Genomic DNA, 1,153,433 nt, shown 5'->3' on the forward strand with positions numbered 1-1,153,433 from the left:
CACACCTGGGCAATGCTTCACAAAATCACATCGTAAATTAGGTTGGTCCAGCCTACGACTGAACACCATCATGCCCACTAGACATCCTGTGATTTTGCGGAGCAGGAGCAGGTGTCGCCGGTTTGGAAGCTGCGGGGGCACAAACGCACAATGACCCCGAGCCGCGCGCAGCCCCTTCCCCTCAGCGATTCCCGCCCTCACTGAGGCCCCGCCCCCGCCCAGGCCCCGCCCCGCCCCGCCCCGCCCAGGCCCCGCCCCCGCCCAGGCCCCGCCCCCGCCCCGCTCTGGCGCAGCGCCTCCGGCCGCCGGCAGGGGGCGCTCCCCGCTCACACCGACACCCGGCGGGGCCCTTCGAGAAACTTCCGGAAGCGGCGGGGCGGAAGTGACGGCGCGCGCTCGCGGCGCTTCCTGTTTGCGGCCGCTGCCGTTTGTCCCGGCGGGAGCCGCGGGAGGGGACGGGCGGAGCGGCGGCCGCGCTGCAGAGTCACCGCAGGTGAGTGCGGGGCGCGCGGGCTCGCGGCCGGGCGGGAGGCGGGCACAGCGGGGAGCGGGCGCTCGGCCGGGCGGCGGGGCTCGGCAGCGCGTCCCTGGTAGCGGGGCCTCGCGGCGCGGCCGGCGCAGGCCCCGCCGTGCTGGAGCGGCCCCGGTTGCTGCGGGCGCTCTGCTTGGCCTCGGCGGGGCTCGGGCAGGGAGCGGCTGCCCAGGGCTCCCTCCGGACTCGGAGCGGGACGAATATTCACGCAGTCCGCCTGGTCACCGCAAGGCAGGAAAAAAACCTTCGGGTTTCCATTCCTTGCTCACAGTGATGCCGGTTTCCAGAAGGCGAGGGCGAGCCTCGGTTCGTTAAACAGGCTTTGTCCTTACAGCTTTTGGTCGCAGGGCACTGCCTTGGCGGCTTGTGAGCGTTATCGTGGCCTCATTTTCTCCGTTCTCTACATCTCCCTGAAAGGAGATCGTAATGAGGTGCGGGCCGGATCTTGTGCCGTGCCTGCAGTGAGAGGAACAGAGGAAATGGCCTTGAGATAAGATAGGGGAGATTAAGAATAGATAATGCAAAAGATACCCCACTTTAGGGCGGTCGGGCACTGGGACAGGTCGCCGAGGGAGGCGGTGGAGTCGCCATCCTTGGAGAGGATCGGGGAGCACCTGGATGTGGCGCTGGCTGTTGTGGTTTAGTGCTTTAGGGACTCGGTGATGTTGGGGGTGGTTGCACTGGATGATCTCAGAGGCGTTTTCCACCCCTGATGATCCTGAGCCAAACGCGCAGTTTTTTTCCCGCACTGGGAGCAATTTGTTGCGTTCTGCTCCGTGCTTATTTCTCGGGTAGGGGCAGGAGGGAGGTTTGTTGTGGGTGAGGTCCGCACAGTTCGCGTGTTTTGAACTCGCTGTTGCCAGGTTCCGAGCCCGGTTGGAAATTGGCGCTGCCAGGTAAGGAACGCTGTTTGTCGGCGGTGTTTGCTGCACTTGGGAGAGGGCGATGGGCTGGGTTTAGGACCCGCGTTCCTGTTTGCACCAGCACTTGTGTTGCTGTCGGAGCTCTCCTTGGCTGCTGAAAACATGTACTGTGGCCTTCAGCCGTGCTAACAAAAGTATTAGAAATTATTCAAAATACTGAATAAATCTGTTTTAAAGTGTGATAACAATAAATTACTACTTACTTAGTAACAGGAGAGCTGCGCTTTTAAAAGTGATAATGTGCAAATGGTCAGGCTTGTGACGTTGCATAGTCAGTGGTCAAACCCAAGAGATTTTAGCGTATAAAGTATCAAAAAGTGATAAGAACAAGGTGTTGACACAAAGGGAACAACTGGGATGAAGCAAGGCTCTGCCTCTCTGGTCCTTCAGCAGAGGTTGCAGTCACTGCTGCCTGCTGACCTTAATTTTTGTTTACTCTTTAGAGATCCTTGTACTCCAGTTAGGGATTTTATGTTCAGCTGGTGATCAAGAGCCTGGTAGTTAAAATACCACTTAGTTTGATGGATTATGTTGTCAAAGAAGATTTGTTTGGACTAATGAGTAAATGTATTTACTGATCTTGTCTCTGTGATTACTTTTTATTTTTTTTTTTAATTGCAAACGACCAAACTTTTAATTATTGCACAACACTGGTCTAACTTTGTATACTCCCCTTGTCTCCTGTGATGACTTCTCAGTGGAGAATAAGAGTGTGTTGAAAATGAACGTTAAATTAGTATTTTAAATAATCTCTGTTAGTGGAGAAATTTAAATTGCTACTTTTGTTGGCAGCACTGTTTAGACTGCAATACTACTAATAACGTCTCCATCTGTAAACTGCAGAGTTCCCCTTGTTGTCAGTCAGACTTGTCTTTTTGTGCTTTCAAACTACAGGAGGTTCTCACCCAAACAGCTTCTCTCTGGCATTTTCTCTGTCCTTCCCAGATCGATGCAATTGGCTCATTTATCGTGGCTGGGCTCGGGAAGAAGGCATGCAGGGCTTTGCTTTTGCGTGACACTGAAGTTTTAGTTAGAGGGCTAATGTGTTTTGCTACTGATTTTTTTTAAAAGTAGATAAATACTGTATCGTTTGTTTTTTTCCATTAGAAGTTTTGGAATATATGTAGGGACAGGGAACAGCTAGGATAAATCCTCACCTTGAGGAGGCTGTAGGAGTTGGTAGCAGTGCACAGACTGAGGCGGGTTTTGGTTCGCTGTGCGTGTGCCGAGCTCGGGGCGCGGTGCCCCGGCCGGATCGGCGGCGATGCCAGCGCGGCTGGAGCGCCGGGCACAGCTGCGGCTTCTGAACGCCGCTCATGCCTTGCAGGGAATTCGGAGCTGGGATTTTCAATTTGGCTGCGTGAAGTTTATGTTTAAGCATTGTGCTTCTTAAGTAGGAAGTGCTCCATTTCTCTAATAGCATTTGTAAAGAGCCTTTCAGTTGTGTCCTGGGAACATTTTCTGTCAAAGCTTTTTTCTTTGTCTCATTCAAGCGATGGAAGAATTAGTGAGAAATTATTTAGCTTTGTCAAGACTTGTTGGATCTTGCATATGATGATTTTTTTTTTTTTTTCAAGACAGATTTAAAATAAAACTGTTGAGAGTATTAGTAGGTTTAAATTATATTTTCTTTTGGATTAAATACATTTGAATGGATCGTAGATTTCCTTTACTTTAGACTTAATGAAATAATTCCTGCATTATTTATTTAACTGGTAGGGAAGAAATAATTCATGCATATGCATTTCCCTCCTACAGTTACTAGTTGGAGGTTTTATGTTTTCTGTTTGCTCTGAATACAGAAATCCCACTGATACTAGTGAGGACTCAGTACTAGTCAAGGATCTTAAAGGCCATATACTAAGTCTCAAGCCATTCATAGCTACATTGCTGTGAGTTTTTATTCAAACTTTAATTTCTCTGATCAGACATTTTTTTCTGTCTTAAAATGTAGTCTGAATCTGTGGTAGCCTGTCAACACTCTGAAAAAGAGCTTGCTCTTTGCTTTAATGAAGCTTTTTTTTTTTCTTTTTTTCTTTTTTTGTTTGCCTTAAATGAAGTTATCATGACTCCAAAAACACTTCAGGGGAAATGTGTAGAAACTTGAAACTATTTTCTTTTGCCTAAAGGATCATCTGATTGCATGTGATTATTTTCCTAAATCTTTCTGGGCTTTATCTTTCAGTTGAGGCTTTCATTGTTTTTAATTGCTTAATCATACACAGATCATATATTTTTAAAAATAAAATAAGAATTTTACTTCGTATAAAATAGTCTTTTATGGTTAGTTTTAGGAGAGTGACAGTGTTCCAGATATTTGTGACACAATTCCAAATTTGGACACCTGAGTTGTCGTGTTTTGGAAAAATGCTCCTTTGCTTTAAAGAAAGTTCATAAATAAGTCCCCCTTTTATGAGAGATCAGATGGATAAGCAGGAGAATCTCAGCCAAGGGAGTGAGGGTGGCCTATTGACTGATCAACATCCTTTCCTGGTTTTTTTTGTTAGCCAGTTCACATTTCTTTCAGTGATGAAGATTTTGGATTTCTTCTGTTTCCATTTTTGGTTGGTTCACTCTTTTTTAATGGTTTCTTATTTGTTGCCCTCTACAGGCTTTCCATGTGCCAGGCAGCAATGCAGACTGTAATTTGTGCCAGAGTTGTCTTGCTGCCCTTGGGGAGGAGAGGGGTGGACAGGCTGCTTGGTAACTTCTGCCTTAAGGGGTGAGGGTGTCCTGTGCAGGTGTCTCTTGTTTGGCTATGCTGGAGTTTTGTTGTTCTGGCTTTTCTGCAATGGAACATGAGCTGCAAGGTAAAGCAGCCAGCCCAGCTGCCTTCTCCCTGTATGAGCTGGTATAATAATAACTGTATCCAAATCCACTCTGCTGTCTGACATACAAGCAGGATGTTCGCTGTAAACATGAGATTAAACTAAGCTTTTTGGAATGTTCATTTTATTAAATTCATCTCCTGGGGATGCTGAGGGAGTATTAAAATAATGAGCATAAACATGGCTATTTAAGTACATTTTATTAATTTTAATTATATGGTAAACTTACATTTTTGCATGAAGCAGTAAATTTCAGGAACCTGTGAAGTTAAAGTGTGGCAACTTTTCTAAGCTTAGGTAAGTAAAAGCTAAAAGTAGTGAAGCTGTTAGTAAGCTTCAGTCTGCACTGTGCGTGTATAAGCAGGAGGAAAAGTTAATGCTGGTCCCTTGTTTAAATGTATTTGTCAGGTTTATTAAACACAAAACTTACACAGGTTTTCTTGCTCTGTGTTCTTTCACTCATAAGTAACTTTATTTGTTCCTTAGCATTCCTACTATTAGAAAAATTTTCTGGTAAACTGTGTGAGATTTTGTGTTAACACAGTGGATTTTTGTGAGTTCAGTCAAAGTGGACTGGGTTTCAGAGCAGGGTGTTTGTTCCTGCAGAGCTGCCAGCAGGATGCAATCCTTCAGGTAAGTCCATGGGAAGCAGGCAGGTGCTAAGACCTGGGTGGCTGTGGGATTTGCAGAGGATGTTGATGACTGCCTGCTCTGTGAATCAGGAGTTTGGAACTCCATCCTCTCCAGGTGTCTGCTGTAGTCTAAGCTCGAGCTGTTCTGGCATCTTAGAGGACTCTCTGTGCTGCCTGTTGCTTCATGGCCAGAAATAGATAACTTTTTCTGACTAAGCTGACTGCAAAGGTCGCATGCCCCTTGCTGTCTGAATTCCCTTCTGGCTGCTCTAAAGAATGTCTTGTTTGGATGCTTTCCTCCATTCCCTATTTAGTTAGGGGTGCTGCTTTGTCATCCCTGCTGGTTGGTTGTCTGATTACTTGCTTTTCTCTCTTTTCTGATCTTACAGAAGTTTAGAGCTCTCTACATCCATATGATACTTCTCATGCTTTTTGTGTAGCTGATGTCTGTAAAGAGAGTTTATGAGCCAGGTTTTGGTAACTCGGGCTGAGTGCTGTGCTGAGCTGTGTGAGCAGGGCCTGAGCCTGGTCATGTGGCCCTGTCACCTGCCTTGAGTCTGTAGCTCAGGGCCACTGCTCCTTAAGCCAGAACAAAGCTGCCTTCTCCTGTGATGACTGAGAAATCTATAAACTGTGGAAACCTTTGGTTCACATAAACATTTGCCTGTTTGATTTTCCTGCTCCAAAGAAGGAGTTGGAGTAGCTGATAGCACACTGTAAACAGTGCAGTTCCCAGCTCCAGGAACTACAGATTTTTGCAAGCAAACACGAAGGCAATGAAACATCTCCTTTCAGCTGGTTGTTTTGGGTTTTTTTGCTTGTCTTCTGAAATTTTGAAGATTTTCTGTGGATGGAGGCTGGAAATCAGCTAATGTGGGCTGGCTTCCTCCTGGCTTTAGAAAAAACTATCAAGTGCCTAATTAATGAGCCTTGCTTGTATTTTTGGAGACAAATTGTTTGACAGATTGGGTTTTTGGAGAAGGTTTTTGTCATGCCATTTTTGGTTATGACAATTGACTGGTTTCTTGCAGGGAGGTATATGGTTTGTATCTTTGAAACATCTGGGCATTTTCACTATGCACATTCCTACTAGCCTTGAAAGTACTGATTTCTTTTTTCTTTTTAAATTGGCCATCTTCTATTTTCTAAGTCAGTTGTCATCCATATTCTACTTTATTATAAGCTGATAGAGGCTGTTTTCTTGAGTGAATATTTAAAATAATTCTGTCCTGAAAAGACTGCAGATAGAGGTCTTTTCTAGTTTGTAAATATTGTTGGATTTTTTGGGGTGTGTGTGGTGTTTTTTTGGTCAGCCTTACTGGCTGTTGAGGGGCTCAATATTAGCTGACTTTTTTTTTTTTTCTTAAGCTGGACAACAAAAGCTTCAGATGAATCTTTTTCTTGTAAATATTTTTAAAACCTTTTTACATACAAAAAAAGTTCCTATGATAACTAAAATTTCAGCAGTACAGTTTATGCTTTATGATAACTAGCAGATAGAAATAACAGTACATTACAGATGAATTCTTGCTGTCACCTGACTTTGGTGACACTTTGATTAGGAGAAGGAGAATATTAAGAATTCATTTTCTTTAGAAAGTTTCTGGCTTGTTTTAATTCCAGGCTTTATAGTAGTGGCAAGTAAGAACTGAGCAATAACACTCACTGAAGACAGAATATGTGATCGCCAGACATTCCTTTGAAACAAATAATTTCTATCTTGAAAGAGTTGCATTTTAGAGTCACAGTCATCTGTTAAGAAGTGCTCATGTTGCTTCAGGTTTTATTTTTTGTCCCAGCTTCATGCTTCTGTTATCCAAGATATATGGTGTTTGTGTTGAGTCTGAACTTAACAGTTCTGCAGCGTTGCTTTTAAACAAGCAGAAAATTTTAAAAAAATGCTGTGTTGAAGTCAATATGATTATTTGTGTGCACAAAGTTCTCTTGGAAAAGATGTGATTTGTTTTCTACATCTAAGTTGCTTTTCCTACATGATTTTTCTAGTTAGAAGCTTGAGTTTAAAATTTTTCGTGTAAGATAGGTGTCAGAATTGAGAGGAGTGCTAATGAAAGTCTTGTATGTAAGAAAAGGAGACTATTGAAAGAACACTTAGTGTTTACTGTATATGCTCCTGTCCTGTGGCTTCTTGCTGGTCTCTCTTGTTAGGAGGGACTCTGACTCTTAGCTTCTAGCTTGACTCATACTGGATTCCCCCTTCTGATTTCCTTTTGTAAACTATAGGTTCCATATATGTTATTGCTCATAAGGCTGGCTATGGGATTTGATAACATACTTAACCCATACTGACTTTGCTCCTCACCTCTGTGTTCACAGAGTTCTAATTGTTGCGTGGGAAACAGCAAAACCGGAGAGGCCAGTTGATAGCAAATATCCTGGGATATTTTTGATAATCTGTATGTTTACATATTGAACCTTGCCATTAGTATATTATTATTGGCATTCTTAATTTTAATGCACGTCCCCCAACTTCCTTTGGTGTTGGTGCCATTATTAGCTATACCCTTATGATTTTTTTGAGGTGGAGATTTCTTCAAAGGGCAAAGGGCTATTTACTTGCTACACTTTAATTTTGTGTTTGTGGGACTGTATAGTTAAGTAGATTGCTAAAACTACCCAAGTTTTAAACACGTGGGTCCTCCCATACATTTACTTCTGTAAGTAGTTTGGAGAGGGGAGGAAGCGTGGCAAGGTATCTCTTAAACTGGTTTTCCCATTTGAGGAAATGTATGTGTAACCACAACCCATACTTAAAGTTAATTAAGGTTTAACCTACAGCAGGAACATATTTTGAAGATGTACCAATTTGTTTTAAAAGAAAGTCTTTTTTTCAGTGTTTATATCCCAGGATGTTGAAAGATGCATGTAAAATAAATAAGTACAATAAATGGATTTCAGAATATTTCAGTGAGCTACATCATACTTGTTTTTTCAGCATTTATGGGAAAGAAAAGGAGACTGAGACTTTGACTGGGCTAAAATGAAAAACACTGAATGATTTGAGGGTGGAAAGGTTATTTCAATGAATTTTTGTTCTTGATGCACGAGATAAGAAAATGTGACTAATACTTTGCTGTATTGTTGTGTTCTGAGTGTATTTGGGTGACTTTCTCTGCAACAAGTTGATAGCTACTGGAAAAGGTCACTGTTTCCTTGTTCATTAAACCTGAAACAAACCAGCAGTGGTAGGATGGAAAGGGGATTGGAAGTTTTGCCAAAATTGAGACTTCTTAGAGTGGAGAGAAAGGCAGCATTGCATGAAGACATGAAACATTCTTGAAACTGTTCAGAAAGGTTCTTTCATCTAAGTGGCCTTTTAGTTGGAGTAATGGTCAGTGTAATTGTTCCTTGTAGTTATTCTCTGTTGTTGACAAAAAACTGTCAGTATTTAAATTGCTTTTTTTAACTTCTGGGTTTCTCAGGACTCTTGTAGTAGCTATGCTACAAGCACTAGGTGCCTCTGCATTAGAGTTGGTTGGTTACCTTGCAGCTATCTCACCTGGTTTTGTGCTCCTCTTGGTAAATGCAAAGAGGCAAATGGTATTCAGTGGCTTTGGCAACATGCTCGTTTTTTGTCACAGTCTGAGTACAAGGAAGGCTTATTTGGACTCAATAAGGTTCAGTTTTAAATTTCCAAGACCTGCACATACATTGCTTTTCTGAAGGGAGCATCTCAGTGGAAGTAATTTTCTGAAGAACAGATGTGAAAGATGTTTCTCTTTGTTTATGCCTGTATGTGTTTAAGATAGCCTTAGCATTCAGAGTTATTAATATCTACATCAAAACTGTAATCCAGATACCCTTCTTAAAATACTGATTAAATTTAGCTGGTCAGTCTAATTTGTTTCAGGAACTACTCTATGTATTTATATACTATGTTTTAGCAGGCTTTAAGAATATAAAAGTCAGAATTAAAATAATTGTTTGATCTTTTGACCTAAAGTAAAGCAGTTTTATTTTTTGAGGTTTGGAACATTTGGACTTTGTCTTTCTTTGATCAGGTTTGGTACAAGGCAATACCAACCTCCTATGAAGTAGCAGTACTGGACAAGCTTCATTTACAAGTTGTTGTTGCTGTTACAGGACTTGAAAGACTCGTCTGTTGTTACCAAGACAATTCCTGAAACATGGTGGATTACTATGAAGTTCTGGGAGTGCAGAAGCATGCCTCAGCTGAGGATATCAAAAAAGCGTGAGTGTCTCTGGTGTAGATGTTGCAGAGTTTAAGGGACAGATATAATTATATGGTTTTTGGATTCACAATTTGATGTCTTCCTGTGTTCTTTTGCAAATTCCTGCACATGCTGCTTTATCAACTCAAATGTTTGAACTGTGATCTTGGATGATTACAAAACACATCAACCTAACTGCAAGCTTAGCTTTGCTAGTCTAAGTAAGAAGTTATGAATACTTTGCCTAAAATGTTTCATTTGAGGATAGGAATTGTGTGCAGGTGTAGCTGTCAAAGAAGGCATTGATGTTAGGATGTCATAGTCAGTGTATTCTTGGAGCTTTATCAGCTTTTAACACACCAGATCCATCTTTAATACTTCCTTTGGTTGGTTGTAGTATTGAATAATTATGGAGCTCTAAGGAGAAGACCAAAACCAAGGTATTTTGCAATGTGTTGCTTAGGTCTCACAGATGTTGATCATCAGAAATACACAGGAGTAATTTCAGAATAAGTAAAGAACCTCAAACCTACTTTCTAATTTAAAACATATCCGAGTAGATGGTTCTTTGTGTACCTGCAGGATCTGTTGATACCAACATCTAGATGCATGATACAAAGAACCAGGAATTTTTTACTTCAATCCCTGACAACTTGTTTAACCTGACAACATTGTGTTTATCTGTATATTATATTCCATTATTCCAGAATAAAATATCCTTTGTTTTCCTTCCCCTCAGGTACCGTAAATTGGCTCTAAAATGGCACCCTGATAAAAATCCAGACAATAAAGATGAGGCAGAACGGCAATTTAAGCAAGTAGCTGAGGCCTATGAAGTCTTGTCAGATGGTAGGTATTTTAAAAGGGCTCTTGAACTACCTGTCTCTGTTCTGGGGATCAGACTGAAAATGTTGATCTATGGTGCTTTAAAGGGATATTCTAATTTTTGATTTACCATCTAACTTGACTATTTCTTTTTCAAAAGAAAGGAAAGAATCTTGCAGATATGACAGAATAAGCAGAAATTTTGAAACAAAAATTCTAGGATCTCTCTAGATACATAGCCAAACTACTAGATGCTGAAATTTAGTGTCTGCCAGCTGTAGAGACTTCTGTGAATCCCAAGGTTAATTTTATCTTGGCAGGTGAGGCCAGTGTTACCATCACTATAGGGGTATTGTGTTTATCCTCTAAAGTTGGGCTAGGCCAACTCTGAAGTATCCACTATTGGCCTATGGCTGCTGGATTTTTTTAACAGTAAGCCAGTCTTGATGAAGCCCAAGCATACTGTAAACCTTGCTGAAGATTTGGATTGCATTTGAGTGAGTTCTGTAAATTCAGTCAACTGTGATACTGAAGATAGTGTTTATTTTGAATTGTTCTTGAAGAGGTGTTTAGCCTGACCCATTTAGTGCAGGAATGCAGTTTACAGTTCACCCATGTCTTTTTGCTTGAAGAGTATCTTTTGCCAGTGTTCTGACAAAAGCAGCCTGAATCATAACAAAGTGATTTAAGCTACTTTGATTATTTTCCTCTATAATTGACTGCAGCTGTCTATATGCTATTTCTGAAGTGTCCTTGATTTCACCTGAGACAAGTGAGCATGGGAAAGCTATATTTAAAGCACTAGCAGCATCTAGATTACCTTTCAGAGTTCAGCTGATTTAGTGCACTGCAGTTTTGTACACTGTGTTTCTTTGCTTGGTTTTGATACTTAATTGACAAGGGAGAAAACTTGATTTATCATTAGTTCCTTGTATACTTGTCTTTTCGAGTATTTAATCCTTCTTAAGCTATTTTTTTTTGAGCAGAATAAAAATAGGATACTGGTCTGGTTGTTATACAGATCTCTAAGTTCTTTAGAAGCAGTACACTGCTAGAATTTTAGAACATCTAAAAGTGCTGCCAGTTTTTTGGATCTAGGCCAAATCCTAAGTTACTGGTGTCTTAACAATCATTTGTGCAGCAGGGATACCAGAATCCTGAGCCCAGTGGTTGAGGCTGTCAAATGTTCTGCAAATTTAATGAAATTTTCTGACACCATTACAGGCTTGAATTGTGATGGATTTTTGGCAGAATAGTTTTGCAAGGGTTTACATAAGCAGAGAATACTGAAATTGGGTGATCACTGAACACACTTCCCTTGTGGGAAACCTTGTGGTTTCAAAAATGGAACATTTTTCATGATGGATTTTGGTCTTTGTGAGCCTTCAGGGCATCCTTGTTGTTTCCTGCCCATGACAGTTTATTTATCTTCCTGCTTTCTTCTTCATAATTTGATGGGTAGGTTAACCTCCTTTCTATAAAAACTGCTTTCTAGAAAAGCAGTACAGATAATGTATCAGGCTTTGGGGATTTGTCTGCTTGTGAACCTATTGCAAGCTCTTATTATTTGAGATGATAACCTTATATAAAATTTTAATTCTTGTTAGTCAGAAGTATTTTACTTTCCAGCATCTCTTTGAGGTAACTGCATGTGCTTTCAGTGATGCTGTTTAAATTTTAAAAACATCTTTCACTGAAGAGATTCCACTGGGAAAAGCATGATAATATTAAGAGACTAAAATCAAATGCCTTGATTGGTTTTTGACTGATACTTCCACACCCAGTGCAAGTAGAGTGAGCTGTCTGCCTTTTTAAGGTCTTCAGGTTCCCTTCCAGTACCAAAGTGCCATCTGATCTTGTGCAGTATAGTTCATTTTTCTCTCCTTTCTCATGAGTACTCTAAGGCTGGTCTGCAGTGAAATTAATAATCCCATGGCTTCTGAAATAATAGAGAGCAAGCAATTTGAGTCACAACCTTCCATGGCATTTTGGAACATCACTTCATTCTCCATTATTAAGCTAGCAGAAGTGTAATTTTAGGGTTTTGCAGTCACTCATATAAACACTGGTCTTCCATTCTCATAACTCTCCCACAATGGGCTCAGTCTTGTGCAATAAAAGGAAGAGAGGCAATGGTCAGGGTTTGCAAGGGACAGAAGGAAGGGAATGCTTGAGCACTGGAACTGTTCTCCAGAGAGCCTGTTGAATCTTCTCTCAGAAATTGATGTGATCACAGCTTTATTCAGGCAAGATGTGACCAAATTCATGCTTAGACTAGTGTGGAGGAGCAGGTTGAAGTCCAGAGGTCCTTCACAGCCTTAAAGCTTTTCATGGTAGCTGTCCAAAGAAGAAAATTGCCATATTCTTCTTAAAGGCAACCTTCCATGTGAAGTTTGTCCTTAAGCCAAACTTTTTCTCATACATCAAGACTGGACCTTCTACAACCCAATGGTAGTAAATCTGAAATTCAGTAAATGTTCTTTCTGAACTAAATTGCTTTGGCAGTCCTTGTTAAAGATGCCCAGCACTTACATGCTAAAACTTCCTTAAATAAACTAGCTTTGAGAAGATGCTTACCTGAGAATACCAGTTAAGTGGTTTTATTTTTTCAGGATACCAGCAAACATGTTTACTGACATGATGTACAATTTCTCCTTGTAGCTAAAAAACGTGACATCTATGACAGATATGGAAAAGAAGGCCTAATAAATGGAGGTGGAGGTATGTTGACAAACAAGTTATTTGCTTTCTGTATTTTCTGTAGCTTTCCTTTCAAGACAGGAATCTGGAAATGCTTGTACTAAGGTCTAAAATTCAGTCTTTTGAAAATAGAGATTACAATTGTTTGTAGTTTTTCTAGTTACTATAAAAGGTATTACTGTTACCTGAAAAGAGAGACACTATTCTAAAAAGGAATGAAATAATGTGTGTACTTAAGTTGAATGATGTCTGCAAGAGAGATTTTGGCAATTGTTGGTGTTTTTAGATGATTCAAGTACCCTAGGCCTGAAATTTATTAGTAAGAATATGTGAAAGTAACTGAAATTTTTTTTTTTTTTTAGGTGGAAATGTTCATGATAATCAGTTTGATTTTGGATTTACATTCCGCAACCCAGAGGATGTCTTCAGGGAGTTTTTTGGTGGAAGGGACCCCTTTTCATTTGACTTCTTTGGTAAGTGGTCTCCTGGTTTTAATTATGTGTTATCTAAAGTGTGGCTAAAACTTTACTCATACAAAACAAATATAGCTAATGTAGTTGTATTGGAAATAGTTCTGAAAATGAGGCAAACAACTGGTATTTTGTATTATATTTGAAATCTTGTTTCATATCTGTTTCTTGGTTGATTTTATAGTACAGAGCAGATATGGCTTGCCAATTCATGCTTTGTTGGAAGGCCTGGTTTGCCAAGCCATAAGATGATCCCTGCAATGTCTCTAAGTTCAAAGGAAATAATGTTAAACAGAAAAAGTGCATATTGGAGTTTCCTCTCAAGAATTTGAGCAGGCTAACTTAGTCTTTTGGATTTCTCTCTTTTCTTCTGTAAATAAATTAAAAAATAAAACTTTGAGAGCTTCTGAATGAGGCAGCTTAACTATAACTGTTACGCCATAACTCTCAGTGTGAACTTGTGTCCTAACAGGACAGATATTATCCTACCAGAATAGAAATGTTGCATACATAATCTAGACACTCTCAAATTCATGTCTCTTTGTTTGTTTGGGGTATAGAGCCCTTAGATAAAACAGACTCAGATAAAACAGTTCTTGAGGCCTGAATTCTTCATTTAGGAAGCATTAATTAAAGGAAGCAGTATGTAATAAAAATTGTCAAAGTAATCTTTTTACCCTCATGCTGAAGGACTGCTGGCTTGTGAAGGTCTTTTCAGAGGTGCTGGAGTTCTTATGTAATCTCTCTGTTTATGTTCAACTCAGCAAAATGCTGACCTATAAAGCAGAACAGATCTTGTGTTCACTATCTACTGTGAGAAAGTTCCATACTGAAAACTGCAAGAAGTGTACTTGAAAAACCAGACTTTCTTTCTGTTCAGTATGTAGATATTGATTTATCTCTGTAATAATGTTTGTAAATGTTTTAATATTTTTTAAAGTAATTTATTATCTTTGGCAGCATTAGGGGGTAATTCAGCTCAGATTTTAATTATATCTTTCTCTGGTTTGCTATTTCAGGATCATCAGCTGTTAGATGACTAATGAAGGATTAGAAAAGGGGTTGAAGGGCTGGAGGCTGAATGCAGTAGAAGGCTAGTTGATGAATTGGATGAGTAGCTAGAGGAAGAGTGGTAGAAGATAGGCAGCTGAATTGGGCAGTTGGATCCAGTGTGAAATCAGCTGAAAGTAGGAAGGGGAAGATTGGAGGAAACATCTAGCAAAATACTGATGAGTGAAATGGACTCTGAACTGGGTAGATGCAACTTCTTCACTGTCTGCAGTAGAATAAGAGTCTTAGGAAGTATTAGACAAGGATTTCAGTTTAGGTGAGTGATATCAGCACTGGTTAGGACGCACTTGGAGTACTGGGTCCACTTCTGGTCTCCACAGTAAAAGAAACAGAGCTGCTGGATAGAGACCAGTGAAAAGTGCCCACTAAGATAATTACAGGAGCTTCTCTCACATGAGGAACAGGTTGAGAGAATTGCTGGAATTCTTCAGTGTAGAGAAGGCTCAGGGTGAGAGTTTCATCAGTGCATTGGGAAGGGAGTGGAGACATCAGAGGCAATGACCACAAATGGAAGCACAGGAGTCTCTGCCTGAGCTTAAGGTAGCACAGCTGTACTGTGATGGCAACAGAGTTGGAGCAGGTTGTCCAGAGAGGCTGTGGAATCTCAAAGTTTGGAGATAGCCAGAAGGCATCTGGAGTGGTCCTGGAAATCCCACTGCAGTTATTCCTGTTTGAACAGGGGATTGGACTGGATGAACTCTAGAGGTCCTGTCAAACTCAATTGTTTGGTGATTGTGTGGTAGAAAACCTGGAAAAATCTGAGCAAGATATTGAGTAGGAAGCTAGTTCAGAGGAGCTGGGAGTGTTCAGTTCTTTTGTTTATTTTTTGGTTGAAGATCTATTAAACAAAATCATTGGTTCTCATCAAATATCTTTATAGTAAATTGTATATGAGATGTTCTAGCTACTAGTGGAGGACTGGCATAGGTTCTGTTTGATTTTGCTTGTATTTACTTTAGCAACACTAGCAAAAGACTTAACTTGCTGTCGCTGAAAATGTCAGTATTCATGATTAACCTTAAAGCCATGAAGTGTAATTCTGCTGCTAAATAAATGATAGGTTTAAAGAAAGCTGAGGCCCTGCTTTTGGGTTCCTTAGAAGGAAGGCTGTACAGCACAGAGCTATCCAGCTTATCAAATGGAAGTACCACTGCTGCCAGTGATTCCATGGGATACTGCAGCTGCAGCAGCCCCTCCTGGAGAGGCAGTGATCCATCTTGCCTTGGAGCACCAGTGCACTTAACAGCACACCTCTGCACTGGAGACCTAGAAAGATATCCTTCCTCTGCTTAACACCCAGGTTTATTTATTTATTCAAAAGCAGGTTATCTAGTTCATATATTGATTGCTGTCTTTGTCAGCTTGAAGATAAGAGTACTGAGCACAGGCTCTGCTTCTTGCCGAGGTTCTGGCAGTGTCAGCAGTATTATGTCCACTCTGATTAATGAAAACTAATAGTTCCTAAGCTGCCTCTTTACTTTATGTGGAGAGTTACAGTGTCAGTGACCAGAGGCCTGAAACCCTCAGTTTAGCTTTGGATTTTGAGCATAACCTTTTGAACTTTTACTAATCAGAAGGTTTCAAAGTGAGCACTTCTTTTTTCTTTAAGATGTTAAAAACATTCTCTAACACAGGAAATTGTGACTCCAAACTCTTTTTTTCCACAAATTTCTGCAAAAAGTATTTGAATTGGTCTTCACACATACATGAATGTTTCAAGATAATGCAACATAAAAATGTGTGCTTTCAGCCACTGTAGTGCATTTTATAATTCCAAAAGCCAGCAGTAGAATTTCTTGTATAGTGTGAATATTTGTATTGGTGAACTACAGCCCTTGTAGGTTCTGCTGTGTTGAAACACTAGTGGAACAGTTCTGTCCTGGATAATGAGAGAATTTATCTTCTGAAAATTAGGAGTTTTCAACTTGTTGATGAGTTTTCTGTGGAACTGATAACTTAAGGAGCTTCTCAGGTTATAATTTATATTCTAAGCCACTAAATAAGGACTGAGGTCATGTTTTCTAAAGATGTGCACTGGTAGAATCAAAGATGAAACTGAATAAATACTTCAGAACATTTGTACTTTTTATACAGTTTGAAGTGGCATGTAGTGAAGCCCACAGAATGCAGGTGGGACTCTCTATATCCTGATTGTCATTGAGTATGTAAAGAGCAGCATTCATATGCATAATTTCTGTAAATTTATGGATGTGAAGAATTTCTGAAATTGTGCTATGAATTGAGTGTGTTCAACTCTCCTGAGCTATACTGCACTGCTTTTGCAGTTACAGAAAGTTTTCTTTATAAAGGGAGGCATCTTTATTCATCTGTAGAAAAGAGCAGAATGTATGAAGACTTCTGTGGTGATTTTTAGATTGAGTACCTTCAGACTTTTAAATGAAAATCCATAGTTCTGTTAGAGACAGCTCTGAACGCTTCCAAAAGGAGTAAAGTTAATGTTACGTGCTCTGTGTTGCACTGGAGACAGCCACAGTTTATTTCCACTGTTTTATCCAGGCAAATTCTTTGTGAAACCAGGGGTGCATGAAGGCAAGTACTTTTTAAAACTTGATCTGATACTATGACAGATGCTTAGCTCTTACCCTGAGATTTGTAGGCTTGCTTTTTGTGGCATGTGGTTACAGCAGAGTGTGTGTTCCTGGTGAGCTCTCAGTTTTTAGCCTCTTATATACAGATGGATGGTGATCCTTGGGACAGGAAGAAAAGTTGGTGCTTCCTGTGCAGGACAACACTTTGCATTTTAAAGTTCTGCCTTGGTGTAGCAGTGTGTGGTGATCTGGTGTTCAGTCTGTCCCATACACCTCTGACTCTCTGACTGTTCTTTGACATTGGAACTCACAGTTTACTCTTAATGTAGGAATTGGTTTCTCGTGTCAGTATACTTAAACTTTCATACTTCAGCTACATCCTACTCCATTTATATGTGGTGCTTGCCTTGATTTGGTTTGTGTTCTTTGTTGTGTTTTATTTGTATTTTACTTGAAAACATTTCAAGAACCTTTCTTTCTTCTCTACTTTATCAGCTCACAGGAGGGGAGGTATCTCAATGCTACCACTGTAATGGAGGTGTATTGATGAAAGACTTCTGCTTCAGGCTGAGGAACAGTAGTTAATGTGCTTTGGTGTAGGCTGGGTTGTGTTTCTGGGCTGTTAAAGGTTTTATTTGGTTTTGGTTTAGAGGCTTTTCAGATACACTTCAAGAGTGGGTTCTGTGTTGGAAGGTGTGTTATTAGTGAGGAATTACTGTCAAAGATGGAGTAAGGTATAACAAGATCATAACATTACCCAACAGTAACTCCTTAAGGAGCTAATTTTCTCTTTTCCTAGACTTGAAGCTGCATACACACCCTAAACCATCTCATCTGTCTCCACATGGATCAATGTTGCTGGAATAATTTGTTTATTGGCTAGCAAATGCATCTCAGGGCCTACAGCAGATCAGTATCCTCCAGCAGCAGTGTCTGCAAGCTTGACAGGGTGGTTGGTTTAGGGTATTTCAAACTGCTTCCAGTGCCTGTGTGTGTAGTTAAATGAATCCCACAAGAACCAGGCTTTTCTCCTGGTAGAATGTGTTGTTAATGTGACGTATAAATTGCTCCTGGTGGATGCCCCCTCTAGACTCTGATGTCCCAAGAGGAGTCTGTTTGTGGGATCTCTTGAAGCATTGATTGTAGTCTCGACAGTTTTGCTGTGTTTCCTAAACTTTTTAGTTTTCTCAGTGTACATTTGGAGATGGTAATACATGTCTTCAGTGTTCTTTTTAGATTGTGAAATAGAATTCATGATATATTTTAATAATGTAAACTCATGGGGATTCTGTGGAGTTTTCCCTTGAGAGTTACGGTTACCTGGTTTATGTGATATTTCAAAATCTGTGCTCTTGGAAATGAAAGGTAAAATGAAACTTAACACCTATATACAGCTAGTTAGATACAAATATTTGTCACAGAAAATTTCAGCTAGCTAGATATCTGGTACCGTAGTTTGTTTCCATCAAAGGTCAGAATTACTTCAGATTCAGTAATTGAGTACTGTAAATTTATTGCATAAAAAGAAGCAGGACTGTTCTGGAAAAGTACAGTGAGTTACTTTTAGTATCCAGGCAAAGGAATCTTAACCTGACAAGAGAGGAAATTTTATGTGCAGTAATCATTGCAAGCTCTACATGATTTGTGTTTTATGATGTTTTTCCTGAATGGGACAACTTCATCAAACTGTTTGTCTCAAGGACAGAAAGTTGTCTTGCTGTGGCAAAAGATTCACATATCAGATCATGGCATGCTGTCCCATTTCTGAAAATTGGTTACTTAAATATTCTAATGCAAAATATATTTCTTAGTGAAATGTTAGTGAAACTGAATATGGAGGTGGCTTTCAGTTAAAGCTATCTTAAACAGCAGTCTCTTTTTGGTAATGAATATTTTGTTGATGTAAATTTGCTGCTTTTGGTACAATTTATGAAGTGCTCACAGATTTGAATGTGCATTCATTGCTTTGGTTTGAATGTGCAGTTTTATTTCATAACCACCAGTCTTAGATCATAATTATCCACTGAATGGTCCAAATCTCACTATGATTTTTTCAGAAACAACTTGATAGTTTTGAAGAGGGTTTTTGAGACACAGGAATTTTTCACCAGACAGTATTATCAGACCGGAGGGGGTAGTGCTGTGGCTCTGTGGCCAAACTAATTAATACATAGTTACCTCTGCTGAAGGGAGGAGACCTTGCTCCAAAAATCTCCTGTCTATCTTAAAACTTTAATCTTTGTCTGATATCCTATTAGATAGATTGAGAAACTGCTTGATAGCATACTAGCCAGTTTGTCTTGGGAATCCCAGTCATGTTGAGGTTGTTAGTCCCCAAGAAAGTGGTTTGATTTTCTTGGAGAGGTAGCTGGTTCGATTGGTTAGAGCACAAATGTTGATCATCACCTAGGGAGATCAGGTCATACAGAGGTAATGGGAGTTTCCTCCATTTTTAAGATATGCCTGAATATTTGAGCATTCATTTGATAAGTACAAAATGCTGAATACTGTACTCCAGAGTCTCTGTAATTACCATATGGATGGCATTCACAGGTGTCGTTTTAAGTCTCCTTTTCTAGAAAATAATGAATCACAGGATTCTGCTATATATCATTAGAAGGACTTCCAAATGCTTCTTCTGTTAATTTATTAATGAGTGGGGCAAACATCTGTTTGACATATAATTTATCAAAGTAAGCAATTATCAAGACCATGCTGAAATGTTAGGCAGGGCAAGCAACAGTGCTTGCAACAACATTTTAGTGTCTCCCCTGAATAAGGGGCATCAACAGTGTGCCTACTTTGTAAGAAGGAAAATACTTACATGCAAAAGTGCTTACAGGTTTCTGTGGCCCCTCCAGTTCTGATGGTATGTTTTTTAGTGCCTGAGTGCTCTCTGAGCTGTAGCATGAGGTTGTGTGTGCATTCACTGCAAGATGCATCTTTGAAACTTCTTTTCAGGTAGGATACAGAGTAGAAAACCCCTACTCCAAGAGTTCTGTTGTTATGTAGGTATTGTATATGTATCTCATTGCATAAACACATTATTCAGACCTGCATCTGAAACTCTCTTCTAGCAGATCGTATAAAGTCATTACAGGATGCTTTTGATATAAAGAAAGGGTTGGGTAGGCAGCCTGTGCTTATTGCAGCAGTGAGCAGTGGGTTTGGCTGTGCCCTTCCACAGGGGTTGCACAGTGTCCTTTACCCTTTCTCCATTATCCAGTGGTGCAGCCAGTGCCCCCCTCCTGCCTGTGCAATAGGAGCACTCAGCTCAGGTGTCAGGCTCTGGCAGAGGCAGTGGGGAGGCTCTGGTGGTGGAGAATAAAGGAAAGAAGGTTCACTGACTGGGAAGGTGGCTCAGTCAGTGGGGCCTGAGCAGTGGCTTGGGCAGGGTAATTCCCTTTGCACACTGTCCCAAAAAGATTATTGACATCTCTAGCTGTGACAGTACATGCATGGGAGAGCATTTGCTGACAGCTCACCATTTATCTCAACACCTTTGGTTTTTGGAGGTGAATGATGGCATTGCAGTGGAATGTGCTCAACAGTGATAGCATCCTTCTATGACTGAAAGAATCTTCTTGTGCTGCCTTTGACCCTTGGGCACCTCTGCTGCTGCCTGCCCTGTAACCAGCACAGTTGCTTTTACAGCCACGCTGTGAACTCTAGCAAAGAACTGATGTGGCGGAACTGGCTTTCATCTGGAGATGCTCTTTTCAACATATCAATTCCTGATCTACTTCCCCAGGCATCAGCCAGGATACAGTGGTCTTGGTAGAAGAGGCTGCCATATGACACTTGTAGTTTCTCATGTAATGTAATTTTAGCTAATGCCTTAGATTGCTATAATGAATTTTGAGTTTTTAACTGTATTGTGGGCTGCTTCAGTGGGGTTTGCCTCCTTTCTTCCCTTCCCCTGTTGTATGGTGCTTTTTTGTCCATTTTTTTTTCAAATATACCAGTCTTTCATTGCTGAGAGATTAGCTTCTGGGTGCAATAGAAAGTAACAACTCAGTGTTTTCTTTTGGATCAGTGAATTAGTGCAACTTATCTGGTTCCACGATCACAAGGCAGGAAAGGAAAACAATCACATCTTTTAAGTAGCATTCTGCAATGAGCTGAAAGGGAAAAACATCCTGTTTCTGTGTTATAGCTGGGGACTCCCCAGAGTGGAGAGATCACAACCTGCCTTATTTTGTGCTGCAGTGAGATATTTATTACAGTAGTTGTTGTTATTTGACCTGTTTAGAGGTGAAATTCTTTTCCTGCGACTACAGAAAAAGAAGGGAATATTCCATGGTTTGCAGAGAGCAGGTTTAATGTTTTACCCAGAGGAACAAGACAGTTGTTGCATTTGAGTTAGCAATGATTTTTTCTAAAGAAAGTAAATTTTCCTGCAAACATTTTCTCCAGTGCAGCTATTTTCAGACAGGTTTGTTAGTGTACAATCTTTTGTGTTGCTGGGGGTTTTGGGTTCCAATACCCACATCAACTTTTTGGCTTCTATGACTTCAGCCTTCCTACCTAGTTACAGCAAGAGTCCTGAAGTCCTTCATTTTGCCTGGTGTTTTGGTAATGGGCTACCATGAGTTCTTTGCTTAAGCATTTGCCTTTTTCCAAAAAGTTTAATGTCATTTGTTGTTGATAGATAAGAAGTCTTTCTCACTGGTGCTCTTGGGGTTTTTTCTTACCTTCTGTTCTTTCTTGATCTTTGCTGTTTTGACAGCACCACAAATTCTGCATTAGAAGTATACTCCATTGAAACTGAATCTAATAGTCTGTCCTCCCATAAGATCCTGGTAATACCTAGATTATAATACACTGAATTTATCTCCAAATGGTAGTTACTAATACTCTTAAGTAGCACTGGTTTAACGTTTCAATTTTCTGAAGCTTGGAAGTTGTATTTATATAGTTTCCCCCCTTTTTGGAAAGGCCTTGACTTTTTTTGTTTTCGTTTGTTTGGGTTTTTTTTTGTTTGGGTTTTTTTTTTTTTTTTTTGTGTTTTTTTTTTCTTTTTGCTGCTTAGTTTTCTTAATCTGATATGCTGCTCACATTCAGTAAAAAACGGACTGGAAGTACCAAAATGACTAATAAGAGGAATAAAAAAAAACCAAAAACCCCAACACCTTGCATTTGAACTATTTGGAAAAGGCCTTTTCTGTGAAAAAGGTTATCAGGGATGGAAAGGTTCTGTAAAATAGACTTACAGGGCTGAAATGTTATTATTTTGATGAATGGTGCTATTAATCATCCTGATTTAGGGAGTAAAAGCATATAGAGGGTGTGAGTAGCTGTGAGGTTGCTACATCAATGTGTATTTGGTGAGAGATACAGCAAATGATAGTGCAGCAGCCTCCTGCTGCCTTCTCTCAATGGTTTTGGTATTTTTTTTTCTTCTGCCTGCTGCATTTGGCTGTCAGAGTAATAAAGAAGTAGTTTCTCTGACAAGTCCTGCCCCTTTTCCTGTCTCTGCACAATCCATCTTGCTGAGCACTCTACGGTGCACTGCGGAAGAGCGGCTGCTCTGTGTTACGTGAGAGTTACAGGAAGAGCCCTGGAGGATTGTTCCAGGCTGCTGACAGCAATCACCTGACGTTTGGACACGTGCTGATACCAAGAGCTGACCTCTTCCTTTGCTGTGCAGGCTGATAAGGCATGGCCAAGTCTTGGTTAGGTTTTGGTGTGGCAATAATCCACTGAGAAGCTGGGTTGATATCAGGGATGTCTAGGAGAGTCCATGATCTTCCCTTAAATAACTTTGTTTCTGCAGCTGTTGTGCAGGGGAGGAGAGATTCACTTGCAGAAGAGGCTGATAGGCTGTGGGAGATTAAAAACTCAGAGTTTACATGATAAGTTGTTTTGTTTTTATTCAAACTCCAGGTAACGAGAAAATTATAAATAGAAAGCTTAACAGTGGGAGTAACATAGTGTAGATCATTTTTACACGTGAGTGGATGACCTTCATAACTAACCTATGAGTCATTCCTGTGAGAATAAATTGGACTACAAAACAATTAACTGCAGTGGTTGGTACTTGTGGTTGATCTGCTAGACTGACAAAACTTGCTTTTTTAAAAATGGAGATAGTGCTTGTTTTGGAAATTATAATAATTCCTGTATTTCCACACTCAAGTGTTGGTTAACTTCTATAAAGGTACTAATAGATAATAATCTTTATATTGAGGAAAACTTACTTTACATGGAAAAAAAAAGAAACTACAAAACAAAAAGTGTCTGAGGTAGAAAAACACTCATCACGTGCTTGCCAGTGTATGTAAGATAAAAGTTTGGTGCTCTGTTGTTTTACTCAGTAACTGTGGAGGTTAGGAGAGGGGTAGGGGTATTTTTTAGCAGCTGCCCTTGTTCAGCATAAATACATTGTGGCATTTCAATTGCATATAAACCAGATGGTAACTTACATATTTTTATTATCATACTGATTACTTAATGATGTATACTGCATATTGCATTACCTTGGTGATTTATATAAATCATTATGGATTTTTGTGGAGGTACCAGAAATGGAACAAAACTGACCTTCCCTTTGTCAGTTGTAGCTCTGAGCAGTCAGGCAGTCACAAGTCTTGCCTTGCTTTCACATCTCTATTTGTGCTATCACCAGGTTCTGCATTTTTCACTGAAAGCTTATTCTGAACTTTCAATACTGATGTGCAAAACTTGATAAAATCATTGGTGTTCTCCATAACACTTTTTCTGGGAGAATTGTGATTGATCAAGAGAGTGAGTAGTTGTAGTTCCTAAACTTCGTTTGTTTTAATGCAAGTATTATGTTCATTAATTTCATTTATGATTGCAATTTTTTTCTGTTGTTCTTTGTCTTGAGAGAATTAGGAAAAAAGCAGTTTTCTGATAATTCTAAAGACTGCTTGTATAGGTGCTGGTTATGTACCCCATGGCCTGACACCTCCCCCATCTTTTTTTTCCTTTTTGGAAAGAGGCTATTGTCTTCCTGGTGGGGATGGAACAATAGCTGTTCTGAATGACATAACAGTGGAACTTGAACTTGAGATAACATTTTATCAGTGACCCCCTTTCTCTGTTTTTGCCCTCTCCCTCCTGCTTGGTACAGACGAATGCCTCTTTGGGACATTGTGTGTAAACCTCTTTACTTTGATGCTAAATGTGCATCAGAATACATGTTTGGAGTATCTAATGTGGCAAGTGCTAAATTAAACACTTGGAAAGCTTTAGGATTATGAGTCATCAATCCTTGGCTGCTGTTTTTGGATTTCAATAATTAATACAATCTATCTGCAAGTTGTTTTTCAGATCATGATGATCCACAATAAATCTTAAATAAATCAGAAATAAGCTGAAAAGTTCAGGTGCCTTTATGCAGTATTTTACATTAGGTTCACTAGTTTTTAATGCTAAACAGGCAAAATAAGGAATCAACTACTTTTTTATATAAAATTATACTTTGGTCCAGAAGCAACCAGAAGGAGCATAGGAATTACCTTTGGGGGGAGTCTCAGTTCAGTAGCCTCAGATATTTCAAAGGAAGAAATACATCTGTTAACAAATTTTTTTTTTAAAAATAAAGAATTTCTAATGATTAAATACAGAATCACTCAGTAATATTGACCTCTTAAATGTTGTCTTCTGTTTTGTAGAAGACCCTTTTGAGGACTTCTTCGGGGGCAGGCGGGGTCCAAGGGGAAGCAGGAACAGAGGTGGTGGTGGATCATTTTTCTCTGCCTTTGGTGGATTCCCTGCCTTTGGAAGTGGTTTCTCTCCATTTGACGCAGGTAAATATAATAACATTTAAAAAGAAATGCAATTTGGGCTCACAAAGGATTGCAGTATAATAAGCTGATTTCTCCATTCAGGCAATTCTGTGACTAATTTTTAAATTTTTTTTTTTTTAGTTTGCTGCTCTCTTTAAGATATAAACGTAAATAAATCTGTAGTTAGAGTATTTGGGCTACCTGAAAGTTCATATAAAGTGAACAGATCTCTAAGTGGTAGAACTTGGTTTTCTTTATTTTGTGCTAAAGTTCCTTTATGGCTTTAGAATTCTTTTGTCCTGTTGTTTTTCAGCAGTATGATATCTTTTATTATAGGCCCTAAACCCTGTGGTACTACTTAGAGTGTTGGGAATCTAGATATTGGCTGGGATGTTACTGATACAGGACTTGTTCTGTCTGCCAGCTTGGGGCATCCCAACATCTGCATTAAAGCTGATGATCAGATTCATTAGAGCTGCTGGCTTTCCCCTGAGTGCAGAGCAAGGATAAAGGCTGAATGCCTTTTCAGGGGAGGAGTTGTCAAATGTTTTTTGGACAGTGCTCTGCATTTGGAACTTGAACTGTGGGTCCATATGAGAGAAATGGCTGGGGATGGAGGTATGGTTTTATTCTCATGCTGGTGTTAATGCCATCTAGTCACTGATGCTGTGTGATGCAACCAGCTGAGGGCTTTCTGAAAGCAGGATGTAGTCTGAGTGGATGATAAATTAGGGTTCCACAGTCATGCAGTCATTACATTTTATTCAAATGCCTCTTTTTCCATAGGTTTTACGTCGTTTGGCTCTCTGGGACATGGAGGCCTTACTTCATCCTTCTCATCTACGTCATTTGGTGGCAGTGGGATGGGAAACTTCAAATCTGTATCAACCTCAACTAAAATAGTTAATGGCAGAAAAATTACTACAAAGAGGTAAGTGTTATAAATATATTTATGTGAAACTATATATAGAGATGTACAACCTATAATTACAATTACATGCATACACACCTATAGTGATACGTGTTTTTGTTTTTTTTACTTTTGTTACTATGTTCATCATATTACTTGGATTTCCCTGAATGCTTAAAAACATTTTGAAATACTTTATTGGGTTCTCTTCTTGGCATTGTTGAGTTACTTAATGCTGTAGCTGGAGCTCCTTTAGGCTTCAGAACCTCCTGTGTAGTGCTGTACCTTTTATTATGGTCCTTGACTACTGTGTGTGTGGTCAGCTTGAACTTCTGGGAGGAAAGTGTGCTTTGTGTCTATTGATTGTGAAGCTTTTATCTGGGAATTGGGAAGAATTTTAATTTTGCAGACATTATGAAATAATGTTTCCTAGCATCTGCTTAGTGTGCTTTCCTAGTGTTTGAGTGAAGTCTTGCTAGTAATTTTTTTGTGTCTGCTAAGTGAAATAAGCAACCGAAGCCTACTATGGAGGAAAATGTGCCTGTTTGTGGGAAAGTGAGTTTTCAAGTCCTATACACAGTGTACTTTCTCTCCATTTCATGCTTGTGATGGGGAAATCAGTGCATTTTGGAAGCCCAAATCTTAGTTAGCTATAGAATAACCTACATAGAATATTATAATCAACATAGGAATACTGAACAAGCAGTTAAATGTAATTTCATTACTTCAAATATGGAAAAGCGAGGGAGGATGAATTTTTTTCTTTAACTTGTGTCCCGTACTTGTAAGTGCATGGTTCTTCTGTGAACTGTTGTATGGGAGAACTCCTGTCATCTTGACCACTTAAAAACAGCCTCTGGATCACATGCTGGTGTGATCATGATATTTTTCTGTGAGTGTATTCTGAAAATTCTAGGAACTCAAAAGCTCTTAAATCTCTTTTCAATCAGGAATATTTAAATTTTGTAACATACATGCTCAGGTCATAAAGTTGGTGTATAGTGGGTCTGCAAATTACTTGATCAAATTAAAAGTGGATTGAAGATTTTTGTGTGCAAAACTGTGATGGGATCTAGAATATCATACATTTAACAAACAGGTAGGGACTGAAGGCAATGTCAAGATTGTGCAGTTGATCTGTCGAGGCATTTAGCCCTGGATAACACTGTGTGAGCACAACTGTGAGCAATGTATGAGGAGACAGCTGTAACTGTGAACTCCACATCCTGGAGGATTCCAGCTTCCAGAAGGCAATTTTCCTGACTAAGCAGTAGGGAAATGCAGATGGTTACTGGTGACAGCTCTGGTGCTGGTAAACACCAAAGCTCGCCAAGTACGGTTGCATTAAGCTGGTGGTGCTCCCTTAGAGTTGGCTAAACCTGAGGTCTGGTGTGTATTTAAAACTGCCTGCAGTGCTCTCAAATGGCTCATGATGGTTTTTTGTCTTTTAGGATTTTTGAGAATGGACAAGAGAGAGTAGAAGTTGAAGAAGATGGCCAGTTAAGGTCGCTAACAATAAATGGTAAGGAGCAGCTGCTACGCTTGGATAACAAGTAATTCAACGCACGCATTTAACAGAAATTTTAAGCTATAACAGCCACCATTTGAGGATTGACAGGAACATTTTTTGAAGATTTCAAACGAATTCAACTTTCTGTATATCCGTACTCAATCTTAAGTAGTATAAGTAGCTCACAGAAGCTCGTATTTGTCATAGACTTTTGAGTTAATCGTTGGGACCACATCAATTGGACCATTTTTTGTCCTTAAAATTGTTGTAAACTTCTGTATGCACTTTTCTTTTCTTATCTGTGATCAAGGTGAACCATGATTCTTCAGTAGTGCTAGGGCAAGGTGTACACTAACACTAGCATGAATCTTGCTTTTTCCAATTTGAAATGTGAGCCAATTAGTAGTTCAAGTCTGCTGTGAAGTTAACAGTTCCAGGATAACCTTTTTAATAATTTCAACTTTTTTTTTATTTTATTTTTTTTTTAATGTTTAGTAGTGAACAATGTTAATACATTTCTGGTAATGCATTTCTGGTTTAAATAAATTAAGGATGTTTTCTAGTTGTGCATGAATGCAGGCAACTTTAGTAAGTTTTGACAAATGTTTAAATGTGTTATGTAAGCAAAAGGTAAACAAAAGTGAAGCCGGTGAGCTGAGTCTTTTGTCATTTACTAAAAAAAAAATTCAAAATGAATAAATGCTGATGTTTGTGGTGCATTCTTTCATGAATGGCATTTATAACCTTCCTGTGTCTGTGTGTGATTTGGGCAACTTGGGAAAACGGTGCTTTTTTTTTTTTTTTTTTTTCCCCCATCTTTTTCTTCAATCTTAAGGATGAGGGCCTTTTTTCTTTGCAGATGTTTTCTTCAGTGTGACTGAAAACATGATTTTTAATTTCATTTCTAAACCTGTATTTGAAGCACCTATTTTTAAGAAGCATTCAGAGACTGACTCTCTTAACTCCATCTTTTGCCCTAATATGTAATTACTTTAGGTCTAGGCCTAAAGTAACTGTATTTTAAAAAGTTTTCTAAAGTTATTCTGAGATTTGCTTCCAAAAATAATCTGTAGTAAATATAAATATACATTTAATAAATTTATTTATTTAACATTTAATAATTGCAAAAGACTGAGAATTATGAGATTATTTTTTTTTGCTATTTTGAGAACAAATAATAATTGCTTTGAAGAATTGGACAAAATTATTAGGATTATGGTATCTCACTCTTATTTTTAGTCCTCAACCAAAAATCAAAAGATGGATTAATGCCCTTTGTTAAATTTACAGAGTGAAGTAAAGTGTTCATTCAGCTAAGACCAGATTTTCAGAGTTGAGTGAAAGATGATTTGGTTTTTGTGCGTCACAGAGAAAGCATGCAGGTAACTAATGGTGTATGTTAATACCTGCCAGGTTCTGGATAGTTCCATGCATAGATCATGGATGTGCAGTTTTCATCTGTGCACCAGCTTTGAACATCTGGCCTTCACAAAACTCTTCAGGGTGGCTTAGTGTTTTTAAAAAAAAAAAAAAAAAAAAAAGCATGGTGTTTTCAAATGATCACCTAATGCCTTCTTGCTAAACACCATCTGCTTTGTACTAACAAATGTGTTGATTATTAAATACATTGAAAAGATATGCTCTTGTTTTTCATGCAGGAAACCCATTTCAACTTAAGCCAAACCAAGCTAACAACAGAATTTGTATTTGCAGTAAAGTTAGTATATTGTACTTTAGTCCCCCTACCATTAATGCTAATTTGAGATCGAACTGAAAAAAATAACATGTAGAAGAAAAAGTATGTACTTTGGATTTGGGACTAAAGCAGTTACATACCTTTTCAAGTTCTTTGCAGAGTTCCTGTCACTTCAGTGTTGTGTTTTTGATGTAGAAGCACAAACTTAGTTTAGAACTAAACAGTGTTTTCTTGTTAATGCTGGTTTTTCCCTCCCCATGTATGTTACTTCTTGATCCAGATAACTAAAAATGACATTTATTTCAAAATTTGGCTTTGTTGTGATGTCTTGAGTTATTAAAAATGTTAATTTATATTTATAGGATGCAGTGTGCTCCTTTAAATTATGTAAATTGTAAAAAGTGCTTTAAAATTGATTAACCAAGTCAAATAAAATTAGGACAATCTGGAGTTGAGTTTGAATGCCTTCCTCTGGATACCAATAGTTTTCATATTAAAGTGCCAAACTTCGCCTTCTGTTTTTATTGCAAGTCTTCTTCTTTAACATTGAAATTACCTTGCTCAGGTTAACCTGAACACAGGGTGGCAAATCTGTACCCCCATCCTTATCTTCTTACCTAGGAAAGTGTGGTCCTTCTCACAGTGTTACACACCAACAGGTCACACCAGGGTTCTGTAGTGAATTTTTTAACACTGAATGTGCTCAAGATCCAGTGTTTTGGATAGTCTCTCTTCTGCCTTCAGATCCCTGAAGCTGCTTGTCAGAGCTGGCCAAAATGCAGCATTAAAATGGCAGTGCTGCATTTCCTTGGTAGAAAGGCAAACTGGCAAAACACAAGGAATGAGTCAGCAGAAGGCAGAGTTTGGCAGTAGATTCCTGCAGGAATGAGATACCCACACACCAGCGTTTCCATAGGCTGGTGCTTCAGCTGGATATGTGGTCTTGGTCCAAATACATCACTGGACCAGCAATTCCAGTTCCAGGTTTAAAAAACTGTCTTCATTCACTTGACCTAAAGCTAACAGTCTCCATCTCTTTCAGTCTGTTTTTTTGAAATGGCTACAACACCACATCCAGCATTTTTTTTATGCAACTTTTTGCATCCGGTTCCTTTTTTTATAACACAAATCCACATTCCATGTTATATTCAGAATTTCTTCTGCTGAATTTAGTTACTTTTTTCTGAAAATACACTTGCTTTGAAAAAATGTACATTCTTCCTTTCTAATATATAATTTACATGGATGTACAAGACCTGTTTATTAAAAGTGACAGATCATCAAGGGCAGCACATTTCCTTAAACTTCAGTTTTGCCCAAATTAGCACAAAATAATTAATAACAGAAAAAGTTATTGATGGCAAATGCTAGGTACAAATGCACAGTGAATGAGTCAGCTTTCAAAACTAAGTGCTGTTGGATTAAAAGTGCCAGCTTTTCATACATCAAGAATTAATTTATAATGTTTAGGGACACCATCCCATTTAAATTAAACTTCCTGGAAAAACAGCTGTTTGCAAAAACCAAGATGGAGTTTTTGAACCTGCTAAGTCATTTACTCTTTTCATGCTCTGCTTCAAAGTTCCTTGGTGGATACAAGAACTTTGTAATGCTTTCTCCTGGTGCAACCTCCTTTGGGCCCCTTGTGCATGGCAGTGATTCCAGTGCAGCACACTAACCCCAGTTTCTCTGTAGATTGCATGGCACCTCCCCCTTCCACTTGGCTTTACTGAAGGAGTTTGGGATTTTGTGTTAGAATGCTTCACATTGTAAAGTGGCTGCACTCCTGCAGTGCTCAGGTCTCACAATACCTCCTCTGCTGAGAATCAGAGGGGTTGGTTTGTGGTTTAGGTGACAAAACTGTTCTGCAGAGAATGTGTAAGTGGATCCTGTATCAACTTGTGATTAATTGATGAGCTGAGTTAGAATGCTGAAAACAAGGTTGTTAAAGATTTAAAAACCCATAATCTCTAAGCCCAGAGGGTTTGTATCTCTTCTAGTGTTTGTGTTTGGTTATCCTGTTTCCTTGACTCCTTCAGTGTTTTGGCATTAGGTGTAACTGAAGGTTTGTCTTTCATATTTAGCTGTGCTGTGTTTCAGATCATCTCTGGGATGGTCCAGTGATAAAGGTTTTTTTTGGGTTTTTTTTTTTTTTTTTTGGTAAGTGTGAGTTTCCTGAATCTGCTTCTGTTCTGTTTGAGAAATGAGCTTTATACCTCCTTTGCCCAAGTTTAATCTGTGGTTGTAACAGGATAGTGCTTCTGAAGATGGTTGTGTTGTAGAATGAATGCTACAGCTGTTTGATGCTTGTGGTCAGAGAACCTTTGAAAATGGCTCAGTACTTAAAATACTTGTTAATCTTTTTGTGGAAATGTTTCTTAGTATTTATGGAAAATTTGCCTCTTTGGTTGTGATTTTTGGGTGTTCTGGTATTTAGACTTGTTTTCAAATTGTGGTATTCTCATGGGCTAGTGGCAATATGGACATCAGTAATCTGCCAGTCAGCAGTAACCAAACTTTGAAACTTTCCTTTTTTTTAACATAAGAAAGTTCTGCATTGTCTGCTCCCTCAGGGCTTGTTTGCTTTAGGATTGAATTGCAACCACAGACTTATTTTGCCTAGTACTCAACACAGACAGTTTGGGTTTTCTTGTTACTGTTTGTCTTCAGGTGGTTGTCCTAGGCACAGAGCTTCTTATCTTCCTGCTGAAATGCTGAAATGGTCCTTATGTTACACTGTGGCTGGAATGAAGAATGTTGACTTTGTAAATGATACAAACTGCCTTTCAATTTGTAATTCTAGTGGGTTTCCTACTTGGTTTTAAAAAAAATGCCTCTGTTAGAGTTGGTTGTTGAGTGAAGTACACTCCTGAAAGGTTAGAGCCAAAGGTGGTTGGTTTGTACTTTGCTATATAGGTCATACATTCACAAAATATTAAACCTCATGTTCGAGATGCTGCTGTCAGATTAAAAAACCCAGAAGAATTAAAATCCTGTGATGATCAGAGCCATAACCCTGAACTCTGCAAGCTGAGCTGATTTAAACTCATTGAAACTTCTCTGAAAACTCTGTTCTGGCAGACTCAGCACTGCTTTAGGTGTTATCTCACTTACAACAGCTGGTAGAAAGTTAATCAAAACCCCACATGAGTACTCTGTGCTCTGTCATGCTGCTGTGGCCAAAAGATAGGAATTTGGAGGTGATAGTGCCCAGACCTGAAAGCTGGGCAGTCCTGGGGTGAGGCAGATTGCCCTGATGGCCTGACTGCCAATTGCCTTATAAATAAAGGAAGTGGAAGACTTTCAGATGTTATCAGCTTCAAAATGTTGTGGTGGGGTTAAAGTATGTTTAATTAAGTTAAACATTTTATCAGAAGGACGCTGTTAAATAGAATTCTCCTTAGTTTCTCTGGCTTTTACAATAAGGTTAACTTTGCAGAATATTGAGTTAATTTTAAACTAAAAACAGGTAATTTTTGAACCTGACTTAAAACTGACAGTTAGGAAAATATATTTTTAGAGACTGCTGGTAGTAATTTTTGGCTTTGGCCTGTAGCTTATCCTTATCTCTGAATCTCAAATGAGGGCTCTTCTAGATTGTCTTTTTAATGCAACCAACTTCAAGTGAATTTCATAAAAACAAACAAAACAAAACCCTGTAGCTGCTAGTTTACCAGCAGTAAAAATAAAGCTGAATCCTTTCATTCACCTGAATGTTAGAGACAGATTATTAGATAGTAATACCTAGTTTGTAGAAGCTCTAGTGAGATTGCTAATGTGTTACTGACAGAACAGGTAATATGACACATTAAGAATGCTTCAGTTCCTGCTTTTTTTTTTCTTTTTTTGACTGTTAAAAGTCAAATTTGAAATTTCCTGCATTGTTTCCTATTTGTAAATTTACTTGAGTTACTAGAACGAGAGAGGAGTCCAGCTTGGGTGAATCTTCATAGAATTTGTGTTGTGGAACATACATTCCTGATGGCCAGAAAACAGAATTACTTGGCTATGTCTGTGCTTAAATGTGTTAGTTAACCAGCTGAAAATGCAAAGCAGTAGTTCTGGAATCTTCTGTCTTGGTTCCAGTCACAAGCTTGATTGAATTGTGGTGAAAAGAGACTTTGCCTCCCAATAATAAAGGAAGTCATAAGGCTGCAGAGGCTTTGAGACACCTGGTAGCCTCATCCATCTTTCAGTTTCCTTCCAGAAATACATGTCAAGTGTGTGTTAATCTTTGATATATAGAGTAAGTTAACTTGCTAATTTATCACACATTTGCATAGCTATCACCATAGCCACCTCTGGCAAAGTTTTCTTGTACACGTGTAGTTGGAGGCTGCCTTTTACTCTTCACAGAAATTAAATCTGCATTTGTCATCTTGTTATGATATTTGTCAAACTCAGCAATAGAAATACTGTGCTTTGCTTTTGTGAAAGAGCATTCTGCAGTATCAGTCTCTGTCATTCTCCTTCCAGGAGGAGCTAGACTGTGGATGTTTTAAAACTGATTTGAACTTCTCTGTGAAAGTGTTTTTGAAGGAAAATGGAGAAAACCCAAATGCCAAGGCTTGGCCTCTCCTGCAGTGTTTCTTAGCTAGAGGACTTGGCCTTCTGTTTCCAGAGGACTTTGGCCAGGCATCTGTAACAGCACTGCCTCTCATCAGAAGGCACTTTGGTGCTTTGAGTTATTTGGACATCTCCTGTTAAGTAGTCACTCAGACACTCGTGAGAATTATTCTGCTAATCTCATTTCTTACTGCTGGGTGCCTATGGAAATACTGTCAGGTCCTTCTCACCAAATGTACTGCACTTTGAAAATGAAAGGACTTTATTCATCTGTTCTACACAAGGTGGGAGCTGGGTGTCCAGGAGAGCAATAGAGAGCTAGAAATTCCCTTAGAGCTATTTTAGGTGTATCTGGTGCTGCCTGCAAGGAGTAGCATTCACAGGCCTCCTGCCTTCAGTTTTTGACTGAGCTCCTGAGTAATTGCAAAGAGGTGAAAGATTTTTCTCTTGGGGACATTTCTCATGGGAACTTGAGAGTTAGAGCAACCACCAAATTTTTTCTTTTATTAAACACCTCTAGTTCTGCTTTTTTCTTTTCTGGAATTGGATGGTTTAGCCCTGAGAAGAACAGCAAATCTTAAGGTCCTTGAAACCAGTAAGGGAGAAGCAGGAAAATAATGCAGCTTGTTTTGTGCTGTTGACATGAATTTCAAGGACTTTTCTCCTCATTTGGCTTTTGCCTTTCTCATCAGGAAAACATGATCACGAGTTATCACAGTGAATGCAGAAGTGGTGGGTGTTTGTGTCTCCTCCTCCAGTGAACCCTGCCTGTTCTCTGCTGCCCAGGCTCAGGGCTGCTCTGGAGGGAGGTGCTTCTGCAGGATGGTGTGCCAAATTCCACTTTGATTCTAAAAAAATGTGTACACCAGTTAGAAAAAACTGTGCATATCAGAGGTCGCCTTGTTTGGAAGAAGAGTATAAATATTTGTATCAGGCTAGACAAATTCAAATGAGAAGATAAACATACATTTTTAACACATGGATGATTAACTGTTGGAAGAAGCTGCCAAGAGCAGTAGTTTCTCTGGCTTACAGTGTCTCAAAGACCAGCTTTCTGAAAAATACCTCCTAGTGAGAAGGGAGTGCTTGGGTTTACAGAGAAGTAGTGGGAGCTCTGGGAGCCAGGGGCACAGAGTGAGATGCACCATGGAGCACAGTGTTCCTTCCAGCCCTCCTCCATTTCTGGATCTTGGCTTCTTCCCTCCTGATGTGTTGACAACAATTCACAGGTCATGTTCCCTTCCTGTGGTTTTGAGACTGGGGGATGCTTTTGTGACTGGGGGCTGCTTTGCCTTGGGAGGAAGCAGGGGAGCTGGGAAGAGAGGAGCCAACACCACGTGCATCTGGGGCAGCCTGATGACTATTGCCCTAAAGCATCCAGTTTGGGATGTGTAGGTGCCAAGAGTGGACTTCATGTGGGAGAAGACATTCTGGATCTGTTGAGGTAAGTTGCTTTATTGTAATGAATGAATTGGATGTTAAGTGAGGAGGAGCCAGGGTGAGGTCCATGCTGACTGTGCCAGGGAATTATATTTGGAATTTACAATACAGTGAGCACTTGTGTATGTCCTGTCTTCTCACCAACTACTGACTGCACACCTTGAGGCACCCTAATTCCAGCTCCTGAATTGAAGAATAGGAAGTCTCTTGGTAATCAATGTAATGATACACCAAAGAGCCACATTTCAGAGTAAACTATTCATTTTCTTGAATTTGGGCAATGTTCTAATGATCTAAAGTTTTTTATTTTTAGTGTGTGTTAAATCTCATGTAGCTAGTAATACATGTGTTTAGAATTTTAAGTGACTGTGATGAAAAGAGCTGGCTTTTTATTAATGGAATCACCTTTGGTAGTGTGCTAAATGCCCAAGATTGCATTATGTCAGATAAATAGCTCTACAGAATAGCCAGGGAAGTGTCCTACAGGGCTTATGTGTGTGGAAAACCTGTGTAGGTGCTTTTGTGGGTTTTATAAATACCCAGACCTGCATTTGTTAGTTTTATTTCTAAGAGAAACTTGAGGAAAGACAACTTCCTAGAATTATAACTGAGCAGCATTTGGATCATATAAGCAACAAACAGTTTGGAACTAAACTAAAATGTAAGCTATTGTGTGGTAAAATCCTGGTATCTCTTAAAGTCCTTCCATATTTTCTGGGAGAGTTACCCTCTTTGAAGAGTGCTGGGACTCCATAATGTTAGTCTTCAATGGTCAAATGAATCATATTTTGAGATCTAAGTATTCAGCCCTGAAAATAGCCTTTGTGCAGTCTCCTTTCTGAGCAAGTAATAAAAACTGTAAGACTTTTGCCAGTCACCAGCATGGACAGAGCCAGCTGTAGTGACACAAGGAATCTTGTTAATGGAAAAGCAAACAAGTGTACGTGCTGTACTGCTCTGCCCTTTTCTGGCCTAAAAGGAGGCTGGGACAGAAATATTTCTGTAGTTTGCAAAGTGTGTAACCAGTATACACCTTGAACATTCATTAGCAGTAAAAGGCTTCAAAACTAATTGTTTTTAAATGTACCAGAACTATAATTTGTGAAAGCAAAACAATTCTATCAATTTTATCTGTATTTTCCAAGGACCTTCAAAGGTTTGAGTTGCATTCTGTGTGAAACCCATTTCAGAGGTGGAAAACACAGTTCTGTTTGCTGTACAACTCAAGTCTCCTGTTACATCACTGGCAGAGTCACTGCCACATGTTCATAGACTAAACACTGTTTTCTTTTGAGAAGCAGGTTGAAAATGACAAGCAGATTGGTTTTTACCACTGTTAAGTAAAAAGAAAATGATGTGTACTTAACTATGCATATTCATATTTTAGAGGTACATATCAATGTCAGCTACTATATAATACTACTACATAGTATTTAAATTGGAAGGTCTGTTGAAAGGGGAGGGCATGTCTACATAATTTCAAAAATACTTTTGAAGCATTGCTATTGCCCTACTTTTGATCTATATTGAAAGTATTAGCCTGGAAGAACTGGAAGAAAGTCCTCTGGGTTAAAGGTTAAAATAAAGTAATTAGTCCTGAAGCTTTCTCATAGCAGTTTTGTAGCCATTAATTATTTATTAATAGCTATAACTCTTGAAGAGTGTCATAGAACAGAAAGTGACTTTTAATGCAGTGACTAATTGAGAAGATGCTTCTTTGTAATCACTCTTAAAAACAAGCTCAGCTCAGGGAAATAAAACATTTTTCTGAGAAGACACAGGTGTTTAAACCTCCCTGCTCTTCTTGATGAACCAAATTGAGAACATAAGATCAATTGATTACTCTTACATGGTTTCCACTCTCCCCTCTCCTCCAGCACTTGCTCTGAGATCAGATCACATGTGTGCTTTTGCCCTCGAAATGTTTATAGAAGATGATGACAGCATCCCTGGTAACCCTTTTCGTGGAATAAATCATGAAGCCAAGTGCATGCCCGTGCTGCTCTGTTGCAGGGGGTGCTTGTTGCCCTGCACAGAATAGTTTCCAATAGTGGAAAGTTCTTTTATGAGAGCTGTTTGTGGGGGGGAATTTTGCCTTGTGCCTCCCAGCTCGCTCCTCCTGGAACCAAAAGCCAGCCCATGGTTCACGCTGGGCTCTCCATTCAGCTCGCTGTTGTTTGCTGGGTGAGGTGGCAAAATTACCCAAATTGTCAAATGTCTCCTGTTGAGTTTGGGCCTGTAAGTGGCACAGAGCCAAGCTGGCAACTTGGAGTGCAGCTTTCATGTAGATTAGATGATAGATTGTTAACAGAGGTCAAAGCCTCTTGGGTTTTCTATTTTTGTGACAATTCTAGTTAGTCTTTCCTTAAAATATAGGTCTTTCGGATTTTCAGTTGAAACTGGGGTAGAAGTGGACACTCAGGTCCCAGCTGAACTATCATCAATGTCTATTTATTGCTGTTACAACAGTGTGGTTTTATTTATTGATTTATTTTCTCAATTGAATTCTGTGCTTTGAAGGCTTTTGCAAACAGATTCCATCTTCTGGAAGGTTATGTTGCTGCCCTTTTGGCTCCAATTCTGTTTCCAGTCCACTATTCAGTCTTGACTAAGCAACTTTCTCCTTAGAAAAACAGTTCATGATTCTTTTATTTAATATTTTTAAATATGACTGTAAAAGGAGATTGTTTCTGTAGAGGTAACAGGCTGTATCCAATACCAGCAGTTCAAGCAAGGTCAGAATTTTAATTGGAAAGTGATGAAATGTTCTCAAATGTGCAAGATCTGGGTCTATTTCTGTCAGTCACTTGCATGATATAACAAGTGTAGGTGAACATCAGCCTTACCTGTTGTGCATCTGTTCCAGGTTTCCTTTCTCTGTCACAGTGCAGGACAATTCCAGCCCTGCAAAGGGAGCCACGCTGGTTCACAAGGCTCAGGAGAAATGCTTTTGTGTAAATGAAGTTTGACACCCTCACACTTAGTAAAAATATTAGCACATGTTTCTGAGAAGAGTCTGAGTTTGTTGGTGTTCAAGGAGGAGGTGGAGTAGCTCAGCTGGATGCTGCACTTTGGGCTGCCAGTAGTACAAAATTGCAAGAGCAGTGGGCACTGCAGTGTGTGTTCCACCCTTCTGGAATGTGGAGTGCTCCAGCTTCTCTGCCTTTATGGTAGTTCTTAAATACTGTCCCCTCTTTTTTGCTTTGGCCCCAGAGACTGAATTTGGAAATTATTGTTACTGTCCTTGGTGCTTCATCCCATGGATCTCTGAGAGGAGAAGAAGGTGGGATGGTGCCACTGCTACAACACAGGGTGGGAGCAGCCCTCACTCTGGGCAGGGACAGCCCTGGGGAAATAGGTACATGGCCTTCCTGGGTGCACCAAGAGGTACTAATGTCACTCTTCAAACTCTCCTTCTCTTTCCAAAACTCACAAAGCTCTCTTGGTAAAATCTTGCCTGCTCCCACTGGATCTCTGCAGAAGGAGTGTGTAAACTGACAGTGCTGTTTCCAGGCACAAAAGAGAATTGTAAGTATTGTCAGTGCTGGGTGGTAGTCATGTTCCTGGTTTGGTGTTTGGGGTTTTTTCAGTTGAGAAAAATCTTCATTTCTGTGCTCTCTTTATTGACTGTTTGGGTCAGAAGTTCTGTTTGAGAAGCATGCATGGGAACAATTTATTTGTGTCTGTTTAAATACATGCATGTATATGTATGCATCCATTTGCATTTATAAACATTGTTACTGGTAGGGTTTGAAAAATCAGTTGTATTTCTAAACTGTGGTGGGTTTTAAGGCATAGATCTTGACTATGGGTGGGAAAGGAAGAATGTTTGGGAACTCTGAGAGTTCCTTGATGGATTGGAGCAAAAGACAGCAAAAGGTGGTACAACTTGGGAGTCATGTCTCCTCTAAGGTCAACAGTACATGTTTCATAATTAAATACAGTATTTAGTCAAAGCTATGATTGAATGTCAACTTCAAACACTATTTTAAAAAAAATTCAGGCTTGTCATTTTTGTGTCAAAAATTGAAGAGCAGCTAATGACTTAATGTTGCCATTGTTGGGAATGTGTCAGAAACAGGACTGGATTTTGTGGTGAAGGTTCATGATACACTTTGAAACCCAGTGAGCCATCAGAAGAGATGTCCTGTTCTGTGAGCATGTGATGTTTTCAGAGTCATTTAAAAGATGGTGGTCTCTGGAGCTCTGTAAATTAGGGATATGTGCTCACACTGGAAGATGGGATTTGCTTGCTGTAGTCCTAGTATTACAGGGATAGATAGATGAGGAATACATTGCATGTTGGGGGTATAATTGGAGAGGCAGGTATCCCTTCTTTTTTTGGTAATTAATACGTGGAACCCTTAGTGTCAGAGCCATAATGTCATATTTAAGCTTCAGGGTAGAAGAGAGAATATTTTTCAAATGATTAACCTGAAAAGATGAGACCTTGCAAACTTGTGGACAGTGCAGTATGAAGTGTGGAGCTTGCACTTACTGTCTCGTGTCTGTGATATTTCAACAGCACTAATAGCCATTTGATGAAAGTATAAACTTAGTGATTTTGTGCTTTTGCCAAATTACTATGGAAGTGTTGACAAAACAGCTGGGGAAGTCATTCATCACATTTTTCTGAAGTCACTCATGAGATTCTTTTCTTTTTAAATTTAACTGCATGGCTTTTTCTCGATGTATCTTTTTTTCTTTTACGGTAATCTGGGTTTGCTGTGCATTAAGGTTTTGAAGACGGGTTTAGAGCTGGTAATCAATGGAAAAATATGTAACACAGCTGCACAATTTGCAAATTAGTGCTTGCTCAGAACTGTTCTGGAGATGCTCTTTTAGAGAGGGCCACTAATGGGAATATAAGATGACTTATTGTTACTTTAACTCATTAGTTTTTAAGAGTTACAAAGATTTGTTGAAAAAGAAGAAGAACACTTTTCCTCTGCTTTTGCTGTTTAAAGTGCTTTTTTAGTAGAAGCCAATTTTGCTTGACCTGGTGGTGGTAACTTCTAGAAAGGCTGAAGACAAGAAGCAAAGTTTTGTGTTTGGGGGCAGTGAAGGAACTGGGGGGTTCTGGAGAGCAAGTGTGAGAGGTGTGAAGGTCCACGAGGCTCTGCTTGGGCACAGGGGCAGAGAAAACACTGGTGGGAGGCACCATGGAGGACCTGGCAGGGCTGTATGTAATTGCACTGTGGAATTTTTATTTCTTTGTTTTCCCCTAGTAGTGAGTATTAAGTTTCATTATAAGGGCTGGTTCCTTTTTTCTTTTTCTTTTTTTTTTCTTTTTCTCAGTGGAATTTTGGTTTGCACTTCAAATACAATTTCAAAGTGAAACTGCAAGGCTTCCTCATGGTAGAGAAGAAACCCACGGGGATTTCTGTCTGAGGTTGAAAAATAGTTGAGATGAAAAACCCCTCTTTGTTTCAGGACAACTTGAGTTGGAAGGGACCTTAAAGTTCAGCCAGTTCTGACTCCCTGCCATGGACAGGGACACCTTACACTGTCCTGGGTTGCTCAACCCCATCCAACCTGGCCTTGGACACTTCCAGGGATAAGGCAGCTACAGCTCTGGGCAACCTGTGCCAAGGTCTCACAGCCCACACAGTAAAGATTTCTTCCAAATATCTAATCTAAACTTGCCCCCTTTCAATGATTTAAAGCCATTTCCCCTTTTCGTTGTAAGTATCAACCCAAATATAATAATTTGCTGTCAGTGATACAATTTTTGGAGGAAGAGGAGCCAGGTACAGTGTTCTGAGCTCCATCTCAGCTGTGTGTTGTTGAGGTGTGTTGGAAAGAGAAGCCCCAACAGTATGAGCCCATGGTACAGGTTGTTAAAGGGGTCTGGTCACTTCACTGTAGTGTTGTGCAATGAGACCTGCAGGAAGCTGGGGTAGACCTCTGCCAGGACCCTGAAAAGTGTAAAAAATATAATCTTTAAAGTAATCTTGATGGCTGTTTAAAAATCAGTCCATTTGGTCAAGTTCTGAGCTTGAAATCTTGCTAATTTGTATAAATATAGGTCAAGCTCATTCCTCATTCTTTGCTTCCTTTCAAAATTCATGCAGAAATGAATAAAAGGCCCTGCTTGATAAAATCTTTTAAAATTAATAAAATTCCCTTTGAGCTGCAGCATGCAAATTGGGTCATCTCTCTGCTTGCTGGAAATGTGAGGATTCCTGTTACCTCCTGCCATTTGCATTTCCAACACCCCAGATATTTAAGATGAGAGCAAGTGGCATTATCCATATGGATGCCCTGGTGTGCTTTAGCAGAAGGAAAATAGCTGCAGAAACCTGGATGTGCTCAGCATGTGCATCTCTCTTGCTTCACAAACAATGCAGGACCAATTCACTGGGCTTTGAAAGGTTCTCATAAGTTTTGGCAGGGATGAGGTAACTCCAGGCTGTCCCAGCAGCTCCCTCTCTTTGAGCCAGGCTCCAGAGCTTGATCTGGTCCAGCAGGAGTGGCTGTACCCATTGATCCCTGATAGCCACCCTGGGGAACAGCATGATCACATTTCTCTTCAAAGCAGTGCTGTTGTGGTTGGTATGTGCTGAAAACTCACTGTATTTTACCAGTTTGTTGCAGATTGGGGAATCTTTGTGGTGAAATGTTGCCTTGAGTAGCTTGTGATGTGCTGGGAATGCAGGATTCGTGTTGGTACATGCTGAGCTGAATGCAGGATATAATGGGGTTCTTGGGTGTGGATTGGGTGGCAGGTAAAATCCACCTTAAAAAAAAAAAAAAAACCAAAAAAAGGAAGAAAATCCAAAGTTTGAACTTTGTGAGGGAGCTGCTGCAGGGCAGGGAGGGTGAGCCCAGGTGGGGCTTTCCCTGCTCAGGTCTGTGCTGCAGGGGTACAGCTGGGCAGGAACAGTGTGAGCTGGCACTGGAGCAGATGAATACAAGGCAAAAATAAAAGGAGCAAGTCCATTGCCAGCTGTTAAAGCCAGAAGGGAGAGGGTTGCTCTGTGCATTGAGCAGAAAGCATTGAGCCCTGCCCTTTCCTAGACACTGGATCTGCTGCAGCCAGGCCTCTCTTGGGACAGAAATAGCACTCAATCAGTCTGTCCCTTTTCCCAAATCCCACGCCCTTGTTTTTTCCATCACTTCCCAGGACCTTGCCACCACCTCCTCTGCTGTCTCCTGCCACTTCTGGATTTTTCTTCCCCCCTTGCAGGAAATGTTTAGCTTGCTTGGCTGGCAAGATAGTAGTGCTGGTCCTGGCCTGGGAAAGGCCAGCCCAAATCCCCTAATTATAAACTTCATATGAGTTTTTGGGTTGAAGCAGGGAGACATAACCCACATCTGAGTGCAGTGCCATCAGTGCTGAGAGCTGAGCTGTCAGAGCCAGTGCAGGATGTGAGATAGGGAGAGGAGGGGCTGGACCTGGGAGCAGGTTTCTGCAGGACATGGGTTGGGAGCTGCTGGCATCTTCAGCTTCTACCCAGCTGAGCACTCCAGGCACCTCTTTGGATAAATATTTCCTTGGATTTTGCAGGTCAGGAGTCTCATACAGACACCAGGAAACCCTGAATCACCTTGTGTTCTCTGTAACACCGAGTACATTTGCTCTGGAAGGAAAATGATTGCCAATAATTGATGAAAGACACTAATCTGTGTGAGCTGACTCAAGCCCTCATTGTTTGTGCTGTGCTTTGGCTGCTGAACGTCACTGTTGAAATGAACTCCCTTTCCAGTTTATGAAAGTGACGGTGCAGATGGGGCAGCTGCTCTGGCATTCCCCAGATGGTTTCTGAGTGATTTCAGGCTCTTTCAGCTTTCAAAACTATCTACATCTTTTTGATTAGAGGATTTAAAAATGGCTGCTTTTTCTTGTAAGCATCACATCAGACAGCTAGAGAGAGATTTTTAAGGGCTGTCACTGTCAAACTCAGAGACATTTTCCAAAGAGGGCTCAATGCCTCTTTGGTTTCTATTGAATCTGAGAAACCCAAGAGCACAGGCTGAAAGAGAATTTTATAACTCCTCCTAAGCGTCACAGTGTTAGTGTTTCCTGGCATTTAGAAACAAGTTTAAGAACAATTAATCAGAAGAACTTGCTCAACATAGCCTCTAGTAATGGTGAGGGAGTATATTCTTGGCTGAGCATGTTGTCTGCAGTTTCAGGAGAGGTGAGGGGTGTGTATGTGCACGTGGTTTTGGAAAATACCCTGGGCTGGGTGTTTTATAATGAGCATCCATCCTTTCCAACAGGAATTAAAAGAAACTGATGATCTGGCAACTTTCTGAAAACAACTTTCAAGGTGTGGTCCCCCAAATGAGACCATTTCTGTGTTTTAGTAGAGTCACTTGGTCTCCTGCTGTCTTCTCTGTGCTATCATACATTAGATATGAAGCTTTCATGACAAGAAACAAAAGATCCAGTTAATCTCCAGGATTTTTTCAACCCAGGGTAATCTAGGCCTACAGACAGATTTGCTAGATGAGTTCTCAGATTGAACTGGTTCCTGTAAAATGTAAGATTTCCCAGCAACTGTTGGACTTCGGTCTAGGAAGAACCCTGGTAGATTCTGCCATGGTAAATATTAATACCGAAGCTGCTGTAATAATGGAAAAGTTCATCAGTAGAAAAATCTTATCAACAGGTTACAAAGATCATAGTGCAATTCACTTCAGATAAATGTGCTTAAATGGGGATTTATTTCTTTCACTTTTGGTTGCTCCTTCCGTTGCAGTTCAGCTCTCTGCAGCAGCAGCAGATGTAGTTGAATCATCAGAAGCTCCAGTGTCTTCTGTAAGCACAGGTTAAATTCCAAACCCTTGCAATGGGAAGGGGGAAAACATTCAAGAAAAGCTTTCCCCACCCTGCTTTCTGCATTCTTTGTGATGTCAGCCTGCATCAGGAACAGCTCAGGTGAACCTCAGGCTGCCAGCTGAAGCAGCAATATGATGCCTTGGTGTGAATATGCTGCCTTGCTCTGAGCTTACACTGCCCCTTAACTTTAGAGTCTGGAAGTGTTAGAAAGACACTTCACAGGCCATTCTGCAAAGAGGGTTTGGATGGAAGAAGCTTCCTGCATGCATCTGTGAATAACTTTGTGGCAGGAGCTTAGCTCGGAGCTGTTGTGTCCTTGGATGCAGGTGGGTGTCCCTCACCAGGTGCATCTGGTGCTGCTTGCAGGACCAGGGGGTCTCTGGTGCTTGTGGCCTCAGGGAAGTGTTCCTTTGACTGAGCAAATTGCTGCACCTGCTTTTTATTTCATAATACAGGGGGAAACCCTGATTCTAGGTGTATTTCTTTGGTGAGGTGTGTAGGAGCACAGCAGGGCTGCCGTGCGGGAAGTGAGCTGGTGAATGCAAATCAGCAGCTCCATCTCCTCAGGATGTTTACCTGAGTAAACATAGTTCTGTCATTACTGTCTTACCATTAATTACTGCTGATTCCTGCTAGGATTTCAGTCCAATTCCTGGACATACATGGATATTACTTAAACATAACACTAAAGAATAATGCTAGCCTGTGCAGGACTGCTTTGGTGTGAAGTGCTGCAAGATTTACCTGTCCCAGCTCACCTGGCATGTCTCTGCCAGTGCTTTTATTCCTGTGAGTTACCTGCATTTTCCAGGATCTGACACAGACCCTTGGGCGCAGCTGTGGTTCCCCTAAGCCCCACCTAGTCCAAGACAGCCTGTGAAATCGCGGTGTGAGCTCCCGGTTGTGCTGGCACACCTGGCCACAGCCAATATTGCCCTCTGCTGGCTCAGCACAGCGCCAGGGAGCCTCTCCTCCCCTGCCAGGCAACACCACTGTCTATCAGAAGTTATTTCCCAGCTCTTCTTGCTCGGAGCAGAAAGCAGTTTTTAGCCCCAGCACAGCTTTTTAGGATGCTACAGCTCATGTTTGTTTTCTTCTTCCCTGGAAGCTGCTGTTCATTTTGGAGCACCAGAAAACCAAATCTTAATTATTGTTTTTAAATGTTACTGGTAATGCCAAATCCATAATTTTCAGAATTAACCCTTAGAAATAGAACTTCTCCAAACTGGTTGTGCAAATGAAATAACTGCTAGGTTTTTAATTATTATTTGCATTAGTAGAATAAGATCTTTTGCTTAACACCATAACCTGGATGCTGGCTCGATAATTTCCTCGATAATTTCCCCCTTCCCTGCCCCAGCTGGGGTGGCTGCACTGTGAGCTGGCTGCAGGCCCTGAGCTGGGTTAAAAATAAGCTGGCAAAAAGAGTTATTTTTAACTCAGGCCAGTCCCTGCCTGGGGGTCACAGCGTGGCTGCCCAGGCTCTCACGTGGGTGTGCTGGCGTGGGGACACAGGGACAGCAAGGAGGGGGGAACTGAGAGCTGTTTCATCACCCTGAGCACTCCTGGAAGGTGCTCCTCTGGTGGATGTTCCTCCTCAGAACTCAAGTATTCCACACCCAGCTCCCACCCCCAATACCAGCTGTCTTCCTAAAAGCCATTTCTAGGACAAACATCACTGCTGACAGAACTCCAGCAGAATTTAAGCACTTCTTGGTGGTGATGTTCTTTGTGGCTGACTTCTCCCAGAGCAAATTCTATTCAAGTTTTATATTTTCAGTGATACAATCTGGCTCAAATGTTTAAAATATGTAGAACAGCATAGAATAGTTGATGCAAATCACAGGTTAGTTTTGCTGTGCCAGGTGTGCTAAAGGTGGATGATCAGGGGAGGATCTGACAGTTCATGCCATGCATAGCACTGGAGTTGATTCAGTATTTAAATCACAGCTGATGTGATATTACACTATGTAACTGATTTGTGGTGCCATCCTGCTCTTCTGCAATTCATAAGGGGGGTAAAGTTTGGGCAATTTTTTGGGGGCCTACTTGTTGAACTAAAATTTGCTTTTGCTTTAGGGATATGGAAGACTGAAAGACTCTGTTCCATGATCAAGATGGATTAAATCCTTTTAAATATTTAGAGCTAATAAGAAAGATGGAGCCAGACCTTTCAGCAGGGCCTGTAGTGAGAGGACAAGGGGTAATGGTTTTAAACTGAAGGAGAGTTGACTTAAATGAAAACTTTACAATGAGTGTGGTGAAACGCTGGGACAAGTTGTCCAGGGAATTGGTAGGTGTCTCATCCCTGGAAAGATTCAAGGTCAGGTTGCATGGGACCCTGAGACACCCTGATCTAGTGGAAGATGTCCCTGCTTATTACAGGAGAGTTGGATCAGATGAGCTTTAAAGGTTCCTTCCAGCTGAAGTGTTCTGTGATTCCAAAGGTTTGCTGGGTCCCTGAGCCCAGTACTGGGGAGTGGTGTCAGTGTGCCTGGCTGGGATATCTCTGTGATGCACAAACACACCCAGAGCCTCAAGAATGGCCTCAGCATGTTTCCCATTCCTGCATCTATTTGTGAATATACATTTTAAACATACATCAGGCTAGACTTTGCACATGGAAAAGAAATCCATGCACTTTGTGTTTCCATGGGAGAGGAGGAATCTCCTATTTCTGGTGCACTGTAATTTGTTAGGAAGTGAACTCTCTTGACTGGTTCTTGTCTGTGCAGTTGATGTAAATAGGTTCCATGTGCTTTTTTTTCTTAGTATTGGCATTTTATAGGCTTACTTCATAGACCTGCTATCCTCAGCCTGATACCTGCTTCAGTGCTGTTTATATAGTGTGTAAAGTCCTCTTATGGGTAATGATGGCAGTTCTGCATCTAGCATTCCCTGAGCTTTTCCTTGTGCTTTGCCTCTTGTAGCTGCAGTCCTGGTGCTGTCCTGGCAGCCCTGTCCTGCTGCAAGGAGAGCCATACACCCAGGGTTTTACACTGGTGTGATACAGGCAGGGACTAAATGCAGAAAAACTTGTTTTTGTGGTGTTTGCTTGTGCCTTTGGAAATGGGGGGACACCAGGCTACAGAAGCAGGAGTGTGGAGGTGGGATGGGCATTTGAGCAGTGGGGAAGGAGTGTGCTCTGCTCAGGCAGATGATTGCACCTGGAGCCTCCTCTGCTGCAGGGCTTCGGGTGCCTCACTGTGAAATGACTTTTTAAACACACCTTGCCTCCTTTTCCTCATGCCCTCAGAAGCATCTCCCCATGTACAATTACAAGGTAAAGACACTGCAGCCCGTTGTGTCTGGGAGTGGTGGTGTGGGGCACACACCAAGTGGGTGTTCCTGCTCTGTCCTGTGTTTCATATGTGGTGCCTTCTTCATCTTCAAAGCATTTTCCAGCCATGAACTAAGAGCACACACATTAGCTGAGAGCACACACCCCTCCTTGGGCAGCTGATGCCAGGACATCCCAGGAAAATCTTCCAGAATATGACACACCACTTTTGATGAAAATAAAATTATGCCATATTTCATCATCTCTATTAGAAGTACTTAAGTAATTGAACTAATGAAACTTTAAAAAGCCTTTAAGAAACAAATGTGGTACACACCTTTATTCCCAGTCTTTCCCTCCTGCCCCCCTTATTTTCCCTGTTGAACATATTTTGTTGACTTTTTGGGGTCTGTTTGTTTTTCAATGTGTGGTTTTGCTGAGTTTTATGTATTATGATAGTTGATTTCTCTGCTTTGCAGCAGTGGTACTGTTACAGTTTCTGCTGCAAAGGAAAGTGTCATCTGCAAAACAACATAAGTATGATGGGAATACCTCATCTTTCATACCAATTTTTGCAAACATTGGGTTTTATTTCCATTGTGTTCATTGGCCTGTGCTGTGTGTGCCTGCCTTGCCTCTGGGCTGTGTTCACCTCACACCTTTAACATGATTTCTTGTCTTCATGTGTTCCATCACACATCTCCACCATCCTTCCAGCTGTGATGTCCAAGATCCAGCCCCTCTGAACCCATATTGGTTTAATTCTTGTCCCACCACCTTTGCAGCCAGTTTGGGTATTTATCTCTCCTTTGAGCAGGACAGTCCAGGTGAGGTTGAATGAGATGACATGCTCTGCACAGGACAGAAATCCTGTCCAGGGCCATGTGCTCAGCTCCCTCACCCTGCCTTCTGGGCAGAAGGGAACAGTGGCCCCTGAGTCATCCAGTGGGCTGTTTTGGATGGCTTCAGTGTAGTGATGGCCACTGATGGATCTTTCTGCTCCAGACACTCCCAGCCTGCAGACACACAGCACTGTCCATGACCAACCACAGCCAAGACATTATTTTGTGAGCCCTGACACCCAGCCCATTTCTGAGGGCTTTTTTCCCAGGCTGAATGGATGCATTCTGTGTGCAGCTCACTTCTCTTGCGTTCTTTGCCTTTTGCAGGGGAGGCAGATGAAGAAGCCTTTGCTGAGGAGTGCAGAAGGAGAGGACAACATGCTCTGCCCTCCCAGCCCTCCAACCTGCGCCTGCTGAAGCCTCACAAAGCTGCCAGCTCCCCCCGCTTCCCCTGCCACTACAGCACTGATGAGGTGGAAGAGCAAGACAGGAGCCGGGTTATGAGCAGCTTCGAGGCCCCTTTTTATTTATCAGGTGTGCACAAGCATGTTGGTGAGAAATGTGCAGAGAAGGACCCATCACATAGTCAAAAACCAAACTCGAAAAGCCATGCAAAAAGTTGGTGCTGTGTGTTGACTTAATGGTAGTTCCCTGGCAGATAATTAATAGCAGCTTGTTTGCCTTCATCCTGCTTTAGCTCTGATCTTCCATTTAGCCTAGATTCACTAATGCCCTGGGATATTTAAGGATCCAGGGCAAATACTGTTGTGCTGCTGAAGTGCCTCTGCTCTTTGTTGTTAAAAATGAAGGCATTTTAGAGGTTAACTCATCACAATACTTTGCACATTCATTTACTTAAATTGTGCTTGGCTTCCTTGTCCAAGGAGAAGTTCAGCAAGTTGATGTTATTTCTGGAAGCTGCAATTTTAGGCAACTAAATCCTAATAAAGGAGGCTGAGAACATTTAGGCAAACGTGGCAATGTGGCAATTGTCTGGGCTATTTTTGGAAGTAATTAGTCCTTTGATATATTTCCAGCCTGTAATTTTTTGGCAATGTAGTCCAGAGGCCATCTTGGACAAGAAAGTCCTCAAAACTACTTAATTGGAACCTGTGGTCAGAAATCATCCAGGACTGTGAGGGCAGGTTTTTCTGAGATGAAAGATGCCTTTCTACTTGGATGCCCAAACCAAGGACCCTTCTTAGTAGTGTGAAATCAGGTGAAGTGCTGGGAAGTGTGAGCCTATGAGGTGTCTCAGGGTAAACACAGCACATGAAAAATATGTAATGTATCCCAAAACAGGTGCTCATGTACTCCCAGAGCTGTGTTTATGAGCCTTTAAACCTAACACTCTCTTTTATGTGGAAGGCCTAAAGATATTATGACAGATTGAAAAAAGAGAATAATTTAGATTAATATCTTCCTGATAAGTTGCTGGAAGCTTTGTCTTTAAAGATGACCAAGCTGAATATTTTATTTAAAAAAGAAAAAAATGGAAAGGAAAAAAAACTGACAAAAAGTTACAGAGGCCTGAACGTAAAGTTCTGGGCTGATGTCCTGAAGCTTCCCATGCAAGGGCAAGAGACAGGTTTGGTCTCCTGTGTCTGTGTCTGGCAAAACAACTCTGTCTTTGGACACACAAAGATCTCTGCAATCACAATATTTTGCAATGGATTCTAAGGAGCAGCTGAGTTTGACATGCACCGTGCAATTTTTGGAGCAATTTGTAAGATTGCTTAGGACTTTTTGCTGTGAATTTATTTATGCCCCAAGACGCACAACTTTGCAATTAAAATTAATTTCCAGAAGTATTACAATCACAAAATAGTCTCTTCTACCAGTAGACTGTGAGTTGCCAAAAAAGACTCAGGGTGAAAACTTGATTGCAGTGAGACTAAGATTTTACTGTTGCTTTAAATATTTTGCCTGCTGTTCCTCTGACGGGCAGGGCTGCTGAAGGACTGGTCGAGTCAGTCATAAAAACCTACGTGAGTGTCTTAATCCCTCCCTGGGGAGTTTGTGCACGAGCCCTGGCCAGTAATGCCATTTCCCTTCATGGGTGCTCACCTCTGCTGACTGCCTTGCCCTGCAAGCAGCTTCACCAGCACAGCTCTGTAATTACAGAGACCACTTGACTCGCTTGGCTTCTCATCCATCACTGCCGTGCTTACATGGGCCAGCAGAATCATTTCTGCCTTGCTCCAAAGCCCTCTCATTTCTGGGAAACAATCCAGTTCAATGGTCTCAAGCCAGGTGCAGTTCCACCTTGAATCAGACATTTTTGCCACCAGCAGCACAGGGCCCTTGACAGCAGGACCACGCAGCAGTTGTAGATGTTGTCCCAGGTGGAGCATCTCAAGCAAACCCTCAGTCATTGATGATTCATTTGCTGTTAAGTGGTTTTTTTTTCCCAGCTCTAAGAATGGTACTGTTTGAATTTTGATTTGTAAGTCAGCAGGAAATTTAAATGAAGGAGAAGGGGAGAGGTTTCATCTTGACTATGTGGTGGGAATCCCTCTGGTAGTGGGATCTCTCTAGTGCCCAAGAGCAAAGGCTGGCCAATTCCTTTAGACTGGCAAATCCAGAGGTGAGATGAATCCTCTCCTTAGTCATCACAGTGGGTATTTAACCAAAAACTGAGAGTTTAATCTATCATGGACACGTTGTGTTTTAGTGGAAATTGCTCTGGAAACTGTTCCTGGTTTCATAATGGCCTTTTATTCTAAAACTTCACCTCTTATGCCCCCAGTCACTGCATATCTCAACCAGTTCTCTAGCTCCCAACAAGGAATTTTTGCAATAAGAATTCAGATACTGCAAGTGTTGTGCTTCCTGATAGTGTGGTACATGGCTGACTGGTGGGATCTGAACTGTGTCAAAGTGGTGTTAATGCCAGCAGAGACCTGGGGATGGCAGCTGTTAATGCCAGAGGTAGTGGTAACTACCCCTTAAAAATACTGCTTTGGCTTTGAGAGTTTTGACCTTTATCCATCAAGAATGATTGAAATGTTGAATTGTTAAAATAGTAAAAAAATATGATACAAATTTTATTATTGGAAATAATATTGCAAGGTTTGCTCTTCCTTTTCAAAGAAATAGCTTGTATTAACCTACAACTTACAACATTAATAATTCATTTGTTGCTACATTTTCATTTGCTGGCATCTGTTAAGAGGAAACCATTTTAAAATAACTAGCTTAACTAATCTTGATCCTTTCCTAGCATGGATTCCTCTCTTGGAAAGTTGAGCTGTTTGTACTTCATTTAATCTTTAATTCAGTCTCTGTTCTTTCTACCAACATGCAGTCTCCTGAATTACACTTTACTAACTAGTAACAGTAATGTGCTTTGTTATCCAAACTAATTACTTTATAATTCCATCACAAACTTCGTTTTGGGCATGTAATGGAAAGAGAAAGGAAAGCAAAGCCACTGTTTTTTGTGGAAATCTAATCCATGTGGAATGCTGGAGGTGTGGAGATGGAGTTCCCCCTCCCTTTGCTCCACATCCCCTGGCAGTAACTTCAATAGGATGGGGTAACAGCTGTGCCCCTGTGGGGCAGGGCTGGGAAGGCTGGCTGGTGGATTTGGAAGCTGGCTGGTGGATTTGGAGGCTGGCTGGTGGATTTGGAAGCTGGCTGGTGGATTTGGAGGCTGGCTGGTGGATTTGGTGGCTGGCTGGTAGATTTGGTGGCTGGCTGGTGGATTTGGAAGCTGGCTAGTGGATTTGGAGGCTGGCTGGTGGATTTGGAGGCTGGCTGGTGGATTTGGAGGCTGGTTAGAGGATTTGGAAGCTGGCTAGTGGATTTGGAGGCTGGCTGGTGGATTTGGAAGCTGGCTGGTGGATTTGGAGGCTGGCTGGTGGATTTGGAAGCTGGCTAGTGGATTTGGAGGCTGGCTGGTGGATTTGGAGGCTGGCTGGTGGATTTGGAAGCTGGCTAGTGGATTTGGAGGCTGGCTGGTGGATTTGGAGGCTGGCTGGTGGATTTGGAGGCTGGCTGGTGGATTTGGAGGCTGGCTAGTGGATTTGGAGGCTGGCTGGTGGATTTGGAAGCTGGCTGGTGGATTTGGTGGCTGGCTGATAGATTTGGAAGCTGGCTGGTGGATTTGGTAGTTGTCTGGTGGATTTGGAGGCTGGCTAGTGGATTTGGAGGCTGGCTGGTGGATTTGGAGGCTAGCTGGTGGATTTGGAGGCTGGCTGGTGGATTTGGTTGCTGGCTGGTAGATTTGGAAGCTGGCTGGTGGATTTGGTAGTTGACTGGTAGATTTGGAAACTGGCTGGTGGATTTGGAAGGTGGCTGGATGCCCCCAGGCTTAGCCCAGAGCTGCCTTCATGCATGGTGTTTAGGTTGCTGGTACAAAATCATCCTGTTACTCATCAAAGACAGCTGGGCTGTGTGTGGAAGGGCTTCCATGGCTGCATAGCCTTGCAAGCTTTTGCTTGCCATTTGGGAGTAAAACCTTGGCATTCTATTCAGTGCTGGTGTTACCCTAATTAACAGGAGGCAAACAGGTGGAATCTTGTGGCAATTCCAGGCAGAATTGGTAAAGGAAATAGGATGGTGAGCAAGCATGAAGGGAGGCCCCTGCAAGTTGGTAAAGCTTTTCTGTCCCCTAAAACATCAAAGCTGGGATTACCTCACTGGGTTGGCCAGTGAAACTGGAGATCTCAGCCCTTGGATTTAACAGTGTGGATAATTGAATAGTGGAACAGCATACCTAGACAGGGTGGGATGTTTTGTCACCCCAGGTCTTGGCTAAAGGCTCCCTCTCCACCATGCTCCATGGCACAGGCAGGAGCTGTGGGTGAGGAGAAGGAATTAGTAGGTCAGGTTGTGCTCTGTGCTGGGCAGTGGCTCAGGCTGAGGGGAGGGAATGTGAAAGTGTAAAGTTGTAATTGCAAATTGAGTCACATATTAAATTATACTGAAGCTGTGATCTGGGGTGGATTTTTACAATGGCATATGTGAGTGTGATCAGTCTAAAATAACAGAGAGTGGCTGCAACTCAGAGGTAAGCCAGCTGCCTTTGAAATAGCAGTTTATTGTTTTGACTAGAGAGACATTTCTAAGAGCAGAAAATTAGAAAGAGCACTACAAAACCCAGCTTGAAAGTGCCTCACTGCCCTTTTAAAGCTCTGTGGGTGGCGAGGCCATGGCTGTTTCCATGCTTTGAAGAAAGGCCACAATCTTAGCAAAAAGTTGGTAGATCTTGGAGAACATTTTCTCCCCCACACTCAGTGTTTCACTCTGAAAGTGGAAAGAGGCTCCTCCAAAGTCTTCACCTTAGCAGATCATTACAAAAATCACACCCTGGCCCTTGTTGCTCATTGATGTGGGCCAAGCAGCAGCAATGCTGTGTGTTCATTGCCAGTTCTGATGGAACACCTTGTTTCCTTCTGCTGACTCTTCTCCTCTGTGCTGGCAGAAGGAAGGAGGAGCAGACCCATGGCCAGTCTCTGCATCTTGGTAGAGCAGGCAGATGTCAGACAGGGCAGGAAAAAGCAGGATACCAGAAATGTGTTGGGTAGGAGTGTCTTCCCTGGGACACTTGTGCCTTTGGATGTGCACACCTCCCTGGCAGCTGCCACCAGGAATGCCATGAGTTTCACACTCAGTGACCCAACAAACTCGTGACCCTGGCAGGTGCACATGGCAGGGAAATAAAAAGCCAGAAGGAAAGTCAGTCTGGGACACAGCAGAGAAGCTTCCCAGTTTGTTTGGGTCCTTGCTGAGTGATGGTTGAAGGAGTTGCACCTAAGTGTTTCTGGAAGTTGTTTGCAGCCTTCAGCAGCTTTATTAAAGCTGGAATCACTTCTGTGCTCCTTGTGGCTCTTGCAGAAATAGAAAAGAAGGGGATGAAATGGAGAGTGGGTTAGCTGATGCTGTTTGTTTTAGATAAGAATTATCCAAGTAAAGCAGGTGTAATTCCTAATGGTGTGGATTCTTGCTTCACCCATCTCTGCTCCTGGCAGCTGACAAAAGCAAGAAATACCAACTTAGGGAGATTTCTATCTGCATTTGAGTGAATCTGCTGTCCAAACGTCACAGCTTGGGGAAGCTCTTGGCAGCCTGTTCTCCCTGTGCCCCATGAGGCATTTCTAGAGTTTGGGTGGCTGAAGATTGCTGCTAAGGATGGAAATTTGAACAGCCTTCTCCAGAGCCAGCACTGTTTGGCTGAAGCCAGTTCAGCCTGGCACTTACTCTGGGAAGTTTCTATGGACACTTTGGGATGCTGGCAACTCGCCAGGACACGGGGTCACTGCAGAGTGACCAGCCATGGGGCTGCTGCTTTCTAATTCAGATTTTGTTGTCTCATGACTTTGGGGCTAGTCTTGTAACCAAGACAGCTAAATAAGCTTTTAATTAGTGCTGGTTGAAGTATTTGAGTGAAATATGCACCGAAGGGTTACATCTTCAGTGTGCAATTCTTATTTATGTTAGGAGCTGCTTCACTTGTTTGGATTGGGGTTTTGGCTGTTATCACCCAGCAGTGCTGGAGCAACAGACTGGCAAAGTTTGACCCATCCTTTCTTCTTAGGTGGGGATAGAAAAGGAAATGGCAGACAGTGAAATTATTTATCACAGCAGGCTCAAAACAGAAAAGACCTGGCAGTTTTCTCTTGAGGAATACTCTGTGTTTGTGTGTTATCACCTGCTTTGGGCAATCTCTTTCTGTGTGTCAGTGATAACACTTGAAAGATTTCCACTTTTCAGCCTTATCATTCCAGGGGCTGGTGGGAGACCATGTTGTCAAATGCCTAAATATCTTCATACCATAATATTTTAACATTTAAGTGGTTTCATTTATAAGGCAATAAATTATGTGGCATTGACTTCAAGTCATAATTCACATTGACTCAATATTTTTAAGAAACAGTTGCTAGAATTGCTTTCAAAATCTCAAGCATTTGAAGAAAATGAACTATTGCAAAAAAAAATATAATGACATAAAATAGCAGCATCAAATGCTATCATGCCTGGATGTGGAAACCTTTTAGTAATACTGACACTGTTTTGAGAATGAAAAATGAAAAAAATTATGCATCTAGTACCTGCTAGGGTTTAATGATCCTTTCCCAAATATCTGTGTTATTGTTTCATAGTTATTCCATGAGCCAGTTCTGATCAGCTGAGGTGATGGTGTTTCTCCCTCCAGTAAAGGGAGGAATCCTTTGAATACCAGCCCCCAGATGACTGATTCTCAGGAGTCAGCACATCTCCCATCTCTTCCACCTCCTTTGGCCTCTGTGGGAGAGCAGGGAGATGCTTGAGCCCTTCAGGGATGGGTGCCTTACTCAGTGGGTTGAATGCAGAAGGATCCTTTCTTTGGTGATGTACAGGTGACCAAGGGGCTGATGTGGAAGGAAACTTCCTGGATGGAGTTCTTAATGAGGAGATGTTCACACAGTGACTCCAGGGACAGGAGTTTAGCTCAGGGGGTGACAGAGTGCAGGGAAAACCCAGTGTCATCTGCAATTCTGCTAAGCACTGCCAGTTTCCCTCTTCCTTAAACAAGAAAACTGGTTTCCACTCTAACTTTGTGCAGGGTGATCACTCATGGCAGAATTTCTAAATAAATATCCTGCCTCTTGACTCAGATGATTACAAAAGATGAAGTCATGCTGTGGGTACAGCACAGGAGCTAGAGTGATAACCTAGAACAGTTTCCCATTGCTACAAGTGAGTGTATTTCCTCTAACCTTTGATAATGTCTCAAATGGTTCCAGCTGAAAGACTTACCTTGTGTTCCCCCCCAGTCTTAAACTGAGGAACTTCAGCTCTGCCATGGGCACATCTCTAACAGTGCTTGGGAGGAGCTCTGGTGAGGAGCAAACTGCAGCCACAGCGTGGCTTTGTGCTCCCCCAGCCTCCCACCACTTCCTTTTCCCATCTTAATTTTGCTATTGATAAATTGATGGAGAACCAGGTGCACTGGTGAAAATGCTTCCTTGGGGCCATTTCTGCCTATCTGCTGACAGAACAGAGGGAAAAAAAGGGATTTCCATACAGGCAGAGCTGAATTCCAGGGCCATTCCTCTGAGTCCCAGCCCTGTCTCTTGCTGGATTGCAGGGCTGCTCTGCTCTGTGCTGGTCCTGGTCCCTGGACTGTGCTGATCTCCAGTGACAGAGCTGAAAGATCCCTCCAGCTGTCTGAAAACATCACAGAATGATTGTCTGAGGGAAATGTTTACTGTCTCTCAGTTTAGATTTATGAGTGCACCTGGGTAGATGTGGTGGTTCACACAGTTCACTGCCCTTGCAAGTTGGATTTTGCTGCAGGTTTGGAGGAAAAGGTGATGCTGAGCAAGAACTCTTTTTCACACATCTCTGTGGGAGTAATAAACCATTGGAATGATGATCATATGGCTGGAAGCTTGTGCCTACTGAACCTGCAGCAAATAATTGTTGCTTGAACTCAATGCTTTCATGCACCATTGGGGCTGCAGTTGAATATAACCTGTGGTGCATAGTTAAGCATGAGCAGGCTGATGACCAGCATATAAAATATATATTGGTAAACACTGAGCACCTTCTTATTTACTCAGGATTCTTGGCATTCCCTAGTCTTAAAATGGAAATGCAAATATCGTGGTAACTCTGACTACTGCAAGCAGGAAATGCCAGTACTTAAATTGCTCCTGCTGCATAAATCTTATTTATTGCTTCCTTTTTGAAAATTAGACTGGTTTTGCATGTGCTCTAATTTTGAAGCTTTTCCTGAATGGCTTTGAAGTATTTTGAAAGTTCTCCAGGTCTTTTCAAACTTCAAAGATTGGTAGTATTTTCTTTCTATATATAGTAGAATGGGGGATATAGTAGAAATGGCAATTTAAAAAAAAACAAAAACAAACCAAGCACATTAGGAAGCCAGACCTTTTCTTTAATATTTTTTAAACCATTCAGAGAACATGTGCTTTTGCTAGAAAGAAAAGTCCATGAATGCTGTGAAAAGTGTTTTACAAGCCATGTTTCCTCAGGATACAAAGAAGGCAGCAAGAGGAGGAAGCAGAAGCAGAGAGAGGAACTGAAGAAGAAGAAGGCAACCAAAGCGAGTTACTAAAATGGACTTCCCTGCTATGCCAATGCCTTTTAATAATGACAACAACTTCATGTTACCTTCAAGCACACCTCTTTTGTTTATATTTTTTGATTGTTCACACTGCTACCAAGGAAGTGACTCATGTTTAAAACTGTACTAAAATTGCACTATGTTATTCCTGTTAGTTTCACAGAGTGGCTTTCTTGCCCCTTCAGGTTAGGGAATTCAGACGAGGCAGGTCGTGGTTAGAAGTGTGTTATGTTTGAAGATTGGAAAGTTACAGAATTTCTTACCTCTTCCTTCCCTGGGACTAAGACAACTCTAGTCTAGTGTTTTTTTATTTGTCTTGTAGGATATAAAAGGCAAATGCCTGCTTGTTTGGTCACTGGCATCAACACCAGGCCCGCTGAAAGAAGAGTCCTGTTCACTCATGTCATTGGGAGTGGGGCTGAGACATGAGCTCTTGTAGGGTAATTTATGCAAGATTAATAAGTGGCTTTTATGGTTGGGTTTTTTGTTTTTTTTTTTTTTTCCCCCAGGCTGGGCAGTTCTGTCCCTGCTATTAAAGTGTTCCCTGATATGAAATTGTATCTTGAAGTTATATCCTCTGATTTTAAGGAATGTAGTGTAATGATGGTCTCCTGTAAGCACTCCTACTGATTTCTTTAGGCTTAGTTGATTCTTGATGAATCATTTAGTGAAATCATTCCTTATTTTAAAAGTTTATTTTCAGAACCTAGAGACAAATGTTCCAAGTGCTACTTTAAAACTACTCTTTGTTTCTTCTGAGTAGGTTTTAGATAACAAACATTTTTTAGCATCCATTTTAGATTTTATCAACTTGTTTCTGCAAAGAGCTTATACCTTTATGTATGAAAGCATTTTGCATTGGTTTTATTGCAGGGTAAATTTTGTTTTAGTTTGAAAAGATGTCTTAGATCTAAAAGAAATATGTGTTTCCTGGCAAGATGACTTCCTTGCTTCCCATACTTGTCTCATGTGCATGACACATTGCTTCTCTTAACCTTTTAGTGTGTACAGAGCCCCTCTGTTGCCTTAAGCATTTACCTGCATGTTTCTTGTCAGTGTGTTGTCTCCATTTTTTAACCTCCAGGTAGGAGTTAGCAGCTTATGGTTTTGTTTTTGTTTCTTTTGTCTTCCTCTTGCCAATATGTTGTTGATGTAACAGCCTTAAACCTGGCAATATTGAAAGTCCACAGTTCCTGAAGAAACTCACTCATCCTAACGTTTCCAAGGTGTAGGAATGCACATAATGGTGTAAGAGAGGAGCTAAACAGAAAAGCCAAGTCTGCATTCTAGCATGGTTTGATATAACAAATTCTGGTGTCTCTGGTATCTGAATGGTTTAGCTTCAAATCCCCAATGTAACCCTCTGCAGGCACCACATAACACACAATAACCATTTGTGAACTCTCTTAGGTCTGTAAATTATGGTTAAGATCAAATAAGGACTCAGTATCGGTTTTCTGTCACTTAAGTACCACCTTTTTTTTTTGTGCAGTGTTACTAATATTTAAAAATAAAGAAAATCTGCCTTTATACTTTGTCCTCTTGCCCTGTACTGTAGACTGGCATCAGTTGTCTGTGGTTCATTTCCATTAAAGTTCAGGCTGTAAGCACAGGGGGGAGAGTCCTCATTCACACAACACCCACAAGCATTCCAGGTAATTCCTTTTGTTAAATCCATGAGCAAGTCAATACAGTCCCTGTGTCAAATGGCTGATACTGGAAAATGAGGGCTCTTTCAGGCTGGAAACATCACTATGTTGAGGAGAGTACACTTCAGGCAGAGCTTGCACTTTTGCCATGCAAGGAATATTCATCCTGGATAATGCACAACACTGCTGCTTTCCATACTCCAGGGGAAATGCCCCCATACATATGTTAGTTTAAAGCTCTTACTGCTCATTATTTGTTGGGGACATGGCTCATGCTTTGGAAAAGCAGCAGAGGTGGAGGAAGGCAGAGGTGACACAGCACGGGGCTGGTCTCCCCAGGGCTGTCCCTGTGCTGGGAGCAGCCTCCTGTGATGGGACAGAGTGGCTCCAGATCAGGAATGTGCCTTGAAGAGTTAGAGCAGACAGGGATTGGGTACATAAATATCTCCTTGACTCAATCCCTGTGTTAGGAGGTGTGTAGAGCATTAATTAGGAGACCTGCAGGCAGGCTCTAAATTAGTGAGGAAAAGCCTGTCTGAACAAAGGCATCCTTCTCCAGGGGAAGGGGAGGGTGCTGCCCTCCTACACCCCAGCCTTCCACTGGGAGAAACTCCTGGGAAACAGAGTCCAGAGGAGGGAACCACGGCATCATCTCTCCCATCACCACCTAGAATCTGTCCCAGCTTGCCCAGAAATCAAGAGATGTGGGCCCATGGCCACTGAGCCTAATTCCTTCTTTCTCAGCCTAATTATTTGTGGATTTTGGCTGAAGGGGAACTGCTCAAGTGTAGCATGGCTGTAGCACTGTGTTCCCGTGGCTGTGCTGGAGCTGGAGCTGTGTCTGCAGAGCAGGGACATGGTTCTGTGTCCCTCTGCCACAGGTGAAGGCTGCCTGATGATGTGGATGCTTAAATATGTGTCGGGGTAGGAAAAAATGCAGGTGGGTGTGAGACACCACAACTGATAACAGATGATGCTGGCCCAAGAGTGGCTGTGAATAAATGTATTGTGAAAGCTGGGAAATGATTCCTGCCCATCCCACAAGACTTCTGTGGAAGAGCTGAGAACAGAAACGGAGCTAGTTTAAATACAGGGCCTGATGTGATGTATAAAATGTATTGCAAAATGATTTTTTATGGAGCAGATACCTGGGCTCCAAGACCCAAAATATATCCCATAAGAAAATAAATTTACTAGAGTAGATAACAGTTGAGTAACATGGAGGATACACTGAAAAGTATCCCTTAAAAAGATACACTGAAAAATACCCCAATTTTGAGATAAAGGGCACACAATTGCAAACAAGCACAATGCTGACTGAGAAATGTTTCTGCTCCTCACTTGGAAGTTGCCACTATGAAAATGGTTTAAATTCAGTTGTTTCCCCACACCTTTCAGAGATGTGCACTGTCTACTCTTTGAACCAAGATTTGGCAAGACTTTGATCTGAAATAAATTACCTTAGAGTGTGTAGGAGTCAGAATGATAAAAAAGTATTTTTCAAGTTTTTTCCCAGTCTCTGCTCCGTGCTGGTGCCACCTTCATGAGCAGCCTGCAGACCTGCACATCCTGCTCTTAGAGGTAACACAAAGCTTTGGTTTTTTCTGTCAGCTTGGCCTTTACAGAGACTTCCCTTTCCCCCAAATTTTAAACTATCTCATGAAAAGTATGTATTTCTTGAAATAACTGAAAAGATGATGAGTCAAACATCTGGAAAATGTGCAGAAATCATCAGGTAAGCACTAAGCTGCCTGTTTTCCCAACCACATCTGAAATATGTGACTCATATCCACTTGTCCTTCAGGAATGTTCCCCACCATGTGCCACCAAGTGGTGCCTATCAAGTGGTGGGATTAGCTTGTTACTCAATCAAATGTCATTGTTTTAATCTATCTGTAAAGAATTCTATTAATTTCCATTTTTTCCCTTTTGTTTGGTGTGCTAGTTGCACAGGATTCCCTGGATGCACAGGTTAGTCCTTCCTACATTTCAGATCTTGGTTATCTTGTACAGTTCTGCTCTTTTATGTCCAAGCTGAGCTCACATTTTAGGGCTCTCTCATGTTTCCTAGGCTGGGGATTACCTTGCTGCCTGTAACTCACACACTGATGGGAGGGTGGGCCTGGCATTTTTGGCCTTTGATGAGCTAGATTTAATTATCTTTTTTCTAAGTGGGAAGCTGGTCTTCTCACTGTTTGCAAAACTTTTCTCATTGCTACCTGTTGCACTAAAAACTCCAGGCAAGGAAATTTTCCTCCCCTTTGATGAGAATTAAAAGAGGGCACTTACAGCCACATACAGATCTCAGTAGATGTTTTTATTTGGAACTATGATTGATTCACCTGCCCTGTGTCAGCACATTTTATCTCTTCACAAGCTCTTGTAGCCAAAAAGGATTAGGTGGGGTGTTAGGAAGTGTCAGATTTGTTATGTACCTTGTTGGTGCCCTCTCAGCCACCAGCTGTTAACTCCTGACAGCAGGAGAAGCACTCACAAAGTGCCTGAGTGACATGAGATGACATTTCCAAGCATGGGGCAGTTGCCTCCTGCTCTCACCAGGACAAGAAGAGACTGACCATGTCACTTGGCTTATCTTGAACTACAGTTTCAACACTTGCTCTGATAATGAGTCTGAATGCTTTGATTTCAGGGAAATGCCTCAATATCTGCTTGGAAGCAATCATGGATTTTCTAGGATGTTTTCAAGGAGGGAATGGGACCTCACTGTGCTGGCTGGATGTGTAATTGCATCTCTTCAGTGGCTGTTTCCATTGGCACACACATGCACCTTTGCACTGAAACAGCAGATGTCATATTCTCCATCCCTTGTTTGGGAAGTGTTCATCCTTTGGTCAATGCTGAGCAATTTGCTTGTTCTTTAGGCTGCTGGTGGTTGAAATTTAATGAAGTATTGTTATATGGTAGGTGTTATTTTTACATTATTTCAATGTTAAGAGATTGCAGCTGGGAAATTTTCCTTTAACTTAAAAACAAAACTTACTTCCAGGCTTTTGAGATGAAAGCCGAGATGGCAAAATCATGGATCACACCAAAGCTTTTATGCACATACACCCCTGAAATGTAATGGGGTTAAACCTCTAAAATATGTGTTTCTGCCTGATTTTTTGAGTTCAGATGTGTGGCACTTTTGGATGATTTCATATGTTCAGATGAGCAGTGCTATTGCATATTGCTACATCAGGAGAGGGTTTGCAGCCTCTATAACAGATTGCACACTCAGAGCCAAGGAAGGGAAGGAGCACTGAGGAGAGGTTTTGGAACACTAAAAACCCACTTGCACAGTACCTGGAAGGGACATTCACCACAGGTGGTTGGCTTGATGCTGGCAGCAGACACAAGCTACAACCTGCCATCCTGGCAGGGCTGTGACAACATGGATTTCACTGCTCTGGGATGTGAGGGGAGGAGGAACCAGCACTGGAGCCTTCCCTGGGCTGTGAGTCACGCTTTGTACCCATGAAAAGGATTTGTCAGCTGCCTGGCCCACTGTCCTGTCTTTGACAGTGACTAATGTGGCTGCCTAGGGGAAAGCACACGAACAGGCCAAGCCTGTTATACCTCACCAAAGTGTTTTCCCAGCTCTGGCATTTTGGGGGTCAGAGGCTCCTGGATCCAGAAATGGCCTTTTTGTTACCCAGTGTTTTTTGCCCATTGACTTGTTAACCTAGAAAGCTGCTCCATACTCGTTGTCCTATGACAAGGCATTCCTCATGTGACTCCACTGGGTAATGAGATGGGTGCTGTGGTTTAAAACTTTCTCCTATATCTTCCTTTGGCTTCTTCCCCTCCTCCATCCCAGCATGAGATACTGCCCCCCACATCCTCACTCACCTTTTCCATGGCACTCATGATTTTACACATCTCACTCATGCCAGCCTTTGGTTAACTCTTTTATGGCTCAAGGGGTTCAGCACATTGAGCCATTCCTTGCAGAAAGCCATTCCTACCTTTGATCACCCTCTCAGAATGGAGAAAGATGATTAAGCAGTGGCTCAGCTCCATAAATTGTGCTGACCATCTGAACAAGCATGAGTAGCCTGATATCAGCTGGCTAATACTCCACTGACAGAAAGAGAAGAGTGCCATGGGGTGCAGGAGGGGCAGAACTGGGGCTGCTGTGCTGCCCTCAGCCTCACCAGGCTCCACAGGCTCTGGGTGCAGGTGCATGAGCTCATGGCACTGATGGTATCTCCAGAGCATGGTCCCACACCTTCCCTCCCCCTCAGCTCAAGCCACGTCATGGGACACTCCTTGGCAGCGTTTGGGACCTGCTCCCCCTGACTCAGGCTCAGCTCTGCTGCCACTCAGTGCTCCTCCAAGTGTTCTCTGTCCCTGCCTCTGCTGGGCTGGCAGCACCTGGGCTGTCCATGGCCACTGCAGGGCTGCCTGTCCCACACAGCTGGCACTGCTGAAGGGTCCCTGCCAGCCAGGGAACCTTGGGAAGGCTCCTGGGGAAACACATCCCTGCAGGCAGTGCTGGGAGTCCTGGGCAGTGTCATTCCTTGTGTCCCCAATTTCTGCAGCACTGCCCTTTTCCGCTGCCACCCCCTTCTGGTTCAATATGCAGAAGATATTTCCTATCTGAAGCAATCTGGGCTGTGAGTTTCCTTGTTCCTGTCAGCATATTTTGTTCAGGGACAGCCGCATGCAAGTGTTTCCTTACTGGGTTTTTGGGTCATCCACGTCATGTGGGAAATCTTAAATGTCTGGGGAAATAGTTCTGAGGAAACGTCAGTGATGGGAACATCCAGAGAGATGGGAGGGGCAGGACAGCAAACAGTGCCAGTTAAAGTGCAAGGGCAGAACAGCTCACTGGTCTGAGCCCCCAGAAGGGGGTGGCAGATCCTGGCAAAGCCCAGAGTGAGTCTGGCTCTGCAGTTCTGGGTCAGATCCAGCTCCACTGCAAATGTGATTTTGCCCAACAGGTTTTTGCCCTGAGTGCAGACACAGACTCAGGTGATGGGTGACCCTGCCTGCTGTGCCTCTGCTCCAGCAGACAGCCCTGCTGGGTGTACAGGGAGGAGGTGCTTGGGTGCACCTGAGCCCCTGTTTTCCTCAGCAGGATTCAGGCTTGGTGATGACATTTTCTTTAATCAGTAAAATTACTTCCCTTGGAACCACAGATTTTTCTATCATGATTTCTTAGGAAAGTATTGTTCAGCTCATGTAATGCAAGTCTGAGGTTGCATTATGAGATGGATGTGACAGAACACGATGGTAATGAGTCACTTCATATCATGTTTTATTGTGATGTGTCAGCTGAGAAAGGTAGAGAGCTATAGGTGTTTCCACCAGCCCAATTATGAAACAGCTGCTGGTTCATGCAGGAATTAGTAAGTTTTTCCTAGGTTAGTTTGCAGATAGGTTCTGGTCTGTCATTTAGCAATGTGGTTTTTTTTTAAGCTGCTAACAATGAGCTGCCTCAGAATTTATTTTCCACCCAGCAAAGTCATGGGTCTCTAGCTAGAAAGGGTTATATGTGCTCAGAAACTCCAGCCATCAGGATGAGACTGTCTCCCTTGGCAGAGGGGAAAGCTTCTGAGATGGCCTTTATTTTAGGTCTACCTTCTGCTGGCTTTGACTAGAAGGGGGTGATGATGCCATCCTGCTGCTGCTCAGTGAGACTATGGAGATGTGATTTGGAAAGCCAGGAGGTCACAGAACAGGCCCTGTTCTTCTCAGTTTCATCCAGAGAGGGACAGATGCCTCCACACAGGCAGAAGGGTTCAAGTCAGGCTTTGTATTTCTGTCCCTGCTGGCTCTGTTCCTGGTGGTCATTCACAAGGAAAAAGGACATTCCTTCAGGACATGAAGAAGTCTGAGTATGAAATTGTGTCTGTGGCATGTGGATGATGGAAATGGTGGAAACCAATGGGTCTTGGCCCCTCTCCACCCCTGCTCTGGTGAGACCTTCAGCCAGATGCTTTGTTTCCAGCTGAGATACCCATGGATTTGCACAAGCAAGCAGCCTCTCAGCTGGCCAGTCTGGAAGTATCTGGTCATAGTAGAAACGGGGTTCTTTGGGGTTTTTTTTGGCAGAAGTTTAGGTAAATATTGAGAATAAGGATGTGTATATTCAGCTTTTCTTGTTGTGCTGTTTGTTTTGATTACTAGTGGACTCAGTGGAAGGGGCTGTAGTTTCCAGCCCCCCAAACAGGGACAGATTTGGGGTGAGCAGAGGTGTCTCCTCTGTGCCTTCTCCTGGCCACAGCTCCTCTGCAGTCCCATCCCTCCAGCCCTGTGTCTTTCTGCAGCAGAAAAAGTCAATTCAGTGAAATGCTCTGGGGCTTTAGCTGTGTCAATAGACAGAGGCCAGGGCAGGATCTTTCCCTTCATTTTTGTACAATGGTTTGAGCTGCCCCTCTCAAAGTGTTGGTCTCACACCATTAACCCCTTCCAGCCCTGGTTTGAGGAGAAGGTTTCCTAGTGGGGTCATCAATGTTTCAGAGGAGGCAACCAGGGAGGGCAGCTGAATAATGGAAATGTTAACAGACCTTTCATTACACACCCAATACATCCTTACTTAATTTCTTCACTTTTGTCTCCTGTTTTTATATGGTTTTTTTCCCCCTGATCAATAGCATTCATCCTACTCAGTGAACAGTCTTGATACTGTTTTTACAGCGTGAAAATTACTGCTGCTTTGACTGGCTCCTATTACCAGGTGACACTTCTTGGCAGAAAACAATGAATCTTCCTATTATTTGGAAAATAAATGTGATTTATAGGAGCAGTAATTGATAGTGGTCTGTGTTGTGCCATCAGCATGCTTGCTTTCCTGAAATAAGGCCTTTGGAGCATGAAGGCTGTTTGTCTAGTGCTGCAGAGAAATTATAGACACATTTTTTTTAACCTCAGCTTTCATTAATTAAAAAAAAAAATATGATAAGGAAAACATCTGTTGTCGTTTTTAGGGTTTGGTGCCTGTGGAGGAAGCAGCTGTGCAGGTGTGAGTTAAGGCTGGCAGGGAAGGATGTGCTGCAAGGAGGGGAAAGGGCAAAGCTGAGCTGAGCACCTGCTGTCACTTCCCCCATGGCAGAGATGATGGTCAGCACTGAGTATTTATTATTAAAATCCCACAATACTGATAACAAAAATCATGGACCAGGGTAACTGCAGGCAAGGAGAACCTCTTCCCCTAAGAGCTGTGCAAGGCATTGCCCAAACATGTCTGGGGCAATCTGTCAGGCTGTTTCTGCTTTTTCCTTCATTCTTGCTCTTTTTCAGCAATCTTTGCTGCCAGCTCTTTGGCTTTGGCTGTCCTGGGCCAGCTCTTCCCCAGTCACAACAGAAGTGGGCCCTCTCCTTGCTAATGCCAATGCAGAAAATGTCTTGTGCTTCTTGAAGGACAAATAAATAATGGCCTCACCTATTTGGGAACAATTTTTTTACCTTTCATAGGGCAAATGAACTAAGAAATACCCTGCATCACTTAGGATTTTTTTTTTTTTTTTTTTTTTTTTTTTTTTTTATTTAAAAATAGCTATGGTGTGGTGGGTTTACCCTGGCAGGATGCACCCACCAAAGCCACTCTGCCAATCCCCTCCACAACTGGACAGGAGAGAGAAAATATAAGGAAGAGTTTATGAGTTGAGATAAGGACAGGGAGAGATCACACACAGATTAACAGCCTGGCAGAACTGGCTTGACTTGAGGCTGTTAATTGAATTTACCAATCAGAATCAGAGCAGGATAATGAGAAGTAAAACAAATCTTAAAAACACCTGCCCCCCTCCCTCCCTCCCTTAACACCTATCCCCCACCTCTGCTCCTTCTTCCTGGGCTCCTCCCTTCCCTTCCCTTCCCTCTCTTCCCTTCCCTCCCTTCCCTTCCCTTCTCTCTCTTCCCTTCTCTCCCTTCCCTTCCCTTCTCTCTCTTCCCTTCTCTCTCTTCCCTTCTCTCCCTTCCCTTCCCTTCTCTCTCTTCCCTTCCCTTCCCTTCCCTTCCTTCCCTTCCCTTCCCCTTCCCTTCCCTTCCCTTCCCTTCCCTTCCCTCTTGTCTTATAATGCACTGCATAAGGGGCCACATTATTTTTTGTAAAATTAGTGGTAAAAAAGCTCCACATCCAAAGAGGTTCATCTGCACATTTGCACAGGAAAGGCTGAACACTGAAAATGCACCTATTACAAAGCACCAATGACACAGGAACAAAATTATTTCTCTATACAGAACTGAGCTGCTCAGAAAAACAGTTAATCAAGATATTTTCATTAAGGTATTTTGACAAAGATTAATGTTCCCAGAGGAAGCAGGTACATCAGACAGGAAGAGCTGGACCATTAATTTTAAAAAGTGAATTTTCTGTCAGGTATAGTTGTATTTTGGATTGGTTTTACTACTCCTTCTTTCCAACTTGCTTGCTCTGTTGTGGGGCCAATTTCTGCTCAAGCTGAAGGGAATACCTTCAAGTTGTTTCTTCCTTCACAGAAATAAATATTCAAGCATACACATCCACATGTATATAGACCTTTAGCATCTTCTGGGATGTTTTTACCTACTTTTATAAGGCCAAGAAGATGGATACTGTCCTAGCAGCTATTAAGCTAAAGCAAACTGGAATTGCCTTTATCAATCCTAAAGCAATGGAATCAGCAGTTTTCTGAACATCCTTGGGCAGAACCTTTATTTTTCAGACCTCTGAGTTTATGTTCAGGCAGTGCCAAACACTGGAGTGACCTAAGTCTGATTTAGGATTCCTTAGTGGAACTCCTTTGTTTTATGGTCAAGAGAAGAATATTATAATAATCTGATCTGCTACATTACACGGGACCATATAATTTCACTTAATGATGCCTGCATTGAAGTTATGATCTCATGGCAAGCCCAGAGTGTATTTCATGGAGAAACACCCATCCACAACTGGAATATTTATCTCTCTTAAGCATCATCCCATACAGAAGTGGCTTCAGTTTACTCAGTTCCTCAAAGAGCAGCTTCTTCTACACACCTGCCTGGCTGGCTGCAGGGTCTTTGCACAGGTAGGAGCATCTCTGGCCAGGACTAAACACAGGATTTGTCCTGAGTTAGCTGCAAGGAATGGGTTTTAGTGGGGGAAATGGCATAAATACAGTTTCCAGGGTAGCTATAATTACACAGACTTTGATAAATATAATTACACTGTTGTTAAGGGGATTTTGGTGTATTTTATTTCTTCCACTTGCAAGAGCTGGATAAGAGATAGAGAGCTGTCAAAGGGAGTGCACAGTTTTGTTTCCTTATCTGAAATTAGAGCCCCAGGACACAGCTGTATTCTTACACTTTGAAGATTAATTTAAAATAAATACCATGCTTTTTATATCAGACCCTTGCCTTCTGTCTGGGATTTCTATCACGTGGATGCATTTCCTGCAGGTGCAGCTTTTCCCACTCTGCTGTCCCTTTTTGGAGGGGATGTTTTTGTGTTTGTACTTGTGTGCTCACCTGGTGCAAGACTCAGCACTGTGTGTTTTAGCACTGCATTTACAGTGATAAATATTCCTTTACTGAAATAATGACATGTGAACTTAGAGAGGTGTTAAACATTCATTAAACCAACACACATTCTGGAATTATTTAAGGATTCATGCATGTAACATAAAACATTGTTATGAGCATCATTACCCTGAATCTCACTCTTAAAGGATATTTTATTCACAAAACAGAGAAGCCAAATAACAGAAGTACCATGTTACAGCCTCAGAATTTGGTGGCATTATCAATTGTGTCCTCTATAAAAGATCCCCAAAAGGTCTTCCTATTTAAATTAAACCTTGTGGAGTGCACAATGCTTTTCTGAAGGAAGCTAACCCTTCCTTATTTTAGCCCTGGCAGCTGCTGTGCTATTTGCACTAATATATGCTGATATTCAGTGAATTAAATCTTGATGCATCCTTCCAAGTGCAGTGGGGAAGAAATCCCATCAAGGCACTTTCCCTAAAGCAGCCCTCACCAACTGATTTGTGCTGCTCCAAACGTGGAGCTCTTTGCTGTGATGAGTGAACTCCAACACACACAGGACAGCCCCAAATCCTGACACCATTTATGAGCCTGTAGGGAGCTTTGCTCCACAAGGCTTAACATCCTCCAGTCAGGTTCCTGACTTCATAAATAAAGCAGAGCTCTGCCTTCCCCCTGGGAAGAGGTTGCTGTGCTCCTGACTCTTGTCAAATGGAAACCAATACTGAAACAGCTTTTTGGCATCAGCCAAGTGCTTTCTGCTTTGTAAGCTACTACCTCAACCTTTGAAACAGCTGAATTTCCCAACATATTAGCTTGATTTATCAGCTCTGTAAAAAACTAGTATCTATTTCTTTACAATCTTATTTGCAGCTCCTGAGCATTTTTTTGCTGCTGAATATATTATTCTGGAATAGCAAGGTGTTTTTTGGGTTTTTTTTGTTTGGGTTTTTTTTTTTTCTGGAGGAATTTGCCCTTATAGACATGAAAATCAAAGCTGAATATTTGCACAAGTGAGGCAGAAAGTGGCTTGATGTGTGATGCATTATAAACAGAACTCTGTCCTTGACAAGGTGGGGTTCAGGGTTAAGAGACTGGGACTCAGAGGATTTTCATGCAGTTCCTGATTTCCTGAGCCAATCTTAGAGTGGTTACCAGTCAGCCTCTCTGTTCCCCCTCTGCATCTCTTGCACTTCTTTCAGTGCATTTAGCTCATTAATTTTTCAGACCAGGAAACCAAAATTGCTGCTTCCCAAGGCAAACAGACAGGGAAACAATGTGGAATAATACAGAATAAAGAGCCTTGTTTCAGCTTACAAAGAGGAAATTAAACCCTACAGGGTCTTTCTCCTTAGAGCCAACACTGAGACAGCATTTCTCCCTGTCCCTGAAATCTAGACACACCAGAGAAGGAGATGGGTGAGGTCTGCTAAGTGCCCTGCTCCACCCTCTGCCTGTGGCTCTCCTTGCAGCCCCTCTCATTGTGAGTAATTGTATTTGCAGTGCAAGTATTTGTACAACCACAGTCACATCCGAGGGCTTTCCCAGAGATAAGGGGCTCTATTTCACTTCCATCCACAGCTATCTCAATATAATGTAATTAATTCATCCCTTGTTTGTCAAGAGAAAACAAAACTGAACAGCTGAAATGGTATTTGGAGGAGCAGCACATTCCTGCCCTTTGGCATGATTCAGCTGTAACTCTTTGTCCAGCTGCTCCTGTGCTGTGATCCCACCACTCTGGGATGTGACACGGAGCAGCACCACAGGAAGACACAATCTTGATTCATAGGAAAATCTCAGCACATCCATTACTGATAAAGTTATTAAACTCCTTCAGTTATTTATCTTCTGTATTTGTGACCTGCCCTTTTGTAGGCACTCACATTTTGGGGTTAGTGCAGAGGCAGAGTACCCAGCAATCTTCTGGCTCTCCCTCAGCTCTGCCCCAGCACTCTGGAGTGAGTCCCACTGGAGTGGAACAGACCTTGGGACTCAACTTTCTGAAGGGTTTAAATACATTTTCCTGCTTGTTAGACAAATGTAATGGAACTCTAACTATCCAAGCCAACTAGAGTGGTAAAAAGATGCTGTAAAATCTCAAGAATCCAGAGCAAAAGGAGGAATGTTAAAAAAGACCCTCAAAGCAGCTATCTTTAATGGAATTAGATATCTTAGCTAAATAAATAAGAAGCTATTGCTTGTAAAAAAAAAAAAATTAAAAAAAAAAGAACCTCGGTGATTTCCCCTGAGGCAAAATCAGTAGAGCAAAAGAAGAAAAAAAACAGTAAAAAAAGGACTAAAAAAATCCCTCACCATAAACCCCAAAGGACTTGTCAGCTCTACAGCAGAAATTGGAGAGACTACTCAAGCAAGAAGAGGATTAGGCTATCTCCTATCAAAGCACCCAGGGACTGGATTTTTACAGCAACTTAAACAGAAAGTGGTGGAGTTTTGGTATTTTTTTATAATTTCCAGCTGTGGTAAAGACTGGAAGAAAAAACAGACACAATATTACCCCTCAAGTGATGCCTTTCCAGCAGGACCAGTGCCTGTGGTCCATCCTTGTAGGTCCATCAACTTTAACCATTTTAAAAGTACTTTGCTTTGCACAGTGTGAAAAATTTACAAGTTTGGGTGAATCTCTGAGGACCCATGTCCCATGCTGCTGAACACCAAGTGAGCTGGGCTGGCTGTGAGAAGGGCAGGACACAGGTGGTGATGAAGGATCCTGGATGCTGCCTGCTGCAGGAGAGCTGGAGGCAGCCACAAATCCTTCCTCCTAATCCTCTCACCTGGGCTCCTGATCCCAGACACACCAGAGTTCAGCTATCTGAATCTGCTCAGGTTTCCAGGAATAGCAGGCATGGCCTGAGCAGCCCCTCGAGCATGGCTGTGCTGGGACAAGGAGCTCCCAGCCCCACAGACAGCACCACTGCATTCACCAGCAGCAGCAATGGGGCAAATTGTCACTGCAGAGTGAGGAAATTGTTCCTTATTGTCCTGGTTTGGAGGACAGTGTCTGTCAATAAAAGCAGAAGCTTCTCTTTGAAATGGAGAATGTAAACCCCCTCCCTCCAAATTATTATAATTTTAAAATTAAGGGGCTCTTAGGCAAAGCTATGGGAATTAGGAATAACAGTTCTTTACTAGGAAAATTAAAATATAAATACAGTATTACAAGGAACAATCCCAAAAACACTGCCAGAGTCAGAATCCAAGCTGACACCCATCAGTCAGTCAGGGTGGTGGCAGCAGTCCCATTCAATGGTGGCTGCATCCTCCTGCAGTGGCAGATTTGGTTCAGCTGGAGCAGTGCTCCTGCAGAAGGTGCAGTTTCCTCTGAAGGTCCAGGGATGATGTGGAAAGGTCTGGCTTTCCTCTGGAATCCAGTGGAAAGAAGGTAATTTGCTGTCCAAAATCTCAGTTTTTATCTAGGTAGGAAATGCTTGGCTCCTCCCCTGGCTGGAGCATCTCCCAGTGGGATGATAGAATTTTATCAGTCATACAATGGGAATCAATGGCTCAGCAGCAGATGATATCTCCTGGAGAGAGGATGAGTTGTGGAAAAGATAAAGATGATTGCCTCAGCTGGTTTAAAGATGCCCCATTAGCAGATGGTATGTGCCATGGAGATAAGAAATCACTGCCCCACCTTCAACAAATGGTGATAGAACACACATTTCTGTCCACATCCTGTATGGCAACCCAAGACACTTGTCAAAACTCCACACTTTTTCACTAAGCCCTCGCATTTCAGACTGTGCCTTTGCTCGTGTGTGTCCGAGTCCAAGCACTGAGGGAGGCACTGGTTGCATCACTGCTGTGGAGTCCTGCTGTGCTCTGGTCCTCTCCTTCACAAGGTGCCTCCAGGGACCATCTCCTTGAGGCTCAGCCCAGCTCCAGCCCTCTCTTCAGTTCTGCAGCTTCTCCAGTTGAGCTGCTGGCAGCTTCCAGGCACACAGAGAAGTTGGTGCACCCCTTGTCTTTCTGTTGTATGGCTTCTGCTGTCAATTGATAGCAAATGTGCCAGGGCTGCAAAACTGAGCATCTTTACTTGCCCATTTTCAGACCTGTTTGTTCTGGCCCCTCTCCATCCCTCTGTGGCTCAGTCTTGCTCCCACCATCTGCTTTGTATCTTTAACTAGTTTTCCCCCAAAGAGAGAACAAATAGAGTTTTAATTTGTAGTCTACTGGGCTTTCAACTTGCTCTTCTAAAAGTTATTAATTCCAGGACAAACACAATTTTCTCTCTCTTTTTCAGCCTCAGATTCTGGTGCTGTTGAGGTAATGTGTCTCTGTCTGTCTAGCTTTATATAACTGTCTCCCTTTCTCTCTCTTTTTTTTTTTTTTCTTTTAATTTTCTTTGCCACTTTATCAACAGCTGGAGGAAAAACTGTTATCTCCTTCCTACGGGCAGGGCATGAAAGAGATAAAAAAGCAATTCCAAAGCTTGAAGCCTACCTGCCTAGCCTTCAGCCACCAACCCTCCCTGGCTAAATCTGACAGTGTCCTAAGCCTGGGGCTTCACCAGGCTCTCCTTGGAGATCTCCTTCAACACCTCCACATGTTCTGCATTCAGAGACACACAGCCACCAAGTCTGTGCACACCCTGTGCTCCTGCTGGGGTCACCACCAAGGTGCTCTGTGCCCATTCTCACCTTCAGAACCTTCAGAGCCCTGAAAAGGCCACGTGCCTGAAGGTGGTCGATTTATGCTCAGGGGATGAATCCTCCTGCTGGGGTGGAGCAGATGCAAGTTCACCTCCCTCAGCTGCCTGAAGCATTGCCTGCTGCCCACAAAGCTCTGCAGCTGTAGGGAGAGTAACTGGGCAGATCTCAGACAGCAATTCCAGGATTTCATAAATGTGGGAAAGCTTGACCTTAACATCTGGAATCAGTGGAGTTCTCTGGACAACTCCATATAAAAGTGATGTGTTTACCCCCTGCCCTGTAACACTTTGTGAGGTCAGTTTACCTTATCTTGATGCCATTCCTTAAGGTCTTTGACTTCCAACAGTGCTCTTTCTAGGTATTGGAGAACTCAATATCTGTTTATAAATCTAAATCATCCAAGTTAAAACAGGAATTTATTCTGAAGCCATCAATCCAGTTTGAATTTGCATCACTTCTTTTTAACCTCAAGACTTCTAAAACAATTGCTTCAATATATGAATATTATGTTATCAAATAATTTTCAAGGATGCTGTTGGTCTAGATAGGGCTGTATCCAGGCAAACTGCATCAAAGAATCCATTGCTCATTGCTCATTATGTGATTACAATGGACTCCATGTCTTTACAAGTTTACGTGTTTAGCTCCAGGCATTTTATTATGACTGGCACTAATGATAACCTTTCAAAATAAACATATGTGTATTGTTCCATATTGTTAGTAAAGTGATTCTAATCCCTACTCCTCCTAGTTTGCCTGTTTTAAAAACACTTCTAATTGGGATTTTGCAGACCAATATTGTCATCCTTGAATTATTTCAGATTAATAATTTTGATGCCAGGGAAATATTTTGCTGGTAAATCCCTCACTCCCTGGAAAACTCATTCATATTTTAAAATCTTAGAAGGAAACCAGAAATTTGCCAGTTCCCAACTGTCAATTGCTCAATATAGCCTATTTTTGGAGCATTGCCAGAAGCTCTCATCAGTCTGCTCCTGACGTACACGTGGCTCTTTCAGCATCATGTAAGGCTGGGGACAAGAAATAGGCACATGGAAATGATGGCTGTTGATTTCACTATGAAAATGCTCTTTGACCTTGACCCCTGCCTGGAAAACACAGTATTATTAATTCAACTCTCATGCTGTCTCTTCTCTTTACTTCTAATCTGTGTAGGTTTTATTACTAAATACAGTTTACAGATTTCACAAACTCAGAATAAAATCATGCTGTTAGCAGGACACCCCAAAGTCTCTCTGCCAGGGTTCTCATGGGAGCTAGTTAATCTTTGCATGGCCTCAGAACCTTCCTACTGACCCAGCACAGGGAGCAGAACTAATATTAGAAAGCCATAAATTCACTGTTAGTGTAGAATAATTACATTTAAAACCATTAACCTAAATCCCAATTGAATTTATTTGGTAAAACATGACTCCTTGGAGTAGCACAGACACCAATTTTGTGTGTGTCTGAGTGATAACATGGATTCTTGCTTAGGAAGATTTATCTGATATAATGACATAGCTGCATTTAGATTGTGTGAAGCAGTACGTGTCATAAACTGCTTGAACACTCGTTACACCTGATGAATGAAATAACCCTCCTGGGCTGGAGAGAGATGTTGCTGTTAGAGATTATGATGCATCATATATCACATCTGGTTGTTATTGTTCTACTCAGATTATTTTATGTGTAAAAATTCACTAGCAGGAATAAGTCCTGCTTATTTTGGAAGAAACAGATGTTCTGCAAACAGGAGACCGACCAAAAAAACTTAGAAATTGGGAAATCTGATGGGAATCAGAAAATTTGCTAGAAATGTCTCTGACAGAGGAAGTGCAGGAGGACTTGACTATATGGTGAAAGCCTGAAGAATATTATTATAGATAATTATTATACTGTGGGTTGGCTTTTTTTCTTGAAGTACACCAACTTCTATCTGGTTTTAATTTCTTTAATTCTGAGTGCTCATCCTTTGGAAATGTTGCCACAGGGGCTGCTTATCCCTTGCATGGGTCTCAGGCTGGTGTCTGGTACTCCATGCTACTGATATGGGTGATAAGTGTCTCTCCTTGTGTCCCCAGGGTGCACTAGACTGGGCCCAGATCTGCACTCAGATCTGGCTCTCTAAACTAAGTCTTGGACAAAGGTAAATCTTCCTAAAATTGCAGGCCAAGAACTTTCTCTTTGTGTAATCTGTATAAACTTGTACTTTTTATTAACTGGTAGCACAATTCCCCCAGTACTCAGGTTTACACTTTAGGCTGGCCATGGATCTGCTGGCAGGCAGGGAGCAGCTTCTTTCAGCCACAGCCAACTCCCCATGGAGTCAACGGGTTCTGAGCCAGGCCAGCTGCCCTTGGCTGTGAATTGTAAAATAAATATTTCCCTTAAACACAGAGCATCTTGAGTATTCCAAGAATGTATCAAAAGCCAATCTAGGCTATGTCAGCTCTTCTTCATATGCAAAGGGGAAAAATCCCTTCAGAACTGAGGCATGGGAAGTATGTACCACTGAGATGTGTCATTGTCTAAACTCTGGGCAGGGTGGGATGTTAGGGAAGGTTTCCAGGGAACCAGAAAAACTTTCACAAACTTACTGGCTGACATCCATGGCAAATGTCATTCCAGATATGGCAGAGAATTAAGCAGCTCTAGAGCAAAGTAAAAGCACTTCCAAAAATAAAAATCGTAACACTTATATTTTAATGTTAAATGCTAAAAAATCAAGGGCTGTAAAAGTCAGTGAGCATAGGGAAAAGACTTACAATCCCTGGTAGTATTTAAATTAGTAATTTTCTGTGATTATGATTAAAACCAAGTTAAGTCTTTAGATGCATTAAAATATGTGAATTGTTTCCTGGCTTTCAGGGGGACCAGTCTTTAAGTTACATGCAGTGTGCTTTGCTAAACTGTAGTCAAAATTTCTCTCACCTGGCCAGTGATGGGTCATGCTGTGATGTGAAAAAGTATCTCTAGTTTAAAGTATCTGTTTCAAATCTAATAAATAGATAAACAAAGCAAGCAAACAAAAAAAAAATTTCAAAGAAATTTCAACAAAATTTTCAAAGAAATCCACCTAGGACTCAAAACCTTCTCACTCAGGCTACATAGAATTTTAGAACTAAACATTGTCCCTTACTGATTCTCCTGCTTTATGTCCATTTGCTCCTTTACCATCTCTCTTTCCAATCCTGGGGCATCACTGGTTTTGATCCCAGTATCCTCTCACTGCTGTCAACATCTGGATTACTGGGTTCCTTGGGTGGAAAGCACCCATATGTACCTGTGTCCTTGGAGCTATGCCTAAGCACCAACAGCAGATAGGAGCTCTGGGCAGGGCAATCCAGTGACCCACAGGAATATTGGAGATCATCCTGAAGTTCTGACCTGCCTTTGGCCACACAATTCCCCCTGTGGGCTCCAGGGCTCCCAGTGACAGTGACTGTAACAGGGCCCTACACACAGCCACCCTGGCAGATCCCTCCAATTCTGTGTCCTAAGCAGGGTCTGGATCCACCTCTGCTGTCCAGACTAAAACCATGGCACATCTTTGTGACTGGTCAGTTGCTTTTTGTTCAGTGTTTAATCTTTCCCCATAATGTCTCCTCCTTTGCACATCCTTTCCTAATCATGGCAGTGAAAGGGCTGTTCTGCCTGTCACTCAGGCTCCAGCACAGCCATTGTATCAGCTGGGATTTGGCTGAGCTGTGATTACTGAAATCTCAATGCTTCATTTCTGACTTTTCTAGCAGCCAACCCTTCCCAGCAATACCCACAGGTAAACCTCTCCTCCAAGCACCCCCATTTTCACACTTGGATCCTTGCAGGTTTCTTTCCATTACCCCTGAGAAATTCAATTCTATCCTGCTCCACAGGTTACAAAAGGTCATTCTCCAGCCTGGATTGCCTCTCACCTTTCTTTTTCCACACTGACACCTTTTTTTCTCAGATATTGGACATCAGCCTCTTGCCTTGGCTCTCTGGGCACAGCCTGGCCAGCTCCCAAAATCCTGCCTCAGCTTCCACCTCTCCCTGCCAGGGTGCCATCATTTCTGGTTTACTTTTCCAATAAGAACCTGTGTGCTTTCTTCCATAAGCCCTAGGGCTTGGGAGAGACATCTTGCAAACAGCCACAAAATGACATCATCACCTGCCTTCAGAGCTCTTATTTTAATTATACTTTGCCATAAGGCTTAAGAAAAAAACCACCCACCTTTGACATAGTACATTTTACAAATATTGTATTATACAGAATAAATGTAGTTGTTAATTATTTCTTTTATTTCCTGTATAGTTTTAATTTTGGGTTATAAGCTCCTTGGGGTATGAACTGCATTCAGGAGTTTGTTATTAAAGAAAACCAAAGTAACAATTAGGATAAATTAAGGAGGGTAATAACATTCCCATTCAACAGGAGGACAGACCGAAATTTCCTGTTAGTTGGATATTGTGAACTCCCTTAGGACCCCTGAATGCACACATCAGTTTGTCCCATTCATTAGCTTTTTTTCTAGGGTAACAGATCATGGGGTGAGCTTTGGGAGACGTGAGAGCACCTGATTTCAATCAGCCTTATTTCAGCATAAAACCCCAGCTGCTTCTTCAACGCTGCACTTTTTGGAGAAGCCACTGGAGGGAAACCTCCACTACAAAACCAAACCCAGCTCCAGCACTTCCAGCCTCTTCCCTCCTGCTCCCTCTCGGATGGAAGACTCCAAACACGGTTGTTATTCTGGTTGCAGATTATTTCTGGTTTAAAAATCAAAGAAATAACATGACATAAGGTTATTGTTTCTATAGACACAGGAGGAAAAGAAAGAAAGGAAAAATGTTTGTGTCAGTTTGGACCAGTGTTACAGCTCACAGCTTTAACAATGGGGAATCAATGTTGGAATTCCTGCTCTGGCAAAGCCCTGCCTTAGGGCACCTGTGCTGACACAAGAAAAGAATCCAAGACTGAGTGGGGAACAGCCATAGCTCGAGTCTGCAGCACCAGACACATTTAGGCAAACAAATAATCTCTGAAGGCCAGGCTGCTCCTGCTGCTGAGGGGTTTGTGAGTGATGGCAACAGCAAAAGTGAAATTATCTCATTCTGGGTCCCTGGAAGCTGCAGAATTTCCCCTTTTCCACACCAGGTCTTCTCCTGCTATTGCAATCACAGTTTCTCTAATTAAATGAAGTAATATTTATGGATTTCTGCTGCTTTTCCAGAAAAAAATAATAGTCATCAAGAAAGTGGCAATCTGGGGAAAATATGCCAAATGTGTCTAAAACATATCTCTGTGCAAACATGATTCTATTTTCATCTGAAACAGAAGGCAGGAAGCATTTATGTTCCTGAGTACCTAAATTTATCTTGAAAGGAATATTTATTAAAGTCACCATAGAAACAGAAATTTGGAAGTATTAGACTTATTCCAGTTGTTGAAATTACTATTTCCTCCACAGCAGGATCTGTTATATTACAAATAATGAACAGTTCAAGATCTGTTATAATCTTATTCTAGATATTTTTACTCTTTAATGGAAAAACCCCAACTTCTGTGGCATGAAAAACTTCCCTTTCACATCCCTGATTTAATTCACTGAACAATAAGAGAAAAAAAACCCTTGAAATATTTACTTGGAAGTAAAGATATAAGGAAGAAGTTTGCATGTGCAGTGCACAATTTTTGGGCAGTATCCAGGAGCACTTGTCAGATTAAAAAATCTGACAAAATTTAAAACTTGTTTGATTTTCTGATGGATAAGCAGGGTCCATGACTGACTGTATACAGAACAATCTGCTCAGCCTGGTGGCCCAGTGGTCACTCTACATTGTGTCATCAGTTGTCACAGCTGCTGCTTGCAAAGCCATTTTAAAAATGCCCCCATGTCTGGCTTGCAGAGACCATTTTTGCAGGCTGACTTCTTTAACCACAGCATCCCCCAGCTGACCCAGCCATGGGCTGCAGCCCACGCTCTGGCCATGCTCAGGACATTCCCTCTGCTTTCCCAAGGGGATTACACACCCCACGTTCCTGCAGCATTGCCTCAGGCTGACCACAGCCGATTCTGGAACTATGGATAAAGAAGAATCCTGCAAATGGCAAACTCTGAAACAGCTGGTTCTGTCTGCTAAAAACCAACTTAAACCATGAAAAATGTTAAGTACTAAGCAGTCTCTGCTCTCATCTTTTGTGCAGCCTTTCACACCAGCTCAGTGCAGTGGCTACTCCAGAGTTTCATACTTTCCAGCATGGATGACACAAATGTCCCACCCTGAAAACTTCACCTTTTCTCACTGGATGTATTTTCTAAAAGCGACACTGTAATCCTGTATGCACAGGTTATATTTATCACAGCTGGCTTAGGCAGCCACAGAATTAATTAGGAAGTGTCTCAAATGTCAGATCATTAAATGAAATTGTAAAAAGGTAAATTGTAGTCTTCAGCAAGCAGAGATCTCAGAAAATGATCCTTGAAACAAATTGCAATTGCTGTAAAATATTCATTTCTTTTTTACAATAGGGACAGTGTATATGGTTCCACATAAACACTATAACTTTCTAATTTGATGTGAAGGTCAGTATAGAGGTCGTGATGAAGAATTTCTTTTAGTCTCTGAGGAATGACTAAACACCGAACAAATATTTAATTTGCATTTTTCATTACTATTGAATAGAATTTTCTTCTTCAAAAAATCCCTGTAGAGCTTATTTAAGTTCCTGTCAAAAATTTACAGGATTAAAATGGAAAAACAACCAAAATATACAACAGCTAACAGTTGAAAAATTCTTCCTTTTTTTGCTATTTTAATAACAAAAAAGTTAATGTAATCGTCAAAAATGGGAAAATGCAGCATATTTCTCTCCTTCTACCCTAACATGGAAAATTTTCTAGCCTGAAATTAATATTTAGACCTGGTACTAGAAATACATTTTAAACAGAGAAACTCTTGCAACACAGTTTTAAAATCATGGATGTGAGATCTGTTATTTAATGCACTCTTTTATTCCAGAGGCTAACAGGAAATTTCTCTGGATCAGGATGCCAATTCTCACCCACATTGCAAGAGGTAGCAAATTAAGACAGAAAGCAGCATGTGGGGGGACAACACATTATTTTCCTCCCTTCTCCCTCTTCCCTCCCCAAGTCAATCTGTTTGGACTGTGCCAGCTGTGGTGTCAGAGCACTGTGTTATGAAAAGAGATGCTTTGAAGGGGCAGCTTGTATTATATTAAATTTAAACATAGCTCCTGCAAAGCAGGGGACTGAAATATGACAGGATTTATTAAAGGGTCTTGTTTCTTCTTAAGATTACCCCTAAATTCACAGCTTCTGTGTGGGCACCCACCTGTCTGGCCTCACTGTGTTAAAATCTGTGACTATTACACCTCCCACACTGATAACTGGTAAGAGGGTCTTGAGATTGGCCACCCTCACAGGAGCCTTTCCCTGGAATTTCAAGTCAGTTGTATGATAGCAGAGATGGTCTCTACCCTCTCTCCCCTGCAGAACAGTTTGGATAACCTGTTCTTGAACTTAGTGAGTGCTTGGAAAGTGAAGCCACTTAAGTGCAAGGCCTCCAATAACTTATCCCTATAAAACAATTTTTACAGCAATGTTGCTGATCCCTCCTACAGTCCCAGAAGACTTTGGAAGAAGGGAGCTCTCAGCAGAAAAGTGAACAGAGACACCTGTGTTGCTGTCCCTGTCTCCTCTGCACAGTGCTGGAGAGGGGAGCTCTTCCCCATGTTTTTCCAGCCCTAAATTCAGTCAGTGAGAGGTGAGCATGGCCTGGAGCACAGATGTGCCTCCACGTCACTCCCTGGGGCTGTGCTGGAGATGGCAAGGGACAAAAGCAGCCAGTGGTGACACTGGCAGATATGAAGCTGGATAACTTTGAAATTCAGGTTTCAACGCTGCCCTTGTGACTCATCTTAGTTAAACTGTGTCAGCACATGGAGCTGCTGGAGCATCTCTGCCATGGAGACAGGCTGAGAGAGCTGGGGTTGCTCAGTCTAGAGAAAAGAAGGCTCCAGGGAGTCCTCAAAGCACCTTCCAGTTCCTAAAGGGGCTACAAGAGACCTGGAGAGGGACTTCTGACAAGGACATTAAGTGATAGAGCAAGGGGAAAACAGCTTCAAACTAAGAGAGTGGGTTAAAAAGAGATGTTAGAAGAAATTCTCTACTGTGACAGTGGTGAGGCACTGGCACAGGTTGCCCTGGAAAGATGTGGATTTCCCATTCTGGAAGTATTTGAAGCTGGGTTCTTTGGGCCTCTGAGCACCCTGGTCTGAGTGGAAGGTGGCCCAGCCCATGGCAAGGTGGCCTTTAGGGTGCCCTCCAACTCTGCTCCTATGATACTGGTACCCACAGACATGTACAGCAGCTTCACCTCAGCTGTGATACATCCAACCTGCTGTAACAGAGAAAGTGCTCCCACCTAGGACTTGGCAATTCTCACCGCACCACCAGACTCACATGCTCAGTGAGACTGGCAGAACACAGCAGTCAAAATGTCTGTGTCCCTAAAGGAACCCAAAAGTGACTGACCATCAGTCTCTAATCCTCCACCAGTCTTGCAAATTGCTTTTATTCAATCTTCCTTGTGTTTTCAGCTGGTATCACACAGACTCCTTCATGCATGTTCCTCCTATTGAAAACACAAGCCTTGGTCATCTGCTAGGAGGGCATAGTGAATTTTACATGAGTGACTTCTTGGATTTTTTGTTTGTTTGTTTGTTTGTGAACTGTTAAAGTAGCTTCTGGAGGACATAAATGTCTTTTCGGTCTGTGTCTACTCCTCTGTCTTTATTTTTGATGCTGAGGACATTCAAGAAGTACAGGTCATGTTGCATGGCATGTAGGAAGCTTAATGCACAAATCACACACCTTCTGTTTCATTCACAAAGAAATAATGGGAGATTTTGTTTTCTCTTCTATAAATCTTTTGATTAACAGGATGATGATGGGCATTTTTTGAAAAGGAGACAGCACTAATAATAAAAAGGTCTGTTTACTTTTTGTTTCATATAATATAATGATTTGCCTGAAAGAGATATCAATTATATTTGCAAAAGAACATTTTTTCCTCCCTGGTTTTAGCCCTGTGTGTTGCACTGATTAAGGGGAATTGATCTTTGCTGCCACACGGAAATGGAAAACAAACATGAGCTCAGTGGTTGTGTAAGATGTGCTCGAGGGCCATAATTTGAGCCAAGAGGAACACTTTGTGGCTCAGACCATGCAGACAAGTCTATCAAATGTACAACGTGTCATATACAGATTTCTGTTTAGTGGACCTTTCTGTCCCAGCCTCCACATTTATCACTGTCTCCCTGACAGGAGCTCTGCCCTGTTATCCTGACTTGTATGTCATTTATCAGTGTTAAGTACAACAAAAGAGTATCTCTTTAAACCCCCTTTACCCTTTCACATGCTTCTACCCTTGAATAATGATATCTGTCTCTGCAGCCACAAATATTCCATTTCATCCTTTCCTTTGTATTATGTTAGTTGCTCAAAAAATGATTAAAATGGCATTAGTGGACTTCAAAATGAAAATTATTATATTATTGCTGGAGTCATATGTAAGAGAAGAGATAAAAGCATTTGGGTGCTTTTGCCCTCTTTTAGGCCTGTCAAGGCAAAAAAAAATTGTATATATATATGTATATACAAAAATCCCCATCCACAAAGTCAAAATTTGCAATGCCACTTCAGCCCAAATCACACAGCCCCAAGCCCAAAGCTGAATTTTCAGCTGTGAGTATAAACAGCTGTCCAAAGGAAAAAGTGTAAATTTTGACAAAAACAGAGACATTAAAATAACATTAATGGTCTTTAAATATACTTTCACTTATGACTATTGCATCACAAAGAGGAAAGAGGTGAAAATGGGCCACAGAAACCTTACAAAGGCTACACAAAAAGTGCAGTAACACTGAAAACAATTGCTAGAAGAAATGTTTTCCAGCAGCATTTCATGGCCGTCTCTGCTGCCATGTTTTATAACAACAGACTGCCTTTATAGGAAGTTGGTAACATGCTGAGAATCATAAGCTTCACAGAATTTATGTTTAGCTACTGACTTGCTAGACATTTTATAGAGATGTGTTAGCAACTCTCTACAACAGGTATGGTTCAGGCTCAGGTTATTAATTATAGCTTGGAGATTCAATTTATAATCAATAAAAAACCCAAATGAATTGCCAGTTTGAAACTTTGCTTCTCATTTTCTCATGTGTACATACACATAAATCATCCAGTTCTCACACCTCCTGCTCTATTTCCCAGACCTATTTCCCAGTTCTCTCTCTGAAAGGCAGAAAACACTTCATCCTTCTCGCTTTTCCCATCCTCCTCATGCTCCTGCACGGGTTGGATGCATTCCCTGGCACTCCTCATCACTGTGCTGGATCCTTTCAGACACCACTTACAGGATGCTGGGACCTGCAGTTTGGGCACAGCAGTGAAGGAATATCTGCAGGGGGAGAGAAATCTGGCACAGGAAAGGATGAAAGGATCCCTCTCGCCACTCCAGATCTGGATCCTGAGACAGACATCATTTGTGCAACACATGTCAAAGCCTCTGTGACTAAGAGGGATAAGTTGCTGTATGGTGAAAGTACCTGATGCTGAAGGAATGCCCAGGAAAGTATTATGGGATAAAAACAGGTCACCTGCTCCTGAAGCTGGTACAGTACAAGGAATACAAGCATACGTGGAAATTGGGGAGAAATTTGGAGGGCAGAGTGTCTCCAGAAGCTCTTGATTCCCAGGTCTGGTAGCTGAAAAGGCTCTTGGGGTGTCTAGGAGCTGGAGGCTCGTTGCTGTCCCTGAGCAGATTTGTCTGTTGTATTTGCATCCTTGTGACCATTTGCTTTCAATGCAGTAATTAAAAGCCTGGCCATATATCCTGCTAATTGCCTTCTCTTGTTTTTCCATTGAGTTTACTTGATCTCCTGCATACCCTGGTCTTAAATACTTAGCTGAAAATCACTACATTTCTACTGAGTAAAGAAGGCAGGTTCTGGACCAGGTTTTCAGCTGAGGGCAAAAACCCCTAATAGGCTTACAAAAAGGACTATATAATGGTGTTTACAGCACTTGTGTGCTGGCATGGCAGACTCTGGAGTCTGCTTTTCATTGATGAGCTGCTATCACAAACTGGAGATCTGGGAGCGAGCCTCCCATGGAGGCTGCCAACTGGCACAATGCATTTTCCAGCTGGCAAGCAAGTCCCAACCCTTGACTGTCTCAGGAGCATCTCTGGAGGGCAGTGAGGACAGTCTGAACCTCCTTTTTCGGGCTGCTCTGCAAAGACAACACCAAAAGATCCATCTTGGTGTGACCATCACATGTGTGCAATGCTGAGGATGTGCTCCCCTCAGACAAAGCATTACTCAATGCCACTGTGGCACCAGTTTTCCCAAAATGGGATAAACTGACCTAACAGCCACTTTCCAGTAGAATCAGTGCCTGCTCCTGTCTCTTTCCCCCATCTCTGCTCTCTGCTATACACTCTTGTCATTAACCAAGTGGTAGGTATGTGATACTCTGAATCCCTCTGCAGGTGGATGCTTGATCATTCATTCAGAAAAACCCAATTTTTTGTTCCTTGGCTACAAAAAATTGCAGGAGACTGGACTGAGAGGCAGCTGAAGACCATGAGGACTGAGGAGGAGAGAGATGGTGCACAGGAGATAGTGGGAGCAGTGTCTGAGTGTAGGAAAAGGAGATGAGACTCGTGTCTGTTTTTAGGGCAGGAGTGAGCCATTAGACCAGCCCAGAAGATCATGACTCTTACCTTGATGCATCCTTGGCTCTCCTAGGAATTTCACTCCTGGTACAGCTCAAGGCAGCCTTCTCACAACTGCCCCGGGGCTGGTGGCTCACAGCTGCCACAAAATCAGCTCATGACCTTTCAGTCATTTCCAATGATGAGCTCCCATCTTATGGGCCTATTTTATCAGTGTTAGTTTCAAATGTATCAGTTAATATTTGCACCTTGAATTAATTTTACCCTGTTTCTATTATTTCAGTCTGAAGCACCATGCAATCCCTCCTTGTACCACATATCAGTTCTTCTCTGTTGGGAACACCTCCCAGCTTTGTGCCATCAACACACACCATCAAATGCTCCTGACGTTTGTGTCAGCCCAGTGTTTGCATTTAGGGTACATTTTCAACAAACCACATGCTACTTCACATACCCTGATGGAGCATGCTTAACCCCATGTTTTCACTCAGTGAAGCCTTTGATGCTAAACACCCTTCTGGCAAGACTGTTATAACTTCCACTGAAATCACAAGGGGTCTTGTCAGGCCACTGTGCAGAAAGGCTAGAAAGTTTGGGACCAATAAGTTTAAGTTATTAAGAAAACTATTTGAATATGTGTTTTTTAGGGTAAATGTTGTAGCTTTTTATTGATAATACAATGGAACCCCCCCCCCACCCTGTGTTTAAACAAAATTACAGTGAATTGCTCAAAGGCAAAACAAAATTCTCTGCTCAGCTGTTTGGCTCACATTCATCTCCCTTTACTCCTATAGAAGTGACATTTTAATTAACTGTGTCAGGTGGATGTGTAACATCTCTGCTGAAAAGCCTGTATCTGCTCAGCTGTGTGTCATAGTTTCTATACCACCAAAATCTACTAGAGGTCACGCTTTTGTGGCAGTAGTATCTAAATTCTAAACAAATACTTCCTAATACATAATCTGTCTAAGCTTTTCTTCTACTTGCACAAATGTATGGAAAGTAGTGATTTACATACACAATTTTTTCTAAAAGCAAGGAAAAAAATTCTATAGCAGGATCAAAAATCAGTTCTTTGTGGGTAATAAACAGTTTTGCATGGGACTGGCTGCCTAAATGGTAGTGATTTTGTTCCTCGAGTGAGTGCTTTTAGCTATGAATACCTAAGTGTGCAAATGTAAACCGCTGCTTCTGCAAATATATGTGCAGCTCTGAGGTTCACTTTCTGTGAATGTTAATGGACACAGAATTCAGTCACATGAATATTCAAAGAAAGTGAACACAAAAGCAGCACCAGGGTGGTTGAAGCAAACAGATGTAAAAACGTAAGCCCAGAATCATGTTTCCCCCCCCTCGCCAGTGTGAGTGCCTTCAGCTTTGAAAGCTTTACAGTATTGACCAGATTCTGAATTTTTCAGGTAAATATAATGCAGTACAAGCCATGACACTCCACAGAGTCTTGTGAGGAACATATCGGTTGTGTCAGGAAGTCTGATTTGGATCTGAAGCCTTCCTAGTCAACTGTCAGCTTAGACCTCCATGGGAACGGTGTGGTGCAGGAAATACCTCTGCTGGGATGACAAGGATATGGTCAAAGAAGAGGATCACTAGCTTTATGAGAGTCCCTTGTCAACCAGGAGTGAGGGAAATGATGTTCGTGAAATTCTGAGAAAGGGAAGGGATGAAGGTGAGCAGTATTTTTACTATTTTACAAAACAACAATGTATGGTGGGGTTTAAACTGCAAGTGTGTGATTTTAACATCAGTGAACAGGAGGAAGAAGCAAAGGAGGAATGGAAATCTATATATACACTTATATATGTACTTGAACATTTATTCTCAATCTGTCACCTTTAGACATGCCTGCTTAGCTGCAGCTGTGAGTGGGAACCTCTGAAAGAGTCACTGAAGCAGGAGTGGGCATACAAATAGAGTAAAACTCCAGGTGGCTGGAGTGCTGCATTTTGTTATTCAGGAACTTTCCTGATTCATTTGAATTTTACCCGTAAAGAAATCACACACTGATACAATCTACAGTGAAAGAATATTGGAGGTTATGAACAAAACCAGTTACAATTAAAGAGAGGCAGTTCAGACTTTTAAAAAATGAATGGCATTTTCCCAAGCACATCATGAGCACACAATCAGTTGGAGCTTACCACACATCAGTAATGTGAGTAAATAGCAACTCCCCTGGGGAAACCGAGGCATGTAGGTGACTGACTGGAACTCTGATTCTGGAAAGCACTTAAATATATACTTCAAATATGGGCATCCTCACTGAAGGCAAATGCTGCTTTCCTGAACTTAGTAACTGTTTGTCTCAAATCCCTTCTCAGGGGAGAAGGCACAGAATCAGGCACAACCATCACTGGGGTTCAATGGCAGTAGGAAGTGAGGAAGAGCAAGAACTGAGACTGCAGGTGACAGATGAAATATGAAAGTATGTAGGAAGCCTCAGGAAGATGCTCTGTTGAATCTCTGTTGCTGTTTCAAAGGAAATTAAATGCAGTGTGCTTACTTACCATGCAGAGTACACAGGAACCTGGAGCTTCCTAGGTAGTCCTGTACTGCATCAGCAGAAGTGAGGGATACTGTGGAAAGGCTCGTCTCCCCTCATTCACTTTGTAAGATGTGCAAGATTTGTCAGGGCAAAAATCAGCACATATTTCTTTTCAGTATATTTTCTTTTAATCCTCTTCTTAAAACTAAGACAAACCTATGCAGTGATACATGCAAGCTCTATGCTCAGGATCTTAATTTCTTCATGACACCTTCATTTCTGCCACACAACAAGTTGCTTCTTTAATAGTTATGGAGGAATATGGATTACATTTATTTGTTTAACTAATAGGAAAGGTTTGGGTTGCATAGTCAATCTAGTAGGTTTTGAAGCCTGTTCTAGCAGTTTAACAGCTGACAACAGATCCTCAATAATCAAATCTAAATTCATTTTCAAGGAAATTAAATACTGCCTTTCATTGCACTATCTTATTGGCACCATGTCAACTGCTATTTTACTGATATTCCTCCAGAAAAAATGAGATCTGATAAAATTTGCATTTCAGCTTACATTATTTATCAGAATTTTAGTTTAGACTTCATAAATGTCTCATAATGATAATAACTGCAACTCTGCACAGTTGCATGAAGACTTACCAAAACTGTAGCACATAGTATCACTTATCCTCTGTGTGGTTCCAACACAGAATAACTCCCTCTCTACTCCACCCAGTGTCAGCACCTCTTGCCTCTTCTGGAAATGCCACCAAATGATCTGGAGATGGTATAAACATGACTGAAATCAATTTAATCAAAAGGATTGTGCACATTGATATATGGGGAGATTTGCTGTGGTAACTTAAGGAAAATTTTGGGAAAAGCTGGTGCTGCCTGAGTGCTTTTCTTTTTTTCTTCAACGATATTATCTGGTGAAAAAACAGAATTTGAGTAGGTTGCAATTCCCCTAACTGGAGTCATTTAGGAAGCAGGCACATCATCTACACCAGCCACGTGGGGTCCCTCTACATTCAGTGAAGAGGAGAGACACCTTCATCTCTCTTATTGTGGACTTTCTGAGCTTATGCTGAGGGGCCACTGTGATTTTAGACAATCCTTCCTCAGGAAGACTTAATTTTTTTGGCTGGGGTTTGCCGAAAATGCTGCCTTAAAAGTGAAAATCTCTCTGAGTGTATTTTTCACAAAACCCCGTGCTCTTTGAAAATTTTCTGATCCTTCACTTTGAACAGTATCCAAACTCAAATAAAACCTAAACAATATCTAGTTGTTATTTTTCTTTTTCCATATTCCAATACTCTCTGCCTTCTCTCTGATTTTATTTTCCTTTGCTTTTCCAATTGAAGAAAAATAGAACAGAAAGCACAGAGAGCGTGAGGATGATTTAACTAACCTGTTAAATGCTTTCTAAACACACAGCCAGGGATCTGCTCAGGACTCTCATGGCAAGTACAGCTTCACCATAGGATATTCTCTGCAGAGCTGCAGGGATTAAGTGAGCAGAGTTACCTCTTCACTTTCTCCTCAGCCATTAGCCCACAGCAATCTGCTCCCCACACTCTCAGGCTGCTCAGAGTTGAAGGGACACAAGAGAATTTACAGTAATGGCTCATTTCTGCCAGGTCTGTGCCCTGGTAGCAGACAGTCCCTCCTTCCATCAACCTGGTGGCTCAAAGCAGGCAGGATGTCTGCAAGTCAAACAGAGCAGCTTGGTTGATTATTCTGCAAATATTTTGCTTTTTCAAATTTGCTTACATACCAAAATATGAGTTTAGCTGATAAAAGCCAACAGCTCCATAAGAGTCCATTACAATCTATCAGGCAAATACTCAGTAATTTCCAAATTAGTCCATGGACTACAAAGCATTCAAGTCATCTTCATAATCTCTCTTGTAAAAAAGGCCCACCGTTATAAGAATTACCTAAACATGGATTTACCAGACAGATAGCTTGCAATGTAAATGACTTCTGTTTGGATAGGTAGAATGCATATCAAAATGCATGCTCAAATGAGAGACCATATTGACTCTCTCTGAGTCATAATGGTCTATTAGATAAATATTATCTTGGTTCAGGATAGTGGTAGTTTTCTATATGCACAGTTTCCTAATAAGCCATATGGAGTCTCAGATAAAATTGTGCCTTCAGATTTCAAAACTGATATGGCTGAATAGCTGTAATGACTACGAGGAGGCTCCTGTTAACCAATTAATCAGAATGTGTCACTGAGTACCCCCTCCCTCTTTTGTGTTAGGATGTGTTACAATACCCACCCAGCAAACATGCACTGCTCAGTGGTATTTTGGCAAAAAACACATGCCAGGGACATGGCAGCCGATCCCTGTACAAGAATGATGGTTGTACTAGTGTCCCTGAACTTCTGTGATTCCAGTCATCTTTTTATTATTTTTCATCCTGTTCACACAAATGCATACAAGACTTACAACTACTGCTCATCAATATTAACAGAAAGAATTTTAATGGTGTCAAAGACATGGATTTCCATCACACATTGCTTTTTCTCACTTAATAATAATCTACTAAACACATTTTTCATCATCAGTGGCAAAAACTCAGTGGATTTACATTTCATCTACATGAAATGTGAGCTCCAGGGATCCCTGCATGACCTGTAAAATGTACACATGAACTAAACAAGCCTGGGACACAAACCAAGAGAAAAAGCTTTGGCTGAAGCCAAATCCAAGCTTTGTAGGTGACACTCCAAGCAACTTCTCCCTCCTTATTAAACATGGGGATTTATCCAGTGCATTTCTACACTACACTGATGAGGAAAATCATATGGTGAATTCTAATTTATTTCAAGTGACTGTTTCTTAGAGCTGACTGGTTTTTTTCCTTCTGGCAAAAGAGGTCTCTTCCTACCACATAAAAAACTCTGACTTCAAGAGGACAAAAATGACATTATTTCTGGATAAATCAAGTTTTATTCAGCTTTTCCTTATCATTATGGAGTCAATTTTTTCCTGAAGAGCAACAAAGAGATGTGCCTACACAGCATGGTTCAGCATTATGCAGATGTGACCGGGGTAACCTTAGGGTACCACAGGCCTTATAAATGACTTCTGGTGTGCTTTCCCATAATTGTCCCTCAGACTGGACAGCACACCAATGCACAAGTACCTGGTAAAAAGTTTTTTAAAAGGATGTAAAATGGTCTCCCAGCAGAAACATGGTTGTTGTGCTGGATGCTCCCGGATGGCTGCAGAGGCTGAGCCTCACTTTAAGAAAGGGATGGTCCAGATACAGGCAAGGCCACAAGTGGCAAGACATTATTCCTCACAAATGAAGGGTTAAGTAACTTTTGGTTTAGACCATTGCTTATTTTACCTGCGGAGCTCAGAAGCTAAGGCAGCAGACAGCATATTATAAAAGTAATTTTAACAGGTGAGAAATGTAACTTCATTTGGTCCTTTGTTCCATGAGTTCCTTGTTATCTTAATATTATTTGGAAGTAGCTCTGCTTTGAATGGTTAAATTTGTTCTCTGAAGCCTGCTGAAATGGAAACATCATACAACTTTGATTTCCTCTGAATAGAGAACACATGCTGCTCCTGCAAAGAACATACAAGATTGCCATGCTTTTGGAAATCAAATGTTAATTATGACTGGGGATTGGAGGACACAATAAGCTTTTGCCCATTCATTGTGGCCAAAGATAATTTCCAAGCCCAAAATCGTAATTTGCAGGTCTGTTTGGACTCTTGTATTTTATTAGGAGAGAAGTACTTCCAGCCCCTAGTGCTGGCAGAGGAAGCTGTGGCTGCAGGCACTGTCTAATGCTATTGCCTACCTTTGCAAAGAGGACATCAGCATCTTGCCTGTGCTCATGTTCACAGCCATCCTCCCATGAAGAAGTGTTAAGATTTTCAGCTTTAAACAGCTCTGCTGTGCTGTAAACATGCTGTTGAAGCTTTTCTAGGCCTAGTTACACAATGATGTTTTTCTTTCTGTGTACATTAGTCTGTATGTCAAACTTCCAATGTGAAAATAACACCATTGTAAGCCTGAAGCATTAAGAGGCGTCAAAAGAAAACCAACTGCAATCAGTTTCTTTATCTTCCCAAAAATTTGACCACAGGCAAATGAAGATGTGGCCTGGGTTTCCACTAAAACTTGTAACTTACCAAACCAAAGCTGCACACTTGGTAGAAGTTTTGGATTCCCTTTGCTTTTCCAGGCTTTAATAGTTTATGCAGCTTATTTCAAAAATGAAAGAAAAAAAAAAAAATAAAAAAACGAAGGGAAGAGCTGAGCATTGACAGCATTTCAAAATTTTGTTTTTGCACACTATGTTTCAGTGCACCTTTGGCACTGCCAGACTCTGAAGCCAGCAGAGCACTCTGTGGCCAGCCCTTCTGAAGGCAGCCCTCCCTTCCATTCTCTAAGGAACACTGCTCTCAGGAGATTTCAGCACAGCCCAGGCTCTGTTCAAAAGGCTCAGATAGGCTTGAATAAACATCTGACCTTCTCCAGGAAGAAAATGTAAACTTTCCTCCCCTCCCACCCAGGCTGGGATTCTTTTGAGGTTCTTTTCTATTATTTGTCTTTATTTATCAAGCAAAGAAAATATGTTTGACCCTATATAAGAACAGAAGATTTTCACACTCGAAGAAGTTTTCAGCTATAATGGAAACAAGTGAAGAGTTCAAAATTGTGAATAAATATATAGTTTGTGGGAAGGAAGTTTTAAAGTTTTTTATACTGGGAAGAGTAAAAAGAATAAATAAACCCCCAGGTACGCGGCACATGACCAGCTCCATCCTGAGCTTCAAGTGACAACTGAGCTTGTAATTATATTGCAGATTTTGTGGAAGAAGTGCAGAACTGTGCAGCTTGATCAGCCAGTATTTAATGTTTTTATTTTACCAGAGCACTGCTATTTTCAGTGAATTTTAATGTGTGCCATTAAACCCCAAAAGTAACATAAGCAGATGTCAGTTTTCTTTTCTATTAAATGCATACCTTTTCTCTTGCCTTTTTCACTGAACACTTCATGTCCTCCTCCAAACTGTTCTAGGTTCAGCCTCCAAGAGAGTAGTGAGGGAAAATCAGGCCATTTAAAAATAAAATAGATTACTTCTGCACAGCTTTCTTTAATCAAAACCATTATAACTGAAGGATCAGAGCCTTGATTACACCTCTTCAGAGGGCACCCCTTGATTTTTGCGCGACATCCCTGATTATTTTATTTACTTATTTATTTATTTATCAGCTTTTACTTTCAGCATTGATTTCTAGGTCACCGAGTAGATGCTTTTTCTTGCTTTAAATGGACTTGCTTGTTTCTCAGTGGCAGGTTATTTTTCTTGTAAGGGCTATGAAGTAAACATGCCACTTTTTCAGAAGATGACAGAAATTCCCGTGATCACATATTCCTGGAGTTCTTTCTCTTTTGCCTTCCCCTGGCCCCTGTGGTGAGCAAGATTGGACCAAGAGTCATTCCTCCCGACCTCTCCCGAGCCCCTGCAGAGCAAAGGGCCAAAAGGTCATTTTCTCAGGTTCCCTCTGGAGGGAGAATCCAAAGGTCATTCCCTCCCTCCCCAACTTACCCCAAGTGCATCTGAGAGACATTTAAAACTCCTTTGAAGACCGAGGGGAGAGTCCATGTGCTTTACCTACAGCCAGGAGATGTGAACCAGCGTTGCACATGAAATGTTTATCATAGAATCCCAGAACTGTTTAGGTTGGAAAAGACCTTTACATCAACAAATCCAACCATTTGCCCAGCACTTTCAAGCTCACCTCTAAACAATATCTTTAAATGCCACATCTACATGTCTTATAAACACCTACGGGGATGATGACTCCACCACATCCCTGGTCAGCCTGTGCCAATGCTTGATAACCATTTAATTGAAGAAATTTTTCCTAATATCCAATCTAAACATTCCCTGGCAAAACTTGAGGCCATTTCCTCTTGTCCTACCACTTTTTACTTGGGAGGAGAGACCGATCCCCATCTGGATACAACCTCTCCAGTTGTAGAGAGCTTTAAGGCCCCCCTTTTCTTCAGGCTGAACACCTCCAGCTGCATCTCATAGGACCTTGATGCTCAAACCCACCCAAGCCTGGCCTTAGGTTCAAGGTTTGGCACTGTGAACTGTAGCATGGATGGGCACAGACTGATCACACAGCTGTGACATGGGCTTAACCATTTCTGCTTCCTTTCCCCCAAACTAGCTTTTTCCTTTTCACAGTCCCCAGAATCCTTCTTGTCCTCCCAGCTCTGGGTTTCACTTGAAACTAACCAGATGCCACTGGGGAGTTGTGTTAAACAGCTCTGAACACCCTGATGTTCCTGCTTCTTGGGAATGGGGCCGCAGGGATCATTTTATGAGTCCCCTTAGAAAACAGCCCCCGATAGACTCCCACAGCCTCACCCAGAGCTCCTGCTGCTGCTGCCTGCTGCCCTGTCATCCGTGAACCCTGTGGACCAGTTTTGGATTTCCCAAGATAGAAGTAAATAGTTAAGGCTAGCTCCTCTACACTTCCTCCTCATCCCTTTCAAGGGAAAAGTCTCTTCATTGCTTGCTCTTTGAATGATGAAGTAAAAGCGAGCGATTTCTCATCGTTAAATTCTTTGAGCTGCCTGAGGAAGGAAGGAAGAGAAGAGCAACACTTATTTCACAAGGTCCCCTGCAGAAGGGGGGCACCAAGGGTCACTTCCTCTCAATCTGTCCCCTGCGAAGGAGAGCAGCCAGGCTGTGTCAATGCCATGGTCCCTTTGTGGCTGCAGGCAGCCGGAGGTCACCCTGTGCCCCAGCCCCGCTCTCGCTGGGATGCACACACGCTGCTGAGCCCTGCCTTTCTCTCGCACACGGGGGGCAGGGGAGATTAGTTCTTTTTTCCTCTCTCTGCTTTGTGTAGCGGGAACTCACAAGTCACTACCTGGGCCCCTTTTGGAAAGAGACAATAGCAAAAGGGCAGTCCCTAGGGTTTTTTTTTTTCCTGGGGATTTTCCAGGCTGCTGGGACACAGTAGAATTAGCTGAGCAAAGCTTTAAAATCCAAATAAAAGTGAAGTGCTGAAGTACATGTTTCGAGCCACTTGGAGGTTTTTGGGACCACTCATGCAGTTGCAAATCCACAGCAAATCCACTGACTCTCCCCACACATCAGCCCGAAATTTTTTGAGGGAAAACGCTGAGCTTCCATGGAGTACTTTAAGAAAGCAAGGATCATGTGAAATACACAGGAAAATTTGGGTTCTGTGCTCTCGTTGTCAGTACAGGAAACATATACATAAAATCACTCTATTCATGCTTGGTTGTTTGGGGTTTGAATTGTTACTTCATCCTTCCTTCCTCCTTTACCTTCCTTCCTTCCTTCCTTCCTTTTCCTTCCTTCTTCCTCCTGTCTCATTCCTTCCTCCTTTCCTTCCTTCCTTCCTCCTTCCTTCCTTCCTTCCTTCCTTCATTCCTTCCTTCCTTTCCTTCATTCCTTCCTTCTTCCTTCTCCTTCACTTCCTTCTTCCTTCCTCCTTCCTTCCTCCTTCCTTCCTTCCTTTCCTTCCTTCCTTCCTTCCTCATTCCTTCTCCTTCTTCAGCTTCCTTCCTCCTTCATTCCTTCCTTTCCTTACCTTTCCTTCCTTCCTTCCTTCTTCTTCCTTCCTCTTCCTTCCTTCCTTCCTTCCTTCCTTCCTTCCTTCCTTCCTTCCTTCCTTCCTTCCTTCCTTCCTTCCTTCCTTCCTTCCTTCCTTCCTTCCTTCCTTCCTTCCGCACATCAGAGTCTCCACTGAAATAATTCAGGACTTTCGCTTCCAGCTCTTGAGATTACAGAGAGTTTCTACACAAGCAATAGCACTTAAATGTGGAACAACACAGTTTTTATGGCCTAGGTGATATATATCTCTGTGATGCTGCAAGGTGTGAGCAGTAAATGGTTACAAAATGCTTCCAGATCCCCATTTAAGTGTGCAATATTGTTACTTTACAGCACCTTACCACTGTGAAGCTCAGGAGGGATGTTGTTCACCAGTACATCAGGAAACCCCCTTACAAATGAAGATTTTAGCCTTTGCACATGAAGTGACATTATTGTACACAGTGTGTTGCAGTGACACAGGTGGGGTCCTCTACCACCACTGAGTTTTCTCCCCACACAGAGTCATTCAAGGATCTGAGGGGGGACAGGGTCCTCTCTCCTGCACAGACTCACTTGACTCATTCAAGTGTGACCTCCTATGTCCACCTGTGCCTGTGGATCCATGAAGCATTCCACACTTCAAATGGAGCATGTGAAGATTCTTTATTAATTCTAATGGTTTTGTTATTGCCACACGGTGCTGTCTGTTAAGAAAAATACAATGAATTTCACACATTGCAGTATCCTTTCCTCCCCTCCCTCCCCAATGGCAAATACAAATCCACTTAAAAAGTGGAGATCTTTTGACTTCTAACAGAAACTTTTATCCACATAAGAGGATAAGAAATTCATTAGCTTAAGTTGTGTGATTGTAACAGCTCATTAGAGAGCACTGCCTTTCACAGTGAGCATGCCTCCAGTCCTATGTGGAATCTGTCAAAGTTAAGGAAAAAGGTATGGGACAACTTCACCATCTTGGAAGGCAATTTCTGATTTTTAGCTATGTAGACCACGGGTTCATTAAATGATTTTAATGAACAGTCGCAATCCTGATGTTCAAATCTTCATTTGTGTCTAATTGCAAGCAAAACATGAAATTGCTAAACGAATCGTTCTTGACAAGAAGAAAAAAATACGGTCATTAATTATGTTTTCAGACTATTTGTTGTTAGGATTTTTTAAGGTAAAATAAATATTTTGATCTCAGGTTTGTCTGCTGCAAAATACTGCTGTGAAAATCCTAACACAGTTTCTCTTCAAACAAGGGGGAAGCTGCCATTTCTGAACAGAAATCATAGTAATTAGTCGTACTAATTTGTTGAAAGAAAGGAAAGATAAAGAAGAGTTCTCAACCATTTATCAGATCAAAAAAGTTAGCAATACAGTATTTTTTCTTCTGAGGAATCTCAGAAGGCATGGCCTTGAAAAGGCAGGTAGTTTGCAACATTTTATAAAATATATGAGAGGAGATTGCAATGTATTTTTCAATCTTCCCCTGGCAGCCTTCATGGCTTTATTCAATTTATGCATCATCTCTTGAAGTTCAATACAGGGCACTGGGTCCCAAAATGTACTTTGAAGCATCCATAGCAAATCTTCTGATCTCTGCTCTCACTATCTGAGCAACATATGCATTAGAGTGGAATTTGGGATCAGCTTTTAGGTTCAGGGGTTACTTAGATAACCCACAGTATCTCAGCTTCAAGTGCAATGTTCAGGTTTGGATAAATGATTGCTTTTCATTTTCCCCGAAGATAAAAGATAAGAGTTTTATACTAGGATTTACAGACCTCTGTACCCACACGGACATCAAGTATGTATTTTCAAATATATGTTAAATGCAAATACTTCAAAAGCAACTATTTCCTTACGCCATTCTGAGAAAAATGATACTACTTTACAGAACATGATGGTTGCACTAAGCTGCCACTGTGTGCCTTCAGTGATCATCGAGCTTTTCTGCCTTTACTGCTCTCATTTAATCCAAACAAAGCTCAATCCCTTTCCTTCCCCTCAAAGAAGGGAAATCACACATTTTTGTGTGTGTGGCATTACAACAAGAGTTAATAAAACTCCACAAATCAATTGCATGTGAGACTCAACTCTTTCTGCACTTTTTGTGTCCAGGTGTAACTTCTACTATAGCAAATTTTTGAGTTGTTTCTGCCACCATTGTGTCACTTTTTGCTTCATATGTCACCCTAGAGCAGTGGCTGTGTCCTTGATAAAACAAGCCATGGGCTTGGAAGGGCAAAGCCACAATGCAATGGTTATTGCTGGAGGGTGGAGGGAAAAATAATCTGATTTTTAAGCTGATTCTCTAAAAGGGATGTGTCATTTTTGGAGTAGTACAGCACACTCTCAAGGAACATTTCTGCTTCACGAAGACCAAATAAAAAATCCTGTTCTCGCAAATTACACAGAGATTTATACTTTAGAATCTTTGTTAAAAAGAAAAAAGAAAAAAAAAAAAGAAAAGAAAAAAAAAAAAAAGGCATGGGGCATAAATTTACAGAGGTTTTTGTGCTAGGTGCATACAGGGCACTTTCCCTCCGAGAAATCCTCAAGGTGAGGGTGCTTTAAAATACATTTTTCAAAAAATTCCCAAAATTAAACAAACAAGCAGATAAATAACCCGCATCCTATCGCTCAGACCCCTCAAGTTTCTCTCAGCTCCACACGACACTCACAGCTCAGGACTGACCGGACCCTTCCCCAAACCCGCACTCCCCTCACAACCCGCCCCGCTTTGTGCCGCGCCTCCTGATTGGCCCGGCGGCGGCTGCAAGGCGCGCGCGGATTGGCCGGGCGGCGCGCGCTGTTGCCATGGCTCTGTTGCTAGGGAGGCTCTGCCGTCTCCAGGCCCTGCAGGAACCATGTAATGAATTATGGATGCTTGGCTTGCTCAAAGAGGGCTTGATCTGTGATGCAGATGAGCTGCCAGGCCTCCCCCCCACCATTTCCCCCACCCCCCTTTTCTTCTAGGTTCTTAAAAAAAAAAATAGTAAAAAAAAAAAAAAAATAATCGGGAGGTGGGGGGGTTGGTGAAATCAGTTTTAAATCAGAATCTGCCGTTTGCGCGTCCCCCGCCGCAGCAGCAGCTCCCGAAGCCGATGGCAATTCTCATGCAAAGGCAAGGCCAGAGGTCACTATCTGTTATTTGTTCAGGAAAAGCTTGTAGGATTTCTCACTGAACTCCGTGACCTGCTGGGGTATTATTCTCCCCCCCCCCCCCCTTCTTTGGTTCGGAGACAAAATAGGATACAAACACCAGAAGTGGTATTTTCTAACAGTTGGAAAGGAAATTGTCCCCTCGGTGTGTGAGGAGCACAGCAGCCAGGCTGGCTTTTCTTACCTCCTAAAAGTATCTTTGCCCAGGCGTGACTCAAGGCCTTCCATGGGTGGCTCAGGCCTCGGGCAATGGTGCCATCTCCCTTCGGCTGGGAGATGTTCCCTGCCCGCTTCACTTCCCTGCAAAACTGGATCTTGCTCCCCAAAGATCCCTCCCCAGCTGGAATCCCCCCTCCTGCTTGAACAAAGCCTCTGGTGCTTCATACCTGAATACACAGGTTGCTGCAATTCATTTAATTCCCTTAATCTTCTTGGAATAAGAAGTACAGTGGGTGTTATGCTACAGAAATGATAATATTTTCCTATACCTAATGAATACTGATGTCAGAAGAGACACCTCTCTTGTGCAGAGTTTAGGCTTGCTTGGGGTATTTTTTTCAAAAATTGTTTCAATCCTTTCTGTGTCAAGTCTTCATGGACAAATGTGACTTGAAAAATTCTTAATTCTAGCTAAAAATAATGAACCTGATCCTTGTTTTGAATCAGATGGTGTAATTTTGGCCAGACTCAGCTGAGTGGGCACCCTTAGCTGTCCAAATACTGACCTCAGCAGAGGTCTCTTTGTAGCTGGAAGGTTCATCACTGATGTGAGAGATGAGATAGCCCTGCTCCTCCTCAAAGCCCTCTTTTACAGAGAATTCCACACTAAACAGTTTACTCAGCAAGGAAATTACTGAGCAATTGGATTAATTCCTACATATTTTGTATTGTGGAATTTTATGCCTTTTGCACCTCAGATCCTGACTGGTTCATGAGAATACTTGAGTAAGAGCTCTGAGATGAAGATAAAATATATCCGACCCTCCTGTGATTCAGAGTAGAATGATGTCTTGTTTCTAGGATTGTTAAACTAAATGTTCTGTTGTGAAAAACCAATGAGCACTTAAAAAATAAGAAAGTCTGTGAAACACTGCATATAGGAGAAAAAAACCACTTATGGTGAGCTCTGGCCATCAGGCAGTCCCTAAGAGCTTCAGCTGCAAGGGTTCTTATGTTTTATTATTTTCTATTATTAAAATGTTTTCTACTGAAGAAAATGATAAAGGAAAAACTGTATTGTCTACCCCACCCATTTTTGAAAGAGCTTTCTTAAATTCCATTAAAAAAAAGTATTTCAGGTCATAGCATTGGAAAACCCACAGTGTTTAAAGTTGAGAAATGCCTGAGATACGCTGAGCTGAAAACACAGGATTAAAATTTTTACATATAGATGTATTAATTTTTTTTTTTGTGCCAGTGGTTCCCTGCAACATACATTAAAACAAAAGATATGTTAACAGTTTGCACTTGCAAGAAATTTAGGTCATGTTTTTGTGAATCAAATAATTGTGGCTTACACTTTTCATTTATTGATCTTCAGTTTTGTATACAATACTTTGTGTCTAAGGCATTGGAAGATGATTATTCCCACACCTATACACATACATGCTGCACATACCATGAGATTTGGGATAGCCTAAATAGTCAGCAGAGAGGCAGCAAGTTACTTCTTAAGAACATAAGCAATTTAAACAAATCCATATTTCCAGTGCTTTAAATGGCCTTAGCATCTCTCCCATGCTTTCTATTGAGGAATCACAAAAAATTCAACCAGCAGCAGCCAAGCCCTTCTGTAAGTCTGCTGTCAGGTTGTGGAAAGCTCTTGTAATGATGTCTGCAGCACAGCTTTTGCCTTTGTGCATTGGTCCAAAATTCACCAAAATAATGCTTGAACCTTCAGAGCAGAGAGACCTCAAATCCAGCAAGCCTTGCATCTTCCCCAGGACATTTTGTAGGCAGCTCCTCGGGAGGAACCTTGCTGAGTTCTCCTGATTAAGATTTTATAATTCCCTTTGCTGTGTTTGTGTGCTGAGGGGCGAAGGAGGGGCTGGAGGCCTTTGGGGTATGGACCTAACAACCTGACTCAAATGGATACAATACATACTGGACAATAGTTCAAGTGTGAGAAGGTCTGGAGTCACCAACAGGGAGAAAAATGATGCAGGAAGCTTTCACAAAAGAAGCAGCTCTTAAGGAAAGAGTTGAATGAGGAAAGAGAACATTTTGGTGTATGATGAGGGGGAGGTCGGTGTGTGGCCAGGATGGAGCAGGAGGGAATCTTCAGAAAACGGGAGCAGCTAGGAGAAACAAAGGAAAAATAGTGAAAACTGTATTTTTTTCCTTCATTTCTGTAGCATCTGATTAAAAAAAAAAAAAAATCAAATCTAGTTCCATGGAAAATAACAGTTATATTCACCTCCAAATTCTTAATGTTATTGTTTCAGTGGAAGCTTCTTTCTTTTAGAAACAAAAGGCTTCTTTCAATTTACTTAAAAAACTGCAAACTTTCTAATGCTTCTTTTCTATTAAGACTGTATAAACAAAAAAGCTTTGCATTTTTAACAATGGTTTTTAAATAGTGCTTTAGCACAAACATATTTTCTGTGAAGATCCTTCTGTAATTTAAAACATTTTTTTGCTGAAGTAATTTCAACCAGTTTATGCTATCAGTAATCTTCATAGAGTTTACATTAATCCACAAACATTGTATAGTGTGATGAAGTTGATGAGAATCAACAAAGGATAAAGTAAAGTATTGCAGCCCAGATAAAGAAACCCTCTGTTTAATGCCAGCTGCTCAGGAAATGTCAAAAGTAAAGTGAGTTTCAGGTCAAGGGCACTGGGAACAGTCTGTTAGCAAACCCTAAGACAGGCAGCTCTTGTTATTAGTATGAACAAGGATATGGTGAGTTCTTTTTAATCTATCCCTGGGCCTCCTCCTGGCTTCCCAGACATGAATTCATCCCATTTGGGCTCACCTCTGTGGGATTGCTGGGAATTTTTCAAAACATACCGTCTTTGCTCTCTTAAATGTTCCCCATCAGGTTTGCTAAAGGCCAGGATTTCAGTGAAAATCCTGCTCCTAGGGGACCTGTGGGCTCACTGCCAGACCTTGAAAGTGAACAAAACTGTGGGCAACTGTTCTTTTTTTTCCACTTGTCTTGACAGCAAGGATTTTCTTCACCCCCTGTTTGTTTGCCACGTACCTGTGAGTGTACCTTGTTTGTCACCACTTAAAGGGAGTCTTACCTCTTGATGCAATACTAAGTTGACAGGTGGAACATCTGAAGAAATAGGACCAAAGTGTGGGCAGGGTAATAACTGAATGAACCTTTCTATTGGTAGCTCTTTCAGGAAGGATGGGATGCTCTTTCATGTGACTAGGAAGAAGAGGAGCTGGTTTGGGGGAGTGAGCATTGTATATGCTGATACTGCTTGACAGAATGTCCCAGCAAAGTGCTGCAAAGAGAAGATTGTTGACAACCACTCTGGAATGAACAGCAAAGCAGCTTGGCTCTGTGGATTCAGAGCCATAATAGGCACTTTGATGTAGATATCCCATGGACATGCACCAAAAAGACAAAGAATTTTGCAATGATTGTTCAGAATTGTGCAGGTTAACAGCACGGCATGACTTTTCTTGCTGATATTCTTTAATCTCTTCAGATTTCCAGAGATCCCTTAAAATGCATGTTTAGTTCTTGAATGCTGTGTTTTGGACCAGAGCAAAAATCCTAGTACAAAACTCTGCAGTGTATTTTGTAATGTGCACTGTCAACATGCTGTGGGATATGACTTGAGCATCTTTTATGATACAGCACTAGGTGAAAAACTTTTTCAGTACAAAGTATGTAAGTTCAGCCAGAGCATTAGTCAGACTGATGGGGCCAACTCATTTAGAAATTGTCATAATATGCAAATATGTTCTCACATTTTATTGTTTGAATAGTGGATATTGGGAGATATAGATTGGGAAGAAACAGATGAGTGACTCAGAGGCTACTGGTGCCATAAAACTTTACGGTTATTAGAGCCAGACAGTCTTTCAGATTTGGTTCTGTTTGCAGAGTAATTGTCCTGTGAGAAAGAGCAGCCAATATGATGCAATCTACTGTGGATCCAAACCTTCCTCTCCACAGTGACAGCATTTATTTCATCCTTCCTGTGTTAGATATTTAGAGATGAGAAATGTATAGCAGATCTAGTGAGCCCAGGCATTGGAGATAAACATTATTTGGTACATAATTTGCTTCATCTATTTAGTTCTGTCTTCCTCAGATTGAGACAAACCCATGTCCCAGAAGTAGGTGTGTTGGGATCACAAGGCCAAAATGAATATTCTGTCAGTCTGTTGTGGTAATCCAGGCTTTTCAGGAAACTCAATTTATATCTGCTTCAAAAGACTTCTGTAGAGAGCAGCCAGTGGATCAGGCCCAGCCATTAAGGGTGTATGAAATGCAAGCCTTGCTTGACCAAGCTCATCTCCTCTTATGACAATGAGTGAGTGAGAGAAAGGCTGTAGATGTTTACCTGGACTCTAGTAAAGCCTTTGACACCATTTCCCATAGCATTCTCCTCCAGAAACTGGCTACTCATGGCTTGAACAGGTGCTGTGTTTACTGGATAAAAACTGGCTGGATGGCCAGGCCCAGGGAGTGGTGGGGAGTGGAGTTACATCCAGCTGGTGGCCAGTCACAAGTTTGTGCCCCAGGGCTCAGTACTGTGGTCAATTCTGCTTTATATCTTTATCAGTGATTTAGGTGAGGGGATTGAGTGTTCTCTCAGTCAATTTGCAGGTGACACCAAGCTGGGTGGCAGTGTTGATGTTCTGGAGGGCAGGAAGGGTCTGCAGAGGGATCTGGACAGGCTGGACTGAGGGACCAAAGCCAGTGGTGTGAGGTTCAATAAGGGCAAGTGCTGGGTCCTGCATTTGGGTCACAACAATCCCAGGCAGTGCTACAGGCTGGGGACAGAGTGGCTGGAAAGTGACCCTGTGAGGAAGGACCTGGGGTGCTGGTGACAGCAGCTGAGCATGAGCCACGTGTGCCCAGGTGGCCAAGGAAGCCAAAGGCATCCCGACTTGGATCAGAAATGGTGTGGCCAGCAGGACCAGGGCAGGGATTGTCTTCCTGGGACAATCTGGGCACTGGTGAGCCTGTACTTCTAATCCTGGATTCTGTTTTGGGCCCCTCACTACAGGAAAGATATTGAAGTGTTAGAGAATGCCCAGAGAAGGACAACAAAGCTGGTGAAGGGTCAGTAGCAGAAATATTATGAGTAGTGGCTGAGGGGACCAAGATTGTTTATCCTGGATAAAAGGAAGCTCAGGGAAGAAGACCTTATCACTCTCTACAGCTGCCTGAAAGAAGGGTGTAGTCAAGTGGTGGTCAGTCTCTCCTCCCAAGGAACAAGCAACAGGACAAAAAGCCACAGCCTCAACTTGCACCAGGGGAGGATTTGGCCAGATATTAAGAAAAATGTTTTCTCTTCAAGGACTGTCAAGCACTGGAACAGGCTGCCCAGGGAAGTGGTGGAATCAACATCTCTACAGGTATTTAAAAGATGTGCAGATGTGGCACCTAAGGACTGGTTTAGTGGTGGACTTAGCAGTGCTGGGTTAAGGGTTGGACTCAATGATCTTAAAGGTCTTTTCCAGCCTAAAAGATTCTGTGAAACATCTCACCCCTGCTACTCTTTGCTGTCTACCACACAATCCTCTTTCACACAAAACTTGGTCACGAACCTGGAAAGAGCCTTTTTCTGTTCCTGAGCCAGGACCGTTACTCCAAAGCAACTGGTTACTGGCCTCCCCACTTTTTGAGCATCAGTTGTTGGTAGGATCATGGCAAGTGTAGCCACGGAATCTGCTTTAACAGCAGCTTGGTAGCTGCTTCAGCTTTCCAAGACAGCTGGCAGCTGAGTTGTGAAGCTACAGCCAGCCAGCAGTGAGATGTCTAATATATCTCCAGAAATCACTGTGTATTTGCCATGATTACCATAGTGACACATCCCACTGTTTTGTCCATGCTCTGTGATCAAATAGAATCAGTCAAGATGTTGCCATTTATCCAAAACTGAAATAAAACAGTGAGATAAGAGGAATAACAGCACTTTGGATGTGGATCCCACATGCCATAATTCTACTAGATTACAAATAGCTTCTGTTATATATGCCCAGGGAAGAAAAGGTACCATGATGGATAGGTTCCTTCTGGACAAAGCACTATGGTACCAGAATTATGGGTGTTTCACAGGGAATAAGAGCCTGTGTTGCAGAGATGTTGATAGGGTAACAGGTTGTGTGAATAAAAGCAGCATAGATAATTGGAGTGTAATAGTTAAAACATTACTCAGCTTATTTGCAATCAAAAAGCTCCAATTTACCTTCAGCAATCCCTGTGTAATGCAGAGGGCTGCTGCATTGTGCATTGTTTGAGCTTTTCAAGCAGGTCTTGAGCTTATAGCTACTGGCAAAAATGGCAGGTTTGAATATCCCTGTGCATATTTAGGAATTTTGTTGGCATTGGTATCAAATCTCATATTGTGGTAAAGGAAAAAAAACATTGATCCTTGATTTCTTACAAGTAATTCCTTCTAAGATAGGAAAGCACCAGAAGATCCTTTAGTTTGATCTCCTGTATAAAATGATCTATTCAGTTTTAGTTGATACACAAATATTTTCATGGTTTAAATGATAGTTTTAATTAGATTAAAGAATTTGTCTTCAGGGGTAGGTAGCAGTTGCATGCCACAGGCATAACACAGAAAGAACTATCTGTAGTGCCAAGTATGTGTGAGGCCTCAGTGATGATGGAGAGTTTATTAAATGGGACATTAATTGATCACAATTAGTAAAAGTAGTGTTTTCTCCCATCTTTTTTTCAAGTTGGACCTGAGAAATTCTTTCCAACTCTTAATCAATATAGTTCTGTGCATTTAAGATGGAAATACATGAATAGTATCTAGGAACATTTGTCTCTATCTGGTCAGAAACCAGATTTTTGGTGCCTTTTTGTCAGTTATGGCAAGTCTGTAATTTTGAAAACAAACCCCAACCCTCAAACAGTCAAATAAACAAAAATCCCAATCTCCAAGTACCCAGTCATGTCCATCTGGCCAGTTGAGCACGAGAGGAAGAGGGAATCCTTCTTCCCCATACTTGCTCTGAGGTTGCATTGAAACCTCATCTCTTAGGAAGGTGTGTGGTATTGCCTTGCAACCTGCAGCCAGCAGTGAGACCCTCACCATTGCTGGAAATCTTTTAGTGTTTAATTACTCTGTCTGCCAGAAAGTTACATCTTTTTCAAGGTTGAATTTGTCTAACTTCCAGCCATTTAATCGTGTTCCAGTTTTGTCAACAAGATTGGAAGTCCTTTATTAGGTATCTTTTCCACCAGGGAATACCTTTATAAATGATAAAGCCATTGTATAACTTACCTCATGTTCTGCCTCTAAAAATGATTTCCCAACTCTTGCTTTCCTCACATCTTCCTACCAGAGATTTCTTCATTCTCTGTGTTGGATGGTGAGAAACCAACACTGTCTTCTAATAAGAGATGAGAAAAGATGAAGAAATTAACTAAGAAAGAAAGAGGAATTCAAAAGGAAGTGCTTGGAAGAGGCATTTTCACTCTCTTTCAACTAATTTCTGCAATACTGATAAGCAGTGCCATGTCCTGGAGCACACCTGGCATAAACTAGCCAAACTCCAGTGGTGGTCAGCACCTATCAGTGGAGTTGTTCTTTATAGCATTTGAGGATGTAGAAAGAGCTTTACAAAGAAGCACATGGATGGTAAGGAACACTGGCTAAAGCAGGGATAAGGGATAACCTGTAGCATCCTGTGTGGTGCTCTGCAGAGTCACGGTGAAATTGCAGAAAACCCCAAACCATTTAATTTAGCAAGTCATGTTAAACACAAAGGAACAGTTATAATTTCACTACCAATTTGCTGTCAAGAAGTCGTTTGTCACCCTACCCCTCTACTTATTAATACATATAATCAGCACTTACCTTTCACATTATGAAAACATTAAGAAAGACCTGCCATTGTAGAACATCACTAGATTAGGACAAAAATGTAAGGCAGTTCCCACAGCACCAAAATGTTGATCTATAATATTAACTATTTATACTGTAACATTAGCTATTTATAGCTGCACAAGTCTAAGCATTTAGTGTAAAACGAGAGAGGAATTCAAAATAAGGTGAATACAGCTCTTCCCCAAGGAAGAGCCATGAGCAGAATTCAGTCTTTGCTGGTGGTGTAGTTTTTGTGTGTGCTCTATGGGGTGAGTTCTGCAGCAGTGCTTTATTTCAAACATCTTCATTTTTCCTCTCAGGGTGAAGCAAATGTTTTAAATTACAGCTATAGCATGGAAGAAAGAATTCAACTGAAGCACAAATATGAGTCATGAAAGTGTTTGTGCCTTATTTTCAGGGTAATCACTAAACACCTGCTAAATTACATTTTAAAAAATTACCCAGTATTTCACAGTGGGTTTTATCCTCTTGTTTATTATTTTCTCTCTTAAGCCCCACTTTCAATCCTTGATCTGCATGGGAAGATTGTCTCATCCATGCAGAACTCCCAAAACTCAGCAGAGCTCTGCATGTGCTGATGCTCTGCCCATGCAGGGCTGATTACAGGACAAGGACTGAGGTTTGTGCTATGGGGACAGACCTCAGGGCCTTTAGGCAGAGTCCTGGCACAGCTCTGGGTGCACCAACACAGCATGAGAGAGGAAATCATTACCCAGAAAAACACCACAGACTTTTTTTGAAAGCTAGTGCAGCAGAAAAAAAAAAAATTGAAGTGACTCATCCACATTGATTCTCTCTAAACTTTACTTTCTCACATGTTGCCATTTTCTACTGTTAGCAATTTTAGTGTTGTAAAAGTGCCTCGTGGAAGAGAAGAATGTTGTAGATGGGCACTCTCCTCCCTGAGATGTGTAGTGTATACTCAGTTACTGAGCCTCTTGGGAATGTGGTGGAGGGCACATGCTCAGTTGTCTGTTTTGCTTTTTATGTTTTCTTCAGTTGTTTTTCAGTCTGGCACCGAGTGGGCAGACAAGACTCTTGAACAATCTGTAATTACATCGTGTCACAGTTGATGAGGTTACAAAGGAGTAAATATCTAGTTGGTTTTAGAGAGGATATTTTTAACAATACTCACTCTACATCTAATAGAGTGCATCTGTGTCCTCTGTGGGCACTTTGCCTTAGATAATATAAAAGGAGAGCAATGGGGAAAAGAGCAGCATAATTATATCTGCATAGTCTTCAGCAGAATCAGTTTCTGCAAATACACACTTGACATTTCAACTATTTCATACCAGTGCTGCTCCTATTGATACCAGTGGCATCTCTGCCCTTGAATAGCAATGGGATTCTGACTGTTGAATCTCTTATGACAAGAGAGGTGGCAGTTTCCCAGCATTGCCACAGGGAAAGAGAAAAGTTTCATTAGACCATCACATCAGTAATTCTTGGCCTGGGGTTGTGTCTGTGTCTTGACAACTTTCCCTTCTTTTGGGTCACAAGGAGAGACCAGCAATCCAATATATTTTTCTGTTGTAACATGGGTCACAGCACAGAACAGAATAAAATAGTTCTATCAGCCTGCCTCTGTTGGATTGTTACCTGCTGTTTCCACTTCTGCTAGCCAAATGTTGGCACCTCAGCGATACAGAGCAGCCTGCTCCGGACAGTATCACTTGTCTGAAGTCATATGAAATCATATTGCATTTATACCACTCAGAACTGAGGGAAAAAACCTTTTAAAGAGTCAAGTGCCACTTTCACTTTATAATGGCAATGTAGAAAGATTTGTTTAAAAGGCTGTTGGATACTGATGCTTGAAGGTCTTTGGTGAAGCACTTACTGGACACACTCATGGTCATATTTATTAATTATTTGTGCTCCAATGGCATCTATTAATGCACATGTCTGGTCCAAACATACTGAGTGACATTGCTTGAAAGCCATAATTTCCAGCTTTCAGGGCAGGTGTGGGAACAACCAGATTGACTTCCATGAAACAGCATCAGCTCACTTCAGCTGTTGTTCTACCTTTGCAATCTGAGGATGAGACTCAGGCTATTGGGAGCATCCCCTGTCTCTCAGCTTCAACATTCAAGGTTTTGCAAGTAGATTGACCTTGAGCAACAACAGATTTCCCTCTGCACATTATGATGAAATGACAGAACTCCCCTCTATAGAGGGATATTATTCCCTGGTTAATAGTGCAGGAAAAATAACTTAAAAATACCTTTAGGAAAATAAGACAAAATTGAGAAAAGGCAATAATACACTTAGTTTGCTAAAACCAGGATGTAAGTGCAGACCTATTTTCTAGAGTCACTTGCTGAATTTTTGAAGAGATTACAAATAATTTGTTTTTATTTTCCTAGCCTTGCTCTTTCTCTCTCTTCTTTTCAGCATCTGACAATAGCACCACCTACACAATACAGCAGAAATGATCAAGAAATCAGGGGAGTGGTTAGGTGATCTGCCTCCTGAGCAGGCTGCAAAAACCATCTTCTGAATGAAAAAATTTAGATGCAGTGTAGGAGAAATCTGTCAGGACTTGCTTGCTTTTTTCCTCCTCTTTCCTCTAGCCACAGGAGACCAAAGCAATCTCTATCCCTTGGGCCTGTTATCCTATGGAGGGATTATCCCTTCCTCCAGCATGAAGGGTTATTTGTTATTCTACCATTTATTCTATTTTCCCTGCCTTGAAGTCTTTCCCTCTCTCATTTAAACAGTGTTGCTCTGTTTTTGGCAGTAAGGAGTGCAGGACACAACAGAGCCAGGCCTGCCTTCATCTAAATGGCAGAAAGAAAAGAGTCCATTTCCTTCTGGCTTTGACATACTTTGTGAGATCTCTGCCTAATCCTCACCATTTCTTTCTCTGCCTCTTCTCCTTCTTTGGGCTGCCCACTTAAACACTCCTCTTGCTACTCTTCCCCCTCCTTGTGATGCAAAACCTCAACATCCAAGTAATGAATGCTGTCTCACCTCTTCACTCATATGCCTGCAAGGTGAATGAACGCCCTCACAATGGAAGGAGGAGATAAGAAATTCCCCATGGAATTATCACAGATACTTAAAATAATTTGCAGTTTTATTGAAAACACCCCCCTCGACACACAGAGATTTATTTATCTGCTTTACTGCATTTTGCTTACGTCAAGAGCTGGATTGCTCCTGTACAGCCCCCTCGCCAGGCAGATAATTGCTACATATTCTTTTGTACTGCTGCCACCACCTCCACCATCGGGCGTTTTCCCAAACAATCGCCTGCGCAGCCTCGGAGCAATCCATCTCCCTGCGACACTGGGACAGCAGTGCTTTGGTGTTAGGGGTCTCCCAGGAGCCGCTGAGAGCCTTGCCTCTTTTCTTGAGAGTCAGACGAAGTAACTGCGGTGCGTTTCTCCTCCCTTTTCTTGATAATTAGCACAGATGTTAAATAAAGCCAGGGTAGCTCTCTGACAGCTCCAGCCTCTCCTCGATGGGATCTCGTTGGCCGTCACTTCCATGCAGACACACCGACCTGATGCAGTGTCATTTATCTTTACCTTTTGTTTACAGCCACTCAGCCAGTTGTCACTCTGTGTGACAGTACCTGTATTCAAGCCAATATGAATTTATTTTTCAAGAAAGACTTTCTGAGAGCAAAGCATATGCCTCACTAAGGATCAAGCTAAACTGCATTGCTGGCAAGACCTTTTCCTTCACCATCATCCATTATATTAATGATTAAACAAATTATAGCTTAGCGTGGCCTTTTTTTGTTTGTTTGTTTGTTTGTTTGGGGTTTTTTTTGTTACTTCCTGCTCAGGGTTTCTTCCATATGCTGATATTTATCTTTTCAGCTGAATAGTCATTAAATTCTGTTGCTATGCATTTTGGTAATAACAATTTTTAGGCGTTCTTTGATTTCCGTCACCTGTCTCCATTCTCCTCAAGACTGGTTTCCTTCTCAGCTCCCTGGACATGGGACTGTCAGACTCCATTGGCTGTAGGCAGCTTGGAGATCCCAAGAGTGCCAGGACTAACCATGGTCCCATGTTTATTCCTAGGAGAAGGATGCCTGACAAATGTGACATCAATGTGTGAGGCAGGGCATAAACAGCTTTTTGCATGTCCTATACGTCCAGCAGTCGGGTCTTGGTTTTGAGCCCACTTCCCTTCCCTTCCCTTCCCTTCCCTTCCCTTCCCTTCCCTTCCCTTCCCTTCCCTCCCTTCCCTTCCCTTCCCTTCCCTTCCCTTCCCTTCCTTCCCTTCCCTTCCCTTCCCTTCCCTTCCCTTCCCTTCCCTTCCCTTCCCTTCCCTTCCCTTCCCTTCCCTTCCCTTCCCTTCCCTTCCCTCTTTTCTCTGGCAGCTCAGTGAAGATGAGAGGAGAAGAGCTGGATGCAGGGCCAGCATCCCAGAGAGGGCTTTTCCAGATCTGTTTATCCTCCCCTTGCCTGCACTGGTGTGGCAGTGTGCAGGCAGCAGCCTCTTTGCCATGGCCTTGGACAGAGGCAGGAGGAATTTCCTGCACTGTTTCCTTCTGGACAAAGGCAAAGCTGGATGGTGACAAAGTGCAGGGACTTGTTTCCCATGGTGCATACCAGAAGCAGGTTCAGTAAAAGAGTTTGCTACACTGTGGACAAGTCATAATTCTCCTTTCCCTTTTTACTGCTATTGTATTCATTGCCAAAGTAAATAGTTCATTTCCCAGTACTAATGCAGCTCAAGAACCAAGAAATGTGTATTCCCTTCTCTAAGGTCTCTTACCCCAACAGCACATAATATAGAGTTGCATAAAGAAGGCAGGGGAAATAAGGAAATACCTTAAGTTGCTTCAGTCTGTCTACAGCTTCAAAACCAGGAACCATATGCTGGGCCCAAATACACAACTGGATGAACCAAGGTGAACCAAGAAGTTTCCATATATACTAAATATCTACCTGTAAAAAAAAGTTACCTCACTGTGAATTTTGCTTTCTAATTTCATATGAAGTATGCTTCTTTGTAATACTGTCAGGGTGGTATATTTGATTTTTTTTATTGGAAATTGCATTTTAGTTAGAAATGACATTAAAATTTATTCCAAAATAGTTCTAAATTCTTAACGTCAGATGAAAAATAAAATATTTTTGTACATGAAGTATTTTGTTTTTCCTGATACAATGATTTTAAAATCTTTTTCTCTTTGCAGTTAAGTAACAAAATAGTTTGAAATGAGACAGTAATTTCAACGTCATTTTTTCAGAGCTACTAGTGAGATAAAAAACCCATTATCTGTAAAGTTCAGAGTAGAGAATCTAAGTCATGAAAGTTATGTTGAAAGCATCTTGTGATCTTTAGATGGTTGATGCTGGCATACACACACACACACATAAAAAAAAAATATATATATATATGTGTGTGTGTGTGTTTATATATGCATCTATTCGAAAGCATGAGTGTATATTTATAAACAAGGGCATTGTGCCACAGGGGTTTGCCCTCAGATGCTGTGGCTCCATGTAGCTCATGGAGAGGCGTGTCAGCATTATTGTGGATATTATTTCTGTACCCAGAAATGTACCCGGGCCAAGAATTAAGCACACGGTTATATTTGAGTATATCAATACTTGCACTGAGCTTTGCAGGAAAGTTTTGCTTAAGTCTTTCCCAAAAATCTCCCATGAATATACAATGTGGGATTTTGTTACTAACCCTTTTAATAGTCCCCCAAATCCCTCATTGTCTTCTGATTTGGAAACCATCATGATGTAGTATAAGTGTGTGCTGGCAGTGGTATACAGAATGCTGAGGGCAGTAGTTACACAGGTTTTTGTGAAGATGTTCTTGCTGCCATCCCTGACAATATCAGGATAGGTAAATTCAGTTCCAAGCTTTCTTTGGTGGCCATGGATCCAGCAACCCGGCCCTGATCCTTCACCCTGAGGCCATATCTCAGTTTTGCCTGCCTCCTGCATGAGGCTGAGCTGCCCTTGCCTGTATCTGTGGACAGTCCTGGGCAGTGAGAGGTGCCCAGGGGCAGCACAGGCTGCTCAGCCGTGCCGAGCGCGAGCTGCTGCCGTGCCGCAGGTGCCTCCTCGTGCTGGGGGCCAAGGGAGAGCCAGGGCAAACAAGCAGATCAGCCTTTGGCTGCACAGAGCTGCAGAGCAGGTCCCCAGTGCCCTGCTCCCTGCTGATGGACAGCAGTGTTGTGGAGGCAGTGTAGCATGGCTTGTTTAATGCTGCATTATGGTAATGAATACCGGGAAGCCATTAACGGGAATCTCAGATTTCAAATATAACGAACCACACACTTCAGTGTTTTCTGGCAGTGTTTTCTTTGGAGCCGTAAGCACATGATTTTTTTTTTAATCAACTTTCATCCCAAGGCAAATTTTCCCAGCTAAGTACCTCTTTAATCAATCTATTCACAAATATATGTATTTGTTTTTAATAACATTTGTTAATATTTGCCAGAAACATAATGACACCGCTATTTTTACCCATGGTATGTTCTTTACCTACTTAATGTTATACAACCTTTCTAAAACCAAATTAAGCAAAAGCATTAGCATCAATCCGTTGAATTCAGGTGCTATTAAAATAAAGTAGATGTTTTCAAACACTAGAATGAATGGAAAAATATTGTCTTGACTGTCAGATTGAATTTCTTTCCTGTTGAAGCTAAGTGGGTTAAATTAAGTGATTAATTAACTATGCATCTGCACAATTAGGTGGGCATTTTTATTTTGTTTAACTTATATATTTATTTCCAACTTGGGAAAAAAGAACTGTGACAAGACAAAGGGAAAGCATTCCCCACAGCACTATTGTAGTGTGGTTTTTCACTGTCATTTCAATTGGAGTGCTGTTAATTACTTGGGCTTATAACTCGGGCATAATAATTTGCACAATGGTGAAATTTCTCAGAGAAGATTTTGCTAAGTTTTATTAACTGCTGTTTTTAGATTAGAAAAGCTGAAACAACATCCAACAACAATAACCACCTTTGCTGCAGGGGTTCTGAGTCTCTCCTTGTTGTGAACTGACTTGGTCCAGTCTGGCATTGGGGTACCTTTTCCAAAACCATCTCTGGAGCTGCTGCCTGGACCTTTGCTTGTGGTTTGTATGAGGGAAGGCAAGTGCTGCTTTGCAGCTGAGGCACTACCCAGATGCCCAAGCCAGTCTGGAGCAAAAGCAGCAATCATGGTTTCGGTTTCTTCAGTTCCCCTTCCAAAGTGCATGTGGAGGTTCATAAACCTCCAGTAAACATTCAGTGGAAGAAGGGCACCCAAGGCTTCTCCACTTGGAATGAAACTCTTCCTTCCTGTCCCTTACACTGCTCCCCCAAAACTGCATCTGGCTGCAGCATTGTGCTGGATTTTTCATTGAATTTCCTCTTGCATAGCAAAATCAGAAATACTTTTTAGCACTGCCTTTTGCCAAACTTCCTTTCCAAAATGGATTTTATCTCAGTTCTTGCCAGAATCCCAGTCACTGGATGGTACAAATGCTGTAAATGGACTAATGTGGGCCCAGCAAGCACTGGGACTGCTGCTTTGAGCTGAGCTTTTGAAAATAATGAGCTGGATTGTCAGAGCCCTTGGTCAGCAAGGCAGGAGAATGAGAACCCTGCTGCTCCCCTGCTCAGTTTGCAACTCCAGCTGCCAGTGGCACCTATTCAACTGAAATTCCCTCCAGTGAGAAAGGTCTTTGGCAAGATGGAAATGTTGAGATTTTTTTCCCCTCCCCTGTAATTTTTGTGGGGGTTTTTGGCATCAGATGCCTTGTGTCTTCATACAAAAGTTCTTTTCTTTTTCTTTTTTCCTTTGTTTTAAGCTGACATTTTGATTCTGCCTTAATTAAACCACTTTGGAAGCAGCATGACTCTGTTTTGGAATGAGTTGCACTGGTACAAGTTTGTGCAGAGGCATCTCTGTTTCAGAGTGACTACATCCCTTCTGACAGTCCTCCCACAGCTAGCCCACCTTGCCTTACTTCAGGCCTGCATCTGGATAGGTTTTTTTACCTGCATGAATCCAACTGCTCCACAAGCATCCTGACCAGATGTCACAGGGCACTTTTCATGCCGAGAAAAAACTGCTTTTGCTCCTTTGCTTTTCTGCTTGCCTGACAGCTCTGTCGCTCCTTTTCCCCCTCCTCCCCTCTTCCATTCAATTACTGATCCAGTGTGGATGTCATGCCCCAGGATTTCTCAGGGCTTTTTTCTCTCCCAGTAAAAGAGCTCATCCAGTCCTCCCTGGATCTGTTCTTTGCTGTGACCTCCCAGTGTCTGGGGCAGAGCATGCAGGAGGGAAGCACTGGGGACAAGGGCCAGCACCCTGCAGCATCCAAGTGGCTTTACTGTAATACAGATGCTCTCTTGCTATTCCCTTCACCTAAAGTTGTGCACATGATTTTGCAAAGTTTTAAATCGTTATAAGTAGTGGTCGTTAAAAGATAAGTGATTCTTTTTTTTGCTGTTGCCCTTCAAACCCACCCTCCTCCTGCCCTGCTCATATGGTGCTCCTACAGCTTTATACTTTAAACAGCTTTGTTTTGTTCAAAGTGTCTAATTTTGCAGGAATTTGCCAAATATCCCACCTCTCTCTCATGCCCATGTACTTTATTTTTCTCTGCCTTTCTTCTTCATAAAGCACTGTAGACATTCAAGTATCAATATTTTGCTTAACAGGTTAAAACAAAAAACTGGTTCAGAAAAGCCATGAGTGAACTGCCTCTCAGGTTTTTTAACTGTATTTATAGTAGAGGAGGTAAATTGCCAAAATTAGACCATGACAGCATGACAAAAACCTGTGGAAATGATAAGGCAGAAATTCCTAGACATCCTCTCTTGCAACTCCACTTCCAAGCCCATGAGCTCATTCCCACCAGCTTGGAATGTATCTCTCAGGCTGGAAAGCACCTTCATAAGGAATTACTGGTATTTTTAGTAAAATCCTTGGAAATTTTAACAATTCAGGTTCAAAGCTGTCATTATTATGTCTATATTTTTGAAGGTGTACTTTTACAATCAAAAACCATATGGCAGAGGATTTAAAGAAAGAAAAGTAGTGCTCAGTTTCAGGGCTGGGCTGTGCAATAATGGGCAGCCTCTTCATGGGGCTGTGTTGATTCAGTGTTTCCTTCATACCCCAGCAAGGCTTTTCTGTCCACCAGGTATTGTGAGCATTGCTCCATTTCCCAGGTTTATAGATCCTTTTAAAACAATATCCATTTCTGTTCTGCAGCCCAACATTTCAAGAAAGCATTCACTTTCAGAAATCCGTGGAGATTAAGAAATGATTACAAATCAACTATTAGAATTACAAATATTTTTTACCCTGTGCTGTTGCTTAGTGGATTGGAAATTGAGTCCACTTATTAAATGAATTAAATGAAATGTGGGAAGAAGACTATTGGGTAGTTATTAGCTGTTCCCTGTGTCCTGGAAGGGCTGGTAGGTCACTGCTAGGAGATTCATAGCACCCCTAAAGCCAAACAACCAAATACTGGGTTCACAGGATGTCTTCCTAGGGCGTGCACAGCTACTTTGAAAAAATCTAGCATGAAAGTGCTCTTAAACTGGCCTTAAAAATATCACTGAATGTGTTTAATAAAAATCTTCTATCAAATACATTCTTTTAGGAGTGGGACAGAACTGTGTAAGGGCATGTCAGGCAGAACTAGGTAATTTCTGGAGTTCTGGCTCTGTGATCCCTCTCTTGAAAGAGAGACAACAGAAGCAGGTCCAGGGAAAGAAGCAGAGCAAATGTTTCTCCTTTGAGCAAGCAAAGAGAAGAGAGAAACTGTGATCATTCCCTGTTGCTCCAAGCTGTCTCCTGTGCAGGACAGACAGTGGAATTACAGCCAGCATAGTCCAGTGGGCTACTCACTGCCCTGCCAGCTATGTTTAGTGGTGGGTATTTTCAGCAGCAGGATTTTGTCTTGTAATCCACGTCACACAGCACCTGACTGGCAGATGTCTGCGTACACAGGGAGGCTGGGAGCTTGGGAGTGCTGGAGTTTTTTTGGACATGACTATTTTGATCATATTGTCTTTATTCCAAAAGCGAATTTCTAGCTACACCCACAGTTCTGGGTGAGTAAAAAGCCAGACCTTGCATAAAAACAATCAATTTTCTAAAGTTGTTGGAATGGCAAGATCTTTAAAAATCTGTCAGTTCATTAATATATAATAAACCTACGCCAGCTTGCCCTGAAATAATTTAGTTGATAAGATCTCATTTTGCTGTTAAATGAGTTTTAGAACATTCAGGGTATTTTTTTGTTTTTTAAATCTTGTTTTCATTTACAATTGCTTGTAACTGTTTATATCCATTTAATGACTAAAAAAGCATGTCCACAATCTGTCCCTGGCTGAATTCCTCTGAATAGTTCACTCGTTCAGAGCAGTATTGGCTTAGTGCGTTGGTTCAGTGACCAGCGTGATTTTTGAATCAATGTAACACAGGAGAGGGCTTACATTACTGCTGCCACAAAATGTAATCAACTGCCTAGCATACTTGTCTGAAGAATTATTAAAGCATAGAATGCAAAGTGGCAGAAATAGAAGTATAATTCTAGTAAAATCATCAAAGGATGCAATAACCGAGTTAGAAAATGCAGTGACAGATCTAATTAACGAACTAAATTACAATTCAGTCCAAAAATAATTGTCATTAGAAGTAAAATCACATTTCTGTCTGAAGCATCTCAGCATGTTTGCCATAGTGATTGCTAAAACTAGAAAGAAACCCACTCTCATTATTTTTTTAATGCAATTATTACACACAAAAATCAGTCATGAAATCGAATATGCCAGTTTAGCAAACGATTCTCAGCCAAGAGCCTTCCCTCTCACACCACAAGGTACAGATTTAGGCTGGGGCTGCTGGCTTACAGCACTTTGTTTTTGTGCTCATGTTGAAGTCAACATTATTTTTGGACTGACTCCTTCCTCCCAAAGACCTCTTTGTATTCTGACTTAAAACAACAGACCATTTAATTTTAATATTGACCTAATTGCACATCTGAATCTGTTGGAAGCTGTCTAACAAAACAAAAATACTAATAGGACATGTGCCAACTGCAGTTTAAGTTGGGCTGCTTTTAATGTGAGCTGAAGAGCTTTTGTATTAAGCTCTAACAATGGCTAATACAGCTGCTGAGCTGATTACTTAAGCAACTTCTGGATATATTCACACATCAAATTTGAATTCCAAGTACTTTGCATACTGTTTCCACCTATATAATTGTCCGCTGGCCCTTATCATTATTTATTATGTAAAACTGATTTTTTTTTTGAAGCGTGAAGAATGAAGTGATTTAGTATGCAAACAGTTAAAACTCTCATGTGGATTCTGATTTCGTATGTGTTGATAAATTCACTTACAATGACTGACAGTGTGAGATTTTTGGGGGTCATTTCGGTCACTCTTTCCATGACACTGATGAAAATGATAAACTAAATGCCAGAAGTGTCCCTGGCGCATCATAGGATGAAATGTGTAAAATGTCAGTGTCTAGCCTGTGTCTATTAATAACTAAATATGATTGTGTGTAATGAGCAGAGATTTTCATGTTGATTGAAGTATGATTTCTTTTGATCTTCCAGATGTTGCTGCTTAGAAATTCATATTGCTCTTTTGCTGCTAAATGCATAATGACCTTTTAAAACCTTTTAACTGTTAAAACCCCTATTATTTTCAACAACATAGCCAAGTTTCCATCTTTTTTTTTTAATGTTGATTGGATGTTTTTCTCTCTTCCCTTCTTCACCTTCCCTTTCTGCTTTCTCTGGTCCCCTCTTCCTCTCTCTCTTTTATATTCTTCTTTTTCTCTAATACAATTCTCTAGCAAAGTTCCTGACATCACACAGACTCCTGTGCTCAGAGGGGCAGAAGCATAAGAGGGCAGGATCCTGTTGCCACTAGTGTCACTTCTATACCCTAAATGTCCCAGACTGTTAGCCAGCATTGCTAGAAAATTTATCATGAGCAACCATTGCAGGCAAACACCCAGGTCACCTCGCTTCTGAGGTAGAAAGGGAACAAAGGCAGGTGTCAGAAATGAAGAATCGTGTAGCTGACGTTGATAGTGGAGTGATCTGCTCTGAAGAAAGGAACTGTGGAGCATTGTAAGCTTTCTGCATGAATAATGCATTTGTGTCGCTCATTTTTGGGCTTAGTCACACCCTGCCTTCCACATTTGGCCCTTTTATGGTTGCACCTGTGCATGAATGGTGACTGCCTGAGAGCCTGCAAGAATAAAATGAGTAAAGGCAGCAGCAACAGCAGCAGCAGCAGCAGCAGCAGCAGCATAAACATCTCTTCATTATTCAGCTTTTGTGCCAATCCCACGTTGGCAGAAGCTGTCTCTGGCTTGTGTGACTCAGCCATGTGAGTGCAGGAGCTGCTCCCGCACCCTGAAGGTGTTTCAAGCTCTTGGCTGATTTGGTCAGCAGAGAAAGGAATCTCTACTCCTTGCACTTCTGCCAATATGAGTTTAAGATGCTTCAAGAACTGTGAAGGGGCTTCACAGTGCCCAGGTTTCCTTCTCAGTGCATCACGCCAGCACTGCTCACACCAAAAGGGCCTGGGGAAAATACCCAGTCCAAACTCCCATTTCAAGCAGGGCCAGCACTCCTATTTTAGGTGTTTAGGAGGGGTCTGGAAGGAGATATGCACCTGGCTTGTTATGTTTGGAATGGTGAATAGTTAATGGGTCAAGGGCTGAATCCTCTTTATAGTCTCTGAGAAATGCAGTGTCATTGAGCAGGACTCCTATAAATTAGCATGAGGATGAATCTACATGAAACAGTTTGACCAATTCACTGTAAAAGGACTGTTTATCTAAATACTTCCAAACCCTCCTTTGGGCCCACTAGGAGTCAGTTCAGCTCTTGTCATCACCTGGATGCTGGCACAGGGCCATTCCTCATGTGTTTTGTGCCCTCTGAAATGGGGAGATGGCTCATGGGTCTATTTAAGCTGCATCACTTCTGCTTGGGTAATATGTAGGTGAAAAAGACAAGACAGCAAAGTAAAGCATCTAGCTAAATAAATTCCATTTCACCAAGCCTTTTACACCTAGGTCTGTTCCTGGAACTATTCAACATGGAAAACAAATTATTTTGTTTTTAATTACAGGTTCTGCCACAAATATGACACAGAGACAAACCCAAGAAAATCCCAGACCTGTGGAGGCCCAGACCAAGTCTATCATGACAGGTAAAGAGTGTCTGCACCAGATGATTATTTAGTGATTAAAAATGCTGTCTGTCATGTGGCATCTTTGCAATGTCCTTGTGAAAATAGATGCATCTTTTACTGGGATCCCTGTGGTTTGGTTTGTCCCTAATGCAATAGTGACAGTCCTGGGGCCCTATTGCTCTCAGTTACTTCTGGCTCCTGTGCAATGTACTGTGTCCTTCATTATGTATTCTGGTCCCATCTGGTCTGACAAGCCTTCTCCATCCTCAGAAGTGATTACAAATAATAATGATAACAAAACCCAGAGAATTTTTGCTTTCTTTTGAAAATGATTGTTTTGTATTGCATGGTGGTGCTTCCTGCCTCCCTCTGGGTCCCCTGGCAACCATTTGCTTACCTCCTGCCATCAGATCCATACTGAGCAAGGGCATCTGGAAGCTCATTTGGGATGGGAGCTCCCTTTTGCTGGCCTTCTGTGGGCAGAGGTGAGTTTACTGTGCATGCAGTGGATTCATGACCATCACTGGGATAGAGGCTATTTAAACATATTGTAGCAGTTTCATTTGTGTGTTGCCAAAATATTAAAAGAAAAGCTGGTGATAATACAGTATCAACCACCAACACTGCATAATTAAGCATGCATTATTTGCAGTTGATGTTTGTCTGTTTAATAGAATTAAGGATAATTAAGAGGAAACAGAAGATATCTCAGCACAATAGCAAGTGAAATAGGGAAGGTAATGTCTCTGAGTAGGATTGCCTACCCTGTGTAGTGTTTCTTCAATGGGTCACTTATTATATATTAAAATCATATATTTGTATATGTACATGTATACATGAATGGGTTAAGTGAAAAAGTGACAGACCATTGCTAGGGTACATTAAGATTTTATAAGGGCATGCTCAAATTTTGAGATTAGAGGCATTTGCCACATAGGACTAAGATGGACACATCCCAACTTTCTCTCATCCAGCATCCTTTCCTTTTGTTTTCACTGGGATGCTCTGGGACTGCTCCTGTCTGATCACATTCCCCATTCTCCTCACCCTGAAGCTAACATCTCTGCACTGGCTTTGGATTAAGTCCAAAGGTTGTTAAACACTGGTTTGGCCACTGGGTTTTGCTACTGGAGTGAAAATGGATGAATGCCTTGTGCCAATCCATACCTTGGTAAGTGCACCTTCTTCTGACATCCCACCTTGGGGCTGAGCCTCCTCCCCTGGCTGTGGTGCCACAGATATAAATCACCTTTCTGCAGCTGGATAACCCTTTGCTTTAAGGGTCTTTTCCTTTAATCAAAAGCAGTAGGGACAGCAGAGGGAGTGTGGCTAAAGATGTATTTACTTGAAACATCCAGAGCTCTGAATATATCAGCAGCATGGGCCAGAATGGCCTGGGGAACATCTGTGCTTGAGCTTTGCTCAACAAAGACAAATATGTCTCACTCAGTGCTTTGTTCCTATAGATATTTCCATATTGGTAGAAATAATTCAATGTATCTTAGTAATTCTGTTAAGGCAGGCTCACCAGTTCCCCACTTTGGATTCAATAGTAATTGTGTTGATATTACCTGCAGGTATCTTTGTAAGATAATGCTGTTAATGTCACTACTCCAGAAGCTTTATCAATACATTAATTGGTGCAGGAAAGTTGACAGCCTGCCCTTACAGTTGCCTTGCTTTGAGCAACCTGAAACTGAAATGATTATTTGAAATTATTTTTATCTTTGAGGATAGTGGTCTGCAGAGGGACAGCAAGAAACAGCATCCTTAAATGGCACCCAGGTTTGATGAATGGATAACTAATGCAATCACTATTTTTTGTTTGTTCCTGTAATGAAGGCACACCCAAAGGCTTTGGTGAGGATTAGGGTCTCTGTGCTCAGTACCACATTACAAACAACTTGCAATCAAATGTGGATTCATATATAAAGGAATGAAACTATTCCCTTTCAGAAAAATTGAATTCCTTTCCCAACAGGTTGATAAGTGACCTCAGACAGCAGTGGTTGAAAAGAAGAGACAGCTGCCATGGTGTGCAGCACAGCTTCCTGACCAGGGTCCTGTTCCTCCAAGAAACTCCAGCAAGATGAGACCCTGCACTAACACAGAGCTTTGGGGGAAAAATGTGCTCCAGGATAGAAATTAATGTCTCTGTCTTCATTCCTCTAGCATCACCTTTGCAGACAGGCAGAGCTGGTGGTTCCCTGTGGCAGCAGTGGCTGGCAGGCTGCCTTGCTTGGACAAGGCACTGGCAAAGCCCTCCCCAGTCCCTGCTCCCCAGTCCCTGTCTGGCTGGTCTCTATTGCACAGGTACTGGCAAATACTGTCAAAGACAATGATTACTAATCTGTTTCTTTCTCCTCAGCATCAACAAAAGAAGCAAGTCTAGTTCTTCCCACAATTGCCCCTTCCCCCTCTCACCTGATCCAGTATCTCCTATTCCCACTCACAAAGTTTTCAGGTAGGTAGCTCAGAGGAAACTTAGAAAGGCAATCTTCTCCCAAACTGGTGTCTCACAGCTTTTCCCGCAGTCTTCCTCTAAATATTTTGTTTTGCTTTTGCTGAATTGAATTTTACCTGTAGTAAGGATCGGCCTTGAGCTGACTTTGCACTCATAAGCTCTGCTGAGAGCTGATCCTGAATTGCAGATTTTGCCTGCATTTTGCAGAGTTGCCTGAGGTCTAGACTTCCTGACACTGCACAAAAAGCCCTGATGAAGTACAGCAAAAGGGTGATGAGAACTACTGCCTGGAAAGGTGGCAGAGGCCCCATTCCTGGAAATAGGGATGTTGTTGGGGCTCTGAGCAACCTGAGAGATATCCTTTCTCATTCCAAGGGGGGTGGGACTAGATGAAATTTAAAGGTCCCTTCTAATCCAAACTATTCTATGGTTCCATCAATCTGTGAAAGTGGCCTGAATGAAGCAGATCTAGCTTGCATATATAGTTTAAATTTTAGAGGCCTGGGCAGAAGGAAAAAGAGATGGATGCAGCTACCTAAATCTTTTTGCCAGTCAATGAAAAGGCATAAGCAACAATAAATTCTTCCAGAGGTTGATCCTGTCTCCCTTATTTGTGATGTGTGAGGAAAGAATAGGAGACTCACTGGAAATGTTAGCTGTCTTCATGCCTTTGAAATCTGCTCCATTACCTTTCTATTAAGGTGAAATCTGCTCCATCTGCTCCTTTCTATAAAGGCAGGATTCTAGTACTGGATGGTGCCATTTGTTATGTTATGAACTGTGTGGCAGCAGAGTACTGATTTAAGATGGGGATTATCTAGCTCTCAGCTTTCCTCTGATGCAGGAACAAATGTTCTCCCATTTCCCAGATCTCCAGCCCTGATTTACTGTATCCTGGATGAGAGCAATTGCCAGCTCTTCTTTCCAAGCCAAACCAGGGTACAGCCAAGCTGTGAAGAGTCACATGGAAGAGACAGCAAGCAGGAGGGAACTGCATGGTCAGTCATCAGGCATGCACAAGGTTTACCATGGCTTTCTCCTAGTTTTTATTCAGCCATGCTGAGCTCCACCAGCAGATTTACCCCAGCTTGGCCCTGGTGGTATCAGAAGTGCTGAGAGAGCTGCAGGTGCCTGTTGGTCTATGCTTGGGTTGCATTAGGATCAGTAGCCTCAACCATGTTGCCTGCACCAGCCACTGCAGCAAAGAATGTGGGCAAAACTGAGGCTAAACCTGTGTGGATTTAGCTGTCATCATCCAAATATGAAACTATTGAAAAGGAGCAGTTTTGACAAACTGGACCAGTGTCTGATATTTGTAAACCAGCATGTGTCTGTGTTCATATTTATTCACACCATTCTTCAATGCTGCAGTTCCTAGATTGGTGTGAGGATAGTTCCTTGGAAATTAATGACTGTTAGAGCTTTGTGGCTCAGCAAGTTGTTTACTTCCTTACATCATTAATACTATCCTTGTAGGGAGGAGGAGTGTTCAAAATAATAAACACTCTTTCCTTCATTAACATGCTGAAGGCTGTGGAAGCAAAGGCAAGACATGACTGCTAGTTACTGTGGGGCCTGAAAATACACAGCTCCCAGCTGGTACTTCAGTCCACACTCAAGTCTTTTCTCCTTGCTGTAATAAAAAACTGGTATTATCACACAAGCCCCAGTTTGCATCTTTTCTGGCATATTGACTGTTCTGCTGTCTGCCTGTCTATCTGTATATGTACTGTATATACATCACTTAGAAAACATGCTGGATTTTGCATATTGGGTGTGGGTATCACTCATTTCAGGAGTTTACCCTGAGCACTGGTCCTTGGTGGGGTGCTGGTTCAGTAGGTGGCACTATTTCCTCTGAATTTAGGAACAAATCTGAGTCCCAGCATCATGTGTGGGAGCCTTAAGGCCCAGTTTGAGTCAGTTATCAGGGCTGGCGGCTTCTGTGCAGGACATGAAGCAGCATTTCTGGCCATGGGTGAGAGGGGGCCTGACTTTGGCAATGTGGTCAAAATTGATTTCTGTAGTTTCATTCTGATTCTATTAATCTCTTTTGCACATTCACCTGGTTATTGTGTTGGTTTTTTACAGTCTAAAAACTGCTGTCTGGTATTGAATGTGTTGTAGTAACTTTAAAACTAGACATTACTAGCTACCCCAGAAATGGATGCATTCCTACAGTAGAAATGTGTCCCTATACATTTCTCCCTTCATAATATTCAACCTTAATTAATTGCAGCTTATAAAGTGCTTTCAGATCCCCAGAGGAAAAAAAATTGTATGGAAGTGCAAAGTATTGTTAATTGTTATTTTAGCACTTTAAAAGCATGAACCTGGCCCTGAAAACTAGCCACAAAATAATGCACTAATTCCAAATTCTGCATGAGAAAACTCGAGGCCACAAGGGAATTTGAAAGGTTCCTAATTAGGCAGAACTCACAAGGCAGACAAAAACTGGAAGAGAAAGGTTAAACAAAAGAGGCAAGAATATATTTCACAGGAATCCAAACCACAAGCAGAGAAATGCAGTGATGGACAGATACTGGTGTGGACCAAGGGCAAGTGCAGATGCACCTGGGGAGATGCCTGCACATTAGCATACATCACTCTGCTAAATGTGCTGGGCAAACCCAGGCCTGAGGTAGCTCCAGCAACTTCCTTGGAGTGACACCAGGGATTTGCTTGGCCCCTTTTGTTTTGCTGATACCACGAGAGTGGAGACAGGGAATCAGACTGGCATTGATAACTGCCTGCCATGCAGTCAGGGGAGAGGGTGATCATTTGTGTGCTGCTGGCTCTGCCCCCTAGGGTCTTTGGATTTTGTGGTTTTCCCACCCATATTATTATCCTTACTATTTTTAGAAAATTCTGTAGAGAGAGAGAACAAGTTGTTAAAAATAATAACTTACAATAAAAAAGTGAGTAAAAGCCTTGGGGCTGGATTTACAAGGACAGATTAGGATATTAGCAGCCATTTTATGCTCTAAGTCTAACTGTAAATTTTTAAAACTGTCTTCTCCTCACTTTAATTGAATTTATTTAAACAGAAAATGTTTAATTCCCTAAATACAAAAGTTTCCACTGGTCAGTTTTGCCAGGTGCCATGGCACTGGGCTTGCACAGATAGACTTTCACCTGCAATTTGATGACTCTGAGGTGCTTGACATCTGTTTCACTGACAAATTTTCTCTCTTTCCCAAAGTAGCAGATCCTGAAACCATCCTTTCCCTCCATATCCCTGCATCTTCTCAAAAAACACAGACACTTACAAACACTCCTCCTTGCTACAAATGCAAACCCCAGCTGTTTGGGTATCCCTGAGACAAAATCCCTGCTTTGTTTGTTTAGGGACAGAAACTCACAGCCAGATCTCCCCTCTATGAAACTTTCTGCCAATGGGGTATTAACTGAGACAGGGTGTGGCAGTCTTGGTCAATCCCATGAATTAATCTCAATGTAATAGAAGCCCTTTCCTCTGCATTTGCAATTCAGAGGGTGCAGACCAAGGCAGCCAGCCCTGCCTCTCCTCCAGTGCAGGTAAGGATCCAACCCTCAAGGCTGCAGAGTCAACTCTTTACAGCTTCTTGTTCCCTATGCCTTAATGAATATGTATATTTTTAGTGCAGCATGGAATAGCTCAGGTCCCATGAGCACAGCAAGCAGGGAAACGTTTGATTTGTAAGCCTGAGATAGGGAGCAGCAGTAGTTGAAATTCAGGTGCCACAGGGATTTCTGTACAGGAGGACAGCCATGGTATCTATATAATTTAGGTACCAGGGAGGTCTGGAAGATGGCTGGTTTGGAAGTTGCACTTGTGCCAGCAGTTAGACACCTCCAGTACCCCAGTGAGTCAGGCTCCAGAGGCTTCAGCACAGTATGCAATCCACATTCACATATTTTCATTATTTAAAAAGGTTTTAACCTTGCCTGGAAATTAAGCACAAAGGGTCTAATTCTGGATGCTGCATGGATATAACCCTTGGCAACTATCACTGAAGTTGATCAGTAAAACAGTGTTTCACTTGTGCCTCTTTGAGAATGGGATTTGTTCCATACCTAACCAGACAGTTGTCATCAGACTGATCCATACACTGCATAAAAAAGTGTCTCTTGTTTTACCATTGCCACAGAATTTCCTCTTTAGACATTCACTACATATCTGAAGGCTCCAAAAAAAATAAAGAGCCACTCTTTCCTTGATAGTTTTTTACTGATGTTACCTGTGCTCAGGATGCAAAAGTCAGGGTTCATTTCCTATCCCTGGAAATGTTTCAGGCCATGTTGAATGAAGCTCTGGGCAACCAGGTCTAGTGAAAGGTGTCCCAGCCCACAGCAGGGATTTGGAGCTAGATGATCTTTAAGGTTCTTTCTAACCCAGACCATTCTTTGATTCTGTGATGAGTCTTGACATAATATATGTCAAGATTTTCTTGACATAAGATATGGCATGTAAGTGTAGCACCTTTAAGAGAATGCTACAAATACTTTATGGAGAGTGTCTCTCTCATGGGCTGATCTTTGCTTAGTGCATGCATGTTTGAAAGGCTAAATATTCCCAAGAAAAGCTTAAGCCTGGAGTTGGTTTTATTTTGTTTTCCCCCAGTCAGTCACAGCCCAGGTACTTAGAATAAGGTTTTGTGAGGCAGCTCAGCCTTCAGTTCAGTCTGCAAAAATCTTATGTCCTCCTGTACAGATCCTGTGGTCTAACTGCTTCTCTTGCATTTACTCTGATCTTTGGACCTTGTAGTAGAAAAAACCCCACATTAACCTACATAAAGAAAAGCAGAGATAGATGTTTAGTGTCCTAGCTGAGCCAATGTGAGGGACATGGAGTGCCAGCACTGCCAGCAGCAGGGGGATGTGCAGGGATAGAGACTGTACCCAGAGAAGTGAGCTGTGAGCTTCCCTGTGTGCCTGTGAACCTTCCCCTTCAGGGATGAACAAGTGTCATTCCCCTGTAAGATCCACCCCACAAACCTGCAGCACAGCTCCCTATGCAGCATACATGCAACAAACTAGACCCAAATGCTTTAATTGGAGCATGCTTCCATTACACACACCACACAGCAATCTGGGAGGGGAGTGGGAGAGAGGACCTAAGAAGTGATGCTAGCTGTGACAGGAGAAAATGGATTGCTTTTCTTCTGTGTTTCAGCCTAATTATTGTACTGACAGTCTGTCTTCTCCGGTGTCTTAGAGCTTTAGGGCTCAGTGCTGAAAGCAGGATAAGTGCCAGTAGCCAGGGAATGGTGTACTTGGTACAAAACAACAAACACATCTTCATGAAGGCAGTGACCTGCAGGACTCTAATTAGCTCTGGTAGCAGCAGGGCCCAGCTGTGATGCTGAACACAGATCTGAAGCTTGAAGAGACTGGCCAGCCACAAACAGGCTCCATAGCTGTGCCAGAAGAGAAGGGAACAGAGGAAAATTCTGCCACAGTGACATGAAAGAATGCTCAGAAGGTGTCTGGGGCTCCTGTGCCAGCTGGCTGAGTGGCTGCAGAGCCTGCATATAAAGACCACTTTCTGGGAAATGGAAAGACATCTATGTTTAATATTAGAGCTTGTGACTCATTTTCTCTATTTGCTACCCCAACTGCATAACCAAACAGAGTCTCCAATCTTCCTTCCTATGACCTTCAATCATCTGTTGGAAAGACACGTCACTCGGATGAAATGGAGAGAATTTATTCAGAAATTTCACTACCCGAGATGAAGCCACCTCTGTGCTGCATTTGTCCATCTTTCCTTGAAGACCAAAGATGAGGTGGGTCACACAAAAGGCAGATTTTTCCATGAGTCTGACCTCACAGCACAGTCCCCATATTTTGTTGAATGCAGGAAGCTGATAACCTTTTCCTTGTCATGTTTTCACAGATCTGTGCCTCTTTTCATCATATTCCTCCAGGCAATTCCATGTCTATTTTGTACTTAACCTCATAGTTTTTATTTGCATAGCAGGTTGCCTATTCCTTTGCTTTTGCACATTTCTTTTGTTTAAGAAAGAATCCCATCCTAATCCCTTGAATTTGCCTATGATTCTGCCATTAATACCTCAAAAAAAGGGTGCAAAATATACAAAATCTCTCAGAAGCCAGAGAAAAGAGTATCCCAGAAGAACATCAGTGCTAAATGCATGTTTACCCATGCACTCCAAATGCATTAATAGGTTAGAAAATGGAGATGAGTCTAGGTTAAACAGACAGCTTTGTGGCTTTGCACATGACAGGCCTTTAGACTTACAAGATAAATAAGACAATTCAAGCATGGCTTTACCACTCAACATACTCCTCCTTATGTTCTTAAAAAAGCTCATGCAATTGTGTGTTGATGTAAAAGGCACTTTCCTGCCTGTGATTATTTATGCAATCAGTAAGAAAAAATTCATGATGAACTAGACTCTGCAGGTCAGCTTCTGATCATTCTAATTTGAATGTTGGATGAAGGAAAAATGTCACAGGCAGCCAGTATCCTGGAAAAGAGAAATCTGCAGGGTCACTGACAGGAGACTGGCAGTGAGTTGTCACAGTAGACTTTGCTGGTTATTTGCTGCCTTTCTGTGAATCATCTGGTCTTTTTCTCCTTGATGACAGGCTTAGGCTCCCCTGCATGCAGGACAGATGCCTCATTTGTGGGTACCAACAGGAGTCATGTCTAAGATGAATGTTGAACTGCTCAGATTGTTCAAAAATGAGAAACTTCTGGGCACAGCTGAAAATACCACATTAATTGCTTCAGGAGCACTGATGCTCGAGGCTGTGATGCCTGCAGATTTTTAGGTGCCCTTTGATTTCATGAAGAAATGGGAAGAAATCAGTGGCTTGATGTCTGGCTGAAAGCTGGCAGTGAGCAGAGTGCTGGGCTCATGAAATCCCATCTATGTCTGCTTTGGGCTCCAGCTGAAGAAGGATAGGAAGAAACTGCAGCAGCTGTAATGGAGAACTACCAAAATGTCATGGGCTTGGGAGCTCATGGCTCACAAAAAGAGGCCAAGGGAGTTGAGTCTGGCTTGCCTTTCTGGAGACAAGGCTAAGGGACAAACTTGTAACTAAAAGGACTTGATCAGCAGCTACAAAGACAGAAGACCCAAACCCTTCTTGGTAGTGCTACTATAAGAAGATCTAAGACTACAAAATGAGATTTGGTGTTTCAATCTGAACATGAAAAAAAAATTCAGCAGGAGGCACAGCAGTGGAAGAGCTCACTAGAAATGTTGCTCAACCTCCAAGAAGTTTGCATATCTCAGCTACGCAAGGTGACAGGCCTGGTCCCTTTTGGGTGATGAGTAGAATAATGGAGACTAGGGTTCTCCAGATGTCCACTGCAACCAGCATTTCTGTGATTCTGTGATTTAAATGATTTTTAGCGTATTTTGTAGCTGAAATGCAGTCCCAGACTTCTCAAGTGAGACTAAGTCAGAGCAGGAGACTAGAACACAAAAGAACTAAGAGCAAAAGTTTTGCTCTAAAAACCAGTGCACCAGAAAACTGGAAGAATTGTATCCATCTGCTATTGTAAGCTGAAGAGCTGCATGTTTGCCATTACATTGAACAGGCTGACTGTGAGTTTCTCATCACGGTGTGAAGAGTTAGGGAATACTTCAGAAGGACCCTGCTGAAGGGAAACTCTGCTTGCTGGAGTGGTGAAAAGCTGCCTCTCAGCTGACAGCAGAACAGAGTCTTCCTATGCTCCAAAATGATTCTCACAGAGACCAAGGAGTGAGTGTGTGTGTGGGGCCCCTTCTGTCTCCTGACAGTGGTTGTACTCTGGATTAAAATGTTGGGGAGAGAGAAGGAAATACCTGGGGGAGAGAAGTCAGCATTAATTTTACAGTTACTGTGTTTTGGAGTGAGCAATACTGAAATCTTAGGCTTGCAGACATCCATGTGGTGATAGCCCCCAGTTCAGTCTGCAACAAAGAAGGCTGTTGTCCACACACACACACACACACACACACACACACACACATCTACATCTTTGAAATACCATCTAACACCACTCACCACATACTTCCTATGTGATTAACACGTTCCTGTTGAGTGGGCAAAAGTAGCATTTCCAGTTTTTGCTGCACTCCAAGTCTTGGAGCGTCTGGGCTCAGCTGCACGGGGAGCACAGAGTGCACTCCGTGTCACCTAATCCCATGTGTCAAACTGAAGAAGGAAATTGGAGCTATGGCAGGCACACAACGGTGTGCATGAGTATGAAACCTAAAAAAGAAATAAACTTGTAGATCTCCGTGGATCTATTTAAACACAGTATTTTATTCCATTCTGTGTAGCTTTTTATACAGTTCTCATCACCATAGCAACAGAGGTCCGCTCTTCAAATGGTATTTAGGTATCCTTCAGCACCCAAATCTGTCAGCTGGGTGCTATTGCAGCCACAAAAAGATTATTAAGCTTCCACACACTCCTGTGTTTATTCAGAGTTCCTGGATACAGGTGCTGCCAGTAGCTGAGAATATGTTAAATGTTCCAGCTTAAGCTGAAGCAGGACTTAAAGACCCCAAATGCAGAATTTCCTCACTTCACTATCCAGCACCTTTGAAACTCTAGGAAGATGGAAAATGAGCTGCGGTTCAGCCGTGGACAGTCTAGGGACACATGTGGCCCTATATTCATTTTTATCTCTGCCAGTCTTGCCACCCTGGCAGCCCCCTCCAGCTTGGTGGTTTAAGAACTGATGTGTGACAGACAGGTTCAAATTTTGCTCTGAATCATTTGATGCAGAGAAATATGACTCCTCTCCCACATCCTACTATAACCCTACTGCCAGCTCTCCCTGTTTGAACGAACATACTCAAGCAAAAATATTTCCTCTGCAGAACACCTTCCCCTCAGGGGAATGGTTTGAATTTTGCCTCAAATGAAGCAAACCCAGGGAACTGAGCTGGAGTTTCCTGCAGTGCAAGATTAACAATCATCTGTCATGGTTTGGTTCCATTATCTTTTTGTAAAGGGAGATACGTACGCAGGGGGATTTTTAAAATATACATATTTTCTGTGCATATAAATTGTGTCCCTCTTTCTGTTCTTCTTCTTGGATGAATAGTGTGTGCATACTTAGAATTGCACAGATTTTGCATGCAGAAATATTGTTGTGTGCATTTTTTATTCCCCCTCTGTAAATAGCTCGATATACGTGGAATGCAGTGACGTTTGTGTCCAGGCAGTGTGGATGTGCCCTGTGTGAGGGGGGAAGGGGATCTCCTTGACACAACACTTATTAGTATCATCAATCACTGGGGATGTCATTTCCAAATTCCCTTTCCCTTACCTAATTTGCTAAACCTAATTCTTTCTCACACTACAAAACCCGGCATGAGAGATGGAAGTGATAATAAGAGATGGCTTGCTCTACTGTACAGAGGCAACGTCAGCCTGGCACCTTCTAGAGGGATTTCCCATTTTCTGTCTCTTTCCATGTAGGGTGCTCTGTATCTGTTTAGCCCAGAGCAATTAGAAGCCCACTGCATCCCTATTTTACTGTGGCTTTATTTACTTCTGGCTCCTCAATGAGCTCTTTTAGTTGCTGGAGTCCCTAAGTCAAGCATTTTGCTTGATTAGTCTGCTGGTGCTATCTTGGCTTATTTGCTAATGCATCCAGTTCAGGACACCACCAAAATGCACTTCATTAATCTCAACAACCTAAGGCTATATATTTTTTTTTTCCAAGTCTGGCACTAAATTAGCCAAAGACCTTTATCAAAAACTTGCCTTATTGAATTTGCCAGTCCTGTCCTACTTGTACAAATAATTGCATGTCTGTAAAACTTGGAGGGAGGAAAACAGCAAGCCATGTGTGGAATCTAAACTATTGACTCAAAACTCCCATCCCTGACATGGACAGTGCCAGAATCTCATCCTCTATGTGCTGTCACTTCCATTCCATATGCAAGTCCTCTCCCTGACAATGAATTTAACTCACCAGAAATCATTGATTTCCCTGGGTTTGTTCACAGGATTGTCCTACACACAGGCTCCTAATGGAATTAATGGATCTGCATCCTGCCCACATAGATTATAGCACTGGATTTGGGCTCAATTATTCATGGACGTGACTTTGTTTCACCAGCAGACCTTAAAATACACAGTGTCTTCTCTCAGTTGTTGTAAAGAGGATGCCAGAGAAAGAGAACAGAAACACTGAAAACTGTAATAATAAGCCAGGTCAGAAGCCTTAGGAGGAGATGACCTTCAAAATTTCATGCACATTAAGGGAAAAAAAACCCAAACAAGCTCTCTTTTTCATAAAACAGGAAGATGCATCCAGTGTGTAAAGCTTTTAACCAGCATAAAGAATCAGTGAAGCCTGACTCTTGCATTTGATGAGAAATGAGTAAGACTCAGAATACAAAGTTGTCACCAATTAGCTGCATCTCAGCTAAAAGTGTGAATATTTTTAGAAAACTGAAAGGATTAGAGGTTTAATTTTAAACAAAGAAGAGGTTTTAATCAGATGAAGAGATGGATATTATGAGGAATGCTTTGCAAAAATCCTTGGGGAATTTGGTTGCTTAGTGCCAGGAGGAATGGTACTTAACTAATTTTTTTATCTTTTTTTTTTTTTTTCAGTTTGAACATCTGTAATTCCCCCAGTGACAACACAGTCCCTCGAGCTAGACCACTGGGATTCCCTGTTCAGATGCTGTCATGACAGCATCAGTCTTGGTGGGAGCAAAATAACATTGTGGATCCAGGCACACCATGCTGAAGATTCACCAAAACCAGAGTATTTATACAAGTCCAGTAAAACTGAACTGACCACACTGGGAAGGTCCTGCTCAAGAGATGAAAAATCACCAACTCAGGCTAAGAGCAGTCAGGATTTACTAGAAAACTGGGAGAGAATGTTTCTGGCACAGAAGCTGGGGTAACAGGAGATGTGCAATGGTCTACTGTGATACCTGGATTTGTGGTGCTGCACCTCACTCACCCTGGCTGCCTCACCAGGCAGTCAAGCACCAAAAGTTTTGTTACTTGAATGGCCCCTGGCAGCAGGAAGAATTCCAACCATGAACTCTGCTATTTGCCCAGATGTTCTGAGACCCCCAAAACTGCTGCTCCTTTACAGAGAAGGTACCTGTTTGCTCAGCTTCCTCACTGAAAGCCATGTTCAAACAGCAACAGCTGGAAAAAAAAAAAAAAAAAAAGAAAAAAGGCTTAAACATGGTATTTGAGATTGCAAAAGCTTTTCTGAGCAGGGATTGACTACTACACTTGCCCAGTGCTCTGTATTCAGCTCTTGGTTACCTTTTAGGCAGGTCTGTAAAATGTATTCTCCAAAGAAAATATAAAATCTTGAATGGCTGGAAAATATCAGTATTTCTATGTGAGAAGTATCTAATATAAGAAAAACATCTGCTTGCTACAGCCCAGATATTTATGGTAAATGTGCTCTGATCTTGTGATTTCACACCAAAGGGGATTCATGCCTCTGCCAAATGTCCAAGGAAAGGCACCATAAAACTCCCTTGTGTCCCATTGAATACCCATAAACAAACCTACCAGATTAAGTCTTCTTTCCTAGAGCTGTAAGTACCTAATGGAAATGCCTTTTAGCATAGGGAGGCTACCAGGAATGCAGCAGAACTTTGGCACTGAAACTGCAAGTTACTTTTCAATGGCTGTTTGCCTCCCCAGATCCAGAACTGCAGCTCCTCCCTACAGTAAATGCTCTAATATTCAGATTGTCTGAGGAGAATGGGTATTGTTTTAGCCTTTTGTAGAAGAGCTAAAGAGTTAGAAATTTAAATAATTTTAAAGTGTAAAATTATATGTGATTAGACACAGAGCAAACCTCAATTCCTGCATATTTCGTGAAAGATGGGAGAAGCTTTTTCTACATAAAATCTGCTATGAGAAAACATTTAAAAAACATTTTAAAACACTAAGAAATGTGGCCATATCTGCCAGAGGCAAAGGAGCAAACCCTACACAGATGGTAAATTTGAGAGATTTTAGCTAGACTATAACAACCAGCTGCAAAGATGGACAAAGCTCTTACCCTCAGTGGATGGGTTGCCACTCCTCCAGGGCAGGTGGAATTTAGCCAGGTCTCTGGGGTTTTTTTTAGCCTGTGGAATATTAAAGAAGATGCCAAATTTTTGGAAAGATACAACTTTCTTGCATACTTTGAAATGAAACAATATTTACTCCGTGGCATAGAAATTTTTGGCAGTTAAGTATTTATTATTCACATTTGGCCTTCATCAATCACTGTAGTCCTGTAAGACCATTTAATACTGTGCCTGGTAAATTTTCTCAGCATGTCTGGAAGATTTGCTGTATTTGGGTCAATATCACAGCCAATTGATAAGAAAAATTTTACTTTTGCAAATCCACCAAGTCATGTACTGAGGTGCCATTCAAGCTAGGAAGGTTATGAAGGCAGCTGTCCCAATCTTCCTGCTGCTCAAAGGGCTGTGCAATAATTTTGGCCCAGAAGCCAGCTGTAGGCTTATTTAAAATATCAGCAACTTTCACCTTGGTGTAAGGTTTAGTGAAACTCATTGTTTTTAATTTGCAGCTTTGAGAAGTGTAACCATCTATGTTTTATAGATTTTTCTTTTCCTGTGAGGAAACTCATCAACTTTGATGTCTGTAACTATTGATTCTCTGCATTAAGGGATTGGTAAAACAGATTAACCACAATAGCATGTTAATTAAGACCATGTTTCAGCTTTCCAAAATTACTCTCTTTTTGCAGAAAGCTGATGAATTGACTGGCATTAGAGACCATCCAGCCCAAGGAGCCAGAAGGTGCAGATCCCAGAGGAAATCATGCACATACCCAAGAGAAGGCTTGGAGAGAGTGCAATCCCATTTTCACAGTGTCCTGTGTGGGTCTGTTCTATCCAAATCTTTAGGGATGCTAACAGGATACTCTGCATGTGCAGAGTCTGTCAGATCTTCAGCCAGGCTGAGACAGGATTTGCCATGCATGAAAATTCCAGGATGAGGGGTCAAGTCTAGAAACAGGACTTTGTCCCATAGAAAGATGTTCTGCCACACAAAGTCTACCAGCCCAGGAACCTTTTCAGGTTTTCTATAATACCTTCAACTACAGCAATAATTTCCCTCCTTCCATTGTTAACTTTCATGTCTCTTGTGCAGTTAAACTTTAATCTTTGGAGCAGAGCTTGTGGTGGGTTTGTGCCTGGTCCAGAGGGTGCTAACCTGAGCTGGACACCATGGCTGCCCCTGGGTAAATACCAGTTTTCAATTGAAAGGAAAATCCAAATGCCTTTGTGTTTTGTTCTCCCACCTTGGTCCTCCCAGAGCCCTGCTCTGGAGGTTGGACCCTCTGCCTGCCTTTCACCCCAGCCTGGCTCTGCCTTTCCCAACCCCATTTCTGACTGAACTCTCACCAACTGTTTTTTTTTCAGAGGCTGCAAACTGCAGGGACAACTCAGCTTGCATTAGTGTCATAGAAGTAACTCTTGGCAGTTTACAAAAGAAAAAATGGAAAGTTGAGTAGCATTTGATGCGAAATGTGCTAGAGTGCCTATGATGTACTTCTCTGAGAGGCCTGAGGCTCCACCTACCTAAAAAAGCTGATAAAAGCTGCTGCCATCCAGTAATTCCACTCTCCTCTCTGCTGGCCCTGCTCCATGAGGACAATTCACAGCATACAGGGACTTTTTTTTTTTTTTTTTTGCCTCAGTCTTCACTGGCAGCCTCTCTTCCCAAGTGGATCATAAGACAGGGACTGGGGGAGCAAATTCTCTCCCATTGTTCCAGGAGATCAGGCTTGTGACCTGCTGTGGAACCTGACTGTACAGAAGTCTGTGGAATCTGATGAGATGTGTCCCAGAGTCCTGAGAGATTTGAGTGATGTAGTTTCCAAGTCCCTCTCTGTGATATTTGAAAAGTCAGGTGAAGTCTCAGGTGGCTGGAAAAGGGGAAATATTGCAGCTATCTTAAAAAAGGGGAAAAGGAAAGACCCTTGGAACTCCCAACCTGTGCCTGGGAAGATCATGGAACAGAACCTCCTGGCAGATGTGCCAAGGCACATGGGGACAGGGAGGTGATTTGAGATAACCAGCATGGCTTTGCCAAGGGCAAGCCCCACCTGACCAATCCAGTGCCTTCAATGATGGGGTGACTCCATCAGTGGGCAAGGGAAGGGCTACAGATGTCATTTATTTGGACTTCCATAAAGCCTTTGATACAGTTCCCCAAAACATGGAGAGATATGCACTTAATAGATGGACTCTTGGTTAGATGAGGAATTGGTTGGATGCTTACACCCACAGGGCAGTGGTGAACAGCTCAAAGTCCAGGTGGAGATCAGTGATGTGCCCTCAAGTTCTGTACTGGGGCCAGTGTTATTTGATGTCTTCACCAATGGCACAGACAGGGAGACTGAATGCACCCTCAGCACATTTACAGGTGGCACCAAGCTGAGTGGTGTTCTTGATGTGCCTGAGGGATGGGATCCATCCAGGGGGACCTGGACAAGCTTGAGAAGTGGCCCATGAGAACTTTGCAATGTTGAACAAGGGTGAGTGTAAAGTGCTGGGTCAGGGCAAACCCCAGCATCAATCTGGCTCGGGGGATGAAGGGATTGAGATCAGCTTTGCCCAGAAGGACTTGGGGGTGATGGTGGAAGAAAAGCTGGACATGAGACAGCAATGTGCACTTGCAGCCCAGCTGGGCAGCTTATCTAGGGCTGCATCTAAAGCAGTGTGGCCAGCAGGTAGCAGAATGTGATTCTGCCCCTCTGCTCTGCTCTCATGAGACCCCACCTGGAGTGCTGTGTCTGGTTTGGGGTCCCCAGCCTTTGAAAGACATGAACCTGTTGGAGTGAGTCCAGTGGAGGCCACAAAAATGATCAGAGGGTTGGAGCACCTCCCCTACAAAGACAGGCTGAGAGAGCTGGGGTTGTTCAGCCTGGAGAAGAGAAAGCTTCAGGAAGACTTGAGAGCTCCTTTCAGCACCTAAAGGGGCAAATAAGGAAGATGAGGACAGAGGTTTATCAGGTTCTGCAGTGGCAGGACAAGAGGTAATGATTTTAAAAAACAAGGGTAGATTTAGACTCGATATAAGGAAGAATTTTTTTATGGTGAGGGTAGAGAAACACTGGCACAGGTTGCTCAGAGATGTGGTAGATGCCCCATGCCTGGGAACATTAAAGGTCAGGTTGTACAGGCTTTCAGAGCAATCTGATCTAGTTGAAGTTATCCCTTCTTATTGCAGTGGGGATGGGCTTTAATGGCTCTTTCCAGCCCAGACTGTTTGACAAGTCCATGATTCGGATGCAGGCTGGTAGTTAGTGCTGCTATTCATTCAAGTTTCACTTGCATTGAAGTGTTAGTTCTGCAAATGCCCAGTGCTCTTCTGATGTATTCAGTCAGAGAAAATGATGAGAGTTTGCTTTTTATGCAATGATGTGGATTGCTTTTTTAGCTATTCTGTCTGGGAGCAAGGAAAATTGAATCAGTGTCCAAGGGGTGTCTCTGGTGGTAGATCAAGCTGGTCTGATCCACTGCCAGAAAGAGACAGTACCATGTGGGCAGAGAGTCACCTCCAGCAGCAGAACCACTCTCCATTTCTTCCCCACCCTCATTACCTAGTGCAAGGATATCCAGCAGACTCTTGCCCCTCTTAGCATCATGCAAGCTGGAATGTTTTTTGTAAAAAAAAAATTTTAAATTGTTAAAACAGCACTTCAAGGTCATGCATGTTGCTGTATCCAGTTAATTTCATTTTCATTTGGGTGTGTAAAAAAATGAAGGGACATAAGCTATATAGCTTTTGAATATTGTTTAAAAATACATCTTTCCTGGATAGATGTGAGTATGCTAAATGTGTGTATCTTTTAGAAGAAGCCTCAATTTTATTATTGCTATGATTTCTCACTTTCACCATTTTCTGGAAGGAACAGGGTTATTTTGTTCAGAGATTATTTTAGCTGGTTCTATCCATTTTTCTGAACTGCTTTCCCCCTCCCCAGAAAGCTTTCTTTTAATAACAGTTGTTATTTCTTTGTAACTGCTAGGAAGAGGAGTCCAATAAACCCCTCCTTGGGTTCCTTCCAGAAATTAAAAAAACATCTCAGCTGTCATTCAGGCCTGCCTTTTCATTAATTCTATTTCAATGTATTTTATGTGACCGTGTGCCTGCCTTTGCAGCAGCAAGGAATCTCAGTGGGGCAGAGCAGCTTAATCGATCAGCAATCCTGGTCACCCAGAAAGAGTGTTAATTGGCCTCAGTACTTGAAGCATGTGACACTGCCTGACCTAATCATCAGAACTGGAGAAGTCAATAAATTAGAGGAGAAATGCAGATGGATAAAATAAAGACCCAGCTCTATGCAACACGCTGTGAACACCGTTCCTGAATAGTGCTGCATGGAAAAGCCAAGTCAAGCATTTTCTGGATAAGGCCCAGGGGAGCTAAGAGCAAGAATAATTTCATGTTTTCAGAGTTTCACCTTTTAGTCTTCCATCACGTACACTTGCTATGTCTCAGCAATTTGTCTGAGAGCTCCTAACTGAACCTGTGAAAATTATTCCTTCTCTCTCTCTAATAACCAGCAGTGTATCTTGCCTCACTCCTGCACTCCCTGGGGATGGGCTGAGCCAAGACAACCTGAGCTGGTCAGGGGCTTGGCAGGGACATGCCCAGGCTCACCTCCCTCTGAGAGGGGAGCAGTGTTCCCACAAAACTTGATGTCTATTTGGGTTAAATACTGCAGGTGAGATCTCAGCTCCCTCTGCCACCATGGGAGCTGTTTGCTTTGTCACAGGGACCAGCATTTAACTACTGATGAGCAAATAACTTCAGGCTGCTAATTTAGACCCATGAAGAAGCTGGTGTGAACACCTCCCACAGAACAGCCAGTGAAGGGGAGTGGATTGCCCTTGGAGATAGGGCAGTGCTCTGTCAGCTTCATTAACAGTGATCCTTTCCCTGTGCTGCAGGTGCAGGACTTTGCTCCCTGGAGCCAGCAGGGGTGATTTTCCAAGTGTTGACTGCAAAGTTTACAGACTTTCCCAGTAAACATGGAAAGGACTGTCTATGGGTGAAGCATGTGGGATGTAGGCCCAGGCAAAAGCTGAGACAGAAGAGTCCAGAATCCCAAACTTGCCCTCTTATTTAGAATGGTTGTGTAGGGATAGAGCCCTTAGCACCCCTTCTGTGGGGCTAGGCAGTGTCAGGATTGGATGTGGAATAACAAAGCTCTTTGTGCTGCCTGCTCCAAAGGCAGTGAGTACTGTACTGAGACCCAAACCTTCTGTTAAACCTTCAGAAAAAAAGAAAATAAATATAAATGCCCAGTGAATGCATCTAGCAGGCAATGAATTAATGGGAGGATGGTCTAAGGTGTATCACTGTGCTATTTTTGTCTGGGATAGAGTTAATTTTCTTCACAGTTCCTAGTATGAGGCTGTGTTTTGGATTGATGCTGAAAACAGCTTTGATAATGTAGAGATGTTTTTGTCATTGCTTAGCAGGGCCAAACACAGAGCCAAGTCCTTTTCTGGCTCTCAGTGGCTGGAGATGCACAAGATAGTAGAAGGAAACACAGCCAGGACAGCTGACCCCAGCTGGGCCCAGGGATATCCCACACCATATGGCATCATGCTCAGTGTGGAGAGCAGGAGAGGAAGGAGGGAGTGGAGAACATTTGGAGTGATGCTGTTTTTCTTCCCAAGTCACTGCTATGTGTGATGGAGCCCTGCTTTCCTGGGAATGGCTGAACACCTGCCTGCCCATGGGAAGTGGTAAATGAATTCTTTCATTTGCTTTGCACATGGTGTGGCTTTTGCTTTACCAGTTAAAATGTCTTTATCTCAACCCATAGCTTTTCCAGCTTTTACCATTACATCAGATTTTCAGTTTCCTACCAGTTAGAACCACTTTGTGTTGGTGGAATCACTGGAAGGGACTGGTGGGAGAGGCACTGCTGCCAGCCAGGTGTGAGGATGCCAGCAGATCCAGAATAACTCCCAGATGTGGTAGCAAAGGGTTGGATGTCTCCTACACCAAACATTTGAGATGTCCAACCATGAGTAAGTGAACATGTGCCTGGTAGGAGTGCTGTGATGCTATTTTATCCTGCACAGATGTCTGCAGGGACATTTATCCATCTGTTGGCTGTCCACATAGCTGTGCTCTTATTTATTCTCTTTTTTTTTTTTTTTTTTTTCTGCTCTTGTTTATTTATGTCTATACTTGTGAGAGATATATATCTCTCTAAAAAATCTCCAGAGATAGTTGCACAGATAAACATCTGTTGCAAGGTATGGTCCATAGAGACAAAATACTGTGTTAGCAGAGAAACCAACAAAAATTTGCACTCAAAAGTCATAGGCACAGTCCTATTAGTTGCAACTGGTCAACAGAATGCATTTTCAAAAATAAAGCTTAGGAAAAAAATATCAGAAATAAAGTTAGCAAGGCACTACAAACTCATTTGGTTGCTCTTCAAGTGCCAGAAGATGTTCAGAGACAGCAGACTTCTGATGTTGTCAAATATGAAAGGAAAGTAGACTGGATTGTTGTAGCCTGGCAGACATAAAAGAACATAAGGAATATGAGCAATAAAGTCTCCAGACCAGCCAGGTGAAAAGTGCAAACCTGTCCTGTCCCCTCTGTCCATAGCTCACTTTTTCCCAGAGCCAACAAAAATTATCTTTTACCTGCTGGCCTTTTAGTGGGGCAGACAGGATTTAAAAACAACAATAATAAAGCTTTCCATTTGTATGTTAATAAGGAAACATTTCTTTTTATCAGATTACCAGGCCTGTCATGATTCACCTCTGAGCCCTTTGCTTGGCTAATGAATTTATGCCCCTCTCTCTAGGGGAAGAAGATCTTGTCATTCACAAAATGATGCCACTATCAGCATACCTCATGCTGAGGTGAGGCAGGGAAAGAAATCCCTGCTCAGCTTCCTTGGTGCTGGTCTCCCTCCTGTATTTGGTGCTGTAAGAGGTCAGCCCTGTTCTGCTCAAGGGCTGCTGTCTGATCTCAGAGCCTTTGAGGTCAGGAGAGATCACAGTGTGCAATGGAGAACCTCACACCTTTGTCAGACCAGAGCTGCTTATTCTGTTACTGCACAAAAGCTCCTTCCTTGACTCCAATTTGGCACAAAGTGGGTGGAATTCATTCCCCTATCCTTCACCAAAAGGTTCCATAAAAGTGAAATTTTGGCCAAAACATGGTGAAAAGAAAACTGGACTGTGGGCCAGGAGGTGATGCTGCATCTCTGGCATGGACAAGGTGCTAACTCATATGGCAACAAACTCCCCCAGATTGCTTCCAGCTTTGCTGAAGACAGTTTGCCTTCCATCCCCATCTATTCCTGAGCCAGTTCACACCATGGCAGGGCAGCTTCTCTGCTCTGGTTCAGGATCTCAGAGCTGCTGCCCACCAGCTCCCTGTGTCCCTGACCACAGCCCTGGACACGCTGGGCAATGGCAACTTCCAGGGTGGACCTAAAGCCCTTGGCAGGTGGGACTCCTTCCACACCTCATGATGCTTTTCTTCTGTAAGGAATGCTGTTTCAGTAATGTCCTGCCTGTATTTTCCACTGGGGATAGTGTTTTTCTGCTCTTAGCCCACAGATAATTATAGGATAAGTAGTTTACCACTGTTTCTTTCTCTCTGCTTATTTGGAAGAAAGCTTGAAAGGATTATCTGGGACTGCCACTTAATTTTTAGCTGTTTGGATTAGAGAAAGCAAATCCCACCTTCTATACCTACATTACTTAATGAAGGGTAGGGGAGCAGATGGTATGGGGAGAGGAAAAGTGTGTGTCTCAGTAAATACTTATTGGAGGGTTTTTTATAAAAATATCTGTTGTTGGTACACTGCTGTGCTCTCACCTCTTGTGTCCTGGAAGGTCTGACCTGCCAGTGCAGTCCCTGACCCTGGATATGGGCAGGAGAAATTTATCAAGTTTATTCTTATTCTTCCTTTCCTTTTTGGCCAACTCTCTGTATCTCACTGTGCATTAAAGGGAAACCCAGACAAGTAATTAAATTACTTTTCCCTGACTTAAAATACTTAATAATATTAAATGAGCTTTCACAGAAGCCAAAAGTAAAAGCTATAATGGAATTTTCAGGCAGCATTAAATTGCTAATTAATTGACATACATTAAAAATAGTGTAACTCATGCAGCATCAGCCATCTATTCTGAAGAAACATTTGAAATGGGATGGTCTCAGTGACTCACACTGATCAGATGCAGCTAGACTTGTATATATAGATATAGGAGTCTGCTTTACTGGGGGGGACCAGCACTAGTTGTGTATGGCAGGGCAGCTGTGACTTCCATTTACGTAAGTCCTGCTTTTACAGGACTGGAAATCACCAAAGAGAATTGAAAAAGCTTTTTCAAGCCAGCATTCTGCTAAAAAAATAACTTTTGTTGACATTTATGTGGTTCTGTGCATGTTAGATGTTGTGTTGGCAACTTACAGAAAAGCAAGTTAGATGCAGAAAAAGATCTGTGAAGGTCTTCCAAGATAAATACCTACAACACTGACAAAAAAAGTGTTTGTTGGGTTTTTTTGCTTGGTTTTTTTTTTGGGGGGGGGGGTTTGTTTGTTTTTTGGTTTGGTTTGGTTTGGTTTGTTTGTTTGTTTTGTTTTGTTTTTTGTCTTTTTGTTTGTTTGTTTGTTTTGGTTTTTGTTTTTTCCTGAGAAGAACAAGATTATTAGAGACTAAAACTTTCTCAGTGATGAGATGACAGCTCTGGCAGATCAGTATCAAGATGCAAAGATGTGCATCCATTCCATTCCTTGGAGAATGTGATGATATGGGATCCTCTGCTCTAAGCTCTTAGATGCACAGCAAGCACCCACATCTTTCCTGCAACATTCTGTTCTTGTGCCTCACATCCTCATTTCAGAGGGGGACCAGCCTACTGAGTACATCCATCTCCATTTGGCCTCTTGGCCATGGAGGATAAAGGAGATAGAAGTCAAGCAGGGCAGGAATTTGGCACAATTGAGAATCCAACAGGGGTCTGGTTCAGCAAACAGAGCCATAACAAAATCTTCCAGAACAAAATACCTGGATGTCTTATGAGCCAGAAATCAAGAAATATTTTATTTCCCGAGTCATCTCATTTAACTCATCATGTTATTACAGTGTCTTTATTCTCTGAACTGCAGAGAGAAAAATAAAGAAGGTGATTTCACATAGCAAACACAATCAAAGTGTTTCTTCAAAAAGCTGAACATTTAGTGCTCTAACTGTAAGGAATGCCAAATCCTACCTAACTGCTTAGGAAAGCAGTTTGGCTTGGTTGCCTGTCTTGAGGGTCTTTGCAATGAAAATATATGGCATGGGCAGGAAGTTAATTAATTTCAGATTAACCCTAACAGATCCCAGCTTGTTACTCCAGTTTCTATATTACCATATTTAAATAAAATATAATGAAAATACTGTGTATTCCTAGAATGAAGAGTCAAACAGATGAGAAAGTCAATGCTAAAGACCTTCTTCAACCATGCACAGCTGGACACACCAGATGTTACATATGTGGGAGTCCAGGGTTTTTTCCTGGCTCCTTTGGGGGTGCAAAAACCTCCCTGGCAGACCCCTCAGAGACCCCTGAGTGCTGCCCAGGAGCTGCAGGGGCTGGATTTGGCTCCTTGGGAGAATCTGCCCACATTGAGAGAAGAGACACAGAAAATAATGATGAGTAGAGTGTAAATTAGAATGTTAGAACGTAGATAAATAGGTTTTCTTGAATGTTTATGATAAGGGACACATGGCCAAGATGGAAAATTTGGGGGGTGGACACCTTTTCCTCCTTCTTCTCCATGTCATCCATGTTGGGTGACACGTTGGCCTCTTGGATTGGTTGGGGTCAGGGCTGGACCATTTAATAAAATTGTATTGTATTGGTAAAATTTTGTAAACATGTAATACGTAGTACTAACTATATAAGATAAGCCCTGCCTTGACCAGGCAGATTCCACCATGGATGCCAGGCTGAGCAGACCGCTGCTGGCCAGGCAAAGTGTCCCAGAGATAAGAAACAATAAACTGTCCTTGGAAAAAGAGAAAACTGTCTCCGGCAGTCTCTCTTCGGCGGCTTCGGGGAAAACCAGGTTTTGAACCACCTTTGTGTCCCTCTGGGGTGATCTCAGGGCAGAGGAGGAACCCCAGACTGGGACAACATCAATCTCCCTTTTCAAAAAGCAATGTGTATTCCTGCTTATGGAAAGAAATGTCTAAAGAATCAAAGGTTTTTCTGGAAAAAGTGGAAGTTTGTTTTTCCACTTCAGCCACTTACCACAGCCCTGGCTTCCTTTCAGTCTTGGCAGTGCTTTTATCAGGATCACAAAGCAGTGGGTCCACTTTGGCTTCTGCTCAACAGCTCAGGTGAAGCATCAGGAACACCTCAAGAACTGCTCTTGCTGATGCTGTCTATTGTAATATCCACCTTCAGGAACAAACATTTCTAACTTGGACAATACAAATGAAACCTGCTATGGAGCAGATTTCCTGCGTGAAGGAAATGGATGCCACATTTAGAAACAAGTGCTGCTGCTGTACACTAGGTTTTATTTCATGTGAACTCATGCTTTTGGCCAGTTTTCCCTTTTTTGCCCTCTTGTGCTGGAAAGCAACAGTGCCTCTGATCCCTCCCTGGCTGTGAGGTACACGAAGCCTTTTAGTGCTGCCCTAACAAGGGCTGCTCTCCAGCTGTGCCCTGCTGTGCCCATTGCAGCACCTCATGCCCAGGCTTGGCACACACTCAGGTGATGCTGCTGAAGTCACAGCCCTGCCTTGAATCCAGCTCTGACAGCAAAACTAGGATTTTCAGAAGCTGCTGCCTCTTTGGGAGTGGTGGGTTATCTGGGAAGCTGCTATTCTGTCAAATTCTCTCCCATACCTTCAATTTTGGTAGAAGATACAGAATCCAACTACTACACACATGATGTGGGATTCAGCAAGCACTGAATCCTGCCCAGACAGAGGGTGGGATTTGGCTCTTGGATTAAGAATTTATTTAAAATCCTTCCATGTGGGCTACTTGCCTGAGTGTGCTCTACAATGACAACCTTGGTGGTGGAACCTAGAGAGGGATTTGTCCGCACAAGGCATCTCCTTTTGGGGAGCTGGTTGGCCATCAATCAGCATCAAGGGAAATTTCAATGAGATCTTCAAGAGATATTTTTCACAAAGAGGACTCAGAGGAGTCTGCATCCCTGGAGACACTCAAAATGTGCCTGGGAATGACCCTGAGCTCTGTGCTCCAAGTGCTGTGTTGAATGGGGGTTGCACTAGCTGAGCTGCATTTTTAGCCATTCAAGTAGCTTTCCACTACTCCAAAACCATAGCAAAGCCATTTTATTGTGTCCTACTCTATAAGCTGCATCCACACCCGTGTCTAGACGCTGCATAACTGGTGGTGTGAAGAGGAGGGAGAAGCAACAAGGCTTTTGCAGGGGAAAGTTGTGTCGCAAAAGCCTCCTAAGAGACTTTGAAGGAATCAGTGAGTTCAATGATGTGCATGATTGTTTTGTATTTGGCTTTCCTAAAAGCATTTGGTGAAAGCTGTCCCATGAAAGGTTCTTACAGAAAGTGAGTTGCCATTACATTAGGTGGAAGATTTTGTCGGCTAATCAAGGATTAGAAGTTAAGAAACATGTTGTGAAGGAAGGGGCAATTTTTGTAGTGATGGTGTTTCTCCACTTTAAACAATAGGAAAAAGAAGAGGTGATACTGAGGTGGCAGAATGTCAATGACACATTATTACCTACCCTTATAAAAACAAAATAGCTGTGAAGTGTCATGGAGAGACTTTGGGATGCTGTAGGATAGTGAGGATGGCAGATGAAATCACTGTTGATAAAGTAATTAATATAATGAAATATACCTTATCTATAAAGATGACCTGAAGAAAAGCTTTTGGTATTGCTGTGAATGAGAGTCTGTGAGCAGAACCTCAATGGTCAGCAGTGGAAAAGGGCAACAAAATGTTAGACATTCCAAAGAAGAGGAAAATATTTAAAATATCTAGAAACATCACTGTGACACTGGACCACAGCCTGGGCCCTGTGTATCTTGGAGTGCAGCAAAACAGAGTTGTACAAGTTAAGGTGAAGGGTAGCAAAGGTGATCAAAGGCACAAGAAAGCTTCTTTAAGAGGGGACATGAGTCATCTGTGTGGAACAGGAGAAACTAAGGAGGAATAGGATAAGGATCACTTCCCTTTTTCTCACAAGTGATCCAATGCAGCTTTGAGGGAATAGGCTTACAATATAAAATGTTTTTGTACTTATCACGTAGTAAAATTTTGATGTTCCCTGTTTCAGGGTAAGGAGTGAATAGGATGAATCACCTCATGGTGAAGTGGAAGCCAAACCAGGTAATTCCCTCAAAAAATGTTCAATTTTCCTTTATTGACCACAAAGGAAGCTTATGACAAGTTGGTGGTTTGTAGAAGTCCATGAAAAATGCTGGTTAAGATAAATCCCACCAGTACTATATGTTGGAAATGATGGGAGCAACACATTCCTGTATCTTTGAGAAGTGTGACCAAAGATGCTGCTGGAAAAATCTGGGGCAGGGCAGTACATCAGCCAAATAGCCCAAACCTTACTAAGTCTGAATTCCCACACTGGTCAGCCACTTGGAGTGTTTTATCTGTATTGCTGGTTTGCCTGCATGTGGGGGCTTAACTGGTGCACTCTCAAGGAAAGAAATTAATTTTTGACCTAAGAAGAATTTCCCCAAGGACTCAGTTGTTTCAAGCACACAGTGCTTGAAAGTTCCTACGTTTGAGCCAAGACTAAACCCGTGTACCTGCTACCCCTCCCTGTGGGTGTGCAGTTCTTGGCTCAACATCCAGAACAGGAATGCCAGTCCCATCAGCACTTGTTTCACAGCTGTGTGCACCTGTGCAGTGTGAGGCCAGAGCAGCACTGCCTGCAGGAATGAATGAATGATGCACAGCTCATGGCTTTGGGCTCACCTACAGCATTCACAATGCTCCAGTAGTTATACAGTTAAACACATTTCTCTTTTTGTCCTCCATCTGATGTTACCAGAGTTTTCAGAAAGCTGTCTGGGAGATGAAAGACCTCCTAAATTACACCAACAGGAAAATAGCTGTAATGGTGCATATATTTTGCTTCCAAGATGAAAGTCACCTTCTTACACTGAGAAAGGAACAGATATTAAAACATGCAACTACATAAACAAGGTTAAAGAATGTAAAATGTGATTCTTCTGATGGGAAGGAAGCGAGCTGGACTAGGACCACTTTAGGTTTCTGTTTGCATTTTTCTAGTCATTTTGAGGTAAGTGGCAAACATATTTTAAGTCTTCCTCAAAACAAAAGTGAAATTTTAACACAAAACATAGGACCATGAGAACTGCCATGCCAGGGCTGTCTAAACCCAAAGCCTGCTCTGGCAGCCAGCAGTAGGTATTTCATGGGAATATCCAAACCTTCATATAATGGACAATGCTTATGGGAAAATGACTTCCTATACCCCAGGAAAAAGACTTTTTATTGAATGCTGTGTTTGTGTGGTAACCTTATACTTTATTCCTCTTAACATTATTTAATATAACAGTGAGAAGTTTCCATTGCCTGCTCAAATACTCCTATGAACTTGTACTATTTTAAAACTATAAATCCTTGGCCATTTTGTGATGGTCTGCTCCACCAGCCTTTCTTTCAAAAAAAAACATTCCTGCCTTTAATTTTCCTGAAAGCAGGTACCATTTAATGTTTGTTAACTCGTACACTCTGTGGCTCTAGGTGATTTTTTTCCACTTCCTAGCAGTACAAGGAGAGTCCCTGTAACTTAATCATTCTTTTGCCTGCTTTGCTTTTGGCCTGAACACAGGAATCTGTCTAAATCAAAATCCTGTAAGGTGCAATACTGCAGCCACAGCCTGAGCCAGAGTTGGCTGAAATACCTTTTCAGAGCAGATGAAATGTGCATTTCCAAGCCATCAGCAGGGCATTTTTGCCTCTAACTGTGAACTTCCTGTTCCCACCTTGGATAGTCAGACTCCCCCCTAGCCAGAGACACAGACCCCACTCCACCCCCCAAAGAAAAGCAAAGCACCAGCTGTTAATGCTGTATTCACAATACCATACTCCACAGACAACGTGACTTTATTCACAAATATGATTTTTACAGAGGTAGAACAAAATACTTTGTATAATCTTTTTTTTAAACTATATACATATAAAGAATATAATAGAATGACAAGAAAGAAAAGGTTGTAAACAAAACAATATTATGCCATCAAATACAGTACAAACAGCATGCATGAACAGCTTCAAATGAAATCTTGCTGGTGTAACTTTTTTTTTTCTCATGTGGTAAATGAAGAGTAGTAAAGAGTCATGCTCTAATTGGATTGAGTATGCCACAGCTCTGCAATTTTGTTTTAATTATTTTTTTTCTTTTACAATAAACCAACAGGATCACTTTCTTTTCACTGTGGTGGGGAATGCTTTTGTAATGCCCAATGTAATATTAACAGAAAAATATAATAATCAAATCTACAAAGTGTACTCTCATTTAAAAAGCAAAACCATAGAAACTGTACAGTTTTAAAAAGCGAATTATCTCAAATGCTTCTTAAGAGAATTTTCTAAAGAAACAATAAAATATGCAGAATAAAAATGAGGAGAGCTATTGTTCTGTAACAAAGCTAATCAAATACTTGTTTTCTGTCCCAATAAACAGTTTTTTTAATTAATGACTATTCTGGAAATTATGAAGTGGGCCAGGTTTTATTAATGTTCCACTTGACTAATAAGCATGAACTCCTTACAGGTACTATAGCTGTCATTCCCCTGGGGATGGATGGGGATTGGTTCTGCATGCATGCTGGAGACAAGGGACAAGGTTTAGTCATGGGTGTAGATTCTAAAAATATTTTGAAATGTGTTAAACATTTAGTAGCTTTTATAAAAATAATCTGGCTTGTTTTGCTACTGGATTGAGATTTGGATTTGTGATTTTCTGCTGAAATTCATTCTTGGCCAAGGACTTCCACTGGGATGAGAGTTACCTGGGCTGCAGCAGGTCCCATGTTGGCAGTGGCCAACAGCAATGGTTACAGCTCACACCTGAACACCTGGAGCCAACAGAAAACCCCACACTTGTTCAGCCCTGTGCCTCAGGCTGAACCTCAGGGATCTGGGATGTGGGGAATGGTACTGTCCTGCCTCTCCATCCCTCTAAGTCCCAGCCCATGGAACCTCATGGGAAGGGCAAAGGTTGGAGAGAACAACTGTGCTTTTACTTCTCTGAAATATCAACTCTGGTGACAACCACCTTTCTGTCCCTCCTATCTGGACACACTGACTGCATCACAGGGGTCTGGTCATGTCCCTGCCCTGCTCAGGGACAGCAGCTGTGTGTGCTACATTTCTGCCTCTGACCAGCGAGGAGCAGTGGGGTTAAAATGCCCTCCTGCAGGCTGCCCCCTAAAACACCATTTAAAGATTCAACCACACAAACACAACCTGTACACTCCATCTGTCTTTGTCAAGAATGTGAGCATGTCCAATATTAAACACATGCTGTTTGTGGCCTAGAGTCAGACACCAGCCCCAGCTTCAATCACAATGAGTTTACTAAAGATCAGCAGAAAATTGACCAGAGAAGGATGGTGGGTCTCATTTGACTTTGAGCTCTCAGGTGATTCCAGTCTTCAGGCAGAAACTCAACTCAGCCTGACAGAGAACATGGGGTGCATCCCATGTCCAGTGCAAGGGGCTGGGGGTTGGCCTGAATAACATCCTTCACCAGATCACAAGGATTAAGTTAACTGCAGTGAAAAGAAATACCTGCCCTGCATGGCAAATCCATCTCTGTGGCTTCATCCATGGCTTTGGCATCTTCCTGGCAAATGGACAGACCCCTCTAGACTGTCCTGGTGCAACTGAAACTTGTGTTTCACTAATTGACCCTGCAGCACATTACTGCCCCCAGCAGCAGGGCATTTACTGAGAGGTGTGAACAGTGTGCTATGCACAGATGAAATATTCTGTGTGGTTTTTTACAGTCAACAGAATAAGCCTTGCACCTCTTTGTGGAAGAACTGTACAAAACATGGCTGAAATAACAGGATTGTCGATGATGGTCAGTGGGAGATGCTCTAACCCTCTGAGTGACTGCATCTTTCTGTTGTGTAAACTGCTCCACAAGGATGAATAAAACAATACATTCCTGCCCCATTAGCCTTGGGGAAGATTAATGCCCTCTAATCTACACTAAATAAACTCTGAAGCATGAAGTCCCACACTCGGCTGCTTGTGAATTAATAGGGATCACCCTGAAATTGCTATTATGAAATGCAAATATTTGCAAAAGAACAATTAAAAAAATATTCCTGAAGTGCAATGAAAGGCTCGTCAGTCATGTTTGTGGTTTGCACAGGGACAGTCAGGAGGCAAACACTGATGAATCCCAGGGCAGAAACCTGTGCTACAACCCCACTGGCCCACTGGCAGTGGGTGATGGCACAGCATCTCACACTGGGAAATCATTCCACCCAGTAGTCAGAGGGCTTGGCTCAGGATGCCCCAGTTTTGATTCTTTGGACAGTTGTTTGCATACAGCTACCTGTATTTTCAGAAAGCTGCAGTACGTGGCTCACAGTAAATCTACTTCAAACACTTGCTGATACAGCTCAAACTGATCTCATCTGCCCTGATCTGCAATTCTGTGTTAGCTAAAGTAATAAAAGAATCCTGTTAAATCTAAATTATCAAATGAAAAAGGCAATTTTCTCATTTATACTCCATTAGTTTTTTTAGTTATTGCTAGGAAAGCTCTAAAATGCTTAGGCCATAAAATAAACATGTGGCTTAATGTACAGTATGTGTACTTAAGAGGATGATGGCATCTGCAGTATCTGCTCTGCACTGCTATAGTAATGGGATGCCCAAATTAAGCAACAGCATATATCAAGTAAAGCATACAAAAATGTATGGCAAAAAGTAACAAGCCTTCTGCTTTCTGCTTTTTAATTTTTTTTAATTTTTTTTTTTTTTGGTAACTCTTTAATTGCCAAAAAAGAAGAAATCACCAATATCCACACCTACAACACAAAATTGCAACATGATTGATTTTGATTGATGCTCCTCACCTCTGGGTGAGCAAAACTGTGTGATACTTGTATTTGTAACATTTTACTGATTAGAAGTTTATAAAAGTTCGCCTTCCCAAGTTAAATTCACTGATATGTTTTCCAGTGTTGAAATTACAGTTAACCTAATATGGTTTCAAGCACACAACACTTATAAGATTTTGGGCAAAAAGCACCCCAGATTCTTAAGCCATGGAGATGTAGGATAGCATATGAAAAAGCATCCAAGCATTCACTTTTGAAAATGGAATTAATAGCCTACACCACTTAGGTACCTTCAATAATTTTAGTCTCAGGCCCCTCATTCAAACATATCAGAGTATTTTCTATCAATAATGTAAATTGCTTTAGAAGAGTGCCACAGATAAACCTGTGAAATCACAGAAGCAAGATTGCATATCCAAACCATTTACAGACATATTTTAGCATTACTTTGCAACAGTAGGCATTAGGCTTTTTAGAACACACGAATCTCTGAAATTCAATCTTTGTGCTGCTTTACCCCTTCATGCTCAGTTCCTGCAGAACAAGGAGTGAGCAGAGCCTCTGCAGAGAGCTGCAACATATGCCTGGATCAGACAAACTTGATGAGAGTCATAAAATGCAGATGGGAAATTTCTTCTTCAGCCAGGCTTTTACAGAAATATACTTTCCTGGTATAATAAAGGATGGCACAGCGGAGCTTTACAGAGGAAAATGCAAAGATAAAGGGGAGGATCCCATTTTCTTCCTCAGTAATCCCATAAAACCAACAATTTCCTTCCATAGCAGCTCTGGACAATTACCTGACTGCTGACAGGACCCTCCCCATCATCTGAGGGGAGCCTTTGCTCTCCTTTCCTGTGCTGGCAGTGCCAGGTACATGGTCAGAGTTGTGCTCATTGTCCCCTGGCTGCCCATTAATGTGAACAACATGTTTTCTCCCTAGCTGCAACAACCATGCAAGCCTCTTTTATTCATAGTTCAGATTTTCTTCCTCTTATGGCACAAAGCTGAAAAGTAAACAACAGTTAAGAAAACATTTGCTTGCCAAAGCCTGGCATGAGAAGGTGCAAGCTCTCCTTGCCAGAGCCTGGACCTGTGTTTGCTCACACCCACAGCACTGTTTCATGCTCCAACTTGGCACTGTATGGGAACAATCACCATCCTCTTCAGGCCCTCACTCTTATTCAGCCTTTGAGAAGTTACAAAATATAACAGAACACTGTTTTCTGAGACTATATTGACTGCACTAATTACCCACAATATTGTATATTTGCTATTAAGAACATGAATGTGTGCTTTCAAAGTGACATTCAGGGCTTCAAGGATGTGGGAGGAATTAGATGGATTGTTCTGTCACTTAATCCGAGGCTTTGATGTACTTTTAAAAATTCGTTTAAAACCCCCCAAAAACCAGAATACACATTTTAACTGTTGAACTTTTACCAGCTAAAGGAGTTTGTAAGGATCCTATCACTATGTGGTTACAACAGAAGATACACAGTTAAGGTCAGGTCACGATTTCCAAGAACATTCATAGGGGCTGAGGATGAGGAAAACGAGGGATGGATTCTGTGGGAACCTTCAGGAGACTGAGATGCTCACTGGGGAAGGGCCTTGAGTATTGCATTCACCTCCTCTGCCACTGCTGTCAAAGCAAACTCAAACTGCTCCTGTGGAGAGAACAAACACACACCCTCAATAACAAAACAAAAAAACAAAACACTTTCCAGAAAGCCTAGCTCTCTGGTCCACAGCTGAACTTCCTCAAGTCATTGTTAAAAATATGAATATGCAGGATGAACTGTACACTGCAATGGAAAGGAACAAAATGTTCTGGGATTATTGGTGTCATATAACATGTTTGACAGCATCTTGAAGCCAGAGTAATTTTAATGGAGAAAAATGTTAGTAGCAGAACCCAAGCTATAGGGACACGAAAATAAATTGCCTTTGCATGGTCAGAAGGGTTTGGGAGTATCTGATCACCAGCCATTTCCTTCTGACACAGATATGGGAACTCAGTACTTTATTGAAATATGAAGGAAGTGAAATGTTGTAAAGCAGAGACTTTGGCTTTTCACAGGACTGTTTCTAGTTGAAATAATCTAAAATAAAATGATGTATTTTATCTATATTCTATCTGATTTCTATTATATAGAACAGTATCTGCTTTTTGACTTATCTGTCATTGATCTTTAAGCCTCTCGTTAATGTTTGTTAAGACCACTCCTATATAAAAAATACTTGGGAAGACTTTCCTCTGCTATTAATTTACTGTACCCTCAACACCAAAATTATTTAGAAGCCTCTGTGCTGGGTTGGCAGAGGTGTGAAGGACACAGCCATGAGCATCTACTTCTCCTAAGTGCAACCCTAACACACTCCTGAACTGTGCATTCCTACAGAAGGCAAAGCAATTTTAAATCCTCAAGGTTAACAGGTGCAATATTTTCCAAGCAAGTAATTTTTTTTTCTCAGTAATTTAGCTTACTGAAGTAACTGACAGGGTGATAGAGTTTGAGACTTTTCAGTGGAAAGTTTTCTCAAAATATAGGAAAATCAAAGATACCAAATAAGGACTGTGGAGAAATTCCTGGATTTTCTGGAAGTAGTCCAGAGCTTTAAGCCAGCTGGGGTCAAGAGCTGCTGAGGAATTGACTCTGAGGATGCAGGTTTGAGATGCAACCTGCAAAGCCAAGATCAGTGTTGGAATACTGTCCCTGTCTGTCATTAGAAAATTGATGGTCTGTACCTCCAGCCCCTCAGTTGGTGCTGTAGGATGGTTACAGAATACCCAGAACTGATCACTGAACCAGTAACATTAATTTTCCATGGTGCTTCATTTTACTGCTGAATGTACAGGAAGGATGAAAGAACAAACTACAGATGTACAACTCATAGTTCAGAAAGGCAGCTGACTCTTCACTCCTGCAATCCAGTGCCAGTCTTCTCTGCCTTGTCTTACCCCACTGCAGTCAGTTCCCATGTGGAGATGCTTCAGAGAAGTAATGATGGGCAAAGTGCCAGAGCAGAAAAAGCAGAACAAAACTCAGAATAATTTCTCAGCAACACTGCCATTCAGGAATTTTGCTGTCTGCTTCGAGCTGTCAAAGTGGCATCCATATACACTTGCTGGACTGCAGCCAAGAGCTTTTAATCAGACATCAATTCACCCTAAAGAGCAGGACTCACCCTCAACAGGCACTGAAAATGGTGTGCATGACTGCCTAAGGCTCCCTGCACTCTCTAAGGTCTCTACAATTAAAGGAAATTCTGGGAATGCTGGGGCCATCCAGGAGCATCAGCTGTATTTTACCTGGAGCACCATGAGTGTGAGAGAAGCTGGAGAGCAGCAGGGTCAGAGAGGGCATATATGGGACATGCTGGGACAGAACCAAACTGGGTGCTTGTGCCAGTTCAAAAAGCTTGAGGAAGAGTGTTTGCCTCACCCAGGGACTGAGCAACAGGAGGTGTGACCTTAATGACTGAGGCAAAACAATTTACAGAGCCTAATCTGCACAGCCAGAGCTCAAAACTGACTGTAGAAAAAGGGACAGGAGAGCAGACACGAGATGTGTGGGGACATTGCCTGTCAGGGGTGGTGCAGCTGAGCTTTTCCCCCTCCATCCTTGTGCATAACACAGCCAGGTGAAAGGCAGGGGGTGCAGCTTCCATTGATGGGCATCACCACCCTCCCAGGAAAGACCTTCCCACACCTTCCACACTTTTCCATAAGGACAACTGCAGTTAGAGCAAATTAATGTCAGTAATTTTAAAGGAGCTCAGTTTGTTGTTTAGTAGAGCTACACTGCCATTCACATATTGTATTTGCAGTTACAAGACTGCCTGGAGATGAATTTTAACATCTAGCTTTGCCTAGAAAACAGAGCTGGACAGACATGCTGTGGTGTCAGTTCACCTATAATGCAGAGGTGACAAGAATATACTTGGTAAAAAATAATGTGGCTATGTTTCATTGTGTCTATAGATAAAAATTCCCAGGAAAAAAAAGTGAGTTCATGTAGCATATATAACACAGTAAGGAATCTATCTACTATTATAGATTGTGAGAGGATATAGGAGAGAGGAAAAAAAGGAAATATATATTTTTCCCATCACAATGAATACACTTCCTCCTTCATCACTTTTTCCTCTCACATGTGACATATCAATTCTATTTTATGATTCCCCTGCAAAAAAAAAAAAAAAAAAAAATCCAACAAACCCACATACCCTCTGTTATGCTTCTCAGAAATGCAGAATGTCATTATGATCATTTCCTTACAATTTATTATATACAGTGCTTTTGAATTAAAGAAGACAAAATGCTGCAAACAAATCTTTCCCATGCCTGTTGGAAAGGTGGAGCGCTGCCTGCTGGAAACACAATAACATTGCTGAGGGAAGTTGTGTTTATTTTGCCTAGGGATATTCTGTAATTGGCATTTCTAACCTGACTTTTAATCCATCGTTTTAAATTACTCCAAGAGTCTAATATTCCTCATTTGTATTCAGTTGGGAAAGCACAGGGGTTTGTTTAAATCCATCAGAAATATTCTCTGGGGATCGTGCATTGCTAGCATGTAACCAGATATTTATAATTTGCAAGACATTAGCTTGAATAAGTGATTTCGGTGGTTTTGAGAAAATGACAATGATGGAAGAAGGAGCAAGAGGAGAGATAAGCAATATCCTGAGAAAATTTTTCATCCTGGATGAAAACACAGGATACATCTGTTTTCTGGAGTTCTTCCAGACAAATGTTTGGAGGGGAAAATCATGTCTTGAGGGAGATTTTCATGGAACTCAGGTAACTATTGCTGAGCTAAGTAGGAGAAGTTGTTCACGTAACCTCATTCTTTGGTTCTGGAGCGATGTTTTTTCTTCTGTTGAAGGTAACTAGCCATACTTTTTCTGCTCTGAAAAGGAAACTGGAATTTGAGCTCTGTGTTGCCACAGAGCTACATATTTTGAATGCATTCACAGAGTAGTCCAGGATTTGCATCTTACCTCAGAGTAAACATATATGACATTGGATACTGGGTGCTATTTGCCTTTTTTCCCAGTCTGAATAATCAAAGCAGAAGAAAGACTTGTGCAATTTTATGTCTTCCATGCAGATAAAGATTAGTTAGTTTTGACTGGCTCATCTTTATTTTTCATGCACTTACTTAACTGGTAAATAATAATTAACATTCCCCAAGCTGTTCTTCAGCAGTATTTTCCCCTAGTATTAGTGGGAAATAACATGACTGGGAAGAGATTCAGGAAAAATTATGAATCAATGATTCCTACAAGAGACATTTATTTCACCTTTGCCCCTCAGCAATTTCAACTCCCTACACACTGCAGAATTTCCTATCAGTTCCAGCCTGGCCAAGACATTGTGCTGTAACATTGCTCTTGCTATTCAGTTTGGGACTGTAACAATCATTTGATATTTTAAAAGGCCATAAACAGATTCATTTTGCCTCAATACCATGAAAGAGTTTCTTTATTGTCATATTTGCAGCTCTTAACTTGTAGCACAAATCCCAAAATATCATTCTTATACATTGCTGGAATTGTTAATAACAGAAAGTTTCATTTCTACTATTTAAGGGACTGGAATTGCACCATCAGCTACTATGTTTAAGTTTTACATTGTGGAAAAATGTCAAAACTATTACAGCTGACAGGAATTTGAGAGTAAGGCATTCATCTTACCAAAGTGTAAAAATATAGTTACCATGTATAGTTATACATCCATAAAGGCTGTAGGCACGATGCAAGGTCTTCCATTCAAAGACACTAAAAATTACTTGATTTCCTGCAAGACTTTATTGTCTTTAATTCAAAACTTTTGGGTTCTTTTTTCCAGAAAAAAAAAAAAAATCAAATGCAGGTTTCATTCTCTTTAATGAGTAGAAGCTTTAAAAAAAATATTACATGCGAGTTAAGTAGAGATACTCTAAGAAAATAATCCATAGTACAGGATGAAAGCAAGAACACTCTTTCAAATGCACATTTTCTTTAGTAGGCTATAGATTGTTGTCTTGACTGCCCTTCATATATGGTAATCAAGATAGATGTTGGAGATGTTACAAGAAAGAACAGTAAACACCAAAGAAAGTAACCCAGATAAATCTTCAGCATAAATAAACCTCAGTTGGTAGGGAGCCAAACAGAGTAATCAGCAAGCGACCTGCGTTAAATTAGGTCATACCCTCCCTCTTCTGTCATGAAAACAACTACTGTGAAAGACCTTTAATGTATTTAAAATCCCTGTGGATTTATTGACAGTACCTTTGTCTGGACCATGCCTGGTCTCTGGTCCCTCAAGTGCTCCAGGGTAGCAGCAATATCAATCTCTTTAGCACCTGCAACAAACCACAAATTGGGCTGAGTTCAGAGCACAAGATAATCCATGCTGCATCTGTCAATCTCTTGCTATCGGGTTCCCTTTGGGCTAACAGTCCAATTGAAAATTATTACATCCATCCCTCAGCAGACTTGGCAGGCAGCTGCAATTTTTGTCTTCATATAGAAAAATAAGAGGTTGAGGCACCTTTTACTAATATTAATTCAAGAGAAGCCAGAGAAAAACAAATTCTTAAAAATGTCTCTGCACCTAAAGCAGAATATATTTTGTGGAACCTGAGGGTCTGTCATGGCAATGCCACTGAGTGTCCCTTTGTCACTTCTTAGAGTATGCACTGAATTAAGGGCTGAATCACACAAAGATTAATGATGTAAAAACAAGATTCAGGTGACTTTTTGTCACCCACAGCAGACATCCAGAAAAACCTGTCTGTGGCTTCCTAGTTCAGGATTTGTCAGACCACCCTGCTGTGTGGTCACTGTTCCACCTGGGCAGTCTATGGCATTTTCTTTAGGTTCTGCTCTGGGTATCTGGACACAGCTGCCCTGTAGCCATCAGCAGCACCAGGGCACGTGAGACAGGCACAGCCAGTCTGGGACTGGCTCCCTGCCCCATGCACATGGAGGAGCTGCTTTCAACACATGAGCTATGGAGATCAAAGCAAGCCCTTGAGCCTCTTCCCTTTCTTATAATCCACAAAGACTAGAGAGCTGAAGGGAGATGCTGATTTCCTCCTCACTTTCCTCTAGTGACTGATATTTCAAGACCACTCTCCTCATTTTCCTTAAGTGCCTAATCTGAGTCTTTATGAAGGGATTGAGGGAGAATCAGGATTTTGGTCCCTCCTGTATGAACTTAAAGAGTAGAAGCCTAGTGAGAAATCCTTTGAGGTGAAAAGTTCACCTGCAGAATTTGGCCTTCCCTTCTGCATCTTACAGGACCATATCATGGTGCCAAAGCTGCAGGCAGATGAGCAGAGTGTCATCCTAATGCAGGTGTAAGTATCTCATCTCTGCCCCACTCTGCCCTACTGCCCTGGGTGGCTGTTCATTCTCCTAGGGCTGATGTGGGCTCATAGCTACAGGAGCTTGGAAATGTGTTGACCTCAGGTCTCTCCTCTTCTGTACATTCACTTCTGTCACTGGATGGTTCATCAAGGGCAGGGATTGGCCACAGTTCTGGAATCTGCCTTATTTTAAGGGATACTCAGTGGTGTGCTCTGAAGATTTATCAACTGCTTCCTGTTGCCTGGTTCTACAAATTTCCTGGGTCAACCTCTGCCAATTTATGACTTCCTTCTGGAGGCATTTAAACATCCTCAAATATTCACAGGGGTCTCAGTGGCCAATTTGTGGGCCATGCACCTAGAGCATTGATGCTGCAGTGTAACCTGTACAAATCTGAACACATAATTGTTGAGTTCCCAGAACTGGATTTGCAGAATTGGATGCAACATTTACCACTATTCCTACAAATCCTGTAAGGGTTTGTCTACCTGTAGTTGGGTACAAATCAATGTAAATATCATGCACCTCCTCATTTACCCAACTCAACTTTATAGCTCAGCACCATCTTCTAAAAAATTCAGAAATGCAATGAATAGTGAATGATTTCATTTGGTTTCCTTGATAAAAGATATGAAATTATATTTAAAAATAACATCAACTCTACAAGAATGATTTGGAATATGTTCTTTAAATCAATGAAAATATGTTCCTCAGCTGTATCAGAAATGAAACAAATCCATTCAAAAAATATAATAGTGACAACTTAAAAATGGTATCTGACAGACAGTTTTGCTAATTACCATGGGTTGGGGCACTGCATGCTTTTTGCTCCCACCCCTCCCCAGGATTTAGAGGGATGAGCTTTGAAAAAACATAGAAGGTTTTATTTTAAAATTAAAAACCCCCAAATCTCCTTACAACAGAGAAAAGCAATACTTACATACACTATAAAGTCTGATAACAGTGACAGTAATTATACCTTAAATCTGTTGCAGGTTTTGCAGTGGCAATTCATCTGGAAAGCATCATTAAAGATACTCTTTTCACAAACCCTAACACTGGTGTAACACAGTAGTTCTCTTCAGTGATTACTCACACATACATGTGCAGTTAGGTGGGATTTTCCTGTTCCACCACAGCTGTGGATGAAGCAGAGCTATGTGAGTACTGCCCATGCTTTACAGCCTCACTTGTGGCCTCCTTTCATCACCAGGAAATAAAACGTTCCAGTAACATCTTGGTTCAAAGTAAGAGGAATTCTCCTTTCAGAAATTAAGATATGAGAAATATTTAAGACACTTCCATCCATGGGCAAAGTTAACCACAGTTCTGAGCTTCCCAGGTGTATGCTGCAAGGATGGACCCAGAGGGATGAGCTTTATTTGAAAATACTCTGCTCTCAGGACAAAAAGAGAAATGGTTCATGATAAGACATAATTACACTCTTTAGTGGCCAGACAGGCTTCTGAGTTTGCCTTTGAAAAAGTTAATTCCTCCATTTCTCTGATGCAGTTTGCAGGCATTTACTAGTGATCTGATGTTTGCTTTTTTATCATCATTAAGAGAATGACATGACTAATAGTATGAACAACACTTAATTAAAAATCCTGATTTAGCAAAACACCAAAGCATATGCATGCACTGGAACATAAGAACAGTCCTAGTGGGCTGGTGTGCTTAATGGGAAGCTTGTTCTGAAGTGTTTTGTCAATAAAGTCTCTAAAACATCAGTTTTTACTGACTAATGTCCCCAGCCTAAGGGTTGTGATCAGCAGGCCACCCAAAAGCATTTCTGATGTCCTCAGCCACAGGTAATTTTAAGGAAAAGCAGAGCAAATCAAATGTCTTGTGGAGATGCCATTGGGTCAGAGACAATCCAAAGCAGAGGCACAGATTGGTTTGCTACACCATTTTTTCCACCTGTGAATGCCTTGGATACTACGGTGATGGAAAATACTTGAGTGCCTGCAGAGATTGATCAATGAAACTTAGTGCTGCAAAGGCAGGACACTATTTCAGAAGGAAAACATCTTGGAACAAAGAAATTCAAAAATTCACAGGACAGGAGATGAGATCAATGGCATAGAAAAAAGCCAGCTTGACATGCTCTCTCTCTACATGAGTAAGCCTCTCTTCTTCCTCCACTTCTACATCTATCTGCATCTATTCCCTTATTGTGACTAAAACAAATGTGTTGAACTATACATTGCTAGACCTCTAGTAAATCTCATTTTGTAATGAGGGCTTTTTTCTCTTCAAGTTTAGGATATTCTGCTGCTGCATTATGTAAATTCAGCTCACTACCACTGGAGTATGCAATAGTCTGTAAAAAGTTTTCTGGTGACAGACACAAATAAATTTTCAAGGCACAAAGGGAGGTTTGAACTCAACCTGCCTTCACAGGTGAGAAGAGCTCAGTGTTAGAGTGCAGCATGAACTTCCAACTCTCTTTGGAATTATTTTGCTGAAATCTGACCCAAATTCAACATTTTCTTTGCCATTTCTTTAATCTGGGAGTGCAATAATATGTCATTACATTCTAAAGTACCCAATAACAATTTATTTATGCTTCTGAGCCATTTCAGGTGACAAAAAATACAGCATATGCTACATGACATTGGGAGAGAGGGCTATAACATCTAAGGACATTAGGGTCAAGTCATGCTCTTACTGAGATGGCTGCAAAATATCCACACACTGCTAAGGCATTTGAAACATTGCTCATCTGGAAAGCCACACACAAACTAAATTTGATGCAGTGGTTTAGAGAAAAAGCTGGAAGAGCTTGATCCACTGATTCCAAGGATATCTAATTATTGGAAGTGTCTTGCTTAGGATTCTAAACTATTTAGTCCAGTAATAGACACAGATGTCAATTTATTGTTATACAACAAATAATCTACAGGAAGGGTTAAAAATACTAGACAGGAGAGCAAGTGACATTTGGAAAAGAAAACAAAATATGTCAAAAAGGCAGTATTTTCTACCTTTTCTTCCCACCAATATATATCTGTGTGAGACTGGTTTCAGGAGCTAAAGAGAGGGATAAAAGAAGAAGCATTTAAACAATAAAGAACTGCTTTTTCACCTTATGACTGTATTTTACTCTGCAGGGAATAAATTTGGGTTGTGTTTGTGACAGGCTTTTTCACAATGGATTTCATTGCTTGTTTTAAAGGAACATACGAATGTAACTTAGTGTGAGACTGAGCTAATATTGTACCAGCAGCATTGTGAAAAATGACTGTGGAATGTGCTATTTTTTAAAAAACAGAACATACATTTACAGTAATTCACTGTGAGCCAGATACTGCCAGCCTTCCCCTGCCCCTAGCAGCTCAGTGAGCTGGCTGAGTAAATATCTCTGAAAGCACTTCCACACCAGTGTAAGCCAGATTTTAACTTCAGTAATTAACTATCATCTTCCTAAAGGCTTGAAGCATTCACAGTGAGTGCACAACAACCCACATCAGGAACATTAAACTGGATAAACTAAAAGAAAACAAGAGAAGATGCAAGCTGAATGATATTTTGCCCCCAAGGAGAGAAGCAGTTTCTGAAGTTTAGGGTCATATCCTTTGCAGCCCTCTCTCTCCCTGCAGGCATGAATGCTGGATGCATGCTGGCACTTAACAGCTGGTGCTCCTGATTAGCAGATCTCAAGGGGTTAAAGTGTTTGCCCTTAGACAGTCATGTAAGTGGAGTATCCAGCATGTCATAAAAACATGGGTAAATCCCCCTTTTCTCCTGCAATAAATAACGACCCAGCCTAATTCTGCTCCATGAGGTGACCAGCAGCTCACAATATTTAAAATCACCATGAGTTACCTAATGTTAGTTTTATGACTATGATAATGAAAGCTTCCCTCTCTTCTCATTCCCCTAGACATGGCAGGGGTCCTATTTTGCTAAGCACAAGACACATGAGAAATAGTGTGTGGAGGATGGTGCCTTCCACACTGTAGCAGTGCTGCTGTCACTATGATGGCACAGGAATATGACAATGTTTGTCAAGAGGAGTAACATCTTTAAATATATCAGCTGGGGAGAAAAAATGAAGCCATATCATTAAAAAGTTTTTTTCAGGTTCAGCAAACTACAGAGTTTGTGCATCTGAAAATGTGCTGGGTTGGGGTTTTTTTCAGTTAGAAGAACAATCAGCATTTGTTACATAAATGCAGGAGAAGTTTTAGCTTAATTAAGATAATCTTTGAGATTTTTATGTAATAAGCTTGAACATACACTGAAAGCAAAGTCAAATGTTCTATTTTATTCAGTACTAATGAAAAGTGCAGTGTAGATTCTGTAAGACTGATAGAATTTTATATTAAAGCTCTCTCTTAAAAGGAATATTTTAGATTCTAGATGCTCTGAATTTTCTGTGTATTTATAAAAATAAAATGATGCTTAAATACTTCATCAAAGCAGTTATTTGTGGGGGGTTTCTTTTTAAATAACCCAAAGTGAAGAGTTTTCTTTGTGAATGTTTCACAAATACATTTTGCTCATAAATATTAAATTAAAAAGGATTTTTGTAGTTAGGAAAAACTTCCACATCTACTGGCATATATCCTCAAAAAGATCTTATTATAAGTCTGCAGAATGGCCATAAATTTGTTACTGTGAGTCCTAAAGGATGGCTTGGTCATTAGGAGGCTATGTTTAGACAGATTTCAGTTCTCTTCCAGATTGAGACTTTGACTTCCTGCACCTCTTGGGCCTAATCATTAAATTCACCCTATGTTTCACACCATCATTTATAAAATGAACCATTTTTTTTCCTACCTAATGAGTTGTTATGAAAGCAAATCCATTAATGATTATAAGGTACTTGGACACTAGAGAGGTGAAGACCTAGATAGATCCTCTTATTTATTTTTCCAATAGCCTTTGCACCTTTCTCAGCCCTCTTTCTGTTCCCTTTGATCATAAAGTGATCACAATAGTGACTATATGAGGTGGGAGTCATGCTGAGCAGTTGTAAAGGGGGGTTATTAGCACCTTTGCTATTTCCCTTTAAGGAAATGATGATGATTCGTATGGAAATAAGCATTTATCCCAACAGAAAAAAATAGAGTTCCAAGGACAATACAGAAATGACACTTCAAATGACTTTGTTTTTGTAGCAGAAAGTATTCAGCTTCATTCTAGTCAGATATTACCTGCCTAATGCATCATTTTATATTTATTATATTGTATAGATTTTGAATTAGGCCTTGAAGGGCAAAGGGACTTGTTAGCTAAGATTAAAAACTGGCTGGTTAAAATCTTGAAGGAATAGTCCTTGCTACTGTTCTTCACAATGTTGTTGCTAGAAGCTGAAAAAGAACCAATCAGTGTTTGCAGGATCAGCAGCTTTTAGCCTCAGATCCTGCATGGCTCAGGCAGCCAGGAGTGCTGTGGAAGATGCACTTGTAATAATGTGAAACAGCAAAAATACACTTGAGGAAGAAAATCAGGGAAACAATACAGTGCCAGTGAGGACACTCAGATGTCTCATCAGTGTGCCTGTGTTGAGGAAGAACACAAGTGTTTGTCATGTTTGGGTGATGGCTGCATGACTCATGTCTATAGCATGACTCATGGCCAAAGCAAACTGAGCCCAGCAGCTCCACGTGGCCTTTCTCCCTCCCCATCTCAAGACTGACAAAGAGGCTTTCTTTGGTCCTGGATTTCCTGGCCCTTTTCAGCATTCTGCTTTGCCACAGCAAGTGGATAGTGAACTATGGAGACCAAAGGACAGGCAGTAAATAGATCCATGTCTGTGTCAGGAGCCCAAAACACAAATATACCCATCTACACTTGTGTCTGCCATAGTGTACAGAGACAGAAGTGGGCTCTCTGGGGGGTTAAGAGGGCAAATCAGCACTCATAGGCTATTACACTGTCACAGCCATGTGTTTCCAATGTCTAATGTAGCTGGACATAGCACAGATATGCTCTAGACTTGCAAATCTCCTAAATGCCTCCAGCTTCCCACTGACAGCTTCTAAAGGAAGGCTCATGTAGCTGCCCCAGCAAGTGTTTGCCCCATTGAGTACTTAATGTTGCAGCAAAACATTTAATCACACCATATGAGGGGCAAACTCAATCTGATTATAAAGAGAAAAGGGTCATAACTAGGGGGAGTGTAACACCACTTCTTCACTGACCATTAGTTTTAATAGCAAACCAGTAATATTTACTAACTAGCTTAGTCTCAAAGGCCCAACCTCATCTCATCTACTCCAGCCATCCTTGAAGTTCGAATTGGAGTTAGTCATCTCCTCTCTCAACAGCTAAGAGAGAGAGGGTAAGCTGTGATGGGCAATTCATTTGCCTGAGAATTATCCTCCAGAGGTGTGTATCGTTCTCCTTGATGAGAGAGGAGACCCAGACAACTAGGTTAGGTGAGATGCTTAATGCTAGATGTTTTATGTGCCCAAAGTTAGCTGGAATGAACCTGGGCTGAAAAGAGCTCAGTTTCTGCTATTCACTTCTGGGCTCACAAATGCTAGAATCTGTTAGAGCTTACAGTGTTTTAATATCTGTGCTTTGTGTCTGTAGCCTTCCATATTTCCCTGACATCCACATTTGGTGATTTTGAGGGAAATGTCAGAAAGAAGGCAACATGGAACCACAATGAAAAGATAAATCAGCAGTACAGTGTACTGAAGGGCATGGAAATAAAAATGTGTCCTATGAGTAACTGCTGTTTGTACAGTGCTCTGCTGCAAAGAAACAAGAGTATTTTCTCCCTTCAACTTGCATTGTCTAAGTGTCCACTAAATAAAATACATCTCTAAGTATTAGAGATAAAAAGAGGCCTGACCATCAGCTACAAAACACAAAAAACTACAAAAATAAAAGCAATTTTCATTTGTAGTTATCCAGGTGTCTGCTGCTGTAGCTCTGCTCTTGTCCAGGAGGATCATTTGACTCTTTTCATGGAAAGAGAAAAGCATCAGCAAAATCCTAGTGAAGGGTACACTTTTAAAGATAACAAAAGAGATTAATGTATTCAGGTTGGCATTCTCATTATAAGCTTATTCACTCTGAGATGAACAAAATCTGTGTGCATGTGTGTGTAGTTAGGGATAGACCCAGCCTATGGCTGAGTCAGTGAACTGTCTATAATTTCAGATAAAATACCTAAGTGCTTCTATGCATCTAACAACAACCCAAATTAAAATTTCATTACCTTTATTAAAAAGAAAACCAAACAAAAACATCTTCCACAAAAGTACCCAATGGGCAAAGCAAGCATGTAAATGGAGAAGGGAGTGCTTAAAGTAATAAAAGTGAAGTAATTAAAATTATTGTGACAGTCATGCACACACAGAGTATACATTACATATATGCCTTACATAATGTGTTACTGTTTACACATTTTATATTAATACTTGAAGATTGCATGTAATAAATGTGATATTGTGCTGTGTACAGAATCCAAAGGAAGGTGACACTGAAGATGGAAGACCTAGGCACAAACCAATATTTAAAAAAATGATACAAGAAAATAATGCTTCTAAATTTTACACTGATTTTAACAGCCTTGCTGGGATAGAAATTCACTGCTGACATGTCAGTTTTTAAGTTAACATCCTTTGTCAGTGCAGAAAAAACATGCAGAAACCACTCACTGTAACTGAATGCAAATGGATGCTAATTTGAGGACTGATCCTTCCTCACTTCCCGTGTGTGTGAGAATTGTCACATCACATTCTATACATGATAGGAATTGTTTCTCTTTTACAATTAGATTTCTTCCATCTTCCCCAGAAGTTAAAAGTAAAACGAATATGCCTAAATTACTACAAAAGAATTGCTAAAGAAATGGATGTCAATGAGTTTTTTCTGTATGGGGTAAAATGTTCCATAATCATCTATTGTCACTGAAAACACCAGAGCACACATCTAAATTCAACTTACACGTGCATGTGCAGACACACACACACACTCTGAGCACATACAGAGCAAGTATTGTGAATGTGCTGTTACTTCCTGCTAATAGATATTCCCCAGAATCAGCCCCCATGGAGTTTTACACAATTTGCTTCCTTTAGTCCCTCTTCCAGAAACTCTTGGAACATTACCTGAAAGACAGTTGATCTCCATGTGATGAATTGAACACGAACAAAGTTAAGATGCTTACTGCAAAAATGACATTTATGAAAACACGTCTCACTTGGCCTTAAAAAAATCTTGAAGTCCCCTTTGGAAAATATGCATTTTCTTTCCAGGAGACACAGAAGTAGCTCGCCTACATAAATCTATTAAATTGTAAGAACTACATTTTACATTACTTTCATTTTACGTTGCATGTAGGTGGTAAAGTTCTTACAAGACAATACATGGAGTGACCTGAATAAAAGATGCAACTGTTATGGATTCGCTCTTTAAATTCTTTAAACACAGTTTATCCTTAAAAGTGACTAAACTGGTCCAGCTATAGAAATTGTGGAATAACTACACTTTAGCTACTAAATTGTACCCTTAACAGCCAGAAGACCACCACTGGTCAATTGAACGCTTTTTTGCTGCATAAGATTGACTACTGAAAAAGAAATGGTTTTACTCTCTGTGTATAAACTTCCTTTTCCAATCATGCCCAGCTGCTTTCAAAGCAATAGCACAGTACTTCTATGACCCAGCTTTTTCACTTTTCCATATCCTAACCTACCCATTGTGGGGAAAAAAACGCCGCACAAATTCCTTATCTGCTTGTCTCCTCCTTAGTTTCAGTCAATGACCTCTTGTTTTCAAATTAGTCACTATCTCAAGCTGCTTACTGACATCAATACATTTCTTTCAGGGTCTTCCAGCACTCTATGGGGACCCCCCTTCGTGCTCCCTCTCCCAAGGAATAGCCCATGTCTGATCAGTCTTTCTTCACAATTCATTTGCCCCTAACCCTGGATAATTAGAATTGCTTTCTACCATACTTCCCTACTCCCAAGTATTTTCCAATAAAATCCTCAGAATAGCAAATAACTCAAGAAATATGGCTCTTTTAGAGTAACCCCTAACCACTAAATTATACATATAAAAAAAAAGAGATAAAGAAATTCTATCAATAACATTTGCTTGTTGCTTAAAAAAAATCTTTATATTTCATAAAGGAAACCACCTAAAAATGCAGACCATACAACATACAGTGGGAAATATCAACCAAGAACACCTTCCCCATGGTCACTAATTCATTTCAGAACAGAAGCTTGTAGAACATGTGACATTTTTATCTTCCTTCTATGAGCTATTAATTGGTGGCTCCATGCAGGCAAAAACATGTGAAAAGCTTTAAAGCATCATGTGTCCAAATGTGTTTCTCAAAGGAAATAAACATTGTTTTTAACAGCTTTTTCTAAATAGTAAGAGTTTGCTGAGCATCTTCAGGCTCGACCGTGAAAAAACTATCCTATACATTCCCTATACACTTGTGCATGTAGCTGGGGGCCCAGCTCTCATTGTGATTAATTATCTGCTGGGAAAGGCTGCAAGAACGAGCACTATTTGCCTAATTGTGTTTCCAGGGTAACTCATTACATAAAAGTTACAATACATAAATGCAGCTCGTTCGAAAAACCGGCCTCATAACATACGATATGTTTACATGGACACGAGCAACTTCCTTTGGAAATTGAAATAGCAGCATTTCAGATTTACAGGGTTGGCATTACTGCTGCTGAGAACTGAGGCAGTCTTGTAGACAGCACAACAGTAAACAAAGCAAACTCCAATTTTTTGGCTCTGTATTTTTTCTCTGTTCCTAGAGATAATAATCTGTGTCACCCAAACCTCAAAGACTAGCCATGTAATTAAGTCAAACTCAGACCCTGAAAACAATTATAAAATCCTGAATTTTTCTGCTGTGATTTTTTTTTGTGGAATACTACCTATTTCTAACCCCACTTTTTGACCCTCTAGCCATACATTACCTTCAAAAAAAGAAAAAATAAATCTCCCTTTTACACTATATATTCTCTCAACCTCTGTATGAAATGGAGTATGTTAAATTTTGTTTTCATAGGAGAAGCTTGATCCTGGGCTGAGGAAATATTCCCTCATTCACCAAAAGCATGTCAGAAATAGTTAGCTCTACACTTGTATCAGCACAACAGAACAATAGAATTTTCTCAGACTTTGCACAAGGACTCAAAAATAAGCAGATTGAATCCATTTTAACACGAGTATGGGCAAGCATTTCCTTTCATAAAACCCTTTCAGAGAGGAGCTAACCCCACAACTTCATTATGATTGTTAAATCCAAACAGCAGATAAGCAAAACCTCAGCAAGGGTTCAGATTAGCCCAAATCATTTGATCACGATGAGTCAGAAGGCGAATTAAGGAATCTTTTGTTTTGCCTTAAAATGTCACGGTATAAACTGCATCTGCTCAGGAGCTGACTCACAAGACCCTCAGACAATAGGGTAGCAGGGGCAAGGGAAGGACTTGGGGAGATAACCTCCACAGCCAGCCCAGGCCAGAGTGTGTGTGCTCATCAATTATAATCCAAGCTTTTGAATGCAAGAGAATAAACCGCTGGTTCGGCTTTGCTAAATCAAATCTTTTTTGCTGGGTTTTAGAATTTGGAAATCAATACTTTAAAAGGATTTTAAAATTCATATTCACCTTCCCTTTGACTCATCTCGTTTCAGCCAGTTCAAACACAAGAAAATGGATGGTCAGCAAACCCTAAGCAGCTGCTGGCTGGATGAATATCTAAAAATCAAACTATTATCTACACTATTCAAGCCTCTCAGTTCAGAAAAATGAAAGTGGGAGGACCCATAATCTCATCTTTTTTTTTTTTTTTTTTTTTTTTTTTTTTTTTTTTTGTGCCAGAAACACTCAATAAAAATATCTTGCAATATATCACACATCTAGTCACTACAATAAGCCTGCGCAAAAGAGAATGAAATGAGAAAATTCTCAACTTTTCTCTATATTACACAAAAAGAAAAAAAAAATCTGATCAGCTCAGCATTACTGCGAGTTTGGAGTGAGGAAGAAATATCAAGTAGACCAAATCTAAATCATCTTATCTTCCCTAGTAACAAAGAATAAAACTTGTAAACACATCAAGAATGTTGAAATTCTCAGCAGAAATCAGCCTGAGAGAAATAGTCCCTATCAAAAATCCAGCAAGCATTGTTACCTACAGAAACAATCTATTATAATTTTCTGTATTTATTTAAATAATGAAAATGCACATGGGCTGAACTAAATCACTTCTCTGCTTCTAACTCAAAACTAAAGCTTGTCCTAAGATGGCTGTCACCAAAATGAGAGGTAACTGTGTTAAAACTCTAACACCATGTACAAATAGTTATCATCATTAAATAGGTATCATAGTTGAAATACTGTATATAGTATTTAAATATGTTACTGTAAGAAGAGATTCAGCACTATTTCATTTTTCTTATTGCCTTGATGAGTATAGAATCAGGGTCTCTGCATATCACAGAATCACAGAACATTAGGCTGGAATGGGATCTCAAGGATCGACTTGTACAAACTTTCAGGTGACAGCATATGAAGCTAGGAAGACAAAAAATTATAGTAATAAACTACACAATAAATTGCCACATTAATTATTTGAACAATGAAACAAAAGGACATATTTTGCATTTAAACTTCCTGCTTCCTGACATGACACAGGAATGATAGCTCTGGACAGACACTGCTGCTCTCTGACTACTCCAGTACCTCAGATTATTTAATGTGGACATCAGGAATAAGTGCACAGATGCAGTCATTGCATTTACCGAGGACAGTGAAATTCATCAAGAATCTCCCCCAACAGCAAATCCATCCCAGTGCCCTTGTGAGCTCCTGCACATCCTTCCACCAGCTCAATTCATTCCCCAAGTACACCATGGGAGCGTTTCTGCCCTTGTTACCAACTTTTACTGTCCTGTAAGCGCCCTGAGCAGAGATGCTTTGCTTCTTTAAATTTTAATTCTTTAAAATTCCCTTCCTCGAAGGGGTTGGGGCTGTCAAACTGATGTGGCAGATGTCAAACACAAAATCCTCTCCAACTTATTTCCTTTCCCCTGCTCTAGGTTTTAGGAACAGGTCCCTTGTTGGTGGTTTTCAGCACCTAAAATAATAGGAAGGTTGGCAACAGCAGGGTAGTAGAAGATATGAATTTATAACTTGTTTAATAGACTAAGTGTTAGCACTAATTCAATGAGCATTGGAAGAAATTGTAAATGACAAAGGCATTTACAGTTAACTGTCTAAGAGAATGCGGGGAAGTAAATCATTACATGAAAAAGGAGCTCCTTTGCCCAACCTATTAAAGACCCCACTAAAGAGCCAAGGTATTTATTGATTGCTTTCTACTTTCCCACTGCTGAAACTAAGTACTCCTCTATTTACTTTGATTTAAAAATGCATTATTGTCTTCTTTCTAATAAACCAGACCATGGAACAAGAAACTCAAATTATTCTAAGTTTATTCTTAAAAGTCCGTGGTGGTTTTTTTTTTCGGTTAGGTTTTTTTTTTTTTTTTTTTTTTTTTTTTTTTGAAAGACTGAAGGCCTTAATCCTTAAAAGCCTTTTTGAAAGAAGGGTTCCTCGATGCTGGCCCTGCAGCTGGGCCCAGATTGAAAGTGCACTTACATTTTTATGTTCAGCGCTGAAGGACTCTGAAGTTAGCCCTCGCACTGCACATAAAAGCTTTGGAAAGGGCATTCTTTGCCACTCGTGCAATTCATTCTCTAAGAAAAGGAAATGGAAAGAAAGATTTCATGTCCAGGGCTTCAGGCCTTTGATCATTTGATGAACATTGGATCCTCAACCTGGGCCTCCAGCTTCTCAGGCCAGACAAAGAGGGCCCCGGCCGCACAGGCTGGGCCGCGGCTCCCGCCCGAACAAAACCTTTGGCGGCCGCACAGTGTGACAGCCTGGGAAAGGCCCACCTCAGCAGGGCTGAGATGCCCGCTCTGCCCTTTGATCTTTCATTTAAACTCCAGCCAAAGCACCAGGTCAGGGGATTTCGCGTCGCACACCCCCACGGGCAGAGGGGAGCAGGTCAAGAACAAAATGGGGGTGAGCGATCTCCAGAAAGGCCTGTGACGCCTTTCTCTGGCCAGTTTCACATGACTTGTCTGGCATTGTGAAGCGCTAAGCCCACACTTAAAATGGAATTTGACATTACATGGTACAATGGAGTCAATAAATGGCATTCTTCAGTGCTTTTGCAACAAAGTCAACCCTCCCTTAAGTGGCTGAAAGCCCCAAGCCAGAAAATACTCCTCATTTACTTCTATATACCAATAAATTGCATAAACTTTAAATCCAGGTTTCATTATGGCTTCTCGCTGCTGATGGCCGAAATGAACAAACACTTAACAAAGGTCCACATTAATTTTTCCACATTAATTTTATGATGTACAGTTGCTTCTATTTTTAAAGTCCAGGTTGTCACGTGGCAAGTAACAAGCATTGGAAATATCTCCATATTCCTTCACAGAGCAAAAACCCATTTTCCAACAAGCATGAAAAACTAATCTCATCCCACTGAAAAATTTATTTTCAGTACAGCGCAAAGGAGAAGGCAAACATACAACTTCTTTTAGCATCAGTGGCAAGTTCCACATGATGCTTGCGGGCAGAAAATTCAGTCCATGTTTGATGAGACATGTTAACAGAATCTGGAGACAAAAAAAAAGAAAAGCTAAAATCTTTCTAAAGGGACCGGATGCCACCATGTCCCAGAGGACTGGAATATTTAGGATGCAGCAGCAGATGACTGTAAAGCATGGGGAGTATTTTTAAACTACATGAAAAACATGTCAATGTTACAAGATCTTAAATAAAAACTGTTCAAAGAACTGTTGTTTCTCTTTATAAATTACCATGTTTTTACAACTAATCCTTTTTCATTAAATACCCATGTGTGCATAATGCCAGATGTGGCTTAAGAACTCAGGTTAAGAATTAATAAAGGCAAATTTGGTCAGGTTTACACATTCACTCTCACCCCCCTTCTTCTGAAGACAGTACCAGTGTTAAAAATTTGTTCAGTTCTAACAAAGATTATTTCAGAGTATCTCAAATACTTCTCAACATGAACAATTTATGAATCAAGAAAAAAAAGGAATCTATAGATTGCTCATTTTAACAAACAAGTTTATGTTTTGTTGGCAGATTATTTCCCACGTCATAAAATGACACATCACAGATGAGACTTCTAAGAAACAGAAAAGTTAAATACATTGTTCAATATCAAACAAATAGTGCTAGAACTGGCAATGGAGATTTATTTTCAGTCCTCTGTCCTGTTCACTACAGTCTTTTTCCTTGTAAGAAACAAATCTGTGCCAGACACAATACCCTCTCTGGCACCACCACTTACACACACGTTGGTGGCAATCGGCAGCTCCAAAAAGTAAAATAATTGCAGCTGACTGTCTTGGTGAGGTAGGTGACAGGGGACTGGGCAACAGCCATGACACAGCTCAGGACCTAGCTCCTGTAACCACTAAATTAGGGTTGTACAGCCCCAAGGCATCTTTTGCAAAAACTGTAATAACTATTTTAAATGATAAATTTAAAAATTCAAATACTTCTCAACAGCACAAACACACCTCTCATTATTCACAAAGCATTTGCATTAGGTATGAAAATAAAACTACGGAACATTCAGGAAAGAGTACAATTTGCCTCTAATTTATTCTCAGATTTTCTGTGAATATTGCTCCCCCACTGTTGTCATGGCAACACAAGCACATCTTTCAGTACTGAGGAAGTAACAAGCCTTTCGATTCTCACCTTTGGCCATTTTATTGAGAACCATGTCAATTAGAATGTAGGTTCCACTTCTTCCCGCACCATCGCTGCCAACAGAAAAGGAAAAAGAAAATATAAAGCCTATCAATGTGCATCTAGACTCAACATGAAGGTACCTGCCCTTAATGTTACAGTGTTACACATGGTGGGAGAGGAGAGAATGAGGGGTTAAAGGAGGGTACTGAGAGAGGAGAGAAAGCTTGCACTGAATAAACACAAGCTGGTTGTGGAAGATTAACCACTACCCTGCATGGATAACAGGGCTTTGCTTTGATTTTTTTAAGCCAAATTGTGTTCATGCAAGAAAAAACATTTTAAACAACAGTGGAAAACCTTAAACCAGGATACCATTTCTGTTCAAAATGTGTATATATAGTGACCTTACAGTCACATATATGAGATGAAGAGCTCAGAGTAAGTTTGACTAGAACATTATCCAGAATAGCCAAAACTGCTGCAGATTGCACTTAAACACAGTGGTCAGAGGGAATGCAGAGACCTGCTCAAGAACAAATATTTGATTACTGAAGACTGCAATCTTTCTTCACTGTATATGACTGGTTTGTTTTTTCTCTGTACCTTTCCCTTTAGTTCTTCTCTAGTAGCAATGACCAGAAAGAATTATTATCTTATAATTCTTAAGAAATAGCTTTAACTTTTGTGTATCAATAGCCCTTCCTCAGAGATGTGAGACCAAGCCATGGGAGGGGAAAGCTCCCTAATCTGAATGCAGCTTGTGTCCCTTTCAGAGAGCAACGTGTAATTGCCAGCGTGATGCTCTTTTAGAGCTGCTGTTAGCAAACATAATTAAGACTTTAAGTAAAAGCTTTTTTTCTTTCCCTCCCCAAAATTTTTACAAAGGTGCATGTGTGACCCATTAGGCTGGTATGTAGTTTTATTAATTAAGCCATTATTTTTACTGATAGCTCAATTTGTGTACAAGAATTAACGAAAGAAAAAATAATAGAACAGCATGAAGCACGTTATTGCATTCTGTTTACAGGCAGGCTATGAAACTTAATTTCTGTAGACAGACATTTTTTTATTTCAGTTACTAGATCACTGTTTAGAGAAAAGGAGCTAGTGGTAATAATTTTTTCTTCTGTCTATAAAGGGAACAAAGAGGCAATCTTATTAGTTAAGCTGAATAATGAGAGACAAGACAGCAACCAGACACAATAAAAACAAAAACTGCTAAGCTCATGGCAGATATTTCCATCCATCACAGTAAGGAAAGAGTGAGAAATTGAAGGGTCTTTATTGTGCATCAAATAGTTCTTTTCTCATGTTTTCTGAAGGCAATGCAGACAAGCCCCCTATGGAGCATTCAGCTCCTTGCATCCTCACTGGGCTGAGCCACACGTGAGAAACACATCCCCTCCCTCCTCACTCCCACCCAAAGTGAAATGCCACATGGCAAACATCCTGCCTCTTACCAGGGCTGTTTGTCTGTCTTCATTATCTACGAGGATATTTTCAATAAATAAGTCAAAAACTCCAATGGCAAAACCCAAAATTAATGTTATTATGGTGAACTTTGCCATTGAACTGCCCAACAGCTTTCATGTGCATCTATCACATTGTCAGGCCTAAAAATACTCTGTGCTTAAAGAATTGCTCAATCTCTGGGCAGGTTTCCACTCCCTGACACTTCCCTCTTCTTACTCTGATTGTTAAAAACAAGCAAAGAAGAAATAAAACATAACTGACTGTTAATAAAATAAAGCAGACTAAATTGGGAGAGCATGCAGAGAACATCTATAATTTTGAAGGAGATGTATGAAATTGAAGATGCTGTTTATACTAGAAAGTGTGGCCATACATTGTTAAGTCACAGCTCAACATCTAAAAATCATATAGAAGGATAATTTTATGATGAAAACAGATCCTAAGTATTAAACAGCATTAAAACTCAGTGGAATGATACTTAAAACTTTTAGCCTACCTCACTATTTTGTGATTCATGTAAAGTTTTGATTTGCCCACTTTGTTTATATCTATGTTAAATTCTTATACATACAGATCTCTCTAAAGCTGTTTTAGAAATTGTACTTGCCTGCAATGAACAACTACTGGACAAGAGCGACCCCTGTAGCACTTGTTTACTTTTCTGAAATAAAACAGACACAAAAAATTAATTAAGCACATTATATACTGTTTCTTTAGCCAACTGTCAAAAATAAGCAATGAGAAAATGCAAATATTGCTGACTTTAGAGAAATACTCAGGTTGATAGTTTCCTAATATAACAAGCTGTTAAGCAGATAATGTTGTTTAAAGTTTGATTCTGGTGTGCTGCCTAAGAAATCCCTGAAAACATTCAATTATTACTGTTGTCTCGGTAAAATAAATGAGCTGTTTTCTCAAATGGTTCATTTCTTAGCTCCAAAACTAAGATTATCTTGAGATGCTTTGATTTTGAGGCAAACTTTGAGTTCATGAGCTTGCTCAAGAAAATATCAAGGGACATCAAACTGAATATAAAATTAAAAAAGGCTATTCCATTACACTTTGTACAATGTGTGCTGATCTGTAACACCACTTCTTCTCAGAAAGGCAAATGCCAAATCTCCTGAAACGCTTCTTAAAAATTCTAAAATCTAATCTTATCATAGTAAAAATAACTAAATCCATCAGTAAGCTTTGGTTCTACTGCATTGGTTCTATTGAAAAAGTGTTATATATTTAATATTTACACACTGTTGTCTTCGACAGCTCCCTGGTTAAACATTCTCAGTGGCAAGAGAATATATGTGAAATCAATCGATACAAGTACAGCCACAGAACAGGTCAGCTGATATGTAAACTCAATGAAGGAATTAACTACTGCTTAAGCAAACCAAGATACTCAGTCTAAGAATAGAGCCCACGAAATTGGTTTAAATCTATTTAAATTGCCTTACAAAAACCAAAATCCCAAGCCCTCTCTTTTGCTCTAGGATATATTTTGCATGTCAAGTATGTTGCAGGCCAAAAACCCATAAAATATGCACACATATGTTAACAAGGCAAGATGAATAAAGGCTAAAATGGGAAAGCATTGCTTCAAGAAATCAAAACCTTTCATTCAAATTATTTGATGAGATGTTTGAGTTTACTGGAGCTAGAAGGTCTCCTATAAAATAGTTTCATAGGGCAGCTTCCAAGGGGTGGTCTGATAGTCCCCAGCTCAGCATAAGTGCTACACAGGGGCTTGATAACTGAACTAAAGGGAGCTGCTGAAATTTGACAACAGTGGTGTGATGTTATTATGAATTTTAAAGCATAACTAACCTACTGAATCATTTAGTTCTTGGCTGTTCATCTATTCACTAACATCTGTGCTGTGAAAACATGCACATATATTTAAACACTGCTTAAAGTATAGCCTGAACATGCCTAAACTTCTGACAGGGTGTTGGGATACCTGGAACTCAACCCAAATGGGTTATGGAGGTATTGGTGATATCCCATGAAACCGTGTTTTCACATTCTTCTTTTTTGTTACTTAAGATTCTAACCAAACTTGAGAACAATATTAAGGTTTTGTAAGGATTCCTTTTAAACGTTTGAATTCAGCGACTTTTCACAATTCTTACTCTCTTGCTTACTTATGTAAATCATACTTGCAGAGACATTTGTCTCTATTTATATTCCCTGGATGTAAGTCATTAATGCAGTAGAACAATGTTCTTATTAAATGAGTGGTAAGTAATTGAGGAGCACATGACTTCAGAAGTTAAATGGACCATTTATATGTCCATAAATATATCTATATGCAGGTAGTACCAAACAAAACTTCAACGACTTGGGCTACAGCAGAGTTTTCATATGGATGAACCATTCAGTTCCTGATGGTCATGTCTTGAAGATCAGCTCCTTCTATATCATATAAAGCCTGGTTTGGTCTTTGTTTTGATTTGTTCTGTTCTAAATTATACAGTAAATATATTTGAAATGTCTGTACCAAAATCTGATACAGTCAGCCTGCATTCCCCAACTTGCAGCTGGTCACTCTCCCCCCACCCCCACCATGTGCATTAGCAAAGAGTTGTTTTTCCATTTCAAGTATTAAATAAAAGTTAATCACTACAGAGGGGTATTTACCGTTTCTCTTTCTGCTTGTGTGGTTCCTTTGTTCCTTGCGTGGCACCACTAATATGATATTTGCATGTTGTGACTAACCTTCTACCAAAGTCCTAATATAATTTCAATGAAAAACTCAATCTAAATCTATCAGACCTCTCAGTAAATCAGACAGCCAGAGACACATGTTAGGGAAAGACACCTTATGTTTGTCAGTTTTATTGAAGGCGTTTCAAACATTTTCATTATCACACATTTCAGAAAACACATTAAAACAAAGGTTTTCAATCCAGCTGGTTCATAGCTTTGTCTATATATAGCTCATGAAAATATTTAGAAGTGCAGCAACATCTCACTTCATTCTTAGTTCTGTCTAATGAGAATGAGCTGAAAATTCATCAGTAAGCGAAGTTCTTGAATGTTGAAGAAAATATATATTATATATTATATATATATACATATACAGGAAGAATTAACTTAGAAAGAATGATTAGTAATACAAACCAACCCTTGGCTCATTGAGTGAAAAAGAAATCATCATGCAAACCATCAGCAAGCAAAGGTCAGAGGTCGTTAGAGGCTCAGAAAAGGGGTTTCCCACATTGTCCCTGCAGCAGAGTCACAGTTTCCAATGATCACTTTTGTGACTATGCAACTGGGCTCATATTACTAGCTGCAACATCACAAAAATGACACTGGCAACCGCTAATTAGCTGGCAAAATAAGAATTTGTCCATTTTTAAAGTGAGCAGTGTTAGTAAATGCCATTGCACACAGCGAGAAGTGATAGCATAATAGATATATATTTTAAGCAAAGCCCTCACATGTGATGCTAATTATCTTTTAGCTTAGCAGTCCCTCTTTAAAGTGTAAATGTGCTCCCTCTGGGCTCAAGAAATATTTAATGACACATATCAGTGCATGACTAACAAGCTAGTCCAGAGCAATAATGATTGGTCTATTGTTCAAAATGAAATTAGGACTCCAGAAGCATTTAAAACTGACCAGTAGTTTCCGTAGTAGCCTCACCTCTCAGGGACTGTCTTTTGTACAGATTTGTAAATTATAAAGAATAATCTCTTTTTGGCAATTTATTCCTACATTATGAAAGTATGATAGATTATTCAGCAAGGTTTAATGTATCTGCTAGATGCAAAATCATCTAAATCACTGTCTGATACAGAGTAAGAGAAATGTAAGCTTTCAGTTTTCAAAGAAACTTGCAAAATTTATTTCAATAAAAATGTTTAGGTCCATATTTCCACAGACTCTGGGCAAGGTAATTTTGGGAATCCAATTTTTCTTGGTGATGAATTAGAAAAAATAGAGGGTTGGTTATGTATATGCTTAATTTCATATATGTATGTGAATATATAAATATACACACATATCCATATATATACGAACACGCTGAATGCACATAAAAACATAGATAAGATTAAAAGAAATGAGAGCAGCCCCTTCCTAGCACTACCCTACTATGAGTATGGTAGCACTGTCAGACATTTTTCTGGGGGCTTTATGACTCAGCTGTTGTAATCCAGCAGAGTCTGTACTTTAAATAGAAAGCTTCAGGTGCAAAACATGTATTGTACAAATGAATATTTTAGAAATAGTGCATTAGTTCTTTTGTCATTAAAAAAGAATGAAAAAAAAAAAAAACAACCCAAAGATCAGATGACCAAGAAAACTGAGATTCATAGACCAGCTATTGTGCATGCCAAAATTCCTTTTCAGGAGGAATTTTACTATGCATTCAGTACTAAGAGTTCATTGTACAAAATCTGCACGTAGCAAATGATTACAGTACCCTACACTGGACTGTGAATACATGTGAAATGAACACTCAGAATTCAATTAAATCTTAACAGGTTCATTCCCATACTGGCTTAAAATACAAAGAATGGCAGCTCTGCTACTTTTCTCATCTAGTTATCATTTTTCTTTTTCAAAGTATTGCACAACACTCCTTCAACAGGGCTATTTAACCCCTACACAATGTCACTCTAAGAAGCGCTTTCCTGGCGATGTGAACTGTGACTTACTGTGGATCTAATCCTGCAGCTCACGCAGGGACCTCAATCCTTCCTGAAACAAGTCAGAGGCGAGGTGCCCTGAGCTTCAGATGTCCTGGCTGTACAGGCTCATTTATGCTCTAGTTAGAATTGCTAGCAGATTTCCCACTAAGTTTGAAAAGAGCAAAGCCGGGCGTTGTGCTGCAGCCCCACACAGCTTAATGGAGCCGAGTCACAATTCTCACTACAGAAATTCACTACAGGAAACTTCCTCGGTACCACAAGCAAAGGGAAATCAACCTATAAAAATCATATTAAGGTTGAACCCAGAGAAGAAAACCTTGAAAATTCAATTAGAATTTCAATTCCATCCTATGGCTGTGCTTCCTTGCTCCACTACTGCTTTGGTATTGTGACTCTGGAGTACATCCTTACATCCTCACCTGGCCACAGCTCCAAGTGACTCAGAGCAGCTGCACTCCATTACCTGACCTGCACCGTGTGAGATGTCTCTCTGCTTTGAAAAGCCTTGCAATACGTACAAGAATACCGAGGGGATGAAGGGTGGCATTTAATCCTACATTTTAAAAGGTAAAATTTTGCCAATAGACAACTGTGCAACCAGCTCCTGTTGGCTGTACGCCAGCTCCTCCCCTTGGGTGCAGACACACAACTTCAACTGGCATCAGTCAGAGCTCCCAGCACACATCGAAAGAAACAAGTTTGGACCTTTAGAGCACTGAGCCCCTTATAATCACTTTGGGGGGTTGTAGATAATATTGTAGAGCAGAGAGAACAAGACACGATCCCACAGGCCGCTGGCGGATTGAGCACCAACTCCCCAAACCTCCCGGAGATTCTTTTCATTAGGCACAAGCGCATGGCCGTGGATTAGCTGCGCACGCTAACACCTACACGTGATGCGCCGGGCACGGTTTGCAATCAAATGAAGATTATTTCGCTCCGGTATTTATCATGCATGGCTTTAATTTTCAAATTAAAATTTAGATAGGCACAGCAAACATTAGAGAAGGTGGCAAGGACTTTCACAGCTTTTGCCTTTGTATGTTTGTATTTTAATGCCACACTTTCTTTAAAGTTCCAAAGGGTACGCTTTGTCAACATTTTCATCTGCATTCTCAAGCTTCCACCCTCCTGCAGCCAAAGGTCTGCAGACCTTGCTGTTGGATCCTTATGAGCAAATGGTCCCATGGGAATGACTCTATCGCCATATGACTCCACTGTGATTCTTTTTTTCAAGCATGCTCATACTTCCTAATTTACTTGTGAGAGTCTTGATATAAGGACCTTAGGGGAGCCACACAAAAAGCCTGGAAGTTGCAGAATGAATAAATACTTGGAAAACAAAGAAATACAGAAGAACTGAGATTATACAAAGGGAGGAAAGGTATTGATCTCTAAATAGGAAATGAATATGCATTAAACCCAGGTAACATCTCTGTGTGAGGCAACACTAAACATCAACCTACTGAAGATATTTCTCTTTCAGCATTGTGGCACCACAGGCTGAGGAGCCCCCTTTCAACCCAAAAATGTTTAAAGGCCAAAAAAAGCACAAATTCCTCAGACCCATATCGTGTTAAAAGAAGCACCATCCTTTGTGCTTTACCTGCGGAAATCCAGGAGGGATCTGGTGGAAGCAGGAACCCTCTGGTCGTTCCAGCTGAGGAAGTGAAACTGTGTCACTGTGCGGGTCTCGTTGGTCTGCAGGTTCTTCAGGTAGAAGCTCCTCACGAGGAAATCCTCGCACCAGATGTGCTCAGAGACAAGATTTACCTACACCCACAGGAAGGAACAAACGCAGATCAGCAATTTTGGTTGCAAGCCACATCTTCAGGATTGCAGGTGTAAGATTTCTGGGATGAAGGAATTGCACGAAAATTTTATTTTTATTAGCAGATTGGCCAGTACGGGTGAAAAAAAAAATTGATTTAGCAATCAGTGTAGCTGTCAGAAAGGAGTTAGCTGCCATTGCTATTGCATTGAAAACATAAGAAAAATATTGACATTTTAATGCAAAAGCAAAATTCACTGAATTTAATCTTTATATCATTATGTGAATACAAAAAATATTTTGTATTGAAAATGTGTTAGACTGGGAGTTCCTTTCTTATCAGAAATGTCCACAAATACATTGCCCAGGGCACTCTCAGAGGTCTTAAAAATCTGAATTGAATTCACACGAGAAGTGAAAATTCAGTTTCTTTTGCTAGAAGAAGAAAAATAAGCATTGAAAAAATGCAGCTTATTTGCAGAGCTCATCTTTTCAGAAAATGACTTTATTCCCATTTTAGTTTAAATAACAGCATTTCTTCACAATTTCTCCACATTTCTTCGTATTTGGCATTGTGGTATTATTTTCTTCCTCTACACAGCTGGACCACTGGAAAAATCTGACAGTCGTCAATGTTGCATTGCAACACAACACGTGATTTGATATTTTGGGCTAGAAATGCAAAGCAGAAAATAAAAATATATATTTGTTGTTGTGACTGAGGCAAGAGATAAAAATAGATAGGATTAATTACTACAGCAATATAGAGATTTTTCTACAAAGATTTACATATGGCTGTCCTAAGGCAAAATTCACCAGCTCTAAAAATACTATTTTCCTCTAAAACATGAATACACACTTTCATATATCAACCACTTGCAAAACCACTCAAAACACAAAAAAATTATTGTGCTTTTTTAATACTGCAATATTTCACTCATTATTTACTATATTTTACTCGGTGGAAACCACCTTGCTGTTAAAGCTGCACTCCAAATTTTCTTTTTTTGCAAATGCAGAAAACCACCCAAAGGCAAACCAAGTGTATTTCAGAGTCCACAGCTCGACCTGCAGGTTAGATCATCTCCAGCATCCTTCTGCCCCGTTTGCAAGCAGATATTTTGTGCAGGTACCTCGTAGATGTGGTAGAGGTTTGACCCTTCGTCTGGCCAGTAGTGGTGGCACTGCTTGACTCCGTTTTCCGCGAGGGGTGTCAGCATGACAATAACGACACAGCCGTTCTCCCAGACCATCTGCAGACAAAGAAAGACACCGTGGCCACATTGTGACTGCCTAATTACTGCGTGACATGTATAATTACTGCACTCAGACACACAATCAAAATTTATTCCATTCACAGGAAATTTATTTCATTTTCATTAGACACTTTTACTCTGCAGCTGCTTTCGAATCCCTGAATAAACTGGCACCATATTTTGCAGGCGTCCATGAAATATTAAAGAATTTCCGGCGATTTCAATTCAGGTCACCCACAAAATCTCTCCTTGCTCCTGGTACCGTGTTCAACTGCTTTTCTGTCAAACTTTTAGATCCACTAAAGGAACACTGAATGGTGCTTGCAGAACCCCCATCTATTTAAGATTTGATATTCAGCACTGAGGCAGCACAGATCTGCTAATTCACGTGTACTGAAACCTGTTTGTGTTCTCAACCCCATGTCTTTTTTCAGTTTGCCAAGTAGGGAAAGCCATTAAAGTGCTGCATTGCTGAAACAATCATAAAAGTTGCATCTGAACAACAGTAATGAAGAAAAGGCAGGGAAAATTCAAAGCAAATCTATTTTTCCAGGAACATTTTGGATGGAGAAGTCATCCCTCTAAATGCACATTTATAAATCATTCCTTGCAAATGTGCATTACTTTCTTTTCCTACAGCTTTCCTTTGTTTTCTTTCTTCCTTTTCCCTTTTTAAAATTTTCTCTTTCTTTTCCTTTGTCCTTCTCTCTTTTTTACTTTATTTTTCTTTCATTTTTTTTTTCTCTCTCCTCTTCCTTTCTTCCTATTTCTTTTCTAGTTCTGTTTTCCCCTTTTCTCTTTTTTTTTTTTTTCCTGGAGGTAGAATGAAAGTCCAACTGTGCTGCAGAGAGTGCATTCACAGAGCACAGGTACAGCAGAAACAGAAGAAAGCAGAGTATCTTCACTGCCAGCATGATCACTTAATAATTTAGACCAGCCACAGAGTAGGATACAAAAATCAAGCACATCCTCAACTAAAGGATTTGTGGATGTCTCTCACAAACAGCAAACAAGCAGAGATGCTCTGGTCTGGCATATCTCTGTTCCAAACACAGCCCATGACTGAACAAAAAGGCTCCTATGAATTAATACCAAGCAGCATAATCACTAAAAATTGTTATTATTATGCTGTACATTGATGTTATATTTGCATACAACTTTCATTGTCTTTTTGCTAGCATATAAAATTACTAAATGAAGAGTAAACTGCTCTTTTTGTGAAGGGTTATGTTTATTTCACAGAAATATTTATAAGCAACTGTATTGACATGTAAATTTTGTCAACAAAAAAGGCCTTTGTCTAAACTGTGCAAAGATGAGATGATACATTCAATTCAAGGATTATTTTTTTAAATTACATATCAAATAAAAAGGTTTCCCATTCATGGATAATGATGTTGTCTTCTCTTTTAAGAATAGCTTGCATATAGAGAAACAAATAATGTTTTTCTTCTCTTTTTTCATTTTGCAACATAATTAAAACTACTTTTAAAACTGGCTTAGAATTATTTAGAGAAATGAATCTAGGGTTTACACAGAATAGATCTATTTATAATTTTGAAAAGAAGTGGGGTAAAAAAATAACAGTGGAATTTAGGAATAATCTTTTTTTTTTTTTAACTCCTTAAAAAAGGTTTTTTAAATAAAAATGTCTGTAATTTCCTCCTCCTCACATTAAAACCTCACAATGCCACAAAACCATTTAAACATCCTTTAAAATTACAGACACTTTACAGACAGATGTATATTTATCATTTGTCTCTTTTCTTGTACTTCATTTATTCCAGGCCCCAGCTGGAAACCTTCTTTATATGTAAGGAAGAGGATACAGATTTCATTCATTCTAAAGTAGTTTCACCTTTTTCAGCCAGCAATCAGACTAAGATAAGAATTCAAAACATGCATCTTACTTTAAAACTAGTCCCACTAAATCAGTGCTTTCATCACATAACGATTTAATGTGCCTCTGGAAGGTATAGAAGCTCATTGAAGCCATTACCAAAATGAGGAGAAACACAGTTTTTATGAGTGTAATAAAAATACAATGATCTAGACCATAAACTAATCATCGAGCACTCTGCTTGTGCCACCCAAGTGTAACATTATAAAAGCCCACTCATTTAGAGAGGAATCCTCACAGTTTGGCAACCCTGTTCATTGGTTCAAAGACAGAGCATTTCATTAGAGAGGGGCTGTCTGCATCTCTGAAGATTTCATTAAGCATAAATCCAAATGAAAGTTAATTTAAACAAACAATTTCAAAGTTACTCTGGGGTATAATATTTCTTTTAGGTCATTGTGTGAAAAGTAGAAGTCAAATCTACTAAATCAAGAAGGCAATACAATCGAGTGCCTTCATTCCTGCCATAAGCAACTGTCCCTGCATCTCCTGTGCTTACCATTGAGATGGGATTTTCACTAAGCCTCACAGCCTGTGACTGGAGGACTACAGCATTTTCTTTGTTTTCTTGCTAATTTAAATATTAGAACATCAGCCTGGTATCTATTACCATATATTTCCAAATAACTTGGAAGCAGAATGAGTCAAAGGCAGATCACAGAGTTTTACACTGTCATCTGTTCACCTCCCCATCTTTAAGCAATTGGTGGGGTTTTCAGAAGCTGCATCTCCCAGCACTTCACACTTGGCTGTGCTCAGTGTCCAGACATACCCACAAACTAAAAAGTGGCCCCAAGAATGTGTCTTGGTAAAGGAAGAACAGGTTGACCAGACCTGGTCTGCACAATCCCAGCACAGCTTCTGGAGAAGCACCTGTGGTTACCAAATAAACATTTCTGCTGGCCTTGGAAAATGGAGAGAGAAGTTCAACTGCAAATATGCAGTAATTCACATATTTCTGAACTTTGTATGCTTGTACAGTGTGATAGAAGAATAAAGAGAACATCAGGTCCTCAGGGCAGAAACTTTTCTTTTTATGTAGAGCCCAGCAAAATTAAGTCTTAGACTCCAAGTGTCTGTATGTGTACATCATATAATATACACATGTATATATTTGCAATAGAGAAAATTTATTTAAATCACTTAAAACAGGCAGGCTCATGTTTGTAATTCATGGCAGTACTTTGAGTACAAGAAGAAATGTTGAACAGAATCTTGTGAATGGAAGCAATAAAGCCTGAGTTCTTATAGGAGCTCACTGCAGAGCCTGCAGTGTATTCTTTGCTGAAAAGGGAGGACACTGCATGATTTTGTGTGACATGTCCACCTTCAGCCTACAGGCCTAGAGAGTAACATGTTAATGATCTTTAATGAGGTTCTGCTGCATGCATCATTCTCAGAACACTTCTTGGATGAGAATAACACCTTCCTGTTCCATTAGCTGCAAATTAAAGGCTGAATCCTGCAATCCAAAGATGAGCACAGCATTTGAGATCCTCAGAATTCCCTGTTGATGAAATCCACCAAGTGTAGAGACCTCATGCTGTGGTTATCCAGCACTGACAGCCCCATATAAAGGGCTTCCACATTGGGATGAATTATGTTTAGTAAGAATTACTTGAAAAGGAGCACAGAATTGGTTTTTCATGTAATGAGAAAAACAAAGTCACAAATAGCAGAACCAGTGTTTCTACACTGCCATAAATCTGAAAAACATCAGTTTTTGATAGTTTACACTTTGAAATGTCCTTGTTTACTAGCTTGTAAATAAAATGGTTAATATGAACCCCCTTCTCTTTTTCAGACACTTCATCACTTTGAAGCTTCTTTTTATAATAAATTATTCTCCGCAAACTCCTTTTTCAGCCATTTCTGTCATTTTTGTGAAGGGGAAATGACAAGATATGAGCTCTGCCCAGACACTCTTCACTTAATGGAGACTAGTGGAGAAGTTTCTAAAATGCAGTGATTTAAAAGTAGAAAATAGATGGGATAATGAGCTAAATCCAGCCAGTTCACTAAATATGACATGCTAATCACACCAGCTGCTCTCTGGGAGAGACCTCCAGCAAACTACAGAATTTACCTTTTCAGTCTTTTAGGCTTCTCATACAATTGCTATAACTGGTAAATGCAAAGACTTGGAAAAGCAGATGAACCAGCAAAGACAGCCCAAATAATTTTTAAGGGTAATTGAAACTCAATATGAATAAATATGACTCCTAAAAAAACAACAAAGCAAGGTACTAACCTTTGCTGCATCAGATAAAATTCATTGCATTATACATTGTGAAAATAATTAACTCAACTGTGATGTCTTTCAAGCTTTACAAAACAAAGGGGGATCTTTTAGCTGAAGGAAAAAATTGGCTTGAATTTAGATTTTTGTTATCAACTAGAGCTTCACAATGCATGCCAGTCAAAAAGTCATAAAAATCTTTTTTGTGAAATATTTTGTTTGTAAATGACATAATCTTAATATGAAATGAATAAAATATGGCAAGGTCAGAGTTGTGGTTTGCAAAATCATAACTGTGTCTGACACTTAAGCAAATATGTAGGTTGAAAAATTAATGGTCAGTAATCTGTATTTCATTTAAAAAGTATCTGACTGCAGCTGGAAAAATGTCTTCAGAGAGGACCATATATAAATGAACAGTTGTATTATGTCCCCTGCTGTTGCAGCAACACTGGTTTGGAATCCATTGGGAAAGGCAAATTCAAGATGACTGTGTGTGTTGCAATAATTTCTCTTTCTGCTTTCTCATAGAGACACAAACTACTCTTATTCTTCTCAGTAGACTCCTAACTCAAGCCTTATTATTAAATAATTTAAATATGAGCTCTGTTTAGAGTTGCTCTGCTGAGAAAATTACATTAAGGAGCAAAAGTCCACCAAAATCATCAGAAATTAGCTTTTCCTTTAGTATTGAAAATGTGGAAACTGAACAATAAAGGGATACAAATTTAAGGGACCATTTCTAAGTACCTTTTCCAACCAAAGCCATAATTAGAAGGGAGCATGGTAAAAGCAGACTCCTTCCCTGAATGCTTATGGAATTTCTAATGCTATATTTATTTCTCATTGCTTGACAAGTTACTAGAGCTCTAGGGGCTACTGTGCTGTGCCTATGTCTCCCTTTCTGCTTCTCCTTTATTAAATTAAAATATGCATATTTTACACATTGAATTGCTTTCTGTTGGTTTTCACCTGCTCTTCTTTCTGAAGGTGAGAACTGATTAGACATGCAGGAAGTCCCATTCCAGGCAAAGAAAATAAAACTTGGGAATCACAACTACTTGAAAGCCTTGTGCCTTGTTCTGAAAGCACAGAACAAAATGTAGAAGAACAATTTAATCTGTAAATTAATTTCAGCACTCACAAAACATGCTGAACTGGGAGCACAGAAACCAGCATTTAGAGCAGACAAGGGTTTGGTACAGTTGTTGTACTCAGCCCACAGGCTTGAACACTGGTTTTGTTGGAAGACTCATTCAGATATGGGGACATGCTCTCCTGCTACTGGGATTTGCCCTTGGAGGCTACTGATGACTAATCCTTTTTACAGAGGAAACAGTCAACTGGCAGTGCTTTGTATTTCTTTTGTTGAATTCCAAAACTGGAAGAGAGAAGCAAGTGTTGCTGATTAGACATGCAAAGATTTGTCACGTCCTCAAGACTGTGATTCAGGAATCAGTTTTTAATATGCTGTTGTGATCTGGGAAGAAGCCAGCAGTCAGTTTCTTGAACTGATGCTGATAACTTATTCTTGATCAGGGGTAGAGAAAAGTAAACATAGTTTGAGATTAAGAAATGCAGGACTGGGGCAACAAAAAGCAAATGGCAATTGAACTCTGGCTCATATTAGGGCTATGAACTTTACTCTTGGGACCCCTTCTGCACTTCACATCTAACTTGCAATAAAAGTAAAAAATAATCAAGGAAACAGAGATGAGGTTTCCCCTCACACTACAGCCACAACAGTGCAAACCTCCACTCCAGGGTGGTCTCTGTCTGTCAGCAAGAGATGGGCAGCATTAACTAGAAGGCTGAAGAGCATTTCCAGTTTCAGACTATTTAATGTTCTGACAAGTAGTGGAGGAAAGATGGGGTAAGGAAAAGCATTGATGCAGAATGTGTAGGATGATGAAGCTTTTCCTTGCTTCCTAGAGGAGCATCCCAACCTCAAAGGGGCAGCACTTGAACTCTGCCTTCCTCTCCTGTCTGGCTTGGTGCTGTTCATGAGTGGTGCCTGCTCTGTCATCCTTGCCACACTAAGGCATTGGGGGATCTATTTAGCCTGGGCTACAAATCTGCTTAGGCAAAATCTATGGAGTTCTCTTGTCTAAACTACCAGTGTGTCCACTACGAGTGTGGACTGTATTTAATTTACTCTAATGACTTACTGCTATAGGTGCACATATTCAGCATATCATATTTCTCTGCTCCTTCTGCAAACTTCTGTAATGTTCAGATAATGATTAAATATGTTCTTCATGGAGGGAGGACATCACAGGAGCCCAACACATGCTTACAAGAATATATATATCACATATTATTTCATTTTCTAAGGTAACTGAAGCATGGCAGGACGTGTTTGTTCCCTCCCCCTATTTCATTTCTTTTGGTAAAATAAAAAAACATGAAAATGCACTTCCCTCCAAAAAGAAGGAAGGGAAAGAAAGGCAAACGTGGGTAGATTCATGAAAGAAAGACATAATATGGGTATTTTCAAGAGGAAAAATTTATGGCCTCCTACAGAAATCTTCATTTGGAGATGACAAACCTTAGCAGACACACAATTTATAAAACCAGCATAATTAAGAACAGTTTTTTCAGTCAAAGGAGTTGGTTCTAAGTATCCTAATTCTTAGAAATAGTTTCTTGCATATTATTATCCCTTGCTTCTTAGAACACTTTGCAAGTTAAGACATGTACTTCATGTCAAATATTTTGTGGAATTATAACCCAGCACACACTGAAAATAATAAAATTTTATGCCTCCAGAATTATTCACAACATGGAACTCCTGCTGCGAAAACTTGTTATAGATCAGAAATGTTCTACATCCTCTTTCTTTTGAATTATGTTCAAAGAGATGTTGAATTTTAATAGCGCTATGTGAAAGAGATGAGTGAAATCTCACTGAAGCTGCTGGACAAAATCATCACCTTTCATTCAAGATAAATGTAAGAAACAAGCAAACTCTTTTATGAAGCCTGATAACTGAAATTACAGAAGTTATCATCAAAAACAAGAGAAACATGAAGCATATGGACCCGTGAGTTTCTCTAGAAACTGATATGCTTAATGCAGAGAGAGAGCATTAATCAAGGCAAGATGATTAATCCTGATAAGCAGCATAAATGTGTAAAAGGAATAAAGAAACCACCAGCACAGCTCGACAAACTAGCATTGTGATCCTGCTAGAAGAAAAGCTGAAAGAAAGGTTGGGGGTAAAACACTGGGTGAGTGAGGTTTGGAAAAAAGAAGTTATTGACTGTTATTTGATTCTGTCTTTGTTCAAGGAAATAAAACTCTGTTCTTTCTTTGTAAATAAAATGGAACTCTATCAAAGCAAAACCTTGTCCTGAGGATGAATTTTCTTTCCAGCTGAGAAGAAAACAACCCATAGACCTGACAAATTGTTTAACCACTCAGGTAAAAATGGATTAATACCATGTGAGGACAGTCATGCAGTTTTCAAGAAACGGAATCGTGAGGTGGAATTCCCACTGAACAAAAATAGAATCAATGAAGGATGTATTTCTCAGAAATAGTAATTGGTAAAAAGAGATGAAAACAAGACCAGATAAAATTAAAAGAAGACTTAAATCAGCTGGAGGCTTTTCAAAATTAATTAAAGTTGTGGCTGGAAAATTTCCAGAGTGGTCCAAGAGATGACAAGCGGGTAGAGATGAAATCTCTGCTTGAGCCGCAAACACAGAGCATCCAGACAGATTAGGAAGCCCTGTGGCAAAACAGATCAATGAGATGACTGACAACACAACTCCTGCAGGCTAGAAAGTTTTCAAAGAAATAGGTAAGCCAGGAAAGTTGGAACTAACTTGATACTTCCTGACTTAGAGAAGTTATGCCAAGAATCCAAGGAGCTGGAGAAGTAAACTGGAGGGACACACATAACCATGGAGTTTTTTTCCATTAGAAAAGTCAGTGTAAGACTATTGCCTTTTTTGCCACTATTTTTCTTACAATATATACAAATTCAAACACCATTTGGAAAGGACCAATATCCAGGAATTTGGATCTGTTTGTTTGGATAAACATTGTGCCCTTGAAAGAAAAACTTCCATCAAGCTGATCTCTCGAGTCATCTTGGAAACCCAAATGAGTAGAAAATTTACAGAAAATTCTGAGGCTAATGGCCAACTCTACTGGCTCAAGTTAAATGGTAGTGAAGAATGATTCCTGCTCTTCTCCAACCTACCAAAAAGACATAATCTTCCAAGAAGTGGTCACTGGTGAGATCAGTGGAACTGGTGCCTCTTCAATCCCATAGTGGTACTAGGCTTGCATCTCACCTTTCTCACCTGTACTTAGAATGCTAAACTACATGAGCCTGGACCAAGCATCATCAATGTTGTAAGAAAAATGTTGCATGCCTAGTTTGAGAAAGCAAAGACACTGAGCTAACTATGATCTTTGTTTGGATTTGGGCAACTCAAATACAGTAAATGGGAATTTGATTGCTGAGTGTCTAATAGCACTTGCACTGGAATACTGGGCATTGGATCAACATAACAGGTTTTACAGGGCCCTGCCAGTAAAACTAGGAAAAAAGATCATCCAAAATGAAATTATCTGTTTGGTAAAACTTACAAAGTATTGTGACATTCCTCAAATCCATTCAAAGCAGGCCAGACTGCTTGCTACTGTAGAGGTAGTCACTGATTGGTGGGAGAATATAATGAAAGCTTAAGAGAAAACTGGTTTAGAAACTATATCTGGAATGAGAGCATGAAATGTAGACAGACAGCACAGATCAGAAGCAGTTTAGATTTCATTGTGGATATCAGCTGTGTTGTAAATGCCAAGAAAGCTGCCTTACACTTTCAAGAAGAGCAACAGCTCTGTAGACAAGACTTTTCTGGAAGTCAGCTTGAAATGCCTTCAGGAGTGGAAACAATTACAACAGGATCTTGCTGGGACAACCTCTCAGTCAAGACACAACAAAGTGGCTGATGCCCACTGGGCACCCTGGCTCTTGGGAATCTTAGCAGCTAAATCTCTGCAAAAATAAGAAGCAATGAATCCAGTAAATATTGCCATGGAAGGTAATGCCAAGCCCCAAGAGTTTCTGTTGGACTTGCTAAAGCATGACATTGTGCATATAGACAAGGAACAGCAGAATAGTCCCAGATCTCTCTGGAGCCAGTCACTCTTCTCACTATCAGTCAGAAAACTGCTTCACTGAGCACAGAAAGGGAAAAACAGCAATGCAACTCTGCAACAGCTGGCATTAAGGGGAGGAGGGAGAGGGAGGAGAACCACTGAGAAGATGTATCAGGGATGAATAATTAAATCTTTAAACAATCCCTGGTGGCAACATCATGGAAGCACCATAAACTACAGAAAACTATCCAAGTATAAATATCAACTGATTGTGCCCTGACAAGATTTAAGACTATTTTCCATAGCAAGTTCAGGTTTCCTAGGCTTTACATCAAAATAGGCACTATTAGGTGAAAAACAGAAATTAACTTTTCTCCTGCAACTATGCATAAACTGCAACATGTTCAAGCCATGGCTTTGGACTTGTACACTGGATCTCCTTCATTTCAGTGGTCCTGGATGCAATGTTCTGCAAGGAGCTCATCTCTCTTGGCCTGTTTATTATATCTGCTTCATACCCTGGGCTGTGTAAAAAGTTTGGGACAAGAACTGGCACATTGAAATGTGATCTGCAGGAAGTTTAAGAATTGGGTAATGGACCAAACCAGGACACTGGCACAGGTAGATTGTTATGTTGAAATGATAGACATTAACAAAATAAACATCAGAAAACACATTTTCTATGGAACCTAACAGAAGAAATAGTAAAAGAGTATCACATCAGAAATGCACACAGCCACACTCAGACCCAAGCTGAACCACAGCTCCCAAACAGTTCCTGAGGAGATGTTTACAGCAAATCTGGTGGGGAGCTGGAGTGAACTTTCACTGATGGATTACTGGAAGAGAAATAGCAAGAAGAGCAGAAGGAAAGTGAAGGCTCTTCCACACAAAATAGCATGAGGAAAGAAAGTAAAGACAGATCTTTTAACTGGAATGAAAAAGATTGTGCCACAGAACAAAGAAACAAAGTTGTAGTTTCTGTGACCATGCAAACAGGTTGCATAACTTTTCAAACTGGTGTGCTCTAAGATATCCTTCATACTATGCTTGTATGATTGATTCTGATTTCTGCAATGCTTACTCAAAGTGGATTTTTAAAATACTGTATTTAAAAATAAAATAATATATTTTTCAACATGTAAAGGGGCATTTACAGGTCAAAGTATACACAATATAGATACACAAATATGTAAAAATTAACAGTTAAAAACCTGGGTCACAGAAATCATAAAATGTCATTAAAGAATAGCCAACACACTGTTTGATTTTGCAAGTGTGACTTAACAAAGACATTTTCAAGTATCATGCCTGTTAGAAGGAATCCATGTGCCAACCAAAAAAGATCAGTCTTCTCAGTTCTAGCTAATTACCAAACAGTAAAGACAAAGATCACAAGTTACTTGAAAATTTAAGCCAGACTAAAAGCTCACCTGACTTCAAGCAGAAAACATTTCCTCTGCCCTTCTAGAAAACAGTCTCAGAATATCTTGGACAGGGCACTTCAATATCCACACACCCAAAATTCAACAACTTTTTCTTAAATGTCCTGATTTATCATCAGAAAAATTGTGACATGAGAAGAGTCTTCAATTAGGGATCAGGTAATTCTTTTTAATGATAGGTCAAGTGATGCAGAAGAAGAGGTGATTTCAACTGATGCAAACTCTTAAAATACAATGACACTTCTGAAATTGTCACATAGACATTCCCTCATCCTCAGAACAGAAACTTCTAAATTCATAATGCAAAAGAAAAAATAAAAGCATATGTTCATGTTGATAATAAGCCCCAGTTGGCCTCCTCCCCAGGCAGCTTCTGTAAACTTTCAGACACAGTTCTGCACTTCCAAAGGAATATCTAACACTGGTATCCATCACAGCATCACACACATCTACCCTGGCAATATGTGTTGGTCCAAATCTGAGAGCTGCACCAGCATTAAAACACCTGCATGCAAAGTAAGCTCCTAATTGTGCATCAGTAACTACTCCATTTAGCCAAAATCCTGCAAAAAAATATGCCCCTACTTAAATTTATACAGCTGGGTCCTAACTGCCCGTGGTAGGGAAAAAGCCTAAGGATTCAAGCACATTGGAGAACTGGGACATGTGTGGAATAGATTTAAATGGAAAATTCATGGCACTCAGTGTTAGGTCCTTTCTCATCTAGAGAATGACAATGAATTCTGGCTACACTCTTCAGGCCCTCTGAAAAATCTCTGAATCCCTGTCAGTAATTTAATTACAGAGACCAGGCACAAAAATATGAATACTTTGCCCTGAGGTTTTCAGAGACATAAATGGCTCGAATATCCATGCACTAGATTTTAAAAAGACACTTGAATTAAGATTATTCCACCTACAAGCACAACATACTTTTACACAAATTACATTACAATTAACACAGGAAAACTTGTGCCATAAATTCAGTTTTCAAAGAGATGTTTAACTTACCTGCCAGAAGTCAGCAACAGTAGCAGGGAGAGGGCCCTGGGTGGCAATATATGCAGGATTTCGGGGGTCATGGTCCATCTGGAATAAGGAAGAAGAACACAGACTGGATTTATTTCAAGGAAATCCCTTGCAGTGTTAGAGACTGAAAGTTTGGGAGGGCAGAACAAGGGACTTCCTAAAGGAATTGCCATGTCCCTCCATCCATTGTTGGCAAGCAGAGTGTTTTATTTCTATTTGTAAGCTCAGAGGAGAAGTTTTCCCCCAAAAGACTGATGACCAGATGAATATGAGCACATGTGATGAGCAATGTCCCATGGCCTCAATATGCAGAGTAAGATCATTATGATGGCTGACAAAGGCATTTATTTGAGATGAGTATTTGTGGTTTCATAGCAACCTAGGAGCCTTTTGAAACATTTTTCTACACTGAATGTTAAGAATGCTCCACACATCTAAATATGTTCTCCATTTCCACCATGCCAGTCAAGGGCACATGTAGCTAAAAAACAGCAAAAATGGGGAACAAATTCAGTTTGTGGCTTTTTCTGGTTAGCTGATTTATCTAAATGCATGGATTTGGCCTCAATGGAGGAAGTTCTGCTTAAAGACCTTAATTATTATGTTTAATTCAAGGAGCATAAAATTCACTGAGCAGAAAAAATAAAGAATCTAAGAAACAAAGCCATCAGGAGTAAATAGGATTAGTGTGTTACAATGAATGTTTTCGAACTGATGGGTGGTTTTCTTGGTCCTAAATCTTAGGACCCATTCTGCTGAAAAAGAAGATCTGCTGATAGGATTAAAAAACAAACAAACTCATTCTAACCCTGAACTGGGCAGGACAAAACTTTGAACATAAAGAAAAGAGACCCATTTCAGCTCTGAGATGTGTGGGTGTGACTCAGTGACACTGAAGTGGTGAGAGTTAACTTATACTCATGTAGCTGAAGGCAGAATTTGTCTCAATACACAGTTCTGTTCTATAAGTAAAGATCTGAATAAGAATGAATGTGAGTCACATTTGCATTAACAGGCATCTCCTGAATTTATTCATAGCCTATCAAAATTTTCAGTGATGGTACATGTCAGTGTAAAAGAAGGCACCTCATAATTATGTGCAACATAAAAGAGGGAAGAACCATAAAAGAACAGATGTAAGTTATTCTAACAGAACAACAATATGATGAATGTTGCAAAAAGGAAGGGAACACTTTTATGTTTCTAATTTTCTGATGTATAATTAAGCTGGACTTAAGATTAAAATTCTCCATGACAACACAACACAGGTAAAAGTCACTGAATCCATTTAGACTAAAAGCCTACTTCTGATTCAGCACCCATAGTTATAAAAAACCTTGACCAGGATGTCTACAATACCACCATTTTATTTCAAGATTCAATGGAATGCTTCTCTTATCAGCAAATAAATCTTCCCAGCAAGCAATTGCTCACAACAAATTTCAACCTTGCTTTCTTTGCCTTTTTGACAAAAGTAATTCTGATAGCAGGACATTTACTACTGTGGTATTTTGAGACAAAGGAAAACTAGCTTTCTTCAGAAATCAGTATTAACAAAAAAGCCCTTAGGAAACATTTCAAAAGGGGCAACTCTCTTTTTGTTTCGTTTTGTTTTGCTTTGCTTTGTTTTGTAAGAATTGAGACACTGAACTAAACACAGCTGAAAACAACAGCAAATGTGATCAAGCAAAGTCAAGCTTAAAAGCAGGGGGTATTTTATTCTCCATTACAGTTGAAATGATTTGTTGTTGTTTTGCTTTGAATCCCAAAGATCCACAGGATTTAACCTTGTGGTGAAATGATTTCCTATGCTGGAACTAAAAATCTTAACTTAGAAAAATTGACCTACACCAAGGAGGATGTGCTACTCCCAGTGGAAATTGTTGTCAAAAATTATGTAACCTACCCAACAGGCTGGAGCTTGGCTTGGAGATGTAACCAACAGCACATACACCAAACTTTAGAAAAAATTTAATTTACTTTGAATTCTTCCTAAATGTTTTTTTGTTTTTAAAGTAGGCATGCCAGAAAAAAAAGGCAGAAGAAATCAAGCATGATGCAAACAGTGCTGTGATGGGGGAAATACACCTAAACATTCAGCTGATAAATCAGGAATAGGCCAATCTTGGCATTTCAGCATTAATCAACCTCTGTCACAAAGGTGCTGTTGGAATGTGGCAAACATTACAATAAGCACAGAGTGGTGAAGTATATCAGCAGTTTAACAATAATTCAAAAGACAATTACAATTATTACATTCCAAGCACATTGTGTTGCACAAAAAAACAATTATGAGCAGAAACTCTTCTTGCTTGGAGCAAATAGAAAATGGCAGAAAATGCTATCACACTATTAAATGATCTTTAACTGAACAAAAATTAGAGCAAACTTTAAACTAATTAAATGAAATTCCTGGTTTCATTAATTTTGTATTACATGCACTGTTTAAAAGACCATGTATTTCAAGAAAAATGTGAAAAATTCCTAGTCCTGTCACATCCATTTAATGCTAGTAGGTGATGGCAAGGGACAGTTCTTGAATGTTTTTGTTCTTTTTTCTTCTCTCAAGGTCACCAAGAACACCAAGGGCATCTTAATCTATCAAAGTTAACAAAAGTTTAAATAAAGAAATAAAATCAGTGATGGGTTTTAAACTAACTAATCAAGGATCAAGTAAAAGGTGGGGTTTTTTATGTCAGTAGTCATTACCTTCTTTCAAGAATCTCTCAGATTTCTCACTTCATGAAAATAAAATAGAAAATGTATTCTCCAGAGAAGAATGGAGGACTCCAGACTTCATACAATCAAGTATTAAAACAAAAATTGATTGTTTGATAACATTTTACATCAGAACAACCTTCAGAACTCACCCTAATAGTAATTGTTCAAAAAGAACATGCTTTTTCCCTCTATTTCCACATCAAAGCACCAAGTTCACAAGGCTTACATCAAAATGGGATCGAACAACCATTGTTGGAAAGAAAAAACAACAATTATTACAACTGTTCTACTATGGTGGAATTCTCATTTTCTGCTGCAGTACAGCAAAGGCAAGTCTGGTGATAATGTTTCAATCTATTTTTCCATGATTTTATATTAGGGGTCAAGGATTATAACTGGCCTTGCAATTGATTGTACTGATTTCCATCACTCCCAGTATCAAAAGCAAATGAAAATAAAAAGGAGGAACACTGAGATTTCTTCTTGGAAAATTAAAACTAGAGAAAACTTTAGTGGTACAGCTTGTGTTTTCCTACAGGGCTTTGTAGTATAAGCTGACTTACAGTACCTTAAAGGAGGAAAATATATGAAGCATCTTGGTTAATAACTGGTTAATATCTGACCAGGATTCCACCTTTGCTTTACTACAGAATAAAAGCTGCTTCTTCCTTCAAGAGTTCTATTATCCAGCTGCCTTATTCTAAGACTTTGCAAGGATTCCCTGAAGAATTCTGAATTTTGTTGAGTTTTTGATAGAGATTGTGCTGCTGCATGATTTTGCTGATAATGCTGATGAAATGCAAAAAATCAATACATTGTGGGAGTAGATCCTTGACAGTGGTATGGTACATGTAGTTTCTTTTTAAGCTGTCTTGTAAAACTGCAAACTGAAGTAAAAGTGCCAATAGGCATCACTGACCAATTTGAAATTTCATGTAAATGATAACACTAATTGATTTCATGATAAATGATAACACTAATTCTTTCCTTTTACCTTCCCTTTCAGCTTGTTAGAACTTTACTTTCCACAGAGAAAATGCTGGGTGAGATGTGCTTTCAGTCATATCATATTTATCTTCATCTAAATCCTGAGTCCATCTGAAATATTCCTGATCAGAATGAAATCCACTGTAGACCAAATATGACAGAAAGGAAGTTGAAATCTGATTAACACCTTAAAAATTTGTATGGATCCAAGCTTCTGTGTGGTTTCCAGACTTAATGTGTTTACAACACCAAGAAAATCTACTTCCATGCATATATTTATTGCACAAAGTACAGACAGTCTCTAAAAGAAAGAGTGTATTTGTTTTTGCAAAAGAAAGCATATCCAGCAAATGCAGATGAACTTTGTAATCATTCATCTCAGCATTAAAATTAAAAAGGTAGACTAGTCTTCATCTTCATGTTTGAATTAAAATTTAAAACAATTTTTTAAATCCTTCCTTTTAAGCCCCTAATGGAATGAAAGAAGCAAATCTGGTTGTCTGTGCCATTATGAATTTCAGAGTCTATTCTTGCTGATGAAATTTGTATGCTGTATTTGAACAAACTGTCATGCTAATGACATTCCTCAGTCTGCTGTCTTCAATAATAAGCAAACTGAGTTTTTAAATGTAGTTGATGGGATTTTTTCTCTCTCAGACACCCTATGAGGAAAAACAGAATTTCCCATTTACTTTCATGACCTCTGATTTAAAAGCAAAGATTGCACATTATTTACTAGTGGATGATTTTCCTGAAATTTAATGAGGACTAAGTACAAATATGACAGAAGTAATTATCACAGTTTTATTCTGCACAGTCAGGGTCTCCTTGTGCAGTAATTGCAAGCCTTTCATTCAGCTGCCGATACCAGAGTTATTATCATAGTACTTTATGTTATTTCAGAGAGGAGGGAAACAGATTTCTACCTCACTTTTACCCTGCAAATTTATCCTAGGGACTCATTTTGCCTAGCCTTATGTTACAGTGAAATAAAGGACATATGGGAAGAACTTGACTAAATCTTTCCTGATTCTCTTCACCCATTCCCAGCTGCAGAGGCCACCAACATAACCCCAGTTTCACAACCTACTGTGAAGTATTGAGGTGTTGAGGGAGGGCAGCAATTTTAAAAAGGAAGAAACATGTGGGCAGGTGGCCAGCTCATTGTCTAGCACGGGGAGCTTTTTACAGTGTGCTGCTGCACTCATTTAGACTTCAGTGAAGGTTGAGTGAGCCCCAGCTGGAGACTGGACCAGTGACCCAGAAGCTGGAGATACCCAGCAACATGTACAGGACAGCTTCCCTTTCTGAAGCTAAAATATAATTACTTTATTTTACACTCTTCCTGCAGCAGACAGCCCCCACATGTGGGGAGCAAAAAGCCTCTTCCAGTCAGTTCATCCTGTACTGATCCTGTGCTATCAATGCCCATCTCACAACAGGGCTCACTCCTCACCCAGGCAATGCAAGGAGCAAATGCACCAGGAGCATCCCTGTATTGACAGGATAATGACTGAGGTTATTTAAGTTGAAACAGTCTGAAGGAAAAAATGGTAGGATTTTTGCAAGAGTGAGTGAAAGCAGTTGTACTGATAGTCCACATCCACAGTGTGCTCACACAGACAGACTAAATGTGTGCCTGCTCCCAGAAAATATCTCAAGAAAACAGCAGTAGAAATAGCACACATGTCCAGCCTAGACTTCACTAGCTGTATAAGCACAGTAAATATTGCAGAATCAAGTGCCCAATTCAATATTGCAGCAGGCATTTGAAGTGGGGAGAACAGAGACTGAATCTCTGCCACTTCTATATTCGACCTCATTAATACAGGAACTACACCAGATTAACAAATATGTTTACACTAATCTGAGGATATTTAATTTGGCTTGAAATTCAGCAGTTTGCAGGGAATCTTTCCAGACCCTGGGCTTGCAAAGCAGGGATTTCCTCCTATCAGCCCCCCACTGCACCACCTTCAAAAATACATTTTGATCTATTGCACTCAAAATAGCAAAATGACTACTGGCTTAGTGGAGCAAACTCATGTGACTAACTGGAGCATCTCTTTCCTTGGAATAGTAGGTCTACAAATGTCAGCTGTGGCACTTCTCACAGTAGGGTCTCATTCCTACCACGAGGAAGAGGAACTTGAAATTTTTTATTGCCAGTTCTTAGCTATGCAAGCTGCTAGGCACTTGTCCCAATCTAATGAAACACAGCCATAAGAATTTTTGGTTCATCAGTGTGACTTGTTTTACTGAACAGCACTCTTGAGTCTGGGAAAACTATGAAAAATAAATATGTTCTAACTATGCAGAAGGACCCTTATTAAGAGCTGAATGGAAAGGCAAGATTGCAACCCTCTGTAAAAACACAAGAGTTAAAGCTGTGGGAGCAGGGATCCCGTGCTTGCATGAGCTTTGGGCATCCTGACAAAGAAAAGCTCTTCCCAGTTTTGTCAATGGGATGTCTTAGTCTTGTTTCTTCACTTCCAACACTACTTAAACTACTACTTTACTCTTCAGTGTAATTAAAGAAATAGTTATACTATAATCCAAAACTACATTTGTGACAGACATATACACACATGCAAGAATTTACCCCCTTCTACAGCCAAATTTGTGTCTAAAACTAGTTAAGCTGTGTCTACATAGACTTTTGGGCAGGTTGCAGAAGCCCAGTTTTTCAGTAAAAACTCAGCATTTGTATGGCTGTCAACACTGAACCCTTAGTGACTTAGCCCTGTCTACAGATGCTGTAATTCCACTGTAATGCCACGTTGTTGCCATGTGAATTACAACCAAGATCTCACAAGAATACACTATCTCACTTCCAGTTATCACCTCCCACTCCTATCCTTCCCACAAAACCTCTCAGTTTCTACTATCAGATGAAGGCTTGACCAAACATAACTCACCAGCTGGGTCCTGAAGACACAAACAGAACACTGAAACCCTGGAGCTGGACCTCTGTGTATGATTTTACAAGCAGGATTCACATTCCTTGGAACACAACCTACTGTGATCCCCTGATCCTGGTGCCAGAGAGAGCTTGGTCTAGTCAGAGACCTACCTAAAAGCAGTTTAAAAACTCTACTCTGTGATATCTACCCTTGTCTTCTGAAATGGAAACTGGCAATCCCTCAACATGCAGGTGCTGTGGTTTCCCCTCTACCCTAAGCCAAAGACAAAAATATCCCAAAGGTGTTTTTTGGCTTCAGTGTGTTTTTAATTCATTGAATAAAGCACTTTTATGTGTTGAAGGAAATGAAGCTTTGAACTCTGCTGAAACAAAGATCAGGGAACAGCTTCTATGTAGTTGTTGGGTTTTTTTAAGAAAAAAAGTATTGTCAACAACACTGGAAGGAAGCAGCCTGCAATTTCATGCTGTTGCAAATTGTCAGCTGCTTTGCCCACACAAAGTCATTTAACTGGGGGAGTGATACTCCCCAGGAAAATGAGCCAGCAATGGCAAATACAGCCCACTGCAGAGAGATCTTATTCTCCATCCTCAGTTCTTTCTCACAGTTGCCTGTAACTTTTTGGTGCCTAATTAATGTGAACAAAAACTGTGAGAAAAAGTGACTGCAATACCAGCAGTCCCTCAGAGGTCAAGGACACAGTGCCTTTTTCCTCCTTCACATGGATTTTCTGACACTTCCCTTGAGATGCTATGACAGGGCAATGCCACTGGCATTACTGTACCTGTTTAGTATCTACAGAGACCTTTTCTCCCTTTCCTTGTCCCTTTCATGGACAAGAAAAGGATTCACATTCAGCTCACAAAGTCATGGGAAGTGGCAGCTGGGCCACACTGGAGTATCTGGACAAAACAATTGGACTGACCTACTTTGCAGTTGGAATGCATACACAGGGGGATCCTGTTCTTGCTTTCAAAACAGCAAGCTCAGAGAGGAACCAGGAGAGCTACAGAGCCACCAGACTGTGCATCTCTAGGTCAACAGAGGAAGAAAGGTAAGAGGAAATGTCACTTCCTAATGCAGAAGAAGCTCAGAAGTCTGTGGAGCTCAGCTCTCCATGCCTACAGAGAACTCCTGTATTCCGTTTCTCCTACTGTAGCTAGTAGGACAAAGCAAAAAAGAACAATCTATTTTTACCTCTCCAGAGAAGGAAAAGCTCCATTAAAGTAAAGCATTGAATTTTATAATCTGCAAGTTAATAATATCTAAGATCAAGTACAGAAAAACTGACAGTATTGCAAGGTAGAATGAGGGTTATAAAGTGACTTTTTCTTAGTGAATAAACTTCAAGGGTATTACATGCATATACACTTCCCTTCAATCTGAAAGGACAGGCTGAAACACTAGTGTTGTGAGGTGTTTACAACCTGGGATTAGCAGTGAGGTGCCTGGAGTGAGCCAATTTTGACAACAAGGAATGGCAAGGATCAGCTATTTGGAATACTTCTCATAGGTTACCATACTTACAATTGGGCTGGCGTTGATGTAGTCTGAGTTGTCATGGCTACTTTCACCTTTCAGACATATCCTGGAATGGTCATCTGCAAAGGAGAAAACAAGAGAAGAAAGTTTCTATACCAGTATTCTACCCAATTTATGTTAGACAATTCAAAGACAGATTAATGTGCTTTTCAAGACAGGTGAATATCAGAAAGGATTTTTCCTTCTGACTCCCAACCTAGCCATAGGGTTGATACAGCTTCAGCATCCCAGCCTCATTCAGGAATGAAGCAATGGAATATTCCAGAGGCTCAGTATCACAAAGCCTGTCCTCATGGGATGCACTGTGATGTGCTACAACCTCTCATAGGAAAAATGAGAATTTCTTCTTTTCAATGAGTTTAAGATTTAAACCAGGCAAACCACTAAAAACTTCCAGTAATTTAGGAAACATTCCTGTGCTTGCAGGGTCATGGAAGAGGGGAGCTGATGGGATTTGGTCCACCTGGCTTCTCTAAAATATGAACAGTAGGAACATGAAGTACAGCTCAGGGCTAGACAGTAAATTAATCTGTCCTCATCAAAGACCAGTGCTGTGTGGTCCTCTAGTGATGTGGGGAGACAACATGACTTGGAGATGATTATGGGAGAGAGAAATGCCAACAATTCCACTGTAAGTACAACTGGAGCACACACAGGCATCTTACACTGCTGTTACTACATCTACTTCAGACACCAGTACAGGAAACAGCAGTTCTGGAGATACTCATGTTGTTTGCCCATCATCATGATTATTTTATCACTTTTTAACTTGTGATTTTACTGGTGCTAGCTCAATTATATTTAAAGCTGGTACACCCCAAACTCCAGTCCCTTTTTTAAAAAAAAACCCTATTTCTACATCAGAACACATATAATGTATGGGTTTTATTTGTTTATACTCAGGCAGAGAATGCAGGTGTCTGCATCTCTTCCAATCATCCAGACTCACTTTCTTATGAGAAATGTTTCTATGTGTTGATCATTTCATCCTGATTTAGCTGTCACAAACAGGCCAAGAAATGTTCAAGAAATGCCATTTCTTTCCATAGACTAAAGAAAGAAAGCCCAGACCACACTCAGATAATTTGAGAGATACCTAAATCTACATATGAATCTCAAACAACTTGCACCTAAAATATAATCAGCACAATTTATACCTCTCAGGAAACCTACCCTTAACAGTATATGGTAGAAAGAGGCTGTGGAGCTGCCATTTCTGTCACCATCTACAGCTGAATAAAGATATGATGTTTTGAGAGAAGAGGATCTTTCAACTGATTTTTCAAATAGACAAAATGAGAGAGTATTTTCTAGTGGCCTGTGACACCACTCAACAGCAGGATTCCAAGATGGCTGTTAAGTACCAATCATTATTTTAATAATAAGGAACAATAAATGAATTATCAAACATTCTAAGGAGCATATAGGAAGTTAGAGAGTCTGGGCTCTGTGTAGGTTTATTCAGCAGAAATACCACTGCAGTTCAATAGATGAGCAAGACAAAGGGATGTTTGTAAGTGTTGTTTATAGTCACTCAGTCTCACCCAACAGTGTCAGCAATCTTCTGCAGGAATAAGATTAGTGATGGACAAGTCATATCAAATAACTGAAGAGATATGCTTTACTATTCACATAAAATTACTTTCTCTGCTAAGGTTTGAGGATAAAGACAAGACAGGGAGCATGTTCATTATCATTACTCATTTCCACCCCACTTTGGCACCACTGCACAAAAGAATTCAAAACATAAATATGAACTTCTGACACCTGAGATCTTGGGCTACCCAATATTTTCTATAGGAGGCTTTGCAATGAACATTGTCACAGAATGCTTAAAGAACTGCAGCTCTGAAATCTGGCTCTGCAGGAGATACACAGGTTACATGCAGGACATGTGGTGTCTCACACACCTTAAGCTAAGCAAACACTCAGGATAAGCCCTGTGCATTGAACAGCAAAAGTGTTTGAACTAATCACCAAAGGAAACGTGTGAAATGCTTTCAAATGGATGAAGGAGAGAGAGCAGACAGTGATTCATCAGTATTTAGCAAAGAGATGTCAGGGTGACTCTCCAATAGGAGTCAGGTGTGAGACCAGTGATCTATTTTTTAAAAACACAGTTTTATCCAGGCCCTCTGACTTAGTGTGCCATGTCATTATCTTGCTGTCTTGGAGGCTTTATCAGAGGGGGAGACATATTAAGGCTTTGGTAGTGAAAAGGTGTTGAGACTTTGTATTTGCTTTTGGAAAAAAGAAGTGTGCACAAAAGGTTGTACATGTTTTTCTGCATATATCAAGAGTTTGCACCCAGGTGTGCTTCAGTTGCAGCATCAACCATTCTTATTGGCAATGAACAGATTGTGCTTGTTTATGCCTGTTATCACCTCAGAGCTTCTAGGAACTTGCATAATAGCTCTTTGAAGCAGGCAGGGCAAGAAAAAAGAAAAAAAAAACCCAACAGAATACCATGGACATCAGCTTGTTATGTTAACAATGAGCAACTATGGGGAAGATACTGAATGTACAGCATTTTTTTTATTTTGCAAACTGCATATTGATTATATGAGAAGCAGGACAAGCAGGAAATACAAGTGAGGAAAGTTTGTCAGAAAAAGAAGATACATAAGATCAATCTAAAAAAAAATGAGAAAGAAAGATGAATTAAGAAATAGGAGAGGGGTAGTAATAAAAAAAATGAGAGAAAAGACAAATGCTGTTACTAGCTACTAATATGGCCAAGCTACAACTTGTCATCATTTTAAGTATCTGCAATAGCTGCTGCTGAATGCTGAGCTGCTTTTCATTTGCTATTGCTACAGCCAAGCCACAGTTGAAAGAAAAGCAAAATGTATACATGGATACATGTGGCAGAGAGAGGCTTCCTAAATAACAAGGTTAATATAAACCTCAAGCTCCAGAGAAACACAACCCATTGTGTTGCATTTTATATACATGTAAAATATAAATTATAAAATATAGAAGACGGAGCATCAAGGACATGATATAAGCAAATATACATGAGTTTGTAATGCATAAATCTCAATTTATAGAGTGAAAAAGCTACATTTTTGTATCTAGACATAGATATCTTGATGTGAAGTGGTTACTGGAGTTTGGTTTAGGTGGCTAAACATGAACATGCACCGTTTGAGAAACTGTAGGGAAGGTGAGATATTGCACAAGGAAAACAGACAGGACACAAAACCCCAAGACTTTTGCCCTATTAGAGCAGCATCTGAAGCTCACACAGGACACAGTGGCATCCTAAAGCTGTTCATTTCACTGTGAACCAAACACCAGCTCTGGCCACTGCACAGCTCTCCTGATGTCCCTGCACTGGCTGCGCCAGGGGCTTTGACACCTGGCTCATATGGAGGCAGCCACATGGACACACTTAAATTCAGGCATCCTGATCTGCAATCTCACAGACTCACATCCAAAAAACTTGGATTCAATGCCTCACTGTAGGTTTCTATGATATCTGAGAGTCCTACTGATATCTTGGTCTAGCAGGCAGGAGGGTCACAAGTCCCCCCCAGAGCTGGTGTTACACTAGTTCTGTCTGGGTTCCTTGAGTACTTTAGGCATCTCAAACAACACTGGATTCCTGTGCTTAAATTAATTAGTTGAGAATAAAATGTCATTGTTATATTGTCAATATCTGAATTATTAAACAGTGACCAATACAACAGTATGTCATCTCAACCTTTTACTTCTCTCACAGTGGCCCTGCAACTTAATGAAGATTATTTTTCTTGTTGGATGGAGATTGAAAGCATCACACTGTAAGCATCACATTTTCCCTCTGTCTTTTGTTTTCTTTTAATCAGATACTTCTGAAGGAACAGAACCAACAAAGATAAGGTTGAAAAACAAAGAATATGGGCAAATTTGAATTGTCTGAATCCAGGCATCACAGAATAAAGCAAATCTTACAGCAATCAGCCTGGCATATTCTGCCTGGATCATAATTTTCTTCCTTCTAGATTTAGGCTGATTTTTTTTTTCCCCATAAAGCACTAAAAAGCACTCCACTGAATTAAGAAAGTGAAGAACTACTGAGGAATCAAAGTGGTGCAGCCTGAAGATGATGAAGAATCATAATCTGCTGATTATCATTATTTTGCCTATAGATGATCTGCAGAAAATGGAGCTGTTCCTTGCTCTGAACTGCTCAAGTTTGCTCATTTCAGAGCACTATTTGCACATGCATTTGTAATGGATAATGCACACAACCATCTGCTCAGGTGTTCCCATCTTTGGTGCACAACCCCAGGCTGTGTTCTAAAGGAAAACAGCTCTGGGTGCATGTTCTGCCCCTAAATGCTTTGCTTTCCTTTAGAGGAGAGGCAAAGCACAGAGATCAGCAGGTTGCTTAAATATATACCATGACCCATGGACATGGCTATGGTGGACAGTTTTTGTTTAAAAGACCTGTATATATTCTTGGTGTGCATAAATAAAAACATAACAGTATTGACTCTATTGAGATGGATTTAGTTTTCAGAGATGCAAAAAGAGAAAAAAAAATTGGAAAGCTTTTCTTGAGCTGCTCATGTATTCATAAACAAAACAGGCATCACTAAATTATAGCACTAAATACAAACACTATGTGCCCTAAATTAAAGCAATCTGCTTCTTGATTGGATAAAAGCATACAGTTTTGTTAATCTAGAAGATCCAGGTAACTTGAATTGTTAGTATTTTTTAAACTACTAATTAGTTAAGTGCAGTATCAAGGTGTTCTGCTATCAAGTATTTTAAAAGCTGTTTGTATAGAATAGAAAATAGAAAAGGTAAGAGTAAAATTGTGATAATAATTATATCAGTTATATAATCAGTAAAAATAATACAGTATTACTTCAAGACTGGTTCAGAAAGAAAAACACAAAGCAAATACAACATGATATTAAAGCTTCTTTGAAGCCTTTCTAAGAGGAAATCTTCTATGTGAATTGGCAATCTTGCTCTACCTTGTCAGGGTGATTATGAATATGAAAGGAGTAAGGAAACACTAACAAGGCATTACTCTGTGAGAATACACTGAATGTAGCATAACAACTCTGTTATATCAAATATAAATATCAAAATATCAAAAGAATATCAGGTTTGCTTCTTCATACATTATGAAGTAAATCTATGGCTTTCTTTGCTATAGTTTTAATGTCAAAAAAACAGTTAAACAGTTTAAAAAAAGTGGGCAAACTGGGCCTTCTCATCTCAGTCTAATCTTAGAGTCTAAAATAACTCCCTCCTTATGAAAATTTCATATTGTTTAAACTCTATGCCACAATTTCCACCCATCAACAAAATAGTAAGTAGTTTAAACATATATAACATGACAGCTGTTTACCAGTGCACAGCAACTTCAGAAAGTGAAAACAGGTAATTATGTGCAATTCAGTCAAAAAGGAAAATTCCCAGTGCACTAATATTTGTAATAGAAGTTTCCACATTGAAGAAGCAAAGCAAATGTATCATTTTACCCTTTTAAATGTACTAAAATACTTTCAGTTAAAACTTCAGATAAATTGCAGTCACTTTATCCATGTCCAATACCTTTATTTCACCAAAACACCTTCAGGCAGCACTGATCCAGCCTAGACCCAGATATGGGAAAACCAGGCATAACATCATTCCATGCAAGAAGCAATGGCAGAGAAACAAAGGCTGGTCAGTGCTGGCTGATACACCCACACAGTACAATGTGATGAGAAAAGACAAACTGCCTGTCACCATCCCTGAGAGCATTTAAGACAGGTCCATGTGGCATTCAGAGATGTGGTTCAATGGTGACTTGGCTGGGTTAATGACTGAACGTGATGATCTCAGAGATCTTTCCCAACCCAAATGATTCTGTGACACCCAAGCTAAAAATCTCTGCTCTGTAGCACTGTCCCAGCCATGATACTTCTGGATTTGGAGAGAAAATTCTAGTCTGAAGGTTTCTTTTCTATCTTGTAGCTCATCCTATCATGAAGACACAGTTTCAACATCAGTCAAATAACCAGCACCAAATTCTGGCAACATCTGTAGCTCCCATGCTGTCACTGTGGCAGCAACCAAAACCAGTCTAGCTTAATTTATGAACAAGAACTTGAAATATCTTCCGATGGTCTGACTGGTTCCATATTGATGGAACACTTTAAGCAGGAAGATTAACTTGGATCAATATATAATTTTCATGGAAAATTTTCACTGCCTATCATGTCAGTTGAGTGCAGGTTTTTTCAAGATGTAAAAGGGCACAGAAGGCTTTCATGGTGACTTCTTGTTATGGATTAATGAAGAACTTCTCAAAAGGCCTGATATGAAAACAAATGGAAGTCAGCAAACTGCTGCTGTTGCCCCAAAAGGCTTCTGACCAGCACCATATTTACTCAAGAGAATTAATATTACCAAGTTGCTGCAATCCTCTCCTGAGTAGAAAAGTATTGCAGAAAGAGCCACTACATAAACAAAAGAGACAAACCCTGCTGAAGCAAATATGCAGGGACTGATAAGCTAAGTTAAATTATCATGTTCTTCCAAAGACTCTTCACTCTAAATCTGGCTATGACATTTACTTAAGGTGTTACCTGTCATTTCCCCATTTTCTAAAGGATGAATACTACTTACCCAAGACTGTCTTAGGAAAAATTAATGTTTTCAGGGCACTTTAAAAATTAAACCAGCTATATATGTTTGCCAAGATATCCAGCTGGATTGTGGGCACACTGATTGAGAGCAGTTTGGTTGCTGTGGACTGTGCATATATTCTCAGTTTCATTTTTGTTTCATTGGTTGCTTAATGAAATATGCATCCATACACTACCAATGTAATCTACAAGATAAATATATGTTTGCATAGGAAAAATATATTACTTTTATTTCAAGCTCAAAAGGTGGCTGCTTACAGGGAAGAGCAGATTCTAGGAATATAATCATCAGTTCCTTTTTTTTTTAATCATTATTTTTATATTGTTTAGACAAGCCTTGCAGAGAGAAGCCTGTTTGCAAACTTATCCACTGAAACCTAAAGGGGCTCCTTGAGTACAGCTGATAAACAGATCATCTAGCTCTTCCTACAGACTGCTGGTTTTACTGCTGGCTGGCCAAGAGACCAACTTGTCTCGGTCAGAAGAAGAAGAGACTTCTATTGAATAGCTACAGATGCCATTCTTGTAAAGACAGCACATTCCAGCACTGAAAATCACTCTGTCTATGGAATTCTGTGGGACAGCACAGCTGCAGCAGCAGTGTTATGTGGCACAGTTGTGCATTTTTTAACATATATGTGACTTACAAGGAGATAAACAGGCTCTGATACCACAACAGGACATGCACCCAGCCCACAGCTGTAGCCACAGCTTTCCTGTAGACACAGAAACCACTCCACATTGTCTGGCTGCCTTCTGCAGCTCTCACAGCACTGTGCAAAGGCCACTGGGGATGCATCCAGAGCCAAGGGGGGCACATACACGGTACCACAGCCTGCGAGCGGTTCTTGCGGGCGTTCTCCTCCCGCTGCGCCACGCCGCTCTCGCTGGGCTCAGCCTGGTAAGCACACAGAGCTTCCCACTCCTTCTCCAGACGATTCTTGTTCTTCAGGTGATCTTCCATGTAGGACTGGAATGAAAAAGAATACTGCATTAAGCACTGAATGAGATAGGCTGAGAGTTTAGCTAAAAGGATGTTTCTCAAAGCATGGGAATCCGGAGCTTTGGGGGAAAAAGGGGCTCAGTTTAAAGGTTCGTTTCCTTACTTAAGAGAGTTAACTTCAAGCTTATTTGTGCTATAAAAAATGAGAATGATAAAATGTACCACTGCTAATAGAGAGGAAATTCTTGAAACATCCAGTCATTGAGCTTTAGGAGGAAATTATTTCTTCTTCAGTACCTAGAAAACATAAGCCCAAATGTCTCCTCCATCAGGCAATGGAAAAGAAAGAAAGTTCCATTGACAAAAATTACTACAAACAACAACTTGTGCCAAAACAAAGAATTTAACAACTAAAGTTCAAGCACATATGTTCTATCACAACAGTGATAGAAATGTTGAAAAGAATTAAAAAATTGCCAGGCTGAACTGTTGTGGCTCAAGTACTGGGTCATCAGAGACTCATCTTGCAGATGAACTGGCACAGAGACTTGAAATGAGAAGGTGTTGTTAATTAATATTAATGTATATTGTTAAAGATTGTACATTGCAGTCAGTTAACAGTATTGGGAAAAGCATCACCAAAGAAAACTCTCTGTGGCAGGAATGATGGGACATCCAAGTACATTGGTGCTGGTCTCAAGGTTTTGCAGAACTCCCAAGGCTAGAGCTCCCATCCAGCAGTGGCTAGGAATTCAGTTCCAAAGATTTGAGAGAAGTGAATCAAAAACTCTCTTCCTTCATCCCTGAAAGGGACCTGAAAATAATCCAAGTATGTGAGGGGAAGAGAGCAGAAAGGAGGAAGGGTGAGTTGACCCAGAAATGTTCCCCTTCCTTTAACATGAAAATTAAGAAAGTGATCACCTGCTACTTTAAGCCTTCTAATACAGGTTCATTACCTTGCAGACCCTGCCATCTTCTCCTACAACAAAGAGAACCATCTGACATACCCTGTTCATATTTGTAAATTAAACTCCATACTGCCTTTACTAGGTAGGTTGAAATTAACATTCCTAAAGGGATTTTAAAGGGACAGACTGTTTAGGAGACAGGCTCAGGACTGAGGTAAACAGCAGAGCTTCTGGCCCAAACATCAGTCACAGTGATTATTGCTGAAAACTTCACAAATACAGCCCAATCTGTAGCAAACCTTGTCAAGAAAAAACTCTCAGAAAGGATTCACTGTAAAGGATAAAAAGCACTTTAATTGCTTAGAAAACCTTTTCCATATTCAATCTCTGTGATGTGGAATTGTTCTTCCAAACATGCCTTAAAGAAGAAAGGCTCTCATGCCCTCTCAACAAGTTTAACAGAAGGTATAAAAAGCTTGTAGCTTGTCCTTTGCCAAACAGGAGCTCTGCAAATCTCTTGTGCCACTGTGCTCCCCACCTGGCTGGCAGGGCAGGATTCACCTCCCTCTTGCAGCTTGAACAGATTTTGATGACAAAAGAGCCCCTGACACACAGCTTTGTTTGGTGCAGGGGTTTTTGGGCACACGTGTCTTTACACAAGGTTTGTAAATCAAACCTGGTGCTGAAAAACCAATTCAACGCTTCCAGAAGGGATGTCTTTAAGGACACAGAAAAATATTGCATTAGAAGAGAGGTTTCTAAGGAGGTAAAAAATAATGGTGGCCTAGATGCAATCAAAACACCTACTGTGTGATTGCTTCTTTTCTATAATGAAGGAGAAAGTGGACAGAGCTGTGACCTGGCAGATGTGGAACTGGGAGAGCAGCATGGCCCTGCTGGGTGCCAGGGTGTGGGTCAGGGAACCTGGACCAGCATTAACTTGCAAGTTAAAAGGAGGAAACCATTCTCTAATAGTTAGTTTGTCCTTGTCAAAAGGCTGTTGCTGCTGGGGAAAGGAGGGAGGCTAAAGATCCTGTTCTTTCTCCCTAGCAAATCTGTGCCTGGATACGTCTACTGAAATTATAGGGAAAAAAAAGATAATCCCTCCGGAGCAGAGACTTGCTGGTATGTAAGAATTTTTATGAGGCAAAGGGAAAAAATAGCAAAATCTTACAATACCACAGAGCCAAGACTGCTGGCTTCAGAGCAGCTGTTTAGCATGCAGCAGAGATCAGGCAGTCAAGGACCAGCCTGTAGCATCTTCCCATTTTAAACCACAATTTTAGAATCTGATTCATTTTGACATGCCCATCACCAGTGTCCCACAGACTTCAGGGACATTTTATGCAGATATACAGATCTGCCAACACTGAATCTCTCCAAAACACTGGTAGGTCCAGAAAGCTTCAGGAAAGGGGCCATGAACATTTGATTCCTAAGGCAAGACTCAATGTAGAAAGAAGCTTTCTGTTTACTCCAATTTATCTCTTTGATGATTTCAAGGATTGTATTTTGAAAAGAAATTTAATTTCCTTTTAAAATCATCAAATCTGACACAGTTAAGGTAAAGTTTACAATTAAGGTAAATTGACTGCTTCTATTGCATATGAACTTTTAAATAAATGAATGCTCTTTAGAAGTTTTTACTTTTACCTTCATTTTTATATAATCTTGAGTATAAAGATACATGAATTTTCAAATGAAAACACACCGAAATCTTCACTTTAACCAACCATTTTTTGTGGGGTTTCAATTCCTGCATCACATGGATCAGATTCACAGAGCACTTCCTGACAGACTTTGAAGAGGTGTTTGACTATTTGAATGGACCCATGGAAGGCTCTGCCCAATATGAACATCTGCTTTACACACATTTTTAAGAGCTACTGAGAAAGAAACTTGCTTTAAAATATTCAGGAGCCAGACAATTCCCTCAGAGTTAAGTAATCTTTCATTTACAGTCCTTTAGAGCCCCTACGCTCATCCCCACTTTGCTAAACAGAAGCTTAGTGATTTTGAAATGCTCTCTTGGGAGCTGCTGGATGTACATTAAATTGAGTGGAACTTCTGATATTTTAGAGATTGTATGTCTACTCAAATCCACTCCTTAATTAGGATGTTTTTGATGAGACATTCTGCAGTGTTTGCCTGCTACAAAAGAAATTCATTACCAACATGTCAAACACGCACATGATTGTCCTTGTCCCAGAGCAGCAGGTAAAATAAATAGAGGTTGTCACACTGTTATTGCAATGCTCCTCAAGCCTGCTGAAAAAAGCAGAGGTCTAGACTCACCAATATGTGCACAACAAGGCAAGTCCTGTAATCCCAAGTATATGCTATTATTTAAACAAACACCATCTGCTTGCACAGGTCTTCTGATGCACCTTAAATTCCATTAACCTTAATTTTCCTTCCACAGGGCCTCACCTGTGAGGAAAATTGGTAGCCCAGTCCATACTTTCTCCTGTTTAGACAGAGGAGATACTCTTGCTACCAAACGTGCTGTGGGGATAAGGAGGATGTGAGTGCATGCATTATAAAATCTATTATTGCTGTGTGAGACACACAGGTTGTAAGGCAAAAGGGGAGCTTTTAGCCAGAGGATGAAAAGCTGTCCCAGAGACAATGAATGCCACACTCAGTAGAACATATTAAGACAGATTTCATGTGCCTGAACACAGGCACAAAGAGCACAGTGGCTTGGCTTGGCTTTGGTGGAACTTGGCTTTGTTAGAGTTTTCTGTATGCTCAGTTGATGTTTAATAGGGTATCAAACTACTTTGGTTTTCTTTCTTTCTTTACTTTTTTTATCAAGAGGGATGTCCAACACATGCTCTGTGACTAAATAAGGTTAAAAATATAACTATTAAATTCTAGTTAGTCAACCTTTAAATCATAAAATCACAGAATCATTTAGATTGGAAAAGTCTCTCAGATCATCAAGTTCAAATGGGAACCCAGCAGTTCCAAATCCACCACTAAACCATGTTCCTCAGTACCACAGCTATATGTCTTTTAAATACCTCCAGAGATGGTGATGACCCCACCACTGCCCTGGGCAGACTGGTCCAGTGCTGGACAGCCCTTCTGGTGAAGAAAGTTTCCCAAATATCCAATCTCAACCTCCTTGGTACAACTTGAGGCCATTTCCTCTTCTACTATCACTTATTAATTGGTTGAAGAGACACAATACATTTTTCAGTAGTATGGTTTGCATCTGTCAAGATATTTGTTTTTAAAATGCCTATTTTATTAGCTGATGTTCAGCTGCCACAATTATTTTTGACCCCATAATTCCAAGAAGGTAGTTGAGTAGGAGCTCTTTTCATGACTGAAGATTCATCTTTCAGTGAAAACGTGTGCAGCTCTCAAATTCACAATCTTTGACAGGTCTAATCGAATTTCAAATGTCAGCTGAAGATGAGGATGTGAAATTATCTGAATCCTTGTAAATGGTGACCACTCAAATCCACACTGTTCACACAATAAGAGTGGGAGTCACTGCTTTCAACCTGCTGCTGATTTTTCCAGAGATGCAGAGGGCCAGGCAGTGCTGTTGTGCTTCCCAGGGTTCTTCAGAAGCAACATGTAGAGGAAAGAATTTGTCTTAGCTATTATATAGCAAATTGTGCAGTAAAAGACTATACTTGAAAAGATTTGTTTTGTATTCTTGCCAGTTAATTTAAATATGGGAGTTTTTGCCTTTGTTTCTTGCTAACTCATGGGTTGCATCGTTCTGGCCCAGGATGCCCCAGAATTCTTGCTACTCTGAATTTCTTTGTGTTCTCTAGTACACATTTTATTGACTACATGTAAGAGGAATACTTTTCTGCATAAATCCAATTTGCTTTCAACATCACATGTGGTTTTGTCCTTCCATTTTCTGGCTTAATACCTTATCATTAGTGGCTTCACAGTGAATTTCTCTGTTCCCACTCATATTACTCACAGTGCTATAGAATTCAGAGAAAGAAGCAGCCAGGTCTTCAAATAATGTAATTTCTTGTATTTCACTAGAAGTCTTCTAACATTTGGCTGCTCTGGATCTACAGCAGAAGCCTAAAGTAAAGCACAGTTCATTACTTCTTGGACTCTTAACTGTTCTGAACTATACATTGTATACCCTGTAAATATACAAATGTTTTCAATAAGGAACACTAGTTCTCATTTGAGATGTTTTTCTTCATAGGGATGTCAACAATATTGCTTTTCTATTTCAAACTTAATTTGATACTCATTTTCACTAAGCTATTTATTTCAGCTTTAGTCTGCTTGCTCAGAATATTGCTGTTCTCCATAACTTCTGCTTGTATATATTCCAGTGTCTTCACAGATCATGAATTAATGGATCTATGCAAATTATAGATATCTCTTCTTGCAACTCTTTTCTTCAAAGATAATTTATTTGTTTTATGTGTTTTCAGGTTTAACATTTTCAAACTTTTGAATTACTCCTCTGTCATCACGTCTGTGCAGAACTTTAGACTGTGATGAAAGTCATTGTCACTTCCACTCATTTCCACATCATTATTTAAAAAGTTAAATATAACTGGATCTAAGAGAAATTCCTGTACTGTGCCAGACATAGCTTTCGATCATTACTTTTTGTATATCAACCTTTTGTCTCATTTCAATCCACGTAATTGTCATCTAAGAATTTGGCATTAAATTTTCAATTTACCATTCATGAGACAGTGTCATGACTTCATTAAAATCTGTATGTGTTACATCCATTGTTTTCACTTCATCTATTGGATTTTGTAGTTTTACTTAAAAAAAACAATCAGGTTTGTCCAGGCAAGATTTGCTCTTTAGAAAATTATGCATATTCTTACTCATTGTTCAGCTATCCAATGAAAAGGGTGAAGGAGATTAGCAAACACACAAAGGAAAGACTTCAGCCTTTCCCATCCTCTTAAATGACACCCTTGTATTTATTTTCCTTTTACGTCCTTGAAAAATCTCTCTCTAGATAATCAGCAGCTCCTTTTTAATATGTGCTCCATTATTTTCTAGGGCTGGATTCTAGACTCAGGGAATAGCAATAGAAAGGTTCATTTCTCTTCTCTTTTCCTGCTCCCCACTTCTCTTTTACAAAATGATTACTTTATTCTATTTTGGTGCACCCACACTTGTCCAGAGCTGATCAAATAAAGCCACCTGAGATCAGTGCCAATATCAGAACTCTGAGCCACGTTCAGATCTTGCAGAGCACCACAATGTTTTTTCCACACTTTTTAAGCATTTCTCATTTCCCAGCCCAGTTTCATAGTAGCACTGAAGTGACTTTGGGGTCTGGCTTGCAGAAGATCAGTTTTTCTCCCTGAGCTGCCCTGGTGTCCTTGCACAGACAAAAGGCTGGGAGCTCATCACATCTATCCATGAGGAAACTCTCAGTGGTGCTGAAACATGGGAGCAGAGACAAACTATGCCCATGAATTTCTGCCTTTCTTTCTAGCAAAGCAGACCATAAATAAATAGAGGATGCACTATCTCAACCAATTTCTGTCTTTGCATCAACTAGGATGAGAACAAAATAAATTTTTCCCAACAGTTTGTTTTTCCATGGAACTCCCACAGTTGTTTCCGGTGCTCTAATCCAGCCAACCCCCAATAATGCAGAGCCTGTAACTGGTACCAAGACCAGCTCCATCTCTGAAGCATCAATCCATGAATGTTAGAAACACCAGTTTCAATCTTAAATATCAAGTTTCCAATATTAACTGCAAAGAAGTGTGATTTTATTGGGGTAGTTATATTTGGCTTATATAGATAGATAAAATGAAAAATTCTGTGTGGCAGCTCATTGTCAGTATCTCACAGCACTTGTGTCTGGAAGAAATCTCAGTAAATTACCATCTGGCTATAAAGTCTCACATGTTTCAATCCCAGGGAATGTTCTGCATCCACTGCTTTACTGGAACCAGGATTTCATCACCTGATTAGTCAGTCACTTCAGGCTGAAGGTTCCTTTCTTTTTTCTAACTTATCCTGTGCCATTCCAGATCTCCTGCTCACAGTAACCACAAATTAAAATATATGGGAAATAAAAACTTGGGAATTTGTGTTTTCTCTTTGCAAAAGACACTGAGAAATTATTTTTCCTCCTCCATTTGCAGCCACATTACTACCATGATGTGTTCTCATATTTCTCAGGACATGATTACACCAGTGAAAAAAATAGTTTTGAAGCTTTTCAATTATGTACTGAAAAATACTATGGAGCTCTATTTGTAATTTGGCATGAAACACTATTAATATCATACATAATATGGTAGGTGATGAAGGAAAACCTAAAAAAAAAAAAAAAAAAAAGCCAGAGGGAGGCAATTCACTGACAAAGCAACTATTCAGAGAATAATATCCCTAGATTGCTTCAAATAGGTTGTATTATTTGGAAATAATTTATCTTCCAAGGTGATATCAGCCAACAATAAAAATGACATTCCATAGTTTCAGTTTCATATTTTAGGATGTAAAGCTCATTGTAGACCCCTAAGCATGCACACAGAGAGAAGTTGTGCTTTCAGCATGCCATCTCACATAATGTTAAATTATTGTCCTTGGTTTGCCAGAGAAATATCACCTCTGCACAAGCAGTGTAAGGCATTACCTACCAGACTGGAGCAGTGTGCAACTTTGGCAAGAAAGGCTGTGATTTGATGGGGATATTGAATAACAAGCTATGTTCTATTAGCCTAAATTAATACACCCTTGATGCAGTGTACATCACCATCTCTCCCTCTCCTAATGCTCTGATAATAGAGTTTTGTAACTTGTAAAAGGATTACTTCAATCCAATCAGCAGGTGCTGGGATCAGTGTGTGCCACACAAACACTTGCTAATCCCTTTTCTTACAGCTCCCAGCTGCCAAAGGTGTTCAATGAAATCCCAGTGAAATGGATGGACACAACCTGGTGTGGACTGACACAGGTTGTCATCTCTGGAGGAAATCTTGGAAAATACATGTGGTGCTAAGCATTGCTTCAACTGGAAAGGTGGAGGCAGGCATACTTTTTAAAAGAAATGCAGCTAAGAAGTTAAACATTAAAAAAAATGGAATGATTAATTATGAAATATTTACTCTACCTGGCTCTCTAAATATAGCAGAAGATGAAGAAATTCACTCTACAAGGAATCCCTTCTTAAGGAATATCAGCTACTTAATGGTGTTTTCTAGGTCTTAAAATACAACCACCCTCATCTCCTCCTCCTTACCCCCTTTCTTGAAATCTAAATTATGCCTATGAAGTTTCACCCCTGCAATTACTTTGCTTTAAATAAACCTCAACAAAAAAGAGAAGATGATTTCCATAAAAGGAATATAATTTGCTCCCTTAAATCCCTGTATTCTATATCTCCTTGTCCAACTGTCTGAAAATGCTCACATTACTTTTGCAGGGGAGACAAGTATCACTGCTGCCTCATACATGGGAAATGAAAGGGCAGAAACATTGAAATTAATTTCCCAGGGTCACAGAATATGTTCCTAAACCACTAATTTCTGCAGGAATATTCTTGACAACTGTTTTTTCCCTCATGATCATGTTTATAGACATGGCTAAAAGTCAGGACACCTTAATGAATCCATATCTGATAACATTTTTGTAATTACAAGTATACCAGATTTTCTGACTGTGACAGAATTATTACAGATTTTGGGTGGGAATTTTAGAAATACATGGTTTAAGTGTCTAGTGAGTAGATAAATTTATGCACATACTGTATGGTGTTTATACAATGCCAAGGTAAATAATATATATGTAAAAAATGAACTATCCAGAAGTGGTTTCTAAAATTTCTGTACTTCTTATAGTAGATTTCACTGCAAAAGTCTTAAATAATAAATAGCCTTCACAAAAAATAACAATATTGCTTCAAAAAATTAAGGACTAAACCTCTTAGCCAAATACTGCTATTTCACAGCATGGGATATGTTGTGACATTTCTTAAAACCAAAAATAAATCCAAAACAAGAAAAAACTCAGCCCAATCCTGCCCATTAAAGACAGCTCTGCAGTACAGGAACTGGCGCCAAGGAGAGTGTCAGCTGAATTCATCAACTGAGACATTTTGGGAAGCATTTCTGGTAGCTTTGTTAAAATGTAAAAGCACAAGCATGTAAAAACTAGCTGGAAAACGGAACAAAAATATACAAATCAAGTCCTTTGACTCTTTGTGATAAATATTGACACCCAACACTATTCTCACAGAAAACTGCTATTTTCTTCTTACACATTAAATCAATTTTTCAGATGATCCCTTCTCACTTCATTTTTTTACTAATGTTTTAACACCATACTACAATCCAAGACATATTTGTGATTCATTTATACGTCTGTTGTGGGTCTGAAATGAAAACTTTAAAAATATATTGCTGCACACTAATTACCTGGCTGAAAACACAAACCCAAATTCCCTGGCTTCTTCTCGTGGCCCTGCTAACTCAATTAAGCATCTAAATTTGGGTTCCCTGTTGGGTACTGCATTTTCAAATTTAAATTTTAATGAATTACAGTCTGTGTTTCTTTCCAGAGCACTTGTATAGTCATCTTCCTTTACTATATATATAAAAATTACCAAGGGATAAATAAAGAATTCTGAAAACGTCATGTTTAAAAATAATCCTCTCTTCAAGCATGGTCAAGTTCTAGAGAGATAATGAGACCAGTAAAACCCAGGCAACCAGGACCAAGTATATCCAAGTGATACAGAACATGATGTGATTTATAGATAGCCTGGAAAAATATCACTATGTTAGACACTGGCCACCTTGAGGCCAAAAGGGAAAAATATTACTTTTACAGACATAATATCCCTGCCAAAGCAAAGTAAGTACTTAGTAACTGCTACTCTGAAACTTGTGAATAAAAGTCACCAAGTGCTTCTCCAGGAGAAAATAATAGCTCATAAATGAAACTCCTCTGCTTTTCAGTGTGGGTTTGGGTTGTTTTTTTTTTTTTTTTTGGGTGGGAGGCAAGGTAAGATATTGAACTGATAGAGTTTGTACCTAAACACACAGAGAGGTTGTAGAAAATTGAGAACATGCAATATGAAATCCAAGAAGTCTTGCAATTCATGCTAAATCCACAGCCCAGAGGCTGGCAATATAAGCACAAGTGACCTGGGAGAAAAAACTGGGAAAGAACAGCTGGGCTAATCAGCCTTTTCCTTAGAAATCTCCTGCAATAGAGAACAGACACTTCAAACTCCACAAACATCTTCAACAATCACATCCTTGCACTCAGGACCATTTTGGATCATGTCCACTACCTAGCAAGTTCCATGTTTGCACACAGAGAAGCAGCACAATTAGTAAACTGCCAGTTCCATGGAAGTACAGCAAACTCAGTGCAATAGCAAAAACAAAGAGTTTGACTATAAAAGACAGCTCAGAAAGTAGGTTAAATGAAATACTGACTTTTTTTAATGGTTGGACTTGATGTAGGAGGTCTCCTCCAACCTAAACAATTTTATGATTTTATGACAGTAAGAAATGAAGAAACTTTTTTCACAAAAGCCCTTGCAGGACTTAAAACAGATGACTGTGGGAGAAGAGACTTCTGCCCTTCCTCTTCCATGTCACACTCACAGCCATGTTGAAACAACATGCAGTAGGAGAATAAGCAATGCTGGCTGTGAGAAAGATGCAGCTGGCATCCACCCAGCTCCCAAATCTGGAGGAAGTGTCCCATTTTTCAGGTAACCTTTTATCTATGCACCATGAGATTTTCAACTGATGCTGCCTAGCTCAGTGATTCTCAAATATTTTTCTCATGAAAGCATTCAAAAGGGATTGTGCAGTGATGGTAGAAAAGCTTTAGAAGTGCATAAGCTGAAGACATCCTGCCTACTCCTGGGACTCTTGGGTTTCCATGGAAGCCAGTAAAGGATAACACTTTAAAGAAGTTTGGGAACACTGGTCTAATCTACAGATGAAAATATTTGAAGTGACAGAGGGCAAAATAAGAACAAGGAAAAAACAATGTGAAAGAGAACAGAAGAAGAAGCCAAGAACAGACTGTAGAGGTCAACAAAGAAGTGAAATGATGAAAGAAGACACTACACTGCTGAGGAAGAAAGTCAGAAAAACAAAAACCAGAGCCCAGCTAAATGCTAGGGGAAGAAGCAAATTTTGGTCATAGCTGATAGCTCCCAGTATTTCCTTGCATGCTGTTTCTTTTCCTGGGAACCCTTCCCTTCAACTGCTGAACAAGGAAAATACATTGAGGGAGTGACAGCAGTAGTTTTGAGTAGACAGCAAAAGTACACTGTTAAACAGAAGGAAAAAGAACCTAAAATTTGGTGCATGCTCATGATTGCTAAGGATTTAGCAGATTGGGCATACATTCTTGAAGAAAACAGTTATAAATTCAGAAGAGACTCAAAAAATGCATGGAAAGCATCCTTTTCCATCATAGAGTTACTTACTATAGACTGCACACCCTTGCTTTGGTTTTCACAAGCTTTTTCAATATGTATTTAACATCAGACAGGATGGAATGTTTTGCTTCTAGATAACAAGGTGAAAACTAAACTCATAGAGTAAAATCTGACAAGGTGAAGTCCAGAATTCCTTTATACTTTCATGTCTTAAAAAAGAGCAATGAGAGAAAAAAAAGGGCAAAACAATTAACCTTTGAAACAATCCTTTTTCTGTTCAGGTCACTATGATGAGTTGTGAGAGCACAGCACTGGGACATCAGGGGATGGGAATCTAGTCCTGGCTCTGTTTCCAGCCTTAAGGTTTGTCTTGGTCAAGATGCTTCCCTGTCTGTGCCTGAGTTTGCTGGACTAAAAAGACAAGATAATGATATCGACCTTTAGAAACAGCTTTGAATCTACTGATCAAAAGTAGTATATAAACATTGGCTTCTTATTGCTTTGGTTATTGGAGTGAGTTGAAAGGATCCTGGTGACTTTTATCAAAATTTGTTTTATGAGGCCCCAGAATCCTATCTGAAGGACAAAGTTTCTCAAAATTCAGTGATGAGGACACAGATATGGTAAGTCGAAGGCTGGTGGATACCCTCAGATATCACCAAGTTTTTGTGACTACATGAGAACTTCAAATGACCCAAAAGCCATTTATGGACTTCCAGAAGAAATAGTGTATTAGGCACCATTAGTACATTTACCACAGCAATTAGACACTATCATGGTGTTTTCAATCAAACTGTTGCAATGCAAACAAAGACACCAAAAGGTGAAAGGAGGCAATGAAGAATGAAGAAAGCACTTTTCTCAGGCAGATATCACACACACACACACCTGAGAAACAGAAGGACACCCCTCTACTGTGAGCCAGCAATGCCCTGGGGATCTTAGCTTGCTGTGATTAATAAACCAAACCCTTCCAGGTGCCTTCCCCAGCAGCAGATAAATAGCTGCATCAGAAATACTCCTGCATTTAGAAAAGCTTTGGGTTTGGATTCTGCATTAGCCTCACCTTGAAAAATTCACTCATTTAAGTCCACCCCAGCCCACCACACTGGCATGGTGACTGTCTCTTACTGTCATGATCTACACAGTTTGTTATGATTATGACAGATTAAGAAGCACCCTTGATGCCTTTGAGCTAACACATAATTATAATATATACAAAACATGATTTTATGATAGAAGTGCTTTTCAGGGTATTGTTAGTGCATGCTGTTTAAAAGCTGCTACATGTAAGCCAAAACTCCTTTGCTGTTGCCTGAATGAAGTGAATGTACACTTTAGGACACTTCCTGCTGCAATCACATTCCCCCTGCAAGACTGTTCCAAGGAACATTGTAGGACTACAGATAAAGGTTAATTCTGTAACCTGCAGTTTTTGGGGAGAGCCCAGTGAAGTTCCACATTCTCTAAGCAGAGGTAAAGCCTGGAGTAATCTCATGGTAGAGCAGGTACATGAGGGTTTGTTGTGTTGGTGGTACTTCTACACACAGTCCATCTACTCATGCAAATAATGTCTTAAAGCATTTAAATGATCTCTATCTATTCTAGTGGTAAAATTTGTCACTGGCAAAGACATATGACATCTTTTCCATTAGCTTTTTTCTGTAATGTGACACAGGCAGATTAAAAGGGTTCTTTAACATACATCTTCTCCAGTACTGATGTGGCAGAGACCACTGCAAATTAAATTTTATGAATTATCACTGCTGTGCTTTTCACCATTTATGTCACTATATATTTATAATTTCCTCATCCCAAGGAGCACAAATAGCCTTGTCAACTTCATTTGTACACCACTGTCAGAGACGAAAATTGCAAATATTGCAAGGAAAAGTTTTAAAATTTAAAATGCCAAACAGTTTTCCATTAACACAGAAAAGTTGTATATATATTGTATCTCTACTCCCAAATATTTATCTATACCTATAGAGGATACCATTGCTGTTCATGGTATTTGTACACAAGCATGCATGTGGGTATAAAGCGCCCACATCTCAAGGCACATGATACTAAAAAAAAAAAAAAAAAAATATACAAACCCTGAAAATATACCAGTATTTAAAGGTATAAGAAGGCCTAAATAAACATGAAGTAACACTGTGTCATAAATATACCACCGAGATCTAGGGCCTGATTCTGACTGGGCTCCCACCCGCTAATCACTCGTCTGCAGGCACAGCCGTGGGTGCAATTTCAGCTCTCAGATTTTCCTGCTGTAGCTTTTTTCCCCTTGTTATCTCAGTAGACATCTTCACTTTGGTGAGATGGATATTGAACTACCATCCTGCTACACATTCTAGGAATATGCACACAGCAAGCAGCTCGGCATCAGCTCACACATGAGCAGCCTTAGCTCCCATAAAATATTCATTCATTTAAAAAATATTTGCACCCTGCTGTCAAACTTAGACAAATTCATACTGAGCCTCAGAAAATAGCTGTTTTAATGGTAAATGATGTTCCAGAAACCTCTTTCAGGCTAAACACTCTCGTCAAAATTATTTTAATAAGAAAGATTAACAATTTCAACATTAGCTGCTAATCCCCTTTCATTTGAAACTGTGCTGATAAAATTCTTTGCTTGTCATTCAAATAGTAAGTAATAATTATAGATTTGGGGCCTCCATCTCTTGCTTCATTAATAGTAAATTGCATGGAAGTCTGAAGCATAAAGTCAGCTTTGATACATCTCAAAATGCAATTTCCATAGCTTTCCTTAGCTATGTACAATTAATTACAGAGTTAATAAGGGGAATATGTTAATGAAAGGGAAATTATTCACTCAGACCACCTGGTCTTATCAAATTTCTTTAATATGTTTCCTTCTTTCTGTGAATTTGCATGACAGCAAGAACACAAATCATGGTGTGCATTGCTAGTCCTTTAGTATTTTTATTTGCAACCAGCTAAAGTCCACTTAAATTAAATACAGAAAGAATGAAAGATGTAGTCAGCAGTAAATAACTGACTGCATTTGTTTTCTCAAGTTCAGTACCTTTATAATTTTAAAATAAAATCGCTTAAACAGCTTTATAATTACCAAACTCTCTTCAGTGCTGAAGTATAAATATAATACATCCAAAAAGGAGACATTGCCATCTTCTATTTTCTTTAAAGAAATGTACTGCATGTGCACATATTTAATAAAAGATGTACAGAAACAGCTTCAATTTACTGCAGTCTGACAGCTACTAGAGCTTAGCTGCTATGTGCAGCAGGGTTTTTGGATGTTCATGGGAATATTTTAGTTGGTACAAACAGTCAGAAGGTGGCAAACCTTCACATAAATCATCTTAAAAATAACATAGTTGTGATATATAGTCCGAGAAATATTTTTTAAAGATGGGTCAAATCCAGAAACCAACCATCTTCAACAAAACTTGATGGGTTTACTACTGACCAGACAGAGGACAAAAACATTTTAGGACCTGGACACCAGCCCTCATAATCATTCCAGAAAGAAAAAGGCCAGAGAATATAATTCCTAGAGCAATGGCAGGTTGTGTTTGGAGGAGGTGATGCTTGTGAGCAGTTTATCACCCCTCCCTTCTATTCTTAGTCCAATGCAAAGGTCCAACATACAGCCAGCAACAAGAGGCAACTCATAATTCTCCTTTGCTCTGAATAGGGTTTTCTTGGCCAGCTTGGCAACCTAAAGCAGCATTAGCTCATGAGTTTAGGAAAAGAGGATAAGGGAGACATGACAGCATTGAGGGAGAGCTGCCAACTAGAAAAAAAGTAAGATATTACTCTGGTCTGAAATAAAAGGACAGTTACATAAAGGAGACAAACTCAGTAAAATTATGTCTTTATGAAGACATACTGGGGTAGGGATGTAATATTTGAGGATGGAATACTTTACCTGGTTTTGACCAAAAAGTAAAACAGTCCTCTTTTATTGTACAGCAAATGCTATGTCATCCACTTCCTAGCAAACTTCACAGATTATTTTAATGTTTATCTCCTTATTTTAAAATGTTTCCACAGCTGCGTCGTGGGTGCATATGCAAAATTTGATCATCACAGGAGCATTTTGTGTCCTACACATCAAATTTTCCAAATACCACCCAAATTCTGTTACCTTACTCCAAAAACACTGCCAAATTATGGTCTAATCCTAGAAGGAGTTGCAGAAAGCAAAGTATAAGTTTTTTAATCTTGCCCTGAAGATGAGCACAACCAGACTTTGTTGAATCAGTGGAAGGACTGAACTGTCTTCATTACAAATAACCAGGCCATGTTCAATAACTGTTGTGGCCCACACACAGAGAAAGAGCTCTCCAAAATACTGAAGGGAATTCTGGGCATCCTAAACTGCAATTGGCACAGCAGTGCAAATACACAGTGCTGATATTTTGTCTCTTTGGAAGTATCATGAAACAAGTCCTGGTTTCACCCTGAAGTTTTACACATTTTGAGAAGCTCTGAAGTTACAGTCCCATTTACCACATGTAATTTGATCTTAGCAGTGCACCATGTCTAGCAACCCATGTGAGTAATTTCTCAAAACTCACCACCTTCTCATATCTGAACTCTGCCACCAGCTCAGAAATACTCTGTAACATATATTATCATCTTGGGTCTCCTGCTTGAGAAGTCTTCCTGAACCACCCTCTTCCTAGTATCCTTCTACACAGGCATTTCCATGTGTTAGATCCAAAATATGATTAATGCTGTATCTGTTACAATGAGTTATCAAGGATTTAATGCATGATGTGAGCTTGCACAATAGGAAAAATACAGCAAGAGCACTTTATCACTAAGGATGTATTTGGAGCCAAAAGACAAGATCTCCCAGATAAATGCTCATCTCCTGGAGACTGCATGGTTCATGAGACTCTCAGAAGCAGCTGAGTATCCAGTAACATTCCTTGTCTTCAAACTAAACTATCAAAACTCAGATATTTTTCATTGAATCCCCCTCTATTGCTACTGGCTACAGCTGATACTTGTCTTGCTTTGACATTACCTGGATGTCCTCTAGAAAATGCAAGAAAGCTGGGTGAAACAGAAAAACATCCAGAGAGCCACCAAGATTTGTTTCAGCCAAGAAAATGATCCTTTCTTTTTACTTGGTGCACACAGTTGCATAACCTAGTTTTGTGTCACATATTTCTCCCAATGTAACACTTTCAAAATTAGTACTCTAGAATAAGAAGAGAAATGTTTTTTTTCATCTTTCTACTAAAAGCCTTAGGGAATGATGTAAGTTGGATGAAAGTGTTCAACCAAAGCAGCTTAAACAAAGCTGGAATAAACACTATACAGTTGAATGACAGAGCGAGATGTAGTCACAGAAATTTGGTGAGTTATTTCTAATCATGAATACATTAGGGGAAAACAACTGGCATGGAAGAATTTAGGGAAAAAAAAAGATTTTGAAATCAATGTCATACCATGTTCAAGAGGAATGTTTTTCTCAATTTAATACTGATTCTGCAATTGTCATTATTTCCTAAGGCCCATGCAACAAAATTAATATAGAAAATGGTGGGCAACTTATTATGAAACAAATAAAAATGGAAGAATCAAAGGGTAATGTGTTCATGAATATTTTTTCTGAGTTTTATTGATGTAATCTATGTAGTACATACATCCATTTATTAGATTTATGGCTCTATTAGTAGAGCAGTTTCCATATGCCATGAGATTTTTTTTCACTTTTCTTTGCAGCTTTTCTTTGCTCCTATATCTCAAATCCCAGCTTTAAACAAACACAGGCAAATGTTTCAAAACAACTTAAACATTTAGGGAGATTTAAAAAAAAGATGTAAAATGAAGGGATAAATGCTATTTCATCAGCAGAAGATCTTTCAGGAGGCAGCCATCTCTGCTTGTCCCTAACAGCATGACAACTCAGGGAAAGATGGGTAAAGATTTTCCCATCCACAGTGTTTATGTCTTTTTTGGGATATTGGCTATCCTGACACTGAGTAATGCAATCCACAACAGCCCTTTCCCTTGTGAGTCCTCCTGTCCAACTGCTCATGATGAAATGGCCCTTAGGGCCAAAGCTTTCTTGGGACTTAATTTTGTGAGACTTCTACAACTATTTGTACTGGCACAGCTGAAAGATAACTTGGGATTTAGATCCACTTAGCACATGTGTAAAGAGTTTATGCTTTTAGCTAAACTTTGCCACTGACTTTTTTCCCTTCCCATGTGAGGGAGGATTTTTTTTAAATTCATTTTCTCAGTTGCAAGCTTTTTTTAAACAGGATAATTATATTCTTGAGATGCATGAAGAGATATTAATGCTGGGAGAAGGAGATGGTGGGAAAAAGAAAAAAAATTATTAGAACCCACTTAATAACCAAACAAATGATTGTGACAAAGACCTTGTTTTCCATACCTGCACTCCTCACCTTTGTCCCTGCCAGCATTAATCACCTCTGCAGCATCTGTGTCCCCAGGCAGTGCACTGCACTCATGCCCTGCATGCTGCTTTGCTCAGGAGATGTTTACTGTGTATATGGATTAAGGTCAAGGTGGAAAGTACACCTGCTTCTAGCTCAGTGCTATTTGTCCTTACATGCTGGAGCTTCTCTCTTCATTTAGAGAAGTGTTTTTAGATGCCTTTTGCTCCCAATTTTATTGCAGCTTTAGGGATAAAATGAAGGAATTTCAGCAAGATGTAGTACAGGATCTAACAAATACCTTTTCTTGTTGCAATGGGTCTTCAGTCACTTGGTTCTACACTCTTCCATATTCAATTTAATAAAATCTATAGCTGCTACCCCACAGAGCTCATTTAAGAAAGAATTCACTTCAAAGATTGAGAGTGAGGGGGAAATTGCTAAGAAACTACCAAGAAGTTAATATTCAGAGGGTACAGGATACCAATATTATCAAACCCCCCCCCAGGTTCAATATTGGAAACTATTCCCTTTGTTACCCTTCCCAGTCCTACAGCAATCCTGCCAGTGATTCAGCACCAAAACTGAAGTGGATGCAGAATTCAGCACCTGGGGTTTGCCTGTTTCAGCAGCACCAGGCCCCCACCCCATGTCCCCAGCTAAGGTTGTGTCACGTTCTGGGACACAACCTGTCCCAGGACTTTGACAAAGGTCTCATATGAGGCCATCCTTCACTTCTCTGTGGTGAATGTCCTTCTGGTTTTACAGGCATATTGTTAAAGACAAGGGGATTAAGCAGACTTATATCTCTTAGATAAAAAGCCATAGATTTCAGGCTCTAGCTCATCTGTTCACATCACCCCATTCAGCCCAAGTATGAAACTTTCTTCTCCTTCTGAAAAGTACATTATCACAAGCAAATCACATGTTATTATTATTTCCAATACATAAAGCATTTTCATCCCCTCTGGGAGAAGACTCCTCAGACTTCAGCTTACAAAAAATACTGAAAAAGACCTTTTGTAAATCCACATTCTGAAATTCTAATTTATGTCTAATGCTCCAAATTTTGCACATCTGTCTTTACAAGGAAAAAACCTGCAAAACACAGAAAATGCTGCAAAACACAGAAAATCACTTCTGCTTCTGCAAATTCCCTCTCTTATATGGTATTCAGATAACAACCTCCTAATGTTACCATCAAAAGCTTATGTTCCCTTCTTGCAGTACTTTTCTTCATGTAAGACCTCATAAAAGATAATTATTTTAACCAAAAAAGCATGGAAATGCATGAAGCAGGTGTAGGATCCAATCCACCTTGGTGCTGAACTTGTGCTACAGCACAAACAAAAGAGATTCCTTTGTGTGAGATGCAGACATCAACTGGATTGTGCAGGCACAAAGGGGCATCTCAAGAGAAATCCACTCTGCCTAATTCCCTGGAGACCTTCAAAACCACCCACTCACTTCATCAACCAGAGAGGGGATTTATGGACTCAAATCAACACCAACACTTCATTAAGTGCCTAAAATATAGGAGCCCAAGTTAGGGAGACTAAATCTCTCCTGGTCACTTTTAAACCTCCTCTGGTTTTCTTGCTGGACTGCAAACAGAATTGTTGCCCTTTATTAGAACTTCTCTTGTCAGCTGCAATATAGACACACACATGAGAATAAAGTGGGTAGAAATCTAAGTTCCTATTCTTTCCCTTGTTGTGACCTTCTGAATGATGTTTTCTTGCAGAACCAGTGGTGACCAAAATGAGGGCACACATCCTGAGTTGTTGCTCATGCTGAAAGCAGCCAGTCAGTGCCACAAACATGACTGCATTAAACATGCTCCTCTAATTACACTTTCCAAAGTGCTGGGGTTTTTTAGAAAGACAGAATTAAAATGTGCCATATGCGCCACCCTCCTGTTAGAAATGTGATGAAAAAGACAGTGAAAAGAAAAAAAAAAAAGCTCTGAATGTTGTTATCACTGTCTTTCTGGGCCTCCTGAGCCCTCCCTGCTTCCTCCTGCCAAGAGCTCAAACCAGCTCACAGTGCTGTCAGTGCAGAGCCATTGCCTTTGCTGCACAGGGGAGTGGCAGAAATGCAGGATTTTTTTTCCTTTGAAAGCTGGTTTTAGTCTAAGTGAGGAGACTGCCCCACAGCCACAGGGCTGGGAATATTCCTGGTTTCTGCACACCTTGAGCATTATAAACAATGGGCTAACAAGTGGAAAGTCCTTCAAGAAAACAGTACCTATGTACAAGTTCCAGCAAACCCTAAGCTGAGGTAACTTAGATATAACTGAAGGTATGACTGATAGCATTTTCCAGCAAATTAAACAGCTTTACAGAAATATTTCTGACCAATGCTACCTCTGAATAAGATTACATGGAATCATTCAGCAGTCACACACTTCTAAGCTATTTCCATTAAAGTTTTTTCCTGTTCATGATTCAAAATAAATTATTTCCTGTTGGCATTTTACACAGTAATCCATTGTTTTATTTTGTTTAGGGAGATCCTTGTACCTATAGCAATAAGGACTGAGAGCCTTAGCTCAGCTAACTACCCTTCACTGCACACTGTGGAGCCAAAAGCACATTTACAGACCTGTAAGTGCATTTACCCTGCAAAGCAGAGGGTATTTGCCATTCTTACTGGGGCTCTTGCTAATATTTCTCATTGCTTTTTTGAGCACTGAGATATTTTTCAAAGAAAATATCTACAAAATTTAAAAGGTAAGATGATTGTGGCAGAGGAAAATGAGAAGAATGGAAAAATGTCTTGTATTGAATGGTATAAAAATTGCAAAGTGTCTCCAAACTCTCCTCCACTTGCATCTGCAAGGCAAAGGGAGGAAGAGTTCACCTCTGGCTGCTTCTGTTGCTGAGGTCCAACAAGCCACAGCATCCCCAGAAGGAGAGAAATTCAAGTAAATAAGGTATTATGGCAACGTGCATTTATTTTTGAGCAGAACACAAACTGGGTCAGCTCTCTGGTTTCACTGTGACCCACAGTGACACAAAACATGAGCATTTCTGATCAAGCCCAATCATCTGCTTCTGTGCTGTAGCTGAGAGATGCTGATCCTCCCATGTAAACCTAACCCAGCTTCGCCTTGGGCAAATCTCGTATTTATAGTTTAACTGCTTCCTTAAGTAAACATCCCACTGCCTGCCTGACCCTCCTATTAGGCCTGCCCTGATAGAAAAGCTAAATGCATCCTTTCCATGCTAACAAATATTTTCTTCCTAACTGTATCATCTGAGTCCATTAAGAACAATTTTTCCCCATCCTGTATGCCACAGCACATAGACAGACTCCCCTGAATCACTGATTTTTGTTTGTTCAGGTTAGACTTAACAAATTAACTGTTTTTACTCTCTCTGTGTGGCTTGCACTCTCAAGACCCTATAGCATTTCTTTACCCTTCTTTGAACCCTCACCATCTAAGATATAACATCTGTTGTTGGATAGTTAACACATGTATGAGTTCACCCAGGGTTAAAAAGGATTGACTGAATTATGGACACTGAACACCATAACAGTGATCCTGACCAATCTGACTATTTTTAAAGTTTATTTATTGCCATATGAAGAAAAGCCTTTTTTGCAATCTTGCAGGAATTTACAGAGCCAGAATAATTGGCTCCCATATGCAACTTTCTCTCCTTTAAGCATGATTTGGAGATGATCCTTTTATGTTTCCCAATAATATCACTGAAAACAATTTTGCTCAATTTGAAGTAGTTGAAACTGTTTGCAAATGTTAAATGCATATTTACATCTACATAGGAAATTTTGCTCTTATTTCCATACAAACATATTGCCTCAAAACTTTTTGAACCTTGACTCAAAATTTGCACTTATTTTGAGTTTTTATGGGGTTCCCCATCCTCCCCACACCCCAGCCACCAAGTACTTTACTCAGCTATAAAAGGAAATCAAGTGAATTATAATAATGGTTAGGCAAAAGTGGAACAGTCAAAACTGTAACAAATGGTTTTCTGTCATGGGAACAACTCTTCCAAACTGCACTTGTCTACCAGATATTAACATAATAATTAATTAATTACTTTTGGGAGAGGGATGGCAGTCATGTATTTACTCAGGATTTCATATTCTGAGGAAGCACCTGGTTTAAAATCCCACCCTGCTTTTGCTCAGTTTTATAGCTGACTCAATCAAGGCAGAGGAGGTCAGTAACTTGGCTGAGGTCAAATTAGGCTTTTGGGTTTTGCCTACATTCATTCCTTTCTCCATATGTGAGGTTGGCTTGTAAGAACTTGAAAAATACCTCAAAACATAGCACTTTCAAATATAAGTTCAGAAAAAGAAAGAAGTTTAAAAATTATGACCTAAAAGTATGACATAAAGCAGAAGAAAATATATAAAGCAGAAGTCAAATACATAAAGCAAAACAACCCAACTTTTGGTCAAGTTCTTCACCACCACCTAACTTCTAGTCAGCTAATGTCAGTGCACTCAAGAGAGATAGTAAATATTTAAAGAAAAATGAAAATAAGGCACAAAAAATGGAGGATTACTCTACAGTTCTCCCAGCAGGACAGAAACAAGCTCCACCAGTCCCAACCACTGGATTCTGACTCTCACCCAGAAAACTCTACATGTGTCCATCTTCTACACTGATACTGGTCTCAAGCTGTGCTTGGAAATAACCCAAGATTTCCAACATAGACTCCATCAATAGAATACATTTGGATCATTTCAATCACAAGAAATCCAGCTTGGAAGAAATTTATCCAAGGACAAAAAAACTTGAAAATCCAGGCAAGGTTTAAAATTCAGATCCCTTTTCTTTTCTAAGGGTGACAGAAACAAATTATTCCATATCACTAATCTTCTGTTGTCTTCTCAGCTCAGATACTTCCACATATTGGAGACACATGAGAAAAAGCATTGAGCTGATCAGAAATTTGGCAGCTTTCTCCAGTCTAAGCTGAAGTAAACATAAATTAATAGGACAAGAGGACACCACAGGGCTTTTTTTCTTAAAAGCAAGCATGCAAACGAGTCATATGTTCAAGAATGTTCCCAAAAGGAGAAAAACAAAGATATAATGAAAAAGAAATGGAAATAAAAATGCCTTTAGTTTTAATTACACAAAGTTAAGACTACCAATGAAGCTCAGGAATATTTTCCACCTGTGAAAAGACATCTTTAAAAGCTATCTCTTCATAAAAGCTGAGCAGGCACCTAAATTATACTGCACCTTGTGGTGCCTGCAGGAGAAACAGGACTTCTGGACAGCAAACTAATAAGATTATGCAGAAGTCAATTTATTGTTTACTTTTTAACATTCTAACACCACTATCCACACGATAATGCATTTTTTGATTGGTGCCTCTATGCTGTTCATGTGCTTTGCACGAGCCCTTCAGGTACAGTGATTGGTGGTTGCCCACATTTATCTTGGGTCTTCTAATCTCAGTATTCTGTTTTTCAGCTCTTTTTCCTCACGATTTAGCACAATTTATGTTTTAGTGGCTTTGAAGGGTTTCAACAAGTTGTAGAAAAATGTCCCAGTCTGAGGTTTCTTCTTTGCCCTGAGATTACTTTAGAGGGACATGAAGTGGTTCAAACCCTGGTTCTCTCTGAAGCAGCCCAAGAGAGATTGCTGGAGATGGTTTTCTCTTGTTGTAAGGATTGTTTATTATTTCTTATCTTGGGGACCTTTTGCCTGACCAGCAGCGGTCTGCTCAGCCTGGCATCCATGGTGGAATCTGCCTGGTGAAGGCAGGGCTTATCTTATTTATTTTGTACTACATATTATATGTTTACAAGATTTTACCAATACAATACAATTTTATTAAATGGTCCAGCCCTGATGCCATCCAATCTAAAATGCCAGCGTGTCACCCAACATGGATGACAGGGAGAAGAAGGAGGAAAAGGTGTCCACCCCCCAAATTCACCATCTTGGCCACGTGTCTCTTATCATAAACATTCCAAAAAGTCTATTTATATATGTTCTAAAAATCAAATTTACACTTCAATAATTTTGGTGGCTTGTTTCCATTCCCTCTATGTTGGTGATTTCCCCCAGAGGTTTGAATTCAGTGCCTGAGACACCAGGGGCTCACTCAGGAGTCTTTGAGACCCTCGCCCAAGGAGGCTGGGGGTACGCCCTGGGCTCCCACAGAAAAACACCTGAAAATGGCTCGTTTCGCACACTTGTTATAAACATTGGTCTAAACTAAGAAATATACAGAGAGAGCAAAGTGTGAAGAAAGAGCAAAATGTGCAGAAAAACAACTAGGCAGCAAAATACGGAGAAAACCAGCCAGATACAGTTTGTCTGCAGGCTGTCTGGGCCAGGTAGGTGCCTTGGCCAGCAGCACTCACCAGGATCATGTGTCCGGTGGAGATGTCCATGTTGGGCTGGACGGGCTCCTCGCTCCAGGACGAGGTGCTGCTGCGGGCCGAGGGGCTGGGCGCCGGCCCGTCGCTCAGCTGCGACGACACGCTGCTGATGCGCGAGGCGGGCGGCGGCTCCGGCCGCTCCGGGGCCCTCACGGCCATGCGCTGCCGGCATAGCTCCTGCAGAAACACACACAGCCTGCGGTCAGCAGGAATCGCACAGAGTTGACTGAAGACATCATTGATAACATGTTTCCAGGGCTCCCTCACCGCTGTAATTTTTGGGTGGTTGTATGTTCTGCTAAGCGCATCTACAAAGGGATGGTCGATGAAAATTACTGTGTGATTTTGGACATTGCTGGAGGCCTAGGAAAATTTCAGCCAGGATCTGAGCTCAGATTCTCTCCCAGGCTGTGAGACTTTTCCAGCTCCAGACAGGATTCTTTCCCAGGATGATAGCTTTCTTACAAACAGAGTGGAATTAATAACATAGATTAGCAACTGGTGCTGACCATGGGACAATGTGTGATGTACGTGACATGGGATGTTTTCTCCTGAGATACACAAACCATCCTAGAAATATAGGCCAGTTTTCAATAAAGTGCTTCTTTCACTCAAGAAGAAGTGTGCTGCTGTTACTTGCTGCTCCTAACTCAATAGTGACACATGATGACCACCCTAACCTTCCAAAAGTGCAATTATGACTGCACGCACATCTTCATATAGATAACCAAAAATCACATTTTGGAGCTCTAACAGATGTATTTTTTTTTCCTTCCCCTAATATCACCCCATGCTCTGCAAAGCCACTTTTGAAACACACAACCTGCTGAAGTTAATGGGGTTGCACGGGAGTAATTGAGAGCACTGCTTGGCCCTGGATATGCAAACTCAGCAAGCTCAAGGCAACTGAATTGATGTGCTCTCCAGTGTAAATCCTAGTTGATAGATGCCTCATTTCTCTTCATTAAAATAGCAAACTCGCAACACTTCCTCCCTGATGTGGGGCAGAGAGGATGAAGAATGACATTAACGAAGAATAAAAGCAGAAATCTGTCATTGTATTGTTTAAGCAGCTTTGGCGAAGAAAGAAAATTCAAGCTATCACACACACTAATGCAAGTCATGTTGAAACACCAAAATAGATAGCAATACGTATTTTCAATTGCTCCCGTGCATAGAATTCGTGCAAATATACAGAATTCTGGTTAGGTAACAGAAAATCCTGCTTAAAACCAACTCCTGATAGTATAAAATTCTGATTCTAACAGGATGAGCAGACCCACAGTTACACTGTTATGTTGTACTGCTGTTAGAATCAGCTGTGGTGGTGAGATCACAGACATTGCAATAAAATAATAGCTTTTTTAACATATGACTGTTGCCCATGAGAGGTTCTTGGCTGCATGGCACACAGGATGTGGCCATATTGCACATAGTGTGGCTACACATTTGTCTCAGATTACTCATTCTGCACAAATGAGTACTAAGAGCACAAACTCTTGCCTCAGGCTAACAAAATAATACAGGCTGAAAAATTCATACCACTTGAATGGCTTCTGTTTTTTCTTATTCATTGATAATTTAGTTCCAGCCCAAGTGCCATCAGTAGGATGATCTGAAAACCATTATTTATCAACTGCAATAAAATCTTCTTTCCAGACAGGAGTTTGAAATATAACTTCAGACTATGTTTGGGCTTTTTTTGACCTTGCAAATTTTAGGACACTGAAGGGGGATCTTAATCCATGCAGCAGCAAGTATTCAAACAAACTCCCTGACACCATCGTATTGAGTCTCCTCTCGTCACCACATGACAATGACTAAAGGCCCCTTCAAATATTCTTTTCTATCAAAACTTTTGTCTTAATTGCCATTAGAGATGCTTATGTGGACTTTTACTATTTGATGGTGTTTAATACAGTGTGTGTGTATGCATGTACAAATTAAGATACTGAGATGAAATTCATGTAATTTATAAACTGGATATATTTCACTGTCTATGACAAAAATACAGTCAACAGAAGCTTGGGAAGCAGAGATTACTATTTGTACATGGTGTCAGTTGTTAGAATAACTGCACAGAACACTGACCCAAGTGAAACTGCTACCTGACTCCATCACTGCATGTTTGTATATTTATTAATTTTGTCTAGGCCATGAAAGAGTTCTTCTAATTTTTGCCAAAAGTAAAAACATACTACCACACTTGAGTAGCTGGTATTCTGTCACTTGGTACCTTTGTAGCTTCCTACTAGCCTTAACATGAAAAATATTAGAAAAATAAATTAAACTTTAAAAATACGTTGAATTGAGTCACAGATATTGGTGTTACATAGGTCAGTCAAACTATCAGCATTAAACATAAGACTTTTTAATAAAGGAAAAGATGTCATTGCATTTCTTATTTTTAAATATAGAAAGAGAAAAAACCTCTTTTTCTCCTTTTCTCTGGAGTATCACACACTTCATAAGAAAAGATAGCAATAGTCCACAATGACTATTACTAACCTCAGACTGACCTTGCAGAAGTGTAATTTCAAATCCCTGCTTTTAGCAGATTTTGGGAAAGGTATAACAGAGCGGAAACTTTTTAGACAGAAAAATAAATCTACAGAAAACCAAAAAAGCTGCTCCGATGTTTAGATATCAGCCATTCCCAGGGGGAATGGTTTATTGGACTAAGCAAAAGTATAATAAGTAAAGGTATAAAAATAAGAGGCCTATCACATCACTGCTAGAAGGATGTGTCTTCTGGCTAGCATGCCATGTGGCTTTGATATGAATTTATTATATTCTAATAGACATCCTGCCACTTGACTCACCCCAACTCTGTGCTAACAATAGCATTTGTACTCAAACAGGATCTTTGTTTTTAAGTTGATCTGTTCCTGCTGTTCATATCCTGCCTCAAGTCATAATCCTCTGCTTTTACAAGTGGTTGCTGTGGAAAGGATTATAGACCTCTGCTAACAAAAAAGAATGGAGATCAAGTGATCTCTAAGAAATTAATGTGCCATTTTTACAGGAATTATAATGACAAAAGAAACAATATTATAGACTACCGGTTCTGGGATAGATTAACTTCTAAGCAAAAAGACCTTTTTGGACATAAAGCATTTAATATGTTGCTAAGAAATATTGTTTTAAAATTAAGTTTAACAGGTTCATGGTCCTCATGGAAGAAGGTGATGTTGAGAATTATAACAAATTTAAATATGTTTAAAAAATTGTACCTGACCTCAAATATTAATATATTTCTTTCCTGACATATATAGAACCAAAACAATTATTCCCAGAACTGCTGTAACTGTCAAATGTCTCAAACAAAGCAACCACGTCACTGCACTCTGCTGTAAAAATGTGTAATGTAAACAGGAAGGTCAAATCATAGCCAAAGCAAAAACACCCCTGAATTTCTTGATTGGAGTTTTAAATCTCCATGACAATGGGTTTTCCCCTGCCTGTAAACAGAAGTTTTTGGGTTGAATTGATTTCCAGATCAGTCTGACAGCCCTTGACAGCTCTTCCTTCCCCCTTTCCCAGCCAGCGCAGCCCTGGCTGAGGAACCTGCCCCATCCCCACCCAAAATCAGCCAGCTCAGGACAGTACAGCTGCTGCTTCTCCAAAGCCACCTCTCTGCTAGCCCAACCATCCCAGCTCCCACTTGGGCTTCTAGCCTGGCACTGCAGGGATAACATGCTCAAGACCACCATATACAAAAGTTTTGATGCATGGGGTGTTTTGGGGAGCCATATGGGTTCCTCCAGGACATACAGACAAAGGATGTTCAGCTTAAAGCAGGGAAATGTCTTTATGTGGAATTTGGCCTTGAGATGGGTTAACAGTGTTCCCTTCCTACAAAAGGCATTGGGAATAGTGGGGTCTCAGAGTGTGGGGTGCTTCACACCATCCCATGACACTTCATGAACTGGCATCTCTTCACAAATGCAAAAAGCCCTAGGTGGTTCAGACTCCCAAAAATACAATATCTGTTACCTGTGCACTTCTCTGCATGCTCAGGTATGCTCTGCCTTCCTCTCCAAAATCTATACTCTCACAACCATTTTGCAAATCAGCCATTTACCAAACCACAACTACAATTCAAACTTGACTAAAATGTCAAAGCTTCATACTGTGAGAATGACATGAACTGTACTTCTGTATTGTCTCAGCCATTAAAAATATTTTCTAAGAATGAATTCAATTTACTGCTGCATTTCTATATTTAGCAGAGTGGCTGAGGCTATTTCTGCCATGCTGCGACTCAGTAATGTCTAGCCATTGTTTGTGTATAGTTCAAGTGCCATTCTTCATTCAAAAACATCATTTACACCTAAAAAAGCAACCATAATGCATACAGTGAAAGATGAAGAAACGATCCTCCTGACCTTCAGGCTATGATCTAATGGATGGGTTGGACATAAACATTTATTTAAAAGGTAATTTGAAGTTTATGACATTATTTCCCATCACATGGGAATTGCTATCATTCTGAGGCACTTAGTCTGTTTTTTATTTCCCAACATTTATTATCAAACTTATATGGTGGTCACATGCAGTATATAATGGAGAAGTAATATCACTGTATGACAAAAAACTGCCATAACCAAGATAAATATTCTGTAAATAATGTTGAGTTAAATGAGTTCAAAGTACTGCACCATGATCATCTGCAGCGAGCTTTTTATTTGACACACAATTGATAACCTTAAACACACCATAAACAGTATTCTTGGAAACCCCCCAATCCTCTGCACAATGAGGTTCTAAAAATGCCTCTAATACTTGGCAGGGAGAAGCATGAAGTGCCAGCTACAACAAATAGATTTTCAAATCCATACACTCCAGTTGTGAATGAACCATTGCAGCATAAACGTAGCTTATCCACATTGAAAGGATTGCTGCATCTCCTGGACAAAACTGGGAAGCAGTTTGGCCACCATGTTTTGTTAGGTGGGTCTCTGAACCTGAAGAGGTAAGAAACTCTCCTCTCAAACAAGGAGGCATCAAGTCTGTTCAGAAATGGGGCCCACAGGTCCTGGCCAGGCTGCTTTGCAGAGTGACTTGCTCATCAGCAGAAGTGCTGTGCCACATCACGAGCCATAACAGGAGCTGTGTCTTCTGCCATGTGCCTTTGTGATGCACAGCAGCCACTGCTCTCACAGAAGAGCAAGACAGCAAAAGAGAAAATCTCATTTGTCATCTACTGGAAAATCCATTTAAGGAAATTGGAAAATTGAAGCCACACACTTTGCTGAAAAGTTTGGTTTTTGAGAGAAATATATGTATATGCCATAGTAAGGATTATGAGTATAGGCAACCATAGAATTAAAACCAGATGTAACTGAGACTAATGGGTAATATTTAATCTTTTCCCTTGCTTTTTTTGCAAAAATGGAATTTGAGAACCTCAGGGTGACCCAGTACAGGCAGGAGAGCTGACTGGAGCATCCCAGCTGAGACATGGCCAATGTTCACCTCAGCTGTGCAGTCATTAAAGACAAGCCACTCTACCCCAAAGGTGCCTCCAGAGAGGATCTTGCTAATAATTAATGCAAATTCTCTAAGCAATACCTTCAGGTATTCCAAGTCCAGCCAGTGACCACAGAACATGAATCATTCTCTTCTAGCTGGTACCAGGTGCACGATAAATGTTCAGTCCAAAGCAAACAAAAAAAGCTTTGTATCTAAAACACTGCTCTTCTTCCCCAGCCACAATCACCTCAGATCTGACCAACAGGAGATCTGGGATCTGAGGAAAATGTCAACTGTTCAGTTTATTTAGAAAAAGAAATATAATTTCATTACTATATATTAACAAAAAGTCTATTTTGAAACTGATCCCAAAATTTGCACAAAACCAAAAATTAATTCCAGGAAATAGGACTAACATTTCCATGCTTTAAAGAATGTTTTGTTTAGCAAGTTAAAATGAAAAGAACTTGAGTAAGTCCAGAAACAAGTGTAGCACAATTATTCTAGAATTTGCAAAATAAAACAGAGAATAAAGCTTTCCATAGATAACTATTAAGAAAATGCAGAGACACTAAACAAAGAAATTGCTATTTATTAAAAGTGATAGCTGAGTGTACACCAAGCCCTTCCAACATGACCTGCCTAATATTCTATCAATCAAGAAACAAATCTGCTTAAGCAGGCATGATCACAAGAACAGTGTGTTAATTTTATATGTGAAACGAACATATTTCAAATTAAAATGCTGACACAATTCTAAGTGATTCAAGGCTACACCTTTCAATAAAATCTATAATGAAGACTAAGAATATACATAATCTATATGCTAGGTATGGAGGAATAAGACCTTTAAAATGCCTTTCTCCCCACTCCCCCCCCAGCTTTAATATATTTAATTGGAGACAGTAATCTCTTTCTCCTTTTCAGGTGGTATTATCCACAGGATGAGCTGAGGTCTACTTGTACAGTCTGGATTCCCCTGTTCTGCAATGGATGTGGTCATAAGACAATGAGATTTAAAAAGTGAAAAAATAAGATAAGCTCCTTTTTTTTTTTTTTAACAAATGAATCTAGGAGTATAAACACCATTACTCTCTAACTAAATTTGCTTAGTGTTACTACAGGGTGAAGCTAAAGTCATTTGGCTGCCTTTGTTTTGCTTTTACATACTTGATAAGCTTGCAGGTGTTATAAATTTAACTTTAACTTATTTACTGTATTTGTAGCTTTGGGGATAATTACAGTTTTATTACCATTTATTTTTGAGTTATTGAAACATACTTTCAAGCTTTAGCTTAATTTTAGCATAGCTTTTGTTCAGGAATAAAAAAGCTGTTTACATACATGGAATAGTTGCATGTATATTTTCTATCCTTGTCAGAAAAGGCAACATCACTCACATCTGTGTCCCTTCAGAAAAGGGATAAAGGGATGTATTGGAAAAATGTTTGAGAGTAATATTTTGAAAGACACAGCATCAAACGTGTCATTACACATCCATACTCTGGACAATTCATTTTTATCTAGATTTGTGTGTGATAGATCCTGGGAGGAACAGGAATAAAAAATGAAGGGAAAAAAGAAGAAAGTAAAATATATTTCTTTGATTGTCATTGAAATCTTCATGTGTCCAGTTCAGTTCACTATCTGCCCTCTCATACCACACTATATATCTGAATATAACTCTGAACCTTGGGATTGGGAGGAGGGGATTGCTTTGCTTGATTTTTAAATGATCTAAAACCCAGGGTTGCTGTTTCTTTTTGAGAGCATCACAGGCTTGAGAATCATTCTCCTAACAAAACCTCAATTTCGATTGTGGCCTGTGAAACTTAAAATTTCAATTATTTTAGAATTGTGTGTGTTTCCTGGTGATGACTCATTAATTACGATTCCCCTTTCCTCATGTGTACAAAGGAAGTTGAGGCCATCCAGAATGGGAAAACAAAGAAAACATGGCTAACTTCAAATGGAAAATGGCTTTTCCTTTTTTTAAAAAAATTTGTTTAATTTCTTTGTTTTATTCCCTCTCTTTAAATTCAAACTTTTGCACAGTCTTATCCTACCAAATCAAACAAAAAGCCATCGTGGTCTTGTACACATCTCCAGGCGTCCAGCAGACATAAAAATTTTGTGCTTGGACAGAATCAAAGGTGCTGTCTGTGCAATACAGCTTGAGAAAATATTTTTACTTTCATTCTTTCAGCAACCTTTCATCAATGATGAAGTAATCTGAATAGTCCAGAAGCTCCTGAAAGAGGCAGATATTTCCTACATAGCTCACACTGCCAAGGAAGACATGACAGCATAGGTTTAATGATGTTTCTCTGAAATAATGATAATATTGCCCTGCAATCCATGCCATGAAAGCACAGGTATCTTTGGGGATAATAATGCTTTCCAGAGGGTCAGTGAAATTTGAAAACCATGTTTAGGTTACTCAGCTGGGGAATGTTTTCCTATAGAAAAATACAAAAGACCACTGACTGGGACTGCATTAGTATGAGAGTTTAGAGCCTTTATTTCTAAAGTTTTGTGAAACAGATGCTGTCTAAACAGGACTGAAGCACCCTGGTCTTCACAAACAGGAGCTACACAAAGAAAGGTGGTGATTCTTCAGACTGATTTGAAAGAGCATCTTCCCTGCATGATGACCTCATGGTGGCTTCCCTAAGAATTTAAATGGGATGACTCCAAGGAAATCAATGTCTGTTTCAAATAGGATATATCTGCAAACTGTGTACCTCAAGTCACCTGAGATCTACTGGTGTAAAAGCACCTTTTTAAATTTTTTTTTTCCCAGGTGGTTCCTGACAATGTCTGGCCTTGCAGTTCAGACAACTGCAGCTCTGAAAGTGATGGTACACTAGATTGACCTACCTACCACAAAAAAACCAAACCAAACCAAACCAAAACAAACAAACAAACAAAAGGTGGTTTCAACCAGTACTGGTTTCTAAACTGCATTTCCCACATTTCAGCTGTGCTTGCATTTAATATTTTGCAAGTATATGAGTATATGGAGTATGAAACTGGAAGAGGAAAGATTTCTTAAAGGAGTAAGCAGAGAAATAAAATAATGTAAAACAAACTTCACCTTTGCCATGTTTAGTTCATCTAATTAACTCTAGTACATGCTCATGAGAGCACAGCTGCTCCTTAATATGAATTGGCACAGAAAATTCACCACTAGCACAGTGAGAGCACCCAGCACAGTATGGGTTACAAATAAACCATAGCAACAATTGAATTAACCTGAAAGAACCATGTGTAAATCCATCAGGTATTTTGACTTTGTCTAACCCACCACCCCAAACCTGAGCAGCTTCCAGCAGATGCCAGGGCTCCTAAAGATAACTGCCACAAATGTTTCCCTTTTCACTCCCAGCGTTTATAGTTGCCTGGGGCCCAAAGTAGGCAAAAAATGCAGTCCCAAGACAGCTGTAGTTTCTCAGGAAAACTATACATTAAGGCTGTGTAGTCAACTACTTTATTGCCCTGCAGGACTGAAAATGGGAGATCATTTCTGCTAGAAATAAGAATTCCCAGCAGCCAGCAGGACTCAGTGAGCACTTCCAGCCTGGAGAGAAACAGAATAGCCACTAGTTTATGTCAAAAATGGTATTTTACCCCACTCCAAATATTAGTATTGCTCCTCCCTACATCTGTGTAACTGCATTCATGGTAACAGAGTTTCTAAAAGCAAAAGAGAAATAGGAAAAGAAGTCCTAAAAATTTCTAAAAACCTCAAATACATTCTTTTTCCTCCACAGAAGGCAGCCATACACCAGAGGTGATGCAAGGATAAAGGAAGTATTTACCAAAGATAGCCATCAGTGACAAATATTTTTTTTTATAAAATCATCTATTATGACAGTCAAAATTGCCAGTCATTAGCCCCTCCTGATTTGAAAACTAAACTCACTGCTTTTTACCCATTCCCCACTGAAAAAAAAAAATTAAACCACTTTTCAGCTCTGCTAGGAAGACCAAATGCAAATTTAGTGCACAAGTAAAGTGTTCTTTGATAAAGAACAAAGTTGCTACTAAGTCACAGTAGGTTATAAAGAGGCAAATTTTTGGTAATACAGAGAAACTCTACTAAACTATGGGGAAAAATAGTATGCATGAGTTTCCTCATATCTCTGAGTACAGACATTCCATCACATATCACAAAAGTCTTTGAGGATTAAAAAATGGTCAATGTTTCCACACTTTCACTGTATTGTTATCATAGGAGATACTGGACAAACGAACAGGGATCTAATACTGGGTACTGATGGTCAGAGACACCTCATATTTTGGAGAAGACAGCAACAACAGCAAAAATGCACAATTTCTCTGGGGCTCTCCCATGTCTGTCCTGAGAGTGCCTGGCCACAGGAGAGTTGCAGCCTCTGCACTGTCCCTGACCTGCCCCATGGCACCAGCTCCACTAAATAAACACCCTGCAGCAGCAGAGGGGTTAATGTGTGTGTTTGCATCCCAAGAAAAGGACTTCCCTGCCATTACTAAGGTTCTTGCATTTTCTTTTCCCAACCCATACAAGAATAATGGGGTCACTACTCTCCCTTGCACCTCCCCACCAAGCACTGGTTTGTCTGCAAGATGCACCAGGGAACAGCACAGGAGGACAAGTTCAAAGTGGGCCCATTTCTTAAATGGTCACACTTCATATTTGGATTATTTTAAGACCTGAACATGAAGCTACAGGCTTCATCTAAGACATTATTAGCTGTTTCATCACAGAGTATTTTTTTTCTATTTTTATGACATTCCTGATAACAACTTATACATCAACAAAATTCTGCAGAAAGTGTTGCTTGTTACAGTTGTATTCTGCTGATAGCTTCTGTTCTATTAATCTTTTATTGTACATAATATAACTGAAAATCTTTGCCCTGGTGCTTGGCCAAAGACAGAATAAAAGTTTTACTCTTTCTTCAGTTTCTCATTTTATACATCTCTTTTTTTTTTTTCTATACTGTTACTTGTTACTGTTTTAGAAGAAATAATCTGTCTTTTCAATCTCTCTTCATATGAATTTTCCATGCCCTTAATCATTCTTGTCACCTTTTCCTTGCTCCCTTCATTTCTGCCTTGTCCCTTTGGCAATGGAGTGACCAGCACTCACAGAAGCCTCAAGCATTGATTTATATTTAATTAACTTCTAAAGCCCTCAAAGGAGCAAACAAAATTCTTAGTTAACAATGCCTGCAGAGCAATTGGGTTGACCCAGACCTCCAAAAAGAAGCTGAATTTTGGAGCAGCTTGCTAGGCAACCCTTATGTATGTTTTAACTTTCCAGTGAGGTTAACTAGGAACTGCAGCTCTTTATTTTTTTCTTGGAGGTCACAATACACAGAATTTACATGCTCAAATCCCCATGTTACTATGCACATTGTTACCACACAGTATAAAAGGGGATGTATGACATAATTTTCCTATACAAGATAAATTTATGTGTTTTGCTCCCAAAAATACATTCAGCTCCATCACATTTCTCCTTCTATCTGATGTAAATAGCCAGCCACTGGCATCTTGTGCTGTGAGCCACTGCAGCAAAACCTCTTCCAGCAAATCACACCATTTCACTCCAGCCAAGGCATTTTTCTTTCCCAGAAAGCCAGAATGAACTCCAGTTAAGAAGCTGAAAAAAGGTAAAAACCAAGTTTCTTTTCCCCACACTGTCAGAAAGGCACCAACATAGTGAATTTTACCTTTTCATCTTTCCTTTGTTCTTTTCTTAGCAGTTAGTGGGAAAGATCAGTACGTCTCCAACACATGAATATTCTCCCCAACACACTTCTGAAGATCAGGGGGATGTTGAGACCAGCAGAAAATGAGTGGTGTTGGTTCTTGGGGCTCTAGTGCAGCCCACTTCAAACCAGACACCTCTGCTTTTGTCACTGTGACCAAGGACAAGCTCTCCAACCTGTAGGGAGTGCAGTGCTCCCCAAGTCAGGCAACACTTGATGAGGGAAAAAAGACTGATTTTAATCATCCAAGCTAAGCATGTCATCCCAACACCAAAAGTGAGTTTTATCAGGATAATGTTGAGCTGTTCTCACTTTGGAGAGCAAGATCAGCCATTTCTGAGATCTCTCGAGAGGCTGCCAGAACGTGGTTCTGCAGAATAGTGATCCTATGTAAAAGGAAAAAGCTGGAATCATCAAGAAGCCTGCAACTATGTCAGCTAGACAGGAAAACAGAAAAATAAGAACTATACTGAAATTCAACAGGGTTTTATCAGTATGAAAGATCAAAAATTTAAAAAAATTATTGCCCTGGTCAAAAATCTATGCTTGCTCAGAACGCAGTCATCACAACCAGCCATCAATAAAACATCACTTGTTTGTCTTTAGCAAAAAGTACAGAAACTAGTCAACAAAGCTAGAGAAAACCTCATGGATTTTCTCCTCTGGATAAGCCACTTACACTAAATTTGATTTTCTCCCATTCAAAAGCTATTCTCTCTTGCCTCCTAATTAATTTTGTTTCACTGAAGGTTTTAACTTCTAGGGACATCATTTTACAGTCTCCCTTCTTCAGTCTTGGTTTGGTTGTTTGCTAAGAAAACAAGAAAACTGAAAGCTGAGAACCTGAACTGGAATGGGAAGAGCTGCAGGAATGCCCCAACTGAATTAAAGTACAGGGACAGACACTGGTGCTATAAGAGCCTAGAATATGTCACAGGAAAAAAAAACACAGAACAAAAAAGTCAGGTGAGCTGTCTCAGTCCTTTATCATGCCTTGCTGGTGTGCATTAAATCACTCAGATTGCCTTTTACAGTTCTTTAAACCACTAGAAAGAATTTAGATCTCTGTTGTGCAGGAAATTACAAGAGAAAGAAAATATCTTGGGCAGAAGGCTCCCAGCCCTGGAGTTGGAGCTTTTTCTCTTGAGATAAAAATGAAAGAATGAAATTGGAAGAAATGAAATTGGGCCTCTTGTCCAGCCAACACAAATCACATCCTCAGTGTCTGACTTGTGGTAGCTCAGCACACAGGCCTTCCATGGATCTCCCTGCCCTCACAGTTACACACTCACAGGGCTGTTTGGGATTACACCTCTCACTTGTGCCCTTAAGAGCTAAGCCCCAGGAGAGCTCCAGATGTTCTACTCAAACTTTTCTTATAGCTTATATCACAAAAGAATGAGTAAAACTATTCAGTCCACTCTGGATATTCCACTTTGCAACATCCCTACAAGAGCCCCTACAGGGCTACAGGCAAAGTGGAGGATTGAGACTCACTTTTGTTCATCTGTCCCACAAAGCAGCCAAGGTCAGCCTCAAACCCTTCCCAAAGGTGAAGCACAAACACACAGTGCAGGGGGGACCCTTGGAGGTGAGATGTTGCAGGTCTGGGCAGGACACAGAGCTGCTCTGGACATGGCAAGCACAGCACAGCCTGTCTGCACTCACAGAGGAGAGAGGAAGAGACACAGCATTCCCTGTCCTCTCCCCTCCCACTGCCCACCCTGCCAGACTGGTGTGCAGGAGGAACAGATGTATCAGGAAGAAAGCAGTAGGAAGAATGCTTTTATATGCCTTACAGACTTCAGAGAATAAACTGCAACCTGTTCCTGATCACAGGCAACATGGTCCTGCAAGAACTGACAAACATCAACTAGCACAGTTCTTTGTGTGCACAAAATTATTTCTAGTCCCTTTCAGAGGTCCTGGTATAAGATTTATCCTGAAAAAAAAATCATCAAAACTTTCCAGTTAAAAACTTTAAAAAATGTATTTTTTTTCTTCTAGTGCAGCACTCTGGAGGAATATGAAAGGATCAGCAAGCCAGATTGCAGTGTTAGCTGCTGAGCATTCAGAGAATATACAATAGAAGAATGTGTCAAATCTGAAACATGATAACAGAGCTGCTGCAAAAGAAAAAGGAAAATCTTAAAACAGAAAAAAGGGTAGAAGTGTGTAGGAAAGACAGGCCTGATTATCCTCTACATTACATGGGGGGAAAAAAAAAAGGCATTGAAGACAGTATAGTTATTCCAGAAAGAAATCGGGACACTTGAGATGATGTACAGCCTGGGACTGCAAATCAAATACTCTCCAGCCCATTAGGCAAGGCTGTGGTTATCTTTGGCTTCTTTATAACCTACAGGCACTGGGACATAATCAATTTACCAGGGGGAGACAATCCATTGTACTTATCCAGAACCAGCCCAGGCTCAGCTGGCCAACAGCCTGTGGCACTGCAGGGATGGGTGAAAGGAGCTCTGAAGCAGGAGCAGAATGCTCAGGAGCAGGAGCCTGGACCTTGGTGGTCCAGGACAGAGAGTCAGAGCAGATAAAGCAATAGAAATTCTCACCCTCTAAAACCAGATGGCTACAGCCAAATTATTAATGAACGTGCCAGTTGAGTGAATTTATTTCTTTTTCTTTCTTTGTGCTTACTCTGCTATGAAACTGGGGAAAGTTGGGTGGCCTAACCTGAAATGGTGCCAGAACCATTTGAAATATTTACTGGTTTAATTTACCAGGCAAGATGCAGCTTGCAAGTCCAGAGCACCTCCAGCACTTTTCTAAGAAATGCCTGTTTGGGTAAGGACTCTGGATTTCCCAGTAATTAAAAATGAGTCACTAATTTAATTTTGCCTCCTACTATTTTTACTTAGCATTTTCTCACATCCTAGATACAGAGAAATTATACTGCAGGATGCTTGGGGCATGTTTGTCCTTGCTTCACTTAACACCAAGCTCAAACACCATACTTTTGAAAAATAAACAAAGTTGGCTAAGAGGAGAGGGTCACCATCAACTTCTCTCTGCCACTTTGCACTAGTCCTATGCAGAAAAGTGGACAAGTACTTGAAAAAGATAGTGTTTTAATGAAAATGTAGAACTGCATGGCACCCTCTCATCCAAGCACTCCAGGACTTGCATATATGCTCATTTTCCTTCACACTTGGAAAAAAAAAAAAAAACCAACAAAACCTTTCTCTCACCTGCCTGCTCTAATGTAAGGAGTATTTTATTCCTAGGTGTTGTTACACCATCACTGCTACAGCAGCCCAGGTCTGGGCTGTGAAGGTAAAACCTTCTCTGGTAAGGGCCAGTCCATTTCTCCAACACTGAGTAATTCACAGAAGTTATTCACGTGAATACAAAAAGCTAGAGGAGAGCCATCAGTGATAAACCCATTGGGTTCCCTTTCCTATGGCTGTGTGTGCTGGAGCAGAGGGGCAGAGCAGGGACAGGAGAGCCCTGCTCCTGGAGACACACACCACAAGCTCAAATAAAGACTCCCAGAAGGGCCCTCTGAAATCTCTGCCATCAAGCTCCAGCCCTCAAGGTGGGGATTGCTCATTAAGCAATATTTTGAAGTGGATTTTAGATGTTGTATTAGCAAATACACCCCTATTTATTTGTATTCTGATTTATTGACCAAGCAAGCTTGAAAAATTTCTGCTGATCTATAAATTCATACGGTATTTTGGAATGCTATTTTGAACACTGCCACCATTTAACTCAATTTTATGGCTACCACAGGAAGCAAGGTTAGGGAAAACCAGAGTCCACTGCACCACACAAATTGTGGATAGCTCTTAACACTAATCAGATAAAAAAACTGACTAAAAGTTAAATCCAGAATTGTACACATCCTATTTTGCTTCATTCTGCTTTGGTCATTCACTGTGAGACTTCAAGGAAGTGTTTACACATATGGCAAACTCTTCTTCTAATCACCTTGAAACACTGCCCACTTCTCCTCTCCCAGAATTGCTGTGTGTGACTGCTGGGAATTCTGTGTAGTCACATATTTTGTATGTTGTGAAAATTGTCTCACCCTAAAGTACAGTGGTTTATGTAACTACGGTACGTACAAAGTATCTGCAGGTTCCTGAGAAGTTATTCTGAGACAAAATGCTGATCAAAGAGAGACAAAATTGTTCACATAATACACAATAAGCAGACTTAAATGGACAAGAACAACTCTTCTAATTTATATACCACACCGTGTATGATTAATCACAAACAATTACAGTTTGTCCTGCAGCTTTACATAGTCATGAGATGATCTCTTCTTGCCTCTTTAAATAAGGACACAGGAAAAGAAAAGATTAAAAATGCATTATGCCCTTTGTTTTCCCAGAAGAGAGCACAAGCAAGCCCTTCACAGCATTCTGCCTTAAGGCAAAATTTTAATCTATCCAAAATCCTTACAAAATATATTCCTTCTGAAATGTTCACTAAATACTCATGTACTGAATAACCTCATCCTCAGTGATATCTTTTGTGCTTAAGTGTAGGAGGGTCCTTGAAAATTGAGTATTATAAAGATAGAAGGTAATACTTTATGGTACAAATTGTCCCCAGTTTACCAGCTTTCCTTGGTACTAAGGGTGATGTCAATTGGAATATTACTGAGAACTTGATAAATAAGAATAGCAAAATTTTCCTTTCCCCCTCTCCCCCACCCCATTTCACTCAGTCCACAAAATTCCAGTTTCTAAGCAGTTGATATACAGTATTACTATAACATTAAGGTCTAATATTATAATAACAAGTTTGCTTTTGAAATTCAGTCTAGAGTATAAAATATTAAGTCATATTAGAGGTAATGAATTATCTGCATTTAAACACACAAACCATCCATGATGGTTAAATAGAGGGTTTGTTTCCAGCAGATTCTTTCAGTTGGAGCCTTTTAAAATATTTGCAGCAAAATATTTATTGTAATTGTTGCAAATAGTGTGTTCTTAACACCTCTAATAAAAAATACCAGCGGGATCAAATCTGCAAGAGCACGCAGAAGTTCGTAGGGGCTTTGAATCCAGCAGGATCATGTAATTAATAAGACTCTATTTGACAAAGGAATATATAATTTATACATAATACAATACATGTAATAATGTAGAATTTAACATATAATTTACAACTATATGCCTGCCAAATCAAGTTAATTGGACAAGTTTTTAAAACAGCTGATGATGTAATCCATCTGCATGTAATCTGGAATACTTCAGGCAGCTTAAGAAAGAACTTCATTGTAAACTGTTTGGTCTTTTCCTCCTCACTTTTTAAAGGAAGTTGTTTGGGCTGAGATGAAGGAAAATTAAAAAGAATGTTATTGACATAAAATATTAAAAGGCAAGCTTGCTGAAGCCAGCTTCAGAGAGCATTTTAACTTTTGCATTTTAATTCCATTATGAGTAAGGTTTTGCTGAGCATTATCAGTGATGCAGAAAACCATGCTCATAGGAAAGTTCTGCCGTGCAAAGTACAAAATATGCTGATGATTTAACATGCACACCCCAGCGTTCCCCACACAGGGGTCAGAAGCCAAGGTTCAGCTGGACTCACAAATACATCACCCCTGAATCAAACAGAGCATCCCTAAATCGTAGCAGTCACTACCACACGCTGATTACATTAATAAATTGCTCGCTAATGGGAGCAGTGACAAGTGAGATGTGCACTTAGTGGCCCCGCTCGCTGCCCGCTCCCGATGCCTCAATGCCCGTTTCTCCCTGGGTTACCTTCTAAAGTCTTCAAAGTGCATGAAGAAAATCTGCTCAGTGTTGTGAAATAAATCAAAGAGAGTCTGCTGAAAATTCCTAAAACGCTTCTGCCCTAATCTCCTGGACCAGAGAGTGGGCTTGCAGAATGCTAAACTTGCTTTTCAAAGAAGATCAAAGCAAAGGCAGCAACAATTAAAAGCAGGGGTGCAGGTGCGCGCATGCGCGGGGGCTCCGCAGAGGCACCAAGAGCCTCTTTTTAGTCATCCCTGAATGCTAACGCTGACTTATCTAATCACTACACGTGTGGTTTGAAAGGACAGGAGATGTTTTTGTGAGAGACACAAAAACTGTCCGCCTTTATGTATAAAATGTAACATTTTACGAGACACGCCATTTCCATTAATTTTGAAAAGCCCCTCAGCTACTGTCTAATTAATCCAGCCTGTAATTTTGTTGTTTAGTGATTCAAGGATAAATGAAGTTGCAATTGTGTATCTATCCTTCCTCCCGTTACTTAGTCTTTCAATAGAGTTTCCCTACTTCAACACTTGGAGGGCCAGCTGCTTGCCTTACCCAACACCTGAAAAACCAGGTTTGGCAGCTTATCAGGAGCACTGCAGCCATTTAATTTGCCTGCTTCAACTTTTATACAGTACTGGTTGTCCTGCCTAAGACAGGTCCCTTTTCCACGCAGTTCCACAAGAAACACTTGTGTTAGTAGCTAAGTGCAAGGAGTGCTCGTGCCTGGGGGAGGGTGATGCTGCATGACAAGTGCTACGCCTCCAGTACAGGGGGAGACTTAGCAGCCAGCCTGTTATTTCCCTGATAATATATGGTTTATCTGTTTTCTCCTTCTCAAGATGGCATTTCACTGCACAAAGCAGAAAATGAAGAAAAAAAAACAACAACAAAAAAACAAACTCAAGCCCCTCCAAAAAACAGCCATGGGAAAAAGCACTTCAAAGTTCACAGGATGAGTAAGGAAGGAGTAAAACCCTGAATGAACTCTCCTGGCTGAACTGGGTTAGGATGAAAAATGCTTCTGCTAAATGCTGAAAAATTAGGTCAGTCTTGTTTATGTGAAGATATAAACCACTGACATTTTGAGAAGCATGTGAATCAAAGTGATATTTCTGTGTTGTCTCTGAACCACATTGGGCCACAAGGACGTTTTATACCTACCAGTTTCTCCTCCTCCCCCCCCCCCCCAAAAAAAAAAAATCGTAATTTTCATGTAAGCTATAAGCAGCAACACATTGGAGTACCATGCTTTAAAGCATAGCCTTTCAGTGGCAGCAGCCCCTGAAATAATTCATATTTTTAAAAAACATCGAGTTAACCAAGTGGCTACTTGGGAAACATATAACAGAGGAGAACCAAGTAGGAACAGTTTTGAAAGCTGCCTGCTTCTTTCCTTCCCCCATATTAATACAGGTTACATTATTCCCCTGCAAGTATCAAGAGAAGATGAGGAAAAGATAGCAGATGCCTTTCTGAGACCTAATTGATGTTATCCAAAACATGCATCACACCAGATATCCATTACATTTAACACAGCTCAGCATAAGGCGATTCTGACAATGCGAATAGGGCTCAAGCCTATTTCTCTTCAAATCCATGTGAATAGTTTATTATATACAGACCCAGGCTCACTGATTCATTTTGATAAAATGCTACTTAGCAGCATCAAAAACTGCCTGAGCATTTTCTTTGCCTGTACTAGAGCTTCCTACTGCTGCCATTGAAATTAATGGCAGAATTCCCATTTACTTCTATGGGAGGAGAGCCAAGCTCTTAGAAACCTTTGTTTTTAAGGAAAAACATTTTTCCTCCCACTCATGACTACAGTTCCCCTGAAAACCCAATGGAACTGTTTAAGAAGTCAGGTGGTTAGGACTGGCCCAGAGGTCAGGAACAAAGAATATTAATACACACTTGACATTGCAAAACTGAGCAGCAATCTCAAAGCATTGTTGTTGTTTTAAAAACAGAAAATGTCATTCTCAGATCTAAATATGAAGATGTAAAAATATATAGAAATCTGTGAAGAAAAAAGGAAGCACACATTTCATTTAGTGTCTGGATTACGGATTCTTATTAAACAAACCAAGCTCATTATAAAATCAATATCAACCACTACATTCCCAGGAGAAATGGCAAAAAAGGTCACTCCAAGAAATTCAAACAATTTTCCTGCTGGAAGGGCACGATTTTAATTACAGATACTATTAATTAGAGCTGTCAGTAGGAAGATTGTCCTGTTAATTATCACAAATTCAGTTTCAAGTGTGGTTTTGGAACCTGGAGGGCTTTTCAAAAAAATTAAGAATTCCTGTATTCACAATTAACGGAAGAAAAAGCCTACCTATTGCTTCTGCACTTTAAATAAGCCATCAGCACGTCACCTATTAATACCTAACAAAAAAATATTTATGGCCACAGTCTCATTGGCCTACAAAACTGATAAACTGCTGTTTTGTTCACACTTTATCTCAGAGAATAGTCCTCTTTTTTCTTGTTCTCACTTAGCCTTGGTTTGGAAGTCATTAAATGCAAAGATGCAATTTAATGATTTTTTTTTTTAAGTAAACATTGCTTTAAAAGTGAAAACCAAAACCATTCCTGAAGATACTAATTGTTACACATAACATTCATATTTCTTATTCTGTGCTTAATTCTCTCTAGACCCAGCCTGAGAAGATAATACATCTTTTACATCTAAGAGGTACAGACAGACCCAAACTTTGTGAGGAAATATGAGTTTATTCCCATATGACTCTCAGCTGCCAATTTGAATCTATCTCAACTCCAGGATACAGAGAGGCCAGAATGTCTGATCCTAAGCAGAACAAGAAAGTAAAATAAAACGTGACAGCAAAGTGCCGTTAGCCAGGCCCTATGGGTGCACAACAGACAGAGACACTACAGAGACCATGTTTACACATTCTCAGATTCTTTTTCCTGGGCACACTCCAAATATTTTTGGATAGCAGACCAGGGCTGTCTGGTATATGACCATAACACAGGCACTACCACACCAACAGCACACCGAGAAATAAGTGCCATAAGATCTAAAACAAACTTCAGGAAGATGCAGTGTCTCTCCACCCAACACTTTTGAAACTGAAAGAGAAAGCTTGAGGTTTCTGATTTATTTCCGAGAAGCTGAGTGCAGTCCTTCAGCATTACTGGGTACACATCTGCTATCATTGTTCTCCTAGAACCAGTCCTGGTTTACCTCCCATCTATCAGCATTAGATTTCATTTTATCTGAATAATGGCAGAAGGTGGCAACAGATCGGGTCAAAGGCTCTTTTCATATCAGACCCTGAAGAAGTCGATTACTCAAAGAGAGAGACATCTTCAGATAACTGTGCAATCCATTCCTCATAAATGTTAAAGATTTTTCGTTATTAATAGCGGCAGGGGTGACAGATTATGGATATTAATGTTATTTTTCTGAGAATTACAATGGCAAGGGCTGCTTTTCTTTTTTACTTTAATTTTTTTTAATGTTTCTAATTAGGCACGAATTTACAGCAGCTACCAGAATAGCCAAGATTAATACCCAGTAGTAAAAAGCTGCCACACCGAATCCGCGGGACTATGAATGGAACGGGGGCGGGGGGGAGCGTCGGAAACAAACCCACCCCCGCGACTCCCCACGCGAGAAGGGCCCCCCCGGGGCTGTGCCGGGCAGCGGGGCAGGGCCGGAGGAGGAGAGCTTGCTCCTTACCTGGTAAGCAGCGGGCGCGTCGGAGCCGGAGTCAGCCCCCAGGGCCGAGAGCTTCTCCTTCAGGCGGTGGTGGGCGCGGTGGCGGAGGCAGTAGGCGACCCCCGACGCTGCCAGGACCCCGGCGATGCAGGCGAGGGAGAGGAGGGTGAGGAGGAGGAATTTCGCGGACTCTGCCTCTTCCCCGCGCTGCGCGAGCGGCGGAACGTTGCTTTTCTGCAGGGGAGGAGAGAGAGGCAGCGCCTGAGTTGCGCGGTCACGGAGGGGGATCCCGTCCGGGGGAACACCCGGCAGCCCTAACTTTCGGCCGGGGAGGGGGGCAAACAGAGGGGCAGACACAGGACGGTGCCGTGCCCCGCTCCGTGCCCTCCGCTCCGGCGGCTCGCACTTAACTACCGAGAGGCGGAGGCGCTGGGTGCGCGCAAGCACCGCGGAGCGCCCCGCTCGCACCGCACCGAGGGCCAGCGGCTGCGAGGGGCGCAGCAAAGGAAAATCCGGTACTGTTTCTTTTCTTACGGAAAAATAAAACAGAAGGAGAAAAAAAAAAAAAAAAAAGTAGGTGGCGATCCTTCCTTTTGTCTGTTGTAGAAGGAAGCGGCTTTAAAAAAAGCCCGATAGTTCCAAACTACTCCAGATTACTATTATTTTTGCAGCAATAGGAGAGAATCCTTCTAGTGCATTTCACTTGTCTCCATGTGCTAAAAAGTTGTACAATAATTTCCCCTCATTAGCTTCATTATAAGCTATATTAGCAACAATTAAAAACGCAACATGAAAATGAAAAGACCAGGCGCGCAAATTGCAGCAAGACTCATTTGGCCTGCATTCCCCCTTTCACAATTACCAGGGAAATGAATTGAAAAGCACGCCCCTGCCTCAGTCCTGGTTGCTACAAGACGAGAACAATTAGCAAACTCCTTTCCACCACCTAATTTCGCGTGGTAACAAAATGGATTTTTCCCCATGAATGCCTAGCCGGCCTATTCATTATCTCTCCTCTATTAGTAATTTTCTGCTCCGTATTCAGCTAGCCAGCTCTTAATTTCCTCCTGTCTTGCAGTGTACACAGTGGCTCTTATGTCAGGCCCGGTCCATTTTTATCTTGTAATCATAAAGGCCACCAAAGCAATTATCGCTGGTCTTGACTGTAAAAGCTTGTCATTAATTAGCCTCCTTGCCTTCAGTGCTGCGGATTAGCCGGGGCTGAGGCTGAGTTAATGGAAATGCAGGTTCAGTCAGACTCGCGGATTTTCTTGCCCGGATGCGCCGCGCGGAGGAGGATCGCGGCTCCGTGCGCCCCGGCGGGGCGATGGGGGCGGGCACCGGGCTGGCCGCGGCCACCGGCCATGTGCCGCCCGCGCAGCCACCGCCGCGCCCGCCGCCCCCCTCCCCCGCGCGGCGCTCGGCCCCTCCTCCAAATCCCAACAGCCACCAGGAGGAGGGGGCTGCACCCCCACCCCACCCCGCCCCGGCCGCGGGGGGCTCCGGGGCCGCCTCCTCGCCACCGCCCCCGCGGCCGCAGCCGGGCACCTGCCCCGGGGGAGCGCCCTCGGCCCGCTCCGGGCGGGGCAGTACCGACGGCTCGCTGCTCCCGCCGCCTCGGCCCCGGGGGGCTAAAGGGCTGCTGCGCTCTGCCATTAGCATCTCCCTGAAAGGCCCCGTCCCCCCGGGGCCAAGGGTCGCAATCTGCATCTCAATAGGCGGCTCCCGCCGAAGTGCCGGCGCCCCCTCCCCGAGGGATGCGCCCCGGGACGCTAATCCTCGCCGCGGTGTTTGGCCCCCATCAGCCGGGCAGGGACGAGCCCCGTCCCCCGGACTCCCCCGGCTCGGGCCGCCTCGCCCCCGGGTGGGCTCAGGGGCACCGACGGGAGGGAAGAGGCTGGCCGGCAGTTTCGGGCACTGCTCCTGAGCCTTACTTCTCTGCTATCTCTACCGCGGTTTTAAACGATTTTCTTTCTGCGGATGCCGTCTGACAGCCGCACCAAGCACACGGAGAAAGGGCTATGCGACAGAAACGATGGCAATGATGGGAGCAAAGTGCTGTCAAAAGCTCCGAGTAAACATGCAGAAAAGAAAGGGCGTCAGGCTCTTTCTCCCACTGGAGTTAGAGCGATTTTGGATGTTGCTTCCAACTTCGCCAGGCAGTTTTCCCCGCACAGTCAGGGCTGCCGTCCCTGGAGCTGGCTGCTCTTGACAAAAGAATTTCTCGAAGACCACCCTCCTCCCCCACACACTCTGAATGTACAGCTGCACTCGGGAGCCTGAAACACGGGGAAGAGTTAGAAACCTTCCGTGGGGCGTTCGGCATTGCTTACACCTCTGCCCTGGGGCAGTTAGTGCAGCCGTGTCCCTTCGGGCAGGCGAATGTTTGCAAAGCCGCAGCACGTCCAGGGGAGCGGCGCCCACGCCTGCCCCGGTCCCCGTGCCCTGGCAGGGAATGGGAGCCCCGCAGCGAAGGGCCAAGGGCACGGCCGCTCCGCGCTGCCCGCCCCGTCGGAACAGCCGAAGGGGAAGGGAGCGGGGCTCTGCGGCCGAGCCACCAGCCCTTCTCGTACTCCTTCCATCCCTCCCGCCTGACGGGGAGCAGCTCCGCAGCCGCTGCCGTCGGGGCCTGGAAGACTCCGCTCTCCCCTCCCTGCGTGCGGGGCTGGTGCTTCGGGCACCTCGGCCAGCTCGCACTCCGCCCCCAGGAAACACCGCGGGACCCGCGGCTGATTCCCCTGCGCCGTCCCGCAGAACCGCCGGGTGCGGCCGACGGCAAAGTCCCATCGCCCGGCTCCGGCTCCGGCTCCCGCTCCGGGCGGCGCATCCGCGGAACCGCAGAGGGTATCCCGGCCCGGTCCCCCCAGGTACATCCCATCAGGACACAGCCCCCACTGTCCCCAAGGCAGTTGGAGGAACCCGCTGCCCTTTCATCCTGCTCGATGCCTGACCAAACATCGCATTATGAAACGGGTAAAAATTAATCCGACGTGTTAGTGACCAGCTCCCTCCCTCCTGCCAGCTCTCCCCGCAGCCGCCCCCGCTGCCTCCAGCCAGGAGCACAGATTTCCCCACCTCGCCTAACCCCCAGATTCTTCCCTGCAATAAGGCCCCAGCCTGAAACGGAGCCCAGGGTTAATTAGAGGCGTCCTGTCAGCCTTGACTTGAAATTGAAAGAAAAGTGTTTAAATATTTATGAATTTGACATTTACAGTCGGATGTCTTTTAAAGCAGAACACCTCTCCCTGCGCTGGTTGGGGCTGCCATGGTGCGTGTGCCATGGTGCGTGTGCCTGGGGTGGAAGGGGAACAATGGCTGTTGCATAACAAGAAAAACAAATTGCCTCCCCACCCAAGGCTTAACAAATAAATAGACCACATAAATTACACGCAATTAAATATTAAACTCGCCTACATGTAACTATGCATTTTTTAAACTTCATGTAACGCAATATATTGACATTCCTCTGACTGATTTTCTCCTTCGTAAAGTGTGGAGTATCAATGAAGTCCCAATGAAGGAAAAACAACTAATTCCTAAATGAATGGTTTAGAAAGTGAATCTGAATGAAGAGGCTTTGGAGGTGTTCATCCAGTCTTCACTTGCTTTGAAACAGCCCGACCTAGCTTAAATGCTAAAGGCAAAGAACAACAGTACACCTAACACACATACAGTGTTTACTTGAAATACACTGTTTCTGTGAGTGTCTGTGGGTTTTTTAAGAGGAAAGAAAATGCTTAGGGTCTGATCTCATGTAGGCTTTCCCGGTCCCTCGACAGAACACATTTTTTATACACCCAAAAGTGAGTCATTAACTAGAGCAGCCATAACACTGGAGTCACAAATCACTGTTCTAATCAAAGAGCAGCATCCCGTTCCGCGGTGTCATCCCATGATGCAGCAGAACAGTCGACATTTCAAACGAATTCCAGGCAAATGTCAGTAAATATTTAATGTACTCTTTCATGTAAATAAGTTCTCACACCTATGCTGGAAGTGTGGGAGAAAGTCTTTGTAAGAGCAGAAAGGAGCTCCTCATGCAGTGATGTGGAAGCTCACCATCCAGACGCCTCAGCAAAATTACACTTCATTATTTACTTTAGGACACAGGGCATGATTCTGGTCCTTGCAAAGCTATAACTGAAGTTGAGGTTTTGTTTTGCTTCATAAATTTAAAAATATTTAAAACCCAATTTGCCAGTCGCTGCACCTGACCATTCTTCCAGTTAGCAATGGAAAAATCACTACAATTAATTTTTAAACAGCTCAACATTATAATTTTTTGCGATTTTTGCATGCTTCAATTTTTACATGTATATTACACAGTTTTGCTTCTGAACTATAATGAAAATAAAATTTCTCAGTAAATATGGGCAAAAAGAGGAACTTCAGAATATGATTTGTTTCAAAATATTAGAACGTTAAGAAACTCAAGAGGTGCTATTTTTAATTTGGAATTCACTATAGAATCTAATAAATGAGAGAACTGAGGCGGAAATAATCATGTATTAATTCTGTGCATTACAAAATCTTTTCAGAAGCTATTATCAGAGCAAGAGGCATTGTGGTTTGGATTCAGGGTGGGAGAAATCCTTTGTGCAACTGAAAGCTATTGTTCCTCTGTGCAGATGAAATTGTACTTGCAAATATGCCATTCAAGGAGGAAAGAAAGTACCTAGGCAGAAAAAAAAAGAATTCTACAAGAAAATCATTAGTCTTAGAAATAAACTTCACTAAAATAAGTTTTGGTTCATTGTTTGTTTGTTTTCTAAGGAATATCCTGTGTTAACAGTTGCAGCCACTGGCATTACAAGAAAATATAAAGGATATGTGTATTATTTCCTTATATAGAATGCATGAAGAAAGGGATGTGTGTGGGTGTGTATGTATATATATAATGTGTGTGTGTGTTCATATATATACACACACACACACATCTGTGTGTGTCTGCTCATTTATATAAATCTAAACTAAAATTCACTTCTAGTCCTTTCCCTCTCACAGAGGTTATCTGAGACATGGGTTGATACTCTCTGCTGGTTAAGTTTTGATAGGTTACTAGAAAATCAGAGGAACACTTTACGTCAGGAGGAGCCTGGCTACCGTAATCTGTCCCCAGGAAAGCTACAGAGATTATTTATTTTTTACCTTTCATAAAGTAAGAAAACAAACCAGAAGGGAAAGCATCTCCCTCAGTTTTGGTTGCTGTATTTCCTCCCCTACTGTGCTCCCAGTCAGGTCAGGCTGGACAGCAGGGCCTGGGGATGTTCACCTTTTGTGCATGTAACACTCCTTGTGTGCAGCACTGCACACCCAAGCTGTTTGGTCCAGGCTACTTGTTGGTGTTTTAAAGTGCTTTAGAGTTACTGAGAGATTTCTGGGGCTGCTACCTTCTGACTCTCTGTTCACACCCCTTCCTTCTCTACACAGAAAGCTCACCTGACTCCAGGATCACTTTCAGTAAATGTCAGTTCATCACCTGAAACGAGGTCAATTTAATGCTTTTACTTTGGGAGGATGAAATCGGATGGGAAGGTACTTTTTGCTTCTTTTAGGGGTCGGAAAGATTAGACAAATCGACAAGCACAAAAGGCAGATGGATTTCTGGGAACTGCAGCTTATTCAAATCACTGAGAAAGGTCACTGCAAAAGCCACAGATCTATTCATCTATAGGGGTACAATGATCTTTCCACAACCTTCAACACCACAAAGCACTCTGGAGCGTCTCTATACCTTTTAGTAGGATTAATACCATGAACAATGACTGAATACAATCAAGAATTCACTGAGTTCAAAGATCCCTTGATCAATGGTAGATATTTTCTTCTGGCTTCCTAAAGGCAAACAGAAGTGAAGTTTCTGGTTAGAGTTACAAGAAATTAGAACTATTATTCTGGATCCCACTACAAGGTGATGCTGAAATGCCAGAATGTCCAAGAAGCACCCCGAAGAAGTTTGTGGCATGGAAGAAATAAGGTTGTGAAAGAGGAAATTCAATGAGCTTCAAGATTTTCATGAGGATCAGGGTATTTTTTTAAGTCAGCAGTAAGATAAAGAGTAAAGCACAAAAACCTACAGAATCACTGAGACAGTGTAGGGATAACACACAAGTCAGTAAACCAGACAGCCACATCCATGCCTGTGGAAGAGGTAGGTCAGTCAGAGATGGAGGAGCACGGCCCATCCTGTCCGAAGCCGCACAGAGCACCTCTGAGGTGGCAGCAAGAAGAGGAGGGCTCGGAGACGGTGAAGAAACCACGGTGCAGAAACTTCGATCCCCGTCTCTAAGGACTCGGGGGCAGTGAGAGCAAAGCAGTAGAGTGGGTGCACCAGGAAGCAGGTTTCCTCCGCAGCCCAGGCTTTGTTAGCCTGAGCAAAACCGTGAAACAGAGGGACTCGGCAGGTCTAAGTCACAGAGTGTCAGAGCCCGAGCCAAGAGGACGGTCAGCGATAGCCGAGCTTAATCAAATATCTTCAGCTAGCAAGAGAAACACGAGCCGCAGCGCCAGCGCTGATCTAATGCTGATGCTGAAGGCACATAATTCAGGGATTAGATAAGGCGCCCTTACAGCCGAGTGCCAGCAAGCGAGCCGGCTCTCGGTAATGCTGGCAAGCACCAGCTTTCCGCCGGCGGAGCAGCCGCCCCGTCTCGCAGGGAGCCGGGCCGGGTCCCCGCCCGGGGATGGGGCTCCGCGGCCGCCCGCCTCACCCACCGCGGGGTCCCGTCTCGGACCCCGGGCCGGGAACGCGCCCTCGCCCCGCCGGGCCCGCTGCCCCTCCGCCCCGCGCCTGCCGGACGGGCCGCTCCGGGGCATCCCGGGGCTGCGCTCCGGGAGCGAAAGGGCTCCGGCGGCCGAAGCGACCCCTCCGTGCGCGCTGCTCGGCGGACACCGACCGGCCCCGGCCGGCGGCAGCGGCTGCCCCAGCCCGACCGCCCCCGCACCCCACGCCGCGCTCGAGGCTCTCCCGAGTCCCGGCCGGGCCGCCTCCAGAGACGCGGGCGTTCCCCCCAGCCCGTCCTCCGCCGCATGTACCTGCTGCCGGCGTGCCGGGACGGGCCCCTCTCTGCGAGGGCTCGTTGCACCTCGGCGGGCTCCAGCAATCCTTCTCCGGTGCCAAAACTTCCCCCTCTGCCCCCCCGCCCCTCCTCAGCGCAGACAAAGGCGGCGGCCAGCACAGCCGCCCCTCGCAGCCCGCGGCCGCCTCCCGGCCGGTGCGGCGGGGGCAGGCGGCGGCCCCGGGCGGCCCGGTGTCCCCGCGGGGCGCGGGCGGAGGATGCCGGCGCGCCCCGGCGCTGCCCTCCTTATATCGGGCTGCTCGCAGCCCCTGCCGGCTGCCGCACATGGCCCATCCACCGGTTGCTATAGCGATGCCTCCCCTCCACATGTTGCTGGCAGCAATTGGCTAAGGAGGTCTGGGCTGTGCAGAAACCCTTCGCCGGAGTGCGGCGATGAATGGACACGGGCTGTGTCACTCATTTGGAAAAGCTGTTTGGCTGTTTGGGGTTTCTGTTGTGGATGTGCGGGCTTTTGGGTTTTTTTGGGTTTTTTTTTTTTTTTTAATTTTTTTTTGTTGTTGTGTGGTTGGGGTTTTTTATTTTTTTTATTTTTCCCCCTTTTTGTTGATTTTTTTTACGCGCACCTCCCTCCCCCATCTTTTTATTTTCCTTTTTATTTCTTTTTCTTGCTGTCTCTCTTGCAAGATGGAAGTGGAGGGTAGAACAATGACAGAAAGCCAAAAATAAAATCAAACAAGGCCACCAAGGAAAATCTACGAGTAATTTGCATCACAATACACTAAAGGAGCCCACAACGCTTCTTCCTGAAAAGACTTTCCTCCTTAAAAAAAAAAAAAAAAAAAAAAAAAAATCCACACATTGCCAAGCAAAGGAGATCCAAACTTTCTCCCCTCTCGTCCTCGTTCTCCAAAAGACACACGAAATCAGGAAGGAGTGTGCTCCGACCAGCCCCGGGACAGTAATAAAGTCCAGTTGGATAAAGCGCGGCAGGCGCTGCTCAGAGTCGAGCGGGGCCGCGCCGTGCCCGGCGCTGCGCATCCCGAACTCCCGGTCGAAGCCACGCTCCCGAAGGGCAGCACCGACCCTGATAACGAAACGGACACCGCGGTCTTCCCTATCTCCTTCAAATTCCCGCATGCCGCCCACAAACCCGCAGCGGGCTCCCCTCCACCCCCAGCATCTGCCCACGAAGTGCCCTGGCTGCGGGAGCGGGACGGGAGCCGGCGGGGAGCGCCAGGGTGGCAGGTCCCTTCCATCTCCCTTCCCCTGCCAATGAAGAGCTCTCCCGCTTCCCTGGCCCCATTGTTTCCCGCTGTCACTGCGTCTGGGGATGGCAGGCAGAGCAAAACCGGCTCTCCTCTGTCCGTGGAGGCGGGCAGTCCTTTCCCTTTTCCCTTCCTCTTCCCTTTCCCCTTCCCCTTCTCTCAGCCGTCCCGCCCCCACGCCGCCGCAGCGCTGTGGCCCGGGCTGCCCCGGTCCGAGAGGCGGCTGCTCCCGGGCAGAGCTGTCCAGAGCTGCACACATCTCCCTCACCTCGGCAGGGACCCCCAGACTCCCCCGGCCCTTCCCTCCCCTCGGCAGGGACCCCCAGACCCCCCCGGCCCTTCCCCAGCCGCGGAGCGGGGCGATGGTGCTGAGGAGGCAGTGTGCGGGACGGGACGGGACGGGACGGGACGGGACGGGACGGGACGGGACGGGACGGGACGGGACGGGATGGGACAGGACGGGATGGGACAGGACGGGATGGGATGGACAGGCCAGGCCGCCCCTTCCCCACAGCCCTGCTGTCCCGGCAGTTGTCTGGGGCTCGGGCACTGCCGCCTGCCCGGCCCCGCAGGGCTTTGCCTTCCCGGCTGGAGCGGGCGGCCCTGGCTCCCCGCGGCTGTCCCGGGGACACCGCAGCAGTGCCGTGTAGCGATTCCTCTTTTTCCTCTCGACATCCTTCCAGCGCCCCTCGGCAGCCGGCTCTGAGTAAGGGAAATCCACCTGTGCGAGGAGCCAAGGAAGGGCAAGGACCGCCTTAGCTCCCAGAGCATCCCCGCCCTGCCCCAGAGCGGCACTTCACTTAAACTTGCGGGACCGCACCGAAATGCCATCCCCATCCCCTGTACAGGGTTGTTCTGCCGTGTCCAGAAAGTGCAGAGTGGTTGTGTCACGGGCTCATCCCCACTAACATCTCACCCACACCCAGCCTTCCCTTTCCAGGGAGAGGAAGATGCTCTTTACATCACCACCGTTTCTGAAAAGAAGGTTTCCAGGCAGGAAAGGTACTCCTCACCTGGCCTCTGCTCATGCCAAATCCTTCACGTTCCCACAGATTAACACAAATTTGGCTTCTTCAAACATTTCCTCAGCCCCATTTGTGGTGCTTGGTCTGAAAGCTTTGCCTTGTCAGTCTGTCAGCCTGGGAGGACCCTCTCGGTCTGATATTCTCCTGCCCCGGAAGAGCAGAGCACACATAATTTGCTCACTAACCTGCATTGCTTAAGTTGAAAGATAAATGAACCCGCCAAGTGATTTCATTAAAAGGACACGTGTGTTTGCATATCGATCCTTCTAATGAACTGTCTGAAACTGATAAATACTTCCATTAGCTTTGTAGTTTGTATTTCGTATTTAAAAATATATTCATTAACATTTTCCTGGGAAAACATTGTATCTTTTCAGAACTGTAAGTTGCTGGATGGGTTGAACATGAATTTGACTGGCCAAGTGTCAAGAGACAGCAAAATACTAGTTAAAACACATATTGTTTTTTATCAGTGAGATTTTGAGAAATTTGTGGTGACATTTAAAACTTTCCACGTTTATGTCATTTTCATTACTTTTATCCCATTCTAAATATGACCTTTGAAGCAATGACAGATATTTGTGTGGGTTATGTCACAGGGAGAAATTATTTAAACACAGATTGTTTAACGTGTTATTCATTAAAAATGTAGAAGGTGTTGAGAGATAGAAAAAATAATTTCAATTTTTTTACTAATTTTAAATTTAAAGTCTGCTTTTAAAGTATCTATAGAACTGTTGGTCATATATCTGTGAATTGACTTACTGATACATTTTCTCATACGATTTAATTAAAAAATGGGAAAACAAAAGAACCCTGTCACCAACAGCCTTTCAATATAAAATTTCTAGAAAGTTTCATGTTTGTTTCTCAGGAAAAAAAAGTTGACATTGAAAGTATAAATGACTTTGAGACAGTTTCTCTGGGTTTAGTGCATCTAAAAATATCGGTATTTTGAAGATTCACATTAACATTCATCCAAATTCAAGAGCTGTATTTGAACTATGCCTAAACTCAAAATATTCTAAATCTTGCAATTTCAGTGAGAATGATGCTGAAATGCATTTCCATTTTGTACAGAACAAAACTCTTGCCTGAGAACCACCAATGTTTGTCAGGACTCCCTAAAAATCTGTTCTTCATAATTGGGCACTGAAAACCACACTGACCATTTTGCCTTCATTTCTGACTACAGATCTCTCTGCACTTCTAAGTTTAGCCCCTTCTTTCTGCAAATGCATGCACAATGTACAGCATGAGATAGATTTTCATTCTTTTAAAGCATGTGTGATAAAGCTCAAACCCCATTTAATCTCATTTGTTGTTTTGTTTATAAGTGATCCTCTGGAGTCTTGCTCATTAAATACAGATCCAAGGATGTTGTAGAGGATTTTCCGTAGATTTTCTGTTCATGTGGATCTTGAAATCAAAGTTGGATTTCCTTCACTCCCATGAACAAAACATCTTTTCCAAATATTAATTTCCTATACCAGATGCATTTAAATTACTTTAATTTTAATAATACATCTATTAGAAAGAGGTAGATCTCCCATGTCTTGAGAACACCACACCTTATAAATAAAACCATCACCTAAGATCATAATTTAAAAGTAGAGTTAGCAGAATTTTAACCACTAGACTCCAATGAGTTCTATGTCTTATCTTCTCATGCTCATCTGTGAAGATCAACAACAGACATATTCTACTTCCAAGTAAATTCTAGAGCTCTTAGCTTTATTAAGAAAATTATTTCATTCTGGCTAAGATTTGAATCTAATTAATCTGTCTTGCAGTTTAAAAATGATAACTAAATTCAAGCTGCATACTATTCTTCAGAGACAGCTTAAAATATTAATTAAGTAAAGAGTGCATTTTCCATTTATTTTAATTACATTAATACAGTTTCAATAAATAAAATAGTTCTGTGCTTCATCAAAACAAACTCAGATGCAAATTTTCCTATTGATTAGTTTTCTGTTCACATTGGCCCTCCTGACTGTTTATTTTTAAATAGGAAAGAGATGCAGAAATGTTTGGGGGTTCCCATTAGTGAAGTGAGGTCCAACAGTCTGAAAAGCTCAGTTCAGTTTTCCAGGAGGCTGATGCAGCCCTGTAAAAGTGGCATGTATTGCTTATAAAGGTTATCAGTGAGATAAAACTGGATGCTTTTTTGACATTTTTAAACAAATGAAGATTTTACTTTATTACATTTTCCAGATAACTTTAAAAACCCCAAAGCTGTTAGATCTCTCTGATCCACTTGCCTGTGATGCTTACTGATCCACAGACAAAATATTACAAGACCAGTGGATAAATTGCATTTTTAATATTCAGTTTAATTAAAGCTGATGCGTTCTAGATTTGCAGGTACACCTCTTTCTTGAGATAAAGCACAGGACAAGGCAGAGGAGTCTAATTAGTAGCTATGTCAAAAAATAAAAAGTGTAATTCTACCTAATTCAGTAATAATTCCATCCTTCAAATATTTGAGCAGCAGCATCAGCTGAAGAAAAACTAAATATTGAAGACAAAGCTTCAAAAATACCTTAGGAGTCACAGCAGGTGTTTTGAAACCTGTCCTTTATACAGAACATTTGGAGTATCTTTGTAGGGCCCAATCCTGCCCCTTTCATTCTAAGAAATCAAATATAAATCAGCAGAACCAATCAGAATAGCACCTAGAACACAGTAGCAAATGTTTTCAGAGTGAGGCTTTATGTAAATTGTTATTTCACAAAAAAAAAAAAAAAAAAAAAAAAAAAAGTATTGAAACTTTAATTCTATTGTGATTAGGTTTATATTCACACAATATAGATAAAAATATTAATCTAAATTTTAACATGAGACTAAATACTATTATTATGAAAGCCTAGTTAAGAAGCTTCTATGAAAATGCCAACTTAAAACATGTTAAATGGCAAAACATGATGAGAAATGCATGATTTTATACTGTGATCTTGTTATAACAGAATGTGGCTATCATTGAAATGATGGACTCCTTTTATGCATCAGTACTGTATGTGCCAAGAATTCAGAGAGCTGTGAGGTATCAGTTTTCTCTACTGTAACATCAGCAGATTAGTTTGTTTTAGTGCTATTTGAATATCATAATGGAAAGAGTGTTTGATTCTTCTTTCCTGAGATGAAAACAAACTAATACAGTTTAACTATGGAAAAGTATTTTCAGAATAGCAACTAGTGCTGCAAATCTGAAGGAGATCTGAAATCAAGATGTGTTTTTTCTGCCTTTGACACAGATATTGCTCTTTCTATCTTATCTCCTAATACTGGTAGCCTCAGGACAAACATAGATTACGTTAGAAAATTGTCCTTCATTATATCGATCGAAATTCACTTCCAACCTACCTCAATCTGATGTTAGAACATTTTTATTAGCTTTAAATTGTTTGCATTATAAATTTAAATTAATAAAATGCTCTTATAAATAGTTTGAAGTTCTGAAGCAGACAGTTTACAAAGTTCTTATGTGCTTCATACAGCCCCACTGAGTTTCTTTTGGCACTGACCTTCCATTTCTGCCTGCAGAGCATGACCATCTCTGTGGGATATTCAGCAATGCCTTCTATGAAAATAGATGGAGACAGCATTTGTACTGGTATACAAAGTTTTGAGAAAAGTCAGACTTGCAAAGCATTGTCTGGCCAGCTGAAGTCCATGTAGAGCTCCACTTTATTTTACATTTCTAGCTGCTGCTCCCATTGGTTTAGAGTCCTGATAAAAACCTTGATTTTATGCTGTGACACACAGAAACAGTGGAAGTCTAAGCAGCATTAGAAGTACCACCAGGAATATTGGTCCTGGAGCTGGGCTTCAACAAATAATTTGGCAAAGATGGCAGACACCCAATAAAATCCTAAATGTACTTTTACTGTATCTAATAAAGACACCACCTCCACTCACACCCCACTTCTCTATTTTAGAAAGCAATTTACCAGGGTTTTCCTCTTTTTCTCCACCTACTGAGGAAATGACAAAATGTCCCTTCTTGGTTGGAAGCAGGCCCTTAGCCAATAAAGCAACTGGGCACTATGTCTGTGGCATTTGTAATATAACTAGAATCCTGAAAATATTAACACTTACCAAAAAGAGAAGGAAAATCCTGACACTTAGAGGAAGGAGGATAGAGACTACATAACTTTCAGAAAGTCCCTTTCTTCTCTGAGTCATACAAGCATTTGAGAACATTGAAAAATTTCACCTTTTCTGGCTACAGAAAGAAAAAAATGCATCTTTTTATGCAACCACAAGCCATAAAACCTAGATAAACAATCATGTGTGATAGCATGCTAATGATAGCATGCTAGCATGAATGTGTCACAGTCATTTTAAAAATATGTGCTTTAAATATGTAGCTTCACATTACATATGAAATCAGAGAGGCTGTTGAAAAAGCACCTATCCTATATTTTCCACTTAATGAGGCATGCACACTCCCAGCAGAGTTTTTCAATTGATTTCAAAACAAATCAAATTCAAAATTCCAGTTAAACCAGTATGACTTCAGAGTCACTGCTTTACTGGCACAGACATGTCAATCCCCAGAAGATGTAGGTATGGTCCCTGAACTTTTATCTGGACTCAGACACTTGGTGCTTGAAGTGATTATCATGAACTCTCCTTTTTTTAAATGAAGGAAGAAGAACAATGATGTGATTTATATGAACAGAAGCTTTCATCCTCAGCTGTGGTCTTACAAGTGACACCAAGAGCTACATCACTGTATTCCCATAACTTTGTCAGAGTTTTGGAAGGGCAAAGAGTGGAGGGGTCATGTCAGACCTTGAGAAGACTTGCACTGACAAGCTTCTCATGCAAAGCTAATTGCAGAGGGAAAGCCAGAGTTTCTGAGATGTTCTGTTTATCACTTTTTTTTTTTTGCAATTTGCTCCATCCTTTGAAAGAAAGACCTTCCTGCCTCTTCCCTCCTTTTAATCACGGTGTATGATATCTTTATACAAAAAGTTTGTCAATAAATCTTAAAGATTTTTCTTAATTTAATATCAAAGTTTAAATTGTCAGTAATACTTATGATGCAGCCTTTTCAGACATGGAGCTCAGGAAAATTTAAGTATTTACCATTTTAAACTATGTATAGAATTCAGTTTTCCACAGGGGATTATACAGTCTCTGACACAGCTGGTCCTAAGTTTTATGTGCTACATTTCCTTGTAAAACCAAGGAAATTAATAGGGAACAGTACTTTGGAAAATTTTCATCTGGAAGTTCATCCAGCCTCCCTCTAACCCTTGCCTCAGAGTTCCCAAATGCACCATGGAGATCTCAGGATAGATTTTAAATATACCCAGGGAAGAGTTACAGGCTTGGTGCCTGGATCAGTTGTTTGGTGCATGAAAGTGTAACTCTCCCAGAGGCCAGGAAATGTGTGCCACCATCAAAGCTTGCACCTTTTCCTACTACCTAGCCCTGCTTGTAGGAAAGAAGCACACTAGTCTGACTTCACTGGTAAAAGGAAACTATGCCTGAAAGTATTGCACTGTTTACAAATTTACATGTACAGGAAGTTTTAAGTGTTGTATCTTAAAAATTACTTTATAAAATTAATAAAAAAAAATCAGCTGTTCAGCTCTTCAAGGAAATTGAGAAGATGCTTTTGAGGAAAGGATGTATGAAGATACTCTTTGAGTATGTCATTATCTCTAATTCACTGGTTTTAATAGTTTTGTTTCTCTAGCTATGTAAAGTTTACTCTGCCTTCATTAAGCTTCACTGTCACTACTGGGGATTTCTTGACTGTAACCCCACTATCTATGTTCCCTAAAATATGCTTGTGCCTTTCACTCTGCCTCCTTGCCTCCCAAACCCCAAGTCAAGTCCATGAACCACAGAAAGTTCTTTAGGTCCCCAGCTGAGGACTTAAGTGATGTGCAACCACTGCCTTGGTCTCCTGCTGGTCTGAAAGGGCTCATAATAAATATAATTTCTTTTCTTTTATGTTCAATATTTTAGTTACTCTACTGTTGATCACAATTAAAAATCAAATGAAAAAATACCATCCCCTTAGAAAAGTTACCATAGAAACAACACCAGAGAATTCCCTTTTAAAATGTCAAGATTTCCCTCACATTTAAATACAGACTCCCAGGCATTACTCACGCCCCATTAAAAATTGCAACACATCCAGTGAGTCATTAGTTTAAAAATACATCTACAAACATACACTCTTCTAGGATAGAGATGTTTTTGTCTCAATAAATGTATATCATGACACGACCCAACTTTTGATTTTATCTTGTTCTACCTAACATCCCCAGAGAAAACTTGAACACTGTCGTCTCTTGTTCAAACACTTGATTGAGGAAGGAGAGGACAAAAATGAAGAGTGACAAAACACACAGAATGTAAGCAATGCCAGCAAAAGCTACTTGGAAAGGAAGAATAACTTTGAAAACATATTTACATGGTAGTAGACAAGATGAATGGAAAGGAAATTGTCTGAAATGAGACACAGTGCAGACATTCTCCACACACAGAGAGAATTTTAATGTTGTATCTTCAAGTAAGAAAATTTCAAATTGAAAAATGTCCTAATTTAATGTAATCCAGGCCATGGTACTGGGCTTTATAACTTATTTTTCATTTCTTTCTACCAATCTGTAGCATAACATTAATCTCACATACAATGCTCCATCCTCCTTTCATGGCATAGCTGGAAAATTCTGACTTATTCTGGCAGAGCAGAAGAAGGTCCTTCTGCATTAGACACTTTGATCATATAGAAGCAGAAGAAAATAAGCTGTAGTCAAAGTGGAAGGTGCTTCACAAGAAATAATAATGTAAATTTAAAGAAAATTCAGAGCTGGTCACAAAGAAAGCTGATAAATAGTTTATTCATAAACTCTTGCATATTTAGAGGAGATAATAATATAAAGGCATTGTGCCTTCCCTTTGCATTACTGGGTCTGCTGTAGATAAACAGCATGGCTGAATGGAACCAGATTAATGATAATAATGACAGTTTTCTCATTTTCTTTGTAGTAGAGCCAACCTGAAAATGAGGAAAAACAACAAAATTGAACTATTTTTTTGTTCTTCAGGCTCTTATAAAAATGTTTCATTTCTTTCTTTTTTTAATGCAGGGAGTCTTAGAAATTTGCTTCTGAGTTTTTTAGTGGTAAAAGTCCTATTTTTGCATAGCCCTATTTCCTCCTTTTTTTTTTTTCTTTTTTTTTTAAAAGCTCTTTCTCTGTGTTTTCCTCCCTTACTAAAAGAGAGGAAAAAACCATCAGAGGACAGATGTAAGGAAAACAATAAACCCAGTGAAAAAAAATCACCAAACAAAAGTATTTTTATTTCTTTCAATATATAGCTTCCACTGAGCACTTAGATTTGCCAAAAATGCTGCAAACATTTTCCATATGAAAAAGAATTTATTTTTTACTTTTTATTTTTTATTTTTTACACAGAATCTCAACATGGGGAAAGTTGGAAGGGACCAATAGAGGTCATTTAGTCCAACCTCCTGCTCAGGCAGGTTATGCTGGAGCATATTACTCAGGATTATGTTCAGACAGCTTTTGAATATCTCCACAGAAGGAGACTCTACAACCTCTCTGGGCAGCCTCTTTCAGTGCTCAGTCACCCTCACAGTAAAAGTTCTTCCTCATGGTCAGGGGGAACTTGCCACTACCTACTTGTTAATTTATATCATCATCATACTCTGACTGTTAAAATACAGCTTTAGGGTTTTGTCTATCAGAATTGGGTTTTGTGTTCCCACTTCAACTGTATGACATGGAAAAAGAGAATTAATCCAAGGAATTAACTGAGATTATGTGAAGGTGAGGAGCAGTATTTTATCAGGATGTAGAAGACACCATCAGAGAAATATATTCTGGAAGTGATCCCACTCTTTAAATAAACTTAAAGATTTTGATTATAAATTTCCTGCCATTCAGAAAGATAAATGTAGTATTTTCATCCTAAAACCAGGAAGGGCAGTACATAGTACAGCTGTAACTGAGGTATCCTTGGGATCTTGCTTCTGATTTAATTTATTACTATTTCTAAAATCAAAGAACAAATTTTGGAAATATTTAGTTATTCTTTATATACTTAGATATAATTTTTCACCAGCACCAGTCTCATGAAGGGTTATATTCTGAATTTTACCTCAAACTGTAGCCCAGCCACGTTGATAACAGGCTTTGCTCATTAGGCATTAGCAAGAGGCAGAAATTTGCCACTACCAGCATGGACTGAAGGGGAAGGTTTAGTTATGAAACACAAGCATATTGTGGCAAGTTTTCAGCTGGAAGTTGATTTCAAATCTTTGGTAATTATGCTACTATTCAGTGCCACAGAAGGAGTTTCACATAGCAATAGATCTGTTTGTTTCAAAACGCAGTTGTTCAACATTGTCTGGATCGACCAAACACATTTTTTGATTCATAGACTCAGTGCCATAACATTCTGGGGTGCCTATAAGAGCTGGACTTCCTATCTGGATATCAAAGGTAGGTGATTAACGTGCTGAAGCTGTCCTGGCAGAGAGCTCCCCACTGACCACACACCTGAGCACAGACTATTTTTACATCAAGTGAGAAATTTCCTAAAGGGAGGTGCTACTTTCTTCAGTAGCCCTCCTCACCTTGTTTGTTCAGCAGGATGTATTTAATTTCTCAGTTGTGAGAATTTCTGTGTGTTTACCTCATCATTCATCTGCCTTTAGATAGGAACAAATACAAAATGGGACTAACTCAAGGCTTCAGGCCTGAGGTCCCTTCTGCATGGTCCTGTACCTCTGCCATGTATGAGTAACAAACCTTGCCCTAAAACCATGACAAAAATCTCTGTGCCACTTCTCCTGCCTCCTCTCTGAGACACAAATCTCTGGAGCTGTAACAGTTTACACTGGGGAAGGTCTGTCCTCATCTATTTTTATTCACACGTATGAATCACACTTCCATGCACCACAGCTAGAAATAAAAGAGTAGTCCACCTCAAAGCTTTAAATTACTTAGGGCTTAATTAAGGGGATGATAGAACAGATATGAAATTTAAGATGCAGTCAAGTGGGTAAATTAATGTAGACACAAGCTCATGTGTCTGCTGTATACCTCAATCTTGTAGTTTCACACAGAACAAATTTCCTACCCTTTTTTCTCCCTAGACATAACACAGTGTAACAACCATGATTACCATTATCTGACAATTACACAATTTTGAAATTGCAGGGTTTGGAAACACTACTATCATATATATGACAAAGAAAAATGATATCTTTCTGTATCAGTTCATCTCATCCATGAATGAGTGTTGGATCTTGGCCCACTCCAGTTGCTTTGTGACACTGCAGTTTTCAACCAACTGCAGGGTTGGGCTAGGCAGGGTCTCGAGGATTACCTTCATCACATCACAGAGGCAGGAGAGAGGCTTGTACTGATTCCTCCCAGCCTTTATGGAAAAGACACTCCTTCAGGATAGGAATATGACAAAAGTGCCTTAAAACAAGCTTCTTTGTAGAGATCCCCCTTCTCACTTTGAGTTCCTCAAAATGGGAAATATCTCAGGAGGAAGACCAAAACTGTCCTGTCTTATCCATGAATCCTATGGATCCCTCATACTCTTCATGAGTTTGAACATTCATCCACATGGAAACAAGAGGTGGAATAAGCTTGCAAATGACTTCTCATCCCAACCATTTCATCTGGCACTTCTTTCAATAGGACTCCTTGTTACAATCAGTTTCTTTTACAAGAAATTTCCCCACTGCACTTGGTTACTTGCAGTAAGTGCAGTGCTGGGCTAAAATACAGCACATCACCCAGTTTCCTAGGTAGGACTTTAGTTCTGCCTCAGCTTTTACTCTGATACCCAGGTTACTTCAGCTGATGGAGCAGTACAGGGGAGATGCTTAGGAACAAGCTCTGACTCTGCCTGATCAGACAAGTTCTAATAGAATATCAGACCAGTTTCTAATTTCTCTTGGCAGTTCCCATTCCATCTCACTGCTTATATCTTTGAAACAACCTCTTCATACCACTTTAGGTTTTAAAAGGCAATTCACCTGTCTGAAGGAAAATGAGCAGAAAACCTAACAAACAAATCATCAAGGTTATTATTTATTTTTAAGCTGCTATCCTTCTGTGGGTTTCCTACAGAGCCCTGACTTTTGCTTTCTGTTGTGCTGAACAGAATTTAAGGAGAAGACTATGGATCCAAGACTATGAAAGCTCTGTTGCTTTATACCCTATTAAACACTGAATTAAGAGATCCAAAAGTTAGGCTTTAGTCCTGGTTTTGTGTCTAACTAATGATGTGCTAAGGAGGGGAAGAGAATTTCCAAAGAGTGTATTAACAAAATACAGTTTTGATAGCAATTTGTTTACACATTTATCAAAATGGATGTTAAACAAAATAAACTCTACATTTGGCCAGAGTGTTAGACCTCATAGTAATCAAGAGCTAGGAAACAAGAATGTTACAAATTGCTTTCCAGTGGCTAAGAAAGGGAATAAATCCAAAGGGCTTTTTAAAGGAGAAGAAGTCAGACAACTGTACTATCTCACAGTATGGTTTAGAGCTACAATTACAAATCATAATTTCCAAGGGTGCACTCCCTGAAGGGTGAATAGAGGCTGAGCTACTCATCTCTCAGGTTCATGCTGAGGAAACCCGGGCTGCCAGGGTTGGTCCATCAGCTGCTGTGGCTGCATCAGCAGGTCACTGCTCATTGCAGAGCGATGCTGCAGCTCCCTCCTGCTGCTCAGAGCTGGGACACTCCTTCCTCCTGCTCCCACATGGGTTTTCCTTGGGGGAGGCTCCTCAGGCAGGAGCTGTGCCCTTTTCCAGGACAGAGAAGGTTGCTGGTGATGTTGCTCGGAGGGAGGGGAGTCACGACTTCCAGGAATCCACACACCCAGGCCAGCCCAGCACTGAGCAGAGTCTGCACTCAGCCCAACCCTCTCCCAGCACATCGAGGCACTCAGAGCACAGGGGCAAAGATCACCTCAGAACCATCTCTGTGCCTCTAAAAGCTGCTCTCAGCCCATGCTCAGACCAGAAGAGACTTTTTGTCACCTGCTGAGACTCATGCACTGTGTAAGGGTGGAGTGAGGAGAGCTTTTGCCTCAGCACAGCTTTGATCTCTCAGCCAGAGTTGGGTGCTGGAGCCCATCACCACCTCTGAGCAGAAACACTGCACGGCCATCACAGGGTTAACTGGCCAGCCAGGCTCACCTGCAGAGAGACTTGATGTGGGTAACACAAATAATGGCAGATGCAGTTTAAAAAGCTGATATTTTCTAATCAATGCACAGATTCAGGGTGGATGCTGTGTTCTCATCTGCTGCAGACAAGCTTTCCCAAAGGCACTGGGCTGCCCTCACCAGGCACTGACTGCATGGGAGCACTGAAGAAACCCAACACAAAAGCTGCAAGACCTTAATGATCACACAGAGATGTGTGTAACTGAAGGAGAGAGGAGTGAGGGCAGCTGGACTGCAGTTTTGGATGTAGGCTCCTAAATCCTGCACTGAATTCAGCCCCAGCTTTCAGGGGCAGCAGCTGCATTATGCATTTTCCTCAGAGTGTCAGCTCTCAAGCTTCTCAGAGTAGGGACATTCATCATCTATTGAACTGCTGGATTATTTATCATTGAGAAAAATCAAGGACTCTTAGTTATACATTAATTTAAAATATTAATATCAATCTATTTGTCAGTAAAATTCTCTAAATGGTTATGAAATATGTGTGGTGCAGCAGATTTTACTTTGAGAACACCAAACCATTCCTTAATATCTCTTTTGTTGGAATTCAGCTTTAAAACCAGTGACTAAGATGTGCTATGTTTTTAACACCTCTCCAGTGGCTTGCTGCTTCTCTTTATTAAAAAGGATCCCAGCAGAGAATTTTTTCTTGCTGTAGATCACTTTTGCCCCTCACAGTAGAAAATGTGTGCTCACACTAATTTCTATATAGCAGATTATTATTATTTTATTGTGATGATCAGATCTGAACAACTTGTCCTGGCAGAATGATTTATGAACCTCATTTCAATAAGAATAGGCCTCCATTTGATTTTAAAGAAAAGACAGGATTTTTTAACAGCTGAAGTTAAAGAGGATTACAGAGACCTTTGGAAAAATGAAAGATACAAACATTTTATTTATTTCCTTACATATGCCTAATAATATAGTCAACACAACAACAACAGGTTTATTTTAAAGCCTAGAGGTTGATATCATAGGCTTTTACTGGTAGGTTAGGCTAAAGCTGCTAGCTGGGGGATTTAGGCAGATGGGAGGGGAACTGTGGATTTTATGAGCTAATTGGGACACTAGAAGGAGAAATCAAGATGCCTGCCTGGGGTCAGGACAAGGCACCTTCATGGAGAGCCCTGTTCATCCTCTTGTGTCCTGGCCACACAAAACAAATCACACTGGCCTAAAACCACACAGCTGGACCAATAAATCCACAGCTGGGGATGGTACCCATGCACCTACTCCAGAGGAGGGGGAAAATCAACACCTTCCTTAACCACAGGGTTTATCAGCCTTTTCTGAACCCTCCAAGTTGCTCATCCCCAGATTAAAATACTTAATTTCATACACTCTCCTCTCCTTTTCAAACTAAAGTATTTTGTTGGCACACAGTGGGTCAGATGGAGATGAAAGGATGAATGGGAAGAGGACAGGCTGCTTTCCATCTTCAGATTCAAGCCAAATCTCATCAGAGCAGCATAAAAAGCCCTCCAGAGCTAGCAATGACAGCAAAGTGTTTTGTTCTACAGATTTCCATACGTTTTTGGACCTTGGAAAGGTAAAGTGATAAGTGGGCATTGAGTTTCTAGTTTTCTTCCCAGTCTGCCCATGACACTTGGTATAATCTTTCTCCAGCTATTATATTTATCAGTTCCTCAGTTTTCGTATTTGTAAAATGGACATGGCAGAACTTCAATCCCTCACAAGGTTGTTGTAGAATTTAATTCATTAAAATTTATAAGATGCATTAAAGATTTTTAGCCAAAAGTTACTGTATAAATTGTGAAGATTGTAACATCTGTTTCTCTACACAACTGAATAAAAACCAGAAGAAAAAAAAAAATCACATATACAGGTTTTCTTGTGCTACCTTAGCCATTTTCTACATTTTATTTTGTGGCTCACCCAAGTGGAAAAGTTATAGGTGGGTATTTGAAAGTGGCACATCCTTTATGAAGAAAGTGTCACTCCCATTTGGGAACACCAAAAGAGAGCTGTCTCTGGACTCTGTGGATTTCTGGCAAATAGAAGTAACATGAACTCACTGAATGTAGGGTCAGATCTCCAAGCTTACTGCAAGACTTTGATAAAATACTACTAACAAAAATTTAAAACAAGACCAGGCATGGAAAAAATAAAATTAAATTCATCAAGATGTCCAAGTATTTTTCAAGTATTTTTACCTTGGGTGAACAATAAGCAAGAGGGACACAATGCAGTTAATTTAAATATCACAGCTGATAGACAGATGTTCAGACAGATTCCTGTAACAAATGCCATGAAGCAGGAATAGACAAAGGTGTCTTTGTGAAATGTAACAAAACCAAAACACTAAGGGACAAAAATGAAAATTTTTTTTGGCGGGGGATGTTTGTTTTGTGTCTGAGGATTCTAACAGATCATCAGGATGGCTGAATGGTTACTTGTATCATTGTAGTGCCAACACTGCAATTTCATTATCTTCCTCAGATCTCATAATATGTCATGGATATGCAAAGTCAACTCCACCCATAAGATGAAAAATCTAAAGTTTAATGAGATGGCTGCTAAGGGATATTTAGTTTCATTAAAAAATGACAAAAAGAACCTTCTGTTTCAATGCAGTCTTAGGGAAAAAGAAAAAAACCCATAGATAATAATTGCTTGGCAAACTCCAAACATATGAATATCTGAGGAATGGATTTGTTACCTGCAGGTGGGTCAGATGGATGAAGTGCTTGGTCTAGCTAGGAGAGCCTGGTACCTAATGGCTCCTACATTCCAGTACCACAGCAAAATACCCAGCCCCAAAACAGAGGAGACATCAGATACAATGAGTAGCAAATTTAAGTTGGGTTCAGAACTCCCAGGCTCTATTTCAAGCTCTTGGCTTCTCCTGGGAATGCAATTTAACCTCCCAATGAAAGATTTTTCGTAAGAACCGGAGGGATTCAGGAAAGCAGCTCTCATTAATTTTTATTAGACTTGTGGAACTCTCACCCCTTGGGTACTTCGAAAATATCCTTCCCTGTGTTTTTTAGTTGACTCTTCTGTTAAATAGGGGTAATAATTACAACTGATCAACCTGTTTAAATAATACAGTTTTAATATCACTATTATTTTCATAGGTTATACTCAGCACTGAAATAAATGCATCATAATAAATAATGCAGAACTTTAACATCTGTTCTGGTTAGTAAATAATTCACAAGTCAATAATTAATTTTCTAGCTGTTCATTTATAATTCATAAATATTTTCCAAATATTCAGAGTCTGAAAATTTTTATCTGAACTATTATATGAACTTTTCCTTTTAATTATTACATACTCACAATTTGTGTCATTTAGTTGGGCATTTAATTAACACAGTATTATGTTCCTTATCCTGACTGAAAGAGTAAAATTTTTCAAAGGTTGGTAAGAAAGTCACTGTCAACACTGAATCATGAATATTCACTTAGCATGACTTTTCAGTGCCCACAAAAGCTCACAATGCTTTGAGGACTCACCAGCATTTTCATGAACAGAATGATTTATGGAGTCACCTTGGTGCAGTTGCCCATGTAATGTACACTTGCACTACGAGACTTCATCAGCCATCTCTCCAGTTTATTCCCAGTGCTGACCTACCTCAACTATTTAATATCTGCATGATAATTTGGAGCTTGAGAATCCAAATTTAGGTGGGAATTTTTTTTTAAACAGTAACAGTTTTTACAGGAAAAAACCCCAACCCTTTAAACATTCATTTAATAATTCCCCAAGAATTAAAATGCTGTTCATGTCCTTTCACATTAGGAAATGGGACAGAAGCATCTTTGGCACATCAGACTGTGACTGTTCTAAAAAAACCAAACCAAAACAAACAAACAAACAAACAAACAGCAAACAAACAAAATAAAAAGGGCCCCAAAGCTCAGTCTCTGCTTTTTATTCTGCAAAACATGCAATGCAGAGCTAAATATTGCAGATAATAATTGCCATCAGTGGGCATTTGCAATGGAGCTTAGCAGCAGAAAACCTGAAAGATTGAGATTATCCAGCTTCCTTGGCTGGTTACATTGGGGAACTAGTTTCTGCAGGCTACTTGGACTATGGAAAATAATGAGTCTGCCCTGGCTATGTTTTGAGGACACAAATCTTGTTCTTTCTCCAGTGGCTTTTTACAGCGCCAGAGCAACTTTGCTCTTTGATCACTTCATGGAGAAAGAGCCCTTAACTGCTGCCTGAAGAAGGTCTTGTTTCATAAGCAGAACAAATAAATATTCACTTGTTACTTTCCCCTTGAAAGGGATCTCTGCATTCACCAAATGCTCCTGATTAGGCTGCTGGAATATTCTAGAATCAAAATTGACAGTTTTTGTCTGGTTCTCCAGAGGATGCAAACTATGAAACTATTTTACATCTGGATTTAAATGCCTGTTCAGAATAACATTCTGCATGCAGCTTGTGCCTGTGTGGGTGCATGAAAAAAGGTACAGGGGTTAAAAACACGTCTGGAAGACAGGCTCAGGGCACAGCCTTCTGTCTGCTGCACCAGTGGCTGCACCTCTTTCACTAATTAGACCTTGATCAGACTAATCATGTATGCAGTCCTACTGAATGCAATGAGACTACTGCTGGGGACAAAAGTGAAAAGCAAGTTTAAGTGCTGCAGGTGGTTAGATCATCAATAACCAGAGCCAGAACCTTTCATATAGCAACTCAAGTAGGGAGAAGCTATCTTGTACCCAGCATTTCCATACCTATTACTTCACCAGAACCATTAGGATTGTTATACATTGAATATCCCTGAAACAGCAAAGTATCATTATAATGGATTTTTTGTTAAGAGTTCATAGCATCCATAAGCCTATTCACACAGCAATGTGCAGCCACAAAGCTTTGAAGAGTGAGGTTTAGAGAGCAGAAAAGTAGCACAAAGGTAATTCAGTAAGATGTTGGTCTCACAAACAGTATCAAAAGACTAACTTTTACATAGATCATGACATTTACTTTTAAAGCTAAGAAGATTTTTTCTTATTCATATTATTTTCATTAGGAAGCTATACTTGTTACAGATCTTTTCCCACTCGGGCACAGATGAATGAGACAAAAAGGCATATATTTAAAACATTAATATAATGGCCTGATACCCTGTAAATAAAGCTTTGTTGATTATCCATTTGCTTTAAGTGTCTCTTTTGTTAAGCCACCAGTTTTTAGGTCATCTCTGCTGTTTAATCCAAAGGAGCTGTAACAGGTACTGGCCCTTGAACATAAGCATCCCCTACAGATGTAGCAAGCAGGTGGCAGGTGTGCTCATTGTACTGGGCCAGGATGATCTTTGCAACTTTTAAAAGGGATTTGGTGACATCCAGGATAGGGTCTACATTGTCATCCATGCTAAAACGAATTTTGAAAGAACAAAAATACTCAGGGAGATGCCACTATGAAGGCTGTAAAAGGCAGTGCCACAGTTTCCTGCCTTATCCTGTTTTAGCCACATGTATACCTGCTTATCAATGGACATATGGATCAGGGGGTGGAGTTCCTCTCCTGTGAGGAAAACCTGAGAGAGCTGAGGGTTTTATCCTGGAGAATAGAAAGTTTTGGGGATGTCTTACTGTGGCTTTTCAGTACTTGAAGGAGGCATTTAAAAAAGATGACAAAAGGTTCTACTAATTGGAAAAGGGGCAGCAGTTTTAAATTTAAGAAAGTGTAGATTTAGATACAATATAAGAAAGAAATTCTTTATGATGAGGTTGGTGAGACACTGGAAGGGGTTGCCCAGAGAAACTGTGGATGTCCCATGCCTGGAAATGTTCAAGGTCAGGTTGGATGGGGCTGTCAGCAACCTGATCTAGTGGAAGGTGCCCCCTCTGTGCCTGCCTGGCAGAAGGGTTGGGACTAGGTAATTTTTAAAGGTGCCTTCCAACCCAAATCCATCCATGAATATATGATTTTATGATATTGGCCCCTTCTAGCCCAACAATCCTTTAGTTACTCCATGTACAATGAAACAACTTCAACAGGACTCCTTGAAAGAAAGTATCTGAGAACATGCTGGTCAGTTACAACAACTTCCAGGAGACCAGACATGCCAGAATATTTCTCAAAGCATGGAAATTGAATCTGGTTGTCCCATGTCCTTAGTGATCTACAGGTCAGAAGATAAGGCATTGCCCATGGACAATGTCTCCAACTACTATTGTTTTCTTTTTCTTGAAAACTGTCTGGTAGATAAAAACCTACAAGTAGAATAAGCTTCAGAGTTTTAATTCCCATCTTGATTGGGATTTTTTGTTTCCTTAAATATATGTGACTTAATTCTCTTTGGTTTCCTTAGGCAGTTCCTGGTCAGTTTTATAGTTCATCTACTGTATCTGCAAACCCTATGCAATGAATGAGTAACCTGCATGGTGAATTTCTCACATTTAGGCTTGGTTAATAAACTATTAGTCAATACTTAGAACTTTTAAAATTAATAGCATATAGAAGAACCAGAAGAACTTTCAGTAATGGTGCTTATGAATTGTGTCACCATTATTCTGACCACATTGGTGAGGAATTAAATCTGCATTGTATCTAAAGGAATAATCTAAGTCACAAAGAGGTAATTTACTCCAGCATCTAAAGTATCAGGAGTTTTGTGAACAACTGATAGATCCTGAAAGTAGGCAAACTTTGACAGAGAAGCCTATTTCAGGCAAAAGTATAGGAAGGCTGATTGGGAGTGAAGGAATCCATGACAGGTTGCCCAACCTTTTCCTCTCGATTCTCAAATAATGTGTGATTTGAAGTGAGAGCAAGTCAACATCTCATTTTATGCTGGGCCCTCCTCTCACAAGTTACATCAGCATGCACATTCCCAAAGTGCTGATTCTCAAAGGTGCAGCAGACTTGTCCAAGCTGTTCTGAGCATCAAGATGCATTTTATACAACATGATATTGGAAATATCTTCACACAAAATGTCAAGTTTATCCTAAGCATATTTGATGACAAGAATTCCTAATAAATTGTAAGACTAGAGAAGCCTAAGGAAAAGGAAGCTTTGTAAGTCCCTTGTTGCAAAGGGACTAGCTTTTTAATTTTTTTTTTGCTTTTAGATGATTTTCTTTGCAAATACTATAGACCAGTGTCAGAAGGGGAGGAGAAATAGATCAACTGTACCATACTATTGTATGCACCACACAGTGCCTTTTGGTTCAGTAGACATAAACAGCTTTAAATTTCAAGGCTAATTCAAATTGGATTTTAGAAACACAAAGTCTTAAAATATTTGCACCAAACTAAGGTATTATACTCTTATCTTATTCTTAGAAAAGCTTTTGAAAAATATATGGTATCTCAGATTTTAAATTGGGTCTTCAAAACCCTCTTGTCTGTAGCTGTGTCATCTGCTTGCTTGCTTATTGTCAAAAGGTAAAATGTTGTATAGAGAAAAGGATTTGCATAAATTGCTATCACCTGCTGGCCATCCAGGTTAATGAAAGGTGGGGAAAAATAAGGCAGGAAGCCTTTGAGCCTAATCTTTTTTGACTGTTTCTGTGCCAAAAAAGATGAGCAAAATATTACTGTGGTATTCTTCTTAACTTGCATTTACAACTTGGGCCTGGCCTTTCCTATTGCTATCACTGAAATCTTTATCTCCACCTACTGAAATCATTCATGAGAGGGTGGATTTTGATTGCACAGATGCTTTTAGCCTTGTGCTCCCCACAGGCACCAGAAAAGATGTAGTACAGGAAACTGTGGGAACAAGCTGTACCAAGAGAAAATTCCCCTTAGTGCTTGAGCAGAGCCTACACAGCAATTGAACAGCCAGCCCAGAAACAACAACACAAACAAAAAGCACATTAGGGAAATGCTTGTACTCCTACATTAATTGAACACTTGGTAGAGATGAGTTAAAAGGGCAAACTGCAGCTACCTGAGGGTTAATGAAAGAGGTGGCAAAGCCAAATTCTTTGCAGCAGTAGTAGATGACATATGAGTACAGGTCACCAGCCTGGGAGATTAGGACAGCCCAAGAGGGACGGTGGAATTTCCACTCTTGGTGTTTTCAAGACTTAGGGGGACCAAACCAGAACTGATCTGAGAATGCATTGACAGTAGCTGCACTTTGGAATTTGGCCTAGGACTGCTCATGTCCCTTCCAGTCACCATTCCTGTGACCCCAAATAATGTTAAGTGAAAGTTAACATGGTGAATAGAACTATTTACACAAAAGATAATAAAAAGTATAGCTATTGTGAAAGTAGTAATTTTGTTCTGAGGGATAAAGTATGGTTCTGACAAATTACTACAGCATAAAAAAATTACCAGTCATTTTAAATGAATTGGTTTTTATAGTGTCTGTTCATTCCTGTTTAGACAATTCTCAGGAAGCTATCATTAATATTCATGAGGATTTTATGTTTACATCAGAAGAGCAGGTAACAAAATAATAGACAACACTCACCCACAGGTGAGGCTCATTTCAAAAGGAGTCTCCACACTGAACTCTACTATCTAACATAGTTTGCCATGTATGACTTTCCAAACTATTTCAACTTTCCTACTCTTTTAGGGGTGCAGCAGAAGAAAAGGAAAACTGGCTTATTGCTGAGGATTTTTAAACAATAAGTGAGATTGACCAAAGCATAGCCTGGAAATCTGAGAGAAAAAGTAACTGCATACATGTCAGGCTATTCTAGTTTATGTGCTGGAACAAATACATTACCACATATATTAAAACACATTTATCCAAGAATTATTATAGTAGTGAAGCCCTGGATTATGCCCTGTAAGATGATCTATACATGAAAAAGGTGTTTGAGGTACATCTGCATTGTTGTTCATGGGTAGATCAACCATGCTGTGCTGAGACTGCTGCTCAGTTTGCCTCTGCTGCACCCAGCTCACTGTGCAATGCAATACCAGGATTTCTTTTGGGGAAATCTCTGATTGATCTGCAGGAGACTTACACCTGGCTATATGAACAAGTACAAAAAAGCAGTGCAAGGGATGCCCACAGAAGGTTAATCCATTCTCAGAAGTTGCTAAGTAACAGTACCTGGAGCTCAGGATCACCCATTACTCGACTGCTCATCCCAAAGACTGATGTGGTTTTTTTTCATTGAAAACCACTGGTTTTTGGTAGTCTGTTTGGGTAGAACAGGTTGAGGGGGGAAAGAGAAAGCCCTCAGTTGATTTAGATCAGTGGAGAATCTGACTTGTCTTACATGAAGTTTGAATTAACATCTCTGTAAAAACTCCCTAGTCATGAGAAAATGCAGTGGCTTCTGGACTGGTATATGCTGATATACCAAATATTACTGACTCTGGCTACAGTAGCACTATCTCTTTAGAATGCAGAAAAATTCATTAGAAGACAGGTGAAGTAAATTTGATTTTGTGAAGCTATCATGTGAGTATTACATACAGAATGGATCACACTTATGTTTTGCATATCCTAAGTATGTAACTTCTGTTTGCTGGAGGTTCTTTTCTGTCTGCCAGGGATTTTTCCTCCACCTTTTTAAAGAAATAATCAATCAAGTCCCCTCCCAGCACACAGGTAAATAAACATGTAACAGCAACGGGATTAAGGTCAAAAACATAACCAATGTTCTGTAAATACCCAAGATTAAAAAAATGTATTTGTATTATTTCTGTTAGAAATCTCTCCAATATTTGAATGCTGTGACATTTGAACAATAATAATCTTCTGGCTCTCACTGACAGGTGCATTTTTGTCAGCAAATACTGTGATACGTGGCTTTCAGATTCAAAATAAAGTTTTAGCAAACCTTTACATAAATTAAGAACAAGACCAAAGCCAAAGGATCTACATTTGGTTCATGGCTTCCATGCTAATATTAGTGAGTAATGATGTACGAAATAGAATGTTAGCTAAAGCTTATTTGATGTAAAAAAAATTGGCTATTTCAAAAGCATTTAAAACAATATAAAATACATAAATTCATATAAAACATAATGAACATGCAATTCCTTGTAGTGAAAAACATAATTTACAGTTTGGCAGACAGCATGTGTATAACTGAAATAAAAATCAATATAATTTGTTGCATAACTTAGACATAGCTTTATCCTCTTCTACTCAAATTAATATATGAGTTAGCAATTTATATGCCAAGTCTCAGCTCTCAGGGATTAGAAACAGCTGAGATATCCTGCAACACTGAGGTTTATGATGTGAAAATGCTGACAGACTCAAATAAAACAGCACTGCTTCTATGTCGGGTTGGAAACCTGATCCATGAACTATTGCTGGATGGGTGCAAATGCCTGAATCCCCAGCTTCAGTCTAAAGGGCTCACATTTGCCCAGAGGATGTCACCTAGCCTATATCTCTTTGTTTACAACACTCTTCAAAGTGATACTGTACAGTAAGTGAGCTTCAAATCAGCTGCTTGTGGAAATATGCTGTAGTGGATCACCAGCACAAGGCTTGCATGACAGCTGAGCCTGCTTAACACCTTAAAGAAGGGATTAACAGATGTATTTTCTCAAGCACTGTGAGTGAGCCTCCTTCCCTCTCCTATCCTTCTGTCTCTGGGTTTGCAGCACTGTGGTCCCTGCTCTGCCCTGATACCCCAGTGCTCAGCACACCTGCTTACTGTAACTAGCTGTCCAATTCAAAAGCATCCCAATGGAAAAGGACATTCTTTCTAAATATATTTTTTTTGCTATGGCCTTACCCTGGAGCTGAAGTGCCTAGATTATGCAGAAGCTCACAGCTAGACCTCAGGCTAATCCCTCTGGATGAGGGGATGTTGTGGCTTTCACCCTGTAAAGCTTTTTGTCAAAGTCATTTTACAGTGCAGCATGTCCCTCTCACCAAGGAGCTTTTCTCATGGCCATCCTGGGCAGTTACAAGGGAAAACTCAGCCTCAGTCATTGCATTTGATCCCCACAGAGATCATTATGTTTTACTGATTCCTCAGGACATGGCTAAACAGGGCTCATAGTGCCTTCAGAGTATAAAGGTGCCTTTTTCTTTATAGCACATCTCTGCTCTGATTTCTACAATACTTCTCCAAAGTACAAAAAAAAAAAAGTAGAAAAATAAAAACAGAGTAGCAGGAAGTGGAGTCTGAATGCTGTACTAAGCATGAAATTCCCCAAGGTGTGAGGTAATTGCAGCACCTAGCTGTCATGGTAACAGGCACGACTACAATTAATACAATTTAAAGTGCACTATATGTGGAAGATGGTAGGTACAATCTCCACGAGCCTGTTTGTTTATAGCTACTGCAGCCTTCCTGCATATCCTCTCTGAAAACTTTCCTGATGCATCTCAGCCAGGCATCAGATTTCCTTCAGGGATTTCAAACCTTTGTGCAAAGCTGCTGCCAGCCGTTCATAAACAGAATGACACTAAATTTCTCTGCCCTGAGGAATAACACCAAACACTTATAATGTGGAGAACTGAGCCTTCAGTTTTCCATAATGTGTGCTCTTGAATACTGGGAACTAATCTAATGCTGTGTAAACCTCCTTTCAGCACTCTGCTCAGCAGCCATCACATCAGCATGGCTCTCTAGCCAATGTCATGCTGCCCTGGAACTGAGAAAATCAATGAAGGTTAAAATCACACACATGAAGGCATTGTGGTGATCCATGCTGCCATTAATTTAAACCATTTGGGGAGGCTAAAAAAGCAACCCAATTATTTTCTATTTGCAATTCTAGTGTAAGGCTAATACACAGAGCAATACCTAGTATATAAGGAAATGTAAACCTGTCAGTTTGCTGCTAAGTGACCCAGCTTATACAGATGTAATTAGAAAGTTATTAAACCAGAGTCCCTTTAGCCATGGCTTTAGCTGAACAGCTCTGCTACTAATACTATCCATTAAATTGCATCCATTTATAGCTGGAGCACTATCACTTTTTAATAGCACTACTCCTAACAATCAGCCAGCATATGCTGCTATAAGCATTAATCCTTGCATGCCATTGACTACTTACAAACACAAGATATGTTAAAATGAAAAGAACTGCAGAAGTACTACTCTTGCAGGTTGTGATTAGGAGGTACTCCCTCTCTTTGAGGTGTGCAGGTGCCAAGAGCCAGACCTGATCTCCCCTGCTCAGAGCAGAAGAGGCCAGAGGGGCTGTGGAAGCTCACCTGGGGTGATGGCCCACCTGAGCACACCTGTGCTGTGTCACCTGCAAGTGACCTTGCCAGCCTGGTGGTACCACTGAGGCCTCTCTATGATGCCTTCACACCTCCTTTAAAGAGTCTGTGATCAAGTGAAGGCAAAGTTTAGCAGAAATCAGGCAGGTAAGACTTACATCAAGGTGCAGTTGATTTCTTTTCTGGGAGAATTTTTGTCCCATACCCATTCTCTCTGAGAACAGCCCATGAGATCCCAGAAGAACCTGATTCCAAGTGCTAGTTAAATAAGGGGATTTGTGGCATGTAATCAGATACCAGGTCTCCTCTGTCTAGTCCTTGAGAAAGGCTGAGTCCTATCCCCAGGAAAGATGTTCTCATTCCACTGAGCCCTCTGGACATTTCTCAAATCCACACCTCTACACAGGCCTGTACAAGAGTTCATTAGATTCACAGAAAAAAAAAAAGTCTTCAAAATAGGTTCAATTGGAATGCAAATAAATGCCTGTGGCAAGATGAAAAAATTCCTCTTTTTGAGTTGACCTTTTCTATTTCCATCCATACTGACTGATCTGTATTAGCATGAGGCACAGTAATTTCAGTTGCAGCACTTTCTGAAATCAGGTATTTTCCCAGCTCCTGCTCTATCACTGGGAAGGTACATTTACTAGAGATTGAATCGAGAAGCATCCAGGCTTCTGAGGTTGTACTGTGTGAAATAGTTTAATTAGGTAATGGTACATCAGTATTTTTAGGAGAACTTTAATTTATTACATGGAAGTGATCATAAAAGTTGAATGAGTTCTGAAAATAACTTGTTCTTTTCTGAGACTATTCAAAAACCTCATCTTTATTTTTAGATTTAAAATCTGTCTTAATTTTAAACTGTATAGATACAGTGTACTTAGAACATATATAATTAGAAAGGAGAAGTCTAGATTGCTCTAGATCAGGAGCAGTAAAATTTTCCTTAAGCCTGGTATAGGCACTGAGTGTGGCTTAGCATTGGAGAAAAAAAATATTTCTTTATCATAAAACTACTTGCTTCTGAAATTCTTTCAGGTAAAATCTGTCATCTGAGTCTGCTGATCTAACCTCAATTCTACAGATATCAAGACTAACAGAAATGGAGGAATTCTCACCCTTTAATAGCCTCTATGTAGTCTTTTCTCTCCATCTTCCTTCTGCATAGGGTGTGATATTGAACTCTAAGCCCAAAGGTTACACCAAGGGACAGTGCCCACAGGTCCAATGCACTGACAGTCTCACACTTCTGTGCCTCTGTGGGGGGATTTTCACTTCCCTGGAGACCATAGGAACTGTATTTCTCATCATGTAGATTTCTATATGGATTCCATCTGAAAGCTTCCTCATTTTGAACGAGGCATCTTTAAAATGAAAGTGTTCAGCTCCTATACTCCAAAAAATATGAAACACTAAGGAGCAAAGAGAGGACCTGGGTTTCAAGCATTTCTGAGAGAGACCATGAGTTCCAGCAGATAAGGCCGCCTGACATTAGGCAGTGGAAGATCTTAGAAGTAACAAATCAAAGAAGTTATGCAGTGCTAAAATACTAATAACTGCATAGGAACCATAGGTCTTAAAGCACTAAGAAGTATACGTGCACTTCTCCATCAGAAATGTGTGTGAACTTAAGATATTAATGTGGAAAGAATCAGTGCAGACAAATCTCAGCATACTGGAGTGGGCTGTCTTTAAGAGTGGAGAGGAACAATCCTTAATCACAGGTGAGCAATCTTAATTGTCCTGATCTTTGAAATAGCAGAAAACTACAGCACAGAGCACAATATGGCATGATTTTTAGATAAGCTGCACAAAATTCTTGCACTGTTGACTCACCAGTACATGCTCTAGATGAGGCACGTATTACAAAATAAAATTTTACTAGGAGAAAAGTATATTTTTCAATTTCTATTTGTTGAGCAATGGCTGTATCAGCACAGAAGATGCTATGTTTCCTGCTGAATTAGATGTTTTATGGTTCCTCATTATAGCAGTTGACTACATATATCTATATGTTTTACAAGTAAAGGGCACAAAGGGTCCCATCCAAAGAGAACTCCTGAGCCTGCATATTACCCCCCTATAATCCACATAACCAGGTCTGACCTGGTGTGGCAGCTTGCTGATATATTGCAGTAACAACTACATACACACATTGTAATACAGTTCAGGCTATTACCAATAAAAGTCAGTTATTTGGCCTCTGACATTTATACAAGCCATGAATATACAGAAATAAGAAAGTTATATCCTGCTTTCTACTTCTTGTCTTCCTAATGGTATGGTTTTTTTTGAACTTGTTAACAACTCTGTGTCCAAGAGCTGTTCAGCTCTGTGCAGTCATTGTGCACATTTCCATTTGCCTAAATAAATGCAAAACTTTCACTGAAGCTCTTAAACAACTATTTTTCCCTCTGTGCTTTTGACACCTCAGTAATATTCTCTCTACATTGTAAAATGAAAAATCTTACATGCTCTGACATACAGTCCAGTTTTGATGTTTGTATTGTGATGTGTTTCCCTGTCAGGAAACATTTATAATATAAAGCAAAAGCTGGTGGATCAGACCAAAATTATTTTTTTTAAATATATTGCAGCTAAACCATTTAAAAATAAAAAATAAATGTAAAAAATGTTCTTAAATTTTGCAAAGTAGAAACACAAGACATTTTTTAAAAACCCAAATATCCTCTATACCAGGCATACTTAGACATATTCTGTTTTACACTGACTTCAACCACTGCAACTGTTTTCTACCAGGCATCTATGAAAATTTTACATACTTCTGTTCAGCCTTGGCACAGGAGCTCCTAGATGCATGTGGATGGTTTAATATCTGTTCTAAAACATCTTAAGTCACTTGGTTCAGATAAACCTATGTAAACAGAGAGCAGCCTCATGCTATACTCAAACTGTCTGACCTCAGCAGTCTGATCTCAGCACCAAAACTCACCCAAGTGTGTCTGATTTCTGATTTAAAGAGCTGGTGGGACCACACAACTCATCTAACTTTAGACTTGGGGTAATGAACACTTGGAGAATTATGCTTATTTTACTTAAATATAAGCCTTGCTGCCCAACCTGATCGCCACAGTTACAAATATGGGCTTGTAGCTGTAAACCCCACTGAGCAGGCCTGAGAATGACACAGCCCAAAGGTCAAAACTGCACTGCAGCTCAATGGGGACTTGACTTAAGCCTAAACACTGTGTGTGGGGATGGTGAGCAACTACCCAGAGTTGTTGTTTAGCCCAGCTAGGGCTGACCCATCTCTCCAGGAGGCCACTCTACCAAGTTAGGTAAGGTGCATGTCACCCAAGCACAGTCCTAAGACAAACACAAAACAAGTAACCATGTGACAACCACCCTAAGAATTGTGTTCTGCTTTGAAACCTGGAAGGCTTTGACTGCCAGCATTAGACCCTAGCATGCTTTTCCTGCAGTGCCAGCATTTGGTCCCCAGAGGAGGCCCCCTCCAACTTGCTGGTATCTGAACTACTCACCTCATACCACACTCCTGCCTTGCCTTTGTCTTTCAGGACTTCTCCATTTCTGGGTCTTGTTTGTCAAAATTTGTCTTCTTTAACTGTGATTCAGCTAAGTTTAACCAGGCAGGACTACCTGTGCCCCAGTCAACACAAACTGAATCAGACAACGCTTGGTTTCCACCAAGTTTGGAAGTCCTGACTACTGCAAACCCATAATAAAAGAAACCTGTTGAGACAGGGAGAATCTACACTCTGCTCAGTGGCATTTTTTTTTAACTGAACACAACATGATGAATTTTGGGAATGGCACATCTACTCTCCTCCACAATTTCAAGGGGAATGTTGGAGATGAGTTGAAGGGAGAAAAAAAAATGCATTAAAGGCTATTAAACACAAAGATACCATCCCTGAGGCAGGAAGCCCCTGGATCACAAATCACCAGAAGATGGGGAAATACATCAGGAACCTGCACTGGTCCTATTCCATCCTGTTGTTGCCTGCAGTTGGACACAGACTTCCATACTCCAGGAAAGATGTTTTTATGTGCTTATGTAGAAAATCATCATCAATATAATCAACTGATTTTTTTGCTGGAGTGGGGTTGGGGTGTTTGTGGGGGAAGAAATTGGGAGGGTGGAAGGTGGGAGTCCTACTATCTGTTTCCTAAAACTGCTGAATCAGGTACCTGGCCTGAATGCCTAAGAACTGATCGAGGGCACCAGTAGACATCCTCCTGAACAGCACTATCCCTTTATGGGTGCCTCCCCATAAAGTTTAAGGTAGTGCCTTAAACTACCTCCTAGCCAGAGAGAGAATGGTGGTGGTGGGAAGAGGGGGCAACACCAAGCACTCTTTCAGAGGGAAGGCAACAGGGCATCTACAGAGTCCACTGAACTAACTGAAGGGAAGAGAAAAGGGGACAAATTGGAACAGCACCCCCATCCCTGCCAACAGAATACATATCTTTATATGTTAGAGGCACCACAGAGCAAATGAAGTCCCAGGCAGAGAGGGAAAGCTGAACTTTTAAGGCCTTTGTTAGCAGAGAAGACCTGAAATAAATGAACCACAAGTTTGGATGGCAGATGCCCCAAGAGAGAGGAGCCTCCTGGTAGAGGTTACATGCAGGGTATATATCCCTGCATATATATAGGAGATGTCACTCATGGAAGCTTCCCTAATAGGGGGTGCAGAGTTAAATAACATATGGGAACTTGCTGAAAGGCTAAAGAAAATAATTCAATTTCTGAACAACCTGCAAAATACAGGCCCAGACTGTGCACTGACAGAGCAAAGGATCCTGTTTCAGCTCCTCACAAAGAATACAGGATCAGTCAGCATTTGAGCTGGGGTAGCACAAACCCTGAGCCCTAACACTGTTGTTTCTGAAAGCAGATGTGTTCCTTTTATGCCCTGAACGGGCTTGCTCCTCATCTCAGAGCCCAAGTGCCCAGGAAAGGAGGGTGCCACCAGCCCCAGACACGTGGGCAGGAGGTGCCTGAGGCAGGTGCAGACACCCCTGGCACGTGCACAGCCCCGAGTGCCTGGGGACAACCTGGGCATCTGGCAAGTCTGCCTGCTGCAACCTTCTACACCATTTGTCCAGGATATTCTCTGCTCTCCCTCTGTGTGACTCTGTGCAGTGACCTGGTGGACCCCTAGGAAGAGTCCAGCTCCAATGCAATTAGCAGGAACATCAGAAAACGTCTCCCTGCTGCACAACTCCATACAGCCAGGGCACAGCTTGAACATGTTTATTCTGTGCAAAGCTTATGAAGAATTTGCATTAGAAAACAGAGACAAATGGAAATTTTGGCTTTCACTGCTGTTTTTAAAGGAAGTGCCACCCAAAGAGTTATTTACCTATTATCTAGATTCTGTTGTTGATAGTGCTAGTTTTGCAATATGAATTTTTAAAATTTATTTAAAGCAATATTAGGAAATGCATTTTACATCATGTAATTATATTAATAAAGACATTTGTTTGATGTTAAATATTTATTCTTCTCTCCCTGTAATCATACAAGGATGCCACATACATTTAAATAAAACTATGCAATTTCAAATGTCTTCAACCTAGTTTAATGATTGTCAATGACAATCTATTCAAACATTTAGGTTCTGAGTGGAGAGTTTGGGTTTCAGTATTTTTATTTCCTGGTGTTTTGCTTGGTCTTTTTTAGTGGTCTGTTTCACTTTGGTTGGCACAATGAAAAAAGTAATTTGGGTTTAGCATGTAGACTTTAACTAAGCTTTATTTATTTTATTGTCAAAAGTAATAATAGGGAGTAATTTAAGTACTTTGAAGATGTGCATTTAGTGGTGTTTGAAGCATAATCCCATTAAGATTAATAATGAATTGCATCTGAGAAAGACTATGTCCCTTAATGCTACTGTCTTTTGTAAGGTGGATAAATCACTCAATTTAACAGCAAAGACAAATGTGCTGAGGAGTTGTAGTTGCACTGGTTTATTTGATGTTGGGAGGGTCTAATTTTGGTTTTTGTTTGTTTGTTTGTCTTGTTTTTGTGTAGTAGTGACTCCTGATTATTGAAAACAATGAGGTGCATCAGGCCCAGCATCAACAGCCAGGCAAGGGAGGGGATTTGTCCTGCCTGGCTCTGGGCTGGGGCAGCCTCACCTCCAGTCCTGGGGCTGTTCTGGACCATGGATATAAAGGTGCTCGAGATCACCCAAGGAAGAGCCATGAAGATGCTGAAGGATCTAAAGGGGAAGCCATGTGAGGAGTAGCTGAGATGTCTTGGCTTGCTCAGCCTGGAGAAGAGGGGACTAAGGGGAGACCTCACTGAAGTCTTCAGCTTCCTCACGAGAAAAAGCAGAGGGGCAGGCACTGATCTCTTCCCTGTGATGAACAGTAACTGTGAACCTGAGGGAATGGACTGAAGTAATGTCAAAGGAGATTTAGGTCAGATACTAGAAAAAAGTTTCTCACCCAGAGGGTGGTTGGGCACTGAACAGGCCTCCCAGGGCAATGGTTACAGCACCAAGGCTGACAGAGCTCAAGGAGCATGTGGACAATGCTCTAAGGCAAAGGGTGTGACTCTGTGACTTGTCCTGTGTAGGGCCAGGAGTTGGACTGGATGATCCTTGTGGGTCCTTTCCAACTCAGGAAATTCCACGACTCTGTGATTTGCATAAAGCCATTCCCAGAGATGACCAGCTCCCTCAAATTATCACCATTCATATACCATGACTGCAAAGAAGAGTTTCACCATTACCAAAGATTTCCCAGCAGGTCTTGGTCATGATGTGCACAGAAATCTTGAAGCAGCCAAGATGGGCTGAAGAGCTAGATGATAAAGATAATGTAGCAGCCCTACATAACTGAGCCTAATTTGGCTCAATAAATTGTGCTCCTAAGCAATCCATTGGGGTCTTTCACAGACAACAACATTCAGGGTACCAACTTCAAACTTCACTCAGAGGTGCTGCAGTGCCTCAGAGGAGATTCTGCTTCTTTGCCAGGAACAGCAGCATGTTTTGGGAGGTGCAATAGCTATGAAGTAAAAGGTAGATCAACTTAAAGCATGATTTAGCTCTTTTAAGAGCACCCAAGGACTGACACAGAGTCTTCAAAGGAAAGCTTTAAGTTATGGCTCACACTAGCCTGAGGAAGAAGCCATTTCCCTTTGGCATCCTTTCAGGTCCTTGTAGCAGAGACCTGGTGGGACAGCTCTCCATTGCCACTCAGGGAGGACAAACACCACTGGCAGGACACCAGGCAGCAGCTTCTCCTGTGCCCTGGCACTACATTAGTGTCAATCAGCTAAGTCATCATTCTGTTCAATTTCTAAAGAGCTAAAGGGATCACATTATGCCCTGGTACAACCACAATATCAGGGCTGCTCTGCCCAGCAAATAATGGTATATGTCGCTTCTGATTACAATGGGTTCAAGGGGGCAACAAACCTCACACTCTGTGCAGCCTTCAAAGCACCTATTAAAAATACACTTTTATGTTGTAATTGCTTACTAAAAGAGATGCATCGATTTCTTTCCCTCACATGTGAGAAGCAATTGCACAGACCTATTCAGAAGAATGCACATAATATACTTGAAAAACTAAGCGTGAAAAATCAGTTTAGATTTCACTGAGTGTGAATTTGGGGAGAAAAATTATCCCTCCACCTTCTCACTACTAATGCAGTAGGGTTTATTTTTGAATGAAGGCAATATGAGCTTAAATTAAATGTCAAATATAATTTAACATTAAAGCATGAAGTGGCTGAGCATGTGCGTGTCAATGCTAGCAGCTCTTCTGAGTGGTTAATTGCTATCTACAAAATAATAACCTATAAAAAGATCTCTCATTTTCAGTAGTGAGGCTTAAATTTACTGTACTAGAATAATTCTAACAAAATAGAGCTTAGAAGTCTTTTTAGTCGCCCATGCCACATGAAGACACACAATGATAAATAAAAACATCTGCAATCTGGCTGCCTCCTTCTCCAGGAGATGTCTAGACTCCTTTTATAATCAGCAATGAGAAATAGACACTTCTAGGCTGTAGTTCATCTTGTCCTAAACTAAATATCTAAAATAGGCCAAAAGAATCACATCTGAAAAATGCCCTTTTCTCTCCACTGACTGTAAAAGGAGCCAGCAGTGATTAATTCAGAGGTAGAAAGCTACAAGACAATGTACAGTTTTGATTATTTTCTGCCAACATGATCAACTGACCACTTCTGCAATTACATTTTTTTTTTCACAGACATCTAATAGGTAACTATTATTAGTGTTAGACTATTTTAAACAACATGCTGCCCACTTTTGAAAGTAGTGAAATCCTTGCCAAAAGAAACTCCCAGTCTGAGACTTCAGCTTTGGGGCAGAACTCCAGAATGACATTACAGCAGCCAAAACAGCTAAAACTGAGCAAAACAGTCCCAAGGGACCTAACCTTCCATGTAGTTGCTTAATTCTAACTACACAAATAGTCCCATGGGGCAGATATAGATGACTTTTTAAATGAATTATTGGCTACCAGTGGGCAGAGTTCTGTGTGCTGTAGTACAATGGACTGGCTGGAAACTACCACTAAACCAGCTGAGTTCTGCTTGAAGAAAGGGGCAGTTCCAGTAAGGGGAAAAAAAATAGAGAAAACAACATATACTTTTTTATATTTGTATATGTCTTTCTCAAGGCTAAGTCCCACCAAATTGTTTTGTTTCGTGGTATTCCTAAATATGTAAAAGTTAATAATACAGAAAATCTCAATCAAATTAATTAGGAACAGCTAGACAAAATACTGCTGTATGAAATTAACAGCAAAGATGTCACTGACTTCAATTGATTCACAACTCCAATCCTTCAGTGATTAGAACAATTAAGAATCTAAATTTTTTTCCATAATATGGAATAACAATATGTCATTATAATATCTCTATGCAACTATGTCTGCAAGAAGGAGAAAGAAATTTGAGATAAGGAAAACAATAAATTATTTTTATAAAGGCATTATCACTGGGGTCAATGAATATGAAAACAATAAGCTATAATTTTCATCATGATTTCTTGTTTGTTTCCAAAGTGTTATATCCACCAATACAGAAGTTTTGATATAAAAGTTGGCAAGTTACATGATGGAGAGTGTTGGGAAGTTAAATTAACAGAGGAATCTGAACACTAAATACAGCTTAAACAACAAGAATTACTTTATAATCATAAAACATCTAGTTAGGCTTCTAAATGCTCGCCATAATAAGGAGTAATATGGATGAGAAAAATTGAGGGCAAGCAGGAATCACAGGGGAATGATTGGACAATTCTTGTCCAAAACTTTGTACCAAACAGGTGCCTCTGAGTGCTACCACACTGCCTTTTTTCTTTATGATTAAAAACTCTGAAACCTTAGCAAGGCCTAAGTCTCATGGAAGATTATAGTGTTTGCTCTCCAGTGTCCAAAGGCAGCACAGACAGGGGAGGAGCCCAACAGGGGCCAGGGCCAAGGCAGCTCGTGCCACAGCCACGCTCTGCACAGCCCCTGCCAAATGTGCAAACCATGGAGCCCTCATCCCTTCATCCCTGGTGACAATGACATGAGGCACAGCAGCCATGGGGCACAGCCCTCATCCCTTCATCCTCTGGTGACAATGACACAGCCACAGCAGCCATGGGGCACAGCCCTCATCCTCTGGTGACAATGACACTGAGGCACAGCAGCCATGGGGCACAGCCCTCATCCCTTCATCCCTGGTGACAATGACATGAGGCACAGCAGCCATGGGGCACAGCCCTCATCCCTTCATCCCTGGTGACAATGACACTGAGGCCCAGAGCATTATTTCCAGCCCTGGCACAGGCGCACAGCACAATCCTCCTCTCCTGCCGTGCCTCTCTTTGTCATACCCTGAACAAGCACGGGGTTATTTCATGTTCCCAGCTAAGGTCTAAGTTGGTGTTGGCCTAGAGGAGACTGAGGAGAGACCTCACTGCAGTTCCAACTTCCTCATGAAGAGAAGAGGTGGCACAAACACTGATCTCTGTGGTGGCAGTGACAGGACCCAAGCCTGAAGTTGTGCCAGGGCAGGTTTAGGTTGGATATCAGATAAAAGCTCTAGAACCAGAGAGTGGTTGGGCTGTGGAACAGGCTGCCCAGGCCAGTGGTCACAGCACCAAGGTCCAGAGAGCTCAAGGAGCCTTTGGACAGAGCTCTTGGGGACATGATGTGACTCTTGGGGATGTCCTGTGCAGGGACAGGAGTTGGACTCGAAGGTTCTTGTGAGTCCCTTCTAAGTCAGTTTCTCTGATTCTTTATATTTGCAATTTTCAGGTTAATGACTACTAGGAGCTTGCTGGTGTGGCTCCAACTCCACATGTAGCTTGTGTTAAGCTCTTTACAACCTCAGTGCCTTTCTGCTCTGTGATTTCTGCCAACTCTCTCCTGTGTGGGCTCACAAAGGGACATGGGAGCACCTGCTCCTGTAACAGACACAGGTCCACAGCACAGAAAGCAGAAGGCTGTAATAATCATATCTTCCTCATTTCAGAAGTATCCTGTATTTGATACATTTTGCCAGCCCAAGACAGGAAAAATCAAAGAAAGATTGGTACTTTATATAAAAAACACCAACTCAGTTTACTGAAAAAGATAGTGTTAACATCTAGTGGATGCTTTACTCTGTGTGACTTGCATTGAACTTGGATTTCAAGAGGGACAAGAATGTCCCTGTGCAGTGACTCAGTGATTACATGGTGAGAACAGAAAGTGGGTCAGAAGAAAAGGCCTGTGTGGAAACAATGACAGTAAAACTTGGGCAGGGCAAATGTTACTTAACCTGGCACAAGGTCTGCTGACAGCAGTCCACTCAGGAATATTATCTACTTAACTTAATTCTACTTAATTCAGAACTTAATTCTACTTAATTCAGAACTGTGTGATGTAGAGTATCATTGATTTATATCACCTGCTTACTCCTTTTTATCTTTGGTTCTTGGGCCACTCTACAGACCTACAGATCTCTAAATATGCTACCTGGTAAGCTGCTCCCATCAGTGCCGTGATGCTTCATTAACAAAATTCCCCAGCAACTCTGTCTTCTGTATACCTGAGGTGATGATGAATGTTTTAAAGTAAGTAAATACTTTGCCTGGCAAGAGAGGATCTGAATACCTTACTGGTCATCATATTAAAAATCTACCTGCAGAATTTGTTGTATGGTTTCCTACTCTTCCACAAATTAAACTTCATCATAAATAATTAAGAAGTTTGAAACCTCAAGATTTGCTGATTTAACGAAAAAGATATGTTGTAGCAGATGAACTTCAGCAAATTTTGCTGAGGTGGTTTAGATGTTACTGCTCTCAGTTATTTCTCCCAGCTTTCTGCCAAAGTTAGTGCCCCTGGACAGAAGGACAATCTAAAACGTGGGCCTGTATCTCAAACAGCCTCTTCAAACTGCTGAAATATCAGTCTGCAAAGGGACATCCTTGAAATACAGATGTCCAGTCTTTTTCTGTTGACCTTGACAAAGGGCAGAGTTGAAATATGCCCATCAAGAGTTTTATTAACAAAATATATAACACCAAAAATATATAAAAACTACCTCAGTTTTCTCTCCCACTCATTCTCAATGAATTCAAGTCACAGCCTTTTATCTCTACAACTGCCCTGTCTTTTCTAGCTGCTAATTTTAGCCAGGGTACTCCATTATAGGGCAAGATGAAAAGCAAGGTATGAAAGGATGTGAGACATAGCTTTCCTAAACCTTTTACATTTTTAAGTTCCTCACTCAGATCCCAAATAGCTTTTCTAGTTCTCTCACAATTCTAGCATACAGAATGGAAACACAAAGTGCCAAACAGATGCAGCTATTTGTAAGAAAAAGCCAAAACCTTCTGTCCTCTCTCAATGATCTCTGACTTTCAGAATCTTGCCTTAACATTCATCAAATATTCCCTTTGCCTGCTGTCATTCCTCTTAAATACATAAAGAGCTCATTCATGAATGTATAAACTTTTGTCAGTCTCTAAAGTAAATGGAGTTTTCTTTTAAAATGCTTTAAATCAAACTCACTCAGTGCATGGTGCTCTGTACTGTTATCCTCCTTTCTTCAGAGATTGTGTCTGCTTTTGATCCTTTATTCCTGACTTCTCCCTAGCACTGATTTCTCTGTCAATTTGGGAACTGTGGCCTCTGTTAATGTTTAGGCAGAATAGTTTTATGTTTTTCCAGTTTCACTTTTAAAAAAATTCTCTCTTAAAACTGCTGCTGATAAAGGTTAAAGATGCTAAAGGATAATGTAATTGAGACTTTTGTTCTCTCCCCATCAGCACCCCATTTTATGAAGAAATACTCAAGTAAATGTTGAAGGACCAGAAATTCCATTTGAGATGCATCCAGCTCTGCACCTACACAAAAAACAAACTTTGGTTCATCCCACTATAGTAGTATTAGGGCCCAAACTCACAAAGGATCAAAGACCACAGTCCAGGAAAAAAATATTTCTTCAGGAAGCAGTACTCAGTTTCTAAATTTCCCATTTGAACCTGTTGCATGCTGAGGGAAATATGATCTTGCCTTGCTAAGCCATTTCTGCCATGCTGTGCAAGGAGACCACCACTTCAGATTCAGGAGTTAGGCCATTTCTTCCCAAAAAACATTCAATATTCCTAGGGCATTGTTTCATGTAATGCCTTTCTCTAATGGTTAAATCATCTTTATTCTTCTAGTGAGAAGACTGGCAACAAAGCAGCAGACACTGAATCAACTTTAAGACAGAACATAGCTGAAAGAGCAAAGAAATCTTTCTTCGGTGTATGTGTGTATATATATTTATACACACATTTATTTTTGTATAAACTTCTGTATTACACTCGCTTGCAGAGATAGAGACATCTCTGTTAAGAAGCAATGGAGAACTCTGAGATAGAGTAATTGGAAATGTGTCCTTCTGCAGCTCCTATTCACTGCTGGTGTTCAGCAATAAAAAGAGAATTGCAACCATGAATCACAAACACTACTGTGCTGTCTTAATACTGCCTTTCAAGAACTGAAAAGACAAATACCACTTAGTCAAGGAGAAACCCTCATATATCTGATACACCTCCAAATGCTCTGTGATTAATCTTTTTTCTTAAAACCAAACAAAGCAAAATAAACAGTGTTTGAACAAAAAAATCCCACATCCAACAATCTAGATTTCTAAAGCTTTGATGGAATGAGGCCACTGGTGAGCAACAGTAGAAGTTTACATGGAAAAAAAACCCCAAACACTTTACTAAAGCTATCAAAAGAGCTATTCTTTTAGGTAGTTTTGGAGTAAATAAAACAACACTTACTCCTTTAAGTGATTTGTTTGCATTAAATGATTCATTTGCATTTATTTGTCTAATCCCAGAGAGGTTATTGTGCTGCAGCATACTCACACATTCAATTGGGCTATTCTTTAAAGCCAAGTGGTGTGGCTTCTAAAGTGGGAGTGTGGATACTGGATTGCAGCAGAGCTGGAATCCACTACATAAACTGAAAGAGTTGGCTATTCTGCATTGTCTGTATCACCCTTGCTTGTTGAAAGAGCATCAACATTTCAGCAGTGGGAAGCGGGTGGCCTGGGGAGCAGGAGGGATTCCTGTGGCCCTTTGGGAATCCCTGTGAGAAGTGCTTGCAGAAGCTCTGGTGGCTGCCTCTATTCTCACTGTGAGTGCTTTTGAACAGCTTCCATAAGCCTCTTCAGGATTATGGTCTCATAGTGCTTAACTGGAAGGCAATGAGAGTTTGTAGTGCAGATCCTTCCATGTCATGAATAGCCCTCATGTCTCAAGGTAGGCTGAGAAGGTTTTGGTTAGGCTGGCTGCCACTGCCATTTTTGCCTACATGCTCTTGCTGCTTCTCTTGCCCCATCACCGCCCTCATCTGGATCAGACAGCTGAACCAATAGACCAAAGAACATGAAGTCAGCAGATTTTTGTCCATTTAGCATCCTGGACTAGTTCACCATGATTGATCATGGGTTTAATGCAAGAAAGAAAAAAGGACGCAGATAGCTGGGATAGGTCAGAAGGAAGTTTTTACAATTGCTTAACTATATTCTTAAAACATACTGTCAGTCTGTCTATCTATCTACCTATCTATCCTCCCCCACGAGCCAGGATTTAGGGGCTGTGGTTGAGAGAGACACTTACATAAGCGCTAATGCAATCTGAATAAATGGTGGCATTTAGGCAGGGGCAACGTGGGGGTGAGACAGCCATTACATAATGTAATTGGAGATTTATCCACCAAAGCTTTACACTTGGAGTGGGACAAACTGGATGTCCCAGAAACCAGCAGTTAAACAAACACTGAATTTGTAAACCCATTCAGAATTTGTAAAAAGTATTGTTGTTTTATTACTGTTATTTATCTTGATCGCATTTGTTCTGCTTAGAAGAAATAAAACACAAGCGCTCTTTGCCTTAATTGCTGGGCCTATTCTTTAGTAAACAATGAAAAGTGATTAGAGATGTTTTTTGGCATGCACAGTCCAAAACCACCTAGTGAGAGTTCAAAGAACAAAGCAAATGCTTATTGAAAGAAATTACTCAGCTAACTAAACTTGTATATCTTCGAGTCAGACATTTTTTCGGCATCTTTACCCCATTTATCAATGCACAATTACTGTCAGTATTGTGTTGTGTCATTAGGCGTAAGGTTACAAGTGCCAGTCGGAATAAAAAAATTGCAGTAATGTTGGCATAATTTTTCATTATCATCTTCATTAACCACAGCTAGTGGGAGTAAGAGTTTATCCTTGCTGTTGTCATTGTCATGACAACGCTTCCAAAGCTTGTCTGCCGAGAGTTCACCAGATACAAAAAACTGAATGTCCTCATTATTCCACTTCTCACACTCTCACCCATGCCAAGGGTGATCTGAGATGCACAGGGCCCTTGATTTATCCCCTGTGATTTCTCTTGACAGCCTGGTATGGTGTCTCAGCTTAAGGCAATCGGTCTGATTTCACAGTTTAATTACTGCTAATCTGAAGGAGCGTGGCCAATGCTAATGAGCCAGCAGCAATCAAAGCAGTAATGGCTAAACTCACCCTGTTTCATTTTTTTTTTTCTTTTATTATTAAAACACCCCTCTCCTAAAATAAGCAAATAATTTCTCCTTTTCTGCACAACTGCAGTGAAAGAACAGATGAGCTTCATGTACAATTTTTTGTTATTTCAGAAGCAGACCATAAGATTCCTTTATAGTTTGCATTTACAGCTTTGCTTAATGTTAGTTTCCAAACAGCTTTGAGTTAAGAAAAGGATCAATAATTAGAAAAGACTCATTTGTGGATCACTAGCTCAACTGCAGGACATCCATGCTGGCACACTGGGGCCAAATTTTGGAAGGAGGTCTCCTTGATTTTTGTAGCTGAGTACCACTGAATTATAGAGTGAATAAAAATATCTATAATAGCACTGTGAAAGAGAACCTAGATTACCCAGAAAGGGCTTTATTGTAACAGGAATTAATTACAAAACTGGATAACAATCTACCCTGCCAAATGACCTGTGCCTTCAGTTAACACCATTCAATAGCAGCAACTTGCCCATTCTCCCTTTTACTGAGCTTCTCTCCTATTGCTGAAATAGCTGAAGAAAAACATGGAAAAAAATCTTCAGAACTGATTTTTCAATCATGCCACTCAAATACCTGGAATAAAATATACAGGAAAATATATAGGAGAATAAGAACAATTGGGTGGGCCTAGCATCTGCTTTTCCATACATCCTGTAGTTTCGTTAGAAATTTTTCAGAAATTCTCCTTGGTTTCTTTTCTTCCTCAGCAGAACTTCAATTTAAAATATTTATCAAACTTCACTGTGATTATTTGATTAACATACAAACCCTTTCACTCTTAATGAGTCTCCAAGCATGAAGTCACTTATTAGAAGTAAGAGCCCTAAAACCAGTGTAAATCCAGGCTCCTTCAGCCACCTTCATGCAGATATTCCATGTTTACTCTGGTGAGCTGCATGTAGCTCATTTGGAATGGAACTCTTATTCTTTGGCAGGAAGAAGAAAAGCTGTGTTTAGGTGCTACTGTATGTGATACATGATATATAAATAGAATGTTAGGCAATATTTTGCTTGTTAAATGACACAGGAAGAATATATACAAATTCTCCATAAAGAAAAGGGTTTAGAGCAAATTTTGAAGAATATGAACTGCTTGTCTCAAGCTTATCTGCCATTACTTCAAATTTGGTGTTGCTCAGTTAAACTGAAAAAAATAGCTTTTTCACAATTTTGTGGCACCTAGGAATACCTGACCAGGGCATAAAATCACATCTTCTTTGCAGAAAAAGGCATTTAATAAAACAGTAAATATTAGGATGTATGATTTACTTTTTACAGCAGCATCATTTAAACGTGTAATATAGCAAGGCAGTGACCCTTTGCAAGATTAAGTCTATTATAAATCAATTATTCTCATCCATTCATTAAAAAGCTTTTCCATCAATGATTATTTCACACTCACAAATTTTATTCAAAAATACAAAAGTCCAGATTGTAACCCTACAGAGATCTGTTATTTTGCACTATTCAAAAATTATATAACTTTTTTTTTCCCTTTGTCCCAATACAAGGAAAATAATACTATGGGTACTCACAAAATATGGCTATTTCCATAAGATATATGAGAGAAAGAGAGTGTCACAAGAGGGGAACATCATTCTAATAATATTTTGTACTTCATCATAGCACTGTCAGAAGATGCCAATGGAGACTCTAAGTCATTTTAAAGAACCACTTCATTTACAGGGAAGGAGTTCATTCCTAATTAAGTTGGAAAGCCTCCAGGGCTTTCTCCAGCCTTTGCAATTCTGATTTCCTTGGAGAACTCTTGGTAAATCTAAGAGATCCAGAGATTTCAGTGTGATTAAGACCCTATTGACACAGACATTAAAATGGCAGTAGTCAAACTATGCCATAAACCTTACACAAAAAAAAACCCCAAAAAACAACCTGTCAACACCAGCTCAGGTAAACTGAACTAGAAGTCTGTTGGAATGACAATCATACAGCATAGATATGAGGAACAAGTGGTGAAAAGATGGAAAGAAATTCTATGTCCAAATCTCTTGTCTCAATACAGCTCCTCCTTGATAGCCATCTGTCTTAGATGGCTGAGGTACTAGGAATCCTTGATGCAAAGTAAAAAACCAAAACTAAACAAAAAGCTAAAAAAACTAGGAGAAAAATTCAAATTGTGTATGAAAGAGTTACAATTCTCTTATCTTCTCACTTAGGATGGTTCCATATGGCAAGAATTCAGTCAGGTTCCACCAAACTCATGTTGTATAGCTACAGGAAAGATCTGAAGCCCTGTAAATAAACCTAAGATTTTCATATAAGGCTAAATTCTCTGGTTTGATTCACTGAGAAACTTCCCAAATCCATCAGTACAACAGGCAGAAGACAAGAAAGGTGGCACAGTAATAATAATAATAATAACAACAATAATCATTTGCAACTCTAAGATGAGAATCAAATAACCTGATTTCCACTTACACCCCTATTACCTCATTCTGAATGAAACTGTTTATGCCTAACAGAGCAGTGTACTATCCACATATATCCACTCTGACACAGAAGGCAAGGAAATATGCATTCTTATTTGTAGTTTGTCCTTTTTTATTGAATATCCTTCAGAAGGTCTAGGTTGATAAGGAGTTGTCAGTCAAGAGTAAGTAGCAAACACAGGGACTTGGGCAAAATTGAGGCCTTGTAAATTTGGGTCAAAGAGAGCAAGCTGCACTGAAAAGAAGTAATTTTATGTCATTCTGAATAATGGAAAGTACCACAGCCATTGAATTATCCTTCTCTTCCCATAAATGGGAATTACTAGCAGAAGTGGAAAGCCTTTTTGTTACAAAAGTGATAGAAGCATCAAGTTAGAGATGTCATTAACAAATGTAGGGTATTTTAGTGAAGTGTGATGTGATGGACCCTGTGACAAAGGAAACACAATGATGAGAAAAGACTTCTAAAAAACGATGCAGGCACACATTAATCACATGGAGGCAATGAAAACCAAAGAACAGACTGTCAAGAAATCTCAGTTGATTTCCTTCAGGATGTGGTGAATTAGGAGGTCATCTGTTTTAGTCAGCTGTAGACTGGCACCCTGGTACTCTCCCCCAAAAAGAAACTGCTCAGATGATAATCTACCATAGAAGCCAGACCCAGAGCTGCTGAGACTGCACTTCTTGCACAGTTAGAACTGCTCATTTTTCCAGTCACAATAAAGCAAGTGACTTCTATTATTCTAAAATAATGTTACTGGTGAGGTTTATTCATTGCAAGGCAGGAGTGAGACTGCAGTATCAAGTCACAGCTGTGGAAAAGGAGGGATCTGAGTAATCATACAGAAGAATTAGGAGAGGGGGCATTTGAAGTGAACACAAAGGGAGAAACTGAAAATGAATAAAATTGGAGTGATCTTCAAACAGTAACAAACGTCAGAGGCAAAGGAAAATAAAAGAAAGCAAACTTGGTTTGTTTAGCCACCAAGACTAATTCCCCTTCCTGTTAGAAAAGACCTTCATAGATCAAAGCATTAGAGTGCTCTGACTTTCACTTGGGCTACCAGTGATATCCTGATTAGATTTGTATTTAAACAGAATTCTCATACATTTCAATTATCAGAATCATTGGAGCCAAGTGCTCTTTCAAGTTAGACCTAAATTATCCATTCTCTAACAAAAAGTGAAAAGGCATACAATATTGAAACCCAACATTGCTCTGCAGAGCCATATATACTTTTAGCAGTCATGAGCATAAAGAGAAGTATTTCATATTCATACAGTTCCACTGGCAAACTTAACACTTACTACAGCAAACAAAAGCAAGCTCATTCTTGGCTTTTAATTTTTTTAATATCCAAAGGCCAGGCTTTCATCCTAGTCTTCAAAATTGTTCTTCAGAACAATTCCTCCTGTGTGCCCAAAATGATAAAAGAAAATAATTAAAAGAACCTACAAAAAGTACTGATTTTCATGTATTTGGTCTAGGCACCTTCTAAAAACAAGTGCCCTTGATGGTGTGCCATTTGAGGGGGAAAATCAGAGGTACCCCAAACCAAGGGTCTCTTTAAACAATGATGTGTGATTTAGGGAACAGCATATCTCCATATTCCTAACAGTGAAAAGGAATCTAATATCTATTGATACACTCTGAAAGATAAACATATTCAATGCTACTGACAAACACCATAATACCACCCAAACACAACAAAGAGAAATGAAAAGCATCTCTGTAACAGGTCTGGGCATCAAGAGGAATTGGAGCTTTTACTTAAGTGCACAGGGACACATATAAGATGAGAACATTCATTTTTCACTTAAAACTCATCAGACTATGAATTTTGTAAATATGTACTATTCTGACTTAACACCTAAATTTTGACTCTAGGATTTTAAAATTATAAAGACTTTTTTGGGTTTTTTCAAGGTGGTTCCATATTGTCTCAACTGGTACTTGCTGTTGTTCAACATACCCTCAGGGTCATATTGTTACTATATCTTAGTTGCCTGTAAAATTATAAAAAGCATGCAAGATAATAGGGAGAATTCATCAACACAGTTTTTCAGCAAATAATCTGCCAGAGTATACCATCCTTCTGCCTTCCAGAATTTTACTGCTCAAAGACAACTCTGAATCACAATGCAGCAAGAAAAATTTCATCAGTGCTTGATGCTATCGTGGCCCTTGGACTGCTTTGTGGCTGCTCCCATCCTCCCCACTCTGCTGCTGAAAGCCTCAGTGTTTTCTCACAAATCCTTTCCAAAGTATCTGCACAAATTCTACTCCTGGACACTTTCCTTATTATAGCAATTTCCTCAAAAGGATGATGCTGTCTACCTCATCTGCAAGACACAGTAGAAAGTAAAGAGGCTTAAAAATGTCACAGTCATCCAGATATATCCTTCTCATGTATCTTCTACTCAGTGTCATCTAGAAGTTCCAGTTTCTGTGTGGGACCACATACAGTTATCTGGGGCAGAGATCAGCTATTTCCCCATCTCAAAAGATGTGTCTTTGAAACCCTAATAATAATGCTCTATAATAACAATTAAATACTAAAGACTTTTTCCTTATCCTGATGAAGTTACAAGTGAAACAAATCTACAATAAATTTCTAACACCACACCACCACCATCTTTAAACTACAGTTTTCTCTTGTTTGAGAGTTTATATAATTTTAGAAAATGTTAGATGTACACTTGCTATTTCCACTGAATACTTTGGAATACCCACAGTTCTCTCGTACATAAAAATAAAAAATAAATTATAGTGTGAATTTACTAGTCAGGTTCAGGTTTTATTTCAAGTAGGTAAAATTTCTGGGCTGGAAAATTTAGATGAAATTCATATATGCAGTGTTAGGATCCTCTTAGGATCCTATAGGGTGTAACTGTCCATTATCCAGTTCTACTTTACCAGGTGAAATTCCAGAGTCAGAACCTCACTTTACTTCTCATCAGTGAGAAGGAGAAACATCAAGGGACTAGAGAGAAACAAGGTCATCATCATTATCAGTGATAACAGCTCTAAATGGATGTACAAAACTTTTGCAGAGCTGGAAATATGGCACAAGGAAGCTCAGATGCAAACGATTATCCAAAGCCTCTGTGCACAGCATATTCAGGTTTAACTCTTTTGTACCAAACACCAGCTCTTTAAAGGGATGCCAGCAGCCTCCCTGCCATTTTTGTGGCAATATTTAGTATTCACAGAGTCACATTTCTAGGTGTCAGTAGCTGCAGCTGTCCTTATTTGTGTGGTCCCAAAAATAAGGTTTGAATAAGACTCCTACCTCTATGGCTGGTGAGTCTGTCAGCCTGCAGCCCCAACGTTTAGCAGATGGCCATGTTTAGCCAGTGAGCCATGGGAATGACAAAGAGCAGGAACCCTCTCTCCTTACACCATTCAGAAGGCACTGAAGCACAATTCTGAGTAGAGGCTCCAGGGTATTTATATATATAAAGGGAAATAGAAATCATTAATTCTAAACTGTTTAATCACTTCAGTTGAAATTATTAGCTAAGTCAGGCCATTCTACCTGCCCTTATGATTTAGTTGTCTCACATAACAGCCAGTGTCATTCTCTATGATAATCTCTACAGGACAGAAAGAAAACCAAACACACCTTCCATTTCAAATTATTTTTAGTTGAATGAATCATCTTTGTCACTATAACCCAGAGGATAATGAAAGTCTTCAGAAAAGCTAACTCAGGTTACTCTCCATCACATCATTAAGCATGTCTAGAATTCTTTAAGTTATGCTCTGTAATTTAAAACAAAAAGTTGTTAAGCTTTGAACCCAGGTTCCTCAAATAAGAAGAGATCTGATTTTTCTTATATATGTTGCTTGTAAACAGGAAAAAGAAAAAATGTACATGAGCAATCTTTAGGCTCCCCGTTTGTTATCTTCATTTGATTCAGAACATAGCAAGAGGTGCAACACATATGTTTAGAACCAACTTAATTGCTACCAAGGAATTATTTTTTTATTATTTTTGTATTTGCTCTTTCCCAGCGATGCTAAAACAACAGCAGTGGATGGTAACAGGCAATGTCATAAACATTTTATACTTTATGTATAAAACACTACATATTAATATTCTCATCTCCTTTAAAATCTTATTTAGCAGTAAAAAGAGGCAATATTATCCTAGCTGGACATCAAACAACTCATTACTGCAATGAAGGCAATCCACTTCTGTCTCGTTTTAGACCATCTTGTGACTCAGACAATCTCATCTTGTTGGTTTACACTTAATTTGCCTCATTATCTTTTCAAGCACAAAAAGATGATAACTTCTTTGCTATATAAATAGAGACTCTGGACATACCAAAACAGCCCCCCAAAAAAAAAAAAAATTTGCCTGGTTAAGATGCTTTTAGTCTTTCTTTTCCAGTGAACACCACCAAAAAAAAAAAAAAAAAAAAAAAATCAGGACCACATTCTAAGGATATTTATTATTTCTCCTTTGCCTTAGGCCAAAGGCACCTGGGCTACTGAACAAGTACATTGTCCCTCACTGATGAGGAATTTTAGAGTTGTATCCCTTTGTGGTCATTATTTGAGCCAGTTTAACTGCTTTTTAGCTCTAGCCTGGAGATATGCCCGTTCCTGCCTCCAGTCCTCTTCCAAGAATCCTCAGTTTAACATAAACAAAGCAAGAGAGTGTGATGGACCAAAAAAAAAACAAACAACCAAACAAACAAACAACAAAAAAAACAAAACCAAAAACAAACCCCCCAAAACAAAACAAAACAAAACAAAAACCAAAAACAAGAAAAAAACCAGTCTGAAACAGCTGTCTGAGAAGCCAGAAACATGGGGAAAAAGTTTGTGTTTCTTCAGGTTTATCAGCAGAGCACACATTGGAAGCAGAGTGGGATGGAAACTTCTTCCTTTCAGAAAGCTGGGAAAGGTATTAAAATAATAGTAATACCATTTTCCAGGCTTAAGCCTCAGTGGTCCATTCTCATGAAAGGAAGCACGTAAAATATCCAGACAATTGAAGATAGCTGAAAAAAGGATTTGTTTACTAATCTGTCCTCATTTAGCCCAAAGCTGCCAGAAACTTCTAGTTGCTGTCAGTTGAAGATTTTGTGTTTTCCTGAGCTGGAAGTTGTAACCAGACTATTGTATTTATCAACTTTTGCTGCATCCTTCTCTATTGAATTTATCCAATCTTTTCTTAAAGCTCTGAATATGTGGTGTCCAAGGCATCCCGTATTGATGAAATCCTCAATTTATTTTGCATTAGGAATTAAAAATGCATTCCTGCTGACTAGAAATTTCATGGTGGCCCTCCTTCTTATTCTGTGATAGCAGGGAATGATCAACTCCTTCCTGCATCCTCTAGATCATTCATAATTTTGTGCATCTTTTACATCTTTGCTGTTCACACTGTTATGCACATCATGAGATTCTCTTTTCCACAGGATGAAGCGATTTGATGCATTCAGTCTCTGGCTGTATAGAAACTGCTCAATTCCCCTGTTCAGGCTGGCACTTTCTCTGCAGCTCCTCCAGTTCCATCACATCCAGTTGGACACAGGCTAACAAAAGCTGCACACAGCTTATGAAGCACAGGAACATCACAAGTTAGAGCTGGAAGGTATTTTCTTCTCTGTTCTGTTCCTTTTTGGGTAACTCCTTTTTGTCTGATGAAGTTGCATTTTTACAAGCTTCTGGGCTGCGTGCCAGCATGATGTGAGATGACTTGATGTTTTCAGTGTTATTCTTCTAAACTCTGACTTCTCAGCAGTCATGTGTCCTGTGGGATAGCTTCCCAGAAAAGAAACGAATTGGCCATGACTGAAGTGTCACTGCTACCTGTGTACCAGCCACCTCTGCTACAGATATCATCTCAAAGCAAGTGTTGCTGCTCTGGAAAGGTCCCTGTGGGAGAAGGCAGGTCCACACCATGGCTGAGCAGCTGCATTAGACACCACAGTATTCTAATGTAATTAGAAAACAGCTGGGAAGGAACAGTCAATTGTTTTTTTGGCAGTCACGGCCAATTTTGCACCAATGCAAATGATGAATCAAATCCTGCAAGTTTACAATATCTGCTGAGAGCATAATGGCAGAAGCTATGCTAATGATTTTAAATCTTGTTTATGCCATTTTTGGCTGATGAAGTAGTCCCCTGTCCCCAAGAAGCCTCCAGTGTGAAGGAATTCCCACACACTGCACCATAGCATCTATTGGGCAGGGAGAGGAGAGTCAACCAGCAGGGTGTGGAAATCAGGAAGCCACCTTTCATCCACAGACTAAACAGTGTGTTCTTCCTTTCTGGAGCAAAATCCATGCTGTTGAGCCATGCATTACCCAGCCTCAGCAAATAAATATAACATTTCCAAGAGAGAATAATAAAAAGTGCCCCATTACTACAAGGCTGCTCCTCCCTGACCATCCAGCCCAGTCCACCCACTATACAGTAATGCATCAGAAACAGTCATGCAAGAGAAGAGTGTTATTCCTTTAAACATATTCCTCATACCAGTTCTTTTAACAAATATTTAGTTCTCAAGGCTATCAAATACAGTATTTAAATTATCATCTGCTCCTAAAATGTGTGCAACTTTACCATGTCAAAAATGATGATAATCTCTAGGGCCACATTCTCTTGCTGAGGCTCCCCACATGATCTTTTGTAATTATGGGTCAGCTGGGATTGAAAATGTTTCATAGGAGGATAATTGCTAAAAATATATTTTTGCATTTGCAGCAGTGCCCGTTAACATGAACAAATGGAATTCACTTAGCAATGTTTGCATAAGTGCAAACTTTGAGATAAAGATGTTAGAAACTACATTTTAAAATGGCCCTTTGCCCTTCTTGTTCTGGCCCAAAAATAGCTGTATGTAAGTCTTGAGACAGCAGTAGTTTTGGCCAGATAGTCAATAATTTTAATAGAATTAGCATGGGACAGAAATGCCATCCAAAAATGGATTCATGTTTAATCTGGTAATCTGATCCCATATGGCACTTTAAAGAGTGGGAGGAATTAGTGTTTGCTGCTTAAAGAAATTACCCAGAAAATGACTGCTGAAGACAGACCAAATAGTACCTCATCAGCATTCAGTGTGAAAAAGGCAAACAACACAGGAACAAGAGAAGTTAAAAGGTGAGCCAGCAAAGAAAGCCAAAATTAGTTCCTGCTTGGCTGGGAAAGGGATAACAATCAGATGATAAAAGCAATCTCACAAAGTACTGGATATAAATAAAGACGAACTAGAATATATTGCACAGAGGGTAGAAGAGTTTAAAAACCAAAGCTAACAATAAAGCAAGCTCCATCCTTAAATGCCCATTCATCTTCCCTGCAGTTCTGAGGTGTTAAGAATGCACAGTTTCATCCCATAGTCATTCCTAATCATCCTAATAAGGGAAGCAAAGAGGCACAAGGATCATAATGACAAATTTTGCTCTGGCACTTCACTGGGCTTTACGTCACAGTTTCAGGACACATTTCTGGGAGGCAAAACAGGCCAATGTGGCTCTTTCTGCCTTCATCCCTCAGTCCTGCAGATGTTTGTCTGTGTGACCTTGTGGTGAACTACATCGAGAAACTGAATTTACAACTAATCCTGTTAAAGGACTGCAAGAAAGGACTGAGTGTAGTTTTAATATAGCTGAGGTCAACCAGTTCATCTATGGCCCAGCAAAAAGTGACAATGGCACAACTGAGGAGCCACCCCTGGAGTGAACAATTGGAGCTAAATGGAATAAACAGATGGAGTTGAAGAGGAGAAAAGCAGGAACAGCTCACGCTGCCTTTGATGCCAAGAGCGACGTCCGCAGAAGCAGAGCCTCAGAGCTCCCAGTTTGTGCTGTCTCTGGAAGTGTGTTAATATCTGCATAAACACAGTAAATAGGGCCCTTGTGCTAAAAAAGAATTGTAATGGCCAGAGAATAAAAATAGCTGAGGGATGAAATGTGATGAACATCCAAAACACTTCAGATTCGGGCAGGCAGAACAATAATGTCATGATGCCTTTTCTGTTCTTCATCTATCAGGAGGCTCAGCTAGCCTGACCTGCCCCATGTTGGCAATCCTCCTTTCATGACATCAACCTTTCACTTGACTCATCCCCAGAAATCCTATAAGATGTGAGGAGCCCTTCCCTTTTACTGAAATTATGGAAACTGAAAGGCACCAAAACAATGGCTAGTGAAGTTGCAGATAAGCACATGGCTCGTGGCTTGCAAATGTATTTGGTGTTTCTATAAGTTGGCATAGACATGTAGCATAGGTTAAAAACCAAAGAAAAGCTATTTTCACCCTTCACACCTCTCTGGAAAACGAAGCATTTAGCAGAATAAAATGGCTGTTGTGAAATTAAATAAGATGTGACTGTTCCCATATGGGGATTACATAAAATACACCCCTAAAGAATTATTCTGTTGCTTACTTCTGGGGCAAGAATACAGGATTTATCTGTAAAACCAGCTCAGACCAGGGCAGTGCAGTGGCTAATGAAACCCATGCCAATATATGTCCAAATCCTTTCCTTTGTGTCACCAGTTCAAGCACACCAATTTGTGACAGAGCTCTGAAATGAAAAATCACAGCCCAGTGCACAGAGATAATATAGACAATAACTAAGCTTTTGCTGCATGCTTATGCACACATGCAACACCCAGCATTCAGCTCAGGCAGAGCTTGGCTGCCTCACCAAAGCCAAAAGCCCTGAGATAAAGAGTCCAAATTGGGGGGGGGGGGGGGAAATCTCTTAGGTGCAAGCTATAAATACAAAAAGTCACAATACTTATCAACTTTTATGCCATGGTTCTGAACAGACACAGGCTCTGGGTTCTGCAAAAATGTCCAATGGCAGGAATAGTGCTATGGTATCACATTCTTAGTCAATATAATTTTCTATTTACATATATATATATTCTCTCTTTAGATAATATTTTTCCTTATATATTTTCTCTTTTCTCTTTATTTTATAAAAATAATTTGCAGAATAAAACATTTTTTGTTCTGTTTAGGTGGCAGTTGAGGCAGAAGGAGGACAATATCCTTTCTTCTATAAAAAAATCACAAATTCTTGGGTGAGATTCCCTCAAATTAAATATAACATAAGTGCCTATAGCAACTTAAGTGTCCTCACTTAATCATCTGGGTTTTCACAGCCCATGGCTAGTTTGGGTGTCAGAGCAGCAGCTATCAGCTCTGCACATTTCCAAAACTTCTCTGATGAATGAAAAAAACCCCTACCACATTTATGAGAACAGTATTTACTCACCAAGGGGTAAATCAATACAGGTGTCTGTGCATGTTCAGCCTTGCCTGCCCTTTCATACAATTCTCTATCTGTAACAGGGTCCCTGTCACTAAGGACTGGCCACTTCTGGCAGTTCCCCCACTCTCATGCTACACCAGGCACATTTACATGATTTTATGTGGATATAGATTAAGGCAGAAGGGTTATGATTTGCCAGGCTGCATAGAGCCAGGCTAGAGGCTTTCCCTAATTAAAAGCACCCAGGTATCACCAGGGACCTCTTCCAGCTGTACTTGATTTCCCTTCTTCCATTTCCCTTCTCCCTCAGCTAAAGGCCTTGTTTAACTCTTTGCAGAAAAATAACAATAGGTGAACTGAGCTGACATAAAAGCAATTTCCCTACACTCACATTCTTTGTGCTCAGTTCAGCCAAGATTTCCTTATTTCACCCAAGAGAAAGGCAAAGAACACGTTCCTAAACCCAGCATTTTATTTGTCCAGCAGTCTATCAGGTTGTGGCACTATTAGAACATCCAGCTCACTAACAGCACAGTGGTCACTTTCCATCAGCTTTTGCAATAAAGTGTTTATTGACAGGTTAGAAAGGAAAAATGGCAGATTGAATAAACCAAAGCAACTGCAACTGTAATCCTTTTCTAAAAGTACCCCAGAAGTGTCCTTCACGTTCTGCAGTCTGATTAAGATAAGAATGTCAATAAATTATGGTTTTTATTTCAGGATTTAGCTAAAATAAGGATGCCATCCTGCCTTTCTGGCTGCAGTATTATTTTTTTATGGCCTTTATATTGTGTCCCTTGTTTGTGTTCTTTCCAGTTCAGGAGTTCAAGTTTCAATGACTTTCTGTGTGTCAAATAGAAATATCACGACTTTGCACCCCTGAAAGGAATCACATTTAGAAATCAAAAGGTTAAACTCTATTATATTCTGGAAAGACCAAGTTCCCCTTGTACCTCTGTGAGCTGACTGCTTTTATGCAAGTTCAGATTATTACTTAATATGAAAAGCACAGGCTAGAGATGGGACAGGGGATGTGCAAGACGTGTCATGAAAAAACGTTGGAATTAATGGATGGGTCTCATCAATCTCCTCTTGTATTTGTGATGAAGACAGTGCAAAGTGAATATACACCTTTAATAAGAAAGAGAATGTCAAAGAAATGACAGTTATAAATCCAAGGTCAACTGTAGCCTTCAAAGAGTTTTCTTAAGCAGTTGTGATGGATTCCCAAATTGCTAGAAGTTTTATGTAAAACAGTTTAACACTATATTACCACATGTTCACAGCATAAGAATTTCAAAGCTTTCAGCACATACATCAGAGGGAGATTATAGAGCCTTGGTCTCTTCTCAGTAGCCATGTTAGTGAAGCCATGAAGGGGTTCCCAAAAACAGGAATGCTAAATTTTGCCAAGCAATGGCAATCATTTTTTTCTTTTGACTATTTATAAACAACACCTTATTCTAAGCCAAAGCCCACAAAACTCTTGACAGTATTACCAAAGACTTTCAGAGAAAACCCATAATGCTCTTTTCATCTTGAAGTCTATGTAAGCATCCCACACCTTCATGCACTGGTGAAGTTCAGCAGCTTTCAGGCTAGTATACAGCAACTATTTAACAATTTAGAGCAAACCTACACAATTCTTTAAAAGCAAATGCAGAGTCTACTCTAAAACAGCATTTCCAAGGTTATTTTAGGTGGGTACAATGTAATCACTTTCACAGTTTAACAGCATATGTTTTGCCTTTAATCTCTATATAGTCCCTCTGAGAACATAACCTTACATAACTTTTTTTAAGAAATTATTTTAAAGCTAATCCCTGAAAAAGCTTTACCTTGTACTCCCACAGCTCTCTCAATGAATCCCAAAGTCTCCAAAATCCACCTAAAGTCTCCAGCTTTCAGGGAATGACACAGCAGTTCAGAATAGGTTTCCCAGAACAGACAGCATCTTCAGGCTGCTGGCATTAACACTGCCCTTTGCTTCAGTTCCTGTAACTTCCCAGTTTCATCTTCCTCCTCAAATCAGCCATCATTATCTCTACACTGCTAACATTGCAGCTCATTAGTGGGCAAGCTAGGTCTGTATTTTTCTCCTTCCACTGGTTTTCCATTATTCCCTGCCCATCCAAATATGTTTGTTAATTTCTAGATCTTCTACAGGAGTTCATTCATGCCAAATCAGAGGACAGATGTAAGATGCTAGAGCAGACACACTCATAGATGTATTTATATGTGGGATTCTTCCCAATCTCCTTTATAAAAAATGGGAGTTTTTTTCCAGCAGAATATATTGGGAACTAAACCAGGATAGCAAAAATACAAACAAATATTAGTTCTGCAGAATTACCAGAACAGAGTATTTACACTTATACTGTAGCTCATACTGGCATTGGTAATAAAACAGCACATCCAAGAACTGCAGCATGTGTCATGGTCTTATTTCTAGCCATAGATTCCAAATTTTAAATCTAGTCTGAAAGCCAATTTCCATGAGCAACCCATCTCCTACTTGAAGGAGCACAACTTTTGGTGCAGTCTCTTTTCAGGGGACCTGATCCTTCCCTGCCTTGCCTGGATATCAATACTTTTGCACAAAAGGTACAATGTGCTACACTTCCTGCTGTAGCACTCACTCCACTCTCCTCTCCTGCTGAGCAGGTGAAAATGAACAAAGAAGCTGCAAGGCTGCAGCAGTATAAATCCTTACACTTGTTTTTCCAAGTAGTTTCTATCAGAAACATAGCATTTAAAAGTCCTAGCAGGAAAGAGGTTACTTTTAAAGATAGAGAAATTAAAATTTTCTGTTAACATTTCAAAAATTCAAAGGGTCCTTTATAATTTTAATACCATTTTACATTTTATGAAATTCTGAAAATAATAGTTACACTTCTGAAAAAAACCCCAATATTATTAGCTTTAAAAAAGTTTTTCAAATGTTTCTTTTCTTGGAAATATATTTTAGAGTTTCGGTTGAAGAAATAAAAAGTACTCTTTCCTAGTTTGACTTCTCTCTTGAATGAATTTGATCCTCATTGCAGCCACGGTGTCCCCTTGGCTTCTCCTAGAAGCTCCCAAATGAGCTCTGGAGTGATCATGGAAGGGGCTTGCCAGGCAATGGCAGCCAGAGGCAGCAGGGGGGGCTCACACATAGGGTTACTCTGCTGGCCTTGCATATTTTCATCTTCATTTTCACTCCTTACTGATGGTAATGGCAGAAGACAGAATTTCCATAGCAGTATTAAACTTTGGAACCTAAATTTTCTGATAATTTTCCTTGGAATTTCTGTACACGAATGCTTTTGATGATAATTTATATCTATTTCTTGCATCAAGACATTCATCAGTAAATCTCAAAGCACTTTAGAAAGGAGATCAATGTCATTATCATCATTTTGAAATTAGCTTACCAAGAGATTATTATTTCTGGTACAACGTGATTGCTGTATAAAAGCAGTATGAGTGCAATGGCATTTGCCTTTGTGCCATAATCTTAACACTGCTAAAGATTTTTTCAGCCAAATCAGAATAAGACTGCCTTAGTCTTTTCTTCTATCCTGAAAAAAAAAAACCCCTCACAAAAAACAACAAAGGAAGGACTGAAAGAAATATGAGTCTTTTGACTAAAGAATGAAATACATGTTAACATTACTATATATTTTACTTAAATCCAGACATACAATTCCAAAAAGACTGACAGACATCAAAAAGAACCATGTTCACTAAAGGAAAGCTTTGCTCCTTGAAGGCTTGCTGAGCCTTGTCCTTCACAGAAGGGGCTTCACTGATATATTGTGGAAAAACTGGCCCAATCTTGAATAACACTGTGCTTGCTCTCCATAAACAGAGAAAAACCAAAGCCCTTCAGAGAATTTAATGCTAAAACGCCATACAGAAAATTGTTTGCTGTTTGCCATTCTGCTGCAATGCATCCATGACAGGCCTGAAATGTTACCCTCACAGTGCAATGCAGAACTCGGGCAAGCCCCAAGAACTCCCTGCAAGAAAGGGAAGAGGAAAGGAAAACAAATCAGTAACAGCAGCCAAAGGCTCTCTGAGCAGTGTGTTCTTTTATGAACACTCTCAGTACAGCACAGATCTACACTGAATTTTTGCACTTATTTTTGCAATAAGTTCATGAGAAAAAAAAAGTTAAAGAGAAACCTATAATGGCTAGACAGAAATCATAATTTTTGCCAAAAGAAAAAATGTGGACAAATATGTGTTTTGAAATGTATATGTATGTAAACAAAAAGGAAAGGTGTGGGGTTTAATAACTTGACCATTTCTACCATTTATCAATCTCAAAACAAAAAGCACCCAGAGCAAGAGAAAGTTCTGAACTTTTTCAATATTCTTCATTAGACTCCACCATTCACAGCCCCCAGAGTGAACTGCATCATCAAATCAATTGCACCAAAGCCTCCTCTGATTTATGAAAGGCCTCACCATGGAGTTTTCATATAGCAGTTATTTAAGTACTGAAAAGTCTTACCTATAGATCCTCAAGTAATTACACACTGAGAAAGCTCACGCAGAGCAGACTTTCAGCAAAGGGAGGCCACTGTAGGAACAAAAGCCTTTTTACAGCTGAAATCAGGCATGTATTACAGGTTGGTGTTTTTATAGGGCTGCATTAAGAGCTGAGCCCCAAGACTAGCACAAAATGAGAGCAAAGGGACTTTTCTGGTGATAAATCTGAACATATATAAAGGCATTTCCAGGATCATCACTATGATAAAATCCAGGTACGGGTTTTTCCCTTTCAAGTCTCTGTTTAAATAATCACTTGGTGACCTGTGATGGCACACATACATATGCATATAGTAGGTGCTACAAACATCACCTTTCTTCAGTTCAGTTTGGATTTTTTATTTTTAATGTCCTCATCCCTTTATTTCCTACCCCACACCAGCACAGTCAAAAAGAACAGCCAAGTTTCTGCTTACAGGAGAAGGATGCTCTCCTGTTTATGGGATTTGGGCAGTGGACTTCCAGGGGAGGTTCCCAGCCTCCACACTCATGGACCACTGTGTCATAATGGTCTGGGTAAAATAGAATGCTCATTCTTTTTATCTGAAACCTGTCCTTCAAACACAGCAGAAATGCAGCTTTACCCACTGTGCAATAGAGTAAAACCAGCAAAAGCAGCATCAGCATCCTCCTCTTCACCAGGGGAAAAACTATTTTCCCCCCTTCCTTCCCCCAGTCCAAAGTCCCTCTAAAAATGAATTGTATAAGTGAATCAACCCTCACCCCTTCAGAGACTGGAAAACAACCACGTTTATATGCTTTATATTTATGTTTTTTTTGGTTTGTTTTTTTTTTTTAAATATACACAGTTTATAAGCATTGGCACATGTTCATGCTAATTTAGGAGGGTGGGAAAGCAGAAATTTGCAGGATCTTTGCACCAAAGTCAAACAAACAAAACCCCTCTGGTCAGCTTCAATCAGTTCAGATGACAGCTGTACATTCACTGTACATTCATATTTTGGAAACATTGCCATATTCTGTGACTCCCAAAGAAATCTGCACCTCCTCAACAGCAACACCTAAATCAATCTACTCTGCTTCAGAGTTAACTGAAAAGCAGCTACACATCTTCAGGTTACATGGAAATATATTTTACATGTGTTAAATCTCTACCAAAATGTAAATATAATTTTAATACAGAAGATTGAGCTATTGCATCTCTGTGTGCATCTCATGGGGGCAACTCATGTGAGCACAGTCACAAGGCATTATGAATGATGCTTATATACAGTGATATATTAATAAAGTTACCATTTCATTGATATCCCAGGACCTACAGCTACTTATAGGTGTCCTAGCATTCACAATTATTCCAAGTAATTAAATATCACAGATTGTGTGATACAAAGATATATCTTTGGTTAAAATCTGCCAAAACAAAGCCCCTCAGCTGCTGCATCCTAACCATTATCAAATAAATCATAACCTAGGCCCCACTTGTTTAGAAAACACATACTAGTGTATTATGGGGAGATTAGGAGGAAGATGAGGTACTCAACAGGAAAAAAGCTAAAAGATCCAAAACTGCCTGCAGGTGGGCTTAAATAAGGCATCCTTGAGTTTTATCCTTTATCAAGGCTGAGAACTAGCATGCAGCCAATCTCATTGTAGTTAGCAGAACAATTTTATTTTAAAATAGTTTTTGAATAAAACATTTTGAATGAGATATTTTAGTCAAAAGCTAGAGAAAGGCAGAATTTATATTGCTATCCTGAACAAAACCTCTTCCTACAAACTTAAAAGGGTAGGTATTTTAAAATGGTAAAACACGTGAATTTGCACTGTACTTGTGCTTATACAGATCCCTGTCTTCTGGGTCACCTAGCAGATACTCTGAATGTTTATGAGCATATTGTCCCTTGGAAGCTGAAACTTCATGTGGTCTTAAGATAGGATTTCCAAAAGATTGAATCCCTAACTCCATTTAGGATCTTTCTCATAAACCCTAATCCTAACTGCTTGATGGGGCTTTCCCCTGGATACTGTATCTTTACCATTTTTAAAATATGACAGCAGCAGAGCTGAGGTTTGGGCTCACCTAATAGAACTCAGAATAAAAATACAGCATCTGGTCACTATGATTTTTCTCTCAAAAGTGACTGATGTTTCTGATTTGCCATTGATCAATGTGCAATTTATCTTGGGGAAATAAGAATGACACAATATTTTCCAACAGGTGTGACTCACTCACCGCTTTCTCCCAGTGAACTTTCAGTGGCAAAATCATCATCAGCTTTGGCACTGGCTGTACTGGCTTTCCTACAGCTGCTATTCCTGCAGTGTTAATGACTTGTGCTTGTGTTGGATCACACTGAATGGCTGTGCCAGAGGCTCCCTGTGGCCCCAGGGATGCTGTAGCTCTCCAGCAGCACATCTATTACCTGATGTCAGACAGCACTGTCTCCAAGAGCAGCAGCAGCCATCAGCTGCCACGAGCTATGGAAAAAAGCAGCTGTTTCCAAACCTTTTTGATATGATGTGCAATGCACTCAAATGAACCTCCCTTCCTCTCCCCTGGGATATATTATAAATATTATGAATTTGTATTATTAATACTGTATGAGTGTTGGAATATTTACTGTTAGTGTGGGGCCTTAACATTTGTACAACTCAAGTGTGTCTAGGGAATCTCTCACTAAGTGCTGATATGCAACTGCTTCTAGATAAGTGTAAATATCACAGGACAAGACTGCACGACAGTTTAAGACAGAAAGTAAAAAAATGTCATATTATCCTACAGGGCTGATGCTGGAAAGCATGCAGCTGTATGACAGGCAGCCGAGGGTGAATTTTGACAGGGTATCAGGCAGCCAGTGTAGCAAAAGTGTAATAAGATCATTAACGAACAAGAGATCAATAGCCTTTTAATTTCTCCACCTGAAACCCTGTAAAATGTTCTTTCTAACACGAGGTTTTTCAGAGAAGGATGTCAACGACTCACTAATCAAAGCTACTTTCTGCAGCAGAGCTGCACTGCACAAACCGCCCTTTAAGAAAGTTCCTGATTTACTTGCGAATCAAATTGTTCCCTCAGTCCAGTGTGGGATCCTTGTAATGGGAGAAAGCAACAAGGGAGGACACCCACTGATACATTACTTTTCTATTTTATTAGCAGGAACTGTGTTAAAGCCAATTAAATTTCATAGAACTAAGATCAGTTGCACTCTTCTGGAGATTCCTGTGAAGGTTTAAAGCTAAAATGAAGAGTCTCCCACAGAAACCGTTAATTATAATTGTTCTTAATAAAGAGGGAGCACAAATGCAACCAGAATTTGAAACTAGTGCTGATGATTTAGCAGGTCTGCTAATAAAGTTTTGTTTGCAATGTCTGTTCTCAAAACTGACTTTAATAGTCCAGTAACATCAAAGCTGCTCATCACAAGCAAGACTATTTTCTGATTTTCAGTGCACATAAATGTACAACATTTTTAGTTAACTAGAAATTTCTGTCAAAACTTGGTATTTCATATTTCCAGCTGCCAGGGCCATTGAAATTATTATTTTTTCTTTTTTTTTTAAAAAGCAAAGCACAGACTGTTCTGCTGGACCTTTCATAATTACTTACAGAACAAATATTTTCTCAATTCTTTGTAGTTAAAAGTGTTCAAAAAAACTAACCTAGAAAAGAGAAAGTTTAACCTAAATTCCTAAATATATAGTTAATTATTTTGGAAATAACAACTTTTTTGGTTTTATTTATAATTAAACATCCCTCTTTTGTCAAATTTCCCCCTTGCCCCCTCAAAAAAATGAAAAATTGCATTTTCCAATTTTCTGAATAGAATTCTTGAGAAAATGTGATCAGGTGTTGCTCCAGAAAAAAGCCATTCTTGTCAAGCTGGAAGTGTTTCATGCCTGACTCAAAGTAATGCTCAGGAGAAGGAAAAGACAGACTACCCCAATATATTATCACCAAGTTGCCTGCAGTCTCAACACCTGAAAAATTATTTCTGACCTCAGCAAGCTCCAGCTTTTCAGCTTTTGGGAGCTGCCACCCACCTTCTCTCACATGCCAAGTCATCACTTAAAAGAAACTCTCCTACAGTTCCAAAAATCAGTCTAAAGAACCTTCATTTGTGCAGGAACCCAAAAATCAGTCTAAAGAACCCAATTGTGCAGGAAGTTGCTTCTATCACTATCACAGTCTTTCTCTCTTCTCCTGTTTATTTCTCAGTCTGTTCTGATAATTTTTGATCACTGGGCATATTTCTGCTCTGTGGCACAAGTTCTACAGCCTTACACTGGAGCCTTTCAACCCAAACCTAACAGCCACAGCAGCCTCCTCTGGATTTCAGCCACTTAGAGCTACCCCACCCTGCTTTGTCTTGGCTTCTAGCCTCTTCCCTATGCAGACTTTTTGCTTTTCTCATTTGTATTTGAGTGATATATATATATATATATATATATATATATATATATATATATATATATATATATTATTATATGTATATTATATATACACACACATATATAAAAAATAAATATAAACAGATATCTTAAATATCCTGATTTTTTTCTTGTGGAAAACAAATTCATACAATTAGTAAAGCTCAGAACAAGATTCTGATGCAACTCCCAATTCAAGCATGTGAGTGGTGATGAGTAGAAGTGTAGTGTCCCCTTTCTGTTCTGTCATAACCTTTTTTATCCTACCCAAAGTGTTTAGACTGTAGTAGTAGTCTGAAAGTACCATGTAGTGGTATGAGCTCCCCAGCTGCCACCTTCTGGAAAAATACATGCAACAAACTGCTTTAAAATTGGTTTCTATTTATTCATGCATTTGGCACTTTAAAGCTGTGATATATAATTTAATACAAAAATACAAAATCAATACTGATTTAGTTCCAACTATAAAGCAAGTTGAGCACAGATCAATTTTCATAACATGCTTATAATCATTTAAACACCAACTGATGCTTGATAAAAAAATCAGAGAAGCATTTTGCTGGTTGCTGACTTATGGAAATAGATGAATTCTGAGATAAGAACTCAGCATTAAGTAAACCAGAGCCTTCACTCTACAATCCTCTTCCTCCCCATCACTGCTCTATTCTGGTCACTGTACAAGAAGCACTGGATTAGGACTTCACAAAGAACTATTATACCCCAGCATTTCACACAGGATTAACAATTTTCAGTCCCAGAAGCTTCCATAGAGCTGTGGACATGAAGTTATATAATCCCAAAAAGGCTGGATTAGGTGGGCCATATAACCTTTGCTTTTTAGGGCTGCCAATGCTATGGCAGGGACAACAGGGGTCTGACCCTGCAAGCACTGCCAAGACTTGGTGACTTGGTGACAACAGGCCTTGCCCTGTTGAGTATGAATTGATAAAATGGAGAGAACTGGGCTGCCTTCTGGACAAAGTGACCAATTTTTATGGGGTTCTCAGACAGTTCTTGTAAAAAAAAAAAAATCTGAGTAGTACCAGAAATGCATTCCATTACACTTGAGAAAGCCTTGTGAGATGTGTGTTGTGAGACAGCTCCAGTGGGGACCACCTTGCTCTCAAACACACCACCAGCCTCCAGCCTGCTGTTAAAACAGATTCCTGGGCTTCTGGGACATCCCTGTGTCCTTTTGGGCTGGAGCCTCCCCCCAGCTGACCTGGGACACAGAACCAGAATCAAATCCCCAAGGGAATATGTGAAGGAAGCTGCCAGAGGTAGCTCATCACCTCTTGCTGCAAAGGGCAGATGGTTGCACCTCTGAGCTAGGTAGCTGAAAATCCACCCTGAAGGTGAATGTGATGGATGCCAGGGCAGTCAGAGCCTTGTGAGGAAAGGGACCACCTGTTCACCAAAACAAGCAGGGACAGCAAAAGGTTCCAGTTCTCCAAGACTGATTTCTATGGCAGCACAAAATACTAACCCCCAATGCAGTAACTACTCATCGTGCTGTGAAAACTCAGCAATGGTGGGACTAAGATTTTTGGAAAGGGTGACTTTACAGCCCTGACACACAGGTCTGGATACATGGGCAAGTCTCTACAGGCTCAGTGTCCTTGCAGCAGGCAGGTTTCCCCTCTTCTCAAGCATCTCTCTTGCAGTAGATCTCAGTTTGCAGCCCCTGACCCCTGCTTCACCTGCAGTCCCTAACACCTGAGATCTGGTGTCCTGGTTTCTGCCAGTGGAAAGGGAAACAGCCTTTTTGAGAGATCAGAGCCAAGATGGGTTTAAGTAAAGCACACAACACAACACAGATAGCCTGCAAATAAATAAACCAGCTAATTATAACTTTGCCAGGGTGAGACAAATCTCAGACCCTTTCTTCAGCAGTGTTACATTTTGAGGTAATATAATAAAGGATTAGTTGCCAGTGGAGTTGCTATTCAGTTTTGGGTAAACTTGGATAAGTGACAGCTAACTGAAATCTACAGCTGACATTATGATACACAATCAGATATCCTGATAAAGAATCTTCCATTTCAGACCAAACTGACAAGCTGAGATGGGGGAAGCCAAGATTTTGCATAAGCAAAGTCTTTGCTGGAAACCAGCATTCCTCCATGAGGAGGTGTAAGCTGTGTGGAATGGAGCAGCCCACGACCCTCCTCTCCCATTGTTTCCTAAACCTTTAAGTGTCACTCCTTATATTTTAATTAAAAATTTGGCAAAGCTCCCAATACCATCAAATCCATGATGTTTATCTTTCCCTAGTAAGCTGTGTTTTGATTTACTCTGGGGACAGAAACACGATCAAGACTAGCAATCATTTCCCTATTGCATTTTTAAATTTTGATCTTATTTCAGATTAAAAACAGGAACACCTTTTTAAACCAAGAATTTTGATAAAGAGATGTCACTGCTGCAGTGATATCTAGTGACATAGATATTTCTTTACATAGAATTGTATTTATAAACCAAAAATTATTATCTCAGTAATGCATAGCTGTCCTAAAGAGGCAGCTCAGCAAATTATTTTGTTAGTGCTGACAATTTACAAGTTCCTCATATTAACACATGAAGTTGTGTGGGATTGTGTGAAAGCATTTTTAGGATCTATTCTGCTTATCTGCATAATAAAACTCATGTCATCTAAAAGATGTCACAGTCCCTCACAACTTAAACTAATATTTCAGCTGGAGAGACAAAATCTAATTCCTCACTGAAAGTCAGCATTGGTTTAACAACACACATCACTAAATAGGAAATCATCTTGTACTCTCATACCTACTTCTATAAAATATAATAAACCACTAATGAATGAAAAGAGATGAGTTTGCTAGAGTGCAAGAAAAGCAGTTAAGATAGCCTGTTGAAAATATGAAATAAATTGAGACATCAACACTAGCAAAAATTAAAGACTTCAGTCATTGATGACTTACCAGAATTTACACCCCCTTCCAAGAGCCATGTTTTTCCAACTTTGATGGAGAACAGATGAAACTTCAACCTTTTGTGGGATTTATTCTCCAGCTGATCCTGGGCTATCCCAATACAAGCCTGTGATGAGTCAGAGTTGGCAGAAGGGAGGCAGCCCTACAAACCTTTCCAAAGTGAAGACAGCTGGGGCAGAGCAGGGCAATTGAAGCAAAGCCTGGGCCAGCAGAGGAATATGAATTATTTTGCTCTTTCAAAGACCAAAATGGGAATTTATCTTTCCTGGTTCTTCAAACAAAGGACAATCCAGAACCTAGATTTGTGTCTGAGACTTTGTTCCTCATGGCCTGCAGGATACATATTCCCAGATTCAGAATCTGCAGTTCAAGTCTTGCTTGTTCCATCCTTTTTGGAATAATTTCTGAACTAAATTCTTTTCTCTAAATTTGAACAGAGCTGCAGTCTTTGTTGAGAGTGCATTTAGAATGTGGGGGTTTTTTTGAACAGAAGCATCAATTTCCCAGAGGGTGACTATTTGCTACAGCAAGCTAGACAATTCTTGCTAACACTTGCATATTTTAAAAATTTTCCTCCTTAAATAGTTATTTAGAAATACATTTTGTTCTTTATTGACTTTGCTCTTTTCAATTACATTCAACAATATTAAATTCAGGGTATTTTTTCAATGTTTCTTGCCCTTTTCCAAAATTAAAATTTTGGAAAAGAAAGAAAAAGAAAAGTCTTAAAACTTTGTTTTAAATGTATTAAACCCATACCAATCATATGGAGGGTGTTTGATTAATGCCATAATCATTCCCAGAATGTCTGTGTTTCACTTAAAGTGCACCACACAGAATTTAAACATTTAAATGCAGAGCAAATATTGTCATATAATTTCATTTCCTAAGCATCAGTGTGACATTTTCACCTCTAAATAATACAAATGAATCCAGGAACAATCTACTTATAAATAAGCATGAACCTCTGGAAGCCCTGAATGATGAGCTACCACTACAGGCACTGGATGTGTTTTCATTACCAGCACTAGGGGCCTGACCCAGACCCTTGATGAGTATTGTAATTCCCTGTGTACACAAAACAAAGCAGAAGAACAGTTAGTGACTGGAATCAAGTTCTGTGTCATAGGTTGTCTTAAGAAATGGCATTTTTCACTTCCTTCTCTTTTTGGGTGTTCAAGCTATACCTCTCTTTCCTTGTTCATTTTATCTATCTCCCTCTTGAATTACATTTCAGAATCAGAAATGTTTTGCTCGGTCTATTTGAAGAAAAGAGTTGTCTCTCACAGCTACAGTTGTCTCCCACAGCTACAAATCCACATTTGACCTTCACACTACATTTCAGTACAGCACTGCTTCATTTTTCACACATAATCTGATTTCATTATACAGGTCAGAATTACTCATAATGAAAAGTTGAACTAATAACAAGGGGCACAATTGATGCCTCTTGTCTCCTCATTAAAGCACAAGACTTTAGTTTATGATAAATGGAACCATAACCAAATATACATGTACAGGTATCACCAGAGATTTAAGCTTTTTGCCATTTTTTTTCTTCTTTCTCCCCCTCTTTGTATTCTTATTTTCTGAATAGAAAGTAATCAAGTTGGTTTATTTAGTTTTACTTAGATTGGAAAGACTTTCATTTATCTGTTTGGGTAAGATGTTCTGCTCACAATACAACAGCAGCAGCACATTTTTTAATGCACAGCTCTGCATGAAAACAGAACACAAATCCCCAGCTCTCCACCCACTGTGCAGTGGAATCTGTGGGTGACAAAGTGCAGTCAGAAAAGCACATTTGCAGCCTGTAACAAAACAAATGTTATGATGGAGAAGAGAGGAAGAAAGGAAGCAATTTTTAGAAAGGGTTTAAACCATCATTTACCCTAGCGGGAGGATGTGACTGACTTGCCACTTTAAGGCTTTATTGATTAATAAGATTTGAGGATACAGCATAGTAAGAAAAGTTTCTTTCCTTTTTTAAAATAAAAATAACTTCAAAAGATGGTACACAGCTATTCAAAGTTGCTCATATTTGCTTTGGGATTGAAATGAAGCCTTTGAGCATCAGGAATCCATTCCAGAGGGAATGAATGATGTATTTTGATTTTTAGACTTGCTATTGTACTTTTAACACATCTTTTGGCAACAATTCAAGTTCTTATTAGTTTAAGTTGGAATGACTTGCTTATCTGGGGTTGAACAGACCAAAGCTGAGGAGCCAGTGTTCCCATATGCTGCTATGGAAAATGGGATGCTTACTGTTTTGAAAATACAAAACAAGGCTCCAGACCTGCAGTTGACTCCAAGCCTGGAGCCAGCATACATTGCAGTCACTCCCATGATCAGAGACTATTATTATTTAAAAGCTATGGGTATTTATTAACCTGAAAATAAATAAAAAAAAAAAAAGTAAATGTGTGCAAATTGTAAATTACTTTCCCATGAAACTACTGATCTTTATTGGATCCAGTCAGTGTACATCTTTGTCTGAGAGAAGGCTTGACTGGCAAATCTAAGACCTCAGTCTCTAAAAAATAGAATAAAAAAATATTAATAGGTAAAAAAAAAAAAAAAAAAAAAAAAAAAAAGTGTAGTTTAATTCTATACCAGTTGAAGAAACAAGTGTTTTCACAAATGGTTTTAGGAAAAGCAAATTCTAATGTGACTGCCATTTTCCAGGCTAAGCTAGAGATTTACCCTGATGGAAAGCTGAAGCCAGAGAAATCTAAGACCAAAAGAGTTTTCATTTCTCCCAGCTATATTCTGTTGCACTTATTATTTCTTTTATGTCATGTACTAGAAAGGACTCCCTTTTTTCCCCCCACAACACTTTCATTAAAAGTGAAATAAAAAAACCCAACCCAACAACAGTAATTCAAAGCTCAGACAAAAAATAAAGGATGCCAGATATCAGGAATGAAAGAATTTTTTTCCTTCTTTCCCTCTTAAAATGTCCTGGTTAAGAGTTCAAAGCCATTTTTTTCCTTATAGGCAGAGCTGGAATAAAATGCCATGCCCAAGATTTGAAGAACAATTTTGAAAGTGCACATAGAATTCTAATTGGCAACTGCAGGAGAAACTGCATACCTAAGAAAAATATAATTTTTCTTCAGAGTCACTAGCCTTTGCAATTTTCATTCTTTAAATTTTCATAATTTAAACCACAATAACTAAGCTGCATTTTCACCAATTTAATTTGGAGACACTGACCTAGACTTATTGTTTTCACCAAGGATGCAGCCACATGCAGCTGCATCCTTGTTATGTGGTCACAAGCAGGCCAGTAACAGAGCTGGGAAGTAAACAAAATCCTGAGCCCCAAAATAGAGCACTGCACTCATTAGCTAGGAAAGCATTCCCATTTGTAAGCAGGCCCTTGTGATGCTTCCAGTGTTGCATAAGAAATGGAGGACAACCAATATATCTTAACAATTTGAAGACTCTCCCTGCACTGAAATGAAAACAGAAGAAATAAAAAAACTGTCAAAGAATAACTACTGATGTGCAGAATTCCTTTGAATTAAACTGAGATGGCATAATCCCATCATGATGGCTGTCTCTCTGCTACATCACTTCACTTACCAAACCTGATCATTCCACAAAGGAGTTATGTTTTTCCTCTAACATTTAAAACAGTCCAGCCTCTTATTAAAGGTCTACACCAATTTTAAAATACTAATACTTACAAGTGCCACAAGAAAGGGGCACATTCTAAATGCAGGAATCTCTTAAGCGAAGATCTCTGGTCCTAAGGTTGTTTGCTGCACTATGGACTTTACAAGGGCCATTATTTGTAAAAGCTCCCTATGACCAGCATTCAAATTTCAGCTATTGATCAGTACTGAGTCCTTGGGAAAACATAACAAACAGCAGAGTTAAATAGAGGTTTTTAAGAGCCTGGGATTTGGGTTATGCCCTAATTATGAAGTTTGAATTTGTTCCTGTGTCTGGCTGTGAAAACAAAGCCCCATGCAGGCTATACTATTAAAATCCCCACCAGCAGCAGAATGAGCAATCTGCACATTTGCTGTGACTCTGTGAGTATTGCATCACTTCATAAAAATGCCTGTCATTTCTCAAAAGATACATGAGCCTCCTACAAGAAACCTCCACCACTCTAAATCAGATCTTTTTCTCTCCTAGAATATATTAGAGCCTCATACATTCCTGTATACAGACATGCTTTGGGTGACAACATACATTCAAGAATAGTTACTCTTTGTATCCCCAACTTGAGGGTCAGTGATTCAAAACCATTTATAGATTCAAAAAAAGATCTGTTTGCACTGTAAATGCGGGTGAGCAGCCCATGACTGCAGGACAGAAGGACTGATCTACAGATTTTCATAACCTCTTTCATTTGCTGGTTTGTTTTACTCCTTTGGATATTTTGGCTGTTGTGCTGTTAGTTTTCTGTTAATACATGAAGTAAATTGCTGTTGTGCATTAAAGCAACCAGATTTGGCTATTTGAATGCTGAAATGACCAGCAGTTTCTGTTTATTTCATAGCTGATTAGAAATCTGCCTTTTGCACCAAAGCAGTATTTACAGGGTATTCATGTAGCAGACACACAGTGTAATCTTCTTTCTCTGCAGCTGACAGCACACAGAGATGTTCAATGTAAAACTCAATGATGTACAAAGAATTTGACTGCTATGAGATAACTGGTCCTTTTCTTAACCCTCTCCTGATGGATTATGGGAGGCAGGCAAAATAGGGATCTGCTACCAGGCTGATAAGTCATTTCTGTTCTCTAAAATAGGAGAGCAGGGCCATATTAAAGGTGAAACCATTTATAAATATAGTCCTGTGGAGAAGGAGATGGACAAAAGGTTGTATGTGATGTTTGAGTACCTATTAAAAGAAGCAGGAACACAGAAACTGAACAGATCAAAATATGCCTGTTTGCATATGCCTCTTAATTCTGAGACAAACTTTTGAAGGATACTAGCCAATATATTCCAATCTGAGTAACAGAATTGGGCTAAGTTCAGAGCAAAGCACTTCAATAAATCACCTGATTTTCAGAGAGTATTTGAAACTCAAATACAAAATATAATTGCCTACCTTTAGGCATAGAATAATGAAACAGCTGACAAAATTACTAACTCTCAGCAGACATGAGTTCAAGGAAGCTCAAAGATTGAAACATAACATTCTTACAGAGGTAATAATTATTTTTTATTCCCCCCCATGTTTCTATACAATGGCATATGTGATCTAAACTTTTACAAATGTCCAATACTGTTTCAGGCACAGCCATACCTGACACTTAGTGAATCTGATGGAAAAGATCACTGTAATTGGTTATTGCCTCTGACCTTAATCCTCCTTTTGGTGGAGGCAGTCACAACAATATAAATTTTCTCATTTAGATAAAATTGCAACACTGGTATGTGTTCATCTCTCCAGGATTTAAGAGTGTTAATGAGATGGTATCTTCCCAGAAGGCTTTATATATGTATGTACACTCATTCTAAGCACTCACAACACACGGGAAAGTTCTAATATATTTTATAAGATTTTACCTTGAAATTGTCCTCCCTTAATCTAATCCTCTGAAAAAGCCCTTGTGATGTTTATTTCAACACAATAACCAATGATGTAATAGGAAGTTGATTTTGGGCATTCTGTTTGGAGGCCCAACTCCAGCAATTACTGCCAATTTTTCATTAATCTCTTTTCTACAGTTTTACAGAGAAATGGAGATGCTGAAAATGCCATAACAACCACAGAAACTAGGGCAGGCCCTGTTCCTAAGTGAAAAAGTAACAAAATTATTTTTCAACAAAATATTTCTATAAGAATACTTTTAAAACAGTTATGTGGGTATGTATTTTGATTCTGCATTTTTCTTATCTTCTTATCTTCAGTTAAACAGTTAATCTCCTTACTGCTTGTCCAGGATGGTAGTACTGAGAGAGACCTTGAAAATCTTATATTTCAATGTAAATCTTATTAAAAAATGTAGAAAAAAATTCTCTGTCTTCCTTTTTTTATAGAGGCCTGTTCTGAAAAAACCTTTATATTTTAGATCTAATACTTTTTCTTAGGTGCTCTGATTAAAAAGGACAAACTTCCTCCACACATTTTCTTCTCCACAGGAGCCAGGGTTTGTTTCAGTTTCAAACTTCACTTGAAGCATCAGACATCAAACCTTTGCCCTAGAAATTACAGGCTGCACAGACAGTTTCTGAAGGACGTGCAGAAATTTTATTTGCATGTTTTTTTCTGTTTCTAGTACTTTACTACAACTGAAATAACCAATGTGCAGAGAATGTGCAAGCCTAAATAAAGGGAGTTGGAGTGATTAAGGTCTGAGGTGATATTTATTGGATATTTAAAGCCATTCAGTTAATTAATTAAAATAAATCTGGTGACAACCACCCCAAATTTCATTTTTAAATGCTTTAGGTAGTTCCTTTCAATTCTGATTTCTGAATTCTTAACATCACATACCTATTAACATCACCTACCATAACATCGCCATTACCTATCTATAAGATAACTTGCATGAGAGTGGGAAGAGACAAAATTCTTTGTGTGAGTTTTATCATGGGGTAAAAAAATCCGTAAAACTCTTGGCTCTGCCTTCTATGAGGAAGGATAGAACTCATGGACTGGTTCTTCTGTTGGAGAGACAAAAAGACAGTTTTGGGTGTTACTTGGTGCCCAAAAGCCAGGTAGGCTCTTAGAAGCAGCAGGTTTGGAGCCAGAGATGCTTTTTCTTGCCCCCACTGACTGACATGCTACACATGCAGAAGAAATGTTTTAAATATTAAGATTACAGTGACAAGTGCTCAAAAATTAGGAAACACCAAAATCCATCTAGTTCATAAATATGTATTTTGCTCCTGCCATTAATTACATGATCACAGACCCCTTTTTCACAAAGTTCTCAGCTGGTGCTCTCTGAATGAGCAACTGCTGAATATTTTATCTTCACTGTGTAGTTTTTGCACTAAGCCTTGGGGATAAAGTGAGAGAAGGTAACCTGCATTACCCATGAAGCCAAAACACTTGAGGAAATGACTGCTGTGAAGTAACTGAGCATGCTTTTGGTTAGCTCAGTTGTGGTGACTCTTCTGTAACCCACTCAGTTAATTGCATTCTTGGAAAGTTTCATCTGATCCCAAAAGGGGTTTCCTGGGACTGATGCTGGGATGCTGTTCAACATCTTCCTAAGTAAACTGCTGATGGGACTGAAAGCACAATTTTGTTGGTGACACAAGCCCAGGTGGAGAGATGAACGTGGCAGAAGGGTTACAGACCCAAGTTACAGACAAGCCCTGGACTGTGCTGGAAGAGCAGGAGAATAACATGAAGTTTAACAAAGGCAAGTGCAAAGTCTTAAAAACATAAGCAGTGAGCCCAGCACACTCCAGTTCTGGGGCTGGGGAACAGCCTTGCTGAAGGGGGCTGGGGTGCTGGTGGGTCACAGCCCAAGCAGGGGACAGCAGGGCACCTCTGCAGCAACTAAGGCAAAGCAGATCCTGAGCTGCATCCACAGGCAGTGCCAACAGAGACAAGAGCTGTGACCATCCCACTCTGCTCAGGCTGGAGCACTGCCCAGTTCTGGCCACCACAATTCAAGAAAGACACAGATAGACTGGAGACAGCCCAAAGGAGGGCCACAGAGGGGATCAGAGGGTTGGAGAACCTGCTCCACATGGAAAGACTTAAGGAGATGGTTCTTCTGTCCCTGGAGATGAGCTCAGGGAGCATCTTGACACAGTATTCCAGCACTTAGGGGACAGAAAGAAAGAGGAGAGAGTCTTTCTCTTCACAAGGGCCCACATGGAGAAGACAAATGGCAAAGGGTGCAAGTTCCAGGGGGAAAGGTTTCATGTCATTATAAGAAAGAAATTGTTTACAGTAAGAACAATCATTAATTGGAACAAACTCCCCAGAGACATGGTCCAGAGACTCTCCATGGAGTCTCCATGGCTGGAGGTTTACAATATGTGGTTGGCAGGGGACAAGATAACAAGATAATCTTATCTGGGTTCCCTTTCCCATGGAAGGATAGACCAGATGATCTTTTGAGGTTGCTTCCAATCTGGGCATTTTAGGCAATTGCAGCAGTAAACAGTGCTGCCATTTCTCCCAATGTATTAAATGTCTTGAATATGTTGGTTTTATTTATTCCCTAGGATTAAATCTAAGTGATAAAATAAAGACAGAGGCCTATAGAGAGACAGGTAAATTAAATTAATTTTGGGGAAAAGAGTAATTAATTATTATATTTTAATCTGAAATGCTAAAACTTTTCAAATGAAAACATACTGTTGTCCAATGAACACAGGAAGAAGTTTTTATGGGGAGAGATAATTGTATAAAAGTAGTTCAAAAGCAAAAGATAAAATTAGAACAGCTTCCAACTAGTAACTACAGATTACCAGTTTTTGAAGACTTAGAGATGTCTTTATGAATACAAAAGAGTTATCTATATGTAATTGAGATTATTACTGCTGAACTATGCATAGGATAGTGATTACAGCAATGCTTCACTGGCCTGGTTAGTTAGGGTGAAATACTACTCCCATTAAAGTTTTTAGAAAGTTACAGGTGTCACTTCAGCATTACTGAATTTCTAAAGAAAATTTAGGAGTACGGTGACTCATGGTGTTCAGGCTTGATTTGCAGTGAAGATGCCATTAGTGAGAAAGAAGATAGAGCCCTAAATTGCTTTAACTCTTTTCAGTACTTGATTCTTCACTACATGACATACAAACCAGCAGATGAAGAAGAGCTGGAAGCAGTCATTTTTGCCTTGTGAAAAATTAAGGGGTTTCAAAAGCCAAATTGTATTCATTAACTCAAACACAATAATCTGCATTTTGCCCTACAGCAAATTTTAATGAATTATTTGAATAACAGTAAACACTTAATTTAAATAAGGTACAATAATTCATTGCTGGTTTGGCAATTTTTAAGTTCTAAATTAGACTTATTTTAAAATTTCAGAAAAAAATATTAATCCAGTTTTGAAAACATACACAAATGTGCATCTCAAAATTCCAAAACTTATTTTTTTTTAAAAAAAGTTGAGTTCAAACAATTATTTGAAATTGTCTTTCATCAGAAAACTTTAAAAACCATTCTTTAAAACAATTTAAAAGGTAAACATTTGACTAGTCCTGTGAAGTGTACCACGTGGTGCATAAACCTAAGTATCAATTCTACAATTTTTTACTAAGCTTGGGAAGTAAAATTCTGACAGTTTTATAACTGCATTTATTTTATTTTTTATTATAATTTAGTTTGGGTAAAACATCCAGAAGTGCCTGGCTGGGACCTCAAGTCACTTCCCAACACTCCAGGCTGCTGTGCATCTGTTCCATATTAAATATCCACATCCATGTCCTGCTTCTGGCAAACTGGAAGTCATGTGAAGAACACATGACTGCATCACTTCAACAAAATCTTAGTTACCAGCAGAAGCAATCCTTGCAATAAAATCTGATGTTTTCCTAATCTGCCATGAGCCTTCCCTGTGCTCCATTCTCAGCTTCCCAGCAATTGTTTCTCAGGGCTTGTGGTAAAATTAAGCTGAACTGATCTTAAAGAATAACTTCTGTTGGTCACATCATTGAAGTGGCAAGATCTTCATTCTGCATGTAGATCTGTTATAATCCAGTTGAAGCACAAGGAAATATATCCAATTTGGGAAAACTATTGAAATGCAGAGAAATTGCTCTCCCAGCATGAATAAATGTTAGAAGATTTTGGCTAATCTGAGTTTTCATTAATAATGGTTAGCAGATTTAGGGTGTATTGTAACTCACAATTTCAAGCATTGCACTATTTATTGCAGTCTCTTTCTTCTTATTTTAATTGCAATGCTGAAATTAAGGTAATGAACAAGAGCATTTACATACCAAGGACAAGGGACTCCCCTTGCTGCTGTGGCCCTGCAGCCTCCAGCTGATGTCCTGCCAGCACCAAGCACCCAGACAGTGCCACCTCCCTCCCACACACCAACACTTCACAACCTGTTGATATTCCACAGGGGAATCAGAGCAGACCATTTCCATTTGCAGCTGTAAACCAGTGCTAGGGAAGCAATTATAAGTGCCCTGAAGTCTGATTTAGTTAAGACCATAGGAATTACCCAAGAGCCCAAAAAAATCATCCTGATTAGCACAGATCTGTTCCAGCAGAGCCCTCCAGCAAGTGTGGATTCATCACTGCCTTTAGCAAGAGGACTTGCAAACACAGTGTGGAGTGGCACATACAGATGACTGCTTTTGTTTGCAAATAATTCTGTGTGCAAGATCTGTGCTAGCCCAGCACACACAACCCCCCAAAAAACAACAGAAATAACTTTGCACTGTAGCATTGCAGCTTTGGATGTATTCTCAGCTTAATTAATAATCAACCCTTACACTTTGGACACCTCTCAGCACTGTCACAATTTCCTTCAGCACGCTTGCTTGCTTTTGGAGAAATAGCTGCAAGATTGACAAGTGCATGGAACAAAATTACCCCCCTCCAACCAGAAAAAAGGTGTCCTCTCAAGGTCATGCTCAGAAAAATGGCATGAGCTGTGCTAAATCTCCAGCAATTTACCTGGGCTCGGGGTAAACAGAATCCTTCAGTATCCTGTGAAGCTCTAATGCCAACTCCTCCTCCTTTTCCTCCTCCATCTTCCAGATGAAATTCATTGTGAAGTTTCAAGGGGGAAAAGTACTCACAAAGGTTATTCTAAAGCTCAAATCCAAATGCATTTTTAAACACTGCTGAACTCACTGCAGATGCCACACGCTAGACAAAGAGCTGCAGAAGGCCCACAATAATGTGCTAATTTCTTTGCCAGAAGAAAGGCAGAAGACTTCAATCAATCTCGAAATTAACTTTGCATTTAAAAATGTAACAGCCTCTGCACTGCATAGAGTGTCAATTCTTTTATCAGGATTACTTGTTATGTGTCAAACCATTTAGTCTCACCTCCTATTGTGCTGTGATTGAGTTCATGGCAGCAAACATACTGGCCATAAAAACAATGGAAGCTTGAATGCTGTCTGAAATATTTGTTTCATCGAGGCTGAATAATCAAATGCACATTATGATTTTTTGTCAACAACTTTAATTTAGTTCTGTTTAATTGATTGCCTATGCCTTAGCCATTTTTTTCTCCATAAAGGAGGCCTGTAGGACAAACAAGGTAGCTAGCTAAAGCTCATATTCTGTAAATAAAGAAATGGCTGAGAGCATTTTTATGTATTTGTTTCACAAATCCTCCTCTTTCTTCTAGTACCCCTTTTGTCCATTTAAAGTTTCTGTATCCAGCCAGTGGCTTCAAACTTTATGACCTGAATGCCTAAAACATTTTTGGTGAGCTACAAAGCATTACATGGATTGCTTGTAACATCTATGAACTTGTCTCTTTTAGACATATTTTGGTGGTCCAAAGTCTGAAAATGGACTTGCTGGAGCTTACTACTCAGTGAGTGTGCAGGATGTGTGGGAAAGGCCAAAGGGGCTGGAGTAAAACTGGGGGCAAAGCTCCCCCCATCTGCTGTGCAATGATGAGCACTGATGAGCCTGGTGGAGGGGATATCAAAGCCTGGGGGTCCCTGTTCTGCCTGGGACAGAGCCCGTGAGCATCTCAGGGCTTCTGACATCTGCTGCAGGACTGTCCCAGCCCCACTCCACACCTCTGAGTGCAGGAGGTGCAAAACCACATAACAGGCAGAGAGGAAAGTTTAGAAGTGAAGTGGCCAAGGAGGGAAATCCAACCTCTTCCAGCACACTCAGCCATGTTATCCGTCTTCTGACAATCACTGCTGGCCACAGCAGACATGGGATCCTATGAACTAAAGTTATCTTGGGCTTATTTGTTTTTTTCTCTTTTAAACCACATCTTTTTAAGATGGGAAGGCTCTGAAATTCATATTTCAACCTTTTCATGAAATCCCTTTACTTGAAATCTTGTGTGAAAATCATTAAAGTTTTGATTTCTCTAACGACTAAAGAAAGACCATGTTCTGTAGCATATTTTTTATAAAATTCCAGTTTGAGAAAAAATGTTTTACTCCTTCTTTGAACTTAGGTGCAAATCTTACCTTCCCTTTTTATTGCAAAGACATTTTCACCTAGAAAATTAAAATTATACTTTCGCCTTGTGGTTCCAGTGTGAATATTTGAATACAATCCCACAACTAGATGAAAAAATATGACAAGGTGAATATGTATACAGAAAAAAAAATCAAAAAGGAAAATGGGCTGTTTTGGCTGTGGTTAAAAGCAGAAAACAGGGGGCAACACAATGATGGAAGACATGCATTGTTATTCACTGTGAATTTCGCAGATCATTTTCTCTGCTTCACAACCTTTGAGTGCTAGTCCACTTTTTAACCTGCTCCATAGATCTGAGAGCACTGCAGATCTGCCCACAATACTACTTTATTAACTGCAGATAATGAGGTATGCAGCACTTCAAATAACAATACATCAGTCAGCAGAACAGGGAGCCAAATGCCTGGCTTGGTTTGGCTCGCTGTTTACCTTCACTCCAGCAATTATAATGGCTTGAGGCTGATGCTGAAAAAATAAGAGAGATGCTATAATATATCTTTTTTTTTTTTTTTTTTTTTTTTTTTTTTTTTTTTTTTTTTTTTTCCCCAGGAAAACCTTTGTAAGAAAGAAATGTAATGTTATTTAAAAATTGAATTAATGTTTCTTATTTATCCTTCACTGTGAGTACATTTTTGTCCTACAGGCAAAGCCAGCTAAGTCAACACTGCCAGAGATGAGCAAAGGACTTTGGTTCTTCTGCCCCCTTTGACCACGGCACAGCACTGAACATCCAGGCTCAGAAGAGGAAAATTTAGTGTGTGACTCCTGCTGAGGTGAAGGTTGGAGGACATTATTTCCACTGTGTCTAGATTTGTTCTTCACATCCAGCAGCAAGGGCTTCATCCTCTCTCTCCATCCCTCTGCCACACTTGGCCTATCTGTTGCACTCTGGATTAGCAAAATTAATTTTTTTTTTAGAAAAAGCTTTTAGAAAACTGACTAAATGGTCACTCCATTTTCTGTGTATTAACCTCTCAAGAATGGGATGGAAGGAACTAGACCATCTAATTTTCCCAGTTAGACAATCAGGCCCACAGCTTGCTCTGAGAGAGTAAAAAGATTTGGAACATGGGTGTAAGAATAGAGAACAACTACATTGAACATTTTTCTACTTCAAAAAACTATGATAAAAATGTTTTAATGTGTTTACTGGCTCATTTTTGAAAACAGAAATTAAATCAGTAAAAACTGTCCCCATTCATATTGTCCAAAACTGAAATACTCATACAGCAGCCATTCAAAAATAAAGTATCAATTGTGTACAGATATTTCTAAGGTCATAGAAACAATGTAAACAAATAACTGTCCTTCAGATCATGCTCTATTCCTTATGAAGACTGAGAATATGCTCAGCAGAAAGACAATTATTTCTTTGAGATTTTATTTATTTTTGTGACATTAATGTTTTCTGTCCATCTACATTTATAAATACTTTTGGCCAAATTCAGAAATTATATAAGTGAGGGGTTTATTTGTATACATTCACAAGACACGTTAAATTGCCTCACTGAAGAAAACTATTCCCCATTCTTAAAAGGGAACAGGAAAAACCCATCACCCCACCCACCCTGTGGTAATTTTTCTCTGTTTTTGTCCACATTTTCTGTCTTACTCACAAAAACCATGATTAGTGAGAAAAGAATCCTCTGCTTTGCTATGATTTTCCATTCAGAAACCATGGCATAATCTGGAGTGTGTTTGCTTTATAAGCAAATATTGATGAGTGAAAATGGTTCCAAGGCTGGGAGTGTTTCAGGGGGAAAGCTGAGGATAAGCTGGAAATGCTCATTATATTATTGGGATTAGTTATAGGAGCAGAGAGCTGTTTACCCACAAGGAAGACATGCTGATGTTCCTCCACAGAGGGGCTGGAAAGGGCTGTGGATCCCAGAGGGGATGGGGGATGTGGTGTCATCCTCACATGACAGAACCCATGCCTGTGTCACTGATCCCTTTTATGATTACAGGACAGGTCTTTCAACATCTGGATGCAAAATCCCACAATTAGAAGTGCAGAACCTCCCTCTTTAGGAAGTTTCAACTCCTAATTCTACAAATCTGGTCTCAGAGGTCAGACATGCACCATGTAGTTACCCACCAGTGCAAGAGTGTTGGGATTCCCTCCTTACTCATGTTTGCAGCCGTGTCTTGATATCAGAAACACTTCAATGAAAGAATTCCCAATGTCAAAACCACACAAGTTACAAACAATTGTGGTTCAAAAGCACAGCCTAATGTGCCAGGTTGTCAGTGCATCTACAACTAGCACTCTTTATAAACCTGAGAGAATGTCTGAGACCTGTCTGTTTGCCCTTATCTTCATATTAATCTAAGATTTATCCAGTGGTCACTAACTGAGAGTGACATTTTTGTGACAGAGGTGTAGTACTTTTAGATTCTAAATCAATTTAAATAGCAACCACAGAAAGACTGTCTGGAAATGTCATAAGGAATGGTTTGTAGCATCAAGATTTGAGGCTAAAAAAGTTACTTTTTGCCTGTATTGAAGTGGAAAAATCTTGTTGTATTAATATGGAAAACTCCTCTTGAGCACCTAAAAGCAGCTAGGGAGTGAACAATAACTACAGATTGCAAACACCAAGATCAATGGCAAATGAGACATATGGTAAAAAGGGACATTTATGGTCTCCTTTAGAGAAACACTGAGCTTGGCCTGATTTCCATTGAATTGGCTATTGTGTTTTGAATTCAGACTAGGGAACAGCAATTGTCTTTTTTGGCTTTCCAACCTCTCCTCTTTTGGTTCCACATCTGGAGCTCAACTCCAGAGATTGATCTGGTTCACAAGGGAAGGGAGACAGCCAGACACTCATCTGACAGCAGCAATCCTTCCTGGCCATGGACTGGCAGAATAATGTCTCTTTTGAAAAAGAAGTCAAGGAGATTTTGGATTTTAAAGATGTTTTGTGGCTAAATAAGTGGGAAACTAATTTTGCATGGAGCTTTAATTTCCCAGTTAACTTCAGGACTCTAAGACCTGAGGACAAGGTATTTACAAATGTGTGTATAAATTTAAGAATTTAAAGAGTTATCTGCTTTTCACTTTCTAGATAGCTGTAATTTTCATTCACTAATTATTGCTGGCTAACTGTTGCCATTTATTGAAGTCTTTTAAATCAATTTGAAAATATTTGCCTAAGGAGTAGCAAAATTTGGAGTCACAAACAAATGTCCATAGCAAGGGTGTTAATTGTGAGTTAATAAAGATAAAAGGAAGGGCTAAGAACTGATTTCCTCCTATAAATGCATTATTGTGCTCTGCTGCATCAAACCAGCTGTTGGTGACATTTCCAATAAGCTGCTGCAAAACTCTAATTATGGAGACAGAAAATACTGACTGAGAAAAAAGGACAAGTAAGAGAGAAAACACCAAGGTAAACTTCTTACAAAATCCATATTTTGCATTGTCAAGACCTTTCTTGAAAAGCTCCAGCTCTGCTCTTTATATACATAGAAAATTAGCATATCATTGGATATGACCTATCAAAACCTATGCTTTGATTACAAGCAGCTGCTTTTGATTACAATCAATGAATCACTAATTTGTGCTCAACCACATAACAGTTGGACTCCATCTATTATTCATTCTTGAAGTGGAGATCCTATTTAGAACTGGATTCCAAATTTCACTAGAGCTTTTTACCCTCTTGGCTATTAATAATTTGGTTTTGAAGTTAGGTCTCTAAGGTTTCATGATGGCCTCTCTTGTTATGATTAAACTCTGAAATAATATGCTCAGCTGTTGCCCAGATCTAGACACCTTTATCCCTGATTGTATGTGGGGATTGGGCTTATTTAAATTTTCTAACAATCACATGATAGATACTCTTTTGATTTTCAAAATCTTTGCCTTTTACTTCACAAGGGACTGATATGACATTTATTGTCAGTGGTTGTATGACATGAGATCTGTAGATCTCTGGATTTCTTTGTAATGAGTATATATATATGACATGATGAAAAGATATACAAATGTCACATGGCTTCTCAGTTTGAGGTATTTAGCCTGAAGTCATGCAGTATAAACCACCTTTGTGAATTATAATTCTGTATGCATAAACAGCCACATTCTTCAGATATTTCCAAACCTTTCAAGCTCCCAGATATCATGTTTAACAACTTTGATTATATTCTTGCTAGTTCAAGATAAAGAACAGTATGTTTTTTTTCTTAGATTACAAATACAATGATAATGATATTTTAGGAGTCACATACTAAATTTTCCCCTTCTGAGCCTGGATATTTAGTGCTGTGCATGGTCAAAGTGGGCAGAAGAACCAAAGTTCTTTGATTATTTCTGGCAGTGGTTGACTTAGCGTTGCCTATAGGACAAAAATGTACTGACAATGAAGGAGAAATAAGAATCATTAATTCAATTTAAAAATAATATACATATACAATCATAATGACAGTGTGTGAATGACTTCTACTGTAGAACAAAACCTCTCTGGTCTGAACTGCTTCCAGAGTAAAAACTGTCTAGCTCACAAATCTGTGTGACTCCATCAACCAACTCAAAGTGACACCTCATTTGATAAATGAATGATGATTAGACTCAAAATGAAAATAATGCTCAATGTGTGCTGGTTTTCTATCAACCCCAAAATAAAAATAATTCACCATCAAGCAATTCAATTAGTTTATGAGCCCAGAATGTCAAAAAATGCCCTGTCACTCTGTTTGGGTGGTGGGACCGAGAGATGCATGCCTGTAATTTAAAAGGTTCTATTCTAAAAAGTGTTAAACACATTCAATCTGTGCAGAAACACTTAATAAAGCAACTCATACCTCAGAGCCTGAGTACTGTCCTTAGTCTAAATCTGAAAAAGGCAGCTCAGGACTGGGGCTCAGCCTTGAAGAGCATCACCAGTGCTTGTGGGGTGAACACAGCCTGGCTTCCCAGTTATGGGCTCTCTTACTCCTCAGACCCTTTATGAAATGTGGCAGACCCTGAAATGCAGCTGAAAACCAGTTCCAAGTACCCTGGGATGATTTCTCAAACTGTAAACCTGAGGAAAGAAAATAATAATATCTTGCTTACAGTGGGGGAGTATGGAGGAAAAAAACCCAGTTTTTACAAGACTGCTTGGAAAACAATATTCTTTCTTAGATTTACTCCTAAATTGCACTCTTCTTCTGCGTGTGAGATTAACCACCCACGAGAAAAAGATGAGGAAAAGTGAGATACCTTTTCAGTTCAAAATGATGGGCACAAGTAGTTGCAAGTGCAAAGTGGCACCCACAAACCCAAAGATGCAATTTAAAAATCACACCTCAAGCTTGACAAACACAGGCTCCCAGGGACCCCAGTGCAGTCCCTGTCTCTAGTGAGAGCTTCCTGCTCCTCCAGCCTCTGCCCACTGACCTCAGTGTCAATTGTGCCTTGTGATTTTTTAAACAGTCAACAGAATGTAACTCTTACTCATGTTAATAAGTACTTAATCATCTCAACAGGATCTGGATACACACTGGGACTGCTCCTGAGAATAAATTGCTTCCCGTTGAACGTAAGGACTCAGGCCCATTTTTATTTACACATTGTATGTGAGATTCACAAAAAGCCTGTGAAAATTCAGCCTGAGGTCTCATTGCAAGAGTTGCTGGGAGCTAAGTGCTCCTGAATAGCTGGCACCTAGCACCAAACAGCTGACAATCAGTCAATCCGTGAGACAAATTTTGCCCTCAGATGTATGTTGCTTCTACTGAAGTCAGCAACTTGCACATACTTCACCAGGGAATTTGATCACAAAATAGCTGCTAAAGCAGACTGGCATTTTAGAGTTCATTTTTAAGCAAGGTGGCTCATTAGAAAAGTTGCCATGTAACTAAATGTTTAACCACAACCACATAGATTTGAAATCTCAGGGAGGAATAAGTCTTTGCAAGCCTTTTTGCTTCCCAGGGAAAGCTACATAACTCCCTAGCCCTTTTACAAACCAACAAACAAACAAAACAAACAAACAAACAAACAAAAACCAAACAGGAAAATAAATGACTGCTTGCTCAAGAAAAACCTCTGTGAAAGAGAATGGCTGAGTGGAGCCACACAGCAATTCAGCTCCAATGGCCAGTAGCTTCAAACAACACAAAGCCTGCATAAATGTTATATTTCTGTTACTGGTAGACTGAAATGTTTGCAATAGGGATGTTTCTATTAAGATTTAACATCACCATGTGCTCTAATTCCTGTTAAAATGCAGTTTATCATGTCTGAAATCTTTCCATTTATAAACACATCCAGACCCCAGGGCACAAGTAGGTACATAGTGGCAGCACACACTGAAATTATTGTCAGCAAAACAAATGTAGGAGGGAAAAATTCCTCACCAAAGTGACAGAATTTTGGTGTTCAATGTCCTTCTGTGTGGGACCATACCCTGGACAAAATCACAGCCTCTGCTTTTTAAAATATTCCCTAGAAAGTAAAGTTGAACCTCTGTGGCTCACTGCACAGATCTAGGCTGAGGGAATCCAGTTTATGGCATCTTTGTGTTGAACACAAAATGATCTTCTAAATGTTTTCTGGTTTAGCTGAATTTGCCTGAATGCAAGTGGAAATCAACTTGGGACCATATAAAACTGAATTCAAGGATCTTGAGTGGCTCATGATGTTTCAAACATATACAATAGAAGAAATAAAATCTTGGTATGACTATAAAGGTACTTTCCTATGGAGACAAAACCTAAAGTGAACAAAGTTTTCATTAATGTGAGAGAGGCACTATGAATTATAATTATTTGCTATAGTCTATGCATAGATATACATATATATTGAATGCTAGGAAAAAAATACTAAAAATAATACTAAATCTATATACTCAATAAAAAAAAAATATATATATATATATGCATGTATGTACACACTGAATGCTAAAAGATTGGAAACTCCTTCAGACAACCAGGATCAAGAGAATTCACTTGAAACCAGGTTTCTTTCTGGTTTGCAGGGGCACTAAAGAGCTCTGGTAGGCTGCAGTGTGGAGTTCTGCCATCAAAAGGTGCTACCAAATGATGCAATACAGAAAACACATTTGTAGAAGAAATGAATTTAATTATTAAGATTTGGATTATGGTGAATCATACCATAAATTTCTAGAAGCCTGGTGTTGGTGAGATATGGCTGTCTTGAAATTTCTTTTTGTTAATTTAAAATTCAGTTTCCTTAAATGAAAGGCAGAAACAGAAATATCTACATACAAGATCCATATGCTCTTCCATTCACAGTTTATTTTTTTCTCCTAGTTTTCATGAGCATAAGCAAAGAACTTAAAGACAGTGAAGAAATAACAGAAGCATGTAATTAAAAATTCAGTAATTGCTAAGTTTTGAGTGCTACTTTAAAACATGAGTGGGGTAATATTTTAATGCAACTATTAATGCAAAAGTCCTATAAGTTGGATGAATATGATATGCATCACTGAAAGACAGATATTTTCCAGCAGTAGCAATTATCTTGCATGAGATTTAAAAAACACTAGTGAAACATATGTGACTTGACTTTCACATGAAAGGTAATTGCACCTCCTCTAAAGTTCACTGTGATTCCTGTGTTCTGGTGCTTTCCTCTGAAAATTGTCTTCATCAAACTAACGATATGAAAGACAGAACCTTTTATTTAATAGCTTTCCATTAACTATCATTTTGTCATCTCAGTATAATCTTTGGTAACATGTCTGACCAATTTGCCATGGGAATAAGAAATTGTGAACTGGGAGAGGCTACTGAGAGGAGCAAATAAGTTTCAGAACCTGCAGGTATCCCCATAAAATATACCCCAATCTGCTGTATGCCAAGAGACTTCATCCATTTGTTTCCCTTATATCTTGACTTCTATTTAGAGTTTCCTTCTGAAACTGAAGATCTAGGAGCAAACCAAGCTGTGCATATCATCAGATATTTCATAAGGAATGAAAAGGAGGACAGGATAAATGCTGTGTATGACAAACAGCATAAAAGCACAAAGAAAAAAAAAGAAAAGAAAAAAAAAAAGAAAAAAAAAAAAAAAGAAAAAGGCAGGTACTTTCAGAAAACAGAATTATTCCCAGAAAAGCACTTCCCTGCACCTTAATGAACATTAGTCTTTCTGCCATCCTGCAGCCTAGTGCTGGCTGCTTTTCCTGGTGATGTATTTCTGGGGGCTTCTGAAGGAGATGCACAACTATGACACAATTTTTATTAAAAAAAACCCCAAAAACTATTGCTCACTGGATTGGACTGATTGTGAATGAGAAAGATATAAATTAAAGTTGGATTTTTAACTATTAAACCTGCAAAGATCTGAAAAGCTGGGCAGCAGGTCCCATCAAAATGGACATAAACTCTTCAGGGGTACTATTCCTAGGAATGGCATGCTGCTCTTCCTACTGATTTGTAGGTCTGGGAGAACTTTAAAAACATGATTAAGAGTTCTTACTAGAACTGTCAATATTCATTGCCTACTTCCCAGGGAGCAAAGTGAGTGTAGCTGCATGGGCAAAAAACTGGTTGTGACTTTCATTTTCCAAACTGAACCTGCAAAGAAACACAATCACCATTTTGTTTCACCTTTGTGGAGCATAGATCAGAGACAGCCTTTCAAATTCAGCTATAGTAGAAGTTTAATTAACATAATGTCAGCATTTCTTATTGCCTTTCCTTTAAAAAATAAGATGCACCAAGTAAGAATCTTGAATAACCTGATAGATTTTTTTTTTTAATCAGCTTGTATTCTGAGGCTTGAATTGGTCTCAGAACCATCTCCCTTTTATTATAATTTTCTTTAACTGAGGGAAAGGAGAAACAGAAGGCATGGGTTTTGAGAGAAAAACAAACAGCAGAGACTAAACTTAGATCTGTGTATTCCACCTGTGATGCCAAAACAAGCTATCAGATTACCACATAAAGGGAGATAAAGGTATGACCTATACATTTATTTTTGCTCATGGTTTTCCCTGTTCTGTTGGTTTTTATTGCAAGACTTAATTAAAATTAATAGCAAGTCAGACTGGCTTCAGATTGTTTGGAAACACTACAGAACAATTGGATTGTATCTCCACCTACTGTTAGTACTCAGCTTGAGAGGGGTGTAACTATGTCATTTTAAAGCAGAGGCACAAATGATGCTCTGGGATACAGCTGGGCAGGTCACGAGCAAGAAAACAGCAGACTGAAATAATGGAGCAAGTTGAGTTTTGGCTAAAGCCCATATTTTATTGTTACTGTAAAAAGGCTGCAGCTGGGAGCTTTGAGCTTCTTCTGTCTACTGTTTCCTTTCTTGTGTCAAAATCTGGTGCATTCATGCAAAAGGAGCAAACAGCCTTTCCTCTTATTTCCATACATTACTTTGGAGATTTTCTCCTTCTTTGTATCTATGGCAAAGTTTCTTGTGAAGCCAGGGCTCACAAGAACCTTTGAAGTGCATAGTTTAAACACACTTCAGAAAAGGTTTCTCAGGAGGAACCTTGTATTTTACATTAATGAAAAACTTTCCTCTGACATTATGCATATTTCCCTGCAGAAGCTACCTAAGAATGTGTGGACTACATCTTGCCATCCCTAAATATCCTCTTTCCCCCCTTGGGCTAAAGTAGCCCAAGGGCATTTGATAATTTCAGTGCAATAACTGCCTCCTAGATACCATCCTGCTAAGGGCTTTTCCCAGCTCTGAGTTAGGGATTTTGGGGTGAGGAAAAGGCCAGACTGAAGGGTTCACAGCTAGCACATCACTGGATTTGCCCAGCCTGGCCAGTAAAAGATGGATATGACTTTAGCCTGCATCATTCAGGGCCTCTCTTGCACAAAGGCTCCCAGCTGCATTCAGGGCTCAGGAACTAAACCCATCCTTCAGGTGAGCAAAGGTCTGCTCTTCTCTAAGGGCAAGATGATTGTGCCCCTTTTCATCCAGTAGCTCAGTATTTAAAGCATCTGACCATATGATGGGGGCCCCTGCCTTGATCAAACATCTCCCCCCAGGGAGATCCCTCCTGCCAGACAGCTGAAGCACCAGAGCTGGAGCATCCCAGGGAAGCTGCTCTTGGTCCCTTCTGATGGAGCTCTGCCCCTCTGCATGGCCCAGTTAAACATTCATTGGGCTAGAGAGTACTGAGCATGCCCCTAGCTCAGGAGTCCCATCCATTCACACGGATGTTGAAGTATTTTCTGTGATGGATTTCCCAAAACAGTCAAGTTCAGGTCAATGCACACTCAGGGGGGCCAAGCACGTGGGTCAACTGCTGTGATGGGCAGGGGAATCTGGATTTTGCATCCTGGGTCTGGGGTGAATCAATTTGTATGCCCAGGGGAATGAGGGTTTTTTTAGATTTACCTGCTGCTCTCACTTAGACCAAAGAATCCTGGGAAGTTTTTCTTTAATTACTGGATTAAATTTGGAAAATAAAGCAATCTATGCCAGGAAAAGCCAGGATTATGATTGCCTCATCAACTCTATCTTGCCCTCTTCATGTATTTAGAAATGGTGTTTTATAAGGACTCCTCTTTGCTCAGGGCACAGTATTTTTTGTGCATTTGGCCATTGCCCATATTTACCTCACATTACACAAAGTCCTCTGTGATGACAGATGTCAGCTCTAAGGATAGATTAATAATTTTCAATATTTTCATTTTCCCAGTATACAAACACGACATAATTTTAATGAATTTCATATCCTGCTAGGACATGTGGGTATTATTCCCTCTGTACAAAGGGAATTTGAAGCACAGAGAGATTTATGTCAAAAGGTACTCATTACTTTTGGGTACAGTTTGAGCTGTCTCTATGTCTTTTAGTATTTCATATATTCACATACACTCTTGAGTTCATACATTTTTTGTTTGAGTGCTCACCAAAGCCATGAGTCAAGCCCTATATGGAAGGTCTTGTACATCTAGAAAATGAGAAGGAATTGAAAAAATTGTGTAAGAAAATTGCCTATTTTCATAAAAGTCTTTCTGGTAAAAACAAAATAAATGTTGCTGTTTTAACCAAGAGACTATCCTGTTTCATTTACTCTATACTTTCTGACTTACTTAACAAAGGAGGTGAGGGACTCTTAATCATTTGCTTTACTGCAAACTCCTAGTTCACTGCCAGACCTGACTCCTCCTGCATATGAATGAAGCATGATTCTGTAATTAAACATGCTAGCTTAATATATGTGGAAAAATGAGACAAATTAAGGATGCACAAAAAATGTAAGTCAGGCATTAAATTTTGAGGGCTTAACTTTGCATTTTTTTTTTTCAAAGAAAATATTCTTTTCAGAATAAGAAATTATAACCAAAGGATTTTGATTCTGAGAAAAAAGTACTCTCCCCTTTGTAGTTTAGATCTTTGCTTTCACAGTGACTCCAGTATAGCTTGTCACTTGACTTAATATCCATCATCCACACCTATGTCATTTAGGCTACTGGAATAAAGTATAGAATCAAAGAATCATGGAGTCCTTTACACTGGAAAATATTTCATTGAGTCCAGCACTGCCAAATCCAATACTAAAGCATGTCCCACTTTACTTTAGAGTTCCACTTCTACACATCTTTTAAATGCCTCCAGAGATGGTGACTACAGCAATTCCCTGAAAGAGTCATTGCATTGTCATTGGCTCCACATCTCTCTGCTGATGCAGAGAGTCTCTCAAACAAAAACCAGTGACTTCAGAGCACACTGAGAAGGAGAAGGAAGGTACTCTGTGTAATGTCTTCCAAATCTGAACCCATCTTTTTCCCACACCCTTGGTTCTTCACCTGCCCAGTCCCAGTATGGAAGTTTCTCTCCATGGTTGTCTTGGTTGTGTCTTTCCTGGCCAATTCTCCTGCAGACCAAGGTGTCTATTACCCCTGGTGGCCTTGGTGCATTTCTTGTTACAAGATGTCATCCTTGACACCTTTCCAAAATCTTCTTGACTGCTGTGTCCTGTGGAATTGCTGATGCAGCAGGGAAGTTAAGGTCCCCTCTAATAACCAGGTCTGTGTCACAGAAACTTCCTTGATTTATTTAGAAAAGATCTCTTCTATTTCTCACTCTGATCATGCAGTTTATAACAAACTCTCCAGATCATGGTCCACAAGCTCTCAACAAGCTTTTTGTCTACCCTGACCAATGATGGGATGCATTGCCTGGTGAATTCAGATGCTAAAATCCCACAAACTTCTTTAGGGCATGTGCAAACCATAGATCTACACTGATTCATAACTACTTTGGAAAGGATTTCCTGGATTTCCATATGAAAAGGGCAAAAGATAAATCCTTGTCACATGGCTTCCCTTACCCATCAGCATCAAACAAAGGTGAAAGGGATGAATCACAGGGCATTAAAAGACAAAAAATCACCAAACTTTTGCATACTGGCTTAGGTTCAGTTTTCAACAGTGCAATTTCAGAAATGACTTAGCTGTTTTTGTGGTAATTTTCCTAAGAAAATTCAGCCAGAGGCAGAGAGTATGTTAGGTATTTTCAAATTATTAAAGTTTACAGCTGAAATTTCTAACAAGAAGTGCCAAGAAACTTTAATGATTGGTAATGTTGTCCAAGATATAAGTTATAAAGAAAATAACTTAGAAAGAAATTTCAGTATGCTTGTATGTAGCATCTTTTTAACCATACTTTGAAAGTTACCATGAATGGAGACAGTCTGTACCTCCATCAAAAGTGCCTTTTATCTTCCAGAGAAAACACACAGCATGCAAATGTATCCTCTGTTCTGCTTCCAAAAGAAGAAAAACTTTTAAAACAAATAATTAAAAAAAAAAAAAAAAAAAAAAAAGAGAACAAATACTCAATAGAATTGCCCAGTTTGGAGCTCATGTGCTGCACTGTTTCAGATTCAAGTGAATTCATTTAGCAAGTGCAGTTGTCATACTTCTCCATTAAGCTCTCAGGACTGGTGGGGATGGACAGCTTAAAGGAAGACTAGAGCATGTGTAAACACCAACATGTACTCCTGTCAGTCCCAAAATTAAAAAGAAAACTTCATTAATTTTGTGGGGCCCTCATATCATCCTGGTCTTTAGTATAAACATGATAATGGATTTAGGATTTTTATTAAAATGGGTGCACACCTTGCTTCTTATTTATTGGTTAGGCTTTCTGGGTTATCTCTTTTAAATTAAGTCTGTGATTAACTTTGATGTGTCTATCAACACTAGATCATAGGCATCATCCAGTACTGCTGGGAAGCTGAAATATTTTAATGACAATCTAGAAATGAGAAAAACATTAAATAAAAAAATTACTAAGGCTCCAAGAATGTAACATTACTTTAAAGCCTACTTGTGAGATGTCCATGTGCAACTCAAACATGCATTCAAAGACAGAGGTGAACTTTAAACTTTACTGTTGCTACAGAGTCTGTCAGTTGTTGACTATCTTTGATATCAAGAAAAAAATTGAATTACTAATAGTAAAAAAATTTGATTTTTGCTACAATATTATCAGATCACTACAGAATCAGTCATTATGTAGGAACCCAACTATCACACCATGCAGATCTTGTCCAAGCAACAGTCTCTAACTTTAAATCATTTTTGTGAGAAAGTCAAACAAATTAATGGATCTACTGAAGTGTCCTGGAATACATGATTGACCTCAGCAAAACATGAACTGTCCTCACAAAGAGTTATTTTAATAATCCCAGGAGTCAGTTTTATCTGCATAGCACTTTAAAAGAAAACTGGAAAAGCTGATGGCAGTAGGAAAATGTATTTTGTGTCTCAAAAGTGGTGCAAATATGGTTATATAATTATTATTTAACAGGTTTTTTGTTTGTTTGTTTGTTTTGTTTTTAATTTCTACTATATCTTTTAATTTGAACATTTGGTATCTCCCAATGTGTGAGGCAGGACTTCCTCCTCCTGCAGTCTTCTGCTCCAAAACTGATTCAGAGTTATGTGCTGGAGCCAGGAGTCTGTAGAAATGCAAGTCCTTAAGAAAATTAGCTTTGTTCTCAGGAAAAAAAGTTCTGGCTTAAAAGACCCCCTCCCCTGATATTGTAATTGTAATTTCAAATGTGTATGGGATACCTCCTTTTATGTTTTCCACTGATTGTGCTGATAGCACAAGACAAAGAAGAATGTTACGTTATTGCAAACAGCTATAATTTTGATGTATATAATTCATTTTTAATAAGGACAACTTATTAAAATTTCCCCACATATTTCCCCTTAGAAATGCATTTAAAAGAGCCTGCAATAAACTACATTCTACAAAGCCAGGCTATTTATAGGCAAAAACCCAAAACCCAAGTATGCTGGTTTCAAAGAAATTGCTTAAGGAGGTGCATACTAAAAAGCTGAGCTTGTTTGTGCACAAAAGCTCAAACAAAGATTTTTACTGGTAATTCAGAAACTTGGTGTGCATGTAGGTGGGCTAAAAAATAGCAAGTATACAGTATTTCCATATCAAACAAATTTTGATATCAAAGATTGCTCCTGAAAAATGTAAAAAAGCAACAGCTTCCTCTATAAATAGACATTCTGTCTTCAGAAACAAGTTTTCAGGATATTTTTTTGGAAAAAGAGGTAGGGGACAAAGGATCTCAAGTAAGATGTCTGGCTAGAGCAGCTTAGTGTGGCATTTCAGTCCTGCCCCTTTGAAAGCTTCCCCTGTGTTTTCCAAATCTGAATCCTTTTGCCTTCCTCTCAGAGTACCTGATGAGAGCTGTATTTCCCCTGTTCCCCTGTTCACAGCATCCACAGATGATGCAGAATACAATGCTTTATGCCATGCAATGATGTCCTTCCTCTCTGACTGATACCATCAATAACCTCTCTTTACTGACACTTGAACAATCAGAGGGTTTAGGTTTGGATGTTAACACAGACAGAAATCAGATGTTGCTGTACATCACTGGTCAGGATTTCATCCTCTGATGAGTATGAAAAATGGAGGAAATCCATTGGGGAAATCCAGCCCTTTTCAGCAAATCCATGCAGCCTGGGCTGGGATGACTTTCTCAGTGGTCCATTCCTTGCAGCAAATGAACATTGCAGCAAAGAGAGAAGGGACAATGCTGCAAGAGCAAGGAAGGTGTCTATTTTACCCCTCTCATGATTGAATAAATGAGAAATGTCATATTGGCATTCTAGTTCTGACCTATATCCCCCTTATAAAATCTGTATAATATACTCCAGGACTGCCTGCTCTCTGTGTCCTGTTTCTATTGCCTGGACTTGGCCCCCTGCATGCCATGCTTGTATGCAATTAATGGACAGAGGTCAGGATGTGATACACAGGGCCAGCCAGAAAAAGTACATCAAGTTCCCTGGATGCTTCAAGGCAGAGAAATGGATGAGACATCCATTGTGGCCTTCAGCATCCATTTAAATTGAGATGATATCAAGAATAACAGAATAATAGAAATTTAAGAGTGAACGAATGATGACTCACATGGGTTAAACTCAACTTCTAAAAAAATATATACTTGACATATCTGGCCTGTAGACTGCTGTGCATTTTTATGTTGTGTTTTCAGAAATAAGAGGATTTTTTTAGGTTGATCAGAGGCAGCTGTACTTTTTGAAATGGCTTATACTGTATCTGTACTTTACACTACACTAATGGACTTCTCTGAGGCAGCAATCCTAATCCATTTGGGCTGCTATGGATGGCTACATTTCTGTAAACTGGAGATAGTTTTGTTCCCAATTCAAACATGGATTTGAATGAACATTAGTGATGGGCAAACTGAAATTCTGGAGCTGCAGTTCAGTTTGAAAAGGACTGACATATTTGTTTTTCCAAATTTCCTGGCTTTACACAAGGCACAACTGCAAATAACCTCAGGAAGAGAAAGGCCTCTCATGGCACTTTCAGCACTTCATGTATTTAGTGAAAACTAAACCCACAGATGAAGGAAGTGCAAGAGGATGACATCACATAGTTCAAATTACTATTTTGTTAATGTTTTGGGCTACACCAGTCTGCCCAAACTGAAATTGTTACTGTTTCATTTATTCATGCTTCCATTCAAATGGGAAGGCTGGAGGTTACCAGAAGGTGTGCTGACAGTATTTTCATGCTGCTGGGCTGTACTTTCTAGTTTCAGGGCTGTGGTATATTGCTCTGAAAGCACCTTCTCACACATGCCAACAAAACTTCTAAAACTCATAGTGTTCCCTGAGAGCAATAGGTAATTTTCTCAGCACTGAACACTCTCAGCACAGCACTATTATAACAGAATAAGAGAATATTCTGAGTTGGAAGGGAGGATCACTGAATCCAACTGCTGGCCCTGCACAGGACACCCCAAGAGTCACCCCATGTGCCTGAGAGCATTGTTCCAACACTCCTGGAACTCCATCAGGCTGGTGCCCTGGGGAGCCTGTTCCATGCTCAACAATCCTCTGGGGGCAGAATCTTTTCTGATATCCAACCTAAACTTCCCCTGACACAATTTCAGGCCATTCCCTCAGGTTCTGTCACTGTCACCATAGAGCAGAGATCAGAGCCTGCCCCTCCTCTTCTCCTCACAAGGAGTTGTATTTGCAAATATACATAACAATAAAATTATATATAAAATCATAAATAGTATAGAACTATATAAATATGCACTATTCAATAGATATATATATATTATTTCTTGTATGATTGATTTGTTTATTTGGTTTGGTGTTTTTGCAGTTTTTTTTTAAAGATGGTCCATGACACCCAGGAATATTTCTCCAGGCAGTGCTGTAAATTTTTAAGAGGGTTCAGCATCTGATCCTATAATACTTGATTTGAACGTTGACATTCTATAAATAAAGTAGATTTATTGACTTCTAAATTTCTTAATCTAGGAATGGAGGCAAGAGTTCTTCTCAGAGAGAAGAGAAGGAAAGCTAGCCTGTAGAAACTGTCTTCCTACAGAGAAAACATGTATGTGTCATGGTCTCAGCCTTCAGAAAGACAAATGATAATTTGGACTATTGTGGAAAGAAGAAACAGAGCAACAAAGAAGAAAAAAATTTCTAAATGTGTTTTTGGACAAATCTTGAGTGTGTTTTCAAGAGAATCCTTTTTGCCTGGTCACCAATTAAAACTTTACACAAAAAAAAAGGACTAATTTATAGCTTCCCCCCCCCTCTGCCTTTACTCCAAATCTCTCAAAATTTTTCTTGCTTCAAAAAGAAGCAGCTAAGGAATTTTGTCAAAGTGAAAGAATCAGAAATCTCGATGGTGCTAATTCTTGTTTTTCAAGCTAGTTACAACATTTGTTCCTATCTCACTGCCTCCTGTATGTATCACTTTTTATGAATGGATAAAAGCAGAAATGTGCATTTAAAAAAAAAACCAAAAAAACAAGCAAACCAAACCAGCAATTAGAAGGAAATATTTTTGCTTTGATTATTGAGTTTGATACTGCCTGGAAAAACAGAAACTTGGCATAAATAAACATGCATTGTTTTGACTAATGGAAAACATTTCAAACTATTTATATTGGTTATTAAATAGAAAAGATGAATGTAATAGACAGATGTATGCCTAAAAATACTTCTAAAGACATCAAAGCTAACTGTACCTGATTAGTGAGATACTGAAGGTACTACCAGTTGTAACTAAGGTGATTGCAACCTCTTCAACTCCATTCCTGACCTTGGCAGGCAACAACCAGTGCCCTGGAATTCTCTGTTTTCTGGCCTAGCAGAGTTGGCTGCTGCCTTCTGTATTATACAATACAAAATGAGACCAAATAAAACAGATTTAAAAAAAAATCTCTTAAAAATGAAAATTATAACAGGAAAGTAAAAGTTAATCAGAAAATCTGATTTTTTGGGCTATAATTTATGAAAAAAGGTGCATTTTTCATAGATCTGGAGGTGCCCTTACTTTCCTTACAGAAACACCTTCAATATTGCACATTTCTCAATGTTGATTTGCTGTCCACAGGGTGCTTGTAGAACAGCATATGGTGCACTCTGGACAATTTTTTCCCTACTAGAGAACCACAGTACAGCTTTGGCAAGCAGGCATTTTAAGGATCAACAGAAAAGTTGGGAGTTTATTTTCTGTATTGGTCCAATTAGAGTTACCCTGCAACTCCCAACGTCCTTCTATTCTCTCACCTGCCATAGCTGTCAGGAATTTGGAAGTGTGTACTCATTTAAATCAATACCAGATTGCCTTAAAACCACTCACACAATATGCTCTAGACTGTATTATTCTCTTCAAGAAGGTCTATCAGTCAGTTCCCTGTGTCTTTTACATAAGGGCTTTTCTCAATTAAATTCCATTTAGGCCTCTTGTCTGGTGCTGATTATTATATGAAACTGTTTTTACACTACAAAGATGATGAAGAATATGTACATGAATCCCACACTAACCAAGCACACAAGTACATACACAGAAAGAAACACAAAACAAACGAACGTTTGTCCATGTATGTGCAATATGGAAAGTAAAACCAATTTTCACCATCTTGTTTTGTATTTCTGTGGTTTGTGCAATATTTTCATCTGTAAATCCCCCAAAGCACCTGATGTGTATAGGCATTAACATACTGCCACTGCAGCTGAATGGACTCCTGTTTCTGAAAGTCACATGTCTACTGAGTGAAAAAATTCTCAGCTTCTGAAAGATGCAGGCTACAAGAAACTGGGATGCAGTTAAACTGGGATTTGGAAATTCAACTCTATTCAAACTTGTACTCCCACTGATCAATTTTTTTTCTCTGACTCTTAGATTCTTGTGCCTGTGTATCTGATTTATGATGTATGGGAGGCAACACAGACTCAAAGAACACTATACAAGAAATTAGACTAATATAATTGAAGACCAGCTGGCAATACATGTTGGGCAAAAAAGGAAGATGTGACAACTTCAGCTAAACCAACAGACAGAATCACTTGATTTGGTCTCTGCACATCTTTAAAATCATGCTCTGTGAACATTGTTATGACAGGGAAAAACAAGATTTTTTTTCCCTGTAAAATTAAATGTCACTCTTGATAGCATAATATCTGAAACATCACCCTTCCAAGTCCATAGCAATACTTTACACAGAAAATTAAACTCTCTCTCTGTTTATTGAGTGGATAATGCTGTCTTCGAATGTGTGAGAACCCCTGCTAGGTGAGAAATTAAAAAAGAAGCACTATAAAGTCTAATGGTATGTATGAAATACAAAAAAGAGAGAAAAAGGTAACTTAATTGGTAATCAGAAGAAATCATAAAACTAATCATGCAATTAATGTCTTAAAAAGCTGGCATATGAGGTGTGTATAATTACCAGAAAACAATGCAGTGATGGTTTCAAGGATTAATGAATTAATGATTGTTGGGGGAAGGAGAATTTGATCTGCAATTTTAGATATTAGCTTTAAATCCATGCTTAAACTATTACTTCACTTTGTTTACAGGAAATGCCCTCACCATACACATAGAGAATTTATCTCTGAAATTAGTATTTTTTTCAATATTACATTGGAAATGTTTTCCTTGAGAAAGATGCAGATGTGGTCCCTTTTTCTTGATACAGCTCCCCATCCTCCCCTCTTGTTCATGAAAATTGAGGACTCTTGGCAAAGAGAAGAATTTGGGCAGCACATACATCAAAATGACACAAAGCCTAGAGAAATTCACCAATTACAGGTGCCAGAATAAATTAAAAAATATCTTGACATTATAAATATTTTAATTTTCTCTTTAAAATGTAAAGTGCTACACCACATATTATCAATTGTCCTTTGTTTTGTACACACATTAAAAATAAATTTGTGTTCTGGAGCTGATTGCTAATTTACTGATGATCTTATATATCAAGATGTTAATTTGTTGATAAAATGAGGTGATAGTAAATTACAAATGATTTAAGACTGCTGTACATCAAAACATAAGCATTCCTTTGATTTAGTTGCCAACTACAAAGATTTCAAACCATGGTATGTAAACATTGGTCTTTGTTCCTCTTTTTTTTTCCCTGTCATGTGGTTCAAATGTGTGCATCTGCTGCTAGACGTGATAGCAATGCACGACGGATGGAGGGATGGATGAAAGGATTCCTTTTTTCATGACAACAGAGCCCCAGAACTCAACACCCTTCAAGGAAGGGCTGAGAGGATGGTCCAGAAAAGAGGATGCTGGCTTAGGGCTGAGGAGATCTGGGATACCAAATGCATCCCCAGGGCCAACAGCCCTGACTTGACTCCCCACTGGTAATTGAAAGATACTTATGACTTCCCTACCTTCATGAACTTTTATAAAAGTAAATGACTTCAGGGCTGCCAGATGGATGCTATAATAAGGGCAGAAATGTGAGTATACAGGTAGAAGCTTAAAAATTATATGGCTAATATGGTAGAGATTTTTAAATCAAAAAATGGGTGAATCCCTGTAAAATGCACCACTGTTAGAAATCTACACCCTTTCTATGAGAAGTTTGCCACAGGCTGGGTTCCCACAATGTCTCCAGCACTTGAGCTGTTCATGGGTAGTTCAGGTCTCAGCCCAATTCCTCTCTTCACCTCCAGATAATGCTCTCAGTTGGGGAAAGGAAGGAAAAAGAACAAGACAGAAAAAAGCAAAGAAGATACAGAAATGAGACTGAGAAGATATCAAGCCAATTCTCAAGACTGCTGCTGCCTTTCCACATGGGTTATGGATGCTCTCAGTTCATTTCTGTCTTCCAGCTCCCAGTTGCAGCAGTGGTTATGATACTTGGCTGCACCTCAGAGAGGTTCCATCACCCCTCCTTTAATGGTTGGAGCAGTCACTCAGTGGCAGTGATGGGGCTTTGAGGCAAGCACAATGAATACCAGAGGTACAAACTGTGTTTGCACATATGGTGCCTGTATGTTGAAGGACTGAGGTATGGCTGGACAACAAAAACCACTTACTATCAGTCACCTACATCTAATAATCTCTGGAGTCCCTAAATCCAGACTGATCCAGCCACTGCTGGATGCAGCCTCATTCTTCTGTGTCTGCAGGAAGACATCAGGGGGAATAGGATCCCCACTTCCAGGTGTCCAGGCCCCAGGCCTGTCAGCTGCCCCAGAGAGAATCCAATTTTTTTTTTTTTTCAAAAGAAGTGTGATTTTGTTTCCAGTGCATTTTCTTCCTTCAGTGAATCTGGGACTGTTTTGGTGCAAGCTAGGGAGTCTCACAGTAGTTTTGCTATTTCTACATCATTAATTTTCTATTTTTCTGTTACTGAAGCTCTGTGACCCCCTGTGTGAGACACTGACTGCCCTGTCATCCCAGTGAAGTTATTGGCACAAGGCTGCTGGGAGGGCTGGACAGGATCATATTTTGGTTTGGCAGAGTGATGACTTCACTGAACCTCACTACTGAGGGCACACATATGCCTTTGTCTGATTTTGCACAGAGCTGGACTTCTGCTGTCCTTTGAAATCACAGACTGTGTTGTGTAAGTAAGATTTATTGTTGCTCTTTCTGCTGGACACAAACAGAGGAGATATTTGGAGACAAAAAAAGACACAGACTAAATCATATACATCATCATCAGTTTTCTCCTTTGCATTCTGCAAGACAAGCCTTGTCTTTTCTATTTTTGCACCAATAATACAAACACTAATCTACAATAATAGGATCTGATAAACAAGAGAAACTACTATTTTCTTAATAGCCAAAGAATACATGAGATGTGGATTTCTGAGTCTTTAAAAACATAGGACTGATCTAACCAAGTTAGACCAAAAATGCACAAAGTGAACACTTCTTGTGGCAGCAACCACAGCTGAGTGCTCAGAGAAGAGTGAGAACAGGTGGAGAAGCAAGGCAGGACCTTGCACTCAACACTGGCCACGGGATGATTCTCTCCCAGGCTCCACTCTGTAACATGGTGAGTTAATTCATTTGGAGGCTTCAGGATCTCGAGCTTTTATGTGGAAACCACCTGAACTGAAACATGGTCCAACATCCCATGATGAGAGAGCCTCTCTCTATTCCTGCCTCTAAACACAGAGGAAAGGAGAGGAAGGGTATTCCTGAATCTCACACCATGGAGATTGTCCTCATGTACAGAAATTTTGGGATCTCTTGACGAGTCAGAATCATCCTAACTCTTTTCAAGCTTAAGAGGTTAAGAGATTTAAAGCAAGTTCTAATGCATTTACCTTTATTTTGCCTAACAAAATTTCCAGGAATATCTGAATTTTTTACTGATGAAAATTTAATTGCTATGCTTTATCAAGGGGAGCTTGAATTCAATATTTAACCCTCAAGCATAATTGTGCATTTCATTGAGATGAGAAAGCAGGGCAAGGAAAGGCTGAACCAACAAATCAATGGCTCCTGCAGTTCTGCAGTCTGTCTCCTTATCCATATCCTGCAATATGACATAAAGGTATTCAAGAAATTTGACAGAGCTCTGCTTTGCTCTGACAATCCATAAAGTCAACAAAAATTAACTTGCTTATCTTGATGAATTTCCCTTGACAAATATCCAACATCAGGAAAATTCTGCTTATAGCACTAAAAGAAAATTACTCAGTACAAGTCTTTTCTAGGCATCAAAGCCACTGACAACACTCAGAAATAGACAGATTGATTAATTTTCCTTTTCATAGAAGTTATTAAAGTCTCAAAATTTCTGACTGTATATTTTATAATCAGAAATGTTAGCACTTCATCTTGATGCAACTTAAAAAAAATTTAGATCAATTTAAGTGAACACATTCTTAAAAGTTAAACATGAAAATACTTGTTTTGATTAATATGACTAGGTAATGAATGAGTTAGAAAAAAAGATTACTGGAATTTATACCCTAAACCCACACTTTATAAAAAATTTATGGTGTAAAGTTCCAAAAATAAAGCCTCATTTTCAATATTGCCTGGCATTTTGGATCTCATCTGATTCAAACTGTAACTTTGAGTACTCACTGACTTTGAAAATCAAATGACAGTGACACATGCTAAACACTGAGCCCTGAATTTAAATAATTCAAAATTAAAAAGTACTTTTGAAACTCTAGTAAGAGCCTTGATATAAAGTAAATAAAGTTTTTCAGCACAGTGCAGAAGAATTTCTGAGTCTTCTAACTAGAAATATTCAATCATGTCCACAAGACTGCTCTTACCCCCAATCCTGATTTGCTTTAGTTTATGCTAATTTCTTTCACCCAAGCTGTTCCTTAAACTCATCTTTCCTGATTGTTTCTTTTTTACAAAGCAATTCAGCATTATTTAATCTCACATGACACTCAGACAGTGACTTCATAATTAATATGCCAAGTAAAGCAGGTAAACTAAATCACCTCTTAAATTAAGAAACCAGATCCTTTCTATTAGAGCATAAACATAATTTAAAACATTGGTCTTAATAACTCATGCACTATTAAGGAAAGAGCAGGTGGCTTAGCATTGCTAATGCTGAATTGATATTACAGAAAAATATGAGAATCTTAGGTTGGTGTATTATGTACTTGAGTTGCTTTCTAGCTGTACCATCAGCATTTAAATCATGAAATTAGATTCCTATTCATGAGACACACTCTTCTGAATTTTAACATGCATATTATAATTGTTTTTAGAAATTAAGGGATAATGTTTATTCCTGGTGGATACTATTTTAAAAAAGTGTACTATTAAAATACCATGTTTTAAAACATTAACTACCAAACTGTAGGCAGCAGGGCAGGTATCTCCCTGATGATCAGTCATCAAACATGTTCTTTCCATTAGCAGAAAACAGAGTGGGTGAAAGCAGAGGCTGAGCTGGAGTCAGTGTACACTGAGTGTCCCAGCATTAGAAGTTCAGCAAGGGTCAGTCACTGATGGAACTGCAGGCAGTTTTGCTTAGCTCTGTTCTGCAATGGCCATTTAAATTCTATATTTTGATAGTTTTGATCTGCACCATCAAGCTCTTGTGCACAGTTACAGCTGCTCAGCATCCCTTCCAGGCAGAAACAGAGAAGTTTGTCTCCTGCCTGTTCCCAGACCAGAGTGCACCCTCAGGTTCTGCAGAGTAACATCGTGCATCCTACACTGAGCCACCAGCTTCCACTCTGATACATCCAAGGAGCTGAAAATAGGGACACACTGTCTCCTGCTGCACTATGTGCCAATTTTGCAGTGGTTTTTTGCACTTTGATGGTGAAGATGTAACATTTAAATACATACTGCAGAGCAAGGCTGAAAGCAGATGCCTAAATGGTGGCATATAGAATCCACTGTCCCATCTTCATAAATTAGGAAGGTAAATTTGTCACGATGGCCACTTTCTCATAGAATTTTCCTGATTACCCTTTGTATGTTTTGAACTTTTGGATGTTCATCCATCTTCCAACTAGTCAAACAAAACCTTTGTTAAAATACTGGTAGTGTTTGCATCTAGATCTCTTTTTCACATTGGGCACATTTAAATGATGGATTTAGTTACACAACAACAGAATGAAAATATCAAGCAAAATAAATGCCACAGGAAGAAAAATCTTTACACTGTGACCTGCAAAACAAGATTATTCATTTAGATAAGTGTAGTTTAAAATGCCTTACTGTAAGATCTGCAAGGACCCTGCAAGAAAAACTCCAGACCTGGACGCAAACTCAGTCATCTTTTATGCCAACAGAAATACCAGTTCAGGCCAAAGTTTACCCTTTTAGATTAAAAATAAGAATAAAGAAAAAGTCAAAAACCCTACAAGCAGGGATGTGCCTAGTAGGAATTCTCTAGTTGATAAGTTAATGGTATGGTCCAGGGCTGTCTTCTGCTTCATCATCACCTGTGCCAAGATGATGTAGTTTAACTACTCTAAGAGTTTCATTAAACGTCCTTGTTGATACTGAGGGTTGACAGAAATTGCTATGAATTTAACACTAGGATGGAGGCAGAGTTAGTGATCTCACAGATAATTTAGCTTCTGACAAGTTCTTTCACAGGGAATACAGTTTTCAAAAGGAGACCACAAAGAGTTCATGAGTGCATGTAAAGTGTAGGTGTCAGGGGCAGCTGCTGCTCACACCTGCCAGACAAACATGTTTGTCAGAGCACACAGCCCAGACTTCAGATAAATCACTTGCTATTTAATTGACATTTGTATCTAGAATGGTTCAGGTTTTGGAGGGATTTGGATATATAGGCTCTATTCCTAAAATTATTCACTTAGGAGCTGTAAAACAGGTGTGTAAAAGAAGGGAATGAAACCTGCTGTTACCCAATGCCAATGGATGCAAAGGCTCTCAGTTCAAAGCTTTTGTTGAGTGTGAAATGTGGCAATAAAAAGAGGATCAAACATGCAGCAAAATACTCTTCTGGGAGCTAAAAAACCCTTAGTGCAGTCAGTGTTAAATAATATGCTCACATCAAATTGAAAAACAATGTGACCAGTGCCAGAAGAGCAGTGCATGTGATGTTGTCACTTAACTAACAAGAGACTGCTTCCCCAGCACAGGGCCCAGGGCTGTGTGCACTCTCCCGAGGATGACAGGGAGCTCCATTCTAAATGGCATTAGCAACTCCAAATCTGCCTGCCAGGATTTCAACACCACTTACTTGCAAAGAATCACCAAGGATATCTGAACACGGGAATGAGAGATGGGAGTCTTTGGTCCCAGTTTTGGTCTTATTAGCTTAATTTAACAAATAATTTCCCCTATCTTCATGCTGCTGCTTGAAAGCTGCTTTTGATGAAACCAGAAGCAAAACACCTCCCTGCACTTTCAAGCAGGGCTCACATCCAACACAGTCAGTTAAAAAGCTAATGAGGCAGGGATGTAGCAACAGCTCCTTTCACTAGACTGATCAACCACTACAAATGAACATGGTGCTTCTTTAAGAAACCCAAACAGGCTCAAATGGTCCTTCAGTCAATCTCTAGCTATGTTTGCCCCTCAAAACACAAAGAAAGAGATGAATGATTTAAAGTTGCTGTGGAGCTGACTGAGAGAAAGAGCCAGACACATGAAAAATGCTATTTTTGTGGAGAATGGCAGCTGCCATGGTGTAGCACCACTTTGTGGTCTGGGGCTGCTGCTTAATAAATGACAGCACAAATCCTGCTGCAATCCTTCAGGAAAACTTCTGCAAGACAAAACATCCTGTATACATGGAGTGATAACCACACATTAGAGAATGAAGCATAAATGGATTGTATGGCAAAAGCCATCTGTTGTACCTGTAGTTTATATTTAGTACTGTATGATAAAATATCTCCAAAGCCACATAAATCATTATGATATTCTAACCCAACCTCTAGGATCTCTATTTAGAAACCACAGCAGCTGTCTTTAAAAGAGTCCTTCCCAACAGTAACAAAATATGACCCTACTAATGAGATCAAAGCTTAAAATTACTAGATACTAGATGATGGAAATTATTGTTCTGTTACAATTAATAAAATTCAGCCCTTGCACCCATAAGCCACTTCAAATTTTATTAAATTACAAAAAGGATTGGGTTTTAGCTTACACTAACATGTCAATAGGAATTGGACTTAGGTGTTTCAGATACATATAGTTCATAAAACAGGAATTACAGTAGAAGCATACAAATTTATAATAAACTTGTAAAATTTTTTGTCTTCAGTTCACAATAGAAATAAATGTATTTTGTACATTTATCTCTTTGTGAATTTTTATAGACCTTATAATCATTAGTAGCAGATTTAAGTCCCATTAAAAGAGACAAACAGAACAAAGCTCTGCCTGCTCTTCCCTGTGCTTGTAAGAATGACTTGCACAGGTCTGTGGGACACCAACTGCAATTTGTTGAAGCATTAAGAAAGCCCTGAACCTGAAGTAAGTTATATAAAACCTGCTCTGTGCTTTTAAGACTAGTGAAGGCTATGTGATGAGTGTTTGAAATTCAGACTGAGGTTGTACTCAAGGAGTGGACACCAAAATCCCAGGGGATTCCCTGAAGGGACCATGGCAATGCCATGGGCAGCTGCACCACTGCTTTCAAAGGGGAAGCTCTTCTCAGCTGGGCATCGGCAAGCAAAGTGGTGCTTTTCCTTTTGGGATAGCTGCCAAGGGGTGTTTATGACATGGAATTAGACCAAGGAAGTAACCTAAGGACTGTAGGAAAGCTCCTTAGTTTTCCTTGTCTTTAGGAACAGATGGGTGTAGTACTTTCTACTATCAGTTCTTTATCTTCCATCCTAATGATTCTAATGTATTAGTTTGAGACCTAATCAAAGCATTTCCTCCATTTTTTTCTCAGCATTTTCAATTGCAACTGTTGTAGGCACATGGTCCTGAGCTCCTGGAAGCAGGAACAGGGGAATAAGCTGTCACTGACTGTGTCCAGAACATTTCTAGTCAATTCTAAAAGTTTCTCTAGGATCAAACAAGACTGCACACTCATGCAAAGCCCCTGGTGATACACAAAAGGAAAACAGCTGCGGGGAACTTTGTTTGTTTGTCAAGCTAGTTCAACCAGCCAATCCACAAGGTATAGAGAAAGCCATGAAAATGATGGCATCCCTCACCCTGCACAGGCCTGGCAGGACAGGGAAAGAAGGTTCTGTGTGATTATGGGTGATTGCCACCCCAGACACCTGTGACAGATACATTTATTACATGCAGAGCGTTTGATGCATGGCTTTGAGCAGGTGAAGGAAGACAAAGAGAACTCATCATTATTTATCATGTGCCAGATGGCAGGAATGCCAGAACCAGGATGGTTCTCCTAGGGACACACCAATACCACCATCAGTCAGCAAAAGACTGAGAGGATAGAAAACAAATCCTTGGAAAAGGCAAGAGACCAGATTGCACAAACAAGTTAGAAGCACCCAAAGGATGATCTAAGGTGGTAATTCCTGCCTTTTCCTTCTGCCTTCAAAAATTTGTCCTCATCTTCTAATGATGATGCTCAAAGTTCCAGTCCAGAAAGGAAATTGGATACAGTGTTGGCAGCCACCCCATTTTGAGCAGGACATGAGACAAGATGGATCCGGGGTCCCTTCAGACAATGTTCTCAAGGCTTTGTTTTTACTTCTCCAGATGATTGTAGAAGCAAACTGGCTTTGAAATATGACAGCAATATGAGGAAACTTCACCATAAAACCAGAAACAACCTTGCAGTCAGCATAGATGGCCATTACAGTCATGGTCATTTGGGTCAAAGGAAGAAATAAGGCACAGTTCACCTCTGTCCCTCTTTGGAGCTTCACACTGAACCAAATGCTGCACGTCTGAAGAACTGCTGTCTCACCTGGGCTTTTCCTGCTAATCTAGAGAATGAATGCACTGTTCCAAATTGCATAAATGCATCGTACAGAAAAGAGGGAGGATTTAGAGGATTTTTAGACATTTGATGAAAAATACCCTCAGAGCTAACTGATTTTTGCAAAAAAGAGAGCTTACTGTAAAAAAAGAAACAACAAAAACAAAGACAAAATACTAACCAACAACAACAACAAAAAAAAACCAAACAACCAACCAAAAAACCTACCAAAACCAAATAAAACCACCAAACCAACACCGACCCCCCAAAAAAAGAGAAAATGGCACAAATTTAGTAAAAGTTATAAGGTTAAAAGAAAAAAAAAAGGTGAAAAGACCCAAGCACTGCTGAAGGCTTGAGCTAAACATGTGGCAGTCAAGTCCCACTTACACCATGTTGTAATATCTGAAATAGTGGGTCATGAATGTGCCCCATTATACTGCTGAATATGAAAGATTTTTCTCTTGCCCAGTCCTAGTATGACACGGGAGATGCAAACAGGCAGTTCATCACACAATTTGCAGGTAAAATTTAAATTATAAAATGTCCAGAAAATTGCACAGATTTCTTTTTGATACTTCATAATTTTCCCTTGGTAATGTACTTAAGTTGTAACAATCATCTGAAAGACATAAAATATGATGGGGAAGGTGGAGGAAAGGAAGCACTTACTGCTAACTCTATACTGGTGAGATAAGTGCCAGTCATAATCTGACCTGGTATTAATTTCTGTATGAGAAGGGGTTTTCACAAGAAATCAAATGCTAAATACTTCTGTGTAATTGTAAAGACAGTAACCTGTGAAGTCATGGGCTATTAACTAATCATTATACCCCAACTAACAGCAGCACACAGTTGCTAGGTAACCCCTGATAAGATTGTGCATTGGCTGGATGAGAACTGCTGGGGAAAAGTGATGCCCTCTGCCAGCACCACCACCACCCAAACCATCACTGAGTCAAACTGATTACAAAGGAGTTTCTGTTTTGACTGATTTTATAGGAGATAAATGGTGACTACATTGTGTTTAGACAGATGAAATCTGCACGCTGGTTGATAAAATCTAAAAAAATGCAATCAGTGAAGTGCATTTGTTGCTTTTTCAATGGGTTAATTTACCCTTGACATCATAATGCTGCATGCTGCAATCCAGCTGACTTATTTTTATATATTGCATTATATTTCATAAGATGTAAAGAGTCAGATGACTGGAAGCTGACTCTGAAAATCAATGAGGAACAGATACCTACTGGCATATAGGAGCAGTGCTTCCCTTCTACAATTTTTTAATACTTTTTACTCTCTATTTCACACTATCACATTTATGTGTTTGATAGAAACCTGAAATTCAATTCCATTTGAGCATTTTTTCTTTATTTTCATTCACCAAGTTAATATTAAATAAAAATGAATGCTAAATCAATTCAGTAAACAGCTTTTGAGGAAATATTATACTGACTTGCTCTGAATAGAATAGAAATGAAAACAAGTCTAAAATCAAAGCAGGGAAGACATCCCCAACATCAAGAACTACATGGAAAATTCTGGCAGAAAGGAATAGGTATAATTTTTCTATCCAACTGCTTAGCATTCAATGTAGGATCCATAAACTGCAAAATATTTTGGCAAAAATGCTTGGTGACTTCTAACAATGACCTGTAATGCTTCCCTTGCCCTGGAAAATCACACACTCTCAAGTAAATTATTTAAAAGCAATAAAGATAAATTCAAAGGTATTTCATCCTTCTAAACTTCTGAATTTTACAGTGTGAGAGAGTTGTCTCTCTCTTCTGGATGATCCAGACAACCTGAGGGAACTACAGGTTGCTGCTTAAACACAAGAAGCCTCAAGTTTGTGGTGAGCACAAACAAGAGTCAGCTGCTCTCAGGTCTGTGAACTTTATGAACTCATATAGACATTTTCTTCATGGTAAGATCTCATCATCCCCCAGAAAGGGGTGAGGAAAGAAAGAATAAAAATAAGAGATGACAACATTATTATCTTTTTCTTCTGAGTTAGCTTTAAGATTTGAGGATGCTCCAGGGATTTCTACAGTACTAGAAGAGAACCAGAGTTGTTTGCATACACTTTGAGTGGCATCATTATTTTTGTATCCCCATCACTCATCAGCCAGGGCTCTCTTCATGGCATACATTGCTCACAGCTGGATGCAACAAGCTGCCCAACAGCTGTATTTGAGAAACAGCTCATTTGGTTTTTCTAATTTGGAAAACAAAGGCACACTGCAAGCTGCACTGACTGTGAAGTTATACATCTTTAACACAAAGTAAAAAGGAAAAGAAAAGAAGGAAACATCCTTTAGGTACCACAAAAGCCTTCCTCTTCCCTTGCAAAGTGTCCTGTCAGCATGGCTGAGCCCATACCACTTCTCAACATCAGCCAAAAAAGAATGAACTCTTTATTCTCTTTGTGTTTACAAGTTAATATTAGGGAACTCGCCTGTAAAGAGAGGGTTTCAGAATACTAAAAAAGGCTCTTGATCAGCTATGAAGCTAATGCAGACTACAGACTATTCACTGCTTAGGCCAGCAGCTGCCAGAGGGTTTTCCTGGAAGGCAGAACACTGACTGGGCCACCAATGCATGAAGTAGGACAGAAGCAAAGAGCTGGGAGACCTGCTGGACTGTGAGATCTGACTGCTCAAGCTCAGTGTGCTCACACACTGCAGGCACAGCCTCAGTGCTCTGTCAAAGGTGGCCACAAATGGTTGAAGATCAGTCAGGAATCCCCAGGACAGGTTTATCAGACTGAAATGGAGTTCAGTGAGCATTATTTGCATCTTCAACACTGAACACTGTGATATCTTAGTTTACCTAGTTATTTGTATGACAGAATCATCTTGACACCTTAGATGTCAAGAAACCTATTCAATCTTAGCTTTTAAATTGAATTCCATTTAACTATGCAGTCCCAGCTTTTGGCTTTCTCTCTAATCAGTGATGGGAAATAAAAGGCAATTCCAATCATAGCTGGACTCTGCTGATTATAGAGCTCAGCTGACTACACTCCTATCACAGATGATTCAGTTAAGTGTCTGCACAACTAAGTTTGGTGTGGATAGTGTCGCTTTCTAATCAGTGGGCTCATATCTCACTGGAGTGTAGGGGTGCAGGAGACTGTGAGCCAGTCTTTCAAAGCCCTGGGAAAAGCCAGAGCCAGTCTTATGGACTGAGACCCTGCAAACCACAGATCTGCCACTGTCCCCTCCTCCAGTCTTATGGACTGAGACCCTGGAAACCACAGATCTGCCACTTCCTCTTCCTTCTCCAGTGCCCCTTGAAACAAGAGCTAGGGTAAAGTTTCTGTAAATGAGCAGCATTGCACCCAAGAAATAACTTGCATGTACTCTTTACCTTCTCAGGGAATGATCCAACAAACCCCTGGAGCATCTGCTAATCTGTCAGGTATTTATCATGAGACAGTGCAGTCTGGGAGCTCCCTGTACCTGCTACAACACAGCAATTAATAATAAGCATATTAGAGACCTGGCACAAAGCAAGGAAGAGACCTTGCTCTGAAAGCTGTACATCCTGAATGGGCTGGACAGGAGTACTGAATTCAAGCCCTGCAAATAAGCCATTTTACTACAGAGAAATTCAGTGGATCCTGTTCTCTGAGCCAGAAAAGCCACAGTTGACACAATTTTTCATTCTGCTCTCCTGACTTGTGGTCTGATGGCAGAATTTTTAGACTATGTTTTAAATTGAAGGCAGGTGCCAATACAGTATATTGTTGTGATATATAAGTATATTAAAGATGGCTTCTTTCTTCTATTTCTCTGGGTAATTTACATTCTTAATCAGAGACAGAATTTGGCTGAGAATCTGGGAGTCCCCAGGATGAAGCAGAAAATTCAGCAGAAATTTAATTGCTCAAAATGCATCAAGTTGCCATATTTTGTTTATTTCCTGAGATTCAATTACGAAAATTGCCAGTCTGCAACTCCAAATCACATGACAACTGTTGAACTTACAGTCTCACAAGAATAATCACCCCAGAGCACAACAACACACACATTGCTCCACTAACATCAATTAATATAAGCTACCAGTAATTAGAAAGGGCAGAATAAACTGCACACTTCCTTTATTCCCTGACTAGTATAATGAGGATGTCATTCTATTGTCTCCTGGGTGGAATCTTTTGGCACCTCTGTTACCATTTTTACAAGGCACGTTGGGTATAAATATGGTTTCACTTCACAAAATGTTTCAGTGCCCTCACCAGTCTGTTCATCCTTGTCAAATCAGGATTTCACACATTGTTTTCTGCACATTCTCTAATCTTAGCAAAAGTTTCATTTCCCCAGCCCATTGCCACCAGCTATTAGTTTGGCACAAAACTCAAGCTCAAAATGAAAAAGATAAAACAGAGATAAGACAGCAGACACAGCCACTATTGTTCTGTTTTGTCTTGTCACACCTAACAAAATATGGTTAATAGCACTGTTGTGTTATTGGTGAGCCAGAGGGACAAGCAGGTGTGTCTTGTCATGCCCTGTGAACATTACTTATTCCTGAAATATTTTGCATCTGCCCATTAGTGTTTCCAAAGTTCAACATGTTAATAGAGAGAGGAACATTTCATTATCTAATGGATAAAACCAGCAATAACAATGTGGTATTAGCCACTGTGGATGTTACTGACCAACAGGGTCACAAACAACACCTGGATCTACTCCAAGCTTTGGTTGTTGAAACCAAAATAGTAAAGTATTAAAATGGCAATTTAAGATTTCACACATTAATAATATTTTTTTTAATATTATGGAATCCTGATATGATCTAATCTATCTGACAGACTTTCAGTGTTTTTGCCTACTTGGTACCAGCAAAGTAGAGAAATTGAACTTGTTTAGAAAGGAGGCACAATTTTTTTTTTTTTTAAATACTTATTGTATGTTTAAAGATGTAATGAAGCATCATCAGTATGTAAAAAATTATCTGCAGATTCTGGCTTATCAGGGTGAAAAACTCTTCTCTGGTTTAGAAAAGAATGATTTTCCTTTTAGCATTCAAATCTGCATGCCAATATACTTTGCATATAATTTACATAACATACAGTATCACAACCACTTTTCCTCTTATTGTAAAATCCAAGATCAGCTCCTAGCATTTCATAGCTGGGATTATTAAAACATTTTGTTAAGTCAAGTCTGAAGATAAGCTTCCATCCTGATGCTTCTGGAATTGCACACCAATGGGCAGGAAAGGTGAGTGACTGGTTCCAACACTAGAGAGGACTTTTAGTTCTAAAAATTTCTCATGGTCCTGTTTTTAAATCTGGGTAATTTCATTCAATATCTTTATAGCTTGTATACTTAATTTCAAAATGAGAAATGTGATAATTCTTATTCTCTTTCTTTCCTAATCTTGTCTTTTTCAGTGATTATCTTAATCACTGAAAGACACAGCTTTCTGTCACTTTATGTGTGGGCAGGTACCCAGTGAGATCCCAATCCTATCTAGAAAGCATTACTGTAATGCTCCTGTTAATCAAAACTACTCAGCCTTTTTTTAATTAAATGATTTATGCAAAGAAATATCAATTTGCTGCAGAATAATTTTTTAAATAGGTCTACATAAGTTTTAGGGAAACTTTGAATAGGGAATATCTTTTCATGTCAAGAGCACAATTTTTTGTTAATGTTCAGTTGACAGAAAGCTTTACCACCATCTATAGTTTAGTGTCAGAGCACTCCTATGGGAAACCAAAGTCCAAGCCTTCATCCATCTGACTCAGAACAAGAATCTTGATATAAACCAGGAGCTATGTTGAACAAATACCTGTCCCAGGGTCTCACAAGCTATCTGGAATACTAAAATAGCTAAAAAAGAAAAACAGTTCCAGGAAGCTAATGCTCAGTGTAGCTGAGGAGGCTCAGCCCACAGAGAAGAGCCATGCAGAAAATCAGGGTGTCCCTCCTTCTGCATGAGGGCCTTCCCTCAATCTGGGTCTCTGTTGTGTTTCTCTTTTGAAAAAGTTTCATCCAAATGGGAAAGCAGTAATGCTCCACAATATCAACAAGCTCTGCAGCACACAGAACTGTCCCCTACTGAGCACTGCCAAGTGTGCATGGGGTACTTTTGTGGGGAAAATCAGAGTGCACATCCTGCAGCTGCCTGTGATACTTCAGCATGTGCAGTAGCAGCTCCCTGCATGAAGGTGGCTGGAAATGGGACCCAGGACCTCAGCTGAGCTCCATGAGGCACCTGAAGCCTCTCTCTTACCTGTGGTGAGAACCTGAGGATATTACTTAATACACAGCCAACTGAAAAAGCTGAAATGGGCTGCAGGTTAGTGGTGTGAGTACTCACACAATGTTGAATATATTGCTTACAGGTAGCACATTGCTTATCTTCAGATTCTGCTTTGAGATGTATTATGGCTTAATGTACATGTGGCATGAATATTTAAGGGTGATTGGGGCTTTCAGCCACCTGGTCTATGGAAGGTGTCCCTGTCCATGGCAGGAGGGTTGGAACTGGATGATGTTTAAGGTTCCTTCAACCCCAACCATTCTATTATTCTGTGATTCTATGACTGATGCTTCTCTAATCATGATCTCTCTACTTAGGACAAACTCAAATCAGCATTTCAGTAGAAGCTACAAAAACTGATTTGGTCATTTTTCCTACATATCCATCTCTTTCAGCTAAGGTTGCTTATTATATATGAAGGATTAGCAATTTTCTCCATGAAGACACAATTATTATGCTAAAATTAACAGCAAAACATGTAAGAAGCTGAAGTGAATAAAGAAGAACTTGGCTCAAATGATGCTGCCTAATCTCAACACAGGCTGCTGCTGTTCTGCTACAGAAACTGATGAACTTCAGAGTCAATTTAGTGTCTTAGGAAAAGGCAAAGAGAAAAAAGGCAGCTCTCTAAGAACCACTCTGATCAAATAGGATCAAAGAGTTAAGAGGGACCATTAATACTCCCAGGTGTGCATCTTGCTGGAGCAGATAGCACTAGAGGAATGACCAACTCTTTCTTTTAGGAACAAGTAATGGAATTTCCCAGAAAATATCTAACTACCTTGCATTATCTGGCACCTGCACACCAGACACCTGTACAGCTGAACACCCATCTGCTATATATGCTACATGCATTTCCTTTTTCTTTTTTTTAAGCTTGGCAAAGTAGTTGATTAGGAAGATAAAGTCTCTGAAAAACATTTTGGACAAAGATGCCAGCACAGATTGTACAGTTAAAGATATCAGGTCTGCCAATACATGCACACCACACTCTGCACGCTGCTTATACTTGCCTCACAACAGTTTATTGCACAAATTACTGGAATTCTGAAACAAGCCATATCTCCATATTCCTATTTAATATAGATTACATAAAGAAAGGGTGCAATCCCCAGAACAAGCAATATTTGTATTCTAACAATTCTCTTGTCTTGGTTGGTAGGAATATTCTTTCTTTCAGAGCAGGCTCTGCCTATCTGCTCTCTCCTGATATAGGCACTATAGCTGAATGTTGCTGATATATATTTTGCCCAGTATCAAATCTAAAAAAAAATATGCTTTTTGTATGACAGTTTCTCCAGGAATTCAATAAAGTCAGTGAAGGTATTTTGAGTTTTAAGAGGACTGAGTCACACATTGCTGGTGAGTGCACAACAATCAGGAACTGAATGGAACTGTCCAGTGTCTCACAATAGCACCCACAATGTCTGTCAGGTAAATGTCAGAAAATACAAAACCCTCCCACAAAAGATGTCCTTCTTTATACACACACATATATATATGTGTGTGTGTGTATGTGCATACATGTATATATATGGGGCTATTTGCAGAAACAGCATCTTAATGATGTGTCCAATTTTTTGGGAAAAAAGGTCATTAAACCCCTGAGAAGCACAATGAAGAAGAAGATACTGTGTGCAACTACTGATAATAACAACAACAACAACAATAATAATAATAATAATAATAATAATAATAATAATAATAATAATAATAATAATAATAATAATAATAATAATAATAAAGTATTTTAAGGCAAACACTTCTTTTAGGACAAACCAGATTTTCATATTAGTAAAGACAAAACAAAGTATGAAGAAATATTTTAAACTGAGTATTTTAACATGCGAGTATATTAGTTGAGCAAATTAACTGATACCAAAAACATACTAGTCTCACTTCTGGATAAATTAGAATACATTTTTTCACATTATATGTTTTTTATATGTTGTCCAATCAGTAACTGCCTGACTCCTGTGTTCAGTGCACAGCACACAAAATACAAGTTAGCTCTTCAGGTTGTGCATTTGCACACACAGATACAGAGATACACACACAAAATCCTAAAGCAGCAAACTGCACTTATCTTCTTCCCATTTTTATATCATACATATTTCATTAAGCTTCATGCAGAGTGTCTTCTGATTTATGGTAATTGTCAACAAAAGCAAAAAATGCTGTCAGTTTTAACCCTGCAGTACTGAGGATTTAACTGGGAAAAAATTAAAATGTTAAGGGGGAACCCCCCCCACAACACCCTAAGCCACTGGGAGCTTGACCCTTGAGATGTTGTCAATTTTTTATTTTATTTTATTGTGTTTGTTGTCTGTAGAAGCAGATGCCAGCAGCAACATCTGATGCACTGGACACCTCTGGTGCTATCCCAGCATGCTCATGGCCTGGAGGACTTGGAGTAAGACTAATTTCCATATCAAACCCAATTTAGATGAAACATCTTGGTTAAAGAAAAAAAAAAAAAAAAAAAGCAAAAAAAAGCCAGCGCATCAATAGCCCCTTGATTAGATTTTCATCTCCTGAGCAGACAAATATGAATATTTATTACCATGAATGCAGATTCTCCTCTTTCCATTGCTCTGATCTTGAATATTACCCACTGCTAATTTTTATGAAAATTTGGGCAACATAATGTTTTCACATAAACTGACAGTTCTTGAGATAATCCCATTATTGTTTGGTGGGAAATGACAGTTTCCGCTTATTCATGTGTTAACGAGGGATTAAATATTGTTTTTCATCACCATAATCTAAGATGGACTGGAAATTAAAATTCAAACATTGTGCATTAGCAGAGCTTTGAGGACCAGTATTTGTTTGCATTCACTTAGTAAAGATCTGCAAATTAATAGTTTAACAATCAAGTGAAATCCATATCATAAAGCCAGCATTGACATTTGTAAAATGAAGTCATTACCTGCTGAAGGTAAAGAAACAGGCAGACAAACAGTTTGTAAAATGCCATCCCATTGTGAGAGCAGAGTGCTCAGTGAGCAGCATTCAGCTCAGTGGCCCCTGGGCATTAATGGACTGGGTCACTTTTCTGTGGCACAGAATCTTGTCCCTTTGCCTTGTCATAGGTGCTGATACCCACACTCTCAGATCACATTGAAAAATCCCCCCATGACAGATCTCTCCTCAGCACCAAAAGCAGCCACACTGACCCCAGAGCTGTGTCCAGGCACCTGCTGTGCTCACGCCCTCCCCAGGTCTGACTGTGCAGTACATAAACACAAACAATTCTTCACTGAAATGGGGGTTTGCAGGAGCTGCACTCTATCTACCAGTGTCTTGGGTTGCCATACAGGATGTGGCCAGAAATGTGTATTCTATCACCATCTGTTGAAGGTGGGGCAGTGATTCCTTATCTCTGTGGCACATATTCTCTGCTAATGGGCCATCGTTAAACCAGCTGGGGCAATCATCTTTATCTTTCCACAGCCCATCCTCCCTCCAGGAGATATCATCTGCTGCTGGTCCATTGATTCCCATCGTATGACTGATAAAATTCCATCATCCCACTGGGAGATGCTCCAGCCAGAGGAGGAGCCAAGCCTTTCCTACTCAGATAAAAACTGACATTTTGGACAGCAAGATACTTTCTTTCCACTGGATTCCAGAGGAAAGCCAGACCTTTCCACATCATCCCTGGACCTTCAGAGGAAACTGCACCTTCTGCAGGAGCACTGCTGCAGCTGAACCACATCTGCCACTGCAGGAGGATGCAACCACCATTGAATGGGACTGCTGCCACCACCCTGACTGACTGATGGGTGTCAGCTTGGATTCTGACTCTGGCAGTGTTTTTGGGATTGTTCTTTGTAATACTGTATTTATATTTTAATTTTCCTAGTAATGAACTGTTATTCCTAATTCCCATAGCTATGCCTAAGAGCCCTTTAATTTCAAAATTATAATAATTTGGAGGGAGGGGGTTTACATCCTCCATTTCAAAGAGAAGCTTCTGCCTTTATTGGCAGACACCTGTCCTTCAAACCAGGACAACCAGTTCTTTCCTTATCTGTCAGTTATCTCCTCCATGCTTGTGCCTAATGGCCAGCAATCCAAATCAGAGATGTCTACATGTTCCAAAGTGAACACAGAGACCTGCTGGGGACATTCTAAAGTTCAGGAGCCACTTCATTGTTGTTTCTAGAGAAACTTTGAGTTAGTAATTCAGTGAAGTATGTTTCCATTCTTATTACACAAAAACTCCAATATTTCCCTTTGATACTGGTCACAGTGCACACAGAATTAAAACAATACTTAGTCAAAGCAACTCCAACATTCTTCTTAACTAGATCTTAAAACTATCTCATTGGGATAAGTCTGCTGGTTAATGCAAAAAAAGAAAAAAAACTGAGCTCCAACAGACTAATTTAATAGGAATCATCACATTTAAATTTAGAAACTTGTTAAAAGTTTTCCAACAAAAATTTGCTTTAATATGTATAACAGATAAAGCCTTGCATTCTGAAGGAGTTTGAAGTAATGGACGCTACAGCCATGTTGCCTTTGAGGGTGGAAAATTAGTGATGTACAATTGCAAAACAATTCTGAGAAGGATGAATAAGAATGTGCTATCAGGCCTTTCCAGAAAGCAAAGATCTTAAGTTTTACTTAAGTACTTAAAGCCTAATATTAAAAACCTATAATAAATGGCACAATTCTTTTAAGCCACAGCTTAAGTTTTAATTTTATTATTCTTTAATTTTAATGTGCCTTTATGCCCATGCTCCAAATATGATGACACTGAAACTGCCTGCTGTGAATGGTCCCTGGCCAGGATCTTGCTTAGAAGGAGAAGCAGACTGCCTGAAGAGTCCTAATTGGACAGGACACAATGTGAGTGACTGACAACAACGTGACAGTAGAGACAAGTGTGGGACCATGACAGGCTCTGGGTCCTGCTTCTGGTTATTTTAGCAGCTCTGATACAGCTACAGGGCCCCTGATGTCAAGGGTTCCTACAGGAAGGTTGAATGTCTCAAAGTTTGAATCTTAGAACCAGACCCTTATTCTCCTATGCTACAGACCCAGAGCAGAGGTCCTGACAGGTGCATTTCCATGCTCATCTATATGGGAACATTTCCTGCCCAGAGTTTGCTAAAGAAAGGGCTGAGAGACTGGGATCTGCCACTTCTTCCTCTCCTTAAATAGTTAAATATGTGTTTGAGATTGTTTGAAATCCACGTGTTCCTGCCAGGATCAAGCTCCTATTTGTGGAGATGGAAGAATCTCCCTTCTTTACAGTTTCTGACCAGCTCTATCCCTCAAACTTCAGACAGTTTAGGAGAATTTAATCTTCAGCTTCCCCATCTGAGCCATTACACCACCCAAGATTTTGTTTTCCTTTGAGTCATAATAACCTGGCTGCTGGTAGAAGGAGGTTGCTGAATTTCATGAATCAGTAAGGTATCTAGTACAAACAATCATGTTCTCCTATTTAAAGATTCTTTATTAATATATTGAGTGCAGGCTGCCAAATCACAGCTAAGGTGAATAATAATATTCATTCTTAAACAGAATTACCCTGCAGTTTGCTCTGTGTAGCCAGTTCTAGTATCTAAATCTCTTTTCTCTGCAGATTTATAATGGTTTGTAAGGGAAACTCTGCTTTAAAAGCAATGGCATGACACAGCCTAAACCCAAGATAAATCCTTAAAACAAACACATGCTACTTTTTAACCTGCACAATGTTAAAAAAGACAAAAAGGAGCAACACTGGTAGGATGCATAAGTTCCTGAAGCCACAAGGCAAACCGTATCTTGTTTCATTTTACATGATACTGAATAAAAATTGAATTGCTGTAGTTGCCATGGCAACTGCCACATCACTTGGCACTTCTGCTCCTTTAAATCACACAGTGCTACTGTAAAGGAACTCATGAACCAACGTGACACTTGAATACTTGTGCTTTATATACTGTTTCAGGAGGAAAACATAAATCAATATAGACTGATAGTTCTCTCTGAAAATCAGGTTTGCTGTATTTTTTTTATATTATAATCTCCTCATTTCCTCGTCGTATTCTTTAAAAATTTGTAAAGAAGATGGAGGGCGTTGTCACAATCAAAGCACAAGAAAAGAAATTACTACTGACACATGATTTCCAAACTGAAGCTGTGACCTGTCACTCAGATGTCAAAATACCTCTGCTATGCAATATTCAAATCAAATACAGGGGATAAACATTGGAACTTTGCCCCTCCACAACCAGAGACAGTGTGATATGTGACAGAAGACAGTCTCAGGAGCATCCAAGCATCTCTTTAACTCTAAACTTAGCAACAGCTTAAAAGAAATGTCTAACTATATACTTAAAGTTAAGCATATTCTAAATGTTTTTAGATTTGGGCCCATGACTTATATTGTCTTAGAATACTCTGTATATAGCATGCAGTAGCAAAAGATAGTTGACAAAATAATGTGGTAAAATGATACATATATTTCTGCTGCATATATTTTGTTTTTAAACATTTAACACTTTTATTAACATACTGGATGCAATTTATTTGAAAAGCAGCCCTCTAGTGGGCTATGTACTGTAATGAATTGTTAATAAATAGCATTAACATTATCTCTAAATATTAGCTCAAATGCATTTTTCAAAAGCATACAAGGTCTTAAATAAATGAGCCATAGATCTTCATCCTTCTCTTTGGAGAAATTTAATGTTCTGTTTAGCTTTATTCCTCAAATTTATTAAAGTGTTGCTTCTAAATGCTACTGTGTGACTAAGTTCTGATCAGCATAACTTCACTATTCATGTGTACTTACAAACTGTAATAGTGAGATATTATTCACTGTTAGTAAAATTTCACATAAGTAGTATATTACTACTAGAATTCTGTGCAAAACATAATCTACTAATTTTTAAAGGTTACACAGCTTTAGAATCTGTAATTTGTGTGTGTGTGGGTTAAAGTAAGTCTTTCTCATTATGCCTTCACCAAGAATATTTCAAGGATTGTACACTTAAAAGTTTTTCTATTTAATATTATTGTCCTTATTTCTATATATAGACTTAAAGTTGCATGCCTTAAGGGAAAGAACACCTCTGTGACCTGATCCATGTCTTGCACACAAACACTGCCCCTCCTGGAAATCTGTTTGGCTGCTCATCAACACAGCCACAGTGATCAGAAAAGCCAGAGCTGACTGTGGGAACTCCAATCTCACATAACTGGGAAAAATAAACTTGTTAATCTCTAAATCATGGAGTTTGTAAGAAAAAATGCTGAAGGCAGGCACAGGGAAAAAGCCCTCTCTGGTCTCAGAATGCTCACCTGTAGTGCAGAGGTGTCTGCCCTCATGTGCCTGTGCCTGGCTTCAGCCTAATTAGTTCTGGCAAAAGAAGGGTGGGTTTCAGTGGAAGTTGAAAAACTGAGCTGTGTCTGGGCTAAAAGTTGAGTATTTGTACATGTAGAGCTGCTGTTCCTACACCATGGAAGGTCAGTCTCAGAACTACCTCATCTAAATTATCTTGGGTACAGCATCCCTTCCAGTCCTGGGTAGCCCTGGGCAGGACCTGCTACAGGTCAGGAGCTTTTGGTTGCCAAGATGTCATTGTAACAGAGACAGCTGGAGTAGATCCCAGGCTAGTTTTGTCTTTAAAGCCAAAAACCTGCAGTTAGCATTTTACCTAGTAGTTAAAGAACAGAAAAAAGGTTTACACCTCATTCTTTAAAAACTGAAAATTATTTTTCAAGTTCTGCACTCCAATGCAATATCATTCTAGGTAAAATCTGGATATACAGGCATAAGTGACAAAATCTGGCAACATTAAGGAAGCTGGAAACCTGACTTGTGCCTCAGAAGCTTGCACATCACTGGAAAGTCTGTCTTATTATGTCCTCTAGCTTCACTAGAATTTTTAAATGCAGATTTCTTTATTGCAGTAACATCACTTTATGCAACATCAACAGAATTCTACACCTATCAAAATATCTATAAATGAGAATATCCTGAAAAATGTCAAAATATCAGTGCTCTATTTTAGGACAACTAGAGGTATGGTGAAATGTTCATTTTGCATACATTTTGGGTTATTTCCATGTGCTTTAGAAAACTGTTCTAATTTTTATGTCTGCTGTATGAGAGCTGTGATTCAAATCCTACAAATGAAGTTATGATTCCATTGATTATTTTCTTCTGTGGATTCTTACTGGGAAATTGAAAGAGGTAATTTAGTATAACTTATTCTGAAGTAGGTGGTGTTTTGTCAGTTCAAGACAGGAATAGTGCCATTCCCTTGGTTTGTTTCAGGCCTTATTCATTGATTATTCAAACCACAGACTGTTATAGCCCAAAACCTGATTGCACTTTCTTGAGCCACTGGAGAGCCTGACTTGGTATTCTGAAAACAAATTTCAATCAAAAGCTGAATAAACATTTATCTGTGTCACAGTAATTCTGGTCACAGCCAACCTGAGCATGGAACTGAACTTAAAAATATTGTGCTCCTATAATAATTCAACAGTGCTTATGTGAAGAGACAGAAGTAGTTAAGTTCCTACAGGATGCTAAAGGAACACCTGACAGGGTGACTCCTGTGGCTCAGGTGTCTGCTGAGTTCCCTGGGGCTGGAGAGAAACTCCTGGGCACTAGTCCATGTGGAATAATGTTGGTGTGGGACTGGGGCTTCTGCCACTGCTGATTGCTGAACAGGAGGAGCAGGTGGAGCTGTGCAGCTGCTGAGGAGGCTTTCCCCTGATGTGAGACAAAACGCTGTCCCCAAGATCTGCAGGAGTGCTCAGCCATGCAGAGCAACAAGTTCAACTCAAGTAGTGTTTTCATCAAGTTGGGGAAGGGAAGAACAAAGTTATGGCTCCTGCTTAAATGCTGTTCAACTCTTCAGTTTTTTTACCAGTATTGTGTCTTTCATGGTATTATGCAAATAGACATCTAAATAACACAACATGTATTCACACCCTCATAGACACTCAGCTGAACAGCTGAAGATGACCTCAGGACTTCAGAGATTTATTTCATGTGTAGGAGATCAAAAGAAAATACCTCAAAGCTTCATTGTATCTGAATAAACAAGAAGGTGTGAAATGCTCATGAGGGATTTGTGTGGCACAAACATGCATGGCAATGAGACCAACAAATCTCTCATGGATACTGTAGAGGAGTTCTACAGGTTTTTTAGTTTTAGTTTTTTCCAGCTCCTGTTATAGGTGCTGGAAAACTGCAAATAAAAAAGAAACATCTTGGCAAATATAATTCCAGAGATAGTCAGTACTACAGCAATGCACAGATCCCCAAGATCACAACCTCAGCACTGGATTCCTCTACAGCAGAGTTATTCTGGTTTTCTGGCATAACAGCCTTCGTGCCAACAAGAGAAGTGTCAAAACAATTCTCATTTTAAGAGTGATACACATCATAACAAACTCCAGTCTAACTCTCTGGATCCCTGTACTCTTGAATATTCTGTTGCAAAGTTGGATGTTGAGACGGATGGGCTCTGGAAATATCAGTACAGTCTGTTCTACAATGGCCTGAAGGAAGCTCTGCTTCCCCACAGTCCAGACAAGGCTTTTCACTTTATCATCCACACCTTCCCAGGAAATGTACAGGACTTTTAAGCCAACATCCTGAAACACAAGCAGCTTCTGAAGTCGCAGTTAGGAATTCATTTTTAGTCTTGCTAAAGCAGAGCCAGCCCTACGCTGACACAATGCAGCTAACTCAGGCCTAGCAGCAAGAATCACAAGCTGTGGAAACCTTTTACATGACATGAAGATGATGAACTGCATTGCAGCTGTGTAGACTCCAGACCCATGTTGTTAATGACTATATAGCACATGTTTATGCAGTGACATAAAAGCAATTCATCAGCCCTCCCTGGACTTGACTGAATGGCTCAGTAAGCTTGGTGTGAATTTTATAATCTGTGGTTGCTTTTGAAATGTTTTTCTTGAGATAGGGGAAAGAAAGGGAGAGATTGAGGAGCTCTGAAAAGCATTTCTCATCTCCACAGAGGAAGAGACAGTTTCCTTCTAGCACAGCCAAGGCCTGGGAAATCACTGGGAAAACACATTCCTTACTGAGACACAAATCCCGTTATCATAGATCGACACCTAAAACAGATTCCACTGTCCAGAGCCACACATGAATTACTGCTGAGTTTAGCAGAGTTCCTGCATTTCTTTGGACAGCAGCTCCATTTGCCACTGCCATCTGGGCTATATTTCTCTTGAGGTATTTCAGATATGAAAATTGCCTTGCAAAATCAATCCTTTTTATTTTACAGGCCTGCATGTGAAGATTATATATCCATTAACTTTGTCATGCATCTCACCTGCTGTCCAAACAAAAAGGCCATTTCTCATTTTCTACTAAAGTTTTTCTAAGTACTTTTGATTAGAGCCTCTTGACTTTGATTTACTGTCACCATTATATATAATTCCATTCCTAATTCCAGTGTGAAGTAAAAGGAATCCTTATTCAACAAGAAGCTTCTTCATTATCTTTAAATACATACTTTCTATTATTTCAATAATAATTATTCACTAGGGTAAATAAAACAAAAAATGCAAAATTGGATTACCATAGTTAAATTTAACCTGAAATAGCCTGAATCTGATACTGTATCAATAAAGAAACAGCTTAGTTAAAGCATTCCTCTATTTTTTGTTTATGTGAGACCACAGAAATGTATTCATTAACTACACAATCATATATGATAATACTTAGAAAGGGGAATGTACACAGCTGGGAGAATTCATATCCAACAAAATACATAAGCAGCTGAATAAATGTTCTTCCATCACCTTACTTGGTCCAAACCACCTGGTTCATTCTCTGCTGATCACCCTCTTTCAGATATAACCTAGAATATATTTAGGCCAAAATGTCTGCTTCACTTGGGTTAACCAGTTTTCACTTTTTGCCTTCTAACAATACACATTTAGTAGAGTGTAAAGCACAAATTTTTTTCAAAGTACTCATTAATCCAAGTTGCATCAGTGGTTTTTATAAAAACTTACAACAGCCTAAATATATGGAAGGTGAGATCTACAGTGACTTTTTCTAAACCAAACACAAGAATTGGGCTGGTGAGGTCTCTGGCCTAAGAACTCTTCCATTTTTCCCACTCTGATAGCTGGTTTTATAATCTAGGAAGTCCTTAAGGTTACAGCTCCAGCACATCCTTAGACTACCATGGTTACAGCAACCTATTGCTACAATGGGGATTAATTACACAATTAGCAGGTGAAAAATTCCTGCATTACAGCTATCCAAAAGTGAATTCTTTCTCCATTGACCACATATAATACAAAAACTGATTTAACAATAAGCATCTAAAGTGAGCTTTCATTCTCCAGCTGATTTCTCAGCAGACTGGAATTCATTCAATGACTGGAACTGGACAAAATACATGGAAGTATTTTATTATCATTGATGAGTCCCATTGGGTAAAATGACCTTGAGTCTGGCTTCCACAGCCTGTACCCCAGTCCTGGTTCTCCTGTTATTTAACATAAACCAGGGGCTGCAGACAGCACAACCACAAACTTCAGCCTGGCCTGAAGTCAGGATAGAGCCTGAGGGGCACAGCCATGCCCCAGGATGTACTTCCCAGTTTCTAAGGTTATGCACCCATGAGAAACATTCCTAGATAAATCAGTAAAGGAGAGATGATGGCTTTCATCTTCTGATGACTTCACCCATCTTTGTTTCCAAGTTCTAATTTCTTCAGCTTTAGCCCTCAGCATCACAGCAGGTTGCAATGTTATTACCTCTTCAGGACCAAGTCTTTCAATAATGTGAATAAAGTTGCACAGTGAACCTCACAAATCTTGTCAAGTTAAGTTCTTAGGCATGAATTAATAAAAAACCAGAAATATAAACCCCAAAAATCAGTAAAAAAAGAAAATAACCTATTCTTTCAGTATATTAGAAGTTAGTAATTCATTATTTTTAATACTGAGAATAATGCAATCATGAGAAAAAGATATTTGCTAGCCCTGTAAGCATCCACCACTAGCAAAATTACTTAAATGAAAAGGAAAAAAAGAGATAACTGTGTACACAAAATTAGCACTAGAATTAGCAATCAACTGTAGTTCATACAAGGTTCTTAGCAGATAGCATCATGTTTATTAATAAATGATGAACTGCTTAGTGGAATTTTTGCTTAGTGATATCACTATAATAACAGACACATGTTTTATTTATGTTTCAAGTTACATCCAAAATAAGTGAGACATTCAGATGTCAGATTCTCTCTAAAATCTAAAGATTCTTTACCCCAAATTCAAGCTTCCACTGACCTAGATGAAACAGCACTCATTCAAAACCAAGGGGAATAATATGATGACTTCAGTTGATGTGCTCATCTTTGGGGACTTTTTTCCTGTGATACAACAAAGCAAAAACTGCATTTCTTAAAGCTAGCTGCATTTTTCCTCATAAGGATGGTATTTTTTTTTCTCTGTGGGATACAGTGCTATTTGTGCAGCAGATTGTATTTTGACAGATGCAACTGTATCATAAAAAGGCCCTTAGCACTATGAGACTGGTAGCTCACAACCGTTCATGAGCTCCAGAATTTCTTTAAAAAAATCCCAATACTGAAAATATTTTTGAGAATGTAAAATGCCTGAAAGCCACTTACCTCCCCCACACCAGTCTGCAGAATTTTCAGTCCAGTTGTTTTTTCAAGCTTCTCTTTGTTTATGGCTGTAAGGAAAAATTAAGATTGAGAGAGTTAAAGGAAAGCTGGAATATGTATGAGTTTACAGCATTTCCCACCAACCTTCTTTCCTTCATCAATATATTCATGACAGTTCCTACCTATTCCATCTATGGAATATCTTTCCCTGAGAGTAACTCTGCTACTCTGTTTTTCGAATGCATATTTATGCTATTAATTGCTCATTACTATGTGAAAAAGAAAACCAAGCTAATTATATTTTACACAATATTACACACATTTAACGCAGATACACAATTTGTTTGGAAAGTTCTTTTCTGAGGATACTTCCTACGTCCTTGCACTGAAGGGCAGATGAGTGCTTTACCATAACAGTGTAGGACTCTAAAAAAGCAGATACAGACTCTATGTCACAGGTAAAATAAAGAGTTTATTTCACACCACCAGGATGCAATGAACAAGGGTTTTTCTTAATTTAGTTTTTTCTCTTTATCAGAATTTAGATCATTAAAAACTAGCATAAGGCAACCCAGCATAAAACAGTTAAATAAAGGTAATAATGACTAAGACTCTTAAATGGTCTGATATGATTTTGGCCTCTGATTGTCAGCAGCTTCAAAAAACAGTGTTCATCCATGACTCTGGGAGCAGCACAAGGATGAGATTATTCCTAGCTGGGTGCATGGGTAATGCCATCCCATTCTGGATGGGAAGATTTTAACCTGCTAGATGCAAACTGTGTCAGGTGGACTCGTGGCCAAAGCGCAGGCACCTGGGTTGATTTATTTATGAGGAGCAATGAAGCCTTGCAGCCTTGTTAACCTCTCCTTCCTTTAGCTGCCTGTAATCCAAGTGAGTCATCTGGGCTCTCTCTGCTGTCTTTGGAAAGGGATGCACATTTAATGTGGTGAGTCACCCCACACATCTTACATGTATCTGCAGGCATCTACCTCTTTTCTTTGATTATGAACAAAATTTGATAGACATAGCTTCTCAATTTTTGCCTAGAGCAAACCTTCCAATCAGAAAGGTCAAGAAGTGCTAGGACATATTGAGCATTGTAAATTTACATGAAAATGCTTAAGAAAATTAATTTCTTTTTCTTTTCATTTTGTGAAAAATTCTCTTATTTGTTGCTATTTGAAACATTCAAACAAACGAAACAGCTCAGATAGCAGCAGACATTTCTAGAAGATCATTGTGAAGTGGTTGTCAAAAGTGCAACACAAATGACTCACATTTATTCCAGAGGTAAGTCAGATCATTAGGCTCCATCTCACCACTTATGGAGAAATTTTTATAAGAGTTTGTGCATGCAAAGACTCAAGAAGTTACACCCCTAGCAATTCTAACACAGAAAAACTTTTCTGAATGTCTTCCTCAAGGGGTGAATATTGCCCTCAATTTAAACAGAGAAAGCTCTGTACACCTTTTAGATCCAGACACTTTTATTTTTGCACTTTTTAAATAAGCTGATTAAGCAGAGAGGACCATGGGGTCCCAAAATAAGAAAGCTTAAATGTATGTTTTGCTGATGGACAACCTAAAACCTGCATGAAATACTTACATACTTAATACCTGTGCCATGCTTTATACATTCACAAACATATTTATTCCACCCAGAGCCAAAGGGAGCATGTGAAGGCAAGTTGACTGAAACATGGAATTTGAGACCAGGTTTTGCAGCATGGTATATCTTGTGCAGTACGAGTTTCCAAAAAAGATAAGTAAATCTTTGCAAAGATACACCATGCTACCACACTGACCACCTCACACCCAGAAAACACATTACAGGCAGATTTCTGCCAAGTGCAAAAATAGAAGATTTATAAAATGAGAAAGTTCCACAGCCTCCTTCAAAGAAACTGAATGGTCCAACAAAGGATTCTTTGGCAGCTTAGGATAAAGAAAACTGCACAGCAGAGCGGCTGCAAAATAAATGGCTATAAGTAAACAACAAAGCATAACTCCCACTGTGTAATTTCTTACCACATGAACAGTTAATAGAAAATATTGGGTCTGCTGAATCGCTGAGTTTTATAATTACTATTACAGATTTGACCTCCTTTTCAGAGGTTTCCTGCAGACATTAATTATTGAAGCTTTGATATTAAAAAACAACAACAAAAAAGGTTTACTTAATACCCCTGCTTTCCCCCTTGATATTGGCTGAAACACAAAGGACAGGTCTGACAGCCATGCTAACACAAACCCTGCCAAAATTAGGAGGCATGAAGGCACGAGGTGTTATTGATTAAATCATAACCGGAAAATGGTCAAGGCTCTGTCAGATTGAGGAGGGAGACACAGTCTCTGGCTCACTCCAGGCGTGTGCAGCACAGAATCTGAGCTAACCTTGAACTCCACAAGCTGCCCAGGAAGGTCAAGAAATTCTGTCAAAAATGGTGCTGAAGCTGAAGCAGCAACTACATACCAAACAGCTGCTTTGAGTTGTGGAATGGTGAATACAACCACTTAACCTTTCCTATGCAGAACTATAATGGAGAATTTAAAACAAGAAGACACAGTCCATGTAGATGGAAGAAGTGGTGGGAAAATGTATTCAGGTATTAAGAACAAGCTACTAATTCTCTGAAAACTGGCCCTAATTTTTGAAAATATTTTAGCATATTAACTGCTAGCTTTTATTCAAATATCAATACACAGCAGCTGATGTTTCAGTTGCAAATTTTGTGAAAGTAAAAATTACAGTTCTGGGTAACACAGTATATTGCACATTTCATCAAAGTTATTTTTTATGGTCACAGTTTAAAGTCCTATAATACTAATGGAGAACTGACAAACTCATCAGCAAAGAGTCATAAGAAGAACTGTTATTCAAAATAAAAAAAAAGAAAAAGAAAAGAAAAAAAAATCCCCCTCAAACCAGTTAGCAACATATAAATCCATTTTTTAATCTTCCATTGAAACAAAAACGGCTTCCAAACACACAAAAAGGGAGGCCTTTAAATTAAATTCACTAGATGAAGGATATGCAAATTACCTGAAGAAGCGGAGCCCTATAATGTTCTCAAAATTCTGCAATAGCCTATTTAATTAGTATTTTAATTTATCAGAATAATTCTTTGCACTTGACAATTTATGCAGTATTCCATATAATTAAGCACGTAGCTACAGTGGAATAATTTTGCCTACTCTCTGTATACCAGTTATTTTAACCTGAAAGAATCTGTGGAAGTCTCTTCTGTGATCTAAATTACAATGGGGACAACTTAATGGCTTTGCTCTATTAGAGAGCATGATGAGGGTGCTGCTGAGTGTTTAAGGGTAGGGATTGGCACTGCTCAGTCTTCACTAACCTGAGGGAGGTCTGATGTGTTTTCTAAGGGCAAACATTTATTTCCTTTAGCAGAGTTGTCTGTCAGTGGCACGGTCAGGAATTGGAGTGTGTAGGTTTGGCAGGTTTAACCTCAGAGCCCATCACTTATTAGAAGGAGCAAGTTATGGAGGGCTCTGAGCAGAGCTCCAGCCTCATTACTGCACTTCTGGAAGAAGGTTTTCTGTCAAGCACACTGGCACGAGTGTGGGAAGGGGAGCCAGGGAAAGGGTTTCAGCAGGAAGCCTCCCCAGTTTGTCCCAGGCTCTTGCAGGATTTACCTGCCCCAAAGAAGAAACCACCCTTAAACATGAAAAATGTTTCTGGGAAGATGGCATCACTCACAAGGAAAACTTGATTTTTGGTGTGTATCTGACTTTGAGTGTGTGTTGTATTTAATTGAATGTAGGAAAAAAGTACTTATGGGCATATGATTCCCTTGACCTCTATCACCTGCCCATTTTAGAATGAGACAATTCATGCTCTAAGACTTGCTAACTATATTGACTGGACCTCCAGTCAATAAATTGAGGGCAGCTAATTCAGATTTACTGTAGGCTGTCACATGAATTCTGCAACCACTGTTTTTTCCCATCAGCTTGTTGCAAAGCTCCTTTCAAAGAGCCACATTTAGAAGACTTTAATTTATTTTCCTCTCTGGGAAAAGGAAAGAGAAAAGGAGGAAGGGAATTCCAGAGAGATGGTGCTTATTAAAGGTTTTAGCTTTTTAACAAATATCTCTAAGACAAGTAAATGTTACATTTATTTACCTCAAGTTAGACTTTTCTTTCTCCTCCCTTAAAAGGGGCCCTTGAATATTTGGAAAGCTTCTTCACAGCATGGTTCAGAGAGAATCCCTTTGTCCTTGGCAGGGCCACTGTGCCATGTATATACACAGCAAGTCAAAAGCACAACATGGAATATTCAGAATGCATCAGCTCAGAACAAGAATGACCAACTCAAGTGGCCAGATAAAATGAGAAGGGTGCCTGTACTAAATTTTACAATGCAATTAGTGAGGATCAAGTACACAAGCTGCAGGCAGAAGGTATTCTGTCCTCCAGTCTTTACAGGGTGATGGCACAAGATAGCTGCTTCATGTGTAATTTCTATTTAACTGGCAGCCAGGCCTGGAATGGAAATGGCTACAGAAAAGTCAAAGCCACATCACTGTGCTAGCAACAGCCTGCTAAATACTTTGTCATATTCAATTTTCAAGTCATTTTTCAAGTGATTTTAATTAGATATTGTTTCAATCTCATGTGCATTAATTTAATTTCTGATATCAACATTTCAGCTTTCAATCTGTTCAGATGCAGTACCTTGCTGCCTGGAGTAATTTAAAATATTGTTTGCATCTCCAGCAATTTTGAGAGCACACATCCTTTACAACCTGCTCTAGCCAATAAAACCAGCAGATGGAAATTCAGACCATGCTCACCATTCCCTGTGCACCTTTGCATTCTCACAGACTTTGGTGCAAGGCAGCTAAATCTCCATGCTCACAAATAAGGAATTTTCCATCTCTGTTTGTCTTTAATTCTCTACAGAAAATACACACACAATCCCTTTGTCAGGGAAACAGCAACACTGGATGTTTCCCTAAGAGGGAAATTGGGCCATACTTGAATAGCTGTCAAGAACTGTACATTTTTTAAACTAATTCACTGAAACAATGTCACTTTTCTCACTCTAAACCATCTATCTCTTACACCCATGCCCAGGTAATATTCAAGGATAGAGCAGAAATTATTTTATGCAGCAGGACCTCAGGTACCTATGTCTTTGCATAGATTAGGGATGTACTTTAAACACATCCTTTCTGCATGACTGCTTGTATTGACTTATTTTCACTTCTTCAATAAATAACTGCTCAATTGTATATTTTCCTATAACTTTCCTTTAAAATGAGCACACTGCTGTTCTAAAATCTGATATTTAAATGGTAGTAAAGGAGTTTGGGATGTATGAAATGACATTTTTTTATTTCTCTGGAGCTTTTTTTGCTTCATGATAGGATCCATCTCTACAAAATTTGCTGTCTCAACTAAGAAATCAGTCAAATTCTCTGCCTTGTCAAGAGAAGTAAATAGATATCACCAGAGATTTACTTATCCCATCCTGAGATTGGTTTAGTTTATTTATGATATATATATAGATACATGCCTGGAAAGGCCTGCTGCATTAACCAATTCTATTTTTTTTTTCCACAGGTATTTCCTTGTAAGAAGCACATGTACACAAGCTCCAAAATACTTCAGCAGTAAAACATATCAATAGACAATGCCATGGCTCCAGAGAGGGGTTTCTGAGGTGTGGTGTGAGGGTGATTCTGTTTCTGAAAGATGAACAAACCCAGCTTACATGAATTAGAACTGTAGGAATGAAAAACCTTTATCTATCCTAAACCCTTTTTGACAGAGCTTCAGGAACTCGTTATCAAAAATATTCTCTTAAATAATATAAGCAGATTGGTGTCCATCAAAAGAAGAGTTTTGAGGAATAACAAAAAATAACCATGCTCTGGATATGTGTCATTTGTTATATGTTATATATATGTATATATATATATATATATATATATATATATATATATATATATGCTGTTATATGTTGTATGTGCTTTAGAAACACAAAAAATATTTCAATGAATGCTTAACAGTAACGATTTTTAACACTACTGACCATTTTAACAGTAACAATTCAGTGCTGCACATTACTTGAGTGCAGTGCATGGATGTGTAACAACTCTCCTGCATACTTAAAACACTTATTCATTATTTATAGCAAAAGTTGTACCAATTCAGCTAGTGTTAGCAGAAAATGAAAAAAAAAAAAAGAAGTGTCATTCCACTTTTCACATCAAAATTTGTTCACATAAATATTCCCAGACAAGTCTCAGCTTTGAACAGAAAATTCAGAAGAAACAAACTGAAGGATGTTGAGCTGAAACTGGAGGAGAGCAGGTTCAGGAAGACCAAAGTGCTGGGATTACCAGGGCAGTGCTTCTCTGCAGAGTTATGTCTGGGTGATTGCTAATGTCTAGATAACTATCAATTGTCCTTTTGGGAGTTTTCCTTAGCCTAATGTCAAAGTTCACCATCATATGTCCAACCTCAATATTTAAAAAACAGAAAGCAAGATTCCTGGTCCCAGGGGAGGGGTGGCAAGAAAGGTCACCTGGACTTTCCTCAGCCCTTCCCAGGCAGAGCACTCTTGGCCTCCTCACCTTCACCACTTGTGAAAAGCAACAGACCATGAGAAAAGCTCAAGGCTACAGCTTTTTTCCTTTTAAATAGACAAGTTTTTGGAGTAAAAGTATAAAAGAACAGGTTTTCTGCCTTGTTTATTTATAGTCAAGAATTCAACGGATTGTTTTAATTTTCTAGGGCTGAAAATACTACAAAAAAAAAACAAAAACAAAAACAAAAAAACCCCAAGCAGATAATAGCAGTAACTCAGCAGTTCAACATAGCTAATATTCTAGTTTTGTATCTGCTTTTTCCATCTATTTGAATAGTCTCTCCTTCCATATAGCTCATTTTGATCTCTCAGGATATCCATTGCATCTCCTCTTTGTGATTAATTATTTTTAAATAAGCAGAAAGAACCACTGAAGTCATCCAGAGATTGATACTTATGGTTGTAGCCTTGTAGAAATCCAGGAAACCCTTCAGGAACTTAATTTATCTCTGGTTTCTTTAGAACAGAAGATGTGTTACTGGGCAAAGGAAAGGACTAAATCATCTCTTCATCAGTCTACAAGATACTTTTTCTAGAGTTTTCATTATTTTTTAACACAAAAGAAACTGACAGACTCAGGAAAACAAATCCAAGAACAGTAGCTGCACTTTTAAAGAAGCAATCCATTCCTTCCTAGGGTATCCCTGGAAAACACACTGACCTGCTTTCATATTATAATACATAATATTTTAAAATACCCATATTAGCATCTAATTATTAATCCTCATCTTTGTTATGCTCTACTTTTTTAGCATTCTCCTGCTTGCACCATTTTGAGTCTTAGCCTGAAACAGTAAGAAATGTATGAATTATTCTTACACTTATTTAAAATCTGTCAAAATCTTTGGATGGACACTGTGGTGTATTTGTACTGGTTTATGAAAAATGTAACGGACACTACCACTAATTCTCAGCATGCCAAATGTTATTTTTAATAAATACACATTCAAGAACTGTCATTTTGTTCCCAGTCATTTCCCCAGTTAATAAAACAGCACCCTGTAGGTTCATTTCTTTAATGATCCAAAACACAACTTCGAGACACGTTATTTGTTATTCATCTACGACTACACTTAATGTCATCCTCGTGGCACAAATGTAACAAGACTGAGTCACAAAAAACATTAGCAATATTTCAACTGACTGGCTCACTAAATCATGAATAGCACAGCTAATGCACAAGGTCATTCACTAACAAAATCTATTTGCTGTGCCTCAGAATAAAATGAAAATATTTATTACCAAGGATGCCACTAGTAACAAGAGTCACAATAAAGCTTTCAGATAAGAGTGAATATAGATGATGTTAACCTGCCCAGTTAGTCCTTAGAAAACAGTTTTTCATAATTCTGCTTTCATGAAAATTCTGGAGGCTACTTCACTACCTTTAAAAGGAATTCTTGAAAATCAGCAAGAATGGAAGAACTCCTATATTTCAGAAATACAGGCTGAATATTTTTTGAAGAATATAAACTTTAATCATGTAATAAAAAAACATTACTTTTATCCTTGGATGGGTGAAGTGCAAAATAAGGAAGATAAATGCTTGCCTACAGAGATAACTGTGTCCTAAATGCATTTACAGGATTTGAATGTGCCTGTGTCTGCAGGTATGCACATTTGATGGGAATGAGGAGAAGGATGTAACAGGAAAGATCTGAGTGTGTGAAGGATGGCTGCTTGGCAGTACTCACAATATTATGATTATTACAGCCTCATCTACAATGCTTTTCATGGCCAGCATCACTGTACAAACATGTTACTTAAAGGTGGTTCCTATGCAAAAGAGCTTGCATCTACCAAATGAGTGGAGACAGTAATTGGTGGCAGAGGGGTAGAAATAACAAGGAATGGATATTAGGCAACAGAACAGCAGAATACCAAAGCTGCCTCCATTCACACAACATTCTTTTATTTTTTGGCATGGGAAGTGATTTGTTTAGCTAAGCCTTATAAATCCTTTAAAAGCTGCAGCACTTTCACCATTTCACTGTTAGGGGCAGAAGATACTTATTGGCAGTGTTTAAAATAAGGAGAAATGGCAGGACAGGACACTGATCAGCTCTCCCAGAAGTACTGGAAGCAAAGGCAAAACTTTCCCATTCTGTAAATTACATGATGGAGGGGTCACTCCTTTGTGGTAGGTTTAACCCTGTGCACATGGGAATGAGTTTCTGCTGGCACCATCCCTCCTCTAACAACACTATGGAAACATTTTTAGGATATCCCTTCAAAGTGTAGAAAAGGCTACCTGGGCTGTGCCACTCCCCATGGTGCCAGTTCCATCTGAGCAGATTATAAATCTGATTATAAACCTCACATTGGGCAAAATGCTGGTCTGTGTCCCATATCTCTGTGCACTTTGTGTGAGAATCCTACATCCCAAAAGAAAAGCATTTTGTCATGCTTCATTTTTAAAAAGAAATCATAAGCAACTGCAGAAATATTCAAACTAAAGAAGAGAGGTGAATTGACAGGGAAAGGCTGTGGACTAATGCTGTGAATCAGGAGTCTGCCCTGCTGATAAAACTGTTCACTGTCCATCAAAATGCCAGCTACTTATGAGCAGCCCCTTATCCTTTGTATTTTCAAAATGTGCATCATTAGCAAAAAATCTGCTATTTAAACTAGTTGAGCCTAATAGGTAAATTTTGACTGACATGGTTTAGGGAGTGACCACAGGAGCAGTTCCACCAGCAGCACACGACAGCAGTAACCCCTCTCAAGGGTATGATAACCTCTTTCATTGGCACTGGTACATTCAAAAGGAGACACTGGCCCACAGCCTTTGTGAGACTGTCAGACTAGTATGGATTATGCAATTTAACACATAGGAATCATTACTGCATACAATTTTTGAGAAATGTAAATGAAATGCCTATCTGCTTTATGCATACATGGGCACAGGTCACTATTAGAGTGCCAGCAATTTCAAGCAATTTCTGCATGCTATTTTCGGGAAAAAAATTATCACAATAGCATTCCTATGGCATGAAAAATCTATAAGAGAGTTAAAAGCTCAGTGAAATGTTTTCTGACTTCTGTCTGACTGCTGTCAGTGTCAGGCAGACACTGCTCTACCAAGACAGGCTGTAAAGTACCCCTAAGAATGTGAATAAAGCCATGCTTTCTCCTCCCTGACACTGTGGTCATTGCACAAGTTTATTTCCAGGGTTTCCATTTCATGGAAATATATGGAAACAAGCCTTAGAAGAAATACTTGCTACTGAAAAGGAAAGGTGGCTATTGCAAGGGCAGTACAGATAATGACTTCCTCAGGAAATAATTTTGTGAGAAAGTAGTTTGCATATTTCCTTGACCCTCTTCCTTTGTAGACTGCTGGATCCATGATTGATTTCTAAAGGAGAGCATGCAGTTGTGGAGATATTTTAAAATTTCTATATATCTATATCAACATCTGCATCTATATCTATATCATCTGTATCTCTATCTATCTATCTATCTATCTATCTATCTATCTATCTATCTATCTATCTATCTATCTATCTATTCCTATATCTATATCTATCTATATCTGTATACCTATATGTCTATATTATGCATCAGAGCCCTATACTTTACAAATACCTACAATAATCTACACATACATACATAACATGCATGTGTCAATATAAGATGTATACATACAGCTTATTCCACACTCTACTCTTCAAAAAGGAATACAGAGCTGTAGTATAAATATAAATTAAGTATGAGATATACATCTCCACCCATCAAGATTAATGTATATTATTATCCCTTGACCCCTTCTTAATGTTCCATTTTACCACGTTTCTAAAATATTTATACCATGCAGGGTGTTAAATTATAGCAATTAAGACCATAGTATGGTTTGATTAATATTTCATCAAGAATGTTTCATAATTTGAATTTCCTTGGTGCCCTTCTGTTGCTTTGCTGAATGCTGGGAATGAAGGGCATTTCTGTCTTGTTCTTCTTCATCTTTGCACAACTTTAGCAGCATTTTGCTTTATTTAGCCAGATGCAGAGCTTTGCAGCTAATGCCTTTTTACCTGGTGACTGATTCATGTAACAGTTTCAGGTTTGTTATGCCCAATTCTGTCTCCAGCAAACACAGAGGGATGGGGGTATGGAAAAAAACTACTCAGAACTTCAGATTAGGCTTGGCTACTCCCCACACTTTCCAATTTGCAATTTAAAGGTAGTTTCCAAATGCAGTTTTAGATATCTGAAAATTATGCATTTAGTTAATTTTTCTTACAGCTGATAGAGAGAGGCACTTCCAGAGAGAGCTTCATCCTCTCTGAGAAAGACAACTCAGTACAAATACAGTGTCAGCATCCATTTGACATGCAGCCACAATCCCCCAAAAGCAGCTGGGGGTTGATGCAGACTCCAGGAACTGACTCCATGATACAGAAGTAGGTAGGTGATCTTTCAAGGAACTGGGATATCAAATTAATGGGTAGAATATCAACACTGAAAGAAGGGGAATCTCTCCCAGCCAAAGGCTGAGTCACCCAGACTACAACAAAAAAGGCAACATTTTAGAGTGCTGTTTTCCTATGATTCTGAAAGTGCAATTTAAAATTCAAAAGTAATTTTGGATTTTCTCCTTAAAAGAACACCAAAACAAAACCATATATTTTATCCATTCATATATTTTTAAAATCTTATATGGTCTAGCATATAATATGATAGTGAGCAATACTAACACAGAGTGAAAAAATTGACCTAGAAAAATTCAAAGTGAGAGAGTAGAAGACTTAAAATGACAATTGTAAAATACAGTATTACTTTTAAAATATCAAGAATGTTTTTTACTAAGTACAAACTACAACACTTTATTTTTGTTTTCTGATTGATTCAAGTGTTTTTTAAATTGCAATTGTGTTACAAAAAACTTTAATATATTAATTGTTTCATTCAGTACTCACAGCCTGTTTTGAAACTAATTGAATGTTAAAGTTTTTGGTATTACCACTGGGGGTAAAAAAAAAAAAAAAAAAGCAGAATTATGTGTATTACAAGAATAATTTTTGATTGATAAGATGTACAAAAAACTTCCTACCCCACAAAACTTGCTGAACAGACAAAGTTGACAAATTATCAGGAGGAACTAGTAACTCTAGGGTTATGCTGAAAGGATTTGGTTGTTGTGGGAATTCATATAAATGGGGGCCCAGAAAAAGAACAGTTCTCTATATTACATTGTCACGTCACAGGAAGGCTTGATGCTCCTGCAGGTAACATTGTGCCAAGTATAAAAAATGAGCAATTTCAAGCAATTAGTTGCACCAAAGGTTGAGTGAGAAGCTGAATGCCCTGCTGCCTTACAAGTGGGGATAGGAAGGGGAAAGGAGAGTAGATTTTCAGGTGCAGGATGGGTGAGGAGATGAAGGCAAGATAATTTATAGGTTTCTTCATCTCTTTTTGATAGCTAGCTTCATTAGATGTTCTGTAATTTTAGATCTGGATAATTCCTTGGGTCCAGTTAGAAACACAATCCTAAAAAACCTCATCTTTAGTGGATAAAAACACTAAGATCCTGTAAATGCAGATAATGTAGGATGGAATTATATGTAAGGTGTATGTGTTCTGTGTGTATGAGGTATGGTGCTGCAATAGGACTTGCATATATTTGAATATTCATTAGATCTTCAATATCTTGTGAAACAAAATGCAATAAAGGAAGAAAGAGAAACAGAGATAACAGGGAGAAGATGCATCTCTCTCATTTCCCTAATTTCACAGTGTATAATGATCTACTCATCTATTTTCTTATTTAAAAATATCAACAAGATGTTTGATATTATAAATTACATTAAATAATAGACATTAATAATGCATTATACTCCTGAATCAATTACAATCTTTAAATTAAATCCAAATATATTAATACTTAAATATAGCACTGAATTACTTGATGTGAATTATATTAGTAGTTAGAATACTTTAAGGACATAAGCCTATCTAAAACAAATTACAGGCACTGCTGACAATTCATTAAAAGGAATCAGAATATACCATCTATTAGCTAATTGCAACATATAATTCCATTATTATATAGATCATAGTATAGCATCTACCTCATTCTTTTAAACTGCCTCACTATTACTTGTGCAATTTTACTATGTACTGTGCCACACTTTAAAATTATTCCAACAGCAGTAGTGCTAAAGGAAAACAGCAATTTTATAAAGCCTAATACATCTGAAGGGGAAAGCACTCAGAGTATCTAAATATGTTTTCTATGCACAGTTTGAACTGCAGTTGTTCAAAGTGAAGCATTGCCTTTGGTGTGGAACATGAAGTACTTGGGAGAGGAGAGCAGAGCAGCATCAAAGGAGGCCCCACCATCTGATGCCACAGAATGCAAGTATTGATTTCATATTTTGAAAGGCTCCCTTTACCCTGAATACTTTGCAGATCCAATGAAAGTCTGAACAGACCCCAATGAATTTAAATCCTGCTCTAACTAAAATGTAGTATTTGAGAAGGACATACAAGTTCTTCTACTATTAGGCTTGCTATCAGCAAGCATGGTAGTAATTCAGAGACAAATATATGACACATTGGGCTTTTGCACCAGAGAGATTATAAAAACTACAAATATTACTTGTATTTATAACTGTCAGTAGACTGTGAAGAATAAGCTACTTTGAAGTATCTTTTCCAAGGCAGGCAGAGGTTGCTTTTTCAAGAGCAATTAAGGTAAAATAATTAAATAGCCTATTTTTCTGACCAGTTATTTTCTGACCAGTACATTATATAACATGTTTTCAACCTTCAAGAAATGAATAAATTAAAGGGACTTTTGGATTTTACTTTGGCATTAGGTCTTTTTCACACCTGCAGCTTTTAATTTTATACATTGTTTAGTTTAATTATTAATCAATAGTGACTTTCCAAAGGACCATGACAATTGTTTTACTTGTAGCAGAATCAAGAGATTCTTGTCATATTCAAGATGCTGATCCCATTTTAAACGTGGGTGCTGGATAATACCACATGTGAAGATGCTCCCAGTAAGGGAGGGAGCATTGCGCATACATTAACAAATTTTTTTTTGAGAACCAGAGAAAGTGGTTTTATGAAAAGTGAAAACAAAATAACTAGATAACTGCCTTTTACTTCCATTATTAGGTTTTTCTTCAGATTTGTTCTAAAATACCTGTTTCTAATGAACACAATTCTTCCCACTGTTAATGTAATCAGCATCTGACCCCCAGTCAAGCTCCCTGGCACAGCCTAGAGCACATACTTGAGGGAACCTAAGATGTTGCTAATAAAAGTTGCAGCTGGTACTCCTCTCACAGAAATTACCACTCTAGAGCAGAATCTGTGTTTGTGTCTGGGCTGCCAAGGTGGAATGCTGCATCTTGGCACACTCTGCCCTCCCTGGGCCTGGCAGTGACAAGGGACAGCTGGACACGTGCCCCAGACTGCTGAGCTGCCATGGCAATGATAGCCCTTGGCAAAATGAACGAGTAGGAGCCATCCATAACATTTCCCATTCTGCAGCTAAAGCTATCAGAGCGTGTCTGCCTCAGCCCTGTGGCTGAAGCCATCCCTGTGCATTCCTGCATCTCAATACAGACCAATTAATCTCACTTTATTAAGGATTCAACTCTGAAAAAAGCATATTTTCCCTACTGAGCTTGCATTTTTTTTCCTGTTTTGCAGTTTTGTTTGAGCACTAGTGAACCAGGCACAGTGTTGGTTACTTGGCTGATGATAGCAAAGGTGTCTGAACAATTTTTTGGTTATAGCCATAGCATAAAACAGACATAGTATAAAATATATAAATCTGAATTCATACAAAATTCTTTTATGTGTTTGCAAGTTGTCTCCAACACCTTGATCTTATGGCTTTGTCAGACTTAATTTGAAGAACAGTTTTCTGTGCATAACTCTTAGGCCATAACTCAGAAGTTCACCCAGGGCTGAAACCTGGAGGGAGCTTGTAACCACCTCACTGATTTCACTGCCATTCTCCATTTAGGTGCTGTCAAGGGGGAACCATATCCTGTTGATTTTATAGGGTCACACTTTCATGGGCAGTTGGCTCGACTCCCTCAAAATATAACTGCTGTGCATCAATTTCAGCTAGACATAAAAGTCATATCAAGCTGCTTCTGCTTTGTGATTGGAAAGAGATTGCATAATATAGACACATCCCCTTTATAATAAATAAATGCAGTAATACCTGAATCAGTAAAAGTCTTTGTCTGCAATATAAGACAAGAAATTGTGAAAAAGTGAGATAAAAGTGATTTGTGTAATTCACCAAGCAGCCTACTGCCAAAACCAGAACACCTCAATGTCCTGTCAGCTGTGAAAAAATATAATATTTTTAAAAATACTCACAGTTTAACATGTCCACTCCAGCATGGAACCTGTAATCAAACACTACCAGGGGTGCAGGATAAAAAATAAATAAGTGAAAGTAAAATGAAAGTATAGAGCTAAAGAAATCAGCTGGGCTAAATACTTTTTTCTCTTTTTACCCTCAGCTTTTTTCCAAAGAAATATAAGGAAATTTTCTGTGGGAAAAAGAGAAACCACCTTTGGGAAAACAGCAGCAATCAGTGCACAATAAAATAACAGATTAAGTGAAATATTCTTTATTGTAAATACATCTAACAATTTATTACACTTGATACTTCAGCCCATTTAAAAAAGAGCTGATAAAGCAACATTATTTCTCAGACTGAAAACCAGCTTATTGGATTTCAGAGAGGTCAGAGGCTTCCTTGTTTATTTAGCTGAAGTAGTCTTTTAGCTCTCTGATCTCCTCAGTCTGTCATTATTATTAGTCTTCCCTGAGTTCTGCTTTTCAAATACCTTGTCTCCAGCTCACTTTGCATTTCCTATTCAGCAATTTAACCCTACAGACAGTTTATAAAACAAGATAAAAATCCATAAATTAGGCGTCCATGGGTGCCTGTGCCCTATATCTTTGTCAAGGATGATCACAATCAAACCCTTGTTTCTCCAGACAACCTGTCAGTGAGCACAATTACAGGTTTTCAACTTGCCCTGCCATAGCACAAGGCAGCAGACTCGTGTAGCAAGGGAAATAGCTCCATATCATTCTTCACCTGTCTTTTTTCTGTCTCTTCTCTTATTTCTACTTATTTTCTTTACAGATTGTCATTAATAATTTCTTGAGAAACTAGGACTTTATTAACTATGCAGTATTATTTATTTATATTGCTACACGGGCACAGTTATTTCAGAGACAGTGTAAAAAAAAATGGAGATTTTAACCCAGGGAGTTTGGCAGCTCTGCAATGTCACCACAACAGGGTGGGGAGACCAATGAGAGGGTCCAAGGTACCACAGCCAAACTGTGAGCATCACCCCCAGTAGAGCAAACCCTTTGAGACACTGACACCCACAGGGTGCTTTATTTCTAGAGCTGGAAGGAAAATCCTCACACCATTGTGCAAAGCAGAAATTTTACCTGAAATACTAATTGTGTGAGGGGGTTTTTTTATTGTATTTTACAGTTGAGGAAGATATGCTTAGACTGAGAATGTGACTCACAACTATGACTGTTCACCTTGTACAGTAGGAATAGCAGATTCAGAAACATCTTTCCTGTGAGTAGTGGCAATTTTTGGATTAATGCTGTAGACTTCTCATCATCTCAAGTAGCCCCTATTACAACAAACTCCAAATTGTGCTCTGTTGAGCAAGGAAAGATTATAATGATGTATTAAAGCCTGTACACCTGTCATGTTTTTGGAACTCTCTGGTTTAGTGCTTCCACTGAAACTGTGCTGCCACTTGCTTGCTGCCCCCTTCCCTTCCCTCTGTGCCCTGAAGTGGGATGGAGAGGAGAACTGAAGGCACAAAAGGTAAAGATCATGGGTTGAGTAGGAAAATTTACTGGGAACAGCAATGATATTAGAAAAAACAAACAGTAACAGCTACAATACCAATAACAAAAGTTTTGTGTGTGTGTGTGTGTGTGTGTGTGTGTGTGTGTGTGTGTGTGTGTGTGTACAAAATTAACCCTGTCCTGGCCAGAACCAGGACAACACCACAGGTCATTATGATGGAGTTTAAAGTTAGAAAAGAAAATTTTTAGATTTCTGAGAGAATATGGATAAATATTTAAAGATTCATCCTGAAGTGGGCCTTAGTACATTGCTGTAAGGAAAAACAGGATGATGCTGTTTTAGTTTAGTGTTTTTTCCTGTTAAATTCCTCTAGGAACAATGATATATTAGGAAATTCTACCATGGTCTGAGGGCTTCCCTATGCCTCAGAGCCTCCTCCAGGATGGTTCTGTCTTGGAGCCCTACCAGGAGTACCCACATCACACTTTGCTCCTATCCCTGATGTGTCTCTCATCACTCTCACCCTAATATGGTCCCCAAGGAACACTCAATGGCCAGGCTTGAAAGTCTCCCATCAGAGTCACCATGCCAAGAATCTCTAGGTACATCTGCATATTTAAAACACCTTAATTTCTCTCTCTGCCTGCAGCAAAGAACTCAGTGTTGCAGTAAGACTCCCACCTTAATTTTCTGTTTCTTTCCTTGAGGAAGCAGATCTGTTATCCCAAATATGAACAAGCACTAGACAGCCAGGCAGAGCACTGACACAGTGGTACATCTCAGCCACTAATTCCAATGCTGTCTCCTGGCTGTCACATTCTCTGCTTTTCTAGCAAATATTGCCACTTGCACAAATGTTATTCCACTCATAACAGGCCTCCAGGCAGATTACAAACAATTAATTAGCTCCTTTTGATTTCAACAATTCAGGCAGTTTTTCATCTTTGTACTAATACACTCATTGAGACTGAAATGTCTGAACCCAAATTCATGGAAACTACAAGGGATTGTGTCAAAAGTCTTGTTTAGGTCAAAGTAGATAACAGCCACTCTTTCCTGGTTATCCACAGAGCTTGTCATTTCCTTGCAGAAGGCAATGAGGCTGGTCAGACATGGTTAGCTCGTGACTAATTCATGCTGTCCAGTCCCAGTCATCATCCTGTCCTTCGTGTGCCCTGTAATAGCTTCCAAGAGAACACACTCCATAATTTTGTCAGAGTTCAAAGTGAAGCTGGCCAGCCTCTGATTCATGTATTCCTTCTTGCTTTTCCTGAAGATGTGTGTAAAGCTGTTTTTTCTGCAGCCTTAATCCCCAGTTTTCGTAATTTTCAAGGAATACAGAGTGACATCAGCTACCTTTCTGAGCATCATTGTGTGCATCTGTCTTTACCCATGGAATTTCCTGTGTCAAGATTTCATAAGAGTTCTTTGACTCAACTGTCTTCTATTATTGCAGATTGCAGTTTCTCTCCTTAAAAACTCTGTCTGCATATATTGGCTTGGGAGACCTTATTTTTGCTGCAGGTCACAAAGATGAAACTGGGCAATTCTGCCTATTCAGCATTTGCCTATTTGTACCACCTGTCCCATTTAAAGAGGGCTCTTGCTTTCTTTTCTTTTGTTAATTTTTAAAAAAAATTATTTCTGTTATTTCTAATGCAGTGGTGGAAGCTCTTCTTGTTAGCATGTCCTTCCTGTATACACTCTTTTTGCATTGGAACTCAGTCCTTACTTCCCAAGCCAGTTTCCTGGTACATCTCATTTCCCAGAGTACCAGGAAAGATCATTCTTTAGCTTTGTCTCTTAGATACCTGCCAGCTCTCCCAAGCTTTTTTCTTTAGAGTTACCTCTCACAGAATCTTACCTACCAGTGGTCCTGAAAAGCCAAAGTGTGACCTCCTAAATTCTAGGGCCTGGTACACATTTTCCTCATTCTCCTCAGTCTTGAACTCCCTTTTATCTAGGTCACTAACTATCATAAATTTAATACAATTATATATGCTGAGATGAGTGAAAGAAGAAGATTTATTGCATTCTATATGGATTTTCACTTTTACTTCTTGATTTAATTTTCATTTGGACTGGATTCAGGGAAAGCTGTGCATAGGAAGGACCATGAGGTTTAGGCATCAGGTTCCCTATGTAACTTATTTCCATTGTACAAGAATACAGGGTACCAGGATAGCCTCCTGTTGCCTAAAAAACATCCTTTGTGAGCATATTCCTTAACTCTGACTGCACTCCCTCTTTGGTTCAATGTTCAGTGTTTGGGCTCATTCATTGCAGTAGTTCACACCTTGTGTCCATACCAAGGTATTTGACTTTAAACCATGCCAGTTGCCAGCTATAAATTAACTAGGCTTGAGACAGGAGAAGATCAAATCAATAAAACACAATCCTATCACAACTGGTGGTGTCTTTTTTTCCTGGTGAAGCCCATTCCATCCAGAATTTCTGTTTCACCGTTTTATGGATTTTACTTCTTGCCTTTCTAAAGAGCTTTAAATTAATTTCTGTAGTTCACCATAGTTGGGGTATCATGGACTTTATTCTCACTAACTTAAAGTTATCCCTTGTGAGGATTTCAAGATTTTTAAATTCAGCATAATTTAAATAAATCAAGGCAAATGACCCAAAGAAAGCAAAAGCAACAATGTCTGTGGTCTCAGAGCTCTTGTGGTCTTACAGCATTTCATCATCTCACAGCATTCCAAAGTCTTTAAACAAGTATTCTGTTCAACTGAAAAATCACTTGGTTTTCAGGAACCAAAGTTCTAGGGCTTTTCATCTCAAGTCTTTAAATCCTTAATCTTAAAGGCGTTAGATTTGGCAACTCCTGTTTTGATGGACCTTATTACTAGAACTAGAACTTAGATCTTTAAGACAAGCTAAGTGGTTTGTTTTGGTTTTCTTGTTTTTTTTTTTTTTTTTTTTTTTTTGTTTATTTGTTTGTTTTGGGTTTTTTTGTTTGTTTTAAGTTGTTTGGGGTTTTTTTTGTTTTTGTTTTTTTTTGGGGGGGTTGTTTCTTTTTTTTGTGGATTTTTTTTTTTTTTTTTAATTAAAGAATTAAAACCTGTAAAATAAACAGTTAGGAATTCCAATCTCCAGAATGCAAAGCATTGAAGAAGGAAAATATATGGACCCATCCCTATGGATCAAGCAGGAATTGTTCCATGTTGATCTTCTACTTTGGCTTTATAAACACCAATTCCCTTCAGAGCCTGCTTCCATTCCATAGTGCTCCTGATTGATGGATCTGCTCCTGACTGGATGAGCCAGAAGAGGAAGGAGAAAAAGCACAATTTCAAGCTGCAAATGAAGGATCATGAGGCTGGTTTGGGAAAGGAGAACCTTTGCTAGTGACCTGAAAGATATGAGTAAGTTTGAAAAGCAATTAGCCAAAGAAATCTATAGAGATTTCTACACAGTCTTGTGGAATTCAGATAAGAAGCATTAATTTCAAGAAAAAAAATAATTCCTAAAGGTATCTATCAGATAGATAGATAGATAGATAGACTGTGGAACAGTCTCCTGCTAAAAGTACTGAGAGTTTGAGTTACATCATTCAAATGTTTCACATGGTATCATATTTACACTGTCAACAGAAAGCATTTCCACTTAAAAAATTGCTGCTATATATATGTGTCAAGCACTCTACATTTAGAAAAGCAAAAGACAATATTCACTTTTTCACTTGTTCTATGTTTCTTATTATTATTTTCTTACTATTGGGAACACTTGTATTGCTTTTTGCATGTTTATTTGTTTTGTTTTTTTTTATGCAGGTGGCAGACAGAAGAATAGGAAAATGCAGTGTTCATAATGTGGAGTTTTAGAGGTGTTTTTTTCATCCTTCAGAGAGTAAAGATCAGAATGAAATTGTCTTCAGCAATTTGAATGTTTTATTTTTCCTGAATGGAAGAACACCTAAAGTGCTGAGGTGTAATTTGGTGCTGAACATGCACTATTACATTGCCAGGAATATATTTCTCAAGGACCTGTTCTCCTCTTACAGCAGACAGAAGGACACTAATGATAACAGAATTACACATCTGCCATAGGAAACGGACAATGGCTCTTGCCCTGATATGGCCATTTGGCTGAACTGGTATTTCAAACACTCTTTATCTTTTACTAACCACAGGACATTTCATAAACATGATTTTTACTCACCAAAAATATACACACATGGTAACACAGACAATTTACATTGTTGCATATCAATGCCTAGACTTTAGTAGCATAATTCCTAAGGGAAAAATGCCTATGTGTATATATAAAAATATAACATTGGACTGAAAATCAACAGGCCTTTCAAAGCAGGTATCTTTTTGAGCAGGGATGTATCATTCCCAGCATAGAGCCCCTGGACAGCTGAGGCTTTTGGTGAACCAGAATGTTCCAGAGACAAGGAACCAAGCTCAGCCCAGCTCCCTCTGCCAGCCTGGCTCCCTGTGCCTGCTCCAGCCCTGGCAGCACTTTGGTGGTACCTGGTACCTAGATGATTTCTCACAGCAAATTTGGCAGCACAGATTTGTGAGGTGTCTTTTAACAGGCTATATTTTGTAGCCAAACCACTTAACCTGGCACTTTGCCTAATTGTCTAATTGGCTAATTAGTCCTGCAGAGATGGGCAAACCAGTTCATAACACCATAATGCACTAGCCTGTCCTTGGACCTGAGCTGGCTATGGAATGCTACCTGAGGCTTCTGTTCAGGGTACAGCAATCATTGGATATTATTTAGTGATGTATCCCAAGTCATCAGCCCACAGATGAGGGGGCAAATTAAATGAGCAAATGGGAATGCACAAAAAGAAGTAAGAAATTAATTTTCTTTTGTGTTTAGTCTCTCAAACATATCATTCTCTTTGAGTAGACACCTCTTGACAGGACAACCCTATTTTCAAATCTTAGGGTTACATGAAGGCAAAGTAGTGCAAGAAGTTCTGTGAATATATATCATGGTCATGTAAATTATTTAACCCAGAAAATCCCTAGAGCTACATGAAAAATATCCATAGTTCATATATTTTCAGGTACACAAATCTTGCCTTAACACCCCTGATAGCTTTTCCTGACTTATAATGATGCATTTGTTCAAATTCACACAGAAAACTGGCCAGTTTCACCAAATGGAGAAAAATATTGTGTTGAATAAAAATCAGAAATCTCTTTTAGCTACTTCACTTTCTACCAATGGAATTTTGTTGTACTCTAAGAGAATAGGCTGGACATAAATGATTTTGAAGCCACAGTGAAGTCAATGATGAGTATAGAACAGAAAAAATATCCCTTTAAAATTAAAAAAACCCCAGTTAGTACCATAAATACTAACTCTAGGTCTAAAATCATAGAAGGCAAGAGGCACTAAAGGTGTACTTATAGGACATTAACTTAGCTTTATAAAATGAATGCATCCTATGTGATACTGCTGGAAGAGAAACACGGAATTGGAGATGGCTGTAAATGCTAAAGTTGTCCTGCTCCAATCTTATGCTAAATTATCCCAGGAATGCCTTGCTTTCCTTCTGCATTTCCCATAATAACTATTTATTCCTTAAAAAAAATACTGGAACTTGTAAGATTCTTTAATCTAACTTAATGTTTCATTCATAGTCATAGAAAATATCAATTTAGAATGCTGGGTCGCTCAGCAATTTGTAAGAACAAGGTGACTCACCAAATGACAAAATTATTATTTCTTATTGGTTATTTTAGTATCTGTTCAGTATTTTTAAAATCCAACTACTCTGCTAATTTGTCCATGTTTTTTAGCTGTGTGGATGAAACATGTCTTGCACAGATCTTCTAACACTTCCTAAATGCTTTAATGGTTTTACTGCTGCTACTTCAACACAAAACACAACAAATTGATTGGAACAGTATTTAACCTGTTCACAGTCTTTAATTCTTTGCTTCAAAGAATTTCTTGTATCAGAGGATAAATCCTATGGCTCTCTAAAGGCTTTCCCAAAAACAAGGCTTTATACCTCAACCAATAAGGTCTCATACCTTCCCTTCCTAACACCAGCAAGTGTGTGCACTCTAGTGAGTACCCACGTGTTGTGATCTCCAAATCAGAAGAAGATGGAAATGCCAAGAAATCTTTGGCACATCAGAGATTAGGGCTTTTCATGGACCACCTTTGACTCAAGCTTCTGCATGAGTCATGTTTGGCACTACCCTGGCCCTGAGCAGAGGAAGTGTGGAGTGGCAGAAGGAGAAATCTCATGGTGATCAAGGCAAGAATGTTTATGTCCTGATTGCAAGTTTCTTGCCAAGGAGTGGGACATAAAGAGACTGCATCTAGCCCTAACTAACAATTATGGCTGACATTTTACATTTAGATGTTTTCTAATTCTTCATTCCTTTCTAAGAGAAAAAATACTGACACCACTGACTATTTCTACTGTGCTCAGATCCAACGTCCTGTTGTGCCAATTTATGCAAAAAAACAACAACAAAAAACAAACAAAACCCCCCCAAAAAAACCAAAACAAAAATCTAAAACAAAAAAACAAAACAAAAAATAGAAAAAAACCCAAAAAAGCAAACAAACAAACAAACAAACAAAAACAACCCAAAAAATATCTAACTTTAAAAGCTGAATCATGGATTCATAATAAACCACAGTTCAAAAGATGAGTATTCAAGCCCACACTTTATCATTTGTGTAAAGACATATGTAGATCTAGAAGGAAAAGCTCTGAAATATCCTGGATACCTATCAGAAAAGAAAACAAACAGAGGTATCTACCTCTCTGTACAGACTACAAGGGTATATAAAGTGACTAACTCCAATTTACATGTCTAACTTTTGATGTGTAGATTAGGGCAGATAAATGTGTTCCATACTGTGAAAGAAAAAAGTGACTTAGAAGAATGGAGCAGAGTACAATCAAATATATGCATCATTATTTTTTATTACTATATAAGAAGAATTGTAAACACCATCTATATTCATCTCTCTCCAACCTGCCCACTGGTAAGTGATTTATGTTGACACATATTATGAGACAAGATTTGTAAAAGAATGCAACAGCTTTAATTCAATAGATCATATAGTTGGGATTTTTGCAGCTACAAGAGTGGGCCCAAGAAAAGTATTTTCATCATTAGAATCCTTTCTCCTCTTACATCCCTAAGGATCAGAACTGTAAGAATAATACCACACAGAGAAGACGTATGATGGCAGAAAAATAATTTGAAGAAGAAAATATTGAGTAGTGGGTCAGTTCTAGGAGATCCAAGTCTCTAGTTAGCTAAGGAAAAGAGTTATTTTTATAAAAACCCAGGAAATTATGAAAACAGAGTAATTACAAAATAACAGGCCAGGATAAACACTGACTATACAACCTTGTGAGAATGATTTGCATTCTAGCACATGCACACAGTAAATTAGAGATTGGGGTGCTATCAAACACAAATTCCTAAGAGGAATCATTGTATTTGCTGGTTCTCATCAAGTATTCAATCAGTGCAGAGTTCAAACCAAGCCAAGTCTTGACACAAAAATATATTGTTAGTCCATTACTGAAATGGCTCAAGTGAAGGTTGACCTTCTGGGAGTTGCACCTCCAGTCATCATGGCAATCTCAGCTGGAATCAGAGTTAACCAGACAAATCATAACATCCTCTCTGAATAGTCATGCACCACTTCCCTATCTCTGCAACAAATGGAACAATCCCTTCTGTATTCCTTCCTATGGGACACCTGAAAAAATGCACTTCTGCATGCCCTTGTAACAACCTGCATTTGCTAGAACTGCAGAGTCCAATAAGCTTCAGTGCAGACAAAAAAGCCAATAAAAACTGATTAAAGTGAAAGAAATGGCTTTGCCAGTAAAGCACAAGGAGAACCAGCACTTCAGTCCTTGTGTGGTGATTGCCACACGTCTGATAGAATCGTGCTTCATCATTGGCTTCTTTATTGTAAAACCATAGAGAAAGGATAAGAGAAAACAGCTGGGACTTTGGAAAAAAATCTAATATGTAAGAAAAATTGGAGCACAAAATCAAAAATAGTAACACCCAGAAAATACTCTCTGAACCTACTTTAAAGAGGAAGGTAGTGGGTTGTGGGGTTTTTGGCTCCCAGTGTAAACAGAAAAGAAGAGGATAAATTATTCTGCTTTAGAACAGAAAGATGTTTGTGAAAAATGGAGATGACAACAAAAAGGTCCTTCAGCATTTCCTGGAGAAGAAGTGCATTGGTTTACATGGCCAGGTTTTGGTAGAGGGGGGCTGCAGGGGTGGCTTCTTGAGAACCTGCTGGAAGCTTCCTCCACATCCAGCAGAGTCAATCCCAGCCAGCTCCAGGATGGACACACCACTGGAAAAGGCTGAACCAATCAGAAATTGTGCTAATAACTCTGTGCTAACATATTTAAGAGGCAAAAATTTAATTACTAGGTTAATTACTAGGTGCACAGGTATAATTGCAGCCAGAGAAGAGCAGAGTGAGAACATGTGAAAGGAACAATTCTGCAGACACCAAGGAGAAGGAGGAGCAGGAGGTGCTCCAGGTAGCGGAGCTGAGGTTCCTCTGCAGCCTGTGGTGCAGACCATGGTGAGGCAGCTGTGCCCCTGCAGCCCATGGAGATCCCTGGGGATGCAGGGATCCACCTGCAGACCATGGTGAGGCAGCTGTGCCCCTGCAGCCCATGGAGATCCCTGGGGATGCAGGGATCCAGCTGCAGACCATGGTGAGGCAGCTGTGCCCCTGCAGCCCATGGAGATCCCTGGGGATACAGGGATCCACCTGCAGCCATGGAGAGGAGATTGTGACCCTGTGGGAGCCTGTGCTGGAGCAGGGACTGCAGACCCATGGAGAGAGGAGCCCATGATGGTTTAATGGCAGGATTTGTGACCCTGTGGAGGACCCATGCCAGAGCAGGCTGTGCCTGAAGAACTGCACCCATGGAAGAGTGACCCATGGAGCAGCTCATGGAGAACTGTCTCCTGTGGCAGGGACTCACACTGGAGCAGGCAGAAACAACTTGTGATGAAGTGACTGTAACCCCCATTCCCCATCTCCTGAGGGTTGGCAGAAGAAACAGAGAGCCCAGGGAGGAGAGAAGGGAGGGGAGAAAGTATTTTCAAGATTTATTTTACTTCTCATTATTGTGCTCTGATTTTTTTAGAAATAAATTCAATTAATATCCCCAAGCTGAGTCTGCTTTGTCTGTGATGGCACATGGTGAATGACTTCTCCCAGTCCTTATCTCAACCCATGAACCCTTTTTATTTTATCGCTTTCCTGTTCTGTTGCAGAGGGGAGTGATAGAGTGGCTTTGGTCAGTGCCTGGCAAAGTCAGGAACCTGGAAGAGCAGACCAGTGAAGGTGTGGGAGTCACTCACAGGCACCAGAAGCAGCAGTGGTGGCCGTGCTCTGCTGGCTGTTGGTGGCCCATGGGACACCTCCATCACCAGCAGCTGGCTGCCATGTACCTGTTTTTCAGTGACTTGTATTAGTGGTGCTGAGGAACAGCACTTTCTGCACTCTCCAATGGGTTATACAATTTTATGCTTCACCCCCCAACCTCACATCCCAGGGATGACATCCCCCAGGGAACACAAAAGCAGATAAATGTGAAAAAAGTGACTGTATGAGGTTTGGGAGAAGAGTTTTTTCCACTAGTGTCAAGTTAAAAGAGGTTCCAGGTGAGAGGAAGCCAGCTGCGGCTGCAAGGATAAAAAGGCAGCTATTTGAACCTAATTTGATATTTTAATTCCAGCAGCCTAAAAAGCTTTCAGTTAACTAAAGGCCAAGTGATTCTCAGCAGAAGAAAATTAAAAAAAAAACTGTACAGAGAGAAGGACGCTTTTTAGTCCGTCTAAAGTGAAATGCTGTGAACCATACAATTCCAATTTCAACCTCCCACTTAAGTATTCATGTGGATATCCTTTGCACTGCAGTGGGAGTAAAGACACTCCCAAAGTCACAGTAATATAGCTCTTTTTCATGGCAATATACTTCAAAGGAATAGGTTTACAGATCTACTTACAGGTGCTTAGGATCGATTTGAAAATGTGTGAGGCATCAAGGCTCATCTGACCTCACAGATTAAACATGATATGTCATTTCTACAATGATTTGCAAAACCTTCCCATGGATGCTATAGTCCCCATCAGTCTTGGGGTTAGCTAACCAAAGAGTGAACAGAACTTCTGTGTGCCAGTGTCTCTGTAGCATATTTGATCATCAGGGGACTGCAAAGTCTTTCACAAAACCATTATAACAATGGCCAGCAATGCAAAAGAAGAGAACAAATCTGGACACATGAACTGAGGAAGCATAATTTTGGTTTTTGCTTTTTTTAAAATTTTATGCCATCAGGTCTATTAAAAATATGTATTTGTGATCTAAGAGAATGAGGTTGGGAAAGATGGATAGAATAGGAAAGAAAGGTTCAGAATTAGCAATGTTGTAGTGCTATGTTCTATAGTCTAAACATCACTTCTCACAGGCAAATAGAAGGTAAAAATGTTTGTATAATCTGGAATTTAAAAACACTTCAAATATTTACTTTAACACTATGAAAAGTATAACTCTGTAACTTTAGTAGTCCACTTGAAACATGTTTTTAGGCATATGAAGAAAAAGGACATGGATCAGTCAAGAGGAATTCACCAAAACTAAAACGTGCCTGACCAACCTGACTACCTTCTACAATAAAATAAATGGATTTGTGTTGTGCAAAATATGTTTCTCACTTTTAAGTGCAGCATCACCAATAAACTGAACACACTTAGAGATAATTTGTATCTTTGAATTGTTGGGCACGATTTACCTCCAGATTTCAGCATCTGTGGGATGCTGAATCTCTGATTTATGGCACCCATCTAACAATCCAAAACTTTAATATATGTCACCAGTATGGTGCTATTGCACAAAGTATATTTCATTCTGTGTGACAAAATCCTGTTTATATTTTTCCTTTCATAAGCACTAATATTAAGGAAATCTAATGGTTGGACTGGATGATCCTGAAGGTCTCTTCCAAACTCAATGATTCTATAATTCAATGATTCTATGGATGTGAGTGACCCTACTCTCCACTTAAGCCTGGTCCTCCTTTACCCTGGGCTGGGCAAAACTTTAGGTGTTACCTCATCACTCTCCAAAATGCTATTTTGGATGGTATGAAACATATTATTCAATAATTCATAGCCTTCAAGGATTGTCAGTTCATCCTAGACAAGGTATTATCATGTATATGAGGCTGTTGTGTTAATCACCTCTTGGCTTGGCTGTTTTGGTTTCCTGGGTGTGAAACAGAACGTCAGCGTACGACACTGCTCTTGAATCCAAAAGTATTCACCCACACATCAGCTTATATGATATTATTTTAAAATCAGAGTATTTATAGGATTAAAAAAGGAATATAATGGAATAACCAAGAAATGCTGATTATTTTGCACTTTGAGGGTGAAGCAAAACATCTACCATTTAAACACCTTTGTCTTCTGCAGAACAATATGGTGCAGGAGCCCCAACAGAAACACAAATGTTTAATTTACATAAATGTTAATTTACCCAGTGTAGATGGTATTCTTTTTTTAGAGATACACAAGACAAGACAAATTAAGAAAAACAATTTCTATTCTACATTTGTGAAAATTCCTCACTATTATTGTAGCTCATGCTGACCTTATAAATTCTGAAAACTGTGAAGAGTTGCTTTGCTGAAGTAACAGCAGAAGAGCTGCAATATTGTGAAAATTAACTGAATGGAAGGTAAAAAAATAGTCTCAAACCATCAGAATGAGAATACATTCTTTCTGGTGATAAGGAAAATAAAATTTAAAGGAACAAATAACTCTGACTTCCTGTCACTATTAATGAAATTTCATTTACCTTTTCTATTTAGCAGCTATCAGTCTTCATATATCAAATTTAATTTTGCACAGTTATACATTATTTTTCAGTTGTATCAAGAAATTAACCTCATGGATTGTAAAGCCAGATGGGACCACTCTGAGCATCTAATCTGACCTCATAAACCAAAGAACATTTTTCTTGATTAAGTTCAAGCTGAGTGTGTGAGTACATATACATATATATGCATATTTTCTAAATTAAGTGTCTGCAATTATAACAACTCAATTCCTAATCTAAACCCAAGTCTGCTTAAACCACTGGATTATGGATAAGGGCCTCAAGGCTGACACTTCCAAAAAATAAAAACAGGATTCCTTTTCTTTTTCTTTGGGTTATTTGATTGCCAGATTGGAAAGATGGTGTCACTTGCCTTTTAGCATTCAGCAAATGTATTTCAGTGTGGGAAAATAATCAACGTTTTAAAATTAAAATTCATCGTTACCTTTTACTTACAGCACCTGAATAATTGTTAAAAACAACTAATTACCTGCATACCAGAAAGCACATTTAATTAGCTGCTCATAAACAGAATACATTTCGAAAGCCCTCCAGGGGGATAGGTGTAGAAATTCCATTAACCAAAGTTGTGAGTGAATTTGAGCACTTCGAAAATATACTCTGGAGACCACTTTTATGCATATTAGTTTTTCTCCTCAAAGTACTTTCCCCTCTTCCACGTGTGCATGAATGAAAAGTTCTGTCCATCTACAGGGATATGGGGTTTTATGAATGGAGGAACAGTGGGGCTTTTGCCTTTTGTAACTGTGGGAAACAACACCAACGCTGAGGGTATTTTATAGACTCAGGGAAAAGTTATGGAAGTTACATCAATAGAAGATGGGAAATTTATATGCAAGAAATGAGTTCCATTCAGAGAGGGGCAGAGTTGGCAGTCACTGGGTGTCTGGCTTTGCCAGGCAGCTCTGTCATGGAGAGTGAGTCATTCACAACCTTCTCTTCCTGTTTTGCTACAATATTAAGACAATTGCAGGATAGTGGAAAAACACAGCACCCCCTCTTGCCCTAGCAATATTACAGCTGCTGGGAGCCACACACAGACACACACACACCCTGCACTGTCCCTCACATGCATTCACTCCATCCAATTTTCTCTTCTCTCCAGCCCGAAATGAAGCTGCAGCCAATTTATTGAAGCAAACAAATGCATGGTCTCTTTCTCTTTTCAACTGAACAAAGTTATCTGGGTTCCCTCTTGATGAAGTATTGTCAATCCTTGTCTAACTTATTTCTTTACTGCAGAAATTGTCACCTTCAAAATTAATGGTCCTTTTCAGAGAAGAGTGCCTATCGCAAAGCATTTATCTGATTGAGCTGGCAACATTTTTCCCAAGAACCATCCTCCATCAGGAAACACTTTTTCATTGAAATTGAAAGTTTTACATGAACTTGTTGATTTTTATAGCATTTGACAGAAAAATCTTAATGCTTCAAATAAAACTGGAACATTGAGCTTTCTTGCTTGATTTTGTTGTGATGGTATAGTCTTGCTCTATTTGCACTTAGTTTAGAACTTAATTTCTAAATAATGCAATATTGTTTCCTATAATTCAATATTATATTATAATGTTCTGAGATTGCCAGGCTGAACTGTTTTGATACTGCTAAAATTGAAGTTTTAGTAACAGTTCTATAGAACTAGAAATATGTCTAGAAATATATTTACTTCAAAGTTTCTTCTTAGTTCTTCAGTTGCAGTGCTTTTATTCAGTGTTAAAATATTGATATTTCACTGAAGAAGGAATTTATTTTTTGATCAAATGTCTAATAATAATGTAAGTGGGTAAGTGCATGCAGACAGTTTTATACATAGTGGGGTTTTTTCTCTCTTGGCACAGGGAGTTCAACATCTTCTGAAATACATACAACACAATGAAAACTTTCACATATACATGTTCAGATATGAATTACCCAAAGGCTACACATGTTACTAGTTTTCTTGCTTAAAGAAGAATTTTGAAGTTAATCTACTAGTACTGGTTGTAGCAAATTGTTTAAATCTATAGTACATATATTTGCACTTCTGTGTGTGCATCTCTGTATACGTATTCATACTCATCCAAGCCCTTATAGTAAGGAGTTTTCATTGTGCATTTATTTACTTTAGTAAATATTTCACTTACAGTTTTATACATCATGTAATGACTTGTGAACTGTAATGAATTAGGAAAAAAATTGGGCAAATTCCATGTAGAAAGTCTTGCAGTTTGACTCTCTAAATATTTCAGAAGCTGAAACCAAATTTCTTCCAGTATTATTGATTTGCTGAAGCCAAAGCAGCTGCACCTACAAGATCACGTAGGTAGCTTGTCTCTTGTGATTTCTGCATTAATACACAATTTTAAGGTAGTCTTAGACACTGCTTATATTGCAATAACAGTGTCAATAGCCTAATCATAATGTGATTGATTCCCTGGTCAGAAGAGGTGAAAAAGATGTTGAGTAGGCAAGATGATGAAAGGATGAGACCTCACCATGTGACTGGAAATACTAAATCCCTCAGCAGACTCCTGTTTTATCCCAGGTAGCAAATGGTGATAACATTTGCAGAAAGCAATGCATTTAATGCATGATTTTCTCATGTTTCAGACACCCACTGATGATGCTGTGGCCCAGACTTCCAGCTGCTGCAATGTCAACAGAGACAGCTCTGCTGCCTCCTTTGAAACATGAAGCTCTACACATATAAGGCTAAACTTTCCCATCCTTCAGAGGAGAGATTTGTTTTTCTGCCTTTACCATGCAAAAATTCACATTCCTTATCCTTAGGAGAAAAAAAAAACAAAAAGAAAAAAAAAGGATGGATCAGCCCCAAAATGCCTCTGGTCATGTGTTTCATCACATTCTAGATAAAGCTGGTGAGCACTCACAGTCTCCAAACTGAGTAGAAATTTGATTTGAAAAGCTTTGCTCTTTCTTTTGCATAACAGACAAAATACTGTAGAAAACATAAAAAATGTGTCTTGACATTTTTGAACATATGTAGTAAGGAATAATGAGCTTTTATATTTTTAAAATTTTGAAATTTTGCAATTATGAAAATAATTTCTACTATTTGGTATTTCCTATGATAGCGTAAGTCAGGATGAAATAATTTATAGCAAACAAGGAGTTCCTTATGCATACCTTTATGGTATTTCCATCATTTCCACAGTATTTCAGCATTAAGTGACTGTAAAGTATCAGAATTTTTAGCATCAGCTGAGACAGTACATTTCACATCTGCATTAAGACACATGGATTAAAAAAAAAAAAAAAAAAGGTGTTTCATTGTTGTAAGAAAGCCTATGATAAAACAGCAAGGCTTTTCTTGCCTCAGGCTACAATAGCTACTAGTTTAACTCAATGGTCAGAGCACTCCCTGGAGAAACAAAAAGCCTTAATTCTACTGCTGGCAGCAACTTCCCCTTTGTTAGTGGCACATGTACAAAATTATTTTTAAAATAACACCACATGTATTAAACACTCACTCCAAAATGACTTATAAAAACAATGTTCCATATGTGCAAATGAGATTTTGGCAAGCACAAAATTATATGCAGAAATTACATTTGGGCATGGAAAATATTCTTTTCACTAACTCAGATAGATATTTAATTTCTATGGGATAAATTGCATGCTACCTATTCACTAACATAATTTTCCCGCTGATGATTGACATTTAGATATCAAAGAGGAGAAAAGATAGCATAACATTAGATTGCACATCTCAGAGGAGTAAAAGGTATTCATTAGACTAGGTATGCCAGCAAATGGCATGCTAAAGTCTTGACAAAAATCATGTCAAAAGTCATGTCAATCTTTTTTTTTTTTGCTACTTCAAAAGCACATCTGTCTGTGGATGACAATCACTCATTCTGGCACCTGAGATATAACAAATATTATCTACACTCGAAAAAATGAAAGCTGGAATCCATGTGTGATACTCAGCATTGCTGACCAGTATTCAAGGACATGAAAATGCAAATAGAGAGGGCTTGCTATTCCCATGGGGAAGGTGTGCAGCTGAGGGGCAGCATGGAAAGAAGGAAACCATGGCAAAGGAGCTCAGGCCTTCAGAGGCTGTTTAAATCCCCAGAAGGGGTGTGATGCACAAACAGCAGCAAAGCCCTGGAGCAAGGGGCAATTGGCACACCTTCCTCCACAGGGCATCTCAGCCTGTTCAGAAATTGTGTATCCTGGCTCCAGAGAGAACCCCAGCCAGTGCCTGGAGCTGCAAAGAAGATGATGTCTCTGATGAAACACATATTTATGTAAGGGTTAAATCAGAGGGGAAAGTGAGGGATAATTATTTAGACTTTTTACATAGATGGAAAAAAAAAAAAAAGAAAGAAAATCAGACTTCTCCCAATGGGAGAAAGCCAGGACCTGCAATGAGAAAATAAAAAGAGAACTGCGATGCAGAGTAACTGGACAAAAATTACTTTCTTGCACCAGACTGAACTATTCAGAAGAGATGCACTATATATGAGAATGTGCACCCTGCATTTGTGTCCAGTTTTGCTTCCCTTGAAAAGAATAATGCTAACAATATAACAGCAGCAAAATAAGGGAAGGAGGAAGATTTGCATTATCTGTGTTCATTAACCTAAACTATAATGCTTCTCTTAAATATTAAATACTTTTCTATGATTAGAAATACTTTGTGAAAGGATAAAGAAATAGATGGTGGATTTTTTTAAAGAATATTTCTCTACGAGACAATGAGAAAAGCAACACAGCTCCTTTAATCCTGTAATCTCTCTGGTAGCAATCAGCTTGGGGTACATTTCAGTTTGTTCACTTGTCATCTACATTAAGAGTCCTTCAATGAGCTTTTCTTTTAAAGTAAATACAGAATGACACATTTATAATTAGATCTCCCTGACCATTCCTTTCTAGGTTTGAAGGATATGAGGTGTGGACATGTCATGCAGACCCTGCTCCTGATCAGTGTGCTAAGGAGCTTAGACTTTCACTGTTGATTAGTGAATTGTAAAACAACCAACAAAATACACCATGGGTGCTGTTGGTTCAGATGTTGTAGCCTCAGTTATTCCCTGCATTCAAGAACAGTCAGACAGTCAAGAAATGTTTTGAACCACACTGAAAAATAAAAGAGTTCAAACCCTTCCTGAATTTCAAGCAAAGATTATTTAATCATTTAAGTACATAAGCTCCTGTGAACACAGCAGCAAGTAAACCCCCTGTTTCTGTTAAGCCTAAGAGCAATAAATATGTTTAAGGATTATTAAGAATACAGTATAGTATTATAGGTTAGTGTTTGTAATTCCTCTTGATATTCAAATAATTTCTTAAACTTCACCACCATTCAAAATGTCCATAACATTATTTCTTACTAAGAGTAAAATGAGATTATCTTGTTTGCTCCCTCTAGTTCAGATTAGATTTTAATCATTCATGTCTTTGGTATCTATGAGAAAATCTTTCAATACATAATTTTCTTTCTAGGAATAGCCTAATGAAGCTGAATTTTCATTAGCTTTTCAAAATAAAAACTGTGTTCCAATATAGGGATTTATGTTTGCCTGCTTTTTTCTTTATATATATATATATATATATATATGAATGATTAAGAGGGGCTTTTTTTACAGCCTTAGAAGAAGAACCAGAGATAATTACCCCACATATGTTCCTTGGTTGTATGTATTCGCTGATTAGAGGAAAATACAAGAAACACTCCTCAGTACTTCAGCTGTGCAACACTAACTTTACTAAGGGAAGACAACTTTGGGGATTTAGTGAATCAGCAATGTTCTTGAGCTTTCTGATTTTTAACATGACTATTCAGCACTAATGTGGACCTCCTGGGGCCCCAACTCTTTCACTCCCATCATGATTATAATGTTAAAACAGATATTTGCTGCTGTTCTGATCTCCCTCACTGTACCAGGAAAACAGGAGATAATTTCCCACCTTTTTCTTCACAATGGAAAGCTATCCATCCCAATTTTCTACAGTTAATAAAATATCCATTACCTGTTTTATTTTGTTCTGCTGTGTATTCATGTTTTTACATCAAGTGAATAATTTACCAAATCCCCACACATTATCAGCATTTAACCATTTATGTTCTGTTTGTAACTCAAACTGACTATTTACTAGCTCTTTTTGATCAAACATCTTTCAAACGTAGCAACACTCTTGCAAATCCTAAGAACCTTAATCCTCTGTTCTTGTAACTGTGGCTACTCCAACAGTACTAAATAAAATATTGCCAATGACTGAACCTTGGCCTTGAGGCACTACTTAATCACCTCCACACTTGGCCATGGCCCTCCTTTTGGACATTGATGAGACTGGTCATCAGAGTTTGGTCACAAATATTTAATATTTGTAGGACTATGTTGTAGCTCACCAGAGCTTTAGCTGGAATATCTCACTTGGCACCAACTCTCTCTCACACTAACTAGACCCTGGAAAGAATGATTACACCATCATTATGTAGATTAGATGTCATCTAATGTTTGGGATTCTGAGAATGCTGCAGTCAAGCAGTCAAGTCACTGGTTACAACACATACTGTCAACTGTTCTTAATCTAACATTACGCTGCAAAATGAATTCTCAAGCAACTAAATTCTACCAGAATTAAGTATTTTACTTCTAGTTCACAAGAAGCAAGAAAAAATTGTTCACCTGTCTTGTGTAGCACTGATTTCCTTGGGCATTGTAAGTACATAGTTCCTCAAAAGAGAAGGATTTTTTAAAATGTGGATCTAAATACAGATTTGGGAGCTTGATTTCAGACACTCAGCTTTACAATAGGAAGACTAAAATTACTGGAAGATTATGAAAGTAAAAAAAAGTAAGAATCATTGTCAGGAAAGTTATAAGGGATGTAACATGATATACAGAAAAAATACAGTCAGGTAAACAGGAAAGACAAGATCAAGAATTATAATTGTGTAATGGAACAAAAAGTCTGAAGAGATTAAAGAGAAGAGTGAAATGGTCAAATCAGAAGCTACAAAAATAAACCTAACAGATACACTTGGTAAACATTGGATTAATGGAGTTAGGTCTGAGATCAGATGCAAAGAGAAAATCATTGAGAGTTAGCTGAACTTCTGCACAGCCTGTAGATTAAAAAAAAAGAACAAGGGATAATAAAGGAATATGGCACCCAAGTCTATTGGGAAGATGTTGTCATCATCAGCATGACTTAACTACCTACACATATCAACTCCCTGGAAGTTAGAGGCCATCATCCAAGAAAAGAGGTTCAACACATTTTAATTTTGCTGTTCAGTTTTTAACACAGCTCTGGGGTACAACCTGCATAAATCAAATGCAATAACTGAGCCAGAAGATTTCCAGCAAATACTGAGGAATCATTCCATGGGAAAAGTATATTTAATGTTCAAGTGAAATCTAAGACTCCACCACTTGTCATCAGGACAGTCTGATTACACTAGGCAAGGCTCTGTGTTAGCAAATCTGATAGTTCTTTCCAAACCACAGCACTAATTGACATTCAAATACAAGAATCAGAAAACTGAAAGTGAAAGAGTCCATTGACAATATATGGAATGTAAAAAAAAAGCAGCTATTTTCTCTTCAATGTCTTATTACTAGTAAAAACAGTAATAAATTTCAAAGGACGCTGATTTTCTGAATTAATGGAATTACAGATGAGAAAACATTGGACTTTATTTTACCTTCATAGCATTTAATATGAGATCAGAACATCTCATACTGTTATAGCTCCATTGATTTCAATTAATTTAACTTTCTGGCTAACTATAAATCAGAGACCAGAATCAGGACCAATTATCCTCAATGAGCACAAGTATTGCAAGGAGCCAGCAAAACTCTCAGGACTACTTGTAAGGAAAGAGCTTTTAATCTAGGGAATATTTCATGTGTCTCAGTGGAAGTCACCAAGCAGTCAGTGTAATCTTTGCATGGATTTTTATAAGACCATGTACTAGGGAAAAAAAACCACCTTAATTGAGCTAATTTAGAAATGTTCTCTCTGATCAATGTATTGATTTACTTATAATTTGATTCTTAGCCTGGTGATCATCTTTATGTAGCTCTGTAAGTGTATTGTGAATTTGAAATGGACACAAATACCTAATGAAATCCATTAACTAATAAAACAATGATCAGTCAATTCATGAGAAATGGTGCAGGTTTTTAAGATTAATGGCTAGTTTTACACAAACATTGCATAATGTGTTGCTACAGCATTGTCTTGTTTAATAATGAGAGAACAGTGGTATTGTAAAGGACATGAATTTGATATTTATCACTACTTTTGGAGGAAGATACAGTAGCAGGGGATTCCTGTCAAAGCCAAAAGGAGAGCTGAATTTGTTCTTTTGGACTGAACTCTAAGCACTCACCAAAATATTCTATTTCTAAATATATATTCTCTCTTCACTGGATCTTTAATCAAAAAAAGGTGTTTTTTTGAAGTACTGATTCTGTATTTTGACCCACTCACAATCACTTAAATGCCTGTGAATCTGGTTTAAAACACTAAAGCCTGGTGTTCTGCACAGGACAGAATCTTTGTAAGATGTGCCACAGAAATCCTGTGCTTAGAATGAATAAAGTTACTCAACTGATATTTAAAGGATAAAAAGTAATGACTATCCTGAGCATGTATTCTCATCTCTTACATCAGTGTAATTCAAATCCCTCACAGTCTCTGGGATGAATCCAATTTAAATTAGATAATATTGCTGTCCTCATTTAAATTAGATGATATTGCTGTCCTGCTGTTCTGATCAGTGTTCCTGATTTACTTCTGCATGGTGGACAACCAAACAATGCCTGAGAACACCACAGTGACTGCAGATCTGAAACTAGTTCTTTCTTTGGGAACATCTGACAAAATTTACAAACCGGTTTTCTGTGACATACCAAAAGCAGAAATATATTTCTTAAAAAATAAACATATATGTGTTGTAATAAACAGTGGAATTCATTATAAACAGAGAACTTTGAACTTCCTGCACTGCTTCCCAAAGTCTTAGTTCAATTTGAGCTGGAGGCAAAGATTTTCATTTGGCCTCATCTTTGAACATTATTATTTCCTTGCTGGCATGTGTTTGCCTATTGTCAGTTAGGATCTCCATATTTTTACATTTATAAAGAAAAGTTAAACAATTCAACCAAACCCATAAACTTTTTTTTTTTTTTTCCTAGGGACCAAAGTGGCAGCTTTCTCATTACATATCAATTTACAGCTCAAAATCAGGAAGAGATCAATGCAAACCATCTGCACCTTGCAAGTTTTAGCATATCTCCTTTTCGTCACTCTGGGTAAAACAGAGGAAGTTATGCAGAGCATGTGGTCTGCTTTCACAAATAATTTCTATGGAAAACAGCAGTCAGACAGTAATACAGGCCCAAGGTGACCTCATTACTGAAATTTGTTCTAGTTGTCATTAGACATATCACACTGTGTCACTCAAATCGGGAAAGGAATAAGAGATACTGACACGCAGCACCAGTGATTAGAGATGAAAAATACTGTTATGCCATAAGAATCCCTTGGTGGAAAAGAAATATGTACAGTGCTTAAGATTCATTCACTTCCCCCCTGCTCCCCCAATCTGTCACTACTACCTTCGTGGCTTTATTATTTTTCTACTTGTTAGTTCTCCCTCACAAGGGACAACACCTTTTCCTGAAGGTTGTTTCAGAGGCCAGTGTTCACTGGGTTGCATAAAACATTGCTGAATATTGGAAGTGAGACCCTCGTGTTGAGTAAGGATATTTGCTGAAGTTGCAGCAGGACAGCTTGGACAGCTCCTTTTTGTGCTGCTCAGTGCAGACTCTGCCTCACTGCAGGACAGTGGAATGCCATGGCCTCATTCCTCACAAGCTCTGGTTACATCAGGCCAAGCTTTGCCATGATCCTCAGTAAATTGATGAGCTACAAGGAATGATTCCAGCGACTCAGGGGATGGTATCTTCCTGACCAGTTGGTTGGCACAGACCCTGCTGCTCCTACAAGCTGATTTCCAGTTTTCCCACTTGGAGATCAAAGATCTTGGTCAGTCTGGTTTTTGGGCCCTCCTGCCTAAAGGATGCACTTCCATCCTGAATAAATATTCTGCTGTGAGTCCCCATAGGGACAACATCCCTTGGGAGTTTCAGGACACACCTCTTGATCCACAATAGTTTGGATGAGATTAGTGCCACATGCTAATGTGTAGCTAATCAGAGGGAAAAAAAAAATAAAATTTTCACCTCAGTTACTCTAAGCTCAATTTTAAAAGTTTGCTCTTTCGTGCTCCAAATATATATTTTATTATTTTGTATCATGCTTCCCATTTATGTCCTGTTATATGCTTTATTTCTTTCCAATGCACTTTGCACTTTGCTAAATAGTGAAGAAGAATACTGAGCCTGAGTCACCTATTTCCTTACAGAAATTAAAATATTTGCTTCTTCATTCTCTCTTGAAAATATTTCTTTTGCCATTCAGACATCTGCCACAGGTGCATGTTTTCTTGAAACAAATGGATTTATTGTTAACCTCTTCTCTCTGAAATCTAACATTTTAATTACTGTTTATTCACAACTATTTAATCACTTAAAACTGAAGTTTCAATCACTGTCTTCAGAAGGACCACAGCTTGATTTTTAGCCAAATAGATACATTCTCTCTTAAGCTTGTCAAACTGTAGAATTTTCCCTTTACACTAAAATTCCTTTCAGTGCTAGCAGTACTTACTGCAGAGTGTGAAAATATGTAATTGCAGTCAATCACAATGTTGATAGGTTAATTTTTTTCCCAAGATGTATACTTTTTACCCATATAATTTCAGATTGTTGCCTACTGCATTAATTAGCCCTTTCTGGAATAGTGGCAGTCCTATTCTGCTATTAACTTTACTGGTAAAAGAAATAGGGCAATCTAAAAATGAGAAGTCCAGCCTGTGACAGCTCATCATACATTATAAACCAGCCTCAGCACATCTGTGGGTAAATTGTCTCTTGTGAACTGTTCTACAGCTGTTAGGGTTCATGTTGTTCCCTTATAAACCAGAAATAGGAATTTTTATTACCTCTGGCCATAATTTAAATTACATGAGCCCAACTCCATGATGTAGATTAGTGTACTGTCATGCAGTTCAGCTTTTATTTTGGCACACTACAATGCAGCTCACACATGAACTCTACCATCAGTGGACATGTGATAGGAACAGAAAGGATAAACACACACAGTATTAAAAACATGAGAACAAAACCTTAGGTCTATAAAGAATTATTATTGCACTTGCAGTGATTCTCATAGGTTATATTCTTGGCAGCTTTACATCACCAAAGTGAGTGGCTTGAGCACTTCACTCGTACTCAACAAACACTCTAAAGGTCAGTGCTGTCACCCTTTCACTAAACATCACCAAAAATAGCTACATAGCTGTTCCAGGAGTTCTTATTTATTTATTAAATAAAATTTGAGCAAAAGCTTCTTTTTCCAGGCCTTACATTGCAAAAAACGAAACCAGGTTTTTAAACAATTATTAAAACTTAGTATTTTTTGAGTAATCTGTCCAAATAAGAAATGTATGCCACTATAATATTAAAAAAAAAATAAATGTACTTTTCAAATTTAAAATATAACACATGAGGACTAAGAATTGCTTTGCTTGTCATAAAATATGTCTCACACTCTTCCTCCTCCCTACATATATTTCTTTTACTAGAAAAAGGGGTATTTTAAGAAATATGGAGAGATTAGAAAAGAAACAAAAAACTACACACCCCAAAATGCAGAGTTAGAAGAGAGGAAAAAAAGAAAATAATCTCAAATTCCAGCAAGAAGCTGAAGCTGTCCCTGACTAGATTTAACCAGAATAAGTTGCAAGCAGAAACTTCCATTTGGCACATTATACTTAATGGAAGAAATACACACATTATAATCTGAATTTTTCTCTAACAAGTCATATTCATTAGATTCTTCTGTTAAGTCCTACACTTTGATATACCTTAGAGTGAGCTGCAGTATATAAATTGCTAGGATGCAAAAGAACATGAATGTTAGTCTAAGGCTGCTCCAGCAACCTGCTTTAGAAAGTCATAAACATTATGGCTAATTAACAACCTAATGGAATGCTGAGAATGAAGGTCTTGCTTTCTGTGCACTTTTGGGCTTGCCTTTAATTGGTAAGAAATTTCCAGGGCTATAAACAGAACATGACATCTAAGCAACACTCAAAATTTACTTCTGGCTTCTCATCTCAAATAAAAATAATAATTATCATTAGCTTTCTGATTAATTTTCATAAATCATCACGGCTTGAATAGATAGTTGCTCAAACCCAAGATTTGGATTAAGGATTTTTGCATATCTCCTCTTTGATTTCATTCACTTTGTCATTGTAGGAAACAGTCTCTAAATAAGTAATTAATCTCTCATTTTGATTGCAGCACAAAATGAATCAGACAATCATGGTATCATATCAAGGAGCTGTGATGGTTAAAATGTGGACATATATTCAGAGGCTCTCAGGAGCCTCCTTTCCTTCTATGTCCCAGATTGAAGCACATAACCTTGAGCTAAAAGCTCAGGATCTCTACCTGCAAGAAGCGTTTCCATCCTTAGTCTCTTGGTAGTGGTGGCATCAAATCTGGGTTTTCACAGAGCTCTGGACAGCCCAGCATACTACTAATTTTACTAAACCATTCCTTACTCTCATCCTTGCTATGAACAATGAATTAATTCAAAAACTTATTCCACAAGAAAAGTTTCCCATACTTTTTTAACCTTTCAAGACATGACATACAACAGAAATAAGCTGTGATTACTTTTGGAATTGAATAAACAGGAATATAGCTCCAACCAATCAAAGGAATTCTTCCAAGGTTTGAAATAAAATACTTCTTTTAATTTTAGTTTGGGGTCTTTTGTTGCAATTGTTTGTTTCTTTTTTTCCCCACAAAGAGGAATACAACTAGCTTTTCCAGATGTGAGCTTCCCCAACACTTGTTTATTAGTGCGAGGCCTTGCTCCAGCAATTAAAACCTCTGGGACTGTATGCAAACCAGAATATTTGCATTTGGCCTTGAGCAATATACCTCCTGCACGACAGTGTGCTCCCCACAGTTCTGAACATGCTGACAGACTAAAGTAACCAAACCACCAAGGACTGGAACCTGCAATAATCCAGTGGGAAGGGTTACAGGCTTTATAAATAATAACATGTTAAACTAGCACAAAGTCTGGGAAAGAATCAGGCTGAGGTGACCATTGCTGTAAACTTGGAAGGGTTTTGCCATGGATACCAGCCAGCCAAAGGTAGAACATTTAAAATAGGAGAAAACTCATTCTTTTTAAGCTGATTAATGTGATTTCTGTGATTGACCTTGCAGGGCCAGATTCTGATCTTGAGGGAATAGGGTGTTATCAACAGCACAGGCTCATGGAGATCTAATGATAACATGTCCCCATGATCTGTCTGGCCAGCTGCTGTCCTAGTCTTTTACTTCATAATCTCTTGAAATTAAAATGCAATTAAACATCATTAGAGATAATTTAAATAATTTCTAAAAAAAGTAGCTTGCATCACCCTGTGCAGAATCATAACAATAGTTTTTATTTAAATACAAATAAAAAAAGGCGAAACTTTGAATCTGTAGTTATTCTTTCATTCACTTACATGTAAGAAAAATGGCTTTATTTTCTTTTCTTTTTTTGCAATCTGTAGACCTCAAATGGATAAACTCTACTCCTAGATAAGATTAATTTTATTCGTGCAAAATCAATCAGAACATCATCTTCCTCTTTCCACAGAATCTTCAAAATAGGACTTGAGTGGACACAAGTGCTGGGGGCTGTGCCAGCAGCTTATTCTCATATCCATGTAAACTATGTCTCTGGGGGACAGAATTAATTTCTATGCAAACCATTCATTTTCCTCATGATTTACCAAGAATCCTATAGCACATATCCTAAAGTGAAATTAAAAAAGAAAAAAAAAAAAGGAAAAAAAAAAAGGAAAAAAACCAGGATAAATCCCTAAAAGAGGTTTGAAGCTATAATATTTTTTTAAGTTTACAATAAACGTTTGCTAATTTTCTAAAAATTATGTAACTGGATTACAAACTAAGAAGCAGGTGTCAAAAGCACAGCAGAAATCAAGATCAACACGGCTTTAATCCCTGAGCATAAATCAGGAGAAACCCTGTTTTAAAAACCAGTACGGTTATTAGGAGTTACTAGAAAATGTAAAAGAAATCCTCTTTGCATGTGAGCTACAGCTGCAGTAGTCAAATGGAGAAACCTGGGTAAGTTTGAGGGAAAATATACAATATGCAAACAAGCCATAGCCTCTTTTGCAATCTGACATGCACTAATAGCTAACAAATGAGAGGCTCTTTCAAATGAGCTGGTCCTGCACAGCTGAATTATGATAGGCAAATGGGATAGGAATGAATTAAAGAGCAACACTCCCTGTCACAATATGCCTTTGCAAAAGCTACTTCCCTTCAGGAGTTATCGGCACCTGCCAAAGCCACAGGGATTACCCTTCCAGGATACAACAGGAGAGGAAGTTTTGGCTCCAGACCAAGAAGCCAGAAACTGAAAAATGTCCTAACAAGTGAAGTGAGAAAGCTAAGAGAAAATTCTTTAGGAAAGTAATAGATTTATCCCTGCCCAACCCTGACTCCTCATTGACATTTAGCCTCTGCACTGCAGCATTTAGTCACAGAGGACTAAAGAAAATGGCAAACTAATCTGGGCTAACAGGGTATGCTTAATCACCCAGCCATATTCACTGAAAACCAGCAAATGCATAGGGAGATTTGACCCACCAGTAAACTCTGTCCCACTGGCAAAACAATTGCCAGTGTATATATCAGTGGCCCAGAAAGCCAAGAGCCAAAGCCCAGAGGGAGCCCTGTGCCACAGGAGTGCAGGTTTGCAGTGGGCTGCTGCAGATTGCACCTGGAACTGCTGCCTTGAGCTGAACAAAATACCCTGACACAGCCTGGGATGTGTCCAAGGAACAGCTCTGATTTGCTGGTCAAGGAATACAGACCTAGGCTCCCTTTGGCAAGAACAAAAATGGGAATCCCCATCTGGTTGCCCAATTCCATTTGCACTCTACGTTCCAGCCTCCTGAAGGTCCTGAGCAACCTTAAAGCTCTTCAGCCCCATTCAGTGCTCTTCTTGGTGGCCAAATATGGTTATTCCTTGTAATGTCTAGATAGGGCACTCCTTGTATTCTCTCTCTCTTTGCCAGCTTTTTTAATTTGCTAGCAAATAAAAACACACAGCCACAGAAAAATATTCTGTTTTGAAGTGTGTGATGGCAAAAAAGAGTGAATAAGGGGCAGAACATGTGCAGGACAAAGGGAAAAACATAAAAAGAGACAAAGAGAGACTAGACATACAAGAATTGATGGATCTGTTGTGTATATATACACCAAGGTCCTCCCTAGAATTGTATTTATTTGATGGTAGAGGTTTAGTTCTTTATGGGTTGTTTTGTAAAAAATAACGTGAACTACTTTTTTACTCTAGTGATTGATTCTATAAAAGTTAAGTAGCCATCAATGAATAATGTTTACTTTAAGGTCTTGAGCTAGTTTTTTCTACTGTAAAGATGAAAAGTTAAATTCTGATCATATAAGCTCAAGGTCAGTACTATTCATGACAGAACAATTTCTTTTTTACTTTTTCTTTTCAAAGTCTTGGAAATAATTATTGAAGACCCCATCCCAATTCTAGTATTCAAGAATTGGGAAATGCCAGATTAAAACTGCTTATGGAACTCAATTTGGACCTCCTGAACATACAGACTACTTTTCCATGGCATAGCTGCAGTGCTTTTTGTTTGCATTGTGCATGGTATTCTGAGAAATTATATTTGGGGAATGAATCAGGTTTATCTAGTGAATGAGGCTTTCATTTCTCTCTGCCTCATTTGTTTCAGGAACTGGAAGGTATATAATGAACCAGCAAGGGACTACAGAATGAGAAAATAAGATTTAATGGTTAAGGCAGCTGCCACCGAAGAAGTGAATTCCATTTCTGGATCTGCCACAGAGCTCCTATGTGATGTTGGACAAATTACTTCACATTTCCCAGAGATGACCATTAATTTGATGTTCCTTGTTTTCTAGTCTCTATACAAGGCAACTGAGCTGAGCTATTGAACACTTATAGATGCAATTGATGTAGATTTAAACTGTATTCACATACACATAAAAATTGATTAAAATTATAGAGACTATGAGAGAAATGCTATTTAGAAATCAGCTGATATGTTGCCATCAACTATTTTCCTCTGCCACCAGCAGGGATAACAAACCCATGAATGGCCAGGGTATTATGCAGGTAATTTCATTAATGTGTGAGAAGCATTCAGGTATGATAGTTGTGAGAAGTAGGAAGCAACCAATAATTTTATATTTGGTGCAGGTTTTGAATGATGTGGTGGTAAGGAAAGCCCTGGGGCCACATCCTACATGAAGAGGATGGAAAGAAACACAAGCTAACTGCTGATGAAGCAGGGTCATGTAGAAACAAAAGGTACTAATTTTTAAAAGTATGTCCAAGTTCCTGCACTCCAAGGGGCCAAGTTCAGTTTCACAAGAGCAGCCTTAGACCTGGTAGCATGTCGTTTCTGTATGGACTTGATTTTGTTCTTTTCATGTAGATATAGAGTTGTGTTGTCCAATATATATTACAGGTTTTAGTGAGAAGAATCCAGGCACCTGTCCCCTCTCCCATTCCTGACTTAGGCCACAGACAAATGGCAGCTTGAATCTAAATCTATAGCTCAAAGAGAAGAGGTGACAAATGTGATAAAGATCAATGTCTTGGACATAGAAATAAACCTCCAGATGGATGTGGTCCCACTGTCTGAAAAGGCTGCATCCAAGCATGTCCTCAGACACAGACCTGACTGCACAAATGAGATGTTCCTGCAGGGAGAGAACAACCTCTTGTTATGTGGACGGGGCTGTTGTCTCAGCCCTTTCATTCAGGAGGAGCAGCAATGCCCAAGGCCACCAGTGGAGATTCCCTGCTCAGTTCATGACCCAGAGGATGTTAAACCTTAGCTGGTCCATGGGAGAAGGAGATGGGCAGGCTGAGGTGTGCCCTGGAGCTCGGGCTGTACCTCACTGTTCCTCTGAGCTGGGCAGCTCCACTGTGTCAGCCCTGGACAGGACAGGTGACAGGACAGGTGACCCTGGGTGTGACCTGGTTGACTTCTGTACCTGCACCAAGGCTGGACTTGTGCAGACTGAAAACACAGCGAGAATTGCTCTTTCCTATTAATACAGATTCTGCTGGAGGAAGAAAGGAACTGGAGGTACTTTGGCAATTCACTAAAACTTGGAGTTATGATAAGGAAATCACAATGCAGGGAAGTCCTATCTTGTTACCACCTTCCCTATTATATGAAAGGCATGAAAGAAATGAATATTGTGACAGGGTCATGACTTTGCTTATAAAACCTGCATATTAAGTGGTGGAAAAGATTACTGCCAAATGCCTTGTTTTACTGTTCACCCTCTCTTGCAGTCTCCTATTTTCTGATACTTGCTATAGCTGACACTCACTTTGCCAAAATATATTACAGGCCACATGGAAGATCATATATCAGCAAATAATGGAATCAAGTTAAAATGCAAGTTTCCTATAATGAGCTGAGCCAGCCCATTTCAGCATTATGTTCAGGTGTTACACTGGGAGAGAAGATAGGCTTTAAGGTACATTTTAAATTTGATTGCCTGAGAGACAGAAAATATGCAACTTCAAAATTTCACGACAACATGCCTGCTTTTTAAAGCTTAAAGCAGTTTCATTCATGAGGTTTATAATTTGTCAAAGTATTTTCACTAGATTTGCATGCAAATTATGAAATACAAAACCAATTTAGTACAGCAAAGAAAATTATTTCAATCACTAAGGGAAATAAAAGTAACTTTTACTTAGAGCATGAGAAGAAAAGAAAAGCAAACAAGAGATTAAAAGTATTGTCTCTTGATGAATTCCATTGTTTGGCCTAGAAAAGATTAGCCAGAAGAGTAAAAAATATTTAAGAATTTATTCATAAATATTACCAACCCTAAATCCACATTCCAAATAAATTAAACATTCCTAATTTTTCATATCTCCTTTCTAAGCTTTTCTGATCAGAGAGGAATAGAAGTTATGACCTGGACCTTAGGACAAAGCAGGAGTGAAAATTCCCCATTCCAAACTCCAGATGGAATAAATTTCCATGGACTCATTGAAGTAATTTCAGTTCTGGTAGTTTCCACAGTCTTAAAATTTAGCTCCACAATAATTGCCTCTATAGAGTAGTTTATGGATGCTTCTTTTGGATCTCACCAAACCCATAGATATAAGCTTAAAACACAGTGAGTGAACATAGCCATGATACTCATGGATTATCAGGAAGACATTACATACAGCAATTCAATACTGAGGGGGAAAAAGTGTTTAGCAGATCCTTATCTGGTCACCTGTATCCAAGAAAATGAAGCTCTTTGGTGTTCATGCCCCAATCAGAACAGCATTTCAATACTGAGGCTGTAGGAGAACACACTAAGGTGATCAGTGTAACATTCAACTGAAATCCTTCACTCAAGTGTGTATCTCCACATATAGGATAATTTCTGACCTGGTATCTTATTGATATTATGAAAAAAACACAATTCCCACCTTAAAAGCAGATCTTAGAATCATAGAATACTCTGAGTTGGAGGGAACCCACAAGGATCATCGAGTCCAACTCCTGGCCCTGCACAGGACACCCCAAAAATCACACCTTGTGCCTGAGAGCATGTCCAAATGCTTCTTGAACTCTTGTCAGGCTTGGTGCTTCACACTGCCCTGGGCAGCCTGTTCAGAGCCATCCACCCTCTGGGTGTCTTCTATGTACAAACACCTACAGGACAACTCTGAGCACAGCAGAACCCAGTGAGGGAACTGAACAACAACAAGGCACCTCCTATCTTAGAGCTCTAGTGAGATATTTTGGAAACAAGTATTTTTAGATATTCAATAGGATCTTTCCTAAAGGAACTACATAGTTAAAAATATTTTGATACATAAAGACTTAAAAGAGCCTTGTGTCTCATTGCCATTTGAGTATCAGGAAATCAGAAGTATACAGGCTATTTTTGCTGATTTGGCTGATCACCTTGCAAGCAATGATCCACAAACAAGAGGTATAATTCCTTCAAGGATTCAAACTAGCTGTTTTTCAACTGACAGAGTCAGATCCAGATAAATAGATTTCTTTGATTCTTGATATTCTTTCATCCAAGGAAAAATGTCTGAGCATATAACAAACCAATTTCAAGCTCCTGGAAAGAGTATAAACATATTCAGATATAAATTTCTAATACTTGGGTCGCTTCTTTTTTTTTTTTTTTCTTTCTTTTAATAGTCCAAAAGATCTCCTTTCCTTTATTAAATACTTTTTCATTTTGTATTACTTGTTTGTGACTACAGTAGCCAATAAGCATTATGATTGCATTCTTGTATCTGTCGTAGGAATATAGAAAAGATTTCTCTGCACAATACTGTCAGGTTTCTTCCTGGTGCACCTGATACAATAGAAGAGGAATGATGATGATTACAATAATGATGATGATAATTTGGCAAACATCTTACAAAACACAAGACCACAACAAGAAGTTTTTAAGCAAATGAGAGCATTAAAAGAAGTAGAGGGCAATAAATGGCAGTAAATGCAGAGCAGAAGCATCTTTAATGCAAATGAATAGTTTTGTATGGATCCAATTCAAATATAGTGAAGTGAAAAACATTGTCTTCTACCACAAAATGCTTTGGGGACCAAGAATAGGATGTGATGCAGGAAAGATCCACATCCCTGTGCTGAATTTATTCTGCAAAAGAGAGAGCATTTCCATACAACTCCAGAGAGCCACTAGAGTGGTGCACAGGTGTTTATGTGGCACAGCACTGCAGAACCCTGATCTCTGTGCACCACTGCACATGAGCTGATTCCACAGGAACCACCCACTCCTGGGGAGTAAGGAGGGGAAATTATGCTTCCCCCATAGGTGAGAAGGCAGAAGAACCTCACACCTTCCTCTGACTTTGATTTTACCAATAGCAGGACAAAGAACATTTGGGAAGCTTCCATTCCAGTCAGCAAGGTAGGAGGTGGTATTTGCAATAATTAAATGAAACATTCCAGCATATGCACATCAGTCTTAAGCAAGACATACTGTCACCCATTCCTTTAGGCAGCACCTTGTGAAATAATGCAGAGGTACTTGCAGACACAACAAACCATCACCCCATCTCAGTAAAGCAATTAATTTTAGTTTCACCAAAGAAATTTCTTAAGACATGCTTCCTAGAATAGTGCTCTCATGTGATAAATGTCTGGAGTGATAAACAGAAAGTCCTGATGTGCAAGTGTCCAAGCTCCTTAACACAAACTGTCACATTGTTTTGGATCCATGTGAAGAGAAAACACTGCACTGGGGATATTTGACTTCATTTGATAAAGCCATGATATTCACCAGTTCAAAAAGATACCTTCATGTCTAGGGTGGGAAACTTATAAATTTGTTTCAGAAAACAGCCATCATACATTTAGGCTACAAGTCAGATCTAAAAAACTGGGGATAGGAGTAACCTGCACTACCTACTTTGAAGTCTAGACCAAGCCTCTGTACAGCTTTGCTTTCCAGGAGCAGAGTGGGGACATGTTTATTTGCCAACTTCTTCTTTTCTCCTTAAGACACAAAATCTCTTGAATTCAAGGACTATCATCATCCCACATACCTGCAGCACTCAGCCCCATCATGCTGCAGCCTTGGACTGCTGGAATACAAAAAGCAGTGATTTGTATTGAACTGGAGGGGTAGACAGCATCACGAGCATGTCAATATGCACATAGTCCTACAGCACGAGCAAGCACAGCTATTTCATGCATGAATTAAGCCTGCATGACAATAAGGAAGTTCAGTTCTTCACTGTTTTTAATACTAATGCTGATACTCAGTGCAAAATGACAGCTGTTTTCCATTTTCATGTGAGGTTTACACTGGAATGTTTAGCAGCAATTCATAATGTGGTGTATGGTGTGGATGTATTGAAATATTTCTAAATGCTCATTATTGCAATGGAATTGAAGGGAGAATTTTTTATTCACTGTTTTGCAGTAACTTTTGTGCACTTTTCTTCATTAATATTTAACCAAACTGTCTACAAATAGGGCTATACTTCCCTGAGATGTATTAGGCCAAGCCTTTTACCTACAGTTAAAGTGGTAAAATATTAGGAAAAAAATAGCAATTTCTAGTATGGAACTTAAATATAACTGCAGAATGATTTAATTTGCAATTCATCTTAAATGTGCAGTAACTTCTAGAATTACAAAATTAATACTAAGGTGAGCAGTTTACGTCCCTCTAAGTAGAAACTGAAAATAGATTTCTTCAGATAAGGAGGTGCTGAAGTGGGACTCAATTGGATAACTTAAAGAAAACCATAAAATGTTACCAAAAATAAAAGACAGCTGTCCCTGAAGTCAACGCCTCAGGAAAGTACTCAGGAAAGTAATGAAGAGTACATTGATGGAAGTGCCATATTTCATACAAGAAATAAAATCTTCTCATCAGTGTGCAGACGTGAATCACCCTGGTTATCTTTTGTTAATGCTGGAGACTTTGGCCCCTGAATTTGTGCTGAACTAATTTGATTTAATTGCATACTGCACACCTAATTCCTACTGCAAACTTCAAAACTATTCTGGAGTGCTAACTTCTTCTTTCCAAATACCTGTCACCAACTCTAGGAATTTTTTTAATTCTCTACCTGTATTTCTGGGTTTGAGTAAGTATATTTCCTTTTTTTTTTTTTTTTTTTTTTTTTTTGTTGTTGTTGTTGGGGTAGTGTTTTTTTTTGAAACAACAGTTTTTCAACATGTAAGCTTTTAAGGAAAGAACAGTGAGACTATCAAACCAAATACAAACAGAGGAATCCCATAACACAATAGTGTGCAAGGATTTTTAATTCAAGAGTTTGTTTAACATTCTCCTTTTGTGTTGGCTGTTTCTTAGAGAGTAAATGGTACCATCTGTATAGACCATCTGAACTGAACTGACCCTGAACAGGAGCATGAACAGAATGAACCCACAGATAATCCACAGCACTTTGTTAAGACTGAGGACAACTAATTTACTTCCAGAAAATATGGACAGTCAATAATTAACAGAAAAATTTAATGGGGAAAAAAAAAAAAAAAAAAAGAGAGAAGAATAATTTTGCAAGCATTATTTTCCACAGGAATTTGTTCTGTGGCATAGTTTTCAGCAGTTCCAAATTATAAACAAACGAGTCATTGGGGCTGGTTCTGAAACCAGCATCTGTTTTCCTACTCCTGTCAAAACCATTTACCTTTATTTAGTGTGAAGTTTGGCTTCTACATGAGCAGAGCCTCTGATACAGGGTATCAGTACATGCCTGTGAGAATTGTGTGTGCTGCTCAGCATCTCTGTGAGCTGCCTGCCCAGTCCCACACATGCTGCTGCTTCCACATATGCTACCAACAGCAGCAAATAACAACCAAAGAACTTCAGATAAGGAATGATTATGTTTAAAGAACAAGGCAAGAGGCTGAAGAAAATCAGAACACATCAGGACATCCTTGAGGAGATACTGACTTCCCAATCTTGCTTTTGTGCCTGCTTGGTCCTCAGCAGCTCCATCCCCATCCTCCCTCTTCCAGCATCCTGCCTTTGGGCCCTGGCCCCAGCAGCACTGGAGACACGATGGAAATCCCTGGTACAACTGGACATCCTCATTTGCTCTGAGTGCTCAGCTGCTGCTGCAGGACCAGCCTGCACCTTCTGGAGCCTGTCTCCCCCGCAGGGAAGTCAGGATAACTCGATTTGCTGCTGTCAAGGAAAGGGGTGCCAAGCCAAGAGATCTGCTTCTGCTGAACCCTTGGCACTGAAATCAAGCCTGTGGTTCTGTCATGCCCTTTTTGTTGCTTGGATTCATGAGGAACTGCTTCCTCTCCCTGCACAGCTAAACTGTTCCACCGTGGGAGGCTTGAACTGTGTTTTTAAACAGGCTCCCTGCTGTTCTGTGTCACATTCTTTCTTCTTCTCTTTCCACAGCAATTTCATATATATTACATTCTAAAACAGAGGGCAAACTCCAGAAACGAGCATCCTGCACACAATTTTCCAACGTTCATGGCCAATTTGCTGCATTCTGCTGTGAATTTCATGACAAGGAATTCAGAAACTATTAATATTGCATTTGATCCTTTCTTTTTTTTCCCTTGAACCCACAGATGCTTGTGTATTCACAGATGTGAAACAAAGAGGGGGGGGAATCTTCAAATTCCAAAATCTTCCTACTTATTCATTTTTACATAAATTAGATGAACCCTGACTTCTTGAAAATGCTGACTTCAAGAAAAAAATTACAATTTGAGAATATAACTGATAGCACTACAATGGAAACACCAATTAATGCATTTAGCCATATCCAGGGGTTGATCTAATGAAGAATTCAGATTATTTATGTTATATTCCCATTTTTACTTTTCAGTCGTTTGGGTAATGTAAAATAAATGATGTGTTAGATTAGCTTCATGGCTTGCACTAAGTATTATCATGTATTTTCTTACAAGGAAGGGTTGTGAAAGAAGCACTAATGATAATCATTAAAGGTAGGAAAAAGTTAAAATTCAAAGGAATCTCTCTAAGCCCCTCATTCTTTGCCAAATTCACACATACCTTTATGTGTGTGTGTATTCATCCATCCATCCATCCACATATATATATATATATATATATATATATATATATATATATATACATATATATATATATACACTTAATTCAGAGGCAGTGAAATAAAGAAATAAAGAATGTCTTTGATTTCATTTCAAGGGAAATGTCAAATGCAGAGATGCATCCTCTATCCTTTCCTAGATATCAAAGCCATTTTCAACAGAAGGGTCTCTCCAAAATTATGTAGTCTGTATCCATACTGCAGATGAAGTCTGCAAAAGCTCAGAGAAAAGAGGGGGGGAAAAAATCAGTTTTCATGGCTATGTACCAATTTCTACAGGATGAAAGATGAAAGCATTCTTGGTTGAATCAGTCGGTATCTTTTAATTAGAAGAAGCATTTCCAAAAGTGTCTAGTTGTCTCTAGGAACACAAGTCTCGGTCAGTGACTTCAATTTTGCTACAAAAATTATACTATGACTTAGTGACATCTTTCACAAAAATGGATCGATTTTTCTTTCATAAAAAATGCAAGAAAACTTGACTTTCAAGTCATTTGGCCTTTTATTATAATATATTACATCCCATGCACTGTCTTGATGACATTTACTGTTTCCTATGCAGGATCCCACAGTATGTGTGAGTTGTCCGAAGTTCAAAGAGGGCAATCATTAAAATTTGACATTTATGTCAATGTGTGCACAGGGAGTTTACCTTTTCATTAGCTGCATATATATATATATATATATATATATATTTTTTTTTTTTTTTCAGTAGGAAAAGCTGATTATGAAGTCATGAATGACTTGGAGGGATTTCGTGTGATCCCAGTTGAGACAAATGGGTAATTCTTTATGATTGCAACTGAGATTACCCAGTAAAGGAATTGATTAAAGATAGGGTTTTTTGTTGTTGTTTGCTGACTTGTCAGGAGGTGTTGAGTCATGCTGTGAGAAGTTTGAGAGCTGAATCTTCTGCTGTCATATACAGAAATGTCATGTTATATTACACAGCATGCTGAACTAAGTTTAAAAAATTCTTTGTACATCATACAGTAGTTTGGTAAACAAAACTTCTCTGGTTCCCAATCCAATTGTGTCTTATTTTTCATGCCTGATAGGCTCAGATTTTTTCAGTGAACAAGTCCCAACATTTGTCTTTCTCCAGATAAGCAAACTGATCAAAATACTGTAAAGATATGACTGTTGAGAGCCAAGCTGTAATAGGTCTTTCTTTTGGTGCAGAAGTGTTTCTAAAACACCTCCTGATAACAAATTTCATCTGTTGCATCTTTTCCTTGTTTAACCAGTGCACAACTGTCCAGCAAACTTTTGCCTCTCAACTCAAAATACTCATCCCAAAATACTTTTTGTAATTGCATTGTCAACTTCCTGAGAAGACAGAAAGATGATGATGTGATAGCCAGAATCAGGTTACAGACTCAAGGGAGTTTTATGCCTGATCATGGAATGAAGTCAACATGAAGAAGAATGAATGAATTTTTGTGCTGGGTTCTAGTTTTAACCAGTTTAGCTGTGTTGCAGTGAAACCAAAATCCCATGCAGGTTGGCTGGCATACAGCTGTGGCCCCAAACACTTGGGAGAGAAACGGAGGGCCACTCCAAGGAATAAAACTGCCTCTGAACAAAAAGCATCCTGACCCCTTTGCCTCTAAAGCCCAGCTTGAATGAGACCAATTGCAGATGAGCATAAGGCCACCAACATTCCACTTACAAACTCTTCCTGAAGGGCTCCAGAAGGAACAGGCAGTGAGACCATCACCCAGCAATATCAAACCAAAATTCTGGCATTAGTTCTTATTTGGACTCACTGTGATCTTGTTGTTCTTTAATCCTGTGATTAAAAGACAGGCTAGATTCTCCAGGCCCTTAGGAGAATTTTGCTAAAATTATCTCTACACTCAGTGGAGGCAGTGAGCATTAAACCCGTGGTATTTTCTCAGCACTGCAAGTAGCACCAGCTGTCTCATGTCCTGTTAAAAGCAAGACCATAATATGCAAAAAGAGGCCATACATTTATGAGGAGCAGGACAGAGATCTCAGCTTCAGGAGCCTGCATTTAGTAGCTCTTTTTCAGGCTCACTGAGGTCAAAATTGCATTAGAAGAGTGGATCTAAGGATCTTTGCAGTCAACATGAGAAAGAAAAGCTTACTCAGGTCAAGATAAAGAGGAAATTCCTACCTTCTAAAATCTTCAGAAAAGGGAGATTTCCCCCAATTACAGCTATACAGATGTCTTCTAGATCTCCATTTTGAACTTCTATCTTTGCAAATCATTTGGGTGATTAGTCAAAACAAAACAAAAAAAAAATCCTTTTTTTCCTCTTCATTTTTATTGACCTAATTCATCTCAGGAATAAGAGGCCCTTGATAAGACTATTTCATTCCAAAGTGCAAATGTCATTTAGGTATAATTTGGGCCAAGTCATCACACCCTTATGTATCTTCCCATCTGTCTCTTTAGAAATATTCAATTGCAATATACAGCATTAGTTATGATATTACCTAAAGACTTCTACTGCATCTGTGTCGAAGTAAATATTCTGAAAGTTCTTTTAAACAGCATTTACACATGATTATTTCTGTAAATATTGTAAAAGCTGCCCAAAATGGGGAGGAGTTTTAAAAGGTTTGTAGCTGCAGGTAAAGGTTTTGCTTTGTTCAGCTTCCCACTGCCCTTTTTACTAACCAGCCTGCAGCTTCTAACACGTTGCTGACAGCCACCTTTCAGATTTCTGTATGTCTTGTAAAGACAATTACTGAATTTACCCAATGAGCCAGACTAGGAACATCCTAATAGGTGTGTGAAAGGCTAACAAGCTGGAAGCCTTTGAGGTGGTGTCAGTGTCTCACATCCCTTGATGTCAGTGAGTTGATAAAATTGTTACTAGTTCAAGAAGGCACGAACCCATGGTTTCTCCTTTCAGTCATTCTCTTCAACCAAGGCTAGATAGTTAAGGTTTTGTATCTCAGATGTGGTAAGTGGGCTGAAATGCCAGAATTCACTCCTTAGGAATGTCACAAACAAGGGAGTTACAAGAGGACTGAGTTGTTAACAGAGGAAGAAGCATTCTCATTTCCAACTCATCTATTTATTGCTATTATTTTTAATACAGGGAATGCCATCTTTAGCCCTCTTTCTACCCATAACCTGAGCAGGATGTTGATGAAAAGATAAGGTTTTTTTAAAGATTATTCTTTTTTGGAACCACCAAGCACGATGCAGCTGTTATTCTGTCACCTATGGTCTGACAAAGTTCAGCTGTTTGCAGAGATATCTCACTCCTTGTTCAGCCCAGGAAACTGCTCAAGCCTGGGGGAAAGTTCAGGTTTCCCTTCTCAGAGCTGACAGCCTCCTAGCACTGAGTGGAGTCAGCCATTCTCCATTCCCACCAAGCTGAACCATACCTAGGCTGGATGGGATGATCTCAGCTACAGGTAGCACACAGTGTGAGCAGAACTCACCCAGAGCTCCCATTAGTAATCATTACAGCAGCAATAACAAACTCACTAACTTTTATGCTCATAAAACCGTGTGTGTACCCATTACCACCAAAGAAATAATGCAGTAATGAATATCACCACCACTACAAGCCATTAAGAGTTCAGGAGAACACAGCACTACAGCATAGTAATCTAGGACAGCATGTAGAGATTAAACAGTTGAGTCTAAAAGTATCATTTGCATAGAGGCTGCCTACTGAAATTCAGTGTAAACAAAGATACCACTCCTGTATCTGTACAGAAAACCATTTGCACTGTGTAAAGGCCTGGGTTCACACAGATGCAGAGCAAAGAGTGCCACCTACAGAACTGCTGGGAACAGTCACTTCAGTGCCTTAGGTCCCCTTTCCATTTGCAGACCATCGATGATGACGTTTAGTTAGCACGTCTGGTCAGATTATGTCCAAGCTGCAGTGCTCTCCGAGCCAACAAATTAACCAAAAGTGAAGCAACATAAAAGCAAAGCTGCTAAACAAAAGAGATGTTTGAAAAAATTGCTAATACTGCAGCTATAAGAAATCATTTTGTCAGCTCAGAACAAACCTGCTTTGAATGCACACTTCCCACGTGTTTGACATCCTAATACAACTCATTTAATACTTGCACAGAATCCATAACACACAAGAAAAGCTCAGAAGTGCTACTGCTGCCATTTTACTTTCATAAGGGTGCCCTCAATGAATAGAAGCACAGAAGTTAAAATCTGTGCATTTCTTCCTACTTTGCCTCCATCAGTCGAATTCCATGAACGTGCTGCTCACTGGGGTTAATGGGATGGCAGTTTTTTTGGTAACTAGGGGCTAGTTGGCAGCTCAGAAACAGATGGCAGGTTAAATAGTCTCAGCTGGAAGGAATTTTTGCTTTGGCCTTTTCCACCTCCCTTTAGACTAATGCGTGATCATATTGCGACAGGGAGATTTTAGGTGGTGGTCAAAAAAGTGCAACAGACATTCCTTATCCACATGCAAATATTTCCCTATCCAGCCTATAAACTGCTCTCATGCATTTAATGATGACCATACAGTTGACTGTAATAATATGGCTGGACTGTGAACTCCCATTTCTATTAAAAAATATGCTTGGTCTGGGAGTGTTAATACTCAGGTACTGGGTCTACAATAAAAAATTAAAGGATGCTGCTGTGGAAGTGGAGAGAGTAAAAACATTTTTTTCCTTTCTCACCTGATATTTATAAAAAGTTTTAAAACCCTTGGTTTTTGTGAGTCAGATGGCTTGCATATCCTGAAAAATCAGACTGTTTGGGGCTGAACCTGGTCAGCCTGCTCAGTTCCAGTGTGTCTGCCAAGGTTTGAGCCAATGACATATTGCAAGAGCCAGTGCAGTAATTACACAATCTGATCTCTGCATGCTACCAAAATAAACTCATAGCTAATGATGGCAGTGCTACCATCATTTAGCAGGTTGAAGAAGTGTGCCATATTAAATGCTTCCTCATGAGATGGCCCTCCTAATCTGAATGAGATTTAAGACACTTAGGGCAGCTTCTGCTTTCTGCTGTTTTTCAACTGCTCCTGCTCACACTGGGCCTCTCTGCTCCATCCCTCAAATAAACAGAAAAGCTGCTTTCACAGCTCATCTCCAGATACGAAATTACTTTCACGGTGGTTGAGTGCTCTCTGCTATCCAAATTTCTCACAAAAAACCATTGCTTTCATTTTCTTGTGCTACTGAGCTGAACAAAGATAAAAGAAGTCAAATAAAGATTATTGATTTATTGTTATCACTTCTCATCCCTTCTCCTCCTTAGGAGCATCATTGTGTATTTTATCCCAACATATGCAGCAGCAGCAGCAGTGCCATGAGCGAGTCAGCTTTGTGACTCTTTGCAAGCTTGAGTTATCAGCAGCCACCTGTGCCACACGCTGTACTGAGGAATTAGTGATTTGGAAAATTATCCAATCCATACTATCAAATCAAGGGAAAGATCTCTTGTTTGCAATTACTTCCTCAGTGCTGCTGCTGCTCCTTCCTGCATTTGATAAAATTCAGGTAGTGGAACTATGGCACTGGACCTTTACAGTGACAGTTCACCAGGTTTTATAGGTATATTCTCAATGCCACTAAAGATGATAGAATTATTACTAGAGGGTAATTGTATTGATTTTTCTTTTTCCTCTCAGGATGAAGGTAGGCTGTATAACTGGGAAGTTACAGTTAAATTCCCATTCCTACCATGCATACAGCCCAAAAGCAAGGGAAGTTTGAAATTCAATGCAGCAAAAGCTAACACCCCCTGCCATGGCAGTAACTACAAAATAGCAGCTTTCTCACATCTCCTGTAGATATATCATGAGACAACTTCTCCAGGAGCTTAATGGGAGCAGACATGAAGCCTTAGAGATGTCTTTTCAAAAGACTTATTAACATGATTCCATTAAATGTTTCTATGAAGGGCAGTAACATTAGGCCCAGTCCCCAGCTCAAATTTCTATTTTTTTTTTCCTTTTTAGACACAGAAACTTGAAAAAGCTCTTGGCATAGCTGATGGGTCAGCATCTAAAATCTGTGCAATTAAAAAAAAAAACCCAAACCAACAAAAAAAAAAAAAAAAAAAAAAAAAAAAAGCTGCAAAATTATCACATAGTAACAAGACTTTGGGAGGACCCCATCCAGTAAAAGACACCAGCTGTACTTCATTAAGGCAGAATATCTGTCAGCATCTTGGAAACAACTGGATGCACTTGTTTTGAGAACAACAGAGTTTCCATTACTGTAACTAAGTACACAACTTATCCTGCAGGATGTCTTTTATGACAGACTGGGAATAGAAACAGGCTAACACAGTTCCCCGGTTAGGACAGACACCTCAGGCTGTGGTAAAACATGACCTTTATAGATAGCTAGCAAAAAAAACATTTAAGAAACAGATATAACATCATGACCTTTTTAGATGCATAGCATAAAGCATCTAAGGGGAAGTCCTGCCCCTCTCCCCTTGTGCCACTGAGGCCATGGACACAGCAGGAGCTGCCCAGGGCTGCAGGACTGCCTGGAGCCTGAGATGACAGTGATGGTGGCACTGATTACACTGGACTTTGCCACCTGTGTGCCTGTTATTTTGGCTCTCCCTACAGTTGCTGGAGGGCAAGCAGGCAGCTCCAGAGGTGGGGGTTTAAAATAAATGTCTCATGCAGAATACAGGAATTCTAAAACATACTTTATTAATTCTTCTTCTTCCATTGCTCTGACTACAAAGGCACTACTAATTACTGATGAGAGTTCACTTGGATGAATGACACCTCAAGGGATGACACTTATACACCCTCTGGGGTGACAAGGGACTGCTTCTGTGGCTCCAGCACACAGAAAAGATCACATTTTAGTGGAATTAGTGCAGGATACAGGATTTCCTCTATTAAACAGAAGCCAAGGCTTAACACTATTGCACTCTATTTTTTTTTTTTTTTTATTCTTAATGGGAAATAATCTTGTAAAACTGGAATTACTTCTCTGACAGACTTTTGCTTTTCTCCCATGAAAATAAACCAACATAAAAAGCAGAGAGTTGTTTTCATTAAGCCTGAGCAATTGAGGATGACAGTGTTTTGCTGCTCCTAAGGTCCTACCACAGTCAATCCCATACCAGATACAGTCTGTATGGTATTTTTAGGAAAACAACTTCATGTTAGTGAAATTTCAAACAGAAATTAAATAAAATCTTTAGGAAGGAACCAAGTACATTGATGAAATCAGGAAGAAAACAATAGTTTTGTAATGACAAGATTCAAGATGGAAGTTAAGTTAGATGGAAGTTAATTAAACTCTGCAACAAAAGTGTAGAGCCCCAGTGGAAGTCAAGAGCCATGGCCAACATTCTAAAAGAGGAAAATCCGAGAGTCTAAAACTATCTTACAGTGAAAATCAAATAAGAGATACTCAGAGGACACTGGAATGAGGAGAATGAGAACAATTTGCTGAAGACTATCACAGGTTAATGAAGCAGTTAAGGAAGAGAAAGGTCCATCTCAGAAGGCAAATGATCCTTTGCCTCAGTGAAACAGGAGACCCTTGCTCCTTTCCACTAATTAAGAATAAATTCTATCAAAAGAGAGGTGCCAGAAATTCTGGAACAAATACCAAGCTTCTGAAAAAGCATCTAATAGTCACATGAATTGTATAAAATTCACTCTCTGTGCTTCTCTGATGTGTGCAGCACAGTGCAGCTGTATTTAAAATCAGCAGAGAGATACAGAATCACTCCAGGGGGATTACTGACCACTGAATGTAAATGGCAGCTCAAATCAGAAAAACAAAACACTTGGAAGATGATGATAATAAAGGGGCTAATCAGTGCTGGTTTTCTGAGGAAACACCGTATCTTTTCTCAACACTATATGTGTTATTTTCTAGAAAAGCCATCTTAAATGCCCCCAAACCACCATTTCCACTCCCCTCACATATACAGTAATGTCCTTACCAACAATTGTGCCACTGTAATTATTGGAGAACCTCAGTTATATTACAACTACAGTAAATTACCTTAAAAACTATATTTATATTTAATAACAAAACTATATAGCCCAGCTCCCATAATGTTTACAATGGAGGAGGGTAGCAACAAGGACACAACAGAAAAAACATCTTCAGGGCCAAAGAAAACATGTCTTAGAGTCACAATCTTAGAAGCCTTGTGATGTGTTGATAAAATAATGAAGAAAGAAAAACCTTTTGACAAATCTCATTTGGATTGCCAAAATTGTTTTTCAAGGCCTGTTGCAATAGATGAGTATAGGTAAAAAACTAGAAAGTAAAGAGGAAAATACTGCCCAGAGAAAAAATGACCTGAGGAGAAAAAACCCAAAAGATATGATTAAATGGTGCATTTTTATCATGGTGAGAGGCTAATGACAGGCCATCCTGTGGTTACTTTCTAGGTCACTGGCTATTTAATAGATTCATTAATAATCTAGGAAGGGATGGTGTGTATGTAGGCAGAAAAACAGGCACAGTGTAATTTTTCAGGTTATCAGGACAGAGAGGACTGAGAAGTGAGTTCAGAGTTTTGCTAAAAATATAGGTTTTTCCCCTTTTTGACAATTTTGTCTTAAGTTACCGACTAATACAGTATTAAAACCACAGGCCTGCTCCATATAGAATAAAAATATTTTATCACTTTATGCTTTATGAGTTAGATGTTATTTTTATTTTACTAGATAAGTCCACAAGTTACACAATTTTTTTATTTCCTGTTCTTGTATTTTCTTTTAGATCTCCCAGGAAAGAATTTAGAGTTTAGCAGTAAGACTAGTAAAATATCAAGAAACTCCAAAAATCAAGCTTAATCCAATAATGTAAATCCATCAATGCTGAGCTTAGACTTTTTTTTTATATACTTATACTCCTCATCTGGCCTATCCTCCTCTCAATGGAAGGGAAAGAAAATAATAAATTTTTAAAATGAATTCTTATTCTTTCAAAAAATAAAGTAAAAAGTAATAATCCTATTTTTAATTAAATTAAACACAAAAATGAAGCTTTTATGCTTGATATCACCTAGAAGTTGAATTTTTAAAGAAATATTCACAAAATAATATTTTTATAATTTAAGAAATTCTCCATCACTCCATTTTGTGCAAATGCACAGGTACTAAAGTATTCTTAATTTCTTTGTCTCTCAAAGCCTTAAGAAGAGAAAAATTGTCAAGGTCTTGAAATCCTCACAGCAGCCTGTATACAAGTGTGGAATCATAAGACTGCTTCTTAAGGTCAGTGCAGCTTATGGTAATGAATATGGAAAGGTTACTATTGTTGTCTTTTGTTGATTTCTCCTCAAAAAATGCAAAGAACAAAAAGGTCACTAAGCAATGTTTCTAAGCTACTTTGGAATTTACTAATCTATCACTGAAGAAAATAAAAAAAAAAGGGTTAATAAAATATACTCTAGACACAGAAAAGCAGATTAGAAGTGGCATTTAACTGTGAAACCGTCTTTAGAAAGAGAAAAAATAACCCCAAAATCAGAAAGGAAAGCTACTTTCAGACTTTGATCACTAAATAAATATTTACAAACTGAATAAAGCTTTTTAAAGTACAAGGCTGGAGCACCATAGCACATCATTGAGGAATACATCTGTGACAGTGGAGCTGACATCTATCACTGTAATGAGTGCTAGATGCAACAGTTCCATGAAAACTGTACTTGCCCAGACCAGTGACAGAAATTACTGTGCTTGAGTTTTGCAGCCAAGCCTGTACTGGAAGTGATTGAAAAAGCAAACAGGGCGACAGTGCAATGGTGAGAACAGACCCCAGCATGGTGTACTGAATTACCAAATTGTGAGATATCCAGCAGGGATACAAACCTGCATTTTCGAGCTTGGATAGTGAAGTGTTTGAATTAGAGGAGCTTAGAGATGAGAGGAGAAGCCCTGCCAAAGGCAGCCTGGATTGGCAAAGGGATAAAGGAACCAGGACTCTGCAAAATGTGTCCAAAGGCACTGCTCAGTCTTGGGTCCAGGCTGGGGAAACTTAGATGTAACATAAATTTAAAACAGTATCTCTGTCCTCTGACAAACAAACAAATTATACATGGGTTTCTAAACAAATTGTAAATGGGTTTCAATCATTTGTTTGCCACCAGTGTCTCCAAGTGAAAGCTTTGCAAGTCAGATCCACTGTAGAAACCCCTGGTGATAAGGAGGAGCTGTAGGGTCAGGAGATTACCTGAGAGAGGGACAAACCTGCAATTTGATCTCAATACACAGAGCTAAGGATAGAGAACCAGAAGTGCACTCTGAGATGTGCATCTGAAACAGCATGAATTAAAGGCAACCTTTTTCTAAGAACAATTACTAAAAAATTAATGGTGTTTCTATATGGATATTCCAATATACCTGTCAACAGGATTCACACATCACAGATTCTGAATTATTGCACGTATTTGTATTTCTGTGGTTTTCTCATGTTGTGTGGCCCTTTAGCTTGGCAGTAACTTGTCTACAGTGTTTGTGCAGTGTGATGACAGAGTGGAAGAAGCAGCATAATCTTGACATTTTGGCATTACTCTTCATCTATCTTGCCTTTTGTGGAGGTTACTATATTATTTAAAATGCCAAATGCTCAGAACAATATAGATAAGCCAAATTCTATGAATTTTAATGGGAATATTTTATACTTTAAATTCAAAATAGGCTTCTTGTTTGAGAGGAGGATCAGCTTTGAAGATAACTGTGCAAACAGTGACATCGTCACACTGAGCTGTTTGGTAGAGTTAGTTTTGAATGAGCAAGAACATGTAAGAAGTATTTTCATTAAACAGCCCTTTCACTGATAGGGCATGGGTGAATCTCAGAAATCTGAAGTCACAAAGCAATGGATGTTTCTTATGTAATGGGTGGAGCTGCTGGATTTATGTGATCATTTGTTTGTAGTTTTATAGAAATAGAGATTACGGAATTAAGGGACATAATTACCTACATTGCAGAGGAAAGGAGCACAATTAATTTATCCATTTTCTGTTACAGAGAATGACATCTTTAACAAAAGGAAATTCAAATAGAATTTTGTAAATGGTAGGGCCATTTTCTCATGCTTAGTATATTCTTTTGTGTAGGTACATATGCAGGCAAAGCTTTGAGCCTGAATTTGCTTCTCAAGCCAATTTTATGTAGAAACCACACACGATGTCATGTCCAGATGGAATGCAGAGAGAAAAGAATTTCAGATTTCATCTGCATTTTCATTTCAGTATATATGTCAAATGGTTTGTCTTCTTTAGATAAAGGTCAAGAAAACACAAAGATTTTCTTTTTATCCTAAGATATTCTGTAAAACAAGGAAGATGTGGGTGGAATGATTTGGAAATTAGTTATTTTTGAAATTCTCTGCTGCAGTCAATTCATGACTGATGTCCTGAAAAGACAGTTTAACTGTTGGAAACTTAAGCACACAATTAAGAATGAGATTTTGGAGAAAGTTAGCCCTGCATATCATTAAATAGTATCCAAAGTTACGGAAATTATTTATTTAATAAGTCACAAGGCTTTTTTTTTTTTTTTTTTTTTTGCAAAATAAAAGGTATTTTAACAAATTTGGGTAAGTTAGTAGAAGAAAAATATGCAAGAACACAGCTGAAGGTCAGACACATTCTAAAGACAGATTCTCTTCAGTTTAACAACTTCATCTCTCTGAAATTCCAGGAGGTCATCTCACTTTTCCTGTTACATTGTGGTTACTCTGAGGGTGCTGTAATGATGGGCTAACTCAGCTTTGCACAGGAAGGAAGAATTAGCTGGACAAAATCAGTAAAAAGCACTGATGATGGTAATGACTCAGCAGTGATTCATTACCACAGTAGCTGTCAAGGTAGCAAGGAATGAACAAACTACTCCAGTACTCCTCAGTGTCATAATGTTGTTTCACTTAAGGCAGGTAAAACAAAAAAAAAAAACCAAAAAAACAAAAAACCAAAAAACCAAAACCAAATGAAAACAAAAAACAAACCAAAAAAACAACAATAACAACAAAAACAAACAAACAAACCAAGCAAACAAACAAAGTAAGTTATTTTGGGTGTTTTCTGCAAAAGAACCCCACAGTGTATAAAATATAGAAAAATACCTAATTCTCTTTTACAGATTTTTTTTTTTTTGTTGGAGTGAAAGCTTATTTGGAAAGATTTAACTAATGAGGTTTCTAGAAATAATTATCACCAGCTAAATGAATAACAAATCAAACAGATGACTTAATTTCAATGATAGCTAACATACGGAAAAAAATTGTTCAAATTCTTTCCACACTTTAAATAGGAGAGGCAATATCCAGAACAGCCAATTCAGGTGGACTAGAAAAAATTTTTTTCTTTCCCTTCCAGATATTAGAGAATTATATGAAAAACCTGAAGTACTGGAAGAGTGAAATCTGTTGTGCCAACAAGTACATGCTCAAGAATAAGAATACATTATAAATTTGACACAAATTCTTCCACAGAAATGTTTATTTTTACATCAGATATTAAAAAACAAAATGACTCTGAATTTTGGAAAAAGGCACTTTTTTTTTCTCATCATCCTGAAAACTGAAAATGCTTGGAATGCTTTGTGAAAGCGACCTTAGTAAAATATTTAATATCAAATGAGTTAACTATGTTTTCCTTCTGATCAACTTTATTTATCTCCTATAAAAACACAAGGCTGAAACATTTTAAAAATGCTTCAACTGTGGTCTGTTCAATTAACATCAACAGAAATATTTACAGCAATAGGGATATGATACACACATATTTTAGAATCAGATATGTTGGAAAGATTTTTTAGTGAAACATAAAGATTTTTGCAAACTGTAAAAAGCACTAGTACTCACATCTACCCTTTTCTCATTTGGGGGACAAAACTCAGCTTTCCATTTCTGCTCCCTTATCTCTTTTAAAGTGCAAATACATTTCCTGTAACCATGCTTTTCAAGCAGAGAGCAGGCAATGGATTGTTTTTTAAAAATGGAGCTTTTTCAGAGCCAACCCTAACTAAAAAAAATGGGACAATTTAGAACTTTGTCCTTCTGCACTGAAAATTTTCAATTGACTTCACTTGCATTGGCATTGGGGCTCTAAAGGAGATGTTGAAATTAGCTTTGAACAGCTTACTAAGTAAGTAGCCCTAACTGCACTCCTTACTGAGACACAAAGCTGATCATTAATAACTTGGTAATTTAGGGGGAAAAATCAGGGTTCTCAAGCACCTTTCAGAAGCAGACTGGAGGACTGCATTCAAGAAATAATGGCAGAAATGAGAGAATAAAATTGCAACCGTCTTTCTTCCACTTAAAAAAAAAAAAAAAAAAAGAAAGAAAATCAATTTCTGGATAAGCTCTGGGTCTTGGAAACTCTTCACACAGCAGAACAGAAAGCATTGTCATTATTTTTTTAAACATATATGAAGATAAATGCCTTAATCGGTGAAAGAGAAGCACATGATGGTGATTTGAAGATTTTTTGGTTTTGTGAACATAAGCCAGCTCTTGTAAAGAAATTCAGCAAAACTTCAAAGAGATAAAAAAACCCAAAGCAGTCTAGCCTTTACTTTATGCATTTTTCTATCTCATCAAGAAAAGAATCAAACTCCTGCTTGAAAATACCTGTTTTGTTGTTTTGTTCCAATAACATACAGCAGCTCCTTTCCTGAAGCCCTTGCACAAACAAACAGCTCAGAATTGCCTCCACAGCTAAGTTAGCTCACAGCTCTGCTCGACTGGAGCAGCTGCAGCCAACGGCTTAAATCAAATTCATAAAATGCAGGGACTGATATTTTCAAAAGAAAATAACAGCTAATATAGATGAAAATAGAAGAAGGCTTGATATTAATCTCCAAGTTATTTAATTTTTAAAGATCAAAGCTTGGAACAGGGAGAGGGTCAAGCCTAGAAATGAAGCATTCTGAGGACAAGGAAATTTGATGCCACACTCAACAACCAGATTTTGGCAAATATGAATCAGAGGGGAATGACCAGGAGGGATGGAAAGCACCTTTCTGAAAACCTTTAAGAATAAATTCTCTGCACTAACTCAGCTTGAAGAACTGACATAAACGACTGCAGCTCAGGTGAAGAAACACCTGATATCCCAGCATGGAGACTGGTTTTATCCCTTTTTCCCAAGGTGGTGCTGTAGCCCAGGGGAGAGGTGCAGCAGGAGACCCGTGACTGCAGGACCATTGGCTGGTGCTGAAGGTGAGATCTGCAGATGTCAAGACCTCACCACGAGGAAGGTTTCCAGGTCTGTGATGTTTCCACTGTCCTAAGCTCTGACAGTAATAACAAAAGGACAGAGGAGATCACAATAACAGACCTAGCCCCAGTTAGCTAATTATCTGATTCCCTCATTAATGACCAGGATCAAAACTTTAACAAAGATTTTAAAGTGAGGAAATCAAACTTCAAACATCCCGGTAGACAAAACAATTCAGATAGTTGCCTCATTTAACAGCAGTTATCTTTGAGCCTCTTCTATAAATTTTCCTCTGCTTCAAGAACTTTCCTTCATTCTTTTTGGTGGTCTTCACCATTCACACTCATTGAATGTTGGTGGATGTAGGTAGCTTAATTACTTCTGAATTTTTGATACTTCTTGCTGTTTTGATCTACTATGTCCTTAAACTTTGCTTTTTATTTGTGTCTTAAATCCTCAGATGTTGCTCTGTTGGATCTCTCTACCTTTGGAGCCTTCATCTGCCCCTTAGGAAATCTGGGATCAGCCTGCAGGCCACTCACAGGGAAGGAGGATGAGCATGGCAATAGATTTACTTCTTCTTGGGACAAAAAGCAAAAACCTCAAGGGCTGTCAGTAGCCCAGGGTAGCAGCCAGCCCATCTCCTGTATCTCCAGCTCCAGGCCATGCATCCCCCACATCCAGGAGGCAGGAGATGCACAGCCTTGACAGTGCTCCTCTGGCACCTTCCCATTTAGCTCAAAGCTGAGGATTTTTACCAGGTTAATGCTTAAGTCCTAAAGGTTGAAATTATACCTGGTGGAAGTTGAGATGAACAATATGCACAGGGCCAGGTGCCATTTGGTCTGCAGGATTTGAAAACAAACCCACAATCCTTCTCTGTATGACAGCTCCTGTATTAATTGGCTATTTTACAGCACCCATGCATGCAGTGCTGGTAATTAAGGCAGAGTCAACACCCCCAGATTTAAAGAAAGATTGCTTGGCTAATTAGGATACAATTTGTTTTTGTATCATTCTAGAAATTGCTCCAATAATAAGTTTGTGTACTATTACTGCAAAATTAAAAACTGTCAGCAAAATTGCTATAATTAATGTTTCTGACTTAAAGGGATAACCCAAATTTTAAGAATTACCTTGCCTAACAGTAAGAGAAAAAAATATTGCTTAGGTTTGAAAGATTGAGTTTAATTCTGTTTGTTTATCAGGACCATGAATATCACATTTCCCCCTATCCTCCAAATCCTATTAAATTTATCTTTTTTGACTTTTTTTTTTTCTTTTTAGAATCACTGCTGTTTTGAAGTAACCCACTATTAGAGACAGAAAAGTGACAAATTCCCTCAGCTCAGCAATACAAGAATTTCCAGCTTAAAGACCTCACCCTAAAAACTTTACATCCTGTATCTGACGCACAGTATCTGCTACCAAAGCTATGTATCTAAACACTGCAAATTGTCATTTTTGGGGCAATGCATAGCAGGGAACAACAATAACGAAGGGGAAAAAAAAAACCCAACCCACCTGACAACAGTATATGCTACAATAACAGAGTTTAGGATGTAATCACTTAGCTGCTGTCTCTGACCACAGTGGTAGAATCCTACTTTCCAGCTGAGTTTAGGCTCTGAAGGTCATTAGAGATGTGTACCAATAAACATACACTCTGCTATCAGATTAGCAGACAAAACAGTTTCCATGGCAACCCTTGGACCAGAGAGCTTGCCTGCATTCAGCATTCATTTAAAATATTTTTTTTTCCTCCCTCAGTCTCCTTGGAGTCAGTCCTGTGAAACACAAGTGCTTGCAAGCTCTCTAATCTGCGGCTGCCTTTGAAAACCCATCCAACGGGTGTTGAAGCTGAGCCAATTAACAGGACGAGAATTGGGTGAATTGCAGAGAATCTGGCGAGGCTGTGTTTACCAATTAGGGTTTTTTTTATGATGCAAATGTTGCACACCATGCAGCAGGAATAAAAGCCAGCTATGCTGAATATGAAACTGTTAATTGCATTTTTCAGAGACACGGCTACAAGGTGAAACTAATCATACAAATGATAACTGGGTTTTACCACCTACAGTGCTTTGGTATTGCACTTGCACTAATCTGTATTAAAATAGCCCATAAATTTTTACAGCAAAAGAAAAAACAGGCCTTAGTACACCCTCCTGAATTTTGGGGGACATAAGGAATCAGGGAAATTACATATAAGTACCAAGGAAAGAAAACAATTACTGCTTAAAAATAAAATAGCAAATTTTTTTTAAATTAATTTTAAGAAAATATGCATTTGTTACAAAACAAAGAGAAGTATAATCTAATTAGCTCAAATGAAAATCCTCCTGGTAAAAGAGACTGGTAAAGATGTCAATGAAAAGGAAGTTTTCTATCAGTCCAATGGAAAATTAGAGATAAGAACGGGAAATGCTTGAAACAAAAGGCCTAAAGAAAAATAGCTATAATATATTTGTGGAAAGGTTTATTAGGTACTTCATAAACAGCAGGAGAGTCCAATATGTAAGACCTCAGATTGCTGACAAGATTTGGAAATACTCTATTCTGAATAGGGACTTATGAAGAGGACATCATGTTTAACTGGTCCAAGTTTAAATACAATCATTCAGTACAGGAAAGGGCAGGCAAATGAGTTTTTGCATCTAGACTTCCCCATAAGTTAAGCCTTATTTCTCCAGGGGTAAAACTCACCCCAGCTATGGGAGCCCTCAACATGGAATAATTAGAAAAAACAGTTAAATTAAATCCTTCAATAAAATTTTTGATGATACAGCAGTACCTGCAAATAGTGAAATGTGGTTTTATCCTTAAGGACTTGTCAGTATGGAAAAATAAACCCAATAAATTTTCTACCATTTTCTCCTGTAAATGAGATGCTGAAGTTTTATCATTAGATAAAATTATGAGATTACACTTCTGATATGCACCTGGTGAATATTTAGACAGAAAATGTTGCCATCAATAACACTAAACCACAAACACTGCTACCATTACCTCATTCAATTAGAAGTACAAGGTACTTTGAGTATACTTGGCTAATTTTTTCCAGTGACAAATTAAATTAAACAGCAATGAGAAATAAAGCAAAATCCTAATGACATCTGAATAAATATGTTCAGTTCTCTTCAGGTTGCATAAAAACCACAATAATTTTGGGATCCTGATTCCCACACAGCTCTAGAAAATTTAATCAGTTCTTCACTGAATTCTTATGAGAAAAATAAAAATAATTATGATCTTTCTCATTATTTAGACAATTTCTGTCAGTCACACAGAATTAGAGACACTAAACCTCTTGTCATCAATTAGTTTGCCATAAAATTATCTTTATGCCTGTATCTTTGACTCCGAGAAGACAAAGCATGCAGCACACCAAATGTTTGGAGAGCACAAATATTTGCTAAACTAATGCATTTTGTGGTCAGCAATCACGTGTACATGACACTTAGAGAAGAAAAGCATCAGGCAGAGAGGGTTTACAAATGTTGCATTTGAAGAAGAGGATCAAAGTAAACATGCAAAGAACAACCACAACTACAGTAATACACTAGGTAACTTCAATTGAAAGTGGCATGGCTTAAAATAAGATAATAGGGTTGAATAATGCAAATGACCATATCCCATGTGGGTTTGCACAAGAGATCCTAAAACCACAGAAAATTAGGAAAAAGGCATTGAAGAGCAGATTCTTGAAGAGATTTTCCTAAAAGAATAGAGAAAATGAGGACAGCTGGGAACCTTGAATGCACAGCAGGATGAGGGGCAAGGGAATGATTTGCTCTGTAATAAGAACTGAGGGAAACAGTGACAATTGTAGAAAGTGCATGAAGAAAACTACCCAGGAATGAATGGCCCATGTGTTTCTGAACTGCACTGGCAATCAATCATCTGTTTTCCAGCAAAAGACAAAATAGAAATTTGAATCGCAACTGCTGCCAGGGTGTGCTTAGCCCACATCAGTCCAGCATTAAGACAGCAAGAGAAACTCTGTCAGACATGATAAAATGGTTATTAGAAGGGACGTGTTTTTGTGAGCTCCAGAAGACAGATGGGTCACGTCAGAAACGAACTGCATCTAAATGACATGCTTCCCTCCATTCCTTTGTGCATTTATTTACCTGAGCTTCTCATATTCGTGGGTTGATTCACAGGATGCTAAAGACATCCAATACCACTGGCATAGAAACATCTGATAGCTGAACATCTGAATTCTCTTCAGAAGTTTCTTTTAACCAGGAATTTGCTGCAGGTCTGTTCACTTCTACTGGGCATAATGTTAAATGACACAGATTTGTAAAATCTGTTTTGCAGGAATTTAGCAGCTATTCAAATGTGGCCAGAAATCGTTTTGATTTCAATTGTTGGAATGGATAAATTTAAAGACCTTGGATCTTGGGATTAAAGTGAAAGAGAAAAAAATAAGGTAATTGAGATAATGATCAAAGGATAACAAAACACTATTGTTACTGAAGATTATAAAGTGCTGAAAAATCTTACTGATTATCTCTGCAAACAAGCTATCAGATTGCTGGAAATTGTTGGAAGCGTGGAGGCTGTTAGGAAAAAAAGATAGCTTTGCAATGAATGACAAAATTAGGATCTGCCTTGTATCCCTGAAGTTGTAGACAGATGAGCAACAAATCCACTGATTCCTGAGAATGAAACATTACTTTGCAATTACTGCATGAACAGCAGTGCAGTATCACAGTATGAGGAAGCTCATAATTTTGGAATAAATCTACCTGGCTACAGAAGACAACTGTAAGAGTTAGGAGCACAGAGCAAGTATTTCAAGTTACAGTTTTGGAGTTGTAATAGTGGGGTGTAGGACAATTCCCAAAGCTTAATTGAGCAGTTGGGAATATTTTATATGCTCAGATGAATAAACTCATGAAATTATTTAGGACAGAAGATCTCGACATTAAAACTGGAATCTTTCAAAATAATCTGTTTTTCAGGCATGATTTTTGTTGGTTTTTTTTTTCTTTTCTTTTTTATTTTTGGAAATAGGAAAATTCTGATTTCCACATTTGAAATCATGCCTTTTAAAGCTATAATGCAGACATAAACAGTGGCTACCACATTCAGAATACATATGCTCAAAAACATTCTCTTCCTTGAAGACTGATACAAAGACAATAGAAGAGAGAAAGGGTGAGAACAAAGCATGAGTCACTAAAATGGTATCTGGACAAGGTTTTGTCATACTGCTGCTTACCCTTGAACATAATTGGCTTATCCACCTGCCTGGGGATATTCTGCTCCTAGGTCTTGCTATGAGTTAGTGGGGCTTTTTATAGAAAGGATTCAAAACCAGAAAATAATTCACATTAATGACCTAAATTAGGAAGAGATGTTCATCCTCCTAAATAAGTCTGAGAAAGGCGTGGCTTCATGTTGCTCCAGGTTTGCAATTCCATCATAATGTAGGTTTATACACAATCAGGTATGTGTTCTGAGCATACTGGAAATCTGCTTTTTTATTATTTTCTTCTCAATATTGCTACTTTTAAGATATGGTATCACAGATGAGATTCTTTACTATGTTAACAGGGAACTTCTCCAAGTTGGGATCACACAGAAATGTTTTCTCTCTGCCAGGCACCATGGTGACGACAGCACTAAAAATAAGCACTGTCTAAAGAGAGATGAATGAAAATCTGAGTGTGGCATCCTGAAAGCCACAGCCAATAAAATAACTGGAAATTGGATTAAAATTTTGTGGAAAGAATACATTTTTTCAACAAGCATTGGTTATGTAAGTATCACAGAGCTGGAGCCACAGCAGCATGAGTCAGGAGCATCCTACCTGTCCTTCAACCAACTGGGACAGTTTCAACAGACAATTGACATAATTCTGCTTGACTCAATGTCCAAATGCTGTGGAAGCCCTAGGGGTTGCAGTACCCTAAGGTTGCAAGGTTTAGCACAATATAATCATGATAAACTTGGTAAGTAAAACACCTAGACACACTGCTGGCCCAAGGTGAAGCCCATTGCAGTGACACATCTCTTTCTCCTGAATTCTGATTGACTTCAAGAAAAATGAGCATTTTCTGAATTACAATGTTATGTCCAATATGTGTTAGACAAATTCATCTGATGAATTGCATAGTTCCAAACAACTACTGGATGTCAAATTGGAAAGAAAAACTGAAGACTGCATATCGTGAGAAACATTTTAATTAGGAAGTATTTAGATTTTTAATCTTACCCATGTTATTGTGTGTTTACTACTTGTTACTTTAAAAAGTTTTCATAATCCTAATGTGAAAAGCAAAAGCTCTTCTTCTGTGGATCATTGAGACTCTAGAGAGAGTAAAATCAAACTCCTGGATAAGTAATAAATAAGTAAAGTATTTCTTAGATTTGCAAAATTATCTTCTATACCAATGTAAGGTAACAGAGGGAAATAAAGCTCTGGTTTATCCTTGCAAGGTTTCCACAAGTAGAGTTTACCACAGTCACTCCCAATGGATAGAATACCTTTATTTCTCTCACAAAATAGAAGAAAAAAAGGTCCCTTCTGCGTTAAAATTAAATGAAAACAAGGAATGCAAGAGCATCCTTTAGTCTGTGTTCCTAGACTTGGGTTAACATTATACCTTTCTTTCCTCCAAATAACTTGGCTGCCATGTCAAAAGCAAGCTGGTGTACACAATACCTGAACACCATGACATTTACCAAGAGTCTGAAAGGCAGAATCTTTTCAGAATGACATTCTTCCCATCTTAGGTATATAAAATTCTATACAGAGTGATGCAGTGCTGACTTGAAGTTCTGGAGTGATGGAGGGGAGAGTGGCAGCCAGCTCAGACACCTCTGTGAATGTGAAGATTTAGGAGCAAACCAACCCTGAGCAGGAGAGGACAAACCAAGCCCAGCTGAGGGTCACTACAGGGATCTGCCAGCACACGTGGCAAGCCTGGTGATTTGGGTGTGAGGACTCACTGTGAACGAATTATTTCATTGAGTTGAGACCATCAGGTGAGATGACAAAAATAAAATAAACCAGGCTTTACAGTAGGGAACATGGGTAAACTCAGTAATCAAGTTGGAAATACATTTGTTCAGGTGTTGGTATTGAAGATTTAAATCTGCATTGAAAAGCTTTGACCTAATTTTAGAGTCTATGGATAATTTAATCTATTTTATAATAGACTCAGTTAAAATGCGTTGGTTAAATATAATTGTAGCTATTGAACCTGTACAAAACTTAGATAACATCAGACTTAGTTTTTAGACTTAGCAAAATGTATGACATATAAATAGGCAATATTTAGTGTAGATTTTTCTTATTAGCATTATGTAACATTAATTATACAAATAAACAATACTTCACTTTTTGTCTTCCCAAAGCTACCAATGAAAGGTATGAAAGAATGGAAATGTACAATGTTTAAACAGCAAACTGAAAACAGATATAGAAACTAAAAAGAAAGCCAAAAGGGCAAACAATTCCCTTTAACCATTTTCTTTCATTTTTCTAATTCTTTTAAAAAGTGTCTTCTGAAATAACAGCAGAGTGAACAGTCATGATTGCTAGAGTGGTTGCTCAAAAGTTGCAAAAGTATTTTCCGGCAATGATCATGAGATTTTGAAAGTAAAAACAAGAAGAGATGTACAGTACATTTCATGTATTGATTGACCTTTGTATATGACAGAAAAGTACCTTCACTTTGTGAGCACAAATTACAAGAAAGAAAGAAAGTTTAAGGCAACATTTCTACCTTTGTACTCACAGACCTCAATTTTCTTTTCAAGACTATAATAAAGTCCAACCTGCAGTTCCACTACCCTCGTGTAAGCACAAATTGGCTCAAGTTTGATGTTTCCTAGGGCTTCCCAGATTTTGGGAAGAAATGCATACTGACAAAAGTGTTATCACCTCCCACATGTTCCACTATATCCCAGCCTGGCTAGAAGTGGAGATCACAGCCCTCCTCAGGGAAATAAGAGCAGAAGAAAATTGTACATTCCCAGGGCACTGGAGCAGGACATTGGTAGTGGCCAAAGTTAAAAGATGAAACTTGCTCTCTTCAAGACATAGAAGATACTTTCTGAATAGGCAGGGCAGGTTTTTTTGAAGTCTGGATCACAGAAAACAAGTTGTTCTAATTCACAATTTGCAGCTGGAACATGAGGTTATATACAAAACACATACCCTCTGAAAGTAGATAAGTATCATAGGATCAGAGAATCATAGCTTGGTTGGGTTGAAAGGAGATTTAAAGATGATCTAGTTCCATGGAATGCCATGGGCAAGGAAACCTCCCACTAGTACAGGTTGCCCAAAGCCCCATCCAGCCTGGCTTTGAACATTCCCAGGGATGGGGCTTCCCCAGCCTCTCTGGGCAACCTGTGCCAGTGTCTCATCACTCGTAGTAGTTGAGTGGTTCTTCAAGGAATACTCTGAGACTTAATAGCTACTTGTTCAGCCACACCAGGTTGTCTTAAAAAGAAGGAAGCAGACCTATTTCACCTTTCACAAAGCTTCTATCTAGGAATATTTTTTTCCCAGTAATATAACTCTTGTATTTTGCCAGAGGGCACATTTTCAGGCTAATTCTGTCCCCCATACATTTTCAGCCCTGGCTGAAATAAGCATAACCACATATCAGTTAGGAAATCCTCATCAATCCTTGAATTTCAGACAGAGCTAATATTTTTATTGCAGCATCTTGTGAGACATGCTGCTAGTCATTACATTTTATTTCCCTGTTTTCATTTCTAGTACTGCATACAATAATTCAGATTTCATCATATTTCCAGTAATGCAGTCAGGTAAAGGAATGGATCATACTTTTAATGGCTGGCTCAAAATCAAATTGTTCCTGTAGATATGGATATTTCCTCAATATATTGTTAAAAAGGGGAAAAAAAAAAAAAAAATAAAAAAAAGAAACAAACCAAAGCCAGGGACTAAAATAATTCCAGAGCTCATATCCACTTATTTCTAGAAGGGATGCAGTATGCTGTGAAAAAAACATTTATACAGTAACGAAGCTAAAGACCAGAAAGAAATGTAAATAAATAGAGAGGCATATATTACCAAAGTTAACCTTTCCAGATTAGTGAAACAGAAACCCCCTGTACGGATCCAGAATAAAAATTTCCTTTGAGTTTATTTTCTGTTGTATAGGTTACTTTTCCATTTCAGTGACTTCTGTAACAGAGGCAATTGGTTGCTATTGACCATTTGTATGGGGTTTCATTGGCAGTAGCACTTTGAGGGGAAAAGTGCCTTTCCAAAAGATCCTATGTTGCTTTAAAGCATGTAACAGTTTCAGTATGCCAAATGCAGGTCGTGCTGTGAGCCATCACAGCAGTACACAGATATTGATTCAGATAGAGACTAGAGAGCTGGGGAAGATAGAAAGGGCACAGTGTGCTTTCTGATGTGTATGCATTATTTAGCTTTCATAGTTTCATCTGAAGTTAGTGCCTATTTAGATAAAATTATAGAATCGGTATCACTGTGTTCAATACAGGCACATCAAATTACCTCTGAACCACAGAGATACAGATGATATGGCTTATTTCTCTTTGGAGCTACTATGAAGATGGCTTTTGGTGATGATCCACTTCTTTTCAGCTAGAAAAATATACCTGGAAAAAGTACCATGTTGTGACAAACAAAGAAAAGTAGCATCTTACCTGCTTGGTTCCCAGAGAGTTACACTAGAGAAATCTATCACACAAATTCCACTGATTCTAATACCTATGAATGTCAAATGATTGACTTAAGACAACTAATTGGGAAATACTCCAATATTGAAACATGCCAATTTTCACAGAGAAAGTAAGACAAAGGCAAAAGAAGAATGCAAGGAAGTTGTATTCCACTAACAAATGTAGAAAAGGATGGAGAGATCACAAGAGATCTTTACATTTACATGAGCAGCTTGGATTAAAGTCCCAATGTTTTATTTTTACTTCCATACTCTTCTAATATGTCTTAAACTAGGACAGAAAAAGCGGAGACTCAAATCACCATAAATCATATTTTTGGGGGCCCAGATCTTGTACTTGAAAATGAAGTTACAATAATTTGTGCAATATTTTCCACATGCAGAAATAACCACTAGAAAAAGCTGAGACCCACATATGCCACTGAGAAGTATTTTAATTAGTTTGCTGTTTAGAGTTTCATATTTTGCAATTCTTTCCAAACTTGTGTACTATAATAGGGCCACATGGAAATGACTGAAAAATCCTAAATTTTCAGAAGATGGCCATTATCCTTATATTTATCTGTTCATTCTGATCCTGACCTACTGCCATTTGCACAGGAACATCCCTAATTAGCAGTATTAGTATCAAAAGGATTACTGTGTGAATAAGCACTTGCAGACCAAACTGAAACACACACAGCCTCTGATAACAAGCTGGCAAATAAATATATTCACATGGAAACACTTATTTGACTTAGCAGTGCAGAAACATCGACTTCCAGTCAAACACACACAGGCAGAGGATTCTTACACAGGAACCTCTGAGAGCTGAAACCTTCTAACAACAATAAGCCATTTTTCTAATAAACAAATTAAATGTTTCCTGTTTTATTTTTCAACCAAAACATTAGATATGTAGTTGATTTTAAAAATAAGTTTATGCTTCACTTGACAAATAAGTTCTTTTAAGGAAAAATAACCCAACTAAACCTGTCACAAGCATCATCACCAATTGTATTGTACATAAATATTTAGCAGAAAGTTAAAAACACCAACTCTAATTCCACCAAAAATGGATGCAATAGAAAGTGATTTTTTCACTGACAATGACTTGTTTGTAAGCATAATAATAGGAATTACTATAATTTTCTGAATACAACAAAACCCAATTACATATGGCATAATGATAAGCCTAATTTAATAAAAAAATAAAAGTTTTCAATTATAATTAATACTTTATAACATAGATGACACCTAAGAAACATGATATTGTTCTGGGGACATTTGAAGTTTAATCTTTAAAGGTATTCTATATTTACTAGAGGTGGTTCTGACACAGAAGTCCATAAAAACACAGATTACATTTTGCTGTGGAATTACATGCAAAAATGCTGCTGTAGTGTCTTCCTTTCTATTTTCCATTGATTAATTTAAAAATCCCTTGAAGATTTGATTAATCCATTAATTGTATCAAGCAAAACATCAAAATAGCATTTAAAATAGGAAATAACCATTATTATTAATATTATTATTATTATTATTTAAATGTGGGTTAAATCCTATTTTGTCTAAAAGGATACCACTAAACACTAAACCACTAAACCTCCTGTGTGTTACATACAAATAACCCTGCACTGGATCTTAGCAAGAATTTATCAGGAGAATATTTCTGAGAGCAAGCCAAAGTCCTGAAAGTAGTGCTCTAAATAAAAACTAAGGAGATGGACAAGTCAGGAAGGGGAGAAAACTTCCCATCTTCCCATCCCAGACTTTCCATCTTCTGGGAGAAACAACTACAAGGGACACTCCAGCAGCATCATAATTTGGGGACCAGGTCCTTCTGGTCTTTTCTGCACACTTTTCCTGCTGAAAACATCACAAGGACAGCTGCTTTCACAGGATTTTTCATGAAGTCTCAGGAGATCTTCTTGCTATGTTACCACAGTACTTTGAATGACAGTCAGACAGCAAAAAAAAAACAAGAACAAGATCCAAAGAGAGGAAAGAGTGAGGACTGGGATTCTAAAGAGGAGGGGAAGTGTAAAGAAAGATAAGGAAAAATGGATTATGAAAAGGGAAGGATCATAAAATATCAGCAAAAAAGAGGGAGTTGGGGAACCAGAAAACTAGACAAAAATAGGAATTTAGTGAAAAGGTTTACAGTAAAGGAGAGGAAGGGAGGGAGGAAGGAAGGAAGGGAGGGAAGGAAGGAAGGGGAGGGGAGGGGAGGGGAGGGGAGGGGAGGGGAGGGGAGGGGAGGGGAGGGGAGGGGAGGGAGGGAAGGGAAGGGAAGGGAAGGGAAGGGAAGGGAAGGGAAGGGAAGGGAAGGGAAGGGAAGGGAAGGGAAGGGAAGGGAAGGGAAGGGAAGGGAAGGGAAGGGAAGGAAGGGGAAGGGAAGGGAAGGGAAGGGAAGGGAAGGGAAGGAAGGGAAGGGAAGGGAAGGGAAGGGAAGGGAAGGGAAGGAAGGGAAGGGAAGGAAGGGAAGGGAAGGGAAGGGAGAGAAGGGAAGGGAGGGAAGGGAAGGGAGAGAAGGGAAGGGAGGGAAGGGAAGGGAGGGAAGGGAAGGGAGAGAAGGGAAGAGAGAGAAGGGAAGGGAAGGGAAGGGAAGGGAAGGGAAGGGAGAGAAGGGAAGGGAAGGGAAGGGAAGGGAAGGGAAGGGAAGGGAAGGAGGGAAGGGAAGGGCAAGGGAAGGGAAGGGAAGGAGGGAAGGGAAGGGAAGGGAAGGGAAGGGAAGGGAAGGGAAGGGAAAGGGAAGGGAAGGGAAGAAGGGACGGGAAGGGAAGGGAAGGGAAGGGAAGGAAGGAAGGAAGGAAGGAAGGAAGGAAGGAAGGAAGGAAGGAAGGAAGGAAGGAAGGAAGGAAGGAAGGGAGGAAGGGAGGAAGGAAGGAAGGACCTTTACATAGAAACATTTAAATGGATGGTTTGAGTGTGGCCTGACTGCAACTTGCAGTAAGAGGCAAGAGATGAATACAAACCAGATGCTGTGTAACTAGAAAGACAGAATTGTGAATAAATGGCATTTACAAAGCAAACCCAGCTTAGAATACTTGTGCTGTTTTATTTTCCATTAGTAATAGAAACATGTGTAGAGTTTGTAGTATCCATTTATAACTTCCCTAAAACCTTTCAGGAGCAGGCAGGACTAATAAGAACTTGCTTGACACAAGTCTGCTGAACAATGATTGATTTTTCTGCATTCACACATTGTATTTTTGGTCTGTGTTTCTTCCCTTCTTCACAATAATGTTGACATCAAGCTAAAAATCACTCTCTGCATGCACATACAAACACAGAAAGCCAAGATGCAAAAGTGTTTGCTTTCTTGCACAACTAAAAATATTCATATTATATAAATTATGCCCATGGGAGCCTGTTTCTCCAATGTGACTGCATTTAAAATTTGATTATCCTCCTTTCCAGGCACAGGGGACTCTGCCATTTACGTGTGCAGTGACCATAATGGTGGATATTCAGATAGGAGAGGGAAGAGATGAGTCATGATTTGAAAAGAGGACTTAAAAAGGAATTAAAGGTAGCAGCAATCATTGTGTGCTTTAAGCCTGAACTGAGGGCCAGGGATGTCAAAAGGAATGCTTCAATTAGCTTCAGTGCCCTCTGACTCAAGTTCTTTCACATTCTAGAGGGCAGGAAGGATTATGTTTTGGAAGGATGCGAGATTGAAATCACACACAGGCATTAAAAATGCCTCTTCTCTGCCTCAAGTGTGGCACAGTAACAATTGTGTGATGGGGCTGAAATAAGACTGGCAACTCACAGTCATGAGAGCACATTCACATTGATATCACTTACCAGAGTTGAAAAATACTGTTTTTCCTCAAGTTACCTCACTATTTATTTTCCCTATTCTTTTCATTTCTAGGGAATTAAGCACAGAGAAAAAAAAACAAACCAAAAACCAAAAAACTAAAATTCCTAGTAGTGAGATATTTCTACAAAACAATCACTCCATGTAGACTCTTACAGATAAGTAATGTTAACTACAAGGCAGTATTTTGACTAATTGGCAAAATGACATTTCCTCAATATTACATCCTTCCTTTTCCCTTCAATATTGCAGAAGAAATGTATGATTTTAATTGATAAAACTTCTTAAGCCTCCACAGACAAAAATAGCTTAATAAGATGCAAAATGTTATACGACTTTTATTCTGCCTCTCTTTCTTTCTCTCCATGCCCAAATCCCCAGAATACACGTAAAAAAAATTAGTGATAGCAGAAACAAAATATCATGAATACAAGTATACAGATGTGTAATTTTCACACTTTTTTCCTCATGTAATTTTCTAGAATTAGCATTCTAAAGGAAGAAAAAAAGGAGATGCATTATAACTTCTAAATCTCTCATTTCAATCTTAAACTATTAAAATATTGCTAGTACATGAACTGAGAGGGTTATGTCTATTTTTACTTTAGAGAACATAGATAAAAGGCAGGACAGCATTTTTTTTTTTTTTTCTGGACTGCTTCACATGCACATACACCCCTTTCCAGTGTTGTTTTAATCTCAACTGGAGGTGACTACTCATTTGTAAAAGAAAAGAGGTTAAGAGGCACTAAATAAAGATGACAGATAGCTTCATAAAATAATTTAAATTACTCTGAAAAAGAACTGGGTAGAAAACAAAGATGACGCTGTTTACAGTAACAATATTTAAAATGTATTAATTAAACCCAGAGCAGAACTACAAAAGGGAGAGGTGCTTTGAAGATGGAAAGCTCTGAATGCCACAGAAAGCTTTGAAGTTTCTCAGTTTCCTTTGTTTCTCACTCATAATACATGAGGACACTCTGCAGTAGCTAAGCTTTAACTTTCAAGGGACCTTTTTCTGTTTGTTCCACCATTAATGAGAAAAAAAAAAAAAAAAAAAAAAAAGAGTCATACCCTGCTCTTGCTACTTGTCTTTAGAATTCATGGCAGAGCAATCCACTGCTGCCTTGAGAGTTTCTGGTTCCTGTTTGGGAAGGCTGATTCAATCTGCTGAAGGTTACACTGCCATCAGCTGTGCCAAATCTGTGCCAGGCTTTAGCACAAATTAATCAAAGCAGTCACTCAGTACAACTTCCCTTACACAGCAGAGGCAAAGGCAGCCGAGCCATGGCTTCAAACCTGCTCTTAAAACTGAATCTAAAAGTTTTAGTTTCATATTCTACTAGATTTTTTTTCTCTGTTCCTCTCCAAAATGTTCTCTCTGACAGTCATTTTAGCAGAAAGTTAGATCAATAGTAGGACAAATTTTCTACTGTTACCTCACTCATGAATGAGGTCATACAAATCAAGGGAAAATAAACAGTTTGAGGAGTTTTTTACTTGGTTTTCCTGGAAGCTGTCCTTCAGTCCAAAATTTGAATATATTGAACCAAAAGATAATTCACACACATCTATAGGTTTCTTGACCTTCCAAGATGAAAAAAATAACTTAATTTCATGCCTACGATTCCTGCAGCAACAGAGGTGATTTCCCCTCCCCTTCCTCCATCACAATTTATAGATCTAGGTACAGCAGCTCCACTATGTATATAATGTGCACTATCTCCTGAGATAACACAATCCATTGTCATGCAAACATGCAAATCACCCCTCCTAGTTGCCATGGTTTTAAATTGAAACGCTGGCATCTTTTATCATGGCCGAGCCCAACTTACTGGAAAAAAAAAAAAGGCAGCATCTACAGGCCCAACCTGCATTTCACCAGAGGAATTCAGATAGCTCTAATCCACCTACTATTTAGAGAACTAAATCCTAGGTATATTTTTTAAATTCCTCTAGAACTTCTGATGCTGCATCTGGGTCCTGTTAATTAAAACATTTTTACATAAACTGGCTCACATTGCCTCTAATTTAAAACTAAATGAAAGGAATGAACGTCAGGTTCCCAGCCACAACACAATACCACTGGGAATGTGCAGCCTTCCAGTTTTAGCACTCAGAAAATACTGCATTAATGTGGTCAGAGGAGATCTTTTAAAAGGAAATTAAAAAAAAAAAAAAAAAGTTTTACACATCTATTCATTGATTGCTTTTACAAAGCCTTAGGAGTGAAATACCACAGAAGAGGTGAAGTCCAAGGAGGGGCAGCACAAAATTTTGCTTGAGGTGCTCCTGTAACACCCATGCATGAGTCAGAAACAGCACTCTGAGTTTCACTGCTCTAACTTGTACCTGCTCTGTATGAATGGCTGGAGAAATGTAAACACATCTGCTGGAAACAGTATGAAGACCTCAAATTCTCCTGTATAAAATTATCCAACAGCTGCTAAAAGTTTTGAGTATCTATTAGCAAAAAACAGGATCAAAAGAAGAAAGTAACTGCTGTCTCATGTCTCAACAACCTGCATTTAACTGTTGGATAACTCATTATTGATTAATTAGATTAACTCATTTATCTACCTTGTGGAATGTTTATGAGAAGGTTGAATTTCCAAAGACCTCTGCAAGAGAATGGAGAGAAAGAACCTCCCACACAGGGTGAGTCAGAGCTGCATCTTAACTTAGATACTCTGAATTGTCCTCTAGAGAATCTTCCCTCAGCCTGAGATCTGTCATAAGGTGATTGTGCTTCTAATTTAGCCATATGAACTGTTTTCCTGAATTATGGGGTCATAAACACCTTCCCAAAAAGCTCAGTAATATCTGTCTGGACAGGAACCAACATATAGAATCAGCCAACAGAGAAGTAAAATATGAAAGCCAGGTCAGACAAGACAATCCTGCTTGTGGTAAGGTTCAAGAAGGAAACCTGAGAGCCCTGGTTGACCCCTCTCAGAATAAGGGAACCTGGACTTGATTCTCTGCATTAGTGAGCATGGAGTACTCCATGGATGTGACATGGATGATGCCTTGTCCCAGAGCAATGGTTTCTACACATGTGTGCCTCAAATTCCTAAAGTGTAGGAGTTGTTGGTGTTTGTATTTCACCCAAGACAAGAAAAAATAAAATCAGCCATGTGAAAGTCAGTAAAACCCAAATGTTCTACATTTAAGAACAAAAAGTAAACTACGAATAAAGTGTTTGATACACAAGAATGCTCACTGTTATCTTCTCTCCCCAAAACTAATATTTATCATACTTAATTAAACTATCTTTTACATCCATGCATACTCCATCTCAAGCCTGAATACTAAATATTATTAATAACTATGGCTAGTACACTGACTCATGCAAACACAAGTCACACATCTCTAGATTCTAAAAAGGCAATCAGATTTCATCATGGGAAATCCCAAGACACAAGCTCTGGCACTCCAGATTTCATGGAAGTCTCCTGTGTGTTTGTGATCTCTTTCAGCAAGTTAAAATGGAATGTAACTTCATCACCTTGAAGCCTCTACAGTAGCTTTAAGGTAACCTTTCCACTGCCTGTGGCACCCTCATGTCAGTGCCAGAGAATGTTCATTGTTGTTTTATTTTTTTATTTTTTTATTTTTAGAGAAATGTGATCTCATTGTTCACCATTAAGACCACAGAGCATAGTCCAGAAATGAGTATTCCACCAATTATTTCAGGACAAACCATTTGTTTCCAGCATAAGAAAGCTTCCAGTGGTCTTTCTATACTTCTAAAAGTAAGAATTAAAAATAGGAAAGATTCCAGAAAAAAATGCTTTTCCACTCATACTTTGTCGTTCACAGGTCACTACATGCCTCAAAAAATAATTTTGACACTTTTACAACAACCTATATCAAATACTATTCTTAACAAAATCTATAACATAACATAATCTATAGCTCAAAAACTAGTCATAAATCTATTACAAATATATATTTTTAAAATAAAATTGCAGGAGTTAATATTCATGGCTGTGAAATCACAGAACCTCAGCTATAGCCTGAGGCTTTTTATTACTCCCTTTGACTAGTATCCAGTTGCTTTCAGTTGTCATCTCATCTCTCTCTCCTCTGTAAATACCTTGGTTGATAGTCAGATTAAACCAAACACTTAATGGGGCCCAAAAGAAATTCTGATTTATGGAGGCTGGGTCTGGTGCACTCAAGAAGCCTATCATACTTTTAAAGAAGAGTTAATGAATTTTTCACACCCAGAAAACACACATGTAAAACCCATATATCCAAATACTAATTTATTCTACTTTTACTTCGACATATGATACTTTCCCTATGGGGAAAAAAAAGAAAAAGGAAAAAAAAAAAAGGTAGCATATGATTTGTCTTAAGTAGGAAAAGCAGCATAATTTTAATGTCTATTTTTGTATTAAGTCTCCTAAGACAAATGTTCTGCCCCATCTGCCAGCATAAACTGAAAGGCTCCAAAGTCCCTTCCTCTCCACTTCTCACTGTTTCTCCTCCTATGTGCTCTCTGCACCTACTCTCTCTGCAAATTTTGCTGGTCTGATGATTTGGAAATATGTAACTGCCTTGTGGCTACTTTGTTTGAAGCAGCTTTGACATTCACATCTCTGTAACATCTTAGTCTTTGAAATCAATGGAGGAAAAAATATCCTAAAGGAGACTTTATTACCATCGTTGCTTCATTGATTTCAGATAAATTCGAGTAGAAAAAAATCTGGACCAAGCATCCAAGACAGCATTATTCTGTTAGGAGCACTTAAGAATGTACTAATTAGTCCAAATTGTTATTATGATATCAAGCTGCAAATGCAAATATTCCTTAAATGGAGAGACTCAAATGCAGTGCTAAAAAGTCAAAAGCAAGAAAAATACAGTAAGTGTGACACCTGATAAAACACCCGATGTCATAAATAATTTGCTTTAAACCCCATCCCCAACAGTAACTAATCCTAAATACTGAGGAAAACCTCTGCAGAAACAGGGCTTAGTAGAAATAATTTCTAGAGCAGTGCTGCAAAGTAAGTCAGGAAATTTCTAAGTCAGAGGTGGTGTTTTGCCTTTTAGCAATTAATGTCTTTTACTTACACTAACTTGTGTATCAAGGATTTTTTAATCAACATAAACTTTAGTGTTAAAAAAAAAAAAACAAACAACTTTGGCAAGGTCTTTGACTGCTTGATAGTGCACTGTTTGCAAAGCTCCTTCTTTCTGCTTGTTGACAGCTTGGTTTCACACAGTTATCAATGAGGATACTGTATATACAATATTAGGACTGTTTACTATACAAAACATAACAAAATTGATGGTCCTTGGTTCCTGTTCTAAAGACAGAAGAAATATTCAAATCCTGCACAATGACTCCATGCCAGTCATGATTTCACAGGCCTCTAGCATATCTTTCTATCAGTCATATCACTTTTAGCAGGCTGCTATTCTATTAAATCTTTCCCTGCACACCAGATGTTCCATACCTTTGATCTTCCTTGTCACGCCTCTCTCAATCTTTGCCCATAATAATATACTTTTTGGAGGAGAGTGGAACAGAGCTTCATGCATTTAGGAACTCAGGCACAGCATGGTTTTGTATGATCTATTCTCTTTTTTTCTCTCTTTCCTTCTCTAACAATGAATTTGCTTTTGTTGCTGCAATTGAGCACTGAACTGATATTTTCACAGAACTATACATTAAAAGCAGAAATATCATTCCCAAGTACTTATAGCAAGCTCACTGTCCATTACTGCATATCCAAAGTTAGAACTGAGGGTTTTTTCACCATTTAGTATCCTATAACGTTTATAAAAATTGAATTTCATTGGCTAATTTATTGCCCAGTCACTCAAATGTCCTTCTTCAATGTTAAACAGTCAGCTCTTGTCTTGAATATCTCAAATACCTCAACATCCTCCACAAGTTATTCTTTTCACAGATCACTTATGAATCTGTTGAAGAGCACAAGCCTCTGTGGAATTCAGCCAGGACACCTCTGCATTGTGAACGTTCATTCTTACCCTCATCTGCCTCTCTTTTGACTGATTATTTATCCATGTGAAAACCTCCCTATTATCCCAGAGCAACTCAGCTGCTTTGTTGAGAGGTAGAACTGAAAGCCTTTGGAATTCCATGGGACCCATTATCAACTGTATCTGCCTCTAACACACAATTGTTACTGAATTCAAAGGCCTGAAGCTGCAAGGCAGGACTTTCCTTTTTAGAAGTTGAGCCATTCCTAATGTGCAATACACACTCATGTGTTCATTGATATAGTATTTGGAATAATTTATAAAAATATAGATACTTGGTTCAGTGATTTGTCATTTCTGTCAATCTTCTCTGTGACCATTTCTACAAACTATTGTTATATTTACTGTATTCTAGTCTGTAATGATGAGGTTTCCCCATGTCACCTACTGACTCAGCTATTTCATTCTGAAGAGAGTGAATTATTTTGAACAACTATAATCTGGTAATAGTGACCTAATATTCCTAATTTTGTCTACTTGTTCCATAGATTCAATTTCAGACGTTTTCTGAGGAGTTTCCCATAAAGAAAGATTTGTTTATAAAAGGTTTGATAAATACTTAAATAGTGAGCATAGCCATATCAAATGACCTTGTTTTTTTTAATGTTTTTTTCTTTTTTTATTTATGGTGCCCTTTTCTTAGAGCTACTTTTCAAAACTTTTGATCCTATGGAATCTGTGAAAAGCTTCCTGTCCCTAGCGAATCTGAAAATTATTTACTATTGGTTTCTAAGAATTGGAATTCAAAGTTGCTTGTTTGACCTTTTTTGCTTACTTTACTACAGTTTTATGCTTCATTTGTCCTTAACATAATTTCTGTTTTTCTCTTGAAGATACCTCAGATTTCCTGACATATCTTCAAGTAACTTCCATTTTCATTCTGTTTTACCATGTTGCCTGGATTTCAGTGTTCTTGAAGTATTTTTACTACACAGCAAGAATTTTGCTGGAGTTCCTAACATGTGTTTAGATAACCTCCATAGAACCAGAATCCATCTAATACTTTCCCCAGCTCCTTTTGCAGAATTATATATATATATATATATATATATGTATTCCAGTTAATGAGTTTTCTGTTTCTGAAATTAGGCACAGGAATAGCAGATTTCTGTAGTTTTTTTGCATTTGCTGGCATGTTGAATCTGAGTAAAACATGGTTTCTCTTACAGAGAGTTCATTGAAAGAATTATTCTCAGTGAAGTCTTTCACCAGTGCTCAGGACCAAGTTGAATTGTTCACAAATTCCCTGACTGCCTAGTTCCATCAAACAGTTATTAATGGGGTCAAAAACCACAGATGTGGCAATTACTCCAAACTGGACAGAGCATTTATAATCTTATTCAGCACGTCACTGTATCCATTGTAATTCTATTGTGGTCCCCCTACTACCTTTCTTATTTTATTACTTGTTCATTTATTTTTATTTTTATTCTGTTTTCTATATTCATTTTCATATGTAGAATGGAATTTCAGTCATAACATACTGACATGGCTTTTCATGATGTGCTATTCTGATTTGATTAAGAGCTTCTTTTAATGTAAAAACTTGAAACTAGAATTCCACAAAACTCAACAAGGGTTTAACTGTCCTTTGCACATTTGGTATCCTAGAATCTTAGAATCATAGAATTGTTTTCACCAGATCAGACTGCTCAGGGCCTGGAACACTTCCAAGGGGCATCCACAACTCCTCTGCTTAACCTGTGCCAGTGTCTCATCAACCACACACTAAAGAATTTCTTCCTGATACTTAATCTGCCCTCTCTCAGTTTAAAACCCTTGTTCTATCACTACCTGCCTGTATAAAAACTTCCTCTCCCTCATTTTTATGAGCTCCCTTAAGGTGCTAAAAGGCTGTAATAAGGTGTCCCCAAAACCTTCTTCTTCAGGTTGAACATCCCCAGCTCTCTCAACTCATCTCCCTAAGAAAGGTGCTCCAGCACTGACCATGCCAATGATCAATGCCATTTATCCAGACACAATCCACCAACAGAAACATTTCAAATACTATTTACAGTTCAGAAAACTACAGCATGACACAGAGATTTTAATGAGATTGCAGTCAGGCAACGAATATGCAGAATACAAAGAAGTCTGTGCAATTTTGTGCTATTACCACACTGTGGAAATCTCAGTAAGATCCAAATGGAAAAATATATTTTTTATTCATTATACATGCACACACAATGTGCAATTTTCTGTAACTTGAGCATCCTCAAGGATTTCAAGGGGAAAAAATGCACACATGTTCTGTGTGCTTTACCTATGGTTCTGGCTTTACCTATGTTGAAGGAGATCCAGATTTGTTCACCACAAATTATTAAATTGTGCAGCAAACCTTCCCCACACTTCATGGCATGCAGAGGAAGTGCTTACTTTTCTGCCACCTAAGAAGGCTAACCCACAGCATGCTGTGAGTAAAGAAATGTAACTATTTATTGACCTTGTTCAGAGATGGTGAGGAATAGGAATAAAAGCCAATTACTGGTGGATATTAAGCATCTGGGCAACCTGAGATGTGTTTTTCATCATCCCATATTTCAAATACTCTTTTACTTTCCTGATGCTTGTATTGGTAAAGAAGAAATTAAGGCAACAAGAAAATTAAAATTATATATGATCACCACAGCATATTAGTGTTATTACCAGAAAGCACTGGAGTTCTCCAAACCAAAAAAGCAGAAATTTTTTGGTACAAAAAGTACCAACTCTCTTCCTCCTTCAATCTTAGTAGTATATAAGGAAAAGCTCTTCCTAACACTCCTCTAATTATAATTAGGGTCATTAATACAAAGGCTGCATATGTATTCACCTGAACTCTTTATATGTTACAGTCAACAACATACACATAAATAAATTACTCACAATTTGAATGTAACACTGAATGTGGGAGGAACTATAAATACATTCTAATTTGGCAATTAAGAGAATTTGGTAATTTGGTAGTTAGGACACCCAACAGTAAAGAAGAAGCATTTCTTTCTCCAAAGATCACTGTATATTCTTATGCTCCATCATCACTGAGAGGCACTAAACCAGCACACACAGTAACCAAATTTCTGAGTTCTTTCCTACTCCACTTTGACAGCCCCAGCCCCAGGCCAGTGTCTGGGTGTGCCAGTTCTGCTCAGCTCCCAGATGTGTGGGGCAGGTTTTACAGCAAGGACAGAAAAGATGTTTTTTCTTCCCCTTTTCCCCCTGTAAATACCCAGCGGTTTGCTCTCCAGAGTCAACCTCAAGGCTGGGAAACTGTGGCCTCCAGTGTCCCTAAGGGATGCTTTCCCTGGACTCTTGAGGAACCCAATTCTTGGGGAAGAATCATTATGTTTTCTTCCTCATCTTTATCCTCAGAAAGAGCTCTGTTCCCAGCATTCTCAGTAAAGCTTATTTTCAGCTCTATCCAGGTATCTAAACCCTACTGAGGTAAGAAAACTGAGACAATCTATTTCCCCCCACTGGCTAGTGCTGGTGGCTTCTGGCTCATTATTTAAAAGTTTTGCATAGTTTACACTGCTTCCCCACCCTTGGATTAATTCAGGTAAAATATTTCCTTTTTTGTTTTCCAAGGTAAATCCCTTAATTTGGAGATCCTGTAGCCTTGTCTATGTCTGTAATTGTCTGTTTCTTGTGCAGTCAAAACTAAGTAAAATATTAGAAACTAAGATTATGTTCAGTAAAGGCCAGAAATGAGTAGTTGAATCAGTCTGGGAATTTGTGTGATAAATTTATTCTTGTGTTGTGTTTTGCCAGAAATTATGTAAATATAGTGATCCACAAGAGAGAAATTAGAATGAGTCTGATATGATCACCAAAGAATAAATCCAGGGGTACATTTTAAAAAAAACTGACACAGACTTTCAACTTTAAAACTTTAATTACTAGGGAAATTCAGGTACATAAACAGAAGAGGAATGGGAGAATACTGTAGGCTTATGCACATGGATATGTAGTAGCTGATTTACACTGGCATGGTTAGCTTTTGTTTGAAAGTGAACCACTGGCACCTGAAAAACTCAGAGCTGCTTATAAAAATATATATTTTAAAAAACTATATACAAAAGGCTTGAGTAAATCCGTAGGGCAGACAGAGCTGAAGTCTAAATGTCAGTGCTCTTTTGGAGACAAGATCAACCTATAACCTTATCAGAACACAAATTATGTCAGTGAACAACATCCAAAACCTGCAGAGGCATTTGAGAGATTTTTGGCATTCTAATTTATGGATTTCAGTTGCTGTTTTCCAACTTTCAGGCTGCTCAGAAAAAGACAGTTTTTTCTTTAGTTCATTGTTTTTTTAAATTGGTTACAAAAGTCCTGGAAATCTATCACTTTTATCCTTGTGCATTTTGATGATGCATAATACTGATTAGGAAGTGTCTCAGCTGGTAATAAGTTCCCTTCATAAATTTTTTTTTTCAAATGCTGTTTTTATGCAGTTCATACAGGAATCCAATTAGCATATCATTGTGACTGATTAAATATGCCTCATGTAAATTTACATGTCAAAATACATACTGTACTTAAACAAACAGACAAGGATGCCAGTCTTCTGTAAACAGCTTTGCATTCATAAGCTAACTCAGGAGCACAAAAGCTTATATTTAAATTCTCAATGACTACCTGAATAGAGTGAAAGGAAGATAGAAAGGTAATGTTACTCATGCATGAAGTGAGAGAATGAATATAGACATTTGTTTCTCTTTGTCTCTGAAGAAAACTATTGACAAGAGATTCCCCATCTGCATATGAGGCTGTCACGTCAGATTAGCTCATCAGGTAATGGAAATTTGGCCTCTGATCCAGAAAAGGTCCCTGTGCACTAAGAATCAAGACTGTTTCAAAGAGATTGTATTATCTTAGACAGCAGGATTAAATTAATATGGGAATGACTTCTACTGGAGGAAATTTTTTGTTAAACATGTGCTAATGTTTATTATTCAGAGCATCCACTTCTCATAAGTGATCTTTCTTGACATTTATTCATTACTTGTTGACCTTCCTTGCAACTGAAAAACAAACAAGTAAGTGGACCCCCTCCAAAGCATGGAGCCAAGACCACAAAAGACACATTCAAGCTAGCACAGATTATGAAACATTGCTGTCAGATAAAACCAAATTACCTCCAAAAGTGGAAAAATTACTTGGTCAAGCAGTAAAGACTGGGCTCAAAAGTGGATGTTATAGCTACTCTCCTGAGCCAGCAAAGAGAAGAATTCAGTTTCAACCCTTTTTCAATGAATAGTTCACTAATTTACATTAAATATATAACAAAAAGGAAGGACTTGGAGATGACTCATCAAACTGCTACAGTGCAGTGTTCCCTTTGCTCTGCTGCACTCCAGGTCAGTGAATGTTCAATTATTCCATGCAAAGCCTAACAGCTTCTGAAGAAAAGGCTGAGAATCTCCTCCCAGGACTTTACTATCATTGTGATTAAAGGTATAGGTTCAAACTTGCTAAAGCACAGGAAAACTGTGAATTCATATATTCATCCTGACCAAGTGAACTTCTGATAACAGACTGAGACTTCATCCATAGAAATGAATCAGGAAGAACTGATTATACAGATTTGCACCATGGTTTGTATACAGGCCACAGGGAATGAACACACCAGGAAGAGCATCAAGTAGCTGTAGAGAAAGTCTGTGTACATTACTAGATATATTCAGCAAACAATTCAAGCTGAAGCCCAGTGTTTTCAATGGAAATCAGATTAGGGCACCACTGAGCATGGCAGGGAAAAAAAAAAAGGCCACCTTGGCCCTGACTTTAATGATGTCTCACATGTAAATAAACTGTGGTTAATTTGATCCATATAATCTCCAGCTGATTTCACACAAACCAGAAGAGGAAAGGGAAGAACAAAGCATAGCATGGAGATATTTTCTGCACAGCAATGGTGTGTCTCTACCAGAGAGATAATCTATCCTATTGCATGTGCTTATTGCTCCATCTTATTTGTATTGTAGCACAGAGAGATGAACTACATAAATCACTTAAGAGTCTGAAATAAGAAATGTAATTGAGAGGCATTCCAAAATAAATGTAGGATGTTGAAATAGTGAAATAATAGAAATATCTGGACAGTGAAATGACATCTTGATATTGAAATTACAAAAAGCACAGGTCTCATAGAGTATAAAATAACTGATATGTGCCTATGGTAGTTATTGAGTCCATATACCATTTCTGTTATTTCATTTAATATACATTGGAAAATTAGAAAAGATTTCTGAATTTTATAGTATCTAAAATCAGAAATTTAGAATGTTTCTTTGACAGATTTAATATTCACAGAATTAAATTCAGTTTTTTAACCCAAATGTGAAAAAATGTCTTTAACAAGTTTCAATCTACATCACAAGCTTCAGTCTATATTAATAGGAATCTGAATTATGAATGTACTAAAATAAGTTGAAAGCAGGAATTTCTTGTTTTGCTCTAATTGCTGTATAAGGAATAACATCATAACATTAATAGTAATAAGTGATGTAAAATTTTCAAATACTATGGCAAGAAGAAAGTTGTTATTTTACTAGATTCAAATCAACGACCTATCCATTTATTTTATCTTTGTTGGAAACCTGCGAGATGCTTAATAAAAGTATAAATCATTTTTAATGGAAAACAACAGGGGAAAAAAATCACCTGAAGAGAAATTTTTGCTTCTTCTACCTTCTTAAAATTTAAGGATATCCCTTTATGCAACTTTATCACTATTTAACATCAAGCAATTATCAATGTTTTAATTATTGACAGAAAACCCTAAATGAGCTCTCATTTAGATAATTATTTTCCTTCTCTAAGCCTTGTTTAAGACTAACTTGCAATCTGAAATGTGTCTCTTACAGCTTGAGCAGAAAAATCAAGGAAGACCTACACTTAATAAACAGAGTCAGATATTTGGTGCTTATAACTGAGAAGCATTAAAGTGCCAGGGTATCAAATTCAGAGGAAAGTATGGGTGGAATTCAGTTTTCAAATCAGTACATCTAAACCTAAGTGTCTGCAGAGACATGCTGACATATCAGTTGGTTGCATAAGATCCCAATGTTAATAAAGGGCAGAAAAATGGTGGATGTATCAGTAAATATTCTTAATAAAAAGAGATTTTTATTTTGTTTATTGAGAGAAAAAATCCACTATTAGCTATATATGCTATGAAAAAGAAGCAAACAAACAATTTTCTAGAGGGGTTTCTCTTTCGCAGCAGTGTGCAATTGGATATCATGTGGATAAAAATGTGTTATTTCAGTTTATCTACAACCATTACTGTATGTAAAAGAGAAATTTAAATGCAACCAAAAAAACAGCTTCATTGAAGAAAAAAATCCTTCACATGTTTATAAAGTATAAATTGTATAAATTTTAACTCTCAGTGCCATAAGAGTCATACTGTGTAGTTTTCAGAGAATGTTAAAATTTTTCAGCTGGTGACTTTCAGACTCCATTTGCCTGTAATAGGGGGATGATTCAGTCACACTTCAACCAACAATGCATGCAATATTGTCTCTATTAGAGCTGAGAAAAATCACAAGAAAATACTGAAAAATTGAAAATCACATTGAGTAAATGTGACAAATATCACATCTGTGATTTAGTAGCATATGGCTATTTCCTTACTTTTTAAAGGCAATGACATTTAAAACTGCTAATTAAGATATATCCAAAATGGCATTCCTTGAAATTTTTATTCACAACACAACTAAAATTGAAATTATTCTTAAAATAACGAAAAACATTGTTTAATAACACAGCAGATATTTTAGGAAGTGGAACAAATAAAAAGATGTTTCATACTCAATGGGGCTAATGGTTTAACTTTAACATCTGATAGAATTACATTCACTGAAATATTTGTTCTCTTCAAGTAGAGCACCATTTTCCCTCACTCTCCAAACTTAATGTTATTGTGTTTTTGGTTTTTTTTAACAAAGCACAAACCAGAAGGTCTCACAGAAGATCTGCAAACCTCCAGACATCTCCCTAACAGAGGCTGAGATAAACACACTCCTCCAACAGGTTTGTAATAATGTAAGTATAGCTTTCCTTGGCAGCCTGCTTTGTGCCCAAATTTGCTTCAATATCCAGGGAAGGGGATAGACAAACCAAATTTTCTCCTAAGAGGACAAACATGATGGAATGCTACAGTGTGATGATGAGCAGAGATTCAAGTTACAGTCTAGTTAATCCCTGTCTCTCTTGCTATAAATATTATCAGGAAATAATAAAGTAAAGACTATTTATCTTTTAAATTCACAAATTCACAATTCACAAGAATAAGGAGCAAGTTGAGAGGAGAATTTTAGAATATATGCATTTTGGATTTCAAGTTTCACTATTGTGTTTTGCTGCTCTTGTCAGCAATTTAGACAGAGATTTGCTTATACATATGCAGTTTGTGCAGCAAACAGCATTATTTATATTTATTGGATAATTCTGTAGAATCAGATACTCCTAGAAGAACACTTAGAGATGCTTAAGGCCACAATAATGCAAAGCACTTCTGCAGAGGTGGAAAGAAAACAGGCTGGGAGAGAAAGGTAAGAATAAGTGACAGTTTATAAAACCAAGGTAGACTTTAAAATAAATAAATTTAATTATCAGTTGCAACCTACCAGAAAACATTTTTTCAAAAAGACATGCTGTTCCCACACACTGATGTGCAAACTGGTGACATTACTTCCATCACAAACTTTACTTGCCAAAAAATGGCAGCCTGGCTGGAGAGGAGTCAAAGGCAGTGACTGCTGCAGAACTGAAACTCCTACAGTCATTTCTGTGAGAGGCTTATTAAGTGCATTACTTAATTCTTTTAAAGTGAATGGAGTTTGCTCTTAGCAGAAGCTAGATGTGCACTGAAGTAGAATAAACCATTTGAAAATTACTTTTAAAAGCCACTGGCAACAAATTATTACCCTTTGCCCTTTTCCCCCACTTACTCACTCTGTTGACTAAACACAGCAGCACATGCCCTTTGAGGTGACCCAAGCACCTAAGATACCAGTATGGGGTGGCCAGAGGTGACTGAGGGCCATGAGAAAACACCATTTTTCTGAAAGAGCTTCTGGCAGACAAAGTATTGCTCAGTGCCCAAACTGCTACCAGACCATGCTGGGCTTAGTGAGGTACAGCCCATCCTCTTTGCACAACAGAAGGTGGAAACACCTTGCTCCAGAAAATGCTGCCCTTCCCTTAGCAAAAGATTTCCATGGCCATATTCATTCTGAAATGTGCTCTAAGGGTGCCTGGAAGAGATCTGAGGGATTTGCTTTCACTGGGAGATGTTGTTTAGTCTGAAATCTAAGCAAGACTCCTGTTGTAGTTAATGGAGAATAACAGGATCCTCAGGGGGATGATATATACTTGACCTGTCTTAGACACCAATCATAAGTGTGATGGACATGTATGAGATAGATGAGATAGAGGAGTTCCAGATGAGACAGACACCTCTCATGGGATGAAATGCATTACCCTCTGGAAGCACTTACTGCACTGCACTGATTGTGACAGGAGCCAAGGTTGACTGGCTTATACTTAAAGCTGCTAAAACCAAAGAAACCCGAGTTAGAGGAGACAAAATCCACTCTTACATTTAAATTTGATTACAGAGAATTGAGTTAGCTGACACAATAGTGACCATGACTGATTGGGTCCGTGCTCAGAAGGACAAGTCCAATTCCACACTGAGCTGTAAGGTAGCCACTGTAATTAGTTGGCACGATGCTAAACACACTTGTTTTTTTCCAAGGCATTCAGTCAACTCCTTTTTAACATGAGCAGAATCATTTACCAGTCAAAGGATGCAGTCTCAGAAATTTGGGACAGTTAAGAATGATACACTTGAGCTATTTATGGAAAAAAAAAAATTACAATTCTATTCTGAACACTTTGAAATATACAATGGCAATGAAGTGAAAATATTAATTCCCATGTCAAAACAGGAAATTCCACATGTTCTGATGAACCTATTAATTAGTTTGAAATAAAAATTCAAATTCTGCATTGCTAAACTGAAAGCTTTATTTAAAAAGCAGAAGTGTATGAATAAAAAAAATCAACACATTCTGCCAATGTAAACTGGCAATATTTGAAAGTGTTTTCTTTAAAATAAAACATGAAATTAGCCTGCATGCTGTCATGAGTTGAGTGAAGCTATCTTGATTTAAACCACCAAAATTTATGTTGCCATAAGGACAGACAAGGGAGTTTATGCATGTATTTAAACTTTTAAATTCCAGTACCACTTACATATATGAAGATATTTATGTAAAATAACGTGCATATAATTATAAAGAGAACAAAGTGACAGCAAGAACGCTTGAATGGTATTTTATGTTTTGCTAAAGATGACTAATGAACTGAATTTCTATGGAAATATAGTGTGCCTGACATTCTCATACCTACCCAATGAGTTCATAATGATTACTGCTATTACAATGAATACAAAATTAATGAATAATAAATTAAATCCTTACACTAAATTGATATTAGGAGCCTCTTTAAGTCATTTTTTGTAACAGTCAAGTCACAATCCATAATAACTTCTGAGAATAACAAGTTATGGATTTAATTACAGATAAAAAGAAATATCTATTAAAATGTGGGAAATTATGCCCTAAAAAATTAAAAATTGAGCAGATTTTGGAAAGCAGCAAAGAATGTTCATAAACTAAAATAATAACATTAATGAGAAAGTAAATTAGAATGTCATGTTTTTACTTGTAATGTTTTCAAAAGGAATGCATCAGGGTTAGGATAAAAGATGAACTAGCCAAGCATACTTACAAAAACTTGTGAAGGTTTATGACATATAAATTTAAAGGAACTCTCTCATTTCTATATAAAAAAATATTTTCAGAAGAATTTAGCTAATAATGAAAATAAGTGTCATGTCTGAATTTGAATTTGTCAGAAATCTAAAACATTGAAGGGTCTTTTAATTTTTATAATCTTTCCAGAAACCTTCTGGAGAAAAGATAATTGTCAGCTCCACAGATAGATAGCATTTAAAAGTTTTAAAACTCTTAGAAATAAAAGATAGGAGATATTTTAAGGGGGCATGACCATCCTCTGTGTCCTACCACAGTTAGTGTTTAGTTTTGTACGACAGTATTTCATTAATCTGGACATCTTTCAGAATTTAAAAAAAAAACTTGTTTCACAATAAATCATAAACATTTTGATTTACCATGATAAATACCAGCCTTGATTCTCACAAAGTCACTGTGGTAGCTTGGGCTCCCTGGACACTGCTGTGACTTCTGTGTCCCTTGGCACAAGGGCAGAACCCATCTGCACATTTTGGAACATGTTCAAGGACTCAAAGATCTCCACAAACAGAAGATGCACTCAAGTGCATTTCTATCAGGTACAACAGTTCCTCAACAGAATGGTGAAGAATGGAAATTACTCCTAAAATTGAAGTTTCAGAGTGAAAAAAAGAATTCAAGAAAGAATTGTGTGTCTCAACATGGAGAAAGACACAGTACATTTAAAATTTGTAAAAAGTGATTTTGCCCTGGAGGGGTTTGGTTTCTACATGAATGGCTTTATCTGGTTCCTGTATCCATGTATCATATTCAGAAGGAGGAATATGGAAATCAAATACAACTGGTTTCACCTTTTTCAAAAAATATTTACATTGACTTCTAGGAATTCTCTCTTTAATGTGATGAAGGTGTCAAAAGAATGCAGAATATCTTTAAATAAAAAGGGTACAAATGTACTATCTAACCTCAGCACTTGTGAGCATCAACAAAGATTCTGGCACACAAGTGCCTGGGTCAGGGTAGGGCTTGACCAGCAACAGGTTTCATATTCCTGCAGGGTTCTACCCCAAACTCAGTTTATGATACCACTGTTCATTAAACCAGCAACAGTGGCTTAATGAACATGTGTGAATGGCAAGTGTTTATCCAGAATAAGGACCAGGAGCATGAAGGATGCTCATCAGTGGCACCAGGGACACTCTAATAGCCATCACTAGATGCACACTAAAAGCCACACTGAAGCCTGTTCCCAGGGGTGTCAGAACTTGAGTTTGAAGGTATCCATGTGACAGAGAAAACATGCTGTGGACTGTCTGCAGTGTTACTGACCATTCTGTCATAATAGCTTCCATTTCTGCTTTTTCTCAGTGAACAAATCAGAGATGTACACATTGTTTGGAATGAGGGCTGTTAGATGTTTGCTGCCTTCTGTCTAAAGCAAAGATTTATTTAACTGTATGGCAATATTCCTCCAAGTTTGTTTAAAACTCTTAAGGGCAAGTTATAACTCATTTTGGTACATACGCCTCTACACATAACAATCTGCCAACTGCAACATTTATGCTTGTTTGCTGCATAACAGATATCAGTATATAATGGATATCAGTTTAACAGTTTAACAGTTTAACCAAATTAGAGCTCTTAAACTCTCTGATGCTCCTTACCTACATCTAACACAGCAAGAAACCAATATAAAGTGAGAGATGGATGCACTTATTCATACTGGCAAAGAGTATCAGAGAGGCAGAAGCAATATGTAGAAAAATATATAATAAATATCCAAACACTACCTCATCACCACTTTAATAATCAGAGAAGAGAATCAGCTTCCTTGTCCATACTGTCACTTAGGCAAACATCTATCCACATCTGCTTTTCTATCCTTACCACATGTCCCAGTTTCCAGCTCTTTTTTGTTCCTACTGCTGATTTCAGATATTTATTCTATGAGAGCTTTACTGCCAGTAGGAAAAAGTGCCTTGAAGAGAATGAGAGGAAAAGGGACCAGACAAAAAAAGCAGAATTGCAGGAGGCCTGAGTAAACCATTGCAAATGTTTTGATCCATCCATATTTACATCAGAAAACCTGAGAGGGGCATCTGATTCTTCAACATAAAATTAAAAAGATATTAACTTACCAAGAAATAATAGTCATTAACATATTTTACTAAACCTTAAAGAAAGCAGAGTATGGGGAGCTGCCAAGTGAAAACAGAATACTTGCCTAAAATGTGACCTAACTTTGAAAACATTAAGTTGCAACATAAAATAGCAGGTTCTATAGCAGGTGGATTTCTCAATTTGAAACACATTAAAAAATAATGCTAAAATATTCTTAATTTAATATAAAATAACATAATAACCTCTCTGACTTCCCAGTTCTCAAGTGGAAATAATTCCTGTTTGAATGTGTAAGTCCATTTTACAGCCAAGGATAGTAACTACACCCAGTGTGGCTGATTTTAGCTGCACACTTCCCATTAATGTTAATGTGAGATTTACAGCTATATTGCTGTTCTTGGGTGCAGGATATACCCTCAAGTTGTTAAATGAATGAAGAGAATGAATACGTGGTGATTCCTAGGAAGAGGAAAAATGCCAAAGAAAGAAATGTCAAAAAGAATAATATAATATACAAAATCCATCCAAGGAAGGAAGGATGGGAGGGGAAGAAAGGGAAGCATTATCTGATCTCTTTCCAAATGAGCTGTGTTCTAGGTTCCCTGCTATGATGTAACAGTTGGAAAAGGCTGAACCATCTCCTATAAAAGCTCAATAATGAAATCTGGAAGAAAAAAAATAATCTTTTTCTCAATTAACGTCTATGTTTCAGACTAACCTACTGTTCTTTAGACCTAGACTCTTTTTGCTCTGGATTATATGTAAAATCAAAAATTGTCAGAGGAATATTTTCCTCAGTGCTGCAGCCCCATGGCTCTTGATTGGTAACAGTTCAAGAGTTTGTGTGGCAGAGGTGATCAAAGTTAAAAATTACTCAGCCAAAAACAACAGTATGGTTTGACTGCTACCAATGAAATTCTACTCCAGCTCTGACTGCAAACACTGAAATATTGTCACCATCTCTCATTAGGTTTAGGTCTAAGATTTGGCTATCAGTTCCTGACCTCCATTTCCACAGTACACACCAATCAGTCCCAAACCATTACTTTTTGATGGTCCACATTCTTTCTCCATGCACAGTAAGAATTTAATGGTCACCAAATACCTATACTGGGTATTTTAGTTCATGAAACAAAATCAGAAGGAACGAACACTAAATTGTGTGTGAAATCACTGCAGACCTGAGGGGCTGTCTGGAGTTTAGGAGCACAGCTGAACATTTTGAACTTCTTTGATACATTCCCCATTCTATCTTATATATATATATATATATATATATATACATACATACATATACATATATATATATATATACACACACATACATACAATTTTGGTAGCACAAAGAACACCACGATAAGCAAGAACAATATTTTTTAGCTTAGTTCGATAAGGACATGAATATAACACAAGAAAAAGACAAACAACTTTATAAAACAAATGACACTTATTATAAAAAATCTTCATTGTTTTCATAATTGTATTGACACAATTATTTGTTTGGGGTTTTTTTCTTTCTTATTTTCTCATATCTTGCTAAATTATTTCAGCAGTTTAAAAACCCTTTCAATTAAACAAATCTATGCACAGAGTAGTGCTGGATGAAGTGAAAATGCCCACAAGAAAAATGTGAATATTTTGCATGCTTTGAATTTTTGTATTTGAAGTTTACAGCAATTTTGACTTCCAGCACTTACATTAAGTACAATAAGGGTATCCTTTGCCTTACCTTTCCTTTCTTCTTTTACTTTTTATTAATACTTTTCAATGTAAATTAAAAGTATTATCATTATTTATCTCTCTGTACATGTATAGCCAAACACACGTACATATGTGTTTTTGATGTATGATGTATGTGTGTGTATGTATAATGTATATACATACATATACATATAGGTATATGTATGTATAATGTATATGTGTGTATGTATAATACCACACATACATATATATGCATACAAATAAACATTTACTCTCTACCACAGATTTCCCATATTTCTCCAATTTCATATTGGATGTTTACTCCTAAGCACCCATTTAGCTAATTTTTGTGAACTCTGATAAATGACAGTACTCTGAATGATTAGTTCACTTATGCTCAGTTCAAAACTACAGTGAAAGCTGGTTTCCACAACTTCTAATTACAAAACATTAGCTACCTGAGACTTCTCCAGCTGAGCAGATTAGCATAGATCTTCTCTGCTGACAGCTTTGACCTTCACTCCAGCAAACACTTGTCAAAATGCCAAAAGTAATTACCTGGCTGTTTAGGAAGGAGTAATGGGGTGTAGCTACCCACCTTTTCTTGTTACTGATCTAAAATGTCTATAAAACTTTGCCAAGAGGCACCCTCTGGATTTTGGCATATACAATGCTTTTCTCATCTTTTTTTTTTTTTTTTTTTTTTTTTTTTTTAATTTTTTTTTTTTTCCAACAGATTATCAAATATTTTCTATATGATCTCCTGCCAGCCAATCCCATTACAATTCTGGGTGACAGTCTAAATAACCCACTAGATGGATCTTTCAACCAAAACCATTTTATGACTGCTGTCATCTTGATTTTGTTGCACTGATGCAACCAGGAAAAAATATATTTAAAAGCAGTAGAAGCAGCACAGAGACAAATGATCATAATTATCCTATGGTGATGGTACTGTCTATCCTCTGAATTAACTTATACATTATAGCTAAATTTTTTTCATAAAAAGCCTTTTATTGTTCGTATTTCAGATTTAAGAAAACTGAGCTGCAGAGAATTTACAGGTACTACTTGAAAAATCTATGGCTAGATTAAATCTAGAGATGTCTTTTGACTTCAACATAAAGTCATACAGTTTCTCTTAATTTGGAACTTTCAATTTCATATAAAATATCTTTTAAACATTGCAAGGGGATTTAACATTTTCCTGAAGACTAAGTAATGCTAGAAAGATTTAAGTATTTGTAGATTATTACAATTATCAATAACTTCTAAATCCTGCAAACAACTTTTGTCAGACAAAGGAAAACATCACCCCAAATAAGAACAAGATTAAACATGATAAATCCAACTGGATCTTATCTTGCATGTCAGAATGGACATGTGGAGTTCAGGGAAACGCGGTGGGGAAAAAAGCCCTTCTTTCATCATAGATAGTTCAGAAAATAAACAATTAATGCAAAACAAGGCCGTTGGCTTGTAGCCCCAACATTCCCCAACAATTGTGCAGAGCATCAGGCAGGAGCAGCAGCTCCTGTAGCCTTCAGTCTACAGGAGAAAGACTGCTTCAAATGAAAGCAAAGTTAACACACAGACCTGAACACTGCTGACAAGAGTGCCCTATGTGAGCACTGCCAAAAAACTTCTCTTATCTTCAAAAACTCTCCCAAAGTTCTCAAATAATTCCTAGTCCCAGTCCCAAGAGCTCATTACTTTCCCTCTCAGATACAGCCCTCCATGAGCCATCAGCAGCAGAAGGTGCCTGTTTTCAAGACAGATGATGCATGAATCCCCTGGACCTTCTAACTGAGCCTTTTTCAGCCTGAAGCCCCTACCTGCCCTTTCATCCCAGGTCACATTTGTGCTCCTTCCCAAGATGTCGACCTGTAAATCATGTTCTAGCAAGAGAACAAATTGCTCCCAGGTTCAGGGCAGCTGTCCTTACACAGTTACCAAAACACCACACTTCTGGAGAAGGGCCTTTTCATGTTACTACTTTTCTCCTGGTAAAAGGGACAACAGCCTGATTCTAAGATGAGTATATTGATTTTCTGTTTTCTCTCTTGTGCTTTAAATAACAACTATTTTTCATAGACTCTTGAAGTAGCACTGCTCTCACTCACAATTTTTATTCTTTGTCTGATACGAAAGCTATCAGCTAAAATCACAAGACTGCTAATCATCCAATTTCATATATTAAAAATAGGATATTTAGTTACATCAGGTAAAGACTATTTTCCTTTTTTTTACCAACTAAAATAGAACACTATCTGTTCCACATGGTGCCCAGTGTTTATTTGCATGCACACTTTAAAATCGTTAGGTTAATCTTGTTGTTCCACATTTTGAGAAGTTATAATCAATCTGTCTAATAGGTGAAAAAAAAGGTACTGACCGTTCTTTTCAAGGTAAGGATGAGGTTACAATGCTATCTGATCTAAATCAGGGTTTCTCCAATTCCCTTCTTTATGCTTACCTAGAAAGTTATATAATAATCAAAAATTTTACATAGTCAAACTATTCTTTATATAAAAGCTGCCTGGTATATACTTACATTACCAGATTTCTTCTAACTGTTGCATTTCTAAATAATTAATTTTAATATGCTTGGGATCTGCTGTAAACAGAGATAGCATCTTAAGCATATTGCACAAAAATGCATAAAACTTCATTAAAGGACTATAACATTTAGAGATGTCTGGAATTGTAATTATTATTGTTGTATATGTCATATTGCATATATATTTCAATTTTCCTGGAAAATGTGCTGCTTCTCATAAAAATGTGAAATAGAAGCAATTTGGGTAAATAATATGGTGAAATACAACATTAAGCAATTGTCTTGGGATTGGGGATTTCTGCTTGTTTTAAGTCAGAAATAAAATTATTTTTAAAATATTTTAGTGTGGGAACTTTCTGATGCTATGGCCACAGTGGGACCCCCAGTACTGTTGCTATACAAAAAATAAAAGTGTTTTGTTTCAGTCACACATTCTCAGTGCCATGGATTTTAGAGCAGCTATTTGTTGATTTACACCGACTGAAAATTGTCCTACTCATAAAATGTACAGTCAGTTTCAAACATCTGTGCATGGAAAAAGACTTTTCACTTCCACGGTCAAAAATGTATTGGGAGATTTCTCTGTCTTGAAGAAGAAAACCACTTTGCATTCCAACTACAGGGCAGTTTCATCCTGGATTATCAGCTCTGTAGGTGTGAAGAAGCCAACTGCAGGAATTTGGTTATTTAATAGCATCGCACACGGTAATATTTATAAAAATTTAATTTTTTTGTATTTTTACTTGCTCTTAAATTAATTTTGAATTCTTAAAGAGCTTTAAATATGTAAGCAAAGGACAATGTGAATAAAGGAGACTTATGTAGAAGAAATCATGAGTTGCACCAGAAGATTTTAAGAGATCTATCAATAGAAAAAAATATTTTTTGAGTATGTTACCAAGCAGCAATTACAGGAAGAATCTTTCCAGTGTACTAAATTCTGCCATCCTGACTTGCAGCAGTCACCCCAGATTTACAGGCAGGATCTATGTATGGCAGCTCTATCATCAGCAACATCTCAGTGATTCTGTGGATAGTAGTGATGATTTCTCTCTCAAACCTCTAGCCACCTATGATAAATGTCACTTCATATAATCTATCTTTTTTCTTTGAATGTAGAAGCAATCTAGGCAACTATTTCTGAATAAATGCCTAACATTTAGACAGCTGCAACCGATTTAGATGAATTCTATCCTCACTATTAAAATGCATTTAGATATATTACCAGAGGGCTCTTTAAAAAAATTCAGCTTTAAAATCTCTATTAACCTCTAAACCACAACATAAATTACTTAAATAGAAGACTTATTTTTATCAGTCTCCATAGGCCTGCTTATGGATTTCAGAAAAAAAGCACGTAACAGAAATATATGAGTTTCAATTTAAGCTTCAATTCTGATATTTCCATTGAACCTTTGGAATAACTGTGTTGTTTAGGTATTAATTACTGGATTCCACAATATTCTAATATCTATTCTACACTAATGGTAGATCTCTGTTTTTTAGTTCAATTTACGGTTTTCTATGAATGGGTGTAAATAAGAGGCATGAGAATGCAATGACATAAACTATCATTGCTTTAAATTAAAGACTATTAACTACCTAATGCTACTTAGCTCTTTTTGTATTCCTCCCCACTTCCACAAAATTATTAAGTAGCTTTACCATTCCCAATAGTTAAGCAGCTGGATTGATGGATTTATGCTGCAATAGATGACATCACTTTGTAAGATGAACAGAAGGAAGTTCTGCAACTTTTCTATTAAAACAGAAAGTGGCTTCAAAGACAAGAAATATTTCTCTCTAAAATTAGATACTTCACAGTTATTCTTAGTGGAGAGGGGTGTATCTTAAAATGAATTCCACCCTTACTAATCACAGCAAGGAAGAGCATAATTAGAAGGAAGTCCATGGAGGAGTCATAACCAAAGGTACTTGTTCTTCAGGATTGTGACACATTTTCTGAATGGTAGCACTTCTCACTTTTCTATTTTTCAGCAGAAGAACAAGGTGGGAAAGAAATGCCATCTTGAAAACTCATTAATCATTGTACCAGACATTTGGTAATGCAGGAGACAGTTCAGTTTCTAAATAATCTTCAAAACCATAATGACATCCTTTATTCAGCAATGGAATGATTTGAGGAAAATAATTCAGATGGATTTGATTATACAGTAGGCGAAAGGAAATCGATCCACTCCAGAGGGCTCAGGAGGTGAAAAAGGACAATGTGAACTAAGGAGGTTTGAGTGGAAGAAATTGGGATTTGCACCAAAAGACTTAAGAGAGGTAGGAATAGAAAAAGACCTGTCAAACCTTTCCATTTCACATTATAGACTGAAGAATTGTAATCCTACTTAAACCAGGAACGTGGCAAGTGACATCAGATGAATGTCACAGCCTCCTGTGTTGTTCAAAGCTTCTGACACACAAGCTGGCAGTTCTCTTCAAAGATGAACTCCAAATTATTCACAGACAATTCTTTGTTACCATCTCAGAGAGCAAGATATCTAATTGCGTGGTCTACAAAATTCTAAATAGAGGGAAGGAACTCACCTGAAGACTTTAAACTTGTTCTGTTTACTTCATTTACTTAATTTACTTCTGTTTACAGCTGAATTATGATCTGACAGTGAGTGGACAATGAATACTTTCAAAACAACCATGGTTGCTCATGTTTGGGGGGTAAAAAAGGAAGCAAGACACTCTGCCAGCATGGACTTGTTGGTGCCTGAAGCAACAGAGTTCATCTTGCTGAAACTTCCCACAAGCCTTGCAAAGCTTACACCAAAAGTCAACAAGGAATCCAAGGCTGGCTATAATGATTTTGCTTTTTGAAATTGAAGTTTCCTCCTTTTGATGACACAGAATTCATATCTCCTGCACTGACACTCACAATGAAAAACAAGGTGGATGTTATTAGGAAAGCAGCAGAAAAACATACAGTCAGATTCCATGATGTCAGCAAGAGAAGCAGAACATTGGAGACAGAACAAAGCATAAATAGTTTATTCACCAACTGGATCCAGGCTCACAAAGAACTCAGCCATTTACTCATCCTAATTAAGAGCAGAACTATGACATCTTGGACCTCTCCAAACCAATAAGACACCAGCAGCTGAAAACACTACACAGGATAAGTTAACTCCAAGGGGTTTGAAGTATTTGTTTCATTCAAAAGAACTATTTAATGCTAAAAGCTAAGGAGATGTTTTGTCTGTTTAGAGCTGCCAACTTCAACAAAAATATTCATGTTCAATGTCACAAAGTTCTGTTGTGTATTTTTTGCCATGGATATTTCAGCTCAGCTGGGACATGACCAAAATTTGTAGATGCTAAATCTCAAAATCTGTAAGACCACGGATTTAATCATTTGCATTCATTTAAAACTGCTGAGAAATTCTATATGTTTTTTAATCTATTCCAATAACTTTTGTGCAGTGTATTTATTCAAATTAGCTGGTTATATTGCATAATACAGTAAAATTTGAATAACAATATATTTTTTTTGATTTTTTGTGTTTCAGCAGAATTAATTTTGTGATGTTTTATTTTCAGAATTAAATTACTCGAAGAGAAATGATTTTTAGACAAGAAGTTTGTTACTCTCTAAGTCAGGATAATAGTCCCCTTCAGACCATGCACAGACTGAAAATGTGAATTTCATCAACAGGGCAACAGAAAAGTAAAAAAAAAAAGCCCAACCAAAAAAAAAAACTACCCCAAAACCATCCAAACCAATGGTTCAGTTAAAAGTTACGGAAATTAAAAAAAAAAAAAAATTGAAAATTTTCTTTATGTTCCTATATATACATTAAATAAATCAAAATTTCTGAGTTTCCACACTAGTGTGTACCACAAGGTATCTTAGGGACAAGAATATGCACACAAGACCTGTTAATTCCCCAGTATCTGGTTATGCCTTTCATTGTGCTGCCTGTCCCTGTCACTGCACACAGCCCTTTGCTTTTCAGTCTTACCTAAACACCTAACATGTTGCACTTAAATACAATACAAAAAGAAATGTAAGCATGACTAACACTAAAAGGCATTTCAGCAGTGCTAAGAGTTTGTGCACAAAACTTCTCTCCTGCATCTCTTTTTTATGTGTCCAGTATATATATATATATGACTGTTACAGACACCTCTAATTATCACTGTCCTTGCCTAAATGGTAGGATTCTGTGCTACATATAAAGCAATTTCTTTCCTCATTTCTATATCAAATATGTTACAATTTTATATTGAGTTTTCTTACTGATAATTGTTCCCTGCTAGGTTTCTCCTGACCTTTAAACTGAAGAGAAAAGAAATAAATACTTGTTTGTCTAAATGATGTCTTGCCAGCTGTAATTACTCCTAAAGCAGGTCACCTATGTCTTGAGAAAGTTTATTTCTTCAAAACATTGAGATGAAATTACACTGCACCACTGAACCTGGCTTATTAAACACAAATAGGCCAGAGGACAGCTACTTGATGGAAGATGTATTCTATCATTTGAATGTCAAAGTGTGTGAAGCTGGCAAAATGTTGGGTGTCCTGCTCTAGAACAAATAAAGGTATTGTAAATGTGAGAAAGCAAGCTATTCACAATTTTAAATTACTCTGTTGTCAGCTTCCCCATATAATTATGTAGCCCTAGAAACTGGAAAAAAAAAAAAAAACAACAAAACCAAACAAAAGTAATCAAAACATTTACACAGAATTGGAACTGTGAATTACTGGGAAAAAAAAAAAAAGTTTTAGCAGCAAGAATGTCTCTAAAGGATTTTAGAGAGATTACTTTGCCTCAAGACAGGTCATGTGTGCACCAAGAACAATGAACCTCAAACTCCAAGACAACAGAGGAAACCATTTTTATTATCATAGTTCCAATCTCTGTTTTTAGTAGATATTTTAAGTCATTTACCTCCTTGTATGGTTGCTAAATAGTCCCATGTCCTCCCTAACCTGCACATTTTTCAAACTCCACTGAGAAGGATGGAAAATACAGTTCCCTGTATTTCTGTATTTAAACCTTAAATAGCACAAGGAAAATATGAAGTGTATCCATTTTGGTTACAAAAATATATGCTACATGAATAACGAGACCAAACTGCTGCACAGAAACTCTTCCTGTGGCTCTCAGTGAGACTTGCACGTACATAACATCTGCACAAATAAATTCCTTTTTGCAAATATGAATAATTTACATTCCTATAATTATTATGGCATCTGATTGCCTCAATTTCCAAATTCTTTTAATTTCTAAGGATGAGACAGACTGTGAAATTCTTCTGTCCATTTGGTCTATTCATTTTCTGTAAACAAGATCTACTTTCTGAGATCCTGGAGGGATGTCAAGTTACCTAACAGAAGTGCAGCATGGAATTATGCATTTATCTGTGCCTACATTGGAACTATGCATTGATTTATTCTCCTTTTGCTTCTCTTGGTAAATTAAGTACTTGGAATGCTTTTCTTCAAGACACTGTTGACTTAAAAAATTTATAATTACAACTAGAGCCCAAAAAACCTTCTTATGTAAGTATATATTGCTGTTGATTTTTTAAGAGAATTTATTTTTGGCTTAGAGATCTGGAAGTAAGAAGTTGGCTTTAAATAAATGAACTGATTAGTGAGTACATTGACAAGCACTGCAACTTCATGAGTTAGAAAGAAAAAATATGATACTTCTAAAATTTAAAATATTTGAGGGATGGATAGAATTGTGAGGTTGTTTTTTTTTGGGTTGTTTTTTTTTTTTTCCCACTGAAGCATATCCCAAGGGGCCACATCTGCTTGGTTTTAAACACTTCTAGGGATGGTGACTCCATCACTTCCTTGGGCAGCCTGTCCCAGTGCTTAACCACCTTTCAATTACATTTTTCCTAATATCCTACCTGAATCTCCTTTGGCACAGCTCGAGGCCATTTCCCCTTGTGATTTATCTTGGAGAAGAGACTGCCCCTGACCTGGCAGCTCCTTTCAGGTGGCTCTGGGGAGTGAGAAGGTCACCCCTGAGCCTTTAGGCTAAACACCCCCAGCTCCCTCAGCCATTCCTCATAGGGTTTATGTTCCAGATCCTTTACCACTTGGCTGCCTTTTCTCTGGGGTGGCATTATTTTGTCCCCAGAACCTCCCTACTTTTTCAGCAGCATTTAAGTTAAGGAAGTTGAAAACAACTTCTTTGATTTCAGTGGTAAGAAAAAGCAGAATGTTATAGCTTGTGTTTTGCTGAAATAAATGAGTCAGAGCATTATAACTTTTCACAGTAGCTTGTTAGGAACAGGCCAAGACACATCAGGAACCGCCTGGACATAACAATGTTTCCACAGTCTTGCAAAATTTCAGTGGATGTCAATTCCATTAATTCCCTTAAGTGCGAATTTTTGAACACATGCAAGCCTAATTATCCACAACTGGAAAAATGATAAACTGCATTCAGATTTATTTTAAACCTGCCTTCTGCCAGTTTCATCTGTTCTTGCATGGCAAAAGCAATTAAACAGTCCTGTCCACATGCACTCTAGAACTGACAGACCTTTGTCATAACATACTCTGTTTTTTCCAAAAGAAAGTTTCCTTTCTTGCTTCACCACTTGGAAGATATGGAAGATATTCCATACTTACAGTCATGCCTTCTGCCTTTCCCTGAATCTTTTCATTTCAACCAGAATTTCAAATCTCTTTGAGGTATGAGAAGCAATACTATATGTGGTATTTAAACACAGGCAAAAGACATATTTATGAAAGAACAAATTATATAATTCTGTTTTCTATTCCTTTCCAAATAATTCTGAAAAACAATTTCCTCTAATGCAGACTGAACTGTCATTTTCATCAAATTACCTATTACTACACTAACTAAATTACTGTGTAAACCTTATATGCAAAGGTATTTTTTCTCCATATGAAATTTTTTACAGTAATTTACAATGAAATTCATCTGCCATTTTGAGTCCATTCACTCAGTTTTATACATTTCTAAGATCAACTTTCACCTTTAATACTGTGAATAATTCAGGATTAGCAGGATTTTTCACCATCCTGCTCACTCTCTTCTCTAATTCACTTATAAGTATGATGGATGTTAGTCCCAGCAGAGATCCTTACACCTGTTTTTTTTCACTATCTCAGCCTTTTAGAAAACTAATACTTTATTCCTAATTTCTGTTTCTTGCCTCTCTACCAATTAGAGATTCACCACTTTTCTGTTCCATATTCCACATTCTAAGTTTCTTAAAAAACTTCTGGGAAGACCTTGTCAAAAGCCTCTGGCAATCCAGGTAACCTCTACCAACAGCATCATATTGTTGATCCTTTCAGAGAGATTCAGCAAGTTTACAACACAGGGGAGGTCATTGCTATAAAAAAGCCATATGAATTTTTCCCAGGAGAAAAAAATACCTTTCAAGAGTCACATAATTCAGTATTTATTGTAAATTCTGAGTTCTGACAGCATACAGCTAGGGATTTTTGACATGATAAATTCTTGCTACTCTTTAATCATCAGTTAACAAGACCCTTCTCCAATGTAAAGGGTTCTGCAAAGGAAAGTTCTGGCATAGTCACTACCCCAGTTCTTTCTGCAACTGAATTCATCCATGGCTAAGCAAAAGGAGAACTTGATGAACAGTTTGGGGGCCACATGTTTATTTACACGAGCTTTAATTGCTTCTGTTTTCAAGTACTTGTTTAATTCTGATTTTTAAAGCACATCAACTGAGTAATTTGGAAGCAAATCAGTTATGAATTCAGATATCTTGGACAAATTATTTCTTGCAGTCAACAACTCCACAATACAGGTAATAGCCAAGCTGAAAAGGAGCCAATAGGAGTCCTTAGAACAGTGGTACTTACTTGAAGCAGCTTAATTCTAGAAACACAACCTTTACTTCCAACATTAACTTGTCATTGAAATAGTTTAAACAGAACACCAACAAAGGCATATTTCTATCCTTTTTTGTCCCAGAAAGTAGGCTAAGATGTAATAACATTTTTGTTCCCTGAAAAAAAACTATTAGAAAAGTGAAAGTATTATATACCCTTTTACAAATGACTAAGGTGCTTTTATGAGTTTTTGACAACACTGAAGAGCTTTTCACCGTGCTGAAACTTGACTACAAGCCTATATTTAATTTTCTTGACAAACAAGGAAGTCTGAAACAGTTTTAATGGACTCAGAGATGTTAAACTTCAATTTTCATGTGCCACTCACCTCTCAACCATCTCTCCCTTTAAATGTCAGTCTTCTGGGAGATCAGGATGTGCCTGTGCTGTCTGCAGTGGTACTGACTGCTAAACAGACGTGGGTGGTCACAGTTTGGGCAAGGAGGACAAGGACTTACCTGCTTCTTTGGCAACATCTGCAGTTGAAATATTTTGGAGGTTTGAGTGCACTCGGAAGGTCACAGCTGGTCCCAGCACGCTGAAAGAGATTATTTAAAAAATGTAAGATTCATAATCAAGAGACATGGCATAATATTCCTTATCAAAATAGGTTTTTAAAGAGAACCTATTAAGACACCATTTAGCCCTCTTCCTTTTGCTTCATTAGCTACATTTGCATACATTTTTATACCTCTTGTGGTTTCCTGTGTGTATTTTGTGCCCGTTTGATAGAATTTCAATGACATTAAATAAACTTTAGAACACTCCTGTAAATACTATTCTTATTATGAAGATGGCAAAATGGAGGCACTGAAATTGCTATTCACTCAAGTACAGCATAGATCATCACTGGAATTCAGAATCCAAAGAAGATTACATGTATTTTAATATTTCATATTCCTAATATCAACACAACTTCAGTTCCTGTTGTCACAACTGCAAGTCAGAGGGACAATACAGAAAATCAGAATATTTATCTTAATCGTATTCTGCAAGAATATGTATGGAGAAGAGATTCTGGACATATCTGATGCAATAGCTGGTTTTGACCAGAAAAATACCACAAAGTATTTATCATTTAACAACAGAAGTGATCACCTGTTGGAACAATTTTTGAGAGGAAATTATTTGACTCTGTGGAGACATTTCTGCAGGTAGCCTGATAGTTGTTTATGGCACTAAATTCTATAAGACATTTACAGAGGAAGGTACTGGTTAGCCAGATGTAGAGTGGCAATGTACTCAGTTTCACCAAAAAGTATCATTGTGCAATTTTAAGGAAAAACAAATCTGTATTAGTAATGTTGCATTTATTCTCCATCCATCCCAATAAACATCTACAGGTGCATCTGATGAAAGGAAAGAAGACATTTCAGGTGTGATGTCCTTACAACTGTAATTAATACTATCTACAATACACATAAGAAAAACATACATAATAGTATAATGAATGTATTTTTGGAGAAAAATTTCTGGGGTAAAAGAGATTATATAAATGACAATGCAGGAATTTACAGAAGAGAAGAGCATAGAAAACCAAAAATTGGCACTATTTTCAAAAAGTTTACTTACATGGTATATATTATGCAAGTTCCTAAGGTTTTTTTTTAACGTGTAAATAATTACATTTATACTATGAAGAGCAACCCTGCTAAAAAGGTGAAGTACATGGGCTGGAACTGTACATGTAACAGCTTTGGACTCCCTATGGCCACGGCTTAGGAGAGAATGAAATCTGAAAAACTGCTGCATAAAAGAAATAACTTGAAAAACATTTTGTTGCAGGGCTTGAAATGAAGTATTAAGTTATTCTTTTAGTAACATGTTAATCTCCTACAATCATAGAATGGAGAGCACTTAATGAAGTGTGCTTAATTGCATCACATACATCCTAGACAGAAATACCTTTAAACTTCTTCCATTTCAAGCAGAAAAAAGCTTTTTTTAACTACAAGACTTTCCTTTGAGGTCACAAAGGGAATCAGAGTAAGAATAAGAATAAGAAATAATCTTTCATCTTTTACTAGCAAAGCATGCACTGCTCACATTTTATTCTGAAGTTAACAGGGACTGCCATTAATCAATCATTTTTCTTGAAGTACTCTTAGGGGGAGGGGAGAAAAAGAAAACAGATTTTAATGTTAAAGGACACTCTAGAAGATTGGTCACTAATGGTCAAGAAACACTTTTAATAATACCAGGCAATTATAAAACCTTTGTCAACATCATATTAATATTATAGATTAAAATAAAATGTTCAACAATAGCAAAGTAATTTTTATTTGAGATAACTGCTTTACAAAAATCCAGACTATTCTGTCACTAACCCTGATAAAATCAACCATAAAATGCACCTGTTTCAGGATACTCTAACTAATCTTCCACTGTCCTTCTCTCTGTTTGCCAGCCTAAGAGAAATTCTGATTCGTCCCCAGCTGCTCAGATATTTACAGAGCCATTAGCAGTCTGCTTTAAATAAAAGCAGCATCACCCCAGTACACAGCCCTTGTATGACCAAAATGGAAAGGAAAGAAAAACCAATTTCAGATATTCCCCCAAATCTTCACTGCATATTCCATTATAGCTGAGAACCTAGAACCAACACAACATTACAATCACAATGTAGTTACACTTTGGCTCTATCAGCAATGACAAAAAGCTCCTTCCCTTACCTGAATGTTTTACTTTTATGTCTCAGCCACTCCTCACTCCCTCCCACTTGTCCTGCCCTGCCCTGTCCCACTACATGCAGCCCTGCACTTCCCAGCATCAGTAAAATCAAATAAAGGATTAAAACTGGATCAGTTCAGTGACCCAGCCCAGGCAGTGAGAGACAGGGATTTCCAAGGAGAGAAGACTGTCAGCAACCAACCCATCATTGCCCACTGACTCCACCTGGATACTCCAGGAACATGGGAAGATCCCAGTCTGTCATTGCTCCTCACTGCTCAGGAAAACAAGAACAAAAAACAGGGCAAGGAAAAAAATTCCTTATGCAAGTGGGATGACACTGAGTTAAGACCATCCTTTTGAAGGAAAGAATAAATCTCAGAATTGTTTAAAACACCCACTCATATGTTGCTCTGTGGGACATTGTTTTCCTCTACTGTAGCAATTGAATTTTTGTATGTAAGAAATCACCTGAGCACCACATCAGCATGGCTTCACTAGGAATATTTGCAAAACACAGAAAATAAAGCAGCTTTTGTCACAACTTCTTGTACATTGGCATTCTGTTTATTTAAAAGCAAACAAAAGACCTTGAGATTACTTGGTCAAAATTGCATTTCTGCTTGATGTTTTGGGAACTGACTGCTTCAGGAGCTCATAAAATGAGATTTTTCTCATGGGGGGCTTCTGGCAAAAGCACTCAATAAATAAACATTTCAATAACAAAAGATTTCCTTTAGGGAATTCCTCACTGTTCATTATGTGTTGGATGAGAACATTTAAACAAAACCAGTAATTATTTGACTGCAAAATATTTTTAAAACACTTTTTAACAAGAGGTCAGCCAGCCTGAAAAAAGGTTCCAAGATGTATAAAATGCACCCTAATAGCAACTTCAAGTTGGGTAGATGAGACTGCTTTCCCTGTGTCAGACCCTCTGAAACCTGCCCAACATTAATGATGATTGTCTTCAACCTGCTGTAAGCACAGGGGCTCACTGAAGGGCACACATTTGTTTATAAGCTGATGAACTGCAAGCAGACCATTCCCACAGATGAGGGAGGTGCTGGGGGAGCAGAGGCAACACTCCTGGCTGGTACCTGACCCCAGGCAGCACCCACCCAGCTGGGCAGGAGAAAACAGGACACGGGAGCCACAAGGGCCAGGCTGAAACCTCACCCACATCTGCTGCAGCTGAGGTTAAAAATGTTAGACAGCATTTATTGTCTATCCCTCCCCTGAGGCTGCATGCTACTACAATTACCCCCAGGTAAATTTGTAGTAATTTTTTCTTACACAAATGAACTTATACTCACTTAAGTGAAGACTGTGAATTTTAGAATATATCTGGATCACGTAATTGCACTTATCACTTTTTTCTTATACTGCTTTACAATTTTTTTTAAAATAAAGGTAAACAATTCTGGCTTCAAGGCTAATAAATAGTGACTTCTCCCCACACAAAATGTAATAACCTGCTAAATTTATTATTTGAACTTTACCAACTAATTACCCCCCCTTTTGGCTGTTACAACTTTTGCCTTTTTTTTTTTTTTTTTTTTTTTTTTTGCTTACAATAATGTTGCCTTCAGTCATAATAAGGGTTTTTTTAACAAAGACATTCAAAGCATATTGCAAATTGTCACCCTTATGTGCTGTTGTCTTTTATTCTGTTTACTAAAGATGAAATAATTACAGTGTTTATACCAAAATGACTTGAAGGTTGATTGCTGATTTAATAATATCCCCTCCCCTTGGGTTTATATTTCTCATCTGAAGGTGGGAGGGTGCACAACACACACAGAAACAAAGAATATTCTTTGTGCAAAATAGAAGTATTTCCTTTCATTAATTGTTTTACGACTAACAGCATTCTTCTTATATTTTCCCTGTCAACAAATGAAGGATCTGAATAAACAGAGCTGGAGCGTGATCAATATGGCAAGGTCCATATCACTTTCAAGCCGTAGGTTATAATTATATTTATGAATGACAGGATTTAAATCTCCATAAATTATGCACCAAGCTTTTCATGCCTGTTCCTTTCCCTCGTGTGCTTCAGCATTACAGTATCACACTGCCTGCTCTCTGAGACACAGTCACAGTCTATCATACCCCCTAGTGGAAAAGGATTTGAGAAACAAGTGCCAACATGGGGCTGTGTACTCTTGAAGATGAGACACAGAGCTGATGCCAGATGGAAATGATTTGAGGTGGCATCTCATTTTTAAGATACAGGCAGAGTGCAATTTCTCAAGACTGGAGGAAGATGAGGAGATTAGGATTGGCTATTTCCAACATGAAACATTCTCTTAATGACCCTATTTTATAAAATTGGGCTTGCCTTAATAAAGCTTAGATTTGAAATTAAAGTCACTACTTGTCTATATGTTCATTTCAAAATCCTTTAATCTCTGGAGGTTAAGAAAAGCAATTAGTAACGCTCCAGAGGACTGTGCAAAGCAAATTTTATAGCAGTGAAGGTAATTGTCTCAGGAAACGTTTGGTGGGCTTGAACTAATGACTTGCAATGTGTACACATTTCTCTGCCTTCTGTGTTTAGGAATTTGAAGCTTATGTCCATTGTTTATATTGCACTGAAGCCTCCTTTTCACCTCAATTTTGGAAAAATTAAGATGCTCATGCTGCTGTAAATGTTTTATATATTATATTTAGAGGTATATAAACATACTTATGTCAAATCAAATCAATGGGGAAAAGCACATAATTAGCAGAGGAATTTTTGTACTGCAGTGTGTTTCTACAACATGATTTACAGAGAAAAGAAAAGGCAGGACATTGACACATAATACATGGATGGATTAAGAAGTGTACACTGGCTATTTTGTTCTCCTTCCAATACTCAGAGTAGCTGTAAATCAGTTGGCTACTTAATTCAAGTTTGACCAACATTTTTAATCAGAACTGTTGACCAAAATTTATTTTGTGAAGCATCACATAATACTGTATTTACATTACACAAGCAGGTACCTGACTGAGCTTCAAAGATTCAGGAAAGTTTGTGAAGGATGTGTTGTGCTGACCTGCTACAAAGTAACTTCCCTGAACTGTTGAGTAGAGAATTATTGATCATCACTCAGACTTAATACTAAAAAGACACACATCTCTCACTCTTTAATATCTTTACTGTTCAAAGATTTGCTTCACTTTGCACCTGGGCTGCAGAAATATCAATGTGGAACTGTATGTATTCTCACATTCCTATTGACAGGTATGTATGCACAGCCAGTGATCAATCAAAAAATCTTTTTCTATTTTAGCAAAATGAGTTTTTCGAGTCCTTTTCAGGAAACTCTCAACATATTCCTAAAGTGCAGAATGGTGCACAGTGTTCCAGAACACTCTGCAATACAGCAAATAATATATTATCTAGTAATGTTTATATCCTTCATATACACTAAGCATGAACAGTTTGCACTATTCTCTGAAGTGTTCCTGCACTAAACACAGCATAGGGAGAGAAAGTTAAAGACTTGTGCTGGCATTACACCTGGTGTCTGACACTGACCAGGTACTAAAGATGGAAAAGCAAAATCCCTGCTAAGGGAAAGACACTAATTGCAGTGCACACCAGGTAGTGGCTGATTTCCTATCACCACTTGAATTTCATTAGTGGGGTTTTCACCAGGCAGCTGGGAGGCAGAACAGGTAGACCACAAAGATTAGAAAGACTGACAGTTTCAGAGCAATCACATCTTGCAAATGCAGCTACATGGAAACAAAACTCGGGTCTGGATTTGATGGTTGCAGCCCAGATTTACTCCTGCAAGTTCCATTCTTCATAAATCAGGGAAAGCCTTGGACACCTTGTCGTGGCCTCTTCTCTCCCCCTGACATGATAAGTGCTGAGAGTGACTGCACAGAGCAGCATTGCAGGGGCAGAGAAGAGGCCACAATGAGGTGCTCAAATAATGAAATGCCTGACACACTACTGTCATTAGAATAATTTCCAGACTGAAGTCACAGAAAAGGGATGACTGGCCCAGAAAGAGATGCTTTCCAATAACAGCAGTCCATGTCTGGTGGGTCTCTGATACCGATCCTAGAAGATGGAACTTTAATTATTTTACATTAATCATTAATTTTGTATTAATCATTTAATCTATATGCATCAAAATTGTGCTAAGTACACTGATCCTAATTTACATTGCAAAAGATGATGAAATAGTATTTTAAAGATTTTACAACTTGCTTCATCTAAGGTGAAGATTATTTTGCTAAGCCTACAATTTAAATGATTTTAAAAAGAGACAACGCTTAATTTAGAGATTGATGCTACACTCAGTTTGCCCTATTTTTATTCTTCACAAAATGCAACTTTTGATGATTACTCAATATCTATGAATAATTTGCAGAGTTTTAAAATAATTTTTCTATTAATCTGTCACAAGCCATGAAACTTGACATTTTCACCACACTGAGTACATGAAAGTTGCCAGCTTTGCCTGCCATGCAAATAAGGTTCTTAATTACAGTGTTTAAAAGAACAAACCATACAAATGCTATAATTTCTTATAGTAAAAAAAAAAAAAAAATAGTGTTTGGACCCTGCGAGGGTGGGAAAATGGTCTCAAAAAGCTTCTTATATGTACAGTGATTTTTCTTCCACTCCCCAAGGATTAAGCTAAAGGATAAAATTTATGTCATGAAAAAGAAGAAGGGGGAAAAAAGCATTCTATTTATATTTTTCTCCTTCTTTATACCTTTGTATCTACAAACAGCAGACATTTTAAATTTTCACCCAGTAAGCCTTCAATGCATTTTCCTGCCTTCAGCCCCACTCACCCTCTGCACACCTGTGTTGTTAATGGAACTGGCTGAAAGCACATAGAAAATTGTCTGCTGGGATGACAGTCACCTTCTGCTCCTCTTGCACAAGTGACTTTTAATCCTTAATGAGGAGCACGACTCCCATGTTAGGGCTGTTACAGAGGTAAAGGTTCAGAATGCTCTGAGCTTTGATAGGATCCATGCAGGACAAAACTTTCTTGCATGGGTATGAGACAGCACAACCACAGATAAAAAAACCCCAAACTTTGCTACAGTCTTAGTTCAAAAGGCTGCCAAATTCTGAGTGCTACAACCAGAGCTCTCCTGCTTGGGCTCATAAGGACCTGTTGGCTTCTCCTTCAGCTCTGAGAAGACCAGTGAGAAGATTGGTTTCTGAGACTCCCCTGCCAGCTGTGAGGTAGAGATATTTTCTTGACAAAGGAGGCACTACAAGAGGAATTTATTGGTTTTTTTCAGTTGCACCTACAGATGTATATTTGCTCTGTCTTTATGGCTCTTAAGGAGTACAAACCCTTCCCTTTTCAGCTGGGTCAGCATGTCTGTAATACTCATGAAATCCAACCACCCAGGTCACAAACTGAGAGAAAAAAATGTGTGTTTGTAGTTCTAGGAGAATCAGGTGGCCAAGGGCAGGAGGATCAAGACACACATAGACAAAAAATAATATTTATATTTCTTCTAAGTTATTCCTTGAAACAAATTCCTACATGAAAACCTTTTTCCATTTCTAATACTAGTAATTCTATTTGTGGATGAAGCTTTAGTTCAAGAGTGATAATCAAAGTTCTCTGTTTCTATTCTCATATCTGTCATCAAATTCCTGTACCATTTTAGGGAAAATGAAGCAAACTGCCTTGGGTTTCAATCTACTCATCTGTAGAATTGAAATTATTACCTGTTAATAATATGTGAAGTGTTATATAAATTAAATTCAATGGCACACGCTAAATGACTTACTTGAAAGAAAGGGGTATATCCTACCTACCCTACAATGTTATGAACTTTGATTTTATTAAAAAAGGAATATGATGGCATTCTCAGTCACACAGAGAGATGAGTAGTAGAGAAATATGAAATTCAAAAAAGAATAAACTTCAGAAGTTTATATATCTGCAAAAATCTTCTTTAAGCAGAGACCTAGGAGTTCATGGAAATGTATCAATAATAGTGGATTCATTCTGCTTTTGATTACAAAGGTGCAAATCCTCTGTTTTAATGAAATGAAATGTTGTAATGGAAACCCAAGCACCATACATATTATTTATAAGAATCTCCTTAGATTTTTATGGTCTATCTTTTGTAACCTGGAATTCATAAAATGCTGCAGGCCAAAATCTTTCCTATTATTTGAATGATTTTTATATTTTTCTAGCAGGAAAATTACAGTGGAGAAGGCAAAATTATCTTGGTTATATGCACATTCATTTAAGAAAAGAACACAAAATGTACTGTACCTCAGGGGGAAAAGCCACAAGACTAATGTAATGCTAAGGTTGTGGAATCACTCATTTAAAAGAAAGGAAATGCATAGTTTAAATTTTCACCTTTTTTCTTTTCCTTATCATCATTCCTCTAAAAAGTGATGAATCTTTATATTATAAATTAGTTGTCAAATAAGACAATATGTACCAGAAAACACAATGTAATTTCTTACAAATGCCTGCATGCAATGAGTTACAGCAACACATTTTTCACATAATTTGTTTCCTAGACTCATTAAATCTATGGGAGAAGTCAAGCTTGTATAAAAGAGGTTCCATTATTTCTGAGTTATGCTTTTATAACACTTTAAACAAGATTATGTCAAATAACTATAGTTATTTGTTTGCAATATAAAATCAGAGTAGATGACAAATACTGCTCAACTTTGTTGAAAAATCTTTTTATTGAGACTAAGCATGGTAAGTTCAAACTGAAATACAAGCCTTGCTCAATTTCTAGGCAATAAATGGAGTGGAAATAAAAAAAAACCCTCTATATTTCTAGTTAATATTACAGCATCTTAAGGAGAGCAGGATGAGTTGTAGAACATTCCTCCCAGTAAATCTAGATTACATAGACAGCAGAATCCAGAATCTGCCAATCTTGAAAGAAACCTTTCTAAGAATATTAAACCACAGATGTTCAATATACAACTCAAGAAAAGATTCATCACACCAAATCAAGGAGAATGGAATCAGGGAGAATCTGCACAGCAGAGGAAAATTTTCAAATGCAAACCTAACAGGACCCTGTGCTACCTGTCCAACCACTGCTCAGTGGTTAAATAATCCTCCCTCACACCATCCTGACTCTAAATAATTTCCTGAGCTGTTCACATTTAGAGCATACATGCACCACATGTCATAACCCATCAGCACAGTGGAGTGAAAATACCAAGTATTGTTCCAGTGTTTAGGTTCTGGATGACTGAATATGATTAGCTGGTTGATTGAATTTTTCAGGTGTTATAAAAGTAACATGACAAACAATGAACAGAACCTATAGTGCATGATTAGGACACTACAGCCAATGCACATGTTTCTAATAGGTGAGGCTGGGAGCTCCACTCACCACTCTGTCTGCCCAACACTTCCAATTTCAAAGTGTTTTAAGCTTCTCCAAACTTTCACCACCTGGTTTGATTTTCAGGTATCTTCCTCAGTTCAAGTTCTTTTCACTGGGATGGTTGGCTGGCTTTTCAAATCGTATTTATTCCAACCCAACCGTTCCAGCTCTTCCTAAGAGCAGGGATAATGACAGCAGTGTTTGGTTGTGCAAAGCCTGTTCTCTACAAAGGAGGTGCAAAATGTCTCTAACCCCAGTACTTGGAAACAAGAGATTTGAAGTAGAAAAAGAATGTGCTTGTAACTGTCCTCATGAAAAGCCTTCCAAATTCAAGCTTTTGTTAAAATCACTGTTTACACAAAACTATTAAAAAAACATTATTAACACTGTGGACATGCTATTGTATATCAGGAAAAATCAATCTTACTTCAAGTACAGAAATGAAGCCTTTCTTTTAAAAGTGCTTTTTCAATAGGATCCTTGAAATCCAAAGATGAATGGTGGTCAAGTAGTAGAGAAGACCAATATTTTCAGGGGCCTTAATTTCAATTTTATCAGGCTTCAGGAAGTATGTTGCAAATGAAGTACAGAATAACAAAGATTTAAAGGTCCTGCTACTTTAAATTCTGCTGGAATCATTTGCTTCAGACTTAGACTCAGTCTCAATTCATTTGAAGAAAAATAACTTCTGGAATTTATTTATTTATTTATGTTAAAGGCCAAATCCCATTGTCTGAATGGAGAACTGACTTCTGGGACTGCTGAGTGCTCAACAATGGGATCCCTGTCTCAGCCAGGGCAAGTTCATTTCAGAAGAGGCTGAGTAAGCTGTGCAGTGACACATCACACTGCACACCTCGTAGTGGCAAATGCTTTGACACTAATCTTTTCATGCATAACTCCAGCTCTGGATGGTCCTAATAAAACCCCATATCTCATATGAGTTAAATATATCAATTCATGTTTGCCAAGCATTTTGATAGTGTAGTGAAGAGCACTATTGGAAAAAGAAATCCAAAATAAACCAGAAGAAAATGGGTTTTCTGACCTCAAAGCAGAATTTGAATAAAGTGCAATAAATAAAACCTGAAGTCACACATTGAACAATGAAAATAAAATGAAACATTGAAGAGCTACTCATTAACTGAGGATTTCTTTTTTGCTCATGAAATAAAACAGTTGGCTGTAGAAAAATATATAGATGTGATTCAATATTTCAGAAGTCTATCATAATTAGTGTTATTCAAAAGATTGGTCACCTGAACAAAATAAAACAAAAAAATGGCTTGAGTTCAGTCCAAAGTCAATTTTTTGTTTATTCCCATCACCTAAATAAAAGCATTTTCCTTATAAGTCAAGCTTCATTAAATTTTGAAACTAGTTATTACTTTGAATTTATAGCATTTTTTTTTCCAAATGTCAAATCACATTGCTGTGTCTGCTACAAAATTTGAAAGGTATTTTTCAGCTGAAGTCTTCATATGGTTTCCTTGTATACCTTCAGTTAACCTGAATTTTTCATATAATAAACTATTTAAGTAAACCCTGAATTCACCTGTAGTCCCAGTGTGGGCAGGGAGCACTGTGAGGGGAAAGCTGAACAACTAGACAGAATCCTGGGTATTGGAGATTTAGACTCTGAAAGATGAGGGATTTGGTCTTTTAACTTAGCTTTGGGTGCACAATATAGATGCATCAGTTCATCACAGGAGAATAGTGGTTAAATGAAAAGGATTTGCAATCCAGGATGTTATATTAGATAATCAGAATCACTCTTTTCAACTTAAAAAAAAATCTATTTATATTAGCATTTCAAATTTAGCCTAAGTGTCCTGTTCACTCTCAACATTATATATATAGATTATATGGTTATATAGTGAATTGTTACACTTCAGAACAACAGCAGCAGATTGAGATTAATGTAATTTTATGGAATGAATATAGAGTGCTCTGCTAGAGGCTTTCTGCCGAAAAATTATATATGAAAATGGAAATGCTGGTCAAATCAGCACATCTCCTGAAAGTTCAGTTCTTTGAGTACTGAGCTTTGGTATATTAGAAGGCAAAAATGAAGAAACTGCCATTAAGATAAATGGCTGGAGGAAGATAAAGCAGAACAAAATGGGGAAAAAAGAGACACCTAGAGAGAAAGATCTTCAATGGCAACTGGGAAAATCATATCAGTCTAGAGAGAATGTAATATTCAGCTGAAAATCTCACTCTTAGCTGGAGGCTGAGAATGGGGATATAAGGCCTGAAATACTATGAAACCAGAATAATGTTTTCTTTTCATACAAAGTTATTTACCTAAGGTCAGAGCTGAAACTTCCCCTTTACAATGCTCGCAGTAAATGCCCCAAATGTGAGAACATTAAATACAAATTCAAAATTTATTTGTATTCTCATCAGAAATCAGTTAAGTCATTTATGCTGTAATCAATGACTTTGACTAATAATTCTGTGTCCTTTCCTCTACTTTCAAAACTGAGCTTAGAGATTTTAGTATTTTTATTATATTTGGATGTTGATAAAGTCTTGTGCTGTGAGTAACTCAATTACATGAGGAAGGCCAATGTTGCAAATTGCAAAATCATTTTTTTTAAAGAAAATAAATACAAACCCTCCTAAATATTAGCACCCATCTGACTTCAATCCCTGATACTAGTCCAACAATCAATCACCAGGGGCATTGGACACCCATAATTAGATTATAAAATCATAACTATAGTAATTTTACGTCTGCTTGCATAATTACATCAGCATGCTAATATCCTTTTAATGGTCTCTAATGATGTAATAAGAAATAATGGAATTTATTTGACAGCTACATAACCATTAACAAAACATATTAAGCATAACTATTACTTCCATAAAGATTCAGGCTGTATCCAAAAATGACAGCTAACATGTTGGATCTTTTTTTCAACGCTGAAATATTTCTAATTCTGAATTCCCTGAATCTATTCCCACTCATCTGCTTCACAGGGCAAGCAAAGTTTATGTCAATTCAAACTTTGCAACAAATCATCTGTAGAGATGGACTGAATGCCCTGGAAGCCAAGCCTGGGGATAGCCTGTGAAATGAAGTCCATCCCTAAAGTTGGCAGGACTGTGAAAAAGACAAAAGATAAGATAAGCTGATTAATTCCAAGCACCAGCTAACCAAGAGCTGCGTGTTGGATTCCTATCCGTGGCAAAAGCAATTGTTCACTTACCTAACTCCAAAGCACAGGGAAGAGCTAAAAATATATGGAATAGTGTAAGATATTTGCAGACAAAACTAACTAAAGACAATAATTTATCAGTGAAGCAAATCCTTTAGATTTTCTTCGGGTGTTTTCAGGGAAAATAAACTCGGGGAATTTAAAGAACTTTAAAAGAACTCACCCTCTCTCCTCAGTTCTTGCACTATTCTTATCTTATGTGATGAATTTGTCTACACCCTCAAATTAACCACGTGATTCTCATTAACATGACATTACTCTGAAATCCTTGCAATGATCTAAAATGTCCAAGTATGTATTATTACTTCCCAACCATTGGGAATTTTGGAGGGAAAAGAAAGAATTGAGAATTTTAGACCAAGCAAGTATTCAGTTCAGAGCTAAAGTAGGCCAGTATGACAAATTCTCACTCCTTTTATAATTCTTCTTTCTCCAGGCTGAATGATAGTTTTTTCTACATACTACATACATTTTTTACCAAAAAAAAAAAACCAACCAAAAAACAAAACCAAAAACCAAAAAAAAACCAACCCCCCCCCAAAAAAAAACAAACAAACAAACAAACAAAAAGAATCTTTAAGGAAAAGGATACTTTTAGCTGCCAGTGAAACAAAATAAATCACCCACAATGCCTAGCCCAAGTAAGGAAGATATTTCCTGGGAAATATTTCCTGATATGTCAGGAAATGACATGATATCAGGTTTTCCCTGAAATCCCTCTCCATGAGGCCACTGAGAAGCTCAGAGTATTCAAATTCCTACTTTTTTTTTTCCACTGATAGTGGTGCAATGGCAAGAAAACAACAAATCCAAAGTTTACTATTTTTTTGGCAAGGCCTTTATCTAAAGCTTCTACTACTGCTTTATCTACTTGTCAGCTTCACCTTCCTTTAATACTTTATGGGTTTAACTGAGTCAAAGCATCTCATTCTCTTGAACAAAGAAAATTTACTATGGATAAATTCTTCACTGATTTGAGATTTAGGATAACCCTTCACAGATTTATAGATTTTTATAAATTTTTAAAAATAGACTGATAAAAACATTGTATGGGTAGAAAGAATGCTCAGTCCCATTTGGACTTCCTGTAATTCATGCCACACTTTTAAGGTACTGACCATAAAAATATTTTCAGTACAGTCACATGACTGCATATTAATAGATGCTAAATAAGGAGCTAATTCTGCACATTAAAAGAAAGGTCCATCACAGCTGGCTAAACCACTTGAAAGATATTTTTCATTAGAGAACAAATCTACAGCCTATCAACTGCAATGTGTTGTGATTTATCAAATGATAAAAAATAACCAAAAGGCTTTATACTAACAATTAGAAAGGGGGGAGGAGAAAGTGCTCTTGTACTGTAAATGTTAATGAAGCTGAACCCACTGATTCCAGCTTTGAAATTGTTCCATGGGATTTCTCCTTTAAATGTGCAGTAGACTTTACCTGCTAGTGTTCAAAGTCAAGGGTACAAATTTTCTTTAAATTAAAGATAATAGAATTTTTTTTTTTTTTAAATTTAAAGAGTCAGTATTCATAAAAATATATCTTTCATTATATGCAACCAAAAGACATTAATCAAAACCAACAAAATACAGGAATATTTTCCTTCTCAACAACTAAAGCCAATATACCTGGTATTTTCCAGATTTCTGAAAAGATTTTCTTATCAGGTGTCCATCTCTCCATATAAATACAGTAATAGAAGGGGTACGACATTTCTTTTTTTTGTTTTACAATCAAGAATAAACACTTCCACGAAAGATGGAACATCATCAGACCATGATTTCAAACATGGTATTAAACAGTGAATTCTGTTCTGTAAATGAGGATCAAAGAGCAACTGATGGCAGCACAGGTGAGGCTGAGAAAGATGCTGCACTTCAGCAACACAACTCAGTCCCAAACCTCCTGAGGCACAGGCAGGAGCTGGATGCCACCCAGACATCAGTTATTTACTGGGTGCCCAAGACGTGACTTCTCAAAACTCCCACAGCTGACCCTTCTTTTCAATTACATTTACATCAGACTGCTCCTATTTTACACAGAGGACGAAGTTTTGTGAAGTACATGTTTCAAAATGCCTTCAGAAAACCCTCAATCTAAAACTCTTTACTAGACATGGCAGATCATAACCTCCTAGTTCATGAGATTAGCATGCAGAGCATTCATCAGGATGAATCATAGAAGGAAAATCAGTCCTCAGCATAGCTGAACTCCCTGTGACTTGTTAAATAAGCAGCTGACCAAAAAGCATGACCTTGTGTGCCACGTGCCAGACTCAAAGCCAGGCACCCAAGTTTTTATCCATCTCTGATGTCTTTTTCCCCCTGGCAATTCTGGGTATAGTGACCCTTCAGAAGACTTTCCTTACTGAGAAACTGTTAAATAAAGTTAGCAATATTTATATAGTATTAGGAACAGATTCTTTTTCTCTATGAAAGCAGGAAAAAATTAAATTCTTTATAATTTTCCTCAAAATAATCTGTATATAGGGGTTGTTACAAAGATCATCTATATTCTTTTTTCCCTCTTACCCACTCTCCTTAATTTTGACAGTAAAGAGCAGATATTCCCTTGTAGGACAAACTATTCAAAAATAATGAGACATCCAATAAAATAAAAAAAAAGGAGAAAATCCATGTACATACTTGACATCATCGAAGACACTCATCTGCAGCTTCAGGAGATCTGCCACTTCCTTTATTAACTCCAAGCCCTTTTCCACACTCAGGGGGCTGTTGAAAGGGAGCAAGAAAACAGAGCATTAAAAAAATGGAACTCATCAATACTTGAGAGGCTAAAGGTCCCAAAAGAGTTATCACCTTGGCCTCTTTGAGTCTGAAAGCCACCACTAACTGTATTCCTGTCACATAGTGATCGTGATATCAAGGGAATTGGGATCAGGTGCTTCTTCAGGCATGATGAATCACCTGAATTTTCCAGCAATAAGACAAACAATAAGGTGCAAATGGAATTGTTAGGAAGTGTAATGGGCCCATGATGCAGCAACCAGTTCATCTCAGTCCTCAATAAAAAATGTAATAAAGTAAAAGGACAGAAAGAAAGAAAAGGATTGACGAGACAAGGAGGGAAACAAACAATGAAAGTCAAATTGCAGGCTTGGTATCAAATGGACAAGTGAAAAGCATATTTTTAAATTCATTAGATTTTAAAATGAATCTTTGCCCAGTGAAAGGATACAAAATTATTATGGATTTGAAAGTAAACAATGGAGCAAGACACACAGTCCAGAGGACACTGATTAGATACATAGGATTTAGCTCGGTGTGTGCATACACTGCTGACAGAGCCCTCTTTAAATCTTTTTTAACCTTTGTCAACGCCACATTTACATTTTTTAATTTAGAAAACAGGTTGCAATCAAGTCTAACACAAGATGACTGCTATCACTTTAAAAAGCACTTATCTAGATGCAAAATTTATATTTGCAAAAATTTCAGGTTATTAGAGTTGCTACAACTCTAAAGATGTATTAAGAACATTCCAATCCTAATATGCAGATCATACCTTGCTTAGTTGTTGCTCAGTACTGTGGAACCCAACACAAAAGTATTAAGAAAATAAAAAGATGCAGAAATTATATAAGTGTCCAGTGAAAATTACAGAGCAAACATTCTCTGTCTAAATTGTGATCATAGATTTATCCTCAACATTGTTAAAGCCTCAAAGGCCATAAAATTATACCTTACAAGCTTATCTAGCTTATGCCACAGTAAAGCAGAAACAACTTTGCTGAGGTTAACCCACAAGAAAAAAAGGTTCTGTATTTTTTCCTTCAAGGATTTCTAATAAGTAGGAGAAGAAGGTGCCAAAAAAACATGTAGTATTAGAGACAGAATCTTTTCAACTGAACTAAGGGAAAAAGATTTTTTTCAAAGCTTTTATCAAAGGTCACTATTTCTACCTCAGAGTTGAAGTTTTTTAATTTAATTTTGCACTATGGTAATTCATTGCCACTATTTTATTTATTGTCTGCAATGAACACTGAAGGGTTTGGGGTTTGGATTTTTTTTTTTTTTAATTTGTTTTGGTTTTTGTTTGTTTAGTTTTTTGGGTTTTGGGGTTTTTTGTTTTGTTTTGTTGGTTTGGTTTATTTTTTTGTTGTTGTTGTTTTTTTTTTGTTGTTGTTGGTTTTTTTTTTTGGTACTGGTTTCTGCATGCACTGCCCTAAGGGCATTTCTATTTAAATAATGGAATATCTCATGTGGATCTTAGTTAGGATGGAATTGCTCAGCCTCCCTACATGCTTCTAGCCCCAAATGCTCAAGAGACCTCCTGTCACACAACCAGAGGTAGCCCCTCAAGGCACCAGATAAATATAGAGTTTTTCTAGATGTCTAAGACAGAAATGTTCTTGTGTGAAAGTAACAAAAGAATCTGATTGATTGTGTAAGGAAAAAAAAAAGTATTATAGATTATGCATAAAACTGTTATATTTCAAGGACTGACAGTGGATAGAAACGTGATTATTCCCATCACTATGAAAGCAGATTGTCATAGTTACTCTGGGGTTTATGTATTAATTAAATCTTTTCTCCTGGAGAGGTTGGCTTAAATTTTGCAGAAATGATTGGTGTCAGCAAGTGGGCTTTTACTGCAATAGGAGTCTGATTCAGGCAAAGGCTGCTGTGTACATTGGTGCTGCTTTTTAACCAAGGGAGCCTCACTTGCAAAGCTCAACCTCCTATTCCCAGTTTACCCCTCCCTACTCCCCTGAAAAAACCAGGATATGCTGCAACAAGGCCATGCTGCAGCAGCAAATGGGGGGTGTAATCAGAGCATTTGAATGCTATAAACCAGCAATAATGCTGGAGGGGAAATGGGTGAGAAAATGGTGCAGGAAGGGCATTGTTTTGCAAGCCTGAGCATCCAAGAGCTTTCTTAGTAACTCTCATGCAACATCAGACTCAAACACAAAGGCTCACAAATCATCAATTCAGTTTGATAGGCTAAGAAATTATCATTCATAATAGCACAGGAAAGCTGCAGGTTGAGTATTCTATGGTACCAATACTATTACTGATCCCACAGTCATATTTGAGGATTCCCATTAAGAATTATTACAATCATGATGTTTTCCAGTGCAATTTTTCCAACTTTCTGACACTGATACAATCTAGTACTGTTTATTACAGTTCCATGACAGCTGTGTTGTGGAACAGTAAAATATTCAAAACCTTTATTGAAAAATGCCAGGCCATGACTTTCCACACTCAATTAATGCTTTGCTTTTGTTTAGTTTTTCATTTAGCTCATTGTTGCATGGTTTGTATGGTGATTGCCTTTAACTTTGTTTGCATGGAGAGAATCACACCATTTCCACCAGCACAGTGCTAACCAAACTGACCTACCTTGAATAACACCATTCACCCACATCACCCCTCTGATTTCAGGCTTTCACAAGGACAATCTTTCAAACATCACCTCCTGCCCATGGCCCTCCCATTCATCCTCAGTGCAAGCACTCAATACTTGTAGAACAGATGATATTTGTGATCTTTCACATACTGTGCTTAGTTTTCAGCCTGCTCAATTCAGTTTCTGTATTAGGGAGTGGGGTTTTCTTGGAAATATGTTTTGTGTATTGATTGTGAGGGTTCAACAAGTATGAAATTGATTCAATGGGAAGTGCTAGACAAGAAAGAAAGATAAAAAATAAGTGTTGAGATAAAGAACAGTGAGACACCCCACACTGAAGTTGTAACAATAGAAATAAGACTCTTTAGACAACCCTGACAACTGAACTATTTGTTCAAGGCCAAAGACTTGGAGAAAAATTATAGGTAGAGTTCACACAGCTTCATCTGAACTGTCAAGATGGTCTCTGCAGTTCCCAGTGGGGGAGCTGGGAACTCTTTTGGTGCTGGGCTTTGCTGGCACTCCAAGCAGTACAGCAGAGAGTGAGTCCCTGGGCTGTGGCCCCTCACATTCTAGGGCTAACACAGGTCCAACTCACATGAATTTTCTTCTGGCAGTCTATGATAAGGCATTTCAGTACACCAGTAACAGTGAATCCTTAAAAGAGAAATCACAATTTACACAAGATACAAAGCATGAGCTGGAAAAAAAAAAAAAAAAGGCAGAAAAAGGACTTCTCATGGATGCTATTTATGTTTTCCAAGCTCTCTTGAGTCTGGCTATCCCCTTCTATGTCCAAGAAAACTAATGGTTTCTGCAGTGCCTTTAACACCCTGCTTGATGGCCACTGGAACAGGCTCCCCAGGCCACAGCACTCTTGGCAGAGTTCAAGAAGTGTTTGGACATTAGTCTTGGGCACTTGGTGGGATTTTTGGGGTGTCCTGTGCAGGGGCAGGAACTGGACTTCAGTGATCCTCATGGGTCCCTTCCCACTCAGGATAATCTATGATTCTATGATTTGATTTTACCACTACTGTTTTGATTGCCTTGAAGGTTTCTGATCACCTTTGGCATAGATTTTGGACTCAGGAAGAGTCAGCTGCTGGATGGCAGAGCACCTTTTAGCAGATGATATAGATGTTGCCAGCTGAGATCTTGACACAGTGCTTACTTTGGGTTTCCTACCTTTGCTCTCATCCCATTTGCTGTAGAATTTTTTTCCACCTTCTTTCAAGGTAACTGTAATAATAGAAGCTAAAAGAAAATGTGATACATGTCGCTGTTTAAAATAATTCTTTTGAGGTCCTTTTAGGTTTCCATCTCCAGTTCTCTTAGAAGATGAAAAGAGAGTCAGGAAGTATATAAAATTCATGTATAACGTACTCCCTTCCATTGCTTTATCTTCTAATACCACCTCTACCCTAATTGTTATTTCTTTAGTTGACAGATTCAGACCCTACTGAACCAGTAGCAGGACTCTATTTTACTCAGAAGCCAATCTCTATCTCATATTATTGGTAGAGTATGCTTTGACACACTAATGACTATGAATAAATAAGTGGGGAATTAAATATAAATATTTCCTTTGGCATTTATAAAGATAGATAGATTGATAGATATAGTTTTAAAGTCTTTCAGAGTGTCATCTGCAAAATATTTCACTACTGCTTTTGTTTGATCTCACTTTTCAGGGCATGGTTCTTGCACTACTATACCTCTTAGAGAATATGGCTTATATTTCTGCAAAAAATAGCCAATATTATATGGTACTCCTTCATCATCCCTTCAGATGAAGTGACTCCCCAGCTCACTTCAAGACTCTGATGTCATGATTTAACATCGTGACATAGCCATGAAAACTTCTGTATCCAGTTTAATCATGTCAAAAATAAATCATCCAATTAAGATCTACCTGGTTGACCTAAAATAATCCTGAGTAAATCAGCTTCCTATAAGTTCATCAGGAGTTTTGTCTAACACATGCCAAAAAAAACCCCAAAATAAACAACCCAAACAAACAAAAACCCACAACAAACAAAACAAACAAATCAAAAAAGGCAGGATCTATGCTATAAAGCTATTTTTTAGAGATTAATCTGAAATGAAAGCACAGGAATAAATATCTCAACTTTAATGTGAGCAACTGGGCACTTCTGAAAATTAGTGCAATCCATTTTAATGCTCAGGAGTGAATTTGGAAGCCCAACTTTATGTAACTATCAAAGTATTTCCACAAAGTGTACTGGACATTGAATACAAGAAAATTAGATTGGCTGGTGAAAATAAGATTTTGTATCTTCCAGTGTCTAGGTCTCTCCCAGTGAGGAAGCTGAAAACAGAAATATTTTAAGGAACAATCCACTTACAGAGGTAATTTAAATAATAGAACACTGAATGATAATCTTCTGCTATTGACTATTAAGATTTAACTTTTCAATTTAAAAGAAAAATGCAGCGATGAAAAGTAATTTTTAAAATCTTCTCCCAGGAAGTTGGCACAACTTAGAACAATCCCAATAAATGAGTTTCTCCTTGGTTCCTGCTACAAAATGTATAGTAATGCTAGCCACTTTCTAAAAATCTGTTTATACAATCCCGCTCTTTTCAGTGGTTTTATATATAAATGAGAGATACTTGTAGCTAAACAAATAATTAATGAGGAACAGAATATATCTTCATCTGGGAGAGGTCTATCAGGTTACCCCTGTCAAGACATCCTCCTGACCTGCAATTCCACTGCCCAGGAAATGAAGGCAATTACACCAGCTTTCCTTGTCAGGTGGCAGCATTGTTATATAAAAAATAATAATGTTATTATTCCACTTGCATCCATTCTGGATCTAAGAAGAGAAAAACCAACACTATTGGCTCTATATACTGCTCCCTACCAAATATGGGGGAGATGTAGTAGCAAACACTATGCAACCTGAAAATTAACTTAAAAGCTTTGCTCATTCCCCTATCAAAAATTTGTTCCAAACTTTCTGAACTCAGGGGCTCTGACTGGTTTTGGAGCACATCTTGCTGATTTTAGAGCATATCTGGAGCACCCTGATCCCAATGAAGTTAACTTCTGCTTCACTGGTGAGTTGGAAGTCTTGCTAAAAGCCTGCTGTGGGCAAACAGAGTAGGAGAACAGAGTCTTATGGACCAGACTTTCTTCATGAATGACCAGTTAGCTCACTTTGACAGAAGGGTAGTGCCAAATATTGGATGCTGATCTCAAGACCAGTTCAGCTTCATCCTCTGAACAATGTTTCAAATGGATTCCACGTTTTCAAGATATTCCCAAGATTAACTACAAATCTGATGAGTGAGAACAAACATTTTGAATAATGGCCTATTTTTGACCTGGACCTAATGATTTATGCATTCAAGGCTCAAAGTTTCCCCTTCTGGTTAAAGAACAAAAAGGAAACATGTAAATGAAGGCACAGGAGGAGTTCTGTGGGGAGCAACACTGGCAGCATGGCCAGCTCTGCATGCTGAGCTAAATGGAGCTCAAAGTCTAATGTGAGCCAGTGGGCAATGTCAAAGGGAACAAGAGGAAAACAGAAGTAAACAATGATGAAAACTATATGTTCTGTATTTCCCAACACGCCTGTCAAAACAATTGCATAAATTGAACCATTTTGGTAGCAAGAAATCTGATGCAGTCATACAGATGGCTTGATTGCTGGCTTTGCCAAGCCTGCTCTCAGCCCAAGGAGAGCAACATGCAGCTCAGTGTTATGCTGAGGTAATGCCAGTCTCACAGAAAGTTGCTCTCACTTGTTTTTCCTCCTCCCAGTTGCCAGGTGCCTTTGGAAACCCACTTACTGAACTCTGAAATGGTCCCTTAGTGCCATCCTTCAAATTATGTATTGTCTTTACCAGACTGTACCTAGTGCCCTTCCAATACTCTGTTTAGCAATTGTAATGCAGCACTATAATGGACATCCAGTCAGCCCTGTCAGATTAATTCAATTGAATCATTTTCTGCAAAAATGAAGAATAATATACAGTACAGAAATGGGTCTGACATTGGGAATTGCAGTCTTTAAACCTAAATGTCAGTCTAATCCCCAGTAAAATCTCAAGTAAGGTAAAGTTCAATACACCTAAAATTTGCTTAGATCAGAACACAGGCAATGATGGCCAGTTTGCCCATTTTCAAAAGTGATGAGCACTACAATAAAATTGCAATGCATTTTTCTGCAGACTGAAAGTTGCCTGGATGCCTAGCTACAGCATCCTCCCAGCAGCATCACTAAGTCTATTTTCTGGGCAGGTAAATGCCACTCACACCCAGTCTCTTTTGCTGCCCAAACTTGAGCACAGTGCCATGGCCACTCTGTTTATCTCCCATGGAGAATGTTCAAAAGTTTGGTTACACTTGAACTCAGCTTGAATAGTATTTAATACACATCTAAATCACAAAATGAAGCAGAGCTTGAAAACAGCATCTAGGACTTTTGGGGAGGAGATATTTTATTCTGACTTGTGTTGACTTTAAAACCACTTTCAATGCACACATGCTGAAAAAACTAAGTTTGGACCAGCAATCCTCCCTACTCCTGAGTGCTGCAAATTAAAAGTTAGGTTCTTTTTTGTGCATTATTTCTCTTTCCCTGTTGCTTTTAGACCTGAAGATGAACCACTGGGCCATCAAGAGGATGATGGACAGTGTTATCTCCCATTTCTGGTACAGAGAGCACTCTTCCAGCAGGTGGGAGTTAAAACTGCTCAGACCAATTTCAGCAAGGTCTCTTCCATGTCCTGCTTCACCCAAGGCCCACAGTAATAAGCAGAAGACAGACAGAAGATCCTAGGCACAGTGCCTGTCAGCAGAGCAGCACTAGACATGCTGGATCCCCGAACATCCTACTTGTTTGGCATATCTCAGTGAAACAGGGAGATATTTTGCAGTCTGGGCTGTCTTCTGGAGTCTTCAAAGGTCCCTTCTAATCAGTGGAAGAAAGAAGGTGTCTAACCTCCCTGTGTGGGTATGTCTTCACCTGTCTCTCAAGAAGCTCAACGATGTGAAATGAAGTGGATGACATCCTTGGAGAATATATGCAGCATCCAGCAGTTTGGTATCTAAATGAGGCAGGCTGGCTTTCACTCTAAATTCTGAAATAACCACATTTCAGCTTTACACCTAGAAATGTGCCTTAAAGGGAAAAGATATTAAACACATGGGTAACAAAGACACATATCCAAAGCTCTTGAAAACAGGAGCTGAATGGATGAAATCCGTTGAAGAATTTAATTTCAGTAATCAGCTTTTATTAAACAATGGGAGCTACACAAAAATTATGCCCTGCAGGCCAAAGTGTTGGGTTAGAATTGGAAGAGTCTTTCTCATTTGGTGCTTTATCCCACAGGTGCACATGTTAGGAAAAAAAAAAGTCTACCAGAAGAGCTGTCTGGATGGGTTCACCAAAGATCCATGGCTTCCTGGGGTGGCACTTTAATGCAGGATCTAATCTGAATTTTGATCTGAAAAACATAATTTTGTTGGTCCTGCCTACCACTATATTGATTCCAAGTGTTTATGTTTAAGATTTTAACAGTTATTCCCTTAGTGGACACAAAGAGGAATTTCTTTTACACTGAAGAGTTTTTTAGTACTGATCTGAGAACTGAGGTCTTTTTTTTTTTTTTTTTCCTCTACTGTTTTAAAATACTGAATTTTAAGAAATATGAATTCCATAGTTTAAAATAATTATTTAAGGACGTTCCACCTAACATCTTAGTTTTGATTGACATCAAATCAGCTTCCTGTCACTGACTGAGCAACAGTCTATAACAGTATCACTTTCTTAATATGCAGCATAGTCTCGTTAGTACTGAAGATAAAAAGCTAAACCTAAAAAAAGAAAAATCAAAGTTCAGAAATATGAGTCTGGAATACCATATGGAATGCATTAGAGAGTCAAATAAGGAGTCTGTCTTTAGGATGAATAACGTTGAGGCTGCTAACACCATTTGGCAGCAGTATGGACATTGACTGGTGCAGGCAAGATCCCTGCTGGTGGGAAGCTGGGAGGAGCAGCCTGGCCAGCTCCAGCCAAGCTGCCACCTCCCTCCGTGCCTGGAAAAGAGCAGGAATGTCTGTCAGGGGGCTGAGGCTGAGTGACAAGGCTCTGGGAAGTGTGGAGGTATTTCAGAGCTTCTGTAAAATGATTTATATGTTGCTAGGAACTGTCTATTTGCTTATCACTTCCTCTAATTTATACAAAATTTTAAATCCAGTAGAGGAGGACTGTTGGAATAGGTGACTTCAGCATTTTTAACCACCCACCTTCCTGGGCCAGCATCAGGTTTGGTTTCTTTTTCTTTGGTTCTTTCCCATCCTCTCTCCCCTCTCAGTGCACTGCTTGGCAAGGAGAAGTGGAGGAGCCAGAATATCAGGACTTGGGTTTTGCCTTCCATGGGCAAGGGGCTGGTGCACACCAGCCATGACTGCTTTGCCTGCTAAAAGCAGCCAAGAGAAAAGGATCAAGAGCAGAAAAGCAATTTCCAGCTCCTGGTGCTGGGAACAAGGAGTGAGAAGAGCCATACTGAAGGAAGCACGTGCAAGTTAACCCCAGATCTGAGCCAGCTCTCAGCAGCAGCCACCAGCACAAGATTGGAGGTTATTTTAGACTGCCTCAGACATGTACTGATCTTCTAAAACTAGCACTAAATGCAGGATAGCCAAAAAGTAAGTAAGAAACATAGTAAAAGGTAATTCTGGAAAAATTCTGAGGGAGGGCAAGAGAAGTGGTCAGCTGAGATCTGCCTCTGTAAGGACCACTTGAGGATCCATCTATTCTGTGAAAATCAGTGTCTTGACAAAAAACATTATGTTGGTTTATTTTGGTTGATTTTTGTTATTATTGGTTTTGGGGGGTTTGTTTGTTTGTTTGTTTTTGCTTTTTTTGGGCTTGGGCACTGTTGTGTTTACCCTGCTAATAATCAAGTAAGATGAAAAGACATTTCAAGAGCTATTCAGTAGCAGTATTTAAAAAATAGTATTTCCTCAGTTCCCTGAGGGAAAACTTAAACAGTGAGAGGGTGTCTATGAAACTGCCGTTATTCAGGCACTTGTCCAAAACCCAGACAAAGAGTAGAAAAACATAGATATTCTATCCCAGGAGTACTAGGAACACCAGATCAAATAAATGAGAATATTATACATGAAAAAATCAGTCTGACTGATTCATACTCTGACTCCAGAAAACAGGAATGGTGCCACGTTTTCCTTCCATGATCCTCATGAAGCACACAAACCTTGTGTTTAAAAATAACATCAGCCAAGCACTTTCCATGTGCCACTTTTACATGTGCCCTGTAGCCTAGGCCAAGAACAGACATAGCACAAGGGAATTCCTCTTGCCTTATACCCTGTAGCAAGAGTATTCTTTCTGAAAATAAATATGATTATGGTTATAATTCTACAGACAATTAGTTAATGTGATTATGTATCTGCTTAACAATTACTAAAAATCTCTCATTAAAAAAAATCTCCTCCTGAACTCTTGACCTCAGTGATACGTATTAGACTAGTTTGTGTTTTGGAAATGTAGGGAAATGGGCCTTCAGGATTTGCATGATTTTTTTTAAATTTTCAATTCTGAAAATATGTGCCACCATATGAAGAGAAGGAGTCAAGTATATAGATACAGCAAATCTTCAAATTTTCCACAGCCTCAGAGCACAAACTATGAGGAGTTTAAAGAATATATTTTCTTTTTCTTTTTTTTTTTCCCCAAAGTACTATTTTTGTTAATGTCTATTATTCTGTTACACTTATTCCAGCTGAATTTCATCTACAATTGTATTCCTTAATCCCTCAATGTATTTAAATCCATCTGGAATTTTTCCTAAATCCTCCACAGCTCTTCCCAACAGAGACAATTTGCCAATGGGGTCCCACTAATCTCTGTACACGCTGAGGAGCAGCAGCTCATGACAAATCTTTCTCTTCTATCTCATAACCAGCTCTTAATCCTCAGTGACACCCTGCCCCTTGCTCTGTGACTCACTCTACCTAAAGTCACTATGAAGAGCATCCAATTTATCTCCTGTTGATCTGAAGGGTAGGAACAACTTGTGGTTTTGCTGTGACAGCAGCTTTTATCCTGGGAGAGTCTGAAGCAGCTCAGCAGAAGGTGCTGCAGACCTGAGGGTCTTCCATGTGTGGTGCTGCCACAAAGGAGAAGAGAGGGTCCCTGGCACAGTGGGCCTCAGATAAAAATAGCCAGGACTTAAATTGTGTAGCTTAAAATAGCAATTTATCATCAATGTGGTCCCAGACTCTGTCATCACAGCAGTTCTCTGTCTCAGAGAGGCTGCAACACTATGGAAACTTTTATTGCAAGAACAGTTTCTTTTGGGTTTCCCTATTTTTTTCTTTTTTTCTTTTCTGCTAAGATCAGTAAATATTTTAACAAGCAATATAATTGGAAACTCAGCTATTGATGCATTAAATAGATTGATGTGAAATTCTTTGTGTACAAATTTCATTAGTAACTGAGGCATGGGAGGGCAACTGATGCTACTGCAATAAACAGATGTAGCTCTACAAATGTTCCACTGGAGATTTTCATTCCTCTCTTCCAACTAATGTCTCCTGGGAATTGGCTTCGTGGTGCTTTTTAGTGCACCAACACCACTGCCCTGTGATGTGGAAGTTCATTTACCAAACCTGGTTACTGCCAACTTCTGAGCCACACACCTCACAATCCAAAGGAATGATTTGCCTCAGGAGGGAATAGATGGAGAAGGGTGTCATCTATTCATAACTCAAGGATGGAGCAAATGCTCCTGCCACCTCAGGCAGCACACAGCCTGCTGGAAGTGACAGAGCAACACAGTGACATGACTCTGCCATTCTCATCAGGCTGGCAACCACCAGTATAAAGCTATTGAATCCAGCCTTCTCCAACTCCTACTCCTCTTTTTCTAGGCACTAAGGAAGTCTCAGTCATCACAAGAACAATGCATATTATCCATACAATGGAGAAAAATTGAGCTATTAGAGGGGTTCACTGAAGGTCACAGAGGAGGTAAATGCCATGGCAAAGACTACCGGGAACATTTTTAATACCAAATTTATAGTGTTGCCATTAAATTCTTTCTGACCCTACCAAGTCTAAAAAAACCATTTAGACACTGAAATAGTATTTATTTCTCTTGTCTGAAAGTGCCTGTGAGAGCAACTCACCTGATAATCTATAATGAAAGTTCTGGGTACTGATGCTTTAAGTCCATGGTGTTAGAACAGCCTGACTTCTCTGTCTGAGTTTTGAGTTTTTGCCCATGGTTCAGTGCAACTTCATAGATCTTGAGGCACATATCTCCAGTAAAGACTTTGGGAAGCAATGTATTTCACGGATTATTTTTTGTTTGAACACAATCTGTGTCTTACATTTAGTTAAATAATTATTAATTTTGTAAATGCTTCACATTTATCCAGAATTCATGAGAGCAACCAAATAACTTGGAAGCACAGAGCTATTCACTGGATTGTTTGAGAGCTGCCTGAATGCAGAGCACTGTTATTGTAATCATTTTAAGGACACTGCAATTTTATTGCATTGGGCTGCACTTCCATTTTTTCATGCTTGTTTCCTCAAAGGCTGTATTAGCCATAAAACCTTTTTAGGCTTACTTCTGTTTTGACGGCTCAGCAAATTCTCACTTTCTGTAATTTTTACCTCTTTTCCCACCATCAGTAAGTGTGAATCTAAACCTCTTAATACAGAGAGATTCAAGTCCAGACCAATTTGTAACACAAATGACACTTGCTAAAAATCAATGGCAGTGGTTGGGCTATGAAGGTCAGAGGAGATAACAGCATACTGGAAACAGGAGAGTGAGAGAGAAGTTGAGAAGGACCAACTCTCTGGAGTTATAATCAAAGTGTGACACTGTGCCAGCCTGTGCTTGCATTACTTCAAACATTCAGTACCTCCAGCTGTGTTAATAGTAACAAATTCATACAGATGCTTTGTTGCCTGCAGAAGCACAGAAATAATGGCAATAATCTGTGCCATGATTGTGCTGCCCTCCCTTCTGAGGCTGAAATGGACCCCACCAAAGTATTCCCTAATGCATTTTAAGCTGAATGCTAGAAACAGCTACAGGGTTCACTTGTCGTTCACCCTGAATCTCTGATGCAAAAAAGCCTTGAAAATGCAAACCTGTTCTTTCATATCAGATTACTTCTTCATACAAGTAATTAGTAAATGAGATTGAGGATAAATGATAATGCATATTTTAATGTACTTTTGACTTTTTGTTCCTTCCTTGCCTTCAAATCTCCCATCTTCCTTCAAGGCAGCATAAAGCCCAGAGCAATTTATAATGCAAAATGAAAAAGAATATTCAACAATACAGTGTTCAAGAAAAGCAGTTGAAGAAACACAAATAGTAGTTCATAAAGGGTCTAGAGCACCTCCCCTATGAGGACAGGCTGAGGAGGCTGGGGCTGTTCAGCCTGGAGAAGGAAAGGGTGTGTGGGCACCTCAAAGCAGCCTTCCAGAATCTGAAGGGGGCCTACAGGGAAATCAGAGGGGGCTCTTCATCAGCAAGTGTAGTGACAGGACATGGGGGAATGGCTTCAAACTAAAGAGAATAGTTTTAAGTTAGATGTAAGGAGGAGATTCTTTACTGTGACACTGGCACAGGTTGTCCAGAGAACTTATTTTCAAATTTGTTCACTGATTTTCTACTTATGAAATTACTTCATTCTAATTTTTAGTGGTCGAGGATTTACATTTTATACACATAAGATGAGCTAAGAAAGTGAAAAAAAACCCAACCAAACAACCAAAAACAAATAATGAAAATTAAACAATGACATTTTTACATCTGAGCTTCCCAGGACTGGGCAGAATGGCACTGATGAAAAAGTACTGTCAGATAATAGACTGCACTGTGATTCAGTGTACTGCATTCCCAGGAATCCTGATCTTTGGCTTTTCTGTTCTCACTCATTTCAAAAGTTTAAAATTCATTACTGTTTCATAATGACCTGAATTGTAATCACCCAAAAAGCACTGTGATATCCTAGAAGAACTGACCATATGTCATTGTGAGATATTTCAGCATCTCAGGGTTTTATGACTCCCACTGTTTATAAAAACAAAGCACAGCCCCCAGCCCCTTCCTTAGTTTGGGAATTTTTAATGTGCAGTTCTACAGCCTGGACTCAGCAGAGTGACCTGAGCTGCTCACTGGGAGCTTGTGGAGTACCTGAACCAGCTGCTCTTCCAAAGACCTGGCATGTAAGACCCCAAACAGGATGCTAAAGCAGCACAGAGGCAAGGAAAGAGGAATAAGAGTGTCTGGAAATGTCTGTTGTGGGAAACTGGGCCAGCAATCATTCCTGTTCAGCTGGGTGAGTAATGCAGTGAGTCCAGCTAGGTGAGTCTGAGGGATCCTTGTGGTGGCACTGGACTCATGGCACACTCCCAAAATTGCCCATTGCATCAGGACCAGAGGGAATCCCTGCCATTACTGCTGATAGTGCAGAGGACTGGCTGGTCACCAGCTACTTCTATTAGACAATTTTCTCTCTATGTTCTTCTAGAGGTAAAATTGCAGAGCTAGTCCCAAAAGAAATGTGAGTAAAACATCTGGGAAAGCAAAGTCCCTCGAGGAGGGGAAGATGGACACTGGGAAGGACTCTCCTCTTGTAAAGTGATCTACATCAGCAGGTGAGATACACATTCTGTCACAATATATTTCAACAGATTTTGAAAGCACAAAACTAAGGGCAGTTGAAGTAGAACAGATTATCATAATATCTCTGTACATATAACAGATAATAAAAATATACAAAGCTGAACACTCACATAAAAAAGACAGTATTTATTGCTCTCTGTGACAAAGCCACATTAACTGCTGCTTTTCTGTTATTTTCTTGTGGATGAATAGGAAGCATGAAGTATCATTTTCCTATGGGAATACATAATATCAAAATTGAGGTAGTGAAGCAGTAATATGGGGGATATGATCTCTGTCATTTTCTAAGAATCACAAGAAAACTGGAGAATTATAGATGGAAAAAAGATTTCATGTCTAGAAAACTCAAGGGACCATGAATAATTACGCATGAAGAGTTGGCAACATAAAATTCTAGAATTATGTCTCTCTAAGAGTTCTGGTGCTGAGACACAAAGACCAAATTGTGCCTACTGGATAATTTCACAGAAAAGGAATTTTCCATGTGTATTATTCAGACATGGGGTCAAACTATCTTGTCAGAAGCAAAACCTGTGGCTTTAAAATCAATTATGCACATGTATGGAACTTATTTATTCAAGAGAAGAGTTATATAAGGGAAGTAAAAAAATCAGAGATAAAAATTTTGCATTTAACTTCTTTTCTAATGTCAGCTGTCCTTTGGTGATTTTAACAGACTTCAATAGCAATAGGTTCTCTGGTTTATGTGTGTTTATATTTCCTCTTAGTTTTTAAACTTGCTGTAGAAATTAAGTGAAGAATATGCACAAATTTCTTTCCCTTGATAACGTGCACTTGTAAGTAGAATAATGATTTCAAAAAGGACTGTGAGATATACAGAGAAGGTCAAATCAGCATTTCTTTTTGAATATATGTATTAAAAAATTCTGTCATTTTCTAAAAAGAGCTGCAAGGCCTCATGGAATTAAAATGTTTAGCTTCTAAGAAACATCAAGATCTTCTAGTAACTGAGAATGATAAAACTTATCAGCCCTGTTTCATTGATGTAGATATTGTGATTCATTTTTTCTGTTTATTTAAATTTAATTTTTAAATGCAATTAAAATGTTTCCACCTGGTGGGGAAAAATAATGAAGATCATAAAAATACAATTCTTTAATGACCTGCCTAGGAAAATAGAAAACTTGAGGAATAAACCAAGACTTCTGCACAACTCAGCTTCAGGGTCCTAACCTGAATGCTATCCTGAGGAAAGTAATCATTATATGCAAAGCAGTATCATTTATCACATTTGTAAAGGTGGAGAAATAACATCAAGCATTTGCAATTAACCCAACCCTTCAGCATGTTAAATGGGTCAGACTAATCATATTCCATAGCAATTTTACACTATGAACACAAGACCCATTTTTTCCCAGGACCTGAGCAGAATAGCAGCTACCCCCAATGAAATGCAGAGCCATGCATGCAGGATCCAGCTCAGTTAATGTGTTGTGAACAGATTTACAACCTATACAATTTTACATAGACAGCCTGGAATTGAGAGCTAACATATGACAAAACATGAACTAGCCAGGAAATGCATAATACAACAATGCCAGAAGTTGTCTCACAAGCTAAGGGAGCTGCCATGAGCTGTCTGTGATCTAGTAGTTGTATGAAAAACTTCAAGCACAAGCCTTCTGATAAATCACAAAACAGGATGGGTTGCTCTGCATTAGGTGCTCAAGCATGGCTTCAGACAAGCATGACTTGATTTTGAGGCTTGAAAGACTGTGATAAGCAGAGGAAAGAGACAAAATTTCAGACTAGGATTTTTCTCATCTAGCTACTCAATCTCATATTTAAGAAATTGCACGCCAGCTTGGCTATTTAAACTGCTGAGCATGCAGCAGCTTACATTTAGATTTACTGGAGGTGGTAAGAACTACATGTTCTGGAAAGTCAGGCTTTGAGTTTCCACATGAGACACTCAGGAGACTAAACACTGTGTAAATGTTTTGATTGTGGGATCTAGGCCCTCATTTTAGAGCAAATACTGCCAAACAAATGGGAGAATTGGCATGCTTTTAAGCAAAAAAAAAGTAGTTTCCCAAATGTGAAGAACTAGAATTTCAGAAAATAGACTCCAAAGGCAAGACTTCTCTGATTAGAGAGCTCACATGGATGTATCCCAACTATAACAGAGGTACTTTGTAACTATGGCAAAAGTAGAATAAAAATGAAATTAACATCTCAAACATTACTTTTTAAAAATAAGATTACTTTAGTATTTTAGAGTTAAAATTAATAAAATACTTCACAGCAATTACACTGAGAAAGAAAAAGATCTTACACAAATACTCCAGTGATAGAATAGCAGTTTTTTGAAAGAGAAGAGAGTAAACAAAGCAAATCAGCAATTTGATTGGTTTCTCAGAATAATAAAGTACTGAAGCAGCACAGTGGAGGATTTGCTGGACAATTTTCTACACTGAAAGTGTCAATTCATTGCAAAGCTTAGCACTGATGGATAATATGGATTGGTATAGATTGCAGTGCTGCAACCATCTGAAAGGTCACTTGACAAACACAGCAGGAGGGACCTACTGTTCTTGCCATTGACAATCAGACTGCCATTTTGACAAGCCTTTAAAGAATCACAAATCTTTACTTCAAGTATTAGATGGAAATGTTTATCTTTTGTATGTGGCATGATTAAATGCTGGCATCTTCTTAGCATTTCATGGAGTTCACTGTAGCAGTGCTATACCTCCTTGGATCATACTTGCAAAACCTCAGAAGCTAATGGGGAATGGGTGTCCCCATAAATGCCATCTATAGCACTCAGCAGAATCATAGGACCACAAAACTAATGTTAACCCAGCACTGCCAAGTTCACCACTAAATTGTGTCCCTAAGTGACACATGTACATGCCTTTTAAATACCTCCAGGGATGGTGACTTCCCAGGGCAGCCTGTTTCAAAGCCTTCTGTGAAGTTTTTCCCAAAATGCAATTTGAACATCCCCTCGTGCAAGTTGAGGCTTTTTCTCTGCAGAGCCTTCCTGTCCTCCAGAAGATCAACACTTCCTCCTAACTTGGTTTCTACCTGAAAACTGACTGAGGACACACTTGAGCCCTTCATCCAGATCATCAACAAAGATATTAAACAGAGCTGCCTTCAGTACTGAGCCCTGTGGCTGCCAGAGTTACAAAACTGGGTGTGACTCCATTCCCCACCACTCTGGCCTGGCTATCCAGCCAGTTAAAAACCATTAAAAATGGCAAAGAAGGTAAATCATATTTGTGCATATGGACTCGTCTAGAACCAAGAATCTTTGGACAAATTACCTCCTCAGCAAGTTTCATTGAATAATAACAGACATAATTCAGGGAAAGCCCATCAATGTGAGACTAGCTAGAAACAAAACCAGGTATGACACAGAGAAGAATCTCCAAGCTGTGAACACTGAAATTCAGAATGTCTCCCATTTCACAGAGCTCTGACAGTTCTAAACTTTACCACATTTATGAGCCAAATAAGTCTGGATAGTCAAAGGAGATGGTGTCATCAAGATACTCTTTGGAATAAATGGTCTTCAGGATTGATATGAGTTAAAACAGCTGGGGGAAGTAGGGAAGTAGTGCTGAGCTGGGGAAAAACTGTCTTTACTGCTTCTCACAGCACTCCTAGGCAGGAACAGAGGTGAATTGCACCAGTTTCTGGTCTGTTTCTAATGTGCAGCCACATGCATTTCAGTGCAACACAGTAGAGTAAAAACAAGAATCTTCCACAATCCTATTGCCTTCAATCCCATTAATAAATTTAAGACAGTCAAAAGAATCAATACATGCTAAAGAAATTTCTGCCTCAGTTTCTCTATGACGCTGAACAGTGATTTGTAAACTCATCCTAGAAATTCCCAATTTCTCACAGAAGAAGAGTCAGGATCACTAATCAAATATAACATTGTTCTACAGAGAGGAAAAGGATGTAGAAGTGTCTACTTCGTTCTAAAATCCAAAATACTGTAATGAACTGTGTATCATTAGGTGGCTAAAGTTGCCTTTTTGAAAGTATAGTATTAAATGTCAAATTCATTAGTGGCATGACCTGAAATCATTAGGTCTTTCTTTCTAAACTAGCTGCATATGTGATGTTTGGATTCCTATATGTGTTATTTTCAGATCAAAATGAAACCACAGAGAAAATACTGCGCTTTATTATTGTGCGTGTCATTTTTTTGAAAGAATGACTCAGGCATTGATATTTAGACTACTTTCAAGTCAAATATTTAAAGCTTGCATCCCATCCATAAGCACACTTACTGACATATTGGAGGGTCATGAGAACATGAGAAGATAGAGAGAGGTCTAAGCAAAGACCTACAAATTTAATGTCTTCTGCAAGGGAGAAAAGGCAACTGTAAGAAAACGGAACTGTTTGCTTGTATTTTCATCAAAGTACTGAACAGGTTCCAAACAGTTTCAGATGTATTAAAAATCAGGCCTGTGGCATTTTCCTCTTGTACATTCATATTTCATTAGGTGCAATGACTTTATCTTTCCCCCAGTTAAAAATGCCATTAAAATTGGCTGTTGTACTTACTCCTTCACTGTCACAATATAGCCATAGTCTTCATCCTCAGAAGATTTCACTTCAAGTTGTAAGCCTTGTCCTGTGTTTTTCTGAGGCTTTTCATAGGAGTTTCCTTCCTGCATTAATGCATTCTTAATCCAGTAGCTGGTCTGGCTTAGGTCTTTGGAGTCAGATTCCTCATTCTTTGCAGTTGTCAGCTCCCTTGAGAAAGTCTCACTTTTTACATTTTCCACACCAGCATTTGTTTCTTCTGAGGAAGAAGTTTCTTCAGATTTCTTAGTTTGTGTCTTTGTAGGTTCTTCAGGAAAAAGGTCTTTATGCATATTTTCAGTGAATGCATTCTCATTCAAGAATCTAATTAGTTTTGCAGTGTTCTCCTGTATTAAAAGAATAATAATATTTTTAAAACTAAACACAGGAAGGTTACACTCACCAAACCTGGATATATTTTTTCAAACTCTTATTGATATGGTTGGGTCTACTCATACAACTGCTGAATGATCATTTTCTTAATTTCTATAAACTTAATTTCTATAGACTATGTAAAGAACATGATATTTATTCCATAATAATAAAAGAGTATTAAATTATGCCACTATATTTTCCCAGTAGTTTTCGTGTGTCTAAGTGCTGACAAAAATGAAACTTTTTCATCAGATAAGTTAATGAAAAGGAGAAAAAATAGAAATGTCCATCAATATGCCTGGGTTGGGCCTGGAAACTCTCATACCTCTTGGGTCTCATAAGTTATAACGCCAGAAAAGGAACAGATATTATATGACCAATTCTGTTTCTCTTCCTCATCTCTAGAAATGGTGACAAACTGTAAGTGAGTGATCCAACAAGCTAAACAGAAGACCAAAATCTGTCTAACAAATCAACAATAAGCAAATGAGCCAAAGTTAAAACAGGTGCCTGAAAAAATTCATTAGGTAGTTTCCTTTCATAACTTTATTGCAGCCAAGCATTTGGGAGGAAATGATGGCTAATGGGCACTTTGTGCTCTGTGTCAGAATAAGTTCTATTCAAACATTCCCTATTCAAACTGTCACTAAGAAATTTGTACATGGGATCCTCTGTAAGTCTGTTGTGACTACAACACTTCATTCCTTGAAGACTTTCATGTGGGTGTACAAAGCTCCTGCTACACTGTCCATGTGTGTTCACTCAGAGGGGCTGGAGAGATTTTACTGTGAATACAAAAGGATTTGACCATTTATGAGTCTTGCAGTTTTAGCTTTTGATAGAGTACATAGTAGGAGAAGTTTAACACAGTTTTTTAAAATATTCCTTTGACATTTTTTCTGCTCCATGAAACTGAGAGAAAGATCAATATACCTCAAAAATGGCTAAACATTAGCCAGCCATTCATAGGATATGATTCAAAGCTCAGAAGGAATATTGTAAAAGTAATCTGGAATAAAATGCTAATTTTGATGTTACTAGCTAGGGTACAAGATGTAATGCCTAGAGTTTTTGAAATATCTCTCATGTTTCCTAGAACTAAAAGTCAAAGAACAGGGGGAAAAGAATTTTCAAGAACTCAAAAATTTCAGTGCTCAAAAATTACTGAAATGAGGAACAGGCTGAATTTGTCTGAACTTTGTGAACCTATTATGAATTCTGTCTATTTAAAAATTAGAGAAAGAGAAAAAAAGGACTTGATTTTGCTTTTTGAACATCAAAACTAATTTTGGTTAAGATTTAAATAAATGCTCATTTAACATGTCAATGCATCAACAACAACAACATGTCTATGTGTGGTATTGAAACATAGTCACACAAAACATAGAACAAGTCTCATATTTCAGTGAGTTTGTCTTTCACTGCACAGAAACCTGATGTTATGAGATGGAACAGTTGTTTTGTTAAAATACTGGTACTCTACCTCTTTATCTGTTCTCACACTGGCTTCATGCACTGCATTGTCTGTAGGATATGAAAAGCACAAATACATAGTTATGAAGGGTAAACATCATACACAAAGCAAAGACTTCTCATAGGCTGCTATTTAGCAGTGGCCTTTTTAGGTCATTTAGACATCAAAGCTGGAAGGGCAAAGTAGGGAGCACTGTATAATTTGTTATTGTTATTCTAACCCCACTTTGATAGCAAATTAATGTGAGATCAATAGACAGAGTACTTCAAGAGCCAATGTAATAGTGTTATTTTGCTAATTAAGTGTCAAATCATCATATCAGTTTACCAGTATCTGAGAAAAAAAACCCAAAAACTATCCAAAACAGAATAAAATGGCTCTAACCTGCTGAATGGACAATTATGGAAAAGGAAACATATATTTCCTTCATACATACTTTGGTGGAAGAAAATTACATATTTCAGTAGATATCATTCACCAAAATTATGCTACAGTTTAACTACAGTGACAATATTCAGTCATGTCCTTAACCTCAGTCAAATAACACTGGCTTTTTGCTTTATGATCTGAATGTCATTCATCTTTCTCAGCATGATTCTAGATAAATCCTCAAGTTTGCTCCTTTTAATTTAAAAAAAAAAAAAAAAAAAAAAAAAAAAAAAGCAATCAGAATAACCAGAATATCCCCAAGTAGTAAGGATTTCAGTATATTACTATGAAAACAGACGGTTAAAATAATTTTTCATGACTTACAGTATATACATTTCTAGCATACTAGATATTATAACATTCCTATAATAGAAAACAGATGAGCAATAACTTATGTTCCACTATGGTATCCACTCATTAATGACAATTACTGCAGCTCCTGAATCTGCAACACCAGGAAAATATGTGTGTAGACATAAACAAATAACCATAATAACTCTTCTTATTCCTTAAGAAGGAAAGAGAGCAAATGGATTTGTACCTGTAGTTGCCACAGATTTTCTTATGCAAGTAGCTGTGGCATGTTAAAAAATGGTTATCTGTAAAACATATTTTTCTCTGCATATTTTGAAATACATCTTGTAATATAATAATTTCCATTATCATTTTGTTTAAACATCTCATTTTCAAGAACACAAAATTAGACCACACAGTATAAAGCAATTTCTTCTTTCAATATAATTGGGTGTGTTTATCTTGCTTGTGAAGCTTGAAGACAAAGTGTTCATAAACAGATTTTATTTTTTAGTAAATAAAGAAGCAAAAAGCTGTAAAAAGGAAACAACAATCTAAAATTTCACAGCCTTTCAGGAAATACAGAAACTTTCCCTTTCCACTTCTTTAAAAGTGATTTTTAGAAATCTAGCACTAAGGTGAAGCAATTGAGGAAAATTAGGGTAGCTGTTTTTTGCCGTGCTTAACTTTTGAAATAAATACCTGGGTTATTAACACTGTTTTCCATTAATCCAGTCAGAAGCTCTGCCCTTCCTTGAGAATCCCCTTTTTTCATTTGTGCCTCTGCTTTGTCTTCTTTACTTTTTCCAGCACTTTTTTCTGTTTCTTCCTGAATGTCAGCACTTTGAATTGCAGTGGCGATTGTATCAGCGATTTCATCCAGTTCTGTTGAGCTGAGATTCTCCACATTCACTTGGTGTTTCTCCAGGTCCTTCAATACATTTTTAATCAGTGCCTCTGGATCAAAAAACAACATAAGCACATGGTTTAGCTGTGTACATGAAACACATGCGCTTATATATTTAATTTTTCCTAAAACATAGCTTTCCCTTCATGGAGAGCATCTGCTTTTTTAAGGAAGGCACACTCATTCATGCTGCACTCCTTACAGAAAACAGCATTCTTAAAGGATGCTAAAGTGATGAGGTGAATCTGTGCCAGGACAGGGGGATGTATGCTATTATAACCCAGCAAATTCTCCTAGACAGAGGGCATTAAATAATCACTTCTTCTTTTCAAGAAGAACATTCTTTTCTAGTCTAAATTGATTCAAAATACTGAAGACAAGTGTTAAAGTGGCCTAACTTTTTTTAGCTGCAAAACAGTAAAAGCAACATTACTGTTTCCTAGAGATCAGATTTCTTTGGTGATTTGCTTTCACAAGATAAGTAGCTATACAGAGTTCTGGGGAAAAAATGAGAGTCAGATATTTTGCCTTTCAATCAAAAACCTCCTTGTCAATTAGAAGTGGATATAAATATATATCCATTATATAAAGGGTTATGTAAAGGACAAAATTTATAAATCAATTCCCCTTGGAACATATGTAATTTATCAAATATATATTTACAGAGATAGATGATAGAGATACATATAGATGATACAGAGATATCTATATCTACATATAGATATAAATTATAGATATAGAGCTTGTTTTGGTTTGCCGGCTATGAATGTTTTACCAGTCACAGTGAGAAAAAAACAACAAAACAAAACAGCAAAACACCTTTGATGTGATAAAAGTTTTGAAGATGAGGAAATTCAAGGGCAATGGATATTAAAGGTGAGTCAGAAGATGGAGCATAACATCTCACCAGGGAAGGCACTTTTCTGACTGCATATGTTGCATCTCTACTTCACTATCAGTCTGTAGAAATCTGCAAAATTCAGCCTAATGTCCCTTGGAGTTTGAGACACTAAATGCAGTGTGCTTATTGTAGCACACCAAAATCATTTCCAATCATGCCTCTGTTCTGCTCATTCATGTTGATAAGAAATTTAACATATTTATGCATATGCATGCAGGCAAGAAAGCTTTCACATAGCATTGTGTAGGAAGAGGAAAATAAGGGCTGCTTTCAAATCTCTGTTGAATGTATGAATTTACATATAAGCAGTTTGAAGGTGTCATCCAACCTTTTTTCTCAATAGTAACACTCTTCATATTAAGCACAGTAGTTGAACAGGTTTGTCATCTGAAAGCAAGACTTTGGGACCATGCTGTCACCTTCAGGCTCACATAAAAGTGAATTAAAAAGTAGGAAAAGACAATAGAAACTATGCCATAAGGGCTAAAATAAAAGATTTTTCTTTTTCCTCTCAGCAGGGAAGAAATGCACAGAGACTAGGAAAGAAGTAAAAGTACTTAACAGATTTCTGCTTCAGGTAAGAGGAAGTAGAACATCTGTGATTTTTGCAGGGAGACAAGCATCAAGGATTATTTTTCATTGGGAATAAGAGGCCAAGACCTTGGACACATCTGTCATTTTTTGGACCCTTCAGTTTTAACTGATGAGCTCACCATCAGTATCTCACCATCAGCTTCCCAATTCCATCTCAAGGCAAAGACTAATTTCCCCTGACCTGACCCAAAATTCACTGACCAAATTAATGCCATTTCCCCTTAACTAATTAGTCCATAAAAAGCAAAAGAACCTAAACAGCTTAAATAATAGGTTTACTGTAAGTCTGAGAAAGTGTTGACATATGGGGAAGGAGGTTCTTTGATGTACTTTATTTTCCAGGTAAAAAGGAAACATCTTTCCAATAATCCACCATGATGTTATTACATTCAACTAATCTACTGATAGAACTCAGTAACATAAAATACAAGCTAATCTTGAAAAAATGTGAACTTTTGAAATTTCTTTAAAAAACATAGTTTTTTTACACTTAATTGTGACTATCAATAACAAAAGACAGGTTATATCTGTGAAGTTTCTTCAAACTGACAGCTGACAAAGACCTTGGTACCATACTGGAATAGCAGAGTGCCTTGTACAGGAAAGCAAATGTTCAGAAATGTGAATCAAAAATGTAAACTCAATCTGTGCCAAATTCTCTGGGCCAAGATATGTGGAGGCAGCAAAACTATACTGAAGTTTGATAGAAGCTTAGCAACACTTCAGAGAAAACTTTGAAAACTTTCCTTTAATTTTATTGTATCCATCCCCTGTTTTGAATTTAATAATACAGTAAAAGCATGGTTAGTTTAGAAAGGTAATTTACAAGTGCAAATTAATCCAAACTGCAATAAAATTTTTCAATACACTTGATCAACCTGAGTTCAAGATGATTTTTCAAAAAAAACCTGGCAGAGAGGTGCAGAGGGTGTTAAAAATAGCAGCAATGCATAAAAGTAAGTAGGAAGAAAGCAGCACTGCTGCATTACCACAGGAGCCTTGTGTCTGCTTAGGTATCATTTCTGATCTTATCTTTTGTAGAACTATTGGACAATATCTTGACAGAAAAGCCTGAATTATTGAAGCAGAGCTAATAAAGTCAGCAACGAAAAGACAGAATATATGTCAGATCCAAATCAAAACTAAAACTTTACAAATAAAACATCATTTGAAGACAAATCTTAAAAGAGAATTATATTTCAGGACATACATAATTAAAAGACTTATATTAATGTAACACAACTAAATTTTTATTTATTTCATTTGATTCACAGCCAGCTGTCTAGACCAACTACTGAACTATTCAACAACATGCAAGCAATGTAGCCTTGTCATTTCCACTCCATTTTTTCCACATTAACTTTTTACCTGTATTCTTAGCCCAGTCTTATCTCTCCAGTTCATCTTCAGACTCATCTTTAATATCCATTGCCAACAAAAAGCAATCTTGAACAAATGGGAATGGGGGAACAGGGCAAGGAATAACACAAAAAAAGAATGGCCACAGACCCTATTCCAGATAATACTGATAGGCTCACTGCAAGTTCTTCTGGTTCACTAAAACCTCAAAATTATATGGAGGAGCCTCCTGCTCCTCTGATACTGGCATTCCTGCCCTGGTCATTGCCACCTGGGCACAGTTCATCAAACAGAGTCCTAAATACTGCATTGACATGAATAAAACTTTGGCATTATATCTACTTTTACTGAACAACTACGATGTGACTTAAAATGTCAAGGATCAAAGGCAATAACCAAAGGCAGGAAGTATGAGGAATGTCATGTTTTTAGTATCCTAGGAGGGACAGTCATCAGAGTGTCTGTACCAGCCTGGTGAAATGCAGGTCTACACAAAGAGTTTTGCTAACTTCACGTGCTTACTGATATGATATTAATCCTTCTCCATGGTAAATATGGATATTTACACTTCTTGTTATGGCACTTGTCCATGTTTGCAATAATTTGTAAATTACTGGATAACACTGATAAACAGATAAATATTATTGCATCTGTTTACAAACACCTTTGGGTAATATGATGAATTTATTAAAATCAGAAAATATTGTTGGAGAAGGACCAAAAAGCAGATGGAGACTGCAATGTCACAGCATTTAAGCAGCACATGTACTTGAACATGCATTTACCTGTGCACAGCTTTTATAGTCTCCCACTGACTCCCTTCTAAGTAGACTCACCAATGCTCAGTCATGTTTTACAGGGCTTGTGCTGCAAACCAGATTTCTCCCTTAGCTACAGCTTTCCAAGTGATGAATGCAAACTGCCTTTTATAGTTACCCTGGACTCATAATGGCAGTAAAAGCATGGATGTCCTAGAAGATGCAATTTTTAATATAAGCTCCACCAGTAGAATACCTTAGTAGGTAAGATTAGCCCCTTGTACAGGGAAAACAGCTTTTTATTGTACAGCTATAAATGATGCATCATACTCTGCTGGCACAAGAGCCAAGGCCAGCTTGCCTGACAACCACATGGTATGGGAGCAGTAACTTTGTTAGAAATTCCACAGCATGGTCTGTCTTCTTCAACTCCATCACCCTACTGACCACATCAGCTGCCTCAGCAGCTGAGCACCATATGGAATGATGATCCCAGCTTTGCCAGAGAGGACGTATAAAAAACATTTTTGTCCTATAAACATGGAAGTTTGCTATTTTTCTTAAGACATGTGAATTACTAATTCTATGACCTTTTCAAAGGAACAGAGAGACATATTCTGCAATATTTAACACACAAAAAATCAGTAGACTAGAACAAACCACATCAAAATGAGCCAAATTCTAAATACGGCTGGTGCAGAGGAGAGATTAACAATTCCAGTGTTGCACAGTGACTACAAAGGCAGTACCCACGCACATCATGCTACTCCTAGAGGTAACAGCTTCCAAATCTGATAGAAAAATAACTCCATATTTCCTTCTTTTGTATTTCTCCCTCAGGGTGCCTTGTTAGCAAATTTACCTGCCACTGTTTTGCAGCAATTCTCACTACTAATCTGCTCAGTACCTTCTGGATTGTTCTCCAAGCCCCGTGCCTTTGTCTAATCCTCTCTCAGATGGATCAGAGACCTGAGCACCCCATGCCTTCCAGTTTTTTACAGTTCTGTAGTTCACAGAGTGCAAGAAAAAAACAACCCAGAAGCCTACAACCCATAATCCATAAGCACAAGAGAGATTGGAGAAAGGCAAAAAGGAGAAAGAGGTTGTGTGGTCAGCCTGGGAAATCTGAATCTAAACCACTTTCATTTCAATGGACAGCATTTAAACCAGTGAATATTTTGGGGTCTGTCCTCATCACTTTCTTGTGAGATTATTAAGTGTAAAAATTCAAAGGAAACCACATTCTTTCCTGCTCTAACAATTCATAATGCCTTGTCCATACAACATTTAAAAGCAAATGCAATGGCAGAAGTTCCTACAGGGCATATTATGTATGAGAAGTCAAAGTAGTACAACCCAATGAATTGTGAAACATGTTATTCCCTGTAAGTGTTAAGCATTTTTTTCCCAGTTGGCTTCTACCAGGAAAGGTGAAGTGGAACAGCTGGAGGATAATGAAACCAGCATGTGCCTAGTTTGTTTTGAGTCTTGCAACAAAATTGTCTAACCTGTGCAAGAGACTTACAGTGCCACCTGGATTTGATTTTACATTATAGTTCATTCCCTGAAACCTATTATCTCTGGGCACCATACCAAGAATGCTTTCAGTTCTGAGCATCTTTTAGAATGCCAGCATTATCTTTCCTCTGCTGAAACTCTGACATTTCTCTGTGTTTGTGTGTTTTCTGATTTTGGAGGATATTTTAAAAGAAAACAACAAAACAAATCAAAGAACACTACACTTTATGGATGGTAAAGAGGGATTCAAAGGAACCCTCTTACATATCACCAAAATCCATTGGGATAGTGGTGACTGCAGTGTAACAGATACAAGTGCTTGACAATGGCTGAGGATCAACTCTTTCATTTTTCAGGCATTCTGATCACTGGAGTAACATCAGTAGTTAGATTAGTTTAAAGAAACAACAAAAGCAACCAGAGTTATAAAGGCTACATGATCCCCAAGACTCATCTGACAAATCAGTGCTTTAAGTGTATCACAGCATGGAGATGTTATTCCCATTTTCATTTAAATATTTGTTGTACTATCATGTACAGAAGAAACTGTGATCCAATCATTGTTAAACAGTATTTTTAAAAGAAAAAAGGGTGGAAATCCAGGAAATGGTTTCTTTGTTACAGAATGCCCAGACAAAACTAGATGCAACCCCACCTTCTTCTCCACCTATGGGACTAACAGACTCTTCTCTTCTCAGTGTTTTGCAGCAGAATTCATCTCAATGTTCATTTCTGTGCTTAACTTTGAATTTTACACTGGGTCCTTTAATTTCTAGTTAAATAAAGAGATACGGAACAAAACCAGACATTTCTGTATTATCTATATATATGGTGTGGGATGACTACATAAAAACAGATTTGATAGCGAAGATATACCCGTAATTATGTGTTGTTTGTAAAATGCTATGAAAATATAATAAATTACATAAATGCTATGTCTTACTAAGTACCATATATTTCTGTATGCATATGGAAGGTGGGCTGAAGAATGTGGGTAGATGTTTGCAGGGAAAGAGTAGCTGGAATGGTGAACATCATTACTGCGTTATGGCAGATATAAATATGCCAATAATAGGAGATATATCAAATGTCTAATTTTATTTTCTTTTTCTCAAAAATGTTCAGTAAGCATGAGGGAAACTTCAGGTAAGCAGAATAAGTAAATATCAACTTTACCATCCACAATTCTCAGAGGGTCCTTTGGCTCATCCTGGGAAGCAGATTTGTGACTCAGCATCTCGGGGGTTGGCCTCAGCACTCCAGGCCTGGGCTGGAACAGCTTCCTCATTTTGAAGTCTTCTGCTTTTCCTTTGTCAAGGGTTGCACCAAAAGGACTGACTTGTGTAGAGTACAATCTCTCAGCATGAAGCTGAGGCCCTTTAGTCCTGCTGCGAGGGCTTTTGTCACTGCTCTGTGTGGAGAGGTTCTGGGTGATGTAGGAGTGCAGCGCTGCCATCCGGCTCTTCTGGGCCCCTCCCGTTCCCATTCCCATTCCCATTCCCGTTCCCGGCTGGCTCAGGGTCCCCTGGGGGCTCTCCAGGAGCTCCTGCTGTGACTGGGATGCACGGCCCAAAGCGGGTGGTGTCTCCTTGGGGTTCTGCCTCGTGTAGAACCTCCTGGGGTCATTGTAGATGTAGCTCTGGAGAGAGAAGAGAGTTGACAAAAGGAAATTTGTCAGAATTGCTCTGTCATTATTGTTGTGCCAGGCAGAAACCTTAATGCTTTACCAACCAGGAAAACAATAATTGCACCTGCAATGCAAATGTAAACTGCAAACCTCAAACTGATACCTGTGCTTCAAAGAGGCAATACTAATTATGTGCAAAAATCCAGTTTATCAAATTATTAAAAAGCAAGAGAAAGAGAACAGAGAGAGAATAATACAACTCACAGTTAACCATGTCTGCACTATTTGTATTCATTCAGACAAAGCAAATAATAAATATTTATATTTTAAAAATAAATAAATATCTAATAACTCCGCTTTTCCTTTAGTTTTTCCTTAACCTGTGAGAGTAACTATTTTTCAGAGTACTTACAAAGCTAGCATGTCAAATTAAAAATGTCACTTTTAAAGGAAGTAAGTAAAGCAAATTTTTTTTTGCGTACACTAAATATTTTAAATTAAATATTTTTCCACTAAATTAAATCTCTAAGAAATATATCACCTGTCACTATGGAAAAAAAATAAACGTTTAAATTGTTTTTAAATTAAATTATTATTTTCAGGAAAAACAACACAGCAAATTAAACGACAAAGCTAAAAACATGTCAATCAAGCTCAAACAATATTTTTACTGAAGAGTTGCAGGAGAATAAAAAGTTGAAAGGTGGGCTTGCAGTACACTTTTCTATTTTCAGTTTCTATTTTCATGGAAACAGCAGATGGACATTCTTTTTATTATTATTTAGTTCTAGAGACATTTTTGTTATGATCACAACCTGAAGGCAGGCTTTTTCATTGTTTTAGGGAACCAGTTCCATCTTCCTATATAATTTCAAAAATAAATTTCCTTCCATTCTTGCTAAATACAACTTTGAACTGAGAGGTTTACTTGTATCCAGAATAATTCCAATCAGATTCTTTGTTTATAATTCCCTCAGGGCACCTGCTGAAGTCACATCCCATGCTGTATGTGTGTTGCAGGACAGGTCCTGCTCCTCAGCTGTGCTTTTTTGGTTAAACTGTCACACAAACTACATCACAACGTGGCAGCCTTAGGACAGGGACTATTTCAGCTCTCACTGCTATAAATTATAGTGAATCACTGGTGTGCCTGTGCCCTGATGACACAATGATTTAGGACAGATGGAGCTGCAAAATACAGAGGGATTGAAGAGACTATTCACTCCAGAGGAGAGCAATTAGAAGGATTCAGACAGAAAAATCATTATTTATGTATTTGCTAATGTACTTTGTAAAAACAAAAGTAAGATTGATAAACTCTTCCAGAAGATGAAGAATTACTTTTAGATTTTATCTAGGTCTTAATTTCTGGACAATAATTTTGCTCTCATTTGAACAATTTTATTTCTTCTGATGACAGCCAGTGGATTCTATAATACATATTCATATCCATTTCTTTCCAAGAGAGTTTTCTTCCCCTTAACATATGATTGAAGAAGTTCATTCCATGGTTCCATATCATGATAGACAATTTTATTACAGAGACAAAAGGCACTTTGGCTCCTTTAGCTTGTGACCTACCAAGGCAAGGCTTTGGATTTCTGCAGTTGGTCTTTAACATAGAAATATGCTTTGTGAAAGCCAAGAAATCAGGCTGCAGTGAAGCAGTGTCAAAAAATACAGAGCTAGAGATCAAGCAGCTTTGTGTATGAAATATTTCAGTGTCCCCTGGGAACCGTATCAAACAGCAGCAGTGCAGCTCTGGTTCAGTGCCCCAGCTGCAGGGTAGGCATTGCTCTGATCAGCTCCAAGGGGGAGCCAGTTGTCCAAATGCAAGTTGAACACTGTTTACATGCTTAATGGCAAAGCCTAAATGTGAAAAACTTACAGTCAGATGCATTTATCTCCCTATTTGAACGGCTCTCTGCCCGGGGTAATTAACTCTCTAATGATACTCCAGAGTGAGGAGGAACTGCAGAGGATGACACAAAGCAGCCCAGGACACCTCGAGCAGTTCACTGAGAATTCCCATAAGCTGCCATCTCCCTTGCCCACTCCTGTTCTCTCTGCCTTGCAGCCTTCCAGAGGATCTCCTGGGCTCAAGGGAAGGAAGAACATGGAGCTGGGAAAGGGAGAAACACAACAGGGGGAAGAGGACATTCCCCATTCAGTCAAGGAAAAACAAGAAATCGCTCAATCCAACTTGGTAACTGCACCTAATTTGGATCTATGTCCCATATCCAGCTCTCTCTTTTGCCTCTTAAGCTTTACTAGTAAGTGTTAGAGGGGAAGAAACTAATGGGCACTAGCAAACCATGTGAAAGGTTAGTGTTAGGAGATGTGGGCTGGCTTTTGATGAGCTGTTTAACAAGTCCAAATACCCTTTAGCATTAACAGATCAGTGATTTTCTGTTCTTGCAGACAACGAGTGCATCAACAAGGAAAAGACCACCAACCCACCAAGTGATCACACACAAATTGGATGTGAGTGTGTGCCAGTCCTGGGCTCAGAGCTGCACCTCGATCAGGAAGGGGCAGCCTCTCAGCAGCTTGACAGGTCACACTTTGGGCAGTAAGGGATGAAATACTAAAAGTTCTAATTAAAGCAGAGCACTGACAGCTCAGCTGTCTTCACTGAGATAGTAGCCCTTCTGACTTTAATTAAAGGGGTCTCACAGCTGTATGACAATCCTCCACTTGCAGGAGAAAAAAATCCCCTTCCTTGCTGCTCCCATCTCAAACAAAACACCAGAAGTACATGTGGCACCTGACACATGCAAGATGAAATCCAAGTAAAATTGCAGCACAGATAAATACAATCCTAAACTATGGGTTTGCCTAAGTGGTATGGGAAAACAACATCTAATTTTTACAGACAAATACAGGACAAAAAGATCAGCAATATGTAATTTAGAATCCAGACACAATTTATATATCAAGTTATTAATAACAATTGCAGAGCACAGTAATTATCTTATTTGAAGTGGGTTTTGCAAAACCCACTCCTGAACATGGACATCGGTAGTTTGATTAATGTCAAAGCTAAATGGCATAGTCAGTCCATGGTTAGTGAAAAGAATGTAAATTCCCATTTTGGTGCCTTTGGAGAATCTTCAAACATTATGGAGAAGCAGAAGGAAACACAGAGTTGGAAATTTTTGGAAGAAAATACATTTCTGGATTGATTACACAGGACTTATATGAAGTACTGCCAGTAATAGAACAAAAAATCCTACCCCAAATAAACATTAAGCAAAATGTGCAAAAATAAAGAATGAATTTGTTACCATATAGATGGTTTATATTGAGTAGGGTTGAAATACAAGCCCCTGTTACTATCAGGAACATCTTATCTTTTACTAGGTAAAATACTGTTCAATTGTCTCATGTCACTGATATAAAGCCTTTTAAAAGTACTCTGAATTGTTAAAACCCTCAGTTTAAAAAAAGTCTTATTTCTCCATCTGCCCAGGATTTCCCTTTCCTTTACTACCTTTCAAATAAGCTATCTCAGTAATTCACACATTACAAAAAGTACACACACACTAACCTTTCTGAAGTTGGAATTATTAGGGCAATGTCTTGTATGGTTTAGGTATTTTTTTCTGCGTGAAATTTCACAGAACAGCACATTAAATTACATTCTGCAGACACACTATGCAAAAGTCTATGGACTACATGTTTATTAAAATAAATAAAAAAATTATAAGAGGGTTGCAGGATAAGATACATAAAACATAATGCTGTTCAATTTATCCACTAAAGGGTAGATTGACTTGAATGCTTTGCCCCAGTGCAGAAAGAATGGAATCAAATTTATGACAAAATACTCCCTTTCTTGCACATACATTTGCTAAATCTTGAAGGCATGTAGAACTAACAAAAATCCCTTAGAAATTCATAAAGAAGAAATCTTGTGCTCTCCATTTCATTTATGTATTTCTCTTTGGTGCATTTGCAGATATTAGCCCATATTTGCTATCATCTAAATTTAGTTGAAGCATGATTCCACCTACAACTCTTAATTTACTGTGCCTATTTGAGATATTGACATTATAGTCTCTGAAATTAGAAGATAAAACCACAACAAACACTGGAAGGCTCATCTTTACACATGGTGGGGTAAAATAACATTTTCCAAAGACTACCAGCAATGCAATTACCTCATACCTTAACTCACTGTGTGGAATGAAAGAAATTTAGCTTTTTGTACCAGACACAGTCTAGATGCTCTGTGACTCACACAGACTTGCCTCGTGCAAATTCACTACATGGGAGATACCTGTACTTATGTGTACCCCTAAATAAACACCAGCACGAGTGACTGCTGAATCAAAGGTGGACTGTGAATTTGTACTGCTCAATTTACCTTTAAATTGATATAAATCCACCCAACAATGAGACCTGATGATGTCATGGAGTGGATGACAGCATGAAAGTCCCTGGGATGGGGCTGAGCAAGCAGCACAGTTCTCTGTCTTCAGAGCAGCACAGCTAAAGTGGTAAGTCCTATGACAACAAAGCCTTAATTCTTTCAGCTGGGGAGCTGCTGTGGCCACACAGTGCTGTCCTGTCAAGATATCTCAGCAGGATTCCAGCCAGGTTCCAGCTGAAAGGGGGAATGCCCTTGACAAGCTCTACGTGCTGTAGATGTGACCTTACATACTATGCCCCAAATTCAGTGTTATCTGAAAATAATAACTGCAACCAATGAAAGTTTTTAATTGTCTGAGTAATAATGAAGCAAAGGCCTCTTTTAGCAGCTGCTAATGACCTTTCCACTAACTATAATGATATTGTAGCGTGCACAAACCCCAAGAAAAACTAATTCATAACCCAGAAACTGGAAAAGAAGCCAAACCAGTGCTTCCTGCAGTGATGGAACAGCATCAGGCCATGGTCTTTCCACAGATTCACAGGTTTAAGGCAACAGGCAACATTACAGTCATCTCACCTGACCTACTATTCCATTAATAATTTTCTGTAACTATCTTCTATTTTCTTTCTGAAAAATACAGTAGCTTTGAAGCCATTTAAAAGAGAAGGTGACAGAGATTGTTAATTAACATCCTGTAGTTTGGAGTGTCAAAGCAAAAGGAGTCTGCTTTGATTGAAACTATTCATGACTTTGTTTCTTAATCCTTGCCGTGAAACTACAGTGCAACAGGACTGTCCAGCTCTGGCTCTACAGCATTCAATAATCTCTACTGCTGTAATTTCAGCTGATGTCAGAGATTTGGCTTCCACTCCTAAACAAAAAACCCTCAAAAAAAAGAAAAAAATTTAATAAAGAAAAAAGAAAGGAAAATACACTGCCTTCTTTCATATATAAGTTACTATTTAATAAAATCACTTTTAAGTCTCAGATGTTCCCAGCAATTCTTGATCTCCTTTGGAATTATTGTATCCACTTGCCTACCCTTCAACTAGCTACAACAGACTCTCCTACATGGGTAATTGTTATTGTCAGTTGATGTAACTTTTTGTCTTTAGTTTTCATAACTAACTGCTGTTTTTCCCTTTCCTTCTGACACATCTCCATCCTATGGGTAAAAGCAATGTTTCCTTTGGTGTAGAAGGAGTTTTCTCAGCATTCATGATTGGTTCACCATAAACAAAAAAGGTCAGTTTTACACATTGGGATACATGATTACCTGGCTTGTCTCCACACATAAAGGATAAAACATGGAGAAAAATGAAGGGTGGATGACCCCCAATAAGCTGATGGATGGCCAGGGGCCCCAGGGCCATCACAGTGAGCCATCAGCAGTGCCACCCACCAGACAGCTGATGGGAAAAGCTCCCTGGATCACCCTGCAGACTGAAAGGAGTTAATGTCAGCAGGGCTGTGGGGCTCCTTAAGAGATGTAGGACTCCTTGTGGGTGCCATCTTTTCACTGTCCAAGGCACACTGTGGGATGTTTAGGTAAAAGGAATAGTCTGGAATGATAGCATGTGAGCAGGCTGACCAACACACCTGTCTGACCATGCCTTGTGTCTGTCCTGTCTTCTCAACAAACTCAATTTCTAACAATTCTCTTGGGTGGGAAGCTCTGCTCTGTACCTTGTGTCCTGTGGTGCCTCCTGGCAGCACCTGCTCCACTTGGCCACTGCCTGGACACGGGGACAAAAGACTTGGGGCATCTTTACCTCTGCCAGGCCACTGCAATCAGGAGCTCCCTGACACCACCAGCAGGAGCCAAACAGTGACACCCAACCCACAGTGATGGTAGAAATTGTGCAGCCTGGTGATCAGTGCTGGTAGATCTACCAGGGTGTATCAGCTTCCCTTGCCTGAGAACATCTTGCTCATATGCCAATTAAATCTGTTACTCAGGGTTTCAGTGAATGATGTTTAAACACATTTTCTGTAGGCATATGCTGGTATGTTGAGCTATCTCATTATCTAAAGATGATTTTCATAGAAACATGATGGTCTTCATCTGCCAAAAGTTGAGTACATTAACACCAGTTCAATATATTTATAACTCCAACACGTGAATATGGAAAATACTTTTATCCTAAGAAACACAAGTGAATAGAGATCTGCAGGATCAATGTCCACACCACTGCTTTACAACCCCATTGAAAGCAACTTTGCATTTGCTAGACAAATGCTTGAAGCCAGTTCAGGTCTTTTCCCCCATTAAAAAGAAAGAAAATGTTGTTCCACTGTCCTGAAATGTCTACACCAACATATTCACACAGAGGGAGATAAAGTAAGTTTTAATTTCTGTGAGCTCTACCCTCTCATTTGATAAGTATAACAGAAAAATAAAAATGGAATGCACTTCAAAATTTCTATCAGCTCTATCATCTTCTGTTTACTGATTGCAATGTACTGAAGCACAGGGAGTAAATATTTGCAAGACAAACAGCAAACATGCAGGAAAAATTAGAGAAACAAACTCCAAACACATGGTATTTGGAAAAAAAGATTTGATTTTGAAGGAGAGGGTCTGAAAAAGAACTAAATCTTATTATCCAGTCTGTATTTGAGATTTTTAAAATATCAATCTATGTTTCATCTGGGAATTACTAGAAATTAATTAACTGCCATTTTAAATAAGACTCCAGACTTGACACAGATCATTTATAATAACATTTCTATGGCACTTGTATCTTCTAATAATTGAAAAAATAATTAATCCTTACAAGATACCTGTGTGATAAGGGAAATGATGGTTTCTATACTAAATGTTGAAACTCTGTCCTGCATAACTGATGGGTTGTAGGTAAAAGTATGGGTTGGATCTAAGACTTGAGCATGATACTAGTACTAGAATTCTCCTTTGCTAAATTATTAGTTCAAAAAATAAATCACAAGTCACATTAGATCACCAGATTGTCTATTTATGCCTCACACAACGTGACTGCAATTTTACTAGACTTTTTAGCCAGGATTCTATTAGAGCTTTAAATCTGTAGGTACCAGTCCTTCTAGAAAAAAATTGCAATCTACACCAGATTCCTGCAGAATGGCCAGGAGGGTGGAAATTACAGTGTCTCATTTTATATACTTAAATTTAAACAGATGGGTCACAACTTGAAAACTCTGTTTTTCCTTCCATTGATCATGGAATGAGTTTATGTGCAGCAATACAGACATCTTTATATGGTAAAATGATTTCTGCTCCAGTGCTTCTGGGGGCTTGTTTGTTGGGTTTTGGGGTCGTTTTGGGGTTTTTTGTTGATGAGTTTGGGGGTTTTTGTCTATGTGTGTCTGTAAACTTTTTAAGGAGGATTTAATGTTTCTATTTTGCCACAAAGAGCCATGAAGAGGAGAATGATCTGAAAGATGAAATACTTTTCAAATGTGTCTGTGAAGTAGGGGCATTAGCCCTTCACTATTTTGTGATGGCTTTAGGTAAATGAATACACCAATGCTTGGGAAATGTTCAGATATCATTGCACAAGTATGTCAACAGAGAGTCAATTCAAGGAGTCATTCCTTTATCAATTATTTCAGAAATATTTTTATGAAAGTGTTCAAGCACAGCTGACATATTTTTATACATTATCCTTTATATATTAAATACAAAATTTTATCTTTATATAAGCAGAGCTTAAATGTATACACTGCAGGAAGTATTTTGAATTTTTGTCAAAATTCTGATGAACTTCATTCAGTCCTGTATTTAAATCAATGTTAGATAAATAAAGGTGCTGCTTTTTTTAATTAAAGTTTCAGGTTAAAATGTGCAATAACTAAGTAATTTCTTATTAGTTAATCACAGTAATTAATATTTGTGGATAAGCTCAGAGTACATCTTTAAGCGCTTATGCAGTCAGATTTTCTAAAATAAATAATAATAATTTTAAATAATTACTACACACCTCTGTTCTTTAGGTGATCAATTAGAAAGATTTTAACAATTGAATTTTTATTTTATATAATTTGTATGATTCTTACTTGCAGCTTCTCCCCTTTCAGCACCACTGCACTGCTGAGCCACAACTCTCTGGCACTAACCAGTCACTTCACCTGTTTCTTTTTTCGTGATTCTGAAAATGCCTTTAACTTCATTAGCCCCTTCCTCATTATAAAGATTCTGTTGTTTTGTTGGGGTTTTTTTTTCCCCCAGAAATCTTTGTTTTAAAATTTGTAAGAATACCAAAGATTTGGAGATTTCTGTAATCACAACATCTACCTGAGAAGTCTACCAGGAAAATGAATGTAACTAAACCACAAAGAAACAGTAACAACAGAAAATTAATGGAATTCCCTAATGTGTGTGTCATAATTTTCTCTTTCCCCCATCCTACCCACGAGGGCCTGAATGACACATTGGCCTGACAAAGACCAGCCCTATCTGAAGCCCTCAGAGGCTACTTTGGGGGAAGGAGAAAAAGCAATTCCATGAATCTCCAAACCACAAAACCCAAACCATAGAATTGAGATTCCTGCAATAAGAAATACAGCCACAGCACAAGTGTGATAGCAACTTCCTTATTCCTACAGCCTATCCAGCAGGAAGTACATGTGGGTCAGGTTTCAAATAAGTTCTCTTTCTGTGATGATTTAAAAATTTTCTTGGTTAGATGAAAGCAGCACAATTGAAATTTGCTGTAACTACTCAAATACAGGCACACAGACCAACAGCAAGTTCTCCTTTACAATCTCTGAGCTTTAGCAATACCATCTATGTGCTGTCTGTCAAATCCAACAAAACCTGAGCCTCAGTTTCTGTAGGAATGTCAACAGTGCAGCAGGTTTGTCAGGGGTTTGGGTGTTTTGATATGAGAGGGGTTTGTTACAGCTGGAGGGGAGAAGGGCAGGGCAGCTCCCACATGAATTGAAGCCTCTGCATTTCTTGCCTCTGTAACTAAGATAAACCAATTCTTGTTAATTCTTGTTCTTGACTATTTATTATTTTCCATACTGCATCCAGGTTTGGTAGAAAGAAATCACAAAGACTGATAACTCAGCATTTTATGAATGGCAAAACTTTCATAAAGCCCAAGTGAGTTTGTGGGGAAGACCAAGAAAACCAAACACAAAATCCCACTAGCTAATGCTTAAGTACAAATGCCACCAAGTGCCCATTTCCTGAACAACTCCTTTCAGCTGAAGTGAAATGTTCTTTACAACTGCAACCTCAGGAAACAGACCCATCAAACTTCTGGTTTTGCAATTTATTCCCTGGCAGAGTCATTATCAGCTGGCTAGATTATAGCCTGCAGTAGATGCTGCCTAAATACTGAGAAATAATTGAGTTAATGATGAACTTCAAGTGCTTCAAAAATCACCCAAAGAAGCTCTTGCAGTAAATGGTAGACACCACAGGAATTTTGGTCAGTTATATGATTTAAATTTACTGGTGTTTTCTGTCACTGTTGTATCAAGTCTCAAGCTGAGAGTTGTTTGAACAAGGGAAATAGAAAAAGAGTTACCTGTTTAAGTTCTGTGAAGTCTTATTTTACAACTTTTGGCATAACTGTATGTGTGATGTCTACTCATTAATTCTGAAGCTCTGTAGTTTTATTCTGATAATACAAGTGGAAGAGAGTAGGGCAACAGAAGACTGAAAGTTTGTGAAATACATAAATGTTAAGATACAAAATAACAATTTCAGGGTATAAGGAATATTTTAAAACCTCTTTATCTTTTATCTTTGTTTTACATTTGGCCAGAGACCTCTGATGTCAGGCTTGGAAGCTGAATCCAAGCAGGAAGTCTGTCAAGAAGCACTGAATTTCTGCAAGGTTCAGCTACACTGCACAGCATGTTAGGTATCAAAGCAAACAGAGTAGTGCTGCATCTCCTACTCCCCAACAGCAGGAATGAAGTGACAGAGGTAAATACATACTTGAAAGAAAATTATTTTTAAAAAGGGCAAAGACCAAAAGCTGTTGGTCTACCAAAAGCTGCAGTTCTAAGTAGGGTAAAATACCTCTATCTTGTCCTTATTTTAATAAGAAAAAGACAAGAAAGTTTAAAAGGTCAGATCTTGCTACAATTATTTAATATTTGTTTGTAAGTTATTTATATATTAAGGACAAAAATAACGTACCAATATTTTGCTGAAGCTTGCAACTAAAGTGCATAAGGTAGCTATGTCCAATTTCAAGTGGTACAATCATATCAGAGGTAGCTCATTCAGCTACTTTTTTGCTTTCTCTTTTCAAATTGTTAAATTTTATGAGTATTTTTCTGCCTCTTGGAGCAGAAAAAGTCCTGGTTTCCCTCTTGTTTAAATGCTATTTCACTAATAAAACAATGAATCAAGATAAAAATACCAAGTCCCTCTTGCTTTTTCAAGAAGAGCAGTTTCATTTTATTTGCCAAGGCTAGACAAACATCTCCAGGATCATTTCAAATTCATGGCTGATCACTAGTTCTTTAAAATAATTTTCCTTTTCTCCTTTTTTTGATTTTAAATTACAGGTAACACATCTGACTCACTGTCTGTTGTTTCCAAATGCTCCTTAGTAAACAGAAGTGTACAGTTTGCTCCTATACGTGCTTCATTTCCAGATTTTCTCTTCTTTATCCCACTCCCCCAGGCTTCAGAGTACCCATTTCCATGGCAACACTCGATCAGGTTGGTGGGTGGTGTTATCACAGCAGGCTTCCCCACAGAAGGGCTCAGCCATATGGATTATTTATGAACTTGCATGACAACACCAGACCCACTGAAATACTTCTTGAGCAAGTTTTTGTTGAAAGCCGGTGATTCAAAACAGAGCATCCTCACTGCAGCCAGCGCCCAAGAGGGAAGAGCAGAGGAAAAGCCCCACCAAGGTGTCCCTGGTCCCTCCTCAGAGATGCCCTGTCTCTGCCTGGAGGCTCCTCTTGCCCCAGATGACATGTGCCATGAATCACAGGTGCTGTATAAGTCAGTCAGAACCTGGAAAGTTGTGCTTCTGACAGAGTAACAGCCATGACTAAAGGGCTGCTACAGCTGCCACTGTCACCCAGAGTTGTTGCAGATACCAGAGTGGTTGGGTGTCTCTGAGTTAGCTCCTGAACCAAACTAGAGCAGTTTGGCTTTCACACTACAGTCTCTTCAACTGAAACTTTTCCTAAGACTTCAGTATATTTTTTGGCAAATTTTGCATTTATACCGTACGCATTGAAATAGCACAGACAATTTCTTGTAAAGGATTGCTGTAACAGCAGCCTAGTTCTTTAAAATCAAAGAGTGCACATCTTTTGAGCAAAATATACAGGACTATAAGGTCCTGTTTTATTGAACCCCTTCATCCAATAATTTTAATATATTTATCAAGTTACATCTTAGAGTGAGACAGATTTTCTCTAGGAAGGGGGGAAAAAAACCTTCATTCTCAAATAGGCATGTTTGTAGTTTTTGACATGGTCAATACTCAAGATTTAATGGTTGTGATTTACCTTCTCACTATCTTTGAATATATATGTATATATGTATATATATGTATATATGTATATATATGAACCTTAACTGGTCATAGTAGGCTTTCCTTATGATCAATAAAAATTAGGAAAATTTGAGTGACAAATTATCCGACCCATTATTAAAATCTGTTTAAAGATTATATGAATTGCATCCTAAGGAACATAAACACCAGCAAGAATTTACACAGTAGTTCAGTCAGGGTTTTTGGAGAGTGGTTCAGATGCAGAGTTTCAGATCAGACAGTCAGATATTACCAGCTTTATCCCACTTTTTCTTCTTCATCATATGCAAACCATCCCTAATTAACATAAAATTCTCCAGATTTGATGAGCTGAAGTATTTACAAAGCTTAAAATTTTGAGAAAACTTCATGCACTTATCATAATCAATTAGAAGAAGTAGTAAAAAACAATGTCTGGTCTTTAGATGGAGGGGAAATTTCAAAAATGAGAACTCAGAGAAAAAAGGAAACCATAATTACAGAATGTAAGAATCATATTAAAAATACTACCTTGACAGAAGTTTTGTCATTTGTCTTCCTTGGGTACAAATTTTTAGATGCAGACTGGGAGAGAATTCTGAGATACTTAAGGTATTGCTGAAGAGATTTGGCCAAGTTCACATCATTTTCCACATCATAATTTATTTCATTATCTTCATTCTGTCCCAAAGTCCTGCACAGCAAAAGTAAGGAAAAGAAAGTTACCAGCCTGTCCAATGTATAAATTGGCCAACTAAAAAGGCACTGCAAGCCACTGTAGTGCAATACACAGCAAAAAAGTCACTCAAAAGCTTAGCAACCAGAAAAGTATAGAAAATTAAATGCTTCAGCAAAAGAAGTAAAAAAATCTTGCCCTATTAAAAATTGATTTTATGAATCAAATAATGATTCTAGAGTAAATCAAATAAAATGCCACATCAAGGTAAAGCCATATTCAAAATAAAAGAAAATGCTTGCAAAAAGGAAATACACATGATTAAATGACACCCCAAAGAAATATGAGGTGGTTCTAAGATTTTAAAAGCCTGCTGGCTTCAGTACCAATTTGGCCCTGCACCAATGTAAAGAACAGAAAAAAGACTACTGGATATGCAGAAAGAATGGAACAAGTAAACTCCAGTGAAAGGCTTGAAAAGTGAATACTGAGATAGTGCAAGTTTCTCTTCTGATCTTCTCATGTGCCTGGGATTCACAGAATAGTGGTGTTTCCTGAGTGGTTTAGACAGATTTTGGTGACATTTGCAAAGAAAAGTTAGCAATGTGATTAAATGATGGCAGTGTGGAGGTGTTTGTATGGGATTCAGAGTGCTGTGTGCAATGAATCTGAATTATTACCAGCTGTCCTCATCTATCTCAACAACACGTAAGCAGTGATGATAATTTAAATGTCAGCATTGGGAGCTATTTCATTCCTTGTGCAAGAAAGCAGAAAGTTGCCAGCCCTCTTCCTTCCCTGTGACTGAAGCTGTTTGAGGGAAATCACCTTTTGGTGTCACCATTTCCTACTCACATGCCCACGCACTTCTTCAGTGAAGAAGAATTCCAGGTGGAAGAGCTTTACAGCTCAGTGAATAAATTTGACTTTCAACATCTCTGTGCCACTGTAAACAAAATCTTATTCTACCAGCCCACATCTTGGTGCTAATGTAGAGCAGCCTGAGAGAGCATTATATCATTTTCCAAAGCTGGAATTTAATTATATTACTTTAATCAAAAATTAACAGACTTCCTTCCACGCTCACAGTTGTACCAAATGTGTGTCCCTACTAATTTAATACTAATAGATGTAATTAATAATCTAATTTACTGTGGTGGCATTGCAACCAACAGTGCTCACAGGTTTGCTCACTTTGAAACAGCAGAAAAATCCTCCATTTCTCCCCAGTGTATAACAGCAGGTTCCCATCAGGGACACAAACTCTAGGAAAAAGAAGGGGTTTTGCACAGAGCTAGCAAACCTGATCTCATTTACCATCAGCCTTGCTTCCTTCTCATGCTGTTTCAGTTTTTCTCTTATTCCAGAGTTTTAAATTCTTCTTTCTGATGGAGTATGGATGTGCAGGTAACATTATCCACCTTATTTTCAGCTTAAACCAGACCAAAACTATTCTGCAGTTTTAGAAAAAATCTGGACACTGTGCTTTCTGCTTCAGTAGAGATGAACTAATCCTAACAGGCTCTATTCATAGGAAGGATCCCAGTTGCCAACACTCATCTTTCATTCATTGATTAATTCCAACACCTATCTCCTGCTTTCTTCACTAATTTTTAAAGGAAGAGAAAATGGAAAAGAAAAAAACAACCCAGATCAAATTCTGCCCCAAGGTTTTCCACTGGAGCTAAAGGGAGCTGGATTCACAGACAAAGGACAGTGTTTAGATTGGCTTTTCAAACCATTATTTAGAATATATAGTCACTGTGACTGGTGGTATAAAAATCTGGGATCTAAGATTTCCCATTTTTCATATGGAGACATTAATTGCACTCATATTTACATTTTACATTAAATGTAGTATTTGATGCTATAAACATTTAAGCAATTAAAATGTAAAAGACTATAAAGCTTTATGTTTCATTTGATGACAACTTTAACAAGATACTATGGATACACCTGAAAGATTTTTAAAAATTTTTGTAGTTCACCACTGTATCACCTTGTTAACTTGGGAATGAAAATGCATTAACTGACCAATTATTGCAACAAAATTAAAATTGTTCTTTTAAATATGACAAAGTCATACTGGAAAAGGGATGAAAGACAAATGTATAAAAGCACTTGTTAAGTAGGAGAAATTAGTGGCAGATTAGTTCTTTTTGTGCACTTATTGGGAAGTATTTTCAGTTTTAATTTGATCTGAAAAATTACTTTGCTTACAATGAACTTAAGAGTATAAAGACGATACCACATATAATCATTTATCTACAGAAATAATTATGCATTTCCTACAAAAGCCACCATTTCAGAAGCTTTTTTTGTGAAAACATCTATATCACTGCATCTCTGCTATTTCTGGAATGTTCCCAATTAATAGATACCATACATTTTGGAATAAATTTCTCCCTTTAAAATGCTGAGAGTATCTTATTACTGAATTAATGATGGTTTTATTATAGAAATAATACTATACCCCATTTCATACATTGAAGTTTGCTGGAAACGTTTGTGGTTTTGCCTAATTGCACCAATGAACACAACTGACATTTATTCCCTCTGTGCAGAATAGACTTTTTTCCTTTATCTTGAGCCCTCTTTCAAGAGAGGGTTTTTTGAAATTTAATAAGGACCCAGGAAATACCACGTACACTCCAGTTAGCCAACAAAGAAAGAACTTTCATCTTGAAATCAAACTCCCAGTTTCAGCATTTTTTTTCTGAGATGAAATCCATGTCTTCTGTTTCATCAGATTTCGTATGCACTAATTTAGCCTAAGTCAATTTACCTTTCAAGTGTCTGAGTCTATTTTCTTGCTCTCACCAGCTCTGTGGGGATTAATGACTCATTAGTATGACTTCATATTGTCTTATTACACACGTTACCCTTAATAAAAGGCTTTCCTAACATAATGTTTCTTTGATAATTAGATACCTACTCTAAGTTGCTTTTTAAATTATTTAATTATTATCTGATAAGATTTTAGCAAGCACACTGAGCACAGTGAACATATAACACACTTGATCAGAATCTACATGACACCAGATTTCCTACTGTTCTTTGACCTACAAAACACATTGCAAATGGACAACCAGAAAAATCAATTAATGCTTTAAACTGTTGGCACATAAGATAATGCTTTCAGAAGCACAGCTTGGTGACTGCAGAAAATCTATCCACAATAGGAACTGCTTGACATGAACACATTGGAAATTCTGATGTTCCTGAAGTATCAATATACAAAATGTTGCAGTTTTTTTCTAACACATATAGTTAAAAATGTAACCCATCTCAAACTTGTTAAAAACAGGAATTCCTAAAATTGAGCATTTTTTTTTTCAATCCAAACCTCAAATAATTTCTTGTGTCTTCTTATATTTTTTTATTTTTATATAACTATGAATCTGGAACACTGCAGAATATGGTCTTGATCTCATGGAAATCTGGCCTATTTTGTTTTATTCTCATGAATAAAAAATTTAGGTGCTCTCTTAAAAAAAATCCCCAGAAGATATTGAAGATCATTTTTGATACCATCTACTGAGAGTAATCCATTCAATACTGACATTTTGTGTACCTAAGCAGTGAAAACATGTTTATGGATTCAACCACATGTTCTTATCACCTTTATGGTAATCTTTAGATCACTATCTTCTTTAAAAGTTAAGTTTCCATCTTACTGTGCTTCTGAAATGGTGCTGTGATTTTAAGAAATGATTTTGAATCAGCAAACATGAAAAACAGGGTCAAAGTCTCTGAATTAAATCAAAACAAAGTGAGGCAAATACATTTCAAGGCACTAAGAAGTATCAGCTACACAGCATTTTATTTCCAAAAAAGAGGCAATGTAGAAAAGAAAAAGTTCAGCAATATATGCAAACAACATACTGCAGTACATGAAGATCTGGATTCCAACATTCAATATTTTGCCCATCAAGTCTAGAAGTTCAAATTTATTCCACCATGATGAAAGGTTTTTTAACAAAAAGCCCTTTCTTTCAATTTCACTACTTTTGAGAATGTGCTTCTTAAAATCATGTAAGAGAAAGCAAAATTTGTCCTTTTTAATTGTTCCTAAAATTTCATTCTGGGGTTTATGTGGCTGGGTTGCACTTAAAAGCCTGTAGGACAGAACAGCCCAGGTAAAAGAGTCTCTTTATATGTGTAACTGTATATGAAGATGATATGATTTCAGGTACTACAAACATATCACTCTACAGAATTACTGATGTGTCTCTTGCAACCAATTACTGCAAAGTCACCTCTCAATACCTTTCAAGCCATGTCCCAACATTATTTTCTATCATAGGAACTTGCAGGAATGTCTCCTCCCTGACCAAATTTTGCAACTACCTCTAGGAATCTATGGAGCTCAAATCAATTATAGGTATGTTTTGGAAGAATTTGACTTTGAAAATATAATTAGTCACTCAGAATGTCATTCAATGCTTAGTCCAGAATAAAATATCTCCTGTAGTTGAGCTACCATAAGTTTGTTTTTTTAAGCCACTCATGGGTAGGGCTGGCTGAACTGACACTAGACAGTGCATAAACTGAATGAAAGGCCTTATATTTTGAATTCTGACACCTTAATTAACAATAGAAATTGTGTTTCCTTAACTTGAGGATAAAAAGAAGAACAAGGTCCAGGATTTTAATTCATTCTGTCTCCTGAACACTGGTGGACACCTTTATATAGATGGTGGCTTTTGTGATTTTTTTTTAAATTCTGGGCCAACCTCTTTCTTATAATTTGCAACCTTTCCAAAACCCAAGCAAAAAACCCCCAGAAGACTTACCTTCCTGTGTCAGATCCTTCAGATACAAACATATCAGGATGTCTGCTGTGGATTTTGTGAATGGTTGAGAGTTCCTGACCAACAACATGCTGTGTGTAATCATCTCGCCAGGTAAAACCTGATAAATAATGAAACAAGCAAACAAAAACAGAATGAAAAAGATTCACTGTTTAATAACTTGGAAGTTTGGCAAAAATGTGCCCTATATAAACAACATTTTAAAAAAAGAAAAAAAAAGAAGTCCCACTCAGTTGCAACCAAAGAATGAACTGCAGATTCTTCTCCTCTCTATGAAATTCTGTTAATGAAATTTTGCTAATGGAACTTCCTTGCAATGGAAGGAAGTAAATCACATGAGGACATTTTGAAAGCCTTTGGTCTTAGCAGAATCTCAACCAGTTGCAAACCAGTTTTAATAGATTAAAACAGGGTTATTTTGGACAGCTATGGAAATTATCCCACTAGCTGATGTCTCTTGAAAGTTTGCTCCATTTCTTCTCCATTCACAGCACAATGCCCCCTCCCTGTTTTCCCCAGGAAACATTAAGGTTTGGAACACTGAGGAGCTAATATTACAAGTTTAAGTATAACAGGTGGAGGTCAATTTAAGTTATATTTAAATGTTGCAACAAAGAGCTTTTCAGTAAAGGGGGAGCAACTATGCAACTATGTAGGCAAATTACAGTGACTACTCATTAAGTACATGCACTTCCAATCTCATGCTAATTATACCTGAAATAATGATATAATCCCAAACATAATTTTTTCCTGATTTCTAGATTTTTTACATGTTATAGTAACACTTCAGTTATAGAATCTGGTGGTACAATTATCTGTAAATATCTAATAACTAAATATCACACAGCTGAAGAGAATTTCTACTGTTATGCCCTGTGCAGCCAACCACTACAAATCTCTCAATGAATATTGATAGAACTTCCAGATATGGTTATCCTGATAAAATCTTCCTGTAAGAAGCCACCTAAAGAAAAATCCTCTCTAGCACCATATGCAGGCAGTCAGATCTGGATGTTGGAATCAGGAAGGGAAGTTGCTAGAAATTGGAAGGAGGATTTCTGGTTCAGTCCCTATTTTATATAAAAATTACTAACTTCATCACCATCTGGAGTCAACATGAGGTTTTTTGGTGTAGGCAGACCCTTAGGATGAAGATAAAACATCCTCAGCCTCAGAACTGGGAACTTGGCTACTACACAACCTGGATGGGTACTTTACTCTTTAAGCTCTTCAGATTTTTCCACTGTATTGAATGGGAATTACTTATCTGTTTACTAAATTCTAAAATTAAAAAAAGAAGCCTAAGTAAAACATTTCTATGTTCTGCCAAAGGAGACGATTCTGAGCACACTGAAGTAAAAATTACTTTAATATTTATTAAATTTTCATCCTAGAGAGGAGATACAAATAAGTTCAATATATGTTTAGACAGGGCTAGGAAGCATCAAAACTATGCTGTTGTCTTGGATTTAGACAAGATTTAGGGGAGGAAAAAAGAAAGGTCCCATTTGAGGAAGATTCAGATGGACTGCATCCCAAACTTCTCTTTTCATTAGTGAAAAAATAAAAATAAAAAATCTGAACCAATGTAAGTAAGCATGAAAGCTTTAACAAACAAAAAAAACCTTTCTAACATTCCACCTGAGATCGTTCTTTTCCTTAAAAAAAATATGACTAAAATTTATTGAGGAAACACTTCACCTGAAGCTACATTAGATGTTAATGGCTACAGTAAATGATTCCAGACACTTGGGAGGGGAAAGAATATCTGTCTCTATCTAATCTAGTTTTATTTCTGATTCATCCTTTTCAAATGCAAATATCACCTTTTCAAAGATGCCATGTAAGAAGATGGATTCAAATAGTTTCAAAAATCTAAATCTAAGGCTGCTCAGAACATGTTTTTATGTGAACACACAAAAATGAGTCACCATGCACCAATGATTACTTTGATGTAATGCAATTAAAATTATTTTAAAACAAAGTTGAGATATATTCCATACCTATTTATTTATATATATGTATGTATAAATATTCAGCTTTACTTCTCTGTTGTCTAGCACTACACATTTCTGTTTGTTTTATAATCTCATGAAGGAGAAAAAAACTAGGATAACTTTCAATTTTAGTAGAATGTGCGACATAAAAAATTCAGCTAAAATACATATGTAGTAAAAACATTTGCACAGCCTTAAAACTACTAATTTATGAACTATGAGTCCAAAATCACTACAGTTTCACTCTCTAAGTCAATGCCATCCCTATTAAAGGCTAAAGAATACACAACAAATAACATAAACCTTGAAGAAAAACACATAGAATTATTCTGAAGAGCTTTTTTCAAATTAAGGCAAGAAGAGATTATCCATGGTACCTGCATAAAGATAAATTAATCTCTTTGAATCCTGAGCAATACAGAGTTTTGTGCCTACAAACCCCAATGTTTTCAGTAAAAGAGTGTATGGAACCATTGTGATGTCTGTTCTTATGGTCTGTTGTTATCTTCAATGTATTTTCTCCTCCTGCTGCACTATTTTAACATCTTTCCTAATGCATTTCAAACCAGTAAGGATACACTATCATCCTTAATGCCGTAAAAAAATGTAACTATGGCACTAAAAAAGAGTAAATAGATGAAAGAAAAACAAACTACTTGTTAGAGAGGGAATATATAGTTAGGGAATATGCCCTCAGCTGTATCTCCAGCACTGCTATCTCACTTCAGTGTTAGAACAAGACATGGATAAAAACCACAAATTTTAACTAATTCAAAAACCCCCTTGTCAGTAATTTAACATTGCTGTCTCTTATGCAACGATCTCAGGAACTGCAGCTCGTCTAAAGCTAACCTCATGCCAATCATTTCCCAGCATTGTTTCAGTTTCAAAAAAAAATATTTCCCCCACGGTGAGCTGGATAACGCGGGGCATTCAGGAGGCACAAAGGCACGGTGACAGCGGAATGGCGGCGAGGGCAGCGCAGAGCCATTCCCTGTCGCTCTGTGTCGCCGCCGCCATTACCCGATTACCGGGCGCAATTAGTGCGATTGCTGCGCGCTGGCTGAGCAGGATCACAGCGCGCATTGTTCCATCTCGCATCCCCCTCGCTGCAGCCCACACTCCCACCCAGCGGCAATGGCAAGGGAGCAGAAGAGTCTGGGGGACACTGAAATGACCCAAACGCTGTGACAGCAGCAGCAGCAGCCACGAAACTGCTCTCGCTTGAAGGTCATTGATAGTGAGATCCCACGGAAAACAGGTTTTCCCCACAGAGGGTGGCACTTTTCATTGGTTTCAGCCCAATGTTTATTTTTTTTCTTTTAATTTAATTGGAACTCCATAATCTAAATGTATTTTAAAAAGGAATGCCAGTATAAAGACAGTGAAGAGAAGGCATTAATACCTTTATCAAACCCAACTGGAAGGTCAAATCTAATGGAGGTGTCTTGATATGACACAGTCTTTCATACCATCAGATATCTCCCCAGGTTTTTTATTTCCACATCATACTCTATTATTAGTAGTATTACTATTAGTATTAGTATTATTACCCATCACTACAAAAATAATAAAATTGTTTAGGTCCCCATCATATTCAACACTTAGCAATGGCTGTGTCAACAAAGACTACTCTTCTAAGAATTATTAGTTGAAATCAAATCCAAAGCAAGCAGTTTGAATAGTGAAGAAAGCAGTTTCAGAGATTCACAGTGGCGAAGATGTTGGCTTCTATCTACAAAATTAAAATTACTTTCAAATTCATCTTAAAACGTCACTTAACCTGCTTAATTGCCTTTGCTGCTACAGCAATTAGAGAGAATTACTGAAAAATACTCAAAATTCAAATATGTATTTCTTTCTTCCAGCTGATCAATTTTTCTAAGCAATTGTATTCTTTTGTGCTGTTTTGACTTTGTTTTCCATCTTGGAGAAACTTGATGTCTCTCCAAATATACCTTACCTCATCTTTAATACATGTAAATTGTAACAGCATCTTTTGAAAACATTCATCTGCTACTTCTCTCTCTAAACTTATTCTAGTTCAAACTTACTAATACAAATGAAATTCTCTCCCTTTGAAGGCCTAAGCAAGAAAACCAAAATATGTCTTTTTAACAGTTTGGAGGAGTTCTGGTGTAAATCAGAAGAACTCAATAAAAGTCCTTTAAACAAACAACAGTTCTCACTGCCCAGAGATTTGGCTGTGCAAATCTTCTTGCTGCTGTTCCCGACCCTCTTCCCAGCCAGCATGGCTGAGGCTGAATAGGGATCTGCAGGAAAGTCCAGCAGAACCTTTGATTCTTCCAGCTCTTGTGCCAACCAAAATCTAAAACTATTAGTTCTGCATTAATATATGATCAACAAAATTATGTTTACAAACCAAGTTCATTGAAAACGACAGGAAATTATGCTAAATTTGCAGAAACCTATATACTAAAACTTGATCCCTCTTTGTCAGGACAATCCCCTTTATAAAGGCCCAAAACCCTTAGAATGATTCAGAATTAAAACCAGGATAGGCACTATTTCTGAGTTGTGACATTATTTTTTCTCCAATTTTTGGTAATGTTAGGCATTTTGTCCCTATATAGTAGATTAAAAATATTTTTTTTCTCTGAGCTACCTTCAACTGCTACTTCATTTCAGCCAGGAAACTCTCAGCTGTAGAGCTCAGAGACTTTCATCCCCCATGCCATGTGTTGCAAATTGTTAATGCCTACTTTAGCTGTCAGAACGTCTGCAGAATTGGGAATGATTTTCTTTCTTCCCTATTTTCACAACAGACAGGTCAGCGTACCATACAGACATGCCTTTCTGCAGGCTGCCTTTCCACATTCTCCAGAGGAGCTGCTCTTGTTCCCATTCCAGACCTCCCTTTTCAGAGCTCAAGGACATACCAAATAACGTTCACATATTTCAGCTCTGGCTAAGTCAAAATTGCAGCTTTAATGCTGAAGTTGCTGTGTACAACAAAATTAAGTCTTTCAATTGCTATTGCTGTATTTCCTAAGATTACAGCCAGAAAATAAAATCATGGTGTTTTCTCTTAAAATAAAACTTCATCCAAAAGCTATTTTTCAATACAACTTGAAATAGAGAAGTTAAATGCAGCTCTTAAACCACAACATTTTAATTTCTCATTTTTTTGTATTTGAATATTCATTTTTAGTGAAAATTTTGACTAAGACATTTTCTACAAAATAGGAAGAAAGCCTGCCAAAACACTTTGTATTACACTTCCACAAAAACTTACTTCAATTGATTTTTTTTGTGTTTCTTTCTAGATGACAAGAAAATCTGGTTCAGAATTTATTTGAAGAAATGACTGGTGGTTAAAACCAGTCATCACCACTCTTGTCCAATCCATTTCAGCTGGAGTTGTGGTCATCCTCTCCTGAAAGTCCTCTGGAGCTTTTTTTATTTCATTCTCTTTTCCACTGCCAGGTTTGCATTGGTGACTTGCCTTCTTTTGGAGTTTCTAGTGAGACCTTCCTATTATGGAAGAATTTCATTTGCTGCACTCAGCAGCAATTCACTCACACACTCAAAGAGCTTCTGTTTGAATGAGCAGATGAAAGGGCTGCCTAAGGATTACGGCTTCAATTTTTCATATATTGTTTTATTATACATAAAAGCGATAATCTCCATAGAATTAAATTACAACCATGATCTGCTTACAGTCCTGATTTTAATTTACTCTAAGAAACTATCCCAGAAGGTAGAGGGAAGGCTTTCCTCTTCAGTTTTTGATATTTTTCTGTTATTTGAAAAAGCTAAATGAGTGCTTCATTTGCCAAGGAGATTATAAAATGCTCTCACAGGACTCAGTATGTAATGTTTCCTTACCTTTATTTCAGCTCTTGCAGAGATCTACAAATAATTGGGTTTCTATAAGAGAAAGTTTCTAAGTGTTATATAAGACTTTTCCACCACTGGAGCTGATAGTAATAAAATAATAATACCATAATGCAAAATATATCTCCAGACTTCCACATGGAGCAGTTTACTTTCCAAAGACTATAGCAGAGTGGATACATGATTCCCAAATCCCATGCTATTCATGTCATATTAACCTTCTCACAAGCTGTCGACCCTCAACCCAAAAGTATATAATTCTATTTACAGAAATGCTTTTTAGGAAAGGAGATTGTCTTGTGTCGTTCCAACTTGGTATTAATGTTCAACTTTAATCTAACTCATGGCCAATACCATCTTTAAATTTAATATCTTTCTGCCCTGTCTACGTTGTGACCTATTCATTAAAAAAAAATCAGCTCTAATACATGGTGAGTAAAGCTGCACCTTCTACTCCTCCATTTGCTTCTTTCCCTGTACTATGCACAAGTATTTCCTCTGTGCTGTCAGTTCAAGGAGTTCTCATGAACATGAGGAAATATTCACATGCACTCAAAATAGTGACACTAAAATAAAGATGAGACTGCTTGTTTCACCGAGCTTTGAACCCAAATGCAGTAACTAGCAATCACACAAGATGTAACTATTCCAAATTTAACCCAAAAAGGTCTGATGTTAGTTCCACACTGCAAAACACCTCTTTAATACATTAATCCTCTGCAATTTCCTTTTAGACTAAGTAGTGATGATTTTTTTCTGTCAAAATTACTTTCATTTTTCTGTTTCTTTTTCTTTCCTTTTCTGTCTTATTATTCCCTTCAAAGATGTCTTACACCACTCTACACTTTCATTCAAACTCAAAGTTTCTCTCAAACTCAGGATCTCTTTAAGTATGCAGAAATTGGTTATAATGCTAGACTGTACAGTGCTAAGAATGGAGATTTTGTCCAAATAGTAGTTATCCATGCATTTAAAATCAGCAGGTTTTCCATCTCATTTTATTTTATCCAACTCATTTCATGCTACCAGTAGGAAGACAGCCTGATTGTCACAAAAATATAGTTCCTGGGAAAGGATTTTGAAGTGCCTTCAGTCTGGAAATTAAAACATCACCTGTAACAAGGTAGAATTGGTTGAAAATGTGCTGGCACTTAAATCAGTACAGAAAATTAAGTGGATATACAGGTTACACTTACTCTGGCAAATTCATCTCAGACCTACAGTTCTTCATGTATTTTTAAATGCTTATGAGCAGAACTGTTCTTTCAGCTCCACATAGTGGTTCTCACTCCCATTTTATGTAACTGCTGGACTGTCATAGATGTTTGTGAAAAATCAATTTTCAGCTGTCAGAGCAGAGGTCTCAGCTGCACATGCAAAGCCAATACCCAGGGGTGCCACCCCAGGGCTGCAGCTGCAAGGGCTCCTCCACCTTTGGTTCTGAACAAAATTCCCTCTGACCAAAGTACAGACAATGCAGCAGCAGCGTGGAGGGAGGGGTACAATGGGCAGAGCAAAGGCTTCTCCAGGACACTCCCAGGCTATCCCATCAGGAAACTCCATATTCCTGGAACACTTCTCCTAGGAAGGGCCTTAGATCTGCTGCTCATCACACTGTGCTGCACTATGACAAACACAAATTAAAGCAAGTAAAAAGTAATTTGTTTATTTTAAAGGATTGGAAGAAACTCTACATGCAGTTTGTGCAGAACCATGTCTTCCATTTTCCACTTTTTACTGAGACTATAAATTCTTCCTGGGAGAGGCCATATATTGCATGCATTTGCAGAGTCTCTTTCTACAGCAATAATAACAATAATTTTTATTGTTGCTATTATTATTAATAAAAGTTCAGCAATTGCAGAAAAGAGGGTTCCCCTTAGGAATCTTGTAAGGATCTTGGTGGCTGGAATCTTGGAGTTTTCCAGGGAACTGCATTAGCAAAGTCAGTTTGCCTGTAGCAAAAATGAACAATCTGCAGGTCATGCTGTTCCCCAAAATCTGATTAGAGCTCCTCAGGTTTAATTTTGAATTCACCCCATGTAGAGAAAATACAGACACAGAATTTGTGCAACCCTGAAAGAATTTTCAGTCAGAAGAGTATTTGAATTACCTTCTTTTTAATTTCTTATGCTCAAAAAATGTTTGGGTGTTGATCCTCCAACCAACTGCAATGGAGGATACAATTACTGTACATTAAATGACAGATATTTTTTAATTAAGCCATTTTAGTCTTTGCATCTCAGGGCTCTGATTTACAACTCCAATTTTTAATTCCAATTAAAAAATTACTGTACCACTTTTAAGCCAAGGTACAGTGTCTGCCCATGTACTAAGCTGGTGTCTATGAGTAAAAATTCTATTATTTGACTTATTTTAGCCAACAATGAAAAGGTTTTCATGAGTGAATCTCTAACTGACATGATTTCCAATATGATGTTCATATTCCCTCCTTTGTTTCATGCAGTTAATACCTCAGTAAGATTTAATAACATTTTTAGACAATTCATATAGTGCTGATTCATGGATCCACACTGATGCTTTGTCAGCTGCACACACTATTGTTTCTTTACTGCTTTCTGGGGTTGATCTCTCTGAACATTTAAAATATGCCATGATAAAGCTGCGACTCAGTTTTACCACAGTAAACCACAATGCTACTAAAAAAGGGGTTTTTTTAAACCTTTAAATTAGCTTTTGAAAAAGACTGTCAGTGAATTAAGTATTTTCACTAGAAGAGCTGGAAAAGCTCATCAGATATGAACTTAAAACCCCTGAAATCTGAGTCTTTATGAGGACAGTTTCTGTTGGTGTCTATTCATAACACATCACTGCATTCAAAAAGCTTCATTAGGATTTTGCTGGTAACTCTAAAGAGCAGCTAGGTCTAAATGTATTTCACTGGAAACTCTGACATTAACAAAATGCCTCCAAAAAAGAAACAGTGACATAACACTGAAATAAAACATACTGAGGGGACATAAAAATTCCCATCAGTTCTGGGAGAAATGTTATCTTTGTGAGTTCTGTGCTTAGCAAAAATCTGAATATTCTCAAGTAAAAGCTCCACTAGTTTCATGCCACTAAGGTCTAACACTAATTGCACAGACCTGCTATTCCCAGTGTGCTCATTATGAACTCAGAGAACTTTCTCTGGGCATAAACCATGGCTTGAGGTGTAGCCTGGACCTGCAGGCTGAGCCACAGAGTGGGGAGAACATGATGGGGGACCAGAAGCTCTCATGCCTTTTCTTGGATCTTCCCTTCCTCTTCTAAGGCAGCACCAGCTCTGTGGCTCATTTCTCTATCTGCACCACAGAAATAACAACACACTAGTTCAGGGGTTAAAGTTGTACTGCATTCCATGAGACATTTGAATGTTGTAGAACTGTGCTGGCAAAAACAAGGAACAGTGGCAAAAAGAGAATTCACCAGGAGCTACTGCAATATGGCACAAACTAAGTGGCAGGTACTTGGATTTTTTGTCAACTTCAGTGTATTTTTACTATTTAAGGACTAGTAACTAATATAAAGGACTTTAATATCATAAACACCATTTATTCTAGAAATTTTTTCATCAGTAGCTTTGAATGCAGTAAAAAGCAGCAAACCTGCTTTAAAGCAACACTGATGTGGAGCAGCAATGATGATAGAGCGTTACCAAAACACTGGTGGTGTAACTCTTATTTCTCATTATTGGTATTGTTACAGAGGATAAGTCTGAGCAGTGGCTCCCAGCTTTAAAAAATAATGATATTTTTCTAGATAATCGACTGCTGCCTATTTCCATACTTCTGATGTGGTGGAACAGTCATGTGCCTTATTTTCTACGTCCTCAGGGTATCCTGGTAAAATGTCACATGAATTTTTCTCTCACGTTAAGAAAACAAAACCTGCATATTAATTCTTTTTAAGGGAGGCATAAAATGCAATAAGAAAAGAACATTGATTATTCTATTCATCTATAAACTACTCCAGTAGACATATTAATAATACTGGAAAATGTAATGTAGCTTTAATTAACAGCAGTGCTCCCCCCATGTTATATCAGTCTTGATAGAGATGAAACCTGCTGCAATCAATCTGATTGCTCTGAGAGCAGCTTAAGCTAATTCTCAACAAAAGAGAAAGTTAAAAAGTCAGAATATCACACAATTTTTACAAGTATTTTGTTATTTAAATTAAGATTTCTGTGTCACTGACCAGAAAGGTTTCTTAGTAGAGAAATTACAAGCAACTGTCTCTGTAAATGTAACCAAGAGCTGATGTCTCCAAGAGTTCCATACACTCTGCCATGGCTGTTCCAAATACCAGAATAAAAATGACAAAGAACTGTCCTCTTCTAACTCCAAAATCCTTGTGGCTCAGTTGTCCAAATCTGTAGCTCAGTAAAGTAATCTACCTCAAATTATTTGCTACCATGGCCCCAAAAGGCACAAATCTTAGAAAGAGCAATGAGTGATTTTCACACAGTGTTAGCAGTTTCAAATAGGAAAAAAAAAACAAAAAAACTTTGTCTGGGGAAACAATCAGTTTCTTTTACACTTCAGGACTTTTGGTTGAAATGAGAAAACTAGGATTAACTTGGTTTTTTTTTACAATGACAAATAAAGAGAAACACAGGGCATGGCAAATGCAATGATTTATTGTTAATTTGCTATTCCTACTCACCATTTATTTCTATGTCTAGATATAAAGATAAAACTGTATATATATTTTACTTTACATGCATTATATGACATTAAAGAAAATATTTCCTTCTCTCAATTACTTCTCAGCCAAATGCCAAAGGTTCAAACATATAAACTGAACATGTCTGTCTTGACAGCCAGATAAGACTGAGCTTTTGTACTTTACATTATATTTAGCAGTGAGTCAGGTTTGGATCATTTTGCTCTATGCAGTACCAAGCTATGCCCTTAAATCTATGACATTTTTAGAAGCCAAATATATCCAATGTTATTCAGAAAGATCATTTTTGATCAACCTGTTTGACTGAAAGTAAATTAGAATTGGTCAAGATCTCCAAGATTATGGCAAAGATATTCACATTGATATGTCAGAAAAAAGACAAGTCTTTTTCACATCTATTCTGTATTTAGTAAAAAAAAATCAGTTTAGCTGACTGTGATGTTTATATACTTTGTGGATGTAATGTTTCAGGTTTGTTCTTTTCTCTTTTTGTAATCCACATTACAACACAGTCTAAATAAGATTGTGCAGCCACACCAGATTACAGCTGTGCAGGCACCACCACTGCAAGGCATGATGCACTCCCCAGATGCTCCTGCTCCTGGAGCTCCTCTCCTGCACACTCAGATGTCACCTGGCACAGAAACAGGGCCATTTATTTCCCATGGCTCTCCTAGAGACTGGGCAGGTTATGCTGTGTGGATAAATATGCTCTAAAAAATCTTTATCTCCATCAACACAGAAGTTTAGCTGTAAGTGTTGTCCAGAACAGGTCTTGCTCCAGTTTTGTGGAGCCTTGGAAGGTATGGGGCTTGTCCAGAAGTGTTTGGATGAATGGGTGTGAAGAAATGGTCCTCTATGGGAACTTGTGCAAATATTGTACTGAAAAAGCTAAATTAGACCCTTTCCCACTCTCCCCACATTATGACCTTACACTGATAACAGGAATAGGAAGCAGAAAGAAATTTTGTTGTTATTCCTGTTATCATTCACATGAATACCATATCAACTGATCTGGTAGACAAAATCATGATCATAATGGCTGTAAATCCTGTTAATTTCTACTGCAAGCTCCTTGAATGGCCTTGAAGAATGCAAGGCATTTTTCATAAAACAGAAGTCAGGCCCAGAAAAGAATAGCTTCTAGTCAGGTGTTTAGGATTCAGTTATCCCTAGCTATATAAAAATCAGATTCAGGTATACAGCCTGCATATATCCCTTCTCTTACTATACTTTGCATTATTTTTGTTGGCCAGGGAAAATTTTCCTGACATAGTTTTGACAATCCCACAATTAATTTATCTTCATCTCATTGTGTCCTTAATAATACTATGTAGGCAACTGATTTCAAGTCTTTCCAAGTGGAATGAAGCAGAAGTAGCTCACATCCCTAATAAATTGTTTATTGAATATTTATTTTTACTTGGATGACACAGTGCTTGTGAATCTGCTGGTGGTAAAGCCCGTGCTTACATGCTACAGCACAACATTTATTGAAGCAGATATTCTTGCCAAATCTATATTGCATTTATAAATCTTCAAAACAAACCCTGGTAAATGTCACTTCTTCTTAAATGCTTGGCAGAATCAATGACAAGTGATGCTGCCTTTGCCCTTGAAGAATTCATGTGTTTGGATCTGAGTCCAAATTCTAAAAACCTGTTCAGAAACACACGCAACATAAATGCACATGCAATGCACCAGAGGCACTGAGGAAAGAAAGAAGTTACTGTAAATGAAAAGTTCAATACAAACAGGAAAGTCTTTAAGACTTCCATTGTAAACTCTGTGAAATACACTACTTAAAGCCCATTACCTTCTTGCCATTCTGCATTGGAATATTTTGCAGTGGTCATCCATACACTATGAAAAGCAGTCAGCTTATTTTGATGTGGCTTTAGTACCTCATTAGACTTCTTTTGAAATAAGTATGTATAAACTAAAAATCTAAATACAGATGCATAATATTTAATTCTAAAAAACATGTAGAAACTATCCTGGCATATTATCAGGCAATGTTATGGGCTACATATTTGTGTTTCCTAAGTATGTATCTTTCATTTTCTGAATGATAATTCTGATTTTTTTAAACTATATCTCTAACATCCAAGTGGAAAAAAAAAAATGCAAAAACTGAGCAATACAGTAAAAGAATGTTCTATGTACTCTAACTCCTTGAATGCTGCCAGTGAATTGTGGAACAGTCTGCTCAGTGTCAGTGGGATGCCCATCTCCAAAGAGTGGAGCTGCTCTGTTAGCAGCACAGTCCAGATTTGCTGTCATGCCTGACATGGCACAGCCCAAATGCTGTTCCAAGGAAAGCACTGCAGCGTCCTGGTTTTCCATCTGGTTTTGTAACAGCAATGGTTGAAAAGGGTATGGGGTAGACTAGTCAGGGCTCTGAATTATACAGCAAACAGTATTCTTCAGGAGCATGTCAGCTGATTTAGGCTAATGACATGTTTCTGTGGCAGAGCTGCAACTATATCATCTTTTTGCCCACGGTGGATTTCTTAGAGTTAGGGGAATTTCCCTGAGGAGAAATGCTGTCAGCACAGGGCAAGGAAAGAGACCAGATAAAGAGAATCCATGGAGATCCAGCAGAGAAAAGTCTCTCTCCTTCGGAGTTATAATCCCCACAGCACCTTATACCCTCCAGCCACACAGAGTCTCCCTCCTTTCATAAGGATCTTTCCTTCTTGGGAGAAACTGGATGTGTGATTCTCCTGACCTGACCCACAGCTATCTTCAGGGCACCTCCCTTACTAGCCAGCATCTCTTTTCTTTTTAGCAAAACCTACATTTGTTTCATTCCCAAATGGTGCTGGATGTGTTAATTAAACAGAAAATAATTGGCAGAGCTTATCATAGAAATGACACTGCAATGATAGATGAGATCTTGGGGCAATATTAATTGATAAAATACAAAACAAAATGGAAAAAAAAATTAGTTCAAATCAAGACTTTCTGCTTATTGGTAGAAGTCGTCAGAGTTTAAAAAAAAAAAAACAAAAACAAGTCTCCATCTTTTGGTTTCTGTCAGGCTTCTAATTGCTTCAGAATGGAAAACTGGCTTTGAAATGGGAGTTTCAATAGGAAACAAAAAACCCACAGCCTAGATGGTGATGATGAGCAAAAATGACTTCTCAAGCACACATCCATGAAAATGAAGGACAAAAAGATTATGAGATACTTTGCTACTTTTTATTTTCAAGTTAAAGCACATTCCCCCTCCATCCCCTCCCCCAAAAAAGGATAAAAAACCTGTTGGCAATTTTACCCTATTCAGTAACATCCTTGGGGATGGTATGTTGTAGGTATGAAAAGGTTTCTTGGGCTACATGAGACTTTAGAAACCCTGATTATTACATTAATGCATTGTTTTATTCAATGCAATAATGTAATTATTATTTTAAACTCACTATTTTAAATAAGAGATAAACCCTTTGCTTTCACAATTTCAATTTGTGTTTGATGTCTGCACACAGTGATTTGTAAAGCTTATAAAAATGCTTAAGCACACACCACTTCCTTTTCTCTAATTCCTGTATGCTTTGTTAAATAGTTGTCTTAATGCAACAACAGCAGGGGATTTTGGATCTTAACAGGAGAGATGGATTACATGGCAGCCACTAAATATTGGCAAAAAGCATCGCACATCCTATAAAGTTTTCAAATGTGTAATGCAAAGAGTCTTTCATTTCATCCACCAACCCTGAAGATATCTCAGCTGATAAAAAGAAATATTCCAGCTCCCTGTTTGAAAATTACTGAAAGCCAGGTGTCAAGATGCTGGAAAGCTGCCCTTTCATCAGCTCTCTTTGGCTTTGTGACAGTGAAGTGAGAACCTGTTGGAAGGAGGAAATGATTCTCTCTAAGTTCCTTCCCAGTCTGTGGCATTGACTCCATACAACTGTAACTGACAGACTTGATTTGGAATAATTTGGGGAAATATTTAATGTTCCCTAAGTGCAATGAATTAAGGGGTTAGACTAAAACAGGAGGGAAGAAATACAACTTGTTCATGGTATGGATTGCAATGACATCTAACTCTGATACAATTCCCTATTACATTAAGAATGTGTTTACACATCTCATATTCTTCACAGTGCTCCCTGTATGTCCCTAAAAAATGTTCAGGGTTGTACGACAGCAATGAAGTGTGACAGGTTCCTAATCTGAAAAACAACTGAAAAATGATATTTTTTACAGAGGCAATCCCACATTTGCCTGCTGCCTGATTTAGAGTTTCCATCTGGGCAGTTGGCAGTCATTCCCTACAGTTCAGGCTACCTCAAAACACAGCACAGAGGCTTTGGGCAAACTCTCAGTTAGATATTCAGTAAGGGAAGATTTTTCTCCCAAAAATCACTTCAATCTGCAGATACTTTAATCATATGAACAGCAGTTTCATTTCCATTATTCCAAAACAGAAATGTAGAAAATCACTTGAAAGCTGAAATTATCATTATCAGAAGTTTGTTGTGTCCTAAATCTCTAGGCACAATTTGAAATAGATAGGTTTTGTCCATTCATTTCATTTTTCATTTGAAAAGAGATTTTATTAGGACAACTGAAAATCTGAAACTAAGAAATCTGTGTGATGATGTAATGATACACATTATTTCTAGAAACATTATTTCATTAATGGCATTCTTGGTGTTCTCTGCATTACACACAAAAAGATGGAGCTGTGGTTGCCTTCTCTTCCTACTTCTGTTACCATGTTTTTAATTCCAACTGTGAAGCCACTGACCCTTGAAATTATTTTCACATGCCTGGAAAACACACGTGGCTTTTCCTTAACTTTATGTTTCTAGATTTGTTCCTTCCAAGTTCAGTGTGCCTCCTAGAAAATCCTAATTCACACAGGTGAATTAATAAATATCAAAACTTGGTCTTAGAGACCTAAAACCCCTAATGCTGGAATTCTGAGTTCAGCTTGCATTATTCCTCACTAGAAACATAAAACCAGATTCAGCACATGTAACACTGCTGCAGCTTAAGCACAGCAAGATACACCCTGAACTTGCAAATCCCTTCTTCTTATTTGTACAAGCCAGGCTATGAAAACAGACACCTCTAATGAATTCACTGAGAAATCCTCAGTAGAAGTAGCAACAGCAGACTTAGAGCTATAATATTTAAAGCAACTGCAAAATTGTGCTTTCATCAGGGAAGGAACAAAAGCTTTGTTAGTTTTGAAGCTTACATTTATATTCAGCATAAGAATTCAAAGTATCATTGCCTGCCACTATTAGGACACAGAGGTCAAATATGGCAAGTAAAAAAAAGATTACATTCACAAGCTATACAAAAGAGAAAATAGGCTCAAATTGTATGAAGTGCAGTGACATTATTTAAATGTCTTTGTTAATCAGGGTCCTGACATAAGAGATGGTGCTGAGAAGAATTTGCTCTTCAGACTCTTCTCAGCATGGGTCAAATCTGCTTAATATTCCAAACGCTGAGTCTAGCTGAACTGTGTTACCCCTTTATGATCTCTCATCTATTTTTTTTCTCCTTTGAATTCAAGATGCACTGGTATTTTCAGTTTTCATCACTGCTAAAGGGCAGGCAAGTTATAGTATAAACACTGAAGTTCCTTTCATGCCTTGTTTATAATGATTTATACATTATATAGCTGTTAGACCTGCTGAAATTTTTGTAGAAATTCAGAACACATGCACTAAAAAAAGAAGTTTGGGAATGTTTTCCTTCAACCTTATGTACTTTTTTTTTCAGTTTCTTGATGAGAGACAAAGAATAGGACTATCTGCTGATTCACACATGAGAAAATAAGAGTAATCTAGTTTCCATCCTACAGAGCTACAAGAGCGTGAAGCCAATGCAAAGCAAAGAACAGTGGGGCCCACAGAGCATTTGAGGTACAGATGCTGCTGTTTACTTATCTCCACCAACATCCCACTTGAAGTACACCCATGAGGGCTATGAAGGATGCTACAGGTGATCAATTACCACTCATACATGGAAGAATACAAAATAAATAAAAATACTAAAGTCAAGCAAGTATTACATCTTAGCCAGCAAACTGGTCTCCCCATTCACCACCACTGTTTGTGGGGAGCAAAAAAGGATTCCTTAAAATAGAAGTTAGCTCTGGTCCTCCTGTTGGCCCCATACTGAAGTGGATGTGCACTCACAGGAACAAGACCTTGTGCTCTTCTATCATTCCTTCTTCCCTCAGCTATCCACAAACTTTATCCCTGCCAGCTGCTTTCCCATCACCCAGGCTTGCTACCTGAGGGCTCTAGAGGCTTTTTTTGTTTCCCTGCCAAAATACTCAATCCATAAAAGACTTTCTCCCACTTCAAACAAGACATACAGTGCGCTGAGGGGACATGAAAGAGCAGCTGGCCAGTTTATTTTGATTTATTGGAAACATTATGGGATTGCCCAAAGGCCTTGGTCAGAGTCCAGTTGTGCTCAGAGCTGTTCCAGCCTGTCTGCAGCAGTGCAGAGCAGGAAGATGGATGAGGTTGCTCCAGACAAGACGAGATCCAGCCCACCAAGGACAACTCTTTTCACAGTGGGGATTTAGGAAAGGCACATTACTATGAAGACCAAATGCACAGTTGTTGAAGATTTTGATAGCCTGACCTAACTGCAAGATTTGAGAAAATGCAATGACACAAATCACACTGTCTGATATTACACTTCCAGGTGTTCAGATAAATGAACCAAGTTTTCATACTACTACTACTACTACCAATATTAAAAGCTGGTTTCTAAAATGTTGCTGTTCAGAATCAAAACCAATTCAATACTAACTAGTCACTTCCCAGAATGCCACATCCTGTGTTTACAGTTAATGGTTATTTTTAAAATTGTGAGTGGAGAGTGCCACTTTAGCTTTGAGATAAATTTCACCAAACCAGTGTAGGGCACAAGGATCCCCACCCATGATGCAGAAAGATGGTGGCATATTGATCAGGTGGCTTGGGTAAGACAACAGAATATTTCCCATGTTTTCAATAGGTTTAATGTAAATTTCATTATTTCCTGTCTGTGGCTCTTATTCCTGCTGTATGAGCCCCAGTGAGAGCTTAGGGGCTATAATCAGAGCTTTACAAGTTAGAAGGAGACACCAAAAGTGTTGGAAAGGCTGAATATGTTTTAATGCCTTCTTCCACAACCAGCACAGGTGGAAACAGCCAGTTGCTGTAGCTGAGACACTTCTGGGAAGGAGAAGAGTGCCCAACATGGTCTATATGGAACATAATATGAATGCACTGTGTTTTATTGGAGATCAGATACTTGCACTTCATCTATTTGCAAAGCCCTCAGAAGAACAAAGTAAAATATAAAGAATAGATCACAAGGAGAAGAGGGAGGTAACAGGAGGAAAGATTTTGAAATAGAAAGAGGGAAAAGAGGTTTAAACATATTTCTTTCTCTCCTTCCTACAATTTTCTTCATGGTAGTTTTACCTTTCTCAGGACTAGCTTTAGATGGGGAGCATTTAAGTATCAAAGAAGAACTCTTCCCTTCAGAGGACTGGTTTCACTAAATGTAATGTTGACAGGCAGTGTACAGCTACAGTGTGTATTTGGGAAGACATAATAAATACGATCTGAAAAGGTCACATCTCACACAGGCACCTTTGACGACTCATGCAGACTCTCAAAATACAGCTCAGGAGTAGATACAGTAACACATTCCTTCCCTCCAGCGTTCACAGTAAGTAGGGTTTCAAAACCACTTAAATTTCCTATTAAAAAATCTCAATTCGGGAATAAGCCCCACTTTGATTTAACACATTCCTAGAAAGGCAGTTGTGCTCCTGTATATCATGCAGCAGTCCGAGTTCAATATGCAATTATTTCATTTCCTAACAAAAATAAAAATTGCCATTTTCAAGGGAAGAAACAAATAAGAAGCAATATATTTATAACATCTTACTGCTTCTTGCTCATACCCTTCTGCCATTAAATATTTAAGAGATTAGTAACCCTTCAAATAATAGAAAAAAAATAAAAGACTGCAGTGCTTTTAAATAAAAATCATATCTGACTTGATTTCTCTTCTTTTTTCATGGTTAGCTATTGGGAATGAAGGAGTTAATTTATTCCCTGAGACAGAAGACCTTAGATAAGCTTGCTGGTTATGTAGGCATGTCTGGGTTGCTAGGAGTTTAAACTATCAGCTTGCAAATGGAGCTATTTCAGATCCCAGGTGATCCAAAGAATAGGTCTCCTCCTGCACTAAATGATGCAGGGATTATGTGGAAAAAAAAATTGTATGTGATCCTGTAATCAGACAATACCCTGTAACACATAAGCAGAAAGATGCTGAATTAAGGCAGTGTAGGAAATGCCAGAATTGCATTTGTCTACCTTCTGAATGCTTGATTTGCAGTTTCAGGAGGCTTTTTAAAATATTATTTTTAGTATTCACAACTATTGTGTATAACACACAGAAAATATGACACAGTACTGAGTAATAATGACACCTCTGGTGCGCAGCTCCTGCTTGTTAAGTGTCCCAGTATTTTTCATATTTGGACATGGATATTCCAGTGGTTAATAATATTATATCTTCTGCATATCAGCTCACTCATGCATATTACCACTTGATTGCCTCACATACACTGTTTAACCTAATTATCATGAACACTGATGTCTCAAGAATTTTCTGTGCCTCCAAGATCTGCACTGTGGCAAACAGGCATTACTCTCTAAGCGATTTCTGAGCTTGGTCACAACACAGTAAACCTGTGCCACTTGGCTAAGCCAGATGCATCCTTGATAAACACTGCTGAACCACTGCCAGCAGTGTTCTGTGCCCTGTGATATAGTTTGCATTAAAGCAAAGGCTAAAACATCTATAGAAGAGCAGCAGGAGTTTTGGGGGAAAGGGAATTGGGGCTGTGGGGTTTTTCTAATAATTTATACAAGCACGAGAAACACCACAAACTACTTAGTAAATGGGGAGTAAAAAATGTAAGCTTGAGTTTAGCTGACAATGAAAGTAATCAGAACCTGCCACACAGTATATAAAATATGTGCAAACACATAGTTGACTTTAATTTATTGGTGCTAAAGCTCCCACTGAATTAAACTGGAGTTCAGGGTGCTAAGCACCCCTGTAAATCAGAAGCTTCGTGCACATGCAATTGTGGTCCCAGGCTGCCTGTTCTACAGGAAATCACTTTTATCATCACAGCAACTCGAGGAGAGAAACCCATGACCAGAATGCTTTTCTTATCTTCTGCATCTGTGACTCTGTGTAAACTATTTCTACAGGAAATAAATCTGAAAAAGGGGCATCAATTATTAGAGTTCCAATTAAGGTATTGAATGGCAGGATGCCATGCGTAACAGAAATGACTAATTTGAAAAGGGAATAATGTACATTTTTTAGATAAAGCTGAAGTAATTTTTAAAAAAAATATAATTTACCCAGGATATTTATTCTCTTTTCAACAAAGGAGATGACAGTATCCACACAGGATAAAAATCTTCTCTCTTCCTCTGCTAGACAAAGGTAGAGACACAAGTCTGGTTTTCATATTCAGGCCCACCAGTTATTAGTTTTGCTGCATTCCCAGCTCTTGCCAAGAGCTTTAGATTTCCCCTTTTCCTTAAAAATCAATGTAAAAATCCTTAATGTGTCATTCTGAACTGAGAAACCACACAGATCAACAATAGATGTGTTCTTGCACAAGGGTTCAGATCATCAGAAAGTAATAGCTTGTGTACAATTATGCTAAAACATCTTCATGTTTGCCTACATGATACATGAAGCAAAACAACAAACTATCGGATTTGTAATGTCTTGGATTAGTAAAAAAACTTGAGGAACAAAGCAATGATGGCAAAATTAATTTGCAGGAATTACACAGGAACTGCTCCAGTTTCCACTGAAACCAGCAAAACTACTCCACGTGCTATATGCACTCCATTTAACCCCCCTCCCAGAATCATCAGCAAAGTGGTTGGCAATGCATTCTTTGCAGATGAGTAGTTGAAGTGTCAGTGCTGCTGATAAAACCATGTCCTACATTTATATGGTGCCTGCCACCCACAAGGATGCTGGAATATCTAGATCCCCTACATAAGGAATAAAAGTCACACAAACAGGGCTGTCTAGTCATGTCCATAACATTGACTTTGGTCCAGGACAACAGACCATTTCTTTCAAAAACCTGCATGGGATTTTCCACTCAGACAAAATGGGAACCTCTCTGATCTCTCAAGACATGAAAGAACAGCCCATGTTTAACTTCATACAACTCAGATTCCTCTCATGCCTGAGTCTTTTTCCTGCCTATATTTCTCTGCTTTAACTTTTCTTTCCCACCAGTCAACTGTGAACATATATATGAAGATTAGATTTTTGGGAAGCACCTTCAACTCGATTCACTTCAGCTGAATCTTCAAATGCTCAGCTTCTTTGACTATCAGGCCATAAATATGAAAGAAGTAAATATCTGTACCCTGCAAGCTATCCCCTTCTCTCTTTGTGAGAGTGCTGCTCATGGCTCCCCCAGGGACTGATTTATCCACGAGACTGGCATTTTAAATTCAACAATATGTGATTTATTCCACAGTCCTCAAAGATAACAAATACTCAGTTTCAAATTACTGAATCATTCATTTAACTTAGTATGCCTGAAAAATATCATTTTTATGGAAAGTAATAAATTGTAATTGCAAGTAATAAAAATGTAAGTAAAGAGAATGCCAGGATGTGCCACAGAGAAAATACCTCATTCTGTAAGTGAATGTTTTTAATTAATGATGGTTTCTAATTGTAACACATTATTTACAGAATTAACACTTTTGTATCTCTCTGTTAACCCCAATTTTAAACATTATTTTGGCTGTGAATGATAATAGTAATTTCTCTGAGTCCAGCTTCCAGAAGCAGCAGGCAGCAGTGAGAGGCTCTGGCTGCTCGAGCCCCTGCAAGGAGCATTTCCAAGTGGGCACATAACTGGGTGGCTGGACTTGTGCAAGGCTCACATTCAGACCTGGGACTGTGAGGTGATGTAGGGACTCCTCAACATCCCACAATAAGAAAATGTGTCTATTAAAGTGGCAGCTGAAGTTACAGCAGTGAAATCCAGCTCAGGATCCTGCAGGTGCTGCAGTGACCATTACTGTCCATTCTGGATGAAGCTGCAGTGTTGGGCACATGCTGGAGCACTGCATGGTGTAAGGACATGGCACCTGTCAAGGACTATAAAAGCCTTTCCAAACTCTCCCAAGGGTCTCATTCAAAGGCCATATCCTGCTTAAGAGACCAGCAAAGCTCCAATTGTAGAGAGTAAGCTGTTTACCCTTGGTGCTGCCACACTGCTTGTACAAAACAATAAAGTATTGTATTTATCAGTGCTGGTGGCTGCTAGTCTGGCATTAGGATTTATTACTGTGAGATTCAGAATTAGAGCCTATATCATCTCAAAATGTACTGGTGATGATATTCTGTCAATGTAGAATAATCCTTTGCACTGTTTATTTCCCAAGTTTGGCAATAATGATACTGCCTCATTAAAAATAAAAAATAACATCTTGACTTTCATTTTTCATGAAGTATTATTCCATGATTAAGGCTACTTTTGTCTTTTGTTTATTTGTTTCTACTTTCCCATTTGAATTCATCTGGATTCAGCTTCCAGTCTACTTCAGCCAAATCTTGTCTTTCTCTACTAGATTATAGAAGTAACCAATAGTTTCCACACATTAAGGCCCTTCTCAGCTGTAAACAAATTGTCTCTCTTTCCTTGAGAACAGCAGAACAGATGGAACTCTAAATTCCTCACTATAAACATTCTCTCAAGATTATTTTTCTTGCCCATTTTTTTTACCTTCTTCAATTTGTCAACATAATTTAAACAAATGTGGACACAAAAATGAAAAAGATATTCCAGTAGTTGCCTAACAAAACATATATAGACAAAATCACTTCCCTCTCCCTAAATCACTGTTTTAATCAGTCTATCCATGATCCACATTTGCCTTCTTTGCTCACAGAAAGCCCCACTGAGCTGCTGGTTTGATTTGACACCTTTCTCATTTTTGACCCTCATTGCAACTGCCAGCCTCTATTCTCCTTATTTTCTTTTTTTTTTTTTTCTTCTCTCTTTTTGAATGGCCCAAGTTGGCAACAACTCTAAATTCTCTGGAAGAATTCTCAACTGCTACTCACCATTCCAATAGTCTATTAGTCATCTGGAAGTTTCTTTATTGGCAGCTAGGATATGTATATCTCCAATTTATTGACAAAATTGTGGATGAGATATGAGCCAGCATCTCTCCCTAAGGTATTTCACTAAAACAATCCTACTTAGGTCTCATTATTATTTTGGGAGCAGAAAGCATCATTCTATCCAAATAAAGAGGTAAAAAGAAAATCTAAAAAATATTTTTAAAAATATATGCAAAGCCTGTCTTTTCAAGGTAAAGAGAACAACAGGCTAAATTATGCAAAAGTAGGAAAGTTATGTATGAAAATTAATCAAAAACTGTCCTTAAAATAAGGAATTTTTTAGAAAAAATATTGTTTTCTACAATTCAATGTGCATAAAGAGAACACAAAATAATTCTGAAAAGAAAAAAAAAAAAGTATGTTTATACTCATTTGGACTACAAATACAGGAATCAACGAAAAAATCCAAATAACTGCAATACCATAAGACAGGCATAGTAGATGGAAATACATTAATGCTCCATAATAGTGACATTTTATTTAACTTGGGCTCTGTCAGGGATATAAATCCTGTCCGTCTGTCTTCAGGGTCCCCAGATCCAAAATAGCATAAGATTGACTTTTTATTTTAAGGAGGGGGAAGAAAGGCAGAGAGGAAAACGCTGTGTCATTGTGACAGAGGAAATCTCAAAACATACGAGTTCATAACAGGAAAAAAAGAAAATCAGAATATTCACTATTTTTCAGATTACTAGAACTGCAGGACTCAGGAAAGCACTGAAACATGAAGCTCATTCATTCCTCTGGATGCAGCAATTACAATTTACAGCAATACTAAAATATTTCTGAGAGAGAGAAGCTTCAAAAGGGTATTCATGTTACTCTCCTGACTTCTCCTCAGTTCCTCCTCCTTTGCTCTCTGCTAACTTAGAGAGGTGGCCAAGGCACTACATCTCTGGGTGAAATTTGTAATATAATCAGTAAGATGCCACAAAGCTGAATATTTGATGCTGGCTTATTATTCCCATTGTGCTTCTGCAGGTTGAGTCTCCCTCCCCCCAGCCTGCTCTCTTCCTTCTCTTCCCCCTCCAGAGGCACAAACAATTTTAGCTCAAAAGCTGCATTACCTCTCATTTTATGAAATTTCTGCAAGGAATAACCTTTAACCCATACTTTGCCTCCTCCCCTTCCCTGCCAAAAGCTTTATTCATTCAATCCTTTTTCAACCTCAATTACTTCCCATTTAACAAATGGTTGGTGTAGCAGTGAAGCACTACAGTAAGAACAAAGGTTGGTGCTCCATTGCAATCTCTTCAGGGTAGAATTAAAGGCAAATTCTCTATCAGAGAAAGCCACCTCTCCTCGATTTTTCTGTCACCACATTATTATTATACAGCTTGTCTCTGAAAAGAAGGCTCTCAGGGTGTCATGAACTCTAAGAGAATTTCTAGTCTACAATGCCTTTCAGTAAAAAAGAGAATGCTCCAGAGAGAAAATAACCTTTGTGTAAGGAAAGGTTTGTTCTGCAATATTGTATGAGCATTGGCTTTACAGGGGAAGAAATGAGTCTTTGCATTTGCATTACCAGAGTGTAGGAACTGCTCCAAAAGAATATGACAGTGCACAGCCTGAGCTGTGCTGCTCCCTTCCTCTGCCTGAGGGATGGGGGCTTGAGCAGGGTTAGGCAGCACATGCAGCCCCTCCTACTGATACCTGTCCACAGCAGAACACACACAGCTCCATTTGGAACACAGGAATCCTTTTCACTTCAAATGCTGCTCTTTACTAACACAGAAACACCATGTCACTCACATCTCTTTCCTGATCTCATTTGAAGAATAAAGAATGAATATATTCCTAATCCTTGTTCCTCATTGCTAAATTATTCTCCTGTTTTTTCCCCGTGATTTTAAATACTTTAAATGCAGGCATAAATTTCTGCCTCTTGCAAGCAGCAGTTTATGTTGACAACAGGACAGCAGCATCCTCATGGAGACAAATTAGCAAAACACCAAAATAATCCTAAAGTGGCTTCTCTAGAAAAAATAAGGACAGCTTATGGCAAGTATCATTCATACAAATACAAATACACACAGCACAGACAGAAGTGAGAGATATTCTTAAAATCAGAGGAAATCAGGAGACAGATTCCAAGCTGTGCAAATTACTAAATGCTCTTTGAAATAAAAGGAATTCCAGCAACTAATTTCAGCTAAAGATCTGCCCCTGAGAAATAAAAATCACCTCTCAACCTGCTCAGAACGTACTTTCCTGAGTTATTTCAATAATACAAAAATTTAGAGGGGTTATTATTTTTATTTCATATATTTCAGTTATTCCAGTGGTCGTTTTAAAGAATTTGGGGGTTTTATTTTGTTTTAAAGTGAAAAGTTTTCTTCACCCAAACAAGAGCAAGAATGATGGAAGGTAAATGACTTATAAATACATAGGAAAAAGCAAACACAGGAAAAAGGAAACAAAAGGAGAAGAAAATTGAATTTTGTAGTATTTAGATTCAGGTTCAAGCTCAAGAAGGAGTACCATCTAAATGCATCCTCCCTTGAGAGTTACAGATTACTGAAGACAGTGACACTTGATATGCTTTTCTTAATACTGTTTACAAATTATATCCTTCTGGGAGTTGCAGAAAAAAAAATTATACTTCAAAGGCATGCAAGTGGGTTATTAGCTAAAGTTAATGGCCACCATTCCCACATATCTGAAAGTCTTTTTTTCCCCCCGAAAGAAAAATAAACCAAAGAAAAATGGTATCATGCTTGATGTTCTGCAAACATTTTAATAATACATAAGTCTGAGTTAGAAAGAAAAACAACTTAAAAGCAAATCAATAAAGTCTGCAAAACTAAAAAATTTCAATTTAGCCTCCAGTTACTCTATGTCAGTGTTTACTGCATGTCATACAGGCTACTTCACATACCTGGATATTCTTAGTGCTGTAAATCCTTTAAATGTAGCCCAAATGCTGAGATAACGCTATTTAAATCTCTGGAATAATAAACAATTAAAAAAAAATCCCACTACTTCTGTCATTCAGTGATTCTTTAAAAATAGCACAGCTAAGCAGGTGGTGAGTAGTGATTACTGCACTAGCTGTCACTGACTGACTGCAGATTGTGCACACAGCACATCTATACCAAGATATCCAGTTATTTTTGTTACTCATCTTCTCCCTTCCTACTCATCAACTTTACCTAAATGTTTTTTTCAGCTGTAACATGCTGAGTTTTAAACTGTAGCCTGCTCAAGGCAGGGATTAGCATGCTAAACTTGGCTGCTACCCCTAGAACAGGTCTGAGACTGTAAACTAAACTTTTGTGACATTGGTAATCAATCCATGGCATCTTCAGACAGATTGACCCTCAAGGGTAAATAGAGCAGTAAAGAGTTAAACATTTTCATTTCCAGACTTTTTGACAGTCATAAGTGCTGAAGAGACAAGGAAACTGGATTTGGTATGCAGTGAAAGGAGCAACCTGCAGTTTGTAAAATTTTAGGTTAATAATTTGTTAAATTACTATCTATTTTTAAAATTATTTCAAGTTTGAGGGGGATGAGAGATGAAGGTAGACATAAATTAAGTACACTGCAGTTACCAGCAGCATTTCACAGTTCATTTTCAGAAAATTTTGGGTCTTGTACTCTTTGGTTCTTTTTTATAAGCGCTTAGTACACTTGGCCAGCCCATCATGACAGTACTTCTCCACTATGATGCAGGAGTAATCATAAAAGGCTTTTAAAAAGAAAGAAAGAAGAAAAAAAAAAAAAAAAAAAAAGAAAAAGAAAAAAGGTTTTCAAAACCATTGTTAAAATGAGGGTCCAGAAATCAATTTGTAATTATCTGCCAACACATATCTAAAGGCTTTTCTGTGATAAGGGTGGTAATACATAGGGCTGTAATGTGAATTATTTCAAAGAATAAAAGACTGATTGTCTTCATGACCTATATAGCTTTTAGTGAGCTTTAAAACAAAATTACATTTTATCCTTCTCATGAATGGTTTTCTCCCTCCTCTTTCTCCCTTTAAAAATGCAGGGGTTTTGTCCCATCTAGTAGGCTTTCAGCTTTAAATAGGACTTGGTTTCTTCCAATGTTGATATATTTCATTCCACTAAAAGTGAAGGCTCTGGATTTGCAAAAGAGCTGAAGCTTCCCCTGTACAAAGGCAATCCTTTCCAGTGCTTTAAAAGCAAATTAGAAACCATATGATCATGTTATTTTTACAGAGATGCTCAGTGTTAAAAATCTTTCTTCTTTCCTACAAAAACTTTTAGCACAAAAATATGATACAATAAATATCTCAAAAAGTGCAAAACCATCAGGAAATAGCTCCTCTTAGTTTAAAAAAAAAAAAAATCTAATGAATATGAGAAAAAAAAAACAAAACAGGGCTAACAAATTGAAGAAAACGACAAAGTGCAATATTTTCAGGGTGTGGGGGCTGTATTCAGATTTCTGCCAGCAGGGTGGTCCCAGCTGTGGGACACTGCAGGCTGCTTTTGGACCAGCAGGTCTCAATGGGCAGGGCAGTGCTGCAGACTGGGAGACTCTGCCTTGCAACCTTCTTACACAAAGCTGCCCCCACATGGTTTTCTTGTGCCTATTGCCTGCTTGGAAACTGTTTTCCAGGAAGTTTCCATGATAGTTTCAGTGAATTATTATGTTAAGAATATCAAACATCTTATGCAATGCATTTTGTAGAGGGTATATCTCTATTAAATAATTTTTTGAAAGATTGTTTGGTTTGTTCCATTGGCTTATGCAGAGATGCAAAAATTCAATTATTACTTAAGTGTATCAGTCTAAAACCTTTTCAATCTTGGAAAATAAGAGCTCCCTGGGATGGATATCTACATCCCACTCTTATTAACAATAAGCCAGATTCTTAACTGAAGTACCTGCTGTTGTGTGTGTTGGGATTCCTTTGAACTAACAGCTAGGTTCTATTTTGAAAATGTGAAGAATTTCTTCACCAATCTAGAGTTTTTAAAACAGTGCCAAAATTCATAATTATGGATTTTTAACATAATAAAAATAAATTTTAAAAAAATAAAGAAAAACAAAATATGTAACAATTTTTTTTAAAAATTCCATTGAGTGTTTGGGTTTTTTTCTGATAATCACCCAATTTTCTACAGTAACTACCAGCAAATATTATAGAATCTTCTCTGCTTTGACTTCAGGCAAGGACCTCAGACAAGGAATTCTCTCCTTTTACATAGTTTTAATCTTTTGGAAAGGGTCTTTCTAATCTGTTAATGTGAAATCTCGTCATTACTGTATCTACTTATTTTTCCTGAGAGGATTTTTTGTAATATCATTCCTTTTCCATTTTGCAATCTCTTCCTGCTTGTAACACAGCACATAATTTGTGCATTGACCCTGTATGTTCACACACTGCCTCGAATTTTAAGGCCATATTCAGAGGCCCTGCATGAGGCCTTTTAAATAATAAATAAAAACTACAGTGCCAAGACAGCCCTGCCAACTTTTCTGCAATTGGCAGGCACTGCTCATTTAATAACTTTGCTTTTCACCAGAGAATAAACCTGTCCCCATAAGCCATATGTCTTTTTCCAACATTTTTTTCACTTGAACCTAAATTCTAAAGGGAAAGTAAAGTACATAATGTTACACCAACTTGCTGATATATTTTCTAATGCTGCAAGCAAGGTTATCCAGTCTTTTCTCAAGCTTCAAATAATTTCTATTGGGTCAAAAAGGTGGAAAGAAAGCAAGGAGGAGATTAAAACTACTTGGTTCCTTATTTCCTACCCTAGTAAATTAATGTTGGGTTAAAAACATAATAAAAGAGCAGACTGGACAGTTCATTTAATCTGATGCAAAAATACCCAAGAGACTCTGACAATTTCTCTTCTGTGTTAGGACTCTTCAGGAAATGTTATCTCCTGAACACAAATAGGGACAGCTCAGAGGCTTTTCTAAGCTACAGCACAGAGAAGGGAAGATGTATATAATCAGCTGGCACAAACATAAGGACACAGAATTACCTTCAGCACTTTATCCCTCTCCCTGTTGTTCAATCTGACCATGGCATCTGGTCTTTGAACCAGCCAAATGTGGCTGAAGAGACAAGTCCACAAAACTTCTCAAAAAACTTTGGAAACACAGAAGGAAAACTCACTGCACTGTTAATCAACTCTTATCTTTTAGGGGGAAAAAATGCAAATGTAACATCATTAAAAAAATGAAAACTTTTAATGAAAACAAGAATTACTCATACTGTTCCACAGAGGATAAAAGATCTCTCTTTGGATTCTACTCTAATCTACTTTCAGGGTAATTGTTAAAATGTTTGAAATATCTTATCTCTTCCTCCTCCCTGTTTATATTCTCAACTTCTTTAACATACAGATTGCTTTTAACTTGGTTGGTTGGGATGTCAGCTTTATATGAGGCTCTCATTTAAATTCCAGATAAATTAGCATTTCTCAAGAAATATCCTTTTGCTCCTCTTTCTTTCCAACGCCTTCAGCCCAAAATGCCCACCCCAGTTCTCATGTCAAAGGTAATTTTATTGTCTTCTCATCCCACCTTGCAGGTTCCTTACCACAGATGTGCCAAAGGAGTGGGTGCTGTTCTCAGACCCCAATCCTCTGCTCATAGCATGATTCTGTTCAGAAGAGCCATCTGGCTCCAAATCATGCTGTTAGATCCTGGTTTACTTCTCCATTTCCCTGATTCTCAATGACATTTCTGTGCTAAGTAGCTCAGATTTTCCCTTGATAAGGAGTGCTTATGCTGCAAGTGAATCATATGGCTTTCATGTAATTGTCAAGCATGCACACAGTAAACTGCACATACTATAAGGGTTTATCACCACAAAATGTACTGTATAGTCTTTTTTACTTCAGTTACTTTCCTGAAGTTTTCACCCTCTGTGCCTTTGAATAGTCCTGTGTTTTTGCATCATTTTTCTGACTGACTTGAACCAGAGTTCAGGGGAACTGAAACTTTTGTGTCCCAGCAAGAGACCAGTGAAAGTTTCTCAACTTATCAACAATTTCCTCTAAGCAGTCACCCCAGTGCATAGGAGATACAATAAGGGCAGTGTAAACTACTTGAAAACATTCATTCTTTTCTCTGGCTGTATCTACCTCAGTAGGAAATGATCCCAACAATACAGAACAGAAAAACATGTTAGGTCTGAAAATGTATCTTGTAGTTTGGGGTCAAAGCCCTTCTGGCTTTGTTTTCCTTCAACAAGATGCTGGGCAGCATGTGGCAGCTCAGCATGCTTGTCACTAACTTCTCACCTCCAACTCTGCAGTTCATGGTAAGAACAGAGCTGGGAACACTAAGGAAGATTCTATCACATGGATCATGGAGCAAGACCCGGGGTTCATGCCCTCTGTATGCAAAAAACCTTTTGGGTTCTGGCACTATGTTCAGTTTCTCTTCCCCTTTTTCAGATCCTGAAGTATTGATTGGTAAAATGGCTACAAAGAAGTTCATTCGGAAATGAAACTTTGAATGACAACAAAAGAAAACTGCTGATAACTACAAGAGAAGCTGTAATAATTACCAACATTTGACTGAGACTCAAATAAGCAGCAATACTTGAAGAATCCACTGATTCCAGGGTGATTAGAAAAAGGTAAACTATCCAACCTCTGCTGCACACTCTTAGTAGAAAGCAATCATAATAGAAAGCATTATTCACATAAATTATAGAATCACAGTGATCCAACCCACCATCCTATTTTTTTTTTTTTTTTGCGCTGAACAATTTAGAAGCAGTGTTTCTCTCCAAGTCCCATTTGAAGGTAAGAAGTTTTATCCTCCTATGTTTTCATTAATATTGACCCAAACCCAGTCATCCCCTCTGTAACTCAGCCTCTCATCAATCCAGCCTGGCTCTCCACTGCACTGAAGTCACCATCAGCACACAGCAACAGCTGAGTGGAGTTACAAAATCAGAAGTCACTCTGTGCTAAGATGATTCCCAGAATAGTTAGAATGGAGAAAACAGCAAACACCTTCACTCAAGTGTCCTCTAACTTTTAGCCTTCATCACTTCTGCCTTCTGCACTAAACCAGGTGTCTTTATGTATGAACCATTGCCAGCATCACCTAATGATTATTTAAAGCTTTATATTCTTCCTCCAACAGTCCTAATAACATGTTTTGACAACTTGAACTCCATGACAATTATCCTTTTGGGAATCAAAAGAACATCCTATCATCAGCTGGGAACACAACCTTACAGAAGTACAAAACCAGGATTGTCATCCACATTGGGGTTTTTTTTTATGGAACATCTGACTGAGATCTCAAACAGGGACTAACAGGAGGGACACTGCTGCTCACTGAACAAATGCTGGTGACCTGCTCAGTGTGTCTGACAGCACCACTGAGTATCTGGGCTTTTGGAACATCCACTACTATGATGTCTACCATGAGTTATTCTTAGATTTAGTCAATGGGAGAGAAACAATCTCTCCTTGTGTATTTGTATCACATTTGGCACATGGGGGTCCAATCTTCGTGCTAAAAGTAACACTATTTACATCAGCACCTAAACCACTGATGGAAAAGGGGCTACATCTTACTTCATCATCTAGTAAACACATCTATTTTTTTGCAAAGTTATAATTATCTTATTATCCATCTCAGTAGGAAAATTGATCCAACTGGTAAGAATAACTGTAAAACAGCTTTTTCAGTTCTTTTCATTATAAGTATCTTAGATTCTGAAACAACATTCTGGAATCATTGTTGTGTCAATTGGGGTTGTGAAATCTTTTTACTGGTGGAAAACATCACCATAAGATCATTGAACGGTTTGGTCTGGAAGGGACCTTAAACATAATCCAGTTCCAAAACCCTGCTGTAAGCAGGGACACCTTCCACTAGACCAGGTTGCTCAATGCCCCATCAACTTGACCTTGAACACTGTCAGAGATGGGGCTAAAGTGCTCAATTGCAGGGAGATATCTGAAAATTGTCACAGGAAGACATTCCTCCTGCTAACAGACAGCTGAGAGGAACCACAGTGGTTCACAGCACCAACAGTACTGCTGTCAGATACTGCCATATAAGAGTAACTCAGATTATGCAAATAGCCCCAGGGACATGGCCCACACTCAGGTCACTGAAAATTTAACTGCACTGCATCAAATTTACCAGAAAATCATAAGGGCAATCAGCAGATGATCACTGGCCATTACTAGAGCATGATCATTCTTGCTAATGACATCCCCAAGCCATACAGGATGTTATCTGTTTTGGTCAATTGCCAGACAAAATAGTTTAACCAATATTAATGCAATTTAGAGTTTAATGCTCCCTCACCCAAATGCTTTCTCTCTTCACTCCAACAATCAACAATCTCTTCTTTCCATCTCATTTGAAGTGGTGATTTTCTATCAGAGATGCATACATACCTGGGGTGATTCCTCAGCTCTGTTAGAGGATATTTCAGCTTTAGGTCAGTAAGATGCTCAATGAGGCAATTCCATGTACTGAGAAAAAATGTTGGAAAAGCAAAGCATAGAGCTTTATTATACCGTTGTTGGTTTTGAACAGGTAACAGTGGCTACTCAAAAAGAAGCAAGACTTGAATGTTGTATTAGCTTAGAAGTTTACAGAGGTTCTGTTTAGAAAACATCCTGGAAAATACCTCACAGCAACTTGCCTTCCTATCCTTTGACCTAGGAATAAAAGCTGAAATGCAAGAAGTCCTGGGAGCTCCAGTCTGCCAGCTGAAAGACAGGAAATCCTGGCAATTCTTCAATACACAGGAGCTGAAACTCCAAGGACTTCCAAGTAGATGGTGCTTCTCAAGCTTCTGAGAGTTCTAAAATAATACAATTTATTTCAGAATTATCAAAGTTTACCCCCAAGCATCAATCTATATCCCCCAAGACACTGTCTTTGAGATGAGAGGATTTCTCACAGATGAAAATTTCCAATATTTGATTAGTTCTACTCTAAATCCATTGTTCTGCAATTTGCTCTGGCTCAATACTGCTGCTATGATGACATCCCTGATTTCATTTATTCCAAGTTAGGATTAAAAAGTGGCACATTTTTTTCCACATTACTCAAAATTTAAGAAAACAAATAACATAATGGAATTCTAATTTTCTTTCCACTGCATCTCACTGTAAATGCACAGGTTACTTAAATACAACAGTTGCACAATCCATTTGAGGGAAAATACTTACCAGGACAATTTTAAAGAATGACCAATGTAAAGCTTAAAATCCATCAGACTTATCCAGACATTTCTCTGGATTTCTTCCCATAACCCTCAAAAATTTGTCTCATTTTCACAAGTCAGTAGGAAACAGAACTACATAGAATTATTTTTCTTAGATAATAATTCCTATTCTGAGCCTTTACCCTATCTCCATTTCACAGAATGTCAATTCCTTTTGGAATAATGTTTTCTAGGTTTGGGGTTCTAAGATTACTCCTTTTTCTTTCTTAAAAAGAATTTCAGTACCCTAATTGGCATTTCAAGAGAAAGCAAAAATCCCACCAATCCTTTTATATGCACACTTCACTCTTTGGAATGGCACTAAAAATGAAAGAATGAGGTTCTGAAAATAGAAAATAAGCCAAAAAATGATCCATCATGCTATCTTGTACTGAAAGCAATTTGGTTTTAGATTTGATCTTGCTAGTAATTCTTTGGGAAGAAAAAAAATAAAAAAAGAAAGGCTGGCATTGAGCAGTTCTTTAATCTAACAATGCATCATATTGCAGAAAAGTCTGTGGAATGTTTCAAAGAACTTGTTTAGATATATTTACTTTACTGCCATGCTCATGAGAGAAGAGAGGTTTTTCCCTGACACAGATTTCTATAATTCAGTTTAAGGCACAGAGGCTCCCTCCTGCAAAATGACAACCAGTTTCTGCTGGGAGTTGATCTCCCTGCTCAGACTGGAGTTATCCTGTGCCTTTCAGGAACAAGGTCTTGCTCAGTCCAGGTCATCTTAATCACCTGCAACTTTTAAGGTGAGGAAATAAATGTCCGATTCTGAATTAAGACTGTAAAACAGTAAAATTTTATATGTGTTCATGCAGTTAAAAGCATTATTGTGCAAGCATATGAACATGACATCCCTGCAGTGCCTGACTGGATGAATGGGAGGTTTTACAGGTAATGTAATGTGGTGGTGGTGGTGGTGTGGTCCTTCCCCTCTCCTTCCTTTCCAACTCAGCAATAACCACCAGTGGTGGTCATGGTGGCTGCAACTGGCTTGAGCTGGACTCTGAGAAGACAGAAAAATCCAAAATAGCTGAAGGCCAAAAATCTTGTTTGACAGCTGAGGGCTAGTTGAGTGCATGCCAGCTGAACTATGTTTGGAATGAGAATATGGCTATAAATCAATCATCTTATTCCACAAAGAGGGACAGCCCAGGGCCCACTGAGCTCTGCACAGCAGTGGCCTCCGTGCCAGGATTTGTCCTTGAGTAGGGACACCTCTCAGGGCTGCACAACAAAACTGAGAGAATGCTTATCCCACCAGGTACTCAGTCAGTGAACTGGAAATAAGAGTGCTGAGACTATGGAGCCTTAGCTAAGTGATACAAAGGATTAATGTGCACATTTAATCCTGTAGAATAAACCAACAACCAAGCCTGGGACTGAGTCATGAACCAGCCATACCTAAACTCCCTTCAGAAAGGAGCTTAGAACCCTTATCACTCAATGGTAGGGACTTCCTGGCAGTTTTGTCTGACCTTGTCCTCTATGCAGTAAATAATCAAGTGTGCTTTACCATTAAATCTTGTTAAACCACTGTAGCATTTACTATCAAACTTTATTAAATCACTGGTTTATATCAATAAACATTATGTTACTTCTCCTACAAGTGAAATATGTCACTGCATCCATGACAATGTGCATTTGTAACTTGTTTTTGTGAGGCAAATCATTTTTCCCACAATAATTTTTTTTCCTTAAAATGTATTTATAAATAACTGTGGAGAAATAATGTATATTGTACAATCATTTATCTGAGACTACTTTGACCAAATTCACTTGTGTCCCTTAAGGCAGATTAGGTGAACTACCATTTAGTGGTATTGATGATGGATGCAGTAAACAGCTTTAGGCCTGGGAATATAATCTATGACTCCTAGAGAATGTTAGTGTAGCAAGGAGCTCATTTGCAGCATTTAAACAGCACTATCAGTCTATGCCATGTAAATGAGAGGAAAAACGTGTTTTGGGATGCAGGATGCTTTGTGAAAAGTGAAAGGGTTGTGGCTCCAATCACAGCTTCTCCCTGGTGATCACTTCTGAACCACCATGGGCAGTGCAAAGGCTTGGATCAATTAGACAGCAGTAACATTATAATCCTTGGAGACCTGGACAGATGAACACCTATCACTGGCAAAGCTTCTTTTTCACCACTCTTAAAATAAAACAAACAACAACAACAACAAAAAAGAAAAAACAAATAAAAAACCTTTAATTTTTTCCTCTCAGTTTAATTTCTCCTAAGTCTGCTAGGCAAAACTCCTGCTTGTGCACAGGAGGATACAAGACTAATTTCCTCCTCATTACCCATTTAAAGGGCATCCATGGGGAAGCACCCAATGATAGCCCAATTATTTACAACTGGAATGGCAAAAAAAAGTTGTTTTAGAGGGCATCTTAACCATGAATTATCTACTCACCAGAGATGGAAGAAGAGGATTGTGTATCTCAACCTAAGCACTGATTCACTATCTTTGAACACACTGAATTCAACTGTTCATCATACAGTCTTGGGCTTGTTCATAGACCAGCTTCTCTAACAAAATCAGCTGCAAAGATTTAGGGAAGGAGGATTTTGTATCTTGGACAGTCCATATGGAACTGGATGACAAATTTTAAAGCCTACAAAACTGCCAGTAAATAAAAGGCAAATTTCTTGTGTGTAAACCTACTATCACAGTAAACTAAAGAAATTCTTTAGAGAAGTACCTGACAAAATAACCATATGGCACATTTGAAAACACTGGTCTGGGTTAATTGTATACAGACTAAATTTTATCATAAGAGGTTATATTCCAATGGTAGATTGATGATAAACTCAAAATATTTCCTCTGTGAAAAGAGAGGAAAAGCAGCAAACTGGATAAGGCTTTCACATTGTAAGGTAGTTTAGAACAAGAACTCAATACATGTAGGCCTTGTTCAGAAATCTACTTAAGCAATAATACTCAACCTACTCTACTTCTAATGATCAATACAGTAAAAATCACTAGAAGTAAGCAAAGCTTCAATAAATTTTAAAAAAACCAAACATGGTAAGCAGAAAGCTGATAACCTGAAAAATCGGATAGAAATTTAAAGTAGGGACTTAGCATTTTTAATATCAAGAGAGCCTAAAATTGACCATGAATAGCATATCTACTCAATTAATGCACTACCACAGTGAGATACTTAAGTTGGCACTGTCAAAGCTATAATGTGTACAAAACAAAGCACTGCAGATCTTAGCAGGGCTAATTAAGCCAGGAACAGCACTGTGGTGACACAGTTATACTGAACCCCCTCCAATCCCATCCATTGTTCAGTGGCTATCCAGGATGCACAGACATAAAAGCACATTCTACTTCTCTGACAAAGACAAAAGCATCTTGGACATTTTAACTAATTATTTCAACATTACAGTTTCTACCTGGATTCACTCACTTGAAGTGGCTGAGCTTGTTGAAAGATGAGCCCGGTGACCTGCTAATAAAAATATTGGTGTAGTCCTCTCTGTGGCATTAAAGGGAAGGAAAATGAGGGATGAGATGGAGGAGGAGAATGGAGACTTCTTTTAGTGTTCTGAGCTCATCCCATCAACCTTGCAGCCCTATTGCAATCACATTGAGACTTCATACAGCTGCCTGCTGCTTCTCACCAGGCTCTTCCAAATCTTGTGCAGGTGAGCCTGCCAATTAAACCTAAACTGAGGTTTAATTGAGAAGAGGATCAGGTGCTTTGCAGCTCTCATTTTATCATAGTTCCCTTTCCTGGTTAAAAGCAGAGTATGGCAATCTCTTCCCTTTACATATTTTTGTCTCCATTCTGCCAGTACCAGACTTGGACTTGTTTCTTCCCACAGAACAAAATCTTTGCTAGAACTGCAGCAGGATATTGTTGCAAAAGCAACCAATGAGGCCTTGGGAAGAAGTTTTGTACATTAACTCCACTAACAATTAGAACGTTTTTGTAGAGCTCCATGATTGCCTCTTTGCCTGGAGTAACCAGGTGAGTGTCCTTGGTGCCAAATCCCTGGGCTCCACCTAAAACAGCAGCTTGTATAATGCAGGAATCTCCCCTAAGACAAGCCAGGTTTTGCTCTCTGTTTGCTATTTGGTTTCTGTAACAGAATATTAAAGGACTTTAAAAGCAAAATCCATGTTGGAGCTGTCTTGTAACAACCATGGCAATAGTTTTAATTTTATTTCAACATTTTTTTCTGAAAATTATTCTATATACAAAATAAAATTCACAGTTCCATTTAAAAGTTTTATAGACATGTTTTTTTCCCCCAGTTTTTTGCATACAGGAACTTTTACAGACTTTAGCATGGACAGGTTTCTTTCAGTGCAGCACAATGTTCTTTACCACTTCCCTTTGGCAATGACAGGTCATTTTGAAAGCTTGCCCATCCCTGCCTGGATCTGATGCTTTTGACACCAGACACACACATTTTAACAGAATTTCTAGAAGGGCTGTTTGAAAGACAGGGTAACCTGACAGTAAAAAAAAAAAAAATGCCACTAAAAATCTTTCACAGCACTTTTCACATGAAAATCTGTTGTGTAGTCACATTGAAACTATGCATACTGTTAAAGCTTCAGTAAAAATGAAAAACAGAAGAGGAAAAAAAAAGAAAAATCACTTAGGGGGGAAGTTTACAGAAGATTGGAGGATAATATAACATTTATCTAAGAAAGCAATCACATTATTTGTTATTGAATATGTTATTGTGCATAATATAAAATAGTTTTCAGTGAAAATATTTTGAGATCACAAATACAGTATTTGGTTTCACTTTACATCTATTTTAGTGTTAAAAAATGAAAGGAATAAAGCAATTTCAATGGATAACGTGGGAATGAAAAATAAGCTGTTAGCTGGACCTTCAAAATATGACTAAATCAAACAGTATTAAGCATAAAATAATTTTTATTACTGTTACCAACAACTTTTAGTATGAAAGCACTGGAAAATTATAGCATGCTTTTTTTTTTTTCCAGCTGAGATTAATATGTTGCCCTCTGAGGGCTGGAATACAGTGCCTGTCTGATGGCATAAAACAAACCTGAACAGCTGATAAGGGCAACGATTAAATAAATATAATGGATTTTATACGGGTGTGGGAGGAATTTGGTGAAGAAAATTGTCCAAATTAAGTTTGTGTCAGTCACTGAAATTTATGTGCTGCTTCTTGTAAAAGGTGCCTATCATCTTTAAAATCCAGAGGGGATCAAGGCATTATACTCTGCAGTGGCATCTGTGTCTGAAACAGCACACTCCTCTTTAGAGCTCTGCTGGATTATCAGTTTAATGTTAAATAGACTCAGAAAGAAGAAAAAAGATAAAACAGAACAGCAGCAAGACAACTGCTTTGTATATCACCTTCAATTTATCACTGGTGGTCTCCATTCTGGAGTTGACTGAACTCAGCTTCAATAATTAACTCTTACATTTTGATTAGTCTGACCTATCCAGAATTATATCAAAACTCCAACCCACCAGAACAATTCTATTTCCTTTTCCAAACTGAAAAAATCGAGCCATTGAATCTCTCCCTATCAGTACAGGCAATTTTTAATATTCCATACCATTTGGGGATTTCTCCTTTCCCCCCCTTTATGAAATCATGACACTTTTTGGTTTTGACATATTGCTCAATACCTAACGAGAATCTCACCAGCAAATAAATCCATAGTTGTTTTCACGACAGCAAATTACATGCCATAGTGTGACATTTAAATGTTGAATTTTAATAGCTTGTCAGCAGAAGTGAAATGCATTTAAAAAAATTAATATGTGAGAGAACAATGTGTCTGTCTATAAAATAATTCTGTTCATAGTAGACATGAATGGTAAATACAGTGTCAAATGTATTCTATTTCTCAAAGAACATCTTCATTTAGAGAAAGGAGCTATATGAATAGGGGTTAAATTTGCCTCTCCTGCTGCTGCACAGGATCTCTGCTGTAGTGATACAGGTCAGGAATCTCCTACCCATATCCATTTCCAGGAGTCTCCACGTGCAAGATAATTTCAGCAGAGGCAGTAAATGGTGAACTGGGCAGCTCTGGTGAGGGAGGGGTGTCACTCCCAGTTGTGACTCATTGCCTCTCTTTTTCCTTGGTCTCTAAGTAGTGACAACACCGATTTTCAGACAGTAAATTCAATAAATAATTAGCCAAGAGTATTTTAATCACATTTAGTCACACACAAGTGTTTCCTCCTTGCTATTTATTTTAAACATTTCCATCAATAAATTTTTCACTTGCTACCAATAAACATTTGTGTTACGGAAAAATTTGATGTTTAACTTAAAAATAGCAGTCAGAAAAATTCCATTTTCATCCTGCATTTACAATTATATACATTTTGATTCCATTTCAGTTCTCTTGCCTAAATACAAGGTCCTTTAGACTTTTTGAATTATTTAATAATGGTTCTATAAATGAGCTGTGACAGGTGGTATGGCCATCCTCAAAGGTTAGTATATACCCTGAAATTAAGGAAAATCTGACAATGTTGTGAAAAATCAGCCTCTTGATAACACATGGGAACCTGAGGAAACAAAGTAAACTGCTGAAAAATGGAAATTTGTATACATTGTACAAAATAATCTATAACTATGGTTTGCTGGGAACAAATTTAATTCTCTCTTTTAGGGGGAAATAAATGGAAAGCTTCACTATGCACAACTGTGGACACAGGAGTACAGGAAGGCTGCTACTAATCCTAAAATATTGAAATATCTGAACACTCCCACTAAAACACTGAGCAGTGCTGGCCTGCTTATCCAAAACCAAACAAGGAGCAGATTTGACCAATGGGAATGGCTAAAGAAATAGAAAAACCTGAAATTTTTATTCCTTAAGGTTCATATCTTACATCCATGGAAATACAACTGCCTCCAAATATTCTCTGCTGCTTTCTCCTGCAATTCTGTCCCATTCTCCTCAAGTCACCACAGGTCCTACACCAGAATCTCTATTTCTCACCTTTATTTACCATTCTTGTTCTTCTAAAATGCTCTTTGTCTTTCAGGTGCACCCTGCATCTTGTGGCTGGTTTCAAAATATCTGTATCACCCAGCCAAACACATCAAAGAAACCCTCTGTAGGGGTATTCACTTGGGAGCTGTCCCTGAGCCAACCACCAAATGTATACACTGAAGGTATTTCAGACTTTGGCTTTTTGTCAAAATTCAAAAATTAATGAATGACTGAGCTAAACGAATGCAATGGGCAGGCAATGGTCATCCTTGCAATGCTGTGTTAGAAAAAAACAAACAGCAAAGTCACATTGGGCAAATAATTAATTGAGAGAAATTCACTGGTACCTGACTTGATGATTCTGGTAGGAGACTAACATAGGGAGGGTATTTGTTTGAGTAAATACCAAGGTAGTCAAGGTTCTATCAAACAGGAACAGGACACTTAATTGGTTCAATAGGATACAACTGCCCTGCAGCACTTTTTCAGAGCCAGTTACCACAGGAGTGGGAAATGCCCAAATTATAGAATCTACTGAACCTCCAAAGTCTCCTTCACGTGTTTTGTCCTGACACTGTCAGCAGTGAGATACAGGCTTAGTTAAAACAACAGGGATTGGGAGTTTTCCCACCTCCCGGGACAGTCAAAATACACAGATTTAGGTGAAACATTGCATTTATCTGGTCAATTTGCAACTTGCATTTTTATTCCATGTACAGAATTCCACATACAGAAAGGTTTTTTTCCCCCCCTCTAACACTTAAACAGAGACATTCCTTCTTCCCCAGAAAGATTCATACAACTTCTGCTAGACTGTCATTAGAGGCTAAAACCTCACCCACAAAACAATCAGTGCAGGGGAAAGAGCAAAATGCAGCTCCTTCAATGCCTTGACAGTATGTCCCCACCTAGGGGCACATCACTTCAACTCCTGTGCCTGCTCCCCTTCCCTATTTATTTTAGAAGAAAGGCTGACATGTCAGAAACTTGGCTGGTTTTTATCAAGTATCTCAGCTACTACAATAATCATATTATCCCTTTCTCCAAAGCATATCTCACTCAAAGAGTTCTTGACTATAACTTCCTTCATACTGCCAAAATTATATGACAATAAAGAAATCCAGATCACCTGCAGTAAATCTAAGCCTGAAATAAAAGACTTACATTCTTACCTAGCATCACCCTAACACATTTGTTCTTCTGATAAATGTTGACACTCATGCTTTATCATGATAACTTCTTTTGAGTTAGTTTCAGGGTGTATTTTTAAAGGGAGCAAGGACCAATCTGTTTTATTCTTTAACTTTTATCTTTTCTATTTGTGGGTAATACACTGAAGTTTTGTACTCAGACTATACAACCCTGTCTCCTTTCAGGTCTACAGGCATCACTTGCACTGCTGGCACTGAAAAGCCAGTTAAAAAAAAAAAGTGGCACCAAAATCATATCCATTGCAAGGCAGTGAAATTAAAAGCCTTTAATCAGTCAAGCTTCTTTAGAACAGATGAAATGAGATTTAAATTAGATTTAGGATTTGCAATTAAAAATATTTTGGTCTGTCAATCAAGCCTCAGCCAATTAGTTAGCAACATATATATTTTATTTCTAGAAAACATGTGCAAACATGTTTCAAAACCAGGCAAACCAAAACCCTCTATACTGCCAGTTTTCTAACTGAAGACTTTTAAAATCATTCTGAATACCTGTACACTGAATTTTCAGAAATACTCAGGCTGGAGACCATGTTACACAAGTCCCAATGTCCACAGGTCCCTGGAAAAGCCTGGTATTTTAAGAGTACAACTATCAAGCAGGACTGCTGAAAGCAACATTGTCTAATTAAGCAGCAGTGATCTGACAGAAATGTCTTCACTATGGCTTCAGCCTCCAACGTTTCAAGAGCCTCACGTGGAATGGTAACATAAATACAGGCAGCTCCACAGCAAGGATAAAGGGTTGTCAATACAGTGACATTAGCATGCACTTTTGATTTTCTCCAACTAAACACTTAGTTTAATAAATTGAAACCATTTTACTGCTCTAAGTGGTAATATCAAGATATCGGATGAAGAGAATCCATAACAGAATGGTAATGAGGCTGCAGTATTGAATTTCCACCATTAAAATCCCCAGATAAGTTCTCAGTTTTCTGGACTTTTGATGGAAGGAAAAATCAGCCAGAAACCCCAGGTATAAGCTACTGATTTCCTATCACCAATCACTTGGAAAGTACAGGGGTGACTGAACTGAGAAAAATGCCTTTGTATGTAGTAGACTTGAGGTATTTAATATTCTTGCCTAAAGCTGTATGTTCAAGTCTTGACAGAATGAACTGTGCATGCAAAGACATATCACCCTTTCCTCACCCCTGAAGGGCTCCTGCCATGGCAAAATTACTGTCCATGTGCCAAACCACATTGTTCCAGAGTTTCCATGTGCTGCACTGATGCTCTTTAGGGTCTGGCTGTTGTCTCTGAAGTCATAGGTCTTCCAGGACCTGCCTGTGCTGAGCCTATTCTGCAGCATACAACACAAAGTCTGCCAGGGGAGCTTCTTACACTACGAGAATACTGCAGGGTTTGGTTATAAGAATTAAAATTCTATTATTTGGAATGTATTCATTTAATTTTTCACTCACCACTTTTGATTTTAAAAGAATCTGCCTAATTGAAACAAAAAAAGTCTGCTTTGCTTTTCACAATTGTGTTCACCACAGGAATTAAAGACCTTTATAGATGCCAAATAAGTAATTATAACCTTATCCTTCAAGATGAAAAGGACTACCAAAAAGCTGTTCTTAGGACCAATCCAACCTCAATTTAAATCAGTAAGCCTGCATCGTGTACTACCTTCTTCAACTCAGAGGTCTTACATCTGATGGCAGGTAGCTTTTTCTGGTTTTCCCACTGTTTTTTCTACATTGTTTTTTAAACAGTCATTCCTTTACTCTTCCTTTTTATATTTAACACAGAGAAGACTTTTTTATTTCATGCAGGAGAAGAAAATACCCTTACTGTAACAATCAATACAATTATCCCATTATCCTACACTTTGGTATTTACATTCCAGTCCAGAATTAATTCAAGTAACCTTTGTTGCCATATCAACAGCTCTTACATCAAAGTGGAAGAAAGAGACCTTACTTATTTATTTTCAAATCAGATCTGTGTTCCCCAGTGGTGAAACTGAAGAACAGAGTAAGTTCTTCATCACATTTTGGAAGGTATTTTGACCTGCATGTTATTGCCAATGCTGTGAGTGTCAGTGTACGGGTGACAAAAATAGCAGCAATATCTTTTTATTGATACTGTATTCACTTTATCCCCCAATGTTAAATTTACAGCTCTCCCTAGAGAACTGATATCACATTCACATCCCCAGCATTCCAGCTGTATGAGGACCCCTCTAGAGCCAATATCAATCACACCATATGTTGGCCTGAAAAGCAGATAGTGCAGACAGGTCACTTTACCCTCTGACCTAAAAAATTAGAGTTTCATTATGAACACAGGCTCCACCTCCTTTGTTTTCAATTGTGTTACAGCACAAAAGAAATTATAAATATTCAGAAATTATCACTTTTATCTACTCTGCTTTTCCCTCCCCCACACCCCCCTTTTCCCTCCAATTCTTCTGATACTGATTCTTTAAGCAGTACAGAGAGATTTTAGTTCTGTCCCAAAGCTGCATCTCCTCTAGCTTTTGATCCAACAGCAGTGCCCATCTCCCAGAAAGCACTAGGTCACTTGTAAATGCCTTTTAAAAGTCAATTCTGTTTTATAATGCCCAAGGCAAACAGCTATCAAAGCAGCTTTCTCTACCTCTGTCCCATTATGCTAAAAACAGCTTGGTGAGAATGGAAGGCTTAGACTTCACATAATCTCAGCAAGCACACGGCAAAAAAAGATGAACTCAGAGAACACTAAAGGGTTCAGATCCCTGTGTCACTACTGATTTCCTGTAAAATGTCAGCTAATCACCAAGGTCCGTGACCAAAAACATATTTAAGCATCTTATGTAGGTAGGAGACTTGCTACTGAAATCAATGGAAATATAAATATTTACATATCTCTGTGAACCTGACCCTTTAGTCCTTCCATGTCCCATCTGTGAAATGAGGATAACATTAATACTTTATCTACCAGAGATAGAGAATACAAATACTGAAAATTAAAAGATGCTCAGATTTTACTGTAATATGAAAAAAAAAAATAGCCCAACAAAACTAAAAAACAAACAAAAACATTTTAAATGGGGAAACCCTTAAAATTGGGAAAGAGCAGGAATAAATATGCTCAATGATCTGTTAGCCTTCAGTGAAAACTTTCCAAATACAAAGGAAAGATTCGAACTTCACTTGTGCTTTTATCTTACTGCTGCTTTTCTGGAATATGCTGCCCTGATTCCCCCGCAGAGGCTGGCAGTATGTGATACAGCAGATGCTGAACCTTTTAAGTCTTTGACAGTTAAGGTTTTTTTCATAAATTGTAACATTAAGCCCAAACACTCTGCTTCATGTTTATGCTGCCTCATTTAGATGAACCTGCTTCTTCAACAGGAACACAGAAGCAAAATAGTCAAACTAATTCAGGCCTGCATTATCTGCCCAGCAACATGTTTTTATGAGATCCTGGAACATTTTTGACATCTCTGAGAATAAGGGAGAGAGACCCTTAACACTCCTCCTCAGCACAAAGTGTCTCCAATCCAGATGTGCCTGCTCTGCTGTGGACAGCATCAAATGAATGGATGCCACCCTCTTTATCACATCTCCCAGCAGAAGGGAGGCAGAGCACAACCCCCAGCAAGTCTTGCTCATATGTGGGCTCTTCTTCAAAAATTAATTGGGAAAAAACTGATGAAAACTTTGAGAAGAGCACCTGTTACCAATTTATGCTCACTATATGTAGCCAGCTTTATAGAGAGTTAGTGGGGAACCAAGAAAATATCTTGAAAAGGTATCTTGTCAAAATAACACCCTTAAGCAATGACCACAAAGAGAATTTGGGTAAGGGAGACATAGTTAGCCCAGACTCTGCTAAACCATTATGGGACAGCATCTGGAGTATGCTGGCACACTTTTTCTGGCAAGTTTACAACACTGTTTTTTTGCTACCAAATGCTTCCAAAAAATCATCCTAAACATCAGCCTTGTCACTGATTTCATAAAGAAAGAAAAAATATAGAAAACAACAACAACAACAAATCCCGTTCTTGGTGTAGTAAAAAAATGCCTTTTTTTCCTAGAGTAATGAAAATTTCCTACAAAATGTGAAAAATTAAGCTTAATCCCAGAGACAGCAATGGAAAATGGGGCCAACAGCAGTGTTTCAATGCAGCCAGAATTTGATACTAATTAACAGCAATGTAAGAAATTAAAGGGTAAATGGACCTATTAGATTATCTACTAAGTATACTCCTCATAAAGCAACAGCTTTTCTAACATTCAAATGATGTATCATATGGCACAGTCACTCTGAATCCCAAAGCTGTCCATCCTTAGAGGCTGTAGAGTTTTTTAGTAAAAAATAAGCCAAGACACAGATTTCAAGACAGATGGAATGCAGCTTCCAGGAACTTAGTTTGCAAAAGATTAAGGGGCAAATAATTGGGTCCTTTCCACAGCTGGATCACAGTTAATCTTGGGCTGCCAAAACAGGATTTGGAATAGGTCCACAGCAGATTTGGTTTTGCTCTTAACTTTCCTGTACTTTTCCACATCATCATTATTTCAGTCAAATCAGTTCATCTGTTTTCCTGCCCAAACCAGAAGGTGCTGGTGTTTTCCTTTCCCATTAAAAGCACAAACATATGATGCATGAAAAATTCATAATGAGAATTAGTGGTGATATAGACAAAGGAAGGATCCAGAAGGTACAGTGGATATTGCTATGTGATATCCCAAAAAGTGATGCTGGGACAGTGGCCCAATGGTTTATTACTGTGAAAACCTAAAGCAAGTCTCCTATGAAACATGCTTCTACTGTGCACATCACCACTTACAAACCTTCCAGAAACCAGTTAGTTTAATTGATTAAGAAAACCAATCTTTACTCCTGATAGGCATAAAACAAAAAAACAAACAAAAAAATTAGGCTAAAAATATTAGATCTACGTTTCCTTTTATGTTCATACTGCAGTGTTTACAATGAAGGAGAAAGTGTCCTCTTGCTGGGCTCTGGCACCAGTGCAGTTTGTCCTTGGAAATGCAGAACTTTTTTCAGCTGTGACTCTACTTTAGAATAATCTAGGCTCCTTTGAGGGATGCCAAGAGGTTGCTCACAATGAATTTTGGAAGCCCTGGCCAAAAGAGGAAACTATTAACTATTTTAGAAGTTATTTTAATGAAAAACTGAACAGCCATCCCAAAAATGTGCTATATCATTTTCTTGACAATCAATATGAATAATAAGGATTTTTTGCTTGAGGAAAGACAGTATTTTTAAAAAAAAGTCACTAATATTCAGAGACTGAATTTCAGAAACTATCACTGCTCTATAAAGCGCTTTTAAGGGAACCCTGTGATAACAAGATGCAATTATTGCTCATCTTTTCTCCTATTTCATCACATCATGGCTTCTTTGCTTCAACAGCAACTTTTAATTTTTATGTGTTACAAGTAAAAAAATATAAAAATTGTGAACTCCCTAAAAAATCTGAGTTTCAGGAGTGATACAAGGGAAGAGCTTATTCTATACTTGCTCAGTGTCTTACACTTCACTCTACCCCAAAGTATCTGCTACCAATCACTGTCAGAGGAGGATGTTCAGCTGGATGAATCACCTGAGTGAGCTAACACTGCACTTCATCATTTACCAGCCCAGAGCAATGGGTTTTTACACTTATCCAGACTTGTTAGCTGGCTAAACCAGGCAATTGCTTCTGGATCTTTTATTTCAGTCTGCAGAAATATGTTAGCAGACCTAGTGGCTTAACAGCAAAGGGCAGGACAAATGTAAATATTTGTTTACATGCTTACATTTGTTAACAAAACCCTAATGGTGTTTTGTTGCTATGGGATAATGTCAATAAAAGCTTATTTCAGACTCATCTGCAACCAAAAAACACTCAGCTACATGATGGGACTGTGCTTTTTGCATCTTCCAGGTATCATCTGGAAAAGTCTTTTCTGGCTTTGCCAAGACATAAAAACAAGTTGGATTCTGCTCTGAACCCCATAGGGAAGCCAAAGAGAAATGAGGAACTCCAGGAACTCAAAGACTCCCTTTGAAGAGCCCAATTGCAGATCAAGTTCTCAATGCTCAATATTAGAAACACTGGATGCAATGCTGGACAGTTGAAGGAAATGGCCAAAGGTTCAAAGAGCCTTCATCTTTCACTTGAAAATAACACCAATAGATACAGAGGTTAATGAAAATGATTACTGAGGTTGAGAATTTTCACAGTCTTAAAGCTATGAGTTGCAAGCTAATTCCTGGCTAATACCTTAACACTTTAATGGGTGTTGTGTGAGACCAGTCCTGATGGAAGGAACAGATGTAGCCCTCTCTTTGTGCATGGCCCAGCTCCAGCAAACCCACTGATAAAATGAAGCTTCCTCCCAACACACAGCAGCCTACAAACGTACACACACTCTGCAATGATTGACTTTTTATTGCCCAACTAACTCAATAAAACAAAGCTGAGCAATTCTGCAGCCTGGAAATGAAGGATGTACTGTAATTTGATCTAAAGTTCCTTAAATCTCATATTTATAGGAGCTGCAGTAGGCATTTCACGAGCTGTAAACAATGTAAATATCACTTGTGCAACAACAGGCCATGCTTAACATGACAACTAAATCTAGAAATACTGAACATAAATCCATTAATCAGCACTGCAGCAAAGCAGGTAAGGAGACTGATTGTTGATTATTCTCTATATATCTGTGATTCGACCCCAGAGGAGTAATTTTTCTCTCAAAAATAGACACAGACACCTGATGAATCTTCCACAAATTGAAAGAGCACATGTAAAATTTAAGATTCATTATTCAGAGTATAGAGTAACACAGCAAGCACCACTGGGAAGGAAATGCTAAGTCCACACTACAATTTATAACAGAGATAATAACCTCAGGATATTTTTTTCTCCATCTCAGAACTGGTGACACTACTGTCTGGGCTGCTGGATTTTGTTTAAATTCATTTAGTGGGATTCAAAGTCCTGCAGTGACAAAATCAATACGCATGCTCCACCTGCTGCTCACTCTTCATTGCACCACTGAAGTTGCAGCATCTCTGCAGAGTGATGGGTACTTTGGAAACTCCTATAAAAGGTTATAAATTTCTGACTCAAACAAAAGGTTTCATCAGATTTCTGATATCATACCTGATTTTTCATATCTGGAATTACTTGTAAAGGCATCTTACTAACTTACCTAAGTACATTTTCATAGGACAAAGAGTCAGCCACCCAGACCTTTTAGCAGATATATTTTGGAAATTATTTATGCAGGAGAAAATTTTGAAAGAGAAATTAAAAAAAAAAATCTGCAAAAATTGATAAAATAATACCTGTGCAAAATAAATACAGAGAAGCCATTACACTTCTACCTTCTTGATGCAAGTAGTGTCTACACCACTAGTCTAATAGCAAAAAGCATTATTGACTTAAGTATACTGTGCTTTACAGAAAAAAAAACCCTATTGTTACACTTCTTTTTACATATTAAATGTTACGTATTAATTAATATTATTACACATTAATTAATTAAAATACATATTAATGAATTTCAAGAAGATGAATGCTTGTTGGCCTATTGCTCAGCCATCCAGGAAGGAAACCAAGAGACTCCCAATTTTGGCCCTTTGATCTCTCAAGTCCCCTAGGTGGTCAAGCCATTGTAAAATTCAGTTGGCAGTTCACCCAACCCCTCCAATGTCCTAGCAGAAATCTTCCAGAAAATAAAAACATATTTTTCAGGCATGTTTTGATTCTAGCATCCTTGACTTGAACTTCAGAGTATTTGTCTCCTATTTTTCTTGAATTCTTGAAAAAGAAAAATTAAAATAAAGAGGAACATTTTAAAATATTCCTGTATGACAAAAGCAGAAAATCAATGTCATTTCCTTAGCATCACCCACCCCAACTGCATCTTGCTCAGTGAAACAGCAGAGAGGTGAAAGTGCTAAAATGGCATGTTTTATTATAAAAATTAGCCTTACCACAGAATGACTAATATAGAAATAGAGATAGGTGCAGTATTTTTAAATTAATGGAACAGTCCTAAATAAAGACATTCCAAATCCACTTTCTTTTTAAGAGAGAAAATACTGCATTTTGTCTATTTCAACACATCTGCTTCTACAGCATTTATGTGAAAATTATAAAGATAAAATAGCTTTTTCTCCCCACAAAAATTGATATTACACAACATAGTCACTAAAATATGAAGAACATGCAAAAAGTTTTTCCTGGTCCAAAAAAAAGTTATGAAGTACAAAAATTATAAGAAATTATAGGATCATAAGAATGTTCTCAAGGCTAAAAGAAGAACTTCTGCCAGAGAAGATGAGTTCATACCATCAATTGTCAGGCAAGGACCTGTACCATGATCAGCCCAACTGAAGTTCAAGAAAAAAACAGGATCTATTCTAGCATAAGTTGAATAAAGAAATTCATGCCAAAATAACACAGCAGGATTAGAAATTGCCCGAGCCCCTACTATTCAACAAAGGTCAGAATTTGAGCACTGATTAGTTTATGCTGCTACATGGATAACTGATGAGTGCCCAGAGGATTCCAGAAAAATAATTAAAATGTTGCAAGAGCAAGGGCCAGAACGCACAGCAGCAAAGTTGATTTTTTTTTTTTCCAGTGACCTTGGCACTGAGAATTTGAAATTGTTTCTCAGATTCTGTTCAGTCTGAATAGGACTATGAAAGCTTTACTCATAAGCTACTTATCTTAGAGTACAAGGGGATTCCTCTAAACACCTCTGCACAGGGCCTGGAACACAGCTGAACTTAAACAATGCACTCAGTGAGACACAAAGGACCAAGTTTACATGATTAAATGAAAGAGATAATCAGGCAGGGACTCCCCAGTCAATGGACAGCTAAAGCAATATCATCAGTGAAATCAAATATATGATTTTCTTCATCCTACAATTTTCTGAATTTACACCCTTTTAGGCACCCTAGAAGTGCCTGTTTGTCTACTGTTCATAAAGAGCCCCAGGGTCTGTGTGTGAGCTGGGCCATCCACCCATGGGAGCTCACAGTGTGGGTTCAGCAGCTTCAGAGTCAAGCCAGGGTGGCAAAGTGCTTCAAGAACCATCTTGGAAGTCACTGTCATTAAGAATAGGATGGGATGTGTCAAGGAAAACAGAATGGGATGTGATGGGAGGAGTGGGATGGGAAGTGAAGAGCTGGAAGATTACCAGTTTTGTAAATTTACAACCCCTTAGCTATTTATATTGAGTCAAGCTGGCCCCCATAGAGCAAATGTAAGCCTGCTTTCAACAGAGCTGCTAAGAGCAATAGAAATAACATCTCCATCCATTTAACATCTGCTGGAATTACCAGAATGTGGATCATATGTCTATACACTGAGCAAGCTGGCATAAGGAAGATCTGCTTCCTAAACTGGAAACAGGAGGTTTAGTGCTACAGCTTTCTGTGACACTTAGCTGCTGGCCTAAGAATAAGGCATGAATGTCGTGTCTCCCCAAAGTTCAAAGGAAAACAATTAGCCACAAGGAGCCTGGGATGAGGTGAAGGATTACAGAAGAAAAGTAAAGACCAGGTGAACAGAGAGAAGGGCAAAGTCATGTGCAAGATATAACAAGGAGATATCTGCACATCTTGTTCAGTCTTGGGGAGAAAAATTGGATTTTACAAACAATGAACCACCAGACTTAGAACCAATGGTTGCATGTTAAAATACTTTTATATATTCATTTTCACACTGAAGGAATGTCTTTAAGACACCCCAGAATGATGCTTTACAGTCAATGTTAGGCTGAGCCTTTAAACAGATTTTTAAACATAGTGCAGGAAGGAAATCTGTTGTTTCCTAAAGGAGATGAATGCAGTAGTAAAGATGAAACAATAAAATTATTCAGGGACATTTCAGAAGAACAGGTAAGTGACCAATTTCATCTAAAATCTTATCAAAACATGAAGTGGGATTGCTTATATACTAAGTGCTAAAGTTGAGCACTTAATTAGACTGTCAAATCTGGGAGGACCAGAAGGCGATTAAACTTTGGATACTTATACACAGTGATCAGACACTGCAGAGCAAAGGAAAGATTAGATGATCATAACTAATCTAAGTTTTAATTAAAATTTAAAAGCAGACAGGTTTTGCGCTGCCCACAAGGGAGAAAAAGCAGAGTTACGTCAAGATGGGTTCAAGAGTATTTTTCTCATTTCTGAATTGAATTTGGTATCCACTCTTTGTAAGGTTATTCTTAGCTAAAAGAAAATTCTCTCCTTTCAAGTAACAAGTACTGAGGACCACATTCCATTTTCATTTATTTACTGGTGGAATTACCTCACAGGTTAATAAGATGGGTAGTAAGAAGTTTTCCATGTTGATGAACATTTTAATTTTAAACTTGAATTTAGTGTCTTGATTTCTGAGCATTGACTGCCCTCTGCTCAAACCTGAAAGCAATGTCAGAGCAAAGTTCACTTTGATGCATGAAAAGGGAAGAATATTGCATCACTGTCTCTCCCACATATATGCAAAAATGCTAATTTTTGCGAGCCTTGCAGTTCTCAATGAAGATTGCTGATGATGTCAGAGCCATCATAATGCAAAACAAAGTAATGTATTTTTCTTCCTATGTAGGGATTATTGACTTATTTATAATGATTTAATTAGGTGGAGAGTTTAACCCTTCTTCTATTTAGAAATTGTTTGAAATAAATTTCTAACTTTTGCAAAATTATTTACTATCCATAAATATTTTATGGAGGGTTAAGGTGAATTATTTTTAACTTCATTAAATTTTTGAATCTCTATTTCTTTTTTAGAAAAGGGAAGCCTGGCCTAAATCACATAGAACTCATCTTACCAAATACTTTCAGTGGGTGATGATACTCATTATAATGCCTTTCACACTGCAGATCAAATGGTAAGCCTGGAATTTCACAAAGAACAGACCTTTATCATGGAGAGTTGTAAAGAGAAAAGGTATGTGAATGAAAAAATAACTGTTTGTTTGACCATGCAGAATTTTTAAACAGGTTTTACACTATTTTTCAGTATTGGCTGGTATTAAACCCTTCCAACATCTTGAATGTGACTATGAGCTGGATGCCTGCTAAAACCTAATAGCTAAAAAACCAATTAAAATATCAATATTTAACACTATAATGAACATCAGTAACTATAAAATTATCAGAAGTGAACACAGTTCAGTAAAATTTACCTGGAAAGGCTTGAAAGTCATCAGCAATTAGAAAAAGCTGAGCTGGAATGTTGAAATCTTTTCATTTCCTTACTCTCTCTACTGAAGAAGGGATGAAGGGACATCTAAAGACTCAACACAGCTTTCTAGGAATGTGTCAAAGAATAAGAGGATGCTCAGACAGGAATTCCAGCTCTTCAAAAGAGCCACATAAAAATAAAAGGAACAAAAAAATTAAGTTTCTGAAACGTGACAGACTCAGGAGCCTTACACTTTCTGTCCCAGTCAGAGGTTTTGCATTGTTGAGTAGCTCACAGATAAAATAAGGAAAAGAAAATCCATTATCTTACCATACTAAAGAAATGTGAGAATACAGCATATGAGGAAAACCTCACAAAACTCAAAGTGGGCTAAAGAACAAAACATAGTTTAATAGCTACATATATGACATACAGCTATTAAAGCAGGAAGTCAAGCAGGAAGAACATTCAGTGCATTCCCAGAAGACTGGAAATTATTTAGCTAAGAATGTAGTGCAGGTCTATGCAATGTTTAAATAGAAACCAGACAACAATAGGAATAAAGACTAACAATGGGGGGAAACTCCTTTTTTGCCATTTTAAGGTTGGGAGAATCTGTAAAAGAAAAACTGAGCAATGGAATGCAACATTTTTATAGCCATGAACTGCTTTGTCTGTCCATGTATAGGCAAAAACAAACAGAAGGGGATGCTTGAAATGTAGGGAGTATATGCTAAGAATCAGCAAAAGCAAAAGCAAAAGTAAAGTTTAAAAGAAATTTAACATTACTCAGCCTTTTCAGGAAACTGCTACATTTGCCAGAAGCACTCTGCCACAGCCATGAGGTAAACAATGAAAAGACTGTCAGTGGAAAATAAAAAGCCATCAAGATATTTTATGTATGTATATATATTTACTTTTTCTTCAGAGAAGGGGAAAAAAGAACTTTTGTGGGAATTCACACTTGTTGCTAAAACAAAGTAAAACTTCAATCTTATCATGATTGTGTGAGAGAAAATCTACTCACTGAAGTTTTGTATTAATAAATTAAATAATGATTTTGAGAAATAAGCCAGAAAGTTTCAGAATTTAGAGTGCCTATTAAAAAGCTAAAAACATATGTCAAGCACTGGGTGTCATTAAGAATCTATATCTGAAAAGAACATGAGGCTGTGTAGATAGAGATTAGAACTGTAGATAAGGATATGCAAGGAATATAGAAATAAAAAAGGAAAATATTCCCTAGTAATAAACAAGTCAAGAAGAAAGCACTGGTAGTGCAATGATAAAAAAGCAGTCTTATGTTGAATATGTAAATAGGCTATAATTACAGATTAATGGTACAAAATGGCATAATTAGTCTGGGTATGCTATATTGTTATTCACAGTTTCCAAAAGTGGTGTTATTAGAGAATATAGCAGCTAAAGAAGTAATCTCATGCTTGAATTGAGACTTGCTGGCATTCCAAGTGTGGGAACAACTGATAATGCACTGCAATTTGATTGATGCATTTTCAAGTGTGTTTTAAAAACATATTATGCACCTATATAACTTCAAGCCTGGTATTTGCCCAGCCCAATGGTCCTGTGGAAGGGGTTAATTTTTTAATTATCTAGCAGGCTAAGAATGAAGTTCAGAGCTCCCTGTGACATCAGTGACAGTGGAATACATTCATGAACATCCCCAATACAGAGAATTTCAGCAGTTGGGATGCTGCTCAGTCCAATGCTGAGAACCATCCAGAGGATGCCTGTTGAGCTGGCTCAGGGAAGCCCAAAAGGAACAAAAAGAGGCATCTGCATCCTTCCACAGAAGGAAGAAACAAAGACAGTCCTCAATTTTCAAAGACCAGAAAGAGAACAAATTGCAAAAGAGCCAGCACAGACATGGAAAAGACATGAAAAACATTAATGCCACACAGATCCTTTAAATTAAGTAAGCAAGGCAGGAATTGATCAGCAGCCTTAGATATTTGATTATATTATCACTAATTTCTAAATTTCCTTTGGAAGAAGAGCTCTAAAGCTACCTGCCCACAGTTTGATATAATTGTAACTGCTAGTTGATAGAAACATGACACAAAGGAGACATGCAGACCTTTTCTCCTTTGTACCAAACATACTAGTTAATGCATTATGTTATCAAAAACACAAGTAAAAACTCTGATTGGACATTCTTTTTAGACAAGAGAATGTGGTGCATTCTCAATGACATACATGTCTTCCAAAAAAGAAAAATTCAAATGATGCAAAATCAAAAGCTTTACACAATAGTGTTGTGAATGCATGTAAAACACTATATACATTGCAAAAACCTTTCCTCTGTACTTATATCTTTCCCAAAAAACCATGGAATCTGTTTCACTCCTATAATATTTTTTTAATTCCAATGCATTCTTCATAAATAACAATTTCCTGAGAACCTTTTTCACAAATATATTATATGGTATCAGACAAGTCTGTACCATGTCAGATTATGTCTGGTAAGCAGAGCAGCCACACAAAAAAAAAAAAAATAGGAAAAAAATAAAATCTCTGGGTGTTTTTTGTTCTCTGCTATGTAACAATGGGTGTTCAAAACAGGATCTTTTGCTCTATAAATAAATCTTGCTTTTTCTGAAACTCATTCTTTTCTGAACTTCAATTTATGTCTTTGAAGACTGAAAAATGTCAGTGGTGCTTCAGCACTTAACAAAGGCAGGAATTTTTTGCAACCATTTTTTCAGCATCTTTTTGTTCATTGAGCCAAAAAGTTAAGGCAGCGTGACAGTGATACCAGGAGAAGGTAAATATGTCCAGTCCCAGCTGAGCTCCTCTGGTGCAGCTCATCATGGGACTTATGCTTCAATTCCTGGCTTCAGCAGCCACCTAAGAGAAGAATTTGCTCTGTAGACAGATGTCTGGAGCAGGCTGATGCCCAAGAAATTAGATGTAAACACACTGCTCTCTGCCAAAGAAGAGTTTGCCTTCATTTATATCAATATTTCAATTTAAAGAAAAAACTGCTTTCTCTTACCTCTCAGAGTTTCAGCTTTCTGTATTCCTAATGATGTGATAATCACCTCACAAATATGTGCAAGAACTGCATTATTCCTTTTAAGCTTATTTCAAAACTGAGCTTATAAAGGCTTACTTTCAACTCTTACCTTTCTTGGAGTAAAAAATCATACTTTTTCTTGAAAAATAGTCCTGACTGAAAGAAATATTTAGCAACTCTTTTGTAATTCACAAGCTATATGTGACAAGTCACATTCATTTCAATTTTCAAGTTAACTGATTGTAAATCATTTCAGTTTTTTAAACAAGTTTGCTGTTAAGAGTATAAAATTATTTCTAGCAAAGTTATATTAATCACCTTGCACTTAACTGGTTAGAATTAATTTAAGACAGATAATTTTTTCTCCCTGTCAAGAGCTTCCTGGCTTGCAAAGAAAGCAACAAGAGGGGAAAGGTACTGGTTTTTTTTCAAATAGTCTGTAAAAATGTTGCCCATTGCTACAGCCCATGAATCTCTCCAGAATTTCTTGCTGACTTAAGCTACATGAATTTAAAAACATATCCTATTCTTTTTGGTTCTCTTAATATTACTGTTGATATCTGGATATCTTAAGCAGGACTTTCTTCATAGCAGAGTGAAATGAATTGCTTTCTTTGAAACTCTCATTTTGAACAAGGAATAATTGCAAAAATTAAGTAGCAGCAAGCATACTGAAGAATTATTTAGGAATGGCTCCAGCTGACAGAAAAATAAAATTTAAAAAAAAATATAACTGATCTGTTTTTCAGTCACTGCACATTTCCTGCAGAAAAGTGAAAATAGAGGTAATTGGTTACATTTTGAGTAAAACAGAAAGCAGAAGCTGCAATACTGATTATTAGTCTAACATACTTTGTTTCTAATACACAGCAACTTGTCAAGCTGTGCTAGAAACAGTGTCCATGAGCATGGAGCAAACACAAACACGATTCCCATCTCCTGAGCTCCTAAGGTACGAACTCTGCAAAATTCTTCTCTGGATTTGCACTCTTTTTGTTGCATTTTTTTTCCCCTAAACGTGCATTGCCCTCTCTCAGAGGCAGAATCCCAAGTCAGATGGGCATTTGTTGTGACCCAGAGCAAACCCTCTTGTCCTGATGTTTTTAAGGGAGTGTGTCCAGCTCTGAGCTCCTCCATCAGGGAGGGCTCATTGCTGTGGCAGCTGCACATTCACAGAGTTAGCACCATTATCATGGTACCATTTCTAATCACTGCTACTACTTCTAATCCCTGAAACACACATAAATGTCCCTTGGAGCATGCAGGTTGAAAAATACTATTGTTCTCATCTATTATTGCATATGATGGTATTTCATGTACTATTTATGGTTCATGTTTGAGTTAGATGTCCCATGCTCAGCTCTCCTATCAGCTTTCATGGCTCTGATTTGCAGGTCAATAATCAATGTGCATCTGTTTCCATAACATTGTTAAGAATCTTATTTTAGTGAATACTTTGCCTTTACAATATAAATGTGACTATTGTAGGGACAAAAAGAAAGTTGTGGGTTTTTTTAATTAATTTAATGCACTTAGGTTTAAAAAAAAATAGGAAAAAATATTTTCTGCATTTTATTTCAGGAAATGCACACATGATTTGTCATTCTTGTATATTCCAAAAAGTATCTTCTTCCAAGTTGGACAAGAGGATGCAGAAGACCAACCACAGGGACAAGTATCTCCCTTTCCTTCAGGTACTACCCATTCACCCCTCTACACTGATACTTCCTACACTTCCCTTTTCAAAGGATTCAGGCCCATCTACATGGCATCATTTCAACTGTCCTGTTTATCACACAATGAAAAATGTTTCAATTCCTCATAAATTATTATGAATTATAATATAAAGTACCATCAGCTTCAGAAAGTGATTTATCATGTTTCAGCAACAGTGAGAAGTTTTTTCCTGTACAGACAGACCCATTTATAAACACTGAACCTTCAGAAAATCTTCATGAGGGTTTGACTGCCTCAAGGACAGTGTGAGTGAAAATGACACAAGCAAGGATATTTGAATGCTAACAGATCATTTCTTTGTAGGGAACTGTCTAATATTCCAAGGCATTCATTTCTATCATTAATCTACCCAGTAGATAGTGTAGACAAAGATAGACTCTATGTGTAAAGAAGACATAAAAACTGTATCATTATGAAACCTGAATTCAATTTTAGTGAAAGTCCTTTATTAAACAGATTATCATCAGGTGTGTCACTCATCTAAGCCTCTGTCTTACTCTTCCCCATTGTAGTAAACATTTGGAGTTGGCAGAATCACAAATTCTATTTGCTATTCACATCACATTGTCCTTTCTTTTATACATCTCACCACACACTCTTCCATTTGGGCCATGATTCAAACATAGGCACCACTTAGTTACAAGTAATCAGCAAAGAGGGATGAAAAATGAAAGAATGTGCATTTTATAAGGTTTTCTATTGATTTTTTTTTTTTCTAATCCTGTGGAAATATATTTCAACAGACTATTGTCAGGGTTGGGGAGGGAGAGGAAGATCTTACTGACTCTGCAAGAAAAATTAGGAAGGAAATGGAATAGACAAACCAAGTCACATTAGAAAATTAAATAAATAAAAACCTAGAAGACCACTCAAGTTAATTACCCTCAGAATATGTCATCCTTAACTGTATATACATCTAATAAAAATAGAGAGGGTTCAACATAAGCATTACTAAAATTTTTACTTATCATGAGACCTACTATACAGTCTTTCAAGGGAACACTGTTCTGCTGTTGACAGAAGGTAGAGAACAGATGCAATAGATGTTCCCTGTTCTTTCCAGGGAAGGTGGGCAACACCAAGCTGAGCTAGACAGAAGCCTTTTGGAGATGACAAGAATGGGGTATCACACAAATAAAGGAAATAAGACCTCTGAAAAAATGAAGCCCTTCCTGGTGGTTGTCTGAAATGCTTGTGTGGTCTTGACAATATTTCATCTATCTATACTGCAGAAATGGTTATCCCATTTTGCACACCATGTGCAGAAGAACAGCATTAACTGTGCAAGTGACCATCACAGCCAGAAAACATGACCTGAGGCCTGGATGGTTTATATCTGATAACACCAGTAAGCTGCAAAGTCTTGTCTGAGCAACCTGTCAGTAATACATGAATTTGATTCCACTCCTTCCCTATTTCTGTCTCAACTAAACAAAATTTGCAAGATACTAAGAGTAAAAAGAATATGAAAAAGTGGTTTTATCACATCAATTATTTGAGCAAGAAAATTTCATCATTCTCTTATGTTTCATCTTCATTGGAATACCTAGAAACCACAAAAACAGCTGCAAAAGTTTTGTCAGTTCGAGTTCACACATTTGTGTATGCACCACTGAATGTCACAAGTAAAGCAGATAAAAGCAAAAGTCCTTAATTTCCACCAGGGTTTCAATCTGTGTTTTCCTTGTCATTTTCTTGCTATTAAAAAGCATGAGACAAGACCAAATTTCAATGTTTAAGTTTCCTTAAAAGAAGCATACTACAGTTTCCTGCAACAAAAAAGTAAAATCCAGGGAGGTGTTTTGTGCATAACAAAGGTTCTAGGAAGGGTGGTTTTATTCATCAGAGGAGCACTCAGAAGGGGAGGCTACATCAATTCCATTGAACTAACCAAATTCTCATGGTAAGCAGGGAGATGGAGGCAGCTGAGCATCTTTTGATATGGCCTGGGGTATCCCATCCCCCTCTGAATGTTCCCTGCACAAGGACATCAGTCTCCTGCAGGTCTCTGACATCCTCACAGGAGAGGCTTTACATAGAACACCTGACTATATCCAGGTGATGTAAATAACTGCTGCCTGTCCATGTGTGCATGATCACTTCAGGTATTAATTTTGGTGACTTAATGAGATGAATGTGTCCTCTCCTCCTTCCTCACTATATTCAAACAGAGCCCAGACACAAGTTTTTTCACTCATACAGTGTTGTCCTAACAACAGAGTATTTTCATAACTTTGCCTGCTTTACTTAGCCTTTAGAAAATGACAAGTAAAAGAGCCACAACTACTATTCACATGTAACTGTTAATCAGGCAGGAGTTACTACAATCAGGTTTTGCTGAGTTTGTCTCGTTTGGATGGGCTGCTGGACAGCAAATAAATCTCTAGAAAATTTTTAAATACTCTAAATGAATGTCCAAACTAGAAGTTCAGTCTCTAAGCAGAGGCCCAAACTTCTGAGAAATCAATTTTTTCTCATTATTAAACTAGCATCATGCTAATACAACATTACTACTTTGTCATTGAGATTGTGACTGGAAAATATTTAGGTAAAAACACCCATGCAGACGATGCAAGTGCACAGTTAAACATTCCAACAATACTCTTGGAACAATTGGGATTACAAAATATCTTGGTCCAGTGGCTGTCTACAAGAGATGATTATTTCATGTATTAGTATTTGAAAGGCTTGTTCACCTTACTGGCTTTCACTTTATTCAAGTTTTGATTTGTTAGTTCAAGTTATGCCATTCAAAAGCTAGAAAATCCTTTCTGGCTTTGGAAAGAGCAGAGAGATTAACACTGGAAAGGTGAACAAAAATTAAAAGAAAGAGACCAGCTGCAGCTGGTAATGAGAGCAGTTTTTTATCTGAATTCATTAAAAAGTTGAGAACTGTTTCCAGCTAACTGGAAGTTTTGTGTTTTCGGCCCATGCACCCTAAAATATGCTGTGGTGCAAAAGGCAGATTTTTTTTTATTTCCTACTGATTTATTTATTTGACACCAGCATTCATGGATGCTAACATTTTCTAGCACAGTGTCAGTCACAGACATGTGCTACACAGGGAGGAAATTCTCTCCTGGAATTATTTCCCCAGGTCCTCCTGGCAGATTTAGTGAATGCAAAGGCTTTTTTCTTTTATGAAGTCTGCACCAGCAGGGCTGAAACACAAATGTGTTCAAAAACTTCTGGAGACATCACCCCAGAGAGAGCACAAATAATTGTAACCCCAGTGCATCTCACCCCACTCGGGTTTTGACTGTACCTCTGTGTGAGAGCTGCTCCAGGATGATCCTCAGGTGCTGCAGAACAGGGGCTGAAATGTCATATTTGTAGATGTCTATTACTGGCACTCGCTGACATCTCCCAAATATTCCATCTGCAGGGAAGAAAAAAAAAAGAAAAGGAAAAATACACATTTCTTTTTCTGAGAGGAGTGATGAGATGCGCATTTCCAATGGATCCTAATTATACACTGAAGGAACCTTTTAACAGATACTTTAAAAAGCTATCAAAGAACCACTGAAGTCATGAGACAGGATATTTTCTATCAAAATAAATAAATAATGGAAAGAATATTAGTGGGAGGAATATCCTATTGTATGAGATAGGCATATAGTTTATTTTATAAAGTATTTTCAGACTTCTGCTTTCCAAATCTTTAGATGTAAGACTTCTTTACTGACAATTCAGTGAGAGAAAACCTTAATGTTCAATGCCTACTATGTTGTGGATGAAAAGTGCAGCATCCAGAAATATAAATATTAATTTCCAGAAACTATGTGGATTTGCTGAAACATTTTTAATGCAGGAGCTGTGTGTGTTAGGCATTGGTAAATGAGAACTGAATCCATAATGGCTAGTAAAGGCTCATTTCAAGTAGTACCCTCTAATGAATGCAATAAAAGAAAGCTCCTCACAGAACAATGAGATATTAATGTGGCCTAATTTATTTAGCTCCATTCCATTTGTCTGAAATGACAGACTCTTGTCATCAATGTCTTTTCAAATCACACCTTCTAATTAATTTAGCTTCTTATTAGTCTTTATTTAGAGAATTGTTCATTTTGAGGCAAGCTTCCTGTGTATGTGTGGGAGGAACAGGGAGTTCAAACATTCAAATTACCTTTCTCCCTTTCATACAAAAGCCTAATTCAGAGTCTAGGTGCTTCACATACAATCTGACCATCTGCAATTCTGGGTCTCTGAGAAAGAAAGAGGTTTCATTTATTGTTCAAAATAGTTCTCTTCTATATAGTGATCCAAAGGAAGCAATTTAAATGCAACAAGTTTAATTAGCAAAATATTCTACTGCAATTCTAGTTTTAACACAGTAATTACTTCTGCTCTGATACTACGTCTATGCTCCAAAAGGAGAACTACATCAGATGAGCAGAAAATAAGGGTAAGCATTAATTTGCAAATGTCCATTACTTTCTGTGCTACTTCACAGAGCTAAAAGACTACAAATGGGAACTACTGGCCCAGCTGTTCACTAAACACAAATAATGGCATAAAAGAAAATAAACCAAACCAGGGTGCAGAAAAAGGGCATTATTAGCCCTCACTGTTAAACACAAATACCTCATTGAAATTAGCCAACTTTTTCTTTCCTCGCCTTTCCAATCCTCCTGTCACTTACAACTGCCAAATTAAGTTAATTCAAATTAAAACCCTACATCTGAATCTAATTTTGCTATTGGAAACCAGGTTTAATTTGGAAACCACATAGACAGATATGGTTTGGTTTTCTGATATGTAATGTGAAAAGTAGCCTAACAAGAGATAAAAATATTAATCTCTGTTTAAAAACCTGCTGCAGTTGAAAATAAGCAAGGTATATAAATATCAGACAGCTTGTAAGTGGATGGAAAACAGGAATAAGGCTTTGATTCAGAAAGGAACAGAAGAACATCTCAGTGTTTAGGAACAAGATTGTTCAAAATGAAACATAACCTCAAACAGCCAGCTCTATTTTGGAATACCACCATTACTGGCTAAAAACAATTAAGACAAAAACCTATGTTTACATGAAAACTAATACTTCATGCATTTTTTAGAGATAATGTACCTTAAAAATAATTCTAATCTTATTTTGAAGTCCAGAAAAGCATACATATTCAGTAAAAATTAAAGATTTTTGTATTAAGTATCATTTAAGGATATCACCATGGATGCAAAAGCTAATTCACTCACAAACTCTAAGAGACCAAACCATTTTCCTAAACTCAGAGTTTTCAGAAACCTTCAGCCTACTTCCTTTGAATAGAACAAAACCCATTTAAATTCTAAAATTAACAATTAGCACATGAGCCTGAGCTGCATTATACAATCTATCCAAAAACACTGGGACTGCTTAGGGAGAAACTGCAAGTTACTTTGGCTTTTGTACTTGAAATATGGGCATAATAAGCTTTGGAGGGGCTGCAGCCACAAATAGCACTGGGCTCTGCTAAATGCAGCAGGAGGAGAGTGGAGCAAGAGCAGAATGCCCCAAGGAGTGGTTGGCAAATACCAGCTCTAAAATACAGAGGATCTTTGTGCTGGGGATTACAGTTGGACTGGAGTCGTGCAAATAATACATTTCATAGTTCAGCTGCTTTTTCTAAAAAAAAAGTAGGAATTTTCCCAGATTTTTCTGTTTGCTTGGGGCTTTCTTTTTTTTTAGTTGGGGTTGGTTTGTTTGGTTTTGGGTGTATTTTGATGATATTTTTTTTTTTTAATTAATAAGATTTCTGTGGCAAGATATAAGACCTAAAATTTAAATTGGGGTTGGGCATTCAATTTTCAGGGTGTCTTTTAAAGAAACTTGCTTTCAGTTACACAGATTGCAGTGGAAGAAAAGGCAAGGGAGAGAGATTTTACCAAGAAAAATTGTCAAAGGTGCCCCTCTTTTACTTTCATGAAACCTACATGGCAGATGTGGGGTTGGAAATGGCTTAGGTCCAGCACAAAACTCATTTTTACTTGAAAAACAGGTTAAATTAAATTACAGCTAATACTTAAAATATGTCCATCTTAGCCTGCAATGAACTATCCCACTCACTGTGGTATTTACTGCAAATCTATATGTGGTGCTCCTTTCTGGGCTCTGTTGTGCCTCAAATAGTGAAAGAAATGCCCAAAGCTGGGCAGAAAGCAAAAAAGAAAGTGGAAAACTCCCAGATTTTACAGAAGATGCATCAGGGCAGAGGAAGTTCAAAGATTGAGTGATGTTTTTACCATGCCTATAGCTGCTGAGAGTGTGTTCATTAAAGTTGTGTTTGAGAGGGAACATAACACACAAAGGACATCTGCACTTAACACAAGCCCAGAATGAGGGAAGGTTGAGACTGATCAATAGGTGCATATGTTTGCTATTAAGGTGTTATCATTTGCTGTCAGCAAAAAGTAGAAATTTCCATAATAATAACTTAAAAGTTATACTTAGACCTGGAAAAATCTGCATTAACAACATGTTCATGTAGGCTTTTAGAGAGTGCTAGATTTGTTTTCAAATAAAATAATAAACCAGAAGAATAATACATCCATATACCCAAGGAAACAGTGAAATGCTTCTTTATCCATTTGGGTCTTTTGCTGATAGGCTTAATATTTAGGAAGAAACACAAACCTAAATTTTTACAAGCATTTATTTAAAAACTTGGGTTTTGACAAATATTTATATACTGAAGAGTTAGAAGCTAAGATTAAAAGGCACAATTTTACTGTCATTCAGGTGCCCAATGAGATCTCAAATAGTGTGAGATGTCTTTTATTAGAGACAAAACCCTGGAGTACAGTTTATACATTTACACTGAATATTTATCAATTTCTAGTGAAAAAATTACAACTGGTAGATTAAAACATGAGCAAGTCAAAACACAAGTTCTTAAAGACTGATCATTGAGAGAAGTTTAAAAGAAAATAGAAAACACACATCATTATTCATTATTATTGCCATTATTATTATTTATGACCTCCATTACCTACTGAGAAAGTACCACATTACATTCATGATTGATATCTAGACACCAAATTATGTAAAAGAGCACCACAAAAACCTATAGTTTGAAATAGTTTTGAAGAGTTAAATGTTCACCAGTATGTTCACTTGGTAAAAGAGACAGGCATCAAGTGCTTAAGAGGCACTAGAAATTCTTTGGAAACTTGTGCTGAGTGACAACCTTCACCTTGAAGGCAACACTGTTTATTTGTGGGCAGCTGATTCATAACATCCTTTTTAAGCAGTCTTTCCTCCAAAAAAAAAAAAAAAAAAAAAAAAAAAAAAAAAAAAGAAAAAAGAAAAAGGTGTGTGTAAAAACAAGTGAAACATATCCCATCCTGGAACCACTACATATGGCTAATCTGGTGACTGAAATTAAGATACATCCAAGACATGGCACAGTTTTGAAAAATTTTTGTTGAGTGTCCTTTGCTACTGAGCAAAGGTGTGAAGACTGGTAGAGATACTGGAGTTTGTCTGCAGGCAGCTGAAAGCCTGATACATGTAAATTAAAAGATTCTGCTGTGCAGTAATTAATTATTTAGATCTGCACGCAGTGAAACTTTCACATGGCACTGACAAGTGACCTTTGCAGAGGAGCATTCAAGCAGATGCTCTGAAGCACCTGGTTCTTCTGCTCTTCAAATTTCCTGCAGCAGCCAAAAAGGAGCAGCTCTCCAGACAGTGTCAGTACTCACATACATGGGCCAACCAACATTTCAGCTTCCTTGCACTAATTACCTGACAATTGCTGACAAATTAAAGCCCTGTATAAAATTCAAGTTTTTCCCCATACTGCAGTCATTGTGCTTTGTTCTTGTGTTATGTAAAAAAGAAAGCCCACAGACCCAGTGGTGTGTCAAATGGCAACTTCTGCCACCTTGGCTTGCACCATTTGTGCTCTTACAGTTATCAAGAGAAGCTGCTATAATGCTTTCAATGGGCATCATTTTCCAGCAACTTAACCTTCTGTAAGAAAAGAATCCTTTCTTCTCACTGAATATGGGCATCACACTCCTTTCCCTGGCTAGTGGTTTAAGGTGCTGTAAGGTCCAGGACTAATAAAAAGGTCAGTGTTGCAACCTACAGTAAGAGCCTGAATTGCCTGCTGGAGAGATTAAATCCTTTTCCAATGGGAAGCATAATATTTGCATCTCAAAAGTCTCAAGACACTGAACTTCAAGGTCACAGATGTTAAATGTTTAGGAAGGATGAAGGAGGTTGTTACAGTATTTTATTCTTCTCTCCCTGCTGTTTCCCATAGTATAGAGTTTGTTTTCAAAATCCCTTTTCAAAAATTAAAAAGAAAATAATTATTTTACTATTATTATTATTATGATGTTCCTTGAAGACAATGTTAAGTTGTTTGTCAGGAGCGTTATATAGTCCACAAACCCACATTCAACATTTGCAAACAAAGTCTTCAGCAAACACCATATTTTTAATATTCCATCTATGAAAAAAGATTTGCTCATAATTTATATTTCTACTTTTATATTCACTTTGTAGAGATAATACAGATAGAGCAGCAGTGGCTTCTAAAGTGTCATTTCTCATACAATGTTTTGAAAACATGAGTCCAGTGCTTCCCACAGCAAATTCTGCAGTGGTTGAGCAGAAAAGCTGCTGCGTGCAGTCAGAGGAGCTGAGAGAGGCCTTCAGAGGGGAAACCTCCCTCTGCTCAACTTTTATACTCTTTTTGCCATTTTATTTTCCTTATCTCCATAGTCCTTGGCAGTTTTCCTCAGTGGCCCTTGGTTATTCCCATTTTGGAGCAGTAATAGTGGCATCTAGTGGACAGGGATCAGTGCTGGAGCACAGGCTGCTCACCTCCTGCACTCACTGCTTCCACATCCATTGGGAGCATCATTTTCATCCCAACACAGAACAAGCAGTTCCAGCCACCCTCCACCCACCCTGCCCTTCCCTATCCTAATGCCTGGCAGGCAGGTGGAAGACTTTAAGGCAGCTATTTAAAATTAAGAGATATGATTTTAAAATTAAAGGCTATGATATTTGTTTAAAGCATTATAAAGACAAGTAAGGGAAGTCCATTGAGACTATTTAACAAGAGTATCTGAGAATTCTGCTTTTGCTACCATGTGAGGCACAAAATATTATGCAATAAAAGTAAATCCTCAACTTCAAGTAAAACACAGCATATTTTTGTAGATTTATTTTGTGAACATAATAGAAACACAATAAAATGCAGAAAACAATGAAGTAGGACACTATAAACATGAAAATTTTTGTCCAACAAAAACAAGTTGCCATGCAGAAGACAACTAAGAGTTCAGTAAATCCACTCTTCCTTAGCCACTGAATAAACTGCTGCCTGGAAGGCAAAGGTAACTTTAAAAAATTCTGCTGCAATCCAAATGACCTAACAATCCTATAAAAGAACTCTAACAAGATTTAATGCCTCTTCTCACCTCTCTGGACCCAGATATTTAAGGAAAAAGGTGGATAGCTGGTCTACTTTGAAAAATTCTCACACCTAAACCCCCCAAATATTTCTGCTGATTGAAAGAATCAGGTAGGATGTCAGTGATTATAAAAGTGCTCATATGAAAAGATAAAAGCCAACATTAACAGCAGCATTAGTTAGCTGTTGTGCAAATACTGTGATAGGGCTGGGATTTGCAAAGCTCCAAATCATTCTGAGGCATGAATAGCTCCTCTGGGCATTATGGTCCCCTTGTCTCAAGAAGTAATTTTAACTGCAAGTTCTGGGGGACTCAGTCCTTCCTTAAAGAAAAAAAAAAAAAAAAAAAATAGAATCTTAAACAGAAGAGAAATAGAATTTCAGTAACTACTCCTGTGCTCACCTGCTAATTTAAGTGGTGGATTGTACAGTCCTAAAGCATTATGCACACTTAGAGATTTTTTTTTTAAAGTTACAACAGAAATATGTAAATTGTAGAGAAAGTAACTAAAAAATCCTCAGTATGGCAAAAGAAGGGAAGGAAAGGCCTGTGAAAAATTGAGTTACAGGCTAACAAAGCAAGGGGAGAGCAGGTTTGCCATGAAGGAAGCGCTGCCTGCTCCCAAAATTCCCCAAAGTTATTCAGCTAAGAGAATGAGAGGTCCAGATTCCAATGCCTACTTTATGTGATTCAGAGCACAGAAATGAAGCTCTGCCTTAACAGGTCATACTTAAGCCTTGCAAACATTGAAATAATGGCCATTATCCTCCTTGGAGGAGAGGGCAGGAGGGACTTTAAGGGAAGGAAAAAGTGAAGATGAAAAGAAAACAAGACTTAACATTTTGCTGCTAGAGCTAATGTTCAAGTTGAATAATGCTCCAATAACTTGGTACTTCTTAGAGAACCAAACTTGAACTTTCCACAGCTCAGGTAACTACATGGCATGAAAATTATGTTTTTGGCTCTGTGATGAGGATAATAAAGGATCAGAAAAAGGGTGACTGAATCAACACCTTCCACATCCAGCTAACCACTACAGGCTGTAAGCCACAGGAACCATCTGTCTCTAATTTTGATCAGAGGCAAATGCAGAAAACCTTTGAGGAAACAAAGCCCAAGAACTTCTAATTGTAATATGCTGAGAGGGTTTTTCTAAGCAAAACTATGCCTTCAGTATTCTCTGTGATGCTTCTAAGAAAAAAGAGCTTGCAATCAAAATCCTCTGAGCAGCAACTCCCTTTCTGGTTAATACTGGTAGTAAAGAGAAAAAAGAAGAAATATTTAAACATATAAATCCTCCTCCAAGAGGATAAATACTTTAAATTCAAGTATAAATCAAGTATTAGTAGGCTTACAATAAAGCTATCTCTTCCTTTAACATATTTAGCCACTGGACTACAAGATTAACATGCTGGTTTACCATACATTGCTATCTCAGTACTGAGATAGCAGAAAAAGAAAAAAAAAATTAAAAAAAAAAAAAAAAGACAGAAAAAAAAAAAGAACTGCATCAAAATATATGAATAAACTACAGAAGTTCAGAGAAAAATGAAAGAAAGGAGGCTGTCACATAGAGCCTTAAGCATTAAGTACCTCATTCTTTACAGGAAACACTAAACATTTGTGCAACCTGGTTGATTAATTATTTATTATATTATTGGGAGAAATGAAGTGAAAAGACAAAAATGAACATTTTGAATCAGAACAAGTTTCAAGCAGGGAAAAACTATTCTGGGGCTGTTCAGCTCCCTTCTGGAAGAGTAATGGAGCTCCTATTGCTTGCACTGCTTAAAATTAAGTCAGAGCAATAAGGAAGGGTGAAACATGAACAATTATTTTTCTTTTTTTACACAATATGCATTTGTGAACAGAGGTTACTGGAGGGGCTAAGAATTTATTTATGGAATCAATGGGATGCAAATATACTAATGCTTATTTATGTACACTAATTTTCCAAGTATCACTGAGATGTACTTCAGTCACTTCAAGGATCCCCATTACATTTTTGGTTGGTGCCAAGAACCACTTTGGTGCTGGCAATGTCTTCACTGTGTGATCAGACTGTAGCTGCTCTTGCATCTGTATTCCCAAGGCAAAAAATAACTCTGCAAGGAAACATGTTCAGAAAAATGCATTTCTGCATTAATTCTAATTTTGTATGAAAAACAAAGTAGTGAAAGTTATAACTTGTCCTAAGTGCCAAGAGTTTATATTTCAAGAGTTAGTTATTATGTGTTTGCTGGAGACTGTTCTCATGAAAACATGACTAATGACCATTCCATTCATACTCACCAGCTGCAGTGTCTAATAGAGAAAACTGGGTCTATTTCTGTCCTTTGCCAAACTAGAAGCTTTCTAGATCTTTGCAGAACAATATTTATCGAGACTGCAGATTGCTTTTGTAAGCTGAGTTACTGAATTTATTCCTAAATTGAACTGACTTCAGACGTGCATGGAATTGTAGTAATAAAGATCTCCATCTTGCTCCCTAGCTACTAAATATTAAAAATAAAAATTAAAAAAAAGTAAAATTATGTTATGTGAACCTGAAAACATCAGCAGAAAAATTAAATGCAATCCTTTAGGGAGGGAGAATCCTTATAAACAAAGATAACTTCAGGGTGCTGCATCCTGTGGTCTGATTAAAACTCTTTGCAGCTATCTCAGAAATCTCTATACCTTGCTCAAGTCTGAACCATGCCTACAAAAACCACAGCACATCTGGCAGCTTAGGCTTGGGCACTGGAACAGCAAGCACCTCACTCAAGCTTTGACATCAGGATTCAAACAGTTTCAAAGGAACAGTTGGAAGAACATGAAAAAATCTGACAGTTTTCAAGAAAACTGTGCTTTGAAATAGCTAAACATGATGTACATACCTCGGACCACCCATCAGAAGCTGCATCCAGAAAAGTTATTTCTGATACAACTAATTAGAGGTCCTGACACAGCTTTACCCCAATTGAATTACAGACCCAGAGCACTGCCTGCAGCCTTGCTAATGGCAACAGGTGAAGGGCAGCACATGCTACAGTCTTCCTTGCCTAATTCAAACCCCAGTATTCAGTCTGAGACAATGTGAGGCCAAAAGCACAAAGAAGGCTTGGGGATATATGAACACAACAGCAATAATTGGCAACAAGGAGGGGGCATCATTCAGTATGCAGCAGTGGTAAAGTCAGTATGGGAATGCAGAGTTCTGGAGTCCAAACCTGAAGATGAATGATAAATTTTGGAAAGGGCAGTGAGAGAAGCAAAGGAGATTATTTATGGGCTGGAAAAAGCCCTGTGGTGAAATGCCTTTTCCAGCACAGAAGTCTCCAGCATAGCAGATGATCTCTTGTCTGTCTAAGTAAGCCCACAGACAGATGGAAACATTGGGAACAGGGATCAGGAACAGGGCTGGGAGCAGTTTCAGAAGTTTTTATTCTCCTCAGTTTTGTGTGCTACAATTCAAAACAACTTTTAAGACCAGCAATATCTAAAATTATGATAAGGATCTCAAAAGCAAGATTTCTTTTGCTTTTGCAATAGGTACAGAGATCCCTCAATATATGTGATATGTGTAACCCCAAATTGCTTCCCATGTCACTCACAGAATGCATACAACTCCCATAAAATATTTAACATTTATGCACACTTATAAGGTGTAATGAGCTTTTTAAAATACTGTATACAATTAAAACCCATTCTTTAACTGGACTTTGGGGCTGGATTTAAGCTGCTTGCACCCTTAGAATATCCTGCAGCTGGAGTGGTTAAGTACAGAAATTGTACACTCAGCACATATACTAAAAAGCAGATAAATAAAAAATAATTTTGAACAAAATACCCATGCTACAAAAGGATGAAAAAACATTAAAAACTTGAAAGCCAGGACTTTAGAATCAGCAAAATAACCCACTGAAATAATATTTTGCTAATGAGCATCAAACTGTATCTTTCAAAATGTCTTCCTGATACTATATTGCTTATGAGGTGCCAGATTCTTGACTGGAGTAACAAAACCACACAGAAAATATTAACTCTGTTTGTTTTTGCTTCCTCCATTCCAGCAGAATGCTCTTCCAGCAGAAGCCATCACTGGTTTTTAGTATGTTTTGATAGATCTAACAGAAAGGGGTTGCAATATTACATGAAGGAAAATGCCTCTACCCAAAAATTACTATTCTGAAGCTTCTGCTGCATTAGTGACAATAATCACACACATTTAAATAATACTGCTGAACTTACAACATTTATTAGGTGGATAATTATTCACCCAGATCTCTGCACACAAGATGATTTTTCTTAAGCATGTCAAGTCAGTTTCACTCTTTTGCGAGTGCTTGGCCATTCCCACTTATCCAACAGCCAGCCCAGACTATTCTCCTGTTCTGGCCAACAGAGAGGTTTGCAAAGGGCCAACAGATCCAGGGTGGTGGTGTGGGCATCACCAGAGACCTCCCCAAGGTCAAAAACACAAACAGAATTGCAGACTCACTCATGAAAGCAAAGGGATAAGCTGATATTTTTAAAATGGCAAAGGAAACAAATGCAAATCTTATGGAAGGAAAAAGTCACCAACTTCTCTCCCTAGTCATATTTCAGCACTGATTTTCCAGTCAGCTACAATGCTTCTGTCATGAAATGTAATATGGATATACTGAAATTGGAAAGATTTCCAAGCCATGCACAGACACAGATATAGATGCATCCAAATGTTTTTGTTTAATATATAATAGCATTTTCTCCTAAAGACATCAACCAAAATAGTCAATTTTTATTTTTTAATCCAACTTCTGCATGCCTAGTAGCTGCAGTAATTTTACTTTGTTGCTTGTGTATTCTTTCAATGTCATTGAGAACAGCAACAAGAGACAACTTTGACCAATATTTGCTACTATCTTCACTGTTTATGAATGTCCAGTGTAGCAACAGGACATCCCATTTCTCTCACATGTGGAGCACCACTCTTTCAAATCAAAATGTTCATCCCTAAGTCAAGGAACTACAGTCCATAAAGAAACCTACAAAATTCTAATAAATCCATGATTTTAACGTCAGCACCCCTAATGTTTTGCACAAATTTCATTTGCTGCTAAGTTCATATTCTGCCTAAACCACTGCCTGCTGTCATACTTGGTGCAACTTGTTATGGGTGGAAAGATAAGCAGCAGGGCAGCAGAAAGGAGGTTTATCTGTGGCAGTAATCTCCTCCATCAACAGCACTCAGCTCTGCTCAACAGCCGTTGCCAAGGAACGGGGACCAGCTTTTCTTATCGCCTTCATAATGTTTCATTGACTATTCACACTAGAATAGAAAGCTGTGACACTCAGGGTTATAAGCAGCACAAAATGAAAATGGCATATTATGTGGTATGAAGAAGAGAAGTCTTTTAGCCCTCACCTTATCTGGACAGTGAATGTTACTAAAAAAGAAAAAAAAGACAAAACAAAATAAAAATCATCTATTATTTTCTGCTCTGCTTATTTTAATATCACAAAACAAACAGAAAAATATACCTGCATAAATAAGATTACTTTTTTAACATTGTTGGCAGGTCCTCAGCACTTCACTGACATCACTGATACCTCTTATACAGAAAGACAAGGGGTTGTGTAGATCCTCTATTACGTTACTGAAAAGCAAGTGTTGGCTGCTTATTCTAAAGCTATTGCAGCAGCTTCAATGCTTTGGGGGAGTTCTCACAGGAGAAGGGATGTTCTCTAACCTTGATAACCACGACCAGAATAAGGATATCCGTGCAAAACCAACCACATTTCTTTTAGAGTATCATTACTCTTCCTCCCTCTTCATCTCTGCACAGATTTTGAATTTCAGGCTGAATATTGATACTCTTCATGTACTTGAACAGGAATAAAAAGGCCTTATTGCATGTCTTCTGATTATGAATTTTTAGCATAATAACCTTTCCTGAGTATCTGGTTACTAAAATTTAAATCTGGGGCCATCCAGATTCATGGTGAATTGTAACTGGCATTTTATTTGCATCTTATAATCAGCATATACAGAATTATATCATTATCCAGCAAAGTAAAAAGTGGTAAATAAATAAAAGAAGATGTTAGACATATCCACTGCATCAGAATAAATCACCTAATGAAGTACATCCAAAATTAGGAAATAAATATATTTACTTTTTTTCTATCCCAATAAATGATTAACCATCCTCAAGGCTACATTTCCAGGGGGTTATGAGCTCTCATATTTATACATGTTCAGAAACTGAAAGGAATATCCTGGAACAAATTTTACAGTCAGGGAATTCTCTGCTTTTCACACAAAGTTTAGGTATGGACTTAAGAAAAATATTCATAACCATTTAAGGCTCAAGTACTTCTGAAGGATGTCAAGTTACCCAGTCTCTTTCTGTACAAGCTCCAATGCCTCCACTTACTATTAAAGATATGCCTACATTTCCATTTATTGAAAGCCTCCCAGGGGCTACTTGGAACACTTTTATGCTTAAACACAGCTACTTGCTTAAGCAATTGTCTTTACTGAAGCCTCAGACTAGCATTTCTAGAAAAGCATCTCTTGCTTTTTCATAGATCTAGGAAAAAATGCAAAAATTTACAAGCATTTGCAAAATGCTTCTAGGATCATACCACACCCTTCAGGAAATGTTAAAGCTTTGCTGTAACACAGAGCCTGTGGGATGAAGGTGTACTGAGGTACAAACACACCTTTTTTTGGCACTGAAGCTCCCTCTCCAGATGTGATTTCAAAGTACTGCTTTGTTTGAAGTGTTTTGTGTGGTTATGGTACAGAGCTACAACTATGGGCTCTTACATTCAGGCTGGGATAGATTAGTTCAATTCAGAGAGGGATAATTGTTATCCTTTTAGTGACAAATACTTCTGAAATATCTTCCCAAAGCTCAGCAAACTCGTACTAGTAAACCTGTAGTTTTATCTAGATAATATCCTTAGATTATCTGGTGCAGGCTTATCAAATTCTATACTTAATTTCCTTCCATTTTTTACTATTAATGAGAATAGAAAATTTTCAAATAAGAGAAAGTATTGTTTCTAATAACAAACAAATGCAGCAATTCTTTGCATAGCAAACGGTCTAATTTTTATGAAGAAGTGTTTTTAAGTCTGACACATCTTATCAAACCTTGCATACAAGATTGAACAAGTAATTCAGGGGTGTATTTGATTTACTCCAGATTTACTCCAAAGATAGCAAAGAGGCACATGCTGTAGGTGATTTGGCTAAATTAAAATCTAAACCAATATAAATTGAAGAGATACATGCCTTGATATGAAGCTAAGATGACTGGATTAACCATAACAAAAGAACAAACTCAAAAGAATTTCATGGATTCAGCTTTAGCTGAGGTGCTTCTATCAGTTTGCATCCACTTTGGCTTTTCAGCTAATGAACACTAAGAGGAGGTGTTAGACCTATTTCAACCTGCTTGACTACAATCATAAAGTAAGAGAAGATTGAAGTAGAGAAGTTTCTGGGTTTTCTTCTATCAGTCAAATAAGTAAAATCATAAACTTGCATCTATTGCTTTATCATTAATTGAATGCATTTGAAATTATTACTATTTAAATATTTTTATTCTATTTATGTTGATATTTTTGGTGCTAAAACACCACCATATGTTTGCAAATATTTTTGCTTCACAACACTTCCATGAAGATATATAAACCATAGGAAAAAAAAACTGGGCACATCATAAATTTTGATTCTTCAGACTTTTGCATTTTGCACTGAGCAGGGAGTGACTGAAGATCTTGGTCATGGAGAGCTTCCAGACTGAAAGGAGCAGGATATGTTTCATGTCTTCAGCTCACAAGTAAATGCAGCCTGGGAGAGGAGAATCCTCTTCAGCCATGACCCAACCAGTGCCACACAAAAGCTCTGCAGGTGATTGCACTTGAACTCAAGTTTCAAGTCCCACCAAGAAGGGGTCCCATCTTGGGGCCAAGTGCTATCATTAAGGATGGATACATCCTGAAGTTGCTTTTTATAATATTACTGCCAGAAAAACAACTCATTCTCTGGCAGTATCATATCTCAAAATCCATTTAATTTTCTTTGAACAGTGTGTAATTGTTCCCTTACTCCTGTGCTGTATCAGTAGTGAGATTCCATTTGAATGTTTGCATCAAGATCCCTAAGGGCCAGGTCTTAACAGCTGAGCACAGACACTTAAGGAGCAAAGGAATAAAAAAATATCCAACAAGCCCAGAGATGGAGATTCACAATTTTGTGTGTGCATAAACTCAGTTGCACAGGGGGTGTCACAGGCAAGTAAATACAAATGCAGATATGGGAAGCATTTCCATATTCCACCCAAGGAAGATGGGTAGACCAAAACCAGGACAGAGATTATTGTTTTGACTTCTATCTGGTAGAGATTTTGTTCCAAAACTGTAATTTTAAAATCCCTGTTGTGTTGTTTCTGTCCTTTCATGGTTTTAGAAGGAAAAAAAAGGGGAAGGAATTGGCTGTATAGAAACTAATAGCATAAACAGAGAGTGAAATAAAAATTTTGAAAAATAATTTGGAAAAAAACTTACTTCATCTCAAGTGTAAAATATTAGAGTCAAACCCAACAGTAATTACAGAGATATACAGTTTTCACACAGATCCATCATTAGACATTATTCCAGCAGAAGCATTAGAAATGCCCCTTTTTACCCACAGGCAATGCCTTATGCTAAGATGCCTCCCTACACTTAAAGAATTGATTTTAAAAGTACTCTGGGTTTGTGTTTCTTTTTTTCCCTTTTTTCTTTTTTTTTTTTTTTTTTTTTTTTTTTTTTTTTTTTTTTTTTTTGTGTGTGTGTGTGTGTAAGAAGGCTTCAGAATAATTTCTACAAAACCAACATGGATCATCTTTAATTACTGCATTGCAACCATGGCTATTTAAAAACCCAGTCTCAGCAAAGTAGATGACAAACATTAATGAGCAGTAATGCACACATGGTATTGTAAATGAAAGGATAATGAAAGCAATTTATTTGAAAATTAAAATATGATTAAGAATGGCAGTCTGTTCTAGGACCCAGATGCCAACAGAAAGCAACCAATGTGCAAGCAGACTGTCATTAATTTGGGAACCATACGAAATTGCTTTCATTTCTTTGACAGTTTTTAATAAAAAGTATCTTAACTAATAGGCAGCACATATACCCTGGAAGCCACAAGACCTATGGAGATTTTTAGAAGAAATTAAGAACAGCACAGGGAAAGTCTCCAAGAGGACACTCTCCAAGAGAGAGGAATACATTTGGAAGCAATTTCTGATTTTAGGATGGATGGATGAATGACACTCTGCATTGGCAGTGGAGTCTGTCAGCTCTTAGCTCACATCAGCAGAGTGCCTGGAGTGAGGCAGGTGAACCTGGAGCACCAAAGCAGGTGCTCACATCAGCACCTAAACAGGAACAGGACAGGGGTAACCCCAAAAAGCAGGGACACTGACTTAGCTAAAAGCACTCAGAGGAGGTCTAGAAGTAATTTGACCACAATAGTTTTCTCCTTCACATGTGTTAAAAAGCCTTTCTGGGATTATGCATATATGTTCAGGATTTAAATTGGTTCCATCTGCACAGTGTGGAATCCTAGTTCAACTGTCCATTATTTCAAGGACCTCTGAACTTTTCTCCAAATCCAAGTACAAAATACATTGAAAACATGAAATATTATTATGTATTAAAGTGAAAATGCTCTTTTCTTTTTTGAAATATGTGCCTACCCCAAGTTGACACTGACACAACAGCAAACCACACTCAGAAGACTGCTGTTAAGTAGTCACATATACTCATATTTAAGCATTGGAGTTTGAAAATTTCAACTAAAATAACTTCCTCAGAGATGATATGCCAGATGTGCCTGAGTTCCATTACCAAGTACTAGACTGTGTGTCTCCAAGACCTACAAAACCAGGATGCCTGCAAAAATTCATTCAGAATGGTTTCTCTTTTTTTAAAAGTTTGATTAAAGACAAGTTGGAGCTCTGCTGAACAAAGCCATAGGGCTGCTCCATCTGGAGCCCACTGGTTTTGTTCCAGATGCAGCAGGTCAGGTATGAAACATTTATCAGTCCAATTTCAGAAATTAAACATAGTTGTTTGAATAGCTGTTCTCAGGAAGATCAAGCTCCTGCTAAGACACACCTTCTGTTACAAAAATCCACTTCACAAATGCATTAACCTGGACCTAAGACAGCACAACCAGCTGCTCAAAACAGATTATATCTGGAGTGCTCTGTGCAGTTCTGGCCCCCAACTTAAGAAGGATGTGAAGGTCTTTGAATGCCCCCAAAGGAGGGAAACAAAGCTGGTGAAAAGGCTGGAAGGTGTTTCTTATGGGGAGCAGGGAAGGGCTTTGGGTCATCCTGAAGGGTGACTGTGCTGCTGTCTACAGCTTCCTGAGAAGGGGAATTGGAAAAGGATGTGCTGAGCTTGTTTCCCTGGGATCCAGCAATGGGATGTAATGGAATAGTTGAAAACTGTGCCCGGGAGGGTTAGAGAGGACATTAGGAAACATTTCTTTGCTGAGAGGGTGGCCAAGCACTGGAACAGGCTCCCTAGAGAGATGGTTGATGCTCCAGACCTGTCAGTGTTTAAGGGCCATTTGGACAGTGCCCTTAACAACGTGGTTTTACTTCTGATCAGCCCTGAAGTGGGCAGAAAGTTGGGCTGAATGATTCTTGTAGGTTCCTTCCAACTGAAATATTCTATTTGAACCTCCACAGCAGAACAGAATACTCTATGAACAGGATTTTGTTGTGTATCTATTGAAATGCTTGTACAGCGTTCACAAGAAATGTAGACTAGGGAAAATCAAGGTAATCAGTCAATAGCTTCTTCCATTATCCTCTTTCTTGAATAAGTTTACATTTTATGTACATAATAATTTATTTTCCTAACAAAAGAAACACCATAAAAAAACAAATTTCATCAATATGGCTCCCAAGAAATACTATTTTCCACTCTCTCTAAGGTATGAGGAGAACTTATGCACAGTAACAGAAATCCTCCTATCAAGGATTTAGACTATTGAACACCAGACATATTCCATCCATTTTTGTCCTGAATATTACATAATTATGTATTTATTACAGCTGCAGAGGTAAAAATTTAATAACCTAAAACAAAGCTGGCAAGATTTTAGTGGTAAGAGCTGTACCCCAGCTGAGCTGCACTGGTACCTTCTCACCACTAACAGCACAGAAAAGACAAAGAAAACAGTTTTATCTGCAGAACTCCTTGTTTAACAAAAGGCTACTCCCTGGCCAGAAGAGATTGTCCTCCACACCTCTTTTTTTTCTTCTTTCTCTACTATTGCATTGCCTCAGATATTACTAAATTTTGCAAAGATTACTAGAATTTTCAGTTTCTAATTATTTCTTTTCTGTCAGTCAAGCCAATCACTCATATCTTCTTAAAAACTGCTTCGATCTCCATTCGAACAATGCCACTTTTGGGTAGGTGACAAGGGCTAATCATCAATGAAAAAATATAAATAGAACCAATGGCTGCTTAAAACTATATTTTAATCCTTAGGAAATCCACTGGGATATTAACAAAAGATGGTTTTGTCTGCAAAAAGGCATTAACATAGCCATTTATAAAACTAATAGGAAAGCGAGCAGTGCTCCAGTAATAATGAAAGTACACTGCAGAATAACATTATGGAAATAGGATACCAAATTGAAGAATTGACCTTGGGGCCCTGGCTTATCCTGGATGAAGATGACTTGTGAAATGAAAATTTGGCTGTAATTTGCTCTTGCTTTCCCTAAAAGGTTGAAGGCATTTCTATTTCAAATGAATAAAATGACTGTTAATTTCCTAGCATTAAGCAGGATATTCTTAAACATACTTATTTAAGGCTTTTGAAATATATTTTCAAGTCTTATTCTTAGAAAACTTGAACTGGTTTTCTGTGATTTCTACCATAATCAATTTCTAACTGTTAATTTTTAAATCACTTCAGGGAGAAATGTGTGCTACAGCTGAATTAGTTGGATGCACTAAAGTATCAATTGTTTATTCTTTACAAGATACATTGTTCTGAGTATTTGATATTAGTATTTGATATTATAAGTGAATGTGAAATACAAAACATGAGGATATTCCTTCAAACAATCATATCACTTTCAAATAATGGTAATACATTATATAATCTGTTGTAGAAGACTAATAGCTAAAAATGTGAGTTTGATAGCTTTGTTTAACATGAGACATTAAATTTTGGGAACCCCATTTCATTGAATGGGAGAATGTCACAATAATGTGGCTGAAGCCAGAACTGAAATAATTCAAAACAAAGCAGAAGTTATGGGAAGATAATACTATACACAAAGTCAAAAATATGCATAAAATACTGTTTGTGAAGGTAGCAGGCATATATCAGATACCACCATAAATCACAAAGGAGAGGAACATGTGCTGTAAGAGCCACAAGTCTTAAAGCATGCATTTTATATTAGTAGCTTTAATTATTGGTATCATTGTAGTGCTTAGCATCCTCAATAATTGTTCAGGAAACGTGTTTAAAATACAAATATAGAACAACAGAAAACCACCAGCTCTATATATTGACATATAACTGTATGTCATATGTCTCTAAATATATATAGACATATACATTTTTAACATAAAAATGTAATTTACATATTACTTACCCATATAAAATAAAATAACAATCTAAAATACTCTCCCTCAAAGAGTATTTGTGGTATTCAGACACAGATACATGAAGTAAGAGCTTGGCAACACCAGGCACAAGGCAAGTAATGCTAAACACAGTCCAGTTCCCAGAGCATACTTTGTATGCTCTGTGGAGGAGAATTTCAAGAAGGAATCTGAAGGACATCTTTAAGTCAGCTCATAAATGGTTACAAACAGCATCTGTCAAATATAGTGGGTATGAGGGAGAAGGGCAAAGGTGTTTATTTGAAAATTAATACAAAGAAGAGAAATCCTGAAGTAACTGGTAAAATAGAAAAAAGAATTAAAACCTGTATTACAATTTTAAAAAATAAACCTAATACATTCAGAGCCTGTATCCAATATAAGAAAGCATTCTCAAATTACATGTCTAAACACAAAGACTTAAATTTTTTTTAGTATTTTGCCAAATCTCAAATTTAAAAAAAAAACATTTATCAATTAGCAACCTCTTATCAGATCTTGCTATTCAGTATTATTTTTATTTTCTCACTAAATTGAAATCAAGCACAAACTGAAAACCTTACAGAAAGCCATGACTTCCAGAAAAACAACATTCAGAAGCAGCTTACCAAGCTCTCTTTAAGAATGTATTTTTTGTTTCATTTCACAGCAGATTAATATCTGATCTACTGCTTTAGACTAAAGATAACTGGATAGTCCAGTTGGCTACAGGATGTCCAGATAACAGGATGTAAAGATAACTGGATAGTCCAGGGACTACAGGATTTCCAAGAACACCTGCAGGAGTCAGTGCACCTCTGGCTGGCTTACACTGGAGAAGGATCACTCTGTGCTGCCCAGGTGTGCCCACCAGCACAGGGGGTCCCTTCTGTAGCCCTTATAGCCAGATATTTTTAGGAAGGCAGCATAAAGAGCAGTGGATATTGATTCCACAATATTTCCCTTGAAACATTTAAGCATCCCAAAAGTACCTGACACCATTAACAGAAGTGCAATGTTGTGTAACGGGCAGCAGGGCAACTAAATTTAAAGCCAAGTGTAAGATAAGAAAAATTAAAGGAATTTCTTCTGTGCTGCATATAGCACATTTCCTTGGATATAAATATACTCAGCTTCACCTTCTCACTGTTTTGTTCAAAGTTCTTATCTGGAAGGTGGCTCCAGAGCCCAAAGTCTTGGAAAAATCCTCTGAGTCTGGCTCTGAACCTACTCATCAGTCACTAGTTCTCATGCTAATGCTGGCCTTAAGCAGACCTTTTATCTCCCTGGTCTTTTATCAGCCACAAAGTGACAGATAGCAGCTACATCATCCTGTATCCTCTGCCTATCTGGTATCATCTCTCAAGGTGTAATGTGCAAGGCTAACTAGGATGCTCTCCTCTAGTTTCCTCATTGATTAGAGACTTCACTCTCTAACCTTATCATCAGCCTTTGTTTTCCCATCCTCCAGCTTCAACTAAACTTTCTTCAACACATTTAAAAGTGTCCATATGTGTATTACAGCCAATGCTTTGCAATTGTTATGCACATTGCTACTTCTTACTCTCTTCCTCCATGTCCTGGAGAGATGCATTCTGAAATTGTTCATGGTCTTTCATAGTAACACTCTAGTAAGGATGAAAATTACATACAAGCCCCTCTCCTCTACAATTTCCAAATGGAAATGTTCTAATAATAGTCAAATTTTTAGTCCCTGGCTGTATCAACTTTCATTCTGTACTACTCACATAACTTTATCATTCTACTTCTCAACGTGCACATTTTTTTCATTGTAATATTCTTTTTTTCATCAAGAAAGAAGCACTGTTCCCAGACAGTACTATCTTAATATTTGCCCCAAAGTCAATAGTAAGAATATAAAGAGAGATCTTTTAGGAAATGAATTCTTCAGAAATTTCTTTTACAAAGCTCAGTCCAAGTACTTCTCTCATTAATACTTCCCATTGACATTCTATTAAGACATTGCATTCGCTTCACAATTCCTTCAATAGATTTTGTACTCTTAAATTTAAAGTTTTTTATACAGACCAACCAATGCTCTACTCACTCCCAGTTGATGCCATTGCCTCCATTTCCTGTCTAGAAACTTAGCTCTTCTTCAAAAATAAGAGGACAAAGCAAAGCAAAACTTTTCAAGTCATTGGTATGATTCATCTTGGGTAGATTCATGTTATTGTCTTCCCCTTTAGCTCAGATCCGATTCCCCAGTTTGTGTTTGCCCTCCTCAAACATAAGCACAGCTAACTCTGCTCCACCTGTGTGCTGGGTTTGCATCCAAGACCTGCTGCCAGAACCACCATTCTGGAAAGTGGAATGGTGGTTATACAGCATCACATTCCTTAAATGGATTTTCCTTTAGTTGGAGTAATTTCTGTTTTTGCCAGTTTAGTCATCTCAGTTAATGTCAATCTTACTACAAAAAAGAAAAAAAAAAAAAAAAAAAAAAAAAAAAAAAAAAAAAAGAAAAGCATTAATAGAGCCATAGTATTGTCTCCTTTGAAAACCTTCACTGCCATGAAAGCAGTTCAGCTGGCAAATCTGTTGCTGTCTTATCATGTCTTATTATGTAGGAACTGCAGCTTCATATCTCTCCTGTCCACTTACAAGGCCTTGTTTGGAATAACTACCTCCAGATGGATATTTTATTGACATGTGGTCCACACAACCTCAGCTATTAACTAGACAACAGAAAATATATACAATAGTATATACATCTTTATTCTGATAATACATTTCTCGACTAGTATTTAGAGGATTAAACAGGAAAGCACTAAGAAAGAAGAATCAGAAGAGGTCTGATCTGTTACCAATGGTGTCTTTCAGCAGATTTCACATGCTAAAAGAGAAGCCTAACACATAGATGCCCTGAGGTGATTTTGTGCTTCAAACACAGGCTCTTTCTTACTCAATCAGCAGCAACCTCTCAGTTTTTTCCCCAAATACAGCAACTGAGCTGATGTCAAGAGGAGCTCACAGCTCTGCAGCTCACAAGTTAACACCTCCTTTATACTTGCACACCTATTAGTTGTACAGGAAACCACAACAGCAAAGGACACTACAAAAGTGAAGATGATTTCTGAGCCTATCCTATATGGCTGCACTTAGCAGTATGTTAATAATTTCTTTAGAAAACAGATGTAACTACTACAAAACAGGGGCATGCTTGAAGAGAGATATAAATACAGGTATTTCTCATATCAGTTTATGTAATTCACTACCAGATAATGCTATTATGTCAAAGAGTTCTTAAAGAAACACTTCAGTTATGATTCATGAAACTACAGAACATGCAAATTCCTAAATAGGATTAAATAATATGAATTTGATCTATCATGTTTCATGATAAAGACCAGCAATGTGGTTTGGAAGAAATTTCTGCACTGAAATTAGCATGAGGACTGACAATTGTATTTGTTGAACCTCAAAGTACTCCCATTTTATTCTATCAGGAGGAGAATTGTTAAAGATAAAAGAACACATCCATTTTTTGCTGGCTTGCAAGTTCAAAGATAACAAACAAATAAAGAAAAAATCCTGCAGTTTGTTAAAAGTCTGAGATATAGAACATTTCCTTTTTACTTTAATGTAATAGAATTTATATTACTAGACTTAAGCTTGAAGTCTAACTAAAACAAAAAAAAAGAAAAACAGAACTGACAAAAATAAATGACACAAAAAGCTCTCACTCTTCAGTGTTCAGAAAAGTGAATTAACATATTTATTGAATTACATTGGCAATGAAGACAGCAATATATTGAAATTCATTGATTTTTTTTTTCTTGACTTAAAAGCAACACAGATGCTTATTACAAAACAGCGGTTCCTCTTCTCATTTTTATCAACCCTTTTTTAACAGCCACTGACATTGACAGTTTCAAGCTTAATTGTACATTCAGCATGTACTGTTAATGACATTAGATAAATGGATCACATCAGAATGCAGTATCGTCAAAAGAGACCACGTGCCAATCTTACAAATTTAAAATCAAACAAGCTACTCTGTAGACCCTGACTCTTCAAGTTGTTTATCAACTGAGTACTAGAGAATATTTTGAATGTCATTATACATCAAAAGATGAAAGATGTGCCTACCACAGCCCATGTTCCATTTATACAATGAAATTTAATTACATGTTATAACTATGCTGTCTTAGAACTATGGTAATTAAAGGGGTACAGTACATTGGTGTTTTATTCATTGTAAGCCCTTATTTTCAGAGGGCTTAACTCAGCCATGCAAATTTACTCCTTATCAAAGGGAGGAGTCTGTTACAAACACAGCAATGCTTGCTGTGACTATGCTAAAACAGAGTTGGAATTTATTTGCAGCATCATTTGGGATGTTGTGAGAATGAGCCTTAAAAATCTTTTGCTTTGCAATCTATAAGGCCTCAGAATAATACCTGTTTAAAATACCAGTTTTGTGTTGAGATGAAAGTTTGGTTTGTAGACATATCTAATCAAATCTCTGAGCAAAATACTCTCAGCCTTATGCAAAATGTTTCTGCAAACCCATTATAAGCACAAACAGTGAGTTTCTCAACCACTCTGGATGCTAAAAAAAAAAAAAAAAAAAAAAAAAATCTATGTCCTTAAGCAGCAGGATGTTTGGATAAAATTTTCACCTGTATAGGCAGCTGCAAATTACAATCCTCTGCATCCACATGGGCATCAGAGCAAGACAAGGTGGCTGAGTGGAGGCAGCTTAATTGGCTGGCCGTGCTCCACAGGAGCAGTGGAGACTGCCTTGGAGAGGTGCCGAATTAACACATCTCACAGACTTCCCAGTCCTCATTCACTGCTCCAGAAAACCAGCCCTGCCACCACAAGCCTCCCTGACACCCCAGATTATGCAGGATGCTGCCTCCCTGTATGTGCAGTAGCATGGAATATCCAAATCTATCTTCCATGGCATGTGCGGATACACCATGAAATAAGCACTGTGCTTCCTTCCCAGACAAACTCCCTGTTTCCATTTCTTGGATTTCCAGTGAAAATGAAACAAATTCATAACATCAATTCCCCATAAACTATTCAAGACTCGTGTTACCTTCATTAGCCAAATCTAATATTTCACTTGTTCCTAAGGCAAAGATATGTGAAAAGTGTGGGTGGGAAGTTTTCAGGGAATCTAATGTCACCAGGTTTATTGCTTCCACTCAAGTTGTGTAGTGTAAGCTGTGTGGCATTTCTTTGTGTATATTGGGGAAATGCTTCTTTCTCCAAACATACATACAAAATATAGATGTACAAAGCATCAATAAAAATCCCTTTATCCTCAATCCACTGAAGGAGGCATATGATTTCCAGTAAGCAGTCATCCACTGTAGCAAAATCCTGTGACAACCAACAAAAGGGGCAATTTAAGAATGGAGCATTGCCTTGCTTCTGCAGATCTAAGACTTATTTTAAGCTTTTTTTTGTGTGTGTGTGCGATCAAATCAGCATCAACCCAATTATGCCTAAGGTCTATCTTCTTGTTAGATGGCAGGGTCAGTCACAAATGAGCAGCCTCTTGCAATTTTCCATCAAATCAGCTCTGTAATTTGAGAGCTAATGCAGACATCTCATGAAAACAAATCATCAGAGTGTGTCGGTTCTCCCCCTCCTACCCAAAATGAAGCGTTTGGAGAGATTTGGGTTTCTCTTTAAAAGCCAATTCTCATCTCTGTGAAATCCAATGCAATCTATAGTAAACAAAAGTCAGTAGTCATTTTTAGACTTTCATGAATATTTCAAACCGCTGTGTATCTTTTCTCCAAAAGCTTTCTTACTTTGTTCAGTAAAAGACAGATTACCAGCTTTAAGTAAAAAACCACTCTGGAGTAAAGGTATTTTGCAAGAAATAAGACATTTGCATGAAACTGCAAAATGCAAATCTGTTGTCATAAACTTACTTGCTGAGAGCTCAGCACCATTTAAATAAAAAACAGGAAAAAAGCCTTTTATATTAAATGCCCAATTCATAAATACTGAAAACCTACAGAAAACCCTTATTTCTAATGAGGGGAGAGAAATGCTGTGCATAATGAACTACAGGCTTGAGCTGTTGCAGTCACCCAACCTCTGACTTCTTTCTGACAAACTAAGCCACTGACTCTGTACATCTAAACTGCCAAGGTAAACAGAAGGATGATAAGGAAGATTCCTAAATTATTCAAAGTGGTTTCTGGGCTTCAAAAGACTCCTTCACTTTGTTCCTTTATATATCTCCAGCTATTTAAGTCTGCCTGCGGCTCTGACACAGACAGCATTGTGCCTGTGATGTTGAAAGAGAGGAGTGATTCTGTAAGTTTGGGAAGATACTTCTCTGCTGGAGTACAGGTGGAAAAAGATGGCCACTTTGGCAGGTGTTGGGATATAAGGATTGTGACTCTAAAGAACTCCTTCCCTTCTGTCTGCTTTTTTATTTTCAGTTTCTTGCACACTACAGCACTTCTCTGTATGCCAGACAGAGCTTGCTTATCTCTAAGGATCAAAAAGTAATGTAGGATCATAGAATTATTTAGATTGAAAAAGACCTCTAAAATCATTGAGCTTATGCAGTAACCCAGCACTGCCAAGCCCAAGGCATGGCCTCACCTGTGCTGAGAACAGAGGGACAATCTCTGCCCTGGTCCTGCTGGCCACACCATTTCTGATACAGGCCAGGATGCCACTGGCCTTCCTGGGCACACCTGGCTCACATTCAGCTGCTGTCACCAGCACTCCCAGGCTCTTTTCCACAGGGCCATTTTCCAGCCACTCTGTCCCCAGCCTGTAGCATTGCCTGGGGTTGCTGTGATGCAAGTGCAGAGCCCAGCACTTCAGTTTGTTGAGCTTCATACAACTGTCCTAAGTCCATCAATCCAGCCTGCACACCCCTCTGCAGAACCTTCCCAGCCTCCAGAAGATAACACATCCACTCAACAGGGTGTCATCTGCAAACTGACTGAGGGTACTCAACCCCCTTGTTCAGATCATTGATAGCAGCAGTAAACAGCACTGAGCCCTGGGGCACACACTTGTGACCAGCTGGATGTAACTCCAGCTGGATCTAACTCCACCCCCCACCACTCTCTTGCCCCAGCCATCCAACCAGTTTTTACCCAGACAACACTCCAGAGTAGCCAGCTTCTGCTGGAGAAAGCTGTGGGAAACTGTCAAAGGCTTGACTAAAGTCTGGGTAGACACATCCACAGCCTTTCCCCCATCCACTAAATGGGTCACACTCATAGGAGATCAGGTTAGTCAAGCAGGATCTGCCTTTGACAAATTCATGTGAGCTGCTTGCCCCTTCTCCCAAAGAACATGAACTCTCCCTTTTTTTCTGAGTTCCAGTAAAAATTCTCTGTTCAGCAGGCTGGTCTTCCTTACCACCAGGAAAGATAACCTGATTGTGCCATCCCAGGCACTGCTCCTGCAACTTTAGGATTTCTTTCCTGGAAACCTCCATATTTCAGGACAGTCTTCCAAGGGACACTGTCAGGTCCTCTCACAAACAGGATAAAGTCATCGCTCTGGGAGTCCAAAAGGCAGCCTTCAGTTCTGCTGAACCCCTCCTTACTTGTCCGAGATTCAAAAACTAATCAATGCTATTAACATGTGCTTTGACTGCTTAATAGGATACAGACAGCACTTCCAAAGGGGGGCTGAGGCTTCTAAGGAGGAAAAAAAAAAAAATATATATATATATCAGAGTCAACATCCTGCCCTAATTCACAGGTCTACTGCTGGTAGAGCCCACAAGTGTTATGCTGCTTTTTTGTGTGTCTCTAATGTCAGCAGCCCCATTCTTAACAGCAGAACAATAGGCTGACACTGAGCTTAGGCAGGTTTCTAGCACATTGCCTCTTGGATAAAGATATCTTTTTATTCTCATATCTGCAGAAAAGGAAATATCCTTCTAAGTCCTGCCAGCTGCTGGCAAAAGGCTCCAGAGCATAGAGCCTTTCATACCGGCTCCCACTGAAGTCAATGGGATCACTCACATGAATGCAAAGTTGCTAAACCAGGCACTCCAGAGGAATTGAAAAGCCATCTGCTAATTAACTTAAAAATCTATTTTCATGAGGTATTGAATATACTTTATGCACTTCTCTATGTGCTCCTCAGATTTAGATCCCCAAATGCAGAAAGGACCAGGACCTGAAAACTGACAGTCAGGATGAGGATGGGGGCCTCATACCAAGGAAGAAAAATGTTAATGCAGAAGCTCATGAAAACTTTATTCACCAGCTAACCACTCACAATGCAATGCCACCAGTGTAGTCTAGTTTAATAAGAAGTTTCCAGTTTGAGCTTAAATTCATTATGTGCACAGTATTGCTGCCATAGGGATAGCAAAAGTGGAATAGCAGCACCGTGGAGAATTTTGATGCCATTGCCCTTGGAAAGACCTTGGAAAATCAGTCATGACTCAAGGTCAAATCACAAGTACAGTCAAGCAAAGGATATGGTGCCTTGCAAAGCAACACACATACTCCCCCTAACTACCATCCATTCCCAATCTCCATATCTGAAATAAAAAAAGGCAAGGGGTAACAAGAGAAAGAAAAAACCTCCCTCAGCCCTCTGGAGGATAAGCATTTTATTTTCTTCCAGTTTGAGCCCTTTAAAGCTGTTTTTCAAGAGGGGTCCAGCTCTGTCTCTGCTTCCACTAGCAGTAACATCAGTGAGCTAAGACTTAAAAGAAGTGAAGGTTGCTTTCTCAGATAAAAGGGATTTTCTAATGCCTGGCCTTCTGGACGTTTCTTGTGTAGTTGTTTGGCATTCACAAATACTGTCTGGTTATTTCTATTCCAGAAATCTTTTATACTTTGGCAAAGATACTGCCATGCTACGCACACACTGGATCCTGTATGCTCTCCCTATAACACTGTGATATATTCAGAATAAAAATATTTCTCTGCAAGCCTTATAAGCAGGCTTAACCTTTCCAACACATCTGCCACAGTAAAGTTCACTTGCAATATCTTAGGTACGTATTAATGGGATATGGTATTGTCTATACAAACACACATTATGTATTGCATAATAGCAAAGCTAGAAATACTATGTACCTTTACCATAATGCAGGCTAACACTCAAGTGACATCAGTTTTCCAAAGATCAGTTCAGCATCAGCAACTACTAGCTAGCTATATGTAAAAATCAAAAGCTTTTAAAAATCAGCTTCTTGGTGGGTCTGCTAAGCTGGACACTGCAGATATCCACTATTCAAAGGAGATTTTGACATAAATAGATGACAGATGTCAGACCTTCATGTTATTTATTTTTAAACATAGATTTGAGGTGATTTTGAAGATTTTAAAGATTCTGAGTCTGTGACTGTAAAAAGAATAGTAACTAAATATTTACCATTAACTTCTAACAACTTTAATTGCCACAATATGAATTCTTTAGTAATATTTTATAACAGACATTTTTCTGAGTTTGCATTGTTACACATAGGTTAGCAGCATCCATTTGTGATGATCTTTCTGTCTGCATCCCAGAATTACTCAGTAGCAGTCAAAAGAGGACAAATCACCCAAGTGAAGATGTAGCTATGGTGCAATTTCCATCATGACTTTATTCATGTGAAAGAGGGGCAGGAGGAGAAGGAAAAGCAGCAGGAGTTGATATAGCATTTAGAGCCAGAACTGTGCCTGTGTCTGCATTAAAAGTCATGTCTCTATTTTGAGTGGCCTGGATTAAAGCAGATACTGTCTGACTTGCCATTTATTTATTTGCCCTGGGTTTCAATCTACAAGGTGCAGCAGGAATACAGTGCTGGAGGGTTATTTAGTGTGGGAGCTGACAAGGCATCAAGGGAAAAAAAAAAAAAAAAAAGAAAAAAAGAGTTTCTTATTCAGTAACTGAATCAGTAAGAAGTGTGCTTAAAATTACCCCAAACACGCTTCCTTCTCTTGGGTATTTCTTTTCCATGTCAGGATCTGACTTTTCTTCACACACCCTAAGTCTTTGAACCAGATTGTGCTGATAAAATCCTGCAATTCTGCAAAGGCCCTTTAAAACCACCAAAGCATCACAGAGATTCCCTCCTGCAAGGGCTGCACCCAGGTTCTCAATGAGGCCCTGACTAATTCCAACTCGGTGAGCAGCAAACCGTAACTAAGGGCTGACAATAAGGAATATTGCCACGTGGGGCAGGAAATGCCAAGGTCCTGCCACAAAATCCATTTATTGTACACCTCTCACAGCAAGAGCTGCACCTCAGGAAGACACTGACTTTGACCACATATTGCAAACCACCAAGTAATTGCCATCAAAACAACCTGTGCATTTCATTACACAAATGTAAGAGTTCTCAGCACACAAAGATTTAGAATGAGAAATTATCTGTATTGTCCAAATGACAAAGGTGAAGGACTGTTCGTGTTTGAAATGGGTGGAAATATTCTCATGAAAATTCAAAGTTCCCACCTAATGAAATGCAGAGTAAATTATTCTTCTCTTGCATGTTCTTTTTCTATCTTCTAGGAAGATGATGAAAATAAATCTCTAAATATAATAGTCATATATGGGATCTAGAATGTACTCAAGTTATAGGGTAAGGAAATCTAAAATAGCAGAAATTACATGCACTACAAAAATATATTTTCAGTCACTCTGAAAGCACCTTATAGAAAATTTGTGAAGATATGCACTTTATAGTCTATAATGACGACTGAAAGAAAAATAACATTAATCTAGGAAAAAAAACCCAACCCTGCCATTGTCAGAGCCACAATACAACTGTAATTTGAGCAGGTTAAGATGAAGATATAATACAAAGCAAAGCACTAATATTATTTGCTTTTTCTCAGATCCTTTATTCTTCTCAGTGGCTTATGCCACTACAGTTGCAATATCAGTTATTTTCCAATCTTCTGCAAATGGAGAAGGGGGAAGGGGAAATAAAACATCTCTTATTCACTCCTATTTGGATTTTCAATATTTTTTTCCCTTGATAGCTTCTCCTTTGAGCAGTAGCAGTGTCAATTCCCCACGGGCAGAATTCAGGTCTCGGAAATATGTACATAGCATACAAATCTTCCCTAATGCTCTTTCTAATAGTTTGTTAAACTCTGAGAAATGTTATCTATGGAAATACATATATGCATTTCATAAGCCCAAAGCCAGGTACTAATGCCATCTGCATTGAGCTATAACAACCATTTATTCACTTTATAGAAAATGCTCATAGTTTATACAAATAACTAAGTTTGAATGGCTCCTGCCAAGATGAATACAACATCTATCAACACAGAGACTTCTCTGTGCAGTCCCAGGAACATCTTCCAAGTCCACATGGAAGAGTTCATAGGCTGCAACTTTGTGAAATATTTCAGATATTACTGGGCAGGCCTGACTTCAAACTTCCACCTTTCTACCAAGCTGAATAAAGTCCTTTTTTGTACAGCTATCCACCAGCCTGCCTCAAGCCTGAATCTATTCCCAGTGTCATTGAAGGACAGTTCTGCTTCCATAAACTGTGAAGCTCTGAATAATTTTGCCTATTAGCATAAAAGGTTCTGCTTAATTTGTGGTGTGGCATATCAGAAAAGAGTAGTCACCACAGTCACAGTGGTCAAAAAAACATCCAAAGCTAGAAAGAATTTCAAAGTACTCCTGATTACAGATTAATCTGCTGATGCACAAGCAATAGATTATTGAGTTTATTAAATTTAACACGGCAGACTTTTACATAGTACATGCCAATGTTATACTTTCTGGAGTGAAGATGATTTACTGGGCAGACTGCTATTAAATCAAGTCAAAGTTTGCTGTAACAAAAGCACCCTGCTGATGAGAACTTCACCTGCATGTATTGTTCTCAGCTGTCTAAATCACCTGCAGATAGCTACCACAAGCAAAACTGCAAACATTAAGCAAAATGACAGGATCTACGGTGGTACAATTCTGGCTTACCTGTGAGTAATATTTCAACTCTATACCTTTTGTTCTATAAAACTGTCTCAACAACCATCCCAAAGCCTGAATATATCTATTTTTTCCCCCTCTACATATACTTCTAACAAGCAATGAACTCTGCTTCTTCTTCTAAATCTTGCCCTTCTAGTTTATTAGCTTAGTTTGAAGTCACAGCCTGCAGACAAGCAACATGAGTCTTTTATCAACCAAATATTATTCTGGTATTTTCTGAGAGAGGTTTTACAAAGTTGAAACATTTTATTGAGATTTTTTTAATGGATATCATTTATCACTAGCAATGAATTTAGAATTTCCATATTCTCATTCTTTGCAAGTCATTAGCTAGAGATAGCAACACACATGTCAATGCCTTTAGCTTTGCTCACCTGCAGGAACAGTCCTTATGAACTACATCTCTAGAAGCATTTTCTTACTATAGAATGGAATTCATTTTCAAGGCACTCATTTAGAACCAGCACTGACAAATTTAATGAAGCAGTTCTCTACACAATGCTGTCTCAGAGGGATCTCTGAATACCACCTCACCACAGAAACAAAGTTCTCAGCATGAATTAGTGTTACGTAGCTGAAACACAAAGCACAATGCCACTAACAGCAGTGAAAGTTCAAAATTGTAATTGTAAGCCTGGGTACATGAAAATAGCATATATATTCAGAGACTGAACACTTTTTGAATGCCTTCCTCATTCTTTAGCCTTTATATATAACCTTGACTGACAAAACACTTCTTAATTTTATCAACATATGATATGCAAACTAGATACAGAGATAGATACCCTGCCTGTGGAGCACAATAATTCATCTGATAAAAGGGAAAAGTCTATCTCCAGTTTCTATAAATACCTATGAGATCTTTTTTTTTTTTTTAATTGGCCACTTTCAGACAAAGCATAGGCAGTAGTTGCCAGAGCTATGGCTTAGACTGACATGTGGCAGAAAGTGATTATGCCATAAGCACAGAGTAAGAAGAATAGCACATTCCCACATGTGCTTTCCAATTCAAAGAGGCACTTGAACTTTTCATGGAAGTTTGGTTGAACCCCTAGATAACAAACACTAAAATAATATAAAAGATTATACTGTTAATTAAAGATCAAAATCTATAAACAAAAATAAAGACTACAGTTATTTCATATTGGGTTTATGAAAATAGCCACACTGAGGAGTTACTGGAGCCAGCCACACATCCCATAACAGCAGGATCAGTGGAGGAACAAAGCCCATGTTGCTGTCAAAACATGCTAGCCTGAGCCATCATGCTAAAAAACATATGATCTAAGCTGATGTGCTAAATAAAGCAGGCATTCATTATATACTTTCTAGATATATTATCTTCCTTTACCTCAATTTTACATAAAGTGCTGTCACAAGAAAAAAACTGGCCAAGTCACATGGTTACAATGAATTCAGAGCTGAAGCAGTTTATTGATTTATTAATGGGACATAATTAACTGGCGATCAGTGAGCCACACATTCAGGATCAATATCAACAAAAGAACAGATAAACCACAGTACCAGGCACTTACCAAACAATAGCAAATGCTCACAACTTTCTAAACAGTTTTCTACTGCTAGATCCCCAAAATTCCTAATGCCCACAGCCACGTTCACCGTTCCCTGCACACACACAGCCTACTCAGTGTACAAGGATCTCCCTCTTTGGGTACACATTCCTATTTACAGGCATCTCCTCCAGGAGATGTGGGGGCTCCAGCTCAGCACAGACCTGTCCTGCTTTCCTCAGCTGCATAATTTGCAGGCAGTGAACAGAACCTCTTGGAGCCAGGTGGGAATGCCCAGGGTGTGTCCCAGCAGTGCCAGATACTCACAGCCTCCAGCAGGGAGGAAGCACCACCCAGCACAGCCCAGCCTGTGGTGTCCAGCAGTGCAAACACCATTTGGTGCTGCTCTCTTCCCACTTCTGTCTCCCTACTGTAGCAGCTTTTCACACTTCTTTTACACTTCTTTTCAAGCTACCTCTCTTTTTTGTTTGTTTTCTTTGAAACTCTCAAAAGTATCTAGGTAATTCCCTAGCTACAATTTCAACCAGCTAATATTCCTGCTAAGCAAACTTTGTTCTTTTTAATTTTGCTTTAGCACTACCAGGTTCTGGACAGACATCCTCTGAAGCAGTTTTGGGTGCTCCATTCACACAATCTGTTTACTCTTGCATTCCCCTTTGCAATTCTGCAGGCAATGTTACTAAGAGAAAGAGTCATGCTGACTGATTTCATGTTACCAATAGGTGATTATAATTAATAAAACTATTTTATCCAGGCTTAGGACAGATGATGTGATAAATGAGACAGTTTAATGGTTGAGTTCAGCCAGACTGCAGCAATGTTTATGGCTAGCCCTGTTAGCCCTCAAAAACAAATAAGTAAGAATTAATATGAGAGCAGCCCTGAGGAGAAGGACGTGGGTGGATGAGAAGCTCAGCGTGATCTGGCAACGTGAATTCACAGCCCAGAAAGTCAAATGTGTGCTGGGCTTCATCAACAGCAGTGTGGGCAGCAGGGGAGGAAAGGGATTCTGTGTTCTGGTTTCATGAGAACCCCACCTCCAGGGCTGGGCCTCCAACATTAAGAAAAGCATGGAAGTGCTGGAGCAAGTCCAGGGGCCACAAGGATGATCAGGAGGTTGGAGCAGCTCTCTGTAGAGAGAGGCTGAGGGGGCTGGGGTTGTTGTGTCTGGAGACTGGGAAAACCTTGCAGCACTTTCCAGTATGTAAAATGGGTGTAAAGGGAAGTGGGACAAGGACATTTTGCAAGGGCATGCAGTGAAAGAATAAGAGAAAAGGCTTCAAACTGGCAGAGGGCAGGTTTAGATTACAGGTTAGGAAGAAATTCTTCATTGTGAGGGTGGTGAGGCCCTGGAACAGGTAGCCCAGAGAAGTTATGGATGTCCCAGTCCTGGAAACATTTAAGGCTAGGTTGGATGGGGCTTGGAACATGGTCTTTAAGTCTTTAAGGTCTCTTCCATCCTATTATATTATTTCATCAATTCTCAATTCCGAGTGATGCTTTTGTAGAAATCCCCTCTCATCTAATATAATCATAACCCTCAGAGATAAAAAAAAATAGTTTTTACATGCCCAGTATTGACAGTTTCAGCCTAATTCTCCCCACTCTCCATTCCCAGTTGGTGACATATCACCTTTCCCCATTAAGTAAACTGATTAATCATGTTGAAAAATGTAAATAGTACTGTAGTGATTGATATTGCAACATGAGACAGTTAATAATTATGGACTTAGCACAGGGTTTGGATATGCTGTGCAGCAGACACAGGCTGATGAAAATAAAAATTAATATAGCTATGAAAAACAGAATAGGTAATGTTTATTGAGCACAGAGAGGCACCCTCAGATGCTTAAATTCAAATAGCTGCTTACATGTGGACTTGCATAAGCAGAGGTCTGGTACCATGCATGAGTACTTTTGGAGACTTGGTCCACTGATTCTCAGCCTCTTCCAAGTATGAAGCCACAGGTACAGGAACTGCAATTTTCTCTCCCACTTATGCCCAAAATAAGTCAATTCACTATGTTAGATAATAAATATCACTTGTGACATCATCCTAAAGGGTAAGAAGCTATTTATATTTATATGAATAGACATGGAGGACAAATATGACCTATGGGAATACATTAAATGTCCTCATGTGAAAGCCAGGACTAATGTTAACAGAAAAATTGTCTCCCTGAAAGATATGATTTTGCCTTCCAACCACTGTCAATACACACATCTGCCAACATTTGTGTTGAGTAACTAGACTCATACACCTGATCATCTTTTAAAATACTTTGGTTTCATCAACTACATAGAAAACTTGAAAGAAAAAAAGGTACATTTAAGATTGTAGACATACTGAACTGTTTTGGAAGCCAGCAATACAAAAATTCAAATTCTAAAGCTCTCTGTGGTTTTGAAACAAAGAAATATCATTATTGTTACCTATTTAAATAGACTTTACAGCTTTATTCATGTTTGCAGAGAAATGGATCCATACCATGGTGTATGCCTGGTAAGTAAACATCTCTGAGGAAAAAACAGGTCACCAGTGCACAAAGTAGATTTTGGGAACTGTCTAACTATGTTTCTTCTCTATATTCATTACAGTAAAGCACCCAGGGCATCTATTTGACTTTACATTATTGCAATTTCCTCTCCTGAGAGCTTTGGCTGAATTCCCAGCACCAGCCCTCAAACCCAAGCCCCTCCCAGAGGAGCAGAGCCCACACTCAGTGTGACTGTGGGACCCCAGAGAGCATCACAACACCCAGCCCTGAAAGGCTCCTGGGCTTTGGTCCTGACACCCAGTCACAGCAGCACAGCACACACAAATCCCTTTGATGGAGACTGACTTTTTGGTGAGTTTAATAAAGGAATAGTTCTGCTCAGCCCAAACTACATCATGGGACACGATTGACTTTCATGACATTGTATGTGGGTTTGACATAGAATAATTTTGATAATTTTAAATTTTGAAATTCTAAATTCTACTTTGATCAATAGAGTATTCAGTTGCTTTTTTTTTCTTGTCTCTACTTTGTTTTGTTGTTTCTTTTTTTTTTAATGAGTTTGACCTTAATTATCAGAATAAAGCTCTGGTAATTGGGAGATCTCTCTGATGAATAGTAATTCTTCTAAATTCAAAGCTCTCTTAATGAAAGGCATGGTAGCTAAGAAAAAAAGTGTCAGTATTCTAACTCAACAGAAACAAATCAAAACACTACTGGAACTCTTTTTCCTGTATATTCTTCATCTCATTGAGGAGGGATTTACTATATTCAGTTCAGTGAATGAACTGCTTTAATTTCTACCAGGCAATGTTGGGAAACAGTTCATTTCCAATAATTAAATTATTTCATAACTAGAAAACAAAAAAGTGGACAGGGTTTTGTCATTTTCTTTTCCCCAAAGAGCAGAAAGAACAAGAAAAAGGAATAGTAAGACTAACAGAACAGAAAATTAAAGAGTAAGGAATAGTATACACAGATACTGTAAGATCAATATGCACAAAAGAAATTAAGTATTTCCAACAAGAAGCAGCACTTATCACACCAGCATAACTAGCTGGAAAAAGGCCAATTCAGGAATGTCAAAAAGAGTGGAAAATATAGGTTTAGTGATCTAAAAACTTTCTAAGGAAAGGAAGAAAATTAAAGTGGTAAGAGAAAAGCTCTAAGCATAAGTACTTTGTACTTTTGTACTTTGACCTTGCCTTTTTCTGCCCATGAAGTTATATCATGCTTTTGACTTTACTGATAGTAAACTGATGTCATAGTCCTGAGACTTTATTTCCCTGCACATACCTGAAAATAACCCTGTATTTTCTGCAGTCATAGATATAAATGGTCACCCGAATTAATTCTCCTAGTGCCCTCTGACTAGTCTTTAAATTGCTTTTTGGAGAGTGTATTCAGATTGGGGCTTCTAAGCTATTAATGGTTTCATGGAGTTTCTTGTGTTTCTTCAGCCACTCAGGGAAGACAAAATGGGGAAGGTAACCCCATGCAGACTTTTACTGGCAGAGCATTTCCACACAGGGAAGACAGGAACTGTGAGAAGGACTGGGCAGCACATGCTTCTAAAACTCTAAATCTGTATTAAGATTCTGGATGAAAATCAGGATGCTGTAATTCATTCCTCTATAGACACAAATATTCAAGAAAAATCCTAATTTTTTGAAAACAAATACAGCTGTACAGCTGTGGAATTCCACCATTAAATATTCACTATGAATTTAGCATACACCTAAATACTTATAGCATTTAGTTAATAGAACTAATAGTTAATAGTTTTATATTATGTTCCTTCCATTCTTCTGTATCTCAAAATACTACACTCAGCATAACTTTATTTCACATAATGTTATAAAAACACTCTAGTTTAAGGACAGAAGCACCAAGTCTACTTTCTTCCAGACTTTAAATTTGCCATTCCACAGCTTAAATAAAAGCAGGAACATATCTTCAGGCAGATATGAAGGCATCAGCAGTGGAACACTATAATTTTTGAATAATAAATGGAATTTTGTGACTGTTGTCATTAGAAGGACTTTGGCACAAAACCATCATATTTTATATTCAAGAACCAGTAATTAATTCTGCACAAAGCCAACAGCTCACTAGTGATCCAGTTATCTCTAAATTTTCTTCAAAATCTTCATGGTAAGAAAATAAGTTGGTCTAATTCAGCTGCAAACATTTCTACACAACTACACAGTGTTAGTCAAACTGACAAAAACTGACTCAAGTATGGCCAGCAATTTTTGTGGCACCTGCTATTCACAGAAGAGAAAAAAACCCAAAAACCACAAACCACCCTTCATGTCTGCCTGGTATGCTTTATTTCCAAATATGTCTAAACTTTTACCTGTAAAGAATTTCCTGAGAGAGAAAAAGAAAAAAAAAAAAAAAAGAATTAAATAAACCCCCCAAGTTTGCATATTTGTTGTGAGTATGTATTAAATGCCATTAGCAGAAAGAAGGAAATTGATTATTGGTGAAATTTGACCAACTAGCCATTCTGCTAAAGATTTTCTCCTGCCTTGCATTTTTTATGTGCTGTACAAGGAGCAAAGTTTGGCATGGCAAAGGTACTCTTGTGATCTACACATATAGAAGAAGCTATGGGAAAAATATTGACTTCAAAAGAACTGCCTGCAGCAGAATACTAGTGAATTCACTGCCAAGACAATGTCAAACCTAACTTGTATTAAAAGTGCCTACAGCTTTTGGTCTAAATTTCAGACATGTAAGTTCATTAGAAAATGATTTATAATGCTTTTCTCATACCTTGTCAGCTCAATTAATTCCTTGGCTGAAAAATGGAGAACACCAGACTCTGGAACTTTTTAAATTTTTTAAGATATTAAGTAATGTGACAGGTCACAAGCTTGAGTTGACTTATGAGACATTACTTTATCCCACCATTAGAACACCCTTCTGGCTATATATTTTATTAAATTATCTATTTTTATATCTATGTGATATATATATTATTTATTAAATTATTCCTGTAGATCAAATCAATATACAACACTAAAGTGTTCCTGCAGAAATCTGTTAGTTTTCTTCTATTTCTTTAGCTGAGGCTTAATACCAAAGCTACTGAGGATCTGAAAGACTGACTCGGATTATCATTTAGAATTTTATTACTAAAATATTGCAACTGGCACTGTCTGACATGAAGAACAGCCTTTCTCCACAAGATTACTCTCTCGGGTTTTATACTTATTTACAAACATTTCCTGTGTAAAAATAGAATTGATCACTAACTCAGTTCAAAAACCAAAGAGTAAGAGCCAAAAGATGTGGCTAGTAGGTTTTTTCCCAGCTTTCTGAAGTTTTGTTACTATGTCCAGAACAGAACACATTGACAACACTTAGAAAGATGCAGGTTCTGGTAAACTGCTTCCCTTCACTGGCTGGGACACCAACATTCCATGAATTTGATACATTTCCTTTGAGTCAGCTCTCAAAGCAAAAGGCACAGGTGAAATGGGAAAATACAAAGGCTATGGAAGGGGAGATCAAATTGTAATAATAATTCCAACTCCCAAATTTGTAAAGTACTTTTAAGTAGAGCTTTCATTCTAGGGCTAACCTCAGAGCTACATCTAATTCAGTCTTAGCTTGATCCAAGTATCCACAATGCACATCCACATCCAGCTCATACCCACTGCACTCCTGTCCCAGCTGGCCAAGCCCAAAGGATTCCATGTATTATCCCAAGACTACTGGCACCAGCTACATAACTCAGCTACTGCACATCTCATTCCATCTTCACTACAATTCCAATTTCCCCCTTCAATTCAGTTAACAACTTCCACCTTAAAGTATTCTAGAAACTGTGTTTCTCTGAGCTGAATTTTAGCTTTTCACAGAGAATTATGATCTTTTGCAGAGCTGGGTATTAGCATGAACATGCCTTTGGGAGGAGGCTGCTCTAGGGCTGGACACAGGAGCACATGGCAGTAACACACCCATTCCCTCTCTAGTATGGAAAAGTGAGTCTTACTAAGGATAACCCATGGGGCTCTGGTAGACTGGACCTGTAGAAGAACAGCCTGAAAGTTTTGGAGAATGACCATAAATTCCCAGTGTCTGCAGTGGATTGAGGACTTCTGTACAATCAAAGGGACCCATATGTTTTTTTATGAGGAGGCTGTCCCTGCTTCATGGTGACAGAATTACAGATAAATACAATCATGCCATCCATCAGCATTTACAACAATTTGTTTTTATATATTTATCTGTAATTGGCTTACCTCAGATTTCTACAGCTCAGTAGATTTTTGTTTAAGTAGGCAATTCTTTGCATGGCTTTCTGCTGGATAAATTTATTTTCCAAATTCAGTGATGCACACCCACAGCATTCCCAGTTACTATCTTCACTGAGTTCTCAAGGAAAACCAGCACCAAACATTTGATCATCTGGTAGGTTACCAAAACTATTTGCAACATAACACTTCTAATCAGGTGCTGGAAGATACAGTGGGGACACAGTTACATACAGACTCACTACATGTTGTGCAATTAATCCATTTACCAGCCCTGAAAACATTGACCTGCATCACTTCAACAACATTAAATGCTAAATTTTAAAAAACCTTCCCACTCAATATAGAGGTTTTCAGACTTGGACAATGAACATGCTGGAGCACTTAGTGAATGCAGGTCCATATTAACCTTGCAATGCTCTTGCAGAAATAGTTTGAATCAATTAGGTTGCTTCTATTTAAAAAGTACATGTGTTTGTTCCATAACAAAGGTGGCAGTAAAGCCGTAGTCTTCAGTTCTGTATTCTGCTTAGAAATAGAAATATTTGCAGGGTTGTTTTGTTTCTGTTAAAAGTCAAGGCATCAACAACACTTGAAATAGTCAAAATGCTATGACAAAAGTGTCTGAACTCTTTGAAACAGATCAAAAGTAGAGTGATTTGTTTGATCTAATTTGCTTTAAAAGTGAATACTAAAATATTTAACATGCTTAGCTCTCACATAAGAAAATTACTGTGCTGTTTCACTCTTTCCTCTCTTTAGCTTTTTTCCTGTAAAAACATTACTTCTAGATCTAAATACAGTAATCAACAGGAAGAAACAAAATTAAATTGTGCAGCTGTATTCCATTCCACAGTAGCTGAATTCACTTAACCTTGTGATCAAGATGTACAGTACATCTCACTATTTGCTCTCATGTTTGTAGGAAATTAATATTCTAGCTAGGTGCATTCAGTGTGTGACTGAATTCACAAATGATGTTATCAACAATAAAATAAATAAATCATGTTTCATACTAAGACACCATGGCTATTTGTTAGATGAAAATTATCCTTGAAAACAGACATAAAACAATCAAATAGACCAAGAAAAGAATGAAAGAAAATCTCAGAAGGGTTTAAGCATTTGAGATAAAAAGACATAAAGCAACTTTGCATGTAGGGGGGGGAAAAAACTCCTGAATAAGAATTGAGAGAAATATTGAGCAGGAGCAATATTTTTGTGCTTCAAAGTCTCATTCTTCCTTTCAGTGATTCCAGTGAAACCAGTAAGAATTTATACAAATATGTACTGGAAGAGTGGCAACAAAATATGCAAGAAACATTGTAGAAGAAACTCAAAGATTGCATGTACACTCACTATGTGATAAGGTATTTCATTAAAGATGATAATTAATACGAGTATTTTAGAATATTCTGTCAATAGAAAAGCAAGAATTACAGTGGAGAACATTGAATCGATTTTTCTTACTAATAGGTAAACATTTTCATAAACCACCAAAGAAATACTACCATTCATTTTTCATACAAGACATTGGAGCACTACTTTACTACTATAATCTTTAAAGAACTTTGGCACAGTGGAAACCCCTACAGCACTTGTGTCCCAGCTGTGGAATATGCAGTCACAGTGAGATTTCATTTTACTGCCTAAAAATTTAGTTTATAAAATTCTTCTCAGTCACTAATGGGGTTCAGGAGGGCTCCATTTTAGACCCAGTGCTCTTCAACATCTTCATAAACTATTTGGATGCAGCATTTGAAAGTAAATATAATCAAAAAAACCAGCCCCACATCTCAGACACTGCCATGTTAAGGCACTGTCACAATCTTTTCTTAGTGACCTTAACTGCCCTCCTCATAATACCCACATTCTGCTCAGTGCATGTGCAAGAGGTGATATTTTTTACAGATGTCAGAAAAGTGCCTCATTTCTCTTAGGGCTGTGACCAGTAGCATTTTCCACACTGATAAGTGACAAGGGCTGGACTGGCCCAGTGAAATCAGCATTTCTGTGGAAATTACAAGTAGTATGATATTGTCCATGAATTGGATACAGAGCCTGGCAAAGATATGAACAAGTATTACCTTCCTCCCTACCCTTCTGAAATATTTTTGCTGGCATTACTCTCAGTTATCCAAGTGGGAATCTCTGTACAGCTCTCTAAGAACCCACAGCCTGGACAATGCCCAGCACCCTAAGCTGGCTCCCTGCCTGTGCTGCTCCCTGCTGAGGAAGAGCCTTAGGGTAGAGCAGCATTTCAACACCAAATGTTTCCTTTTGTCTGAATAAAGCTTTAGAAATTAATTCACAAAGCAAATATAACTTGGGTCATCCCATCTCTCAGGGCTCTTCATTTTGCATGCCTTGGGACTAGTTTTAAATATTTTAGAAAAACGTTCTAGCAACAGTGAGAATAAAATACAAAATCCAAGTTGAAGCTAAATCATCCTTGACAATCACCCTTTTGAAACAGAAGCACAAATTAATCCAATAATCAATAGGCACTGAAGCAGGCATTTTTTTCTACAAGTTTCTGCCAAAACTTTATGGAGAACAGGAGAACTCTACAGGACTAAAAACGGGGAGCAATGACAAAAGACAGGCTGCACTCAGACTAAGTAATCAACAATGCCTTTCAGCTTGGCACAAGAAAAATTAGTGGAAGATTCCTAATTGGCTAAACCACATCTGTCTAATATTTTGGCAAAATTAAAAAAGTCTGTTGCTGCCACTGTGACATGTTAACAGAGATCAGATAACTTATGAGACAGTCATTTTTATATATGTTTCTATGAGAAGTAGCATTTTCATAAGTCTAAAACTCTAGGACCTTGAATGACACAGCTCTTTGAGTGAATTCTAAGCAATGGCTCCACTGATTTATTTCACCAGGATGCTCCTAGTGAGCTGGGATGACAGAATATACCCCACAGATATAAAGAAATATTCCTGCATATGATAAACAAAAAAGCAAACAAAACAAAAAAGCCAAAACAAAAGGAAATAAAGAGAAAGGAAAAAGTTCTTTCTGGACCCTTATTTTCCCCTTCAAATGCACATTTACTCCGTGCAATGCAAAATCATGTCAAAGCCAAGCTCAGCCATACCAGTACATTTATACAGCACCATGCAGGGATATTAGCTGAGGTCTCAGAGAGAATATAACCTCGTTAGAGCAACATTGTGCATGGGCTAATTAGGCCTGCCTCTCAAGCAAAGCTAATTATTCCCAGTACAGCACCATACTGATACTGCTCTGCTGCTTCTGGGTTCTGGAGCTCGATTTTTCAGCAGTAGCTCAGGGATCTACACCCCACACTGTATTCAAAGCTATAAACAAAATAATGAGAAATGGATGTATCCTTCTGAGATAGCAGCATGATGCACTGCACTGTCTCAATTCATCTATCAAGGGCTTCAAAATGATTAACATGTTTGTGTACCACGATCTTCACTTATGTAGGGAATTCCAGCACTAGACCAACAAGTGCAACACAGAGAGAAGTTGGGAACAAATCCCAGGACTGGAGTCCCAAGTGGGCACAGTCTCATTATGCACTTGCCACACTCAGTAGGCCCTAAGAAACAAAAACATGGTAAGGCTAGAGAGAAGCTCCTAATTTCTGTTTTTCTTCAAAGACCAGCTTTGAGTAAAAGCTAGTGCTGAACAAAAGGTTTCTTACTCTGCTGGCAAGGCAGGTCTCAAATCTCCACGAGTGCAAAGAGCTCCTGTGCCATGGTGAAGCATTGAGCACAGTTAACCTGAAGAACCTCAGGATGTCTCACCACAAGTTTCAAAGCTTAGGAGAGTTCTCCTTTGCTGCTTCAGAGGCTAAAGCTGAGAGCAAATAGGTGTCAGCATGAGACCCCACAGAGCCCAAAATAAAAAACAAGAGAGTTAGCACCAGAGCCAGCTGCCCTGGAAACACGCCAGGTCCCAAGCCCAGATGCAGTTCCAGACGGGACTTTGTGCATCAGGTGGATTCAACAGAGAACAGAATGGTCTGCACCAAACAGGGAAGAAGGGAGCATCTGACATATTGTCTAAAAGGAAGTTCCAGGCTTTTACTTAAAATACACACAGATGAGCCAGCTCAATTTTTATGCCTAAGTTGGAAGTTCTGTATTTGTTCAGTGAAGTTTTCTTTGTACCTTAATTCATCTATCTCCTTAAGGAAAAAAAAAAAATCTTTTAAATCAAAAGGCAAGGTGAGATCTGTCACATCACCACAGAACTGCACACATGTTCCCACACATTTCTAAGCAGGCTCAGGAACAAGAATGAAGGCTTAAACTCCTCCAGGATTTGAGCCCTGTGCTGCTGACACACACTTCTGTGATAAGACTGAATTGCCAAGAGCCTTCTGTTAAAGACAGTTTTGTTCAGTTGTTGTGATGCAGGTAGCAGCAAATGTAGTGCTCAAAAGAAACTCTAATAAGAAACGTGAAATAATAGAAGAATGATGACAGCATCAAGATTTGGAACTACAAGTAATATCTTCTAATGAAAATGAAGAAAAGGGGAAAAAAAAGGAAAGAGAGCTGAAAATCCAGGGAAAAGGCAGAAAGGCACTATCAACTTAAAGTCAATTTACCTTTGTGGTTATTGGGCTGTAAATGAGCACTAATAGCATAAGCAAAGAGTTCATTTGGGGTTTTTACTTAATAACTCCTTTTTATAACATATCATAGGCATAAATTTGAAATCTTGGCCAATATGTACTAAAATAAGCCACAGAATATCAGGATTAATTTGGTTGCATCCCCTCCTTCTATTCTGCCTGTTCATTGTGAATTTTTTTTTTTTGTTTTATCTATGAATGGAAGGCCATGCCTCACACTGCCCACATCCCTCATGGCACAGTTTAGCCCCCTACCAATGCCCAACACAGCATTTCAACTCCAGCAGAAGAGGGGCAAATGTCATTAATACCAGTGGGGATTGGACCATTGCAAATTAACACACACAGAGGCATGAAAGACAAAGATCATAAAACCTTAGACATTAGGTCACTGATTTTAGGGAACAGAAAGAGGAGAAAACATATTCAAAAATAATTAAATCATAAAAAACATTTTAAAATCCCAGCCTACAGAAAGGTAAATACTGATAATAGAACAGGTAATTTTTAAACACCTTTATCCATTTTCCTCCACATTTACAGCAATGTTGATATCTATTCTGTATCAGTTGACAAAATGCAAGGGTTTAGTATCACAGAGCTTATCCCATCCAACCTCTGCACTTATCCTGTTTAACATGCCAGTGCTGATTGCTCCTGATAGAAAGATATCCTATAGCTTGCTGGAGCTGGTAATGTGCCAAGTACTCAGTGACACTGTGACAAATTGCCTTCTCTATTCCTGACAAAATACTCCCTCTGCTGTACAATGCACACTGTTACATAAAGCTCAATGCACAGCTATGCATATTTAAAGGATGAGCAGGTCATGGGTATAGACAGGATTCATAAACCAGAGAAAAAATTTACTCTTCCAGAATGATCCTGCTGAAAATAGAAATAACATTTGTATCCATAGAAATGGAAATTTATTTGTGGCTTAGCAAACAAACAGGATGAATATACTACAATGTAAACTATATGGGTGCCTCAGTCTTAAAGATAACATCCCTAAGTTACTTAATTTTGCAGTGAATGTCAGAAAATAAAAAGTCAGATGTCCTAAGACATATACAAGTCGAAATACAAATATTTAATATAAGGAATGCAGAATAAAGGAATTAATTCAGCCACAATTTTGCTTTGCTTTCCTTGTATTTTACTGCTTATATTATGTATCCAGAATTTGCCTTGTTTCAAAACTGTTCTATGTCTACAGCTTCATTGTGCTTCTATTTGCAAAAGTAAAGTAACCAACAAGACTGGAAAGCTTAATAACTCTTATGGACTGGAAAAAACATTCTGAAATAAGTTTTCCATTCAGAAATGATGTGGCTTAAGAAGACTTGGAAAACCCAAGGCTTTTCAGGAGACCTCACCTGGAACAAACTGAATCAGCAGTGTCAGGGGCACCCCCATGAAAACCTGTTGGTGTCATGCAAAGACCAGCCCACAGAACTCCTGGAGTGGCAGCCACATGCCATCCATCTCATGGAGTCTCTGTGCCAAAAACCATGGAATGGCCTCTCCAAGTTTATATCACAAATCTGTTGTAATATTTAACAGACACAATCTCTCCTCTCCCTCAGGTGCTGAACATGTCTACAAGAGCACCACAGTACATCCATAGCCACAGAATAAAACATCATTACCCATAAACAGAGGTATAATTTGCAGCTTTTAAATAAGTTAAAATTAATTTTAAAGGGTAGAGATTAGAGGATTTTTGCATTCAAACAGTCCACTAATCTCTTTCAATTTATAATAGTAGTGCCTGACACAAACACTTCTCTCTGCTCCAGGCTCTACCACTCATACAATTTCAACTTCTAGAAAGGCATTTAAGAAAACAGTATTTAAGGAACAAAATAATCTACATCTCATGTTTTCATTATGTATGTTTTGGGCTTATTCCACAGAGGTGTGAAGAAATTTAAGTTCTGAGGTCTATCTTAAGGCATATTTTCATTAAAAATTCGAATTTTTATCTGTCATGAAGACAACTAAAAGAAATTAACCATTCCAGAGTAGAAAGATTAATACACTGCAATAAAAAGAATGCTGGCTTATCTGGGAATATAAAACCAAAGAGAATTTCTTTCCAAAAATTCCATTAAAGGGATTCTTTTTAAAGTAAAAGCTAAAGAGAAAATATTTTTAGGCATATTAATTAGAACTCAATTGTATGAAGGGATTCTTTTGAATTTAACATTAATAGTTAATATAACTCCTTTTTATTTCAGGAATGTATCAAGTATGTATAGAATTATCCAAAGAGCTGTAGTCAGAAGAAATTCACATCTTCTTCAGAGGAAGCACAATAAACATCATCATTTTCTCATGAACAAGAAACAATTGCAGCTAGTTGCAGTGTGTGCTAAATTGCATATACAAGGGGGGGGACAATCCCCTTTTGTGGTTTATGTGTGATGTAGTATTATGCTTGATACCACAGGTTTGAATACCTGTGTCATGCAGAAATGCACCAGGAAAAACAACTCCATTTGGAAGAAGGAGCAGGGTGTGATTCATTACAGAATCACTCTACAGTCCATGTTTAAGCAAGCCAGGAGAGGCCTTTGCAGTGTATCAGGATTGCCACGGGATGGCAGAAAGAACACCTGATAATTCACTGCTTTTGTGAATTCCCAAGATGCTGCTGATAACCTGGAAGCAGCTGAATCCTCTGCTGCCCATGTTCTGTTGCACTGCAGAACAAGTGCCCACTGCATGCAGGGTCTCCCCCACAGAACTCACACAACAGTGTGAAAAGCCTGAAATATTGTAAAAATTATCAGTTGTTTAAGTGGTACTCATTTTCATCTTATAACCACTTCAGAGCTGCAAAAACCTAGCTGCAGTTTATACCTTGTTAGGAAAGGGGAATCAGCTGAATTTTCTGGTGTCAAGTGGGACATGCCCTTGTGCCAGTCTTGCAGCAAAATTACCTGTGATGCATCTCTGAGCACACAGTCCCACAGGTGGAAAACTCTGTCAGGTAAATCTTCAGGCCTCCTGTTTGAGGGATGTGTTGTGTGCACACAACATTAAGGAAAAGCAGGATGCTATGGAGAACAACCCCCCAGCACACTCATATCCAAGTGCTTCTTGCCCTCAGGCAGAAAGTTCTCAAGAGGTATTTTATTTTTCCTTTTCACACAGTTTACTACTACTAACAGGTATTTAAGAGATGTAGAACAACTCTGAGACAGTCACTTGATAAGAACCTGAACTAAGTGGACATGTGCCCTAAAAGAAGAGCTGGCTTGCATGGGACATGGTTGCTCAGTTTGTATGTTATCCATGTGCTCACAAAATTAGTACCAAACTCAGGATGAGCAGAGGTGGCTCTTTACTCTGCTCTTCACTTACAGAACTGGATAGGGGGGCTCCTGAATGCTGCAATGTGTCTCCATCCAAAGCAACCTGATGCTCTGCAGGGGAAAGTTTGGGGAAAAAAGAAAACCTGTGGGAAACTTCAGAGGTTCAGAAAAAGGTACTACAACTTGGTTTTTTTAAGCAGGGATTATTGGATCACACTTTTATCCTTCCAAGTAGCAAGCCAAGAAGAGAACATTTTCATCACAGATCCCGTGGGAGATTTTAGAGTTTTTTCCCCTTGGAAAGGAATATTACAAGATTTCATCTCAGTGCTTTTGATCCTCACAAATTATGAAGGGATTTGTTTTTTAGGATGGATAAAGTTTGTTGTAACAACAGTTGAGACTCACTTCTTTCTTGCTGCATCAAGTAATAGCCTGAATTTCATTTAATTTCTATCTTTTCCCCTTGGTCTCTACCTTCAAAATTGAAGGCTTTTCACATTTAAATTGCTATATCTCTTTCCTTCTGAAAGAAAAGACAGGAAGTAACTGATATTGCAGACAAGATCTCAGCTTTGGCTGAGAAGAAAACTGCTGCTTGCTGAAAGAAATTATATTAGTTTCAGAATAGTAGTAAGAACAAAGAATAGCTTTTTCCTAGGTTTTGGACAAGGATTCAGCAATATCAAATGAACAATTCTTCTGCATTTTAGCTAATCCAAAGGAATCAAAATTCTGTTTCTACTACTGAACTTGAGAAAAATGTTAACTATAGTCCCAAGTCCAGTCCTTCCTGCAGTACTTGGAGTATAACATATTTCAGTTGTTTTGCAACAGACTTGCTCCATATGTTCAGCTGGTTCTAAAAATTTTTTTCCCCAGCAGAGAATCCATTTCTGGATTTAAGCAAATGGAACTAATGAAAGCCTCTAGAGCAGTTTTATTTTTCCTGACTCTACTTGTTTCCTCTTGCTGCTTCCTTGGAAAGTACTGCACTCTGCTCTCTGCTTTAATAAGGCACTGACTCAACCAATGTGAAGGAAGCCAGCAGCAGTCTGAAATTAATTCCAGTGTCATCCATCCCCTCCCCTGACATCTGAAGATGACACTTTGTGGCAGTTCTCCTTCAGCAATGTCTTTTAAGAGTGATACATGACTGCAATTTCCTTCCATTTTCTGGGACTGCCAGCATTACAGCAAGCCTGGGGACTTTCTGGGTTTGCTGATACTTCTGATGATGACAGATATACACCTTTAACAGTTATGGTAATATTGGACAGTGTGGTAGGAATGTACTCAATTTTGACCTGTTTGCAATTCTGTCTAGAACTGTATCTTCAGTTTAGGCTGCACCACTGGCAAAGCTACTGATTTTTTTCATCATTGTAAGCCCTAGCTTTGTTATCTAACTGGGCTTGAAACTTGCTACGTTTGGTTAAACACATCCTGGATTCCAGGGGCCTTTTGGCATCTACAGCTACACAGTGACATGCAGATCTTTGAGGGTACAGCCATTTCTAGAATACAAACTATAGGGGCTATTAATTTCTCCCTCTAATTTTCTTTTTCAATAAAATAGAGTGCATTTCACTTGACATTTTCTAAAAATTCTTTTTTTTTCTAGATCGGGCAAGTACACAAATGGGCACTGCGAATTGCTTTTTCCTTCTTTCCTTAGCAAACCTTTGAAATTGCACAATTGCCCTAAAAGCAGCAGTGGAGTCCATACACTGGCTCTGAAAACAGCATCTTTAACTGCTTTTTAACCATGTTTTATTCATAATTCAGTGAGAGTTTAGATTTGCATTTGAGCAGTCTCACATGCTTCCTAATGCTTTCATAATTGAAATGTCTTGCTTTTCTGTTACCTGCTATTGATTGCTTCAAGGGGGTTTAATTTATTTACTAACTATGAAGACAGCCCATAACATTAAATAAGTTTTCATGTTCAGTCCAATATAAATTTGTGCTAAAAATAAGCATGAAAGGAGAAGCATCACACCAGCACATCATAGACAGCTCTGTTAAAATAATAACTATAACTTGAGCAGGAATGAATCAAGAACAATTGTAACAGCTCTCCACTGAGCATGTCACATACACTTTCTTTTTCCCCTCATATATGAATCAAGAATAATTCAGTCCTTACATCATGACAGGTGAGGAAAAATATCACTTTGAAGTGAATTTCCAAATATCATTTGAGTTTCATTTCAGAAAGATAGGTGGTAGATATTTCAGCAAGGTTCTGCTTAATTCACTCTGTCAAGAGACTGGGACTGTTGCAAAGAAGAACAAGACAAATCAATTCTGATGTCTGAAAAATACCCAAAACCTTCCTGTTCCCATTAGCTTTCAAAAGTCTTGCTCTAGCTTTTTATCTGTATGAGACACTGAAAACTTTTCCAAGCATTTTCTGTGGTGTTAGCACTTTTCAGAATGTAACTCACTTCATGCTATATATTTAAGCTAATGCTTACCAGCTAAAGGTAGTAGATACAAATCTGCTGGATTCTTACATTTGAGGCCTCATTATGGGTCCCCCCTGACCCTCAAAGCTCTGAAATACCCTAATTTAACAATCTACCAGTAAACATGAGATAACCTTTGCATTTGCTCATTCAACTTTTCACACAAGAAAATATCCCAGAAGACAAACTAAAGACATGCCTAAAACAATAAAACAGAATGAAATAGATCCATCCTAATGAAATTTGAGTTTGCATTTGAATTTTCACCTTTAATTTTAAATTTTTTGAACAAAATTTCATGAAGCAAGTTGGAAGAGGTGCTCCAAAACCACGTTCTTTAATATCAAATTCTGCACACTTCACACTTTGATTATCTCTAAATAAGATAACTTTACACAAAGAAGTTACAAGAAAAGTTCTCTAATAAGAACTTTACAAGAAAAATATTGGTAGTGATGTCACACAAATCTACAAGAAAATTATCTTTCAGAATTAAATCAAACAGTCTGCTGCAAAGTTCTTCACATCAGTTGTCTTTCCAATGACCAGCAATGGGTTTCAGAATAAACATCCTTCAGAGATGATTTGGATCACATGGTTTTAAGCAAACCAATTACTATATATGAGTTTGTCTACTGTCTACATTTTACAGTCAATACTGCTACATTTATCCTGTGTTCACCTATTTAATACCTATTTTCTATAACTACAGTAGTTGATAGAGAGAAATCATGGTAATGGAAATTTTGATTTCAGAACAGAAGATGGCAGCCTCCAAAAGGGAATAGGAAGTCATCCCAAATCACTTCCAATAATTATGGACCACAAGTGACTGTAAGAGCCCAAGCTTTGTCATCCCCTTCATATACATTCATCATTGAAATAATTATTAAAAGCCAGGAACTAAATATGAAGCTAATATATATTTATTAAGAGAAATGCATATTAAAAGCAACTTATGGGAAATATTTTCCACATTCCCATCTATGACTTCCCAAAAGGCTTTGCTTCCAAAGGCAAAAAAAAAATGCATATTAGTATTCCACAAGCAAAACTAACAGGTAAAATGTACTAATACATACGTGTAAGATCATCCAAGAATGATCCCCAGATTTGCCATACAAAATAATTCAATAAATGCTTCTTCCCATAAACAGCCCAATTTTATACATGTTGTGACTATAGCATGATTTACAGGGAAGCAGCTAAAAGCCAGATTTCAGTTACAAAGCTGGATAAAACTAATCCCCAATAAACTTCATTGACATTGCTGATTAGATGAGACTATGCTAAGTATGCTACAAACTAGCACAATTTACTTCCCCCTCCTGAAGCAATATGCAAAATATTTTCATGCAAACTCCATGAATGGGCTTCATCTTCTGTGACTTCAACCTACCAGTCAGACAAGTTCTTTCAGACCCTCATGTACCAGAGAAGATTAAATTACAGTTGTTAGAAGGAAATAGGGAGAAAGAGAAACTAAAAAGCTATTTTACTTTCTTTAACCTCCATCCAGCTTTTTTTCACAATTCTGGCTCAGTCACAGGTTGTATGTATGATCCCACAACAAAGAACTATTATTGCTGTTTCATTTGAATTCATATCACAGTAATAATTACTTAATTACATCCTAATAAGTCAAAATATCTTTAAAATACATGTATGGCTAAGTCATAGCAAAATTGTATTATAAAAGCTACTTGGATGTTTTTCATCTTCTTAAGTAATGTATGTTCCAAAACTAACAAACTTATGCTGCACAAAATTAGGATTAACGGCTAATTAATAAAGAATAGACACTTTCCCATTCTTTTGTAACCAAAGTTTTTGCTCTCTCCTTTCTTTCCAGAGGCACAGTCCTTCAAAATTAACCATCAAATCCTCATTCAAAGGCACCTATTGCCATCCACTGCCTGAAGGAGAAATCTACAGTTATTTAGGCTAAATACCTAAGCCTCTGAGTTGCTAAAACTATGTGAAATTAATCCCATTTTTAAAGCATCTAACTGGATAGGTCCTGTGGTGAAAATACAGAATACCAATGTCAATGAAAATTATATTTATTGTTCTTAATACATCAGTTTGGAATACACAAGGAAGCAATTAGAACAACAACAGCAACCCTACAAGAGCCTCTTTATCTGGAAGATTGCTACACTTCCCCCCCAAGCCCTGTGACACCTCAAATGAATTGCAATGCAAAAGACCAAACTGCCAGAAAACTTTCTCAAGAAGTTTAAAGACAATTTAAAGCTCAGGGCTGGGACACAGGAGGAGTGTGTAGGCAGGCAAAGCCTTTGCAGGAGCAAGGCCTGGGGATGCTGCAGCGAGGCTCGTCACTGCTGTGACAGATGGCAGAGCACAGCACACACTCGTGTTCTGGCACACTGCAGGCACTGCCTATCATTTGGTGGCACCTGTGTCTTTCTCTACTCAAAGATTAAAGTCCTGGGAAGCTGAACATATTTTGTTTCCATTTTTTGTCTCTTCCACACAGTTCCTCTGGCTCTCAGTTCTCCAAGGTCTCCACCCAGGCCAGCTGGCTGCTCAGGCAAAATAGGATGTACATTCTGACCTCGTGAGAGCAGACAGCCCATCACCCACCTCCAGGCAGATGCAAAAAAATCCCTAATCCATTCCTACAGGCTATATCTCACCAGGAATCTATTTACATACTCATTGTCTCAAACTTTGGACATTTATCCTGATGCCTCCTCTTGATATCCTGTGATTAGCTTAAACTACAGGGTGTTGTTCTTGCTATAGGGAGAACCTTTTTCTTCACTATCAAGGCTTTTCTTTTTCATGTCACTGATTCTTTCACTGGTATCCCTTCATTGCTCAAGCAGATCCCTTCCAGCACCAAAACAGCATTGCTCCAGAAAAAGCAGTGGAATTATTATCTCCCATCCATCCAGCATAACATACCCTACTAAACATACCTTTGGGATGCTTAATATTTGTGCAAAAATATGACATGACTAACTCCTGCACAGTTGGCAATGCATTTTACACCCTTCTTAGTTAGTTTTGCCCCTTCCTTTGGGCCATTTCTCCAAATATTTTCTAAGTAATTTTGGATTTCAAGTGTCTTCCCTTTCACATGTTGACAGCCCCACCTGTACCTTCCAGCAGATTCCATAAGCACATTCTGAGGTGTATCATGCAAATCATTACAAAATGTTGAAAAGCACCAGGTAAGCATCTCCAACCAAGCAGAAGTTCCTGCCCCCAGGAAGACATTTGCTCAAGTCACAGCATGGAAGGGCTCAGTGCCAGTAAAACCAGGGGATCCTGCTGCCCACAGGCTCTCCAAAAGTAACAGGTCCCCTCCTGGAGTGGCTTTGCTGCATCAGGTTAATGATGTATGCACCAGGTTAAGGACTTGCACACATACAGTATCTGTACAACTTCCTTTTGAGACTCCCAAGTCTCAAAAACCTCAAACTCATGATTTAATCATGTTTACTGCATATGCTGCCCTTATGCTTATTAAAGATAAAATTAGTTCATAGGAAATCCTTTTCTTCTGTCTGTTCGCTTTTTGACAAATCCATCTTATCTGTTTGTTAATATCCTACTATTTTTCTTTTTTTTTAATTCAAGTAGAGACTTATAAGCAGACAGATGAAGTACACATACTTGAACTTTTTCCCAGAAATTAAGGCTAGGTTATTTTTTCTGGAGCCTTTCTATGACTTCTCAAAAATTGCTGCACTAAGATGGTATTGAATACATTCCACTGCAAAGCACCTGGAAATAAAGTGAAGCAATCTCAAATTATCTCACTTAAATAGTTTGTCTTTTCCTTCTACCCAGTTCCAGCAGTGTTGTTAGTCCTCTGCTGCTTGCGTCAACTATGCAGAGCTAATCTTTTTTGCAGACATAGTATTGAAGAAGGGAGAGCAAATAATTTGTCTTCACAATAAACTTCCATTTTTATCTCTACAAGAGCAAAATAACTCTGCATTAGTCCATGCAGCAATGTATGAAGTAAGAAGCAATAAATATTCTCATTTAATCTCATTTTTTCTCAACCATTCACAATTTTATTGCATGAAAGGTTTTATTTGTTTAAACACAAATTTGTTTAGCTTTGCTTTTATTCCTGGTGAGAAAGAGTACCCTTAAATGGGTTGGAAAAAAATAGAAAAACTCTGGATGATCTGCCAGAATCTCAGGTCCCTGCCACTGCAGAGGCTGCACAGACTGTTCACAAGAGAAGATAAAGGTTAAAGTGAAATCAGATTGATGTACAAACCTGCACAAAGAAAACAGGGAGGAACAGAAACTGAAGACAGTGTTGTGGCAAGCAGCTCAGCTCTGATTGTGGGAAACAATCAATAACCCTGAGAAGGAGGAATACTGCTGAAAAATATATCAGTAACAACAACAACAAAGCTCCTCAGGAACTGAGGAGTACAGCAGTGACTGTCAATAATAAGTTGGCTTTGAAAGCACCTCTGCATTTGCTCTGATATAGAGGATATTGTCAGCACTGATTAAAAAATGCTGACAATACGTCCGCATGGATATTTCTTTTTAATCAAACAGACTTCACTTCTTCTGCCCTCCTTTTCTACAAAATGGTCATATAATAGTTTATATATTCCTGGGGTTGGTAAGCATTTCAGTAACAGAAGATGGTGTTAGTAGAGCACTGCCACTTCGTTGCTTTTCTGTTCAGGAAATTCCTTTGATTTTATATTAGGAAACATATTTCAGACCAAACCTAAGTTTGGATGGAGTTTCCATAAGAAATTTCACACTAAGTTTGGAAAAGGTTTCCATAAGAAATTTCACATTTCAAACAATCTTTGGCACAAAGACTTAGAAAAATGGAAGGAGGAAGCTGTATTTACAGTACTGTTGTTTTTTTTACAAGACATGTTTCTGCAGCAAATCTCTGTTTCACCCTCACTGAACACACTTTGGTTTCCACAGTGGAGTACACACATTCATCTTTTTCTTGGAAATAAATACTAATGGCTTTCAAGTCCTGGACCAGAGGTCTTCCAAGGGAAAGCACCTCCTGATATCTGTGTAAGTCTGGATGTCAGGTTTGCAAATCAAGTGTTTTGCTTGGTAGGCCTGCTCCAATTGCACCACATTATGTGCAAACAAACACAGCCAGAATCTAGCTGAGAAACATTTTGTCTTCCTTCAAAATCTATAGTCACATTTACACAGTCTCTTTCTCTTTCCTTAGCAAGAAAACATTCTGTCATACCAAATGTTCCCTCACTATTGATATCTATTCATTCTGTGAGTTTTGTTCTCTCCAGAATGGTAAAGTTCCTTGCTAGTTAGGATCTTCTTATACCAAATACTTTCTTCCTTGGATTCAGTCACACTTTCTGTCTCCCTCTTGTGGGAGAAGGAATGAGGTTGCACAGAGAAGGGAGAAGGATTGAGGTTGCACAGGAGAGCACAGGACAATATTTGAACCTAATGTCCCTTTTCACACTGTGTGGTTTGAGTGCAGCAATCCTCTTTGTTCACATTCCAGCACAGGAACAGTGTGAGCACCAGCTGTAACACACAGCTCTGTCCCACCCCAGGGCCCCAGGCTGAGGTCAAGGCACAGGTAGGATAAATGGAAGAACAAGCCAGCACGACTGTTACAAACACATTCCCACAACAGTCCCTCCAGCCTGCACAGATATATCCTCAGGGGTTGTGGCATGGACCAGATGGCTTTCCATTCACATTTCCTGCTGCTCTCATCACATGGCTATCCTTAAAAGGATTCATTGCCCAGTAACAAATGCACCTATATTCCTGAATAAACTCCCAAACCATGTTTTAATATTCCTGCAAAACACAGCCCTGCATTACAAACATAAGGCTTTGTTCTTGCAAAGAAAGAGAGCAAGAGGTGAAAGTGAGAGTAACAAGGTATTAGAGAGATGCTAAGAGATTTCCTTCTATCAGTGCAAACCATGGATGACAACAGGGATGGAGCTACTCTTGACCTACTTTTGTCAAAAAATAAGAATGGAATTCTGTCACGTACTTTGCTGCACAGAGATGAGGTGCTGGAATAAACACATGGAATGAGAAGCAATAAGGCATAAGCCTGGGAACATCATCATCAGAACCAGGATTCAAAAAGACAATTATGCTTGAGGTGTCATGACAGGGTGAGAGAGACAGCAGGTGATATTTTGACTTTGCTGAAATCAGTAGGATTTATGTACCAATCTGATTCAAGGTGCTTCAGTATTTCCATAGAAAAAAAACCTCATGGACCAAAATGTATTATTTGCTACTTTTATGACAGACTAACCCAATTTAGTATGGGAGACTTAAATACTTTGTTTTATAAAGCTTCTGTACTAGTATTCAAAAGCTTATTTTGCAAATAAATTGAGGTCAAGCCCCTAAAAGCCATAAAATGTTGTACATACTAAAACCTGAATATCGTAGCATCTCCTATGTCATACATATGCCTTGTAAAGTGAATTAAAAATATTTTCAGAAATTACACATCTGCTCTAAAAATGTCAGATCTTGCTGACACTAGGAAAAGCACAGGAAGAGTTATGGGAGCAATATGCCACAGATGAAAATTCTCCAATGAGTATATTTTGATTAATGCTGCTGGCTGCTGCATTCACTAATGAATGACAGGCAAGGTCACAAGTCATTTCAGTAGTCCTGTATACTAAAACCTCTGTATAAAGCAAGCCCCATACCTTCCAGGAGTTTTTCCCCTGAGATTTAATAAAATACTTCAGAAACCAATAGTATCTATAAAGATGTGGAAGTTACCTCGGATATTTGGTTATATAAAGTCATAAGAAATCATACCTCATATTTTCATATAAAAGATCAAGAAATCTTAGAAGTCTCAAAGTTATTAAATTCATTTTTCTTCCTACTGTACATTGTTTTACTTAAAAAAATCATAAGAGTTAAAATGAATTGTTCAGCTTTAAACCAATGAAGCAAAGTCTGAGGACAGGGACTACCTGGCAAAGCTGGACCATTATGTCACTTTGCCTACTGAGACAAGCTCACTTAAAATGTGTCTGCAAAAAAAAAAAAAAATCTCTGCTACTTTTTATTTGAAAAGTAAATTATAAAACACCAAAAATCCATAAGTTACTTGTACTTTCTTGCCACTCAGATAAACCCCATTTACACAAGACTTAACTCTCAATATTAGGCAAGATGAGCAACGAGAAGCTTTTAGCATTTCACAAGGTTAAATCCACATAAGGGAATACCAGTGTCATCCTGTAGCTTTAGCAAGTCCACAACAGCATGGTTAACTGTTTGAACTCCCTACACATCCTTCACTCTCATGCTAAAATTCACCCCAACTCATTAACAGCTGAGAATGATTTCTGTCACATCAGCTCTGAACCACTCCAGCTTGTTTGGAACAGATGTTATAACCAACTAAAGAACAGCTCTACCTCCAAACTGCCCTCTCCCAGCAGTCAGCATGAAAATCACAATGAATAAATATTCTCTCTTCAGCCAACAGCTTTATTTACCACTATTCAAAGCTTAAGAATGCTAAAAGTTGCTTACTTTTCAGACCTGTTCAGTGCCACCTGATTTTACTGGGGTCTGTATCAGCTGCAACTCCTGCTTTTAATCTCAACTACTCCTATTTGCATAGCTAAACAGAAACAGACTGCTGCAGAGGAGGGAAGAAGGAAATAATGCATTTTATGCATTTAATACCTGGCCATCTGGTACCTCAAATGTGTTCAACTTCAAAACAGCAAGAAAATAAAATGAAGGAGCCAAAAGAGGCTTTACTGGAGCAAAAATGCATATATTTATATAAGTGGCAATTGGCAGCTGATGCAGAGGATGCATACATAAATCCAATTGCTAAAGCACAGGGATTCTATGAATAGAAATGCCACAGGTAAGCAGTAGCAATAGAAATTGGAAGGAAGTCTCTGTCCATGCCATCCCTATTTAAATGATTTTTTTTTCCCCCTAATTTTCTCTTTTGTATGTCACTGGAAGAGGGGCAAGAAAACAGAACCCTTAAGGTGTTTCCCTTCACCTAGGGAAGAGAAGACAAGAAATGCAGTAATGTTTATCAGCTTCAGCATCTCAACATTTGGGGATGTCTCAAAATAAACAGAGTAGGTGAAATTTCTCATTAGCAGACTGCACAACAGCAGCACTGATGAAAGAGGGAGCCATTCTACTTTCACCAAAAGCCACAAGTCAGGTACAGATAAATGGATTTATCTGCAGGGAAAGGTGGTGATAGCATCACTGGAAGAACTCAGATTGGAGAAGGCCTTTACAGCTTTCATCAAACTCCTCTGAAGCTCTCTCTTTTTTGCCTCCTGAAACAAGCATGGAAGAAAAAAGAACCAAGCTGTGTTTGATGTGAAGCCACAAGTCTCATGATAGCTACAATAGAGCTAAAATTATCCAATTTCCCTGTATTAATGATTTTTAAATTCAAACAACTTTGAGATTTTTCAGCTGTCATCTGCACTAGTCAACAACTGAAGTTCTGTGTTTTTTGCCACACAAAGCAAAACAATAACAGATGTCAAAATGGCAGAGACAGAATGGTGCTACTATATCTGGCTGGGGCAGAAATTACAAAGTAGAACAGGGATATTCTGGAGATAAAGGTAAAATTTGTATAATGGAATCTAAATTAGTTACTGGTTTTAATAAATGAATACTGTTTGTTATTTGAGTTCACCCAGATTAGGAAGGTGTTTGAAACTTACAATTATCATCTGTCATGCCAAAATATTTTGCTGCTCTTACACCCAAGGTCTGTAGCATTTCAAGATGAGAATCTCAGTTTTTACTGTCAAAAAAGTTCATACCTTCCTCAGCTGTTCAGAAACTGCATGGAAAACAAAAATACTCAGAAGAAGGCAAAGCATCAGCATACATTTCCTACCACAAAAAAAAATTATTAAAAGACATTGCCTTAGTGTTTAACTCTAAGTTCATTGCAAGTGATAAAACTTTACAAGTCAAGAACACTAAGTACAAAGTAAAAGAGAACTACCAAATGCTCGCTGGAAGCAGAATGCAGCAGGACACTTGGGGCTGGTTATTTATATAAAAGCATGTGACAGCAATAGTGAAATACACTCAGCAGCTTGTTCTGCAGAAAATAAGGGCTTTTCAAGACCTGTCAAAGGAGTTATGGGTGCAAAAGATGGCAAAATGGCAAAGGTCCCGATTTTTTCCCAAAAGGAATCTAGTCAAGACTGGATTCTGGTAAGTCAATTCCATTGTGCCTAGAGATGTGGTGGGTTGATAAATCACAAGGTCTTCAAAATAAACCACTTCAGAAGCCAAGTTAGTAAGTAAGAACATAAAAAATAGCAAGAATACAATGGCACAGAAGTCAGAAAGATAAAAGCGTGGCATGTAACATAAAGGAACTGATAAAAAGAACACAGAAATAGTATGAAAATAGTCATGAAACAGACGGTTCAATCCTTCCCAGTTTCTCTTTCTGTGGTTGCTAGATCACCTAGAGTTCCCTCAGGAGGCAGTCCATATATAACAGAAGTGAAAAGTGACATGAGGTAATGATTTTAAACTAAAAGAAGGTAGATTTAGACTAGGTATAAGATGGAATTTTTTTACAATGAGGGTTGTGAAACACTGGCACAGGTTGCCCAGAGAGGTGGTGGATGCTCCATCCCTGGAAACATTCAAGGTCAGGTTGGATGGGGCTCTGAGGAACCTGGTCTGGTTGAAGATGTCCCTCCTCATTGCAGGGGGATAGACAAGAGAAATGTTAAAGGTCCCTTCCAACCCAAACCATTACATGACAAAAATTATCCAGACTTTGAAAATATTTGTACATTTCTCTGGATAGAAAAAAATTGGAAAAAGATAAAAAAATAAAATCCTGCAGTTGGTTCACAAATAAGAGCCATCATAGTCGCACCACAAGAAAAATACATGGATTTTTTTAAAGGATTAGGCAATGCATGGATTTCTCTGGGACCTTTTTATTAAAAATAAGTGCATTGAAAATAAGAATTGCACACTACTCAGGAAAACTACAAATATATGACCATGAGAAAACACTCAAACTGCATCAGCTTGATTTTTTTATTAGAAAGAGAAATGTGATCAGGCAATTAATAAGTATGTACTAGGAAAAAGAAGGAAATGAAAGCTAAAATAAAGTGAGCATTTAAACATATTCTACACTTTCAAATTGCAACCCTGATGAAATTAATTTAATTTTTAGAATTAATATTTAATTTTTAGAAAGCACACTAAAGGAAATTTAGAGCACTTAATACTTAAGAGGACTTGTGGGGAAGAAATGAAGCTCAAGGAGGTTAGAAAAAGTAAATCAGAATACTTCAGAATGAGAGAAAATTGAGAGTTTTGGGAAATATTAACTACTTGGTTTAAGCTAAAGTTTCAGAAAGTAAATAAAAAGCACCCAGAAGATAGGATGAGTTACATAAGCATTGTCAACATGACTTTTTACATAACAGATTGTTGAATCAATTTGATTTTCTCCATGACAAATAAGAGCCCTTGTGCAAAGGAACAAGTCAGTAGATGTCTTATTTTCACCTTAGCAGGGCTTTAGGTACCATCTCACATGACACCCATTAAGCAAGTCTAAATGACCCCCCTAAAACTGGCAAAGCTATTTTGAAAAACATATTTAGACCCAGCAATGGATAAATGTGAAAATAGGTTGGCAGAAAAAGCAGTATCAAGGAAGATTGTGAGGTGGATCTGCCCTGGGTCTAGTAGTACTTATTGAGTAATTTCATTAATCCTTTAGATGATGGAACCTAGTGAATGCTTATCAAATGTGATGTTTCTCTGCACACAATGCAGGGCCTGCAGCTTCTTTCAAGCCCCTAGAAAACAAGATAAGTATCAAAATAATCTTTTCAAATTGGAAAAATGGCATAATAAAAAGGACATGATTCAGCAGGGAGATATTTGAGAGGCTCTGCCTGTACCTAGGTAGAAATAATCAGGTGTACAAGATAGAGAATAGTCATCTTGAATCTTCTTGATGAGAAATTTAGGAATTTTAATGGACTACCTACATGAGACAGTGTTATCACACCTTTACAAAGCAAAACATTTAGTAAAATAGTACTTGTCTTTTTTTAAAAGAGAAATTGTTACAAGTCTTAATGCATTTAAATTTACAAAATATTTATAAATCCTTGGATGGAAAACAAAATGCAAGTCTATAATAATTCTATGTATTTTTTGTGAGACTTTTTTCTTCCACAATACAAAAATACCAGGTTCATGTGAGGCAGAGAATCATATAATTATGTAAAACTATCAGTCAGGGATGAATCATCACCAAAACAAGGTCTGACAATCTCTTTTCACAAGTAGATGGAGAAGCAGCTAGTAGCCATCTGGAAGCAGCAATTTCAGATGCTCACTTGATAAATCAAGTACAAGACTCACTTGCCCACCTTTGGAGCAGCAATGCCATCCTCAGATCCATATTACCAACAGAGCATGAGCACCTTGCCTATCACAAGAAATGCTTCCAGTTGGAACACTGTAGCTTTTAAAATTGTGAGCAAAACTCAAGAGATCAAAGATTTAAATAACCTTCCTCATAACAAATGAAACAAAGTGGATCCCTCCTGTTATAATGATCATGCTTATAAATACATATCTATGGTTTCCATGAAGTGCCCCTTACCTGATTTATTTACTCTACAGTAAATTTTTATTTTGTAAAGTACCTTATGATTACAATTTTCAAATACCTGTGAATTAACAGTTTGGTTTTTACTTAGACCAAGGGGAATGGCAAAAGAGGCAAAACTAGGCCTCCTCATTTAGTTTCTATAGCCAGTCTACCTTTGAGCTGCTTGTCTATAAGTTTACAGCTCTCAGGATTCTTTAACAGAGAAAGGTTTTTGCAGAGAAAAATATTTAGTCCTGGGATAAAAACAACAAAATCCTTAAAAATATGCCAAAATTTTTATCACACATAAATGGAAGCTTATATCTAGAATTTTAAAAGCTCCTTTTGATTATTTAATGATCATACATTTACACAACATCTCTAAACCTTTTCTAATTTCTGTCCTTTGCTGAGTTTTAATCCCACACACAGGTATATTAGTACACACACAGAGCAACCTGAAGCAAAGGCAAATGATAGATGAGCTGTGAGCCCATATTGATTCCCTCTGCTGTAGTGCAAGTCAGGAGTGAAGTACATCTCCTTATTAGAGATGCTGTCCATTAACTTTTCCTTGCTCTACAAGTCCTTAGTTATAACATATTAGCAGTGTATGCCTGAGTGAGCACTGCTCTAATTTGAAACTGAAACAATGCTTGCATCCCACTGCGAGCAATATTAATTAACATCTTTCTTCTGTTTTCCCTGAACTCTCCTCCTGACATTTCCAGGTAAAGTTAAATAAAAATGTATGTCAATATGTAAAAGCTGGCTATTGGCAAATGCCTCATGTAATTGAAGTACTGGATGTTGAATGTCAATTAAAATAGTTCCCCTTTGGAAACTCAGTATGTTTATCCATAATACATCATGTTATGGTCTTTGTTAGTAACAGTGATCACAGCAGGCAGTCTTTGCACATTTGACAAGTTGATAATATCATAAAAGATATACGGTTGCTTAAGGTAAGAACTCATTTGTCCATTTATTGATATACCAACTAAATCAAAAAGAGAGACACATAGTTTAAAAAAAAGAAATTGAGGTGGTCCATTACCATTCTGATGACAACCAGATTAAGCAAAGTTTGACTGCAAGATGTAAAATTCAAATGATGTCAAATCAAATGTTTTCTAGAAGCACCTCATATTTGAAAGAATATCTCAGTTTGCCTTGAAGTTTTTTCTTCTTTTAATATGAATTTTCTTTTTATTCAGCTACCTGGGTAAAAGATCTCAAACATGTAAAAAGACCATACTGAATCACCTTCTAAAAACATTTTTCCATCAGAAGTATTATATTCCTATGTAGCATATAAAAAAATACAATTACATCAATCAACAGCAGCAGACACTTCTGGCTTCTTTTTTTTCTGCTGTCTGAAAACCAAGCTAGTAGGTTGTTTTAATGGAGCATCGTTACATAGAAAACAGATTATTTGTAATACAATTATCTAGTTAAAAATATGGGGGCAGTGCCTGAAAATAGGTTCTGATCACCTTTAACAAGAGAAACTCCATTTGTAATTTAACTGCCCCCAGTGTAACTTAATGTAACTTGACAATATATTTTCAATTAAGCTTGTGTAAAATTCAAATAGCAAGAAACTGAATTAATATACAAGTATAGTTCAAGATTTGGGAGGCATGCAGAAACAGCCTTGTGTGTCACCTGCTATTGAGCACATATTCAATTCCTTACTATAATGTAGTAAACTAACAAATTCCCCTCATTCCTTGTCTAAGATATCTGCAAAAGGATGCAAATGTATTACAGCCAGTCTCACACAGTGGCTACAGTCACTCCTGGCTGAGGTGACAAGGTCACCAAACTGCAGGTGGGCAGTGTGCATTGATCTTCCATTGCCAGTGAATATCACACAATATCACTATTTACACTCAGCCTCTTAAGGGGCAAAGGGACAGGGTCACCTGCAAGCCCTGAGCTGCAAGAGCTGTCCTGTCTTATCCAGGCAATCCCAGCTTTTGTGGCTTCACCTCTCCTCACAACTCAAGCCCCAGCTATAAAACTGGTTTTGTGTCTAGGGGCTTCAAAGAAGCCACATGCTCAGTGGTTTACAAGCCAAACAAGTATCAACTACAGCAAATGAAAGAAGAAATGCAATGCCTAAATATTGACTGGAGGCAATGTTTTAAAAACATGAGGTGGCAGAGGTTTCTGAGCAGATCCTGGTACAGTTCTAACAACAGTTCAAGTTTCTCACTGTCAGGGCTATTTCTGCTTTACTTCTCTTTTTCAGAGGCAAGATAATTCTTGTGTATATGTGGTAGAGAAGCATATTCTCTAGAAGACAGCTATCAGAGCTCTTATTTTTTCTGCTTGGATTTAACCCAGAAAATCTGTGGGACTTGTAGAAGAGTGGCTACAGGGATTTAGACCTTCATGCAACAGTTTCTTAGGTGTTTTCTGACCAATGGCTGATGACCACTATCAATTTGCAAAGTACTGTAAAAAAGAAAACAAAAACAAACTAAAACTAAAGTCACACCTTAAAATACAAAGTAGACCTCATCCACCTAAATCAATAAACCAAGAACTTAAGAGTCTGATTCTGTTAATTAGTAGTGGTAGGACAAAGAAAAATGTTTTATAACATAGCATCCTATGAACCACAGCAACAGTACTTGTTATATGTAATTAAATAGTATTTTATAGGCTTTGAAAAAGGGTGGGATAATGTAGCTGAAAGAAGGAAAATATTGAGAACAAACTTTGGTTTGTGGTAACCACCAATGGAGAGTTTTGACAGCAAGTTCTACAGAAAATTGCAGCACAGTATTTAAGGTGAAATCCAGCTACTTTCAAAATATAAAATGATTCAGACTAGTCAGAAATATTAAACAGCTTTCCACAAAACACTTCAGTATTTGCACAACAAATTTTCAACAAACCCACTTACAAGTAGGTGCAGTTCCCACAATACTGATGTCCATGTGTTTAGTATAAAGCCCAATGATTCATAAGCAAATGTGCTACTAGGTGTCTTAATTGCTGCCCTTTAACTAAAACTAAGAAAAGGCTTTTGAATCAGATATGAATATTTGCCAAAACCCAATTCAGTCTGTTGTGCAATCCCAGAACAATGTACTGATCTATTCAGTAATTTCAACATACTGTGGAACACAGCTCCTTGCACCATCCTCAAATGTCCTCAGACTTATTCACTTTAAAAACCATCTGGGAACAAGTCAAACATCAACCTCGTGTTTTTCCTCTACAAGGAAAATGTATTTCTTTTTCCAGTTTTACATAGTTATGTAAAGAATATCACCCACTGCACTGTATATCTGTGTATGAGGCAGGACAAAAAAATAGCAGGATAAAAAAATCTAGTTGTATTTATGATAAAAAATAAAATGCACTGCAAAAGATATTGATAACCTCAGTATAAAATGCCAGTACCACACAGTCCAAGCCATTCATTCTTAAACAGACTATTTATTTTTAAATTATTTTAACCTGCATTCAGTACAAAAAGCAGTATTACAAATCAAACAAATCACTTCATTTATAATATTGTCATCATAGATCTGAAATCATGCCCTCCAGTCCAAATCTGTGACATAAAAGCAAACCTTTCAAAAGGCTGCAGAATGTTTAACATTCAAAAATAGCACAGTGACTTGCAATGTACCAGCAATGCCCAAGCCAATCACATCCCATGGGCACACTCAAGAAAAGGCCAAATCAAATTCCTTTTCTGTATCTTGCCAGGGCAGGAATCACAGCATCCCCCAGTGGGCATAAGCAGACAATTAAAACCACAACATACACTTTACACAGATGCAGCACAAGTGTCACCCTCATTTATCTGAAGACTATGACTGCTGTGTGCTAGTGCAAATTCCCTGGCAGCCAGACTGCAACTGAAAATCCATCCCATGACCAGAAAAGATCAGCAAAACCCTGCATTTTTCTGCTTTGAAAAAAATGTGATCCTACTAGCATGATTCTTGGTGGCAAACTGGAAGTGCCTCTGAACAAGCCAGGAGCACAGTGAACACTGAGTATGCTGAGAGAACCAACAGGATCCAAATGCATAGAATGAGGGTATTCACAGCATCTTTCTTAAAAGCAGCTCTTAGCTGGTAGGAACTGAGGAAGTTACACTTAGGCATATATATATTTTATTTTTTCTAATAAATGCATTTTCATATATATATAGAGACTACTGACTAGCACTCAGGAAATAAGAAATCTACAGTCTTCAGTCTGAAGGTGGTTCACTCCCTGATCTGCCATATCACAGGATAGTCCCAGGCCATTAGATTTTAAGAGGGGATGGGACAACTCTCATTTTTGCTGAAGCCATGTCAATGAATAGAAAAGCTGCATAGAGCCAGAAAGGGAGCAAAAGGAAAAGTATGACTCTGCACCCTAATAGGATATTCAGCTGGAGAGAATGCAATTATAATTTTCAGCTTCTTCCCCCAGGATTGTTAATGTATTGTACATTGAGTAGCTATTCAGTGAAAATTTGACATAATCTTGGGAATGAGACTCAATCACAGCCTAACCACAAGGGTAAAATCCTGTTCCCTTGTCTTCTTTTCCCAGCTCTGAAAATCTTCTCTTTTTTATACAATGACTTTAGAGAAAGGCAAAGTCTTTCTTTGCTCTGCACAGTCTGTAGCTTCGTGATTATTGTGCTGCCCCCAGGAGTTAATAAGATCTTAGGCTGTACTTGTGGGTGTTCTTGCTGACACTCTTTAAACTGCAGCATGTCTAATTAACCATGGTTTGAAAGGGGAAGGGTGCAAGGCAACAGCTCCCAGTGCCAGCAAAGGTCTGTCATCCCTATTTGCTTGTGGTGCCAGACCCCATGGCCAAGGTTGTGCTGTGCTTTGCTGTTCACTTGCCCAACATGACTGGCACTTGCTTTACCTAATTAGAGCAAGCTGCCTTCACAGGGGGTAGTTTTCCATTTCCCTTTCAGACAACCAAAGGAAGGAGACTGGAGTTATCCTGGGGAGTGCTGACTGCATTAGGTACTTCATACCTGCCTGATCTTTTGTTTTGCCTGCCAGTACCAGGAACTGGCCATTATCCAAGACAGCATGGATGGGATTCATAAGGTTAAAAACAGGTCTCAACAGCAGACCCAGTCATCCTATCCACTATGTTTGCAGAGCTGCAGTCAAGGGAACAATTTATCTTCTCTTACTGAAGAGATCTAAAGCATGGTAGATCAGGTATCACCTAAAATCCGCCTGTTTTACTCTCAGATATATGGCAACCTCTGGGAAACAAGCTCAGAGGGTGACATCTAAACTGAAAATATCTAAGGTTAAGGCTGATTAATCCCCCTCCACATGTATCTTTCTGACTTCATCCTTTCTCCTCCTGTATGCTGACATGAACATACTGACCACAATCCTTCTTTGGGCCAAAGCAGAAGACAAACCAGTCCCTGAAATACACTGGGTTATTTTGTAGCACTTTGGGCAGATTTCAGCTTCAATAAGCACTGGATCAAATCTTATAAACTTAGAGTTTCTTTTGCAGTATCTCACTCCCTACTCAGCTCTCACTAATTTAAATATATTGAAGTAACATCATCAGAAAGTCCAAGTACTCATCACAAATTTGCAGTTCAACCATAAACTTAAATTTGTATGTTGTACCCAAAGGTAAAAAGAGAGCACAGTTCACCCACTAGATCTAATGAAAATTTTCAAAAGCCCAGAAGTAGTTTTGAAAAGGAAATTAACCATACATACCTACTTTTTTAACTGTTAAAGATGTTTTTCAAACTGGAAGGTAGATTGCAACTTGTTTATGCCATCAATGTACTGGAATAACATTCTCATCAAATTTAGAAAGTGACCCAGGACTGAAATCTCCTAGTCTTTCCCAAACCTCCTCTGCTCAGGGTGTTTTAATGAAAATCCTCCTCCATCCTCGTTAGTGTAAAGTGCAGCTCTGCTGTTAATGGCAAGGCTATGATTAATGCAACAGCTCTGCTCTAAGAATTGGGTTATTTAGATCTGAGCTGGTCAGATCTGATTAGGGCCCTGTTAAAAATGACAGTGATAGCTCAGCTCCATCAGAACAAGCCATGTCACCCACAGCAGTATGCAGTTCAGAAACCAGCCAGAAACAGCACAGAACACGATTTATCTTGTTCTGAAATTATATTCCACATGTCCTTTAGTGCAGTTACAGAAACCTTTATTCCACAGAATTGCAGGCTGTGTGCTCCTATGCACTGATGGAACAAGTGACCCGAACTGCTCCTTTGCTTTGTAAAAATTGAACAGCCAGAGTTCAGGCCAGAAGAGATGATTTGGCTATTTAACCAAACTGCTCATGCCTCTCAGACTCCAGCTTCACTCTTCTCTTATCAACTGCCCAAAATTGCAGAAAATGCATATTCAACTCAAATATATTTAAAAGACAAACCAATGAGGCTTATTTGAAAACAAATGATAAATAATCTATTTACCTATTCTCACCAGTTCATATTTAGACTCCTCTTTCTTTGAGGAGCTATTAATGTGTGGTACCTGCTGAGCATTAAAATACTATCACACAGTCATGCAATTCCACAAAATTCTTTGAAAAAATGAACTAAATTTTATGTACTTGATTGTTTTCTGTAGCTTAAAATCATTTCAGCTACTCTTTTCTGTCTCCATGCCAATTTTTGACAACAATTTAAAATGTTGGCATGACAGTTTTATGCAGCATCCTCATAGCAGCTTTACCAGTAGACTTGATGAAAGCCCCCAAGTCCCTCAGTTACTCTCTATTCTCACACCATGAATTATGCTAACCCTTTAATGCCATAATGTCAGAGTAAAACCTGTATCAAGCTCCTTGCCACCTGTATCTATTTCTGAGGATGTGCCTGGGAGACTGTCCTCACCTGCTTTGCAGCATGTTTTCCCCTTTGAGAAGCACCTCCCTCCATCTGGGTGCTTGGAAGCACAAAAACAGCCATGTCCTCATCAAAACCCATGCTGACCATTATCTGGGTCATACACCATTTTGATTTTAGGAAAATAATTATATATTTTTCCTAATCATTTTCTAAACAGAATAAAGCTGAATCCTATGTTAAAATCCAGTTCATGACTAGTTTGATATTGATGTACTCCAGCTCAGAACAAGACCAAACCAACCAAGCCATATTCATTCTATTTTTTTTCCTAACTCCTACTTCAAAGTATTTTTGTGGCATAATTTAAAAACTAGATATCTGTTAAATTAACTTATTCCATGGTGAGAATTTTTTCCCCCCCTAAGAGTTATACTGGATTAATGTCCCTAAAACTCTTTGGGACTTTCTATTCCCTTAATAATAATAGTGACATTACAGGTAATTTCTTTTTACTTCACAAGAGATCTTGGAAGGCAAGTGAAAACACAGAACTTGAAAAGATAATTACATTCTACATTACTTGAAAAATACATTTACCTTCATTAATAGATTTAAATAATATAATTGATACTTTAAGTTAATTTAACTAACATATTTAAAAATACTGAAGATGCAGAATTTCAGAAAAATCAACAAAAGCTTCATAGACCCACATTCTGGCTTAAACAACTGTATTCTCAAAGTGTATTAGATTATTACTGGTTAGTTTTGTTTATACTTTCCACATTCTCAGAATTCCTTCCTGTCTCCTTTTGTTTCCTATGTCCATTGGAAGGAGGCAAGGAAGCTCCTTTCCCTTCTCCCTGTGTTGTATTTACTGCATCACTGGAGCTCCACAAATGCTGCAAACACAGGAACATGCAAGATGTGAATATGTTGATTATTCATTTATATAAACACATACCATACCTGCAAGTTCACATGTTTACAATTGCTTATTATTGAATAAAAAAAAAAAAAAAACAAAACCAAGTCCAGCTCTGTGCTCACTACAATCCCTGTTACAATTACAGATCTAGTTAATTTCCTAATTTGCTTTCTGAGAACTTAAACTTCTGCTTAACTTAAATTTAGGTGCCAATTTCATTGCAGATGTTCAGCTTGCTGCTTGGTTAAAGGATGTGCAGTTACATTCTGTAGATTTGTTCTTAACTGCCAGCTCTATTATCAATAAAACAGAACTAAGTTCTGGCTCAGTGTCATCCCTGCCTTCTTGAGTTATGCATGAACCTGAGCTTTTTGTCTGTTTGGGAAGAAAAACAGCTGCAATATGGGAGCTAAATTTATTGAAAATGAAGGGAAAAAATAAGACGTTAAGGAGATTTTTTTTTTCTAAAATTTGAGTTTCTATACCTTAATAAAAATGTCTTCTTTTTAAATAAACTTTATGTATTTATGTGTATTTGTTGAGGGATTTTTAGGTGCTTGGGTTTTTTCTTTTTTTTCTTTTTGGCTTGCAACACCTGGTCATTCAATATGCAAACCTTGCTAAAATTAATTATGATACTGTACACCTGCACTTATTTCTATTGCCAGAAGGCATTCCTCCCTGAAAATTTAAAAAAAAAAAAAAAAATTAAAGAAAAAAAGCTGACCCTTCACTCCAGAAGGTTTGTGCTTTGGCATGGCTGTCCCTTGCATTGCCAGAAAGATTTTTTCATTTATTAAATTAGTACATGTTTAATTTCAGAAAAAAATCAAGTAATTCCAAATATGACTAATGATAACCAAGTACAAGAACTTACAAGTTTATAAATACTATAAAGATTTAATTTTTGGCACTATAATGATGCCATCCAGAGCCTACAAAACACATCAGCAGTTAAAGGCATTGCACAGCTGGCATTTCTCATACTGGAACACCTGGATTTGGGGTTTTTCATTATATTACTGTACTGAGGCTTAACAACCTTTAAGATGGTGGTTTCTAGAAAAGTGATCTGATGAGTCCTGTCCAGCCTTTAGGGGACAGAAACAATCTCCCCCACATATGACATATAACAATCCCAGCCACAATTCTGGGGAGCAGTGAGATCAGCAAATGCCTGGACAGACTGATTTATTTTTCCATTCCCAGAATGAGCCCAACCCTAAGTAACCTGAATCCTCTCTGAAAAGCTTTACAAAAACTTCCTTCAAAATTCAAAGGAAACCATGAAATCCAGTTTAAAAACAAATATTTACCTATTCCAACACTACTGAAATTTCATTGACACTTGGCCAAAGTTTCAGGCCCATTTCATTGCCCAGACTCTGATCCACAGCAGTTCCAACTATGCACTAGACTTTCATCTTTACAACCTTATTCACTGCAAAATGCAAGTAGCCAGCTAAGTAGCTGCATCCTCCTACACCACACACCTTACAGTGAGTCAAGCACACCACAAAATGGTTATGTAATTTAATTACAAGCTTGGATAATATCTTTAAAAGCAGGTTGCACTTTTAGAGACTGGAAACCATGTAAAGCTTTCATAGAACTGCCACGAGTCCAACACTCATTGCCCAGATAGCTGAAATTCTTCAGCCCACAGGTCAGCTAGGTCCTAGCAGAAGACAGAACCAATGAGTGCTATCTCCCATTTTGCATGCTTAACTCCAAATTTAAACAACAACAACAAAAAAAAAAAAATCTATTTCTAGCAAATATTAAGCCTCCACATGTTCTCAAAGCAGAGCAAGTTTAATACAATACCTTGTTTGTAAACAAAAAAAGCTGAACTCTTGCATAGAAGTTCCAGTTTATTGTTATGCAGGCTGTTTCCATTTTAGAAAAGGCTCCTCTTTCGTGGAATCACTAGATTTTTGTAATAGTACAACTATTTATTCCCTAATGATATCATTAAGAGGACACATTTACTCTGAAGAATGCAGTCCAGTTAAAATATGTTATTATTACAGACAATGTTCCATGTTCCCAACTGTATTTTAGGCCGCTGACTCAAACATTTTTAATAAAATATATAGATAAATAAAAGACTTGATTTATTGCTCAAGTCTCTCTTAATTACCTCCTCTAAAAAAAAAAACAACAAAAAAACCAAAAAAACCCACCAGAATTAATTTGATTTCTACCTTCTATTAATTCATACTATTGAGTTTCAAATGTGGAAAAATGGAGCATTTCAAACCCCACACTTCCCCTCACAGCACGTGAACCACAACACAGACAACAAGTTCATTAAACTCCATTATTACAAATGAGGTTGCAGAACAGTAGGAGCAGAGGCCATGGCTCAGACCTCTGCAGTGAGAGCCAAACTGAAATGCCCACAAAGCATGGAAAAATAATTCTAGTTCAGGAGCTGAGCTAATAAGGAAGCTGCTTGGCCTCACAAGTCAGGCAAAATTGTTTGCAGGCAGCAAACAGTTCCCCAAACAGCCTTTTGTGGATGCCTCCCTTACATAACTGCAGGCATGGTCCTTATCCACCAGGCTGATTTACTGAATCCCAAGGAACCCCAACACCAGAGAAGAAAGGTCTGACTCAAGGAGACCACAGCTCATGGCTGGGGAGGAAGATGAGACAGGAATCACCCCAGTGATGAATTGCACCCTAAAATTCACCTCTGAAGAGAGCTGCTAGTGTCAAGTACAACACAACAACCCCATGCAGATGCACAGGATCCAGTCTCAAGACTTGTGTGGGCACCTTCATTTTGCTAGAAGACAAATTAAAACAAATTTTTGTGCATTGCTGACGTGATTTGGTGTGCTCACTTTGCAGAGGTAAATAGTAAATTTAAAGGAAAGTCTGAAATTTGTCAGTGTAGCACAGTATTCACAGAATTCTGGCAAGCACCTAATTTTGTGAAATTTCTTTCACAGAAGACCTTTCCCCTCAGACTGTGCATTGTTTCCTCAGCTCAATTTTTGTGCCATTTACAAAGTAAAATTGACAGGGAATTAATAATTTACATGCTTATGTGGAAATCATTAGCTTTCCTGTTGAGAAAAAAAAACACAAAACAAATGAACATCTGAATTTGGCACAATTGATTTTCTCCTTTTAAATTAAGATGAATGGTTTTAGATGGATTGATCCAAGCTTTTTATTTCATTTAAGGTATTTACCAAGCTACATAAAGGTACATTATACATGCTAAAAGTACAACCCACCTCCTCCCTTCTGCTCTACAGTTTTCTTCTTCATATGCAATACAATAATCCCATGCATGAGAACCTGGAAGGTGGAAACAACCCCTGGGAGGCATTTACATTTAGTTCAAGGCAAGCATTGCAAATTAAAGCATTTACTATATAGATGGTAATATGACTGCTGTTGCTCTTCAAAGTATCTCTCAGAAATTCAAATGTTGCACCTAAAGATTCTACATGCCATGTTCAAACACTGAAAAAAAAATAAAACTTACATTGGTTATACTTCTTAAGACAGTCCTTTGTACCTACTATTTCCTCATTCATAGTTTCTTTCCCATTCATCTCAATGCAGATATAGAGGGTGTGAACTGATTTCTTGCTGAATAAACATTTTGTGAATTCAAAAGTAGATTATTTCCTTGTGGATTTCCACTCTAGCACCTAAGAGTGCAAAATGCAGCCATAAATGAACACATATAAGCAGGGGTTGCAATTCCAACAACCTTAGCAGAAAATATTCTCCTGTGTGGTTTGAGTTGGGTTTCTAATGGTTATTACACACACTCCATTTCTACTGATTTATATGACACATACTTGGTATAACTTTGTGCTGACACACACCTGAACAAGTTTTTGATAAACACTTACTGGCACTGCAGAAAACCTGTCCTATTACACACTTGTGCTAGTATGAATTAAACTACTCATTTCTGCATTCTGTTTGTGCTCCCCTCCCACCTGACTAACCTGCTAGTTAGAGAGCTGCATTGATCTCTAGCATTGTACACTGCCAACAAAAAGCACCAAATTGAATCCCAGGCCTCATCTCCAAACCTGAAAACCCAGTTAACCACATCTGGCCATCAAGAGGAACAAAGCTTCCCCACTCACACCCTTGACTAAAGGAAAGTGGTGGTAAAAAGGGACAAACCCAGAATGACCTGCTACCCTTTTGAATCCACTCCTCCTTTGGCACTAGTGACTGATGGGATGTTAATTAACAGCCTCCTCACACCACCACAGATCAGTCAGAGCTCACTGTCAGTTTTCCAGCTCTCTTGGCAAGGCAGTTCCCTGCCTGTGAGCCGGTGCCTCTGCAGGATTTGCTGCTCCTGAGGAAAGGTGCTGCACAGCCACGATGCCTGGGCTGCTCTCCAGTCAGCTCATCCAGAGATGCTCACAGTCAGCTCATCGTGCCCAAGCCTCACTTTTCAGTCTTGTTGCCTTTCTCTGGCACAGGTACAAAATGTTTTCCATACCATCTGCTCATCTATGATATAAGCAGGGTCAGCAAAATGTTACATCAAAGTAATTTACACCTATTGGTGCTGAATTACCAGTAAGTAACACATCAGTACTGACATGAAGCTATCTACAGCCTTCCTAAGGTGGGCAAGCCTTTCTGAGAGGCCCCCCTTGCTGCACATGTAACTGCCAACCACACACAATAAAAGGATTCACCAGGTACCATTTGCTCCAGCTACCTTTGAACACTTAAAGGCCAGTTACACTGCTCTTACACTGTAAGAATGCTAATTTTAAAAATTTACCTCTGCAGCTTTCCTATTAAAAACAAAACACCAAACCCTACCCCTTCCCCCAAATGACAGAAGTTGTCAAGTCTTTCTTAAATAACGGAACCAAGATGGGTTATGGGAAGAGATTTGCTGTGTTTTTAAAACTTGAGTTTCAAAATTCCCTTTCCTTGTGCAGTTTCAGGATTTACCACAATGGCCCAAACTATGAATTCTGCCATTGAATCAGCCCTACCTATGACACCCTTCAATGTCATTCACAGGGCATATTTGGATCCTCCTGTGCTCTCCAGTCTTGCACTTGCTTATGAGGGATGCCTGCCTCAGCAGGGTACAGAGGGAGAGGCTGATGAGGAGCCAAGAGACAGAGCTGCATTAATGCAGAAAGTAAAAGGTCAGTACTCAAGGAGGGACTAATGAAAGGGAACAGGAGGAAAGAATAGTTCATTCTGGGGGAGAACATACTGTTTGCTATTTTAAATTTCATGTGAAGAATTTTCTCCTAAATTACTGGAGGTTTTTTTTAAAGACAACAGTACTGCCACACAAGTTCCTTTTCAGTAAAAGTAGTCCTCTTACAATGAAAAGCTACAAAATAAAGCCCCACTAAATAATTATAATGCAAAACATCACATTTCCCATCTACTATTACCCAGAAAAATATTAAGAACTGCAAAATTGATGAATTTCAGGAGTTTTCAGTTTTCCCCACTTCTATTTGCAATTATTTCTCATATAAAGTAGCAAATAAAACATACAATTTTGATCATACAAAGCTTTATTCTGCCTATAATTGACCAAGGATGAGCAGCTACTTAAAATACAGTCTGCATATATTTGCAACACCTTGAAAAGAAAAGTGCTGACAGACCCTTAACAACAACAGGCCCCCTAAAAACCTCGCATATAAATTCATCTGTTTAACAACAATGTCCTCTAATAAGCAGGTCAGAGAACTGCAAAGCAAACAGGGCAGCTCTGCTGCTGCTATGACTCCCCAGACAATACTCTCATCTCATACAAGATAACCATTATACATGATTATTAGAAAATAAGTCATTTTAGGTGTGCATTATCTGGGTACTGAACACTGACGTATTTTCTCCTTTAGAAATCAATTCGTTTGTTAAAGCTGCGCTCTTGGATGTGAGCACTACATCTTCCTGGACTCTCTGAAAACAGGTCCTTAATTCTGCATCCATAATTATTACAGCAGAATAAACCTTTGTGTGTATATAAGAGAGAAAGAAGGGTCAGAATTATCTCCCAGAAGATACAGAAATATTGACTATGAACAAGATAAACTTATGGCCCAAATTATGCTCCCAAAGTATCTTCAGCAAAAGTCTGTCACAGTTAAGACAGGCAGGGCTGGTATCACCCCCAGCCCCTTAACTGGCATTGCCCCCAGTCCTTTATTCACAAATTCATGCCTTCTTTTACAGACCTTTTTCCCACACAACTGACTTTCTTCTCTTATAGCCCTATCTCATAACTCCAGCTTCTCCTCTTATTAGCAGATTCCCACTGTACTGATTCCTTTTCTTATAGGCAGATCCACATCTTTCTGACTCCTTCTCTCTTTCTGCCTGGCTCACTGACCCCAAGCCGTCCCTTGCCCAGCTGCCTGGCCCTGTCTGTCCCTCACACATCTTCTTACCTGACCTGCCCCTTACACACCCACATGTCTCTTACCTCCTCACAGCACAGCCAGCAGCATCCTACTCTTACTCCAGCAGTCTCAAGCTCCAGCTACAAGTGCCTGTATAGTGCCCAGCTATCCCACTCCTTTATATCCCCCAAGCTGTTTGGGCAGGCACAGATGTTTCCAATCCTTGGTAATCAGTACAGCTGCAAGTCATTGGGAAAGATTCTCTCCTGCACCATCCTTTCAGCCTAGCTACCTGCAAGTCTTTTTGATGGTTTTCAGCTCAGTGTTGGAAAAAAAATATGTGTATGAAAAGTACCACCTCTGCTCTGTTCTTAACATGGCTACAAGAGCCTCATGCTGTGGGCACATCTCCAGCACCAGGAGGATTTCCCAAAGGCACATCACCAGCCTGGCAGGGATCACCTGCAGCCAGGAGATGCCTCCCACCAGCAGCACAGCAGCAGGCACAATCCAGAGGAACTTCACTAGCCAGTTCCATGCCTCCATAACCCTGAATACAAATTCTGACCCACTTGGCAATCATACTCCCATAGCCAGAGATGGGCTGCAAATCTGGGTCTTTATTGGGTCAGGAGAGGAGAAAGACATTCCCCAGAACAAAAATGGGATTTGTGCTTCTGCTCATGGGATTTCTGATCATCTGGATCACCATGGGGTGTGGAGCTGTGTGAAGGGTAAAACACACTCTTTAAACTGGGTTTAAATCCCACTATCACCTCAATTCAGGGATTTCTGAGGTCAGCACACAGGACTTCACAAGAATAGACCTCTGGCTGAGCACTTCAGATTGGAACAAAGACCACATGCAAGCTACATATGGACACATTAATCTGCCACTGGTCAAGCAGAAGACACAACCCAGCATAATAATCAATCCTATTCTAGTCTGTGCTCTCCTACCACCTGACTGCTCGTTAGAGAGCTATTTTCAATGAAAACCAAGGTCTGAATGCTTGGGGTACTCCTGGGATGAAAGCAAGAGGCACACACCAATGGCCAGACAGATTTTAATCAGGTGTGTCAAGCCCAACAGGCAACCCTCTTCCTCCTAATTCCTGCTGGACTGCACTGCCCACACACGACATGACCCTTGCAGGGTACAGGGTAAAAAGGTGACCCCACATCCTGCCTGCCAGCATCAGTCACAGACACTGAGATGGACAATCCAGCCACAACAGTCAGGGAACAGAAAAAAACAAGTGCTGCATTCACACCAGCAATATTTCTGACCCAAAAAGGTGAATAAAAGGCTGAGACTCATGAGAGCAGCCAGGCTGCCTGCTTTTGCTCATGAAGATGCCAGGGAGGATGAGGAAGGACCATCTGCAGGCTTTTTGCACATCACATTTGTCCATGTCTATTTTGCTCACAAGTACACATAAATATTATTGTAATACTGGTAGCATGACACACAAAAATGATAAAAATCACATTTCAAGAAGTTATTTCTAAGACATTAGAAAACTTATAATTTTTCCTGATGCACCAATAACCTTACACATCACAAAGAGAGCCCAAATACTTTTGAACAAAAAATAAACTATCAGTCACTGCTGCCCCTTGCAGTTGGTGCTGAATCATTCTAAACAGCAAAGATTTGCAGAATTGCAAGTATGCACACTAATGCTGCAAAAATTTGCCATCTTGAATTGCATTTCTAAGTATTGGTGATTTTGTTCTTTCTTTTCTTTGTTATCTGCCATCTCTATCAAATTGTCTGAATTCTATGAAATTCTTTGCCACCTCTACTGCCTATTACCAAAACCACACCTGAATCCATCAGATTTCCACATTCCATCATTTCATTGCTCCTTGCTATTGCACACCAATTTCACCAATTCACTTCCATTCTCTGATAACTAATTTTAATGGGAAAGGTACATGACTGAATACATGACAGACTAACCAGCATTTCTAGCCCTCTTAGGCTAATCTTAAGCATTAAAATTTCTTTGGATTTCCTTTCTATCACACATAATGCCACTAGATATGCTAATACAATTATGTCACAGGAATTAAAAGAGGACACACATCAAGTTTTAGAAATTCAGTACTAAAAGATACTTTTGAAGACATATTATTGTTACTCAAGCTCACCTTAAGGCAAGTATTTCTAAGAGACTAAAACTTGTTAGAGTAGTAAATTCACCTTTGCAACTTTCTTTCTTACCAGTTCCACATTGTCTGCCACTGAAATAGTGATGGACATGCCAAGAAGGCCATTAGGTAGTTCTGGAGTAGAACTTGGCATCTGGCTGCATCCATTCATCCAGAATCTCCCACAGTATCAATGGAGCTGCCTTTATGGCACACATCCACCACTCTACATTGGCACCAACCCCTGACAGAATACACTGCTCCTTCAGTAATGGGGCTTTTTTCTGCAGACTCACAGGTTATGTTGCTCAATTTTTGCTTCTCTTTGCAGTAATTTCTGTGCTGACCCTGACATTGTGGGGCTGTCACTCGAGCCTCTCCTGCTACCAGCTGTCCCCTGCTTGCACCCTTCAGCCTAACCTAGCAACCTGACAGGGGCATCAGGCAGAGAGATGCTAATGGGATTGAGAGATAACCTAATTCATCCAGCTGCTGTTGAAGCACTTGCCAAAGCAAGGCAACGAGAACAGACTGAACCTGTCTAAACAGGAGTGGTGATTGACAGAGGCAGACAGAAAATGAACCCTCTGTGCCTGCTACTGCCTTTACCCAGCACTGGTGGCAGACTCTCAACTGGCCACAAATCAGGTGAAACACATTAAAATACAAACAACCACATCAGCTCATCATGTAATTTTTCCTTTTTTGACAGACCAGGAAAACAAGCAAGCAAAAAAACCAAACTGACCTCCCACAACACCTGCAGGACAAGAGGGGTATCCATACAAGTGCTGGATGTTACAGCCTTTTCTGACATGTTCTTGTGTAAACTCTCACTTTAGACAAAATTTTAATTTGCTATCTTTTCATAGTTCTTATTCTCTCAGAATTAGACTTCAAAAAGATACAAAGATTCAGGAAAATAAACTGTCTTCTTATTATGTGTCTATATTGGATTATCTTCCAGTCTTCTGGCACTGAAACTCATTCACTTCTCCCAGGACTTCTGGCCCTTTCCTAACACAAGCACCTTTGATCCAAATGAGCAAACAGTGGCTCATGGAATAAAATTAGGGGCCAACTTTATAAATTATTTTTCCCAAGTGCCTTGTACTTTTCCCCCATAAAATGCAAGTTTCCTATTTTAAAAGTAAACACTTGTAAAAAAGATGAAAATAAAATACTTGGTATATTTTAAAATGACAGTAAATTATGGATTGATTTAAACATGAAATAAGAGTTAAAGGCTGTTTACAGAAGAAAGTATGTCAGTCTTATTTCTGAATATATACAAAAATCCTCATTATGTTCTTTTTTTACAGTTTTTTTTCCTGAAAATTGTTGGTGAGGTGCAGTTGTGCCAAACATTATTTATCTTCCAGGTCCATATAAGCTTTTAGAAATGCCTAAGCTACTCATATACCCTGACACTTGATTCAGAAGTCAAGACCTAACACAGTAAGATGTGTGGAGTGCTCCTTTGAACTTAAAGGACAAATATCTGAAATTAATATTAGTTCAGGTTAGCAATTAACCCCACAGATTTGGGGATGGAAGCAGAGTATTAGGGTCTGTCAATGGAAATAATGTCCAAAGTTTACCTGTAGAGATCTGATATGCTGAACAATATCTGTGCTTTTGACCCACCTGGCTGCTGCAGAAGACAAATTTGAAGGTAAATTTATCTGAGAACCAATAGAAACAGCTTCTTTATGTCAGTCTTGATGAAACAAAAATAAAAGTTACTTACACGGGTTTCACCTCCTGCTGCACCATCAGAATTTCTCCTTAGGTGTTCTTTTCCTGTCTTCTCCTCACCCAACTCTGAGGCTCCTTTCAGAGTTTCTCAGCTATGGAGGCAAAACTAAATTTGACTATTGGTGACATCCTGGGAAGGAAGGGTGAGGATGCCCATGAGAAGAAGGCTTGGAGCAAGTCAAGGTTCCCCTGGCCTTTTATGACATTTGGGATTCCCTCATCTCTTCTTCCATCCTGTGCATAGCTCCAGGATCCCTCCACAGTCCTAAAGAACCTCTTTCCCCCATTCAGGATCTTTTCAGCATAATTTGTAAAATAAATCAGTTTCTCTTCCCTGGAGCATTCAGGGCTCCTCACAGAGAGGGTCCCAGGCTCTGGCAAGGAGAAAAGGTGTCAGGTCACAGTCAGACTCTGCTCTGATAAGGCAAGGACAGCATGGTCCATGCAGAACAACACTGAGCTGAGGAGCTCTGGGGCACAAAGCTCACTGTGACCCAGGTGAAAGAGTAGCAAACCACAACTTCTGCAGCCCCTGTCCCCGGTGCCAAATCTGCTGCAGGGACAAGTGAAGTCAGAACATCTCATCATCCCCTTCTCAGCCTGGAGAGAATGAGCTGCATTCCTCAGTTGAGTCTAAAGTTGATTCAGATATTGCCAACAGCATATGATGAAATTATGAGTTAAGTCTCACTCAGATTCTTTTTTGCCTTCCATAAAAACAGCCACTAATCAATATTTGCAGAGTTACTTCCAGTTCAGCAGTGTAAGATGGGGAGAATCAGCTCTGGGCACACAAGCTCAGACCTGTGCAGAGCACAGACCAGCCCTGCCAGACAGCACGGCTCACAGGCACAGGCAGTAAACAAGTAGAAATAAATCAGTCTGTTCCCCCATAAAATTGCTGCCACTTGAGTTGCAGTATCTCACACACTGATACTGGAGATAATTCGGTTTCATCTCGATTACGACCTGTATTAACACCCAAAGTAATAAAATCTTTCACATTCTCATTTTACTGAAGCCAAAGGACAAACCTTCTGCAGTGACATATGGCTCTGCTCCTCTGCAAGTATGTTAGACTGCTTACAAAATCTCCTTGTCTAGCAAAGGATAATGCTTTTTAAAATAAATTACCTGCATTAATTTGTATTTTCCACCAAGAAAACCTCACATATCATCATAATTGTCTATCTATACAGATATATGAGTTTCTCACATTGTTTGCACTTTTTTTCTCCTTTAATAGGGTGATTTTGGACTATGTCATTGATTATATAGCTGTAACATGCAATTTTTTCCAGCACAAGAGGCAGCTTGGGGCTCACAGACTGCAGAGCAATTCCTGCATAGTTCAAACAACATAAAGAACAGTCTAGGGGACATGAATTGAGATGAGACTAAGTTTTGCAGAATCTTAAAAGCAAGAGGTATTTCATAGTTGATTACTTAAATACAGCTTTCAACCTCAGGGGATTTGGTTTTACAGGTTATTATCGATTTTTTTTTTTTTTTTTTAAATCCAAAAGCACTCTCTGTAGTGTGTGTTACTGATACACTGTGGCATAAACTTTGGGATACTCCCTTTGATTAAAGACTCTCCCTTTTCCTGGCTGTGTAAGTCCTCCCCATGCCCCTGCACTATGACCACCAGCTGCCATGGGGAGAGCAGAGACTATTCTAGATCACTGTTCTAGAAGCAAGAGCTGACACTTCCATCTCTGTGAGGCAGACACAAAGCCATGGTCCCCAATGTCCTGCAGGAGATCTCTAGAAATGGCTTGTTGCAAGATTTGTGGCCAGGGACTAATTTTTTTGTGTGATGAGAAAGTATTTCTCTGCTTGAAAAGACATTCAGATTTTTAAAAAATTAGGCAAGAAAAGGTGAGAATAAAACTATTTATGCCTCTACTTGTTTTTCCATCTAAAAACTATACTTCTGAAAATAGCCAATTTCAGATGAATAAAATTCTGTTTATTCATTGTTTTTAATAAAACATCTTCTACCTGTGCCAATGACTTTTAAATAGCTAACAGGATGTGAACTGCATGACATACAGCAGTGGATTTTGTTTAGCAAATGCTTAATGTCATTGTCATGGTTCCTAAGAAGGCAGCTTGCAGTGGCACTGAAATTTGCAATTACTGCAGCTTAATTAACAAATGCCCATTTCCCATTTACATCTACTATGGAGACATTCAAGTCTAAAAAGGGGAAATATTTATTCCTGTACTACTGTACATGAATGAAAGGCATGATGAAAACCCCTTAGCCCTAGAATTTGGAACTATCATTTCCTTTGATCTACCATGAACTAAGTCATTCTCCCTATAACTGGGGAGAAATTATTTGAGCTAGCATCATTTGTGGGAATCTTGTCTAAGCAAAGCAGGAAGGAGCCACAACATTAACTTCATGAGCCATTGGAGCCCTATGAAACCATGTCATGTTTTAACCCAGCCAGAATTTAAGCACCTAACAGCTGCTTTTCACTGCCCCTCCCAGCAAGTGAAAAGGGGGAGAGAGAATCAGTAGGGCAAAAGCAAGAAAACTCCTGGGTTGAGACAACATCTAAATAATTGAATTTAAATAAAATAATAGTAATAAATTGATCAAGAGAATTAAACCCAAGAAAGATAAATGATGCAAATGGAAACACTCTCTCAGCACCAACCAGCAGATGTCCAGCCAGGCCCTGAGCAGCAGCTCCCAGGTTATGGCATCCTGGGGTGTGGGACATGCCTGTGCCCAGCTGGGCCAGCCCTGCCTGCTGGGTCCCCTCCCAGACCCCAGAGGTGTCCCAGACTCTTTTCCTCCCCAGACTCCTCCTGTGGGGTTGTGTGAGGAGCAGAAGAGGCTTTGATACCATGCAAGCCCTGCTGCCCTGCACTGAGAACATCCCTGAATTACCAACACTGATTCCAGCACAGATCCATAATAGCCCCATTCCAGCTGCTGTGATGAAATTTAACTCTAGCCCAGCCCAAGCCAACACTATGACCTCTTCAGAACTCAAGAATTAATTCATGTGTTGGTGAAGAGGTGCCTGGGGAAAGAAAAAATAATTCTTTCTGTTAGACTGAATCTTTCCACAGATTTTTGAGATGAAATAGCATCTTTGAAGCTCCAACTTTCTTGCCTTCTAAAATATGCCATTAACCTCCATGCCAGACATAACTTATTTTCAATTATCATGCCAACAGAATACATTGAGACAAGTAAATCTTTTTTTGGCATCATACATGAAGGGTAATATTTCACAGAAAAACAAAATAATTTTAATTAATGACCTTATTCCTGGGAGGGGGAAAACCCAAAATTTTAGGGCTAGTATAAATCTCTTGAGATATTTGAAATAAAGCCCAGAGAGAAGGCCTGACTTCTAATTGGGAATGCAGTGGAACCAGAGACACAAAATGGGCACTAACTGCCTGATTACCTTTTTAGTGAACATGGATTTATAATTTGTACTGCAACATTAAGCATGTCCATCAGACCTTTGCCCCTGAGAAAAACAGTGCTGGAAGAGGGATCCTTTCCTGCCCAAACTTCTTTCAGAGTTCTTAATTTCTTCTATTAGAAAAATTTATGCCTCAAATGTTTGGGTGGAGGAGCAGAAAGACAATAGAGAAAAGAAATCTTAGTATCAGAAAACTTCAAAAATTTCTGACAAAAACTGTGGAAGTTTAACATCTAAAGTTAGATTTACCATAACAAAATTGAAATTAATAAAAAAAAATAATTTTAGACACAGAATGGGACTGGTATTTCTTAACTGCATATTGATCCATTTTTGTCCGACTATTATTCATAGAAATTTTTAAGTAAGGAAAAAAATAAGTGAAAGACTTTGAAAGTCAAATATTTCAAAAGCAATCATTCACCAAACACATCAATCAAAATTACAGGTGAAAACTGAGTGGAACCTTTTCTAACTGTCAGTGAAAGAACAGTTTGTTCCATTACATTACTCAGCATAAGCCATCACCAATATTCCACTAATATGAAGGCAAGCTGTCAGCAAAATAGAAAGTCTTAGTTATTGTAGAAATCTGGTAAATCTACACCTCTCTAACTTGGAAGTGAAACAAAATGCCAAAAAGAGAGATTAAATCATAAGACTAACAGGAAACTATTATAATTTGGAAAGGTTTGGGGTTTTTTTAAGTCATATTAAAGAAGAAGCAGTCAAGTTGACTACTCATAGACAGAAAATTAATTAGTTTTAAAACTTGGAAGTGAAACAATATCCCAGAAAGAAGATTAAATCAGAAGACTAACAGGAGACTATTATAATTTGGAAAGGTTTGGGGGATTTTTAAGTCACGGTACACCAGAAGCAGTCAAGTTTACTACTTAAAGATAGAAAATTAATTAAAAATTTAAAACAAAACACTATTGCCTTGAAAACCACTCCTACTCCTAACAAAACAAATTGATTTAATTTTGGAAATACAGAACCCATTTAAACTGCTTCCACTCTGATTGGGTATTGCAGATTGCTTTCTTTAAGTGCTCAATAAACTATGAAACTCTTAGCAGTCTTGCCATCCAAAAATCCATTCATCAAATTATCCCCCAGTACCTTTCCTATCTTAACCTCACAGAAGTAGAGATGCAGCAGCATAATGTGGAGTAAAGAGTGAGGACTGCAAAACAAAGACAAAAAAGAAGGAAGATCTCAGCAGTTTTCAACTCCTCAGTTTATTTTTCCCCACCAGTACATTATTGTTTCTGGTTGGGTAATACACCTCTCTCTCATCTACTGTAGGGTTTAGGATAGAGAAAACATTAATTGCAGCTCAATAACAGATAAAGAGAAATAAAAATAGACATTTTTGCCATTGAAAAATCACACAGTATACAGATGTTCACAATCATGCCTGTCATGTTACTTCCAGGAAAAGAACTAAGATGATACCACCTTATATTTGGAAGACTCAGTGAGCTAATGCAGTTGAAAGTCTAAATACAATCTTAAGAGGCTTAACATTAAATAGAATAAATTAGGTACACATTTTAAACCTTATCACAACCTTGCAAATTCATTACTAACACAAATGTTTACTGCATTACATTAAAAGCATTTTCCATTGTACCTTGAATGGTTATGAGTCCAAACATTAAATGTTGTATTCCCATGCTCAGCCTGAACATCCACTGCTGTTACCAGCCCTAAATCACACTGATCATACCACAGGGCACTAGAGGAACACTGACAGCAGCAAAAGCTACCAAATAGTCTCAACTTATGCAGAGCACCAGCCAAAGCTATTTCAGTAAAGACCAAATTACAATAAATAGTTTGGGACCATAAAATATATTTATTGTTCTGTCTACCTCTAGAGCAACTTTTGTTGCTGTTGCCATGGGGTTGGAGGGAATGAAGGAAAACTCTGCTTAAATTAAAGGCTTGGAATGTCATATAATGCAGGATGACTTTTCATTAACAGGTCTTTACCTGTTAATCAACAGCACTATAATTAGTTCACTTTCAGATTGTTCTTGTTTATTAAATGAGGACATATAACAATGAAAGCCTCTCACAGTTCTTTATTACAAAGCATTTGTTCTAAAGACTAGAATAAAGAGAGGATATATTTTCATTTTGGAAAAATCAATCCAAATCAAGGACTCTGAGTAGTAGGTATACAACCTGGGAAAAAAACTTCTACATTCTTAATTCAAAAATGTTTTTTTCAAAAAGCAAATGTTGAACTTCTTTAGCACATCTATTCAAGACAATCATGGTAATTAAAAGGTATTTTTGTATATTATATATTTATTTTTCATGTGCATACAAACTTGAATCTCCTTTAGAATATTATAAAGTAATACCTTCCTCCTTGGCTTCTTACTTAACAAAATGGATGTCAATAATTGCTGCATATATTTTTCACACACAACCTGTCTTGAGACAAAACAAATCCCTATTTCATGCAGACTTATCACTTTCAGGTGAACCATGTTGTAAGGTTTTCTATTCATTTCTGCTATAGTGTCTGAGAAGCTACTTAACCAGGACTTCCTCTGAAAGCCATAAATACTTTTTTCCTATTGTGTTTACTGTTTAAAGTCAGATTGAGAGTCAAAAGACTATTAATGCTTGTCAAATGCTAAGAAATCAGAACCAAAATGATGTTCACTAAATGATTATTGCAATGCAACAGCAGACAGGTGAGGCATAGTTTGTGCAGGAAACAAGGAAGGGAGGATTTTAAAAGAACATTTGAAGAAAAAAAGGCAGAAAAACAGGGGAAAAAAAAAAAAAGGCATCTTCTGCACGGTAAAACTTGTAACTTTGCAGAATCATCCAAAAGAATGTTATTCAGAATATACTTAAGAATTCCACAGCTTTGCCTCCTACACACTCAAGAAAATGCAGAGAGTGAATAGTCGAGTCATTCATTAATGCAATTGCAAAATTGGTACATTTTGGAAATACGTTTGATTCATGACCTCATGTCTTGAGCTTACGTACTATTAGACAGGATTACTGAAGTTTGTATAAAAGAAAGACATGAGCAGCATGAATATTTTAAGAAGCACAATTTTCCCAAGCTGGGGATAAATTCAAAGTTTTCTAGTCTCTCTTCTTTCAGAATTCCCATCAATGCCTCAGTTAATTACCAAAGTACCTCAGTAATTAATCTGATTGACCCAACTAACCACTGCTAGACTGAGACAATAGTCACTGATATTTAGGTGACAAAGGCAAACATCAGTTTCCCTTCTGACAGAGAATAGATGAAGCCCAGAAAAAGCAAGTAGTTGTTAAGTGCTTCATTTTTGGAATGACACATTTTTAAGCAATTGAAGAGCTAAGTAGAAGGTGTCCTTTAACACCAGGGGAAAGGTCCTATCTCACTCAAATCTGGGGCTGCTCAATAATCACAATATGGTTGTGTTGCCATCACTGCCAGCTCATTTCACATCTCTTCTCTTTTGACAATTTTAATTACTACCTTTTGTTCATTAAAAAAATATGCTTTTTCTTTGTTGGTGGTGTTTTGGTTTGTTTTTTTTTCTTAGTAAAAGTGAACAGTTAAAGAAAAAACTGCCTATTATTCTATTTTTTCAAAGGCTGTAACCCAAACCTCTTCATCATCATGAAGTGAACCACACTTGTGAATATCCCTTGACACAAGAAGAGGACAAACTATGATGGATTTAGAGCAGAGGCACACTTCTGCAGTGTCACTCCAAACCAGGATTCATTTGCTTTCCACCTCATTGCCAGAACATTATCCCTTGGTGTTCTCTTCTTCTCTCCAGACCACACTGTCCTTTTCAAGCTCTCGTGTTTCATCATTCATCAGGCTCAAACCTTACTGAGACTCCCTAATGCCTTCATCAAACAGGCTGTACTTTTCCATGGCCTCTCAAATGTTAAAATAATTTTTTTTTGTGTAATACAATAGTGAAATAGGGAACATCTCTGAACATGCCCAATGAATGGGCTGCTGTGTATCTTACCAAAATGAGTTAACAAAAAAGCTCTACCACACATTATAAGATGCACAATAAAAACAACATCTCTAATACACAAATATATTTTCATGGAACATTTAGCATGCTAGTTTAACATATGTGTTCAGAGTTACCCTAAATTGTATATATAATGCCTAGTGCTTGTCAAAAAAAAACAGCAGAAAAATAAGATTCTGTTGGATTTTTTAAATTAACATGTCTCGTAAGGTTGAAGACTTCATATCACTTAAATATTTCAGGGAGAAATACTGAATCTAAAAAAAGGAAAAGGCAACTCCAAAAATTTCAGAATTTTAATCCTACTTAATATCAAATCATTGCATTAGATTTTAGAGATTCATCCACTTTTCACCACAAATGCATAATTTTGAATAGAGAGATACCAGATAACTACAGTTATTCTCCAGTGATGTCAAACCTTCCACCACACACACCCCACATCCCTTCAACCCACTGGTGGAGAGGTGGAATCTTGTAATCTAAATTCTTGAGTGGAACACAAAAATGTCCCCAAAATCACTCAAAACAACACTGGTTAAACCATTTTCTTACAATGCTTGCCCTGGTTCTGTGAAAGTCAAGAAAACACATTACCCCAAATTACAACAGTAAGAGCTAAAGCTTCCTTGTGACAGCACAGCAGAATTTGTGCCTGAGCTCTGAGCTAAAGCAGGTCTGTCCACATGAAATAACACTTTGCAGCACTCAGCAGCTCCAAACCTGATTTACTAGCACAGCACATGGGACATGAAGGATTACCTCTGGCTGGTGGGAGATGTGTGGCTGCCTCTCATACCTGGTGCTGAGCAGCACACTGTCAGTGAAGTCTGAGTGATGCTTTTCTACCCTGTACCTTGAGATTTTTCACAAAAAGAACACACCCCACAAAAAAAGTTTTACTAACAGCTGGGGCAGTGGGGTAGTGGATAAGCACAGTTGCATTATCATGCTAAACATCTTTTCCTAAGAGGAGTGTAACTTCCCCTTTGACCACTACCCTGTTCTAATGCCACTTGTGCTGGGCATTTCTATCCCACCCCCACACAGGCAGCTGTTTTAACACCACACTGAGATAAATACAAGACACAAGTACACAGTTTGGAAGATAGATGGGGCTTTTTTCAATGAGAGGAAAAAAACCACCACACTGTTTCAGAGTAAAGGAGATGAAGCCATCACTGCACTGACATTTTAACCTTAAGACTTATAATGTTAATTTTTCACCTCCAGTGCCTCAAATAGCTCAGGGGAAGTCAGAGCTAAAACACAGGAGAGCACAGGCTAATGGGAAATTGGAGTCTTCCTCCCAAACCAACTCCATTTCATGCAGCCACTTCTATTACACAACTGTCACATAACCTAATGAAGAACAAGTGAAGAACAAAAAAAATTGAGCCAATTTCAATCCTGGTGTTTGTTTCCACAGACTTGTTTCAAAAGGTGTGTGCACTGCCTTAAAAATTATAAAATATTCCTAATAGTTGAGACACCATCCTCATACCCACAGATTCTGAGGAATATTTAGGTGCTAACTCACCCTTGATTTCAGTTGAGTGAAGTATGTAAATATTTCTAAAGATTTGGATTTTCAAAAGACCATTATACAATGGCAGATTTTAAGCTTTACTCCTTCTTGAATACCACACAAGATTGTGACTTCTTTTGACATTACTTACTCAAGGCATATTTTAAAAAATTAAGTGTCAGACAAAAAGAAATGCCATTATTTCTTTGAACTAGAACAGAGGAACCACTGGAAGTAAATCCTAATATTTAAATAATTGGACAGGTTTTTAATGCAAACATCCATGCACTCTCATTTACTTCAGAGTTCAGGTAAGAAATGACATCAGGTGGTATTTGAACTTCAGTTATTTGTGAAGAATCCCCACATCCTTCAAAAGCACAGAAAGTCTCTACAAACAACACAGCAAGTGCATGCAGAGGTACCACTTAGTGTTACTCCTCAGAAGTCTGAGTTTAGTTATAAAAAGCTTAGAAGCTCAGAAAGCTTAGGCCCAGATTTATAGTGTCATTTGATAAAAATTCAATAGCTTTTGGAGAGCAGTGCCTCGCTAACGCAGACGCTGCTGCAGACATCTGCTGGCTAAACAATGCCGAGGTGCACCTCCCCCTGCAATCCCACCCTACCAGGCAATGGTCTGGAAAGCCTCAAAGCATAACACATTAAGTTCAAGAAACCATTTAAGGGATCCTGACTTCTCTCCCTTATCATCTGTAGCACATGTTTACTGTTTATGGCTCATCACCAGCACACGCAATCTCTTATATTCCAAATGTTCAAGGAGCTCTGTAGCTGGGGAAGAAAATGCATTAATATTCTGAACTAGGTGCAGAGATCTGGACTTGGAAAGGTTCATGACTTTGTACTGCAATGCCTGGGTGCCTCTGACACACCATGCTAACCTAAGTCTCTCCTAACAAGTGCAGCTTGCATACATAAAGCAATATTGATTCAGCTGTGCAGTGCTGTTTGCCCAGCCTTTCAGAAGCACAGCTTCCTCAAACACTGCTGCAGACACCAGACCGTGTCTTCCGAGGAGAAGGTTGGTGTTTGTCAGCCAGCCTTGACTTAATGATGCACTCTGCGCCAACGGCTGCATTTAATTAACTTTTCTTGGTTGGCCTCACAGAGTTGTTTTCTACTATCTGATCTTGTCTGCATGAACCCCATTATGATTTCATGCAGGAAGGAGGCTTTCAGCCACAGCCTCTTTCATAAATAAAACTGCCCTGATTTATAAAGGATCTGTTGATAGGAGCAAAGATATCATGGTATCCATGCCCACATAAAATGCAGCACAAAGCTGCTTTCTGGAGCAAAATATCTGGAGATTAAAGCTAAAGGAAAGAATGCCACGCTTCTACATGAGCAGTTCAAACAGTTTAATAAAGAGAGGAAAGAGGCCAATAAAGGATGGTTATTTTGAAATGAACACTTTTATCTGTACCACATGGTGTCTTTCCCAGTGGCACTGCTAGAATTCAATAGCATGATTTCATGAGAAAGAATAAGAACTTGTCTTTGTTTTGCTGTTTTCAGGAGCCAGTTTGTTTAAACCTTCCAACAAGGAAGATAAACGAGTTGATGCTTTACATGAACTGCTTTATCTATCACTTAAAATGCAAAACAAAACATGACATATTCCTGCTTATCCAGCTGTACTAAATTTAGTATATAAATACAAGGACTGTTCAAGGGTAAGCAAAGGATTTCTGTCTCCGAGATCCTCTAAAAATTCCTTCTGGATGATTTTTTCTTTCCTTTTCATACAAACACATTCTAGGCAGACTGTTAAGGCAAGATTACACACACAGGCAAACTTTCACTTTAATTCTAACCCAGACAGCAGAAAGTATGGGAACATGTGAAAACCATATCCCTCTTTACCCACAGCTGTCACTATACCTACCATCACTGCAAATACTATTCCTCACATTATTATTATTTTCCTCCTATAAATTTTCTTTAATTAAGATGTTATTTGCTTCCTGTTGTATCTGTAACAGCTTCTTAGCATTTATTGGAGGACAAGAATTTCCCTTATAGTATTCCAGGTTACTTTCAATCAGAGTCTGCAGCTCACAGGCATATTCACCTTCCCCAAGTCTTTTTAGCTGCAGGCTTTCAAGCTTCAAGCATTTTAGATGGGTGAAAATGTTAGTTCCTCCAACTCTTAGAAAGAAGCAGTGATATACCAGAAGATAAAAAAAAATGACATCTAAGTCACTTTACCTCTCAGAGTTCTGGCTTTGCAAAGAAGAGTCCAGGAAAACTAACTCAGTCTTTTTGCCTTTTATCCTTATGCCATTAAAATTAACATGAAACAATATGTTCCTTTTTAACCACTTGATGAGTCAGTGCAGCTCAGAAAACTGATGAAAGGTTTGTGGAAATAAATTAATATTGCATGAATGCTGCTGGAGCTATTAAACAAACATAAGCACAAACCCATCACCGAAGCCAAGAGAGACCTTTATACGATAAGGGAAAGTGGCAGAAAAGTCAACAATCATTATTACAGCAGGTCCTTTGCCCTGCAAAAATGGCATGTGACCTAAACAGATGTAAGCAGTGCTTATCTCTGATATAAACAGTTATTGTGCTTATCTCAGATCTTACAGCTCTATTACATTGCTTTTAACAATACAAAACTCATTCTTTTAACACCAATTTTTTCTTCATGGAAAGGAAAATGTATCTAAATCTTTCAGTCAAAATCTCTCTCCAGAAGAAATGAGAAGGGAAGAAGAGTAGGGGTTTTTTTTTAAGCTATGAAATAGCTCAGTTATTGGCATTTTGGTTATGCTTTTACAAGTTTGATGCATGAAATGCACTTGAAATCTGCAGTTGATGACAGATGTGAGAGAGCAAATACTATGACTTATGTCTTCAGTAGGCAAACCTAGTTTTATTTCTGAAAACATGGTCAGTTCAGTTACCTCTGCTGGAGGCAGAGAAAAAGATCAAAATTATCAGCCTTCCTGCAGGAGTCAGAAGCAGATCTGCAGATCACAGCTGCATCAAAGATGCTATTGAAAGCAGCTGCTGTTTCTTACCCACCTTCACACCCCACTTCAGAAATACCCACTTGTGTGACAAGAAAGGAGGCAAACCTTTTCATGACCTTGAAACACACAAAGTAAGCTCTGCTTCTGGGCACAGTGACCTCCACAAACTCCAGTTTCTGAGCTCTCAACCCAGCAAAATGCTCACATTTTAATAAGTAAGAATTTCTGAAAAATTTCAGAGATATGGGTGAATCAGCAGCAGTTTGGACAGGAAAAATGTGAAGAATTGCTCAGAAGCAAAAGGCCCACTTCCTTTTTGGTACATATAAAAAAAGTAAATTCTGGTAGTTTCTTAGTACTTCAATGTATGATCTTCCAATACTCCTGTTTATTTTCTCTAGAATGGTTTATCTTCACTTGTATCAAGGACAGCATTTGTCCAGTGGGACAAAAAAATAAGAAATATTGTGCAGTTAAACACATTGATAGAATCCCTGCAAGTATTTTTTTAAAACCAGACATTAGGAGATATTATTGATCAACTGTCTTATTCATTACTGACATTTCTTTACATTAGTTATGCCAAAATATCAGTAGATCTACAAAAAAGGTTCACTCAGATTCAAAGATACAACTTCCATAATTTAATTTTGCATGCCAGTGAGTGTCACATGGACATTTCACAAACTGCATCTTCATTTAAGAAAATGGATAGAGCAAGTTAGGAAGTTACATTTATAGGAACAGCAATGTCTTCAATAGAGAGACCCCTTAAAGTATAGAAATTACTATCATCTGTTGCATAAATTCCCCATTATGCATTGTTTGCCACATATAACAGTTGCCTATGATTAAATCTGCTTGTACTGAGGAAGACTCTAGACTAGGCACTGGAAAATATTGATAGTCAGCAAAATTCACCCTGTAGAAATCTGTCAGTGCCCTTCCTGGTGTCAATTATGGGAATTGTCAATACAGAATTTTTACAAATTTGCATAAGCAGCACTGGAAATTTAATCTCATTTCATCTTAAATGTTCATTAGATAAACCTTATTAATATCTACATTTATTAATAGACTCATATTATTGTTTCTGTGTTTGATGGAAAACAAAAATTCTTTTCAATATGAAGTCACAAACAAAAACTTCATATAAAATATTTAATTAAAAAGTTAATCTCCCCTTATTACAGATCTACATATTGCTATATATATATATCCATGTCAAAAGACACTAGTAAAACTACTCCCTTCCTCCTTTCATCACACATACAGATATTTTATATTTTATTGTTTCAAAGATCTCTCTCAAAACATCCTATGTCCTTCATTGGGAATTAAATTATTTCATATAGGACATTTGCAATCTTCAACTACTATTAGAACACATCTTTCCTACTATTCCATTATTTCATTCATATGTTGTGTTGACTTTTTTGACTTACTGAAAATAAATTATGCAGGACAGCAGAAGAAAGCTGTTTCTGCATAATTCAAGTAAAATCACAGAAAAAGGAAGCAGTATAATCAAAAATTGCAGTGTTCCTTTGAGACCTTCTTTGTTATTATATAGAAAACAATCTTTTGAAGAAGAGGAGATGGATAATTACTCAACATCATCCTCTAAAATGAAGAACAAACTGAAGGTAACAAAACAGTTATTTTCAACCATATCAAGACAAATTAATTGTTAGCATATTTCAGCATGTTTAATTAAATTAAAATCTATTTCAAATCAAAGGAAATTATTTTGCTCAGAGTTGAGAGAATGTTTATTTATTTATTTTTAAATCTATTAAATTTTTCCTAACTGCTGACCAGAGTAGTCATACCTGTAGCTTTCCTTTTCTCCTCCTTCTCACTCACATATGTATTTGGTTTATTGAATCAAACATAAAGCAATTACAGAGTGGAGGACAGACCAATCAGCAAATAAAACATGGAAGACTTACCATTTACACAGACTTCAAAAGATTTGCAAAGGTCATCCTCAAACAGGCAGCCTAAAAACACAAAAGAAAGGTAAAAATTAATGCAGGTTTCAAACTGTGGATAATTAGTGCATATTGAAGACCTGTTAAATGCTCTGCAAGAATCAGACATTTGGTTGGCCTTGGGAGTTCAAACTGGGCAGTAGGGAAAATCCAGAAAAAGATCTGATTAGACAGCACATCTTACTAACTGGCTCTGTCCAGAACAACCTTTGATGTTTTTCTTCCTCTCATTCCTCTACTGAAGGTTCAGTTTTTCCATGCATGTCTCTCTCTCATTTAGCAATTTGAGGGGCTTTATGTTCTCCTAATTTTGAGTGCATTATTGTACCACAGCACAGTCATGCTGCAATATGTGTCCTGACAATAATGCTACTGCAGTGAGACAAGCCTATAAATCAGCCTATAAATTGCTCAGATTAAGCTTGGATTTAATAACTGCAACCACTGACCATACCTAAGACTTCAGGAGTGCTAACTCTTTGGAGAAAGGTTTCCAAATTAAGCCATCCCTACCAACACCCTGATACCTCACAGACAGCTGACAAATCAGAATAGGTCCATGAAAAATAACCTTGGATTTTTTTCCATTTAAAATAGAAAATTTGTTCCCAAACTTGCTGCTTGATGAGCCCCTGCTGCACTCCTCACCCCAGAAACTTCATCCAGGCTGGCAATCCCAGCTCTTTCACTTGAACACATCTTTATGGATAAAGTATTCTGTTCCACTGTCACCAAACTGTTCTGTTCCCTTGGTGTCACCCAACCAGGTATTGAGACAATAGTGATTATTGCTTTTACCTTCAGCCAAAATGAGTCCTTGCTGATATTTGGGAAGGCAGCAGGGAAGTGGGGAAGATGTGCCTCTGCTCTGGTGACTCCACACTGGGGCACAGGTTCAAGGATCAGGTTCAAAAGCACTGTGACAGATCCTGCTACTCTTAAGGGCACTTTGTTAACCAACCAGTAGTTTCTTTATTTTCTGACAAAACTAAAGAGCTAAGATTGGAGAAAATCTGAGGAATTAAGCTGTATGTTGGGCACAAACAAAGCCCTTAATAACACATTTTCACAATTAAGATTTTTAACTTTCCTGGGAAATATCTTGTTTATAAACTACACACAGAGGTATAGATAATAAACAATATTGAACTTTTCCACATTTTATATCAAGAAAACAGGCAGGAACTACACCAGATCCAAACAAACGAGCAGACCTCTCCCCAGCCATGCCTGTCTCCATGAAAGCACAGAGTACAGCACCTCTATTCACCAAGGAGACCAATGAATTATGTAAGATGTCCTTAAAAAAAGGACTGAAAGACTCAAAACCTTCTGACCATGAATTACCTGGCCCCTAATTCTGCTAAAAGAAAAGTTTTGGTGAGATAGAATGACTTAGGAATTTCTGCAAAGCTTTCCAGCAGATAACTGTATCAGCACACCATTAAGCCTGAACTAATACATTGTGTCTCTCAACAGGATTTAGTAGCACATGCTAGGTCTGAGCTAGGCAAGCCCAGCCACCTGAATGCAAGATATGTTGGAGAATCAGCAGATTCTCCACATCCATCCCACACCTGCCTGAAAGACCACACACACATAACCTTACACAGATTTACAATATTCACACATCTTCTGCAGATTTACAATATTCACACCAATAGAGTTCTCTCATATTTTTACCCCTGCCCCAGTAACCTGTGGATATACATTTGGTGCCTTTTGAAAGGAAAGTTTCAGACCAGGAAAGCTTCTTCACACAGAGTGTGGCAGAATGGCATGTGCCTACACAGTACACAAGCAATGGTTTGTAACATATTCTTCAGAGGTGGATGATTTTGCTCCAGACAAGTCTGCTGTAAGAACCAATTGACCTGAAACAGTGTCTGGAAACTCACTGAAAGTACCTGACTGCATCCCTGCTACTGAGCCAGCCAAGCAGGAGGATGCCTGAAGTGTACACTGACTCATAAAGAACATCAGACAAGAATTATGACAGGCAGTGACCAAAACACATCCACACAGAGTTCACAGCACAAGAGTCTAACTAAAAGAATAACAATGATCACTTTAGAAAGGCATTCTTGCAGACAAAAAAAAAAAAATTAAAAATAATAAAGACTTCAGGCAACAATATAAACTAGACATGGAAATACTTCAGTGTTCCTGTTTCCAAAAATCCAAAGCTAAGTCTTCTAAAAAAAGGTTTTATGGCTAGGAAAAAAATCAGTGTCTCTTTTTTTTCCTGAGAGACTACAAAAGAATTAAACCCAGAAGCCTGAAATATCTGTATGCAGTAAAATGCTGCTGAACCTGTCCTGCAATGAAGAGAAGACAGGCAATTTTGTAGTTATTTTCCATCCTGCAGTGCTGTGGATTCAAAAGGTGTCAGATGAGATGTTTCAGCCAGGAATATTTCTAGTGGAGTGGCAGGTTAAAACAGTGACTGGTTCACCTAGACTCTACTGATTCTGAAGCACCTGGGAGCTGGAATTACAACCACCTGCTGTCTGTAGCCACCTGCCAGAGGTAGGGCATCCTGTAATAATATACTGATATTCTCAGAGGCAGAAAAATGCATATACAAAATGAACCTGCTTAGGTACAAAGAAATCAACAACCAAGCTACCTCCATACAGAACTCTGGTTTTGCTTTATTGACTAATATATTTTCTATGAAAAGCATAAAAGAAAACTGCCATTACATATTTTAGTTTCTCTTTTAATAACTGTTGTTTATTTGATGCTTACTGCAGCAAGGAATCTGATGCAATTAGACTTGCAAACCCATGTCTTGGTGAGAAATCTATTAAAGTCAAGACATAGTAAATTATATCCATGTAGGATTACTCAAGGATAAACAAGGACCTCCAAAATGCCTTGAAAAATATTTTGTTTAAAGTTATTTATTGCTAGAGTTGATTGTTACACACATTTCACCCAACCAGTCAATATGCTAATTTAGCTACTAATTTATCTCCTGCTATTTACTGGAACATTAAGAAGCATCATATTTCATTTTAAATATCATCTACCTGCTATTAGTAATGGTGGTAATAAGTCAACTCTGAAGAGTGAAGTGGTCTCATCTCCAAAATATATTTCATTCAGTTCCTGCCTTATAGGAACAAAATTGCATTGCATTTTCTATCAAAAAAAATCTCCCTACCACAAATAATGTCCCAGTACACATAAACTGTTGATACAATACTTTGAAACACCAAACCTAAAGCCCTAATCTCATTTCACACAGCAGCCCTGAAATAACAAAGACTCCATATAATTATCCAGTCTACCATGCCTTGCTAAATGTAGAGTTTAGAGTTTTCTTAGGTAACTTGCATTGAAATTCAACTCTTTACTAACACTTTCATGGTCTCCACATTTCAGCAGTGACAAAACAGTGCAATATATTGTATATAATGTATACTACAGTACATTTACATGGTGCATTATTAAATGGCCACAAGAAAAGATTTCATAGGTCCTTGCAAATTCTCCTGCCTCCCTTTCCTCCCCCCTTTATAACTCCAGTGCTGTTCCTCAGATAGCAAAACATAATCACAAAATAACTGCTGCAAGTATAGCTTCTATTTCTTTTTTCAACTTATTCTTCTCATGCAACAGTAATAAAACTATTTCCTTCTCTCTATCATACAGCAGTTCTGCTTTTCCTAAAGAAAAATAATAGGAAAGTTTAAATTGCACTGGAACATATTGTTTGTTTTGGCTTACAAGAGGAGCCTCTGAAGGCTGAGACAGTCAAGGCAGCAGATGAAATCTCTTGAACTTCATCCAGAAAAAAAACTGTAAAAATTCACTCATCAGGAAAATATTTTTTTCAGAAATTGACATTGACTGATGATTCAAATAGATTATATTATGTTTATTTCTCTGTCCTTTCCCCCTGTTAACCAACTCATGATGATCCTGAACTAAACATCTCTCCCAAGAATGCCATAAATCCTGTAAGCATTTTTCTAAATTAAAAAGTAGGTCATAGACCCTGTTTGTCAAAATTTTTCCTATAACCATCAAAATAAAAAACCAAACAACAGGCTAGAACAGCTATATTTTTCCTGAAACTGGTAAAATATAAACCTTATAAATAGTTTGTGTTGTTAAGGGTTCCCTATCTTTTCCTTTCACTCTCACTACAATTTTAATGGAAGCACTTAATATCTCCTCACATTTGCAGGCCTTAACAACCTCTCTCATCACATTTTAGCCAGTATGTGTTTCCTCAATTAAAATATGCCAACAATCTTTAACCTTTTAATAGTCCAGAATGAAACATTTACCTGTTTATTTCACATTTGCCTGCAAGATAAGGTCAGGAGACCTTGAAGAGTGAGCTCATCACTGCTGGTGAAGGTAAGAATAAAGGAAACACCTGGGCAGGTTAATGTCTCCTTGGGTCTTTAGCCCCAGCTATGGAAGAGTCTAAATAGTGAGTGACATGTTTATTTTCCTATAGTAGGATTAATAAATACAGTCTAGTAATCATATTTTAGAAGTGCTCAACTCACACAGCTGGTAGCTTTAACTGAAAAAAACAACAATAATGAATGATAATCTGAACTCATTGGAAAGAAAAATCACACAAGGTTTCTTGCAGAAAACTGATGGGAGAAGTAATCTGTTTGAGAGAGAAATGTTCTGCTCACTAATAGAGGTGAGAGATAAATTTGCTCAGTCTGCTAAAGCTGTGATCCATTCAACACATCCTCATCTGTCCTGCATACATGTATGCTTAACAAGTTTCGAGTTACCCAAAATTTCAAGGATGCCTGGGGGAAATGTACTTTAAACTGATCACAGGCTTTAAGCAAAGTTCATCCCAGTTTCCCAAACCCTGGGGTTACATAGGTATGTGCATATACAATGTAAATACATCCTCATTACTCAAACTCATCAATTGCCTGGGAAAAATCAACTGAACAACTGCCTTCCTTGCTTTAGTTTTATTGTGGCATTCACTTTGATAACAACCCTGGATATTCCCTGGCCCTACCTTTTGAATTTTCATTCTTATCCCATTTCTCCCTTGCTCATTTTTCTATTCCAAACTCCTCCATTCTCTTCAACAGAAGTGGTTTTCTTAACTCCTACTCTCCAAGAAAACATTGTCCCACCACCAGAATGCAGCTGCCCCTTCCTGCCCCTCCCAAACACGTGTGTGACTGGGAGACAGCTAAAGAGAGAGGAGGTAAAACAAGGGCAGGATTTGCTCTGTCTTGCTACCTCAGTTCAGAGCAGCAGTAGGCTCAGTTACATTCTGGTTTGTCTCCTCAGATTCTCAGGATATCCAGAATGTTCTACACTGAAAAATGTATTGTATCAAGCCCTCAGAACCTGTAGTGGTTGATCAACAACTGCTTGGATGATAGTTAAGTGATGAAAGAACAGTAAATCAATGTGGTCAAGAATAATATTAAAGTGGCACATAATACTAAAGGGGATCTTTCTCCCAAGAGGGAAGGTGAGAAAAACATATGACAGCATAAAATCTATTGAGCTTTTATCTTCTTTTTTTACTTCCACCTTTTATGTTTTTGAATGTAATAAGTGCCTGATGTTTTTGTAATACTACGAACTCTTGAGAGAAGGGTTTTTCCTTGCTTTTTTAATTATGTGCATGTACAAAGCCTCATACAATGGAGTACTTATCCCTGGTGAAGAATCCAGGCTTTACTCTAATCCAAATTAACAGTTATGAAAATGACAAAATAAATCCCTGCAGTGGTTAACTGCAGGACTGTGCAAACTTTTACATGAAAAGTTTCAAAAGTAAAGGAAAGATTTCCCATAAGTGTTACCATATGGTTCTAACACTTCCTCATCTCAGATTTACCTCTTCTTTCAATCATTTTTTCATACACACTGATTTGTATACTGAAACATGACTCTAGCCAGAATAATTCATCACAGAATAAAGATTTTTTTTAATTCATTTAGGAAAAATTTCAGCACTAAACTTACAGCCAAGATTTGCCCCTGAAGCCTCAATGACATTACACAGCAATACTTCAGTTACCTTCTGTATCACTTGCCCTTCAACATGTATGGATTGGTGCATGAAATAGGCACCATAGTACAGAAATGCTGTGGTGTATATTATTTTTCACTATGTAAATCTGTACTTTGTCTTTTCTGCATTTAGGGGAAAACCAGATCTTTTCCTTTGTATGTAAGTATTCTGAGCATGTTCATCACTAAAGAAAAGAATTGCTTTGTGGTGAGAATACTATTAGCTTATCTGATTACTAATGGCATGATTGCAATGATGTAGGGCTTCTCTTCTGGGCAGCACTGAGAAAAGGTCACTACTAAGAATAATTGAAAATGTGAGCAGTAATAACAGGTCATGAAGGGAGGAGATGCTGAAAGTCCATCACTAAGAAAGCTTTAGAACAGCATTTGCATTTGCCCAGAGCTCAGAAAGTGGCTCATGCACCATTTGATGTGCCATTTTGTCATTTTTTCACAGTAAACATTGAAAGAACTTGCATTATCTCCTCTGAAAAATTACAGTTCTCTCACTATTCATTGTATAATCTTGTTTCTTTAGCAAGATCACCATTCACTCAAAGGAAAATGGGGGGCACAAATATAATCTACCAAACAAGTAGCTCCACTAATTATTAGTTATACTAATACACTAACATGGTCTCTATTTACATTTTAAAAACAGGAGAAGAATCCATTATTGAAGAATATATAGAAGATAATTTTAAAACATTGCAAATACTACCTCTAAGGATCATGACTGAAATCTTTTACCTTTAATTGTGGCAGAAGGGGTCAAATGTGATTTACTTAAGTAACCCAAAAGAAGATTTTTGCCATTTAGATGTCTCATATTAGGAAAAAATAACATCTTTACAATATAACATGTAGGATCTGTTCCTTCAAAATTACAAACTGTTAATTGGAGTATTTAAAAACTGTAGACAAATGTCATAAAGGTCAAAGCAGGCCTTCAGTAACTGTGATTCAAACCTTCTGGTCACCAACTGCTAAAATTACATTCCATACTGGGGAGGAACTGAAATCACTCAATGCCCACTGAAATCCCAGCTGCAAAGCAGTTGCAAAGCAAAACTTTCTTTTGTGCCTGGCAGAGATTTCAAAGGCTGAGCACCACTGAGTCTAAATTCCACTTCACTGTTTAAATACATCAACAAGCAGCCTGATTTTTTTACTTGCCATTGCCTGTACAATATCCTTGTCCACAAAATCTGTTGGCAGCAAAACCTTCTGGGGTTGTCCATAGCCAAAAGATATAACATTGAAGCTTACATAGAGCAGAGTAGGACATTTCCAGCAATACCTTCCTCAGTATCATTGCACACAAGGCAGCAAGCATGGCACTGCAGAGGTCTCTGTGATATTTATTCTGTGAAAGAACTGCTGGCATCATTATATCTGTCAACCTCATTTTACCCATCCCTAACTGCCAGTCTATTCCAGCATACTTGTTTTACAAAATTGCAGTACAGGAGTGAATTCTAAATCCTAATTATAACACAATTCTAGATGTCTTCCACAGTGAGGGTTAAGACAAGCGAGGTCAAAGAAGTAATGAACCATTAGCTAGAGGAAACAGGAACTCTGTCTGGTGGTTATGTGCTTTGGAAGATAATTCCTTCAGATAAAATATCCAAAACACTTACAGGGTTAAGAAACTTATATCCTATTCTCTGAAACAACTCAGTCTTCAAGAGCCTGATTCAGTGACAGAGGGGGATTTTTTTAAATGGTTCTTTAAAGTTTTGTCTCCTGTTTTGGGAAAACTCCCATTATTTCCATAATCAAAGGAAGGAAAAGAGACATGTTTATCATTTCCCTCTAACAAGTGCCAAAATTTTCTTTTCATTATTTGGCAGTCATTCTTAATGACTATCTCCTTGGTGCTTAAAAAAACATAACTGGAATTTACAGCAATTCTTATCCACTTATATTGCCTCTAAAACGATGCAATTACCCAATATTTAGGGGTAATGTTCCTCTCCCAACAATATCCTAAACAGACTTCAAAGGCAGAAACCATTTTTTTGCAGAGGACCTCTCTGCTAATTTTGGCTTTTCTGTTCTGTTTTACTTAGAAATCAGTACAGCATCTTTCAACCAATGATGCCTGTACCAAGAGCTGCAGTATGACCAAGTGCCTGTCACATAGGGTCCCCTCTGCTTTACTTCTTCAGACTTTTTTTCAAATCCCTCTCCTTTTTGCTTCATCTCTACTTCTCAGTTAATTTGAGCTGGGTAAATTACCATGTGGACTGGGTGAAAGCAACTTTGAAGGAAAAAAACACGTCACTGAGAAGTCTGAAGCGCAAGGAAATAGTTCAGAGTCATTTATTGCAGGGAAGTAATTCTAATCTGGACAACAGCACCCATGGGTGTGGGAGTTACACTCCTGAAGGGCTCCACAAAGGAAGGCAGGACCCAAACACTGGTCTAAATCTATCTATTTCTCTATATCCATATGGAGGTCTGATAGATGTAGAAAACAGTAAAAATTGCTGTTTGGAAAAACAGCTTCATGCCTTTATCATGCATTTCTGAATCACATTGTAATGTTAATTTAGAGTGTTGAAATCACCTGTGTTCATCTAATGGAAGAGACACTATTATATACACTTGGTAATTCCTTTAATAAAGAGTTTAAACAGTCCAGAGTAATCCACATTAATTATTCATGTACTGGAGAAACATAATGAAATTCAATGAAGAAAGTCATAGTCTCTTGGAGTTCTTGAGGGAAAAATAACAATATTAGGTAAGATTCAGTGGATTGTGACATCAAGATTTATCTCTGCAATTTACCCTGGGAATTTGAATTGCGAATGAAGCTGCAGCATCCTCTAGGATGGGACAGAGTTATGAGAAATAGGTCACACAAGGATCTTGGTAGCACATCAAAGTTAACAGTTCTTACTAAGATGCCCAAAACTTTTCCCTTTCCACAGAAAAAAAAGCCCCAAAAAATAAAGAATCATAAAATTGTTCATCTTCTTGATATTTTTTAAAAGCTACCAAGAACTCAGCTGCCCCTATCAATACAAATTATCCCTTGACAAATAATCCATGTGCAGCATCTTGTGGCTTTGTTCAAGTCCTGTTGGGCTGTGGTGTTTGTAACCACCTACATGGATATCACAATGACAAGGAACAGAATTAGGACAATGCTTTGCTATGCTGATAAATCTATTCTGTATTGATTAAAAACTCATTTCAGATAGATGTTTAAATTTATCACAGAGTAAAATGATCTGCTTCTACTTACTTTTGTGAAATTACACCTATTTGAAAGAACTGAGAGTGAATGGTCTTGATTCTGACCAGTAATTGAGCTCTAATTACTCCTGACTCACCCTGATGTTTCTGAGGCTGGCAGTAGAGCCAGCTGTCCTAGAATACATCCTGCTGTTGTGTCTGTGAAGCAGCTCTGCCTACTCTGTGAGACCAGTGAGATGTTTTTTTCCTTAGGGTAGTTGTTGACAGGCAGCCACAATAATGACACACATCAGAGATGTAGTTAAGAAAAAGCCTAATGATTACAGCAATTTGGGGAGGAAGCCAAGAAAATTAGAGATGATTCTGAAATATGACAAATACTGTGCACACTGAGTAGCACCAGAATTCATCTTCTGTTTCCTTCCTAAAAAGTACACAAAAGATTATTTCTCTCTGTCTGGAAAAAAAGAAAAATATCATTAGAAAACTAAACCTCTCAGATTCTAGAAGTTCATCCGTTGCACTCCTTAAACAGCAAGGAGAAACTGCACTTCAGGAAATTCATTTATGAAGGAAAAAAATCTGAAGCCTGGATGCTGTTGGGACTTTATATAGGTACTTCTCCATGAAGAGTAGACAGAAGCCTTTGTTATACTGCAGCCAGACACACCAGCTCTCACTAGCTTAGCCTCAACACTTGTTGATTTTGATGGAATTGAGGTATCTGAGCAGGGAATTAGGGTCCAAATGTCAATTTTTTTTCTGCTTAAGTTTTTTTGTCTTTGCTGTATTTTTCTTTGTAAACTTTATTTTCATATTACAGATTCCTCTGTGCTCATTCCCTATCCTCTCCTGGATATTCTTTGCTACTGAGAGTTACCAGGTAGGAGGCACATAATGGAAAAGAGAAAGGAATAGGGATTTTCACATCACTATTCACCAGTCAGGATCTTCCTCCCAGCTTCCTCCACTGCTCCACCAAGCTGCTCTGAGCTCCAGAGCTGGTTCTGTCTGCTGATTCCAGCCTCTCCCTAGTAACAATAATTAGCCTAGAGCATACACAATGAAAGAAGAATGAGACCTATTAATTCATAAAGGAATTACCAAGATTTACGTCAGAGAGGGTTTTAAATTTTTTTTGTTTTGTTTGTTCTGTTGGGTTTTTTTCTATTTTTTTTTTTTTTTGTTCCTGTACGAAAATATAGAGAATCGGGGGGGGGGGGGGGGGGGGGTTGAGGAAACTTAGAAAACTAGAAACAGTAAAAGGTACAAATTCAGAAGAAAGCACTGGAGGGAGAACAGAGGTAATAATGAACACTTTGGTGTGCAACACCTGAAGAAGAAAAATGTACAAGAAAAGAGGAAATGGGAGAAAATAAGAGGGTCTGAGAAAGGAAGTGCAAGAGAATAACCTTCACAGAAACATCTGTAGTGAATGATGTGTTAAAAGTGATAAAAGTCCAAGGTACAGAGATAAGCAAATGGCAGAGATAAGAACAGACCTGCATTTCCCTGCTAGCACCTTACACTGACTTTACAGGACACTGTCTTGGAATTTCTGAGAATTTAGAAGGGAACTCTCATTTCTTGGAGGCATCCTGAGAATAGTTGTTGTTTTATAGTAATCCCATTGATAGTTTTGCAAATTGATTCAAAAGATTCATTAAAGACTGGATTTTATTTTTTTCCTCCAAAAAGTGTTTGATGTTAATATTTCATGAAGTTCCACACATGAGTCTTCAGTCTGCAGTTGACCAGCATTTGCATAATTCTGTGAGACATGATATTCAGCAAGGTTTAGAATCAGTCTGGCACCTCATATGGGAGCCCTCTTAAAAATTCTTAAATTATTCTAATGAACCAGTATTATTCAAAAATATATTTTTTTCCTTCAGGATTTGAACTTCAGCCAAAACATTAAAACATAATGTTTAAAACTATGCTTGGAGACTTTCTATTTGATGAATATATTACAAATCTAATTTTGTGTTGTTTCTGAATCCAATGCTCTGTAGAAAGCAAGGAATAATGTGTATGCAATGCTTTCTACATCAATGCAGTGTTTACAAAAAATCCCATTATAAGACCTTAAAACACACACACCAAAAAAAGTAACAAATACATCACCCTAAAAATCCAAATCTTTGTGACCTTTATTCTCTGTTCTACAACCTATATCATGCAACAGAGGTAAAGGCACAAGAATATTAAAATTACACCCAGATAAGTAAATTAATTTTTTTAACTGTGCAATCTCATTTGAAGTATTCTTTCAAACCAACATGGGACTATGACAAGAATGCCTGAAAGATCTGAAATTATTTCTTTAATGGTATGTCAAAAAAAGCAAAATGTGACGTGTTATTACACACTATTCTGTACAAGGAAATAATACTCAGCTACTTCATTTAGCTTTGTTCAAAGTAAAACTTGAACATCAGATTCACATCAAGCACTGGCCTGTTTTGAGAAGGTGGCTTTGGTTTCCTGCAGGCAGCTTGAGAGTATCAGGTCAAGGACCAGAACAAGAAACTCTGTATGTACAGTTCTCTTCCTTTTGTATAACTTCCTTGAACATTTTTACAGAGAGGTATGATGGGGGGAAACAATGCTCATGGAATACAAGCTGTATTGTTATTCTGCTGTTGAAAAACGTGCACTGGCAGACTTTTGGCTAAAATTTGGTTCAGAGAGTCTCAGGATTTTTACAGCTAAGAGGTTTTGGCTATCAATTCAGCTTGCCTTTAGCTATTCATGTGATAGCAGAACAACCTGAGTAATTGCCACAACAATTTTTAGCAATCTAACATTCTTACTAGAAACATTAAGTTAATGTGTAGGTTCAATAAAAAAACAGTCCTCAAGTGGCTCAAGCCTGCTGGAGTCTTACATCAGAGTAACCCAGCTATTCAACTTTCCAATTTAAATAAAATATGAGGACAGGGAGCAACTATGAGGAAGAAGGAGAGAGCTGCTCATGTATGTGGACATACCTCCTACCTTTCAGAAAATCTTCACTTTCTTTGCACTCAGCAACTCTGCCCATTTATATCTGATGATGTAATAACACACCATTTATGTAATTCTGTGTTAAAGGTAGAACACATATAAAAGAAAATTACTGCTCAGTTAGTGCTGCTTTTAGTTGTAATATCTTAATTTCATAATGGGTATGAAAGTGTCCACAAGCTTTCAAATGACAGCTGGTTACTGGAGCCTTTTATCATTCCACATCTTCCAAGCCTTTACCTGCACTGTTGGTATAACCTTCTCTAAGGGTGCAATTCCCTTGTTGACACTTTTTGACAACACTATGGCTTTATTCTAACCCATTCTCTATCTCCACCACACCTGCCAAAGCCAAGACCCCACAGTTGCCAATAAAGTCTTTATGGGCAGTACAGTGACCTTAGGCCATGGATTATCCCACCAGCCCCAACTTTCCCAGATGTGTGAACACCTTTATTGCTACTACTGATAATCTAGTGCAGAGCTACAGAATGGTAAAGCCAACCTCAGAAAAAATTACCCACTCTTTTTTCTTCTTACAATCCACATTGCTCACTCAGAACATTTGCATTCCCAGATGGATAATGATTCTTTACCCTGAAGAAGTTAAAAAGAAACATTAAAAAAAGCAACTGAAATATGTCACACGGAAAAACTTACGAGTTCATTACTTCATAGAAGCTTTTTTAATATAATTTTTACTAAAATATCCTAAGAGATTTAGGGTGACTCACAAATGCCTAAAAATATGGAAGCTATTTTCCTCCTGTGTTCTTTTTTCCCTTTATGATGAAGGGAAGCTAAAAGTACTTTGCTTTTGTTTCTTGTTATTTTTTGCTTGCTTTCTCCCTCCCCTTTCTGTGAGAATAATAAAGTACATTATGTTTTCACTTGCAAAGCTCCTGAGTGTGCAGCTCCTGCCCCAGCGGGAGGCACGGCACACAAAAGCACGAACCACACAGCTGCAATTACAGATCAAAGAGGATTGCTAATCTCACCAACTGCTGCACCTCAGCTCTCCCACCTTCACCCACTGCCAAGCACTCTGCTAAACTCACTACCAGTGTTTGTCTTTGCAATCTACAAATCTATATATCTGTATTATACTCACATGGATACAAATATATTAAGCTTGTCTGTAGAATACATGTATTAAAAACATCTTCATTATTATTGCTGTTATTGCTGCTGTTGTTGCAATAAAATGGGTTGAAATTTGTTGCCAAAACATTGTCTTTACTGTCAGCCAAGATACCACAGACTAAGGTGCCTACACAGCACTGAGAGATCAGGTAGGAGATTCAGTCCTTTCTGGAGAGTCAGGGACCTTGGGCAGAATACCCACAGCACCTGGAACAACTCAAGGTGCACTTGGTCAGGCAGCTGAACCCAGACTTCTTTTCTAAAATGATCTAAGTGAGCTATGCCATAATATTCATATTTTTTTCAACTGGTCTTGCAGGTTTCTCGTAGTGATCTTAAAAATAAATGTCAACTGCCTAAGTAATACAGTTACCTGAGATGAGACATCTCCACTGTGTTCCTTAAAATGTCAGAAAACCAAAAGTCTTCTTCTTCAAAACTGGTAATTTTTCAAGTCTCAATCATTTGAATACCTTTGAAAAATACAGATTCAGGTGATATAAGGACTCAAGAGAAAGGAAGAATTGAAAAAGGAGGCCCTGTACATTTTTTTAAACTGCTTCATGAGGTTTCAAGGTTTGCTGAATATCTCTGCTTGATATTAGTTCTGTTGGCATTGTAACCTTGGCTTGCCTGCTCCTCTGTGCCTCATTTTCCAGTGTTGCAGGTGGTCATATTTCCACAATATAGAGTGGAGCAGTCACCAAGGGAGTATCTTGTTCCTGGTACAGGCACTGACAGGCCTTCACTGATTTTTGAAATAAGAAGTTTGGATCCTAAATGTTCAGGACAGGAACAGGGATTAAAGCAGTCTGGGAAAATGCTTCTGCTGCATTATAGAAGAGATGTTGTTCCTCAACTAAATTAGGAACATAAAAGTGAATTAACCTTTCTATTTGAAAAAGGAGAAATATGCTTCCCCTTCCCTACATTTTGTTGAATGAGCAACTCTGTGAATCAGAAATAACTCCAGACTGGAAAGCACACAGCTTATCCTGGAAGTATGATGGTAGAGATGGGGCCTAGGACAAGAGAGAGTAGCCCAACACAGGCTTTTAAAGGAGAAGGTAGAAAACAGCTAAATAATTTTGCATTATATTTTTAGGATTAATTCCTAAAACTATTTGACATTATCTGCATATTGTTGGATATTTTACGAAAAAGTAGAAATCTAAAATATGAAGATTTTCCATGAAGACCTAAGGCTCAGAGATGCAGTCACCATGCCAGGTCACTGGTACATATTGAAAGACAACTTTGTGTGATAAAAACAAAACTAAAGGGTTTATTTTTAAATACAAGCATTTCATAATGAATATTCAGCAAGACAGCTGCAGCCTAAATATCATCCTAGATACAGAAAAAATGGTTTCAAATAATCATTGCATACATGAAAAATCCAGAACTCACAAGTTTACCTCTAGCCTAGGCATTTGGGATCACATTTTTTGTTCTGTTTGATACTTATACCTAAACAGGATTTAAAGGCAGTTTAGAAAAAAAAAAAAAAAAAACAAAAAAAACCCAACACATTAGGAAGCAGTATGATTCTTGATTCCAGAAATAATCATCTGTCACATGAAAATTATCATCTGTGGAAGAAAGGTGATGATTCATAAACCTTAGCTTGGGGGTTTTTCTTCTATCAACTCAATGAGAAGAGATAATCTCATTCTGTCCATATGCAGTCAATATTAGAACAAAAATTATTTTAATGGTGTTTACCCTACCTATGCTGACCTCTTAAAGAACAAGAGAACAAAGGAAATTAACATTTCAAGCTTTCTTGAATCACTACTTAGTCATTGTAAAATCATGGGGTAATAAACCAGTCTGTGGAGAAGACTGCCATCAAGCATACACACAAATACACATACACACAAAAGAAAAAGTAATAAACTGCAAAATTCAGGTAGAACAGCACCCAGCACCCTCAAATCAGGATGGATGGCTTCATAATTGTGTATAAGGCACTGATGTTCAATACTTCTCCCGTCTATAATGTTGTTTTAATCATATGCAGAGCAATGAAATTCAGCCACATTAAAATCAATGGCAAACTCCTACTTGTCACAACTGGCCCAAAAATGTTATTTTGCAGATTTATATGGATGATCAGAACATGAAATTTCCTTGCTGGCTCCTCTGAATAGGTATGAACAACAGTGAGCACGATTTTAGACCATCATCTATGCTGATAGCAATCAGCTTAAAAAATGACAAAGATCTCATTCACAGAACATTTCCAGACATTTCTCTTTTTAAATTTTAAACTTGGGTATCACTGATTGAATTACTCATTCTGCACTTTCTGTGTAACACAGAAAGGAGGCATGAAACTGGGGATTCTAGTTAGCTAAAGCCATCTTAGTTCAGAAGGTTAATTTTCATTTCGACAAGTGAGAGATTCATTCTCTATTTCTGTGCCCCACTGCATCTGAATCCCTGAATGATCCCTACAGAAAAAGTGTAAAGGAGCAAAACTGTAAGGCTATTTCAAGTCTATTTCAAGTACTGTAGGAGTTTGACAGTATTTCATTTTTTGACATATGCTAAAACACCGTGGGATGACTTTTAGCTTCTGCAGCTTCATGCAGATAAATACGGCTAGATAGGATCTGGATGTTTCCTGCAGTCAGAGAGAGATGGAAGCACAGCACCAGCAGGTTCCTTTCTGCAGTGAGGTCCTAATAGAGAACTGCCATGCAGGAGCCCTCCATAACCAGTCACAGCAGCTGGAGTCCAAGCACAAAGAAACAGAGACCACATCCAAGCTCATTTGCCCTGTTCACAAAGAAAGGCTATGCAGGAGCTGAATGATACTTTACTACAGCAGCCTGGTTCACTTGGGGCCAATACCTCAAACACTGGAGGATGACTAATTTATGATGACTAACTGAAGAGGTCTCATTTTTAAAAGAAATGGTTCAAAAGCCAGAAGAAATAATGAGAAAGGGAAAAAAATAATAAATTCCTGTTATGTGGCCCAGTTCAAGCTTAACTCTATATATGCTATTCCTGCATAGTGAACTTTTTGGTCCCATTTTATTTCCTGTCCTCCTGTTCTGTTGGAGGCAGTGCTGTCAACCAATTTCCAGCTGAGACCTTTTCAATTCTGATACTCCAAGGGCTCTTTTATATCTCCTCAGCTCGGCAGAAGGAAACACAGGCAACAGAAGAAAGAAGGTTTTTCTTCCCCTTTTATGACTGTTGCCATTCAGTCAACTGAGGTGGCACTGATGGCACAATAAAATCACCAGTGTGAAACTGAGCTGGTCCCTCAGTAACGTGGAAATTTTAAGAACATGAGGCTGGCCATTTGCAACAGGGGAGTTCTGTCTGGACCTGGACTCTGGCTCTGAAAGTGGCTATCAGCAGATGTTCAGGGAGAGAGCATCAAAAAACTGTTCCAGTGAGAGGCAAGACTGTTTAAAAACCTAGAGTTAAAGGCTGCATTTGGACTGTGGTGTCTGAAAAGCATCAATTCCCCTCCAGGGCTCATTTATTCCTTTGGTTTCCATGAGACTCTTCAAAGCCCTAGTGACAGGCAGGTAAATAAATAGTATCTGCTTTTAACAGGCGGAAGAAAATGTGTTATATAATGTGTGCCAGATGTTGTGAAAACTAAGCAATTAACAGTCCTAGCAGTGGTCCATGTGCCACTTGTGTATGTCATTTTGCCTTAAAGATCTTACAGTCTAGACAGATGGCATAAAATACTCCAGAAGAACAGAAAAGTGTCTAGGCTGAAACTTGGAAAAGTTTTTTGGAGGATTATTTTTTGTTGGGTTTTTTTTAATAGTGGAGAACTGACTGCTTTTTTCTTCCATTTTAACACAATAGGCCTTCTGGTTCCCAATATGTAATATAATCCTATTAGATCAAAATGTTTCCCTGTTTTTCTCTTACTTTCTCAGTACATTCTCTTTCCACCATAAAATAGATAATTTTTTTAAGCCACGAGCAGAAGATGAACTATTTTACAGACCAGAAAGTATGGCCATCTTCACTACAGTCCAATTATTTAGTCAATAAAATGAATATATTATTTTCTTATTCTTCAGTCATATGTTCTAAGGTATAAAAGAGCCAAATACTAGAATTTTGGCTAGGCTGGAAATCAGGTTTGAGTGTATTTATCTTTCTAACTTTGAACAGCAATTTTTACTTTCAGTTAATTCAAACACGGACTTCTGGGATCTAAATGCCAAGGAGATTTAGGTAGGGCAGGGTATTTTGTGTTCAAATGAAGAAATGTATAGATTATATCCAACCAGCAGCATTTTTCAAGGTAATGATATTTTCTTACTTTATGCACAAACAACATTTTCAAGCTGAGTATGCAAAACAAAACAAAACAAAACAAAACAAAACAAAACAAAACAAAACAAAAAAGCAAATCACAAAGTTTCAATTTTCTTTGAATTGTTGCAAAATTTCTGGCTTTTCCTTTCCAGTGGGCAAATATAGCATACTTCTAACTTAAACATTTGAAAGAACTTGCCACAGTTTTAATATTCTTGAAAGAACAAAACTTTTAGTTTAAGCTCTTGAAATGAAACTTTTGGAAATATATTAGCATGTGATAAAAGAGGTCAAGAATACACCTTTTATACTCCCCTCATAACCTGTGTCATCAGCTCTCCCATAAAAGTGCTCACGTTTCTTCTGCATCACTTTGCAAGTTTTAGGTGAGTGGAATCTTTTCAATACACCTGAGGATTAATTAATACTGCCAGTATAGTATAACTTCTAATGTTTATAATATAAACCATAATTTCTAGCATTTCAAATTCTGCACTATGGGTCTATCACTTTGTGGAAAGAACTTATCAAAGAGCACAGAGGACCCAATTGTAGCAGTACTGATGAAAAATGTCAAGGGCTATGAAAGTTGCCTGAAGTTGCTTGTATTTAGCTTTCCATGTGACAATTAATAGCAACCATAATTAAAATTCATTGCAAGAATAATCACAGCTTACAGATTGAGGAAAAAAACAGTATCTGCTAAGCAATAAAATGACTGGCATCTTCATTACTCCAATGTTTGCTATATAGATTTCATAATTTCAAATTCAAGCAAAACCTATTCTATTAGTTAAGGAAGCAAGGCTCCCACTTTGAAAAGGGGTAGAAGATATTTGTCACATGCTCTTCACAACACTCTCAACAGCCTCCCTCAGCAGAAGCCTCTCACCCATGGCAAAAAAATAACTGTAGATAACATTTAAACTGATTAACATGCTTGTGCCTTCTCAAAAGAAGTTTCCATTCTGCAGAGGATAACTTTAAAAAGTTATACATCAGTTCCTTCATTTTGTGAGCAGTAGTGGTCATTCCATCACCTGATTAGAATCACATTTGAGAACCCTGGATAAAAGGCATAACCTTTTATTATCAGCAAATGTCTCCTATTTGAACTCCAGATATTTTTAGCCACTTGTGCTATTAATCAGCAGCATGAATCCCACCAGGGTAACAAGCCCAAGCTCCTGGCACTCGCCAAACAAGAAATGGAACAGAAAGCACAGCAGGAGCAAGCTGAAGGTGAGAGCCATAATACAGGAAACACAACAGACCATGAGAGAACCTTGCTTTACAGAACAAGCAGGACTCAAACTCTTCACATTTACCTTCCCTGTAATAACAGTGCACAAGTGACCAGAAGACAAAGCAGAAAAGTTTGTACAAAAGTAAAAATTAGCCAATCCAAAAACAGTAGTCTAGAGGAGTGCTAAATTGAAGCAGGAGTATTACTCAGTGCTTTGGGAGAAAGAATAAACACCCAGGAATTTGAAAACAAGACTCAAATTGTCAGTCTCTAAGAAGCCTGAGTGCTACAGCAGATTATTATGGTTCCTAAGAAATGCTTAAAAAGTTACTTTGCTTTTACTTCTTAGTGAATGAAAAAAATATTCAAAACTCATTTTACTATCAGGTAAAAAAATTCATTGAAGATCTTGTCTCCATCTTGCAGCTGTATTACTCCAGACTTTGCTGCACACTGAATACATTTCATGGCACACCTCATCTGTGCAAACTGAGATAAACACACAAGAGAAAAATGGGAGATGTTTACCTGAACTCTTATTTCTAATAATTCTTTTCTTCATTAATACATAACCAAAATGCAAGCAATTTTGTATTGGTATTGCTTGCAACTTATAATTTTCCTCATGAACTTCTAAAATAAAATTTAAAAGATATTTTCATTGCCTTTTACAACTTTCTCCTAACTAGTGCTCACAGTCAGTACAGCTTGAATGAAACAAAGCCACATGCTAAGAATAGCAGAAACAGAACACTGAGGATGATAAATAATACACATAGTCTAAGCACAAGTCAGGGAGAGTCCTACCATAGGCTTCTGTCTTAAACTGAATTTACACTATACATTTTCCAGTCATTCTGACATGAAGTAGGATTTTTGAAAAAAAAAAAAAAAAAAAGCAGCATAAACCTCTTGGTAAACGACATGTTTAAAGTCATCTTGATTTAATTAATCCATATAGTTTTCTAGTGTGCAAGAAGTTAGGTACCATAGATTCAACTACTTTTTCATTCCAAGAGGAAAAATTACTATATAAATAAATAAAGACATAAGTTCTATGCTCTGCCAGAGACAGAAATGCTTAATGCTTAATGAATCTAAGTCCATTATATATTTACATCCAAAGTAAAACTTCACCAGTCACCCTGGCAAGTTCTCAAATTGCAGGTGGCAATGCTTTGGCTGCACACATCTTTTCCTCTAGAAAAAAGGATGTAGGAGCAGGTTTCCATGTGTCATTTAACACCACCAGTGTAATTTCTTAGGAATGTCTTTATAGGTTCTTTGAAGCTACATTGCATACAGGAATTCTGATAAATTATCCCAACTTGTGCACTTTGTTAGCATGTAGGTAGGTGTACTGTTCCCAAATCCCAAGCTGGGCAGTAGTATCTGCATTTGATTATTGCAGTTTTTTTTACATAAGAAGGAAGAAAGACATGTCATCTGAAAGAGACAACAGGGTATCCAAGACTGAGAGGCCTTCTGGGTCCATGACTACTGTATTACTGAGCACCAGGGTGGGAAAGACAGAGAGCTAAATTGCACTGAATTATCAGCAGTGCAGGTAACTGCAATAGCTTCAGTTCCCCTACTGTTCTCACAGCCTGGCTGAAGTCAGCACTGGACTGAAGACCAGATGGCTAATTCCAAAGCCAGAAAATATGAAAGAAGTATTGTGAAAAACACGTCATAATTTCCATTAATGTGTAGAAATTCCAATAGAGAAGGACACAGTAAAGTGAACCCCTTCCTAGTATGTCTCAGAGAATGTATATATTAATTGTACATTGGCATTTCTGTAAATTTAATTTTGAGGTATTTATTAAATCAAACTTCTAAAAGCTAGAGTGGTAGATGTGACCATATAATCTTAAATAAAGTCTTACTGAAGAGATGTCAAGAGAGAGATCTGTGGGAAAATGATCTTAAATACATAACTAAAAAAACAATCCCAGTGCATGAGTCAAAGGGAGCAATTTAAAAATAGGTGTTTTCCATCCTTAAGTGCCAAAGGCTGCCATGAGAGGCTTGGTCCATATTCCAAAGGAGGCTGATGTCCTGAGCTACATTTGAGGAATGTTGCCAGTGATTCAAGGGGTGACCCTTCCCCTCTACTCAGCACTGGTGAGATCACACCTGGACTCCTGCACATGGACATGTGGGAGTGAGCCCAAGGAAGGACCACAAGATGATTAAGGGACTGGAGAACCTCTCCTGTGAGGAAAACTGAGACACCTGAGACTGATAAGCCTGGGGAAGACTTGGGAGAGATCTAATGCATAAATATCTGAAGGGAGAGTGCAAAGATGGAGCCAGGCCCAGTGCAGGGACCAGAGGCAAAGGGAACAGACTGAAACACAGGAGGATCCCCCTGAAGATCAGGAGACACCTTCACCATAAGGATGGCAGCACCAGCACAGGTGGCACGGAGAGACTGGGGCATCTCCTCTGTCAGAGGTACTCAAAAGGCAACTGGACACAACCCTGGGCTTGGGGAGGCCCTGCCTGAGCCTCTGGGTTGGACATGAAGATCTCCAGAGCTCCCTCAACCACACTGTGAAGAAAAGGCTAAGTCACCAGTTAAGCTGAACTCAAAGAACATCACTTTACTTCTGAGTGCCCACACAGAGTGTGGGTGTTTAACAAATGTGGCACAACAAATCCTCTTTAAATTCACACTTTTAATAATTCAGGTTATCTTGTTTATGTAGGCACATGCAGAAAAAAACCTAAGCAGTGATATTTTCATATTTGGGGGATGTGTTTTCTTTACTCTTTTTTTTTTTAAAGAAAAGAAATCAAATTATCTGCAACTGCTGCAGATCCTGTGCATCAGCAGCTGAAGAGGCCCTAACCACTTAACCTATAGGACTATACCCTTTGCTAAGAGCAGTAGGAGATTGAGAGCCTGGCACTGCTTCAAGCTGACCTTGAGCTGACAACTAATTTTTAAGAATCCTTTCTATCCCCTCATTGTGCTTTAACAAATTTTAGGCTTTCCTTCTTCAAGGATTGTTCTTACAAAACTGGTGTGCATTTACACTAGGAGGGTTCATTGTGTTATTCCATATTGGAGATAAAAGTGCAAAGAACACTTTCTGAACAAAACATCTGTCTAAAAGTTTAATTAGATTTCTCACTATGTCAGAACAATTATTCCACAAATGGGGGACCAGAACAGTTCTGGACTTTTATTGAAAAAATACCAAATATGACTGCATGCATTCCTGAAAAATAGTTCTACCTGAAGCTATAAGCTATATAAGAGAATTTAACTAAAGAAAATTAAAGCCATGTGCCAGCTAGTGCAAGAGATCATCAGCAAAGGCATTAACCAGGTAAATGTCATAACAAGACTAAAACAAAATCACAAAGAATTCTCCTTTTTTGCTGATTTATTTTATTAAAAATGTCAATAAGAGACCTTCATTATTTATACATGGAAACATAATTTTTTAGTTGAAATCATTTCTTCAGCTTTTCTTTATATCAATTAATATAAATTTTCCTAACTTACTTTCAATAATGAGAAGGCAGATGTACATAACTAAAAGCCTGTCACTATTTCAGTTTTAAGACTGCTCAAGGAGAAGGGACATCACACTTAGGGGGATTCCAAGTTGTCAGCAATGCATTTTTCTCACAGCTAGGTCCTTGCCAAGCCATTTGAAGGCAAGCTTGTTATTTTGCACATCACTAACACCCACCCATCCTTCACATTTCCCTCAACTACTGCCCTTCTGTATTATACATCAAAGCACAGACCTCTTCAGTAGCACGATGGAAAAAAAAAAAAAAAAAAAAAAAGCAAAACACTAATGTTACTTACATTCCATCACACTGTTACTCCTTGCTTTTACTTGTCATTCCCTTTGAATCCCCTATTGATGTGACACATTGAGACGTGGATATACTACAGATGCAGCATGATTCATCAGGAGTATATGGCCCCACTTGCAGCACAAAATGTTTTTGAGAGATACTCAAGTTCATTGACTCCATGTTTCTTGCTAGGAAGCTGTTAAAGAGCTGTGGGCACTCTGTTCAAGCAATGCATGCTGGATTGTTCCCTTCATTCTGCCTTCAAATCCCTTGAGCTGGAAGGGACACACAAGGATTACAGAAGTGCAGTTCCTGGCCCTGCACAGGACACCCCCAGGAATTACACTGTGTGCCCAAGAGTATTGTCCAAATAATTGAAACCAAACTTCCAAGTGGGAGAAACTAGAGCAACACAACCAGGATAAAGCAGTAACAACAGATAAAAGGCCAGAGGGCAAAATAAGATAATCCTAATAGTTAGAGACAACAATAATATGTAATTAAGGATTTTTAAAATACACTGTTGGCAGAAAATGTTCAGAGCCAGTGGAAATTGTGACTAGATCTTATGATCTCCTGAACTCCTGACACCTGACAAGTTAATTGAGTCATTCATGCCCCTTTACCAGCTCCAGCTACTTTCATTTTCTAAGAAAAAATACCTCCCCTGGATCAAATCTTTTTATGACACAAGAATATAATATCTCCTTGATGATGAGTAGCCTTGAGGAGCTTATACTGTGACTCTGTCTCAGGAAGAAAGAGGACCTATTTATCTGCAGAGATAGAGAGAAGGGAAAAACCACAGGAAAATAACAACTTCATGAACATTTAATACTGGCATAGAGTGGCATGATCACAGCCCTGACTGTTCATTCTTGCCTCTTTCACCTCTGGTTAGTTTTACCTGGATTTAGTTCCCTCAGCCTGCAGAGGACAGGGCAGCAGGAGGACAGCACAGGAGCAGAACTGATTGACAGCTCAGGAGAAGGAAGATCCATCAGGCAGCTTTTTTGGCATCAGGAGAACTTTGTGATTCCTTAAAGTGTGCATGAAACTACACTGTTAATACTTATGTGTTGCCAGAACTGAAGAGTACTATTTTGTTCTGTAGTCCATTTCCTGTAAAACCTTGGAATTCTGCAGGGTGAGTACTCAGATTTACCAGTCCAAGTAGTTGACTGCAGGTTGTGGCCAAACTAAAACTGAAGTCCAGCTGTATTCCTTGCAAATTACCATCTCTACTGAAAGCCCTGTGCCCTCCTGCTGCTTTGCATTTTCATTACTCTCTGCAGTTTTGTCAAGTTTGCTACTGCATATAATATAGGCTTTCATGTTAAAGGAAATATATATATACTTTGTAAAATTTAATGAATTTTGCTGTTTCAAATAACTGAGGACAAATCTGGCTTCCAGTTGCTTTTAAAAGTAACAATCCCTGCAAGCTCCCTGGCCCAAACAGTAACTTGTCAAAAGTTTCACAATTGAAAATTTTTTGGGAGATAAAAATCTTTTAAGCTACACTACACAGGCAAAAATCACAGTTATCCAAGGAAGCTTTAGGATAAACAAGAAGATGGAGAGAGACTTCTTACAAGGATATGTAGTGACAAGACAAGGGGGAATGGTTTCAAACTGAAAGCACCAGTTTAGATTAATATTACTAAGAAATTCTGTACTGTGAGGGTAGTGAAACACAGGATGAGGCTGCCCAGAGGAGATGTGGATGCCCCATCCCTGGAAGTGGTCAAGGTCAGGCTGGATGAGGCTTTGAGCAAGCTGGACAAGTTAAAGGTGTTCCTCCCCATGGCAGGGGGGTTGGAACTACATGATCCTTAAGGTCCCCTCCAATACAAACCATTCCACGACTCTAACTAGTGCAGCCAACCCATCAAACTTAAGTGCCAGCAATGAAATACAACATAACATTAAATAACACAATATCAGCTTCCAACAATAAGCTTCCACTGCTCAAAATTATGGAAGAAATCTGAAAAAAATGTGATTTAGATTAGATTAGATTACAAAATTGATCCTGACTTAGGAAGCAGCTCATAATATTTCCAATTTTTGCTATACTGACTCTACATTATTTGCAATCCAACTGAGGTATTTTAAGAAGTTACCTCATTTTATTTTGATATTTATTAGAATAAAATTTCTAAATTCCTAACATATCAGCGGATGTTGCTATCCCATTTCTGTTTGAAATTTATTATTAAAAATTATTTCATGAAAAAGTAGGTTGTAGTGTAAAGAATGTATCTAAATGGCATTCTAAAATGTAAAAAATAAAAGTTGCATGAGTAACTTTTGGGAAAAGAAACTGGATGCTGCATAACCACAGCAATATAAAAAGATTAGAGGGACACCCTTGAATGAAATGGAATGACAGAGTGAATTACAGCCTAGGCCTCAGTTTTTACTAAAATGCTGAATCAATTTTTAAAATTGTCCCACAGTTCCTGTCAAAATTAAACACTATTACTAAAAACATAAGTAAACAAGTGAGAGTGGCAGTCCTAGCATATTTATAAACCTCAAAAATTCCAGGGTGCAGACTTTTTGAAGAAACAACTATTTTGTCCCCTCTGATTCACCTCAGTACAAGTCTGGAGCAGTTTGCTTTAAAAGCTGTTCAGTAACCAAATGTGACAGTCCCAAACTGCAAGATGAATGATAGCTGCTTCCTGCAGGAGGTCAGTGGTTTAACTCATCCCTATATTTCCATTAAATCCAACAGTTAAATATCACACATCCATGGGACACATTTAAAGGAAAGAGAAACATGTCACCTGCTTTGAGATACAGCCAAACAGAAGCTGTGTGATTCTGAGAGATACTAAACAGCACTGTGTCATAATACCCTTAGTAAGTGATGATACTAGACACAGAAAGTATGTTCAGAGAATGAAGAATACATTTTTCTCTGGGGATGCTTGTAAATATTTAAAATTAGGAAGAAGGCACAGTAATTTATTGGTGATTGTCAGAGGAACAGAGGAGGAAATTTTCTCACCAGTAAATCATTGCTCTTTCTGCCAAGAAGTAATCAGTTATTCCACACTACTACATCTCAGCTGCTCTTACTTGTCACTGTGATCTATCTCCACTTTGGAAAAAAGTTTCTAAATACAAAATTTATAATACTTTGTAATTAGTGGAGTTTATTCCTTAAGCTCTAAGGCAGAGTTACTATCGTAGCTCAGTGGAAATAAATATAATTGGCAAAATCCTATCCCAACATACTTCATTTGCAGAATGCAAATCAAAGTAGTCACTCAGGCCCTGTGATGATGAAAGGGAACAGTGCAAAACTGAATCCTTTGGGAAGGAACAGGTAAGGAGGACTGAGAGCATCTGGTATCTGAGCTTCATCCAGAGCTTGAAATGAGAGGTGAGAAATCCCAGATGACCTTGCTTCAGAAGCAACTGGTACATATCATCTTAGTTAAAACCTCTGCTTTCCAAGCTGGCAGCTCTGCTCCAGGCTACACGTAGAAATGAGCCACTTAGGAAAAAAAAAACCCCAAAAGAAAAAATAACATGAATTAAACCTAACATATCACCATTAAAAGAGAAGTAAAATATACTGGCAAAGCAGTCAAAAAGAAAGAATTGACTTTTTTTTTTGTCTAAAATTTTTCTAGATTTTTGGACATTTTTAAGTAGAAAAAAATAAAATTATAATTGAGTTTCACTAAATATTAATAAAAAATATTATTAATATGAATAAATATATTCATAAGCTTGACAAAGCAAAAAGAGTATCATCTTCAAAGGAAAGTTTCCCTTCAAGATGACAGCATTTCTTTAAATTTAGAAGCCCAGTTCTTTTATGTTCAAACTTTTGCCAGAGCTATATTCCAACTCACTTCCATTCAAAAGCCTCACAGATTATATGAGCTCTTTTTACCTCCACCATTTTGTGTGTATCAACCTACAGCAATAAATATAATTCCACTCAAATAGCACACACCTACTATTTCCCACTTTTTGCAGTTATCAGCAAATTTGGAGATTTAGAACCACACTAGTTCAGGTTTGAGCATCATCTCATTAATTCACAATTCAATTTTTCTAAGTATGTCCCATTCATTACTCTTTAGTTACCATTAGTATCTATGTGTAATCTCATTAAAAACAGATCTTTTGTTATTACTATAATGCAGTAATTTAAAAAATAGACTGAAATGCTCCATTTGTATCAATGATGTCAAAAAGTCTTGCTAGTGTTGAAATGAGTTTAAATTTTCCACATCTTGATGCCTATGAAATTGGATTTGTGTAAAACTGCCCAGGCAGTTAATCAATGTCCTCTGCTCCACAGGACTATTTATTTTAGAACTGATTTACTTAAACATTCTAACAAGATAATAAAGAAGCTTCAATGCAAGATTTTTCATGGAATCACATCTGTTTCCTATTGATTTAGAAAACCTTAGTTACCCTTAATTTTCTTCCCCTCAGAAAAGGTAGAATTACAAAATATTTCTCAATATGAGTAAAGTCCAAAAGGTAGAATTATCACTATTGTGAAAAACTGCTTTTATTAACATGCTTCTTATTAAGTTTATTTGACATTAGTGCAAACTAAGATTAGAATAACAAAATTTAGGATATAAATGGTATTTGCCAACATAGAGGTTAGATGAACAGAAATTCACATCTCCTTTTAGAATTATTACCAGGCAACAAAATCTTAAGACTTATGCTGCTAGGTTCCAAAAATGCATGTTATGGTCAAATAAGTAAATCCAGAAAACACAGTGTTCTTTTCTGGAGGAGGGAGTGTGTAAAACAGAAGGATTAAAAATTCCTAAGTAGCATGGAAAACATAAACATTAAGAACTAAGTTCACCATCCTGTCAACACACAAGAACAGTTTTTAAAAGAACAACTCATCAAATTCTAGACATTAATAAGCAAGAATGTGGTAAAATTTTTGATTTAGCACTTTCTGAGCTGAAAATTTCTGAAGGCTGGAAAAGTAAACTAGAGAAATGTGACTAAATGCTTTCCCTATTCTTTTGTCCTCTTTTAGGTAAATGCTACATGCTAGAGAATGTATGGGCTGTGTGGGTCCTGAGTGTGCTCTAGAACGACTCTTTTCAGGTTCACTGGGAAGTACTGATGTTCCTCAGTTAAAAATAGGACAAAGGTTAAACCCAAGAAATTATAAGCCAAAAATAGATATAGGAGTTCCATGGGATATTCAGTTCCAAGTTCTATTTCTATAGAGCACATTTATATAGATGATCAACTGGCTACAGATCTTGTAGTGAATATATTAATTAGAAGAAATAGTCAAGGTATGCTGGAGATCATTATAAACCCTTTCCTTAAAATGCACATGTTGCAGAAGTTTGTTGTTATGAATTTGACAAACAAAAGCATATTCTCACAAAGAATGGAGCAGCTGTGATGGGTGACCAGCAGAAACAGTAGTCACAAAAGTCTATAGCTATCCAGCTCACTCTAAGTGAACTCCCCACATGTGATCTGCTGAAAAGGCCTCTGGCCTTGACAGATCACATTGTCTATAATGGCAGTTTAGGTAACAAATTCATTACAGACACCTACATGCACACATCTAAACATGAGTGTCATAATCTGAAGCTGAAACCAGCCACACTTAATTCAAATGTGCCTTGACTATTCACATTTAAGTAATGCATATAATAATGTTTTTATGATTTTATTATCTTTCAGCCAGACTTGAATTGATGACCCCATTTAGCTTTTCAGTTAATAGCTGTTTGATGATTTGCCAAAACCAAAATCATGTGTACAGATTGTTCTTTGCTGAATTGATTCAGGACTTAGTTTCAAGATCATGTCTTCCCCATTTGCAGATGTTCTGTTCTCCTTAATAAGGACAGCAAAGCCTGACAGAACTTGTTAGAAAATTCATATCACTTCTCTTCTGTTATTCCAGCCTCCAGCCTGTCTGAAAACTTGCTGTGGCTTTTTTTCTTTTTCTTTTTCTTTTTTTTTTGTCAGAACCAATAAATCCTACACTTCATCCAATTTTTATTTTCAGATAGGATTTTCAAAGAGACCTAAGGGATCCTGAGGTCTTATTAGAAGTCCCTGGGAACTGGGCTTTTAACTTTTTGAAACTTCTTATCTTGCTCCTGTAAGCTTTCACATTCTGCAGCCCTGAGTCAACACCGACAGCAGGTAATCACTGACACAAAGCAAGGTTTAAAGGATGGGTTTTAAATCAAGGAGCTACTTACCTGACCACAACCAAAGCTGATGCCTGTACCATTGCAATCTTGCTATCAAGTCTTATGATTCCTCAATACATAACTTCAAATGTCAAGATAACTCTGGGATGCTGCCACCCGTCCTTTCAGTCTCCTCCTAAAAATAAATTAAATGGGCCAGCAACAATTCTCTGACCCTAGTATTTATTAGCACAGTTTGGCTTACATGCTTTGGCTGACTTCTCTCACTCTATCTCCTTTTTCTCCCAAATAAAACAACTGCATCCTACCTCCCTGGATCCTTGGCCCATAATACATCCCCAGTCTCTGCCTGGCTATTATCTGCAAATGTGCTTATTTAACTCTCCACACTGCACCATGGACATGACCATGCTGGCAGTTCAGGAGTCTGAATGATCTTATATCTGTGTTCAGGCCCAAAGTGTGTCCAGGATTATTTATTAACAAAGACATAACCTCATGCTCCTAGAGGATGATGCAGTTTGGGTGACAGTTGGATTGTTTTTTGTCTGAAACTGTAAGGAAAAGTAAACTTATTGATGGGTGCATTTCACTGAATTTTTTTTTTTTTTATAAAGCAATTATATTCTTCCCTGGGGAAGTAGCTTTTTCTATCCTTTCTTAGCCTGAAGACATAATGACATTCTCTGAAAATGGAGAAATCACTCAAAAATTACTTAATTGTCTCTTCAGTGTGCTGGGCTCGCTCTGCCAAGAGTTGCAGTGTGAGTTTCATAAAACAGCCTTAACAAACCCCTCAACAAAAATATGTTGAGAGATATCTGTTTCAGTCACCATCACAGTGTAAGTGTCCAAGTAAAAGGTGAAGGCTTGCAGTCCCAACATGGAAGTTTAACCACAACTTTGAGACAGGTGCCAAATCCAGATGAGAGTTTAGAGTGCTGCTTCCTGTCAGGCCCCAATGTGTATTTCCACTCTTAAGAACCCCATTTCTATGAGGTGCTTAACTTCCTGTTCCTTGCTTGGAAAACTCTGTTGCCAAACTGAAAATACTTAGTCAAACAATTTATATGCATGTCTGGATCTAGACCTCAACACTTATACTTCCTTTTCTTGCCAAATCCAGATACCACTTTCCACTTTTCCTGTGCTATTCTCATTCTCAGCCACTTCTTATTTCTCTGAAACTGATGGTTTCAGTTCTCTCATTTTGAAACCAACAATCATTCTTTAAACAACATCCTATGTTATCCCACATCCTTCCTCTCCCCTCTTCCTTCTGCAACTTTTCTGGAGGAAAAGTGCTCCTTGTCTCAGATCTGTCATCTGTCTCTCCTGCCATACATTAAAAAAAATTAATCTGTTGCTTTATTATATTCTGATTTTATCCTTCACTCAATCTTGTTCTAGATAGCCAAATCATATATTTTATATGTGACTTCCTCCTTATGCAAACCATCATTTTACTGTGACATCCCCAGGGCTCTGAATTCTCTCCCCTCCTAGGAGCAGCTCAAGGCCAGTTTACTGCTTTCAGCTGTTACAAAAGCTGGAATTGGGGACTCCACACTCCATCTCTTGGGAGCTGCTATTAAGCTGAGACCATTCCCCTGGTCTGAACTGCACTGCAGCTCTGTTGACACGGTACCAGTGCCTTGGCATGCCCCCTATTGATCCAGACCCTTACCCAGACCTTCAGATTTTGTGTCTCAGACTGATCTCAAGCCTTTCTCATCACCCTGGGCTTGCTGTGGCCCAGACTCTCAGGTAACCTGGATGGGGCCATCAGTGTGCCCTGCTTGCTTTGCTCAGGTGTGGTGGGACTGGCTCCTTGTCTGGGAGTCTCCTGCCCATGCCAGCCGTGTTCCCATCCTCAGCTCACTTTCCTTCAGGGAGCAGACTGCCTCTGTTCCCTGGCAGATTCTTTCTGGGCTATTTTTCATTCAGACTTTTATTTCTGCTGAAATAGCATTTGGCTTCTACCATGTGAGAGAGAAATACATTTAAAAAGCTCTTGCTTCTTTCATTATTGTTCTTGATTTAAATACTTTATTTAGATAGTGTGAATCAGTGATAGAAGGTTTGGTTTTTCTGTTTTAGTAATCCTTCAGGAAATATGGAGATTATAATCTCTTTCCCTTCTTATGAAGCATCTCCCCTGAGTCTAGCAATTTCCTTTTTAGCACTTTCTAGTGCTTTCCTTCTTTCACATGCCTTTCCTAAAGTGGCTTTCCTCTTCAAAGTTACAGCTGCTATTCTTAAATCAAAAACATGCCTTTCCAGTCTTTCTATACCATCTTTACTACTACTTCCTGGCTTCCTGGTATTGACTCTCTGGAGAGAAATAGTTGAACACAAACATGAACTAGGAAAGCTTAGTTTTCTTCAGTTGTCAGGTGTATTTTCAACTTCTTAAAAGAAACTTTGTATACACCTACACTCTTGTAATTCAAATGTGAAGATGCACTCTAAGACCTAGGAAATGTTTGGTTATTTAATATTGTTATAGATACTTTCTTGTCTCTTTGTTTTTACTTTTTTTCACATTTTTACCATTTTGATTCTATTTCAACAACTTCTATTCCCTTTAATATCCATGCACAAGATTGCATGTTCACCAACTTACTTCATTGCAAAAGCTGTCACACCCTCCTATTGTTCTTATCTAATTTTTTAATTTAAAAAATGAACCATCAGGTCTTGGAATCATAGAGTCACAGAATGGTTTGGGTTGGAAGGCACCTGAAATGTCATCTAGTTCTAATCCCTCTGCCATGGGTAGGGACACCTTGCACTAGATCAGGTTGCTCCAATCTCACTTGGAAAACATCCAGAGATGGAGCATCCAAAGCTTTTCTGGGAAACTTGTGCCAGTGCCTCACCACTCTCACAGTAAGGAATTTCTTTTTAATATCTAATCATAATCTGACTTCCTTCATCTTAAGGCTATTCCCCCTTGTCCTATCACTCCACACACAAGAACCTCTAGAACCCCCTTTAGGTACTGGAAGATGCTGTATAGTCACTCCAGAGCCCTGTCCAGGCTGAACAACCCTCTCAGCCTGGGTTCACAGCAGAAGTGCTCCAGCCCTCTGGGCATCTTTGTGGCCTCCTCTGGACTCACTCCAGCAGGTTGGAGACTCTCTTATATTGGGGCTCCAGAGCTGGATGCAATATTCCAGGTGGGGTCTCACCAGAGCAGAGCAGAGGCAGAATCCCCTCCCTCACCTGCTGCCCGTGGTGCTGATGATGCAGCCCAGGACTGGTTGGGAATTAAGCACAAGCATCTCGTTGTTTACTCCACAAAAGCCTCAATGACTCTCTAAAGCCTCTTCTGTTCTTTCATGTCCAGGAACACATTCTTCTTCTTCTTCTAAAGTTTATTATGGAGAATGTGGGATACTTATGCAAAACATGAGACTAAATTGGAAAGTGCATGTGATTTTAGTTTTTTTAAAACAAGTTTTTGTCGTGCAGCACAAAGGTTGCATAAAAAAAAGACTGTGTTAATTGGGCCCTTGGAACACATATTTATTAAGAACATTTACTGTCAATGATTCAGTCTTTTTATGAAAGACTTTATACTGTCATGATCTGCATTTGTGTAAAACCCTTTGCTCTGAGTCATTCAGCTGATGGCTACTTTCCAAAATGCTGAAATTACTCACCACAAATCTACTGCAGTGACAGAAATGTAAGTTTTGAATAATGGATTTAAGAAGCCTATATTACATTTTGGCTCACAAGCTGTATTACCATAAAAGAGACATTAAATATATGTGTGCAGTACAGCAAGCTCCCAAAACTCATCAATAGGGTGACAAATGACATGAGAAATTTAAGGTTTTGAGTTTCAGAAGTCAGTTGAGATCCAGTTTAGAAAATGTTAAGTCTTATGATCACAACAATCTCATTTTTAATACCAGAATTATTATTACATTCAAAGGGCATGTTATTTGAAAGCCTTCATCTACTTTTCAGAACAATGAATAACCCTGGTGACAAATTTGAGGTTTTCTTGATGAGCAAAAGTAACAGAGGATGCAGTAACTTCTTCCCATTTTCTACCCTTCTTCTGCCTCCTTATTCTGATATTCCAACCTTCTACTAAGTTCTGCATATTGAATACAGGCCAAAGGAAGGCAAAGGAGGATAACCCTTAATAAAATCCAACAGGTTTCCTCACCTTTTTGAGTTCCAAACAGGGATTACATATTGTTTTCTGAGTACAAGAAGGGAAGAAGGAACTGGGAAAATTTTGACAGACCAGCAGCAAAATGTTAAAGGTCTCATGTGCAAAGCAGCCCTGGGGGAGTGGAACAGGGTTACTGTTAATGTTCTTATTGCTTTTGGTGTTCAGAATGCAGCTGGGCATTAGTAGGCAGCACTCCTGAGTTTACTTAATTCTGTCAATAATTCACAGCAAAGCACAGAGAAATGTTCATCATGAGAATTAGTGGCTTCACCACAATGATGAATCAGCCTCTCAAATGTTTTAATATGTGCTGACATCAGGGTGGTGGGGGCTAGTGGGAAGCACTGAGAGTGGAAAACAAAACTATAAGTAATTTTTTTCCCAAGAGTGAAGAAAGCTATAAAACCTATTGGTAAAATATTCATCTTTTTAATAAGTCTTAAATAAGTAGCCATGGATCTCACCTACAAATCCTATGGTGACAGCCATGAAGGGAATCATGGCTCTGGCTGCCAACTTCACAGCGTTTTGTTTTATTAACATAATGGTAAATGCATGTTTCTGGCAACATAAGTGCTGAAATATATTCTGAACCAGAACAGTACTGCCAATCTGACCAGTATAATTAGTATTATGTCCTATTTTTATTGTGCTTTTTGTATTTGAGAAGTAAGAAAAATAGAAACTTATTATAATGCCAGACTCCCCAATTAAGAATGAGATTTAAATACCCTGGACATATGGGGAGGAGTAGACCCTTCTGCCTATATTGGGGCTTTTTGGATACTTTGGTGAAGTTTCCATTGAAACAGTCCTTTCCAATCCACATATGCCAATAACAATAAGAAAATGTCTGAACTGCAATTGGTCTTAGTCAAAGATTATGATAAAATCAGGAAAAAAATCATAATAATGTTGTAAAAAAAAGGAGGGGTTGGCATTTTTTTATTTTAAAAAGTAATTTCTATCATTTCAAGTCATGAATAGTCTATCATTGAAGAACCTGTCTACACTGCAGAAATAAGACAAATATAAACTCATTACTCTCTTCTGGCCTTTGGAGGACTTATGCATTTGAGAAGATTTTTAATATAGGCTTACAAGCACTGTCATAAATTATTCAGAGTTTGATTTTATATTGGATTTGTTCCACAATGCAGTGATCAATCTGGGCTACTTTCAGAAATGAGAATGGCAGTTTCTGTGAAATACAGAAGTTAATAAATCCTGTTTTATTCTCTTCAGTGTGTCACTGTGGGTCAGACAATGGGTCAGACATTTGGTTTATTAGTGCAGACTCTGATCACTGTGTTTGGCCACATAGTTGAGAACGAGTTTCTCAGTTCACTTCTAGTTCTTCATTTAATGAGATACAGAAGAGACTTTTCATGCCTATTGGCAGTTCTGTAACTCCACTGGCTTTCAGGTTTTCCACATGATTTCATCATTAGCAGGTAATTACCATTAACACTCTCTGCCACATTGCTCTTCTGTTCTTGCTGTAGTCACAGAAAGGCACTTCATTTGATAGCTACTTCACTTCCACAACTATTTTAGTATCCAAAACTTTGCTAATTCTCATTGGATTAGGAATAATCTATTTTGTTCAGGAGATAGCTTGCCTACAGAGCAGTGTGGTCAAAGAAAATAAATTACTGTGCCTTCTAGCTAAGAATAGATGGCATCTCATGTATCTGAAGGGAATGTGTCAGTAATACATTACTGCTAAAATAAGAAAAACTTTTTTCATGGGGCAACACATAGGCAAAAACATTCCTTATCAATTTTGAAGAGATGTGACAATATATATCAACGTTTCTCTTCTTAAATACTTGTAGATTTTCCTATATATTTTCCAATATTTTCATAATCTTAGTATTTTTAGTAGATTATTATCAATCTTTCTATTTTCCCTCTATTCTTGCACTCATTACTATTGGTGATCTGGGCTTGCCCTCTCTCATGATTTCAACATCAATCAATCCTAACATTGATTATAATACTCTCAAAATATACATTCAGCAGTGAATAGAATAGAATAGAATAGAATAGAATAGAATAGAATAGAATAGAATAGAATAGAATAGAATAGAATAGAATAGAATAGAATAGAATTAGAATAGAATAGAATAGAATATTTCAGTTAGTAGGGACCAACAAAAATCATGTAGTCCAACTGGATGACATGCAGAAAGTTGCCAGTTAACCTTCTAAAATCTCAAACTATGGAGATTAAAACACTGTCAATATCCACATTGATAACTGCAAGTTAAAACTTATTTTTTCCTTCACTGTAAATTACACTTTTAATGCAAATAGAGCAGCATAAGAGATTTTTCAGATTTTTTTCAGATTTTTTTTCAGATTCAGGAACAAATGCAGCCCATCTGAATGAGCAAGCTGCTCATCTGGATGGGTATGACATGGAAGTTGCTGGATTTAGCAGTGGGTATGGATTCCTTCATCCCTTCAAGTAACCCATGCCTGATAGCAGTGCCAAAATACTGAAGAGAAAAACAGATGTAATATAATTCAAGCAACAGAGTAAAAGCATGAAGAAAGCAAGCAAAAATCTTCTTTAAAATAATAAAGGGATATGATGAAAATTCTTCTGGGAAGGCAGTTAAATTATTTCTGTGCTTGTACCAGCATAATCCTTATGCACATTTTTCGTGAAGATCTTGGAATTTAGCATTTATTGATTTTGAACCTCTGTAAAGTAAAGGGATTTTGGAAAACTTTGTTCATTGAAGTGCATTGTAACTAATTTAAAAAGGATATAAATATATCCCAGAGATTTTTATGGCAGCTGGGTAAAACCAAATGAAACTTTAAACCAGTCCAGTTTTACTGGGGAGATGAGACTCATTGTACCCATGTTGAACCATCTAACCATAAGTTAGATCAGCAGTGTATGCTCTCCCTGTGGTACAGAAGCACTTCAGAGAAATATTCATCAACACAAGCAGCAACAAAATTGTGTTTATGAGCTGCCTTCCATCCAGCATTCACACATAATCATTTTGCACAAATCATCTCCATGACTTATGCAACTTTACAACACATAAAACTATGAATCTCATATTTTACTCAAAGTCTCTTAAGCATTCTAGGCTGCCTGGAAAAGGTATGGGATTCCCAAGATTTTCAGATGAGTTTTTCAGTTGCTTGTTTTTTGATTTTTTGGTTTTTGAAGTGGAAAATTACTAACAAAACCTCCAGTCACTCACACTTGATTACAGATAGAACATTTACTTGCCTTATCCTCAAATCCTATTTACCTTGAACTATAAGAAAAATATTGACCAAGCTGGGGAAATGTCTGTGGCATATTTCCCTTTTAGGTATATTTGTAATCGATTTTTATACAGCCATGCAAACATACTTAAAAGCTTCCACCTGATTTTAAAGTATAGAGATGTGTGCCAATCCTCTGCTGTCTTATTCCAAAATAAGTCAGACCCTCAAAGCAAAAAAAGAACCACTCAGAAGAAGGCTGCTGTACTTCCATCAGATGCTCTGCCTTTTGCTCAAGTCCTGGTATGTAAGATAAGCTTTTCATTAATGCTTCAATTTTCCAGAAAGCTTCCTTATACTCCTGAGCCAACACAACTCTGGTCTTCTGCCTTGGATATCATCCAAAGTGTTAACAATGATTGCTGAAGTTTGCTTAATACGTCAGTAAATAAACGAGTTTTACGTTCTGCCTCCATGGCTGTCAGCCATGCCCTGTGTTCCCAGACACTGCTGCAGCAATGGGCCAGCAAGAGGATTTAGCTGCTGTCTTGGGAGGAATGGATCTGTGAATATCTCTTCAGAAAAACAGTTCATCAAGGTGTCCTCACTTGCATGGCAGTCTTAACACGGGTTTTACTCTGATGTTCCACTGTGAACTCTCTATTTCCAGAGCAAAATAGATTATATTAATTCTAATAAATGATTTTATTATCTTTTGTTCTCTTACTAAGCCATATATTAACTCCATGAGTTAATATAAATTAACTCATGAACAGCATTTTTTCCTATTAGCACTAGTGGGTAAGAAAGACAAACTGTTTTGGATTCCAAAGCAGACTGCAGGATGATTTATTCACACTGATTAAATTAAACCCTGAATCTTGAGTATCTTTTATAATTAACTATGTGATTTATCCAGACTGGTCTATTGGGTTGTTTTTACTGCATTCATTTTTTTCACTTGTATACACTTTAGGTCCAACACAGTATGTACATTTTAATGGCTCAGACAAGCCTAATGGCTCTTTGTAGTTTAGCTTTTCTTTTTCACTTTAAATTGTGTGGTTTTTCCCAGTTGCTATGTGATGTTTGAGAAGCAATTCATTAAAATTCACACTTTCCTCATGCAACTGCATGATTGGATATATTTGAAGGGCTTTTTCAGCTGAACAGTGCTTTGCTTCCCCAGCAAAGGAGCTAGAAATGGTTTCCAGCTTGGAATCACAGACACGTCACGTATGTCAATGTTGATCTTTTCAACTCACTGCTAATAAAGCCTGAAATGAAAAAATGCATAAAGATAAGAGATGGAAAAACCTACATCTGTGGAAAAATAAACCTTTTCTATCTGCCCAGCCAGATCTGCATCTTCATTACTACTGCATCACTGAGAACAGACATTAAATCATAAACTGGCTCTAGCAAGATGCTCAGCACTTTCTGTCCAAAGATTAATGTAATTTCTCAGTAATTTTGGAAAGGGTGGGAATTGTGAGGGTACTAAGATCTAGCTGGATGAGGAGAAATAGAAAGGCTGAAGCAGAGACAGTAGTCTTGCTATTTTAATATAAACACTAAAGACATATTTTTCATTAAAATCCCCAATAAAGATGGACATTTAACTTGCTTACATTCCTTAGAGAACCAGTCTAATCTTACTGTTCTCCTAATCCATTTTACAGGTAATAAAGAAAGACTGACAAATCCCATATTACAGAGATTATAAACAGTCAGTCTGCTACATATTTACTATGAAATAGCAACAAAGACAGTTGCTGCAATCATTCAACATCTGCCAACTAGTTACAACTAAATCACAGGAGAGTTTCTGTGTATTTTAGCCTTTCAAGTGGGAATCTAAATTCGATGCAAAAAAAGTCTGTCTCACATTGCTTTTTTATTAGGTCTCACACCTCAACAAGCTGTATTTTGCACTATTTTTTTTTTCTATTTTTAAAAGAAAAAAAAAATCAACAAATAAAGTTGTATCAAAATCCATCTAAAGATTTTCTTCCTTAAGCAAAAGAGAATGGATAGCCCAAACAGCCAGTTCTGGCTTTCTACATTTTATCAGTGTCCCTCACTCCAAGATGAAAGGAAATATTTGAATTAAGAGTGTTTTTCCTGTAGGAGGAGGAAGGAAGAGGAAATCACATTGTACATAGCCACTTGCTATTTTATACAAATCAGAACAATTGACAAATACACAATGCCTGAACAAAGATATTCAGGACAAATAAAACAGAGCTGGTCATTGACATTTATAACACTTTCAGATGGTCAGAAACACTGTGTTCAGTCCTCAGCCAGTAAGGTGTTTCTGACTACATCTGTCATCTCTTACAAATCACTGATTCAGACTGCCACATATTAAATTCTTTCAGTATATGTTCATGAATCAGTCAACCTGATATAACTGCTCCAGCCAGGTTCTGTACATCTATTTGTCTCCTTCATATATGTCTCCTGAGCTGCTTACACTTGGAAAATTGACATCTGTTGGAGCTGATGGTAAATCACTATTAACACTGCAGCTAAGCATGAGTGTGGATTGGTAAGAGTAGCAAAATCTTGCTTGGAAGCTAAAAGAGCTATATTTATTGGGGGAAAATGTATACACTACTTTCATACAATTAAATTCTCTCTATATATTATACCTGTTATAAACCAAATATACTTACTTAGTCTTGGACATCACACTCCAATTGGTATGTCCTCACTACCAGCTCATCAAAGAATTGCATGTATCTGCAGATGATTGAACTTGTTCTGTAAGGCCACCTAAAATAACCCTTTATTGACTTATTCCCTTTATCATAAAAAGCTTTGGAAAAAAGAAAAAAAAAACAACAACAAACAAACAAACAAAAAAAAACCAAAAAAAAAAACCCAAACCAAAACCTCAGACATTTACTATTCCAGCCTGCAAAATAACTAGATACAGACTTTTCATCTAAGTATAAAAATCTCATTCAGCTTTTTTCCTACTGTCCTAGAGATCAGCCAGTAGAGCTCAATGTCTCTTTTAATCTTCTCTTTCTTCATCCTGTTCTGCAGGTAGGTTCCTCCTCATTATATAAACTCAACAATAGTCTGTGAAAAATTGTATTTGACAGCTCATTCCAATCTGTGCCTCTAGTACTATGTAAAGCAGCAATTCTCAAAGTTTTTGGAAATGCAGCCCTCCTTTGGTAGCCTGTCTTGGGTATGATAGCTCCCCTCCTTGACAGCTACTTAGGTTTAACCTAATATGCAGCGTGATCCAGGAGTGCCAGATTTCATAATTGTTAGCAGAGGACAGGATCCTCCAGGACTGAAAGGTGAGAAGAGGCTGTAATTACTAGCTATAGGTTTTTTCCATTTCCCATGGAGTTCTTAACTATCAGCAATTAAAAATAGGTACTGCTGCTACTGTGAAAAAAATGGAAAATATCTGCTTCTAGTAATGATAGCTGCTTCTAGCTCTCTTTCCTGGAAAAAATGAGCTGTTCCTGTAATACCTGAGTAGTACTCCTATGCCAAACTCCTAGAATCTCATCATAGTGCTGCATGGCAATTTAAAAGCAAAAAAAATTTAAAAAACAAAACCAAACCAACAATCTCCACCTTGTTTTTAAATACTAGATCTAGTTAATTGTTTCACTGAAGGATTTATTCACCAATATTATTTCAAGCCCATCTCAGCTCCATGAGACCAGCTCTAGCACAATAATTTCAGTGTGTTGCAGACAGTCCTGATGGAGAAATCACAATGTGAATGGAATTTCCTGCTATGCTGCACCCTTAGCAGTGAGATCTACCAAAAAAAAATTGAAGATTTTGAGAAAAAATGTCCTTGCAGCCTCACTGAGGCAAAAGACCTGCACCCCAGTGCACCCAAGCCACCAGCAGTTCCACTGGTTAATACCTGGTTGGTTCATGCAGACCATGGGAACAGATTCAAAAGGACCAGCTCAGCTTTGAGCATCTTTAGACCTCAGAATGAAACAGACCAGCTAAAGACTCGGGTGAGATAAGCAGATAAGCAATTTTTACCATCTTGACAATTCTGGAAATTGTGCCTAAAGCCTCTTCATAGTCCAGTTCTTAATTTCTTTTTGTTCTTACTTGTAAACTGTGTGCATTTTTTCCTTAAAGCACATGTAACAAAGGATCTTTAAAAATCAAACTATTTGATTTCAGGATGACATAAATTTGTCACAATTCAGTCCTCAATAACTTATGTTGTTCTGGTTACACTGCCTTTTACTATGTTTCAGCTAAAGCAATTTTATATCTCAGATTTATGGATTCTACTCTAACCAGTGTGCTACCCTCACATCTTACTTTGTATCTCCAGTGATCTTGTGTTCTAAATAAAGTTATATAACTTTCAATGGTGTTAAGTCACTCAAATTTTGATTACCAGAAGCAGAAATGTCCCCTCTAAAACAAAGTGGCACCTCTGTCAAGAACCTAGGCTTTCCATCACAGGTAGTTGCACATAAGTGTCATTCTGTTCTGAAAGTAGGTAAGCAAATATTGTAAGAATTTGGATTTAATTTATAAGTGTTAACTAAACCAATAGACATGGAAAGTTTTCAAATGCCCATAATTATATAGATAGGAACATAAATATGTCTTTTAAAATTTAGGGTTTTCCATATTTTTTTTAATTCTCCTTTTCTCTCTTTTCCTACACCAAACTGCCTTCCATGACATTTTTTGCCTTCATTTGGTGAGCTGTGAGAGTGCTCTGTGTCACAGCAAAAATTTCAGTAAAAATACCCCATGATTCTGAGGGAAAATCTCCCAACTCCTGAATCATCTCACTCCTAGCAAGGCAATTCCCTCACTCTTTCAAGTAACTCTCAGATCCAGAATCAGCACACATTATCAGTGAATCTGGCTTTGTAAGCCTGTGCTGTGCCAACTGCTCTGAGATGTGTGATACTTTCTAAAACATAAGGCATGCAATAATTTCTAAAAATTGCCATTTCTAATGTTGCTAGGAAAATTTAATAAAATGAATATTATAAAATAAACTAAAGAATCAATCTTCCCAGACGAAATAAAAATCTTCCCCATAAAACAACCAGCAAGTTGTCTGACCAAGAGCAGCAGAGGCAGGTCAGTATTTGGGGCCATCACCAAGAGCTGTCCTCTATGTCACCAGCCACACGACAGCATTCTCTGCAGCTCCAGCACTGACAGATAGCAGCAGCAGCCTTCCTTAGTGATCACTGAATATATTCTTTCTCTGCTGCCTTCACTGTCCAAACATCTTCTGGCTCTCTTTTGTTCCCTGTCATTTGGCAAAGCTGCTGTAACACTTTTGAAACCATGAGCTCAGCCCAGCTGAAGCTGCCCATACATTAAAACTGAGCCTATAAGGACATGCCTTTCTTTAGGACAATGTGCACATCATTTGGAAGCACCTCCTAACTATGACACTTATCTCTTAATAATTTTGAAAGGAGAGAAATATTTCAGTAGCTTCATTACTTCAACAGGAATGACATAAAAATTTCAATAGATAGAAAAAAGATGTGCAAGAGTATGGAATAAAAGAAACCTCTGCTGCCTCAAAAATAGCTGTTCTTTTCTTACTTTTTAACAGATACCTGCTGTATCTTTTGGCATAAGAAAATCATACTATTATTTTTTCACAGTGAAAGCCAGCAATTTATCTCCTTATTGACATTTTAAGTTACACAAATTTCTACACCATAAAATGGAAGCAAAATACAGTGAAATTATTTTATATCTCCGTTTTTATTATCCAAGCTACAATTTCTCCTGCTCTCAACAAAGAAATTTAAGTTTAGTGCAACTGAAAAGTGTGTATTCTATTTTGGCAAAACACAACAAAAGCTAAGTGTCAATCAGACCATACCTTCTAATGACTCACATTCTGTTTGTCTCTACAACACATACATTTTCAGGGAAAATTTTTTTAATAACACACTTTGTTTTTCTAGGTATGCTTTTGTTGTTGTTGTTTATACTACTTCAAACAAGCTAAGGGCAGGTGATCCTTTCATGCTTCTGTGGTCATGGCCATTTTTTTTATTATTACTGTATTGCCTAACATTTATTTTTCATGCCATTTCTATGAAAATTAAACCAGCAGCACGGGTTGAGTCATTAGTAGCCATTTTTTAAAAATAAGAAAACTTATTGTCTAATCATTAAAAAAATCAGAGGACAAAGTATTGTCTAAAAAACTTTCTGTTCATTTCTGGAAAACAACTGTATTCTTGCTCCCTAAAAATCTCTGCAGCAGTTGCAGAATGTGAGCAGTTAGAAACTCAGACACATTTCTCCCCATGCAATATGGGGAACACCTGCTGCCTTCCTTTTCTCTGATGTTGAGTTTGGCAGTGAGTAAGAAGACTAAAACTCTACATGAGCCAGTGGTACAGGGCCCATTGGGGCATGATCTGTGCTGACCTGAAGTCACAGGATTCATTCTCTCATTCTCTTTCTTCAGTGAGAAACACCACAGAAAGAGCTGAAGAAGGCACAGAAAGCTGCACTGCAGCAAAACACCAGGCCAAAACCAAAAACGATCCCTTTTCCATCAAAAGAGTAAAAATTCATACACCCCTTTGGGGGCAAAATTGCTATATTTTAAAGTCTGATTAGTCAGATTTTTCTCTGTGTAACTTCCTTCCCAATAACCATAAAATCAGCTGGGCTGGAGATTGTCTGATCTCAAACACTGCAGACAAAACTTATCAGACAAGTGCAGAAGAATCTCTGATGTTTTGTAATGCTGGTGGTGAATTGCAACCAGAACTCTGAAGAAGAATTCAGTGGGGAGGTGTCTGTAATGCAGTGAGTATCTAAGGACAGTGAGCAGCAGTGAGCACTGCTGAACCAGAACATGAAAGCCTGAAAACTTGGGCTTGATTTGTGATTAATAATATATACATGCACATACACACACATACATGGAAAATTGTCACATGTTGAGGATTTCACTATCCCAAAATGTATCAGTGTAGCACTACAAGTGATGTGTTAGAGAGCTACAAGGTGATGCTCATTCATTCTGATTTTCAACATAGAACAACTAGATGCTCTCACTGGAGTACTATCTTGATAGTAAGTAACTCAGACTATTTCTGTTCTGGTGAAACTCCACTTGAAGTGCTGCTACATTACCAAGACAGAACAACAATAAAAACCTTATAAAGTTCTGGTGGAGCTGAAAACCACTGTTCTCAAGGGCATACTTGTCCTTGGAAAAATGAACTCTTCTCCAAGACTTGCCCAGATGAAAAGCAAGAACTAGAAAAAAGTCTTATGGCAGTTTATTTAAGAAACCATTTCTCTGGTTTACAACTCAGGAATTTGATTTTGTTCCTTGAGTAGAGAAGTGTTTCATAAGCAAGTCTTCAAAATAAATTTTAAAATAGTAGAAAAAATTAAAAAAATATTTTCCACTCAGCTTTCACTATTGTATAAAGACCTCCATCCTTTCCTTCTGCAGTTGGTACAAAAATAATAAGAAACATTTAGCAATGTTGTCTTATATCACTACAAGCCATAAATGACAAAATTGTGAATACAAAATTATCATCCACACCAACTTCTACAGTCAACCCATTATGAAATGCATTAATACAACCTGCAATTGTTGAATCCCAGAAACTTGGGTTTTTTGAACTGCTATGACTTTTCAAATATTTGTAGTTTGTAGTTTGTAGCTTGGCAGCTACATCACCCAAATCCCTCAGGACTCTGGGACACATCTCATCAGGTCCCATCAACTTATGTCTATTCAGATTCCTTAGCTGGTCATGAATTTGGTCTTAACCTACAGTGGGAAGCACTTTGCTTCCCCAGTCATAATCAATAGTAAGTATAATTTCAATAAAAATACAAGCAGTATTATAAGCAAGTTGCTTACTTACTGCAGATGAGAGAAATACCCAAACATCAACAGAAACAATTTTCATTTTAATTTGCCTAAGCCACTAACTGACTCAACAACCCACAAACTGACTCATTCAGATATAGGTTTTTCTCCAGATCTGTCAATCATTTTCATAAAATGTTAACTTTAGAAAAGATAAGTTTTCTCATATGTCAATAAAATTATTACCATCTTCAAACACAAGCTCCATGGTATTTTTATAAAGAACTTTTTGTCATTATGTGCTTTTGGATTGCTGTCATATTCAATTGTTTTCTAGTGCATTGACATGTGCAATTTACATGACTAATATGTAACTTTTTGAAGTTTTCTCTCTATTGCTCTCTTTCTGTGTGAATTTCTCTCAGTCTTGTGCATTCAGTTCCAGTGGCATTCTTACAAACAAGGGTGTAGGCTTTGAGCTTGATCTGCAGGAAACCAGTGTTCAAAACAGAATCCAACTCACCTCTGCCTGTGTTGCTGAATTCCAGATGAATGTTACTGAAACCCAGATGAGAGGCAGTGAAAGGATGTAAAATCCAGCTTTGGTCATCACCTATCAGTATGAGACATGGTACTACAGCCAGCTGGACATGGAAGACAGGCATTCTGAGAGATAATACTCTGCAAGATCATCATGGATATAACAATTCTTCAAACAAACTCAATTCTTAGTATTTTTTAACCTTCAAGAAAAGGAATATTTCTGTAAAATCAAGTATTCCCTCCAGAACATTTTAGTTTATCTGCAGTACTGTATTTTGCTTTTACTGTAGCACTCTGAGGATATCTTGTGTAGTAAGTCAGTTCTTATTTGGCAAATAAAATCAATACATGCAAGGGCTGCTTCTGCAGCTGGCAATGGTATTGCACATGTTTCTCTTATGCAATGAATGGGGACACTAAATTCAACAGTGACACAGTATACTCTCCTACCTATGTATTTTTAAAAAATATTAGGATCATGAAGTACAAAGAGAAGGACATTTCTTCATTTGCTACTCAATATGGTTACAGATTAGAAAGAAAATCACCTGCTAGAAACTTGCTTTCCATAAATAAAAAGCTTTGTATACAGAAATCAAGCTCTGCAGAAATCTTGATTACAGAAAAATATGTTAATGAGTACTACAAAAAGTAAGTTCAAGGAAAGTGTGAACCTAATGTTTTTACATCACCGTGTTCATTTAGGAATTTTTTAAATTAGTAAATTAAATATCTCATTTACATTGCACCAAGATCAGAGCTGTCACCACAATTTGCTACTTGGTATGCAAGCATTATCCACATTTTCAACTCATAAAAACCAGAGAAATGTCATGATTTGCCTAATGTCACATAGCAGGAAACAGGAATCAAATCCTGTTGTATGGCCACTTGACATTCAAAGCCCTTCATAATCTGCTTCCTAATATTTCTCTCTTCTCCCATCCCTCCCACCTCTCAAATCAAACAACTTGAGTCCTCCAACTCATTTTATTCTCAGTTGCCTTTTCCTTTAATATATTTGGAGTTCCCTTTCTTTACCAAGCTACAGCTTGTGCTCTATTTATCAATGCTCATCTTAAAACCCAGTCCCTCAGAGTGGTCATGGCCAGCACAGAAGATGTCCTTGTGTGTGACCAGTTCTCAATCCTTTTGTACCCATATCCATGGACTTTTCAGCCCCTCAGGCCAGGTGCAAATGGGTTTTCAGCCCACAATGACTACAATATTGCTCTTTCTTCAATGAGTTAAATATTTTTTTTCTTACTACACTACAGAAAAGAATTCACTGCCAAATTAAGTTAATATAACCTGCATATTGTTAACCATCTTTACACTACTATTAGTTTAAAAAACCTCTAAATCCTTGCATTAATTATACATCCTAACTAATTTATCCACCTGTTCAGGCTGGAAGTGCATCTTTTCAAAGACCTTTAAAATTTCCAACATGTTAGGTGGCAACATAAAATGAATAAGCATTAAAAAGTTCACTATATATATATATCTGAAAAAAATGCAGTATTTCTATATACAAAGCAGTCTACATCAGATTAAAGGTTTATTTTCTAATAAGCACAGGTGAAAGAAAAATCCCTAAAATTTATCTCTGAACTTTTTTACAGTAACCCAAGATAAGTTAGTACTAGGGAAATAAAACCATGCTGAACATGAGCAAAGCACAATAAAGTAAATAATCATCAAAAATTATGAAACTTGTTATACTGTAGAAGAAGAAGGAAGGAATGTATTTGCAGCCAAGTGTGTCTGTGCTGGTGCATTTGCATGATTGTACACTGTGGCCAAAATTTTTTTGAGCTTGGAAACAAACTGGAGCTTAACTTCATCTTTTCAGTTGAATGTTAGTGATTGTCTGTTGCTTATTATATTCTCATTGCTTTTTTCAAACTAACAATTTATTTGCAAACAAGAAGATTTCTTTTTTAAAAAGTCAAAATAATTGACTTCTCAAAAATATCATTTAATGCCAAACCATAAGATACTCCATTACTGTAAAGCCAAAATGTGCTTCAAGAGAAGGAAGACAGAGCTATCCTCCTACAGAGCTCTTCTTGCTGTGGTTCTCTTAGTTTTAAAAACTTTGCGTGAGAATGTATTTACCTTCTATGTGATAATTTTTAGGTGTAACAAAGGCACCACTAAAGATTATAAACCTTAGCACTACAAAGTACTCTCAAGAGAAAGGATATGGAAACTATCCCATTTGAAGTTAAGATGCAGATCTGAAGTTTTCAAAAATTCATGGAGATATTTCAGAAAGTTTGGATGGGAGCTCATACTCCTCTACATTTCTCTAATAGAGCCTTTGCTCACACTTTGCTGCTTCTGCAGTTGAAGGAAATTCAGTCAGTTTGCCAAATGTTCCTGGAGTACCACTCATCCCCTCCTGACGCAGACACGTAAAATAGGCCAGATCAAAAATGTCCCAGGAGAACCTCTTCTCCTTCAGTGACTATAAATGGGACAGAGTGACTGACTCAGCTGCAGAGATCTGCAGTAAGATTAATCCCACACCACAAAACTAACAAGTTTTCTCAATAAAAACTTGCTTTTCCAGCAAGTTTTCTCAAAAAAAGTTGAAATGTTTCTTATCAAAAGCAATTTAAGAAAAAAAAAATCAGTTTTTTTAAATATCTAATCTAACATTAGTTAGATTAGTCTTATTTCTGAGAGACTACAAAATTACTAGAGTTGAAAAGGAATTTGGTACATGTTGCTATATCCCATGAGGTCTGTCAATAGGTGTAGCTTCCAGTCTGTTTGGGAATAGAAAATAATTGAAAAATTGTGCAGAACCCATTTTGCTGTAATTCTCTCTAGAGGATAGATATCTACACATTTTGTCATATTTTGTAAAAGCTGGAGCTTTTGAAGGCACATAAAAACACACATTTTTTTAGAGAAATCAACATGTTTTTTGAAGACAGCTGAGAAACAGGATTTCATTTCCTGGTATTAAAGAAAACAGACTAGGTGGGAGACACCTGGTAAAAGAAACCAAAACACAATTTTCATAAAAATTTCAGTCACATTCTGCTCTTGTGCAAGAAAAAGATTGCGTTATTTTGGGTTGTTTGAGTTCTTTAAGAAAACCAATTGACTCCTCTGAACATTCTGATTCTTATGTAAACTAAAGTTGATGGAGATTGTCAACAGATCTTTCAAAGAAAAATGTAGTTTTCAGAAAATGGAGGTTCTACAAGATAGTTCAAATGAAGCAAATATAGAATCAAAATATTTCATTTGAGGTAAGTTTAACATTACAATGCATCTGAGCAGATATAAATTTTTGGGTCTTTAGACAAAAGAAAGAAGTTGGACAGGACTCTGAGCAACCTGACATGGTTAAAGATGTCCCTGCTCATTGCAGGGGGATTGGCCTGGTGACCTTTAAAGGTTTCTTTCAACCCAAACCATTCTGTGATCCCATTCTGGTTTTGTGACTTTTGGGTATTTCAAATGCCCCTTTCAGGATGCAGCCTCCTGGATCAGGTGAACAGGGAATCCTGGCCCAGTGACAAGATTGGCTTCTCCTGCCCATCATGGACACATGAGATCTAAGGATACAACTCTGGGATGAGGCAAATCCTTCACTCTGCCCTTGGGCTGACAAACCTTACAGCTCAGGCTGAAAAAATTCAGTGTTAATATAAAACCCCAATTTTTTAAAATATTTCAGTACTTTACTTTCTGCAAAAAAATAATATTTTAAAGTGGTTTATTCTATTAATACATTTTCATTTACTACTTTATTTTTGCCCTGAGATGGAGCAAAAACAAATATTACAATATGAGAGGCTCCCATAAAGAAAAAGCTCCACAGGTTGAGCAGATAAAATTAAAACCTCTTCAAGGAATACTCTCTGCTGCAACTAAGGAATGAAAGCAAAATACCACAAAAACTATACAGGAAAATATATAATGTATTTCCTTGTTCTGTTGGGTCCTGTAAAGCATAACTTTAGCATCTGTACTAGACTTTAGAGTTTTAATCTAATGATCACAGAAAACCAGGGCTCAAGAAGTAAAATACAGCAGCTCTATGCAGCCACACTGCTCTTGGGAGCAATCTGAGATCTCTTGCTCTTCAAGCAAAAAATCACAATCATTGCTCAAATAACCTACATACAACAGCCAAAAATTAGAGGAACTGTCATTTCTGTAGAAATTTTTGGCAAAGAGTTAAATGTTACCTTCATTATTTTAATTTTAAAGGAAGTGATAAGCCCATCCATATAGGCTTGTATTGGGACAAACCTGTTCTGATAGCTGGAAGATTCAAAGAATTGTTCTGTTTTAAACTGCATATTCAAATAACTAGAAGTGCTATTAAAAGGTCAAAGCACTCTCATTTTGTAAAAAAATCTTTCACCTACCTCCTTTAAACAAGTCTTCAAAAGTTATGCTTCTTTAAACTCTGTGACTTCAAGGTTACAAAATAGGAACAGATCTTCTTGAATCTGAACTGCCTTTCTTGTCAATATTATCATCCTTGGTTTGCTTGTCTCCAACTTTTTTTTTTAAGATTTTGTTCATTTATGAAAGTAAACCAAAGCAATGAAAAATAAATGGTTCAGCTGTGGTTATAATATCCACCAATTTGATATAAGATCATGATAAATCTGCACACTTACTGTACCTCTTTCTACTTTATTCAATTATCTATTTTCTGAGTGCCCTATAGAGCTATTTTCTTTCAAAATTCAGCACACTTGCAATTTTACCTTCCTTCTCACACAGATGTCATGCAGGAAGAAGTAAAATAAATCCTAGTTTTGTTCTTTCCCATCACCTAGAGCACAGAAATTAGCTGGAGGCCACATGAAATCCCACTTGCATTTGCTGACTCCAAAGTCCATGTTTCCACCAGCTCTCAGAGCTGCTGAATACAGAACTGGTGAATACAGAATTGCCACACAGTCTGAAAGCAGAGGCAGAAGGATGCAGGGGAGGCCTGGCTTAGCTGGGTAGAATGATACAGCTCAGCAGGACCCAGCTCTCATAATACTCTGTGTTTTCTGCCTTGATGTAATATTTTTGCTTTTATACTTTCTTCTCTGGACTGAAATCCAACATACAATGTAAATACAAGGCTTTTTCTCTCACCCAAGTTAGTTACATACTTTCCATAGCTACAGGAACCCAGTGGGAGCACTTTAATATAGAGATTTCTGGCCAGAACACAGTTATAAAAAACTCATTTAACTACTGTATTTTCTGCCCACACTTAGCACTACATTAGCAACTCAGCAGCAAAAAATCCAAGAAATTTTGTTTCTCATAAAATATTTCTTATTCAGGGCCTGATGAGCAAATACTAGTATAATTTTTGATTCACAATTACTGTGAATATTTTTTTTTTTTTTCCTTCAAAGGACAATTCCTGATTACCTGCACCTAGAATCTTTGTCCACATCAGAATTGTTCTATTGTTCTTCAGAATACCCTCAGCAGTCTCCTGGCCCCATCAGTCTGCAAGGGAACCCAAATATTATTCAGGGCTGCTATTTGTGCTTATTCAGTTTGTTCTCATCAAAAGGGGCAAACCATACAAAGAATCCAATCAGATTAAACTGAAATCATTCTCTGATAGAAACCAGTTGCTTTTGCTGAGGGAAAGAAGGAAAGATTGGGGTAATAGATCATAACATTCACATTGGTGTGACCTTCCCAGCTGCCAGCCATCCACTGTGGAACATCCTCAGGTCTGCCAGGCCTCATACCAGCCTGGAGAGCTGATCCACCAACAGTGTCCCTCAGCAGAACCATGAAAAAACAGGAATCATCACTTTACTAATATTTTAAAGCCTCATATAATGGAATGGCAACATATTACTGTAGGTAAGATTATTATTTTTTTAAAATCACTATCTGAAATTATCCTTTTTGTCTTTGCACCACTTGACTATTTTTTGGTAATTCATCCAACAAATACCATATGTGACTTTAAAAAAAACTCATACTGTGAAATCTGGAAGATACAGTCAAGAAGGCCACTAAAGCTTTTTGTCAAATCTGAAAAATATTATTTTTCTGTTGCTACAATAATATCTTCCTAACAAGCCCTTTAAATTTTAACACTGTCTTAAGAGAGTTCTAGGTCAAGTTAAAAAGCACAGTCAAACTCCTCAGAAGAATCCAGTTCATATTCAGCATGGAACAGAAAAGGTGAACTAAAGTTTTTATCTATTTCCATAATGACTTCTCACTTGCTGTGGTCTGTCCTACTTTCTTTCCCCTTAGCCACCCAGTAGTCTCTCTTGTGAGGAGAGAATTCTCAATGGCCACCAAGGAAAATTCCTTAATAATTTTTTATCCTGGAGCAACTTATCATCTTCATTAAAAAAAAAAAAAAAAAAAAAAAAAGCTTACATTTACAAAAAGATATATTTGCAGAAATAAGTTTTTACCTCCTGAGATGAAACCAAGAATAAAAAGCTATTTCCAATTTGTCACATATGGAGAAAAACTACACACAGATAATATATGAACTGAGAAACTGCAGAGTGAATACAAAATTCATTCATGAGGCACCTGGGGATTCTGACAGGAATTTATATTTATTTTTTCTGTAACTATGCAATTATCTCCCTGGTCTGGTAGGTAAGGTCCAGAGCTCAAGTCATTCTTCTGGGAAAGTGTTGGTAATATGCATATTGTGGGTCATATTTGGAAAAGGAGGAATAACCTCTTTCTGTTTTCATGCAGTTGTAAAGCATCAGTTAGTGGATTTTTCAGCACCAATCTGGTTTCAAAGAAATATTCAGTCCATTTGCATCTTCCCAAATGTAGGTTTTACTTTCCTTCCCAGATGTCAGCAGACACCTACTCATTGGAGAAGAATGAAAACCAAATCTTCTAGCTCATCTAGATTTGTGCCATATCAAATTTTTAAAAGTAACTGAAATACACGAAGTATTTTTATTGTACAAGGCACTCCAAACAGCAGATTCAAGGCAATTTTAGGAACTTCTATCTAGTCTAATTTTAGAAACCCTGTATCTGTAACTATCTTACTTGGAATGCAATGAATTATTTGAGTAACCTTGAACATGTATGCAAGTAACAGCACTATGAAGTTCAAATTACAAGGTTTTTTTAGTGTGTAAAATTTTGATGTCATCAAAGTGCTCAATTGCCAACTAAATGAGTTAGGTAAAGGTCCAGATTCAACAAAAATTCAAAGAATAATCAAAACTGCTGTGACCTATATCTTTCCATGCTGAAATCATAAAGGGTGAACACTCACATACTAAGTGACAACAACATTTACTTATAGTTGGGCACATTTGCATTGGTAGTCAGTACCAATATTAAATAGACAGACTTAATCACAGCTTTCAGGTTATAAACTATTACAGAAATAGCTCTCCTTTGATGTATGAAGTGAAAAAATATCATCATAATACCTGACACACATTTTTCACAAATGAAATGTGAATAAAAATAAATTATGAATAAATCTAATGTAAAATGCTGTGGAATGAAGAAGTGGTAAGAAACTACTGGAATTAATCTCTGTCCAAAAGAACTGCCAGTTCAACTTTTACTTACAAAGACCAGAAAATGAGCTGTTACATACTGACCAACATAATAGATAATATTAGAGTACTCTGACTCCCAGCTTAATGTGTGTTCAGGAAGAGTTGTATTGGCAGTGTGTAGATGGTTCAGGAGATGCTTTTTTGGTTTTCTTTTTCCTCAAACTGGTATTTAGTTAACATCTGTACAACTGGGAAGGGCTTTCCAAAAGTTCCATGGCAATGATGAAACTGGTCAAACAGAGCTCTGTTAGCACAGCTGAGGGGAGCTGAAGGGCTGGAAGGTGGGTAGAAATCCCAGGTGTGAATGAGCCTTCTCCCAGGAGAAGCCACAGCACAAAGGTAGGTTCTTCATGTAAAGTCAGCATGCATTTCAGGGGATGAGACTTGATCAAAAATAGTCTGTCTCTAGGAAATGTAATTAAGCATTTTGATAATTAGTTTAACACTCTGGTAAAAATTACAGGTTATGAAATATTATGTGATCTTTCTCTGCACCTATTCTCTTGTATCATAGTTGTTTTACTGTATAGAGTGGAATACTTGCTTTTGACATGACCATGAACATTGTCCAGGCTTGGGGAGTGACTTTGGTGTGGCCTGCAGAACACTGCCCTCTGTTTCCTAGAGTGACATTCCCAAACAAGGTAACACCCACATCCCATTCTACAGGATCAGGGTTGTAAAATGGAACTCCCTCAAACCACCAAAGCCCATCATCTGGCAAGAAGAATTCCCCACACTGAGAAGAGTTAAGCAGAGTATCTTTGTCAAGTAGAAGGAAAACATGGAGCTCCTGAGCCAAGTCTATCTTCCAGACTGCAACAGAGACAATAGAAAACTGACTAGAAAGAAAATTTTCAAATATTTGGTAACGTTTTGTCTTAAATAGAGCTAAATGTATTCTATAAAATCAGGCAAATCCTGTTTAAATATTTGGTGTCTTAAATCCCCTTAAATCCAGGAATCCTGGACTAACACAGTGTCATCAAAAGGAACTGAACCTGCAAACCCTCTAATTTACACCAAACACAGAAACAAATTCAGGAAAAGCTGGTGAAGGTACTCATTAAAGGTTGTATTTTATACACCTCTCTTGTTAGCAGTCTCCTTCTGCAGGGATGAACTTTCATCTGAAACCAACTAGATATTAACCTAATTCCAGATGGACAAAAAAAAAGACAGTGAATGACAAGAGTGTTAGGTGGCCAAACATGGGCAACATAAGTTCAGATTCTGGCAGTTTCATGCCGACTTAGGTGAAGCTCATCCCCTTTTAATTCACTACCATTTAATTCCCCATTCATCCCTATCTCTCTGGGATGAACCTCCCTAAATTGCAAGTTAAGAGAAAGAAGCACAACTACACTCCTTTTACAACCTGTGTAGCCACCCCATCAGCAGGGAGCTGATCCTTTCAGAGCTCTTCCCTACCTGCTAAACTGTGAAAATAGTTCCATAATCTGAAGAAGATAACATATTATTCTAGAATTCTCTCAAGTAATTCTTCAATTAGAGAAGTTTGACAACTGGGTGTGATCAGTTCCTTCATTCAAGCTGAATCAGTTCTTCCATCAAAGCTGTGTGTCCCACTTTCTGAAACAGCAGCCATTTGACAGCTGTTTATTCTCAAGCCTGTGTGTTGTGTCCATTTCCTCCTCCCTGCTCAGTTATTTACTTTCTGATTACAAACTCGTTAGAGCAGGTGTTACTCAGAGGAACAAAAGCAAATGGACAGAAAATAACCCACCCTCATCCCTAGATCCTTGCTGGGCAGCATAAAACCCAGCACACATAGTACTGAAACAACCTTCCCATTCTGCTTTTCAAATGCCACTTGATTATAGCATTATAAATTTTATATTGTCTGAAATTGTGAGTGATTGCTTCCAAAGAACATAATTGTTTTATTTTTCTGCAGCTCTTAGGATGGAAATTCACCAGATAGCATCAGTTAACTTTGGGTTTTCCTTCAAAATTTCAGCTTTCATTCCAGTCACATTTATTTTGAACATACAATTTTTATAGATGCTTTTTGTCCCTGGAATTTGTACCCTGCATCTAACATATGTTGGTAAACTGTAATTATGAGCTGACCTACTTAACTAAAATAAATTTCCAGGTAGGTAGTACTAACACGAATATTTTCACAATTTTAAACTTGAGGTAAGACAAGTTTGCAGAACCTGACCCTGGTTTTCAAGAGAAAAATAAAAAATAAAAGGAGCAAAACAAAACAAACACAGCCAAACAGATACTTCTTAAGTATAGACCTAGCAAAAATCAAAATTTACTGATACTCTGCCCTGAAAAGTATTTGGGGTGGAGTTATGTCTATCAACTATGTTGCTACCTCCAAGGTGACCTACCTAAATGCTTGGTGATATTTAGCTTGGAATCTTGTTTTCATTAATATTCAGCTATCTCCAAACAGTCATGACAGATGACTAATTCTCAAATTTCCCTTTCCCCTCCCTTTTTTCTTCCTTTAGGATGTTAAAGTAAGAACTGGGATAGTCACCAGTGAGTGCAGCCATCTCCAAGAAATGGAGTTGCATAACCCCAGATTAATGCCATGAAGATAAGAGCCAGTGTGTAGCTGAGAAGCTGGGCTGGGAGGTGTGGCCAGGTCTCAGAAGAGCCTTGGTGGAAGATTTTGCTAGTTTGACTAAGGCATTGACTGACTACCTACTGAGACTACTGAGTTTTGCTGAAATCTAGAACAGATTTCAGGAAGATTTCATGAGTAATTGCTCACTGAAAGTAATTGATATTTAACATCTATCACATCAGATATCAAATAAAGCTGAAACATAAATATTTTATATATAAAGTATTCCACACTACAAATTAAAAGCACAACAAACCATTTTTCCAAGAGAAATAAAAATAATGTATACATTCTTCAAAGGAATAGAATAGACATTCACATTATTTGGTGGTGATTTATCCATATTAATCAATGTTATAATCTTAGATGCTGCATAAATACAGCACTAAAGTGCAAATACAATGTACTATCTGACTTATAAATCTACTGTGTAAGAGAGGCCAGGTTAATAGGAGACTATCTTTTACACAGACACAAGTCAAGATTTCATGCCTTTGAGAGCTTAAGAGAAATAGCAGCACAAACTAATCCTATCCCCAAAACCCATCTGCCTGTTGACCCTGCCATGGACACCAACACTAATACCAACACTGGTTTCACTGCTTCTGAGCAAGGCTATGGTTTAGGCCCCTTTTTTTCATTTTTTCATCCCAGCCAATAGCCTTTACAAAAGCAACATCAACAGTCACTGTCAGGAATAGCACAAAATGTCGTTACTGCCATTCTGTACTGCAAAACTGCAGGATGGTATTAGCTGAAATAAACACAGACAATTGCTTAGTACACAAACTCTTCCTCAGGCCTGAAGATGAGGCAGGACCTTCCAGCTGAAGCAAAGTTGTTGCCTGAAACAACTGCTCTGAGTTTAACTGAATTGTATCCATCAACTTAAAAAGCTGTAGAGAAAAGACAACTTCTGCTCTTAGTGCAGAGCAGAATAGTAAGAAGAGGTTATGATATCTTTACCCCTTTTAGGGCAGCAACAGACAGACAAATCTCCTGCAGAATAACATAAGCAGATGATTTCTGTGTGCCAGAAATTCAAAACACCTCATTCAGCATCCACGACTGATTTTCATAAGGTACTTTGTAGAATATGCTGAGGTTCAAAATTGACAGATCAAAGATTAATTGAGGAAGAGGGAGTAAAAAGGGTGGACTACATGTATCTGGGTATTTCCTGAGCTTTGCTGAACTGGGTAAGTTCACTGCAGTATGTAGTGTGTGTTTGGTGCCTGCTCATTGTTTTCTATGAGGACATCTGGAAGTATGGGACAATTGGAAAGGCACATCTATCTCTTGTGCTTGCTGGCTGTGACTTTACTTATGTAACCATCGTTGAATGCTGCTAAGCTGTGACTGAAAGAAGAGACCTTACACCCACTACAACCAGCTGTACTTCCCATAAAACTTCTAGTTACTCATTTTACTTGTAAAAACAGCTTGTTTAATCAATGTGTTACTTGGAAGCAAAATAGGTAGGCTTTGTAAGCACTAACTCTCCATCCAGAGAGACTGTGTATCAACAAACTATGTTTGTTATTTAAGTACCATTTGGTGAAACAAACTATAGGGAAAAAAAACAACAACACAGTAAGATGCAGTAATTTACTAAGCTACTTATCAAGAAATTCCTTCTCAAAAGGAATAAAATCTATAAAGTCAAGTTTCTCTGATCTTTTCAGGAATAAAACTCCCTAATTGTTGGATGTACAGCTGTTCTGAATGGCAAACTCCTACTGGGAATGCAGTAATGCATTGACACTGTGGATTGGTTGAGGTAGATATAGAGCCTTCCAACACAAATAAAGGGCCTAAAAATCCCAGAAGAAAGCTTGTCAATGTATTGCAATTGACATCCCTTCCCTTCATGCTTTCACTTGACTGTCCAAAACTCATGTCTCCATGGTCCTCTTCCTTCAGCTCTCCAATACCAGACTCCCCTGCCTTTTTCTCTGTCTTGCCAGCAGACCTCCTGCACATTTACCTGTTTTTTTCTCTTTGCTTGCTCAATCTGTTACACCCATTTGTCCTCTGTTTCATTTGGAGGTCACCTTCCACTTTCACTTGTTTGCAATTACAGAGGCTGATTTTCTCAGAGAAATTTCTTTCAAGTATTATAAATATCCAACAGCCAAGTCACGTCAGTCCCTTATGTGACAAACCTGCTTGACCATACACAGAACTTCCCTGAACAGCTCACTGGCAAGATTTATAGATCTCAGAAAGGTTTTGAAGAAATGTAGCTGGTGATCCTCAAGCAACCTAATTTGTGTTTTAGCTACTTCATTAGTCTCACCTAGTGGGGAAAGACTGGTGAATCACTCTCCAAATGTGTTTAGCCCTCCCCAGGTTTAACCTGAGCATGTGATTTTTGAAGAGCTGAAGTGCAGTACCTACCATGTAGATATTTACAGATGCTTGCCCTAGCCTTAGAGGTGTATTAAGATAATACTAAGTGGAAAGCAATAGCTACACTGAGGGAGACATTTATCTGACCTGTGTTATATATGTACAGTTGGGTAAAATTAATTGAAATTTATAAACTAGAAATAGGTTAAAAGGAGCCTAGAGTGATTAGCTCAATTAATTACATTTAGTTAGATTATTCCCAACTCTTACATTATGAGAAATAATTCCTTTCTATTCCCAGAGCAGGTTCTCATAGTGTATATGCATTTCTTGACTCCATTTTTTTGCCACAGCTTTGGCCTGAAAGAATGAGTTAATAGTTTTATTTTGCAAATCCCTTATCCTTCTAGTCACCTTCCTTCATTTTCCCATGCCTCAAACTGATACATTGAACATCTCAGGTTTGCTGCTGCAATTGACTGTTTCTTCCAAGAGAAAAGGTAACTCCATTTAATCTTAAATTTCCATATTTACAGATCATATATAACTCACTAATCTCCATTTCTGATCTCCTATTCTAACAGTTTGATTTCTCATTTCATCCTTTAAACATCCACATTCCAACATGCCTCTCTCTATTCCTTGGCTTCTCTTCTGAATTCATCTTCCCTTCTTCATCTGCATCTTCACCTGCTTACTCCTTGTTTGCAAATATAAAACTGTTTCACCAACAAGAATATTACTCACTGCCTTCCTAGATGAATTAATAATGACCATGCTGAGCCCAACCAAATACACATCCAGCTCAGCAATCCTGTGATGGAAGCTAGCAGTGAACTTTGCCTTTTGGAGACTTTCCATCCTCTACCAAAATTATGACCAAAACCAAATCAATCTTTCCTCCAGTTTGGAATTGCCTCCCAAATCTACCTGTAAACACCAACACGGATTTTTGCAAGACAGTAAATAGACTGATTTCATATGAATAACTGCAGAGATTTTAGCTAAATTTTAGGCTACATTGTCAGTGGGATGAGACCAAAATATGTATCATTCTTAGGCAGTGGAATATACACTGCCTTTTGACTTGCACAAATCTTCTTGTGGATTTGGATACATATGAATGATAACCACCTACATCTGAGCTCATGTTCTAATGCTCTCTTTCCAGGCAGTGGAAATCTGACTGGCACAGGGGACCTCAGCTCCTGCTTCTCAATGAGCTCAGCATCCCCAGGGACTGCAGCTGCACTTTCCTCTCCATGGCAGTCTCACCACAGAGCTGCCTAAAACCCAACTGCTCACAGTCACAAAGTACACAGGCCACTGCCTGTCTATCAGCACTGTGTCAACATGACCTGCCCCGGGCTGTTTCAGAGGAACTGCCCCAGTGTTCCAGGATCTACCCACCAGGAGGAAAGCAGCTCCCCCTCCGAGCCTGCCTGGCGTCATGGCACTAGGATGGTGGGGTGAAGTTCAGAAGTGCTGGGGCAGGTAGGAAGCAGAGACAAACTTATCTTGCCAAAAGCTTCTCTGTTTTCTCTTAGCCAGTAAGACAAACAAGAACACAAAGAAACTCCAGAGAAATCCCATGCTGCGAATAACCTTAAGAGCACCCTGCAACTGCTTCCTTTGGCTGGGAAATAATTCACTTCCTGCCCACTTGCAACTTTGAACACAAGCAAGTTCTAGCAAAAAAGCCATTGTAGAACAGTAATGATGCCAATAATATTAATGCATGTTCTTACCTGTGATTCAGTGGAACTGACAGATACAAATGCCTTGATATCAATTTACCTTAAAGCTGCTTTTTAACATAACTGATAACTTAAGAAATATTTCTAGGATATGCAAAAATATTTTTGATGAAGGGAAGAATCCAGTTTCCAACACTGAATCCTTCACATTCTGAGCACACAGCCTTGTCTTAATTAAATTATCTCACTGTTATTTTTATTTTCTAACATTATATCATAAATTGCACTCCACCATCAATAATTACATCAAATAAAGACGTTATTAAAAACCAGAGCACCTATGAGAAGTTCCAAATTAATGCAACTGGAAAGTCAGGCAATTTTTTTGTACTGAACAGATGGCAACACTCTAATTCTCCTACTTTCTCAGCCAGTCTGCTACAAGCCTCAAACCAGAACTTTGAGCCAAATGCTACTGAAGTCAAGGGGAGGTTGATACTGATTTCAGTGAGTTTCAGCTCTATTGCTGCAAGAAGCAAAACTTCTGTCCCCATGGATCTTCAAAGAAATTAACAACGGTGGCTGAGAACAACAGCTGGGGTAGTTTTGATAAGGTAACATCCATTCAACAAGGACTAAATCAAGCTACACTTCTTTGATATTCCCCATGAAACATCCATAGACAAAAGCTCTCCATCACTGCCTTCTTTGGAGAGTGTTTGAAACACTGAATGAAATGCAAAAAATCTAAATAAATTATTTTTTCACTGTCCTACTGTTTATTGCACTCTTGCAATTTAAGAATCAACACTGGAGAAATGCTTTTCACCAATAGTAACTGAAGTCCTGGTCTTGCAGCTTCTTAATTCTGATCAACTTGAGCCACTTGGAATTCCTAACCCACCCTCTAAAATGTTTTCTTTTTCAGCAGTTAAATATGCACACAGTACTTTGTGAAAGTACTAAACTTAACATGGGACATTTTTCAAGTCTTTGAGTGAAGTTTCTATCCTCAATTACATTTAAATCCTAGAGAAATGTAAGACACTGTCTTTGCTCACTATATGTGTCAGGAACTCACTAAAGGTCTAGGAGTATATTTCATATTTATAAGTTAAAATGTGACTTGTCTTTTTGTTAGCAAGTTAAAAACTAAATTCACACATTTGACAGACAAAAATTCTGCTTGTAATTACTTCAATGCAACTCTGAAGGAACTTTAACACAGTGTATGGAACAAATTTATGTTGAGTGCAGAACAAATATTTCTGGAAATTTCCACAGCATATCAATGTACTCATTTAAGAGGAAAATGCACACTGAAAAATGGGATTGCACACTGCACAAAAGATCAAATTATATTGCAAAATTATATTCACTGAAGGTTGTAAGCATCATTTTACACGTTAGAGGTCAATGTCAAGTCACTGCAGCAAGCTCATTCACTCTTTTCTGAAATGTATGAGGACAACTTCTGCTATGAAGTACCAGTGCTTTAGTACTTAATCACTAAAAAACGTGATTAAGAATGTTCACAGCTTACTTTGTTATCTATGTTCTCTTTCTCTTTGTATCTTTGTTCTCTATCTCATCCAGCCTACCTAAAATGAAAATAAAGTACTGCTGCAACTTTCTGGATCAAGAAGTCTACCTAAAAAGCTGTACAACAAAAATATTTCAGTAGTTGGAGCTGCAATTCTTATTGAAGTTACTTAGTGTTATGACCATCAACACAAGAATGGAATAACCCAAACCTTTGGAATTAAGCAAACATGATCAGGATGTAATTTTCCACAGATAATTACTTTGTAAAACACTTAAAAAGAAGTTCCGTAATCCTAAATGAATTGTGTCTTATAAACGAATACAGATTTATTTAGAATATTAAACTTCTAGCCCCAGTGTTTCATTGAAGACTAATGAAAACTACTGTGTACTCAATTTTTTTCTGTGGAAAAGATAAGAATCTGTCTCTCAGCCTAGACCTAGGCAAGAAAAAGAGAGAGGGAAAAGACTGTCCTTTTCCTTGTTTGTTCCCATTTAAAATGTTACTATAAATCATCACAGAATGATGAATGATGAAAGGTAAATGTCAAGAAATGGAAAATTATGTGCTTCTATTGGTTATTGAACCTTAACAAGGCAGCTCCCCACAGGAACAATCTACAAAGTTTCATGAATTATGGAGGCAGAAGAAACAGAAGTTGGAATTTTGTATCTCAGTTAACTCTAAGTTTTAAAATTCTAGTTTCTTAAATAAGTTTGTAATTATGTTGCAAAATAAAGGTCAACATTTAAAGGTGTTCACTATACTGGAAAGTGCAGACAAAAATTGACCATAAAAAAAGAGGGAAGGAATGAAATTGGATTAATACATTCCTTGAAATGGTAAAGGTCATGAACTTCTGCTTCTGAAACAACTTTTAGGAAGAGTTCCTGAAATAATAGGGGGATAAAACCCAATAAAAATATGTTTCTATAATTAATTTGCAGTTTTCAGCACACATTCTAGAGGTCTCATAATGCATCTATCTGCCTTAAATTTTCAATTAAAGATGGGACTGTGCAAAAGAAGAAACCAAACCAGTATCTTTCACATATAACCACAAATAATCCCAAAACTCGGATACCTGGTACAATGATAGGTATGTCTCCTGATTGTGTCTAAAAATTGTATCCCAATATTGAACAGAATCTACAATAATAAATAGTTTGAACTCAAGATTAATAAGATCTGAAACACTGGTCAGTAAAAAAAAATAAAGGAACTCTAATGGAAGAGACAGCTAAAACTGTTTCACGTGGAGCAATGCAAACATTTTCTGCATCTTGTCAAACCCAATCAATCCCTTCCCATCTTTCACAGAGATCAGTGAGGTATCAGTGAGGTCCTTATCCCAGCAAGAAGTAGGGAGGCTCAGCTTGTTTTGCTGTCGTTGAAATGCCTCCAAATGAAACCTCCATTCCCGTGGGTTCACTGTGTAAAATCAAGGCTGCTCTTCCCCAGCCCCTTCCATGCCAGGATTGCCTTAACTGGCAGGCAGGGATCCTTGCTGAGGCAGGAGCACAGGGAACCTGGAGGCAAGCAACAAACACACACATTGTTTTTGTGTTTCAGCTGCAACAAACTGAAAAATAAAATACTCTGTGAACCAAACTGATTTGCAGTTTGTGTTTAGGGGAGAGAGAATCAAAATCTGACTACTTCGAAAGCTCAGTGCAGGCTATTGCATTATTAAAGGTAAAAAAATTACAGCTATTACTTGCAATATTTTTATGCAAGCTTTCTCTTCAGCAGATTAGGAGAAACAGTCCATATCTATAGCAACCAGGAGAGAGATGGATAAATCCAGTCCAAACCATTTCTCCTTAAAACCTTGCATCACTACCTTCACTATAGCAAGCATAATAGCTCATTTTTATTGCCACTTGACTGAAGTCTCATTAAAAACATGGTCAGCTGATTTTAATTCCTTCTTAATAAACAGAATGTACATGAGGAAAACTGCAGCAATATTTCTCTGGAAGGCTTCCTTTGTTTCTTAAAGGAATTTAAATTTTTTGTCTTAGAAAAAGATTTCTTAGGGGTAGTTTGTTCAGCTTTCACTCTGACCTCCATAATCACCCTAGGACGATATTAAAATGGGCAGAAATATAAAATTCTCCTAGTCATGACCTTCTTGACTTATAGTGAGCTCTGGGAAGATGCTGTAAGTGAAAATTATACTGACTCTATTAATAGATATTAATATTAATAGACAATTCAGGTGAGCTTCAGTGCTGAGTGTCTCAGTGCAAGGAAAGGACTGCCAGGGAGAGTGTCACAGGAGAATTGCATCGATTTGAAACATAGTTTGTTTCCAGGCTGCCTTCATGCCCGTGCGGGTCACTCGGCAGGTGGGGATGCTCAGTGCAGATGGTGCCTTCTAAACGAAGGGATCGGCCGCGAATGTCTCAAGAGAACGCGGCTGTTTAATGCTCCGCACTGGGCAGCGCTGGGGGTTTTCTGACAGCTCTGCAAGAGCCTTAACCCGGAGCCAGCGCTGACTTCCACCTCCAGCAGCGTGAGTTGGAGAGGGACACCACCACAGGCTGCATCTGGGGGATTGCGGCCGGGAGATTCCCTGTCTCCTTCAAATATAAGGGCAGTTCAGTGCGCTGAATCTAGCAAACCGGGAGAAGGGTTAAATATGTGGAGGCTGGAAGCATTTTCGGGGACTCGCCACTGGCGCACCTCGATTTTAGGGGCCTGGCGGAAGTTTTCAGCATGTGGGGACAGCGGGCGAGAGCGGCCCCGCTGAGGCGTCCCCCGAGCCGGGACACGCCGCTGGGGAAGGGCTGAGGCGGAGCGGGGCAGGAGGTGCGAGGGGCCGCGAGCGGGTCGGGAAACACCGGGGGACGGGAACAGGCAGCGGGAGGCGGTGCTGAGGCACCGGGGGACGGGGCCGCTTATCCGGAGCCGGCGGTGAGGGAGCAGAGGATGGAGCTCCGTATCGGGAGCCGGCGGTGAGGCACCGGCGGACGGCGCCGCTTCCCGGAGCCGGCGGAGAGGGACGGGCGGACGGGCCCCTCCGCGTCCGCCGTGCGGGCGCGGCCGCCGGGGCCCGGCCGGGCTGCCCGCGGGGAAGCTCCCGGGCAGCAGCGCTCCCCGCCAGCCCCGCGCCCCCCGCCCCTCGCCCCACTCACCGATCCGCGCCTCGGCGGCGGCCCCCGCGGAGCGCGGCTGGATGCGCGGGGCGGCGGCGAGCACCTGCGGCAGCGGCGGCGGCGGCAGCAGCAGCAGCAGCAGCAGCGGGAGGACGGAGCCGAGCGCGTCCATCATGCCTGGCCCATCGCATGCCCCGCTCCCCTGCCCGCCGCCGCCAGCCCTCACTCCATGCCGCCCGCCCGCCCTGTGCCTCCCGCGGCCGCTCCCCAGCTCCGGCAGCCGCAGCAGATTCAACACCCAGGACAGCGACCAGCGCCGCCCGCCCCCGGCCCCGCCCCGGCCCGCCCGGCAGCCGTGAGGGGGGAGCGCTGCCCGCCCCGCTCCGCCCTGCGCCCCCTCCGGGACCGCGAGGGAGCGACTGCCCCGGGCCAGGGCAGCGCCGCGGCTCCCCCGGGCCCCGAGCCTCCCGCCCGGCATGGGCCCGGCATGGGCCCGGCATGGGCCCGGGATCCTGCCCGCCTCCGCCGGCAGCCCCCGTGGAGATGGCTGGCCACGGGAAGGGGGTTAATGTGCTTGTTTCACACACCTGTACGGGGAAACAATGGAGCCGTACAGGGCCAATGGCCGTAAACTGAGACAAAAGAAGTTTCACCTCAACAAGAGGGAGAACTTCTTTACACTGAGGGTGTCAGTGGAACACGCTGCCCACGGAGGTCATGGAGTCTCCCTCTCTGGAGACATTCCAAACCCTCCAGGACATGTTCCTGTGTCACCTGCTCCAGGTGACTCTGCTGTGGCAGGGAGCTTGGATAAGGTGATCTCCAGATGGCCCTTCCAACCCTAAAAATTCTGGGATTCTGTGAAACCTATCAAAATTTTGTCCTGAAATGTGCCAGCCGAGTGGATCCTCCCCGTGGCCTCCTCAGCAGCTGTTTGTGTACCAGTGCTTTCTCCACAGAAAATTACTGGCTCTTCCAAAGGATTTAATGAGCCTTGAGGTGAAACTCACCTCTGTGAGTTTGCCTGGGAGATATCCACATGTGTGACCTGTTCATCCTCCCTGTCCTGTCCCCAAATCACTCCGTGCAAGTGGGAGCATCAGTCCAGGCTGCCAGGAGGGATCAGGAGTCCCAGGCTCATGGATTCCCTCCTGGTTCACATGCTCTCCTTTTCTCACAAATCCACTGTGGCAAGACTCAGCCTTTAACACAGCAGTCACAGCCAGCAAGGTGAAACAGCACAGGTGCCATGGCTCCGTACAGGGGGATGTGGTTTTGGCTAGGACAGCCAGCTCCATGCCACACCAAGTGATGTTGGTCCCAGCTCCCTCTGTCACCTAAACATCTACTTTATTCCTTTCTGAGGATTCAGATTCCCATGACTTTCTCCATACTTCAGGTAAGCAGCTCTAACTATACCTGACATGCTTAATCTCTGGCATTAACCAAACTGAGACACACTCGAGGTATTTAAAAAGAGTAAAAAATGTACATAAAGTAGCTTTGCCATAGAGCAGAAAAGCAAACAACAAAGGTCCACAGAAAAGACTAACCCTGGAAGAGCAGAGACCTTCCTCCTTGCTCACTTCCAAGATTTGGGGCAGGGTGGCTGGGTGGGAGCTCATGGGGAGAGCAAGGGGCACTTACAGACAGCTGAAGATAACTCTTATCCTCTCAGTTTTGCTCTGTGGGAAAAGCATGAACCTTTGTGCCAGGAAGAAAAAAAAAATCATTGCTCCTAGAACTGGTGCAAAGTCACTTCCTTTCCTTTGTGGTTAAGGCTGGTGACTCAGGCGCAAAAATGGGCAATACTTGATTCAGAAATTTTAAAAAATGTATTGATGCTGGATGGTCTTTTTGAACATTTCTGCTCTTGAGGTCTGTTACATGACTGTTTATCTCCTGCAGGAGAGTGGTTTCACTAAGCCAAAAGGTCCCTTTACCTCAGAAAAAATCAATTTTGACGACACTGAGAGAAATCTGAGTACTGAAAGGGGAAGAACAAAAAAGGAGGGAAAAGCATTCTGTTGAAAGGACAAGATGAGAAATGAAAGTGCTGAAACATAAATTAGTATATTCTCATGGGTTATGCAAACCATCTGGCTTTAAAAGCTAGTAGTGGGAACAAGGAAAAAGGTCATCAGAATTAGCAGAGAACTGCAAAACAACTGAAGGTAAGAAAGCAGCAAATGGCAGGCACAGCGAGAGAACAAGTTGTACGTCAAAATACAAAATAGCAGTGATATTACTGGGAATCGGTGCAGCTCTGCAAGGAATGATTTGCATAGTTCCTGTGAATTTATGATCAAATACTATGCAGATTTTAAAAGGAAATTAAAATTCTCGTAGCCATTCCGTGCAGAGGATTAGCAAAATAACGACATTTGTTCAAAAGCATTTGAAGCAATGTGAAAAATCAGGACAAGAAAAGGGCATTCATCGAGGACAGGAAGAAATCCTTGAACATACAAGTTCAGTAAGGACAGGAGTCAGGTGTCAAGGAAAGAGTAAAGAGTCAATCAGTAGGTGAATTAGGCATTTGGAGATTACTCAAGTAGCAATTGTCAAGACTGGGAAGTACAAGGCATTCCCTGACTGGCTGTATTTTACAGTTTTGTACTAGGCTTCACCTAATAAAGATACACAGTCTTAAAGCCCCATGAGCAGACAGATTGAAGTAATGGGTATTAGGTATAATGAATTTTGTTAATGAAGTGTAAAAACTGCAAGGCTTGAGTCTGTGTGCAAATTAGATGAAAGACAGTATTATAGTGTAAATAACATGTCACATGCAGCATCCTTGCTGGTTCACAGTCATTTTATCAAGACAATTATCAGTGCCAAGGTTTTCAAAGTTCATATAGTAAATTATGCATCCATGTTTAGGTCCACCAACCTGGTGAAGTTTTTTTGAATGTGGTTTTTCTTATCATGTTTTCAATAAGTTTCTGAACTGTGGAAAAAGAAATCCTAAAATGTGCAAATGATTTGTGTAAATTTCTAGAAAGACTAGAGAAATGACTCCATTCCTGAAGTTGGGGATGTTGTGGGGCTCAAACAGAACTGTGAGACTTGATAATTTTGAAAAAATGGTATCAACAAATCATTTCTGTAAGAGCATATTTAAATCTTTTTGTTAAGGGATTCTAAAGATATTGGATGTTGGCTGAGAGGGTAGAATATCAGCTCTCCTTTGCTAATGTGTCTGGAGTTGAGTATGAGGCTTCATGAAAGAATGACATTGGATATTAAAGAACTGAAAAATTCAGCCCAGTGAATAACACATTGAGGTTTAGCATGTCCTTAATTGCTGGAGCTAAGTCTTTTTATGATGCCCATTTCGATATGAAAAACATGCTAGGCAAAGTAAAAGGAGAGCTGGATAATCTATATGATTTTATGCATGTGAAAGATTTACATCCTTATCCATGGCAACCACAGCTGAACAGGAGTTTTTCAAGGGAACACTTTTCTGTTTGAATGCTGTGTCTGAATAAGGTTTTTCCTGAGAAATATACATGGTTTAATAAAAAAACACTAGTAAGGGCTAGAAAAAAAGATTCAGAAAGGGCCAAAAATAATCCCAGGGTGGCTAATTAGCCCAGTAGCCAGGACACTTGTGTGGCCTGGTATTTTAAAGGCTCAAATTTTTGCTCTGGTTGATTCAAAGACATGAACTAACCACTGGATATTTAGGTCAGCCTCTCTCAATTTCACTGGGCCATTCAAGATTATATTGAAAGCAAAGGGCTCTGCTAGAAGAGACATTGTAGGTAGTAGTTTAGCATGGGAGAAGCAAGAAGATCATAATAGGATTTATTTTGTTGATTAGTTACTGTTTAGAATGAAATATTAGGAGTGGTGTATTAATCAGCTGGGAATTGAGTTGATGGTAGAATTTTTTTAGAGATGTAAGAACAAAAAGGGCCAAAATTACACAAACCAGACATTGACTGGGTGTAAAAAAGAAACACAGGTATAATTGAAGGAGAACATTGCCAGAGAAGAAGTTAGACATAAAGATACATAAAGGGAAAATACTCTTAATAATTATCAATTTGTAAATAATTGTGATATAAACAAAATGTTGTAAACTGAATTTGAATAATACAGGATAGTTAGAGGCAAAGTATCAAACCTTCCAACACAAAGGTATCTGAGTTTTACTGTCTACTTAGTTACTGAGGCCATGTTTGAAAGCCTTTGCAGGTCTGTTTTTTAATTACAAATGGGAATTATTTATAAGTGTAGGTACACCTGTGTGATTGTACAAAGATCATGGATCTATTTGTCAGTTTATCCAAGTATAAAGAAGAGCCTGATCAAAAGGTCAGTTCCAGTTATGCTAAATACACTCTACCTGCACAGACAAATAAGCCCTTAGAGGAAAAACAAGCATTAAAATTACCTTCTTCATTTTCTTTCTTCCTCTCATTCCCCTGTCCCCTCCACTCCCCCTCCCCAAATCAAGACTTCTAAGCACATTAATTGCAGATCATTTGTCCTGCTAATGGGCCCAAACTCCACAGGGAACAATACCTATCAGGCAGTTTATCTCAGATTCAGTAACCTAGATATCTTGTAAGAGCTTTCAGATACACTGGGCAGTTAAGGGTGAAAGAAGAGAGAAAGAGAGAGGTTTGTCCTATATCCGTGCCCAGAGAAGACAGAATTTGTACTGTTTTATTATTTCCATGTTCTGGCTTGAGAGGATGTAGGTAAAACATTCAAAGCCTGTAGACATATCTACAGACACTGAGGGAGATTTTGAAGGCTCTGACACGTGTAACCTTCACCACACCTTTCTGAGGGCAGAAAGAGCTGCTTGAGCAGCAGAGCCTCCTGCACCTTGTCTGTGATAAAAGGACTTCTTTCACATGACTCTGAAAAATGAGGCCACATAAACCATCTCTAGAGCCACATGTTGGGGTGCCACAGTTACAAGAGGAGCAGCACCAATTGCCACTTTGCAGGTTGTTGGTGTGAGCAGTCACAAACTCAGTGGACACTCTTCAGAGTGATCTTGCAGAGACACTCCAATGGTGACTGCAAAAGTGTTCACACATAGGACTGTGAACATCAGTATGAACAGTCATCATACTCTTCATATCCTGGCATATTTTAGTTACATCAATTCACTATTGTTGATGGAAAGTTTAAAGTCACAAGATTTATATTCGAATTATGTGAGGAGGGTATTGCAACTGTATTGCAGAAGCTCCAATAGCTCTTGGTATTGAAAACTATCAAGAAAGTTTAATAGAAATTTTGTACTATGCACTTAACCAGTAGCTTCTTTCACACATGTATGTTAAAAAAGTACAGATATGGTTTGTGTATTTGATCATTTCAGTAAGAGAACATGTATAACTCATTCCATGTACACATTTTTTTAAAATACAGAATTTAAATAGCTAATATTCGAAAGCAATTAAGAAGAAAGAACATTACAGTAGTTATAAACAATATATCTAAAAAGCCATCCAGTGCCTGAGACAATGAGAGTGTTTAAAGCATGAGAAGTTCTATAGAAGCCTGGATTACTGGGACCTAAAATCATACCACTCTCTCCATAGGAGTACAAATACTCAATTAAATTTGAGTTCAATGGTTGTTTTCTGAATTCAGGAACAAAGTTTTAGGACAAAGGAATAGAAAGTTCCTAAAGGGAAAAGTCTTTAACTGATGTGAAAATGTATAGTCCAAGGTCATATCAGCAGTGACTGTGGTCTTTCTTTTTCAATTGTTGAATAATTCATAGTGTAACTAAAAGTACTTGAAGGGGTTTAGTATTTGATACAGAAATTACTGATTTTCAGTATTTTTTATTTAATGTCTATAAAACTAGCAAAGCCTTAGAAATTTTTTAATTAATTCACAATGAATACCATTTAGCATGAAAATAAATATTTGCAAGGTCTAGAAGATATCAGACTGCTCGATGGGAGATAGTGGTATGATTAACTTTATGAATATCATAGCAATTCTGTTATATCTAAGAATTATGTTGTCTGGCTATTCTCAGCTATTTTAAAGCTTTTTTTCTTGTTTCCAAAATCGTATTAGAAAATGTCTTTGCACTGGTACACACTAAAAGTTTTACTTTAGATATTTCAGCATCGCAGAGGAGCAGGAGTTCAATACAGAGCCAGAAGGGAAAATCCTAGAGAACTGTGCAAGTGCACGATTGAAGAAGTTTAAAAAGGGAAAAAAAAAAAAAAAAAAAAAAAAAAAAGAAAAAGAAATGTTGATTTTAGTTATGACTGTTAAGATGTGAGGCAGCCTTTTATTCCCTGTGCTGTAACTGAATGATAATGGTTTTTATGTGTTTCTGGAAAGGAGCCTAAAGTGGAATGTTCAAGGCCTAAGAGATGAAATGCAGCTAGAGAAAATTACCAGTGAGAATAGCAGGAGATGTGACTTACATTAACTGAAAACCTAAACATCTTTGTATATGAGTGCTCAGGGCTGACTTCCAAGGCTGTAAGAAGCCTTGGTACCAGACCAGCCACTTTGGTGTGCATGTGTGAAGAAAATTTCCATAATCTCTCCTGCTGGTTTGCTGGGGATGCTGGAGAGAGCAGCTTCTGTTAATGTAGACATTTGCAGGTCTGGATTGAACCCAAATTCATTTAAGACTCATCTAAAATTCTAGCTGACTTGTTCAAATACCACTTATGGTGATACCTACAGGAAACAGGTTGCTGAAGCAGCATTTGGTGTGAAGTTGTTGGAAAAGAAGGCAAAGGTGGAGTGAAGCAAACAACGTGTGAATGTCCAGAAGCTGTGAAGAACAGACCCCCAGTCTCTCAAGGCAGGGGTACAGTAACTGATGGATCCAAATCTGAGGCCATTCTGACATCTTTATATCTGTGTCAAGCTGTAAGAGAATTTGGGCTTCCCTGGGAGAGGGATGACCTCTGTGAGAACAAGCAGAGGTGGCTGAGGTGCTCTAGAGCTGGTCCCTTTTGACTGAGAAAGGCTGCATTTCCTGCTAAAACCCACTGTCACCCCAGTTCAACACATGCTGTGACTGGCTTGTTTTGTAGCCAGAGACAGATTTCAAAACAAAACCACCTGAATTTCTGCTGGTTTTCATGAGCATTTAGAGGTCTCAGCACAGCTTAAAAACTTGTGTGGTCCAAGTGAAAGGATTAGACAATTGTAATGTTTTTTGATAATAGGTTCTTGTTCTTTGAAACCATCTTGAAACCCTTAGGTGTGCAATGAATAATTAGATTTCGTTACCATTGATCAAAATTGATTTGAAATGTCAATAGGGAGACAATTTTTAAAATTAATTAGGTTCTTTTAATGGAAGGGAGTTCAAAAACAGTTTAAAAAGTCCATTTTCATCCAGTTTTGCTAATCTGTAAAATTTGATACTTGGTGAATGGATTTTAAAATGAGTAACTAATCCCCTGGGATACCCACTCCTTTTGTTCTCAATAAAAGGATGAATGAGATTAGTGCACTTTGTCATTCTGAAAGAATTGGCCTGTAGTTGATTCAAGTGGTTATGTGTCCCCCCACCTGCTGTACCTGACTGGGAACCTGCAGCTGGTTCCAGTGCTGAGCACCCACAGATGGAGATGGGTGCCTTGAGGCAACAAGTGTTATAATCTGACATGGTACATGCAAAAAAAAAAAAATCCATGGAAACTTTTTACCTTAGTGTCACTGTGCATTTTTAAGATGGTGATAAGCAAACCTCCAGGGAGCTGGAAAGAGCCATGAATCACAGAAATTCTGGCACTGCAGTGAGAAGTGCCATAGTAACGCCACTGCAGAAGGAGCTGGGTATGAACAGCAGGCAGCAGGCTCAGTGTGGAGCCGTGTGCTGAACCACCAGGGGATAAAAGCACTGACCATTTGCTGTGTCATCAACAGCAAGGGTTTGCATGATCCATACAACAGGTACAGGGAACAGTTTGTGTGGAATGAGTAACTTCTGTTAATGTGATGGGAGATGTGTCATTTGACACATAATCACAGAAGAGATTAAAACTGTGCACATCTTCATTACATCACTTGACTTTTGAGTGCCTGCATTTCAGCTCTAATAACACTCCTAAATCATGTATTTATGTGTTTCAAAAGAATCATAGAATCTTTAAGGTTGGAAAAGACCTCCAAGATTACTGAATCCAACTGTTAACCCAGCAACCCTGTATGTATACAAAACCATACCCCCAAGTGACACATCCACACTTTTTTTTTTAAACACTTTCAGGATGGTGATTTCATGCCTTCCCTGGGCAGCCTATTCTAATGCTTGACCATGCTTTCAGTGAAGAAATTGATCCTAATATCCAATCTAAACCTCACCTGGCACAGCTTGAGGCCATTCCTCTTATCCTGAAAACATACAAGGGAGGATCTGGTTTCACAAAGCACAGAGTGCAGATTCTTGCATTTTTCAGCTCCTTGCTGTGTTGGTGAGACAGCAGACTGTTTAGAAGTCACCTGTGCTCCTCTCCATTATTTTCTCCAGCATCTCTCTCTCACTTGGGCTGCCTGTTACTGGAGGTAACTGCCTTGTGGGTAAGCTCATCCTCTTTGTTCTATCCAGGAAATGTCCTGCTTACTATAAAACACAGAACCAAACCTGGTGGTTGCCCAGAGGTTAGAATATTTGCTATAGCTGCTGTGTGTCTATAAGCTTGAAGCATCCTTGAGGATATTTTCCTCCTTGTACATTGTAAAGGAAATGTAGACTTGACCCAATCTGTTTGATAGCTACTCAAAAAGGAGCAAGAACAATTGAGCTCAGCTTCTTTTCACTGCAGTTTTATAACAATGCTTGTTGACATGGGTTATTTTGAATAGCTAAAAATGAATAAAAATAAAGTAGCACTTAATTTTTAGTTTAAAAAATTAGAAAATCTTGCTGAAAGCATTCTGATAGAGTACAAGACTGCTTGGGCCATTGCCTATGATGTATTTCTTATAAAAGAAGGTCACTTTTTGAGGGTATGATGTGATCAAGAAAAAAAAAGATAGGGAAAGTTCAAGGTAATGATAATTGGGGAAAGGAACGCTGCTTGGACTACACTGAAATTACATTATGTGTTTCTGCAAGTACAATATAATGTTGAGAACAATCATGGGTTTTGGAGAAAGTATTAAAAATTGAATAATAGAAAAGACAATGCTCTTTTTCTGTTCTGAATCACTTATTTAAAAGCCTTCTTTTTTTGATATTCCAATGGAGCATCAAATCCAAACAAAAACACCTACTTTGCTTCTCAAGGGAATATCCCTCCTAGGCTGGGCATCTCCCCTGAACTCTTCTGTTCTGTACTACAGAACTTCTAGTGTGCGTGATGAAGAGGTGCATGAACAGATGAACAGGGTTCTTGCTCTGAGGTGTGTGATGGATACTTAATATTCTATCATTTCATCTCCTAATTTGCCAATGAAAAAAAAGGAAAATCATGCTGAAAAAATGACAAAGGCACAAAATTCTACTGGCAAGAATTAGATTAAACACAATTAGAAAAAAATACCAAGACAAAAATAAATTTGTAACTGGCATTTTCTTTCATTAGCAGATGAATACAATTAGAGATAAAAGAGCTGTGCTAAACTGAAACTGCAACAGGAAGCTTGAGAGCCAAGAGGATGAAGATGGTCTTCACAAACAGGTTTATTAAAAAAAATTATTTGCTTCCCTCTCACCATAATTACAAACAAACAAACAAACAAACTCCCAACCAACCAAAAAAAAAAAAAAGGAAAAATGGTTCCATGTATTTTGTTCCACAAAGTCAGTTTATTTCCAGAGTCAAAAGCATCATACCTGTTCAGATGTGCTAATTGCCCAGGAGAGTCTCTCATCAGATAGCATAGAGTTCTTTCTAATATTAGATCACACTGAAACAGGCCTGCTTTTAAGCATTCAATCAATGCATCATGATCCACTGATAAATTAAAAACTGCAGGTTAGGTTCCCTGATCTCTATGTGCTCCTCAGGCAGTTTAGGGCTCTGTGATCTCAACTGGGAAGATAAGAATCCCCCAGAGGCTGGCTGACCTGTGATGGATGTCTTCGGAGCCAAAGTTTGCTGTCAATTCCAGAGTAGACCAAATCAGGGAACCAGGAGGCTGTAATCAGATCCCTTGATCTCTTTCTTGCATTAAACAGTTCTCAATTTAATTGCAGATAGAGTTTTATATCCTTTTTGAGCCCTAGCATAACATTAACTTTTAAAATTCTGACAAGAGGAGACACCTACAAAAGGAAAAAATCTGATCTGGTAGATGGTAAACCCACCTTTAGCTTCTTTCATTTAAAAACCAGATTCTTGGGACATAGAGTGCACTATGAAATGTCCATCTCAGACATTTTTGCCACTGTCCTTGAGTTAGAATATAGGTCGTTGTGGTCATTTCACATTTCCTAGCAGCTCTTGTACACAAGGCAAACTCATCTGCTGTGCCCAGTGACCAGCTCAGGCACTGGCAAACAAATGTTTTACCCATCATGGGGGGCAGACCCAGAAAACCACTGTCCTGCAGACCAAGAGAGCAGCCCATGAGGGAAACTGGGGATAGAAAAGTAATGATTTTTGTCAGGAAGAACGATCCACTTTAATAAAGGACCACATTGAAATATACAACAAGCCCTAGAACATCTCTTTGTGCAGAACTGAGAAGATGCTGAGAGTGAAAGCCTTTTCTTTATCCTGTGTACTGGTAGTGTCTACCACAGAGGATGGTGTAAGAAAGGACACAATTTTTGGCAGTGTGATCAATAAAAGGAACCTATCCAGTCAAAGGAGCTTTTCCTTCAATGCAGGACAGTCACACTGTCCTTAAATAGCCTGAACTAGAGCAGGAAGTAGAATTACTTTGATTTTGTTTTTTGTTTTGTTTTGCTTTGTTTTGTTTCTAAGTACTGTCCTAGACTGGTCTAATTAAATTTGCAGGCTCTTACAGACGCTGTATTTCTCCTTTAGAGGTTGTTCTGAGAAAACAAAGCTGCAAATACCTATTTTTAATAATCATGGCAAGATTTCAGAAAAGTCTGTGCACAAACTCTGAATTTCTCGCTAAGAAGCTTGTGCTCAGGCAGTGGGTAAGTAAAGATGTTAACAGGAAACAACAACCAAAAAAAAAAATCCAAATCAATATTCTTTATTCAGATGGAAGCTGAGCTAACAGTTTATCTAAGTGTTTAATAATTACCCCTAAAGGCAGGAAGCACACACCACTGCACATTGCAAAGAACTCTAAAGGAGGCTGGGCTAGTTCTATCCTCTGTGTCCTTTGATGTGGGCATGGAGTCACACAGAATTCACATCCCTTTCCAGCAAGAACTGCTAAAATGTACCTGTTTAAAATGTAAGGCTTTACAGCAGAGCATCTGCTACTGCAGCATAATAAAAATGTATTAACCCAAGACAAGGATTTATTGTAGGTGTAGTAAGATTGGTAAGGAACCAACTGAACGGAAGAGGGAACTAGATCAGGCTGAAAAGTAATTACTAATGATGTTTTGGAACAGCATCTAATTTAATATTTTCATTAATGACAGCACAAAAAATAAGCATAAATCAAGTTTGAACATATATTTGAAACTGGGACAAGTTGACAGAGTATAAAACAAAATACTTGATTTTCACATAGGAATAATTTAATAAAATGATGTCTTAAGTAATATAAACACCATGAGATAAACAATTGTCAAGTCACATGTTTGAGAAACAAGTCATTTTGCTAGAAAAAGGTGGTCCTCTGGTTAAAAAGAATGACATGAGAAAAAGATTGGCAACAGCTTCTGCTTACTAGAGTCATGAGCAGGATCAAAATAAAAGTAACAGACTTCCTACTGCCACAGTTTTCAAACAGTGGTGACAGATACTACAGAGAACGAAATACCCTCATTGCCACAGTCTATCATTTCTGCAGCTTTGCTAGAACCATGATGTGGAACTCGAGAGAGACAAAGGACTCTGATTAGAGAAGACCCAGAACACATCTGTGCTGAACACCCTCACCAAGTGAAAAACCCCCAGTGACTGCTGAGTAAATGAAAGCCAAAGCTACAGCACTGCTGGAAGGCTGGGGCTGTGCCTCAGGTCACACTCAGACAAGCAGCCACACAGAGCCCAGGACCAAGAACTCTTATCCAGAGCAGATCAGGCAAGACCTGTGCCTATTTGCAAGGGCTTAATGAACCTGAAGAACTGCTGGCCTCCTGTGGAAAGCTCTGCAGCTGTCCTGAAAGCTCCCTTTGGCCAGCTGTTTGTCACAGTGCCTGTACTTAGCCATGCTCTTCTCTTGGCCATGGGCAGCTGCCACAGCAGGGGCTCCTGGCTCAGGCACGGGTAGATCTGCAAGACACTGGAGCAGATCAGCAAAGAATATGGGAAGTTCACTGCTGTGTGTCATGGTTTCACATCACAGTCATTCAAGACATACATACATCAAGAGTATCCTTCACTAAGCATCTTTCGAGTAAGGTGAAAGATTTTGTCAAAATTAGTCTGATTTCCTTCTGAAAGTCAGAAGACCTCCAAACACTTGAAAGCAGCAGAACATAGGAGTTTAAATATAAACTGAGTTGCAGCATGGAATAACCAGCAGGTGCAAGATAGATTTTTCTAATAACTTCTCTGGTATTCTGAATTTGTGTATGCTTGGATCCATACCTGAAGACATTTATTTGCTAAGGAAGAATCTTCAGAATTTCTCCTGGCTTTTCCTTAGCTCACAAGTTGAAGCTGTGATAGGTGGCAGATGCTGGGCTTTGTTTCCCATCCAGACAACAAAGTAAATGAACCATATCATTTAAAAAAGGGCCCAAATCATTACAAACAATGTTGATTACTGAAAGTAGTTTGAAGGTAATGCTTTCTTCAGTCTCACTGATCCTGAGTGCATATGCACAAAGGGAAGAGCTCCAGCCATGGCACTCACAAGTACAACTGTGGCCAGAATGCTTTTCCTGTGGGCAGCTCTTCATCACCAGCACCTGCCAGTGCTAGCTGCCCAAAGGAATGTTACAGACTGGTGTTTTCTTGCTCATTTTTCAAGCAATTTTATTAATCAAAGTCAAGTTCAGCTTCTTCAACAAGCTGAACAGATCTCAAACAGTCTGTCTCAAGATAAAGGAGTTTTCAAACATACCCAAAGAACAGCACCTCTTCCCCAACAGCACTTTTGATTAATAAAATGAAGCAAACCTGTTTTACAGGTTCATAAAAGATAACATCTTAAGAAATGTCCTATTTATTTGTATCCTCGAAAGAGAAGGAAAATATAGATTGAAATTCTTGCAAGATTGAAGATTGCAATGAGAACAGCAAGTGAAACAGAATTCCTTCAATATTCTTTTGAAATTTGCTACAAAGGCCTAAGAAGGCCCAGCAGACCTTGGCTCAAGGAATCCCAACACCATTATTTGTGTTGCAGAAAGCCAATGTTTTTCATGGCAGAGCAGTATAGTAGAGCCAGACTAGAAATTGAGCTGCAATATATTCACCAGCTGCAGGACTAACAGAAAATTATTTCAAACCTCTTAAGAACCCCTTGAGTACCAGCCACCAGGAAGACAAAGGTTTATCTTTAAATTTTTTACCCTTCCTAGCAGTATCACCTCTGAGTTCTTCAAAGGAAATCCACATATTTGTGATGTTGATGGAATGACCTTTATTTCATTCAGGCACAGGGCTATTGCATCTGTATCATGAATTCCATGAAAAAAGCAAAATTATACACTGATGAAAAACAAGGCAGTAAGTTTGGATTCTTTTCTAATCTAATGATATGAGCAAATACTGAGACTGAGAAGCAGAAAAAAGAAACTTATTTACATATTCATTGAGCAATTTGTATAATCAGAAGATTTAAAAGGTCATTACCGGAACACCTGCCTGTTAACAGATGTAGAAGAATGAAGGCCAAAGAACACAGTTTTTATAAAGATGTTGATAGATAAACAGTTGGCAGATCTGCAGCTACCTGCTGGGGCAGCATTAGTTCCTTTGGTCAGGCCACTGGTGTGGATGAGGTAAACCTGGAACTCATAAGTCCATGCACACACTGGTTGTTTATTATGAACTGCATTGCTTTTAAATATCAACATTCCAGCTAAAACAGCTTTTATCCAGTAGGGAAGTTTTATGTACCAAGGTCAAGTATGGGTCTAATGTTTGCACTGACAACAGATACTGAAAAAACCTTACAGTCTCTTAGCATAGAAAGAAAACTAGCAGAGTACATGTTTGTTTAGACAGATGGGAGGTACAGCTTTTGCACAAATCTTAATCAAGAATGAAGAGCCTGTCTTAATTTGGCCAAATTGGTTAACTGCAGTGTCAGTGCCAGTCAGTAACATTGGAGACTCAACAGCCATTTGCACAGCCCCTGAGAATCACTGCATTTTACTGTAGATTACCAGGTGCTGCATGTCCACATCTCCAGACCTAGGCTGGAGGACGACTCTGGTCTGTGGCTGAATTGTTTTCTGGAGATTCCTATTAAATCTCCTAAACCAGACAAAACTAAAACCTCAGGAGCTATGCTTCTGGCTTAGATAAATTCCTTCACAGTAGCTGATACAGGGCTTTATTTTGGATTTGTGCTGAAGACAGTGCTGATAACACAGGGATGTTTCAGCTGTTGCTGAGTAGAGCTTACACAGCTTCTCACCCCACTCCTAAGGAGGGTGGGAGTGCACCAGGAATGTGGACAGGGGACCCCAAGTGACCAAAGGGGTATCTCACACCATATGGACCATGCTCAGCATTGACATGGGGAGGAGGTTGTGGGGAGGGCACTGCCCAGGGACTGGCTGGGTTGTTTTATTTCCCTCTCTTTTTATCTATTTTATTCACAATTTGAAAAAGCACAATTATTTTTTCTTAATTATTCAACTGGGTTTTTTTTTTTTTACTTGTACCCTTTCAGTCCTGCCCCCATGCCCAAATGGGTGGAGGCAGTGAGGGAGCAGCTGAGTGGTGCTGGGCTGCTGGCTGGGCTTGAACCACTCCATGAGCTCCGACAGGTAATCTACAGGTATCTCCATTAAGGCAAAATAACATTGTGCAATCAGCATTCTATTAGTCTCTATTAGTCTTGGGAGAACACCTGGTTGCATGAAGAAAATTAAATAAGTGTCTTAGATGCCTGCATTACCTGCATCATTAGTACTAACTTATCAAAATAGCTATAATTTTTAAAAATAGCTAAATACGAAATGATTTTTACGAAATGATATTTATTACTCAAGTTTACGTTTAATAGTTAAGACATTTCCTCCCAGTGTACTGGGTACTGAATCCCCTAAATATTCAAGTTATGAGGAAGCTCTGGGGAGAATCTGGTCCAAACCCAAGCCAAGCAGGACTAACTCCAAAGCTATGACCCATGGAAGATCAGAGCCCTCCTTGTCAGCCAAGTTCTGCACATCTCCAAGAATGAGTATTCCTCAGGCTTTCTGAGCAATCTCTTCCAGTTCCATTTCCAGCTCCAACTCACTCTCATAATGACAAGAAATTGTCTTGCCCAAGTTGTTCCTGTAGTCTCATATTCTCTTCTGTTCATCTCTGGGGAAAGTTTTTCCTTTATCCTCCTGCAGGCAGGTGAAGGCAGCAAGAAGCTGCCCTGGTGCAGGATTTGTCCATCAGGTCCAGCTCTTTCTGAACATCAGGAGATGCCCCTCGTGTCAGCTGTGGCTCCCCACTGCTGCCATCAGTCTGAGGCTGCTCTCCCCCTGTCACCAAGCAGCCTGGGCAGCAGGGCCTGCCCTCAGCAGTGCCACAGCCACAGCTGCTAATCTCACCCCTTAGCAGATGATTCTTCCACTCTGATGGTCCACCTGCTTTCTCACTCATCTTCCAAGTCTACCTATCCATCCTATCTCTCTGCAGTTTGGCTGTAGGGATGCTGTGTGAGACTGTGTAAAAGCCTTTGCCAAAGATAGGAAACAGGACATGCTGTGCTCTCTCTTCTTCTACCAAAGGGAAGGAAATCAGTCTGGCTAGGCAGAGTTTGCCCCTGGTAAAGCCATGATGGCTATTCACAATCACCCTTTCCACCCTCACATATCTCAAAATAAGATTAATTTACATAACACCTAGAGATATGCTCTAGTCTTCCCAGGGACTAAGGTTACACATGACCTCAGTTTCAAGAGTATCTATGATACAATCATTATTTTTTTTACAAAAACAAAGATACAAAAATACCGATTTTACACTCCCCCCCAAGAAGACATTTTTATACAGAATAACCCCTTTGCACCTGTTGAAAAAGCTATTATGAAATTTCTATACACATTTTTATACACTTTGTTTTCTATTATTCTGTACATTTAAAGCAAGCAATCTTAAACAATTCACAATTTTACAAGATAAGTTTTTCAAAAAGCAATACATCTCCCTCAATTTTCACGACAAAAGCTTCTGCGTGGTCAAGGATTCAAAAACTCATCCAAAATTTTCAGAGATGATTCACACAGGAATCTGAAATGCCATAAAACAATGCATAACAGAATTAGAAATGCTATATGCCAAATCAATCCTCAACTATTTGATCCTCAGAGCACAGCTACCACATGATTTCTTTGACCAGTTAGTCCATATTAATTCATTAAAACACCTTCACAAATTACATTTGAAATAGCTGGATTCTTTTTCTTTAAACTTTTCCATTTTTCTGCTGATCATCTCTGTCTCTAGAATAACCAACAGCAAACCAGTTTAAATTACTATGTCAATTCAAGCACATTTTCTAGCATTTAATCATCTAGTTAAAGAACCCATTTGTTTTCTGCACAGCATTGTTATTCTTTTGCTCAAACAAAACAGTGAAATCCTTTACAGGTAATTCATTCCAAGACCACTTTTCATTATTTTACTTTATTCATTCCTCCCTCACTTTTCAGTCTTTATAATTTTTCTTCTCACCCGTAGCAACTTTTTTCCAAGCCTGAGCTTTTCTATCACATCTCTGTTAGCAGCTGCCTCCTCCAGCTGCCCTCACACTCCTCTTAGTCCCCTTCTGACTCTAATCTCTAATCACATGCTCCTCTCCACAGTGCCACAGCCTTTAAACCAGGATGAAACTCCAATGTCAAAGTAAGGTAGTGTTACAGGGTACTACAGAATTAGAATAATTAGTTAAGTTCTGTGGGTTTAGGCACAATGCTGCTTTATATAAATTTTATTTCTTTACAGCTTGAGGCTAAAAAAACAATGGATTTGTAATGTGGGACCATTGATGGCTTTTGGCCAATATGCCAATGGGGAAAAATGTGCCCCTCCCAAACAGAAAAGCTGAAGTCAGTTTTACCACGTACCTTTCTGGAGAACTTAAAGAGGGGAGGCAGAGAAATCATACCCAGTGTTATACACCAAAACAACTGAAGAGCCATAATTTACAGATACAGTGAGAGTGCAATTAAGAATTTGGGGCCTGGCTAAATAATACCAAAGAAATATCTTTCAGCACAGCCATTAGCTAAATTTAAATTCTAATACTCATATATCGAAATGTTAAATAAAGTAAATACACAGTATTAAGTAAGTTATTACCCTGTAGCATATTGGATTTTACAGAACATGAGACATTTTTCTCTAGCCTCCAAATGACTGCACTGACAGCTTTATCTGCAATTTTTGTTAGGCATAAATATTTGCATTTTATAAACTTAACTAATGTGTGTGCCATTACTCTTGAGGAAATTCTCTCAATATACACTATCTTGTCCAGAATTTTTATATGCACTGAACAGCATTTTTAAAATACAGACCCACAGGACCATCTGAAACCACTAACTCAGCTGAAGAGAGAAGAGTAAATTGCAGTGAAAAGTTTTGTTTCTGAATTAGTGCAATAATTCCTTGTATAAGGGCAGCACCTTAATTACCACACCAAAAAGCTTTTTTTCTTTTTTCTTTCATTACTAATATGTAAGAGATTACTTCTAAGTCTGAAGTTAAGATGCTGGCACAGAATGCCAGTTCTCTTGGGAAATTAAAGAATGTCACCATTTCCTGGCATACCTGGGTATTGAATAAAATAATCCCTCAAGGAGTTATTAGGAGATAATGCATTCAGAAGCAAAAAATAGTAATATTATTAAGAAGGAGTTAAAACCCAGTAATGTGTTTTAGCAAGCAGCACAGCACTGTGTGTTAGAGGACTTTCTTCAAATTAATGACCAAAGATCTAGCTTGCAGCATACCATAAGTAAAATTTGGTATTTGGTAAGCAGAGTAGGATGATAAAATAGTTTACAAACAACAGGGCATGCTTTAGACCATGTATAATCACATTTTAGCTGTACATTAGCACACAAGCAGCAGAGCACTAAAAAATGGCAGATCAGAAGCCACCAGAGGCCCAGCCTAGTCTGACATTCTGTCTTAGCTGTGAGACTGCAAACACACTTTAATTCATCATGCAAAACCTAATCACTGCAGAACTTCCTCCAAACCTCTTTCCAGCATCAATTATTTTACCCTTCTGGAGAGAAATTTCCCCAACATAACTATACAAATATTAATCACCCCAAATTCTGCAAAGTGTGATAGCTTCTGAATTTTATCACAGTGCAATTCCAATTCATAGAAAAAATCTTCCCATTATCACACTCATATCCCAAACCCTTGAATTTTGTCTGCAGCTGTCTCCTGGGTTGGTATTATACAAATGTAGCCACTCATATATCACAAAATTAAAATACTGTGTGGCATCTTATACTCTTCATCTGCCCCAACATGCAGGTTGATTTGTCCCAGTTCACTGGGCAGAGACGATCATATAGATTCATAAAGCAATTATCTGTGTTCTCACTGAAATTTATAGTCACTAGTGCTCTCAAGTGGCAGCAATTATTCACTTTAATGTGCCTATTTATTTAATCATGTTAAGATTCACTTTAATTTCACAGCTTTTTCTACTGCCTTGATTAGAAGTGCAAACTGAAACATAATACCCTGCTGCTCTCCTTCTTTTCCAGCTAATTATTATTATTATTGTTAAAAATATTCTAGTAGGACACTTGGCAAGTCATCATAAAATAATTTCATGTGGGAAAGAATGGGGTTCTGTTTATTTATTTGTGCTTGATTTTGTTTGTAACTTAGGTTCTGACTAAAGGACATTTTGTTCACAGCCAAATAACTCTCCAGCTTTCCTGCAGGCCTCTTTCAGGTAGTGGAAGGGACCCCAGTGCACCATCCTCTGGTTTATATCAAGTCACTAAAATACCAGAGAACAACGTGCCTCAGGCCAGGGATCCATGAGCAGATCAAACTGGGGAAGTGTGCTCAGGCTGAGAGCTGTGCAAGAAACTGCTGAGTAAATGAAGTTCCTATACAATGAGATTGCTATACAATGGGCTTTTTGGCTTGTTGTTGGGGTTTTTTTTTGTTGTTTTTTTTATTTTTTATTTTTATTTTAGAGACTGTCTACATCCATTGTTTAAATAGTAAGGATCACTATTTTGAAGAATGAAAGACTGTAAGGGCCTCTTAATGTTCATGCCTCTGTATTGAAAATTTTCTCAGTAATTTTGGATTAATGCCCATAACCTCAGTCTGGTTTCTTCACATTCTGTATTTGTGCTTAAAATGTTTCCTTTGCACACTTTTTGGTTTCATGGGCAGTTCAATAACTAGGCAGATATCAGATTTCCCAATTTTAGGACCTAAGCAAGTTTGAGACCCTAAAGGCTAAAGCATTCATCGTGATTCTTTAGACACCTGAGATAACTGATTGCAAATGCAATGCAACCAATCACTTTCAAAAAATTTTTCACAAAAGATACAACAGATATGACAATTGAAATCCCCACCAATAAAAGAACAAAATAAAATTACCTGTGGACAGGTAATTGTTATATTCAGTTAAATTTTTAATGCCTGCATAGTTTTGGATTCATATGCCCAGTGCCAAAGTGTGGGAGAAAAATCTTCTAGTAATAAGAAATAGTAACTGGACTATTTGCTTTGTCCTACCCCTGCTACAAAGAGACCTGGATTTCAGAAGTGAATCCTGCAATATATGGGATCAAGTGATAACACATTCAAATTAAATGAAAAAAGCCTGAAGGTAAATATGTAAAGATTACAATCACAGCAGATATAAGGGCAGGAAATTTAATACTGTGCTGGGCTCAATACCTCCCACTTTGCCCCCACCCCCAGCATTTTAAACCTTGCAATCAATCACTCAGAATGCTCTAACAGTGTTATGTAAGTACAGAACAGAGCCAATTATTGCAGAGAGGGGATAGGAGAGCTCAGTGCTCCTTCCCCACAGCACACCCACCTTTCAGTGCTGCTGGATTCTCCTCTGGCAGCATCCTTGCATATTATCAGTTTCCTTTGAATGGCAGGTGCAATATCCTTTAGAAGTGAAGTTTTGTCCTTACCTATTTGAAATTAGTTGAAATGTTGGACAAAAATAATAATTTATAAAAAAAAAATAACCCCACCCTTCCATATTTTCATAGAATAACTTTAAACATAAAAGATTGCTTAAAGGAAGATTAGATATTAAATTGGATTTTCTCTGTCCTGGATTAACTAGTGTGTATTTCAATGTAGTACATAAAAAGAAAGATGGAAAAAGGACAAAAATATTTTAACTGACCTTTAATTATAATCACAATGCAGACAGTAGCAGTTAGACTAAAAATCCCTTCAATTTCTTCAGAGAGAATGCACTCCATTAATTCATTTAAAAATGACCTAAGGAAAAAAATAAAGAAAAAATATGTTATAAACCATATTTCTTTCAAAATAGAACTGAACAAAACATGTTTGTCATCATGCTACCCTGCCACCATAGCTTCAAAGATACCATGCACAACAAAGCAGTGTGACTGAAAACCATGTGCTGCCTCTGGAACTGAGAATAGCAAAGCATGATAAATTGCTTGGGGAGAAAATAAAGTCTGCAAACAGAAAAAGTGGCTATTAAGAGAACTGAAGAGCTTGTGGTATATTTTAGGAAAGTCAATCCATGAAAAAACTCCTGGTTCTACTGGAATTTAATTCACAGAATTTATACTGACATTTTAAACTCAAATTTTTACTGAAGTTTGAAAAAATATATTCTATGACTCTTGGTTTGCTAGTACCTACTCAGGCTTAATTAACATTTTGATCTTAAATGTGTTTCTCATAAATATAAAAATATACGATTTTCCAATTGCAACCCAGTGAAGATAATTTTTAACTAAACAATGCTCTGAAACACTTCCAAGCAACATTTTAGTAACTAATACTATGGACAGAACCATGACAGCAAAATACTTGCAAAATACTAACTCAGTATGCATCTTAAGAGATTTCATCACTTCTAGCAAGAGATTAAAGTACTAGCAGCAAACTCTAGTGGTGTTTTGGGATTTATGTCAAGGTAAGAAAAATTAAATTATCATCACAGGTGGGGTCTAGCAACCAAACTAAACTACAGTAGGGAATAAGTCAATAGCACAAAATGGAAACAGTAACTGGCCATTAGTGTTTGTGGTAAAAACCCACATTTAACTCAGAAGGAATTCTCAAAACTAGAGAAAAATAGAAGAACAGGAGGGATAAAACAGGAGATGGAAGAGATCCATAATCCTGATACTCTTCAGAGCACAAAGCTAAATGCTCTGTGAAGAACTAAAGGGGAAAGTGAGAGCAGCAATGTTACAGTAACTTTCCCTAACATATTTCAAAATACCTCTAGTAATATTATTATCTGTTATGAAAACTGAACATCATACATCGCCAGTTCTGACTTCAATTGTTCTTCAGGCTTTTATTGTGCTAAGACATCAAAATGAAATATACAGTTAAGAACCAACTCAGTAAAAACATTTTGCAGAAATTCAAATACTGCCTCTAAGAGCCGAGAAAGATGAAAAATCTTTAGCTTCAGAAATAAGCATTGTGAAGCTGCTCATGCATTGCATCAGTTTCATTGTATCATTGTGGACTAATGTGACCAAGCATTGATTCCATTTCACCTTGCTCTTAAATTGCTAATGGACAGTACTGGGATCAGAGTCCTGACTTCGTTGTTATCATTGTTTGGGTCACTAAGCACACTCTTAACCTCCATGAAGGAACACTGGAATTTCATTAACCTGTAACAAGACTCACTGCAGCTGCCTTTCCCCACCTCCCTCTGAAAAAGGGTCACATGAGCCTGCATGCAAAGATAAAATAGAACAGAACAATAAGCTATTTAAAAATACATATAAGGTTCAGAGGTAAGTAATTGGTTCCTATACAGATAGTTCACTACTAACATGAGGGATACTCACACAATTGGACAGCTATTGCCAAGCCTCCCAGTATTATCACTGCTATGGGGATTGAAATTCAGTGCTAGATACTGACTGAAAATAGAACAGATTCTGCAGAACTCAGAGCAAGATGACTGTGAGCTCACAGAGCAAAAGCTCACATCAGATTTCATAATGTCAAAGGCTTTCATGTTGACATAAGGATTTCTGAAATGCTGAATACTGGACTCTGACTATGGCCTATCAATACAGATTTATAAAAGAGCCTTAAAAGTAGTCTCAGTTCTGAGGCACCAGGAGAACCAGATGGTAATTATTTCCAAATTGTTGCCCCAAAAAGATAAATACTAGAAGACACATTTTTTCTCAAGTACTTAGAAACAATTTGGCCCAAACTTGCAGTTTTCTCCACCAAGAATGGAGAAGATTCACTGTGATTACTACAAGAAAAAGTTTCAGAAGAAATAACTGATTTTCTGCATCTCTTTTGAAAAGAGCTGTGTAAAATAATTGTTTTACTAGAAGAGAACACCTTGACAGAGAGCTGCTGCCTCATGGAAGAGCAAGATTTGGATTAGTTGGACTATTGCTGGAGCCTCTGGAGTCTGTTGTTTTGCAAGTTCAACTAGATTTAGAGAAAGATTGAGAAGAAAAAGAACACCTCATGACAGCAGAGCCAGGTATATTCAGTGCCTGTCAGATGAGGAAGTTAAGAGGAATTAGTTGTGGCAAGTCAGAGAGAGTGATGGAGTTCTAAGCCCCTTTATAATTTAAAAAAAGTCTAGTGCATACAGTGACATTAAGAAAAACTGAATATGAACAAAGCATGCAAACTAAAATTCAGTTGTAACAATTTTAGAAAATATTCAAGGCCACCACTAAAGAGAGAAAATACTCTTTCCCCCCCAGTTTGAGTCTTAAATAAATACTGTAAGCTCACTTTTGGAGGCTTTTAGCACTCAGATACTTTCTGTTTTTAATGTTGTGACTTTAATACAGCCAGAGGTACATGTCACCTCATTGCAGATGTTCAACTAAAGGATTAATTCTATTTCTGGCAAATATTTTATCTCAACATCTCTTTGTTGAGGGGACTTAGCTTTATAGATATCTTATGAAAGAAGCAAGCCAAGATGTATGATTAAAAAACTGATCATGATTAAGAAGCACTCTTGATTTAAAAAATGGACTCAACCCCAGCAATAAATATCTACAGGCAATATGTCAAGAAAAAGGGATAATTAAATAGTCCAAATAAATTTAGAAAGCAACTAGTTCTTTAAAATTTATTTGAATTCAGAACTTAAAATTTTATTGACAACATATAAACTGTACCATATTAGCCAAAAACCTTGGAAAAATTAATATAGAAACATTTACCTGACAACATTAACTGATTTCATAATTACAGCCATTAAACAGCTTGAAAGAGGGGGAAGGTCTGAAATAGTTTTTGGTATGGTCAAGTCTTCTTCACTGGAAGCCTGAAAAAAAAGTCAACAACTGTTATAGCCCAAGAAAGATATGTATGCAAAATATGGCATTGCAAAAACTACACTAACCAGGACCAATCTTTAAATAATAAGAACATTCACAAGTATTCTTTAAATAGCTTTAATCCAACTGTGTTCTGTCCAAATAAACAAAACTAATTTAAATTATAAAGACTGAAACTAAACTACATAAATAGAATTTTTACCAAGGCAAATATTCTCTGCAGTTGCTTTCATCAGAAATTTCATTTAACTACACTGGTGGTCACTCTTTATAAAGGCACAGCCTATTAAACACAAATGAGTGCCCTCTGTGGCTCCAAATTGAAGTGTGCCTCTGATTTCTAAATGTAACTTCAGTGACAGTGATTTTCTGGATACCTGCTCTTTTTGGTATCAAGTTCTGAACAGTATGACAAATGCTTATTTAGAACTGAATTTTGATTTACAACAACCTGGGGGCAGGGAAAACCCCAGCTCAGATGAGAGACTGGAATGAACACTCAATCTATGAGTATGAATCTCCAGTATACTCAAGCCCAGGAATGTTTCCTGTGCATCATCTGTGAAGAGCACCTGAGTGTGTGCAGGCAAACAGCCCTACAGGACTCCTTGAAAGCTGCTCTCTGCTATTGCTGGCAACTGTTTCTGACCCACCCAGAACCCACAGCAAAAGTACAGCCTCTACTAAAGAGCCTCTGCTCTTCTTTTTTTAGTTCTTAAAGCTTCCTATCTTACTAATCATATTTACTCCTAACACTACCTACATTAGAAAAATGGGGTGGGAATATTGCCCTTCTCCTTCAATCACAATTGTGGTTCCTTGGACTTTCAGAATACCAAACAACCGCTGTCTACACATTCTTTTCAGTATTAGAGATTCTTTCTTTCCAAAGCAATGCAGATCAGATATTTGGAAATCATCTGCACAAAAATCAAAGCAACCAAAAAGAAGATAGAGCATGTGAAATGTCTCTGTATGGAAGCAGAGAATGCACAAGTGATTAGTGCCAAGCAGGGCATTGGCCTGCTTTGAAACAGGGACTACCGAACCTTATGGGACCATTCCAAGAATAGGGAATGGGAATATGTCACACATCAGACTTCTGAAGTTCCCTAATTCTGGGTGAGAGCAAGTCAGGTGGGTTTAGAACAAGCCCCTGTCCTCCTCCTTTGCCTGAGCTCTAACTGCTGAACACAGCATTGCATGGTGTGGGCTAAGCCTTCGATCAGTTTGGGTCCAGGGTCTGGGCTGTGTCCCTCACAGCCTCTTGCCCACCCACAGCCTGACTTTATTTTTAGAGTGAAAGTGGAGGAACCAGGGAAACACTGACACTCTACGAGCACTGCTCAGCAACAGCCAAAACAAACTGGTTGTGTCCTCAACAGTGTCTTGGCCACAAACGCCAACCACAGCAGCACAGGGACTGCAGGGAGGAAAGCTGACTCCAGCCTGACCCAGTACAAAAGCACAGAGGGAATACTCCAGAACCCACATTGCTAATCTCCAACACTGCCTAACTACTAAATTCTGCTGTCAGAGGCAGATACTGACATAGTCTGTCCCTACACACTTGTAGTCAGAAATCCAAGAGATGAACTCTGATATGAAATTATAGCAAATTAAATCTCCGGTTTGTTTCATGCCAATGCAAAATCCTCATCTGCAGTACAAAGATCAATTTTCTGAAAAAAGCTCTGTCATTTCAACATAACTTTTAAAAAGCAGAAAGTGTTAAATAGAAAAAAGAAAAACAGGATTAGCTTTACCTTCTGTAGCACACAATTTATTTCTGCTACTATTGCAGCCAAGAGAGTGGAGAGTACACCCTGGTGAACTGCTGGGAATGAGGAATGGCAGCACTGCAGTGCATGGATGAATTCTCCAAGAGGCATCTGAATAGAGTGAATCAACTAAAACCAAAAAGAAAAACAGAACTTTTTTTTTTTCAGATTGCTTGAGTAAAACTGAAATATACCAGCAAGCCTTTCTGTGAAGTGCAGACCACATCTTGAAAGCTTTTGAGGTATTCTAGTCACTGGGGATCAAAGGGGAAACCAGCAACTGATAAGTCTACTCATAAATTTGAGAGAAATGAACAAAGCAGTGGTTCTTACAAAAAAGAACTCAATGTTTTTCAGAAGTCCTAAAAAGTAGATAATCAAATTTCTCAGAGTGATCCATCCATTTCACTACTATTTAGTATCTGCTTTAAAATACAGGAAGTCAACTTTTCCGTGAAGATGCGAGATTTTCAAGAATTTTAAACATCATACATATTTTGAAGTTTGTGTCATTCAGGTTAAAAGAAATAAATAATAAAGAAAATTTCTTCTCCTGCAAAGATCATAATATATACAAACAAATTCTTTGCTCTGGATTGAGGAACTTCATCTAATTGCAGACATGATTGACAGCCTAGAAGTTCCAGAATGGTCCAGGGTCATTGGCAACAGAATGCATTTGTTCTGCAATTTACTAGTTCTTCTGTCATGATGAGACCAAAATGGATTCAAAAAAATTGGTAACAAGAAAACTTAGAAAATTTTCCTAAAAATTTAATCACACGTCTACCCAAACAGTAGGCAATAGCGAGGTAACAACCTCACAGTGTCTGAGTATACCCTTTGCATAAAAATTACGGATTTATCTACATATTAACAATTATGTAGCAATTTGAATGATACCTGAATTCCTTTTTCCTGTTCTTTCTTAAGTTTATGTGCCACACATTCTAAAATTTTCTGAAAAACATTCTGTAGAGTGTGGAAAAGATTCGCCACTTCCTCTGTCTCAGCATTCTGATTTAAAGAAGCTTCAATGATCTCTTTTAGAACACACAGCAACACTGGAGCACAGAAGCCACCACTCCCTAGAGAGAGAAAAAAACCCCCACAATATAAAAGTTGTAATAGTCATCAGGTACAAGCTTAAAGAAGAAACTCAGTTGGATGCAACCAATAGTGATAGTTTACAAGTGTAGACAATGCTTTTAGTTTATGAGCATCCTTAGCTGAAATTTTCATGCAGTCCAATTAATATTTTGAGTATGAATCCAGTGTTCCCTCAAACCCTTAAAAGTTAGGGATTACCTAACTTGGTAATACAAGAAAAGTCAGCTAAGTATAAATGCAGATGTTGCTAATAGTATTACCAAAATAGGATACCTGCTTGCATAATCAGAAGAGCCACTTCTAAAAGGTGTGCTTGAAACGTGAGATTTCCCAGGCCCACCATAATGACATCTTTACACACTGTCAGGTAGGCCTAGAAGAGAGGTGCAAAATTATAGGAAACCTGAACTTTATGTAAGTAATCATTCAGCAAAACTCAAAAATAATAAAAAACCACAAACTCTTAGCCAAGGTGCCTTGAGAGCTGGTGTACCTAACTGGAGTTACTCAGTTCACACCTGCTGAAAAGCACAAATTCCAACCAGTCCTTCAAATGCTTCCATTGCCCTTTCCCAACAGTAGTTTCTCAAAAGGCAGTAAATCTTCTTTTATACTCAGGCACAGTCTAGTAGATCAAAAGCATTGATACTTATCATTTAGTGAGGCAAAATATGACATCTCTACCTGCCTTTAATAGCAAAACTAAAACCAGCAGACAAAAAGAGCTTTTCCCTACAGACAAACAGTTGCTACATACTAAACAGATTATGAGACAGAGATACAGAAAGAGTGAGAACTTTTAATCAGTCTGTGTATATGTGAGCTAGGTTGTTCAAGGACACTGACTGGGACCAAAGTAAGCCAAATCTTATCCTATCACCAAAATCTGGTAAAAGCTCAGTGCTAAAATCCACCTTGGGTTAAATGAAATGTCAGAGGAATGCAACAGAAAACTATTCAGAATTAGCTAGAATCTCACCCATATTTTATCATCAAATGCTTTCTTTGAAGGGTAAATCAAGATCAGGGGTGAGGGGCACTAAGTGATGACACAAATGCCAGTGCAGTTTGTCTGCATACAGATTGCTATGCCTACAGCTTTTCAAATTGAAGGCAGCTTGATTTGTAATATAAGAATCCTCTAACCTGGACAATTAATTCAGAAACATCACTGTGTTTTGAAATACCATCCTCTTGATCACTTGCTGGCATAAAAGGTACAACTTGATTTTCTATCCAAGCACCTGTCTGCTTCAGAAGTGAAAGGTAATCTTCTCCTTCTTCAGAAAACTGAAAAAAAAAAACCCAACAAACAAAGTTTACCAATTGTCTCTCCAGTTGTTTTGAAATTTCCTTATACTGTCAACTCTAACTCCAGCTTATTTTGGAGAGCTATAACCATACCTTGTGGTGAAGATGAATACTCAATCTGCAAAAGAGGCTGAAGGCTCTTAGGCTGGTTGCTTGATTCCAGCCACCAGAATCTGTTCCTTTCAGAATTGACTCAAGAACCCTCTGAAATATCAAGGTTTACATTTATATTTTTCAGAAAATCCTTTCAAATGTTTCTTTCCTCAACAGCTTTAAACAAAAGCTTAAAAAACCCCAAACCCATAAAAAGAGCAAAGCACCAATCCCAAAAAAGCAACAAGCATACTTGAATTACTTCCATTTTGCAATGCCATAACTGATTTTCAGACTATTCCTTATTCACATACTTTAAAAGTCATGTCCCGTAAAAACACTCAACACTAGATCACAAAAAATTTGAGAAACCTAAAACTGAGTAGCTGGTTAAAATCTGCCATCTATAAACAAATTAAAACTATACTTCTAGTTTAGAGTATTTGTTGGAAGTACAAATCCAAAAGAAAAATCTTCTTTAAAAGGGAGAGGGGATCATGAACTTGATTTATTTGTTCTCCCAGGCCTTTAGTTCGATTCAGGCAATAAATGATGGTAAGCATTGATTTTATAAGCACTATTTAACGATAAGGAGGAAACTACCTTTGCAGCACCAAGGATCTTCAAAAGCTTCTTCAGTCTCTTTTTAGGAACAGAAAGGAGGCAACCACGATTGACAGGATGAGTCAATAAATACTCAATGTAATCAATTGCCAAGTCTGGCTTTGATTCATGTGTTATTTGGATACGTACTCGATGCCCAGATGTTCTAGTATTCTGAACAGGAAGGAAGCACAAAACCAGTACAACTCTGTTAGTATCTGACTTTAGAACTGATTTCAAAGCAAAATAATATAGCATTAAAAAGTCGTATTCTATTTGAAAACAATATGATGCCTTAAAGCAGTCTGGCAATTGCTATACTCCCTGTCATATGCACATGCACACCTTTGTAGGGGTGAGTGAGTCAGACAGCCAGTCATAGGCTAATTCCATGATGTGCCCCACTTGACCCCAGCGGCACAGGCAGTCGATCAGGACAGAATATTTGCTTTGGTCAGCTCCAGTGTCAGTATTTCTGAGTCTGGAAACCACACCACAGCTTAAAAGAAAACAGAAAGACAAAGAGATACATTACACCCATAAGTGCAGAAAACAATTAGTATAATACAAACAAAGGATTCACCAAACTTCGACAGACTTGAACATCACAAATTTTACTGACTTATCACAGTTTTTTAGTGGCTCAATTTATCCAGATGGGCATTTAATATATCAGATGGTGAAAAACTAATGAATACAGCCAACAGAAAATTTCCAGTCATTTGCATTTTGGATTTCCAAACAGTACCTGAATGTAGGAATAGCAGCAGGGGGCATAAAGGATGCCAGAATGACCAATGGAGTCATGCACCGCTCATCCTAGGATAAAAGAATGACACTGTATGACATGAATGTAAAAGTACATATATGCAAGCAAAACTAAAGAAAGTACTGAAAAACTATTGCATTTCCTCAAATTAAGGATTTCCCTTTCCCACTACAAATGGAGCTGAAAGAAGCTCAAAACTGTATGTGGCTTGCAATCTGGAATGTCTGATTCTTGGTTTTGGAGATCAATTACCAATTATCCTTCACTTTCTGACAAACTGCCAGAATAACTACCATGAATAGTCATGGCTCCATTAGGTTAATAATCTTTGCAAAAGAAATAGTAGCTTCACATTACTTTCTTTTCCAGTAGTGACTAAGATTTAATTGCACAACCATGACACTATCCAACTCTTTGCAATCAGTGCCTTAAATTCATTCACATCACAAACTTATTAAAAAGACTCTAAACAAAAGGGTTCTTACATGATGATAGTGTTTAATGTACTATTATTCATTACAGCATGTCAGAATACATGGTCTAGACCACAACATAATTTCACTCAGGTTATAAAGAAACCAATGAATGTTAAGAACTCTTCAAAAATGGTTTATCTCTATGTCCAAGCTTCATGAAAACAGCCAAATGAAATCATTACCTACTTAGCCATTCCAAGATCTAAAACCTTTTTTAAAGCTCATATTTTTAAAATAACTTTTAATATACATTTGTAGCTTTTTCAGGAAAGAGACAGACTGCTTCAGTATGTTTGTAGTCTTTTAGGAACTTAGTCTCTGATGACAGGTCCTTTTAGATCCAAGCTGTTTACTCACTGTGAGAATATCAAAGTCAAAGAGGCTGCTTGCAAAAGGTGGATATCTTGTCTGCTAACCAGATCCTTTCAGAAAGGATGCTACATCCTCTACCAAAAAGATCTGGAATGTTTTTGACAACTTCCAAATGCTTTCAGGGTAGAGAGCACTTGTGTATCTGTGCTGCAGAATAATACGTATCAATGAGCTGCTTTTCACTCCCTAAATACCTAAAGCAAAGTTGCAGTGAACAGCCACCATATTTCAGGATACTTCAGCATAAAAGCCATCAACTAAGAAAAAAGATATTCAGTATTTAATCCTTCCAAATTCACTCTGGGTGCAGCAGCCACCATTAGTCACTCTCAGGACACCATCCTCCTCCACAACACTAAAACAATTAGAGCAAGGAGACTGACAATTTGAAAATGACTGATTTTAATTAACTGACTATATCAAACCAAAGCAATAAAGAAATGTATCAGCAGATCATTGGAGAGTAGATTCAAATTAGCAGAAACCTCAGAATCACAAAACAGTTTGGGTTGGAAGGGACCTTAGAGATCATCTTTTTTTCCAACCACCCTGCCACGGGCAGGGACACCTTCCACTTAGCCAAGTTGTTCCATGCCCCATCCAACCTGGCCTTGAACAGGCCTGCCAGGGATGGGGCATCCACAGCTTCTCTGGAAAACCTGTGCCAGTGTCTCACTACCCTCATAAAAAAGAATTTCTTTCTAATATTTAATCTAAACCTACTTTCTTCTAGTTTGAATCCATTCCCCCTTGTTCTGTCACTACACTTCCTTGTATAAAGTTCCTCTCTGTCTTCCCTTCAGGCATTGGAAGGCTGCAATTAGGTCACCCCAAATCCTTCTCTTTTCCAGGCTTAACAATCCCGGTTTTTTTAGCCTTTCCATTTGGGAGAGATGCTCCATCCCTCTCATCATCTGGGTGGCCATTCTTTGGACTTACTCCAGAAGGTCAGCAGGACACATTTGGATTTCTGGGCTGCAAGTGCACTCTGCCAGCTCATATTCAGTGAAAAAAGAGCCTCAGCTGCAGCTGAATTATAAGAAGTGCTGCTGGTGGAAGAGTCTAGAGGACTCTGGGGAGAAAAACATGTGGACTCTAATGTACACTGAGTATTTATTCTGCAATGGCACATTTGTATTTACTGTTTTCCAAAAGTGCTAAAACATTCAGAACTATGAAACCCTAGAAAAGCCTCACAAGGAGAGCAATTTATTGAGTAAGAATTTCTGAGCTGACTATTTAGATAATGGTTCATCAGTCAGACACTGCAGCTGGAGAATAGTTTCTACCCATCTGTGGGATTCCAAGAAACTTGCTGCTGTTTGTGGTTTATAGCAACAATGAAAAAGAATAGTTAATGCCATAAAAATAGATAAAAGACAAAAAACACAAAAGCATCTGAAGAAAATACTAAGAAAATACAGGAAAATCTAGGCTTTCTTTACCTTAAATACTTTAAAATATTCAGGAAGTACAGAAGCAAACTTCCTGATAGCATAATCTTTAGCATCTTCATTGTGATCTAGTGCTTTTTGGATACTTCTCCAAAGTATTACAGTGATCTCCAACAAACTTGCCATGCTGGCCACATCATTTACTGACAGCACATTATCCAACACCTGAAATACAAACATTTAGATGATATTCCCCATTACATTTTCAAATGGAAATTTAAGTTAAAATAAAGCTTAAAAAATTACTGAAAATCCTTCTAGTCCCTTTACAATGGCATTGTGGGTGCTGTAGAACATGAACTCCACAATTCAGTCTCTCTCTAATGTCACATATCTTGCAAAGGTAATTTTTAAAATAATTTAACTGCAAAACCAAACCAACTTATAATCAGTACTGGAATTAGGCAACAATCTAAAATATGCTTCATATTCCTTCTATCTTACTCTAGCTACTTGACCAAATTTCTGCTATCACAGGACATGAAAACCCAAAAGTGGCAGTTCCCTCCTTACAATTCCACAGATGCCCAAGGGCTTTCCTTTAGACTTCTGTTATATATTCTGTCTCACATTAAGCACAGAATTTAGCATAAAGTGGACTTTCTTACACTGCTGTTTTCCTTTCCACTTTCATCTTCATCATCATCCCCACTGTCATGAAGCCTCTCTTTCACTGATTTTTGGATACAGGCAGTCAAGCAGCGCCGAATAGTGAGCATCAATTTTGCTACATTTAAAGTGAATAAGAATAAATTAGACATTTATTATTTGCTAAGAATGTTGGTAATATATGCTTCTAATTATAATGCTGGAAAGCCAGTATGAAAAAGTAGGCAACAGAACCAGAAACAGCTAGGAAAAAATGGAGAAAAATTCCCTGTAAAGGAAATGGAAAAAGTGTGAATGTGTTTTATATCCTCAAGTATGACAAAGAAATGACAACATTATCAACAGCCTGTGCAATTTTACTGTTAAAACAGTATACTAAAAAAACCCCAATTAACCACCACTTTATCAGATCAGAATCAGTGGAAGCTCCTCCAACTCCTACATTTAATCTGGCATAGCTATTAATTTAATGACCCACGTTCAAGAATACATTCCCTCCTATGTCAGTGTTCGTTCCTATGTCAAGTCTCATTCCCTCCTATGTTAATTCCCACTCTTTGAAGAAGATATTGTAGCCCAACCATTGCACTCCTGAATGAAGAGCACAGCTCTAGAAAAAGTGAAAGGGTGATTGCCCACTCTGGTGGAAGTATAATGAGCTGCTTTCATAATTGTGATTTCATAACCTTATCAAGATGAGCAGTTGAGAGGCAATGGTTTCAAGTCACCCCATGCTGATTATCTGGGTTTTATCAGAACTCCTTTGAAAAAAATTTTCCTGATTTTACTTGGTTCCATAGGACTTTTCTAAAAAGCATTGACATTCTAGGCAGTACCTGCCCTCTTCACTGAAACTTTCTGAAGCTTTCTGAAAAAGTACTTTTTAGATTTTATCTGAGCAATTTGAAAATACCGATCCACAAATCCCAGATAACCAGATTATCAGATGTAAACATTTTTTCAGTTTATGTATAATTTTTCCATGTGAAGGTCTCAAGTCACTTAAGGCACCATTTGCTACCCTTTTTCTACATGAGAATTAAGTATCAACTCACATAATTTTAAGGTACCTGTGAGGAGAAAGGGGAACAGAAGGACCAAGTTCCACTATGGGCTGGAGTGTACAGTACAGCATCTAAGAGCAGAGATGAAAAGCTTTGATCTCCTCTTTGTTGTAAAAGCTGATGATTTTGCCTGCTGTGCTTATTGCTGGTCTCAAAAATTTCAAAAACTATGAGCTCAAAAAGATCTAGCAACACTGTTACAGAAATAAGAAGAAAAAAGCATTTGCATGGCGTGACATCAGTAATTCCAAAAGCTGACAATGTTTTGTGCTTTACCTATATTGGTGGGGGCAGTAAATTCACAAGCATATTGATAGAACTTCCTGGCTGCAGCTGGGTTCATCTGGATCAGAGTGACACAGCGCTCACACCACACGTCCTCGGGCTGGGCAGTGGGGAAGAAGGAGTTGAGCAGCAGGTTCACGATGCGCCGCGACACCGGCCGAGAGTCGGTTTCAAGGCGGGACAGGAGATGCTCCATGGGACAGATATTCCAGAACTTGGTAAAGTCAGAAAATGATATTCAAAGGAATTAAATACAAATAGACAAAAAACATCACCTTCATTAAGTGATTAAGTGTCAATAGTCTAAACAGATATAAGGAACATTAACCTGGAAAACATAAGCACTTTTTATTTTTAAGTCAAATCCTGCTGCAATAATGTTATTTTACTGTGCTGATGTTTTAAATCTCCTGGTATCTCTGACTCACTGGTAAAATTGTGGTTCAAGCCATCCCAGTTCAGTACACCTGCAATACAAATGCAATTCCATAGATACAGGGAAGAACTATTTACTCAATAAGGATATCACCATAAAATGGAATTATTTGTCATTATGTGCCATGTTTCATATTCTCCTCACAGGACAAAGCAGGACCAAACTACTTACAAATATTGTGTATGCCTTAAAAACCAGTATGGATCAACACCCTTTCCAAAACAATCCCAAACCCTACATAAGTAAATTCTGAATGCATCCCATCCTTAGTAGAGCTCTTGTTTATTTGCAACACAGAAAACAAAGCCTATGAAATTCAGAAAGACTACACAGCTGTTATGCCAGCAGTAACACTACACTTGCAATTTTTGTGAGAAGATTCTGAATTAATCATGCTGGACAATTTCAAATTAAAACAAAAAACAAAAAGCAGGCATTTTTCAATGCCAAGGAACCTATTTCACTCTTGAATAGAAATATTTGCAGCAGCTATTTACCCTGCGAATTCGAACTATGGATGTACCTATTAGAACTGTCATAAAAAATAAATTTAAAGTGATCCCAGGACTAAGTAGAGATAACACATTACAGTTTTTAAATCAATAGGAAGTTATTGAAAAACATCCAACAGTTACTAAGATTTTTTTCTTTATGCAAACCTGATCTTTCCTTCTTCTAAAAAATCACTGACATTGAAAATTATCTTTTTTCTTTGTCTTTAATGGCAGCAAACTCAGAACAATTCTCAAACCAAGTCACCTCAGCCATGCCTTGTATAGCTTTCCCTCTACACCCTTCACCATACTCAGTGCACTCCTCTGTCTTTATTAGGCTTAGCAAGAGACAAAACCATTGCTAAGTTAAAATATAAAACTGAAATTAAGAAGCTATTAACATTAGAGAGTGGAGTAAGAGCTCAAAGATGCTGTAATGCCTCTGGCTGGACAGTATCACCCTAAGTAAGGGTCCACAGAACACAAAATACATTAAAAATCACTACAATAAAAAACCACAATCCTGACAGACGTGCCTACAAAGTAGAAACAGACATTATAAAAACAGCAGAATCAAAGCAAAAAAGCTGCTGGGTTAAGGTGTTAGGCATTTAGAAGAGTTGGGCAGCTGAGGGAAGAGTTGTAACACACTGCTCTCCCCTGCCCATCCACGGAGAGAACAAGGGCCCACAGAGCACTCAGAACACAACAAATATTAAAGAGTATTACCAGAGCAGAGCAGGTTATTTCTTCCTTTTTTAGGAACACTGCAGCAATCTCAAAATGTACTCTTTTAAAATTTTAAAGAAATGCCTTGATTTTGTCTCCTTGCTACTTATCAAGTGTCCTACCTTAGCAGCCTTGGCAGCCTTCACTTTGAGCAGCATTTCCACAAAAGCCACTCGCACTTTCTCAGAATTGTCATGAAGACTGTGTTTGGTTGCAGGCAAGAGCTGTTCCAGGAGAGGGTGACTTAGTTTGTTGTCCAAAATTATTGGTAGGCACTAAAATAAAAAAAAAAAAAAATTAAAATCCAGAAAGTAGAACTGGAAAATCTGTAGTTAAAAATTTTTTAAGGAGAACCATGACACTTCTCATGTTAAATAAAGCAGAGTCAGACATTGTACATGATTATTTTTCTTGTAATATTCTTTGGTAAAAACTGCTTTGATTACTTCAAATTTACAAGCAAACTGTGTTCAGTGAACTCACTTCAGCTGCATCAGCTTCAGACCCACACTAAGACCATGGCACTGCCCTCTACCTGAGGGCACACCAGCTCTCTAAAATACGCTGATTTCAAATTAAAAATAGATTTATTTTTTCCAATTCATTTTTATATCAGCACTTTCTGCTTATGCAGGACAGCTCCCCCATGAAGCAGCAGTGGAATAAGTGAGGATTAACAGGACGACAGCTTCAATTTGAGGCTGAACTGACACAGACACAAAATCTTCACATGAAAATGCAACTTAGGGAGTTCATTTTTCTGTCCAACCTATCAGCTGCTTCTCACATGCCAGAAAAATGTAGATGAGCTATTTCTAACACAGTGAGCAATGAATGGGAGGAGGCACCACCAGACAAACTGTGGAATTATATCCATCCAAACCTCAAGACACACAAAGTGGGGTACAAAATCCTAATTGTACATGTCTTGGGATGCATTAAAGCCAGTGATGTAAGAACATCCTGGAACCTCCCTACAAATATTTTCAAATTTAAGCATAATTTTTAACAGATCAAAAAAAAAAAAAACCCAAAAAACTATTATTGGGTCCAAACAGTGTGCATACAACTCTGGAATTGAAAAACCTTGGAGAGTCAGAAAGCCAGTTACTATTTTAAAAGACATTTGTGTTTTCCAAACATGTGGCTTTTATAAAATGTGTAAAACCTCTATGTATTAGGAATTCTATTACTTAAGACATTGTGAAGAACAAGTAATTTCATTGATTTTGGCCTATACTAGAAACCTGTAGATCAAGTAAAATACAAAAATGACAATCATGATAAAACCCATTTACTTTAAAAACAGAGCATCGAACATCAGCAGATGTTACATCACAAGCCAGATCTCCAGTTATCTTTTTTAAAAGATCAGCAAGAATTGTTGAGGGAATCATCTCCCAGTATTTGGATGTGATCTGAGTAACTCCAAGTATCCCTGTAGAGCGGACAACTGGATGAGGATCTTCTAAGAGACTCTAAAACAAACAGAAGAATAATACTGTGAACATATGGATTATTGTGACTCTATTGCTGTTTGGCCTGAGCCTATCATAAACAAAATGCATTCCATTACCTTTTAATCATTATGAAAATTGTCATACAATAAAAGAACTGTAATATTAATAGTCCCTCAAGGCATTTTACTATGAAGAAAACAAGGAAATTTAAATCAGAAGCAAAATTAAGAAAACTACTGGCCAACGTTTTTCATTGGACTTTTAAATTTTTTTATTTTTTTTTTTTAATAAATCAAGTCTTGCATTTGTGACTTAATTAAGAATATTTAGATTTCTATTTGTATGCGTCTACACTGCTCACTGTTCCTATGGAACAACGCAAAAACCTTGAAATTATCTGAAGTTTACTCAGGAATTCCCAAACATATTCTTAATGCAAATACTATGCCCATTCTCACCCATCTGGACTGGTAAGGGGATTTTTAGGTTTTCTCCATTATACTTAATTACAGAGCTACTTAGTAATACAGTACTGAACTTTCATTGAGTGCTTCCATAGTAACTGTGAAGCTCTCCCCCACAGTCCTAGATCAAGTAAGAATCAAAATCATTGCTCATGCATTTAATCTTTCAAAGGCATCTCTCATTCACAGATTAATGAATAACAAACAAAATATTTCCTTTTTCGAGTTTAAAGGGTGTTTAGCATCTGCAGAAAACATACTACAGAAATTTAAATGTCAGCTCATTTTTGTATTTTCTGCACCACAGACCTGTATTTCCTTAGAATTATCCAGAAATTCCATAAATTTTAATTGCATCAAAGTTTTTTTTTTTTTAGTTAGCTTTGATAAAAGTTTCATTTTTAACATTTTAAGTTTCATAAAAACTTACAAAAAGTTCTTCAAATTGTTTCTGAATTTCACTGTCCATGTTTTCAGCAGTAAAACTGGGATCACGAATAGGAAAAGCATCAACAAACAAAAATGCTGCATTTGCTCGAACTTCTTTGTTTCTGGCCTGTTACAATGGAGACAAAGATAATTTTTCCATAAGGACCAACTGTTAATATCCAAAGGTGTAACCTGTCAAATATGATTCTCCAAACATATTAACAAGTGTTTTTAATTAAATAGATGGAAGAGGTGAATTTATAAATGGATGGAAGAACTTAAAGTCACATATGAGTTTTAATGTTTTATCTTACATTTCTGCCCATTCAGTACAGCCTGAATTATTGTTACAATCAGCTTTTAAAGCATATCAGCTTCAATGACCCTGAAAAATCACAGTCAGAGACCTTCTGCTTTCTGTAATGCTGAATAAATTAAAAGCAGTTGGGATTTCTCTTCGTGGCCTTAAAGCTCCTCTTCAAGACAGAAGACTCTTGAATTCAATCAGATTGGATTAATTAACTTGCTTGTCAAGAGACAGGTGATTTAATTTGAAAAGCTCAAGTGCATTTCTTCAAGAAAATAGTATTTGTTAACTAAGCACCAGAAAGCTTGTAGAGTAACTTATCCAGCAAAAACATACTCAGTTCTGCATCTCTGCACAAGTATTAGAACCATGTTCTGATGCTCCAGGCAGCTCATCAAAAATCTATAGGAAGCCTCACAACATTTTACCATATTTAACAATTTTCAGTGTACTCCACCATATATTTCACTGGTTATAGAGTCACAATTGCAAAAAAGAAAACCTGCATATTGATACACCCATTCAGTGAAAGATAATTGATTCTGTGGACTCTTAAAGGAAAAAGAGAGCAGGCAATGAAACCATGAAGAAATTCAGGGCATCTCAAGGAGAGAGCTGAAATCTAACCATCAAACTGCATTTTATTTATCAAAGATAGCAGTGCCAGTGATTAAGAGCCGCTGCTGACTTCTCTTGGAAAGAAGAGAGAAGGAAGAATTTTGTCTAGATTTTGTTTTTTATTTTAAGAAAATGAAATCTCTCAATAGAACATGCAAACTAGGCCTAATTTTAACAGCAAGATGAGACAGTTCAAGGTAATTTTTGCCTATTCTAATCATCTAATTTTCTTCTTCCCTGGTCATAAAGCACAGATCAAAGGCAGGGAAAAAAAACATGGCAACAACCATGTAATATTTAGACTTATATAAGCTAATGACAAATAAACTCAGAAAAACACAAAATAAATGAGTAGCAATTACTTCATTTACAATCTATTTTGGGTTTCTCTTCTTGACCAATCCTGATATGGTAGAGTAGAACTATAACATTCCAAATTCTTCAAGTCAAGAAAACTACTAGGAATTCTAAATTGAATACTACAAAAGCAAATAAAGCACGCACATATATTCTTTAGTTAGAGATTTGTGTTTCCTTTATTTATTATGGATAATGCAAACAGTTTAAAGGTGAAAAGACTGCAATTTTTAATTCTATTCTATAAAGTTGTAGAAAATCCTTAACTCTGAGCTTGTCTATATTTAGGAATTAACACATAACAAGATAATATGTGAATTCAGGGTGAAACAGGCTCTTCTGCACTAACATTGCATGTGAAAATTAATTCAAATGTGTTTTTGTGCAATAACCTAGACCTTGTCTACCACAGCCATTCCAGAAAGTTAATTTCCATAAACTTTTAAAGTGCATTACACTGAATTCCATTAAGCTCACTTTTAATTCTGAACTGAGTACCCACAGTTCAAATTCCTGCCTTTAATTAACTGGAATTTATCCCAAATGTATTTGCATATTCAGGCTCATACAATGTCTTCACAGATGTAGAACCAAGGACTTTAAATTCATGGCCTGTTTTAATCCACACTGACTTTTCCATGCCAGAGCCTGCAGTTATTTAAATGACTAATATTTCTTTACCATTATGCTTGTACTATTCTGAGGAACTTCCAGAACCTTTTGAAACAATATTGTAATTTTTTTCTTCAGTTAATTTTGATAGCTTTCTTTTAAATTTTATCTGGTCTCACAGGTTCTGAAATTTACTTCCCATTATTTAAAAGACTGCTTCCCCAAGACATGTTACTTTGAATGCATGGGATGTTAACAAAAATTTAAAAAGACAACCCAACACTTTAAGGAATCACTTCCTTCAACAGCTTGAATTCCTGGAGGAGTGGTTCTTGACTTTTTCAGCTTGATAAGAAATAGCTTAATCACTACTTACCTCACACTAAAAATCCATATTTTTTATATCTTCTCATACTAACAACCAATCATTGCACATCTCTTTTATGTTTGCATGACACTTGCTTTTCATAAGAAGAACATGAAAAAAGATGAAATTACATATGGGTTTTTATAATATAAACTTAAAGTTGCATAAAGGCTTATAAAAGACGTCTTGGAAAAAGCCCCAACAAAAGCTTGTGCAGTCTAAACACTTGTAAAACAAGCAAGTGAAGAAAAAACAGAGAACTGTATCACAAATGTGCATTCTCTGTTTAAATATGAACAGATTTGGAATTCTTTGTATTCTTACAACTGAAGTATTTTTGCTTTCTGCAAGAAGGAGGAGTAAACAGGCCTTGTGTATCCTTGGTTCCATAACCATTGTTCTAGAACAGAATTTGTTCTTCTCTATATTAAATTAGGGATTTGGCTAAAACAGGAGCATCAAACTGGTTATCTAAAATCAAACTGACATTTCAAGCTTTGAAGTAGAATTCACAATAGTAAGAACAGTTATAAGCTTCCCTTCTTAGTTCTGTGTCTTAAACTAAACTACTGGTGATTCTGAGTCAGAGCAACAGTTCAAAATGCCAAATACTTCATGTAGTATTATATGATTGGTTCTAGCAATGGAACCATTAGTGATGTGAAAATTATGAACAGCAGCTGTTAAAAATTTCAACCACTTCTGGAATCAGGAATTCTCCTGTTGTCTTGCTGCAAATCAATCATTAACCTTTTTTTTTTCCCTCACAACACACCATCTGTTACATTTCTCTAAATAAATGTATGCAGATTTCATAGTTTAACAGAACCTTTCTCCAAAAAGTAGTCTGGTCTCAAATATGAGTCCTGGGCTTTGGAAAGTGATTATGACCCTCTACTGATAGGCAGCAACTCCCTTAAGAATGGAACACTGTATTTTGTTAACTAACCAAAAAACAGTTAAAGTCCCTATTCTTTTTACAGACAGAAATAGAGAAATTATAGGAAAACATGCTTTGTAGATATCTTTCTCTGCCACTAGGACATAAATGCTTCATCCAGAAGGTTCCTTGTTTGCATTAATTCTAAAAGGATGGGATCCAACCTTTAATGTCAGACCAAACAAGATTCTGGGCTAGTAATGGCTCTGTTTCTATTTCCACCTCTACCACAGGGTTCTGTTGAAACCCAACAGCTCTCAACTCCTTCCTGTAACTCATAAAATCCACTGTAAACTTTTGAAGTTAACAGTAAATACCTTCAATTTTGAGAATTTCAAATACTTTTCTCATGTCTAGAGAAGATGCTTATGACCAATCAGTAAAAAAAACTGTAAATGTTTACCAGAAATTAATTTGGCTGTATGTGTATGCTCTCACAAACAGGGATTTCATCACTTCAGACAAAATAAAAACTGTCACCAAAGAAGGAAGTTTGTCTCCTCTTAATCACAGAGTGTAACTGAGTAGACAAGCTGCAGTGGGTCCCCTTTAGTCCATGCATGCAATCCACAGAAGGACATACACACACCATAAAAGAACTACAAGTAAGAAATTTCATTTTGAGTGTACATCCATACCACAAATGTCTGTCCATACAATCCAACTAGAATAAAAGTTTTCCTAAATTAATACTCTCAATAAATTCATTGAGCTATAGTCTCAGGCTGGTAATTAATCAGCAGGTGAGACTAAACCATCCTCTGAACACTTCTGGCTTTGATCAATGAAACACTGATAATTCCCTAAAGATCTTGGAAAAGATAATACAAGATTACACAGAATTTTCAGATTGAGAAGGTAAGAATACCAACTGCAATCCTGGAAAGCACTCTACATACCTGTAAACAAAAGTGAATTTTACAAGTAATTATATTAACAAGTTAGAATACTATTGTGCATGATATACCTAATTACAACTTGCAAAGTTACTCAGCTACATCTGTGATGTTAAACACTCATTTTGGTTTTTGTGGCCATTTCCTTTTAAAAGCAAATAATAAAAATGGAAGATGTGGAAGGGACCCAAAATTTAATAGCTGGAGAAAGACAGCTGTATTTTCTGAAAAGGATAATTACCTTCAGTGCTCTCCAGAGGATGGGCTGATACAATCTATAGAGCATTTCTTCAACTCCTTGACGAACTTTACTTTGTTTATGAAAATAACTCAGCATCTAAGAAAAACCAAATAAAACAGGCCCCAAAGTCATTTTAACATTCTGCATTCAGGAAGGGGTAAGGGGTTGCCACATTTCTTAATTCCATAAGACAGAGTTTTCATACTATGGAAATGACAAAACTAAACACTTTAATTGTCCCTATATCCTATTAGGAAATCTCAAAAATAGTAAAAATTAAAACAATCTAATAATATAATATTTTATAACTTTGTATATAGAGTCAGTAAGTTTATATAAAGATCTACAACAACAGAAAATCTCACAGCAACACCTGACTTTTGTTACTGTAAAAAATATTTTTAAAGTAACTGGCAGAAATACTTTGAAACCATGAAATTATAAACTACAGATAAATAAGCCTTTTCTCTGTTAAGAACAAAGGAATTTATCTTGTAAGTTGTGTTATCCAAATATACACACACAAACCTAATGCATTTTTTATGCATTGATGAAAAGCAAGTATCAGCACTCCTTGGGACTCAAAGCTGTGCTTAATTAGCTAAAAAATCCTGTTACTTTTATATCTAAATTATGCAGAAAAGAAAAAGTGGAAGACCAGAGCAGGATATGAGAAAGGACATAACGGAATTTGATATGAAGAATTCCTCCAGTTAAAATACTGAGCAGTTTGAGCTGTGGTCTAAGGTTGGCAATTAATCAGAAAGTGAGACGAGATCATACTCTGAGCATTTCTGGCCTTGATCAATATGGCACTGATAGTTCCCTGAAGATCTTGGAAAACAGAATACAAGATTACACAAAATTTGAAAAGAAGCTGACCCTCTAGTGGGCAGTTCAAATTTATTCCAAGACCCACACCACTTGCAGCCCAAAGACATACTTATTCACTGTCCTTTCAAGATCATAAGCCTTGGAGTCTGGAAAACATTAAATGCCCTGCCAAAAGTCTGTTCCATCAATCAGGAATCACAGGACAAGGAAATCCTTATAGCTATGAGAAAACAAAAAAGAACAAAATCCCTAAAAGACCAACCCCAAAAAATCCAAAACAAAACAAATAAAAAACCCACTACAGTATTTTACACTGGTATGTTGAGCTGTATATTGCATACAGTATACACTCTAGAGTCTGGGTATTTGGGAGAAAGTGTGGGAGGGGAAGGGACATTGATCAAATACAAATGTTTTAAAAAGCCTTGTGCACTTCTCATTCTGCTTCAAAAGTTCTGCTCATGGCTAAATGCCACAGACAGACCACTAGAATCAAAGCTTGTCCCTATAAACATACACAAATCCCTTACATATAATAAAAAGAAAAAAGCCACAAAAAAGAAAAGTTTCATTTCAGGCCCTACTAAGTTTGCCTCAGTTATGTTATGACTTTTTGTCCCTGTGATCATCTATGGAAAGGTCAATCCTATAGGCAAAGAAAGCTTAGACAACAAAAGCTTAGACAGCAAAAACTATTTGTGGCACTCTGGAAAATCCTCTTCTATTTCTACTTTTGAGCATCAAAGACAAATCTGGTGCAAAACTATAAGAAGATTCCTACTAAAACTCATTCTAACATTGTTTCTCAGAATATGCTATTTTTAAAGTATTTGTGGTGTGCTGGCCCCAGTCACCAGCTAAGCACCCAGAGCCATTCACACCTCCTCTGCTCAGTGGGGATGAAAGAACTGGAAGAGGAAAGCAAGTTCATGGGTCAAGATAAGGACAGTTTAATAAATGAAGTAAAGAGGACCAAAAAATCCTCAAAGGAGTGATGCAAGTGCAACCACTCATCACCTGCCAAAAGCAGGCCAGACCAATACTCAGCCAGCCTCCCAGCAATGGCTGCCCTCCCAAAACCCACTTTCCCAGTTTGCTGAGTGAATGATGGTTGTTTGGCATGCAATATCCTTCTGGTCAATTTGGGTCAGGTGTCTCAACTGTGACCTCCCAACTTCTTGCTCATGCCCAGCCCACTTCCAAGGGAAAAGACAGGGAGGAGAAAGCCTTGAGACCACACAGGCTCTGCTCAGCAGCAGCCAGAACACTGCTGTGCCACCAGCACACCCCAAACACAGCCCCATACAGGCTGCTATAGAGCAAAGTATTTCCATTCCAACCACACGTGGTATGGTATTTTAGTATGAAATGGAAATTTTCCACTTTACAGCAACTGATCTCATTTTGATGCTACTAGTTCATGTCATGCTTTCTTGGAACTTACCTCTCTAACTTTAGAATGAACAGAAGAACTTCTGGGAAGATGAATTCCATGATGCATGAAATCCTGAATGCAGTTATACTCAAGTACCTACAGTAAAAACACACACATGCTCCTGTTAATACAATAAAACAATAGTAAGCACTGTAGCTACTGTAGCTGTGCAGCAACTACATTTTTCCCTAAAACAAGCAACTGAAAATAGTATCTGCTATTATTTCTTACTTCACTTCTGCTTGGCCCAATTTTTTCCATGCTGGGGGCCTCAGTCTGCCTCAAGTGATTTTCAAAATTTCAGAAAATACAACTAATCCAATTGTCAGAAGCCACTAGCAGGGGAAATAAGAGCATTTTGATATCTGAAATTTTGCTCTATCATTGTTGTGATCTGTAATTATGCCTTTAATAATTTCCATGAAAATCCACAAGAACTAGACAAATACTTGAGCTATCAACTATACAGACTTGTACATATTGAATAAAAGCTTCAGTAATTCAGCTAATGGTATGTTTATGAAAAACATTGTGTATATGCATATTTGTGTGAACCAAAACTTCAGCAGCAGAATTAAAGGTGTTTAACTGCAGCCAAGCTGATCTCAGTGGAAAAAGATTCAAAGCATGACATATAGTTACTCCTTGACAATGCTGAAGAGGCCTTTTCCTTAGGGAAGTAACTTTTTAAGGATTGTTAAAAACCTCTCTGAGGTGGAAAGTCATGAGTCTTTCCCACCCTGAAAATTCAAAACTATGCAAATGAAATTTCAAGTGTAGTGTTACCTCTATGAATTCTCCTGACACCTTCTTCCAGGCCCTGAAGTAAACTTCTGAAATGTATTCCGTCAAGGATCTGCATTAACACACAGGAAACACTGTCAGGAAAGCATATCTCTAACTGTTTATCTATGTACAACACATGAAGGTGAAATACCAAGTTTTGTATAAGAACCAATACTGTTCCTAATTCTGTGCACCAAAATGTTTTTTAGAATAAGAAATCCTGTTTTTCAAGTTAACTACCAAATTAACTCTTAATGAACCCAAGCATTATTACATGATATTTGAAATATCTCTTGTGGTGAGAGAGTCAAAACATTCAGAGAGACACTTTACCATTTATGTCTTGAAGAATGCCTTAAATTCTTTATAGTGATGTACAGGAATACATTATTCTACCTGAAAGCACTAGAAAGCCTCTGATTTTAATACACAGAATTACTTCTGCAATATTTAACTGAATAACCAAAGGAAAAAATGTCTCCATATTTTTCATCCATCAGCCAAGTTTTCAGGCTATGATTTATCCTGCAAGTCACTTCTTATTAGAATGCCTTATATAGAAACTGAGCAAATTAAATTAAGAGATTGCTCGTAGGAAAAAAAATAGAAGCACCCTACAAAAGGAGAAATGGACCTGCAATCCTCACAAAAGCACTGCAAATAATACAGTCCAATTTCTATCAAAGTAATTTGCTTTAGCTAATGGCAAATAAACATTTGCTACTCCTGTAACTGTACACCAGGCACGTCAGAGCTACTATAAAATGAAGTTGCTGAAACAATATAGCAGTTATGTTCAGAGGATTTGTGGGTTTCTGGATACTGATACATTTTTTCAATACACTAGGTATTTTTAGAGTGAGACAAGATTTTAGACAAGCTCTGACTAATTAAGTACTCTAACTGGGATGCATACCTTGGAAAGAACTGTAATTGGTTTTTAACAGTTCCATGTATCATTTTAATGAAGTTTACATTCCAGCTGAACAAAAAACTCAAGAGTCTTCTTCCCTGTGGGGAGGGGAAAAGAAGAAAAAACAATGGGAACTCAAAGTTCAGAAAAATACCCAAAGAGCTACCTCAAAAATTAGTAAATACAAAGGAAATTACATCTTTAATTTTAAAATGCAGAGGTGAAATGGAAAAAACTATTTAGGATTCTTAATTATTAAACAGAATTCAAGCGCTGCCGCTATTCATACTGTAGAAAAAACACAGAATAAATGAACACATGGATCACGTATCTGCCTCCACTCTTTCAACAACCTTTCTGTTTTGGTGTGCCTTCAAACAGCATTCCAGAACAATAACAGACTGTGCAATCAGCACCCTCATCAAGGCTGGATCACTGAGCTCTGCCAAGTGCAGTATCATCCCAGCACCACACTGGAATGATGGTGAAGGCATAAATAAAATACCACAACAACTCTACCAGCACTGGACACAGAACCATTTTTAACAAAGCCACAGAGAACAGCTGGGCCACTGAGGAAATTAACCTTCTGATCAGCAAGTACAATTCCTTTCCTTTTGCCACGTGAAAGGTAATATCGCAAACCTCCTGGAGCTGCAGTTTTCATTCATGGAAACCAGAACTATTTTTGCCAAATTAGTTTTCTTCATTTTAACAACTCAGGAACAATGATGACAAATGTCATGAGCAATAGAATTTTGCAATAAAAGGCAATGGAAGGCTGTGAATGAAGGAAATAAGCCAATGCTCTTCCAGAATCAGCAAGATCTGCCCATGGCATTGGAGCCTTATATAGCATCTGTAGAGGCAGCCTCATTCTGACTCAGCTTACAAATGAAGGTAAGACTTCAAAATGTTTGATCACACATAAGGGTGAGTCAGCCAGTTGTAAGGGTCCTTTCTATCTGCCAGCTTTCAAGCCAAAAATAAATCAGGAATATTAATAAAGGAAGTACAGCAGTAAAGAGCACATAGGCAGAAATGCAAAAGGGTCACTGAACAAACAGCAGAGGTTAAGAAGCACTTCCATTGAGAGCTGGACCAAGAGTTGTGGTCACACCTAAGACCAAACAGAGAAATAGAATGCCAGTCACACTTGGAGCTGGAATCTCATAGAGTAGGGGAGGGAGATAGAAGCACATGGTCAGAAACTGCCCCATAGTGCAATTGATAGCTGAAATGCCTTTAGCTGAAGAAGTAACTCAGAAGCTCATCAAAATCAAGACCTAAAGGCTAAATACAATGTCAAGATTCTTGTCTACAGGTCCGATGGAATCCTTCCAGTTGTCAGTGAGAGTTGTCTCTATCTCCAAATTTGATGGCCTAATATAAACATAGAGGAGTCCCACTTAGCATGTCACAACATCCCTGACAAAAGAAAAGGTCGAGGGAGTTTTGACTTACAGTTCTTTCCTCAACAAAGCATGGATGAGGACAAACTCAAACTCATCTTCTACAACGCCAGCAGCAAGACAGATGATAAAAAGCCAAAAAATAGTTCTCAATCAATTCTTTTCAACCTTAAGTATCAAAAGATTATTTTCAGGAGCAGGCTCAATAAGTGCCTCTAACTTAACCTGCTGCTTGTGATTAATGGATCTGAAATAATTACTGGTATCAACATTCTCATGAGAGGTAGGCTGCTAATAGGTGAATAACACTGAATTTGTCATCTTTGGGATTAATGCAGTATCAGTGTGGGCACGTGACTTTGTGCTACACACACAGAGAAGGTTAGCAAGGAAAGAGTACAGCAGACCCACCTCTAAAACAGAATAACATGCTCTGCAGGCTTTGCTGCTGTTTAACTGGAAACCCCATCTGAACAAGAATGTTTGCATAAATCAGAAATATAAATTCAGAGGATCACCCCACTAAGGCAGCCTGAAAATAATCCTCTGAGACATGTTACTCTGTGTTGAATAGCACAGCCTGGGAAGGCAGAAACACTGAACTCTCTGATCCTGCAATCATGTATAAATGTGCAGTTCTCTATTGGTTTAATCTGATTTAGAACTGATCACTGCATTCCTGCCCTTCCCTTCCTTCAGTCTTGCATATGATGAACCTTTCCAGACAGTTCATCTGCCTGAAAAATAATCTTACTAGGAGAAAACAGCTACCTCCTTCAATCAACCCATGACATTGCTGCTTGAACCTTACACTGTGGAAAGGAAAAGAGGAATGCTAGCCCATGGCAACACAGGATCATTGCAACCTGGAGTTACAGCAGCTTAAGCTGCTATGGTGCTGTGCTCTGGGATATGTACTCTAAAAAAAACTAAGATTACTTTACTTACGAACTGTAGGACGAGTCTGCAGGCATTAAAGGGAGCATTAGGCCTGATATACAGAAGTTCAGTTTCATCTCAAAGCAATTCATACATCATGTTGATATTTAGTGTTACTATGAGTATTTTGGAAGAATTACACGATGCAAAAAAAGGTCCAGCAGAGATACTGAGGGAGTGTTGGTTGCTTTCTTGCTGCCACAAGAAATCTATCATTAGTAAATGAGCCAGGAAGAAAAATTAGAGAATGCACATGAGGTGTGTTATCACTGCAACTGAACTCCCACAGCATGCAAATCCCAAACAAAAGGACTTGCAGCTGAAGTACAATGGCTTCATAGCAACAAGAAAATGCTCTGAACACTTTGAATCTCCTGTCTGCAGAGCTAGGGAAATCCAAGCTGATTACCATTCTGGATAAGTACTGGAAGCTCATATAGTGAAGCTGGATTTCTGCTCACAAACAAGATGTGAATTTGGATGTTTAAGTCCCTGAAATGTTAATTGTCTGAAGAGTGATTCATGTGATCAGCTGTTTAGTTACTATTATATGAAGCTGAATTGTCCTGTTGACTCTGCTGACTGGGGTTAATATGGCACACCCTAAACACAGAGCAATTTTACATGCCCAGATGGTTTTCCAGAAGGCAGAGATCTATTACAGTCCTTTACATGCCAGCTCCACATGGATGTCTGAGGCAACTCAGGTCATTTAATGTAGCATGGGGCATTCACTTAAGCAATCAAATCCTTCCCAGGACCTTCGCTGATTAGATCTCCTGCACAGATGTCTAAATTTATTTCAGACACTTAATTTAACTGAACCCTGTCCTAGGATCTTTCCAGAATGGGTTATGGTTCTCCTTTCATTTGGAACTGTTATCCTCCAGGATGTAAAGTGACTTGTGTATTGGGCTGGCATGGGAAGACTTTGGTAGTGGAGATCTGCAGAGGTGGTTTCTGTGAGAAGCTGCCAGAAGCTTTCCCTGTGTTGACAGAGCCAATGCAGAGCTCCAAGGCAGACCCACCACTGGCCAAGGCTGAGCCCTTAGGATACAGCTGGGAGCTGCTGAATCCAGAAAGCCAAGAATCCAGAATTGAGGATTTAAACCACTAATGATCAGATGAGAGAGCAGAGGGTGCAGTGAGGTACTCTCTACATCTACCTAGAAAGAGACAGGCCTATGAAAATGCAAACGTGACAAAATGTCAAGAACCAGAAATCCCTGGGAGAGTGAAGAAAAAGATCCTGGGCAAATAAGCAAATGTGCAGAGTGTCCAAATCTGCACATTCTTGTGGAGCAAAGTGGATGAGTTTTAATATGCCAGGAAAAATATTCATTACCAAGTCTGATTACCACTGCTTTCCTCCCCTCCTATTAAAAAAACAAAAAAAACCAAAGAAACACAACTTGTATACTGAAGGCTGTTCCAATCAAAGATTCAAGGTGCAAACTTCCTTTAGAAAAGCTGTGTAGTAATTAACACGTTATACTGGAAGTCTCACACGATGTGGAAAAAAAAGAACTAGAAGAATTTGCTTCCGAAGCACAGATAGCAGTTGTACTTCACATATATAATTACAATTACATATATAATTAAAATTACTGTATCTATACAAAGATGAAATATTAAAATAATATGGTGGATTCAAATACAACAGAAGAAAAAAAATAGAATCAAATTTAGCTAATGCATTTTAAGTACTGTTACAAAGAACACACACAAGTACACACTTTTTCTAGATGACAAAAAAATGTCCACCAAAGACAAAAAATTAATTGTAAATTCTTCAATAAAGTCTTACCTGTCCTTTCTCTTTCCACCCATGATTTCTTTTTCCATTCCCATCTCTCATATTGCCTTAGTACATCATAATGTTAGTCAAAACTAAGACAGCTTAAAATATACTATGTAAGTAACAAAAACCCCACCAACTTTATGGCAAGTATCCAAACCCTGCTCTATCAAACATTTCACCTAACTCCCTTGTTATCTCAATATTTAAAATGTCATATCCTTATACTGCAACAATCTCCAGGCTCATTTCATGACAGGAGTTCATATATTCCACAGGAAAAGGAATATATCTATGGTACACATGCAGGGAGGAGTTAAAACTTCAGAGACAAAGTCAGGTGGTGGTCATCTAACCAGAAAAAAGGCTTGGACACTACTATTCTGGTGCACAGGCACAATCTAAAAATAACAAAACGGCAACAGTTCACTGAGAGAAATGTATGTAGTTAAATAAAGTAATTCTCATTTTTCTGTAAAGTTAGGTTCTTTTCATGCTACTTTTAAAACAGAATATGGCAACACAATTTCCTAGATGGAGTCATTTTGAAGGAAAATTATTTTGCTACAGTTACTTGTCTTCAATAAAAGAAAAACTATAAAAGAGAATAAAAGAGAAGAAAATAATTAGACTAGGGAATGATTTTAAATATCGAGTGAAATGCACTGGAAGCAAAGCACTTGATTCTTATTGCCTTAGGATAAAAGAACTGGACTGAAGATTTAGACTTAAACTTTCACACTTGAGTCTGGAATAGAAATAAGTTTTCTAAATGAAACAGAGTATCAACCATTTATAGCTTCGAGTCAGAGCTGATTAGTCTCATGTTGCTACCTACTGTACAGCAAAAAAAGACAAACTGCAAGATTATTAAAAGCAACCAAAGCTCACTGGCACAAAACCACAGTAAAATAAAAGTTGGCTTACCTCTTCTTTCTTAATGTGTTTTACACTCATAAAACACTGAAGCAACAAGTCCTTGACTTCATTACTCTCATCTGAATCATAATCAAAACAAAGTAATGTCTGATGTAGATTCCATAGACGAACTATATCTGCACCCTGACAGGAAAGAAGCCCATATTAGAGTGGAGTAGGCATGGCTTTAATGCAAAGTGAAGTTGAAGGGATTTTAAATAATGAACTTGAAATGTGTTGTTACACATTGTGAAATTATGATCATTCATTTCATCACATTACTAGGAAAAAATATATGTAACTGCAGAAATTCTGACCTCCAACAAATTAAGACATGCTCAAGAGCAGAAAAAAAGTTGGCATTCCATGCAAAATATGTCAAAACCACATCATTCCACCTTTTAAACTTCATTTAATACATGCAGTTAACAGGGAAAAACAGAGGAAAGAAATAAGGATACATCCATTGGGTTAGTGCAAAAGATGTGTATCATAATACTCCAAGTAACTCACACATTTTGAAAAATGAATGAAAAATTATTTGTAAAAGATAAAGAGCAAGCAAAGCTTTCCACAAGTTATCCCTATGCTTAGCTGAACATAGCACTTGAGTTGACAAAAAGAGTTAATTCCAATAAAAACCTTGGTAATTGGACTGTACAAAGAGCGAAAAGATGAAAAGGAATGCAAAAAAAACCCCCAAAGATCCAGTTCTTGTGAAACTGATGCCAAAAATCTTTACAATTTGTTCTAGAGAAGACAGTGTTTTATTGGAGGTCTTTATGTCTTTTTTGAAATATTCAATAAAATCCTGAAAGTCAATATAGTCTTAGCATACCGTGGCAGCTTTATTCAGGCTTTTCCTCAGCAGAATGAGAAACAGAGTCTTCCCCAGCTGCTCCTTCCCTTCCAGTCCCTTCTCCCACCACATTTCACACACATGTTGGATAGCATCCTGCAGGGTTTTTTCAGATGCAGGTAATGCAGGAAAAATGCCTACAAGAGTAATGAAATAATTATTTACTGCAATGAACCAAGTCATTCCTGTAAAACAGCAGCCTGTTAGCACACTAACTACACCTCACAGTGTCAGCTAGCTCCTGCCACATTTACATACTCTCTTGGCTTATGCTCACTGCAGTGTTCAGGCAACTCTAAGGTTTGGCCCAAGTTTTTTGATCAGTAACAATGGAATACTGAGTTTCCCTTAAAAGTAATAATAAGTTACAAGATAATCAAAGTTATCTTCCACCGAGTGAACAGCTAGGAGAAAGAAAACTATTTACATTCCAACTTCTAAATTGTGCAGCAGATTTTTAGGCAAATACTCCCTTAATTTTGTCTTATAAATATGAATTCAAACCAGTTCCAACTTTTCTCCTGTGAATACTGTTTCATAAGCCAGCTGGATTTCAGTCAGATCAAACAGCCTCTGTAAAATGCTGCATTCTGTACAGAGAAGTACTCACTGTTCAGTATAAAAACACATTCTACAAGAGCTTTGTAGTTGACACTTTCATCCACCGCAGGTATGGAAGCAGTAACGACAGCTGCCACTCCTTGGATCACTGCTACAGTTTGTTTCTGAAAGAAAGCAATGCTGAGGAAACATTTCTGCAGTTTGTTTTGGACTCAGAAAATAATTCAAACAAGAAATAAACCTTAGCAACAGACAGCAAAACTGTTCCATTCAAAATTCCATTTTGAAGGAGGACACTGGCACCTAAAATCTAGCAAATAAGGGGCAAAAGAATAGATCTTTACAGTATATCTTTTCAAAAAGTTTGAAAAGGGTTTTCAGCACCAGCTAGTAGAAAACTTTGTGACTGTACATGTGCATTCCTGCACTAAAATCCTTATCTGTGACAAACCCACTCAAACACACATCCATTTCAGAGCTGAAAAGCCCCTAACTAGCAGGGTCTTGTGTAACTCAGACGTGTACATCTGGTGACTTTCACTCCAAATGTGTGATTCTACAGGCCTCTGAATAGATGGTGGATTTTTCTACAAGGCTCCAGGTTTCTCTAATGACTTCCCCACTGCATTTCTTTTCTTCCCCCAAAATTAAATAACTTTTTCCCCCAGTATTCTCAAGGCTACATAGACTACAGAACAGAAGGCAATATATAAATGTCTGAGTCAGAAAAGTTCTGTATATTCTAAATTTGTGTCAAGGGACAGTTAAATCTAGATTTCATGATCTTCATTAAATAAAATGACATCACAAATCAGATAGTGAATTTTTTATACTATATGCCAGCTACTTAAACTTAACATCTGCAACATTAACATTTGTTTAGTGAAATAAGACAGAAAAAGCCCATTCAACTCTACTGAGAAAATTAAGTGACATCTTTCATAATTAAAATTATCAGCAGATCTAGTCTTTTACAGTACAGACCAATCATAAGTTCAGTTTAACCCACAGATAAATTAAGTAATTTTAAAAATGCGCAGGAAGGTGATATTTGGAGCTGATCTTAGTTAATAAGCCTTGCATTTTTTCAGATGTTATGGAAATATTCCATTTTATTTCCCCAAAAAAACATGAAACACTCATTATATTTTCATTTTACAAGATTCTTACCATTTCTGGAACTATGTCAACTTCCATGTCATCATCACTTTTATCATCTCCATTCCTGTGCCATGTTTCCATAGGGTTCTCCATCAAGCTCTCTGTCAACAGCTGTGTCAGTCTCTGCCATAGCACTTCTTTTTGCTTTCTTGGCAATTCTTGAAGTAGTTCATTCAAGTCAAAATGATCTAATGTATTTTTCTATAAATGGTCAGAATATAGCACACAATCCCACATCAGTGAAGCAGTTTATACTTCATCATCATATTTTCTACATTTAATGTGGGTTTTTACATTAATGATCACCTTACATTGCTCTGCAGTTATAGAGATAAAATACCTTCTAGAAGTTATATTTTTAAAAATAGCATAAGAAATTCCTGCTAGTTAACTCTATCATGAAACAAGAGTGCTGCTTCTAAGACAAAAGTCTTTTGCCCTTGATAGTAATGAAGACAATTCCATACTCTTAGCTAAGCAGCTCAAAACTGCACAGAATTTAAGTCCCTGATTATATCTGTGCTCTCTTAAACATCAATTGATGATGATTGTTGAAAGAAATTCCTTAGGTAAGGACTGGAAATGCAGCAGTCAGTAGAGGCATAGGGGCAGCACTAATTTGGGATATGAACTGCACACATCAGAGCTCTGCACACTGGGCTGTTTTAAAGCCCCACAGCAAATCCAGCTCCCTGAGCCCACTGACCTCACACCCCCTGCTGAAACCCTGCTGACAGGGAAGCCACCATCAGTCCCCAGTAGAGACTGCACCACGAGGCTGATCTGAACTATTTGCCAGTAAGAACTTTGCTAGAAGAATTTACCTCAGAGACACAAGGAGTCTGTTAGCACCAAAGAAGGATAGGCAACCTGCTAGGAAAGGGAATATGCAGAGTGGAGATGAGAAGGAAAACCAGGCACAACCAAGAGAAAGAACAGATAGTTTCTGAAATGTAATTTGCAATGCTGAAGTGAAGGTTTACTGGATCAAAAACACTTCAGAAGAAAGAAGGAGAATGTCCATGATCTTGAAATAAATATATTTTTAGTTAGTTTTTAGATCCTGTTACATATTTATAAGAGAATTTCTATTCTATTTTACAGCTGAAAACAAATACAAAAAACCAAAGGCCTCATAGGGAATTCTGCAGCCCTTTACTTCAAACAAACCCAAAAGACAGGATATTAAGACTCTATTGTTTTGAACAGAAAGAATGCACTCATAATAAGACCAAGAGCTTCTGGATTTTTCTTTGGGAAGATATGAGATAGAATTATTCCAAAATCTTTGAGGGGAAAGGATAACAATGAACAATAATCATATCTGTGATTCTTCTTTTTCTGTCTAAATTATGTATTTTCTTGAATTGAAATGGGATTTAGTGGAAAAAAATAACAACACTGTTGAAGATAAAAAAAAATGAGCGGCACAACAATATGACATTTTTAAAATATTATGAAAGAAAAAATAGAAAGCCCATGAGAAACCTTGAAGGAAAATTAGCAAAGTCCTGGAATTTTAGAAGACACTAATGAATCTTAACATTGAGAGTGCAGAAAAGAAAAATTCAAGGGGGAAGTGAAAAGGGGTTGGGGTGTGTGCAGCAAACAGACACTGAAAAAAGCAGTGATGCTAAAGACAGAACTTTCAAGAGAGTTTAAAAGGCAAATTCTAAGGCTAGACCACTATCTAAGTAGCAAATATAATACAAAAACTAAGGAAACCAGTGAAGCTTTAATGATGATTTATTTAATCACAGCCTCCTCCAGAGGGAGGGAGAGAGAGATCCAAAAAGGAGGACCCTCATACTAAGACAAGACATGATCACAAATCCTCCATCGCTGAAAGTTTCTAAAGGAAATTAATGAAATAACTTGAGTCTCTTGGACAGTCAGAAAGTCATGTGGGTATTCGTGTTCCCTTATGCTACAAGGTATAAAGACAATTTTCATCAATATACTCATTGTAGCCGGTGACAAAGCTTCCAGAGATATCAGCAACAGCTGAAAACTGTTGCAAGAGAACACCCGTGAATTGGAGAATGATGAAAAATAAAAGGATGGGGAAAAAAAAACCAAGCCAAAAACCTAACCACTTTAAATCCAAATAGCCCATGGCACATTAAAATAAATTACTGAATGCAGACAGCAGAATCAGCACAACCAAATCAATTGAAAAGGAAACACTACAAGTGAAAACTAAAGTGAATAGTTTTTTGTTAAAGTGTTTAGATTTAGGGAAAAATGAGAAGAAGACTTTCAGCAGAGGCAATCTGGTAATAAAGTTGTCATGTATAACCACATACAGGTACACAAATTAAATTTATAGCAAATTTCTTGGGGAAAGATTCAAGGAAGTTTGGGAAACAAACCCTGAGCTTATTGTGCAGAACATGATTGTGAGTTTAATATAGTTGCTACATTAAATCAGTTCATGCCTCTGCACACAGAGGTGAACACATGTACTTTATCCTGACACAGGTACTACTAGGAAAATACCCATTAGAAAGCTCAAGAAACTAACTTGATAATACCATTTATGGCAGGAAGCAAAAGATGTTTAGAAGAACTCATGTATATCTTACCATCAGACAGATTGAAGCTGAGTGGAAAACACCTCGATGCAAATTATTATTTCTCATTGTTATGCAATATAAACACAATGTGAGAATGAGCTTTTAACAGCAGATTTTAGGGGATTTGTTTTGTTGTTCCTCCCTGTTCCCTCCACATTCATTTAGAGAGCAACCTACCCTTTCTCTAAAGCATTCAATGATAGAAAGAACATTTCAAGTAAAATCAAACATGGACCAAAGAACAAGTGGACAGCCCAAACTATCAAATGAATGCACAAATACTAGTGAAACACAATTCTGCTACATTTGTACATTAACTCATATTCATTATATACCAATAAACTCTTTCACAGATTGAAATTTAAAAGATGTAATACTTCAGCAACACGAAATTAGTATTTTTTTAGAACTACTACAGTATTAATAATCTGTTTTTAAAAAGCAGTATATGGAACAACCAAGTATCAAAAAATTAGCTGGTTTATAAACATTCATATTTCAGATTCCACTTTTTCAGCCTATATTCCTTCAAGTACCATTTGAACTTATTTTCTACAGCAAGTATTCCCAGACATCTGCAAATACCACACAAATAGTTTCTGTCCCTTTGTCACATGATTTCTGCATCTGTAACAGATTTATCACTCCAGAAGTGATATATGTACACTGTCCCACTTACAGGATTCTGAGTGTAATGCAGGAACTCTTCAATTGACTCTTTGGACACAATTTGCAAAAACGCTTCGCGTTTCATCCTGGAATTGGTCATCCCTACTTTATAAACAAAACATAACATTAGAAAAGGTACTGGATATCAAAACAGGATCATTTTGGTCTTGGTTATAGCCATGTACCAGTTATATAGATAGTATATGTATATATAAACATGTTATACATTACAGTAGTTATACATGTACGACATAAAGTAGCTCTCCCCACCAGCATACTTTAGTTATCTGAATCGGCATTTAGATTCACTACATCATTAGGCTGCAGGGCTTGCTTTCTTTTTAGTAGTTTGTTTTGGTTTGGTTTTAGTAAATAAACCTTCAAGCAGAATAAATATTTACTGGATACTTTAATTTTTAAAAAGCACAATGCATTCTCCAGTACACACACACTACTTAAGCGGGTCATCATTCCCAACAACAGAATTTATTTGTATCGGAAGCACTGAGGGGTAGTAAAATGGTTTCTTTTCTCGACTGTCAAGTGAAAACCACGGGAAATGGGAAAGGCTACCAAGAGGCCACCACTTATTTGCTCACGTAAACATTCCCTCCATCCTAGGTGTCTCCAGACGTGCTTTTCCAGTGGGGAAAGTGACTTACACAGCACTTAGTGTGCGTGAAGCCACACCACAGAACGGGGCGGGGGCCCAGGCCCGTCCCGAGTCACCCGGGGCTCCCGCCAGGCAGGGAGCCGGACAGGCCGCTTACCTCGGGCTCCCTCAGAGCCGAACCCTCATGGACCCGCGGGACGCGCTCCAACACCGCGGCGCCGCCTCAGCGGAGCGGAACGAAGCCGGCGGACGCAACACCGCCGGAGGAGACACCGGCCCCGAGAGCCGCTCACAGGGGACACCTGTGGACAGGCGGGACCCCGGAGAACAGCCCGGGACAGCCCAGCCCCGCCCGCCCGCTCCCTCCCTCACCCGCCACTTTTCGAATCCTCCCGCGGCCGACGGTGAGCGCGCGCCGCGGAATTCCCGTCTCGTCTCGCGAGAGCTCGGCGGCCGCCCCGCCCCTTCCCGCGCGCGGCGCCGCTGAGGGCGGGGAGTGGAGCGGCGTTCAAAGCTCAGAGAAGCGCGGAGTGAGCTGGGCTGGAAAAGCCTTTTGAGGTCATCCAATCCTACCTACATCCGAATATCGGCAGGTCAAGGAGACCATGGCACTGAGTGCCACGTCCAATCTTGCCTAAACACTTCCAGGGAGGGTGCCTCCACTCTTTCCCTGGGCAGCCCATTCCGGTCACTCTTTCTGTGAAGAAATTCCTCACAGTATTCAACCTGAACCTCGTCTGGCGCAGCTTGAGGCTCTTGTGTCCTCTTGTGCTGTGGCTCGCTGCTTAGGAGAAGAACCCGACCCGTACCTTGCTACGCCTCCTTTCAGGGATCTGTAGAGAGCGATAAGCTCTCTAAGCACTGCTTTGTGGCATTTGTGCCGCAGCCGCTGCTTTGTGGCACTTGTCTCCCAGCCGCTGCTTTGTGGCATTTGTGTCGCAGCCGCTACTTTGTGTTATTTGTGTCCCAGCGCTGCCGGTGCTGTCCGTGCCCCAGCCGCCTCCCGGCTCCCGGCTGAGCATCGCCCGTTCCCGCACGCCCGGCCCGGCCCCGGCAGCGCCCCCGGGCAGCGGGGCTTTGCTGCGCTGCTCCCGGCAGCTCCGGCCGCGCTGCAAGGCTCCTTCCTCCGCTACTTTTGCACACAGGCTGGCTGGGGACACGGCTTGTCCCGGGGAACATCCCATCGGTTATCTAGCGGCTGCTGCCATGGTGCAAACCCACGGCCCCGCTGTTCCCTTTCCGTGCCTACCTGAACAGCGTCAGTGCTTCCAAATGGGGATAAGACACGCTCAGTTAAATTCGTGTTCATGCTTAAGAAACAGTATCCCTTCTTCCATGGATCTCTGGTAACGTGGAGATAACTGCTTTTACAAAAACATCATGCATTTGATTGCACTGTTGTTTTTCTCCAATAATGTTATTGTTGCTATTGCTGACATCTGTGCTTCTACTCACAGTCCTGGTGAACAATATGAGTAGTTTGCACTCTTCATCCAAAGCAATCAAGAGTTAAACAGCCTATATGCCAGAATGTATAGGAGATTATGTAAGTCAGATGATATTTAGAGTTTGATAACTAAGGATTTTTTTTTTAATATACCAGGAAATTATGTCCTCTGTTTCTTCTTTGCGTCTTTGGAAATAGAGTCGGATCTTGAATTCTGTAGTATTCCTCATTCCATTTGTTTGCGCTCTTTGCAAACCAAAACCAGTCAAAGTATCTTGTTAAGGGCTTAATTTATATCTTTCTATTTCGCATTTTCAGTAGCATTTCTCAGTATTGGCTGTTGAGAAGAGAGAGGTGCATAACTGAAGTAATTCACTTTCAGTCTGTAGAAGCAGTACAGCATGTGCTGCTTTACTGTATAAACAAACAGAAAACTATAACTTCTAGAAAAGTTCTTACATCTGGTTGGGTTTTTCAGGATTGTAATTTTAAAAATACTACATAATTGAGATTTTATGTTGTATTAAAAGTAAAAATTTACTCCTTTAAAAGTAGCATTTACATCTTCTGCTGTTCTAATTTTTAACATAGAATCTTCCTTAATGATCTTGCCTTTCACAGTTTTAGTTTCTATAAAAAATTAAGATTTTTCACATGTTCTGCCACCTTTATTTGATATAAGAAGTCGGCTTGTTTCAGATCTCATGAATCTGACTTTATCAACCAAGTTAGGTATTCAGCCAAGTGCAAGGAGCCTGTTAAACAGTTTGCTTGGAGTAAATTGCATGAGCAATCAGCATACCTGTAGAATTGTAAAAACAAATAAGAAGGTATAACATCTGCCTATATTAAAAATTTTCTGCATGTTAAAAAATCTTTGCAATTTTAGATCCAAACTGATGGATTTATCATGACTTATGTAGACTGAATATTTCATTAATACCTTGATTAGTCTTTTAATTAGGTGCTACATTAGTCACCTGGTTACTGCTTATTTAGTTGAGCACGTATCCATTTAGTAAACAAACTAAAACATATTTTAGCTTTTAATGTCTGTTGCATAGCAACCATAGAATGATTTTTTCATAGTATTGAAACTAGAAGTTGACACAGATAATAACAGGCTGAATAACACCAAGTGATTCATTTTAAAGGACCACATAGAAAAACCAGAGAGGCAGAATAATGTTTTCTAGGTTTTTTCAAGAACTGTGCATGAACTGCAAGCCAGTAATAAACCTACAACTCTATTTTCAGTTTCTCTAATATTCTCCTTTTCAGAGTACCAAATTACATGCCTCTCTTTGACATATCTGTTCATCTGTTCAAAATAATCTATACCCTGTGATAATAATCTCATATTTATTATCATTTTCCTGTCAAGTTAAGGCAAAAATGAAAAATGGGTCTTTCGCACATGGTTGCTGAGCAACAGCAAATAAAGATTTGCTTTTGTGCTACTGTTCATGAACCAGTCTTTATTCTAGTTGGTGCCCTGCATTAGAGATCTCAGTTACAGATGGCTCACACCAGAATATTGTTGTTTGGGCTAGAGCAGGCATTCCATTTAAACCTCTAGGAGTCATCAGTATAAATAAAAAATAAACAAGTAGTTCCCTGAACATCCGACGTTTTCTTCACAATATTTTCTTATATTTACAATGTTATTTTGTAGATAATAGTTTCTTATGAGATTATTTCACGTTATCTACTGCCATGTTGAAGTTGTAACTTCTATTTCTTTTTCTTTGAATATGTAATAAAATTTGTTATAGTTAATACAGTATGAACAAAATCTGCTCATCCTCTGAGGCAGGCTGTTAATAATTTACATGCATGCATTTCCCTTGATTTTTTTTTTTTTTTTTTTTTTTTTGATCTTCACATACTTTGATAAATAATCCGAACAGCATGGGAGAGAGATGAAGTTTCACACTATTCCACTTCTCCAGATCTCCCCTTGCCTGAAGGTAATCCTGCCAATCATGCCATCCTTTATTCAGAGGCAACTGTCACTTCTCAATGCTGGTGTGATTAGACCGTGAAAAGGCTTATTTCCCATAAATTATTAATATTAACACGAATCAATTTTAGAGTTTAAGAGATTAAGTAGGAAAAAAAAAAAAAACACCGCAGAAGAAAAAAAAAAATATCCTTGTTAACTCACACAAAAACAAGGAAATCAAACGCGCGGAGGGAATGCGAAAGGCGCTCGGGAGCCGCTCCCTGGAGCGCTGCCGAAGGCCTGAGGCGCCGCCCCGCGGGAGCTCCGCGCCGCGGCCGGGGCCGCACCCGCGCCCTTCAAGCCGGAAAAACACGGCAACTTCAGCTTCTGTGCTTTGCTATGATGCTTGATGACAAAATACTTGGTTATGATATCATGAAGAGGGCTGGAGCACCTTTCCCATGGCTGAGAGAGCTGGGGGTGTTCAGCCCGGAGAACTGAAGGCTCTGGAGAAACTAGAGCACCTTTACAAGCGAGGAGAGGGAGTTTTTGTAAGAACATGGAGACGGGGTAAGAGGTAATGGCGTTAAACTGACAGAGGGAGTTTTAGATTAAATATTGTGGAGACATGCTTTATTGTGGGTGTGGTGAGACACTGGCACAAGTTGCCCAGAGAAGCTGTAATTGCCCCATCCCTGGAAGTGTTCAAGGTTGGGTGGGGCTTTGAGCAACCCGGGATGGTGAAAGGTGTCCCTGCCCATGGCTGGGAAGTAGAAGATGTTTAGGGTCTCTTCTAGCCCAATCCCTTCTATGGTCCTATAATTATTATTTGCTGTACTACTACGCCCTTACTGTTACCACTCATTCCTTATAAGCAGTGTTACAAGCCACTGTAAATTTTCTCTGCTCAGTGTTAGTACCATGAAAATGGAAATATTTCTGAAATGTTATAAGATGCTCACAAAAAGAAATTACAATACAATATTTGCATAGCTGAATCCATCCCACTGTAAAAAAGTCATTTTTCATTACAACTACAGCAAACATTTTCTAGTATAAAGTCATTGTCATCTTTCAGAACATTATGTATCACTGAGTAAATTTATAATACCAGTTTGTCAGTTAATTTGTTCCAGATATAGAACACTCCAATTATAAATGCCATGTCTGTCTTACTTTAACCCTATTAAATTACATTCTGATAGAGATTTACTGCTCTTGTAAGTGTCCTGTCTCCTTGCGGCTCTCATTCTGTTTTAGTCTTTAAGACAAAAATTGCTTCTAAGGTACAAAATCTGTTATTATTAATTTTACAACTGCTCTTAGAGGCATCATTGTGATAGACATGCATCATTTTAGATATGACACCTTCTCAGTTCGATCTGTCTAGTACAAAACATGAAAGTACTGTACAAATATCAGAATGGACATGATTTGCTCATCCATATTAGTTTATACATATATAAACACACTCAACAAACTGTTTTACGTTTTTTGGACATTATAACATATATGTAGTCACTTGTCTCTCACATCTGTGTTGACTTTGTCAGCAAGGGTATTCCCCATGATCTTGATTCAGACCAGGAGCCCAGCCAAAGCCCACTGGGGCTTTTTCCAGGCTGCATGTCCTGCTGCCTTTATGCAAAACTGACACTGATGTAGTATCAGCCTGGGGGAAAATGTGGAGCCAGGTACCTGTGAGGGCTTCCACACCCATTGAATTGAGACATACTTGTCATTTATTCCTGTTCTGGGCATCAAAGAGTTTTATCATCACAAGACCTGTGTTTTAGCAAACTTTCTGATATGTCCTTAGACAAAGGAGAATTGATTTTTAACTTATTTTTTCTAGTAGAATTTTATCTGTCTTCCCTTTACCCCATGTTAATTGTACTGTTCCATGTTTGATTTCATTGTTAGCTATCCTGACTTTCTAGCCATATGCTTGAATCAACAATAAATACGTAAAGCATAGTGATGCTTCAAATGTGCTGATCAAGGCCATTTTACATGTCCTAAAGTCTAATTTCACTTCTGCCTGCTTCTGATTAATTTCAACTTTTTGCACTTAATCTCATTAAAGTTGTGCCAGCAACTCAAGGGAATTCTAGAATCAAATTTAATTTGGTATCTAAGGCATGAAACACCTGTGGTGAATTGCTGACAGAAGAATGCAGAATTTCTGGTGAACTGAGAACCTTAATCTTCCAGGAGTTTCATGTTTTCCTCACATCATGGACCATTTTTAAAATTTCCCTGTGCCTCATGACTAAATACCTCTAAAAACTGTTCTGGCAAATTGCATCCAACATTATGAAACTCAATTCTTTTAGGATTTCTGGAGCCTCAGAGGAAAGGGGAGAGCAGAGCACAGTGAGGACCATACCTGTTGTTCACTGCTTTTAAGCCAAGGTGACTTGAGGCTGCACTCCCAAACATGCCTCTCATCCAGACCACTTCTTTATTGTTCAAGAAACAAAGTGCACAAGCAGCAAAAAACAATTCTGAGAATAGGGTCTGCACTACCATCTAGTGGAATATAACAGTACCTTCAGAAATAAACACTGGATATTAATGACTATACATAGAGAGCCTTAATGTCTCAATGTGAAAAACAAGATTAGCAAAACTGTTTTTATAAAAAAAATTGAAACTAAGCATTTTTTGTCTCAAATAATCCAAACTTGAAAAAGCATATTGAATAAAAATATGGCATAGAAGAAATTTGCCTAAAACTAAGATTAAAATTTTTCAGAAAGCTAATCTTAGTATTTTAAACTTTTGATTCCAACTTATTTTACATGCAAATTAATTCATGATTTACCAAATAAAACAAAAAACCAGCACTGCTACCAATGTCATTCGTAAGTCATGAATATCCATTTCAATTAATCCACTTTTTACCCTTTATTTCATTGTCATCACCTGGATAAATGACAGGTCTAGAGACAATCCAAGTCCTTTGTTTGGATGCTGTTGTCAGTTCATCAAATGTATCCAGTGGGACTCTGAGCTAGAAGTTAAAACAGAGCACCCATTCAGTGGCTATTACAGTTACTTGAGCTCAAAGCATTTCATGATTCATGCCAAACTAGATAAACTTTCCTGTAAATTGTAGGTGGGAAACAGTGCAACACAGTAAATTCAACTTAAACCCAGGAGATAGCAACAACAATCATGCAAAACAGATCAGGGATTTCAGCCTATCAGTTGAAGTGGTTCTCTCATGAGAAGCCTGCATGAAACTGTCTTGCAAAATATTCTGTACTAAATTATTAATCATTGTGACATTTTTATTAAGCTTTAGTTGTCAGGCTCTCAGAGTTTGTAGAATAACACATTAGCTTGCAAACTCAACTAGAATAAAAGGACAAAAAAACTTGTTAAAAATTCCATGCTGAAAACAACCTCTGTTAAATGTAATGCACCCTTTCTGGGTTTAGGGATCTTGTCCCAGTTATCAAATGAAATGACTGATCTTCATTCAGTACCTACAATTAACATTTTGCTAGCATGATCTACATTACAACTCGTGTTCTATGCACAGATTAATGTATTTTTAATTCCTATCATTTTTTTGCACCCTGACTCAGCAAAGCTTGCAGCTCCCAGCTGTGGGACTCCTTGTTTCTGCCCAGCTGCAGAAGCTACATGCCCATCCCTGAGAGCTTGGGCTCAGGAAGGGGAGTGCCCAGGAAGACCTACAGACAGGCCAGGAATGCACTGAGCTCCAGCACATTTACTGAGCTCACCTTAATGTTTCAATAAATATGCCTTAGAACCATAGAATTTGGGTTGGAAGGGACCTCACCAGTTCATCTGGTGCAACATCCTGCAGAATGGAGCTACTTTGCTTAAATAGTTAATGAATAAAATTGATCATCAGTTAGATCCTTACCACACAGCTGATGGATGAATTCACAGGACACAGCTGGGTGCAGGGACATCACAACTTTGTTCTGTCATTTCTTGCACAGAGGCTGAGGTGCTTCATGCCCAGCTCTGAGGGCACCAAGGGTTCACACCCTTCCACTACCTGGGTGTGAAAGGCTGGAATCCTGCCTAGCTTTGGGCTGTCCTTGGACATCTTCCTATATGGATCTTAAAGGGAAGAATGATCATTATTAGGCCTTAGTTCCCTTGCTATAAAGTTTACAGCTACTGAGGACTCAAAAATTAACATGAAAGACAGGTTGGCTTTACTGTGTTGGTGTCTGAGGGAACAGATGCAGGAGCCTGCTCAAATTGGATTCCACTGTAGATGAGTGGCAAGCAATATTCCCTGCAGACAGTGAGAACAGAGAGTATCACCTCTATCACATGAATACAGATTAGAGAACTTTCCTCCTGGAGCTGCCATCTACTCTGGCAGCTAAACTTACTGCTAACACTGAAAGAAATACAAGTGGATTTTTGCATTTCTCATAAAACATATTTCAGAAGGTGCCTGAGAATATTGTTGAGAGCCTGACTGCCTTAGAAATCAGTAGGAAAGCATAGAACAGTTGGACACTTTAGAATATACAAAACCACCATTTGGGATTAAATAACCTGGCTGCTTCAGCAGCCAGCTACAACCACAAATGGGTCCAGGAAAATCTACAGTTTTGGTTCTTTCTACCCAAGGTACCATTCAACATTCAGAGTTTGTTTATAAACAATTAAATTTATTAAAAGAGGTACTTCATAGGAAACAAATTTTGTCTTCAGTTTCTAGCTGAGAAAATACTGAAAACAGCCACACAGGTAACTTTATTGACAAACAGTGCTCCTAGGTGGAAATTGGATGAATTAAAAGCCCAAACCAGTTTAGACAGTGCAGCAAATACTAAGAAGAATCCTAGGCTGGGGTGAGCCCATCAAATTTATACCAAAGGCATCTGCAGGAGTGTCTTGTACAGTTACTTCTGCTCTCTAATGATTTCTGTGAATACACAGGCAGTGCTGATCCAGGTACCACCTTCTTTTAGGACTGGATAGAAGGTTTGATCTTGACCCAAGTCAGAAAAATGCTGACACCTGCTCAGTATTGGCACTGCCAGGGAGTGTGCAATTCAGAGCCACCTTGCATGAGGGAAATGTGGAGACAGCCATGCTTTTCCTTGGCTTTAGGTGCCTTCCCATTGATTAGCAGATACTTTTTATTCTGCTAAAAAAGGGAAGTATTTCCTCTAAGAAAAAAAACAAAACCCAAACAAACACAAACCAAAATGGAACATAATTTTGTAGTTAGTAATATTAGGGATTATCCAGTGGGGCCCATTTTAAATGTGATGCTGACTGATCAATGCAGGTTTTATTTATGGCTGATGAAAACTGACAATATTATGAATTCAGACAAGCTGTAGCTCTCTATGGGAAGAGGTATAATAGTTAATTACAGAATTATAACTAATTACAAATTAATACAAAGAGCATAATTTCTAAGGCACTTTTTCTGGAATAGTTAGAGATACAACTCCCCTCTTCTTATTTATGCAGTACACCATTATTTTTTCCATCAATATTTGCCTTACCAAGCAAATGAAAGAAAAGGAAATCATGCCAGAGGTAGAAATCTGCTGATTCAAAATCTAAAAAAATTAAATACAGTTCTAGGTCCTTTTGAAAGTATAAGTAATGAAAATTATTTAACAAGTGCTAGAATTAAGGCAATTTGTTCAATTGATCAATTTATGAGGAAAAAAGCACCAAAGTTGAACAAAAGACCTACTAATTCTTACAAGTGAATCTGTTCCAGAAAAAGGACAGAAGTCCCCATGAAGTATCCTGCACTTTTCATTCTGATTTCTCTCATTTAAGAACCAAGCCTGACAGGAAGGCTCCCTAGGTTACAGGAGGATTCTGGATACAGGACTATTTTAAAAATTCACTTCATTGTATTGCCAGTTACAACAGGGATATGCAATAGAGGAGAAGGGGTGTGTTTGAAGAGGGAAGCAACACACTGACTTCCATACGAACCATTTATTGAATAAATACATGCCTCATAATGTAGAATTACATGAGCAAAAAAGGCAATCTGTACAAAATTGATTACCCTTTGTTCTCATTTTAACTCTCAACATTTGCTGCAGCTCTAATAAAGGATTCAAGACAGAAAATTAAAACTCTCTCAGTCCACCTCCAAGTGATATCCATGCTGATTTGAGTTTGAGTTATACCACTTTAAGAAAGCTGGTTTTCTTGTCAGTGAAGCAGAGTAATTCTAAAAACAGTTTCAATAGTACAGAACATGTGTTGGTACATACAGGTAACAAAGCTTATTTTTAACCATTTCTTAAACATCTTCATATGTTCATATTTTAAGGCACAGGATAAACAAGAACTACATGAAAAGCTATCAGCTGATATTGAATAAATTACTTGATAATGAGGTGCAGTTTTTTCCCAGAGGCAAAATTGTCCTTCCTACTTCCATACAATTGGAACAACTTGAATTTGGTAATACAAAACTTGCCTCCACTATCCAAAGAATTGACCTCATCTAGGCACTCACAGTCTGATCCAAATTCACTCAGGAGATTTTTTTGAAGACCTGGCATCCAGAACTGATAGACTATGGGAATTCTATTTGCTGAATTGCAATGACAGTTAAATCTACATGGAAAATGGTATCTCTAAGAACCAATCCCTAATTTTAGGTAGTGAGCTATTTTGAAAACCTGCCTATATTCTTTATTCAGTTATTCACTTGGTGCTATCCTTTCACATTTGCCTGAACACGGCATTATTTTCCACCTTGAAACTTTAAAAGACAGAAATTTTTTGTTCAAGTGCAATTTTCTGTCCCCAGACTTCACTTAAGACTTGAAACACTGAATCAGTTTAACACTCTATTTGCTGGCTACAGATCAAACTCTGAGCAGTCACTGGCCTAGATGTAGAGCAAAAATCCTTCCACACCAGACTGAACTAAGGCAAAAGACAATTATGTTGAACTGCAACTCTTGCACCTCATTTATTCAGATTAGCATTTGGTTTCTGCATTTTCATTGCATTAAGAACAATTCTCTGTCTTTCCATTCTTAGTGTCTTAATGGAGAACTAGCAAAGAAAATATGTATTTCATAATATATTTTATATGAATAGATGAGTGAATATATAGCTATCCATACATTCCAATATACAGTGAAGCCTTCAAAGGAAAATATTTTCTTACGAAGAATCTCTATTCCCCAGCCCAGTAACAGCAGTTACAGTACAATTTACAATGTAAGATTGTTTGATAAAATTGTCTTGTATAAAACATGGCAATGAGAAGGCCAACGCTGTATAGAGCTGTATGATGCAGGTCACACATATCCATAACAAATGTTCATGTTAAAGTAAATTTAGACAAACTTAAATTTTTAGACTTGAAAAAGACAAAAAGCTACATCTATGGTAGGCACTTTGGTACATCTAGTAATGTAGGCAAATTCTACACCTAGAATTAAGGTTCTGTCAGTAGTCTTGCAATAAAGCTAATTTCAGGAGTTATCATTCTGCTTTAAAATTCTTTCTTGGCTGAGACATCATTCTAGAATCTTAGCTAAATAAAATACTTTGTCTAATTGCATACTTCTCCAAGGATGAGGACACTGGCTCTGCAAAAGCCAAGCTGTTCTCTTGGATTCTTAATGTACATTTTTCTAACAGTCTGAAAAAACTTACCAGAATAAAAAAAATCAGTTCTGAATACAAAAAAAAAAAAAAAAAAAAAAAAAAAAAAAAAAAAAAAAAAAAAAAATCCCATATTTCATAAATTAGAGTTACAAGCTCAGCCATTGGGGCTGATGTGCTCCCTTCAGATCCTGCCTGCCTGGATCAGTTTGTGCAAATGGTGTCCTTGCTGCCTCCTGCCCAGCCCAGGGCACTGCTCCAGGAGAAGGACAGCATGGCTCAGAAACCTGCATGGACCAGGTGCATTCTGTTCATGCACCAAACATACCAAGTGGCAATGAAGCAACTGTCAGAGACATCCAGGTGCATCTCAGTTCCCCACTTTCTGACCTACTGGTGTTCATTTGAGGATTACAGAAGGTATTGATAACATACATTCTAGCACAGTACTGTAGAATAAAAATAACATATGTCTTGTACATATGCCTACTATATGAACTTAACTTGCAAGCTGATTTGTCTACTTATAAATCAGTGAAACGTGGTGGTAAGGACAGTTTAAAGTGGTTAGAGATCTTTTTTTTATAATACAGAAAAGTCCATGTCCTCATACCTTCAAAAAAATGACATGTCTAGTACTCCAGAGTACAGGAATAAATAACAAAATCCAAGTGAACCTGTATAATAAAACTGTACTGTTTGTTATGTTTACTCCATTAAATGAAAACTCAGATTTAGAAACTGTGGTTTGTGGACCTCATCCTCTATTTATACAATATTTATAGAATTCTCATTTTTATTTATAATATTCTATAGCATGATTTCCCAATAATACATTTATATATAAATATTAAAATGTTAATGTTTTATACATTTTAAGCCAGCCCCACTGGGCCAGAAACACAATAAAATAAAAATGTTTTTCTGCAGTTTCTTTTTGCAGAATATCACAAAATGATTAAGACCGTTGTGCTGCAAAGACAAAGAGATTCTTCTGAAGAAATTAACATGCATTTAGAAGAAAATATCTGTATCCTTTATCTAATTTTCATTTGAATTCAAACCAGCATGAAAGAATTATAAAAAAATAGTATATATTTACATGGTACAGTATACCTTGGTGAGATATAAAACAAGGCAGGAAAACAGCAGAACATGTTCTTTTCACTTTCTAATAGGTACAGCCATCATAAAGATCAATTTAAACACAAAAGGTTACTTTACTGTACTATTGCACATTACAGTAACACATAGAACTGTTTAGCAAAATAAAATACAAAGTCTAACAATGAGGAAGGCTATGTCTAAATGAAATGACCAAGTGTTATAAAATTATTGGGGATGTGTCTAAGAACTAAATCAGTAAAGCTATAAAAATAATATTGGTACATCTCTGAAAACAATGCGTTAAAAATATATAAAGGTTGGCAAAATTATGCATGAGGAATTCCTGGTGTCCATGGGCCTAACTTGCACCATGTGGCCTTGTACCATCTTCTGTCAAATCATACCTGAAAAAGAAAAAACAAAGGATTAATTTTTTAATATTTACCATGTATTATTAAAACTATTATTAACATAGTTGTTAATAGTTGTTAGCATGTAGTATTGTTATTAATAAAGGAAATGTTATACTTACCACTGGGTCCAGCCTTTAGCAAGTTCTTCAGATGCCAGAGGTATTAATAACTGTGGAAAGTTAAATTACCAATCAATGCACTGTGTGTGCCACTCATTCTATTTCTATTAAATATCAAATCTGACAATCCTGTAAACTGGAGTGTAAATAAAGCCATTGGTAAATGATGTATTTTACAACCTTGTCATCACAGCTCTCTGCTATCTGCCTAAAATTTCAAGTTGCTGGTTTTGACCTTAAAATCCACACCCTTCAGTGGTACAGTCCCAGAGCACATAACAGCATGGCAGCAGCAATCAGCAGATGTGTTCCTAACAGCCTTCTTTCTGGATGAACAGGAACATTGAGGATACTGTTACACCATTATTCTGTATCTCACATTCTCTTCACAGAACTCAAATATGGCAATTTGAAAGGGTGTAGGAATTCACTATTCCTTATTCATGCTCCAAATCATGTGTGTAGCAAATTGGGTGATTTAATGTGTGCCTATAGAACACTGAAGTTACAAACACAACAGCTGGTGCTGGCATTGGGAATGTCTCCAGTAGCAGCTCTTTCTCATGGGTTTTACAAACTGGGAATTTAATTACTTGTGTGTTTCCCTAAGTGCTCATTTGTCTTTCCAGTTTTGTCTGAACATTTTCTGAAATACTGCCTGGTTTCTACTGGTTTTTTCCTTTCTCTAACAGCATGGTTAGTAAGTCTGACAAGCACATTTCTTATGTTACTGTGAACTTACCACTCTCTAGAAGAGATTACTACCTCATCTTTCTAAGTCTGCCTCTGCAGTTTGTTCCTTCCCCTTACTAAAGCCTGACATCTAAGGCACCTGTAATATCTGAAAGCTTCATAACTAAATCAGGTGCTTCAATCAATACTAACTCCTATGTGAAAAGGATTTTTCTTTTTTATACAAGCTGTATTTACAGAATTTGCTTATTGTCAACTTACTTTGCCAAGCAGCCCTTTATCTTTGGATAAGAATCCACCACTGTTCTTCACTGCTACATCTAGTGTTCTTCTCTGTACTTCAGGCAGGGAAACACTGAAATCAAACCTGACAGGCAAAGAGATGCTTTAGAGGGAATTCTGTACCAGAGGTAAAAGTTCAGTTCTTACAGCTAAACACTCAAATCAAAACCAAACTATCTCTCTCCCCAAATTAAAAATTGAAGTCTGAGACAACTAAAGAAAAAAATCTCAATGTTTTGCCTAAAATGTTTCTTGAAAACTGTGATAAATACCAACATCAAATGTTTGAGACTTCTGTTGCGTTTGGCCTCTAGAGGCCACTGTAAAACAAAACAAACACATGAACAAGACAAAAGGAGGCAAAGGTCAAGCACTGACTCTAGAGAAAAGAGAATGTGGAATCCTACTGTAATGACAGGTCAGTATTAGTATTTTCTAAAAGGGAAAGATTTGTAGTCTTACTGTAATTGATAACCAAAGCTCCTTTTCTTTCCTGGCTGGCTAAAGAAAACTATCAAAGACAGCTCTTTGCTAGAGCTGAAACTTAGACAAAGTCAGGAGAAGGTTATACCACAACCTATGTTATTTGTCACTACAGTTCTCAAACAGCTTTATTGCTTTGCAATATATTTTCCTTGGAAAGACACAGCAAAATAAATCTATTACCTGGAACAAACAGGAGAGAGCTGCACTACTAAAAAAATCTGCTGGAGCCTCTAACTAATGATTTACAGATTTGCCTTGGACAGAAGGGACTGAAGGGTTTGCCCAGAGTTCATTTGCTGTCTGTAGAGAAAGGTCTTTATTGAAAAGAGATGGGTGGGGTACTAAGGAGCAGACATGTGAGGGAAACTACTATCACAAAGATGAGTGCAAGGATAAGAATTTTTCTGCAATATAACATTGCACAAGCTGGTACAACTTCCAACATATGGGCCAGGATATCATCTACAAGGAAATTTCCTGACTCCCTGGATACTGAGAAGTGCCACCAAGTGACTGAGCAATGTGACCATGCACAGGCACTGGCTGGCAGCATCAGCCAGGCACTCAGCCAGCCAAAAGCTTTCTGGCAGGAAGGGAGATCAGCAGCACTGGCAGCTAAAGGGCACTTGTGTTCTCACCACCTGCCAGGAGAGCAAATCCTGCAGCTGAGCTACCAGCACAAGGGGCATGGAACTGGTGTAGGAAGGCAGGAAAGATAGAAGTGGCTGCTAAAAGCAAAAAGGGCTGTTGTGATAACAGGGAATACAAGGAGAGAAGAGCTATTACAGCAGAAAAGAAAGGTATGATCAAGTCTAATGGTGACAACCAGAACTTCAACAGCTAACCCTTCAGTAAGCACAGAAATCTCGATTTGACAGCTTTGTAATTCCATGATAAAAAACTACTACACAGAGTTTAGAACCTACATTTGATCAAACACTGGGTTTAATGTCTTCTTTGATACGTGTGTTTTTCTTCTTCCTGATCGTCTCTTATCAGGCAACAAATACATTCGCACATAAGGATCGGATCCTTCTTCGGAAAACGCTATTAGATTCCTGGGAAAGTGAAAAACCAGGAAAAGCACTTAGAAAATCAACAAGACATTGTTGAATATAAGTGTCTACACTACCATCACTTAATTTACTACATGAAGCAGTTCCCTTGCAGAAAATATGATGTGGAGTGACTTGTACAAGACCAGATGACCAGTAACCAGAGAACAGATGCGAGAATACGTTTCCTAAATTGCAATTTGAAGTTCAGATAGGGCTTTTTAGAAATCATGTGTTTTAATCATTCTGTAAAAAATTCAGTCTCTTAAAAACAGCTTTCAGATACTGCTGATAAAAATCTAAATGTAATTTTCATTTAAAATCTGACAGAGGCATAATAGACAAATATAAAATCAGGACAAGATCTTCCACAAAGATTCTGAGTACAGTTCTGTATATTTTTATATTTATGCCTATGTTGCTTTGAAAACAACAAATATTAACCAATCCACTTAAGAGTAAGTCAGGATATGATAAACTTTATAAAGAAATATGCCCAGATATGAGATTGTGTATTTTATGCTCACCTGCAGGAATGTACCACCACAATCAGTTTGTTTCTTTGTGAACTATGACGAATTGTTAGCTGAATCTGTCCTAATGGAGACTGCCCCAGAGTTGTTCCACTGCAAGAAAAAGCAGAATATTATGCTCAGTTTTTAAAATGCACATTAGAAGTAAGATTTAACTGAGCAGTTTTCCCAGAAATCATGTATTATCCATTTAACTTCTCTAGACCAATGTGAAAGAACAGAACATGTGTAAGTAAGTGTGTGAGCGTATCCTCATCAGATTCTCATACTTCAGTTCCCTGGCCAACAACTCTGCTCTCCAAAATAGACCAGGTATTCTTGTCTGTTTAGAGGTCAATTGCTCCTTAATGCTTCAAAAACCATTATGAGTAAAGAACTTGCTTGCCCTAAAATAAATGTCAAAGCAGCATCTAGGAAATTGGAAAGAATAGTAGTGCTAACCTCAATGAAAACCTCAGCCCTGGGCCAGAAGCCAGTTAGAAGACCAGCTCATTCTTTTCTATGTTCTTTTATCACAGAAATATAGATGTTCAGTATAAGCACAACCACTTTACTTTCCTATAGCTTATATCACCATGAAAATAAGATTAGAATAAATTTACATCTACAGGTCATCTTTAAATAAAAATCAAGTACCATGCTTAAGAATGTGTGTTTTACAGAATGGCCAACATGTGCCATTCTCTCATCTCCATGAAATGCTCATTTTAGTTTGTGTGAACTGACTTGAAGTATTTTCCACATCCCACAGGACAGTATGTGACAGTATGTGCCATATCTGCCATTTTTCAGCCACCTGAAGGATATCTTCAAGGAAGAAGAGTGCCTGTTTTGTCATCACCTACTACAAAATGATTGCTCCATTAAAATTCCCAAGTCATTCACTTAAAAAACAGTAGAATAAAGATTTAATTTCAGTATTTTCTTAGTTAAAATAATAAAAAATTAAAAAAAAAAATCAGAGCACTTAAAAATGTGGTCTGCAATAAAGGACCTCATTACCTGTAGCTTTACCACTCACATTTGTGCATTACATAAGGAGTAGTATAATTAACAAATGCTAACTCAATTTTGGACCAGGGGAGAGACTGACAAAGTCAAGACAAGTTAGCAGTTGACTATGAAGGTAAATGGGGGTCTGGAGAACATGAGCAGGTGGTGTTTTGTACCACCTGAAGAGAGAGCCAACAGCAGACTCAAGTGCAGCCCTTCCACTACTTAAAACAGACATTTTAGAGAAGGTCAAGTCAGACTCCTCAGGGCTGTACACAGTAAAATAACAAGAGACCACAGTTTGACTATTCAAGCTGCAGCAAGAAAAACCTCAATAGAAATATGGAAGAACATTTTAACAGTGGAGTGGTTAAGCACTAGAGTTACTGAACAGGTTTATGGCATCTCTATCTCTAGAGATAACCAAAAATTGTTTGGACAAGGCCCAAGAAACCTGATCTAACTTTGAAGAGAGATTTGCTTTGAGCAGAGGGATGACCAACTAGTCTATGACTCAGCTGATTATATGAACTCTGACAGAAAAAAGGATGAATTGCAATCCCTTGCAAGTAAAAAAATAAAATCTTCCTACTTAGATTCACAGAGAAGGTCCATGAATAGGGAATGAATAGTTCCCAGTCTCCAATTCAGAGAAGGATGGTTGCTCAGCTGTCTGTACTTGGTAAGCATAGCTGCTCACTGAGGCAAGTAAAAAAAAGAAATTCAAAATTTAAGAAAGTATGGCTGCAGCAATCTTCAGTGACTGCATAGTAACTGACTACCCATTTAACATTCTTTATAGTCAAATATCCCTCTGAGTTATTTAAAAAGACCAACAATTTCCAGCTTAATTGGCTTAATTATTGCTAATAAGATACAGTGGTGAAACAGGCAATACTGCCACGAAACTACAAAGTGCAGCTACAAGAAGAAGTGGGACTTTATCTTCCAGATGATCACAGTAAGGAACTTCTAATTGCAGCTTCTGTCTGAGGTACCAGGCAGAAGCAGAAAACCATACTGAGTGCAGGGTGGGAAGTGTTATGAGATGTGGACTGAGGCCTCGTGCTCTGGTGTCACAGTGTGTGCAGCAGTGCAGCAGCAGCAGTGCAGCGGCAGCAGTGCAGCGGCAGCAGTGCAGCAGCAGCAGTGCAGCGGCAGCAGTGCATGCCGTACTTCTGGAGCTGGCGCAGCCGCTGGCGCAGCTCCTGCGTGGCCATGGGCAGCGAGATGTCGGAGGCGATGCTGGGCGTGGGCTCCTTCACCGACAGGTGGCTGGGGGAGCAGGAGAAGTTGGAGGCCTGAAGGCTGGAGGAGCTGCGGCTCAGATCTGTTGGCCACTGCGGGCTGGCATTGGGAGGTTCACTTTTATCAGCTGCATCAGTCTTTTTCTCACTGTCAGTCACTGGGGATGCTGGAACAGACTTGTTTGGATCAGACGTTGGCGAGACAGGAGCCTGAGGCTTGAAGGATGATTTTCGTGCATCTTTGGAAACGGATGGCCTTTTTACTTGGGCTGAGTGCTGATGATCTGGAGATCTTGCCTGCTTTTCAAGAGAAAGGACCTGGATACAGGAAAACACACATAAAGTTACTATTTTGCAGTATAAGAAACAGGAACAAATTTGTTTCTACGAGAGTACTGGCTGGTCACAAGTTGTAAATTTAAGATGCCAAAGCAGAACCAAAACCATTCAGACTTACTAACACTAAAATATGAAATGCTTTGCATGACAAAACACATCTCCACCTTCTTCATGGCAACTGCAGTAACTATAAAGCAATGTGAAATTCTCCATTCATTAAGAACTATTCTCCTCATTATTCCCTTCCCATATTCTAAGCACTTCTGGGTGTAAGTCCTATTTATTTGGCAGCTCTAGTCATCTGGATAGATCTTCTTCAATTTTTTTTTTCTACTCTTTTGAAATTTGATTTTACATCACAATTTTTTCTCATTAATTATCCTTACTTTCTCTTTTATAGGTTACTTTATTAATGACATGTAAGCAACAAAGTGCTTTGGAAAGAAAAATAACAGAAGTTTGACAGCATTTGCAATGAGATGTAGTACCTTGTTAAATCAAATAATTTAGACAGGGAAAAAAAAACAAACTTTCAGGTATGCAAGTTTTGTTTTCAAAACTCCAATATGCTTGAAAGCTGGTTTGAATTTACTATGCAGGTACTTCCTTTCCTTATACACTTTATTTTTTAAAACCATCAGAACCTCAGTTCCATTTCTAGATAAAGGCTACTTCATTGATCTGTAGCCCATGGAATTCAAAGAGATCTGAAGGAATTCAGATTCCAAACATGATTTCCAAATCTAAAGCCACAGGGAACCTCAAGTTTTAATTAATGCAGGTGACTATTGTTTCATTTTGAGAACAATACAGTTTTCAAATGGATTATATTTAAATTAGAGGCTGTCTCAGTGTACTGATAGGTGTGCATGACCAAGGACACTTGGCAGGTGACATCAAAGGAAATGTACTGGCTTCTTCAAAAGCTGCCAGACCAGGAGTCACCACAGCCCTAAACAGGCTTTCAGATATTTACAAGGGGAAAGGTTTCAGAGTACCCTGAGTGCAATCTTCATGTTTATAGTGCTGTTGGGACCAGAGTTGCTCAGGTGGAACCGTTGATGCATAGTTAAATCTTCACTCTCTAGCAGCTGACTTAGAGGCAGCTTGAAGTTCCCCAAAGAACACTGGTGTTGTTCATCCCTCACCTGAAGGAACACAGAAATTAAGTCACTTTATATAATTTGCTTTGTAAGAATTCAAACAAGGAAATTACATTTTTATTTCAAAACAAAAAAAGCTAACAATATTGAAAGTAGTTTGTTCTTAAACCAAGATTCACTGATTTTAAGATTACTTTTCATTGAAGGAGGCAAAAACAAATATACTCAATGCCTCATTTCTTCAACCTTGCCTTCTACAGCAAAAGTAATACAGAAAAGTAACCAACACATCTACATCTACCAAACCCTTGATCAAAGTATCTCCATGGTTTCCAAACTGTCCATATGAAAATGAATTCCTACAGCTATTAGAGGAAGAGTGGCTAAGACTGTCCTCAATTACAGTTCAGTCTCTTAGAACTATGTCAACATGCATATGGACATGTCAACAGCATAAAGGGATACAGTATTTGGATAAAGTGAATACTTTCCTAGATATGAGAAAGATTCCTAGTTCCAAACTGGTACACCAAATTTTTTTTAAATTAGAAAAGACAACCATTAACTATCTTATTCATGTGAGAGCCTGGTTCTAGTTTTTCTTTCTTTTAGTAGCAAATGGAAATAAAGTATTTTTTTTAGACCAGACAATGACATTTTTAAGTATAATTTTAATGGTGTTCACATTATATTCAGTCTCCCTTCATAACAGCCCTTAATGTGTGAATGCTACTACTGCAACATCTTGAAAAGAAAGGTATCAAAGAGAGTAAGAACATACCTCAACTTCAAGATCTTGTCTTCTGGGATTGTGTACAAAGAAAGTAAAGTTTTCCTCCCAGACTGGTTCATTGGTCTTGTATCTAATCTGAAGTTAAGAAAAATGGAAGTATACAAATTATAAAACAGTTTGTCTAATAGAGGTGGTGTCAAGAGATGAGCACATTTTTCATTTTGGCATTTTATTTGTGTAGAGAAGGGCAGCAAGGCTTGGGAAGGGTCTAGAAAATAAGTTTGATGAGGAACAGCTGAGGGAGCTGGGGTTGTTTAGTCTGGAGGAGGCTCAGGGGGAACCTTATTGCTCCCTGCAACTCTCTGAGAGGAAGCTGCCTGAAAGGAGGCTGTAGCCAGGTGGGGGTCAGCCTCTTCTCCCAGGCAACCTGTGACAGGACACAAGGACACAGTCTTAAACTGCACCAGGGCAAGTTTAGGCCAGACATTAGAAAAAAAATCTTCACAGAAATAGTGATTGGGCACTGGAATTGGCTGCCCAGGAAAGTGGTGGAGTCACCATCCCTGGAGGTGTTTAAGCAAAGACTGGATGTGGCACTTGGTGCCATGGTTTTGTTAATAAATTGGTTTTAGGTCATAGGTTGTAATTCTTGGCTGCTTGTTGCTAATTTCAGCTCTGGTGATAACTTAGTGTGTGTATATGGTTTGGTAGCCAAATGCCAAGCTCACAGACCTACCAAGTATGTGGAGACAGAGCCAGGTCTAAAGAGCAGGAACTTACCTTACTCTCCTGCGCCTTGTGTCCAACTGACAGCAGAACAAGTGGGTTGGGATTGCTGTTTATTTTCTTTCCTGACTGGTAAAGAAAAAGCAAAAACTTTGCCTTCAGAACAAAGCAAAACATCTCCTCTCTGAAACTTAATGTTCGCATCTTAAAAATACATATCATATGCATTCTACCACATGCTTCTCTATTATTCTCAGTATTTTATTCAGCTGGCTGGAATGGCAGACTGGAGAGTAGCTCGTGAACACATCAACATGAAGGCATCCAACTACCTAAATATGATGAAGCAAAATGCTGCTAATAAGCAGGAGTTTTAGACTTATTTCCATTTTCTTTAAATGAAACTGGTAAGATGCAAATTCTTATCTTTTAATGAGCATTACAATCCCCAAAGCTAATGAAGCATAGTTAAAACTGCAAAATGAATACTGCATGCAGATGGGAGATATAAAGAAAACACAAACTCAGTAACTTTATATACAGAACTATTAAACTGGATGTGGTATCCAATACTGATGTTCCTTACTTTTCAGTTTGGGGAGAAAGAATATGCACTATAATGTATGCGAGGGATATTTCTACAGTTTACCAAATACTCTTTATTAGAGAATCAATCATCTGCCATATCTGAGCCTTGCTCACCAGCTGTATAGCATTACATCAAACTGTGAAAACAAACATCAGTTTAGAAACAAATTATATATGCAAAGGAACATTTCAACTATATGTTTCTTTCGTGAATTTCAATTTAATATAACAAAAATTCAATTCGGAAAGAAAATTTAGACATGAAAGTTAATCATCTCAAGCAGGTGTTAATGCAGTTTAAAAAGCCTAGAAAATGTAGGATACATGGCTATTTTGAGATCTATGCTGTAGGAAAATCAGGTATATCAACAGGAAGTTAGTTAAAATCTTCTTAATGCATGTAAGGTCACAATTGCAACCAAGTGATTCAAATATTTTATATTTTTAAATTAAGAGAGTGCATCATTTAGATGTATTTTTTGATCTGAACTTACATTTTGTACATCATACTTCCACTAATAATTCTCAGCTTTAATGTGACATACTGCTTAGCACCATACTTTCCTTTAGAAATAAAGCTGTTAAGAAAGCACTCCTTTCTTGGATGAATGCTACCTTCTTTTTTTTTATTATTTCCAATAAAAAATATTTAGCTCTCAAATAAAACCCAATACAAAGGTTTACAGAACAGAAAGAAAGCCATATTACACTGCAACTGATGGTGTTTTAAAATGGTAGGTGAAATTATCTTTATTTTTTCTTTGTCCACAAAATGTGCCTGAAACTTTCTTCATAAAATGATGAAACTACAGGAGTTGACAAAAAGATCCTGTCACTTATGCTGATATGTAAACAGGAATAATTTTAATTCAAATGAAGCAGGTATCAATGTGCACACACACATGTAATGCACCTCTAACACCAGGTACTGGCAGACTTGTTGACAGCCCATTCAAGTCTGTCCCTTGATCAAATTACTCCAGCTCAGCATGTGGCTTAGCACTTTCCAAGTCTGCCTACCAAAAAGCTGGCCTAAATTTCTTTAGCAGTGATGTAAAAGATGTAAAACCTTCTAAAAACATCTATCAGAAACAGGGTTATTTCAAACCAATCATTCAGAGTTGAGTGATAAGGTTTCACTCAGTTTGTAAAAGATGGCTTAGCTTTCATGTCAGCTTCATTCTTTAGTCACTAGTACAAATGAGTTCCCAGCACTTTTCCCCAGTCTTCTCAAGCAGCCTGTACTCCACTAATCTGATCTAGAGTTCAAATTACCACAGACCACAGTATCTTAACAACATCCTGACATTGGCTTCTTGAAATCAAATGCAAGTAAAACAGAATTACACAAAGTGTATCTGGCAATAGAAATCCCATCCAGTGTTGGAAGTAGAGTGTTGCAGGCATTTGTGCATTTCCAATTACTCTTGTGACCTTAAATGGACAACTATATGAATGTTACCTTCAGGGCTTTCTGAACAGCAGCCTTCTTCAAGCCATCAGGGTTAAATTCTAATGGATTATTCTTTTAAGTCAGGAGAGAATGAACACAGGAAGGGTTAATAAGACATGCAATGAAGCAATTTCACTAGGTTAATAAATTATGACACAACAACATAGGACAAAGCAGGGGAAAAAAACAACCTAAAAAAATAAAACCAACATCTTTAAAACAAAACAATAAAGGACCACCACAACAACAAAAAGTCTGACAAAACTTTTTTTCCCTTCTCTTCTCTAGACATTTTCATTCTGCTTTTAAACTAATATACCCTATTTCAGTCTGCTTGTATTACTCTGATCTTTTTTTTTAATCCTAATAAGGATAATTCACAAAATATTTTTATTTAATGCCTGATGCCCTATGAACTACCTTCTGAATGAACCTTTTTAGAATTTGTTTGAGCGTATTTTCACAACCCAGAAGCTTTTCTGATGATAAGCATTTAGACAATGGAGTCTTTTTATGGGAAAAATTACAATATCTAATTGATAAGAATTTACATAATTATAAAAGTCAAAGTTCTTTAAGCCTCTTCAGAAAACTGATGCAAACACTGCATGCTAACTAGAATGAAGGTCTGCTACCTTACTCAGTTGAATGAAGGCATGCAAGTATACTAAAAATAGGAATTTAAACTGGCTTAGCAGGATCAAACCTCTGACTGCTTTCCATTAAATAAGGAAATTTTAGAAATTTATTTGAAGATTAATATGTTGTTATGTGACACAATAATGTCTAGGAAAATTCGAATTTAATTAATAAGAAATAATTTCAGGAAATAAGATTTGTAAATAAAACAGACTTCAAGTTAGTGTACTAATGGCTGGCTTTTTCTTCAGGGATACATTTTTGCTTCAAGGGAGAATTCTGTTTCAGAAGCTGTGGATGGCAGCAATAAAAAAAATATCACACAGTGGCCTTTTAAAATATTCTGGTTTATGAAGAGGAACTGATATTAATGCCTTGCCAAAGAAATGCCTTTCTGAAATGAAGATCTAAGTGACTAAAATTTGAGATTTAACTTTTATGCAGAAATACTATTTTACACTTTCTTTTGGGATGTCATATATTCCACTTGACCAAAATATTCCAAAGATTCTGGCATCCTGCTTCAAAAATTTCTATTTCAGAATGAACATACAATAGCTAGCACAAAATCACAGAATATTTTGAGTTGGAAACAACTCACAAGGAACATCAAGTCCAACTCTTAAACTTGAGAGAACCAGAAATAAAGTTTGACTACTTTTGTGGGGTATTTTTCTTGAACATTATCTTTCTTAAAATAAAATCAAGGAATTGTCCACAGTTATTTATCTGATGCATTAGGAATTTAGTACTGTACTTGCAGACCTTCAAAGGTGGAGACTGCACACTATGCCTAGCTGAAACTAATTGAAACTAACTATCCCTCATTGAAACTAATGCTTAACTGTTTCTCATTAGGAATTTTTAAATGCTTGACAGGTATGTTCTTTGCTGGAGTTTAAGCACTGTTCCCTATTTTAGGATGAAGATAAAATTGTCACTTTGTTTGTACTAGTTGTGGATTCCCCATCCCTGGTTCAAGGCCAGGTTGAATGGGGCTTTTGAGTAAACTGATCTAGGGGAAGGTGTCTGTCCATGGCAAGGGGGTTGCAAGGAGATGATCTTTAAGGTGCCAAACCTTTCTGTGGTTCCATGATTTATTTCCTAAGGCTGAACTCCCTTCCTCTGCTAGCCATGATTATTATCTCTCCCATCATCAGTGCTGTGCTCCAGATCTTAAGTTCCTACAGCCAAGATCAGGGCCTTAGCAACAGCTAAGCAGAACAAAAGGACTAGGCCATACATCTCACAGGCTGAATTCCTCTTTTCTACACAGATTACAGTGTTTTCTTCATAACAATATGACACAGCACGACTACAAATCTCTTTCTGTAGAAAGATCTATTTTCAGATCTCTTTCTTTCTATTTCCATCCCACATTTATAAGGATGCAATGATTTTCCTCTACAGAAAAGTACCTAATTCTATCAGGTGGCATCTACAACTTAACAAGATAATTTTGAATCTTAAATTGCCACTCAGCTTACTGGACTTTTTTTCCTTTCCATTTGCATCTTCATGTTCAATACAAATCCTTCCCCTCCTATATTATTTCAAAGAATTTTAGAAGTCATAACCAAACCTATGTGATCATACAGAAGGGCAGACAACCACTGACTCCTGGATATTGAACATATCTCAATTCCTCTGGAATCATAGCAAGGATAGGCCAAGAGGAACATCAGCTGGGGCAAATTAAGCCAAGCTTCAGGTTTCAAGGGAAGAAGCTGCACATCCATGAAGATGGTAGCTGAAAGGCTGGGAAGGACTCAGAGGAGAAAAGGGGGTGTCCAATCTAAAAAGGGAAGGTCTTGCTTTGGGTGACAAAATAGTCCTGGTATGGTTCTGAGTGTCTTTGCAGTTACAGGGAAAGAGGATGGGTTATCCAAGAAATATACTGATAATGACACAGTGGAATTCTCTAATAGCCAGTGACATTTACAGTAAATCCTAATAGCAAATGCATTAATTATACAAGTGAAAAACTGGTTTGTTATTCAGCCAGCTCCTGATTCAATATGCTTTGGCTATGACTCATAACTTCTTTTGATTCACTAAGTGTTGTTTGGGTATCTCTGAGTGCATCCTCACCGAATAACCAGAAGACTGTCACCACCTGTAAGAGCTAATTTTAAATATGAACAATTTATATATTACACAGACACCAAAACTGTTATGAACTATAGATTATCTTAAAACTAGTGTTACTTTTGGAAACTAACATAATTCTTACACCATAACTTCAGCTAAATCACATTTGAATGGGTAAATATCTTGATGTCACAAATCTAGATTTGCAGCAGTCAATAAACCCTCCAGAAAGCAGCAGAAAGCACTCAGGATTTTCCCCTCTCCATAGGAAGTGAGCTCCCTTTTTAACACTTCCCCAGTAACTCATGTTACATGTAGGTTATAGACTGAGCTTGCAGGAGTGAATGTTTGTGTAACAGCCCATGTTTAAGGATGCCCTGGGTTAAGTGCAGTTCTAGGCCTGCTTGCAACAAGATCAGCACCCAAGGTACTGCAGAGCCATGCAGTTCCCACTGCTGCAGAAGGGAATCCAGACCCAGCTTTTTTTGAACAGCTGCTGTTCCACTCTGACTCACAATTTGAATCAGGGATTTGTAAAGTTTTGTCTGATTTCTGAATAAATGCTCTATATAGACAACCTGTCTTAAGACAAAGATCCTAAGATCCACAAAAACAATCAGGGCTACATCCTTAATCCAGCATCTTGATTTAAAAAAAAATAATAATAACTTTAAAGATGTATCTGGCGAAGTATTTGTATAACTAAAAGAAACAGCAACTCCTTAACAGTTTAAACACTAAAATGATGAGATCATAGGTTGTAAATTGTCTTTCTCATTCATTAATTTTTATCAAGATTATGGAATGGTTATAACTTTTTAGATACTTTAAAATTAACCCCTACAGAGAAACTAACAGAAAGGGATTTACTGGGCTTTGGAAAGGTGTTGTAAAATCAAGGATTATGGTGTAGCCAGCCAATAACAAATTTATCTGCACAATCTCTGAAGACAAACCCACCTCTCTATGACAAAAAGATATTCTAAACAGATTCTCAGTCTTTTTGAAGATATCAAAGTTGTACTTCTAATTTAAGTGCAAAATACTCAAACACTCAGTTTTTAATAATTTTGTAATATTAAATTCAAGCAAAAAATATTACTTGGTAGTTAACCCTAGTCTGGATTCTACCAACTACAGATTAATTTGAAAAAAGAAAAGGAGCTTGGGAATTTGCAAAACAAGGAGCATCATGGAGTGAGATAGAATTTACAAGGGAATTTATAGTTTGGGAAGCAAAAAGAACTGCACCCATTTTTAAAGCAACTTGAACCAGTGTGGAGAGGCTGCAACTTCTTACAAACATTAAGTGCATCACCTTTTAAAGAAACTATGGGGATGTTGGTTGCAGTACTTATTATTTTAATTTCTTTGCAATAAAAGCCAAAAATTAACCAGCACACAGTGTGCTAGTATAGTATGCATTTTATTTCTCAATTAATCAGCAATTTAAATTTAATGTAAAGAACAACAAACTTATCTTGGGTTTTTATCATAAAAGGTTAATTACTTACCCAATTATATGCTGATCAATGAAATTTAAGTAGCCTTTAAAATGCAATAAAAATAGCACAAAAACAATGCACACTTGTTGAAACCATGCAGGAAAACAAATTGCATGCTCTCATTCCACTAGAGTGAGTGGCTTTAGTAGCACTAATCCACACTCTGGCAGAGAAAAGGTACAATACAAACAATACCAGAGAACTCACAAATAGTGCTCTATAGAGTGAGGTAGTGTTTTCACAAAAGACTAGTCCAGATGCTCTCCTCTCTTTTAAGTATCCACACCCAAAGTTTCCCTCGTAGATACTCTTAGGAAGATGGAAATGGAAGGAGAAAGCAGAGTGATGGGATTGTGGCAGAATGAATGCATAAGCAGCTTTACTACACAGAAAAGTTAAGGAAAATAGTCAAAGGATTCCAGAGTAAACAGCAGGTAACAAAAAGTAAATATTTGTCAGTATAAATAGTTTCATCCATTAAATGACTTTCTGTAAAACACAGCAAGATGGAATGATTTTTATAAATTTTATTTTCTTATTAATTATTTGAATATATTAACCCACTTTCCAGGCTCACTCTTGGCAGTTCAGATTTATATGGCAGATGCAACTAATGTTTACTAACTCAGAGACCAGCCTTCTACACTATTTCTATTTCTCTTCCAGATAACTCATCCCAGTATGCCAGAAAGTCACAACTATGATGCACCTGTGCAAAAGAAAGGCTTGTGTTGGGGTAACTCAGCACTGTAACTTGAACAAAACAAGGCTGAAGGTATGAGCTAAAATGTAGCAGTGATAAACATTCACTTAAGGCAACTTAAAAGGTAATAAAAAGTAATTATTCATGTAGAAAACATTTCACTGTAACTTTTAAAGTTGTGCACGACAGCTTTCAAGCTCTTAATAAGGGTCAGTGTAATCTTAACCCTTCATTCTCTTTGAATTCTCTCTTCTCCATAAATACAAGCAACACAAGAAATTAATTTGCTATTGCTCTACACAGCCCCTACCACTGAACTTGAGCAAAAATGAGAAACTGGCAAATTTCATGTTTAGTTTTGTAAATGTTGCTCCACATTAGAATCCTATGGCCATAAAAAAGCTCTAGTTATTTACAATTAACTGTAGTTCATGTAGAAGCTCCATGACATTGTCTTTCTAGAACATACAGGAACCTTTTCAGTCCTCCTGCATAAACAAAGTCTTGCCAGGGTATTTCCCCCCTGTTTGACATAACTGTGAAGTCTTTTGGTCTCTGGTTTTTGGAAAAGATTATTTAATACAGTATCATATAATTCTATTGTAGAAAACTTGTACATGGAATTTGCAATTGTTCCATGTTACTTTCTATTGTATTATTTTCAACACTGGAAAGAAAATTACTTGAAGTTAAATATTGAGTCATTTGTTGCAACTGCTTTTCTGGGCTGGTAGAAGAAGAAAAAAGTAAGAGGATTAAACAGGTCCCACACCATGACCATCATTCTCAACCCACCCAGGCAATTCTTGTACTGTAGACAGAATACCAGATGCAGCAACAGGAAATTTGGGATGCTGTTCCCAAATTTCCTAACTGGTCAGCTTTGTGCAAACAACTCCCCCTTTCTGTGCCCTAGAGTGTAGAGATCTACTGACTAAATGCACCAAAATTAAAATACTGTCTGCAAAAATAGGTAGAACTCAAGACTTGCAACCCAATCTTTCCAAAGGAGGGAGATAATAGTACAGAATGTTTGTTTAAAACAAAAAATTTAATTTATGACAAAGCCTCACAGTATTTGCTGGAGAATGTAACAGAGAATCAGAGCTGTATGGAAAAGACTGGAACTGGTGTAGGAGAGAACTTTACACCATCTATTTTAAATGAGAGGCTTTAGTGTATTTTACCAAACATATTAAATTTGTAGCTGTTTCAGTAAAATCCATTAGCTGAACAAGAAGATACATAAATTGGTTCAATTGAGTTGAGTACACAAAACAGATGGCAGACAGTGTTGCCTCTGTCTGTTGCAGTGCTCAGAAACTGATGCTAAGCACACCATAATTCTATTCTGTTCTGTTGCTGCTTACTCTGTACTGCAGTAATTTTAATTTTTTTTGCCAAGTTAGAGATTTTACCTGAATACAATATACAGTGAGGCTAAAAAGGTAACATGAGGATCTATTCCAAATGAGTCTCTTTAGCTTTCAAAATAGCCTAGAAATACTGCTTCCAACTCTGCTCTATACACCCTGGAACTGACATGAAATCACTAGTCAGCCATGTAAATTGTTTGGTCTACTAAAATTTCATTTGTTACCACTCTGCTTTAACTTAAACTTAAATTTCAGCAGACAAATCTGAAAGATGCATGCAAAAAAATCCAAAGCTTGAAAACTGTATTCTCTGATTTATATTTGAGTCATCACTTCCAGAACCTCTCATCTAATAGCAATGCTGAAAGCCAGCAAAACTCAGTTAAACTTCATGTATCTTTATGGTAGAGTTAAATTTGTTACTGCTATCAATTACAAGCAGGAACAGTACTTCATTAACCTGAAATAAACTCCAAAACAAGCTATTTCACAGTCCTAAAGGATAAATTCACAGAGTGAGAGAACATGATTTATTTTTGTGCTTTGCACAAGCAAATAAACCATCCTGCAAAAAACAATCTGATAGAAATCTTGTAAAAGTATTCTGGCACTGTAACATCATCTGCACAGTATTAATTTTATGATGAGGATTTCAGTACCTTCAAATCTCCAGCAATACCCTAAGCCAAAGCAAGCAAGTTTACCTGAACACAAGGAAGTGGGTTTTTTCCCAGTTAGTTCCTTAAAATTCCTCATGCTAATCCCATAGGATTTATGGAAAACATCATGTAATAAAACCATGCAGCCTTTCAAGTCCAGGAAAGGAGCATTCTTTAAAGAAAAACCATACTGATTAAAGAGTAATGTTTTAATAGATATATAGCTATAATACTATGCTACTAAAAATGTGGACCTTACATTACACGACTTGAAAGGAAAGGAATTATAGAGAAGATGGCAGAATGTGTGTTAGTAAAGCAGTGTGTGTCACACTACCAAGCAAGACATGCTGGGAGTACCCAAGGGACTCTGTGACAAAAGGGTGTCCATGAGAACATAACTTACAGGCAGATTTCTTGCTGAGTCCAAATACAGAATAAGCAATGCAGATGAAAGCCCATCATTAGCTTGGTCTTTATCAGCTCTAATGCTTGTGAGCACCTAAAACAAAAAACACACTGTAAGCCTTTCTGGAAACCAAATATTACTATTTCTGTACCATTTCTGGAAAAAAAAACAAAAACAAAAACAACCCAAACCATCTCCCAAAAAGGAAACATTCACAAATTCATAGCATGAAGCATAAAAAGAAGTTTTCAAGAATCATACAGACATTTTAAAACCATTTATGTGGAAATTTGCACCCCATTTCCTACTTATTTTTTTTTAATTGGACAAATTGCAAAATCATATCCACCTTTATCTCCTAGACCAATGAAATGTTAGCAGATATTCTTAAGCAGAAACATTAAGAGAAAAGAAAACCACAAAAGCATTTGAAAATCTCATGTAAACCATTGACACTTATGATTGGTTTGAGATTTCTAAAGACAGACAGCTTGGAATAATGCTTTATTATTCTAAAATAATTCTAAAATTACAGTTTCTCCAAATTCACAGCAGTTAGAAAACTGGTTATATACTTAACAAATAAACAAAAAAGTCAAAACAAAATAACCTCAAAGCAATTAATATTAGAATGATAGCAATGTGTCCCTTTAATACCTTGTCTAGGTTGTCAGCAGTTGGCATCAATGTGAGCCATTCCAGTTTTAAATGCAACTTTCCTTTGGACACTTCATCCAAAGTAAACCACTGAAAATTAAGCAAAGTAATGTGAAATAATCTGGCAAACAAATATATGATTGCAATTGGTTCTTTAGGACATTTAGGAAGCACTGAAGTCTACTAAGAATCTCTCAGATCTGAAGTCCACAACCTGAAAAGATCTGATCCATTAAAATGTCATATTTTACATAAAGTATTACATGACAGAATGATAAAACCACCTAGACAAACCTCTATGTCACATGATAAAAGCATCTCTAAAATACCAAGAAAAATCTTAAAGTTCTGTAAAGATGGTGTGGGAAAACCAACTCTGCACAACATTCCTATAAAATCTCTCTTACATATAGTACAAAAATTAGTCTGCCCAGCAAATAACTATTCTCTTGCAAAAAAACCTTTACACAAAATATCTAAGTTGCTATTTTTTGCATTTGCAAAGGAGTAACCTTAAAACTCCAAGACTGACAAAGAATGTCATCATTTTTCAGATGACACCAGTTTAGATATCTCTTAAACCAATGTACTGATCATCACAGCATCTATTTCTACAGCATTAAGGTTATTCTTGCACATACAGGAACTATGCCCACGAAAAAACAATGCAAGAACAACTACATGTACAACATATGGGCCTTTTTGACCCAAAACTCACTGAACTTGCTTACCTCATCTAGAAGACGCTCCTTTTCAACTTCAATTAAATCAATCATCAAACTAGAAAAATGGAGAAAAAAAAGTAGCACTTTAGTCAAGAAACAAAAGATCTAGAACAGAACTCAAGTACCACCGTGTCTGCTGAGTATTCACTGAGATCAAAACAGCAGAATACTATTCTTTTGGCACCACAGAAAGGAAGAAGCATGGAATGAAATGGCTGAGCAAAGATGAGTGCAGGATAACAGAAAAATGCCAACATGGGAGCCCAGCTTGTAGCTGTGAGGGCAACTGGCACAATATAATTCACATATATATGACTCAACTCTCAAAACAGAGAGCACATCCAAACTACCCACTGGAAATAGCACCTGGACATAGGCTATGACCAAACTCATGCTTTGGCAGTGTCTGGGAGAGTTCCAGTTCACACAAGCTAAAAATGTAGCAGGGCATGAATCTGCTAAAAATTAAACAGAGCAGACAGCTGCATGCCAGTGCATGAACATTTGTCTGGCCTTTTATTCTACTAGTACTGATATACACATTATGTCACTTCCTCCCATCATCACTTAAGTTTAAGATCAGGGAAGTGCAAGGAAAAGAAGGCTTTGAACTACCTACTTCTTTATTTTAATGAGAAGTAGGTACTATTGCTCCTGGTAATAGAGAAGTAGCTGGAAAGGCAAGGAAGCTCTACTCTGTATGTAAAGTTCCAAAACTGCAAGAAATAAAGGTGATAAATTAATGAAGGAAGAAGCTGGCAAAAACCCTGAAATGTTTCTGGGTTAACACCCATGGAGCCAAAGAGTGAGTCATGTTTGTGAAAGCATTACAGTAAAACTTTTTCTTTAATCAAATAGTTAAGATCAGCTCTTAAGAGGAAAATAAACTCGAGACAGTCATTTAGAAGCTATGAAGATGAAGAAGATACAGAGTTATAAAATTATATTAACTTTGCCTGAAGAAAGAATTAAGACTTACTGCCAGTTCACAAACATTAAAGAAGTTAGGCCACAATTCTGAGTACCCACAATACTCACCTATTTTTTTCAAAAAAGATGTAAACATCCATATACACACCCAAGCACATTTTCATATAAATGTGTTTACATATATGAAGTAGTTAGGGAATTCCTTACTACCAAGATAATTGATTTATAAATACAACTAGATACTAGAACAACTGCAATTAAATTAAAATAATAATTGAAGAAAAATTACAATATTTCATCTCTTTCAATACCTAAAAACATATTCTCCAGAACATTTACCTTCCCAGGAAGTCATCTTTATCTGGATCTTCATCAAAGAGCTCAATCTCTAGCTCTTGTCCTGGATGTTCATACACTAAGGCCTGAAAGTTCAGTGAGAGGGCATTATCAGTAAAACTGACAAGCTTGGTTAAATGGCATAATAACAGTAAAAAGCTGAGCTGCAATACCTTTGTATAATAAAATACATCAGTAAGCAAATGCTCTAAAAAATTCCAATTTAATAAATACTGCAATTTTAATTTTAACTGCTTTTCAGACAAATCTGTCAATGTTGGCTCTAAAAGCCCAAAGTACTTTTTCAGAATTAATGATGCTCAGTCAAGATAAAAATAAGTAACTATGTAAATCAAGGGAGAGTTTCTGTTTTGTTACAGAACTTTGGGTTTCTAGAGGGAGACATCAAGAAGCTTCTTAAGGAAACCCCCAAAATAACCTCTTTAACAAAAGAGAATATTTCTTCTTTTGTTTCTTCCATACAAGGTATTTTTATTTGTTATACCTCATAAACCTCATTCCATTTTGGATTGAGATTTTCTTTGATGACCTTGCTTTGGAAAATCTGGTTGCCCACACGGATGATTCCATAAGGATCTGACTTTCCTTTGACAATCCCTTTTAGGTAAGTATCTTTACCCTCTAGATCCTGAGCTTCAATAAAGTGTATCCTCAGAACACCCTGAAAAAAGAAAAGATGAGTTTGTATAGTAATCTCAAAGCTTCCATGTCATCACAATTTACACAACAGATGTTTTAGAATTTCCATTGCCATTTCCTTAACATGAAGCTTATTTTGGACATACTGTAAATAGAAGATATCAGTGTTGATCCACACACTCAACAGACCTAGCATTCAAGAGACTCCTGAAAAGAAAAACTGTCATCAATCATAAGAGACATGCCAGTTACATCAGGAAATACCAGGTTTCTGGAAATGAGTAGCAAAAAATAGCAACAACTGTTTAGTGAAGCACACTAATAGTAATTTTCCATGATAATATAAAACACATGCTACTTTATTTTTAATCTACACAGTTAAACTACATTGCAGCAATCTAGCAATTGTAAAAGTAATATGTTTAAGATTCCAACAAAATAGAATGAATAAATAAACCAATCAATCAAGCGTGGTGTTCTTTTGAAACATTAACTTCACAAGAATAATTTATAAATTTAATCCGTTATTAGCAGTGATTGAATTCACAGGAACTTGTACAATTGCAGCAACTGTATTTCAAAATGCACACAGATTGTCTTGAACAGTTACTACAGAAGAAAGTAAATGTCCAGTTATTACTGAAAACAGAAACCTGCTTACCTTTGGTATAGGAAACCGCAACTGAGCAATCTGCACTTCACTGACAAGGGGCACTGTGATTCTATTTGGAAGGACCAAGTAGTTGGATATTATATCCAATATTATTGTGTCTGATAAGCCACTGTTGGAGAAAAGAATCCTCAATTACTTTAAAAAAATATTTTGTTGCTTAACACCTAAATGAAGAAAATGTTTGCCTTTCTGGAGGAGTACAAGACACGTCTGTTCTGTAAATGTAAAGAAAGGATTCTTGCCCAAACAGCCACCAGATGGAAGCAGCTGACACTGAACAGCAGAAACCACAGGGACAAATATAAAGTTCCTATTTCTCTGCCACAGCCAAATTTCCCCCTCAGCCTTGCCTTTTAAAACCAGTCTGGGTAAAGGGTATTGCATAAGTTCTTTTGCCTCTAATGCACATAACCAAGCAGATGGTAACTGTTTATTTACTTTTGTATTTCAATAATGATTTATTTATCCTTGGAAGTTTGGCTAACCATTCCCATATTGTTTTGAAACCAGTTGTCCTCTTGAGCTGGGAGGACCTTCACTTAAACCATAGACACAGAGAACACAAGCTCATGGCTGAGTAAAATGTAGCCTAGGGAAGCAAAACAGGTTTTGTTCAGTGAAAAGGGAGTGGCAGTGCAACCACACTGGTAATGAATCACATAAAACCCAACCCCACACCCCTCCATAAACACAGAGAAGAGAACTATTTCCTAAGCTACAAGATCACCCAGCTCAGGTCTGAACTGACAATAAATGCTTGTCACTGGTTACACACATTACCTTCACAGGCAAAAGGCAGAACACAGAACACAAGTTCAGGACATCTCAGGAAGATGTACAAAGGTTCAGAGAGGTAATTACAATACTTCAGATTCTCTGAACTGCAGAGGTGCATTCTCACTAAAGCTGGTTGAGCTGCAATTTCTCCTCCTAAATACACTCCATTATTTCCTTTTTACAGTCTTTGTAAAATCAAGCTGCAGATGTTTGATTACTTTGAGCATTTTTTGGATGAAGCAGTTGTGTGTCAGCACCTTGTGAAGTTTTTCTAAGACTCAATCTAAAGCTGGAAATAACTCTGACTCAGGAGTTAGCATATAAAAACACAAAAGCTGCAGTGAAATGTGATACGTGCTAGAGTTTCATTAGGAAAGGAAATGTATGGTGAGCAATTAACATTACACTAGAGATGGGCAACAGAATGAACCCATTAAATACAATCTGGCCTACTAGAAATGCACATTGACTTTCATGCAGAAATTTGCAACCTGACAGCCTGCATCCCCTTGGCTGCCCACTCCCACTGTAGATCCAGGTAACTACAATACATGATGGAACACGGCTGACTTATAAATAGCACTCAGAACAACAGGAACAGAAGGAGCTCAAGGCTGCATCAAAATCAATGGACAGCTCTGCACAGACCTCTGGTTAGAAAGAAGAAACAGTGGATAATGTTAAGATATTGCTCAGAGGAAAAAAGTTTCCTCTCTGCTTCTGTGAATGAATTCACATCTGCCTTGAAGTCCTCCTTCTCCTCCCCTTAATGCAGAGCTTATCCAATCACATTTACAGAGACTGATTCTATATGAACCATAGAAATTCAGTTTCAATAATGCTTAAGATAAATGCTACAAGATAATCAAGTTCTCTGAAGAGTAGCTTCACTTTAGCCATCATTTAACATATTGCTTTTCAAACTTTATATATATGTATAGTTTCATTTTGACAAACATCTAGCTTTCAATTTATGTATGTAATTTATATAAACCCTCTGAAATGAGCCAAGAAAGTAAAATTCATTATTTTGTTAAGAGTTGACAAAAAATTGAAGATAAACATCGCAACCAGTCTTAACATTAAAAGAAAAAGAAAAACCAAACTGAAGCTGAGGTGATGGTAACTACAAAAGTAACAATCACACTTTTCAAAATACAAGTCTAATGACAAAACTCTAATATAGAGATCAGGTAAGCTTTTATGTTCCTGCTTTTGTTAGTGTCCCTACTTGGCAAGAAGAGAAAGCTCTGCCTTTATGCTCAGTTCCTTAAGAACAGATGACTAATGGAGAAAACCAAGTGACCTGGGTTGCAGAAAGCAAAGGAGCAGTGCAAGGAGAGCAATGCAACCAGAGCTGCCTCAAAAGAAATGCTGCCCTGCTCTTCTCTAGTGTTTCCTTAAAATCACAGACTTTATGGCACAAATAAACCTACTCTAGACTAGCATAAGGTTCAGAGACTGACTAATATTCAAATAGAGCTACAGCAAATCTCCTTAAAAAAGAGAAAGAAACACAGCCCAAGCACTGGGACGGCTTAAAATCCTTTTTGCCAGAGCCAAACCCCAGCTCTGATTCCAGAGGTCAGTCCCATAATTTTATCCCAACATTACTACTTGAATTTCACTAAAACATCTGAGGAAAATGGGGCAACATTAATGAAGTTTAACCAAGTTTTACACAGAGAAACTGGACTCCTAGAAGGTAGCAGATACCCTAACTTCAAATATAGGGAGCTGAAAAAGAACACTGAAGATTATGTGCAACTAATTAATGAATTAAATGAATTGTAAAACAACATGATGCTTTCAAGCTGTTTAAATCTCATCTTGTATTAGCCAGCTGGGGCAGTCTCAGAAGCAAAGTATTCTTCACTAATACAAGGCAAAAATGACAATATTTTACATGTTTTGTTATCTAAAGTAAGTGGACTGATCTATGAAAAACAGACACAAAACACTGTAAGCAACAGGGAAAGATGCATTAATATAAACCTCTTATGTTGATGCATCATTAAGAAACAGCTTTCTAAGATCATAAAATTTTAGTTAATGGTTCTATGTACAATTATTTTTTCATTTCAAAACATGAAAGAAGTATGCAATGTTTCATATAGTTTATTAGACCGTCTTCAAAAGCTCAATTTCATTGCAGAAAAGTAATTGTTAGCTGCCTACTCTTTTGTATTGCTCTCTACTTAATTTTTATCAATTTTTATCAGTGGTGTATTTTTCCTGTGCTGTCTTTATTCCTAGTGCAGAGACAGCACATTTCTGACTGCATAGAGTGTTTTCACTGTATCTCATGCAACCCCAACCCATCAACCACATCCCCTCCTGAAATATTTGAGTATTCTCCCAGCCTGGTTCCTCCTCACACAGAGATTTTAATTCCTCTTCTCACAAGCTACACTAATGATGGAATATAAATTACTTGTGTGTCCTTCTCCTTGTGGAGTCATATAGGAAAAGCAATGAAAACTGCTGACAGCTGACAGGGAAGCTTCCAGCAGCTAATGCTCAAATTCAATTAGTAGAAGACATTTGCAAACAGTACAAATAAGCAGTTTAGTGTGCAGCCAACAGCCACAGGACTAAAAAGGCACCTGTGGTGGCAGCAATCTCTTGTTCATCATTGTTTATAACAACTACAATATGTCAAGTTGTCAGACCAAAATACACAACTTATCTATACAGATAAGAAAAACAAATACAGCACTAAAGAAACCTCTTGGCAAGGCAGAGCATGAGTCACCTCAGCTACAGTTACTATAGAAACTATACCAGGTCTGGATGGCACTGGTTTGAGAATATGTGGCCAAGTTTGGTTGCTCTGGAAACCATAAACTTTGAGACAGTTAGTAAGCGAGACTTTGTTTACATCTGAGGTTTTGTGCTTGCAGTCAGGCAAATATATAGCAGGATGTGAGTCTCAGGAGCCTAGTAAAGTTAATTACTAAATGTAAATTTAGTCATGTTATATCAAAAGAGAGAATTATTACTCAGGAGCTGTATTTTGGAAGCCATTTTCTCTCACCCATCAAGAAAACCTCTTTCCTCAGAGACACTCTTAAGCAGGCTTGAAACATGAGCAATTCTTGCAGCCATTAACCTACTTAATGCAAGTTCTAATTTCCAACTGCTCAACTGGGATTCCATGCAGTGGCTTCATCTGTCTAAGGAAAGCAAAACTCACTTCAGTCATGCAATTGATTATTAAGGGATTAATTTAATACCTAAATTCAAACTCCTGTTTTGAAACAATTAAAAAAAAAAAATCTGGAGCCAGCCAACTGTTTAGAGTATGGGATCTAACAAAAGGGGTAGTCACAAAATCCAAGTGTGTATCAGATCCACCATTATCTCCTTTGCCACTGTCACCATATTAAAAAGCCCCTGGATAACTATTAAAACCTGATAAATATGAATATATTCATGGATTTAACTTTATTATGTTTGTAATGATTCAAAGCAGCCTGATTTGCACCTCTATTGATGCTTTTTAATTTGAGATTTTATCATGTGGTATTAAGAAAAGCTCTGAATAAACTAAGCTATTTTATAGCTATGTACAATCAATATTCTTGCTACTCCACTTGATCTTCACATAATAAACTGAAAGCTCTTAAAGTAAGCACTTGAAGATATCAGAAACTTTATTTAATTTGAATAGTCTTAAGGTATTTCTAACTACCTTTACACAAGCAAAGAGAGATGGATTGGCATACAAAGCCAAGAACCAAGATGTCATGAACCCACTGGCATGAAAGGAAGGCTCTGTGTCTTTCTGCTGTCATAGGAGATACCAGATAGAAAATTCACAAGACTCTGGAAATCTGGAAAGGCTGAGAAGACTAAAAGAAGTACATTACAAATTATAGTTTCAAAGTATTTTTAACAAGACCTACTAGATATACTTATGGCATACTTTGACTTGTGGTGAAATCACTTCCTTCTGCAAATTGAGTAACTTCATAGAATTCTACATTAAGAGAGAACTGCTCAGAGTCATCTAAACCAAAAACTGTTCCATTGATGGTCTTGAGATTTTCTAGGCTGCAGTGGGGTGCAGATATATCAAACACTGCTTTATGTATACTCACTTCAGTCCTGGAACATCCAGAAGATTGGTCAGCCCAGTCCAGTTAATTTCCAAAAGCTGTGAATTACAGAGAAAGGGGGGTGGGGTGGGGGTGGGGGAATGAAAGGAAAAAAACAAAACCAAAAGCAGTTTAGAATTCATAACACTGAGGAAATAAACACAATTGTTACAGATTTTGATCAGTGGAGAATTAAACAGTTTCCAGGCTTTTCTTAAACAAACAAACAAAACAACCCTCTTCCATTTTTAAGAATTTTTAGACACATTTTTAAAAAGTTCTAAAAAGTTTCACCATTCTCTTATCCTCTCTTCCACCATTCATATAGATACACACCCCCCAATATACACAAATACACAATATCTACTCTGTACAACCCATACAGAAAATGAAACGTGTTTCTATTTTCTGGATAAATACTTCTGGAGTCACTATAGACCTGTTACAGATGAATAATCATTAACATCAATTTGCAAATTATAATAAACTGACAAGGAATCCCACGTGAGAGAATGAAGAATTGGGATTAAGATGATGGCAGGAAGATATGATAACAGCTTGCAAACAGAGAGGCTGTTTTCAAGGAACAAGTTAATTCCATCACTGAAAAAGAAGAAAGTATTAACAGGATTAAGTATCAAAGCAAGAAATAATTAGAAGAGATAACTCATCATTAGATCATGCATACCTTCTTCACTGAAAATCTCAGCAGAATCTTATGCTACTAAAGGTACCTATTCTGTTTTAGGATTGCTGGCATTAAAAACTAATTTAAAACATCCTTTTTGATCCTGTAATATTCTAATTCTATACAACAAAACCAACAGACCTGAGTTCCCATGGCTCCCTCTATTTATTGAATGATTTCTCTTGAGACTTCACAGAACTTAACAGAATATTTAAGTAACAAATCCAAACCCACTGAGTTACCACCATGTTTCCAAATCCAATTCCATGTTTCCAACTCACCCAATCAAAGTGTAACTGCATGAGAAAAGGATTTTGATATTTCTCAGTTATGAAACTAATTGTGGTGGTTCAGCTAAATGCTAAAACAAAACAATAAATCTCTACAAGAACAAATGTTCTTTATATTTTCACAAACAGACGAGAATTATCACCCTACCCCCACTTTCTTTTTTAAAAATAGCACATACCATTCTTTTATAAAGGATCTATTAATAGTTTAATTAGTGATTTCCTTTGTGAATACTTCCAGTAAAGACAACACATAATAGATTTACTGATAGGCAGCATTGTTACTAATATACTTTTGTAATGGTGGCAAATATTTCAACAATGTTACCTATGAATAACATTACCAGGCCTGCAACAAACAATTAAGAAGAAAAAAAGATCATTATCCTTTCAATGAAAAAAAAAAAAAATAACATGTAATAACCACATACTCCAGAAAGAAAGGCAAGACATATATCATGGGATGTACTGCCAGATTCTACATGAGCTACCACAATGCCCTTGCCACAAACAGGACTCAGGCTATCCTGGGCATCATGAAGTTGATTAAGGGACTGCAGAAAGATGCCATGAGAGATATTCATCACCTTCCTTATTTTTGTGGCCCTTCACTATTCCAGCATGACCCTGTCTCTGTTGTACTGGAGAACCTCACACTGCTGTGGAAAAAGAAAAAATTTCCCTCCACCATCTGGCAATGCTTCTCCTAAAGCAGCCCAAGATGCTGTTGGCTTTCTTTGTCATAAGTGCACATTTCTGACTTCTCTCCCCCTTTCTGTCCAACTGAACAGCCCGTATCTTTTTCAGCAAAGCTGCTTTCCAGCCAGTCAGCCCCTAGCCTGTCCTGGGAAGCAGGGTTATTCCTTTCTAGGAACAAGACTTTACATTTCCATTTGTTGAACTTCATGAGATTCCTGTTGGCACATTTCTCCAGCTTGTCAAGGTCCCTCTAAGGAGCAGTACAACTACCAGTGCAACAAGCACTCCTTCCAGCTGAACAGTGCAGCTCAGGCTCTGCTGGCCTGGATGCTCCCAGGCCCTCCTCTGCTGCACTGACCCCAAATCTGTCCCACAGCTGCAAATCTGTAAATAGGGTAGGAATCATCTTCCTTGTGGCAGAAAATTTCCATTTCCCCCACCATGGAATAATTCCACCCAGTAGTTTCACCAGAAAGTCAGAGATTCTGTTTCAGATGGCTCCTCTCTACAGAGAGCCATGCTATGTGAGGGAAACTAAATTCAGACTAAGCCATCTACCTGATCATATACATTTGTTATGCATGAAACCAGACTATGAGAATCTACAGTGAAAAAAATTCTTCAGTAGTTTTACAGAGATTGCTGACTTGATTGAATCCTTCTCTAGGTGAAAGCACAAAGCTGTCATTGGCTGCAAGACCATTTTGTATTCAATGTCATTTGTAAAGTACCTCATTTACAATAGCTTTGTCCACTTTCTATTAGAGTACTAGCAGGATTATTTTAGTGAGAAAAGGTTAATACTCACACTTTAGTAAGAAAAGGTTAATAAATCTATTTATGGAATACCAGCAAGGCGAAATGGTAGTAATACCTTCCAAAAGAGAATAAATTCCTAGGTACAACCCATAGTGTATACTGAACATTCTTTTTTTTTAATTTTTTGAGGTGCTGTAGGTTTTTTTTCTGCACAATTATCAATTTAAAGCTGAGATTTTTAATTTCCAAATGTAAAAAACCCTTGTTGAAAACAATTTGTTATAAAATGGGTTATTTTACATTGGTATGTAAGATTTAGTTGTACAGTTCTATAAAAACAAATTATGAGCTAGAACACAGAACCTTTACACTAAGATAATTTCAGTACATTGTTCTTTGAAAATTAAATGTGCAAGTTATTAGTATATGTTCTCAAATCTCCTCATCTTAAATTTGAAAAAGAAAAGCTAAGAAATACAAAATTGAACCAGGATGAAAAGTCCAACTTAGTGTGCGTAATTTCAGTTTCATACTACTTCCTCAATCATGCAAACCCACAGATGTTTAAGTAATATTGCAAACAAGTAACTTGGTAGTAGCTGATAAGACTAACCACAATTTGAGTATTCAGACTAATTCTCTTGTTCTAATCACAAGTTTTGACTGTACATTATGAGATACTTTAAAAAAATCAATGCAGTCTGCCAAGTTTCTAGAAGAAGTAATTTTATAGTGTTTTAGGATAAAGAACCCAGTTTATTACATGGTTTATTTACTCATAGGCAAAACAGAATGGACACCACAAATATCTTTCAAAAGTGGTCCCTATCCTGAGGTGATCATACCTGCATCCTGTATTTAATAGTTTAATATAATGATGTTTTCAGATTAAATAGCAAATGAGAAAATATTTGCATTTCCTTTTGTTTTCATATTTTGTTCAGTATATTGCATACAGCAATTAACACAGCAAGCCCTGTCTCCTAAACAGACTTACTGAATAAATGCATTGAGCAACACAGCACATGTCGAAATTCAACATTGAGAAACATCTCCTGCATTGGACTGGAACATTTATCACAGTGGTTTCTGTATTAACTGCCACAGCCCAAAAGAAAACCAAGAACAACCTAAAAGATCCCACTGAGAACTGACACTTGCCATTGATGTGACTAAAAAGCATTTCTAAAGGTTGCAACACAGCCTATGAAACACAAACATGGCTTATGGTACAACCTTACTGTCAATATTTTGATTATTACATACCTCTGCTAAAAAACAAGCCTACCCATTCATTCCACCATCAGTCCTTACAGCATGAAGCATGGAAAACCAACTACACAAAAAACTTGAGATTTGTGCCACTAAGAGTGGTCATTCAGACAAGAAATAGAATAAATAATAAATAAATCAATATTATAAATATATATATTAAATTAATATAATAAATAATAAATAAGTACATATAATATCAGAAATTCTCTTAATTCACTTAATGTACAGGAATAAAAACAAAGACCAGTTTCAGAAATGGTGAAGACAAATCCTATTCCATCTGAAGCTGAAGCTCAGAAACTAAAAAAACGTTTTTACGTCTAAACACTTTGCAGGATTATTAGAAAAGCTTTGCAAATAAATCTTAAGCCATTAAATGTCTTCAAACCCCTGGCAAAACCAAGATTTCACTATTTGGGCTTTGAAGGCAAGTTCTTCTTGAAGATAAATTTTGTTGCATTTGCCCACCACAGAGTTTCGTTTCCAGTTCTACCAGAAGCACCCATCAAATTCTAACCTTAATCTACAGGTATTAGAGAGAAATGCTTGTTTTGTTTTCTATGCCTACATTTTTTTAGTGTTCTATCTGCCCCAGCCATCACCTCAAGGTTCCTGTCAATAAAGCTGTTTCAAATCTGCACTTGGTTTCCAAACATAATCAGACCAGCAACAGATACACTGTTTGCAACTTAATATGAGCTTTCCAAAAGACAACTCGGGAAGTAAAAAAAAAAAAAAAAAAAAAAAAAAAAAGGTCCTTATAGCTGCAAAAGTATGGAAGTAACACTGACAGCAGACACACATACAGCAGAATGAGAAGAAAGGAGGCAAAGAATTTCTTCATAGGCAGGAGGGAGCCCTCCAGCCACAGTCCAGCAAAATAACAAGGGGTTACATTCTGTATTTTGGGCACTGCCATGCCAGGACTCGCTGGAGAAGAACAGGAGCCCCTAACATGTGGTTCTGTCACAAGTAACAGCAATGCTGCCATCACAACTAACTGAAGAGTCCTTTGGAGAAAAAGGGAGCAAGTAAAGGACTTGCCAGCTGATGAATCTTTTATGAAGTACAAATCTAAAAACTTTCCATATTCAAAAAATAGCTTAACAATGTAATTTCCTCCTCTGTCACCACTTTAAACAATGCATAATTCTCTTAGTTTAGCTAAATTCAGAGAATGCCAGCTGGTTCTCTGCAGCAGAACTAACAGGGCACTGGAAAAACTGTGTGCAGGATTTGTCACTAAATGAAATTCTGTCAGAAGCCAGAAACGATGGTGTCTTTCTACAACACACCACAACCAAGAGAGGAGATGTGCCTGGCAGACTCTACCAACCAGCTCACTGGACAAAGGCAGGATTCCAGACACCACTTACACTCTCCAGTGAAATCATCTGTATGTCCTGTTACTCAAACCTCTTACAATTCTTCCTCTGCTCAGAGAAGTGATAACAAATTTTATTGCCACCCTGAAAATCAAGAAATTTACATCTTACCAAAACTCTGTACAGAGCACTAATGCAACACATACATTGGAAAAGGTTAAAAAATAAAATTAAAAAATAAATTCCTTCAGCCAATAAGAAAAGATAGGCTAAAAACTAATGAGCATTTCTATATACATGGGGTGCTCTCAAGACTCTAGAAACCTTTACAAACGGGAAAAATACATACTAGAATGTATATAATATACAGGGCCATAAATAAAGTTCACAGAAGTTAAAAAATGCTGCCTGTAAACACTGCCAACCTTGTGGCTTGATTTGGCTGCCATAAGCAATACTAATTCTCAGAAGAGAAGCCACAGAGTATTTTAAAATGCTGATTAACAATTTCCTGCTAAATGAGTTAAATGAGAAGTGTAAGATTTTTGTTGGAAAACTTAAGCTCTACAAAAGGCCAAGAGGACACAATTCCATGGGATAAAGTGTGATTTCCCTCAGGAATGCATTACAAGGAGGGGACTAACATGCCCTCTACTGTTAATTGTGAATGGCCATACAGAGACAAGGTACAATTTGTTTGTTAGTAGAGCAAAGCCCATCACCACCTACAATACTGAAGTGCTGGCATTGCTGTAGTAATTTAATATGCAACATTATCCAGTGTATCTCCCAGGAAAAATATAATAAACTCAAGCTCTTAAATAATATTACAGAGAGTAGGTGTTTCCCACTGGTTGCTATAGGAAACACAGCATATCTCTGCATAGAAATGGTACATTAAAGATTTTCAGTTGTAACTCTCTGAAGATTTAAATGAGACAACTGCTAGAGAGGTAAGATGTGTACTTGAGAGAGTAGAAGACACAGCAAGTGAGTTGAAATGACCAGAAGAAGGATCACAGTTGACTTTGCACAAATCCAGTGCACCTGCCGCTCTCCAGTGTCAGCTACTCACAGTTTCATTCAAGCCAATTCTCTCCACCTTCTCTACTCCTTACTACCCTTCTACCAGTCTGCATTTTGGTGCATATCCTCACACCTTGACACTCTCCTGACTTTAGAGAGCTGGATCAGGCAATTAAAATACATCTGAAGGACAGGAAACTGGTACTTCTGGTGTTTAATATCCTGCCAGCTCATGTTCTTTAGCCAGCTTCCTCCAAAGCAGAAGTTTCAGCACTGGTGCAAGAGAGACAACAACACTGAATGGGAGGGCACAGGGAGAAAAGAATAATGTACTATGGAAATATCAACTGTGATGGCCCTTAAAACATCCCATAAGCTACCAAAATCTAAAATCACTGAGAAAAAATGGAAGTTGTACCAAATTATAAGCATGCTGAGTAGCAGTGCAAAACATTCACTTCACAAGCAACAAGACAAATTCGTAACAAATATTATTCTAACAGTAGCTGTGCATCAGCATTTATCCAGGTGTTCCACAAACCTTACAGTCCCATATATTCTAAAGGCATTCTGTACATTCTATATAACCACACTGTTTATTTCCATCCATTTCACTGGGATGATTATGGCTGCAAGCACTTCTCTTTGAGTCTAATTTTTCATCAGGACTTAACATTTTTAGATGTCCCATCCAACCAGTTTTCCAAAGGCAGGCAATATTAGATGAAATTAAACCTATATAAAAAAATCAATCAAAACTACAGGACAGAACCAATCTGTAAAGTGAGTAGAAGGAGAGTAGTACTCAAGTCAGCAAGTAGAAGGCAAAACTGTGAATCTGAAAATGAGAGCTTTGGAAGAGCTGCCCATTTTTCCTGGAAGACATCCTGTTTTGCAGCCATTGTTCTTTTAAGAACAATAGTATTTTAATGTTTGTCTTATTGGGAGGGTTTTGGCTTTCATTAAGAGAAAATGGTTGGGTTAGGACACACCCTCAATTCTGAGTATGCCACAGAATAAGCTTTTGAAAATTATCCATTTACAACTATAAGCCCTATAAACTTCTATAACTGAGCCACAAATCAAAATTATGCACTGATTTATGCTAAAAGTAAAATGGTAACTAAAACTTTGAGAACTGACTATCTGGCAAATATAAATAATGTTAATATAATGAGAAATATGCAAAGAACCTCACAAATCCTGACTGTTAATCCAGTGCTACCTTCTCTCTAGCACTGGCACTCAGACTACTTCCAACAGTAGAATGCCCATATTTCCCTCCCTTAAAATGTCCTACATATTTGGTCTTATAAGCTCATGAAACTTAATGACCTTCTTCACAATAACAACAACAAAATGCAAAGTTTCATAAGATGGAAGAACTCTTTAAAGATCAAAAGCTTTATGTATTACTCAGAAATATGAGACTGGTAAACTCATAGGCCATGTTGCCTTATATAGTCATTAAGTCCAGCAAACAGATGATACAGAGCAAGAGGAATTGTTGCCAGTTACTTTAGACTGGAAAATATGAGAACAAAATCTAATGCTAACTGCCAGCTAATTCCTCTTCTCTTCTAACAAAAATATTTAAGAAAAGCTTTCTTTGGCTGCAACCACCTGCTCTCTAGTAAGAGAACAGAATTTGGTTCTTGCTATAATAAGCATTATTTTACATTTTTCTACAGAAGTTAGAAAAATAAACACTGAGAAAACACATTGTGGTGGGAAGAGAAGTCTGCTCAGAAAAAGCTCAACAGCCATGCATAACTGTCAAAGTTATGAGTCATGTTAGATTATTTTTTGAACTATTCACCCTTAGGTTTGCTCAGGCCTTGACCACTATGTAAGTTTTTTAATGAAAGGAGGGTGAAAAAAACTTAACATTTTTGTAACTGAATACTTATGGGGAGGGCTTCACTTTTAGTTCAAGCTGATACTCCACTCTACTTCCCATTCTTTTTTTGTCCCACTAATAAAATGTCAGGGGATAGGACAAAAGACAAAATTACTATGGACAAAGTTTTTCCCAAAGTTCATAAACTGACCCAAATGAGGGGTGTTTCACTTGATATGTTTTTAGTTTCTTCTCTCAGGTGCAAGTTGTCCTAGTTAAGTACTTTGCAGATGCATTGCACCTAGAAAACAGTGGGCACAGGTACAAGAGTTAAAATCTACAAGAGAAGTCTCTGGGAGCAGCAGAAGTGGAAGGTTTGGATACCTGGGAAGCAGAGCAGTGCCAGGAACTACTTTTAAGGATTCCTGCTGCTGATGTCTCCCTACCACTGCCAGCTTTCCAGCCTCTCTCCTAGAAGGCACCAAACAGAAGCATCTGCAGGAGGTACCCCAGGGCAATCCAGCCATACTGGGTCAGGCCATGGCTCCAGCACAGTGTCAGAATGGCTCCTACAGCAGGACTGTGCAAACATAACTGAGAGACACAACACAAACCACATCTAGACAATGGAGAAACGTTATTACTGTAGGGAAAGAAAAAGGCAATGCCTTTGTGGCAAGTCCACACAGCTACACTTTTCTCCCTGCTCCCCTAAACCAGAATTTTTGCATTTAACTTGTTTATTGGATGGTCTCTGGAATGAGCTGGGGACTGTACTGAGTATGGAAATTGTTTAGGAGAGGATTAAATAGCGAAATTATATCAGAGTATGCTAATAATTACATAGTGCAAACCAGCATAAGACAACACTCAATCCTTTTCAAGGCCATGCTTACTTTGTTAGGATAAACATGAAGATTAACAGTTGTCCTACACTCACTGCTCAGTTAGAGATTAAAAATGAGGTGAAACTTAAGCAGACATCTAGTGTTTAGGCACACTTCAAAGAAATCTGTGGAAATCCAAATTTGGACTCATCCAACGTACTTCCTCAATTATTTCCAAATAAGAGCAACAATGTTTTATCAGTTTTGCATGAACAAATTCACTTTTACTAAAACACTGCCTAAATCAGGCACAAAATATTTCTAAATTCTTGCATATTTTACTGAGATTTAAGTCTCCATTCCAAGTACACATGGTTTCTCTAGACAGATAAAACAAACCACATAAATAACACATAAACACCTAAAACCAAACCTATCTTTTCAACATGGTAGCAAAAATTTATCATGGAACATTTGTTCAAAAGAACTGTATCACAAGAATGCAATTTCTTTAAGAAAGTCACAACATACCTTCTAAAGCTGTTGAAAAATTCACTCTCACCCCCCAAGCCCAGACCAACTTTTCAGTCTGAAACTGCTGATGAAACCAGATGATCAATTTGAGATGCTTCAAAGAGTTGAAACCCAAAATTACATTTGTAATTTGTGACTCGCCAGTCTGAAACTGTTAAACCTTGACATAGTAGTTTTAATGTTTAATTAGAACATATTCAGGGAAAGCTTCCAATGGAAAATATACTTTCAAGTAAGAGTTGGAAACAATTCATTTCTTGAAAGAAGTCTGTGGAACATAAGAATTTCCACTTGGTTCACATTTTCTGTTAAGCTCTTACGGATACTTAACAGCAACACCAAACCTCAAATTGCTGAAACTGCCTCACACACAGTTTTGTTCAACTCCTGTGCCTAAAACTGAAAGCACTTGAGGGCTGTCCTCTTGTTAACACGTGCCAGTTTGGCTGTGTCCTTTTCATATCAGCAAGACCTTGCTGGTTCACCTTTGTTTTACTATTATTCCAGCCCAAACATACACTTTGGCCTAGCATATTTTCCAGCTGAATTCTGTGACCTTCTCTCTGCTCTCCACTTTTGCTGTTATCATGATCATTTTGAATCCCAATTCCATCTCTCTATGTGCTTCATCCACCTTCACACTTGGGTCACTGGTAAATGTAGAGGAAATTGCCCACTTGCTATCTAGCACAAAAGCTTCACAGTAGGTGGGTAATTTCCCACTCTAATTTTAATTTCTGTTAACATCAGCACTGGTTTCCTTAACAATCCTGCACAGATTTTGTGAAATTTTAAGTCAGATCATGTTTATCTGCAGAATATCATGAGAACAGCAACAAAAGCTTTTTTACAACCAATCTAGATGGTATGTATTGATCTTTCCTTACCCAGAAGACTTGCAAGAAAAGTTTGACAGCTTTGACAAAACACACTTCCAAATTCCAAGGTAATTATTATCCATCTTGGTTCCTGCTAGCATTCATAAAATTTTTCCAGTGCTTATCTGTCAAAGTTCAACCAAACAGCAGTGATTCCCCAAACTCTTTCCTTTTGCTGCTTAATTCTTAGTCTATAATTTTCTAATTACCATCATCAAGGCTCAAAAAAAAGTGGAAAGGGAGATAAAAGTACTTACAGGTTTCCTAAGGAAAAAAAGGGATAGTGCTCCAATTAGGGGCATGTCTCCAATTAGTGGTTCCAGGATAACTCTCATGGTGCCATGGATCTGTGAAAGGGGAAGAAAAAAAGACAATGAAACTGATTTTAGTCAGGTTTTAAATAAAATTTATTTGCTGGAAATGCTCACACTTCTAATTCATTAAGTTCTTGTTTATGGAGGAATTTTATATATATATAAATTCTTGGTTTATATGTCATCCAAACCCCCAAAAATTAATACAAGCACATACCAGTTGTGCTTAAAAATTCATTACATTCTTTATCATGCAGTGTATCATTGGTGGTAATTTTTTAGAAGTGTGAAGTAGATTATTTCTATAGCTCCACATAAACAAATGTGACACAAGAAGCACAGTGGCATCCCCAGGTACTGGAACAAAAGCAGGTAAATGCTTATAAGTGTGTCAAGACACACATGCAAAAGAACTAATTCTTCACTTAGGGAAAAATTTGTTATCAGAAAATTAAGGAAATCTCAGAAACAATATCAGAAGGCAATTACTGATAGTAATACTAATAGTAATTGCAGCTAAACCAGTAATTATATCTGACCTTATATATTAGAAATAAAATTTTAAGCTCCATGGTGCCTTTACAAAGTGGGACATCACTTGAACACATCACATCAGCTTGATGTGAAATTATCTCCAGCTTTTTCTGTAGTAAATGTTATGTATTTGTTCTACATCTTAGAGGAATTTTTTTCTTTTGTTAAGTCATATTACTGAAATTCTAATGCAGTATTAATATTATTCAAATGAGAAAAAAAAGTAAACTACAAAACTACAGAATTATTGTTGCTTTCTTATAGATTATTTAATCAGAAAATAGTGATTTAGTGATACGAAAATCAAAATTAAAAAGCTGAATTTCACCTGTATACTTTTCACACCAGCTCTGCAGAAGTATCTCTTGATCTCCAAATCAATTTCACAGTTTCCAACAAAACTAGACCAAAAAAGAAAGCATACATTTCACTTTTATGGACTACACTGCAATAAACTGTTCTGTTTTGCACTGTCATTACAACATATTTTGTCTCTCAGTGTATGCATAAAAAATGTATGATGAATTATTAAAACATTAAAGGTGCCAGTTTGCTAAAATATCCCCTTTCAAAACATCATCACTGTCATCAAAATCACCCAAATTAATACCTAGGTTTGTTACCACCTTCAGAAGGATGCATAATAGGAAACATGCAAGAGGCCCTACTTTTGGGAAATAATGGACACAGAATTCCTACTCCATTTCAGGAAAGCTCTCCACAGATCTCATTGATTGTAAATGTACCCAAATCCACTCTCATCTAACATAATCATGAGAAGCACTAGACACATCTGGTGGTTATGCTAAAAATGAAACTTGTCTGAAATATTCATAAACTTGCTAAGCCAGTCATATTTCGAATTTCAATAAGCAGGGCATGCTGAGCTGAATGATCTTCTGAACAAATCTTAAGCCAAGAACAGTTGAGCCCCTTCAGAAGGGAGAGAAGGCAGGAAGCAAACTAGAGAACATATTAAAAACTATACAAGTTTTTCCCTGAACAGTTCTAGCAAGGTCAAGTGATTGAAATTGTCCAGATGCTGCCCTGTATTTCAGATTTGGTGAAGTTAGCAAAAAGAAGTCCCATCTATTTTGCCCATGCTACAAGATCATTTACACACAACTCAGGCTTGGATTTTTAGCTGCTTTCCCTGAAGCTTCATGCAGGTCAAGCATGTACCAGTAGATCTGGTACTGCTGGTACACACTGGTTCTGAAAACTAATTTTAAAACTCAACAAGGAATTCAGGAAGAAAGCAGGAGACTCTGATTTAGCACAGAATTGGCCAGAATGAGAGCTAAAAGCAAAACCCAACAGGTTGAGTACCATGCTCCAGGTGGGGAGAGATGAGCTGGATGATGACACCAGCTGAGAAGACAAAGGCTGTAACAGAAGGACAAATGAAATCTGAAGAGCTTTCTGAACAGACTGCCCAGGTAAAGAAAAGGGAAGAAGGAACTAAGTGGGATAGAGATGAGCCAGATTAAAGCCAGACACTGCTGAAGGGAGGGCAAAATCATTTCCTCTGCAGAGCATCCTGTTCCAGATTCTGTGCAGAGCTTTCTGCACATTAGTTCCACAGACATGGACTGTGCAGTGAAACACTGTTAGCTGTGTTTGGCAGCATGAAGCAATATTATTACAAAAATGCTTAGGGAATTGTGAACAAAATGGAATTGCTCTCTTCATTGGCCATTCTAGGCTCAAGTCAATATAAATGAATTACTCTTACAGCAGGAATAGAACAGCAGGATTGCTGTTCCCTCCCCCTGAGCCTGATGGCCACAAAGTACTGCCAAAATAAAAAAAAGGGTAAGAGCTGCTGCATTCCATATATCCATTATCCAAACCATCTGTATCCTCCCCTACTTTGTGTGTGGTAGTGCTGCCTTTGGGATTTCAACAAATGCATATCTTATCAATCCCTTAAACAGAAATAAACAATAGTACCAAGAATTTCTTGTAAACATCCATCACTGGAATTTATTCTTGACTATTCAGAAGATAACACCATGCAGAATCTTTTTTGTTCAATGGCCAATTTGGGGAATTGGAAGACAACAACATGATGGGGTCTGTGTCAAAGGAAGGAGACAGTTGCTTTCCTTGGAAAGAATGTAGTATGACTGTACAGTTTAAAAATAGGTATGTAACTTTAAATACACAATTTAAAACTATGTAATTTCTATTTTTAACCTATCTAACTATATATAGAGATAGTAGAGATATATATAAATACACTCCCATATATATATATATGCAATTGCATAACAACATGACACAGAGAAACAAGGTCAATTAAAACCTGCAACTGAAACCTCAATCTCTGCACTCTGCAGCATCAGAACTATTTGTGTTATGAAGACTGGGAAGCAATATGCTTATTTGAAAATCCATAACAACACAATGACAAACTGAAATAAAAATAGTAACAAACTGCATTTGAGGGGACTAAGTCAACAACATTTAACTTTATTATAAAGTTAAATATATGGTTTTATCCCCTAAGATATTTGGCTGGGTCCATTAAGAGTCAATGCCTACACAATTCCACTGTAATATACCATACAACTTGAAAGGTCATTTAGCAAGCAAATTCTATACATTCAGATCATAATATCCAGAAATATTTATGATCCCTTTAAGGTACAGAACACTTGAGATAGATTACAGTCTAATGAGGACACACTCATAATAACAGCAGCTGTACAGAATCAAAAGAGAAGCACAATGTACTGCATGTGGCAATTGTAACCCATGGAAGATACCCAGAAGAAAAAGAAGAAAAAATATAAGGTTATGGCAAAAATATTTCCTATATTACAGTGATATGTGGTTCTGTACACTGGACTATCTTAATTGTTTTTAGAAAGTCTTTTGGCCCAGTTTTTACAATGATCTTCTGTCAGTATCATGTAGTGAGTCTCCCCATTAAAGTATTCAATGTTTGAAAAAATCTGCCATGTGTTTCAATCTACAGCCTAAAACTCTTTCAGTGCATAAATTTTTTAGTACCATGAGAAACTGAAAAAACTCAGGCTATTAACAACCACTTCTTCAATCTCTAAATACTTTTTGCTTTTTTTGCTACAGTTTACATTTAAATTGACTGAGTTTATCTTGTTTTCTGTTGATCCATAACCTTTACCCAAGTATTTACTACATTCATACACTTTAGTAAATGTAAGATTTCTTTTTAGTAACAATCTATTTAGATTTTATCTTCATTTGCTCAAGTGGCTGAAATTTTTCCCTTGTCCATATCTGTCATCAAGAACTAGATTTCTAAACTGTAATGGGCTTTGATTTTTTTTTTTAACATAAACTCACAGTAAGAGAAAGGCAAAGCATTCCCTTCACAAATATGGTCCTCAAACTGAAACTTTAAATACATTCTCCAGTGAGTGCCTTGTGGATTAGCTATACAAGCTACTTAGAGTGAAATTCTTAATTGAATCCTGAGTGATGCACAAAACCTGTTCCAAAGAGTTCTGAAAAATAGCCTGAAGCAATGATTACAATGCCCTCAATATCCTTGCAGAAACAATAGAAATTAAACAAAAACACACTCCTTTTGCAATTAAAATTAAAAGCAGATTAAAAAAAAAAAAACAAACCTCAAAGATGATGCAAAAAAATGCTCTAGAGTTCTGGAGACACATTGAAACTACTTTAATGCACTATAGAAGGTCCAAAGCAAATGAACACACCCCACCATAAACAACTGACAGTAGAAAGGGCTAAAAGAAGCCACAATAGTGAAACTGCAGGATAAAAGGGGATTCTTAAAAGAATTAACGTACTTTAAACTGAAAAATATATAAATACAATCTTTCCTTCCTTCCCTCACCACACACCCCACAGGGCTTGGCTTCCTACAGCTATTCTTATGAATGTTTAGAGAGGTTTTTGAGAGGTCCTTCTACATTGTATTTAAAGAATATAAAGGGTTTATAGAAAGCTCCTAACTTTAGAAATAAATTAAAACTATAACAAACTAATTTAACTGGAGATTAAAATGTACAGAGATAAATACTCCAAAGGATGGACTTTCTCCAGCAGTGAGACTGTTCTTTATAATCTTGCAAAACTCCAATATAAGACAAAATTTAGGGTTGGTATCTGTATTTAACTCTCTATCTAAGTGTACCAAGAGACACTTATTCTTTCTGTTAAGACTGAGACAATCCCAGTGATAAGAATCTCAGAGGATATATAAATCAAACTATTCAAAAGCAAACAACATCAAACAGTAACAACTGGCACAGGGGGCCAGGGGGGCTCTCTGTCTTAAACTTGCACACTAAAAGTCTTTGAAAAAGAGCCTGTTCTGAATGAGGTGCCAATGACAAGTCTTAAATATTAAACAGGACTTCCTTTGATGATGGTTTTGTCTAAGCTTTAATTCCTAGAAGCTGTGATAGTCACTCCAGAGCTCTTGTTTTCATTTTCTTCCTGGAAGCCAGTGCTACTGGCAGTAGGGACTGTAGGCTGCTGATTCCACAGGCACTCAGCTGCACTATTATTGCTATTTAAACCAAGGAATTTATTTCAGCCTTTTAGACTGGTTTCTATTGCAGCTATCTACCACTTCTCTAAGTAGGTTCCAAGGTAATACAATGAGACATATGGGTAAAGATTTCCTTCAGGTCTCTGTAACAGGGCATTATTCCTGAAATTTTTCTACAAATCTACTGGCCTTTTTACTTTTATCTACCTCATCAGATGAGCAGAAATTAAAAAAAAAAAAAAAATCAAATACTAGATTTATTCTGTCTTCCCAGGAATAGTTCTGCCTTCAAGGGAAGAAGTGGTCTTGGAACAGAAACAGCTTCTCAAAAACAATTTCTCTGGGCTGTTCTGTCAGACAAGATTGTTCTCCTGAGTGCTTATCTCTGAAGAGTGAGGCTGCTCTCCCAGCTGCTGCCAAAAGTAGCAACAAAGAGAGAACTCAAGAGAAAACTCAAGGAAGTTGCTCCATTAAGGCTAACACTTTCACCCAGTGAAATAAGTTCTCAAGAGCAACACCAATCCCTGGTTTAGATAGCTGTCTTTTTCCTACAGAAATGAAGTGATTCAATTCAATAAAGACTGGGCTCTGCTCACAGACACAGCCCCCACTGCTCTGGAGCCCAGGGAAGGAGACAGCACCTTTTCTCTTATCACTCTGGGGCCTGCCCAGTTCTGCCAGAGCAGCAAAGGCTTCAGCATACCTGAGCTTTAGACAAATATTTCAAATTTAAGAATAACTGTGTTCAAATTTTGGGAGTGCCTCTGGAGCTGAGATGCCTGATGACCCTCCTGGCCACTGCCAGGGAAGGAGTGGGGAACACAGGAGGATGAACTTTGCTGGACTGTCAATGTCTGACAAATTTGGCCTTTCCATAACCCAAAAACAGGAAAATGTAGCAGATTGTATTGAGAATGACTCGGGTAAATATAGGGTCGACCTACTGAGAAACCTATATAAAAGGGGTCATGATGATATAGCAAAGAAACCTGAAGCAATGGAGCATAATCATTCTGGCATTTTATAATACACAGATTTACTCTGGCAAAATAAACACAAATTCTTCTGCAGCTATAATTTTTTTTAGATAATACTATGTTAATAAAAAATCTAAGTAACTGAGAAAAGTAAAAAACCAAAAGAATCTTGCATCTTAGATTTCAGACTATATTTAAAGAAAAGTATTAATACATTAAGAAAAAAAAATCAAAGATAGTGCATTATCTTTGGAAAGTATTTTTAAATTAACAAACATGACTTTCATGATGAAATCACACGGAGTTGATATTCCATTTCCTTCAGATAAATGCTATTTACAGCATGCAGTTTCTTCCTCCATTCATACATAATTAGAATTAACTGTATTTTCATATTGAAGCAATTCTCCTTTCAGGCCAAGGTAACTGCCAAATCAAACAATGTGCAGATTATAATGCATGGACTTCATTGTAATATATTAATAAAGTTTACCTGATTTGAAGATCCAAAATGATCTGCCTTTTGTCCACATTTTCAGTGTATACTTTCACACCATTTATCCTCAGAGGCTGCAACAATGAAGCAATTAAAAGTTGGATTCTTCTACAGAAGTATATTAAACTCTTAACTTTGAAATAAGGGTGAATTTAGGCATATCCATGCCTGAAGTTAAGCACCTATTATAAACATTAAAAGGTGTGCAGTAAGGCTATCAATTTAGTTCAAATTCTTGTTTCAAGATTTGCCAGAAAGATTATTCAAGAATTACCTTTCTAGGATCCAATTATCTATAATCCTTCCAGCAATTACCTTAGGTATAGACCACTAAACTTCAAGATTTACAAAATATTTAATAATCAAGCTTTGTCTCTCCCCTGCATAAACATCTGATTTCTCTGTAGGGGTGTATGTCTAATTCTCCCAAAGAATTCTTTTCTATGTAAATACAAAAACAAGCTAAATTTAGTTCACAAACAGACAGCTGCCTTAAGCGAAATTTAGTGAGAATAGATGGAAAAGAATCTGTAATTCCCATAAAAAGCTGTGTCAACCACTGTCTCTCTAAATCATTGCATTTACACTCTTCCCTCTGTCCCATCCTCATACAGAATTAACACACATCAATCACACACACAAGCTTCAAACATTCATCAAACACTAGACAGGAGAGGATGACTAACAAGAATCACTTTTGAGTTTCTCCTTTCTTGAAAAATATTCATATTTCTATTTACACCTTTTTGATAATTTATGTAAAATCAAAATCTCACTGCTGTGTTGGGGCTGTGCAGTTCAATCAACTCAATCAAGGCTGCAATATAAAGTATGAATAGCTGTTTGTCCTGTCCAAGGTTACCCAATCCAGCAGAACCATACAGAGGTCTGGGAGCTAATCTAAAACCTATTTAAAATTAGTATAGCTTAAAAGGAATGCTACAGTCTGTAATACAAATATATCTAGGGCAGGACTGAGGACCTGTGTAAAAGGATTTACAATTTAAAAACATAAACCCAACACACAAAACATGCAGTAAAACATAATGAACTGTAACCTATATGAAATAGAGTCACAAAGAGAGGAAAAAAAATTCTCCTCTATCACACCTGAAAATTAATTTCAGGTTTTCTAGCATTTGAGGGTGTGTGGGGGTGTTGATTTTTAAATCCTTACTTGAAATTCTATTTATGACAAGCAATAGAAACACAAAAGACAACTTCAAACAAAAGCTGCTAAACTACATCTCAAAGCAGTGAAGTTCTGGTTAATGCAGGGACAATTAAGTAGTGCTGAACTTGCTGCAAGCAGAGGGAATCATTCTCAGCTTGCACAGGTCAAACAGGCTCTCCTGCAGGCATGAGACCCCTTCTTTCATGGGATGGAAAAGCAGACAAACATCTTTGTGCCCCTTGATACTGTGTTAAGTGCTGTCCTTGAATAGCCAAGCCAGCAGCCTTGTCATTGACTCCATACAAAACATGATCAGAAGTGCATCTGTTACAAGAAAACTGCACTTGGATCATCTGGCAAAAGGATAATGGTCTCTGCTCACTTAATGTAAAGCATTGCATGAACAGTATTAAAATCACAGTGCTGTCAGCTCTTCACATGACCAGGCATTACTACACTGAGTCACCTCCAAACTCTCAGTCAAATTACTGAAGCACAGATGCCAGGAAATGCAATAAAGGCCCTGCTAAAAAACCCACACATTTTTATTTTGATATTACAACAGAAATCAGAATCAGGCTTATGACCAAGTGTCACAGAGAAATATTTCTGTGTAGATTTGAACAGGCTACATGAAAATACTATGTAAAACAGTCTCTCTTAAAAAACTTCACCAGACACTGACCTGATGACCAATATCAATCTTCGTAAAACTGAAGGTACTGAGGTGGTTGTTTGCTCCTCTTACTGCTGGTTCTATGGTTTCTCTGAAGAGTTTCTCAATGAATTGACAAATAAAAGGCCACATCTGTTTTACAGTCTAAGGAGAAAAAAAAATCTGCATGGAAGTACAGTTCTTGAATACATGAATAAGTTATAAATGTAAAAAAAAGCAGGATTTCATTGCATCTGAATTTTTATCTGAAAAAATAAATTCTATATTGCTTTTATTTTCTTACTATTTTCCAATTAACTCATGTTTTTCTATGTTCTTTGAATGAAAGATATTTTTTTAAAAGTAAGCTACATAGATTTATATCTTAGATTATCACACACACAAATCAAAACTGCAAATTTCATTTATTTTTAGATTGTAGGTCAGGAATGTACAGTAACTGGAAAGTATCCCAGACAAGTAGAAAATTAAAGATTTTGTTTACAGCTGCTATGACTTCCACACAATTATAGCTGTCATTACTATAATGCCACTTCAAATCATTCGTAAAACTCATAATTTCAGCACCATGAAACTAAATTTAATCTTTCTTATGACCAACTGGATCAACAACCAAGTGTATAAAGAATAACATCAAGACTACTCTGTTCTCAGATTCCTACCTCACCTTTTATTTTAACCTCAGCTTTCCCTCCTGCCCCTTCCCATTTGGGAGTAATGCTTCTCCTTACCTTGTTGAGCCATTCTGCTCTCTCTGTGTCTGGAAAATGCACCTAAAAAAACCAAAACAAACACAAAACAAAAAATTAATACAAATACAAAACACTTTTTAGTTAATTGTGTCCAGTCATTTTTAATACCGGAAAGTTTAGGGATCTCCCTAGACAGTGGACAACATATTGAGCAGTGAAAACTCTTGACAAGAAAATTAAAACACAAGCAAATTAAAATACAAACCCATTCCTGAACTACATAAATATATGCTTGGACTAGTTTCTAATAGTAGCACCTGGAGTAAAGTATTGCTGTAACAGCATGGACAAATTAAAAAACAAGCACAGCCAACACAGCCAGTGTCAACCAATATTAACATAACACACACGACTGCCAGAGTCCCCACTGCACTTCTACTTCCTTACACTCATGCCCAAGCTTTTCCAATGTCAATAAATCATGGCTATAAATACTCAATCAGTGAAGCTGAAGCTCAGAAATATGGATTTAAATTTGGCCAAAATCCCTTTGAAAGACATTTCTAGTTATTTCTTTTCTTAAACAACTGCAGAAACCAATCAGAGCCAGTGTGACAGTTTATACATGGAGCAGAAGGTACCCAAGGCAATAGGAAAACATCAATTAAATTCTGGAAGAACAGACACAGTTTTCCAGATATAGAAAGAGAGGACAGTTGGTAGTTTTACCTTTTACAAACACACGCACACAAAAAAACCACCCCAAGCAAAAATCACCACTGGACAAAAATAAAGCCTTGAAGAAATAGAGCTAACAAGAATTTCTTCAGAAACTCACAGGCTCTAGAACAAGGTGCAGATCAGACTTCCCAAACACAAAGAGCCTTTGAACATGCTAAAAAACCATGACCTACATATAGTGACTTTTGTGAAACAACATCTCTACTTAACCGAATTGCAAAGTCTTAATCTCTTCATAGCGTAACAGATTGTGCCACTGGCTTCAACAGCAGTTATTTTTATTATGCATATCCCAGATGTGAGCAGTCAGTGAAAGACCCACCCAAACTGTATTTTCAACAAGATGAATCTGAAAGCAAGCCCTGTTAACGATTTTTCCCAGTTTTTATTCACTTCTTGCATTAACAAGCAGCACTAACATATTCTTCATATACTCAATCCACCCTCAGAGCAGTCCCTAATCACATCTAAACCCAAAATCTTTTTTTATACAGCCTTTACTATGCTGTCCCCCAGCAGCATAATCAACAGTGGCACAGTTATCTCTTCAGTCTGTTTCTTTTTCAACAATCCCAGGTCAATAACAAAGGTATTTCTACAGATTCTTGAAGAATTACAACTGCTGCTTTCTTACACTGACAAGAAAGGCTGTCAGCAACTTTTTCAAATATAACACATATCTCTCAAAAGCATTTTAAGTGATGCAAAAATGTCCAGTGATCTGACTGTGAGGAAAAATATCCAACATCATTTATTGTACTAAATAAGTTAAAAAATAGAATTATTAATAATAGACAAAAAAGTTTGGGAGTCATTTTATTCATTTACAATTAATTTCCTAGAAAATTATGGTGGGTAGAATATCAGAACTCTGTACTTGGAAGGTTGGGGGTGGTGCCCACTTTTTTAAAACAAAAAAGACATCATTTGTTTTCTAATTTTGCAACACAAGCAGTTACAACAGCTTATAGCTGAACAGAGCTCACATTCAGTTTTTGTCTTGCAGGGTGCTCAAGTTGCTCCCAATGGTCAAGAAGTTTAAGAAACAGAAATAATGAACAGTTATCCCCAACACTAATAAACAACATTTTGATCTTTCCTTTAAAATATTTGGCTTCTGAATCTGAAAACAGAAAAGTGTCAATTCTCAGTAATGACTTGTGCATGATGTTGGATCAACATGTTTAATTCTGATTTGCTTAGAAGAGCGATCAGTGATGCTCAGTTTCACTGGGTGAGAGCTGCAGAGGTGTTCTGTTCTACACAAAACAGAGGTAATCCAAGAGGACATGGTCAGCAACCTGCTACACCACTTAGACAATCACAAGTGTCTGTGGCTGGAAGGGATCCACCCAATGGTCCTGGGGCAGCTGGCAGAAGTGCCCCCAGAGCCACTTCCCCATCATTTACCAGCAGTCCTGGCTGAGTGGGGAGGTCCCAGGTGACTGGAGGGCAGCAAATGTAACCCATCCAAGGGCCTGAGGAACTACAGGGCTGTCACTCTGACCTTGGTGCCAGCAAAGGTCGTGGAGCTGACAGTGACCCACCTAGGGAACAAGGGAAAGGCTGTCCCTGTGCTGACCCAGACTGCAGTGAAGCCTTTGACATGTTCTCCCACAGCAGAAACTGGCTGCTCATAGCTTGGACCTGCATTCAACTAGCTGGGTAAAAATCTGGCTGGATGGCCAGGCCCATAGAATGGTGGGGAATGGAGTTACATCCATGGCTGTAAGTGGCCAGTCACAGGTGAGGTCCACAAGGCTCAGTGTTGGGGACACTCCTGTTTGCTGTTGTTATCAATGACCTGTGTGAAGGGATCAATGGCACCCTCAGTCAATTTGCAGGTGACACCAAGTTAGGTGGGAGTGTTGATGTGCTGCAGGGCAGGTGGGTCTGGAAAGGGATCTGGACAGGCTGGAATGATGCACCAAGGCCAGTGGTGTGAGGTTCAATAAGGGCAAGTGCCAGGTCCTGCCTGCATTTGGGTCACAACAATCCCAGGCAGTGCTACAGGCTGGGGACAGTGGCTGGAAGGTGGCCCTGTGAGGAAGGACCTGGGGTGCTGGTGACAGCAGCTGAGCATGAGCCAGGTGTGCCCAGGTGACCAAGAAAGCCAAAGGCATCCTGACTTGGATCAGAAATGGTGTGGCCAGCAGGACCAGGGCAGGGATTGTACTGGGCACTGGTGAGGCTGCACCTGGAATCCTGGGGCCAGTTTTGGCCCCCCAATACAAGAAGGACATTGAGGTGCTGGAGCATGTCTGGAGAAGGGCAGTGGAGTTGGAAAAGGGCCTGGAGCACAAGTCTTAGCTGAGCACTTGATGGAGCTGGTATTGTTTAGATTGGAGAAAAGGAAACTCAGAAGAGACCTTATTGCTCCCCACAATTACATGAAAGGAGGCTGTAGCCAGGTGAGAATCACTCTCTTCTCCCATGTGAAAAAGAGAGAGGATAAGAGGAAATAGCCTCAAGTCACACCAGGGAGGCTTCAAAGGGATATACGAAAAAAATTTTCATGGAAAGAGTTGTTAAGCATTGGAAAAGGCTGCCTAAGGAAATGGTAGAGTCACCAGTGCTGGCTGTATTAAAAAAATGTTGCAGCTGTGGCATTTAGGCACAGTTTTGTGGTGGATCTAGTAGTGTCAGTCTAATAATTGGACTTGATGATCTTAGAGGTCTTTTCCAAGATTCTATGATTCTAAGCCATTGTAATGAAAAACAAATTAAAAAAAAAATAGAAACAACAGATTAAACACACAGATGAGGAAAGGAAAAGAAAAGTCATGGAAATACCAAAAGCAAACCTGTCTGCTGTGAGTAATGCAAGATATAACAGTTGTCACATTCACAATTCATTTTTAGTCTTCTGTACAAGTATCCAGTTGACATTCAACAGAAGAGACACACTTGACTTGAGAGAGGCTTCCTGCTCTAAATATAACTTCAGCCCAGATGAAATTCACCTTCCTCCAAGGGGTGATCCAACTTCCCAGATTCAGAGTACAAACTTCTGAAGGCACAGGCCACATTCCCTGAACCATGCACACAGCTGATATCCAGTACACCTCTGTGGAATGAGGAAAAGAGGAAGGATCTCTCTTGCACCTATCAAGGACTCTTCATGTCCAGTCCCAAATTATGCAGAAACACTTGAGATAGGTTGGGAAATAAACAAGAGGCCGCAGATACTCCAATCTACCCATATATGATAATTTATTAATTTTTGATTGTTTAATATAGTTCAGTTTGGCACCTATTCTGACACTCAAAACAGAGAGCAGAGAACCTTATATTTTCAAGACTGAAATTTTCAGTCAAGCCAACCTTAAATCAAAAGCTGGGCTTTGCTTAATCTGTAAATGCTTCAAACTCAGGTTGTCTGAAAACAAAGAATAAAATATTTATCCATCTACTAATCCCATATATTTTATGCCTGCTATATGAGACCACAATACTAGTGACAAATTTATGTTCTGCTTTAAGAGTTTTTGACTTCAAATACAGTCTTATGCACAGACAACAGGAGAATGCCTGAGGGATGGAAGTTAGCATGCTGGATCAGCCAGCACAAGAACATTAAAGCAACTGCACAAACATTTTTATGGCCAGAAGCAAGAATCAGACTTACTGATGGGCAAAATCTGTTAATTCTTGTATAAAAATCTATTGACAAGCATGACAGAAAGAGACAGAAGTCAAGATTTTAACTAAGACAGTTAAGAACTAAAACCATTTTCCTCTTGGCTTGTGCTAGCAAATTGCTCATGCAGGTTTGGCAAGTGTGTCATTTCAACCACTTTGTGTAGTAATTTATTATTCAAAGTATAACAAGAGAGAACTGTTGCAAGAAATGCACTAATGGCCATGTTCAACACCAAAAACATCCTACTATTACATGTTCCAGAATAGTTCTATTATTAAACACTACCTTGCAAAATACTTGGAAGTGCTCAAAAGATGCATTTTTGACCATTAAAAAGACATCATTTGGCTTTCTCACACAACTGCTTGTGCTTAGCTCTAAACAACTTTCATGTTTACTTTCTGTTTCTGATCCTGCACTTTCAAAGCCTCAATTCAGACACAGTGTTTTTTGTAAGGATCAATAAAATAGCAGAAAGCACCCAAGGAATGCAGTTCCTTATTCTGTCTGGGAAGACAATAAAAGAAAAAAGGGACAAAAGAAAGCCACTTACAATAACAAACAACAGTATAAACATTTCTTACCCACAGTTATTTCATTTTTCAAACTCTCCACATACACTCTTCATATTGGCTAAACTGACTCCGTTTTCTGGCCAGACTATGATTTGCATCTTTCCAAGGACACAAGGCTAGATACAGAACTATTACACTCAAATACCATGGACTAAGGATTGGTGGGACATTTTGAAAAGTCAAATAGCAATCAGCAAATAACATGAAGTGAGGTTCAAAGTGCAAATAATAACATTAATGCCCTAATTCTTCATTCAGATAAAGGAAATTTCACTTATCTACATAACTGTCACTAAAAGCAAGCATCAACAAGAAATTCAGAAGGAAAGACATGACAATACCCTTCAGTAAGTAATGTTGAATTGCTCTCAACACAAATCACAGGTACTAATAATCTACTATAAATATAACTTGCATAATAGCTGTTACAATTCACTAATCCCCTTGCATTCTTCTTTTAAAAATTCTCTTTGAAAGCTTTTTCCCTCCTTAAAGGAATTTAGCTAGCAACCCTTGTTAAATTTAACATTTATTTGATGATTATGATTAACACGAAGCCCCTAACTATTATTTACATAACTCAAACAAAAAATGCAGCACCTGCACTGAAAGTACAGAACTACAGGTATTGACCAGAGCACTCCAAAAACTGAAAACTTCTGTTGTTACAAACCAACCACTTCCTCATGAATTGTGTATTACAGCAATGGAAGAAATGGAAGGAATAAAAGCAGATTAAATTTAAATTTAAAAAAATAATAACAACAACGAATAAAAAGCCCCCCAAAAAGTCCCCCCACAATTTTGGGTTTCTTATGTTTTACATTTAAAGAGTACAGGTAAGAATTCAAATGTTCTCAGGCACACGGTGTGATTCTTGTGGCATCCTGTGTAGGGCCAGGAGCTGAACTCAACAATCCTGATGAGTCACTTCCAACTCTGAATATTTTACATTAAAAATAATGTATTATCATAGCTATGTTTAACAGATACTTATCTGAGCCAGCATTACTCAACTTATGCTTAGCTCCTTCCATTTGCACTAATTATTTGTTGCTCCAGCTGTAAATCTTAAAGAAACTATACCAGTTACTTTAAGGTCAGACAATATAATCAAGTTTCTGGAAATAGTTACAATGCAGCAAAGTATTCTTGAGCAGTTTTCCAGCTATTTCACAAATATGTCTTCTGTTAGATACCGATCCCTTCTGCTTATTTTGGGAAGCTAAAATTACATATAAAAATCCTTCTCTCTATCAAAAGTACATTTATCTAGTTGAAATGTAAAAGTATATAAGGGTACCACAGTAAGTTTTGATAGTCTATTCATGCATAATCAGTGGATAGGGAGACCATACCACAGAAGGAAATCCAGGACAGAAACCTAAATTAGGTGCTCTAAAACCTTCTGAAAGCACAGCATAAGCAGTTACTTAACTATTAAGCCTAAAGCCAGTGGTGTGGCAAAAAACCAAAACACACTAAAATTAAATTATCATTTGAATTATAGCTGACAGTTTGTCTAAACTCACTGCACTTGTAACTCAAAAAGGTCAGAGAAAGTTACTAAAAGAAGCAGCCCAGCATAGATACAACAAATCGTGTCATATAGTGATATTCAAGCTCAATTTAACAGATATTCACTTCAGTTTTTTTCCAGTTGGTAAAGCAGGCTGGCCTAAGGACATTTTAGCTAAAACAGAGCTGAGCAGGGCTAATAGCTTAATCCCATGTATTCCAGCCAGCAATCCCCTCTCACTCTGAAGCAGAAAGGAGCAGCAATAGGTGAACTATTTTGTTCCTTTCCACAGAGGAACTGACCTGGAGTCTTCTGCTACTTGACACAACCTGCAGAGGCTTCTCCTCAAACACAGACTGAAGGGAGGACCCCTCCTTTTTGACAGGAGCTAAAGGGGGGCTGTGAGCAGCCAGCCTCTGTTACTTCAGCAATTCACCTCCAGGGTTAACCCAGAGATTTTCCTGACTTCTATCAATACTAGAAATACCTTGGCACTCTCCTCCTCTGAATAACAAGAAAATATAACAAAATATTTACTGTTGCAGAACTGCAGGATTCAGTATTTCTGAAACAAAAGGTTGAATGCTAATAGTAATGATTCCTTAAAAACCCTGCAGGCCTTTGCTACTAAACTAACAATCAACTGTATTTCCATTACTTGTGGTAATCTGATTCAGTTCCTGTTTAGCATGCCTTGGGATGGATTTTGTGTTTGCAGTTTTAAATATATTAAAATGATTAGCCTTTGAAAAGCAAAATTCATGCTCAGGACTACAAATGCAGCGTGTTTGCAGTATGAGAATTAAGCCAGGACTCCTGAAACAGGTTCCCTGAGAATCATTACAGATGAGCTGCATGTGCCACATCTTTCAACAGAAACATCTGGAAGGTCCAGAAGCAGACTGAATATAGAAAATCAGTTTTGTCAAACAACTATTTATGCTCATAGGGTACTTCACAGAATAACAGCAAGAAAGACCCAAATAAATCAGTATCAACTAATCTATAAGTGTTACAAAATAAGCAGTACACGTTTTGATAATAATTTCCTATAAACAAACAAACAAAGTTTAAAAAAAATCAAACATCAGAGAATTAAGGGCAGCAGAAAAAATAAAACTACCCCCCTTCACATAGAGTACACACACGCAGGGAAAGATACATAGATAAAGGAGGTGAGGAAGGACCCTAGAATTTTTGCCATGGCCCTATGATCATGACAAAGTAATGACCACAGTAAAACAGAACTACTGGAAAAAGTGAAAACATACTTAAATGAAAGAAACAGCTGTAATATCAAGCAAGATTAAGGACATTATTTATTTATAAACTGGAACATAAGCCATTTAAGTGCTTGGACAACACACTGGAAAACAAAATAAACCTTTGTGAAAGAAGCAATTACACTCCCTTTGAGTCAGATTTGCACCTATAGGACCAGAGTGGCTTTAGAAACACATACTTGGTACCCCACCAAATGTTCCAAAACACTCTACCAGCACAAACACTGTCATCCCACGTGAGCTGCCTCTATCAGTTCAAGCCCTGTGAGGTGCCACAAGTTACAGACAGCTGTTCAGCACGAGTTTTCCCGGGTGATTTCTGTATTCCCCACTATCCTGAGCTCTCTGCTTCAGTCACTGTGAGCATTAGGGTAAAAAGTAATTTCTTCAACAACACAGCAGCTAAAGACAAACAAGCTGGTGCTTGGAGAAATTGAAACAAACAGCTTTTCAACACCTCCAGGTTTCAATGCTAGCACAGGAAAGCTTCTACAATAGAATTCATACACCTCCAGGAATAAAACTGACATTCTTTATAAGCTATAGAAAGTTTAATTTCCTTGCAACCTTCTGAAAGAGGAACCTCTGTTCCTCTTCCCTTTTTTAAAGGTCTAAAGTGAAGTATAACATTTTAAGTAGTTCAAAACTGGAAAAAACAGCACTTCACAGACACAAGACATTTCAGCATCCTGGTATGGCCTGAAAGACATTATTTCCTAATATATATTCATAAGTACTATATCTGGTAGACAAGGAAAACAGCTAGCAGCACACAGGCTGCCTCTTGTAAAGACAGGCTAAACTAGCATAAACTTCCTAAAATATTGCCATGAACCACCACTGCCCATACACACACCCTGTGAACCTCACTAGAGCCCAAACTCCACCCATATCCATATGGGATATAGGGATCCCATATCCAACCTTTCTGCTGTGCTAGAATTAAAGCATACCATTAATTCAAACTATAGAATGCCTTTTTTACATTTTGCCAATAACCATGAATGTATCTGTATTTCTCATTTAAATAATACAAACATGTTACTTTGCTAAGATTATTTTTAAAAATATATATTAAAAACATATACAGGACTGTAATTGAGAGTTGTCTCTGTTTCCTTCTCATTGCAGAATTCATTGGAACAGCATTTAGAAAATTAACAATCCTCCAGTTTTTGCTAGCAGCCCAGCAAAAGTCTGATCAGCTTATCATTTTGGCAGCTGAGGATTCAGAATTCATCTTTAAGCAGCCCTGCAACACCACCAGAATATTCTCACCTGGATATTCTCCCCAGTTTCTATGGCAAACAGTGTCTTTGGCAATGCAAAATAATGCTGTATATAAAAAAGATATACCCTGCCTAAAAAAGAGGCTCCAGAACTCTGATATGACTGAAAAAGCAGCCCAGAACTAAATTCTTCAATTCAAAAGTGAAGGATGCTGAGCCATTTCAAAGCAGTTTCATTTTTTTCATGCACATCTTTCACTTCAGCATCTATTAAATATGCTTCACTCACAATGGCAGTGTGACTTGTCAAAAGCTGCATTGCTTTTCAGCAACTTAACTCATCAATACCAAAACTAGATGAAATTTGCCTAAGTGCTGCTATTTTTGTAGAGATGGAGCAAGCATGCCACAATGGAAAGTCACTCAGAGACCTCCTACTTAGCAGCAGCTTGCTCTAACAAAATCCTCCAGGACAGGCATTATAAGCAGCTGCTCTGGAAGGATGACAGAACAGTAGTCTGCTAGTAAGGAACTGGAAATCCTGCTTCTAGCCTGACACTCAGCCTCTATAGCCTCAACTGGAGGAAAGAGGTACAGCCTAGAAATTAAAAACCAATCATCATTAACTTCCAGAAGGACCCAGGCTTAATCACCTGACAAACAACATGAAACAAAAATCCCTTTCTCTACCAGTAAAGGTCAGAGTTTCCTTCCAAATACGTGGAAGTGCACTGGCATGGTTTTCTCTGGGTGCAGAATCAACCCTAAACACAGCACAGGATGTCTGCCAGGAGAACCACATGGGTTTGCCTTGCTCAGCTGTTACCTCTTTCTGAACAGGAAGCTTCAAGCTTTTAGTCCACTACCACAGATTCATCTTCTAGCACAGCCTAATTTCAGAATTACCTTCAAGTACTCATGTATTAGCAATATATATCACAACTCAGGCTTCAATATAGAGATGACATCAACTCTGTAGCCAAACTGCTTTATTTTCACTGCAGACACAGGAAAAGACATTTTTCACATGTAGCACCTGCTGAGCACCTCAAAGGGAGGAAAGATAAGAATTTAGGTTTAACATTTAGATTGTTTACTATCCACATTTACAGCAGTGCTTTTGTCTATATCACTTTCTCATTCAGAAGGCCAGAACTCAACATGAACTCTTAGGACAACAGCATGCCTTGTCCAAACTCACCTTTACAGGCATTTACAGCAGTAACAATTGTATTTTATAAATGCTGATGTCCACCACAGTTCAAACAAAAATAAAAATTAATAGTTTAAGACGCCATACAAAATATCAAAAACTGGATTTATACTGACGAAGTCTTGCTCTCACACCATGTTACAGAGAAGTAGTGCAACCAAGCTTTACAAAGTAAACATTTAATGACAGCCTGCATTAGCACATCTCCAAATTCCCATGAGCATTGCAACTACTGAAAGCAAAGACCCAGATTTTAAATGTTTAAACTGCTAAAAGGCACAGGATGAACCATAGCTCTCACCAAATTTTACCACTTAAAAAATTTTGCACAGTATTCTTTTTTGACATTGTTGACTTTACCCTTTTATTCCCATGAGTAATTTAATTTCTTCTTCCCCTTGCACAAGTCTTAATACCTTGAAATTCCAGCTTTTGGTTTTCAAAATAAAATTATAAAAGCATTAACACAATATTTTCAATTTGTCACATTTCAAAAAACATGACCTCTTTTGTATTTTCAAGTCTCTATAACAAATTCCTTTTCAGTTCCCATGAGAATCCAAGCATGTTCCCACCCCACTGCATGCCAGAGTGTCTTATTCTCTTGACAGTCAACAGAAGACAAATTTTCCTCTCTGGACTGCTAAACATTAGCTTTCAAACAGCTTATACAACCAGTGTCACAGCACAACTTACTATCCTTTGAACTGTCTACAGCTGTGAAAAGAAGTGCTGGGCTCTGCACCAAATTGTCAGCCACCCTTGCTGCTGGTATCTACAATAAAACATTGAAAGTTTCTTTGCCTTTTACTCCACTGACCCCTGCCCGCTTCCCTAACCCCACAGTCAGCCCTGATCCACTGAGACTGAGCTTCCTGCAGCAGGGAGAGCTCATTCCTTTAGCACACACTACATTACACAGTTCCTCTCTAAGGGAACCATGCAGGTGTTCTGTGAGACCTAAAAATGGGCATCAGCTTTCAGAAAAGGCAAGTGTTAAGAAGCAATGAGCATCTTCTGCAAGGCTCCTCTTTCTCAGGCAGATTAAATTTTTTCACCAAAATGTAGAACTTGAGTTTTTATTTTTTTGGTTGGTGGCATCCAAAATACTACAGCATCATGACAAAAGAATTCAAGCTAGGTTAACCAGCATCCTAAGAAGTCAAACAAGTCTGTAAAACAGACTCAGTAGTTAAAACATAATGCTTGTTTTGACTGACTCTGACCCAATGCCAGCAAAGGTGTTTCACTTCTGCATACTACACTGCATCCAGTACTACCCAGACAGAGCTTATTCTTAATATTAAAACATTTTTGAAATATAATCAGAAATCATGCAAGATGTAACAGGTATTTTAAAATCCCCATTTCATTTCTAGTCAACACACTAGGAACTCACTATGCAAAATTCAGAGTATAAAGAATGCAGACCAACAGTCTGGGAGTTTTGTGGAACCTGTAAATAATCAGTGATTAGCCCTCTCTGAAACTGTGTGCTGACAAAGTAATAGAAAGCAGAGCATTCTAATGAAGTGAAAGCAAAAAGAGCTGCAGTGTTTAAATCGGGTCTCAGTTAATGCAATGACAAAGGGAAAGGGGAAAAGCCCCAGTTTACCTGACAGCATCAGGTATGGGATGACAAGCTTACATGTGTAACTCCTTCTGGTTCTTTCACTCAGCATTTAACCAAATTCTTATACGAGGTTCATATACAAAGCTCAGTTTTTAATAATTAGGTAGACACTAAAATTTTTAAGGTCCATAAGATTTGTTCTCTCTTCTCTCTAGAAAAATTCTGTCCCCTCAATGGGCTGTGTATCAGCACCGAATACAGAACAGTGTTATTTGTTACAAAAAGATATGCAAAGTATGTCATACATTTCACTGGCAACACATAACATAGCAACATCTGCACTAAGCAAGATCAAAGGTCCAGCAAACACAGCAATCAGAAGTGATGTCTAAGGAAAAATCAAAACTAAAACAGTACCATGGAGTTATCCTTCCCTGCATGCCCTCTCAGCTTCTGCAAAGGATGGTTGCATCCCTTAGCAGCTGCTGGAATCCTCCAGCAGCCCTTCTATCTTGAGGAATGCTCAGCCCCTACTGAAGAAAACAAACAAAAAAGCCCCACAAGCAATTCCATTTCATGAATACTCTTCAGGTAAGTTAACTTAAAACAAAAATTACGTTCTAAATTTTTAGCGCAGCCCTTAACCTCATATAGGATCACACTGAAAATGCAAACCAATGAAATATGTAATTGGAAAACACCCTGACCACTGAATTCCAATCCCCTATAATTGCAGGATTCATTATCCTATTTTTGTTTATAAACTCCACCTTAAAACCATGGAGTTTGCTACTGTTCCTCAGTACGGAGCAGGAAGGGCAGCTCTGGTGTGTTTTGGTAGGCTGGGTTGCTAAGGAAAAACAGTGAAAGCATTCCCTGCTAAATCAAGTTTCTAAACTTAGGAATGCTACATCATATGTTTGAGCTGCAAGGTGGAATCAAAACCCAGACTGCCTCCCCAGCTAAATTAACTATTATCCTCATCCTTAAATATCAGTCTTACTATTTTGACTCTGTATGTTAATAAAAGGTACTTCAGAGGAAAAAAAGTCCTCTAAAATGACAAACTCATGTTCAACATAAACAAAAATCACCACCTAGTAATATCACTTTGTTTTGAAACAGAAAAAATATTTTCATCATTTATTGAAAAGATTTTACAAACACAAAAAAAGATTTTTAAGCTTGCACCTACAGCTTTTAATTCTTGTATTCACACAAGCCACGCTTGGACAGCCTATCTTCCAGCTGGAGTATCTATCCCATGACTGAGCTTAGCACCTCTTATCCAAGAAGCTATTTTAGAAAAAGCAGTACACATTTAAGTGTACTTAAATCAAACCTGCAGAAGGACAGACCACTACTGGAACAGAATCCTCTGAGGAAAACACATGTGTTTATGTCACTGGGTTGGCACATGCAGCATCTGCACAGTGAAACATCCAGCAAGTTGTAATCTCCTGGGCTTGCAGTGTTTCTCTAGAACTGTACTATAGTTTTCATCAGAAGGTGAATTTAATACCAAAATACACTATCCACAGCACTAGGAGATTTATGTTCAGCCACAAACAGATGGACACTGCCTGGCAGACACATCACAGTCTGCAACATATTGAAGTCCACACATAGCAAAAAGATGAAGCCCCTCATATGGAATTGCAGAAAATGAGTAAATGAGCACTCAAGGTTGGCATGTACCTTTTCCCCAACAACACAGTACTACATGTTTTAATATTTTAGTTAAAACACACCTGGATATTTGACAGTCTTGTTGATCCTTTGACTTGTATACACAGCAACATTGGTTCAGTCACTTGTCCCACTACACAAGTTTTTACAACTCAACAAAGCCAAGGGAAAAGAAATACTGCTATTATGTAGGAAATCTGGAGTTTAAAACCAACATTTCATCTTTTGGGGAAAGAAAAACAGTGATGAGGTTTCAAGATATTGACATCTTTTAAGACATCAGTAGGAAATACAAAAATACAAAACAATAAACAGAAATTAAAAGTCCAGTCAGTTTGCAATGCTCTCCTTGGAGCATACCAAAATTCCTCCAGGCCCTGCTTCCAGGAAACATCTCCTAAGAGTCCTGCTTCCTGCAGACACAGACACTTTCTCTCATGTCATGACTGCAAACCATCACTGATGATCTTTTGAAATAGCTGTCTTGCAATGTTCTGCATCAGAACATTCTTCAGACTCTGTTAAATTTCCATCTTAAAAAAGTAAGCAAAGTAAGTGATCATAAATTCTAAAAAAATGTAAATCCTCTTTCTAAATTAAGGTCTTTTTAAAACAATACTGGAAACTAAAGAATCTGCTTTGTTCCCTGTTTTGGTAAGTTTAATATTCGGCCATATATGTCTTAAATGATACTCCATTTCAATTTCTCTGCTTGTAATGTGAATTCATGTATTTTATTTGCATATATTTGGAGAGGAGTTCCTGTCTTTTTTGAGAGAATATACTCTAGTTTTCACAGAAAGAGCTACAAAACCAGCCCTTCAGTGGAAGCACAGACTGTGGACAAATTACCATCTTGAGTTTCTACCAAAGATTTTCAATACTACCATCAATTCACCTCTAGAATGGCCATTCAAATGTGCAGTGCCAACTGAATGGTATAACCTTGCTTCTACACAGAACCATTGCTTTTGTCCAGCACCACTTGCATGAAGATGTTTTACCCACACCTGAAACCAGCCATTACAACACAGCAGCTTCTGTCCTTCAAACAATGGGTAACAAGCAGCTGAGTGATTAAGATTCAACATTTTCTTGGAGGAAGAATGTTCCTGCCTTAGAATTGTTGGGTGTTTGATAGACAGGATGGAGAGCTAGCAAAAGTGAAAAAAAAGGAGTTGGATACATGATCCCTCTTATAAATGCAATTCAGAACTGTCACCTCTCCTGTTACTGATTATCAGTGCTGAAGATTACCCAAGCATTTGGGAATCTCTTGAATATTCTTTACCCCTAGCTCAGCTATTACAAACACACTATGTTCTTTCACTTCACCACTTAGTAGCAAAAATAGCCATCCTAAATCATTATCATTTTAATTAATGACAGCAGTAGGCAGTGTCACATTATATACTGCCTACAATTAATCATAACATTACATATGTAAGAGTCTTTTAAGACTGAGCAGTTTATAACTGATACTTAAGCTCACCATTTCTGCATTTTAACCTGCATCTACTGCCCCCTTTGTGTCTTTGTACAGTCTATAGCTGGAACTGTGATAATCAGACCATACCCTTAGATCTTGGTTGTAGTTCATGACAAAGGAAAGATGAAAAAAACTTTTTACATCTCAGCAACCCCTTTTACCTACATACAGTTTCACAGCAATTTCAAAGACTTCCAGTTTTTAAGATTCAAATACTGTTAATCAAAAGGCAATTGCAACTGATTAATTACTTTTCTCTAAATCTCTAAATTTGGTCTTTTATATGTCCAAATATAAACAAGTCACTCTACACCTGTTTTATCATCAATAAAAAAAGAAATAAAGGCCTCTGGAGAGATCCATTTGACATCTTGAAAATTTTCCTGTAATGAAATACAGTCCTCTGGAGATGTGTATAATGACCATAAAGATAAACTCCAAATAATGTTTATGTTTAAATTTAAGTTCAGCAGATTCTAGTTCTAAGGGGAAAACAAACATTTAGTGCCTAAAACCCAACTTAGTAATAATTCTCTAAGTGAAATTTATTTTCTGTTAATTCTAAGACAACTGCCTGGATTACTAACAACAACCTAGTAAGTCAGTTGTCTAAAACCCAGCTCCAAGAAATCTTGCCCTTGGAATTGCCAATTTATTTGACTGCTCCTAAGCAGAGCCTTCCTCAAACTGAATTCCTCTTGGAGAGGTTAATCTTTGTGCCCATGCAGGGAATAATATATGCAGCCAAGTCACTGTCAGCTCTGAAACTCTCAGCAGATTTTGTAACAGATGCTAGTAATTTTTTTAGAAGTTCTATCACAGAATATTTACTACATGTATTAATTAAAATCTAAGAGCTGTGGCCCAAATTATTCCTTGATAAATTTAAGCATGTAAAAAGTAGCAGGGTTATGACCTTGTTACTGTAGGTTCTTATTATACAGAGAAAAGGGACCTCCTGCAAAGAGTTCTGTTCACCCCTTCCCATTCACTAAAGTCAGGTGCCAGGAAGAGACCTTCATCTCTGGAATGAGGTGCCCAAATCTGGTATCTAAATCACAGTTTGCTACAGGAAATGTGACTGTGTGTGCTAACTGGCAACAGATTCTCTTACAGGTTTTACTGTTTATTGTGCTGTTCCAGGCCTGAATTCCAGCCCTATACAGCTACCAGATATTTTCAGCAGCCTCAGATCTGTACTCAGCTTTTAATTACATGTAATAACTTTCTTGCAAAAGACATCACTTGAGTTAGAAGAATGCAGTGATGACAGTTAAAATGAAATCAACCCCCTTGAGTAAAATGCCACAGTTATTTTCAGAGATCTGCATAAATAGTGGCTAATTTGCAACTGTATCTTCCCAGCTCAAAGAAGTATTTTGAAGAACTTGTTAAAAGGCTTTTCCATGTACAACTAGGCTCTGAGAAGTATTTTATTTCTTTTCAACATCAAGGGATGATGAAGTCAAGTCCACAGCCCTTGTTGCAATATATGACTTGTCTTATCTGATATAGATCTGACTGTACAACATATTTCAGAAATCATTAGGACATGAATGCTAAGCTGCCAAAATTTTAATTTTTAAAAAATATATTAAAGATATCTCTTTTAACTGAACAGTTTAGGATTGTATTGGGTGTGTGTGGCAAGGTTTTGGGAGCGGGTGGAGGGTTGGGGCCACAGGAGTGGCTTCTGTGGGAAGTTGGCAGAAGCTTTCCCTACAGAGTTATTTCCCTATTTCCCTCCCAACAGACCCAATGCCAGCCAGCTCCAAGATGTGCCCACTGCTAGACAAGGCCCAGCAGCACCTCTGGGATAACTTACTTCAAAAGAAAATTAAAATTACTGCACAGAAGTAATTCTGTCCAGGGAAAAGTGAGAGAAACAACTCTGCAGACACCGAGGTCAGTGAAGAAGGAAAGGAAGAGGTGCCCCAGGTGTCAGAGCTGAGATTCCCCTGCAGTCTGTGGAGGAGGAGGTACTGCATCAGGAAGAAAGCAAAGCTCAGGAAAGATGGAGGGGTAGGGGAAAGGCGTTTCTAATATTTGTTTTATTTCTCTTTTCTTACCTATTCTGACTTGATTTGCTCAATCTCAGTTGATTTCTCCAATTCCAGTCTGTTTTGCCCATGCTGGTAACTGGTGAGTGATGTCTCTCCCTCTCCTTATCTCAATCCTCAAACTTTTCTATTGCATTTTTCTCCCCATCCAGCTGAGGAGGGGAGCAATAGAACAACTTTGGTGGGCATTTGGCATCCAGCCAGGGTCAAACAACAATGACTGAAATTAACTTGTAAACTATGTTGGGAAAAAAGAGGTTTTTAATCTATTTGTTTCAATTGTCACAAGCTCATGTAGTTACTTTCTTTTAAAATAGTGACATCTCAAATCCCTTGTCATTGACTAATCTGGACTGCTTCAAGTCAAGTTTTTTCTATTTTACTTACTCAGTGGGAGATCACAATGTAAGAGCTGTGCTTAGACATTGCCTTCTCCACTGGAACATGCCATACAGGAATGTTATTTCCACTTGGCTGACAATGCAAACAACCACAGTAGCAGAAAGGAGAGCTGGAGTTTGTAACTTTGCTGGAAAAGAAAACTAGAACAAATGAAAACCCTCAAGACAGCTGGGGTTGACAAAAAGAAAAGCCATTTCCCCAAGCACTGCAAGTCTCCAGCAAGAAAGCAAATGACCTTGTAAGTTCCTACATGTTAAAACTCAACTAGAATCCTATGTGTTACATGGGAATCAAGAATCAGAACTTTACAGCAAAGGAAATTCCTGAGTGATCTGTCAGAGCTCAAAACCCATTAATTTTAGGAACACTGATGAACTAATCTTCTCTCTCTGGCAAGTGGATACATTCTACTGCTCTCCAATAAATTGAGCCTACAGTTTATCAGCTTCCTCTCTGAGGACAGAGATGTGAATCAATCTTATTTCAGTCAAGGATAAATGCCTTAAAGCTGCAATCACTTCCATCCCTTTAGCAGAGTTCACTTCCAGCACAAATACCTCCACTTCTTACACCCAAAGAAGTTTTACAAAATACCTGTGAAATATTCTACATCCCAATTACCAAACTCACTCAAAGTGAATAAAGATGAAAGTTTAGGTGCCTCCCACCAGATTCAACACAGACCATCTTCCAGTTTCCCTTCAAGTTTTCCCATTGCCCATCTCCCTTGGTAAATGTTTTAACATCATCTAAAACTGTCCCTTAGCCCTTGACAGTCGTGTCTACCCTTATTCCCAAACAAGAACTCATGGTGTTAGTACAACAGACTTCCTCACCAGCTGTGCCAGAAAACCAGAGTTCAGCACAAAGGCAGCAGGCAGACCAGTAACAACTTGTGTGCACTGGAAGCAAATCACTGAAATACTGTTTAAAAGAACACTTCTGTAACTCCTCATCTCTCAAATAGCAAAACTAAAGTACACATTCTTATAAGTAAACTTTATTGGTAAACTAAGCAATCTCCAAATCCAATCTACTGTCAGGCTGTCACTATGGTTCTGTGTGTAATGGATTACCTCAATGTACTATCAATAAAAAACTTCATCATGGCTTTTCTTATAGTAAATCAAAAGTAACAAAATGATCAGATTGGTAACATTTTGGTTATTCAATTGAATACATGAAAGACAGGACACAAGGGAAAGAAATGTCAACTGTAATTGCAAAACTTGCAAAACACAAATGACTTGAAAAACAATGTTGGCAAATATGTTTCCTGTTACTAGACATCTATGTTAAGGCCTGAAAACAACACAAGCATATATTATATGCAACTTTTAAATAAACTTTATACATAGCCAAATGTAACAGAAAAATTAATTCCCATTATAAACACTTATATGAACATGACACAAATAAGTGATTTCTATCAAATGAACATGAACAGTTTAGGCACATTTACATCAACACTGTACTCATACCTAGCACACCCTTAAGAGAAAAAAGAAACCCAAACATTTTCAAAAGTCCAAATATCTTCCCTAAAATACAAACCAATATAAAGATTAGCATGAACAACTACAGAACAAGAAATTACCACAATTTAATCTAATAATATATCAATAATATAACATATCAATCTCTACTGAATATTCTTTTAACACATACAAGTCAGATGACTGAACACTGATTTTCCATTCCCCCCCATGAAATACTCTCTTATCATTTCCTGGCTGCCATTTGATATTTAACTACCAGAGGGTGGGTGGGTGGAAAAGCATTCTTTTTCTAGTTCAAGTATTTTAGGAGAAAGTCATTGAGTGAGGAACACCACATTTTAAGATATAAATTTAGTCTGCATCATAAAATTTATTACTAGACTAAGGCAACTTCCTAGCCTAACACACAAGAGAGAATTTAGCATTCTAGTTCAACAATTAGCAAGATGAATCAACAGCCTGGGGGAGGGAAGACTTGCCTCAAAACAAACTACAATTTTTCGAAATTCTGGACCAGCAAGTTTAATGCATTAGGAAATACTAGCAAATGAAGACAAGACATTTCCTCATTTAAAGTATCATTACATTAACAGTCAGCTTGAAACATGCAAAGACCTCAAACATGCTAAACATTAAAAAGTCCTGAGAGTTTGCCCTGTAAGTCTGCACAAAAACTCACAGCTCAGAGCATGTCTTCTAATACTCTTCCCTGCAGGAAAAAACCAAACCACAGGAGTTCTTGTTGAGCTTTTGGGTATGAAGCTGTAAACTTATTCACTAGTCTACAGAGTATGCTATGTGAAGAAAGGCATCTGATAAAGCATAGACACAGGGGTTTTTTCTATCAAGCTATGCAGATCTGAAATAAGGCATGAAGAACCACGGAGTACAAAGAAGCAGTAATAATGTTTAAATATAAAGCAAACTGTGAGATCCCTGAGCTATAAAGTTCCATTTCAGTTTTCCCCACAAAGTTTTCCTCTACACAATTCACTTGTTTTTTTAGTAAGCTATTTTTATAAAGATCACCTACGAATGTAACAGTAGAACTATGGATTGTAACACTGCATAATTTATTCAAATCAGAGCAATCAAGGTTTTATAGGTACCTTCATGCTTCAGCATATCCTGCATTTACTTTTAAAAATGAAACAGTAAGATACGGCATTCTTACAGCATCTTCCCACCTTCCTGCTAAGGATTGACAATGACATAATACAACACAATGGATTGTCAATACATTTAATATTACATTCTGTTGCTGCATCTTTCAAAATTTTCTCAGAGGAAACTATTTCAGTCTGCTTGGATAATCCACTGAGACAGTATCTAACTAAAGGAATGCAAACAAAGGTTATGAAAACAATAGTGTAGTCTGTACTACACAGACTCAACTGAAGATTTCACATAAACAGATGCCAAAAGTTATGCAATTTACATGGCAAATATAAATATCTCAGGTAAAAGTGTTGCAACTGAACTAATGTAAACTTGACCCATGCTGCTATACGATAAGGACAGCCAAATGACAATACAGTTCTTGTCTGTCATATGACAGTTATTTTCAGCCAAGTAAAACTAGTTTCGTGTTTCTAGTATAGTAACAACTTCATGGTACATAAATCCAGACTGCTCCAGCTGAAAACCGTTAGTCCTGTTTCAGATTTTCAGCTCTTAAGGAGAATCTTTTAGTCACATCAGGGTGCAGCAGACAAAACTTTGTGCAATGACTCATTATCTGGGAACGTTGCTCTTACAAAAGTTATTTATATAACAGGAGTTCCATTTGAAAAATTGTGTGTTTTAATGTTTGCTGCACAGAACTTTTAATACTATCTATTTAGTTGACAGGCATCTGAATGATTTAAAAGGTGCCACTACCTCCACCTCTCTAAAGATAGCCTCGTTTAAATTTTTTTTCTTGCTAGTACACTTAATATCTAAGGAAATGCCTGTATTTTAAGCGGAAAAGATTTCTTACCATTTCTAAGCCAAAACTGGAGAGTGAAAGCTAATTTAAATGACAGCTTAAAATGAAAAGGAAAATTATAGAATAATTCAGGCAAGAAGAGACTTCTGGAGTTCATCCAATCCTGCCATGCACTAAAAACATTGTCAACTTTTAAGCTGAATCAAACTACTGAGAGTTTATATGCCAGATGATTAGATATGTTAACACATCTCTTATAATGTTAAAAAAGAAGTCAGATATGCAAACTGACACTATAAATAGCTCCCATTCAAACCTTGCTTCCTCACAAAGATACCTCAGCAGCTTTATTTGCCACCCTTTTTCTAAGAACAGCCTCTTTGTGCAGGCCATCACTCCATCTCCCTTCGAACCTGAGCAAGGGCTTCCACCAAATCCCTTTTGTAGGCACTGGCACTTGTGTGGTCTCACAGTAAATTCATGAAACTCATCCAGCTGAGCACCCAACTTGGCAGAAAACTCATAATTAGCTGGCCAAGTAAACTAATGTTGGCACAAGGTGGCACTGGGAAAGTGCAGTTGGATGCAGAACATCCTTTTTGTCAGGAGTGCACATTTATTTCATTTTGAAAATGCAGAATCAGTCCCTTCACTAACGCCCCGATCCTCTCTGCCACAAGCATGAATGCAGGAAAGCAGAGCAGAGTCCACAAATAAAATTTAAATTATCCTAAGTAAGGACCAAGTAGAAAGAAGCTTTAAAATTCTTGCTGCTGCTCTAACTTTTAACTGTACCACAGGAAGCACATAGAGAGAACAAAACCAAACCAATCAACCAACAAAACCCAAGCCATTTAAAATGAAAGGAAATAAAATCTCCACAATGTAACAAAAACTAAAAGACTGGTACATGAAGTTTGATAAAGCTGTTGGGAATAAAACACTAGAAGTAGGTTAGGGATGGGGATCAAATGATCCCTAAGCAATGATTCCTAAGCAAGAAGGTTTAAGAATACCTCTCTTCCTCCCTCTCCTGAGCATCCTATTAATGGGATTCAAGAAGAGATGGGACACAGCTTCTTACCTGAACCGTGACATTAGGATGGAAATTATAAGGCCTTTATAAAAGAACAAGGGATCAAAAAGTATCTTGAAAATCTGAGGTAAATGGAACAGACTTCCCAAGGCTAGTGTGCTGGTTTAACACAGGCCCCTAAAGCCGGGAAATTATTCCTAATTCTTGAACCTCACTTTTGTAATGAGGTCCTCACAAAGGAAGTTAAATCTGAATTAATTCATCAATGGAGTAAAAGCCTACTATCAGATGTGTCCCTAGCTGATGGGGCAAGTTTGCACAACCTCTCTTTCTTCTCCTGATGATCCATTATTGCCAGCTAAGAAACAGAGAGAACATGGCATATGCCAGAAAAAAACCCAACAAATTTAAGTTAGTTATTTTCAAACAATAAACAAACATGTTTAATTACACTATCATCTTTTCCTACCTGCCCCAAGGAAACTTTATGAGAGACCAAGGCCTCCTCAAAAAAAGTTAAGACTTTTTAGACGTCTAAGAAACGAAAGTATAGATACTATTTTTTTTTCTTTTTTCCCCCTACAAAACAAGAAAAGCATTCTGTGCATGGCAGATGGAACCAAAGCAGGGTCCTGGATCAGTTCATGCTATCTGGAACAACTAAAAAGTCTGTCAAACACAGAAATCTGGCAACTGGGTTTCACCATTTCACACACTTTTAGTAAATTCTTGGTTTAATTCCTCCCTCTTGTTTCTTATCAAACATTTCCTTTCTCAAGTTCACAGAACTCTCTCCTCATTCAACTGAAAAAAGTTGTACTCAGAATCAAAGTGTCATATGATCTAAAAGCTATACAAATGATAAAGTATCAGACTTCTCTAAACAGTTCCGTTTCAAAATTTACTGAATTCAAACAGTTGTTTAAAATAAAAAACTCTCCCCTTATTCTTATCAAAACCCTTTTTACTCAGTGTTACTCACATTTGATTCTATGTTGAACACGCCAACTCTGTATAGCCTTTATTTTCATTAAGTGTTCACAAACAGCAGCCAAAGATAAGGATTTAATTATCTTCTTTGAAGTGGCACAGTATTTACTCTCAATGTGAAAAAGCTGCTTTACACATCCTACATTTGAAATTCTGCTGCCCTTTCAAGCTAGGTACATAACCCTGAGAAGCTGGCCCCTGCTGGGCCACAGGAAAGCTCCAAAGCTCCTGGTGGGGTGTCCCTTCTCCACTTCCTTCTGATAGTATCAGATTTTATTTATATTGTCCAAGAGTAGAGAAAATCAAAGACAAAGATATGATACCACAGGTCAAACAACTCTGTATCTAACTAGTAATGCCTCATACCAAATCCATTATTTCTGTACATCCAGAAGAATCATATTCTTTTACTGATTTCCTTCTATCTGCATATCAGAACACACCCAATCAGTGGTATAGATTAGTTCATAACCATTAACTTTTGCTTCAGAACTTTATATACAATTATAAAACTCTGACAAACTCATTTCAGACACTACAGAGGATATTTAGAAATTAGCGTTCTTTTAAAACTTGCTGTTATTTGAAAGCTTTTTTTTTTTAAAAACAGATTCAGTATGGGTATATGGCCAGCCAAGCTTTGCCAAAGGCAATTTCAGCAACTAGAGAACTAGTGATGAATTGATAAATGGGAGATAAATAATTTGGTTCATATTGAAGTTTAATTTTAGGATCTTTATCTTACTAGAAACAACATGACACCTCTTCTTTTGTTTTGAAGAAAAAGAACAGGACTCCAAATAATTGTTTTAAACACTCCAAATGTATAAAACAGGCTTTCATTACTATAAACTGCAATGAAAATGTTTTGACAATACTGATTCAACTTTATTTCCCAGAAAGCACTCATGTTAAAAAAATAAATAAAAAATCTTAGATTGCATATCCCACCACACTACGACATGTCAACAATCTCAAAAAGCAGTTACCTAAAGTGAGAAGAATTTTGTAGAAGAAGCAGAAAAGGTTGACTGCTACCCTAGATTTCTTTTTCTTCCACAAAACCTCAGCCTCTACAGACGATCTTTCTGACTCCTGCATTTTCAAACATGGTTAAAGATGGGCCAGTCCTTATATGCAAAGGCTCTTAGGCATGGAAACAACACTAGCAGACTAAAATGCAAAAAAACACCAAACAAGCAAACAAAAAAAAAACTAAAGAGACCTGTACACATCTTCCTTATTTAGACAAACAGCATATTTAAAAAACACTTACAGTAGTCCCAAAACTCAGTAGTAATTTTTCTGTAATAATGATTTGTGAGATTGAAAAAGAATGTATTATATATTTAGAAAGCCTATGTCACCCACAAGGAGTTCAAGAGGTGTACTTATACTTTTTGGGTTGATGTTTTTCTTTAGAAGTTTGATATCATGTTCATAATCAACTCAACATGTGGGCTTCTACCATAAATATTTTGGAAAGGGATCTTTATATATGAATCACATAGCCTCAGCTCACCACACTACAACATTAGAGAAGGTGTTTTGGGACAGACATCATCATCATCTCAGCATAGCTTTAACACCCTCAACTTGAAAACTCTGAGAAACAGGGAGATAGGACCAATTGCCCAATATGTTTTTTTCCCCTTTGGTTATCCACTCCTGAACCCATCATTTGCATTTCTCCTGACTATGGGGTACTCTTAGGATGCCACTCAGGTTCCCTAAATTTCAAAAAGTAACACTGAACCAAATTAAATTTATTCCTTTAAGAAGAAAGCCCAACCACAAAAACACACACAACCCACAATATGCATATATATATATGTGCATATTCATATACTATGAATCAGCTAGAAGAGAACACAGTTTAAAATGAAAAATAATCAGGCAGAAGAAGGACACAGAGTTCAGTTGTTAAGTACTCACAAGTTACTACTCTATTCTTACTCACACCTCCTCAGTCTTTCCAGATGCAGGCTGGCAGCCCATAGCAACAGCTACCTGCAGTACTCACCACCCAGACTGATTAGAGCCTGCTTAACAATAAGTTACTGTAATGGGAGTAATTTTTCTTATATATCACCCCTTGGTACATTCAATCAAACACGCTCAACTACATTGGAGAATGGATTAGAAGAATGTATCACAATGTCTCAGTGTCTTGAAATTTCATATGCTGTAGGAAAACCCTCCTACAGGTCCTACAGCTGCAGCAAGGTATAACGAGAAGAGGAACATCTTTTTTTTCTGTAGAAAATAACACACATTGTATTGCATAAGTCCACCTGTTTATCAGGTCTACTGAGTACATGACATCCATCAGCAGGTATTCTTTGGAGATTCCTATCCTGAACCATCTATCTTAAATCTAGTTAGCAAGTTTAATTCTGTGTCATCAAGAAATCTTCATATCAAATCCCCACAAGACAGACCATAACCACTTTAACCTCCTCTGCAAATGTCACTCACTGCAGGTGTGATCCTGCAGTTAAAGCTACTGGATCACTTTTCTTCCACAAACATTGGCTCTGCCTTTCCCACACCAGTAAAAACCAGTCATTGTTCTCTAACCATAAAACTGAACATTATCTCCTTCCTCTAGGTGGTACAAAAGTTCAGTGGTGACCCACAATACTCACAGTCTGCAAAAACTTCATGCAGCTTCCCATGAGAAAAAAGATCTATCAGATTTCTTTAGAATATTACTCCAAATACGTTTTATTTAAAAGGTAATGACACCTATTTAGATTTAGGTAGGCTTTTTTTTCTTTTTCTTAAGTAAATGAGAAAATAAAACAAGAGAAAGAAAAAACAACATCATAAAAATCACTCCCAACTAGAGCAGAAACTTAAGCAAGTGTGTAGGATCCAAAATGGCACAGCAGACTTGTAATTAACGATCTAGCATGTCACTACTTTTACTATAATGACATACAGTATTTCAGTTTCTGTATAATACATACTTGCAACTACAAAATATTGTCTAAATCTGTTTTCAGAATCAATTCTTTAAAAATGCTAAGATTTGTTCCTATTTTGGTCACCTGCTGATTGTTGACAGACTGCACACAGAAACAGCTCCTGGTACCAAGCCAAATTTACATTTAATCTGGGGAAAACAAATTCAGCATGGCTTTTTATCTGTATATTGAAAAAAACAGGAGCCAAAGTTTCACTAATCCAAAAACGTATTGAACATGATATGCTGGCACGTTATGAAAGTGGCACTAAGCAACAAGAACCACAGCTAAAATGGAAAAATTAGATTAACTTTTTCAGCTGATCTGAGAAAGAACAAAGTAAATGTTATATCTCTTAGATTATTAAATTCCATCACCATTTTTAAAATAAAAGGCAACATGATACCTGGCCTTTAAAAACTTAAGAGTCCTTGTTTCCTACCTTTGCTCCACTATGTTATGATACTTAAATTGCCACTTTCCTTCTATAAAGGTTTGTGTCTAAATTACATTCATTCCAGTATAAAATACAGCTGCATAAAAATGCTGCAAATAAAGGCGAAATGTTCTTCTCAAAAGACTTCTTTGTGTCTTAAAATGTATTTATTTAAAGACAATTTTGGTCTCCAGTTCCTTGTCATTCTAAGTTCTGCTGCCTAGTTCTAAATTATTTGGAAAAGCACCCACCTCTACTCCCTCCTACCCCATATAATCCAGGACACCTTTCAAACATGTAGCAGAGCTATAACTACATGTTAGCAAGTCTGTGAGTACAAATCTTATCTTTTCAAGAGAGTAAATGCAGTATTTTTCATTGCATACTTATTGGTAGTTAATTATGTGTTGACATTTTATTAACAAAACTTGTATTCATGTTGAATTAATTCATTTTACATGCACAGTACAGAATATTCCTGATATATAGCCACCTGCTCATGGAAGAAGTAAATCTAATTTAGGAAACTAACAATTAACATGACAAGCTCTATCTAGTGTGATGGCACAACAGTATCGTTTTCAAATTGCAACTGAGCAAAAAAACATTCTCCTGAAATAATCACTTTCTTAAAAATAAATAACTCAATGCAGTATTACTGAGTACTTAGTATAAACCACTAAAGCAACAAACAATACCAAGGCATGTGGGGAAAGGAAATCATACCTAACATACAAAGCTAAAGCTCTTCTCCAATGAAGGGCACAGGAAGATGCCACACATCAAATACATCTTTGACATACCACATAATTTTAGTTACAAAATGGTCTACTACAGCTCCCTATTAGACCCAGAAGAGCACAAAGCTTTCTATATTTAAAACACAGCATTGTCCTACTCAATCAATTTATAATTTATTTCCATAACCAGAAACCAACAGAAAACACTTCAGTTTGGAGTTCACACTGAGATGGATAAAGCTGATCCCCATTAGAGATGGTGGGTTCCATCCAGCAGCTGTCCTTTCAAATATGACTGAAATTCATAAATCTCCAGGAAAATAGACATAATGCAGAAGGAAGAACAACAGCAGTTTTTCAAGATGCATTACAGAAGCAGCATAAGACTCATATAAACCTTAAGGACTATGACAGCAGACACTGAAGACCACTTCTGATTTAAGGGAGTCTTCAGTATGTAGAAGTCTTCTGTTTTCCAGATTACATTTATTCTGAAGGCTACTTTTATTTGAAAGAATAATACGTATATATATATATAATATGTATATATATACACATATATATATAATATATTGAAAGAATAATTCTGTTTGCTCCAGAACAGAGCAAATACATCAGCAGAAAGAGAACCAAGACCTTTAAAATTTAAGAACATAGATAAAGAGGGAGGAAAAAATAATAAAAAAAAATCTACAGCCAAAAAAAAAAGTCTACATCCATTTGCCAACTGGTGCATAAGAAGGTCACACTTTTGGGAAACTCTGCATATTGATCAGTTGCTTTCTCAGGATGCCACAGGAGGTGATTGCAGCCAGCACTCAATTTTTTTTTGCCTCCGACTTCAATCAGGAGGGCCTTTTCTAAGTCTTTAGATATTTGAACAACTCCACACTGAAATTAATTGCTGTTTTATCAAAGGTATCCAATTGCGACTTAAAATAAAACTTACACACAGCACTAAGATTGAATATCTACAGCTTAGTTACCAGCAGATTGTTACTATATACAAGCCTCCCCTACAAATCTAGCTTCAATTAATTAATTTAAAATGCATCATCAGAAAATTTCCATTAGATTGCTGTGTGATTACAGGAAAAAAACCAAACACAACGCACAGGTAATGTAAGAGCTATTAACTACACTATTTGAGACTCACATCTCTGCTTCAAGAGGTAAAAGCATTTAATCTCTCTGTACATTATACTCATTTTTATAATGATCTTCCACTAGAACTTTGGCAAAAGATATGAGGAGTAAAAGACTCCAGTCTCACACTTACCCACTCTATTCCCTCCTATAATTTCCTTAGTAGAGCTAGAACGGGTCACATCAGGTATTGCAATCTGATCACAAGAAAACAGCTACTCATGATCTCAATACCGCTGGATGCACAGTCACTGCAAAGAGTCCCTAGGAGAGATGTGGGTGACTATAGGTCAGGAGCAGAGAGCAGTCAAGAAAGGAATCGCACGGAAAGAATCAGCAGAAACCCTCAAGACTTCGGGAATGGGCACTAAGAGAGCAGCAAGCTCGGCACGGCATCACGGGGGCAGGGCAGGGCAGAGGGAGGCCTGGATGCACACTGCCACTGGCAGCTGGAAGCCGCATCAAAAACAGCATTAATCCTCCAAAGGAGAAATCACAAACAAAACCTATTCAACTTGGAAGCTGGATTTAAGCTTTAAAAAAAAGCAAGTAACGTTAGTTCTGAAGACCTAGTAGAAAGGGTCTCACACGAAGATTCGGAGAAAGCCTTTTAGAAAACCAATGCACAAATAAAGTCACCACAAGCCGCCTGTCACAGTCCTGAGACCAGCCAGAAACACAGCCTCACTTCTGGTTCATCTCCCGTTTGGTAACACCCTACTGAAAGACCTAACAGCAGTAAGAGCCCGATTCTATTTCCCTCTCATCTCAACTTTCTAAGGAACGACCCAAGCCGCGACATCCGCGTTCTGCTGCGAGACCGCGCCACAACCAAGCCATGCGCGTCACTGGCACCTGAGGGTAAAGAAACTCAACCCTGCAGTAAAGTTTATTTCTGCGAGGGGAAGCCCGGCCGCGGCAGGCTCAGGCTGACAGCGCCGTCAGCGCCGCGGGCGCAGCGGAGCGGGCGGCGGGGGCACGGACAGGCCACCCCGGCGGGGGGAGAACCCGAGGGAAGGGACACGCTGCCCGCCCGCTGCCGCCGCAGCACGGTCTCGGAAGAGGCTGGCGAACCGGGACAAGCTGCCATGGGGCACGGGGATGCAATGCCCGCACCCCTCCCGCCAGGCCGGCTCTGGGGCTCCGGCCTGCGGCGCAGCCCCGTGTGCCGGGGCGGGGGCACGGCCGCGGGGCTGGGTGTCAGGCAGGTCCCGGGGAGGTAACAGGCCCCGGCCCGCGGGGCGCGGGTGCCCGCGGCACCGCCGAAGGGTGTTGGCCACTCACCCACGCAGGCAGATCCGCGGAGGAGACGCTGAGCCGCACCGCCTCCTCCTCGTCCTCCAGGAAGGCGAGCGCCCGGCCCAGGCGGGAGCTCTTGCCGCCGCGGTGCCTGCGGATCCAGAAGAGCCCGCACAGGGCGATGAGCACCCAGCTGAAGCTCAGCCCCAGGTAGCCCAGCACATACACGGGGAAGATCAGCACGAAGCTCCTCGCAAACTGCGACACCAATCCCGTCACGTCCACGCTCAGCAGCGGTGGAGGCGACTCCGGCACGAGGTCCGCGGCCGCCGCGTTCTCCGCGGCGGGATCCGCGGCGGACCCCGCGCCGGGGGGCTGCTTAGCGGCTGCCCCGCTCATGCTCCCGCAGCGGCGGCTCCTGCTGCTGCTGCCTCTCCTCCCGCTGCTCCTCCTCCTGGGGCGCTGGCTGCGAGCGGACAGGGGGCAGGGCGGCGGCGGCGCCTCCTCGCATCCCGCGCCCGGCCCCGCTCACCGCGCTCCGGCACCACCCGCCGCCGCTTCCGGGCTCGGCCGGCCCAGCTCCGACCGCCGCTGCCGCCGGGAGGAGCCGGCTCGGCCCCGGCCGCCGCTATTGGCGCCCGGCCGCCGCACGAACGCCTGTACTCGCCTCCTCCCCCGCCCCGGGCAGCCTCTTCCCCTCCCCTCCGCCGCTCGCTCGTCCCTCCCTCGCAGGCCGGACCGGGAAGCGCGGGCTCGCGCTGCCGCCGGGACCCGCGCCCGCTCGGGGCCAGCGCTGCGCGGCCTCCGGGGGCGCGGGAAGAGGAGCGCGGCTCTGGGGCCGCCGCCAGAAAAGGGGATCTTGATGGGTGGCAGGAGCAGGACGAGCGTGCCGAGGCGTGTGTGCTCTTCCTCGTGGGCAAAACACACCGGCTCCCGTTCTCTCCAGTCGCGTATGCGGCTGGATGGTTGCTACCTGTTACGCCCTTCGGTAACAACCTTCGTGTCTCGCTTTGTTCCCTGTTGATGGGTATTATTAAAGGAGAAACTGATCAATGCCTCAGAGGAACCAGGCGCTGGTCACTCCGCGCCTTAGTTGCAACAGGTGTTTCCTGAAGCTTTGCTCACACATCCTCACATAAAGCTGCCTCGTCTGTCATCTTGTTAACACACACGAGTACCGAGCGTGGCACCCACTGTGTTGGAATTTGTTAATGTAATAAAGCTGGTTTTATAATAAGCGTGTGTCCTGTACCCCTTTAACACCCGGTTCCCACACCATTCTTCCTATCAGTCCTTTACCTTTTCAAATAACTGTAATGTAGCCACGAGTTTCGTAAGAGGCAGCTGTGGCTTGTCCTTAGCTGTGTCCTTATCAGTTTGCTGGTACACAGTCGCAGATTAAATTCAGCATTTACCAGGAGTTTTTGTTTGTTTGGGTTTCTTTGGCTTTAAATAGCTAACCTTTCACTTAGTGGGAATGAGGGTCCTTTCTCCTCTCATCAGATGCCAATTTTCACAAAATGCGTAGGACTTTGAGACTTAGTATTTGTAGGCAGTGAAGAGGGGAGCATGACTTTAGCCAATAGGCTGAAAAGTTATGAAAACACACACAAGTAGCTTCATTTTCTAAGGAAGTGAAAGTAACTTCATCTCAATTATCCAGAGAAAGTCAGAAAGGCACTGGCTTCTAAAGGAAAAGTTGTTTGCTTAGTGTGATGCAGCAGAATTGGGGGGGGAAAAAAAATCCATATTTTGGCAGCTGAATGTGTTCTGTTTTTCTCATCTTTCCAAAATCCCTCCATGCCTGCTATCAGAGTCAATGGACCACTCAAAGCTAAAGCAATTTCTGGCTATAAACTCCTGCTCTACTTTACCTCCCCTTTACCACTGACGCTGTATGTTCCCCATCTGTGTCTTTAGATTACTCAGGATTAATATTCAGAACAACCAAATGACGCAAAAAGATGTAACCAAATCAGTGATTTACAGCTAGGTGGTTCACCAAGATTTGAAATTATAATTTAGTTTGGGTCCTCTAGAGGACTCAAAACACCTACAGGATGTAACCCTGAAGGAACTGAAGAGCACAGAAAGACCCTAGTGAGGGTATCAAGTACGATGCTGTATTGGAAACCAATGAAATTAACTACAGTAAACCTGAGTGATTTTTTGCATTTAGTGAATTTCTCTTCTAATTACTTACTCTGCTTATAACATGACTTTAATGTCACTCACTCCCGAGTTTCAAATTACCATTACAAATGGCCACATTGCATGTTGGCCCCCTGCATTACAACCAACACTATTAATACTCTCTCATTTTTTCAAGTCTTTTGTTCTCAGCCTTGGAGTCCATTGTCCATTTTATTTCCATATCCGGCCTCACAGTGTGTGAATCATAATACAACTGTACCACAAATTAAAATGAAAATTCAAAATGAGAGGAAAAAAGTGATTGAATTAATGTGATATTTGGCAAGTAGCATTTTACCATAAGCTACATATTATTCTGCTCTCATGTATGTCCACTGTGTATTTTGGAAATGAGTTGGATATAGAATTTAGAGGAGTACCTCATTGAGTAAAATTTAATACAATGGAGAAACACAACAAGAAATAAAAATTGATCTTGTAGGAGCATTAAGGATGACAAATGAAAAATAATTGTAGACCAGGAAGCCTAGCACTGATTCTATGCAGAGTAATTAATTAATCGATGTGAAGTTTGATTAATCAGAACTAAAAGTGGGTGATTACGTGCCAATCAAATAGGAGAACAGAAGTAATATCTTGTAGCATGATTTTGATAACGTTTATCTCTAACATTAAGAGGAAGTTCTGATAGAGGTTACCGCTGACTTCTGAGAACTTTTATAGATAACTGACTTGGGCCAACACAATATTTTTATGAGGAAGCTGGCTGGTATGAAATTAGCATAGCCATTGTTGTAATAGAGGCAACAGAGTCTTGTTAAAATCAAGATATAAAGTTTGCTGCTAAAGGATAAATTAGTTACTCTGTTATAAATATTTTATTAAAATGTTCTAGATAAACATTAGTTATTTGTTTATTCTAATTTTTTGGTGTGGATACAAAGTTTAATAAATTGCTCAAGAATCTTGGAAATGTTTATTGACATTTTTCCTCATCCTATATTTTACTATTTTAAAAGGTAGTCTTTTGTGCATCAAGATCACTTGATGATAATCACTTACGACCCAGAGATTGCTCTGGATTCTCCTTCATTAGATATTGTTTATACTTTTCACATCCTGTGTTTTTTAGGCCTATTACATTATTAGAATTTTGATTAATACTTTTTGTTTGCAACATTCCTTTATACCTGTTCTTAGCTGTATAAGTTTGTTTCTCCTTTTTGCTCTTTCAAATGCCGTAGCTTTCATTGCAAAGTAGTGTCATCCTATGTTTCCATTTCATCACCATCAGTTTGCCATTGTTATTTTTTTCCAGTAAGTACCAGCACTACTCTCCAGAACACCTTCCCAAAAGATCTTGTTTGTACCTCATGTTTGACAATGAGAAAAATTGAGAAAATTCAGTTTATGTGGTAAAAAAAGAAAACCTAAGTTTTCCCGACTTCTTTGAATTTCACACAAGAAAACATGTTTTGGAGGCAATTTTAATTGTAACTTCATGACCATTTTCAGTAACAGTTTATTTCCCTGAAGGACAATATGTGGTATTACACTGGTTCTCTCTAGACTCCTTAGCTATTGGAGAGAAATCTTTATTGAACAGAAATCTGAGAATTTTTACTGAGGAACTTTATCCTTAAAAAAATTAATTATTAATGAAAATATAATTTACATGAAATTTTATCCTAGTCGATTCTCATGATGGAATAATCTCTACTTCTATGTTTGATTTTATGCAGCTATCTCAACCTGCTCCAGATTATCTACTGCAAATATTTTTTGCCTGCTTCAAATTATCTAATATATAGAACAAAGAAGAGTCAAAAGACTCTTAACATAACTGAGCTTCTGTTGTTTGGAGAAAAACTATGTATGTTTGATCCCTGCTATCACCCAGACTGGCTTCAGTTTCACTGAATGCATAAACTGTACACTCATGACAAGATCCTCAAATATTTATTGTTCCTGGAGACAGGAATACTTTCCACTAAAATGTGTTTCTTAACAAGTTTTCACAATAATTATAGTCTCCCTTTTTTTCCTTCTGTTGGACTCTTTCAAGTTCAAAACTAAAGACACAAACTTTACTGCAGAGATCCACATTTTTGCTGTTTCTATTTATGAACCTGGAGAACAAAAGCATTTTGACACTTTGCAGGAGGTCATCGCATCTCCTGAAAGAAATACTTAAATTTTCTTCTCATCTTCAAAAGGCCTCAGCAAAAAGTAGTTAAAAAAAAAAAAAAAAAAAAAAAAGGAGGGGGAACCCTACAAAGCCTAGATCCTAACAAGTTCCTTTCTTCATACAAAAAAAGAAAAGAAAAGTGCTTTTTTTCTTAATAATAGAAGAGTCATGTCATGATTTTTAAGCCTGATAGAAAGTTGCCATGTCATCCTGTTGTCCCTCTGAGGGATAATATTTCCAATAACATTTTGGTATAATACTGAGATGTGTCATTCCACAGAGGTGGAGAAAAATGCAATATTGCTCCACAGTCTTAGAGGAATATTAGAAAATAAAAACAAATGAAAAAAAAAAAGTTTATAGCTACAGAGTATAAAAAGCTGTGCTATTTTATCTTCCTGTTTTTCAGATAACAGTGCAAGTGGAGAAGGAGGTATATGTACTAAGCCAGACAAGAGAAAAACCTGTAGATACTAAAATTGTATTAAAATTCTCAGGGCTAGCAAACCCCTTTTTTACAACACTTGGAAATAAAATCTAGGGCATCCTTTTATACTGGCTTTACACAACAGGTATGTGTCATTTTATTGCCTGTATTCACTTGAGCCCAACACATATTTTATAAAAGCAGTCAAACCACTGGTGTATTAATTTTCTCCACTACACTGGCAACACTGTAGTTTATTTTAATACATGGTGGATACATTTATGCATGCACAGATTTTACTTTGTTATTTCAAGGGTGCTATTCTACCTTGTATTCTCATGCAGCAGTTAAACTCCAGTTTGATTCCTACGTTTAAGGTTTGAAAAGTTCTTTCCAAACCCTCTAGTGGCACTTTCCCATATCTGTATTTCTTCTCTTGTCTTAGAGATGCCTGACTAGTATACCATCATAGGGCTAAGAAAAAAAGCTATCAGCAGCCAATACTGATATTTTAAACATTTTTGCAGTAAATACAGACGCATGTTCTATCAGAATTTGACAAAAAGCTGTTTCCTCTATCCAGTTTTTGGTATCACAGCCACATTTGCTTATGTAGTTATATATGTTTGCTATATTGCTGTTAAAAATAAAATTCAGTTAAAAGATTATTTTGCCCTTCAGCCTCTATATGTAGGACAGCATTTCTGTAGAGATCCTTTCCTAAGCAAGGGCCTAGTTCTATGTGTTTATAGCATTGTCACCACTATGGCTAAAGAGCTCTTTGAGTTAATTCAAGATGCCTCATAAATATTTTAGTATCCATAGATGTTTGTATTTAGTGGATGTAATTTAGCCCTTAAAAGTCATACTTACATTTAATGTGTGTTTTGGATTTTTTTTTTTTTTTGTTGTTGGGTTTTTGCAGGTGTGTTTTGTTTGTGTGTTTTTGTTTTTTCCAGGAAAATATCAAGATGGGGTTTTTTTGCTCATAATTGCATGCCTGATTTACTTTTCTGCTACATGAGAAAGGAAAATATTTCACAATTCAGACAAGTGAAAACTTTTGAAGCATTTAAAATTTATTCTGGAAATATGAATATGGGGCAAGGTATGTTTGTAGGTACTTGTCAACTGACTATTTAAAGCCAATATAAGGGGTTAAATTTTATCTCTTTGAAGTCAGCCACAAACTCCCATTGAACTATGGCAAGAATGTTACTCAAATGCAAAAATGTCTCTTCCTCTGCTTCACCCCTCCTCTGTAGTCGCTTTTCTACAACCATCAATATTAGCACCAGCAGCTGCATATTAACTTTTTTCCTTACTCCCTGAAAATTAAGGAAAAAAAAAAAAGTTGTAAGAACTCGGAGGTATTTTCACCGTCTTTTAAATTGCACGTGTTAATGTTAATGGGTTGTAAATATTTGCTGTGAAATGACACACACCTTTCCTGCAGGCAACCATCGAGCTCATTCCAGGTGTGTTTGGTGAGCTGCCACTTGTGCTTTGTTGCAGAAATCAGTTCTGGTACTTGTCACTGGGGGAAGATTATTAACATTTTAATTTTTTAATACAACTGTTCTTGATACCTCCCTCTACCCATTGGATAAGTGGCAGATTAAGCATAGCATCCCTTTACAGCTCTTTTGCCCTGCAGTAATTGTGCACACCTTTATTAAAAGGAGTCAGTCACCATGAGGGATGGGTTCATGATACACTTCACCGGGAACAGTCAGTGCTGCAGAGGAGAGCAGCAGCGCTTGGGGCCTTTGGGAGCAACTCACAGCCTCCGAGCAGAAATGGAGAAACCCAGCTGGCCAACTAACTCAGAACCACAGAATGGGTCAGGCTGGAAGGGAGCACAGGGGTCATCACAATTTATTAACTCACCTCTTTTCAGCAAAGAGGGGATTGATCTACTGCAATTATTGAAATTAGAATATGACTAATGGGTCACCCGGTCCAACCTCCCTGTTCAAGCAGAGCACACAGCAGTGTGTCCAGAGGGTTCTGGAATATCACCAGAGGGAGACCACAGCTTCTCTGGGCAATCTGTTCCAGTCACAGTCACCTGCACAGTAAAGAAGTTCCTCCTCCTGTTCGTGTGGAAATCTCTGTATATCAGTTTCTGCCCATTGCCTCATCTGTTGCTGGGCACCACCGAGAAGAGCCTGCTCCATCCTCTTGGCACGCTCCCATATGGATATCTGTACATATTAACGCTGTCACTTGTCTCTTCTTGAGGCTGAACAGAGCCAGATCCCTCAGCCTTTTCTCCGAGCAGAGATGCTCCTTCATGGCCCTCCACTGGACCCGCTCCCGGGTCCCTGAGGAGCCCGAGCCGGACACAGACTGCAGGTGTCCCTCAGTCGGGCTGACGACAGGAGCAGGACCAGCTCCCCGCCTTGCTGGCAGTGCTGTCCCCGCTGCACGCAGGACTGCCCCGTCCTTTGCCGCACGGGCGTCCCGGGCCGGCAGAGCCTCCCCGCGGGCGGCGCCGCCGCATCCATCGCTCGGCGAGCGGCTGCTGGCCCTGGTTGCCGGGGCGGGCCCCAGCAGCGCTGGATCGCGGCCCGCGGCGGACGCGGCCTCCCGGCCCATGGAGGGGGACAAGGTGAGGGGCGGCGGCCGGGAGAGCGGGGCAGGGCCGGGGAGCAGCGCTGCAGTCTCGGCTGCTGCCCCCAGAGCCCCGCGGCCCTGCTGGGCCCGTCGGGCCGCTTTGTGTTGTCGGTGAATCCCCCGCCGGAGCGAGGAAATGCTCATCCCGCTGGCAGAGGGTGAGGTTGTACCCACCGCACATCCTCCTGCAGAAGGGATAGGTGGCTACGAGAATACCCATTGCTTCACATCCTGGATAAAAGTGTCTTTAATAATTGATGCTCCTGTGTGCGCTAATTGTCGGGTTTTAGTTCTTCGGGAGCACACGTAACTCTTACATTAAGGTGTTCAATTATTGAACATTTGTAGAGCTCCGGAATAAAGGAAACAAAACCACATGCGCGTGCTAGCATGAATTACTGAGTGCCATTCTCACCTGAAATAGTAGAAGTGCCAAAGCAGTGAGCTGGTGAGCTGTGATGGAAAAGTAGAGCTTTGGTTTGAAACATTTCAGGTGTGTCGCTGTGGAAGTGCCAAAGAGCCCGAGACAGTGACACAACAGCCGCGGCGATTGAGGAACCCTCCTTTCTGCTTGTCAGTCTGCTCTTGTCTATTTGAGGCCTCTCAAATTGGAAACTCACATTAGGAAAAAAAAAAAAAAAGAATAAATGTTTACATGTAAAAAATAAAGTACTTTTCTCTGGCTTAAAAATTAAAAACAGAATTTTGTCTTACTGATCTTCTGTTTCTTTTTTAGAATCACATTTAACTGAGTTCTGCAATTAGTTAAGAACAGTGTGTTCTGGAGACCTCTTACCTTTCTAGTTGGGAGTGAAGAAACTCCTGTCATTCTCTTTCAAAGTTTTTATAAAGCAACAAGGTTTCTTTTTCTGTTGTCAGGTTTTTCTTTAGGTTAAAGGACAGATTCCTAATTGATAAAAACGTCCATAGCACTTTTTGAGTTCAGTAAATCTGTGGCATTTCATGTGAACTGAATGCTCTCAGTTGGATGAATTAAACTTAACCCCAGTAATTTAAGTAATTAATTAATCTTAATCTGGATATAAATTAGTATGTAAGTACTTCTAAATTAGCAGATAGGTGAGAAAGTTCAATAAATCCTTTGAAAGTTTATCTGAAACATTATTGTGTGGACATTTACTTACAGAGGGGCAGAGATCTAAAGCTTTTATAAAATATCTCATTTTCCCTGTTGGTTTATTATACTTCTGCAAAATCAGAGATTTAAGTGGAAAATCATCATACACAAAAGCAGCAGTTTCTGGTTGTGGTGAGGAGGTGAAAACTGCAGATCCCAGAAAACTGCCAGATGCATATTATTGGGTGCCAGAGAGCCACCTGTGAATGTTTGCTGTGTGCTTCTTGCCTCAGTTTAAAAATAAATCTGAAGCTGCTTTGTCTGATGATGCCTGTTGGTTATGCTGATTTTATGCTGTTGACATCATTAGCATTCTTCCTTTGTTTGCTGATACATACCTAAATATTGTCTAAAACCAAAACATGATTTTAAACAGGTTACTGTTTGAGACTATAAAGCAACATTCTGCTCTTTTTATTTGCATTCTTTTTTTGTCTTTTTTAATTATCAAAAGAAAATAAAGCTGAAAGAGCACTTTGTTACAAATACTGTCTTCTTGGGACTTCTCATTGACTTTAGAAGTTTACCAGTCCACTACAATCTTCTATGAAATCCAAGTTTGAAAAGACAAAATTTTTTTCAAGTAGAATAATTTAAAATATATATGTACTGTTAAAATACCACCTCCATATAATGAATTAACAACAACAACAAAAAAAGGCACCATATGTTTATTTTCTTCTACCAGTACAGCTCATCATTACAATATTTATCAGTGATAATTTTGTTAATCTTCAGTAGCTTTTGCCAAGTCTAAATTTGCCAATCAGGATAGTCTGATCATGTCACTTTGGATATGGCCATCATCCTCCAATGAACCAGTTAAAATATTCAATAGATTAAAATTCCTCCTTTCCCTTAGTGATCTCAAACAATATGAATTTTTTATTAATTTTTTAATAGCAGTCAAGCAGCCAAGTGCAGGAGCTCTGCAAATGTGGGTAGAAGAAATATAACCTATTTTACTAGGGAACATTCTAGTGAAAAAAAATCATGTGTACTTTGATCTTTTTGGTTTTTCTCTTCAATGCTACATATAAATATTTCATGTGCAGTCAATTTACACAGGTAGTCTGAGCTTCAGCTTCTTCCAGGTCCAGTCAGGTGAGATTTACTGTAAATAAGTGTTAGAGCAAAATCAAATTACTGTTTGCATGATTCCTTCCAGTGATACTTGCTATGTGTACCTTGGTCCTTTTCTTAGAAATATGATTAATTGTTAAATGATTTACTTCTCTCCGCAAATTGGTAACTCAGTCTTTTCTGCATTTTCTCTTCTAGAAAAGAACCAAAGAAGATACTTGGAAAGCAGAGGAACTTAGGAAACACCTAAAGGTGATTTTATTTTATTTCTGCTAGTCTTGATCTTAAGCTGCCTTACAGCAGAATTTATTGGTGGTCTAAACATAAAGAGTTGACTCTGTTCCACAAGCCACTCTGCCTTGTGGGATCTGCAGTAGCTCTTTAACACTTCCTGGTGCACCAGACACTTTAAATCTGCATCACTGAATATAAATGATACAGGGCTTTAATGGGTGGCTGCTGAGTTCCTTGTCACAACTGACTGTTCTGAAATCTCTCCACTCCAAGGTTACCCAGAGGCTGGCCCCACTCAGCTCTTTCTAGCTACATGAATCATATAAGATTACCCTACAAATTTCTAAATTAGGTAAATGGGACTACATTGTTACAGTAATCACACAGCAGTCAATGGAGTCTGATTTGCTGGTGACCTAAATCTGAGTGACAGCTCTGCTTTATATATATTATTCACTTTCCTGAAATGTGTATTATCTATTGTATTTATCATCATCTATCATATTTGTCCAGTTTTAAAACTGGTTAATTATATTATCCCCTGGTCAAATAGGCATTCAGGCTGCAGTCACTTACATCCTTGATATTCATATTAGGTTTGTGTTTTATTTTTTAAAAGCTGTTTTCCAATATGTGTTATTATTATCCCATTTATTCATTTTTTTCAATAAGCACAGACATAATGTTAGTATTTATGAAGTAAACCTAGAACTGTATCAGCAGGTTTGGGAAATAAAATACATGTTTATTAGTCCAGCAGTTTATTTTTTTTTTCTTCGCATAAATATGCTCTTGTCAAAATGATTTGCTGAATTATAATGATAGAGTTTTAATTTTATTTCAGGCATCACTACTAGATATTCAAAATGAAGACCAAAAACACAGAGAAAAGAAACTGAGGAGAGAGAGGACTGTTCATGACATAGACCCTAACAGACATGAACGCAGAGACAGAGAGAAGAGCAAGGAAAGAACAAGAGAGAGGTTTAAATCCAGTGAAAGGGAGAAAAGGAGAGAGAAAGAAAGGGAAAAAGAACACCAGAGAGAAGACCAAGAGAGACACAAGGATAAAGTTCAAGAGTCACATTTGGAGGAGAGACACAGTGTACTAAAACATAAAGACAGGGAGACTGATAAAGAACGAGACAAAAAGCACAAGACATATGAGATAAAGCAAATAGACCCACAAAATTATCTGAAATCACTTGAAGGAGGAGATACAGAACATCACAGAAGAAGAGAAATCAGGCAGCGTTTGGGTAAGTAACCTCGGGTTGCTGTTGTACTTGGAAATATTTGATATTTAGATAGGATACTCTGAAACCATCCCCCAGCTGTGCAGAGAGGATAAAACAGGCAGGTGTGAGTACCTACTGGCATGTGCATTTTATGGAATGGTTTGGTAACCTAGTTTGATTTTGATGCTTTTAGAAAAACTGATGCTTGTTTCCCTTCCTCTGAAGAGAGGATGGATGTTACTGGTTTTGTTGGTCAGTGCTTAGACACTCTCTACTGAGTGATCCATTCACTTGCAGGGTGATTGCTGAAATCAGTAGCATGAGTCATTACTCTTGTCATCACATAAGACTGGAGGGATTCGTTAGGAGAGAAGGAGTAACCAGCTTTGGAGAGAGAATTTCAACAGAATTCCTTTTAAGAAAGCTGTTATGTTAGAGAAAACACATAGCTAAAATGCTATTTCCTACATGCTAGAGTTAATTATATACAGAGTTTGAATATTATAAGATCTGTTTCCTAATTTATACATCTGTTTTCTAGGGGAGGAGAAAGCAAGAACTGAAGAGCGAGAAAGAAGACATAAATCACAGAAGGTAAAGGAAGTTAGTGAAGTGTTTCCATAGCAGAATAAGATAAAACTGTAGAATAATGAAGAAACTGGATCAGGCTGTAACTCCCAAGAAATGCAAGAGATGCATAGATAGTAAGGTGATAACAAGTGTACAAAACACAAATAAAATATATCTCGGCTACCCAATTTTAAGGATATATTTTGTTCTTTTTTTTAAGTAAACATTAAATAAATTTTTCATAGAAAGCATTGCTTCATTTTAGTACAGCTACATAGTTTCTGCTATTTATGCCTTTAATACAAGTGTAATTGATGAGTAGTAGACACTAGTCTACTAGTAGTCTACTTGTCACCTAGTAGACAAGAATTAGTTTTCTGTGTGAAGAACATATAATTCAAATAATTTTCTGTAGCAAAGTGTGCAGTGTCCTAGAAGAAACACCTAGAAGAATCTCAAGTGCTGCCATAATTTGAAACTTGTTATCATAAAAAAATGGCTGGAAGATCCATGTGACAGAAAGATTAAGTACTTACAATTCAGTCATTTTAATGGTCAAATACAGGTAGATTTGTGAAGATATAACAGTCTTGGAGAACTTGTAAACCATTTAATATTATTTTCCTCTTTGCAGGATAATGATTTAAGAAAGAAAATTGAGAAAACTTTAATTTACAAAGTTGAAGAAGGTGAAGGTGTACACAAGTTAGAGAAATATCAAGAGTTGGATAAAGAGAGAGAAAGAAAACATAGAGAAAAAAAAGAACATTCAGTTGGAACAGAAAAAGAGAGGCTTTCTAAAGAGAAAAGTCATAAACATTATGGAAAGGAAGAGGAAGAAAAACATAAATCAAAGAGATCTAAAGAAAAATCTTCCCATGGAGACAGAGAAGGACCAGAAGCACAAGCTGGTGAGAGAATAAAAGGTAGAGAAAATGAAAGAAAGAAATATGATCTTAAGGTAAGTTTTGTTAAAACATTACCTTATCACTTACTTTAGTTATTAGTATATTGTCAATAGGGGAATGATAAAAAAGCTAGGATGTCAAGTCAACATTTTCTGAAATTTGAGGCTAAAGTGGTAGATGAAAATACTACATCTGCATTTAAGTATGCTAATTCAGAGTTGATCTCTTCCATAAAATTTGAACAAAAAAACCCCCCACCTATATGATAGAAACATCTTTTATTCATAAAATTCTTTCTTGCTATGACTTTTGAAATTTTTGCAAACACTTTGAAGTGGAGATATAAGGCTCGAGGTCCATCGAAGGCTGCCTTTATAGCAAAAAGTATGATTTTAATAGAAGCTACTTTTATGTTGTATATGAAGGGAGCACAGCTATCCAACTGATAAGTAGGCATGTCAATATAGACCCTTTATATTTGTGGTGTTTGCCTCTACTTCTGAAGCCATACAAAATATTTTATGTTTCTAATATGGAGCATGATGATGCATGAGCATATCCTAGAGGCTTAATCAATAATTTGACCTTTTGACATTTTTTACTGATTTTTATAAGTACTTATTCAACAAGACTGAGGGAAGGAATCACTAGTAATTCGTAACTCTTAAAATCAAATAAATTTTATGAGACATGCAACAGTTGAGATGGTCCAGGATAGTTTCTTCTGCTACCTAAAGAGTGAAGACGTACAAGCTTCTGAAATAAAAGTTCAGAAATATATTTTATAGAGACAGTATGAGTAATTTGTAGTGTAGGGGCCTTCCATGAGTGATTCCTGTAACTGACTGACTGCAGCAGACAACAAAAATTTATCAGGGCCTTGCTCAATGTTTGACTTCCTTGAAAATTTACTCAGGTTGCTATTAGAGAACACACACACTGATGCTTCTGTCCCAGAGTTATATGTTGCTTTCTGTTTCTGGATAGAGACAACTTATTGAATACCAAACTTAAACAAGCCTTCATAATACAGAATTTAGGATTCAAGTCCCTCTACTGGAGATTAAAAGTGCCTAAGACTGTTTTCTGTAATTTGGTCAAGTTTGTGTAAATTGTAAAATCTCATATTTTGGAACAGGCTGGCCACAGCCTTCCAAGGTCAGCTCTTAGCCCCTGCCAGTTTTCCTGTGCATCTTACAAGCAATGGCTGAAATAAAAAATAGTCTGGAATTGAAACAATTAATGAGCAACCTTTTTTACTGTGGGATGAGAATGCTACTAATACAGGTGCATATACATATTCCCTCCCAGCATTTCTGACTCATGAATATTGTGACTTCTTTCACAGAACAGTGAATACAAAAAGGAGGAGAGGATTCAAGAAGAAATGACCTATCAGCCTGTAAGGTAAACTCAGAGATTTATAATAATTATTTACTAAATAGTGTCTATTAAGATTCAGTCACTGCCAAACCAATAAGCATAAGTTCTTAATCTCATGTATCTGGGGATAATATAATTTTTGTTCATAAGCCTAATAGTATAGTAGTTGCAAAAATACCTGTGTGTTGCCTCTAAGATTATTCAGATAAAAATGCGTGTATTTGTATTCCTTTAATTATTTTTCTTCAGCAGGTTAGCAAGAGATGTTTTCAGTCCTTGGAAACTACATATATATTAATCTGGGCACTTTGCTGTATTTTACCACTTGGAAATTCACTATGTAGTCATGTGGATGCATGTAAGGTTCATGATGAACTACATAGGACTCTGTTGTTTATTTTAATAGGAGTATCAATACTTACCTCCTATCCTAGATGATACCTAATAATAAAACATCATATATATATATATATATATATATATATATATATATATATATATGTTTATATCTATCAAGTTTAGCAAGTTTGCAGTTGAATATGGAAGGAAAAGTTCCAGATACCGTCAGTAGGAACAACTAATTTCAGGATTCTATTTCTAAGGTTTAAAACTAGCATATATAAATCTTGGAGAAGTTTCCTGTATATTCTAGTACTCTGAATTCTTTAATTCTTGAGCCTTGTGAAATTCTTACAGAACTTTCTGAAGTCTAATTCTCTGGGTACATTGTTGGTTGCAATTCTCACTCTTAAACCCTGGTTTAACTTCCTGGCTCCACTCAAGCCTGGGTTGTTTGCTTCTGGGGACACAGTGAAGTCACTACCAGTGTTGGCTGAGTATTACTAATATTAAGCATGGAACAGAACACTTTGGCTGAAGTGAATTTGTGGAAATGTATTCCTGTTGAAATATTTCAGAATATACATGTTGGGATGCTACCTGGCAGCAGCACTCAGCTGTGTCAGCAGTGCTGAGTATTCAGGCAATGTTTTGAAGCTGTTGCTGCTGGGGTTGTGGCTGAGTCATTGTTTGTGCATAGGTGGGGAAGGAGAGTTTAGCCATTCCTGAATGGCAGGGAAGGCAGTATGGTTTACTAAGATGTCCTGAAACCATGCACTGTTTTGTTCATGCACTGTTACTGTTGAATCAATCCAATTTGTTATGACAAGATCCAGCCAAATTTTAATTTTTATTGTTGCCCTTTCCTATATTTGTCAATACCAACAGCAGTATATACAAATACTCACATAAGAAGTAAAAATATTCTTTTCTTCAAGTCTGATACTGTCTGCTTACTCTCTACTTATGAATTAATCAGAGAGATTATTGAGGAGCAAAGCTTGTTGTTGATTTGTTCCTCCTCTCTGACTCTGATTGTTCTGTCCTCATAAATAAGACCCCTGAATGAAAAAAAGGTTTGAAATCAGTCTTTGATTTATAGCTTTTAAGCATTTTGCACCAACCTGATTTTGATCTCTGGTTTGCTGCAGACATGAATACAAATAATAAATGTGTGGGGTTATGAATTTTTTCTTCACTACTTTTTATTGTCTTTTGATGCAATTATAGGTGTTAAATTTGGACAAAGTTTCTGAGTTCTTTCCTGGTTAATCACTTGGTTGTTTCATTATCCTTTTGTATCATAGAGATCTATAAAAATACTTGTAGAAAAATATCAGTTAATTGGAAATTTCCAACTGTTTTCCCTAAAACAAACAAAATATCCAGAAAACAAAACTGAAGCAGAACTGCTTTCTTGTGAGTTAACCAATAAAATTGTTGTTCTCTTTTTGAATAGGACTGTAAAAGATAAAGGAAAACTCATTGAAAAACAGGATATAGACACAAGAAAAGAGGTAAAACTAAAGAAGAGGAAATTATTTTTATATTTTGAAATTATTTATATTAATATTTTCAAATGGACAGGTGTAGACAGAACCAAGTTTCAGCAATTCTGAAGCTGCATAGACTTGGGTTTATTTGGAACAGTCTGTGCAGATACAGCTCAACTCTACCATTAAAATTTTTTGGCATTATTTTAATCAAGTTAAAAATCTAGAGAAAGGTATTGCAGGGATACCATAAATCTTATTCCATGTAAATAAAATAGAGGATTCAATGTTAGAAAAATTATTTCCATATAAAAATGATCATATTCTCCTGTTATATCCATGTCTCTGCTTTCCTGGTTTCAACATTTGCACTACTGTATTAATGGATTGAGTCATCCAGTATAACTTAGGTATAGGGATAATTTTGTCAAATCCTCAAAAGTGTAGGGAAATCTTATTTTGTTGTTAGCAACATCAATGAAATTGTAGGCAATGCAGCAGTTTTTATGTTTTTCCATTAAAAATATTGGTAGAAAAACAGTTAGTCTTCCCAAGATAAGGTTGAGTTCTGTTTTTCTTCCTGTACTGTTAGTTTAATACAGTAATTATCACTTGATAATATGATTTTATTTATCTGTATAAACTATATGCTATATGTTTGCTTGAGAATATAGAAATATCTGAGAACAGCAACTATTAATCTATTGTATGCTAAGACTTAGCAGATAAGAGATTTTTTTTTTTTCTGGTAAGATTATTTAACGGTTTCATTTATTTTTTTCATTTAGGAAATGAAAGATACACACATTTCTAATCCAGACACAGGACCTCAGGATTTTTCATCAAATTATGAAGATGACTTTGAAGTAAGTAAAAGTATACAGTTGTCTGACTGAAGTAATTCTTAAGTATTGAAATAATATTGTTCCCAGAAATAAACAGGATGTTACACGGTTTTTATTTTTTGATGGCAGTGACCTTAATTTGGCTAACAGTAGATAGTGAGTAATTAAAATGTTGTGTAAAAAATCTCTTGCTGTATATTTACTTGGTTTTCATCAGAGATTGGGAGCTGACTTTTTTTTTTTTTTAGTTGAAGTGTTCACAAAATGCTTTCTCTGCCTTTGTGGATTTCAATTATTTAAATTACTTTCTGTGAAGAGTGCTGAATTGTTTAAATAATCAGAGCTAATAATTTCAGGTAAAAAGCAAAAAAAATCCTGTTCATCTATCACTGAAAAAATATCATAGGAGAAAAGTATTGATGCACAGCATTCACTTCACTGATTTGTTTAATTGAATCCCCTATTTTTAGCTGTCTTTTGTCTAGTTTAAAGCTATTAAGATACAACAGTGTGTGGGATGTGCTTTAATTGTGAGCTGAACTAGAATCATTTTTGTTCAGTGAGGGTAGAATTTGTCTCCACTCCTGTCAGGAGTGAAGATTCCACTGTGAGCTGGTCCCTGCAGGAGCCCTTTACCATTCAGTGAAGAGAAATAAGCACTTTTATGACTTGTTCATGTTGTATGTATTAGGTGATTATTTTAGCATGACATGAATTGTCTTACTTAAGGGAATTTACTAAAGGATGACCCTTAGGCATAGACAGGGAGTGGGGCAGTTTAGTAAATGTGAGCCTGCCATTAAAGGACAGCTTGAATTAAAACTGTCAAATAAACAACTTCATACATCCCTGAAGCATTTATGCCACTGAACACTGTTGTTTTATTTCTTTGGAGAACACATAATTCACCTAAACATATAATATCTACTTTAGGATATTAAATAAAAATACTGTTTTGGGCTCTGTAGAACAACATTGTGATTATCTTCTTTTCATTAAAATTATACACAATCAAGAAATGCAGTTTTCTTTCCATTGGTTATTTTAGAATGCCTTTCTATCTGAGGATTTATAGCCATCTGTATGAGGTTTTTATTTTAACACCATTTTATAATTTCTGTGAAATCATGAAAAATGCATCCATTGTCTGTGTTTACTAAGTATGGAAAGTTCTGTTACTTTCAAAGGACTATGAAGATGATTTTGAAGACGATGAAGACGAAAGTGGTGATGCAGGAGATGCAGAAGAAAACCTAAGAAAGGTTCCATTTTCCAGAACATCAGAAATTGAAGAAATTCAAAGAGCAATTGCTGCAGAAAATGATAGACTTTTTACTCCATTGCCAAAGAAACTGGAAAATGAAAAAAAGAAAGCAGTGATGGGTATGTGACTAGATACCAGCCCTTTTTTATTAAATGTATGAGTAACACATAAAACTTACAAGTCAGCTGGCCACTTTTTCTAAAACTCTGCCTAAAGACCAAAATCTGGTCCTCTGGATGAATCATGTAGATTTGTGGTAAGCACTGTAACGTCCACATTACTAAATGATTCATAGACATTAGTAATCATTTAAACTGTGAAATATAAAAAGTACAGACTGACATTTAATTCATCTTATTTTGGGTAAGAGGAGCATATGAGAGTCTGGATTTTGAAAACCTGAGGAGTGCTGGAACACTCCGCTTCCGTTGGCATTAAATTCACCATTAAATTAAATTTCTTTTAAGCAAAATTGAAGCAACTGTTCTGGAGGGAAGGCAAGAAAAATATCAATACTACTCAAATATATAGCACTTAATCACTTTTAAATTCAAGCTGTTTCTGAAATGTCTGGCATTAAGTTAATCTGACACTTGTGAGTGCCAGAGCTGCTTATTTAAGTACAGTTGTGGTTCTTCTTTGCAGTCTGCACTGAAGTGAACAGCCACACAGAATAATTGTGCAAAAGAATATTTAATAGCCTTTTAGTCTGGTTCAAAGTTAGTACAGTCATGGAAGAGTAGCATGGAGTTTCTGTAAGTCTTTACAGTCTTTTCCAGCCTAGAAGAGTTTCTGATTTTGTCAATGGATTTTCAATTAATGGTCACTGCAGCCAGAACCAACATACTCTAATGGGAATTTCTTCTTGCAGAAGATTTATGCAATTATTGTTTTTCTAATGAGTAATACAGAATTGTAACACTTGGTGGTTTATTCTTAATTACACAACATGTTCATTTTTTGATGAACTTTTGATTTTGTTTGCTTAAAATGGTGGTTGATCAGTCTGGCAATTATTTTCATACGTTTAAAAGCATTTTACAAGTATTGCCTAAAGAGGTAGTCATCCTGTGAGGTAGTGAAGCACCTTTAGTCCTTACTGGAAGTTGGATCTTAAGGTAAATTAGCTACAATCTGACCAGGAAAGGGAGTAAGATAGAATGACATCAGTTGTATGTGGTCTGTTAACTGTGGCTTTTCAAGGAGCAGTTTTCAGTGTTTTCCTTATTCATCTAAGGACATTAGTTAATCCTGTGTTGATGAGGTTCTCCTCTATCTGAGTTCTTACTCAGAGGTGTAGTGTGCACATGGTGAAGTCTGTGTGACTTTAATGCAATTTTTAGAACTGATGACAGTGTTTTGATGACAAACTGATGACAAAGGGGAACAAGGCACCTGCTGATGGCAAGAGAAAGAAAGAGACTTTCTGCATCAATTTTCTAATGTAAAAATTACAATGGTCAGTCATTTTGAATTGATTGATAAAGAACAATTGTAAGGGCTATATGCTGGCCTATTACTGATGTTAAACTCATTGTACTGAAAATAGAGCACTTTGTGTAACATGTGAACCAGGAACTTTTAGTAGCTGTGTTGTAACAAATCCGCAGCTTTTTAGACTTACTGCTTAACATTTTCATGCACTTCTAAGTGTGAACTGTAACACTGTGTTTTACAATCTCACAGAAAGGGAAGATTCTTCTGTCAGAAGCTCTTTTAGTGGAATATTCATGGATTTCCAAATGGCAAACCAAAGACAAAGCAGCCAAAGTATGGCCAGTAAGCAGAAGTAAGTATATATTAAATAATCCACACAAAATGGCAGCTCACTATGTGAGATGCAGGGTTTTTTTCATTATATTTGAAGTATGTCAACTTTATAAACTTGAGACTTATGGAATAAAATATTTTATTAACTATCAGCAATTAGTTAAGTATATGTAATTTACAGGTATTACTACATGTCATTTTGTAAGAGAATTGTGTATATATATAAATTTATGTGCAAAATTTTATTACAGAACACGTTGTCAGGATTGTAATTTCTTTGTGTAATGCTTCAGTAATTTAATTAGATGTTGACTTAAAATACTCAAGAGCAAGCCTTTCAACTACCATCAGGTTTCTGCAGAATTGTAACTTCTTGAAATTATCAAGAATATATGGTGCATATAGTTGCCAAAATGGCACATTGCCGTTCAGGGATAACATTGATAGCTGTAAAAATGTTATTACTGATCTAAAATTAATCTATATTTGAGATATCTAAGACTTCTCTGTATTTTAAAGAAATTGATGGCTGCTTTTTGTGAAACTTGCCAAGGGCTCCAGATTTGTCTGAAGCACTGTGTATGTGTCCAATTTTCTGTTACAATGTTTGGATGCATAAAGCAAAATTATTAAATATTATTGTTAATACCAGATTCAATTGTTTCTCAGCTGCACATCAGTGGCTAATTTTCACATCAGGGAGATTTTATTGTCTAAGTTATTTAGTTCACATTGCCTAAAATTATATGCTCAAATTTTACACAAGTTCATTTTCTAGGCTTCCTCTCTAGACTGTAGAGACAGATTACTCACAAAGCCATCTCTGGAGAATTGCCTTCTGGAATGTTTGTCAGGCTCAGCTGATTCTGTACCATGACTGATTATGGTATACAGTCATGGTATAGACTGTGTTTTTAACTGTGTGCATGCTAACAGCATACACAACCTGTGATGATAATGAGCATTTTCATGGGAAGAGGAAGGAGTTGTGGAATTTAATTTTTGGGATAATACATTACTACCAGTAAATAGACTGAAAGCATCCCATAAAGAAATGGCACTTGGGAGTTGCAAATTATAAATACAAACTTATTAGTTTATTTTAACCATTTGTTTGCATGTATCATTAAGATTTGTAGTTACAAATAGTTGAGTTAGATCTCAGCAATCTATGCCATGTTTGTGAAGAGATGATACATTAGGAAGCAAAGTAAAATGTGGGTAGGAATATGCAATAGATCTCATCAAGTAGCAAAAAGGAGATGTGAAAGTTGTCCTTATGCATAAAGAAAAATTCACTTTAAAATGCTGATGGAATTCTAGCTCTAGTCTTTTCCCTTTTCAAATACCATCTTGCCTCAGCAAGAATCTGTAACTAGAATATGCATCTGCAAGGGTGTTTAGATATGGAATTGCTATAGTCCATAATTATATATGGTTTGTATTTATGTATTACTTTTAAGTACATTAAAAAACCTGCAAGTGCAGGAGAGAGAAAGGGAGACTGCAAAAATTGTCTAATTTTCAAAGAGTGTGCTATAGCAAGAGCCTAGAACCAACTTGTAAGCAGACATCTTTGTGTTCACTCTTAAAATGAAATATCTTGACAGCTTTATGGCATTAAAGCAGATATATAGATAGCAGATAGATAGTTATGTGAATTGTGACAATGACTGTCAGTCTTTTCCTGCATATGTGTAACAAAGCTAGGACATCACAGAAGTCTTATAAAGCATGTACACATATGAGTGATGTGAGTTAATAAAATGAGTTTAGAAAATTAGTCACTGTCCTATCTATAGAAGAAAGAGACATCCATCTGTTACCTCACAGAACAGCTCTGGAATACTTAGGCAAGATGATCTTTTGATAGTTTTGATAGTTTTGATAGCTTTTGATAGTTTGGCTTTAGCAATAAACCACGTTAAGTTTGCCATTTGCAATTGGTAGTGCATTTTCAAATATGATCATTAACTCATTGTAACATTAAAAGAAAACTTTTAACAATAGTCTATATTTCTATTGATAAATTTTTATTTGCTAATTAATTTTGGTACAACTTCAATTCCCATAGATAAAGGATTGTTAGATACAAAATCAGATTGTCTTTCTTTAAGAATACCAAATATTTGGTCTTAACCATTTTTTGTGTTTTTCTTTTGTAATTCATCCTGAAGAAAACGGAGTTCAGAACTTCTCCCACTAATTGACTTGGATTTCTCAGTTAGTTTTTCCTTACTGGATTTGCCCCCTGTCAATGAGTACGACATGTATATCAGGAATTTTGGTAAAATGAACACTAAGCAGGTGCGTAACAAATGAATAATAATATTTAAATCCTCAAAGGGCTGATTTTCCTTCTGGAAAAGAATTTTCCTTAAAAAACATAGTTGCTAAAGCTATCAGGACAAAAAGTAATAAATTAATTATATTCATCTCTTAAGCCTCAATTACTATAAAGCGATGATCTCGTAACTTTTGACCAGACAGGCCATTTCCTTTCTGTATTAGAAGAGGACTCTCATTTTTCCTTCCCCATTTTCTAAAGGGCTTTTGACTCTCTGTGACTCAGTGTCCCCAAATACGCTGGTTTACATATCTGTATTTTTGTAATATTATTTATTTAGCACTCTGATGTGAAATGAGGTAAGATGTGCATGCATGAAATAGTGACAGGGTGTCAGTATGCTGAGGTCTGAATTCACAAAGAGAAGAGGTTGAGCTTTAAATTTCAGTTTTAAAATTACTAAATTCTATTCAGTTATGTGCTGTCATTCTTAGCTGTGTCACCCCATATATTGATAATTTTGTCTTTCTATTTTAGGCGTATGTTCAGTGTAATGAGGACAATCTCGACAGAGACATTCAGACCGAAGAAGTTGAGACACTGGAGAAATGGACACAGCATCCAGGAGAAAGTGCTCTTGTATCTGGAGGTGAAGAACTTTTTAATCTTATTCACTCATGGATGACTGCATGTCATGTAAACTATCTCTTTGGTATCCATTACTTGTGAGAATCTATAGAATGGCAAGCTGCATTGACAGCAAACTGACATAGGCACTCTAAATCCTCATGTGGAAGATATGAAAAATAAGTGGCAGAAATAGTTTTTCCTTCTGGCTTGATGTTTCTGTTGGCACCAAAAATGAGTCTCCAACAGATCTTGTTCTCCAATGCTGTTATTTCTGCTGAAGATAAGTTGGTTCCTGACATTCTCCTCTTGCTTAAAAATTAAATTGTCCTTACACTTCTTAACTGATTCCCTTTTGAAACCTCAAGTTTGGTTTTTGTTTCTCTGTTTTTCATAGGTCCCATAAACAGCCAGGATACATCAGTGAACGGAGCTCCAACACCTAAAATTGATTCACAAAGATTAGCAAATTTTCTCCAGTCTGCTTGCCAGGTATGCTTACATCCTTAATATCCCTTCTGAGTTGAGTGCATAAGTATATAGTGTGAAAGATCACTTACAGTTCTTGTTCTGACTAATTTAAGAAAATTACTTAAATAATAGTTGTTATCAAAGAGAATAATCTCTCTGGAAAGGAATGGAATCAGAGCTGTGCAACTTTTATGTCTCTAAAGCTGTATTTGCAAAGTTATAAAATTAACAAGACAGTTGATAAAGTTTTATGAGATTAATCCACATAACTTTAGAAAGCTACAAATAGCAAAGCTGGAAGATAAGATGACCCTTTTATTTCTATAAATGTAATTATGTTTGAAAGGTGATTGCTGTTTTGCTAGAGGAAGATCAAGTTGCAACACAACCCAGGAAACTAAGATCTCGACAAACCAGTCTGTCTATTAGTGATAGCTGTTTCCAGTTAAATACTAACCAGCCATTCCTCCATGGTAAGGGAACTTTATTCTACACCTTTTAGTGTACAGAGTGATCTTTCTTCTGCAAAGTGCCATGTTCTTTGTCATTGCTATGCAAACAGCACATATCAGGATATAGAGATGATGTAAACCCCACTTTCATTTTAATTGCACTAATCTTGCTGGAACTCTGTGCACATTGGTTTCACATAGGGAACGTCAGAGCATCTTACAAGAAATATATTCCATCTATTCCTACCAGAAATAAAGCCAGCAATTGACATGATATGTGCAATTTCTTGTCCCTGTTGTGGAAGGGCCATCCCAAGGGGTGTAATTTTGTTTGGGCTCTTTATGCTGACCATAGGGCCAAAGTTACAAATAAAGGCAGGTTATTCAACAGGAATACTGTAGCCTGATATATTTGAAAAGCAATTATATCTTCTCCATATAAACAGTAGCTGTTCAGATGAAAAGTAAAAAATAGAACATCTGTAATTACTTTAGGAAGGCGTATTACAACACAGAACCCTACGTCATCTCACATGAACATGAGATGAAACCAAAAAAGCCTGGTCTGTGCTGTTTCCTGTTTGAGATTCTGTTTAATTTTCAGTGTATATACTGACATCAGATCAGATTGGCTTGCTTATGTCCAGAGTAATTATTTATTAATTTCCTGACTCTCTTCCTTTTTCCTTTCTACTTCTAGTATTCTGAATTCCTTCTCTAGTTCTTCCTTTTTTATTTTATAGCTTCAAAAGCAGCAGAGTGTTAATAGAAATATTCATCATAATTGCATTTTAGTTCATTTGTTGCTATAGCAGCTTTGAATATGTTTTTTCACTTGCAGTTAATTTGCTTTTAAATTTATTGATTTTCTTTCTTGGCTTTTTTTTTTTTAATGGTTTAGACCGAAAAATACCCTGCTTGTATGTCTCTCAAGTTCAGAGACAGACACTACTTTCTGTTCATGGATTACCTGAAAAGGCAGGTGTTGATTTGCTGAGCAGAAAGAACATTATATGTGTTTGGAATATCTGGCAGCCCTCCAGTCCTCAGAAAGTTTTAATATGTGATTCAGAGGTATGTTTTAATAACATTGTATATTTTTCCATCAATTACAGATTTTATTTTTATTTGGGATCTTTTTTTGTCTTGCAGCAAAATGTATCATCTTCTGTCTTCTGAGAAACATGTTTGAGCCTAGTGAACAAGGACTTTTCTTGTTCTGTTCTGTGCTCCTGAACCAGATTGTAGTGATGGTCATGGTGTTTTGTTGATTGTTTTGATTGTTAAATTTTGACTGTATTTCATGGTTGAAGAGTGAATGGAAGTAAAACATCTGGTTCGGATGTTGTTAGGACTTCTCTCTACTCATCCTTCCCTTTCAGTTGAGTCTTTCATCTTTGTGACAGTAGATGCAGATTACACAATTGATTTGAAAAGGGAAGGCCTACTGAAGGTCTTGTATCCTACTTCTTTTTCAAAATATATTTCCCTTTTGCCATAAACCCGTGTAATCTCTATTTTGTGCTCACAAACCTATTTCAGGCTCATCAAAACATTGGTCTTTATCATCATATCAACCCTGCATGTTTTTGCTGTTTTACAGGTGGTATGTTGTTGCTTTAGTCCCAGTAAAGCAACGTTAGTTTTTGCTGGAACAGTAGATGGTTCATTGTTGGTGTGGGATCTTCGAGAAGACTCAAGAATGCACCCTTGTATGATGATCACTGAAACTGAGTGGACTTTTAGAGTTCCCACATTTTCCACAGGTGAGCATCTGTGCATCCTGGTCAGTCACTTTGTCCACAGTGAAATTGTCACCTAAATCTTGATGTTTCTGTAATGTTCATGCAAGATATCCTAGCATGAAGTATAAGATATATAGCAATAGTTTTGCAAATTTTATTAGGAGTTTTGGTTTAGCTCAGTTATTAGGAAGACATCTTTTCCTGTGGGAGTGGTGAGGTACTGGCACAGGTTGCCCACAGAAACTGTAGATGCCCCATCCCTGGAAGTGTTCTAGGCCAGTCTGGATGGGGCTCTGAGCAACCTGGTCCAGTAGAAGGTGTCCCTGCTCACAGATGGGGATTGGAATGAAATGATCTTTAATATCTCTTCCAGTCTAAACCATCCTATGATTTTCTGATTTTACTTTGGCTGTGGTATTATTATTTTTATAAAACTTCCCACTACACATGTTCACAAAAAGCCTGTTTTCTTCACAAGTATTTCTAATTGCTGCAGCCATGTAAAAGTAAGCAGTAATTGATTGTAGAGAGACATTTAATTCTTTTAGTAGGTCAAAGATGCTTGGTCTTGTGTTGCATGCTGGTAGTCAAATGGATGTGTACAATTTCATGTAGTTGCTTATGTAAGCAGGCAGGTTTAATGCAAGATACTTAGGAAGCTTTAATGCTTTCAGTCTTAAATGAGATTAAGTTCAGTGCACAGGGCAAGTCCAGAAATCATGAGTATCTGACAAAGAACACATATTGAAATTACTCTAAAGACACATTTGCCTTAAAATGTTATTGAAGGGTAAATACGTGTTTTCTTGTGGTGAATACTCTGTTTCAGGATTTTTCAGGATATTTTCTACTAAGAGTAATTTTTCTTAAATTTTGTCTTCTTTCATAGTAAACAGTGATTTGTTTCTACCCCTGTTGTTTGTGGAGCATGAAATAATTCTTTCCATGCTAACCCTGAAATGGCAGATTTTAATGAAATGTCTGGTACAGTGGCATAAATGGTGCATCAGTCATTTGGAAAATGAGAATGAATAGAAATATTGAAACACTGATTTATCTAGTAGTATTTTTTAAATTTTGCAAACAGTTTGCAGTACTGTATTTGAGACTTGTGCAAAGTTCATTATTTGCCATTCTTTCTTTGTAATCATCATTCTCCCATTAGCTGAAAAGTGATGAAGATTTTGTTGTTGTTTTTTGTGGAAAATACTATGTTTATCTTGCATTATCCTTGTTTACAGATGGCATTCTGAGCTCAGTAAACCACACCTCTCCTATACTGGCAGTGGAACCTGTCTCAACTTCTCTCAACAATGACCACAGTTATGGGCTCTCAAGCTTCTCTTATCAGGAGGGTATGTAAAGTGCTCTTCTAAGCATCAATACATCTGAGTCTTTCTTTAGTTGTCTAGTGAAACAAAATTCAGTTTATAATCGCAGTCTGCCTCTTCAGCTGCTGCTAATATCAGTTGCATGCAACATTCCTGTTGTTTTCTGCTCTCATTTTTATGTAATGTTCATTCATTGCAGCTTCACATCAGATGTGGTTATGTGCTTGCTATAGTATCTGCTTTCTAGACCATATTTCCATGATAAAACAAATTATCACTCAGAAACTGTCTTTGGAAAAGTATTAGTGCTTCTCCAGTACCCAAAAAAAATCCCTGTCTGAGTCAGTGGAGCAACTTAGTTATATCTGAAAGCACTTAAAATGTGTGGCTGTAAGTGGTGGTTTTTCCTGTGCCTTTTGCCTATTCTCTTCATGACCAACCTTTGCAAAAAAACTCTAATCCTCACATCCTCAAATTCTCAGACAGTGTGCTAGGGAAGACATTATCACTTCCACTGCAGATTTGTACTTTGAAATCCATAGTGGTTTCAAGAAATGTGCAAGAATATATGTTAAGGGCATTATGCAAATACCTCCTTAACACTGACAGGCCTGGGGCATTGACCACCTCTCTGGGAAGCCTGCTCCAATATTTTACCACCCTGTCAGTAAAGAAAGTTTAATGCCTTTTTTTTCCTTTGGTAGAATTAGGGCACTTTCACTTTTAATGCAGCTGACAAGACTGTAGAAGTTTCAGAGGATGTATTAATGTAGGAAATGGAATGTAGGAAAGGATATTCAAATCCTTGGCTACTGTTCAGGAGGAAGGTCAGTGTATGAATATAAATTGTTGCCATTCCTTCCATAGAAATGTCAGGCCCTCCATTTCAGATAGCTTCAATGGATGAAAATGGAATCCTCAATATGTGGGTGAGTATTTATGAAAAGAGAGAGTATAATGTATAATAAAATGCTTCAAATATAACAAACCTAATTCAGAATTTCCAATGAGAATTGCCTCCCTGAAAAGTACAGCAACATTAACCATTCTGTTGGCATTCTCCTTAAAAGTTTTGATCTGACTCCCTAATGTTATCTCTAGGCAAAAGTATTAGCAGGTACATGAATTCATGAAAAAAGACAATCAACTGTTTTACTTCATAAAAATATGTTAACATATTTCCATTAGTTGATTAATAGTCCTCAGTCACCTTTCACCCACCTGCTTTATTTTAAAATCACAGTGGTGTCAGAGATGCTATTGAATGTAGGGGAGAAATTAAGTTAATAATTTATATAAAACAAATATGAAGGATAAAAAGGGAAAATCAGAGGATAAGATCTCCTTGCCTAAAATACGATGGTCAGGAAAGCACCAGGTCTGCTGCTCTTAATTACTTTCCTGACAACTCTTCTATCACATTTTTTCAGTAGTTTTTTACCTGATGCAGTTTTGGCCCAGCTGCTGAACCTGTAAATAATAAGGAATAAAAGCATTTTACTTCTGTGTCAGTAATCAAGTTCTTGAAAGCCTTAATTTTAGTTTCTTTATTAACTTTAGTAGCAACAGATTTAGGTCAAATTAGCTACTCCTTTTATTTCATGTATAGCTCATTTTATTAATGTGTGTAGGAAAGCACAGGAAATGTGTTACAATTCCTTGTTCAGGGTGGGTTTTTTTATGACTGACCAAACCAACGAGTTGCCAACTAGCAATTAAGTGTGGAATGTAGCTTTCCATATTTGCTTTCCACTAGGGAACACTCAGCAGGCATGTGAAGCTATTTTTAGAATTGCAGACATTGACAGGGAATAGAGAATCTACCTGCAATCATTGGAATGTTAGATCTGCCTCTCCAAATAGTCCTTTAAAGTTATTACTTACTATTGTAACTTGTTAAAAAATTTTGAAATCTGGTAAATATCAATTTTGTATTAAATATTGACTTTTCAGGTAGTTGTTGAATTGCAAAAAGTGGATCTAGCTGGCTCACAAACTGACCTAGGTGAGTACTGTATGTGAGAGGTAGAATAAAATGCTCCAGTTTTGAGACTATGAAGTTAAAAGTAAGAGTCAGAGATGCCAGGAAGTAGTTCAGAACAAGGCAAAATTACTGAGGAAGTGATTCATTCTGAATAGTTCATAGCTGATGTTTGAGGTTATGTATGAGAATAATTTTAATGGCTGTCTAAATCTCATCTGCTAATTCTGTATTGGTAATTCCCACCAGACAGCCACATTTCTTACAATGTCAGAGTAGTTTTCTCTGCTGCCAGCAGCTTTTTTTTTTTTTTTTTTTCCAAAGAATGTGCAATTCTGTGTCTTTGGTCCTCCTCTTTGTACTTCAGTTTTAACCAAACTTGTTACAGTGCTTTTGTTGTTGCCTGTGTCTCCATTTTGAGAATTGTCCTGAAAGCTCATTTTTAGGTTAGATACTTAATTTAGCATGAGAAAAATTTTCTGTAAAAAGACTGAAGAACCAAATCCATCCAGCCCTTTTCTCCATGTAAATGGAGAAAATTATTTGTTCTTTAAACAAATTTACACTTACATGCTTACCTGACTGGAAAAGGCTGTGACTAAAATCCTTTTACACTTAAAAAACCTAAATGAACAATGAAGTAATGCCAGAACGAGAGGTTTAGATCAATTTCTATAAGCTCATGTGCAATATCAGGCTATATTAAGCTGCTAAAGCTGGGGATTATGTCTGTGGAGAGGTAAATTTTAAAACTGTGATATGTGTTGACACATTTTTACTGCAACCAACAGTCAAATTTTTTCCTTATTCAAAAAATTCTTGTCTTTGAAGGGTTTTAATTATTTTTGTTGCTTTCTGCTAACAAGTAACATAGACCAACTTTATGGATGCATTTTTGCACTATCTCATCACTCTAGTTCATTGTCAAAAATCCAGGTAACATAAATGTGCATTTTAACCATGTCTATACTCTTACAGAGTGCTGAAGAAGAAACATGTAACTATGTTTCTATTTCTATCAAATATTGTAATTTGTCAGATTTGAATTCTGTAGCAAATAGTTCTAAACAATGTAAGATTCTTATATGTCAAAGGCTGTATCTGTAGTAAACTAATAATGAAATATCCTTTTACTTATTACCTTATGATTTAATTTATTGATTGTACATTTTAATGCAGAGTGCTTAAATCAGTTCAAATAATAATTTTTTATAACTTTAGGTTTAGTTCCCGGAGGGAAAGTGAAATTAGTACATAGCTCTACTGTTGAATTGAGTAACAGGTAAGAAAACTGGGGCATTTCAATTTTACATATGTTATCTCACATAGGTGTTTTTTTCTGTACCTTACTAATTTTTTGTAACATAAGATATATTTAACATTACTTTCTGTTGTAGGTTTTTTTAATACACATTTCTTCCTAGATCTAGTCATAGACATTTTAGATCAAGACTATCTGTATGTACTTGCACAACTTTAGGAGACAATTCCCTGTGTTAATGTCATCTTTCACCTTTGCCATTTTCCTCAGCCTTTTCCCAAAGGATATTAGCCAGAGAATGCCACAGACACTGACTATTAAATTTCTGTCTTCTAATCCAAATCACTTCATTGTTGGAACAAACATTGTGAGTACCATGTGGAATTCATCTCATTGTTAGTATTTTTGTTTGGAATCTGTCTCGTGGAATTTTACCAGTAGACAATAAATAAAATTCATAATTTGAGCCTATATTATTCAAATTGGTTAGCTATTAAAATTTGTTATCTAGTAAAGATCTTTTAAAGCATCAGGTCATTAATTATTTATCTTTTTCCTGTAATACCAGTAAAGCAACTTTTGTTTTCTTTTGTTTAATTAATTTTCTTTATATTGTTCATAGGGTCTGGTAGGCCATGGTACAAGACATGATTTGAAAGTTATTCCAAAGCTATTCAGGCCCCAGGAGAGCAGACTGAGATCAATAAGCATTACTGCAATTGATTTCTTCCCTTTTGGAAAGCCACTATTTTTGGTAAGAAAATGTTTTAATAGAAGTTTCATTTTTTAATTACCTGCTGAGGGTGTATTTCTAATTTGATGTATTTAACTATATGTGATAGTTGATTTACCTCACTAATTCAAATCTGCTGTGAAGAGTGACCAAAAAAATCAGAGAAAAATTGGATAATTTAGGCTGGAAAAGACCCCCAAGATCAAGTTCAACCCTTAACCCATCACTGCCAAGTCCACCAGTGAGCAGTGTATCTAAGCAGCATGTTTTATATCTTGCATAGTTTGTTTTGTTCCAGAAGGTATTTTCTTTTTATCTATGGTGTAGGTTGGCTGTTCAGATGGAAGCATTAGATTACACCAGATGACATCAGAGTACCCTCTCATGCAGTGGAATGACAGCACAAAGGGCCAGCCAGTTATTGCCCTGCAGTGGGCTTTGACCAGACCTGCTGTGTTCTTTGCCCTGGATGCATCATCCAATATTTACATTTGGGATCTTCTGGAAAACGACTTGTTGCCTGTGGCAAAGCAGACTATCCCATCAGAGAAGTAAGCGGTCTCTTTTTAACAAAATATTAATATTGTTGCATGGGATTTTTTTGCTTGGCTTTAAATGGTCATTAGAATTTGCTTTTCTGACTGTGTTGTGAACTACTGAAGGTGTGGAAACGAACTAGAGTGAGCTGTATTTTGACTGTCTTCTCTAGGCTGAAGTTAGCCTTGCTAAATATCCCTCTAACTAGAAGTTTTCCTTGTGTTCTTTTAAACTGGAGCAATACACTGCTACTTTTTGGAGAAAATATTACAGTTTTAAAATTTATTACACTTTAAAGGAAAATGCCATCAAACATTGTTCATTTTTACAAACTTGAAGTAATTTACAAACATGATTAGAAACTGATGATGAAATGCATGGGGGAAGAATTGCATGTTATATTTACATTAAATGGTTGCAACTGGTGAAAAGTTGACTAACATGCTGGGACTTGAGCAGAGAAGAGGAATCATTTAGTTGACATTAAGTAACCTGATACAAACATGTTTGAAAGCACCGATTTCTATTTATTTTGACTCAATTAAAAAACACTCTCCTGTTCTTTTTATTTCAGGGTTTCAGCTATGACTCTGCTGGGAGAGCCAGAAAAAGCAAATGGATTGTTAGGCATGGTGCTGGCCAAGGAATCTGGAGAGATAGACATTCAGTATGTAAAGAAGAAGTGGGCATTACCTCAGCCTGAGGAATCTGACAAATTGTATTCTATTTTATTACAATCTTTTTAGAAACAGGGTTGTACAATTTATTGGAAAACATGTAGTCTCTTTTTTACTTCAATTAAAAAATTTGTAATGTACTTTGTATATAACTTGTATATATTTTATAGACTATCAGTATGATATTTCAACTGAAACAATATATTTTATCATAAAAATGACAGAATCAAATTTACCATTATTGTACTCAAACACATGATGGCTGTGGTTTTTTTTTTTTTGTTGAAAATACTCTAGATGTACATGTATTTTTTAAAAAATAGCAAAAATGCATTCCTATAAATTGCACTGCTGGTTCTTGTTTCACTCTGAAAGAAATCACAGCAGTTCTTTGGCAAACATAAAGCTGAGTTTCTGTACAACCTGAAGGAGAGGAGATTTCCACCTCTGGGCCTCTTAAACATTAATGCTTGGTAAAACTTCCTTGTGTTTACCTAAAGACCATAGGCAAACATATCAAAATACAAATTACATCACATATTTCTGTCTTCTGATTTTGACCCTGAAACTGTGCAAGAGGAATACCTGACTAACTCAGGTTCTGAGGTTCACTCCCTGTTTGGATTGAGCTATGTGAACAATATGCCTGGGAGATTTACTGAAATTCTAAATCCATTGGGATTTCTGATAAACTGGAAAATACTTACCTGTTTAATTCTGCAAATAATTTCCAAAGCTCTTGTAGTGAGGAAAAGGACAGCTGTCTATAATATGATACTAATTTTTGTACACTTTTAGTAAGGGTTGGACCAAGATGAAGCACTGAAAATGTCTTTTGCAACTTAAGAAAACCTTGCTTAAAGAAGATGGGTAAAACCTTTATTAAACAAGCTCAGATTTGGTGAAAAAAAGGAACAATTGACAGACAATGTATTTAGTATTTAGTGAACAGATATATTTAAGGTATGTACCTTCTCCTTCTAAAATAGATTGAAATAGGTCTAAGTTTAAATTAATTAATTGCAAACGTTTTTCTATGGAAATTTTTACTTAAGTTGAGAAAACTCACAGTGGCCACATGATGGTGCCAAGTCACAGCAGTATAAAATGAGTTCCTTATAAAAACAACATCCACTACTTCAGCATTGTGTCTGTTGTTGTCCATTGCACAAATCCAGAGAGTTCAAAAAACTGCTGGAGATACTAATATTTCAGAGATCCTTTTTGTAAATCCTAGTTTTTTGATTACTCATGGACTTTCTTTTTCATGTCCGTAAACACAAGTGACCCTTCTTTTCAATACTGGCAGTGATATACATTACAAGTTAAATAAGAATAACTTTGGTAATCCAGATAAAGAAAGGGCAGGAAGTTTTTCCTGTAAGGTATCAGAGCATTTCTACTGACACCCATCATTAAAAAAAATCAAATCCAAATCTCTCACTCTTTCCATTCCAAAGTGAGAGACACACATTCCTTTCTCCCAGATCAATCTTCTGAAGGAATTCCAATATAATTTCATCACTTTCAGAACTTCCCATCCTGAATTGTCTCTAGTGTGCCCAATTCTGTACATGTAAGCAAAGGTTGAGATTTTTCTGCCTTGTTCTATATGCAGTTGTGATGGGCTTTTTCAATAATGCAGAAAGGAAAAAATAGTGTCAGGCTTTGCACAGAACTACCTGCCACTGCTTTTGAGCAGCTGTTGTTAGGTGTGCTTGAATTCAAATGTCCAAATATTTTATTATCTTATGCTTGTACTGACTGGAGAGTCAGTTCCTGCACTGGACCTATGCTACTTGCCTGAAGAATTTTGCCCTCTTGAACTGGAAACTAATGTAAGAATATCAGTAATAATAAAAGTATTCTGGGCTGACAGTTGCTGTTATGAGAATTTGAGGAAAAACTTCTTTTTTCATGCTCTCTAAATGCAGATCATTAGAGTGCAGGCCATGCAGTCTTAGCAGTTGGACATTTTGATAAAACCCTTTTGGAGCATTTATTGGTAAAGTGGGAAGTATTGGCAGGCCACAGTACAAGGAAAGCAATTCCATGCATATGGATTTAAGAAATTCTTTCAAATAAAACATTTAATTTTCCATAATCTCCTTCTAATAATTGTCAAGTTATATAAGATACTGGATTTTATTCATAAGAAGGCAACATGATTAATTAGAAATGAGACTCTTATGAAAGAAAAAGAAGTTCACTGTATTTTCCTATTGATATAATTTTTACTGGTACCTTTGGTAGGAGTTCACAGCACACATATTCTGTTGAATGATCTTGATGTAGGATATAAACATTGCTATCACAAAACATTTCAACCAGACCCAGTAAACATGTTTTTTCCCACCTGTGGGCAATTTTGGAACACATATTCATAACAGTATGAACCGTAGTTGAAATTAACTGATCCACATAATAGAGACCATTCAAATGATATAAAAGTTCACCTATACTAATAACTTCTATAAAATATGATTACTTGCTTTTAAATCAAGAAATCCTGGCAGCAAGGCTGATACATTTTAAATCTGCAAAAGGCCAAAAAGTTTTGGATAAATTACAGCTTTTATTTTCCACTTTATGAACTTGCTTTGAAAGCCTTTTCTATTTGGAACATAAATATTAATACTGTTTTCATTCAATTTTGTCATCTCACAGTTGGGAAAATGAAGTTTTCAGTAGCTGAATAGTAAGTTAACCAAGGGAACAGAATTCTTGAATCAGATGGTTGATTTCTTACAACTGTTTAGAAATGCTTCTATTAACCTGTCAGCTTATATTTGCAGCAGAGCTTGGGAGAACATGAATAGAATAACTCTTCTTTAGTCCCAGAACATTTCTTTTTAGTTATACTGAAGGTGCCCATCCTACCCAATGCAATTTTTCCTTAATTAAGTATTGCTGTCATTTAATTAAGTCATATTGAAGGATATGGGTGCTTTGTAGCCTCCAAAGGAAGGGAATATTCTGCAACCTGGAATATTTTTACCAGAACACACTTAAATTGTAAAAATGGAAGCTTTATTCTGAGGAATTGGAAAGTCCATCTAGGACTCTTCTATGTGTAGAAATTGGCAGAACTAAAGCAAATACTGAAGTGTCATTAAATTGCAGAGACTGTTGGAATAGGCCCATGTAGAATTCACTTAGGATGTAACCAGAGTGTGGCCATCAGTCATGAAATTCCAACCAGGAAAAGTTGGGAAGATACCAGGACAGGGAAATGGCTAATGAGCCATATTTTCATTATTAACTTCTATTATATTCTATTTATAGACAATTGCTTGTTTGTCTGTGTTTCTGTGCCTCCTCAGCTGAGAGGAGGGAGGCAGACAAGAGTCAAATTGTTTGATAGCATTGATGGGCTTGATTTTGGGCACAAGGAAATCTGTGCTTTTTTCTTCATATTGGTTACTGACATAGTGTCATATTCTGATTCAAGAGCACTAACATTTGCACATAGTTAGAAAAATCTGTATTTTTCATGGATAACTTTTTAACACTGTGCCAGTAAACTGATGGAATTTCAGCTGCAAATAATTTATATCCTATTATAAATTAAAGCAGCCTAAGGGCTCTGTGCAACCCAATTGAAAATTGCAATGATACTCTATTAAAAGCAGGAGTAAAGCAATACAGTAATAGTTTATACTACCCATTGACATTTACAACATGATTATTTTTTACCTTTAGTTGAACCCTTGCTTCCCTTGGATTCATTAAATTTTGTGATATATTTGCTGCCCTTTTCTCCCAGATGTCAAGTGGGTTTTACTTTCAGTCTGAAATATAAAGCTCCACTGGAAACTAATCCCATGCACAGGTCAGACAATCTGTTGTTGCTGAATGGGTTCAATACAGTAAATAAAAAGCAGGTAGACTATATTATTAGTCTTTTTACTCAGGACTTGAAGTGCTACAGTGTTCTTAAGAGGTCTTAGCCAAAAAGCTCTGCTTCACCAGTTGATAATTTCACTGCTGTTCTTTCACACTGTGATGTGACCAAGCAAAACCATTCAACTCATCCACCCCACAATTGTTGCACATCAGGGATTTCATAACTTTCCTCTAGCTCCAACTGCAATGATTTTTTTTTCTCTGTTATAGAAAAAAGAGAGGCATAACACAGCAATTAATTAGGCACATATTTTAAGTCACATCTGCTTGGTACTTCTTGGGATAGAGAAGATGAGAGCTGGGTAAAAAGAGTTTAGGGAGATAGAGGAATTCTTCCAGAGGCTTAGAGAACAATCCATAAGCCCAGAGTCAGACATTTGCTGTAATTTTTCAATAGCAGAGTCAAACAATGAACCCTTACAGTGAATTACATGAAGTTGTGCATTACCCTGACTGCACTCCAGATTTCTAATGCCATATTTTAAGGGCAAAGAATTTAGAGAAAAATTTCATAAACTTTCCTCATCTAGAATAACTTTTATCAATCATTTGGGAGTTAAGTTCTGTTGCACTGTTGAAATAAGTGACTAAGAAAAGTCTTTGTCTCACAGAGCTTATATGAGGTAGGTGGAAAAGACTTTTTTTTTTATTGCTCTATTTATTTGCAATGGTGATAGGATACTCTTAATGCCCATGCAGTTGAGCCAGAGGACAGCCTGATTATTACCAGAAAAGTGGGATAAAGGAAAAAATAGATGTGAAACTGCCCTTCTAACCTTCACTTAGTAAATTAACAATTACTGAGGTTACTTTAGATATCCAGCTATTTTTCACATTATGAGATAGTGTCAAGGGGCCTCATTTAAAGATGAACTCACCCAAAATTATGAAATTCACATTGATTAGAGGGAAATTCCTTCTTTGGTGCTGTGGAATACAGGACATAGGTTAGTCACTACATTACTGTAAATGCCCTAAATTCCCTGAGGCTTTTGCTTTACTACTCAATACTTAGCATTTTGGCAGTTCTGTAAGGGTGATTCATTAAGCAAATTCATTACATTCAATTCATTACAAATTAATTATGTGGGTCTTGCATGTGGTCCAATCGAAAACTACCTGTCCACAATCTTCAAAGGCATTCAGTGTAGTTTGCATTTGTTTAAGTTCTGATTTGCATTCTTTCTATCTATTTACAAAGATAAGGATTTCACAATATACTGCATTTCTTCACACCATTGCATCCATGTCTTTCAAACCAAAAAACTTCATTTCTTTAATGTTATTATTGATCTTTGAAGTTTAAGGTCTTTCTCAATAATCTATCCATACATGAAAATAGCCGTGTTCAGACAAGATCAGGTTGACCTTGCCCCACCCACAAGGGCCAACAGCAAATGCTGAAAGAAAAAGACAGAATAACAGGGGAAGCAAGGGGAACATGCAGTGACACTTTTCTTCCAAGTATGGTGTGTCTTCCAGGCTTCTGGTAATCTGGAAGGCAATTCCTTGGTGGAAGAGGAATTTTCTGACTCAGATCACAGTGCTTAAGGGAAAGGGAGGATTTTTTTTCCCAGTGATTCATCCAATAGCTTTTAAAAACTATTTTTATTTTGTCCCCAAAATATTTTGTGGCAATATATTCCACCAAATAATTAGACTGTGTAAATAAATACTTCTGTTTCAAGCCTTTTGGCTGATCAGTTCACTAACTACATCCTACATCTTTTCTTATCTGAAAAGGAAAATTTTAACCAAGAAATAAGTAGGAATATTGTTATTTGTCATAGTACCTCTGTCTATTTATCTGATTTTTAGAAGTCTATTCTGATTTTCTCACAGAGAAACTTTTCAAAATGTTCACCTCTGTGTTGAGGTGGGTTGCATTTAGAGCATGATTTAGGCTCAAATATCTCACTTTAAGCTACAGAGGTGTTTTCTATAACAGTCATGCCTGGGAATACCAGTAAATTGCATCAGACCCTGCTCCAAAGTCACTTCTTTAGATAAGGAAAGTAGGTGTGTGTTGAAGTTAGCCTCAAGCTAATTATATCTATCAATGGAAGCTTTAAATATAAATGCTAATATAATTATATATATATAGATCTACATCTTAGACACTTCTGCCCAAGCAGACATAGCATAGGAGAAATCAAACTATAATTACAAAAAACAGATCTTGCTGTTGAATGATTTACAATATCAGGTTGAGAGATAAAACAAGTCCCATTTACTTGAAACACTTCGAATCTTTCATCATCCTGTGATGCATGTGCACACCATCTCCCATAATTTGCATTTATTAAAGGGGAAAAAAAAAACCAATCCCCACTTGAAGTGCCTAGAAATTGGCTTTCAGAGCAACAAATGCATGAGCTGAGATCTTCAGAAGGAGGAGGTGGACCCCAAGCCTCAGATATCTGGAACATTTAGAAATACTGGATTATTAAAAAAAAAAACTGCACCCAGATAACTGGAAGTACCCACCAGTCTTAAAGTTTAGTTTTATATTTCGTTTATCAGTGTCTTTTTGTTGTCACTTTGTAATGAGAAATCTGAGTGCTCATCCAGCCCAGGTGAACAATTGCTGGTGTGCCCTCGCCTGGGTGTGCTAATGGCGGCCCTAAAGGAGAAGCCCACAAGTGACAAACCCCAGTATCACACTGTCTAACAATCCCCAAGGAATCTACGTGCCCCAGCAAGTGTCTAGGGTGTCCTCAGGCCAAGAAGGTTTGAGAAGGAGTCTCCTTGTGGACATACAGCCATGCTGCCACTGCCCTGAGGTCCAGGTAAGGCTTGAGCACTGACATGTGCCCTAACAGTCCCAGGTTTTACTCTCTGCTTCTAAGGCAGGTGCAGGACTTCACTTGGGATGTACAGAAAAGGCTCCCTGCTCCTGGAACACAAGCTCTCCAGTACTTCCCCACAGCTTCATCCTTTTCCACTTAGCTATGTGCAAACTATCAAAGCATCAGAAGTCTATGTTTGGCAAATTATTTTTAGTTATTCTATCCTATTGAAACTCATCCAGAATCTAATCTACTGTACCAGCAATGTGACATGTTGTGAGAAGAGGTTAAGCATTGCATTTCTGCTCAGCTTGTATTTCAGAGCCTCATATTAAATTCTACTGAAGGTTTTGGGGGGTTTACAATACCATTATTTATTTGTGCCTGTTAAAAATTCCAAAGTACCTGTAACTCCTTTATATGCTGCCTCTGCTGACTTTCAAAATTAAGGCTCTTCTAAGAGCTTTGCTCTTGCTGACATCCAACCCAAGGTTATTCACATTCCAGCAGAAAAAAAAAAAATATTGCATTTGATTTTAAGAACTTCTATATTTTGGTTAAAAGAGTTGTCACTCCTTATTTTGTCAGTCTGTTGCATCCATTGTATTCAAGGCATAGCAATACCCAACCAACCACGTAAGTGGACAAAATCCTCAGAAAGTTTGATGTCTGACTTGAAGAACACTATGGCTCATAAAACTCTGCTATTCTAAAAGAATTATCAGCTGCTAAAATCACTTCAAAGTAATTTTCTATTCCAAATTAGAGTGCATCTTTGCAGCTTAATCAAGTAATTTAATTTACAGCTGCAGTTATTATTTATGGCTTATCATTCATATATTATAAGCAGTTTGCTGCAAACTACATTTGTAATGTTGATAGGTACATTAACATGCATAATTTAAATATATACATTTTTAAAGCTAGAACATCCCTAATAGACAAGTTAACAATCATTGTGACGCCTTCAAAATGTTGTCTAAAGCACAGGGATTGTCTCACAAGCTGTTTGCATTAGAGCACATCTATCAATTTGCAATAGTAGCAATAGCACTGCTTAACATTTTGTTTAAAAATGCCTCTCACACCGAATAAGATCATTAACAGCAGGAAGGAAAGACAGGATAAATTTTTTATCCAGGTTGCTTCAAGGATAGGCAGATATATCCAAATATAAAAAGTTGCCCACAGAGAGTTTTACAGTTCAGTGATATGTGTATTGATAGATACATAATCTAAAATACTGCAGTGCTGGATCATGCATAAGGACATTGTGGAATTGCTCATCTTTGTCTTCCAGCTGCCCGATAAACTTCTGACCATCATCTGAATAAAAGTCCTTATGTTTTTGACTCCTAACTGGAGTGACTGCCCAGCTGCCTTGCAAGGAGCTTCAGGAATGTCCCTCCCTGGATTTAATGCTTAAACACCTTGGAAACAGCTGCCTCAAAAGACTCATCAGAACAGCACAATCATCCCTGCTGATTGAATGTATTTTTTCAACCACCGAGTTGTGAGCCTGTGAAAATAATTAAGCACAGGTGTTTGAGCAGTATGAATGTGCTGCTGTAACAGTATACACACCTGTGAAAAATAAGTAAAAAATCTTATTAATCAGTCCTTCATTAAAATAGTTTTTGCTCCTATGTCCCAGCTAATAAGGTTCCTGGAAAGCTGAATCATTAGTATGCAGTGAGGAAACTTGGAGCTGTGGGAAAGGTGCACACTATGGATGAAGGGCTCAGCTACTGCTGTGTGAGAGACAATCTGTGCCCAGTGAGGGCCAGGAGAGAAGACATGAAGGGACCATGGAGGCAGCTTGGAGGGAGCTGAGGAGCAGTTCCCAGGGTCAGGATGAAGAGTTCTGCAGAGAAATGGACACCATTTATTCCATACACCTGGCTCACCCTGCTTTTACCTTCAGCATTGCTGAAGAATGCTTTAATCCTTTATCTGCTCTCACAACACACCTGTCTTTAGCTCCTGGGGCCAGCACTGGTTCAATCATGAGAGATCACACAGGGAAGGAGCTGCATGCAGGAAAACTCCCCTTGGATGGGTGTTTTCCTCCTCTCAGCTTCTGCAGGTGGAGCACAGGGGAAGAAGCAGCACTTGCAGGCAGAGAGGGGCTACTTCATGGTCTGGTTTCACACATGTGGCTTTCTTTATCTGCAATCCCATACAGGCAGGATTTGTGCTGCTTTTTTCTCTGACAGCAGCTGATCCTTTGCCATGCCTACCAAGCAAACTGTGATTAAGATCCTTTTACTGCCAAAAATTGTGTCACTGTCATGAATAAGTAGAATAATGCAAAGCAATTAATCGTGCTGAAACCCACACTCCAAAATGTCTGAAGTAATTAAACGTGTTTTTATGATGAAATTACCTCAAAATATTTTCAATGCTGTGCAAGCTGATCTTGGGGAGAAAGGAAGCTAGTTGACAGCACTCATTAATGTTTATGATGTGATTTTCAAATTGAGAATGGAGGTGTTCCAAGCAGGTGGAGGGGCCAGCATGATGCCTGCTGGCAGAGGAGCCATTCATGGGAATGGTGGATGCCAGCTCCCTGTGGTGCCTCCTGAAGTGACTTTGCTTGGATTATTGCCATCTCTTTCTGTTTCACTGAGGGCAGCTCTGGAGCAGCCACTGACAACAGAGCCAGCAGAACATGTTTGCAATTCAATATTTAAGACAACTATCTTTCATTTAATGACCTTGAGAAAAAAAAAGAAAAGCTATAAATTGGAGAAAGACAGAAAAAAAGCATTTTCTTTAAGTATGGGTAAGCAGAAGAGGTGAGCAGGTAAAAGCAGGTAGGAATTTCAAAAGCCTTTCAGTGAATTTTGTGCCATTTTAAAGGTATCACCAATACTTAGAAGATCATGAGATGTGTTCAGACCTGTCAAGTGTCCAAAAGTCACCTGACAGTGACATTTTCTACTGCACCTGCACAACTCACTTTTTTTAGTTTCTCTTCAAGTTTCATTATCAAAGCTTTTAGTTAAACTTACTTTGGCACATCAAATGCTGCTGTGTGATGTCTTGGCTGCACCTGTCTCATGGTGAAAGCTGTCTGGCATTTGGAATAAGAAGTTTAGAGCTGCAAGCTTGCTAAAAGGAATCACAGGGACTGTGGTGTCCACTGACATCAGCAAAGCACCAGCAGTTGCAGTCACTTTGCCCCAAAGCTTAGTGGGGAGAAATCACTCCTCCCTCAGCCTTCTGCAAAGCCAAGTGGGGCTAAAATATGGAAAAAAAACCCAAAAGAACCAACCAAACACATAGAAAAAAACCTCAAAAAACCCCAAAACAAAACAAAACAAAACCGAAAATGGCTTTTACAGCAGATAAATGCTGATCCTATTAAGCCAAGCAAGGAAGGAAGGAGGTATCGTCAACATTTCTTTTAAGATAGGATAAATTGTTCCCTCATGTCTTCATGATGACTATCAAAAGTTCTCATGCCTTCTTTCTCAAATGGGTTATTTCAGAGTGTCTCCTCCAAAGACTTGCATCTTGCTCCAAAGCTGGCATCTGTGAAAATATAATAAATATGGGCAACATTTTAATAACAAATTAGATTTGTTTCATTTTTCAACATCCTCGTGGAAACCAAAATGACAAGATAACACAAAGAAGAATGAGAATGTGTGTCCTTAAATTGACAAAACACTACTTAACATTTTCAGAGAGGCTGCAAAATGGAACTGATAAGAGTCTCTTTAAGTGAACATCAACAAAAAGGGAGAAACTACAGGAAGGATGTTTTTTCTGGTTTTCATACAAACACAGCAAAACAGGTGGTGGTAAATAGTGTTGGAAAGATCTCTGAAATGCTTAGGTACAATTTAAAGTAAATTCCAGATATTTCCATCAGCATCATGTGGGATTTTCAGCAGTGAGATTGTGGTTTCCTTTGTTCCTCTGAAGCTCCTGCCTGCAGGACAGAGGGTGGTGAGAGGCACGACCTGACCTGGTGAGTGCTCAAGGGGAAGCAGCTCTAGAGCTGAGCCCAGGAAAGGAGCTCACTTGTAGAGTGTGGGGGCTAAACTCAGCTCATCTGACTTCTCACCCAAACCCTTGTCAGCTAGGCTACTCATGGCTCCTAATTCAGGTCCATTGAAACTCAGGAATGTTTATTCCTTTGGGGAAGTGGGGTTAAGTGGAGTGAGTAACCTCTGCTTGCACGTACACTATTTGCTGTCAGCGAGTGTGGCCTTTGCCTGTCTCTGGGAACAGAACTTGTTGATAGCCTGAAGTCATGAATGCAATTATTTTGCATGTCATCACCACCCCTCTTGGCCATGATAGTGCTGCACCCACCTATCACACAGAACTGCTGCATGATGCACTGCTGAGTGCTGAAATTATTCCCTTTGCAAAAATAACACACAGGTCAGCCCACTTGTTTTCAGCTCATGGCTTTTCACCACCCTGCAGCACGAGCTGCAATGAAGTATCATTTAAATGTCTTTTGGCACTGCTTATTAAGAGCACAGCATGGGGCCTCTGCTTCTTGCTGATGTTTGAACTTCTGAAAATTGTCTTCCTCTGTCCCACAGACTCCCAGGAGCAGGGAACTGGCCTGGATGCTGTGTACTCCTGTGACAGAACAGAATAGCCCAAACACAACAGCAAAGCTCCAGAGCCCATCACTACCTTTGGAGACTGATGATATGGTATGAGAAAGAAAACTAGAAACTGGATAAGCTCAACACAAATTATTAAGGATGAACTCACTGCAGACTCATGGAGTGAAGTTAAGCTGCCTTTGCTTTGTGTGGCTGCTCTCTGCACAGCTTGCACAAAGATAATTTCAGGAGTTTTTTAAAAAATGAGTCAAACCAGCATGAGAAGATACAAATGCTGAGTATGTGGACAGTCCTTGCACCAGAACAAGTCACATTACATGTGCAGGCAGCAAAGCAAATTTGAACTTCTGGAGTTGATTGATTAGTGAATTTGGTCCCAAAGGTGATGGGACAGGTCAGGTGGTACAAATTAACTCATTTCACTTTGCAGTTATGGTAAGCAAAATGCAAGTGTTGGCTCAGCAGTGCTGGGGACATGGATGGAGAGCCAAGCAGCTGTTTCTCGGTTTCTGATGGTTGCAGAACATCTCAGAGGATAATGAAGGAAGGTCAAGCAGACAAATAGGAAACATTGGGTGTGAAAATTCAACAACTTTTCCTCCTACTGATTCAACTGTTGTTACAGCAAAGAGATGGGAAGGCTAGTTTAAATTTTGTTGAATGATTTTGCATATTTTCTGGAATTCACAGGTTTTGATTAAGAACCAGGTGACCTCAAAACTCATATGTGTCCTGTAATATCTTTCTGTAGGACTTTTTTTTTTCGGTATTTTCTAATTCAAAAGTGCAGTAACCACTTCTAAAATGAAAAATTCTTTCTACACTGTTCTTTTGTGTTTGGCTATTTTAAAAATACCAGAAACATTTTCCTATTAACTTGGCTCAGTTTTGGCTCATCTTATTTTGTTCTACTATTGACGTATATTCTACAGGATGGTTATTTTTATATGCCTAACTGCTGTTTACAATTTTATCTCAACTTGCTATGTTTGATTTAATGTATTTCTATTTAATAATTTCCATCTTCAAGACACTATTTATCCAAGCTGACCTTTACATATTTATTATAGCTAATTATAAAAATAGCATCTCCTACCTTGTAAACAGTCTGTACCTCAAATTATTAGAACAGAAGATCATAAATAACATATGGGAAACCCTTTGATATAACTCTAGTTAAATTATCTGGAGTAATAATAGTGGAGGTAGACTTTAAAAAGAGTCATTCAAGAGATTTATGCAGTGGCTATGAATGTATTGATGAACAACACTAAGTAATGGAAAGTTAGAATGATTGAGGTTTACACCACTCCATGCAGACATACCAGTTTATGCAGAAGTCAAGAGCTCTAACAGAGCATAAAAGAAAGACAACAGAAAGTTTAAAAGTGAAAGGAGTCAGTAAAACATACCCAAGAATTCTGAAAGAAAACATTTGTCTTCTGAGCACCTCACAGTATTTTGAGGAGCCTTAGAGAAGAGAACAGAATTTTCAAATATTCCTTTTTATACCATGCTGGGGAGGATGAAGGAAAGTTTGTGCTTCTGAGAGCAACTGAAGGGAATACACAGTTTGTGATGCCAGATCCCTAGCATGGTTTAAGAGAGTCAGAAAGTCAGTGAGGTGAACCATGTATTTATTTAGTCTCAAAACCAGTTGGATCAAGCTGCACATTTTGGAAATCTCACTTGTTTTCAAACTCTGGGACATCTGGAACTTCTAAGAAAGGAAAATTGTGGGTGAAATTTTTTAAAGAATCTCAGGTAGAGAATTAAAGGCCAGTGGCATAATTAGCTCCAGGCAGCATGTTTTGTATTGAAGAATGACCAAACAAATGTGTATATCCAGTGATGGAAACTGTCTTTGTCTTGGGCTGTGTCACCAGCTCACACATGTAAGGAAGGCAGGGGGGTGGTGGTGGCAGGGGTGTGGGGGTGGCAGGGGTGTGGGGGTGGCAGGTGTGGGGGTGGCAGGTGTGGTACCCTGTGTCACTCCTTCAGTGTTTGCTGTGTATGAGGTGGGTGAGATCCAGGCTGGGCCATTTGACAGGGCTGACTGCAGTGGAGAGCTGCAGGAAACAAGAGGTAATGAGAGAAGTGCATAAAGCTGCCCAGGGCTGCTGTGCCATTTTAATGAGTGTTTTAAGGGCCAGTAAGGAAACTAAGGAGGATCTCCAGGGGCTTTTAGCTCCCACTGACTTTCTCAAGTTATTCCAAATGCAGGCACTGCCTATGCAGATTGGCAGCTTGGTGATATTCCAAACAAGGACCTGAAGGTTTGGTGCACAAACCCAGTATTCCTTACATCAAGCAGTGAAAATAGTTCACAGCTGTCATGTCTGGTCAGATGAGCTTTTAGAGACTAGAGTCGGATTATTCATTTAGTTTAAAGCAAGGTTGTGTTCCCACTGCAGACAGTTTCAATTCTGTAAGTTTTACAGCCCTAATGAGAGAGGAAAACCTTCATTCTGCTGAAGCTAGTGAAAAAAGTTCCCATCAAATTCAGTGGTGGCAGGGTCTCAGTTTCAGCTTTCTGAGATAGCCTGGCACAATTTAGAGAGTGGGTTTTCTACCCTAAAACATGCCCATTGCTGTCCCAGTTGTTGGCTGGGAAGCCATGAGAAGCCTTTTCAGCTTAGGAAAATCAACTCATCCTTTGTGACCCTTCCATCAATTCTGATTAGAGAAGTTAGATTAGAGTAAATGCTATGGAGGCTCAACATTTGCATGCCTTTATGTTGCTTTAAAAAATGGCAAGATGATTTCCTGGTCACTCAGCAGCTGTGTAGACATTGATGCCATTGTGAAAGCTGGAAATCTCCTCTAGAAGACTTATTATCATTTATGTCCTTTTCTGACTATGGAGTGGCCAGATTCTGTTTTGAGATTGTCTGTTATAAATTCAGATAAATTGTGGAAAGGACCTTGGGAAAGGCCTGCTGATTCATTGTCCCATTCAGCATGTGTTAAAATCAAAGCACCTTTAGTAGGTGTATGTCTAAGACATGCACACACAGTGTACAGTCTCAGACGTAAATCTTAATTTATGGGCATATTTTCATGTTGGATATTCTTTCATCTCCCTTGGTGATCTGCTGTAGGATATATCAGCTCCTACAGCACACATGCCTTCCTAAACCAGATTCCTCTGACTGCAAATGAAGTTGATTCCATCTTGGTTTACATTAGTGTAAATGGAGAAATCTGGATTATTCTATTCTTTAATAATCCCTGCATTTGCTTCAACAAATAATTTATTGCTGCAACACTTTTTATTCTAGAATGAATAAAGATAATTCTTACTTTTTTTTTGAGAGGTTGAGGATTCTTAAAGTTTTTGGCTTTTTATTTATTTCCTCTAGCACTTCTCATTTTTCTGGAATATTAAGTGAAATGTCCAAGGCAAATTGCTGTACTACAGCAACAACACTGTGAAAAAAATTGGGCTGTTTAGAAGGAATGTAAATGTGCACTTGCACTATAAAATAAAATTATTTCAAAATGCCATTAACTATTTCTATCACAATTCTCACTGAGCAAAGCAAATCTGTCATTGATTGAGCTACTGCCAGTAATACAGCACTACTTAATATATTACTATTTGGAAGACGATTTAAAAAATATTTGTCCTTTTTCTCTGTTTTCATACCACTCCCATCCAGCAAGACACTTTCATGGCATCAGTTTGGGTAGTGCCATTTGGCTCCTGCAGAGGAAAAAAAAGATCAGTTTTTCTGTTATGCTGGCTGTCATTTAATCCTGATTTATTTTCTACCCTAAGTCCTGACAGCATCTTTCAGGTTTTGTGGCCTTGCAAAGACAAATTGAAGCGAAAATTGTCTACATTTTAGTATCTGCATGTCTTCCACTGAGTGATTAGCATCATGTCCTGACTAACTTCACTGGGTGGCAAGGAAGGGTTACACACACAGCAATGAAGAAAATCAAGTGCTTGTGTCCCCCCGAAGATTAATTGCTGTTGAAGATGAGAACAGAATCTCTCAAATTATTAGCATTTGTACCTCGACCAAGAGGTATATCCTTCTCTTTCTGTGCTAGCACTTATTCTCTGCAGCTGCCTGAAAGAGAAAAAAAAACCAACATTTAGCTTGAGATGGATGATAGTATGAAGGAAATTTTTATTTCCATTTAAGTACAGAAATTCTGCTCTAGTGCTGAGACTTTGAAATATGCACAGGAGGCTTATATGCAATAGGACAGAAGCCATGTCCAGCTGTGGAATTGGCCAAAGTCATGAAATAGGAAGTGCTTGTTTTAAAGCGTGTGAGACACTGTCCTGGCTCACAGTATAAATCGTGCATCTTCCCCTTCCTGCAGGCCTGCACTGTGTGTCCATGGCTGAACACACAGTCCTTGGCCACAGTGTCTGGATAACAAAGGAAATGGAAGATTTTCTACTAGGCAGAGCAGTCATTTCTCACAGAGCCCTGTCCTTAGTGACACAGAGTGTGCTGTGGGGATGGATGCAGCTACTTTGCTGAGAAAAGAGCACTAAAGCAATCACTGCTGCACTTCTGACAGCCATCCCAAGAAATTATTACCTTGGTAGATAAAAGGGAAACAAAAGTCAAAACATTTGGGGATAACTTGGTGTCTGAAAAAAAAAAATTCTTTAATGTTTTCTTATTCCAAATGGCACCATCTTATTGACATTATTGTCAAACTCAGACCAAACTCTCTGCTCCTTTCCTCTCTCTCCCAGTCCCCTTTAACATTCACAGTGGTGAAATTAGTACTTAATACTACTTGGAATGATAGTAAATGCTGCCCAAGGGAGCAATTTTTCACTGTATAACCTGCTGAGTTGGCAATTACTGTGAAATGCAATTATAATGAGCAAAGGACAGCAAAGGCATGGAGTGACTTCAGGGCACAGGAGAAGCCAGTGGATGAGTTAGTTGTCCTGACTGGATGAGCTTTGTCTCTGTAGGAAAACTCTCAAAACCAAGAGAAGCAAACAAAAAGACAAAATATGTCTGTGCTTGGCTCCTGGCTAGAGAGCTGTGTCCTCTGGAAAACTGCCCAGGAGGTGCAGCACACCTTCAGGTGCCCTGGGAGACAGGTGATATGTGTGTCACAGCCAAGAGCAAGCTGTACAGGGTAAGGAATAGAGAGCACTCATTAACAAGGCACTGGATAGGTTAGTTTGAATTAGAGAATAGTCAAGCTATGGCAGTGATACAGATCATATTCCCACAAAACACAAGCCTATCTCTGTCTGCTGCAGAGCTGCCCCTTTATATTTCATTGTCACAGAAGTTACTAACTTCAAAATGCTGCTTGGCCCTCATAAAACTGTACTCAGTTTTTGAGTGCTTTATTTATGGGATAAGTGGTGTGATGACATTTTAAATGCTTTCTCTCTGAATGGGGATAATGATCTAATGATTATTTAAGTGATTTTCTCAAATAGCCCTGCACTGAGGAAGCTGAAATATATGAAAAGTATTGCCATGTAAATGTCAGTGAAAGTAATTAAGCAGTGAGAAATTTAAGAAGGTATAATTTGTTTCATTTTCCCCTCTTCTGTGGAGATTTTAAAAATGAGCAGAACTAAAATGTCTTGGGAAATATTATGGGATAATAATATGGCATGATTTAAGGAAGGTTTTCCATCTCCATTGCAGTTGCCACATGGTATTTCTGTAAAAAATTCAGAACAAAGTAGAAATGAACTGTACACTGGATCCCTAAAGTAATTTAATGGCTTTACACTTCTGAGTGTAAACTGCTATATCCATTAGAGCAAAAATAGTTTATCAGGACACTTCTCACTGGAAAGTTCCTGGATGTTTCAAAATAAAAAGAAATAGGCTAGTAAGAATGTTGTCCAGTGATTCTATGAATTTCTGTTAATGGAAGATTTTTAATACAGATGAAGCTATATGTTTTAGAAATTGTTTAGCAAGATTTATTAGGAGAGTTCCTTCAGTCTTCACTCCACAAAAATGATGAACTAATGGCATGAATTGGGCTGAACCTTGAGGATAGAGATTGCAAGTCAGTTATTTTCATGAGGTCTTTTACAGAGGATTGGGAGTACCTTGATTCTCTGATATTAAAAAAAAAATCCCAGTCAAATTAATATAAAAAAATGGCAAGGCGGAAGTTTGTAAAACTGTAACAGATTTTCTAATAGATTTTTCTAATACTCTTTCTGTGATTTTTTTTTAAAAGATTTTGTGTATATATCAGTGAGAAGTTCTCTTCCTTATGCATAAAAACTAATGCAAATACCACAGTGCTGATCTATCTGTATCTGATTCATTTTTATATATGCCATGTTCTCTACTCAATGAATTCATTTATTAATTTTCTGTGCAACAGCTTGTATTTCATTAGATATTTTTCCCCTCCTACAGGCAGAAATAGCTCTGAAGAAGCATTTATCACTGATTCCTGCAGAAAATATTCTTAAATTGTGAGCTGTGTAATGTTTTGCTTTCTTCTGATTTCTTGACTTACTCTGTTTTTCATGTGAAAGTTATTTCCAAGACAGAATCTCCCATGTGGCCCTTCATTCAATTACAACTGATTATCATGTTCAATTCTTTTTTCTGCCATTAAGGAGTCTGCATTATTTTGTTAATATTTCCATTACTTTATCATGCAATCATGCAAATTTTTTTTACCTTGAAGAAATTATGGCTTTACTATTTGCTTAAATAGATATTTTACTAACAAAACAGAATTAAGAAACCATCTTTTGCATGTAGGTAGTGTTTTTACATTGTTAAGGTAGGGTATATGTGTGTACTGTGATCCAGATAGATAAATGAAAGTAGAAAAGCATTCTGTAGCAGCAGCTTAAAAGCTGAGATTTCTGTAGCTGAGTATGGAAATTGTATTTGACATATTAATACTTTTGTTCAGTGCACAGAAATCTGCATGGCCTTAATTGAAAACAGACTTTATCCCATTACTAACAGGAGTGCACTGCAACATCCTTGCTAAGCATAGAATTCCTGAGTTCCTGTTGAGTGTTCTGGGGAAAAGGTGGCAGGGATTGGAGTGGTGCAGTTAGAGCTGCTGAGAAGGCACAGCTTCTCACCTCATGTGACTTGCCTGGTAGGGACAAAACTCAATTTTTATATTCAGGTCATTAACAAGGATAAAGCTTTGCACAGTTAAAAACCAACCAACCAAATAAACAACAGTGATTTTGAGAGCTGACCCCTTCCTAACATCCCCAGAGTCAACCGCAGATAAAAATATCTTCAGGAAGAAGGTCCCCACAAGAGGTTGCAATAAAAAGCATTTCCCCTGGCCAGTATCCTACAGTCATGCCTCCAGTCCCCTGTGTTCCATATATCCAATGTAGGCTATTTTTGGCAAAATGGAGAAAAAACTGTTTTAGTACTCTCCTCATCTGTAGCAAACCTTGGTTCACTGGGCAGCTCCTTTTGGACCTGCCATGTCTCACTCTGCAATTGCACATGGACAGAGTGATGTCTCAGTTCTCAGTTAGACCCAATGTGCAAAATTTTGCTCTGAACTTTGATTACCCTTAGGAAAACCCTTAGGAATATCTGATTCTTCAGAAAGGATCTGGAGATCCATAATGCACCATGAGTTACTCAGGACTGGTGAGAAATGCTGTGAGTCTCAGCAAAGAAACCAAATTATTCTCTGCCTCATTTTCTTCTTGCTTCATAGCCTATCTATGACTCTGGACATCCCATTCCTACACTAACTACATGTTTACCTCCTGCCCTTGGTGCAGTGGGAGTGTCCCTCACCCCACATTTCATTTGGACTGACAAACAATCCTAAGGCCAAGAACAAAAGGTCTTCTTTGTGTTTGATTTTCTGTGAGCAGATTTTATTCAGTAGTTTCAAAACTCTACATATTTTAAAAACATTAGTAGAATTTATTGCCTGTGACTTCATGATCTTCCAGGAATTCTCTCTTTGAAGTGCTTTTCCAGAGAATAGTATAGCTATGTCTGTTCCTTTTTAAACTTGCTGACACTACTCTGTCTTTTCAAATAGATAACATGAGCAGTTCCCAGGCTGCTATAATTTGAACTAATCTCTTAAGCATGTACCAGAGCAGTATAGATATCCCTGATGTCTTCCCAAGCTTTAGAGACTCCAGAGCAAATGGTTTCTAGGAAAGGAAGAATTCCTGGCAAACTTGTACCTTCACTAAACCCTGTGACTTGTCCTATCCAACTTCAGATGTTGGTACTCAAGGACATGGTGCTCCTGAGTGTAAAACTGGGAGGGAGCTGGGGCTGGATATTATAAACTCAGATCTGGGGCTGTTCAGCCTGGAGAGAAGAAGCCTAATATTTACTCAAGTCAATGCCCTTTCAATTTAAAACTATTGTCTCTTGCTCTATCCTTCCATGCCCTTGTAAAAACTCCCTCTCCATCTCTCTCAAGTAACCCCTTCAGGTACTGTAAGATATTTTAAGGTCTCTCTGGAGGCTTCTTTTCTCCAGGCTGAACAACTGCAACACTCTCAAAGTGTGTCCGTGGGCAGGCTGTTTCATCCCTCCTGCCCCAAAAGGCCACATTTCTTTTGATGGAGCCTGCAATATTTGAACATTGAGACTTAGCAGGGTAAAACCACTCTTCTAATGAGGAAATAAATATTACTAAATGTATTAAGAGTTTGATTGCAGAGGTTGTAGGAGGTTGTAGAAGATGTTTTTCGTACCTCAAGACAGATAGAATTTTAAAATATAGTAATAATTTAAAAAACTAGTCAGAACTCAATCTTGACTTTTATCTGAAATACTGTAATCCCCAAAACAGTTTAATGTGGATTTGTTACTCATGTAGGTGCCCTTTGTGTTGCTCTTATTGATGGCATCACTGTTCCCATCAAATGTATTACATTTTGTTCTTTAATGATTAATCACTCCACTTTCCTATTAACAAAACAGCAAATGGGATGCTAGTTTCCCTCCTCCCTGCTGAGCAGATAATTTTATGCTGTTTCCTCACAATAGACAGTAAAGGAGAAATAGAGACTGGTTACTGTGAATTGCTGCTATGGATACAAATATCTTCTCTTTCCTGGGGTTCTGAGGCTGCATGGAGTGCTTGTTAGCATATTAGCCAAAAGGCATTCAATGCTGACTATGGCTGTATTATATTAAAGTCTACTCCCCATCTTATTTTGTTATAGTCTATTCTGGAGAGACAAATGTCAGAGGTTTCTTTTTCCTGTAAACTGTTAAAGTTCAAAACTAAGACATATAAAGCTTTAGTGTTGATGTTAATAAGAGCTGACAGCCTCATAGGGTGCATAAAAAAGACCAGAATTGACTAAAGAATATACCATACATATAAGCCTCTATCACCCATTTATCACACAGTTTAAAATAACTCTTTAAACAAAATTTGGAGGAAATTAACTTCTGCTATTGTTTGTACAGTGATCCTTATGCTAGTGCTGACATATTTGTAGGTCACAGCTATTTAGCTGAAGAACACCAAACAGTGTATCTTGCCTAAAGACATCCATCTCTTTGATGTCAGAAAGCTCAAACATAAAAGCAGCAAGATAAACAGGCAATAGAGATCAATTTAATTCAGCACTGGAAGGATATGGGTTGTACTTCTTAATAAGATTAAATAAATGATTGCTCTGTGTGAAATGACTTGATTTGTTTCACATATCCACTCAGTGTTGTGTTCACAGAAAATCTCACATGGAGGATAACAAAGGAAACAATTCTTACATCTGTTATTTGGCTGTGGTGGAAATACAACACACAGTTACTGTGAGTGAAATGTTACTGATGTCATTCTGTAATTCTCTCTGATACTTCTTTCATTTTAGGCTCTATATAGGTGATATTTTCAAGAGCCTTCATCACAGAATCATGTAAATTATGCAAGTTATTATTTGCATAAGTGAAAGGTGCTCTAGCACACACAAAATTGTGAATTATAAGATTTTTTCAGTTTGCATGAAAAAATTCCAGCATGAGAAACATGTACACCAAACATTTGCACCTAATGTGCACCTCAGCCTGTTCCTGGGTGTTATGTTTAGTGCCAAGCCACAAGCTCAAATAATTGGAAAATAAAACCAACATAAAGTAACATTTTAACAGTACACAATATTATTTTTAGGACCAATTAACTGTATGGAGTGTTGTATGCCCTCTCTTTATTCTGTTGAGTTATGTAGCTCTTATAAAATAAAATGTCAGGACCTTTTCAAGTTCTTGCTAGTTAAGATAGTGGTTGTTGTAAGGAAGTAGACCACTGCAGTCTGGGACTTGATCCAAAGTCTATTTAAATCCCTTGAAAAAATCAGGTGATGACTGCTCATACTGCATCTTGGGCACATGCTTCACGTTCGTGGGATTCTTAATTAAATGTGTTTTCCCAGCAAAGCAAGCACATGAGTGGCTTGCTTAGTCAAGGTCTGTGAAAAAAAGAGATTATCCTGTCAGCACATAATGATAATTATTTTGTCCTGCTTGGCTTCTGAGGCACTTCCTTATAACTTGGGCTAATTCATTACTAACTCACTGAATACACTAAACCATGGATATTGTGCCATGAAATTAAGTTAAATATCTTTTTGGTAACCCAGCGGAAATTCAGCTGGCATTGCAAATATCATTATCATCCTTCATTGATTTTCTCTAGTGTCCCTACAAATTGATGTCTTTTACTGGACTTTTATTGCTGGGATGCATTAGTTTACATATGAGCTACTGAATGAGAGATTAACAGTCCAAATATTCTACTTGGGTTTTTGGGCAGGGAATGAATTTATTTTAAAAAATCAATTAAGTTTTTTCTTCCCTTCCTGTTTGATCTCACAATAATCTCCTTAATGTTGAGATATGAAATTATTATTAAAACCAAGCTTTGGTTTAAACTCATTGACCAAATTTTGAGGCTGTTCAAGAAGCAATTTAATTACCTATTCTACAGTCTGCACACAACATACACAACTGCAGACCACAAGACATTGCACAATGACAGGTTTTGTTTAAAAACTGTAAGAGTAGGCAGACTTGGATATATCTGAACAGATTTATTTACTTTGAAAATTTATACCTTGACTTACTTCCCTGATGTACTTAGCAGATGAGACATTTCATAGATTGCTTTTGGAGTAACCATGTGCTAATATTTATAGATAAATGTCTGCTGAAAACATGTCCAAGTCGCATTTTGATGGAAACCTTCACGGAGCAAATCCACTCGTGGGAGCTGTTGCTATGGTGTAACACATGATTGATGGGCAACTGAGGATGGGCCTTGATCACTGTGAGGGGCTCTTAATGAAAAAGGCCACAAAAAATTTATATTGAGAAGGAAATTTATTATCTGGCATTGTTCAAGAATAATCCTTGCTAAATCCAGAAAAAACAGGCTGTGATGGCTCTGAGAGCCAGACTGCAAGGCACTGACCCTGTGCCTGCAAACAGAGCCTGTGTGGGCAGAGAGGAACCATCAGGGAAGATTTAAAGGCTTTATTAAAGAATTGGATACAGATTGGCCAAAAAGACCAAAAGGGCCCTGGGGGTACCTGAGGCACAAAATCCTGGCTGGCCCAAGGAGGGGATTGTGCTGCTCTGCTCTGCTCTGGTGTGGCTTAACCTCGAGCACCGTGTGCAGGTTTGGGCAGCACAATAAAAGAAGGAAAAGCTATTGGAATTTGTCTAAAGGAGGGACATGAGGATGGTGAGAGCCTTGAGGAAGAAACAAGGACTGGCTGAGGTCACAGTTCAGGCTGGAGGAGAGAAGACTGAAGGGACATCACACTGCAGGTACAGATTCCTGAGAGGGGAAGAGAAGGGACAGGCTCTGATCTCTGCTCTATGGTGACAATGACAGGACCCGAGGGAATGGCCTGAAGTTGTGTGTGTGTGACTCTGGGGCATGGTGCTGTGCAGGGCTGGAGTTGGACTCGATGATCCTTGGGTCCCTTCCAGCTCACAACATTCTATGATCCCCTGATTCTATGGAAAAGAGTGCCAGAGGAATTCCAGATCACCACATTTTATATAAGATATTAGCATAGCATTGATTTGTTTTGGAAAGAACTCAACTGCTGCTAAACCCTGAAGAAATGAGAGAAGTACCTCAGATAGACAAGTGGCTAAAATATACGAATTAAAACTGCAAATTTAAGGTTGATTTGATGATTTTCATTACAAAGGTGAAGGTGGGAAAATCACAACCCTGCTTTATCAAAAGTAACAAATAATTTATCACTGAAATGAGTATGATGTCAGACACATCCATGGCAATAGTGTGGTGTGCTTCTTCTGAGAAACGCTTATCTGAATGTCATGCTTCCTGTACTGGGAAATACTCTAGAGAAAAGTAGCCCATAAATGAAGGTTTTGCAAGAAATATTTATTGCAAAAGCACAAAAGCACAGAAGGAGAAATAATTTTTTTTTGCATCAGAGAATTTAAATACACTTGAGTGTATGATACTAAAATCTCTTAAAAATTGAATCATTTTAAGTGCAATGACAAAATAAAAAACAGCCAGAGAAACATCAGCAACAAATGACCAAAGTGTCCCCAAATAAAATAATGTAAATTTTAAAGCAAATTATAGACAGAAGGGATATTAAAGTCTGGATTTTCCCCTCTCAATCTTCCTTCAGAAAATGACCTTTCCATTATTGAAAGGTTTGTTTCTTGCAAGTTCTGCAATTATGAAGTGTCATAACTGTGCCTGAAACTGCAATTATGAGAAAGTCAAAATCAGAGTAGCTGTAGAAGTGTGTGTTGGAAAGATCATCAAATCAGTCTTAGATGTAAGGAAAAAAAAAAAAAAACCCCACAAATAGAAAGGAAAGAACCTGTAATATGGAAGTAAAAGTGCAGACGAAAACAGAATGGAAAAACCCACTGTTTTCATGATTAAGGCAGACTTTGGGAGGACTTGGCAAGATGGATACTGGGTAGTGAAAGTAGCAGTGATTAAAGAGGTATCTCCTCCCCATCAGTGGCAGGTCAGGGGCTTCAAAGGCAGCTGTGCCTCGAGAGACACCAGGACTGGGGAGAGAGGAGAAACAGCCACAGGCACTCATTTGCCACAGCATTTTTCAGACTGATAATGGCACTCAGATAAACTGAGTTAGGAAAGCCTTGCTTCAGGCTCTCAGATGTTCCTGAAGATAAGACATTGCCTTATCTTTTTACTTATTAATAATAATTATGTCTTTGCAAAGAGAAAAATAGTGGGATTTCTGTTGGGTTTAAAACACTTAGGAATCATTTACCATGTGTCTCTCTAGAAAAGTCCTTCATTAGATATCTTTATTAATTTGATTTAACTAAAAACAGTTCTATGAGATTATTCTCTTACTCAGAATTTTTCATTTCTAAAACGTTCTGATAATCCATGATAAACTAATAAGCATGAATTCCTCTCATGGTCTCTTAAACATTTCTGATCATGATGAAAAATGAAAAGACTAATGAAAAGGAGTTATAGCTAGTATTTGAGAATTAGAATTTCTGCATTTATTTATTTAAGTAAAACCATTTATATTAAAGGAAAAGGCTTTTTGTTACAAGCTCTGAAATACAACCACACCAAAGCTCTGTGGTTGAAGTAATTGTTTTCATTAATTTGGTTTGGTTTGGGTTTTTTGTTTGTTTGTTTGGTTTTTTTTTTTTGGTGCTTTTTTTTTTTTTTTTTTTTTTTTTTGTGGTTTTTGTTTTTTTTTGTCTTGGTTTGTGGCTTGTGGGGTTTTTTTTTTCTATTTCCTTAGGAATCAAATCATTCTAATTAAGGGCTGCATTGATTTTACTTGACTGTAATTGCAGCATTTACTAAGACAGGGACAAAACCACATTAAAAAAAAAAAAAGAGAGAGGCTCATAGGAAGATGGATGTGAAAAGAAATGTACATAATATACAACGACAGGAAGATTCAGATTCGTGTTCAGCAATTCTCTTTTTTGCTCAGATATTTCATGTAAATTCACAGGACTTCTATGCTGTAAAACTTCCAAGGTAGCACGTTCTGAAAAGAAGAATTTGGACACATTATGAACGAGATTCAGAGAGTCCTGATGCACTCTTTTCTGAGGTTCATTTTGCTGTAAGTCAGTTTTGTTCTGGAAGGTGTGTCTGTCAAAAGATGAGCAGTAAATCCCCCAGCTGCCAGTCTGAGTGGAATAAAATGAGCCACAAATATAAGAAAGGTGTTCACTCATAAAAGTGCCTTTAGACAATTTTGTGAAAATGCTGTCTTGCTGCTTAGCTAAAAGTCAAAGAGAATACTAAATTAGGATCTTCAATTAAGATCCCTTAGTATGTATTTCTTAACAAACAGAAATCATAACTAAGGCATAGGAATCGATGGTGGAGCCATTTCTTTATCACTCTGCAGCTCTGGTTCCCTCTGGGAGGGAGATGCAGCAAAACTAGAGATGATACCAAGAGGGCAAAAGGGCAGGACCAGAGGGACAGAGCATCTACTGCACTGGAATGTATTAAAGAGTTGTTGTGGATTGATCCTGAGAGACAGCTCAGCCCCACACAGCCAGCCACTGAACCTCCCCCAGGGAAAGGAACAGGAGCAGAGGCTGAAAGGGACAAAACCCATGGGTTCAGACAAAGGCAGTTTAACAGGCAGAATAAAAACCAAACACACACAAGCAAAGTAAATCAAGGAATTCATTCCCCCCTTCCCATGGGCAGCTGGTGTTCTGCCATGTCCATGAAAGCAAAGCCTCGTCAAATATAACAGTGACTTGGCAAGACAATCATTCCAAATTTATCCCCTTCCTCCTTCTCCCCTCGCTTTCTTTACTGAGATATCATGGTGGGACACCCCTTTGGTCACTGGGGTCAGCTGTCCTGGCTGTGTCCCATCCCAGCCTGGTGTGCACTGCCAGCCCTCGCTGGTGAGGCCGTGTGAGAAGTGGAGAGACCTTGGTGCTGTGTATGGGCTGCTCAGCAACAGCTAAAACATTGCTGTTATCAACACTGTTTTGGAGACAAATCCAAAACAGCACCCTACAGACTGCTATGAAGAGAATTAATTCAGTCTCAGTGAAACCCAGCACAGCTTCCAAGCACTACCTGGTTTAGAGGAGTGGTGACAGCAGAGAGGCACTCGTCACTCTGGAGCCAACTCGTGAGTGGGGCAGCAAGGGAAGTGTTATTCATGATTTTCCATAGGAAAAACAACTAGATTATTAAGTTACAATGTTTAAATAAAAATAATTACTTTTTTCTGACAAGGCATAACAAAATTTTAGTACTCAGACTTTTGAGGATGCTGTGGCAGTCAAAAAGATGTAATTGTGTTCAGGTATGGAGGACAAGTCTAATACTGAGTACTAACACTGGATGCAACTTTGACTCAGGATGCTTTCAGGCTTATAATAAGCTGGGAACTGGGAGAACAGACACAGGAAAGAATACATTAACCCATAATTTTCTTCCCATTCTTTTTTCTCCTGCATTCACCACAAGTTCCTGCCAGAGGCAGACTAATCACCTGGGCTGATCTCTGGGTCAATACAAAGTGGCATTTATGTTCTTATTCTTTATAAAGGTTTTAACAGGTGAGCACAAACCAAGACTGAGGGAGGGAAAATCATCATGCCAATGTGCCAATGTGTCTGCAAGCACCTCAAAACATCACACTCCAGGACATCAGGAAGCTCAATTCACACTGATCATTAACAACATCTCTAAGACTGAAAATGCATCTGTAAAACTAAAGCTCTTTGCAGATGGGAATTAAATAGTGTCACCTTGGTAAACAAATGGAAGAATGGAAAAATCCTCAATGTTACCCACACATTTTTATAAACAGTAAATGCAGGTCATGGGCAGATGTTTTCATAACCCAAGCTCACAACCACCTTGCTATTCTCTGCAATTGCCTGGGGAAAGCATTTCTGCAAAAATACAAAGATAACAGCTCAGTAAATTTAGTAGACTATTTTAATCTTAAAATTCAGCCTCTAAACACATGTAATTGATAGTATATTAATGAGTCATGGAAACTTGCTTTTTATGAAGAAAATTACTAATGTTCAGTTCTGGCTCTTTTCATTACTTTTTATATCACTAGCTTTCTTCCAGTATGCAATTTAGTGATCCTTGATCCACAACATTTACAGCAATTTAAATATATTTCAGATGCTGGTAACATGGCTCCTGCCATTTCAAATGTTCAAGAGTTTCCAAGCTACTCTGCTTCCATTTTTGCTCTTTATGAGCAAATCATTATTTATCAAGTCTTTAATGATAAACTCCTGCTTTGCTTAGGCTGGAGTGCATCCTTTTCACAGACAGCTTGCCAAGTCCTCTCCAGTGCAGTTCCAGGGAGGCAGCTGTGATCAGCAGTGGGACCAGAAAGGCAAAGGAGGTCCTGGGTGATGCACACTGAGTACTTGGTGAGCTCAGACAGCAGCTGATCACAGAATCACAGAATCAGCTGAGCTGGAAGGACCCGCAGGGATCATCAAGTCCAGCTCCTGGCCCTGCACAGAGCCACCCCCAGCAGACACACCCTGTGCCTGACAGCACTGCCCAAACACTTGAGCAGTGGTTTCAGAAAATGTGGGTTTCTAGGTGAAACAGTTTATGCTGCTGTAGTGATGTGCTCAGGAACTTTACCTTAAAAATGTGCTAAAAGAGCAGGATAGGATTAGGAATCAACAGGATTTGGGATGTACCTGCCTAGATATTTGAACTGTAGAAGGTGTCACAAAATACAAGCTATTTTGGGAGTTTTTCAACAAAAATTCTCAATTCAGTGGAAAATAATTGTAGCCAATTAATATTTTTTTAAAAAGTAAGATAGAAGTGAAATATCAAGAAACCCAATTCAGAAGAGATTCTGGGGTGGCTCCTGTCTAGACTGTAGGATAACTTGCAATGTTATGTTTTTACTTTTCTCCCAAAGCTCTGAATAATATCGAATTAGAGAGACTTCAGCATGCTGATAAACTGATGGCAGGTAAGGAAGGAATAGAGAGTAAAAATTTTCATCTTTCAAGAAAAGCAGGTTACACAGACTATCTCTCTTCTCCAGAATGATTTCACAAAATTTTCCAAGTCAGTCTACGAAAGTTTTAGTAAACTAGCACATATTTCATGAACAGGTGAAAACCAGCAGACAAATTGCTGATTTGACCTTGTCATCCAGAAAGGGAATAGATGATGTCTCATCATGCACAGTTTGCATGCAACTCTGCAACATGTCCATTTAAAAATTCTCAAAAATGTCTGTATAGTTCTTGAAGTTTCTGTGTTCCCTCTTCCTATTTAGTGTCAAGCCAATCAATCTTCTGGTAGATTTGGGGTCCTCTCCATGCAAATTTTCACTAATAGCACCAAGAAATTAATATTGTAAATCTTCTTTGGAATTAAGTTTTTTGTTTGTTTGTTTATTTGTTTGTTGGGGGTTTTTTTGTTTGTTTGCTTTTGTTTTTATATTTTTTTGAGGGAGGGGGTTGCAGTTGGGGAAGGAGGTGGAAGAAGGAGGTTTTTTTGGAATACAAAATACAACTTAAAACAAATCAAGTCTAAGGAAAGCTGAATTTATAGCTGAATACAGGTCTGATATTCAGAAGATCTGGATTATATCCTGGACTACCACAGATTTCCTGTATGATCCAACCATATGAGAAATACTAAGTTTTCTCCTAGGAAAAATGGGATTAGTTCTATCAAGGTAATAAATTGAGAGAATTTATTAACTGATATTTTTCAAATGCTCTGACACATTTGCTTGAGATGGTATAGAGCCACAAAAAATGGATATAAATTATATTTCATCACTGTTCATAGCAGGGTATCTACTCCTGGAACGTATTCTCTTTATTGGTAGAAGTCTAAATTATTCACGTGCTGAACATTTTTACCATTAAAAATTAGTATATTCTCATCTCTCACTTGATAAAATAATTTTTTTTTTCATTTGTCTCTTCATCATTCATTTTCCAGCCCTTTCTCTTGAATCTACGAAATTTTCCCTGTATTCATACTTTATCAATTGCTGTGGAGATTCAACTTGCAGCTCCTCTGAATGGCCACAGGTAAGATTTTATATTGTCCCACACATGGGCACAGAGTGACAAGCTTTTCTTTTTTGGCTTAAGGAGTTTCTGTCTCCCTTTTTCCATCCCCTTTGATTTGTCAACAACTCTCAGTGTGCCAAATTAACCATTTGCAGGGCAACACGATGAAACAGAGCCAAGAACTGCTCTAAGGTAAAACTAACCATATTTGGAGGGGTGATTTTCTTTTGGGATAGACAGCTACAGATAGAATGGTGAGATTGACCAGCAGCACCTCTGGTGTCTGTGACAAACACTGCATTCCCTTCCCTTGCCTGCTGGCCCAGGACCTTGTGGAGATTGCTCTGCACCCCCTACCTGCTCCTGCCTTTGAGGAGAGAGGCAGAAACCAACCCTCAGCTTTCAGCTCCACTTTCCACAGTGAAATGAATCTACCACATAATGAGAATTGACAGCCCCTGCAGGATCATTAACCAAGCAGTTTGATTGCTTTATTAACTGCCTGATCAGTCTTGCTCCTTTCCAACACAAGCAGTTCAACTGTCCCTTCCAGCTCCACACAGAAATGAGCTGGTCTTTCCAGAAGATCACTCAGAGCTGGCAATACCTGGGGTATGCCATGTTATTTGAATTCTGGATGTCACCCTCAGAAATAAATACTGTGAGCTGAAACCCACAAACACAGCCAACATGCCCATGATTTATTCATGAATGGAATAGCATGTGAATGCAATGCATCCTAAACACCATGTATTAGGGAAAGGGATATGAGTCAAATGAAGTAGCTTTGTTTCAATTTCACCACCTGTGGTATCTTTAGATCTTTTTACAGCCTCACAGGCAAAAAAAAAAAAAAAAAAAAAAAAAAAAAAATCCCAGCTTTGAATCTGGCAAAAAATGTGCTTTGAAAATTATTCATATGATGCTACAAAACATTTTACATTATCAAAAGGACATGATATATGAAAGCAAAAAAAAAAAAAAAAGTTGAATGAAACTGTAAAATGGGAACTATTACACACTTTCAAAGAGAAAATTTCCTTGTTGGAAAAATGAGCATCCTAAGAAAACAGTAAGAATCAAATAAGCAAGGTTTTGTACCAGATAAATGAGTACAACAAGGCTTTCTATCTTGCATCAACATATGTAAATTCTGGCTTTTGGTCCTTTTTATATAGAGGGCAAAAAACAAGAGAAGGCAGAAATCAACTTCACAAAGTTAATTACCTCTTGATTGAAATTGGGATAAAGAAGCCATAGAAAACTTATATAATTAAATACATTCCATTGATATTTTGCAATTTTATTTATTCTTGCAAATCTGTAAGGTTTCTGAAACAGCAGAGTCTCAGACATTTGATATGTGATGAAGCTTTTTATTCTTCTGGGAGTGGAAATCCTTAACAAAATCCTCAGTACATGGAATTGATTTCATCTGTGTAAGCAGCCTGGGAACTGCTATCCTAAGGGCTGGGGAAGGGCAAAAAACATCTTCAGCCATCAGCAATAGCAGGAAGATGTCTTGGTGTGCAGGCAAACATCGTGGAGCTGCACAGGGAAATGCTTCACCCAGAATTCAGTGAGGAAATGCAGCACCTTAATTTGGAGACTTCAAACTAATGCACCTTCTGTATTATACAGCAAGGAACTATTGAACTTAGCAAATGCACTGATCAGCTCAACAAACAGAGCTGAAAAGAAAGCCACCCTTTGTAAAGGACAGTCTACAGGTAGGATTGGCAAAGAGAGGAACACACTCAGGAGGGTGTAAGGGAAGAGCTAAAAGGCAGCACAGGGAGATGGGTGTCTGGGTTAGAAAGAGACCAAGCAGAGATTGTATAGTAAAAATGGGTTTTTCCTGAAGCTTTTGCTATATGTGGTCATTGATTTGATCTAGTATGGCATGCTGTATTACCTATGATAAAGCAATTCATTCAGAAATGTTTTCAAATTGATAAATAAACAGAAAAACCCTCTTGAAAACTAGCAGGCAGGTACACAGTTAATAGTTTCTAAGAGGCAATTGAAGTCTATTCTACACCAATTATTTCCCTTTGTAGGAACATCTTTTAGAACCCAGTTGAATGATTCTCAGAGTAAAATGGTATTAGAAGTAAATTTATGTGAATCTGAGCAGTGTACAGATAAATAGAAAGCTCTCACTTTTAAGCCCATATAGTTGTCAATTTCTGTAACTCTAATTTTATCTGTAAGCAAATCCATGTCTTTCTATCACTGCTGACTTGAGAGAGTGAACTCCAAGCTTTCTTAATCCAAGACTTGGCTTTAGTAACAATGATTGTATTTGGATTGTGTGACTTAGTGGAGATCCTTAAGTACTTTAAATATACTGAACCATTCTCAAGTGCACTCATTAATTGCACAGAAACTTCTGCACTAATTCAGTGTCTTGTGTCAGTGATGTACATCCTATTTTTCAGTGTCCAGGCATTATCTCTTGAGTTTGTTAATTTGGTACTAAAACATAATGTCATAAATCACAAAATATATTGCTGGGGTAGTGGAGTGACACAGGAAAAGATAAAAGAAATATTATATATGGGAAATAAAGCTTAGAAAAAAGCAGGAACTAATGTAAATGTAATGTCATTCAGGATTACTATTCTGTACAAATAGTGCTATAGACTACTATTCTTATTGTCCATCCATAGCAAACAACTGTTTTAAAAATAGGTTTGGATTGGAGGTTGCAAGGAAAATCTAGTGGACTTCTCCCTTCACTTGTTTAAATTCTTCATCTACATTACAATGTCTGATTTTTAAGGAATGCTAAATTATACTGGGACCTAGATGGATTGTCTGACTGTTTACTTGTTTATTGTCAACTGAAATTTAGCTATAGCCTTGCTTTAAGTTATTATTCACCAAGAAAAGAAGAAACAAAATTGGGCCTAATGGCTGTCTACGTCTTGACTGGTTCTGTATTCTCAAACTCTGAGACTGCTTTTAACTTACTCAATATCTCTTCTTCCACAGTAATAAAGTCATAGACTTGGTAGGATTATTCCAAGTATCTCTCAAGTTCAAGATCTTAGTAATTAACTATGATAAAAGCCATCTTGATTTAAGTAACTGCCATGAAATTAAAACAAACATTTGCAAGGGGATATCTGAAAGAATAAACAGAAAATTTGAGCAATGATAGTGAGACTTTCTGATGTATGAGCCAAAGGTCCTGCTGGAACCCAGGGCTGGGATATCATGCTGCAAGTCTGGGGCTTCTGCACTGCTGTCCAATGGCCCCAGATAAGATTAGGGTGATTTAAATCACTCACTGAAAAAAGTCAGCTAAAGCCTTCAAAAGAGCTCCCCTGGCACTGGTGCAGCTGATTCAAGCCCTGCCCTTATGCTCTTCTAGTGGGCTGTCAATTTGTGCCATGCCAGGATCACTGGGGAGGGTTTCAGACTCTGTGTGGGAGGCACTGTGGTACCTCCTTGGCTCGAGGCTCATTCCTGCTGCACCTTGACACATTTTGCTCTTCCAGCTCCCTGCCCTGGCACTTGCTCTCCTGGCTCAGTGTTCCAATCTGTTTTCTTCCCTCAAAGGTATCATGACTCTTGTCTCAGCTGTAGCTGTGATCTTGCTTTCATTCTGCCATAGCAATTCTGAAAATATATCCAGAGACCATAAGTATTGTATCCAGAGACCAATGTCAGCAAACACATAAATATAAATTAAATTAAAGGGAAATATGTACAGCATCATAAAATACTCACAGTATTGCAAAAGAAGAAAGTGCATCCTTGGTGAAGTGCAAAAGATGAGTTACAAACATGCTGTAAGATGGGTAGGTATTGATAAGGAATTCTCAAGATTGTATATAATTTATACAATGGAAACCATAAAGCATAAACAGGGATGAGCGAGCACAATTGTTCTAAACTTGTTTATGATCAGCAAAACTCCAGATCAGCATTCTAAGTTCTGCTGATGTTTCAGGACTTAAGTATAGGCTTAAAGCTTGAGATGTGTGCAGCTGGATACCTGAATGGGCCTGAGAGAATGTGGGTTTTTTTGTAGGAAATGGGCACATATTCCCAGCTGGTACCAACTGTCACTTGTACCCCCAACAGATAAAATAATACAGTAGCTGAAAATTTGAATATTTAAAAACAATAAAAATTTATAGTAAGCAGATATCCAAATGTTTTTGGGTTTTGCTCATTGCAGAAGGTGAACTAAAACATATTGCAGAAGACTTATTTTAGAGCAGCAATTAAATTCCTTCAAACAACTACTATATTCCATGATGTGTGTGGATCTCATTGGAGGAAGAATTGTACACAAAATATAGGTGTTTCTCCAGCCAAAGCTTGTGACAAACATCTTCCCTGAGAGGATTTCTGCCCTCTTAAGATTGTTCAGTGCCTGCTGCTGAGGGACATGAAGTACAGATTGAATAAATATGTCAGGAATAGCAGGGACAAAGTTAAGGCTGGGATAGGTCACAGGTCATCTTCCAGGAATTTGACTCAGCATGTCCAAAATTCATGGTTTTACAAAGGCAGATGGCAAACTTTAAGATGTATTAATAAAACCAAATGCTAGCTATTTTCAAGTAGAAAATGGAAGGGCAAATTAATTAGTTGTGCTCAAAAATCAACTTCCTACTTAGCTGGTGTTGAGCTATGCTTTCATAGTTGGCAGCCTGCTGGCTACTGGAATTGTACCTTTAGTGAAGCATTTGCAATTAAATGGGTACAAACTGGACACTAGAGGAAGAGTGAAAGCCAAAATTATTGTGTTTGGCTTAGGAGAATCATTAAATATTCAAGACACATTAAATATAAAGAATATTATTTTTTCATGAGGGACTTTGGCTGTTGAAATCACAGCACACATAATCCATCAGCTAACACAGTTAATGCCACAGTGTTTAAGTTTGGTAAGGAGATCAAGATTCATGATTTATGTTTAATGCCTCAAAATGTACTACCTTATCAGCTTATTGGTGTAAAAATATTTTCTTGGTCTGGTGATGTGAAAAGCTTTTGCCTTTTCTTTCTTAGAATACAAATCAGTGCTTCCCAATTCTTACAGCAGCTTTTGTAATCTAAAATGTGTAAAATTTCTAAAATTTTGCACCTGAACACCTGAATTTTTCAGACAGTTTTCAGTTTTGCAATCTGGAGCAAAACTGGGAAGGTTTTTCATGTGCAGTGTATTCAGTATTTCTGAAAATTTAGATTCTTGTTTAGCTTCACACATACACAATGGAAAATACTTAGAAATGAAATGAAAATGATCCTCAAGTAGTGATTGACTCAAATGGGATCTTCAGCACAGTTCCTCTCTTCCTATCACAAACTTTTTTCAACTCATTTCATTCTAAATGTAGCCTCCCCAAACCAACACTTCCTTTCCACTTTCACTTTCTTAGAGCATAATTGTATTTCCTTCAAGTTAGATCCTCACTTTTACCTTAGTTCATTCCCCAGCTTCACATCCTTTTTCTTGATATTTTTCTTCTAATTTACCATTTTGCATTAATATGAATTTTTCAAATGTGCTAAAGCAGTCAAAAACCAGGCAAATTGTTGTGAAGGTCAGAAGCCGTTTTCCGCCCTGCGAGCCAAACAAATACTTCAGTATCCAGATTGTCCAAAGAAATGACTATTTTTGAAACCTCATGACACATTACATGAGGAAAGTTAAAAGCACTTGAAAACACTGCCAAATGCTGGGATGAATAATTACAACTCAGAGGAAATAAACTATTCAGCCCAGACATTTGGAGAACATATATAGCAGTACAGTTGTACTATTCATGGGTCAGTAACTGAATAGGAAATTGGAAGAACTTTTCTAGGCTTGTGATGAATACAGAGCACAATAGAGGGAGAAGATGAACTGAGACTAAAAGTCTCTTTATAGTGCTCACATTTTTTCCAAAGTATCTACGTCACAGCAGTTTCCATTCATCCAGGCACAATGGAGCAGCACCAGACTGAACCTAAAGCTGAAATAAGTGAGTGAAATAATAGCGAATTTTGTAATGGCAGTTGACAACAGATCAAAATCTAATGATTTTTGTGACTAATTCATTTGTCTAAACTCTGATTTGTGTAAGTTTATAATTTTTTTTCTAATTTACCCTGTTTCTTTCCAAAACTTTGGACATATTAATGCAGTTAAGATCCCATAGCCTCATGGGAGTGGAGTAAGCATAAGTGCATAGGTCATGAGGTCTAATCCCCTGCTGCTCTAGACTCATAACATGTTACTCCTCCTAAGACATATAAATAGGAATCTAGAAGAATTATTTTTCTGAGATGTCATGAAGCTTTTTCAAAACCTCACTCCTCTGTGTTTTGTCAATAACTTTCTAGCTTCCATCCTTAGTTTATGTTAGGCAAGTCAATATTTGACTTATTCTTATATGTAAATTTGATAAGGTTCTAGAACCATAAAAAACCTGCTGCTGATTTTTGCGCATTCAAGAGCAGCTGTAACTCAACTTTAATCCTTTAAATTCATTATTCTGTTTGAAAGCATTGCTCTAAATTCAATATTTTACTGCAGTGAAGGCAGAAAAGGTTGTAAAGTATCTTCCTACTGGATATAATGAGAGTGGGACAATAAAATCAGGGATGTCATGGTTGAAATTAAGATGCAGGTTTTGTAAACTTCTGAAAGAGTGGGAAAACCTCAACATATCGATGGCACAGCCCTGTCAGAGTACCAACGTGAGGGGAATTGTGTGTGAGGGGAGCAGCAGACTTGCTGAACCCTCTGTGGGAACATGGGACTCCCCGTGTGTCTTGGCTTGCAAAGCAGGATGTAACCAAAAGTATGTATTCTATCACCATCTGTTGAAATCAGGCAGGGCAGTGATCTTTACCTCTGATGGGGGATATCTTTTGTTAATGGAACATCTGTTAAAACCATGTGGGGCAATCATCTTTATCTTTTCCACAACCCATCCTTCCTCCAGGGAGATATCTCCTGTTAATGGGCCACTGAGTCCCACTGTATGACTGATAAAATTACATCATCCCACTGGGAGATGCTCCAGTCAGGGGGAGGAACCAAACATTCCCTACCTGGATAAAATCTGAGATTTGGAACATCAAAGCAGCCTTATTCCACTGGATTCCCAGAGGAAAACCAGACCCTTCTACATCATCACTGGACCTTCAGAGGAAAACTGCACCCTTCTGCAGGATTCCTGATTCAACAGAACCACAACTGTCACTCCAGGGGCACTGCAGCCACCCTTTAATGGGACTGCTACCAACACCCTGACTGACAGGGTGTCAGTGTTTTGTTGGTTTTTTGTTCGGTGGATTTTTTCTTGGGTTTTTTTAATTACTGCACTTTTATTATTTTTCCTAGTAAAGAACTGTTATTACTATTCCCATATCTTTGCCTGAGAGCTTCTTAATTTCAAAATTATAGTAATTTGGAGGTAGGAGGTTTACATTGTCCATTTCAAGAGAGTCTTCTGACTTTCTTAGCAAAAACCTGTCTTTCAATTCAGGACCCTTGGCAGCCCCTCGCAGGCACCAGGCAAGGCCTCCTCTAGGGCAGGGCAGGAAATCTCCCAGAGGCAGGAGCAGTGCTTGGGCTGGATTTTTAGCTTTGCATTCAACCAAAAAGGAGAATTATAAATGAAAACCTTAATTGAGATGTTTTAAGTAAGACAGAAATGGACAAGGCCTCAATAATTAAAACCCCCCAATATTGTCTGTGTCTTACAAGCTGCTCTCTGCTCATGTTTGGGGCATCAGGACAAGCAACCAGAGCTATACATTGATCAAGATATATGCTGAGCTTTCAAAATATTAAAAAAAACCCAACCCAACTTATTAAAATATTAATTCCATATGTTTCCTGACAAAAAGGAACTTTAAAATGTCTAAATTAATGAATTATTATCCTAATCCAAGAAACAGGATATTATGGCCTTCAAGGGCAAAATTTTATTTTTTTTTTTAAAGATCTTGTGTGTTGGAGGGAAACAGTGTTTTTGTTCTTATTTTTGTTGTTGAGTAATAAGGTCAAGTTAAGTGTTTTTTGAAGCAGTCCATATGATTTTGGTACTTAATTGAATAACAGAAACTATAATCTGCAAGAATGATTAAATTGTCCATTTCATCACCTGGCTAAGGTACAAACATTCTCTATAACACAAATTTGTGTATTGCTCAGATTATGTTTTAATTTTCAAATTGCTTCTCATGAATGCAGCTCTGTATGACAAAATGTCCCCTTGTAGTCAGGATCCATTATTAATCATACTGTTATAAACTTGCTTACTGATTCCCTCATTATTTCCCTCAGTATTTTTTCATGTCCTACAGAGACAGGCAGGCAAAACCCAAGGTACTAATTAAGAGCAGGTGAAGAATATAAGCAGGAAACCAGGGATAAGCAGTGGCCAAGGGCTATTACTAAATAAAGCCTTTCTGAACAGAGAATTTCACAGCTTAATGGGATTGTGTTGAGAAGCTGTCTCAATTACAAAGGCACCAACTGAGAAATCCAGAAGGATATCAACGTAAAGCTCAGCTCTTCATTTCACTTTCTGTTGTCTTCCAAATCCAATATCCATATTTAATGGAATATTCTAGGTTAATTTGTAGGATATTCCAGTAAAAAAATCTATTTGTCCTGTATGAAAAATCTATAACTATTTTTATGCAACACATAGTCATTTAATGGTTTGATGCAACATAATTTGCTTATTAAATTATTTGATACAATAATTCAACCTAAATTTCATGTCATCCAGCTCATAATATATCCCAGTCTATGCTAAGAAAAGGATATTATAATATAGTTGCTTATAAATAATAGAAGTTAACTACACAAGTAGCATTTTGTTTCATTCTGTTGGACACATATGGTTTGATTATTTAGGACTTTTTTAACATTCTGCAGGCAACCCATTTGCAAACTGGAATGACCTGTAGCTTGCCAGAGTGACAGCTCTCAAAAAGTCTCCCCCAAACTCCACAGACAGGGCAGTGTTGCAGGGAGGGCAGACACAGACTGTGCTCAGCAGACTGTGGGGGAGATGCTGCCTTACCTGAGCATGGGCAAAGCACCCTGCTCCTCCTCACGGTCTGTGTCAACCCTCTGCCATCTAAGGGCTGACCTCTGCCTTGGTAAAGCAGAGCTGGGAACAGAGCTGGGATGGCACTGGAACTGGGAGATAAATGGGAATTTGGCTTATGCACTGCCAGGGGAAAACAAGGTGTTCTCGAAAAGTAACCTCATTCTACAATCCACACCAAGCTGAAACACACACACACCGAGTTTGCAGTTCCTTTTCTCTGTCTGCTGTAGCTCTTTGGCTCAGCTCTCTCACAGAGATGAAGGGAAGGCAGTTGGTCTTTCTGACTCTTCCACCCTCCCATCCACTGATCTCCTTTACCTTCCCAGGTGTCCCAAGTAGAAGCTTCTTGTTGCAATCAGGAAAAGGAGTGTGTGTATTCACATACAGTCTGTGCTGTATTCACAGGTGCCTGTGAGCCACTGGGTGAGAGTACATAGCTAAGAGACCCCTGTAGCTGATACTGCCCAGTGTGACCATGCAGGAGCTGTCAGAGAGGTGTTTCCCTCTTTAGGCTGTTTCTGAAGTGCAGACTCCCTTATTCTTCTCCTCCACAGTATACTGCTTGTATTCTGGGGATAACCATTCCCCTAATTATCCAGAATTTTTGTAAGGGATCCACCTCTCCTTTTGAGAGGACTCAGACTCACCATGGAAACCTGCAGGTGCTGTTGCCAGAGCTGATAGAAACCTGTTCAGTGTCCCTGTTCATCTGCACCCTGCTGTCCTGCATGTTCAGGCTCATCAGCTCCAAAGCAGCTCATGCAGAATCATGGTGATCTGGCTGTGGGGCTGCCCCTTTAGCTCTGACATAGGGGATGCATGTGGGCAAGGACACTGAAGTGCTTTATAGATGTGCTGTTGGTTGCCAAAGGGTCCAGACTGATGCAGCTCCTACAAGAACTCACATAAGGTGGGAGAGGGTGAGAGCTCAGGTCTCCCAAAGGCTCAGAAGAGCCCTCTGAGTGGTGTGGATTCTGTGATTCACAGACTCACACAGAAGGGGATGGACTCTCTGGTCCATCAGAGACACCAAAAAGGCTCCATCCTCTGAGTCCCTGCTCAGTGTCACTGCCAGGGCAGGGAGTGTCCCACGAGGTGTCACCTCCCCCCACATGTACTCCCCTCCCTCTCTGGCCCCATCAGCAGCACAGCCAGTCTCTTCCCTGTGCCCATTCCCATTACAGGTGTGGAAATAGATACGTATCTTTTAGGGAAAAAAACATGATATATGGTGTTGCCTCTACAGGAGAGATTTCACAGCTTTCCTTTGTTCTCACTGGATTATATTGTACTTCTGACAGATAACTGGGCAATCAAGTTTTGAGTGAGCTGTGATAAATCAAAAACAGCTGCTGGCCATGGAGATGGTGCCATACTCAGCATATGGGATCACCTGGTTCTGCTCTAGCTGTGTGCCATTCTCATGCCCCTGTAAGCTCATCTGGGTTAGAGAAAGCTCAGTGAAACTAGGGACTCTTTTTCTTTAAAATGTGTGTATAACAGCTGCTGAACTAAAAAGTGAAATAGTAACTTAGCATGTCCTTCAACATGGCCATCACCCACTGAATCAGTAAACAATTTTTAAAAGAACATAAATATCAGAATTTTTGTGCAAAACTTTTAAAATTTTTATTCTCTGATTCCTCTTCAGTCCATTATGGTGTTATAGACTACTATTATGTAAAATAGCATAAAGATGTAAACACTTATTTGTTCACAGCTTTATATATAACATCTCAGAGAAGGCTTAGGTTTGTGACATTAAAAACTGAAACCATTAAAGAACAAAAGAGCAAAACCAGAAGAAAACTATAGTGAATTACAGTATGAAATCTATTTACACACATTAATCTATACAACATCATAATCTGTACATTTTGTAAAAAATAATCACATTCATTTACATAATCTTTAATTTTTACCATACTTGACAGATATAAAGTTATAACAAAGATGACAAAAGAGAAATTTGATGTAATACTCATACTAATGTGCCAGGACAAAAAAAAGCTGCAGGGAATCATAAACTTATTACAGTGTTTGGGAGGGGTTTGGAACATTTCAGTTGCTTTTTGAAGCTGACAATGAAAATATTCTTGACTTGGATTTAACTACAACCTGCTATCATTGGACAGAACCAGATTCAACACAGACTGCTTAAACCATATCACAGAATGCTCCTTTTAAATGTTATCCTGATGTACTCTTGTAACATGTTAGAACATTTTTTAATTTTATCTTTTTTCAGCAACAGAATTGCCCTGCATGCTAACTTCTGTATTTAGCCATGTCAGGAGAGTACTGGCAGCCCACAGCTGATATAGGCACTCATGGTAACATGAAGGTACTTCTGTTGGTAAAGGTATTTCCTGTATCACTATGCACAGACAGCAATTGTTCAGATGATGACCCTTATACACATAGCAGCTTTGTCTGCAGATTGCTTGCCAGTTCTTTCTTTTTGTCAGACATATCTAGGGTTTGAATTTTCCTTAGGGATATCTGAAAAAAATCTGTATAGACTGAATTTGGACTTTATCCCAAATCACTTTGCTGAACTGGGCAAATTCATAGTTAACAGCAGATGATTTTTAGAAAAACAGGACAAATGATGCAGATGTTTCATCTTAGTCTTTGTATGTGGACTGTGTGACACATGCACCTGGCAATGCCTTATTCCATCAATCTGCCCAGACAGAGTCTTGGTTTGCTGAGGGTCTATGCCTGTTGCTTTCCTCTTAGGCATTTTAAAGGTAAAGGGAAGCCTGGGGTGAACCAGGACATGAAGCAGATGCTACAGAGTGGGGTAGAATGGCTTTAATTTGACTGTAGGAAGTTTTTTGTAATGCTATTTGCCACCAGTTTTCTATTGCTGCTACAGCACAGTCCCATCACAAGCTTAGAGTGGGCACTCCTACCTGCAGTACAACATAAAGAACATTTTGGGTACTGTAAAGCACTTTCTTTTAGCATCTGCCCCCTCCCACAAAGGGCAAAAAGGCCAAACACTTAACCCAAAACAGTAAACATCTGTTGGAAGCTGTGGCCAGGCAAATCAAAACGGGACATAAGGCTGTGGGATTTATAATGGAAGGCAGGGACACCTGACCAAGTGAGCTGCAGGATCCTCCACATCCTGAACTTTGAATTATACTGTACATTTCTTGGAGGATAAGTTTGGCCAACCCAAAGTAATTGGTTTAAAAAGGAGCATCTGTCTAATATTACCCAGACAGCTTAATGATCTCCTCTGGAGAGATACATCTTACCTGATTCTATCTATGGAGTGAGAAATCTAAGTACTAGCCAGCTACCCTTGGCTCATTTTACAGCAAGGACAGAGAAAACTAGGTCCAGCTTACTTGCCTCAGATGCCCAGCTGAACATGGAAGAAGTATCTTCAGTTAGTGCCTATTTCTCTATGATGACAGTGAAAGCTCTTTAGAAGTGTCTTTAGCTCAGAGACAAACATGCAGCTTTTAGACACCAAAACAGGGCAGATGAATTTCATCTGAAATCATCTGAGTTTATCAAGCACCCAGCTGAAATCGACTCTGCAGAGGAAAATTTAAGTCAGTGTCCATGTATATTTTTCATTGTGGTTAGTAAGTGAAGAGCAAGTTGTCACTGTGTTCCTCAGGCATCAGCAGCAGGTAATGCTGACAGAAATCACTCAGAATTAATGGTGCCTCTAGGGGAGGTAAAACACAGCAATTAACTGTGGTGCTGACAGTGAACTGTATTACTATTCTTGTTCAATAAGTACAAGCTGTGCTACTGGCTTTTCAGTAGGGATGGACAAAAACCCAGGTTTCATGCCTGGAAGACTTTACAACTCAGTTTGGACCCTGATGCAACTAAAGGGGGAAAGGCAATAAAGGAATAAAGAAAGGGAGGTGTAGGGAAAGGTTACACTTGTCTTGCAGCTTCTACTTCTTCCCCTGATGCTGCTAGGAGTGAGTGAGAACTAGGATTAGGGATGCAGAAGGCCAAATCTTGTTTCATTCCATTGCTCTTCAGAGTCACCACAGCAGAGAGCAAGAGCATTTAATCACATATTCCTCAGCAAAATGCAATGAAAGACTAAGCCAAGAGAAGCTGTCTTGTTCTGGGTTTTGTAAAGTTGAAAAACATTGATCAAGTTCTACATCTGTCAAACTGTTCTGCTCCTTTTACAGACATTTTTATATCATGTGTATCTGTCCATGAAAAGGCAGCTGAAAGCCAAAATGGTGATGCTAGGGTTGATGCTGTAACTTTGCATACAAATATTTGGAAATCAGAAATTTTCTGGGATGAGAATCAAGTGAGTGCAGTGCCCTGTGTGCCTTTACTGCCATGATAATGCTTGCATAAAGCATTATGAAGTTTAACTGTCTCACAAAACAATATCTAGATTATCTTCACTTTTATTATTAATTGAGGGATGAGGTTCTCCAAAGTACTGTATTTTTTCACTGTTTTGAAAGAAAAATTCATACAGCACCTCTCTCCTGTGTGCCATTCTTTGCATGTCCTCATTGTCCTTTACAAACTCAGTGATACCTCTGTTTTCCCACTGCAAATTTCTCGTGGCATTTCACCCTACATGAAAAACAGAATCAAGCCCAAATGCATCTGCACCATCTGTAAAGGAAACAGTGCTGGTTTGTTGCAATATAAAATATATTTTCTTCTTAAGGCTTTTCTAATCCAGAAATAATTAAAATGTAGATTTTTTTTCATGCTCACCTAATTAGAACAAAGACATTTTTCTCCAAGATACAATGTGTTATAAACACATATAATTGGTGATACATCATGCAGAACAGACTGATGGAAATGATTGCCTGAAACAGCTATTTCTGTGCTATCATTCTGTCTGTGTCAACTCGCTCACATAACCTCATTTGAGCAAAAAGATGAGCACACTTGAATGCTTGTCACATGTGCCTTTCTACCCTAGAAATTAAGGGGGGAAAAAAGAACATTCTGCACATCACATCTCAGGGAACTGAGCAGTCCCAGTGCCACTGTAGACAAAGAATCCTAATGTGTACAGATGTGTTTAATTTAGGTGTAAAAGCAGCTCACAAAGCTCCAGTGGGTTTTCATATATTTACAGTTAAGAGTTTGTGATAAGATTTTCCTGAGATCCAGGAAACATACTAAATTTTAGCAGTGTTTCCTCAGTCTGAAGTCTCTGGGAATATATTTAGTTTAAATACATGTGTAGACATCTTTAGACCCCATGTGAATGTCCTTGGGCATCCTACTTCCTTCCAGAATCTCATAGTTACCTTGCACAGCAGAAATTGAGCATTATGCATTATGAATGATCTGGAAGTGATCAATAGCTTCTTTAAATTCAATTTCTGTAAGTGGGTGATGGTTGTTTAACTCAAATTATATCTACTGATGAAATGTAGCATTCACCATGTTCTGCAGTGGACACATGAACCATGGGGCCCTTTCTCTCTTTGGTCTGACAAAACTTTGTGTGCTTCCATGGCAATCCCATTAAAACAAATTGTGTTTGACTGATAAATAGCTGGATTAAATCAGACCAAGAATTGTAGGGATAGCTGCTGACAGTATTGCCAGTGATGGTAATACTTTCAAGGATGTACAAATATGCCTGGCAAGAGATGCCCTTGCTGCTCTTCTTCCCTCAATCTGACAAGAGGAGGGACCTTGAATTCTGCTGGCTCCATAAAATCTTTTAACTGAAATATGAGGGCAATGGTTTGTATGGAGGTACTCATACAAATACATATTATTCCCACTTGTAATTTAGGGTGGACATGGTTAAATGTTACCATGGTATGAGAACATCACTGGGTTTATTTCTTTTAAAGAGTGGAAATATTATGTATATTTTTATAAGACTGTCAGTTCTCTGCCTTTTTTTTTTTTTTAAGTGGCTACATAAGAGGCTTGGCATTGTTGAAAATTCCTCCTTTATGCCTTTTATGGTAATTTTTAGGGATTCTATATCTTTATTTTTTTTTCCGGAGTCACGGTCAGGACTAAATTTTAAATAATTTCAGATAGATACAAAGCTGAATAAACCTAAAAGAATTTACATTTTTAGTTAAATGTGACTTGTAACCTCACTGCAATATTCCTTGTGTTTGGACTCAAATATGTAGTTCCTAGACACAGATTTGAATGATAATACTGTAAAAAAACTGTATTTTCAATGTGTAATTTGCCATCCAAGGCTGTTTATCCTGTGCTAGGCTGCTTTAGCAGTAAAATACACCTCTTCAGAAAATTCCTTCATGAAAGATCAACACAAATCTCTGACTTTGAACAGAAGAGAATAACTGAGAACTACTATATTCAAAAATAATATAGCAGTTTCTTTCTGTATGGACTGTAAAGTTAGCTTTACACTCTGTACCCGAACATTAAACTAGGCACTTTTGAAAATAACAACAGGATTGGAATTGAACTCTGTAGAAAGTTATTTCTGAAATTTATACCATTAGCCTAGAAATACTGCCTTTTTCCCTCTGTGTAAATCATGCTCATGATTTCCTGGATTAGCACACTGAACTCCCAGTGTGGTTAATTATGGTCTTAGGGTTTTGGGTTTTTTTAAATTTATTTTCCATAATTAGAAAAGACTTTCTTAATCCTTAAGGCAAAGTTTCCTTAAGTATAAATAAAGTGTAAGAAATTTTCTTGCTTCCCATCTTAACCCTTACATGTGCCAAACAAGTCTGCATTGAGCAGAATACCCTGTGTGGATCTTGTAACTATTTTGGAAAATCAATTTTTGAGTTGTTATGGCTAATAAAATGCAAGAGAACATCAGAATTAATATGAATACCATTTGAACAAAACAGAAAGCAAACAGGTTTCTCCCTTATTAACAGGTTGGCTGCACAAACCAATTCCCCAAATACCAACATGTAGAAAAGCAAAGCACTAAACTGTACATTTTATAAAATATCACATCAAGCTGCATAATGAACGATATATCCCACAGTTTTTCATGTTTTGGGGGACCCAGCTCATCTATATCATGGTGGTCTCTGTCTGCATAAAGGAGTGAGCTCTGGAATTGCGGTGGAGCTGGGAAACGCTCTCGGATCCGTTCCGAGAAATGGAGCTGTGCAGTCTGTAATCTCTGCCTGCTGTCTGCTTCCAGCACAAACTCCGCCACTTCCTCTTCAGCTCCCCCTGCACCTGTGTGAGAAAGAAAATGCACAATACGAGCTGAAAATTTCCTTTTATGTCAGGAACTTCTCCACATCTACTGGGTGTCACATGGGGATCTCTAGGAACAGAATCATTGAATGGTTTGGATAGGTATAAAATTTTAAAGATGATGTAGTTCTACTCCCTTCCAAGGGCAGGGACACCTTCCACCAGACCAGGTTGCTCAGAGCACCACCCAACCTGGCCTTGGGATGGGGCTTCCACAGTTTCTCTGGACAACCTGTTACAGTGTCCACCACCTTCACAGAAAAGACTTTTTCCCTCTAAATCTACCACATATCACTTTAAAAGTGTCCTGACACTACAGGCCCTGCTAAGAAGTTTTTTGCCGTCTTCCTTATAATCCCCCATTTATCTAAGGTGTTGTAAGGTCTCCCCAGATTCTTCTCCTTTCCAGGCTCAGCAATCCCTGCTCCCTCAGCCTTCACAGGAGTGGTGTTCCAGCCTTCTGATAATTTCTGTGGTCTTCTGGAGCTGATCTAACAGGTCCATGTATTTCTTGTACTGATCTTCTGGCCATGCTTCTTTTAGTGCTGAGTAGAGCTGGCTTTTTGGGCTACAATGCACATTGCCAGCTCACAGTCCATTCTTCATCCCCAAGTCCTTCACTGCTGGATGCTCTCAACCCTTCATCCCTTGGTCAGCACTGCACAGACCCAGGTGCAGCACCTTGGACTTGGTCCTGTTGAACCTCTGGAGGTTCTTTCCTCCCTCTCCACAAGCCTCTCATGGTCCCTCTGGATGGCATCCCTTCTCTCTAGAGTATCCAACCAGTTTTTCGAAGGTCACATAACTGAGGGAAGACTGCCTACACTGTGTGTGAAGAGGTGCCCTAAGGTCACTTTCTAAAATCAATTTTGCATCACTTGTGCTGCAACATTAGCTTTTGATACCATTATTTATTTATTAGCTATTTATCTCATGTACATAAGGCATAGAATCAATTGATTAGCCCAAAATCAGGCATCTCATGAAAATCAGAGACCAGGATAGCACTCAGCAGAGCTGAATGTTAATTGTCTTCTTCAGACAGATTCCTTCTGCATGGTGGCTGAAAACAAAAGGAATTCCTTGCATCTTTCTCAGCTGAGACTATGAAAACTACAACATGCTGAGCACTTCTGGAAATCTTGCTTTTCTGAGATTTAGACACTGGCAGAAAATTACCCCCAAATACTTACTAAATGGTATTTCAAATTCTGGATAAATTTCCAGGCATGTCACTTGCATTTTGCTTCTAACAGAGCTAGATTAGATCACCTTAAATAGCAGAAGACACCAACACCTCACTTTGCAAGGAATTTGATTTTAAACAGCTCATAAAACTCTTCACCCAACTACACTGATTTCTCCTGTTGTATAAAAACTGCCACAAATATATTCCACTAATAGGAATGCAGACATCTTCTAAAACAGTTCTGCGTATCAGAGCAGAATTATAGGGCACTTAAACATTTACTAAAATCAATATTTAACATTCTCAGTAGGAAAGGTGAAACTTACTTCACTGTTCAAAAAACAATACAGGACTGCAACAATCAACCCCTGGAAAGAGACAATATTCTTTGGTTAGCAGGCAGCACTCACCTAGGTCAATGAAAGTTCTTTTAAATAAAAACCTTAAAATTTACCTGAAAAGATCCCAAACACAACTCAAAGATTATTTTATAATTGTTGGAACTGCGGTCAGGAAACAGAGCAAACACTGTGTAGTGAACTCCAAATAATGGAATAAGCAACAACGTGGATTTTGCAAGTCTCCTGGGTAAAGGAAAGAGACAAAGCTGAAATTCAATGATGAGCTCTTGTTTTACTGAGATGAATGAGTAATTGTATGGTAAGTCTGTACATTGCACATGCACAGTGTGCAAACAGTACATAGGAAATGTGGTCAAGAATCATCTCAACTGAGAGATTTTCATAAGCCTCAATTCTAAAACTTCACAGCTTTACTAATGGTATTAAGCATACTCCATTAAATCATTTTCAGTGCTGTCAATTACACAATGCAATTTAGCAGAAGACACTACTGAAGCTAAGGAAAAAACTTTAAATTACTTAGAAGAACTGCTCTGACAAACAGCTCATGAAATATGGAATAATAAATTGCTACTTTTACCTTATCTGTCATTTATTTCACTCTAATAACATCAATTTTACATATTGTACAGGGCCAGCCTTGCACAATTTTGGATGTCTGGTATCAGATATAATTTGAGAAGTTATAATGTTGAGTTCCATAATCTATCACTGTCTTGATGAATTTAACTTGTTTCAGCAATGTAAGGATGCTGTTGTGAATTCACCTATTTTATCAGAAAAGGTATTTCAAGTAGTTCAGTTTTTTCTTTGTTAGTCCTCATGCCCTTGCTTTGTTCATAATAAACAAGGGCTGCTGTTTATGTGGAAATAATAATTTCTGACAGCAAAGCTTCTCAAGAATAGTAAATTCACATCTAAAGATGGTACCAGAAGTAAGAAAAATAGGGATTCCTTAGCAGAAGAAATTAATTTACAACGGGAGGAGATGACACTGGCAGGAAATTCCCTGTTTTCCCAAGTGTAATGGAAAACTGATTTTATTTGAACTTAGCCTTATCCACTGCAAAAGTAAAATGAGCAGCAAAAATGATGGAACCTGCTACAAGCAGGTTCAGAGGAAGAAAAATGGTGACTCTCATGAGTAGTTAGATTCATATTTCACATTTACTCTATACCTGGCTTAGTAATTTTTGTCTAGTTGATTCTACATTCACTGTGCTTCACTTACATTTTAGTAAAAAAAAAACTTAGTAAAACAAAACAGCCTTATTCTTTCCTGCATTTTAGAAAATGCATGTACAATTTTATAAATGAGCTTCCAAGACCTTTTAATTTGCCCTGCAGAGGCAGTTTCTTGAGGAGGATAATCTACTTTCCCATGGGTATCAGCTAAAGACCAGAAATGCAAACTTAATCAGGCAATCAAATGCTAAAATCAAAGAATTTACAGAGCTGAATAATGAAGATCAAGGTTGCTATTAATGTGAATATTTAATATTATAAAGTACTACAGTAAACTGTGGAAAATGGTGGGACTGAAAGCAAAGGCATGCCTAATTTTCAAAAAGTAAATATGTACCACATGGAAGTAAAAAAAGCTTTATGTCACAAGAAGTAAACTTGAGGGGATTTCCTGCCTATAGGTTGGTCATTGAGCTACTGTGGTAGTTTGTAAAGGTTTCTTGAAATTTTTCAACTTCTAAATCAGTTAGAATTTTTTTAACTGAAACCAGGACATCTTTATAACAATGTGGAAACTGCACAGTTTAATCTAGATTCAATAAGCTCTCCCACATGTTTAGATAATTGAATCAGCAAACACAAAACAAGGCCCTGGTAGCTCTGCAAAAGAAATGTCCACTTGTGTTTTTCTGCCACTTTTCTGTGGCACATCAGAATTTTTCACTTTTTCTATCAAACATGACACTGTCTACAAAACACATAAGGTCCTGCTTCTCTTGGCTTTAACAATATTCTTTATTTCTCCATATCATGTTTTGCCAGCTTTTAGGACAGGAATTCAGTATTTTTTAAATGAAAGGAAGGTGTTATCCAGCAGCACATTTTCAAAGGCCACTCACAGCAGCTTTGGATTTTCAGTGCTCATGTTAGGTTTTGTCACTCAAGTATCATATTGACACCCTGAACTGTCAGTCTGTGTCTGGGCTTTAAAATAAGACCTACAGACTTGATTGCAGATTATTACATATCCAGCAGCTCTTAAAATAAACAACAATAACAGATATGGCAATAAAGAACAAAATTCATTTGAGCAATGTATTTGAATTGTCCTCCAATATAATTTGATTTTAAAGTTGTGGAAACAAAGACATTTTAGGATTTGATGTTCAAACCAAAACACAAATGAAGAAAATCTGAACAGAAATGAAGTTGATCTAAGCCAGAAACAACCGTTTTTATCTAGAAAAGTAGACTGTACTTCAAATCAACATAAAATATTATACTTAAATTTTAATTTTTTGGTAGCAATGTAAGTTCTCTTCAGCTCATAAAATATATTTCAGTATTTTAGAAATTTTCAAAAAAAAGTTTTTAGAGTTGAAGGAAAATTTTTTAAAACTTTTCTTATGTCAAATGAAACATTTATACATCAAAAGAAAGATATTACTCTCCATATATTTTGTATCAACATATTAATTCATGGACTAAACTCAAATTAAAAAATAGCTTGTTGATCTTCCTGAAATTTAGTGTTTTTTGTTGAATTTAGTGTTTGATAAAAGTGTAATTATCTCCATTTCAGCATAGTTGTATTTATTAAACCATATGTAAAAGTAGATGTAAATTCAATGTAATTATAATAACACAGCAGTTGGTTTTCAGCAGATGAAATCTTAGGGATTATTTTGGCTCTGTTATAATATCTAAAAATAAGACTCACTTGTACTGTGACTGGTCATTTCCTCCGACATCTGGAGATCTTAACTTCTGCAGCAGGATTCTTATAATGCTTATGAAAAGTATAAAATTCACCTGCAAAGAGAACAAATATCGTGGTGATTTCTGAATCCTCTGCTCAACACAGAGCACAAAGAAATCAAGGCAGAGTCAGTGTGGAGTTGTGCACCTCCCTCCAGAGCCCCTCAGCTCTGCAGTGCCAAACCTGCTGAGCTCTGCAGCACCAGCAACCACTGCCTGCCCACCAGGGCTGGCAAAACTCTTTGAAAGCCCCAGTTTTCAGAAATTTCCTCCTTCCACTACTCCAGCTGAGGGCAGGTTTCCCAGCAGGATGGGATGTGGTTTTCTGCAATCAAGCACTGTCCTAAATTGTCACATGGATTCACAGCTGGAAGCCCAGAGGCAGTTTTGACCTTCCCTGGCTCCTCACCTCAACTTTCACTATTTTCTGTCTGAGTTAGGGTTAGGGAAGATTGTTGCACAGCTGATCTGTCTAATCCAATCAAGCACAAAAAGGCCTCTGACAAGTATCTGACTGTCTTGGATATTGATGCTGACATTATGAATGAAGGATCACACAAGTGCTGGGGTTGGAAGGGACCCCTGGAAATCATCTAGTCCATCTGAATCCCTGCAGCCTAATTCTCATTACAGCCCTCTAAGACAGAAGAATAGCATTTTATTTTGTATTTTATTTCATATTTTACTTAATAGAAAGACAATTGCATAAAAATCATTATGATCAGAACCGTATCAGTCTAGAAAATTGAACTATAAAACTCAATATATCCTAAGTCTCACTCCCATTATTTTTTCAGCCAACTTTCAGTTTGTCTTGGTCACCATCCTTTCTGGATTTGGATCCTTTCGTGTGGTCAAGAAAACTGTTCACTAAATACATCACATCCATACTGAAGTAAGGAACAGTTGGAATCCACAACTTCAGAGCAACAATGTGTGCTAAAAACTGCAACTCCAGCTACAGAAACAGCTGCATCAAATGAACACATCTTAGAATAAATTAATCTAGAGAAAAATTTATCTCATGGTGAAAATGAGAATTTTGTTGTTTTAAACTAACCCCATCCCAAAACACAAAATCAGGAAGTGGGGTACCTAACCTGTCTCACTGCTATAAATCTCTGTCTTCATGAATTGGTTGGACCCATTTTCTTTCTCCTAAAAATTTGGCTCTGAGCTTTTCAAGTTCAATTAATTTCAGTGTCTTCTGTAGCACAGCCTATAGAATTTCAGTTACTAATAAATAAACCATGGTCATAGCAACAGCATGTCTTGTGTTTTTAACATTTTATTTGAAATGACAGGTGAAGGGTAGTAAATGGATCTGACAGGGATGAAATAAAAATTTAGGAAAACCTTATCTAATATCTTTTTTAAAAAAGAATAAAAAATAAATGTTAGAAAATATAGGCTTTTGCTGAACTTAACATACATTTTTTTTTTTTCAGGCAGATGATAACTTAGAAGCTTACCTATAAAGGTAGCAGACAGAAATCTGTTATTGCAGATTTTATCTGCAGATTTAATGCAGCTGAGTGCACACAGCAGGGGATATTAACTTGCCATATGCACTGGAGCCAGTGTTAGTGGACAAGGAGAGAATGGCTAACAGCACATTCACTTGGAACATTCACATCCCACTGAGTAACTCTGAAGTGTGTACAGCATGGAGTGTGAACGTCTGCCAAATGACTCCTCTCAAGCCAAAATTCCCAGGAGGAAATGCCAGGGAATGCCACTGAATTAACTGAAGTCATTCCCACTGTGCAAATGGTACCAGAACTTGCTCTCACAATACTGCTGGACAGATCAGACTTTGCTGCCTGACCAGAGCTCCATTTGCTCAGATCACAACTCTTCCCAGCCTTAAGCAGGATCCAGATGCAGCTCAGGTCTGCCAGCGTGCCCTGGGATAACTTCCAGGTCCAGGACTGCTTTGGAGGAGCACTGCACATGGAGTCTCAGATAGCTGCTCAAACTGAGCATCCAGAGAACAGAGTTTCCTGTAAACACCAGGTGGTTTGTTTTGCTTTAATCTTCCAACATATTTTCCTCACTCTGGATTGTTCCCCGTTCTCCAGCTCCTTTGAGGTCCAAGTATTCCCTTCATGCTGTTCCTCTGTTGCATGCTCATTTCTTACCCTATGTCATTTCACATATATGGCCTCCCCATCTTTCTCTTCAAACTGCAGGATTCACTCTGATAGCAATGACAGGAATTTCTTCCAAAATGATTTTCAGCAGGCACAGATTAAAAGGCAAGCCCAGACATAATGCAAACTCCTGAAATCTTGTGTAATTTTATAATGCCCTAGATTTTCTGCCTGCAATTTTAAAAATGAAGCAAGTATGTCTAAAATACCTTAATTTGCTCTCTGACTGTTTTCAGAAATGAACATATAACCATATAACCAAAGTTAATTACACAATCATTACAGTGAACAGGAATATAATTACACTCCTCCAGTAATTCTAATGAGTTCCAAACAGGAAAAGCCCTGTGAAACATTCTCAAATGGTATTATTTTGCAAATGCTTTGTGTTCAATATATATTTCAGTGGGCTACCAATTAAGGAAAGATATACACAGCCATACTTTTTTATGACTAATATCAGATTGTCAATTGCAGGACTATCTATTTACACACAAAATCAAATCTGCAATTCATTGAAAAGTATAATTAGATTTTTCCTTCCTCCAGGCTCATAAACAGGAGAGATGTTAAAGAAAGAACAACACACAAATAAAAGGAACTGCTCATTTAATAGGATGCAGATAAATTTTGAAGGCAACAAATTTTAATGGCCTTGGCATCTGTTTAACATTTCTCCTGCAGCACAATTTCTTTTCATTAAAACAGAATTCTTGCCTATCTGTAACTAGCAGTAAAGAATAATGGTTACATGCACTGCACAATGCTGAACAGATCTATAATTCATGCTTCAAATTTTACTTACTATAATAGAAATTAAAATTGGTATTCGTATAACCCACCAGGGACCACCATGCTCATTTGTATCCCAGCAACTATTAAAAAAAAAAAGAGGGAAAGTCACGTTGACATTAATATCATCTGGCAAGCAAGACCTATGAGGAGAAGTATTTCTTACAAACAAGTCAGAGCACACTAAAATAATGCCTGCTCTAGCCTAGAATTTGGCATTCAATCATTTCCTGCTATTAATTTTATTGCCTTTGTTTTAATATACATACTTAATTTCCCCACCAGGAATACTGGGTCCAGATGTGGAGTCCTCAGCATAAGAAAGATGTTAGAACAGGTACAGAGAGGACCCCAAAGGTGAGCAGAGGCCTGAAGTACCTCTCCTACAAAGACAGGCTGAGAGAGCTGGGGTTGTTCAGCCTGGAGATTACAAGGCTCCATGGAGAAACTGTGACTTTTCAGCACTTCATTTTTGCTTGCAGCACCTTCTTATCCAGCAGAGAGAAAAGAGATGGGGTCTGGGAGCAGTCCCAGTGCATAAAGGGGCTTTTATAGGGTTAGGGTTCCTTAGAAAATGGACCAATGATATCAAGGACTGAAAACTGACCAACTACTTAAAGGTTTTAGGTAAGAAATGACCAATTACTTAAAGGATTGAGAAAGGACTGATTAAAGCATTAAGAGATAAAGCAGGGGTCTGCAGAGGGGGTGAGATATTTCTAGCATGAGCCATTCTAAGGAAGCAATTTCTTATCTAAGGGATGATTTTCCAGGGAGGCCCTGTAAAGGGTCTGAGTGACCTGAGTGTGGCATCACTGCCCGTGGCAAGGAGGGTTGGAACCAACTGGTCTTCAAGGCCCCTTCCAACCCAATCCATTCTGTGATTCTGTGAAATCAGCTAAAATATCAACCATACAGGGCTGTATACCATTAAACACCATGGAGGATGTTGATCTTTGTGAGAACCAAGCTTAGTTTCACTTTGTGTGAGGACACTTCTCAGTGTGCACTTAATGCTGACCTCTGGGTAGCAGGAAGATCCAAAACAACTGACAGGTGCAATTGAAATAACATAATTTCTTGTGGGATATTTAGGTTATAGATGCCTGCAACCTGTAAAAATGTGAGATTGAACCTGAAGCTCTGTCTGAAAAACTGAATATTTAATTTTCACCCTGGGCTCAGGACTTTTGATACAAATACTCTAAATGCTCTGAAATGTTAGAGATTAAAGATTAATCACCCTTCAGACTTCCTCTGTAATCATAATGACAAAGGCAAAAGGAATATGCCTTTGGTTTACATGTTAGAGGTCTTGCAAAGAAAGCCTTGGAAATAATTATGTAGGATGTGATTTTTCAGTTTAATTACAGAATAAATTGAAAAATAATAATTAGTACTGTGCAAACTGTTTGTCCACTAGTTAGGGATGTTGTTCCATTCCTTGGGAGCAGCAGGATCAAATCTTATCTTCCTACAAAATTGTCTCAGTTCCCCTTCTCATGCCAGGAGCCAGGTCAGCTCTAGTTAGCTTTAGCTTTACCTGGCTGTGTGCATCTGGCATACTCTTACATCACTTCACGTTTGGGAATGTAATTTATATGTACCCAAAGCTACCTACACTTCAATCTGCTGAGTTACTTGTTATAAAATTAGGATGCCCAGACCTTCCTGCACATTGCAGCACTGAACCCAAGGACCCCACTGCTGTTTTAAACATTACTTTGACAAGATGTGGGTGCCAAGGAGTAACAGCATTATTATCATAACCCATTTTTGCTCTCTCCTGCTCTCTGAGTTTTTCAATAAACATCAAGCATAGAACATGGAGGAGCTCCCAAACACCCACCCTTTTATTGCCATGTCTGAAATTTCAGGTCTGTGCTCATCCCCTCCAGAGCAGCAAATCAGCTCTGTGTCAGCAACACCATATCCAAGGCAAGGATTTTACATGTATGGGGGCACTTTGAGCTTTTTCCTCCCACACACACTCACCCAGTGTCCTCTAGAATGATCCGTGTCACTGTCCATGTAATAATGAATATTGTTGGAATTCCTGGAAAATATCAAGAGGTTCAGAGAATGATCACAAAAATGTGAGTCCACAAAATAAAGAAAAAAAAAAGTTAGAAAAGTTCAGCCTGCTAGTAAGCAGTTATTCCCCAAATATACAGCACATAGTAAACAGTTCCATGAATGGAAGGAGAGTATCTGATGAGCTACATAATTGCATGTATACTTCAACAATGTATTACAAACAAAGACTGCAGGGAAGTGAGTTTATTTCTCATAAAAATGCAGCCATAATTGCTAATACACAAAAACACCTTTCTTAGGTTACTTGCAAGGTGTCAGAGTGACTTACAGGGAAATAGATACAAGTTATGCATTCCCAATGCACCTCAAGGACTGCAATACAAAATAGTAGTATAAATCATTTCATAAGGAACCTTGTCCACACACTGGTTTATTCCTATTTCCCAGCAACACCCAAATGTTTTATGACCACCTTTTACTAGAACCATTAAAGTGTTCCATATAAACATCATCTCATTCTCTGTAAATGAAGGGAATATATGTATTTAAAACCAGATGGACAGTATTATTGTGCTTTTCAAAAAGGATAATTGCATAGCATAGCTCATGGCTGTGCAGCTAAACTTTAATTTTCCTCACAAATTAGGACACCTGAATCATACTTTGCAGTGGCAGCCCTTGCACCAGAGCACTCCCTGGGTGTGGTGCAGACAGCCCAGGTGGAAGCTGTGCAGGGATCAAGACAGCAGTGATGCTCCAGCAGTTTTTGCTTTCTTTTCCTGTGCTAGAGCAGCTGTAACCTGTGCTGGAGCTGAGCTGGGGATCCTGAGACTGGGGATCACCACCAGAGACAGCTCCACCACCTTGGTATGAAACACTGAACCTGCCCAACACACACACACAGGAAAAAGAACATTACTGAAAGGTGTGCAAGTTCTTACCCCATCCTATCAGCAGGTAGATGGTGAAGTGTCTGTTGGGGGAGAATATTAGCACAAGGAGGATGTGCAGGTAAAGTCCTTCTACTAAGAGCCAGTAAAAGTTTGCCATAACACCATACTGAAAAAACACCAGAATTGCCTTGCAGCCCACCTGAAATATGAGAAGAAGGATCAAATTTGTTGCAGAAGGATGCCATTATTTTTATTACAACAGCCAAAAATCTTAGCTTTTTAATAGAAATAAACCAGGTCCAGTAGAAATTTTTATTTTCAGTCAAGCAAATTGTGACATTGTAAATGTTACTGTATATATTAAAAGAAAGTGAATTATTAAAATTATTTAGATGCATCTCATTGCAAATTCACTCAAATTTTGAAAACTTCATAACTTTCATAGGATAAATATAGAAAAATATGGTGGCTATCAATAAATGCACACTTTTGCAACAGTTTGTTAATGAATGGCTATAAAATTAAATTATCACCTACTAGGAATCTAATAGATGTATTGAAGCTTCACATGGCTTCCAAGCACAGTAAAAATTAACAATGAAACTACTTTATGATTTTCTCAAAGCAAAATGTGAAACTGAATGAAAAATATAAATTGGTGCGATGACTAAGTAGACTTAGAAGAAAAAGTTGGCCAGACTTTTAAAAATAGTATTTTCCCTTTAAAAATGTTTTAAACTTTCTTAGTTAACAAAACACAGACTTGTATCAAAAAATTATAGACTGTGTGCTGCTCTTCAGAATTAATTTTCAGAAGCCTGTGCTGCTGATGTTCCACAGTGCTGGCTGCTGCTACTTTGGTACTTCCCAGCAGGAGTTTGGGATGTGAGAATTGAATATGAAAATACTCATGTGGACTGAATGTGCAGAAAAATGTGATGATATGGTGAATGCAATAGACTAAACAAACTGGACCAAATAAAATCTGTAGTTTCTGCCAGCTTTACTCACTTCTCCATTTTAAATACCCTTCATACCTGCATTTCTCTGTTAAAATTCCAGGTACACCAGATACCCAAGCAGGTAACATGCAGTGATTGATTGTTCTCTCTAAACATGGGGGTTTATTAACAAGTGAGATGCAGTCACAGCTGCTGAGCCAAAAGGGCACAGACCTCCTCAGGGAACTTCTCTGTATCCATCAGCCTCCTGTGATGTCTCAGGTACCTCAGTGCATCCCAGCTAACATTCATGCCTGTGTACACTCACACACAGAAAACTAAGACAGAGTCCAAAGGCTTGAATTAATTTCATCTGATTTTAGCTGCCTACAGCTTAGGTTTGAAAGCTATCTAACTCTGGTAAGACTGATCTTACCTCTGGACTTTGGGATATCCATTGCAGATCAGCAGTGGGCCAGAAAATGTAAGATGGATAAAATTAAGCATTTCAAAATGTGTGAAAAGTTGAAATTTTCAAGCAAGTTGAAATTTGCTTTTATGCTTAGGACTCCTTACAATCAGATCAGCAGTGAATTTTTTGTAATCCTTTATAAATTCCAATATTCCCTTGTATTACAGTCTCAATTTACATACCAGAACCCTGCATTAAAATATTTTCCCTTCCTCCTGCAGGTAATCCTGTATCAGCTGCATTTGCAGATGCTGAACTGTGAAGGTATCTATCAGTAAAATTAGCCCATTAATTAATTAATTAATTAATTATAAATTCATTCTCCATGTAATCCTGAGCCAGGACCTACTTACAGAGCATAATGAACTGTGTGTTTTAGAGCTCTGTAAGTGCAGCAGAACAGTGGAACATCTCACATGTGACAAAAGGGGCAAACCTCACCTGCTGTTATGTGTGAAAGGCAGCACCAAGCCAATGCAAGACAGGCTGGTGCCAGACCATCCCACATACAATGAATCAGAAATTAGCCAGCAGTCCACAAAATCTGACATGTTTAAATAGGAAAGTGTAAGCTTTTGTAGCCAAGACTAACGGGAGAATAAATGAAATTGCACAAATCAAGTAGTATTTTGAGAGTCCACTGAACAGTCTTTCAAGGACCTAAGAACTTCTGATTACCCCTGGCAATCTGTCTATTTATTTCACCTAACTAGGGTCTACTAATTCAGTTCCTGTTTTTCTCCATTAGAAATATCCCAGATTATTAATTTCTTTATACAGATTGGTAGTCACTGCTAAGAACTTCATGTTTTGGGACAATATGAATTCATCAAGACAAAAATATCTTCTTCCAATTTTTTCTCACAAGCTTAAATTGTAGTTAATTAAAATTATAAGTGATTTTTGACTGAAACAACAAGGCAGGGAATAGGGTATATCATAGAGAGGTCAGTCTTTTAACTTTTAACTTAAGCAAGACTTGAGATTTTTTTAAACCCTGTACATGAAAATGCAGTAAACATATTAGCTTGCCAAGAATGCAGATGATAACACTTCTGTCATAGCCCAGAGTACAGAGGAGTTAATGAAGACAACTCCTGCAGATATTTAATTTCCTGAGTTCTTTCCCTTCCTCCACTGATACCTGTCCAATTCCTGAAGCCCTGATAAAGCTGCTGGAACAGTCCTAGAGCAGCTGCCTTTATTCACTCCCAGATGATGGCACTTCTGTTTGTCTTCAACTCTCCCAGCTGATTAATGCAGTGGCCATATTTATTCTGAGCTCTATCTGTCTTATTTGTCTTGGCTGATGAAAAGCAGTCCTTCAAGGATATGCAAACAATATTAAGGTCTCCTACTTGTGCTGCAAATTTCTTTATCTGGATATGTCTAATTCTCCCGGTCATTATATTCTCTACACTGAAATCTTGGTATTCCTAAATATTTAAAAGGATCAGGGAAGAAAATTCAGTGACAAAATAGTATTGCACCAGGTAGCAAATGAGGTTTATTACCCATGAAGTTTGATCCTCTGGACAGTGAGCTGTGTTGGAGCTGGAATAGAGAATATCATCCTTGACTAAAACAGAGATTGCTCTTAGAATGAAAGAGAGGAACAGGTTCAGGTGGATGTAGTTCCGAGTACAATGAAGTTTTCTAAAAAGAGATTTAAAAACAGGCATTTTAGATTATGATGCAGAAACTGTTGAACAAACTTCTCTTACTCTGTGGACATTTTTTAGCAATATGAACCTTGAGTAAGAGCATACCCTTTCCTTTTCTGTCATTTTCTCAGTGCTGCCTTCCTGTTTTCTTTCATCTCTTACTTCTGTTCAGTATCACAGACTAAAAGCTCCCAGTGGTATTTCTCTCACATTTTAACATAAGCTGACAATAAACATAGATTATTATATCCTTCTGTGTTTATTCCATTCAATTCCAACTCATTCCATTGTTTTTCTTGCAAATATGGCTTTGATTATCCTGGATATATTTCAGAACCTATTATTTTCTGGTTTCATTCTTTTATTTAACTCCTGTATTTTGCTACATGGTGACTTTTGATCCTGTGATGTTGGTGTATGCAGGAGCAATTAAAAACACATTCAGATAATTTGATCACTTATCCTAGCTACCCAATGAATGCAAAATTTCTCTTCTTTAGTCTGGTAGCCATATGAAAGCCTTACAAACAAATAACAGATAAAATATTCCAAGTAAGTGAATGAGTACTCAGGGGAGTCAAGCTATTAAGTTGAGGACTTTTCCCTTAAAATACAGTCCCTTCAAGATTTTCCTATTTAAAATATTCTTTTTATAGAAAATCCCTAGAAACCAAATTGTTAAGAAGTTTTTGTGGTCACAATCAGCACCTTGAGCTGCACCTGAAATAGACCAGAAGCCAAAGCATTTTAGCAAGCATGAGAAGTGAAAATGAAGATGCAATTGGTGTAAAGGCACTGTGCAGTGGCAAATTCCAAGTATTCTTCCAGTTGTGATTTACCAAACATATATAATCCATTCTGAAACTACTGAAGCAAGGATAGTTACAGTGAGTGTAAGGAAATAAAGAGCAGACCTGCCTTGCTAGCCCTGAATTTGGCAAAGGACATAATAGCAAGCTGAATTTTAAACAGTTGACAAAAATGCAGCAATTGCTGTGCCATGCACATCCTTTGCTGAAATACCACTGTTACTTTGGACTGCATCACATGCTCCTGTGGAATTCAGAGATACATGCAAGCTGTAAATAGGAGGAAACTATTTTTTCTTGAATAACTCATGTAGATGATTAGTTATTCATTCCATTCAGTAGCCCAAATAATAAATGTTGGATATATACAAGGCTGCCAAACCATTATTTTGGAGTTAGTGGGCAAGAAATTAATTCCTAGTTCAAGTATGTTGGGAGGCCCCAACACTCCCTGCAAATTACAGACTCTTCTTGAAGGGGGCCTTAGAAGAGCATATGTTGCCTCCTGAAAAGAAGTCTGTCTTTTCTCTGACTCTACTGGATAACTGGAAAAAAAAGACTTCTAGCTGGATATTTAAATTGAAGGGTTTGAGTACACCTCTTAAATACCTGATCTGTTACACTTGACTTCTGATGATGGGCAACATTCAGATGTCTGCAATTCTCTGTATTAAATGTGATTTTAGTTTTTAGCAGTTTTTAAACTGCAGAAATCTGCATTGGGATGTGCCAGGAGCATTTGCTGGTAGAAGCAGAATAACCATGACTTGCTCAATTAATTTTTTTAGAAGGCACTCCAAACATATTTATAGGTTATGTATCTGTTCTGAATGGTCTCTGAATATTTAGATATTGAGACCATTTGATGGCAGACTGAAAGGCTTACAGAACTCACTATAGGAATATTTCATGAGAGGGATGAGGCTCTGACAAACAACATGCTGTTTTCTACCTATTGTTTGTACTTCCTTTCTACCAAAAACTGTGAGATGCACTTTCTTGGCTTTCTTGGTCTTAAGTAGAGCAGAAAAGTTGTGTGAAGTTCATAATGAAGAATATAAAGGCTATTCTGTTAGGTGGAAGTGATACAGAAAGGCACAAAGGTGGAGGGACTGAGAAAAACTACTGATAAGAACATTTTAGAAGTTGTTTTACTAGTTGAAGATTGCCCTCAGTCTAAGAAAAGTCATAGAAATTAGTCAAAAGCAGTGGGCAGTACTGCCTTTCCTAACACTGCCTAACAAAAACCAGACCCAGCACAATTATCCATACCATTAATACAGTGTTTGAGCTGGTGAGGGCTTGTACTCTGTGTTCAACTCTGGGCCCCTCATATCAAAAAGGACATTGTGCTGTGTAGGTGTCCAGACAAGGCCAATGAATCTGGTGAAGGGTCTATAAAACATCTTGTGCAGGACAGCTGAGGGAACTGGGGTTGTTTTATTGGAGAAAAGGAGGCTCGGGGTGACCCCATTGCTCTCTACAATCACCTGAAAGGAGAGTGCAGCAAGATGGGGACTGGTCCCTTCTGCATGATTCAGGTGAAAGGATGAGAGGAAATGGCTTTTGGTTGCATCAGGGGAGGTTCAGATTAGATATTAGACAAAAAATTTTCAGTGAAAGGGTGGCAAGGCATTGGAATGAGCTGCCCAGGGAAGAAGTGGATCAGCTGTCCTTGGAAGGGTTCAAAAGGTGTTTGGATGCAGCACTTGGGAATATGGTTTAGAGGTGATTATGGCAGTGCTGAGTTGATGGTGGGAGTGGATGATCTTGAAGGCCTCTTTCAGTCTTGGTGGTTCAGTGATTTACAGCACCATTTGGACAAATTAGTGACTGCCTTTGATTACAGTACCCCTGGAAGCCATTCAGAATCTTCCACAAAATGTGGCTGCACTCTTGTCCAGTGATGAGATCAGCATCCAACTAATTCTCAAGAGCAATTCAAGGTGTTGATTTTAATAACCAAATAGAAAATGCTTTATGTAATCATTCCTAAATTAATGTTCATTCTTACATGGGTTGAAATGCCTAAAAATTTGTAAAATGCTTTGAAAATTGTTAATATAAGTGCTAGCAAAAATCTAGTCAGCATTACATTACAGTCAGCTGTTTAACTGCAAAAAGTGTAAACTCAATGCATTTTCTAAATAGCTGAGCAATCAAACAGTTAAAGATGCCTTATCATTGTTAATATTTACTCATGAAAAAAACATACCTGAAAAGGCAAAGAATTATACTTCCTGTTGTAAGAGCAATCAGAGATACACTGTGTCCAAGGGTATAAATTGCTTTCACCCTCACATAGAAGTTGACCTGCACAGAAAAATATATATACAGAAACTACTTACTGATATGTCAAATTGACTGTGAAATTAATGCAATTGACCATTAAATAGCTCTGAAAGCTATAGCATGATTTTCATTCTTTGCCCTACAATACATGATGAGATTGTTATATCTCTATTACAACACATTTTGCAAGGCAACATCTCAAGACAATTGACTTCAGTAGAAAATCTGCCCTCAGAAACTCGAAAGTTAGACACACAATCTGGTACCATTCCAGTTGATTATACCATGTCAATGAGGTCAAATAAAGAATCTGATTCATCAGTTTCCATGAACACAATCAAACTGGTAAGAGCAAGTCAGTTTGAAAGAAGGGATTATCTCTAAAAGAGACAATTTCCCTCAGTCCTTGTGGTCTAGAGTACTTTGTAATGCACTTACACATGAATTTAATTTTAAAGACACATTGAAGTCTCATTAATTTCCTATTCTAAATGTTCAAGTTCTGCATTAAATGTTCACCCAAACAACCCTTTCTTTAGTAAAGTTACTTGCTAAAACTTGGAAAGGAAATTTTTCAATAGATGAAAAGCAGCTGAAATACAGAGTCTGCTGATTAACTGCATTTATCTGTAAACTCACCAGCTACACACTACATTAAGTCCTATTCTGAATGATAACTTCAAGAAAAATAGGGCTAAATATATTTTCAGAATTAAACTGCTTCTCCATTAATGCCTACCACAAAGTCATTAGACTGACATTAGTTTCCACTCAAGCTAGATAAAATATTAAAACAGTGAAGTTTTGTCATTACATTATGAAATTAAAGATTCAAAAAGCAACATAGAACATGCCACATTATAAGAGACAGAATTTCAACATTTACTGCACATGGTTGTCATTTGCCTTCCCAAAAAATGTTTGTAAAAAGTAGCAAGGAAGCAACACTTTTGAGTAAACTAACATAGCCAAAGGAATCTCAAATCACTTAGTGTATTTATTTTTATAGCATTCAAAAGGCCAAGTAAGGAGGTTATTTTAGTAATCCCAATTCATTACGAAATTAGCTGAACATTCCCTTTGCAAATGTTATACAGATATGGAAAAGGCAAAATGAAATGTGGAATGAAATGAAGACTCTTGCAACTGCACTGTTGTAGATATGGTTAAAGGGGAAAAATATGGGAAGCAACTGCCATGGATCTTAAGTGCATTCATAGCAACTGTTATGTTGTTATATATTTCAACCATTAGATTGTAGAATAGATAGCCTTTTGTACTTTTGAATAAAGAAAGTAACTGTTCAAACTGCATTGAGATGATTGAGACATGCTCAACAAGAAAGCTGGACTGGTTTAATTTTTCATCATTCCACATAATTTTGAAAATCCTGCCTAGATTTGATTTCGGGAAAACTCCACTGACTGAGACACTTGAGATTGAACCTATCTGATTTCAGAATTCCTAAATGAAGGAAAAATAGGCGGAAGCCCTGCATAAGCTTACTAACAAAGCATCACCTGCCCACCCACTGCTGTAGCAGTGCCTTGAATTCCTCCTGGCCATGCACAGGAACTGTCAGGCTGCTGCACACCAAGTGACTCTGTCCCTTTGCCCTGCTAGGAGAACACAAGAGGTTGTCTTCTGCCAGAAAAGAACCACACTCTTTCATGTAATGTTTCTGGCATTCTGCACACACACACATGACCCCTACAACAAATAGTCTGGCTAAAATCAAGAGAAGAACCCCGTGTGCTTTTAGCCCAGCAAGCAGCTGTCAGGATCAGCAAGACTGAGTCTCCCTGCTGTGCCAAACAGAAGAATGTGGAGCAACTGCATGGAAGTGTCAGGACTGAAGTCAATCAGCCAAGAGTGCTTTGATATTACCTTAATAATGACCATGTCATTTTGTTCAAGCTAAGCACAAGAAGATTAGAAATAATTACACAGTTGAAATTATTTTATCATATGATAATAATTATCCTGTATTCTGCACTTGAAATGGTAGAAAAGAACATCTTTCCCTTTTTCTCAGATATTTTAGTGGTGTAGTTTTATAATGGACAGAAATCTTAGATGCTACAAAATTTTCTACTGATGAAAAATTAACTGCTTTTCAAGCTGTTGCAAAGGTAAGTAAACACTAACCCATTTTAATCCATTACATCAAAAATTATGATTATTCAAATTCATGTGTTTTGATTTTCCAAAAATGTTTAAATTATTAAAATGCCTTAGATTATTAGCATGAAGCACTTCATCAGACTCAGCACCAAAGATGCTGCAATCATATACTCCTTACATTTCCTGTATGAGCATAAAACAGATGTGTCTTAATTTGCCTCTAAGACCTCTAGAACTCCTAGAGACTCAACAAAAAAAATTAGTAAATGGTGTTCTCAAATTATATGTCAGTAAAATATTCACACAAAATCCATAAAGACAAAGAATTAAATTCCAAATTGTGCTCTGGCAATTGAAAACCAGGAAATTCACTAGACTAATACTGACTTAGTCACAGCTACTAAATATTTGTCACTCATCTATATTTCAGCTAATACCCTTTGGAAATAAACTGTTTGTATTGTATTGGTGCAAAAGAAACAGGCAAAGCAATGCCAAATCTGATAGCACAAAAACCCAATGGCTTTTATACAAAATTAGATTTCTTATTTATTTCTTACTACTCTGTGTGAGCTGTAATTACTTGGTCCCAAGTAACATTTAGCTTTAACCTCTAAACTTAGAATATAAATGTGCAAGATTGGCAGGAATAAAATGACTGCAACAAAGGCATGGATTGACCAGAAGAGAATTTCAGAATTTATTTTTTCAACATACTTTAACACAGAAGAAATATCATAACCCCATCAGATTTTATAGCTCTTTTCAAAGAAAAAACTGATTCAAGTCATACACATGAAATTGAAATGTCCATTATGAAACTGAAATGACATAAACTTTTCTGCAGGTCAAACAAAATCAGTACTTTTGCAACATAGAAAGAACAGCTGGCCTCTGCAAAATATTCAGAGGATTATTTAAGTAATGCTGATTCCAAAACTGAAATCCAGCTATTTATTTTTAAACTTATGAGGAAAGTATTAAAATTAAAACCACTAAAACAAAGTCAATATGTTGTTAGGCACAGAAAAAAATCAGTGGCTTATTATTTTCAGGAAAAAATCATGGAAATGGTTGCAGGAAGTGTAAATGTTTTCTAAAGAACTGATCCTAAAATGTTCCTTTTTTTTTTTCTTTTTTTTTTTTTTTTTGTGGCAGGTTTTAGAGAGCACAAACATAAAATGAAGTTGGATTAGCACAAGTTTGCCTAATTTGTCTTAATGTCAATAAATTTTTTGTAAAATCTATTTTTAGGCACACTTGTGTTTTGTTTTCTTAGAAAAGACACCTGTTTCTGCTAATGTTTCCTTTCAATTTAGTTTCATGTTATTTTTACTAAGTTCAGGAGACAGAATTCTTCTGTTTATTTACAAAACAGCACAGAAGAGCAGAGACACTTCCTGGGCAGAGCTGAGTCCCCGTGGATCCCTCAAGCTCAGCCTTGGTTTGGAAGGACCTCTAGGGGTGAGAAGGTTCCTCAGTGCTGGAGGAGAAAACACTGGAGAGAGTTAAGGGCTTGATTCTTTGTCCAAAAGAGTTTTGCTGTTGATCACAAATTACCCTTAATGTAAAAAAAAAAAAAAAAAAAGTCCTCAACTTTTTATTCATTTACTCAGAAATATAATTTATCATTGCTAAGGAAGATATGACCATTATCATCCCAACTGACTCTTCATTTTGTTTATGCCATGGGCTAATATAATCCTGTAATACTGCAAGTAAGAGTTTCCTCTTTACAGGTATCATTACTTACTTACTTATTAAAATTTGTGATCTTAAATTTTCATGATCCATGTGTTAATATTTGAATATTTAATAATATTTGACTATTCATACTTGAAGAACATATCAGAAAATCTTAAACTGTACAACATAAAATAAGAACTGGGCCTTAGAAAATAAGTTCAGTGCCTTATAAAACACTGAAATGAGCAAATGCAAATGGAAATGGAGTAAGGGACCCTGGTTCTTTCCTCTGCAAAATTAACTTCAACAAGGCAGTAGCCATTTTTCTGGTACTTATACAAGAATAAATATAAACTAAGATAAACTGATGGATTACACGTGGAAAATTAAATTTTCTCTTATAGGACACTTCTACACATTTTTAATTTATGCATGTAGAGAAGAATAGAATTTACTAATAAGACACATAATAAAATTGGTATATTTAATAATCTTTATACAACCTTTTTCTGACATTTTCCCTTCAATTCACTTTGAGCCTAAACACCACCCAAAACACCACTGTCTTCTTCGTGGTTTCAGGCAGTAGCTTCTGGTTGGAGAGTTAGTACTCCACTGCAGGTCACAGGAGTTTAGTTATTGGATCAAAAGTAAAAATAATATAAATGTTATTTCTCTGTTGAACTGTCTAGCTTTAAAAAATCTTATGACTAGCTAAATTCCCCTCCTTTTCGCTTACTTTTAGCTGGTAGCTAGAGGTGTTGCAAAATTCTCTGTACTTCAGATACGATTTAATAAACAGCCAACCCTGAACATGACAAAATTTGTCTTCTTCATGTTTTTAATCCTGACTCTAAGTAAAAACAAAAGAAAATAAAGACAAGTCACTAATTAAATAGTGTAAATACCATGTTTAACTTGTGCCACTCTGCCCTCACTGCTTCCATTCCACTTGTCTGGGGTGTGTTTGCTGCACATCCAGGGTGATGTGAGCACTCCAGGAATCTGGCCAAATGGGGGATGCTTCTTCCATGGATGATGCTTCTACTAAAGGCACAAGCTGCAGCAGTATCACCACACTTAATAGCCCTGAGGCTCCTTCTCTCCATGAATTCCTCTTTGTATGACACTACACATTCAAATCACACAGCCTGTAATTTGTACATGGCAAGGCTTTTTTGTGATCCAATAAATCCTGGGCCAACTCACACTAAGATCAGACAAAGCTGGATAACAGATTCAGACATTATTTTAAATAAAGTGGACACATTTCAGTGCTTTAATTCACCGGACATCTTGCTGTGTATTAATCATGCTGACACAGAGTCTAATAACTTCTGACAACATCTAGGACTTATCTCCAGCTTGTTCAGTCTAGATAGATGTCAAAGTATGTCAAGGAAAGACTGCAGTGAGGCTTGGGCTTGGTTAACACACCTTGATGTGTGTTTCTAACATGGTCAAATCATTGGGTTTTTTTGCTGTTTGTTCGTTGTACTGCCATGAGCTCCACACAAATATAAAAGGGGAAAAATAGATACTTATCTGAACAACTGAGATTAACCTAAAACCTGATCTTAAAGATTGGCAGTAACTACTTTACTTACAGAAGAAGGTCTGCATATAATAAAGGTTTAGATTTACACTTTGATGCCATACCAACATACAAATATGATGTTCAGACATTATCATTGTCAAGCTTTAACCCCAGTGGCAACAAAACATCACACCCCCACTCCCTCCCTCCTCCCCCTGCCATGGGTGGGGAGGAGAACTGGGAAGAAGGTAAAACCTGGGTTGGGATAAGAAGACAAGAGATGCCCAACTCCATTGCTCAGCTGCCCCTGACTGATGCCCAGCCTGTCCCTGAGCAGCAGGTGACAGCTGCCAGCCAGCTCCTCCCAGTTCCCACCCTGGACATGCATTCTGTGGTGGGGAATGTCCCTCTGGCCAGCTGGGGTCAGCTCTGCTGGCCAGGCTCCCTCCAGCTCCTTGTGCTCAGCTCACTGGCAGAGCACAGGAAGCTGAAAAGTCCTTGAGTTAGGGTGAGCACTACTTAGCAACAGCTAAAACAGTGTGCTATCAACATTATTCTCACTCTAAAACCAAAGCACAGCCCTGTACCAGCTACTAGATAGAAAATTAACTCCATCCCAGCTGAAATAGTCATATTTATCAAACTGATCCCCCATAAATAATGGCAAGAGCAGTAAAGAACACTAAGATGTAGCACAGAATAAACCAAGGGTCTTGTATCAGGCACTTACAGTTAATTTGAAAATGTTAAGCAAATTGTTTATTTTTATAGAACCTGCTATCATTAACATGGAATGAAATTGGAACATTTTAATTTGAACATAAAATCAATACAAACTGTGGAAGCATGCAGGATCTTTCAGTAAGGAAATAAGAGCTGACATGTTTATGCTATTCTTTATTAAGCTTCCTCATTTCAGTGCATTTTTAAGCATAGCAATTTGGTACCTGTTAACAAATTGTTCAGTATTTGCTCATGGATCTTTATAATTTAAACCTTCTCTGGAACATTCAAAGCTATTCAAAGCTGCCCAAAACAAATGCATATCTGCAGAGAGATATATGCCTGTGAGTATGCACATATATACAATATGTAGAATATGCATAGAAATAAGCTCACTTTGTATTAAAATGTCTGTATCACAAAAGACAGAAAAAACCCCATACAAAAAGGAACAAATGCTTAGATGGATCTATAATGGAAATTTATTCAGCAGTGAAGATGCAAGCACCAAAATTACACCAAAGACTGTTTCTACCTACTCCTTTAACATCATTAACATTCAAATTAAACATAAAGAAGAAAACTTAGGACTCACTCTAAGAAAATTATTTTTCCACCTTCCCTAAAATATTACTTAAGGTAACTTTGAGGACAACATCATATACTTCATACTCCATCCTGACACTTTTATGCCCAGAATACTCAGTATCCAAATATTAGGACTTTATTTTTAGCTCTCATTGTTGAAATACTAGATTAAAAAGAAAAAGGAAAATAACTATACTGATTTATGCTGAGTAAGATTTTGGTCTGAGGGGCTACCATTAAGCACTAAGATCTGAATTCAAGAAAACATCTGTGTAAACAGGTAGCTGGTTCAGCACCTCAAATGCCTCCTGAAATCTCACTGCTGCATGATGCTTGCATTTTCCTATTGTCTCTATGATTTATATTATATTTATGATATTATATAGATTGTATGTTTGACAATAAATTTTCAGCACTGGTTTCCACGTCCCTCTGTTGATTTTCATCCTCACACTTTTATTATTTGCTTTTTTCAAGACCTTTGCAAATATTGCTGCTATATCCTATTTCAAGTTGTCTAGGTTAATTCCTACAAGTATTCTCAATCTGCATTTCATTCACCTCCTTCAAATTACTAATGAATATGCCAAACAAGAACTACTTTTCTATTATACTAGTTCATCTTCTAGCTGTTTCTGACTACTTGAAATACTTTATTTTTTAATTTGAATTTTTCTGTTTTGACCCATTTTCCCACAACATGACAATTCCTGGGTTAAGTGATAATGTTTAAAATGTTCTCAAGCTGTCAGATGACACAGATGTTTTAGAATTTGAATTCAGAAAAGTTGGGAAAACAATATACTATTTCAATTTTTCCTATTATCTATTTTCAACTACAGTAATGGTTGGACTTTTAAATACAGAAAAAAAAGGACAAAAGCTTCCTGCCTCAGCTGGAATACCAGTGCATCTCTGCAAGCCAGACAGAACAGATCTGCTACAGCTATTCCACACATACTAAAATCCAGGGGAAAAAAACAACTGGCCAAGAATCTTTGTTCATGAGACAACTTAATCTGTTTTGGGTAACGAGAGTTTTACTGACACTATGAGCTCATCCTTGTAAACAAACTCTTGCTCTTGTTAGCCTCAGCAGGAAAAGAGACAGAAATACATAAAACATGATGGTAAAAACCTTCCCTCAACAAAAAGAGATATTATCTGCAAAGTGAGCAAATTCAGTTTTCCACGCATAGTGCATTTTGGATACCTTCTGAATAACTTACAACTGCTAGCACAATTTCAAGTCAAATATAAATCTGCCAAAACCTTCAATGACCTAAAACACTTCTATTTTACTTGTAATTTTAGCACATGGCATCAGCCAAGTGGTGCATTTAATATTAACATATTAGAACAGATTATTAGTATTAGGTTTTGAGATAACTTTTTAAAAATATTCTTTTGAAATAACAAACTTCTAGAAACAGCACAAAGCAAAACATATGGTGCACCAGCTGAGTGGCACTGCAGGTATAGAGATGCTTTACTGCAATTACCAACTGTTTACAGCCTTGAGTTTCAAAGTTACTGGGTTCTATATTCCTGATTTTATCTCATTAGACAACCATAAGCCAAGCATATTGCAACCAGTGTAATGAAAAATTACTACAGATTTTCATTTTAGGCAGTCTGAGTAAAATGGGATTTATTTGGAAGCAGAATATATCTGATAGCTGAACTGATAGGTGGCACTGAACACCATTCATTTATACCTAAATGAATTGAAAAAGTATTTTTCCTACCTTATAATCGTCTTCGTAGTCATTATATCCACAGGTACTTAAGATGTCAGGAAATATATCCGACCATCCATTACTCGTACAATTTTTGCTAATGTTTCCTGTAAAGCAAAATTAGAGAGTTTAAATCAGAAAGATTCAAAAATCTCCTCATGAATGACTTCTTATACAATCTAACTGTGCCATTAGCTGGTTGCAACCTAACTCTTTTTCCTTTATTTCCTAGGACTCAACCCAGCCCTTTCCTTTCATGTGCTCTTCATTCATATTACTTTGACCTTTACTCTTGTCTGGAGTTGCCTTTGCACTACAGAAAAACAGAAGTAAACCCAAGACTTTTCCTTTGGTATAACAGCAATTTCTGTTACACATCTGCAAAAGCCTAAACTGTTCTGCTGTTTTATTTAAAATACTCAGAAGGGAGCCATAACTTCACTCTGTAAAGGAACTATTTGTAGGCAAAGCAATTTGAAAGAAAAGTCATTTCAGTGAGAGCTGTTCTAACCTCCTATTTAAGCCTCCTGAGAAGCCAATAGCAAGGGATCTACTGAAGAGTTACAAAAGCTCTTAGGCATAAAGGTGATGACTTACTGCTACAGCAAATGTTGGTAAGTTCGGTAATCAAGTTTGAAGGCCAAATTATGTCATAAGCTGAAGAATGAGAAATAAAGATGTATGCTGAATTTCACTCTTTGAACCAATACTGAAACAATGCAGTATAGGGAATGTACAGGACATGTGAAAGTATGGCTGGAAAGGAGTTATGAATGTTTATTAATTTCAGAAAGTTTCTGTTTGGAACTGACAGAAAAAGTTGACTCTTTTCAGAGACGAAGTCACATAGATGAGATGGGGGCAACCCATGATTCTACTTCTCAATCTAATAAAAATGAATTAATTTTCTTGCAATATGGAACAGCTTTAAGAGGGGAAAACAGAAAAGCCTGACGTCCGACTAAAGAATAGTCATCACATTTATTATAACTTACTCTTACAATGTTAATTCAAAGCCAGCTTCCCCTCACATTTCTAGAGCAATTTGTATATCTATGATACGTGAAATCTGTAATAATACACTGCTTGGGTTTGGAGTTTACCACTATAATTGACTTAAAGATGCCTGGTTTTCACCATAGAAAAATAAATTTATGTGTTATAGGTCAGTGTTGGTCAAGAGTAACCAATCTTGTTTATATACACTCCAAACTATAGCTTTTGTGATCTTTACTTTGTTCATTGGTTACTGGAATTTCTTCTTTGTATAAAGTCTTCAGTGCAAAGCTGTAAATATCCCATAAATGGTTCACCAGCCAACAAGCAAATCCTTCCAGCTAATAAAAAGGCCTTGACCTAAACCCACAGTCTCCTCAAACAACGGGACCACTTTTGTCGTTTGGCATAGAAATGACATTTTTAAAAGAAAATGTAACCTATTTATACACTGTGAAGAGTCTTCACTTTAAAAGTACATCAAGATTCTCTGACTAGGCAGAGCAGAGGAATGTGTTAACAGAACCACAAATTGCGTCAAAGCCAGTTTTGCAGGAAAAAACTCAATGTACTCTAGACACTGAACTATTTTCTACTTCAAATATTGCAATACCTTCTAACCTAAAGAGAGTTGGGCAATATTCTAGAAAGGCAATGTTTATTTCTAAAACATCTTTTCATGCAATTAAACATTTTAGATGGCAACCTTATTTAAAACCTATAACTTGACACATACATTTGAATAAAAACATTCAAGAATCACTTTCTGAGACTCATAAACTTGTACAATACAGGGAAAACATTATAGGACAATATGATTGCTTTTATAGTAAAAACTCTTAATCAAAAGTTACTAACTACAATACAGAATTAATTATGCTTAAACTATAACATAGAGCACATCATAAAAATTTTGCAGCCTGCTCTCCAAAAGTTCTAAAGATGAGAAGACAACTAGTTTTCAAAATCCATAATTTAAATTGGGAAAACCTTTATGGAATTAGTGATATTTAAAATCCTACTTGTGGTTTGGAATATTTGCATAAAAACAAGGTAGTCTATATCATCGTACATCATTTAACTTCTCCTAAACACTAAAAGCATACATCTCACAAGTCTGACTAAATAGAGTTAAATTTCTTGTTTGAAGGTTTTTTTATAATTTTCTGGTATAAGAATGAAGTTAATTCGTAATGTGCTGTGTATGAATTAAATAAATTACATATTCCTGAGCATAATCAACTTATGAAAGTACCAAGATGTTTAGTTAGCTCTTAATTGAATCAACCATGCAAAATGTTTGTTGTCTTCCTTCTCTGAAATTATAGAAAGACCAGGTTTAAAAAACACTCTTAATTGAACAGGAACTTCTAAAAAATCAACCCTCTTAGTTCCACAAGCAGGAAGTAAATAGCTGGCTATGGAAAAAAGCTGGATCTGCGAAAATTATAGCAAACTATAAAATGAAATAATCTTTCAGTGCTGATGACTCCATGGTGAAGTGAGATAGGGTTGTAATGCACTGTGAAGGTTTCAGACTTTAGTATTTATTGCAGTTGTTTTATAGTAAAATTATAAAGTTGTAATATAACTAAATAAACTCCAGAGAGAGTGTGCATGCTGTAACTTTTGGCAAATAGACAGAAGCAGCATGATTTAATTCAGATTTTGAATTTTTGATATTTGTTTGCTTTGTCTCATGACAACAGTTTATTATCTTTGTTTGAGTAATTTGAAAACTTTTATAGATTTCACAACATTTAGCAACGATTACACATACTTTCCCCTTTACAAATTGTTTAGACTATTCATGATAAACTAATCAAGATTCACCAGTTCCAGGAATGAAAACCTTTGCTCATCTGTAGATTGTTTTAATTATCTATTTTTACTGGAACAAGATTTATTCAACAGTTTTGAGCTTAAAGGTATTTTAGTCATACCCAAAATTAGCCTCTAAGTTAAAATTAATATTGTTAAAGCTCTCTACAGAGACACCAACCCTGCTCCCATACCCCCCAAGTAAGAATTACGTAACTGAGGTAAGTTTGATATTTCACTAGCTCTTCATGACAATGGTTTCCCACCTGAGCCATGGGGATGAGATTTTTCCTGCAGCATTTTGAGATACATGTGAAATACTCTATGTGCATCATCTATTTTCAAAACCTTACTTACATGCCACAGGTCAAAACATGGTGTATTGACAAGATGGTGCAAAAGATGGGAGACTTTAACCAGTTCATTGTTTCAGCAGTCTGAGACACTGATTAGCTCTTTTCAAGTTCCATTAAAAAGCAGAATAAAAGGTTTCATAATAACTACCTTGAATTGCAATAGCAGTAATTTTTAGGTATTATCTGTTAATGTGGGCTCTTTATTCTCATGATGGCAAGGCAGAGCTCCCCTCAACAACCTACATGTGACCTGCTGGCAACTGTTAGAGATGTCAGTCAGGCTCAGCTGCCTTAATAATTAACAAAATAGGTCAAAAAAGAGCAAGCAAGTCGGCAGCTTTGGTGAGTGTCACTGTATCAGAAAATATATTTAGTATCTAACTCAAAGAACAACAAACAGAACACAAAGATGATAATTTTGTCTTTTCATGGTGAATCCTGAACAGCTCTGGCAAGAACTTTTAATCTATAAAGAAAATTTAAACCCCCAAAGAAACCATTTTCAGCACATTATGTTGCAGAATACCAGAGAGAAGTGAGTAAAAATACATCTTAAAATAAAATACCTGGTTTGCCAGAAAAAAGGCTAAACACTTTTGGGCAAGGGACAGTGACAGTCTCTCCAATCTTCGCAGGACGCCAACAGGTGATGTTATCCCAAACTCCAACACATCCTGAAACAAAACCAGTGTTAACAGATTTTATAAGGGAGTTTGCTTTATAAAGACCTGGTGAAAGCTTTGGACAAGCAGGTCAAAAAATATTAGACTCCTTCAAGAAGCCATCAAAGATGGTCACTTAATACATTGTTTGCAAAATCTCTCATTAAAACAATGTCATTGTCATGTGAGGATGCTAAAAAAAAGTAAGAAACATTAGAAAATAACTCCTGAATATCGGTATGGATTATTAAGAATGGCTAAATTTTGAGAATTTCCTAATGACAGTTAAAGGGAGTTTTCTATCAAGCAAATTGAACACCACAAATAAATATATAAGTAGGTCATTGGACTCAGCACCACTTAAGATAGGAATGCATTATGATCGGGGAGTGTTTGGAACAATAAGCATGAATTTACAGAATAATCACTCAAACTAAATAACTGACTTTTGAACAAAGCATTTGAACAAACCAATACATTGGTTTCAGGAAGGTCGGGGGCCTTCAGATTTCATAGACATATTTTATAGTGGCAGTAAATGCTTGTTATAAGTAGAGGATAACTAACTTGCTACAGCTTTGCCCATGTTGATATCCAAATTAATGTGGCTCAAAGGTTGTACTGTGCAATGAGTGCAAATCTTCCTATAGCTGCTATATTACACTTATATTACACTCTTTTTAAAGGTGTCTGTTTATAATGAATATTTTCTAAGCTAAGCAAGGAGCTAAAAAAGTTTGTCAACACAAGACTTGTGAGGACAAAGAAGTAAGGAAATGTTACTTGCATTATCTCAGTACAAGTTATTTAGTAAAAAAGAAATTGTGCATAATTCTGGGCATTTATATCTTCAGACAAGGCAATTAAAAATTTAAATTTGTAGTTAATGGTAAAGATAGAAATCAAACTATTATGTCCATAAGTGTTATCTCCATAAGATTATTCACAGTAAAAGGGACAGTTTGTTCCTTCCAGTAGAGAACATAAAACCTGGACTGGGAACTGCTCACAGTCACATTATTCTTCAGAATATTTATAGTATTAACAATGCATTATTAATTTATTTTCACTGGTGAAACCATGCCCAAAATCAAGCCACATGAGTTAAACGAAACTTGAAAAGGAGTATTTAGAAGTTCTATATTTGTATAAAAACTTTTTAGTGCAATTAGACTTGGACAGCTTGTGTTGATTTAAAATATGCAGCATCCTGCTTTCAAAGTTTAAGTTACTTTCAAAGCACATGTAAACTAGGGAACCAAAGAATGTGTTCCAGGACCAGCAGCTGGATTTGTCCCAGGGCTGTGTCCTAGCTGCAGCACGAAAGAAAACCAGTGGCACAGTGTTCCCATGGGCCTTGCTTTCCTTTGGAAACATCCACACAAGTGTGATAGCTGGGAGGAAGCCTCTGTGTGGTTCCAAGAACAAGGTTTGGAGATGATAAATGAAGATGAGAGGAGGATTATGGGGGAAATTCTGCATTTGATCACCAATTCCACGGAGTCCTCTTTACACAGTTTCCCAAGGAACTGCAGTTCTCTGGAGGATTCACTTGCTCGTGGGGATTGGGACTTTCTTCACTCCTCTTAGGGTTGTACAGTTCTAAATGCAGCATCTGTTCTATATTCAGAAAGATGATGCCAAAAATAAGGGATTGCTCAAGGGAACACTTCACAAAGTTTATCTCTGTGCATGGATAACGTAATCCCTTATCTCCCATTGCTGCCCATTGCTGTATGTTGAATCAGCCTCTCTTGGCATTACCAACAGTTTCCCTGAGGGATCTCTGATGGTTGCGATTTCAGAGGTTTACACTGAGCAGGTCACCTTCATAGCCTTTGAAATGGAATTTCAACATGCTTAGGTGCTTCCTGAGCTGCATTTCTGGGTCAAAATCAACTCCAAATCTCTATGATGCAGCCCCAGGGATTACGCAAAGTAGGGGAATGTTTACCTGAACCAATTCAGGTAGTGCTTCCTTCCCAATTGATCTTAAGCCAAAACCAACATCAGCAACACAACATACAAGTAATCAAGAAGATAAAAAAATTATTTTCTTCATCTGCCAGCACTCAGAACTACAGTGACAGAATGAAACTCTTTTGGCTTTGATTGATGCACTGTCTGAGCCAGCAAAAACAAGTCCTGGCGTACACAAGAATAATTATCATCTTGTAAGACCTCAGACGTTTTTATTTCAACCCCATTTCCACTAGCAGTGAGAGCTGAGATGAATCATGAAACTGTTCATGCACACCCATAGAAGCTGATGACTTTCTCAAATTTTACCTTTTGTTTAATCCACTCTCTGTAAAATGGGGGGTTTGTTACAATAATCTGCCAACAGCTCAGATTAAGGCTTTTACAAATTTTTCCTATGCTGCTGCATATTGACTGGGCTAAGGTTGGCCCAGACTTAGCATAGGCTTTTAAGAATATTGCATTAATGTATCTTCTTTTTCTCTGAGGAAATCATACCTTTATGCAGAGGTGTGATATAATTAACTTGACTTCATCCTAAAACCCGTGCAATTAGGCCAGGTTAATTGCTCCCAACCATTGCCTGTTTCTTTCCAGTAACCACAAAGCATCCTATGGCACTTTAAATACCACTCTGTTGGGAAGTGAAGGTATGGTAATGCTATGTTAAATGTTTCTGTTTCTCTATATAGAATATCTAACTTGATCAAACTGAATATTCTCCTCTCTACTCACTCTCTACTACTCTCTGTCCAGTCATTAATTCAATCAGTGTTAGGATTTCTGAACTGTCATCCACCAGTTCAACACTCATAAAATCATTATCTTAAGTCTCATTTTTTGGAAATTTTTCCCATCTCTCACATATACAGGCCTACTGTGTCTGAAGGATATTAATCAAGTACGATAAAAAATATTAATATTTTTAAGTCTAAATAAGGTTTTACATTTTATTTCTGGTAACAATTTTACCAGTAAAATGATACTTTCTATAGCTAGCTTTCTATTTCTTTCTGTAGCTCACTTTTAAGGCAAAATTTTAATTACTCCAATGTTTATTTCATATAATATTTATAATACTTTTTAAATATTCTAAGTACCTAGATATACTTTAATGTACATCTTTTTTTTCTTTTATGTTCATTATTGGATTTATTCTCTGTGCTTGCACTGTGCTTTTATAAATTCTCAGGCATTGAGTGATTTTGTCCTTTCACTTTGACATGTACACATAAAAAGTCAGTCCAGCTTAGATCTGTGTTAGCTCCTCAACTTTTCTGGATGTCTACTACCATATTCCTTACTTTTTTCTTTAACTATTGAACTGATTCTGGCTGGGGTAAGGTTATTTTTCTTCACAGTTGCTGATACAAGGCTGTGTTTTGGATTTGTGCTGAACAGTGGGTTTTTGCTTTCCCTATTAAACTGTCTTTATCTCAGTGCAAGAACTTTCCAGGTTTTACCTTCTCAGTTCTCTCCCCAGCCCTGCAGGTGGGAGAGGGAGTGAGTGTTTGTGCAGGGCTGAGCTGGTACCTGGGGTTAAGCCATTAACAACTGTTAACAGAACTAGCAAAGGCAAAAAGAATAAAGGTTCTTCATCCCTGATTCTGTGGTGTCTAGAACAACATTCCTGCAGCCTGCATAGAATAATCCCTTTTCAATCTCTTCATTTGCACCATTCATTTCTCTGATGGGTCATTCACAGCATATCCAAGGAAACAACCAAACTTCCCCCAAAACCTCTGCTCAGTGACTCACCCAAAAGTCTCTCCTACTGATCCCCTCCTGTTCCTCCAGAGGACACTGCAGATGCTATTGTTAGCTAGTTCCAATGAGATCACTTACTTTATTTGAATGTTTGGTCTTTAATGCTTGCCATGCATTTGCAGATAGTTCATAATAAGAGGAAACAGACTATAAACTACATTTTGTTTTTCCCATATTCTTCAGCTTACATAAGTACTGCTACTCCATTCATCATTCTGCTTTTTGAGATCCAGTCCTTGAGCAACAAGTTCACTTACCTATGTGTGCTTCTTCATCTATAAAAACATGAAACACTGGGGCTTGTGCTGGGAAATTGTGTTTATAGACACATTTTATAAATATATAACCACTAGATGGCACTTTGTATTTGGATTTTAAAACTGTCACCTCCAAGAGTGGTTTAGCATTTTTTAAAACTGTCTAGGCGCGCATAAAACATGAAAAAACAACAGAGTGCTTTGAAAACGAGTCAGAAAGTCGACAGCTAGCCTAGGGTTTATTTTTCAATGTTTTGAGTTTTGTACTTAATTTGGCAAAGCAGGAGCCATCTCACCTCTTATGGGCAATGATTTCTAGACTGCAGGTCTGTGTGTCACAGTGTGGAACTCGGGTTGCACGGGAATTGTGAACATATATGGGCTGACATTCCTCCTGCATTTTCACATGAGTGAGGGAAAAGAAACCAAAAGGAGGTGCTGCACAAGTAGCAAGCTAGCAAACTGGGAGTAAAGCAGAACACCTGCCTGGGGCTGGGGCTGTCCTGGCTTGGGGACAATGACCTGCCAGACCCTGCCTGCCCAGTGCCCCTCTGTGCAGAGCTGCAGTTGTGTGACAATAAGAAAAATAAAAACAATAAAAACAATAAAAACACAAGCTACAACGTGGTCAAGAAGCAGTCCCAGTTACTGAGGGAACGCCAGTGTAAAAACTTTTAGTTCTGGTCAACAAACACTACTCATAGACAGCTAACAGAAATTTGAAATTCTGAAGTATACATCAGATTTAACTAGTTTAAAAACAATGATGAAACCAATAGGATTTATCTCATATTAACCTGAAATATTTGCAGTTCATAGGTTCTTCAAAAGCCAGTTCTATTACCAGGAATGGCAAAAAATGCTGTTTCCAAGATTTATAAGGGATTTGTGGATTTTCACAAGATTAGACACTTCAGAAGAAATGTCTTGTTTCCTTTTAGAAGAACATCTTCACTCTAGAGAATCAAAAATCTACTGGCCAGTTTTACACTTAATGCAATTTACATATTTTTAGGGTTTTGTTAGGAAATACAGAAATTGTCAGCTAAACCTTTGGAAAAAAACCTCTCAAAAAGGAAAACAAATTTTCCAGGTAAATCCTGCTTTTCAGTTACTAAAATTGTCCTTTGGAGACAAGAACACAGTTTTGGTGTGACTGAACAGCATGCAAATCTTACCATAAGAACATTATTTTCTATTCTTGTGCAAATACATTAATGTGTGTATAGTCAAAGCTTTCAGAAGTACCTTCATGTTTATGCTGCCCTAATTCTGACATGCTTTGAAATTCTTCAAAATTGTCATTAAAAATCAATCTCCTGTTCCTATAAAGGCACCACAAAATATTAAAAGTCTCTATTAAGAAGTTGGACCATGTATTTCTGCCAGTATGTATTATGTCTAACCCAAGTGCTATCTGTTGTATCAGCTGAAGCTTTTCCAGTTTTTTTGTACTCAAAATTCCTTCATTGTGGTATTTTAAATTTGGATGTTGAACATGGAGAACAGACAGCCATGGCCACAGCTGTCTTTAACAGAACTGAAATGCAGCTCTATGTGGGGAGTATTTCCTTCAGAATCTTCTGGAAAACACAATAAATTCACTTATGTCTGTGCATTTTCCTTCTCCACGGCTACAAATTCCATATATTAATGTCTACTGCTAAGTTTCAATTTAAATTTTGGGTAGAGCAGAAATTTCATGTCTTCAAAATCATTGTGGACACCTGTTGCTTCTCTTCTTCCAAAAGGGTGTGTTATTGTCCCTCTTAGCAAACTTTATTATGTGAGATTTTTGAATGAGGCTATGAGGATGTTTTCCTCATTTTAAAATGGTCTACACCATTTTATTTATAGTTAGTTACTTTTCAGTAGGAAACTCCTTTCATTCAAGGCTCTTTCTCACCTTTATCATCCAGCCTCCTTAAAAGACAAAGCTCTGCCTCCCTTCTGCTCTCAAATATTTAAGTACAGCTTCCACAAAACCCAGACACTGTCAATATAATAAGGGTCAGTTTTATGTAATGCCATTACTGATGACACTTCAATGAGTGAAAGCCAAAACAAAAATATCCCAAGCAGCCCCTTTGGCTTCCTTCACAAAAAATAAAAAAGTGTGAGCTAAAAAGTACTACAGCTAAAAGTACTAGTACTAAAAGTACTACAGCTGGAAAAGCAGCAGCACAGAGATTCAAGAAAGCTAAAGCTGTCCTTCCAAGAGTTACTGGTGCTGCATGAAAGAAGCTCCATGACCTGCATCTCATTTAATTCTACTTTGAATATTACATCAGAGAACTGTCAGCACCACTGCAGTCTGAACTACTGACTCATTTTACTGAGAAAATAGCTTCAAAACGAAACAAAACCTGATGCAAGACCTTGATGAGACAGGGAGACCTAAGAAAGGGGGAACCTTGAGGAGATTCCTTTTCATGCAGTAAAAGAAAAGCCTCATTTAGCTTTGTGTCAGTCTTGTATTTACTAAAGTGGAGGGTGGAGTGGTCATGGTGTGGTTATGAGAGAGGTGTGTGTATTATACACAAAGGTGTGGAGGGGGGTGTAAATGCAAATTATGCACCTTTCTTCCTGGAAAACCAACCTTAACAGGCAAGCTAGTCAGATAAATTTAGCTTCTGGACAACTTGCTGCAGGTCTAACGTTTGAATGTTCACCTCACTGTTCTGAGCAGCTCTGTTTCATCCACAGGACCAAGAGCTCAGTGCTGGAATCACTGAGGAAAATTCTATTAACAGTGCAATTCAGGAGATTGGATTACACAGCAATATTGGTCCCTCTTGCTTTAAACTTATGAATAACTGCGAGCATTATTTTCACGTCTTGTCTCTTTTAATTTCCTATTACAGGCTGCATTATAAAGCTTCTCTTTGAGAGGTTTCTGAGATTCTTCCCAAAGCCATTTTTCATTTCATCAACATCCCTTCCTCAAAGCTAAAATGCCATATCAAAAATTTAAGAAGTTGTCTGGCATGTGGGTCTCACAAAAACATATTTTGGAAATCAAATTCTGAAAAGACACATTTAACTGTGCAGTCACTTAGCCCAAGATGAATCAAAAATCCCTAAACTTCATTCTTTTCATAATGAAATATTTTTTTAGAACTTATAGTTGTAGAACCCTGTTAAAAATCTCCTGAGTTTTAATATTTTTGACCATAAAATTTCATTTTTCATTTGAAGGGGAAGAGAAATGAGTCAGTTACTTTATAAGGAAATATTCTAAATACTGCAAAAAAGCAGAAATTTGCAGAAGGACAATTCTTACATCTTTTCAGTCACTTTTCTTGGGAGCTTTGCATTTTTCTGTAAGATGAGCCATGGGTAGCAGATAAAAAACAAATTAGTTTTTCCCATATAGACCTGAAAATCTGCAGCGATTATAAGCTAGTTAAAATGCAATTAATCTGCCCTTCAAAAATAAAGAGATGTGCACAAAGGCAGAAGAACCTCTCCTAGGCTTCCAGCTAAGGTGCATCCATACCTCAGGGGCCAAATTATAGCAGGAAAGAAGACAACAAATGTGGATGGAAGCTAATGCAGTCTGCATAAAATGAACAACCAGATGTTCTAAAGAGCACTGCAGAGAGGAAAGCACTGCCACAGGTCTTTGGAGAGTGACTTCTTCCCTAAATGGAGTGTAATGCTGTCCACTAATGGAAAAGCAAAAATGCCTGAAAATCTCCCACAGGGTGCAAAGCAAGAGGTCTGGGTGCCTCACAGTTTGATATTGGCAAACGAGCAGAATTTGGGTCCTTTGGTTTTAGCATATCCTTAGCATAGTTCAGAGGATACTTGCACTGTCTTTATAAAGGGTTTCTTTGTCAAACACACTACTGCTTTATTAAGCCTTGAAGTTAACAAGTGATTCATAGCCTTCATAGTGATTTTAGGTGCAATGTAAAAAATATTCAGCAAAATTCTTCAGCCCATGTCTTAAGGCAGCTCAGGTCTAAGATCATTTTATTATGTCAAAGAAATTCCAACAGCTTTTAAATGCTTCCTTTTTGTCTCCATAACTGGGAGCTGAAAAGATTAGATAAGATATGCAACAGATAATTGAAATTTAGTTCAAAGAATAAACTACTTGTCCCATACAATTTGGATCCTCCAAAATTCAGAGGCTGTGCATGCCAGCCAAGTTCTGGAGCATGTGACATGGAGGTGTGAAGGTTTCTCAGGTGCTCAATAAATTAATGAAAATGTTCCCACTGATTTTGATAATGGAGGTCTAAGCCTTAGTGAATAATCTCAGGGAATCCTTTTTTCCAAATTAAAGACAGTACCTTCACAGGATTTCATTAACAGCTTTTGTACGTCAGGTAGCAAATTCTAAAGCTAGAGAAGTAAAACAAGAAGTATAACCATCTTTCCCATGCAGGAAAACGTGGAATAGCATCTGGAAATTTATTGTAAAGAATTATGTTTCAAATCTACTACAAGTTACACGTGGAGCTACAACTTGGACTAGTTCCAGCTTGTCAATTTTCATTAGTAATTCTTCTTTGTCAGTAGTCAGAGTATTACTGTTCAAAATAGTCCTTAATTCTTTGTATAATTACAGAGAGCTTACTAGGAAAATAAAGACACCCAGAGAATGTCTATTTTTATAAATGTAAATGCATATATTTAACATAGGCTACTCTCTGGAGGTTCTTGGTGAGGGTATCTGTAACAGGAAGCACAGAACAAATTCTCCTGTGATATTAACCATGCAGCTTTCATCACCACAGGGGTTTATTCCAGTCTCCAACAAAATGACATATTCCTTTAGTTTCAGACGGGCATTCAATAAAATGTCTAAATCCTTTCACTGCTGTTTTGGCACTGTCTGCAGGGTTGAATCAACACCATCAGACATCCTGTGACCTTCCAAGACATGAGTTTTCTTTCACAGCAGTTTGCCTTCAGGAGGCACCCCTATTCCAGTGAAAAGTCTGGGAAGAAAATACTGACAGCAAACTTCTTTCTTCCCCTAAGGAACCCGAAATAAAACTGGAATCACAAAGGTTCCCTTGGAGCAGTCCAGCATCTGGATCACAAAAAGTGTATCTTGAGGAAAGCTTGACTTTCAAAGCCATGTAACAGCTAACAGTGAGTTTATTGGTTCATTATTTAATTTATTAAGCTGGGCTACTAATTATTTTTCCATCTGGCTTCACATTAGTATTATTTATGTAACAGCCATCTCTCTTCACCACTCATATATAAATAAAAGCCATTGACCTTATGGCTTTATTATTTATTCCAGATTAATTATTCCAATAAGACTTTGCATTTTTGAAATTACTGATCTTGATTAATAAAACAGAGAAATTATAATAAAATACAAACTGTTGATGATCCTTTGAATTTTTTTATTTTATACAAATTAGTGTTAGAATATTCACTGAGAGAGTTACACATTTAAATTGAGGAGAGGTGGAAAAAGTGTCATAAGTTGAGACTCATGTTTATGCCCAAAGAGCACTGCAGATGGCAGGTCTCTGAGGTTCCATAAACATCTTCAGAGTGCATTCAAAACAAAATGAGCACAAAAAGCCCAAATAAACCATGTATTGACAATTTGAATTTATCTGTCCCCTTTTTATTCCACTTGCTGAACAAATGGCTTTACCAGCAGCTTCAACTTACAAGAAAAATGTCATTTTTCCATAAACTTTTTCTTCTCCTCACATGAAGATGTGGGAAGGAAATCTAATAAAATCTAAACCCTGAACACCCAACAAAAAACCCAAACCAAAAAACCCCCAAACCCAAAAACCTAACAAAGCCCCCTACATCTATTATTCTTCTTCCTTCCTTACATTAAATTACAGTTTGCTGTACCACTAGCTATATAGCCAGCGACATCCTTCTGTGCAGAAAGAAAAGGAAAACAATGAAGTAACAGAGGGATTTGGGGTTTTTGGTGTAACATGACTATCTGGTTTTCCCTTTGCACCACTCCATGGTCCTCAGGGTGTGAATCTCATCTTCAGTCTGAAACATTGTCCACTTGGGAAATCCAGAGATCCTCCCAGCCACTAGTACTTTACTCTCAACCACAGCAAGGGAGAGATCCTTGAATCCAAGGCTTTGAGCTCTCCCTCAGATTTGCTCTTTCTGCTGGTCCTGTCATCACCAGCCTGCAGCTGCTCTGCCAGCCAGAAAATACAACAACATCTCAGCACATGAGAATGTGTTTGCTCCCAGCCAGGGCACTCTCAGCACCTGCACACCTCTCCCACCACATGCTTGCTGCAGCTGTACATTTAATGCAAAATTGCATAAATTCTAAAAACCATAAAATCCCAAGCACAGTCCAGATAACTATGGAAACTGCAATCACATCAATAAAGAAGGTAAAGAGAGAAAAATCTTCAACACTCCAGTTATCTTTACATTACAACTTTCTTTACCTTTGTAGTCCACTGGTTTTGCATTCTTTAGAAGTTCCATGCACCTGGTTTCCTCCTTGTGAATCTCCAGCTGAAATCTGCATTCTGGATGGACACCATTCACCTGTGTCAAATTAACAAACGGGTTATGTCTTGAAACAAGAATTACAATGTTTCAATGAAGAATGCAACTACCAATAACGAAAGTCACAACTTTAAGTGGCACAGGTTTCACCCAAGCACATGCTAGGCATTTTTCACACTTGATGCCAAGTTTAGCTTCTCACACATTGACTTTTCAGAACAAAATGTTGAAATAATCTACAGGCTTCTTCCTGTAGCATTAATTTAGCTTTCTAGTGCATTCCTCAATATTGTGCCATCAGATCTTTTTCTCCAGAAAAACTCTGAGCTGGAACTGAACCAGGAAAGGGCTTTTCTTCCCTTCTGTAGTAATTTAGGGAAAGTTTAACACAAATCACAGAACATGAAAATTGGTTAAATTTCATCCTCTTTGACATGGTAAATTCATCACGTATATTTTATCTCCTGAAGGTCCCAGAGCATGATTATTTGATTCAAGCAAATGCTACACAAGAAATAACCCCCGCTACTTAAAAACTAAAGCACTAATGACTTTAATGGTTCAAAGCCCTGCCCTCAGTTCTTTGGTTTCCAGAAAAGTCCATGGGGAAGGACAGGAATGTAGCAGTACTGAGAGACCCTGGAAAGTTGTACTGAGCTCAGCTGAATTCAGAGTCAGTCAGAGTCTCACAGAGAAACACAGGTTCTTACAGAGTCTGTAAGAAACTGCACAGTAGAAATTACTGCAGGAAGTGGAAATGGAAAAGCTGGAAACATCAGTGGAGCTGATGGGACAGTGATTAGCTCAAATTAAATCCATCTTAACTAAATAAAATGGGAGTATGCAGTACTTCAGACATTCTCACACCTCACACTTGTAATTGACAAGAAAAATGTGGTCTCCAAGTTTCTGTCTTTTCTTTCACATCTTTTAGGGGACATTTAATAACAGAATCTTGTAATGATCTCGGATACATGACACAGCAATTTAAAAAAATTATAATAACTAATTAAGTTGTGATTCTGGGCCCAGAACTTCAGATCCAGAGTTAGGAGTGAGACCTTGGTGATGCTGCAGTCTCTTTGTGGACAAACCACTTACACAGCTTTTAAAAATACAGTGCAAGATTCAGAAGCATAACAGCAGGGGCTGTTATGAAAACTCACAAAAATCTGTTCCTTCTCCAAATGTTTCATTTCACCACCGACAACATAAGAACCTGACTTCCTTTTCCATGTCTTTTCTTTATGTTGAAATTACATGTTTCAAGTGCAGAATTCTTTTTCTTTCAAGACACGTATTTAACATAAACTAGGATTTCTCGAACTTATAATTTAAAGTTCAGCATTATACTGAAAATACCTACATTTTGGTATTTATAATCCATTTTGCAGAGAGCAGCCATGTAAAATAAAAGTATCATGTATACATAATGTTTTTAATAGCACTTTCCTTTCACAGAACATATTCTTGGCTATTTTTCATCTCCAAGTACAAATATTCAGTAACTGACAGTGGATTTCCTACTCATCAAGAAGTATTAAAATTAATGGGTCTTGGAAAGCAAGGTTCAGTAACTAAAAATGTTAACTAAATGAAGGACAAGTCAAACTAGCTACTGCAATGAAGAAGCCTGATGAATAAACAACTTCTCTTTCTGGTACCTTAGAAATATCAGTGATTAATAGTAAAGCTTAATTTTAAAACATACATTTGTTCCTACCCAAAGGCAGCATATTACTTTTCACAGCTGGGCTACATGCTAAACTGTACCATACTTTGTTCTAACACATCCAGTTCATTCAGATGGACTTCACAAAGCTGAAGAGATTTTGATTCCAGACTTTATGACTCTGACCAACTCCCAAAACACATCCAGGATTTTGGGGTCATTCACCACTTTTTAGGATTTGTGCTCACCCATCTTTCCCTCTGCTTAACTAACAGTAGGCTATCCTTTGTCACCAATGAATACAGAACCTCGTGTAAAGGTGCACACTGAGTTGGAAATCCAGCTCAGGAGCCTCTCTACGTTTTAAGCAGCTTAACATTTTCTAAAACATCTAGACCAGCAGTCTGACAGATAAACATCTCCTGTGACAAGCAGCTTACACTCACCTTCAGTATGGTTCCCCGACTTTTGGTACTGTACTTGTACAGTAACAAAAATTTAAAAAGGCTTTTAAATCTTTTTTTTTTTTTTGTGTATCATATTTCCATCAATCAAAGTGACTTTTACAAACTACTCAAGAAACACTTGAAAATATAAAGATGATAAATGCAGGCATCCTAAAGAAGACTTCAGTATTCTGCATACCCTGTACATCGCAACCTGAACATATTACAGAGCAGTTGTGGATGTGGGGCTTTTCCCCCCACGATGACGGCCCCTGGACGGCTCCCGGGCAGCGCTCCGTGAAAACTCTGGGCTAACCAGCCGTGTCCACCGGGAAAACTGCGGGGATCGAGTGGCGGCTCCGCGCGGATGGGAGAGTGCCCGGGATGCGGAACTGTGCCGGGGATGGGGAACTGTCCCGGGGATGGGGAACTGTCCCGGGGATGGGGAACTGTCCCGGGGATGGGGAGCCGTCCCGGGGATGCGGAACTGTCCCGGGGATGGGGAACGGTCCCGGGGATGGGGAGCCGTCCAGGGGATGGGGAGCCGTCCCGGGGATGCGGAACTGTCCCGGGGATGGGGAGCCGTCCAGGGGATGGGGAGCCGTCCAGGGGATGGGGAGCCGTCCCGGGGATGCGGAACTGTCCCGGGGATGCGGAACTGTCCAGGGGATGCGGAACTGTCTCGGGGATGGGGAGCCGTCCCGGGGATGGGGAGTCGTCCCGGGGATGGGGAGCCGTCCCGGGGATGCGGAACTGTCCAGGGGATGCGGAACTGTCTCGGGGATGGGGAGCCGTCCCGGGGATGGGGAGCCGTCCAGGGGATGCGGAACTGTCTCGGGGATGCGGAACTGTCCCGGGGATGGGGAGCCGTCCCGGGGATGGGGAGCCGTCCCGGGGATGCGGAACTGTCCCGGGGATGCGGCAGGAGCGCAGGGGGAGCGCCCGGGGGTCCCGGCGGGGGCTGCGCGCCTCCTCCCCGGCGTTCTCCACCCGGGAACAGCCGGAGGGCAGCGCTGCAGGGAGGCTGGGCTGTCCCGGAGCCTCCGCACCTGCCGCTCCTGCCCCGGCCCGCGGGGCTGCGGAACAGCCCGGAGCGCTCCGCGGGGCTCTCAGGAAAGAGCCGTGGGCTCTCCCCGCCCGCGGTCCGGCGCGGAGCGAGCGCTCGCTCGGGCGGGCTGTGCTCCGCAGACTTACCGGCCGCAGGCTCCAGCAGAGCGAGAGCAGGAGGAAGGGCAGGGCGCTCATGCCCGCCGAGTGTCGGCCCCGCCGGGCTGCGCTGCCCCGCGCCGCTCCGCGGGCCCCGTTCGAAGGCGGGGAGCGCGCTGCGGGTCCCGCCCGGCACCATAGGGAGCCCGGGGCCGCTGCCGGCTGCTCCGGGGCCGCTGCCGGCTCCCCCGCCCCCGCCGGCCGCTCCCGCACCTGCCCCGCTCCGCCGCCTCCGCTGCCGGCCCCACCGCCGCTCTGCGCCGAGCTCCTCCTCTAGCCCCCGGCTCCTGCCCGCCCGCCCGTGCCTCCCCAGCCCCTCTCCTCGTCTTCCTTTTCTCCTCCTCCCTCTCGCTGAGAGGTGCGAGCGCTGCCCTGACGGGACGCCCCCCGCCCATGGCCGCAGGTTCCCCCGGGCTGCTGCGGGCACTGGGCGCCGCTCCCCCCTCGCTGCCCCTCCCGGGAGCCGCAGAGCCCCCCTTGCCGTGGCACACCCCGGGAGCTGCGTGCCCGTCCCGCAGCGCGCCGGGCCCGCGCTGGGTGCCCTTTGCCGGTGACACCAGGACGATCATCGAGCACAGTCCCCTCAAGCCAGGCACGCACCAAAAACACTGAGGGGTGAGTGAAGTGATCCCTGGCAGGGTCAGTCTTGCCACTCTGCAGAGCCACAGCTCTATTACTGTTTCTTCCCCACAACTGTTTTTGTTTTTTGAGGTTTCAATAGAGAACTAAGAGTTTAAGGCAACTCCATGTTGCAGTGTACATCAGGCATGGATCTGGGTTTTGCCTCCCAAGGCATAGAAAGTAGGCAGTTATGTGACATGTTAGAAAACTCTCCTAAACAGCCCCCCAGAATAACCAGGTACAATCAAAACAAGGACACTTCTATGAGAAAAGCTAAAGAGAATTTTAATTTTTAAGGTGTATTCAAAAATTATTTTCATATATTAAGAAGAAGTACCTGATTATAACATCTTTGATATCGTAAAAAAGAAATACTACAAACTAATAAACAGCATTATGACCTGCATGCTGAGAGCAGAGGGAAACATTTATGTATAAAGACTTGTAGGATGACATATTGTCAGGCAATGAAAGTATTCTCATTATAGCAGAAAAGAGTACCTCTTTGGATTGACTTTGATCTGTATGAGACAGGTGGACTTAAAGGCCAGGTTACACCTACTCCTGACACCAGTTTGCAGAAGAGACTGGTTATGCCATTGGCTCTGAGATTCCCAGGCAAGCTCTTAGGTCAAAATTCCAAGACATGGAGAATTTCACAGTGCAACCCTGCTGATTCCTGAGACCAGGGTCCAGAATTCCTCTTTGGGCTCTTGGTTGACACAGGCAGTCTGGATGTGCTCCTCACAATTTCTTAAGGGCTATCAGTCTTTCCAAAATAACAATCTCAAAACCATTTCTTTTACCATTCACGAGAATCTGATATTTTATCATTACTGCAAGGCTTTGGAAAATCCCTCCTGTCTTCTGTCTTTAGAAGTCCTTTTTTGCCCTTTGTGGTGACTGACATCCCACTAAGAGAGCAGTTGTTCTCATGAGTGGAATTAATCCGTGCCAAGGCTCATCAGGTTCGTCAGCAGTAAACCCCAGGGCAGTCCCTGTGAACAGGAGCACCAGCCAGGCTGTGCCCCAGCTGGGCAGGACACAAGAGCTGCCAGACACCAAACCCCAGTGTTTAATTCTTCGAGCAAATGATTCATTAGGCTGATGAAGCTGAGTAGCCTGGGAAACCAATTAACAAATTACTGTTAGCGTTCTGTGTAGAAACAGTCTTGGGAGCTGTCTTCATTATTCCTTCTGTGGAATGACAGAAACTAGTATCTCAAGTATTAGTAGTCCACATATCCTAGAATTAGCAAAGAAGTTTTGAAACTTGCATCTGTTCTGTCAGAAGATTGTATACAGTCAGATTTTGGTGATGTTTTGTTTTTAATGAATCAGCATTTTTAGGTGAAAAGAAATATCTCAGCTATTTCTCAGCCCTTTCCTCTGTTGCTGCTCCTAGTGACTCTTTGACATGACAGAACAGATGAAGGAGATGCATCAAATACTAATATTTTTGTTTTTATGTAGCTAAGTGCTTTTTTTCCTAAGAAGAAAACGAATTCTTGATGGATGAAGTCCAGAAATCATGGTTCAAGCTGTTTTTACTTAGATATATCACAGTTCAGTGCTCTGTTACAGCATGTAGAATGTAGAAGGGAAATAAAGAACAAGAATGAAACTAGAACAGCTGTTGATATATAGAGGTAAATGCAGATGAGACTGATACTCTTAATCAGCAAAGAACAGATTAGTTTATGAAAGAACAAAGAAGTCATATAAATTTGGACAGAGTTGATTTAATGACATTTCAAAGAAGGGACTGTCAAATTAAAAGGAAAAATTTTATGGAGGTATCCATGAGGCACAGAACTGCAAACACACAGAGAGAATGGAGTCATAAAAATCCATCACAATAGAGGTGGTAGAGAAAAAAATACATTTTGACAGAAATAAATATTATTTTGGATCAGCTGAGCCTGGGTGTTCCTCAGAGGGCAGTAAAAGTGGAAATAGAAAGTTCAGTCAGGCAATGGACATGGTGGAAGGCAGTGCCAAGGTACAGCAAGTCCTCTGCTCTCACAACACATTCAGAACCCAAAAGCTTTTCTTCAGTTCCAGTTCCAGTGAGAGTCTGCCTGCTGAGGAAAGGTGCATGCCAGTAGAGCTTTAAGTAGCAATTCTTGCTGCCTGGCACCTGTCTGTTTGGAATCCTCTAAAACAGTGCTGGCAGTAATTGGCTGATTTAGACTTTCCATCCTGAAGTACTGACACCAATCCCCTTGGACCTCAATTCTTACTTAAATTGTTGATGAAGTTCGAGATGCTTTGAAAATTTGTATTTTGCCCACAAATCTTGCTTTTATACTATAAATCCATTGCTTTCATTGTTTGATAGGAGTTTTTTGCTCATTCATCTATCAATTATTCCTCACATGATGCATAACATACCAGAAATACCTAAACTTCATGAAAAGTTTTGAAGGGCTTTCCTCAAAGCATGTGTGTACAAGCCATGCTGAGCCAATCCCTCCTGCTGGAGTGGCTGTCTCTTGAGCTGCCCAAGCTGTTCCATGTGTTTTGAGCCCTGCTTTGCAGACCAGAGAGTTTATGTGGAATGCTGTGTTGAGTCTCATTGCCAAAGGAGTGTTCTTTCTAGGTCTTCACAAAGACACTAGGTCTTCATCAGATATTCCTAAATCTCCCAAAGGCACTCTGCTGTCATCCTGAATTTTGTTAGGTTGTTTGCTTTTTGCTTTGTTTTTGTTGGGGTTTTTTTTGTGGGTTTTTTTTTTTTTTTTTTGTTTTTTTTTTTTTTGTTTTTTTTTTTTTTGTGGGTTATTTTTTTTCCCTGCAGCCCTATTTAAGGAAAGATTCCATCAGACTTGGAAATAGATTTTCAAAAGGGTTTCCAGGAAAAAAAAGATTGTGACTAATGTATGTACATTTGGATCTTTTATACTGGAAAAAAATAAAGTTCTGAAAAATTTTAGTATCAGTTACTGTTAACACACTTGGTCTTACTAAGCCTCTCTCAGTGATCAGATAGAATACAACAAAGAAAATTCCTGGCCTGAGTGAGGCAAACAGTATTTGCTCTGCTCATGACAATGGCATTTCAGACCTTGGGCATGCTCCAGGGGGCATGTGGCTGCAGCACCATCCTTTGAGGTAGCACAGTGATGCCACTGTCCAACCCTCCTGCATCAAATATTGTACTGCAGTAAGAGGAGAAGATGAAATTCAGCTTCTCTCAATAAAAAACAGAAAATGAAATTGAGGTTCTCTGTGTTTTGTCTGAAGAGACAGATGATGTCCAGAAGTTCTAACCTCTTGTCACCATTATCAATCATATTATGTCCCTCCCCATGATCTCTTGAACCCTGTGTTGTTTTCTAGACAGAGAAGCAACACCAGACAGAGAGAGTTTCCTAAGGAAAGGCTGTCCTCAAGTGTGTCACCTTGGCTTTTTCATTCTCCTCCCTCTGAGCATCCCCAACAGTGCCCTCTGAGTCTGGGCAGGAAAAGGAGCTGTAGGATGTAACTGAGGATGCATCTTCCAGGGGTGAGGCTCAAACTGCCCCACAAACCCTTTTTGGCAAGTGGCCTGTCAGTGGCAGTTTGCCAATATCAGCTCCACCAGCTCCACCCCAGGGCAGAGACCCCCAGACAGCTGCAGGGACATGAGGAACCCTCCAGACCTGTCTTTCTGTAATGTCAAGTAGCTTGGCTACACAAAGACGTTTCTGCAGATCACAAATACAAAGGAAATTCAGTGAAAACAAAGACACTTTTCTGTCTTCTTTGTTAAGTTCAGGACTGCTGAATAGCTTGTTTAAAGTGGTGTCTGTAACTGTGAAATTCTCAGTCAGAAGGGATGGGACATTTTTCACTGAAGACACAGAATGCAGCCTACAATACTTAGTGTAAAGTATGCAATTTTGTTCTTTCTCTCTTTCAAATTTAGAAGACTTTCATGTAATTTCGAAAGAGTGAGAGAGATCCCTTTAGTATAATGAACTCTTTCAATTTCTTGGCCAGGGTATCCAATTTTTCTGATTTCCATTATACTCAGATCCTTATTATACTCATTAAACTAATAGGCATTCAGTTACAAAAGTAGAATTTGATCTTTTAAATTTATAGGTTAAATTTAAAATAACTAAGTTGGGTATTTGGCATAATGGAAAGCACTTGGCTAATGTAATTTTAATTCTAATTTGTTTCAAAGCTCCAGATTTGGTCAGTGCTTTTTTGGGGGGGGAGTTTACTGGACACAAAACCATAAAATCTCTTGTTTCTGATACAATGAGGAAAAAATACTCCCATTTAGTTTTAGGAGTTTTGTAATGGTTAGTTAGGATGTTTAATTTTTTTTTCTTTACAATTTAAATAAAGTGTAGATCTTCCCAAAAAACTCTAAAGACAAAACATAAAAACAAAGAAAAAAATTAACTGATAAAGTGGCATTTATTTAGAAGAATAGACAAGAGTAAGTGCAGAAGGGAAGACAATAAGAAAAAAAAATAATATATAAGTAGTGTTTATCAAAGGAAGTTAGTACTAGTATGAGATGGCATTTTACTGAGAACAATAAGAAAATGTCTTTCTATACAAAGAAAAGTCAGATTTGTTTTAGGTAGCTGTCAGTAATGTGTTTGTATGCTGCCATAGAAATTGCTAGTTGAATTGCTAGATCTTAATGAAACATCTATTTGGTTAAAATGTCATTAAATAAGCCTGACTAATAATGCTGATGTATAAACAGGAGGAGAAAAGGAAATAGCAGTAAAGTTCCTCAGAGATCAGGCTGGGGTCCTGTTTTATTCCTTCCAGTAATTTTTTTCATTTTTGACAAAACAAAATTTGCTGCTGACTCAAGGTGCTGTCAGTACTAAGCAGTATCCAGGTAATCCTACAAAACTGGATCACCTGAAAAAGAAGTCCTAAAAAGTTGCTGGAAATTTAATAAAGCAAGATGAAACATCATGTGCTAAAAACAGCAAACAAATTTTACCACCATAAGCTAAAAGGGCAATAGCAGGAAGTCCTGTGTGTGCAAGTCAGTGTGTGGCAAACACAAGTATTAATGTGACATGGCTGTGAAAAATAAATGTGATCTCAGGACACATGGGACAGAGATTTGTTGTAGAGTTAAAAAGCAATAAATGAGGCCAGGTAACACACAGAGGTCTGGTTGGGTCTTATCTGGAGCACTGCAGGTGAATTTAGCAATCTGCAGTCAAGGAAGATGAATTCAGCAGATAAAGAACATATTAATGAAGACCTAAGGATTTTAGAGAATGTTTGGTTCAATTGCCTGTGGAAATGTAAACTGAGATGAAATATGTCATCAGGAAAGGAACTATGTAGACTAAAGGAAATTTGGCAGAAAAATGGGTGGATTATTCTAGGTGAGAGTAAATGTGCAGATTCATATCCAGGTGGCTGTTCTGGACAAATATTTCAACAGTGAAGGCTTTTTTTTTTTTTCAAGACAGAACATGATCAGCCTGTTGAAAGGATTTTGTACTGTGCCTCTGTGCACAAACAATAGACTGTGATTTTCTATAGGTCTTTTCCAAGCCCCTATCCTACTTTGTCATAAATAGTCCTCCAACTTTTCTGTCAAAATCACTGTTCTATGGAAAATCAATTGTTGGAATTTTTTTTCTGTTTACACAGAAATGGTGATTATCTATACAGTGCACACACCTTTGCAGGAAATTCTATTTTTCATCAAAAATCTGACTATTTTTGCAAGAAATACAAATATTTAGCTTTTGGATAAATATTTCCATTTGGGGCTTTTCAAAACAACTATTAATTTTGCTAGAGGGGAAAGAGAAGTCACTATTAGGCTCTACTTTATGGAGGTTTTTTTTGTTCAATGGAAACTTTTCTTGGAACAGAGCAGATTTTAGGCAAATTTGCAAAAATTGCATCTGGATCCTCTTTTTTTGGTAATCTGGGAGTGTTTTTATCAGGAAACCTGTATTGGCCTCTCCTCCAGAAACAGGGGAAAGTAAAACATTTAGATTTGTATTAAAGGATAATTGAAAAAAGAGATAAAAAATCCCAGCCATCACTCATCTTGGCAAAGGGAGTGGGGGGAGAACTGTTTTTATGTAGTTAAAAGATTAAGTGCTAGTTTTGCATTATTTTGAATTTTGAAGTAGATCCAAGTAAACATATTGTGAATTTTTAGTCAGAGTAAGTTTGCACTTTGAGGTTGTTTCAATTTTCAAGTTTCTGTATCTTTAGGATAGAACATTGTTTACACCATGGCAGGTTTTTTTGACACTTCAAGAAGAAGACTGAAATGCCTTTGAAATTAAGAACATCATTCTGTCAAAAACTTTGACTAACCATGAGCCTAATGGATATAAATAGAGCAACAATTTTAGAAAGAGGAGAGATGAGATTTTGGTGTAGTTATCAATATGAGGCTTGGTTTCTGTTGCTTAGCTCAAGCCTACCCAGGAGATATGAAAGCAAAAATGTCATCATTGATGTAATCAAACCTTTAAACACTCTAAAATTACTGTCTCCATTAAGAGAAAAAAATAATCAGGTAGCAAAGTAACAGCACTGTAAGTGAAGCCTAATTGTCCAGTGTAATGTGATCTGAATGACACTGATAAGGAGAGGATTACTGATGATTTTATGAAGAATTTTCCTATATAACAGGAGGGTAAATAAACAGATATTGGCAAAACAAGGTCTTGTAATCCACAGGAATGTTCCATAGACAGAATCAGTACCCCCCAGTTCAGATCCCAAGTTAAACAGAAAACAGCAGAGGGGCAGGAGAAGGCAGGGCAGTTGTGCTGTGGGCAGCCAGCATTAGTGGGTGAAGACAGATGGACATTCAGGTGAGCAGGGGTCTCTCTGGGAAGTGCAGTATTAAGAGCAGAGCTGTGCTCTGTCCTCTAGATTACATATTTGGTACTGTGTCCTGGATTGAGATGAGCTCTGGGATTGACAGATCCTGGTTTGAAAGTTGTTAGGAAGAGCTGGAAAGAGAATGAGAGCCAGAGCCATGGTGGCAGGGTGGCCCATGGTGGCTTCAGGGGGACACAGGGGATGTCATTGAGCAGAGAGCCTGGTGGAGTGGACAGCCAGGAGATGTGTGCTCAGATCTCTCAGGTTCACATAACCCTGGATGCCTACATTTCCCACTTTCTGGAAAAGTGCATTTATTGCTGTGGATTTACACAGAATATAGGTATTAATAACTTTGAACAGATGAAATAAAGTGCTGGTAGGTCCTAGATGCTTTCATTTTCCTGGAAAATGGGAATCCGTGGAGCAGATCTTGCCCCATCTTTCCTCAATCATTCTTTAACAAGTGCTGATTAAACCCTGAGAATGTAATTCTGAAATCTCTTTAGCTCTGGTCCTAGGGAGTGTTGAGAGTCCTTACATTGGTGCAGTGGTGCTGGGTAATGAGAAAGCTCAGACTGGAGCCATGGAACCCTCAAGAGAAACTTGAGTACTGCCTTAATCCTTCATTTGTGGCCCAGCCCTGTTCACCTTGAGATCAGTGGCACCAGTCCCGTTGGCTTCAGCTGGGAACCAAATCAAGCATTTGGCTGTGAAACCATGTAAACTCTATTCAAATCTAAAATTTCTATAAATCACACCACTCTTTTTGAGGTGAGCACATATCTGGCTGGGCTTATGATCACCAGAGGAATGATGGCACAGACCCTTCCTTTTTAAAATATCCTACATCAGCTGTAGTGTGGGGCATCTCATGTACTGAGGAGTGATGTGCACTAAAAATGCCAGGAATTAGCTAACTCAGTCCCCAGAGTTGAAATGCCAGTAGAACTTTTCCCTAGTTGCAACGCTGTTTAGGACTGAGAAACTGATTCTAGAAGTAATTTCCCTGCTTTAATATATACTGTTTTTAATGGAATTGTGCAGAATGATTAGTGAGAGGCAAATGTCAAAACACCAGACAGAAACTGACTCACCAGTCACAGGATTTAATATTAAGGTCATGCTATGGAAATAACTCTGGCCCTCAGTCTTTATTATCTTGTACTTTATGCAGTGATTTACACTGGAGCAAAATGACTGGAGTGGATATAATGTGCTAATTTTCCAGATTTGGTGGTATTTTACATATTCCTTCCACACTTGTTAGAGATGGCACAGGGCACAAAGCAGTTAAAATAAGACAAGAACACAAAACAAAGGAACAAGCTCAGAATGTCCTAGAAGTTTATTATGAGCATTTGTCTGCACGATTTTAAGGTTTACTCTTATTTCTTTTTAAGCAGGATTGAGATGTTGACATTCTGTACAAATAGAGTGTATCAAGAACACACACAGTGCATGCTTTCCCTTGCTAAAAAGTGCATTTTCCCCTGCTTTTTTCTTAATGCATTTGCATGTGTCAATTGGTAACAAACCTTTAATGTTGATACTTTTTATTTGAAAAACAGCTTTCATCACAGAGCTTTGATTGCAGGGACTGCTCTGTGGTAAATGAGCTTCAAATTACATTATGCTTGAACTGACTGCATCTGCTCACTCTGAGTATCTCAGTCCACAGTGGCACAGGATGACATGAAAGGCTGTCAGGTCAAATGCTGATACCAGCTTTCATAGAGTACTAAATTTACATGTTAATTGTACTTGATACTCCTCTACTACTGAAACAGCCCCAAACTCTCACTCTGTGTAAGTCTCTGTAAGTTGTGTCTCTTCACTGATAGTCATCACCCTGTGCTGCTGGTTTGTGTTTTAGCTGTAGAATGGTGATGAATTACAGACTGCAGACTCAAAGTGTCATCTACTAATGTTGTCAATTTTTGTTGTGTTTGATTATCTCAATGTTTATTGTCAGGTGGCCTTTCTGCACTGCTGTCTATCTGCCTTGTACTGGCTGGACATTAGATAACATTGGTAACAATTTCTCTCTTTTTCTCCTCCAACACCTTCTTAAGGTAATTTTCCAACTCTCCATCATCAAGCCCTGATGATAACTTACCTTGGGAGTGCAGTGTTTGCCAGTGTATGGATTTTAGCATAGCCAGGGGCTGTGATTTTGACTGCAGTAACCACAGCAACTTCAGTACTACTTCATTTTGAATATATTGTATAGAGGTCATTTACCTAGCTGAATTTGAACTAAGAGCCTTTCAGTTATTTCTGAATTATGTGTTTCTGAAAATTAATGTTATGTTTTTCTATTCTCTTGTAGATACTCTGAAATATGAAGGGCTTGCCATTCTGCCAAGGGCTGAGTGCATTGATTATGTTAATGCAGAAGAGAAGAAAGATGCAGATGTGACACTGCAGAAATGATGCATAAGGGAAAAATCATATTCACAGAGGTAATACAAAGTTGAAGAAATGCACAGTTGATCAGGGAATGATCCAATCCAATAAATGTTCATGATCTATAAATAAATAAAGGTCTAGAGAATGATGCTCAACAGTCTGTCACTTTCTATGGAGTGTGATGCCCCGAGATGTCTCTGTGTAAGGCCTAATATTGGTGTAAATTTCAAATGTGGTAGAAGATACCTAAACAAGAGTGCCACACCTCTTTTTTTCAAAAACAAGAATTACATACAGGAGAGGAAGCTCAGTTAAACAGATATTCAAAGGGTAAAGCCCTGGCAAGCAGCAGAGGTTCTTCAAAGATACCATATGGGAATTCAGGCCAACAGGACCCATTTTAGAAAGAGTAAAAGAAATCCATCATGGCTAAACAGAAAGGTAGGGAAGGTTATTAGATGCAAGAACCTTCAAAAGCTGAAAATATGCCCAAAAGAGGAAAACCAGAAAAAACATAAAACTCCTTATAATACACATGAAAAAGCAGAACAGGACAGGAGATGAACTTCAAAATGGCACCAGCACTGATAAAGTCTTTCTGAAACACATCAGAAGCATCAGAAGCCTACTGGAGCATCAGTTTAGCAAATAGAGGATCAAGCATAAACATTTTAAAAAAGATAAGCCTTAGAAAAAAACCCCAAATTGATTAATTCCACCTGTGAACACAGTGAAGGAGTGAGTATAGAGAGCCCACTATGGCAGAACACAAGTGATGTTTCAGGAAAATTTGTCTTTAGTCAAGATTTTGGTAGAATTTTATGGAATAAAGAGACAAGAAGAACAGTAACTACAAGATCTGGCAATATTCCCAAAGGATCTTAGATGAATTTTCAAGTGAAAGAACTGAGCTGCTAACTGAGCTGCTAATAGTGTGTGATGTTTCACTTCCATCTTTGGTGCAGAAGGCTGTGAGATAATATGATACAAACTTTTAAATGAGATACCAGGGGTCAGGTATGAGTGCCCTTAAGATGAATAATGAAAGTTCACTGATACTCTCAATACAAAGATTAGTTAGGATATGAAATTAAACTAACAAGTTACCTTTTCACACACAAATGAAGTTTAGACCTGTCAAGAGGATGCTGGTTACTAAAACTTTATATAGGATAGAAATGGAACAAATTAGTGGAAGAAAAGCCCACGGAGGGCTAAGTACAAAAGTACTACCAGTGATTTAGGAAACACTTTCAATGCAGATCACTGGATTCTGGGAGAATACTCATCAAAGGCCAACTTTGTCCCATTTTAACACTCTTCTGTACATATTTGCTGTTTGCTGATGTCAGAGACAATGTGTTGGAGTATGGTGTATGGAGTCCTGATTATATTACCTCTTATGCTCAGTGGTTTTAAGAAGCAAATTAATTTCTGCTAGTTGTTTTCCAGGTAATTAACAGGAAGAGGGCAGATTCCTTCTTCAGAATCATCCTCAATAACCTGTGTCTGCACAGAATTAGGGATTAGAAGTTACTCCCTGGAAGATGAATAAATGAGGCTAATAATCCCTGTTTATTTTACTCTTCTTCATCTCTACCCAAAATATGTAAGAATAAACTAATAGATAAAGAAACAAAAGGAAAAGGAAAGGCAGCATCAAAACTGTCTTCCAGTTTTGTTTTTTTCCACACTAGTTTTAGTTTTAGTTTGCTCTTTTGATTTTCATACACATCGAGTAACTGTACACACATTAGTAAATACTAGTTTAGAGTGCACAGTTATTTCTTGGTGAAAGGTAAAATTATCAATATTTTTATGATAATATATTTGTCATCTTAAGTTTACTTAAGTGCTTTTGGTGTCCACTTAATTGTAAGGAAATGGAAAATTGAAATCATACCAGCCTCTAAAGAGTTTATTAAAGGGCAGAAGCATCATCTAGAAATATGTATCAGCCAAGTCTGTTGTACACTGTGTTCCCAAACCAGCAAGCACTGAAAGATCTATTTGATTGATATTTTATTTGGCATATACATTTACTTTTACACCACTTATTCCATAAATTAATCAGGTACAATATACCTCATACAGTCTTTGAGTCCCCTCATCCTAGAAGTTTAAAATAATATTAACAATTTGAGCTCCAAAGAATTGCAGCATATCTGGAATGACCCACTGTATTTCTCTACTCTCCTCCAAAAATTTGCATTAGCAGCATATTACTGCAGCATGGATGGCCTGTGTCAGAGGCTGAACTGAAAGATCTTCCAGGATGGTCTTTATTAGCTCTTGGCAGAACAAATATTCCTGGGGTATATAATGTTTTCCTTAGCCAAGCAAATGCAAGGAATGTCTGTTTAACACAACTCCTTACACAGGCTGAGCATTATAAAGGTGGAACAAAAAGTAGCCAGAATGTACAAAAAGAGACAATACACCTCTCTAAAGGAAAATCAATATCTGTTTTTTCAAAGGACCATGAGGAAGAAAAGGATGATGCTCTCAGGCATAATGCTACAGTAAAAACATGCTTGGGAGGAAAAGGCTCCCTCACAACTCAGCTGTAGAGCACACAGAGGACAATGACCTTTGCAGACACTGGAAAACTTCCTGAAGGGAGCTGTCCTCATATGAATGTCATTGGTGATTTTGGACAGTCAGTGAACATCCTGGAAGAGCTTCTTGTTGATATTTTTATCAATGACAGGGAAGAAACTGATTCAAGCAACACCAATTAGTAATTTGGGAGCACATAATTTTCTACAGTGCTGGGTGAGTAACTGGATAGAAGGAATCAATTGCTTCCATGTTGGCTTGGGAGCATGGGGTACTTTTTCACAGACTTTTTATAGTCTTTTTTTAAGACTTGGTAAAAACTCTGTGCACACAGAAAAGACTGTTTACTTCCTTGAATCTCATGAGACATATATGGATACAGTGACAGTATGGCTGGCTTTGACTGTCCTATTTCTAAAGACTATCCAGATCTCTCACAGTGAATATTTTGTTTTCTCAGAATTGAGAAAAATATGGCAGAACCTAAGTTTTAAAAATGTTGGCCAAAGAATGCCTAAAAGGAAAGTTTTAAATGGAAACAATCCCAAAAGCCCCAAAATCTATTGCTAATGGACAAAAGAAAAATGTTTTTCAGAAAATTCTGAGCTCAATCTTGGTACTTGCAAACTACCACACTGAGAAGAAGAGTTGCCATTTTTCTGGAAGGTTCTAATTTCCAAGACTTTGGCTAAGATTTTATGATCCCATCCTAAAAATGTGCTGCTGGGGGAAGACTAACCAGCTTTAACACCACAAAGCTGGATTGTCCCAATACAAATGCTCAAACTGTTTAATTACATCCAAATATTTAGACTTAAAAATGTATTTCACTAAGAAAAAAAAAAATAAAAAAAGAGTATTATTTGAAGTTGCCAAGAAAGAGAAATATAAAGAAAAAAATAATTTCCTGCAAGGTCAGTATTGGTGAGATGAATACATATCCTTGTTTATTATTTTTGTTTCAAACTGCTTCATTCCTCTGTAATAACTTTCTCTGAGAGATAAATCTAATCTCCAAATCCTTCCTATTGAATTGCAAACAAATCAGATAAAGCAGCTATAAGCTAGTTTCATTTCCAAACAGAAAATTGAGGTTTCAAAACATATAATTTGGTGTCAGGCCAAAGAAAATTAGATACATTCCTGAATGTTAGCACAGGTTTTTGTGTCCAGTTCCTCATTCCAGATGTAGTGAATTAGCCCAGATGTTCTGTTAGAAGGCTTTAGTAATGATGCTTGATTATGGGACCAAATATTGGACACTGGATGGCTTTCATGTCTTTCTACCTGATCTGCACACACCAGCTTTAAATAATAGAATGAGTATTGCAAACATATCAAATGTGCCTCAGAGATGGATTTCCTGAACTCAGCCTGTGGGCTGGGGGCTGAATTTTAATTTCCTGAGACTGAAGGCAACATGGGTCTTCCCTTGGAAAATCAAGAGACTGTCTTCTTAAAATTTCCTTGAGATTAAATTGCAGCATCTTCTCAAAATACTGAGGGAAGTTTGAGCCAATTAATTTATTGCATTTCAAAAAATACCAGGATCGCAGAAAATACAAATTATTCTGTTTGGTTTTTTTTCATGTTTTAATTGCTAATTAAACTAAAAGTAAAATTTCTTTTAGCAGTTCCCAAAATTAGGTTTTAGCATTTCTCATGAACTGCCTTTGACTTCTATACTCCATAGTATATGCACAAGCACACACGTGAATAAACTTGGTATATAAAATATCCTTCACTTTCCTTCCCAGTTAGTAAAATATCTCCTGCCAATTCCTGTCCCTAAATGCATAAAAATATTAAAACCAGCTATATTAAAATAACTGGATTAAAAAGATGGCACCCACTTTTTAAAATGTTGTCAACATTATTTTGATTGAGGTTATTTCAGTTTCACAACAGCTAACCTCAAAATAATAATAAAAATTGTTTTCAAGGTTTCAATTTCTGTAGCATTACTCTGAAATTTTCATTTTAGACTCATATTTTTATAAAAATTTCTTTGCTATAATTTTTATTCACTGGGCATGGAGACAAATGTCTGTTTATTTATAGACTGTAATGCGTATGTCAGCTGAGGTCTCAGCCTCTTAAAAAGAAAACTTCTCATGTCTTATGAAGTCATAGTAAAATTTAAGATCAAGGGGTTTGTTGGACATACTTTGCAAATTTGAAGCCCTGTCTTTAAGCTGGTCTGCAAAAATTGTATCTGGTTTTCTAAGGCTATAAGCCTTGTGATGACACTGTTGGCATGTATGTGCTGCCTATCATTTGTAAAAAAGTAGAATTTGAGGAGAGGAGTGTTGGAGGGGTATTGTTAGGGCTTTTTTACCAGTTCACTTAAAAAAAACCTCAATAAATATCAACTCTTACTTTGTTTTGCCTAATCATTATTTTGAAAAAGCAGGATGTCATCTCTTAGTACCTTTTTTTCAGATGTGTAGCCAAATATTTTCCAAACGGTCTTCTGAAGTTAAGCAACAAAACATAAAGAGCCATTAAAACCCAGAACATTTTATTAGTATGAGAGAAAATGCTTTCTGTTCTGAATAACTCCAGTTTCACTGCCTTTGATCCCAGGTGGTCACTTCTGATGTACAATAAGTCACTATTCTACTAAACTTTTCAGTCAGTTTTTTTTTTACAGTCTGCTTATATTATAATAAAGGGATATACCTCTTAGCTGAAACCTCATAAAACCCCATGTACTAGTGAGAGAAGAAATTCTATTGTAGCTTGTGTTATCTAGCAAAGAAAATCATAAAGGAAGGGCTGAGGTTTTCCAGAAATATCTAACACATTCGATTCAATTACTTAAAAACTTGCCACCAAAACTGACCACAGAATTTTCCAAAGTACAAAACTTTTGTTCCAGACATATATAAGCTCCTAGAATCTTAAAATCTAAATAGGATCAACCAGGAAAAAAAAAAGTAAGTGCTGGACCAATGAAAGAGAACAGCATTTTAAGGATGTGTGTTTAACTTTAAATGAGAGCATTGGTGAAGGGAACTCACATGGAAGAAAAATATTGAGGGAGGAATGCATTCATCAGTGCCTAATAGGGTAAAGTTCCCAGTGACATTTTTCCCATGGTTAGAATATTTCTAACATTTCTGTATTCCATGAATTCCCTTCTACATAGCAAGGCCAGAACTACTACTATGTTCTTCTCTGGGGATGGATAAACTGATGGAATTCTTCCCTTTTTGATTCAGCCTTTTTCATAACATTTCTGGCAACCTAGTGTCTATCTTTCTGCTCTAATAGGATAGTCTGGCTTTTTGGGGGTTGTACTTGAGTGCAAAAAACTCTCCTTGTTATATGATACTACACATAAAAGTCAACTGTAAACAAAGAAAAAATGGAATTTAACAAAGCTACTATTCTAGATATAGCTTTTTTAACTGATAAAATTTATTTATACTGTTCTAAGAATACATCCTCAGGTTTAGCTTTATTTTAAGCCTTAGTTATATGATCCTACATACTGGCAATGGTAATGACTTAAAATCTGTATATGTTTGCTTTCAGAGCTCAGCTGATATTCCTGTTTTCATAGAGAAGGTGAGACGCACACAAAAAAGGAAAAATTAGTAAAATAACAATAAAATAAAGAAAAATAGTAAATTATTAACTATTACATCCAGTTTTCTATATTTTACTATGCTTGTATTCTTCATATGATTTTGAATATAAATACTCACATAGGAAATATTTTGGGTTTAGTAGAATCATTATATTGATAACCAGATATGGATTTTTTTGAGATTGATTTCTTCCCTTTTTTCTCCAATGACCTGCTATGCTTCTTTGGAGAAGAATAAAGACTACATTGCATCTTGGCAGTTGCAATTCAACCAGGTAACCTGGCTCATGGAAAAGAATGAAAACAAAATGTGTCTGAAATGCATTTCCCAAGCACTAAAGCTGGAAAGCCAAGGATTCAAAAGTTTCTGAAGGGAAGATTAAAGGTTGCCTGTAACTTTGTGTTGACCTTCTGGGTGTGTGCATTGCAATTCAGACCTTCATTACAGGATGGCATTTTCCTCCTAGTTATCTATCCCTCATTCAGTTCATGTAGATAGAATAATTTCTTTTATTTTATTCAGTCTGTGACCTCAGACATCTTACTTAATTCATGCTGTCCAAACCCTCCTTAGAACAGAGATTTGTCAATTTTCTCGATGGCTGTTCTGCTGTGCTCAGTGTCAGAGTATTTGGATGCTTCACAAATGGAATGGATTAATTTTCACAGCACCCAGATGAGGTGGAACATTATTACCCCTTTTTAGGGACCTGGAGATGAAGATCAAAGGGTGACTACCTAATTTTGTGTTCAAGCCAAAATGCCTGCAGCCTAATTGTGTAGGAGTTCCTGTGGTACTTCCCAGCAACCTACAAACTGCAATTTTGAAATCCTTTGGTGAGAGTGCTTCAGCCAGTCCCAATGAAATCTGCATTGAATTTCAGGCAGAAGCTTCCAGAATGTCACATTTTTCACTATCACCCTGCAAGGACATTCCAGTGGTCACCCCCTCACCCCCACTGCTCTACCTGTGCCCTGCCCTCCTGGCACAGCAATGCAGCTCCTGCCTTGGAGGTGACCAGCCAGACTTTTGTGGGAGAGAGGGAAGCCAGGGCGAGCTCAGCCTCTGTCAATTCTGTTATAAATATGATTTGTGCTAATTAAATTGTAACTATATTAGCAAAATTGTTGCTTTATATCCAATAGAAAAATTGTACTTAATTGTTGTAAAGCAAAAAGGATAAAGGAAATGGTTAAACAAAGCTGATAGAATTTTCCTCCAGATGTTCAATGGGAGTAAAGAACAGTAAGGATATAGGTCTGATAATAGTACTAGAAATCAAACTTTTGACCTTGAATTGGGCCAAATTGGGATGGTTCCAGGCCTTGGACACTGGAATAAGGCCTGTTGTGGGAGCATATACTTAATTATATAACCCTAAGCTTAGTGTGCTGGTGCTACCTGCAAGGTCACACAGCCTTCTTCAGAAACAAGACCCCTGAAGGAGGACAGACCCCCCCCCCCCCCCCAGTGGTGGAGCATGCACAACACAACATAGTGATGAAGATTTTGGGAATAGAAATGAGGAGGAGCTTTCCAGAACATTCTGTATTCATATGTCTTAGCAAACCATACATGAAAGAGATTTTTAGCATGATTGATTTGGTACAGTGTGGGAGGAAGGTCAGGGTATCCCCTGGTCAGTTTTGCTTGTGCTTTATTCAAACTTTGAACTTCAATTATACTAAATGACTCACTGCCAAATTTTTTATCTACTCAAATATATGTAACTAATATATTTGATTGTTTTCATTTATATACAATTGCTGCTATTAATAAATTGTTGCTGAATTTAATTTTGTTGTTTGATTATTTGGACAAATCGAACAATCCAAATCCAAATCCATAACAATTCCACTGAATTACACTGTACCTCCATGGACTGTCTGCCTCTACAGGCTGCTGCAAGAGGGGAACTTCCCCTGTGGTCTCCACTTTTTTGAGGTACCACATTGAGAGAACTTCAGCATCCTAGGCTTCAGGCCAGGCCAGCCAGCATGCCCCAGGTATGTCACCTTCTGGGGAGGGAATGCCACCTCCTGCAGGAAGCCTTCATGCCTGGCTAAAGCAAAAAACCACATCAGAACCTCACTGGGTCCCTCAGAGACCAGCTGGGCAACCTTCCATGGGTTTTTGTGAATGTGGGAGGTCTCTGGGAGATAAACCATTATTACACTGGCCAGGACAGAGCACTTCTGATCTCCCCAGTGAGTGTAGAAAAAGAAGCCCTGATAACCATCTTTAAATATTAATTGAGGTCTTTGCTTCTACCAGAAAAACACTTTCCTCTTTTACCTAAGAAAACAAAACAAACAAGACACCAAATCCTATCTCAAGCCTCCCTTTCCTTATAATTCAGCCTTCAGCTGAAAACAAGGGTTTGTTTTATCCCATGAAATTGAATGAGTGGAAAAGAGCCAGGCAACACACCCTTGCTCAGGAAAGTTACCAAATGAACTCCAGCACATCCCTACCTCCAGCACACAAAAGCCTTGTCCCCCAGGCTCTTCTACACATGCAAACTCTGGATTGTCATCATAATTACATGGCTCAGGTGTCAGTGGTGGCATGAGGAAGGCCTTGGGCCTAAATGTTCCTGTGATAAATCCAAAGGGGATTTGTACACCTTTGTTATCAGAATGTGACCAGTGAAATAGAGAAGAAATCAGTTTAAACTTCACATAAAGAAATGGTATTTCCCTCTCTGATGTGGCAAAGTCCCAGGACAGAGCTAACTGTGATAATAATTTTAGGAGGAGCAAGGGAAGAGAAGTTTTTGGGTGAAGAGGTAAAAACAGCCAGGTGTTTTGACCAGGGCCAAAGGAAAGGAGAAATCCTCACCCTGTTGTCTGTGTCTGGAGCCACCACAGGTGTGTGTGGGAGTGCTCCCACCAGCCTGGGAAATGGCTCTGGGTGGGCAGGACAGGCAATGAGATTTAGATCTCCTGCACCCCAACATAACACTTGTGCACAGGACACCTTTACACATTTTGTTTTATTGCTTACCTTTTGAATGGCTGAATTTTCAACCATTACACTACTTAAGTGAACTATGGATGTCGTATCAACTTCTGAAAAGGGTCAATTAACATCAGCTCATATTATTCCTCTTAATATGGTTGAAGTGCTTGTCATGGATTTCTCCATGGTCTTTTGTAATGTGTCCAGGATTCCTGGTTTTACTAATTATGCATTATTTTTGTATTATGTCCTGAATATTTTTCCCTGTTTCTTCTGTTTCTTTATGTGCTTCATGTAGACTCTCTCCCTTTCACTCCCATGCCTTTACTTTTTCTTCCAAGCAGTAGGTAAATGGAGCAAAACCTACTTAATGTTTTTAGTACCACCACAAAAAAAGAGCAATTGCAAGGAAAGAGCAGCTCAAGCTGTGCAGGTGTGGACTACAGCACACTGAGTTAATAAACTCCCAGGAGACTTACCCAGTTATTAAGCATGACAAGTTTCTATTGCTGACTGATGTTTTCAGAACTTCACAACACACACACATTTTGGAAGATTTGCTTAGGAGTGAAGCCAGGATAACCCTCCAAACCACAGAGGTCCCCTTATTTCATTCACAGGAATGATTGTTTTAATGTGTAGTTGTTACATCCACACCTCCTAGTCCCACTCACAATCCTCCCAAGCCTGTCAAAGTTTAAGAGTCATTTGGATAATGCCCTTAGCAACATACTTTACTTCTGATCAGCCCCAAAATGCTCAAAACACTTCTTGCAATGCTACTTCAGCCTTATCATCATGACATTGGTGGGCTTTTAGCAAGCAAACCTATTAATCTGCAGTATTTCTGCACTTTTTGTTAAACAGTCAATAATTGCAGCTGTGTATGACAAGGAAAGTGCTGGAACCATTTCTTAGAGTGTTACAAAATAATATCAAGTAAGTTTTGAATATTTTCTGTGTATTCCTGTTTCATTGAAAATTGGCAAGTTACAGAGGTTTGGGAACAGTAAGTACCTTTTTGAGGAATAATTGAATGAAACAAAGAAACTGCAGTCTAGATGTTAAGAGCTTCACAGTTATGAATAAATTTATCCCATAAATGCTTGGATCTGCTCAGCATTTTGGAGACTGCAGTGGTAAACCCAGATTAGATGGCATCTCAAAACAGCAGCAAAATAAGGCTTTTTGTACTGAATCCGGAAAACCAACATCCCTAAAGACTTCAAGAAATCTTCCCATTTCAAGGGTACTGCACAGGGCTGTCTCCTTGGGTTTACTCTGCTTTGGTTTCATCTCAAGCTGATATTTCTGAGTATCAGAACTTTGTCATCAAACCTATGCAGTGTCAATGAACTCAATGAAATTTCCAGCCACACAACATTTTTAATCAGTAAAAAATCCATGCTGAGTATTTCTATTCTTTATGTACAGAGAATAATAAGTTTTATAAATTTATTTAAAACTTCCCAGAGAACACTACTGTAGAGATATGATTATCTAATTAATTTTTCATAATTATTTAGTGCTTTTTAATTATATATTTTAAATGTTTTTACAAACTTAATTAGTTCACATAATCTTCCCTAATATTTTTTAATTGCAATTAAATTGCATGGAAATTTTACATAGACATTGGTATGTTAATTCCTGTAAATCCATATTAGTTTGAAGGAGTAAAAATATTTTTTTAGTTTATAGTTAAGTCTACAAGAGCGTGGCTTTAAATATCTGGTTTCAGGCAAATTCTTATGGAGGAATCATGCATTTCTAACTCACCACTATCAGTCTGGTCAATGTTACTCTAGTAGTCCACCCCCTTTGACCATTCCACCCCCACTCTAACCCTGAATACACATGTATGCCTGATGGAAGGGCTTGTTTATTTGTTTTAAGCTGATGGAGTATTTGTAAATATGCATATTAAAAAAAAAAAGAAAAAGTGTCTGCAGTGTCATGGCAGAACACAAATGTGACAAACTGGAAATGGTGCTGTATTTGTAGGCACAATGGAGCAGCTCCAGCTCAGGTGCCACCAGCAGGATTTTGTCTCAGTACCTGTTCCAGTCCTGAGCCCTGGAGTGGGAGTGCAGTCAGGGATGGAAGAAGAGAGGGTGTAGAGGAGCAGGAGTGTGTGTTCACAGTGTCAGTGAGAAGTGGATTTTTCCCATGGAAGCCAACATTGTGGCTTTTGATGGCCACATGGCAAGCCAAGACCAGTCTTCACCACGGGCTGAGTAATACTGAAATAGCAGAGCTTGAGTGGTGGACTCAAGTTTTGAGTGAATTAATGATTTTTATTAACAACTTCAAATAATTTTAAAGCAGTTTCTAGAGTTCATGAATGTGCCAAGCTATTTCTCCATACACAACCAAAGTGTTTTGTTTTGTTGCCTTGGTGAAGGTTTATATGAAGACATATGTTATCCGGGCCTAAAATTTTTCTCTCCCAGCCTGTCTGAAATCAAAAGAAGAGGTGTAGAAAGAAGGCAGGATGGCTAAAGGGGAATTAAATTGACCCTGAAGTAATAGGAGACAGTTTTGTTTCAAGACTTATTTGCACAGCTTCAAGCTATAGCAATCCTTCTCAAAAGAAAAAAAAAAAAAACACAACAAAATAGATATATTGGATTGCTGACTGCTAGTGGTCACTGGTTGTTGTTTCATTAGTTGTATACTATGTCTCTTCTGACATTTAGTGTAGAGTAGAAAACATTTTCAGATGCTCTGAAATATTGATGTGAAATATATTAAGAATCCTCTGCAAAATCACAGTGTTGCATTGTGATACTGTCAAAGAAGTCAGTGCAGATGAGCACTAGTGAACTGTGTAAATTTACAGGTGTTTCTATAAAATGAAAAAGGTCAATTTAGATTAGATATTAGGAAGGAATTCTTTATTGTGAGGATGATGAGACACAGGATATGGTTGCCCAAAGGTGTCCCATCCCTGGGATTGTCCAAGGCCAGGTTGGATGAGGCTTTGAAATTCCTGCCCTAATGGGAGGTGCCCAGGGCAAGGGGATTGAAACTGGATGATCTCTAAAGTCACTCTGAACCCAAACTCTTCTGTGATTTAACTGCTTTTCTACAGTGATTATGTTATAACTGTAACATGGAGTCAGGAAGAGTCCAACAGCAGTCTGAAAATATCTTAGGTTTTTCTAAGGGAGAATTATGTTCATCTGTAGCTAATGTAACATGGGGTGACTTTTTCCACATGAGCTATTTATTAGCTAGAAAATACATTTTTGAATGACTCCAAACCACTTATAATTGCAGACTGCATTCAGAGAGAAGTTGTTAATGAAAAATATTGCTTATTATTCATTTAGTGTATACTATACAAACTTATGGGTAACTTATTTTTTATTTGTATTAAGATCATCTGACCAAAACAGTGAAAGAGAAATCATCAGTTAGAATCACAAAATACTGGAAGAGGTTGAATCCTTTGATACAGCAATTAGACTTTTACCCAAGGACTGGAGAACATGTATTGCCTTTTTTTTTTTTTTAGAGATCAGCATCCACCTCTCCCACTTTCCAAGCATCTCCCTCCCCTATTCACAGCCTGCCACAAACTGTACTATCCTAATCACAGAAATGATGTCACACAACCACACACAGGAAGGGACAACAGCCTCCCTGTGAAGTCACTCTGTCTCAGTGACAATATTGATATTTTATACTTCTAGCAGAGTAGGGTAGGAACATGGTGGGAAGTGTGGGAACCTTTTAAAAACAGTGGAGGAGCCAGCCTTAGAGCTCTAGCCAAGGGTGATGACTTAATTTCAGTTTGCAGAGCTCAGTGTCACACCCATACTTTCATTACATTACAGCTAAGGTTGAAGCTTGATATTCAAATGAAACATTTTGTTCATAGCTGAAAAAATATAATTTAAATTTTTTATGTTCGAGAAGGAAAGATCATACATTTTTGTCTTTCCCCCCGGCCACACTGATTCCTTCATTTTATGAGACCTACCAGTAAATAATTATATTCACTGTGAACATTTATATCATTGATGTCTTCCTTAACACACAATAGCAGGAGAGGCAATCATACAGTGAACTGTTTTCAGGAACAATCAGTTGCCTTCATTTCAAGAGTTAAAAACAGTTATAAGGAACACTGAGATTGCAGCTTATATTATCCAAGGAAGTTGGGAAGAAAAAGTGATGCATGCTGTAATTTCTGGCCTGAGTCTCCAGTGCTCTAATCCATATACTACTCACTAGAGCATGTATTCCTTTATTAGTAAAATAGCTGCAAAAGGATTTTGTCAAGCAGATTATCAGCATTACAAATTAGCAACATTTGTATTACATTTGTATTTTCACAGCTCCTGTCAGAGCAAGATCATCTTATCATGCTAACTGTACAAACATTTCTTATCTCTAGAGCTAACAGGCTGAATTCAGACACAGTGAACAAATAAAATAAATGGAGAGACTGGAGAAGAGGACAGAAGGAAAAAACGATAAGAACACTTAGCTGAATAGACCATGTACATGCATAATTGAGGCTCTATTTATGAACTAGAACTAAGCATGAGATACTAATGAGGTTAGTAATCCCTGCTGGCCAGCTGCAGAGCTGTTAAAGGAAGGACAATTTGTCTTTAAGGAGACAGTCCCTGCACCCCACTCTGTGACTGAGTGGTATTTTATAAATGCCATAGGGTTTATGCAGTTTCTTGATTCTGCTGGACTTACCTTCTTGAGGCAGCTATGCTAGGATAAAAGTTGTACCTCTTATGGCTATATATACTCCTTAATCTTCTTTAATGCTTACAGCAAATAGGGAAGTCTTTTCCAACCCCACACTCTACATAGTGACCATCTGACATGTCAGGATAGAGCAAATAAATGAAAGGTTGGGTTTTCTACTTACAGAACTTTTTATGATTTCTGCTTTAGTAGTAATTAGAAGCTGCTATAGTAAGCAGATATATTACAAAGAATCATAGAAGGTTTGGGTTGGAAGGAAGAATCATCCACTTCCATCCACTCCTGCTATTGACAGGGACATTTTCCTCTAGACCAGTTTGCTCAGAGCTCCATCCAACCTGGCCTTGAGCAACTCCAGGAATAGGGCATCCCCAACTTCACCACCCTCACAGTAAATTTTTTTCCCCAAATATCTGATCTAAAGTTATTTGTTTTAGTTTGTGTGCACTCTCCCTTGTCCTGTCACCTTGTAAAAAGTCTCTCTTCAGCATTCTTTCAGACAACAATCAGGAGCTGGAAGGCCTCCATTTAATTACCCCAAAGCCTTCTCTTCTCCAGGCTGAATAATCCAAATTTTCTCAGCCTTTCCTTGTAGGAGGGGTGCTCCATCCCTCTTACCATCTTTCTGTCCTTCTTTGGACTCTCTACAAGAGGTCCATTCCTTTCTTCTTCTGGGCACCCCAAAGTTGGATGCAATATTCCCATGGGGTCTCACTGGAGTGGGGTTGAGGGACAGAATTCCCTCCCTCCCCTGCTGCCCCTGGGGCTCTGAATGCAGCCCAGGACACGGGCAGGTTCTGGGCTGGGAGTGCCATGGCTGGGTCATGTCCAGCCCCTCAGCCTTTTGGGCAGGGCTGCTCTCAATCCTCTTATCTCACAGCCTGTGTTGATAACAGGGGTTGTCCTGACCCAGGTACAGCAACTTGCACTTGATCTTATTAAACCTCATGTGGTTTCCATGGCCACTTCTTGAGCTTGTCCAGGTCCCTCTGGATGGAGCCCATCCCTCAGGTGTGGCAACTGCATCACTGAGATTGGTGTCACCTGGAAATTTGGTGAGGATGCAGCTGATCCCTTCATCTGTGTCCCTGATGAAGACATCAAATAACATTGCCCAAGTACAGACCCCCAAGGGACACCACTTGTGTCATCAGGATGTGAGCCATCAACCACTACCCTCTGGCAGCTCGTGACCACAGTAATAAAACTTTGGTTTAAGATCAACCAGTCTCCTCCTTTCTTCTTTCTTCATGCAATTTAATCACTTCTTATGACACTGGGAGTTGTTAAAACTGCTCCATGCACTTTTCCATTTTCCCTGTGACCCTCGGCCCAAGGCACAGATGCTCAGCCATCCTTGGGCTGTCACTTCCACTAGCAGGGAAGAGTGAGAGGTGACTGTGGGGCTGGGAGCTGTGCTGGCAGCTGTGGGGCCAGTGTGTTCACAGGAAACACATCCATGTGTGCCTGACTGGATACTTTCCTGACAGAAATTCAGCCTTGGATTGCCATGGCTGCCTCTGTGCTGATCCTGGAAGACAAATCTCTCCTCATGTTAGTTAACACAAGCCAGAACCTGAATACAGCAAGAAAGTAGATGCTCCAGTAGCAGTGGGTAGCTGGGAGGTTCATCTGTCATCTTTCCCTCCACCCTTCCCTCATTTGCCACAGTAGTTTTTGAATTGTTTTCTAGGCTGGGATAAACAAAACAAACCTCTCCCAAATTCTTTGCTGATAAGATGTTCACACCCTATGAGCTGTCTGCTGTACAGGGAAAGGTCAGCTCAGAGCAAGAGAGTTTGTACCTTATGCAGAAAGCTGTTGGTGGTGGGCAGTGAATTCACAGCTAGAAAGGAGATGAGCAGGAGCTTCAATCCCTCTGCATCCCTTGGGAAGGGGCTGCATGGCTCATCTCCTGAGTCAGAAGTGCTCAGCACTGGGATGCCCTCAGAAAGCCCTAAAAGACGAGCCAGTGGGAGCAGAGATGGATGTGGGCCTGTCCTGTTCTCATGATTTTAACTTGATTTCTGCAGCTAGTCAGATACCAGGCCAGACAAATCTCTGAGGAGGGCTGTTCTTGCATTTCTGTGGTCCTGTCAGCTATCATCTAATATTCTTACATTAGGAGAATAATCTCAAGTCAAAACCCTTCTACCTTCTAAACATCATCTATCTCACTCCTCTCTCCTCCACTTTTTTAAATGCACATCTGTTTCAACTTCAAGTTTCTGGGCAATCTTAAAAATTTTTTCTATCTTTGTTTTCACACTGATCCAGGTCCCTTGGGACTAGAATGGGAATAGCCAAAATTCTATGAGAAAACCTTCTCCTGGGCTATTTACAGCTTATCCAGAAGCAGAAAGAACTTTGAAAAAAATTGTAAAACTAGTTCTCATAAGACCAATTTAGCAGATGAAATGGATTTGAATAGCTCCATTTTGGCTGGTTCTCAGTCCTAAACTTTTTCAACAGTTTATGGTTTACTGACCACCATCTGTATTTAGTATCAATGTTATGACATCAAGATTTGTTTCTCTATTGGGTTGCCTGCATGGAAGTGGATTTTATCTTTGTTTTTGAACCCAGTGAATTTTACAGTCAATGAAGAGAAGCAGGTGCTTAACTTACATGCTTTGCATCTTCTTCTAGAGCCATAACACACATAACACACTGGACTTGGCCTTCTGATTTAGGTACTTTCTGCATGCCTAAGGTTTATCAGCTTCAAAGGGAAAAAAACATCTTGCCCCAAAACAGGAGATTTCATTGTGAAAAGTCTCAATATTATTGTTGCACTCAACAGTAAAACTTTCTTTTCAGGCCATAAACAAAGTTAATTGTGAAAAAAAGTTTTCAAGCTTCCATGTAGTGGCTTTTCAGGCAGATGGCTCAGAGGCTGCCCAGAGGGAGAGAAGAACGCTCGTTTTCATATTTCATGCCTTGCTTGGAAGCTAAAAGGGAATTAGTACTGGCAACAATGCAGAGCTTTAGTTTTTAGGTTTTCCATAACAAGAAATATATCAGATGTAGCAAGAACAGATCCAGCAGGGTTCTAAGATATCTCCAGTCCGTGATGTGCAATGCTGGTCTCAGTAAATTCAGTGGCAGATCTCCCATTGATTTTACTTAGAGTTAAGTTTTTCCCAGAAAAGTTAGTCAAGAAAGGTCTTTTTCCCTTAGGTTCTTTAAAAATTAATTTTACAGAAATTTGAAGCAGTGATGTGATTCTAATGAGCGTCCAAACCTGTCAACTGACAAGACAATCAACCCTAATTCTCTGAATCCCATCTAAAAATGAGCTTTTGGTCCTAAGTTTTGAGCAGAGGAATTCTTGCCTACTCAGTAGTGTTGTGGTACTCTTAACTGGGATTACTCTGGTATGAAAGACCTTAAGAAAGACTGATTTACCTTATTGAGAAGTCTGCATTTTATTCATACCCATCATTGTAGTCCTGCACATCACCTTTAATTATAAATCTAGAGAGGATTAGGGAAGAGAAATGAATGGATTATTAACCTTATGGGAGCAGGCTGTAGTTGTACAAAAGAACTATAGAATGAGAAACAGCAGTGAAACTGGTGAATTTAGGGGTTTTCAGGATGGATGACAAGATCTTTGGTGGAGTATAGTGCATTATTTCCTACATACAAACTCTGGCTGAAACATCATCTCCTTTAGGCTATAACTCAAATCTTATGTATTTGCAGCAATATTATAGCTATCAACTATCTCAGCAAGACAAACACAAGGAGTTATCACTGGGTTTTTAAACAGCAGATTTGGGGACCTGTTTCCTTCACCTGTCATTTGTCTGGATAATGTTTATTTTGTGTCTATGGCATAATAAAATGGTTTGCTGAGTTAATTAAAAACCCTTAAACGGTCTCTTTGTATAGATGAACATCTTGACCAAAATATAATTAGACTCTATGATGATCAAGGGACCCTGACAGTGAAAGAGGGAGTAAATAGGTTAAGTCTGCATTTGCAAAGATCTTGCATTGCACATACAGCTAAAAGAGACCAAGCCAGAGACTAGAAGAGAGAGATGGGCAGATACAATGGAAATCCATTGAGATATAATGACAAATTCCAATTGGCTTTTTCTTCCTCTCCTTCTGAGTAATTGGAAACGTTCTGGAGAAACAGACAGCTATTTCAGGACAGAGGCAGGAATTTCCAAAGGGTGGGTGGGATTTGGGTGCAGTGGTGGGGAGGAGAGCAATGGCAAGGAGCCACTGGCCATTTGGTGGTGAGGAAGGAATGTAAGGCCAGTATGGGTGATGTCAATGTGAAAAGCTGGCACAAAAGCAAGGGGATCATGGAAAGCTTTGGTTGCTTGTGCAGATCCAGTACCTCATTCAGGAGGTGACTTAATTATGCTGCTCTTATGCTGACCCAAGAGAAATCCTTGTCTGAAGGATACAAATATCTGCTCTGCTCTGTTTATAGTACTTTCAGTCAAAAATAGCCAGGCCAGGAGGGAGTCATTTAAGGAGAGCTCTTTCCTTATGAAAATGCATTTGCCTGTTTGTATGTCATTTGTATACAATTTGTATACAGTTTGTATACATACCCACATGCTCCCTCGTGCAAAGCCACGTCTCACAGACGGGTTTTTTCCTAAAGCTGCTCAGTAGAGAAACTCCTAGCAATACTTTCTCCCAGCTTTTCTTACTAGCAGTGTTTGGAACAAAGATCCCAGCTCAAAGTCCATTGGAATCTGTGGAAAGATGCCCATTGACTTCACTGAGATTTGGATCAGGTCCCAAGTCTTTCCCTATTTAGAAGCTGGAAAATAAGCTGCAATTTTTCAGCTGTATATGCTGGAATAACTGGGTCTGAAACTGAGTGCACAGAAAAGCTTCACATAGCCCAAACTGTACCTTGCAAATGAGTCTTTTGTTTCTGTCTGTTCACGGATCATTGAGCTCTTCAAAGTCAGACTAACAAATAATGCTCCCAGTCATTGGGTTTTCTGTCATTACAGGGCTTGGCAGCTCTCAGAGTTGTCATCTGCAAGATGCAACCATCCCTGTAGACATGCCAGAAGATACAAATTTGGTCTTCTGCAACAATGACAAGTAGTAGAGATTTTTTTTTAAATTTAGGAGAAAGAAATAAGTTTTGAAGAAAATTTTTCAGATCCTTTTCTGCAGAATAGATATTCTTCAAGTATTCAATAGGCTTGATTTAAAAGAAGCATCCATGGCTTAGCCTTGGCATTATCAGATAAATTTCTTACATATGTACAGTTTTATCAAAGACACTTTTCAAAAGATTTTAAATTAATGACAAGTGGAAGCTTTTGTGCAATGAGTGATGCATTGACTGTGCTGTTTCTGATCCACTTCTTGAAAATTAACTGATTACCCTGGTTTTCTTCCCAGGTTTTTGTTTTGTTTTGTTTTGTTTTTTTTTTTTTTAATTGAGACATTGCAATTATTTCTCCTGCTCCTGACAGGGGGAATGGAACTAGATAATCTTTAAGGCTCCTTCCAATCAAACCTACTCTATGAACAGACATGAATAAGAATAATAGACTATATCTTGTCTTTCATATTTGAGGAGATTTGCATTATTTTCACGGGTTTTTTTAGTATCATGGAGAGTTTTTCTGTTGATTCCAATGTGAATTTCATTGATCTGAGGCCCAGGAGAGGGGCTGATGGGGGACAAAGGCAGCTTTAAGATAAATGTCAACACTTTTACTTCTGCACACGAGGAATCCATTCCCAGACTACTGCTTTATGCAGTGATATATTACTAAAGTGACATAATTATGTCCATGGCATAAGAGTTTTGATATCCTTAATTATTCATTTGTTTAAGTGTTTAGGGATTGCTCTTAATGCGACAGATGTACACACTTGTCAAGGCACCAGCTGAAGTGTCTTTTTCTTTTTTAAATAAGGTTATTTACTTCTGGAAAAACACCCCAGACATAGACTGCTGTCAATTTTTTTTCAGTTTAAATTTCATTTAGACTCATAAGAGAGTTTGTTTAATTTTTTGTCTTCATTATATTTTGATGACAACTTAATTATTTTAGAAAAATTAATGGTTCCTCCACTTCCCTGTGTTAAACATGAGATGAGCATTATGCACTAATTATAAGGAATGAACTACAACTGACGTCAACAGAATTTGTGTGACTGCACATATTATAAATTAAATCAGAATATTATACAACAGCTGGAAGACAGTCTAAGAAATAACTTTTTGAATGCCATGTTAAAGGACATGCTGACTCACACATTCATTTAATTCAAGAATCTCTACACAAATAATGTTCTTGTCTACCAACTTCTGCATAGCCTGGAAAATGTAAATGAAATTATTTCCATGCTAGTTCTGGCCAAATGTAGTGATTCCCATTCAAATGCATCAGTTGTATTCTGATTAGGAATTGGCTTAAACTGCAGTGAAGTCTGGCTTAGGCAGAGCCTGAAGAGCTTGGGGGAGCAGCTACACCCAAGATCACTGTGTGGAAGGAAACCCATCACCAGCTCCAGAATTTGGAGAAGCAGGTGAAGTTCAGCATCCTTCAGAGAGCTCATTTTAATGATTTGTGATCAAAAAGGAATAGCTCAGATTTTGATCTTATCCTGCTCATTTATCCTGCTCCTCTCTGGGTATAGGGGATTTTCTATTTTTGCAGCACTACATGGGCAGGGCCAAGATATGCCTTACCAGAGATCATGCAGACAAGAAGGGCAGGCCTGGAAACAGAGTTTTCTAAAGTGAACTGTGGACTCCTTTCTAGGACAAGGAATTTCTTAGAGGAGGTGAGAGCGTAGCAAAATTTCTCCATTCACACGTCTGATCCCATAATCAATCTCCTAAGCACAGACTGCAGTGTCCATTGCACACCCCAGTCCTGGTACAGATATTAATGTGTGCAGACATTTGAGATCAGACCTCTCCAAAGCCCCACTTGTAAACCAAAACAACACCACTAACATCTGTTCCAACCACAGATGGTAACTAAAAATATAACCAGTCTTCCTTGTGCAAAGACTTTATTGTTGCTAGCACACTGACATTCAGGATTCTCTGGAATAGTTTGTTGGGAAGAGAGTGGCACAACCAAGAGAGTGTCTGCTGAGGATCAGTTCCTGCCAGACTCATTCCAGAAAATGGAACATAAATTGTCCATTAGCCAAACACCATTTGTGCATCATTGGCAAGATTATATTGGAAGTTTATTTTAGCAGGTAGTTATTAATTACATTTAAGGACCTCAAGGACCTTTATTTTCTCAGGCTTTTTAGGGGGAAAGCTTTCTTTTTTTTGTTGTTGCTGTTCATTTTTAATTTGTGCCTAAAGAGAATTTACTTTGGTAGACTATAAGGTTGCTTATGAATTTGATATGGCAATTCAGTCTGTAAAAACTGATCCTTTATTCCAAAACAACTTGAGTTTTACATGTGGTATATTCTTTTTATTAAATGCTCAGTCAAGACTACATTAATACTCTGCAGAACTGTTGAATATGAGATACCAGAAATTCCTGGTCCATCCCTGATGCTGTACAATGATTCTTGGCTGAAGGTGTGCAGATTGAGTTGTGTAACTGAGAATCTAGAGCTGAATCCTTGATGTTGCATTTTCATATCATAGGTCAGAGTGAGGGTAGAAAGAAACCATCTTTTTGAACACAGAGCCTTCCTTCAGGGCTGAGAGGTCTCACTGCAGCCCTCCAGCATGGGCAACTCCTAGGAAACAGCAAATGTGAATGGAAAAATTGTAATCCTTCTTGGAGAGTAGCAATCCTCTTGAACACGTCTTGAGAGACTAGAGCATCAAAGTAGTTGGATTTTTTCCTGAGGTCTCTGCATTTACCTACCAATAATACACAGCAAATGCTGGGACAATAATCTTTTAATATTTTCTCTGATCCTTTGATGAACTTCAAGCCCACAACGGAAAGGGAGGGGAAATGGTATTTATCTTCGATTTTTGCTGTGAAAATAAGGAAGTTTCCTGGTGAGGAAAGAGATAAAATCACTTGACACAAGGAGTTCTAATTCACACTGGACAAATTCAGGACAGTGTTATATATGTCAACAAGTAATGACTAAGGAATTTCCTTATCATCTGACAATATTTTCCAAGACTTCTAATAACAAAATACTGGTTAAAGATTCATTTAATGGGATGAAAAGTTTGCCAGGACTCCAGAATGTTAACCTAACAGAAGTTTAGGTGCTGATATAAATGTGTTTTACCTATAGAGTTTGATATAAAATATCTTATATATCTATGGCTTATCAACCTTTGTCTTTTAATATATTCACACTACTGACAGGCAGGGAAGAATCACACACCCTGTGGTTACAGAGCTGTTTCTGTACAATTTGCAGCTCAAATTACTTTGCCTCAAAACACTTTTATCTGAGTATATTCAAGATATCAAGGGCAAGGTTTGGGAGCAGAAGTATATGTCTTTCATGAGAAAAATTAATCTCAGTGGGATTACAGACAAATTTGGGGAAAATGTTTCTTGTTAACAAAAGGGGTAAGACAATGCAAAGTTACTAAACTGTAGCAAAACAAATGAAATTTGTGTGCTTAATTTACTGCAAATAATGTTTTTTTTCCTCTCTTGGTAACTTTGATGAAGCCACCTGGAGCACCAAAGTTTGTAATTTTCCCCAGTTATATAATTTGAGCAAATGGAAGTATATAATAGTTTCTAATTACCTACTTTGTGTGTCTTGGAGCTGATTCAGCTGGAGCAGCTTGCACCACTCCTCCAGGCAGCTCACAGCTTTGCAGGAAGGACATTTCTCTAAAAGATGGGTGCAGAACTGCTGAGATGAAAACATGCTTGGATTTCTTTCTCTCTTTTAGGGCTGCATGTACTGTAGTACAAAGGTGTGAAAATAGGGATGGTTCCTGTGTTTTGAGAAGCAAAATTTTTTACTCAGGAAGGAAAAGAAAGGAAGAATGAGCTATACATGCTGCTTCAAAGAATGGTTATAGACACAGAACTTGAGTATACAGAGTGCACAGCCCTGTGAAAAGTGCTGCAGGGTGGGTTGTGTTCCACAGGTCACTTCAGACCATAGTTTTGGTCTGCTGGAGGGGTGTCCATGGTGAGTGTGACCAAGCTGGGGATTCATCCTCCAGTGCAGTCAACTCTGCTCTGGGATCAGGCTTCAGCAGCTCAGAATTAAGATATCTAACTATTCAGTTCCTAAATCTTTGGGTGTGTCCCTAAAGCTTTCCAAGTATTTTCTTATCCCAGAAGGTGTGAAATCAGGCCAGCTAACAGTCTAGGTAGTCTAAGGGTTGTTTGAGACTGAGGCAAGAATTAAATTGGCTTTAAGGTTGCAGTAATTGCTGTGTGGTGAAAATGAACATGTTCTTTATCAAAGAACATTCAAGATTTCTCAGGGTCTGAGGGGCTCTGCTGTTCACTACTGAAACCTACCCATTGTGCTAACCATATCACTCCTATCGAGTTTTTACTAGATTTGACTCTTAAATATTTTCCTCTACAATGTTTCATGTGTGAATAGCAACTTACAAGTATTTTGTAGTGAGAAAGATTTCCCATCTCACCAGCACTGACAGTCAGTCCCTATTTATCCTTCCCACAGCATGCAAACTTTGAAAATTCCCAGAGCTACCTGATATTTATAGGCACATTTATTATCTAAACCATAATTTTACTTGTAGGAAGACACACAAATAAATACCCTACATTGCAGAATGCCTGGGTTTTTGGTTTTTGGTTTTGTTTTTTTTCCACTTCAATATTTCTCTGAATTTATTAATCTTAAATGGGATTCACTTCACCTGAGAGGAAAATTTTTGAGTGAAGCCTTTTGGGTCACCTTTTCCCAGCATTTATAGAAACAGTAGTGAAAACCAGCTCAATTCAACAGTCTGGGATGTCTGTTCCTTTTCAGGAGGTGCCTTTGACCCACCACTGAGATGGGGGATTCTGAGATGTCCTGTTCACCTTTTAAATGGTGCTTATTAAATGAGGTGAACTTTAACTGCTAATTTACAAAAATACTTCATACATTCTAGGTAATATTCTGACCAAGGGTTTAACCTTTTTCTTAATTTTTAATATGAAATATTGGCTCTCAATTTTTGCAAAGAACAATTTTAATATAAGGAAAAAAGAGTTAATGGTGACTTTAATTTATTTGCACAAGCTTCCAAAAAGAATATCAAGTATATTCTCCTTTTATCTGTGTTTTTGTTATGTCTTTAATTGTGCTCAATTTCATTCACAATCCTGTCAGAATTGTGTCCTCTATCCCTCTACTTTTAAATGTGAAAATATCTATGCCAATATCGAAGTATTTTGGATAACAAAGGAATTTTTGTCAATATGGGAGTATTACCCCAAATATGGGACACAGCAAGGACCAGAAATGCAACTAAATGAAGCAGAATTTTATTCTAGATAATGGAAAATGAAAAGAAAAAAAAAATCCTGTCAAGGATATCTGCCCCTCTATTTGATTAAACCTTATTAAGAAAAAGTAAGAAATTTCTTATCAATGGCAAAAGGACTGGACTCCATCCAGACACAGACCCTCAGCACTGACATTCTGGGACCTCACTTGGTGTTGGAGGAGAGAAGATGTTTTAATTTTCCCTTCTGATGCACACAGGAGATCAAATTAGTAAATCTAGCAAATCTATCTGTGTTTAAATCCCTGAACACCACCAACCTTCTGTAGAAAACAGATGAAGCAACATCTTCTATTACTGAGGCTGCAGTAACTAAACAGACTATGATGAACCTTTCCATAAAGCAGGAAAAATAAGCAAAAAAAAATACTCAAAACATTGGCTGAATTTGGCTCTGAATTACCCTGATGTAAACCAAAGAGCTTTCTTGCCCTTAGTGTCGATAAACTTCATTTGGGTGCTATGTTTTGAGACATATAACCTACTTTTTTTTGAAGGAAGTTTCTAAGACCACAGATTTTGCTGTATTGATGCAAAGGCATAAAGTCAGAGTTCTGGGATACACAGCAGAAAGAAAAAGCTCCTAAGGCTCTTGACTTCTGCCAGCTGTCCACACTATCAACAGAATTGTGGACAATATAGGATATATGAATATATTTCTTTCTCTTAACATTCTTCTTAACTCTTTGAGGGGAACACAAACACACAGAACAGGAACAAAGTTTCTACCATCTTTCATCTTTCCACTCCTCAGAAACTGGACAAGTTTTCAGCCTGCAGCTGCCTATTTCTAATTTAACTTGTTTAGCTGCTTTCTTGTACCCATTTAACCAATTCATCAAGTCAAATACTCCACACTGAATCCAGAACTGGCACATCTGAAAATACTTAATTCCCCTATATTTTTAGGTATTTTTTTGGCTCATCTATTATTTTCAAGATCATAATACACAGGAGATGGGCCAGTTTTCCCATCAAAATATGATTGATGTGAGAATATTCTTTAAGCATACCTAGCAATTTAGGAAACAGATAACTGTTATGCTGGTATTTTTCCTGAATATTTGTTATTTGCTTGGATATGAGAACTACCCTGGACTGCATCAACTACTTATTAATGTTGAGTTCCTTCAGAGGGCTGAACAAGATCCTACACCAGCTCAGGAGACCCAACCAGCATGGTTTGCTTTCTTGCAAACTGATTTCCTAGGCTGCATTGACCAGAATGTCTTCAAGATTCCTTTGTCCAATGCATTAAATCCATATAGCAAAATATTGTACAATCTATTGTGTGTGCATACTTCCATTTGTTTGGAGTTCATTTATATTTTTAATATTTATTTATTTAAGAATATAAAAGGATTTTGCTTTCAAAAAGCTTAGAATGTTATTTGTATGACAAAAATCCATTTGCAGTTTTTTGCTAAAAAAGGAAGCTCCATAAGAGGTACATTAGAAGCAGCCCAGAACTATGTGATGATATTGCAAAGCAACACAATTTGCTTTCTGTTTTCTGTTATGTTTTCTGAACCTTCAGTTTTGGAGCTGAAATTTGGAAATATGGAATTGGAAATTTTGAAAAATTTGCATGAGATATCGTAGGATGGACAGATAGATAGATAGATAGATAGACAGATAGATAGATAGAGAGATAGATCCCTTTTTGTTTGTTTGTTTGTTTGTTTATTTGGGGGGGGGTTGGAGTTTTTTCTTTTTTTTAACAGCTTATTTTAATTCCCTCATGCAGATCCAGAATACCTACTCTAACATATTAAAAAACAAAAAAAAAATTCTTTTATTTCCTGGAACTATAACTTAGATCAGCCCTTATCCAAATCAAGTTCTCACCTTCCTCTGTCTTCTAATCTATAATATCTGAATTCATACATGAACAAGCAGAAGGAACAGGTTGCAGCTGAGAGAAATAGATTGAATTGCTTATCTCTAAGAACCACACCTGAGCCAGGGCATACCTGCCAAGGTCTCAATCTTCAGACAAGTCCATCAGGAAATTATGAACAGATTACAATAAAAATATGATAGATAGTTATGGTACCTCAACAACAACATTTTGAAAAATTTTTTTTGTTGGCTAAACTGACATTTCCTCATTTGTATTCCTTCTCCCTCATTTCACTTAAAAAAAAAAAAAGTCTAATGGAAGAAACAATAGAAATTGCAGAATTCACCAATCTAAACGTAATTTTTTCACAGAGGAAAAAATCAAAAAAGCCATCAGCCAGAAAGAAAAACTTTTCAAAAGTGCCCTTTATTGTAACCTTAACCATAAAATGAACCATATATCAAGAATGAGAAAATGAATTTTCATTCACTCAGATAAATAAATGCATATCCAGAAATGTCTTTCCAGATTGGAAAATGGCAGATTGAAAAAGTAATCCTTTCACATTGAACTCATATAGCAGAAAGTCAGGAAAAGGATGCATCCTGACATATTTATGGTTTAAAAGCACTGAGAACTTCCACATATTTCAAGGCTAATCACGTTCAGAAGGGACTTAGCCTTGGAGTAGGGTACATATATTTATAGTTATTCCATAATTCTTCCAGTACTAAGAAGTGAAACACTAGACTGCTTACTTGCTTTTTTTATTTTTTATTTTTTATTTTTTTTAAAGCAAAGCAAGCACTGATGCACTTAGGGATGAGACTATGGAAACAAGATCTCTGGTTTTCTAGGCAGCACACTCAGGTGATTCCACCCCAGCCATGCCACACGCAGGTGTGACACTGGAGAGGCTCAGACTTACTCCAGCACAGTTAAAAGCAGGATTGTACTCTTCTACTTTGCTCTGGAAAAATGTATGCACTGACAGATTGGTTTCATGGAATCACAGAAATCACAGAAACACTTGGATTGAAGGGACCTTCGAGATCAGCCAAGTCCAAACCACCTTCCCCAGACAAAAGCGGCACCACTTCACCAGCTCAGGGCTCTATCCAAGCTGGCCTTGAACTCCTCCAGAGATGGAGCATCCACAGCTTCTTGGGCACAGGGAGAACTTGTAACTCACCTCACAGCAGATTGCTGGTGTGGAGGGAAGTGATTTTCCAAAGTGCTTCTATTGCTGCTCTGACCTGGCTGGGAATAAAGCTTAGTCCAGGCTGGGATCATCTGAGAAGGGTTTACTCCAGCAGGTCTTGTCTGCAGTGCATTCACAGACAATTTCAGCTCACAGTTCCAGCTCAGGGCCTCCCAGCAAGGCAGACACTATTTCATTTTAATTTTCCTTCTCCAGGTCTGAGGAACAAGGGCTCAGACCTGTTGATTCCTGCTGAAAAATGAGGGAAGGAAGAATGATAAAATCAAAGAGGTCAGGGGCAAACTAAAGAAGAAAAGAGAAGGTGGGAGCATTGGCTCCTGCAAGAAGAGCTTACTAGCACCCCTGCTCCTGACTTGTACCCAGCAGTGTCCTGTCAAGGCTCCAACTTGTCAGGGCCCAAAGGCAGAGCAGACACATTTTAGTTCCATGGTGGCCTTAGAGGACTGTGGCATTCTCCACCTGTGCCATTCTGCAGTGAGCTGCTCTGAGTGCCCTGATGGATCCATCCCCAGCTGAGTGTCCCTGCAGCCTCAGGCTCTCCCCTGCTCAGCCTCTAGCCCTTCACCAGCAAAACCAACTTTTCTGGGCTCTGCATGGGGAGAGGGAAGGGTGTGTTTGTCATGTTCAAAAATAGTTCTCTGGAAAGATAAGCTAACCCTAATGACTTTAAAAAATTAGTACTGCATATCACCAATAGAAAAAACTGAGAACTTTCTATAGGCATTCCAAAGTGGCACTTATGACTATAATTCAACTAGCAATTCAATTTTCCAAGGTCTAAATTCAGGATATGATGTGTGAAAACGGCCCAATTCAAAAGACATATGAATTAAATGGAAATGCAAGCCTGTGTGATTCATTCTGTCAGCATCATCAGCTTCACAAATGCAGGTTCACAATACTCAAGGTCAATATTTCTCAGTTATTAAAGTGAAAAGAAACTGCATTCATGAAATCAGCAGTAGCTTCAGAGCTGTAATGAGGGATCTTGTGAGAAGTAACAGCTTCTTTCTTTCTTTCTTTCCTCAAGGCATGAAAGGCAACTATAACTTGAAAGACCTGACTGTGAAAATAGTCAGTGGCTTGGCTTTTGTCTGAATCCGGATTCTCCCATACAATCAGAAAAGAGTTAAGAAAAAAGAAGAAAAAATTTTCTATTCTCGTTCCTTTATCCCATTTATGTTCTCTATGTTCCCCCAAATCTTCCTGCATATGAAGTTGCTTTCTCTGACCCTTTTCCACACTTTCCTCACAGGCAGTCATATTTCCTCTAGCTTCATTCCAGGATGTGCTGGAATTATGGAATTTTAGGATAAACCTGTAAATTTGATATAAATTAATCTCTGCTCAATATTTACTATTTTTCCATAGCATTGGCTTTTAAAATTATGGAGACATCCAGACGTGAATTTGGAAATTATATTTGAAACAAGGATTAGTTTGATCTTGAGTTACTAAATTTGCAGTGACCACATTTCTTTTGATTCAATGAATGATGCAATTCCAGTTCATAACAGCTTTTCCATCTGATCATTTCTCGTATCTACATGAAAGCAAATTGTCTTAATACCCATTGCCCTTAAAGACAGTGCCAAAATTAGAAAATATTTGGTGCTCTGCATTGTTTTTATGACTGCTTATTAGGCCACCTTTTCTTACAGTGCTGATTCACTTTCCTCTTAGTTGATGGACATTAGTAAAACATAAGTGGTGTTCTGTTGTTGGATCACTCTGTTCTTGCTTTCTCTGTCTGATTTCATCTTAAAAACTTGTATTTTCAGTGCCAAGTGCCACACTGAGAGAACTTCTCTGACATCAGTGCTACTGTTGTCAACATGGAGTACACTTCATCTCTGTAAGATATGCCCTGATATAAAACCATCTTATATTGTTCCTGCTTATATAGTGCTCCAAAAAGGAGGCTATCAAATATTTTCTAATAATATTTGTTGCTGCTTGATGTATTTCTGGCAGAGACTTTTATGGCTGAAAATGTGCTTGAAGACTGGTGAAGACCAGGCCTTGCTCTTTTTAACCTTTTTTTCATTCTTTTTAAGATGCTTTTGTAAGTAGCATATTTATATTATCATTTCTGTTGTTGAACTTTTCCTAGGTTGAGTTTCATAATTTATTTACCCCTTATAACTTAATATTATAGATGTATGTAAGCCTTGTGATTCACTACCACATCTTTTAAGATGTATATCAATTTTCTTACTATTCATGTAAATCCTCTTGGATTTTTCTGTACTGCTTTTATTGACATGATTTTCATTGATTTTGCTTCACAGTGAAGAGTTAGGAGTTTGTTGGAGTTTTTAAATATTTTTCTGAAAAGTGTATTTTGGTTGATTTCCTTTGGTTCTGTATCTACCCATGCTGAAGGACTGCCTCTGTGGAAACTATTTTTTCCTGAATTTATGATACTGCCATAGAGAAAAGGCTTCAATATGTCAGTGTTGATGGTCTGTATGAGTAAAGCTTTCTGCATGTGAAATCTTCAGTTCAGTTTGAAAATGTGCACTAAAATAGCACTACTCTTAGTTCTCCATGCTCAAATTCCTCTTTTCCAGTGTTGGTTTTTTCCTTATGTTTCATCTGCTTCCTTATCACTTATAGTTTATTCTATTTGGTTCTGAGGATTAGGATTGTAGCAAAGCCAGATATTCATGTAAGTTTTTTTCCAGTAGATACATGGCACCTGGTAGCTCTGTTGAGAGAATTCAAAATTACTTCATGTTTTTCTTCATGAGGAAATAAAATTTCTGTTCTTCTGTGCCAGTAACAACTCAAATGTCTGTGCATCATTCTAGTTTGGAAACTCCTGCTATATTTGTACATTTATTCTGAGTTGTTTTCCCAGCCATTGGGTCTGAAGTTCCTCATTAACCTTGCTGGAGATTTATTTAAGTAAACTGGGGTTGGAGTTTATGTGAAAACAGGAAAAGTTCTTGCCTAGATTCTTTGTTTAGTTCAGATTTGTTTTCCATTTCTTTTTATTTATTTGTAAATTCTTTTTTTCCTAATCTAAAAACAAACGCTTCCCATAGTTAGGCTGAGATACTATTATGGGAATGGAATGAGACACAGTCAGTCAGAAAATATTTCTTTAAATTATTTTCCTGCAATATCTTTGACAGTACATTTTTTTAGATATAACTTCAGAAAAATACAATTTTTGTAATCAGGAAGTTCTCAAATTACCAGACTCTGCTAGTCAGAGGTGGCATGCCCAGGTGGTGAACCAGTTTTGGGGGGTTTTTCCAAGAGACTCTCACTCCATATTCTCACTCTTCTGAGTTAGCTGAAAACTGGAAAATTAACTTCAACCTCTACTTAGCCAAAGCAATAAATGCTGCCAATTCTTTAACTAAAATGTAATTTTGATTAGAATTTAGATGTAGATCTCAGTCTCTTTCCAGCCAGTGACCTCTGGGGGATGCAGCCAGTTTTAATCAGCAGTAGACAGGAGGGGTGCCATTACCATAACCATGTTAGTTTCAAATATTTCAATTTTTTTCTTAGTACAGTATTGTTGATATGAACTAGGAGTTGGTAGCACATGTTTTTATTTCTCTTATCTCCAGTGACCAATTTGTATTTCATCTCCTGCTGTACATGACAAGAATATATTGCCACACATACAAAAGAGAGTTAAAGCAGAGCAAGTCAAATTGGAAAGAGGCCTTTGGAAAACAGTTACATTCACCATATGGTAAGAATTATTATTATGCAATTTTCATAGGTATTGGTATAAATTAAAACATTTAGAAGGGCCTTCTTAAAACCCTAGATGTTATTAAACAATTCATCCAAATCCCTAATCCCTGAAAGGCCTTTTGGACCATTAATCAAGCCATGCTGGCTTTTGCCCTGCACATTTTTCTTCAGACTAATCCACAGAAACAAGCAAATAAATTACACATTAAAATTTATGAGTACAAATTTTTCCTTCTCTCTAACTAACGTGTACGATTTTCCCTGGAGAAATTCCCTCCTGCATAAGAAATTAAAGCTTTTAAGCAAAGAATAGTTCCATTGTCACAAAGAAAAACAGACTCATTGCCATAGACATGATATTTTCAAATACTTAATACTATATTGTTGATGTGAATTAGGGGGTTATTAGCTTATATAACCATAGTAATATACATAACCCTAGTTAGCTCCTGAATGTTGCAGTATTGTAATCCAGTAGGAAAAAAGTTCATTCATTTTTTTTTTTTTCCTGCAAGGAAGGAGAGGCATTGTAACAGTTTGTTCTTTAAAAAAGCCTTAAAAGGAAAAAAAAAAACAAAAACAAACCAACCTCAAAGCAGCAAACCTTTTGGTTCTTTTGATCTCCTGGCAGCTGAAATCAACAACTGCAGAGCCAAGAGACACTTTGGTTTCCAGCCTAGATGATGGACTGCATTTGCAGGAGGTTATTATCTGTTTGTTGGGAACAGACAGACAAACCAGATGCCTGAATTGAGAAGGCTGTCTCAGTTCAGATTAAAATTTTCCCCAGTTTCTGAAGACTCAGCAAAACTCCAGCATAGGTTGTTATTTTAGTCAAGAGTAACACTTTGAGGTCAAAATGGCCATTTCAAAATCATAAAAATGTGGATGTAGGCATTTTAAATTCCTACTTGATAAATTACCATGGTATTGCCTCTGGAGGTTATTTCTACATACTTATTGACATTATTTTTTACATCTGAATGCTTTTGAAAACCAAATTATTTGTGCAGAAAAGTAAGGGCTTTATCTTGGCTTCCAAGAATATACTCAGTGCAGTTATCTACACTATAAATACACATTGTGCAAGAGGGAAAGCATAATTATCTAATGCCATTGAAGCTGATGATAGAAGACAGCTATTTTCTTGGTTCACGTCAAGATGGAGCCTTGATTAGTTCCATATTAAGCAAAATTATTGCATCAAACACTTGAGTCAAGCAGGCCTTGTTTTTAGCACAATGTATGTAAGAATTTTATCAATGTATTGCTAATGTGACTTTGCAGTTGTAGAATGGAAGGACCTGCAAAGGAATAACCAGCCCATGGTTGTTGAATTTTCACCTGGTGCTTGCCCAGCATTTGAAACATGTAAATGTGCATGTGGAATGTAAATGTGGCTGTGGGCTCCCAGCAGTAAAAGCCCTGCAAAGCAGAGAGCAGTGGGCTGAGTCTCTTTGCAGTCAACCTCTTCAGTGTAATTACACCTTCCTGCTGCTCTGATAGGTTTGTTCCTTTAAAAGGCACAAGAGGGACTTTCTTTTTATTTGAATAACCTCAAAAACAGATTTACTGAGCTCCGCTGAGTATTATATGTAAAAAAAAATAAAATAATTTTAGAATTGTAATTTCAGAGTCAGACCTGCAATAAACTGGCAAGTGTTTTTTTTTTTTTTCTATATAGCAAAAAAGCAGAAAGATTAACTTGCTTTGAGTTCTTGAAGATAAAAATAAAATATTTGAAGTTATTAGAAAGTTTGCAATTTCTCATTTATCTTCAGGACAGTTTACTTGGGCGACTCGACTTTTTCAAACTATGGGGAATTCTAAGGCTGGATTATTAGGCAAATCACATGGATGTTTACTTAGTAGCCAGACACCAAAGTAGAATTTGGAAGGGAAACACAATCTATTTTTAAGATAACTCTTCAGTAAGTCTTAAAACTACAGAATTCATCAAGCAAATCCCTGTTTGATCCTGACTGTTCCACTCCAGATTTTCAATTCCAATATAAAATTGACTTTCCTGTGCAAGGCAGAGGTTTCCCATGTTCTACAGTGCTCAGAGGAGAGCCTGCTGTGCTCCAGAAATGAGTGCTGCCCTTTCCCCAGGACCATCAAGTTGTATTTGTTCTCTGGACATGTTGAAAACATGAGGACATGAAAATGTTGTGACTTCTTCCCAAGCTTTCATCCAGAAAGGGATTTAGTGGACCCAAGAGATAACACAGCTTCATATTTTTTGGGAGAAAGTAGTTCTAAGGAAAGAGGAACATTTGTTTTTTAAATAACTCAGTGGCATTTTGGGGCAACTTGGGAATGAGAAGGTCTTTCACATAAAGATAAAAAAGATAAAGAATAGCCAGAGTTGGATGAATGTTTTTGACATGGCCACATTCTCAATTTGATTAGAAAGGGGCAGAATTACAGAAAAAAAAGAAAAATATTAATACAATAATTTTATTTTAGTCTTTCCAGATCTGCTTTAAAGATTTAAGAAGCTCAGTGAAGCCACTGAGACTTTGCATGTTTAGTCTAAGACAAAACCAACAGCCAAAATTTTGATACCTAACTCACTGCAAGTGCTGGAAATAAACATTATCTTTGACCTAAACTGGTACTACTTGTTCTCCTAATTTAGAGGAGGAATTGAGGGGGTTGCTATTTGTTTGGTTTGCTTGTTTGTTTGAAAACACATATGAAAATTGCCAATGGCTGTGGGAATGGGCACTCATAATAGCAGCTTTTCATGCTTCTCTTGATAAGCTTAATCAAAGTATCTGATTATGACACTTCCCTTAGCACTTCATGTATTGTTTCCTTGGGAGCACAATAGATGTAATTTCACTCTTTCAGACTAAATGATTTCCATGGTAATTTCATTGCCATTATCCATCCCACATGTGATGGTTTTGTATATAAATGTGTCTGACCCATGGCTTCTCACTAGTAGTCTGGAAAAAGTAGTTTCCAAGCACAAAAAAGGTGCAAGTCATAGCAGAGCTAATAACAGCAAGTACAGATAAAAAGACATAACTTTTATACAACAAATTTGCTAAATAGAAGCTGAGTAAGAGGAGCATTATGAGACCATGCCTGATTGCACTTTGGTGAAAATATTTGTTGTAAATGTATCATATAAGCTAGCTCTTGCTAGATAATTCTACATCTGAAACATTTCATTTTATAACAGACATCTAAGGGCTCTCTGTGGAAGATATTTAATGTGATTCACCTTTAGCTTCACTATTCAAGTATTACATCTTAAAATTACAGCTTAATCTTGTGAGGATCCAGATTACAGGGAGATTAAAAATTTAGGATTCCCTTTACAAACTGCTCCTGTTTGGCTGTGCTGTTCCCCAACAATGTGAAGCATCACAGCTGCTTTGGGGTTCACCCAGCACCCTGTGCTGCAGTTACCCACATTAACCACCTGCACCTGCTGAGTCCTGTGTCATAACACAAACCCCACCTGAGGATGAGGCTGGCACAGCAGCACGGATAAATGGAGATAACCTGAGTTAGCTGTCACCCTTCAGGGGCCTGAAACAATGGAAACCTGAAACAAAGTCTTCTGTCTCAAAGGTGTGTGACATAAAAACTGGTGTGTTTGGTTTTGTCACACTGAAATGCAAAACACATAAATGATGGATAGAGAGGACTTGAGAATGTGCTGAATTTCAAGAGAGCAGCTGAAAACCCACAGGGTGATGGCATGTGGACTAGAAAACAAGGAGCTTTTGCTTGACTTTAAAAAAATGCATTAAAAAAAGAGTGACCTCACTACTTTTGCCCTCCTGGAATGTTTTTTCCCCTCAGTTTGCAATCCATTGCTCCTTCATGTTTAAGAGACTGTCCTGGGCTCAGACTTTTTTTGCTGTTATAATTTGTCTTTCCACCAGTCAGGGAAACCATCATGTCTACTACCCTGGTAGAGCTGGCTTTCCAGCGTACATGGTGGGATATGACTATGAAATACTCAAATTAGGCCAAGATTGCACCTAAAATTCCTCTGAAGGCTTCAAAAACTGGAAAAAAAATCACTAAAATATAATGGTTTGTGCTCATATGACTAGAGCTAGGCATTAAGGACCTGTGCTCAAGAGAAAAGCTTATTTCTATAATAAGAAATACCCCTCCATTCTTCCTTGGGTGAAGTAGCAGGAGCTGTTCAAGCTGTTTTAAAGGCATATTTTATTTATTTATTGTTGTTATTCTTATTTTGACTTTCACTTGACTATGTGTGTTTGACACTTAGAATGCTGCTGAGGGCAGGTAAAAGGAAAACTTGAAGTTGTTTCAATGAAGGAAAAAAGCAGTTATTGCAGAACAGGTAGTTCGTTATATTTAATCCATTAGCATGGAAAGTTTTAACATTCTTCAATACACTCTCACACTTTTTGAATGTGATTTATATAAAGTTTGGCTCCTTTTTAAAAGGAAAGCGAAACTTTATTTGTCAGAATGAGATTTGAAATTCAGAAAATATACTAGAATGAAGTTTTAAATTACTTTGCACTAATCTGATAAACACACTCTCCCTTACTATGGAGTGACAACCTGCCGTATTTGAGCAATCCTGATAGAAAATATACCAAAAAAGTATTCATTGTTTTTCCCAAATGCATCATATGTCGTGAAGAAACCTCTGCTTTACCTCAGCCAAACCTGAATTCCTTGAAAGACCAAGTTGAAGTCATCCAGCCTCATTGTGCATCCTGGCTCTGGGGTAAGGTTTCAGTTCATCTTGGAGCAAACATCACATGGGGACAACCCTGGATGGCAGCAGGTCTAACACAACCTCCTTGCTAAGGGCTGTGTCCTGTTCCCAGTGGATCCCTTAGCTCCTGCTGCAGCACTGTGCCTCTGATATTCCTTCTCAGTGTTTCCCCATGTTTGAGAGGATGTCTCTTTGTGCCTGTTCCAGTGGGATTATTTACCATCCAATCAAGTTTGGTAGCTGGAGCTCGGGCTGCAGCCAACAATGCTTTTTATTTATTCTTGGTGCTTGCCTTCCAGAGGACTTTGAGAGCAGTCCTTGTCCCCCTCTCATGGCCTGGGTGGAAATCCAAGTGAGGCTGGGCAATGTCAGTGTCATGAGATGTCCCAGAGCCCCCCCCATGTGACAGATGATGGGCTGTCACCAAACCATAGATGGGACTGTTGTCATGGAAACAAAACTGCATCAAAATACTAAAAATAAAGCTGGCCAAACAAACTTGATAGTTTTTAGGCAGAAAATTGAAGTTGGATTTTAGACAGGAATTTGCTAAGGAAGCATGTGATAGTCTATAGAGAAAATTAAATCAGTTTGGATTGACAACAAGACAGTTCAATCAAAAGCATGCTTGTGTTCTACTGACAATGAAAAATTATAAATAATCTAAGAAGAGAGAAATTGGCTGGTGACATCCCACAAGAGTCAGTACTGAGCTACTTGTTTAAAGTTTGGATAGAGAGATCTACAGAATTTTATCAAGAGTAGTGAGTTATTCAAGATACATTTAGAAGAGAGAATAATCTGGAATGATTCACTAAAGTAGGGAATAGCTAATTCGTATCCTAGTACTAACTGCTGTGAGGTAAATATGTGGGTGTTTACTAAAATACATGACCAAATTCTTCAGGTTTCCCAACCCAAACACTTTGGGCTTTTTGTCAGTGGAAGCTTTCTGTAGATAAGCCTGATTTTACATGTCTCCCACCAGTAGAATAAGGATAAAGGCCTAAGAACTGAGATTCTCCTTGGTGGGAGATTGCAAAAATCCTTCAGTCTGAATCTTCTTGCATTTAGACCTACATTTTCTGGTATTTCCCTAATAACAACCACACCAAGTAGCAGCATAGCAGATAATCCAGAGCTGTGGGTCCCTGGGCTGATGCCCAGCAATGCACTGAGGAACACACAAGATCCTTCTCCATGGTCAGGTAGCTCAATATATAGTGGCAACTTTATTCAGCTTTGTTAGCATGTGGTTGAATTAGCCTCCTGCTAGTAATGTCTGTGATAGAAAAAGCTCTTTTACTTTCTTTATAGGAAGAATGTTGTTGCTATCTGGTCTCAGATAGTGCTGACACCTCAGCTGTGGAAAGCATGGAGCTAATAAGGTAAATGGACTATGCAGAAACATTTGGGATGGCTGAAGCTGTCTCATCCTTGACTTTACTATTCATCATTTAAGTCATCCAACTGTTGCAAACATTAACTTTAAATAACACCAGCAGCTAAACTTATAAATATATCAGTAGTCAAGGCTTGTTCCCTTTTGAAAAAGTGGTGAAATAGTTGGAATAACTGTTCCATTATAAATCCTCAAATGGTCCCTGTTTACTGAGACAACCATTTCACTTAATTTCTGAAGATGGAGAACCTCTGAGTCATCAAAACTATCTTCCTTGTCACTGAACAGGGACTTTCAGATAACTGGTTTTATTTTATAACTCTTCCTCAGTCTTCTGACCTATCTATTATTCAAGTAACAGCATTTTCCTCTGCTCTTGAATTATTTAAACTGTTGTGCATGCAGACAAACACACTTCCCTAGCTCTGCAGCAAGATTCTATTATAAGCACATACTTGTGTCTAATCACATGCATTAGTGAACTTAAAGACTGAACATATTCAACACTGTGATACTTCTTGGATGCAAACTCCCACCAATACAATTTTTTAAAAATTTAGGACTTTAACTTTAGATTTTCTATACTTTTTTTTTTTTTTAAAGGAGCCAGTCTGGCTGTGCTAAGTTCATATTCTCCCAAAAGTTAACACATGGAATCTCAGGCTTAAGGCAATTTATATTTGTGATTTAAAACCACCATCTTAATCAGAGTATTAGTGTTATTATCATAATATTCATTAATGTGTTTCTCATAGATAATTTAGTATTAATCAATGCCCAAGAATAACTGATTCCTCTGAGATCAAATAAATTAAGGAACTGAAATATGTAAATAAAATCTATTTATTTCAAATTAAAGCAGCAGCAGCATGTTTAAAGTTTAATCTGAGACTATTATGCAATGTTAATGCAGGGAGAACTATCTTAGGAGAACTCACCATGAAGTTGAAGTATGTAGTGCATACTTGAGAGACTCAGTTTTGCCATGTAGAAGAGAGAACATTCTAGCTGCAAAATGCATGAGAGTGGCTGGGACTATGCTGTAAAACCTCTGTGGTGAGAGAGGGAGGGAGGCACCTGGGAGAGTCAAGGTGATTATATTCAAAATTATAATGCAGAATGCCCATTACAGACACTTAAAAAAACCACAGTGGGGTTAAATTCTGAAAGAGAGGTTTCAGACACTGTAAAAGTCTTTAAATGGCTGGAAAGCCTCCACCTCTTTGCCACCAGGAGAGAAGTATGCTCAAGGTAATAGCATTCAAATAATAAGGATTTTTTTTTAGGTACAGTATTTGACAAACTATTTTTCCTGGAATAGATTTGTTCACTAATACAAAGTCTTCATCCTTTCCCTTGAAACCATTGATGGGACACAATCCAGAGGCCCTTTCAAATCCCCCCAAAACCCATTTGTGCTGTTCTTAAATTAGTTTGATGAGGTTTCCATGTGATTTCAGTGGACCATGGCATTAAATATACTGTTCATTTGGAGACCCCAACTTCAACCTGTTTTGTTCATTCCATAAATCTTCTTGTTAGAGGTGTTTTGGCATATAAGTAACATTTTAAGAAAGTATCAACAGTGATACACATTTGGCTACTGAGAGTAAAAAGAAGTTTTAGAGGAAAGGATTTATGGGTTGCTCTTAGAAACCAGTGTTCCATCAGAAGAAAAGAAAAATCTTAGAGACTTCCACTAATACAGATCATTTCAGAAGTATTTGTTTGGCAAATGTTTTCCAATTATAAACATTATAAATGTAGGGAGAAATGAGCAACTGCTATGCTGGTTGAACAAATTAATGCAGAATGCTTATGAATCCTGTGATACTATAAATGTGCAGCCATAGGATTGTACAAAACCTTCCACATTCTGCTATATATTTTATGCTCTTATTTGGTTTGTGATAAAATATCGTTTTCCCCTAACCACTAGAAATAACAGGCTTCCTGAGCCAGAGATAAAACAGTGATGTTTCTTCCAACTCAAAAACCTTCAGTAAACATTGTCTGGAATTACAGTTCTGTAGTGGCCTCAAATGACATTTTAAAGATTCTAAACTTTGTATAAAATATCTCTTGGAGAACTCCGATTTTATGGCATGATTTTTAAAAACTAATCAAGATTAAGCCCTCTATGGCTTTTACTATATTTATTGTACTGAAAAGTTGTTCCAGACCATGCTGCTTTGATGGGTAAAACTAACCCTGACTTCCAGCCCACCTGTATTCCTAGACAGTCTGCATTCATTATTTCCCTTGCTAGTTATATTAAGTAATACTAAGAGCACTTCGTTTTTACTCTGTTTTGATATATTTCCAAACCCATGATATTCCATCTCAGGATTTGGTTTATACAGTTAAAGAATATAAATCTCTTGCACTCTTTTTTTTCCCTCTTGATTTCCTGCATTTTTTTCATGGAGACTTGAACATAGGTGATTTAATTTTGTAATACTCTGTAAGGGTCCAGCCATGCCTTCCACCAGGTCATTAAAACCACTCTTCCTCTAAAGGAAAGTCCCAGCCTGCAGCAATCCTGCTACTGCATTTCTGATGGTAGCACATAACAATGGATCAAGATAATTCTGTCACTTAAGTCAGCCAGATTTCTTTTTACTTCAATGCAATGAGGAAATAAGCAGCTGCAGCCAGTGAACCAGTTTGTATTATCCATGTCATCTATGTAGAGTGTGCATGGCATCAGCTCCCAAATTTTCTACTTCAGCCTGAAAGCAATTAAAATCCTGAGGACCAGAAGGATGACTGCACCAAGTGCAAGTTCTATGCAAGTGGCATAGAACTCCAAAGCAGATTGATGGGGAAAACTGAGCTCAGGAGGGTAAAACAAGGAAAAGTCACAACATGCACTTTATTGTGGTGTTTTATCCTCACACATCATTGTATATGTAATAACATAACACATTCAGAATTGCACAAAGACATCTTAATGTAAATAAATCACAAGATAGAAAAAAATTTCTGTGATAAATCTTAATATTGTAAATCCACAGAGCTGGATTCAAAGGTGTTCAAACATTTTCCTTAGAAATACAAGTCATTCAGTGTTATGTAAGAGAGTGCAGAAAAACTTTGGAGGAAAGTGTTATTGTAATGCAGCAAAATAATCTGTTCCTTTATAATTAGAAAAGCATTTTGAAATTAGCTTCCTTTATAACATGAGCTATCATGAGTATAAAAATAGATGCATTTTGGCTTTTTAAGCAAATTATGCCTTCATTTTAGAACACAAAGTGACGTAAGTCAGTTAGTTCTCATGCACTTGTGTGATACTCTGTGGTATGAATATCCAGCATGTCAGAAACAGGTTTAATTTAAAAAAATATTATTGTTTTCATTTACATTTTCAAAAACCTTGGAAGTTTTCTTATCCTGAATAGTCTATTTTAGGGGAAAATCTAAAGCTCTGTGTCTTACATTGCCTGAAAACTCTCTTATCATTGTCCATGTTACAGGCAGTAATCTAACTAGAGAGGTCACTGGTGAACTAAAGAACAAAAATGAGTATTTCTATTTTCAGAGACACATGAACCTTGTTGAAATTAAAATAAACTGGAAGTGTAACCCCTGAAGTGGCAGAAGTCTTTTAAATGGTTTTCCAAATTTTCAATGCAGCTGCACATACAAGTGAATTACTGTTCCTGGAATTCAACCAAGTCCCATTTTCCTAAAATCCAAATTCCATGTATTTTTTTGCCAAAAAGTTAGCAGGTGACAATCAACACCTGAAGCAGAGTTTCAAAACTGAAAACCCCCACAAGTACCCTGCCAAGTAGGCTTACAGCCAGCTGTAGAGTATTTTTAGAAGACAAGAATCAGGACAAGCCTTGAGTTTTCCCCAAGCTGAGAAGTAATGATTTTCCTCTGGATTCTTCATTCTTGCTATAGTACAAAAGATCTGGATCAAACTGAAACAAATTTATTTAATCACCTTGCAGTGATGAAGATGCCAGTGTTATGAAATACTAGTGATAGTGATGTCTCTTAAAAACCAAAGCCCAGCCACCCCAGAAAACTCACAGACTAATGGATATTGCCTTGAATCAACAATTGCCATTTTTCCAAAACTTCATCTCAAATTATTAATTATTATACTGAAAATGGAGAATCCTGATTTGTAATCTGTGCTGCCTGTTTGGAGCTGAGCAGTTTAATTTTTCCCACTGGAAAATCTTTCCTCACTGCTTGTGACGTGCATGTTCCAGAGCCACAATACACAGGCAGCAGTTTGCCCTGAGCAGTTTTATTCCTGGTGTATCTGTAATACCATCCAGCTCACCCTTTGCATGATTTTTTAACTGCATCCAATGAATAGTTCAGCAATAGCACATCTTGTAATTTTTCCTTTCTAGGCTGTTTTTCCCTAAAAGAGAAGTGGAAGATATGTGGGACAGGAAAGATGGAAAAGAAACAAAGAGAGGAGACTTTCACAGAAACACCACTGCTCATGTGTACCAGGTGTGAAGTGTGGCATAAAATCAGTGCACTAGATTTTGTTTGTCCATATTTTACTTCATGGAGGAGTAGGACACCGTACCAAGTGTGGCCTTGGAGGGGAGAGAGTACTTGATTCACTGCAAGGGAGTACCAGGGGCAGTGCAATGAGAAGCAGAATTAATTAGAAGTTCTGCTAAGGACCCAGAGTGGCTCTGGCTCCTGCTGTCATTCATCTCCAGGAACAAAACTTGCATGCTCTGCTTGATGATTCAGGATGCAGTAGTTGCTATGGTCCCATTTCACAGGTGGGTTTTGGAAGAGTTGTGCAAAAAAATGAATTTTGGGTAAAAAAAAATCAACAAATTGACACATAGCTCAAAATGTTCCATATGCCTACCTCTGCTTCTCACTTACCCAGAAAGCCTGATCTATTTATTCCAAGATAAAACTGACAAATTCTGGTATGTTTTTCCATGTATGCTCAACTCACCATCCTTAGCCTTCTTTCATGTGTTTCCTCACATTCTCTAGTTACTGCCCTAAAGTAAATAAACATTCCTATCTCTCAAAACATTCTTTTTGTGTGCTCTTCAGTGTGTCCTTGTCTTTTTCCATCCCCCTTTGGGGATCTTCTACAGCTCTGTCTTTTCTGTGTGTCTTTTTAAAGTAAATGTCATCTACAAACACAAATCCCCCCTCGTGTCTACCCTGTATTCTGTGTCCACAACTGGGGTTCAGGTATCTGAATGTAGAGTTTTATTTCTGAAGAACCCATTGTAGAGTCTCTGTGTGGTCTGAAAAGCAAGCCAATAATACTTAAAAAACTGTATATTTCAATTAATCTAAGTGGTAAAGAAACAGTATCTCTGGCAGCTGAATTATGATCTCACTGCATCTTTCACAATGAGGGGTAATATCTATATTGCAGCTATTCAAAGTTAGGTAGGATAAATCCTACACTTTTGTCTAAACCGAAGCATAACCACTATAAAAGCAATATTTTTCTTCACATTTTTTTCTCATTTCAGATCATGTGGAAAGCTTGTATCTGGCTAGATTTTCAAAAAGCAGCTTTATTCTTTCTTTCCAACCATTGCCAATGTTTGAGAAAAGCTTTTTAAAATATGTGCAAAACTTCCCAGTATGTCTTCAAATTCTTTCTTAAAACCTCTTTTTCCATAATGTTTCAACAGCCCCTCTGCTTGTTTGAGTGGCAACTGTCCCCTCTCTGCTGACAAGCACTTATGAGACTTTTATTGATCTGCTGCTTCTTCTTCCACATTAAATCCAACTTGTCAGGGTTTTGACTATGTTTTTCTTCTGTTTTCTGTGCAGGTCCTGAAACACCAAGGTCCCAGCACAAGGTAGAATACATCTCCTCTAGCTCAGCAAATATGTCAGATTTCACAAAATGATCATACTGGAAAGATCCAAGAGTTATGAGGGTTTTTACCAATATGTTCATGAAGCATCTACACTATTTCAGAATAGATTTTTTAGTAGTTTTTTCTTTTCCCAGCAGAAGATTCAGTTACAGAGCAAAAGCGATTTTCAATTTAGAGCACATTTATAAAAGTATATATAGCTTGTCCCAAGGCAAAAGGCATTAAAGGAAAGAAAGTTCAAGTGTTAGTGTATCTGTCAGTCAGAGAGGAAGGAAAGAAAACCTCACAAGTTTATTTAATTATTTTTATTTGGATTTATTTTGCATTCTTGATTAACTAAATCGAGTAACAAGAAGAAGCTGCTGTGAATATTCTCCAGCTGGCTTAGGTATAGGGATAATACTGCATGTGGATTTTCTAATTTCCCTTGTGGAAATAATGCTTTTAGTGCATAGTGCACTGAAGCAAAACAAAGACAGCAACAGATGCTCTCAAATTGTTCCTTAAGTGGACAAATGGCCTTTATAACACAATAGAGACTCAGAGTGTTATTTATCAGAAGCTCTGTAAAAGCTGACATTCAACTTTATCTTGAGGAGCTGAAGTTCCACTTTCATCTTCTGTTGTAAGGCAACAATTAGTTCTGAAACATGCAAAATCCTTACTCAAGATCATTTAGGTGCTATGTAAAAGATTAACAATAATTTCTGAAAAGGCAGAATGTGCTAATTAAAGGTGAACCAAACAATGTAAAAAATTCAGCTATCACTTTCTTACCTAGCTTCAACTAGTCAACACACTGGTTCAAACAATTTTAAAAAATAGTAGGAGAGTAAAAATAAGGCAAATTAGCACAAGGAAAACACTCTGCTTCATTCCCTCCTCCCTCTACTTCAAAAGCACCACACCTTGTTAATGGGTGTATTTCTCCTGTGCTGCTTGCATGGACCTAATGACCAAGTAGACCAAGTATTTGTTAATGATTTCTCTTTCCTTTGGTTGTACACAGGTAGAGTGATGCTTTCAACCTCATTATTTCCACTTTGTTACAAGAGATTCAAAACAAGATGGATTCAAAAGAAAGAGGTGTCCTGTTCTCCTCTACACAGCAAAAACAGAAGATAAACTGAAGTGATTATAAGCTGAAGGCTGTAGTGTAGCAAAAACTAAATAATGTTCCTTGTAAAAGGAATCAGAACATAATAAAGCAGCAAACATAAAGCAACAAAATGTAGGACTGAAAGAGACATATGTGTATCTGTGAGGGAAATCACAAAGAGGAAATATCCACTCTTTTTAAAAGGTTTAAGCTAATGTAGAAGTAATAATAATAATATGCTTTAGTCATGAGAATAGAGTCACTGCATGTTGTCACAGTGATGTATATTTATAGTTGCCCTAGTACAATAGATAATGTTTTCTGATTTAATATTTTTTTGATTTTTTTTTTCTCACTGTAATTCTTAGTTTTCTGAGCTTTTTAAGACTGGCTAAACAGTGATATATGTTTTTGTCACACATAAATGGCCAATTGTTCTCAAATTCAATGCCATTTAAAGCATAGCCTGAACATGAGAATAATGTGAGCATCAGTGCTCATTGAAGTACCCTGAAAAGGGCAACAACGATTGTGAAAGGTCTAAAAAATAAGTCTTATAAGGAAGAGCTGGCAGAGCTGGGCTTGTTCAGGCTGGAGGAAAAGAGCTGGTGGAGACCTGGCTCTCCACAGCCACCTGAAGGGAGGGTGCAGCCAGGTTGCCCCTGGGGAAGTTCATGTTATATACTAGGAAAAGCTTCTTAACTGAGAGGGTAGTTCAGCATTGGAACAGGTTTCCCAGGCAGATGGTGGAGTCAGCATTCCTGGAAGTGTTCTAAAAATGAGTGGATATGGTACTGGGATAGGGTTTAGTGGGCATGGTGGTATTCAAAGAGTGGGCTTGGTGATCTTGTCTTGGAGGTAATTTCCAACCTTAATGAGTCTGTGAACGGAAAACAGTAATTTCAAAGAGGGAAATCAGTTTCAACTGCTTGAAATGGAAAGCCATCTTCTGAATCTAGTAACTCAGCCTGAGATTTAGTTAAATTTTTGTAAAGTAGTGTAATTACTACCTTACACATTTCTTAGTACTCTTTTTGTCATTAACATTCTTCATATGCAACTTCTGAAATCTAACTAAATTCCCTGGATGATGAGAACCAGTTTGAGGGTAAAATTAAGGATACCTTGAGGAACAAAAATAACTAAGGAGTTAAATGGTTTCTTGGTGGAATAGTTTCAGTAATGCACAGACATGAATTGCACCAAAGCTGCTTTTGGAGATGCACTCTCACTGAAGCAAGGAACCAAAAGATGAAATGATGCTGAGATGCAACGCCAGCTGTCAGCTCTAAGTGGTGGAAACCTTCCCAGCACACAAAAGCAGAGCCTGGGACTGTAAAATATTCCAAAATATAACTGTAAGATGTAGCAGGTGGGAAGCCTCAGTTTGCTGTGCTCCATTCTTTCAGGCTCTCTTATGAAATGATGATGTATACTTTTCATAAAAAAGTAGATAAGCAGAGACCACTCTGGCATCCTGTAACAGGCTACACGTGAATTCAGTTCTTTTATATCACCATTATGAAGCAGGGTGGCAGAAGGCCAACTATGGCTAATTGGGGAACAATAAAGCTAATTACAGCTAACTGCATCTGAACAGTCACCAGACAGCAAAAATCCTCTTTCATTAATGGCTGACTCCCATCCTGAATTTAATTTCAATTCAATCTGTTCTGAACAGTGAAAAGTTGGAGTATACCAAAATCCTTTCCAAGGGAACTCCTGGAGCACCAGAGTACAGGCTTCTGTCAGCTGTGGTCTCCTGCTCTGGTACAGCAGCCAAAATCCACATCAACCAAACTGGTATCCTGGTTTGTGTCCTGGTATCCTGGTTTCTTACCCAGGACAACTCTCCTGGACTCTCATGGAGATGCCTCATGAAAATCTTTCAGCTTTTAAAGATTAACACATTATATTGAAAGGACCCTTTCTCAGCTGGTCTTCAAACACTCCCAGTGCTGCCAGACTTGGAAAAAACAGGGATGGGGTGCTAGACAGAGCTCTGTAGGAATTTTTTGAGCAAGAGAAATGTCAGATAAACTTCATATCCCCTGAGGTCTCAACAGGAATTGTGGGGCTATCTAACAACTGAGCTTACCCTTGAGATACAGTAAAGTTTTCTCAAAATTTATTCTAATTATGCAGATCTGACCTTGCTTCCCATTGTCTGTTGTAAAATGAGTTTGGCACGTCAACTATTCTTACATATATGCGGCATAGACACAAAAAGTTCTTCTATTGTATGTATAAAATATTTTTGAGTGCAGCAATGCTGAAATACAGCACATTAAATTAAACACTACAAAGAGAACAAGTGGTCTCTCTATGCCACTGAGGTTATTCCAGAAGGATCCATCAGTTTTCATCAGACAATTGCAACCAGACACATCTTGCTGTCTTGAGTCCTCTCTCAAGGCCTCACGAGGGGCATTTGTACCACTTGACATTAACAGAGTAAAATGGAAAACAGCATGAATTCCAGAAGTAAGATTCAGTATGTTTTGGTGATCAGACTCTTGTCATGCATAAAAATATTTTAAATCAGCTAATTCACCGAGTGCAGAGGGTTGTTTGCTGAAACAAAACTCTGAGAATAAGTAGTTGAGGCCATTTATATGGAAAAGGAATAGGAATTAATTTACATTCACCACTTTTGCTATTGTTTAGACCAGCAGTCATTTGTAACTGACCTTACAGCATTTGTCCAAATAATGTTCTTATGAACACTTAGATTTTGGAACATGAATCAGTGGTTTGGGAGGAAACAGTATTCAGTAAGACCTGATGCAGGATATGGATCTTTACAAGCTTATGGCAACTTCTATGCACTTAGAAATCAAAAGGCAATCACAGGACTCAGTATGACTTTCAAAACCAATTAAAAATAATTCAAAATTTATCACAATCTAGAGACCCTACTGCATAATGCATTAACATTTGGCACTGAAACTGTTGCAAAATTTTCTGATTAATAACCTGTAAATTAGTCCTTTCTTGTATTGACATGAGTGTTATAAATCCCTGTGTTATTTTGAGCAGAGTGTATTTCATCATCCAGTGCTCTCCCAGCAGGAAAATATTTTTTTTTATCTTTGAAGATAGAACTGCAATTCCACAGCACACAATTTAGTTTCAATAGTGGGCACAGGACTTGGCTAATGGGAGACAGCTTTCATTATTTCAAATGCTATTCCAGGTGAATTGAATCATTCGATAGGAAATTTTGCATTTGTTTTTCTTCTTTTGCTGGGCTTCTCTGACAGGAAAATGGCCATACTGCTAGAGTAGAAGACAGCATCTGGAAAACAGAGCAAAAAAGAGTAAAAAATGTTGCAAGTCAGGTTAAGAGTCCTATTCTTATGAAAACAGAATCAAAATAGACTTCCACCACAGAGGAGGTACTATGAAGTATCATTATTTACATTTTTTTAGTTACTGCTATCTCTAGATAAAGAACAGGGAAATTACTGGGTTTATTTTTCTCTGTAGCAAACACTAGATTAAAAACTTTCCCAACAGAACTGGATTTCAAATCTAACCACAGGCCAAAAGATTTTCTTCACTGAGCAAAACAAGACCTTTTGGAAGGTGGTTTTGATGAGCTCCTGTGAGGTATTCAGAGATAAAATGAGTTAAAACGTGGCACTTTGTTCTTGGCAAAGGTCTGTTAGTGCAGGGGCAGAGGGCTGACCTCAGCCCATTCCCCTCTGGGTAAAATGAAGCCTTTTCTCTTTTCCCTTCTCCCTTGGGCTAGCTTGCACATTATTTATAGAAAATAAAAAGCAATGAAGAAATTGATAGGAAAGAAGCTTAGTTACTTTTGAAAAACCCCTTATATTTCTTGTTAATCTTTAGGAATTTTAGTGTATATCTGCATACTCCAAGACTGAATCCTCTCTAAAATATTTAAATAGATGAATCACATTAATAAGCAGGAAATACAGAGATAAATACAGCTTAGAATCGATGACAAGAGATTTAAAGAATGTTTTTTACTCTTTTCTACTTCCACAGGGCTGATGCTCAGGCTCAGCAATATGAAACAAGTGAACCTAATGATAATAATAACATTCATAGATTCTCCTTTAGCTTCCCACAGATCAGAAATGGAAAATAAAGTAACCCAAGATGGGTTTATAAACTACTTGCTTGTATTGAGACATGTCATGGAACTTGGCAAATTTTCTCAGGTCACAGACTTTGCTACCACTGTGCAATGTGAGCAGTTTAACCAGTTGAAGTAAAAATAATAATTTCCTATCCTTTAATCATAAAATGTTCCTAAACAGAGCACAGATAACTCCCCCAACATAGTACAGAGCAAGTCTTGTAAATGAGATTTGTTAAACACATGTAGTAAGAAGACAGACAACTCAGTAGGTTTTAGGTTGAATTTGCATTTCCAAGAGCAGACTCAGATTATGCCTTACACTTCCATAAACTGAACAGGAAGACTGGCAGATGTTTTCCAGGCTAATAGAAGAATTTCCCTGGTAGCATCATCCTTAATTTAGGGCTTTGCTTATCTAGTTTCTAAACAGACAGAAAAACTACCTGAAATATTTGGTAGTTCCAGCTACTGCTCAAATTAACCTCTTTGGGATGCTGAAAGCAAACTTTCCTATGCTCTTTGTCTCTGAGACTCTTTCCACTCTGAGAAGTCAGTAATCATTAGAGTAATCTCCTCTCTGTGATTTAAAGAAATCTTGGCTTTGTAACAGATTGCAAGCCATGGACAATGAGAAAGCTGGAAAAGTTCATCTAGGCTTTAATTACAGCTGAAATACTGCTAGCATTTAGAAGACATTTAAGAGCAAGGTTAGCAGATGAGTATTCCTGTGGGGTTCTGCTCATTTTTTGTTGTTATTTTTAACGATTACGGAGTGTTTCAAAAGCATCAAGATAAGTTTGGCCTGCATATAAGAACGCAGTGATAGCTCTGTTAATCATCCAGAAATCATCTGCTTGGGACAGTGTGATAAATAACAGGCAAACTACCCAGCCAGTTCTTGGAAGCAGAGCCCCTGCTTTGGAACAGTGTGAAACCACAAATACTATCCATGTGCAAACAAATGTGACTTACAGTTTATCATTTATATTCGTGCTGCCCTGAAAATGTCTTTCCTCTTCCTGGATCATTAGCTTGTCTGAAAAAAAAATAGAATCAGAACATATTAGAAGAGGTCGATAGAGGAGAAGCAAATGACAAAAATTAAACAAAACAATAGGCTGTGTTATGTTTCCATGGAAAGGCAGCAAAGGAAAAAAAAAAGAAAGTCCAAGAAAAGAACAACAAAAGGATTAAACAGAACGTAACCAATATTTCAGTAAATGGTGGCACGTTTCTCTTCGCTTTGCAAATGTTTCTCATGTGTGGATAGTTACAGGTCTTACCAAGTACAAGCTGAGCACAGCTCACCCACAGAATCACAGAATCACAGAATCAGCTAGGTTAGAAAAGACCTTGGAGATCACCAAGTCCAGCCTATGATCTAACACCACCTTATCAACTAAACCATGGCACTGAGTGCCACATCCAGTCTTTTTTTAAATACCTCCAGGGATGGTGATTCCACCACCTCTCTGGGCAGCCCAACCACTCCTTCTGTGAAGAATTTTTTTTACTAATGTCTGGCCCTGATACAGCTTGTGGCTGCGTCCTCTTGTCCTGTTGCTGGTTGTTTGGGAGAAGAGACTGACCCCCACCTGGCTGCACCCTCCTTTCAGGTGGTTGTAGAGAGTGATAAAGTCACCCCTGAGTCTCCTTTTCTCCAGGCTGAACACCCCCAGCTCCCCCAGCCATTCCTCACAGGGTTTGTGTCTCAACCCCCTCACCAGCCCTGTTGCCTCCTCTGGATGCATTTGAGCATCTCAAGGTCCTTCCCAAACTGAGGGGCCAGAACTGGGCACAGCCCTCGAGCTGTGGCCTCACCAGTGCTGAGTCCAGGGAAGAATGAGCTCCCTGCTGCTGCTGGCCACACCATTCCTGATCCAGGCCAGGAGCCATTGGCCTTCTTGGCCACCAGGGCACACTGCTGGCTCCTGTCCAGCTGCTGCCCATCAGTGCCCACAGGTCCCTTTCTGCCTGGGCACTGTCCACCCCACTCAGGGCATCTCCTCACTCCTCTTTGCACACCACTGTGTTTATTTTACAAGTTAGTTTGAAGATCATTTTTTTCATTTCTCAAAGCCTCCTCCATGTGTTCAGAATTATGTTAACCAAGAGAAAAAGATGGTTATGGCCCACTTACATGTGTGACAGACTATTACAGATGTAATTGCACCCTTAGACTGCATTTGCAGCATATCCCCTGTCACAGCCCCAAAGCTTCTCAAACCTGAGAGCTCTTCCAAGGAGATGTGGAGATTGCCACTATCTTTAGAGACATGGCTGAGTGAGAAAAGCTAAGTGGGTGCTGGTGTTTATATGGAAGCCTTGGCAAACAAAATAAAAGGCAGATTTTCACAAAATGTATTACCCTGGTAATTGCAGAAGTGACAAACAGTGGGTAATTGGGAACATAATGCCAGTGGGCAAACACAACAGGCAACTGTTGAGCATGCTATGGTGCCAGGAGAAAGTGAAAATAGGACCTGAAATGACAACAGTTACTTTATACTAAAGGTTCAAGGAATAGCTGTGTGCTATCCACTCTGATTACACATGGAAATCCATTTTTGCAGTGTTCTGCTCTAGTTTTGTATATGTCATTAACACATTTGCATTTCAGAGACGCAGAGCAGAGTTTGCTTTTTTTCCACATGCAATCAGTTTTGGGGGCTATTTTTACCAAGTATTAAAGCCATAAAATAAACATGATTCCAAATGTTTGTGAATTATTTTCTTTTTTTCCCCATTCTGCATTTATATACATTGTTTTATATTTTATTTTTGTTCTGCTGGCTGCCATTCAGAAAAGGAGCTAAAGTGCAGGAAGGATGATAAAAAGCAGATAATCATAGAAGCTGTGATTTTCTGCATTGTACTTTTTCTTTTTTTTTTTTTTTTCCAGAAATAATATTGGAAATAAGGATATACCTTCCTTTAGAAATTTAAAATAAAACAGAGAAAAAGCCAACACAAGTTTGTACAGAGGTGATGCCTATTTCTTGGGAGCTGTTTTCAGAAGGTTAAAAGTGGTGGATTTCATCTGCTGCTCTCATAACAACACAAAGATTTGTACAGAAAATTAGAAGATCAAGAAATAGGGGGACATGGGAGCTATGTCTAGCATTAGTCAAAAAAGCAGTTGCAATATTTCTCTGATGTAGCATTTGCAAGGACTGTAGCTCCAGCAGCCCCTGGTAAATGGTCATAACCCCACTGAAGTCAGAAATGCTTTACACAGGCTGACCTTCTGTTTAGAAAATCTTGAAAAATATATACTTTCTAATTAAAATCACCTAAACACATAGGCCTGGAAAGCCATTTGCAGAGAAGATGAAGATTAATCTCTGATCCATGAAAAGCTTTCCTCAAGACTAAATCAAACATCTGCTATTAAACATTCATTGTTGAATGTGCCTCTAACAGATAGCAGAATAAATTAACTCATGTTCTAGATGTTATATTCGAATTTATAAAAGATGTAGTTAGACCACAAATTCTTCACTGGGCATGGTATCATGCTTAGCAATTGCTGTATGAACTAATTATCAGAGTAATTACATCTAGCTGTTCATCTAGCCAGCAGAGCAGGCTTGGGGCCCCAGGATTTTGTCACTGCAGAGTGAGAAAGTGTTTTCTGGTGTAGCTGAGGACATGACTGCTTCTCAGTGCTGTGGGAATCCTCAGGAAAACATGTTTTTGTTACATCTGGGGACTGATGCTAGTGTGTCTGGTTTCTGTTAAATGAAATCTTTTATCCTGTCAAAATGCAGCCACAGCCACATCCACTAGGGAAGGCACTCTGTTTGTCTGTTTCCCTGTTTCCATGTTTCCCTGTTTCCCTGTTGCAGTTCTGGAGCTGCTGGCCACCACTCCAGATTTATGTGTGTCACTGTCCTGTCACACTGTGCCACCTGCTGGGATATGCCATGGGAAGAGACCTTGTCCTCTGTTCCTGCTCTGGGTTGCACTGAAGATTGCCTAAACATTAGAAGAAAGTGGAGGTGAATAAACTTTTTGTGCTAAATGAACCTTGAGGCAGTATTAAAAATCTGCATTTCAGGCTTTATAACCTGGGTTAGGTGTGAACAGGTGCCAGACAGCACCTATACTGACATTAAGCACCTTTTGTCAATGCCTTTTCTTAGAGCATTGCACTCTTTTGGTGAATTATGACCAAACAGACTGCATTTTTACCTGTCTTCTTGTAGCAGAGATTCTCTAATAAGTAGTTTGCTGAATATTTGTCTGTGTGTATGTATGGCTTACACACATACTGAGGATTTTATGTTGCCTACAGATTGTTGGGAAAAAAATGTTTTGAATTCACTGCCTTTTGATTCATATATGGCCAGAGACCTGTGCACATGGTTGTACACAGCCATAGCAGGATGCCAGGGTTACTAGTTAAGAGCATTTACTTAGCAGGAGATGGGGAAGGGGAAGAGGGATTGTTTCTGAAAGATGCTGCCAAGAAATCTCAGCAGACATGAGCTCTAAGCAGCACCTTGTAAAAGGAATTCAACCTCTCATATTCAGGGTAAGGAAGATACAAATGACTCACTCACTTAACTTTGGGGAACTATATGTATCTGCCAAAGGCCACCCAATGACAAGATTTTCAACTTTTGGTTTTTTTAATAAAACTACTTTGACAGGAGCATCCAAAAGATCCACATTTTTTTTCAGTGTTTTCCTTATATTCACAGAAAAGCAAAAAGCAATCCCACACACTAGCAAAAACACAGATTACACAACAACTGATAAATGGAATATTACTATTTTGCAGTTTTTCCAGGATTCAAACCTGCGTGAAATAAATGAAGAGGTAGCTATCATGCTGGGAGCCCTTCTAGAAAAAAACCCCATAATTCAGAGGTAACAGAGCTCTCAGCAGCATCACTGAGCACTCAGGACTCACTCTCCTTCAAATAATAAACTGGTCTTGGGGTGTAACAACTGATTGTTTCACAACATTTTAAAAGCACAGAGTTTCTGATTTTAATCTAAGTGGATGGCACATTTCGTTACTACAGTTCTGATGGGCAGGACAGGGATTAAATTTTTTAATGGTTTTCATATCTATGTTATCCTAATTTTTGACTCTCTAATCCTAAAAACCAAAAGGGCATCTACAAAGCTGTATTAGCCTCCCTTTCCTCTCCAAAGAGCACTCAAAAGCTTAGATCCTGCTATCCCTGCACAGTGAACTGATGGATGGCCCTTGCACCAAGGAGAGAGAAGGCAGCCCTGAGCCACAGGAATGCCCAAGCATGTACTTGGGGTGAATGACCTGCATTCAGGTCCTGATTTCACACTGCTGAGCTACACATCTTTTGAAATACCTTCAGGGATAGCAACTCCACCACTTCCCTGGGCTGCCTGTTCCAACACTTCACCACCTTTAAGGTGATGAAATTTTTCCTAATACCCAATCTAGACCTCTCCAGGTGTAACTTGAGGCCATTTCTTATTGTCCTATCACTTATTTCTTGGGAGGAGAGATGGACACACACCTTGATATCTTGGAATGGCTGCCTAGAACAGGGGCTGGGCAGAGTTAGGAGGATAAAGTGTGTATTTATTAAAGGCCTACAGTAGATACACCTTGGCCAGCCAAAAGCCTCTCAGAGGCTACACCCAAGATGGACGGTGGTCACAAGTTTTGGAGAAAGACATAAATTTGGTCTATTTGCACATCAGCCATTAGTCCTCCAATTACAGCTTCAGGTAACAAAGTCATATTCCCCCAGTTTGCCCCTCCCCAATTCACTTTTGTTTATACTTTTCTGAGCCTGAGGCTGTGATGATGGCCTTGGTTCAGGCCTGGAAGGATTGTTTTGTCTGATCAAAATGTGAAGAGTGCTTACTAACACTCTATATGGAGTTCAGAGTTATACATTAATGCAGTGCAAGATCTGAAAATTACAAAAGCTAAAAACTTAAGGCATCAACCTTGCTACAACCTCCTTTCAGGAGGCATCCTTGGCTTGGTTTAACCTTAAAAATGGTTGTGGAGGTGTGAGCAGAGCTGTAGGCTGAATCCATGCCAGGTAAAAAAAAGCAGGAGCAGAGAGCTATTTTTGCTAAGAGACTAGTGGCAGCTCAGTGAGCCAGGAGGATAAATACTGATATCACAAGGTAAATACTGGTATGACAAAGTATAAAACCCAAGGGGGAAAGGCAGGGTGTAGGAAGACGGCAGCTCATCTGCACAAGGATCTGTGCTGCCTGCAAAGGTGTGCAGGTTTCTCATTAGAGACAGCAAGTTTTATAAGTCCTTGGCTTCTGCTGTGTGCCTTAGCCAACAGATAATTGCCCTCTTCTCTTTAGTGGGGATGTCCCTCAGTGTCTCTGCTCACAGCAGAAGTGCTGGAACAGATGTGACCCCTGGGAGAGGTTCTCACAGGGTGCCTGGGGCTGTGGCAGCCTCAGGGCTCTGGGGACTCCAGTGCTCCCAGCTGGAGGTGAGCCCAGGACAGCAGGTTTGCATTTGAGCTACCAGAGAGTGGCAAAAAGAATAATGCAACACAGTTCTTCATGTAATGGAGAAGCAGAAAGAGCTTTTATTTAAAGGAACACTACACTTATATAGAGCAGCTTGTGCAATACAAAATATAAAAGGCTCATTGGTGCAAGAAGGCAATACCTCTTTGAAATCATGCTTTCTGCAAAACATCACACCTCTCGTGTCTCCAGCAGGTGTTAATCATTGTTATAATTCCTTGTCCTTGAGCAGCCTGAGAAAAGGCTGCTTTCTTGGCTCCCAGCAGTATCCTAACAACACCAGGTGCCTGCCACAGCTTTCTTCCAGCTCAGTGACAGCAGTTCTGGATCTGGGGTGCTTTCTGTAGCTGGCCCTGAAGCAGCTCTGCTTTTTGCCACATGTTCTAGTGCTGGCAATTCAGCCCCTAGCATGAGTCCAGCTCACTTCACAGAGATAAGGCCATAAAGACAGGCAGAAGAGCACAGACCTGTTGTGATGTTTTCTCCTGGTTATTTTCTCCTGCTGTGTCTGTAGTCCTCCTGAGCTAGGCTTTGGGAGACACAGCAGATTTTTCCCAGAGGTTACAGCAGTGCCTCTCTAGCCCTTCCTGAGCCTGCCCAACCAACCAGGGTCAAATTTCCACAAAATCCAAAAATTCACTGCAAGGTGCCTTCTAAACATTGTGCCTCTTGGAACCCAGATCCTGAGCCAGCTTAGGCACTTTCAAATTAACACAACAGGAAGTCGTACTCAAGGTATTGCAGAGATGAGAAATAATAAATCAGCCATGAAGACCTGTCAATTTCTGCTGTTTCTCTGCTTGGACAGCAAACCCTTACCTATTCTCTCCTCTCATATCCCAAATCAGGCAGACAATCTCTTGGTTTCAGCATTTCAGACCCTAAACTCATCTCTATTCCCCTGGGACATCTTGCACCCACCATGACTCACACAGCCAGCCTTAACTAACAGGGTTTCCTTCAGTTTGCTCACAGCCCTTTAAAGGGAAAAAGAGGTGGACAAAATGTTTAAGATGCGACCTTGAGAAAGAAGATTTCTTAGTTATCTGCTTTCCACAGAATTGTTTTCACTGGATTTTCAAATGAATCTGAAATTACTGTAAATAATGATTTTCAAGTCTGTAAACTCCAGCACTATTCTCTTGGATATAACATTATGGGCCCCAATAGTTGGTACCAGAAGACTCAGAGAAACAGTTGTGCAGGTTACCACCAGACAACTTTCTTTTGAGAAATTTTCTTCTGTTCTCTCTTTTACAAGGAATTAAACACTTGATGTTGACCCAGAATTCAGTAAAAGTGAGACCAGCCTCTAAAGATAATCAGCTGCAAGAAACTAAGTGGTGTATGTGGTAAAGTCAGCCTCTCTCAGCTGAGCTGGAGTAAGTGCACATGATTTTCATCTTTTGATAATGCAAGCTAAAATACCCTTGCTTAAACCATTGCAGAAGCTAACAGTGCATGAGTGAAGACAGTCAGTAAAATTGTTTTATTTCCATTGCAGTGGGATTAATTTTCACACAGGCAGCCTTCATGCCTGGGTTTCAGGGCAGCCAGTTTCAGCTGACAGTGGCAAGTCTGGATGCTGAAAATGCTGACAAAGAGCCTATATCCTCTTTTGAAACCTCCAGCCCTTTGCCTCAAAGGAAAGCTCTGGTTTTAAAGTCTCTCCCATCCATTTTAGGGCAGTCTCACTCACAGAGAGGAAGTACTAGATGCCTTTCTTCTCAGCTTCAGTCAGTTTGAAATGGCCATAGGAGTTTACAGAGCTGGGCTGCTGATATTCATGTTCTCTTACCCTTGCCTAGCTGAGCAAGCTGGCTTTGCTGTGATTTCCACATGGCCTGCACAAGGAGCTGGATACTTCACTACACCTTAAGCTTTAATTAACACTTGGAGATGCATCTTTCAGGAATTGGTCTGCTTGAATTTTTTCTTTAGTCATCTAATCTAAAGGATTAACTCAGATATTATTCTCAAAATGGAAAATTATCCTTACTTGTTTCCTCAAATACCTGTGAAATGTTCTAGTCTTGATTATTATGTCCAGGCAGCTCTATGACATTGTACTGTTGTGCCTTGTATGTGTTTAATGGTCCTTTGCTCACAGCCACCTCTTGTTTTCCACACATTCATTCATTTCTTGCATGAAAACCAACAGAACTTTACATCAAATAAGGGAATCTCTGATTTTATATGTAGTAATACTGTTTACACATCAGCATTTGCATACACATACCCATGGTGTAAGTGCTATATGTGCAATACAATATTATAATATAGCAATGCTCTGTGATGTTATACATTTGTCTTTCTCAGGGTTGGAGTGGAACTTTCCTCCTTGTTGCCTATAAGCTTAGAGAAACGTGGTTCAAAAATGATGGAAGGAGGAAGAGAGATTACTTTTTCTTCACTGCTTCAGCTTTCATTCATACGCTGGAGAAATTAACCAGTATTTCTGGATTCTTGATCTACCATAACCTGGATATCAGTGCCCAAAAGAGGAGGTTTTTGGTTGTTTTTTTTTTTTTTTTCTTGTGGAAGCTGAAAACCCTGGGTTTCATCCCCAATGCATGATTAAATGATTTAGTGAAGTGTTTTTCTTTTACAAATTTATTTATTTCCAACAGAGTTTATTTAGACCAGTGCCTCTAGTCCAGGAGCCATCTGTGACTCTCATGAAAGACAAGTCAATTCCCAAAGAATAAATAAAAATGGGTTTATCCACTACAAATGTTTCAACCACATCCATTTCACTTAAAGATTTAAATTGTAACCTGGAATTTGACCAGTATTTCTATTAACTTACCCCTTCATCTTATATCAATAAATCAATTATTTTAACCAATGAAGAAAATGGATTATGGGAAAATAAAGGACAATGAGAAGAAGAAAGCCATCTATATTAAAGTTGCACAGAGAATGTCAATTTGCTCAGTTGTGAAAACAGGGGGTATGAGTCACTGCAGAAAAGTTAAATGTTACCCAGGGAGAAAAGAAGTCTAATAAGAGATGAATTTAATGGGTTACATGCCCTTAATTCCTCCCTCTTATTGTTTCTTTGTCCTAAAACAAACCTGATGGTATGTCTTTGGATCATCAGGTGAATAAAAGATATGTATATTGTGAAGGTTAAATAAGACATCTAGTAAAGAAATTTCATCAGAAAAGCCTGAAGTAATTTGAATTTTTCTTATGCTTCTGATTCCTAATGCATCCACTAAAGAGGCAATTTGACAAACATAAAGCGCTCGGGGCTCTTTGTCCACGGTTGTCAACTGTTTTTTGTTCAGTAAAAGCCCAGTGGAAAGAAAGGGCATAAAACAGTCATTTTGTTAACACAGAACTTGGAATTAATCACATGCATCTGTACCCAGTGGTGCTTTTAGCACTGCTCTTTGGAACTGCAAATCCCCCGTGCCAGCAGTGTGCAGCTACATGTGGGGGCTCATCCGGCTGCCCCTACTGCTCCTGCTTTTAGAGACACCAGGGGAACACAATGTGGAAAGGTTTTTAGGAACAAAAAGCCAGATTATGTGAAGTATTCTACTCCTATTTTTTGTAATGAACTTCGTGTTTCTCAGTGCTCACATTATTTTTTATGCATCTATTTTGAAGTTTTATTTAAAAAGTTAAATAGAATTGTCTACCAACATACAAGAGGAAAGCTCCAAACCTAATAGCTCTGTGAACATCATTTAAAACAGTGGACTTACAGAATAATTATTAGGAAGGAAATAATTCAATGTTTTGTTTCCTGAGTTATTTTTTCTAAAATCTTTGATCATTCATTCCATTCATGCAGAAAATAAGGATACATAAGAGCTGGTCTATCAAGTAAGACCAGTGGTTCATTAAATGTATTTTCTCCTCTTCCACTGGAAAATGCCAAATGCTGCCATGAAACTTTGTGACAGATAATTATGGATTTTATTACATTGTTTTTTTCTTGTGGGTGTTTTGGGATTTGTTTAATTGTTTTTTTGTGGAACAACCAACCCACAGGGAAATACCAACTTGATTGCATGCTTTGATGGCATCTATGGAAATTTCTGGAGACTTCCCAGAAGCCCAAGGCAAAATGGAAACTGTAGAGTGTCTGTAGAAATAAAAGACAGCTACCTTGGACAGATGTTGGAGACCCTCAGAGGAATTTTGGACTTATATTACTAGCTCATTTCCACATTTAAAAGATGAAACATTAAATTCAGGAATAATGATTTCCACACTATGACAATAAAAATTCATTATATATGTAGGACCTTATTTTTGATAGTTTAAAATTATTTAGTTTTGTTGTTCTTTAATACAAGTACCTCTCAGCACCTAATAAACTAAACATGATTATCCACCTCTGGTGACTCTCACAGATCCAGGATGGGCTCTGGTTGTGGCACCTGGATTCCCATGTAGATTGGTTTCTAAAAACTTTTCAAGAGAGAATTGGCTGCATTTTTAATCTGTCAAACCTTACCTCAGTAGTGAGATGTGAGATCGTGGGGAATTAACTCACTTGGGAGGAGTCTGTAATGCTTCCCAGGGGTTCTCTGCACAGAGATTTTCCTTGGAAAGAAATGATCCAAGAAAACATCTAGTCCTTGGAGAGTAAAGCCTATTATTATATATGAATAAGTGTTGAATTTGCACTAGTAAAACTTATTTTTTTCCCAAAACCAACCAGCAGGATTTAAAGAGATGTTAGTCATTAAAATTCTCTGCTAGAAGAGAGGCAGTTGTCTTCTGATCATTGCAGTTATTGATCTTTTTCATAAAATTTAACAGGTAAAATTAGACTGAGCTTTTAAGAAAAAATACACTGGTGAGTCCAGTTGTCAATGTAATTTACAAAAATCCCTTCAACTGTTAAATGCATATTCTTAAGAACAAAATTTGACCTTGCATCTTCTTGGATTACTAATTCATTTTCTTGTTCTACAGAGGAAATGGATTTTGCAAGAGCAAATACCTGAAATTTGCTTTCAGACCTTCTAGCTCTGGTATGGTAAGGGAAAGATGAGCTGATATCAGGTTGCATCAACGGATGGTAAAACCATTATATTTTAAAAATGCTGGTAAAATCAATGAGTGGAATTATAAGGGAGACTATTTTTCAAAAGGAAAGGAGGGAAAAAAATTGGTTAGATTTCTAGAGTTTCTCCTTGCAGAAACTTATTGAAGATACTTTGCTAGCAAGAACTATTCATAAGATTGTGATTACCTCTCAACATCAGATCTTTCCTTTAGGTTCATTATATCTGCCTAAGAAGTATGCACCAGGATTTATTCTCATTGAAATGTGTCCTAATTTTAGTTTGGTTTTTTTTTTCCCAAGCTATCTTTTTCTCTCTCTCTTTTTTTAAAATATTTTTTTTCTTTTATTCCATGATTCTGATCATATTATACATTCTCCTGGTAGCTCCTCACAGTTGCATGTCCTCTGTCTGTTTAATGAGCATTCCCATTCTCTGTCCTTCCCTAGTTAATGATAACAGGCTCCACAGCATCCCCTTCATTATCACTACAGAGTGCACATTTCCAGCCTGTTTTATGCCTCAGCCCTTTGTAGTTCCATTTAGAAATATATTTGCAAGTCCTGCTTGTAAGAACACTCTATAAAGCAACATCAAAAGCCTTTTTACAGACACCACCCTGGTATCTTCTGCTTCTCTTCCACTCACAGAGCTGCAGGAGGAAGTTTGAAAAGTCTGATATTATTTGTTCTTAGTCTGAGCTGGCTGTTGCTCAGCTCTACCTTCCATGATTCTCCCTCTGCTCTGGCTCTTGTGCAGCTGCTCTCCCCTCTGCAGCTTTGCTTCCAGCACACTGAGGTCCTTTCCACTGACACTTTTTGATGTCTGTAGAATTATCATGCAGTTATGTAGAATTATATGCTGTTATCATCCCTTGGTTTGTCATCTGCACACTTTGACTTGAATTTCCTTTTCCCCCTGATTTTTCTAAATATTTTAATGTTTTTCTATCACTTGAGAAAACTTTTGTGTTCATTCTTTCCCTCTATATTCCATCTCTCTGACTGCTCCTTCAATTTGTCATTGTTGTCTGTTTTCTCCTCTGCTTCTAATCCTTCAGACCACCCTCTGACTTCTTTCTCCTCTTCCAAATACCCCCACAGCTATTTCTATCATCCTTAAAATCTATCCTATAAAAGTCATCCTTGCTAATAATAAAAAAAACAAATGAAAAACCTCTTTCACCTCATCTGCATCACATTACCCTTCACCACTGAAAATGAATAAACTTTTAAATATCTTTGTCACTTCTGAAAACGAAGAGGGAAGAATAATCACTTCTACAGATTTAACTGGAGAGCCATGAGCACTATGGTAATCCAGGATTAGCTTCTTGGGTTTATTTTTTAAAGCATGCATAACGATATTCTTATTTGCTAGTTTGACAGATCACAGCAACATAGTCATAACTTTTTACAAATTGCCAGTAATACCAAGGCTTCTGTCTTCTAAATAAGGCCATTCTGAGTTTCCAACTCTTACAAAGTAATTATGTTTTGTACCTCATTTACAATGAAAATGGATGAATTCATTCTAAAGAAATTTTCAAAGGAAATCAGACAGAGCAAAACTAGCTTTGCAATCTGAGAATTCACACAAAGCAAGCAGCTGATCTTGCCTGCACACACTGGGAAGTTCTGTTAAAAGAAAAGGTCTAATTACACTTTGCACTTTGAAACCAAATAATTCAGCTTTGTTGTAAAGTGACATAATTTTTCTGAAACTGCTGACATGGGGCACAATGTGCATCACTTGCCATCCTCTCATCACCAATCCAAAATTATTAAAATATAATATAATTTTTGTTTAATTTTTAATATCAGAACTTTTGCATTTTCATTTGCAGCATTGTGTCAGGGAAAAGGTTTAGAGAAACAACAGCCAGGCAAACTAATGAAAATTGAAGGGCTTATTTAAACCCCCAATCTGTTGTGATAAACTTAGAGCAACAGTATTATGCTTCAGAAGTGTTATTTGAAGAATTAAAAAATGGTACTTCTATAATCTGACAGATCACCTAAGGAGGTAAATTCATTTAAAACATATTCTTTTAAACTCAATGTCATTCTCTCTATTCACAGCAATGTCCTCCATTCATATATCAAAATTTCCTGTAACAGGCCCAAAAGCTCCTAAGTTAATGCTGACTGCATCAGTGGTCCAAGTCAAGGCTGGGGGTGCAGGAGAGAGCTGTGTGCTCCAAAAAGAAGGTTTCTCACAGGTAGGACATGCAGCCGGGCTCTTCAGATTTTCTGGATGGGAAAGAGGTGGGACCCACCTGGCCCTGGTCTTTGGACAGGGAAAACCCGTGAATGTCAGCTGAGAAATGTGGATAGCAAAACCTACCAGAGTATTCGTGGAGGATGAAACAGGGCCAGGATAAAATTTCAGTCAGGATAATTTTCTAAATCATATGTAACTCTATATTAATAACTGATAACTATTAAAAATGTTTTTTTTTAAAAATCTCATTGAGGTGTGACCTTTCTATCACTTGGTGGTCCAGACTGATTCTTTCTGCATTCAACTCTTTTCAGTCTCATCATCTTTTATTTAAAACAGACTTCTTTGACAACTTTTATGCTATAATTATGACTTTAGATATGATTCTGTGCAAGGACTTCAAGTGGCTCCTTCAAGTGGCTTCATACTTGGCAAGCAGTATTGACAATATTTCTAATGTTCATTTAAATTGGCTAGGGTTGGAAAAGATCTCCAAGATCATCAAGCCCAACTATTGACCCAGCGCTGCCATTTCACTAAATCATATCTATAAGTACTACACCCACACACCTTTTGAAGACTTCCGAGGATGATGATTCCACCCCTTTCCTGGGTAGCCTTGATCTTGTTTGTGGTTTTACTGTTTGTCCTTTTTTCCTTTGCCTTACTGCTATGGACTATGAAAAAAGTTACCTACCCCCTTTCTAGTAATGGGCAGCATGAAGTTAAACCTCCTGGAGGTTGGGTCCTCTCCTTACTCTTGGGTTCCTCTCCCTACACTTGGGCTCTTCACCAAACACTCTCTTCCATTCTGTGTTGGTTCTTGTCTCAATTTAAAGCAGCCTGAATGGCAGAGTCAGCCTATTCCTGCAACCAGGCTGCTTCTGAGCTGACTGAAAAGCAATCAGGAGTACATTGTCTGAAAAAGTCCAAGCTTTAAATGTCTTCTTGCTCCTTTACAGTCAGATCATCAAACAGCTGCACGGCATTAACACAAGTGCATTGCGAAAGTTTATATTCTGATGAAAAGAAAAATTCATTTCATCCCCGTCTGCCAGAATTGTCAGTGATGAATGACAAAGTGCAGGGAAAAACAGAGAAAGAGAAGGACAAAGAGAATCTGCTGCTCCCTGTGTTTACAACTGGACCAATGAATTGTGCCATGGCAAGGCTCACTCCACCTGCACAGGAGGGACTTGCTCTGGCAGTGCACCCACTAGCTGGGACAGGGCCCTCCAAGGAAGGACCTGCTCTAATTTCAAGCCCTGTGCACAATTTAAATTCCAGTATCACATATATGCCTCTTAGGCAGATCTACAAAAAAGAGCAGTGCACTTGCTGAAATGAAAAGCATTTATATATCTGTTCAGATGCTACATTCCCAAAGAGGCAACATGTTCCTTAAGTTTCCCAGTTCCCAAAGAGGATAATTTTGGAATGAAATAGTTTCCAAAAGCTTCATAGCCTCAAAGTCCACATGTGTGTTGGCCATGCCTGGAACAATATGTCTCAATTCTGAGTTCTAATTCTGAGTTCTGAGCAATTAAGCTTTTAGGTAATCCCAAAGTTTTGAAAATATCCAGAAACCCTTCTGAGGCCAGATTTGGAAGTCCTGCTCTGAAAACCCTGACCTGGGCTGGACTTGTGCAGTGCTTTGCTGTAGAGATGGAATGGCCACACTGCAGGGAAGTGAGAGAGAAATTATCTGCCAGGGCATCTCAACCCAGCTTTTCTAATTGATAGTCCTAATTCACCAGGTTAAAAGACAGACTAGTTTTGTGACCTGGCTTGTGAGATGAGTGCTTGGATGGATGGGGAAAACAAATATGCATCATACATGTGATTAAGAAAAGGGTAAAGTGAGAAGAGGACAACTAATTTTCATCCTCATGGTTCATCTGGGACCAAGGGCATCTGCTCTTCAGTCCCTGATCCTAAGAATATATGCACAATCTGTTTCCACATCTTATGTTCTGGCTTGTAAAAAATGTGTTTTTAAACCTAAGAAGTGTTGGACTACACAGTGAATGTGCACTTAAAATTGCTGCATTTGGGATGTGATCATTTTTAAAGAAGATAACATCTGTTTGAAAGCTGAGCAAAAATTGAGCTCATGCATTTTCGGGAACTTATTAAATAACATAAGACAGATTGTCTTTCTCTCATATAAAAGTTTTTTTTTTTTCTTTAGAAGGAAAACTGAAAGCACCACACAAAATGATGTCAAAGGCTGCTAACACTTCCACTCTACAAATATTTTTTACTAGTAATTGCTGGATCAAGCTGGTAATAGTGCTGGTGTGTGCCCACTGAAGAAATACCAATAACAATAGTAATAATAATAATAGTAATAATAGTAATAATAATAAATTAATAATATATATCACTATCCCTGCCTGCAGATTTCTTCTGCTTTAGCAGTGATAGGCTGTGCACACACAGCTGGATACAACAGGATTTCAGCCTCCTCTCTACAGTGTGTTTTAAGACTGGAAGGTGTTTTCATATCTGTACATATATTGAGTTCTGCAGGTCTGATCTTAAGAAGGGGAAACAGTGAGTTTCTGCATGCTCATTGCAGCTGGTATGTAAGAATTAAAGGATCTTTCTTTTTACCTTAGATACTTTAGGTTTACAAGGGCTCCATTGTAAATAACGTGCAATAAGTTGCTCATGATCCATAATAAATGTAGAAATTTGTGTCTGTGAATTAGACACAGTGTGTGCACATTTTCCTTCTCTAGAGGGAGAGACACCTTTTAAGCCACATTTGCAAAGGGACATCCCACTCACTTCATTCAAGTGCTTATATTTTTTGTCTATTTGCATACACAGAAATAGATATATATATACTTACATATAAAATTACAAAAAAGCCTTTCAGTCAGAGTGAGAAATTAGTTTGTCCTGAGAAGCATGTGATGATATGTTTGATATATTATTTTGATTATATATCAGTATAAAACATTTAGTGTGACATAATGATCTGAGGACAAAAGTGGTCGAGACTCATGTTTACATGGTACGCTTGCTACCTTTAGTACTCTGAACTGAAAAATCTCCAAAAATGCAAACCAGTCCTAGAGGAAGGGTGCATCAGGTGTGACCCAGAGGAGTCTCAGGCTAAGGACAGAGTGTGGATACAGCACAGTTTTGTCAAGCAGGCTGCACTGCCTGCCAGGACCCTCTTCTTGCTGCCCTCCACATGCACCCTGAGTCTCCTGGAGGACTGAGAGCCCTCTTCCTGTCCCCATTGACAAGACAGAGAATTTACCCACTGTCCACCAGAAAACTATGAGGAGGAGAAAATTAGTTACTCAATTTGTGGGTGGGTGTCACTAAATGGAGGCAGTGGCAGCAGAGATGCATTTTCCTGCAAACTGAGGAAATAGGATAGCTGTGAATTTATGCTAGCAAGATTTCCTTCAGTGACTCCCGGACTATTTATCTGACTTATCAATGCTTTCTTTCTTTTAGAAACAGATTTGTAGTATTTGTACCCAGAATATTTTCATACATTCATCTGTATGTATCATTTACCTGTAGATGCTTTGCTTTTCTCCTATTTCAGTTTGCACCATGATACCAGTATTTCACTATTTTTGAAGTTTCTTATTAGTCACAGGGGCCTCTAACAGTGATGTGCCCAGCAGAGAAGAGGTAGAATGGGGATTGCAAGCTAAAAACCTGCTGAGGACTTCTTAGCTCTGCTGGGAGGGACCCACAGCTTCAGTGCTGGTGAGGAATCTGGGGAGCAGGACCTGTTTGAAGAGGGGCAATGACATACCTTTGAGTTTTGTGATAAATGGCATTATTGGGATGAACAGCCTTTGAGGGACCAGGTCAAGCAGTAAAGCAAGAGATAGGTAAAGGAGGCAAGTAAAGGAGAGAAAAATAATAATAATAATATAAAAACCCTGATATAGCCAGGCCCAAATAAATCTTCTGGTAATCTCCACCCTTGAACATGCTTCAAAGCTGGAGAAATTCATCACACTCATGCAGTAGCACAACTATTCTTCATATTGTATAATAAATCCTGTCAGCTGCCTAAAGTGACCACATTTGCAATCCTCAGGGAGAACTGGACTATTTTCTCATCACAAAATACAGATATTTATTGGACAAAAGCAAATTATGGGACTTGAATGTATTTATTTTAATTTGTTAAGTGTTATTTTGTGGACTTGAAGGGATTTCCTATGTAAAAATATTAATCACTGGAAAAACCTTTTTTTCTGAGAAGTACCCTGGCTGCAGAAACATTTGCTAACAACATGTGCAAGCAAATGCAACAGCAGCTTTCCCTTTTCTGTCAAACTCAAGTTTCTGATGCCCTTTTCCTTTGCCAATATGACTTGTAAGAGCTACCCAAAAGACTGAGTTTTTTCAACTTCTTTAATTTAATAAATTTCTAGAGGTATGTTCTCATTGTGGACTACAGGTACTGCAGGGTGTGTCTGACAAGTTTTAGGTTATGTTTTAATTCTGGGGCAAAACCCAAGGAGCTCCCAAGTGCTTGGGAATAGCAGAGTCAGGCATGCAGGAGCAATGTCCAGAATTGTTCAGACTGTACAGAACAACAAAAGGTTGGTTTGCTGTGAGCCTGCCAATACTGTGAATATCTGAAATGGTCAAACCTTCAACTCAGATGCAGAAGAAAGCCAATAAAGGAACTAAGCTATCCACTGCATAAAATTTTAGGCTTTGCCTTTTTTGCTTTGTCATAGTTCTGTTTAATGGAAATTTGCCATTATCCAAGTTCTGAAGGATCATGAAGCACCCCACAGATCATAATACAAATTATTAACTGGGGTTACTCTGTTAAGCACCCAGGGACAGCTGTTCCTAAGGCTCTTCACTGTTCCTTTTTACCCATTTAATCTATTTTCACCTCATCATTGGGTTTTTTAAATTATTATCTTCTGAATCTTAATATAAAAATTCTCTAGACAGTAAAATTCAGACTGACAAAAATTCAGTGTTTTACCATGACATTAATATGTACCACTGTAACACCTTATCTTCAAATATTCAATTGGAATTAAAGTACTTACCTACTAATGTAAAATAGTTCTCCCAAAATATCTGTAGACATATTTCCCAGGAGAGAGATAAGGGAGTAGAAATTTCAAAACATCTATTCCCACATGTTTTTGAACTTGTGTGTTTGTCTTGTTCCATTCACTGCAGACATTTTCTTGTTTTTCTCTCACCTGTCTCTGCAATAATCCAGTATTCAAAAGACAAAGGGGTAATTCAGCCCATTTTTAATTTCAGTAATAAAAATACAACTCACCTGCTGCAGCTATGTTATAGAGCAGGTATGAGACCTTCACAAATTTCATCCCTGCAATTTTCCTGTAGTGACTTTTAAGTTCAAGTTAACTCAAGAGGTCTGTAGTTCTTCCCCATATGAAGTTTCTACTACTTTTCACTGTTTATTACTCACTCATAATTCACCATTTTTAATCAGAACTCTTTACTTCTTGTTACCCTTTTCAGAACAATTAAGAATTCCTGATTGTCTACTGTATTTCTCCTACTCTTTCATTTTTTCCATCATCAAATATTGACACTTTTCTCAAGTAACTACTCCATTTGGATGCATGATACAATTATTTTCTAAATGGCTGACAATAGTATCACAAATCTCAGCAAGGTGAGCCCATAAACTTATGTCTTAAAAGACAGAAATGATCAAATTACATAGTGTGGTAGAGATATTTTTCATAGTGTGGTAGATATATTAATGGAGATAATTTATGAATTTTCTTGGGGTGTGAGCACAAAGAAAGGTAGCCTGGCCCTGCTTTGGTGTTATAGGCCACTCTCTAACAAAGCATGAAAACTCATATCATCTTAGACATCAAAACAAAACAAAACAAAAAAAAAAAACCCAAAACTCCCCCAAAAACCCCAAACAAACAAAAAACATTTTATCCTTAGATGACTGCATTTATAGCAAAAGCATATATCTATCTATATAAAAAATATCTAGGGCTATCAGTCCCAAGCAAAGAATTTGCACATTGATTTGAAAATGTGCCTCCTTGCAGCACACTCTGGACCCAGTTCTCTTGATGGGAATGTCTGCATAAGACCTTTATTGTAATCTGAGTAATTACAGGTCCATTACTCAGAATTTAAAAAATTATATTAAAAAAATCATTGTGGCAGAATTGATTCTAAACCCAGGGTAGGGGAATGCAGGAACCAGAGGCTAAAGATGCACTGTGCAATAGAAAAGTACTCAGAGGAAATTAAAAAAAGTTTTGAATTAGGAACCTGTAAGAGAGGATACAGAAATATTTTCATCTGCAAGCCTCAGCTTAGTTTTTTTCTACCAGCTAATTTAGCTTATGGTTGCTTTAAATCCCGTGGGGGTTTTTGTGGTTTTTTTGGTTTTTTTTTTTTTTTTGGCCTCACTTAATACTTACTTTCAGCATAGCAATTTAGGTGTCCATCAAAGCATTGTGAATTCTCAGTGCCAGACAGCTTGCATTTGGGAGCTGCAGCACTGAATATTTCATTGGATTTTTGATTCTTTTCCCAAGAGAAATCATAGTTACAGGATGCTGTGACCAGGAGCCCCATAATTAGTCCTCCTGCAATCATCAGCTTCTCTCATACAGAAATGTGACCTAACCAGACTGTGCTCCTGAGCCTTTATCATCCACTTTGATTCCATGACCCTGCTGTTCTCTCTGGGATGCATCCTGGACTCCACAACTTGCCCTGGCTGTGTGCCAGACCAAGAAAAATGGTGGCTACCACATTTTACAGAGCTCCATGACCTCTTGGAGGGCAACAGCAAATTGCCAGTGCAGCTGTCAGCTGGGAGGTTTGTGTCTGGTTGAAAGCAAACGTCAATAATAATCAGCATCTGTTGTGGGTCTCATGCTGCTGGGCACATCTTCAAGTGTGCAGCCTAGCTCCAAGTGAAGGCACTTATTTAGCTCCTAAATATGGATCAGAAACACACATTTATTTGTTGGTGCTGATCATATGCATGAGAAGTGGTGCATTTCCATGCCCATTCCAACCACCTTGGACCGGGGCTGACTAAAACATGGATAAGAGGAGAAGTTTTTATTGAAATGATTGAGTGTTAATGCACAGTGAATTCCTGTGCTACCGAGTTATGTTTGAACCTCATCCTCTTTCACAGAGTAGTCTCCAGCAAGACTTTAAGGTACTAAATCTGATACTTATCATTCAATTTACATTAGAAATCTCATAATATTTCATGTAGTTTAAGACTTGAAGAAACTATGATATAGTCTGACTTCTTGTATAGTGCCTTTTGCCAAAGACTAGGCCACTGAGGAAACTCTGAAACAACCACAGTGATGGAGAACCAACTAGGTGTGATCACTTTAAATGATCTTGCAAACAGTTTATATTCCACAGAGAGGACAAGGTAAAAAGCAAAAGTTACCTCCAGATTGAGAATTTGCATTTCAGACCATTCTGGAAGCAACCAACTTGTGTCTCCCAGGGAGTCTGCCACCATGCAGGTACAGCCCAGGTGACATCTCTTGCCCTCCAGCAATAACTCACAGTCCCAGAAAATACTTTATATCAATCCCTAGGTCATCATTTTAACAACATACCAAGAATATAACTCAAGTTATGATGATACACCATTAAATACACCATTAAAGTAAGGAAAGACTCCTGGAGAAATTCCCTCAGTCCTTGTGAGCTGCTATTTGCCCACAGAAGTCCAGAACTAATCTCTTCAATCTCAGTATCTGGTGGCAAGGATGACAGCATTACACCTGCACATAAATAAAAGTAGGTTACTCTTTATGCTCAGGCTGATTCATTTTAACAGCACACAGTTCTTGCTCACTGCTCATTCCCAGGATTTATGGTTATGTAATAGATTTCTTAGACAAGGATTCCTGTGATATTTATAGTCAGTTTTTCTTTTTTTTTTTTTTTCACCTGCCCTTTCAGGCAAAAGTTTCAGAACTCCTCTAGTATTTAACCTCATGGTAGCCTTTCTCCCCTTCTCTTTCTCCTTTAGAAAAGAACACTTTCCTCTGCTCCTTTCCTCCAGTTGGGCAGTTGCTGGTGAGAAGGTTTGTCCTCAGCAAAAGAGAGGCTCTGAAGATGCGCCCAGGGCAGATTCCAGATATCACTGAAATCCATGGAAAACTGAGCATCCCATTCCTACAGTCTCCTTTGAAAAACTGGTATTCAACTCTTCTAAACATCATCTCCTGAGTTTCCCCTTTCTGCTGCCTTTAAGATACAGTCTCAGATTCAGACTCCAGCCTACATGAAGACCATGGAGGTTAAGGAAAATCACAAGACATTTGATATTTATGTGTGGCCTATATTTTCCAAGATAGCTTAAGAATCAGTGTCCTGCCAAAATTTTATTTATCCTTGGACCTCAAACTTCCTCCCATTTCAAAATTAAAATAACCTAATTACAGTGCAGTTTTTAAGTGACACATTTGACTGTTCAGCAAAAGATAAACATCTTCAAATTCATTTGCTGTCTGAGTCTTCAAAATGAGTGTTACAGATTCTGAAGGAAAGGAAAAAAATGTCTGTCACTGACTACATCTGTGTGCATATACCACCCTCTTTAATACCCAAAGAATTTGTTATGATTTCTGTTATTCCTAAAACCACATAAATTAAAACAATAAGACAGCTAGAATAAAGTGTTACCAAATCCTAATCTCTAAAAGTGATGTGAAGTATTTGCCAGCAAATAAAACAGAAAGAACTAATGATCCAGAGCTTTTAGCCTATTTATGTGAAAGATTAAAATAAACCTATATTCTAAGTCTTGATCAATAATAGAAATGTGTGGTCTAGAAAATAGCCTAAAATGTGTATACATTGCTTTCCAGCTGAAAAATGAGGACATTTTTTAGTTAAATGTTTTGGTGGGGGAAATTCACTTTGCAGTTTAGGGGGTTCTGTGTAAACTTCAAAAGAAATGTAGCTATTTCTGGTTGTTATTGCAAGAAGCCATTCATAGACCTAGACCTCTTTGGAAAGAATGCTAACAATTTCAAATGTCATAGGCCAGTATTGACATGAGCTTTGAAAAGGGATCACATTCAATGCACTGAGTCAAGAGATTTCTTTCCAGGTAATGATTAATTCTCTTTATACAATGTAATTGTGCAAGGATAAGCAAACTCACCCTTTCCTCAGAAAGAGGAGGAGGATTTAGTTCATGATGAAGGTTTTTCACCTTCTTTGAGAATCCTTTTTTGTCCATGCAGAATAGATGGTGCTTAAATCTTGGTTGCTTGTGACAGAGAACAAAAACATAGATGTCTCACCTTTTCACTTTATATTGCAAGTAAAAGAGTCACTCTCCCAGTGTTTCCTAGAATTGGGGCTTATCCTCTCTCATGTCCTCATTATTTAATTTAAAAGTGATAAGGAAGAGGGGGACATTGAGGTCACCACAGTGGGGAGGTGCTGTGACCTCACCCCTGGGCAGCTCCTGTAGAAGGGACTGAGCTGCTTTATGCAGAGGAGGATTTTGACACTTCCAGGCTTTGCAGCCCTTAGGACACCTTTGGCTGGATAGTTCTGGTGAATTTGACAATCTCTGGGCCAAAGTGCTCCTGAGCAGCACCCATGTCACACTGTCTCCTAATGTCAGAAAAAAACCCCCTAATCCTATTATTGATTACTTTTTCCTAGTCTAAATTTAGGACCTAGGTGAAATTTCAGTGGGGATACCCCATTCCCTTCTGGAGCCAAGGGATCCAAGGCCATCAAGCATCTCAGGTGTCTCTACACATTTATACATGGGTAAATGAATTGAACACTGACTACTAATGCTTTAGATACAATAGAAAATTAGTCGTTGTTTTTTTGGGTTTGTTTTTGGTTGTTTTTTTTTGTTTTTCTTTTTTTTTGTTTTTTGGGTGGTTTTGGGTTGTTTGTTTTTTTTTTGGTTGGTTTTTTTTTTGTTGGTTTTTTTTTTTTTTTTTGTGGATTCAACATATTTTTATTCTAAGTGGTGCACCAACACTCTTGGAGAATTTTTGTGGTCTCAGCTGAAAATCTCACTGAAGCCAGTCCCTTTTCTTGTCCCCTCCAGTCACTTGTCAATCTTTACTGCCTCACCAGATTTTGTACTTTTTTTTCATTTGTTCTTGGCTCAGCAGATGAAGATTTTCTTAGAAACAAATATAAGAGGATTAAAATGCAGCTGCTAAATAAAGTAATGCATGTTAATGGGCATCCTACAATTTCTCCCACTTTATCAAAAATGGTCTCTAGCAGTGAATGAAAGGAGGAGGACAGAAAGCAGATGTTTTCTAATGTCTTGATTGTAAACTGGTCTGACACTTCCAAGAGAGTTTGATGCAGTGAATCAGTCTCAAACCCAGAGCTGAAGCACCAACATAGCCAAAGTGATCAAATTCTTGGACCTCATAGGGGAAGAAACCAACAAACCAACCAGAGAAAATGTTTTGTCCTTACAAAGATACATTTCTTTTGTGACAGGCAAATACCTCAAATAGTAAAGGAATCCTAAAGGATAGTTACACCTCACATTGATATCGTCGGGAATTAGCTATAGACCTCTGCCAGACAACTTTAAGTTTCAAGCTTTTCTTTGAAAGAAAATTTAAAATTTAAAATTTTATTTACTCTAGAACATGTTCCCCTGTAAGAAAAAATAGTACCATGTAGAAGGATTTGCCACCTGAATTCAGATACAGCAGAAGACAGGAATAACTGATGACACAAGTCAGTTGTGGCATGTGTTCTGGGCTAAAGAAAAGGAGAAAATGGAGATGCAAAAACCCAAAGTAACCAATCTCTGTTAAGTTTTAACTGAAATTTAGATTTTAAACCATATTCTAGTCATTAGAATTAGGTTTATTAAAAATTCAGAAGTTTTATAATGAGATAAAAGTAGGCTCTAGTGCTAGATTTGAAATACAAATCAAAGCATAAAATAGAAGAAAATTATTTGAATGCAGTTATTTTAATGCATAACAGTGAGGACATACAGAAACACTACTTTAGCCTGTCAGAAAAACAAATTGAAATAGCAGTCATAGTTCTCATACAGAGAACATAAATAAATAAAAGAAAACTAAGAACCATATGTCCTCATTATGGAGGATAAGGAAAAGTAAAACAGCCAAAGAAAGGATAACAGTGAAAACAGCATGGAGATAAAAATATTAAATTAATGAGATATAAATGTTACTTCCAGAATGTTGTATAATTACTGCTTTTATTAACAAACAGAACTAGAAGTGTTGCTTTCTTGCTTTCCAAGAAACCTCCAGCGAGTCCAGAATGTGACATGATTAAGCAGCAGGATAGTTTTTTCCCTCTGAAGTAGTGAGGATGGGGCACTTCATGTTCTCTTGCAGAAGTACACATGCTCTTCTGGCAGCTTTCCAGCATCCTCACGTTCTGTCCATTTTCTGTCAGCTCTGGGGAATTGAGCAACATGCTTTAATGAGGATGGAACTTGAGAGTTCATCAACTTCAGATTTGTAGAGTGATAAATAATATATCAATCAGAGTCTGAAATTATATTTACTTTTCCCAGCAAATCTGCAAAATTTCAGTTACAATTATTTTCCTGGATTTTTCTGATGTCCTTTTCTTTCTGAGATAAGAGGGAAAACAAAGACTCCATGCTGGAAAGAGGGATTTTTCTAATACATATTCAGTGGTGCAGATGAGTGTTTTCCATACTTTTCATACCACTGAGGGAGTAATGAAAAAATCTAAAGAAGATTGAGGCCTGCTAAAAGAATCTTTTGACAATGGGAGAAGAGAGAAGAGCTTATCACTGCTGGAGCAGGGGCAAGAATATGATGCCTTGGGTTTTGGCTTTTATGTTTTTCAGAATCTCAGCTGCTCAGTGTGTAACTCTGAAACTTCATACTAGGTGTTAGTAATTTCTCTTCACAGGGTAGTTAGACAAAACAATCCCTTCCCATCTACAGAATCAAGGACACCCAATACTCAAAAAGCAGAAACAATGGAGAGGGAAAGGGAGTGAGCAGGAGGCTGAGAATTCATAGCCTGGGGCTGTGGTTGGGTAATTGACCCCAATATGTAGAGGAACCAAAACTTATAAAAATGTAAAAACTCATGACTGGGTTCATCTTGGATCCATCCTGGGTGTAGTCCTGGCCAGGTTCTTGTACTGCCCAAGATGTATCCTTACAATAAATACCTATTGTGTTAATTTAACTCTGTCTAGCCTCTGTTCCAGATCAGCCTCTCTAGGTATCAATATGCACTTGCTTGTCCCACCCCAGCTGCCCTCGTGTGATGGAACTGCTGGCTGGAAAACTCAGCTCCTTGGGAAGTGTGAACACTGCAGCCAGCAATAAGGGCTGGTCCTGGACAGGGATTTCATGTAGTCAGGATGTAGTAGCCCTGCAAGTCAAAGGAGTGTTGTATTCACATCCCCTGTGGCCCAGCTGTGTGATTCCCCACTCACATCCATCTTCATGTCTGAACTGTAGCTGTCCCATACATCAGTCTGTGCTGAGGCCAATATACCTTAAAATAGTGGCAATGGTGGAAAAACATTCCTGTGATGGGTTAAACCTGAAGGAGGGAATATATATATATATATATATATAGGGAATTATACCCCTATGATAGGGAAGAGGTGGTTAAAGGAGGACAGATAAACCAGAAGAGAAAATATGTATGTAACACACCTGAGGATGGTATTTTTCCCTCTATGGGAAGAAGAAAGCTTTCTTATTTTTAAGAACTTCCATTTATGTGACTACTATACCATAGGTGTCTTCCAGTAAGTGTTACCAGGATAGGTCATTGAGGTTATGTCTACATTAGTAAACTAACAGGTAAACAGCAGTGATAAATAACCCAGACCAGTGCTGGCTCTGAAACTGCACAGGACCTGTACAAATGTCCCCTCCCACCCAGAGTGAGCAGCTGCATCCAGCCCCTTCAGCAGCCACATGCCCCCATCTGCTTCATATCCTGCATCTCACAGAGGAAAATCACTGGCAGCAAGAGGCTGCCAAGCCAGGCAATCAATAATAGAATATCTTAGAATCATGAAGTTTGGAAAAGACCTCTACCTCCAGCCTGCAGTACTGCAGGACCCAGCACCTTTCCCAAGCCACCCTTGGCTCCAGACCAAGCTCCACTCAGAGCCTTCCCACCCTCCAGCAGACCAACATCCCACCCAGCTTTGTGTCATCTGTGAACTGACCCAGGCTCCCCTGTTTCCCTCTCCTACATCACTGACAAAGATATTTAGCAGGACTGGTCCCAGTACTGAGCTCTGGGGCACAACCTGTGGCCAGCCACCAGCTGGATGTGACTCCACTCCCCAGCACCCTTCCAGCCCATTTCTTACCCAGGTAGGAGCACACCTGTCCAAGCCCTGGGCTGCCAGCTCCTCCAGGAGAATGCTGTGGGAAGCAGTGCTTTACTTTACTGAAGTCCAGGCCTTCCCTCATCCCCCAGGTTGGCCACCCAAATGTCCTCCCTGTGGTTTGTGACTGTTTTTGATGCTGGAATCCTGTTCCCTAGTTTTTTTTTTTTTTGTTTGTTTGTTGTTTTTTTTTTTTTTTTAAACTTGTAGAGACAGGGCTAACAAGGCTAGGCAATGAAATCTGTACCATGGTTTTTTGCTCTCCTAGGCAAGGTGTCACACAGTTCAGGGGAAAGGAAAGGCCAAGGAATGGTACCTGTTACCAGTGTGAACTACTATGGGCCAATATGTATCTGCCAACAGCAGCCAAGACCTAATAATGCCATAATACAGATTGCAGAAATGCAAGTTTTTATTTACCTAGGCTTGGAAGACTGATGACCCAGGGATTACTGCTGACAGGACTTATTGTACTCTACAAACTTTGAAGAGGACTCATGAATATTTCTCATAGCTCAAAGGAAACATTTCAGATAGCATTCCTACTGCTCAGGGAAAGTAAATATTTAAAGCTTATTCTGAGGGATGAGAAGGAACAAAACGTGCAATTTTTTCATCTTCTACAAAACAGTAATTTAAATTCACAAAGGCAGGAGTTTCTTGTCAAGACACTAAATAATAAGATACTATTTGATAGAAAATAGGCCAAACTACACCAAGAATAATCTATGATGATTTATTTTACAAGAAGCTCCAGTGAATTGCAGCAACTTAATCTGAGATCGTGTCTAGTGTTAGGGTTTTAGGAGGATGCTTTGTTCAAATTTCCCATTATTTGATTCAATTCATAGGAAAGTCTCAGAGTGCATAAAGAGTTTTCTTTGGGTAAAATCAGAAGGTAACTGCAAGCACATTCCTCGTGCTTGCAGATAGCCACAGCTATCTCAAAGTGAATCCTACAGAAGTGTTTGGTATGGACACCAACACCAAATTTTTTACCTGTCTGCTCCCAATAGCTGCCCTATTTGCTGGTGTAAACACAATCTAGAGTGCTTTCTGTCTACATCTCAGATATCAACTTCTTTTTAACATTTAAAAAAATAGTAGATCAAAGTGGCACAGCAGAATCTTAATCTGCTATTTTGGAAACCATCAAGGCACAAGCACTGTACACATCTAAAGAAAATTTGAACCTTTGACTCTTCCTAGTCTGAAGAAATATATTTTGGCATTACTTCCAACCATCAGTTTGCCAGCAACTTAGCCTTCCATTCCAATTGACTGGGCCAGTTTTGATTTGGCCACATACCCTGGTTGCATGCATATACTGTTACTTACGTTCATTGCTGCCATATATGTGGTGTATATATGGATTAGCCTCACAGTGCAGTATTTGATTTCTGCAGAAATACATGTCCTGGAGTCTGTGATGCTGTGCAAAAACCTTGGAGCTCCAGATATTCACCATTCTATTTTCTTCATTAGCATTCCCATTAAATAATAGTCAACAATGCTTAAAACTTACAAAATGGGCTGTAAAGGAATCATTAGTGGTCATCAGTATAATTAATGAGTATCTGAAATGAAAAATCTTGGGGTTTGCATTTTTAGGGCATTTGGAAGTCCCAAGAGATGATCAGAGCAGGTACCCCATAAACAACCCTCATTTCAGTGCCTGCAGATATTGCCAGCAAATTATTCGGGTCAGTACAAGAAATATTTTCTTTAAATAGCAATTTTCAGGTGCAGAAGTAAGGCCAGTCACAGCAGTTAAATATTCTCTTGTGACTTTCTAAATATAGGCACTTGCATCACTGAGTTTTATTTCTGTACAAACAGGATGCTGCCTGTGCATGGTACAAGTGAATCTGCTAGTCTAACACCTAAATGCTCATGGAATGCACTTTTCAGAGAAGAGAGGTGTTACTTACTCTCCACAGGCTTTGTAAAATAAAATCTGAATATGGGGTCTATTATGCTGCCTCATGTGAAGAAGCGTCTACTCTTATATAAGAGCACAATAACACTTGAGATAATGATGACCTAAAGTTATTAATACTATATTAATGGACAGGTTTATTCTTCCATTTTTATTACTAAGCATTAAAAAAAGTAAATTTAATAACTGAGCTAGAGTCTAAATTCTTCACTCCCCTTGCAGATCAGCTACTTTTCTGAGTATTTCCCCATACACACACATCCAGTATCCACAGTGTGGACCCAGACCACAGGAGCTTATGTCTGAGAAGTTGGAATAGCCATGAGATAAAATCTGATCTGATACAACTGACAGGTTGTATCTGAAAGAGCAGCTGAAAATATAGGAGATGCAGAGAAATGAAACAAAGCAGAACAACTTGGCTGGAAATCAAATGGGGATGAGCAAAGTGCACAATGATCAAGGTGTTGAAACAAGATAGCAGCATCTACAAGAAACAGGTCACCAGAAACCAGCTGAGCAAACTGAGACTTGGGGTCTACCTTCCAACTGATCACTATGCTTATTTCCTAGTAACAAATGACCCTTTTAAGAAAGACAGAATATACCCTGGGTAACTTTTTTTCCAAACAAAGGAGACAGCTAATGGAAAGCTGGAGGACAGAGAGAATCACTTATGGCAGGGAAAAGAAAAACAAAACTGGAGGAGGCAATGTGATAAATGCATGCAAAGGGAGCCTGACTAGAAAAGTCCACGTGATGCCAAACAACTTCCTGAACTACCATGAATGTGAATAAAAACCAAAGTCACTCTTCAAAATGTAAATAAAACAGAGATGCACATCAATGTTCCCCAGCTGTTGAGCTATAAATAGCATAGAAAAGGTACTGGGAGGTCAGAAATCATGGGAGCCATCCAAGGGCTGGTTGAGGCAGAGAAAAGGCCAGATTCTGCAAACCACAGAAAGCTGAGTTTGAGTAAACACAGGAGCAGAACATTCCTGGTACCAGGAGTGAACTGTTCATGGGAGGGCTCCCTTGCAACCCTCTGGTCACTTTTACCACCAGCACAGCAGGTACAGCTCTGTGTTCTACCACTACATGTCTGACTTGGCAGTGTCTTCTCAGACAGATGTTTTATCCATAATTCCAGCTGTCAAATTTTCAAAGCAGGGTAAACAAGATCTTGCTGGCTTCTTTCCTCCATCCTGGATCTGTTAATGAGATCTCATGGCTAGATCATTTCACAGCTGCTTTAGGGGTTCTGCAGCTTATTACACAAATATTTACTTTATCAGGAGAAACCAAGTGCATTACACCCAAGTCTGAAAATCTTTGTTTTTTCCAGCCCTTTCCTGTGGAGGTTTGACAGGCTGAAACAAATGAGTGTGAAGACAACATGGTGAGCAGCACAGTGAGTCATTAAAAGGTCAGAGTAGCACCTAGAATGGTGCAGTAACTGCTCTGGAGTAACACCAGTGCTGCAACATCCCAACAGCAGCAGAGCACAAGGAGCAGCTGCAAGTGCCATTGCAAGGACCTCTCCAGCCCCACAGCTAAAAGAAATTTACAGTGGTCATTTGGAAAACAGCCTTCAGCACACTCTACTGAAGTCCAAGTGAGGCTTGGACATGTGCTGCAGGGAGACACCTTCTGATCCTCAGAGATGCAGCTGCACTGTCCCTGCAGGAGAGCAGCGATTCTCAAAGTTTTCAAAATCTCTCTGTGGCTTAGTACCTCAAGTTTTTTCTTCAAGGCAACTTACAGTTTGAAACAAAGTCCAGGTTCTTCCACATTCTTGAGACAGTCTGAAAATGAGTGCTCAGAATTTTGGGAGTGAGGCACATTTGAGCTGGGCATTGCTGAAAACTACCAGACAGAGGGCTAAAAAAGCAGGTACCATCAAAGAAACATGAGATTACTAAGGCTCTGAAAAATCTCACATTACTGACTGCCTTTGAAAAAATGTGGTAACACTGCTGTTTTCATGCTGTAATCACACATCACATAAATCTGCATCTCAAAATGATACCACACAGAAAGCGTCAGTCTGGCCTGGCTCCAAGGGGGTCATTTAGGCATTTATTTTCATTTAAATAAATATGCAAACAAAGGGCTCTCAGGTTACTATGAATAAAGACAATTTGTAGTATACAGTAATGGATACATGGAAGGTACGTCAGCTGTTTTACTTAGGTAGATACAATTAAGTATTTAAAAATAGCTAATATGATTAGGTAGCATTTATTGGCTATTAGTGGCTATGCAAGTGCAGTTCTTACTATATCAATTCTATTCCAGAGCAGCCAGATTTAATTCTGCTCTGTAAGCAATGGTGTCAGGTATATTTTAATGTGTTCCTGAGGTGGTAAAAGTGAGAAAAAGTCATGCTGTCACTTTAGGGGTATTTCCAGTTGATGCTTTTGAAAGATTAATTTTCATTTTGAAATGTCAATGAATTTAATATAGAATGATCAAAAGAAGTTCTTCCTGCCCCATTTTTTTTTGTTTTTAAACTTCTTTATGTTGATTAAACTAACTGTAAAAGTATAATGTATTAAACAGTAGACTCCTCAAAATGAATTCCTTGCAAATGCATAAAGAAGTAATGTTAGACATGCAACACAAAGCAAAATTAGCATATTCCAGGCCAGGATGCATATTTCACCAAGAAACCAGTGGCAAAAGTTTAGCAGTGGTATCAACAATCATCTTGGGAATCAGCAGTGCCAGACTCTTAGATTTATGTAACTTCACTGACCTAGATTTTGGGGTTTCCAGCTTAAATGGAAACTTTATATGAAAATACTGGTGTACCATATCTTAAAAGTGGTAATAAATATATCACCTCACTTTCTTTATGAAGAAGACTGCCAAGAATTCCTTTGCCCAAATCACTTGGGTTGGAAAGTCACATTGTTGTTTTCATTCCCAGCTAGATGAGAGGGACTGGAGACAAAGCTCACACTGCCGAATTCAGCATACAGAGACAGACCAGTAGTCAGTCAGCTGTGAAATGTAAATAATTTTTGCCTTTCAGAATATCCTCCCTGATTCTGTCAAAATCCATCATGCACAACTGCTTATTCAAGCAAAAGGTAACACAAAGTAAATATCCCCCAAACCTACGATCTAGCAGTGAACATCTTAATTTCAGTCCATCATTCTTCTCATGACACTTTGGTAAAACACACTGTTCTTCCAATATCAGTCTGTCCTGATCACTTTTGACACAACAAAAGCTAAATCTTTAAAAATTTTTGCTCTCCCTTGTGAACTGTGAATTAGGAACAACTCCACTGGCCTCACGAGCCAGGTTACTTCATTCCTAATTGCAATCAGGGTAACACTTGGCCCACAATCAGTGAAAAAATCAGTAAAGGCCAAAGCATGGACAGCCTCCTGCTTTCCAGGAGGTCAATGACCCCTCTGGGAATATCCCCCCTGCCTTTGCAGGGTGGGAAAGGGAGAGGAAGAATCAGCTTTGGGAATCAGCTGTCTGGGCCTTATTTTGTTATTTTCCTCATCAGATTACGTGGAAAGTTAAACTTGATTGTATTTTCAAAGATGCAAAGGGTCATGACAGTGTTCACTGCTGGATGCTTTCAAAGGTCCAGTCCCACTGCAACAAGAAGGGCAGGCTCTTTGGGAAATACACGAACCTCCTGAGTCAAGCTCTTATCCAGAAATACCTAACAAAACCATTATTTTGGCCATTTGGCTTTTCCATCACTGCTTGTACCCAACCAGCAAGAGTATGGACGAGCTGCTGCCCTCTCTGTGGCAGCAGCCCTGCAGTAACACGCTCTGGAACAGTGACATCCTCCACAAACCAAGAGAAGATTACTAAGTGTCACAACTCGTGCCTATAACACTAATTCCAGTTTAATTTTAACAATTAACTGCAATTTTTTATGTAGTTTAGATACAGAACTGCAATCAGAAATCAACCACTATGCAAGAATCAGGTAGACACAGTTTTCAGTTGTACACCCATGTCAAACCATGGAGCTTCAACCTTATCATAACAATGCTCAGCATTTTCTCTTCTGTTTATTACAAGGGCTGTGCATGCTAAGCCTAATTAATTTCCATGACAATAAGAAACAGAAAAGTTAGATTTATTTAGGGATGGACAAAGAATCAGATGGCAGAGTTGGGAGAAGAATTTCTGGGGAAGACTGTCGTAGTCCTGTGCTAAAATCATAGTTTCTAATATCTTCCCACATTTAACTCCTTTGCTAATTTTGGTCTAAATTTCCTTCTTCTGACTCCAGTAATTATTATTAGCTGATTCAATGTCTGTAATGTAGTCAACACTTTCCAGACATATAACCAAAAAAAAATTATTTTTACAAGACTGCCTATAAAAATACATTGCATGTCTGAGATCACTTTGGATTAGTGAGGCTGAGAGATTTTAAACACTGGTATGCACAATGTATGCAGTAAAACTATGTGGATTGGTAAAAACAAACTTTTTTCTTGTTTTTTTCCAGTTACTGAGCACAGCATGCTCTAAGCTAGTAAAATTAGTGTTTCACTGACCATGGAAGTACTTAAAATTGTATGGTTTTCTCCCTTTCAGAGTCTGACCCTAGTCTCATTTACTCATAGATTTTTACCTGTGCACCAGTACAGACAAAGCAAAGTACCACCAACTTCTGGCAATTAAAGTAAGAAGAGGATTTAAGTCAACTATTTTTATATCTCTGCTATTCTCTGATTCCCAGGAACAGAAAGGTCCATTCAAAACTAAAGCCAGTTTTCTCATACTTATCAGAAATCTATATTATGAATGGATTATATTTATATATACACTCACATATATTAAAATGTATATGTGTTCATTTATTCTATATATTTATATTTAAATACTTCCAGATGTTTATGTATTTTAATAGATATATATAGAAAGACTTTACAGAAACACCAGAAGTGAGCTTGCCTCTCAGACTGTGTCTGCAGCTGTCTGTTCTCTTCTGCCATCATGTGGGTATTACTGAAGTGCAGGAATGTAGCAGCTGTTGGGAGAGGCTGAGAAATGCCCCTTTGCTCCCAGGTGCCTCAGACTGGGATAGCTCCCTTCTCACTTCAAATCTGCCTGGCAAGAGCCTTGAAACCTGAAACACTTCTCCATACCTCCATGTCTTCAACAACCTAAAAATCTATGGGTGTTCATAAATGACATGAAATGAAATGTAATGATAAAATAAAATAAAATAAAATAAAATAAAATAAAATAAAATAAAATAAAATAAAATAAAACCCCAGACACTTTTCTGCAGGGGTGTTTTGTTGGAATACAAAACTCCTTGAGATGATTGTGATATTCTGGGTGTTTTTTCAAGGAAGTCCAGAAGCTGAACCTCTCCAGGTTGGATTCTGCTTTTTCTCAGTGACTGTCCAAATCTCCAGAAATGTTCTTTCTTTTAGAGGTCATCAGAGATTAAGGAGCTGGTATATGGATATTTTCTAAATATGGCTGTTTCAGATTAGTGTACTTAATCCAACCTCCCTGTGATTATGCTGCTGACTAAATACATCAAATGTAAGATGTATACAAGAGAGCTACTTCAAATACAGGCTCTTTTTGACTTTACAACTAGTTAAACAAAGAATTATCTGTCCAGCTCCTGATTTAGAAATGTTCTGCAAGTTGTTACTTCTTTAGTAAAGGCCTGGATGGGATAACAAAATTTTATTATTTTATTTATTCCAAAATTATTTTAAATCACAATCACTCCAGAACTCCTGTATAATGGCATTCAAATTGCTACAATTTTCTCCTTAATTAGCATCTTTTGACAAATGCTGAAGGAGTGTTAATGCAGTAGATGGTAGCTCTTAAATACTGCATTTGAAGAGTCACTGTGTGGGGATTTCACCCTTGCATAAACACTGGTATTCTGGGTAAGTGCATAGTTTGTCTTTCTATTGAAAATAACAAAAGAAGGAAAAGTAAACTCATGTCTTGTCGTTAAACAAAGGATAAAATAATGCCTTTAGAAAGAAACTACAGAAGTGAGGGGGTTTTTCCCTAGTATACCCTACGTTTGCAAATAGTTAATATTTTCTTTAACACCAGCTAATCTATAAATATCTTTTTGACCTTTGGATAACAGCATGCTTAATATATCTGCATGTCAAACACTGCAAGTTTTGCTTTGATTCACCCTCTTTAAGAGAAGCTATCATGTGTCAGACAGCTGCTTTTTCTCATAACTTCCCCCATAACTAAAACTTCTGCATAGTTACAGAGCAAAAAATGACACCAGAATCACAGAGCGATATGTGCATTTCTCAGGACTAAATGGCTTCTGTTACTTGCTCCAGCCAAGTATAAACCATGAAAAAGTACACTAACTTAGCTTCTAAAAGCAAATGTCTTCTCAGAGTGTTTCACACTAGTAGAAACTCTCCATCTCCAAATTTTTCCTCCTTCACTGAGTCCCTGAAGCAAACAGGGAAAATCATGCAACTTCTATTCAGGGCAGTAAATGCAATTTGAAATAATAACTCTCCTGTGCAGAGACCAATTTCCACGACCTAGACCATTCAATATAATATTTTAATGCTAAATAACTTGTGGCAAAATTCTCACACTACACAGCAGAGCTCTCTGTATCTATTCTTAAATATCTGCAAGCACTTTGTAAATATTAATGCATTATCATTAACTTTATAAACGTGTTAGCATTTTAAATGTTCTAAAAATCACACAGTTATCTATAAAGGGCAAGAAGTCTCCTGAAAGTTCCAGGCACTGCAGTCCCTAAACATTCAGTGGCTGGAGTCAGAGGTTGATTTTAAAAAGCCAAGTTGATGTACAGTCAATGGGAAGATTCAAGTCCTTCCAAGGTCAATGTTCAATGACTGAAAGGAATTAGGTCCCTCTAAGGGACCAACAAAAACTGGACAGTTTAACAAAAACTGCTTACAGCTAGAAAACAGGAAATGTCTGCAAGAAATCAGAAGGAAAACAATATAGAGGGCAAAGCAGCATTAATAAGGGAAGTGTTGCTAGGAAAAAAATTGTATGGTCTACAGAGATGTAGCAGAAATAGGAATAGCTTTAAACAAAGCAAGAATGGTGGGTTAGAATGTGATACCTTAATCTGAGTGTTCAGAAACTTTCAAGACTTTAAGTAAAGCATGTGATTTGGAAAAGCTATTATCAAAGCCCTAAAAGCTTTGTAAACTGGTCAAGACCTAAATTATGTTAGAAATACAACAAACTGCAACTGGGGACCAAAAGCAAGTCCATTCCCTGTGTACTGTGCAATATATAAAAATGCGTTCATTAAATGGTTTGGATCAATAAATGGTTTCATTTTTTTTAGTGCTTTCATCAAACTGGCAAATACTGCTCTTCACCTATTTCTGCCAAGCAGGTGGAATGTTTAGGAGAGGATGGTGATCACTGCCAAGGTTTGCTTAGCAGAAAATGCTTTGCCTGTTTAAGCTATAAATAATGCTCACCACATGTTTACTAGGCAAGGTCATGATTCCCTTTCATCTCAGTTTGGTGAGAGGCAAGAAGTATTAAGAGTTAATTAATCCACGTGTAAACTCAGCAGACACTAAAACTCAATAGGAAGCCAGAAGCTCTCACCAGAGACAGAACACTTGGGCCCTACTCATTGCCAGCAACTTAGCTCATACATTTCACATGCAATCAGCATTATATAAAAAATACAGTGACTAAGAAATACAAAAATAACTATTGCAAGAGGGCAAATAAGTTCAAACTTTCCCTCAAATGAAGGCTACAGTCTGTATTCATTTTTCTCCTTTTACTCCACATTTCTTGTGTTTGAGGTTACACCATAGCTCAGTTTTAAGGGAACAGTTGTCCTGGAAGCCTCTTCCATAATCTGGTGGTTTGGTGAATGTCCTGCAATCCCCACCACACCAAGACTGGCCTTTTAGCTTGCTGGGCTGGTCGGTGGCACTGCAAACCCACAAAGTCCTTCTGGAAGGGCTGGCAGAGGTGTCTCCTCCTCCTCCTCTCTTGTGCAGAGGAAGCAGCAGCAGCTGTCCTGTGCTGCTCTGGGCTCAGGCACTGCTGAGTGTTATGGTGCTCTGAGCAAGATGCAAAATGTGGGAGCTGCTGACCAGAGCCACAGCAGGTTTAGCTGTGAGAGAGGCACCCATTTCCCCAGAGGACTCTTGCTAATCACTGACATGCCTGACTCTGCAGACCCAAATGAGACTGTCCAGAACATTTGAGGATCATCTGAAACGCAGGCCACCAGAGTCCTTTGTGGATTTCAGAGAAAACCTGCTGTGGGCAGCCTCTTTTGTTCGTACCTGGAGTGATTTGTCCTTGTTGTAGGAGTTTCCCTTGTGTTTGGCTGGGTCCTCAATGTCATTATCCTCCTTTGCTTACCAGGCTTGATGCCCCCTTCTTCTTTCTTACTCTAGTTATCATGATGCCAACAGATTGCAGGGAAGTTGCTCTGCTGATCTCTTCATTCAGGGACTGAATAAATAAGTGAGACTTGCTAATGCTACATTATTATTATTTCTCAAGTTCCAACAGCTATGGAAAGTTCTGACAGCTCATGCAGAGTACAAGGCTGTTACTACTTATCTTTCACTAAAATACACTAATGAGAAAATTTCTCATCATATCTCAACAAGAGTGTTTTGTTCCTTATAATGCAATGTTGATGTATTTGTGTGCTGCTGTTCTGGGCCTGGATGTCAAAGCATATTACTTGTGCATTGTAGTCATAAATTTGGTTGGTAAAAATAAATTAATGCTTCCTTTCCATGGTTCCAGTTGTTTTTCAGTAATTTCAATTCCACTGATGGCATGTTCACTAGTAACATCAGTAAAAATACTGGCATAGATTTACTGAGGTCATCTCCCTAATCTGAAATCACTAGGAATCTTGAACTACAGGGAAATTCAGAAGCATATGTGAAAACAGACCAAGTTCATCTAGAGGGTCCTTTCCTAACAATTCTTTAATTTATCAAATACCTGGAAAAGCAATGACTTCAACCATCTCATTAAACATACAGATTAAAACAGGGTTTAGTCTGAGTTTAAACTGGTGGCAATGAATATTTTAGTCTCCAGTGACAAATTGCATGTCAGTTTTCCTGTGTTTTCAGCCTGGGCAGTAACCCTGAAGGGACTGGGCTTGCAGTGCTTATCTTAAGCATATCTATAACATATATACAGCCCTTCACAAATGCAAAGAGGATGTATCATGTCATCAGACATGTACTTCCTAAGCAGGGCTCTACTCCAGCTGACAGTAATGAACTCTGACGGTGGAGCAGAAGTTATTTTTGTCCTAAATGACAAACTGCCATGTCCTGTTATCTAGAAGATTTAAGGCCTGACACACTCTATTTCATCTAATGGAAACAGTTTAAAAGGAAAAGACAGGTTAACATATGCCAGTAGGAATGGATATGGAGCTGTATTTCCCCAGGTAGCCAGGAACTAAATACCAGTGATTTTTCTAACCATGGTGTTTTTTGTCAGTTCATTTTATTTCAAGGTGTGCTTAAACTTCAAACAAGTACTGAAATTAGCATCCCAGCATCCTCTCAGCTGACCACTTTTCCCAGGAGAAGATAGAAAAAGGCTAAGGTTATCAGAAGTGATTACTGCTGACTGACCAGACATTCCTACCAAAAGAGTGGCACAACCACCATCCTAAACTAAGAGCAGGGGTGATGAAAGCAAACACCTTGTTGCTTCTTTTTCTGTGAGAATAGGGTGGTTGTGGAGAAGTTCAGACTAGTGACATCCCTTTAGATGAACCTCACAGCACAATGCAGTTATCTCTTCCTGAGGGTACTCTGATTTAGTATTTAGCTCTAACCAGCCATTTGCCTTTTGTCTGATATTTTGCATTTTTTGGTGCTGTAAGGCAGTGACTGCATTTTTGCTCTGGCTTTATGCAGTTCTTGAGCCGTGATTAGAATTCCTACAGCAGGTATTGCTACCAAAATTGCACAGCCAGACATTCAAAGTGTCCTTTGCAGGGGTTTCTCTGTCAGACTCACATTTCCAAAATTCAGCACACAGGCAAGTATTTGGCCCAAAGACTGAAATTCCACACAGTGTCATAAACCATGGGAGTATGACATGTCCTAGAAAGACTCTTTGCCCTGGTTCATCTTTAAAGACTTGTGCTTTTAATGGAATTTTATCTTCCCAGACATTATGAAATCCATTAAAATGAAAGATACTTCTTTTGGGTTCCTGGAAGTAATTAATTAATTTATACTTGAAATAAAGGGTAGATGATAGTGTAGTAACTGTAACTGTCAGAAAAGGGGACACATTAGAAAGGCTTAGGAAATACAGGCTGTGTTCCTGACAGGCAGCTGAGGAGCTGCAGGGAATTAACAGTCCTGGGGCTGGGGACATTAAGTTTTTATATCATATTAGCAAGAACCAAGACCCTGAAGTGTGGTTTAGTGATAGGATTCAAACTCTACAAAGACTCACAATGTCCTTTTCCAAAAGTATTTGAGCATGAGGAGACTATTACTTAGTTACACAGAGGGGAACTAATTATTGCTGCACTTGCCAACACCAAAGGAGTTCCTTTGCAAACATTGAGGGGAAGAGGAGGGGCAGGCACTGATCTCCTCTTGGTGACCAATGACAGGACCCAATTTAATGGCCTGAAGTTGTGCCAGGGCAGGTTTAGGTTGGATATCAGATAGAAGCTCTAGAGCCAGAGAATGGTTGGGCTGTGGAACAGGCTGCCCAGGGCTGAGAGAGCTCAAGGAGCCTTTGGACAGAGCTCTTGGGGACATGGTGTGACTCTTGGGGATGGTCCTGTGCAGGGACAGGAGTTGGGGCCTTCATTGGGGCCCTCCTATCTTGAGATATTCTGTGATTCTATGAATGAAGTTACAAAAAATAGTCATGCAGAAGCAAAGTAGCAAAATGCTGTCATACATATGCAGTAAAAGATTAATTACACTGAGAACCTAAATGAAGCATGACAAATCACCCAAGATACACTAATCACCTTGAATATAAAGAGATTCCACCAGACACTTTCTTCTTCTGGGTCTATCTGTATCAGAAAAAGCAAAACAGAAGTCCACAAAAGTACAGGTCCTGCAAATGGGTGAATTAGATGGGCCAGGAATACTGGATGGCCTAAAGACAAATCCTTGTGTATACAACTCTTATATAACTCTTCAAGCTGTTGTTTTGAGGGTTTTTGTTTTCTTTTTTTACCTATAATGGAAGTGGCAGATTCTGCCTATCTGGGTCACAGTTTTCAGAAACTCTTGAAATGTTTTTGAAAAGGAATCTTATTTCCACTTTGCCTTTAGTAAACTCTATACACAACCATAATTAATTTTAGAATTTCCTTAATGGGGCACTAAAGCATCTTTTCATCTTCATATCACAGAATGGTTGGGTCAATAGGAACCTTGAAATTCCCCTGTCAATGGGCAGGGACAGCTTCCACTATCCCAGGTGGCTCCAAGCCCCATCCAACCTGGCCTTGAACACATCCAGGGATGGGGAAGCCACAGTTTCACTGGGCAGTCTCTTCCAGTACTTCACTGGCCTTACAGTAAATAATTAACCTATGTCATATGTGTTCTTGGATTTCTTTAAAAATATATTAATTTTCAATTTTTCTTTATTAAGGAAAAAAAAAGTGGGTTTTTTATACATACCAATGTTTCTGTCTCTGTATATAGAATTCTGTTTCTATCTATAGCTATGGCTTAGAACAAATGGAGACAGTGCTAAGGTATGAGTATGCTGAAGAACAATATTTAATAATATCCTTTGTACATATCACAGCATCTGAGTTTGTAGTTCAGTCTTTGGCTGTTTGCATTTATTTCCAATGTCTGTACCTGTGTACACTTTGCTGGAGGGATACTCCAATACAGCAGTTCTGAATCTGAAAATAGTTTTACTGTATTTTTTTATTGGATTTTACATTTAAATTAACTATGATTACCTATTGTTTAACTCGCATATTTATGTTTGCTATCTGGTTACTGACTGAATAATTCAAAACTCTAACATTGCAATACATGTGCATTAACAATTATAATATTAATTTTAAAAAATGAACACAGTTTCTAGCTGCACTATTTATCTTAAAAATGAGTCCAAGTCAAAATGTTCGTACCCAGGTTTTGATCTCCCTGTTTTTCAAGTGATATAGATGCACTGCTGGCTTTTAACTTACATCCCATTTAAATAGCCTTTGCATTTTTGTGTATCTTGCTTTTTTATCTTCAGGAAGACAAAGTAAACTCTATGATTCAAGTGATTTTTTTTTAGGGGTTCATCAAAGAAGATAAAAATACATTTTTATGAGATAGCGTGGATGAGCTGAGCTGAGGAGCAGGTGCTTGGAATGTATGCAGAAGGATTCACTTGCTGTCAGTGTGTTTAGAGCTGGAGAAGCCAGCCAGCACTGTGCTCTTCAGCTTTTAAACTCTGCTTGTTGATGTGATGAGAAACAGTGAATTTTCTGCGTACAAATTAAAACTCTTCATCCCAAGAGGTTCCTACTAGATCCCAGGCCCTGCAACAAATCCAAGCCCTTTTCTCATGGCCCATATATTTCAGAACAATAATATATGTCATATCTGTGCCTTCTGAAAGCCCAGAAGAACATGGTTTTCTTCTTGTGCAATGGGAGCAGCTTTTTCAGTCTCCATGAACGCAAGTCACAGGGCTCTCTGAGAACTAGGAGGGAATAAATAAAGAATTGGAATATATATGTTATTTTTTCTGTTAATTGTTCTCTTCTGTTTCTTTGTAAGACTTCCCTTCACAGTCTATATGTCAATATAGGTAAAACAATAATTCCAAGATAATAAACAATGCATTGTGTAAAGTCTAAACTGGAGTTGTGTGAGAGCTGCATCAGAGCTCCACCAGTCAATCTGCACTGCCTGGCTGGGAGCCACACACTGAGTGACCCTTCAGTGCAATTCCTTGGGTCAGGGCAATCCCAAGCACAGGCTGTGCAGGGAATGGATTGTGAGCAGCCCTGGGGACAAGGACTAGGGGGTATTTGTTGATGAGAAGCTCAAAATGACCCAGCAATGTGTCCAGAAAGCCAAATGAGTCCTGGGCTGCATCCAAAGCAGCGTGGGCAGCAGGGGAGGGAGGGGATTCTGCCCCTCTGCTCTGCTCTGCTCTGCTCTGCTCTGCTCTGGTGAGACCCCACCTGCAGAGCACCCAGCCCTTGTGCTATCAACAGCAGGAGAAGGACCTGAAGTGAGTCCAGGGGATGCCATGAACATGGTTAGAGGGCTGAAACAACTCTCCTAGGAGTTGGAGACAAGCTGGGGGAGTGGGGGCTGTTCAGCCCAGAGAAGAGAAGGCTCTGAGGGGATTTGGTATGTACAGGAAAGCTGGAGAGGGACTGTTTCCAAGTGGAAAGGACAGGTGGAGTGACAGGGCAAAGGACTGACAGAGAGCAGGTTTAGGTTAGATATTAGAAATGAATTCTTTACTGTGAAGGTGAGTCACTGGCACAGGTTGTCCAGAGAATCTGTGGCTGCCCCATCCCTGGAAGTGTTCAAAGCCATGGAAGGTGTCCCTGCCCATGGAAGGGACATTGGAACTTGATCATCTTTAAGTCTGCTTCCAACTGAACCCATTCTACAATTCTGATTTACTATTGAATGCATTTACATAAATAAGGGTAATGAATAACATAATTTTGTCCCCTTTTTCCCTCTTATTTCTTACTTTGGAATTACTTACAAGCAAAAAAAAAAAAAAAAAAAAAAAAAAAAAAAAAAAAAAATTAAACCAACAAAAAGAAAAAAAATAAACAAAAAAAACCCAAACCAAAACAAAAAACCAAAAAACAAACAAGTTCCCCTGTAATATTCTTCATGGATTAATAAAAGTTTGGATGAAAAATGTTGGATAGAGCAGAGCTGTCAGAGAAGCCTGCAGACACCAGAGTTTTCAGAGACAGCAGAAGACAAGGTATTTTGAGACGGCACATATATGAGATTTTTAGTAAAGTGAATGATACATGGCAGGGAGCAGATTGGGAGAGGAGAAAATGCAGGAGCCTGCCTAATTCTGCCTTTAAGACATTTTGAGAAAGATAGAATCTATCTTCCAAAGGAGCAATATGGATGGGAAAAGTCCAAAATTATTAGAACCACTATTTTTCTTCATGATGTTTCATGGTTATGAGAGAAATCAGGGCAGGAATGCCACAAAAACAGCTGTTGCTATGTACTCTATAAAATCGTGCTTTTTGCACTGTTCCAAGCCAGGAATTAAAGAATCATGATGAAATCAAATTAAAAAAAAAAAAAAAAAAGAAACTTTTTTCCAAAAAAACCCAAAACCTGAAGATACGAGTTAGTGAGCTTATACTACCCAAATCATGCTTTAACCTACATCAGCTCTTTGTCACTAAGGACATGGTTTATATTCTGACTTCTGAAACAGTTGGAATAAATAAATCACCCAAGCAGCAACTGCTTGAAACACAAATAAAATCTTCTTATGAGTCGACCTGATGTATTATTACCAGAAAGTATTTTGGCTCCTGCAAAAGTGGCAGTCATGATCATTTGAGTTCACAAACTGTCAGTTCCTTCCAAGGTGCCAGCATATTACCTCCAGAATATCTGAACTTCAGAAATACAACATTTTAAGAGATTTTATAAAAATATTTATTAAATTAATCACTGGAAAAGTTTCTGTAGTTTGTTTTATTTAAAGGAAGTTTATAGGTGAAAACTTGTCTAGTTTGTGTACACATATAAAATGAAAGATTAGCTATGTTTCTTTTAGTGATGGATTGTGTGAACTCTTCAATATTTTTTCACATTACTTTGGAAAAATTACACTAAAAGTGCCATTAACTCCACAGTTAATGTAAGTAAATTATTGTATTCATAATCACTGTAACAAGGTTACAAATTTTGCATTTTCAAACATTCACTAATTCCATCATTCACACACGCCTATAGTGGAATCCGTGGTGAAATGAATCTACCAAACAACCTCAGGTTTAGACAGAAGCAAATGAGAGAAAAACATTTTACAGAACACAGAGGATTTGTCATGCCAGGCATAAAGACAAAACAAGGTCTGTTTTTCAAAGCTACAAGCTTATTCTCCCATGAGCTGAACATTGGTGGAAATTTTTACAACCCTTTTAATCTGTCCTTGACACTTTTCCTTTCTAAAAATATCTGGTACATCTTGCTGGCAAATAGGACCAAAACCCTTATGCATTTAGATTGAGTGCACAAAGCAGAAAATCTGGAGTTTGGTGTGATGTCAGTGTAAGGAGGATGCACACAAACCATTGCAAAGGCCTTAGCAGCTCAGCTGGGAGCTTACCAGGTTTTCCTATAGTCATGCATGAGGAATGTGGCTCCCCATGAATCCAATTGTGGATCAGATCTGTCTTTTGAGATTAAAGCCCTCATTAATACGTTGGGAGGATGTGAATTCAAAGAGGGAGTTTGACAGTGATGAATGTCACTGTGCATGCTGAGAACTCCTGCTGCACATTTCATTAACATGGACCTTGCAAACATGTTCTTGCTATAAATCCATCCCAAGTTTCCAAAAAACTGCCACAAGGCTGGTCACATTTTAAAGTTTCCTGAATTTTGAAAGATTTTACCAGTTTGAAAAAGATTCTTTGGATAGCATTATGGCCATGCTGATGCCCAGAGCAGTTTTGCCATTGATTTTAGCAAGGTGTGGTGGGCTGACCCCAGGTACACACTGTGGACTTCCATGGGCTGCAGGACCACAGCTCCTCTCTGGATTCTTCAGCACAGCCTGAAGGAGAATCTCCCCTCTGGCACCTGGAGCACCTTCCCCCTTCTTCACTGATCCTGCTGTCTGTTTCTCTTGCATGTTCCCAAAACTTTCTCCAGCTGCTATTGCACAGTTTTAGGGGTTTTTACCCTTCTTAATTATGCTATCCAGAAGCACTTACAGCTGCTGCTGCTGCTGGGTTCATCCTCAGCAGTGGATCTGTCTTGGAGCCAGCTGGCATTGGCTCTATCAGGCATGAGGGAAGCTTCTGGAAGTTTCTCTCAGAAGCCACCCATGTAGCTCCCTGCTGCCAAAACTTTGCCACCAAAACCCAATACACAAGGCCAGAATTTGCAGTCTAATGGCTGAAGAGGATATCTGCAAAACCAGCAAGTATTCAACCAGCCACTGGTTAGAGGTTGTGCTGATCTGTGCTCTGCTCATGTTGATGTGGCTACAGCTCAAATCTGCAGCCTTCAGAAAATTCAGTTATCTACTTGCAAGCACTTGGTTTTGCAAAGATACTTCCTATTTTAACCTAAAGAACTATAGCAAATTGCAACTCACTGAGGTCTGTGAATTTTCTGTGAATGTGTATTAAACAAAAATAAAACACAGAATTTGTGAACTTTCTTACTCTTTTCCCAAATGCAGTTACAGAGTTTTTTTTTAGCAGAGGAAGATACAGTTTCCAACAAGGAAAACACAATGTGTTGAGACCTGAGTAAAAACCTGGGGACTGTCCTTGCCATTTGCTCCCAAACATACACCCTTACTTGCCCTCTGAGTCCTAAAAAATAACAAGGCAGTAAATGTGGTGGTTTGCTGTGAAGACATCACCACTGAGACAGTCGTTGTGTCCTGATGGTTGACAATAAAATGTTTTCTCATTTTTATCTTATTTATTTAACTAACATTATTTTATTTTATATATTTATCTCATGGCATATGAAATTCAATGGCAATGCTCATCATGCTCTGTGAGCCTCGGGGCTCTCCCTGGATGCTCCTCATAGCCATAATTTGTGCTCCAATGAGGGGCCAAACAAAAAGGTAACCACAGTTTTGTCTTATGCAACACACCAGGATGTGCCCCCTTCACACAAGCAGTCTGACACTCAGGACCCCTGGATACAGAGCAAGTTTTGTTCTAAAAGCTGAGTGGGCTTCAAGGTTATAATAATGTTAAACATAATTTCTTTACATGCAAAGTGGAATCTACAGGCATTAAATTGAAGAAGCAGCTTGGCTGTATCTTAAAAATACTTAGTCAAAGTTCAGGATTTGCCTCAAGGCTCTAAAAATTCTTAAAAATAGGTCATTCAGTAATAGTCCAAGTGTCTCATATTCCCAGTTACTGTTTTTCTCCCAAAAATGCATTAAACAAACCCCCTCCACCATACCATCTTTCAAAAAGATTGTGGAAATTATCCTAGTGTCAGCTACTCTCTTCATAACATCCCTACCAGGAAACTGGATTGCACATTTCTGAGGAAAATAAGATTCAGCATATATCATTCATCCTGTTTTTATCCTTTTTCTCCATGGAAAATATTCCTACCTTGGCTGCAAGTTCAGATACAGTTTCAGTCTGTGAGAGGAAAATTATGTGGTGGTTTGTTTTTTGGAGTTTTTTTATTTTGTTCTTTTCTCTACTGTTTGGGTTACTTTTAATCCTTCTTGGAGACCTGATATCACCTTAGTTTTTTACATTTCTGCATTTGAGTCAAATATCTGACTGTGATAAATGGCCACAATGAAGCTCCTTGGAAAATTGAGCTGTATCACTCCTGCCTCTGTTGGAGAGCTCCTGTATAACGAGATTATAAATCCTTTTTCCTTACTACCCCAGCTCCAACAAAAGGAAAAAAAAAAGAATAATGAATGAAATGTTGATGTCCTCTGACCAGCTGATATTTGCTATTTATATTCTTAAAATTTACATTTTTTACATTATTTAAGATCCCTTATTGTTTTTACATGATGTTTCATTCAAAAAGGTCTTCATGAAGAATTCAACTCCACTAATCAGCATAACTAGCTTAGTGATAGAAATTTCCCATAGAAAACAGGGGAGACACAGGAGGAAAAAAAAATCAGCAGAAAGGACCTGATTTATTTTTGTGATCAACTAGTGACTTGTGGTAATTTGGAAAAATTCAGAACAAGCAGAGCCAACATTGGCAGGACAAGGAAAAACTAAATGCAATCAAATGATATTCCAGTGCTCACAATGAAACCATTGCACACTGCAGCTGATGCTAGGATTTCAATCCTCAGAGTTAATTCAAATGCCAAGCTCTTTTGAAGTTGTCATACACACTTTAAAAGATGCAAATTTTGATTCTGTTTCAGCTCCCACCAAAAGATGTGGGCTTTGAACCCATCATTTAAGGCATTTAATCCTCTTACCTGAATCTTCACAAAATTAAATAGATCCACAAAACCTTTGAAAGCACAGAACAGCACAGTTTATTCCATGTGATCACTACAGAGAGCTATATAACCACACAGAAATCTCCAAAAGCTCCACCTCTACCTGAAACTGCTTTGCCACTGTGTTTCAACATCTTAGAGAAGTTACAGGGAAGCTGCAAGTACTCTCTTCTCCAGGATGCACAGTAGCAGGTCAAGAGACAGAAGGTACTTGCTGTTCCACAGCAGTTTTCATTTGGATTTAAGAAATAAGATTATTCCTCTTGAGAAGAATTAAACACTGGAACAGGCAGCCCAGCTAAGTGGTGGAATCCCTTTGGCTTAGAGATATTCCTTGGCTAGACAGTCCTCTGGAAAATCAAATCTAAGGCCCAGCTGTTGGCTGGAGGTTGGTACAGATGATGTCCAGAGGTCCCTTCCAACATGGAATTTTCTGTAATTCTAACCCATAATTCACCAATTCTATTATTTTTTAAATTATGCTGGTAGTGCTCAAGAAACAGTAAGTTATGAAAAGAAGATGTTCACTTAATACATGAAAACATGAGAGAAATATGATCATTAAGCTCTGTCTATCAGATTCAGATACTGCTTGAAAGTCAAATCAAGGCATTCAGCTGGGGTGAGAATCCAGAGACTGGTCATGAGTGCTCTGCCTACCCCAGCTGAATTGGGGATGCTGGGCACAGACACCAAGAGGCAGTGAGTGCCCTGAATCCATGTTAGCAATCTGTCATTGTCTCCAAAAGAAGGACCTGCAAGTAAATGCTTCTTTGGGCTGGCCAGACCTCACTGCCAGGAGCTCCTGTGAAGGGTGGGTGCAAAAAAATCCAACCTGGTACAGGCAAAGCTGCTGCTAGATAACATTCCAACCATTTATCAGGCAGATAACAGCAGTTCAGGGACCAGAAATGGCCCTGGGCAAACCAGGATTTGAAGCCTAAAAATATGAGAATAGGAGGAAATAGGTCCTTATTTCACTGCACATAGGCTAGCAACAAAACATAAGTTAGCACAAAGTATTAATTCATTCCACTATAAAAGCATAAGTTTACTTTCAAACCAAAATAAAAAGTACCTAGCTTGTGGTATGGTAAAATTTTCTTATAAATATGTAAAAGATAAAATTCTACATTATTAATGATTTTATTAGTCACGAGAAGGGTGGAAAATTAAAAAAACACAATTTCCTTGCTGTCCAAGAAGAGATAAATTGTTCTTATGAGTACATCCAGTGTCATGGTGGATCGAGACTTCCAGTTTGACTCATCACTCTTTTTATCTGGTCCCCCAGCTCATTGACAACACCATTATAGAACTTGTTTCCTAATTCTTGAACAGGCTTGTTTGGGGTTTGTCTAGACAGATTTTGGTTCTAGGGGCAATGGCAGCTCCAGGGCAGAGCCAGCACGGCCCAGGCCCAGCTCACCAGCCACAGTGGTGATCCCTCTAATGCTAAAGAAGGGGAGACAAAAGGGCTCAATTTCTACAGCAGGAAAGAGAGAATACACAAGAGGAACAGCCCTGCAGACCCCAAGGTCAGTGTAGAAGGAGGGGAAGGAGGTGTTCCAGTTCTCTGCAGCCTCTGGTGCAGACCATGGTGAGGCAGCTGTGTCCCTTCAGCCCATGGTGGAGCAGGGATCCACCTGCAGCCCAGAGAGGAACCCATGCCCAGAGGAGGCTGTGACCCCAAGGGAAGCCCTGCTGGAGCAGGTGGATGCCCAGAGGAGGCTGTGACCCCAAGGGAAGCCCTGCTGGAGCAGGTTAGCTGGCAGGACATCTGATCCCCTGAGGGACCCATGGTGGAGCAGCCTCTCATCTGAAGGACTGCACCCCATGCAAGGGGTGTACACATCCCAGAGTCCCACAAGCTGCTCAGTGCCAGCTCTGCAGGCTGTGCCACAGCTCCAGCCTCTGCCACTTGCAAACAGGGCAGACACAGACAGGGCACAGCACTCTCCCTGAGCCCAAACAAAAGACATCCTTCATCCATCAGTCTGCCAGGGAAGCACGTGTGATCTTCCCTACCCACTACTGTCCCTTCACAGAACAAATGGTCTAGAGCTGGGCCAGGTGCTAGAAATCCTTCCCTGTTTGTTATAGAAGCAAGTCAGGGTGGGCAGGATGTGAGTTTATTGGGTTGCTGTGGCACATCCTGGAGGATCAGGAGTCATACAACCCCCTGATTTTCTGCACAACCCAATTCAGACACTTTCCCTGTCATTGTGCTGTGGACTCTGTGGGTATTAAGAGAGATGGGAAGGCCCAAAGAGGAGTCCTGACAGCACACACAGTGCAGGAAATCACAGTGTAGATGAACAGTATGATGTGATGACACCATTATTTTTGCACATCTCTCACATGCTGTCCTAGGTAGAACCATCCCACTCACCCTACACCAAACCATCCAGTACAGCAGGGACTTTCACATAGCACTTTCACTTGCCCCTGCCTGCTCCATCTGCCTCTTTCACAACTCAAGAGCAGCCTCAGGCACCTCGTGTCAGCCATCCCTGCCATGCTAAAGACATTTCTCTGCAATGAACAGACTGTCACCTCAGAGAGCTGAGTCTGGGCTCCAGAGCTGAGGAGTGATAAAGGCTCCATGCACATCCTCAGTCTCAGGGCATGACCAGCGAGGCTCTGCTCCCAAGGAGGATGAGCGGTGGGGATGCAGTGGGTCTCAGCACGCCCGATGCCATAAGAGGAGGGGTGTGCGGGCAGGTCCGGGGACAGCGCTGTGTGAGCATCCCCGCCCAGGGACAGCGCATCCCACCGGGCTCTGCCTGCCGGGACCTGCAGGCTGTGCAGGACAGTTTTGTTTTGTGGTTTGTGCTTTGTGTTTTGTGAAATGAGAGCGCTCGGTGAAGAACGCTATGTGTGCTCTTACAGTGCCATCTCCTGACAGGCAAAGGGACCGTCTGTGCACTCAGACTCGGCAAATACATTTATTACAATTACTGTAAAATGGGAGTTACACGCAATTTCCAACAGCATGCTACTGAAAACTATTGCCTGAAATCGGTCTGCTAATTATCTACAGGTCATTCATTACTTTTAGCTTTTTCATCTGAAATTTTGAACATTCATGTTTCACTACAATTTTGAACATTTTTTCAAACATAACAAAGTCACATTCTCTTAACATCTGTATCTCATTTTGGACAAGGATCAAGTCTGGGAACAGTGGACACATTTTGGAAAGCCAGTTATTATAAAAAGCCAGTCAACTTTTTTTTTTGCTTTGTCTTTTGAGGGGGAAAGCTGGGAGAGTTTGAAGACTTTGAACATCCTTCGTTTGCCAAGAAGGATCTTTCAGAATGCAGTGTTTCTCAGAAAGGACTTACTTGATGTAACCACTTTCTTGGAAGTTTCTTGGAACTTTCTAGCTGTCAAGGCTTTACTGTCAGCTCTCAGATGCTGGTCTCACACTCTGTATCGCTCTGCACACTGATTATATAATAAATTGGCATTTTAAAAAAAATTGTTCCTTCAGGTAGCTGATGGCATGAGTCTTGCACTGCTTTGAAAATTGGCACTGAAACCTTAAACTGACACTGTCTGGAAGCCGAAGGAGGGGGTATAAGCTGGGGCTATCACTCCTGCTGTTATCTAAACCATGAGAAAGTCTCTGCATCAACTACTTAATTGCATTCAACTACAAGTCGAATTTCAAACCTGTTCAAACTTTTTATCAAAACACCAGCAATGCTGGAATTTGGGACACTTTAGATAAAAAATTAGGGTCAGTAGAATAGTAATGACAAAAAGCAGTTTATGAGATTGCTGATTCAAAAAGATACAGTTCCATGGCAGATGCTGACTTCCAAACTATTTTGTCATATAGGGCTCTATGCCTCTATTCTGAATTACACAAATTACCTACAAAGGTAAACAAGGTAAATGGATGCACTCAGGAAACCAGATCCTTCTCTCAGTAATCAATGCACCTGGAGTTTCCCGAAATACCAGAGATCTCCAGCTGGAAGCTGTTCTGCAGCTGCTGCCTCCTCTGGAGAAGTTCCTTGTGTTGGTTCCTAGAGACCCAGAGGTGGCATGCAGAGAGAAGCTCAGTGCTCTCCGTGTGCACAGCCTCTGCCTCAAAACTCGAGTGGAAGCCGTGCAGACTGTCAAATGGAATTGAGAGGAAGCAGTGGGGAACTGCAGTGCAAACACCTTTGTGATAGGTCCTGTATAAAGACCAGACTGACCTGGGCTATCTATCACTTCCCCACAGCCCCATAAGGAAGGACAGTCTGGATAACTTATTCCAGAGACCTTGCTCTCCTTCTATTTTTCAAAGAGAAAGTTGTTATCTCTGTATTTTAATGATTTGAGACATCTTTGAATATTAAAATTGTAGAATATATAAATGTAAAGGAAGAAACAAAAGAGGCCTCTATTTATCTCTGCATCTACATTATTCTGGTAACATAAATCCAGAATATATACATATATACATATAATATATAAATTACCATCCATTATAAACTTTTTTGAGATTACTCTTTCCTTGCACTAATCATAAGTGTTTTTTTTTAATTCTGTCCTTGGGTTTGATACATAGTTCAAAAAAGTAATAAAAAGAGCAAGCCCACATTTATGGTTTAAGATTTCCAGCATATTTTATTTATATAATTAACTTGTAAAGTCATCTGTATTTTTTACTGACAATGCCTACCTTTCCCTGATGTGTGACTGAGTTCTGTGACTTCATAAAATCAGTATCTGCTACAGCAGAGTTTAGGATTTGTCTCTTCCCACTCTTCTGGATATCTAGGAAATGTAGTGGTCTCCTGGTGTTTGACTGCAAAATAAGAAATGCACTGTAACCTACAAAGTCCTAAACTCCCTATAGAAAATACCTCTAAATAAGAAGATTTTATTTATTCTTGATTTATGGTATTCATATTTCCTTACTTCAGGCACCAACCACACGGAGATTTACAGCTAAACAAGTCACTTCGGTGTCTTTTTATAGGGAGTTAAAATGTGGTTTGGGATTGTGTTCTTCTCCAGTTATCTGTTTGGAGAACAAAATGAATTTATACACAGACCATAATGACAAAAGTAAGCGCTTCTCCACTATGGTAACTAGCTAAATTGTAAATCAATCTTTGGATGAGTTAATGCCATTCTCATCATAAAAATACAGTATCAACATAAGTATCAACTTAAAGAACAGCTCTCATTTTAGTCTCAGTTCTTCATTTCGTCTAAATTGATTGAAGTCTGACACACAGCACAGCCACCTCTCCCAAAGCCTTTCCTAAAACTGAATTCTGTAATCTGCAAAGGCTGATGACAGTCACTGCACAATCTGTCACATTTAACTGCATCTGGGCCAGATTAGAAACAAAGTTGTTTGCACGGTGTGACAGTGTCTTCAGTGGAGCAGGTGGGAAATTTACTTAAGATTTCTGCTTCTTCATGGATAACTCTGTCTTTTGGAGGTGGGAGGGGAAAGAAAATCTTTTCTTCATTCTTATGAAATAAAGAGCTTCAAGCAGACAAATGATTGACAAAATAGTCCAATCTCCTCTTGACCTACAAGAAAATCTTGAGTATATTGTTATTATATATTGTTAGCTGGAATTTGGCAGGGTTTTCAACCACATTCACTGGTTCACAGAGAGGTATGTAGAAACTCCTACAGAAATGTTCTGCCATAATAAGCAGAGTATCAGAGTCCAGCTGTGCAATATAGCAGATTTATAGACATGAAAGGTTTCAATTTTGCTGAATTATTTAAAAAATAGTTTGAGAAATTTCAATACTAGAAGCAATTTTTATTGAGTTAGGCTGGTAGGTTGGTTTTCTGGAAACTTACTTTACTGTAGTTAAAAAAATACCTAAACCAAACAAATCAACCTTTATTTGTCATTCTAATTCAGCTAAAACTGCACATTATTATGATATGCATCTAAATATTATTAAAATTGTAGTCAATTTGTATAGCTCAATCATAATTGTATTGCCCTTACAGTATTAGGCACACATTGCTGAAATTCTTTTTGTTAACAGCATCTAACTTTAATGATTTTCTCTATCGCACATTTTGACTAAGCTTTGAAACTTAATGAATTGAGTTTCACTTCTCACTTAGAAAATTAAATCAAAATACTGACCAGAATCCAGAGTGGGAAATAGAAGTACTAGCTTCTCTTCTTTACAGGAGAAAAGCTAGAGTTTTCATGCTGTTGTGAAGTCATGCAAGGTAACACTGAAGTCCAGACAGTTTGCAACCTTGACAGGAGCTGGCAGGTCAAAATAAGCTCATAGGTACAGATTTACTTGATCTACTAACTGATGTGAAAGCCAAAAATAGAGCTTATCTTTCAATGGAATTTCTTTCACCAGAGATGATTCAATTAGGTAAAGCTGAAATCAATTTTTCTGGTGTTATTTCAAAAATTACATTTGTGATGTGTTTAGTATCTACCATTCAAGTTCAAGTCACATGCTACAATAATCCTCAGCAGCCTAAAAAAAAAAAAAAAGTTGAAAATCTAATATGCAACTAGGAAGATTCTGCCCAATTTCCTAAAACCCAGCTTTTATGGCAGCCCATGTGAAGCTTGCATGGTATTGCATCTGCTGAAAATTCTCACCTGAGAGCTATTGCAAAAATCAATAACAGAACTGCAGATTAGGAGAAAAAACACAGTTTCCCCTAATCTTTGAGCAGCCCATTTTCCTTCAAGTTCATGTGTCATTATCTCAGTAGTGCTGGTGGATCTGGAACCAGGTGTCCAGAGACCATGCCTGTCCCTGGGACCTCTCTGAGGGATATCGAGTATTTGCAATTGACCCCTCATTGACTTAAAAAAGTTTTGGGTCTCAAATACAGCATTTTTTGGGTTATTATAGTAGTGTGTTGTGGCATAAAATCAAGGCTGTGAAAGAGGAAACTTTAAAAAAACAAATGAGCTAGACCTGATGAGCCTTTATGTAGGCATGGTCTGTATGTATGCAGGTGATCACGCTGGCAGAGATTGCACTATCAGGCAGTGCCAGAAAAGAATAAAATTAAATTACAGTAAAAAAGGAATAATCACAATGCTTTGAAAAATCATCAGTAACATGTTTTATGCAGTTTGATTTTTTTTTTAAAGTATTTCTTCACATTTTTGTTCAGTTCATCTTTCTTTGAGTCTCATCCAGTAATGCCTCCCTCCCACTCCCTCTGTCTGGAGTAAGAATCTAATTCTTTAAGCACTTTCTCTTCAACTTACTTTTCAACTCTGTCCCCAAAGCTGAAATTTCAGTGACTAATTGAACAGAATTTGGAATACTTCCAAGGCTACCTCATCCTCATTGGTTTGACAAGGTTCCTGTGTTCTGGCCATTAGTACAGCATGACCCTGCAGAACTAACTCAGCCATGAAGCAAGTTAATCAGTAAATGAATAGAGTTCTTGAACAGAGAAGTTTTATCCTGAGTTCACCAAAGCAATTATGTGTTAATTAATTCTCTGCCAGGCACAAAGTAAGACAAATATAGGAAGTATGATCTTGAGAGAAATAATTTTCTGGGAAGAAGGTCAAATCTTAAACTGATGTAAATTGTCAGAGCTTGCTTTACTTAAATTGAGCCATTATGATTTACACCTTCTGAGGATCTGGCCCTATTATAAGAGGATTCACTTTTGAAATTTTATTCTTAATCCTAATAACCAATAGTAAACTCATGCCAGCTGAGCCTTTCTTCAAAGAAAATGAGTTTCCTCTGAAAAATTGCTTCATATAACTTAAATCATAAATAACAGAACTGGTATATCTTAATTTTCTAGATATACATAGAAATGTCTCATTAGACAACATTCAAATATATATCTAGAGCCTGATTTTTTAAT

The 1,153,433-nt window shown here is 38.5% G+C and overlaps 6 protein-coding genes and 3 long non-coding RNA genes across 21 annotated transcripts; 4 read left to right on the plus strand and 5 right to left on the minus strand.

The window, feature by feature from the left end:
• The first annotated feature begins 329 nt into the window (after nucleotides 1-329).
• DNAJB6 (DnaJ heat shock protein family (Hsp40) member B6) lies at nucleotides 330-62,353 on the plus strand. Of its 10 annotated transcripts, XM_079300315.1 has the most exons (11): nucleotides 1,435-1,589; nucleotides 9,017-9,125; nucleotides 9,845-9,954; nucleotides 12,592-12,651; nucleotides 12,993-13,103; nucleotides 24,361-24,495; nucleotides 25,261-25,405; nucleotides 26,836-26,906; nucleotides 47,834-48,040; nucleotides 60,174-60,199; nucleotides 60,879-62,353. In XM_079300315.1, exons 2-11 carry the CDS (start codon nucleotides 9,061-9,063, stop codon nucleotides 60,921-60,923), a joined length of 975 nt encoding a protein of 324 aa, XP_079156441.1. In that variant the 5' UTR covers nucleotides 1,435-1,589; nucleotides 9,017-9,060; the 3' UTR covers nucleotides 60,924-62,353. The 10 variants fall into 10 exon arrangements, with proteins under 10 accessions (XP_079156440.1, XP_079156436.1, XP_079156439.1 ...); XM_079300314.1 differs by lacking the exons at nucleotides 1,435-1,589; nucleotides 60,174-60,199; nucleotides 60,879-62,353 and adding exons at nucleotides 330-493; nucleotides 56,488-56,739; XM_079300310.1 differs by lacking the exons at nucleotides 1,435-1,589; nucleotides 60,879-62,353 and adding an exon at nucleotides 987-1,428 and having other exon boundaries at nucleotides 60,174-60,340.
• A 59,092-nt stretch (nucleotides 62,354-121,445) lies between these two features.
• Nucleotides 121,446-128,780, plus strand: LOC306800449. The gene is made up of 3 exons (XR_013773834.1): nucleotides 121,446-122,100; nucleotides 126,693-126,847; nucleotides 127,674-128,780. It is a non-coding gene; the product is annotated as an uncharacterized lncRNA (long non-coding RNA).
• Nucleotides 128,781-147,172: 18,392 nt separating this feature from the next.
• Nucleotides 147,173-775,384, minus strand: PTPRN2 (protein tyrosine phosphatase receptor type N2). The gene is made up of 23 exons (XM_079300304.1): nucleotides 774,737-775,384; nucleotides 711,001-711,051; nucleotides 617,853-617,966; nucleotides 557,467-557,584; nucleotides 552,526-552,688; nucleotides 539,685-540,147; nucleotides 533,174-533,428; nucleotides 531,758-531,798; nucleotides 529,879-530,246; nucleotides 510,879-510,965; nucleotides 495,430-495,509; nucleotides 384,129-384,193; nucleotides 253,716-253,928; nucleotides 233,002-233,196; nucleotides 208,810-208,957; nucleotides 201,335-201,408; nucleotides 193,161-193,238; nucleotides 181,328-181,447; nucleotides 180,030-180,196; nucleotides 174,376-174,429; nucleotides 172,302-172,366; nucleotides 156,457-156,530; nucleotides 147,173-151,841 (listed from the first exon to the last, which is right to left on the minus strand). The coding sequence occupies exons 1-23, from the start codon at nucleotides 775,173-775,175 to the stop codon at nucleotides 151,770-151,772; spliced, it is 3,504 nt and encodes a 1,167-aa protein (XP_079156430.1). The 5' UTR covers nucleotides 775,176-775,384; the 3' UTR covers nucleotides 147,173-151,769.
• LOC306799957 lies at nucleotides 201,804-208,740 on the plus strand. The gene is made up of 3 exons (XR_013773722.1): nucleotides 201,804-201,980; nucleotides 205,074-205,134; nucleotides 208,318-208,740. It is a non-coding gene; the product is annotated as an uncharacterized lncRNA (long non-coding RNA).
• Nucleotides 577,068-593,977, minus strand: LOC306799377. The gene is made up of 3 exons (XR_013773590.1): nucleotides 593,871-593,977; nucleotides 577,454-577,634; nucleotides 577,068-577,306 (listed from the first exon to the last, which is right to left on the minus strand). It is a non-coding gene; the product is annotated as an uncharacterized lncRNA (long non-coding RNA).
• A 15,657-nt stretch (nucleotides 775,385-791,041) lies between the features above and the next one.
• NCAPG2 (non-SMC condensin II complex subunit G2) lies at nucleotides 791,042-832,629 on the minus strand. Of its 2 annotated transcripts, none has more exons than XM_079301058.1 (28): nucleotides 832,364-832,629; nucleotides 831,604-831,698; nucleotides 828,358-828,549; nucleotides 827,237-827,351; nucleotides 826,606-826,763; nucleotides 825,777-825,911; nucleotides 820,704-820,798; nucleotides 819,788-819,857; nucleotides 819,011-819,097; nucleotides 816,733-816,828; nucleotides 812,396-812,521; nucleotides 811,340-811,519; nucleotides 810,164-810,316; nucleotides 808,374-808,596; nucleotides 807,033-807,151; nucleotides 806,416-806,589; nucleotides 804,102-804,172; nucleotides 803,699-803,852; nucleotides 803,354-803,527; nucleotides 802,751-802,861; nucleotides 802,493-802,636; nucleotides 801,620-801,719; nucleotides 801,140-801,324; nucleotides 800,222-800,365; nucleotides 798,339-798,442; nucleotides 795,308-795,405; nucleotides 794,984-795,086; nucleotides 791,042-791,169 (listed from the first exon to the last, which is right to left on the minus strand). In XM_079301058.1, the coding sequence occupies exons 2-28, from the start codon at nucleotides 831,691-831,693 to the stop codon at nucleotides 791,118-791,120; spliced, it is 3,453 nt and encodes a 1,150-aa protein (XP_079157184.1). In that variant the 5' UTR covers nucleotides 831,694-831,698; nucleotides 832,364-832,629; the 3' UTR covers nucleotides 791,042-791,117. The 2 variants fall into 2 exon arrangements, with proteins under 2 accessions (XP_079157184.1, XP_079157185.1); XM_079301059.1 differs by having other exon boundaries at nucleotides 831,604-831,695; nucleotides 832,364-832,493.
• Nucleotides 832,630-841,553: 8,924 nt separating this feature from the next.
• ESYT2 (extended synaptotagmin 2) lies at nucleotides 841,554-920,766 on the minus strand. 3 transcript variants are annotated; one of them, XM_079301061.1, is made up of 23 exons: nucleotides 920,280-920,766; nucleotides 890,873-890,914; nucleotides 890,151-890,285; nucleotides 888,289-888,365; nucleotides 882,634-882,706; nucleotides 881,715-881,804; nucleotides 871,320-871,375; nucleotides 866,428-866,548; nucleotides 865,612-865,788; nucleotides 865,110-865,192; nucleotides 863,847-863,895; nucleotides 863,116-863,205; nucleotides 862,456-862,551; nucleotides 855,086-855,148; nucleotides 853,090-853,164; nucleotides 852,358-852,444; nucleotides 851,472-851,621; nucleotides 850,064-850,452; nucleotides 847,889-847,987; nucleotides 847,233-847,364; nucleotides 845,800-845,905; nucleotides 844,846-844,895; nucleotides 841,554-844,717 (listed from the first exon to the last, which is right to left on the minus strand). In XM_079301061.1, the coding sequence occupies exons 1-23, from the start codon at nucleotides 920,631-920,633 to the stop codon at nucleotides 844,672-844,674; spliced, it is 2,640 nt and encodes an 879-aa protein (XP_079157187.1). In that variant the 5' UTR covers nucleotides 920,634-920,766; the 3' UTR covers nucleotides 841,554-844,671. The 3 variants fall into 3 exon arrangements, with proteins under 3 accessions (XP_079157187.1, XP_079157188.1, XP_079157186.1); XM_079301060.1 differs by lacking the exon at nucleotides 855,086-855,148 and adding an exon at nucleotides 859,519-859,620 and having other exon boundaries at nucleotides 844,529-844,717; XM_079301062.1 differs by lacking the exon at nucleotides 855,086-855,148.
• Nucleotides 920,767-927,531: 6,765 nt separating this feature from the next.
• On the plus strand, nucleotides 927,532-952,086 carry DYNC2I1 (dynein 2 intermediate chain 1). The gene is made up of 24 exons (XM_079300474.1): nucleotides 927,532-927,617; nucleotides 930,042-930,095; nucleotides 930,922-931,336; nucleotides 931,857-931,909; nucleotides 932,520-932,846; nucleotides 934,142-934,200; nucleotides 935,975-936,032; nucleotides 936,797-936,874; nucleotides 938,041-938,236; nucleotides 939,804-939,906; nucleotides 942,065-942,194; nucleotides 942,712-942,823; nucleotides 943,199-943,293; nucleotides 943,619-943,745; nucleotides 944,626-944,798; nucleotides 945,328-945,490; nucleotides 946,711-946,824; nucleotides 947,668-947,729; nucleotides 948,754-948,805; nucleotides 950,003-950,063; nucleotides 950,313-950,409; nucleotides 950,665-950,796; nucleotides 951,103-951,326; nucleotides 951,887-952,086. Exons 1-24 carry the CDS (start codon nucleotides 927,603-927,605, stop codon nucleotides 952,056-952,058), a joined length of 3,072 nt encoding a protein of 1,023 aa, XP_079156600.1. The 5' UTR covers nucleotides 927,532-927,602; the 3' UTR covers nucleotides 952,059-952,086.
• Nucleotides 952,087-997,127: 45,041 nt separating this feature from the next.
• VIPR2 (vasoactive intestinal peptide receptor 2) lies at nucleotides 997,128-1,040,447 on the minus strand. Its single transcript, XM_079301531.1, has 13 exons — nucleotides 1,040,149-1,040,447; nucleotides 1,036,773-1,036,875; nucleotides 1,026,257-1,026,364; nucleotides 1,022,527-1,022,624; nucleotides 1,014,044-1,014,141; nucleotides 1,010,870-1,011,011; nucleotides 1,007,991-1,008,141; nucleotides 1,007,008-1,007,068; nucleotides 1,005,026-1,005,095; nucleotides 1,002,030-1,002,121; nucleotides 999,217-999,346; nucleotides 999,089-999,130; nucleotides 997,128-997,552 (listed from the first exon to the last, which is right to left on the minus strand). Exons 1-13 carry the CDS (start codon nucleotides 1,040,197-1,040,199, stop codon nucleotides 997,382-997,384), a joined length of 1,317 nt encoding a protein of 438 aa, XP_079157657.1. The 5' UTR covers nucleotides 1,040,200-1,040,447; the 3' UTR covers nucleotides 997,128-997,381.
• Nucleotides 1,040,448-1,153,433: the final 112,986 nt, after the last annotated feature.

Source organism: Erithacus rubecula (assembly GCF_903797595.1).
Source record: "Erithacus rubecula genome assembly, chromosome: 3".
Taxonomy (NCBI): Eukaryota; Metazoa; Chordata; class Aves; order Passeriformes; family Muscicapidae; genus Erithacus; species Erithacus rubecula.

What these genes read in the sequence shown, in the direction of transcription:
- DNAJB6 (XM_079300310.1), top strand. Translation starts at nt 9,061, where the DNA reads ATGGTGGATTACTATGAAGTTCTGGGAGTGCAGAAGCATGCCTCAGCT. An exon ending in TTTCTCTCCATTTGACGCAG is followed by an intron (nt 24,496 to 25,260) that starts GTAAATATAATA and finishes CTTTTTCCATAG; the next exon opens with GTTTTACGTCGTTTGGCTCT. An exon ending in AAGGTCGCTAACAATAAATG is followed by an intron (nt 26,907 to 47,833) that starts GTAAGGAGCAGC and finishes TGCCTTTTGCAG; the next exon opens with GGGAGGCAGATGAAGAAGCC.
- PTPRN2 (XM_079300304.1), bottom strand. Translation starts at nt 775,175, where the DNA reads ATGCCGGGCGGGAGGCTCGGGGCCCGGGGGAGCCGCGGCGCTGCCCTG. An exon ending in GTGTGAGAACAGATAAAGAG is followed by an intron (nt 530,247 to 531,757) that starts GTAGAGTACCAG and finishes CTTTTAATACAG; the next exon opens with GAGAACACTGCAAAACTAAT. An exon ending in CCAGTAGTTGTTCATTGCAG is followed by an intron (nt 172,367 to 174,375) that starts GCAAGTACAATT and finishes TTCTGTTGGCAG; the next exon opens with CGATGGTGCGGGAAGAAGTG.
- NCAPG2 (XM_079301058.1), bottom strand. Translation starts at nt 831,693, where the DNA reads ATGACCAATTCCAGGATGAAACGCGAAGCGTTTTTGCAAATTGTGTCC. An exon ending in GCCTGAATAAAGCTGCCACG is followed by an intron (nt 825,912 to 826,605) that starts GTATGCTAAGAC and finishes CTTTCCTGTCAG; the next exon opens with GGTGCAGATATAGTTCGTCT. An exon ending in GAATCCAGCAGCACTGAAAG is followed by an intron (nt 791,170 to 794,983) that starts GTGGGTGTGCTG and finishes ATGGCATTTCAG; the next exon opens with ATTCCTGTGTGAATCATCTC.
- ESYT2 (XM_079301060.1), bottom strand. Translation starts at nt 920,633, where the DNA reads ATGAGCGGGGCAGCCGCTAAGCAGCCCCCCGGCGCGGGGTCCGCCGCG. An exon ending in CCGCGGATCTGCCTGCGTGG is followed by an intron (nt 890,915 to 920,279) that starts GTGAGTGGCCAA and finishes TGGTTTTTTTAG; the next exon opens with GTGCATTTTCCAGACACAGA. An exon ending in ATTTTGGATCTTCAAATCAG is followed by an intron (nt 882,707 to 888,288) that starts GTAAACTTTATT and finishes TTTTTGGTCTAG; the next exon opens with TTTTGTTGGAAACTGTGAAA.
- DYNC2I1 (XM_079300474.1), top strand. An exon ending in AACTTAGGAAACACCTAAAG is followed by an intron (nt 930,096 to 930,921) that starts GTGATTTTATTT and finishes ATTTTATTTCAG; the next exon opens with GCATCACTACTAGATATTCA. An exon ending in AGAAATCAGGCAGCGTTTGG is followed by an intron (nt 931,337 to 931,856) that starts GTAAGTAACCTC and finishes TCTGTTTTCTAG; the next exon opens with GGGAGGAGAAAGCAAGAACT.
- VIPR2 (XM_079301531.1), bottom strand. Translation starts at nt 1,040,199, where the DNA reads ATGAGCGCCCTGCCCTTCCTCCTGCTCTCGCTCTGCTGGAGCCTGCGG. An exon ending in ACTACGAAGACGATTATAAG is followed by an intron (nt 1,014,142 to 1,022,526) that starts GTAGGAAAAATA and finishes TTTTCTGTGCAG; the next exon opens with GTCAACTTCTATGTGAGGGT. An exon ending in CAGAGGATCAAACTTCATGG is followed by an intron (nt 1,008,142 to 1,010,869) that starts GTAATAAACCTC and finishes CTCATATTTCAG; the next exon opens with GTGGGCTGCAAGGCAATTCT.